This window comes from Schistocerca nitens, chromosome 2 (assembly GCF_023898315.1).
Source record: "Schistocerca nitens isolate TAMUIC-IGC-003100 chromosome 2, iqSchNite1.1, whole genome shotgun sequence".
NCBI lineage: Eukaryota > Metazoa > Arthropoda > Insecta > Orthoptera > Acrididae > Schistocerca > Schistocerca nitens.
In genome coordinates this window covers 553,797,543-554,950,975 of record NC_064615.1, presented here as the reverse complement: position 1 = coordinate 554,950,975, position 1,153,433 = coordinate 553,797,543, and the positions used below count along the sequence as shown (strand labels likewise).

Below are 1,153,433 nucleotides of genomic sequence, written 5' to 3'. Positions count from 1 at the left end.
CAGGATACGAACCTGCGACCGTAGCCGTCACGCGGTTCCAGACTGAAGCGCCTAGAACCGCTCGGCCACTCCGGCCGGCTGAGAGTCAGAATTCGGTGACAATACGAGGTGTGGCTAGAAAAAAACCGGACTAGTACTGGTGAAACAATAAAACGAATGCAATAAGGCTGAAAGTCGCGTGGCCTGTCAAGTGACTCTCGCTCCGCCTACTGCTCGAGTTTCATCTGCCTCCTGCACTCAGTCTGCCCGTGGCGTCCGTTTTAAGTAGTTGACGTTTTGTCTGTGCGTCGGAAAATGTTGAGTGTACAGAAAGAACAGCGTGTTAACATCAAATTTTGTTTCAAACTAGGAAAATCTGCAAGTGAAACGTTTGTAATGTTACAACAAGTGTACGGCGATGATTGTTTATCGCGAACACAAGTGTTTGAGTGGTTTAAACGATTTAAAGATGGCCGCGAAGACACCAGTGATGACACTCGCACTGGCAGACCATTGTCAGCAAAAACTGATGCAAACATTGAAAAAATCGGTAAACTTGTTCGACACTTTCCTTGTCAACTCCTGTTAACTCAGACACTGCTCTGATTGTGAAACGGCGATCTTGTCTAACAAGTTTACCGATTTTTTCAATGTTTGCATCAGTTTTTGCTGACAATGGTCTGCCAGTGCGAGTGTCATCACTGGTGTCTTCGCGGCCATCTTTAAATCGTTTAAACCACTCAAACACTTGTGTTCGCGATAAACAATCATCGCCGTACACTTGTTGTAACATTACAAACGTTTCACTTGCAGATTTTCATAGTTTGAAACAAAATTTGATGTTAACACGCTGTTCTTTCTGTACACTCAACATTTTCCGACGCACAGACAAAACGTCAACTACTTAAAACAGACGCCACGGGCAGACTGAGTGCAGGAGGCAGATGAAACTCGAGCAGTAGGCGGAGCGAGAGTCACGTGACAGGCCACGCGACTTTCAGCCTTATTGCATTCGTTTTATTGTTTCACCAGTACTAGTCCGGTTTTTTTCTAGCCACACCTCGTATACATGAACATGTCCATGTCATATTTTTCTACATAGTCTCCGTCCCTTTCTACGGCCTTACACCAACGATGTGGAAGAGCATGTATTCCTTGCTGGTAAAGCTCTTGTCCTGTGCACCTCTTTGAATATCCGACAGTCTCGATCATTGCAAACGCACTTCCAATGCTGAGCCAATTGTCGAGCTATGATGCGCCGGTCGGCACGAGTAATGGCATGCGCACGATTCAGCATGCCTGGAGCAGTGGCCGTGGCAGGACGTCCCGAGCGTGGCTGACCATGGAGCTCTGTTTCTGCATTTCCTGAGGCTGTAACTTCCTTTATCCATCGCCCAACTGTACTCCTATCAATTGCAGCATCGCCATACACTGCACACAAACGTTTATGGATGTTCACCACGGTTTCTTTTTCTGCACACAAGAATTCAATAACAGCAAGCTGCTTGTGATGTGAGTCGTATGCAGAAGCCATTTTAACGCTGTGCTACGGCTCTGCCGTCTGCCAGAACGGTTCCAAACTTCACCGGCGCACGGAACAAATATCAAATGTGAAGCAACAACAAGGACTTTTGTCTATGTGTATTAATGGCTTTTTGAAAAATGTGGAGCATTACTTATTGAACGACCCTCATACATACACTACTGGCGTTTAAAATTGCTACACCACGAAGATAACGTGCTACAGACGCGAAATTTAACCGAAAGGAAGAAGATGCTGTGATATGAAAATGATTAGCTTTTCAGAGCATTTATACAAGATTGGCGCCGGTGGCGACACCTACAACGTTCTGACATGAGGAAGGTTTCTAATTCTAACCGATTTCTCATACACAAACAGCAGTTGACCGGCGTTGCCTGGTGAAACGTTGTGATGCGTCGTGTAAGGAGGAGAAATGCGTACCATCACGTTTCCGACTTTGATAAAGGTCGGGTTGTAGCCTATCGCGACTGCGGTTTGTCGTATCGCGACATGCTGCTCGCGTTGATCGAGATCCAACTGTTAGCAGAATATTGAATCGGTGGGTTCAGGAGGGTAATACGGAACGCCGTGCTGGATCCCAACACCCTCGTATCACTAGCAGTCGACATGACAGGCATCTTATCCGCATGGCTGTAACGGATCGTGCAGCCACGTCTCGATCCCCGAGTCAACAGATGGGAACGTTTGCAAGACAACAACCATCTACACGAACAGTTCGACGACGTTTGCAGCAGCAGCATGGACTATCAGCGCGGAGACCATGGCTGCGGTTACCCTTGACGCTGCATCACAGACAGGAGCGCCTGCGATAGTGTACTCAACGACGAACCTGGGTGCACGAATGGCAAAACGTCTTTTTTTCGGATGAATCCAGGTTCTGTTTACAGCATCATGATGGTTGCATCCGTGTTTGGCGACATCGCGGCGAACGCACATCGGAATCGTGTATTCGTCATCGCCATACTGGCGTATCACCTGGCGTGTTGGTATGGGGTGCCATTGGTTACACGTGTCGGTCACCTCTCGTTTGCAATTACGGCACTTTGAACAGTGGACGTTACATCTCAGATGTGTAACGTCACGTGGCTCTACCCTTCATTCAATCCCTGCGAAACCCTACATTTCAGCAGGATAATGCACGACCTCGTGTCGTCAATGGTGGCCGAGCAACTGGCTCGTCACAATATGCCAGTCACTACTTTTGATGAACTGTGGTATCGTGTTGAAGATGCATTGGCAGCTGTACCTGTACACGCCATCCAAGCTCTGTTTGACTCTATGCCCAGGCGCATCAAGGCCGTTATTACGGCCAGAGGTGGTTGTTCTGGGTACTGATTTATCAGGATCTATGCACCCAAATTACGTGAAAATGTAATCACAAGTCAGTTCTAGCATAATATCTTTGTCCAATGAATACCCGTTTATCATCTGCATTTCTTCTTGGTGTAGCAATTTTAATGGCCAGTAGTGTATTAGAAAAATGGTTTAAATGGCTCTGAGCACTATGGGACTCAACATCTATGGTCATAAGTCCCCTAGAACTTAGAACTACTTAAACCTAACTAACCTAAGAACATCACACAACACCCAGTCATCACGAGGCAGAGAAAATCCCTGACCCCGCCGGGAATCGAACCCGGGAACCCGGGCGTGAAAAGCGAGAACGCTACCGCACGACCACGAGCTGCGGACAGTGTATTAGAAATCGTTGTTGTGATGGAAGGTAGTACTGCGTAGGAAAAAATTAAGAATTAATGTATACTGCATAATTTGTGTAAGAATCAGTACATCCTGTGTTTAAATTATAGCTAACAGTCTACAATGGAATGGAATAAATACTGACATGAACGAAACGCGCGCACATCCTAGAAGGAAGTCGGTCCTGCTCAGTGTGTAAAACAACGAAGCAAGACGGCGTGCCGAGCGGGTTTGCGAGCGCTGACCCGTGTGCCTGTGAGCTGCCCGCGGGCCATTAGGCCAGCGTCCGCCGTCAGGCCATATATCCTGGGCGGTGCGCGTTTTACGGACACGAGACGCATCACCGACGGCAGCAGGCGAAAAACTGCGGTGGCAGCGGCCACGCTGCGGACACAGCGGCGCTATCCGGCTAAAGTGCGTGTCGTGCGTGTCGTCCTGTCCGGCCCTGACAGCCGACGCACACTGACCAACTCCACGTGTGACAGCAAGGTGTGGCGCAATATCTAAACCATAATGTACCGTTAAAAAAAGGACTGTGCATCTAAAAGACTGGTAGCAGGCGTAACCTGACCCCTACTAATCGATTATGTGATAATGTGACCGCGGACACGTATGCCTAATGAACTTGACTTTAGACGAGGCAATGACGAAAAGGGGTACCAATGACTCAAAGAAACCACAACAAAACTAACTGAAGGAATGGGAAATTAACTGATCGGCCGCCACCCAAATTGGGCACTGTCTGTCCGATATCTGACCAATATCGCAGCAATGAACAGCAATGAATACGCAACCGTTTGGAGGTACGTTTGCCGACAGATGGTTAACAAAAGTTTCTGACAACATATCACGTTACGGAATAAGTCTAAAGAAAAGAGTTATCTCATAGTCTTAAAACTCACATATGTTAATCTGGAACACTCATTAAACCCGTTATTAAAAAGCAAAAGATGGTAGCTCTTTTGTTAAGACAGTAATTTACGTAACCTCAGATTATCGTTTAGTTACGTGCACTAAATTTCTGAACGTGGCAGGCTATGTAGTTTCGATAGATTGTAATTACTATGAAAATTTACTACATCAAATAAGCAGCTATTGGCTGTGAACAGATTGACAACGCCAAACACGAACTGTGTCAGTACACAACGGCATTATTACAATACATACAATATGAAATATGTGAACTTCATTTATTTTGATTTGCGGTTCCCAGAATTACTTTTTTTTTTAGTTTAGTTTATTTTGTCTTCACTTAATTAATAAGAACGATTTTGCCCCTAAATATTATTGAACAACACACTGATAACTTATTGTGGCTTCATTATTAATTACTTTCAATTAACATTTTAGCAAACAAACAAAACTGGAAATAATTTTTTATAATTTTCTTTAAGCTGTCTAAACAACGACACTGGAGAATTCAATAACTGGGAAGGAATGGGACCCCAAGTAGATCACAATGACAGAGGATAATGACTAGCCAGGTACCTACGGATTTTACATACAACACTTATTATAGTAATAACTTTCACTGGGAATGTCACTGGGTAGCGCCGCACAAAAATTCTACTGCAAACGAGAATAATATAACCTTACAGTTAGTTGCAGATGTTAAGCCGTCGTCTCCATAGTCGCCTCCAATACCCCCTTTGCTCCATATAATATTGCGGGCAAACCTTGATTTGCCATGACCAATTATGGGGCGGGATGTTGTTGTTATTGGAGCCTCTTACATCTCGCCACACTCGTCATGCTCTTGGTGCCTCGATAGCAACATCTGCGCCTCGCATAGGCCCGACAGTGCACGCCACTTCCGTGTGTTCACTCTCTGGTGTCACAAGCAAGTAAGTCACCTTGCACGCTCTGCTCACTAATTCCGAATGTGAATTAATCTGGGTGAAATTGAGTATCAAAGAACGGTCAAAAATGGTGATCGGATGCTTTTATAGATCACCTGGGTCAGGATCTGTAGTTGTAGAGCGCTTTAGACAGAACTTGCAGAATATCATTAGTGATTTTCCCGATCATGCCGTTGTAATAGGACGTGAATCCAACTTGCCAGGTATAGATTGGGAGTGTTATGCCATCTAAACTGGTGCTAGAGGCAAGGATTCCGGGAATTGTTCTGGATGTCTTGTCCGAAAATTACCTTGAGCAGATAGTTACAGAACCAACTCGTGAGGGTAACGTCTTAGACCTTTTGGTAACAAACGGACCTGCACTTATAGAAAAAGTTAATGTAGAGGAAGGTATCAGTGATCATAAGGCTGTGACAGCATCTATGATGACGGGTCCTACATGGAAGGTTAAGAAAGGTAGGAAGATATATTTGCTCAGCAAGGGTGACAGGATACAAATTTCAGAATATCTCAGCAGTCAGCATCAAATACTCTGTTATGACGACGAAGATGTGGAGAACAAATGGAAAAACTTCTAAGGCATCGTTACATATGCCCTAGACAAGTATGTTCCGAGTAAGGTTTTAAGAGATGGGAAAGATCCACCATGGTTTGATAGCCGTGTTAGAAAAGCGCTACGTAAACAAAGAGCATTTCATCTCAGATTCAAGAGAAGTAAAGACCTCGCTGACAAACAAAAGCCGAACGAAGCGAAAATGAGAGTAAGGAGAGCAATGAGAGAAGCGTTCAATAATTTTGAAAGTAAGACGTTGTCAACCGACCTGAGTAAAAACTCTAAGAGATTTTGGTCGAATGTAAAATTATAAGTGGATCAAAATCATCTATTCATTCTCTCAGCGACCACACCGGCACCTAAACGGAAGATAACAGATAGAAGGCCGAAATATTGATTTCGGTCTTCCGGAGTTGTTTCACAGTCGAAGATCGTAACACTGTACCTCTTTTCAATCGTCGTACGAACGTCGAAATGGCAGATATTGATATAATCGATAGCAAAGCAACTACAATCGCTTAGTTGTTGAAAGGGGTCAGGATCAGATGAGACACCTATAAGATGCTATAAAGATTATGCGAAAGAACTTTCTCCCCTTCTAGCAGTAATTTATAGTAGATCGGAACGAAAGGTACCTAACGACTGAAAAAAGTGCAGGTCATTCCCGTTTTTAAGAAAGGCCATAAGACACATCCACACAATTAGAGACCTATATCGTTGGCGTCAATCTGTTATAGAATTATGGAACATGTTTTATGCTGAAGAAGTATGGCGTTTTCGGAAAATGAACATCTCCTCTATAAAAATCAACATGGATTTCGGAGGGATCCTGCGAAACTCGGCTCACTCTGCTCTTCCATGAGATCCACAGCGCAGTGGAGTACGGCGCTCAGGTTGATGCCGTGTTCCTTGATTACAGTAAGGCATCTGACACCGTCCCGCACTGCCGTTTAATGAAAAAAATACGAGCTTACGGAGTATCGCAGCAGACTTGCGATTGGATTCAAGACTTTCTTCCAGACAGAACTCAACAAGTCGCTCTTAACGGAACAAAATCGACAGATGTAAAGGTTGTATCCGGGGTAACGCAGGGAAGCGTGATGGGACCGTTACTGTTTACAATATATATATATATATATATATATATATATATATATATATATATATATATATATATATATATATATATATGATCTAGTAGAAAGCGTCGGATGCTGTCTAAGGCTATTCCCAGACAAAGTAACAACGCCAGAAGATAGTAAGAATCTGCATAACGACCTGCAGAGAATTGATGAATGGTGCAGACTCTGGCAGTTGCCCTGAACGTAAATGAATGTAACATCCTGTGGATACATAGGAAAAGAAATCCACTACTTTACAGCTACACTATTGATGACAAACAGCTGGAGACAGCGTCTACCGTGAAATATCTAGGCGTAACTTCCCAGAGCGACCTTAAGTGGAGTGGCCACATAAAACAGATAGTGGGAAAAGGAGATACCAGATTCAGATTCATCGGAAGAATCTTAAGGAAATGTAACTCATCCACGAGAGAAGCGGATTATAAGGCGCTTGTTCACCCGATTCTTGAGTATTGTTCATCTATCTGGGATCCCTATCAGATAGGACTGATGGAGGAGATGCAGAAGATCCAACGAAGAGCGGCGCGTTTCGTCAAGGGACCGTTTAGCTGGAAAGAGAGCAATACGGAGATGCTAAACAAACTCTACTGGCAGACGTTACAAGAGAGGCATTGTGCATCACGGAGAGATTTACTATTGAAATTTCGGGACAGCACTTTTCAGGAGGAGTTGGACAACATATTACTTCCCCCCGCATACATCTAGCGTTTCATCATGAGGAGAAAATTCGAGAAATTAGAGTCAATACAGAAGCTTGCAGACAATCATTCTTTCCAAGCATTATTTTCGAGTCAAACAGGGTTGGAGGGATCAGATAGTGGTACCGAAAGTAGCCTCCGCCGCACACCATTAGATGGTTTGTGGAGTATGATGTAGATGTAAATGCCAATGAATTCCTTTTCCTAACTTTCCCTAACGACACTAACCCAGAATAAATGTATTATAATACAAAATATTTTATACAGGTTACATTCAGCACATAGCACAGTTATAATGAACCATAGTGTCTGCAGATTTTCAGAATAAAATAAGTACATCATATTGACAATAAACATAATGGGCAATAATTTTAGGTAGCATACCTGTATTACGGTTTTACAAAATGACTACCAAAACTACCGCACAATATCATTCATCCATAGCTTGACAATCCTACAACGTGTTCTGAGCTCCGTTGTAATTCTCAACGGAACAGTCTCCCTCATAACAACCATCAGTTATTTCGAAAATGCCAGACATGCGAAATCGAATTCGCACTCTTCTCAGATGATGTACTGACAGCCATGGATCAAGGCAAAGACAGGTGGATACGATATTTATGGACATTTGAAAACCATCTGCACCGGTTATAAAGGAATGTAAGATCAAATTGGGTGCCAAATAAAATTTGTGACTGCAGTGAGGGATCTCGGGATGGAGGATGCAGAGATTTATCTTGGAGAGTAAACGACGAGATGTAAAAGTGCCACAGGGAAGTTTTGCAGAACCTTAACTGTGCACATTGTCTGTTAATGACCAGGCTCACCATATGTATGGTAACATAATACTTTTAGTGGGTGATGCTAACGAGTTATAGTGGAATACGCTCCGGAAAAAAACTGCACAGATATATTGTCAGATCTTGATTAGAACTAAAAATGGTGCAAAGATTGACAACTTCCTGTACATGTTGAGGCTCATGAAACAGTGCACTTCACAGAACACAAACTGTGAATTGCTTTTCAATAAGTAATGCAACATATTTTTCTCTGAAAGCAGTTTGGTTTTATTCAGAATTCTAATACACCATATTATTCACCGCTCTTTTGCTTACAATTTTTTTTTCAACATAATCTCAGTTCGTTGCAATGGATTTACGCCACCTTACATGGTCGCAGGGGACCATTCGACTGGCCGACTTCGGATTCAACATCTCGCTGCATCAATAACCTCCACATCATGAACGTACTGCTTCCCGCGGAGTGCATCCTCCATTGGGACAAGCAGATGAAAGCCGGAAGGTGCGAGATCCGGGCTGTAGGGTGGATGGGAATAACAGTCCATGAAGTTTTGTGAGCTCCTCTCAGGTGCGTAGACTTGTGTGAAGCCTTGCGTTGTCATGGAGAAGGAGCAATGCGTTTGCATCTTTGTGGCGGTGAAAACGCTGAAGTCGTTTCTTCAATTTCCTAAGGGTAAAACAATACATTTCCGAGTTGATCGTTGCACGCTGAAGGAGGACATCAAGCAGAATAGCCCTTCAGAGTCCCAGAAGACCGTTGCCATGACTTTACCGGCTTAGGGTGTGACTTTGAACTTCCTCTTCGGAGGAGAAACGGTGTGGCGCGACGCCGTAGATTGCCGTGGTGTTTCCGATTCGAACTGACGAGCCTATGTTTATCTGCTGTGGCGATGCTAGATAAAAATTGTCGCGATCAGCCTTGTAACGCGCAAGCAGTTCCGCACAGATGGTCCTTTTTTGTTCTTCATGTTAGGTGGCAAGGAACTTAGCGGGCACACGTCTTTGAGCACCACAACTGGTGGGCAAGTATGTCAGTACCACCAACAGATATGCCCAGTTGAGCAGCGAGGTGTTCGATTGCGATCCGCCGATCACCTCGAATGAGAGTGTCCAATACTGCAGGAGGCACAGCTGTGTGTGGGCGGCCGGCATGCGTGAGGCGGATAGTTTGCACTACCTTGTTTTAATGATGACAGATGCTTCGCCCAGTGACTCACCGTGCTTTTGTTCATTGCCAGGTCTCTGTAGACATCTGCAAGCGACTATGAATATTTACTACGCTCTAGTTGTCCTCCAAAAGAAGCTCAATGACAGCTCTCTGCTTGGTTACTGACGCCATTTTGAAGACTACGTATAGCGCCGCCACCTATCAGGACCTGATGAAACTATAGGAGCTGAAGTGGGAGTATTCCACGATGTCCCACAACAAATTCCATCTCTTTTTCAATCGAAACTGTCAGAGAAAAAAATATGTGGCTTTACTTACTGAGCGAATCTTGTATCTAAGACTACAATGTCACTTGTTGTCAGTCAACGCTCCCATAAATATCTGAGAGTGATACTTTGTGGGGACATAAAACCAAATGATCACGTAGGCTCAAATGTAAACGAAGCTGGTGGACGACCGGTTCACTGTCAGGATGCTGGGAAAATGCGGTCGGTGCTCCAAGGGATTATTTACAAAACACTTGTGCGACCAGTCCTAGTGTATTGCTGCTCAACTATGTGGGACCCATACCAGATACAACTAAACGGAGATATTGAATATATACTAAGAAAGGTAGCACGAATGGTCACAGGTTTGTCTGACTAACTGAAGAACGTTACGGAGATGGTGGAAAAACTAATTGGCACACACCTGAACAAATAAAATGACTTGCATTTGTTGCTGACTGCAGAATGATTCTACTACCGCCAACGTAGATTTCGCGTAAATATCAAGAGGACGAGAGAAATTAAGTTTCGTACGAAGACATATAGGCAGCCGTTTCTCTCTTGCTCCATTTGTGAGTGGAACGGAAAAGGAAATGTCTAGTAGTGGTGCAAGGTGCCTTCCGTCATGCACCTTATTCTGGCTTGCGGAGTCTGTATGTACATGTAAATGTATATATAGCTACAGAAGCACATATCTAATGAAGACTGTTTTACGCATCACTCCCGTAGAAGCCGTGTAGACTAATTATAGCGTGCACAAGGCCACTGAAGCATTCTTCTCGTCCTCCATGCAAAAATTGAAAGGGAGTAAGCCATAATATATTATACAATAGGAATCACTTCACAATGGCTTGCAGAATATGGGTGAAGATGTAGATGCAAACTGATTCTGAAGTTTCTCGTGGAAGTTTCCCAAGACCCTTCGACATTTATTAAACTCAATACTTCTGGTCTATTGACAGACTTTTTCTTTATTTTTTTACTGTTTCAAAATGAATTTGTGTCCAATATTGCACGTGCTTGTCCACAGCACCGTTTCAGCTAACCATTCCACTCGACGAAATATTTTCTTCCCTCCATACTATTTTTTTGATGGTCGAAACAGAGAAAAGGATAATGGGTTAAAGGTAAGGATTTGACTGGGGTGCTGAAAGCGAACTTCTGCTGCAGCTTCGGATGCGATGCGTAAACTCTGTGTGTATTGCGTAAGAAAAGTTGGTTATTGTTTCATTCTCTTAGAAAGCATCAGTCACAGTAATATCCTATGTGTTGCTATCACTTTTGTCCCCGAGCGAACTGTTTCAGTGCACTGTGGCTGTCGACTACCCAATTTTCCGTTTGCAGTTTTGTCTCCAGTGTGTAACATTGTACTCAAGGTTCATCTACACAGTGATGAAAGAAGTGTTCCGTATTATGTTTAAGCTTTCCCAAAACACGATTTAATAACTTCTCTTTCTCAAGAATGTTTCGCGTAGACTCATTATATGCTCAGTTCCAATTGCATCATATGGTAAGCCACCCAGCTCAACAATTTAACCAACCTTCTACCAATACTGTGGATTTTATCAATAGTTTCTTCAGAAGGAATCATGATCGCTCGTTTAGAGCGTAACGAATCTATAAAATTCGTACAACCGCATTTAAAGTATTTAATCCAACAACATACGATGTTGAGTGCCGATGCAGCCTGCTCATGAACTGTCTTCAATTCAAATTTTATTTTACTTTGTTTTTAATAATGCTTCTCGTAGTTCGTTAAATGTCCTTATCCATTCCTAAGAAGTGTGTCACACTTTACGTAGATTTTCTGCCAATAGACAATGTTTTGTTTCAATTTATGAACAAACATTAGCAATAATAGGGCCATTTAACGTTTTCCATCATTTCAAAGGAACGTAACAGACTGACCAGTCCACTCACATAGCCCCGACTCATCTTCAACAGTAATGCGTCTTACAGAATAGTGTCCTCACGGAAATGTCATACAGTTTCCAGTCCGTGCAGTTTTCCCTAATGGAATTGACCGAACACAAGCAACACACAAAGCTACGCAACTGAATATCACCATCTAGAAAGTCTTTTTCCGGTCCGTTACTTTAGAAAGAGGAAATTCCACCCAAGAGCATATGTTTCTCAGAGATCCTCGAAGCAGTAGGAAACACATGTCGTTCGGCGACGTAGAGTTTGTTACACAGCGCTCCGCATAAATTAACATCCCTCGTGGAACCGCAAGAGCAATTACTCTGAGAGCTTCGCAACACGTGGAACATTTCAACAGCCGCACCCTTTAGCAAAAGGCAGGCAGGTGGAAATTGTCACCCTGACCGCCATACGGACGGAAAGAGAGTAATCAGTTTTCCGTCAGTTTCACGTTAATTAGAAACGATATAACAAATTTCCTGTTCTGGCAAACACTCAGATGTCCGATCGAGCTTCTTTTAACATACTCGCGAAATGGACCAATGTAGAAACCGTTTCTCCATCATAATCTTCGTTTCAACGAATTGCTCTTTACCAGTCATGTCTTTCAGTTATACATTTTAACACAGCGCATCTGAACTCCAGGAAACGTCGTTATCGAACACTCTTCTATATATTCTATATACACTGGACGGTCAGAAAGAGTCTGAAAAGCTTGTAAGGTTGTTGCGGGGTAGGTTGTGCTGAGAAGTAATTGTTAAGACAAAAATGCGATACTTTCCGCCCTTTTCGAGTTAATTAGCACTGAAGTTCGCCGTTGGACGCTCTGATTCAAGCGCCCCACCAGAATCGATGTCGCCAAACGCTTTCTTCTTTTGGTTTCCTAAAACCGAACAAGAGAGCAATGAAAAAATTGGATGTCGACTTTAGTAAGGATCGAACCCGAGCCAAAGGCTGAGCAGTCTCTTTGGTTATCATCTACGCTATGAGACTAACTGACACTAATTGCATCCTCCGGGCAGCTCGATTTTGCGCGTGTAACGACCTGACCCACTAACTGCGATACTAATTAACTTGGAAAGGGCACAACGTATCGCTCTTTTTCTTAACAATTATTTCTCAGCACAGCATACCGTGCAACACCCTTATAATCTTCCCAGACTGCTTCTAACGACCTTGTATGTTATTCTTCAGTACTGAACACATGTCTCTCCAACCACAGTTGCAGATTCTTCGAATGATTTATTTGCTGTAGTATTCAGAGTTTCATTTTTTTAGCTAAATTTCCTTCAGTGCATTATGCAACACATTCATCTGCATGTCGAGGGTTGTGTCACGATTCGTACTGTTTTAAAATCTCAAGGTGGTTGAGTACTGTATAAAGACCACTTGTAGTAATTGCGCAGCGATTATTCCAACTGTCTTGCTCATGAGAATCCGGTTAAGTTGTAATTTTATTCACATAATATTCAGTCATGAATCGCTCAATTGTGTTAAGTGTTCTTGCCATGGACAACATGATCGCATAAAATGTATAAAATCGGAGGTCGTTCGCATTTATAAAAATTGTGTAAAGGATACCTCCAAGCTCGACGTCATCGTGGGCTAACACGAAGTATTTTTCCGCGTACCATTGCGTAACGAATCAGTAGATATATATATGACAATTTAACACAGCGGATGAAGTACAACCAGTTCACTGAATCACTATGAGGTTTCATAAATCATTCATGAGATGGAGTAATTGCATTACTGCATTGGACCATAGAGTGAAAGAAACACGTATTGGTGTTATGCATTAAATACAGTCTAATCTTCATCATTATTTTATTCTTCAGTTTCTCCTGATGTATTTCCTACTCGAAGAGTCCACGGGTGTACTGCCGGCCCATAGTGTCCAGCGGGCACAATATTTCGGCGATGAGACCTGACGATGGCGACATGTCTGATCGCCGAAATATTGTGCCCGTTGGACACTATGGATCGGCAGTACACTGTGGACTGTTCTTCATTATTATTTTATCACATACATGTTAAGGTGCTGTTTTTGATTCCAGTAGAGGATGGAAAAATTCTACATACAGCCACAGTACATTTTTAATCATGTGTCAGTAGAAATGTGCACTCGGTTACAGTGCTTATCTCATAGAGATGCAAAATTAATGTATAGCTGCAACTCACGAATTCCTTGTGTTATCGTTTAGCCTATAAAAAATTCTATCAAGTACTCCCTTCATGGGTCAGTGATATACAAATAATCTACTATTGCTACTTCTACGATTAAGCAGGAACATAGACAACGCTATATCACAGATTAGCTAGCCCGAGTCTATGGTCCACTTGTACCAATTGCTGGAGAACAGTGGGTAAGTCAGTTGGAGAAAAAAAAAACGCTTATCTCAGTATACAATGAAAGCTGTTCGCACGACATTTCGGCGGCTCGCGTGTTGATATCGCAGCATATTAATTCAAACGGCTACACATCTCAATCCTAGAGGCTGAGTGGATCTAATTCCAGGCCTCCCAATACCAGAAAATTCTTAATTGGTCACAAGGAATCGAACGAGAAAAATTATTCGTCATCACTAACGATGATAACCGCGAGACGGTGATGGACTATACCAACGAAATTGAGTGGGCAGTAGATCGGCCCATGGGCACAATTGGGTTTGCGAGCGCTGACCCGTGTGCCTGTGAGCTGCCCGCGGGCCATTAGGCCAGCGTCCGCCGTCAGGCCGTATATCCTGGGCGGTGCGCGTTTTACGGACATGGGGCGCATCACCGCCGGCAGCCGGCGAAAAACTGCGGTGACAGCGGCCATGCTGCGGACACAGCGGCACTAGCTGCTTCCCTCAGATAGCCTTTGCACGTGTAACATCTTGCGTCCAGTGATGACTCTAATGTCAGCTTACACATATCTACATCTACATACATACTCCACAAGCCACTGTTAAGCGCATGGTGGAGCATACTTCACATCCATAATAGCGATTTTCTATTCCATTCCATTCGTGCATTGAGCGATGGGAAAATGACTGTCTGTGTCCCACCGCACTTACGCTAATCACACTTGTCTTATTCTGATGATCCGTACGCCAAATATACGATGATAACAGCAGTATTTTTGCACAGGGTTCCTCGAGTACAGCTTCTCTAAATTTACTCAACAGGTTTTCTCAATATCTACGCCGTGTTTTCCAGTTAAGTTCCAAGAGCGTTTTTATTACACCTCCATCTGGACTATACCATCCTGTTAAGATCATACCAAAGAGTTCTCTGTTTTGTTCGATGTCTGTTTTTGTTTTTGATAAGGATCCCAAACTCTGTAACAATATTCTAAAATTGGTCAAATTGTTTTGTATCCAGTTTCCTTTAGAGACGGACTGACATTTCTTAGAACCCTTTGTACAAATCTATCTTCCATTCGCCTTCCCTGATTCTGATTTTATGAGTTCTTCCCTTTTATATCATTTCTTAATGTTAGTATCAAATCTTTAAAGGTGTGGTGTATTCAAGATGTTCATAATACACACATCAAAGAACGTTTTGCATCACCTTGGTTGCGAGAGTTCCGGAGCTTGTACAGAAAATTGGAATAGAAATCAACATAAACATCATTCCACCCTTTTTATTGCTCATGAAAACCACACATTTCATGTTGTACTACCATATAGCGAGACCTTCAGAGGTTGTGGTCCAGAAAGCTGTACACACCGGTCCTCTAATACCCAGTAGCACGTCCTCTTGGATTGATTCGTCGTGGCATACTATCCATAAGTTCATTAAGGCACTGTTCGTTCAGATTGTCCCACTTCTCAACACAGATTCGGCGTAGATCCCTTACAGTGATTGGTGGGTCACGTCGTCCATAAACAGCCCTTTTCAATCTATCCCAGGCATGTTCGGTACGGTTCATGTATGGAGAACATGCTGACTACTCTAGTCGAGCGATGTCATTATCCTGAAAGAAGTCATTCACAAGATGTGGACGAATGCCTCGCCAATATGATGCCGATATGGTTGTATTATCGGTCGGAGGATGGCATTCCAGTATCGGACAGCCGTTATGGCGCCTTCCATGACCACCAGCTGCGTACGTCGGCCCCACATAATGCCACCCCAAAACAGCAGGGGACGTCCACCTTGCTGCATTCGCTGGAAAGTGTTTCTAAGGCGTTCAGCCTGACCGGGTTGCCTCCTGACACGTCTCCGACGATTGTCTGGTTGAAGGCATATGCGACCCTCATCGCTGAAGAGAACGTGATGTCAATCCTGAGAGGTCCATTCGGCATGTTGTTGAGCCCATCTGTACCGCGCTTCAGGGTGTCGTGGTTGCAAAGATGGACCTCGCCGTGGAAGTCGGGAGTAAAGTGGCGCATCATGCAGCCTATTGCGCGCAGTCTGAGTCGTAAAACGACGTCCTGTGGCTTCACGAAAAGCATTATTCAACATGGCGGCGTTGTTGTCAGGGCTCTTCCGAGCCATAATCCGTAGGTAGTGGTCATCCACTGCAGTAGTAGCCTTTGGGCGGCCTGAGCGAAGCATGTCATTGACAGTTCCTGTCTCTCTGTATCTCCTCCATGTGCGAACAACATCGCTTTAGTTAACTCTGAGACGCCTGGACACTTCCCTTGTTGGGAGCCTTTCCTGGCACAAAGTAACAATGAGGACGCAACCTAATTGCGGTATTGACCGTCTAGGCATGGTTAACTACAGACAACGCGAGCCTGATCGGGTGTCGGACCCCCTCCGTCTAATAGGTACTGCTCATGCACGATTGTTTACATCTTTGGGAGGGTTTAGTGACATCTCTGAACAGTCGAAGGGACTGTGTTTGTGATACAATACCCACAGTCAACGTCTGTCTTCAGGAGCTCTGGGAACCGGGGTGATGCAAAACTTTTTTTTTAGTGCCTACCGCATTTCGGCACCCAATGCTATCAAGGGTTTCTGGTTGTTGGGCGGAAAAACTGTACGCAACCGGGCTCGTGAAGGTAAGAGAGGTAATGTTTAAAGGAACGGCCGGCAACGTGGCTAGGAAGCTCATATTAACGTCGGTCGACTACCCACACAGACCCATAAACTCGCGTGTAATGATGCCGTTATTACTATTGTTACCATTATCATCACTATTATTATTATTATTATCGTTATTGTTACTACTGCTTTAAATCTGATGCGAATTATTCTTTACAGCGTTTTCATTAGACTGATTTGTATACAATATTAGATTCACTGTCAACAATCATGAAAATTCATGCTCCTTTACCCACTCGCTCGTGACTGGTAGCAGTAAGGAAATATGACCCGCACCATCAGCTGCAATATTCATGTAAATGTAACTTTGAAATCAAATTCTGCTATATGGTGCCAACCGTGAAACTTTTTACAGGTAGTATATATCGTGGATTCCATCCAGAGGCGTTGTGTTCAAATATTTATTCTAGATGTGGCAGATATAACTGAGCTGAGGAAACAATAAATTATGGTTTGTACAGGTGATTTTAAGGCTTGACGAACATGAGCATGATTGGATGCCAGTTCAGCTCTACATCCTTCCAAATTTATGTAATGATATCTTGTTCAATCGTAGAGTGTGCTTTCTTCCTGCAGCACAATTTATCCAAAAGAAGTTGACAATAAAGTTGGGTAGTACGGATTTCTTACCATCGCTTACTTCCAGTTCTCGGTTCTCGGCCGTGCCATGGTTTTCAAGGAAGCTCCATAAGAACACAAAAGAGAAAACCTTTATGCACCAGCGTTATTCGGTGGTGCTGTTTCATTAATTGGGTACTAAAGACTTACGTAATTTGTAAATCATACTTTTCCTTGAGCTGTTCTGTTTGTTAGTATACGTCGCAGGAGTGGGGCATTGCTTCCCATATAACTGAGGTGTAAATGGCAGGCCTAGAAGGTAATTACAGGATGTCTAAGATCAAATCTGCCGAAGAAACTCCATACATTAGCTAGTAAAGTTTCATGTTGTGACAAGACTCCTTCAGAATTTATGTAATACGGATGGAAATACTTCTAACCAAAAGTTTCGAGACGCTGCTTGCGGTGACATGAAGAAGCAGGGTGGCTCAGAAAAATTTTCTTTCTCCAACAGAATAAACTGGTCGTCTGCAAGATAAACTGCCGAATCTGGAATACTCCCACCAGGTAATGATGTTCGATATTGATGTGGTGTTCAAAAAACACTTTCCACTTCTGACTGTTCTTCCTCGCTTACACGTATCAATTATTGTCACGTCATCTAAATGTAAGACAGCTGGACACGTGCCTCAAGCACATAGACTGTGAACCGTTCTTTGTTGACTCGACATAGGAAGAGGATAGCTCAACCTGTAAAGATATTTGAATAAATTAATTAAATTTTACAAAAATAACCGTCCGAATAACTCATCAGGCTAAACATGACCAACCGCAAGCCATAGACTCTGTAGTGGTACCAAAAGTGTCAAATCAGGAAAGACAAATTTGCAGAGTCAACTACACATTACGATGGTTCTCCGCTCCTTATAAAGGACCATAAGAATAAACAAAGGAAGTTGGGCGTCAGCCTGCCTCTGCAGCCACATTACCATTACTTATCATGGCGAGTGACCACGCTGCAGAAGGGAATGCAGACCGCATGGCGCCTCTCTACGTCCGTCGGTGACTGACAATTCCCCATTAGAGACGGTGACATAACCGTACATCAGGCTGTCGGACAACCAGGCAGAGCATTCGTCTCAGTGGCGTCCACTGTTCACTGTGGCTGCGGTACACAGTCACTGCACGGTAGAGATGGTAGTGTTACCAATGACAATGGCAATAAAGCGGAGTTCCTAAATACTGTTTCCCGAAATTGCCTCAGCAAACGATACGAAGAAAATAATTCAGAATTCTAATCCAGTTACGGCTTCCAAAATGAGTATCTTAGAAACAGATATATTCAGTATAGCGAAGCAGCTTAAATAACTTAATAACGGGAGGACCACAGGTCCAGACCGTACGCCACTTATGTTCCTTTCAGCGTATGCTGATACAATCCGTCCACATTTAACAGTTAAACACAACCGCTCGCTAGTCGAAAGATCCGTACTTAAAGACTGGAAAGTTGCACAGGTCACACTAATACCCAACGAAGGAAGTAGGACTAATCCGCTGAATTGCAAACCCATATCACTGACGCCGATTTGCAGTGTGTTCGAACACTATGAATCACCCAAAAGAAAACGATCTATTCACACGTAGTCGGTACGGCTTCAGAAAACACCGCTCATGTGAAACACAACTAGTTCTTTATTCACACGAAGAAATCAGTGCTTTCGACTGGTATCTCAAATTCATTCCATAGTTTTAGTTTTCCAGAAGGCTTTTGACACCGTTCCTCACATGTGTCTTCTAACCAAATTGCGTAACCAAGGTGTGTCGACTCAATTGTTTAATTGGATTTGTGATTTCGTATCAGAATGGTCATAACTCGTTGTAAATGACGGACAGTTATCGAATAAAACATAGAAGATGCCACAGGTCTGTTAAAGATATTGTCTACACTACTGGAGTATTTCTGCGCAGTACGGGATCCCTGTCAGATAGAACTGGCGGTGGACATAGAAAAAATTCAAAGAAGGGAACTCATTTTGTACTATCTCGAAATAGGGGAAAGAGTGCCACGGATACGGTACACGAGTTAGTGTGGCAATCATAAAACAAAGGCGTTTTTCCGTTGCGGCTTGATCCATTCACGAAATTTCGATCACCAGCTTTCTTCTCCAAATGCGATGGTTTTTGTTGACGCCCTCGTACTCAGAGAGAAATTATCATCGTAATAAAATAAGCAAAATCAGAGCTCGCAAGGAAATATTTAGGTGTTCGTTTTTCCCTGCTCTGTTCGAGAACGGGACGGTAGAGAACTAGTCTGCAGGAGGTTCGATGAACCCTCTGGCAAGCCCTTTAGTCATGTATTTGTAGAGATGACGTACGGTCAAAGCAAAGAAAGACTTCTCACACTCTCAGATCAACAGCAGAATTGAAAGTATGCTCTCGACGCTAGGCGCCTCGTCACGGTCCGTGCTGCTCCCCCGTCGGAGGTTCGAGTCCTCCCTCGGGCATGGGTGTGTGTGTTGTCCATAGCGTAAGTTAGTTTACGTTAGATTAAGTAGTGTGTAGGCTCAGGGACCGATGACCTCACCAGTTTGGTCCCATAAGACCTTACCACAAATTTCTAATTTTTTTCGAAACTAGTATGGCGTTAACACAAAGCACGCACGAGCGCAGTTGTTTACAGCGTAGGTTGAAAAACGCAGTCAGAGAAGTGGAGATTGCATTATATCATCATTGTGACAGGGTCTTCACTCTGACGTTTGTAGTGCAGATACTGCCATATAATACTTTGCGAGATAACTGTCGATTTGGTTTGATTTTACCATTGACAACCATCTATATTGCTTGTAAACGTCGTATAGTGCGTTAGTCATCTCATCTAAATCCTTTGGTTTTTTCTGTCTCCTGTCACCTTAAAAATACACCTTTTAAACCGGATTAAAAACTAGAGTAACGAACTGTACAGGTTTTTCAACATTTTAGAAACGATCTGGAGCAGCCCGAAAGAATTTGAAACTAAATACGTAATCTAGCACAGTACTGTCTCCAGCAGAAATTTCGATACTTGAAACATCTTCTTTAAGAGGTATGAGCGAACTGTAATTAAGTATGTACGTATGTACTCCGCTTTACCGATGGATTTCACCACTTAATTTTCACACCTCTAGAGGCGTGCTACGGTACTGTGGGACCGGGAGTTCTTTTCGTACCAGGAATGCAGACCTGTATTTGCAAACAAAGGAAAAAATTACTTTTCCGAGGTGAAAATTCAAATTTTACCGCTACTCGCCATAACTGTAGCCACATTTCAATTGTATTGACACAGCAGGGCGGAATTACTTACTCTTCAAAATGAACTGTACTACTGTCAAAGTAACTAATAATTTTAATGAAAAATTGTCGTAATCCAGGCTAGGAGGTTAAAACAGTGAAGTAAGCGGCAAGTGGTAGCAAATTCACAATTATCCCAAGCTGGCCGGGTGGCGTTACAGTCTGGAACCGTTCGACCGCGACGGTGTTGCAGGTTAGAATCCTGCCTCGGGCATGGATGTGTGTGATGTCCTTAGGTTCGTTAGGTTTAAGTAGTTCTAAGTTCTAGGGGATTGATGACCTCAGAAGTTAAGTCCCATAGGGCTCAGTGCCATTTGAACCAATTATCCCAGAAACGGTTCGTTCTCGACCCGTGGTTCGTGAGAAGCTTTTTCTTTCTGGCATCATGTGTTGTATCGTATTGTATTGTGTGGAACTGGGAACCTAGAAACGATGGAGAGACTTCGTCCCCGCCGTAGCCCTCAGTGGTTCACAACCCCACAGCAGGCCACAGCGGTCCACCCACCCCATCGCCGCCCCACACCGAACCCAGGGTTATTGTGCGGTTCTGCCCCCAGTGGACCCCCCCTCCCCCGGAGGAAACGTCTCACACCACACGAGTGTAGCCCCAATGTTTGGGTGGTAAAGTAATTATAGTGTACGCGTATGTGGAGAAAGTGTTTGCGCAGCAACCACCGACATAATGTAACTGATGTGCGGAATAAGGGGAACCAGCCAGTATTCGCCGAGGCAGATGGGAAACAGCCTTGAAAACCAACCACAGACTGGCCGGCACACCGGACCTCGACACTAATCCGCCGGGCGGATTCGTACCGGGGACCGGCACGCTTTCCCGCCCGGAAAGCAGTGCGTTAGAGCGAACGGCTAACCGGGCGGACTCTGTCATCATGTACCTTCATCTGTCATTTTGTGTTACTAATTGTGATTCCACACTCTGTATATTTTGTAACATCAAGTGCGCACAGCCGCCTAGAGCAGACAATTTCTCATCATTATGTGTCCAAATCCTGGTACGCGATAAATGGGTAGTTTGTCAATCCACACACGAATCTTATTACAAAACCTCTGCAGGTCTACACTGAGCTAACAAAAGTCATGGGATAGCGATATGCGCATTTTCAGACGGCGGTAGTATCGCATACGCTAGGTATAAATTGGCAGTGCGTCGGCAGAGCTGTCATTTGTACTCAGGTGGTTCATGTGAAAAGGTTTCCGACGTGATTATGGCTGCACGACGGGAATTAACAGACTTTGAACGCAGAATGGTTGTTGCAGCTAGATGCATGGGACATTCAGTTTCGGAAATCGTTAGGGAACTCAGTATTCCGACATTCACAGTGTCGAGTGTGTGCCGAGAATACTAAACTTCACGCGTTACCTCTCACTGCTGACAACGCAGTGGGTGACGACCTGCACTTAGCGACCGAGAGCAGCGGCGTTTGCGTAGAGTGGTCAGTGATAACACACAAGTAACACTGCGTGAAATAACCGTAGAAATCAATGTTGGACGTACGATGAACGTTTCCGTTAGGACAGATTGGTGAAATTTGGCGTTGGTGGGCTATGGCAGCAGACGACCGACGCGAATGCCTCCACTAACAACCCAACATCGCATGCAGCGCCTCCTCCCCTGGGTTCGTGAGCATATCGTTAGGAACCCAGACGACTGGTAAACGGTGCGGTGGTCAGATGAGTCGCGATTCCAGTTGATAAGAGCCGGTGGTAGGCTTCGAGTATGCAGCAGGCCGCACGAAGCCACAGACCCAATTTGCCAACAAGGCACTTGCAGGCTGGTGGTGGGTCCATAATGGTGTGGGCTGTGTTTACGTGGAACGGGCTGAGTCCTCTGGTCCAGCTGAACCGATCTTTGACTAAAAATGGTTATTTTCGGCTACTTGGAGAGAATATATTTCATGTTCCCAAAGAACGCTAGAGTTTTTATGGATGATAATCCGCCATGTCACCGGGCCACAATTGTTCGCGATTGGTTTTGTAAAACAATCTAGACATTTCGAGCGAATGAACTGGCCACCCAGATCGTCCGGCACGAATACCGTCGAACTCTTCTGGGACATAATCGAGAGCTCACTTCGGGCACAATATTCTGCAATGGCAACGCTTTCGCAATTATGAACGGCTATAGAGGCAGAGCGGCTCAGTATTTCTGCAGGGGACTTCCAACGACTTTTTGCGTCCATGTTGCCTCGAGCTGCAGGTAAAAGGAGGTCCGACACGATATTAGAAGGCATCCCATGACTTTTGCCACCTCAGTGTATATCGCATCACAATATTCTAAGAGATAGTCGCAAATTCCTCTCCTCCTTACCCCTTTCACATCTGAATTTCTTCTGGAGAAAGGAAAAATTTTATTTGGTAACGGTCTTAGGTGATTTCCTAATGTTTTTAGGTGCAAGATTTATACAAAAATATGTAGTCATTTTAAAAACATACTTTGTACACTTGGCTTCATTTTATGGACTAAAATAGCTAATTACGAAATATTTTCTATTATAAACAGTTAAATGATCATTCAATAATTTCCATGCAAAATAACAATAGCAATATTCAATTATATAGTGGAATATAGCGAACCAACCACATCCGTATATTCAGGTGCTCACGAGCTGCTCCGTGCTGCCACGAGCTGCTTGTCAGTATTACATTGACATGCTGACATTTTCATAGTCAGTTGGCAGCACCTTCGCATGATGAAATTTCTTGAACATTCACAAACGTGTACCTCAGTTTTCCATTGAGGGGAAATCTGTTAGCAACAGAACTTTTGTAGTTGAATCTCTGTTGATCCATTATGGATCTTTTGTAGTTGATGTCAGATAAGGACAAAGCTTATAATTAAAATCGAGGTGCGCAGTTGTTCCTCAGCACAGGCGTGTTAACGTAAGAGTACTACATGCGAGAAAATAATCTATTTCAATCTGTCACTGCATTTCAATTGTGCTGACAAATATAAAGGACCCTGTAAATGATCAGATTTGTTTGTCAAATTCGCTCGTTACTAACCATAGGTTTGTCAAATTGCCTGCACATGTACCAACAAAGTTTGGCAATATAAGCTCAGTTTTGAAGAAGATGCTGTTCGCGTAGTTAAATATTTCGGCAGCAGTGGTACTGACTTCCGATGCAGACAAAGAATGTTTTGCACTGATTTTAGTACGGTGTGCACAGAAGAGCGGGAAAACAGGAGCTGGTGCGGGGAATGGCTGAAATTGAATTAACAAATATACCCATCAAAATCTGGTAAGGAAATATTACACTCAGAACTTGATGATTACATCAGCTTTCTCCGAATGAACAGTCAACTTTCTAATAACTTAAAGAGTACAAGAAAATTTATTTTCTTCCAGTTGATCTTCTAATGACAAACATTGTTCGTGGAAGAAGCGCTGAGCTTCGATTTTGTTTTAATTTTCAATCCCGCTTGTACGTTCAGGATAAAATATTGATTTTGTTCTTAACCTCTTCCTGCGTAATATACTGCTGCGAAAGACAACACCTCTACCATTTTGGTCACTGACAGTGCTCTTTTGTTTTTATCCTTGATCGTATTTTTCACAATAGTGGAAGCTCACGATACAGTAACATAAACCGTAATAAAACTCATTTTTGCTAACCATGTGCGGCGAAACATCAATACATACAACATGTGCTACCTTTCAAATCTGCTGTCAGTTGAAATTTTTCGCGGACGCTTCAAACATGAACTAAGATTGACAAACAAGTCAAACAGAGCTGCAAACGGCCAAATATTCTACAAGTTTAATAAAGTTGACAAACTGTTTGATTTTGTACAGGGGCCTTCACACCAGAAAATAAAGTGTTCGCATGTAAATCCGTTGAAATGAATCGATACTTGTTTAGCGAAACCAAACGATTTTCAGCTAACGTGTTTTGTGCGATTTTACAGATTCTACATCGCTCCGTCGAGTGAGCTACTTTTCTCGGGCAAAATTCCCATCTCAGCTAACTAAATTAACTGCGTCGTTGTGTACGTATCTCCCAGAGGAAGTCTGCTCTGGTGATCACTTCAGTATCGGATGTAATGAACTCTGTTCACCCCTAATCTCACACGGTAACTCGCAGATTTTTTTCAAATAACTTGCCTCCGTTACGTGTAGTAAATAAGGCGGAGATTACCCATAAATCCATTTACATTGTAATAGAACTGTTAATAGTGGAGTTTCTTTGCCAGAGAGTGGTTAGCAGCCGAATATTTACTAATGATCTGATTTCTAGAGTAAAGATCGTTAACATATTTGATGTCCGTTTGTGCCTTAAAGGAAATTGTCGTAATAAATTTCAGTTGTACTAATACTAATCTAACAAGGAAATTATTTTGTAATCGCATTTGATGTGAAAATGTCAGTAAATTGCACACTGGGATTGCAAATGTTTTCATCAATGTCCCCAACAACCACATAAAATGCAAATCACACTTTTTAGATGATACCTGAAAATTATGTTGCTATGAGATCAGCATCACGAACGGCTTTGAAAAGATTATGTCAATAGTTTACATAGGGATATGGCCTGTTATCGATGAGGGAAAACAATGGAAAGAGGCTGTGCAACCATACAACGTTAAATGGTATCATGTGTCATTGGAAAACATCTGAAGATGCAAGCAAGAAGAAAATATCGCCAATGAGCGTTCTTTAACATCTGTGAACTGAAAATACTCTAAATTGTCAAATTTATAATATTAACATGATTTTAAAAGTAGATGAAGTTGCTAACGAGTACAGCAGATAAACCTCTGAAATAGATTTGTAAAATAAAAAATACATAGTAGAAGATAAATAAATTCACTGGCAGCACCAAAATGAATTCTTAAACTGATGCCGGAAGAAATAATTCAATGAAGAGAAAAGGTTACATATCGTGAATACAAAAGAACGATGGAAGTAGCTTTGAAGAGAAAGAACAACACATGAAGAACACTAGAACTCGAAACAAATACAAGCTTCGTTTTCGTAATGTAGATATTTCGGTTTCACTAATTGGAAAAACGCCGGACATATATACTCCAAGAACAGCAGTTTTTCTTGTATTCTTGCGATTCAAGCAAGAACAGCTGTTGTGACACTTTGGTGCACTTTACTAACTTCTGGATATATTTCGATGCAGCGTTTGTTCTCACAGATGCATATCAAAGTAGTGATAACTGGCTCTCTGTGATATGTCTATTATTTCGGAGTATTCCCTTTTATACAGAGTGTTTCATGTGCGTAATATGAAATGTCAGCTGCATTATATGTTGCGAGCGCGTCAGCCACCAGCTGTGACGTGTTGTTTTTGTTCTATTACCCCGCACGTGTTACGGCTGCTGGGTAAGACCGTGTAATTCTGTGCACGCTTCCTTTGATACGGGCACACATGTGCAGATTAAAACATTGTACTTACGATTAATTAAAGCAAACAGCGAGATATTTCTGTGGCTACATGCCGCTCATATTTTATTCTTCGTTTTGTAACTAAGTTCTTCCGATTTAACTTTTCTGTGCAGTATTTTTCGACTCATTCAGTGACGTTAGCTTGAAAGAATCTATGAATCCATTATTTTCGTTAGTATCGTGTAATAGAAGTATCTCCTTCAATGTCATTAACTCGCCGTCGATTAAACGTTTAATCTGTGTAACACTGTGCAAAATTTAAGATCTTCCTAGATTACTATATTTAACTATTTATTTTACAGCACTCCGTTAGATAGTGATACAATAAAATGTAGACTGTTTGTTGTATCTGAGATAGCCAACTTTACAAAACAGGGTCAACACATACTTGTATCCTAATTATATGTTTTTTGTACAGGAAACAAGATTCCCATTACGGATAACACTAATATCTGTCATGTCCCTGTTTAAATATTAAAGACTGGATAGAAAACGTACATGTACAGAACAGAAAATTGTCAGCGAAGTTAGCCATCTTCAGATTTCAGTTCCAATACACACTAACAACGATGCAGAACGGCGGCGAGCTTAACTATATATTGCAGTGACATCATGCGTCACACAAAAGGTGAACCACTCAAGGAAACTAAACTTCGAAAAAAAAAAAAAAAACGAAATGCTCAAATTAAAAACACATTGGCAGTTCTGTCATGGACACTGAAGGGTAACATCGGGGAAAATACGATACAAAGAACAAAACAAAGAATACATGGCACTGATAATTGAAGTAACAGCGTCACCTGAAAAATCGAATCGTAAGGAACGCCAGTAACTTGTAAGTTTGGAACGGTCTGACATATCACATACGTATAACAGGAATTTTAGAGAAAAATGTTCTGAAGACTTTCTCCCTGCATCTGTTGTTGCAATTTCTGGCGTAGACTGGCTGAAGACGAACTGAAAACCGTAATATCCACAAAATGTAACACCTTGCGATAAAAAATAGATAAAAAAGAGAGGACATTTAATAGAGAAAAAAGAGGACATTTACTGGTGAGCCAGCTGTCTACTTACATATCATTCAGTTTGTTTATGGACACAGAGCTCGCGCCCCAGATATATCCCATTGGGCTCAGATCAGGCGAATTTGGTAGTGTCTGCTGCTAAAAGCACGGTAGTACGATTCTGATCTTGTGACAAAGACAGTTATCCTGCTGGAAGAGACCATCACCGTCGGGAAAGACATCAAGCATGAAGAGGTGTAGGTAGTCCGCAATAAAGTCCACCGAGCCCGCAGCCGTCATAATGCCCTCTGTTACTACCACAGGTCCCATGCAAGTCCAGGTGAATGTCCCCATAGCACAAAACAGCCCCCACCGGCCTGTGTCCGTGGAGCGGCGCATGTTTCAGACAACTTTTCGACTGGATGACGGCGTATCCGGACACGACCGTCGACCTAGTGTACCAAGAAACGTGATTCACCCTGCCAAACGAATCGTTTCTATTCATACAGCCTCCAGTCTCGATAATCCCGAGACTCCTGCAATCGTAATTGACGAGTGTCGTTGTGTCGACATGAGGACACATACGGGTCGTTTGCCGCGGATTCCCACACTCGTCAACAGTGTACGCTGAACGGTGTGCTCCGAAACATTTCTGTCTCAAGACGAATTTATTTATGCAGTCCTCACAAGGAAGAGAACCCAACTGTCGTCGTGCACATTTTGAATCTATTTTGTTTGTTCCGCGGCCGTTAGCCACTAGTCACTTGAATCAGCAGTTGTCTTGTGACAGCCAGAGCGAGAGGACCAGCAGCAGCGAGTACTGTTTGTATAAAGCGTTTATTTTGCATTTTGTATACGACCTTCCACTAAGGAAGGGATTCTATTAGTGTTTATCTGCTCTGCATAGAAACTAACAGTTCTTGATCGTTAGGAGAGAAATTTATTTTGTACTTATTTGCTGCGCTTAGCTTTTAAATAGTTTTTCTGGGAAAACCTAGTGTAGTTTTCGCGTCTCGTATTTCAGTGAGTGTTTCTTGATTATCAGAGTAGCTCATCAGAAGATTATCTTGGGAATTTGTCACCGTATAGAGTAGGGTAGACATAGTCATGTGTAGGGACTGTGGTTGTTGTGAGCGGACGCAAGGAGAATTGGCCACTCTTCGGGGGCAGGTGGAGGCTTTGTCTGTTAGGCTCATCGAGCTCGAGGCGCAGGCGTCGGCTCGTAGTGGCGTTGGGGCAACTGTGGTGAGACCTATGCCTACTTCGGTGGCCTTGGAATCACATGGAACCCCTGATGTCGCTGCGTCTTCCGGCAGTGAGCATCTTACCGGTCAGCCATCACTCCAGGGTGAATGGCGGACAGTGGTGGGCTCGCGCGTGCCTGGTCGAAAGGCGAAGGTGGGATCTGGCCGCGTGGCAGCTGCCTTACCCCTTTCCAACAGGTACGGGGTGCTTCCTAGTGGTGATGACATCGTTTCCGAGCCACCACAGGATGCCTCGCCTGTTGGGCCAGTGGCCGATTCTCCGGCAAGGTCCCGACAGTCACAGAGGGCGGGCCTATTAGTTATAGGGAGCTCCAACGTTAGGCGGGTTATGGAGCCCCTCAGGAAAATAGCGGGTAGGTCGGGGAAGAATGCCAGTGTGCACTCGGTGTGCTTGCCGGGGGGTCTCGTCCGTAATGTGGAGGAGGCCCTTCCGGCAGCTATTGAACGCACTGGGTGTGACCGGCTGCAGATAGTAGCACATGTCGGAACGAATGACGCCTGCCGCTTGGGTTCTGAGGCCATCCTTGGTTCCTTCCGGCGGCTGGCTGATTTGGTGAAGACAACCAGCATCGCACGCGGAGTGCAAGCTGAGCTTAATATCTGCAGCATAGTGCCCAGAGTCGATCGCGGTCCTCTGGTTTGGAGCCGTGTGGAGGGTCTAAACCAGAGGCTCAGACGACTCTGCGACTATAATGGTTGCAAATTCATCGACCTCCGTTATTGGGTGGAGAACTGTAGGGCCCCCCTAGACAGGTCAGGCGTGCACTACACACCGGAAGCAGCTACTAGGGTAGCAGAGTACGTGTGGCGTGCACACGGGGGTTTTTTAGGTTAGAGGGACCCCCCCTTGGGCGAAACGATAAAATACCTGACGGCTTACCAGAGAGAACATCAGCATCGTTGATAAAGAACGTCCGTCCTCAGAGACCAAAAACAGGAAAAGTTAACGTAATATTGGTAAACTGCAGGAGTATCCAGGGCAAGGTTCCTGAATTAGTATCGCTTATTGAAGGAAATAGTGCGCATATAGTATTAGGAACGGAAAGTTGGTTAAAACCGGAAGTGAACAGTAACGAAATCCTAGACACAGAATGGAATATATACCGCAAGGATAGGATAAACGCCAATGGTGGAGGAGTATTTATAGCAGTAAAGAATTCAATAATATCCAGTGAAGTTATTAGCGAATGCGAATGTGAAATAATCTGGGTTAAGTTAAGTATCAAAGGTGGGTCAGATATGATAGTCGGATGCTTCTATAGACCACCTGCATCAGCAACCGTAGTAGTTGAGCGCCTCAGAGAGAACCTGCAGAACGTCGTGAAGAAGTTTCGTGATCATACTATTGTAATAGGGGGAGACTTCAATCTACCAGGTATAGAATGGGATAGTCACACAATCAGAACTGGAGCCAGGGACAGAGACTCTTGTGACATTATCCTGACTGCCTTGTCCGAGAATTACTTCGAGCAGATAGTTAGAGAACCAACTCGTGAAGCTAACGTTTTAGACCTCATAGCAACAAATAGACCGGAACTTTTCGACTCCGTGAATGTAGAAGAGGGTATCAGTGATCATAAGTCAGTGGTTGCATCAATGACTACAAGTGTAATAAGAAATGCCAAGAAAGGAAGGAAAATATATTTGCTTAACAAGAGTGATAGGGCACAAATCGCAGAATATCTGAGTGACCACCATCAAACGTTCATTTCTGAGGAAGAGGATGTGGAACAAAAATGGAAAAAATTCAGAAACATCGTCCAGTACGCCTTAGATAAGTTCGTACCGACTAAGGTCCAAAGCGAGGGGAAAGATCCACCGTGGTATAACAATCATGTACGAAAGGTACTACGGAAACAAAGAAAGCTTCATCATAGGTTTAAGAGTAGTCGAATCATAGCTGATAAGGAAAAGCTGAACGAAGCGAAAAAGAGCGTAAAGAGAGCAATGAGAGAAGCATTCAACGAATTCGAACATAAAACATTGGCAAACAATCTAAACAAGAACCCTAAAAAGTTTTGGTCATATGTAAAATCGGTAAGCGGATCTAAATCCCCTATTCAGTCACTCGTTGACCACGATGGCACCGAAACAGAGGACGACCGAAGAAAGGCAGAAATACTGAATTCAGTGTTCCGAAACTGTTTCACTGCGGAAAATCGTAACACGGTCCCTGACTTCAGCCGTCGCACGGACGCCAAAATGGAAAATATTGAAATAAACGATATCGGAATTGAAAAACAACTGCTATCACTTAGTAGCGGAAAAGCATCCGGACCAGACGAGATACCCGTAAGATTCTACAGTGATTATGCTAAAGAACTTGCCCCCTTTCTATCAGCAATTTATCGTAGATCTCTGGAAGAACGTAAAGTACCTAGCGACTGGAAGAAAGCGCAGGTCGTTCCCATTTTCAAGAAGGGTCATAAATCAGATGCGAATAATTATAGGCCTATTTCGCTTACGTCAATCTGTTGTAGAATAATGGAACATGTTTTATGTTCTCGTATTATGACGTTCTTAGATAATACAAATCTCCTTCATCATAACCAACATGGATTCCGCAAACAGAGATCATGTGAAACTCAGCTCGCCCTATTTGTCCAAGAAATTCACAGTGCCGTAGACACTGGCGAGCAGATTGATGCCGTATTCCTGGACTTCAGGAAGGCATTTGATACGGTTCCGCACTTACGTTTAGTGAAAAAAATACGAGCTTACGGAATATCGGACCAGGTTTGTGATTGGATTCAGGATTTCCTAGAAGAAAGAACACAACATGTCATTCTTAACGGTTCAAAATCTGCAGATGTAGAGGTAATTTCGGGAGTACCGCAAGGAAGCGTGATAGGACCTTTATTGTTTACAATATACATAAATGACTTAGTTGACAACATCGGTAGCTCCGTGAGGCTATTTGCAGATGACACGGTTGTCTACAAGAAAGTAGCAACATCAGAAGACTCGTACGTACTCCAGGAAGACCTGCAGAGGATTAATGAATGGTGCGACAGCTGGCAGCTTTCCCTAAACGTAGATAAATGTAATATAATGCGCATACATAGGGGCAGAAATCCATTCCAGTACGATTATGCCATAGGTGGTAAATCATTGGAAGCGGTAACGACCGTAAAATACTTAGGAGTTACTATCCGGAGCGATCTGAAGTGGAATGATCACATAAAACAAATAGTGGGAAAAGCAGGCGCCAGGTTGAGATTCATAGGAAGAATTCTAAGAAAATGTGACTCATCGACGAAAGAAGTAGCTTACAAAACGCTTGTTCGTCCGATTCTTGAGTATTGCTCATCAGTATGGGACCCTTACCAGGTTGGATTAATAGAAGAGATAGACATGATCCAGCGAAAAGCAGCGCGATTCGTCATGGGGACATTTAGTCAGCGCGAGAGCGTTACGGAGATGCTGAACAAGCTCCAGTGGCGGACACTTCAAGAAAGGCGTTACGCAATACGGAGAGGTTTATTATCGAAATTACGAGAGAGCACATTCCGGGAAGAGATGGGCAACATATTACTACCGCCCACATATATCTCGCGTAATGATCACAACGAAAAGATCCGAGAAATTAGAGCAAATACGGAGACTTACAAGCAGTCGTTCTTCCCACGCACAATTCGTGAATGGAACAGGGAAGGGGGGATCAGATAGTGGTACAATAAGTACCCTCCGCCACACACCGTAAGGTGGCTCGCGGAGTATAGATGTAGATGTAGATGTAGATATAGCTTGTTGAACAGCCAATATCGAAATCTGCATACCACATAAATTATAGCAGGTACTGGCAAGAAACCTGGGGCTACAAGATGCCAAATATAGACTGTATGAGTACAAATAAAGACAGGAATCCTCGTGCAGATTCGTCCAAACGTGACTGAATGCTGCATCCAGAAACGTTTAAATAATGAAGATAAACTACATTACACACCCACGGCAGTTCAAGTGCGGTAGACATGAAGGTCGACAAGTAATCCGTTCAAAAATGGCTCTGAGCACTATGGGACTTAACTTCTGAGGTCATCAGTCCCCTAGAATTTAGAACTACTTAAACCTAACTAACCTAAGGACATCACACACATCCATGCCTGAGGCAGGATTCGAACCTGCGCGGTTCCACACTGTAGCGCCTAGAACCACTCTATCACTCTGGCTGGCAAACTAATCCGTGGTCTAGACATAAACATCTTTGACAGTGAGTACATCGAATGAAAGTAAGCAGAACAGTGTCATCTTTGAAACATTTTTTTTAAAAACCTCTGATCCCGGCGGAGGTTCGAGTCCTCCCTCGGGCATGGGTGTGTGTGTTTGTCCTTAGGATAGTTTAGGTTAAGTAGTGTGTAAGCTGAGGGACTGATAACCGTAACAGTTAAGTCCCATAAGATTTCACACACATTTGAACATTTTTAAAAACCTCTCTCGTAACAGTTTTCGGAAGATGTTTGAAATTATGCTGATTGAACATCGGTGTAGCCACATCCGACGAAAGCAAATTCGGATTAATTGTTTGAATTTATTTGCTCGAAATTCGAAGGCTCAGACGTGTGGCTGCGAAGACATTGTTCTCTTTGCCACACATTAGCTGCGGACGATAACACTATCGTATCTGTGATGAGCTGTATCGTACTTTCGAATGGAACGGAAAAAGAAAACGTCCGTTGATTGCACTAATTCAGTAAATTTTTCAGGGATCGGCTTCTTCTTAAAATCACTATCTGCTGAAACTCTCTATCCAAGAATCAACCAAAATAAGAGTTCCTCTATAGTGCAAATTTAGCCATAACACATGTTCCGGGTACGCTTTCAGATCCCTTTTTGCCATGTTTGGTGATCTGCTAGCAAATGCTTTCACACTGGATAATTCAGCAAAACTGACAGGTCCCAAGTATTTCTTGTTTGAAAATACATCGTATTACTGGCTTTGCTACCCTTTGACGCATATTTTCATAGAGGTCACTCGTGGCAGTTGTAACCGAAAACTTTTTGACTCCAACGAAGAGATTATAGCCAGCCGAGAATTGCATTGGAAAAATTGTGAACACGGTATGATGATATGGGAGATACACTCGCAGAAATAAGAATTTGAATGGACAAGGGCGATGTTTCACTGACAGGCCGAGAAATTGTCGCATTAGCTACGTGAACTTATACGTCCAACCTAACGAGATGAAGGGTGGCGCTTCCACGAAGGGACAGTAAAAGGAAAACTTGGGTTTCATCACCGTATTGATTGTGACGTAATCTGTAGTGGTGCGGAGGGTGAGCTGAAACTAAATTGCTTCTTTGAGTCACTACTGTAAGTGGCTGACATTTCAGTAATTGTGGTTACAATCGTCACAGAAAAGAAACTTACGAATGGCTATCGCTTTATGGCCCCTCCGAATAGAACGAAGGCCACCGCGTCAACTGCGAAAACGTTATCTGCTACAGTGATGAACCAGAACACGAGAACTGCGCACGGCTAGGATAAATGTCTTCAGGAGACGATGTGGTCACGTAACGTGTTTCTATGAAAAGGGAATGAGAGCAACTGAGGTTCCGGTAATTAGCTTAGTCTCTCGAAGGGTATACAGGAGACGACCCGGCCTACTCTTTTGATGTAACAAACGGATCACACTCAGCCCTGTCGCCGGCCGGTGTGGCCGTGCGGTTCTAGGCGCTTCAGTCTGGAACCGCGTGACCACTACGGTCGCAGGTTCGAATCCTGCCTCGGGCATGGATGTGTGTGATGTCCTTAGGTTAGTTAGGTTCAAGTAGTTCTAAGTTCTAGGGGACTGATGACCTCTGATGTTAAGTCCCATAGTACTCAGAGCCATTTGAACCATCAGCCGTGTCTATCGTGCTCCCTCCATAGTCTACAGCAGAGACGAATCGGATTTGAGCGAGTCACTGACGTGAAATTCGGTGTCATAAACCTGAAACAATAAATAATCTCCTTCTGGTACTGTTCTGCCTGAGGATTAAAAGCCTTTCTTTCACCAGGCTTGGCAGTGGCTACTAAAGCGAGTTGAAACATTACACTTTTTCATAGAGAAAGTGGAAAATTGAGAACACCAAATTTCTGTTGCGAAGGATGCAACGCAGAATTGTCGGTGTTCTTTAAATTGCAAGTCGAAAAAGCATTTACATAAGTAAACTAGACTATCGGGATACGAACAAAAATGTATCAAGAATAGACGTCAAAACAGATTCTACAACGTGCAGATTGCAACAAAGAAGACGGAAGCAGATTGGCGAACACATCTCTGTTGTTGTTGTCTTCAGTCCTAAGAACTGTCGATGGCAATCTATCCTGTGCAAGTCTCTTCATAATTGAATGACTGTCGCAATCTTCATCAATTTGAACATGCATGCTGAATTCATGCGTGTGTCTTCCTCTACAATTCTTATCGTTCCGTTACCAAATCGTGTATTTTTTGATCTCTCAGGATATGTATTGTCAACCGATCCCTTATTTTAGTGAAGCTGTGCCACAAATTTCTTTTTCTTCCAACTCAGTTCAGGAGCCCCTTATTATTTATTCAGTCCACCCATTTAATCTTCAGCATTTTTCTGTAGCATATTTCAAAAGCTTCTGTTTATATCTTAACTGCTTATCGTCCACGTTTCACCTGCATGTGAGGCTGCTCTCCACACAAATATCTTCAGAAAAGACTTCATAATATTTAAATTTGTAATCAATGTTAACATATTTCTCTTTCTTAGGAATGATTTCCTTACTACTGGCAATCCGCATTTCTATCCCCTCTACTTTGGCCATCAACAGCCATTTTGCTGCTCAAACAGCAAACCTTGTGTATTACTTTTAGTGTCTCATTTCGTAATCTAAATCCCCCCAGCTTCGCCTGACTTAATTCGACTAAACTCCAGTACCAGTGCTTTGCTTATTTTAATATTCATTTCATGACTTTTCAGTGCACTATCAATTCCATAACATTGCTCTGTTAAGTCCTTTGCTGTCTGATAAAATTACAATGTCATCGAAAAACTCCAAGTTTTTATTTCTTTTCCCTGAACTTTAATTATCTTTCCAGAATCTCCTTGGTTTCCGTTACTTCTTGCTTAATGTACGGATTGAATAACATCGGGGATAAGCTACACCTCTGTCTTACTCCATTCTCAATAACTGCGCCCTATACACATCCTTCGATTCTTATAACTGCAGTCTGTCACTGAACAAACTGTAAAAACATTCCGCTCGCTTTATTTTATCCCCATTACCTTCAAAATTTCTGAAAGTATTGTCCAGCCAACATTGTGAAAAGCTTTCTCTAATCTATAAATGCTATAAATATAGGTTTGGCTTTGTTCATCCTATCCTCTATGCTCACACGTAGGGTCGACAATGCATCGCGTGTTGCTACAATTCTCTGGAACCCAAAATGACAACTCTACTGCTATCAAACCCGGAATGTAGGAAGATGTACCACGAACTGAACGTCTGGAGCAAAATAATGAATAGAAGAGAAAAATGAATCATCCACAAATCAGAGTGGAAGATATTTGGTACTTCAAATATGTGGCGTAACCGAAGTACGTTAAAAAATCAGGTCATCAGATAAGCAGCTAGAAGGAATAGGCGAAGTTATGTCAAATCCTTACCAGAAGAACTGATGTATTAGTTCGTTATTACTAAGGTATTCGCGAATCAATATTTCGTTTCTGGAAGAAAAGTATGTAGATGAAAAAAATTGTGCGGTAAGGAGAGTATGTAGATGAAAAAGACTATGCGGTCAAACAAAGATTAGAACATTTAACATTTATCGACGGCTTTCGGTGTAGTAGATACACTACACAGAGTTAGGAAAATCAAAACATACGTCGACGATCTCCTAACCCTTGTAATTGGCCTGTGATTGGTTAGAGCTCTGAGTTCATAAAGAATAATTACAGAAAACTGCCCAGATTAAAATGCTCCTTTTCAAGAACAAGTTAACACATATACTACTTACTGTTGTGAATGTGTGAAATCTTATGGGACTTAACTGCTAAGGTCGTCAGTCCCTAACCTTACACACTACTTGACCTAAATTCTCCTAAGGACAAACACACACACCAATGCCCGAGGGCGGACTCGAACCTCCGCCGGGACCAGCCGCACAGTGCATGACTGCTGCGCCCTAGACCGCTCGGCTAACCCCTCTCGGCACGCAATAGTTAATTTGGGTTTAAATCATTTTAAATTCGTTTCAATGATCGATTTTCCTACTAATAGAACTGTTCTTTGACTTATGGAATGCTTTAGATGCAACAACCTAAAGCCAAATATGTTCGGTGAGCATGCTTGGCTCGTAACTGTAATTTAAACATTTTTCTAGAAAACAGCTGAAAATACTGAAGTACAGATATTTCCTGTAAGGAACTTTATATGTCGTTTACCGCTCCAAAGATATCGACGTAAACTTACCTCTGGAAGCTACAAGAATCGTACGATAAATACTGATAGCTAATTGAATGCACGCAGCGCATGGAAAAAATTGTCACTGAGTATATGTTCTTGCTAAAGGCAACTGATGACAGTTAGATCCCGATTACTGAAAAATTCATATGTCCATGCTCACATGGTTTTTTTAATTAATCGTTATATAAATGCTATCAATGTAATTATGGTAAACTACATGAATAAATATAGATAGGTTTGGTATCAAATGTTACTTGTTGGAATCCAGGGATACACTCATTTTACACAAAGAACGTATTTAAGGTTACGTTAACTATGTGGCATGTGTACCACTGCAAGACGAAGACTTCGCTCAAAAAACATTCATAAAATTGGCAAAACTACAAATAAACATTAGTTGAACGAAGAGAGGATTTATATAGCTCGCCTACAAATACAATGCGGACTATAAAGAAAACCGGTTCCGACCGACATTAATCTAAATTGGATCTCTAACAGTAAAACTCATAATGGCTGAGTACAAAAGTGAGCACCCTGCATCATCAGAGCACACCAAGCAGGCCATTGCAGGATATACATTTGTGTGCAAAACTTAAGGATAAAAATAACTTTCGCATGATGTATCACTGCCAAATAACATAGCTCGAGGAAACGTAGATCACACGTAGAAAGAACTGCTGCACTACAGTACAGAAGTGGTTTGGTTTGTCTGGTGTACAAAGGGACCAAACTGCAGGGTCATCAGTCTCAGTACAGAAGTGAAAGAAATACCCAGTGAGACTAAAAGAAATGACACTTTTATTAAGACACAATAATTACACTGATGTCACTGCGATTCAAGACGATCTCCTTGAAATTACAAAAGCCAGGCAATGGGTCTTAATAGGGTGTGAACTCGCAACGGACGGCAGCGCATGCTCTGCAATGCGTTCCCACAAGATTCGTAAGGAGTTCCTGCGGTAGGCCAGCCAATGTGGCCGAGCAGTTCTAGGCGCTTCAGTCCGGAAACGCGTTGCTGCTACTGTCGCAGGTTCGATTCCTGCATCGGCCATGGATACGTGTGATGTCCTTAGTTAGGTTTATGTAGTTATAAGGTCTAGGGGACGGATGGCCTCAAATGTTAAGTCCCATAGTGCTCAGAGCCATTTGAACCATTTTTTCTTCTGGCAGGGCGTTCCATTCGTTCACCAGCGCGGTTGACAGCCGCTGGATGGTAGAAAGCGCATGTGAACGTGCCGTTGTACGTCTCCCGAACGCATACGTGCTCGACGGGCTCTAAGTCGAGGGAAAGGACAGGCCTGTCCATTCGCTGAATATCCTCTCGATCCAAGAGCTAATCCACCTACGCATTTCGATGCAGTCGAACATTGTCATCCATAAAAATGATGTCAGGACCGAGTACACACCTGAAAAGTCGCACATGGGGGAAGGAATACAGTGTCACAATAACGTTGACGGAGGAGTGTTTCGTGTTCAGAAATTTAGGGCTCCGTATATCCATGAAACCTTACGCCTCCCCACACCACAACGTGTGGGCCACCAAAATGATCATGTTCGACATTGTACCTGGGTACATTACGTGCTCCCACCTCTCGCTATATGAGGGTACGAAAACTATTGTGTTCGACTGTTTTCCCGGGTGCATTATGTACACTCTTACCCCTTCCACATATTCGTCTCTTAGGGGGTGCATTCAATGCTCACATCATTTTTAAGGATGACAATACTCGATCACATCGAACCGCGGAGATGGACGAGTTCTTGGAATGAGAGGATTTTCGGCGAATGGGCTGGGCTACCCGTTCCCTCGACTTAAATCCCATCGAGCACGTGTGGGAGTGCTTTGGGGAGACGTATTGCAGAACGTCCATGTGCACAAATGACCATCCAGCACGTGTCAACTACGCTAGTGGAGAAATGGAACGCACTGCTACAAGAAGCCCTTACCAACCTTGTCGCCAATACGGCAGCACCTTGCAGAGCACGCGCTGCCGCCCGCCGTGATGACACACGCTGCTAAGAGCCACGTCCCGTGAAATGCCTGGGCTAGCAATACAGAGCGGATTAGGTTGTGGAAAGGGGCCAAAATAACTTCCTGTCAGTTGCACTCAACATACAATCTTTATTTGTCAACACGCAATATTACAATAAGGATGAAAAACACTCAAAACTTTAATTGACCTCCTTTGATTAACTTTACATCGGCTGAAGGCCACATTCAAAATCCAAGACACAAGGCTTAAGCAAAACTGAAATACAACGTTCTTCTGTAGGTTTCACCCAAGAATATTTTCTACATCTTTAATCTAATCGGCTGAAGGCCTTAGCAATTTAATTTTAATGGAACTATCCTGGAGGTCGATAATTAAGCAACAAGAGGAGTTTCAATCAAAACGCAGAAGGCCGTATCTTAAAACATTTCATATAAAATAAAGAATAACAATCTCATTCCTTAAGGGCAAGACAAGCACATTCATTTAAGAGGTATTAATACTCTGCTAAAGGCCACATATCAAGATAATTTGTTTAACGGCTTAAGGCCTAGAAAGAGTTTCAATCTAAAAGGCACAAGGCCTTATCTTAAAACCTCTCCAGCAAAATTCTGCTGAAGGCATATAACAATCTCATGCCTTAACGGCAAGACAAAAAAATTAATTTAAGAGATACTGATACTCGGCTGAAAGCCACACATCAACCAAATAACTAAAATCCACACAGGGAAATTACTACGTAACACACAAGGAACAGCGCTCAGAAGTTTCCTAGGGTCGGCCTGGGATTGTAACACTAACGCCCATTTGGGTGAGGCAGGTAGCCTGTCGAACGACTTCTTAATCTGGAAGCAACCCAACCGACACACAGCCGACCGACTAATCAACCAAATTAGTTCTGCTCCACGCAACCACCAAAACGACCACAAGATTTGAATACACGGCACACAGAATATTGGCGCCTACAACGACCAACAACACCCTAGCTGTAGAACTACATGCAAGGCTGGACACCAACAACACGATGAGGAAAATCTGGACACCAACAACACGATGAGGAAAATACACTGCCTAAAATTAAGTCAACGACCAGAGCAGGTAAGCAGAACGTCAACGGCCACAATGCAGAAGATACCGCTGGTGAACTTCCATAACAGGGAATAAATTAAGTTAAATTTCACTGGAAGACGACTGGAACCTTAGCCGACTTAAATACACACACGCTGTTGCTCGCAGGAATGTCCCAAAAGCGACAACCAGGATCAAACGAAGAAATGTAAACAGCTGAGGCTCGATAGTAAGTTAAGTGAGGACTCAACTTTCATGTCCAAGATCGGTGGGCGACGAACTTCATAGCACTCACAAGCAGCACCTCACACTCTAGCCAGCGTGCACGCCACCAGTGGCTCCAGCCCGACTCTGCGCGACGGGGTCTTGCCTGCTGCTCCACGCCACCGACCGACAGGACTGCTGGTCCGTCCGCGACTGTTGCTCCGTCGCGACTGCACAGCTGATGCGTCTCCCACTCACTGACCGCCCGACACACGATGACCCGGAAATCGGTCGCTCCACAGATGGTACGACTGTGCACTTATCGATACACACGGGCAAGTAAGGCAGGAAGTTAGTGACGCCAGTAAATGGAACGAGGCAGCACTACCGTAATAGAAGATGACAAACAATTAGTGGGTAGAACACGGGCCATGTATGCTGGCTCATCCCCCTTTTTGTAATGTCGAGGAGATCATCATGAATCTAAATGAGTTTACTGTAACTATTCTCTTTGAATGAATGTGTCATTTCTCTTCCTCTCATTGCGAATTCCTTTCAGTGACCTTCTGTACTATAGTGCAGCAGTTGATTCTATGTATGGTCCAAGTTTCATCAAGCTATTTTACATTGCAGTGACTCCTCACTTTCACTTTCGTCGGGTAAGTTTTGTACACCACAGTATTACGTAATTACTCGTCGCTCCCGTCCAGACAATGCAGATCGCAATTCGCATTATAATCATTCACAAACAAACCCAAGTTTTAACTACCAACCATGTTCTTTGTTATCGACATTAGACGTAAATCCACCTTATGATGGAAATTTAAACGTTTGAAACGCGTCGTGGAGATAAATAAATAGTGACTGGCAACAGTAAACTTGTTGTAACTCTTCAGGCTTTCCCGGCGATCTAATGACATCTTGGGTTGTCGGGTGTTCTGCCGGATATCAGCGTCGTACTTGCACGATATTTCGGTCACGTAGCTCGTAACCTTCATCAGGTGCGACCTGAGACTGCTCCTCGAGTGGACCTGGTCCAGTATTTATGCCTATGGCCTTTCCCCTCCACCAACGCCTGCAGCCTGTTGGAGGGCGTTCCCCAAGGTAGTGTTATAGGCCCTTTGCTGTTCCTTATCTATATAAACGATTTTGGGGACAATCTGAGCAGCCGTCTTCAGTTGTTTGCAGATGACGCTGTCGTTTATCGATTAATAAAGTCATCAGAAGACCAAAGCAAACTGCAAAACGATTTGGAAAAGATATCTGAATGGTGCAAAAAGTGGCAGTTGGTCCGAAATTACGAAAAGTGTGAGATCATCCACATGAGTGCTAAAAGGAATCAATTAAACTTCGGTTACACGATAAATCAGTCTAATCTAAAAGCCGTAAATTCAACTAAATACCTAGGTATTACAATTACGAACAACTTAAATTGGAAGGAACACACAGAAAATGTTGTGGGGAAGGCTAACCAAAGACTAAGTTTCATTGGCAGGACACTTAAAAAATGTAACAGACCTACTGAAGAGACTGCCTACACTACGCTTGTCCGTCCTCTTTTAGAATACTGCTGCGCGGTGTGGGATCCTTACCAGATAGGACTGACGGAGTACATCGAAAAAGTTCAAAGAAAGGCAGCACGTTTGTATTATCGCGAAATATGGGAGACAGTGTCACAGAAATGATACAGGATTTGGGCTGGAAATCATTAAAAGAAAAACGTTTTTCGTTGCGACGGAATCTTCGCAAGAAATTCCAATCACCAACTTCCTCCTCCGAATGCGAAAATATTTTGTTTACACCGACCTACATAGGGAGGAACGATCACCACGATAAAACAAGGGTAATCAGAGCTCGCACGGAAAGATATAGGTGTTCATTCTCATACTACATTGGAATAATGGAGAATTGTAAAGGTGGTTCGATGAACCCTCTGCCTTGAACGTGATTTGCAGAGTATCCCTGTAGATGTAGATGTAGATTACTAATGCAACAGTTACAACGTCTCTTAACGGAACAAAATTTATAGATGTAAAGGTATTTTATTGAGTAACCCAAGGAAGTGTGATAGGACCGATAATGTTTACAATATGTATAAAAATAAATGATCTAGTTACGTCGTAAGCTCTTTAAGACTGTTCGCAGAATGCAGTAGTAGTAATGCCAGAAGGCAGTATTGATTTGAAAAATGACTTGCAGAAGATTTATGAGTGGTACAGACTGTGGCACATGACCATGAACGTAAATAAATGTAACATTGTGCATATTTAGGAAAAGAAATCCACTACTGTATGACTACACTGCTGATGGCAAATTGTTGGAAACAGTATCTGCCGTAAAATATCTAGGAATAAGTAACCTGAGCCATCTTAAGTGGAATGACCACATAAAACAAACAGTAGGAAAAGCAGATGAGAGACTGAGTTTCATAGGAAGAATCTTAAGGAAATATAACTCATCCAAGAAGGAAGAGGCTTACGAGCTGTTTGTTCGACTGACCGATTCTTGAGTATTGTTCATCAGTCTGCGATTCTTACCTGGTAGGACTGAAGGAAGAGGTAGAGAAGATCCGACAAAGAGCGGAGCGTTTCGTCCACAAGGAGACAATTCGAGAAATTAGAGCTAATGCAGAGGCTCAACGACATTCATTCTTCCCAGACCATTCACGAGTGGTACAAGGCGGGGAGTCATTTAGTTGTACCAGATGTACGATCCGTCACACACCGTTACGTGGCTTGTGGAGTGTGATATAGGATAGATCGAATAAAAACAACTGCTATGGGGGGTGGGGGGGGGGGGGCGCAGTGAAGCTGTAGGCTACATTCCTTTCCCCAGCAGCAGAAAATTGTGTGTTACGAGCATTATTGATGAGCGCGGGGCGTCGTAACGTAACCGGCTGCAGCAGTTGTAACCCCGTACGGTATACCCGCTGCCGGCGGGGATAAACACGGCTCGCGGCTTGCGCTACGCCGTAAAGTTTTAGCGGCCGCTGTCTGCTTCCCTCGCAGAGGGCGGCTTCCGTGCCAAGCGAAGTACACCGTCCATAACCTCCCAAACGGCTGCTGTTTAAGGCTGTTAAGCTGCTTCACAGCTAATAGCGAACTTAGCATTTCCTTCACACGTTAATAATGGAGGAATGCACAAGCAGAGTAATGGAAAGTTTTTACGATAGCACTTGCTTTTAAACAAAGCAAACGACGTATTTAGTAAGTTATACTACACGACTTCAAGGTACGATATTCTACAATAGGTCCTAGGCCATTCCATCAAATAGGGGTCTCGGGTTTAATAAGAAACGAAATGTTAGATCGACTGTACTCCTTCAAGGGCCTATCGTGTCTGAAATGATTCCCACCTGCGGAAAAGGTTCTTAATGTACTTCACACACACTAATACTCGGCACGCAGCTATTGATATCAGATAACTAATGAGAAGGTACTGAACCGAATTGGGAAGGGAACAATTTTTTGGTAAAATTCATTAAAATCAAGAAATCGTCAGTGTGATAATTGAGGGAAGTCTGTGTGTGTGTATGGGGGACGGACAGGAGGATAAACGTTTTAGACGGAGCCCAGACCAAAGCTCGACTACAGTAAGCAGATTCAAATGGACGTAGGCTGCAGTGATTATGAACAGATGAAGAGACTTGAATGGAATAGACAAGCTCAAAAAGCTGCATCATACCAGTCTTCGAACTGAAGGCCAGAACAATAACTTAACAACGTTACTGCAACCCGCAAAAGGACATCCACCAAGTATATTCCGAATTAAAAGATTTCCTGTAAAAGAAGTTGCCTTCAGTAAAACTTATACTCGTATTTTGCTTTCATCGTCAGAAAGAGGTTGGTGTAACTGCTTGATCGTTTTGCAAAAGAAATAGTTCGCTTATGATACAGTCATAATTTGATTGAGTTACTTGTGCTTACTATTCTCCGTCGAGTTAAAATAAATTTTGAATAAAATGTTGTGTTTAGCAGCACCTATTTTATATGACCTAACCTTTACTTTGTCAGTCGCAAGCACGGTTCATATATGCTACATGCTGGATACAAGTGAAAGAACTTCCTGCGTACAAACTGAAAGTATTAAACATCAAAAATATACTATAATTATGATATGCACGGTGTTTTCCCTGAAGCCGCGTAGAATATGACTGTCGGAAATAATCGTTTCAGGACCTAAGATGCACTGTTTGTGTTTATTTTTGTACAAGGAAAAATGATACTTTAAGACGAGATTCTGTGAAAGAGCGAATGCTTTTATACTTAAGTAATATCTTAAATACACTACGGACATCCAGGTGCACAGCAACAAGCATACCGTGTGAGATATTTCAGACACTCATTTTCCGTTCTGCACCTGAAAACAGAAAAACTTGCACCTATTTGAGTAATTGAAGAGTTACCTACAAATAATAAAGTTTTATGCTCAAAAAGCAAACTAGCTTCCAAACCCGAAATGACTTTAGTGATTTTAGTCAAATATTTCTGACAGCCCCGTCACAGTTAGTTCCAATATCTTTATGTACAGTAAATTATTTGATTTGTTTCCAAATGTTTACAGGCAGCATATTTGCACTGCGTTTTCAGGTGATACCATATATATTATGTCGTTTTCAGCAAGTAATATTTGATGATAACTCAGGCGAAATTTACTACAGATCCTGGGAGAACTATGAAAACTCTAATCACAATTTGCGTTGACGACCTTTAGCTCTGTATTCTATTAACCTGCAACAGTGAAGCCACAAGTTTCGAGATGTATTTTGTATATTAAATAAAACCTAATTGTGACTCAAAGACGATTTCTTACTTCATAACTTATTTTAATGAAAATCCATTACACAAGTCCAGAATAAACCTTATTTATAATTAGTTAAAGCACTGTGGAAGTTTTTTTTTTTTTTGTGGTTTTAGGGCGCACAACTTCAATGGTCATTAGCGCCCTGACTACGTTAAGAATGCACCGCGAGGCACAAGTTTAAAACAACTAAAAGGGAAAACACGATAAAAGACAGACTGACAGGCAAAGGATTAAAAAACAGCATCATCAAATGTCCTTAGAGAGGTTCGTCAAATTGATAAAACGAAGAACGCGAGCAGCTGCTCGTGGGTCATCCGCTAAAATGGCTTCTACAGTACATGGCAGGCCAAGATCGAGACGCAGGGTGTTAAAATCCGGACACGACGTTAAAATGTGGCGGACCGTCAGCAATTGCCCTCATGGGCAGAACGGCGCCGGCGCAGCCGTCAGCAGATGGCGATGGCTGAACCGGCAGTGGCCAATTCGCAACCGCGCCAAAACTACCTCCTCCCGCCGAGAAGGGCGTGAGGAGGACGTCCAAGCCACGGGAAGAGCTTTCAAGGCCCGAAGCTTGTTGTCTGGAAGTGCAGCCCAATCGGCATGCCACAGCGATACAATGCGCCGACAAATTACCCTGCTACAATCTGACGAAGGGACACCACAAGAAGCTGTCCGAGGCTGGAGGACCGCAGCCTTGGCCGCGGCATCTGCAGCTTCGTTCCCAGGGATACCGACATGGCCAGGAACCCACATAAAGCTAACCGGAGAACCGACGTCCACCAGCTGCTGAAGAGAGCGTTGGATCCGGTGCACGAAAGGGTGAACCGGGTACGGATCACCGAGGCTCTGGATAGCGCTCAGGGAATCGGAGCAGATGACATATGCAGAATGTCGGTGGCGGCAGATGTAAAGGACAGCCTGGTAGAGGGCAAAGAGCTCAGCTGTGAAGATCGAACAATGGCCATGGAGCCGATATTGGAAACTTTGTGCCCCGACAATAAAAGAACACCCGACCCCGTCATTGGTCTTAGAGCCATCTGTATAAATGAAGGTCATATGAATGAACTTCGAACGAAGTTCGACAAAACGGGAGTGGTAGACTGAACCGGGGGTAACCTCCTTCGGGAGCGAGCAGAGGTCAAGGTGGACGCGAACCTGAGCCTGGAGCCAAGGTGGCGTGTGGCTCTCGCCCACTCGAAAGGTGGCAGGGAGTGAAAAATTAAGGTGTTGAAGGAGACGACGAAAGCGAACTCCAGGGGGTAGCAGGGCGGAGACATACAACCCGTATTGACTGTCGAGAGAGTCATCAAAAAAAGAACGATAAGACGGGTGGTCGGGCATTGCCAGTAGCCGACAGGCATACCGACAAAGCAGTATATCGCGCCGGTAGGTGAGTGGCAACTCACCAGCGTCAGCATGAAGACTCTCGACGGGACTAGTATAAAACGCTCCGATCGCAAGTCGTAAACCCCGATGTTGTATGGAGTTGAGGCGGCGTAAGATGGATGGCCGTGCAGAGGAGTATACGAAGCTCCCATAATCCAGCTTGGAGCCTGATACATCAGCTGGGAGGCAATCCATTATTGGATTGATCGCTATGGCGAAGAGAGCGACGCTCAAAACTGAGCCCTGTGGCACCCCATTCTCTTGGCGAAAGGTGTCTGACAGGACAGAACCCACACGTACCCTGAACTGTCGATCCATTAAAAAGGAACGAATAAAAAGAGGGAGGCGACCGCGAAGGCCCCATGTATGCATGGTGCGGAGAATGCCCGCCCTCCAACAGGTGTCGTAAGCCTTCTCCAAATCAAAGAACACAGCCGCGGTCGGGCGCTTCCGCAAGAAGCTATTCATAATGAAGGTCGACAAGGTAACCAGATGGTCAACAGCAGACCGGCGCCTACGAAATCCACATTGTACATTGGTAAGGAGGCGTCGAGACTCGAGCAGCCAAACCAATCGAGAGTTAACCATTCGCTCCATCACTTTACAGACACAGCTGGTAAGCGAGATGGGTCGATAACTTCCCCGGCTTAGGAATCGGGACAACAATAGACTCACGCCAGCATGCGGGAACATGTCCCTCAATCCAGATGCGATTGTAAGTACGAAGAAGAAAACCTTTACCCGCAGGAGAAAGGTTCTTCAGCATCTGAATATGAATAGAATCAGGCCCTGGAGCGGAGGACCGTGATCGGCCAAGTGCGTTTTCGAGTTCCCGCATGGTGAATGGGGCATTATAACTTTCACGATTCGAGGAGCGGAAGTTAGGTGGCCTAGCCTCCTCTGCCTGTTTGCGGGGGAGGAAGGCAGGGTGGTAATGAGCGAAGCTCGAAACCTCTGCGAAAAAGCGGCCGAAGGCATTGGAGACAGCCTCAGGGGCCACAAGGACGTCATTCGCGACCGTCAAGCCAGAAACTGGTGAGTGGACCTTAGTGCCAGATAGCCGGCGCAGGCTACCCCAGACAACAGAAGAAGGAGTAAAACTGTTGAAGGTGCTTGTGAAAGCAGCCCAGCTGGCTTTCTTGCTTTCTTTAATAATACGACGACACTGTGCACGTAATCGTTTATAATTGATACAATTCGCCACTGTAGGGTGGCGTTTAAAGGTGCGTAAAGCACGTCGACGAGCACGTAAAGCGTCTCTACATGCTGCGGTCCACCAGGGGACCGGTACGCGACGTGGAGAAGAAGTAGGGTGAGGGATGGAATATTCAGCAGCAGTGAGAATGACTTCCGTGAGGTGTGCGACCTGACTATCGCAGCTTGGGAATGTTTGATCCTGAAAGGTCGCCCTGGAAGAGAAGAGCCCCCAGTCTGCTTTGGAGATGTTCCAACTAGATGAGCACGGAGAGGGGGTATGCTGCAGGAGATGGATAACACACGGGAAGTGGTCGCTCGAATATGTATCAGAAAGTGCATACCACTCGAACTGGCGTGCAAGTTGGGGAGTACATATAGAGAGATCTAAATGGGAATAGGTGTGAGATGTGTCCGAAAGAAAAGTAGGGGCGCCAGTATTGAGGCAGACAAGATTGAGCTGGTTGAAAAGGTCTGCTAACAGGGAGCCCCTCGGGCAGGATGCTGGAGAGCCCCAAAGGGGATGGTGGGCATTGAAGTCTCCAGTTAACAAAAATGGTGCAGGTAGCTGAGCAATAAGTGGCATCATGTCCGCCCTGGTAACGGCAGACGACGATGGAGTGTAAATGGTACAAATGGAAAATGTAAAAGTGGGGAGAGTAATGCGGATGGCAACTGCCTGCAGGCCGGTGTGCAACGTGATGGGATTGTAGTAAATATCATCCCGGACCAGCAACATAACCCCTCCATGAGCTGGGATACCTACCACAGGGGGTAGGTCAAAACGCACAGAGGTGTAGTGTGCCAAGGCAATTTGATCGCATGGGCGTAGCTTCGTTTCCTGGAGGGCTACGACGAGCGGACGGTGCAAGCGGAGCAGCAACTTCAAGTCCTCTCGGTTGGAGCGAATGCTGCGAATATTCCAGTGAATAAGTGCCATCGTAAGAAAAAAAGGAAAAGGGATGATGAAAGAAGGGGTCACCTCGAAGGCCGCTGAGGGCCTGGCTTCGAGCGAGCACTGCCGCCGCTATCAGTAGGCGGACAGTCAGCGTCCAATGGGTCTATAGGTTCATCGGCCATCTTGGGAAGATGGCCGGGAGGGGGAGCTTCCTCCGCCGGTGAACGGCCAGATGTTCGGCTACCAGCGGTGCGGCCAGGCGAAACGGATGACGGCCTGGGGCGGCAACCGCTGGGTGGCGCAGGAGAAGAAATGCGCCGTGGCGGAGAAGGAGAACTGTGCTTGCTATTAGCCTTCTTGGAAGGTCGTTTGGTGGAAGTACCGGTCGAAGGCTGGGAGGTCGAGGTACGTAGGAAGTCTGCACGGGACGGTTCCTTCTTGAAGGCCCGTGCATCTGACTTCTGGGTCTTCGTCTTAGCAGAAGCTGATGAAGGGGCTGGTGTCTGTGAGGTGATGGGAGGAAGAGGAGACGTCGACCGCGCAATCTTAGCACTGGCCGAACGGACGACCGTGGTGCTGAAGGTCAGATCGCATGTCTGGGTTGCCACCTCCCTGGTAGTCCGAGGAGAGGCGAGGACAGTACTGTATTTCCCCGCTGGGAGCAGCGTGGGCTTCCTACTAGCCAATAGCTTGCGAGCAGCCGAGGTGGACACTTTCTCTTTGACCCGAATTTCTTGGATACAGCGTTCTTCCTTATAGACAGGACAGTCGCGGGAGGATGCGGCATGGTCACCCTGACAGTTCACACAACGAGGAGACGGGGGTGGACAGTCACCCTCATGGGCATCCCTGCCACAAGTGACACATTTAGCCGCATTGGAACAAGACTGGCGAGTGTGATTGAAACGCTGACACTGGTAGCAGCGCGTAGGTGTCGGGACATAGGGGCGAACAGAAATAACCTCGTAGCCCGCTTTGATGCGCGATGGCAGCTGAACACTATCGAAGGTCAAGAAAAGTGTCCGGGTCGGTACAAGGTCATTGTTGACCTTTTTCATGACCATATGGACAGCCGTCACGCCCTGCTCAGCGAGGAAAGATTGAATCTCCTCGTCAGTCAAGCCGTCGAGGGATCTAGTATAGACCACACCACGAGACGAATTCAAAGTTCGGTGAGCCTCCACCCGGACAGGGAATGTGTACAGGAGTGTGGCCCGAAGCAGTTTTTGTGCCTGAAAGGCGCTCTCAGTTTCGAGTAATAAGGTACCGTTACGCAACCTGGTACAAGATTTGACAGATCCGGCTATGGCATCGACGCCCTTCTGGATAACAAAAGGGTTGACAGAGGAAAAATCCTTTCCGTCCTCAGATCGAGAAACGACGAGGAACTGTGGGGCAGGCGGTAGTACTTTTGTCACTGGTAGCTGGTCACGTTTCCGTTTTTGGACAGAAGTCGAGAGAGATGGAGTGAAATCCATTGCGGAGGAATCCCCCATGATTGCCAGCGTCTCCGATGGCGCGCTCCTTCCTTGTGGGGACCCTCTCAGAGGGCACTCCCGCCTTAGGTGAATGTTTACACCACAGGTCACACCTCCCGAGAAACAGATGGAGGGACCAATCGGCATGGTCAGAAGGTATCAGCTCAGGCAATCACCCCTCCCCGGGCCTGGCCTTTACCAGGGGGTACGCGCGTGCCTTACATGTCTACCCAGGGCGGGGAATTACGCGTTACCCCGTCACCGGCTACGCGTGCGAACGCGTGGGTCGGCCTTCAGGCGCGCACAGGGAGGAAGGAAGAAGAGGAAAAAGGAGACAGAGAGGGAGAGAGAAAGAGAGAGAGAGAGAGAGAGAGAGAGAGGACAGACTGTCTCAAACGCCGAGGCGGAGACCAGAGAAGGCAAGGAGAAGAAGGCAATGAGAAGGCAAGGAGAAGGAGGCAATGAGAAGGCAAGGAGAAGAAGGCAATGAGAAGGCAAGGAGAAGAAGGCAAGGAGAAGAAGGCAATGAGAAGGCAAGGAGATTATGCAGGGGAAAGAGTAAGGAAGACAGTGAGGTGGAGAAGAGCAAAGAAAGGAACCAACCAAAGGAAGGAAGAAACGAGAAGTGAAAAAGCAAAATGACCGCAAATAGAGGTCGTGGAACCGTCCGTCTCCGGACGCAGGCGCTAACTACCCCCTTGAGGGGGAGGGACTCCTTTTAGTCGCCTCTTACGACAGGCAGGAATACCTCGGGCCTATTCTTACCCCGGACCCGCAGGGGGGTCTGTGGAAGTTGAGAACTGATAGCGTAAACTTCTTTTCCTTTTTAAGTATGCGGTAGAACATTTACTTCCAGACTCTGGAGTCTAGCCTAACGTTCTATGACAACCTCCACTTTGAGTGACAGATTGTGAAGCACAAATGGATCAATCAAAGGCCAGTTCAGAGCTTAGGCCACCCTCACTTCTGCAGCCAGATGTTGTGATGTATATAGTAATAGAATGTCTCAATATGTGAGTACTTCTGTTTCTATTTCTAGTGATCCACCCACCATGTGGTGACGACACCATTGGTACTGATTAGAAAGGAACAGGCTGCGTTCCCGCACTAGGGTCCCATTCTCACTTCTCGTACTTCACAGCGCAAAACAACGCTATACATTGACACGTCACTGTCACTCATAAGATAGGTAAACGCAAAATCCACGATACTTACATTTTTTGGAGGAATGTTACCGATTAGTAGAAGAAATAAAACCTTCCATTTAGGCTGTCAAACCACCTTGTGTCTTTCAGTCAACAATTGCAACATTAATCTCCTTTAGTTGTTCACGCGTTTTTTGTGTGTGACTATTCATCTTGAATTACGAATATCACATGGCATTCACTACTTTAGACACAGTATCAGCCGCAACAATGAGAATCCCTTCGCATAACGCACTGACATCAAATCTTTTTCATATGTTATTTCCTGGTAGCTGTATGCCAAGATCAGGCTTTTCGTAGATTATTATGGCGGTAAATTAATTTTCGAGTTCAGAGTTTCTCACTACTGTGCAAGATTCTACAAAATGTATGAACAAGTTATCAGTTTTATTTAGAGAACGAAAATAAGTTTTGACTACTGCGATCGCCGAGCAGTATTACTGAATAGCGAACGAGATAATAATTACATCTGTTTAGTCACTTAGTGCAACAATTCATTATTATATAGTTATGATAGAATCATCGAGATGACGTCATATTGACAGATATCACTTTGTCTTTTGGATTCCTATATCCGTTAACTTAACCGCAAAGTTAAACTGTACTTCCGTCAAGCAACATGATCCAGTACATCACATTGTACTAGAATGCTGGTCGCTGGTGCAGTGCTCCGCAAAAGAGGCATGACAAACGTAAGGGAATTTAGGTCATAGATTTGTTGTTCGTTAAGCCCGGAGTTCTGTACAAAACCCCTGGCCAGCTGCCAATGGCTCCAGCCGGTATGTCTCTTATGAGTCGCCTCACCGATTCAAAATGCCCGTTAAGTTCAAAGGTCACATACGCTGTAAACTGGACGCGTGTGGAACTTTTGGTGTCCACTGGAGCCTGGACACAATGCTTGGTATATAGCGTTAGAGTTTCATATGTCATTCAGCTGATTCTGTGTCATCCTCCGTCTTACATAAATCGCCTAATTTTTTCATCGGAGCATATATACTGCACCTAGCATTGTGCACAATCTATTTTGCGTATTTTAATCTTTGTCTGCCTCTTCAACCCTCCCAAAGTATCACTTCTTCTGGTGATGAGTTAACCATATCTTGGAGTCTTAGTTACATTGAGAACTGTCCCTTCTATAGTTGTGGATATTCCACGGGTGTTCTTTCTGCTCGGTTCTGAATAGAACTTCTTCACTTTTTTCGTCTCTTATAAATTTGTATCATCTTTCTGCAACTTTTTAAACGCTTCAAGTTTCCTCTTCTGTGGTTTTCCCGTAGTCCACGTTTCAATTTTCCACAACGCCGTGCTCTAAACCAACTCACTCAGAAAGCACTTCCTCAGTTACATGTTAACATGTTATATTAATAAAGCTTTCTTCGCAAGCACCAATGTCCTTCTCTATTCTCTCTCGTTTTGACTACAATGCGACATCGTACGTAGAAATCTCTCACTTTACTACAGTGTTTTCACAAATTTTAACGTTAAGGATGTCGATATTTTCTTTCGTCACATTTGCCTTTTGCTTCTTTCGTCTCAGCACACACGAAAAATTGCTAAGTTTGGGTGTCAATTTCATTCAGTGGCTCTCTTAAGTCGGCCTTTCTTTTTACCGGAAGGTCTGTATCGTTTGCTACCTTAACTTTTATACCGGTTCCCTTTTAACGTTCATACCGCTTCATATTTCCTTTCACTTGTAAGACTTTAAATGGTCCCTTGACTACTCTTTCTACGGACAGCGTTCTGTTCCTCTGGCTCCACAACACCACGCGCCAGTTTGAGTTGACCATCAGGAACTTGGTGGAGAATTCGTTCAATCGTTCAATACCTCGGTAGATTTGAAACATTGGATCAAAGATTTTAAGTTTCGTCAACTGAGTGTAAGAGGTGTCGTCCTCTAACTTAAAAATACTGCGAGTTTTATGGGCACACAATAGTCGATGACCTGAATGGCACACGTATGTGACTTGAAATCTCATCCTCTCAGAACAATGCAAGCTTCAAAGAGTTAGTTACAACTCTTCGGATCAGACAGAAGCTTAAAAGAGACGCCATACTACCACGGCTTAAGTGCGCTTGCAGTGTGCGTGGGTCTGCTATACCGCTACACGCTGAAAATTCTCCGTCAGAAGGAGGCACGTTGTTCACCCTTATTTCCATTTCGTGCATTCCATCACCACAAAGCTTTTCCGAAAGATATGTGAAATACACTTCCCCATTATCGGCTGCCATAATCCCTTAATTGCACTCAAAAAAAATTCCAGGCACTGACTCGTGTAACTTCACCTTTTTTGCGCAAGGTTACCAGCTTCCGCCCGCAACCTTCATTACTACTTCGCTCCTGGTTTGAAGTTGTGAAGTCAGTTTCATGCGCAACGGAATCTCAGTTCAATAACTCAGTTCAGTTCTTTACAAAAAGTCAAAACATTTTCAAAAAAATTGTAATTGATCAGAATTCATCAAATGCAAAACCGATCTGCCATAAAGCTGTCCATGCATCAGCACGGCTTTAGAAAGCATCGCTCCTGCGAAATGCAACTCGCCCTTTTTTCACATGATATCTTGCGAACCATGGATGAAGCGTATCAGACGGATGCCGTATTCCTTGACTTCCGGAAAGCGTTTGACTCGGTGCCCCACTGCAGACTCCTAACTAAGGTACGAGCATATGGGATTGGTTCCCACGTATGTGAGTGGCTCGAAGACTACTTATGTAATAGAACCCAGTAGGTTGTCCTCGATGGTGAGTGTTCATCGGAGGTGAGGCTATCATCTGGAGTGCCCCAGGGAAGTGTGCTAGGTCCGCTGTTGTTTTCTATCTACATAAATGATCTTTTGCATAGGGTGGATGGCAATGTGCGGCTGTTTGCTGATGATGCTGTGGTGTACGGGAAGGTGTCGTCGTTGAGTGACTGTAGGAGGATACAAGATGACTTGGACAGGATTTGTGATTTGTGGCCGCCCGGAGTGGCCGAGCGGTTCTAGGCGCTACAGTCTGGAACCGCGCGACCGCTACGGTCGCAGGTTCGAATCCTGCCTCGGGCATGGATGTGTGTGATGTCCTTAGGTGAGTTAGGTTTAAGTAGTTCTAAGTTCTAGGGGACTGATGACCTCAGAAGTTAAGTCCCATAGTGCTCAGAGCCATTTGAACCATTTTTTGTGATTGGTGCAAAGAATGGCAGCTAACTCTAAATATAGATAAATGTAAATTAATGCAGATGAATAGGAAAAAGAATCCTGTAATGTCTGAATACTCCATTAGTAGTGTAGCGCTTGACACAGTCACGTCGATTAAATATTTGGGCGTAACATTGCAGAGCGATATGAAGTGGGACAAGCATGTAGTGGCAGTTGTGGGGAAGGCGGGTAGTCGTCTTCGGTTCGTTGGTAGAATTTTGGGAAGATGTGGTTCATCTGTAAAGGAGATCGCTTATAAAACACTAATACGACCTATTCTTGAGTACTGCTTGAGCATTTGGGATCACTATCAGGTCGGATTGAGGGAGGACATAGAAGCAATTTAGAGGCGGGCTGCTAGATTTGTTACTGGTAGGTTTGATCATCACGCGAGTGTTACGGAAATGCTTCAGGAACTCGGATGGGAGTCTCTAGAGGAAAGGAGGCGTTCTTTTCGTCAGTCGCTACTGAGGAAATTTAGAGAACCAGCATTTGAGGCTGACTGCAGACAATTTTACTGCCGCCAACTTACATTTCGCAGAAAGATCACAAAGACAAGATAAGAGAGATTAGGGCTCGTACAGAGGCATATAGGCAGTCATTTTTCCATCGTTCTGTTTGGGAGTGGAACGGAGAGAGAAGATGCTAGTTGTGGTACGAGGTACCCTCCGCCACGCACAGAATGGTGGATTGCGGAGTATAGATGTAGATGTAGAAAGCTTTATCATAGTTAATTATTCATCTTAAATTCATTGTACTGATTCTTCTGGCATGTCGATGGTGTCAGCTACATCACACGTCTTTTGTCTTCGATCGTCCAGTACTATACTGCCCACTATCACTAGAGTTTCATACCTGATTGCAGTTCTGGGACGTCTTACGCGTGAAGGAGTAGCGGGCCGACCAGTTTTACCACACATTTCTCAAAAGTTACGAAGAATAAAAATGAAAGACTCACAGAGAAGTGGTCGAACTACAAAGAATGAAAGATAGGGATGTCTCATTCCCCTATATCGATGGAGCAATGACCGAAATGAAAGATAACTTCAAGAGTGGGGTTAAAATTCAGTTGAAAGGATATCAATAAAAAGATTCGCTGGTGATATGGTTATCCTGAAGTGAAAATGAGGAAATTTATAGGGCCTGTGAACTGAAATGTTTTATGAGTACGCAGCATACATTGAGAGTAAAGGCAAAAGTAATGAGGATTAGGAGAAATGAGATTAGCGATAAACTTAACCTGAGGACCATGTAGTAATCGAAGTGAAGGGATTCTGCTGCCTCGGAAGCGAAATAACGCACGGCGAAAGAATCAAGATGGATATAACATACAGAGTGGCGAAGGCAAAGAGGAAGGTTCTCACTAAAAAGAAGTCTATTAGTATCGAACATAAGCCTCAATTTGCCGAATAAATTTCTGATAATACACTATGGAGCACGCAATGTATGGAAGTGAATCATGGACCGTGGGAAAACAGGAACAGAAGAGAACTGAAGCGTCTGATATGAAGTATTACAAAACGGTGCCGAAGATTAAGCGGACTGGTAAGACAGGAAATGAAGAGGTTCTCCACAGAAAGGATGAGGAAAGTAAAACACAAGTACATTCTCTCTCCAGCTGGGGTAGGTTGACAGGGCATAACTTCTATGGCACTAGAAGCAGCCTTTGAGATCAAAACTCCAGAGGAAGACAAAGACGGAAATACATCCCATACATCCCACAAGTAATTGAGGAGATTGGATGCAAGCGCTATGATGGGATACACTATGTGATCAAAAGTATCCGGATATCTGGTTGAAAATGACTTGCAATTTCGTGGCGCCATCCATCGGTTATGCTGGAGTTCAACATGGTGTTGGCCCACCCTTAGCCTTGATGACAGCTTCCACTCTCGCAGGCATACGTTCAATCAGGTGCTCGAAGGTTTCTTTGGGAATGGTAGCCCATTCTTCACGGAGTGCTACACTGAGGAGAGGTATCGACGTCGGTCGGTGAGGCTTGGCACGAATTCGGCGTTCCAAAACATCCCAAAGGTGTTCTATAGGATTCAGATCAGGACTTTGTGCAGGCCAGTCCATTACAGCAATGTTATTGTAGTGTAGTCACTCCACCACAGGTGCTCGATCGTGTTGAAAGATGCAATCGCCATCCCCGAATTGCTCTTCAACATTAGGGAGCAAGAAGGTGCTTAAAACATCAATGCAGGCCTGTGCTGTGACAGTGCCACGCAAGACAAGAACGGGTGCAAGCCCCCCTCCATGAAAAACACGACCACACCATAACACCACCGCCTCCGAATTTTACTGTTGGCACTACACACGATGGCAGATGACGCTCACTGGGCATTCGCCATATCCACACCCTTCCATCGGATCGCCACATTGAGTACCGTGATTCGTCACTCCACACAACATTTTTCCACTGTTCTATCGTCCAATATTTACGCTCCTTACACCAACCGAGGCCTCGTTTGGCATTTACCGGCGTGTTGTGTGGCTTATGAGCAGCCGCTCGACCATGAAATCCAAGTTTTCTCACCTCCCGCCTAACTGTCATAGTAGTTGCAGTGGATCCTGATGCAACTTGGAATTCCTGATTGATGGTCTGGATAGATGTCTTCCTATTACACATTACGACCCTCTTCAACTGTCGGCGGTCTCAGTCAACAGACGAGATCGGCCTGTATGCTTTTTTGCTGTGCGTGTCCCTGCACGTTTCCACTTCACTATCACATTGGAAACAGTGGACCAAGGGACGTTTAGGAGTGTGGAAATCTCGCGTACAGACGTATGACCCAAGTGACACCCAATCACCTGGCCACGTTTGAAGTCCTCGAGTTCCGCGGAGCGCTCCATTCTGCTCTCTCACGATGTCTAATGACTATTGAGGTCGCTGATATAGATTACCTGGCAGTAGGTGGCAGTACAACGTATGTTTTGGGGAGTGTCCGGATACTTTTGATCACATAGTGTAAAGAGGCTTTCACAGAAGAGTCGTTACGAGCTAACTCACACTACCCAGAGGACATAACCAAAACACAAGACAAAAAAGGAATCTTGGGCCGGCCGGCCGAAGTGGCCGTGCGGTTAAAGGCGCTGCAGTCTGGAACCGCGAGACCGCTACGGTCGCAGGTTCGAATCCTGCCTCTGGCATGGATGTTTGTGATGTCCTTAGGTTAGTTAGGTTTAACTAGTTCTAAGTTCTAGGGGACTAATGACCTCAGCAGTTGAGTCCCATAGTGCTCAGAGCCATTTGAACCATTTTGAACTTTGAATCTTGGGCCGACCCATTAAATATCTTCAACATCTTCGGCTAAAACTGATTTGGCCATACACTACTCAAAAGAAAGAATTTTGAGGATAGTGTAACATATCCCTTTTTGTACTGAATCTTCTAAGTCAGCTATTGTATAGTAAATATGATAAAAATTATCATATTTCGTATACTCGGCTTATTTCGGCGGTAGTTACGTACACTTGTGAATATTACAGCCGGTAAAGTTCATTTACTTCTGGATATTTCTATATGGAGTCAACTGTACATGTATATCTACGTCTAGCTGTGGGAGACATCCATATTGCATGACTGATGAAATCTTTTGTCAACCGTCCCTGTTTTTATGGTGGTAAAATGAAGTCACTCAGTAATATGACACCTAGTTGACAGTTCTCAACGATGCTCTATATTTGCAGAGTAATAATAGCTAGTCAGCGGTATTTTCTGAGTTACAAGTAATTTAGTTGTTCGTGTAACCTTTGGTTGTTTATTTTTTATACGTTGTCATGTTCCAGAATGTCAATAAAATTTTAAGCCAATATTTTTGTTTGAAGTTGGTTTAACCGTTTAATATATCGTGCGGATAACTTTCCATGTTCATACAAATTTCCAATTCTTCCGATGTGTTCATGGCGAGTCCTTCTGGTACTATGTATAAGATTTCAAGTGCAGTTACGATTTTGTCGACTTTATAGTTATGCTTTTTAAAGTGCATGAACACACTCGATTGATTGCTAGCATATCTCCACACGATTTAATAACCTTTTCAAGTCGCACACTCGCGAATTCATACCTAAACATTCTATGAGGCATTTTTAACTCAAATAATAACTTTTAAGCGAAACAATATTCAGTGAACTGTACACTTTTGGTGCCTCTCCGCAAACCAGACCTCGACAGTGCAATTCAAAGTCGCACGCTCTCTAATTCGTACATAAATATTTCCCGAGGCTAATAGATATTTTAACTTCATTTGAACAATGCAGAATAGTCACTCGCAATGAGCACGTGTTGTCAACCTGAATGCTATAGCGGTCGTCACGAAACTAGGCACCTCAGGGTCATCCCACCATCTTACAGCATTGCCGCTTAGTGAAAATTATAGAGGTCAGTGAAAATTCCGAAAAAGATATTAGACATATCTATTTTATTCCAAAATATGATGGAGTACTTTCCAAAAGAAAACTCTTTCCAGCTGCTGCAAAAAAGATAAAAATTGAGGTTACGAGAAATTTTGAAATGAAATAATATTTTACTGCAATCTGTGGAGAGAACAGAACTACTGACATATTTGAACTGAAAAATATGAACATTCTCAAAGTTTATAGAACTTGTGATACGTATTTTATTGTGAAAACATAAAAGTATTCCGAGATAAAAAATAAAATACCGCTAGAGGTTTTATTGTGTTTCGCCCGTGTAACGAAAAATGTCGTCACTGATGAATTTGTGTTCTGTTGAACATTGTAGAAACTTCCAGTGATAAAGTTGTTAAGAAACCTATAAAATTAATTTTGGTAACATATGAGACATCGTTATTGTATCGTGTCAGTATGAACACATATTGTTCACGAGATACCCCGTGCGTGGTAGCGCGTGGGTACTTGCATGCCGCGGCAGCATTTTAGTCCCGACTGCTCTCCTTAATATGAAGGAGAATATACCCTGCCTTCCGAAAATTTTTTATTTGCAGCTCTTACTGACCCTTCGTCAATGCACTCAACACCCAAATCGCCGATATACACTACACAAAAGTGCCTGTGGGTACTTTCAAGTTAACATTTCCGTTGAAGTCGAACAATAGGTATTTGTGCGAATTGTTTTGTGCAGCCCAAGTTTTAGGGAAGTATACTACAAGAGTACTGGCCTCAGAACACACAACTTCAATCTTGTTGCTGCAATGTCTCTGCATTCCACTAAAAATTTTCGTCACTTTCTGAACCAAAAACCAAGCGAACGCAGAATACGAAGAACGGAGGTCTCTGAGCCACAATAATTAATTTTTTCACGGAGATCATCGTATTTTTCTAGACGTCGGATACTCTCCTATATTGTAGTATTGAAGCACAGTTCTAAGCAGTAAATTTTTGTTAAAAATCAAATTCCGTCGATTTCCGTTTTCATTTATGTACCTTCTTTGGAGAATCAAAATATATGCTCACATCTAGACATTCTGCGATATTACTGTGATATTAATACAGAATACAGTACCTTCGGGAGTGCCACAAGGCTTTCTTGTCATGTTATGAACTTGTGCAAACTTCATATTACTCGTGCTTTCTTCAATGTTGGCCATATCGGTAAAAAACTTTAGTACATTCGATACGACAATTTTAGATTGTTTTCGAATGTCTTTTCGCCCTTCACGCACACTGATCAGAGTAGCACTACACTCACTACCAAACGCAAGCCAGTGCACAGTTCCACGGAAGTGTGAACCACACTGTGAACACATGATATCACGCGGAAACACTGAACATTCAGCTGGCGCTTTCACACCGACCTCCACAATATGACTTTCTGATTGGTCGGTTTAATCGGCTAATGACGGGTGACATTAAATAAAATTCTAACTTAAATACAGTAACAGAAAAAAATAGTTGCATCAAAAAATAATTAAAATTTTGGGAACACCTTTTTCTAGGCAACATATTTAAATGATCAACACGGCAGGATCACAGGTTAATGTAAGCGCGAGATAAGCCACTGCAAATTTGAAATGCTGGTACATTAATAACCGATGTAACAGCCAGAATGTTGACGGTAAGAATGCAAACGGGGATGTACTGTGTTGTGCAAGTGCCGGATGTCAGTTTGTGGGATGCAGTTCCGTGCCTGTTGCACTTGGACGGTCAATGCAGGGACAGTTAATGCTGTTTTTCTATGACACTGAAGTTGTCATACAATGATGTAACATATGACCTCAATTAGGGACAGACCTAGTGATCGAGTAGGCCAAGGTAAGACGTCGACACTCCGTAGAGCATGTTGGGTTACAACAGCAGTGTGTGGGCGAGCGTTATCCTGTTCATGAACGGCGGCTCAGCAAGTCGGGCCCCAGACTGACGTACAGTTTTACAGTCAGTGTGCGTGGGATAAACACGCGAGTGCTCCTGCTGTCATACGAAATGGCACCCCAGACCATAGCTCCAGGTGTAAGTCCAGTGTGTCCAGCATGCACTCAAATTCATTGCAAGCCCTCTACTGGCCTTCTTCTAACCAACACACAGCCATCACTGGCACTGAGGTAGAACTAGCTTTCATCAGAAAACACAAGAGACCTCCACTCCGCTCTCCAAAGAGCTCTCGCGTGACACCCCTGAAGCAGCAAACTGCAGTGGTTTGGGGTCAGTGGGATGCACGCTACAGGACTTCTCGCTGGGAGCTGTCCAACCGTTTCATAACAGTTCGTTGTGTCACTGCGGTTTGCTGTTGCAGATGCAGTACGAAACGACAGAGCCATGTACCAAACACGATGGTATTCCCTTTCGGTAGTGTGACTTGACTGGCTGGAGCCTGGTCTTCTTGCAACTGTACATTCTCGTGACCGTCACTGACAGAAATTATGCAAAGTGGCTACATTTCTGCCAAGTCTTCCTGCGGTATCGGTGGAGAAACATCTAGTTTCTCGTAGCCCTATTACATGCCTTCGTTCAAACGCAGTGGAGTGTTGATAATGGCTACTTCGTCGCCTTAAAGGCATTCTTGACAAACGTCAACTCACCACGTCCAATCTCAAAGGTAACTAGCTCTTACGACCGTTACAGCGTGTATTTAAGGCAAACTTCATTTTCATCCTCATAGTGGCGCTATTAGCTCCAGTCTTATGTGACTGGTATGAACTTTGAGTATACGCCATCTTTCTGATGTAGAAACACGCCTACCAACTTTTATTTGTGTTTCACATTTCCTTCTTTGTGTTGCGATTTTTTTTCTGTCAGTTTACGAGCTTGAATTTGGAGTTCCTGCAATCAGATTTAAGAAGCTGTCAGCCTGGATAATGTTGACAGTCATGCTGTGCTTATACATATAAAGATTTAAACAATTCATATTAATAAACGAACTTACAGCCTATGTTTGCTGCCAAGACTCACAGTGTGATCCTCTATGCTCACTGTATGTTCCACGATGACACAGCTTCCGCTTCCATCTCCTTTCTCATTATCCATGGACATCTGTAGCGTTATGGGACTGCGGCTGCTAGCGATCCTAAGTGTTTGCTGGCGCATAGCAGCGTAAGCCTTTCTACAACATATAACAAAATCTAATAAAATGTGGGTCGACATGGGGCATGAATGCAACTCTGGTAATAGTTATTTCCTTTATTTTTGACTAGCCTTTTGCCCATGGCTTCACCCATGCATGCACTCAACACCTATACTGAATACACTTCCTCTTTCCCCTCTTCGTGTCCACCTCTTCCGCCCTCTGTCTGCACACCTCGTCCTCTCACCTCCATTTGTCTATCTTCCCGTTCCGACTCTCTCTGTCTCTTCATCTCATCCTCCCCCTCTATCTGCCCATTTCTTCCATCCCCTCTCTCTGACCATACCTTCCCTCCACCTCTCTCTGACCATATCCTTCTCTCTCTTTCCATCGCCGCCTCCTTCTTTTCCACCTGCTTACCACACCTCTACACCTACCTGCCACATGCATCTCCCCTGGCCACATCACTCTGTCCATTTTCTCCTCCCTGTTCATCCCACTCTCTGTCCTTAGCCACGCACATCAGCGCATGTAGCCCCTGCAATACAGTTCAATAAAGTAGGTTGATGCTTCTCCCACAACACACCTGTCATACAGAGCAGGCTGCACATCAGGGGCCTGAAAATCATTTATTTGCCCATGACGTACAGGCTATCAAGCAGATAAACAAGGCCAATACTACTCCAATACAACATGCATGTCGCATAAGGCAGCCTCCATGTTGGGGCCTGGAAAACCATTTCTTACCTCTAATATGTACGCTGCCTGCAAAGCAGGTTGATTTGGCAGGTACATACTGCTTCCATACAACATATCTGTCATGCAAAGCAGTCTGTACACCAGGGGCTGGGAAAACACATTTGCCCTTATCTCCGCTCCTGTTGGAGTTAGGAGATCATAAACACCACAGTGCTAAAACACAAGAGGTCTGCTTTTTCTGTGCTAGATTTTGTTGAATTCGATCCAGAGGTTTAGGAGGAGATCCCAGATACACATACACATACACTCTGCTTTATATATATCCTATAATAAATTGAAACTGAGCCTCTGATTAATGTTCTGACTATAAGAGAATTTTGGAGAAAGCCTTTTACGCTAAGGTGCAGTTCAATGTATCAACATATTCGTCGTTTCCTAGAATAATGTCGTCCTGAGAGAACAGGGCGGTCGATAAAGGAACATTCCGGTCCGCGGGCCCCGCAGCAGCCGACTTGGCGCGCGCCCTCCACATTTTGGCAGGCCCAGCACTTGCCGGAGGCTCACACCGCAGACAATGGCTGCGCCTTCACAAGCCGTGCCGGCGCATTCACTGCTGCCTCGCTCCCGACACCGTGCAAACGGTGGATTTCTCTCCTTGCGAACAAGCGAGTGTTTCATCGCCAAATTCACGTTCATCCATACTTACAAATAATAGTGATAAAGTTCTTGTGATCACCTCGAAAAGAAGAAGCTGCACCCATGAAACCTGGTGGCTTTGTTAGCCCTACTCTACGTATTCACCCTTTAAAACATAATATATTTCCTAACAATAGATGATTTGGTAAAGACCTTTGTTGTAGATGTCTGCACTTTTGCCGTTCAGGAAACGTTTCGTCTCGAAAATCATATCGTCGTCATTCTGAAAACGCCAGCTATGCAATGGCTTCTTCGCGTGAAACAGGAGGAAGACGTCACTGGGTGCCATCTCAGGAGAATATGGAAGACGGGGAAAATTTGGGGAGGGAGGAGGGGTTTGAGGCAAAATATTATAACCCAAAGAAGCAGTATGTGTAATGGTCTCCTGTGAAGAATGAACCGTGGCGTTGTCGCGGAGCGCAACCCAGCCGTCCGTGACTTTTATCGTGTTCAAAATATTGTGCAACATTTTCAGAACATGTCTTTGGATGTTTTTCACTTTTTGCACTGTCATCTCAAGGAGCTGCGACAATTGACAAACGCGAAGGACTCCACTCGCCTGTCGATTTCCGGTTTCTTACAGAGAGATGGTTTTCCATTTAGTTACTATTACTTTAGACTTGTTTAACTGCACGGGAAGCATCTATGCCATCCAACTATTGTGTCATGTGCCGGTGCATTGCAACCGTGCACTACCACTAACTCAGCATCGACTCTTACAGCATTTCTCTGCCCGCATCTCGTGGTCGTGCGGTAGCGTTCTCGCTTCCCACGCCAGGGTTCCCGGGTTCGATTCCCGGCGGGGTCAGGGACTTTCTCTGCCTCGTGATGGCTGGGTGTTGTGTGCTGTCCTTAGGTTAGTTAGGTTTAAGTAGTTCTAAGTTCTAGGGGACTTATGACCACAGCAGTTGAGTCCCATAGTGCTCAGAGCCATTTGAACCAGCATTTCTCTACTTGTATATCTACACTCCTGGAAATTGAAATAAGAACACCGTGAATTCATTGTCCCAGGAAGGGGAAACTTTATTGACACATTCCTGGGGTCAGATACATCACATGATCACACTGACAGAACCACAGGCACATAGACACAGGCAACAGAGCATGCACAATGTCGGCACTAGTACAGTGTATATCCACCTTTCGCAGCAATGCAGGCTGCTATTCTCCCATGGAGACGATCGTAGAGATGCTGGATGTAGTCCTGTGGAACGGCTTGCCATGCCATTTCCACCTGGCGCCTCAGTTGGACCAGCGTTCGTGCCGGACGTGCAGACCGCGTGAGACGACGCTTCATCCAGTCCCAAACATGCTCAATGGGGGACAGATCCGGAGATCTTGCTGGCCAGGGTAGTTGACTTACACCTTCTAGAGCACGTTGGGTGGCACGGGATACATGCGGACGTGCATTGTCCTGTTGGAACAGCAAGTTCCCTTGCCGGTCTAGGAATGGTAGAACGATGGGTTCGATGACGGTTTGGATGTACCGTGCACTATTCAGTGTCCCCTCGACGATCACCAGTGGTGTACGGCCAGTGTAGGAGATCGCTCCCCACACCATGATGCCGGGTGTTGGCCCTGTGTGCCTCGGTCGTATGCAGTCCTGATTGTGGCGCTCACCTGCACGGCGCCAAACACGCATACGACCATCATTGGCACCAAGGCAGAAGCGACTCTCATCGCTGAAGACGACACGTCTCCATTCGTCCCTCCATTCACGCCTGTCGCGACACCACTGGAGGCGGGCTGCACGATGTTGGGGCGTGAGCGGAAGACGGCCTAACGGTGTGCGGGACCGTAGCCCAGCTTCATGGAGACGGTTGCGAATGGTCCTCGCCGATACCCCAGGAGCAACAGTGTCCCTAATTTGCTGGGAAGTGGCGGTGCGGTCCCCTACGGCACTGCGTAGGATCCTACGGTCTTGGAGTGCATCCGTGCGTCGCTGCGGTCCGGTCCCAGGTCGACGGGCACGTGCACCTTCCGCCGACCACTGGCGACAACATCGATGTACTGTGGAGACCTCACGCCCCACGTGTTGAGCAATTCGGCGGTACGTCCACCCGGCCTCCCGCATGCCCACTATACGCCCTCGCTCAAAGTCCGTCAACTGCACATACGGTTCACGTCCACGCTGTCGCGGCATGCTACCAGTGTTAAAGACTGCGATGGAGCTCCGTATGCCACGGCAAACTGGCTGACACTGACGGCGGCGGTGCACAAATGCTGCGCAGCTAGCGCCATTCGACGGCCAACACCGCAGTTCCTGGTGTGTCCGCTGTGCCGTGCGTGTGATCATTGCTTGTACAGCCCTCTCGCAGTGTCCGGAGCAAGTATGGTGGGTCTGACACACCGGTGTCAATGTGTTCTTTTTTCCATTTCCAGGAGTGTACATACATAATCCACGAGATACCGTACGGTGTTTTCCGGAGTGCATGTTGTAAAACTACCAGCCATTTCCTTCCTGTTTCACTCACAAATAGAGCGAGGAAAAAATTACTCTCTACAGGCCTCAGTACGAGCCCTAATATCTCTTATCTTGTATTCGTGGTCCTTCCGCGAAACGCATGTCGGCATCAGTAGATTTGTTCTGCAGTCAGGTTCAAATGTCGTTTCTCTAAATTTCGTCTATACGTTTCTCGAAAAGAAAATCGCTTTCCCTGCACGGATTCTCATCTGAGTTCCCGAAGCAGCACTAGGGTGCTAATCGAATCTACCGATAACGAATCTAACAACACAGCTCTGAATTGCTTCAATGTCATCCTTTAATCCGAACTGACGGGGATCCAATGCACTCGACCAGTACTCAAGTATGGATCACATTAGTGTTCTACTTCAGGATTCCTTTACAGATGAATCAGAGTTTCCAAAAAGCCTCCCACTGAAACGAAGTCGTCCCTTCACCTGCCTCACCACCATCTTTATGAGCTCGTTCCATTTCGTATTGCTTTGCAACGTTACGCCTAAATATTTAATCGACCCGACCATGTCAAGCAGCACGTAACTAATACTGTTTCCGAATATTAGGGTATTGTTTTTCCTCTTCATCTGCATTAATTTACATTTTTCTACATTGAAAGCTAGCTGCCATTCATCACACCAGTTAAAAATTATTTCTATCATCTTGTATTTTCCTACAGTCACTCAACGACGACATCTTCTCGTAAACAAAAGCATCGTCAGCAAAAGGTCACATATTGTTGCTCGACCTATCAATCAGATTTCTAATGTATATAGATAATAGCAGCTGTCTTATCACACTTCCATGAGGTACTCCTGACTATACCTTTGTCTCTGATGAACATTCGCCTTCGAGGATAACATAATGGGTTCTACTACTTAAGAAGTCACGCATCTGGGAACCTATTCCGTATGCTTGTACCTTCGTTAGCAGTCTGCAGTGGGGCACCGTGTCAAATGCTTCTCGAATTTCAGTAATATGAGATCTGCCTGTTGCCTTTCATCCATAATTGGCAAGATACCTTGTCAGAAAAGGGCATGCTGAATTTCGCATAAGCTACCTTTTTTAAAACAGAGCTGATCTGTGGACTGGAGCTCTCCGTCTCAAGGAACTCCATTACATTCGAATTGAAAATATGTTCAAGAATTCTTCAGCAGACCAATGTTAAGGACACTGGTCTGTAATTTTGTGGGTCAGTTCTTTTGTCTTTCTTGTATACGGTAGTATATAGTTGAGGTATACATTCCAACGTCGCAAGTAGAGGATTAAGAGACAGAGAAATTGTATCAGGGTACTGAAAGGGTAAGTCAGTATGTAAAGAGAGATGAAAATGAAATAATCTCGGGGGATTGGAACCCAGTTATCGGAGAAGGAATAGAAGAAAGGAATACGGGAGAATATGGCCTTGGCAGTAGGAATGAGAGAGGAGGAAGACGATTTGAGTTCCGCAATAAATTTCAGTTGGCGAATACTCTATTCAAGAATCGCAAGAAGAAGAGGTGTACTTAGAAAAGATACGGAGACACGGGAAGATTCCAGCTGGATTACGTAAGGGTCAGACACAGATTTCGAATTTAGATATCAGACTGTAAGACGTGCCCAGGAGCAGTTATACACTCAGATCTCAATTTACTAATAATGAAGAGTAGACTAAAGTTTAAGAGAATCATCCGTAAGAATCAGTGTAGAAGGAAGCGCGATACTGCAATGCTGAGGAATGAATTTCGCTAAGGATGTGGGTATTGCGATAAGGAATACCAGATTAGGTAGAGCAGTTGAAGAGAAGTGGACATCTCTAAAAGACAAATATAGATGTTGGAGAGACAAGCATAGATACAAGCAAAGTAGCTGCGAACGAGCTTTGGACAACAGAATAAACAATTCAATATATTGACGAAAAAAGGAAGTAAAAAAATGTTCAGGTAAAGACAGTAATGCATAAATATAAATTCCTCAGCAATGAAATAAATAGGCAGTGCAGAGGAGCTAAATTTCTGCAGCAAAATTGGGAAAACCTCGAAAAATAAATGGTTGAGGGAAGGAGTGAGTCCGCATATAGAAAAGTCAAAACGAACTTCAGAGCAATTAAAAGCAAGGGTGACAACAATAAGAATGCAATGGGAAAACCACTGTTAAATGCAGAGGATGGCTCAAATGGTTCAAATGGCACTGAGCACTATGGGACTCAACTTGTAAGGTCATCAGTCCTCTAGAACTTAGAACTACTTAAACCTAACTAACCTAGGGACATCAAACACATCCATGCCCGAGACAGGATTCGAACCTGCGACCGTAGCGGTGCGCGGTTCCAGACTGTATCGCCTAGAACCGCTCGGCTACGTCGGCCGGCAAATGCAGAGGAGAGAGCTGATAGATGGTAAGAGTACATTGAAGACCTCTGCGAGGAGGATGATATCTTTGACGACCTGACAGAAGAAGAAGTTCGAGTCGACATGGGAAACAGAATGGTTCTTCCAGTATTAGGATCAGAATTTAACTGAGGTCTGGGAGACCTGAGATCAAATAAAGCAGAAGGGATAGATAACATTCCATCGGAATTTCTAAAATCATTCGGGAAAGTGGCAAGAAAATTACTATACACGTTGGTATGTAAAATTTATGAGCCTGGCTATATACCATCAGACTTTCGGAAAAACATTGTCCACACAATTCCGAAGATAGCAAGAGTAGACTGGTGCGAGAATTATCGCACAATCATCTTAACAGCTCCTTCATCCAAGTTGCTGACAACAATAACGTGAAGAACGGAAAATTAACCTGAGGATCTGTTAGATGAAGATTAGTTTGACTTTAGGCAAGTTGAATTCACCAAAGAGGCAGTTATGACAATGTGGTTGACAATGGTAGGCAGACTGTAGAAAGATCAAGACATTCTCAAAGGATTCGTCGACCTAGAAAAAGAGTCCGTCAATGTAAAATGGGACAATATATTCGAAATTCAGAGACAAATCGGAGTGAGCTATAGGGAAAGACGGGTAATATACAATATGTGCAAGAACCAAGAAGGAACTATAAGATTAGATGATCAAGAACGAAGAGCTTGGATTAATAAGGATATAAGACATGGACGCAACATTTTACCGCCCCTGTTCAAGCTATACTTCGAAGAAGCAATGAAGTAAATAAAAGGAAGATTCCAAGGAAGCAGTAAAATTCAGGGTGGAAGGATATAAATGATAAGAGCTGTTGATTAAATTGCTGTCCTCAATGAAATTAGTGGTGAATTACAAGATCTGTTAAACTGAATGAAAAGTCTAATGAACACAGAAAATGGATTGAGACTAAATCTGAAGACGAGCAAAGTAATGAGAGAAATCTGTGTAGCGAGAAACATAACATCAGAATTAGTGAACACGAAATAGACGAAGTTAAGGAATTCTGCTATATGTGAAGCACAATAAACCATGATGGACAAAGCTAGGAAGACATAAGAAGCAGAATAGCACGGACAGAGAGGGCATTCCTGGCCAAATGAAGTCACCGATATCAAACATAGGCCTTAATTTGAGGGATAAATTCTGAGAATGAACATTCGAAGCACAGCGTTGTACGTGAACTGTGGGCAAACCGGAACAGACGAGAATCGAAGCATTTGACGTTTGCTGTTACAGAAGAATGTTGAAAATCAGGTGAACTGATAAGGTATGCAACGAGGAGGTTTTCCGCAGAATCGGAGGGGAAAGGAATACATGGAAAACACTGACAAGAAGAAGGGGCAGGATGGTAGGACATCTGTTAAGACAACACGGAATATCTTCAGTGGTACTAGAGGAAGTTGCAGGGGGTAAAAATTGTAGGGAAAGACAGAAATTCGAAAACATCCAACTATTAATTGAGGATGTAGGTTGCAAGTGCTGCTTTGAAATGAAGGGGCTGGCGCAGGAGAGGACTTCGTGGTGGGCCGCATCAAACCAGTCACAAGAATATATATATATACACTCCTGGAAATGGAAAAAAGAACACATTGACACCGGTGTGTCAGACCCACCATACTTGCTCCGGACACTGCGAGAGGGCTGTACAAGCAATGATCACACGCACGGCACAGCGGACACACCAGGAACCGCGGTGTTGGCCGTCGAATGACGCTAGCTGCGCAGCATTTGTGCACCGCCGCCGTCAGTGTCAGCCAGTTTGCCGTGGCATACGGAGCTCCATCGCAGTCTTTAACACTGGTAGCATGCCGCGACAGCGTGGACGTGAACCGTATGTGCAGTTGACGGACTTTGAGCGAGGGCGTATAGTGGGCATGCGGGAGGCCGGGTGGACGTACCACCGAATTGCTCAACACGTGGGGCGTGAGGTCTCCACAGTACATCGATGTTGTCGCCAGTGGTCGGCGGAAGGTGCACGTACCCGTCGACCTGGGACCGGACCGCAGCGACGCACGGATGCACGCCAAGACCGTAGGATCCTACGCAGTGCCGTAGGGGACCGCACCGCCACTTCCCAGCAAATTAGGGACACTGTTGCTCCTGGGGTATCGGCGAGGACCATTCGCAACCGTCTCCATGAAGCTGGGCTACGGTCCCGCACACCGTTAGGCCGTCTTCCGCTCACGCCCCAACATCGTGCAGCCCGCCTCCAGTGGTGTCGCGACAGGCGTGAATGGAGGGACGAATGGAGACGTGTCGTCTTCAGCGATGAGAGTCGCTTCTGCCTTGGTGCCAATGATGGTCGTATGCGTGTTTGGCGCCGTGCAGGTGAGCGCCACAATCAGGACTGCATACGACCGAGGCACACAGGGCCAACACCCGGCATCATGGTGTGGGGAGCGATCTCCTACACTGGCCGTACACCACTGGTGATCGTCGAGGGGACACTGAATAGTGCACGGTACATCCAAACCGTCATCGAACCCATCGTTCTACCATTCCTAGACCGGCAAGGGAACCTGCTGTTCCAACAGGACAATGCACGTCCGCATGTATCCCGTGCCACCCAACGTGCTCTAGAAGGTGTAAGTCAACTACCCTGGCCAGCAAGATCTCCGGATCTGTCCCCCATTGAGCATGTTTGGGACTGGATGAAGCGTCGTCTCACGCGGTCTGCACGTCCGGCACGAACGCTGGTCCAACTGAGGCGCCAGGTGGAAATGGCATGGCAAGCCGTTCCACAGGACTACATCCAGCATCTCTACGATCGTCTCCATGGGAGAATAGCAGCCTGCATTGCTGCGAAAGGTGGATATACACTGTACTAGTGCCGACATTGTGCATGCTCTGTTGCCTGTGTCTATGTGCCTGTGGTTCTGTCAGTGTGATCATGTGATGTATCTGACCCCAGGAATGTGTCAATAAAGTTTCCCCTTCCTGGGACAATGAATTCACGGTGTTCTTATTTCAATTTCCAGGAGTATATATATATATATATATATATATATATATATATATATATATATATATATATATATATATATATATACTCTTTCAGTCCCTTCTGTTCACCGGGTTGCCTATCACTATGTCCTCCATGCGGGAGTATGGGAGTCTGTACGACGGTCAAACGACGGCATGCCTCTACTGTTGTCCTGCGTGAACGATTTCTTAAACGCGAAATTTAAAACTTTATATTTCCTTTTTCTATCTCCTATTGCCACACCACATTGGTCTACGAGTAACCGGATAGAAGCGTTCGACCCACTTAGCGATTATACGTAGGACCATAATTCTCTCCAGTTCTCGGCTAGATCGTTTCCTAAGGTATGACGACAGTAGTTGTCTGTTTCGCGCATCGATCGCTTTTATAGATGCAAGAATCTCTTGTAACTTTTGACTGTTGTCGTCTGCGTGTTGTATTTTGAACGTGGAGAGCAACCGTCTTTGCTTCCTAAACATTTCCGAATTTTGATATTAAACCTCGATGGATCTTTTCGTACTTAATCCACATGCTCGGCACATACTTGTCCGGAATTGAATTTACAGTCTATTTAAATTTTTCTCATAATTCCTGTACTTCCATTCTACTGGAACTAAATGATGTCAATTCATTGTTTAAGCGGAATGCTCGCAACTGCTTATCTGCTATTTCTAGCAAAAATACTCTCCTAGCCTTCTTGATGAACTTATGACCTTTAGTAACCACGGTCGCTATGACAACGTCTTGATCGCTAATTCATGTCTCTGTACTGACTCCGCCATTAAGGTGAGGTCCCTGTAATACAGGAGAGAGTTTCTGCATGATACTCCACTCTATCTCTGGGCTGTGCCCTGTTGTCTTGGCTCCCCTAGCAGCGTGCTACGGTACGCTCACGCGGATTTCAATGTGTACCACACAAACAAAAAATTAATTACATAACTTTATTTTTTCGAGGCAATAATAAAAGATTTATGGCTACCCGTAATCTGTCCCATAGTAAATTAGTATTTCTTAATACTTTGGAGTATCATCATCTTCACTGGTCATCTGGGCCTGGAATCTGATTGAATGGAGTAGAGTTGTCTTTGGTGGTGAGCGCCACTTGGAACTGAACCCTGATGACCAGCGAGGATTTGTCTGCAGGACGTTCCGGACAGCGGCGGGATACCAAGCTGACTACCAGCCACATACGGCCCGACAGCAAGGATTGATGGTCTGAGGTGACATTTCATTTCATAGGAAGACCCCTTTGATTTTGATCCGCAGCACCCTTACACCACAGCGGTATGTCGACGATATTCTACGCTCCTCTTTTTAGCCCTTCAGGGTAAGCCATCCTGGGCTAACATTTCAGCTAGAAAAATCTTCGACGCACACGATGAGCGTTTCTACTGCTTGTCTTCGTGCTTGTCAAACCCTGCCTTGGCCCGCAAGGCCGGCGATCTCTCCCCAATTGAGGACTTTTGTAGCATTATGGGCAGAGCCCTCCAACCAGCCCGTTATTTTGACAATATAACGCGCGAATTGGACCGAATTCGCCACGATATCCCTCAGAAAGATAGCTAATAATTCCATGAATCAATTCCAAGCCGAATAGCTGGTTGCATAAGTGCCATAGGTGGACCAACGCAATATTGACTTGTTGCCCTTCATGGCAAGCCATCCTGGGCTTACATTTCAGCTAGACAATGCCCCCAATTTTTGAAGCTTTTTCTCTTGAATCAGTCATTCAAGTTTTCTAGAATTGTTATTATTTGCTTTTCTGTACGTGTACGTCACATCAACCGATTTCTGTCCCATTTGGATAATACCTTGGTCGTGCCTCATTTTTTGTCTTTATGCACAGGGTTTGTCGCCCAGAAATCACGTTTGTATGTTGGTTGTTAGTGGTAAGATAGCGTTATGCTCGTGTGGTAGGGAGAAACATCTACTAGCACATGTCGGAATTCGACAGCGCCAGCATCGTGACCTTTCCAGACTGCAGTTAATTGCTCCGAGATGTTGCTGCTCGCGTTGGTCAAGATCTTATGACTGCCACTCAGGTATCGAATCGACAGGTTCAGGAGGACCATACATATCGTCGTGAAGGGTCTCAATGACCCCCGCGTGGCTAGCACCAGAGAGGACAGATATACTGTCCGCCCAGCTGTGCCGGATCGTGCAGCCATATCACATCCGTTGATTCCAGAGACGTGCTTGCTTGCAGCAAGACAGTTATACACATTTATTTATTTATATATTTATTTATTCTTCATAGTTACCATCTGTTATCTGAGAAGCTAAAATAGACCATACAGTTCACATTTTAATGGGTAATAATAGATTCTATATTAATTATTTATTTTTGATACTTATCTGAAAAAAATGATAATACAACGCTCTTATAGATGATTGAAGCAATTCCATAAATTCACTGTAGCTATGTTAGTTGACGTACTGTTACAAAATTCAACACTCGTATCGAAAAACTCAAAAAGTTTTGTATTGTTGCAGCCGCACTTCAGACTTCTACCACGTTAGCGCAGCAGTTAACAGTTAGGCAAGATGGCGACAGGCGCGGAAAAAGCATATGCTCTGCTTGAAATGCATTCATATCAGTTTGCCGCAACAGTGCAACTACACTTCCAGAACGAAGTTCGACAAAGATCCACAAGCTGCCAACTCCATTCGGCTGTGGTATGCGCAGTTTAAGGCCTCTGGATGCAACTGGAAATCGGCAGTTCGGCCAGCAGTTACGTAGCCCACAGAAGCGGACGAACAGAGCAAGTAGAGAGCTGGATATACCACATCCGTCCTCTTTGAAGATCTTAAGGAAACGTCTAAAACTGAAACCTTACTGCTTGTAATTGCTGCAAGCCCTGATACCCAATGACAAAGTCAGACGCTTTGATTTTCAACACAGTTGCAACACAATATGAAAGAGGATGGGTTTCCTGAAAAACTCATCTTCAGTGAGGAAGCTACTTTTTTTGTAAATGGCTTAGTAAATAGGCACGATGGGCGAATCTGGGGGACAGAGAATCCCCACCCAATAGCGCAGTACATTCGACATTTACAGTAAGTTAATATGTTCTTTACAGTCTCACGGTTTAAAATTAATGATCCCTCTTTCTTCTGAGAAAAGTCTGTTGCAAGACACGTTTATTTGACCATGCTGGAAAATTGGTTCATGCTACAACTGGAGACCAACAGTGTGGACTTCATCTACCAACTGAATAGTGTTTCACCCGGCTTCCATCGTGATGTTCGTGAATTCTTAAACAGGAATCTGAGAAACCAATGGATCAGTCAATGGTAAGGTTGATGATCAGCATTTCATGTCATAGCCTCCATATTCTTCCTACACGATTTTTTGTGTAGTGTTATTTGAAAGCCTCCGTGTTTACGACTCCCCTACCAACCTACCAGAACTGCAAGCTCGCATCATCAGTACTTTTAAACAGATCGATAGGGACATGCTGCGCCGAATGTGAGAAATATTTGATCATCGACTTGATATCTGAAGAATCAGTAGAGGGGCACACATGGAGTACTTGTAATATGTCAAAAAAAACATTTCTGAATTTTCTGTGTGTATGTGCCTGTGTGTGTGTGTGTGTGTGTGTATGTGTGTGTGTGTGTGTGTGTAAAGCCCTGTGACAATATGTAAAATAATATAGCTACAGCAATCTGTGAAATCGCTAAAGTCATTTATTCATTTATGATTATTAATGATCTTATACCAGGAAAATGCTAATATTACATCTACTTTCTACCACTACAAAATTACTATACAACCCCTTAACCAATTAGCCAACTTCTAATATTACCGTTATTACTACAGATTTCGTTCTGGTTTCGTTCAGTTATTTGGGTGCGTCTAAATTTTAGACGTTTATATCCGCTCCTGTATTCGCCCTCATACTACCTCGGTCGACAGCCATTGTCTGCTGGATTCCTTGGGCGCCGGGCAGCACCTTAGCAGCGTTTCCGCTATAACAAGCGATTTCACGATTCACTGTAATGTCTTAGAATCCCCATTTCCTTGACCATTTGCACCAACACTATGTAAATTCTTGAAAAGTTGTTTCACTCAGTGATCGCCGACTTCATATCTCTTCTCTCCAACTGTTGCGTATGTTGTCTAGTCGAGACAGCAGCATGCTGACGTATGGTTGAACGCCTCGTGAAGTCTTCCTTGGCCTTCCTGGATACTGCAACTGCAGTATCGTTCAAGAGGTGCCAGGTAAACTCTTTCCTCAGTGCTGCTGTGGGATTAAACGGCCTTAGTGCCTGACGACCGTTGTCCACTGCGTCTTTGTAGAGCACACAGTTCCACGATGTGTGTTCTGGAATGCCAGACTGCAATAGGCACAAGTACTGTTCATCTGTCTTTTGATGTTCTACAGATATGTAGTGTAAGGATCATGACTGATCAGATAATGTATCAGTCCACTCTACATGTTAAGAAATGTGACTTTTAGTCTCTTCCTGAATCCTGCTGTTAGCGAGAACATAATATGTTCTCCTGTCTGTGTCTAAAGTGTCCCACCCATTTTCCGACAATTGTAATATGAGACCTTGTACTAGTTTTCCTTATTGGCCTCAAGTCGAATATCCTTCGTACTTCCATTTAATTGTTTCCATTAACCAATAAAGGTCTCCAGTTTTCTTGATTTCCAAGCCCAATTGTCAAATTCCAATTATTACTAACAATGCATCGTTCGGAGTAGTGCAGTAAACGCCCTTTAATCTTAGTATCGCTCGTCCCTGAACTCTTCTGTATAATGAAGCCGTCTTCACAAACTGCAATCTATGAGCCCACTTGCACCACATCCTATAACTGACGCTAATAAGGACGGTGGTGAGCTGTTATTGTTTTTAATTGAAGTCTAAATCGTTCATTTGCGATGGGTACAATTTTGTTAATCATGTCTTCATCTTTTCTGCCTTCCTCCTCTATATCATATTCAAAGTTACGACGTTCGTTTGGGTATAGCCCCAGATATCTCGTTACTATGCCTCTTCTAATCATTACATAGAGCTCCTCGCGAGGTCTGTCTGCCGGCTGCTGTGTCGCCCTCTGCCTTGTGGTGTCATACAGATCCTGCATGGAGGGGCACGTGGTCAGCATACCGCTCCACCTGCCGTTTTGCACACTTTCCAGACCGTGAAGCCTCTACTACTCGCCAGGTAGCTCCTGAATTGACATCACGAGATTGCATGCACCTTTTACCAGTCCTCCCACCAAGGAAAAATTCTTGGCGGCCACCTTCACTGACCACTAAGCTGAGGAGGCAATCACCTCTGGTTCGCACAGACGCATTGCAGGAGTTCCATTTCTGACGTATTAAGACAAGTGTCTGTGTCCTGTCATCGAGGAATACGTCACGTTCTCTTCCGACAGTATAACACAAGACAGTAAATTGCCTCTGCTGTCCTGACCTATCTCGGTACAGTGTGTGTTGGGCTGTTGCCCTGGCCAGCACTTTTTACAGACGTCGCACCCACTGACAGCATCTGGCGACGTGTTGCCGAGAGACTGTCGTGCAACCACTCGCCAGCTACTACGATGGACTCTGCCAGGCAGCTGAAGCAGCGTGGAATAATGCACGCTTACCTATCACAGAAGCTCTGTTTGACTCTATGACCAGGCGGATTAGAGCCATTCTCGCTGCCAGAGGTGACAAATATAATACAATGGGCGATCAAAACGTTTTGAGTTTGAGGACGTTGCTACAACGTATATGCAACCCACCCAACGCGGCTCCTATGCGGGTACATAAGCGAGCAACTAAGGCGAAGCGTCGGGGAAAGCTGCGACAATGGGTGTTTCTTCTTCATGATAACCCACCTCCCCATATGGCAAATGTCGTGACGCAGAAGTTACGCCAATTCAAGTGGGAGGGACTCGAACACACGCCCTAAAGTCCTTACCTCTCCCCTCGCGATTATTACACTTTTAATCCCATAAAAAGGTCTTGAAGGGTCGACAATTCCTGTCGGACGAGGATGTACAGCGGGCAGTTATGGACGTCTTCGTGGAGCAGGACACGGTGCTTTACCAAACGGGTATCTTCAGCCTGGTGCTACGTTGGGATATTGCGCCCACAGCAATTTCGCCCGGTTGTCATACGGATGCTGGACTGTACTCTCTTCGAACGGAAATTTCTTGATAGCCCCTTATAAGTATCGCTCCTTATATAACCACACACCTCAGTTTTAACGACCAGCAGTGTATATAATTACATCGAATACAAACATGTTACGACCTCTTTTCTGAAATTATTCGTCTGGAGCGTAGCCTTGTATGGAAGTGAAAGACATTAAAAAATAAAAGCCTTTTATGGAAGTGGTAGGCAATAAAATCAGTTGAAATATAATGTTACAGTAGAACGTTATCAATTACGTGGTTAGATCTTGCAACTAACGAAGACGTATTAAATAAGGGAGAGACGAGCTTTATAGCACAACGTAACTACATTTAGTTGAAAGGGAACATCGGTAGGCATCAAAAATTGTTAATTTGGTAATGCAGGGAAGTGTTCAGTGTAAAAATTGTAAAGGCCCACCAAGAACTGAACAGAGTTAGCAAGGAATATACTGGCTTGTAGATCTGTCTGAAGCCAGTCTTGGATGGAAGACAATAACAAAAATTGAAATTCTCAAGTTGTTTCTTTTCGTACAAAACACTGCAGGGCTTTATTACCATTTCTATGATTTGCGGCATCAGTCTCTCTACGAAAATATTTCATTGTGCTTCATCCACTGTATTTTAGAAAATTTGTCGTTAATATTTGCTCGGTTTTGTAAATTGTTTCCCGAACAGGTTCTGACACACCAACAATATAACATTTACAAATTACATTTTGATCATGTGACTAACAGTACAAATACCTTCCAACCATTACCAATATTATAGCCAAAATGTTAATGACAGTGATGAGCTAATTACTGAACTGAATATCTGTTCGTAATGACGTTGTTGCTTACCGTCACTATCGATTTGCGGTGTAGCGCACAGCTGCAGGAAAATGCGGCACAATTAGTGCGACGGAACTCAGTCGTAATGAGGCAACCTGCCCCCTGTTAAAATCTGCGGTTTGGCGGCAATTACACCGTTTCCAGAAACTCTTTTAAAGGTGCTACGTTCTGCCAGGTATTAATTTACAAACGTAAGGCTGTTGGTATACACAGGAGAGGTCATCGTGGATTAAGCGCTGCGTATTTTGCTCAGGTGTGACTACCGTGACAGCTGAGTGCACTGCAGGTTCACAAGCATCTTCACATATAAGGAAAATGGGAATTCCTTGGTACTAATCTGCAATTAAAAATAATGAAAACATAATAGTATTGCAGAAAATTTGCCTCCAAAAATATAGAGGAAATTACTTGCGCTATTGTTACCATAAAAATATTGGTATTTGTATAAAAACAACGGATCGGGATAAAAATTCGATGTGAAGTTCAGATTAATTTCATCTGTTTTAATTTAATTTATGGCTTTGATAAAGCTAGGAGCTCCTCAAGAATAAATAAGATTACCCGCGGTTCCTGAAACAACTGGAAAGAGAGAGAGTGACTGAAAACTAGTTTTAATCTAAAGGATCGGGCGGGATGGTGCAGTGGTTAGCACACTGGACTCGCATTCGGGAGGACGACGGTTCAAACCCGAGTCCGGCCATCCTGATTTAGGTTTTTCGTGATTTCCCTAAATAACTTCAGGCAAACGCCGGGATGGTTCCTTTGAAAGGGGACGGCCGACTTTTTTCCCCATCCTTCTCTCGTCCGATGGGACGGATGACCTCGCTGTTTGGTCCCCTCCCCCCAAACCCAACCAACCTAATCTAAAGACAGCATATGTCAGATACGTCCAAGTATCAGCAAATTAGGACATGTATGGCTTTATATCATGCGCAATTTGCTAAATTACTACAGGCCAAAATTATTCTTCTAAAATGGCCATAAATACCTTCCCGTGCGTTCGCCACAGACACGCTGTCCTTGAGTCGTAGAGTGGAAAGTTGACCTTAACTAGGAGCAAACTTACTTTTCCGTATCAGCTTAGCATAACGATCATCGTTAAAAATGCGATATTTAAACTTGTGGCATAGTTGGACGACCTCGTTAAATTCCTTACCCAAGAACCTGCACTTAGTTGCAAATCGTTTACTTAAAATCAGAAATTAATTAATCATATGTATATCATTTAGTTTCAATACCTAGGTTAATGAAATTAGCGTGAAGTATCACAGAAATTTATCCATTTAATTCCGAGGACAAGCAGCTTGAATCTCAAACTACTAAACGCAGTCTACCTTCATAGGATCTGTAGTTGTTCAGAAGTACAATGCACTGTTCCTTCGGACATGCATGCATTCCCTTAGGAATAGCCACTGCGTCGACTGCAACCGCAATGGAGTTACATGATCTGTATTCGCAGTTGCGAACGTGAACAACCACCAGTTGTATAATGCGTTGACGGCAATAGAAATTTGTGCCGGACCGGGACTCTAAGCCACATTTCCCGCTCGTCGCGAACGGTCGCTTCATCATTCTTTTTTCTTTACTTTCTGCACATAACAGTGTTACTGAACGCAGTCTTCCGAAATGCCTTCACAAAAGGAGACGAAGTAAATATTCCAGAATTCGAATCGAGAACAGCTGCCAACATGAGTAATGTAGAAGTAAATATCCTCAGAATAGTGAAGCAACTTAAATCACTTAATAAAAGCAAGTCTTCTGGTCCAGACTGTATACCAGTTAGGTTCCTTTCGGAGAATGTTGATACATTAGGCCCATACTTAATAATCATGTACAACCGTTCGCTCGACGAAAGATCCGTACCCAAAGACTGGAAAGTTGCACAGGTCACACCAATATTCAAGGAAGGTAGCAGGAGTAATCCACTAAATTACAGGCACATATCGTTAACGTCGATATGCAGCAGGATTTTAGAACAAATATTGTGTTCGAACATAACGAATTACCTCAAAGAAAACGGTCTATTGACACATAGTCAACATGGGTTTAGAAAACATCGTTCTTGTGAAACACAGCTAGCTCTTTATTCACATGAAGTGCTGAGTGCTATTGACAAGGGATTTCAGATCGATTCCGTATTTCTGGATTTTCGGAAGGCTTTTGACACTGTACCACACAAGCGGCTCGTAGTGAAATTGCGTGCATATGGAATATCGTCTCAGTTATGTGACTGGCTCTGTGATTTCCTGTCAGAGAGATCACAGTTCGTAGTAATTGAAAAGTCATCGAGTTAAACAGAAGCGATTTCTGGCGTTCCCCAAGGTAGTGTTATAGGCCCTTTGCTGTTCCTCATCTATATAAACGATTTGGGAGACAATTTGAGCAGCCGTCTTCGGTTGTTTGCAGATGACGCTGTCATTTATCGACTAATAAAGTCATCAGAAGATCAAAACAAACTGCATATCGATTTAGAAGAAATATCTGAATGGTGCGAAAAGTAGCAGTTGACCTTAAATAACGAAAAGTGTGAGGTCATCTACATGAGTGCTAAAAGGAACTCGTTAAACTTTTGTTACACGATAAATCAGTCTAATCTAAAAGCCGTAAATTCAACTATATACCCAGGTATTACAATTACGAACAACTTAAACTGGAAGCAACACATAGAAAATGTTGTGGGGTAGGCTAACCAAAGACTGCGTTTTACTGGCAGGACACTTAGAAAGTGTAACAGACCTACTAAGAAGACTGCCTACACTACGCTTGTCCGTCCTCTTTTAGAATACTGCTGCGCGGTGTGGAATCCTTACCAGATAGGACTGACGGAGTACATCGAAAAAGTTCAAAGAAAGGCAGCACGTTTGTATTATCGCGAAATATGGGAGAGAGTGTCACAGAAATGATACAGGATTTGCGCTGGACATCATTTAGAAGAAAGGCGTTTTTCATTGCGACGGAATCTTCTCACGAAATTCCAATCACCAACTTTCTCCTCCGAATGCGAAAATATTTTGTTGACACCGACTTACTTAGGGAGGAACGATCACCAAGGTAAAATAAGGGAAATCAGAGCTCGTACGTAAAGATATAGGTGTTCATTCTTTCCGTGCGCTATACGATATTGAAATAATAGAGAATTGTGAAGGTGATTCGATGAACCCTCTGCCATGCACTTAAATGTGATTTGCTGAGTAGATGTAGATGTAGATAAAGCCCCTGACCCAACTAGTTTTTGTCATTTTTACTAAAAGCAAGGTAATAGAAAAGAAACATTCAACAGAAAAGGGACTCTAAACATCATCCAACTCGCTGACGATTAAGTCCTAGATACAGCATATTCGCGAAAAGCGAACGATAGCGTGGCATGCTCTGTCATGTCCAAAGGGCCGTAATCATATACTGGTTAAAAACACAACGATCCGCATCATACCCGCTCCCCGCCACGTAACAAATATAATGTCCGACAATCCACATTATTGTACTGTTCCACGTTCTGAGAACCGTTAGGCTATCGGAACACTAGTCGCGGCCACACCCAAACTTCCAGGCCCTGCGGCGATTACAGCCGTTATTAAACACATTAAATGCATTTTCATTTGCGAAAATAGACAACTATCATCTGCAGAATGGAACGAGGACAATGAAAACTTGTGCCAGACCGGGATTCGAACCCGGATTTCCCCTTATCGCGAGCGGTCGCCTTAGTGTTAGGGTATGCTAGAGCGACCTACGTCCAGACCCAGACTTCCATATGTCGTTAATCACGTGTCTACAACATGCACTCGAAGGCGACCGCTCGCAGCAAGCGGGAAATCGGGATTCCACTCCCGGTCCGGCACAAGTATTCATTTTCGATCATTCCATTATACAGATGACGGTTATCCATATTCACAAATGCGATTACATTTCGTGTATATCCAGTAACCGGTTCCATATGTTTCATTGAAAGAGATCAGCAGTGCTGTGTTACAAAATAATGCGATTGCCAGTAGCAGTAGGGTACAGCACGACGCACGAAATGACAGTTCTTTTAGCAATTAGACTGTAGTTGCCATAGGATCAGTATTTTCGTGGCAAGTTGGTGCATCCCATCCTAGCTAAAGTCCTAATCATTGAATAACTGAATGATGTTTTCACGTCAAGGTTCATTTTCCACTGATGTTCTAGACTCAGTACCGCTATTTTTGCCATGACCTCATACACTCGTTGACGTTATTATATCGCAACCAGCTTCATCTCATCAAAAGCTATATGCTCACAGAAAACTCCTAATGCGCTGATGTAATAGGTAATCCATTAGGAAAGTATGTCGTCGATAGTAGTCGGTACTAGTCAGGAGCGCTATAAAGCTGATTAATCTTCCTTTAAGTCTTTGTGGCATGCACAAAGAGGGTCTCACGTTGCAAAAAGCTCTGATGCAGTTCCGCATGCATTATTTCAGCAAGGACGCAAAATTGCTGAAGCTTGTGAAACTTCACGTTCCGTAGTGAGCGATTGTCACTGAAGAAAAGCCACAAGTAGGACACGAAGATACTCTTAAAATTGAAAACGATTAATTTAACATCGTACTAAAAGTGAAGACGCTGAAATATCAGAAATGACTTGTCTTCTAAGATAACACGAAATATGTCATGAATGTTTCCTTCATCTCCAGAAACACCAGCTTAAAGCACCCTACACGTTACGCACCAAAACAAGATTGTACAATTTATCTCGATAGAGGCAAGGCTTTTGCCTTTTTTTAAAAAAAGATCACACACAAATAGTCCGTCTCATTCAGATAAAACGATGCCGATGGAGCTATACAAGACTGCATTGCAAGGATGCTCATGACCGGTGGCAAGGCGGGGGGAGGGGGGGGGGGCAGGGAATGTAGCGTAGTCGGGTATTTTTCATTCAAGAAAATCATTTAAAAGTCTGTACTACGTAGGTTTTTAACAGCGTCGGAAATGGTATTTTTTGTGGCTATTTTCAAATAGCAATTCGTCTTCCAAAATATTAAAAATACTCCATACCCCCAGGTCTAGCTTCCTTTCCCCCTCCTACATACCACCGTATGGGCACCCTTAGTGTAATGACAAACGGAGATAACAACCGCCAGCAACACCACTGTCGTCGATGAAAGAAACAGTGCTGACAACATACGTTAGTGACTAGGAGTTTCCTGTATCTGTTCTTCTTTCTTTACAGTGTTGGCTCACCGTCATGAATCAATCTGAAATGTTTCGTTGCATTCTAGCCGATAAACTAGTAACAACATTTTCCGTGATAGAAAATAGACAAAGATATGGGAGAAGGTGCGTATCATAGCTGCTGAAAAATACGGCTTGGAAATTAGAATGACTCTTGAAGTCTACAGATATTTCTATGTCTTTTAATACTGCACGAAACGTCGCCCCAAAATCTGGATAACAACCCGAAACCCTAGTGTCTTGGCTTCCCTGCGTGGGATATAGGGTGAAATGGTACTACCTTATTGTACTGATAGATACTGAATATGCTAGTGATTTATTCTTTTTTTTGGGCTTATGACGAAATGAAGAACTTATGTCAAGGGTTGGTACTTAGGTCAACTTGTATTCGAAGTGATAGTATCATTTATATTAAATAAAGCTAACATCTACTGGGTGAACGTCCACAGAGGTCCTCGCGCACCACATTCGTGTAGGGGAAGTCAAGACGAACAATTTGATACGGAACACTAGCGGTCTATCAAATCGGGAAGCAGCCTCTAATTGGTCCACAAAAGCCTCCTAAGCTACAGCGTTTTCTCGGTTTCAGTATCCTCTCAGTCTATTACGCCACCAGCGTAATCTAAGTACGTTTACAATTCGGTCTAAACTTAACCTGTACAACCACAGTAATTTCGTAGTAAAAAAGCCAAACAAACTGAACGATTTAATTGTTAATTTTACACTGTTAAAATTCACAATATTGTGAGGTAAAATTTACTAAAACGACCATTTTACGTTTTATATGTGCAAGACAAACGCGTTTTTTATATCCAAGGACTATTTTAGCTAAAATCTCGTACGACGCAGATGTACTGTATCTTAGGTGGCTTTTGTAGGTCAATTTGAGGATGTTTCCTGACTTGATCGACCATAAGTGTTCTGCATCAGTTTGTCCTTCTCGACTTAAATTACGCTACTGTGGCACGCTTTAAACAATTATCCTTTACAGTCTGTTTAAATCTGCACTGACGTTAGCTGCTAGATGGGAAGGCACTCTAGAATAGTATGCTAATGCCAAAGCGATAATTATCTACGGATGTCTCGACACTGCGGTGACTAGGAGTGCAAAGCATAAAAATATACCACAAACTGTATCAGTAATAAAGGCTACGTCATCCAAGGGAATGCAGTCATTAGAACGCTTCGCGCTGCACATTAGTTAATAGTTAACCCATAATTATACCCAAAGTTCCACAAGATCACTTCAGGTGGACCTTTAACTGGGCCACGTCGGACTCGTTTCCCTACACATATTATGCACAGCTAATGATTATGTAACCGTAGATTAAGCTAGAAACAGCAAAAAAAAAAAAATAAGTGTCAAGGCAGCTACAGCGTATAACGACAGTGGCCGTGATCGTTAATGAGAAACTTGTTTACTGCTGGGATATGCTGTGAAAATACTCGTTAAGGTCTTGCTGCCGCCCCTCCCCTCCTCTCACCACACACCCACTCCCCCTACAACTTGTTTCCGACATGAGAGCGTAGTGACAAGCATAATAACATTGTAATGAACTTTCATCGTGCCTGTGCCACCATTCTGAGTAAACTGATATACTGGCGCACTAACATGAAGCGGATAGCACGTTAAAATGATGCGACAACATGTTTACTCATCCACACGCTACACTTATTTTTTCGTACAATATTTTGCTGTATTGTTAATTTGTAAGCAACGGTCGATTGTGTACGTAATTAGCTACTAGCAGGTGTTGAACCGTTTGTCGTCGAACCCTTCGTTAATCTTAGGTGCTTCATAGACTATTAAGGATGTAGATTTAATATGTATGTAAAGATGAAAAATTTTGCACTAGACTGCAGATGGAGAATGGTATCAAATCAGTGGAAATACTTCGACTTAAACAAAAACACTGCAGATGTCATGTACGGAATCAATAGACTTGACCTCAATGAAATGTAGTTCTGTGAAATGATATCCGTGAAATATGTCAGGAAATGATTAAACTGCAAATAGTAAAAATGTTGTGCCAGACCGCTGCCGCTACTTATGGGTTTTATGCAACCCACAATGCCTTCGAATACCACGTGCACTATTTTCATATTTTTCTCGCTTGCCATACGCAAACTGCTAGTCCTACAGAAAAAAATGAAGAGGGTTTATTTGTAGGAAATGTATAGTCGTTAAGTTTTATTATAGCAGGATTCGTTTTCGCTAGAGACCGTAGTTCTCTTGTTATTCAAAAAAATGCAAAAGTAACGTTCAAATGAGTTTTTCTTCAATAACTGGAAAACCGTGGCCTCTAGCGAAAACGTATCCCAGTGCAAGATATAACTACGTTACTTTTGTTTCAAAAAGATCCTGTTCATTTTTTCTGTAGGACTAATAGTTTGCACGTAGCAAGCGAGAGAATACGAAAATTTCGTGCGTTCTTTTTGAAGGTTATGCAGGTTACTGAAAACCCACAGGTAGGAACAGCTGACTCATCCTGTTTAACACTCACAGACAGCCAATTTCGTATAAAATACTGTGGGATATTGCCAAGAAAGACAAAGCCAATCCCAAATTTCTTTCTTAGGCTTGAAATACCAGTTACGCGCAGGTATGCCGATTGGTACATCCCACTTAAACCACTCTTACTGGATTTGAATTTCTGAAACGAACATAACCTTGAGACGTTATTAGGTTATTACAGAAAACTCAATGTCTTTATCTCTGATACTTCCTGTAAGTCCTGCAGTGCATGTAATTTGAGACAAATGGCAATTCTTATGCTCCTTGCGATTGCTTGAACGCGGGAGCAGATAGTTTCACATTTCTCTCTAGTATCACCTCCTAAAGTCTTGGAAAGACGTAACATTTAACCCTAGAACACTAAAGGTGGAAAAATATTAGATTGTTACCAAACCACCACAAATTTTACTACTTCACATTTTATTCTAACGACGACATAATTTATAATTTATGCACTGATTAATTATAATTATAATGTCCCCAATATTATTTTACATACAAATAGTATAAAATATTCTGTTTTACACCTTATACTGATGATATCAGATTGGCTGGAACCATGAATTGGTACCAACCGCAGTCGTAAATTTTACGATGGTTTAGTGATGTAGGGGTAAATAGGAATTTTCAACAAACATGATATTAGCCGCTTCGGTGCCAGTGACTGTACAAATTTTCCGTAACTGTTGACCACTATAATGGAAAGTAAATGTTTTTGTGAATCTTTGAGATGAACTGTAGTATGGTTCTCGCTCTCAATATTGATTATGCATTTATTTATTTTCTTTTAAATTATCTGTCCGCTTCCATTAATCTTAATGGTTTCATGTTTTTGCAGAACGAATATCGATTTTATTACTAGTGTACACTGAATATCTTAAGCATCTCTGAACGCAATGTTGACTCACGAATCTTTCGAACATTCATTTCAACTTGGTACCTTTGTAGTTCGTTCCATCATACCTGTGTTTTCGCTTGGTTCAAAGACTGACGACTTTTTTTTTCACGAGAAACACAGGCTAATAGCTGTAGTAAACAGACTGACGAAATGACCAATTAACTGTCAGAGTGTCTGTCCCTCATCACTGTTTGACAAGGAATTAGTTGTTTTCCTTTGACACAGTGAACTTTTCAGTGCGAGTCGTCAGCTGCCTGGCACAGCAGTAGCTACGCGGCCATGGCTCCACTAAAGGGCGTTCCACTGACAGCTGCGGCCTGTGCGCCTGACAGATTAACCGATAGTCTCTGTTCGACGAGGCATCACGCGACCTGCGCTAGCCGTTGTTCTCATTCCGTCTGCTGTCTGAAGTCTTCCCTATGACGGTTCTTTCTGATTGTGAAACGCCTTACGGAACACCCGGATTCCTTGAGCAGCCTGTGCTGACTTCACTGATGATGCATTTAGTGAGATCTGACAAAGTACGATTTCATCAAGACCTCTGTTTATAAAATTAGTCGTGTTGCCGTGCGGAGTGACCGCTCGGTTAGAGGCTCCATAAAACGGATTGCACGGCCTCTCCCACCGGAGGTCGACAGGAGGTTCGAGTCCTCCCTCGGGCATGGGTGTGGGTGTTGTTCTTAGCACAGGTTAGTTTAAGTTAGTTTAAGTAGTGTGTAAGTCTACGGACCGATAACGTCAGCAATTTGGTCCCTTAGGAATTCACACACATTTGAAAATTTTGAGTCATGTTCATCCAGTAGCGTGCTGATCGCTATTTCCATGTACACAGCTTGACAAAAAACGTGAATTACCCAAAAGACATCATCAGATGTCAATGTAACTTTGTACAAAAACACATCATCGGCGGGTGGGTAAATGATTAGTGTGGCAATTCTCTGTGATAGGTAGAAGACCCAGCAGAGTGCGTTAGTGTTGTTCATGTTCAGTACTGTTACCCAGCCTTGTGGGGTACATAGGGGGCGTTAACAGGGTCACATGCTGGCTGATCGCTGTGAAGTACACAGAGATAATGCGTACTCGTGTAAGGCGGCATTATTAGCACCTGAGAGTGTTTGAAACAGCCCTCATTGTTGGTCTCCAATTTGGCTGGCTAGTCGAATTGTGTACTGTCCAGATTAGTGGGGCTTTCTGATATGACAGGGGCTCAGTGTCGAATTTCATGGAAACACGAGAGCAGGCGTACTCGTCGTGAAGGTTCTAGTCGACCAAGTCTGACCCCCACAAGGGAAGACCGCCCGCCGAATTCTACACCAAGCATCTCCTCCTGCCGTCCAACAACAAGTAACAGGCTGCTGCAACATTCTGTATCGACCCGTATCATTGGGTCCAAGATGAGCGGCAGCCGGACTAGGAAATTATACCGTCTCATACATAGGCTGCCATTAACATCACAATAGAAAAGGTGCATTTGGGAAGTGTGGCCTACTTATGAATGGCGTCGCACAGTGTTCAGCGACAATTTTTGATTGTGCACTACCCTAGATGACCGTTGTCGACGAGTAAGGCGATGACCTAGCGAGAGATCCCATTCTTCCAATTTAATATTTAAATAATGAAAAACTGCACCATTTACTAATTTTTCTTGTTTAGCACAACGCGTTTCTAGAACTTTTTCTCATTTTTCTAGTGCATTTCTTTACATGAATATTTTTGTGATGTTTGCATGTGTGATTTTCTGTATCTCTTGCGTTGTAGATTTCTTTTTGAGATTATACCGCAATCTGAAAATAGGACAAAATCACACCCGGAGTGTTTTATATTTTTATATTTTTGTTTTGTATTTACAAGTACAGTGCTTCTTCCATCAAATAGAATGCAGCAAACATACAAATCATCTCTTATACCGTTTGTTTTAGCAATAAAAACATGCCACAAAGACATAATTATGATACTATGCTTTCACTAAACCTTGCGAACTGTGGTAATATATGTGGAGCATTTTTTTGCGTACGACCAAAACTAACAGTGTGAGTGGCGATTTGCGTGTGTGTGACATTCTGTGTAGTGGAGGAGCACAGTACATATAAGTAGAAGACAGAAATACCGCTTCTAACACTATCATATACACTGAAGCGCCTGAGTCCGTCAACACCGACATTGGGCTGTTGATGACTGGAAACATGTTGCCTGGTCGAAACAGTCTCGTTTCAAATTGTATCGAGCGGATGGACGTGTACGGGTATGGAGACTACCTCATGAATACGGCGCTGCGTTCGGCAACGCCTTTATAAGACAAGTGTCTGGCGCAGTTGTTAGATTGGTTACTGTTGCCACAATGGCAGCTTATCAAGATTTAAGTGAGTTTGAACGTGGTGTTATAGTCGGCGCACGAGCGATGGGACACAGCATCTCCGAGGCAGCGATGAAGTTTGCATTTTCCCGTACGAGCATTTAACGAGCGTACCGTGAATATCAGGAATTCGGTAAAACATCAAATGTCCGACATCGCTGCGGTCGGAAAAAGATCCTGCCAGAACGGGACCAGCGACGACTGAAGAGAATCGTTCATCGTGACAAGAGTGCAACCCTTCCGCAAACTGCTGCAGATTTCAATGCTGGGCCATCAAAGAGTGTCATCGTGCGAAGCATTCAACGAAACATCATCGATATGGTCATTCGGAGCCAAAGGCCCAGTCGTGTACCCTTGAAGACTGCACACCACAAAACTTTACGCGTCGCCTGAGTCCGTCAACACCGACATTGGGCTGTTGATGACTGGAAACATGTTGCCTGGTCGAAACAGTCTCGTTTCAAATTGTATCGAGCGGATGGACGTGTACGGGTATGGAGACTACCTCATGAATCCATGGTCTCTGCATGTTGGCAGGGGACTGTTGAAGCTGGTGGATGCTCTGTAAGATTTTCTCTGCCTCGTGATGACTGGGTGTTGTGTGATGTCCTTAGGTTAGTTAGGTTTAAGTAGTTCTAAGTTCTAGGCGACTGATGACCTTAGATGTTAAGTCCCATAGTGTTCAGAGCCATTTGATGCTCTGTAATGGTGTGGGGCGTGTGCAGTTGGAGTGATATGGGACCACTGACATGTCTACATACGACTTTGACAGGTGTCACGTACGTAAGCATTGCGTCTGATCACCTGCATCCATTTACGTCTACTGTGCATTCCGACGGACTTGGGCAATTCCAACAGGACAATGCGACACCCCTCACGAACAGAATTGCAACCAAGCGGTTCCAGGAACACTCTTCTGAGTTTCAACACTTTCGCTGGCCGCCATACTCCCCTGACCCGAACATCACTGAGCATATCTGGGATGTCTTGAAAGTTGCGGTTCAGGAGATATCTCCACCCCCTCGTACTCTTACGGATTTATGGACAGCCCTGCAGGGTTCATGGCGTCAATTCCCTCAAGCACTACTTCAGACATTAGTTGAGTCCATGGGTCGTCTGCGTTCTCGGTGCCCTACACAATATTGGGCAGGTGTACCAGTGTCTTTGGCTCTTCAGTGTAAAAACACTCCAGGACGTATTTTGTCCGATTTTTCGATTACAGTATTACCTCAAAAGGACGTCTACACTGCAAGAGAGGCAGAAAATCGCACACGCAAACTCCACTAAAAATATTCATTTAAACAAATGCACATGAAAATGAGAATAAATTCTGGAAAGGCGTTGCGCTAAGTATGAAAAAATAAGTAACTGATGCTGTTTTCCATTATTTAAATCATGAATGAAACAGTTCCAGGCTTTCCCAAAACACCAAGTACGATGAAGGAAATTAAGCCATTCTTCTGATGTTTTGGAGAAGCACAATGGTGTTACTGCTGGCGTCATGATGCCGTGAGCAATCGGGTATGGCTTCAGGTCAGAGCTGGTAGTGAGTGAGTGAACTCTGGTGACAAAACGTTACCTCACGCATATCCTGCATGCTCATGTCTTACCACTCTCTCAAGCTATAGCACCGTGGAGTCACTTTTCAACAGAACAATATTCATCCGAGCATGGAACGTGTCTCTGTAAAAAAGTGCGCGTTATGTTCAGGTATTCCCGTGGCGAGTAAGATCCCCAGATCCGTCCCCAATAGAACACGTGCGTGACCAGCTCGGACGCATCGACTCCCTGCCCGTGCCAGTATCCAGGACATCAAAGACCAGTTAGAACAGTTGTGGCGCAGCTTACCTCAGAAGAGGGCACAACGCTGGATGACGCCCTTCCCAATCGAATCATTTCATGCATCCAGAGCAGAGGATGTGCAACGTCATGGTGATAAGTGGCCACATACTACCAAGTTCGTTGTAAATACAACTCGGTTTCGTAATCATTGCAATACCCTCTCAACCCGCTAACTTTCATTTCATTTCTTACTTCCCTTTTGGGTGCTACACTTTTTTTTTTCAGGCAGTATATGAATCTTCAAGCAATAAATATCTTACACCTGCTTCCTCGTGGCTCTTTGGAAGAATACTTTGTACCCGTGAAGCGTTTATTACTCAATTACGCCAATTGTGATCCAGACCAGACGGGTGTCACCGTTTTGGTTTGCTAACGAGTGAGAGAGCGGAGGAAATACGAACAAGGCATTGTATTATATTTTGTTTTATTTATTTATCGAGTTCCGTGGGACCATGCGAGCGAAAGCTACGTGACCATAGAAAGATCGGGCACAGAGTTTGGAGAATGCTTGTTAGAAAATGTACTGGGTGACCAAAAAGTCAGTATTAATTTGAAAACTTAATAAACCACGGAATAATGTAGATAGAGAGGTAAAAATTGACAGACACATTTGGAAGGACATGGGGTTTTATTAGAACCAAAAAAAGAACAAATTTCACACAATGTCCGACAGATGGCGCTGGACAGCAAAACGTCAGTAACTGCTACCGTGACGGGTGAGAGATACGCCGATATGTTACAGAATCGAATCATCCCCAGCCTGGCTGATAAACACCTGATGGAACGTACGATTTTTATGCAGGATGGCGCTCCACCCCATATTGCTAGACGCGTGAAAGATCTCTTGCGCTCGTCGTTTGGTGATGATCGTGTGCTCAGCCGCCACTTTCGTCATGGCCTCCCAGGTCCCCAAACCTCAGTCCGTGCGATTATTGGCTTTGGGGTTACCTGAAGTCACAAGTGTATCGTGATCGACCGACATCTCTAGGGATGCTGAAAGACAACATCAGACGCCAGTGCCTCACCATAACTCCGGACATGCTTTACAGTGCTGTTCACAACATTATTCCTCGACTACAGCTATTGTTGAGGAATGATGGTGGACATATTGAGCATTTCCTGTAAAGAACATCATCTTTGCTTTGTCTTATTTTGTTATGCTAATTATTGCTATTCTGATCAGATGAAGCGCCATCTGTCGGACATTTTTGAACTTTTGTATTGTTTTGGTTCTAATAAAACCCCATGTCATTCCAAGCATGTGTGTCAATTTGTACCTCTCTATCTACATTATTCCGTGAGTTATTCAGTTTTCAAATTTGTACTGACTTTTTGATCACCCAGTATATACAACAGAAACTAAATAATTAATAACGCAAGAAAAAATTATGAGAGGAAACATGAAGAAATAACACAATATAGACAAATATTCTCAACTGCTGCAGTAATTCCTGTAAAAAAAGTTGAAGGAATGTGCCCCAAGGAAACCATTCAACTTATATTTCCAGCCTTCAGATTTATCGCTCAATTTCTTTCAGTTCTGCCGGAAGGCTATTGAAAGTTTAACTTGCTAAAGAACACACCTTTCTGCACAAAGCTTAAGAAGGTGTTATCCATGTACAAATCGATTTTCCGTCTACTATTCACTGAATGATGTTGCAGTTTCTCTGAGTGAGTCAGTATTGTCAATAACAAATCTCATGATGGAAGTGTATGTGCACAGGGATGGCAGAATCAGAACTCCGAGAAACCTGAACATTGGCCTGTACGAAGCTGGCAAACTGACACCGCAGATCTGCATGATCGCAGTTCTCCGGGCTACAAATATTCTTGAGGAACGATCAAAGTTAACTGAAAAAATGATGTTATAGGAAATACACGAGTGAAAGTATGTAAGTAAATAAGTCTTCTTATTTCAGTATCAGAGACTGTGGAGATTATTCATATAGTGCAGGTAGCAGCATTCAGGTTCTACCAAAATATCTTGAATGTAAGGCTTCCAAGAAAGCTTTTGGTCTACCCTCCGTCTCAATAATTTTGAATGTCTCTCTTCACTGACTGTTTTACTACATTGGAACAGTAACATTTCACATTACGCATATAAATTACTAAACAAGTTTGATGTCGAACTCTTTTTCCGCAGTGTTATTCAAATAATGATGCCACTTTTAATGTCGACTAATTACATATGGTGGACTTTGACAGAGAGAGAGACGGAGCACAGCAAACCTGCTTCGCGAGAGAGCGGTGAGCGCACGTCTGCATATAGGCAGCACTGTACCCCCTCCATTGTCAACAGGGAACAGGATGGAGACTTGTCTAAACAAGGAACTCGATCCTGAGGTAAATGCCTGAAAAAATCTAGAATGACTTTATGTTGTCTGTCCCATTTCAAAAACTGCAAGCGGCATATCAGTGGGTACTGGTTACTCGAAGATTTTTTTTTCCCTTTCAGTTGCGCTGCGAACACGGATTTGTTTTCCAACATAACTGCGCTACGTCTGTAGACCAATAAGCTCCTTGGCAAAACTTCCTTCTTTACACTTTCTTTAAGATGGTAAGAATGTGCTTGTGATAACTACACGTTCATAGAGCGCTAATGAATATGCGACAAAGTCTTCACAAGGATGCTCGAAGGTCGCCTGTCATAAACTATATGGGACACATGACTATTTTCTTTGATAACGGTACCACATGGAACTCTACCTGTAGTGGACATAAATGCTCAGCTGCACTTACCAAGCATTATTTTATTAAATCATCATATGTGAAAGGGTGCAAAGACTGTACTGATAGTGCAATTTTGGAGCTCACTTGGATTTTCTCCCAATTCTCCCTCTGCTCCAGTGAGCTTCCGTCTAAGTTTTAAAAGCTCTGGTAAACTTTCAGATCCTTCACATTTTCAGTTTCCATATACTCTAATGTGGTAAGACACGTAGTGCCTTTGAAAATCCAACTTCCTGAAAGTATTCAGTGTCTTACGAGACACTAAAGATTTTGCGAGCCCGTCATTTTGTGTAAAACGATGAGATTTCTCGCCCTGCTGATTGAAAAGCGAAGACATCGTCGCTGTTAGACAGTCCTGACTAACTATTGCTGCTATTAGATGGCGCCGCTGTCAAAACTGAAGCTGTCCGATTTCACAGTTGGCAATTCTCATGTGTCGTCGCGAATACATGATGCGCGCGCATTTCCCTCACTCCTCATCACGCCGCAACTGCTGCGTTCGCGAGCAACAGCCTGAGGAGGCGCGAGTGGTCACGCTCAAAATGAGCCTTAAACTAACCATGCCAAATTTGTTAATAACCATGCAGGCCTGGGCCGACCTGGGACAAAGGCACAAGAAAAAGAAAGGGGTACCAACAATAAGCTATTCAAAGCACCTTTGGATTAATTGTTCTTTGAATGAGGCTCGCGCGACATGGGCGAGTATGCGATGTGTAAAACTTTCCATTTCTTTACATATTCCTTAGCTTTACGGCTATTAGAGTCGACCTTTAAATAGGTTATTACAATTACGTCTTCCATTCATTTAAGTCTGCTTTCGCAGGTCTTCCGTGTCGGCTAAAGCGAAGCACTATCACACGCGCTTGTTCAGAGAAGCTGTAGAAATACAAAAACACGCGAACAGTTTCAACAAGAAAGAGGAAAGCCTTAAGGTAAGCGGATCCTGGCTTCCCGTACTGCAGCAAACGATCGTCACAGGTAGCAAGAGGAGAACCGCACCGGAAATGACCGAGAAACCCTCGGACGTTGGCGCGCCAGGTACATATACTATGCGGCCGAGAGCTCGGCTCCAGTTCACCACCGGCAATGGAGGGTGAAGCTTTGACAATGCCAGCCACTCGTGCTGGCGAAACGTCAGTAAAATCATTAGATGAACGTCGGCCGAAGAACCCGAGGTAGAAGCCAATAGGCAGATTTCAACAAGTGGTGACGAAAACCTTAACAACTTTGTACAACTCTAGAATTTTATGGAAGCAGGGCAGCAGGACAGGAGTGAGTTGCGCAGTGAACCGAAGACTGATGCCGCATATCGTATAGGCCGGCTGTGTTTGCGCGGGCTACCTGTGCGTGTTTGCTGCCAGATAGGGTGGCGAGTGTCGCGTTATCAGGGCTGGGGCTGCCGCCAATGATCCGCGCCGCCTCCCGCCGGCGCCACGCCACACCACGCGTACCGGCACGCTTCGCCACCCTGCTTTTTCCCTCACTTATACACTGACGTAACAAAACTCATGTGATACCTCCTACTATAGTGTCGGACCTCCTTATCCCCGGCGCAGTGCAGCAATCGACGTGACGTGGACCCAAGAAGTCGTCGGATGTCCCCTAATTGGGAAATTGTTGCCGGTGAAAGATTTTGTGCACAAACTAACCTCTCGTTTGTTTCAAATAAATGCTCTATGGAATTCAAGTCGGGCGATCTGGGTGGATATACCATTCGTTCGAACTGTCCAGAATGTTCTTCAAATCAATCGTGAACAATTGTGGCCCAGTGACAAGACATCCCTGTATGGCTGCAAATGGCCTCCAGGTAGACGAAAATAAACATTTCCAGTTAATGATCGGTTCAGTTTGACCAAAGGACTCAGTCCATTCTACGTAAACACAGCCCACACTATTATGCAGCCACAACCAGCTTTAGAAATGCCTTATTGACAACCTTTGTCCATGGCTTCGTGGGGTCTGCGCCACACTCCAAGCCCACCATGAGATCAGGACTCATCTGATCGTGCCGCGGCTTTCCAGTCGTCTTGCGTCCAACCGACATGGTCTGGTCACGAGCCCAGAGGAGGCGTTACAGGCGATGTCGTTCTGTTACCGAAGGCACTCACGTCGCTCGTCTGCTGCCATAGTTCATTAAAGCCACATTTTGCCGCACTGTACTAACACATACGTTCGTCGTGCGTCTCATATTGATTTACGCGGTTATTTCACGCACTATTGCTTGTCTGTTAGTACTGACTATGTACACGTCGCTGCTCTCAATCGTTAAACGAAGGCTGTCGCTCACTATGTTGTCAGTTGTGAGAGATAATGGCTGAAATTACGTATTCTCGGCACGCTCTTGCCCTGTGTATCTCGAAATATTGAATTGCCTACCGATTTCCGAATTGTAATATCCCATCCGTCTAACTCTATCTACTATTCCGCGTTCAGAGTCTATTAATTCCCGTCGTGCGGCCACAATTACATTGGAAACCCTTTCACGTGATTCACCTGAGCACAAAAGGCAGCTCCGTCAATTCACTGCCCTTTTATATCTTTGTACGCAACATTACCGCCATCTGTATATCTGCACATCGCTGTTCAAATGGGCTCTGAGCACTATGGGACTTAACATCTATGGTCATCAGTCGCCTAGAACTTAGAACTACTTAAACCTAGCTAACCTACTGACATCACACAACACCAAGTCATCACGAGGCAGAGAAAGCACATCGCTGTTCCATGACTTTTGTCACCTCAGCGTAAATAACAGCCGCGCCGCCGCGCCGTCGGGTAGCGCAATGACAGCCGTTGCCTGCTATAGGCTCGCCATACGTTCCGTCATTAGTTTCGGTCGTTGCCATCACGATCGCGAGAAATAACCGCCAAAAGCCCTGCTCGTTTGCGTTATCTGAATCTGTATCGATTTCTCCGGGCGGGAAAGGGAAGCAGTCTACATGTACTTGCTGTGCAATTGCACCATCATCAGCGAGGGCAAATTTCAAATGGCTCTGAGCACTATGGGACTTAACATCTGATGTCATCAGTCGCCTAGACTTAGAACTACTTAAACCTAATCAACTTAAGGACATCACACACATTAATGCCCGAGGCTGAATTCGAATCTGCGACCGTAGCAGCAGCGCGGATGAGGACTGAAGCGCCTAGAACCGCTCGACCACAGCGGCCGGGGGGGGGGGGGGGGAGCAAATTTCAACTCACTGAAGATCACTTCGTAGGGTGCATTGAATGGAGGAACGTTCAGATGTTATAGTTCGACGTCTCGCTGATAACTTGAACTGGTCGATAAGCTGACTAGATAAGGAGAGGCTAAGAAATCGAAGACATTACCGATGGAATCACCACGACCTTTGCCGCAAATGTCTCAGCGAAAGCACATAAATCAGAAATCAGGATGATTGCATCGACATTTGAGCCCACGTGAATTAGGCCCTATCACCCTTTTATTTAGTCATCTAAATAAAGACATTCACATTCAGCTGCCTCAAACCTACCTCTCTACCAGTATCGCTAAACGAAAGTTATTTGACCGCCAGCCTCGCTATCAAAGGTTCACTCCTTGAGACGAGAGTAATTTCCCAAACAGAAATCGATACGACGCTCTGGTTGCCTCCAGGACACGACATCCAGTCGTAAGATCGGCGAACCGCAGAGATATCAACGCCGAAAGATTGACAACAATTACTAAAATTAAACACCTCTTCCTTTCACTTACATTAGGGGCCTAGTGAGCAAATTTAAGGATGAAAGCAACTTTCGCAGGATGTGTCATTGCCGAGTAGCATAGCTCGACCGAACTTGGACCACACTTAGAAAGAACTACTACAGTATAGTACAGAAGATAACATAAAGAAATACTCTGTGAGACAAACAGAAATGACACTTTTATTTAAAGACAATATTTACACTGAAGCCATTGCACTTTATCTACATCTGCATGGTTACTCTGCAATTCACACTTAAGTGCCTAGCAGTGGGTTCATCGAACCTTTTTCATACTACTTATCATTCCACTCTCGAATAGCGTATGGGAAAAAGGAACATCTAAATCTTTCCGTTCGAGCTCTGATTTCTCTTATTTTATTATGATGATCATTTCTCCCTACGTAGGTGGGTGTCAACAGAGTGCGACCCCAACTCGCGTATCATATCAGTGAAACTCTCGCCCCTATTGCGCGATAACACGAAACGAGCTGCCCTTCTTTGCACTTTTTCGATGTCCTCCGTCAATCCTACCAGGTCAGGATCCCATACCGCGCAGCAATATTCCAGCAGAGGACGGACAAGTGTGGGTTTGTCGCGTCTTCTAACAAGGGAACCTCCCCATCGCACCCCCCTCAGATTTAGTTGTAAGTTGCCGCAGTGGATAGGCCTTGAAAAACTGAACACATATCAATCGAGAAAACAGGAAGAAGTTGTGTGGAACTATGAAAAAATAAGCAAAATTTACAGACTAAGTAGTCCATTTGTAAGATAGGCCACATCAAGGACAGGGTGAGCTCAGGAGCGCCGTGGTCTCGTGGTTAGCGTGAGCAGCTCCGGAACGAGAAGTCCTTGGTTCAAGTCTTACCTCGAGTGAAAAGTTTACTTTCTTTATTTTCGCAAAGTTATGATCTGTCCGTTCGTTCATTGGCGTCTCTGTTCACTGTAATAAGTTTAGTGTGTGTGTTTTGCGACCGCACAGCAAAACCGTGCGATTAGTAGACGAAAGGACGTGCCTCTCCAATGGGAACATTCTAACGCAAGGTCATATGTCAACCGATTCCTCCACAGGAAAATAGTCTGATATATTCTATACGACACTGGTGACGGCATGTGCGTCACATGACAGGAATATGTTGTGGACCCACCTAACTTGTACACTTGGCGAATGAGTAAAAAGATTCTTCTACCTTGCCCGATTTAGGTTTTCTTGTGGATGTGATAATCACTCCCAAAAAAGTAATGAAAACATAAGAGTTTGTCACATATACTGCAACAAATGAATGCAACAGTTTCACAGTCGCACAGTTTTTCCTGTGCTCTGACAAAACATATGTTTTTAACGTTTTCAAATTTTTCCGTTTAGGTGTAGTGTCCCCATAATACGGCGCAGTTACCTCGCATCGGACGGACGGACGGACAGATAATAATTGTATGAAAATAAAAAATTAAAGTTTTCACTCGAGGGAAGATTTGAACCAAGGACTTCTCGCTCCGCGGCTGCTTACGCTAACCACAGGACCACGGCGCTTCTGCGCTCACATGACCCTTGATGTTGCCTATCTTGTGCATGGACTACTCAGTGTGTATATTTTGCTTATTTTTTTCATAGTTCCACACAACTTGTTCTTGTTTTCTCGATTGACCTGTGTTCAGTTTTTCAAGGCCTATCCACTGTGCCAACTTATAACTAAATCTGAGGGGGTTGCGATAGGGAGGTTCCCTTGTAAGTGTTCTGCCAACAAAGAGCAGTCTTTGTTTCGCCTACCCCACAGTATTTTCTATGTGGTCTTTCCAATTTAAGTTGCTCGTAATTGTAATTCCTAGGTATTTAGTCAAATTGACAGCCCTTAGATTTGTGCGATTTATCGTATACCCAAAATTTATCGGATTTCTTTTAATACCCATGTGGATGACCTCGCTCTTTTCTTTGTTTAGTGCTAATTCCCACTTTTCGCACTATACAGAAATTCTCTCTAGATCATTTTGTAATTAGAACTGATCGTCTTATGATGTTACTAGACGGTAAATTACAGCGTCATCTGCAAACAATCTAAGGGGGCTGCTCGGATTATCACCTAGATCATTTAGATAAATCAGTAACAGCTGAGGGCCTATGACACTACCTTGAGGAACGCCAGATATCGCTTCTGTTCTACTCTATGATTTACCGTATATCACTACGAACTGTGACCTCTCTGAGAGGAAATCACGAATCCAGTCACACAACTGAAACGATACTCCTCATGCATGTAATTTGATTAATAGTCGCTTGTGAGGAACGGTATCAAAAGCCTTCTGGAAATCTAGGAATATGGAATCTATCTGAGATCCCTTGTCGACAACACTCATTACTTCATGGGAAAGGCGGGACATGGTTCTCAGTAGGATGTGTGATAATCACGGACGCTAATGGAAGCTCTACAACGCGCTCCCACAAGGTTGGTAGGGAATTATCGTGGTGGGGCGTTCCATTCCACCACCAACGCGGATGACAACTGTTGGATAGTCGTTGGCGCATTTTAATATGCTCCAATAGTCTTCCAAATGTATAACACACGCGGTCGGTGGAATTTAAGACGTGGGACCCAGCAGGCCAGTCCATTCGCCAAAACTTTTCGTTCCAAGAGCTCAACCACCCGCGCTGCTCGATGCGATCGTGTATTTTCATGCATCAAGATGAAGTGAAGGCCGAACGCATCCCGGAAAAGACGCACATGGCGAAGGAGTACATGTCACAGTAACGTTTACCGGTGAGTGTACCGTATTCTCAGATTTTGAGGTCACTAGGCCCCTGCAACACTATTCCTCCCCTCGCCGCAGACCTTTACCACCAAAATGATCGTATTCGACAATGAATTATCTGTGCTCACATCTCCCCAAGTGAGGGTACGTCCACAACCGTGTGGAGCATGATCGTTTTGCCGGCCCAGGTGTTATACACTTCTGGAAATTGAAATAAGAACACCGTGAATTCATTGTCCCAGGAAGGGGAAACTTTATTGACACATTCCTGGGGTCAGATACATCACATGATCACACTGACAGAACCACAGGCACATAGACACAGGCAACAGAGCATGCACAATGTCGGCACTAGTACAGTGTATATCCAACTTTCGCAGCAATGCAGGCTGCTATTCTCCCATGGAGACGATCGTAGAGATGCTGGATGTAGTCCTGTGGAACGGCTTGCCATGCCATTTCCACCTGGCGCCTCAGTTGGACCAGCGTTCGTGCTGGACGTGCAGACCGCGTGAGACGACGCTTCATCCAGTCCCAAACATGCTCAATGGGGGACAGATCCGGAGATCTTGCTGGCCAGGGTAGTTGACTTACACCTTCTAGAGCACGTTGGGTGGCACGGGATACATGCAGACGTGCATTGTCCTGTTGGAACAGCAAGTACCCTTGCCGGTCTAGGAATGGTAGAACGATGGGTTCGATGACGGTTTGGATGTACCGTGCACTATTCAGTGTCCCCTCGACGATCACACTCGACGATCACCAGTGGTGTACGGCCAGTGTAGGAGATCGCTCCCCACACCACGATGCCGGGTGTTGGCCCTGTGTGCCTCGGTCGTATGCAGTCCTGATTGTGGCGCTCACCTGCACGGCGCCAAACACGCATACGACCATCATTGGCACCAAGGCAGAAGCGACTCTCATCGCTGAAGACGACACGTCTCCATACGTCCCTCCATTCACGCCTGTCGCGACACCACTGGAGGCGGGCTGCACGATGTTGGGGCGTGAGCGGAAGACGGCCTAACGGTGTGCGGGACCGTAGCCCAGCTTCATGGAGACGGTTGCGAATGGTCCTCGCCGATACTCCAGGAGCAACAGTGTCCCTAATTTGCTGGGAAGTGGCGGTGCGGTCCCCTACGGCACTGCGTAGGATCCTACGGTCTTGGCGTGCATCCGTGCGTCGCTGCGGTCCGGTCCCAGGTCGACGGGCACGTGCACCTTCCGCCGACCACTGGCGACAACATCGATGTACTGTGGAGACCTCACGCCCCACGTGTTGAGCAATTCGGCGGTACGTCCACCCGGCCTCCCGCATGCCCACTATACGCCCTCGCTCAAAGTCCGTCAACTGCACATACGGTTCACGTCCACGCTGTCGCGGCATGCTACCAGTGTTAAAGACTGCGATGGAGCTCCGTATGCCACGGCAAACTGGCTGACACTGACGGCGGCGGTGCACAAATGCTGCGCAGCTAGCGCCATTCGACGGCCAACACCGCGGTTCCTGGTGTGTCCGCTGTGCCGTGCGTGTGATCATTGCTTGTACAGCCCTCTCGCAGTGTCAGGAGCAAGTATGGTGGGTCTGACACACCGGTGTCAATGTGTTCTTTTTTCCATTTCCAGGAGTGTAGTATGTGAGGTATAACGTTGCTTGAGTGTGCTAACCTCCAAATATTTGAGAGGGGTACAGGATCTTTTCACGGATGCATTCGGTCCTGACTTCATTTTTATGGATGACAATGCGGGACTGCATTGAACAGCGCAGGTAGAGAACCTCTTGGAAAGAAGCGATATTCGGCGAATGAACTGGCCTATCCGAACCCTCGACTTAAATTCCTTCGAGCACGTATAGGATGCGTTAGGGAGACATATTCTAGCAGTTTTCAGCCGCGCTGGTTGATGAATGGAACGCTCTACCACAAGAATGGACCAATCTTGTAGTTAGCGTTGGAGCAAGTAGCAGAGCATACAGTCTTGTCCTTGATGGTCACATGCCCTATTGGGAAACACGTCTCGCCTTTTGCAACATCCAGGGGGCATCATAAATTGCAGTGACTTCAGCGTGATTATTGCCTTTGCCTAAAAGTGTCATTCCTGTTCGTCTCATTGCGTACTTCTCTTGCTTACTTTTTTTTCTATACTGTAGCAGTTTTCTCTATGTCCACTGATCAACCAGAACATTATGACCACCTGTCTACTAGCCGGTATATCCAACTTTGGTGAGGGTAACAGCGGTGACGCCTCGTGGCATGGAAGCAATGATGTTTTCGTAGGTCGCTTGAGGGAGCTGACACCACATCTTGCGAGCTAACATCCAAAAGATGTTCGGTCTCACATGCGGTTCCCCTTCATCGAAATGTCTTGGCTCAAACTCATCTAGTGGTGAATCTGCCTTCGTTCAATTACACGCCCTAAACTAGACACCTTTGGTTAAATTGTCTGGCTGAGGGCAAGTTTGCGAAATACAAAGTTAATATAACATATAATAACAGTAAAATAATATCGGGAACTAAATTAACGACCCATAAATGATGTAGGCCACACAGCTGCCACACAGCTGCGATTTTGTTAGAATAATGTTTATTCAGAAAGCAAACTAATAGCGAAAGTGGCCGTATTTAGAGTTACTGCAACACTCGAGCTCATATCCGTTTGACACACTACGATCATTCACAATCTCATCGCGAATTAAAAGTCCAATGCTCCACACGAAAAGTTAGCGTTCACACGATGCGAGCGGCTGCTCACCGCTCAGAGACCAAGTCCCGCGTTACCACTCAACGCGAAATTTTTGAAGTCATTTTACTTCCTAATTACCTGAAGACCGACCGCCCGCTTCCGTGTCTCCACCAGCATTGTCCTCTGTCCGTCACCGGCCGCGTTTCCCGCGAGCCGAATATCCTCGCTCAACTGACTAGGGCAGTGCCCTTTCCCGGATCCGTCCATCTGACTGGCTACAGCTTACTCTACATTATTTTACATTTTAACATATTTAAATAATCAAAGCTTGACCACTTTCAAGTTCTAAATAAAGTAACAATAATATCCATTACATAATAAACGTTAAATTCTTTTACATAAAACCAATACAATTTCCTTCTTAACTTTGAATGTCACGGCCAGTAGCCTTGCACCAGTGTACTTTCTGATAAATAAATAAAGAGCAAAAGTAACTAGCACTAAACTTAACAACAAATATTCTATTACCTAATGATTCAATAAGGTGTCATACTAGCTCTGCAGATGATGAAGAAATTGATGAAATGTATGATGAGATAAAAGAAATTATTCAGGTAGTGATGGGAGATGAAAATTTAATAGTCATGGGTGACTGGAATTCGACAGTAGGAAAAGGAAGAGAAGGAAACGTAGTAGTTGAAAATGGATTCGGGCTAAGAAATGAAAAAGGAAGCCGCCTGGTAGAATTTTGCACAGAGCATAACTTAATCATAGCTAACACATGGTTCAAGTATCATGAAAGAAGGCTGTATACATGGAAGAACCCTGGAGATACTAAAAGGTTTCAGATAGATTATATAATGGTAAGACAGAGATTTAGGAACCAGTTTTTAAATTGTAAGACATTTCTAGGGGCAAATGTGGACTCTGACCACAATCTATTGGTTATGAACTGTAGGTTAAAACTGAAGAAACTGTAAAAAGGTGGGATTTTAAGGAGCTGGGACCTGGATAAACTGAAAGAACCAGAGGTTGTAGAGAGTTTCAGGAAGAGCATAAGGGAACAATCGACAGGAATGGGGGAAAGAAATACAGTAAAAGAAGAATGGGTAACTTTGAGGAATGAAATAGTGAAGGCAGCAGAGGGTCAAGTAGGATGGAAAAACTGGTAGAAGCCGACCTCGGGGAAGATCAGTTTGGATTCCGTGGAAATGTTGGAACACGTGAGGCAATACTGACCATACGACTTATCTTAGAAAAAAGATTAAGGAAAGGCAAACATAGGTTTCTAGCATTTGTAGACTTAGAGAAAGCTTTTGACAATGTTGACTGGAATACTCTCTTTCAAATTCTGAATATGGCAGAGGTAAAATACAGGGAGCGAAAGGCTATTTACAATTTGTACAGAAACCAGATGGCAGTTATAAGAGTCGAGGGGCATGAACGGGAAGCAGTGGTTGGGAAGGGAATGATACGGGGTTGTAGCCTATCCCCGATGTTATTCAATCTGTATATTGAGCAAGCAGTAAAGGAAACGAAAGAAAAGTTCGGAGTAGGTATTAAAATCCATGGAGAAGAAATAAAAACTTTGTGGTTCGCCGATGACATTGAATTCTGTCAGAGACAGCAAAGGACTTGGAAGAGCAGTTGAACGGAATGGACAGTGTCACGAAAGGAGGATATAAGATGAACATAAACAAAAGCAAAACGAGGATAATGGAATGTAGTCAAATTAAGTCGGGTGACGCTGCGGGAATTAGATTAGGAAATGAGACACTTAAAGTAGTAAAGGAGTTTTGCTATTTTGGGAGCAAAATAACTGATGATGGTTGAAGTAGAGAGGATATAAAATGTAGACTGGAAATGGCAAGGAAAGCGTTTCTGAAGAAGAGAAATTTGTTAACATCGAGTATTGATTTAAGTGTCAGGAAGTCGTTTCTGAAAATATTTGTATGAAGTGTAGCCATGTATGGAAGTGAAACATGGATGATAAATAGTTTAGACAAGAAGAGAATAGAAGCTTTCGAAATGTGGTGCTACAGAAGAATGCTGAAAATCAAATAGGTAGATCGCATAACTAATGAAGAGGTATTGAATAGAACTGGAGAGAAGAGGAGTTTGTGGCACAACTTGACTAGAAGAAGGGTTCGGTTGGTAGGACATGTTCTGAGGCATCAAGGGATCACCAATTTAGTACTGGAGGGCAACGTGGAGGGTAAAAATCGTAGAGGGAGACCAAGAGATGAATACACTAAGCAGATTCAGAATGATGTAGGCTGCAGTAGGTACTTGGAGATGAAGAGGCTTGCACAGGATAGAGTAGCATAGAGAGCTGCATCAAACCAGTCTCAGGACTGAAGACCACAGCAACAACAATAACCGTCCTCGTACAAAGTATCGAAGAAATGATTATATGATGCTTAACTGAAAATACTGATAATTTAAATTTACTGTATCTTTGAAACAAATGAAGTTACAGAGTTGATATCCGCAGCCACGAAGTCTGATCCATCAGCGGCGTCTTGGCGACCTGTGGGATTCTTCGTAGCGTCGGCGTAGACGGTGGCGTTGACGTGGGATGGATGTCCGAACTGGAGTCGTGGCTCGGAGTCAGCTACCGCCCAAAGTGTCGTCCGGCGGCAGGATATCTTGGGACTTATTCCTGGTCACATGTATTCCGGAAGCAAGTAGGTTCCCTCGACACACGACCTCTGGTGGCTCTCTTAGTGCCACCTAGTGGAACACCAGGAAATATCCTTTTCGGTTAAAAGTTTTTGCCTGGCAAGCGAGCAACCCCCGGCACTCCAAAGTTTCGTGTATTGTCGACATTGCAGGCGTAACCTCGCGACATATTCATTTTACTTCGCTGTGTCCCGTGCTGCTCTTGTATCTGAGTGCCTAATTAAGTCTGTCTTCCGGTTTCCCCATGTCACTCCACGTTACCCAACCCTTTCGCCGTGGAACGTTACTCAGGGATATGCTGAGGCTGGGGAATCAGAGAAGGATAGGCACTTATTTGAAAAATTCCGATTGAGATTCCCCTAGCCGGCCGTTGTGGCCGAGCGGTTCTAGGCTCTACAGTCTGGAACCGCGCGACCGCTACGGTCGCAGGTTCGAATCCTGCCTCGGCCGTGGATGTGTGTGATGTCCTTAGGTTAGTTAGGTTTAAGTAGTTCTAAGTTCTAGGGGACTGATGACCTCAGATGTTAAGTCCCATAGTGCTCAGAGCCATTTGAACTATTTTGAGATTCTCCTAAAACAACCATCACACTCCGCTTCCCCAGTTTCACGTTGTAGCCATTGTGTCCAATGATTCGGCAAACGTTCGTTTGGAGAGGATCAGTACCTCAGTTCTATCGTACTAAGGATGGAATAGGCTATGACATCGAATGAAGCACCCCAGCTTTCACCTAAAATTATAAAATTTCTATCCAAGGGTAGCCGGAGTATGATCTAAACCAACTTACTTATCAGTGGATGTGTAGTGTTTCAAATCGCATCAAGGCACTAAATATATACCATTAAAATTTCGTCTAGTGTTTACGAGTTTAGCATCCTTATCTCTGTTAGAAACGAGAAGCTCTTTCCATAGTTCTCTTCAAAAAAAAAGGTACGTTAAACTTGGTAAGTTCCGTCATCCTGAAGGCAAGTTCAGAGTCTTAAAATCGCTCCCTCTCGCTAAGGGTCTTCCTCCCTTTGAGGGCGATATCATTTTCTCCTCGAAGACTGTAAACGGCTACCCTGAGTAGAAATTTAATTGTGATGCAATAAAGCCAGAAATTGATGGCCATCTACCCATGTCGAAACCGTGAATCTTCTGACGACCAGTGGTGACCATTTTAAACTACAACGTCCTTAAATAATCAGCATGGACTCAGAAAACACAGCTTGCTTATTCACAAATGAAATCTTGCAAACAGTAATTTCGTGTGAAAAGATATATTCCGTCTCCCAGTCTTTCATCGATGACTAAGAAACGATCACACGTTGTATCTTCTTAGATATGCGATTGCGTCGATGAATATTTGATTAACAAGACCCAATACCTTCTACTGGAAGGCTGATATTCAACAGATACAAAATTGACATTGAATTTGCCCCAAGGAAACGTAATAAGTAGAGCTTCTTATATTCTCAATAAACAAAATTATTTATGAGTTTCCAGGGTGGACAAAAATAAAGAAATATCAAAAACACAACACATTACCATGCCTAATGCTGTGTAGGAAACCCGTTGGCATTCATAACAGCTTACTGCCGTCTCATAGTGGATTAGAAACAGGTCCTGTATGGTTTTAGAGGACTCTTATACCATACTTCCTGCAAAATTGTGGCACGTTCAGATAACGATGATGAAAGTGGATGGCGATCACGAACACTTTTTTCCAAAGTAGATCACAAGGTTCAATAATATTGAGATCTGGTGACTTTGGTGACCAGGAAAAATGTGATAATACATTATCGTGCTCGCAAAACCAGTGCTGGACGAAGCGATCTATGTGAACAGGGGCTATGTCATCTTGGAACACAGCTTCACCATTGGGGAACAAATATTGTACCATGGAATGAACAAGACCAGCCAAAATGGTTACATAATCCTTGGCAGCAGTGCGATCTTCCAGAGTGAGCATGGACCCTTGTAATACCACGATAAGGCTATAAAAAAATGGCTCTGAGCACTATGGGACTCAACTGCTGTGGTCATCAGTCCCCTAGAACTTAGAACTACTTAAACCTAACTAACCTAAGGACATCACACACATCCATGCCCGAGGCAGAATTCGAACCTGCGACCGTAGCAGTCGCACGGTTCCGGACTGCGCGCCTAGAACCGCGAGACCACCGCGGCCGGCGGGATAAGGCTATCCAAATCATCACCGAACCACTGCTGTGTATCACTGTTGGGACGAAAATTCAGCTAGGAGCTGAAAACAGTGTGAAACAAGGCTCATCCGACGAAAATACATTCTTCCATTGCTCCACATTCGAGGTTTTATGGCTTCGGTATCACGTTTTCCCGTCCCGTTACGTTCATTAGCAATACTAATGAGTGCTTTTCGAATTCTTGCTCGCCCTGGAACTCCCTGCTCATGGAGCTCGCTCCGTGTTGTTTTAGTGATGACAGGGTTAGCGAGTGAGACACTCATTTCTGCAGTGACTTTTGTAGCTATCGTCTTCTTATTTTTCGTCACAATCCTCTACAATGATTTTGATATCATGAACCGCTGACCGAATGACAGCGGTCTTAAGGCTTACTCGACTCACATTGTACAGTGTCGTGTCCGCAGTAAGTGCTTTAGGCCAGAAATATTAGTTTAGACCTGACAAGAATTAAAACTGGGCTCGCCTGCGTGTTGTCAACAGTCACCAGTGGTTGTGACGGACAGACTGCTGCTCGAACGCAGCGCCGCCAGTGCCAGTGAGCCAGCACTAGAGGGAGGGCGTGGCGGAGCTGCGAGGCTCCCCTGCCCCTTCCCCTGCCCCATGCAGCCAGCGCCCCTGCCTTCCCCCTACCCCACTGCCCCAGGCCCGCTCCATAATGAAAGCTGCCGGGCAGCTCAGCCCGCAATTCCGCGTCGCTGGGGGCGTAGCTGTCTGTCTGCAAGCTGCGCACTGGACCAACGGGCCGGAGGATGCAACAGCGATCTCAGACCTCCACCAACCTCGTCTCACAGCGACTATAGTGTGTACGAACGTTCAAACGCTGAACCCCAGCTACTTGTAGCTTACTGTGAGTGCCGGTAGAATTGATTTAATTATGTTCTCAGTGACTATAAAATTGTTTTCCTCTAGTCAGATTTTACAAAGGCTAAGAATGAGTTTTGATTTTCATTATAACTGGAGGCGAGTTCGCGTTTCTTACATAATAGTACAATTTGAAACGCTAGCTACAACACTCATAAGAGGCCGTGCTGAAAAGTATACCTCCGAATTTTTTACATGAGAATTCTTAAAGCTTTTTTAAAAAACGAGTGTCGTTAACGTTTTACATCTTTATCTTCATGTCTACAAAGCTTTTTTAAAAAACTAGCGTCGTTAACGTTTTACATCTTTATCTTCATGTCTGCATATTTGCAGCCCTCTGAAGCTAGAAGGTTTCAAATTGTAGTGTGTAAAATGGCTGTATGTAACGTAACTAGCTCCTTGCGTTAGAAACAGCGTGCTGTAATCGAATTTCGAATTCGAGGCGTTCGTCCACACATGGAGCACCCTCTCCTTCAAGATGACAATGGTAGACCATACTCGAGCGCTGCTACATCTTCAACAATTCGACGCCTTGCGTTCACTGTCATCGATCTTCCTCGATACAGCCGCTAGTTGGTCCCATCCAATTTTCATCTGGTTCCAAAACTTACAGAACAGTTTCTACAACTTCATTTTGTTAATGATGAAACGATGCAAGTAGAGATGAGGTTGTGGTTCCGTTAACAAAGTCTGACACTCTACACTGACGGTATCAACAAACTGGTCTGTCGTTGGGAGAAACGTGTTCGTCGTCGGGGTGATTGTTGAGAGAGAAATATATAGACATGAAGAATAAGAATGTAGAATGTCAAAAACGTTTGTTTTATTTAAAAAACTTTTAGAGTTTTCATATGAAAATCCAGAGGCACCACTTTTCACCACGCCTTCGTAATTAGTGACAAATCACTTCTCAAACGACAAGTTTTGACACGAAAGTTCTCTTATGCGGGTGAAGAATACAATAACCTTTATAGCTCAGATGGAATTTAATAGTATCACACCACGAACTCTTTGAATGAACTCTGCCAAACTGATACACCAACGTTTACATGCCGGTAGGATGTTGTTGTTGTGGTCTTCAGTCCTGAGACTGGTTTGATGCAGCTCTCCATACTACTCTATCCTGTGCAAGCTGCTTCATCTCCCAGTAATTACTGCAACCTATATCCTTCTGAATCTGCTTAGTGTATTCATCTCTTGGTCTCCCTCTACGATTGTTACCCTCCACGCTGCCCTCCAATGCTAAATTTGTGATCCCTTGATGCCTCAGAACTTGTCCTACCAACCGGTCCCTTCTTCTTGTCAAGTTGTGCCACAAACTCCTCTTGTCCCCAATTCTATTCAATACCTCCTCATTCGTTATGTGATCTACCCATCTAATCTTCAGCATTCTTCTGTAGCACCACATTTCGAAAGCTTCTATTCTCTTCTTGTCTAAACTATTTATCGTCCATGTTTCACTTCCATACATGGCTACACCCATACAAATACTTTCAGAAACGACTTCCTGACACTTAAATCTATACTCGATGTTAACAAACTTCTCTTCTTCAGAAACGCTTTCCTTGCCATTGCCAGTCTCCATTTTATATCCTCTCTACTTCGACCATCATCAGTTATTTTGCTCCCCAAATAGCAAAACTCCTTTACTACTTTAAGTGTGTCATTTCCTAATCTAATTCCCGCAGCATCACCATTCCATTATCTTCGTTTTGCTTTTGTTGATGTTCATCTTATATCCTCCTTTCAAGACACTGTCCATTCCGTTCAACTGCTCTTCCAAGTCCTTTGCTGTCTCTGACAGAATTACAATGTCATCGGCGAACCTCAACGTTTTTATTTCTTCTCCATGGACTTTAATACCTACTCCGAATTTTTCTTTAGTTTCCTTTATTGCTTGCTCAATATACAGATTGAATAACAACGAGGATAGGCTACAACCCTGTCTCACTCCTTTCCCAACCACTGCTTCCCTTTCATGCCCCACGACTCTTATAACTACCATCTGATTTCTGTAGGATATGTTGATTACAACTTTATCTTTTTGCGAACTTATGTTCAGCACAGAAAAAAGCCTTTTTTACATACGCCATCTTTCAATAGTTTCAAAATGGTCAAATCATTCCAATGAGGGTCATGGGAACATCATAATGACAGATGGCACAGTCATTTGGTTGTATTTTGATGACCACAGATAGAATCAAGACAACAGCGTGGCAAGAAGAGTTGGCGGGCATCCTTCCAGTCGGACTATGCCACGATAAGATCGCAGGCTTTTCCCGGCTGCCTCTAACGAAGTGACGGATGACAAGAACTGGACTGCGCAGACGTGAAAGCTGCAGTGTTACCATAAACCGTCGGGAACGATTACTGGAAGCTGTACTGAGATCTCGAGTTGGCATGCGTCGTTAACCACTGAGACCATACCACAGACAACAAAGACTTGGATGGTGTGGAACCAGCCCCAACTGGGACATTGAGATCCATACTGTGGTCTAGAGCGACGAATCTCGCTTCTGCTTGTGGTGGTCAGATCGGCGGAAACGTATCTCTAGACGACCTACCGAAAAATCACAGCAAACGGCGATTCTCGACAAACACACCTTTCCAGTTCCTGGTGTCGTGGTCTGAAGAGCTGTTGGGTAGGGGAACAGATGCTGTGGCGCCCTAGACATCCGGCGCCAACGTCGCCGTGCACAACTTATTCGTCATGCGGGTTGCAGCGAGCTCAGCCCCTGTAGTGCAGACGACATGGAACTTCGCAATCGCGGAACTCCGCTGCCGGACCAGCACAGGGCGTCAACAGCCTTCTGGCCAGGTCAACAGGCGGCGTACATGGCGACGGTAGAGGTCGACGGCAAACCTCTTCGTGCATCCGCCAAGACGCGCTAGATATATGGCCACATGTATCCGACAGCAAGGCGATTTAGGCCGACATACGAGCTCAGAAGAGCAGTTCAGTACCAGGCAGCAGTCTGAAGATCTCTACTACGCCGCGCCGAGGACAGCACGCCACCCTCCGCTGCTGGGAATCAAAATGATCAGTGACGTGCTTGTCGGGACTTAGTATAATTACACTACTGTTCTTTTATACGAAAAGATAGTGTCAGACTGGAATTTTCGATCCTTATCGGACTTAAATATTTCATTACTGTTGGCTCTTAATACTCCTTCAGCGAAGTATACCGTAACAGTTGTTAAGTGTTTATTCTTCTTGATTGAAACATGGATTTGGACTTTTGTTTTAAACCTGAAGTGAGAAAGCTATTTTTACGTTTTAATCTGAAGTTATTAAGAGTTCAAGACTCTGCTCAGCAAAGAGGTGTGACTGCAAATACTTAATCCATTGTTTTTAACATTGAGCTGTCAAGACTTTAAGATTGTGTTCACTGAAGCGTGTGTAACAGTTTCAAATATCAAATATCTTATTTATGTACTTTCTGATTATGGAATTATAAATGGCTCACAACGTTATTTAAGAACCTTCATTTATTTTCTTTCAGTTACTGAAGGTCGAGCATCCATTTTTGTTTTTAAACCTGGTACCCACGGAAACATAGCTGACAAGACGCTAATTGAAACGTGTACACTTCTTACATTTTGTTTGAAGATTACACCTTTTGTAAAACTTTACCAGCTCGCAGACATAGCGCCACCAGATATTCGTCGTAGATTATCTGCCAAAGCGGAGAGAACATCCTTTTATTTTATTGTGGAAAATATTTTTGTGGAAATTGTTTCCAATAAACTTTTGTTTGTTCCGTACAACTGGACTATTTAGTTGTGCCCGCCAGCGCCGAACACGTCAATAGGACTCATTTGGTGGCTGCTGAATGGAGCCATCAGTGTGTTTTGAGAATGGTAAACCCTGCTGACGTACCCTTCATTCTCCGTCGAATCCATCTAGCTGTTTCTTCCCGGACAGCGTACTCTTGAGTCTCCCATCACAGCACTCCGATGTCAGGAGCCGCATGAGTCGTTTACTGGGGGTCTATGGTCCCGCCTTATGACCTACAGCTTGTGCGACTAGTCACTGCATAGCCGCTACTATTTACTATTGCACCAGCAATACAAAACACGTCGCATACATCGTTCTCGGAGAGTTAGTTTATACATGATTGACCCTTACAAGTTGTGTTGTAAGTTACTTTAGCATTTTGATAACCCTTGCGATAACTTTGGTTGCTGTGCGGTGAATTTACTCAACGCGCAACGGCAATAAATATCATTTGACGCATGCCCAAACAGTTCAGACTTCTTTACCTAGTTTCAGGAGGACTTCATGTCCTGCACTTTGGATGATATTGGATTTACTATTTTCCATGACAAGGGGCGGGTTATTCTCCTCCTTCCGAAATTATTCAACACAAAAAGACCTATTCATAAAAGAATAAACAAAAAAGACTGCGGCCAAAGGATGCCATAAAACTAAATGGAAAAATAGTCGTTCAGTGGTGCGCGCAAGAGCGCACACACACCCACACACACACACACTAACTACAGAAAAAACACATTACTCTTTACTCAGACGTCACTGAATTGCTTTTGAAGTTCTGATTTTCAGTTCAGTACCTGGATTTCTAATCCGGGTATCCATGGAAACATAGGTGACAAGACACTAATCGAAATGTGTAGGCATATTACATTTTATTTTAAACGTACACATTTCGTAAAATTTCACCAGCTCGCAGGCATACTGCCACCATACGCTCGTAGTGAATTATCTGCCAAAGCGGAGAGAACAAATCAGGCTCGACAGGAAACCCATCCAGTACCTGAGCACGTTCCGGCAGCCCCAGGATAGAGGACTAGAAGTTTCGTCGAGACCACTTCAGTCGTGCTCGCAACAGCAGCTACAGCAAGGAAACAGTAGTGCTTTTCTCAACTTGAGAATAACTCTACCCTTCTGAGAACCTCCCACCTGAGCATGAACAAAATTGGATCGTGGTGAGTTCACTCATCCGTCCTCGATCTGGAGTTGGAAGATCCAGCAGTAATTTGCAGAAACAGCATTTCCTTGTGAATACCATCAACTGTGATTGCAGAGAGGCACATGCCATCGAGCCTCTACTGGATTTTCAAGTACGTCCTACATCGTGCACAGAAGATCTTCAATTTTCTACTCCGAGCGCAATTAAAGTTCCAATGTTTTGGTCAAGTAATGTAGCTTGATAATTCTTTCTTTGATTTGCTTTTGATTACCATGCATCCTGTTTACAACTCGAATAAGTAATATATAAACACGAGTAATTTATCAGTAGCCTAACCAAAGTAGACAGGTAGGAGTATTTAGCAAGGGAAGGTAGTTGAGAACGGTCTCACCTCATTTTGGACAGCTGCTCACATGCGGGCGCGGCTCCTCACAAACATCCATTGGTTGTGTCGATTGAGGAGCGCTGACAGCGACTGAGTAACTGATCTTTCAACAACGACACGCTGCCGGTTGTATAGCTCCGCCGTTCAGTTTTTTCTATTCAGCAGGTGTCCCAGCTGACCTGAGGGAACCACCTCTGATTGTTGTCTTCGACAAGCCAAAAGGCAGTACCTTCCACACTTGGCAAGACGTGATCACATAGTGCCGAAAGCAATGGGCGCACATTGAGTGCACTGTCGCTACCACCGGGTGGTCAGGAAATCTGATATCCCAACGCCTAACGGCCACAAACGGTGCACTTTTCATCACACTCAGATTATCGCGGCATCTTTCATGCATATTTTTGCATATAACTGTTGACTTAGATAAATATGCCATCGATATCCTACACAATGAGATGGAATTAAAGGCGTGGGGACTGTTAGGTGAGATGACTAACTGTTCTGCCCATTTACAATTATTACATTTAATTGGCTGATTAAAGTTCGGTAAGTCTAGGATAAGTCGTGTTTTTTCGGTTACTAGCTGACAAACGCGGCATTGCCCATGGATTCATTTTGCTAGTTTTCTATTAGAAAAGAAAACAAAAAATGAACTCACTAAGTAGTATAACATTGAAAACATTTCATTTCGATGTATTCGTGAAAACACACGTGAAATTATCAAACAGTATTACAAAGGCACCAAAAAACGTTGAGATAAATAACAATTCATTATTTTATTTGCATCAGCCACAGACATCAAGAATTAGAGATACCAAACCGTACAGGCTCACCATACGTGGTAATTACGGCACCAAATGCTTCAATGCGTCTCCAAAGTCTTGTATTCGACATTCGACTTTGCACAAAAATTAAAGCTTCAGTGTGACAATGAATGAAAACTGTTACGTATCGATATTGACATCACTCGCCATTCAAATTTCAACAACGTGAAGGTGGCATGTAACAAACTTCAAAATGGCATGCGGTGTACTACATGCTTGGACACGCAATTGATTAGTATTCAGGTGAAAACGCATAAATTAGATAACAATGACGCTACTACATTCTGTATACAAGGAAAGAATACGTAGTGGGTTTCTCATTCAAAAATCTAATTTGAGTTGTGGTTATTTTGTGGTAGTATCGTGTTACACCTCGTCTAAGGAGGAAAGACGTCTACTGGCAGGGTGCGTGATTTGACAGCGATAGTATCACGGCATGTCGACGCTAATACTTATCGTTCCGCAATATTGTTGTTCGCCTGCCATGTCAACATACATGTCAACATTAATGTAACCATCTGTCAAAAGCGGGAATAATCATCTTTTTGGAGCGCAAGGCGTACAGGAAGAGAGTCAGTGAGGGTCTGGAAGGTACGGACAGGGGTGTGGAGCAGTTACGTCTCCAGTCCCTTGGCCAGCAGCGCTAGGTTTCTCGGTTGAGGATCCACGTTGCTAACAGTCCGATTGAAGTAATCCCACATATTCTCCATTGGACTTAAATCTGGGGTGTTTGGTGGCCAGGTGAGTACAGTAGACTCAACCTGGTGACCTTCGAACCACACCGCGAGCTGTGTGACACGTTGCACTGTCCTGCTGCCAACGTGCAGAGGAAAAACAAACTGCATGTAGTGGTGGACATTGTCCCCCCAAGGATATATGCGTACTTGTGTTGATCCATTGCGGCTTCCAAAATGACGATATCACCCAGAGAATGTCACGAAAACATTCCCCAGATCATAAAGCTTCCTCCTCCAGCCTTTCTCCTCCCAGCAATTTTTGAATAGTCATTGCTTTCAGACGTTTCACATCGTGCACGCCAACAGGCATCTGTCCAACGGAGCATGCAAGTTATTATTCTGGAGAGGATACCTGTCCCACTCAGTGGACTTCCAGTTGCGTTATTATCATGCAAATTCCAGCCTTCGTCACCGATGAAAAGCAGTCAGCATGGACGTGTCAACCGGGCGCCTGCAGCGTAGGTCCATATGCAGAAACACTCGCTTAAGAAATTCTGCTGGTAGCCCTTGGTTCAGTTACATGGTCAGTTGCTCAACAATTGCCCGTCTCTTTGCCCGTAGAGGTCTCCGCAGCCGTACTTCACCCCGTGTCATCTATAACCCCTGGTACACCTCGGTTACGTCCGCGCCGGTTTCGGATAGCGCCATTTTGCCATGCACAGTATACTTTAACCACGGCGGCACCGAAGGCCCACTCGTGTACTCTTAGTGATTGCACGACACAAAGCTTTATGCCTCGCCTGGGTCCGTCAACACCGATATTGGACTGTTGATGACGGGAAACATGTTGCCTTGTCGGACGACTCTCGTTTCAAATTGTACTGAGCGTATGGACGTCTACAGCTATGGATACAACCTCATGAACCCAAGGACTCTGCATGTCAGCAGGGGACTGTTCAAGGTGGTGCAAGCTCTGTAATAGTATGGAGCGTGTGCAGTTGGAGTGATATCAGATCACTGATACGTCTAGATACGACTCTGACAGGTGACACATACATGGGCATCCTGTCTCATCACCTGCATCCATTCATGTCTATTGCGCATTCCGAGGACTTGGTCAATTCCAGCAGCACAATGCGACACTCCACACATCCAGAATTGCTGCAGAGTGTCTCCATAAACACTCTTATGAGTTTAAACACTTCCGACCGCCACCAAACTCCCTAGACATGAACATTATTGAGCATACCGGGATGCCTTGCAACGTGCTGTCCAGAAGAGATCTCCACCCCCTCGTGCTCTTACGAATTTATGAACAGCCCTGCAGGATTCATCGCATCCGTTCCCTCCATCACTACTTCAGACATTAGTCGAGTCTACGCCACGTCGTGTTGCGGCACTTCTGCTTGCTCACTGGGGCACTAGAGGTATTAGGTGTCACCAACTGCGACATGGTCGCATATAGAAACAGTGATCCAATACTGTCAAATGTTTTTTATTCCAGTCTTTGATCACAATATGAATTCTTTAGACGATGACCGGTTTCAGTCCGTAATCACCATCCTCAAATCTATCATATACAAATATATACACCTAGTGAGCAGTTTGTCTTTCAACATAATACAGCAATACGTATCACAATATACTATCATATAACCAGGGAGATGTACAGAAAATGCGGTAAAACGTACCTTTTTTACACCATGTCTTAAAGTAATAAGGCCATAATGGCATCGTCGAAACATATAAATATAATCAGCATAGCATCGTCATATAGATCTAAAATAAGGTGTAGAATAGGCCGCATCGTCCACACAGTCATTATTGCAACTGGCTACTGAAGTACAGTAGCTACCGGAAATCATCTAGGGATGATGTAGGCAACAGATTTCCGGTAGCTACTGTACTTCAGTAGCCAGTTGCAATAATGACTGTGTGGACGATGCGGCCTATTCTACACCTTATTTTAGATCTATATGACGATGCTATGCTGATTATATTTATATGTTTCGACGATGCCATTATGGCCTTATTACTTTAAGACATGGTGTAAAAAAGGTACGTTTTACCGTATTTTCTGTACATCTCCCTGGTTATATGATAGTATATTGTGATACGTATTGCTGTATTATGTTGAAAGACAAACTGCTCGCTAGGTGTATATATTTGTATATTATAGATTTGAGGATGGTGATTACGGACTGAAACCGGTCATCGTCTATAGAATTCATATTGTGATCAAAGACTGAAATAAAAAACATTAGACAGGTGTACCAGTTTCTTTGGCTCTTCAGTCTACATGCGTCGGCCTCTCGCTGTGTTGGAAATGCTGTAGTGATGTCCTCAAATGAAAACTTTTTAATCCCCTGATATATTACTTATTTTGATCGTATTTCGTTTTATTTGTAAAACCTTCTTTCGTTCAAATGTTGATCCGTGTTGATTTGTGCATGGTGCTAGATGATTTTATGCTTAATACGTTTGTATGACGATTACAATCCATAAAATGTAACAAAAAATAAATTTTTGACACATTTGCACATTGGGTGTAAATAGATTATTTCGTCAAATATTACGATTGATAAGGAAAAATTAAAACCACATGGACAAAGATTCCACAGGAAAAAACAATAATACGAAGCAAAAAATGAGGGTAAAAGATTGAGTTAACACGATTTTAAAATGATTTGGCAAAGAATTATAAATGTAGGAAATTATGTTGAAACAAATAAACTGAAATAATATAATGATCGTTGTGTTTTTGATGGGTATAAGAAAAAAGGTAGCACCCTACAGGGATCGTACCGACAAACTTCAACGCACCGGCCAAGTAACTTACACGCTGTACTGCGGCGTCGTTTTTTTTTTTTTAATTTACACTATTTACAATGCTCTAGTCGATCAGAAGAAATCCTTTTTTTCTTTGTCGTTTACTCGCAAACGATGCCACGGTGAATGGTTTGAGGATGTGATACCTTGGATGTTGAACTACAACACCGTATCAGTAGTTTTAAAAAGTCAGTTCCATCCATGGTGATCTGGGACTGAATTTCTAATAAAGCTCAAGCTGTAGAATCAACAACCAACGATATGCAACGTACGGGGCAGCATTGCCTCGCGAAGAAGCATTCTATCGCATTTCCTGACGTCTGGGCTGCTAGATCTCACAGCGCACGTCGTACTCGTCCACTATCCGAGCTAAAATTGTGTTCCGATTACACAAGCTTAAAAGGTCGGCTAGCGCAATATCGGCGCGGTTCGGAAACGACGCGCCCTGGAGCACGCGAGCGTCGAGCACGGCTGGGCGGCCGCGTCTGACCGCTGTGCGTGTCCGGTGCGGCCAGGCGGCGCGATGCATGCGATGGGGCTGCACTCGGCGCTGGCCATCAAGCGGCAGCGCAAGCGGCGCGAGGAGCAGCGGCGGGCGCGCGAGCGCCGCTTCAGCACGCAGAGCACCGAGTCGGGCCTCACGTCGCCGCACAACAGCATCGCCAGCCTGGACCGGCAGCGTGGCGCGCGCCACACCGCCGCCCACTCCAAGGCCACCGGCGACGCTGTCGGCTCCAAGGTCAGTGCCGCAAGCAAAGGCCCCTCCTATTCCTCGATAGAGACCGTAGTAAGGTATTGTTGCTGTGGCTATGGTCATCAATCCGAACACCTGTTCGACGTAACTCTGCACGCCAGTCCATCCTGAGAGACCCATCCAATTCCCCGAAAGATGCCTTAGTACAGTGTTTTTGTTGCTGTTATGATCTTCAGTCCGAAGGACTGTCGATGTATCTCTCCACCTTACTCTCTCCTGTGCAAATCTAATCATTTCAGGATAGCATCTGCCACTTACACCCATTCGAAACTGCTTACGCCAGTAACCTCACTTCCCTTGCGTTTCCCCCATTAACAAATTAACGATTTCCTGATGCTTCAGGACGTCCATCAAAAATTTGTTTTCTCTCCAGTTCAGTACCTTTACTTACCCGAGTTACCTATCTAATAATAATCATACAACCTTTTAAAAGCTTCTATTCTCTTTTTGTCTGACTGTTTGTCGTCCTCGTTTCCCTTCTGAACATCATTACATTCCAGACAATACCTTCAGATAAAGACTTCCTAACAAACTAATACACGATGTATCAAATTTAACGGCGTAAAGGTATACAGTTGAAATGTCCATTAAATGTGGGCTCTAAAATGCATACCTTAAGAGATATTAGCATTTCTTTCAGTAAAGAGACGGGTTGCATAGTAACAAAGATGAGCAAGTGCATTTTAGAACCGATCTTATTAGACATTTTTGGTTCTAGTATGTGTTTACACAATTACGATACACCCTCTATATTTCAACTGAGGTGACAAAAGTCATGGGATACGTCCTAGTATCGTGTCGGACCTCCTTTTTCGGGAATGCTGAGCCATGCCGCCTTTATAGCCGTCCATCATTGCGGAAGTGTTGCCAGTGCAGGATTTTGTACACGTGCCGATCTCTCGATTAAGTGCCACGAACGCTCGATGAGATTCATGTTGGGCGATCTGAATGGCCAAATCATTCGCTGGAACTCTCCAGAATGTTCTTCAAAGCAGTCGCGAACAGTTGTGGCCCGGTTACAAGGCGTACTGTCACCCATAAAAATTCCATCGCTGTTTGGGAACAAGTAACCGAGCACAACCACTTCCAGTCAGTGAGCGGTTCACTTGGACCAGAGAACCTAATCCAGTCCAAGTAAACATAGCCCACACAATTATGGAGTCACCACCAGCTTGCACAGTGTCTTCTTGACAACTTGGTTGCTTGGTTGCACGGCTTCGTGGAGTCTTCGCCTCACTCGAACCCTGCCATCACCCCATACCAATCATCTGACCAGGCCACGGTTTTCTAGTCGTCTAGAGTCCATCCGATGTGGTCATGATCCCAGGAGAGGCGCCGCAGCTGATGTCGTGACGGTAGCAAAGGCACTCGCGTCAGTCGTCTGTTGCCACAGCCCATTAACGCCAGATTTCGCAGCACTGTCCTAACGAATACGTTCGTCGTACGTCCCACATTGATTTCTGAGATTATTTCACGCAGTGTTGCTTGTCTGTTACAACTGACAATTCTACCTAAACGCTGCTACTCTCGGTCGTTAAGTAAAGGATGTTGGCCAGTGCTTTGTCCGTGGTGAGAGATAATTCCTGATTTTGGTACTCTTCGCACAATCTTGCCACTGTGCGTCCTGGAATACTGAATTCCCTAACGGTTTACGAAACTGAATGTTCCTCACGTCTGGCGCCAACTATCTTTCCGCGTACAAAGTCTATTAATTGCTGTCGTGCCACCATAACCACGTCGGACACCTTTCCACTTGAATCACCGGAGTACAAATGACAGCTCCGCCAATGCACTGCCCTTTTATACCTTGAGCACCTGACATTACCGCCATCTGTATATGTACATATCACTGTCCCATGACTTTTATCACCACAGTGTATATTCAATGTTAATACCGTTCTCTTTATCGGGAAACGCTATTTTGGCTTAAATGATGTCATTTTGGCTTTTAGGTGTAGCCTAAGTGTTTCTGTTGCAGTGTTGTGAAGCATCAGATTTGATGTCAATATACAGTGCAGAAATAAATTAAAAGTAACAACGTTCTTGCTGGGTCGCTCTTCGTAGTGACAGAGTCAGTGACTGTTATTAATGACATGGCTAACATGATAAATAGAGTTGTGTTATTTACCTATGCAGTTTTGTGCTCTGTTGTAGGGTGCATTTTTGTAACGATGTGTATTTGGCTTCAGAGTGGCTAAAACAACACGCGTAAAAGTGATTCTTTCAATTCTTTTAAGGTGGCTGCGACTATTGAGTGACTGTTCACAGTCAACGTTCACAAACTCTCGTTTGGAAGACATTCGACATTGTACAATTTTTGGCAAGTATTGGTTTGATTCAAAGTCCTAAGGCGGTGGGTAGACACTTGCAAGAAATTTTTCGAAGTCCAATCACGAAGCGATAAACTGGTGTGATGAATGGCAGCTAGCACTAAATGTGGAAATATGTAAGTTCATGCGGATGAGAAGGAAAAACAAACCTTAATGTTGAAATACAGTATTATTGGTGCGCTGTTTGACACAGTCAGGCTGATTAAATTTCTAGGCGTAACGTTGCAAAGCAATATCAAATGGAATGCGCGTGTGGAGCTATAGTAGGGAAGGTGAATGATCGACTTTGGTGTATTGGGATAATTTTAGGAAAGTGTGGTTCATCTGTAAATGAGACCGCATACAGAACACTAGTGCGACTTATTGTTAAGTACTGTTCGAGTGTTTGAGATCCGCACCAGGTCCGATTAAAGGAAAACACCGAAGCAATTCAGAGATGAGCTGCTAGATTTGTTACTGGTAGGTTCGAACAACATGCAAGTATTACGGAGATGCTCAAACTGAAATCACTAGAGGGGAGGCGACTTCGAGCAGCACTATTGAGAAAATTTAGATGACTGGCATTTGAGACTAACTGCAAAACTATTCCTCTTCCGCCAACGTACATTTCGCGTAAGTACCATGAAGATTATGTTAGAGAGAGTTCGTATGGAGGCATAAAGACAGCCGTTTCTTCCTCGCTCTATTTGCGAATGGAACAGGAAAGGAAATGAATAGTAGTGGTACAGGGTACTCTCCCCAACGCACCATACCGTGTCTTGGCGAGTACCTATGTAGATGTAGATGTAGAGCGGTGGGCACTGAAAGTTGCCTGCAGGGAGTTGTCCGCTGGCGCTCGTCGTGACTAGAACGCTGGGCATCAGCTCTATAAGTAGACCCGTAGATTGAGTCTACAGTCGACTCTTCTTCTCGGATCGTGCAGACCACATAAATACCCGGCTGGTGAAATGATACCGAGCAACCCTCTATTTTCGCCCACGTCACAAGCGATGGGAAGTGGGGCGGAAAAAATGTCGCCCTCAGCAAGCCACATCGGAAAACGACAGCTGCAGCCGTACGTCTTCTCGCACTTAACGCCTACTGAGCAGGCAACCCAAGGTGCACCACTGTACCTCGTCGAGTATCTTGGTTCCGTAGGCTACAGCAAGCTGCACGTGAGTAACACAAATCCATATATCATATTACGCATGTCATTAATAACAGGCATTCACTCTATTGCCATGGTGAGTGACACAGCCCTAAAGAGACACTGTTATTTTTAACTCATTTTTGTAGCATGACATCAAGTGTTATAGTTGGCAATGGCACAAAGCCGAGATTGCAGTAGCGCAATAAAAACAGTTTCATCTAAAAGCGAAAATGACATCATTCCGAAACCTTATACAGGCTGTGGACCCATAATGCACAAAGATTTTCTCGTTATTGGCAGTCTGCATTTTATACGCTCTTTACTTCGGCCATTGTCAGTTAATTTCCTCCCTACTAGTGGAAATCGTCTATCGCTGATGGTGTCTCGTTTTCTAATTCCTTCAGCATCGCCAGATTTAATTATGTTGCATTACACTACCCTCGTTTTAACTTTGTTGCTAATCATCTTATAACATATTTTCAAGACACTGTTCATTCCGATAAACATATATACCAAGTTCTTTGCTTCCCCTGAACAACTACTATATTGCCAGCGAACCATAATGTTTTTACAATTTGCAAATGAGCCCACGCTTACATTCGAGGGGAACAGGGAATGAAATAATAAGTCTTATTAAACTGAAAAATTACTGTTAAATAAATAGACACATCCAAAATAACAGCAATCTATTGGAAATTACTCGTCTTCGGACATCTTTTAAAACAAAGTCATTTGATGAGCAACGTCACAATATCCACCATGGACACTGTAAAATTCTCGGATTCTCCTTGGCTCTGTTTTCTCAAGATACTCACACTTTTATAGGGTAGTCATATTGAGGTTATCGACTGAGTGATTAGAGTTCCTGTTGCTCGTGCCAAGCTCGCTCAGTGAGCTTGATGTCAGCAGATATCGTAGGCCGTTCCATTCCGTTGATTCCTTCGCCCTGGAGAAAGTGTTCACCAGATGTGCAGCGATACACTCGATCATTATCGTATTAAAATACGTACCATCTCCGAAATGTTGATTGTAGGGCCGGACAATAGGTTTAAGGACCAAGTCCCGATACTGTACGGCCCTTAAATTACCCTCGATAACACTGACACGTGTCTTACATCTGAATATGGTATCTGTCCGAAATGTTACGGTCCCACATGCACGCTGAACCTCTGAAACTGTGTGTCTGGGACGCGCGTTATTGCATGGCCGCCTTGACGGTCTCCTACGATCACCCGCCCGTGAAGTAGACCCGACACCATTGATCTAGAACCCATTCCAGATGTTCCATCGCCCAATTTCTTTTCACACCACGGTCCTGACTGGTTTGTTATCCCTGATGAAAGCATAGATCCTAAAAGAGACTATTACGTACTGCATAAGTAGACGCAGTCTCTCACTTATCTAAAAAAAAAGCATAGTTCAGTTATGCTGCGTTTTTGTATTCCAAAAATGAACAGCTTGCGCAGTACGTGCTTGAGCATTGTCCCCCAAAATGATGGTCAGGTCCTGCAGAAAGTGTCATCACTTCTGTATCTATGCTGTTCATTTTTGCAATACAACCTACGACCAGCGTAGAGACAGAAGTGATGACACTTTCTGCAGGATCTGACCATCATTTTGCAGGACAATGCTTAAGCACCTACAGCGCAAGCTGTTACTGAATTGTTTGACTGGTGGGGCTGCTAAATGCTATACCACCTACTGCACTCCCCTGACTTAAGCCCTCGTAAGCCCAACTCGATTTCTAAACTGAAGGAAACACTTCACGCCATTCGCTTCAGAACTGCTACAAATTCGTCGGGCAATAGACCGCGCCGCTCGAACTATCAACGCAACTGGCACTGCTAAGAGTATCCTACGACTTCCACATCGTTGGCAACGGGTTATACACAATGCTTGTGACTACTTTGAAGGTCGGTAAAACTTTGAAACACATATCTATTTTGTATGAGCTGTAAATAAATAGTTGCCACTATTAAAGTTCCAACCCTCGTATTTCGCATTCAATTATTTTCCCTACATTTTCATGTCCTCAGCATAAAGTTGTAGAAGAAATATCAATGTTTGATCACCTAAAATGTTCATATAAAAGCCCTGGAAATTATTCATAGTAACCTGGAGTGAGTGGACCCATATGACTATGAAAAACATCCCCAAAGCATCACAGAACCACCTCTGCTCCTCCACGAACTGCGGGCTAAACGACTCTCCGAGCTGTCGGTGCACACGACGTTTTGTGTCATTTGAAAAGAGGCAAAAGTAAAACTCGTCGGACTGACTACACGTCTCCAGTCAATCACTGTCCAGTTTCTGTGATGTCTGCCACATGGAAGGCGTGCTGCAGCTTTATATACCAATGTGTTCAATGGTAGTTTGCTAGGTAAGTGACTCCAAGTGTCTATTTCATGCGTTTCTCTTCCCAAAGCTCACTCAGGAAGTGGTTGAGATCTGTGTTTACTGACAGCAGAAAATCCTGTTGAACTTGAAACCGATTGTCGTTGGCAAGGCGTGACGTTCGTCACTGGGCCCTGGTGGCTAGGATCTTTTTACGACCACTGTTCTTCCGTTATGTTACACCACTGCGAGTGGTACACCATTCCTTGAAGACAAGTAGGACAGTCGTTGTTGATACACCAAGAAATTTGGCAAATCAATTCAGAGTGTAGTTGGCCACGGACACGTCTAAACAAGGTAACTCTTTCTTTTCTGACTGGTTTCAAGCGGCACGCCCTAATTCCTCTCCTGTGCCATCCGTTTCATCTCACAGAACAGTTATCTAAGTCCTCAATTATTTGCTAGATTTGCTGGAAGTATTCGAGTCTCTGTCTTGCTCTTCAGTTTTTACCCTCTACAGCTCCCCCTAGAGCCAAGAAAGTTATTCCCTGATGTATTAACAGATGTCCTATCATCCTGTCCCTTCTTTTTGTCAGTGTTTTCCTTACATTCATTTCCTCGCCGATTCTACGGAGAATCTCTCATTCCTTACCTAACCAGTCCACCTAATTTTCAACATTCTTCTCTAGAACTATATTTCAAAAGCTTCGTTTCTCTTCTCTTCCGGTTTTCTCATTGCCATAAAATGCTGTGCTCCAAACGTATATTCTCAGAAATTTCTTCCTAAAATTAAGGCCTGTGTTTGATACCAGTAGGTGTCCCATGAACAGAAATGCATTCTTTGCCTGTGCTCTTCTGCTTTTCGCGTTCTCCCTGCTTCGTTCGCTACGGGTTATTTTGCTTCCAAGGTAGCAGAATTCGTTAACTTCGTCTACTTCGTTATCAGCACTTTTGATGTTACTCGTTACTATCATTACCGCTGCATATCATTACTTTTTCATTGTTCCCATTTTATCTCAATTCATATTCTATATTCATGAGGCTGTTAATTCCATTCAGCACATGCTGTAAATTCTCCCACGCCTTCAATGAATATAGCAATCTCATCTGCAAATCTTACGATTGATATCCTTTCACCCTGAATTTTAATCCCCCCATGAAAGCTTTCTTTCATTTGTTTCATTGCTTCTTCGATGTATTGATTGAACAGTAAGGCCAAAAAGTTGCGTCCCTGTCTTACACCCTTATTAATCCATGAACTTCGTCCTTGGTCAGTCAGTTTTACTGTTCCCCATTGGTTCATGTACATACTGTATATTACCCGTCTTTCACTGTACGTTACCCTTATCTTTCTCAAAATTTAGAACATCTTACCCACTTCACATTGTGGAACACTTTCTCCAGGTCGACAAATCCTCGGAGCGAGTCCTTACTTTCTGCAGTCTTCAAAATAATGGTTCAAATTGCTCTGAGCACTATGGGGCTTAACATCTGAGGTCATGAGTCCCCTAGAACTTAGAACTACTTAAACCTAAGTAACCTAAGGACATCACACACATCCATGCCCGAGGCAGGATTCGAACCTGCGACCGTGGAGGCCGCGCGGGTCCAGACTGAAGCGCCTAGAACCGCTCGGCCACACTGGCCGGCTGCAGTCTTCCTTCCAGTATCAACCGCAATGTCCGATATGCCTCTCTGGTGCTTTTAACTTTCCTAAAGTGAAACTGATCGTCATCTAACAGATCTTCAGTTTTCTTTTCCATTCTTCTGTATTTTATCATTTTCAGCAAGTTGGGCGTATGAGCTGTTAATGTGATTGTACCATAATTCTCGCACTTGTCGACTCTTGGAATCTTCAGACTTGTGTGGATGACGTTTCCGAAAGTCTGATGGTATATGGTCAGTCTCTTACATTCTACACACCAGCATGAACAATCGTTTTGTTGCCATTCCCCCATTGATTTTAGAAATGCCGATGGAATGTTATATGTCGCTTCTGACTTATTTGATCTCAAGTCTTCCAGAGCTCTTTTAAATCATAATTCTAACACTTCCCTATGCACCCCTGTTTCTTCTTCTATCACGTCATCAGGCAACTATTCCCTCTAATATTTTTTTTTTCAGTGATCTAACTTCCGAAATATCATATTTACGAAATCAACACCATCCCTGCGTTATATCGAATTGTTTTTGGAACGTCCGTCGTAGTGCTCCACATAGTAAATCTCGTTCTAACTTTGCTTCCAGTTTAAGTGACTTCACCAGACGATTAGTATGGATATTGCAACCATTTGCATGTGCATCTAAGTGTCGTGTCTTTTGCGCTTGAGTACAATGCATGTAAGTTTCTGGATTACGTGCATTCGCCACAAACTCAGTTAATAGTCCAGATTGGTGCAAAATATAAAGTGGATGCATTTGAGCCACGACTGGCTCCAAAGCCGTCCAATGGACAATTTTTTTTTTTAAGCGTTCTACTTTCACACTCCGCAAATCAGGCTGCGGTGTGTGGCAGAGGGCATCCCTGGTACGTCTATTTTCCTCGCTTCTCTGTTCCATTCGCGAATTATGTGTTGGAAGAACGACTGTCTATAAACTTCGTATGAGCTGTAATTTATCTCATTTTCTAATCGATGTAATTTCGCGAGATATGTGGGAGGAAGAAGTATGTTGCGCGACTCTTCTTCGAACGTGCACTCATGGCATTTCAACAGTAACCCTCCATGTTATATACAACTCTTCCCTTGGAACGATTGCTACTGAACCACATTGAGTAATTCTGTACCAGTCTTCGTTGGATCTTCTAATCTTCTCTATCTCTCCTGTTACTCCTACGTGGTAAGAGTCCCATATTAATGAACAATACTAAAGAGTCGGTCGAGCAAATGTTTCGTATGCCACTTATTTAGTGGGTAAATTACATGTCCTTAAGATTCTTCCAACGAATCTCAGCCTGGCATCGACATTTTCTACGATTAACACTATGTGCTCATTCCTCTTTTGTCGCGCCAGACAGTTACTCCCAAGTATTTTGAGGTAATTACTCTTTCTAGTGTAATCATATGGTAATACGAACTTTTTTTTCTTCATGTGTGGGTCCACAGCCTCGACTTATTTTCTGAATGATGAAATTGTTTTTAAAAAAACACCGTAGGCTGTCAAATTTTGTTATGCTAGATGACTTTCATTGTACCACACATATACATTACTGCCCAGCTAAGGCCTGCAGGTAGGAAGCCCTTACACGTCTTCCACACAATGCCCATCTGTCGCAGTGCGATTTCCATATTTTTGGATGCCTGTAGAAAAACATTCGGCAGCGTAGATTTGCTTCGGACGAAAAGCTGGACGCATGGGTACAATTATGGTTCCTTAGGCAACCGTAAACATTTTTCCATGGGGAGAATGACCACATTGTCTCACAGTGAGACAAAAAGATTTAGAGATATGGCGATTATTTTTTAACTAATAAATAGTCTACCTCATTTTTTAGGGTTGCGTGCCTCAATGTGTAAAAACGAAATCTTTATAGAGTCGCTTTGCTGTCCGTTTGTCTGTGTGCCTATCTGTCCGAGTGTTAAGAATGACTTTTTCTCAGGAGCAGATGGACGTATCAGATTCAAATTTATGTCACATATTATGGTCTATGGTCCCCTGGGGATATAAAAGTTTAAAGCTTGTAAGACAACTTGCTCATCAAAACCTCTAGTGCACTTACTGTTGACCTAGAATCAGAAAATTTGACAATATGCAGGATTTCACAGTGCAAGTAAAGAGAAAAAAATCTGAAGATTTGTAATTTGAAATTATATAACATGAAAAAATATTTTTTTTTGTAATTTTCTTATCCGTCTGTCTGCTTGTCTGTCTGCCTGTTAAGACTCTTTTTCTATGGAACCATTTTGCGCATCAAGTTCAAATTAATGTCAGAAGCTAAGGTTTTTGACCCTTTGGCAGTATAAAAAACGTAAGCTTCTAAGTCAATGCAGTCAAAACGTATTGACACATTTTCGTACTTCCAAACTCACTAATGGAAATTACAGTGTAGTATTGTTGACCTAGAATCATGGAGTTCGACAAGAAGCAAGGTATAACAGTACAAGTAACGGAAAAAATTCGAAAAATGTTAATTTGTAATTGTGTAACACCATATATATACAGGGTGTATCATAATTAATGGCGTAAACGCATACAGCTGAAAGTACACGATACTAGAAGTAAACATAGGGACGAAAATGCATACCTTAAGAGCTACGAGCAAGTTTTCATCTTCGATACTGTGAAGCAAATCTCTTCTACTGCAAGTTCATTGCTTTCCACATTTTGGTAGGTAGTAGTATAGACCAAAACAAGAAAAAAATGTCCAGTAAACATGTGCTCTAAAATGCATACCTTAAGAGCTATGAGCACGTGCTCGTCTTCGCTACTTGGCAACACAACTCTTCTAGTGCGACTGCAGACCTAAAATTAAAACACTCTCGAAAGTCTTGGAATTCCCAGGACCGATATCTTGGCAGTATCACTGTCGGTGATCCTCGATTCCTGGGCTGCATGAACTGTCTATATACATAATTAAGTCTGTATGGAATACTCAGTGCGCGAGTGCTATTCGCACCTGGGCAGCTTTTTATTTTTATTTTTTTTATTTTTCATCTGTCTCGTTTTCATTTGACTGCTCCTAATAGTCTGCTTCCCTATTGCACTTTCGTTGGCTGCGCATTCGATGCTTCAGACGGAAGCGGACACTGTGGTGACGTGTGTGTGTGTGTGGCTGCAGGTGGTGACCAGCGTGGGCATGATGCACATCGGCGTCGTGTTCCTGGTGCTGGGCGCCTTCCTGCTGGTGTCGGGGCTGCTGCCCACCGACCTCACCTCCTGGAGCACGCTGCCCGGCGGCGCCTGGTTCAACGAGCTGTCCATCACGGGCGCGTTCGCCCTCTTCATCGGCGTCTTCCTCGTGGTGCTGAACCGCATCATCTCGAAGCGCGAGGAGGACGTGCTGAACGAGTACGTGCAGCGCCAGCTGACGCGCTCGCGCTCGGGCCACCGGCTGGTGCGCGACGTGGAGACGGGCTGCCTGACGACGCGCGCGCAGCAGCGGCCGCGCGTCACCGAAGAGTCGGCCGCGTCGACGCCGGACCCCGAGGCGGCGGAGCCCGGGCCGCTGCACCTGCCGGCGGGCGGCGCGCTCGCCGGGGGCGGGCCGGCCTCGCCGCGCTCGCCGCCGCTCGCCGACGGCCTGCTGTCGCCGCACCACCAGCTGGAGCAGATCGCCGAGGAGGAGCCGCTGCCCGCGCTCGCGCCCTACTGCGAGAAGGGCGAGGACGAGGCGCGCGGCCGCCACGGCAAGGACGTCTGCTCCAACGGCTCCACCACCGGCGGCAGCCTCAGCCCCGGGTCGCCGTCCGAGACGCAGGAGCTGCTGTCGGCGCGCGCGCGCTTCCTCAACATGTGAGAGCTGGCTGCGTGTGACTCCCCCCCGCCCCTGTACAAGGCCTCGCCCGCGGCGACCCACCACTTCTACGTCCCGCTGCCGCTGGCGCCGCACCAGGTGGTCAAGACCTCGCGCCTCTGAGGGCCGCGCGGGGTCGCACGCGCCGCTTCCTTCCTTCTCAGCCGAGCCGCCGGCTCCTCTTATCCCTGGGCTGTAGCCGTAACTCTGACACCTGCGTCTTACAGTCCGTCTACACTGTCGGTCACCCGAGAAAGCTAGGAGGGCCAGTTCCGGAGTTTGAGAGAAGACTAAATATAAATAAATCATTTTTCTGCGTCAGCTGCTTCTTAATTATACCGCTGTCCGTTTCGATAGTCGTCACCGTCATCCCTAGTTGGAGAGTTGCACGGTTTCATTCTCGGCGTCAGTGCAGAGTACAGATGCCTTTTCACAGCAGCAGGTCAGGTGTAAGACAGGGTATGTTTAATTAATACTCTGTTACTGGATAATCTTTTCAGCTGACTCACTGATGATACTGTCAGCAGCTCGTGGTCTTGTGGTTAACGTTGCCGACTCTCGATCGTGGAGTCTCCCAGTTCGATCCGCAGCCGGATCGGGACGGGTGTGTGCGTATTTTCCTCTTCATCATTTCATCACCATCGACGCACAAATAAAAGCACCAGTACCAGGTGGACGAATTCCCCAGGAGCGGACTCCTTGCCAAAAATGTCATACGCACATTTCATTTGTAGTATTTTCTTCAGTGACGATTTTCATACCTCACTTACTTTCGTTGGGAAGGCAACCTACTTCGTATACTGCGCGTTTCCCTTCGTACTGTGTGGGAACAAGACTGACATATTTTATTTTTCGATGTGATTACGTTTTAGATCACTTCAAGTACTTCAGTTTTTCAACGGAGTTAGACTGCCACAAACGTGTCTGAAGACGAACTTGTCTAATTTCGAAACTGACTAAGTGAATCAAATCCAGTAAATAAAACAGTTGCGTGAGTTACCCAGTAACATTATACAGGGCTTAACGGGTATAAGTGTACATATTTCTATTGGTGACTGAGAACAGTGTACATGAACGGCAGTTAATCTGTATTTACGTCATTTGCAGACTAATAATTATAGCTATTACAAGTCGTATGTTTGTGGGTTGGTTAGCACCTCCAGATACATGTGGCAAGAGCAACCCATTAATGCTTATTTTCTCCTGAGCAGCAGGTCTCGTGTTGCAGTGTGGACACGTAAACGCAAAACAGTTAATTTATACTGACAGCTATAGAGCACTTGCAGCTACGGCCGTGCGGGAAACATCAGGTCGTATAGTTTCTGAAATGTTTGTGCGAAGACCGTTTCATGCAGAGGCAACACAACCAACACACTGCTCTGTGTTGATATTAACGTACCGTATATAAAAATCTCAGCACTTCTACCCATTACACCCTATATTAATAAAGTACAACAGAACGCCACCAACGTTCCATTCGCGAGACTGAATCACACAAAAATAAGAGTAATTTCGTCTTCTGAGGTAGAGGAGGATCAAAGCGATGTTGTATACTTTTATCTGTTGTTTCTGCTCTTCACTGCACTTGAGGTGTTATGTACAAAGAAACAGTGCTAGATTGATGTCCAAATAAGAAGGCGGGAGTATAACTTGCTCTGCACACAGAAGGCTTGACCACACCGCCAGCGTGCTCTTCTCCCACGCCACACATTCCAGCCGTTGCCTTATTCAAGCAACTCGCAACGCCGAGCCCAACGCCACGTCGAACTACATTTTCTGCTTCTGACTCTCCCTAGATAAATTTGTATGCTCGGAAGATCAACGTCCCTTCTTAACAAAATACTCGTTATTTTTGCTTCATACCTCCCTCTACGAACACTACAGTGGCTAAGTACCTTGACCATACCTAAACTAACATGGAGATTAACGCTAGATGTTCTACGGGAACCCCGAAAGACATCCTATACTCAGGCGCAGTCTAGAGCGTCACTTGGTACACTGTTCCCTAACACTGCGCTTCGCTCCATGACTCGCCTTCCTATATGCAACACCACTACAACACCTCACGAACAGCGAAGAGCAAATACAACACACAGCGGTAGGCAGAAGCTTCTTGACTTTTCTTTACTTAGAAGACGAAACATAACCGGTTTTTAAATTGACCTGCTGCTGCGTAAAGTCTTCTTGAGCTACGGACGAATACCAAGAATTTAACGATTCAAATTTTCAGCTGGAAATGACAGTGGAATCATCGAAACGCGAAGTGCTTCAACAAAAAAGCGACCGGCGTGAATAACGGTTTTGTTTATATTTAATCATCGGTCGCAGTTCTCAAGATGCCGTCCTTTATGGATGAAATAACTATCCGGAGGTGATTGCTGCCTCGTTAAACATACTGGTTCTATACTTGACAGCGTGGAAGCAGTAGGCAAATATGGGAAAAGCATCAATCCCTCAGAACAGTAGTTCAGTCTTGATGTACAAACACGCAACTCTTAAGGGAATGGGACGACATTGTATCCATGTGTTTAGTGCCAGAGCTTTTTAAAGTACATTAATGGTGGTCATCTTACAACATTCCAATATGTCAAAATTCGCGAGTCTTTAATGCTCATTAGAAGCACTGTTCATCGGATTTTACATGTATTTCGGGGGAAATTTTCAGCGACTCAAGTCACGCTTTGTAGTCACTTAAGGGTTCTGATCTCATACAGTATTTAGCTCCTCAGGTCTCGCCGAGAATATCTTGTTCATATAACTCGTCGCAACTGCATGTGCAAGCTGCTTACATCTTTCATTCTTCATAATTTAACATACAGCTTGCTCTGAGTCATACAAACACTAAATGACTGACAAGAGGCATTAGCATATATGATTTTGGCGAGTTACGTGTACGACGTTACCAACTACGAGATCTTATGATGGCCATAAAACAAATTAGAATTAGAGCTGAATATTCTATGTAATCAGACCTGATAAACGATTAAAAACAGAATTCATGCTTGAGAGCGGTGTTCTAAGCCACCAGTACAAAGTGATTTGAAGACACCACACGGCTGTACCGTGTGCTTCCTGTATTTATCACTACAGACCATCTCTAATACTTATTCTGCGCACAGTATTCCTTAGATTTTGAACATCTGTAGAGCCTGACTGTCTTGTTGCAAGACCAGTAAAACCATTAGTTCCATCACGCTAAATAACACAGACTTCAAAAGTCTTTTGCAGCAACATTTTGAAATACACCAGAGATAATAAAAGAAAGTTCACTGCATAACACTCACGTAAGCTATTTTCATGCTGGCTTGAATAATCGTTATGAGATTATCGCCACTCAAATTTGCCTGCTTCCACTCTTGATTCAATTCCAGAATTACTGTATTCTAATGCCTGAGTGGAGCAGAAGTTCTTTCTTTTGCAAAAGTTTCTGATTTATCCCTGCTCTGACGTCTCATCATAAATCAATGCAATTGTCCAAGCATTTTCAAATATAAACTGCCCCTTTCCATCCCACAAACCCTCAAAATGAAGAAATACACGGGAAACATATATTAAACGAAAATCTCCTCAAATTCCAGCAGCACCAACAGACAGACAACAAAATATGAGAATAGCTCATATTGTATCGCTATTCCTCGAAAAAATAATGGTAAATAAAATAAAAACATATTTGTTAAGTTACTGGTTACTAAAAAAATCTTTTGGTTGGCATTACTGTCTAGGTAAACAGCTAGAGCAGTGGTTTCCACTGGTATAAGATAGTAACATCTTTGAAAAATCATTTATGTTTGTCACCGATTCCTCGAATCTAAATTTTACCATCATAGGTCGATTTCAATATTTCTTTATGAAAGTCCACACCTTAATAGATGACGAAAGTTATTAGGTTTGTACACAACATGCATTTCTCGTTGACACTAAACATAATACGAAATTTCTGCAACTATAAGTCATATTCTGTGCAGTTAAGTCGAAATTCAGAGTTAAGTTATTTCTTTGCCAGATGCTGAATTAATCAGCATCACATTCGGCACACTATGTAATATATTCATGCTAGTTCATAATATTTGATAACCATAGGCCACTTCCATCATGAACAATTCGCTATGTGAAAAGTTTCACTCTATATTTACTGAGAAGGGAGATGGCCTGATGTGCAGTTTTAGCAGTAATAAGAACACGACACACTCAAAAAAGGGATATCCATTGCAACTTCACTTCCTGTAGAAGAAAGTGTCTCTGATGATTCAAAAAAACGCCACATACTTTATAAAAATCATTCCATTCTCAAAGGTTTAATGAGCTACAGCGATGCTAATTTAGGCTGAACTATTATAAAAACAATTGCATCATATGAAAATGGAACATCTCTGGTGTCAATAAACATTCACTTCCTTAGTCTAAAGAAACTCATTTTATAAAAGCTTGGTATCATCTACACCATTTAGATCTCATGAAAGATTTACATAGCCAGATTGTTACACATCTGATTACAATTGGCAGAAATTCAATAGAGAAATGAATGTGATGTAGAAAAATAGATATTGTTTAGAGTGAGCAGTGAAGATCACCACCACTAACATCTGAAATATAATTTTTAACGGTCATTATAATTTTTTGTATTTCTACTACCATATTATTTGTTAAAATAATGTCCTTGTGGCAAAAATACTACATGTATGGTGGATAATTTTCGAGATATCTTCTTTAATTATAAGGAACACAAATATAGTACTTTAGAAAATTAAATCTCAGTCTTTTAGGCCTCATACAGTTATGTTCTGCAAAATGTGGTAGTAATAAAGCTGTAAAAACCAACCAGCAACATTTTAAATTATCAAACAAAATTAAAAATGGAATTTTTAAAGAAAATTGCCCTTCCTTCAGTCTTTATCTGTACAAAACAGAATGATAACTACAGAATGACTTCCTCTTCATATAACTTATCATGGTAATGGAGGCCAACAGAGTTATGTAATTTAAACATGAAATACAATTAACATTTTATAATTATTAGATGCTTGTTATCAACTTAATAAGTTTTATTTCTCTATCTATCTATATATATACATTATAGTGTTATTACATGTACATATAGCTATTGGACCATAATTCCATTTTAAGTGAATGTAAAAATTCTAATTATTGAATGTAGCCAATATTTCATTGATATATATGTATATGGATGCATTGAATGAATCCATTGAAATGAAAAACGATGTTCAGACCTGTATACCGCTTTAAAAAGTGGCATTCATTGGCAGCTGCAAAAGACTGTCAGTGCCACAATAACAAGAAAATAATGACTGTTACTGGTTGCTGATGGTGCTGCTGTAAATGTGAAATGGAGAAATTTATTTTGCATTATATAGTGTTGTATTTTATCAGCAGCTTAGTATTAGGACAAATTTTAATGAGATCAAACATGAGTAGTACAATGTATGAAAAAGGTCATTGCTTGTATATGACCCTTAAAATGGGTATTCAAATGAAACAATTTCTTATATGGAAAGTTGTGAAGATTACATATTAAAAAGGCTTAGATACATGTATTGATAATTGAAATGCTGTATGTAAGCAAATTACATGACTTGTATAAGCTGCCTTTGCTGTAATCATAAGTGAGTCATAAGTGACCCAACTGCCTATCCCGCTTGGGTGCCAACTACAAAGAAACTACCTACATTTTCATATTAAATATTTTTGTCTTTCAGTGAATATTCAGATTCTCTTATTTTCATATTTATTACAAAATTGTAGATTCTTTCCTCCCATATCAATGTCTTTCAGAACAAATTACAATATTGTCTCCAGATCGATTTGTTTAGTGTAACAATGGTGAAATAGAAAATAAACCACAGATATTGTTGAATATTATTTGCTGGGTCCAAATATTAAGAAGAAATAAACAGAATGAGTCAATTTCCCACCAAAAAAGTTTTTGAACGTTCTTGACTAATATACATTCTCTGGAAAACTTATTCAGGTTGAGGAACATCATGACATTATGGCATTGATTAGCAGTTAGTAGTTTTATCTGTATCACATTCACACATATCCCAGCCACAAAAGTATACAATGTTTTGCAAGAGATAATTACTGTACTACTTGTTTGTACTTACTTAAATATCTACTTCCCTCTTTTCATTTGTACCTGGAAGTTTTGTTTCATTCCAATGAAAGAAATGTATTCAGATTGAACAAGACATCGCCATTTTCTCATTTATTAATACCATAGTGCAGAACTGACACTTATCGTTTTTATACAAGCTGTCTTCTTTTCTAAGAATCATAAGGACTCTTCATAGTCTCTAAATATTAAATATATCTAACAACATCTTCAGAAATAATCAGTATATCACATTAAAAGTGTGTATAATTGATCAATTATTGATGGTAAATAGTTATTACTAGATTATAGAATATGGCACAAAATATGAAAAATTAAAAAAAGGAGAAGTGACTGATTTGTCATTAAAAATATTTTTCACTGCTTACATCAGATGAGGTATACCAAATGATGGATCATAGACCTTTTGAACTTTAAATAGTAAAGTAAACTTTTGTAGATCATTTTCAACTATTTTCAAACCTGCACAAAATATTAAATTATCCTAATATGTATAACATAATACATGACACAACGCTTTTCTGCTGATATTGAGACATGTTTTATAAATCGTGTGTAATGCAGATTAATGTAATCTTATCTTTATACATCAATGTACAGAACTAAAAAACAATATTGCTACAAGTAGTACTCCCAACTACTGTTTCCAGCCTATCAATTTATATCATTATAACTGATATCTCTGTCTTTCAGAGTGCTGTAAGATATATTTCTATTTTGCTAAGTATTTTTACATTCTACTTTATAAAAGACGAAAAAAGATTCATTATTGCTTCCTGTATTATACTATGCACCCATCAAAATTACACTAACATATGTTTCAATAATGTCTTCTGATCAATAATAAGAAATTATCTGCTTTTACATCTATTCATAAATTTACAAACATTTCTTGACTGAGTTTCTGTATTATGCATACATTATATAAAAATGTTTATAATAAACATTATATGAGACAATGAAATTATTCTTTACAGAAACCGTAAAACTAAGAGAGTTATGTATATTGTTTTTTAACTTTAAACATAATTTTTATAGCTGTTTGTTCATTTCCACACAACAAAACTTCATTTGCAGTTCCCTAAGCTCACAGAAGTTGCTGAAAATTATTGAAGTTTCCATAACTTTACACTGTATCTTGGCTTACTATTTACATCTTGCTTCAATAGTGCAATCTATAGACATCTGAGAGTAGACTGACAAACTAGAAGCTTCAGCTATCACACAGAAAGAAAATAATTACTGACAATTAAATATGTTTTTGGTGAACCGAATTTAGAATGATCTGTAACTAACAATAACATACATTATTCATTGTATATAACACAGATACAAATAGTGTAAATAGCGTATAGAGTGCAGCACTCCTCCACCAACACTTTTAATTTATTGGTAAACAGTAAACAACTCTAAGCAACAATAATTTTTTTAGGAAAAAACTATGTCACTCAGTCCAATATATTTCCTACTACAAGATTCTAAGTCAAGCTATGTATTGAATAACAGTTAAGTAACAAAACAAGTTAAAAATATGATTACTGAATACATTTACACACCTATGCAAACATTTTATCTGATTATTTTTACAGTACAAACTCAGGATACTTCACAGAATACTGATGAGATTTACTGATAATTATTGCAAGTGTTTGTTGAATAGAATTACTGATCATGGTATAACAAGCTCAGACTCATGTATTTTTGAAGCTATATTGCAATAACAGAAAATGCACAGGCAGTTCATTCATGAGGACGATTTGTTTATACAGAGCAAAGTAAAAAATGTCCTTTATGAATTTACAGTACCTTGACCTTATGTTTTTGGAACTACAGATAATCTTCAAATAGTACAAATAATACTACTGCAGAGAAGTATGTGATACCGTTGTTCATCCGTGTGTGTGTGACTGTTATTATTATATCTGTCCCAGTTTATGGCCAATGACCAACAGTAGCTTCTCATTATATCACATAACTCATGCATATAACCATATTTTCTTGCATCATGTTAAGAAATTACAACAGGTCAGTTATTTACTTTAAAATATTAATCTCAATTACAGAACAAGTGCTGCAATAAATCATTTTAGTAATATCAAATACAAAAAAAACAGGGTATAAGTAGATCAGAAACATCAGTAACTCGAAATAAGTCACAATTCATTTGATTAAATTTGTAATTCCATGATTGCAGTATCAATAATCAAATACTTTTTTGACATTAAAATGTTCTTGGAACTTTAGATACACATTTAAGTAGAAAGACAGTAAAGCTAAATATAAACATCTGTTTTCAACATATGAGACCTTAGTGACATAAATGGAAATGTTTACTAATGTCTTTCTTGCACCTACCTCTATCCTCTTTATAGTAAGCTCTTGTAATTAAAACAAAACATAATTTTAGGCAATTGTGTGCAAAGACCTTTAATCTATTTCTTGAGTCTTTCACAAAATTTCCATTCCTGAATCATATCTTTACTCACAAAGAACTGCAGTCAAAATGTAAATCATATTCATATGTTGCAAAACTGAAACTGTAGTCCAACAACATTATAACAAATTGACAGATCACACAAAACTCTGAAGTAGCTAAAGTTATATGTATAAAGTACCATATAATGGAAGCCAACTTTGGGGCTACAGTAGAAAAACATCTTTCTTTTCTACACAGTTTTCGAATGCCATCATTGCATTTTATATCTACTTTAAGTAAATGTTTATTAAATGCCCTACTCTAGTAGTCGTAATTTTCCTCCATTCCTCTGCCACTCATTTCAGTTAGGTTGAGTTTGTAGATTCTCTGACTCATTGTAGTCTCCTATCTGCATCCTAGCGCTTAATCCACTATAACCATCTTGTAGGCTCTGTTGTTTTTATAAGTATAACAGTCAATAGTCTAAATTCAGTTTCAAAATTTCTTATTATTCATTTTCATCTCAATATGTTACTACGTATCACTAATACTCAGTGCCAGATACACTGTGCACATAGCTGTGCTACATCATTCTCTGTAAGTTTATAATTTGTTCTGTCACACACCTGTACAGTGAACAGCTTACAGAAAATGAGTAAGATAATGATCCAGTTATTTTCGCTCATTAACATATCCCTATAAACTACTTGGAGACTCTCACTATTAAGACCTCATGCTTGTTCTGTCTCTCCTACCCTCTCTGTCCCTGCCTCCCTCCCTCCCTCCCTCCCTCCCTCTCTCTCTCTCTCTCTCTCTCTCTCTCTCTCTCTCACTCTCTCTCTATCTATCTATCTGTCTATATCTTTTTATCCCCTCCTTCCCACCCCTTGTGTGTGTGTGAGAGAGAGAGAGAAAGAGAGAGAGAGATATATATATATATCTTTTTATCCCCTCCTTCCCACCCCTTGTGTGTGTGTGTGTGAGAGAGAGAGAGAGAGAGAGAGAGAACAGTTTTCTAAGTTATACTCATACTTCATTTTTTTAAAAATGGAACCACCAGGGGTGTACTCAAATAAAAAGGATGTTAAATGTAAAAAATCAAACTGGAGGTTATTGAAAGACAAGCGAAATCCACCTTAGATTCACCTCATTTTGCAGTGGTTCACTATCATTATAAGTTCAGTGACAATTACAGTAATATCACAATGACTGAAATTCAGACTTCAGACACATACTACTTGTTATCTGTTCTGTAAAAAGTTTGTCCAGTCAGTTCATAGATGTTCAGTATAAATGTCTGTAGATAAAAAGGTGGGTACAGGATGTGAATAAGAGATATACTAAAATGAAACAACGTTTAATACCCAGAAATACCACGTAACATAAAATGACATATTGAGCAGTATTGAACATATTAACTGCAAGTTGGATCCAAATAAGAGAAACAATAAAAGTTGCAACTTTTGTCTGAAGTATGAATAAATTCGTCTACTTTTCATTTTTACAATAATAAGCAACAGCTTTTAGCACTCAAAATGTAAGAATTTAATTAGCTCTCATAGGTAGCAACTAATTCAATACCATAAATACATGCAATTGGTTGTTTTAGGCAGAGAGAGAAGTGGTTCTAGTAGGCAATACTCACAGAAAAGAAAAGTTAAAAAATTCTGAGTAAAAGTTTCAATTGTCTCAGATGCACATATAGCTCTAGCCTTAATTAAAAACTATGAAACCGTTATGTTCACATCTCCATATACTGAGTATTAACATCGTGTTCCAGAATGTTAGGTTGTGTGCTTTTGCCAAATCCAGAAATAACAGAATTTATAAAGTAAGACATCCTTTAGGAAACTAATAGAAATTATTTTTGTAAGTTCGTCCAACACCTGACATTAAAATTGAATTATCTTTTCCATAATGTTCCTTTGAATAAGAAATGGCCAAATGAAGTGCAACAATGTGTTGATTTTCTTTCATCCTCTCTAAATCGTTCTTAAATTTATTTTATCCATCTATGAATACTATCAAAAAGTTACAAATAGTCAAATATATAAATCTCCATTTACATCTACATCCATATTCTGCTAACTACTGTGAAGTCCATATCAGATATACTTCCCATTGTATCAGTTATCACAGATTCCTTCCATGCCTATCACTTATGGAGTATGGAAAGAATGACTGTTTAAACATCTCTATGCACACATAAGTCTAATCTTGTTCTCACAGCATCTGCAGGTGGTTTACTTATGAGACTGTAGTATAGTCATCATTTGAAAACTAGTTCTTGAAACCTTATAATTAAGGTTTCTTCGAATAATTGGTGTCTATTTTCAAGCACCTTCCAGTTCAATTTCTTCAGCATCTCCATTATGCTCTCCCATAGGTCTGAAAAGCTTGTGACCATTTGCATCTGTGTTCTCAGCTATCGTATCTTCTATATATCTAAAGAAATTGTTTTAAAAAACTGCACATCTCACTGAAGCAGATTTCACATTGTTCAGCATCTCCTAGTCATTTTCATGTGAAAATTTTGTTTCGTCTATTCATAAATGAATTTTAAACCATTTTACTTTTAGTTGCAAATTCCAATTCTGTAATTTCTTAACGTCCATTAAATGTGCAGAAAATATGAGTAGTACAACAAATTCCACATTTTCTATTACTGTAGCTTTTTTTAAATGGTGTAGTGCACATGTGCAAAATGGGTAACTCTTTGAGCACATCATTTCACTGTTTCTATAATGGATTAGAAATATTACATCTTCTAAAAGACCACATTTGTTATATAGAAATGTGGTAAAAGAAACTCTTAAAGAAAAAATTAGAATAAGCTATCGATCTTGTTGAGCCACTTGTTTATTCTTCACCCATATCATGTCAGCTGCTAAAATTACTACTCTTGGTGTGATGGCTTGTGTCATTTTTACAACAATTTTGATGGAATAAATTTGTATGACATATTATAAATACAATTAAAAACCAAATAGGGCAACATCAAAAGCAGTAGTTGAATACAAAGAACCACTTAATTTTTCAGTTACTGTTGATTGAACTTACTCACACATGTTCTCATCTTATCACTTTGAACTCAAACAGCCAAAGGTACAATTACTTGAAACAATTTTTAACATTTCTTCTCTATTCTACCAGGGGAATCCCAAAGGGTGTCGTAGACTGACATTCACAAAATTCTAACAATATGTGGCATCAGTACACTGCAATATGACTTTTGCATTTTGTTGAGATTTTGTGTACTTTTGTTTGGTGACCACAAAATATATTGTAAACTAAAAGTTAAATTTATTTCTCTTTACAGTAGTTGAAACTATGCAACTGTGAAGAATGTAATGTTACTGTTTTAGCAGATATTCGAAAAAGCTAACTCTTGTGATGATGAACTTTTTCACATATATACTCCTACACAGTAGGACATCAATGACTTGTCACTGACATTTGAATGCAGTATCGTTAATATCCTCTTTTTCTCCATCTTCACAATGTGCTGAGTCCCAATTTAATGCAGGTGCTATTTAAAGTGTCTGTGACTGAACTGTAGGTGTGTCACTGTTTTTAAAACTGTTCGTGATATGGTTCATTTAGTATATCAGTGGAATACAAATGTATATGAATGTACTAAAGTATATTGGTGTTCTCAAGTAACACTAAATCTTTTCCATTCACATTGTTATTTGTTCCTTAACACTGTCTAGAATATAATTATGCGATCAGAGAATTGGATATTTTGTGGTCCTGATTACTGATGATAATCACTCCTTCAATATCTTTTCAACCATTTCACATCCCTGAAGGCTGTAACGGCCTTTTTTCCATACAAAAATAGTTTTGTTGCTCCTCTCCTGCAACTACTACACTTTCACTGCTTTTCTTAAACCAGAGCTGTTATGGATTCTTGCAGCAGTTATACTGTATTTGCTGATTGAGAGACAAGTAGTCTAATAGTTTTTACATCAGTATTCATCACCATAACAACTGTGTTGCAGAGTTGCTAATAAGTCTTACTAATTGCTGTAATCTTAAATTAATCAAATGTTGTATTCATAAAGCGTAGTGCTACACATCAGATCAACTTATACCCTGTTACAATATTTAAATATTCCTTATTGATCTCAACATAAAAACACTGTAAGACGTGCAATTCACAAACATAAATTTACAAAATACAAATTTTTATTAATGCACATTGTCTTTTAGTAGTAGAATGTGAAAGTATGTTTGCTACTGAAGTTTATTCTGATCTTATAATATTTGTAATTATAATGGATATTATCACAAATAATTTACAGAAATAAAGTTTTCTCTCTAAATTAAAAAATTATAAATCAATTAGATAATTCTTGTGTACTCAGTGACTTGTTTATTAAAATTATAATACTTCACAATTAACATATTCATAGAAAACATAGTGCTATATATATATATATATATATATATATATATATATATATATATATATATATATATATATATATATATATCATAAGGTTCCACAAATAGTCATCACAGGTAATGATTTCCTCTTGTGTTTTAATTTTAGCTGCTCCCAACTTTCAGTGCAAAGAAAGATATATTGTATGCTTTTGAATTAAATTTGTTAACCATTTCCTTTGAATTCCTGGAAATGCTTTTCTGTCCTATCCCTTACTTTTTTATTATTTATTTTAAATTAATACACCTATGTTGAGAATCATGCATAATGTTTCTCCCTGCCCATAAATAATTTATCTTACTTTTGATAAGTAATAAACAACAAATGATTTTTTGAAATATAGAATATAAAGTCTCATAATGTCTAGAGTGTTTGATGTACAATGGTTGAACAATACTTATCTTTCGTTTCTACATTATGCAAAGCAGTGTAACTGATTCAGCAAAGTGCAATTGCAGTGGCAATGAAAACTGTATACATAAATATTCTCATGGACTTTTCAAATATCTCTAACTATTTGAAATTTTTGACTGTTAATCTAGATACATTACAAAGCCTTGTTAGCCTGTTTCATGGAATTTTTAATTGCTCGTAACAGATTATTCACAGATGATTCAGCTGTTTCATTGGAAGATTACAATGTATCCTGCTGTGAAGCTGTACTTACATTATATTTCTCCTGCACCTTTTACTCGATTAACAAATTTTGTATTGCAGTATTTCAACAAACTCTTGCAAATGCTGATGAACATTTATATTTATTCCTTACACAAAACTAAAAAGTCTTATAACAAAGGTTATGGAATAACAATAGTATTTTGCATCAAACAAAATAAAAAACTTTATAAACCAAGTGAAATATGTTGATTCTTATGCAGTGTTTTCAGTAGCTGGCAAATATTACATGAAGGTTTGCTGGTGATAGTGCCATAAAATCTTGTAAATGTATGTCAAGCACATTCTATTCCTAACTTATATTTTAAAATATATATATATATATATTCTAGTATTTTTGTAAAGTATAATGTATTCTATTTATCATTAAAAACTTTATTGAATCATAGAATGTATCTGGTCAAGAATATGGCCTGTTTTGACTCCACATATTCATCAACTTTGAACATCTAAGAGACTCAACTGATCTATCAGTGATTGTTTCAATGGATATGGAAATTTGTTGATTGTGCAAGACTTTCTTACTGCATTACTAAAGTAATGTATTAATATTCTTTATTGAATTGATTTTTCTATAAATTTTGTATATATAATTCTTTTTACTAATAAAACATATAAACATTAAAATTATATTATCTTGTTTTTGAGAATAATGAAATGAAGAAATGTGTATAGTATTGAAGAAATCTGTTGAGTATGTAACAGATATTTTTCGGTATTTAGAGAATTCTCGTTATGTTTGAAAACCTTCAGAAGTGGCTATTTTTCGATAAAGGTTTTGTTGTAACAATTCACCATTTTAAATTCCACAAAAACTTGTCTACTAATATAGCTACTGAGAACACACTTCACTATTTGTATTTAAAAAGTAACAACAATAGAATTTAACATTTCCTGAAGTATGATCAGTGATCACCAGGTAAGATCCCAGTACCTGTTATTTCATAACAACTCATTGACCTAGAAAGAAAAGAAGACAAATGTGGTTATTTGCTACTGTAGGTAGTAATATTTCGCAAATAAGTGATATCCCCTGTCTGTAGCTCCCTTTTTACTTAAACAGCACTTTCTCATGCTTGTGCAAAATAAACTTTAATTTGTTTTTAATTTGCTGATGAGAGTTTTATTTGTGTTGCCTCTTTCATTTTATTATTTGTGGTGCAAACATCACAGCTGCTGATACTTTCTAGTCACTCTGCTCACTGCTGTAGTTTGTACCACGAAGCTTCTAATTGTCTTACAGTAACGTCTATGACTTGTTCCATTTACAGATTTGAGCTATAATAATCTTTGAGTTTTCTCCTGTGGAGATCTGTTACATTTTACATTCCAACAGAAATAACGAGATACATTTTACGTGTTGAGCATTAAAGAAATTTTTGTGCTACTTAAATATAGCTGTAATTATTTTTGTCAGTTGGACATTAAAGAGAAATCAATTCTTTTAATAGTGACACACCGTTAACACCATATGCTCGCTGCTATGTAAGTTCTTTTTACTTTCATACTTAACTAGACGTCTAATGCTCTCAGCTAACATTCTAATACTGCTCTTTATGATTTCATGATAGTTCTTCGCTAAGTAATTAGATATACATCGCCTGACATAAAAAGTGAAACACCCAGAAGACAAGACCAGATGTCAGTGTAGCTTCGTACACGTCCATGACATCGGCAGGTCTGTAAATGATTAGAGATGCAATTGTCTGTGACAGGCAGTATAGTCACCAGAGTGCGTTAGCATTGTTCATGTTCGAGTTCACAGTGAAAGACACAGAGATGCTGCGTAGTCGTCCGAGACAGTGTTATCAGCATCTGAGATAATTTGAAATGGGCTTCATTACAGATCCCCGTTTTGCTAGCTCTTCTGATGGTGTAATTCCAGATATATGGGGAGTCCAGGTGTCATAACGGCCTAGTGTTGGATTGCATAGGAACGTGAGGTAAGGCACAGTCGACGTCAAGGTTCCAGTCCCCAACGTAAAACAGTTGTAAGGGAGGATCCCTGTTCTGTCCATCAGGAACATCGTGAGCACATCGCATCTGTGCCTGTGTTCCTCTGGCGTTTATTCTGTATATTTTTTTTTCTTCCTTCTCAGAATATCTACATCCAAACTCCGAAAACTACTGAGAAGTGCGTGGTAGGGAGTACTTAGTATATTACAGCCTGTTATGGTTTCTTATCATTTCAGTCGTGTATGGACTGTAGGAAGACTGGCCACTAAAAGTCCTCTGTATGGGTTGTAATTAGTATAATTTTGTCTTCGTGATCCCTACAGTAGAATTAATAATCGTTTAACTGTAGCATTATGCGAATGTTAAAAATTTAGATTTGTGGTGACAAAAGTAAGACACTCAGCGTCTTTTTTTTTTTTTTTTTTAATGAAGTCATTCCGCTTTAGGCTATTAAAATATTATTTACTGCGATTGTAATCTCGACACATGGTCATTTTTAAGCATTGTGGGATATTGTGACCCATTCAGTCATATAAAGCTGTGATCTACTAGAACACAATTCCCAGCAGTGTAAACACAAATACATGTGGTGCTGTAAATTTACTCGCTGTTCAAATGGTTCAAATGGCTCTGAGCACTATGGGACATAACTTCTGAGGTCATCAGTCCCCTAGAACTTAGAACTACTTAACCCTAACTAACCTAAGGACATCACACACATCCATGCCCGAGGCAGGATTCGAACATGCGACCGCAGCGGTCGCGCGGTTCTAGACTGTAGCGCCTAGAACCGCTCGGCCACTCCGGCCGGCATTCGCTGTTCCATACACACTATGAGTACACTTTCTAAAGCTGCCGAAATGAAAGCAGATACGATAAAGACTTGGCTCAAAATTTTCGTGTTACGTGCATCGTAGATGCATCGAGTTCTCATCCAAATTTTACATCGAGTGTCCACTAAACCCATAGACTTGATCAGGAGTAGTTTTGATCAATGTCATATGCACGTGTTATACAGGGTGTGTCACTAACTATTGCCACCAAGAATGACTTCGAAAGTATGATAGGAGCTGAGAAGTTTGTGGGACAAAAGTTGCATGGGACAACGAGGGCCTTAATATGACGTTGGTTTTTTTATTGCTAAGTGGAGTCGCTCCAGAATTATGAAAGTCAACTTTGTTTTTCTAAATGGGAAGCTATACGTTGGTACTTATTTTGTGATAGCGGCTATCGAGACGAATCCAATGATGAGTAACAGTAAGGTCTTTGAAGTTCATCGAAGTTCAGAAAGGTGGGATAAACGTCCATTTACAGAAGGTGTCCGAAGTGATGACGGTTGGTATCAATGCAGTGCTGCAATATTTCTTATCATGTATTGAGTGGTATTCCTTATGCTATGCTCGTGCCAGATTCCCTCGCGATTTGACGCGAACCACTACAGGGATCTCGAACTACAGTGGCAATAGTACCAATATCCGTTTCCTCGTTAGTAACTTTCCTTTGCCGGATATGTTCCCGATGTGCTAAAGATCCAGTTGTTCTCAATTTATGACATACATATTTAAATGTACGACGTTTAGCGTGAGTACGTTGATGAAAGCTTTCAGCGTATAAGTCTCTAGCTCTCACTGAATTTCGTTGGCATACTCCATAAATGAGAAGCATATCATCTAGTTCTTTGAAGGAATACATCATTCACATTCGCTTGATTCGACGATATTAGTCTTACCATTCCTATTAGTTTTGTATTGCGAAACCGTCGAATGGTGTTTTACAAGTCAATGGCACTTTAGATGGATATGCTGTATTCGCGAATATTTACTATTTGCACGATATACAAGAGAGAATTGTGAGAGCATGTTCTTCTATACGTGCCGATGTGATAAGGAATACCACTCAATCCAGGATAAGAAGATTGCAGCCCTGCATTGATACCAATGGTCATCACTTCGAACTCCTTCTGTAAATGGACGTTCATGCGAACTTTTTGACCTTCGTCGGCCTTCAAAGACCTTACTGTTATACATCATTGGATTCGTCTCGATAGTCGCTATCAGAAAATAAGTACCAAACTGGAGCATCCCATTAAAAAGAAAGCAAAGTTGACCTTCATATCTCTGAAGCGAGCCCACCTAGCAACAAAAAACCAACGTCATATTAAGGCCCCCGTTGTCTCATGCAACATTTGTCCCACAACTTTTCAGCTGTTGCCATACTTCCGGAGTCTAGGTGGCAATAGTTAGTAACTCACCCTGTATAGCGTTTGCAAAGACCTGTTCAATTACAGAGCGGACTTACATAGAATCATTACTTTGCGACACAACACATAAATTTCGTTATGTAAGATTAAAATTTTTGGGATTATGTGCTAAATTCAGAACCTAATGTATAGCCATGAACGCATTCAAATCATATAGTTACAATCTCATCGTTGATTTATTATGATTATGCAGTTGCATGTGGATGCATATACAAATGCAAAGCTGTGGTCAGTCAGAAAGTTCGTTGGACACCACAGTGGTTTACTAAGCATTGTGCTGTTGGAGATGGTAGGTCTTCATTTCCTCCAAGATTTTAACTGACGTCCCAAGTCAGTTATAGAGACACTACAGCTTAACGCGGATATTGGTTTCTAAATCACAATATTTTTGGCATTTTGACATATATAAAAATCATTGCCAGAGATAAGAGAATTTATAAAGGGCTGAGAAAAGTCCTAGCATCGATTGAGTACCGAATTGTGAACATTTTTAGTCTGACACTTACCCACATACCTCGCAATATTTGCATTTTGTCACTTTTTATAGCTGAGTCATCATCGTAAGCTTACTATAGAAAAATAAAAGAATAAAACATACAACAATACATAGTGAATATGATGTCTGGGGCGTCTCTAGGGAATTTAATTGCCGAATATTTCACACAAGTAGGCCAATACTGTGCAAACGAGTAATGAAAAGAGAGTCCGTCAATTGTTGTTCTAGCCGTGGCTCTTTACAGCATTCACATACTTTGTGCTGATTTCTGTGTATTGCCTTTATATACGTTAGTGCCCACAAACACTGAACGTTACTTATAGCAATAAAGGATGAGATGACACCATGTTCCACAGCAGCCACATCATAATACGCTACGTGCTATGCTTAACTATAGCCACGGATCTGAGAGATTTAGCTAGCATTTTGTTTTTCAGTTTCGTGTATGATAGACCTAAGCATATTATTTGTCTATGATAAATAACTTCACTCTGTTGTAGTCGTTTATTTGAGCTAAGAAGGTTTAAATTCGATAGTATGATGCAGATGGAAAACAGTCATACATTTGCTAGCAGCAGGAAATGTATAGTTTGAACTCTGTGGGATGTCAGAGATTGAGAATGGCATCTTCAAGCTAAGCCGTTAGCCATGTGTAAGATGGGTACCCGATCTATGCCTGGCAGCCTGTGTTAAAGTGTGAGAGATGAGGTGGAGGGAGTAGATGAAAAAGAAACAGGTGATCCAGGAATGGACTCAGAGCTGAAACAAGTCAGCGGGAGTCAGTGACGTCCCGTCAGAGCCAAAGGAAATCTGTGTTTGAAATCATCATCATCATTTAAGACTGATTATGCCATTCAGCGTTTAGTCTGGAGTATAGTCCCCCATATAAAATTCCTCCATGATCCCCTAATCAGTGCTAACTTTGGTTCCTCTTATGATGTTAAGCCTATTACTTCAAAATCATTCTTAACCGAATCCAGGTACCTTCTCCTTGGTCTACCCCGACTCCTCCTACCCTCTACTGCTGAACCCATGAGTCTCTTGGATAACCCTGCTTCTCCCATGCGTGTAACATGACCCCACCATCTAAGCCTGTTCGCCCTGACTGCTACATCTATAGAGTTTATTCCCAGTTTTTCTTTGATTTCCTCATTGTGGACACCCTCCTGCCATTGTTCCCATCTACTAGTACCTGCAATCATCCTATCTACTTCCATATTCGTAACCTCAACCTTATTGATAAGGTAACCTGAAACCACCCAGCTTTCGCTCCCATACAACAAAGTTGGTCGAAAGATTGAACGGTGCACAGATAACTTAGTCTTGGTACTGACTTCCTTCTTGCAGAAGAGAGTAGATAGTAGCTGAGCGCTCACCTCATTAGCCTTGCTACACCTCGCTTCCAGTTCTTTCACTATGTAGCCATCCTGTGATAATATGCATCCTAAGTACTTGAAACCGTCCACCTGTTCTAACTTTGTTCCTACTATTTGGCACTCAATCCGTTTATATCTCTTTCCCACTGGCATTACTTTCGTTTTGGAGGTGCTAATCTTCATACCATAGTCCTTACATTTCTGATCTAGCTCTGAAATATTACTTTGCAAATTTTCAATTGAATCTGCCATCACAACTAAGTCATCCGCATATGCGAGACTGCTTATTTTGTGTTCACATATCTTAATCTCACCCAGCCAGTCTATTGTTTTCAACATATGATCCATAAATAATATGAACAATAGTGGAGACAGGTTGCAGCCTTGTCTTACCCCAGAAACTACTCTGAACCATGAACTCAATTTACCGTCAACTCTAACTGCTGTCTGACTATCTATGTAAAGACCTTTAATTGCTTGCAAAAGTTTGCCTCCTATTCCATAATCTCGTAGAACAGACAATAACTTCCTCCTAGGAACCCGGTCATATGCCTTTTCTAGATCTATAAAGCATAGATACAATTCCCTGTTCCACTTGTAACACTTCTCCATTATTTGCCGTAACCTAAATATCTGGTCCTGATAACCTCTAAGAGGCCTAAACCCACACTGATTTTCATCCAGTTTGTCCTCAACTAATACTCGCACTTTCCTTTCAACAATACCTGAGAAGATTTTACCCACAACGCTGATTAAAGAGATACCTCTGTAGTTGTTACAATCTTTTCTGTTTCCATGTTTAAAGATTGGGGTGATTACTACTTTTGTCCAGTCTGATGGAACCTGTCCCGACTACCATGCCATTTATTTGAAATGGTATCAGAAATTTATGAAACGATTAATTAAAATCAGATATCCAGAAAATCTTTATCATCACATTAATAAAGAAGGTACAAGCAGATAAATGTGAAAACTATAGGAAAATTGGTCTGATCAGTCACACTTGTTAAATAATGACAAGAACAGTCCAAAGAAGGATAGACCTACTGGGCAAAAATGAGTTTTGCTTCGTGAAGGAAAAGGTACCAGAGAAGCACTTCTCACACTTTACTTAGTAATGGGAAACAGACTGCAGAGAAATCAAGATTCCTTTCTAACATTTGCGGACCCACAGAAAGTCTTCGATCATCTAAGTTGGTGTAAGATGCTCATAATCCTTAGAAGATTGAGGCTAAAATACTGTATATAGAAAAGCGAATAATTTTTAGCATCCAATAAAGCCAAAAGACTGGGACAAACGTGGAAGGTTACGAAATTCAAGTTCATCTTAAGAAGGATTTGAGGCACGGTTGTAGCTTACAATACCTGTTGAACTGAATGGACAGTACAGTATATTTAGCACAGAATACGGCTTAAGGATAAATAAAGCAAAAACGAATGTGATGAAGGTCAAGTGACAAGAGAGTAACGACCTGACAAGTGAAAGAATTCTCCTAAGAGTAACAGTTTTGTTCAGAAAGTCTAAAATATGACGTATTTAAACATCGATTGGTATTCTACAGGATTAGTCTAAATGATTCATCGGTTTCAAAGCTATATTTATTGGCAAGTATAGGACGTACAAAGACGGGTGATACATGAAGAGATAGATACACTCTGCAAGAACAAAAAGCCAGCCTCGTGGCTCGTATGCACGTTAGATGGCAGGCACTCTACAAGAAGAAGGCATTTCAGGAGAGGAGTTTTTGTGTGTTACAATATGCGAAGTGCTCATCTGTTACGAGTGTTCCACGCAAAAGTTTACGCATGTACAGAAAAACTGCTCCTGCTCACCAGAGAATTTTGCATTGCCTTCACCAGTTTCGTGCTACTGGTTGCCCATTTAAAAGGGGAATTTCAGGGTGACAGGCTGTTTCAGAGGAAATTGCGGAGCGCAAGAGACAGTCCACAAAAAATCAACCGTTCTGAATTGGGCATCCGACAGAAGACAGTGTGGATTTTTTTGCGTTTCATACCATACCGTTTGCGTCTGTTTCAACATCTTACTGCAGAAGATTATGTTCGATTATTGGAATTTTGTGACCGAATACTACAAGCTATGGAAGATAATGGTGACTTTGTAGGGACATTGACATTCAGCGATGGGAAACGTGAATCGTCACAATATGAGTCTGTGGGGTAATGAATTTCCGCATGTCCGTGTAGACTTGGAAAGAAATTTGTCAGAAATCAATGTACTCTGTGCCACATCCAAGACAAAGGAGTATGGTCCCTTTTTCGTCTAAGAGCAGACGTTGATAGTTTCCGTATACCTAGATATGTTACAGCTGTGGTTGTTGCTACAACTGACCGCAAACTCCTTGACTTTTGTCTTTCAACTGGACAGTGCTCCACCTCACTGGAGCACAGCTGCCCGCTCCTTTCTCAACAGGGAACTGCCACATCGCTGGATACGGCAAACTGGTCTTTGTGGTGTTCCACTGTTGCCATAGTCCCCTGGGGTTGTGTTAAGGAAGAAATGTATGTACCCCGAGTGCCAGCAACGCTGCAAGAACTGCAGGAACTCATCACTGCTGCTGTGATGTACTCTGACGGAAACATGATAGTGAATGTGTGGGAGGAACTGGATTACTGTTTGGATTCGTGCTGGGTGCCTAATGGTGCACATACTAAACATTTGTTGTGTATACCAAAAACTTGGCGAGTACGCGAATATCTATCTTTTCATGTATCACCTGTCTTCGTACGTCGTATACTTTTAAACATAGCTTTGAAACGAGATGAATCATTTAGGCAAAACGTGTATTATTCTTAAAAGTATATAGATCAAAAGCATGCAGAGAATTTCTCTTTCGACGGTCAAATATCACATCAATGTAACTTTTTATCCCAATAACGTTGCCGCTGTGGTAACACTGATTCCCGTCAGATCACCAAGGTTAAGCGCTATCGGGCTGGGCTAGCATTTGAATGGGTGGCCGTCCGAGTCTGCTAAGCGCTATTGGCAAACAATGTACACTCAGCCCTAGTGAGGTCAACCGAGGAGCTACCTGAGTCAAAAGCGGTGGCTCTGGCCATGAAAACGGACATCGGCAGGGAGAATGGTGTGCTGAACGCATCCAGTGCCGCCTATTGGCTGAAGATGACACTGCGGTCGGTCGGTACCCTTGGGTCTTGTGAGGCCTGTTCGAATGGAGTGTGGTCTGGTTTGTAACTTTTTACACCCAAAATAGCTACGTCTTGAAGAGATGTTTTCACGATTCATTTACATAACTAGCAAAAGCTGTTCGTGAAATATTTCAGTTTTCCTTCAAATTACTAATTAAGGTTTTCTTAATTATTCAAGCAATTAAATATATTTTTGTAAAAGTAGACTACACGCTGGTCAAATTGATATCCCGTTTGTCCATTTCCCACTCTTCATCTGGTTGTGATAATTCAGAAATAATTTTCCGTCGAATCACTGATCATGTTTTCCGTATTACTTTCAAGCAGTTGAAGACGTTTTGAGTGGCCTCTAATAGTAAATCAAAATCAGCGCCGGCGCTGGGCATATCTACATTATCACCAAATGGCTAATCCGGGACACAATCCAAGTTGCAGATGTCCTATCTAAAGGCTTCCAGGGACAACGAACATTTCATTTTCAGTATTTCATTTAATTATTGACTGAATTTAAAAATTCAAAATGCCATCATAATCTACTCCCTAAGAGGTATAACCTTATGTTAAAGGTTTCACGAAGTAAGAGAAGTATTACAGTTAGAAACTGTTTATATGCCTTGAGGCGCGCAAATTACCAGTCTATATTCGCTCAATATTTCAGAATGAAAGCACTTAGCAACTTCCAACAAATGTTACATACAATTTCTAATCCTTACGAAACTTTAACTCGCTGTCGCCCCCCACCGTCCCCCCCCCCCATCCCCCCACCCCCACTCACACACGTACAGATAAAATAATGAAAGGAAAAACGTTTATCGGTTACTACATTTTCACTGTTCACGCAGTAAAACTTCAGGAACAGACATGACGTTTTAATTTATTATTTCTTCACGACTAAATCTGTTCACTCAACATACCACTTAATTAATTAACATACCATTTAATATATTAGGTATACAATTTTGCTTCCGTGTTTTGCAATACATGCCAGTAGCGCAAGTGGTGGCGCAGATAGTAGACCATAAGTGCCATACAATAAGCTTATGCATTTGTAAACATGTCGTCATCAAAATATTACTTGATTTGTGATTGCAACGTAAAGTTATTCTCGATTAAATATGTCAATTTACTATCCCAGGTCTCGCCATTTGCGGGAATTTTTAATTTTCAACTTTAACTGAAGAAATACGCTGCTGAAGCTCGTAAGATTCTGGATGGTGAGGCAACTATAATGAAAGAACGTACAGGGAATGGTTTCAACGCATCAAGAACGGTGAATCTGACGTCGGAGACCGGCTTGGCGGCGGAAGAGAGAAGGTTTTCGAAGCTACTGAAACCGAGGACAGCCACAATATAGCGACAGACATTAGAAGGTATTTTTTCAGCATGACAGCGCTCGATCCCATGTCACAAAACCCGTCAAAACATCGTTGGAAACGTTTAAATGAGAAGTATTACCCACCCGCCTTATTCTCTAGACGTTTTTCCCTTTGACTGTCACCTTTTTCCAACAATGGCACACAGCCTGGCTGACCAGCACTTCCGGTCCTATGAACAAGCGCAAAACTGGATCGATTCATGGATCTCCTGAAAAGACGCCCAGTTCTTTCGCCGCAGGATTCGTATGCTGCCCAAAAGTAGTGGCCAGCGATGGCCACTATTTTGTATCGTCACGTTTTTGTAAGTTTCTCACAATAAAGCGTCGAACTTCGAAAGAAAAAACGGCGGAAGCAAAGATGTAAACCTATTATCTACAAAATAATATCCTTGTACGACGCACAGTTCAGGAGATGTGGTGTCGCAAATGCTGAGAAGCGAGAAAAACTAGGTTTTACTTAAAACGAAGCATCACGAACACTATACTCATCCAGTGTTTGATAATGAAAGCACTTTTTAGCTTTCAACAAATTTCAAACATAAATTCTAATTTTTTCTATTTTTTTCCTCGCTTAGTTGCTTAATGTCATATATTTAACACATTAATTGATTTACACAGTAATCTGACGTTTGAAGCTGTCTTATAGTGGGAGCTCAACTCTTTGAAGACATGAAGGTGGAGGGGTTTACTGGTGTCATGCTAATGTATGCAAGGTTCTCCGCGAACAAAAACCTTAGCCATGTCATCCGCAGGGAAAAGTGGCGGAAGATTACCTGCGACGATTTCAGTTTTTGCCGACGTGTGTACAGCGCTGCATATCCAAGCCACAGTTCCCGAGTTTTGTGCTGTTCACCAAGGACTGCGCACCCACTTCAAATTATATTGTGGTTCAAATGGTTCAAATGGCTCTGAGCACTATGGGACTCAACTGCCGTGGTCATCAGTCCCCTAGAACTTAGAACTACTTAAACCTAACTAACCTAAGGACATCACACACATCCATGCCCGAGGCAGGATTCGAACCTGCGACCGCAGCAGTCAATTATATTGTGAATTCGCACAAAACTCATACATTTGAGCAGATGAAGATCCCTGCGCGCAACTGGTTATTTATCAGCACAGTTACAGTGGAAACACAAATACTGGTATAATTTGTGATCAAACCATTTGGAAGTTTCTACTGGCAGCCATACTAACAGAACTTACATATTCATTTCTTTTTCAGAAATGTACTTCCAGACCTACGGGATGAAGTGCCACCTTGGGTTCATCAGATAATGTGGCAGCAAAACAGTGGAGCTCCAGTTGATTTTGAAGCAAATGTGAAACATTATCTGTACCAAATCACCATCACCAGGTCTTACATCTCATGTCTATTTCCTGTGGCGTGCCGGGCTGCTCATTTAACATCACACTAAAGCGCTCACGCACGCATCCATATTGTGACTCAAATATTGGATGCACTGTCGCTCTTATTTCACTATTTGTGTTTGTCTGTACACCACCCATATACACTCCTTAATCAAACTGAAGGGCCAAAGTTTGAACCTATTTTTTTAATTTACAGTGAAAAACACACCTGCACTATATTCGAACCCATCTCCGTTTTTGACGTCCCGCAGCGCCCAGACAGTGAATTTACAGACATTGGCTTCTTCTTGACAAATGAGCCATTTGGCGTACTGCGCAATACACTAAGCGTTCTTGTTGTGTTTTCTGCGCATTGTGCAATTGTTGTATAGTCTGCGGGTTTCAGCTGAGCTATACACAAATGAAAAATTTCCTGAATTGTGTAAGATATTGTAATTCTGTTTGCACCCAGATTAATTGTAAGAACGTCTTCTCAGAACGAACTAGTGTCTTTTGTTATAGCTATATTAATGTGAGAGATGTCAGTATCAACTTTTGAATTTTACAACTGAACGGCAGTCCTGCTAGGACGCTACATCTCAAAAGCACAATTTCAATCTCGTTTCGCTCTCCGAAATCCGATATTTCGGAGAAATTAGAGTAATTAGAACTTACGATTTTTTTTTCATTTTAACATAAAATAAATTAGTCTCTAATGCGGAAGTTCGTGTTTACATACAGATCTGTCGCAACCAAAATACGTTGTGCTCCAATTTGCTGCATTTGAGAGAGTCTAGTTACAAATACGAAATAGTTGAGAAAAGATTAATAAAACGCTGGTACCATTCACAATTTGTTACATGTAGCTGGGCCGACACACCAACAGGAAAGTAAGATTCGTGACATCTAAGGATGATTCATCAGTTAACAAATCTAACAGTTTTGGTACTGTTCCTGCCACAGGCTTGAACGGAAAGTGAGTATCACAAATTGGATTGATTTGTAAAACAGGAAATTAACGTATTGATGTTGCAGTCTTCAGTCCGAAGACTGGTTTGATACAACTCTTCAGGCTACTCTGTACTATGGAAACCTTTTAATTGCTGTAACGCCCCCCCCCCCCCCCACACACACACACACGCACCCTTCCCTCCACTGCCATGCTAAAAAGTCTTTGGTGCCTCAGGATATGTCCTATCGTCCGATCCCTTTTTTTAATCTACTTGTGTCATAATCCACCCTCCTCCCCCCCCCCCCCAAGTTCAGTTCAATACCTGTTCGTTAGTTATCCAATCTACCCATCTCTGTAACATCTAATTTCCAGAGCTTCTGTTCTATTCCTGCCTGAACTGTGTATCGTCATATTTCACTTTCTACGGGGCCATACTCCAGACGTATATGTCCAACATTTAATTTTTTTTCAGTAGTAACACGTGGTGTCTGTGATACATATCATGTAAATTGACGGTTGAGGGGGCAGAAAGGAATGGAAAGGGAAGAATTAAGGATCGCGACTGCATGCGGAGTCGGCGGCGACGAGTGAAAATGAGTGCGAGGCGGGGACTCGACCAATGGTTAACGCAACTGCCTAGTAAGCAGGAGATCCCGGGTTCGAGTCCCCGTCTGGCGCATATTTTCACTCGTCGCCGCCGATTCCACATGAAGTCCCGATACAGCTGATATAAATTCCTTCCAATCCTTTCCCCTCCCTCCACTTACAATTTACATAAAATTTCTGTTTTTCCAGAAATACTTTTCCTGGTTGTTGCCAGTCTGCATTTTATATATTCTCTGCTTGAGTCATCGTCACTTATTTTACTGCTCAAACAACAAAACCCATCTGTTACGTTTAGCGTCTCATTTCCTAATCCAATTCCCTCAAGGTGGACTGATTTAATTACAATACCTTCTATTACCTTGTTTCAGTTTTTTTGACCTTTGTCTTACAATCTCTTTTCAAATCAGCAAATCTCAAAGCTTTACTTTGTTATGTCTGTACTTTAAACCCCTTTCCAAATTTATCCTTGGTTTCCTTCAGAGCTTCCTCCATCTACAGACTGAATTGCATCAAGGATAGACTAGCCCCCCTTCACATCCTTCCCAACTTCTGCTTTCCTTTCGTGTCCTTCGAAATCTTACAATTGCAGTGTGGTTTCAGTAGAACTAGTACATAAAAGCTCAGTGCATGTATTTTATCCCAGTTACCTTCATAATTTCAAAGACAATAAACGTATACGGATTGTTAAATAATAACTTCGCATGAATAGAAAATTCAGTATGAATTTAAGACCCAGGTTGTAAAAAGTAGTAAGGGACAGTCGATGAGAAATAGTTATTGCGTGTAAAACATGGTAAGTGACTTGCTTTATTCATATTAGTTGAAAGTTCCACGATTAACCAAGAAATAGCAACTCTATCTCAAATTTCAGATTCCGACTATTGGCAGCTTTGTCAGGATGTATGTATGCAAACGGTGGTAAGTGCCAGAAACATAGCTGCCAGTAATAGTAATGCGTGCGGTGTTCGTACCAGAAAAATTTTCTTTCATGCGTGATTTTTACGAATCTGAGGATGATATTGATGACTGGGACTCGGATAAATATCATGAATGTGCCCAGAGGTAAATACGCTTCATAAATTGTTGCTAATCAGGTAATTTTGAATATACATTTAAACAAGTAAACAATATTAACTTGTGTCCCTTATCATAGTTTACGTGAGTTTACATGACAGAATTTTGGCAATTACGTTAAGGACCAACCTTAACGTTGTTTACGTGCTGTAGTACATGCTACAGTAATTTTTTTACTGTGCTGAATTATAGCTTAATTTTTGAGTTTGCTATACTTTATTACTGTGAAAATTGTTAATACAAAAAAAATTAAGCAATTCGGAATTTTTCATTTTATATTTTCGAGAGATTTCGTATTAATGTTTCTTTAACTCACCCAGCAATTAAACATTGGTAAGCCAATGCTAATCCAAGTTAAGTGCAGTCAGTTTACAAGTAAACAATGCTAAGCATCCAATGACGAATTTTTAAGAACAAAATTTTGGGTGGAATTTACCATTTTTAAAATATGTCGTTGATGAAAATTTATTTGAAAACAATGACTTATCCGAATAAAACAAACCACACTACATATACTTGAAATACCCTTTTTGTAAACGTTATTGAAACTTTACTGAGCAGCTTCTCAAACCAACCAGCTTATTCCTTTCCATTGTTTACAGCAGAGGTCTTCAATTTAATTTCGCCGTGCGTACTTATATACTAAAATTATTATGTTAGAAACATAAATAAAAAGGAAATCACAAAAAAGTGGTTATACATTCTTTCACAAAATTCCATTTACGTTATTGAAACTTTACTGAGCAGCTTCTCAAACCAACCAGCTTATTCCTTTCCATTGTTTACAGCAGAGGTCTTCAATTTAATTTCGCCGTGCGTACTTATATACTAAAATTATTATGTTAGAAACATAAATAAAAAGGAAATCACAAAAAAGTGGTTATACATTCTTTCACAAAATTCCATTTACGTCATTGAGTGTCCGATTGTCTACCGCAACGCTTGTCTGCAGTCGCTGACGCACAGGCTTCTGGACAGACTGAAGAGTTTCCTTCGATTTCGTTGCACACAACGCAACAACACGATACTTTAAATCGTTTCGAGTCGTTGCAGCTTTTATATAGCCCTCAGGCAGTTACGTCAAATGAATGCAGCAGCGTGTAGGTCAGCTGATAATGCCCTCACAACCTGTCCAGCAACCAGGGAATAAATCTACGTATTTCAACGGTTACTTTGTCTAGAAAGCTCTGCGGTAAGAAATAGTGCTTATCTTTCTCCCTGAAGGTTCTTCAGTGAAGTAAAGACTCGTTACATAGTCTCCAACAATCGTACACTAAACGTTCGCAGTCCACTGCCTCTGACGTTCAACCTGCCTCGGCCAATGCCAATTCTCAATGGCTCATTAATGTGCATTTTTACGCTCAGCTTTCATTAATCTGTAAATGTTGCTTCATCGGTAAAGACAATCCCTTGAAGAAAGAATCTATTGCCGTGAGATTAAGTTAGAATGGAACAGTAGAATTCATGTATCTTCGGCAATCCTGCCCCCCCCCCCCCCCCCCTCCCCGCCACTACTGGTGAAGTAACATGGATGAAAGTTGTTTCACGCGCAAAACACAGACAACGCTAAACTGGCTTATTCCACTGGAACTCGAAAATTCTCTGGACACATCATGCAAATTATGAGTAACAACTGCCAAAATGTATATTTCTTTCGCTCCGATTATTGCAGGTTTGCCCCATATCCTCTGCATACCATAACTACCCGGTGTTTCGAAATGAATATTGGGGTTTTAAGGTTTTATGGCATTTATAACATTCAATTTACAAATTATAAATAAAAGCAACTCAAACAGTTTTGTTTGGATACCTGTGCACAAGGTCTAGAGCTGAAAGACTACGGTTTACGTCCCAACTTTGCAAACCAAGAGTTTCAGCCTGACGATGGAGATTTCCTTGACTTTGTTTTGTGAATCGTGCTGTCTTCAGAGATGAATCGACATTTGACCTAATTAGAAATGTGAACGCACATATCGTGCGCATCTGGGGGCCATCAGATCGCCACGAGATGGTATAGTTGCAACGAGACTCGCCAAAATTCGACGTTTCTTGTGCTACATTCCAGCGTCAACTTTATGAGCCTTTTCTTCTGTGAAGCAACAGTAACTGGTATTTCTTACCCCTATGCGCTGGAACTATGACTCTTTCCTCGACTGGAAGAAGATGAATCACGGAACTTTATTTGGCAGCAAGACAGCGAGCCGCCTCACTGGCATAACTCAGCACTCGACCGCCGGATTGGCGGCAACGTGCCGAACTTGTTTAACTTTGCCTCCTCGTTCACCCGATCTGACGACATTCGATTCTTACCTTTGTGGGGTCATAAAGGATCGCGTGTATGTGCCTCCGCTACCGGCTGATATACCCGACTTAAGAAATAGGACTGAAGCAGTCATTGCAACAGTTACTCCAGACACATTGATCAAGGTTTGGGAAGAATTCGCATATCGACTCGATGTGTGCCGTGTGACGATTGATGGTGATATTGAACACATGTAAGAAAACGGTTTGAGTTGCTCTTTCATTTGATGTATTATTTATAACTGTGAGTTGAATGTAATAAATGCTACAAAGCCTTAAAATCCCGTCATTCATTTTGAAACACCCGATATTTTTTTGCGCAAACGCTAAATTGTCATTCTCCTTGGTGGATACCTATGTGCGTACAGCTCAGAAGTTGTTTTCGCGTTTCTTCTGCATTCTTTTTAAAGAAATGGAATATTTAGTTTCCCATTTTGTCCCAAAGAAATCAGATTTCCATACATGTAAACTACAGAGCATAGAACATTCCTCCTGTGACCTTTACACCGGCAGTGCAACACTCTTGTTTCCTATTCATCCGAACTGGTGTATTTCCTTACTTCGGTATGAAATCACGAGTTTCTGCATAAGACAACAATCATTCCGATGTTCAAAGTAGTTAAATCCTAGTTTCTAAATATTGTAATCCCTCTGTAACTATTGATTTCAAATAATTACATGTGGTTGAAATCGTGTAATCGAGGTCTACGATACTAACAGTATAAATTATTAGACACTGGCGTGCAAAACTTAAGGACGAAACTAACTTTCCTGTTATTGTGTCACTGCCAAGTACTCGTAACACAGCTCGGTAAAACTTGGGCCGCACATAGAAAGAATTGCTACAGTATAATACAGAAGGGAACTGAAGAAAATACGCAACGAGATGAACACGAATGACACTTTCATTCAAAGACAATAACTACGCTGAAGTTATGACGCTTTATGATCGTCGCCTGGACATTACAAAAGGCGGAACATGGTTCTTGATAGGACGTTTGATCACCACGCACAGTTTGCTCCGTTGCTGACCACAAGGTTGGTAAGGAGTTGTTACGCTGGGCCCTTCCATTCCTCCAACAGCATGGTTGACAATCGCTGGGTGCTCGTTGGTGCGGGTGCACGTACTGCAAAACGTCTCCACAACGCATCCTGTATGTGCTCGATGGTATTTAATTGCTCCTCCACCTGTCGTGTTCGATGTGGTCGCGCATTGTCATCCACAAAAACGAAGTCGGCGCCGAGTGTACTCCTGAAAAGCCTCACCTGTGGAAGGAGCACAGTCTCGCAATAGGGCTGACTGTTGCAGATTCAAAGACTTGGACGTCAGTACGTCCGTAGATTATGTCTCCCCACACAGTAACAGCTTAACTTTTAAAACGATCATATTCGACAATGTTCCTGGGCGCATTACGTGTGCCCAGCTGTCACTTTTGCCCAGAATCACTAATCAGACTGAATCCCCTCTCATATGAGAAGAGCACAAGACCCCAGTTCTTGTTAGTCAGTGCCTATGCTCTTGGCACCATCACAAACGGTACCGCCGATATGCGGGTGTCAACGAAACACAACGCACTTGTCGTCGGGCAAAAGGACCACCCCCACACAGTCGCCGTGTGATTGTGGGGCGTGAGACTGCGTGTGTTGCAGTCCTGTTAAATGTGATTGCAATTACACCCGCTGTTTAGAATGTCTCCGTTCTTGTCTGTTGCGCAATATAGTGGTCATCTGCTACTGCAGCTGACCGTGGTCCACAAACTCCTCAGTGACTGTGGTTCGGAACACTCCCCTTCCGAGTAAAAGAATAGTGTGAGGAATACCAAACTCCTGGGCTATACTTGTTACACTTCCTCGTGCCCAGATGTTGTCTCCGGGCCATTTTGTAATGACGAGCGTCACCACAGTGCACGGTGAATTTCACACATTGCCTTCTTTCATCCCTTCAGCTGCTTCGTGCTGCAGGGCCAGCCCATTTGGAGCTATAGTCCCGCTGCCATCACGTCATGTGATGTGCAACTTTATGTGTACGCTTGGAAGACCTCTGGCAACATGCTCCCGCACTTTCACTCACTTCATCGAGAAGTTAGCATATTTTGTTACTATATCCTGCTCGTCCTTAAGTTTTGCGGAGCAGTGTAGTTTGTTACCCACAGTATTTTAAACGTGCTTCCTAGGTTCTCGACCGTTTCGTCGTCTACTATTGTGTAAATTGCACAATATTTCAACGAAGTCATTGCTCGTTATCTTCGTGTACGACTGTGCGGAAATGTAGTGGTTCCCCAATTTGTACTCTTTTTTTCGGTAAAAAAGCGCAGACACTTAAGCGAGAGAGGGCTTTAGCGTCAACTCACGGGACCCTGACTTCTAGAGGTCCCTGCCCGAAAGGCGAGTCGCGGACTCAGCACGCTACAAGCAGCAAAAGGAGCGGATAGGTTGTTAGTACCCGGGCCAGCTATCCCGGCTTCGACCTTTCACGACAGCATCCAACGTTACGCCAGATTACCCCTCAGACAGTTATTGTCTCTCGAAAACTTCAAACAGCTCATTTTAAATACGCCTACGCTACTATTAGAAGTAATACACCATGTTTTTAACACATGCATTTCGTTCCATTGCTTTAGAACATCATTACTGCGTTCATATCTGTTTTCTGTTTACATCTGTAAATGTGTAGTGCTGCTAGTGGAAGCAGGCCTAAATGAGCAGTGTTGAAGGTAGGAATCCATCACAAACCACTAAATATTTTGCGAGTAGCATAAATTAAATGAACTTCCTCTGCACCTTGAAGTACTTGCCTCGGAGCTACAATGTGACTAGGAGGGGACAACTAGCCCTACTTCACTGACCAGAGAAACGTATTAACGACTGAAAGCAGACCACTAGAAGGTGGTACAAACGTGCCGAAACCTATCTTGTCGTGTGCATTTCAGAAAATGTATCACATGGTTAATACTTTCTAAAGTCAAGATCACATAAATATTTCTTTATTTGCAACAACCGGTTTCGATAGGTCTTCAAGATTTTTTGTTATGGAACGTGTTCATTTTGAGTTGGAACCTCGCGTCAACATGTCATATTAGTGCCTAAAACTCAGAAACTTTTGTCATGATACGTGTTCATTTCGAGTTGAAACCTCACTTCAAGTTGTCATATTAGTAGCTAAAATGTAGTCATTAACATGAAAACTCGGCGTGAGATACCAATTCAAAATGAACGAGTTCTATAACAAATATTTTTGAAGACCTGAAGATGACAGCAAAGTCTGTCGAAACCGGGGTTGTTGTAAATAAAGAAACATTTATGAGTTCTTGCATTTAGGCAGTTTTTCCATCTAAAACAGGCCACTCCTTCCGATTTCGAAACATAAGAAAATTCAATCTAATATATTGCGATTTAGACTGTGTCACGATAAAATTGTTTAGTCGTTATGGTTATTCCAAATAACTTAATGTACGATTTTCGAAACGTTGAAATGGTAATTAGAAAACAGATAATACGGGATTAGACTTGATTACAGTGAACGAAATATAATCGCTACTCTCTATTGTGATAATGTTGTGGTTTCTAAGTCCGCGAGTCCGTGATAACCATTTCAACAGAGCGCCTTTGATGGGTCTCCAATGACGCATGGGAACACTTAAGATGCAGTAGAAAAGTGAATAACTCAGCCACCTGGCGCGGTAGACTGAAGCGCCGTTATCATTTCTGGTAGCATCTGTTCTGTCCTGCGAGCACTCAGAACGCAAATGTTTTCTTAGGAAATTACTAACAGAAGTAGTAATAGCAGTAATAGTGTTAGTAGACCACTTTAACGGGGACTTTAGACGTGTGGTGCTACAGTTTAAGAACAAGAAACGTAAATCTCACACACTGGCATTTAGATACTGACAGATCTAGGTGGCGAGATGGCCTTACGGTATAAACTATCTCGGCTCTTTCCTGAACGAGTTTAGGGAAACCACGGAAAAACTCAGTCAGGATGGCTAGATAGGGATTGGAGTCTCTATTATTTCCAAGTACACGACCAGTCTGTTGGAAAGAGAACAACCTCGTCAGATTTCTCCCTAAGATGCAATACTTTTTTTTTTTTTTAATGCGGAGTAACCCATGAGAAATTGTACATTTTCAACTGGACGTCCTGGTAAGGTATAGATGTGTTCTTGCTATCTACCGCACCTAGTAGGATCCACATAGTATACCATTCAATTCAGTATGGAACGTCGGCCGATGCAGTTGCTTATTGAGGCAATGGCTGAGTTCTGTCGTGTGCAGAGCTTTGCGGCTGTCCGGTTCGCAGTGCGCCGTGCAGGAGGCCGCCATTCACTTGTTCCAGACGGAAGGACAACACCCAGGTCGATAAAACAATGGCTGCGAGACGAATTCTGTAACTAGTGTGAGGCAGAAGGGACCCGAAATGATCGAACACTGGAAAACATCCGACGAATACGTGCAGCTCTGCAACGAAGAGCAAAGCGGTCTGTCCTTCACCATTTCAGAATATTGCAAATCTCTGGCACATCTTTGCACAGGTTTGCCAAACAGGACTTAAAAGTTTCATCCTTATAAGCTACAAGCGGCTCAACACTTACGCCCGGGAGATAAAGTGAGTACGCGCAATTCCAGCGCAAAATGACGGAACGCAATTGACCAGGATTTCTGACGAATCTTGAGTTGTATGATGAGGTAAACTATCGCCGGAATGGGTTTATCAATAAAGCAATGTTCTAATTTTCTTGGACTCAAACTCGCATAGTCTGGTGTAATATTGGACTGCCCGTTTGAACCGTTGTGCCCATAATAATAAGAGGGACAACAGCGGCCGGCCAGTGAGTATCAAGTCCGAGCGGTATTAACCATTTCATCATTCCACAGCTGCAAGGGTATTGCCAACTAAGTACAATATGGTTTCATCAATATGGGGCTAATCCCATACAGCCCATGATTCAATGAGTACAATAAGGTTCCACTTTCCGCATCGATTACACTCACGATTCAAAGATTTCCCATAGTAGACGAGATCACCTGATCTTTCAGCCCGTCATTTCTTTATGGGACGTCGTCTCAGAATAAAATTTTACGGCGACTTCACAGTACTGACGAGTCTGGAAGTCGCAATCCGGCAAGTGATAGAGGTCATTCCACAAGAAATGATACAGAACGTAGTGAGAATCTTCCGCGAACGTCTTCAGCAATGAGTTTATAGGTTAGTAACGGGTATAAGCGCAGATATTTTTGTGTTTGGTACCTTAACATATTATCATATCAGTACGTTGGTTGCTTTTTCACGGCAATAACAATCTTCCTACAAATATGTCACAGATTTACGACCAGATGTTTTCTGCATGGTAGTAACTGCACCACTAAGTGGACTACGTCTGTCAGTATAGGCTAACCGTTTTGTGTTCACGCATCCATACTTCAACACGCGATCTGCTGCCCAGGGGAAAATAAGCATTAGTGAGTTGCTCTTGCCGTACATACCTGAAGGTACTAAACAGCCTAAAATATACGACTCGTAATAGTTATAATTATTAATCTGCAAATGATGTAAATACTGATGTAAAGTTGTTCAGCATACCATCCTCAGTTATCAACACAAATTTCTAAACTTGTACCCGTTACACATCGTATTTGTCTAAATATACACTAAACCTCACAATTACCGAATGAAAATGTACTGCTTCCCGCGGGGCAATCTGCAAATTCTTCCAAATCTGTTATTTCAAAACGTGCTACACTGTTCACTAATCACTGCAGACATTATACCCACACTAGTTTACAGTGTACTTGTAAAAAGCTCATGCGACACTGTTGATTCATTTCTCAACAGCAATCAATGCATACACAACATGCACTACAAACATGCTGTCAGTTGACACCAGGACCATGACGGCGGTTTTCAGTTCCCATTTTTTGAACCGCAACTTACCATTTACTTGCCTGCAAAACTGAGTCAGCATCCCTTCATAATTAGTGAGATGTTGAGCTCAGAAATGTATCAACTGCAGAGCTTTAGTGTATAATTTTTTGGAAAAGAAGGTTATAGTGCGCAAGTACGTTGTGAAGCAAGAGAGCTGTATCATTACTATTATTTATTTGTGTAACATTTTCCATCAAATGCATGCTCTGAGTCATCTAAACAACCCTTCACTGTATTGAACATGTTGCTTAACAGGTACTTTTTAACTGCTTTTTTTTAAAAAAAAATCATGTTTTAGTAATCTGTCTAATCTCTTTAACAGATAAACAATGGATTCGGATGGAATAATATGGAATGCCATTGCTCAGAGGCCATTTTCGATTCGATATCTCCACGAAGTATTGCTTTTGGACTTGTGATATTGTTTTATTGTCCTGGCGGTGTGATCGATTGCTTGCATCAATACGACAGCAAGCCGAAAAGTTCTTCGTCTGGCAAAAATGTGTCATAGATACCGACGAAATTTGGTTTTGGTATGTTGATACACGTTCTGTATTCAAGTAAGTCAAGTGTCAACTTGATCTGCGTAATAGTTTTGTTTGCATAGATTTTTAAAATATTTACCTATGTGTGTTTTGTTTAAATTGGAATATTGAGTTGTCACAAAAGGCAATGTTGTGGATGGTTCATCGATAAAAGAAAATCATTCAAAAGTGGTTTATTTTCAACAGCTTCTAAATGGGTGGATGAATTCAAACATGGCCATGCTTTTTGTTGAAGACGACCCACCTGAAGGACGTCCCTAGCTGCAACCAGTGAAATCAGTACGCATTACATTGTAGGAGTTCTGTGCGATAAGTGATTAAGTGTGTATGAAATAGCTGACACTGTAGAAGAAATGTTCTGTTCAGTTTTGATATCGTTAGTATATAACTTCGAAATGTATTTACCAGTATGGCTTCAGAGCCTAATGGCCTTAACTGCCATGCACAACACGCCACGTTCCTTCTGTAGCGAGCCGTTGACACTGACACCTCTAGTCTTCCTAAAAAGTAAATTCTAGCAGACAAGACGACGCTCTGAATTTCATCTCACCGCTAAGCAGGCCTATAATGCAATTTTAAGTTCTGTTGTATATTACGGCACATGTTATTTAATTGTTAGGTGGGACATTATATAAATGCAACAAAGTTAAAGTGAAAGAATTGGCCTCCAAAACAGATACAAGGGTATTCATAAGTACCTCGAGAATTTCAGAAGACGACTATGCTAAAACGACAAGATAATCAGAAAACAGACAGAAATCAGTGGGTATAGCATCTCTCCAAGTTAGTAACTCACATTACAGATCCTCAATAGGGCATCGTTTGTGACGCAACGTCAATACATGTGTGCAGTTTAGTGAAGTCTCTGCTGCTGCTGCTGCCTGTGTTTTTTGAGTAACTACCTTTTGGAAAAAAAAACAAGTAGACTGTTCTTAGTAATTTTAGTTTTACGCGAAATTCTGTACTTTAATCTACATTTCTACAGAATTCACAGCGATATTAAGGCACTTATCATATTATGGGCGCTCGATAAGTAATGAAACACATTTTGTTCTGAAAGTAGGTTGGTTTATTCAGGATTTCAACTGCATATTATTCTGCACTCTTTTTGCTACGAAACCTTATGTTTCAACATATTCTCTGTACAATGCGACAGCCTTATGTCACCTTAATGGGATGATCTGTATGCCCAAATGGTACCACTCTACTGCTCTACGTTGGAGCCAACGTCTTGCTGCATCAATAAACTCCCCACGATCTGCATACTGATTTTTGCAGAGTGCATCATCCTTCATTGTGCCAAAGAGGTGGAATTTGGAAGATGTGAGATCGAGGCTGTGGTGTGGATGAGGAAGAAGACTCTAGTGAAGTTTTGTGACCACTATCAACAGAGTCGTCATCCGGTTGTACAGCGAGGTGTTTTATTGTGATCCTCCGATCCCTTGAATGAGAGTGTCCACACGCTCCAACATTTGCAGGAGCCACAGCTGTGTGAGGCCAGCCAGCATGTGAGAGACTGGACAGGTTTGCACGGCCTCGTTGTGATGATGGTAGGTGCCTCACCCAACGACACACTGAGCTTTTGTTCACTGCCAGGTCTCTGTAGACTTCTGAAAGCCCCTATGAATCAAAAGAAACTCAATGGCAGCTCTCCACTTGAAAGTCACCTCCATTATCGATGTCACTTTGAAGGCTATGTATAGCGTCACCACCAATTGGAACTTCATGAACCTATAAGAACTGAAGCAGTAATATTCCAGGGTGTTCCGCAACAAATTCCTCATTTTTCAACCTAAACTGGCTGAGGAAAAACGTGTTGCATTACTTACTGAATGCGTCTCATACAACCCGCTTTTGAATACCATCCTCATAGAAATCCGCCATCAGATTAGTCAACCATTGCAACATGGCCATTTTTGCAAGTTCATCGTCGTCATAATGCTGACCAACCCAGATGATTCTTCAAATTCAGGAACATGTGGTAGTCACTGGACGCTAGATCGGCACTGTACGGAGGGTGATCAAATCGTCAGTAATGACTGAAGGTCGCCCATTTCCCTCCTCATCACGCGAATTCTTACGGCCATCTTTAAAGCTCTCACACCATTCTGCTCATAATGTTGTCTCCATATACTTCACTGATCTGACAACGAATTTCAGCCGCTTTCACGATTTTAGCACTAAGAAAATGAACCACAGCACGCATTTCACAGTCGGCGGGATGACTCTGTAATGGCGTCTCTGGCTTGCTAAAAGGGCGCGGTACACAGCATGCATGCGCCGCTGCAGAGGCGGAATTTCAAAACGGTACTTACGTTAAAACCACTCCTCGTACTTGTGAGGGTGGTTTCGTAAGTCTGGTAAATTTCCATGCACCTTCATGTTGGTGAGCTTGATTATTCCAAGGCTCGTACAAAGAATTTCGACAGTGTACAGCATACAGTTCATTGTTGACAGCCATCTGAATTGGTGTGTCGACTGCAATTGAAAATGGAGAAAACCGAGTTTCGTGCTGTTATTAAACATTCTCATTTGAAGAGTTGGACTGACGCACAAATCAAAACAAAATTAGATTAAGTTCACACAGACTCTGCACCATGGTTGTATACAATTTACTTTTGGGTTAATTAATTTAAAAGTTGTCGGACTAGCACCAAAGATGAGGTAAGGTGATGTCCACTGGTTTTTGGGTTTCCGAAGGAATAATCCTCATAGATTACCTGGAAAAAGATAGAACCATAACTGGAACCTATTACCCTTCAGTGTTGGGTCGTTTGAAACTTGTGTTGGCTGAAGAAGGACCAAGGTTTACACGCACAGAGGTGCTCTTCCACCAACATAGTGCACCATCCCACACATTAGCGATAACAATGGCGAAAGTGCTTGGACTGGGCTTTGAATAGGTTCCTCATCAACCCTATTCACCAGACATAGTTCCATGTGACTTCTTCTTGATCAAATTGGTTCAAATGGCTCTGAGCACTATGGAACTTAACATCTGAGGTCATCAGTTCCCTAGAACTTAGAACTACTTAAACCTAACTAACCTAACGACGTAACACACATCCATGCCCGAGGCAGGATTCGAACCTGCGACCGTAGCGGTCGCGCGGTTCCAGACTGTAGAGCCTAGAACCGCTCGGCCACCCCGGCTGGCACTTCTTCTTGTCCCCTAACTTGAAACTTTGGCTTGCTGGCCATCAAATAAGGAAGTGATAGTAGCAGTCAACAAGTGTTTTGCTCAGCTTGACAGAATTTCTTTTTCTGAAGGGATGAAAAAGCTGGAGGATCGCTGGACCAAGCGTATATCCTTCGGAAGAGATTATGTCGAGAAGTGAGGTGAGTTGTTTACGAAAAAAATTTTTTCTTGCATTTTTACCAGAGGTATCAAACCCTCCGTCGTATGAATAAACATGTTTCAGTGATATTACGGTATATTGATAATTTTTACTTATGGACCGTCTGACAGCAACTGAATAAAACACAATTTTAGTGCCATACGCGTTTCGCCTTTATTTTCTGCAAGGCATCATCAGTGGCCTGAAATATGTACGTATGTTAGCTATTTAATTTACATTTTTGTCACTGTACCTGTAGGTTATAAACAGTTCTGGTGGTTGGTATTTCCTATTAAGTAGTAATGTTTTGAACTGTACTTACAGGTTGCGTGGACAATTTCTTACATATTACGCTCCTGTTGCATTTTTGGTGGTGTTCTTATGAATGCAAATTTGCGGTTTTTCCCACATTCCACAGCACTATGAACTGAACGCTTGTTTCAATGCAAATGGTTCAAATGGCTCTGAGCACTATGGGACTCAACATCTTAGGTCATAAGTCCCCTAGAACTTAGAACTACTTAAACCTAACTAACCTAAGGACATCACACACACCCATGCTCGAGGCAGGATTCGAACCTGCGACCGTAGCAGTCCTGCGGTTCCGGACTGCAGCGCCAGAACCGCACGGCCACCACGGCCGGCTTCAATGCAATGTTTTGGTTTCTGTTGCCGACTGTCAAATGCATTGCATTGAAACAAGCGTTCAGTTCATAGTGCTGTAGAATGGGGGAAAAAACCAGGGACATTCAGCTGAGTTGTAGATTCCAGGACTTGGTTCGTTGTTGCTGAGGCCTTCAAACTGTTGCAGTTTTCGCAAGTCGTGGACCAGCCCTAAGGGAAACCCGGGCGGCAGCCGCTGAGTGACCTGTGGCACGGTGTGTGTGTTGCAGGAGTGACGATGATCGGCGCGATGCCCGCGGTGGCGGTGCGCCACGAACGGCGCAAGCAGGAGAAGCGCGCCGGCGGGGGCGGCGGGGGCGGGCGCCGGCCGAGCCAGCTGCAGCTGCAGCTCGCCGCCCTCAAGGGCCGCGGCTCGCCGCCGTCGCGCGCCACCTCGCCCTCGCCCTCGCCGCAGAGTCCGCCCAGCGTACGGCAGCTCGACGACCCCTTCTCCAGGGAGATCTACGTCTGCGGCAAGGTCTCCTGACATCCACTTTCCTAACAACATTTTATTTGCACCCTAAGACCAAAAACAAAAGACACGACGCACTACGAAGGAATTATTTGAATGGGACCAAAATCAGTAGATGTGATGTACACGTACAAACTAAAAAATGATTACAAAATGTTCAAATATGTGTGAAATCTTATGGGACTTAACTGCTAAGGTCATCAGTCCCTAAGCGTACACACTACTTAACCTAAATTATCCTAAGGACAAACACACACACCCATGCCCGCGGGAGGACTCGAACCTCCGCCGGGACCAGCTGCACAGTCCATGACTGCAGCGCCTTAGACCGCTCGGCTAATCCCGTGCGGCAAATGATTACAATTTCAGAAAAATTGGATGATTTATTGAAGGGAAAGGGCTTTACAAATTGAGCATGTCAGTAACACATTGTTTCACCTGTTGTCCTCATGTAAGCATTTATTTGGCTTCGCATTGATTAGTAGAGTTGTTGGATGTCCTCCTGAGGAATGTCGTACTAAATTCTATCCAAATTGCGCGTAAGATCGTCAAAATGCCGTCTTCGGCCTGGAATATCAGTGACTAGAGTAGAATTGTCTTCAGTGGTGAGTCCCCCTTCGACATCAACTCCGATGACCAGCTAAGGCATATCTAGAGTAGGGCTTCCCAACGTGTGGTCCGCGGATCCCTTAGGGGTCCGCCGGCTCTTTCTAGGGGGTCCGTGGCCACCCTTCACCAAATCGTGTAAAATAATGAGTAAAATTATTGAATAAAAATGTGAAACTAAAATTCATCACTAATTCTCTTCTTTTTTTTTCTTTTTTTTTTTTTCGTGTGAAGAACATGTGTACTTTTACTTCAGGTCGTATTCCCAAGCAACCTTTCCAGTTCCTAAGTGGGAACGCATACACAGTTTAGTGCCGGAGAATGCGACTTCTCTGATCGACTGTTTCGCAACAATACGGGGGTCGTTTGTGCGCCGGCTCACGGCGGTAGATGCGCTGAAACCTTTTACACAAGCGCGGAGCGACCTATGTCGATCCTTCACACCGCTCGCTGGTACGTATGCTGCCCCAGGCATCATTAAATTTAACTTGCTTTGTCAGTGCATTACCTATTTCATAAGTCGATTTTTGACCTTCAAGTTGTTTTCATTCATCTCTAAACCAAAGACTATTGATACTTTGGGGGGGGGGGGGGGGGAGGGGGGTTTCATTGGGAACATGGAACTTGCATTAAGAAGCTTTCAGTTCCCATGGGTTTCGCTTTCAAATTTAAAGTTGCTGTGCTCTTGACTGACTAGGGGTCCGCCATGGATTTTCGACTGAAGAAGGGGTCCAACCAGCTGAAAAGGTTGGGAAGCCCTGATCTAGAGGTTCCCCAGACAGCGTGGGATACGAGCCCGACTGTCGCCTGGGATATGGCTCGACAACCAGGACTGATGATCGGGGGGTGCCATTCTTTTCATAGCAGGGCACATTTGGTTGTCATCTGCGGCACCCTTTCAGCAAAGTGGTACGTCGACGTTATTCTACGCCTCATTGGCAAACCGCCTGGGTTTTCATTTCAGCAAGACAATGCCCACTTGCAAATGGCGAGTGCTTCTACAGCTGCTCTTCATGCTTGCCAAACCCTACCTTACCCAACAAGGTCGCCAGATCTCCACAGTTGAGAACGTTTGGAGCATTATGGGCAGGGCCCTTCAACTGGCTCCGGGTTTTGACGATCTGACACCTCAGTTGGACAGAATTTGGTTCGATATCCCTCAGGAGGACATCCAACAACTTTACCAATCAATACCAAAACGAAGAACTGCCCACATAAGGGCCAGAGGTGTATGAACTCGTTATTGAACTGCTCAACTTGTGAAGCTCTCTCTCTTAAATAGTTCATCCAATGTTTTTTGTAATTTTAATCGTTTTCTGTCTGTACATCCACATCATATCTACTAATTTCCGTCCTATTCACTTATTTTTTGCTTAGAGTGCATTTATTTGTAAGGTTATATGAGCAGACTAAATTAGTGCATCAAGCCCTTAGTGTCTGTACCCTTATTTATTTATTTATTTCAAAACCTGTGTATCCCATAGAGAGTGGTTCACTTGGAGGTGCGACAAGTCCAAAATACAGTTTACAAATACTATTTCAAATATTACTACAATATACATGGAATATAAGAAACACAAAGTAAGTAAATGTTCAGTCAGCAAACTACTGTACAGAAGATAATGAACAAAACACAATGACAACTAGGAGTACAACATGAACAAATAAGAGAGGTAAACAAAGGTTTCAAAGAAATAGAGACTTCGTACAAATATAGAAACACCGGTAATAATAATAATAATGATAATAATAACAATAGCAACAATAGTAATAATAATAATAATAAATAAATTCTACTGAAAAACGTTAGAGTATACTGCACTAAATAACTGTATGGACTATAGTCAAATGTGTGCTGGCTTAGATTTGATCCCACTGAACCCTCTCAAATTTCATCAACATTATATTACTGCGAATCGTCCAGAACTGGTGATTTACGAACAATTGAGGCAGATTATTCCTGTCGATTTACATATCCATTACATTACAATGTCTGATCAAAAATAGCAGCAAACATGCATTGTCAGACATAAAACTATAATGGTGACGTGTTATGGCCCAACTCCCAAAGCACTGTTGGAGACTAAAGGTAGCCGCTTTCACCCACCATAGGTGGAACTTTCCTGTAAAGCATATCTACGTCACAGTCCTCCACGGTGCTACTGTCTACCATAAAATCAATGAGCATTATGACAAGCCCCAGTAAATTCTAAAAACCTATACTAAACTTGTGTTGCATCGTGTGCGTCCAAATAGAACGGCCAACAGGAAATGTAAAACGTAACGCCGCTGGTTCGAATATGCTGGTGGCTGCTTTCAAATGGTTCAAACGGTTCTGAGCACTATGGAACTTAACATCTGAGGCCATCAGTCCCCTAGAACTTAGAACTACTTAAACCTAACTAACCTAAGGCCATCACATACATCCATGCCCGAGGCAGGATTCCAATCTGCGACCGTAGCGGTCGCGCTCTTCCAGACTGAATTGTCTAGAGCCTCTCGGTCACAACGGCCGCCCGTTGTTTCCACTCAATAAACTTTAAAGTAATGCTAAAGAGCATATGAATAAAGAGAATGGCTCATTGGCGTTGGCGAAGCACTTCAGGAGCGAGTAGCATTCGTAGTGTAACATCACAGATAGCATGTGGCTATTGCACTTTGTAGACAAAGGGTGGTTGTTGTCAAATTTAGAGAAAGTGGAGAGTTTTTGCTCTTTAAGAAAGGACAGAAGTGTTCAAAAGGTTTTTCTGGCCCCAATTTAGCGATGTCCTCCTTGCGAGGCTCCTGTGTCGCTTTAATAGAGTGAAAACACAGTGCAAAGCTAGATAATGCTACTCTAACACTCACAAGATACGCAAACAGATTAGAAAATTGGAAATTTATGCCCTGATATTCAATACAGACAATAATTAAACTGCTGCCGCTAGCTTCCAATTAGTAGCAAGAAATAAAACGATTAAACAACATGATCTAAACAAAATTGTTAAGGCTTTCGTGGCCACTTGTTGATAAACTGCCTATTGGCTTCTGTCTCGGGTTCTTCGGCCGACGTTCTACACCTGGAAAGTGTTCTGAGGAGCAATGGGTACTCCACAAGCTATATTAGAAGTGTAAAAGAGCCAAACACTCGGCGACGTAAGGAATCAGAAAAAGAAATGTCGGGTACGGCCTTTCTGCCATACATTCCCAGAGTGACGGACAGAATCGGCCGTATATTTCGCAAACACGGCGTAAAGACGATTTTCAAACCGACAAGCAAGATCAAAGAGTGTCTTAGATCGGCAAAGGAGAAAAGGGACCCACTTGCAATGTCGGGAATATACGGTATACCATGCACATGAGGAAAAGCTTATGTCGGAATGACTGGACGATCAATCAACACCAGGATCAAAGAACATAAGCAACACTGCAGGTTGGGGCAGGTGGAGAAATCGGCTGTGGCAGAGCACGCACTGAGTGAGACCGACCACGCAATAAAATTCGCCGACACGGAAGTTCTGGCTGTACACGCGCTTGTTCAGAGAAGCTGTGGAAATACAAAAACACGCGAACAGTTTCAACAAGAAAGAGGAAAGACTCAAGGTAAACGGATCCTGGCTTCATGTACTGCAGCGAACGACCGTCGCAGGTAGCAAGAGGATAACCGCACCGGAAATGACCGCGGAGAAGCCCTCGGACGCTGGCGCGCCAGGTACAGGATTATTACAAATGATTGAAGCGATTTCACAGCTCTACAATAACTTTATTATTTGAGATATTTTCACAATGCTTTGCATACACATACAAAAACTCAAAAAGTTTTTTTAGGTATTCACAAATGTTCGATATGTGCCCCTTTAGTGATTCGGCAGACATCAAGCCGATAATCAAGTTCCTCCCACACTCGGCGCAGCATGTCCCCATCAATTAGTTCGAAAGCATCGTTGATGCGAGCTCGCAGTTCTGGCACGTTTCTTGGTAGAGGAGGTTTAAACACTGAATCTTTCACATAACCCCACAGAAAGAAATCGCATGGGGTTAAGTCGGGAGAGTGTGGAGGCCATGACATGAATTGCTGATCATGATCTCCACCACGACCGATCCATCGGTTTTCCAATCTCCTGTTTAAGAAATGCCGAATATCATGATGGAAGTGCGGTGGAGCACCATCCTGTTGAAAGATGAAGTCAGCGCTGTCGGTCTCCAGTTGTGGCATGAGCCAACTTTCCAGCATGTCCAGATACACGGGTCCTGTAACGTTTTTTTTGCAGAAGAAAAAGGGGCCGTAAACTTTAAACCGTGAGATTGCACAAAACACGTTAACTTTTGGTGAATTGCGAATTTGCTGCACGAATGCGTGAGGTTTCTCTACCGCCCAGATTCGCAAATTGTGTCTGTTCACTTCACCATTAAGAAAAAATGTTGCTTCATCACTGAAAACAAGTTTCGCACTGAACGCATCCTCTTCCATGAGCTGTTGCAACCGCGCCGAAAATTCAAAGCGTTTGACTTTGTCATCGGGTGTCAAGGATTGTAGCAATTGTAAATGGTAAGGCTTCTGCTTTAGCCTTTTCCGTATGATCTTCCAGACCGTCGGCTGTGGTACGTTTAGCTCCCTGCTTGCTTTATTCGCCGACTTCCGCGGGCTACGCGTGAAACTTGCCCGCACGCGTTCAACCGTTTCTTCGCTCACTGCAGGCCGACCCGTTGATTTCCCCTTACAGAGGCATCCAGAAGCTTTAAACGGCGGATACCATCGCCGAATGGAGTTAGCAGTTGGTGGATCTTTGTTGAACTTTGTCCTGAAGTGTCGTTGCACTGTTATGACTGACTGATGTGAGTGCATTTCAAGCACGACATACGCTTTCTCCGCTCCTGTCGCCATTTTGTCTCACTGCGCTCTCGAGCGCTCTGGCGGCAGAAACCTGAAGTGCGGCTTCAGCCGAACAAAACTTTATGAGTTTTTCTACGTATCTGTAGTGTGTCGTGACCATATGTCAATGAATGGAGCTACAGTGAATTTATGAAATCGCTTAAATCATTTGTAATAGCCCTGTACATATAGTCTGTGGCCGCGAGCTCGACTCCAGCTCACCGGCAGTGGAGGGTGAAGCTTTGACAAAGCCAGCCACTCGTGCTGGCGAAACGTCAGTAAAATCATTAGACGAACTTCGGCCGAAGAACCCGAGACAGAAGCCAATAGGCAGTTTGTCATGATCTAATCAAACTATTTAGGCGACGTCTGCTGACTACTGCTTAGGCCAAAGACGAGTACTATATTACAAAGTCGGACTTCGTGACCCTAAAAATATTACTAAACACTATGCAACACAGATAGTTGGTAAGAAAACACGTAAATTAAGTTATGTGTACAAACAAGGTATAGCTGCTACTGACAGTGTTCGCTGTCTTGTACAGGATTGCTAACAACTCCAAACAGCATACAACAAGCTCCATTCTTCATAAATGTTGTGTAAATGTTATCTTTATAAAGCATAATTTTTTAAAATCGTTTAGCTGCAGTAATATGAGCTTGGAGATGCTGAATTCTAGAAACAATAGTATTAGGTGGATTTTGGAAACTTCACTTGACCGTTTGGAGTTTTTTTTTACGAAACATACTCTACCACACTGCCTATAAGTTAAGAACTCAAGTTTCATATTGTTTGTTTGAGAAATTTTTGAACTCTGCATTTATGTTATACTACTACAAACTTTGGGGTTATTACCAGCCTATCATTAATTCTTCTTCTTCTTGTACAGGATATCTCCTGACCACGCTATTTCAACTGTAAAGTATGTTTCACTTTCGTTGCGCCTGGGCTTTAACTTAGCCCAGTATTCCCACATTCACTTCTTGTGCTGTTCCATTCTCACTTCAGCCAAGCTTTTTGTTTTGTGGGGGAAAAGGGGGGGGGGGGGCAAGGTGCTGTCTCCGTTTGAGCGGAATGTGTTTATGGCTATCCTCCCATGTTATTACCACTTCTTGCAGGTCTTTTTCTATCTCTGTGAGTCACATTTCTCTGGTTTTCTTGTTGAGAAAGTAATGGAAGATACGATTGCTAAACCATGCAGGACTCATATAAGCAACTGATCCATAGAAAATAATTCTCTTCCTGCAAATGGTGTCTGCGATCTTTTCTAGATGTATATAGAATTCATGGTTGTCCCGTCTCCTGAATTCACCATTTTCTTTGATTGGACATAGGATTTTCCTCAAGATTTGTCATTCTCATAGTCACAATTTCTCAGTGAGACCTTTTCTATCCATAGCAAGGCATTCTGAACTGTTGAGAGTACAGTTTGAATTATTATATCTGTGATTTACGTAAAATAACTACAAAGATAAAAAGCTTTTCTGCCTTCGTTATTCTGTGCTTAGTTGTCTTCAGTTATTTTTCCAATTTAATAAAACCAACTAACATTTTATGAGTGTTATTTAAGGGTGAGAAACTGAAAATTCGTCATGAAGCGTATAGGACCTCAGGTAGTATTACTGTGTAGTATCATTGTACCTTGGCGTTAACTGATACTGATTTGTTCTTGTAGACGCTTTTGGTTATCAGTAGTTGATGTGATGTTTCCATTTTCCTGATCCATCAAGCAAAGGTTTCTTTCTCAAACGTGTTTGACTCCGTCCTCCCTCCTTGATATTAAACTTCTCTGTCCATCTGATTTCCCCTTCTTGTAGTGCTGGTACTCTGGGAACTGACTTCAGTTTTTTTGAAGGGTATGTTGAGCTCCCAACCTCGGCTGCTTGTGTCTTCAGTTCATTGATTTGTTCTGCAGCTGTGTCTAGTGACTCAGAAGACATTTTGAGGTCATCTGCAGAGGTCAGGCAGCCAACTGTTAAATTCATGTTTCTACAGCCAACTCCAAATCCATTTTCAACACCTTTGTCACTCATATCTTTACGCAGCTCGCGAATCACTTTCTCGTGTACAAAATTAAAAAGTAGAGGTGGGTAGTGTCCATATTCTTGGCTGACTGCCGACTTGATTTCAAAAGCATCTAAAATCTCTCCTTGTAAACTTAACTTTGGTGGTAATGTCACTAAGATCCTTTCCTTTGGTCTGTTATCTAAGCCAGTTTCTTTCATGCATTTCATGCATAAGATCCACGATCTGTTTGGCACATGAACATCCTTTCCTGAATCCTCCTTGGTATTCTTCCAGCTGTAAGTCCAGCTGTTTTTTTGTATCTGAAGTTCATACATATATACCCAGCGGTCATAAGCCTTGCCGACCACGTGCTGCTTCAAAAAACTGCCTCCATTCCTCTCTGTTTCATACTGGGTTCCTTCAGGGCTACCAGGTCCCTCACCAGATTGTCCATCCAATGCTGCCTCGGTAGTCCTATGGGGCACCTGGTGTTTGCCCCAAGTGCTTTCTTCACCCGTCTTTCTGCTGGCATATGGAATAAATGGTCTGCACACTGGACACTTTTGCTCTTCTGCTTCTGTAGTATTGTTGGCTGTTGCATCAAGAGGTAGAGTTCCTCATTCTCCTCTTTCGCCATTCTTCCATATCTAAGATCAGTCCCCCATATCTTCCTAATTACTCTTCTTTCTAATATAAATAGTTCTTCCTTTTCTCGCTTAGTCTTGTTCCAGCTTTCTGAACTGTACATGACTGCTGGGCATGACAGTGTGTTATATATTTTCATCTTAGTAGTCGCTGATATTGATTCTGACCTGAGCATCTCCCTGAGAAAATACATGCATCTCATTCCCACAACTTTGCTTTCCTTGATGTCCATTTCTATATTGTTGCTGCTGGTAAACCAAGACCTCAAGTATTTAATGTGGTGAGCTATCTTGAACTTCACGCCATTTATCTCAAGAAATTCTTACTATTCTGGTCTTCTTCCTAACTGCACGACCTCCATTTTGTCTTGTCTCACCTTTAGCCCAACCTTTTGCTCTAAAGGTCCCTTTTCTGGTATATTTCTTTCAATTCATGGTTATACTGGCTTAGCAGGACTATATCAACACCATATGCCAAACAACTGAAATTACCATCCATCTGTAAACCAGCCCATTCCTGTTGCCTACATTCTCATATTACTTTCTCTAAGGCGAATTGAACAGCATCCCTTTGTCTGATACCTGCCTCACTGACGTGACGCCGGCCTGTGTGGCTGTGCGGTTCTAGGCTTTTCAGTCTGGAACCTCGTGACCGCTACGGTCGCAGGTTCGAATCCTGCATGGATTTGTGTGATGTCCTTAGGTTAGTTAGGTTTAAGTAGTTCTAGGTTCTAGGGGACTGATGACCACAGATGTTAAGTCCCATAGTGCTCAGAGCCATTTGAACCATTTTTGAACTGACGTGACTCATCAGAAATGCGCTAGTACCCTTAAGCCATCATTACGAATTTTCACCATTCTCACTCACTTCTCAAGGATTCTGAAGTCAAGAAGTGCATTGTATAGGATATTCCTGTGGATGCTGTCACATGCCATGTGCATGTTGAAAATCGACGAAGAGACTGAAGTTCTTTCAAAAGAAGTCAGTAGGTTATTAACAGAAGAGAACAGCCACAATGATTGTTTATATCCAGACCTTTCTTATGAAGTGGATGAATCAATGCGGAAGGCTGTCCACATGATCATGGAAGTTTCTGTGTCGCAGATGTTGCAGATTATCACCGTTAATCATTAACCTTGGTTCCTGCATCCTTACACATTCTGGCAATTATTGAATGTTCCTTTTGTATCTCGTTATTATCTAGTGAATGTTTAATTTGTTCTCTTGTTAGAGATGATGAATCATGCTGGGCAAGTGTGCTGTTTTCGAACGTGAAGTCGAAAAAAAATTGCCTGGATACGAAAGTTATAAAATGATATTATAGACTCGTCTTCAGAAACTAGCACATGTACATGAGTATGTTCTGCATGATTAGGATATGAACCATGTTAGCCAGCAGCTTCAAGGTCAACATCAATAGCACAGCACAGCACCACCTACTGGTAAAATGTGCCTGTGGCTCTCATTATCACTATAAACCAAAGGTAATGGAACAGTGTGACTTGAGCACTCATTCTGCATGCCTTGCACATATATGTGTAACTGTACTGTCAAGTCAGTGATTTTGAAAGAGGGCGCATGATTGGTATGAGTGAATGTGATGCATCCATCCAGGAAATTGCTGCTTATGTGGGATCAAGTGTTTTGGTAGTACAATGGATGTGTGCATAATGGTTCAAGGAAGGTCACTGAACATGATGAGATGGATCACGTTGTACCACCCAGGCCTCCCCACAAGGAGATTGATACCTCATCCAAATGGCATTGCAGAACACATCTGCATCCTCCTTGGCTCTGGTGCAATGATGGAACAGTGTAACACATCGTAGATGCCTTTTGCCCTGGTCTGCCAGATCACCAGCCTTGTTGCCAATTGAAAATGTCTGGGATATGCTGACATAATGGGTGCAGTGCTGTGACCCTGTGCCTACTAGGCAACAGGAGACATACTGGGCAGAGGTGACTGAAATGCTAATCATTTCCGCAGAACATAGTAATTTACATGTCCTGTGAATATGAATGTCCTAACACTAGTCATTCAAGGTGTTCTGTTTTTTCTGAACATGAATGTATTAAGAAGTACTAGCTTGAAACTCTATGGAATGACATGTCCACAGTTAGAGTTACCACTTAACACATCATGGGTCATGCAAGATGTAAGCTAATTTACAACTTACTCTGAAGTGATATAATTGCCAAGAGAAAATGGTTATTATACACAAATCATATTCAATTTTATTGGAAATAAAACATTAATCCCATATCAAATCTTTTATTCATTAAAGATATGGTTTGCGGGATGGCTTGCTTTCTTGTTCTTTGTGGGGGGAGGGAGGTGCAGATGGGTGAGGAGACCCATCATTTTTGGGCAGCAGGTGCCCCAACTGATCTAAATGCACCACTGAGTTTGAAAGTTATTGTACAAATCCTTTGCATGGTATGTCTTAAGATGTGAAATGAGTCACTTAATGAGCTATTATGTGTCCACTGCATTTGATTGTAAACCCATTGTCACATATCATGTTTGTCTGTATATGATGCTTGAGTGGAAAACCACAGTCAAAACTTAACATATATGGAACCGCCTCAGTCATTGTGCTTGACATGTAAACTGCTGACTATTCACCTTTCAACGGCTGTGGGAAGCATTGCAGACAGGTGGCTTTCAGACAGCCCTGGCGAGCATTAGCACCAGACTCATTTCCACCCCATATAGCTACTGTCTACAATTCATGTGGCTACTACTCTGAATTTTGTCAGGAGATCACAGTAATGTGTGTAACAAAAGATGGAATTAACAAAATGCATTTTTCTGCAGAAATCAGCACAGAGAGATAAATAAAAGTTTTGTTAGCAGCCAGCCGGAGTGGCCGTGAGGTTCTAGGCACTTCAGTTTGGAACCGCGTGACCGCTACGGTCGCAGGTTCAAATCCTGCCTCGAGCATGGATGTGTGTGATGTCCTTAGGTTAGTTAGGTTTAAGTAGTTCTAAGTTCTAGGGGACTGATGACCTCAGATGTGAAGTGCCTTAGTGCTCAGAGCCATTTGAACCATGTTTTTTTGTTAGCAGTATCTAAAATGCCATAGTTTCCCTGGGAAGGATGCAGTGGATCTTGAACAAACTGTAGCTGCTATTTAAGTACTGCAGTCTCAAGATATCATAAATGGGGAGGTATTTTAGGGGAGTTTAATGGCGTTTAGTGAGCAAATTAATCATTATGATTGATGAACTGACATTTGATTTATTTGAAAAGCCTATAAGCACATCTTAACGCATATATGGTTGAGCTGACCAATATTTATCTTCAGACCAGTTCTTACCCTTTTCAGGCACGTAGAATACACCAAAAGAAGTGCATTGCAAAAATTTCAGCTGCTAAGGCACACAGAAAATATTTATTTAAAAATGTTAATGTTACTCATGTTTGCCCTATGAAGATCTGAGTATAACAGTAGTTTGTACAGCCTCTTGTTTGTCTACAGTTTCCTTTCTATCTCAGAATATTTTGTTTTCAGTTGCTCCCATTTGTCACACAGCCATCAGTTGCCATCCTTTACTTTTCATATTTCTTCATCATATTTAAGTTGATTTTCAAATTATCTTGTTCACCTTAGAGTTATGATACTTCTTCTGAATTACTGTAGACACAAGGCTCTGTTTCTTCTTTTGGCACTTTTACTGCTTCACTATCATCCCAAATAGTTTCCTTATTTTCCACTTATTAACTCTCAACTTTGTTCAAGCTTCTTCATGTTTTTAGCTCTGTCTGCTTCCAAATCCTCCCAGTTACTTCCCAGATCTTCCCAATCACTTTCCATATATGCCAAACTTTCTTCGATCTTCTCCATGGTTTCCAAGCTGGCTTATTGTCCTCACAAAGCTACTTCATCATTAAGTGATGCATTGCCCATATCTTCCTGTGAATCTTCCAGACCTATTTCAATTATTCTTGGACATGCCAATTCCGTACTCTTCTTCTGCTTTTTTCCCCAACTCTTAACACTTTCTTTAGATCTCCAGTCTCTAACTCAACATTTTCATTACTTAGCTCCAGTCTTCCTTTATTTCTCTTCAAAAAATCGATTCCCACTACGACATCTGCATTCAAATCTTCTACTACCAATAAACATAATTCCATTTCTCTCACTTGACATTCCCCTACCTCAGCTCCCTTACTTACCAATATTTCAACACATGTTGCCAGAAATGCAAAAAATTGATAGCTACTATGACATCTGCATTCAAATCTCTTACTGCCAATAAACATAATTTCAATACTCTCCCTTGATATTCCACTACAATGGCCTCACTTATCAGTGCTTGAACACTTGTTGCCAAAAATGCAACTTTCCAATTCAGTTTTGTTATGACTAGTATCTTACATGAATTAACAACTTCACAGTTCTTAAAAGTTTCCCTTGACATCACTGTAGCCTCAATTTCTAATGCCATCCTGTCCTGCACATAATTGAAATATTGTTAAATAATTTATGTAATAAAAGCACAGTTACAATTCTGTTGGTGGACACCTACATAAAATTGATAAAAATAAATTGCAGAGCATGGGTGCAAGAACTATTTTGTTAACACCACTCATTATGAAAGTTGGTACTTATAAATAATTCTCATCTTTCTGTTCTTTGTAGTAGTAGTAGTTGTTGTTGTTGTCATTATTGTTTGTTGTCTTGAAAATAAATGGTCCTGAAAATAAATGTTAATAATGCAAATCAGTTGTGTTCTCAGAATAATGTATTCAAGTATAAATACAATTTCTTTAAATGGAACACAGTTCAAGTCTTTTTACTAAGGAGTCTTCACTTTTAAATATCCAAAAAACAATTTTTCTTTATACTGTAAGAATGTAACCCAAAAAGGTACAGTACATCAGAGAAGAGTTACTTGTACATTTTGACATCTCTCCAACATAGCTCACAATCAACTCTTTTCTAATACTATCAGCCAGAGAAAATTTAAACTGAAGATTCAAAAGCTTTACATCAATAACTCATAGAGTGCAATACATATCAATATTTGTTCACAGATGATATTTAACTAGAATATTTTGCATCATATATCAATTGCATTTTCTTACGTTTTGAATAATCGATTAGTTTTGGATAGTCTTTCATAATAAAAGAAGATAAATAAACATGACATAAAAATATTCATCGCCAAACATCACAATAAAAAAATAAATTCACATTGAGGAAATATGGATAACCAATGTTACAAAATATTATAAGAACAAAAGATGTGTTGTTTTGAACAATTGGTTAGACATATCACCATCTACTATACTTCAGAACGGCACAGGTGCAGTCTTGTTATAACTTGCAGTGTCTACTGTCATTACCATTTTGACTTTGCAAAATTTTACTCAAATCTGAACCATTTGATTCTCCTCCAACAATTTTTACTGAATATCTTCTCAATCTATGATATTTATGACAAAATTGTTCTTTCTTTTCTTTTCCATTATTTGAATCTCTGTGCATACAACATAAACTCTTATCCTTGAATGTATCTCTTGCCTTCTTTCATCTCTATAATTTCCTTTCCCAGTACATAATCTCTCATGTTTCACATCTCTAAGTCTACTGGAACACATTTCTGCCCTCTCTTATAACTGACATTCTATTCTCATCTTTCCCAGTGCACCTTAAGTGTTTCCATATTTCCATTACCATTCCACTGTAAATTAATTTTATTAATCCATTTCCTATTCATATTCCTGGGCTGCTTTCCTAAACTGCTATTTTTCTGTATGTGGAGCAGGAAGCTGCTCGCTCTTCTGCAGTACTCCCTCGTGAATCTTTTCTGGCCCATTGTTGAGGTTGATTTTTAGGATATCTATTGCCTCCTTGAAATTGATGTTCATTTCTATTCCAGTCATTCCCAAATGTATTCCATGGACTTCTTGATCCCATATTTTCTTGATTCAGTGGTTGAAAATTCCTTTGCTGCTGCTAAAACCATTTTTCTGGTGGAAAGTGGTCCCTATTATGGTTTTGATTCATTCCACTTTGACAAAAATTATTCAAATCTTTGAGAGTCAGTACGAATTGTTACGTGGTTTGTCTTCTGCTCATAACAGCAATCAGCTGCACATGTTGTGCTAACTTTGGATCCATATGCAAACTAAGCCTGCTATTTGTTGGGGCTGTGACAAAAGTAAGTTCTTCTGGCAGTATTATTTGCACCTGCAACGTGTTCTGTATCTATCAAATACAACTGAAATTATCACTATTTCTCCATTATTATTTTGTTGTGTGTCCCAATTAATTTCTACAAGTTTTCCTTCACATCCATAAACTTCTTCTGCACAATGCTTTCCTGTTTAATGTTACTTATTTCTATGCACTTAACTTTTTTGTCAATTCACATGAAATCCTTACTCTGATGAAACAACTTAATAATGTAGTTTTCCACTGTGCCTTGTAACTCAGTAATCTGTTCATCACACATTTCAAGTCTCTTATCTTGATTCTGCAGAGTGCCTGTTATGTCCTCAATTGATGTTTCAGTATCATTCGTCAATTTATTTTTCTCTTGAGCAACCTTGGTGTGTTTGTTACCCTGTTTTTGAATTCTTCTTATTGCTTTGCCCTGTTTTGTGCAGATTCTTCCTGTTTTCACATATATTCCTTTAGTTTTCATACAGTTTCTACCTATTCCTCTCCCAGTTTCATAACTAATTGGAATAGTAAGTGGAATTGGTCATTACCAATCATGTCCATTCCAAAACTCTGATATCTGTCTGGCCAGTGGCTGGCATTACTTTCTGTGTCACTGCATCATTGCCATCATCCATTTCTTGTGGAAGCATAGGCTACTCTCCTGCTGTATCAAGTCATAAATTTACACTCTGGGATGTTTCTTGTGCAGTTGATAGGCTGAGGACCTGCAGCTTTCAGCTGCCTCTATCCAGTCACTTGCTGTGTGCCCCAGTCTTAACTTCTTGTCCTGGAGTTGCCTCCAAGGTCACTAGATTTCATTGTAGTCTGCCTTTCTACCCACACTGCTCCCAAGATCACATTCTCACTTTCTGGTGTTGTAGCTATGAAGAAAGGAACAGGCGACTGCCTGCCTGCTGGCTGCCATTGAGCTTGCATCATACTTGGCATTAATTTTGCACCATCAGGCTCCTCCATCATCCTGTCCAATTCTTGTGGAATCATTCACAAATGTGATCATAGCATGTAATATTTCACTCTCAATACACATTTCATCATTTGCATTTACTTTTCTGTTGCATGATCTTCTGTGTCTGGTTTCTGTAACTTTTAATTTGAATGTCATGATAATGAACCAAAAGTTTTCCTTTTTCATAATGCCTACTCTCCTCCAATAAAAGTTTCAAATACAGTTCTTTTATAGATGATATAATATATTTTCACTACTTCAGTTGCCATTTACCAATTCAATGCTGTTCAAATACAACACTCTATACATGACCAGAACAAGTATCTTGTTTATGAATTCATCACACTTCACAAATTCTAAGTTTGTTAGTGATTACCACTGTGTTACTGTTCTAAATGTTTGCATGTGCAATTTTCTCAGAATATTCCACTGTTCTGAACCATGGCATGGGGAGCCAAGTATAACATGACTGTAATTAGATAATTGTTTGTTCTTGCAAGGGTACGCTAGTATAATGTACTTGCTGTTGCTTAATCTGTCTTCTGTGACAAGCAAAACAAGTATATGAATATGACATATCTGTTCTTTTAGACATCTCCAAAAGGACAGACACCACACATTCACATAATTCATTCACCTCGATGGGCTGTGAATCCACCTTCTTCATTGTAGATGCAAAATTATGTCTGACCTGCTGCAGGAACCTCCAAATACGAGCATGAAGCACATGGACAGGGACGAGGGGGGAGTGCAGGTTGGCCAAGAAGCAAGCTGAGACAGTATGCACAATTTTGGTACACAATGTGTCCAGGTGGCACAGTGGTTAATGTAACTGTCTAGTAAGCAGGAGATCCTGGGTTTGAATTCCAGTCCTGCACACATTTTGAATTGTCACCACTCGTTCAGTGAAAAGTCCCAATGCAGCTGACATCAATAGTCCCTTTTGTTTCCTTTCTCTTCCCGCCACCTTCAGTTTACATATAAAGTAAAACCAACACTGTCATTATCTCACTGAATAATGGAAAACATAGCACTAAGTATAAATCATTTATACAGTGGACCATAATAATGTTGGCACTTTAAACCTAGTCTCATCTGAAAATTGTCAATGTCTGTACACAATGCTAATTTTATACCTGTTTATATTATTTAATCTGGCTGCTTGTTATATTAAATCTGACCACATTTCAGAACTGAGTTGAACTCCAAATGAAAATTATTTATTGTACCTACACCATAAAAACAAATGGATTTAATCAAATTAACATGAAGAGCTTTCTGACAGAAGTCTGTGGTAACTCCAGTGGAGGAATTAGTCTGTTCTTCAGTTACTTTGTGATTTCTTGGCATTGTGGTGGGTTATATCATTCTATATGTACTGAAATTAGTTGTCCAAGATCTCTGTTTAAAAATATATGAAATACCTACAACAATTTCCTTTTATTATTCTCATTCAAATTTCACAGTAGTTGTGACACCAACTATAACCTGAAGCCTTTTACCTGATTGTGCCATGTTTGTTCACTCAGTCAAAACAAACTGGTTCACATAATTACATGTTGGTTCTTTCTTGTAATTTCCACATACATGGTCTGGCAATTGTCTCTTGCCACACTCTGCAGCTCTCTGCCATCTTATGCGCATATTTGCCACCTTCAGGGTGCATATTGTACATCTTCAAAGTGACACTCCTGATATCATCCTGACGTTATCCATAGTGCTTGCCACATCTTGCTCAGTATGTGTCTTTCTGATCCAGTACTTACATTGTCTTTTTGGGTTCATTTTAGATCAATTACTACTTTATGTGGGACTTGAGTTCAGGTTTGTTTTGTATCATTCTTTACATTTGCAAATTTCTATTGCTTTTCAATAAATGAAGCATAATGTAATGAGACATTAGAGTTTGTCATAAATATCAGCTCATTACTGTTGTAAAGAGGAAAAATTGAATTCAAAGCATTGTAAGAATGATTTTTGGAAACAATTATCTCTACTGTGTGTACTTGGTAAACTTTTTCTCATTTTTCATAGTTTTTTGAATAGTTAACTGGGTCAAGATTTATGGCTTTGTATAAGAGTACTTCTACCTTCCAACTTAGACCGGATGATGGATATGCTTTATTGCTGCCATTTGATCATTATGACCAGAGAAACAATTTATTAAGTTCTCACGTGTATTTTATGAAAGACAGTTACCATATTGGGATCTTCATATATGAGGGGTATTCAATAGTTAATGCAACACATTTTTTCTCAGTGTATCTTGGTTGAAAAAATGTGGAATCTGTTATGTAACATTGTAGAGTATTCCTGCTTCAACCCCTACAGTTTCACGAAGTTACAATAGGTGATAGCACTATACGTAGCTTTCAAAATGGCATCTGTAACAGAGGGGGATTCCAAGCGGATATCAATCATTATGTTTCTTTTAGCAGAAAACCAGGGCATCACAGATACTCATAGGAGCTTGCAGAATGTCTACAGAGACCTGGAAGTGAACAAATGTATGATGAGTCATTGGGCAAGGCATCTGTCATCACCACAACAAGGCTGCACAAACCATGTACCAGCCAGCCAATACGACTGTGGCTCCTGCAATGCTGGAACATGCAGACACTCTCATTCAAGGTGACTGATGGATCACAATCAAACACCTTGCTGCCCAAGTGGACATTTCTGTTTTTAATGTTGACACACTTTTCCACCAGTTAGGGTTCTCCAGGACGTTTGCCCACTAGGTTCCTCACCACATAATAGAAAACCATGGAGAGCAACAAAGGACCATCTGTGCAAAATTGCTTGCACATTACAGGACTGATCATGACAAATTTTTGTTGAACATTATCATAGGCAATGAAACATGGATTCATCACTTCTAACTGGAAACAAAACAGCAATCCATGGTATGGTGGCACACCAGCTATCCTCCAAAGAAAATGTTCAAAGCCACACCCTCAGCCAGTAAAGTCATGATGACATTCTCCTGGGACTCTGAAAGCGTTATTCTGTTCGATGTCCTCCCTCATACACAACAATCAACTCTGAAGTGTATTGTGCTACCCTCATGAAATTGAAGAAATGACTTCACTGTGTTCATTACCACCTAAAATCAGATGAATTACTCCTGATGCATGACAACACATGGCCTCACATGAGTCTGTGCACCCAAGAGGAGCTCACAAAACCTCACTGGACTGTTCTTCATTATACACTCCACAGCCCACATCTCACACCTTCCGACTTCCATCTTTTCAGCTCAAGGAATGATGCACTCCACGGGAAGCAGAACATGGATGATTGGGAGGTTATTGATGCTGCAAGATGGCTCCAGTGTCAACAAGTAGAGTGCCATCATGAGGGCATACAGCCCCCCCCCCCCTGCCCAATAAGGCGCATAAGGCAGTTACACTGAACTGAGATTATGTTGAACAATAGGGTTTTGTAGGCAAGAGAGTGGGGAATAAGATTGTATATTGGAATCCCGAATAAAACCAACCTGCTTTCACAAAATGTGTTGCATTACTAATTGAATTCCCCTCATACAATAACTTCACAATTATTTCTACTAAGTCTTATTTTTACTCTCTATAATGACCTGATGAAATTTAAAACATCATCTCCTATAGGGGGCCTGTACAGTGTCACAACAACTAATTTGTGCACTTCCAAACACATTAAGGAAGCACAGCACTTGTTCACTGTTACGGAAAAAGGAGGTAAATTAAAGTTTTTCATGTTAGTGACAAGGTCATGAAGTATTGAGCATGAACTCTGGTTAGAGGAGAAAACTGACAGTGTCCTTTTCATGAAGTATTGAGCATGAACTCTGGTTAGAGGAGAAAACTGACAGTGTCCTTTTCACATGAACAAAGGAACTCCATCACAGTATTTGTCTTAAGCAACTTAGGGAAAGTGGAAAACTTTTATCTGATGGCTAGATGGAATTTGAAATATTGTCTCTCCAAACATGAGTCTAATGTCTCACCAATGCACCAGCTTGAAAATAGTCATTCAGTGCAGTACTCTGTTAGGTCTAAGGCCTACAACTTTAATCCATGTTTCATAAATATAGCCATTTCTCCTTTCTTTTCATTTCTGCAATGATGTAGTACTGCAGTTCAGTGTCCACATTAAACTTCTGGTTCCCTCTACATCTAGCTGGGTAAGTCAATTCAGAGATCAGAGGAAGACAAGCAAATATCACTTCCAATTGGAGCATGCCAAATAAAGATTTTTCATGTTCAAATCAACTTTCTTTCAGTGTGATTTTAGACTTTCCCAGCATACAATTATCTTAAAATGTATGCAGGTTTTCAGTCAGGTGGTGTCACCCAAATGGCATGATATTTTGACAAACTTAGAAGTGCCTCCACTGCAGCAGTAACATGAGCTTGGTGGAAGCAATGCATAAACTGCAGACTGTGATTCAGAACATTCCATAACACTTCTTCCCCCGATACCTCAGCAGTTGAGCCATGCCTGAGCAGCTTGGCTCATGATCTACAGCATGGGGAGGGGGGGGGGGAGTAAATAAGGAGTGGAAGAAAAGCAGACATCAGGATCACGTGAAGATGGCAACTACCAGAATATCACACCACTTGGATGACATCACTTTACTGAATACCTGTGATCATTTCAACAACTTTTATGTTGAAGGCAACTTTACTTTTAAACTGACCCTAATATACATCAAGGCATTTTTTAAAATTAGCTTTCTGTTTATTAGGTCCCATTTAAAATATATGAAGTTTTCTAATTCAGTTCTAACATATAAAAAAGAATATGTTATATAAAATATATGTTTCTTTTGCAGATCATTTGGTGTGTTTGATTTATAGCTGTTTCAGCTTTAGCAATCTCTTTAAGCAATAGAATGCATATATTGATTATCTTAAACAATTTTTTCGTCATCAGATATGAAGCTTTGTCATAAATTAAAGCTGAAGCAAAGCATTTCATTTATTGATTATTAAAATACTTAGAGCAGTGCCTAAACCTATATTTATTGATGTGTTGACAGGTATCTATTCTCCACTTGTTGGTGGTGTCCCTGCTGCTGGGTACAGTTTTGCTGATAGTTGGGCTAGTCCAGCTGAAACCAGGAGCAGATGCCTCCGACCATCGATATGTTCTGCTTGGTGCAGGAGGAGCTCTAGTGGTGATTGGGGCCATACTAACATCAGTGCGCTGTCGACTGTTACCATGCTATGAAGCCACTTCTGCTTCACATGAGTGTATACAGAGACAACATTCACAGCTAGAGACACAGCAACAAGAACAAGAATCTCAGCTTCCAGAACAGAATGAAAATAATGAGACACCAGCTGTGGAAGACAATTCAGTTGTCGTGGAGCAACACCTCAGTATGAGTGGAGGTTCTCATGGCGCCTTCCTCTCATCTCCCTCTGAGCATGATGCACTGCTTATTCCCACTTCATCTTCTCAAAACACCGTTCATGCCGTATCTCACACTCCTTCTAACTGCAACTGTGATCCTGAAAAAGCTTGCACTACAGTTAGTAACTCTTAAGGGGTGTCATTGTTCCGTAATACTCAGAGCCTGGTCTTTACAGCTGGCATATGTGATTCTGAGATTTGGAAATGAAAGATACAGTATGGGAAGAAAATTAAATGCTTCTCTGTGTAGCATAACCTACAGTGTTCCACTGAATCCTGACCATCATTAAGCTAACTTCTACTTTTTCTGAGTAGAATTTAGCTCAGATACAGCAGCACTTTACAAACAAACTTTAAAAATATTTTTAGGGATTGAAATTGTAAAAGGCTGTCCACAATCATTGCAGATTGTCTCAATGTCCATATTTCATGTGAATACCAGTACTGATTATTTATCAGTATTAGCATTTGCAGTAACTTTCATTAATGGATAATTTCATATTATAATGCTACACCAGAGTTTGACAAGAAGTATCTACATTACTTAACCAAACTGGGAGTTATGAATCCCATAACTCTGCAAAAGAACAATGGCATATCTTAGTTTTCATATATGCCAGTTGCAAAGAACCATCATGACAGTGCCTTCTAGCACATCTTCTTCACAGCAGGCACCATGACACATCCTTGAAAATGCATACAGAGAGATAAAAGTATGCTCTAAGAAGTATCCCACTGTATCAAAAATTGTGGTTATGTCCACTGCTATGCATTTTCATTTCTTTTCATCTTTCTCTGTCTTTTACTGTCTCTCTGTATCTCTAACTCTCACATCATAAATTTATTTGACTCTCTCCCATTTCCTTCCATTTTCACCCACTGACTCAGCATAAGAAATGCATTCTTCTATATGTCACTCATCATTTACAGATTCGTTATGCTATCATAGATTTCAATATATTTCATGTACTGTAACATCACACTGTAATGCTTCAAAACCACTGTTACAGAAACATTCCCATCATACAAAAGATATACTTTTGGATGCCTTGAAGCTTGTAAACTCCATAAAAGGAGGTACTTAAATACTCTGTATAGTACATTTTATAATTATAAATTTTAAGATTAAGATTGATCACAATTAAAACAACTTTATAAAATATTATTTACACAAAAACTGTTTACAAAGATCAGCAGTGGAATATATCTTTACATAAAAAAGTTGTATAAATTACTGAACTGCCTACTGCAGTCAAATATATTGTAAACCAGGTGTAAAAAGCAACACATTGCAAAAAAACAATTGTGCTGTTTTCATGCTGATTTATTTAGTCTATAAAGTCAATTTCATTATATAAATAAATATGCAACAATGCTCAGTTGTGTTTTCCACTGACTAAAATCATGCGCAGTATATGGCAAACATACTAATAGGTTAAGGGTGTAGAAACAGGCACACACACAAATACAAGAAACAAGTTTTCCACAAATTTGATATCACTTTATAAAGAAGTTCAAGGAACTTTGCCAATATGCTTGATCTGGATCTTTCCCATTTCATCAGTCTCTTTAAATACCATTAACTGTACCGCCATTTACCAGTTTACAATTTAAAAAATGGTTTCTGTTGTATTCAGTGTGTCATTGTAAACTGACTGACCGTTCAAATAACATTCTTTACCTCTGACAAAGTATAGGTAAGCTGTAAGTATCTCAGACCAAAACATTATTACATGCGAAAGTATAACTTACGTTATTAATTTGCAGTGTGAACTTGTTTGGTAGACTGCAGAGCTGCATATATGGGATTATGGAAAAATATGAATGACAAAAATTTGTCTTTATAATGAGCACAAAGAAAAACTCAAGCCAGCGAGATTAGAAGTTTTTATCAGGTAATGAAGATGCTTAAATGCTAACTGAAATCTGTTACAGCATTAAAAATCCCAGAAATAGAGCTGAGCTTTGTATATAGAATAGAACTAACATTGTTCTTGGCATATCCCCTCTCATCATTTGCTCTATGTTTGTACCTTTATTTTACAAAATTTTCCTTTGTCACTTCTTGTGTATAACATGATAGCACTTGCCGTAAGAAGGATAACAAATTTTATTAAATTCGATATACTCCTATTCATATGTGACCTTTACAGCAGCCTACCAGCACTGCTATTCTACATCAATGTCATTTGTCCACTAAACCAAGGTGTGAAAAATATCATACGAGTGCAGATGCATATGTTGAAAAACTGCCTGACATTTCTAAAGGACTCTAGGTGACCAACATTCTACTTCATTAAACCACTTGTTTGTTCCATTTGTAATTTTTATTCTGTCACCATGCTGTATCACAAACAAGAACCACAAAGAGCTATATATTAGCTTTTTTTTCAGACATCAAATATGCTCATGATCCTGTCAATTTTAATGCATAATCTGTTACTAACACTATTAATGACAATAGTCAATTTTATTGGGTCTGTGGCAGTCTAGCCATGCACTTGGGGAATGGTTCAAAATTTTGCCATGTTATCTTCACAAGAGAAGCAATGATGGAAACATTACATAACCACAGGTGATTTATGTAATTGTTATAATACTGGAGATTCAGCCTGCAGATATTTGGCATGCAATGTTAATCGAAAACTACCCCTGATTTTATGGATAAAATTTATATTGAATAGATTCTTTTGGAACTGAAATTAGTTTTATTTCAGTATAATGATTCTACCATGAAGGACCATTGTTGGATTTCCCACTATACTTTAGGACATGTACATATTAATGATTTAGCATTTATATGAATACATAGCAGCATGCAAACTATTTTGAGAAACTATTTGATGATCACTTCAATGTATCAGTTACAGATACACATTATAATCCTACATTTATACCAGTAACACTCCTCTGTTAGACAAGCTGAAACAGTTTATTTTTTGATAATTTAGAGAGACATGCTCTGTCGTTATAGCCAGTTCCTCTCACAGGAACTCTCTGTTAGCATTGAGAACAAAAGATAAATGTAGTGGTAAAAGGAGATAATGAGGAGAAGAGAGCTCAAGTCAAGACAAAAATATTTCCCTCACAGTTAATAACCAGTAAGATTTTATTTTTGCATTTTGTCTAGCATATGTGTGTTATTGCAAATAGTGATTTTATGTGGAAGCACATGGGAGCTGATTCACTGATGATCTAAATGGAGATGCTAATTGAAACAAGTTTTGACAAAGATGCAAATAATCATGATCTTGTATCAGTGGTACATGATGAAGATTTAATGTGCCACAGAAAACAAAATTTAAAAATCAATAAAATAACTATAAGCATAACATTACTCACTGAAATGCATTGGTATCAGTCAATAAAATTTTGTCAAGCTCTAATCTTGTCAGGTTTGGTTAAAGTCACTACATTACTTATCATAGGAGCAGAAAGTAATTCTAAAACAACCATTTATTGCCAGAGTATTGCAAGTATGTTTACTGAGACTTTCCAAAAGTGTGTCACATTGGAATTTTATCAAACTAAATCTGTTAAAACTGTGACAAGAAAACTTATAGATATGTCTTATTTACCCTTCAGTGCACCTGTCATGCAGCAGATGAACAATCTATGCTTGTTTTTATACCCAAAATTTGCCTCCTGAATTTGTATTACCCCCATATGATTTGTAAAACACTCATTATGTCTCTCTTTCCTATCTAGTTCTGAAATTTCATCACCATTTTTATGTCAGTAAAAGCTGCATGATTTTCTTTCTACTACTATGGGTTTGGCTTAGGAAAAGATAGGGGGCATCCCTAGTATCTATTATACGCTTCTGTTGTGAAATGTCCTTGCCTCTTATGTCTCACCTTAAACATGTCTTTCTATCTTCATTTTCGCACAAGGAACTGATGCAATAATAATCCACATCTGTTTATTTGTATAACCTTCATTCCTAGCAGATTTGGCAGTATCAATTAGTTTACATGTATATGGGTGTATTTACTGGTTACCTATGGGTCTCTCTTTTCACAGAAATGCAAATGACAATTTCTTAGCTAACAACAAGGACTACTTTTTAGAAAAAAAAAAAAAAATCAGGTGAATAAGTAAGTACCACTGCTCTTTTTCCTTCAAAATACAATTTTTGTTGATAACATTTTCATCTTCTTCCTCTTCCTCATCATCATCATCATCATTGCCATCATCATTGTCTTCAAGTTTTAAGCCTTTAAGTGTTCTTTCTCAGAATTGTTCATGTCATCTCCTTAAGGGACATCCAACATTCCTCTTGTTGGTTAAGTTATATTATATTGCAGCATTAGTTAGCCTAGCATATGACATGTTGGACATGGTCTTTCCAGTGCAGTCAGTGTTTTCAGTCATATTTTTAATGGGTTCAACATCTATTTCATGGCCAATGTTAGAGTTATTTTTATGATCCAATAATGAATTGTCCAATAAAAAGTATAGGAATTTCATCTCTTATGATTTGATTAATCATAATTGATGAGATGTTAGGATCCAACATTCACTACCATACAGTACCAAAGGCAATGTTACTACTTTGCAGAGTTCGTGTGGACAAGAAGTAAACTGAGGTATACAGATTGTTAATATCCTTACAAATGCAGATGATGTTACCATTTTGGAAAAAAGTGAAGATGAGCTACAAAAAGCAGTCTATAAATTACATCAGTTGGGGAAAAGAGAATATAACTTTCAATTGTCAACCAATAAAACTAAAATCATCGCTCATCATGGTAAATACTCCACAGACTCAAAAATTATTAATAGATAATACATCACTTGAGCAGGTCTCCAACTTAAATTTCTTAGGATGTGATATAAGCTATGACATGGATAATGATGAAGAATATAAGATTAACAAATATCAATTGGTATGTCAAATGATACACAAAACATTCTAGAACAAAATATGGAAGGAAACAAAATTAAAAATTTTACAGACCAATGATTACACTTGTATTGCTATATGGAAGTGACTCATGGATGCCTAAAAAATGCAAACTGTAAGTAGCATGAATAAATTTCTTAGGTAAAGCGGGAGGTGTTATCAGGGAAGACCAAATAAGAAATGAAAATATTAGGAATGGACTAGATGCTTGTAACATTTATGAAAAGACTGAACAAAACAAAACCTTATGGAAACATCATCTACAAAGAATGAATGCAGAGAGAATCCCACATCTGGGCATGCTGCACCAGCCAAGAGGAAGAATGGATGTAGGAAGACCCAGAATGAGGTTGCACTAAAAAGTGAAGATGGAACAGGCACAATTGTCTAAGCCTGGAAGCACTGGAGAAGAAGAAGAAATTAATTAATATGTCTTTCTGCATATTATGTTTAAATGTACATTGCATACTGAATCTTGTTAGTTTTAACTCTACATAGTCTGACTTGGCAAATTTAAAATTGCATCCTGAACATTTAAATTCTCTTATTTGTTCAGCTACTTGTACATCTATAACAATTTTGACTCTTATGGGTTCCAATCCTTGAAATTCCATCACTTTTGTTTTATCTGTCAATATTCTCATTCCATTCTTAGTGGCAACTGGACTCACTTCACTTGCATTTTCTTCGACAATAATTATACCAGAGTAACACTAATTATTTTACCTCATAACTGTTCAAAGTTGTCCAGTATACATTTGTAAGAAAATGATATGACTTCACTTGTTTTTTTATTACTTTGTTATTGGTACTTATACTTTTGTATTACATAAATTTTTTGAAAAATTAATTAATCATCTCATTGGAACCTATTTGTTGCCACTTAATTACAGTACTGTCTCTAATTTAATTACACTATCTCAGAAACAGATAAACTGTAGGCTATTTTCTGTGGCAGACATTTCTCATTACATTCTTCTTTTTCTTGCCCATAAATGAAACAATACATCCCTTGTTGTGCCAGTAGCATGAGTAGAACAGAATGTGAAAAAGAAAATTTATTGAGATGTCACTTAATCTACAACAGGACACATCTAGTTCAAAGTAAAGAGAGTGACATCATATCATGCAAGAAACCCAAAACAAATTCTTGAGTACATAACACATAGCAGCAATTTGATTATAAATACAGAAATTGCAAAATTAAAAAAACAGAGTTTTCAAAAATGTTACAAGTTATTAACCATAGAGCATAGATATAGGTTCACAGAGAGAGACACAATAAAAAGACTACTATACACATAAGCATTCAGCCAGAAGACCTTTTTCTATAATAGACAGCACAAAAACACACACACACACACACATACACACATTCACACAAACATTAACATGTGTGTGTGTGAGCTGCATTTGTGTGGATGTGTGTGTATGTGGTCTGTTTCAGAAGAAGGCATTGTGACAGAAAGCTCATGTGTTTAGCAATATTTCTGTTGTACCTGTCTGTGACTTAACAACTCCGCCATGTGGTGAGTAGCAATCTTATCTTTTTCTTAATATAATCACTATTCCATCCTGGATTTTCCATTGTTTGATTTTTTAAAAAGGTGATTAAATAAGTTAACAAAGAAGAGAGGGACAAACATAATACTGTAGACACATAAAGTAAATACCTGGAAGACAGAGCTAAACAGGTAAAGCACATCCAAGGAAAAAAATTAATGTAGTGAGGAGTGACAGGGGAGGGCAGCAGTGTGGAGGTGCAGTGGAATACATTAGAGAAAGTGTTATAGTTCATTCAGTTACATAAAAGAAAATTTGAAAAGGTGATAACACAATAAGGAAACTTAGACAAATCGAGATAGGCAACGAAACACGCAAATAAGAAAAAGAAACTGCAGAAAAAAACAGTGAAATAACAAAACTATGATAAAAATAGAAATGTGTCAAGGATTACAGAGAGAAATATGACACAATGACTGTAATTAATATGAAAAAACAATTACAAGGAAGCAGAGATCATATATAAATGTCAAGAGATAGAAAAATTGTACAGAAGGAGAAAAAATAGCAAGCTTCATGGAAGCAAATAAAGCTACAAACCTAAAGAAATAATAGCAGGACATAATCAAAAAATACAATCTAAAATGTCATAAGATGGACTGCACAGAGACAGACTACACAATAGTCGAAATGTATAACAAAGTAATAATACGAAGAGTAAATTACAGAGGTAAAACTCACCAAACAAACTCATGGATCTGTTTACCATAGGCAAATTTCAACTAAGCACTAGTTTCCTTTCTTTTTTTCCCAGAATGAAATATTATTAGAAAGTAAATTCAAGTAAAATGGAATAAATACTAGTTAACGATGGAGAAGAAAACTACAATCACAGTATCCATTATCAGGAGAAACAATGTCTTTAGCAAGAAAAGAAAGTAAGAACAGGAAGTGTACAGAGTAGACAGGATCTTAGTTTGTAAAGTCCATGGTATTTATCTTCAGTGAAATCTATTGACATCATTACAGCCTCATCTTTATTGGACTGGCAGTAGATTTCTCCTCACAATTATTTACATTCTTCACAATTGAAATTATAAATATTTTATTGTATTTTTCACTTTTCTTGCATTTAACTGATTAATAACCTGAAATTAAGGTTATTTGCCATAGTTAGTTTCAGTGGACATTTTTGATAACTGGTGAGTAAGCAAATAAGTTTTCCCTTTTTTTTAGTCTGTCATTATTACATTGCACTTACATGGGAGATTTATGAACTTGAGGTACCATAGTTGGGAAGTCATATCATCATTACACACTGTCATGTTTCTGGTTCCTTATATTTTTATGTGCACATCTGTAAAATACCGTAATACAAGCACTGTTCCGGTCTACATGAATTTTTTGAAACATTGTATCCAGGTTCTTTTTAATTCAGTCAGGGGAGTTAATTACTGACAGTCCACACATTATCATGAGTCTCTGATTTCTTCCAGCCCAAAAGCTTCCCCTAGTTACTACTGATGATCAAAGTCTATGCTTCATCTTCTCACAGTTTTATACATCTTTCTCCTATTTCTTAAAGACTGCAACAACTAAAATGTGAAAGAAATATGCACTGCAAATTGTGGACTCTAGTATTGTTGATTGACAAATCCATCTGGTGATACTTCCCTGATTATTATACTCTTATATTTATTTACAAGCGACAAACAGGAAACATGTTGTGATAGTTATATCTCAACTGTTCATTGGACTGTTTTTCCTGAGACCCTTGTCCATTGATTTCACTTGTTTCTCACAATGTTTGTAACAAACTGATCATCTATTAATCATACACTTATATGTTTTTTCAGTGTCTCCATTCTTCTCAACATTGAATGGATTCTCCCTATCCTTCTTCACTCAGAGATGCTAACTTCTTTAGTTACTATTACCTTTAATATCTGCTTTCTCTCGTCCACTCTTCATTTATTTAAGTAAAGGATACATTAATCTTCAATAGAACCTTTATCAAGCTTTTGTAATTTTTATTTCCTGTACTGCATATTATACACATTTCGCTACTCTTTGCTACTGTGTAGAAAAATAAGTGTTTCTTTACTCTCTGCATCTTCTCTGTTCTCCATAAATCTCTAAGTACTCTGAGCATTATTCACACAAAGAAAACTTTCCTGCACCTGGTCTCTCCTCAGTCAAGGTTTGGACCCGTTATTCTTCAGTTACCATATTGAATATACACATATTACCGTTTCTTTAGGACCCACTCCATATAATCTATTCATTTTCCCTAGAGAACAAAAATATAAACAATCTTAACGATTTAAATTTAATTATGTTTATTGACTTTATATTTTGTGTAGGTGTCCTATCATTTGCTAGAGGGAGAATATGAGGCTAGCAATAGTTTAACATAGTTGACTATCAGAACAGTAATATATTGAAGCTAATAACTGTCTCCAAATTACTTTTGAGTTTTTGTGAAACTAAAGTTACTCAACAAAATTACTGTTCAGTTCCAGCTTTTTCCTCATTATCTAACAACCTTTCTTCCCGTTTTCTCACCTACATTGCCTACTTGATCATTTTATATAGTTCATCTTTGCAGTTCTGGCATTTTTATCATCACATGTACCTACAACATTTTTGAATTCAGCTCCATTCCTTTGTGACAGTTCAGTACGCAGATCTTTTCCTGACTTTCAGCCCTTCATTCTAGATCATCACTTTTGATTACAATCATTTAACTGCCACAAAAAACTGTTAATGTGCATTCATATGGTACTCTTCCATGTTGAGGGAACAATTAGCCAATTCAAAAATTAAAGAAAACTTCATTTCTGTTGTTTACATTCTTCTACCCGTTTTTACACCATTGTGAAATGAAATTTGATTTATATCTCCTGGGTCATTTTATCTTATCCTGTTTTTCCTCTCTATGTCATAAATTTAAATGAAGTGAGATGAAATTCAGGGTATCATCAACATAAAAAAGTGCACCATTTCTCATCAGGAAAAAAGATGTTCATTGTGAAATGTCAACCACTAATAATTTGGAAAAACGAAATTTGTTCCAAGTTCTTCCCCTTCATTGCTTCTCTGTACAACAATTAAATACTCATTCTGAGCTAATATTAAGCAATCAGTATCATATTTAAATAATTGTAGACATTACCTACTTCTTATATTGCAGTGGCTCCTTTACTGATTGACGGCTTTCTTTGTTGGACTCTCATTGATTTTCAGTTCTTGATTTGCAGCAGCCTTCCTTTGCATTTCACTTTATACTGTGCATCCAAATGACACATACTGAAGAAGTGATTATCTTTATTCTTTCCACTTTTGAGAACTGCTTAACATAAAAGCTTTTAGTAGAATGTTATAGCATAATAAGAGGATTGTGCTGTAATATAGAAATTCTCATAGTTTCTTTATTAACTGATATGGATTGTTCATTTTGCACATGTACTTGGAGTGGTGTTTACTATACATAAAACTGTTCCTCAGTATAATGTAAATTAAAAATACACAAAAGTGCTATTGTGAAACCTTACTTTCAAATTCTTTTTGGACTGTTGTATCTGATTCTTCGTATTCTATTTTACCTCATCTACGTGGTCAAAACTTTCTTCCCAAAGCCTGTTCTTTATTGGACTAAACGGGCAGAAGTCACATGGTGCCAGATCTATGCTGCATGGTGCATCACAAACCAACCCAATTATTTTGTCATTTGATTGTTGCCAAAAAGGTTTGTGGTAACACATTGTGATGGTGAATTTGGTTCACTTTCAAAGTCTTGTTTGGTCTCTCTCTAATAACTTCTTCACTAAACTGCTGGTGAGGCTCAGTGTAAAGCCGTAGATGATGCATCAATATTTCAGCAAATCAAGTAGAATCACCCCCTCGTCAACCAAAAGAAAAAAATACATGAACTGATTCATTAATTCTGTAGAGTAGAGATAGCATTCTACACACATTTGGGGAGTTACATCCTGGATTGGCTTTAGATGGTTCAGACAGATTAGAACAAACTTTCATATTTCTTTTTCTCAAATTGGACTGCATCTGCCAGGACACATATTTTGCACACACTTCCTGATACCCCAAAAAATTTCCACCACATTCTTTGTGGGTTTGTCACAATTCAGTAGTGCAATAAACCAATAAATTGTAACACATATGCTGCACATATCAGTTAGTCCAATCTCTAAAAATGCAAGTAGCAATCATAGTTGGTAGTACCTATAATGCTCTTTGTATGCAATGCTAGGTTTTGCTTCTGTAAACTTTTTCTTCCATCTATGTATATCTCTCCTGTCAACTATGTCATATGCATACACAATCTGTAGCCTTTTGTAGATGACAGATAGCTTGTGCAACTTCTTCTTCAAGAACCCAATAGCACTACATTGCTCCACTGCACACATGCAAAGCAAAATAATATGCTAGAACATGAAAACAGAGAAAGAGTCAGTCAAACTATCTGTGCAAGGTGAACTATTATGTTAATTAAGACTTAAATTATTGATTTAGTGGCAGTGCAACTGTCATGGGTACTATCCATTAATAATATTATTCTTCTCCCTCACAGTTAACTGTTCCATTCATTAGTCCAGTCACTTACGCACAAATTTTTATTCTTGAGTTGCTTCACTGTCTGGAATTTTAGGCCTTTGCTTTTTACTCATTCCTGTTCATCTATACCACATGCTTTTGTTAACATTCCACTCAAATACTATTATTATTCTCTATCTGGCATTAGGCGTGTTCTAACATGTGAATAGCCTATCTTTCTATTTGAATTAAAAAATTTTGTTTCACTAACACAATTATTTTCTTTCAGTTTGCAGTGACAGTGGTGATCGTAAGGTAAAGTAAGTGGTTTTTGTGTGTGTGTGTGTGTGTGTGTGTGTGTGTGTGTGTGTGTGTGTGTGTGTGTGTGTGTGTGTGCATGAGAGAGAGAGAGAGAGTAACAAGGGGTAACTGGAGTCAGGAAATAATCTTGCCTCTTTCCATCTGTGAATCTTTTACTCCTTTCTGAAAACCAAACTACACCAATGGAGTGTAGTTGCTAAGTTACTTTTGAGTTCAGGCATGTATCTTATTTTAGTGGATTAGAGTGCACAATTTTTTATGGCTTTCTGTATAAGAATGATAATATTCTTTTTGAAGCATACTGAGATATCTTCCAAATCAAATACTAATATGACCAATGAGCAACCAAAGAAATACATTCCTTGTCTTGCCACGAGCAGTTACCAATGTGTACCTGTACTTTTTGTCTTCTTTAAGTATAGTATCGCAGTCATATTACAAAAGAGTTCCATGACAGATACATATTTATTTTTAACTCAGAAAGACATTATAAACATCTTTTACAGTAAATATTAATTTCTTTAAGTTCTTCCCCAGCACAAAACAATCATAAAGAAAAGTAGAGGAGAACATTTTTCTAGTAATAGACTTTCACAAACAAAGATAAGTTCAGCCCAGACTAATATCATAAGTATCTTAGTTTTCAATACAGTTACATGATAATTTATTGATATTCTGGTAGACACATAATGGCAGAAAAAGAGTCTCATGGATCCCACATTGCATGGAAAATATTTGTCAACTCTATCTTCATACACTCAAAATTATCATCTGGGATCTGTAATCCAATTGTCAGACTAGTTTATACTTACAACAGATATTATTTAAAACTCTATAATTTGATACATCCATGCAGCCACTCATATTTGTAAATAATTCACACTGAAATGTAGGAGAAATGATAGCTCTCAGGAAAAGAAATAAATAATTATAGTTTGCCATCAGAACATTACTTAGAAATTTTTATGCAATGATTGTAATAACTGAAACATCGTGGAAAAACATGGTGAAATGATGAGAGAAAATTAAAACAGCCTGGGACAACGAAGTCCAGTTGCTTTTGATAAGTTTATGTTTATGATAACACATCTGTCAAACTAGAGTTCTCTTCTTCTCTAGAAAATGCTATGACTACGAAGTAATGTGTGACTGTAAATCTTGCAATTCTACATAATGACTTTCTGTACCTTACATTACAAACGCACAAATCTAGTGTGGTTTTACAGCTAGTGTTTAAATTACACCACACAGATTTCAGCTAAGGAGCTGAAAAGTTCATTATAACCATTTCAAATTATATAATCTATGAAAACAGTTCATAAAAGAACAGTCTTCAACATATTTTTCATGCTAATAATGTGCATGCACTATATTTTGTATGTAGAGATAAAAATATGAATCTTTATTCTCTGATACATTTAGTGAAACATTTCCGGCGAGCACTTGTAGCTAAAAAAATTATAACTATACAATGTTATCCTTAAGCAGTAGATATTTTGTTCTTGGTCATAATTAATAATTACTTATAGCTTACAACATTTCATTGAAAAACCGCTGTAAAATATTATTGTATGTGAGGAGACACAACTATGTAACTAACTGCTTGAAACGCTTCGATGTAAAATGAATTTTCTATGGTAAGCTGAGCAAACAATTGAAGATTTTGGTGAATACTCTGGTGTTTTCATTACATTGTTGAAATGTCATATCAAACTCAACTGTCAGTTTTAAATGAGACAAATAATATTTAAATGCATTCTGTCTTATGCAGATACATGCACAGCTAAGAAATATGTAAACTGCTGTTCTTGCTATAGACCTGAGTGCTGCAGTTTACTGTGGCATGGATTACTGACAGTTACACACAACTACCCTCTCACACATTCCAGTTTTTACTGTCCTATGTTGGTTTCTTATTTGAAGTCTCTGGAAGAACAGAAGCAAGAAAACAAAATATGAAATTCTACTAATGCATTCTAGTCATTTCCTGCAAGTTTATTCATACTACAGTTATGTCTCACCTGAAATAAACACACCAGCTTTGTATTTTTTTTAATCTAAAATCTTTGCTTCTTCTTTTCAGTTAGTTCACAATTATAATTAAATATATACTAGAGAACAGAATAAACATAAAACAACACTAACATATTGACAATATTATGAAAAGGATAGTTGCTACTAACATATAGCAGAGATGCTGAGTCACAGATAGGTACAACAAAAAAAAAGAGTCAAACAAAGTTTTCAAACAAACAGGCCTTCATCAGAATTAGACAAAAAAAAAAACACACACACACACACACGCACGCACACACACACACACAAGTGTGGACACACACAAACACAACTCACAAACATATGACCACAGTCTCTTTCTGCCGATCCACCCTGGATTTTCCATTGTTTACTACTTACATTATAGATAGAAAATCTTACTTTAAGAAACAGCCTTTTTTTCTACATATGCAAATACATGCTGTAAATCACAGTGAAGTACATGACAGCAGATATTTCTCACTGTCCCACATATTAGGGTTTCTTCCCTTTCCACTCACATATGGAGTGCAGAAAGAATGACTACTTAAATGCCTCCGTGCACTCTGTAATCAATCTACTCTTGTCTTCATGGTCCCAAACAGTAACTGTTGTAGTATATTTCTAGATTTCTAACTTAATACTGCTTCTTGAAACTTTGTAAATATGTGCTTGTAGCATAGTTGGTGTATATCAACAAGTGTCAGCCAGGTCCTTTGTATGCATTCAATATCCTTCATTGGTCCTGGTTGGTAAGGTCCCCACAAATGTAAGCAATATTTTGCACTACTCACATTTTCCAAGTTTTCTATCAATAAACAATTGTTTACCTCCTGCTTAAAAAAAACCGAACCTCTGCAGCTATTCCATTTCATATCTCTATAAATTGGTATGATCACATATTTGCAAGAGTTGATTGAGCTTAATATCAACTCACTGATATTGTGGCTGGAGTCAGTGACATTTTTGTCTTTGCAAAGAGCACAGTTTTAAATTCTGAACATTTCGAGCAAGATGACAACCTTTGCACCACTTGAAAACTCATTAGGACCTGATGAATTTTGATGCAATATTTTTCATACAGTATTTTGTTATACATAGCTGCATTGTCTGCAAAAAGTCTAAGACTAATATTAATGTCATTTACTGAGTCATAAATTTATGAATGGCAAGGGATCCAGCATATTCCTCAGGCCACACCTAAAGTTGCTTCTATGCCAGTTAGTTAATCTCCATCCAAGATGAAATGCAGCACCCTCCCTACCATGAACTGCTTAAACCAGTACAAATCTGGTTCACCTGTATGTCAGTACTTTTCTTAATAAGCATGGGTGAGGTACTAAGTCAAATGCTTTTCAAACGTCATGAAGTACTGCATCTACCTGATTACTATGGTCTAGGCTTTTAGCGTTTCACATAAGTAAAGGATAAGATGGGTTTCACATGTCCAATGTTTTCAGAATACATGTTGACTGACATGGAGGACATCACTCTGTTTGAGATAATCTATTATATTCATACCAAATAGGACCAACAGTGGAACTAGAATGTACAGAAAGAAGGGTTGCAGAATGATGACAGGTTTTTTTGACTCACAGGAGAGTATCACAGAAATTCTGGAGACTCTGAACTGGTACATGCACAAGGATAGACACAAATAATCCTCCACAAGCCTACGTACAAAGTTTCAAGTACCAGAATTAAGAGAAGAAATTAAAGATATTCTTCAGTCCACTAGGTATCACTCCCAATGGACCCTTGAAGAAAACATAAGACTAATTACAGCACACATTAAGGCATTTAAGCAGTCATTCTTTCCTCAGTCCATCCATCATTTGAATAGGAAGAAATCCAAACATTTAATACGTCTCTATGATCCTCTATCTGCATTTCACCATGGTTTGCAAAGCTTGTATGTGGGAGAACATTATGCCTCAGTGCAGGCTGTGATCTAAGATTCTGCAACAGATGGTTTTCAGTGATACTGGACAGTAATTTTGCAGATCACTTCTGCTAACATTCTTTAAGATTGGTGTGATCAACGTTTCCAACTAATGAGCACAGTTTTTTATTGGATGTGTCTGTGGTATACTACAATTTAGAACAAGGCTAACTCAGTCACATATTTTGTATATAATCTGATAGAGATTTCATCAGGTTCTAGAGCTTTGTTCAACATTAGTGATTACAGCAGTTTCTCAAGGCCTTTGACTCTAATATCTGCACCACTCATCTTTTCAGCGATGTGAGAATTACACTGAGACAGTACTCCTGAATTCTCATTTGTAAAGAAACATTTGAAAAGAGGTTTCTATATTTTTGTTTTCCTACATCTACATCAGTACTCCACAAGCCACTTGATGGTGTGTGGTGGAGTGTACTTCTTGTACTACTAACAGACAGCCCCCCACCCTTCCTTGTTCCACATGCAAATGGTGCATGGGAGACTGATTGTCAGTAAGTCTCTGTATACAGTCTAATTTCTCAATTTTTTTGTGGTGACCATTTTGCAAGATGTACGAGCACATATGTGGGAAGAAGTAATATGTTTTCTGACTCTTTCCAGGAAGAGCTCTATTGACATTTAAGTAATAAACCTCTCGGCAATGCACAATACCTCACTTGTAGCATCTGCCACTAGAGTTCGTTGGTCATTTGTGTAATGGCCTCACTCAAAGTAAACAATCGTGTGATGGTATGTGCCATTCTTTGTTGGATATTTTCTATATCTCCTATCAGTCCTATCTGGTAAGGGTCCCGGGCTGATGAACAGTACTGAAGAATCAGTCAAACAAGTGCTTTGTAAGCTGCTTCAGGATGCTTCCTACAAATCTCAGGCTGGCATCTGCCCTTCCTGTTATTTATTTTATGTGGTCATTTCACTTAAGGTCCTGGACTCCTAGATATTTTACATTATGTACTATTTCCAGCAATTTTTTATCAATAGTGTAGTTGTACAGCAGCAGATATCTTTTCCTATGTGAGCACAATATGTTACATTTATTTATATTCAGGGACAACCACCAGAGATTGCACCATTCATCAATCTTCTATGAGTAATTTTGCAAATCAATACTGTCTCCTGGACTTGCTACTTTCTTATAGACAATCACATCATCTACAAACAGTGTTAAAGAGCTTCCAATGCCCTCTAACAGATCATGTATATACATTATAAACAGTTGCTTTGCCACCCTCAGTTTGAGTGCTTGTGCCATTCAGGAATTTTTAACTTTGGTGGCACTGACAGCCTTTACATACAATCAGACTGTTTTCGAGTTTTGTGAGTGATCTTTCGATAAGAATCTGTTACAGTAGTTGTCGGAGGCTTCATGCATTGTCCTTTTGTCAACCTAATGTTTTTCATTTAGCATCTCTCTATTTATAGTCTTACACTTTGTCCTACGTTATTGTCCCACAGTCTCTGTCTACTTAGAAGTTTCTTCACAGAGACCATATACCACAGAGAGCCATTAGCATCACAAATTATCCTAATAGATACTCATTTATCCAATGCTTGGCCAACTAGTCTTCTAATTTTGAACCACAGTTCATCTACATCAGGGCCAGCCACAGTCTGCCAAACTTCATGCATGCAGCATGAGTGGACCATGTGTGGGGCAAAGGTCTGGCCTGTCACATGGCTTTGCATGGTCCTTCTTGGAGGTACCCGGTGCAGTGCAACATTTCACTTAGCATTGTGATGTGGTATTTTTTCGTTGGCATAACTCTCTCAGTTCGACAGAATCCTGATGTTAGCACTGTTTACATGTCACTATTTGTTTGTGGTACGAAGGACATTCACAGGTCCAGTGGGTGTTTGCATAAAAAGAGACAGCCTGACATTCTAACATCACATTCCTTTAAAATAAATGGGAATGACAGAAGAAAGGGATGAGAATTCTCAATTTGTGTAAGCAAATGGGTACTGCATATTTGCTATGAAATGACATTACAATACCATGCAGAAAGGTTTTAGTTGACAATGAAAGAGCAAAAAATTACAACAATCAACAGGTGGGATACATTGTTCTGTACACCAAGAAGCATTTTGTGTTAAATTTGTAGACATTAAGCACATGAAGAAATTAGTGGTACAAATAGTAAAATTTCTGGAGTCACACACATTATTCCATTGACAGTTGCAACAGTTTTCAGTGGAACTGAATGAACTATATGGAGCCTTCATACATAAAAACAAAGCACGTTGGTCAATTCACAGTGCATACCTGAAAATGGTTTTTTGATTTCAAACTCACAATTGTTGAGATTATGAAGGAAAACGGATTGCAGGAAAAAAAATTGGAACATCTTGGACAGAATGCAGACTTTGCATTTTAAATGGACTTGACTGCATACTGTCCACAGTAAGACTTCTTTCTGATTTGATGGGGTACAACACTACTATCCCTTTATCTGGTTTACTGAACATGTAAATCTTTCTGCTTGTTATAGTTGCTCATTGTACTCGAGTATTCATTGTTGATGCAACAGTGCCATGATCACTAATACAGTGGACATCCACAAAGTGATAAAGCCCTTAGGCCTAATATATATCCATCATGAGTGAACTTCCAGATTGTCTGATCTAGTCATTTTCCTGTCAAATCATTCAGCTGCTGCCCATGTACAACTGCGCAGTATTTTTTTCTTCTTTTTACCATCATCAACCCTTTGATTAACTTAAAGCTGTCCTCCATCTTTTATTATCTCATGATATTCGTCCTCGATTTTCCATACCTACTATGTCCAACATCCTTAATAAAATTACAACACAATGAAGACAGCATTCAATGACAGTCAGAATTGGCATGAAGTGCACTTTGTCCTTGAATATGTAAAATAGTCAAAATTGAATGGAAGCAGAATCGTGGCCTATCAGTGGTCCAGTTTATTGTTCTGTGATTTTGCTGTTCACATAGGCTGGGATTCCATGACTTTCATGGAATATGGACTCAATGTGCTCAGATGGGCTATGTTCATCAACAAGTGACTTTACACGGCTAGTGCCCAGGAGGACAGAGTGCTGTTACTCAGAACATGCAGCCATGTCACATAGCTTGAAGATGAAATGGTTTTGTTTGCAACTAGACAAGTATCCACACAGACTGTCAGCATTAATACCATTGTTGCAGAGAGTGGTGCACAAACAGTGGTGCATCATATGATAACACTGGATGCATGAGTGGCACCACATCACCTATCTCGATAAGTCCCAGTTCTGTGCACAATGTTATGATGAAGGTCTATGTGCAGAGACTCTGAGGAGAATGAACATGACCAGACTGCAGTCATCATTGTCACAGTGCCCATCACCTAGCCGAATGGGTACACAGCATGATCATCTCTGGTTCATGTAGCCAGTAATTTGGAGTGTAGTCATTAGATTATGATATGGTAAGATCAGTGGCTGTCTCCTGTTTTTAAAGTCGTTGTGCAGTTGTCAGTCATAGTGTGAAACTACACCTTGCCTGCGCTGTTCTGACATACCCTGATACAGAGTGTGTTTGTCCAGTATATTTTCCAAGTCTCACACACTGAAAACATCAGGTCAGAGGTTCCTGAGAGACTGAGAAGCTCCATTCACCAGCTTTTATGATTGATGCACTCAGGCACATAGTCAAAGTAGCATGGAATAGCATATCGATATGTGTCATCCAAGCTCAGTTCAACTTGATGCACAACTGGGTTGGAGCCTTAGTTTCTGTCAGAAATGACAGCTCTGGGTATTAAGATTCACATCATATATAAGGTGTACCATGACAGGTACAGGGATTAGTGACCACAATGTCATTGTACTGAGATTGAATAACATAATATCCAAGTCCACCAAAAATAAACGCAAAATACATCTATTTAAAAAAGCTGATAAAAATTCACTTGATGCCTTTCTAAGAGACAGTCTCCACTCCTTCCAAACTAACTATGCACATGTGGACCAGATGTGGCTTAAAATGAAATACATAGCACTGGCAGCAATTGAGAGATTATACTAAATAAATTAATAAAAGATAGAAATGATCTCCATGATACACAAACAGGTCAGAACACTGTTGCAGAAGCTATGAAAAAATCATACCAAATTTAAAAGAAGACAAAATCCCCAAGACTGACTATATTTTGCAATAGCTTGAAATGCAGTATCAGCTTCAATGCAAGAAGCTTTTAATAGTTGCCATAATGAAATTCTGGTTCAAAATCCAGCAGAAAATCCAAAGAGATTCTGGTTGTATGTTATTACCTTTATTACATTTATTACCAATTCCATGTCATTCACCAGCCACAACTGGACAGACAGTGTCAAGATAAAAAATCATCAAAATACATGAATACAACTCTACTATGATAGTAATTTAATATCGTAAGACATATTTAAGTTATAAATTAGATTACAATAATGTCACAGCTATAAAATAGATACAAGTATATAATGAAATTAAATATAACAATTGCTGTTGGAGCCATGGAACTGAGATCCAGCTCAAGTAAACACTATGCTATTACTAGAGAAGAATTCTTCAATATTGTAGAAGGGTTGCTCTTTTAGCTTACACAAAATGGTAGGTTTAAACTGTTCCCATTGTAAAGATTGAATGTGATCAGGTAGAACATTAAACAATTTTAGGGCCATCATTGGGAAGCTGTTTTGTGTCTTTGCTAATCGCCACCTTGGCATGTTGATACTGTCTTTGTTGCGAGTGCTGTATTTGTAAACTTCATTTCTCTTCCTGTAAATATCATGGTTTCTGTTTATGTGGAAGAGGCAGTTCAATATATACTGGCTGTAAAAAGTCAGAACACGTAACGTGGTGAAAATTGGTTTACAGTGGTCTGTTTTTTTGCTTGAAGTAATGATCCTCATTGCTTTCTTTTGTAGTAAAAGCACATTCTTGCAGCCTGCAGAATGGTACCAAAACAACAGCTCATAACTGATGTTGCTGTGGAACATTGCATAGTACACAGTTAGAAGGTACTGTTCTGGTACTATACTTGTCAGTTTCCTCAAGAGGTACAGGACTCATGAAAGTTTGGAACATACATGTTTGGTGTGCTGTTGCCATGTTAATTTAGTATCAATGAGAAAGCCCAGAAGTTTAACATCTGCTGTGTTACCCAGTGCTCCAGTATTGCTGAAGCTGCATATCATCCTCTGAGTTTTTTCTTCATTAATTTTCATTTTGTTTATGATAAACCAGGCCTTAGCTTCATTGAAGAAGACTTCTGCTCATTGGACTGCCTGTTCAACATTCTCTCCTTTTGAGAACAAGGTTGTCTCCTTGCACATAGACAATCTGTCATCTGTTTCTCAGGTAGGATTCAAGAGATTGCAGGACAGATTCCCCTGTACCATATGTTTTTAGGTTTCTGAGCAGGGCCTTATGTGGAATGCAGTCAAATGCCTTACTAAGGTCACAAAGTACTAGTGCTATAGACTCTTTGTCATCAAAACCCTGACTTATGTTTGCAACTAAGTTAAGTACAGCTGTTGTTGTTAACCTGCCCTTCCGAAAGCCATGTTGCGCATCATAAAAGAGACTATTTGCTTCAAAGTAACTTAATAGTTGTTCTTTCATTATTGATTCCATCACCTTCACTAGTAGTGGTGTTATAGATATGGGCCTGCAGCTTGACACTTCATGTGGACCGCCTTTTCTGTAAACAGGCACTGTGCGTGCTACTTTCAGGAAGTCTGGTAATTCTCCTGCACAGAGGCTGTTATTTACTACTACTGCTAATGGCTGTGCAATTTCATTGATTATGGTTTTTAAGATAGTACAGGACATGCCATAAATATCAGGGCTTCCTGAAGATTTGTAGCTTTTTACAATTTTTATTATTTCTTTTGGATACACTCTCTTGCACATTATCATGCTGCATTTAATCTCAAATTTCACAGCAGCTGCAGGATCCACTCCAAAGTCAGGAATTTCATCTACTGTGTTTTCCAATATTTTTATAAAATAGTGATTAAACTCATCTGGACTGCAAGAATTAGAGCAAGAGGTGGGCTTTTTCCTGTTCTCATTAACCAGGTCCCATGCTGCTTTACAAGTATTGTGAGCTTCTTCAATAAATCTGGCATTGCTTTCCTTCTTTGCTTTTTCTACTTCCTTTCTGTAGATCTTTTGGTCTCTAAATAACTAGAGTACAGTCTATCCTTAATATCTATATCTTTATCAGCTTTGACCTTGTCACTTAGTATTTGGACAATACATTTTATTTTGACTAGTCTTGGAGTATACAGCTCTTTACTTTGTTAGTTTTTCTCTACATTTTGATTTAGCATTTGAATATCTCTTGGGTTTTAATGGGAAATGTTCATCAAATTTCACTTTAAGGGTCTGGAACATGTGATTGACTGCAGAATTTGGTGGCAATTCATCAATTATTTGGTGCCAATCTATGGAAGACACAGTAGTTTTGAAATCATCTAAGCTTTTCTTTGTAATAACTCGCATTCTGAATACATAATTTGAATGCCAGCTGGGAATTCGTTGTGTACTTACTGAGTTTGTCCATAACTTCATGATTACTGCATGGTGATCTGCTAGTATAGGGTCCACCACACTTACTTTGTAGTCCCAACTATTTAGGTTTGTCACAATTGTGTCAAGACAAATAGCTCCTCTTGTTGGTAGAGAGTTCACTACAAATAGCCCATAGCTGCTTACTAAGTTCATGAAAGCTCTTTCTTTATCATTACCTTCCCCAGTATGAATGTTGAAAAGTCTCCACAAAAAGCAATTTTTGTCCATAAATGCACTAGGTGACACAGACAGCTTTCCAACTAGTTGAGGAAATTTTCAAAAATTCCATCTGGGGAATGGTAGACAGTCCCAAAGCAGCTAATTCTAGGTCTAGATCTACACAAAATTTACTTAAATCAATTTTATTGGCACTGAATTTACTATTTACATACACAGCCTCACCACCATGGATAGTAGTTTCTCTACACCATGCATTCACAATTTCTAAACATTCAATATTTCTGTAGTATTCTGTCTGTGGTTGGGCTAGCCAGTGTTCACATATACATAATACATCAGCTCTCACTTCATCAACAAACAGTGACAATGTATCAAGTTTTGTTCTGAGGCACTGCACATTTACACTTGCTATGACAGCATTTCCTTCAATGACATCATTTCCTTTTTCATTGGAATGTTCTTGGTCTTGGGAGTTTATCACGCTGGTGCACAGGGCATTGTCCAGAATAAAAAATGTCTTATCACAATGTTCTTCAGCCATATACTGTTGTACATTATTTTATCTTTTAGGCCAAAATCAACATCAATTTTGAAGCTATTATTTATTCCATTTGTTTCCAGTTTTTCAAGTGTAACATTGTTGTGATTTGGGAAAGTGTTCTGTAAGAAGTTAGTTACAGTTTCAGCTGTGGTCCCATCTCTTAGCTTGCTTAGGTGGAACCAGACTTTTTTGTCACCATGCAGCATTCCTTTTTCATTCCCAATACCTATTATGGCTTTATTTCTGTTTTTAGTACTGGCATTCACAAACGTTTGTATAGTGGGTCTCAAACACTGTTCACCAGATTTTCCATTTTGTAGCACAGTCTTGTAAGACGTTTTGTTTTCTTTTTCTGTGTCTTCAGTGGTTTTGGCCAGTGCATTTTCTTGTTTTGCTACAGTCGAATTTCTTCTGCCTCCTCGCTTGTTTTTCACTTATTGCCAGTCTGTATTGATACCTTATGAAGAGTTTACATTCATCAGATTGTTTACGTTTGTATTTGGTTTGTTTTTAATTGGGGGGTTGAGTTTCACTGACACACTCATTGTTTACATTGGTACTAGATGCCACTCTAGCAATGTTTGGGTCTTCAAAGTTATTTCTCATTGGAAAATTACCACGTGATGAATTTGCAGACTTTTTGCTGCTGTTGTGATTGGTGATGGTGGTAGGTGCTGCTCCTCTGACAGACTCCAGACCAGTATTTGAACTTTGCCTCAGATTAGCAATGTTTACTTCTTTATTTCTGGCTATAATACAAGGCATGTTGTTTTCTGCACACTGTCTTGCTGTGTTTCTCAATGATTGAGATGCTTCTTCACTTTGTGGTACCAATATTTCTAACTTAGAGTTTGTGGCAATCACAGTGTCTAGTTTTTCCTTTATTTGTTTGTTATCACTGGTACGTTTTTTCACAATTTGCGTAAGATTATTCACTGTTTCAACTAGATCAACACTCCATTGCTGCTTAGAGTACAAGATTTGTTCATGTTTCACTGTATTATTGTCTTCTGAGATTTTGTCAGCTAACCTCACCTCACAGTTGTCACAAACGTATTTTAAGCAACCTTTGAGAACTTTAAAATGTGATCTTCCTCGCCAGTGACAAAACACAATTAATATCTTCACAATATGACAACAATGGTAATGTTAATGATTAGAGTGTTGCTATAACTGAGTTGCTAAACACAAATTTACAAAATTCCTTCATCAAAGAAGACAAAGTAAAAATTTCTGAATTTGACTCAAGTAAAGCTGCCAACATGAGGAACTTAGAGTTAGATAGTCTCAGCGTGGCAAAACAACTTAAATCTCTTAATAAAGGCAAGTCTTCCAGTCCTTAGTGTTTTCTAGTTAGGTTCCTTTTAGAGTATGCTGATATAATAGCTCCAGATTTAACAATCATATATATCTGTTCACTCACTGAAAGATCAGTACATAAAGACTGGAAAGCTGCACAGGTCACACAAATGCTCAACAAACAAAATGGGAGTAATATGCTGAATTACAGACCTATTTATTGACATCAATTTGCGGTAGGATTTTGGAACATATGCTGTGTTTAAACGTCATGAATCATCTTCAAGAAAATAGTCTATTGACACGTAGTCAGCTCATATTCAGAAAATGTCATTCTTGTAAAATGCAACCAGTTCTGCATTCATATGAGTATGAGTACTATCAACAGTGGATCTCAAATTGATCACATATTTTTATATTTCCAGAAGACTTTTGACACTGTTCTCACAAGTGGCTTCTAATCAGACTGTATGCCTATGGAGTATCATCTTAGAAGTGCAACTGGATTCATGATTTCCGGTTATAAAGGCCACAAATCCGAAGAAATTGATGGGAAGTCATAGGGTAAAACAGAAATGATATCTCACATTCCCCCACAAACTGTTACAGGCCCCTCCACTGTTCCTAATCTAAATAAACCATTTAGGAGACAATCTAAGCAGCCCTCTTAGATTGTTCACAGATGATATTCTTGTTCACCATCTAGTAAAGTCTTCAGAAAATCAAACCAATTGCAAAAGATTTCAAGACTAGAACTGCAGAAGGTGCTTTGTGCCAAAGTTGATAGTTTTCTGTAAGGAAAAAAATGGACATCTTTGTGAGAAATGCATATTTATTTGTAACGAATAAAAATTAACTCTTTACATGATTTTAAAAATGTTGACAAAGATACAAGAGTTATATGGCTGTTTCAAAATAGCTAATAGATTGAACTGCTATGAGACAGCATGGACTTTTTGAGTTAACAGTTGTTGGAAAGAGTCCTTGTTGTTTTCATTCATATAGTCAATCATGGAGGAAAGATCTCTTTGTTTGTTGATGCCAATGGAACTACAGCTTGAAGTTTTTTTTCCAATTTCACAGCTGCAATGTCTTTCATTGTCTTGCCTTTCTTCAATACATAAAAATTCTCCCAATCACAGATATAAGAAAAGCAATTTTTTGGGGGACACAGTGCCAGGCCATTGTTTTGTTATTCTGATCAAAGAAACCTGAGTGATATCAGTTTCTTCATACCAATCCAATCAGAAGCTTTTTTCTCAGTCATAAAAATGATCATACATATTCAAGACTCAGAAAGTTTCTGAAGGTCTAGCTTGCTTGATCATGTTGTCAAGATCTTCCATTACCTGTTTTTTGACTGTCTTGCTACATTTCTCTATAAGAGTGAAATTGTGATCATCAACTGAAAAACAGTGCCCAGACAATAGGAAGTTCTGCCCTACTGACTTCTAAAAACCCCTTTCTACTATGTACATATACAAAAATATTAACATGTGATTTATTATTTGACTGATCAATTGTCACTCCACACAACTAGATACATGTTTCTATTTGGAAGTTAGCCAGAGTTTAGAGCCTGCAGAATACAAGAGGCTATCTCATTTCCTCCACTATCTCCACAGGATACAGAGGAATGTTCAATATGAGTCATCGGCTTTGACATGTGACATAGGAAAATGTGACAAATGTGGCAAACAATATTGTGACTACAACATGATGTTATTGGAGATTTTTTCAATTGGGCTAAGGCAGAGATCAGTCTGTCACCACAACCAGTTTTATTTATTTTGTTTTCAAATTTGTTGACTTCATCAACTTACAACAAAACTGTGAATATATGTACCAAAAGAAGACATGACAGCACCCACTTACATTACGTTAACTTGCCAAAGCTGACAATTTATACTGAACATTCTTCTTTATATTTCCATGCTCCTCATGCCACATGCACATTATGCCATCATTCGTATTGGTAATGGAATGTTGCAGTTATAGCAAGAGAGTTTATGCAAATAATATATTTTACCATGCCTCAATTTAAGCAAAGGAAAAGCTTTTGCAAAATACATACCAATGGTGCAATGTTGGCTGTGGGGTTATGTGCTGGATACTGTGTCACTTTTCAATGCAGAAGAGCCACTCTTAGCTTTTCTATGGTGTAACTTGAGCATCTCTTTAGCTGTGGTGATTGTATGGGGTCACTAGCTTTTGACTGTATGTTTAAATAATCACACATTTTGCAAGTATCACTCTTTGGTCATCTTAACAATAGCTTAGGAAAGCTGTTCTAGAATATTTTTTGATAGAACTTATGTGATACACAACTGTCAGGATACTTTTCCTTGAAGGCAGTACACATGGAGTATAAGTCACCACTAAGGTATTTCCTTTCAGATTCAAAATGATCATAATGAACAACATTTCTGGGTAATAAGTTAATGTGATTTTTTAATTGAATTCTGTTCCATTCAGTAAATCTGAATTTTTAGGACCTTCAGAGCTATCTTTGAAAACTACAGAAACTGATTTTCTTCATAACAGTTATTTGAGTTTATTAGCAGAAATTCCAGTGGTATTTGATGTAGCTTTGCATACTCTTTTGAGGTCTCCTGTCCCATCTGTAAGTGTGTAGCTGAGGGATAACTGTCTTATATTCTCTGTGTCTTCAGTATAGGTCCAAAGGCATCATCTTTGAATAGCAAGGACAACTATAAGTGCCATCAGATAATTGCCTTTTTAATTCAAGATAAGTTGGTGGTATTCTTCAAAGAGCTGCATTTTCATATCAATGATCTCTCTGCAACTCTGCTTACACTTGCAAAATACCTAAACACAAAACCAAAATCAAAAATATACATAAACTGCTAAATTAATATGTGAGTATGGTAAGCAAGAAATATAAGTTTATTTCTGCTGCAAAAAACAACAGAACTAACCTGTAAAGGTGGCGGTTGTTTGGCAGCAATTTCCCTCCTGACCTGTTTCTTCTGTGTGTGTTATGACTTCCCACTAGCTGGTAGTCTTGCCTTTTGCTATTTTGTTCTAAAAGTAATTTTCTTAACACTTTTTTCACTACCAAAAGCAGTGGTGATCATACTAATATTATCATTATCCTCATCCATCATTTTAAATAACAAGTAGTAACTCTGGTAAGAAAACAATAGGACAAGTTGAAGATTATGGGATAACTTTGACTACTGACTACTGCTCGGCTAGTGGCAAACAGCTGTAGCATGTAGATCCAGTAGCAGACTAGGTCTATTTAAACATTGCTAACATTCTGTTAAGAACTGTAAGAACTACAAGGAACAATGGTGGTGCAACAGTTCCTTAGCAGATCTTTGGTACGAAGACAGAGATTGGTTAGCAATGACCAAACCCAGAAGTTAAAAGAATGGCACATAGCTACTTTAGCATTTCCAATCTTCTTTTACACAAGAGATCTGTATGGTCTGAAAAGTGGCAATTAACTCCAAATAACAAAAAGTTTGAGACAATCTACCTGAGTACAAAAAGGAATCCATTAAATTTCAATTACACAATGCATCACGCAAATATAAGGCTGTTAATTCAATTAAATACATAAGGACTACCACTATGAGTAACTTAAATTGAAATGAACACGTAGGAAATATTGTGAGGAAGGTGGGAACCAAGTATCATTTAACTGGCATAAAGCTTAACAAATGCAACATATCTATTAGACTAACTACACAACACCTGTCCATCCTCTTATGGAATATTGCTTTACTAGATAAGATTGATGAAGGCCACCAAAAAGTTCAAAGAATGGCAGTTCACTTTGTATTATCACAAAATATGGGAGACAGTGTCACAAATAGGATGTGTGAGTTGGGGTGACAGTCATTAAACCAAAGTCATTTTTTCACAAAATTTGAATCACCAACATTCTCCTCTGAGTGTGACAATAATTTGCTGAATACATCTACACATGGAAAAGTAATCATTGTGATAAAATGAGAGAAATCATAGCTCACACTGAAAGACATAAACATCTGTTTTCCTTGAACACTTTTCGAGAGTGGAACAGCAGAGAAAAAATCTGAAGGTAGCTCAGTGACCCCTCTACCAGTAACTTCAGCATGAACTGCAGAGCAGCCATATAGATGTAGATGTAGATATAGCCCCAAAACACTTATGTATTCCATCATGTTTCTACCTATTATACTGTAAATACCCAATAAGTTGCTATTTTCTACTCTTCCTGGTAATTTAATCATACTGAATAGGAGTGTATTTCTATATTTTGTACTCATGGTGTCCTGCAGCTTGCATGAAGTCAGTAAGTGACCTTGTATATACATTTGTGCTGTACCAAGAAGAGGAGCAAGGTGTAAGCTACTCAGTGTTGCACTGAAAAGCACAGGCAGATTGAAGCTGCATTGCAGGCCAGGCCATAAGATAAATTCAGACAGCTCACTTGGCAGGGTATTGCCCATACCTGGATCTGAATCCTGCTACAGCATGCAGCTTTAATCTGTGAGATGAGCCAACTTCAATGGAAAACCCTGCACACAGATCTGAGGTTTCAACATTGATTAAAATTCTTTCTCACCAACAACTGCAAGAAGACAACAGATTAATTCCTTAGCAGAGGAGTTGGATACAAACATACACAGAGAGCTTGATTTGGAGGGGGGGGGGGGGAATTGTAATGGTAAAAAATAAAGTTCTGATTATAAATTTTTTTCATTAGCATATGGGTGTGGGGTATTGATGCCTGCTGTTACAAATCAGTCATTGTGTGTATCTGTCTATACATAAAATGGATAATGTGTAACTACAGACAGGTAAAATCTGTAATTAATGGACATATGATAATTCACACGTCATAATGTCTGCTGTGAAGATGATCATAGAGTGTGTAATCACACAACAACATACATTTTCTCATCTACAACATCTGCTTTAACAGATACTCTGATTGTGTTGTATTTTTATTGTTTTCAGAACTGTTACTATGTACTGTCACGTATAAGTATGGAACACGTCACGGAAGAGTTGCAAACTGTATACCTATAAGTTAGATAGATTGATACATACATACATACATTCAGGTTGAAATATTCAGTAAAATAAGAAATTTTATAAATATTAAATCACTATTCTAGTACTATGTTTTTACATGAATCCATAGGCATTAGGGGTAATAGTTTACAACTTGTTTCACTATATATCTGCCAATCAGTCATTTTACAATATGAATAACTTAATAATAAGATTCTAACAATTACAGTAACCAAATGAACTAAAAAAAATCAGTTATATATAAAAAAACTAAACTCTGGCCAAAGAGGCCTTGGAAGGCCCAACGTTACTGACCGGTCGCTGTGTCATCCTCAACCCACAGGCGTCACTGGATGCGGATATGGAGGGGCATGTGGTCAACATACCATTCTCCCGGCCATTCTGTCAGTTTACAAGAGCATAGCCACAACTTCTCAATCAAGTAACTCCTAAGTTTGCCTCACAAGGACTTGCCGACAGCACTCGGCAGACCGGATGGTCAACCATCTAAGTGCTTAACTTTGGTGATTTGGTGGGAAACAGTGTTACCACTGCAGTGAGGCCATTGGCAATCAGTTTCATATACTTTTGGGTAAATTATTCCACAGAAGTACACCCTCATACCTTACATTTCTGTGCACTCTGCATAGCTTTTGATCAACTATAATACATAATTAAAGTATTAGATTTGATGACGGTGATTGTCTTCAATTTTTGTAAGGAAACACAAGTTTTCAGTAGAAAATACACTGTTACATGAACAGAGACACATGGTACTGGCAACTTATTGAGCTACGGAAAAAATGTCTGATTAACAATTGGAGATGCCATTGTTTCATTGGTCTAACCTTTCATTACTGCAGAATATGTATTTTCCAGTAAGATTAGCCTCAGGAAGGAATGCAGGGTGGGATTACTGAGTGCATAAGTGCGAAGTATGCACATTTTAATACTTGTGTCTCACAGATTACTAACAATGTTAAAAGTATAGCACAAACTGCTCAGTTCACTTAATAACATATCATTAAACACATCACACTGTAGAGAGTTGTTGTTGTTACCTCTTGGTTCATGGGTATAATGTCAGTCCTGATGTCATCTATCACTGAGCAAAAATATATATACATATTTTATTCAGAACTGTTTAGTTTGTGTTACGTCAACTTATCAGCTTGCAGTTAGTAGTAACAACCACGTTGAGTTCTGCTTCTACCTGTTATTATTTAACTTGACTCATTCTATATCCCTTGAGGCTTTCCTCCATGATGGCATTTATGGAATACGGTGTTCAAAACAGTGAATGAAGAGAAAATTTAGCATTGGTTTTATCAGGAAACATTACTCTCATAAAACTTTCTGATTAGTTTGAGATAAATTATGGATAAAGATCATGAAAAGAAACAGACCAAGAGTAGAACACTGGGGTACACTTATTGCTTGCCCAGTAGACACTTTCACCTACTTTTGAAGTGGTTACAACTCTTTGTACCCATTGATATTTTTCATGAATTTATGCTACAGTAGTTTTCCTAAAGATAATGCATGGTCAACAAGGCTGAAGGCCTTTCTAATATCAAGGAATATATCTGTTGTGTGTTTTCCTGCACTCAGTAGGCTATAGATTTAATATCAAAATCAGTGTAATATCTTTTCATTAATCTCCCTTTAAAAATATCAAAATGATGATGATTCAATGAGCAGTTATTTTCTAGGAACTTAATAATGTGTTCCAAGAGTACTTTCACAAGCACATTTTAGAAGTTGGAAGGATGGTGATGGACCTGTTGAGATTAGATTAGATTAGTTTATTATTCATTCCATAGACCCATAAAAGAGGGAATCCTCCTGGGTGTGGAACATGTCAGATAAACACATTACAAAAATGTAATTAGAAAACTTGAGTTTCATTAATTTTAATGATCCTCAGTCAATAACCAGTAAAATTATGTACATGAATTAAATTTAAACTTCTAATATTTACAGGTTTAGTACTTACATCTGCTAGTTTCTTGGCTATTACAACCAAGTATTGTCAAAAATTAAAGTAAATTATTCATTTCAGTGATCCTCAGTTAAGAACAGTGACATTATGTACAAGATTTAAAATTAAACTTCCACTATTTACAGACTTAAGACTTACATCTGCTTTTCATACATCCATCATTCACACAGTAGGTAGTACAACCAAGTATTGTCAAAAATTAAAGTATAATACATTTTCATTAAAATGGTCTACTGCACTTATTGAGAAACTCATGGATGGAATAGAAGTAGTTGGCCACAAAAAATTCTTTTAAATTATGTTTAAATTGTGCCTTGTCTGAAACTAAACTCTTAATGGTTGCTGGTAACTTATTGAAAATATGCGTTGCTGAATACTGGACTCCTTTCTGGGCAAGAGTAAGTGATTTTAAATGTTTATGTATATCGTTCTTATTCCTAGTATTGATACTGTGTACTAAGCAGTTAGTTGGAAAAAAGAGATGTATTATTTACAACAAACTTCATTAAGGAATAAATATATTGAGAAGCTGTGGTTAATTTTATTACTACTACTCTTATCACATTTATCAAAGAGAAAAAAAAGCTTTTGCAACCTTGAAAACTTTTGGAAGATGATTTGACACTGAAAACCAGTTAACTGTATCTGAAAATGAATTATAATTATGATGGCATATTCCTTTTAGAAGGTAAGTAGACATGCCATCAAAGCCGCTGCAGTCTATGTTTGGTTTCTAATCTTACTGGACCTAGAAAATGATCAGGGGAACATTGCTAGTTCTGACATAAGAAAGGATGCATGAGTGCTGATTAAAGAACAAAGTCTGTCACAAATGTTTCGGAAATTGTAATTGAAAATTTCATATAATTGTTCAGAATATAAGATAACACCATCTTCATCCTTAACACATATTATCAAGATACCCTAATGCCAAACAGAAAATAATAATAATAATAAATAAATGTTAGACATGGCAACTAATTTTAAATAAAACCTTTCTATCATGTTTCATGTCTTAAACTTTTTAAGTATCTATAAATATTAAATATGCACTTTGTTGCAAATTATTGTGGATGTTCTGTTCTCTTGAAGGAGATGGTATTGATCTGCTGTTACACTGATACAACTCCCAGGAAGATGTACATATTGCCCATGCTTTCACTAGTATACTACCCATTCGATTCTGTCATAGAACACAATATTCATTTTCTCTTTGTATGTAATGTTTTTGTCTTTGGATAGCTGTCTTGTCATTTAATACATTGTTCTACATGGTGTCAAAGTACAATTCATTAATAATGCAGTAATCTGACAAAGCATAACATTAAACATGACTCATTTTTAAAAAGTTTCCGCTGTTATGTAAACAAGTGGCCAAATGTAGACTGCAATATCTCCAGTTTAAATAGCGTAACCTATAGTTTTTGAGAATTTTTAGTTGATTTTTATTGTCTACATTAAGCATAAATGTCATTTCGCGGCTGTCTCTCTATTACACAGCACACTAACTCTGCCCAAATTAGTTTCTCTTATTGATTATGTGGAAGGCCATGTTGCTGTATGTCCTGACAAAAATTTGTTAAGGATACTCAGTTGCAATAAAAGGCCATCGTATGAAGTAATAATCTAGTTGGTTATACTGTGAGTCATTCCATTCCTCTGGCATGGAACATTTAATGTAAACACACGAAAAAAAAAAAATGAAAATGATAATATCACAAACCAGTAAAACTTCAAAGCCTAAATCAATCATGGCTCAAAATAGTCTGAATGTGTGGATTTGAGATAGTTTTGTAGTGAAATAACATCGCAAACACCACTTCAAATGAATAATGCTTTATTGTAAGTAACACATTTACAAAAGTCAGCTGCAAAGGCCAACAGTAAACAAGAGACTGCCCAACTTCTCAGTACACGTGAAATATCATAGTACAGATATTTCACATTACTTGATGCATGAATCTACTACAGAAACTCCCCCCCCCCCCCCCCCCCCTACCCAGAGAGCAGAGAGGAGAGCACAGGGCAGGAGCTGGAGCAATTAGAGAAGTGGAGATGGATTATGTTGCAGGAAAGTGAAGATATGACATAATCTTCTAACCAGCCGATGGTGCAGAGGTCAACCTGTGTAGGAAAGTGGGACATGGATAGGCATAGGTTGCGAGGGCTGTGGGTGATTGCATTCGACATGTACTGTAAGCAGATTGTATTCACCAATGGAAGCTTGAAGAGAGCCATCTACACATCAGTAGGTAATTGAAAAGCTTGGATGAATGTTAGGTTACAATCAGAGTCTCCGAGGTATGGAGGTGTTGCATGAATAACAAACAAATAGTCTTTATGATGTTGCATGGAAATGGGGTATGCAGAGATATTGACAGTGAACATAGCCATGGTGGCAGAAGGGATGGGCGGTGAGAAGAAAGGTACAATCAATTCGTCACATGCAGGACTTTCACTGCTAGGAATGCTATCACCAACACTGCCCTGACAAGGATGGAGGGAATGTTAGGTGGGAGTGCCTACTGAACACTCACCAGGAATAAAGTCACTCATCACGACTACACTTGGGGTGAGCTCTGAGTCTTTGTCGTCTGAGGTATGGCTGACAAGAACCCATGCCACTTTAACCTGTTGTAGGGAGACTGTTTGTGGTTTACCATTTAGCATGATCGTCATTGTATTTTTCAGTTGACTAAGAACCCGATGAGGCACTGAATATGGTGGAGTTAGGGCCAAGCAAATGGTGTCATGTTTTAACGTAATAAAGTGACAGATTGCAAGGTCTTTGTGGAGAAAAACTGGTGACTGTGTGTGTGCCCACAGTTGCAGTATGTGAGTGTGCATGACATGAGACTGAACTTGCTTGACTAGAGAGGGCAGTATCTTGTTATCAGTAGCATTAGAGTCCTCGACAGATTCAGCGGGTAGTACGGAGGCTCAATATAAAGGATTTCAAATAATCTTTATAGGTTGCGCATATGCCCAATAGAACCCACAGTAGTGCGTCAGATCAAGAGATTGGGAGACATATTAAAGCTGCTTTCAGCATTCAGTACCAGTGTTCAGCTATTCCACTACTTTTTGGGTGATAAGTTGTCATGTGAAATCACTTGGCAATCCATAGAATGCACCTAACAGATGAAAACGAAAATTTCTGTTCCGACACTGGCAATGTTGAGTGTTTATGGAAAAAGTTCAAGGCAATCGTAAAATGCATTTTAGACAGGTACGTGCCGAGTAAAACTGTGAGGGACGGGAAAAACCCACCGTGGTTCAACAACAAAGTTAGGAAACTACTGCGAAAGCAAAGAGACCTTCACTGCAAGTTTAAACACAGCCAAAACCTCTCAGACAGACAGAAGCTAAACGATGTCAAAGTTAGCGAAAGGAGGGCTATGCGTGAAGCGTTCAGTGAATTCGAAAGTAAAATTCTATGTACCGACTTGACAGAAAATCCTAGGAAGTTCTGGTCTTACGTTAAATCAGTAAGTGGATCGAAACAGCATATCCAGACACTCTGGGATGATAATGGCATTGAAACAGAGGATGATATGCGTAAAGCTGAAATACTAAACACCTTTTTCCAAAGCTGTTTCACAGAGGAAGTTCGCACTACAGTTCCTTCTCTAAATCCTCGCACGAACGAAAAAATGGCTGACATCGAAATAAGTGTCCAAGGAATAGAAAAGCAACTGGAATCACTCAACAGAGGAAAGTCCACTGGACCTGACGGGATACCAATTCGATTCTACACAGAGTGCGCGAAAGAACTTGCCCCCTTCCAACTGTTGTGTACCGCAAGTCTCTAGAGGAACGGAAAGTTCCAAATGATTGGAAAAGAGTTCCAGTTTTCAAGAAGGGTCGTCGAGCAGATGCGCAAAACTATAGGCCTATATCTCAGACATCGAATTTTAGAACATGTTTTTTGCTCACGTATCATGTCATTTCTGGAAACCCAGAATCTCCTCTGTAGGAATCAACACGGATTCTGGAAACAGCGATCGTGTGAGACTCAATTCGCTTTATTTGTTCATGACACCCAGAAACTATTAGATACAGGCTCCCAGGTAGATGCCATTTTCCGTCACCTCCTGGAAGGCGTTTGATACAGTTCCGCCCTGTCGCCTGATAAACAAAGTAAGAGCCTACAGAATATCAGACCAGCTGTGTGGCTGGATTGAAGAGTTTTTAGCAAACAGAACACAGCATGTTGTTCTCAATGGAGAGACGTCTACAGACGTTAAAGTAACCTCTGGCGTGCCACAGGTGAGTGTTATGGGACCATTGCTTTTCACAATATACACTACTGGCCATTAAAATTGCTACACCACGAAGATGACGTGCTACAGACGCGAAATTTAACCGACAGGAATAAGATGCTGTGATATGCAAATGATGATGATGATGATGATGATGTTTGGTTTGTGGGGCGCTCAACTGCGTGGTTATCAGCGCCCGTACAATTTCCCAACCTTTGCTCAGTCCAACTTCGCCACTTTCTTGGATGATGATGAAATGATGAGGACAACACAAACACCCAGTCATCTCGAGGCAGGTGAAAATCCCTGACCCCGCCGGGAATCGAACCCGGGACCCCGTGCTCGGGAAGCGAGAACGCTACCGCGAGACCACAAGCGGCGGACATATGCAAATGATTAGCTTTTCAGAGCATTCACACAAGGTTGGCGCCGGTGGCGACACCTACAACGTGCTGACACGAGGAACGTTTCCAACCGATTTCTCATACACAAACAGCAGTTGACCGGCGTTGCCTGGTGAAACGTTGTTGTGATGCCTCGTGTAAGGAGGAGAAACGCGTACCATAACGTTTCCTATTTTGATAAAGGTCGAATTGAGCCTATCGCGATTGCGGTTTATCGTATCGCGACATTGCTACACGCGTTGGTCGAGATCCAATGACTGTTAGCAGAATATGGAATCAGGGGGTTCAGGAGGGTAATACGGAACGCCGTGCTGGATCCCAACGGCCTCGTATCACTGGCAGTCGAGATGACAGGCATCTTATCCGCATGGCTGTAACGGATCGTGCAGCCACGTCTCGATCCCTGAGTCATCAGATGGGGACGTTTGCAAGACAGCATGGACTATCACCTCGGAGACAATGGCTGCGGTTACCTTTGACGCTGCATCACAGACAGGAGCGCCTGCAATGGTGTACTCAACGACGACCCTGGGTGCACGAATGGCAAAACGTCGGTTTTTCAGACGAACCCAGGTTTACAGCATCATGATGGTCACATCCGTGTTTGACGACATCGCGGTGAACGCACATTGGAAGCGTGTATTCGTCATCGCCATTCTGGCGTATCACCCGGCGTGATGCCGGCCGCGGTGGTCTAGCGGTTCTAGGCGCGCAGTCCGGAACCGCGCGACTGCTACGGTCGCAGGTTCGAATCCTGCCTCGGGCATGGATGTGTGTGATGTCCTTAGGTTAGTTAGGTTTAAGTAGTTCTAAGTTCTAGGGGACTGATGACCACAGATGTTAAGTCTCATAGTGCTCAGAACCATTTTTGAACCCACAGTGATGGTATGGGGTGCCATTGGTTACACGTCTCGGTTCCTCTTGTTCGCATTGACGGCACTGTGAACAATGGACGTTACATTTCAGATGTGTTACGACCTGTGGCACTACCCTTCATTCGATCCCTGCGAAACCCTACATTTCAGCAGGAAATGCACGACCGCATGTTGCATGTCCTGTACGGGCCTTTCTGGATACAGAAAATGTTCGACTTCTGCCCTGGCCAGCACATTCTCCACATCTCTCACCAATTGAAAACGTCTGGTCAATGGTGGCCGAGCAACTGGCTCGTCACAATACGCCAGTCACTACTCTCAATGAACTGTGGTATTGCGTTGAAGCTGCATGGGCAGCTGTACGTGTACACGCCATCCAAGCTCTGACTCAATGCCAAGGCGTATCAAGGCCGTTATTACGGCCAGAGGTGGTTGTTCAGGATACTGATTTCTCAGGATCTATGCACTCAAATTGCTTGAAAATGTAATCACATGTCAGTTCTAGTATAATATATTTGTCCAGTGAATATCCGTTTATCATCTGCATTTCTTCTTGGTGTAGCAATTTTAATGGCCAGTAGTGTATATAAATGACCTAGTAGATTGTGTCGGAAGTTCCATGCGGCTTTTCACGGATGGTGCTGCAGTATACAGAGAAGTTGCAGCATTAGAAAATTGCAGCGAAATGCAGGAAGATTTGCAGCGGATAGGCACTTGGTGCAGGGAGTGGCAATGGACCCTTAACATAGACAAATGTAATGTACTGCGAATACATAGAAAGAAGGATCCTTTATTGTATGATTATATGATAGCGGGACAAACACTGGTAGCAGTTACTTCTGTAAAATATCTGGGAGTATGCGTACAGAACGATTTGAAGTGGAATGATCATATAAAATTAATTGTTGGTAAGGCGGGTGCCAGGTTGAGATTCATTGGGAGAGTCCTTAGAAAATTTAGTCCATCAACAAAGGAGGTGGCTTACAAAACACTCGTTCGACCTATATTTGAGTATTGCTCATCAGTGTGGGATCCGTACCAGGTCGGGTTGACACAGGAGATAGAGAAGACCCAAAGAAGAGCGGCGCGTTTGATCACAGGGTTATTTGGTAAGCGTGATAGCGTTACGGAGATGTTTAGCAAACTCAAGTGGCAGTCTCTGCAAGAGAGGTGCTCTGCATCGCAGTGTAGCTTGCTGTCCAGGTTTCGAGTGGGTGCGTTTCTGGATGAGGTATCGAATATATTGCTTCCCCCTACTTATACCTCCCGAGGAGATCACGAATGTAAAATTAGAGATTCGAGCGCGCGCGGAGGCTTTCCGGCAGTCGTTCTTCCCGCGAATCATACGCGTCTGGAACAGGAAAGGGAGGTAATTACAGTAGCACTTAAAGTGCCCTCCACAACACACTGTTGGATGGCTTGCGGAGTATGAATGTAGATTTAGATGTAGTTGTAGATGTAGACAACTTCACACGCAGCGTTATTAAACGGAGAAGTGTAGGCAGCGAAGGTTTGAAGACTTCCTGTTGAGTGCGGCATGGGCATGGTCGGCGGGTATTGCCTGCCTCAGCGGCGAACGTGTTGTTGAAGTTCTCTGTTGTGAAGAAGAAGTTTGCTCATCATGCGAGCAAGAGTCAGTTCGATATGAACCTTCTCGGCGACAGCCGTGACTGTAGTTGTGGGATTTGGCTGCACGACATGTGCGGTAGAGACAGGTGTCGTTGATGCGAATGCAGTGATTTTTGTCCGTGCATGTAACAGATCTGCAGATGTGTTGTTGAAGAGGGCTTGCAGCGACGCATTTGCTGCACATAGAGCTGCGATGTTCAGAAGTGAGACACTTGAGTTCAGCTAACTGTGCGGGAGAGGCAGCTGTGGTCTCCCTTGAATGCGTAGACCTTGCTAGAAAGGAACCCTCAGTGCATCGGTCAGAGGAATGTTGTAACAGCGTGGTTATCAAAGGGTCTATGCATAAAACAGGCTTATCGATGTCAGCCACGTTAAATGTCCAATCAAAACAAAATGTTGGTTTAACTTTAAGGCGAGTAGAGCCATAGATCGTGACTGACAAGTTATTAGCCGCTCGCAGAGTCATGACAGAAGCGTCAGAGGTATAGTGGACAACACTAGTATCTACACCAGTGTCGACCAGGAAAAGCATGTCGCTGATGAGGTCATGAACGTACAGTCTGTCTGGTGGTAGTCGTTTATTATGTAATGACTGGTGCTGATGCAGGTGCCCTGTAGAATGCCCGCGAGACGATGCACATAATTCATCCCATAGCGCAAGTTTGGGTCCTACGAGCAAGAGGGGCAGCACTTCTGAGCCATGTCCCCGTGGTTGACGTCATACCGACACAGAGGATACACGGAGTGAGACTGCTAACAGGCGGCGACATCTGTCGGTGCTGTAGTGGACCTGATTGAGGCCGTGTTGGCGGCTGGATGAGCAGGAGTGGTGGGGACACCGGGCTTGCTTCTACGAGGGCAGTTCAATAAGTAATGCAACACATTTTTTTTTTCTGAAACAGGGGTTGTTTTATTCATCATTGAAATACACCAGGTTATTCCCCAATCTTTTAGCTACACAACACTATTTTTCAACGTAATCTCCATTCAATGCTACGGCCTTACGCCACCTTGAAATGAGGGCCTGTATGCCTGCACGGTACCATTCCACTGGTCGATGTCGGAGCCAACGTCGTACTGCATCAATAACTTCTTCATCATCCGCGTAGTGCGTTCCACGGATTGCGTCCTTCATTGGGCCAAACATATGGAAATCCGACGGTGCGAGATCGGGGCTGTAGGGTGCATGAGGAAGAACAGTCCACTGAAGTTTTGTGAGCTCCTCTCGGGTGCGAAGACTTGTGTGAGGTCTTGCGTTGTCATGAAGAAGGAGAAGTTCGTTCTGATTTTTGTGCCTACGAACACGCTGAAGTCGTTTCTTCAATTTCTGAAGAGTAGCACAATACACTTCAGAGTTGATCGTTTGACCATGGGGAAGGACATCGAACAGAATAACCCCTTCAGCGTCCCAGAAGACTGTAACCATGACTTTACCGGCTGAGGGTATGGCTTTAAACTTTTTCTTGGTAGGGGAGTGGGTGTGGCGCCACCCCATTGATTGCCGTTTTGTTTCAGGTTCGAAGTGATGAACCCACGTTTCATCGCCTGTAACAATCTTTGACAAGAAATTGTCACCCTCAGCCACATGACGAGCAAGCAATTCCGCACAGATGGTTCTCCTTTGCTCTTTATGGTGTTCGGTTAGACAACGAGGGACCCAGCGGGAACAAACCTTTGAATATCCCAACTGGTGAACAATTGTGACAGCACTACCAACAGAGATGTCAAGTTGAGCACTGAGTTGTTTGATGGTGATCCGTCGATCATCTTGAACGAGTGTGTTCGCACGCTCCGCCATTGCAGGAGTCACAGCTGTGCACGGCTGGCCCACACGCGGGAGATCAGACAGTCTTGCTTGACCTTGCAGCGATGATGACACACGCTTTGCCCAACGACTCACCGTGCTTTTGTCCACTGCCAGATCACCGTAGACATTCTGCAAGCGCCTATGAATATCTGAGATGCCCTGGTTTTCCGCCAAAAGAAACTCGATCACTGCCCGTTGTTTGCAACGCACATCCGTTACAGACGCCATTTTAACAGCTCTGTACAGCGCTGCCACCTGTCGGAAGTCAATGAAACTATACGAGACGAAGCGGGAATGTTTGAAAATATTCCACAAGAAATTTCCGGTTTTTTCAACCAAAATTGGCCGAGAAAAAAAATGTGTTGCATTACTTATTGAACTGCCCTCGTACCTCCACCAGGTAGCACCTCCACCGATGTTGTCAGCTGATGCAACTTTCCGTGGCCGCGCGCGAAACTGCGTTCTGAAGTGTTCACAGGATTGCCAACCGTTGGCGGCACAGAGACGATCTGATCATGTCTTATGATTTTGTAGGCGGCATCTGTGAGCCATAAATGCGATTCTAGTGGGTCGGCAGCATGGGATAAGAGTTGCACTCGGACGGCTTATGATGTTTTAACTATCCAGAGCGACCACAGTGCTTCGCCTGATAGGAATAAAGTGTCTACGAATGCTCTAATTTTTCGCCAAAATTGAGATTGTGTGAGCTCGCTGAGCGATACTTCATCCACTATGTGATAAATTGCCTCTTGCAGGGTTCTGGACAATCGTTCGAAAACTGTGGATTTTGCGTGCTCATAGTGGTCTCTCGTCAGCGCCGTGAGGATGAGATCAGACGTCAAATCCGTATGCTTGCGTAGAGCTGTAAGCACTGGGATGAACAGTGCTTTATCAGATAGAACGCCGCGAATGTTCAGAATGCTGTCCACTAGAAAAAAAAACCTGTGTTTGGACTGTCCTTAGAAACTAGTGGCAGTTGTATTACATGCTCCGAGAAAGACGAAAGAACAGATGAGCAAACACTGATGAAGAAGTTAAGACTGTAGAGACTGGCACCGTATCCAGGCACTCTACTTTATACTGTCCTTGAAGACATACGTATAAATCGACACGGCAGGCGCCGTAGCAGACACTACCAGTACTGCAGAAATGGCCATGTCCAACGAAAAATTAGGAATCATGACTTACTGCACCATGGTTCAGGTTCAGGTGTACTAAAAGTGCTCATTGTAGGAGCACCAGACGAGGCGGAAACGGCGGAAGTCACATTGTTCGTTGGTAGAAGTTCATTGTTCATGCACTGCTGCGGTTTCACTGCGTTGAACACATGTGGATTGTCCTCTAATCGGACGAGGTTATGTGTATATGTCAACAATTTGGCACTGTGGTGGAAAGCCACAGGCCAGGGTTGTAGGTTAGGCTCAGCAAGCATAACAAATGGGTCACGCTACATTATAGACCGTTCATACGCAGCAAAGTCACTCAACGGAGCGACGTGATATGTGAAATGCCCTGTAAAATATCCGTGGGGTGTAGAAATTAGAGCAGCAGAGTTTATTGTCAGCACTGTTTGCTGAGTGAGTTGTGTCAGCGACGATGCAAACTATTCACAGTTTTCCAATTTCATACGATCTGAAGCACCATGGTGGCAAACTGGAGAGGGAGAAATGTGGTGGATGAAGTCAGTTGCTGTGTCTAGCAGTCACTGATGTCGGCCACATTGTTCTGTGTTATTCATATGCAGAAATTGCTTGAATCGTGGAAGTTTACCGAAAATGTCTAACACGGGGTCACCAGTGTGGCTGTGAGAGAGTTTTGTAGTGAAATAACATTCAGAAAACCTCTTTAAATGAATAATGCTTTATTATAAGTAACACATTTACACAAGTCAGCCTTACAGTTCAACAGCAAAGAGACTGCTCAAATATCTTAGTATAGATATTTCCATTACTTGATACATCAACCCGCCACTAGTGTAAGGTTTGTAAAGCAGATGAAGGGTACAAGGTGAATCAATATATATTGCCACTGAAAAACAGGAGCACAATATATTGATATTTCTTCAGACTCAACATCGAAACTGAATACCTAATACAGTGCCAGAAAAATGTTGCCATTCAAAACAGCTTCCAGTCATCATGCAGTAGATAAATACTGGTCCTGTGTGTTCAGATAATGGATAATTATGATGGAGGTGTGTATAGTGATCACAGACCCTTCTCTCCAATAATATTGAGGTCTTGTGGCTGTAGTGGCCAGGAAAGAATGGCGGCGTGTGTGTGTGTGGCGGACCAGTCCTGGACAATGCGAGTCAACAGGGGCCTTTTGTCTTGGAACATGGCATAACTAACCAGCCAAAATGGCCACATAATCCTTGGCAGCAAATCAATATTGGAGAATAGCCATGAGGTCTATGGAATACCATGATATAACTGTCCAAAATATCACTAACCCCACACCATGTTTCACGATGGCAGAAACTCAGCTTTAAATTTGGAAATGTGTGAAATAAGACTCATCCAACCAAATGACTGTCTTTCATTACTCCACAGTCCAAGTCTTACGGGTTCATTTCCACGTTTTCCTGTTAAGGGAAATTGCTTCACTCATTATTGTAGTTTTGCAACTCCAGCATCCCCTGCAATTCGCAGCATATGGAGTTCCCTTCATGTTGGTTTGGTGCTAATAGGGTTTGAGAGCGCAATGTTCAGTTCTGCAGTGACTTTTGTAACTGTCATCCTTTTATTTTTCATCACAATAAAACTTTTCAATGATCATCTGTCATGATCATTCAAAACACCCTTTCATCTGCATTGTGAGTTAGTGGATGATGGTTCTCCACTTTCCCTTTATGTGGTATAAATCTTCCATGTGATGCCTCTTGAAATACCAATCACTTCAGCAACATTAGTTATGGAAGTATCCAACACACAAACACAAATAATTTAGCCATGTTCGAATTCAGTTAGCACCGTCATAATGCATTAACAACTACACATAACACTGTTCTGATGACGACTGGCAGTTGTAATGTATTTAGGGAGTTGAACAAGTGTTGTTTATGGTCAAATACAACAGTGCAGCCTTGGGCACGATCCACATTTATGTTCCAGCATGGTTCACATGGTGATTCCATAATTTTGTTCAACTCATATATGTCCAATTTCAAATAATTTCTCCAGCTTTCAGGTTGCCACTTAGCAGGTGTGCCTAATTGACAGTTCAATTAAAGAAAAAGGGACAGTGGGAAAGCTACCGATCAATGATAGCCAGTAAATGTGATCAAATCTGAACATACATTGCACAAAGATACTGTATGCATATATAAGGTAGCCTGTCATGTGTTTTGTAGCATGAACCCATAATTCTGGGTGACGTGGCGAGATGCTGCATTGCCGTAAGACAAGGTAAGAAACTGAAACAAGCCAAAACATAATAAGAAATTTAGATAAGAATACACCCAGTCACTAGAGAGAACAAAGAATGTTTTATTCAAAGGAAACAAAATATTAAGCGTTGCTGGATATGAGTTCCATATTATGAGCACAAAGGCAGTGTCCAAACAACAAAGCTTACTGCACTGCAATCACTGGAGTCATGATCCCAGATTCTCACGGAGAAAAAAAGCATGGTCACATCAAAGCATCCACCTTAGTTGGTGTGCACTTCCTATCGCAAAAAATACTGACCAGACCAGAAGGTCTTAGCACAATGCTACTCCAAAGGTAATGGAAGACAACTCTTACCTATCAGATTCACAGTACATTTCCCCCTCCTGCTATGTATGATGTGTAGAAGTACATGGTCAGAAACTGGATGGGGCTAGAGAGTGGATCTCCATGCTATTTGTAAACTCAGACATTGCACCATAGTGTGCCTGCACAATTAATAAAAGGTTCCCCCATCCTACATGCAAGGGTGGAAATGAACTGTTGGTGCAAATTCATTGAATGAGAAAGGAACTGGTATGCCTTCGTCATTGGATGGCTTCAACGTAGAATCAAGTTTAACAGCTAAAACGTTTTACAGAATTCCGCCATCTTGAGCACTTTCTACATTAATTAAATGGTGAATGCAGAAATTACCGCGCTCCCTCCAGTCGACGGTCTTCCATGTAGATAATTCATTGATGGTCTCTACTGTGTAACAGAACAACTGTATTTGACAACAAAAAGTAACAATATTAAAATGTTTTTTATAAATGTTTTAGACATGTCGTGAACGATCGAAGAAATTTCAGTACCTACCTACACATAATGGAAAGCAGATACTTTGTAGCTTCAGAAAGTATCGAGTTTCTGAATATGTATTAGTTAATTGGAAAAGAGTTGTTGCAATTATTTTTGTAAATGTATTTTCTGACGCAACTTCTGGGGTTTATAAAATAATTACTTGAATTTAAATCACAATAACAAGGGTCGTGAGCTGGCCTTGGCTGCGCAGCTGGGACACGCGTGGTGTCATGTGCAGTAGCAAGGAGCACAGGGGAGACAGCAAGGCTTTTAACTGATCAGCCATTTTTTCTATGGCTGGTAATGTAAAAATTTATTTTTGGTAAAAAGCGCGTGTGGTGTGGTGTTAATGTGCAACCAACTAAGTCGTCTTTGAAATTTGTAGAGTGTGGATGCAAGAATCTCCACACTAGTGACGTTGTAAATTTTGTAGTTATGGCTGCTGAAGTAACAATGGCCCTAAATGGTGTCATAATGATCAACTATTAATTAATGTATCAGAGATGTGAAGAAGCAGTGCAGTCTTGTTTTGTCCATCACTCATCTAAATGACGCACGCAACAATGAACATCACATGACAAGACAAGGCTCTCCAACTAATTTTCTTAAAGACTGCAACTGTATGGAAGCTTAGTGCAATTTTCAATTACATGAAATCTGGTGAATAATATATAAATAATTCTTAAAAACAGTGATAATTTCAATCTAAACCATTTCACACTCCCAGTTCGAAGACAATTTCAGAACTACTGTATTTTTTTTTAAGTCATAGTGTTCCATAATCTAATCTTCACCAACTCATGACCTTTGACAGCGTTTTATTTCCTCAAAGTCACTGCCCTCACCAAGGTTCTTTCATCTTCTAGCTTCAGTATCTCTGCCCTCATAATCTACAACATAACATTTCACAACTATAATGCCCACAATCATCTAGTCACATCTGTACTCCCACCTCCTCTTGCACCTTCCATGTCCACTTTTCCCGCCTTCCTCACTGCACAAGTATCTACATTATTCTTCCCAACAACATGCACTGAATCCCTAAATTTACCAGACTTATCCTTTGCAGAAAACATTACACTAGTGTGCACACATTGTTCCTTTGCCTTCATTACTGCCATGTCAGTCACCACCACCATCATCATTGCAACTGCACCAGTGAGCAGCATCACCAGACTAATGTTGCTCCATTGCCACCACTATCATCATTACAATGGAGTCTGAAGCAGAACAACAAGCAAAAACTACTTCAGCCACAAGAAAATTTAGCTTCATATGCAAAATCTGTGGCCATCAGCTGCAAATACAGCATCTCCAGGTAAGAAATCCAGCTGTGTGAAAACCCCAAAATATATCACAGACGTCCTAACACCAACACCTACCCATTTCTGAAGCCCAAAAACCAAACATCACCCCTACACAAAAAAACCTATGGACACCATTTCCATCATGTCCGAAACATCTTCTTACCCACATTACTTCATCTTGTTACACAAGGTTATTATATTTCTTTATCCTATATTTTATCCCCCAAAATAAAGAAATAAGTGCCAAACCTCAAGATTTCACAACTCATACCTTGGAGAGATTACATAATCATCAAATCCTCTGATCCTGATATCCAATCTCGCTTACCACACAGACTTTCTATCAGGACTTTGGTCCTTAAACCTCCTACCACCCCATAGACCACCACATCGAGACTATCTCCTCCCCCCTCTCACCACCAACACCTTACATTGAGTCTCACAACTGCAATCAAGGTAAAAAGCGCTTTGGATCTGGAACCACCCTGGTCCCACATTCCTCATCTGTATCTTCTCGAAAGGTTCGTACACCATAGATCATCTAATTCAGAATGGAGCCTACATATGCCACTGAGAATACAAAATAGAATCTTCCTAATCCAAAGCCCAGTCCTGTCATTGCCAAGAATGCTTCATTTACGATGACCATTTACCTCTTGAGGGCAAAAGCTCACTCATACATCCCCATGCAAAAACGACAACCTTCAGTCCTCATGCCTTTCTAACACCTGCAGCCACTCCCATCTCACCTATTTCTACAAATTAAAAGCTAAACTCTCTCCAAGCAAACCTGTACTGACCATTCCAATCTGCCTCATTGAAATTTTATGAGAACTTCCTATATCCTGCTTGCACTGGTAAAGATGTGATCAGCTTCATTATCACTGTACTTCAAAATATCTACCCATTTGAGCATTCCAGTGTCATCCATAAAGAAATGCTGGATAGTGATTCCATGTTCCTCTTAAGTGTCACTGCCACATATTCCAAAACTACTCCCACATGCTTTCTTCCCGACTATGTATTCCTGTGTTGTACTTTCCTACTCACTCTCATCCTCCGTACCCACTCCCACTAGTCTCCCTCCCCCCTTAGCATTTCTAGATATCTCCCATCATTACCCACAACTACTTCCCCACATATATAATTCTAATGTCAGTTCCCTACTCTCATCCTTTGTCCGCTATCCATCATGATCTCTTCCCATTTACTCATTATCTTGAGCTGACCATCAAGCGGAATTAACATCAGCATCATCTTCAGCAACTCATCACCTTCACACAGCTCATCAAACAAAGTAAGCTTCACCGAATCGGAATCACCTTTTTTTTTATAATATCATTATTGATCATCTTTTAATATCACTTTTACACCCCATGTTAGAAACTTATAGGTATATAACTTATTCACTTATCTCCTAATTTGGTAATGACTTCTACTTGTTAGGTATAAAGTGGAAAATAGAATGCTAGCCAAGCATCAGGCACTCACACTCGTGGTTTGATATGTACCGACGTGTTTGGTCTGGCAAATCGACGCATTCAGCGACACTGCAATCTGTAAAACTCAACTGCCCTGCTTTCATTGGACAAGGTTAGACGTCCTGCTCCTGCTGGTGGCACATTCATACACTTCAGATGAAATGATAGATCAGGGGCCAGATCGATCTGGCAGCAAGTGAATCCTAAACTCGTCTGGTAAAAACGGATTATTATGTTGAGACTCTGTGTCCTCCAATTAAGTTACGAGACATAAGTCTCATATTCTTAATCAAAGCGATATGCACGCCAGATCAGAATTCAAGGAGACTTTACGAGAGACATTACTCTCTATGAACTCGCGACACCAGTGTGAAATAGCGGCAGGTTTGCATGTGATATTTTCTGTAGCTTAACTGGGTACGTGGTGAGCCAGGGTAGGTAAAGAGATCTAGGGCAGTGACTCAGTGCCCAGTAGGGTCTGCTTGTCTTTCAGAGGAGAAAGTGATGGGAACGAGTTGAAGCGTTTGCTCACGGTAATACAGTTCTCCATCCCAAACATTGGTTAGCCCAGGCATTCCAGCAGTTTTTTGCATAATGCGCCCTGCACTGTATGGGGCCCAGGTCTAATTTCGAAGAAGTCGTGTAACATCCTCTGTCAGCAACTGTATTCGTGCAGAAACTTTGTTTTTACAAGCTGTGTCATCTGGTCAAAACAGATTTCAAAAGGGCTTTATTTTTCATTGACGTGTCACCTTCCTAGAACTTTACGTAAAAGATGTCAGCCACAGATACATATCTCTATATTCCGTGAGAAGCAATGCAGCTACACTGTGTTCGGGAAATCTCTTCTGTCTTCGTAAAGCAATTTACTGACTTTCTGGTTGTGCTTTGTGTCGGCTAATCACGCTTTTGTTTAAAAAGTTGTAAGAGGACTCCTCATTGGTTGATCTTAGAAAGTAGTGGAAGAGGGTAAGTCAGGATGCCATTTTCCAAGACTTTCAGACATGGAAGCTGCTATTTGGCCGAAGTGAAGATTAGGAGTGTAGCGAAGAATTGTTTAAGAACTGTCTATGTGGGAGTTCGATGATTGATTTTGCAAGGTGTAGAGCTAGTTTTTTTGTTAATAACAATATCACTGGCCAATATTTTGCAGAGCCTATTTTCATTGGTGCATGGGAATTGCGTGAACTTATAAAGAGCAGAGAGAAGTCTGTCTTGGTAGAGGACACTACGTCAGGTGATTCTGAAAACAGGACCTTACCTGAGGATTGTGAAAAGAAAATATTATCTGAAGATCGAGGTATCCGACGGCCGTAGATGCAGAGAAGTGATATTTCCACAATCAGCAGCTGATGTGCTGCAAACTGCAGCAGATCAATTGCTCTCAGCTTTCCACTCTACTGAATGCAGAATATGGTGAGAAATTGCAGGGTACGTGAGCAGGGTATGAGACTTACCAAGAATTTGTAGGCATGGTGTTAGGGTCGTGTAGGATCTGAGGATCTCATGCTTTACTCGACTGACTGAAGGCTCATTCATGACTCTATCACTGATATTATTTCCATGTTTCTGGCGCAATCAGGCAGTCACTGTTTGTCCACCGCGGATTTGTTTTCCCATATCTCGTTTGTAAGACCCCACTTTCATCCCATGGACCTAAAGTAGGATATCAGGTGTATGCGAGGACACTTAAGTGTTAGATTAGAGCTATCCCATGTTAATAATGTCAATTTTTATGTCCTCTGCATTTTTTTTAGATCGAAAAAACAGCCCCTGTGATTATATGTCTTGTTCATATCTGCTAGGACCATCCTTGTCATATTAGTTCTCCATTGCGCTACAGTTTTGTTAAAGCATGTAAGTCCGTGGGGAGCGATCTGACTTTCGGCTAGCCCATCCGATGCGGATCGTTCTGACATCCACAAGGGGATGTCAAAAGCTCAGCGATCCGCTCACATAAAGCATAGGCGACGCCTCTGTACGATTTCGGTTACTTTGGACATTTTGAACTGGACTTGGAACTCACAGTACAAAACTCCGAATCCAGTGCATGTTCTCTGGCTGATTTTTTTCAGATCTGATTGAGTTTTTAGCGTCAGTAATCTCGATTCGTTGAGATGAAATTTTAATGAATTTTAATTATAATTATGTTAAACAGCAGAAATACGGGAAATATTAAGTTAAACCGTTTGTGCAAGTAATTACTTGATGTACTTCTCTTGCAACATTCTTTTGGTTCTGTGTTTGTTTGTATTTGATGTTGATGGGTGGCATTGTTATCTGTGTCACAATGTTTTAGAGTGGTAACTGCGTCAGTTGTTGTAGATACTACAGAAATATGTGCGACGTAACGGACTTAATGATATCTTTTATCTTTCTGTTCAAGTTTTAGGTGCGTTTCACATTAAGATTTGTAGACTTACGAGGGAATGACTGGGGTGATTTAGGTAAGAACAAAGAGTTTAGCTAGAATGAGTACAGTGCAACAGGATGCTTGTAATTTGGAAAGCGTAGATAGAGAGGTAACACGGAGAGCCAACAGGAAATTGACCACTAGGCTAGTGTTGGCGAATTGCAGGAAGATAGTTTGTGGAACTCAGTGGAGAGGCCAGTATGTCAGGAAAGCAAAGCATTGGGGACAGCTTTGGCCCTGTTTGGCAGTTAATGAGAACCAAGAGGGGACCGTCCTGTAAATGTCAGAACCCACCACTATTATGCACGAGAAAACGGTGCACGGCCTTGTGGGTCGTGAGTCGACTTCCCCTGCACCTGTTGCATTTGATTTTTCTCCTTTTCAAGCATGTGGGTAAACGAAGTACAGAGACAGGACAATTTAACAAAGAAAATTGAGGAGCAGGAACAAGAATTCAGTAACAAGTTAAAAAAGTTTGTGCAAGTGAGCAGAGGAACCACAGAAGAAATAAGAATAGAGGTCGAAAATTTAAGAAGAAATTTTGAATCAGTCAGTACGTAGGGGGATGAAGTTGCAAATCAAACCGAAATGATTAACAATGGAATATTCAGTTTAAGTGAGCAGTTTCGGTTTTGAGTGTCAGTAGTAGAAGAATGGGCAACAGTATGTCTTGACGAGATTAAGAACAGACCAGGCTAGTGTTGACGACGCCCATGGACAACTCTCGTTGTGATGTGGTACATAGTCTAGCTAAAGTGTTCCAATAAAAATAACAGAACACTAAGAAATAAAATAATTACTCCAGTTCAAAGAAACTCAGGCAAACACTGATCAAAGAAGTCTGGAGGTGCTGCTCTAGCTGCAAAGAGATAATGAGTGTAGTAATATTTCTAAATCGCCGCCAGCTCCCCCGCCCCCCTTCAGGATGGGGTGACAATGAGCCAGGACGATGCAAGCAGGTGACGGTGGTGAGGTGGGAGCCCAGGAGGCTCCAGAGAAAAGCAGCTGAAAATGTAACAAGTTCTTTATTGACACATCTTCGCTGCTTGATACACTGGGTCAGTGGCTAGCTGGCCACTGAATTCTGCTGGGCTGGTTGCCTGCATGCCTCGTGATGCTGACACAGATAACCCACTGGGCCCCAGCAGCCTCGTTACGTAAGCCAGTTCTGTGGTCCCCACTCCATCTGCATATACTTGACAACGGCGTATGACCCCAGACGACCCCAGACGACGCCTGGTTGCGTCACAGACGTAGATGCCACCACACTGAGATGCCCGTTCAGAGACGGCGGACGATGGCTTGTGTGCATGGTGTGCAACCAGCTGCCTGCAGGGATGATCTGGCATGGAAGCTGCACTGTGAAACCAAGTCCAGGGAGGGACGTAGTGCATAGAGCTGTTCCTCTATTGTGGCCTCAAACCAGTGACTTTTACTGCCAGGTCCGTGTGGTGTCCTTATCTGGCGCAATCCCATCATCGTGGTAGGGCTATGAGACTAAGGTTCATTCCATTACACTAGGCAGCAGTGTACTTGTTCATTTGTGACACTACTAGCCACGTGTCCTAAAGTACCACTGCTAACGCCCGTGTAGAAATCTGCCTAGCCTCTTGCTGCATTGGTCTGGATAGTACAGCTGAGTTCACTATTTCAGTAAGTTAACCTGCATCGCAACATTCTGTTAGACTTGTTGAATTCTGCGCTCGCCTGCTGTTAGTGCTGCTTCAGTACACCACTCAGTCTCACATTAATGTGCCCATATATGGTCGGTATGCTACAGTAAGGATGACAATACGAAGGACGTAGTATCGAGCACAAGTGGGGCAAGCAAGAGACGAAGAGAAGACGAAAAATTACGCGACCTGACACATAGAGCACGACACATTAATGATTCACTGTTGCAATGTCTTTTAAATCAGGAGAAAATTACAGTGATTACGATGAAGATGAAGTCACTGACATTTTGTGTCTTTCCAAAAGTACTTACTCTTTCCTGAACCATCAAACGAGCTCCATCAAAAGATCTGGATCCATCAGTTCCAAGATGCATTGCTGAGGCCTTGGTCGCATGCTTTAAAGATTTATTTAGTTTGCAGACACCCATACAAAGAAGCCACAGTGCATACGCATTTGATTGTGAGAGAACATAAGACCTACAACAGACTCAGGCGTGTGTCTCTGGATGAGTATTGATCCAAAACGAAACAAGATTAACTGAAATTAGGGATACCTATGATAGAAACTTATAGTAACTTAACGTATCAGAAACCTATAAAATATTTTAAGGAAACGGTCTGTCACAATTAATTCTTTGACACGCCATATGATCCACCAGGGCTTGTACGAATTTTTCTTACGAAGTTACCGTATCAACTGCAACGTGAAACTACTATAGCAGGAAGGAGCATACATGATGCAAAAGCCTTTCAGAGTTTGTAACTAGAACAGGGTATTTGACTGTATTTTGGAAATCGTCTTAAATGGTTAATTATGTCATCTTATGCTCATACATTCTATTACTTCTCTTGAACTTCAGTACTTTTTAAAACAAGGAAATGAATTTCAAATAATTTGAAAGCCTACTAAAACGTTGAATTTGAGTCATGTGATAGCTGTGACATCACTGGCTAGCTCGTTGCCCCTATTGTCGTGAAGTTTATTCACAGTGTTATATTGTTCCGGAATTTACATTTCAAAAATTGGGTTACAAATGGTGCGTAGTGGTACATTGTACAAATACATCTACAAACGATCAGCGTCGTAATGCACAAGCAGTTACGCACAGACGGTCCTTCGTTGCTCTTTATGATGGCTCCTTAGACAGCGAAAAACCCAATGGGCATGCACTTTTGAGCATCCCAACTAGTGGAAGAGTGTGTCAGCACTATCAATAGAGACCTCCATTTGTGCAGTGATGTGTTTGATTGTGATCCGTTGATAACCTCGAATGAGTCTGAACGTTCCAACAATGCGGGAGTCACAGCTGAGTGCGGTCGGCCAGCGCGCTGGAGACCGGACAGATTTGTGGGACCTTGGTGCAGTGACGACATACGCCTCCCCCAACAACTCACCGTCCCTTTGTTCACTGTCAGGTCTTCGTAGACATTGTACAAGGACCTATGAATATCTGAGATGCTGCAGTTTTCTGCCAAAAGAAACTGAATGACAGCTCTGCTTGGAAAGCACCTCCGGTGCAAACACCATTTTAAAGACTACGTATAGCGCCGCTGTTTATCGGAATTTTATGGAACTGTAGGGCCTGAAACGGAAATATTCCACGATGTCCCACAACAAATTCCGCACTTTTTCAACCAAAATTGGCCGAAAAAATGTGTTCCATTAGTTATTGGTTCAAATGGCTCTGAGTGCTATGGGACTTAACATCTGAGGTCATCAGTCCCATAGACCTAGAATTACTTAAACCTAACTAACCTAAGGATATTACACACATCCACGCTCCACGCCCGAGGCAGGATTCGAACCTGCGACCGCAGCAGTAGCGCGGTTCCGGACTGAAGCGCCTAGAACCGCTCGGCCACAGAGGCTGGCTATTAGTTATTGAATACCATTCGTACTGAGGTCTGTGTTCCCCTACAGGTGTAAAAAACAAAAATAAAAAGAAATGAACGAATTCCCTACCTTGAGACACTTGATTTGGTACTTCAGTTGGTAGAGCTGTGGATTGTAGTGGTTTATAGCCGGCCGAAGTGGCCGTGCAGTTCTAGGCGCTACAGACTGGACCCGAGCGACCGCTACGGTCGCAGGTTCGAATCCTGCCTCGGGCATGGATGTGTGTGATGTCCTTAGGTTAGTTAGGTTTAATTAGTTCTAAGTTCTAGGCGACTGATGACCTCAGAAGTTAAGTAGCATAGTGCTCAGAGCCATTTTGGTAGTGGTTTATAGACACTTACCTCAAGGGTCACTGGTTCAGATCCGGCCCTGGGAAGATTTTAACTTATTTCATATGCATTTTAACTTATTTGACATGTAAACAAAATCTTGTTAACGAAACCTCATAACACCGATCGGAAACATAGTATTGTTGAGTTTCCCCTGTCGCTTACATGCGCTTACACATGCAATCGCTGTTTACACGCGTTACCTTTAAGAAGGTTTCTATTTAATGCGACCACAAACTTTTTACTTTATTGGAAACAATCCTTTTTGGGGTGCCGTGTCTCAGTCTGTAAAAGTGGAACCACTTGTAGAATCGCTTTGTTGTCCCTTTGTCCGACTGTTCGGAACTCTTTTTCTTAGGAACGAGAACACGTGTGAAGCTCAAACTTATGTCACACATTAAAGTCTATTGTCCCTTGGCGGTGTTAAAATTTTTAAGCTTCTATATCAATTTCATCAAAAGCTTCAGCCATTTATGCCACATATTATACACTACTGGACATTAAAATTGCAACACCAAGAAGAAATGCAGATGATAAACGTGTATTCATTGGACAAATATATTATACTAGAACTGGCATGTGATTACATTTTCACGCAATCTGGGTGCATAGATCCTGAGAAATCAGTACCCAGAACAACCACCTCTGGCCGTAATAACGGCCTTGATACGCCTGGGCATTGAGCCAGAGCTTGGATGGCGTGTACAGGTAAAGCTGCCCATGCAGCTTCAACACAATACCACAGTTCATCAAGAGTAGTGACTGGCGTATTGTAACGAGCCAGTTGCTTGGCCACCATTGACCAGACGTTTTCAATTGATGAGAGATGTGGAGAATGTGCTGGCCAGGGCAGCAGTCGAACATTTTCTGTATCCAGAAAGACCCGTACAGTACTTCCAACATGCGGTCGTGCATTATCCTGCTGAAATGTAGGGTTTCGCAGGGATCGAATGAAGGGTAGAGCCACAGGTCGTAACACATCTGAAATGTAACGTCCACTGCTCAAAGTGCCGTCAATGCGAACAAGAGGTGACAGAGACGTGCAACCAATGGCACCCCATACCATCACGCCGGGTGATACGCCAGTATGGCGATGACGAATACACGCTTCCAATGTGCGTTCACCGCGATGTCGCCAAACACGGATGCGACCATCACGATGCTGTAAACAGAACCTGGATTCATCCGAAAAAATGACGTTTTGCCATTTGTGCACCCAGGTTCGTCGTTGAGTACACCATCGCAGACGCTCCTGTCTGTGATGCAGCGTCAAGGGTAACCGCAGTTATGGTCTCCGAGCTGATAGTCCATGCTGCTGCAAACGTCGTCGAACCGTTCGTGCAGATGGTTGATGTCTTGCAAACGTCCCCATCTGATGACTCAGGGATCGAGACGTGGCTTCACGATCCGTTACAGACATGCGAATAAGATACCTGTCATCTTGACTGCTAGTGATACGAGGCCGTTGGAATCCAGCACGGCGTATCGTATTACCCTCCTAAAACCACCGATTCCATATTCTGCAAATAGTCATTGGATCTCGACCAACGCGAGCAGCAATGTCGCGATACGGTAAACCGCAATCGCGATAGGCTATAATCCGACCTTTATCAAAGTCGGAAACGTGATGGTACGCATTTCTCCTCCTTACACGAGGCGTCACAACAACGTTTTACCACGCAACGCCGGTCAACTGCTGTTTGTGTATGAGAAATCGGTTGGAAACTTTCTTCATGTCAGCACGTTGTAGGTGTCGCCACCGGCGCCAACCTTGTGTGAATGCTCTGAAAAGCTAATCACTTGCACATCACAGCATCTTCTTCCTGTTGGTTAAATTTCGCATCTGTAGCACGTTATCTTCCTGGTGACGCAATTTTAATGGCCAGTAGTGTACTTACTTACTCCTTGCCGCTACAGCAAATGTAGGGCCTTGGCCTCTTTGATGATCACAGCCCAATCCTGACGACTTTCTGCTCGTTTCCTCCATCTCCTGGCTCCAATCTTTCTCAAATCTTTTTCCACACCCTCCAGTCATCGTTTCCAGGTCTCCCTTTGCTCCTTTTGCGACCTGGATTTCCTGTGTAATCCTTTCTGACAGCTCTATCCTCCGACATTCGCTCTGCATGGCCCAGCCATCTCAATATGGTACACTTAATTTCGGTCACCAAGTCAGGATTTCTTACAGTTCCTCCAGTCCTTGTTTCTCCTTATTCTCCATTGCCCCGCCTCATACAAGGCTCCAAAAATCTTTCTTAATATTTTCCTCTCTCATCTTCTCAAGTTCTTCTGCTACAGTCATTGTCCATGTTTCTGAGCCATACATTATCACCGGTCTTACGACTGCTCGATTGACGGTCACCTTCGATTTTCTGCTCAGGCTACGTGACTGGAGGATCTTGATCAGGGGCTCAGCTCTATTTCCTGCAGCAATCCTAGAATTTATTTCTTTTCTTATTCTGCTATCCTCCGTAATCAGCACTCCCAGGTATTGGAACTTCTTACATCTCTCATAATTGCTTCTATTCAACTTAATATATTTCTCTTTAAAAACAGCATTTTTCCTGGAAGCAAAGAGATAGTGTTTTCTCGTTGTTTACTCTAAGTCCCAACTGTTCTGCCTCCTTTTCCAGTCTGCCAAATCCTTCTTCCATTTCTTTCAAACTTCTAGACAGCATACACACATCATTGGCATAAGCTAGATTTTTGTGCATACGGTTAAACAGAGTGCCACCTCGGTTATCAATCTCCATCCTTCGCATCATTCTCTTCAACACTATGTTGAACAGTAGCATGGATAATACATCACTCTGTCTTGCCCCTTGATTGACCTCAAATTCTTTAGAAAGTTTTCCTTCTACTTTTATCTGGCATTTTGTGCTGGTGAGGGTCATTTGTACCAGTCTGATAAGTTTACTTGGGAATTTCATCTCCATTAAGGTTTAATATAGCTTTTCCCTTTTAACATTATCATAGGCCTGTTTAAAGCCTACAAAAAGCTGGCGTACATCCAAATTATATCCATAATACTTTTCCATTATTTGCCTTATAATGACGATCTGGTCAGTTGTTGATCTGCCCCGTCGAAAATCGCACTCGTAGTCTCCGAGTATCTCTTCTGTAATTGGCGCAAGTCTTATAGCAATGACTTTGACTAATACTTTGTACACCACGCTGACTAAAGCAATACCGCGATAATCTTCACAGTTTGCTTTGTCCTTCTTCTTATGAATCGGGCATACAATGGCCATGTTCACTGCTCTGGCATCTCTTCCTATTTCCATATTTCCACTATCAGCTGATGTACCAATCTTGTTAGACGTTCACCTCCACCCTTGATCATCTCTGCTGAAATGTTGTCATTACCTAGAGCCTTATTATTCCTTAGGCTTTTAATTGCCTTCCTAACTCCCTCTATTGTTGGTATAGGTACAGGTCTTTCATCCTGACTAACATTCTGCCACGGTTGGTCACCCTCTGTTTCATTTTCTTCCAGAACTTCTCTTTCTGTAGTGACATTCAGCAGCTCACTGAAATATTCAGCCCATCGATCTAGAACCTGTCTTTCTCCTCCTATAAAATTTCCTTCTTTATCTCTGCAGAATACCGTAAGCGGTTGGAAGCCTTTCTTTAGTTCCTTAACTCTCTTGTAGAATTTTCTTACTTATTGATCATTATACTCTTCTTCTAGCTCCGAAATTCGTCTCCTCTCTAATTCACGTTTCTTTCTTCTAAAAATCTTATATGCCTCTTTATTTTTCTTCATGAATTCTTCTGTATTAGATCTTGTTGTCCCGTTTATCATTTTCTTCCTTGCTTCATTTCTCTCTTCCACTGCCTTTTTACAATCTTTATCGTACCATCCTGCCCTTTTCACCCTTACTTCTAACCCAAAACCTCTTCTGCAGTTTCTTGTAGAGCCTCTTTAATCATACTCCATTTCCCTTCGATGCTTCCCAGAGCTTGGCTAAACCACGGAATAATGTAGATACAGAGGTACAAACTGACACACATGCTTGGAATGACATGGTGTTTTATTAGAACCAAAAAAATACAAAAGTTCAAAAAATGTCCGACAGATGGCGCTTCATCTGATCAGAATAGCAATAATTAGCGTAACAAAGTAAGACAAAACAAAGATGATGTTCTTTACAGGAAATGCTCAATACATCCACCATCATTCCTCAACGATAGCTGTAGTCGAGGAATAATGTTGTGAACAGCACTGTAAAGCATGTCCGGAGTTATGGTGAGGCATTGGCGTCGGATGTTGTCTTTCAGCATCCCTAGAGATGTCGGTCGATCACGATACACTTGCGACTTCAGGTAACCCCAAAGCCAATAATCGCACGGACTGAGGTCTGTGGACCTGGGAGGCCAAGCATGACGAAAGTGGCGGCTCAGCACATGATCATCACCAAACAACGCGCGCAAGAGATCTTTCACGCGTCTAGCAATATGGGGTGGAGCGCCATCCTGCATAAACATCGTACGTTCCAGCAGGTGTTTATCAGCCAGGCTGGGGATGATGCGATTCTGAACATATCGGCGTATCTCTCACCCGTCACGGTAGCAGTTACAAAACCAGAATCACGCATTTCCTCGAAGAAAAAAGGCCCGATACGGTAGATGTGGTAAATCCAACCCATACCGTGACTTTCTCGTCGTGCAATGGAGTTTCCACGACAGTTCTAGTATTTTCGGTAGCCCAAATTCTGCAGTTGTGGGCGTTGACAGACCCTCGGAACGTGAAATGAGCTTCGTCGGTCCACAACACGTTACTCAACCAATCGTCATCTTCCGCTATCTTTTGAAACGCCCACACCGCAAATGCCCTCCGCCTCACTAAATCTCCAGGTAACAGTTCATGATGCCGATGGATTTTGTACGGATAGCATCGGAGGGTACGCCACAGTGCCAACCAAACAGTAGTGTATGGAATGCCGGCGTGACGTGCGACTGCACGAGCGCTGACTTCCCCGTTCATAGACGAATCCGTTTCAGTCTCCATTTCTTTCTAAACTGTCTCAGCAGCATTACACCTTGTGCTCGGTCGGCCACTACGGGGTCTATCGTCTAAACAACCCGTGGCTTCGAACTTCGAAATCATTCTCGCCACAGCTGCATTCGTCAACGGACCTTTACCCGTTCGAATCTCCTTCCTATGGCGATAGGATCGTAACGCTGAAGTAGCACATTCCCCATTCTGATAATACAGCTTCACTAAAAGCGCCTTTTCAGGTAACGTCAACATGTTGCGACTGCTGGCGCACCTGATTCTCTCTCTCATTACAGCTCCATTTATACACGATTGTCATGGGCAGTCACTGACGTTTTGCTGTCCAGTGCCATCTGTCGGACATTTTGTGAACTTTGTTTTTTTGTTGGTTCTAATAAAACCCCATGTCATTCCAAGCATGTGTGTCAATTTTTACCTCTCTATCTACATTATTCCGTGGTTTATTAAGTTTTCAAATTTATACTCACTTTGTGATCACTCCTTCTGTTAAGACCCTTTTTCTCTAGATCGGGTTGGTGTATCAAGTTCAAATGTGTGTCACGTACGAGGGCCGTTCAATAAGTAATGCAACACACTTTTTCTGAAACCAGATCGGTTTTATTCAGGATTCCAGTACACTATACTATTCCGCACTCTTCTGCCTACAAAACACTATTTCCCAACATAATCTCCGTTTAATGTGACGGCCTTACGCCACCTTACTGTGAGGGCCTATATGTTGACGTGGTACCACTCTACTGGTCGAAGTCGAAGCCAACGTCTTGCTGCATCAATAACCTCCTTATCATACACACACTACTGCCTGCGGAGTGCAGTCTTCACCAGACCAAACGGATGGAAGTCGGAAGGTGCGAGATTCAGGTTTTAGGGTGGATGAGGAACAATAGTCCAATGAACTTTAGTGAGATCCTCTCGAGTGTGCAGACTTGGGTGAGGCCTTGCATTGTCATGGAGAAGGAGAAGTTCGTTTGCAATTTTGTGGAGAAAAACATGCTGTGGTCCTTTGAAGGTGTAAAAATTTTTAAGCTTCTAAGTCAATTCAGTCAGAATATATGATCATTTGTGTAACTTATTTTGATACTCTAAACCTCACTCACCAAAACCTATAGTGTGTTTCTCGTTGACTTAGAATCATGAAATTGGCAAGAAGCAATTTTTGGTATCACAAGTAGAGAGAAAAATCCGAAGAAAATATATTTTTGGCATCTTTTAACCGACTTCAAACTTGAAATTGAAACATTCTTGAAAGTCTTGGAATCCTTAGGACCGAACTCTTGCCAGATTTAGTGTCGATAAGAGGCAAAAATCGTCAATATCATCGATTCCTGGAATGAATAAACTACCTACACACACAATCAACTTTGTATGGAACCCGACTAGGACCCTTAGCTTACATAAGGATGAAGTAAGTCTGCTTCAGACACTGACGTTAATTTCCACTAACAAATATCCCTTACGCCTATGTTACACGCATGTTGTACATGCTTTATACACTGAAGAGCCAAAGAAACTGGTACACCTGCCCGATATCTTGTAGGGTCCCCGCAAGCACGCAGAAGTGCCGCAATACGACGTGGCATGGACTCGACTAATGTCTGAAGTAGTGCTGGAGGGAACTGGCACCATGAGTCCTGCAGGGCTGTCCATAAATCCGTAAGAGTACGAGGGGATGGAGATCTCTTCTGAACAGCACGTTGCAAGGCATCTCAGTTGTGCTCAATAGTGTTCATGTTGTTGTTGCGGTCTTCAGTCCTGAGACTGGTTTGATGCAGCTCTCCATGCTACTCTATCCTGTGCAAGCTTCTTCATCTCCAAGTACCTTCTGCAGCCTACATCCTTCTGGATCTGCTTGGTGTATTCATCTCTTGGTCTCCCTCTACGATTTTTACCCTCCACGCTGCCCTCCAATACTAAATTGGTGATCCCTCGATGTCTCATAACATGTCCTAGCAACCGATCCCTTCTTATAGTCAAGTTGTGCCACTAGCTCCTCTTCTCCCCAATTCTGTTCAATACCTCCTCATTAGTTATGTGATCTACCCATCTAGTCTTCAACATTCATCTATAGCACCACATTTCGAAAGCTTCTATTCTCTTCTTGTCTAAACTATTTATCGACCACGTTTCACTTCCATACACGGCTACACTCCATACAAATACTTTCAGAAACGACTTCCTGACATTTAAATCTATACTCGATGTTAACAAATTTTTCTTCTTCAGAAACGCTTTCCTTGCCATTGCCATTCTACATTTTGTATCCTCTCTACTTCGACCATCATCAGTTATTTTGCTCCCCAAATAGCAAAACTCCTTTACTTCTTTAAGTGTTTCATTTCCTAATCTAATTCCCTCAGCATCACCCGACAATTTGACTACATTCCATTATACTCGTTTTGCTTTCGTTGATATTCATCTTATACCCTCCTTTCAAGACACTGTCCATTCCGTTCAGCTGCTCTTCCAAGTCCTTTGCTGTCTCTGACAGAATTACAATGTCATCGGAGAACCTCAAAGTTTTTATTTCTTCTCCATGGATTTTAATACCTACTCGGAACTTTTCTTTTGTTTCCTTTATTGCTTGCTCAATATACAGATTGAATAACATCGGGGATAGGCTACAACCCTGTCTCACTCCCTTCCCACCACTGCTTCCCTTTCATACCCCTCGACTCTTATAACTGCCATCTGCTTTCTGTACAAATTGTAAACAGCTTTTCGCTCCCTGTATTTTACCCCTGCCACCTTAAGAAAATGAAAGAGAGTATTCCAATCAACATTGTCAAAAGTTTTCTCTAAGTCTACAAATGCTAGAAACGTAGGTTGGCCTTCCCTTAATCTTTCTTCTAAGATAAGTCGTAGGGTCAGTATTGCCTCACGTGTTCCAGTATTTCTACGGAATCCAAACTGATCTTCCCCGAGGTCGGCTTCTGTCAGTTTTTCCATTCGTCTGTAAAGAATTCGCGTTAGTATTTTGCAGCTATGACTTATTAAACTGATAGTTCGGTAATTTTCACATCTGTCCACACCTGCTTTCTTTGGGATTGGAATTATTATATTCTTCTTGAAGTCTGAGGGTATTTCGCCTGTCTCATACATCCTGCTCACCAGATGGTAGAGTTTTGTCAGGACCGGCTCTCCCAAGGCTGTCAGTAGTTCTAATGGAACTCAGGTCTTTCAGTGCTATGTCAAACTCTTCACGCAGTATCATATCTCCCATTTCATCTTCATCTACATCCTCTTCCATTTCCATAATATTGTCCTCAAATACATCGCCCTTGTATATACCCTCTATATACTCCTTCCACCTTTCTGCTTTCCCTTCTTTGCTTAGAACTGGGTTTCCATCTGAGTTCTTGATATTCATGCAAGTGGTTCTCTTTTCTCCAAAGATCTCTTTAATTTTCCTGTAGGCAGTATCTATCTTACCCCTCGTGAGATAAGCCTCTACATCCTTACATTTGTCGTCTAGCCATCCCTGCTTAGCCATTTTGCACTTCCTGTCGATCTCATTTTTGAGACGTTTGTATTCCTTTTTGCCTGCTTCATTTACTGCATTTTTGTATTTTCTCCTTTCTTCAATTAATTTTAGTATATCTTCTGTTACCCATGGATTTCTACTAGCCCTCGTCCGTTTACCTACTTGATCCTCTGCTGCCTTCACTATTTCGTCCCTCAAAGCTACCCATTCTTCTGCTACTGTATTTCTGTCCCCCATTCCTGTCAATTGTTCCCTTATGCTCTCCCTGAAACTCTGTACAACCTCTGGTTTAGTCAGTTTATCCAGGTCATATGTCCTTAAATTCCCACCTTTTTGCAGTTTATTCAGTTTTAATCTACAGTTCATAACCAATAGATTGTGGTCAGAGTCCGCATCTGCCCCTGGAAATGTCTTACAATTTAAAACCTGGTTCCTAAATCTCTGTCTTACCATTACATCTACATCTACATCTATACTCCGCGAGCCACCTTACGGTGTGTGGCGGAGGGTACTTATTGTACCACTATCTGATCCCCCCTTCCCTGTTCCATTCACGAATTGTGCGTGGGAAGAACGACTGCTTGTAAGTCTCCGTATTTGCTCTAATTTCTCGGATCTTTTCGTTGTGATCATTACGCGAGATATATGTGGGCGGTAGTAATATGTTGCCCATCTCTTCCCGGAATGTGCTCTCTCGTAATTTCGATAATAAACCTCTCCGTATTGCGTAACGCCTTTCTTGAAGTGTCCGCCACTGGAGCTTGTTCAGCATAATCTATCTGAAACCTTCTAGTATCTCCAGGGTTCTTCCATGTATACAACCTTCTTTCATGATTCTTGAACCAAGTGTTAGCTATGATTAAGTTATATTCTGTGCAAAATTCTACCAGGCGGCTTCCTCTTTCATTTCTTAGCCCCAATCCATATTCACCTACTACATTTCCTTCTCTTCCTTTTCCTACTGTCGAATTCCAGTCACCCATGAATATTAAATTTTCGTCTCCCTTCACTACCTGAATAATTTCTTTTATCTCATCATACATTTCATCGGTTTCTTCATCATCTGCAGAGCTAGTTGGCATATAAACTTGTACTACTGTAGTAGACGTGGGCTTCGTGTCTATCTTGGCCACAGTAATGCACTCACTGTGCTGTTTGTAGTAGCTTACCCCCCGCACTCCTATTTTTTTATTCATTATTATACCTACTCCTGCATTACCCCTATTTGATTTTGTATTTTTAACCCTGTATTCACCTGACCAAAAGTCTTGTTCTTCCTGCCACCGAACTTCACTAATTCCCACTCTATCTAACTTTAACCTATCCATTTCCCTTTTTAGAGTTTCTAACCTACCTGCCCGATTAAGGGATCTGACATTCCATGCTCCGATCCGTAGAATGCCAGTATCCTTTCTCCTGATAATGACGTCCTCCTGAGTAGTCCCCGCCCGGAGATCCGAATGGGGGACTATTTTACCTCCGGAATATTTTACCCAAGAGGACGCCATCATCATTTAATCATACAGTAAAGCTGCATGCTCTCGGGAAAAATTACGGCTGTAGTTTCCCCTTGCTTTCAGCCGTTCGCAGTACCAGAACAGCAAGGTATTTTTGGTTAATGTTACAAGGCCAGATCAGTCAATCATCCAGACTGTTGCCCCTGCAACTACTGAAAACGCTGCTGCCCCTCTTCAGGAACCATACGTTTGTCTGGCCTCTCTACAGATACCCCTCCGTTGTGGTTGCACCTACGGTACGGCTATCTCTATCGCTGAGGCACGCAAGCCTCCCCACCAACGGCAAGGTCCATGGTTCATGGGGAGTTTGGTGGCCAGTGGGAGTATTTAAACTCAGAATAGTGTTTCTGAAGCCACTCTGTAGTGATTCTGGACGTGTGGGGTGTCGTATTGTCCTGCTACAATTGCCCAAGTCTGTTGGAATGCACAATGGGCATGAATGGATGCAGGTGATCAAAAAAATGGTTCTAATGGCTCTGAGCACTATGGGACTTAACATCTATGGCCATCAGTCCCCTAGAACTTATAACTACTTGAACCTAACTAACCTAAGGACATCACACACATCCATGCCCGAGGCAGGATTCGAACCTGCGACCGTAGCGGTCACGCGGTTCCAGACTGAAGCGCCTAGAACCGCACGGCCACACCAGCCGGCGCAGGTATGAGACAGGATGCTTACGTACGTGTCACCTGTCAGAGTCTTATCTAGACGTATCAAGGGTCCCATATCATTCCAACTGCACACGCTCCACACCATTACAGAGCCTCCACCAGCTTGAACAATCCCCCGCTGACCTGCAGGGTCCATCGATTCAGGAGGTTGACTCCATACCCACACACGTCCAACCGCTCGATACAATTTGAAACGAGACTAGTCCAACCAGGCAACATGTTTTCAGTTGACAACAGTGCAATGTCGTTGTTGACGGGCCAGACAAGGCGTAAAGCTTTGTGTCGTGCACTCATGAAGCGTACACGAGGGGGGCCTTCGGCTCCGAAAGCCCATGTCCACAATGTTTCGTTGAATGACATTCGTTGATGGCCCAGGATTGAATTCTGTAGCGTTTTGCGGAAGAGTTGCACATCTGTCACGCTGAACGATACTCTACAGTCGTCATTGCATGATCGTTCTTGCATGATCATTTTCCGGACGCAGCGATGTCGGAGATTTGACGTTTTACTGGATTCCTGATATTCACGTACTCTCGAGAAATGGTCGTACGGGAAAATCCTCACTTCTGCCCTACCCTGGAGATGCTGTGTTCCACCGCTCGTGCGCCGACTACGGCGCCACTTTCAAACTCACTTATATCTTAATAACCTGCCATTATAGCAGCAGTAACAAATCTAACAACAGCGCCAGACACTTGTCTTATATCGGAGTTTCCGACCGCAGCGCTGTTTTCTTCCTGTTTACATATCTCTGTACTTGAGTACGCGTGCCTGTCGAACATTAAAGTACCAACAACCTAGTTCCGACTCATACCATTTGATGAGGCCAGCATTCCCCCGTCCCAGCCACTCAAGACCACACAGCACGTGTTCAGTGCTGTGATCCACAGTGCTGCTACCTGTGTCAGTGCTGACAGATTGAAAGTTGGCAACAGAAACTTATCCTGTGATTAGCTGCTTCCTATCTCTCATAATCCCTCTCTTTACTTGTGTGCTGAAATGTAAACATCAACAAACAAATGTGAAATACTTTCACACAAATTTTGTTGCAGTATTTATGAGATCTACATGGGGTCTGCATCAGGACAGTACATGTTTTTCCTGTCCCTGTGATGCAATGAACTGGGACGTTCTTTGGTTCTCTACATTTAGCGATGGACTAATATAGCGTATCCCATGGATTGAGGAAAGGTTGCTCTGAAGATAATTCTTAGACAAGTGAGGAAGCATTTGTTAATGGAGGCAGGCGTCTTTTGAGAACGTAACTATCGAACACAATCACGTGAGGGGACAGTTCCTACGAACTGTTTAGGCAGCTCACAAAGGCTTATGTGACTGAAGGTATACTGCTCAGGCATGTGAAAGGACACTGTGCACAGCTTGAGTCATTCGTAACCACTGAGATGTTGTTGGCAAGTATACATATTTGGTAGATTCGTTGATAACGACTGAAGATTGTGGACACGTAACTTCAAACTTGAGTTTCATAATTATTTCCTGGTATTGAGATGACTACTAGAATGAAGACGATGTATTGAAAGGCTAGATGGGGTCTCCAACGGAATTTTGAACTGGATTAAATCTCGTCAATATCATTTCGACCCCATGACATCCTTTATGTACTGTAGGTGAAATCCACTCTGCCTCCAGTAAACCCTAATTGCGTCCCACTTTCTCATTCAAAGAAACTGAAGTGTGATAAATAAGGCTCGTGTGACAAACTAAAAACTTCGAATAGGTTATTGATAGTGGTTGATGTTATGTTTCTTTTCAGGGATATACTTTTAACTCATGATAGTTGACATTGATGCTTGTAAATATAGAATACTCATATTATCAGTGGAAATTAATGTAAAAACTACCATCCAAATGCCACATTATTGCCAACAACATCAATGGCGTAATTTTAGGGTCATTTTTTTTCATTTTTTGGAATCTGTGGAATAGATGTAAATTTTTGTACCTTTATTGTGTTTTATGAAATTTTTGGTCTCCCTGTGGAGAAGACAAAGTTGATTTCTCATCAGTTAAGATGTCTTAAATTAGTTCTTTCTTGTCATTGTTTACTATTCTGATTTAATTTACACTTTTGTAAGACTATTTTTTTGTGTGCGCATGAGACATGTTAATGATTCATGTAAATGATTCATGTTTCTTAATTGAAAGTTTAGAGTTCCTTCTTGAACAGATGTCTATTTTTTTCGTTGGCATGTACAGTATCGACGTATGTGAATGTTGATAAAGATAGTAAACTGTTCAAGTAATAAGTAAGTCATACCTGCTAATAGTTGTAGGAGTAAAAAAGTGTGAATGTGATTATACGATTGAGCCGTCATTACAATGAGAGTGAGAGTAATTGAGAGTCAAAAAGAAAAGCAAGTTTTGCCAAAAAAATCTGGTTATGAATGAGGAATATGCTCAAAGAGTAATTATTGTAAAGTTGTATAAAGAGAATGAATGGATATGTAAGCTGGTTTCCCCTTATTATATTATGTACCCTGAATCCAAATTCATGATATGTACTTCAGCTCTTGGAATGAATGGATGTGATGGGTTTAGAAATCAGTTAAAGGTGCATTACTAAAAATGAGAATGTTTCCTTGGCGAAGAACCTGTTTCTTGTCATCCGAGCCAACCCTTTCCATCTAGATTAGAAGATCCTAATAACAATTTGCTTGATGCTGTCACACTATGACCACAACATCGGATCAGATCTCCATTCAAAGAAGTCTATTACGTGCTGTGATTAGCACGTGTGGTTATGCTAAATCTTTTTTTTTTTTCAGGCTGTGACGTCTTGTCAAAACACATTTCAAATGAAGTTTGTTTTTCGCCTTCCTAGAACGCTGTGGAGGAGGAAGTGAGTCACAGATACAGAACCCTGCATCCCGTGAGAAGTGAAGTAGCTGCATTGTGTCCAAGAATTATGTTTAGTTTTTAATCTTAAGAGTTAGAGGAGGGAATTTAAGAAGCCAGTGTCTGAGAAATCAAGACCTGAAGACTAGCGTATTAGCTGAAGTGAAAAACTTAACTGAAGAGTGGAAGAGTAAAACAAAATTGTTTAAGAACTGTGTATTTGGTGTTAGACGATTGGTTAACAATGTAAAACTTTTGCTAGGGCGGTGTTAGTTATTTTTTTAATAACAATATCACTGGCCAGCAATTTGCGGAATCTATTTTCATTCCCGCACGGAAATTGCGTGTGCTTGTAAAGAGGAGAGAGAAGTCTGTTTTGGTAGAGAATATTTGGATTAGATTAGAGATTAGATTAGATTAATACATGTTCCATAGATCATGAATACTACACTTCGTAATGATGTGGAACGTGTCAGGTTAATAAAAGATGTCTGTACAAGATATTACATTACACAAAATATTGCAAGACACTAATGTTTAAGTTGTTGTTGTTTTTTTCTTAATTTATATCTGCTCTGGAGATTCTAAAAACAAGACTTTGTCTGGGGGTACTAAAGAGAAAATACTGTCTGGAGATCTTGAGGGAGACACTGGTGATATACTTCGACTGTAGATGAAGACAAAAGATGTTCCTGCAATCGACAGCTCATGTGCTGCAGACTGCAGCAGATCACAGTACTCGTAACTTTCCACACTACAGAACGCAGAGTAGGGTGAGAGATGGCTGCTTAGATGAACAGGGCATGAGACTTATCAAGCACCTGTAGACACATTGTGAGTCATGTAGTATCTGAGAGTCTTACGCTTTTTTTCGACTAATTGAAGGCTCATTCATGACTCGATCAGTGATATTATTTGCATGTTTCTGGGCAATTAGAGAGTCTCTGTGTATCCACAATGGATTTGTGTTTCTATATCTCATTTATAACATGTCGGTTTTGCCCCATTGACCTAAATTATCTGATCTTTGCCAGGTCATTTAAGCGTTACATTATAACTATTCCATGTTAATAACTGCCAATTTTCGTGTTCTCTGTATTTTTCAAGATCGAATAGATCCTGTGATTATGTCTCGTTCCTGTATGTTTTAGTAAGGAAGTTTAATATAAATAGTTTCATTTCATAGTTAGATGATCCTCCTGTTTATCTTGTGAGTTGCAACACGCATATCTCACGTTTGATAGAGCCACCCTGCCTCATAGTAGTTATACACTGCACTACAGCATATGAGCTCATTGAGTACGATGTATCGGCCAGTACAATCAATGTCGATCGTTCTCACATCTCCAGGGGTATGTCTGAAGCTCCGCTGAGCCGTTACAGCATGGGTGGCCAAGGGTTCAGCTCGCGGGCGGCGCCCTGGCAATGCAGTCACATTTTGTATGACTTTGATTTGTATATCACATCTCTCAGCAACATAGATTTTAAAAGAAGACAAATTTTCAGTATTATTTATTTTTGGCGTGCTGAAGACGTAATTCTTATCTGGTACAGACGCGGACAATTTCACAGTTTTTCGCACTCATGTTGCCACGTAATCGCCTCTTATTGGACAGTTTCACAGTTTTTCGCACTCAGGTTGCCAGGTAATCGCCTCTTATTAAGTTTCATAACAGAAAAACCGTCTTTCAGACGCATATGTTGGTCGAAATATACAATAGCAGCACTTTTGCAATCTCATTATGAGGAAGTGCAAACTCTACCTGAGGAATGCAGTATAGACGTTTGTCTTTAAAAAGGGACTTGCCTTGCAGATCAATCAGTTACATTTGCATATGGACAGAGGCGCTCTCAACTGAAGCGCTGTATGGTCTCGCAAACAGCTCAAAGACAAATGTTAGATTAGCAATGTTCTCAAAAAAGTTACGAAACTATCTTTGTAATATTTTCAAGGCCGCAATGAATTGTCGAAACCTCGCGTTCTCTTTAACTCCAGTGAGCTTAAGGAACTGCACGGTGTCTTCAGAATGTGTCCCTTCTACAACGCGGTTTTCCCTTTAAGTGCTTCCCAATCAAATCAGAAAAAAACGTTGTTTCTTATCCTACAGCTTCTTACTGTGCGCAGTGTGCAGTCGTGTCTACTTAAAAGTAGTTCATTCCGACTGTTCAAATTTTCGTTCATGCACTCCTTTTTCCTTCATAAATTCTAGAATAGTTGGTATTATATCGAAAAAACAGTTCCACGCGTGCCCCTTGATTTAACCAACGTAATCTGCAGTAATATATAAAGTTTCCATACTCTTCTTTCAGTTATATCGAAAACTGTTGCAACTGACAACGGAATGATGTGTGCGACGTTAGAAATTTTACTCTTCGTACCACCAATTTCTGCACGTGCTCCATGTCTACAAATTTAGCACAAAGTGCTTCTTAATGTACAGAACGACGAGACCCGTCTGTCGATCGTTGTAATTTTTTGCTCTTTCATTGCCATATAGATCTTTAAATTTTTTCTGCATGATAGCAGAGTGTCGTTTCATAGCAAATTTCCGATTTCTGCCGCTTATGCGACTGCGTAATATATACTGAGTATCCTCATCCCTCTCTTCTGTCAATCCCATTCATTTTTAAAGGCTCGTGGCTATCGCTAGCTATCTCTTTTTGTGTGTGGCCCTGTGAACATCCTCCGTACCACAAACAAATAGCAGAGAGTAAATAGCACTGGAACTACGATTCTGCAGAACTGAAAAGAACTGTGCCGACAGAAAAGTGCCACACCGCAGTACCGGGTACTTCTGAGGAGGACCGAGCAGAGCCGCGCTTTGACCTGCCCGCGGTCCGTACACCGTGCACGTGTCACATTTGTCACGCCCTGCCCGGCCCTACCTTACAGTAATGCAGTGTATTGGCCATAAGCCTTTTTCACCCGTCGGTAATTATTGTCACAATTCAAAACAAAACTTTGTTCACTAATCAAGGTCGCATCCTAAGAGATTGTACATGTTTCAATTTTCGAGCATCAACAAGGTACTGGTGATCGCAAATAATATGCGCTAGTGTTCAGCAATTTAGACGAGCAGGCGACAGCGTTGGTCTCGGATATTGTCATGCAGCCAGCACATTATCAAGCTCTCTATACTTTAAAAACTGAGTTAGTTGCTCTCTGCACCAAATTGTCAGACCAAAGGCTCATACAAGTGCTTTATCAAGAAAAACGAGACGAGAAAACTGCCTCAGAATTTTGGCAGCACCTACGAGATATGATAGATACAATTACGTTTTGGATTGTTTGTTGTTCGATATTCAAAAAATGGTTCAAATGGCTCTGAGCACTATGGGACTTAACATCTGAGGTCATCAGTCCCCTAGAACTTAGAACTACTTAAACCTAAATAACCTAAGGACATCACACACATCCATGCCCGAGGCAGGATTCGAACCTGCGACTGTAGAGGTCGCGCGGTTCCAGACTGAAGCGCCTAGAACCTCTCGGCCACAACGGCCGGCTGTTCGATACTGATTTTGGCGACTGCAGCTCCCATCTCAAGTGCACGTAGCGTTATTAGTACACGAAGGTCAAGAAAGTTGCTAGAAGTAGCTGATAGAGTCTACGAGAAATGGAGTTGCAAGCAACAGTCATCATGACGTCATAGGCAGACGACGCGCCACCTGACGGAAGCCGAACTCGCGTGAAGGGACGACAGCGCCCTCAACCCCTGCCACCTGCTGAGCATTATCGAAGATCTCCGGAGACCGGAATTACACACCAGATCTGAGCCGCTGGCCAGACTGGTTCCCGCAGCAGCAGTACAGAGGACCTAGTAAATACACTGTGGAAAAAAAAATCGCAACACCAAGAAGGAGTTGTCCGACATGAATGAAAATTGGTAAACATGTTTCTATATCGGAAAGATGATGTCTGTTCAGATTTCGCTCCAGTTGCATAAGAGTGGCGCTAGTATCGCCACTTTGAGGATACATATCAAGTTCGCTTTAAATACACATTGCAATGGTTATGAGCGTCACTTACCATTGATCTTGGACGTAGTGAGTTGATGTTAGTCAACAATCTGTTTAAGGCGACAAAGACACCATTACCAACACCTCATTGAGTTTGAATGATGTCGTGTAACAGGGCTACAAGAAGCTGGATGTTACTTCTGCGATACTGCAGAAAGACTTGGCAGAATTGTAGCTACCGTACATAATTGTTGGCAGCAGTGGTCACAAGAATGCATGGTCGCAAGAAGATCGGGTTGCGGACGGTCACGTTGCACTAATGAGAAGGAATATCATCGTGTTCGGCATATGGGGAGTCACACTGCGTCTGCTGCAGCAATCTGAGCAGCAGTTGGCATCACAGCGACACAATGAACTGTTACAAATCGGTTAATTCAAGGACAGCTCCGAGCCAGACGCCTTGTAGCGCCCACTGACCCCCAATCACCGCCACTTGCGACTTCAGCGGTGTCAACGAGAGCTCATTGGAGGACAGAGTGAAAATGTGTTGTGTTTTCTGATGAAAGCTGGTTCTGCTTCAGTGCCAGTGATGGCCGTATGTTGGTTAGAAGGAGGCCAGTTGAAGGCCTGCAATCAATCTGTCTGCGTGCTAGACACACTGGACCTACACCTGGAGTTATGGTCTGGGGTGCGATTTCCTATGACAGCAGGAGCACTGCTGTGGTCATCCCATGCATCCTGACTCCAAATTTGTATGTCAGTATGGTGATTCGACCTGTTGTGCTGCCATTCATAAGCAGCATTCTAGGGGAAGCTTTCCAACGGCTACAGTCACTGTCGTAAACCAACAGAATATCTAAATGTTGCCTTGGAGTGCTCGATCACCAGATCTGTCTAACTGTTCCTGTACTGACTGACCAAGTGGTACAGACATGGAACTCCATCCCACAAACTGATATCCGGCACGTGTACAACACAGTGCCGCATATTTGCACGCTTGCATTCAACATTCTGGCAGTTACACCGCTTAATAATGTAGCAGAATTTCACATTTTCGGTGGCTTATCTCGCACTTAAATTAACCTGTGATTTTGTAATGTTAATCACTTAAATATGTTACCTAGACAAATATATTTCGGAAATTTCATTACTCTACATTAACTACACTCCTGGAAATGGAAAAAAGAACACATTGACACCGGTGTGTCAGACCCACCATACTTGCTCCGGACACTGCGAGAGGGCTGTACAAGCAATGATCACACGCACGGCACAGCGGACACACCAGGAACCGCGGTGTTGGCCGTCGAATGGCGCTAGCTGCGCAGCATTTGTGCACCGCCGCCGTCAGTGTCAGCCAGTTTGCCGTGGCATACGGAGCTCCATCGCAGTCTTTAACACTGGTAGCATGCCGCGACAGCGTGGACGTGAACCGTATGTGCAGTTGACGGACTTTGAGCGAGGGCGTATAGTGGGCATGCGGGAGGCCGGGTGGACGTACCGCCGAATTGCTCAACACGTGGGGCGTGAGGTCTCCACAGTACATCGATGTTGTCGCCAGTGGTCGGCGGAAGGTGCACGTGCCCGTCGACCTGGGACCGGACCGCAGCGACGCACGGATGCACGCCAAGACCGTAGGATCCTACGCAGTGCCGTAGGGGACCGCACCACCACTTCCCAGCAAATTAGGGACACTGTTGCTCCTGGGGTATCGGCGAGGACCATTCGCAACCGTCTCCATGAAGCTGGGCTACGGTCCCGCACACCGTTAGGCCGTCTTCCGCTCACGCCCCAACATCGTGCAGCCCGCCTCCAGTGGTGTCGCGACAGGCGTGAATGGAGGGACGAATGGAGACGTGTCGTCTTCAGCGATGAGAGTCGCTTCTGCCTTGGTGCCAATGATGGTCGTATGCGTGTTTGGCGCCGTGCAGGTGAGCGCCACAATCAGGACTGCATACGACCGAGGCACACAGGGCCAACACCCGGCATCATGGTGTGGGGAGCGATCTCCTACACTGGCTGTACACCACTGGTGATCGTCGAGGGGACACTGAATAGTGCACGGTACATCCAAACCGTTATCGAACCCATCGTTCTACCATTCCTAGACCGGCAAGGGAACTTGCTGTTCCAACAGGACAATGCACGTCCGCATGTATCCCGTGCCACCCAACATGCTCTAGAAGGTGTAAGTCAACTACCCTGGCCAGCAAGATCTCCGGATCTGTCCCCCATTGAGCATGTTTGGGACTGGATGAAGCGTCGTCTCACGCGGTCTGCACGTCCAGCACGAACGCTGGTTCAACTGGGGCGCCAGGTGGAAATGGCATGGCAAGCCGTTCCACAGGACTACATCCAGCATCTCTACGATCGTCTCCATGGGAGAATAGCAGCCTGCATTGCTGCGAAAGGTGGATATACAGTGTACTAGTGCCGACATTGTGCATGCTCTGTTGCCTGTGTCTATGTGCCTGTGGTTCTGTCAGTGTGATCATGTGATGTATCTGACCCCAGGAATGTGTTAATAAAGTTTCCCCTTCCTGGGACAATGAATTCACGGTGTTCTTATTTCAATTTCCAGGAGTGTATTTTTTGGTGCTGCGATTTTTTTTGTCAATGTAGTTACGGTTCTAATTCACAACAGTGGTACAACGACAAGATTATAAAACACCATCTGCAGCACCACAGTAATTGACACTTGGGACACATTTCTTATAGTGTGGTATAAAGAGTAGACAATATCACCGCCTACGACAACAGCGGTAGACGTCTTGTATGAGCTAAAACATAAATAACATTGTCACCTCATCTGAAATGTTACATATATATACAGAGAATCTAAACACTCTCAAGATGAAACCTGAAGCTTCAGAATGTAATCTCGAAGATCTTTCTCAGTTACATATCAATTACCGTGATTTCTAATTCAGTCTAAATGCCATGAAATACAAGTATGAAGAAAAACTATATGATAAAACGATCGTATGCCATTGACGGTCGGGAGTCCCCACCTGGGGAAGTTGGGTTGCTGATTACAAGTCTTTTCAGTTGACGCCACATTGGGCGACTTGCGTCTCGGTGACGAAATGATGACGAGTACAACAAAACATCCAGTCCCCCGAGCAGAGAAAATCTCCGACCTGGCCGAGAATCTAACCCGGGCCTGCTGCGTGGTAGTCAGACATGCAGACTGCTCAGCTAAGAAGGCGGACTTTATATGATGAAAAGCACGATTTACAATGCAAATTGTCTTACATAGAAGGGGAACTGGAAGCTGCTAAAACGTAAATTAAAAAATTCAGAGCTAGGTTAGTTAGTTCGAGTCATGTTCCATGGATCATTTTACACAACAAATTTTAACGTTGTGGAATGAGTCTTTTACATTCAAATTGCAAATTAATTTGTAAATATGGCTACAAGATGAAAATTTATAAGTGCTTACATAAAAATTACGCATGTAAGTAAGTTAGTAACTCGTACCCACCACTTTTTACACATTACAATAATAGAAATTCTTCTACGGAATAGAAAGAGTTGCCAAGAAGGAACTTTTTCAGTTTGTTTTCAAATTTTACTTTGCTGTCTGTAAAACATTTTGTATTCCTGTGTAAATGATCATAAATTTTAGTTGCTACATTGTACTCCCATTTATGGGCTAAAACAATAATAATATGGAGTAACGAATGTCATTTTTCCGTCTGGTACTGTAATTATGTAGAATTTCAGTGGGCTATTTAGAATAAACTTCATGATGGAATAAATGCACTGTGAAGCAGTAGTCAGAATGCCCAACTCCTTAAACAGATGTGTACAAGATGGTCATGGTTGAGCACCACATATTATTCTCACAGCACGCTCTTGAACAATAAAAACTTTCTTTCTTAAATCTCAGTTACACCAGAACATTATTACATATGACATTACGGAAATAACATATGTAAAATATGTCAACTTACTGATTTGTCTCTACTCAAATTTGCAGTGATTCTAAATGCAAATGTGGCTGAACTAAGTCAATTTAGGAGTCCCAAAACGTGACTTTCCAGTTTAAATTCTCATCAATATGGATACCTAAAAATTCTGAAGTTTCCAACCTATTTATTATTTCCTCACTATGTGTTTCACTTATCACTAGTGTAGTACCCCTAGGTGTGCAGAACTGAATATGTTGCTTTTTAAGACTGAGAGTGAGCCCATTTGCAGAAAACCAATCAATTATACTTTCAAGAACATTGTTTACCTTTTCTCCTTTTTCTGTATGTATGCTTGGATTGAATAAAATACTGGTGTCAACTGCAAAAAGAACTAATTCTGCTTGTTGTAAATTAGATGGAAGATCATTTACCGTGTATGAGGAACAACAGTGGACCTTAGAGTGAACCTTTGGGAATCCCATACACGATTTTTATCTAGTCAGAATAATGTCCCCAGATTATACTGATTGAATTACTAAGTACAACTTCGTACATTCTTTTGGTTAGATATAACAGTATCGGCCACACAATCAATCCCATAAAACATCAATTTATCCAGGAGACACGCAGTCAAACTCCTTAGATGGATAGCAGAAAGTAGCAACTGGGCTATTTTATTATTTAATGCTTGTAAAATTTTGTGAGTGAACATGTAAATAGCATTCCCAGAAGAGCAATTCTTCTGAAATCCAAACTCTAGTTTGCTGAGGATATTATTATTGCTCAGATGAGGGGCTGTTCTAGAACACATCACCTTCTCAAATATTTTGGAAAAAGATGTCAACAGTGAAACAGGTCGGTAGTTATTGATATCTCTTCTACACCTTTCTTAAATAGGGGTTTGATAACATCATATATCAGTCTCTCTGAAAAAAGGCCTTGAGGTAGTGATGCCTTACGTATTTCATATGAGACTGGCCTTATTCTAGTAAAAGGAATAATTCTTTAGTACTTTACAAAATGGTTCAAATGGCTCTGAGCACTATGGGACTTAACATCTATGGTCATCAGTCCCCTAGAACTTAGAACTACTTGAACCTAACTAACCTAAGGACAGCACACAACACCCAGTCATCACGAGGCAGAGAGCAGCTATACAAACACCGCTCACAGACACGGACGAAGGACGTGACACAGAGTGCTGGCGATCAGTCGAGTGAACTGCAGACATGGTTAAAGCTTTCTGCTAACTTCAAGTGAGCCAAACCAGTGCAGTGCATCTGCTTGCCATCTGTGCCTCCGGCAGTAGTTGCAGACGGTAACCAAAAACACTGAGCATATCCTTACACCAACAGATCGACCAACGTTGGCAACATCTTTTTTCTCAAAAAGTTGCAACCAGCGCAGCAACGATGGAGCGCATATGACAGACAAGTGCTTTATATTTATGAAACTGTTAAAAAGTTGTATTTCTGCCCACAAACCGAGGCTCGCTCTGTGACAATTTACGTTGAGCACCAATCGATAGTATCTGCCTTCCAGTGGCGGATACAGAAAAACATCAAGGAGGGGGCGCTGAAGATATCTTGAGTTACCTTTACTTTTACCCTAATAAAAAATAATCAAATCACATGCAAAGTTTAAGAAAGTTTTAATTAAACTGATTATACACATATACAAGACAATGCCATCTTATGATATAAAAAGGTTGCAACTGTGATCTCTTCCTTAAATTATGAGTTCTATGCGCCTATTCTTCCTGTCAAATTGGTTAATTACATCGTCAATAGAACAATCAATGTCAGGGTGAGTGTTCAATAGAGCTAAGCCATTAAGTCGCCCTCCATCATTGTCGACCTCAGCTATGTCTTTGTACGCCGCAATGTTGAAAAACTTATTTCTATTGTAGCAATAGATGCAGTAGCCAAGCAAATATTTTGTACAGAGTGTGCAAAGTAGGATAGTCAGATCTAGGACAAATAGACAACGCTTGCATAACAGAATCACGATCATTAAGGGCGTTTATGTTCGTTTACTTGTATTGAAGTATCTGTCTCATTAGTCTCTTTTTAATCACAAAGAGTGATTCTTCTTCAAAAAACGGTAGTTCGGTTAAGAGCTGATTCAATTTATGTGCCAGATCATACGCATCAATAGTTTCCCATACTTAACTCGTATTACGATAGCTATTGTTACGTTATTACTAAAAATATTGTTAGGAGTTCTAACGGTTCTCTTTTAATATTCTATATTGGTTTTGTGCTTTTGATACTACATAAGATAAGAGGTTAGCATTAATTATTTTCTTTACGTAGGTGAGAGCGTTAGAAGCAGAGCATCTTGTACGAGGTCAAAATAAATGTTTGTCTTCAATTTAAATGAGCGCAAGGCTCCCTACAAGATTATAATAACTGGTTTTCATCTAAATACAGTCAAGGCCTAAGTTCACAGATCTACTACAAATTTTATCTCTGAAAGTATTTGAACTCTCGCAAAATTAGCTCATGGAACTATTCAGATTTAAATTAACTAGTGTTATAAGACTTCTGCTCTTGTGGAAAGCTGTAAGAAAAGTTAATATTAAGTCCGCTGCGTAATGGCGGCCAATTGTTGCCAGTCAGCGATCACACTGCTTTCGTCTTCTTGATAGCTGAAAAATACGAATTATTCTCTCTTTTCAATTAAAATATTGCGATCAGTGGCTGGCATGTTCTTGAAATAATACAATGAACTCACTTTTACTCATATATTTCCAGCAATAATCTGATACACACCGTTTTTATCGTCTAGTCGAAAGAACAAAAGGAACATCTGCTAGCGTTCAACGCTACAAACAATCTCTATCTCCTTGTTATCACAGTTACGCGGTTCTGTTAATAAATCCTGTTGCATGGTATTGCCTTCTTGATATCTCAGCAGACTGATACTGTTTTGTAAATGTTTCTGAGATGTGCCTCCGCTCCGTCCGTCGACCGACAATTGGGACCCTATTGAGGCCGATTCTCGTTTGACGGTCGCGAAATGCTATTGCTTCCTTCACCTGTCATTTCAGCGATCCTCGCCCCACTATTACTCTCCACCCACGGCTGTGGTATAACATTTGCATTTGGCATCGGATTCCGATTGTCACCGTGATAATTGTTATGGTTTACTGTCGGTGTTGCGCCCACTGTACCGGATAGTTGTGATTAATCGGACTATTATTTTGATTAGGCCATTGCCCTTCATTCGTCCTACGCTTGTTATTCTGATTACCGTTATTGTTGTTACATCCTGGATGGTATCGATCTTCACATGGACGTTTTTTGTTATACTGCATCTGCCCATTTCCATTTTTCCTATTCTAACGTCTTATGATTCTCCTTTACTATTGTTGTTATTCTCGAAGTTGGGATTATTATTCCGGTTCTCATATTTTCTCGGCGAAAAGTTCCCGTTTTCCCGGTCACGATTCGTCCTCCATTCCTCTTGTGATAAGTCTATCTCATCTTAACACCGATAAATATCTTTCCAGATCGTCTTCTGCAACATTAATTAATTTATCACGAATGTGACCTGGTAAGCGCAGTTTTAGAATACGTATCACATCCCGTGCCAATTTGGGTTCATCCCAATATATTGTTTTATTAATATATTTTTCAAAATATTTCCGCAGGGTACATACACCCGTGGACTATATACTTCCATCCTAAGATGTTCTTGTATTGCCTTTGACCAATATCGGTCTAAGAATGTCTTTTCAAATTGTGCAATGCTCTGACAGTTATCTATAATTTCATTCACCCACAGGTCAGCGTCACCCTGGATATGCGCTATTATAACATGAATCTTTTGTCGTTCGTTCAGCGCACTTGGTAAAACATTTCTAAATCCCTTTATAAATATCATAGGCTGCACCGATTTCTTTTCTGCGTTGTAAGTTTGAAACGGACGGTGTTTGATTAGACTTTCGTCAATAGTGTTACTTAATGTAGAAGAAGTTGCCCCCATCTGATTATGTACTGGCATACTCCTCTGTACATTTATGGCTAGTCTATCGGAGTTCACCACGAGCTGATATGACCCAGATGCACCGTTTGCGTTAACGTATTTCAGCTTATTTTATCTCCGTTATCAAATTTATGCGTCTGCGAACATGCACGCTCTACTTCGGAAATACGTTGTGTGATCCCTTATCGCCACACTGGCATTGGAAATTTGTAGCTCGCTTCTGTTTTTTCACCTGTGAGTTGATCTAAATGGTTCAAATGGCTCTAAGCACTATGGGACTCAACTGCTGAGGTCATTAGTCTCCTAGAACTAGTTAAACCTAACTAACCTAAGGACATCACATGATGTGTCGGCAGAAGTGCCAACACCGTGTTGTTTGAGGAAGCCGAAATGCACGCTATAAGCTCACGCAGGATGGCGTGAGGTCTGAAACAGGATACTTAATGAATGCTATAAAGAAAAGTACGTAGCTGCTGGAATACTTAACTTTAATCAACAATTGGTGAACACTGGTCTTGTTACTGTACATGCTTCATTAGATACATAGCAAAGGATAAATGGCGCCTTGCTAGGTCGTAGCAATTGACTAAGCTGAAGGCTATGCTAACTATCGTCTCGGCTAATGAGAGCGTAATTCTCAGTGAACCTTTCCTAGCAACGTCGGCTGTACAACTGGGGCGAGTGCTAGTAAGTCTCTCTAGACCTCCCGTGTGGCGGCGCTCGGTCTGCAATTACTGACAGTGGCGACACGCGGGTCCGACGTATACTAATGGACCGCGGCCGATTTAAAAGCTACCACCTAGCAAGTGTGGTGTTTGGCGGTGACACCACATCACATACATCCATGCCCGAGGCAGGATTCGAACCTACGACCGTAGCGGTCTTGCGGTTCCAGACTGCAGCGCCTTTAACCGCACGACCACTTTGGCCTGCTGAGTTGATCTCTTATCGCCACACTGGCATTGGAAATTTGTAGCTCGCTTCTGTTTTTTCACCTGTGAGTTGACACGCTTCGACTATGCTCTGTTTACAAACAGCTGCGCCGTTAGTTACTTGCTGCAAAGCAGTCTTTACTTTACTCTATTTGTTCCGAGATCTGACTTTCCTTCTCCGTTAGCCAATCTTGGAATTCCCGTTCTACTTTCTTAGTTTGTTCGGATAAATGTTGGTCTATAGTTTCCTTTTGCACTACTTCAAGGTTTTCCATACCGTTTGTAAGTTGTTCGACCTCGTCTTTTATAACGGTATGAGCTGTTTGTACATCTTGTGCTATGTTGCTGACTATGTTCGGCAATTCAGTGTATGCTCGTTTTATTTCATTTATCTTCGACTGTACTTTTTCAAACTGTTCATTTATTCGTTCTATTAAGGCTTTATCACTTTCTTTCGTTTCTTCTTCCGTAACCTGTCCCTTTCTTTCATTTCTTCTTCCCGGTACCTATCCCTTTCTTTCATTTCTTCTTCCCTTAACCTGTCCCTTTCTTCCAACTTCCTAAGAAATTCCGCAAACGGGTCGAGTATCGGCGAACATTCAGGCATCGTCGTCAATCTATTCATTGTGATACTGCTGCTTGCTCTAGTAGCAGCTACCTGTTCTGTTACTTCCGTGTGCTGACTAGATCTTGGTGATTCACTTGAAAATAGTTTATCTACGTTATCACTCCTAGGATTACTAGTAACGTCTACCATCTCCGTATCCAGATCCATATCGCTTAACAACTGAACATTGTCCTGCATATCTATATCCTGATTCTGTTGTGACTCCTTAACTCGTCCAACTTGACCCATTCTAACAAGCAATTCACTTTCAATGGATAATGCTTCACAATATAGCTACTTACTATCAACATTAGTTCGAATCTACAGTAGCAGACTATGCTCTCAACAAAATTATTAATACCTGTCAACTCACAGTACTATCACTTGCTTACGATTACTTTCACACATACAAACTATGTCCTTTTCCACTACGCACCATGTACCATCTACTCTCCTGTACCTTGATGATACCAAGCCTATGCTGCAAGAATTGATGCTTACTGGTCCTTACCTTGTCACTTTTCCTTTTGTACGTATTTTTACGTGCTCTCAGGATCTATTTAAGTTCTTCTCTGGTAGACATGTTCGTAACGAATATATATACAATAAAATTTGTCTTGTATTAATATACATTTACACTTAAGTCATATAATAGGTATACATAATTACTATTATCTTATCGAGCCCCAACGTTACTGGGCGGAATTTCTAACGGTTCTCTTTTAATATTCTATATTCGTTTTATGCTTTTTGATACTACGTAAGAAAGAGGTTAGCATTAATTATTTTCTTTACGTGGGTGAGACCGTTAGAAGCAGAGTATCTTATAGGAGGCCAAAATAAATGTTTGTTTTCAATTTAAATGAGCGGCTGGCTCCCTACAAGATTATCACAACTGGTTTTCATCTAAATCATCATTTTCATCAAGGCCAAAATTCATAGATCTACGACAAATGGTATCTCTGAGAGTATTTGAACTCTCGCAAAATTAACTCATGGAACTATTCAGGATTAAATTAAATAATGTTTTAGAATGATTTTTTCACTTCTACTCTTATGGGAAGCTCTAAGAAAAGTTAATATCAAGTACGCCGCATAATGGCGGCCAATTATAGCCAGTCAGCGACCACTCTCTTCGTCTTCTTGATAGCTGATAAATACTGATTATTCTCTCTTTTCAATTAAAACATTGCGATTAGTGGCTGGCATGTTCTTGAAATAATACAATGAACTCACTTTTACACATATATTTCCATCAATAACCTGATACTCACCTTTTTTATCGTCTAGTCGAAAGAACAAAAAGAGCTTCTACGAGCGTTCAACGCTACACACACTATCTATCTAACAATAGTAACATGAGAATTAGAAACAGCTGAAGAGCGAGTAATAACTTATCTTTCCCATCTTCTATAGTTATACAAAGATATAAATGTTTTATGTCACCCTATTCTTTACTGCGATATTGTTTATCATCGTTATTGTCTTTCCCTACCGTAGTATCGACGTTATATTTTTTGTAAATAATTTTATATTTTTTTCACAATTGACTTTCAGTCTGGTCTGTTTGGTCTTATTCATTATTTTCAGACACACTTCACACGCATTGTTCTTAAACATCGCAAAATGGACACTACAGAGTCTCAAAACAATATTTTTACTGAGAAATTACTATGAAGTACTATTATTAATACTTCGAGAGCTTTCTCCTTTACGTAAATAACTTAGAATATAGCTATACATTTTTGCGTTACAAGAATAAGAAAGCCCCAGAATGTATTACAAATGCAAAGATGATAAAAATATTAATGTGTACCAGGACATGAACCCACTAACTTCAGTTCTGTAACTGCACGTCCCTAACCACAAGCCACAGCAGTCACATACAGTTCTCGGCATTATTATTGTTCGTCTTACAATTCTGTAAAGGCTTCTACTGCTGATTTATCATTAACTGACAGTTAATTGACACAAAATGTACCTAGAGTGATGTGTTTGTGATAACTCTTCGATATGCCATTGTCTTGAAACAGCATGCTGTCATAACAGGCAAATTATAATGTGGAAACAACGAAATACGATGAATCCAATATGACGTCTCAAAAGCAATGAACCAGAGGTATCACGTGTCCCCTTTCCGATTTCAGCCAAACACCAGCCACACGCCATTGTACGTCCTCAGCTAAGTCTTTCGTGGAAAAGGTATGTGCAGCCATTCGAAAGTGGAAGGAGGCTGTATGAGATCGGTGTGGGCGTTGGTGAATCTTGTTGGAGATCATTGAAACGTGACGTCCCACTTTGAGTTGCTAGCACTGAATACACGATCATGCCCATGCACGAGTATCTTTTTTAATCGACAGCCACACAAAATGGTCGGTCTGTAACTTGATTATCGTGTTTGCTCGTGGTTGCGACAGATTGCGAACGCTGTCGAAATCAGTTTCATGGTGTTTTGGCGAGATGCGGGGCGCCCCCCCCCCCTCTCCCCCTTGCGAAGCCGAACGCATTGTCACCCGCGTCACCCCGCCAGTCAGCCCACACGCTATTCGTTCGTTTCTTTCGTCAGTTGACTCGACTGAATCGAGTAGTTGTACTTCCCTATGTAGCACGTGCATCCGCGTCATCGTATTTTATACGTTTCCCCCCTGGCACATAGATAGCTAACACATACGTACGAGAAAAGTCGCTGCCATTCTAGTGATCTTGATACGTTACTCAGTCTGGCATTTGTTCGAGAAAAGTTGCGAATATTCTACTGTTTTCTTGTACAGAGAACCCTGCAAGAAATGGACGGAGACCATTCCCTTGGCCCTTTTAGGCCTACATACAGTGCGCAAGCTGGAGGACATCGAAGCATTGTTATCAGAAATGGTGTGTGGAGAGCTGTTATGCATTCCTGCAGACCATCTCACATCTGCACCGCAGCTATGCCTAACAGAACTGCCACAGTTGGTTTAACAGCTTCGATACCATGCAGCAAACATCTGATGCTCGTCTGCTTCATGCCAAGGCGAACACACTGGCTTCTTTCTGGCTGTGTGACGAGCTGATCACATCATGGAGCTCTTGCAAAATGGCAAAATAACAAAGGTCTCCAATGAGTTAGTCAACCTAGCGTGGGTCCTAACTTACCATGCACCATGTTGACGCTGCAAGTCTCAGCACGTCTGCAGACGCTCAGTAGACTACAACTGTGGTTGTTGCCCTCTTCCATCGGTCAGCTGTCCTCCCAAGAGCTGACTGGCAAATAAAGTTTAAATTTCCTTACATTACATGTGCTTCGCACTGTAGGGGGATGGGAGAAGGAGGCTGGTACGTGAAAATATTCGACGAAGCAATAAGCTGTTCTGCGTTTTACTGTTGCTACAAAGTTTATCTCTGAAGTTGTTCTTAGTGTTGAGCGATCGTCGTTGTTAGAAATAAAAAGTAATTCTGTACATACCAATGCTTTGCACGTTATTTTACGTGATGTATAAACAAGTCTTACCCATAAAGGTTTATGCATTGCTTACCTACTTCGTAATAGTATCAAAACTTCCAATCTGGAAGCTGAGCATGATGAAACTCTCCTATATCAATGATTTAACTGAAATTTTACTTCAACAGGGGACTTGGATACTTAAAGCAATTTAAGCACCTATCAGTTCCTTCACATTACCAGAAAATAAAACATTTATCGAAGTAATCAAGGCCATTAATGTTTTAATGCCCACTTATAAATTCTGTTGGATTAAGAGTCTCAAACTTTTACCTCAATCAACAATTTTTTGTTAGTTCAATCGTTAATAATTAACATTTGCCACTGTAAGGACTAGCGCCATCATCTAGCTCTACCTGCAAAGTAATTCATCTATTCAGCACAACATAAATGATATGAACAACATTACAGTCTCAACAGGGGCACTGGGAAACCCACAAAAGTGGTCAACCAGATTTCAAAAAACAGGATTATGCTGCTACTAGAAAAACTGTAGCTCCTTCCAGGCACAAGTAGAATACCTGAGCCACATACCATGCACGTCAGGCACAGCACCTTCAACTAGAAATGTAGAAGCTACTGCAAAATTAAAGAAACCGAATCATCTAGCGGCATTACACATTTTGTTAGAAATGGTTAACTTTTGAACAAAGCTTATCCTACCAGGGTAATCGCAAAGGTAAGGTCTCCTATTTTTTGTAAGTACATAGACCTGTTTATGTCTACAATGGTTTACATCAATTTACAGCTTGAACATTAGCTATTTTTCGACATAATCACCGTTTCTGTCGATGCATTTCTGTAGACGCTGTAGCAGTTTTTGAATGCCCATGTCTGTTCAGAAAGTTATGAACCTCTTCTTTCACCTCGTCGTCGGAGCTGAATCGCTGGGACCACAATTAAAGCTGACAGGTACTGTGAGACTCCGGGAAAACGCAAACGAGCAATCCAGAACCGGAGAAGAGGAATGTTGAGCAATGGCGTACACATTCTCCATGACAACGTTCGCCCACACATCACTCGGCAAACCGTTGCTCTCCTGCAACATTTTCAGTGGAACATAATCACCCACCCACCCTATAGTCCTGACTTGGCGCCCAGTGACCTAGGTTAAAAGAACATTTGGCCGGAAAGCGATTCAGCTCCGAAGACGAGGTGAAAGAAGAGGTTCATAACTTGCTGAACAGCATGGCGGCGAGCTGGTGTGACATGGGCATACAAAAACTGCCACAGCGTCTATAAAAATCCATCGACAGAAATGGTGATTATGTCAAAAAATAGCTAAATTTTCAAGCTGTAAACTGATGTAAACCATTGTAGAAATAAACAGGTCTATGTACAGTCATGCTCAAAAGTATCCGAACGACGTGAATTGAATTTCGCCTTATTCTCATGCAACCCGCAAACGCAGCTGTCTAGCAGGTCCTCTACTCGCTCCTCGGTACAGTCGTTTGACTATTGAAAATGGTTCCAACAAGTCACCACTAGAGAACACTGTTCAAAAATGGCTCTGAGCACTATGGGACTCAACTTCTGAGGTCATCAGTCCCCTAGAACTTAGAACTACTTAAACCTAACTAACCTAAGGACACCACACACATCCACGCCCGAGGCAGGATTCGAACCTGCGACCTTAGCTGTCACATGGTTCCAGACTGTAGCGCCTGGAACCGCTCGGCCACTCCGGCAGGCTGAACACTGCTCTGTATCGCAATAACTCAAGATGTAAAGTAATACCACGATACTACAAATATCAGGGAACACATTATCACAGATAAGACTGTCCTTAAGGCTTGTAAGCTCACATTTATTACAATAAATGACATACCTGAAATGTTACCGCTGTCATTATTATGTGAGATAGGTAATGCACGAAGTAAGTTCGTCGTATTCATGATTTCCTCTTCAAAGTAACATACCGTACTTATTATTTAACACAAAATGACATTAAAAGTTTAAGTTATTCACGAGCAGCTAGTTCAGATTATGTAAGAACTTCAAATGACACGACGAACCGTCTCTTTCTGCATATCGATTCAAACCCAGGTCATGCAGACTAAGCAAAGATTTCGTGTCTGTCGGAAACTAACAGTCATTCCTGACTGGGCATACGGAGAGTGATATTTTAGACAGTATCAGTTAGCAAATATAAACTTTAAATTACATAACGTAAACATTTTTAACGGACGCGAATTCGTATCCAGCATCTATTGTCCCTGTTAACGAACTACAAGAGATGTTAAATATTGCTTCTTCACAAGTAACTTACTTGAAATTCCGTGAGGTAAAGCTTTGTGTTGGATAAGGAATCGAACCCAGAACCTAATTGGATTGATATTGAAGCACAATCAACTGTGACATATCGGATTTTCTTGGCAGTAGCCATATGTTTTAACCGAAATGACGAGACGAAAGATTAATTTTTTCCTTCCCAGGACTCCAACCCGGCACCTATCGCTGTTATATTCTAGAGAAAACGAACGTTAAATATGGGTTCGTTACACCAGCAGCGACATGTGAGCATGTTTGAAATAGAAATAATATGACGAAGAGTTCAGAGCTGACTGGGAATCGAACTCCACATATATCGTTGTTGACTACACACAAAGAGACGTCAGCTACCGAATTTTTCTCCACCAGCAGCTCGGAAGAACATTCTTGACCCAGTGTCAGATATAGTTAGTGTTGACAACGAAAGAAAACACATTTAAAATCAAAATTATTATCCACCAGCAGATAGGTGTTCTCTTGCTCAGCTTGATAATACAGAATGAAAACTTTAGTGCCGGGCCAGGATTCGAACCCATTCACGCGCAATATGTGGAAATGTTGAGAAATCTGCAGTTTTGAACAAACAACAAATTGTAGTCGAGCTGTATTGTCACGAAGGGATCACATTCCGCTTTATGGGCTGTGTGAGTTGCTTTCCCAGTTCAGAACCAATTTTATCGACATACAGAAGCTCAAATAAAGGATGGACCCTACATAGTGTTTGTTCCATCACTAGAAATAAATAACTAGTATAAGAAAGGTTTACTAGTGATAGAGTTTCTACATATCGCCACTCCTAACTTCATAGTGGTTCAACATAACATCTACTTGGTAGAGAAGGCATATCATGTTTAACGTGAATTTCAGACCACAATGCCATTGTATCTTCTTCACTTGGCGTAGCCAGTGGAGAATAGAATCCGTCTCTCCCTATCAAAAACCATTGGCAGAAGTAGGAATAAAACCCAGACCATAAGTATATGAACCTATCATAAATCCAACAGACCACCAAATCCTCTTCTCTGCAACTTATTTTTCTATCATAACGCCGTTGTGCCACACTGGATGAGAATTCTGACCCACAGGCTCCCTATAGTGATTTGCAGCATGTTCAGTAAATGCATTTACTTGGTTGACCAAATCGCCACGAACTAGCTGCCTCGGCTACCCAGTTCATACATTCGATTCTATTTTGTAATCACCAAAATAAAATCACGTAACTGCCACCTACACAGAACTGCCAACAGTGTAGAATGCTGAAATTTAAATAGGAAGTGTTCCTTTCCACTTGAGCTACTCTATTGCGCTTTCTGTTTGTTGAAAACGTCGTGCAGTGCAAAAGAAAAGCTGTAACTGTCCGTCTCTCAGAAGTCTAGATACGGCCATAGGCATTATCTCACAGCACTGTGGAATGCGGAAGTTCTGGAGGAATTGTTGTTGACTTCTGGAGCTACTGTAGCTACATGTCAGCTAGTAGCATAATGGTAAATGTCGTGCACTGTAGATAAGACATTGCGAGTTCGAGAACATTCACTGCCAGATTTTTTTAAACGCAATTCTGCTGTCTGCTGAAGTTATCAATCTAATGGAACTTTGAACATAATTCCCTTCACTTCTCAACCCAAAGTAGTTGCATGTGGAAAAAGGGCTAACTTCTGCGTCATTTTGTTCTTTTCAGGTTTAATAGACAGCCATGCAGCAGATGCATCTCGAAACTTTTGTATTATGTATGGGGAGAGCGCATCATGCCAAAATACGTCAGAGAAGTATTTTCTACATTAGCTGTCATGTGGTAGTGGCATTTTATTCTTCTTCAAACCTTGTTTAACAGCTTTAACTCAGAATAGGTTTTCTACATGCATGTAATCAATAAACTGCATGTGCATTGTCAGACTGTTATAGATAACATCATAGAATCCGCATTTATCGTTGATGATCAATTTCTTTCTCATGTTTACTATTGTTTTAACAACACTAAAAGAAACCTTACGAAGACTGTGCACTGTATTATAAGAAGTGAAATTAAACTACTCACAACAACCTTACGACGAAAGTCTGTTTTAATAAAACTGAGTATCTGTACGCAAGCGTGCCTCTATCGGCACGAATTAGTAAAATATTACTCACTTAGATTTCGATTGGGTCTGTGTTATTTGGTATGCTGTATCATACGCAACAGGTATGCAAATGTGTCATTTCATAAATAAAATTATGTATTCCTAGAAACCCTAAATTTGCTTATCAGCAGCAGAAAGAGGCGTTACCTGTTCTGCAGCATTGTAAGTTTTTCATCATTGCACTATGAGACGAAAGTATATTACTGCGATTCCCTTATCGATGTTTGATCTGGTTGTAGCTCTTTCACAGAAGAGATAAAAACTGCATAGTCAGCAAGACTGGAACCGCGAACCATAACAGACGCTTTTTCACCAGTAAGCACGTTACCACAGAGCTACCGAAGAGATGCGTGTCTTGACTTCCTCTTATGAGGTCAATAGGGGCTAGAACTCGTAAACCGCTACTTAAAGGACAAGATTAGTTGCGATTTCCACGTGCAACGACTTTCCTGGGCTGAAAACCGTAAATTTACAAGCTTTTGTTACACCTCAAGCGATAATAACTCAGATTATTCAATGGAAATTACAGGAAAAATCAAGTGAACCTTGAGGCTCAGTTCCGTGCACACCAGGAAGTAACTCGTTGATTACAGAGTTGCAAAACATACCTGGCTTTGTTGCCAAATCTCAGTTAACAGTACCAGCAGGAAGAAGACAAACTGATGTGATCCTACAGCGGGCTGGGAAGTGACCATAGCTGGCGTCTCAAACACGCAGCTGCTACGGCCTGGAATACGTAATGCGTCTAATTCGCATTTATGTAACTAGGTTTAGGGAATGGAGCGTAGTTACTAATAATATTCTGAGCTGACTGAAAACTAAGCATCAAAAATCAGTAACTCTCATAGTTGTTTTTATATTTCTTTCGTAAGTGTACTCAAAACTAAGAAACTCATTCACGGACGTTTTCGTGCCTCGCCGATAGTCGAGCACAACAAACAAATAAAAATAAAAAAGAATGTGTGTGTGTGTGAGAGAGAGAGAGAGAGAGAGAGAGAGGGAGAGAGAGAGAGAGCGAGAGAGAGACAGAGAGAGAGAGAGACATAAAAATAAAAAAGAATGAGAGAGAGAGAGTAAAAAATTGTTGTAAAGAAATTGAATCATGGAATGTAAAGAAATCTTTCATTAAAATGACACGTTCCACATCATTACGAAATGTCATATTCATGACCTATGGAACAAGTATTAATCTAATCTAATCTAATCTAATCATATCATATTGCTGACTAGCCATGAAGAGTCACGAATTATCGAAATTTTCGCCAATATCAGTAACCAAATCTAGACTTGAAAATAAAAGACGACAGTTGTAATAAACTGGGACTCCTATCGAGACCATTTTGTCCCTGTTAACTAACCACGAAAGATGTCTGACATACTTCCATTCAGAAGTAACAAAGTGTGCATGCATTTAAAGATGAAGCGCACGATGTGAAGTTCTGTGACGGAGATACGAACCCAACATGTAATCGGATTGTTAACTAAGTAAAATCAAATGTTACGTATCGGTTTTTCTTACCAGCTGCTAGGTGTTTGAGTCTAAAATACGGATACAAAAAATATAAAATTCTTTTGTTGTTATGACACCTGATTCTGTCGTTCCGTGCAAACTGCAGTACTGCTAAGATAACATATTACTCACGCGAAATAGGACACAAATAAACAACGAAGTTTCCATCATGAAATCGGCACACCTCTACTCTCAACAACTATAATTGATTCAGCTCTGGGATGACCAACTGTACATCTATAAACTTGATACATGTTAGGAAGAAATACTTGCACAGTGAAATTTTAACAATGCCAACTCTTACACCTAGCAGTAATGGGAGAAGTTCCTATGCTAATTACCATGGTGAATCACAAAAAGATCCAAGGAAACGATTGTTATCTTTAAAATTATCGTAACTAAACAAACTTATGCAACTACGCTTATGTTTGGCTTGTTCTGAAGTCCAGTTGCGCTGCTTAGCATTTCCTCGCGCCCCTCCACCTGGGTTTGGTCCCCGAATCCCAGTTTCCTCGATCGGAGCTCTGTTTCCGTTTCCTCCGTTGTTCAGTTGCGTCCATCTTCTGTTGGCACTGAAACTGGAGCCATGGCTTCACCATCCATTGCTTTGTGGTCCGTAGCCATCATTCCTCTTTTCATTCCAGCCACTGTTGCGTAGTACATAATTATTGCGGTTCCCATTCCAGTCACGTCGATGTTCAACTTCATTACTCCCGAAATTTCCCGACCGTGAATGGTTCCCATAAGGCGCTCCATTCCGCGCATTTCCGTTCCTATTATCGTAATGGTTATATTGCGGAAGCGACATAGGGCCTGGGACGTATCTGTTAGATTTTCCTCTGTGTTCTCTGATATTCTCTGCTCGGAATGCGTACTCTCTAAAGTGTGTTGTGGAAAGTACTGAACTCCACATTACACCTGCCAGCTAGTACTTGTTGATATGCTGGCGGAAGTTTGGTGTAACAATGACGAATGATTTCACCGGTAGAGCATGGTACGTCAAGATATTGGTTCTTGTCAATCATTGCATCAAAGAACTTGACAGGGTTTGTAGCCTGAACTCTCGAAATCTTTCCCAACAATCATCTCGTATTTTATGTGCTCTTACGTCTCCTTGGACCAGTAGATATATAAAAAGCTGTCCTTGAACTCCTGGTAACTTCTACACATTGCTGATATTCCGCGCAACTGACCCTTGCAAGTGTCCGCAAATAAACTCCATATTGTATTTTAATGGCCAATTTGGAGGTAAAGAAAGGTCAGATTGTGATATCCAAGTCCGTGGGTGAGTAAAATTAAACTCATCTCGGAAAATTTCGAATTTTTGACTTGTAGGAAGTGTTGAAAATCAAATGACGTTTCATCGACAACTTCCGTCCTTCGGAAAATATCTGACCTTTGGAGGTCCTCGTTCGACAGCCCCTCATTTGTGCTCCCTCCTCGGCTTCGAGAAAATGCGACGTTCATGTCTCCATATCCTCTGCTTGCCGCTAATGGTATACAGTTACCCGTCCCGACTGAATTTGTTTCAGATGCTGTTGCAGTCGCGCTTGGCCACATTTGAATTTGTTTCCTTAGCGCCTCCTCTAATTTCTTCTCGTTGATCGCTTCCTGTTGCGCGTTGAACGAAAGGAGAGTACGGAACTCTTCAGTCTCGCTCACTGAAGTTGCAGTAGTTACCTCCGAACCTGTCCCTAATTTGCGCAGCTCAGATTCTAATTTGTCTATGGCTGCTGTCGCGTGGAAATCCGTGGCTTCACGCATTTTTGTGTCGATACGCTGTTCCGCATCATTTTGTCGCTTTTCTACGCTTTCGACCTTCTTGTTCAAATTGACCACCGCCCCTTGTCCTTGCAATCTTATGCGTTTACTCGCTTTCGATGCTTCAGCTGCTACTCGTCTTGCGAAACTTGCAACTGTCTTGGCACTCTCTGCCGTCTTCTTAGCATCATGTGCAATCTTTAAGCCTTTCATTTCCTTGGTGTTTACTTTCCGTAGGTCTTCCAGGAGTTTATTTGCCCTTGACTTGAGTTCATCTCACATCTGATTTACCTGAGCACCGATATTTTTTATGTCCGTCCTCATCTCGTTAAATTTTTCCTCCATTCCTTTCAGTCCAGCCTCCATTCCCTTTAGTCTTCCAAGTTTCTTCACCATTCCCATTAAAAACGCCACTAGATTGAAGTCCTCTTCATTTTCTCCCATATCGTGATCATTCGATCTCATACATGAGATCTGCGGTGTTGTATCCACATCATTGCGTTCTGATACCACCCTGTCTTCCCTGTCCACATTTCTAACAAGCACATCTGCCTCGATATGTTGTGGTACGCTCACACCTTATACCATACGCTGTGGTGTCACTGCCAGACACCACACTTGCTAGGTGGTAGCTTAAATCGGCCGCGGTCCATTAGTACATGTCGGACCCGCGTGTCGCCACTGTGTGATCGCAGACCGAGCGCCACCACACGGCAGGTCTCGAGAGACGTACGAGAACTCGCCCCAGTTGTACGACGACGTTGCTAGCGACTATACTGACGAAGCCTTTGCTCTCATTTGCCGAGACACAGTTAGAATAGCCTTCAGCTAAGTTAATGGCTACGACTTAGCAAGGCGCCAATTGTCACAGTGCATGTATCTTACGAGTCTCATTTGTATAGTCAAGAGAGATGTATCACAAGGATTGATTAAAAGTTAAGTATATTCCAAAGATACGTATTTTCTTTATAGTATTCAATACGTATCCTGTTCCAGACTTGACGCCAGTCGGCGTGTGTGTACGCGTGCCTTTCGGCTTCCTCCTCAGTGTGGCGTGACTAGCTTGTTACGCCACAACAGATTGGCGACGAGCGTAAAAACGGTCTTCGTTCTTCTTGCTTTGCTTACATTACTTGTGTCATGGCTTCGCCAGAAGTACTGTCCGAATTTTATCGTTGCAGAATCAGCAGACGCAGGCGTTATTGGATGCCCTGGGACAGCTCGTCCAGGGTCAACGTGCGCTGCAAAACGATGCGGTCGCCGCCGTTTCATCGCTACCGCAGCCACAACACGCCGTTGCACCATCCTTCCGTAATTTTGATTCAACGCAAGAAACGTGGCCAGAATGGTCACGCCAGTTTGGCTTCCATCTAGTCGCCTACAGAATTCAAGGTAATGAGCGGCAGCCGTTTTTGCTTTCTTGTGTCGGTGTGTCCACCTACCGTGTGATAGTGAAATTGTTTCCCCGACGCGACATAGCAACTCTGTCCTACGACGAAATTTTGTCTGCTTTAGATGCCTATTTCAAAGAAACAGTTAATGTAGTTGCCAAAAGGTATACGTTCTTTCGTACCAAACGTACGGCCGGTCAGACTAATAGGGAGTGGGTTGCAACATTGCAAGGACTTACTAGGGATTGTGATTTTGCATGTGAATGTGGACTTCCGTATTCCGATACTATGGTGCGTGATGCAATAGCACAGAACGTTTCTGATGTTCGCATACGGGAACAGATTTTGAAACTAGTTAATCCCTCCCTTCAACAAGTGATAGACATATTGGATAGGCAAGACACACTTGACTTTGCTCAGGAATCATTTGAAACTTCGCCAGCAGTGTGTCGCATTGACCGGCCCGCCGGGCGCGCAGCACGGGACGCTAAACGGCCCTCGCGCACGTTCGCGCCGCTGCAGCCTAGCTCGCAAACACGTGTGCCGCGTAAGCATGCCAATGCCGTGCTAAAATCTTGCCCGCGGTGTGCAACTAGACATTCGCGTGACAATTGCCCGTCACGCCAAGCTATTTGCTTTTACTGTCATAAGAAAGGACATGTTCAAAGTGTTTGCCAGAACAAGCTACGATCAGACAATCAAAACCATTCCAGGCCCTTTGCTTCGCGCCGGAATCGAACCAGGGACGATCAGGCTCGTGGACCTTCGCCCATGGACATTCATGTCGTTAATTCCACCCCGTCCAGTGCCACTTTATCTCACAGTGACTGTGTTCGTCCCGCACAAAGTGTGCGTCGACGTCGCTGGAACTCCCGTAAAGTCGCAAGTGCTTCTGTACCTGTATCAGTTCAAATTGCACGTGAAAGTCACTCTTGTCGTCAGCAGGACAATAAACTTTTTGTAGACTTAGACTTTGGAGGCAAAGTGATACCATTCCAGCTCGATACCGGAGCTGCAGTTTCATTGCTCAATCAAGACACGTACAAACAACTGGGCAAACCTCCGTTGCGTGCCGCAAATGTTCAGCTCAATAGTTATTTAGGACAGCAGATACCTGTGTTAGGACAGTGCAGCCTTCTTGCCACATACAAGGGACAAACAAAACTTGTGTCATTTTACGTTCTTCGTTCTTCTACGGCAGTGAACTTGTTTGGTTTGGATTTATTTCAGTTGTTTAACATGTCTACACTAAATCAGGTCCTATCAGTGAATCAGACTATGCCTTCCGCCAGTGTTTCTAATCTTTGTGAAGAATTTGCAGACATTTTTGCACCGGGCCTTGGTTGCGCTAAGAACTATGAAGCACATTTGGAACTCAAAGTGGACGCGCAACCGAAATTTTTCAGAGCGCGCAATGTTCCCCACGCATTGCATGATGAGGTCGCAAGAACATTAAACGATTTAGAATCTCAAGGTGTAATTGAACGTGTGCAGGCTTCTCTCTGGGCCTCACCCTTAGTAATTTTGCCAAAACCTTCCGGAAAATTGAGACTTTGCGTGGACTTCAAGGCAACTGTGAATCCACAACTTGTGACTGCTACTTTTCCTTTGCCCCGCCCGGAAGATCTTTTTGACAAACTGTGCCCAGGAAAGTATTTTTCAAAGTTGGACCTAGCAGATGCGTACTTGCAAATACCGGTGGACGAGGAATCCCAGCGCGTATTGGTGGTTAACACGCATCTTGGATTGTACCGATTCAAAAGACTGCCATTCGGGTGTGCATCCGCCCCTGCATTGTTTCAGCAATATTTACAAACTGTTTGTGCGTCGGTCCCTACTGCTGCGAACTATCTGGACGATATTGTGATCTCCGGAAAGACAGAAGCCAAACATTTAGCCAACCTACGAACGTTATTTCAGGTCTTGCGACAAAATGGTCTTCGCTTGAGGAAGGACAAATGTATGTTTTTTGCTCGTGACTTACCATATCTGGGCCATGTCATAAATGCCCAAGGCATACATCCGAGTCCAGAGCACCTCCGTGCCATACAGGAGTTACCTTCGCCACAGAACTTGAAACAGCTCCAGAGTGTGTTGGGAAAAATTAACTACTATGCCAGGTTTGTGCCGCGCGCTTCTTCCATTTCAGCTCCGCTTCATCGCTTACGCCGTAAAGGTGTTCCGTTCGTCTGGACGACGGAATGCGAACGCGCTTTTCGCCGGTTGAAATCGGCGTTGCTTTCAAATACTTGCCTTACGCCATTCGATCCCCAGAAACCACTTTTGTTGATGGTAGATGCATCGGAATTCGGGATCGGTGCTGTGCTTGCACACAAAGATGGATCGCATGATCGTCCTATTGCCTTTGCTTCAAAATTGCTCTCGTCTGCGCAACGCAATTATTCCCAGATAGAGAAAGAAGCTTTAGCTCTCGTGTTTGGTGTTACTAAGTTCCATGATTTCTTGTATGGTCGTCACGTTACCATCATCACAGACCACAAACCTTTGACATCGCTTTTTCATCCGAACAAGCCTGTACCTCCACGTACAGCGCAGAAATTCATTCGCTGGTCTATTTTCCTCTCGCAGTACCGCTACGATATCTTGTATCGGTCCACTGCTAAGCACGGAAACCCTGATGCGTTGTCCCGTTTGCCTGTTGCTGAGGATAAAGCATTCGATTCTTCCGAACTTGCTTGCATGTTCATTGATTCGGAAACTGATGACGTGGTCGAATCGTTTCCGATTGATTTTCGTCGTGTCGCTACAGTCACAGCTGCTGACCCTGTCCTTGCTACTGTTTTGCGTTTTGTTGCTACGCAATGGCCCTTGTCAAAGTCACGGATCGAGGATCCGCTGGTTCGCCGATTTTTTGCTCACAAGGAGCGACTTTTTGTACGACGTGGTGTTTTGTTGTTGCGTTCGGATAATGATCAATCCAGAGTCGTGGTCCCACGTTCGTTACAGTCCTCTGTCTTACGGCTTCTTCACCAAGGCCATTGGGGTATCGTGCGCACGAAACAACTTGCTCGTCAGCACTGTACTTGGTTCGGAATCGATGCTGCGATTACGAATATGTGCTCTTCTTGCGTGGCGTGTGCCGAACGACAATCCGCCCCGCCGCGGAAATTCTTTGCATGGCCGACAGCCACTTCCCCTTGGCAATGCTTGCACATCGATTTTGCTGGTCCATTCTGGAATGCTCGATGGTTGGTTGTGGTGGATTCCTTCAGTAATTTTCCTTTTGTTGTCCGGATGTCTTCCACGAAGTCATCTGCCACCATCCACGCGTTGTCCGCTATTTTTTGCATTGAAGGTCTTCCCCAGACTATTGTTTCCAACAATGGCCCACAATTCATGTCCGCAGAATTTCAGTCATTCTGCAAGGCCAATGGTATTCAACATCTGACATCCGCGCCGTTTTCGCCTCAGTCAAACGGTGCCGCTGAACGGTTGGTCCGGACTTTCAAGTCACAGATGTTGAAGTTGAAAGGGTCGCATTCTAGGGAGGACGCATTGTTGCTCTTTTTGTCTTCGTATCGCTCTCAGCCCCGCGATGATCGCTCGCCGGCTGGGTTGCTCCATGGTCGTCCTCATCGAACCTTGATGTCTTTGCTGCATCCGCCGCATCAGGTTCCAGTGCAGCGGCAGACTACTGCTTTTGCTCCTGGCGACGTTGTTTTCTATCGCAACTATCGCGGTTCACGGCGTTGGCTCGCAGGGCGCATTCTTCGCTGCCTCGGCCGCGCGATGTATTTGGTTTTGGGGGCCTCTGGTGAGGTGCGTCGGCATCTCAATCAGCTACGCCTCTGTCGTCGCCTGGGTTCTGCCGCTCCCCGTCTGCTTTCAGCGACGGTGCCGTCCGGTCAGCGCCCTGGGGACCCATCTACTGGAACGCCTCCTCCCCAGGTGTTACCGACGCTGCCTTCCATTTTGCCTCATGGCGACGCGCCGCCGCCGCCGCCGCCGCCGCCTGTTCTCCCGCCGGCGCCGCCTGCAGTGGAAGCGTCGCTGCAGCCGCCAGGCGCCTCCCTGGGTCACGCGCCGCCGCTCGCTTCCCGTGACCCGCTGTCCTCCGCCATGGAACTCTTGCCCGCTCCGGACCAGATGTCGTCGTGCGTCGGATCCCCCGACGCAATGGAGGTCGACCCTTCGGCCCCTCCTGTCTCTCTACGGGCGCATACACCGCATGTTGACGTGCACCTGGACTAGGTTTTCAGGCGTTTCCTAGCTCCCCTCGGACCGAATGGCCGGGTGCGCGTGGCACAGCCTCGCCTGTTGTTAGGCTCCCCACCTCTTCGCATACGTCAACATGGGGTCCTCCCCACGGCGGGCGGAAGCCTTATAACACGACCGTTCGCCGATTTGCGGGGGAGGAATGTGGTGTCACTGCCAGACACCACACTTGCTAGGTGGTAGCTTAAATCGGCCGCGGTCCATTAGTACATGTCGGACCCGCGTGTCGCCACTGTGTGATCGCAGACCGAGCGCCACCACACGGCAGGTCTCGAGAGACGTACGAGAACTCGCCCCAGTTGTACGACGACGTTGCTAGCGACTATACTGACGAAGCCTTTGCTCTCATTTGCCGAGAGACAGTTAGAATAGCCTTCAGCTAAGTTAATGGCTACGACTTAGCAAGGCGCCAATTGTCACAGTGCATGTATCTTACGAGTCTCATTTGTATAGTCAAGAGAGATGTATCACAAGGATTGATTAAAAGTTAAGTATATTCCAAAGATACGTATTTTCTTTATAGTATTCAATACGTATCCTGTTCCAGACTTGACGCCAGTCGGCGTGTGTGTACGCGTGCCTTTCGGCTTCCTCCTCAGTGTGGCGTGACTAGCTTGTTACGCCACAACATACGCGATCTGACATTGTCTGTCAACTCAAGAAGACATATCGCTTTCGTCTCCCTGATTTCCTTGTTGTGCAACCTCATTGTTGCTAATTCCTTTCAACAGCAATGCCTCCCTACGTTCAAACAGTGCCTCAACCGTTTCATTGCGCTCTTCCCCCATGATGTATGCTTTATTTTCCTGCTCTCAGTCTACTTGTCTAGCCCTGTGTCTCATTATCAATCAAATTCTCTATCGACAACAACTTTACTTATCCTTGCAACACGTGGACAACCTATTATCTAACTCACAAGGTATAAGCAGTGTAATACAATGACAGTGGTACATGAGATTCAGAATCAAAAACAACCAAATACAAAGCAAATACAATAGTAAACACCACAAAAATAATACGACAACGCCATTAGCAACGACGGGAAATCGGTCGACAAATGACACAGAAGTCGCTGAAACAAATGCACTATAAATAAAACAAGTAAACACATAAACAACACAATCAGAGCATGAAATATCTACAGCATACTAATGAACCATATTTTTCTTAATAATGTGCACCTGATCGGCAAGTATGCAAACTGACAGCATCACAGAAGTGTCAAGGACAGAGATCCTGGCAGCGGTTCGCCAAATGAAAGAAGATTAACGTAAATGAAGTAAAAGATCCACACAGTGGACACCAAGTGAAAAGCTATTCCTTATGTATCAGATCTAGGCTACAATAATAAAATGGGAAGGAACTGTTAATTAGAACTCAGGGAGAAGTTGTAGTCTAATTACACTCGATTTATTCATCTTAAACATTACAAGACAGCAAAATTATTAAAGAAACATCACACAAACATTTTTATTTAACAAACGCCATATTAAAATGGGATCTATGGTGGACAAGTGATCTGCTGAGGATCGACACACAACACTAACCAGAACACTAATCACTCTATCTGACTTAGGCACGTGAATCCAGGTTATGGCACCAAACTACGCCACCACCAAGCATCTATATTCTACCATACAGAAAAAAGATAAACATGGTTTGAAAGCACAGGGTTCTGAGAAATATATACACTCGTGGAAATTGAAATAAGAACACCGTGAATTCATTGTCCCAGGAAGGGGAAACTTTATTGACACATTCCTGGGGTCAGATACATCACATGATCACACTGACAGAACCACAGCCGGCCGCGGTGGTCTAGCGGTTCTGGCGCTGCAGTCCGGAACCGCGGGATTGCTACGGTCGCAGGTTCGAATCCTGCCTCGGGCATGGGTGTGTGTGATGTCCTTAGGTTAGTTAGGTTTAAGTAGTTCTAAGTTCTAGGGGACTTATGACCTAAGATGTTGAGTCCCATAGTGCTCAGAGCCATTTGAACCATTTGAACAGAACCACAGGCACATAGACACTGGCAACAGAGCATGCACAATGTCGGCACTAGTACAGTGTATATCCACCTTTCGCAGCAATGCAGGCTGCTATTCTCCCATGGAGACGATCGTAGAGATGCTGGATGTAGTCCTGTGGAACGGCTTGCCATGCCATTTCCACCTGGCGCCTCAGTTGGACCAGCGTTCGTGCTGGACGTGCAGACTGCGTGAGACGACGCTTCATCCAGTCCCAAACATGCTCAATGGGGGACAGATCCGGAGATCTTGCTGGCCAGGGTAGTTGACTTACACCTTCTAGAGCACGTTGGGTGGCACGGGATACATGCGGACGTGCATTGTCCTGTTGGAACAGCAAGTTCCCTTGCCGGTCTAGGAATGGTAGAACGATGGGTTCGATGACGGTTTGGATGTACCGTGCACTATTCAGTGTCCCCTCGACGATCACCAGTGGTGTACGGCCAGTGTAGGAGATCGCTCCCCACACCATGATGCCGGGTGTTGGCCCTGTGTGCCTCGGTCGTATGCAGTCCTGATTGTGGCGCTCACCTGCACGGCGCCAAACACGCATACGACCATCATTGGCACCAAGGCAGAAGCGACTCTCATCGCTGAAGACGACACGTCTCCATTCGTCCCTCCATTCACGCCTGTCGCGACACCACTGGAGGCGGGCTGCACGATGTTGGGGCGTGAGCGGAAGACGGCCTAACGGTGTGCGGGACCGTAGCCCAGCTTCATGGAGACGGTTGCGAATGGTCCTCGCCGATACCCCAGGAGCAACAGTGTCCCTAATTTGCTGGGAAGTGGCGGTGCGGTCCCCTACAGCACTGCGTAGGATCCTACGGTCTTGGCGTGCATCCGTGCGTCGCTGCGGTCCGGTCCCAGGTCGACGGGCACGTGCACCTTCCGCCGACCACTGGCGACAACATCGATGTACTGTGGAGACCTCACGCCCCACGTGTTGAGCAATTCGGCGGTACGTCCACCCGGCCTCCCGCATGCCCACTATACGCCCTCGCTCAAAGTCCGTCAACTGCACATACGGTTCACGTCCACGCTGTCGCGGCATGCTACCAGTGTTAAAGACTGCGATGGAGCTCCGTATGCCACGGCAAACTGGCTGACACTGACGGCGGCGGTGCACAAATGCTGCGCAGCTAGTGCCATTCGACGGCCAACACCGCGGTTCCTGGTGTGTCCGCTGTGCCGTGCGTGTGATCATTGCTTGTACAGCCCTCTCGCAGTGTCCGGAGCAAGTATGGTGGGTCTGACACACCGGTGTCAATGTGTTCTATTTTCCATTTCCAGGAGTGTATTATAACCCTATGTTGCAACAGCGAATACTTTACCCTCCTGCTGGTCAAGGCAGCACACCACGATGCATGGATGGCTGCAATCTATTATTAAATGCACGTTTAATGTAAGTATGCGGTCTCGAGTTCAGTTAATTCAGAACCCAGGTACTTCCTTATGAGCCTCTGAAACCCCAATGGATTTCAGTGTGCAGGTAGAACCGATTGTTGGTCTGCTGCCAAACGAATTTGACTCCGTGCCACAACTGTGTGTGTTGGAATACATCAAATGTTTAGATGACCGACTCAAGACAAATAAGTACACACGTGCATCACTCGTTGTGACCGTGATGATATAAGCAGTACCTCTGATGGTTCAGAAGGTGACTGGCATAGGCTGTAAGTCACACTCCAGCAAAGGTCACAAGTCTCACCGTTTACGTAGAGACCTGCAGTTCTTCACTAGCAAAGCGCCAGTACAAGAGACTTGTACAAGAGTGATCCTTCTTCGCCGGCCGAAGTGGCCGTGCGGTTAAAGGCGCTGCAGTCTGGAACCACGAGACCGCTACGGTCGCAGGTTCGAATCCTGCCTCGGGCATGGATGTTTGTGATGTCCTTAGGTTAGTTAGGTTTAACTAGTTCTAAGTTCTAGGGGACTAATGACCTTAGCAGTTGAGTCCCATAGTGCTCAGAGCCATTTGAACCATTTGATCCTTCTTCCTTTCTCTGCACTTCCTCCTCAGCTCGGTTCCAAAAGCACATTTCTCTTTTTTGACTCCCCCCACTTTCGCTCAAGCCAATCATGAGCTGGAGCCCGGCATTCTAAACTCAGAGAATGGTCTTTGCACTGCAAACCGATTTGACCAATCAGAGGCTTTGAAGTTAATTGGCAGAAAACGGAAAAAAACATTCAGCTTCATAGCCTCTTTCCCACACATTTGCCATGTCTTTTGTTAACAATATACAGGGTGAAAGCACAGCCCTTCATATAACAGCTCGTTATCTCCCCTGCTGCATCCATTTCAAAGTTTCCAAAGAACGGCCATAAACTCGTTAAAAGCCTAGTGCTTTCACAAACATTAACATGTTTTGAAACTGAGTCTGGACGTCTGGACGCCAGTTTCCCTGTCCAACAGAAATTCGACGAACGTTTACATTTCTTTTGGCGGCTTGCTCCCTAACAAGGGCCCATCCTCTGCTTTATTCCCAGCCTACAATGCGCTGTCGGCGACTTCTCGGCGCTAGGCCATATACCTGGACGTCTGCCTCCAGTCCTGCGCCAACTTAATGTGTTTTGCACAATGCGACCATGGCACGCAGCCGTCTGGAAATGTCTCTTCATCGTTCCCCTGAGAAACGCCCTTTGTCGGCCCACCAACGCCGTGCTTTTGCTGCAGTCGTTTAAGTCGGCACCTTGCTCCTTTGAACACAGGTAAAGCTTACCATATTTCCTTCCTAAAGCATGCAAACAAGACCATTAACTACTGCCCACTATTTAATCATAATGTATGAAGTAAAGTCATAGTAAAGATCGTATTCCCTATGAACACGAAGTGGCATAACACCAAATCAGAAGTGAGAGTGCCCTGCAATCTCTCATCCTGTTTCAAGTTGTGTATGATAGAGAATGTTTTAGAAAATCAATTGTTTTCCTTTACAATAAACAGAAAGATTTTCATTCTAAGCTATCCAAGTTCAAAATTTTCGCAATACTAGTTCAAATTTAATATTCACTGCTATAACGTAGAAAAGTATTTCACAGTTGCAAAACCTGCATCGAAATCATTGACCTTATACTTAGTCGCTGACCATAAATTCTAGCTCAGAGTGACACCACTTTAAGTAACCTAATGTCGCGAAGACTGTTTGCCAGTGCACTTTCTCACCAGAAAATACGCAATTCACTCATTGGGCTCCATAAGTACGCTGTAACAGTAATTTCTGTATGTATGTAATGCATACGGATCATAGAATTTAGTGGTGCTCTCACTTCTACTTCTGTATACAATATGCCTGACCTAAACGGGCCCTTTATCATTACAGGCCCTGGGCAGTGCAACATCATACTAACAACAGTAATGTGCTTATACTGATAACCTCACTGTTCGTTTTACCTGATTTTTTTAATAAACAACTTGACCTTCCAGTGCGAGACATTTCGTCCCCCTTTCCCTTCTGTGAAATTTGTCAGCACGTTTTTCGCCTTCCAACCAGCGAAATACAACAGAGTACAGCCAGCAAACGATTTGCAAACCACGATTTAGTGCCGTTAAGACGATTTCTTTAAACATTGTCGTAGCTGAAGGAATTTAGTTTCTTCTTAAATCGTCTTATGCAGCAACGTCCACAGATATCTCAAATAGGAAAAGCTCTTTATCCAGGTACAAAGTTGTAAAACAAACTTCTCACAGTTTATGTCAGGTTGATCTTTTCGTCTGATAGCACTATGTAAGTATTTTGTCTAAGAGGTATCACAAGTAGTGTTCCTGTAGCTGTGGGAATAATTGGTTGAAAACGAGTTTAACACCAATGGGTACAGTACTGCTAAATATTCAGAATAATTATCAACCTAAGTCTGAATTGATCCACAAACTGAGGCATATTTATAATATTGAAGCTAGACTGTGTATACCTGTCTTCCTTGAGTGGGCATTGGAAGGCATTTACACACACTTACACAATAGTATGAATACTTCGAACGCTACAGTTAACGTTGCTCTCATTAACTAATTTTTGTTTTTTGTTTTTTTTAAATTCTTCAGGGTATTCAGTGTGCAATATGTGTTGTAGATACAGTCTTAGACAAAAAAATTGACCGCCGAGTCGTTCACGTAAGGTGGACAATACAGTCATGCTCCCCTCAGAATTTAATGTCCGGCAATATGCTCGATCTGGCAACATTGTAGACTGCGGCACTTCCCGGAGGAAGTCTTGACTGCAGTCTGAGTACATCACTCTTGATTACGATTGTAGTCTTGAGGTAAAACACGAGACTAGCTAATACGACGTCTGGCAACCGAAAGCACATGTTGACAAAATTTTTATCACCCCTTTCCTCTCGGTGCTGAAGCTATAAGTGTAATTCAAGCGAATCTACAATATATTTCGCTTTCTGTCACATTGGTAATAACAGTTTGGTTCAACAATATTTTAGCGAGAGATTTCTCTGACGACCATATGCCTTTGAACACTGCATGAATCAGAGTTCTGTAGGACACGTTTGCTGCCTACCGGCGGGGACTGAGACACTGCGCTGCCTCGCTGTCTGCTGACAGTGTCTGCCCCACTCCTCACTCTCGACGGTGTAAAATGCTTTAATGTTGTTGAGTGGTGAGCCGTAAAATCTGTCTACGATTTGTGTTTCACACTCGATAGCAATGGAGGCAAAACCGTTTCTATTTTATGAGTATTTTATTACACTAGTATGCAATACATCAATGTGGCACAGAATTAATTTCATTGTTTCTGACCCAGTGCGCTATAATTAAAGAGTCGCGTCCTGTTCTTTTCCCTTTCACAGGAGATTCTTCAAATAATTTATTTTTGTCATGGATTGATATGTGTTAGTCAAGCACAGAGAGTAAATGCAATGTAATGTGTTTGGTTTCTTTCTTTGATTGCCTATGGTAAATGGATGCGAAACATTGTGTCAATACGTTTCAGAACTGCTCTATAGCTACTCAGGCAAACTGCTTGTTTTGAGGTCCATACATTAATTAATGGAGAAGTGAATGCTGTTGAAAAGTGATATTTAAAGTATTCAATTGGATTCAAACGACAAATTTGCCCATATTTGAAGCTACCCAGAGAAAAATTAATTTGCTAGAGCCGCTGTTAGCAAATGTCTGCAGAGTGTTCCTAATTACTACTGTGGTTGGTTGGTTGGTTTTGGGGAAGGAGACCAGACAGCGTGGTCATCGGTCTCATCGGATTAGGGAAGGATGGGGAAGGAAGTCGGCCGTGCCCTTTCAGAGGAACCATCCCGGCATTTGCCTGAAGTGATTTAGGGAAATCACGGAAAACCTAAATCAGGATGGCCGGACGCGGGATTGAACCGTCGTCCTCCCGAATGCGAGTCCAGTGTCTTACCACTGCGCCACCTCGCTCGGTAATTACTACTGTGCAAATTTAGCATACAGGCACTATAGAAATCAAGAGGTTCATTTTCTTCATACTTATCACCCTGGCATGTGAGTCTTAAGTGAAGAACAATATTGAATTTCGTATCGTAGATGGTCGATTCGAATTTCTTCATAGACACTTGTATTGTGAAGCAGCTTGGCAGTCAGAAAGCGGAGATCTATCACCATTAACACAACTTATTGAGTCGAGCTACCAAAAGGACTTGATGTGTAAAGGTTTTCTTCCGATTTCGTTACAGAATTTTTTCTGGAAATTCGCAGTTCCATAAAATAAACCAGAAAAAAAAGCTCGCACATGCTGGCCCCCACCACGGTTAGAAATGACAACTCATAGAGCCGTTGCAACGTAAGACACGGGCGGTACCACGGGGCTACGTACACGCTGCTGCCAGCAAGCCACTCCCATCATGATATTGGTGGCCCAGCTTCATAACGCATTGTGAAAGATAATAAAAGTTGTCACTTATGTGAAGAATAGCATTTTGGCCAAAAAATTGAATTTTCTCTCTCAGTGTCTTAGTTTACATGAGGATCATATAGCACAAGTCATTCAAATGTAAAGGGAATATCAATTGAATTTAGTGAGTCAATTCATTTCCATACGCAGAAGTCTCAGTGTTGTCAGTGTTGTTACAGTGTTGCTAAATGTTTGTGATGATGCTGAAAATTCTCAGCTGTGCTAGGAACAGCTCTGTAGCGGTATGTGAGGAGAATCCCTTGCTCTTGTCGTGGGAGGATACGGAGAAGAGGTGCGGGGTTTGGTTAATATGCAGCGTTTTCTCCTACCAGTTGTGTCAAACGTTAAGGTGTATTAGCAGAAAACCAGTTGAGGGCCTGCAGCGAACCCGTCTGTGTGCTAGACACTCTGAACGTTATGGTCTTGAGTGCGTTTTCGTATGACAGCAAGAGTACTCACGTGGTTATTACCACGCACCATGACTGCAAATCTGTATGTCAATCTGCTGATTCGACCTGATGTACTGCCTATTATTTTCAGAATTTTTGGATGGTGTTCTCTAATACGATAACGCTATCCCACATACCCCTGTTTTATCCAACATGCCCCACAGAGTGTCGACTTGTTGTTGTCTTGTCCTGCTCAATCACCAGATCTGTCTCCAATCGAGCACACATGGGATATTATCGAACAACTACTCCAGTGTCATCCATAAACAGCATTATCCGTTCCTGTATTGATTGACCAAGTGAAACAGGAGTGGACCTCCATCCCACAAACTGACATCTTTTACCTGTGCAACAGAGTGCACGCACCTTTGCATGCTTGCATTCAATATTCTGGCGGTTACACCAGTTACCAATGTACCAGCATTTCATTTTTTGGTATAGCTTATCTCATGCTTACATTGACCTAGGTTCTTGCAGTGTTAATCACTTAAACATGTTACCTAGGCAAATGTTTCCCCAAAATTTCTTTACTCTACAGTCATATCTTTTGGTGTAGCGATATATTTTCCTTCACTATATGTATGCCTGAAATAAATTTTATGTTTACTGTGAAAAATTGCATTTGCTGACATGTTCGTCTTTTGCATGTCACCGCTGCAGTTCTTGCTAAGCAAGCAACCAGTCCACATGCTAAGGGATTTACCCATTTGCTGCTACGCTGACAGCCTTTGTAACTGGAATGACCAGCAACGTTTGGTTTGGCTGATCAGCCATGCCACTTAGCCTTCGTCTCACTGGCTAGTATTCAGTCTCACAATTGTACACTCCTGGAAATGGAAAAAAGAACACATTGACACCGGTGTGTCAGACCCACCATACTTGCTCCGGACACTGCGAGAGGGCTGTACAAGCAATGATCACACGCACGGCACAGCGGACACACCAGGAACCGCGGTGTTGGCCGTCGAATGGCGCTAGCTGCGCAGCATTTGTGCACCGCCGCCGTCAGTGTCAGCCAGTTTGCCGTGGCATACGGAGCTCCATCGCAGTCTTTTAACACTGGTAGCATGCCGCGACAGCGTGGACGTGAACCGTATGTGCAGTTGACGGACTTTGAGCGAGGGCGTATAGTGGGCATGCGGGAGGCCGGGTGGACGTACCGCCGAATTGCTCAACACGTGGGGCGTGAGGTCTCCACAGTACATCGATGTTGTCGCCAGTGGTCGGCGGAAGGTGCACGTGCCCGTCGACCTGGGACCGGACCGCAGCGACGCACGGATGCACGCCAACACCGTAGGATCCTACGCAGTGCCGTAGGGGACCGCACCGCCACTTCCCAGCAAATTAGGGACACTGTTGCTCCTGGGGTATCGGCGAGGACCATTCGCAACCGTCTCCATGAAGCTGGGCTACGGTCCCGCACACCGTTAGGCCGTCTTCCGCTCACGCCCCAACATCGTGCAGCCCGCCTCCAGTGGTGTCGCGACAGGCGTGAATGGAGGGACGAATGGAGACGTGTCGTCTTCAGCGATGAGAGTCGCTTCTGCCTTGGTGCCAATGATGGTCGTATGCGTGTTTGGCGCCGTGCAGGTGAGCGCCACAATCAGGACTGCATACGACCGAGGCACACAGGGCCAACACCCGGCATCATGGTGTGGGGAGCGATCTCCTACACTGGCCGTACACCACTGGTGATCGTCGAGGGGACACTGAATAGTGCACGGTACATCCAAACCGTCATCGAACCCATCGTTCTACCATTCCTAGACCGGCAAGGGAATTTGCTGTTCCAACAGGACAATGCACGTCCGCATGTATCCCGTGCCACCCAACGTGCTCTAGAAGGTGTAAGTCAACTACGCTGGCCAGCAAGATCTCCGGATCTGTCCCCCATTGAGCATGTTTGGGACTGGATGAAGCGTCGTCTCACGCGGTCTGCACGTCCAGCACGAACGCTGGTCCAACTGAGGCGCCAGGTGGAAATGGCATGGCAAGCCGTTCCACAGGACTACATCCAGCATCTCTACGATCGTCTCCATGGGAGAATAGCAGCCTGCATTGCTGCGAAAGGTGGATATACACTGTACTAGTGCCGACATTGTGCATGCTCTGTTGCCTGTGTCTATGTGCCTGTGGTTCTGTCAGTGTGATCATGTGATGTATCTGACCCCAGGAATGTGTCAATAAAGTTTCCCCTTCCTGGGACAATGAATTCACGGTGTTCTTATTTCAATTTCCAGGAGTGTAATTTGAGTTAGATTTAAACTCGGTTTACACGGATATGACATGGTATGACATATCCCAGGAGGTAAATGCTGTTCCACTCACCACCACTGATGTACTTACACTATTGTTCTCACTTGCAAATATTGTATTCAATTTATAACGTTATGTATTATTTGGTGTGAGTTAATATGCATAATTAGCAAGCCAATGTACCACATTAAGTGGAGGTGTGTAATGTTATGCATATGTAGGTGAGCTATTCGGTCACCTAGGACTAGTAGGAGATGACTTTGCTTGTGTGGAAGAATATTAGCCACTATGCCCAGGCCCAAGGGGAGCCAAAGCAGCTGTTGCCAGTTAGTCCATGTTCAAAGGCTGATGGTGTAGCAGGAAATAGGAAAAGCTCAGAGCATGTGGACAGCAGTTGCTCACTAGGCTGGAGGACAGATGGCATTCAGAAATGGCAGAGTAAACAGTCTGAAATATGGCCTTTTACACATCTCAGAAATTCTATCACAGTTCAATAGTAGAGCAAATACGAATACAACTGCAATCTCAGAAAAATAAGGTGCAACCAATGAAACAACAATATTTTCAGTAACTTAAAAACTACGTAAGTTAATATTTTACAGTGAGTATATTTTCACAAAAACAAACCTGAGAATTAATATAAGAACAATAAGATACTTACCAACGCAGCAGAAGTCACTCGCTAAGCTAAATATAGGAATAATGAATTTGTGCACCCATAATTAGTTATTAATTGTGCCAATGAAATTTTATATTACTTTCAAACAAAACTGGCAGTTAACTAATTTTCACATTTTTACGACACTCGGTGAAAGCATGGAAAGGAAACGGACCCTGCTTGCTGATAATGTCTGAGGACAATGGCAACAAAGGTGCCTTAGAAGTTTTAACTATTGCACGTAATTATTCAAGAAAGTTAGTCATTAAGTTTTTTAAAGAAATTCCACTGGGTAATGCTTGTACAATGTTATACTCTTTCATTTAACAGTCTGACTATGTTGTAGCCATGCGGATATCGATTAATGTAGCCAAGTACAATGCTGAGTTGCTGCTCGTTGAGACTATGAATCATCTCCAGATCCACAGATAATTATGGGACAGGCAATAGTTAGAACTGCCGCGTCCTCCACCTGTCCACTCCAACCATGCTCTCAATACTGGCTGGTTAATAAAGTAGTGGCGCCTACATTGGCGCGATCACAGCTGCACACCACATCTGCAGGAGCGCCCAACAAACACTTCCAAACTCTTTCAAGACTCAAGGTGCTGTGTCTCTTCTCTGCTCGCAGCGTGACAAAGACTTTCCATGTGAAAAAATAAACAATGGCACGGTTACTTTGAAAATATTGCTGACCAGAAAGGGATCGGAAATGACATATTGTTCGCGGTTAATCCTACATTATTAATTTTGGTGTCTGTTTCCTTATTTCTTATTTTATTTACAAGTGACCAGCAAGACTTTGAGACATTATCTGAGTTTCGTATGTCTTGGCTCATTCTTTCTGCTTTTAATTTTCTGACTTCTTTGCGGTACTTGTATTTGTACTGTCTGTAGGTTTCTTTATGTACCTCTGAGTTAGTTAGTCTATGTTAGCGATACATGTTTTCCATTTTTTCCTTTTGGATCTTTTGTTTTACAGTCTAATGGCAAAGGTTTTGACGCTAAAGGTTAGTTTATGTGAATATTTGCTTTTGTTATTGGCATGGTCCTGTTTAGGTGCCCAGTCAGGGTTTCTACAAATCCAAAAAAAAAAAAAAAGGTTCAAATGGCTCTGAGGACTATGGGACTTAACTTCTGAGGTCATCAGCCCCTAGAACTTAGAACTACTTAAACCTAACTAACCTAAGGACATCATACAAATCAATGCCCGAGGCAGGATTCGAACCTGAGACCGTAGCGGTCGCGTGGTTCCAGGCTGTAGCGCCTAGAACCGCTCGGCCACTGCGGCCTGCTCTACAAATTTGTTCCATTTATTGTTTACACTATTGGTAGTAATAACTGATTCCCATGATTCCTGACTTAAACTAAGTCTTAGCTTGGCAATGTTGTTTGCAGAGAATATTCGCTTGTGTTCATACATTTTTTTTTTGTTTGAATTTGGTATTACATTTTAGTACTAGTGTTTGGCCTAAATGATCTGAAAGGTGACCATTTATGATGTCTGCTGAGATGATATTGACATAATTTGTAATGATATGATCAATTGATGAGTGTGTGTTAGACATTCTAGTGGGTACTAGTCCAAGAATGTCTTTAGCCCCATAGGAGAGGATACACTCTGCAAAACGCTTGCTTTCCTGGTTGTCGAGTAAGGTGTTTATGTTCAGATCTCCAAGTATGATAACATTTACTTTTCTGCAACCTGACATTGATTTACTTAGAACTCCATCAAGTGATTCCAGGAAAGCGTCAAAGTTTCCACTCGGGGATCTATATATACCTATAACAATGAACGAAACAGTACAAAATGTGAGTTTAAGAGCTGTAATTTCGAAATCTTTGTCAGAATTTAATTTTTTTGTCCATAACACTTTTTCTGTGGCTGTTATTAAGTTACGTTTTCTCACGTAAATGCCGACACCACCACCTTTATTTTGTGTTCTACAGTAGAATGTTGCTAGGTTATAGTCTTCTAATTTGAATTGATGAATGTTCTCTACTGGTTTTTGCTGTTCTGTGACTATTACTACATGTGGAGCTAGCTCTGTGATGAATGATTCAAATGCATCTATTTTGTTTCCTAATCCCTGTACATTATAATGCAGAAACGATAAGTTGCACTCGTTTGGACTGAGGTCTGCTTGAGGCATATGTGGATCACATACAGTTCCATCTGTGTTGCACTGGTGGAAAGTTTTATTGTCCTAAAAAAACGTCACTATTGACCTGCTGATGTATTGTATCACTGACCTGGTATTTCGTGGTTGATTCTTTTTTGAATTCGTGATTTTTATCCTTGAGACAGACGACCACTGTAGCATAACACTCCGCATTCAGTTTGTTGTTTACTATTTCTTCGATCCGTGCTATAACCAAGTCTTTTCCTAGTTTGTTAAGGTGTAGACCATGGGTTGCGTGGAATCTTCTTCCTATGCTGTTTATGTCCACAAATGTTACATTTTCGAATCTCGAGCATATATTTTGTATTTCCTTATTTGCTCGCCGCACTTCTTCATTTACACATGACCAATTTGGTAAGTCGAGTCTATGTGGAACCGAGAAGATGATAACATTTGAGTTTCTAAGTTCATGTAGCTTCCTTTTGAGTGAGATCATTAGGCTTTTCGTTTCATTTCTTGCTACATCGTTCGTTCCCGCTAAGAACACGAATAAGTCTTTGTTTGTTGATACTGTTTTCTCAACATGAATTGTAGAAATCACTGCTTGAAATGTTGCGCCAGGTTCCACTGTACTAGTAATGCTGTGAATGCTTCTACACTGAAATTCAGCTGCCATGTTCCTCCCCTGACTGCCCGCAAACAGGTTTATTTTCCTAGAATTTGTTGGATGGTGATTTGGCCTACCTGAACTTTTGTGTTGCGTGTTGACGCAGTTTGTTTCTTGTCTTTTGTCCACAGTAGTTGATAATCCATTTTGAGAAGTTCTTAATTTTGAAACACTGTCGGTGACCGCACTCACGGGCTCTGAGCACTATGGGACTCAACTGCTGAGGTCATTAGTCCCCTAGAACTTAGAACTAGTTAAACCTAACTAACCTAAGGACATCACAAACATCCATGCCCGAGGCAGGATTCGAACCTGCGACCGTAGCGGTCTTGCGGTTCCAGACTGCAGCGCCTTTAACCGCACGGCCACTTCGGCCGGCTCCGCACTCACGGTAGAATTGTATTTCCCCTGAGGTTTAAAGCTTTTTTGTTGTGCTTTGTTTCCGTCGTCTTTTTCCCATGCGGCTCGACACATTTCGTTCTATTATCACTAGAGCCCGGATTTTAATGACAAGTCATATTTTTTTCTGAACTATAGGGTGAATTTTAGAACAATTTATACACAAATCTAGGCATTTTAGTATCGAAAAATGTATTTTGATTGTGTGTATAAAGTGATATTTCAACAAATTTTAGTAATAGGTCATATTTCGGCTAACTTTTAATATAATAGGTCATATTTCGGTCAACTTTTGCCAAAAATGCATATATCGTTTTTCTCGTATCTTACGGGACACACGAATAAGAAAATGAATATGTTGTTCACGAGACAATATTCGACGTGCTATTATGAAAGATAAACAGATAAATTAGTACACAGCTCTATTTCTCAGGACTGTAGCAGAAAATCGGTGTACCACCAACAGTCGTATCGCGAACATAAAACATTGTTGCGCAGAGTCGACAATACGCTCTCGAGAATTTGGAGAGAAGTTCTTTAGTACTGATGGGAAAATATTATTTTGTAAACTGTGCGAAGTTAAAGGTAGTGCAGAAAAGCGCTTTAATGTGCAACATCACTGTAATACCGCTAAACACAGCAGCTGTGTGTGAAAATAACAGCAGCCAAATGCTGTTATTTGAACAGACAGGTCAATCGTCAACTGTGCAATCATTCTGCAAAGATTTGTATGAGATGATGGTGTCCTGCAACATCCCATTGGAAAAGCTGAAGTATCCACGCTTCAGACGGCTCTTGGAGAAGTACACAACACATCCAGTTCCAGATGAATCTACACTGAGAAAGAACTATTTATGCGTATGCTACAATGATGTGCTCAACAAAATACGAATTACTATTGCTGAGCAAAAGATCTGGTTGTCGATAGATGAAACTATGGATATTAGTGGGCGATATATTGCAAATGTTGTTGTTGGTGTTCTAAAAGTTGATGGCCCTGGAGATATGTTCCTACTAACGTGTGAAGCTCTCGATAGAGTAAACAATTGCTGTTTTGTTTGACAATTCTCTGAAGCTGCTGTGGCCAGATGGTATGAAAAGAGACAACGGTTTGCTGCTTGTAACAGATGGTGCTTCATATATGGCTAAAGTAGCCAAAGGGCTTCAGATTCTCTACCCCAGTATGGTGTACGCCACTTGCCTTGCACATGCATTGCACAGAGTTGCCGAAGAGGTGAGATCATACACTCCTGGAAATTGAAATAAGAACACCGTGAATTCATTGTCCCAGGAAGGGGAAACTTTATTGACACATTCCTGGGGTCAGATACATCACATGATCACACTGACAGGACCACAGGCACATAGACACAGGCAACAGAGCATGCACAATGTCGGCACTAGTACAGTGTATATCCACCTTTCGCAGCAATGCAGGCTGCTATTCTCCCATGGAGACGATCGTAGAGATGCTGGATGTAGTCCTGTGGAACGGCTTGCCATGCCATTTCCACCTGGCGCCTCAGTTGGACCAGCGTTCGTGCTGGACGTGCAGACCGCGTGAGACGACGCTTCATCCAGTCCCAAACATGCTCAATGGGGGACAGATCCGGAGATCTTGCTGGCCAGGGTAGTTGACTTACACCTTCTAGAGCACGTTGGGTGGCACGGGATACATGCGGACGTGCATTGTCCTGTTGGAACAGCAAGTTCCCTTGCCGGTCTAGGAATGGTAGAACGATGGGTTCGATGACGGTTTGGATGTACCGTGCACTATTCAGTGTCCTCTCGACGATCACCAGTGGTGTACGGCCAGTGTAGGAGATCGCTCCCCACACCATGATGCCGGGTGTTGGCCCTGTGTGCCTCGGCCGTATGCAGTCCTGATTGTGGCGCTCACCTGCACGGCGCCAAACACGCATACGACCATCATTGGCACCAAGGCAGAAGCGACTCTCATCGCTGAAGACGACACGTCTCCATTCGTCCCTCCATTCACGCCTGTTGCGACACCACTGGAGGCGGGCTGCACGATGTTGGGGCGTGAGCGGAAGACGGCCTAACGGTGTGCGGGACCGTAGCCCAGCTTCATGGAGACGGTTGCGAATGGTCCTCGCCGATACCCCAGGAGCAACAGTGTCCCTAATTTGCTGGGAAGTGGCGGTGCGGTCCCCTACGGCACTGCGTAGGATCCTACGGTCTTGGCGTGCATCCGTGCGTCGCTGCGGTCCGGTCCCAGGTCGACGGGCACGTGCACCTTCCGCCGACCACTGGCGACAACATCGATGTACTGTGGAGACCTCACGCCCCACGTGTTGAGCAATTCGGCGGTACGTCCACCCGGCCTCCCGCATGCCCACTATACGCCCTCGCTCAAAGTCCGTCAACTGCACATACGGTTCACGTCCACGCTGTCGCGGCATGCTACCAGTGTTAAAGACTGCGATGGAGCTCCGTATGCCACGGCAAACTGGCTGACACTGACGGCGGCGGTGCACAAATGCTGCGCAGCTAGCGCTATTCGACGGCCAACACCGCGGTTCCTGGTGTGTCCGCTGTGCCGTGTGTGTGATCATTGCTTGTACAGCCCTCTCGCAGTGTCCGGAGCAAGTATGGTGGGTCTGACACACCGGTGTCAATGTGTTCTTATTTCCATTTCCAGGAGTGTATTACTCTGACGTGGACAAATTAATTTCCTGTGGCAAGAAAATCTATTTGAAAGCTCCGCTACAGGTGCAGAAATTCAAGGAACAAGCACCCTCAACACCCCTCCCACCTAAACCTGTTCTTACACGATGAGGTTCTTGGTTTAACCCCAGATCACGTAAGAAACAGATTGCCCGATCGCATGGTCTAGCAGGAAACCCTTTTCAGGGAACGGCCACCAGGCGGCAACAGCGTCACACCCTTACTTGTGGAATCAACCACTAGATGGCACTCCGTTCTGTGAAATATGTGGCAACATCGGCCGAACGCGTGCAGCTTTCCACCATTTGGCGTCTGTGAAGTACAGCTGTTTCTGACATACCGGTGGTAGTGGATCGAGTCGTCATGCCGAGGGCCTGCGAGTAATCAACTGTGGAAGGAGTAGACGAACAAATCCTGAACTAAAAATATTCAGATTTCCCGTCAAAGATAAAGAAAGGTTACGCGGGTGGATTTTAAATTCAGGTAAATCAATAAATTAGTTACGAGTAATAATTGATAAAGAACCCTAAGCGTTCGATCCTATCTAAATTTTGTCGATCTTATATTCTGATATAACGCGGCAGCCCTTCCTGTACAATAATCACATCATAATTTTTAAATGAAATCTTTGCTGCGATTTGGACTTTTTTAAACTGTTTATTCACTTCATTATCGTAATTTTGGCTGTAGAGGCATTTTTGTGTGCAATGTGAAAACTGAAACCAATATAAGATATGGATAACAAAATGCAAAGCATAGTGTGGTAACATTTGGTAAACAATTTAAGAAGCATTACCTTACAAGACCTTTCCCTTGGTACTTTAAAATGGCTCTAGAGCTGGAATCGCAACAGTGGAATAAATGAATAATATCCATCATCTAACTGCTAGGTCATCGGTCCCTCTAAATCCTGGTATATACTAGAGCGAATGAAGTGAACGAGTGTAAAACCTCGTTTACACTGCTGCAAATAAGTATTCATAGATAATTCACCAATGTTCACTGCCATTCGTTTACACGTGTGAACAAGCGTTTATACTGGAATGTAGGGAAGAGAATAGAAGAGAACGAGCATAGCATGCAAACTATAGACGCTGCCTATTTTAATTTTTTTTGTCTGTGCGCTAATAATCCTCACACAGCTTTCACTCGAAAACAACACTACTTATAGTAACAGGTCTGCTCGAGTGCGGATATCCCTAATAGTAACTGCGTTGCAAATAAAAGCGTACGTCTGTTCCGAATATCTTTAAACTGTACAAAGTACATTTTAAACATAATTATGGTTTCACGTCTGTGGATCTTCAAAGTTGACACCGAAAAAATATGCTCGAAAAACACACTCTCATTTGTATATTACCGCGTTTGCAGCCCCCTTTCAACAACAATCCAAAATTCATCGTTTTGTGCCACTCTTATATCATTTACGATAAGTTACATGCAAAGTAAAAGAATTTAAATTTGAAATGACTGTCACTGAAATATGTCAAGCCTTAATTCGCATCACAACCGAGTGCGGACATCAGCAGACAAAAATTCAGGCCAGGCACAAGTCTCTTTTCAGAGCAGTGGTGGGTTAAACTGCTTTACAAAACGTTAATATCTCAGAATGCGGATAAGCAACTTGGGAGATGTGGATAATGATCTTGTGGATGCGGTGCACATGCGGACGGCGGCATTTTTCCTGTCCGCGCAGACTTCTAGTTACAGCTACGATGTAAATCTTTGATATTGAGATAAGATTATTTTGTCCGCTGGTTTTGACAAAGCAAACAAATGGCGTAGGAAAATAATTATATCGGTAATGTCAGGACGCGAAACTCACTGCTCAGTGCAATATTTGTCAGCAAATTAACGGATTATATTTCAAAGACGTTGAGAAGATTTTGAAAATTTTCTAATGTTAACCTGCACGTGGAGATCTTTTTTACCACCATAATCCGTATCGGAAGAGCTGTATAACAAAGAGGAAATAGACGGCATGGAAGGCGAGAGTAAAACCTATGCGACTGCAATACAGTCTGCATTTAAACAGAGAAATATTTGTGTGTTACTTTCCATTTATTTCATTTCGCATATGATTGTGAGAAGTATCCCTACAGTAGAAATAAACTTGGTTTGTAGAATTACAGGAGCTAATCTACATTCTTCGATTGAAAACTCGGGAAAAACCATAGCCGATCGTGGTCTACAGTAACCGAGCGACGTGGCGCAGTGGTTAGCACACTGGACTTGCATTCGGGAGGACGACGGTTCAATCCCGTCTCCGGCCATCCTGATTTAGGTTTTCCGTGATTTCCCTAAATCGTTTCAGGCAAATGCCGGGATGGTTCCTTTGAAAGGGCACGGCCGATTTCCTTCCCAATCCTTCCCTAACCCGAGCTTGCGCTCCGTCTCTAATGACCTCGTTGTCGACGGGACGTTAAACACTAACCACCACCACCACCACCACCGTAGTCTACAGTCAGCTGTGTGACGAATGCAATTCGCGCGCAGCGCTCTAGCCGAACACAAATCAGCATCATTCACGTCACAGAAGATACAGCGTTGCCAATTCCGCAAGATGGACAGGTCAGTTAGCATCGTAGCGTCGCCTGCGACATCTGTTGATCGACGGGAAAACTATTTTTACGGTTGACTGTTCCGCCGTAAGGACGGTCAATCTGTTTCTTACGTGATCTGGGGTTTAACGCTGCTGAGTGCTACTGCACCAACTACACCCAAATAAAGACAATCTTCTGTGAGCTAGATGGCGATGAATCAAGTGCTATCAAAATTGTGAAAGAAGTTTTTACACATACATTGTCTCGAAACTTGGCATACATCAACGCCAATTTTTCAGTGATATCAAAAGCCATCAAACGGCTGGAAGCTGTTGGCACTCAGCTATGTGAGGCCCTGAGTATTTTGCAACATGTGTAGAGTGAGTTGGGTCGAGCTCGTGGTCATGTGGCTGACAAAGTGAAAACCAAATTGCAAAGTGTTCTCCAACGGAATCGTGGATATTCTACACTGTGCAAAATTATTGACAGTCTTTCAGGGAATGCCGCAAGATTTGAAGATACTGAAACAACGCTGAACTCCAGTGACCTGGCTGCCTTCAAATACGCTCCAGTGACGTCTTGTGAAGTGGAGAGGAGCTTTTCCAGGTACAAAACTATCCTCAGCGACAGCCATAGATCTTTGACAATGGAAAACCTGAAAACGCACGTTGTGATCCAGTGCAACTTTGCAGACACTGAAGATTGACATATTAAACTTTCGAGTTGGCGGCCATCTTAACCATTTTGTCATTGCTATTGATATATTTAAACACAGTTTCCTTGGCGATTACGCAGCAGTTTACAATATTTACATTATCGTTATAATCAATTATGTATATTCACAAATAAATACACTGTTACATCCATTATACAGGGTGTCCCAGCTATTTTGTCCACCCAAAATATATCTGGAACAATAACAGCTATTGGAAAACGACTTTCACCGGTATCAATGTAGGGCTGGGGCCCATGAATGTACATATTTGGAAACATTCTAAAACGAAAGCATGTGTGTTTTTTTAACACAAACTTATGTTTTTTTAAATGGACCTCCTACATTTTTTCTTCAGCAATCCATAGCATGACAAAGCACATACACAATGGCGTTGATTGCATCGCCATATTCCCATTACATTCCAAGATATTGAGACGCGAAGTTTACGCTTGAAACACCCGAAATGCGCTGCTAGCGCACGTCTTGAGGCTCAGGCGTGAACCCCATGCTGCCCGTAATCGCGATGTGACTGACATGTGTAATCACACCTCCATACTTATCAAGAGGTCCGAAACGAATAATACGGTCTGCTGCCATCAACTCTCATAAGCACATAATGGTTTCCCTCTTGCACGTTTTATGTATCTACGTACACAATATGAACCAGTACCGATCGGTGTACACCCGTCAGGTTGTCTTATTTATCCTGCACACCCAAAATAAGTTTTATCTAATGCGTTATATGACCCATTGTGCCTGTCGCGCAGGGCTTGGCTCTACCTACTCAAGTGTCCAACGTAGTTCCCACTACTGCCACAGTTACCACTTCGCCTTGTTTATGATTTGTGACCCATGCAAACTCCTGTACTCCACCACCCTCCAAGCATCCCATTTGTTGTTGCTTTGGCGTGCAGTACACCGCTTGCCAGTGTAGTCGTGCATCAGAGTAATCTAGTGACGGCACGGAGGTAGTACACATTGTGAATAAACGTTGTGTTGTGGAACTTATACTGTACAGTATAATGTACACACATGAAGATATGGTAGAAATGCTGCTGATCTATGGAGAATGTACGTTGACGGGAAATACGTTATGAGATTGCTTGTTTGTTGATAGTACTGTTAGCGAACATCATGATTATTAAGTTAATATGTCTGTTTTCTACCCTACTCTATATACCTGTACTGTACCCTGTTGTAGGTGGACGAAATGCTGTTCAGGCAGAACGACTGTACAGAAGACGATTCCCTGACAAGCCAGGTGTTTGGTCGTCTCACATCTCGTCTACGTGAAATGGGAAGCTTAAATCCAAGACCTCGACATCGTCCTAGAACACACACAGATGAACGTGCTGTAGTTGCTGTGCTCGCTACCATAGCTGTGAATCCTCAAATCAGCACACGTCAAATTGAACGTGAAGTTGGTGTGTCGAAATCAAGTGCACAGCATATTCTTAAACGTCATAAATTTCATCCTTACTATGTTCATTTACACCAGGATCTTCATGGAAATGACTTCCGCAATAGGGTAACATTTTGTCGGTGGGCTCAGCAAAACCTTCTAACTAATCCAAATTTTTTTGCAGATGTTCTCTTTATCGACGAGGCATCATTCTCCAACAAAGGAATTGTCAATATGAGGAATATGCATTATTGGTCCGCAGACAATCCAAAATGGGTCCGTCAGGTAGAGCATCAACGTCCATGGAAAGTTAATGTTTGGTGTGGGATTATTGGAGATACCATTATCGGACCTTTCTTTATAAATGGCATCCAAAATGGCAGACAATACTCCAGATTTATACGACACAATCTTCCTGTTCTCTTGGACACCGTACCTCTGAACCTGAGAATTGACATGTGGTATCAGTATGACGGATGCCCTGCACATAACGCCTTACGAGCACGACGACTTCTGAACCGTAAGTTCCCTGGTAGGTGGATTGGACGAGGTGGCCCAGTTAGTTGGCCTGCCCGATCTCCGGACCTTACACCGCTGGATTATTTTCTTTGGGGAGCAGTGAAGGATGCTGTTTACCAACATCAACCAACAACACCAGAGGACATGAAGCAACGCATTATTGATGCTTGTACAGCCATCAAAGAGGAAACAGTAGCACGAAGTAGGGCATCCTTCATCCGCAGAGTGACCCTATGTATGCAAGCCAATGGGCATCACTTTGAGCATGAGATGTGAACGCTATGTTTAGTATGTAGTGCTGGTATCACAGTGGAAGTTTCTACAAAGGGCCATTTTACCCAGTGATGTTAAGAAACATTTGTTTGCAACAATTTGTCATTTAACGCATTAGATAAACATAACATTGATAATTATATGATAATAAAACTAATTGGTTAAGGGGCTCCGGAAAGGCTCAAAATCATGAAAAGTTCAATTTTTACTTTTTTGCGTTTTCTGAATCTGCAGACTATTACCTTTTAATAGATATATAATTTATTCAATTCCGAAGACTACAACTATTTTTAAATTTTTTTGAAATGTGTTCTACATGGGCGTGACCCACTGTGGCGCTGTTAAACTGCTGTCAAATTGTGTTATTATTAACGTCCGTGTTCATCAGGTACATTTTAGTGATGTGAGATAAAGTATGTGTTGTGGCTAACCTGTGATGGTTCAATATATATCGCTGGTGTGATTGTCGATTTTTTCATGTTTATTTACTCTGTCGTTATATCGAAAATATTCGTAATTAATTCTGTTTCTTGAGTCTCTGTTTTGTTGAAGTATAATAATGAGTAAAAGTAAAGTTATTAGAAATCCTCTGAAGGCTTTTAAGAAAAGGATAAATGTTGGAAAGCCAAAGGTATGTGTTATTACTGTTAACAATAAAGACGATAACCAAGTGAGTGAACCTAACTTCTCAAGTACACCTGCCCATAGCAGTCAAAGTGGGAAAGAAAATACTTGATAACTGGTGAAGTGTACACTCATAAGCATAGTCTGCCTCATGCAATAATGGAGGTGATAAAACCTATTTTCAGAGACTTAGCAGCACCTGAACTGTTGAAAAAGTGTATTCATGGAAAAACTCAAAACCCCAATGAAAGTGTAAATAGTGTTATATGGTCGAGAATCCCCAAGACTGTATTTGTTGGAATAGAAACACTTCACTTTGGTGTGTATGATGCTGTTGCGACTTTCAATGATGGCAACATTGTAAGGTGCAAGGTATTTAGAAATATGGGAATGAAGATAGGTTCTAACATGGTACGAGCGATGCTTGCTTTAGACAAGGAACGCCTTCGGGCTGCAGACAGGGCTGTAAAGAGTCTAGAAATACAAGCAAGAGTAAACAGGAGGAGAAAAAGAGGAAGCTGGAGGAGGAGTTTGCAGAGGATGAAGATAATCCATCCTATGGACCTGGAATGCACTAAAAAGTTAATCCAATCTTTGTCGCTCGATTCCCAAAACTTTTATTTTCTCATACTAATTACATGTTTTCTAAGGATCTTCCAAACATATTTGTTTCAAACTTTCAGTAAATGTTACACAGTACCTTCTGCATAATTTAACACAGCCTTTTTCCAAAAAACCGTATATTTTTGAATATATAAATAAAAAATTGCAAAAAAATGTTGTGAATTTTCATTACAATTGAAAAAAAATCATCTTTAATAACTGAACTAAAATTTTGTAAAATCCCTGTGTTAAGTTGTAGCCCATATTCCAATAAATAATCTGTAAAAAGTTCAACTTCCTACCTCAAATACTTTGTGAGGAAAGATGTAATTTATAAGCGTTATTTTAACATTGCAAGTATAGGGCGTTCCGGAGCCCCTTAAACATGTTTACATTCATCTTCTATGTCCTACCCGAACTTCCCAAATCAAAACATTTTTACCTAAACAACGGTTAAACTTTTAATCCACTTGCTCGTTTCACTAAAACCCTCAACATGAATTTTACTATTACGAGTGAATGATTTGCGCTAGATCTACAGTAAAGTTTTAACGTTGAACGGCATTACCTTTTTAGTAACGGATTAACGATAAGCGAAGTTAACTTTGTGACTAACGTTGCGGTACACAGATATGTTACAGAACCGCATCACCCCTAGCCTATGGGATAAATACCTGCTGGAATGTACGACATTAATGCAGGATGGCAGCAGACCGTATTATTCGTTTCGGACCTCTTGATAAGTATAGAAGTGTGGTTACGCATGTCAATCACATCGCGCTTACAGGCAGCATGGGGTTCACGCCTGAACCTCAGGACGTGCGCTAGCAGCGCATGTCGGGTGTTTTCAAGCGTCAACTTCTCGTCTTAATATCTTGGGATGTAATGGGAATATTGCGATGCAATCAACGCCATTGTGTATGTGCTTTGTCATGCTATGGATTGCTGAAGAAAAAATATAGGAGGTCTATTTAAAAAAACATAAGTTTGTGTTAAAAAACACATATGCTTCTGTTTTAGAATGTTTCCAAATATGTACATTCATGGGCCCCAGCCCTACATTGATACCGGTGAAAGTCGTTTTCCAATAGCTGTTATTGTTCCAGAGACATTTTGGGTGGACAAGATAGCTGGGACACCCTGTATATTAAATGGAGTTTTTGTAATACAGATTCAGAATTAGCAGTATATTACAGGTGATCAACGCATATTAACGGTGAAACATTTTGAAGGGTGCAGAGTTTTACCTGCATTTTTGGTGTTACGTGTGCCCCACATTCCGTGAGTTTTTTCCTTTAAGGGAAACATAATCAAGCAATGTCCGAAGAAATACAAACAGAAGGGCATGTGTAAGAGCATTCAGTTTTGCCTACATAAATTTTGTTGATCTCCCATTAAGGTTCTCATTAATTATCATGATTAGCGTGACAACTGTGCCTCATTGTAACTCAAAATATCGTACTGTCCTGTAACATATTTTAAACAACAAAATTACATCTTTCAAAAAATCGTTTCGTTTGAAATGGCTTATGTGTTACGGTAAGCATCGAGATAAAACTTAAATGTTTATATCTAAGCTTAACATGGATCGTGCTGAAAACAAAATCATCACGTCCCACACGAGTATTGACAGAGGACGCCACAGCATTCTAAGAGCCAGTAGCAGCTCGGTCCAGACATGACATTGTTGCATACGCCACAACGGCATGCTTGATCCCTCTATTTGTTTGTGCAGTGGCCTTCCAGGACTCCACCTGCGTCACATTCTTTGAAAACCCACTCCCGAGTAACCTCGAGTAAGCGCGCCGACTACGTAGGTGCTGCGTGGGGCACACCCAGAAAAATTTTAGGTTGTTAAAAACAAAATGAAATAAATATTTCTCGTTTGCTTTTATCAAAAAGTAAGGAACTATTAACAATCTGAGATGGAAGTTAAAATATCTGATCTCTAAGATATATGTGTCTGTTTCAGATGTCTTTGTGGAAAGGCAACCAAGCAACACACTCCCCCGTTCATTGTCTTTCTGTGGCCAAGTCAAAGGCACTCTCCAGAATAACAGTCGCACTGTACTGTGAATAGAAAACCGTCTTTTCGGCACGCTTTCATGTTCCCTTACAAGTGACACGCTGATATACACCCATTTCGTTCCTCAATAATTGTTTTAAAATATCTGCTTCCCAATGTTGAGCAATAAAGAATAATCCGAGATTAAAGGAAGCCGATTGTAACAGACTACCTCAGCAGTTATATATTTTTTAAGCGTAACAGCAGTGTGGTTTAAGGTTTCAGTGAAATTTTTTTCACATAATCTGGATATTTATCGTTTTGTTTGTTGAGACAATGGCTTTGAAGGGCGCAGGAGTTTATATTGTAGATTGAAGGAGTTAAAATAGCTAGTACAAAGGACAGGGTCTACTGACGGGATGCGTAGAGGAATAGCTCTCCGCCGGGCAAAAATTTTCGCAGTTTTCAAACGTGGCGCGATTACTGGACGCGCGTGGAAAGCTGAAACACAATCATGAGTATAGCTTCTATACATTCTTCCGGATTTGAACAGTTCTCTAGTCGCTATAGACAATTCGTCATACGTTTGTCGTCATCATCACAGGCGGATGTTATTAACACTGACAATAGCGAGAAGCATGTTCAGCCAAAAATTAAGGAACCCGAGAATGTGTTTTCTGCCAGTTCCTGTAGTGCATCAGCAAGAAGTGTGAAGGAAACCCTCGGACAGCTCATACCATGACGTATGGAAAAACACATTTCTTTGGAATTTAAAGTTTAAAAACAGTATCGAGCGTATCTTTTTATTTTTATTGGAGTGCGATGAAGACTGTTTAAAAAAATCTTTAAATTTTAATTTTAAAAGATCACTGATAATGGTTTCAAAAATTTTACATTTCTTTGGATTTATTTCGACAAAGAATTGTACAAAGTGCTCTGTTGTGTGTGTAAAAACGCTTTTGATTCCAGTATAGTGCTTCCATTGGCAGTTGCTACTTCTGCAGACAGGAATTCGTATAATGCATTCATTCGACATGGATTTTTCTAATGGCAAGGGGCACCTCAACGTTTCAGAGGTCACGAAAAATGTACGCTTCACCGTTCGTCCGTGATTGCTGTAGCAACTACGAAACGAGGTAAAAATGTGTCATCACTTATGTCAACAAATAAATTAGAACAAATGAAAAATGTACGCAGGCGATTTTAAACATAATAACATCCCTCCAGTTCTTAAGTAATCAAAGAAAACCAAATCGTGGTCACACCGATGAACCATCAAATAATCATCAGTTGCTGCTGCTTAGAGCAGAAGATGCACCCAACTTCAAATCTTGCCTGCAGCATCATTCGTGTAAGTGGGTTTCTCATGATATATTGAATGAAATTGTCACTATCCAGCGCTGTACAGCAAACCATTATAAAAATATACTAAATTATTAAAGCTTTCGTGGCCACTTGTTGACAAACTGCCTATTGGTTTCTGTCTGGGGTTCTTCTGCCGACGTTAGTTTCACAATTTTTCTGACGTTTCGCCAGCGCGAGTGGTTGGCGTTGTCAAAGCTTATTTGTCGCAGTTCGACTTTTAATTTATCAACAAAATGCCAGATAGATTTGTACCAGTTATTTACAGTGATTGCAAGAGTTAATAATGTTATCAACAAGTTACTAAAAGAAAATAACGGGTTCATACCAGTTACAATGAAAAAATCTTCATAAATAGATTGTTTTAATTTATTGGAGAAAGAACTAAGCAAAGATTTATTTGTGAACAGAACTACAGAATAACTCCTTTATGTACCAAATAATAATCATGATGTATTAACTTTCAGTATCACAGGCTTCCCTTCTTAGATCATTGGCACATTGCATTTCTTTGCAATTTTGGCAATACAAATAATTTTAGTCATTTCTTTATGAAGATGCAAAATTTTTAAATCGTTCAATCTTTTTCATTTCGTTGATGACTGCAAAAACGTTTTCAATCGTCTAAGTGCGGAAAACGACCGCTCAGAGGTACAAGAAGTAGTAGGCATAGTTGAGATCATAGCGTTTTTGTCGTAGTACTTTGGCATCTTCCTCTTTCTATGCAAAACTAGTTCATCAATGTTCCTCCGCTTTCGAGATTGGAGGCTGCTATCCAAAAGTATAGTGTGACACGAAACTGTATGCATATCTTAAGGCATGTGTTGTATTCAGTTCGCGATGTAAGAAAAACATAGTTGACGTCAGTATGTATTCATAACCAAGGAAAAGTCAGATCATGTGAAAATAGATGCTTGAGATTATTGTGGATATGACGATAGCACTGGAATTCAATAACATAGCTTTTTTGGGACGTAGGGAGAAAATAGGGAAATCAAACAGTGGAAACTTTTGAGCAACCATCAAATTTCTCTCAAAGTACAATCTGGTATTACGCGATCTAATAAATAAACCAAAATAGGCCTATATGCAAAAATACCTTAGCCCTTCAATTCAAAATGTTCTGTCCTGTTAAGCTGAAAATGAAATTATTAATGACATTAACACTGTCTCCTTATTTTCTGTCATTACACATGCAACATAGGATACTACAAAAAGATATCAGTTAACTCAGACATTTAGATATGTTACACCGGAAAGCCTTAAGGCATGAATATAAATGAAAGTTTTTTAAGTTTAGTTAAATAAAAAATCAAAGTGCTTTAGCAACAGAAAATGAAATACTCAATGCTATAGATGAAGAGGGACTTTTTATCTAAATGCTGTTGTCAGGGTTATGACGGTTGTGCCAATATGTCAGGCATATGCAAAGCTATGAGATCATTATGACACAAGCAGTGCTCACAAAAGATTATAAACGAAAGATAATCATTTACAAAAATATCAAGACTCCCCACAAAAATATGCTACACTTCGCAGTTGATAAGCACCCACAGAGACTTTGGAAAATCGGCCCCCTTGATCTTAAGGAGTCCTATCACAATGGATAACTCAACACTGCCCATATTCTCATGCATACACAGATTTGAGTGCATCTGTATTCACTTATGTAATACATGATACAAAAGAATTTTTTGCGACATATTATTTATAAAATTACAAATGATACATATGCCAGAGTACACATTGGTCACGGCTTGGGTTTTCCTTTGATTTCAGTTGCTTTCAGAAAATTTACTCTGCACTCGAATTTTTTGCAAATTCGTTTGGAAATTTGGAATAAATTTTGAAAATTACAATAATAATTTTTTTACTGGAAATTCTTACTCAGATCAATTGGTTCTAAAATGATACAGTTTCAAGTCAACAATGTTAGAAAAACCAAACAGATTGCCTGAATTAGGAAAAGCTAAATAGTGTTAGTGTGAGGTATACCTACAGTCTTAAATGATCCATTATAAATGAATTTAAATTTTGAAATCTCATTATAATCTCACTCGATCTCTCATTCACTTTAACGAGAACGAGGTCAGCAAATGTAAATCTAGCAAACCGCGCTTTTGCGCCATGACGCCGTATTCGCGCCTCGGCTTTCTTTTCCATTATCTCTCGTAAACGTTCTTTCCTCACCTCAATGTCAACTCGCGTATGGAAAGCAATTATTTCTTCCTACTATAATCAAAGAAAGGTAATAGAGACTGATACTCCTCTCTATAACATTTTATTCCAGCATTCGATCTACATCTAGTTTTATGGCTTCCTTTTTGGACAATGGTACCGCGTACAGTCGTACAAAGAACGGTTCATGGGCACTTACATTTAATTTGCGTTGGTATTCAATAACAAGCCCCAGGTTACTTTTTAAACAAGTTTTTATTTCTCATAATTACGTTATACAAATCTCGTTTCTGTTCAGGTGTAGCATTTGGTACACCGTCCACATCTTCTAAACTATTGTCAACATTTAGAATCCACATACTATAGTTTTCCATATTTCTGCCTAAACCAATCTTATCACGTCAAGTAACAATGTGAATAGGTTGGAACTGACTACTCTCTCTAATTTCGATCTTATCTTTTGAAATACACATCATTGTTTTATTGTTGTAGTAAATTACTGTGTGGTATTTCAACAACCAGGCTAAGCCAATTATTATCTCGATGCTCAAAATTGGCATGACAATAAATTCATGTTCAAATTGTTCCCCTTGAATTTTGAAACAGACATATATTTGATGGGTTATAGGTTCGCTATTGTTTCCGATAGCAACGATCATTTTAACTTCCATTACGGGCATTGCTACTACTCCTGGTCTTTGTTTTAAACAAATCGAAAATTTTTCCGGGCATGCCCCGGTATCAACTAAAATGTGTATTAGCTGTCCGTGCATGTCAACGAGCACTATTATTTGTCTACACTAATCTGTGTCTAGTTCTTGGTTTTCTCATAACGAGTCCTATGCATATCAAGATCATTCCAGAAAAATCTGCCCGGCTCTGATACTGACGGCAGTTTATTTGATGTTGTTTTTTTTTTAATTTTCTACTCTTGGACATTTTTAGGTTCTATGTGCATGTCCTGTGGTTGTTGAAGCCATTTTGACCCCCACATTGTCATCGTTTTATCAATTTCTTAGGTTAACGAACTTTGTATTACCAACAGTTCGCTAACTATCAAGTCACTTAAGTTTTCTTCGGAAAGACAGCTGTCATCTTCCCAATTGCTTGGAGAAATGTGCTCCGTTTCTGCTTCTAATTCTTCTCCCGAGCTCACGCAACACATACCACTATCATCTGACTTAATGAAGTTAGCCTTAACTTCTCAGATGTTGTAATCTACATGACTTTCAATTAGTCGTACCTGGTCATCATCAGCAAACTCGTGTTGTCCTTTTCTAGAAATTTCGTATTGGTTTTCTTTAGGACCAATCTCGTTGGGGTTGGCTACTTAAACTACTACATTTGGACAAGACTGCCTCTTCGGTACAGTTTTCCGTTTCTTCATAGACGCTAATTTCATGCGGGCTGAGACGCGTCAAATATTATCCACTCTTCCCATTAGCACACCTCCCATATAATCCTCTGTAATTTTTCAGTTCGTCGTATATCCAACCGATCTGACCTAGGCACAACTCCTCGCGTTCCGCATTGCCATGCGCAATAACGGGAGATTTTTCCAAATCGGCTACTTTAATTCCGCTGGCGAATCTCAATCTCACTGTATTGGAGCCTGCTGGTATCGTTGTTGCTTTAACAGCGTCAGCCTCTTCCTTTATGACCGGTACTCTATCTTCATTGCTATCACGGGCAGTGATCGGCGTGTCGACTGCCGTTTCAGCTTCTATTATTGCTACCACGGGTACGTTACTCGCTCTGTCTTCTTGCGCATTTTCCCATCGCCGATTTATCCATTCTAATCTGCCGTACACCCCATTTACATGGGACTCCCAAAACCGGATTTCATAAACCGATTTCCCACTACCGCTTCTGGGAGGCGATGTAAACTCGTCAAAATCGATCGTGGAAATCCGCTTCTGGCTGCCGGTTTTCCAGTTACGCAGTCGATTTTCGCTCCCATGTAAATACAACCGAGTCTGAAACGTGCTTGAGCTTCAGGTTTCGTCTTTTTTCTACAAATTTTTGGCTAATATGGACGGAGTGGCTTTTTGTATAGTGAAGGATAAGTAGAAGTACAAGACCGAAGCTGTTTACACCTCACCTAACTGAAGATAAATAGCGACTGTGCTGACTGAATCAGAAACTGTAACAGCTGTTTTCCAGGCGCCATATTTAAGTGGGCTGGCAGATCCGCTTCAGCCTCCACATGTAAACGTGACAGGGTAAAACGGTTTCCGAAATTCTGATTTCGTCTTCAAGAAGAAATGTAAACGTAGCGATAGCGACTTTGCCTATGCTTTGCCAAGATCTTCCCACACCTGGTGGGCGCCAAACCGGCGCGGCTAGTGGTTTCCCTGATTACATACGACAGGCCCGTTTCTACCCCTCTGACGCAGTTGCTCATGTTGCTCCTGTCTACAGTCATTATGCTGAGAACCACGTACCGTATTCACTTGATACTGGCCTCTGTCATTTCTACTATTATTGTTCCCATTATAACTGTTATTGTTAAGTGGTGTGAGTTATTATTGCCATGGTGGTACTTTCCATTATTCCAAGGTTATTGTTATTGTTTGTTGCTGTTGTTATAATTGTTGCTATTACTACAGCTTTTAAAATTTTCGTGGCTATTCTGCCAATTATCTTCATCTTCAATCTTTCTAAGAATGCAGTAATTGTTCTGTAACTACTGCCTATGCACCTCTTGGAATCATCTCGAAGCTTCTACTACAATTCCCAGACAATCTCCGATTCAGTCCGTCGATCACACAAATATTCTAATTTGCGGATCCAATTTTCGCAGAATTCTTTCATTGAGCTGAGCTAGTTTGCGTCATAGTATTTTGACACTAGGAAATCGCTCTCCTGTTTCTGCTCTCACCAATATTCTTTCAAGAACGCATTCTTAAATTATTGAAAGGTCATGTTCACAACGTGGCTTAGCCTCGACCGCTAGCACGTCGATTACAGAGTTAATTTTTTCTATTATCCGTCCACGATTGAGGCAATACTCTTTCGCAATTTTTAATCAAGTCGGTAGTGTGCAATCCACCCTGATTTTGAGGGGATTGAAACGCTCCCCTTTCGCTAAGATTTCAGTATTACGAGCGAGTCATGACAAATAGTGCGGCTTTTCCTCTAATCTCTTTTCCAGTACAGTTACTTTTGTAACTACTTGGCAAGTGTTCGTCGCTAACGTTCCCACTTTCCTCTTTTTCTCGTCACGTGTGGTCAACTGTTTCTTCACTCTAGTATCTATGTCTGATACTAAAGTCTGAAAATTCTTAATCTTTTTCCTATCGTCTTTTCGCGCTAATACCACCTTTTCAGTTACTTTCTTTTCAATAATGGGATCAACAGGCTGTTCTAGTTTCTGTTCAAAGCTCTCTACTTCCGTCGCTAAACGACTATTTTTACTTCCTATTTGTGACTGTAACTCTGTCATGTCTTGCTTAAAATTACCGGTTTCGGTATTCAATACAATTATTTCTTTCTTTATTTCATCTACTTTCATGTTAAAAACTCCAATATTGTTGTTAACAATCTTGATTGCTTTGTTCTGATCATCCATTTTACTTAATTATGCATCAATTTTACTGTTAATTGATTCGTACTGAGCATTAATTTCAGCATTAATTGATTCAGACTGAGCTTTTATAGATTCAGACTGAGCATTAATTTTAGCATTAATTCATTTGGGTTGAGTTTTTATTGATTTGGATTGAGCATTAATTTTTCTGGTCAACATCCTCAAAAAATCGTTTATATTTCCAGATATTACTAGTTTTGATTCTAGCTCTGGTTCTTTCATAAGGGTTTCCTTGTATCCACCATCAATGGATTCGGTTTTGATTTTTATTCCGAATTCTGTAACATCTACAAATGCCAAGAATTCCATTTTCGTCAGTACCTGTGTTTCAGCGGTACCGTCAGTGATGTTAGCCGCCGGTTACTCAGTAATAGGTTCCGTTGACAGCGTTCCCCTTTGTTTTATCGATTGTTCCCTGATAAATACAATCAAATTATTGGTTTCATTTATGTTCACCATGTTGACTCTTTTACTGATTACTGCAAATTTAGAAATTTTTTTGGTTATTTCCACCACTTGCTGTTGATGTATGTGTGTGGCTTTATTCGTAGGGAAAGGATTTAATTCGCTACAAATCTGCTCATTGCAAAATTCGTACCAAGAACAATACTAAATTCATACTATCCTGCCATTAGCGTCGCTCCATGTAATCTCCCCCATCCTAATTGGCCTATTGGACTGTGATTTAAATGATTGTGATCGCATACGCCTAATGAAATGTTACAATGACTTAGGCTACCGTTACTGAAGGAAAATAATATCGGCTAGTAGGAGGAAAGTGTACAATAGACACTTCTGAAGGAAGAATCTGTTCTAGACTTAATCTAAATACTGATAATTTTGAACAGGGAGGAATGTAGCGCATTCGTTCAGGAACTACACAGCAGGAAAAAGAGTAACATGTAACATTTTATACAAAAAATATTGAATAGCAACAAAGGGATAATTACACGGTCGACAGCCCACTAGGGCAACAAACATCCAGATTCCTAAGACCGTAATGGCAAAGAAAATTTAGCAAATAGTGATTGGTATGGCAACATAAGGTAGTCGCGCTTTTCCACAACACAATGGTTCACAAGAAAATAAATGAATCAGCAAGCACTGAGTTCACAGTTATTTATTCTGAAATACTAAATTTTGAAAGCAAAGTTAAATGAAACTGATGATTAAGTAAATGACTAATTGTAACCAAACCTTTGTTATGTAAAAAATAACTGTCACTAACTTCAGCGTAATATAATGCAAAATTTGGAAAAAGGCAAACACTTTACTTTTAATTACTGAAAGATTAAGTTGAATCCCTTTACGTAAATAAGCAACTGATTTACTTTTAACATAAGAACAATAAAAAACGTACCGAGCCAGCGGAAGTCACTCACTAAGATTCATAGAGAATAAATGGAACTGCACACTCTTAATTCATGTTGTATCTTTAGTTGTTACTTTTGCAAGTGAAATTTTACGTTACTTTAAGTGAGTAAGTTAGTAACAAAAACTGCAAATTAATTAACACTTTTTATGCAGTACAAGAATGAACCGTTAGTGAGGCAGCAAGATTTACACTAAAACTGGTCATTAGCAAATAAACAAAACTGGTAGTAAATTGTTAACGAATTTTCACATTTTTACGACACTCAGTGAATGCATGGAAAGGAAACAGACCCTGCTTGGTAATAATGTCGGAGGACAAAGACAACGCAGGTGCTTTACAAGTTTTTAACTGATGCAGGTTATTATTCAAGAAAGTTAATCATTAAACTTTGTTAAAGAAACGCCACTAGACAATGCCTATACAAAATTATACTTTGTCAGTTAACAGTCTTACTGTGTTGTAGCTGTGTGGACAACAAAGAATGTAGCTGATGACAACAAAGGTGTCTTACATGTTTTAGCTATTGCAGGTTAATATTCAAGAAAGTTAGTCATTAAAGTTTGTTAAAGAACTGCTACTATGCAATGCCTGTACAATATTATACCCTGTCAGTTAAGCGTCTTACAGTGTTGTAGCTGAGTGGGCAATGAAGAATAAAGTCAACGATAACACCGAGTTGCTGCTGCTGCAGCTGCCATCGTTTGTTGAGAACCGTTAGTCACCTCCAGACCACAGATAATTATGGGAGAGGCAATAGTTATAAATATAGCATCCTCGATCTGTCCACTCCGACCATACTCTCAATACTATCTGGTTAACAAAGTAGTTGTGCCTACATCGGCGCGATCATAACTGCATACTGCGTCTGCAAAAAACACATCCACGTTCTTTCAAGACTGCGCACCTGTAATTCATGCTGTATCTTTAGTTCTTATTTTTGCAGTGAAATTTTACATTATTTCAAGTGATTGAAGTTAAAAATCAAAATTGCGAATTAGATAGGGCTTTGTTATGCAGTACAAGAATGAACTGCCAGTGAGGCAGCAAAATTTAGACTGAAACTGGTCATTAGCAAACAAACAAAACTGGGAGTAAATAGATAACTGATTTTCACCATATTGTGACACTCAATGAGTGCATGGAAAGGAAATGGACCCTGCTTGGTAATAACGTCTGAGCACAATGGCAACAAAGGTGCCTTACAAGTTTTAACTATTCAAGAAAGTTAATTCATTAAAATTTGTTAAAGAAATGCCACTAGAGGCTGCCAGTACAATATTATACTCGTCATTTAATAGCAATCTTACAATGTTGTAGCTGTGTGGATGGTGAACAATGTAGCCAGTAGGGGAGCAAGGCGGTTTGTGAGACACTTTGTCTACATAAGGGGTAGGTAGGCACTCAGAGGCAAACCTATTGTTCTCCTTTGATTGACCTATTGATCTGTTAAGTGGTTTTCCATGTCACCCCCATTTCCTTTTGACTGCCAAGCATTTATCCTATCGTCCCCCCGCCCCCGCCCCCTCCCCCAGCCCCCCTCATCGCTTGTTGCTACAGGTATACTATCAGGTCTGAGTTATTGTAATAGCTCCTCTCACTCTTATCAGTTTGATTCAGTACTTAATTAAAGTGATCAATTAGTTAACCTCTCACCTACTGGTAAACCCACTCCCCTCTCCCCCGCCAGAGAAAATGGTGGTAAGTTCAAATTCCATCAGGACAATGCAACACACCACAGCTACCTCTACTAACCTAAGAAAATAGAGGGAAAGAAAGGGCAATCGAGCTACCCCCACTAACCTAAGTGATCCGACCACCACCTCATCCTAGGAAATGGCAGGAAGAGGACTCGATCTGTGCTGGAATAACTCTTTATTTTCATTCTTTATTTAAACAATTAGAGGCAGTACCCCCATAAAGTGTGTTCATCCCAAGCTCCTGAGTTATCTGACCTAGTACACAATACTGCCACCAGAGGGCACTGTTGTCTCTTCCGTGGCATAATCCTAGATGGCGGACGGGTGGTGCTGGAGAGGAAGGATCTCATAACAGGAAATTCAAGGTTATATTGTTTATTTATAAAAAATTCATTTTTTGGATTTGGAATTCTCTTGCTCGTCATTCTCTGCTGTTGGAAACATGTAGGTCTTGTAAGAAGCAATTACATGGGGCAAACATGTTGCATAACCTAATGCTTCGCACCGTACTCTGGGTGTCTTAACCTAACGTTTGGGCCTTTGTCGGCAATTAACTTTTTGTTCTATTAAGTGGTTTTCCATGTGACCCCTATTTCCTTAAACTATTGCACAGCCTTTGATACCAAATTAAGTAATTAGTTATGTCCTCCCACCATTTTCTGGTACACTTTTCGAATTTTACATGCTTTTGGAAGTCGTTTCTGGCGCATTCTTCTTTCTCACCTGCCCCCTTAAACTATTGTACTGCATTTCACATAAAAATTATGCAAATTAACCTATTGTTCTGCACTTAACATGCTGTTCTGCTCCATGTCACCCACTCACACACATTCTCCCCTTAACTATTGTACTGCTAACACCACATTGATATAAAAAATTTATCAAATTAAATAATTCGGTATCTTCCCATATATATGGGGTAGTTTTTCTTAATTTGCAGCATCCAATTGGTTGGTGAAATCGATGTAATGTAGTTTAAACAAAAAATTTCTAGTAAAAAACACATCCAGCCACCCGACACCAGACGCCGGCGCCTGAGTCCGGGTGCACCAGCAGACCCCGCTAAGTGGCGACACGCTTATCAGCTGCCCAGCGATGCACAGCGTGACCCACACACATAGGAAGGTGGCATCCCTTTCATACTTGACACCTGAGAAATTCCTGTTGAAATAGTGTTCACCTAGGCAGCTTTGCTGGCGCGATGACTCATAGCTGAGGTGTGAGTCCATGGCCGAGAGAAGTTGCAGTTCTTCCCAGAATAGTATAGGGTGCATTGTTACTATCGATTCTAATGGGACAGCCCGTTCATCACTGAATTTACCTGTGAAACTGCTGCTGCCGGTTTAGGGACACCGTTTTCTGCAGACGAGACTTTCAGCAGTAAAATTATTTTGCACACATCGCTAAATAGCACTGACAGTTAAACCCTGCAAAAGTTGTCTACCGATCATCAAATACATACAAGGCTCACAAGAATATTGGAAGCCAGGAACATATTTACCAGTGTAACTACAATTAAATATTATGATTGCTGCTACAGTCTGACACTGATCAATGTACAGATAATGTCTCCTCTTGCTGGCGAATCTCAGTATCTAAAGTGCACATAACTTTCTGCGTAAAATATCTCTCTCATACGCTCGCAGTTATCTATGTGCTGAATCTATACGTCCCTCACGATAGGACACACACTCATCTTCTCTGGCCATGCCACAACATAAGCCACGGTAACTTTACACTTTCTTGCGTGTCATTGCATAAATGACTATGTCCAGTTGTAAGGAAGGTATGGATTTGACTTGGAGTACCGTGATAGCAAATGGAAAAGTGTGTCAAGTCATAAGAATGGTACCGATATTTCTATTTCCAGAGCCACATCCGTCAGCACAGTGTATCGGCTCACTGTCCAATGTCGTTTAAGTGAGACTGCAATTGTACCATTTAGTTGTAAGTAAGGGGATAAAATATATATGAGGCCAGTTCTTTTCCTAGGGCGATTCCGTTTATGTGTACTTGGCATGCAGCGCCACTGACCGATGTGGCAATGATTCACGTTTCCCATTAGTGGTAGCAGCCATCTGAATGGAGAGACCTATTTGAATGTAGGAATGTAGCTAACTTAACCGTTTTGTCCTCTAGACGGCCGAATAGTGAACTAATACTTCGTTTGTGTTGGATAGCTTTCGTGATCTCGTGGAAATTTGATAATATTCAATATGGATGTGTGTTTGCGCTGGACCATTATTCCATCCCATGTAAATTGTTTGGTTGACTGCTACTGCACATTTCGCGCCTTTATTTACTTGAGGGAACATCGCTTGTGGTGTGTGTTTCTACCAGGTGAAAGACACATTTGCTGGTACTCTATACAAGGGAAACACCTTAGTTGACTTTGTAAATTATAGGGATGATTTGGAATCTGTTATAGCACTGACATCAGTATTCGTGAGTAGAAATATCAATTTCCTCTATTTGTTTCGAGTTCTCACATAAAGGTCTTCACAGACCGGATAAGTTTCTAGTTACTCAGTGGTCTAGAGCACGCACCACTTCTCTAAAGTTTGGGGTTTGTAGAGAAATAATTTCCAGTCTATATCTTTAGAATTGTGCAGCACAAGCGATCGGTAGGATACTGCTGTGTGCTTGATATGAAGAAGTACCGCGAAAATGGTATAATATTATGACGAACCATGCGAAAATTCACGTGTTCTTCTAATCCCAGAGTCTGGAGATGGGTGTAGAAAAGCAAGCAAGCAGGTCTGGACCAGAAACAGTAATGCATTTGTGCCAATGTGGAAAGATGCCGAATTTGTAGAACAGTTCTGAGAGTGATTTCGTTCTTTAGAGGGCGCTCTGGTCACCAGTCGGCAGTGGATGACCGCTGACCTCACAGGGAAATATCTAGTGCTGCGAAAGGTATATATGGTGCTGTCTGTCTTCCTGGTATATGTATGAATGATGTAAGAGGGCAGATTTTGTATGACACAGGATATGAATTGTATGCTTACTACATCGACACGGTACGTGGTGATATATTGCTGGGTTGGAGGTCTGTTTCACGCTCTAATATTCAAGCTCCTGTCCTCAGTGGGAGAACAGTGTAACTGAGTAAGAGTCTTTCCATATTTGACGATATGTGGGGCAATTTGCAGGGTTTAGCTGTCGGTGCAATACGGCGATCAGTGAAAAATAGTTTTAGCCGCTGAAAGTCTCGTCTGCAGAAAGAAAACAAAAAAGGTGGACGGTGCTTCCACACCGGCAGCATCAGTAATTCGGTGGGTAAATTCAATAAGAGCCAATCATAATCCCCAATTCATTCACAAGACACCCATTGTACTTGGATACAGGAGTCTCTACATAGTAGTGAGAATGTTTGTGTATGTTGAAAGCAGGAAGGGTAACACATGATGGATGGGGTGCCACGTGAGGACCATGAGGAAGAATGAAATCGCATTATCCTTGCTGTTCTATTGATAGTGATGTTGATTACACTACACCGACCCACATCAGTCATGTCTGCCTAAGCATTACATCCACGGGTGCAGTATTTATTATCACACATAATGCCGGACCCCTGTCCTTCATAATACTTGTTTGAGAGAATCTTGGCATGATACAGCACCTTCCAGAAGCGCTGATTGTAAGGCTTTGTCAGATAATTTTCTAGGATTGAGGAGAATCGAGACATATAGCCAGTGTGAGTGTAGGCATACCATAATTTTTTTGGGCGCTGTACAGATATAAAAGATAACTGCACAGTTTGTGTAAAATGTGTATATATTGCAGTGTAAAGTTATTGCGGCTTATGTTATGGCATGACCAGAGGAGATGAGTGTCTATCCTACTGTGAGGGACGTATAGATTCAGCACATCAATAACCATGAGGGAATGAGAGAGATTTATTACGTGGAAAAATATGTGCACTATAGATACTGAGATTCGTTCCAGAACCACAGCCGTCAAGAGGAGACATTGCCTGTACATCGATCGGTGTCAGAATGTAGCAGCAATCGTAAAATTTAATTGTAGTTACACTGGTAAATATGTTCCTGGCTTCCAATATTCTTGTGAGCCTTGTATGTATTTGATGATCTGTAGACAACTTTTGCAGGGTTTAACTGTCAGTGCAATTTAGCAATGTGTGCAAAATGATTTTACTGCTGAAAGTCTCCTCTGCAGAAAACAATGGCGAACGGTGCTCCTACACCGGCAGCAGCAGTTTGATGAGTAAATTCAGTAATGAACGGGGTGTTCCGTTAGAATCGCTAGGAACAATGCACCCTGTGCTATTCTGGGAAGCATTGCAACATCTGTCGGCATTGGACCCACACCTCAGCTATGTGTCATCACACCAGCGACGCTGCCTAGGTTAACACATATTTCGACAGGAATTTCTTGGGTTTCGAGTATGAAAGGGATGCCGCCGACTCATGCTTGCAGGTCACAAATGGAATCCAGTGCGTCGCTTGGCAGCTGACAACCACATCGCCACTTCATGGGGCCTGCTGGTACACCCAGACTCTGGCATCTGCATCTGGCACCAGATGGTCAGATGTGTTTTTATGAGCAATCTTTTGTTTAAACTATATTTCGCCGATTTCACCGACCAATAGGTTCTGCAAATTGAGAAAAACTACCCCATATATGGGAAGACACCGATTTAATTAATTTGATAAATTTTTTATATCAGTGTGGTGTTAGCGGTACAATAGTTAAGGGGAGAGTGTGTGTGAGTGGGTGACATGGAGCAGAACAGCAGGTTAAGTGCAGAACAATAGGTTAATTTGCATAATTTTTATGTAAAACGCAGTACAATAGTTTAAGGAGGCGGGTGTCAAAGAAGAATGCGCCAGAAATGACTTCCAAAAGCATGTAAAATTCGAATAGTGTACCAGAAAATGGTGGGAGGACATAACTAATTACTTAATTGGGTATAAAAGGCGGTATTATAGTTTAAGGAAACAGGGGTGACGTGGAAAAGCACTTAACAGAACAATAGGTTAAGTGCTGACAAAGACCCAAACATTAGGTTAAGACACCCAGAGTACAGTGCTGAACATTAGGTTATGCAACATGTTTACCCCATATAATAGCTTCTTACAAGACCTACATGTTTCCAACAGCAGAGAATGATGAGCAAGAGAAATCCAAACCCAAAAACTGAATTTTTTATAAATAAACAATATACCCTTGGACTTCCTGTTATGAGATCCTTCCTCTCCAGCACCACCCGACCGCCATTTAGGATTACGCCATGGAAGAGATGACAGTGCACTCTGGTGGCAGTATTGTGTACTAGGTCAGATGGACTCTGGACCTTGGGGTGAACACAATTGATGGGGGTACTGCCTCTAATTGTTTAAATGAAGACTGAAAATAAAGAGTTATTCCAGCACAGACTGAGTCCTCTTCCTGCCATTTCCTAGGATGAGGTGGTGGTCAGATCACTTAGGTTAGTGGAGGTAGCTCGAGTGTCCTTTCTTTCCCTCTATTTTCTTAGGTTAGTAGAGGCAGCTGTGGTGTGTTGCATTGTCCTGATGGAATTTGAACTTACCACCATTTTCTGGGGTTGGGGAGAGGGGAGTGGGTTTACCAGTAGGTGAGAGGTTAATTAATTGATCAATTTAATTAAGTAGTGAATCAAATTGATAAGAGTGAGAGGAGATATTCCAATAACTCAGACATGAATGTGTAGCTGTGGTGGTGAGGGGGAGAGGGGGTTAGGGGAGGGGGACAGGGTGGGGGGACAATAGGATAAGAGCCTGTCAATCAAAAGGAAATGGGGTGACATGAAAAACCACTTAACAGAACAATAGGTGAAGCGCCTGTCAATCGAAGGAGAACAATAGGTTTGCCCCTGAGTGCATACCTACCTCTGATGTAGGCAATCCACACTAACAAGATGTCCCACAAACAGCCTTGCTCCCCTACTGTAGCCAAGTACAATGCTGAGTTGCTGCTGCTGGTTGAGAACTATGAATCACCTCCAGAGCCACAAATAATTATAGGACAGACAATAGTTAGAACTGCAGCTTCCTCCACCTGTCCACTCCAACTGTGCTCTCAATAATGGGTGGTTAATAATGTAGTGGCACCTACATTTGCACGATTGCATTTGCACACCGAGTCTGCAGGAGCACCCAACAAACACTTCTGCACTCTTTGGAGACTCAAGGTGCTGTGTCTCTTCTCTGCTCACAGCATGACGGAGACTCTCCATATGCAAAGATTAAAAACGGCATGGTTACTTTCGTTTTGTCATTGCTGTTGATATGCTTAAACACAGTTTCCTTGGTGATTAACCAGCAATTTACTTTACAGTTACAATTAATTATATACATCACAAACAAATACACTATTGGATCTATTTTGTATTAAATATAGTTTCTGTAATACAGATTCAGAGTTAGCTGTATATTACAAGTTATCAACAGATGTTAGCCGGAACAAAATTTGGATGGTGCAAAATGTATTTTATCTGCGTTTTTGGTATTACAAAGTGAACCAATAGCTCTTGATGAAAATATGAAAAAATGTTAGTAGATACTGAAGGTTGAGTGTGAAAAAATGTTTTAAATGTTGGGTTAGACTATAAAGGGGAGGAGGCATCTGAGAGGAGAAAAAAATGTAACAGAGACAGAGGTAGATCCAAATTTGGCGAATTCGAGTGTACTGTGAATTCTGATACTGTGCAATGCATTAATGGCAATTTGTGTGATTTACAGGAGAATGTTGATGGACTTATTGGGGGTGATTTTTATAATTTGTGGATTGATGTAAAGGTAGTCTTAAGTAACAAAGGTTATGGGATATCGGTTGTTGTTATTGGAAATAAGTATGATAAAGTTTGCAGTGATTTGGCAGAAATAAGTGAGATTTTGTTCAATGGGGATTGTTGTAAGTTGTGAGATTAATTGTGAGTAGGTTGCGGCTACTGATATCATAACTTCACAGGAAGGGAGCAGTATATTTGATACTAAAGAGGATGATGAAATGACGGGTTTTGAGGGTGATTTAAATCCTACAGATGATTTATAGGTGGGTCGAGATAATGCAGAAATGTTCAATGTGGAAAGTTTTGGTTTAGAAGATGATGTTCATACTGAATGGTATATCAAGGAAGAAAGTAACTACTCTACTAATAGCTGAAGATGATGTGGAAGATTGTTGATGTCACTACTACCTCTCTGGTGGGCACAGGAGGAATTCAAAGTAGCAAGAGGTCTTGAAGGGAGGAAAGGTGAAATTGTTGTGAAGAATGCATTTAATGGATGTTTGAAGATGATAATGAGATTGAGGGTTGGTCTACTATTGTAATACGTATCACAAATATGGAGAGAAAAGGAAGAAATAATTTTTTGAGAGAGCAGTTTTAGAGAGGGGTTAAATTAAATATGTGCAGACAACGGGAACATGGCGGCGAGTGAGTGACATGCGTTAGCTTGGCTCGCAAGTTTACATGAAATCTGGGGGTGTTTGAAGCAGTTAGGCTAGTCTACATATACTAAAGCCGTATATCTATTGCCAAGTGTCGTATTGTACATCACATACTGAACACCAAGTACACGGAATCCCACTTAAAATGGAAAATCGCCGAACAACGCGCAGTGCAGGCAACGGCCAGGCCGGCGACAGCGCAGGCGTGGAGTCGACACCGGGAGCTGCGGCCGCTCCACGCGGCATCGCTGACATCGCCGCACTCGAGAAGGCTGAGGTGAGGTGAGTGCCGCGCTGCAGGCTAAGGAGACGCTCGGGCTCGTTGTTCAAACCATCACTGATGCTGTCACTGCAGCAGTGACGGACAAAATACAGAAAACTCTGGAGGCAAATGCGAGCGAGACCTGTGCACTGGACACATTGTTAAAAGCAAGTGAGGAGAAATCACAACTGCTCGAACAGAAATAGATCGAGAAGTCGGACCAGCTCGAACAATATCGGAGACACAATAATCTCAGACTGCTGGGCTTTCCAGAGAGCAGCAGAGAGAACACAGATGAACTAGTGATAAACCTTGTCCAAGAAAAGCTAAGCATGCAGGTGACTCTGAGCGACATTGACAGAAGTCATAGAGTGGGTCGTAGGTCGCCAGGTTCTACAAAACCAAGACCTATAATAGTGAAATTTGTGCCCTATAGGAAAAGATCTGAAATCTTCAGAGCAAAGAAGAATCTTGCGAAGTCGGGTCTGACAGTATGCGAGGATCTGACCTTTGAAAGACAAAACATTTTGAAGAGCGCGATTTCGAAATTTGGGCTACAGAATGTATGGACAAATGACGGCAGGATAATGGTTAAGACCAAAACGGAAAGAGAACAATTTGCAGTGTTAATGAACTCGAAAGCCTGTGCTATAGAAGCTAAATCATGTCTAATCTAGCTGCCACTAACCTGTATGTTTATATTGTTTACACTGTCAACTGTAACTTAACTAATGTATTATCAAATTTTTCGTTTCTCCACATAACTATTTTTTATCTCTAATTGTTTTCTCACGTAATTTTGTTATTATTTATATTATCAACTTTTCGTTTCTCCACATACTATTTTCATCTCTAATTGTTTTTCTCATGTAATTTTGTTAATTATTACATAAGGTAGTCTCACTTCCACCTTTAATTAGCAACCCACCATCATACTTTAGTTGTTATCCTAATAAGTGCAATTAATATCACACTCTACCATTACGTGCAGAATACTCCTGTTGTGTTTAGCGAAATTTCTTCCCCTGCCAACCCACGGCTACTTCCAGAACCGTTGCAGACCTCGCTGATGTTGGCCACAGATCCTGTTGCCTCCCCGGGGACCCACCCCCTCCGCCTTCCGGCCGCTTTCACTGCACAGAACTGAGAGGACACTCCCTCACCCCCCCCCCCCTCCTTCACACACCTTCCGCATTCCTCATGCCAGACTCCCTTGTCACCTTGAACCACGACCCACAAACATCTGTCGGCAGCCTCCTCGGGCAATCAACACCCAAACGCACCAAGCTGCATATTACAAATGCAAATGTCCAATCTCTGCCAGCTCACTTCGACGAGTTCCAACTACTGATATACACGTAATTCTTTTGTTAGAGACTTGGCTCAAACCAAGTATTCCTACAACTTCCATAAACCTAGATGGCTATAGCTTTCTCAGGCACGACAGATGCAACAGACGAGGGGGTGGAGTAGGAGCGCACATACGCTCTGATTTGTCACCTACTGTACTATATACATCCGACAACAATGTAGATAAACAAGAGGAATATATGTTCATAGAGATCAAATACCTCAACAGAAAGTACTTAATATGTGGACTTTACAAACCTCCTAAAGAAGGAGGGTCGCCTGCTTCGAAACTGCCCTCTCTAGTCTCGAATCGTCATATGAATATGTAATTATAGCAGGTGACACTAACATTAATTTTCTGCGCAGTAGTCCTCCCACTGGGAAATTTAAGAGGATGCTTTCTTCCTCAAATATGACGCTACTTTAGCTGACACCTACTCATCACACGACTACCAGTCACACTTTCATAGATACATTCACAATGAAATCTCCAAACAAAATAAGCCACACCTCTCAAATATGTGTGCCTGGCATGTGCGCCTGGCATGTCTGCCCATGACATCATTTTCATTACGTATTCACTAGACTGTCCTAGAAAGAAACAAAAACTGTCTACATACCGAGACTTCAAACACATAAATTTGCCTGAACTCGAAACTGAGGCACAAGAAATAGTTTGGGGGATGACCTCTACTCCCCTCATGGACATAAACGACAAACTCCAGGATTTCACTAACAAAATTACTCAACCATATGACAAATATGCTCCAATACAGACCAGAAAAGTAAAAAGGGAACCTGCACCTTGGCTGACTGATGAACTAAAACAGCTCATGAGTCTCAGAGACGCTGCACATCGAGCATACAAGATACATCCTACACCTGAAAATCATACTATATACAAGCAGAAACGAAACATAGTCAGTCAAGCAGTGAGAAACGCTAAGCTCAGGCATTCCCATATATTAGCTGACAATAGATGTAGGCCACCAATCCAGTGGAAAAATCTCCGTAGTCTCGGTTTAGGCAAAATAAAAGTTGCAGAAAATCCCACGGTCCCAGCTGAAAAACTTAACCGATTCTTCACATTACCTACAACCACAATTGAACCGAAAAAAAAAAAGGAGAGAGAGAGAGAGAATCATTGATTACTTCATGGGGATGAAAGACTGTAGAAAAGAAAAATTCTATCTACAGCATGTCACTTTGTCACTTGCAATACTGTCAAGAAAGCCATAATGTACAGTAGATTAGATCAGTATCTACTGGACATGACAGCATTACTATCCAGATGGTAAAACTTATTATTGATCGACTACTGCCCTCAACAACAGACATTTTCAACGATTCATTAATCACAAGTGTTTTCCCAGAGGCCTGGAAACTGGGAAAAATTAAGCCACTGCCTAAAAAGGACATCACCACAGCACCCTCTGACTACCGCCCCATCTGCCTTCTTCCTGCACTATCAAAGGCCTTAGAATATATAGTCCATGACCAGCTCACCACTACCTAACTACTAACAACCCACTAGACGAATACCAATCAGGTTTCCATAAATATCGAAGCACAACATCCGCACTGATAAAGGTGACAGATGACCTGAAACTTGCCATGGACAGACAAGAAGCGGCTGTCATTTTCTTTTAGATTTCAGCAAAGCATTTGATATTGTCGACTTCGAGATCTTACTATGCAAACTTAGCGGTCTAAATTTCTTACCAAGTGTATTGCAATCATTTCGCTCATACATGACGTCTCGTCAGCAAAGCGTCCTGTCCAGGAATGTAAAATCACAATGGCGGCAGGTAGTGTCAGGCGTTCCCCAAGGCTCACTGTTAGGTCCTATACTCTTCTCTCTGTATGTCAATTATGTGTCATCGGTTCTGACCTACTGCAAATATCATATGTATGCTGATGACCTTCAGTCATATCTAAGTGCGAAACCAAGCAATCTTAAGAAAGCTATTGAAAATTTCAATACTGACCTCGATGCACTATCAAAATGGGCACAGGGCATAGGACTAAAACTCAACCCATCTAAAACTCAAGCAATACTTGTTGGTCACTCTAAGCTCATTAGCCTAAAACATTGGGAATCCGCACCATCTCTTATCCTAAATGGAACAGATATTAACTTCTCTCCCTCAGCAAAGAGTTTGGGAGAAATAATAGATGAAAATCTAAATTGGACACAGCACGTAACTGCAGTGCCCAAAAAAGCATCAGCATCCCTTCATGTCTTACAAAAAAAAAAAAAAAAAAAACTCTTCCCTTTCGATCTGAAAAATAAATTAGTACAAACGCTTACACTCCCAATCATTGACTACAGCGATATTATCCTACAAGGCCACTCTCTGGAAAATTCGCGAAGTCTGGAACTGGTCATGAATGCCTGCGTCTGATACAACTGTGACGTTCGACTTTTTGATCACATTTCACCAACATATGCAAAATTGTCCTGGCTGCGTGCAGACAAACGCAGAGATTTCCATACACTCTGTCTCATCTACTGCCTTATAAATGTACACTGTCCCTCATATCTCTCCTCGTCCTTAACGCTTATGTCGGAACAACATGAAAGAAAGACACGTACCCATTATAATAAAATCCTCTCTGTTCCACTGCATCACTCAGTCACCTTCTCCAAGTCCTTTACAGTAGCGGGAACCCGACTCTGAAATAACCTCCCTCGTTATGTTAGAGAACTTAAAAACATATCCAGCTTCAAGAAACAGTTAATAACGTATCTACTTAAGCAACAGTAATGCCTTCCTCTGTACATGAATGCACTTCACCTCATTACTTCCCTCTTTCCCCCTCCTTAAATCTCCCTTCCCCAAAACCCGCTATACTAGTAAACATGTACTTTACACACCAAGATATTAGTGTACATCTGCACAAATCTTCATTACTATTGCCAATTTTTCTCATGTTTATCATTATTATTTGATTTTTTTTATTGTTATTACTATTGCCTTTATCGTAATTTGTATGTATAGCACCTGTTGTAAAAATACTGCCAGCATTTACTTTATTAGGTCTTAGTCATTACTCTTTATTCATATTGTCACTATAGTAATCTAATTTTCTTATTTAAACAATTGTCATGATGTAACTCTGATGTGTGAAATGCTGCATGTGTGGAACACTGGTCCAATGTAAGAGAGGGCCTGATGGCCCTAATCTGATCAGGTTAAATAAATAAATAAATATAAGTGAAATAATAAAACCACAAGCAGATCTGCAAATTGGGGAATACCAGGCGGGCTTCAGAAAAGGGAGATCATGCATCGAACAGATCTGGAACTTGAGAACACTTTTGAAAGTCAGACAGGCAAGAAACACTGTAGTTACCTTTGTGGACTTTAAAAAAGCATATGATTCCATAGACAGACACACTCTTTGACGTACTGGAAGAATATGGTATCGACAGAAAAACCAGGACACTTATACAACAGACGCTTACAGACACTACCTCCAAGATTAAGTTCATGGGAGAAATTTCGGAACCCTTCCACATACACACAGGTGTCCGACAAGGAGACGGGCTCTCACCAATCCTGTTCAACATGGTGTTAGACAAAATTATCAAGCAGTGGGAGGAACAAGTTAAAGGAATACAGCTGGGAAGAACACGTGAAACCAAAACAATCATAAAATGTCTGGCATTTGCAGATGATATAGCCATACTCAGCAATAATACACAGGAGGCAAAGGAAGCACTGGAATGCTTGCATGAAATAGCTGCCAAAACAGATCTGCAGGTATCTTACGAGAAGACACAATATATGGAACGACAGACCAACAACGTACACACCATGCATACTGTATATGGATCCGTAGAAAGAGTCGAAAAATTTAAGTATTTAGGGGAGTACATACAAATGGGAGGATCAAACAAGGCGGCTAACATGGAACGAACGAAGAAACTCCAGAAGGCATACAAACTCACATGGTCACATTATAATAAGAAAAGCATATCGAGGCAGGCCAAACTTAGGCACTACAAAACAGTTGTATTACCAGAAGCATTGTACGCATCAGAAACAACCACAATTGGAGCATCAGGCATCATAGACACAGAAAAAATAGAACGCAAAATTCTCAGAAAAATATTTGGACCAATTCACAGAGATGGCATATGGATGAAGCGACCTACCAAAGAGCTGTACCAGCACACTGACAGACTAACAGACGCGATCAGAAAACGCAGATTAACTTTCTATGGGCACATACAGAGAATGGACAACAACCGACTTACAAAGAAAATTTTTGATGTAGTAAACAGCTCAAGCAAGAAAACAAATTGGTATCATGAAATAGACGAAGACTTAAGGCAGATAGGGATCAACAGGCAAATGATAGGAGACAGGAAATACTTCAGAAACAAAGTTAGGAGTGCAAAATTTATTGTAAAGGAGAGAAAGAAGACAGGAACATTATGGACAGAGCAAAGGAAACAGGAGCACAGCCAAAGGATGAAGAGATTTTGGGAAGAGAGGAAAGAAGTGAAAATTGTGTCATCATGTGATTTTCGAGTTCAAACACTGTCCATAAGGGCAACAATGAAATGAATGAATGAATGAATAAGTGAAATAATCAATGTTGATGAAAAATTAAGTGTGAATCTCTTGGATTTAGAAGTGTTGTTCCAGGGGTAGTCAAAAATTTTGTATGTAAATGCAAGTCTGTTCGTGAACAAGGAACCAGGCCTTGAATTTGAATAGATCAAAAAACGAAACAAAAGTGAGATTCAAAATGTAATCACACTGTCGAGATAAAATTTATAAGAGGAATGTGGCAGAGTTGCACCTAGTAAAAAAAGAAACAGGTTGAGTGTAATTATAAGTATGTATGTAAGTGTATTATCTTGCGTAGTTTTTAATGAATTTGGAGGTTATTTTTGTTTTGTGTAGGAGGTAGTTTGATGAATTTAGATGCATGTAGTAAAGCAAAGCGCTACAACTTCGTGCAAGGACTGAGCTAACACTGATCACACGAATCTTGGTGCACAGAGGTCGGTAATGCGTAAGTAATTTCAGAATTTACGAAAATTAGGAATTTAATTGTACTACACATAAGATTTGGGGGGATTTAAATGTATAGTTTTTAGTGTTTTCGATGAGTATCTCATGTGATGTATATAATTTAATTGTATTATTGTTCACATAAAATTTGGCGAAAGGAAGTCATCGGACCTTATAAAAATGTTAATTGTTTTTGGTGGTAGAAAAGACAGTTTTGTGCGAAGTATTAGGAAAGTTTTTGTGGGTATATTTTGTCAGGTTATTTCTATATTAAACTTAAAGGGTCTTGAACATGAATATGAAAAAAAATTATGGGGTTAATATTATTGTAGTGTTAGTATGAATGAACATGTATTGAATTCATAGTGCAATTTTCAGCTGAGTTGAAAAGAAAGTTAAGTGGGAGGATTTTGCCCATAACGGTTTCAGTTTTAAAGTTTCTGATTAGATGTGATAAAGATTCTGAGAAATGATACAATGTTAGCTGACTTACATTGTCGAACAAATTTCACAGCACAAAAGACCTGTTTTCTAGTGGAAGCATGGACAGAGTGTTTGAAATTTCGAGCTGAATCAAATGTATTTTGCCAAAGCTATCAAACAGTTTTTCCTTTGATGCCCTTTTTTTGAATGTATGATTCCACTGGGGAGGGCATTCAGTGTCAGATCCATTACGATTCAGCATGTTATTTGATCACTGGTAGCTACACCACAGTCGTATTTCGATATCTATCTCCCTCAGCACTGACAGTGGCTGTGGAATAACGTATATTGAGGTCCAGTATGTGGCCGATGGAATCATGAGCTTCTACAGAGGTGACTGGACTGCAGACGGTCTGAAGTTTGCAGCCAGGACACCGATTGGGTCCTGTGTCAAAAATAGTAATAGTAAAGAGCTAAAATGAAATGGTCAAGACATAAAAGTGCTATGAATCAGCGCAAAGGTGAAAAACACTTTTGTTAAAAGTAGAGCTAACTTGAAATTTCCTTTAAATTTAAGTTTTCTATCATTATTTGGACATATATTTTATATGCCATAATTACATAATTTGAGTTAGATTTAAACTCAGTTTACACTGATATGATATATGTTATGTCATATCCTACGAGGTGAATGCTGTTTTACCCACCACCACAGATGCACTTAAACTATTGTTCTCACTTGCAAATGTTGTATTCAATTTATAATGTTATGTCTCATTTGGTGTGAGTTAATATGCTTAATTAGCAAGCCAATGTGCCACATTAAGTGTAGGTGTGTAATGTTTTGCATATATAGGTCAGCTATTCAGTCACCTACAATTAGTAGGAGATGACTTTGCTTTTGTGGAAGGATACTAGCCACTAGACCTAGGGCCAAGAGGGAGCCAAAGCAGCTGTTGCCAGTTAGCTCATGTTCAAAGGCTATTGGCATAGCAGGAAATGGGTAAATCTCAGAGCATGTGGGCAGCAGTCACTCACTAAGCTGGAGGGCAGATGATGCTCAGAAATGGCAGAGTGTAAACAGTCCAAAATATGGCTTTTCACACATCTCAGAAATTCTGTAATAAAACACAGTTCAATAATAGAGCAAATCTGAATACATATCAGTCTCAGAAAAATGAGATGTATCCAATGAAACAATAATAGTTTCAATAACTTAGAAACCACAGAATGTAATATCCTATAGTGAGCATATTTTCACAATGAACTTTGAAATTAACAACTTTTAAACACTTCATGCAATTTCAAAAACAATATCTCAAATGATAGCATTGCCCTATACCTATCATTGCTGAAAGCCACGTATCTGGGCTGTTTTATTTATTGATTTATTACATTTATATATCTTTATGAATATATGAGTATTTGTCATAACATTGTATGATTTTAACATTTAGCCAGTAACTTTATTTATATAAGATTAAAATTGATGCAAAATCCCATGGTTATTAAATAACTGGTCAGTCCCATGTGTTAACTGACTCCACTATTGAAAACATTGCCGAATGACACTTCTACCATCAGATAAAAAGAATAGTTTAAAAATGTTTAACAACATCTCATTGTCTTATAATGTTAGCAAACTTATTCAAGTATGCTACTTAATGTATTTATCAATAAACCTTTATTATATATGCACGGTCCTAAAGTTAAATGAAAACTGAAAAATCTGCAGTTGAGATACCAGAAATATTCAAGTATATATACCTGAATATTTCACATATCTAAACCGTAGATTTTTCAGTGCTCATTTAACTTTAGGACTCTGTAACCCAGAATGAACAAAAATGGACTTGTACCGCTATTGAAATAAACCCTTCATATATATTGTGGATGACCTTAGTGTGACTGAATGTTTATAAAATTTCGTTACTTAAATATTGTTATAATATATCAGTTTACTGTAAAAAATGGTCAAGTTGAATCAAAATCATGTCTGTAGAACGATGTATTTTTGGTGAAGATGGCCTTCACCTACTGGAGAAACAGGCAGCGGCAGAATGTTATTGGTGTCAACTGGAGACACACACGTTTCGAGTGATGCACTCAAGGAAACTGTTCAGGACATTTTTATCTTTGAGCTGGAAGAAGATGGACCTGCCTGTGGTCACCTGGGTTATTCATGTTACTCAGTTGTGTCAGTGATAGATTGTGGATGGTGTATGGCTGCTATGAAACTTAATCGTTTAATGGGCCTCTAACATTCGCAGGGTCTGCATGTGCTCAAGTGCAGATTTTTAACTTCATGCTTGCATTTCGGAACTGAGAGTAGACAGAGTATAAGTTCTTCCTAGTTATCTCTCATGTGTTATTGTGTAGACTGTCTTACTGAACTCTGAATTATTTGAGCTGGTAAATATTTCGTGTATTGTGGCCACAAAATTGACTCAGTTATTCATGGGTCTTGGATGACTATTTACTTAGGGGGTTCTGCTATTATTCTCGTAACACTCTCAGCGCAACATCATTGCGTTTTGTAATGTTATTTTTCTATCTGTATTATAACTGGTTATCGTACGACCATTTTCTGTCTGTTTGAGATTTATTTTCTTGAATAAACTTTATTTAGTATGATTCTCAGGTGTTGACTACATCAATTTCAGACGTTAGAATAGAACACTTTTACTTATTATTCATTTATCTTTTGTTAACATATATGTTTATTTTGTTAATTTTCAATTCTAGCAAATGCATAGACTATTTGATTGCGGGATCAGACCTACAGGTTATTACTGCAGTGAATTAGCTGGTGAGCATGGAAATAGACATGTGTGCCTCGACCCTACGACAATATTGAGCTATTTCTGTTGAACAGAGCCATGTGCAGCCCAATTACCTAAGATGCGACTAACATCAGGTATAATCACAATGGGTTTGCCTGTATGGAATGTTGTACAGAGAAGCTGCTGAGTAGAACATATTAGGTAATGTCATAAATTGGTCTCAGATGACAAAATAATAGAAGGAGAGGTTAACAAAGATATGGCAGAATTTGGTGATTTCTCTGATAACTAAACTGAATTTAATGATTCTGGAATACGTATGTGCCAAACAATGCAGGAAACTCTGTTCAGAACGCTTGAAATGCAAAGTAGGATTGTTGGGATGCCAGATTGGATACAATCAGGCCTCCTGTTTTCCAAAATTGGTTCCATTGATAAATAATTCATGGATGAATTGAATTCATGCATAGGCCCTAAAATTGAGTCCAATAGTAAGGAACAAAAGTAGGAAATGGAATGTTCGAATATAAAGTTGATTCCAATCATAATGATTTGAAAAGAAAAGTATGGGAACAGTTAACGAAAACAGTGTAAAAGCCGAAATTGCCAGTATCCATAAAGAGTAAAGAAAGAGAATAAATAGTTAGAAAGAAAGTTAAGAGAAAGAATGAAAAATAAGTCCAAACATTGCTCTGTAAGACAGGCAGAAGTAGCAAATAGAGTAGACATTCATCAAAGGAAACTGAAAAGCTGCAAACCAATTGTATTCAATTACATATGAAGAGTCTGGATAGGTTGTAAACAGAGAAAAGCTGGCGGAAAATGCAGTATCTATAGAACCCTAAGCAATAAATTTGAACATTTGTATTATAGGGACGTGACTGGAGGAGGAGGTAATCCAGTGAAGAACGCCAGTTACACACTTTAACACCTTTAATTTCACCACTCAATATCAGAACAAAATACAAGAAACTAACACAGAGAATTGCACCAACAGAACCTCCAATGTACTCCTGTTAAGACTATTTGACACTGTCTTTATTCCGTCTATTGTTTGTCGATCTGTGTCGCTACCTGTTCCAGCAGGGGGGAGGGTCCTGTTGGTGACACTTAGCCATAGTGATATCCTCCATGTGCCACTGACCAGGAGTGGCTGTCAATCTGGTGGGTACTTCTGGAGCAGTGTACTCTGTCGCCTCCATGTCTAAGTGTGCAGGCTTCAACCACTTGATGGAAATCATTTTGTCATGTCCATTGCATCGAATTTTGTTTTAAAAGTGTGTGGTCTACACTCTATGTGCCACTGTATGGATGACATGAGAGATAGGCAGAACGAACTGCCCTGCAGCTAGACATAAGGTACATTATGTAGGTACTTGTTTATGAAGGTGTTCCCATGTTCATGTAGCTGCGGCACAGAGGGGCGCATTTGGCCACCGTTTCTCGAAGGTGTCAGCCAAACTTGGTGATGAAGACTAGCAGAGGGAGTGCAGAAAGCTTGGCACTAATTAGTTCCACTGATGGACGCAGCTCTCCAGTTGTACTGGTGAATGTTACACAACCTCCTTAAATGCTGATCGCAGGCCCAACCGGACGAGCGTTAGTGCATTCAAACATGTGGTGTTGGCACTATCTAAGCTGCCTTCAAGGTATAATGGAACCTCTCCAACATACCATTGCTGGCTGAATGGTAGTTGATGGTACACATGTGGGAGCGGCCACATAGCCATAGGGTTTCCTGAAGTAAGGACACAATGAACTACCAGCCCTTCTCAGTCATGATGGTATGTAGTGTGCTGAACCTCACGGTCCAAACACCAAAGACAGCCTTCGCCACTGTAGCTACCATGATGTTAGTCACAATGATGGCCTCTGTCCACTGTCTAAAAGTTGCCATGTAATAGAAGTCATTTCGCTATGGAAGGGACCCACAAGATCCATATGTATGTGCCTGAATCTAGCTGAAGGTGTGACGAATGATCTTTGTGGGCCAAGGGCATGGCAACCGATTTGGCTCTGCTGACGCCTGCCACACTGTTTTGCCCACAGACGGCATTCTCTGTCGATTCTCGGCCAAACACCTTAATTTTCAGCATTTTCGCAGTAGCTCACGTTCCATTGTGTGTAAGGCCATCATATTCCGAAAAACCGACTCTCCGGAAGTCATGCAGAATGTAGACAGTCGTCCTACCATGTGCCATGTCGCACCACAGATTTGCATTTGTCTGTGCTGAATTGACTCTCCGTAATTGTAGACTTGAACTCTGTTGCTCTCTTACAGTACCTAACGACTTGTCCAGCACCTGTGCATGTGCAATATGATCCCATCGTACTGCCCTAATAGTGGTGCAACTGCTGGATAAATAGTCAGTGACAATGTTCTTCCAGTCACTCATACGGCAGACGTCGGTTTTGAAGTAGGAAATGAACTATGTCTGTCTGATTAGTCAATGCGAACCATTAGGCGACCCTTTTCTTAACAGTAAAGTGATGGAGGCTTGATCCAAGTAAATCATGAACTCTATGCCATCTACACACTCGCAGAAATGCTTTATTGTGGCATAGACAGTGTGTAGCTTGCGGTCTATGGCGCTCCAGTTTCTTTGATTCTCTGTTAGCAGCAAGGGAAAGAATGCCAGAGGCTGCCATGCACAGTGTACTGTGGCACCCACTACCACCTGGCTGCATCCACAGTAATAGCTGTTCATGCAGATAATTCAGCAATATAGCTCGTGCAGCATAGTCTTTACCTGACTCAGTTGTGAACATTGCTTCCTCACTCCAAGGCACCTTCATAGTTCCTGTCGTGAATTCGTTTCTAAGCAGTCCCATCAGCAGTGCGAGCAATGTCACCATGTGTAGTAGGTGGTGGCGCTAATAGTTAAGGATGCCCAAGAACTGTGTGAGGCCCTTGACTGTCTTGGCTGTGTCAGTTCCTGAATCTCTCTCACTCGAACCCTAGGGGCAAGATTCCAGCTGTCAACATATCAAATCAAAGGAACTTGACACTTTCTTGAACAAAAATACATTTAGCTGTGTTCACCACCTCCCCTGCCTCTTGAAGTCCCTCAAAGAGTAACTGTAGGTGCTTAGTGCTAAGCATGTTATGCCGGTGAAAACATGGGGATATCGTCCATATAACAATAAACACCCTCCAGAGCATGGAGGACCTGCCAGATGGGACATTTCCACTTCTGGGCAGCATTTTTAGTCCATGTAGCATAAACACGTACTCGTATAACCCAAAAGGGGTCATTATTGCTGTTTTTGTAACGTCCCCTGGAACCATGGGATTCTGTGAGTATGCTCATGTGCAGTCTATTGCACTAAACACTGTCGTTTCAGCCAATTAATTATTCATGTCCATTATACAGCTAGTGGGGTACCCGTTGACGATGGTTCTATCGTTTAGTATGCAGTAATCCTCACACAGTCTCCATTGAACCGTCCCATTTGGGCTCTATATGGAGAGGCAAGGCCCAATGTCTACACAGGGTACATGATTCCGTCCATGATTTGTCTGTCCATCTCCGCTATGACTGTGGTCAGCTTCTCTTATGAGAGGCAACAGGGTTTCTCTGGCTTCTCTACCACAGGTTTCTCTTGGGTTTGCGAATAAAGTGCTGAGCCTTTGGTCTTCAATTATGTCTGTCACCTAACAGTGAAGTGAGGCTAAGGAACTCATCCAGGAACCATCGAAAATTATTCTCCTGTGAGGTGCTTTCGACGACATCCTGGGATGTCAAGTCTTTTAACATCTTCACAGAACTGGAAATGGTGTAGGCTGTCTGCCAAAATTACAGGTACCCAGCAGTCTGCCGTTAGGAAATTCCATGTGATTGGCTCCTGTAGGTCTATGTTAATCCACAGTTCGCTGTCATATGCTGAGATGGGTGTGTTGGTAGCCACCATGATGTGGAAGGTACTGCTGATGAGGTTTGGTTAAAACAATGTCCTTCGTAAAACGATGATATCGTAACCACTGTTCTCTAAAAAACTTCACATGTGACATTTTGTCCATCAAAACGAGACTTTTTCATAATTTCTACGAGAGGGTGAAACCAACAAGAAAATTTTTAATGGGTGTGGCTCCACTTTCTGAGTGGGAATTTCCATAAAGCCTCAGTGCTTCAGAGCTGATGTTTTCACAGTTGGGCGAGGTGGTGACTTAAATACAGCATGTGTGTGTAATATCTGTGCCTGGGTCATTTGAAAAATGTTGTTCTTTTTGTATGTGTGGGCACCACCGTGCTACTGCTCTCTGTTATGAGCCAGAAATCCTGTTGCAAAAAATGTGGGAAAAAAATCTACCACGCTTGTGAATTACGATGACGATGCAGAGGTCAACGTGGACATGTTTCCTAAGCCGTCATCCGCTATTAATCTGTGGACCCTGTATTCTGGCCACTGTGTGAAGTGCTTCATTAGGCAGGCTGTAAGCAAGGCACAGCTGTGCAGGCATAAAGTATCCTCTGTATTGATTGTTTGAGCTGCCCTTAAATGGGCAGCGACACAATGGGATTATAAGGTGTTATCTTAAACGGTTTGTTGGCAGAAAATGCTTTCCACATGCTGGAATCTGAGTTCTGAACTTCAGATCCAGAATGCTTGCAGTTTAATGTTTTGTGTGCTCCTACGATGAGGAGCCGTTTGCTGAGGAGTACCTGTTTCATTACTGATGGTAGATTGCAAAGCGTTGTCGCTGTCCTCCACTTTTAGGCGTACTCCATTCCCTGAAATCACAGTGATACTTTCTGTGCCGAGTCAGAACTACAGGCCATTTATCAGATGTGTTGAGGTACTCAGCGGATGTAATGTTACGTTTTAAAACGCTCTCGGAATTAAAATCAGTATTTTTAAATGATTATTGGTCACACACTAAGGAAAATGGCGTGCACAGAGATTTCTGGAGTGGGAAAAAGCTAATTCTAAGTCCCAGAGTCAGTTAAAGCATTCGCAAGAATGTGGGTGTCATGTTTGTTGCATTTGACAGGAAACATGAAACTGGAAATGATTATAATGGAATTGGAATGTTAATTGCCTTGCTATTGGCAGAAAAGAATCTTTCCTGTGCTTAGAGACAATCTAGATAAATTTACTGAATATTTGGGACACGTAGAAAAAGTGGCCACTAGTGAAGAACAAATTCTAATAACTGTCCCTCTGATCGGTTTGTCAACAACAGGGCAGATCAGGATGAAATCATAAATGTTCAGAGACCAGAAGTTTGTAACACAAATGGTAATTATTGTGGTAGAGGTAGGAGATGATGTGGCTGGAAACTAATTCCAGTCTATGAGGAAATAGCCACACAACACCCAGAAAGAGGAGTACAGTCAGTGATTAATCACCTAATAGACCTAGCTGACCAAAACTGTCAAACAGAAAAAAATTTGATTATAAGTCATTAATGCCGACTTTATCGGAAATTTACTTCACCACACTCACTACTTAGCTGACTATATACTGAATGCTGTGGAAAAATGGGATAAGCTCAAGAATGAAAATATTATTAATAATAGGGAAGAAGTTCCAGAAAGTTTATTTGGAGTTGGTCATGATGATGAGAACTAAGTAGATGCCTTTGTATTCAACAACGATGATGAACTGCAAGTTCAAGTACCTCTCAAAGAAGCAGATTGAGAATTAAAAGATTGTCATGAACAAAAGCCAGTAGATAATAAGGGTATTGAGTTTAATGAGGTTAAGGAACCAGAAAGCTGTAAGATCCTGTTGGGAGAAGAAGAGGCACATGATGATTTTGACAGCAATATGGTGAAGGAAAGCTATTGCTCTAAGGTAAGTGCAAGTGGTGAAAAAGCTTTAGCTGATAAAAAGCAAACAAATGGAGAAGAAATTCTGAAATGTCTTGTATTGAAGCTGGTAGACAGTTTAGGAAAGGCAGCTGAAGGAATGACTATTGACAAACCTGTTACTATACATGTAACTTCTACAGAGAGAGATCATTTTAGATGGGAACAGGTCAAGGAGGACTTTCTTGATAAATATGATGAGGTAACTGTGCAGGAAAAGATAAGCCATTCTGTTATAGAGTTACATATGATAGGAGTTATTGTTTAGTTTCTTCTGGACAGCTGTGAGAAAACGAGTGATTTATCCCAGACATTTTTTGATTCTATACCAAATAAAGAAGAATTAGCAGCAATCCCAGCGATTGAATTATGAATAGTTAGTGCTACAGGAAAATAGTCAAAACCTGTAAAGGATAAGGCCTTAACACCTATGGCAATAGGAAAAATAATCATTGATTTTTCATATTTATTATACCTCAACTGCAGATGTGTATGCTATTTGGAATAGATCTCTTATCAAAATATCAAGGCACAAATGACTTTGACCAGACTCACATAACATTTATGATGAAAAATCATAATGTAACCATAGTGTGATCTATAGGTGAACAAGCGATTAATGCCAAAAAAGCATGAGAACTCGCAGTCAGATGAATATGCAGTAGGGAATATTTGGAGGAAGGAACCGAATTTGATGAGAATGAGCAGAATGCTGACAATGAAGAAAACAGAATGCTAGGGCTGAAGGAATATGTTGATAATTATGACTAAAAGTTTGTAGAGAGTCTATCACTCTATGGCAGGTACACAGTTTGATGAACTGTGTGGTCCAAGATGACTTCAACTTTATACTCCATCCGACAGATAACTGTTACCGTTTACAGTATGACACATCTCAAAGCAAACATTCTGCAACCATCACCAGAAGGGTCCAGGCCAGAGGAGTGATCATTGTAGTCTTGGTAATGACTTCATAGCATTCCCAGGGTGATCTCGTCACTCTAGAAGGCACAATGGATCAACACAAAAATGCATCTCTCCTTGTGGACCATGTTTACCCACACATATAGTTTGTTTTTCCGTTGACATGATGGTATCTACCAGCAGGACAAGGCAATATGTTACACAGCTTACAGTGTATGTGCGAGGTTTGAAAAGCACCAGGATGAGTTTATCATACCCCTACGTCCATCAAACTCCCTGAATTTAAACCTAATGGAGAATATGTGGGACCACCTTGATTAGGCTGTTTGTGCCAAAGATCCTCAGCCAAGAAACCTAGCGCAGCTGGCCACAGCACTGCAGTTGACATGGCTCCACATCCCTGGTGGTACCTTCCAGGACCTCACTGACTCTCTTTCTACATGTCTTAAAGCAGTCCAAGCTGTAAAAGATGGTTATTCAGGCTTTTGACAGGTGGACACATTAATGTGATGGGACAGTGTGTGTGTTTATGTATAAAGGAATAAGCACATTCTGTGAGTGACAACTTATTATTGTGAGATTATTGTTAGAACAGAATGAATCTGCAGTATGATCAAGCAAATAATTTTTGGAAATTTGTGGTAAGTCCTATGAGACCAAACTACTGAGGTCATTGGTCCCTAAGCTTACACACTACTTTATCTAACTTAAACTAAGGACAACACACACACCCATCCTGGATGGAGGACTCGAACCTCCGAGGGGGGAGCCGTGCGGACTGTGACAAGGCACCTAGACCACACAGCTACCCCATGCAGTAAGCAAACAAGAAAAGGAGTTTGTTACCATAAGAGTTTTTGAAAAAGCGCCTGCCCCACCCGACAAATGCCAATTTCCCCACGTATAAAATGGCACAAAATCCAAAAATTGGCAGCATATTAAAAAATAGCAGTGTTTTCTGTCTCTCCTATGACATAGGACTGTTCTCCTAAGTATAAATTGGTGGCCAAATTAGAAAATCGAAGTTGGCGCATTGCCATGCTGGCTAACCTGGAGCTCTGGAACACGCTCTATGAGTTCAAAATCCTAGACCTGGAACTCTATGCTGTCACATTTCCTAGGTTTTCGCACAAGGTCACCAGTGTCCCCCTGCTCCAGTTCTTGGACAAAGGGTGATTGTTTGCTCCCCCTGCAGAAAGTGGACAGTCCTATAAGGTGGTTGTCTGTATTGTTGTCTCGCATGATAGTTACACGAAATATTTGTCAGGATTTGTAAGTGGTGGGTCCTTGAGGTACGGCAATACGCGAACACCGATAAGTATGTTTAAACAGTTTTATTAACAAAGGCTGATTATAAAACACGCACACTACACGCACTCATCACCACTGTGTCTGACATCCTAATTACAGTCGTATGGAAAGGCTCTATGGTGAGCTAAGAAAAGAGACATATTCGCGCCCAAGGCCACCCTAGTTAATAAGGCGCACTGAGGACGCCGCCAGTCGCTTACTCCCTGCGTCGCACTGTGGCCAGACGAATGTGTACTGACCAAGCAAATTGTCACCATTCCAAATAGGTCAGCTGGCGAGCGCACGTACCGTATGGCTGTGTACAACCCGTAGACCCTTACGTCACTCTCACCAGAGAAAAAGAGCAACCATAGGTGGCTCAAAACGACCTTCTGGGCGTTATGAATCTACTTCGCCATTTGTGGCATCAGAAGGCATTGCAACATGTATTTCATTTGCAGACACAGTAACGTTCGGTACAGAGAAGTGTGCCTTCAGGATGACAATTTCATACATGACAAATACTGTTGACTAAAGACAAATTAATAAAAGCAATAAAAACACAATACTGACAATCAAGTAAGCATTAATATTACTGGGTGATTCGAAGGACTTGACTAGAAGGAAGGATCGGTTGGTGGGACATGTTCTGTGGCATCAAGGGATCACCAATTTAGTACTGGAGGGCAGGGTGGAGGGTAAAAATCAAAGAGGGAGACCAAGAGATGAATACACTAAGCAGATTCAGAAGGATGTAGGCTGCAGCAGGTACTGGGAGATGAAGCTTGCACAGGGTAGAGCAGCATGGAGAGCTGCATCAAACCAATCTCAGGACTGAAGACCACAACAACAACAACATCCTGAACTAAATTATTGTCTTCAGAGAAAATTGATAAGGAATGCTTTTCATATGGTAATATGTATGAGTCATTGTAATAAACAGATAACATTCTCATTAATGGCAAATGTCCAGCTGCATGAAATGTAGTTGGCATTACAGTAGGCATATCAAATAGTTCACATTATAAATCACAATATGTGGCATTCAAGATTAATCCACTATTATTCAATTATAGTGTAAAGGGTAGCTCAGGTGTATTATAATTTTTACGTGTAAATGTGACATCAAGGATGTAGCTAAATGAGAAAATTATACCTTCAGAACACTGTTTAAGAAATGGATGGTAAAGATGCATTAAAATTCTAGGGCAATCATCTCTTGGGGGATGATTCATAAGTAATTCTTTCTCACAGCTGTACACTCTACTATCTAAGAACACTGCCGATTCAGGGCAAATTAACTTATGACTACGTTTACACATATGCAAATCATTTTCATTTAGGGACACAAAATATCTTCAATCCTTTCTCATCACCAGATAATCATTCAGCACGTACTTTACATGAATACCTGCCTGTGTCCATTTCATGGGGTAAGTATAAACCTTATACATTTCAAAATTATGCTTTGATCTAGCAATGGGTACAGAGATAATAACAGTTAATTCATCTTCAATCATTAAAGAGTGTTTCATGGTTAACTTACAGTAATCGTATAAATTGTAAGACTTAACAGGGTAAATCATAGTATAGGTTGCATCTAGCTTTCGCTCAATTGATAGTAGGATCTGTAAAAATTGTTCTGGACATAGTAGTACACTGCTCAAACAATCCCTGCTCAAACAATCCCTGCTCAAACAATCATTTGAACTACTTTTTAAGGATGTTCTTAAGTTAAGGGCATCAATTCTAGCATTTGATAAACTATCAGTAATCCTTAACAAAAGAGTGCTTAAATCTAAGTGTGCACTCACAGCAGTTAATCCTTAGTTCTTGGATATTTGCGTTCGTTTCTTTACAAATTACGTGGAAATGTGAGGTAAATTGCTTTACAATCTGGTCAATGAAAACTGTGTGGTTAGTAATGGTTCTTTGCATATTCTATAATACGATAATTTCATTAGAGAGGTTAGTTGAATCTGTACTGGACTGTTGTTCAAGAACTAATATTTTGCCTTTAACTTCCAGTAGATCTCGACTAGTTTAAGTACAAAACACTGTATGAAGGATAATCCCTCTAAAATCAAACCCGGCATGTTTATGTCTAATTAAAGTTTTGTGTGGCAAAAGCTTTAAGAAACAGAAAATCTCATGTTCATAATTAGCAAATGTAGAATCTACCTGCATTTTGGCTGTGATCCAGTCATTATACCAAGATGTACCCATTTCCAGAATTGTATCATTACTCTTAACAGAACGAATTACATCAATTTCCTTCTTTACAGAACTGAACTGTTGCTGGATTTCACTCAGATTGTACTTGAGTACAAGTTTTGCATTACTTGTTGAAATTACCATGTCTGATTGTGGTTCAAACAAAACACCTGTACTCTGTGGTACTATTACCACAGCATTAGTAGAATACGCTATCATAGCAAATATTAGAATAAATAAGAATAGATATGAACAAGGTTAATTAGATCTACATACTAGAGTTAACAATGACCATAAAATCAATGAGTTTCTTGTGGTAACCTGTGGAATAAAAGGTTTAGTTTCACTTGTACACTCGGGCAATAGCTTCAGTTCTAAATTTTCACAACACATTCACATGAGCATGGGCAACAAACTGACTGGTCTATATTTTATCGACGGCAAGCTGAGTGGACGCAAATGTCGAACGTTTTTGGAGCAGGAACTACCGGTACTACTGCAGGGTTTTGCCCTTGACATTCGACATCATATGTGGTTGCAGGATAATGGTTGCCCAGTGCATTACGCAGTTGAAGCACTGGACATATTAGATCATGTTTACACTGCTCAGTGGATCGGCAAAGTAGGACCTTCTAATTGGCCTCCTGTGATTCCGAATACGACGTCGCCAGACTTCTCTCTGTGAGGCTATTTAAAAGATAAGGTGTACCAGCAAGTGCCAACAGGGACGTGGACGCATGGTCACCTACATCAGAAACTTCTGTGATGACGTTCCCACAGACATGCTTCTGTCCTGTGCACGATTAATTGAAAAGTGGTTTACTAAGTGTACTGCAGTTGGAATTACCATGTTTGAACACTTAACTCTAATTGAAAAAGCAGAGTAGCGTATGCCTCGAGCCATGGCCACAGTGGTGCGTCGAGTGGTCCCCTGTTCGATATGTTAGAGGAATACAACGTTGGGAATGGGGATTTCCTATTAAAAATTATGAAATACTGACCTGTCCTACCCTCGCAGTATGGAGATGGGGGTCTACATGCCATTGGATATTCAAGGGCCACTGAGTAGTATGTCGTAAAATACGATCGAGTACTCATTTCTATTTTTCTGATTGCAGCACCATCTGTGGCGAAACGAAGAAAATTCTTCACACAAAATGTATATAGATTGCTAAAGAATCACAATAGAAAAGGGGGTTCCCACTGATGCACGTTGTGTCATTTATTGGATATCACCCTCTGAGACAAACAACCTGGAATTATAACTTTTTTGATCTAATGTGTAGTTTTCGATATATTCCAATGTCTTCAGTTAAAACGAACAGAAGAAGCTGTGTAGCACAGTCACTGTGGTGTAGTGTTTATCATACTGAACTGTTGCATGGAGGGTCATGAGTTCAAAGCTCACCTGAACTGTAAAGTTTTAGTTTCTATATGCGTTTCGAGTACATTCCAGAAGTATCCACAAATGTCAAGAATCATTGTACTGGAATGTTCTGTAACTGTATATATACCATATGTGTTCTGGCCGGAGGTAGTTCGCTCCACGCTCTTGTATGCGCAAGTGTTGAATAAAACTTCGTTAAGTGAAGTTAGTGATCGTCGTTCATCTGATTACACTTTCTTCTACGTGGCATTATTCTGGTGGAAGCGCTGGGTATTGGGACTTGTCGACGACACAGTGGCTCCCATCAGGCCACGACAGAGCCGCCGTTTACGTGGCGAGAAAGCCGAGTTCGAACCATATTCAACAGATCGCAATCTGTCGGAGACAGAAGAAGAAGAAGACATTACGATGACAGCAACTGTGTGGAACCACATGAGGCATCCTTCCGGGTTCTCTGGTGACGATGGCCAAGATCCACACTAGTGGCTGAAGGTATATGAGCGTATAGCCAAATTTAACAAATGGATGACACCATGTGTTTGGCTAACGTATTTTTCTACTTGAAGGGCACTGCCAAGCAATGGTATAAGAACAACGAGGAGAAATTCACAAGCTGGGAAGTATTACAGGAGGAACTGCGCAAGTATTTCGGCGACACACAACGACAGAAGTGCAAGGCTGAAGATAAATTGAAGTGCAGGGCACAACGTCCAGGAGAAACTACGGCACCCTACATTCAAGACGTCTTGGAGCTGTGTAAAATAGTGGATCCTAGAATGAAGAAGATAAGGTTGTGCATCTCATGAAGGGTGTTGCTGAGGACATGTATCAAGCCCTACTCCTGAAGGACGTATCGACAGCAGACGATTCATAAAATAGTGCCAGTATATCGAGACAATGCATCAAAAGAATTACATGCAAGAAGTTTGAACGGCTTCCAAACGTCGTATCGATGTCTGCGGTGGAGGAAGAAACTGTTTACAAGTGCTCTACGTCAGATAATGAGAGAAGAAGTTCAGAAGGCACTTGCATTGCACGGCGAGCAAAAAACCGAGACGCTTTAAGAGGTCATAAGGGAGGAAGTTGAACAGACGTTGAACCCAATCTCTCGTCCTTCATTTCCCTTTAAAACGGTGAAAAGGTCGAGACCCAGGCGAAGTTGCGTCCCTACAATGCCGCATGAGGAACCTGTTTGGGCACCAAGGAAGACTGACGTCTGGATGACCCAGGATAACCAACCAGTATTTTTCCACTGCGGACGACTGGGACATATGGTGCGCTATTGTCGAGAAAGGCGGCGGATATTTGATGAGGCCCGCGCCAGAATACAGCAGTTCAATCTTAGCCGACGCCAACTCCGGGACGACGAAGATGAACAAGAAGATGTCGTTCGAAGATTATGCTAAATGAGATGAGACACTGTGGACAGGAAGACGCACATCCGAGTGTGTGGAGACTATGTGTGCTGGATCAAGTGATCATTCCTGTAGTCAGCGCTAGAAAGGTAAGTGTCATGTGTCATGCCATGCATCAACCTATGGATCTTGTAGTGTAATGTAAGAGAAGCATATCACTGAAGAATAACTTGGTCATTCCAGCCTTCGTCGTCTCGTTTAAGGACGGATTCGGCGAACTGTAGATTGTTAACTGTTGCCGAGAACCGCAGATCCTTCCAAGACGCTATACGTAGCAAACGCTGAGCCGTTAATTGCAGAACAGCTGAGCACATAGAAACCTCCCATGCCGAGTCTGTGGGCGAAATTAGCGCTACCACTACGAGACAAGGTCTTCTAGCTCGACTATCACCAGATCGCACTAAGGAACAACAGAAGAAGCTACTTGCCATTATTCAAGAGTTCTCTGAATGCTTCAATCCACAGGTGAGGAGTAAATTAGACAAATGGACGATGAAGCACCGGATTAGCACTGGAGACCATCAACCAATAAGCCAGAGAGCATACTGTGTGTCAGCAACGGAACGTCGAATAATTCTCGACGAGATGGAGAATATGATGAAGAATAACAACATTCAGCCTTCGCAGAGCCCATGGTCGTCACCGGTGGTTCTCGTCAGGAGATGGATGGCAGTTGGCGCTTATGTCTTGATTATAGGAAGCTTAATAAGATAACTAAAACGGATGTTTACTCTCTTCCACGACTTGACGATACACCAGATTGAAGGGGACTAAGTTTTTCTCAACCATGGACATGTACTTGGGAGACTGACACATCGAAGTAGATGAGGCTGATCGTGAGAAAAGTGCATTCATCACCCTTGAGGGCCTGTATGAGTTTAAGGTAATGCCGTTTGGTTTGTATAATGCGCCAGCAACTTTTGAACGAATGATGGATAATCTTCTAAGTCACCTGAAGTGGACGATGTGTCTTTGTTATTTAGATGACATTATAGTGTTCCCAGAGACATTTGATGAACACATAAAAAGACTGAGGGCCGCTCTTAAGTGTCTCCAACAAGGCGTACTGAAACTTAATCCAAGAAAGTGTCTCTTTGAAGCAAAAGAAATCAAAATACTTGGACACCTTGTGTCGAACGAAGGTGCGCGGCCAGACCCAGAAAAGGTAAGATCTATAACTGAATTTCATATTCCTAAAAGTATTATAGATGTGAGAAGCTTCCTCGGATTATGTTCTTATTACCGTCGTTTTATCAAAGACTTTTGTATCAAAGCCAGGCCACTCCAAGACTTGTTAAAAGCCGATGCTAAATTTATCCCGAGTGGTGCTCAACAAGATTCTTTCGATGTGCTGCGAAAAGCTCTGACGACTGACCCTGTAATTGGGACTGTATGATGAGAGGGCATCTACAGAACTACACACAGATGCCAGTGGGTGTGGGATCGGTGCTGTTCTGGTGAAAATTTCGGATGGAAAAGAGAAGGTTATAGCCTATGCTTCTTGGACACTTACAAAATCCGAGAGAAACTACTCAGCTACAGAAAGAGAATGCCTTGCTGTGATCTGGGCCATTTACAGATTTTGACAGGATCTCTGTGAATGTCAATTCACAGTTGTTACAGACCATCATTCATTTTGTTGGTTGACAGGTCTTAAGGATCCAACAGGACGACTCGCCAGGTGGGCACTACATCTCCAAGAGTACGACATTACCATAGTGTACAAAAGTGGAAGAAAACACAAAGATGCCGACTGTCTCTCAAGAAACCCAGTGCAAGACCATCAAGACTTTGATGAAGATAGTGACTGTCTCGCTGCACTCCAGTATCTGTCTGCTTAGCAGGAGAAGGATGCCAAGAGATCTCAAATTATGGTTGCCTTAAATCGGTGAGAGGATGTGAAAAGACAATTTAAGATAGTTAATGGATTACTTTGCAAGAAAACCTTTGATCCGTTTCGAAAGAGGTGGCTACCAGTGATTCCTAAACACATGCGCTTAGATGTTCTACAGAAATTCCTTGTCACACCTGAGGCCAGACATTTAGGATTTATTAAGACATACGATAGGATCTGCCAAAGATTTTTCTGGCCAGGTTTATTTATGAGTGTCCATCACTATGTGTCGCACTGTCGAGAGTGCCAGAGGAGAAAGACATTCCCCCAGAAACCATCCGGCCGATTCATACCAACTCCACCAGCCGAAAAGCCTTTCCACCGTGTTGTGATTGACATCCTAGGACGATTTCTAACGTCTGCTAGTGGCAATAGATGGATTATTGTTTGCACTGATTATCTGACACGCTATGCCATTACAAAAGTAGCCTAAGCATTCGAGGTAGCCAAATTCATTGTAGAAGACATTGTATTAAAACACGGTGCCCCAAGGTCGTTAATTGCGGATCGAGGGAAAGTTTTTCAATCGAATCTTGTGACAGGGATGAACCGTCGATGCAACATTACTCATCACATAACAACTGCCTACCATCTGCAAACTAATGGGCTCACTGAACACCTTAGTAAAACGATGGCCGACATGCTATCAATGTGCATCAATGTTGAGCAGAGCAGCTGTGATGAGGTGCTACCTTTCGTGACGTTTTCCTACAACACCGCCAAACAAGACACCACTGGACACCGTGCTTCCGTTACATCCTGATGATGTGGACGACATCTACATCGACCAGGTGTTAAACAGAGCTGGTGACCTCGTCAGGATCTTCACTCCTGCTCGGAAGGTTGGTCTCTCTGAGAAGCTCCTCAGGCGCTACTTTGGACCTTATAAGGTTGTAAAACAGTTGTCTGGTGTTACTTACGAAGTTGAAGATTTCGACCCCGACACAAGGCGATGAAAGATCAGAGATATGGTCCATGTCCTTCGAATGAAGCCCTATAAGGATCCTGCAAGCCAGGGTAAATTCGAAGCTCCAGTGACAGGCAACAAGTGGAAAGGTGACGAAGAACGTAGCGGCAAAGGAAGTTCTAAGAAGATCACTTCCAAGGCGAACATCAGTCATCAGGAGTCGGAGTATGCAGGACCAATGACTCGTTCCTGGACTATGAGGACATAACACGGAGATGCTGTTCTCCTAAGGAGGGAGCAATGGCGCAGAAAAAGCGGAGTAGCACCGTCACTGTGGGGTGGTACTGCACTGTTGCATTGAGGGTCGTGAGTTCAAAACTCACCTGAACTGCAGAATTTTAATTTCTATATGCGGTTCGAGTAAATTCTAGAAATATCCACAAATGTCAAGAATCATTGTACTGGAATGTTCTGTAACTGTATATATACCATATGTGTTCTGGCAGTTCGCTCTGTGCTCTTGTATGTGCACGTGCTGAATAAACCTTCATTAAGTGAAGTTAGTGTCATCTGAATTGAATACACCTTATTATATATATATATATATATATATATATATATATATATATATATATATATATATATATATATAGGATGTAAACGGTATAAGGCGCCAAAATTATACTGATGGTACATCTGGGTGAGCTTGACAAAAAAGTCTAATGACATTTTCTTGTATCATGTACTTTATTTTTGTATTATTAAAACCTAAAGTTCGTAGGATAGATAGTATACGCATTTCTGTTTACGTAGTCAACCGACAGTACACGGCGTACCGAGCTTATTGCCTACATTGACGGGGCGGCCAGAGAAAGGCAACGAGCCGACCAGGGGATTGAAATCATTAGACGTGTACAACGACGTGGTGTGATAATCAGGTGGTACCGAAAAAAGGAATGTTAACGGTTTTTGGGTTGCCAAGAATGTGTAATTCGCTTTACTTGAATTGAATACAACCACTCCGTTTCTCAACTAGTCGATAATGAAGGTCGTAGTAGTAATGACAAGCTAATATCAAACGCAGTGTATTTCCATTAGTACAAATTCAATCAATCACCAAGTAGATAGTTGTGCATTAATTACGATCAACTGTTTCACCTTTTTACGGCAATGCCATAACGAATACTAAATTCACATTATTTTCCATCTGTACAACAACATCGTAACGAAAAGAAAACCCATTACTTCGTTTCCTCTTACACCAATATTACAATAAATGTTCGAAATGACCACCATTCGCTTCTACACGTGCTTCATTACGGCGAACCCAGTTCCGTCGCGCTCGTTCACACACATGCACATTGGCCTTTATGGTATTGGCAGCATCTAAAATCTTCTGCGTCAATTCGTCCACATTATTTACTAACTCAGCATAAACAAGTTCCTTCATATGGCCCCAAAAGTAAAAATCTCGTGGATTTAAATCAGGGCTGCGTGCTGGCCATCGACGTGGACCCGAACGCCCGATCCATTGTCCTGGAAATCGACTATCCAAAAATCTGCGTACTCTGTGACCAATGTGGGGTGGAGCACCGTCGTGGAGGAACTACATGTTATGACGTATGCCTAACGGAATGTCCTCTAACAACGTTGGTAACAATGTTTCCTATATGCCGGCCGCTGGTGGCCGAGCGGTTCTGGCGCTACAGTCTGGAACCGCGCGACCGCTACGGTCGCAGGTTCGAATCCTGCCTCGGGCATGGATGTTTGTGTTGTCCTTAGGTTAGTTAGGTTTAAGTAGTTCTAAGTTCTAGGGGACTTATGACCTCAGCAGTTGAGTCCCGTATTGCTCAGAACCATATGAACCATATGAATGTTTCCTATAGAAACGTTCGGTAATAGTTACCAGTCAAAGTGCAGGTAAAACATAGGGCCCAATAATGTAATTATCGAGCATACCCGCCCACACATTTACAGAAAATCGTCGCTGAAAATGTGTTGCAACTACGTGGCGACGATTGTGTACACTCAACGTGTGCATGTTATGGAAATTAGTTATTCCGTCGCGAGTGAAAGACGCTTCATCTGTGACGAGTATTTTGTTGACAAAATCATGCTGCGCACTGTGTGACAAAAACCACTCTGAGAATTCTCGTCGTAGAGGGAAATCTTGTTCTTCCAATGCTTGTACGCGTTGAATGTGGTAAGGCAGCAGACGCTCCTCTTGCAAAGTGCGATGAACGACAGTGTGTGATGTACCCACGTGGCGGGCGATGCTTCTAGTACTCTGAGAAGGATCCTCCTGGATGCGGTCCAGAATTCTTTCCTCAGCTTCCAATGTACGATCGGCGCGTTGTGGGTCTCTGCCTTCTGCGCGGGGCAGTAAAGAGTCAGTATCTCTCAATCTAAGGAAATTAAATACGTACTCGTCAGTTGTATTCTGTCATGATGTAACAAAAACGGAAAGCATATCAGAACAGAAGATACGTTTCGCATACGGACGAAAATTTACAAAGGTGCAGATAACTACTGTAATTTATTAAGATGTAAAGGCATAATAATCACATACAAGTAGAGAATTACAATGACACAAACTTTTGGTGCACAGCAGCAAATGTCTTTCGTGCAGGAGGACGTCATTGTGGGAAGCGTTCTCGATAAATTCGTACAGCTGCCCTCGCAACACCTTTTGCCTCGCCATAAATTAAATGCATATCGCATAGTTCAGCTATAGTAAATCTCCTTTCCATCCTAACAGTTAACAGAGTTGCAATAACATCTGCACAGGTTACTCACCTACTGTCGTCGCTCAGTGTATTACAATGACGCAGCCACTCAGGCCGCAGTTGCCTATGTGTTTACGATTTACGCTCGCGACATCAATACGCGCAGCGGGCAATAATAGGAACTGATTGCTTACGTACGTGCACGGCCAAGTATCTACTTTTCCAAAACAATTATCCTGAGACGAACTGGTTTTTTTTTCTGGGACAACTGTGGGAAATACACAAACACGTTACTAGACTTTTTTGCCAAGCTTTGCGAGATGTGCCATCTGTATAATTTTGGCGCCTTATACCGTTTACAATATATATAGTGCTTGATATGTGGTGGTACACTTTAGAACGACGAAAAAAATCACAACTCCAGATTTTGAGGTGTGTTATAATAGAATTTTTGCTGTGGTTGAGGAGATGTAAAATAAATGGTGTATTCACACTTTTAAAGTTTTCCGAAAAGCGTTAAAATAACGTTTTAAGAAGTCTATATTTCAAAAACAATCCCTCGAAGGTCACAGTACCAAAACTTCTTTTTTACAAGTCAGGCACTATATATACTTCTATTCATAATTTACCATTAATTACTTTTTTAAAAAACCATCTTCTTCATGGTTGTTCCCTATATTTTGTGAGCAACGAACCATACAATTCTTCATTCTTAACACTTTTTTTGTACTCATCTGCCCTACAATGAAGTCCAATACTGATGCTCCTCTGTCGTGTCTTACACTCATTTTCAACACAATAACAAACCTAATCTCTTTGGTTTGCATACGTTATAGCACATGGGAAACTGTCAAGAATATTACCAATACTGCCCACAGATTGCACAATATTTCAAGGCAGTGAAGTATATTTCCAAAATTTGATGGTCTACATCTATATTTACACTCTTATTTATACTCTGCAAATCACTGTAAGGTACATGCCAGAGAGTACATCACACAGTACCAGTAATTAGGCTTTCTTCCTATTCCATTCATTTATTGAGCACAGGAAGAATGACTTCTGTGTGTGCTGTAATTAATCTAATCTTGTCCTCATGATCCCTATGTCAGGGCTAAGTAGGGGGTTGTGTTATATTCTGAGAATCATTATTTAAGGCAGGTTATTGCAATTTTGTAAGTAGTATGTCGTAGTGTAGATTTTGTTTATCTTCAAGAGTCTGCCAGTTCAGTTCCTTCAGCATCTCCGTGCCACTCTCCCATGGGTCAAACAAACTTGTGGCCATTCATACTACCCTTCTCTGTCTATCCCTCTGTGTATGCTGTCAGTCCTATTTGGTACAGGTCTCACACACTTGAGCAGTAGTCCAGAATGGGTTGCATGAGTGATTTGTGAGAAATCTCCTTTGTACACTGATTGAATTTCACCAGTATTTTACCAATGAAGTGAAGTCTACCACCTGCTTCACCCACAACTGAAACTATGTGAGCATTCTATTTCATATTCCTACGAAGTGTTACACCCAAGTATTTGTTGGAATGGTGGATTTGAACTGTGACACATTGATATTACAGTCATAGGATACTAACTTTTTCGTTTTGTGGAGGCCACAGTTTTACATTTCTGAACATTTAAAGCAAGTTTCTTTGCGCCACTTTCAAATTTTATCAAGATCTGACTGCATATTTGTGCAGTTTCTTTCAGACAGTGCTTCATTATAGTAACTGCATCATCTGCAAAAAGTCTGAGGTTACTGCTAACATTGTCTACAAGGTCATTAATATACAACATGAACAGCAAGGCCCCCAACACGCTTCCCTGGGACACAACCAAAGTTACTACTACATCTGATGATGATTCTCCATACAAGATAACATCCTGTGTTCTCCATAGCAAAAATCTTCAATCCAGTCACAAATTTCACTTCAAATATCGTATGATCGTACTTTTGACAGTGAGTGTAGATGTCGTACTGAGTCAAATGCTTTCCAGAAATCAAGAAGTACTGCATCTACCTGACTGCCTTGATTCAAAGCTTTCATTTGTCATGTGAGAAAAGTGCGAGTTGGGTTTCACAAGATCCATGTTTTCGCAATCCATACTGGTTGGCATGGCGGAGGTCATTCCGTTCGAGATACCTCATTATGTTTGAGCCCAGAATATGTTCTAAGATTCTACAAGAAATGGATGTCAAGATTATTAGATGGCAGTTTTGGAGACCATTTCGTTATCCCATTTCTTCTACCTTTCTATGAACGAGTGCGACCTGTGCTTTTTTCTAAGAACTTGACACTGTTTTTTATTCGAGATATCTATGATAGATTATAGTTAGAAGATGGGCTAACTGAAAATTCACAACCGTATGGAATCTTACAATGATTCCATCGAGCCATGGAGCTTTGTTAAGTTTTAACGATCTCAGCTGTTTCTCAACAACAGTGACACTTTCAATTGTGTGAGGATTAAATTGGGGCACTTCTCCTCAGTTTTTCATTGTAAAGGAATATCATTTGAAAATGGAATTAAGCATTTCAGCTTTTCCTGTCCTACCCTCGATTTCAGTTCCTGTACCAATCGTGAGTGACAGGGCACTAGCTTTGGTGCTATCAATATCGCCCCTAGACGGTCAATGTTATTGACTAAGTTTATATCTCCCGAAAGAAGAAAAGCGAATATCTAAAATCGTCTGTTGTGTTTACATTTTACGGTCTGAAGTGGATTTGATAGCCCACTTAAACATGGCGCTGGGAAACAGCTGTTACCATTTCTGATTTAGTCAGCACAATCGCCATTTGCCTTCAGGTAGATGAGATGTAAACAGCTTTAGTCTACTATTTCTACTTCAGTGTACAAAAAGTCACTCCATCCATATTAGCCGAAAATTTTTGAAAACAAGATTAAACCTGACAGCCGAAGCACGTTTCAAAATCGGTTGCGTTTACATAGGAGCGAAAATCGATTGCGGAATTGGAAAACCGGCAACTAGAAGAGTGTTTCCAGGACTTATTATGAAATGTTTGCATAGCCTATAGAGTATAAATATCTACAGAGTGAGCATAGCCTACTGAGCATGTTCTCAACATCAAACGGGGCTAGTCACGTGGTACTGGGACATCACTGCTTGTCTGCAATTTGTGGTAACAGCGAAACTTTAATATTACACATATTCACCTGTTTTGACATACGTTTCTACACGTTTTAGTAGTAACAATAGCCATGGTGCTGTATTGTTGTTGCTACAGATGTAAAGAGAAGTACACGAAAGGAGGACCAGCTACTTTTCATAGCTACGCACAACAAATCTCTAATAGTGAATATCATATTGATGTGAGGCGCTTTATATGTTTCAAAAGATCGAGACGTGTTATTATAATGTCTCGTATTGTAGAGCTAATTTCTGCGTTTTCTTTTTTTTTTTTTTTTTTTTTTTTGCCCATGTGTTTACGAGAGAAATGCTAGATAAATTTGCAACTGCGTTTAATCTGCCAGATGGTGTAAATTGCTTATTTACTGTAGCAATTTCTTTGCTACAAATGCGCCCCCCCCCCCCCTTTCTGTGATGCATCGGCGCCCAATACTGTGTCATTGTGATGTAATTAATTAGAACGCAGATTCGACAACATGAGTAAGCGCAATAGAAAACCTAAAAAGGTATTGTTGGCTGTCACTTCTTTTTCCGCGCCCAAAGAAACTTAAGTAAAGTGGAACTGAGCTATGATACTGTGGCGAAAAAGCACAATACCTTTGCTCTTCACAGCTTTAAATCTATTTCAGTTCCAGGTAAAAAATTGTTATGATGTCTATAAAACGCATATACAAAGTTTCAGGATAGTTCTGAAGATGATCTATCTATTCTAGAGAAGTAATAACACTCAAAATACGCTAAGCGTTATACGGACTAACATGCATCGTCCTAATACCAATTGACTTGAACAGCAGGAGATGTTGCGGAAAGATTTCTCGTTCTACGCATCCAAATGCTCACTTCATAGATATTTATACTCTATGGCATAGCCATCCAGAAGCGGTATTGGGAAGTCGGTTTATGAAATCCGGTTTTGGGAGCCCCATGTAAACGTTGTGATTACGTGTGTTTCACAATATTACCGACCGTTTGGGGGGCGCTTATACCGTGTTATGAGATACGAGAAGTTTAAATAAATAGAATTAATCTGAACTGTTTGGCGCCATTGCTTGCTGCATGACAGACCACTGGAAGTGTAATACTTCTTCTTATGTATTTTGATTTGACCGAGGACGGAATTGCAGTTTGTCTTTGTTGTTTTGATTTCTTTGTATACAATGAAGATCTTTGTACACAGTTTACATATAATACCGCGGTTTGTGATAGTTGTCGAACCAACAGTGACAATGTAGCTTGTGTGTGTGTGTGTTATCCTGCAGTTTTTGTAACTTGTACATATTATCGGAAAACATTTGTAATAATGAAAATGAGTTCTAAAGGGACAACAAAAAGACCAAACAACATGACTCTTCATATGGAGTGTTATTCGGAAGATCTGTCACCAATTCAAATCGATAGACGTAATAAAGCAAAGCAAAAGAAGACGGAACTGAAAGAAGTAGTAGAAAACTGGAGGAGAAGTGAAGGGGATTTAGTAACCCGGATTAGCGACGACTGCTTCGTTTTGGAACGGCTATGTACACCATTACAACCCAAGCCACACGTGTCGAAACCTGTCGCGTCTGTGGATGTAGCACCATCCATTATAACAGATCAACCGATCATGCTGCAGCCACGGAATGTATCGTCGCTTGTGTCGCACCAGCCGGTTATGTTACCTAATCCAATAAACAAACACCAAACAAGTGTTCGGGGCCAGACAACTAATAGTGTCATCACCCAACCTTGCGGTTTGCTAGTGAGAGACACAAGATGTACACGAGTTATGGGTGTGGTTAGTGGTTCTCAACCTACATCATTAGCTCCTCACATGGTAACAACAGCACCAAGTATGCCAAAGGCAGTGCCACTCACCTCTGTTGCAGTACCAAGCTTACAAGTTTCATCTCCAATGCAAGCTCCAGGAGTCATAATGAACAGAAACATTTCACTACAGAGTAACAATATTTTACAATCTCCAACAATTCGTCCGGTGAATACTGTTGGTATTGTTCTACAAAGCACGAATTCAGCACCATCAAGATACCCAACACCTGTGCGTGTACCATTAAGTGAAAATGCTTCAGCATCCCGGCCAGTCAACACGACTTCAGGAGGTATAGTTACACAACATACACCATCCATCCGTGTTGCACACTATGGACCACGTCAAAGTCCTGTTAGGGCTCCACGTATTCCACAAAAATCGCCTACACTCAGGAGCCGCAGTCATGTTGCGTTAGTAAGAAATGTTCGGCCGATGATGCCTGCACCTCGTGTTACAGTTCCTGCACGTTCGTTAATGGTACAACCAGTAACTGTAGGAAGACCACCTGGTGTACCCGCTAATAAAAATCCCAGCAGACTTCCAAATAACCCACAAGTCCCCCCACCTAATAGTGCAAGCAGCGCTCCAGTGGTTGACCTTACATGTGATGACAGCCCAAGTGAGATTCCTGCTGACACTCGTGAAATTACTTTCAATAAGTTAATAGGGAAGACATTCCCATCACTTGTTGTGACAGCTCGTCCCAGCATACGGGTAAAAGAAGTTACTGCAGTGCAGCTGTCTGAAGACCGTACTGAATTAGACAAAAAAGTGAAGAAAGTGTTGATGTTCACACCAACAAAGTTTTCTGAATGGATGATTCAGGAAGGGTTAGTTCGTAGTGATCAATACTGTCAAACACATGTAACTCCATATGGTGAGAAAATATCTTTAAAATTGGGTATATACTCTGATGTCAGTAAGTTTCCATTCAGTGGTGGATATGTTTGGATTAGTGACTGTTGCCCACAAAGATTTGTTTCTGTTTTCAGTGGTTCAATATTTGAAGGATCACCTCATCCTCCCACTGTACTTGTTAAACTCATATATCACTGGGTTGTACAGACAAGTATTCAAAATGTTATTCAATGGGTTAAAGTAGACAATCTCTTTGTGAAGGGATTTTACACACATCTGAGAAGCATTTGCACAGCTGCAGTGGCTGAGAAGTTTAGCAGAATGGGTGGTCCAAACAAAAAGATTGAAATAGGAGTGGTAAGCCTGGGAATAACAGCACATGGTGGGAAGTCACGGAATGTGAAAGTAGAAGTTCTGGGAATTATGGATCCAGTTAATAAAATAGTGAGGTTACAAGCAGTAGAGCCCATTAAAATGGGTGATCCTGATTATCAATCTCGTTTTATAAAACTTCTAAATCCTGTTAAGGAATGGGTTGATAAAGACTCTATAATCTTAACAGATTATACTGTGGACAAACCCACTCTCCAAGCTATAGGATTCAAAACTATTTACCAGGTACCTGCAGGCGAAGAACAAACAGCCCAGAATAAATACAGCAATCATAATGTTATGAATTACTTGCGGAACAATGTTCCAAAAATGTTTCAAAATACTCTCTCTCTCCTAAGCAGGCAGATAATCCAGCAGTTTTTGGATGAGCTTGTTTGGCGTGAGCAGTGGGGATATACACCTTATAAAGGTTTCCATAATATGTTAACTCATATGGCGGAACAAGTGAAATTGGATTCCAATGAAAGTTTGCTTACTCGTTTATCAAAAATTGCTTCAGATCCATTTAAATGCTGGACATACAGTGTCTTAAAAACCCCGCCCTTTACTCCAGCGGGAGTTCAGTTTCCAGCAAAATTAAAAGACTCAGAAATACAGCAGTCAGCTAGCCAGATACCAGGTGATGCCAGTACAAAACCTGCTGTTAGTGGCATTGATCTGCTTCCTCAGAGCATACGCGAGACCGGACCCACAGATCCTGCAAAACCTCTGAAAAGTGTAAAGAAACGGTCAAGTGCATCGGTTGAATCTTCAGATACAAAACGAATAGCTATCGACAGTGCTAGTCAGCCAGCCACACCCACTCTAAGTGCAAAGAAACGGCCAAATACATCAGTTGAATCTTCAGATTCAAAACGAATAGCTGTTGACAGTGCAAGTCAGCCAGTTACACTCCCTCTGCCAGAAGAAATGGTACAACTGGAAACATTTTACTATGGACAACTGCCAGGGGAAAAGCACATACTTGAAATGGAACATAAAGATACAGATGGCATTGTTTGTCAGTCATGTTATCAAACTTTTCCAAATAATACTGAATTGTTGCAGCATTTGATTTGTCATGCACAGCCAAATGGCAAAGACCTGCCAGAAATTAACATTAATTTACAATGCAGGTACTGTTTGAAATTCTTTGCAAGTCAGTATGCTTTGCAAGTGCATCTTGAAGAAATTCATTTTAATAATTCCACAAGTCTTGTCTGCCGTATTTGTGAGAGAAAGTTTCGAACACGGGTTACATTAATATCTCACATGCACACAACACATTTCCAATTAGAAATGCCATATGAATGTGGTATTTGCAAATTTAGGTCATCCTTACACAAAGATGTTGTAAACCATTTCCATGAAACACACATTAACACTATGAAGCTGCAGTGTCCATTCTGTCTAAAGGTGGTTGCACTTTCCAAGAGAAAACAGATACTTGCACAGAATATTTTCTTCTTCATTAATCATCTGCAAAAGCACCAAAGAAAATCTCTTTGTATGAAATGTAGTACATGTGTATTATGGTTTGCACATAAAGATATTCTTAAAGAGCATCAAACAAGAGATCACAGAAGTTTTTGTGGTAGACAGGATGAAGTTATTCCTTTTATGAATATTGCTGGTTTTGATATAATGATGCCAAAGCCGCCACCTGCTGTGAGAAACCCTTGTCAAATGATTATTCCCAAAAATGTTTTTACTAGCTCTCCTAATTCAAAAAGTTTGTATACTTCTAAATCTTTCACAGACCTGAAAATTGTGTGTGTTGATGAGGATGCTTTGTGTAATGAATGTGAGGGGAGAGTAATAAAGGACAACCATTTTGCAACTGAAATATCTTGTGCATGTTGTTCGTATGCGACTTGTTGTACAAAGGCAATGATGGACCATGTGTTGATATTTCACCAAGACTCAATAAAGAACAGGTCACAGTTCAACATGGGCCGAGTAAGTAGATTAGAAAAACCCATGTACTGTGTGTGTGGGTTCACATCCTCCAGTGGAAATTGTGTAGCACGGCACTTAGCACTGTGTGATGAGAAGACAGCGTACCCAGTGCCATACTGCCCAAAAATTGTTGAATTGTCTTCTGCTTCTTTCCCTCCTCTTGTCACCCTTGATGATACGGATAATGTAAGTGAAGACCCAAGTGACCGTTGGCTTAAAGCATTTGTGCCCCCAAGGAAAGATGACAGTGACAATTCAAGAAGTGCACCAGATAAAAAATTACTAGAACCACAAGAAAAGTTTACAGAACATAGTGAGCCACCAAGTGTCCTCAACATTTTAGGGCTGATGCAGAAACCATCCTCTGATGTAACTGTTGTAAACAGCAGTGCACCGAATTCCCCAAAGGTGGATGACAAACAGTTTGCTGACCAAGAAGAGAGAGAAACAGATCCTTCTTAAGACAGATGGGAGTATCTCATAAAGAAGTTGCATGAAGAAGGTAAATTTCCTTAGAAAGTGAAGTATGATTCCATAATAATATATGGACACACAAAATTACTTACAACCTCAGCTAGATATAGTGTCAGGTATCATGTGTGGTGTAATTTCATTTGTATTGTAATGATGTGGTGTCACTGAATTCAGCACAACATATGTTATGTGAGTTCTGTGTTGGTGTTAATTTTCATTGTGAATAGTTTTTGTATGACTACATACATGTTCTACAGGACTTGAACCCTTTAAAAGGACCTCACATGACGGCAGTGGTGTTACGTTGATTGTCTTTGTAGCGACAGAGAGGTTTATCACATTAGTGGATTAAATTCATTGCAGATTGATGTTGCTCTGTGCATAGTGTTAGTAGTGCTTATATACATATGTTGGATGAGTGTATTAGACTAAATGAGGTATCTTTTGTAAGTTTTTGTATGGTGTCATTCATTTGCAATTATTTAATATGAAGAGATATTTGAATCAGGCACATTTCTAATACAAATGTTTATTTTAGTTACAGTGCAGCTTTCTGCCAGATATTTGTCACTTTCATGTTTGAGGGGCAGTATTTATATATGTCAGTATTAATGTACAGATATTTTGTATGATATGTCCCTTTTTACAATAAGATATTGGTAAATATTCTTATACAGTGTTTACATTCATTCATGTTGTCACACATCATGTTCTGTTAAATTAATCATGTGGGAGATGCAACAAATTTAAGCAGCTTCTTTAGAATATTTTCTGGTAACAGCTAACTATTATTAACGTTAGGTGACTTTTATATCAGTGTGTATGAAGGACATATATTTGCCCGTATTTACTTTATATGTGATGCCATAGACTGAAAATGGAGAAGCTACAGCATTTTGAAAGGAAGGTATGGACTCAATTTGCCGTTGATGCCAGAGACAGAACACTGCTCCCTTGTAGCAAGGATGATGAAATAATTGCCTATAACATTTGTGGATGAACCAACCCAACATTCATCCCAGTGATTTAGTGAAACCAGTGTAATGCTATCATCATCATCAGTTATTTTACATCCATTGTTATATAAAGGCATTTGGACATTTCCATCCTTTACAGTCTTCAGCTGTGTGCATCAATGTTGTTCCTACATGTTTTTTAATGTACCGTACCCAAAGTTTGTTCCAGTGTGTTCTCGTCCTTTTCTTATTTCACAGAATGCAGCAAAGAATATCCATGGTCTATCTGTGATGCATTTTCCTGGCTACACATCTCATCCATCTCCATTTCGTTTCAGTCACAATAACATCTTTTATCCCAGTCTGTTCCCTGGTTGTTTTGCTGCTTTTCTTGTGTTTTGTATTAACTGTCAGTGTATATTTTTCTTGTATGTGAAAACCTAAGTTTTATCACTAGACACCTGTGTCTCCCTGCCATGATCCAAAACTGATAATACATGAAATATGCTTCCTATTCAGAAACTCTGCTTGATTAAAATCTATTTTTATTTATTTTTTGTGAAAAGTTTTGGTCCATATCTTGTACTTCATAGAGAGAAAGTGGAGTGTCTAAAGTTTCTTAATGCATGACAGGTTTATTCCCTATGAAATATAACAGTTACTTCCTCTGAAGAAATTTTTAAATAATTTTGATAGTGCCTTTTGGACTACTTTGCCTCTAATTTTAACCATTGCAATTTAAACATGCTTATCTTCTGTGCCATAGTTTGTTTAATTTGGCGCAGTGTATCATTTCCCTATACCTCTTCAATATTTGGACTGTTCTGTTAGTTTTCTTTTGTTTTGATTTCTTTATACCTGCATCATCTTTTTTTGTTTTCATAAATATTTTTGTTAAATAATTGATCTCTTTTGTCTATATGTATAAGCTTAATATTTTATTCATAAATTATAGAGGGCAACAATCAGTTGTCCTTTTTTTGCAGGTTTTATTTGGCAAATCCACATTTCTGCTAGTGCCTAGCCATTATCAATGCACTATTTTCTGGTCTAGATGCATGTCAGTTCCCCCGTTGTTTGGGAATCAGTCACAGTTCTTTGAGTACTACTATATAAAAGCTTTTATACAGTAGTATTCAAATAATTGTTACTTTTATATAGTAGTATTCAAAGAACTGTGACTGACGCCTGAGCAACAGGGAACTGACATGCATCGAGACTAGAAAATAGGGCATTGATAATGGCTAGGCAAATAAAACCTACAAGAAAAGGATGACTGATTGCTGCCCTCTATAATTTATAAATGACATCACAGTCACTGACTGCACCCATTTTCCTAATGGAAGGTAACCTGGTAATATTTTATGTAGCTGAACGTTTTACTTAATGTGATCCAATATACTTCCCTATTTTTGAACAAATTCTTTTTAACTATGTATATTTTTTCACATCTTACAAGTGACTTATCATTTGCGGTTTGAATGTGGTTTAGAATTGTTATATCCGAATAATCTCTTTATTGTTTGACAAAATGTAGTCAGTTTCACATTCGGTCCTTGGCAACACTTTCCTAGAAGAATGCACCAGAGGCAAATGTGTTGTGTTGCTATTAGCAATTATTACTATTTTGTTATCTCATCAATGTTATATCAGGATGGGAATTAAAATTCTATTCCTACCTGTTACATCTCTAGAGACATAATAATTTTTTTGTGAAGTTTACTATTCAGTTACAAAGAAAGTTGTCATAAACCTGAAGGTTAAGGGGGACCACCTATGGTTTAGTGTGGACTCCAATTCATGGTGAAAAAAAGCCCCATTCACAGTAAGAAACATTGCCAAAGGCAAAGACATGATAAGTGACACTTAAAATGTGTAGGGTGACAGGGGAGGAGGGGTTCTTTTTCCAGGCCTTTAGCTCGGAGGTGTAGCAACCAATAAGCTGCCAAACCATACCTTTACTATTAATTACGTACTTGACATTTCATTGAATATGATAAATACTGCTTGTTAAAAGTTACAGCCAGTATGAACTACATAAATGGAGTTTTATTTATAACTGACATGATTTCTTACAGTGCTTATTGGATTATACAAAACAAGATTCCAAATATTCAGGGATAATGCAGGAATATCTATATACTTACTTTATTTTTCTGGAGGTTCCCAATTTCTTGTGTATATCTATGAAGAACTTGAAAAAAGACATTTTAATAGACTAAAGAAGTCCACTTTGTACCCAACATACTTATGCAGAGTAGAATCTTATTTATGTACGTTGTAGTGTAGTCATAGCACAGTGAAGACAAAAAAAGTGTGTGAGAGGGGGCAGATAAAGATGGTAAAAAATACAAGCTGAACACGACTTTGGAACAGCTCATCATAGTGATAATTTGGTTTTAATTTTTTTCTATTTGGTATTTCCAGGACTATGGCAGTTGTTATTACTCTGCAAAATCCTTAGCTGAATAGTATGAGAAGAGTTGCAGCTTTCTTCTTCCAGCATACATATATAACATAGTAAATCCCATAATAAGTGTCTGTGGAAGTAGCTTAGCACTAGTCATAAATTATTGTTACTGAAGTAGCCCGGAGTATTAGCTTCTGTCTTCTAATGTGTAGCTTGACTTGTTCCACATTCTTGAAGGCTCTCCATCATTATGGATTGACAGAACATGATGTGTGATTGAATTCTAAATGGCCACTTTGTTAAAGAAAATTAAATCTGGTAGATAGTTGAATTAAATATCCCTTTATTGGTAAAATACTGAAAAATAATCCATATTTGAACACCAGTAACATTAGGTTCACAGGAACTGCCAAAGAGTCGACAGTGTAGCAGGGACTACTATATCTACAAAAATTATTAACATATTATCCAACTGTGTGGCAAATCTGTACATGGCATTAAGAGCAGATTTTTTTTGAGACCCTGAGTTTCCAAGGAGCTGTATGGCAAACGGCTCATTGAGATATAGAAACAGCAATTTGATTATTTCCTTTTATGTATAGCAATTACCCATTCCCTTTGCAAAATCTGCTGAGTTTTACGATGTTCTGACACACTATAGAAGTATCATATGAACCCCTTTTTTTTATTTCTGATTGTAATAATATAGTATCACACAGTAGCTCAGAAAAGGGCATTTTTGGAAAAAAAGCGAGTTTGTAATATTTGTGTAGATATGAAATAAAAAGAAGATAATATTGTAAAACTTAATACCTGCATATAGCATACTCTGCTCGTAAAGTAAAGAAAGAGAGCTGTCTAAAAGACTTCTTATATGCTCACTGCATAAGACCCTGTGGAAGAGTACCATTTTCACTCAGAATATCAGCATGCAGTCTGATGATCAGCAATTTGTCTCCTTACCCCACAGGTTTGATGGTGAAAACTATTTCCACCACCAGTCTTTAAACATGATGCCTTCACTAGAGTCCCACCTCCCTTAGGCATAACAATGCAAAGCATAGTTTTGGTCCTCACTTGATGAGTTACTGTACTTCACTACACTCATTAATGTGTTTAAAAATGCACCATTTAAATATAATTGAGAGAGTGTACTCCCATGAACCTTCTTGTTGTTGCGGTCTCTAGTACAAAGACTGGTTCTGACTCAGCTCTCCACATTAGTCAAGTTGTGCCATAAATTTCTTTTCTTCATAGTTTGATACAGTACTTTCTCATTAGTTGTACGATCCACCTGTTTAATCTTGAGCATTCCTCTACACCACCACATCTTAAAAGCCTCTATTTTTTTCTGAACTGCTAATCATCCATGTTTCACTTTTGTACAACACTACACCCCAGGCAGTGTACTTTCAGAAACAATAACTCTTAAATTTATATTTGATGTTACCAAATCCCTCTTCTTCATAAATTCTTTCCTAGCTATAGGCAGTCAGCATTTTATTTGGTCTCCACAACAGCTGTCAATAATTACTTTGCTGATCGAATAAGGAAAGTCACCTACTACTTCTAGTGTCTCATTTCCTAAACTAATTACCACAGCATCACGTGATTTAATACATCTACACTCCATTACCCTTGTTTTACTTATGTTGATGCTCATCATATAATCTCAAGACACTATTCATTCCATTCAACTGCTCATGTAAGTCGTTTGCAGTCTCTGACAGAATTACAGTATCGTGGGCAGACCTCAGAGTCTTTATTTTTTCTGTCTGATCTTTAATTTCTGTAAGACTGCTTTCATTCAGTTTAGTGCATATGCTAGGATAAACACACAATGAAACTCATATACACTCAGACAAAAAATTGGATGCACCACAAAAGGAATTATCCGAATGGACCGGAAATCAGTAGATGAGATTCGACACGCAAGTCGCCAAAGTGGCATCAACCTGAAAGACTTGACCCAGGCGAACGGTATACCCAACAGGAGGCCTAGCCACACGGCATTTCCATTTTTTAGTAGATGTACATGTACAAACAAACAAATGAATGATTACAATTTCAGAAAAACTGGATGATTCATTCAAGAGAAAGTGCTTCACAAGTTGATAAAGTCAATAACACAGTGTTCCACCTCTTGCCCTTATGCATGCTCCATTGGTCATTGGAGCTCAATTCGAAGACCTGTATGGAGATGCCCCAGACAACGGTGAGATACCACCCTGACTGTCATCCACCAGGTGGCCTGACAACAACTTTTCATAGCACGACCCCTTTGGTTGTCATCCACAGCACCCTTACACTACAGCATATGTTGACAATATTCCATACCCTATTTTGTTACCCTTCATGGCAAGCCATCCTGGGCTCACATTTTAGAAAGATGATGCCCTCCCACACACATCGAGAGTGTTTACTGCTTGTCATTGTGCTCGTCAAACCCTGCCTTGGCCAGTGAGGCTACCAGATCACTACCCAATTGAGAATACTGGAGCATTGTGGTAAGGGTGTCAACCATCTTGGGATTTTGACAATCTAACATGCCAGTTGGACAGAATTTGGCATGGTATCCCTCAGGAGGACATCCAACAGCTCATATCAATCAATGTCGAACTGAAAGACTGCTTGCATAAGGGCTGGAAGAGGACCAACATGTTATTGACTTGTTCGGTTTGTGAAACTCTTTCTCTCGATAAACCATCCAATTTTTCTGAAATTGTAATAATTTGCTTGTCTGTACATGTAAATCACATCTACTGATTTTCGGTCTATTAAGATAATACCTTCATGATACATCACCCACACCCTCACCTTTTTGAGTGGTGTTACGTCCTCTAGAAAATTTTAGAAAAAAAATATTACACTTGCAGCAAAATGTCACTGCTTCATGGATTCCTCTACCATACTGTTTCTCCTTGTATATATCCAGATGAAAACTAAATGTTCTTTTTCAGAAATGACACTGTTACTTGACTTGGAAGTACCCAGTTCTAATCCTGGTGGTGGAAGAAATAGTTCATTACTGGTATATAGCCAGCAGGTGTAGAAAAATGGTGGCATAAAATTCCGGATCACCACACTGTGTTCCAGTATCCTGTGTTAAATTCCAAGCTAATGCAGTGTGTAATGCAGGAATGCATGTGACACTGATATTTCGGTGATTTACTTGTTGCTGTTCTAGAGGAGTAGCATATATTCTGACAATGAGTTCTCCCCAATCCCTTCTCTCATTTTCATGTACTGCAAACATGACATTACACTGTACATGCACAATTCACAGTCAGCTTAAACACTTATGATACAACTCACATTTTACAAAGGATAGATGCTCACATTTGCAAAGAAAGAAAACCTACCCTAGAAGAGGCTGAACCTATCCCTCATGGTCTACCAGTCAACTATCCCATATGACTTTACTAATGAAGTCATTTTTCTTTTTCCATTTAAGCATGCAGCTTTACTGTATGATTAAATGATGATGGCATCCTCTTGGGTAAAATATTCCGGAGGTAAAATAGTCCCCCATTCGGATCTCCGGGCGGGGACTACTCAGGAGGACGTCGTTATCAGGAGAAAGAAAACTGGCGTTCTACGGATCGGAGCATGGGATGTCAGATCCCTTAATCTGGCAGGTAGGTTAGAAAATTTAAAAAGGGAAATGGATAGGTTAAAGTTAGATATAGTGGGAATTAGTGAAGTTCAGTGGCAGGAGGAACAAGACTTTTGGTCAGGTGAATACAGGCTTATAAATACAAAATCAAATAGGGGTAATGCAGGAGTAGGTTTAAGAATGAATAAAAAAAATAGGAGTGCGGGTAAGCTACTACAAACAGCATAGTGAACGGATTATTGTGGGCAAGATAGACACGAAGCCCACACCTACTACAGTAGTGCAAGTTTATATACCAACTAGCTCTGCAGATGATGAAGAAATTGATGAAATATATGATGAGATAAAAGAAATTATTCACGTAGTGAAGGGAGACGAAAATTTAATAGTCATGGGTGACTGGAATTCAACAGTAGGAAAAGGAAGAGAAGGAAATGTAGTAGGTGAATATGGATTAGGCCTAAGAAATGAAAGAGGAAGCTGCCTGGTAGAATTTTGCACAGAGCATAACTTAATCATAGCTAACACTTGGTTCAAGAATCATGAAAGAAGGTTATATACATGGAAGAACCCTGGAGATACTAAAAGGTTTCAGATAGATTATATAATAGTAAGACAGAGATTTAGGAACCAGGTTTTAAATTGTAAGACATTTCCAGGGGCAGATGTGGACTCTGACCACAATCTATTGGTTATGAACTGTAGATTAAAACTGAAGAAACTGCAAAAAGGTAGGAATTTAAGGAGATGGGACATGGATAAACTGAAAGAACCAGAGGTTGTACAGAGTTTCAGGGAGAGCATAAGGGAACAATTGACAGGAATGGGGGAAAGAAATACAGTAGAAGAAGAATGGGTAACTGAGGGATGAAATAGTGAAGGCAGCAGAGAATCAAGTAAGTAAAAAGACAAGGGATAGTAGAAATCGTTGGATAACAGAAGAGATACTGAATTTAATTGATGAAAGGAGTATATATAAAAATGAAGTAGGCAAAAAGGAATACAAACGTCTGAAATGTAAGGATGTAGAGGCTTATCTCACTAGGGGTAAGATAGATACTGCCTACAGGAAAATTAAAGTGACCTTTGGAGAAAAGAGAACCACTTGCATGAATATCAAGAGTTCAGATGGAAACCCAGTTCTAAGCAAAGAAGGGAAAGCAGAAAGGTGGAAGGAGTATATAGAGGGTCTATACACGGGCAATGTTCTTGAGGACAATATTATGGAAATGGAAGAGGATGTAGATGAAGATGAAATGGGAGATATGATACTGCGTGAGGAGTTTGACAGAGCACTGAAAGACCTAAGTCGAAACAAGGCCCTGGGAGTAGACAACATTCCATTAGAACTACTGACAGCCTTGGGAGAGCCAGTCCTGACAAAACTCTACCATCTGGTGAGCAAGATGTATGAGACAGGTGAAATACCCTCAGACTTCAAGAAGAATATAATTCCAATCCCAAAGAAAGCAGGTTTTAACAGATGTGAAAATTACCGAACTATCAGTTTAATAAGTCACAGCTGCAGAATACCGTGAATTCTTTACAGACAAATGGAAAAACTGGTAGACGCCGACCTCGGGGAAGATCAGTTTGGATTCTGTAGAAATGTTGGAACACGTGAGGCAATACTAACCCTACAACTTATCTTAGAAGAAAGATTAAGGAAAGGCAAACCTACGTTTCTAGCATTTGTAGACTTAGAGAAAGCTTTTGACAGTGTTGATTAGCAGTTATAAGAGTCGAGGGACATGAAAGGGAAGCAGTGGTTGGGAAGGGAGTGAGACAGGGTTGTAGCCTCTCCCCGATGTTATTCAATCTGTATATTGAGCAAGCAGTAAAGAAAACAAAAGAAAAGTTCGGAGTAGGCATTAAAATCCATGGAGAAGAAATAAAAACTTTGAGGTTTGCTGTTGACATTGTAATTCTGTCAAAGGACTTGGAAGAGCAGTTGAACGGAATGGACAGTGTCTTGAAAGGAGTGTATAAAATGAACATCAACAAAAGCAAAACGAGGATAATGGAATGTAGTCGAATTAAGTCGGGTGATGCTGACGGAATTAGATTAGGAAATGAGACACTTAAAGTAGTAAAGGAGTTTTGCTATTCGGGGAGCAAAATAACTGATGATGGTCGAAGTAGAGAGGATATCAAATGTAGACTGGCAATGGAAAGGAAAGCGTTTCTGAAGAAGAGAAATTTGTTAACATCGAGTATTGATTTAAGTGTCAGGAAGTCGTTGCTGAAAGTATTTGTATGGAGTGTCGCCATGTATGGAAGTGAAACATGGACGATAAATAGTTTAGACAAGAAGAGAATAGAAGCTTTTGAAATGTGGTGCTACAGAAGAATGCTGAAGATTAGATGGGTAGATCACATAACTAATGAGGAGCTATTGAATAGAATTGGGGAGAAGAAGAGTTTGTGGCACAACTTGACTAGAAGAAGGGATCAGTTGGTAGGGCATATTCTGAGGCATCAAGGGATCACCAATTTAGTATTGGAGGACAGCGTGGAGGGTAAAAATCGTAGAGGGAGACCAAGAGATGAATACACTAAGCAGATTCAGAAGGATGTAGGCTGCAGTAGGTACTGGGAGATGAAGAAGCTTGCACAGGATAGAGTAGCATGGAGAGTTGCATCAAACCAGTCTCAGGACTAAAGACCACAACAACAACAATTTAATTTTTTACAGGTTGGTTGTGAATATTTGTGATGAATATAGTGAGCAATTCCTAGGATATAAATAAGAAAATATTCCTCAGAATATATGTCCTACAGTGTGTCAAAAGTGAAACGGAGGCATTTGCACAAAATGTGCTACAATATATCCAAACGGAAGCAAAGGAACACAGCAGTTAGTCATAATCCCACTGGTTCATTATTGTTCTTGCATATCCATATTTCAGCTATAAATAGCCACCTCCAATGCTAAAATACAAGTAAATTACAGATTCAGAACTGATTTACATAAAACAAAAAGTAAACCACCACATCAACCAATGTAAATGATCCATTTTCCACCAGTCCGCCCCCCAGTAGCTGAGTGGTCAGTGTGACAGAATGTCAGTCCTAAGGGTACGGGTTCGATTCCCAGCTGGGTCAGAGATTTTCTCCGCTCAGGGACTGGGTGTTGTGTTGACCTAATCATCATCATTTTGTCGCCATTGACGCACAAGTCACCAAAGTGGTGTCAAATAGAAAGACTTGCACCCGGCAAACAGTCTACCCTATGGGACGCCCTAGTCACACGACATTTACTTTTACATTTTTCATCAAACAAGTAAAACTTCCAGAATGAGATTTTCATTCTGCAGTGGAGTGTGCGCTGATATGAAACTTCCTGGCAGATTAAAACTGCGTGCCCGACCGAGACTCGAACTCGGGACCTTTTGCCTTTCGCGTGCAAGTGCTCTACCATCTGAGCTACCGAAGCACGACTCACGCCCGGTACTCACAGCTTTACTTCTGCCAGTATCTCGTCTCCTACCTTCCAAACTTTACAGAAGTTCTCCTGCGAACCTTGCAGAACTAGCACTCCTGCAAGGTTCGCAGGAGAGCTTCTGTAAAGTTTGGAAGGTAGGAGACGAGATACTGGCAGAAGTAAAGCTGTGAGTACCGGGCGTGAGTCGTGCTTCGGTAGCTCAGATGGTAGAGCACGTGCCCGCGAAAGGCAAAAGGTCCCGAGTTCGAGTCTCGGTCGGGCACGCAGTTTTAATCTGCCAGGAAGTTTCAAGTAAAACGTCATTCATCTGTTAGTCTCAGGGGCTAAGTATAAAGCAATGTGTTATATCGTTCTTTGTAAGCAGCGCACCACAGTTGGAGCTACACCATACATCACATAAGAAATTTACATGAGTAAGGGCATTAGTATATTTTCATTAATTGCACCTGATTAAAGTAGCCTTGTCATGGTGATCCACAGTATTTTGCTATGATGTTAACGGATCTGCAAAAAATGATTTTATGAACTTTTATTTTTTTAATTAATTGTTTAGTGCATTGCTTAATCCACTAAGGTAGTTTTTGTGAATTTCAATTGGTATGAACTATATTTTATCAAGATGATTTTCAAAGATATTTTTATTTCGAATATGATGTAGGTAACAATTCTGTAGGGGACTGTTGTATGAACCATACACCAGCAGTTATTTGGTGACATGTACTGCTGGGAGTTTGTTGGATTATAACTCACTCACATGGTATATTGACTAAAATGAATCATTTCTGTTGGATGACATGGTGTTTTACTTTTTGTTTTATGTAAATCAGTTCTGGTTCTGTAATTTCCTTGTATTTTAGCACTGAAGATGGCTACTTATTGCTGAAATCTGGATATGCAGGAATTTTCCTTGTAATAATGTACAGTCACTATGCACTACAGTTCCATATGGAATCAAAGTTGGCATACTGCCATCTATGTCGCATACTACTCTAGTGATGAGTTTGTTGCATCTAATATCCTATACATAGTACAATATCATATACATTGACCCTGTTGTTACAAAAATTAAATACAGACGAACTACTGAAAATTACTTCTCTGGTCATACAGCTTCTAGTGAGTAAAAACATAAAATAAAGTTAAAATAAATAAAAACAATTGTGCTAGGCAGTAAGGAAAGAGGCAAGCATCCTCAAGCACCACTGTAGTTTTGGCAGATGGCCTCTTATTTGGTATGGAGAATCAGCAATAATACACAATGGTTGATGTTGAGTGCTGTCCAACTATCAGAATATTTTTGAATGAACAAGAGTCTACAGATGCAGTAGCAAATTAAGCTTTACTTTGGAATGCTTTTAGAAGAAACATTTTTGGTGAGTATTTTTTAGCATGAAAAAGAGCAATGAATGTTACTAGCAAATAATTTGATTGGTAACACAAAGAATTTGAGCTTATCAGTCAAATGCAAGGATAAACCCAGGAGAAAGATCTGTGTTCTTACTCTCTGGTGCTTAGTCACTACACTTGATTTGGGAGACTTCTACCTCGGCTAGATCACTCAGGACTAAGGTTGTAAGTACAATTGATGAAATCAGAGTCTTTGCTGTTAAAACACTTGTTTCAAGGGAACCCAGCTGTAACTAAATGCAAGCAACACCTGGAAATGATGTTGTCTTACATGATGTTTGTGAAAGCCATTAGTTACTCAATGCCAACACGTCAGCTGGTAATTGTGTGCCCTAAAGAGCTCATGTGAAAGTACAAGCCGTTGTGCCATTTGTCTCAAAGTATGAGGGTTATTTGGGTAGTAATATAAGATTTCTTAAGAAATAAACCGTCAGATTTTTTCAAAACTCTTTTTATTTCAGTTTTTTAAAAGATTTACAATTTTATTTGAACATTTGTCACAACATTCTACAAGCTTTTGTATCCCTAAGTCAGACAACTGCTATCTGTGAGCATATCCAGTCTTCAACTGCTTCTTTCACCTTGTCATTTGTTCCAGAGTACTTGCTGCCAAGAAACTTCATTAGGTAGTGGAACAAGTAAAATTCACTCGGCACCAAGTATGGACTGCATGGTGGGTGGACAGTCTGTTATATCTGATTAGATTTTGGGTGTGACTGGAGTCTGGCATTGTCATGCAGCAACAAAATTCCAGATGTCAAAAAGCCACATCACTTTAGTTAGTCAGGGTAGCAAAGTAAGTGGCTGTGTTTGTTGTCACTTGCTGCATGAACTCAACTAAAATGACTCTGTGTCTATCCCAAAACATGGGTGCCATACTCTTCAATGTTGATATTGTCTGCTTGGTCTTGATTTTTGACTGATGATGATGTGATGCCATTCCACAACTGACATTTAGACTATGGATCATGTGAGAAACCTGCAGCTTGTCCCCAGTGACAATGTTCTGTAAAAATTGATCACCTTCCTAATGAAATTTCTCCAAAAAATCAAGAGCACAAGCAGTTCTTTCAATTTCATGTTTCTCAGTAAGGAGCCTGGAAACACAATGTATGTACAATTTGCAAAATTGTAAATTTTCAGAGACAATTTTGTGCAAACAAAATTCCAACGTTAAAGTTGAAATTGTGGATCCCCAGTCTTCACAGATCTTTTCGTTTATGGCTTTGACCAAATCTGAGTTGAGAGACAGTCAGCCTGTTCGCAGTTCATCATGGATATTTTCCCATCCATCTTAAAAAGCTCTCACCCACTTGCATTGGGACCATACACTTGACGAATTTCCACTGCTGCAATGTTCCTTGCTGTCAAAAACTAAATCACTGACCGTATTTCACATTTGGCAAGCTGATTAATTGTTTTAAGCATTGTGAACTGACACTGTAAACAGCACATTGTGACAATACCAATTCAAATGGCAATGTTTAAGGAGCAAGGCATGCCAGGAGTAGGTGTGCATGCATGTTTCAGCGCTCACATGACGGTCGATTATCTACAGTGATTCGGACTTTACTTTCTGAATAACCCTCATAATAACAGTCACAGAAACAACTGTAAGGATGTCAATAAAATGGATGTACTGTAAATCATGGTGTGTAATGGGAATATACAGGGTGTTTCAAAATGAATATATGGGTTTTAAGGCTTTGTAACATTTATTATATTTAACTTACAATTATGAATAATACATCATGTGAAAGAGCAACTACAACAGTTTTTCTTAAAAGTGTTCAATGTTAGCACCATTGTCACATTGAGTTGATAGGTGAGTTCTTCCAAAACCTTGATCTCTATGTCTGTAGCAACAATTGCAACACTGCTGTTTCTGAAGTCGGATAGCTCAGCTGGTAGCAGAGACAAATACACATCATCCTTTATGAACCACCAAAGGCATGGGGTCAGAACATGTGTGAACATGAAGGTCATATAAAACGAGCTCTGTCATCCAGTGCCTTGTGGCCAGTCCAACGATCGGGTACAACGTCGTTTAACCAGTCACGTGCTGAGTTATGCCAGTGAGATGACGCACCATTTTGCTGCCAAATAAAATTCTGCAGTTCAGCTTCTTCCAGTTGAGGAAAGAGTCATAGTTCTAGAGCATGAAGATGAGTAACACCAGTTACAGTTGCTTCGCTGAAAAAGTTGAGAGGAGTCTTGTTGCAACTGTACCATCTCATGAGGATTTGCTGAGTCCCAGATACACACATTACGTGTTTTCACATTTCCATTTAGGTGAAATGTCGATTCACCAATGAAGACGACACGATCCAGAAAATTTTCATCTCATGCAGAAAAATTTCGTTTGCGAAGTTGTCACATAAACCGTAGTCTGTAGGCTTTAAAGCTCGTGACAACTGCGAACGACAAGGACAATTTCTTGGGACTGTGCGTGATAGACTCTCACTTGTTCATGATGTTTTTTATTCATTCTTGGTCATTCCATAATCTTCCCTTTGTGCACAGGTATACAAACAAATCTGTTTGAGTTGCTTTTTCATTTGATGTATTATTTATAATTGTAAGTTGGATGTAATAAGTGCTACCGAGCCTTAAAACCCGTATATTCATTTTGAAACACCCCGTATTACTTATTTTGCTTTACTCAAACTGTGGAAAATCCAGGATGGAATGTAACAATATTATGAAAAGGAAAGTTGCTACTCATCACATAGCGGAGATGCTGAGTCGCAGATAGGCACAGTATTGCGCCTATCTGCAACTCATCATCTCCGCTATGTGGTGAGTAGCAACTTTCCTTTTCATAATATTGTTTTGCTTTAAATACTTCAGAGTGAGTTACTAATTAATATTCTAAAGGGTGACTTTCACCATTTTTGCTGTGGTCCAAAATAGATGAATTTTGTGGAAATAAAAGCAATTATGTTGTACTTTAATTCTATTCTTGCAGTCAGCACACCTAATCCTTCTATTTTATTGATTGCAGTTTGCCACACTTGGGTGCAGTTTTGATAATTAATAAATTTAAATAAGCTGAAAACTATATTCAGTGTCTAATGCTTCCCAATGTGGTGCTAACAGTTTGTTCACCACACACGTTGCCTCGAGTAATTAATAAGGGAACTGGACAAAATAGTATGTCATTCACTTAAAAGATCACTCTGGTTACTTTGGAGTGTGGTAGGTTATGTAGAACTGGTACCAGTTGGTTATATGACCCACTACTGAGGTAAGTCATGGCAGTTAAGCGCACATCTGTTAATTGTATGGAGTCAGCACAGTAATATGGATTGGTACGAAGACACGACGGAATAGCCGAAAGGAGCTATTGTGTTGGGACCTGCAAGTCCACCAACTCGGTGAATTATTTAGCCAGCAGTGTTTGGAAGCTGTTGGTCAGGCTGGAAGTGGCTGTGTTATTTTGGAGTGTGTTTTCTGTACCATGATAAGGCCTACTCATTCAGGTCACCAGAATTCAGTATTCTCGGTGACCAAGTGTTTTGCTTTCTCTTATATATTCATATGAATAAAATGTGGACACTCCTGTCTTCTGATGACAACGGCATGCTCACAGCGCTGCAGCCATATGTTCTTGGTTTGACAAATCCTTTGAGACTCCCAATCACAACTTGACTGGCTGTCTCAATGACCCGATCTTAATGCCACAGAAAATTCTTAGGACTATTTTGAACAACAGTTGAAACAACACTCAACATCCTCGTAGTGTGGTAACTCTACATGATCCAGTCATCAATGAGTGGCCTCAGCTGAGTGTAGCATGCTCAAAGAAATATATGAACACCTTTTCTCAGTAAACTGAAGTCATAGGGACTATAGGCGGTGTTAGGATGATGTCTCCTGGAGGTGACAATTTTTTTTGCCTGGTGTTCTTGCTCACATATAAAAGAGAAACTGATCATAATAAATTTAAGGAGGTTTTTGCACACGAGAATCATGGATCCCCATAGTAACAAAACTAAGAAAATCAGCCAATTTGAAAAATCATACATTTTGTTCAAAAATCGTGAAAGATAGGGAGATATGAAGGATCTACAAGTTCAAGATATGAAGGATCTATAAGCTCTATTTGGGGACACCAAGTTGCAGCATTTCCAAACAAAATTTGCAAAAAAGTACAAGAATATTATTATTATTATTATTAAAAAAAGAAAGCAAGGTTTATGGTGACCATAGAAGTGAGTCCAGCAAAGTGTAGTAAGACAAGTGGGGCAAAAGAGAATATCTAGGCTAGTGTAATACACTAATAGGAGGAAATGGAATTTTGGTAAGTGGGTAAAGACTGTATGTGAGATGGCAACTCATCCAGTGACTAATTCATTTTCCCTTAAGAGAACACAGAAGTCAATTAATATAACTATTAAGGCATTTAATAAACTGTTCATTTGGTCAAGGGAATGTTAAATATCATTCAAATGTGACCATTGTATAAGAATCAAGCAGCAACTGACATGAAGCATTACAGACAAATATTATTGGCCTCAATGATTGCCAGAGTGCTCAAGAAAATTGTCATCAAGTTTAATCGTTATTATATAAATATAACGTGCTAAACAATTTTTGGACCCTTTTCTTTCTTGTATATATTAATGATATAACACAGCCACAAAATGTGAAGTTAATACTGAGTAGTTAGTAACGCAAATCATTGCTGTGGCCACGCAATACACACACAATGAATCACAGTATTGCATATGTGTGAGACGTGGCTCAGTGGTCAAGTGCTATGTTATGGAGTGAAAGTTGTTAGTAGAATGTATCCAGTCTGTAGGAAAGGGAAAATTTTTAACTCACGAAACAGCCCACAGTAAGGTTAGTGTGTCAGCACAGACATAAATAGTAAATACCAATACCAACACCTGTTCATGTGCCTGCACAGGCCAAATTACAGTCTCCGGTAAGCCTATGCCTTTCAGAGAAGGAGCTCCAAAGGCTTCAAATACTGCCACTATGCCGCCAGTAACCCCAAAAGAAAAGTTCTCACCTGCAGTGGTCCACTGAGTCACAAGCCATCCTTTCCCTTTTTTTAAAAAAAAGAAAAAGAAAGAAAGTTACCACAACACGCAAGTCAAAGTCCAGGAGAGCAGAGGCTAAAGCAATATACATGAAATCAGCACTTGTGGGCACTCCAGCTTTCACAGTGAGCTGCAGACAGTAGAAGTTTTAAAAAGATTTTCATTGAGTTTACATAAAACTTGATCATAAAGTATTTTACAAATAATAATTATTATATGCTTTAACTTGGTGTAAATCTGCTTTAAAAAGTAAGTTCCTTTCCTTCTTTATAGATTACCATTACTTTTGAACCAGTGGACAGTTATAAAATTTCACTGCTAAGAGAGATACAAAAGTGTACAGTAGGTAAAAAAGGTTGATTACCCCTGCTTTCAAGGATGTTTCAAGTCCCTCTAGCTCACCTCCGGTTGCAGTGGGCTCCCCACCAAGTTACAAGGGTAAAAAAAAGGAAGATTATACCAACAAACAATGGGCAGACCACAGTGGGATTTAATGGCTCTAGAAATCAGGGGGAAGAACTGAAGTTCTTAGCAAAGGCTGCACTTGCTTGTATATCCCTTCAGGAAATACATTTCAAGGCTACTGACACCCCTGTGCTACAAGCTATCAGCTACATAGAAAATACGATCTAAGTGGCAAAAGGGCTTAGGAAGCCGTGGCAGTACTCATCATTGAAACACTTTACTTCTCACCTGTCACCCTACCACATTACAAGCAGTAGCTCTCACAGTACATGCAGTGTCATTCCAGGTCACAATGTGTTCCGTTTATCTCCAACCACAGGAACCCCTAGATAGGAAGACACTTTCCAAGCTGATAACCCATCTTTCCCTACTGTTCCTCCTTTTCAGACATTTCAATGCACAGAGTACTATATGGGACTGTAACTTGACCTGTTTCAGAATTCAAATGATTGAAAGTATATTAAGATCACAGAACTCATGCCTCCCAAAACAGGGAAAATGACACATTTTTGTCAGGAACAGGGTCATTTTATGCCATTGATCTCACTGTTTGCTCTCACAGATTATGCTCAGTGGGAAATTATAGGCAACCAGTGACCACTTCCCACTTACTGTCTGCCTTATACAAAGAACAGAGCCAGAAATGAAAACATCCAAGTGGATGTTCAGCAAGGTAAACTGGACACTAAAGACAGTTAGCTGTAGTTGAGCAGTGAGGCAGCATCCAGGATTGGGTAGACTGAATTACAAATAAGATCAACTGATTTATCCACACCAAAATCCTCAGGCTATCAAAGGAAAAAAACCTGTTCCTGATGTAATGATCAGTGTCATTATGCAATAAAGAACAGGTGCAAAATGCTTGAAGATTCAGCCATATTCTATCTGAAGAGAATCATGTAAATTTTCAGCTAGCAATAGCCCAACAGACAGTTAGTGAGAGCAGGAAGCAACCATGTTGTGAAATTATTAAGTCTATTAACTGGTCAACATCCACCTTCATAGTGCAGAAATCATTAAGGAAGATCTCTGGGAAAAGGATGCCATGTCCATTAGCTGCCACATGAAGCAATGGAGCCCTGAAAGTCACACTAGCGGAGATAGCCCAGACTGTGGCGCAGCTCTTTTATGGCAAAACATTGTCCATGAATCAAGTTCCAGGTTTCCAGACCTACAGAGAGCAAGGGAGAGTCTACAAACCAATTTTAACGCCAACAATGAAGAGACCTATTACTCCTCTCAGTGTGAGAAATGAACACAGTACTATCTGCAGCTTGTGTTGCCATCTATTGGTCAGACTTAACACATATGACATGCTGTAACATCTTATCCTTGGATCTAAGAAAATATTTCTTAACTTTTGAAGTCAAATGTGGAATGATAGTCAATATCCTAAACCTTGGAGGGAATCAATAATGATTCAGTTCCTTATGGGAGAGAAGGACTGAACTACTATTGTGTTGCTCTTACCAGCTGCATAGGAAAGACACTAGACTGGATGGTCAACTCCTGCATGTATGGACTCTAGAAAACTATTAAGCTGCTACCAATGTGGGCTCAGACAATATAATTCCACTCTTTAACAACCAAATCCTAATGGAGGCAACTGTGTGCGTCACTATGTAAGCAGCATTTAATAGCAATCTTTTTCAATATTGAAAAGGCGTATGACACTATTATCGTCTGTCAGTTGCATGAATAGGGATTTCATGTTCAACTCCCCATTTTTCTGCAGTCCTTCCTTGTTTAAATTTGGGTTTATAAATCTCAGTCCTACCATTATTAAATCTACCTGAAACCTTCCTTTGTCTCTATGTATACTCTGTGTATACAACAGTCTTTCACAATTTTTAAAGGACATGCTACAATGATTACATTGTAATCTGTGTAATATTCTACCAGACAGTTTCCGTTTTTCATTCCTTTGCCACAGTTAATTTTCTCCAACTATTTTTTTCCTATTATTGAATTCCAGTCCCCCAAAGAATTTAAAAAGAGTTTTTAAAATTGCTTTCTGCAAAAACATTGTTTTTCCTCAAACATGTTTCAGCTTCTTTCTGACACCTTCAGTGGATCTCATGTTATTTCTGAAAATGCATTAATTTTAAAAATGGAATTGTACAGGTTGATTTGCATTTAATCATTTTATGGATTGACAACATTACACATTTTCCATCATATTGTACATCTGTAGTGTGTTCTTTGTGGACCATAATTATACACACTGTTTTTTTCCTCTTTTATTTCACTTTCACATAGAATGGTAAACTTCCTTAAAGGAAAAAATTACAAAATACATTATGTCAAGCCATAAAATGATTAAAAATGGTTCAATCCTATCTTTAAAAGAAGCTACCAACCCCAGTCAGATGCTATCAAATTACATTGTTGTCTCCCTTAATCCTCGGAGTAATTTCTTTAACTATTTATATATTCTTTCAATATCTTCAGCAACTGTGGAGATAAAAGGGATATATAGTTTCTGGTAGTTATGAAATATAGTGGAGGAGTATGCTTACCACCAAAGTAGTTTCTCCAAAAAGCATCGGAAACATATGTGTCACAAAATTAATTCTTCTTTTGTGGGCCTTTGGAAGTATACTTACCATCAACTAAGTGGTTTTACAAAAGTTTCAGGAATACATCTTACCACCTCTGGATGTGCCTGACACTGTACTAGGTGTATCAAACTTCTAAAACAACCACATTCTGTTTATTGTGAGACCACTGCTGTTGTCACTTGTGAATTTGGAATACACTCCTTCATTTCTTCAGAGTGAAGCTAGGAAATCCACTTACCATCATACTTCTAACAGCTCACAGATGTTCCGTGAGAGATATACAAGGTCTGTTCAAAAAATTCCAGAACTTTGTCCACAAATTTTTTCTGCACTTACCGTTTACTTATTGTACATGGTCTTCTTTGAAGTACTCCCCTATACAATTCATACACCACTTGCTAGATCACATAAAGTGCCATCTGCAAATTTTCTTTTACTTCTGCAAATTTTTGTTCTTTCAACTGGGTTTTCAACTTTGGAAATAAAAAATGTCCCAGGGGCCGGGTCTAGAGAGTATGGAGGATGAGGCAGCACAGTGATTTCGTTTTGTGAGCAATAGTCACGCACCAACAGGGATGAATGTGCAGATGCATTATCGTGTTGCAAGAGCCATGAATTGCCTTACCTCCTATCAGGCCCTTTCCTTCTCACATTTTCTCACAGGCATTGCAACACATCCACATAATACCATCAATTAACAGTTTATCTCTGTGGCACAAATTCATGATGAACGAATCCTTCAGATTCAAAGGAAACTATCAGCATGGCTTTGACACTTGACCTGACGTGACGAGCTTTTTTGGTCTCTTTCCGGTCTTCACTCATGAGCTGTGGGACGAATTTGGTAGCAACATGATGCTTTCCAAGACGCTGTGTCAGGACTTCATAACATGATATCCAAGTGAAATGTTACATTATTCCAATGCAATCTCTCTAACAGTCAGTCTTTGATTGGCATGCATAATTTTGTTGATGTTCCTGACAACGGTAGATGTTGAAGGGTGTCCTGAATGATGATAATCTTTAATTTCCATCTAGCCATTTTTAACCCTAGGACTCACTCTGGGGTCATAGGTGACCCCAATCATCTTTACTATGGATAAAATAATATTTCTATTTCTTGTAAAAATCCAGAATTTTATGACTTTTACCACACAGTATTGTAGTTCTCTCACAAACATTTTTAGAGCGCTTGACGCAACATTTAAATCAATAATTAACAAAAACTACTGTTGGGGTCAATTATGACCCCAGATAGATTATATGTAACATTCATAGAATGTATAGATTATCAACTATCAATCTCTTTCTTAGGTATTTTGAGTTGGTAACACTGAATTCAGGTGTTACTCAGAACTAATCTCAAACTGGAAGTTCGTTTGTACGTTTGTTGTACGTTTGTTGTTGCAGTGTAATTTCAGCATGGATGGAATATGTTTTGCTCCTGGCTGTAGTGTAGAATGAGCTATGGAAGACTTACTTCGTAGCAGTAGTGAGCGAGACAGATGCTCCATTTGCCCCCGATCAAAGGACACAAAATACAGATAAACATGCAAAAAGTTTAACAAATTTGTTTGCAAGGAACATTCTGAAATAGTTACTACTTGCAAAATATGTGCAGATGACTATGGTATGGATTCCGGTTAGAATTATGTTTCCAGTTGAGTTGTTCATCACATTTTCTGTAAATTTGAAGCCATTGTGAAACATTTATGAGTGAAACAAATTATGACTTAGAGTAATAATGTAACTTCTGATATGTAATTACTCTGCCATATGTAATTTAATTCTACTATCTACATACCTGTTAAAAAAGCTGTGAAATGTGTCTAAATAATAAATAAAATGTAAACAAACAGTATTAAACGACAGTACGTTGTTCTCTGAATGATTAGTACACACAGTCAATTATATATTGATTGGGGTCATGTATGACCCCAGATGGAGTACTAGGGAAATTTAAGCAGAGTGAGTCCTAGGGTTAAACCATGTGAACCATTCGTAACACTGAGTTTAGCCCCTGAAGCACTCATCACCATAGGCTTCTTGCCTCATTTGGTGTTTCTCCGTAAATGTTTTCTTGAGTTTCGCACAAAATTTAATGCAGACGTGTTGCTCCTCTAACTCTGCCAATTCAAAATTTGCAAACTGGTTGATACAACGCACTACTCAGCACAGCACTGAACAACTGACAGACATAAAACAATGAAACTTCTGGGAGTTACACATTAAATACAGGAGTGTGCAGGGACACCAACCACATTTCATTCCAACCCACCATTGGCATGAAATTATGAATGTTCTGGAATTTTTTGAACAGACGTTGTACATACCGCCATAGCACTTGGTTCTAAATCACAAAAATAGAATTATCAAAAAATATAGTCAATGGGTCACAGTTCCAAGATGAAGAAAAAAAAATTAATTTCAATGATTAGCTACAAAAACTGCACCAGCAAAAGGGTTAAATTTCGGTTATTATGTATGGCAGTAATTTCCTTTCAAAAAAATCGGTTACACATACCATACATAACAGATCGTGCTACACACACTAAATACTCAAGACCATTTACTCACAAAACTATAATCAATAACCAGTATCCAAATCTTAAAACATGTCACTTAGTAGATTATCATTAAATATATCACTCAGTTTGAAGCTAAACTAGCAGCTTTTTATGCAGGTTGCATCTTCATTCATCGCACACTACTAAATATACTGTAGTAGGCTTCTGCATCTATACACTTACTTTGCAAGACACTGTGGAGTACATAATAGAATGTACTTCCCGTTCTATGTCATCAGCGCCCTTTCTCCAGATTGTGCTACCGAAGTGTGAGCAATTATTCTTGTTAACACAAAAAGTAAACACCATATAACTGCAGCCACAGTAATAAAAAATTTCATATAATATCTCCACTATGTAAATAGTACTAATAAAATAGTGGATGCCATTAAAATGGCTGGTTGAATGAAGAAATAGTAAGATGAGCCAGTCACTCAAAAAGACATTAAAACCATTGTCCAACTAAATTGGGGCAGAGTCCTGATGCCACACAAAATATCAATAATTTCCGTAACATTGTTTTGTCATTTCCTAAAATTGAGGGCAGGCCTCTCAGTAGGTCAAAGTCTTCCCTGTACAAAACACATGATGTGAAGACATGGTGCACCATGAGTCTGATGCTGCGAACACTGCATTCTGGTGGATCTTTCTATCATTGGGCAGCATCTGATATGAAAGCCCATGAGGACCACTTCATCCCTTCTTGGACGAAAGGAGGTGTGCCACGTTCAAATAGTTTGACCTACCGCAGCTTTTTGTTGGCCATTCCAGCCACTGTCTTTCCCACTCAGCCAACACTCTTTGTTACTCAAGACATGATAGAATGTAGGTGGACATTAAGGTGAACAGTGGTATTTTCTTGGCAGACTGCTTTTGCTACTCTGTCAGCTTTCTCATTCTCCTTGATTCTCATGTGTCCAGGGGACCCACCAGAAGGCCAACAATAAGGGGCAGTCAGATGGAAATGAGACAGATGGGAAAAAGTAATCACCATAACTGTTAATAGGTTTATTCCACTGTCTGACAATCATTGCTTTCATGGAAAAATGTTTGCAGTTGGCTACAGAACCATGGTTGCACCACAGTGTGCACCTCTTTGTCCAAAGCAAACTGATAGCCACAAATGCCTTTCTTCAGGGCTCCAAAAATATGGAAATCATTTGGGGAGAGATCATCACTTTATGGAGGATGTGTAATAGCTTCCCAGCAAAACTTCTAAAACATACTGAAAACAACCTTGGCAACATGTGAGCAGGCATTTTGTTGGCATGTTGTTTCAATTATGCTGATTAAGTTTCGTTTGGAATCTCTTACACATCCTCTATACAGTCCTGATCTCTCCCCATGTGATTTCCATATTTTTGATTCCCTGAAGAAAGACATTTGTGGTGTCAATTTGCTTTGGATGAAGAGGTGGACAATTGTGTACAGGCATGCTTCTGTAGGCAACTGAAAACATTATTCCATGAAGGCACTTACCATATTGTCTCACTGTGGGATAAATGTGTTAATAGTTATGGTGATTACTTTTGAAATAATAAACAGTTTACTTACTTTTTAGGATTCCATACCTTAGGTGGTAAAAAGAGAACCCTTATAGGATCACTTTGTTGTCCATATATCTGACTGTCTGTCTATCTAACCTTTTTCTTGTGAATGGGTGTAGGTATCAAGTTGAAATTTATGTCACATGCTAAGGCCCACAGTCTCTTGGTAGTGTGAAAAATTTAAGCTTCTAAGTCAATCAAAAAAATACAGGCATTTATGTCATATATTTCAAGACTCACAAACTCAATTTTAAAAGCATATAGTGTGTTCCCCATTGACCTAGAATCATGAAATTATGCAAGAAGCACGATTTCACAGTACAAGTAAATGAAAAAGCCAGAAAACGGTTAATTTGTAATTATATCACATAAAAATGAATTTTTGTGATTTGTTGGACATCTGTCTGGGAGTGTAAATAATTTAAGCTTCAAAGTCAATGAGATAAAAAATGTGGCCATACACACAGTATAACATATTTTGATGCCCACAAACCCACTCATCAAAACTTACAGATGGACTTTCTATAGACATGTCAGCCTGGGTGGTTGAGCGATAAAGCACATGCCTGGAAATTGATAGGTCTTGGGATTGAATCTCACTCATACCACAGCTTTTTCAGTTTTTCTTTTAACCTAGACTTCATCTCTCAACAATGCGAGGAGTTACCAGAAACAACACATGGTTCAAATTCCACTTTCACAGTATGTCCCCCTCTCCCAGTTGGATAACTGGGGTACATTGGGGACATACAAGCCACCACAGTGTCATCCAATAGAAAGCTCGTACCAGGCCATTGAGCCACACAAAATCATTATTATTATCTATATACATAATTAAGTTTGTCTTAAACCCTCAAAGCATGAGTCCTGCTTGTGCTTGTCAGTTACATTTCCAACTATCTTGTTTTCATTTGACTGCCCATTATATTTGATGTGCATATGCAAAAGGTGAATAGTGTCCTGGAACATCTGACTATCCTATCTGCTGGGAACATATGCTGAATAGCCTATAAAGCACTAAGAGATACTGTGCAGACAAGGAATATCCTCCTCCAAGAAGTCTTGTGCACCAGTGTGTTCTTGACTGACCACAGCTCTGCATAGTACATAGAGAAGTGGCTTGGTATACATATTTTAATGATACAATGAGGGAAGATAATGGAACACCCAACATTATCCCCTTGCTTTCATCCACCAGTAAAAACCCAATGTGCTCACTACACTCTGATAAAATGCTGTTAAAAACACTTTTTAAAGCTATAGGCAGAGTGCTGATCTCGTTGTGCTCTGCTATGTCCAAGTTAAGAGTATGCCTGCCAACCATCCATGGAGGGTATTTGCTCAATCCCTGTTTAAGAACTGATATGTCTGCTACATCAAGTTGCTCAAGATAGTCCTTCGCACAAACAGAAAAAGGCTTAGTTGCCTGGAAATGGGTAAACCTTGACCAGATGGATTGTTCAGCCCAGATACCAGCAACAGCATGTTTGGAGATGGACCTCACTTTGTATACTAGTCATACCATGAGGAGAAGCAAGCTCACCACACACAGCTAGAAATGGGACTGGTGTGGTAGGCTCTTGTGACCATTCTAATGCTTGCATGATAGACTACATCCAATATCTTTAAATGGGAAGGTCTGTCTGAGCCATACATTGTGCTGCCTTAGTCAAATCCAGTGCACACATAGGTTCTATAGAAAGTGAGCAGCCAGGTCTCATGGGCTCCCCAAATCTTATCGCTGACATTGTTTAGTGCCATCAGACATACACATTTTAGATCACTGAGATGTAGCAATCATGTTAACCTCTGCTTAAAGATGAAGTATGTGACACAGAAAGTGGATTCTTCCCATTTGTTACATTTTTTTCTACTCCTATAAATAACCATTTTTTCCCACTACATTCATCTGTTGGTATGTAACACTCACATAAATATCTCAAGTTCTTATTTAGACATGATTTCACTGGAATTTTACACTGATGTAATCAGTTTTCATTAGGGCACTCATAATTAAAAAACACTATTAACTGGTATTAGTACTGGCAGTCCTACTTCCCTGTTAAGAATATTGAATTATAAGAAACTAATTAACTGAGGAGGTAATTAGCATTCAGGTTCTTAAGAAGTCCCTTTTTCCATCACAAATGTTGTCATAATCATGGTTAGATGTTGAACTTTGACTACATATTTTTGTCGCTTCAGTCTTTCTGTACAAAATTACATACAGCATTGATTAGTTAACTCACCAATTAATAATTTCACAGTTTACTTTAATTTGCAATATGACATTCATACATGTAAATATGGGGATCCACATGGTGTAAGAACAATTGTGTCCATGTATTTTCCTAAATTTAAGACCAGCAATATTTTCTATATGCAAAAATCACATTAGTTTTTGTAGTTCATACGAAACAGTAAAATACAGTCTAGCCAATTTTCAAAGCATAATGTAGTTCACAAAATAACAGTTTATTCTTACAATCATCTGCAAGTAGTCAAATGTCACACAAAATTGACAGTTTCCAGTTTGAAGGTTTACGAGTAAGACCTGTGTTGGGTATGTTCTCAGTGTTTACTCACACCACAACTACGCAGATCATGTAAGCAAAAATGTGTGCACCAACATTTTCAAAACTCAAGACCTTTTATGTTTCAAGACTTTTGAGTGATTTCAGTAATCTAATTTTAACTGAACTGTGTTATGATTGTTAAGAAGTGTGGAATGTCACTGTCACTGAAACAAGTGATCGTTGGACACCGCATTGTTTATTATGGACTGAATTAAATGGCCTACCAAAGTTTAATCCACTGTAATAAATTACTATAGAATTGTTCTAAGAGTGAACTGTAACTTTTTCATGTAACTTACTTTGTCGCTGTAATTGTAGGTGCTGATCCAGTTCAGTGCACTAATAAATTTTTGGTCACCATTATTAATAATCAAGCTTTGTAAGGAATAGAAGTGTGTTATGCAGTCTAAGTGGTTATGTCATATATATTTTTGATCAAACACAATCCCGTACTCATTTAGACTTTCAGCAGTGTGGCGATCAAGAGTGGTGTTACCAAAGAGATACAGTGTGGTGATCGCCAAAGAGATACTACAAAAACTAGGCCAGTATCACTACAGGCTCAAGAACAGCACTTAGGTCTTAAAACCCAAGATGTTGCCCCTCAGTCAGCGTTCTGAGAAGGTAAAGGACTGCTGTGGATGATTAAAATACACGAAAACAGTTTTTTGCACAGAGAACTTAAAACAAACTTTATCAGCCCAATCCTGCAGCCTCTTAAAGGTCAACTGTAGTCTAATCTTGTCTTTGTGGTCACTACAAGATGATTGATTATTAACACTTTACTTAAACAGAACATGAAAAGTAAGGAAAATGTAACTGTAGATCAGAGGGCAAGTAACAAGTACTTAGTAATACTGTTTGTAATGATGCTAGAGTTATTAAATTAAAGAAATGACTTTAGGCTGATATAGCACCCCTGAATATGGCTATTAAATAAGAATGTAAAGAAAGATAGGATGTTACTCCTCATTAGTAAGTACAACATGATTTCAGATTACCTGAGAGGTCAGTATGAAACTTTCATTTCTGAGACTGTTATCACTATCCATAAGTGGGCAAAGTTCAGGAGTACTGAACAAAACACCACATACAGGTGCTGATCAATGTTCTGTGGAATAAGAAAGAACTGCTGTGGTTCAACAGCTTTGTTAGGAAGCTGCTCCACAACCAAGCAGAAGTTAACTGCAAATTTTAAAAAAACCTCATAGAAACTGGATGGAGGGATGGACTTGTTGGGTGCTAAATGACTTGTTGATCAGCATTCTTTCACAAGATTGTAATACTGGAAACTGAGGAACACCGTTATGAAAATTAAAAGCAAAGGTCATAAAACAATAGCCATAGCAATAGTAAATGTCACATACAAGTTGAAGTAAATCTAGTCATATTTTTATCACATGTAAAAATAATTAACAAAACAGTGGAGGTTAGTGAGAAGGGTGGCTGATCATGCAACTAAATGAATGAGCCAGCCTCTATAAAACACATTAAAACCTCTGTCCAATTAAACTGGGCGGGAGTTCTGATGCCTCACGAAATGTCAACATTTGTTGTGCCATCGCCTAAAATGGAGGGTCTAATGGCTTTTGATGACAATTTAAGTGTGAAGTAGATACTCAGACTTCCACTTCTTTTATGAGATGACTTACCTGAGATGCTCGGCCGACCTTCTTTGCTGGCTAGCCTGCTGCTGCAAACTCTCTTTCTCTTTTTCTCCAAACCATGCTGATAGGTACAGGAATTTCTTAAGACTCTTTCTACTTATAAAAATAAGTAGACATACTAATTTTCATTTGTTTCAATTATCGACGTGTATTTAAACTTCAGACATGTTACAAATCTCACTCTTCACATAAATACATACTCCGTAGTAAGTCTCTTGTGTCTCCAAACATCAGAAACAAAATAATTTACATGCAAGAGAAAGGTGGCTTATACACCCTGTCCATTCTCAACATAAATCAGAAACACGTCTTCCCTTCAACAAGGCTAAGACAAGAGTTTTTCTCAATAGTACCTTCTCAACTGTTCTCATTATTATAACAATTGTCACTGACACAATTAGCATAGAACAACATAGAAGCTCCATGATCCTTCCGTACACTTTCACTAAGACTTCCATGGATTGCCCGACAAGTACTTTTCGTTGTTGTTTGACCACCATGTCTACATTTTTCTCGCGACTGAATTTCAAACCTGCACACAAAAATGTCATGCGCAGTAGGTAGGATTCTATCATCCTGCACACTTCCAAAATATCATGTGTTCGAGATGGTAGAAGGCTGAGTGGTTCTACAATTTACACTGAAATTCTCGAATCACTACAAGGGTAAGTAAGTGCCTTACCAAAGGCTTCCCTCCTATCAGCATACAATACACGTGGCATTAAAACATTGTGCACCAGACGTTTGATGCTGCACACACTGCATGAACAGGGAGAGCCACATGTGAAGCGTTCAGTGAATTTGAAAATAAACTTCTTCATGTTGATCCGACAAAATCATAAGAACTTTTGATCTTATGTTAAATCAGTAAACAGATCAAAGCCTTCTATCCAGGCATTCTGTGACCATAGTAACATAAAAATGGAGGACGACACAGAGAAAGCCAAAATATTAAATTCCTTTCTCCAAAATACTTTCACTGAGATTTTCCCTTTATACTGTCACATGAAAGTCAAAATGGCACATACCAAAATAAGTGACTACAGGATAGGACATCAACATCATTCAACAGAGGAAAGGTAACTGGGCCTGATGGGATAACTACAGGATACTGCATAGAATGTGCAAGAGCACTTATTCCTCTTCTAGCACCAGTGCACTGTAGGAGCAAAGCATTTCCCGCTATTCTAGAACACTTCTATTTTCAAGAATGTTCTCCAAACAAATGCACTAAACTATTAGTCTACATTACTGACATAAGTCAGTTCTGGAATTTTGTAATACATTTTATGCCCACATATTATGGCATTCTGGGAGATATCTCCTCTGTAGAAATCAACATAGATTCAGCTAACAATTGTGTGAAACCCAGCTCATTCTTCTCATCCATGAGACCCATAAGACAGCAGATACTGGGGCCCAGGTTGATGCTGTGTTCCTTGGCTTCCAGGAGGCTTTCAGTACAGTTACACAGTCACCTAATGAAAAAATGCAAGCATACAGAATATCAGAACAGCTTTGTGACTGGGTGAACAGTAACTAGCAAACTCAGCACAGCTTGTCATCCATAACAGGGGGTAATCTTAAGACGCAAAAGTTCACTATGTGATCAAAAGTATTCGGACACCTGGCTGAAAATGACTTACAAGACAAGTTCATGCCACCCTCCATTGGTAATACTGGAATTCAGTATGGTGTTCGCCCACCCTTAGCCTTGATGACAGCTTCCACTCTCACAGGCATAAGTTCAAACAGGTGCTGCAGGGTTCCTTGGGGAATGACAGCCCATTCTCCATGGAGTGTTGCACTGAGGAGAGGTATCGTTGTCTGTTGGTGAGGCCTGGCATGAAGTCAGCATTACAAAACATTCCAAAGGTGTTCAATAGGATTCAGATCAGGACTCTGTGCAGGCCAGTCCATTACATGGATGTTATTGTCATGTAACCACTCTGCCACAGGCCGTGCATTATGAACAGGTGCTCAATCGTGTTGAAAGATGCAATTGCCATCCCCGAATTGCTCTTCAACAGTGGGAAGCAAGAAGGTGTTTAAAACTTCAATGCAGGTCTGTGCTCTGATAGTGCCAAAACAAGGGGTGCAAGCCCCCTCCACGAAAAACATGACCACACCATAACACCACCGCCTCAGAATTTTACTGTTGGCACTACACACGCCGGCAGATGACTTTCACCAGGCATTTGCCATACCCACACCCTGCCATCGGATTGCCACATTGTGTACCGTGATTCGTCACTCCACATAATGTTATTCCACTGTTCAATCGTCCAATGTTTATGCTCCTTACACTAAGCAAGGCATTGTATGGCATTTACCGGTGTGATGTGTGAAATCCAAGTTTTCTCACCTCCTGCCGAACTGTTATAGTCCTTGCAGTGGATCCTGATGCAGTTTGGAATTCCCGTTACACATTACGACCCTCTTCAGCTGTCAGCGGTGTCCGTCAGTCAACAGACGAAGTCGGCCTGTATGCTTTTGTGCTGTACATTATAACAATGCAGCCTCCCCTAAGATTATTATGAAGTGTCTGATACCACCTTTTTTATATGCATCCAGGTTGTTATCAGACAATTAACTGCTTCCTAAGGCCTTGTATGTGCACCTATATAGGTATGAATTAATCCAATTTGCTAAAACACCAAATAGTCTTTGTAAAAACATACAGAATATTCTGGAAGGACATACATTATCAACATTGTCAATAGATTGTTGTTGTTAACAAAATTATGTACAAACGCTAAATTAAATATCTAATTGAGAAATTGTAGCAATAAGTGTTTAACAATAAACAACTAGAGACTGCAGAGATGTTAGCATGAAACATCAATGCTTCTAATTAAGAAAATGGTAATCTAAAACCCCAGTAACAGAAAACCTCACTATCTTGAGAAACAGCTTAAAAGTTATTACCAAGCGATGTATTTTCATTTGTTATCTATTTTATGTCCTCCTATGTCATAAATATTCTTTGTAATTACATTTCTAATTAACTCTGCAGTTGTTTACATCACACAACTTCTCGAATTCCAGAATTTGAGGCCTTATTTGTGAATTTTAAATATGTAATTGGATAAAGCATGAGTTCTGTACTGTCATTGAATGTTAGTAACCAAATCCAAACTGTAATTAATTATGTAACTAAAATAATACAAGAGACATTATTGTAATTAAAGTTCAGATTGATTTTCTTATGGAACACTACAGATAATACTACAAAAATTATGTCATTCGATATTGTATTTTATACCTTATTCGGCTGTAACATCAGTTTTCTTAAGCTTTGTAAATTTTAATTGTAACATCAAAATTGAACAAAATTAATAATGTGTTATTTTGAAATGTATAGTTAAAATTCTATATAAAGTGATGCAGCAATGCTGCGAGAGGTCGGTCAGTCAGTGTTTTGTTTATGTGTGGTGTGTGCAGTTTGGTTGTTAACTAATGTAAATAAATTTTGTGAAGCTTGAAACTGTAGTGTTCAATCATCAATTAACCTCAGACAAACGAAATTGAAGTTAAGTGTTAATGATCCGAGGAGAAAGTTACAATGTGACCCTTCACTTTTTCACTTCACTATCACATTGGAAACAGTGGACCTAGGGCTGTTTAGGAGTGTGGAAATCTTGCATACAGATGTATGACACAAGTGACACCCAGTCACCTGGCTACATTCAAAGCCCGTGATTTGCACGGAGCACCCCATTCTGCTCTCTCACGTTGTCAAATGACTGCTGAGGTCGCTGATATGGAATACCTGGCCGTAGGTGTCAGCACAATGCACCTAATATGAAAAACGTATGTTTTGGGGTATGTCCAGATACTTTTGATCACATAGAGTAACTTCAGGGGTACGGTACTCCAAGGAAGTGTTATAGCACCATTAGTTTTCACAGTATATACGAATGACCTAGTGGATGATGTCAGAAGTTTCATGACGCTTTTTGCGGATGATGGTGTTATATGTAGAGATGTTGCAACACTAAAATACTATACTGAAATGCAAGAAGATCTGCAGAGAATTGACACTTGGTGCATGGGTTGTCATTGACACTCAAAATAAACAAATGAAACATACTACAGATAAACAGTAACAAAGAGGTATTTCAGTGTGATTACATAATTGCAGAACAGTCACTGGAAAGAGTCACATCCATTAAATGCCTTGTAGTTTCCGTATGGAGTGATCTGAAGTGGAACAACCACGTAAAACTAATCACAGATAAGGCAGATGCCAGACTGAGATTCATTGAAATAATTCTCAGGAAGTGTAGTCCATCCACAAGGAAAGCACCTTACAAAACTCAAGTTTAACCAATACTTGAATATTCCTGGTCAGTCTGGGATCAGTATCAGGCAGGATTGATAAATAAAATAGAGAAGATCCAAGCAAGAGTAATTTCTGTCATCACAAGTTCATTTAGTAAGCACGGAACCATTAGAGGTATGCTCATCAATCTCCGGTGGCAGATACTAAAGGGAGCAGCTGTGTATCAGGTGTGGTTTACTGTTAAAATTTTGAGAGTACACACTCTTGGAAGAGCCAGTCGATATATCGTTCCTTCTTACTCATATCCCACAGAAAGGGCATGAAGGTAAGATTTGAGCTCACACATGTGGTTATCGACAATTGTTCTTCCCGTAGACCATTTGTGACTGGAACAAGGATTGTAGTACATAAAGGATCCTCTGTCAGATCCAGAAGACAACTACAAGAATATGGATCTATCAACACTCGTGTATTTAATAACTTACAAATTTGAATACTGTTTAGTAACAGCTGAAACCTGACTGCCAACAATAGTTTAGTCAAAATACACACATCGAAAAAGTTTTGCATCAACCTGTTCCCAGAACTCCTGAAGATAGACGTTGACAGTGGATGCTGTATCACAGACACAGTCCCTTTGACTGTTCAGAGATGTCACTAAATTTGCCCAAAGATCTAAACAAACATGCATGAGCAGTGCCTATTAGACGGAGGGGATCTGACAGCCAATCAGTTCCAGTCATTCCACCAGGAAGGAGGTACACGACTCGTGTTGCCTGTAGTTCAACCATGCCTAGACGGTCAATACCATGCTTCGATAATGTCCTCATTGTTACTTTGTGCCAGGAAGAGCTCTCAACAAGGGAAATGTCCAGGCACCTTGGAGTGAACCAAAGCGATGTTGTTCAGACATGGAGGAGATACAGAAACTTTCAATGACATGCCTCGCTCAGGCTGCCCAAGGGCTACTACTGCAGTAGATGACCGCTACCTACAGATTATGGCTCGGAGGAACCCTGACAGCAACGCCATTATGTTGAATAACACATTTCATGCAGCCACAGGAGACATGTTATGACTCAAACTGTGCGCAATAGGCTGCTTGATGCGCAACTTCACTCCCGACGTCCATCTTTGCAACCACGACATCATGCATTGCGGTACAGATGGGCCCAACAACATGCCGAATGGACTGCTCAGGGTTGGCATCACTTTCTCTTCACTGATGAGTGTCACATATTCCTTCAACCAGACAGTTGTCGGACCACGTATTTGGAGGCAACCTGGTCAGGCCGAACACTTTAGACACACTGTCCAGTGAGTGCAGCAAGGTGGAGGTTCCCTGATGTTTTGGGGAAGCATTATGTGAGGCCGATATAAGCCGCTGGTAGTAATGGAAGGCACCGTTAACAGCTGTACGATACATGAATGCCATCCTCTGACCAATAGTGCAACCATATCGGCAGCATACTGGCAAGACATTCGTCTTCAAGATGACAATTCATGCACCCACTGTGCACATCTTGTGAATGACTTCCTTCTGGATGACATCGCTCAACTAGAGTGGCCAGCATGTTCTCCAGACATGAACCCTATCGGACATGCCTGGGATAGATTGAAAAGAACTGCTTATGGACAACGTGATCCACCAACCTCTCTGAGGGATCTAAGCCGAATCGCCATTGAGGACTGGGAACGAGGTGATGCAAAATTTTTTTTATGTGTGTATGTTTCTCCGTATCCACCCTTGATACACTTATTTTACCAGCAGTGACTACTTACAGTAAGGAAATGCCTTATTTGAATGAAATGAACTGGCAGACTGCTGAATATATACGAAAGCTATCCTGAGAAAGTCAACTAACAAAGCTTCAATAACCAGCTTTAAATGACAACTCTAGGAATGTGTTACGAACCCCTATGTATTGCTCACCTGGGGGTTGTGAAGATAAGATTAGAATAATCACCGCACACACAGAGGCATTTTAAAGTTATTCTTCCTGTGCTCCATAAGAGAATGGACTGGGAAGAAATCCTAATAATTGATACACTGAGATGTACCCTCTGCCATGCACTTCATGGTGGTTTGCAGAATATAGATGTAGAAATAGGAGCACCAGGATAAGGTAAGACACCTGACATTGATCTGCTCATACCAAGATCATAACCCTGTTTCATAATACTTTTGCACAGAATGTCATAATCAGAAGTGCCCTTATGATAACAAAGGATTCCTTTCATGCAGATTAAATCATGATCTGTTGATTTTTCAGCTACCCGGATACTCCTACTACTACAACTGCATACGCTATATCAGGTATAGTTCCACACATCAGAACTCCCATTACTTGCCTGTAAGGGAATACAATGTTAGGTGATCCTCCTCCTGTATCTCTGTCCTTAATGAATGGAGTTGCTACAGGGTCATAAAACTTTTTTACACAACTGACTGATTTGCATACCACATTCCTTATGGTGGGTTTCCAGTCCCAAGTAAAATGACACTGGCTTTGAAGTAATCTGTAATCTTTCTTCAGATCACTTATGAAATTCATACTCACAGTAAAGAATGGCTCACCTTCATTTCTTGGAAATACCAATTCAATTATGTTGTTGCTGAATTTTTTTATTCAGACATTGAGAAGCTTATTTTAGTTCTTAAATAACATACATGTATCTTATTAGTGCCATGATTAAATTTCTCAGGTTGTTTCAGCTAAACTGTTTCTTCCAAGTCACCAAAAAAAAAAAAAAAAAAAAAAAAAAAAAAAAAAAAAAAAAAAAAAAAAGGCAATACACATGTCTATGTGGGCAAGTTTCATTTGTAGCAACATTTAATAGTGTTTGTATGTGCAAGGAGCAGTTCGAAACCTTTTTCCACACAAGCGACTCATTCACCCTTTTCCCCCACCCCTCCCTCTTTTTCCTTATAAATTTTCACGATGACAATTTTTGCAACTAATTATGGTACATCGGTATACTGAGAACCTCAAATGGCCTTTACTAATTGTGACAGTTCCTGTACAGATACCTTATAGTTGTGGTGCCTCTGGTTCCCAAAGTGATGGATTGTGACATATGTTTAACGCCCATGTGTCACAGGACTAAAATTCTTTTCATAATTAACACATTTCTGGTGTGAAAAAGACTTTTAGATACCAGTCTAGCCTTAAATTGTCAGATGACCATCAGCATTACTTTTTATTTTGCAAGCTCATTTACACAAATGACACTTTCTCCTGGAAGATCTAAAATTCAAGTCTCATTTTCTTTTAGTGCTTTTATTTCTTAATCTATTGCTGTCTTTCCACTTACCTTCTTGATCTTTGAAAGCACAAGCTACATAATCTTCAGGTCTTATTGGACGATAGAATGTTTCTCAGTCACATATGTATATTTTACTAAATTCTTTTCTCATAGAATCTTCATCAGTAATTTTGCAGTTCAGTATTAGCTCAGTCTTATCTTCAGTTTGAGTTGCCGAGTCTTTAAATGCTTGTTAGTGGAAGAGCTTCATCTTTCTTCTAGAGTAATTTTTTTAAAGTGACAACTTTTGGCCAAACATCATAGCCTTCCCTGACATAGCCAATCACAATTCTTTCATAGCTGTCTCATCTGTCTTCTTTCCCCTTTGCAAACAGATACTTTGTCTTATATTTCTTGCCATATCACAATTCATATGGATGTCTTGTACAATTTAAAACATGTGGCTGAATTTCAGCCAAAAGATACTGTGGAATATTGCTGTAGAATCCATCATGACTGTTTCCACAATGGTATGATTCTTCCACTGTTGCCATTTTTCTGTTGTGTGTAGGGCATAGATGAACTATGCCCTCCTTATGAAGAATTTCTCTACACTTTTTCTTGTCAAACTCTCTTCTGTTATTGCTCAGAGGAATGTTAAACACAATGTTGACCAGCCAAACCTATATTCCCCTCTGATGGAATGAATATATCAAAATTTTGTATAATCTTTAAAAAGAATGATTAGTACACAGATAAACAACTGTGTAAAGTAAAACAAACATCTGCAAAAATCAACTCTATTGGCTTGGTAGCCACATTTCTTCAGGTGAAAGGAGTCTGATTCACTTTGCTGTTCAGCTCCACATGACAATTATTTTGATGTCCAAATCTTTTATGATGCAACTTATGTCTTGATTGATTGCATTTACTACAAGATGAAATTGAGGTTTAACACTTATTACAGGTAATTTGATAAGCTTCCAAAACTATATTACACCTTTACCGGTACAATATTTGAATGAATTTTAAGCCTACATTTTTCATCTCACTATAAAAATTCAATATCTGAATTTTAATAGAGAGCAGCAAGAAGAGAAAATAAAATCCTTTAAGATTTTGGTACACACCATATATTCCACATACCAGTATATGCCAATTTACGTATACCGTTGTTTCAGTATCTGTAGCTCCTTTATCCCTTGCTTCAATAGTAGTTCCATCCATAGTTGTCCCAGTATGTGGAGGCAAAAATGGCCCAAATGCATTAAAATTTCTTTTGACACTGGTAATGTGACTTGTTGCTCCATTATGCACATACTGGCCTTCTTTATTGAAGTCAAATACAACCCAATTAATATTACAGCAAGCAGCCCCCTATACTATTTTTAACTTAAGAATTAGTTTTTGGTGGCCTTTCAATTCCTACCCACTTTCAACATATTTTTATTGCAAGAGTTGTTTTTTTAACAGTAACTGCTGATTATTTTATTCTTCAGCTTGAATTCTGTAGAACAATATATCTGTTCTTTGAAACAAAATGTGCTTGAAAATACGCTTATTTTTTTATATTTGATAAAGCCCTTTCATAAGCTCACAATTGAATCACTTTTAGACATAAGCAGCCAAATGGATCTACACATAAAATATTCTTCCAGTAAAATATCCACAGTCCTTAATTCTCAATTATTCGTAACATCCTTGCTCATTTCTTACTTAAAACCATTATCCAAAGTTTTCAGTTTAAATACGTAAGTAACAATATGATCACAGGATTCTTCCCTTAAAATGAAAAAATTCACTGTATCTTCAGAAATACCATCATATTATTCATGCAATTTCATTGAAACTTCTCAAGCAGAAGCAAACCACACTATCTGTTTCAAAGTTTTTCAGCCATTTTTGTCATGAAAACATGTAATGTACTGTTAGCAGCATCAGACACACTTCCAGAGTAATTTTATGTGGCATTTTTTCAGCTAAACTTGCATCTTATGCAATCAACTCTATTGGCTTGGTAGCCACATTTTTTGACAGCATTCATATCTTCACTAACCTACATGCAATGTCAAATCCTCTTGCAATATCTCTGAAGCACACATTTACCTTGTAATTTCGAGATGACACAGAAATGGATGTAACAAGGCTATCACCAAAAATGCAGCTTTATCACAAATTATGAAAAGGGAACTTTCTTTTGACTTCGTAAATCGCAGACACTTACATTTTAAATCAGTATGTGACAGGGTCTATAATCTGTTATAACATTTGCACAGGGACCAAGAGGTTTCTTGTGAATAATGTCTTAAACACTTACCTGGCAAGGCACAGAAAAAAATAAAATAAAAAAGAAGAAAAAGTAGTAGCTGCAGAATACAAAGTAGACCAGATGGACAGAATTCGCAATCTCACAAATAGAGTTTTAAATTTAATCCTAAGTATGGTCCCAACATCTGTTGATCTTATGGTGAACCTGATAATCTATCTCTGTAGCCCCACACCCTATACATAAATATTCACATTATTATGTTTGCTCTGCTCTCCAATTCTCATTTGTTATTTAGGATTGACAACATAATTTGGTGCGTACATCAGGAACAAAGTAATAATACTTCATAATCAGAGGTGTATCAGCAGTTCTGTGTGTGTGTTGCACTTAGTATCCGTTCTTTATGTTCCGATTCCAGTTCCATACTAATTACAAGCTTTACAGCTGTCAAATGACGCTATTGTCACTAACCCATGTGCAGAAATTTTGTGAATTAACATTAATAAATATGATTTTAAATATTAATTAACATTTAATACAAAAAGGGGGTTTATTATTTTTCATAGGAAGTATAGGATGCTGAGACTTGGTTAAAAACAATTCATATCTATGAGACTATTGTTTAAAGCAGAGTGTATGTCTGATCTACTTCCAAACCTCTGGATTTACTTCAGCCAAATTGGCACAGAAACAGCAGGCTTCCCAAGTATCAACACTGTGCTACTCATCACAAAGATTTTAAACAAATTAAGTATTAGTTCAATTTCAAAAAAAGGTTGGAAAAGTTAATGACTATGTTTGTGCTGGAAGAGTATTCCTGTAATTAGCCAAACGAAATAGGTAAACTAGGTTCTAGACGGGACTTCGACATACTATTCATTTTTCATATCGTATCAAGAACATATTACTATCAAATTCCAGCACAGAGTCTAAAAATCTGCACCTCCTGATTTTCTGAATTATCATCCACCTTGCACTGACTGAGAAATACTAAGTATACTGGCAGTTATCCATTACAGTACCACAATTCCCATGTGCAATAACCACACTTTATGATTATATTGACAGTATTTTCCTGATGCCTTATGATGGTCTAAAAGATAACTACAAATACTAATTTGAGAAATACTAAGTATACTGGCAGTTATTCATTACAGTACCACAATTCCCATGTGCAATAACCACACTTTATGATTATATTGACAGTATTTTCCTGATGCCTTATGATGGTCTAAAAGATAACTACAAATACTAATTGGCAAGTCCAGCTTTATAACAACAGCACATGTATGTAAAACCAGAATCATATTATTTTTACATAAAACATATTATGTATGTCAAGTGTGACAATCACTGATATTTGGGAAACATGTTATTTCATTAAAAATGGCAGGTTTTCAAATGTAATACAGTCAGCTCGCACCAAATTGAAAAGTTTAACTGAATTCAATTTGTCTGGCTTCTCAGTCAAAACCCACACCTACTTCAGGAATGCCATATTATTAAAAAACAATCCTGTGCCCTATTAAGTAATTCCCTCTACAAGTTTACTTTTGTCTGCAAATAAATTCGTATGGAGCTTCAATTTATCTCTTGATGATGGAGACTTTCCTGATAGTTCTTCAAGTGGTTTCAGGTACACAAACCATGGTTCCAGTTGTCAGGATCACATCATCTGAAGTTGTGTTTGAGTGCCTGCCACCTATAGGTTATTGAAACAGCATCAAGTTTCAGTCTTGCTTTGCTGTAGCTGGAGTTGAGAAGAAAGGTTGATGATTTTAGCATTGTTAAACACTCCATGACACACGTTCTGACAATTAATAATTGCTTAGTTGCTTGCTAAGTTCTTTGCTTTAGAGATTGTCATTGGAGACTTCAACATTATTATATTATCAGAAAGTTATTCTGGATGAAACTGTTGTCCATAGTCATGCATTCTGATGGTAACAATGATACTACATAAACAATGACAGAAATCAGTTACGGAACACACACTTTCTTCAGGCAAAATGCAGAAAACTGCAGTCGGATTATTAGTTTTGCCACATCTCACAAACAAACAGAGCAGCTTTTATTAGAAACTGGCAACACTAAGATCACTGTCTGTGTACAAAACACATTATGTCTTCAATGCCAGTTCTGAAAATATTTTACCACAGTGCCTGAAATGCTTTTGTGTGTGTGTGTGATATTGGTTTCATTTGAATTCTTGGGTGTGATGCAGGAATTTTAAATAAAATATGTTTTAACTCAAATGCATTGGGCTTTCATGTGAAACAGAAAATCTTTTGCTACCACTGAAGTATATTCTGGCAAAAATGTGAGCAGAAATTCAACCCATTAAAAATGGGAGATACTTTAAAATTTTCGGTCATGAAATGTGGCGATGTAACAATTGGCATAACGTGGGGTATTTCAGTCACACAATTTAAATGACTGGTTGCTTGTAAAAGTGCAGCACACCTCAGTAGGCTTGGCGGAATAAACATTACAGCAAAATTCTGTAGCTGGTACTTCAGTACAATGTGAGTAAATTACTGACAGTTATTGATCTGGTTTTAAAAATTTAATCCCACAATTTTGATTTACTGATCAATGATATCCTAACTTTGTCTAGGCACATATTCCAGTCCCCCCCCCCCCCCCCCCCAAAAAAAAAAAATCCCTCTGAATGTACACATTATAAAAGCTGCAGCACAAGGAATCAAGTGCTACTGACATATAAACACACTTGCAACAGTGATAAAGTAAAATCAAATGACGGATGCACCAGTAAGATTAATGAAAATGACACTCTAAAAATGTTGCACAGAGGCAGATGAGGAAAAAGTGTGTTATGTGTGGAAGAAACATTCTCCCATTACTACTTTATTTGGGTTTTTCTCCATGCCTCAAGTGCAACTAGATACCTTACACACATTCCATAAGAAAAGAACTATTGACATGCTGAGTTCACCTAAAATTAATATGCGCTGGAAGTGTGAGAAACTGCCACTGTGTGGACATTATGTTTTATCATAAGACATTATAAAGTGATTCATCAATAGTTTTGATTACTCCTCGTTTCTTCTCTCTTTTTTCTATTAATTTACATTCCTGTATGACAAATGTGTTGGAATGCTAACAGAATATAAAAAAAATTTAAGTAATTTTCTAAAACACATACAGGTAGGAAAAACAAGGTTGTTAGGAAAACTCATCCACATAAATTCATTTCATCACACAATTCTGGCTTCATAATTTTACTCTCTGCTTTCAGCAAAAAATTATAAGCTAATTTTGGTATTTTTATAATTCTTAAGTACAATATCATAAATAAAAAACAAAACTCTGTGTACTGACATATATACAATGATTCAACACCAAAACCATGTATCTTCCAAGTGGGTACATTTGTATTTCAACCGAGTTGCACGTGATGGAGTGATCTTGAACCAACCTTGCTTACTTGCTGATGAAAATATTTCATGTGTTATTACCAATCAGGCTGGTGTTTAATAATTAAAACACACATGAAAATTAATCTTAATTGAAAAATTGCTGTTTCAGAGGAAAAATAAAATAAAATAATTGCAAAGTATTGCTGATATTTGAAGATTAATGTTTACAAGAAAATTTTCAGAACTCGCCATAAAATTACAATCAACATGAAAGATAAAGTTTACAAGTGTAGCTGTAAATGCTGATTTCAACAGAACAGAGAAAAGAATGCAGGAATTGTGACAAACACTGGCAACCTATAATTACCATAACATTACTATTCTTATTAATATCATTATTCAGCTAGTCAATTCTAATTCTTTTTTTGTGTAATGCACAAGCTGTAGTGAAAGGCTTCTCAAATGTTTGACTGGAAATGTGAAAACAGCAATGGTGTGTGTGTGTGTGTGTGTGTGTGTGTGTGTGTGTGTGTGTGTCACACACATGAGCATGTAAGCATATGGGCATCCGGACCACCACTCTTTTTTTACATTAAAAATGAGAAACTACACAGAAACATCCCTGATTTGCGAGAATTTTTTGCAATGGAAGAGTGGAAGAGAGAGGGGGAAAGGACAGGGGGGGGGGGGGGGTAGGGAGAGAGAGAGAGAGAGAGAGAGAGAGAGAGAGAGAGAGAGAGAGAGAGAGAGAGAGAGAGAGGGGGGGGGGGGGTGGGGTGGGGTGGGGGGGATACTTTGCAGTTTTTTAGATATTAGATACAAAAAGATGTATCAGAACACAGGCAACATGTGATATTTTACTTATCTCACTTAACTTCCAATATTTTTACAATACACAAAGTGAACTGTATAAACTGCAATGGTTTGCTGTAAAATTACCAATGAAAATAATTTATTTACAACCTTTTTATCAAATATTATAATACGTAATGCAGGTCTATTAAGTGTAATGTTGCAGGTGGTTCTCAATATCTGATCTCTTAACAAATTCATATTCACTTGAACAACCAAAGAAATTTTAGGAAAGGACACACAGCTCCACAATGTAATGTAATTGTTGAACATCACGACAACATGGTTGTAGCTGGTGCATCAGAAAATGAATTTTGTTTTTGCAATTGTTCATTTACATCAACTAGGATTTCGACTAGACCATTATGAAACATTTAATGTAACAACGGAATTGAAAAGCAATGTGTGATTTCATCCTGGCTGCAGGAACCGTTTTAATAATAATAATAATTATTAACTATTTAAACACACAAAACATGAAAAGTGGCTTTTTTTCAGACATTCACCTGAAAAGGAAATGGTAGAGTGAAAAATAATAATAATAATGGACATGCAGATAAAATACTAAGAATGCTGGAATGTATAGTACACACACAAAAATAATTACTACTCTTCATGCATCATAGTTTTCTTTCCGACTCCTTGCAATGCGTTAACAACTGCATAAGATGGGTTTCCAACAGTGAACATAAAACACATCCATTTTAATAATACAGTAGCGCGCAGCTCTGCACATGGCGCACAGTAGGGAGAAAATCCTCTGCTCCTTTACACCTCATTCACAACGTCCACCATATTCAAAATGTTAAAAAACTATCTGAGGAGTTTCATCATGCACTTTTCTGCACCATATTTTACACATTACATAAACCTATCGATCTGATGCCTGATGAAAGAGAAAATGACACTAACATTATGTACGGTGTATGTGACTGTTCCTTTTTACACCAATACGAGAAAGAAACTCAGGTAGAGATGTTTTGTTTTTGTGTGCTTTTTCTTTTACTTCAGTCTCTAATTTGATTTTATTTAGTAAGATACTAAAAAAATCACTTTACTGTATACTGAGATAATGAAACCACAATGGTACATTTTCCCTTGATACTGTGATACAATTAGAAAAGTTTACTTATGATTTGTGACTGGAACACTGTCTTACTATGAGTTTCAATAAAATTATTAGAAAATATTATACTTGTGTCACTTTTCTTCTCCAATTTTCGTTTTTTTTGCAGGAGGTTCTTCAAGACTGCTAGTCGTCTCATCTCCTTCCTCTGTATCTGCTTTAGAAATGCTTCCTCTCTTGTTGTTACAAGCTACAATTGCTGTTGCAATTGCAGCAGAATCGTTCGTGCCTGAATCTGTGGTAGCAACCGAGTCATTGGTTGTTTCATCACAAAGAGGTCCTACAGTTGGTGTTGAGGGTTTGTCTAGTGAGTCTTCTGTGAACGATGTAGTAGTATCATCCAGTGCATCAGCAGGCCCAGTTAAGTTTTTTCCGTTAGTCGAGTCTTGCGTGCTTTCATCAGAACTATTTTCCGGGTCCTGAAACGTATACATCACATTAGATTTCTTTACCTTGGCAATTTTTCCACCTCAAAACATATATGACACACACACACACACACACACACACACACACACAAAAACTGTGTGTACTGAATGTTCTCACACGTCCAGTAAAAAGCGTTTTTTTTTCTTTTTTTTTTTGGCAATGCTCCTTTGTACAACACAACACAAAATAATTAATTATCTGCAAGTCTGTGCAACAGAGATGACTGAATCCGTAAAACAACTATGTAAATAGGTCAGCAATTTTACAGTTAAATCTATACATTCAATGCATATTTCTTTCCCCTATTGGCATTTCAAGCAAACACTGCACATCTCCCAAGTCAGAGGTCAGCATGAGGAAAATAATATCACAAAAAAGTCACACATTTTATGTGAAATAACAGTATCCAACTAGGAACTAATTTTGTATTATCCTAAGCAATCAATAAACTGTGGTGAAACTGAATTATTATGCAACTAAAGTAAAGGTGTCAAGGTTGTTAAACATTTTTATGTGTGATTTTAAACCATTATCTCTCCTATGAGAAAGGCTGTATTTTCTGATTTCTGCCAACACAGTTCTCTACGATGAAGATGCTAATAATGTGGCATCAAAAATATACATACATTTGGGTGATAGAGTAATGTCGCCAGTAGTCAATGGATGGCAGGGCAATGCTCTTTTACCTGTGAAACTGCAGCTCTTAAGCACATGGCCGAGTTACCGCCAGTGCGGACACTCGTGGTCTGTTGGTGTGTACTCGAGTTCCTGGTTTGAAAGGTTAACACAATCTCTCCAAGGAAAATTTCAACTTGTCAGCACAAATAATCTGCATAAGATGAAACTGAATTATCAGTGGGGGTGTTGTAATATTACATAATGAAACGTTTACAATGCTTTACAGTTGTTCACTCTTACCCTGCCCACAGGAGGGGGAAAATCCATGCACCCTCCTAACACAGCCAACTGTAACTGTAACAACAAAGGGAGAGATGAATTATGTAGCTCATATCAGTACCAAGCTGCCAATACAATACACTGGTACTTTCAATACCAGAGTGGTGGGAAGCAAGATTTTATTGTGACAAAAAAAAAAAAAAAAAAAAAAAAAAAAAAAAAAAAAAAAGACTATGTGACTTACCAAACGAAAGCGCTGGCACATCGATAGACACACAAACAAACAAACACAAACATACACACAAAATTCAAGCTTTTGCAACAAACTGGTGCCTCATCAGGAAAGAGGGAAGGAGGGGGAAAGACTAAAGGATGTGGGTTTTAAGGGAGAGGGTAAGGAGTCATTCCAATCCCGGGAGCGGAAAGACTTACCTTAGGGGGAAAAAAGGACGGGTATACACTCGCGCACACACACACATATCCATCCACACAAGCTTGTGTCTGTATATGTGTGGATGGATATGTGTGTGTGTGTGCGCGAGTGTATACCCGTCCTTTTTTCCCCCTAAGGTAAGTCTTTCCGCTCCCGGGATTGGAATGACTCCTTACCCTCTCCCTTAAAACCCACATCCTTTCGTCTTTCCCTCTCCTTCCCTCTTTCCTGATGAGGCAACAGTTTGTTGCGAAAGCTTGAATTTTATGTGTATGTTTGTGTTTGTTTGTGTGTCTGTCGACCTGCCAGCACTTTCATTTGGTAAGTCACATCATCTTTGTTTTTAGATATATATACACACACACACACACACACACTGCTCATAGATCTGGCAGCAGCCCTTAGAATCTCATTACTTCCTGATCTTGGTGTCATTTCTTACAAGGGAATAGTATTCAAGAATCAACCACACAATAGTCTTATAAACAATATCTTTCGCAAGTATCCTGCGCTTACCCAGAGTTATTCTCTGAAACCTGGATGCCCCATCAGTTTACTTACTAATAATTCTACGTACTGCTACCATCGCAGGGTACATACTTATCCTGGTATTGCTGTACTAACTTTTTCAACTACTGAAAAACATGGGCAACGAGCTGTTTGAGAATAGTATGCCTTTGCTATGTAAATGAAATAGCCACAAATACAAGCTACATATTACACTAAGTTTTTCCAATTTCTTTCTCATGGGATAATGGAACTGAAAAACTTATATCAAATGAATGCTGTTGGAGACCCATTCTTTCATCGCTGCACACTTTCACATATCACAAATAAATGTTTCTTACACTTACAATTAAAACAGCTCCCACCACAGTATGCACTAAGCAATAGCCTAATGCAGTTTCGGCATATAATTAACTACTGAATATTAAGTATTTAAAGGCTTTTCAGTCTGAAGTGTTTTATAACTTAATAATCTTCTGTGATTGTAAATGCATAAAGGCTTGAATACGTCTGCTAATGTGTACCACCCTCAGTCATCTCAACGCTTGTTTGCATATACCTCTGGGTTTGAAAAATTACCCAATATTTAAAACGAAATTGTTCACTTGTATTGCTTTCCGTAATTACACCAAATTTCAGATGTATAACAATCAACGAAATTTTGAAGAAATTTGGAGGAGAGCCTGAAAATAAAATTGTGACTGAAAAAGAAAATTAATTTTTCAATTTTGAATCAGTTTCAGGAGTTGAAACTGACACAGAACCAAAATGGAGTTATTCACCAAAAACTAGAGTAGACTTCTCAATTTTTGCTGAAGGAGGTCATGATCTGAAGGTCTCAGATCTTTGGTTGGTTGATTGGTTGAGGGAGAGATGGACTGAACCACAGGGTCATCAGTCGCTTTTTCCAAATTCAAACAGGTTGTGGAGTAAAACCATTCCACAAAGGAGTCTGGGAAGTAAAAAAGGCAGAAAACTAACTGGGAAACACAATGAAAAAGAAAACAAAAGAGGCAAGACAAAAGGGGAGAATGTGCAAAAATAAGAAAAAAGCAGTAGGAGGTATTAAAAGATTGTGGCAGTTGGCCAAGGCTGCCTGATCGCAAAAAGAAAAAAAGGATGAGCCAGCCACTCTGCAACACACTAAAATCTCCACCCTAAAAGACAAGGTTAGAGGAACACAGGTTGGGAAAAGACGAACATTAAGGCAAACAAAAAAAAAGTGACTTTCAGAATATATAACAACTCTACCTTATTTGCAACATGAGGAATTTTTTGTAATATGCAACAGTAGCACTTCTTCACAAATAAAAAAAACCTTTCTGAAGACACATTTGAAAAAACAATTGTTCTGAAAATTAATGTATAAGCAATTCATCCCACATATGTTTTACAAAGACTTTGAGCAACAAAGGTTTTTGGATTTATGCAGTGCTTATTTATGTAGTAACAGACCAGCAAAATGATAGTACTTTTATATGCAATCATTTATTTGCAGGAAATATTTCTCACTAGCACCTCACATAGAAGACTTCAAGGGTAGTCACTATGAAAACTGTGCTCTAGTCTGAGGGGTAGTTAAACAGTTTGTAATATGAAACCAGCAAACTTTCTGGCATGGAAGTCCAGAACTTTCAAAGATAGTTACATCCTTCGTGAGTTAATGTTGAGTAACTTAATACAGCAGGAAAGTGGAGACTGGGGTTCCAATTGCGTATTTGTTTATAGTTTGCCCACATTCACGCAGGATAGACAAATGACAGGAAGAGACAATACCATTATCCGTATCAAACAAGAAAACTGTGCAAGAGAGAAATTTAGACAGTATCATACAAAAAAAACTCAACCCAACACAACTAGTACATTTAAACTTCTCGAAAAAAGTTTTACACTACCCTAATGATTTTAGTTGTTCACTGTTCCCAACTGGGCATGCTTGGGACCAGTTGTTGTTGCAGGAACACTCCTCCCCCTGCTCCAAAAACCTTGCTTGGAATCTTACCCCAACATATTCTGCTGAGCCCTTACTGGAGAGTGGGAAGGCTTGAGAAGCAAAATCGGAAAGATCTCACAGGTGGATGTTACAATTTTGCAATGCACGGGGTAGACCTACACAGTATGTTATCTGGTGCTAGATTTTAATTTCGCACATGAGCAGCTGCTAGATTTTTGCCCCCTTTTCAGTTTTGATTTCATGCCCCCCCAAATCCAAGACCACAAACGTTTAAAGATATGCGGGCGAATATTTACTGTCCTGCCTTTCCATATACCACGGATACTTAAAACCATAAATAGACTGAACAGTTTATTTTCACCACACCTTTTACTGGTTGTTTTCATGGGTGATTCTGTTACTTATTGTTGTTACTGGTAAGCAAAAGCTTTGTCCCAGTCTTCATTTGACTGTAGTTACATATAAAACTTTCAAGATAGTCCAGATATAATGGCTGACTAAGTAGTGAATGAAATTCAAACTAAAGTTTGTCTCACTAACATGTATACTAATGTACATTGGTATGAAAACTGATGTTACTGGTAAAGGAGAATCAATTTTAATGCAGTCTGTGCAATGTAGCCTATCACAAAGAGAAAAATGAGAGGGTAAATTGACATAAGTTTGATAATGTATAAAATGCATGTTTGACCATAAAATGCATGTTTGACCATCAGCTGACAGTCAAGCATGCATTTTATACATTAGTTGACAACTGATCATAGTCACCTTCCAAAAAATGTTCAGGATGGGATAAGACTGTAAGGAAGATTTTTGGAGCAGCAGGAGGAATATAATGTTGTTGATGTGAATCCATTGGTATGTTTTAACGCACTCAATCAGTAATCTGTAAACAAACTGAAATGAATTTGGAGAATACATTTCAAAACAAATATTAATGATTGTACAAGACATGACTGAAAATGATATTTATTGTGGAACTTTAGCATTGCAAGTATTTGTCCACTTGATGGTAATAATTAAATCAATGTCATATGTTTAACTTCACAGTCAACACCCACCACAGTTGTAGAACTTTACACGCTAACAAGCTCTGCATATGGGTAGAGAGTGAAAGAATGGATGACAAGATAAAACGAACTAGTCAGGTTGTTTATGGCAACAAAAATTTAACTGTGATGATATTCTCGGAATAAATAGCATGAAAAGGAAAAGAAAGAAATATAGTAGGAGAACATGGACTGGAAGAAAGGAATTAAATGGGCAGCCATCTGGAAGAATTTTGAACGGAGCACCATTTCATCATTGTTTAATTTAAACTTTGTTTAAAAAATCATGAAACTAAGTTGTATATTTGGAATACTCCTACAGACAGTGCACAGCTTCATGTAGATTATACAAAGCTAGAATCAAACAATGGAAAATCCAGGATGGAATAACAAAAATATTACGAAAACAATACATTGCTACTCACCATATAGAGATGTTGAGTTGTGCAGACAGGCACAATAAAAACACTGTTATACAGGTACATTTGAGCTTTTGCTTAAGTGTCTTCTTCTGAAGTAGAAACACACACACGCACACACAAAAGTACACATCTCACACACACATGAGCACTGTCTCTGGCTGTTGTGCCAGATGGAAACAGCAATCTATGGATGGTGGGTGTAAGAAAGAGGCTGGGGCGGGGACGAGGAGTGTACCAGGATTGGGAGGGGAAAGGTACAGTGCTACTTGTGGGAGTATGCAGGAACATAGCGGGCACAGGTTAGGCCTGCTAGGTGCAGTAGGGAGGTGTGACGGGGGGTCAAAGGGAGCGGAAAAGTAGAGGACAGTAAAAAGACTAGTGGATACGTTGGTGGAATACAAGGCTTTGTAGTGCTGGAGTGGGAGCAGTGTTGGTGATAGGAGGATAAGGACAGGAACTAAAAAATGTTGAGGTCAGGAGGATTACAGGAACATTGGATATATTATGTTTCCATAATTCCCCTGTCCTTCACCTGCCCATATCACTTTACCTACTCCAACTCCATCACTACACAGACTTCTTTTACTCCACCAACACACCCACCAGTCTTTTACCCCCTCTGCTTGTCCCCTTTTTCACTCACCCCCACCTCCATACCTATGACCTGCACCTAGCAGCTTTACCCTGTCCTACCAAGTCCCTACATGTTCCCACAAGCAGCTCTGTACTTTCCTACTCTCCTCTACCCCTGACTGGCCACCCTCCCCTCTTCTGCCCCTCTTACCCCCACAGCAAACAGATTGCAAATCAGGTGCAGTTGCTGTATGCAGTCCAGCCTCAGTGGCTGGAAATTGCTCATGTGCAAGAGTTACATTTCTATGAATTTGTGTTTTCTGCTTTAGAAGAAGGCCTTTTGGCTGAAGGCTCCAATATTTAACAGTCTTCCTGCTGTGCCTGCCTGCAACTCAGCAACTCCAATATATGGTGAATAAGCAATCTATACTTTTCACAATATTGTCATTATGCAAGGGTAGGATAGACATTTAAAAACCACAAATAAAACTGCAAACCATTTCCAGGGGATTTAATTTTACTGATCATGAACTGCAGTTTAAAACCGGAGAAATTGCAGAAAGGCAGGAAATTAAGCTGACGGGACTTATATAAATTGAAAGAACTAGTGGTAGCTGTGAGTCTTTAAGGCAGTATTAGCAAAGACTGACTGAAGCATAGGGGAAAGGAATACAATGGAAGATGGATGGGTATCTTTGAGACATGGAACAGTATAGGCACCAGATGATTAAATAAACAAAACAATTAGGCCCAACAGAATTCGATAATACACAATGTACTGAATTGTATTGACACGAAGAGAAAATATAAGAGAGCATCAAATGAAGCATACGAATATAAAATACTGAAAAAATTACAGCGGAGTGGATAGAGGAAGAAATGCAATGTTTTACAAGCAAGTATGACTATGGGATGCTGTCTGCAGCACAATTAGAAAGACCTTTGAAGGAAGAGAAGTATCTGTATGAATATCAGGAGCTCAGTTGGCAAGCCAGCACTATGCAAAGAAAGTGAAGCTGAAAGGTGGAAAGAATGTATAAAACAGTTACACAATGGAAACAAATCTAAAGACAATATTATAGAAAGGGAAGAGTAAGTACAAGATGATAAGGTAGGAGATACGAACACGTAAGAAGAAACTGACAGAGCTCTGAAAGACCTAAGTTAAAACAAAGCATCTGGAATACATAAAATTTCCTTTGGTATTACTGAGATCCTTGGAAGAATATACCATAGCAAAATTACACCACCTAGTATGCAAGTTAATGAGTCAGGTGAAATATCCACAGACTTCAGGAAGAATGCTGTAACTCCAACTCAAAAGAGAGCAAGTGCTGACAGCAGGGCTGTAGCCAATCCCCATGTTGTTTTATCTGAACACTGAGTATGCAGTAAATAAGACCAAAGAAGAAATGAGGAGTTACAGTTCGAGAATAAAAAATAAAAACTTTAGGATTTATTGACGACATTGAGAATGTCAGAAACGGCAAATAATCTACAGGCAACTGGAATGAACAGTATCTTGAAAAAAGTTTGAAGATGAAAATAAAGAAAAATAAAACAATGGAATATAGGCTAACAAGGAGAGACCTGCTGTGGTGTGATTGAGTTTTTGAAACTATCTATATGGTGATGTATCACACTGCAGCCATTGACCCTGTTGGGCCCTTGTTTGTGAGTAATTGAAAAAAAATTAATAACAACAATAATAAAATAAATAATAATCAGAAGTTTGTGTGACATTCAGCAGCGTTGAAAAAGTTGCATTATAGAGTCTGGTTGCATGGTATACTGGATAGGATAACAGCTATGCATAAAGGAGGTTATGGGTTCAAATCTCTTTCATCTGCGTTATTTTGTCCATAGTGCAATTAAGTATTTAGGTTATGTTTTAAATTCTCGTATGACTATTACTGTGCAAAAAATAGCACATCTGGTAACAAAAATACATTTTTTTAGATCATTTCACAAACATAGATAAGTTATTAAGTGTTTTGTTTTTTAACTTATTTGAATTTTCAAATAATTGGATATTGTAATAGATAAATATTATTCAATTCATATTCACAAAAATTCCAATTGGAAAAAGAATGATATAAAGAAAAAATGGAACACATGAATATGTTCATTCGGTGATTAAAATGACGTGACAAAGGAATAGAAATAAAAAATTACTTTTAAACCAGTAACTGAATAAAAATAATAATTAAAGTAATTTCGATAAAGATTTAAACAAAATTGTGCATCTGACGACATTAGAACCTGCAACCTCCAGCATGTGAAGATGTTATCCTATCCATTATACCACACAACCAGACTTTGTATTGCAACTTTTTTAACCCTACTGAGCGTGACATACAATTCCGATTTTTTTTCCCATCAATTACTTGCAAATCAGGCTGAATGGCTACCGTGTGGTACCCGGGATCTCAACCCACATCACCATAGTTTAAAAAAGTCGATTGCACCACAGGGGACTTCTTTTTGTAAGTAAATCTGGTGATGCTGCAAGAATTAGATTAAGAAATGAGACACTAAAAGTACAGATAAGTTTCTTATTTGGGCAATAAAATGACTGGTTATGGCCAAAATACAGAAGATATAAAATGTAGACCTGCAGTAGCAACACAAGCATTTCTGTAAATGCTGAATTTTTGTATGAATGTTAGAAAGAAAATGCTATGGGTTGCACTGCAAAAATGTGTAGTTTTGTTTTCTTTCTTGCAGTTAGATTTAACTATGATAGCAGACATTTAAACCAGTAGACAAATTTTTTCTTCCTTATATATTATTTCTCCTTATATACAATTTAAAACAAAAATTCTATCCACAACTATATGCTGTTCCGTCTTTTTTCTCACAGTTGGTTTTAGCAGAAAACAGAATTGTATTTATGGCTTATCAGCTTATAATTAGAATACTACTACAAAATCTGAATTGTTCACTAATTATTAACCGTATCCACTTGCAGATTAAAACTATGCAAAATACTGTCTATGAAGTTACTATCCCCACAGACCCAGCACCAGGAGAGGTCTCTCATATCCTGTATACCAACAAACCCAACCAATTTACCTATTTATTTTAAGCAGCTTCAATTCCCAATCTAGGTTTTGTTGGAAGTAATGATAAACAAGTCATGATTAGGGAGAGGGTGAAGGAGATGGACAAAGAGATGGGACAAAGGAGACTAGGACATATATCCACTTAACATACATATCTAGTCATTGCAAAGGATTACCAAGTTCAGTAGTTTAATAAAAACTGCAAGTGTTAGGAAGTCTTTTCTGGAGGTATTTATCTTGTCATTGCACGGAAGTGAAACATGGACAACAGACAATTCAGACAAGAAGATACAAGCTATTGAAATGTGGTTATACTGAAGAATTAGAAAGACTGGATGTGTAGATTGAATAAAAAATAAGGAGGCACTGAAATGAAATTGTGACACAACTTGACTACAAGAAGGAGTCGCTTGATAGGACACATCTGAGGCAGTAAGGATTTGTCAATTTGGTAATGGAAGAAAGTGCTGGATGTAAAAATTGTGGAGGGAGACCAAGGCAGACTGAATACTGTAAGCAGGTTAAAATGGAAGTAGGCTGCAGTAGTCAGAGAAAGTGCAAAAGGCCTGCACAGGGTAGATTAGCATGAAGAGCTGCATCAAACCAGTCTCTGGACTTACGACCAGAACTACATCACCATCATTCATTAGACAAAGCAGTCCACCAAATATAGACTTCGTTGAATTTTAAATTTGATGATGGAAGTTAATTTGAAGTAGAATAATTAAAGTAGCAACACAGTTTGTTTCAACAGGTAACAAGCATACTGAAACACAAGAGTAGAATACAATGTTAAGCATGTAACATTTCAAATTAGCTACTGGCATGATAATCTACTATACAGGGTGTATATGCCGATAAAGGGGGGGGGGGGAAGATTTTTCCTGGATTTCCCAGTTAAAAATATACTTTTCCCTGGGTGAAAATGCACATTTTTCAGGGTGAAAATACATTTCTCCAGTTAGGTGACAATATACTTACTTTCCCTTGGAACTGTAAAACTTACCATCCTTTGAACGGTAAAGGCTTTATACACCGGCAAAGAACTTCCCCGTGCTTCAGGAACCAAAACCCAGCAGACAGACAAACATTTCTTGTAAAGATATGATGTGTAACAACATATACGCTGCATGGAAGTATAAATATGAATTCCCCCAAATCCAGCACATTAGTTTCTGAAGCACTGAAATCGAGACTGCGATGCATTTTTATCAGCCAATCATAGCTCATGCCATCTATCTCGCCAGCAAATGACAGCAGATATTCAGAGCATATGACACTTGATGATGTCAACCAATAGCAACATCACTATTAAATAGCTTGAACACTCAAATATGAAAGGTTCATGGTTTAAATTAATATACATACAGTATAGCTACAAGAAAAGCTAAGCTTTCACATATAACATCGGGCTTTTTTGTGTATGTAACACTTTAGATGCGTCAAACACGAATGTGCCCATAAAATTTTAGATGATGACATAATTGTCTGGTCTTCTAAGCCTTTATTATTATTATTATTATTATTATTATTATTATTATTATTATTTTGAAGTGGCTCGTCCTCAAAGTGTTAAGTTTTGAATGAGAGTAGTACTTGTGTGACTAAGGAAATTCATTGCATGTTCTCACACACCTAACATAATTCATCTTGCATAAAAGAAAATTTACTTTGAAAGTAACGCTTCTCAAATCACCATTCGCAATATTTCCCCGCAACCTGTTAGAAATAGGTTTGTTTGAGCAATTTCCAGAGTTCACCAAAAGACAGGCATTACTGCGTATGCGCAGCTACGATGACATAGTAAGCCAGTGTTTGCTGTTTGTTCTGCTCATTCATCCTTCGCTGCATTTCTAATTTGGAATTTTGTATGTAGTGGGACAACTACATCACATGACCCTATGCAACAGTACGCTGGGTTGTTTGGAGGAGTACTTAGGATAATTGTTTTAACATATCCTATCCAAATAAGGAATGCAAAGCTAGAAAGCAGTCCTTGGACTAGTCTCCCCCCCCCCCCCCCCAAACTCTGCTATATTGTTATGTAGCATTTCATGTCAAATTTACATCCACACAGTACTGCAAAAAGCTAGTAAGAAGGAGTACAAATTTCTTGCAAAAATAAAAAAAGACAAGTTAGTTATATACACCAGAACGAAGAACAGTAAGCTTTTCGTGACTTTGTCAAAGTGTGCAAAAAATAACAATGATGGTACTTGAGAAGTCAAGAAACTGTATAACTGGCAGTTTATATTCTACTCCAGAAGTGAATATAAAGCCTTGTGGGAAGTTACAATGATAAGACAGTGTGTACTCTCAATTTATAATTTGCGGAAGAATGTCAAAGGTCGCAAACCAACAAAAGTAACTTCATTGTTCCACAAAGCAGTTAATGTTTGACTACCAACAACATGAAAATAAAATAAAATTGGAAAACTGAAACTGGTAACATGTTTTAGTCTTCTGTAATTATATGAATGTATTTTAATTCATTTGGTAGCTCCCAGCCACTGAAATCTCTCGTTTTCATTTAATGTGAGAGCTGTAAACTAAGAGAGAACAGCAAAATCGTGACATGTACATGCAGGTCACATGGAGAATATGCCCTACCACCACTGACTGCTCCGTGCATGTGCGAAACTGACACTTTGGATACGCCAGAAAAAATTTTTCCAAATGACACCTGGCTGCTCATTGCTACTGCTCAAATGGCCAACAGCCAAACTTCCAGTAGCAAGAAGTGGGAGAAGGCCCTGCTCATATGCAACTTCAGTTCTGCGCATGCACGTAAGCCCACTGGCAACTGCTCCAATCAATCTACTTTAAACAGTTGTGACACCACACTCTTCAAAATCAGTTTGTTATTACTAAGTATTGTATAGTCTTCATCCCAAAGTTCTTGACACATTTTGCCGTGTGCTTGTACATGAACTGTGTTTTATAGTTGTAAATGGCGCATTTTCTCCATAACTTATGTTTTACATTGGTGATTTCCTCTTGTTTATGTTTTGCTGCTGCAGTATTATTCTGCAGAAGCAGGTTAAACTAACATTCTTTGTTAGAGTATCAGTTCTTACCACTCAAAATTATAAAAATTTAACTCAATACTAAAACAATGAAAAAATTCCCTGATTTTTCCCTCTTTTCTCCTAGATCAAAAAATTCCCAGGTTTATCCCAAATTTCCCAGTTATCTAGGGGCAAATACACCCTGACTATAGGAATCTACTGTTCTATCATGTGCATCTGTTAGTTTACCTATAGCAACCAGCAATTGACCTGTATCTTCAGTAAAGCAATGCACCTTTTCATCACTCCTAAACTGTATCAGATTGGTTTGAGAGAAACATTAAATATGTAAGTGTGGTTGTCTGGCACCTCAGTTCACCTGACCTAAATCATACTGAGAACACCTGGAAGGTCTTCAGCAAGATCAAACTTCACACATTATGGGCAATTTTTGTTTTCGTGTGCTGCCTTGATAAGAAACAGACATGCCATCTGTAGTTGCAATACATATTCTTGCTGTACAATCAATCCTACATCAAGGGTAATGTGAAGAGCATCAATGAGGAATTATACAGGAGAATAAAATTATCACTGCACATAAATGATGATCTGAAATATGACAAACATGTACCTGTGTTTTAAGAGTATCCCCATTTTTTTCTTCATGATTCGTAGTTCCATTTTCGTGTGGACCTGGCATCCCATCTAGAAGCTCTGGTTTCATTTCCGAAACAACATAGTGTGTCCATAGGGCCAGTTCTACTTGATGTGGATTCCAGGTACCGTTATTACCTGCAACAAAGATGTAATAGAAAGGTAACATTGAGTCACAAATATGGTATTTGACTGTTTTCTGGAAATTATCTTACATGGTTAATTATGACGACATTTTTGCTCCTAAAATTCTTTTTTCCTTCGTGAATTTCAATTTTTTAAAAATATTTTTAAGATATTCAAATATTTTGAAGGGCCACAAACACACTCCCTTTGAGTTATGTGACTGACTTTACTGGCTAGCACGGTGCTCCTATTGTCAAAAAAGCTCATTCACAACAATAACTTGTTTTGGAATTTACATTTCTGGGTTACAAATGGTTCATAGTACCATACAGTACATCTATAAAAATTCTGAAAAATTGTTTTTGAGTATTCCAAAGAATGAGAAGATGCATTAAATCTGGCTGCAACTCACTTGCAGAGATCCAACTGAGATAGTGGTCACTATGTTTCTGTGAAGATAACATTGATATAAGTAAACACTCCATATGAAAACATCACTTTTAACATAATAGATAGCATGCTGGACAGCTACTGTGACATTCACAAGATCATTCGTTATTATTATTGTTATTATTATTATTCATGTTCATTTTGCTTTTTGTACTACTGTCTCCTTACTTTATTCACAATACGGTTAGGTAAGAACTTCAAATTATATACATCAAATACATTTTAATTTCTATTTTCATGTATTAACTTCAATTTAAACCTGATCAATTTGAGATGAATCACAAGGATGGTGTTGTGAAACTGTAGTTCATACATGATATAACTCTTATTCTGCAGAATCTGGCAAATCATTTAACAACTACCGACTACATTATTCTTTCCAAACAAATTGTTGTAAACAATTTGCCACTTCCAACCGTCTCCACTGAGACTGTTGTAAAGCTGTACGATTTTTACGAAAGAAAACCTGAACACTGCTTGGGATCTATGAGCAAATGTTAGAAGACCAGGGAATTATAATACAGTGAAAGTTGGTCCCATTTAAGCACTTTTAAATCATAGAATTTTAGTAGCAGTTACGTATGCAGCAGAACAACAAACACTTTAAGGTTCTGTTGCATCAACTGCATATTTTACTGACAATTTCCTGGTGATATAATTAATGACCTGAAGGAACTGAAGAATTGTAATGTACAAAGCTGCTGAAGGCCAACTCAATGATGCTCTGCAGTTCCACAAGTGTTATTACGCTATCTGAAAATTTTAAAACAGAGGAAAGTAGTACCTCAAAAACAGTAGTAGCACTGGTAACAACCACAGTAGTTAACAATCAGAATGATCTGAATTTTTTTTGTTTTATTGAGCAGGCTCTCATAAGTTGCATGGTTGTTCAAGCAAATAATCCAGTTCCAGATTTCCCCAATCTTAAGACAATTCTGTGGGTTATTGATGTGTCACAGTACTTTTGTGCAGTTTTCACATGTCTTACTTCTGGCATACAAAAATTCCAGGTAGTTTTCGAAGAACGAAGAGACCATAAACACATCTACTTCTGGAAGGTAGTCACTATCAGCCTTCACAAAACTCTTTTCCACTGTTACAAGTTGTACATGTGTTTTCCATTACTAAATAACTAAACTGTGTCCAGAAAAAAATATGGAAAAATCACTAGAACTTCAGCTAACACTCCAACACACATATAGCTTTGTCTTAATCCTAGCCTATGACATCACTATAGCTTCAGCCAATAAAGGAGTGCTTGCAATCAATCATGTTGTCAAATCTTTAATTACACAAAAATAACATTTTGTGTGAATATTGACCACAAATGCTATTGGAATATTATAATAATTCAGAATAATAAGAATCCAAAACATATTTTTAAGAGAGGAAAATATCATACAGACAACAGTCACAAAATTGCTATTAGGATATGTTTCTCCAATTAACACATACTTTCTTTATTCAGCCTTTCAACTGCATTCTGTATGTGTTGGACAAAGTTGAGGTACTCCTTCGTTGTGTAATCAATTCCTTCAATTTCAGGAATTGCCATTAGACATTCATCTGCCATAAAGGGAGCCTGGTCTGGAGCTACAGCTGCTAACAGAGCTACAACAAAAGCAAAATGGAAAACAGATTAGGGACAATTTGAAACATTAAATTAATGGAATGAAATTGCAGCAGAGTGTTCGAACTGTGACTTAGCTCAACACATTCTTTTTTAATAATTCCAAAGTGAAATAATCCATAATACAGGAAAAAAAGAAAACAAAATAACTATTCACTATGTATTTTGCACTAGGACAATCCTACAGGAACAACTCACCTCCCTGTATACATGCAAATGAGTCTATCAGTCATTACTCACAACTAAACAGAATGTTAAAGCGTGAGTTGGGCTGGTTTAGTACGGATTAAAACCAGATTCAAGTGCAAGAAATATTTGACATGTTTCAACCCACTACTGATTCTGCTGTTTTGCACACAGTTTGGTGTCCATTGTCCAACAAACAGAAACCAATACCATCACAGTTTTTCTTTCTCCAGTAAAAAAAAAAAGAGTAACAAGTTCTTACATAAGATGCCTCTTTTTTAAATCCTTTCTATACTGCTTAAGGAAATATTTCTTGTGCAGCAATAAGTCACCATCTTCTCACACGACTTTGGTGAGAACTAAAAACAAAAACTTAAACTGACTAATTTGTGGAACAACTTCTATGACTGAGGGAGGTACATATTTTGACATTTTTGTTCGACAATTCTCATGCACAAGACACAAGGAGATAAAGAATGACATCTCACTAATCTAAAGATTGACTAAAAAAATTACACATACCTGAGGCCATTGTTGTCCCTACCCCCTTCAAGTTACTCAATGTTGTAATTGCAGACTCGAGATTAGGCAATTTCCGAAATGCCTTTCTGGTTTCCAGCATGACAGCACGTGGAGTGTTAACTTTCACCAGATATGACAGTTGCGGGTAGAATTTTCCCCGCTAAAAGAAAAAAGTGACATATAAAAGTATGCATATTACATGGCATGCAAAAGTCTTATAGTTTCATGTAATACATTACAAAATAAGGGGACACAGTGCATCTTTGCCACAAACACAAGTGCATTTTCACTTTAAAACACTGCAAATGCTTGTGGTATTTCTAAATACATTATTTCAATGTCCCTCCATTCATAATGCATGGAGGAGGGAGGGGGAGGGACAGGGAGAGGGATGGAGGGGAAGGGAGAAAAAATTAAAATTTAATTACCTATGAACCAAAACAACACTATTTCTCAACAAAATTTCCAAAAATTATATGTTGTTAATCACAATTTCTTGAGAACTAGAAATTTTTTATATTCAAACCTATTTTTTGGTATCTTGTATTTAAAAAAAAACCCAACACTTCAGTGTTCAACTTCTTTAACACTACAGCAACACCCAAGTAAATGAATAGGTGCTCAGGCAATTCAACTTCCTCTTGGGAATGAATCAATAGCAGCCTCAAATGTCGTAGGATAGGTACTGGTAGAATGAAATACTTTTGGATTGAAGGAGACCCCTCACCAAAAAACATTACTCACAGAGCCATTGATAGCTACACACACACACACACACACACAAAAAAAAAAGAAAACCGGCTAGATTTTGGAGTAATCTCTCTCTCTCTCTCTCTCTCTCTCTCTCTCTCTCTCTCTCTCTCTCTCTCTCATGCCCTACATAGATGGTGCCAGATAGACACACCGGCTAGCCGGCTAGAGCTGCAATTCAGCAAGTGGACTAGGTTGTGTTCAGTGGGTGGGGTTGGTAGTGGGAGAGAGAGGCAAGAAGTAGGGAGAGGGTTGGAGTGGGTAGCTAGCAGATCGAGGGGGGAGGGAGAGCGCGCAGCTGGTTTGCCAGCTAGTAATGTGAGAGGAAGGGGTGAGAGGTGCACAGGCTAGACATGTGATGCACGGTTGTCAGAGCTGGTATGGAGCAGCGCACACTGAAATGAGCTGGGGACATGAAATGGGAGGAGCTGAGAGGATGGAGGAAGGGGATACTGTTAGCAGGAGGGTGCAGGGACTACAGGTTTCTGGAGATTGAGGCTAAGACGATTATGGGAGCAAAGGATGTGTGGCAAGGATAATTGCCATCCATGTAGTTCAGAGAAACTGGTGGTGAGAAAAAGGATCCTGGTGGCTGGAATGTGAAGCAGCCATTGAAACTGAATCTATTATGCTCAGCCACATTTAGTGTCACTGCTTGATCAACTTTGCTTTTGGCAACAGTTCGGTTGTGGCCATTCATCCAGGTGGACAGCTGGTTGGTACTCGTGACATAAATGCTGTGCAGTGTTTGCAGCAGAGTTAGTGTATGACATCGCTGCTTTCACAGGTGACCCGGCCGTGATGGGGGTAAGATAAACCTATGACGGGGTCGGAGTATGAAGTGCTGGGATATGATTCTTGTGGCAAGGGGTTGGCATAGGGATGGACTAGGATGCTGGGTGTAGTTGAATTGGCGTAAGTTAATCCCTGACAGGGGCTGAGTGTGGCAGCTTCACGGATCTAGCTCAACCAATAACATGACACTATTTTGTAAACATCTCTATGGCAAAGCCTCCTATTGTCATAGATCCATACATGGCTGCTGTTTCAACCTGCAGCTGTTAGCACTTCGCAGCTGAAAGCTGACAAAATCAGTACGAGCCGTCGGGATCTTCTTATGCCATCTCAACTACAGGCTGAGTTGGTGACGGAACACAAATTTTAGTAGGGGTGAGAAGGATGTTGGGTAGGATGTCCTTCATTTCAGGGCATGTGAAATATAACAGCCTGATGAAGGATGTGGTTCAGCTGTTCCAGCCCAATGTGTGATATTATTGGGTGATGAGAGGGGCACTAGGTCAAAGCTGATTCTTGAGGACAGTAACAGGATTCGTGGCGTTTGTGGATACCCACCTGTGAAGGCCTTTGGAAGACCTTCAGCCTACTGGGCAAGAGAGTTATCGTCACTGCAGATATGTCGTCCATGGGTGGCTACTCTGTGTGGGAGGGATTTTTTTCGCGTGGATGGGATGGAAGCCATTGAAATTCAGGTACTGTTGATGGTTAGTTGCTCTAATGTGGACAGAGATGTGAATCAAGCCATCAGAGAGGTGGAAGTCAATGTCCAGGAAGATCGCAAGTTGGGTTGAGGAGGACTAGATGAAGTGGGTGGGAAAGGTGTGCCTTAGCCATGCAACCACAACATGAAGCTATTGTCAATGAACCAGAACCAGACTAGGGGCTGGTAATTTAGGGAGACTAGGAAGGGTCCCTCGAGATGGCTCAAACAGATTAGCATATGAGGGTGCCCTGCAGTTGCCCTTGACTTATAACTTCCCTTCAGACAGAAAAGTAGTTGTGAGCCTGGACAAAGTTGGTAAGGTGTATAAGGAATGAGGAAGTGGGTTTGGAGTCCAAACACTGTTCGGACGGGTAGTGTTCAATAGTGTCAAAGCAAGGGGTATGAGGGATGATTAGTATCTTTGAAGTGCAACGATAGGTTCTGGGCAATTGGTTGGAAGTGTTGGTCAATGAGAATGGAAATTCTTTCAGTGGACAGCTATAATGGTGCATCCAAGATTATTGGGTGGGAAGTTTGGTGAGCATGTTGACAGTGGGTGTGCAGGATGTTGTTGGGGTGAGGAGGGAGACGGACTCAGGGGAGAGGTTCTGGGAAGGGCCCATGGATTACAATAAGGACTGGAGGTTATATTGGGGTTCTGGGATGGGATGACTATGGAAGAGCTGGTAGGTGGCGAAATACAATGTTCCATTAAAAACATACTATAGGAAATCATAGGGGTCCCTTCATCATAAATGTTGACATTAAAAAGCGTTCTGCTTCTGAAAAAGATTGAGACACACTGTCGTACTTATATTAATAGATGGCACTAATTGTATATCAATAGATGGTACTAATTGTAAGTATGTGAAATGGGGCCTATAATGCAAACATGACCTCTTTGCATCTGTGATTCGTATGTTTCAGAGAACCTATATAAAGTAAGAAGCTGATAAAATTACCCATAGTTTGAAAGCATGTGACTGGTGATGGAAGTGTTGATAAAAACAGTGAAAACTATTTATTTAAATGAAGATCCAGAAAGAAGCAATCACAGAATTTTTCACAACAAAGAAGCAGATTGTGGTACACTATCAAAAAAATTGTTACACTAAAATGACAAAATGAGCTCAATTTAGGAAAGATGAGTGAAAAACTGTGGCCATGTAGCTAATAAATCCTAATACTCAAATTTACAACATTAACCCTACTGTTCTGTTTGGGTCTTCAAAATCCAAAATTGTTATAACTTTTGTTAATCATCATTTAAATACCAAGGTAAGTTTATGAAATTCTGTGACTTTGGGCAAAAATGTAAAAGCAACACACACATGAAAATACTATAAAATGTTTTACGTAGTTTGGACATAAACCACAGTGAAATGTGTGAAGTTCAAGTCATAATGACCCAACATAAATATGCTGAATTATTTGAATCTTTACTGTTTCTGCTCAATTTGAATTGTGACAACAACACAATCGGATCAGTGACTCACATCAGTAATGCATCTGAAAGCACATATTCTGAAGACAGTGACAACACTAAAAACTGTATAAAATCGTGTACAGTCTTTTCTTTCTACTAATGGGAATATGGAATGGCAGTTACACCTACCAGCATAACATGACCGCCTATCAGCTTAAAATGTCATCAAGAGTACCCCAAGAGTTACCAGGTATCGAACCGGCTGAATAAGTGATGTAAGAAGTTCATTTGAAGTAGCATTTTGTACGGTGCTTCAAAATGAAACTACAGATATATTGAGCACTGAGGGGCAGCGAGTATATGGTCGACAACTGACTAATATTGATGATTCTGTTTTTTTCATGAGTACTTATGACTGCTATTCCTTGTGGGCTATTTCAACCACATGGGGACTCTACAAAATATTTGGTGATAAGGATAAGGGGCGGAACATATTTCGAGCAACCATATTCAATAAAACATTCTGTAAGGCATTTTGTGTCCAGTGCTTTGATAAGAAATCCATTAGAGAGAAAATACGAGATATTTATAGAATTGTTGCAATTTGTAGTATTTTAGAGACATGGGTAGAAGTCCTTTCCAAACTCTGTACTGTATTTACCCAATTGTAAGATGAGGTTCTCTCCTAAATTCATATTTAAAAAAACAGGGTCATCTTATATTTGCAGTTTAAAATATTGCTGCTGAGGTCAACAATTTACATTGTTCAATGGAGTAATTTTTATTTACAGATGAGGCTTTGAATTTTGAGGTCACATGCAGATTTATTTTGAAGCATTTGGAAGGCAGGTCTAAACAAATGATATTCATAATACAGGTTCAAGATTTCTTGATACAACAATGTGCTTGATACAGTATTGACGTTGCTCGAACAATCATGTGACATTTGACTCGCATGGTGCTAGTGCTAGGGATACGTGAGAAACTATGAAATAGCCCAACGAAAGCGCTGGCAGGTCGATAGACACACAAACATACACACAAAATTCAAGCTTTCGCAACCAACGGTTGCTTCATCAGGAAAGAGGGAAGGATGTGGGTTTTAAGGGAGAGGGTAAGGAGTCATTCCAATCCCGGGAGCGGAAAGACTTACCTTAGGGGGAAAAAAGGACACGTATACACTCGGGCGCGCGCGCGAGTGTATACGTGTCCTTTTTTCCCCCTAAGGTAAGTCTTTCCGCTCCCGGGATTGGAATGACTCCTTACCCTCTCCCTTAAAACCCACATCCTTCCCTCTTTCCTGATGAAGCAACTGTTGGTTGCACATACACAAACACAAGCAGACATTTGGGGGCAGTAGAACGTGGTTGTGACTGATGCGCAGTGAAATATAAACACTGTTGAAATTATATTGGAGTAACTAGTCTTTTGTTTCTGTTTACCACTTCCATTTCAATGTGACTAAAAATATTTGTGAACTTCTTATAGTTTGTGTTTGTGGTGCTAAATAAATAGTTATTTTAACAAGATCATAACACAGATATTCAGAAACCAACTGGAATTTACTTTAACTATCAATTATCTAGCAAAATACTTCCTAAGTTTCAAGAATCACCATCAGGTGAGGAATCTAGCAATATACTACAATGCCCAAACATTGCCCACACAGGGAAAACTGTAATTGACAGATCCTAGACATGATTTTATGCAAATAATGTATTTGTCAATTACAACTGAGCACATTTGCTCATCATGAAAGATTTTAGCAACAGCTGTGGATGTCCCACAAAGAGTATGTTAATTACAGAATGTACAGAAGCATTTAAACAATCATTATTTCAATGCTCCATATAGAAATAAAATGGAAAGTAGCCCTAATAAGTTTGACATTGGGAAGCATCCTCTGCCATGCAGTTCACTATTGTTTGCAAAGCATAGATGTAGACATTCACATATAGAGAAATACGTTGAAATGTATCAAGATTTATTTCTACTTGGCACACACAGCAATGAGGATGCAAGAGCATACAGTGAACCCATGATAGAGAGAGAAAGAGAGAGAGAGAGAGAGAGAGAGAGAGAGAGAGATATGAGAAGAAGAAGAATTTAGCAGAGCCGCTACTGACTATATTTGTCCTTTCTCATTGAAAACATGCAAAGCACACCATGTTCCTTTACCTTCTCTGTTCACCAAATTGATAGAAATTACGTGTGTTCATAGTTAAAACACCTGAAAGTATTGAGAATATACGACGGAGATGTTTTTGAAAATGCAGTAACTCTAATTTTCTTATAACTCTGAGTGTCCCTCATATTTGAGTAAGTGTCGACAGTACATCTTTACCACGAAGAAACTGTTCAAAAGCATGAATAAATTTCATTTGCAACTTACAGTTTGCTTCCATTTCATTGTCTGCACCAATTCTTCATGGATAAGGTAAGTGTCCTTTCCTCTTGCCTTCAGCTTCTTTGGGAGTTCATTCTGATACCTTGAAAATAAGACTGGAGTTGAATTGACAATTTCTTTCACATAAAGCAATATGAGGCCTATTGTAAATGTTTTAACATAATGTTTCTGTAACATTTAGTATTTGTCAATAAGTAATAATACTTTTATAGGTTTGTTTGAACATGAAAGTTTCTTTTCAAGTGTATCCCTACTAATTAGTGATGTCTGTAAATTAGTCCTCTTCATGGTTAGCACTCAGCATAAAAATGGGAACTACATATAAAATGGAATGCTTGCAGTTCAAAATGCATATCCCGAAGACTAGATTGTGGAACAGTATTCAGGAATCACCAATATCTAATCCCCCATAATGAAACTCTTGTCTTTTAAAGATGTAGATAGGAAAAAAGGCGATGCAATGCTTGAAATGCAAACAGTCTAAGAGGAGATTTTTCACAACAAATTTGTGCGAGCCATCTTGGAATACAGTTCAATTGTGTGGGACCAGCACCAAGTAAGACTAACAAGGGATATTGAACATCTACCATCTTCCCACTACATCTAACTTCAATCCATCCATTTCCCTTTTTAAATTTTCTAACCTACCTGCCTGATTAACACTTCAATCAGTAGAGCACCAGTTTTGTTTCTCCTTATGACAACATCCTCTTGCACGCATTATTGCAGCCAACATAGACAAGAAGCCCATACTTACCATAATAACACGAGTTTATATATGCCAACTAGCTATGCAAATGATTAGGAGATTGAAGAAATGCATGACAGGATAAAAGAAATTATTCAGATAGCTAAAAGAGATGAAAATTTAATTGTGATGGGGGACTGGAATTCGATAATAGAAAAAGGAAGATAAGGAAAGTAGTACGTGAATATGGACTGGGGGAACAAAATGGAAGAGGATGCCACCTGGCAGAATTTTGCACAGAGCACAATTTAATCATCACTAAAACTTGGTTTAAGAATCATGAAGAATGTGGTATATATGGAAGACTTCTGGAGACACAAGAAGACTTCAGATAGATTATATAATGGTAAGCCAGAGATTTCAGGAGCAGATTTCAAATTTTAAGACATTTCCAGGGGCAAATGCAGGCTCTGACCACAACTTGCTGGTTATGAACTGTAGATTGAAGCTGAGGAAACTGAAAAATGGTAGGAAATCAAGGACGTGAGACTTGGATAAGTTGAAGGAACCTGAGAGTTACAGAACAAGCATTGGGCCTCAGATGACTAGAACAGTGGAAAGGAATACAGTAGAAGATGAATGGGTAGTTTTGAGAGGTGAAATACTGAAGGCAGCAGAGAATCAAATAGGAAAAAGACAAGGCCTAGTAGAAATCCTTGGATAATTGATGAGAGGAACAAATATAAAAAGGCAGGACATGAAGCAGGTGGAAGGGAATATAAAGGTCTAAAAATGAGATTGGCAGAAAGTGCAAAATGGCTAGGCACTAACAGCTAGAGGACAAATGAAAGGAGTTAGAAGATAAGTATCACCAACAGTAAAATTAAAGAGGCCTTTGGAGAAAAGAGAAGCAGCTATAAGAACATCAAGGGCTCAGATGGGCAACCAGTCTTAAACAAAGAGGGGAAAATTGAAAGGTGGAATGAGTATATAGAGGGTCCATACACCCGAGGGATAAACTTAAGGAAAATATTATAGAAATGGAACAGGACATAGGCGAAGACAGTTATTTAGTTAGTTACACTTTCCATAGATCACTTGAACAATACTCTTATTGAAATGATGTGGAACAGACCAGTTTATAGGATACATATACACAATTAGTATTAACATTAATGAAAAAATGATCATTCCTAGTCCTACTAATGCGACTACACTTAATCTCTCACTGGTTACCAGTTTTTAAGAAGAAATTCATCAATGCAATACGAGTTGTCCAAGAAAACTGATTTTACATTAGATTTAAAACTTGCTTAGCTACCTTTCAGACATTTTATATTACTGGGCAAATCAAAAATTTTTGTTTCTGTACACACTTTTCTGAGCCACAGACAGTTTATCAAAGGGTAATAAATGTGTTGCAGGTAAGCACATTACTGTTCTTCTCAAATTGTGAGGGATTATTTATGATGAACTTCATTAGCGAATATGTATATTCTGATGGTGCAGTTAAAATGCTTCGCTTCTTGAAGAGATACATACATTATGTCCATGAGTGAATACTATGTATTATTCCGCTGCTCACTTTTGTGCAATCGGTACTTTCTTTCCAAGTGATTAGTTACCCCAAAAATTCTTCCGTACAATGCCACTGTGTGGAAATATGCAAAATATGTCAAGATGCTGTTGTTTCCAAGATAAGTAACTGTATGAAACACAAGAGTAGCTGAACTTCATTTTTTTCAAAAGCTCAGTAATATGCTTCTTCCAGTTCAAGTTGTCCTCAGTACAACCCAAAAATTTATAGCATTCTACCCTGCTTACTGACTCGTACTCGTGTGCAAGATTGTTTGTACAACTATTTTTTTTTTTTTTTTTTTGTACAGAACTGAGTGAAGTGTTTCTTTTCTTTCTTTTTTCCCTCCAAAATCTAGGGATAGTCTGTTATTAGAGAACAACTTAAAAATGCTTTTGAAAATATTGTTTACAACTCTTCTGCTGCTTTCTCTCTAGTGGTATTCACTATAACACTAGTACCATCTGCACCAATTTTCTTGTTGAATATTAAGTGGAAGGTCACTCACATGTATAAGGAATAGGTGTGACCCAAAACTGAATGCTTGGATTTTTTCCCCAGTCACTAAAATTTTCTACCTTTCTGACATTGTCTGAATTATTCAGCATAACTTTTTGGATTCCGTTTGTTAAGTACGATTCAAATAACGTGTGTGTAAAGCCATCAATTCCGTAAAACATGAACTTTTGTAGGAGAGTATCATGATCTACACAACCAAACACCTCAGAAAGAGCAGAATAAATACCAATTGGAAATATACTATTACTTAAGGCTTGTACCATTTGATGAGTGAATGCATAAATAGCATCCTCACTTGAGCAAGGTGAGGGGAGAAGAATCTGACAGAGCACTGAAAGACCTGAGTTGAAACAAGTCAATGGGAACAGATGACATTCCACCAGAACTAACCACAGCTTTGGGAGAGCCAGCCAGGACAACTATTTTATATGGTTATATTAAAGCATGGTGTTAGTCCAAAAGAGTAGACAACACACAGAATCTATAGCCATGAAACATTATATGTAAATTAAAGGGGGATCACTGCATTCAGCTGCAATGAGATATTAAGAGGAATCGGCGGCGATGAGCAAAAATGTGTATCAGACCAGGATTCAAACCCCAGATCTCTCACTTACTAGGCAGGTGCGGAAACCACTGTGCCATCCAGGACACGGCATTATCACAACTACACGGAATATATGGTGTGCAAGATTCATGAGAAAATCTGAATACTAACATTTCAAGAAGAATGTAATAGTTCCAGTTTCAAAGAAATCAATTACCGACCGGTGTAAAAATTATCAAACTATCAGTTGCAAATACTAACATGAATTCTTTATAGAAGAATGGAAAAATTGGTAGAAACCAACCCTGCGAAAGATCACTTTGGTTTCCACAGAATTGCATGAAAATGTGAGGAAAGACTGACGCCACGACTTATCTTATAAGACAGGGTAAGGAAAGGCATACCTATGTTTATAGCCTTGTAGAATTAGAGAAAGCTTTTGTCAACGTTGACTGAGATACTCTTTTGCAAATTCTGTAGGTAGCAGGAAGAAAATACAGGGAGCAAAAGACTCTTCACAACTTCTACAGGAAACAGATGGGAGTTATAAAGAGTCAAGGGGCATGAAAGGGAAGCAGTGGTTGACAAGGCAGTAGATATGGTTGTAGCCTACACCCAATATTATTCAATCTGTACACTGAGCAAAGATGCAATAACTTGCATGTGCTGATGACACTAAATCTGTCTGAGATGCAAAAGGATTTGGAAGAGCAATTGAATGGAACGGGCAGTGTCTTGAAAGGAGGATATAAGATAAACATCAACAGAAGCAAAACAAGGATAATGGAATGTAGTCAAACTAAATTTGGTGGTGCTTGCTATTTGGGCAACAAAATAACTGATGATTGCCAAAGCAGAAAGGATACAAAATGTACATTTCATTAATGCTGTAGGAAAGTTCTTTTAGTATGTTCATACTTCAGGATTAAAGGAGATCACTCATAGAAAAGTAGAAGCATTGAATTGTCCATAGGCATTCACCAAAGAAGGAAAACTTGCCAGCTTTTGGAGATATCCTTTGAACACACGCGCACACACACACAAAATGAGTGGCACAAGGTGTTTGTCTGGAGTGTAGGAAGTGAGACATGGGATGATAAATAGTTTAGAAAAAGAGGAGAAAATAAGCTTTTGAATTGTGGTGCTACAGAAGAATGCTGAAAATTAAATGAAAAGACCTTGTAACTAATGAGGCGGTACTTAACAGAATTGGGGAAACAAGAAATTTGTGGCGCAACTTGACTGATGACTGAAAGAAGGAAGGTTGATAGGACACATTCTGTGGCACGAGTGAGTTAATATTCAGTGTGTTTATTAGTCAACCACGATATTACTGCACCTGAAAGTGAGCGTTATGTAGTTAGATTATCATGAGTCAACACGTAATTGAGGTTGACAGTATTTGCACAACTGACCTGAAAGCATTGACAGTGTGATGTGTTTTCCTTAAACATTGCTGTACTTTATTACTGTAATGCCACTACGCGTTTCCGGAAGTGACCAATTGCAAAGTGAGTTATAAGAATTATATGATGACTTGGAAAGAAGCTCAAACGGTTACACCACTATTTGTGTGACTCGGGGTGAAAAATAAAATTATCTTGTTTCTAAGAATGCGAGCAGTTTATTCACTCCTGTTTAACTGATAGTGCGGGCTTCTGTAACTCTCAACGGACAAAGCTAGTAACAGATGCCACTTGAATGCTTGCTATGCTTCACGCCAGATTAGTTTACTTTTGAGATGGCCATTTAAAACTCATTTACAAACACACTGAATTTTACGAAGTTAAGCTCCAAGCGAACTCAAAATGCTGTTAAACTTTTCACACATTTCATCATATCAAGCTGAATCTGTGATAGAAATCAATCTGTACAGAGTTCCACATAACATACTATGTGCAACTGAACCCACTTTAGTGAATTTTTGTAGCTGTTCACCAGGATTTAATTAATCATTCCGATGCTTTCCCCCCCTTGAATGTGATATTTCTTATTTGCAAATAGATTACAGCATTATCTTTGCTGATACTCAAATGGCTTCATGATGATGACAAATTCTCGATTTATGTCATAATTGCACACCAGAACAACTCAACAGCAGTTCTCTTTTCCCACCAGAAAAGGATCTAACAAACTATATATATAGCCTTCACTTGTAATTATAGGTAAGCAAATGACAACTTGCAGCAACCAAGTTATCGAAACTATACTTTAAAATGTCATCTTCACTTTCTAAAACAATAGATTTTTACAGCAACAATACAAAACAACATCTGTAAAACTAAAATTTGACTAAATTTTGTAACAGTTAATTACTTTTTTCTTCTGCAAGACAATAAAAAAATGAAAAATTACACACTAAGCCAAATGTTATCCATACTCTACAGACCAATGTGAAGTGTACTGCACTGCAGAGGGTGCCAAGTATTAGTATTTTGTCCCACTCAATTAGTGTCTGGGGTGTAGAAAGAATGAATGTTTAAATCTCTCGGTGTGGTAATTAATCTAATCTTGTCTTGTCTTTGAGGCTCTCTGGAAGAACAGCATAGGAGTTAGTAGTATATTACTAGAATCGTCACTTAATTTTTATTTTTGAAATTTTGTAGCTAGACTTTGCAGGGCAATTGGTAACATCTTCAAACCATAATGAAGTATGTTAAATAAACTTACCAAACCTATCTTGAAAATCAACACTAAATATTCTATGGCTATTCTCACACTAAAGTGCAAGCCACAGACTTGGGAGAATGGTGTGTCACATGGTACAATGTCCCTTGCTACTGTGCATCATCCCATAATTTACCTCCTCCCATATACACGACGACTATACTGTCCAAGATTCTTATGTCCCCCCCCCCCCTTAAACCAATCAATCTTGTGGATGACAAACTGAAATTGAGAATAGCAAGGCAAATGTGGGAGATGCTAAATTCATTTTCGAATGTTCTGTTACAAAGGAAAATAGAGTATAATTCTTGCACCATTGCAAATATGAGTGATAACTGATATTAACCTCAATGGTGTTGAGAAATAGCTGCAATCACTAAAACAGAACACGATGCCAGGGCAAAATGGAGTCCCTATCAGGTTCAATACAGAATTTGCAACTGAGTTAGCACCCCTTGATTCATAATACACCACAAACCTATCAAGCAAATAAGGTAGCATAAATAATCCATCAAACTACTGCCCCTTGCTACTGTGCATCATCCCATCATCTACCTCCTCCAATCTGCCTTAGAATTTCAGAACATATTCTTTGCTCAAATATAATGACGTATCTCAAACAGAATGACCTCCTCCATGCCATCCCATGTGGATTCTGTAAACATTGGTCACACAAAACCCAACTTGCCCTTTTCTCACACGATGTGCTCAAAGATTTGAACCACGGCAATATGTCTTTACTTCTGTAAAGCATTTGACACTCTACCAGTCAACGTTTATTAATGAAAGTATGATCAGAAGAGGCATCTTCAAATCTTTGACTGTTGAGGATTTCTTGGTAGAGAGGACACGACATGTTCCTTTGATGGAGAATCACTGATAGATTCAGACCTGCCCAGAGAAGTGTACTGAGGCCCTAGCCATTCTTGTTGTGTGTTAATGACCTGGCAACAATATTAACAGCAACCTCATGCTTTTGGCAGATGAGTTACATGAAAAAAGCTGCATAAATATTCAGGCAGCTCATGATACGATTACAAAGTTGTGCAAATATTGTCACATGCTTTAAGTGTTCAGAAATGTAAAATTGTGCACTTCACAAAATACAAAAACACAACATCCTACAATTACAATATCAATGATCCACTACTGGAAATATTCAACCCATACAAATACCTGTCTGGGACACATCAAATAGATCTCACAGGAGTAACTCCATGTGAAATGACCTTCGTGTCCAATTTTTACCACGCTTGCACTGGAAAAAATTTGTGCAGAAGGGACCTGCATGATTGTCTGCCAAATTTCAACCTTATCTGTAATTTGGTCTAGGTATTAGAGCTGTTTTCACAGGGCCACTTTCTCCACAACTAGATGCATTCGAAACAAATTCTTAAGCTTGGTAAACCTTTGTCCTGAGCTGATAGAGCTAGGATCCCACAAAATGGTATCCTGATACAACTTTTTGTTCAGAACATGGAAACAACAGAATGCACTGCTCATAGCACAATCTCTCTCTAAACTAGCTGAAAAATTTTCCCATGACAAATCTTCCCTAAATTTTAACAAGGAATAAACAGCAAGTATAAGGCTCCAGTTGTCAGTGCTCTGTCTGTCTGCCTGTCAGAAAACTGGCAAATCAAACTTTTCTGAAAATGTGTTCACTAGGTTAGTCATCTGTAAAGCATCAAAAATAGCAAATGTACCAAATTTGCCTATATTTGACTACATGTATCTTAAAACTGACACCTCTGAAAAAGAGATAACTTGAGACTTTTCTTATTTTGGTGCCATTTCAGTTAAACACAAAAATGTGGCCAATAAACTAGTTGAAGCTGATGAAACCAATATTTCTCAAGCTCTGATTAAAAGCTAATCAGCTGTTGGAATATCACTACTGAAATTTCAACCAATTGGTCATAATAACAAAGAAAGACCATGGAAAGCAACAGATTAATTATTAAGAAAAATGCATCAGTTTGTGGATGCACAAGTGAGTAATGCAGTGGAAACAATGTCTCGATCACTTAGAACAGCCGATCAAAGAAATTAAGAAAATTGAATGTAACCAACCATTAAGGGGGGGAAAAAAAACACATTTTGATCTTACTTCTACACCTATATCCACACACTGCAAGCCACTGTATGGTGCATGGTTGAGGATACTTTGTCCCAATGTTAGCAATTTCATTTCCTGTTCCATTTGCAAATGGAGTGGGGAGGAAAAACCATCCAAACGCTTTCACATAAGCACAGATTTCTGTTCTCGTCTTTGTGGTCCTTACTGTCCTGCCGCTTGTCACAAATGCCAGTTCTCTAGACCTTTTCACTTAACTTTTGCGAAAAGGATGTCTTCTTCCCTTCAGGGACTCCCATTTGAGTTCATGGAGCATTTCCTTAACACCAGATGTTGACTGAACCTACTGGTAACAAAGCCAACAGCACACCTCTGAACTGCTGCTATGTCCTCCTCTAATCTGGATCTGGTGGGGCTCACAAACTCTCTAGCACTACTCAAGAATGGGTCACACAAATGGTCCATATGCAGTATCTTTTATAGATGAATTACAGTTTCCAAGAACTCTGTCCCTACAATTGACCTTCTGTGCTCACTCCACTTCAGTCCCACCACCTCGACGACAATGACCACCACCACCACCACAACCACAGACCTCATGTAGCATATATGCTACACCCAACTCTCTTTTCTTTGTATCTCAGGCAATTAACTAAACTTGCTGTGCCTGATTGTAGTGGGTGTACTTTTTTTTGGATCACTTGTTTTTGTTTCTGCAAGCTCCTATTAGATTTCAACATCTCACTGAAGAAAGCTAGATATTTTAGTGTAAGCAAAGCTTCAAGAAATACAGGTTATTTCTCCTTGGTTTATGCGATTTTAAAATAGATTGTGTTTAGAATATTCTGTGACACGCTGATATTCCACACTGGGTCTACATTCAACAATTAACCATACTTTCACATTCACAAAAGCGAGTATCTGAGGAAGAAGAGGAGGAATGTGATAAAGAGGATGCATTTTCAATGAGGTGACACCTCAAAAAACCTAAGCCTCTTCCATCACTAACATCAAAGATGTTCCACACCATGCCTCTACCTGATATGATAAACAGATCCCATAAAACTTCATTTCAAATGTGGATTGCCCGGATATAAAGGTTCACATTTGTGCAGTGTACTAAACGCAAAATAAATCTTTGTTTCAAAGATAAAAGGAACTGATTTTTGCAATTCATAAAAAATAGCAGAATGGCCATATTCAAAGTGATTTCACAAGTAAATCATTCATGTTGTCCCACATTAAGACATTTTTGCAACAAGAGTGGCTGATTTTCACAGATAGAAGATGCACAACTGTGCAAGAGTGAAACAGTGCAGCAGCTGGAAATATACTCCAAAGATGAAGTACATGCGACACTATGATTCTTGTGGGCAAACTGTCTAAATTGCACACAGTGAAATTCTAGCGGTACATGGACTGAATGCAATGTTGCATCCAACTGTAGTGAAATGGGGTCAACTATATAACAAATCCTGCACAGGTGTGGCAAGACATCACGAGTACAGACTACATGTCCACGCAATCGAGGCACTGATTAGCAGCAATCTCAAATTTTCAGACGATTAACAAGTTCACACAGCAGTTATCGAATGGCTCCACGGTCAAAGAGCAGGTTTCCATTGTTGAGGAAATGAATGACTGCTAGGATTCCAGAATGAGACTTTCACTCTGCAGCGGAGTGTGCGCTGATATGAAACTTCCTGGCAGATTAAAACTGTGTGCCCGACCGAGACTCGAACTCAGGACCTTTGCCTTTTGCGGGCAAGTGCTCTACCATCTGAGATACCGAAGCACGACTCACGCCCGGTACCCACAGCTTTACTTCTGCCAGTATCTCGTCTGACGAGACTGAGGAGACGAGATACTGGCAGAAGTAAAGCTGTGGGTACTGGGCGTGAGTCGTGCTTCGGTATCTCAGATGGTAGAGCACTTGCCTGCGAAAGGCAAAGGTCCTGAGTTCGAGTCTCGGTCGGGCACACAGTTTTAATCTACCAGGAAGTTTCACTGCTAGGATTGTTTAGAGAGATTTGGTGACCATGTTGAAAAATAGTATAATGAGCCTGTGGTATTTTGAAGTGTAGTGCAGCATTCAATAAAAGTTACTTGGCCTGCCACAACACTGCATAATTTAACTTTTGAAGTCTCCCTGCATGAAAAGTGTTTTGCCTATTTTCTGATATAGCACAATACTGTGGTAAATACATAAGGATATTTATGTGCTTTAATTGTCAGCTTGTAACTAAATTCCATCAAAGGAATTCCTGAAAACAAAAAGAATCTGAGAGACCTGATGTAGCATACATGTGAAAAGCCCTAACATCTTGGTGCATCACAATGGTTTTTAAAAAAAATATTTCTCTCTAGAACAGTGCACTGACAACCAATATAAACTTTTGAGTCACATAATCTAAGCTCAGGAATGAGGAAGATACTTGTTTGAAGATACTGTATTCGAACTTTATCAGAGCTTATCCAATAAAAAAGACAATACGTAACAATTTTGTGTTTATGAAAAAATGGCCTCTACCAGGCACTTGTGTGATTTGCAGAGTATCCATGTAGATAAATGGATAAAGTGGCATGGATGTTGCAGTTGAAAAATATATTTTAACAGGATGGGAAAAAAATATTCATAAAAAGACGCTTGCTGGGAATATAATGCAAGATGACACAGAATTTCTTGAAAATGAAGAATTAGTTTAGAATGTAAGGGCAATAATGAATGTTTTCCCACTTGAATACATGGAGAAAAAGTTCAGAAGTACTTGTCACTGTGCAATTTGAAAGAAATGTATTGGTATGGCCACCATGGACCAATGCAAGGATTAATAGCGGTTTCTTTAAATATAAGCAGTATTTTTGCATTAAGTGAAATGAAACCAAAATGAAAATAGATGTATCTAACAGACGTAATTCTAGGCCTATTTTTTTCAGTGGGGTCAACGATTAAATCATCAGGTGCCAATTTTACGATACATGGTTTCAAATCTACGAACAATTAGTTGCATTTGGAATTTTTAGTAACTTCAAAAGCTGATAATGTAGCGAATAAGTTGTATGGAAGCTCATAATTTACTAATTGTCTGTGCAGCGGAGCATGTGCAACAGTTAAAAGTAGAGGAAAAGCAATGGCTTGAAAGATGGTACAGGACATGTTTACTCAGTTTTGAATTCATAATTTAGATTCAGAAATTTTTTTATCAATCTACTAATACAAATCATTTGGTTGCACAAATTTTCACCATGAAATTGATTTGAATCTGCGGAATACTTTATATTAATGTGAATTACAATAAAATGGTGCGTTTTAGTAACTATCAAAGTTCAGCTGCCTCAAGAGCCAATGAACAAGAGACTAAAACATTATAACTAATGATGCACTAGTACATAGCAATTTATTTTAGCACCACCTAAGACAGTCATCCATCTATGATTTTCCAATTACTACTACCATTGACTTCCTCAGTCATAAATGATTAAAGGACTTAAATAAAGGTCTGAATTTAATGTCAATCAATATATCTACTTAGCTGAACTCCGAGTCAGAGGGTCCCATCATCAGATAATGTGTGCCATATAGAACTTTGTAAGGCTACCATTTGGTCTGAATAATTCCAAGCTTTATATTCTAGCAACCATTATTTTTATAGCTTTTTTTTTAGGCTACTAGTTTCACCACCTCAACAATCATTTTCTGGTCCAGTAGCTTGAACAACAAAAAGAATCCAGTCACACACAAACATAACAAGGGAGCAACACACACGTACATAACAAGGAGGCAACACACACGCACATAACTAGGAGGCAACACACATGCACACACACCAAACTTTCGAACGAGCTGTACAAGAAAGCAGGCCCTCTGCTCCAACAATTTGATGTGCAGCTTATGAATACAATGATATATTCAACAATACCTTAAAAGGTATGTTATGTATGGAGCAGAGGACACAACCTATGTCTCACAACAATAAAAACAGAGGACTCTTATGTCACTGCTTAGCATTGAAAATCCAAGTTGGGACCCACATCAAGTGGACTGCCTTAGTAACATTAAAATTTCATGGAAGATTTGGAAAATTTTCACTTGGCTACAAGAAAGAGTAGTGCTGGTGAATACTAAAATAAAATTGAGCCCAAAGAGTGGGGATGACATGCTTTGCAATTGCGATAAGTCTAATCTACACAGAATTTTCGAGTGTCCTACACGGAATCAGGAAGTGCTACATTTGAAGGACTAGGAGATTAAAATAACTGTGCTGCTGATGTAGTTCAATACTGAAAGAAAATTGTAAAAAGTTGACGACTGTCAAACACAAAAAAGTTAAGAAAGAATGCATAGTATTTCAGTTAAACTGCACATACAACAAGGGTTCAACTTCCTTACAAAATCTTCGCCCAAGTAGGCCTATCTTCAAAATAGAGCATGGATTGTGGCCAAAGTAAGATACACCACTAGTCAAATTTCTGAAGCAATAACAGTCTAAATATTTTACGCTGTCTTCATGCATGCGTCACATTTAATGTCAAACAAAGGGTGTCATACACAGTTGATTGAAATCCATGTGTTTAGTGTTATATGAGATGTTTGCATTGCAAAAGGTGTACAATTGAAGGCATAATATCAAGCTGCCATACTCCACTTGCCAACACTGTACCGAAATTGAATAAAGAACTCTGATTCAACTGAATGCACTGATCACTTACATAACACATGGCCTGAAGAGGACACTTCATTTCCTAATGCACAACATAGTTTATCATTTATAATTATGAGAAGTAAGATTAGGAACAGTATATCCTGTGAGCAACATGGACCACAAGCTTAGCTTGGGGAAGGGTGGGGGGAGGGATAATTTCGTGCTTTAAAAACAACACAAAAATCTTTTGCTGTCAAGGCAGCTACACATGTACCTGCTAAGATAACAGACATGTATGATCAAGCATCATTTGAACAAAACAAATTGCTTAATGTTTGACTAAATTTCAATTAAGCAAGCTTGTAACAGCGTAGCAACGACATGTGTACCACTTCTGTGCAGGACTTTACAAGTCAATGCAAGTTGTGAGGCAGTCTTTGCAGCAACATCATGTTCACAGATACAAAGAAAATCAATTGTGAATTGTCAGTAGAGTTTAAGTGTTTGAAAATCAGAGATTCTATAGAGCATTAAATCCAAGGCCAACCATGACAAAATAAAACAATGGAAATACGGAAGCGTCCGATCCCGCCCGTCTGCTTTGACCCATGACGTCACAAATATGGCGGAAACAAAAACAAACACACACACTTTCCACAAGAAGCCTAATGACACTAACGGGACAAGCGCGGGAGATGGGGTGTTTTGCGTGGGGGGCAAACTAAATATAAACAAATTTAGACGCCTTGCGTAGCTACAACGTGTAAGTGAAGACAGCCATGCATGAATAGCCACCCACCTCCCCAGGGGTCGTAACCCCTGCAACCCATAGAAGATAAAGATGCTTCAGTAGCTGATTAGTGCTTTTTGTCTTAAAAAAAAAAAAAAATCTCACGGGATAGAACGAACAGATCAGAAAAGTAAATAAAATAAGATAAAACAGAACTGGAGACAGCCACACTCAAACCAAACTCCGCGCCGTCATGACAACACCCTTACGTCATGGGTCAAAGCCGACGCGTGGGATCGGACGCTTCTGTCGACCCTAAAACAATACTGCATAAAATATGTTTATACTAAAACATACAGCAAGTGACCCAGATGTAGATGTATGTTATTCAATATGTACAGTACTCTATTACCAACAACAGCAAGTGGGTGGGGGGGGGGTGGGAGTGGAGGGTCGCAATAAATGTACAGCTAAGACCTTTGAAGTAAGCTAACACTAGTACTACAGATGTGTAAAAATATGTAGCCTATCTATTGTCTTCACATATCCTTCCCCTCACAAGAATTTGCTGTCAGTTCACCTACAAGCACAATGTTAAAAGGGCTTAATGAGTGATACGACGTTAAAATTCACTTATTTGTTCAACCTGAAATGCATTAATGATGTTGATATATTCCCAACTCCTAGGTTACAATGGTAGTAAGCTTTTTGTTACAGTAACTGGTCTTAACCCCACAAACCAAAGTTTCTTTCCCTCTTTTCTTTGAGGCACAATCAGCACATTGTAGTCATCCAGGCAAGGCATACTTGAAACATACACCAACACACTGACATCATGGAGGGAAGAGGGAGTGTTGCACATGTATGAAGCCTGCAGTTAGTTACTTGGACTGAAGGAGAATGTCCTTAGATAACTCTGTAAGTATTGTAAACTTTTTTTATTTGCTTTTGCAAATGTTGTTCAGGTATTTTCTTAAAATAGATCATTACTCTATTGAATGCTTTAGTTGCATTTCCCTGTAATGGACCATAATTGTTGAACAGCAGACAAAAATTGTGTTGATATGTTGAGCTGAAGTGTTCGTGTGATACAATGGAAATTTAAGTCCGATTTGGACGCTCTGGGGACAATGCATAACATAAATATGCACATTTAGCAAACAATTACAGTAAATCAGAAAACTGATCAGCAGCAATGCACTCCTTTCCGAACACTACACCATTGCACAGTCATTCAGAGAGAATGTGTGAAGCCTACATGATAGATTTTAATGGGAATACATTTCTTGACAGTGCTTAGGATCTCTGGGGCTTAAAGTTGTTCCAACAATTTATTTTTATTGTAAAAGCTGAAACACTGTGAAAAAGAAAGGCGATTACGGTATATTGTTTAACTGGGATGTGAGGACGAAATCACTGCACATGTTTATACCAAAGTTGAGTTTCTGTGGCACGTAAATGTTCTGACACGACCATGAAGTAAACACTTTATTTGGTGGAAAAAGCCTACCGTAAATTTCAACGTAAAGGGCACAAATCTGAACTCTTCGACAAAAAAAAACACACACATTTTGGCTTAAAATTATTCCCTAATTTCCACTGACTAATGTCCCAAGCATCCGATAGCAAAATTTGATTAATTACAGGGGAAAAAGGCCGGAAATCTGTACAGATGAATGAATTGTCTAATAGAAGTTGTAACGTACATAACCGTTACGATGCAGAATACAAAACAGAAACAAAAAAATAAATATTGTTCCGCAACTCTCTGAAACCACATTCTAAAGAACGTCACATGGCCGTAATCGGTCAATCTCTAACAATGACTCCGAAAATGCTAAACATATCGCAACTTCAAGGCGAGAATGTTTGATTACTGTTTTCACTGACAAGAAACTAAAGCCTGTGTTAGAAATTAACCATTGACACTAATTTTCACTTAATACTCTTTAAACCCTATATAATGTTAGGAACGAAGAATGGCTCTTACCAAACGACAAATTTAGTATTAATTTTGACGATGTTAACTTGCTTTTATTTCAGGATTAGCTGACACGCAGTAACTAAAGGTAAATGGCACGAATAAAATTATAATTTCGTTGTGGCTATTTAAAAGCCATCAGCTCTTTCTCTTTCAAGCTCGAAATGTTGCTTGTAAATATAGGTAATTTAAATTCTCTCTCGAAGCAAACATATTTAATCACGAACACGTTTACAGATGTCCAAAATAGATATATTTCTAATAGCAATTTCATTTTTACAAATTCTTTGTTCAGTCTCCATTTTGGTTTGATGCATAAACTGTTATCAGGAGGTCAATGTTTAAGACCTTTTTACAAGTTGAACGACAAACTACTTTCGGTCTTACAATTTACGATCAAGTACATAATAAATATAAGAGGTTGATACATGTTAATCCACGAGCATTCTAGAAAATTCAGCAGAAAAAGTGATTGTAACTTCAAGGCAAACGTCAGCTCCGCAGTCGACATGACGCTACCAACACCCGACCGCATAACGTAACTAACACACTGCGTCCCAACAACCCTTTAAGCGAAAATTGGTGATGCACGCCAGTTGACACTGATTCCCACGTGACACGGTTGGCATTTAATGACCGCGCTGAAGATCGAGACGTCCGGAGAGCATTCCTTGATCGAGAGTAGTCTGCTACGTGCAGCGTAATACAAAGCAAGGTTCAATGACATTGTTTCCTAAATATCAGCCAATATTTCTGTAAAATCGTACTCACCAGTTATCCAATTTTATCATCTCTTCAGGTTTTTTGTTTTTACTATCCGCCTTTGCCTTCAAAGCTTCCGGGTAGAGCTTCAAAACATGTGCAAACTGATTTGAAGTTCCCTTAGCGAAGAAAGTTGCTGTGTCTTTTACGGAAGCCATTGTGATAACTATAGTACACCAAACGCACGCAAGAGCGCACTACATTTACTATGGCAGCTGCCTTTTACAAAATTGTTTTAAAATTCGAAACCATGCATCAAGTTGTGTACTCTGAATTAACACGGTCCCCAACAACGGCAGACATGAGGCGCTTCGAACACTTAACTAGCACAGGTTCTAGCCACGCGGCCGATGTCCGCAGCACTGCTTGAACTGCGCGTGCAGTAGAACTGACGCATCCTCAAAGAATTCTGTGATGATTTCGGCTGAAACTTGTAAAATAACCTAAACAATTGTAATAATATACTACTGTTCTATAGTTCATCCGCAAATTATTATATTAAAGGTATGCAAGGTCGGAAACGTAAAAATTAAGTTTTTTAAAAATTTGTGTAAAACGCAGCCTTCGTCATAAAAGCTCAGGAGGTTACGACAGAGAGAGAGCCCCGGCCACTCATATTTCTGATGCATCGAATGTGGAATATGAACGCTAAAGGAGGAAAATTACACGAATCGCCTCATTTATCTATATCCTGACACTTAAGTAGAATAAATAATGAAGAGACTAAAATTACAAGACAAGTTATTCGCTGTCCAAATCGTTTCTGTTCAGTGAATTATATAAATAATGAGAAAATTAGCGCACAGAGATCTCAATTAAAGGTTGAATTCGTGTACAGGACTAATTTAAATTGTACGTTTATGAGTTACGTATGCATATTAACAAATTTGTTACTACAACTTGAGTAGTTTTCGCATAATTCATAAATGGAAATAAACTTAATTGTTTTAAAAGAGCTGTTGCCATGAGTATGTTGATAAACCAGTTTGACCCTATGACGAGATTCGTTTGATAATCAAATTCAAGAAAATGATAAATGAACAATCGTAAATACAGACGCTGTTATGTGGAATCCGAAACTTCCCATTAAACATCACAGATTAATAAATGACAAACTAAAGAAATACAGCATGGTATTTCGACCAACGACAAAACAGTTGTGGGGGAATCATTAAGAAGCGAAGCGAAAAAGCACCTCCAGTTTGAAGATATCAGTTTAGCATTGAAGCAGATTCCTTAGTTTACACAATTAGTAAGAACTTTATTCTCTTGTTGCCATTTGTAACGCTGGCTACGGTACTTTCATTCTAAACACTGTAAACGTACCGGTACCGTTTTTGGAGAGAGAATCTTGAAATAAAAAAAAAAAAAAATGAAAAAACCCTCAGTGTCTCAATTCGTGCTCCCATACCCTACATTTTCAAATAAATATAAATCTAAAACCAGGAGCGTTTTTTAAAAATGAATACCGTTAAGAACTAATATAAAATCCGAGTGAATAAACGTTTTGTGTTTATAAAATTTATAACTATGCCAATCATCGATCATGTACTTAAAACGATCTCTCTCTTTCTCTCTCTCTGGTTCAGAGGACCAGTAAATAAATGTTCATTATAAATAAGCCTTAGTGTGTGTGGTACCGTAGTATGGGAAGTAGCCTACCCTCAGCTATGCAGATCACAGTGATCTGTACGTGCTCATTTTTTCCCCATTCTATTCCCCTATGGAGTATGGGAAGAACAACTTGTTAAATTCCTCTGATCACTCTGTAATTAGTGCAGTTTTGTCATTATGGCCCCTTTGGGAGCAATTCATATGGGAATGTAGTGTCTCCTAGATTACTCACTTAATACTACTTCTTGAAGTTTGGTAAGTAGGTTTTCACAGAATATTTGGTCTGTATCTTCAAAGTATCCCCCAGTTCAGGTAGGCCCACTTCAACATTTGTCACACAGCCTGTCGCTATCCATACTCCCCTTCTATGTATACATTCAACACTGTCAACTGGGGTTACTTTGGGCCAGTTTTTCATGTTTTCACTTACATATTAATTAATAAAAACATATAATAAATGGATTTTCAACATCAAAATTGAATTTAACCAATTAACAAAGTATAAAGCAGTAGCCTGTACCAACATTTTTAAAGAAATTCTCTTTTTTTATTTTATTCAATGTTTTTTAATGTTGGAACAAAGTAACCCCTGCTCAGGAGGACCTCTCAAATATTTTAATACACATTGAATACAGCTCACTTGTTAGACTACTGTAACCCGTTACACAACAATCAGATAATGAAATGACAATACAAAGCAGCAAAAAAAATTATTATTAAGAAAACAAAATTTTAGGCTAAATTTTATTTGAAAAACATGAAAAACCTTTATTTTTGTTCTACAAACTTTTTTTTTATGCTAATTTCTTATACCAACTCAAAATCGGCCATCTCAGGAACATTAAAGTGTCCTTGTTTTATGAGCTTAGGAGGGTTGATTTTTTTTTTTTCTTCATGTTAGTCCACTCATAAACAAGAATATACTTTTTGTCAGGCCACTTCCAGAACATTTTGGTTTTGCTCATATAGTCTACTGTAGAGCCTAACTCTCCCCCATTACGTAGTTTTGTTATCAAACTCAGATAGTGCTTTCCTTCATACAGGACAATAACAAAGTCACCTTCTTTCAAGTTATGTTTTAATTATTCTAGGTCAGGTGCCAGTGGTTGATTGGTTGATAGGCTCGATGGTACCAACTTCTTCATCGAATTCTTCGGATTCACTTTCAGTTAACGAAGGTGTGAGCCATCATCAGAAGCACTGTCATCATGAAGACTGTAAGAACTAGTTATCTGGTTCTTGCTTTCTTTGACAGGCCCTTTTTTTCAGCTTGGATGTAGAAGCTGATGCACCTTCAAAGTCCATTTCATTTTCGCTTGACTCGTCAACCAACTTTGAACAAAAACTTTCCCCAGCTGGAACATCCAACTTCTTACGTTTCTGAGTTGGCCTAGCACTTTTTGTCACATTCTTCCTTTTTTCTGCAGGGTGTTGCATGAAACTTTCTCCAATTCGACTTTTCATAGGGTTGTTGAAGTTACCATGTTTAAGCAAGCACTCCAGTACTTTGGTTCATCAAAAGGTATGATATCTGTTTTTTTTTTTTTTTTTAAATCCAGATATCATATTTTCCTTCTTCTCTGCATACAAACAATCAACCAGCTGGTTTAGCAGTTTAGGAAATTGATCTTCAGGCAAGCCTGTCATTGACTTGGTTTTTTCCTTCCGCGAAGTCAATATCTTACACCACTCCCTTTTCATAGGGCCGTAGTAGGTGACGTCCAATGGTTGAATGATATGTGTCGAGTTTGGTGGCAGACACACAAACTTTACTTCATTATCCTCACAAGCTTTTACAATTTCCGAGTTGATATGGGAACTTAAGTTGTCCCCAATCACAACCTTGACACCAGGCAGCTTTTTCAACTGAGGAAGTAAGGTGGTCATAAACCAGTCTTCGAATGTCCTGAATCAAACCACCCACTTTTTGTTCTGTTGTACTTGCGTCCTGCGGACCACCTTTGGTCCATGTAGACCATAAATGCTCAGACTTGTACACCACATAGCGTGGTAAGATCTCCCCACAACCACTTCCACAAAACATTGAAGAAATACAAGACTTTGTTGACTCCATTATGTGTTCAACATGCCCTTTTACAAATGATATTGCTTTCTCCAGGATCATCTTGCAGGTTTGTTTCTTCATAATTCCACATGTTCTCATCTGGAACATTACTGAGAACAGTTTGTTTGTTGTCAAAATAATCATTGACTACCAACTCATCAGTAGCAGCCCTTACTCATTTAATGTTGCTTGCTGTATGTGCTGTTAACTTTAGGATGACGTTTTCTAAATGATGCCGCCCTATTGGGACATGGAAAGTTGTTTTTAAAACTCTTTACTGTATGCCCTTGTTTGTCAAGATAGTATTTTGTGGATTATCTTAAATCAAGATGAGTGATAGGAAATCCATATATATAGTTAACTTGTCAATATGTGCTTCAAAGGCTTGTCCTTCTTCTTGATTGAAGACTGTAGGATGGTCATGTTTTTTTGCAGGTAGGCCTACTGCTACCGGTAACCCATAGGTTTTAAGCTTATTTATTATTGTGCTTCTAGGTACATTGTAATACTGACTTGCACTTCATTGTGTTCTTACTCCACTTCATATGTCCTTCTAAGGTCTCAGCATTATAATCAGCGTACTTTCTTGAACCTGGCTTTCTCGTGTAGGTTCTCATCATTCTGGATCAGCAATTGGAACAAAAACAACCAAAATAATATTGCACAACAGTAATGTATACAACAACGTTACTAAAAATATTTTTGTTTTAATTTGGAAGTAAAAAACATGTAACGCAAATCGATGGGGCTACTTTAGTCCAAATTAGGCCTGGTAAAAAGTAGCCGTGAAAAACTAGTTTTTAGGTGAAGTTTACAAAAAGTTAAACATGTAATATTAAAAAAATAAGGAAAAACAATTATCACACATTGGTAACAGATTACGAAAGATGATATTTTGACACATACCTTGTTTTTATCTTGTTACTGAATTCATCCACGATGAAAATTTTGGAGGTACACAAATCACGCATCAAAACAAAGGTTTACAAAAATTCCAGTGTTGCCAATGGTAAAAATTTTAAATTACCCTGAACTATTTAAATACCCTCAAGTAGGGTATAAAATATATTTTAAACCCAAAAATACCAATGTACCTTGTTTTTTTTTTTTGTTCAGCACAAAAATTTAAAACTTTTTTTTTGTGTTGGACTAAAGTAACCCTACAAGGACCAAAGAAACCACAGTTGATGGTACACCTAGTTATTCCTATTTGATTTGGACCCAACACACTTGAGCAAAATTCTAGGATGGGAGTGTTTCGTAAGCAATCTTTTTTGCGAGCTGATTGCATTTTGCCATGATACTACTAATGCATCAAAATCTGTTATCTGCTTCACCTATGAGAATGCCTATGTGGTCATTCAATTTCATATCGCTATAAATTCTTGCACCCAAGTGTTTGTATAAGTTAACTGATTCCATTTGTTACTCATTGATGTTGTAATCACAGGAAACAACTTTGTTTTCTTTTTGTGAAATTTACAGTTTTATATTTTTGAACTTTGAAATCTTATTAAGATCAGACTGAATACTGTGCAGCTTTTTTTTTCAAACATTGCTCCATTGCAAATAACTGCATTATCTACAGAAAGCCTGAGACTGTCTGTCAGGTCATTAACATACATCATGAACAGCAAAGGACACAACACATTTCCCTGATGCATATCTGAATACTTGCACATCTGATGATGATTCTACATCCAAGGTAACATGCTGTGTCATCCCTACCAAGAGATCGTTCATTTAAACATAGATTTTGTTTGATACCACACATGATTATACTTTCATTAGTAAGCATTAGTGTGGTATGAGACTAATGCTTTTCAGAGGTAAAAAAATTCTTCATGAACTTGATGGTTTTGATCACAGGTTTGTTCAAACCATGGGTAAGTGTCACAGAAATGCTGAGAGAAATGAACTGGCAGACACTTGAAGATACATGCAAACTACTTGCTATGTCTGTAGAACCAACTTCAAGTGATGAATATAGGAACATATTTCAGCCACTTATATAACACTCACATAGGTGTTGCAAAGACAAAATTAGAGTAATTACAGCGCACAAAGATGCATGTAAGCAATCATTCTTCTCACAATCCATTTTTTATTTATTTATTTATTTATTGTTCCGTGGGACCAAATTAAGGAGAAATCTCCATGGTCATGGAACGAGTCAATACATGAAATTATAACACGATATTAGAAACAGATAAAATGAAATATAGAAAAAAAAAACATATTCAGGTGACAAGTCATAAGTTTAAATGAAGACAATCAACAATGTAACACTGGAATTTGCTTAATTTTTTAGCTCTTCCAGGAGCTCCTCGACAGAATAGAAGGAGTGAGCCATGAGGAAACTCTTCAGTTTAGACTTAAAAGAGTTTGGGCTACTGCTAAGATTTTTGAGTTCTTGTGGTAGCTTATTGAAAATGGATGCAGCAGAATACCTCACTCCTTTCTGCACAAGAGTCAAGGAACTGCATTCTACATGCAGATTTGATTTCTGCCTAGTATTAACTGAGTGAAAGCTGCTAACTCTTGCGAATAGGCTAATATTGCTAACAACAAACGACATTAAAGAAAATATATACTGTGAGGGCAATGTCAGAATTCCCAGATTTTTGAATAGGGGTCGACAAGAGGTTCTCGAACTTACACCACATATAGCTCGAACAGCCCGTTTTTGAGCCAAAAATACCCTTTTTGAATCAGAAGAATTACCCCAAAAAATAATACCATACGACATAAGCGTATGAAAATATGCGAAGTAGACTACTTTTCGTGTTGAAGTGTCACTTATTTCAGATACTGTTCTAATGGTAAATAAAGCAGCATTTAGTTTCTGAACAAGATCCTGAACATGGGCTTTCCACAACAGCTTACTATCTATCCGTACGCCTAGGAACTTGAACTGTTCCGTCTCGCTTATAACATGCCCATTCTGTCTGATTAAAATGTCAGTTCTTGTTGAATTGTGAGTTAGAAACTGTAAAAACTGAGTCTTACTGTGATTTAGCATCAAATTATTTTCTACAAGCCACGAACTTATTTCATGAACTAAATTATTTGTTACTGTTTCAATATTACACACAAGATCCTTCACTATCAAGCTGGTGTCATCAGCAAACAGAAATATTTTTGAATCACCTGTAATACTAGAAGGCATATCATTTATATAAATAAGAAACAGCAGTGGCCCCAGCACCGACCCTTGGGGAACGCCCCACTTAACAGTGCCCCATTGGGACTAAACATCACTACCACTCTCAATATTGCGGAGAATTACCCTCTGCTTTCTGTTCTTAAAGTAAGAGGCGAACCAATTGTAAGCTACTCCCCTTACTCCATAATGGTCCAACTTCTGCAGTAATATTTTGTGGTCAACACAGTCAAAAGCCTTCGTTAAATCAAAGAAAACACCTAGCGTTCGCAACCTTTTATTTAATCCGTCGAAAACCTCACAGAGAAAAGAGAATATAGCATTTTCAGTTGTTAAACCATTTCTAAAACCAAACTGAACATTTGACAGCAAATTATGTGAATTTAAATGCTCCAGTAACCTTGTATATACAACCTTCTCGATAACTTTAGCAAACACCGATGGCATAGAAATAGGTCTAAAATTGTCAACATTATCAATGTCTCCCTTTTTATAAAGTGGCTTCACTACCGAGTATTTTAATCGATCAGGAAACCGACCACTCCTAAAGGAAAAGTTACAGATATGGCTAAGTACTGGGCTAACATACATAGAACAATACTTCAGTATTCTGCTAGATACCCCGTCATATCCATGAGAGTTCTTGGTCTTTAGTGATTTAATTATTAACTCAATCTCCCTCTTGTCAGTATCATGGAGGAGCATTTCAGGTAACAGTCTCGGAACACTTTTTTCTAAGAGCGCTATATGATTCCCTGTTGGAATTAGGTTTCTATTTAGTTCACCTGCTATATTCAGAAAGTGATTATTAAATACTGTACATATATGCGACTTATCAGTAACACGGACATTCCCACTACGCACTGATTCTATATCCTCGACCTGTCTCTGCAGACCAGCAACTTCCTTTACGACTGACCATATGGTTTTAATTTTATCCTGAGACTTAGCTATTCTATCTGCATACCACATACTTTTTGCCTTCCTAATAACATTTTTAAGCACCTTACAATACTGTTTGTAATGGGCTGCTGCATTTAGATTTTGACTGTTTCTAACGTTTTGATATAATTGCCACTTTGTTCTACAAGATATTCTTATCCCTCTAGTCAGCCACCCAGGCTGCCTGTTTGTGCTAGTACCCTGTTTTAAACGTTGTAACGGAAAGCAACTTTCAAAGAGCATGAGAAAGGTCTTTAGAAAAGCATTATATTTATCGTTTACTGTCTCAGCGCTATAAACATCTTGCCACTCTTGTTCCTTTATAAGGTTTACAAAGGTCTCTACAGCAACCGGATCAGCTTTCCTGAACAGCTGATGACTATATTTAACACGAGTTGCAGCATAAAAATCTTTTAAAGTTAAAATTTGCGCATCATGATCTGAAAGGCCATTCACCTTTTTTCTAACAGAATGCCCTTCTAGTAATGAGGAATGAACAAAAATGTTGTCTATGGTTGTTCTACTGTTCCCTTGCACTCTCGTTGGAAAGAATACGGTTTGCATAAGATTATATGAATTAAAGAGGTCTACCAGCATCCTCTTCCTTGCACAATCACTTATACAATTAATATTGAAGTCACCACATATAACTAACTTTTTGTATTTCCTATAAAGTGAACCAAGAACCTCCTCTAGCTTTAGCAAAAATGCTGTGAAATCGGAGTCTGGGGATCTATAAATAACAACAGTTACAAGTTTAACTCCGTTAAATTTAACCACACCTGCACAACATTCAAACACCTTTTCAGTGCAGTACTTTGAAACATCAATTGACTCAAATGCGATGCCGTTTTTCACATACATGGCTACTCCCCCACACCGCAAAGAGCTCCTCGAAAAGCAGCCAGCCAACCTGTATCCTGGTAAAGGAAGCCTCTGAATTATCTCCTTATTTAAGAAGTGTTCAGATATACCAATAATTTCAGAGTCAACATCTATAAGCAGTTCACTAACTTTATCCCTAATACCTTGTATATTTTGATGAAATATACTAATTCCCTCATTACTCGGATACCTAAGCTTTGTCAAAAGTGATTCCCTTGTTAGAGAGACTTCCCTTAAGCAGGAATACCTATCAGCTGACTTCAATCTAAAAAAGGTGCAGCTCTAACACACACTACTGCAGGAATTTTCCCATGAGTGATCCCACCAACCCCACCTATGCTGTCACCTATAAGCTTTGCCAACCTCCCCTTCCCATACCTGTTGAGGTGCAGGCCGTGTCTAGTGAAACCCGTCCTGCTGATAGACTCCACCGACACCACTGAAATGTGACCCATGCTTTCTGTCATCAGCGCACCCCCAAGTCTCATGTTATTACGCCTGACGGCTGTATTAAGATGAGGCCGATCGTGATGCTGAAACAGTTCCACGAAATGCACATTCGTGTTGCCAGTCTGAGTGGCTATCTTTTCCAGGTCACCATCTATGTTATACTCACCATCCCTACCAATACTATTACCAGCCCCACCCACAATCACTACCTGATCCTCTTTAGTAAAATCCCTACATAACCCCCCTATGTTAACAGTCACCTGAGCCAACCCTGCATTAGGCTTCACAATGCTGGTGACCTGGTACTCACTTCCCAGCACTTCCTGCAACTGCTGGCCTACACCTCTGCCATGTGAACTACCTAACAGCAGAACCTTCTTCTTCCTCTTTGACTTTGCAACTGTTCTAGGCACAGTAACTACTGAGGTCTGCTGCATACTTCCTACATCTACAGCTACTAGAGATTCCTCTCCACTAGACTCTGACAGTTGGTCATATCTATTGTAAACACCAATAGTAAAACTATCTGAAAATCTTCTTCTCCTAGCAGATCTCTTGCCAACAGCCAGCTCCCATTCCCCAACCCCCTTCTCCCTCCTCATCCTATCTAGCTCCTCCTGTGTGTTTTTCAGCTGCACCTGAAGGGCACAGATCTTACGCTCCTGCTCCTCTATCAGTTTACTCTTGCTACATAACCTGCAGTTCCAGGAGAGGATCTCACCAGAATGCCCACTGGCTTCCCCACTGCATTCCCCCCAGTGAAAATACTTCGAACAAGTGTCACACCGCAATCCACTACTCACGAACCTACGGCAAAGCCCACACTTCTCACTCATGGTAAAATTTTACTTTTTCTAAGTTCCGCTACTACAATAAGAAGATGCTAAAAACCTGACTACAATAATCACAAACTTACTCTACAAGGGAAGTAACTACTATTATTAACAGTATTAATAAACAACAAATGTGAATATAACAAAAGACTAATACAGAAAGAGAATCAAACGTCTAATCACACAGTAACGAGCTGTAAACAGTTCCCAAAAGGTTCTTCTGAAATTATTTCACCAGAAAACACCACGAACACCGGTTGAAGACTACTAAAGTTCCTAAATAAATCACTATGCACAAACAATTAATTAGTACTTAGCTTTCGATGCGCCGCTACAGCTGCAACTGGTCAGCGCGGAATGTAAACTCCATATGTGAGTGAAACAGAAGAAAACCCAAATAATTGGTACAATGGAATGTACCCTCTGCCATGCACTTCACAGTTGTTTGTAGAGTGTAGATGTAGATCCATGACTTTCACAATGTCTTGTGATAAAACCTCAAATTGATTTTCATATGACTGATGTTTTCAAAATCCATGCAAATTGGCATGGAGAAGGTCACTCTGTTTGAGGCACCAATTACGTTGTAATATTCTTCATCAAGTTGATGTCAATGATATTTAACAGCATTTTTGTGGATCACTTGTGCTTCATTTGTTGTATACAGTTTTGAATTGTGCTTTCTTTCAACCACTGAGCACCATTTTATAAATGGGTAAAGTGTTGTAAACAACTTTGTACACAATGGTAAGGAGAGGTGGGCTACAGAGTGATGCAGCAACTGTCATTGTAGGGATGCTGGACAGGAGCAGAAATGATTAGTGAATACATAAATACAGTAAGAATAAATTTTGTTTAACTTGTAGCTCTCTCCAAGAATTTTGAAGAAACTTTACAAAAGAACAAACAGCAATAAATCCCAACTATTACAAGAAGCAAACTGAAGCATATTCTGCAGTGTGAGGCTCCCCCTACTGATGTACAAGCAAATCCTTGAAGGATAACTAAGACTCAAGACTGTGACTGAGACTTGTAGCTGCCGCAGCAACAGAGTCACCGCCAATGAAGGCCTAGCTCAGTGGGCATGTCTCATTGGATCCACCAGGTCCCAGCACGACCATTATCGTTGTCTGTCAGAAATATGTTTCTGTTGCCAACTGTGAGATGCTGTCAATGGTGGTATTGATCTATGATACCACATAAAATTATGAACAAGATTTAGAATCAACAGGGCAGAGACCAATCACACCAGGGTCATGTGGTAGTTAGTGGACTGCATCATCAGTGGCTTCGCAGCCACCTCTCTGCTGACAGACTACATGCACCAATGCTGAGCAAGCCTTCAGGGACATATTGCAGCCAAATTACAAGAACTAGATCATTGGCCCCAGCCCAGAATTTTCTGCGTGACCCATTAATGCAGTTATTACCCTGTCATTAGCACAGGGAAGCAGTATTTAAGGATGTGCAATCAGCTTGTCATTGTCAAACAGGTAGGTAATAATGTAACATCAAGCCTTCGCTATTCCGCATTGCCTCAGCTGGGACACAAACTGCTACCTGCTGCCCAATGTCAAGGGAAACCCCACACTTGGCCACCATATCCAGAGCATGATGAGAGGATCCAGCCATCTCTACTCTCACTGATATACCAACAAAAGACCACCACACTCTGAGCCTGATGTACTTGCAGCGCCAGCCAATGACCACAATGCCACCATGAGCACACTGATATAAGAGCACAGCAGCGGAGGTGTGCAGTCAACAGCCAACGACCACCACACCAGGGAAATACTGTCATAATCACTGCACCAACCACAATGATTGTAAACAAGTTTCCACTGAGAAACCATTGTAACCATCATCAGTCCTTCTTCAGCTACACAACATTCTTCCTCAGCAAAGAATCATAGCCTGCTCTAAGCCATCAGAGCCATCCTGCTAGTGTTGTTGACTTCTGGACCTTCTCCAACTACACCAATGTTATAATTCGTGTCAGAGCAACTGCTGAGGATAAAGATAAAGATTTAGATGGGCAACCATCTGACAGCAGTCAGAATAATGGATCTTCTACAGCAAGGGCTTCCTATGTAACAATATGGGTAAGTGCCAAATTCAAAGTTTTGTTTGAGCCTGTGTGGTTGTTTTTCCATCCTTTCTTCTTCACTTCTTTTTTTGGCTGTGCTGATATTTGGTTTGGTGTAAGTAGGCGATATTAAGAAGTTTTGATTCAGGACACTGTTCAGCAGTTAATAAATCAAGTAGCTCACTTACAGGCAGAATTAGAGCAGTTGAGGGAGGAAAGGAGGGATCAGTCATATCCTACACTCCAATTAAAGTAATTTTGTGATTGACAGATTGCAGTTGTGGGGATCAGTGTTGCCTTCGTGCAGCCAACTACACTTCACAATGTTCTGCATCTAACCTAGAAAATAGGGATCGCAGTAAGCAAATGGTGCTCGAGAAAGAACTATGATCGGATGGTGGCTGGACCCCTACACTCGCCCGCTAAAACATCAATCACAAAGTAATTTTAATTGGAATATAGTACACCAATCCTGGATAACAAAGTTGTGCATTAGCCACACTGATTTCAGGAAAATGGGGGGAATCTCTTTTGGTAATGTGGACACAGCTGCTAGGTTGGGAAATGGGAGCAATGAGCAGTTGTTGAATGTAGCCAAGTCCAAACTAGCAGGAGTTGCTAGGATGTATGTAATATGCCATGAAAAGTTAAGGTAAGCACAGTTGTTCAATATCTTCAGGGAAGGTCTGGTAGACAGATACGGGAGGAAGAATACACTGAGGTACTGACAGAATGTTTTAAAAGCATGGGGAATCATAGAGAATGTTGTAGACTGTATTCAAGAAATTAATGTAAGTTCATATGATCTCTCAGAAGATGATAATGCTAACTAGGCCATCTTGTAGGAAACTGAGCAGAGAGCTCTTGACACACTTTTACTGGGTTTGTAGCCAAAGAGGTTACAAAGAGTTCATGTGGAATTACTAAAAACTCTGAATGAAGCAGTAGAAACTAAGTTAGTGCTCACTGAAACTGATGTGCTTACCAAGCCACAGGAGAAAGTGGTCACATTTAGTGCAGATGTTAAAGTTTTTAGATGTGGATGTATAGGGCATATGACATGTAATTGCAGAGAATAGCAGTGTCTGATTTGCAGACATGTTGGACATTCTGAGTGGGATCGTAATAACAGAAACTTGCAGAGCAAGAAAGACAGTCACAAGATGGCTCATGCAATTTGCAGTTAAATTGGACAGGGAGTGGTGTGGTGACTGTGTAACACTCCCACTAAGAGTCAGCATAAGTTAGAAATCGGCGGAGGACTTTTTTCTGACCAGTTACATAAAAGGAAAATTGTATAAATTTGTATAAGATACTAGATCTTGGGTATCTGTGGCAAGTAAGTAAAATTAAATCATTAATTTAATTAAGTGATGTAGATGGGGAGTTGTGTAGATTCACTCTGTTCACCAGTAGTAGGTTTCACGTAGGAGAAGGTAACTTCCACATTGAGGTAGAAGCTATTCTTGTGCTCGGCAATAGCTATAAAGCCTTTCTCAGTTTAGATTTCCTGGTTGCACATCAAAGTTGACTTGGTATGGCGTATAGTAGAACTGGATGGAGCACTGTTTCACCTATGACTGGAATACTATTACTGCTGCAAGGAATGCCCAAGACAATGGTTGGGCCATCTAAACTGCGTACAAGGACCCTTAGAGTCAACTTGTTGGATATCATACCAGACAATACTGGAAACATAATCTGGATTGATGTATGAGCTTATCTGCTAGTGAATTATCTGTATATTGTTGAACTTTTTCTTGAAAATGAATAACTAGACAAGGAGAAATGTTTTGCATGGCTCAGTTTATTCTATGTAAGGACAATTGCAGGAAGCAAAGCAGTACCAGTCAGTACTGATAACTTTAGTCCTGAGGAGCTACAGTTGTCACATGGCACCCTGATAGCTAATTTACAACACATAGGGCTTTTTGAGTCTCCTGGTCCATTATCTACCACTCCACTAGCTCAACATTATATCCCCACTGGAAACAAAGTGGCTGTGTTCCTCAAACTCTACAGCCTGTCACTGAAGACCTTAACTCAACAGCTTCAAACCTGGACTATAGAAACAAGAAGCACCTGTTGTTATTGTACTGAAAGAGATCATGTGCTGGCAGCAAAGCATTCTGGTTCTCTTGCGACTATTGCTACTTAAATCAGAAAACAGTGTTAGATGCCTACCCGAAGCCAAATGTAATAAAAATATTAGATAATCTGGACCAGTGGCAATATTTTACAACTATGGAGCTACAGAATTGATACTGTCAATTAGAGAAAGTCACTAAGATCATCCAGAGAGGATACTCAACACCTTCTGATCGTTAGCAATATTGTCATATGCTGTTTTGGCTGAAAAATGCACCAGCTGCTCTGATTGTTAGATGGTGTACTGTGAAGATGAAAACCAAAGCTATGCATAGGCTACTTGATGATATAATGATATTTTCTGAAGATGTCTAGGAGCATATAGTGTGTTTATGTACCAAAAATGGGATTTACGCTTATCCTTGACTTGTTGGTGCCATAAAAAAAATTGCAGTGTCCACAACAGTAAAGAAATTGCAGTCGTTTCTAGGCCTTGCAGCCTTTTTTGAAAATGTTTTCCAAAATTTGCTGAAACTGTGAGACTCCTCATGCAGCTGTTAAGGAAAGGGTTAAAGTTCCATTGGTTACCAGACTGTGAAGCAGCATTTCTAAAACTAAAAGATTTGTTAATATCTAGCTCAGTTCTTGTGTTTCCAGATTTCCAGGAACAGTTCATGCTGTTCTATGACTCCAGCAGTTTCACCTTATGTCACGGGAGCATACAATTCAAAAATCCCTGAGTGCTCAGGATTGTCCCTGCATGAATTTTTTGGTCAGAAGATGCTGTCTTCCTTTGAGTTTCATAAATCTCTCCCCTGGAAGTGATTTTTCAGCAGTCAAAAATTTCTCTAAAAGTTTGAAAAGTACATGGTGACAGGTGAAAAAAAACTGAAAGCCGAAGTTTTGGAATGACAAGACAGGATACATGCTCAGAAAGTAGTATCATGTAGGTCAATGGGCTATGATGACCAAATCATATGTACCAAAAGGAAAAACTAAGAAAATTGTGACACATTATCAGTCCCCTTCCATGTGATAGAAATAGCTTTGCTACAGCACCTAACTTGCCTCACAATAGTCTACATCAGTCAAATTTGTCCTTTTAAGGTGACCACTCTTGACAATATCTTTCAAAGAGGGGAGGAGAGAATCTTGGAAAAAGGGAGAAAGAGGAAGGTTGAAACTTCCTGGCAGATTAAAACTGTGTGCCCGACCGAGACTCGAACTCGGGACCTTTGCCTTTCGCGGGCAAGTGCTCTACCAACTGAGCTACCGAAGCACGACTCATGCCCGGTACTCACAGCTTTACTTCTGCCAGTATCTCGTCTCCTACCTTCCAAACTTTACAGAAGTTCTCCTGCGAACCTTGCAGAACTAGCACTCCTGAAAGAAAGGATATAGCGGAGACATGGCTTAGCCACAGCCTGGGGGATGTTTCCAGAATGAGAAAGGTTCTGCAAGGTTCGCAGGAGAACTTCTGTAAAGTTTGGAAGGTAGGAGATGAGATACTGGTAGAAGTAAAGCTGTGAGTACCGGGCGTGAGTCGTGCTTCGGTAGCTCAGTTGGTAGAGCACTTGCCCGCGAAAGGCAAAGGTCCCGAGTTCGAGTCTCGGTCGGGCACACAGTTTTAATCTGCCAGGAAGTTTCATATCAGCGCACACTCCACTGCAGAGTGAAAATCTCATTCTAGAGGAAGGTTAGTCAAGAAAAGCGAGACAGTTCTGTAGTTGCCCTGACACATCTCTACACACTTAGGCCACAAAAAAGAATAATGAACTAACAACAGGATTCCCTCTTCCTTTAGAGCACATGGTTGCACCCCGGATGAAGAGAAGTAGATTTTCAAAGAGTGGGTCTGCACTGGTTATACTCCATTACTCCATAACAAACAAAGCAGTCATTATTTGTGCTTGTTATGGGCAAGGCTTCCAAAAATCAAAGTATGGGAACACCAGAAAACAGAGAAGAGAGCTGAATTTCAGAACTGGATAAAATCCCTGTTACTAAGAGATGAAAGGAAACACACTGGTAAAAGAAGCCAGCAAAGTTTGTGGAAAGACAAGTATGATGACAATAGAGCAGGAAACATCTTGGTGGAATGAAAGCGTGAGAGCAGTAATCTGGGAAAGAAATCTCTCCAGGAAACAGAGGGATCAGGAGAAAAATAAACCAGAACTTATTAGAGATGAGGCAAAGATCAGAAACCTCGAACAAATGTACTGAATCAAGAAACTGGAAGTTAAAAGAACAGTTGCAGAAGAAAAGACCAAGGCTTGGAAGATCTTCACACAGAAATTGGAAGAGGACACTAGAAAAAAATAAGAAGCTGTTGTATAAGGTTATCAGAGGTCAAAGGAAACCAATGAATACCATGAAAGCACTTGAAGATGAAAATGGAAACCTGGTTAGGACAGAAAATGATGTGAGAGAAGTCATGAAAAACCATTTTGACCACCTGTTAAATAGATCAGTTGAAGAACCAAATACAGAACTGGAAATCCACACTTACAATGAGGTACTTCACGTCACCTGGACAGAAACAGAGGCAGCCTTAAAATCTATGCCTAAAGGAAAATCTTCAGGTGTAGATGAACATAATACCTGCAGATTGGAGCATGGGTGTAATAATTCCCCTGTTTAAGAAAGGCAGCAGGCTGAAACCCACCAATTATAGAGGAATAACCCTATTGTCTCATGGGCTAAAAATACTTGAGAAGATCATAGAAAAGAGACTGAGAACTATCATAAAACCACAGCTGGAGGTGGAACAATATGGCTTCAGAAGTAACAGATCAACAATAGATCTAATTTTTAGCACCAGAATGTTGATGGAAAAGTATTGGGAGAAAGGCAAGAACCTGGTCATTGTATTTCTGGATTTAGAAAAAGCGTATGAAAGTGTTATAAGAGATAGGATCTGGGAATGCCTGAGGAAAACGAATCTGCCTGAAGGACTAATAAAAATATTCAGATGTTGTACAAAGACTGCACTAGCTGGGTACAAATTGGGGAAGCATGATCATCATGGTCTGAGACCAAGAGTGGAGTTCAGCAAGGAAATGCACTGTCTCCACTACTATTCATCAGTGTTACAGATACCATAATGAAGAACGACAAGGAGAAGTCAGGTGAACTGAAGTCATTTGCCTTTGCTGATGACATCATGATTTGGGATGAAATTGAAGAGGAAGTACAGATCAGACTTGATGAATGGAAATCTCAGTTCCAGAAATATAATCGCAACATCAGCAAGACCAAGACAGTGGTGATGGCAGTCAACAGAGATGGGTAACCAGCAAGTGTAAAACTAGGAGAGTACCAACTTGAGTATGTGGACATTTTTCCTTACCTTGGATATGTAATTTCCGGTGATGACTTGGTCAGAAATGAAATCACCAACAGCGTGAAAAAAGGATCTGAATTCTACCAACAAGTAAGATCCCTTTTATAGGAAGACCTGATCCCAAAAGTGGCCAAACTGATGGTGTTTAATAGCTATTTCATATCAATACTGACCTATGGTATTGAAACATGCACCCTCACAAAAAGAGAATCATAAAGGCTGCAAGGAGCAGAGATGTCCATTCTGGTCTTCTGGGTGGTGGATCTAAGAAAGTTCAGGTTAAGGAATGAGGAGGTGAGGAAAGAAGCTGGAGTAAAAACATCCCTATTAGATCAAATTGGTGCATCTAGACTTCGATAGTACAGGCATGTGATGAGAATGGAGTCAACTAGAACAGCCAAAATAAATTTGGAAACACAGGTGGATGGGAAAAGACCTCAAGGAAGACCTCAAACCTGATGGATGGACTTGATCAAGGATGATCTAGTGACCAGAGGATGTACAGTGGATGATGTTCTCCATAAACAGGTGTATCTGGACAGCACGAAGTGGAAGAGGCTCATAGCAAGGCTGACAAAGTGGCACACAGTGAACAGAACTACATGGTCAGGGTTGTTAATAAGTGACAAACCAGACCATCCTTCCAATTACCCACCACCATAACAGTAAACATCACCCTCAATATATCCCACACATTGGTTTATGTACCTGATCTACCCATTTAAATTTTACCCACCGAAAACCTAACCTTCTGAAATAACATGTTAGATACAACCATGCTCACCTCCGTACATCAGATGTTGACTCCTCAGCATGGTTTCATGTCACAACAGCACCAGCCAGAAGCAATTTGACAAAGGACAATGTGCACCATGAACAAAAACTTTTGTGTAGAGTTAAAAGCTAGTGAAGTTGGACAGATAATGTAAATAGTGCAAAGGACAAAGTGATGCATGAAAGGAAGTGGAAAGGAGGAGCATAAACAAAGTAGTGTCTGTAATGGACAAAATGATGCATGAAAAGAAGTGGAAAGAAGAAGTGTAAACAGACTATGGTCTGTATTTAATTAAAATGATGCATGAAAAGAAGTGGAAAGGAGAAGTGTAAACAAACTTTCTTCTTCTTCTTCTTCTTCTTCTGGTTCCTATCCATTCCAGATGTTGGCAACCATCTTGGCAGTGCTTTTCCTGTCACTTGCAGCTATAAATAGCTCTGTAGATGTTTTAGAGGTCCATGTTCCGATGTTCTTAAGCCAGGATATTCTTCTCCAGCCAACACTTCTCTTCCCTGGTAGTTTTCCTTGCAGGATGGTCTGGAGGAGATGGTATCTGTTGTTGCTCCTCATAATGTGTCCCAGGTGCTGGATCTTTCTTGCTTTCACAGTGGACAGTACTTCTTTCTCTTTTTTCATTCTTCATAGAACCTCAATATTTGTGACATGTGCTGTTCATGGTATTCTTAACATTCTCCTGTACAGCCACATCTCAAAAGCCTCCAGCCACTTACCCAACGATTCTGTCAGATTCCATGTTTCAACACCATAGAAGAGGGTGGAAAATACGTAGCAGCATAGAAGTCTGATCTCTATCATCATTGCTAAGCCATGATTCTTGAAAAGGTTACTCATCTTATTGAAGACAGCCCTGGCTTTTCCAATTCGAGTTCTCACCTCATCAGAAAGATTCCACTGGTCATTTATTGTAGAGCCAAGGTATGTGTATTTATGTACTCGCTCTATGTGAATTTGGCCTATCTTAATGTGACATGCAGGGACTCTGTTTTTACTGATTATCATTGTTTTCATTTTTAGAGGGTTGACATCTAGACCATATTCAGAAATTTTTTGTGCAAGTCTATCGACAAGGTACTGCAAACTATTCTCATTATCAGAAAATATTACTGTGTTGTCAGCTTATTGGATGTTGTTGATATATTTTCTGTTTAAGAGCACTCCCATCTCTACTTCATCAAGAGCTTCCTTAAAGATGTGTTCTGAATAGATGTTGAAAATCAGTGGAGATAATATACAACCCTGCCTTACACCATGTAGAATGTCTATGTCTTCTGCATTTACTCTGTTCAGCCTCACAGAAACCAACTGGTTCCAATATAGGTTCACAATCAATGCTTCTTAAAATGTCAACAATCTTCTGGTGTTTTACTCTGTCAAAAGCCTTCTGATAATCAATAAGGCAGGCATAAATGTCACAATTCACATCTCTACACCTTTGAAATACACTCCTGGAAATGGAAAAAAGAACACATTGCCACCGGTGTGTCAGACCCACCATACTTGCTCCGGACACTGCGAGAGGGCTGTACAAGCAATGATCACACGCACGGCACAGCGGACACACCAGGAACTGCGGTGTTGGCCGTCGAATGGCGCTAGCTGCGCAGCATTTGTGCACCGCCGCCGTCAGTGTCAGCCAGTTTGCCATGGCATACGGAGCTCCATCGCAGTCTTTAACACTGGTAGCATGCCGCGACAGCGTGGACGTGAACCGTATGTGCAGTTGACGGACTTTGAGCGAGGGCATGCGGGAGGCCGGGTGGACGTACCGCCGAATTGCTCAACACGTGGGGCGTGAGGTCTCCACAGTACATCGATGTTGTCGCCAGTGGTCGGTGGAAGGTGCACGTGCCTGTCGACCTGGGACCAGACCGCAGCGACGCACGGATGCACGCCAAGACTGTAGGATCCTACGCAGTGCCGTAGGGGACCGCACCGCCACTTCCCAGCAAATTAGGGACACTGTTGCTCCTGGGGTATCGGCGAGGACCATTCGCAACCGTCTCCATGAAGCTGGGCTACAGTCCCGCACACCGTTAGGCCGTCTTCCGCTCACGCCCCAACATCGTGCAGCCCGCCTCCAGTGGTGTCGCGACAGGCGTGAATGGAGGGACGAATGGAGACGTGTCATCTTCAGCGATGAGAGTCGCTTCTGCCTTGGTGCCAATGATGGTCGTATGCGTGTTTGGCACCGTGCAGGTGAGCGCCACAATCAGGACTGCATACGACCGAGGCACACAGGGCCAACACCCGGCATCATGGTGTGGGGAGCGATCTCCTACACTGGCCGTACACCACTGGTGATCGTCGAGGGGACACTGAATACTGCACGGTACATCCAAACCGTCATCGAACCCATCGTTCTACCATTCCTAGACCGGCAAGGGAACTTGCTGTTCCAACAGGACAATGCACGTCCGCATGTATCCCGTGCCACCCAACGTGCTCTAGAAGGTGTAAGTCAACTACCCTGGCCAGCAAGATCTCCGGATCTGTCCCCCATTGAGCATGTTTGGGACTGGATGAAGCGTCGTCTCATGCGGTCTGCACGTCCAGCACGAACGCTGGTCCAACTGAGGCGCCAGGTGGAAATGGCATGGCAAGCCGTTCCACAGGACTACATCCAGCATCTCTACGAACGTCTCCATGGGAGAATAGCAGCCTGCATTGCTGCGAAAGGTGGATATACACTGTACTAGTGCCGACATTGTGCATGCTCTGTTGCCTGTGTCTATGTGCCTGTGGTTCTGTCAGTGTGATCATGTGATGTATCTGACCCCAGGAATGTGTCAATAAAGTTTCCCCTTCCTGGGACAATGAATTCACGGTGTTCTTATTTCAATTTCCATGAGTGTAGTACCTGGATACTAAATAATGCTTGCATATGCCAAATGCATTTATGAATACCAAACTGTGTAGAAGAAATTTGTTCTTCATAGATCTTGTAAATTCTATGGTGAATGACCCTCAGAAAGATCTTTAGCAGGTGACTCATGAGGCTGATGGTCCTGTATTCACCACAAGTTTTAGCTCTAGGTTTTTTGGGCTATGTAATAAATTTGGATTTAAGCCATTCCCATGTTACCAGAGTCATAGATGTCATTGAATATTGCAGTCAATCATTTTAAATTATCCTCACAGAGCAGCTTGAGAATTTCGGCATTCACATTGTCGGGACCAGGTGATTTACCATCTTTCATTCCATTTATCACAGCTTGCACTTCTTCCAGCAGAGTTCTATGTCCTGTTTTGCAATATATTTGAGGAAGTTCTGGCCGGCTGTCATAAAATAGTTGTTCTATGTATGTTTTCCATGTTTTTTTTTTTTAAGCTCATCATGTCCAACTATTATTTTTCCTTCATTATTCACCAATCTGTTTCCTGTCCTTTTCCTGTAATTTCCTGTCACTTCCCTGACTTTTTTTATGAATATTGAAACTATCATGCTTCAATTGTAATTTCTCTATTTCATTGCACTGTTCATGTATTTCTCTTCCCTTAGCTTCTCATATCCATTTCCTGATCTCCTTGTTGATATTCTTGTATTCATAAGGTTACTTTTCACTTTCCTCCTTCTGTTCACCATTTTAAGCATCTCTTCAGTCATCCATGACTTCTTTTTGGTGACATTGGATTTCAGATGTTCTTCTTTAACTGATTCCACTATAGAGTTTATCTTTTTAATTTTCTCTTCAGTGCACAAGTTACCTGACAGACTCCTGCATTTTCTCTTATGGGAGATTCTTTCGGTTTGTGGATACATTTTGACTTTTTTTCTTTTGAACACTCTTCATTCTGATTTTAAAGACACCAACTAGGGGAACGTGGCCTGAGTTAATGTCAGCACCTGGATAGGTTTTCATTGAGAGACAGCTTTTTCTATATCTTTGATTTATCAAGACATAATTGATCTGATTCTGGGTAATATTTTCATCTGAAGCTCTTGGGGGCTTCCAGGTGTTGAGATGTCTGGGTGGTAGTGTGAAGAATGTGTTAGTTATTACGAATCTCTACTCTCCTGCAAAAGCACTGAGTAGTTCACCTCTCTCATTCCTTACACCAAATCCATAATGAACTATAATGTCGCCTTTGGATCCCTTTGGCATTAAAACTTCCCATAACTATTGTAAGACCTTTCTTCGGTAGTTGCTGCAAAACAACTGAGATTTGGGAATAAAATTCTGCAACTTCTTCATCATTATGGTCTGTTGTTGGAGCATAGACCTGAATAATGTTCAGTTGTATGGGAAGAGCACTTATTTGGAGTAACATCACTCTCTCTGAAACAGGTACACAATTAGTGACACATTCTGTGATTGCTTTCAATGCTATAAATCCTACTCCAGACTTAAACTGTCCATCAATAAACTTCCAGCATCTGCTCGGTCACTGACCAGTAATATTTTCAAACGTAAGATTTATGACTGGTTACTCAAACACCCATTGTATAAGATAACAGAATATTTTGAAATAATCATCGACATTAGTATATAAGAATATTCCTAAAACAAAAGGAATTAAATTGTAAAAACTTTACTGTAAAGTTATTGTTAATTGTGTGTTTAATGTTCAGACCTATTCCGCTGTAAGTGGTCAATGGTGAATAAACTGAATACTGAATTACTAATTCCCATGATCTTAATGCTCATCCTTTCCATTTCTCAGAATGCATTGTCGGTTTTTCCAGCCTGAGCCATTGACTTCAGATTCCATGTGCTTATCTTTATACTGTCTTTCAGTGATAATCTCTTCTTTGTGACAGCATTGCTCAAAGCTGTTCCCCTCCCCCTGAGATCTGATTGGGGGCTTGAAACTCTGGAAAATTTGGTTTTGAACACAGCCAAAATGTGTAACTAGAGAAATCCATTCTTTAATGTGGTGGTTTCTTGTTGCCTCCCACATTCTGATGCCATTGACCAATCTGGTTCTTCTGCCTTCAGAGATGATTTCTCATCCTAAGGACAACAGAGTGCCCTATCCTTTACCTGCTCATCCGCCCTCCAAGGAGGCTATTGGCATTTGGTAGAAGGGGACCACTTATACTGGTGGTCACTTGATTTTGGACACAGTTTAACGTCTTGCCCAGGACAGACAAACTATGGTCTGTATTTAATTAAAATTGAGTGTGAACTTTCTTTGTGGAAGGGACGAATGTAAAGTGGTAAAGTTATAAATGAGATTTAGTTAGGTACCAGGGGACAATCAGCTACACCAGAGTTGGACACTGGTCAGTGGACTGTGTCATACATGGCTTAGCAACTGCATGAGGTTTAACAGACTACACATGCTGACACTGAGTGAGCCATCAGAGAAGCATTTCAGTCTGCAACAACTGGGTCATTGGCCCCAGCCCAGATCTTTCTGAATGACCCCCTAACATGGACCTTACCATGATATCAGCATGGAGAAGCAGTATTTAAGGATGCTTGAAATAGCTGATCATCATCAAACAGTTGGCAGTAGTGTGACTTTGAGCCTGTGCTACTCTGAGTTGCCCCTATGATGCAGACACTTCTGCCTCATCTGACTGCCTACCACCTAAGCATCAAGGCACCAGGGGCAGCCCCACACTTGTCTACTGTCCTGAAAGTATGACAAGAGGACCCAGTCATCTCTGCCCTCTCCAGGGTACCAACAGAAGACAATTATGCTCTGAGCCCTGGAGCAGGATGCAGCCTGACATCCTTGTAGTGACAGCCAATGGCCACACCATCACTGTAAATACAGTGATGCAACAGTGACCATATAAATGGAGGCATACAGTGAGCAGCCAGAGGTCACCACATCAGCGAAACACTGTCATAATCACTGTGACACCCACTAGTGATTGTAGACATGCCTTAGTAGGGAAGTAATTGTAACCATAAGCAGTCCTTCAGCTACAAAACATCCTTTCTCAGCAGAAAATCCTAGCATTCACTAAGCCATCAGTGCCATCCAGCATTGGTGTCCTATGGATCCTCTCCAACTGCACCAGTGTTATAGTTTTTGGTAGAGTGTTCTGGGATATAAAAAGGTTGAAATTGTGACAAACTCAGCCAAAAATTCTATTCAGAATCTTATATGGATTCCACCAGGTCAAGGGTTTTGTTCAGTTTTAATGTTTTAGCTGCTTCTTAATGCTTCTGTTACTAATATCAATATCATTCATTACAGTGAGAAACTGGGGTAGTACCCCCATATTTTAAACTGTAAAGGGCACCATCTCTCTCAGACCTACCACTCCCTGCTCTCCCACATGCTTCTACAAGCTTCCTAAAATCCATAAACCCAACCATCTAGGACACCCTATTGTGTCCGGCACCATCCTATTCATGGACCATCTAGAGGAATCCTTCCTAAACACCCAGAATCCTAAACTCCACACTTAGTTCAGATTCATTGATGACATCTTTGCGATCTGGATCAAGGATGAGGACGCCCTATCCACATTCCTCCAGAATGTCAACAGCTTCTCCCCCATTCACTTCACCTGGTCCTATTCAACTCAACAAGCACCTTCCTAGATGTTGACCTCCACCTCAAAGATAGCTACATCAGTACCTCTGTCCATATTGAACCTACTAACCACTGGCAAAACCTCCACTTCAACAGCTGCCACGTGTTCCATACCAAGAAATTCCTTCCATACAGCCTAGCCACCCATGCTCATCACATCTGCAGTGACAAACAATTCCTTTCGAAATACATCAAGAGTCTCACTGAGCCCTTTACAGACCATAATTATCCTCCAAACCTTGTACCAAAACAGATCGCACATGCCTTATCTTTCCAGTCACCCACCATCTCCTAAAGTCTCACCGTCCGGCCACCGAGGAGCATTCCCCTCATAACCACCCTGGACTGGAGCAACTAAATTACATTCTATGCCAGGGTTTCGTCTACCTCTCGTGGTGGCCTGAAATGAGAAATGTCTGGCTCACTGTCCTTGGCACCCCTCCCACAGTGGTAGTCTGCTGTCCACTGAATCCACACAATATACTCATCCATTCCTACACAACCCCTGCTCCCAACCCCTTACCTCATGGCTCATATCCTTGTAACACACCTAGATGTAAGACCTGTCCCAAACATCCTCCCACCACCACCTACTCCAATCCGGTCACAAACATACCTATCCCAAAAAGGCCTGTGAAACCGGTTATGTGATCTACAAGCTAAGCTGCAACCACTATACTGCATTCTACGTGGGCGTGATAACCAAAAAGCTGTCTATCTGCGTGAATGGCCAAGAAACAATTGGACCACCCTGTTGCTGACTAAGCTGCCCATGACATCCCTAAATTTCAATGACTGCTTCACAGCCTGTGCCTTATGTATCCTTCCCACCAAAACCAGCCTTTCTGAATTGTGCAGGTGGGAACTCTCCCTGCAATATACCATAGGTTCCCATAACTCTCCTGGCCTCAACCTTCATTAGTCATTGTCCTCACCCATCTAGCCCTTCCCTGTTCCCATTCCAGCACAAACAGCTCTCTACTCCGCTATCACATCCAGTCTTTTTATTTCTCTCCTTTTCTGTTTTGTGAAACCAAGTGCTAGCCTTAGCCAGGTGATAGAAAACTTAGATCAGCTATGCAGGGACTTTTAGAAGGAAGTTCAGTAATTATAGTTGGGGGAGGAGGATCAGCTTGCCTATGAATCCAAGATAAAGTTCTAAAAGAGACTTCGATAAAATAGGAGCACAAACTGGGCACACAAATGTGGGGTTTGTGGAGGTCTTTCAGCACCTAGATCGGCCCTGGGTAAACATTGCTGTAAGGCATGTTAACGCTGAGCTGAACAGGATGCTCCAGACACTGGCAAAATCTCACATAAGTGTTGTTCCAGTTGTTGGTATTGGTAGGTGGGGATACACTACACATGGCCTGCACCTAAATAGGAAGGGGAAAGATAAGTTAGCTTCCCTGTTAGCAGATACTATAAGGGGGGCCACAGTTACACAAGGGGTGATCCCTGTGGCTAATGGGACCATGGAGACAGGTTTTTTAGGTTAAAGCCTAAGTCCAGACAGACAACAATAAAGAAAATAGAATAAAAGAAACTTCATGTACAGTAAATAGGGATAAAACTAAGGGTAGTATCAATTTACTTCACCAAAATATCAGGGGAATAAAAATAAAGTAGATGAGCTGTTGGTATGTTTAGATGATCTCAGAGATAAGAATGAGATTGATATACTTTGTCTATCCGAACACCATGTAACTGTGGGGATGGAAAGTGTCAGTGTAAATAGGTATAATTTAGCACCTTACACTTGCAGATCTAGCACAGATAAAGGAGGAGTTGCCATTTACACAAAACAAGGGTATAAATACAAAACTGTAGAAGTACGCAAATTTTGTGTCAATGAGAACTTTGAAGTTTGTGCGTGTGAATTATAGCTAGATAATGTAGTGTTGATACTAGGAACAGTGTACAGGTCCCCATTTGGAGATTCTGAGCTATTCATAAAAAAGTTTGGCTTCCTATTATGCTGTCTGTCAGACAAAAAGAAGAAGTTATTAATCTGTGGTGTAAACTTTCTAAGCATTCTGATACGAAAAGTGAGCTAGAAGTGTTATTAATGACATATAACAGAATCAGTGATCAATTTCCATACATGTATAGCTCAAGACAGTAGCACTCTAATAGATACTTGTACAGTAAGAGGATGTAAACCTAACACATGCTTTTCCTGTGATAAATGGATTATCAGATCATGGTTAACTTACAAAACCTAGCAGGATGTACAGTTCGGAAACCATTAAGCAGAAGTGTAAGACTGGTCAGCCCGGTATCTATAGAGCACTTCAGAAACATTTTAAGAAATGTTAATTGGGGAGATGTATACAATGAGCCAAATGCTAATGATAAATGCAACATATTCCTTGATACAATATTATGAATATTGATACAATATTACATTATATCCTGGATTTTCCATTGTCTGATATTTCTTGATAAATTTATATCCCTTTCTGATCATTGTTGCCCAAAAAAATTTTGAAATCTAACACCAAACAGTTTTCAAAGAAACCTCAGATTACTACAGCTATTAAAGTTGTTGTGACTCGCCGATTATTCAAAGCGCCGCCGCGCAATTATGCGCGTCCTCTACGTGCGGCGCTGTCTGCCAGCCATGCAGCAGCTGCGCCACCTAAGCGGCCAGCCGAGCAGCGACCGCTAGACTGGGACTCAGTGCTCATTCGAATGTTAACGCGTGCATATGTCTTGTTTGTCAGCTTACTCTGTGACTCATGTGTGTTGTGTCGTTCTGAAATATATGTGTTCAACTTGACGTTATAACAATTGGCGACGAGGATGGGATTTTTCCTTTTCACCGTTGACCCACAGTTTTCCATGGCTACTGTCGAGCAACTATTGCAAAGTCTCCTCGAACAGCAAACGCTTCTAACAGCAGCGATTCGCGATTTCGTCGCGGCGTCAAATGCGGGACACTTCTCATCGTTGGCTATACCTCCTTCTCCTCCTTACGACGAGACGGCGGAAGACTGGTCTGATTATGAAAAACGTCTTCGACAGCACTTCTTGGTATTTCATGTCACGGACAAACAACCATGTAAGTCTCTGTTCCTTTCCTGGATTTCACCTCAAATGTATCAGTTGTTGTCGCAATTGGCTCCTTTGAAGGATCCTGTGTCTTTGTCCTTTGCTGAAATGTGCTCACTTCTGTCTGTCTATTTTCAAAAGCAAACGCATGTGGTAGCCTCTTGTGTTGCCTTTTATCATTGTCAAAAACAGCCGCATCAATCCTATCATGCTTGGGCTGCTGAACTTCACGGCCTCAGTCGAAAGTGTCAATTCTTACTGACGTTCACAAAGAATCCTATGCCAATTCCATGGTACGGGATGCTATTATCCGGTCGGCGCCGGACAAAGAAGTTCGGCAACGTGCCCTTCAGTTGGCAAATCCGACTCTAGATGAAGTTCGCTCCATTGCGCAGTCTTTTGAAATTTCTCACGCCGCTGGGGCGCAAATAGAGGCATGGGGTAACGTCGGGGAAATACAACCTCTGTGCGCTGTTGACGATGCGTGCTGGCCAACATGGCTGCAGTGCGCTCCCACGCACAGCCTCGGCCTAACCGTAAACAACCCGCTAAGAAACTGCAGCAAAACCCCCGGCAACTTCCTTCATGTCTGCGGTGTTTTACGAAACATTAAAGCGAGGATTGTCCCCAACGTTGGGCTGTGTGTACCAATTGCAAAAAGAAAGGTCATGTGTCTTCTGTTTGCAAATCCGACCGCATACATGATGTTCATGAACATGACACTGATTCTGATTCTGTGTTGTCTGTCAATTGCACTTCTCCCCTTTCAGGGAAGTTATTCCTCAATGTCCAAATCCTTGTTCGAGATGTTTGCATGCAGGTGGATACCGGTTCTGCTGCCACTATAATTAATTCTCAGATGTATCTTCAATTGGGCTCTCCGTTCCTGTCACCTGTCACTTGGCAATTACAGACGTACAATAAGCAGAAGATTTCTATCTTGGGACAATTTAATGCTGAGGTATCTTACAAATCCATCATTCGCACTGTTCGCATATTTGTGGTCGACCAGAGTAACGCAGAGAATCTTTTTGGTATCGATGCCTTTCGTGTTTTTGGGTTATCCATAGATGACTCTGTCAATATCGTCTCTGATGCTATTCCTTATGCTCAACTGGATTCCTTGTCAACGACATTTTCGTCCCTTTTTTCTCCTGGGTTAGACCGTGCAAACGACTTTGAAGCTCATATCACGCTCAAACCCACTCCTCAGCCTAAGTTTTTTCGGGCTCGGTCCATTCCTGTGGCCCTTCGTGATCGGGTAAAACGGAAGCTGGATCGTCTCACTACTTCAGGGGTCTTGCTTCCTGTCACTTCCAGTGAGTGGTCCTCTCCTGTCGTTGTCGTTGCTAAGCCAAATGGTGATATTCGTCTCTGTGGCGATTTCAAAGCCACTGTAAATGCTCAATGCCTCATCAACACTTACCCTATGCCCCGACCTGAAGAACTGTTCTCTAAACTTGCTGGAGGCCAGTATTTTTCTAAAATTGACCTGTCGGAAGCTTATCATCAACTTCCTCTCGACGCTGCTTCCTGGCAGTTTCTGGTCCTTAACACGCCTTTTGGCCTCTATCAATACCAATGCTTGCCTTTCGGGGTTGCTAGCGCCCCTGCTCTCTTTCAGCGATTCTTGGAACAATTATTGCTCCCTGTCCCTGGGTGTATCAATTACATGGACAACATTGTTGTCACTGGCTCCACCACTGAAGAACATCTTCAAAATCTCCACACACTTTTTCATGTCTTACAGACTGCCGGTCTTAAGTGTAATCTTCAGAAATCACAATTTTTTCAGGCATCTATCACGTACTTGGGGTTTCAACTCTCTCGGGATGGTATTTGTCCGCTTCAGCAAACTGTCGCTGCGATCGATGCCCTTCCTCACCCTACATCTGTTAAGGAACTGCAGGCCTTCTTGGGGAAAATAGCATACTATCACAAGTTTTTACCATCTGCGGCTTCGGTGGCTCAGCCGTTGCATCGCCTGTTGCATAAAAACGTGTCTTTTCACTGGTCCGCGTCATGCGATGTGGCTTTCCAGAAATTGAAGACTATGCTGAAACAGGCCCCATGCCTGGCTACTTATCGACCTGGCCAACATCTTGTTCTTGCCACAGACGCCTCTCAATACGGGGTTGGTGCAGTCCTTGCGCACCGTTTTTCTGACGGTTCGGAACAACCCATTGCTTATGCCTCCAAAACGCTCATGGATGCCCAACAAAAGTATTCTCAAATTGAAAAAGAAGCTTTGGCCATTATTTATGCTCTTCATAAGTTCAGTGTTTTTCTCTATGGCTCAAAATTTCATCTTGTTATGGATCACAAACCACTTGTTTCCTTGTTTCATCCATCAACGTCACTTCCCGACAAGACTGCTCACCGCCTCCAGCGTTGGGCTCTTTACTTGTCTCGTTTCAATTATGAGATTCATTTCCGGCCAACGGCTCAACATGCAAATGCTGATGCTCTGTCTCGCCTTCCCATGGGTCCTGATCTGGCATTCGATAGGGACGAACTTTTGTGTTTCCACCTGGATGTTGCCGAGCAGCGGGTTGTGGACGGGTTCCCCATCACAGGGGACAGGCTGGCGGCTGCTACGGTTTCTGACCCTACCCTCTCCCGGGTTTTACGCTGGATTCAGAAGGGTTGGCCAGATCGCCCGTACGCTAAGACTTCTGATCTGTTGTGGAACTACTACGCTTTGCGCTACCACCTCATGGCTAGGGATGGTGTTACCCTCCTTTCCACTGACAATGCTTCGCCGCGTGTTGTGGTACCTGCGTCTTTGCGTGCTTCGGTCTTGCGCCTCCTTCACCAAGGGCACTGGGGTGTGTCTCGCACAAAATCTCTGGCGCGCCGTCATGTGTACTGGCCTGGCATCGACTCTGAAATAGCACACATGGTTGCCCTGCAGCCCTTGTGCGCCACTGGCCGCTGCCCCAAAGTCATCTATGTCACCGTGGCCTTCGCCTGAGAAGCCCTGGGAGCGCATTCATTTTGACTTTGCGGGACCCTTTTTAGGTACTTATTGGCTCCTCGTAATTGACGCCTACTCTAACTTTCCTTTCATTGTCTGTTGCATGTCGCCTACCACCGCGGCAACCACAAGTGCTCTCGCCCGCATTTTTTCTTTGGAAGGCCTCCCCTCTACTCTTGTTACTGATAATGGTCCGCAATTTGCCTCTTCCGAATTTGCGGATTTTTGTGCTCGTCACAGCGTTATGCATGTCACGGCCCCGCTGTTCCATCCACAATCCAACGGTGAGGCTGAATGACTGGTCCGCACATTTAAGGCTCAGATGCGGAAACTTCTGACTTCTTCTGTTGCTGATGAGGCGCTTCTCCAGTTACTGGTGTCTTACCGTTTTACCCCCATAGGCGACCACAGCCAGGCTAAGCTCTTACATGGCCGACAGCCCCGCACGCTACTTCATCTTCTGTGGCCTTCCACCTCACGGCCACGGGTGCCTTCACTTGGCCGGTTCACTGTCGACCACCTCGTCTGGGTACGGGGATATGGCAGGCAGCCAAAATGGAGCCCGGGCCGCATCTTACGACACCGTGGCCGACGCCTGTATGAAATCCAGACGGACACGGGTGTTGCAGTGCGTGATTCGGACCAGCTTCGGCCTCGTGTGCCGGCAACGCCTGTTCCGAATGCCGCTACACCACCTTCGGCTCTACCTGACGCTCGGGATCTTGGCATCTCTCAATACTCACAACGCAGCCCTCTCACCGTCATCGCGATGCCAGCACAAGAACAGACGCCACCAGGAGACGTGCCCATGCAGGAACCGGATGACCATCCCCTGTCAGAGCAAATCTACTCCTCCTCCAATGGACGCTGACACATTGCCCATGTCTCCTGTCATATCAAGTGGACTTGCCGCAATGGGCAGATTGGTGCATGGGGCCCCAGCAGATACGACCCCTACGTCTCCTGTCATCTCGACCCGTTATCATCGGGGACACTTCTGTCTGTACGGTAAGCCTCCTCCTCGAGACTTTACGGCGAGTTAAACAATGCCTATGGACATTAGCCATCTCCAGGACACCTCCATCAGGACCAGTGCAACAATTTCAAAGGGGGGAAAAGTGTTGTGACTCGCCGATCATTCAAAGCGCCGCTGCGCAATTACGGGCGTCCTCTACGTGCGGCACTGTCTGCCAGCCATGCAGCAGCTGCGCCACCTAAGCGGCCAGCCGAGCAGTGGCCGCTGGACTGGGACTCAGTGCTCATTCGAATGTTAACGTGTGCACATGTCTTGCTTGTCAACTTACTCTGTGACTTACGTGTGTTGTGTCGTTCTGAAATATGTGTTCAACTTGACGTTATAACAAAAGTGTCTTCAGAAAGAAAAAGAAAACTGTGTGAGACAGCAAGAGTTAGTAAAGTCCGTGAAGTAATTTTACACCATAAAAATTATTGTAACGTACTGAGAAAAGTTGTCAGAGTGGAATGTTGTTAGAAGGGAGACAGGAAAAGTACCACTTGGGCTGGTAGTGTTACTATTAAAGAGAATGAGACCACCTTGACCAACAGTACACAAATAGCTAATGTATTTCACAACCATTTCTTAAGTATAGGTGAAAAAGTTGGTGAGAATAGTTCAAAAGAAAAAGCCAAGCAGTACATAGAAGAGTCAGTTTTGAGAAATCCTAGTCAGATTAATTTTCATCTAACAATCTCTTCTGAAACAAGGAAAGCCATTAACTCTTTGAAAAATAACTGTTCTGTTGGAGTAGATGACATCTCTAATAAAATATTAAAACAACGTGGAGCAGTTACAGCTGATGTTCTGAGTCACATATGTTATGCATCACTAACTTAAGGTATTTTCCCAGACAGATTAAAGTATGCCATAGTCAATACTCTCTACAAGAAATGGACACCACAGATGTCAATAATTACTGGCCAGTGTTCTTGTTTACAGCATTTTCAAAAATTGTTGAGAAAGTAATGTAATCAAGAGTGGTTAGCCATTTCAACAGTAATCAGTAGTAAATCACAGTTTGGATTTCAAAAATGCTGTTCCACTGAGACAGAAATATACAATTTCACTGCCCACATAGTCTTTAAAAAGTAAAATGTCACCAATAGGAATTTTCTGTGAGCTATCCAAAGCATTTTATTGTGTGAACCATGACGTTGTGTTACAAAAATTATAGTTATATGGTATAAGTAGAACAACATATTAGTGGTTTAAGTCATATCTACATAACAAGATGCAAAAAGTTTCCTTGTGTGGTTTAAGTGATTTAAGGAAGTTTGCCACATCATCTAACTGGGGTGAAATTACATTAGGTGTTCCACAGGGATTGATAATGGGTCCCCTTCTGTTCTTGATACATGTGAATGACCTCCCTTCTTATCTGAAATAACAACTAAACTGACACTGTTTTGCTAATGATACAAGCATCATTATTAATCCAGTAAAAGAAACTCCCAATAGAAATCATACAAACAATGACTTTAAAAAAGTTATTGATTGGTTTTCTACGAATGGGCTTGCTCTGAACTTTGAAAAAACACAGTACCTCCTATTTTCTACTGCAAGGAGTACAGTTCCTTCAATAAATATAACACATGAACAAAAGTTGATATCCAGGGTAGAGCATACTAAGTTTTTGGGTGTTCATAGAGATCAGAATCTTAACTGGAAAATTCATATTTTGGATCTCCTAAAATGACTAGGTTCAGCAGCTTTTGCAATCAGAATAACTGCCAATGTTGAGGATACAGAAATTAGTAAGCTAACATACTTTTCATACTTTCACTCTCTGATGTCGTACAGAATAATATTTTGGGGTAACTCAACACTTAGCCAAATTTTATTCACTGCTCAAAAGAAAGTGGTTAGAATAATGTGTGAGGCTCATAGTCGCACATCTTGTAGGAAAGGGAAAGTAGCACTGTGCGATGCAATCATGGAACAATTAAACCGAAACTAGCCAGGCTTAGTGCAGCCTCCAATTGTAGCAGCAGCAGCAGCAGCAATGGCATCACCAATTTCAAATGAAGAGCATATTACTCCAATGACTTCAGGAAGTGTTGAAGAGGCAAGAAGAGGATCCCTATCTAGCCTAGTTGCAGTTCCTAAAATTACAACTCCAAAAATTACAGCAGAAACGCCATCACACTACAAGTCAACTCGCCCAACACGAAACAGGAAAGAACCACAACATTTTTTATAGCAAGTGATTCCAGAGAAATGTTGATTTCATCTTCTAAAACATCGCCCTGGAAAGAAAACTTCAATTGTAAAAGTGTTAAAAATGATATGTCATGTGCAGCTGTTGAACATAAGGTAGGCCAAAACAACCTAGCAAATAAGTCATCGTCGAAATTTATGCTCCTGCACCAAAATGTACAATCCTTATCAAATAAAGTTAGTGAGATAGAAATATTGTTATCAGATGAACTAAAAGAAGTGTCAGTTATATGTGTTAGTGAGCACTGGTTATCAGAAAATATGTTACATCACACAAGGATAGAGGGCTTTACCATTTCATCCTTTTTTTGTAGGAAAACCTCCATGCATGGAGGAACATGCATATATGTTAGAGAGGACGTCAAACATGATAATTTAAAGTTCACTAACCAGCTAGGGGAAGAGAAAAACTTCGCAATTTCTGCTACACAACTGACAAATTTAAATATAATTGTTATTTGCATATATAGAAGCCCACATGGAAATGTTACTACTTTCATTGAAAATCTTGAGAAGACACTTAACAGTATAAAAATAATTAGTAAAACAACCATCATATGTGGTGACTTTAATATAGATTTCAATAAGAACTCAAAAGACAGATTAATCCTTGAGGCCTTATTAAAAACCTACAATATACATAAAACTATCAAATCCCCCACCAGAGTCACCAAACTGTCAAGCAGTGCTATAGATCAGATACTAATAAATACAGATAAATATTTATACAAATATGGAAATATGAATACAGGTTTCAGTGATCATTATGCACAGTTTATTGAATTCCCAGTAGAGACTGCAGGAAATACTGAACAACAAATGACAAGAAAAGGTAGAAATTTTAGCAAGCACAACCTAGAACACTTCAGGCACTTACTAAAAAAAGAAACATGGAATGATATAGACAACTATGAGGGCACATGTAAAAAGTTTGACATGTTCATGGAAATATTCTCCCATTATTTCAATATTTCTTTTCCAGTTAAAAACCAAACATTAAAAACTAGAAAAAGAAATGTTACATGGCTGACAAAAGGCATTAAAATATCATGTGCTGAAAAGAGGAGACTTTACGAAATCTCAAAAACACAAAATGTTACAGAAGAATTTCTGGTGTATTTCAAGAATTATAAGAGAGTGCTTCACAAAGTCATAAAAGAAGCTAAAAAAACAACAAATGATCACCATATAAAAATGGCCAGGAACAAAATGAAAGCCATGTGGAAGATAGTCAGGGAACAAGTAGGAAATGAGACCTCCCAAAATGTAAATCTCCAGGTAATCCAAGATGGCAAAAAATTACAAATCCAGAAGAAGTAGCCAATGCTTTTAATACATACTTTGCAAATATTAGTGAAAAATTACTCTCTGACATAAAATCTTCAAATAAAAATCCTGCTACAACACCATCAAATCAAAATAGAAACTGCAACTCCCTATTTCTTACTCCAACCAACCCTAAGGAAATTCTACTATCAATTAGAGAGTTAAAAACAAAATTTTCAACAGGTGTGGATGAGATTTCAGATTATGTCATTAAAAATGTGGATGACCTCATTGCAATACCATTAGCCCACATTTTCAACAGTAACTTAACAAATGGAGTCTTTCCTTCCTGCTTAAAGACAGTGAAACTGAAACCACTGTTCAAAAAGGGTAAGAAAGAAGACACAGCCAATTATAGACCTATTGCCTTGCTATCTACATTTTCGAAAATACTAGAAAAAATTTTTCATAAGAGGTTGCTAGATTTTCTAGAAAAGAGCAAAATATTATCCACAACCCAACATGGCTTCCGGAAAGGCCGATCAACGGAAACAGCAATATATGAATTTCTGGGTGAAGTACTCGAAAACATTGTTAGTGGACAAAAAGTAACTGGCATATGCCTTTATCTGTCTAAGGCTTTCGACCACACGCTATTGCTGCAGAAGCTTGAAAGAATTGGTATCAGAGGTATGCCTAACAACTGGCTTAGATTATATCTTACTGACTGCAAGCAAGTAGTAGAAATACATTTTCACAAAGAAAATAAATCAACAAGACACTATTCTGATTATAAAGCATTAAAATATGGAGTACCGCAGGGCTCGGTACTGGGCCCCATCCTATTTTTGATATATATAAATGACCTAACATCAACCAACCAGTACCATAGCACTATCCAGTTTGCAGATGACACAAGCATATTAGTCAGTGGGAAGACTGCAGAGATACTACAGACAAGACTGTCTGAGGCATGAACAAATGTTGTAAACTGGTTCAACCAAAACAAACTAATAATAAATAAAAGTAAAACAGTAGCATTAAATTTTCATAATGTCAAGAGAAACACTGAAGAGGGTATAAGAATTCAGATGTCAGACACAGATATTGCAAGTGTGCCTAATACAAAATTTCTGGGGGTCTGGCTACAGGATAATCTTAGATGGGAAACTCACATTGACAACATATTAAAGAAGCTAAGTACCATGTGTTATTTAATGAGAGTGCTAGAAAACTGCTATCATAAGGACTGTCTAATGACAGTTTACTATTCTAATATACATTCTATCCTAAAATATGGGATCACTTTCTGGGGTAACTCGCCATCCTGCCTAAAACTCTTCAGGATGCAAAAAAGAATTGTGAGAATCATGGCTGGAATAAAAAGGAACAAACCATGTAGACCATTATTTAAAAGGATGGGGATTCTTCCCCTTCCATGTATTTTCCTATTTGAAAGTGCAATGTTTATAAAGAAATATACAATAACAAATCCTAGTATCCTCTCCAAAAATGAAAATGTTCATCATCATAATACAAGACAGAAAACTGACTTTCATGTACTCCATACAAAAACCAGTTTGTGCCAAAAAGGAACATTACACCATGGAAAAATTATCTACAATACATCTATAGGTATAAATAGTTGCATTTTGTGCCATTTAAGGGATTTCTTACACATGTGGCATGTTTCACATTATAATGATCACTGTGAGATTGATCAATGGAACACATAACTAACTGACTACACTACTGGGCATTAAAATTGCTACACCACGAAGATGACATGCTACAGATGCAAAATTTAACCAACAGGAAGAAGATGCTGTGATATGCAAATGATTAGCTTTTCAGAGCATTCACACAAGGTTGGCACCAGTGGCGACACCTACAACGTGCTGACATGAGGAAAGTTTCCAACCGATTTCTCATACACAAACAGCAGTTGACTGGCATTGCCTGGTGAAACGTTATTCTGATGCCACGTGTAAGGAGGAGAAATGTGTACCATCACGTTTCCGACTTTGATAAAGGTCGGATTGTAGCCTATCACGATTGTGGTTTATTGTGTTGCAACATTGCTGCTCACGTTGGTTGAGATCCAATGACTGTTAAGAGATTATGGAATCAGTGGATTCAGGAAGGTAATACGGAATGCTGTGCTGGATCCCAATGGCCTCGTATCACTAGCAGTCAAGATGACAGGCATCTTATCCACATGGCTGTAACGGATCGTGTAGTCACGTCTCGATCCCTGAGTCAACAGATGGGGATGTTTGCAAGACAAAAACCATCTGCACAAACAGTTCGATGACGTTTGCAGCAGCATGGACTATCAGCTCGGAGACGATGGCTGCAGTTACCCTTGACGCTGCATCACAGACAGGAGCGCCTGTGATGGTGTACTCAATGACGAACCTGGGTGCACGAATGGCAAAACGTCATTTTTTTGGATGAATCCAGGTTCTATTTACAGCATCATGATGGTCACATCCGTGTTTGGCAACATCGTGGTGAACGCACATTGGAAGCGTGTATTCGTCATTGCCATACTGGTGTATCACCCAGCGTGATGGTATGGGGTGCCATTGGTTACACGTCTTGGTCACCTCTTGTCCGCATTGACGGCACTTTGAACAATGGACGTTACATTTCAGATGTGTTATGACCCGTGGCTCTACCCTTCATTCGATCCCTGCAAAATCCTACATTTCAGCAGGATAATGCATGACCGCATGTTTCTGGATACTGAAAATGTTTGACTGCTGCCCTGGCCAGCACATTCTCCAGATCTCTCACCAACTGAAAACGTCTGGTCAATGGTGGCCGACCAACTGGCTCATCACAATACGCCAATCACTACTCTTTATGAACTGTGGTATCGTGTTGAAGCTGCGTGGGCAGCTGTACCTGTACACTCCATCCAAGCTCTGTTTGACTCAATGCCCAGACGTATCAAGGCCGTTATTATGGCCAGAGGTGGTTGTTCTGGGTACTGATTTCTCAGGATCTATGCACCCAAATTGCGTGAAAATGTAATCACATGTCAATTCTAGTATAATATATTTGTCCAATGAATACCCGTTTATCATCTGCATTTCTTCTTGGTGTAGCAATTTTAATGCCCAGTAGTGTAACTAACTAAATTATTGGAAGATCATTTATGTGAGTTAAATTCAAGAGCAGACCCAGGACCCAGTGCTAACACATATTGAAACTGCCCATTATGTCCCCCCCCCCCCCCTCCCCACCCCCAACCACACCCTTCACTCCCCATTCTGAAGTTAACTTAGTGTGTGTGACACAGTCTGTCTATGATGCACTCATTTATCTCTTATGAAGGTAAGACTCCATCCATGCAAGAGGAATGGCACTAATACCAGAACAGTTTGATCTGCCAGGCAGAAATTTGTGATCTGTGCACTCAAAGGTTTCATCAACAACACAAAACATACCAACAGGATGATTTTCCTTGTTTATTTCTGCTACCACTTTATTTGTGAGGTACTGGATTTGCTCTCTCTGTGGATAATCTTTAATGAAATATTTACTGAGAGGCAGTTAACAAGTTGTGCTCAGTTAAATGAGTCAGCAGTCTATCATAAGCTACTTTTTCAAATATTTTTGAAAAGACTGGAAGGAGGGATATAGGTCTGTGATTACCGTTGGTTTTCTCATCTCCCATTTTGTATGTGTGTGTTATTGCAGCATCACATTAAGTCTGATGGAAAATATGCTGTGAGTGACTAAGGTGAATCTTATCAATGCAGTACAAGATTTTACTGTTATGCTAAAGAGACTACCATAGCCAGCAGAATTACAATTTCTTTTAATAATCTGATGAATCTGAATTTAGTAATCTTCTTACAGGATCACATTTTTGAAACAGATGTCATCATATCTGACACCTGTTTTCTAGTGGCCCTGCTAGCTGCATGGTCTAACATGCTGCTTTTCGAGCAGAAAGGCATGCCTATCCCTGGCACGAATCTGCCCGGCAGATTAGTGGCATGGTTCAGTGTGCTGGCCAGCCTGTGGATGGTTTTTAAGGCAGTTTTCCATCTGCCTCAGCAAATGAGGGCTGGTTCCCCTTATTCTGCCTCAGTTACGCTATGTTGGCAATTGCTGTGCAAACAGTCTCGACGTATGCGTACACCATAATTATCCTACCACACAAACATTTGGGGTTACACTCATCTGGTATGAGCCTCTTGTGGGATTGTGAACCACTGAGGGCTACGGCAGGGATGAAGCCTCTCCGTCATTCCTAGGTTCCCAGTTCCGTACACAATACACAAATGTAGTGCCACGCCTTGAATTACAGTACAGCTTGTCTACCTTCCCTGCAAGAAAGGTCACAGACTGAGCACAGTTTCAGATGGAAAAGAATGGGTTGCATTTCAACTATTTGCATACAGCACATGTTTCAGGCAGTTGGAACAACAGAAACAACAGCAATTAGTACAACAAGCATCTTTGGACCAGGTCTAGGATCATCAAAGGCTCAAAGCAAAGAGTAAACAGGAAGAATGGGAGTGCTGGGAAAGTGAGGCTAAGCTTGTGGAAGAACTGCAGAAATAGGAAAATCTGAAAGAGTTGAAGATAAAGCTCAGCAGCAGTATATGGATCACATTGGTATAATAAAGGAGGAGAAAGAATCACAAATATTAAAAAGGCAAGAAGCAAAATCAATAGAAATCAAGCTAAACTGGAAGAACTTTGGTTGCAGAGACAGTGAACTGAGAGAAAATTCAAAATCAGGGAGTATGTACACTCCTGGAAATTGAAATAAGAACACCGTGAATTCATTGTCCCAGGAAGGGGAAACTTTATTGACACATTCCTGGGGTCAGATACATCACATGATCACACTGACAGAACCACAGGCACATAGACACAGGCAACAGAGCATGCACAATGTCGGCACTAGTACAGTGTATATCCACCTTTCGCAGCAATGCAGGCTGCTATTCTCCCATGGAGACGATCGTAGAGATGCTGGATGTAGTCCTGTGGAATGGCTTGCCATGCCATTTCCACCTGGCGCCTCAGTTGGACCAGCGTTCGTGCTGGACGTGCAGACCGCGTGAGACGACGCTTCATCCAGTCCCAAACATGCAGATCCGGAGATCTTGCTGGCCAGGGTAGTTGACTTACACCTTCTAGAGCACGTTGGGTGGCACGGGATACATGTGGACGTGCATTGTCCTGTTGGAACAGCAAGTTCCCTTGCCGGTCTAGGAATGGTAGAACGATGGGTTCGATGACGGTTTGGATGTACCGTGCACTATTCAGTGTCCCCTCGACGATCACCAGTGGTGTACCGCCAGTGTAGGAGATCGCTCCCCACACCATGATGCCGGGTGTTGGACCTGTGTGCCTTGGTCGTATGCAGTCCTGATTGTGGCGCTCACCTGCACGGTGCCAAACACGCATACGACCATCATTGGCACCAAGGCAGAAGCGACTCTCATCGCTGAAGACGACACGTCTCCATTCGTCCCTCCATTCACGCCTGTCGCGACACCACTGGAGGCGGGCTGCACGATGTTGGGGCGTGAGCGGAAGACGGCCTAACGGTGTGCAGGACCGTAGCCCAGCTTCATGGAGACGGTTGCAAATGGTCCTCGCCGATACCCCAGGAGCAACAGTGTCCCTAATTTGCTGGGAAGTGGCGGTGCGGTCCCCTACGGCACTGCGTAGGATCCTACGGTCTTGGCGTGCATCCGTGCGTCGCTGCGGTCCAGTCCCAGGTCAACGGGCACGTGCACCTTCCGCCGACCACTGGCGACAACATCGATGTACTGTGGAGACCTGACGCCCCACGTGTTGAGCAATTCGGCGGTACGTCCACCCGGCCTCCCGCATGCCCACTATACGCCCTCGCTCAAAGTCCGTCAACTGCACATACGGTTCACGTCCACGCTGTCGCGGCATGCTACCAGTGTTAAAGACTGCGATGGAGCTCCGTATGCCACGGCAAACTGGCTGACACTGACGGCGGCGGTGCACAAATACTGCGCAGCTAGCGCCATTCGATGACTAACACCGCGGTTCCTGGTGTGTCCGCTGTGCCGTGCGTGTGATCATTGCTTGTACAGCCCTCTCGCAGTGTCCGGAGCAAGTATGGTGGGTCTGACACACCGGTGTCAATGTGTTCTTTTTTCCATTTCCAGGAGTGTATGTTTCACAGACAATAGTATCAGCTTAAGCTGAAAAAGAGGTTCATACATTATTAAAATGAGTGTAGGAATGTGTTAAATCATGGAAAGGATTATTGTAATGGAGCAAAAAAACAAAAGAGCAGAGGAAGAAGAGAGTCAAAGAACAGCATTAAAATTATAGATGTTTTGAACCTGGCACCATTCAAATGTGCATCTGGTAGAAGAGGAGAAGAGAGCTGCAGAAATGGGGTTAATTTTGATCAGGATGCACAGTTTATGTGGCGGAAAACGGAATTTTCACTGGAAAGGAGAGGAGAAGGCCAGAGAAGTGCTCCTATTACAGGATGGCCAGGCTGTACGTGATGACTCCAAAAAGTAAGTTGCACGTTATTATAGTACACCAAGTAACTCTTATTTAATGCTGCACTACGCACCAAAATGACGCAGATACATGACACTATTTTTAAACACAGTCACCAAGTCTCTGCAAACAACATTTGAAATGTTTAGACATGTTTCCCACAAGAATCATATGTTCGTGTGTACTTCAACTTGGAGTATGTTTACAGTTGCCATGCCATTTCACTCTCTGAGGCATCTGTTATCTGCCCCACAGCACAATTGTGTCTGCTGGAAACCAGGAACATGTGCTCTCTTGTGACAATCCATCACTCTTGTCTTGTGATGGTCTTAGTATGAGACAATGCTTGTTGCTTATCTTCTGAAGTCTGTACATATGTCAGCAGTTAGAAGAAAAAATATTTCTTATTTAAAATATTATGCTTCAGCCAGAAATCAAGACTTTTCATTTATTTTTATATTTATTTCATTTTGTTTCCTTAGAGAAAAGCCACACTTATAATAATTTCAAACACTCATTTAATTTGATTAATGTAGGGAGACAAAATTAGCAGTGATGTGAGTCAATTGTTGTCCATAACAATACTGAGTTAACTGTGTGGTTTTGCTCCCTGTGACTCTAGCAAACCCAACAGGTACTCTAAAAAAGTAGTAGGAGATCCTTTATTAGTTCCTTACTAGATGTGAGTTCTTCAGGACTTAATGAACTTAATATTCTGTGTCATTTGCTCTCCAATGTTTTGCACTGGAAAATTAGGGGTGGTGTGGTTTCATACTTCCCATCACAAAGTCTAAACTTACAGGCTTCTTCCTGTATACTCATCATGTTTAGATGTTTCTTAAAGTTCCCATGGCCAGTTGTAAATCCTGCCATTAGTTTAATCTGTCTCCTGTCCATATCTAGGATAACAGAATTTCTCTTAGAACATTAGCTTGCCGTGTTTTTGTTTTTGGATCATATGTCAATATTCTACATACTGCCTAGCAAGATGGTAACATAGTTTTGATTTTATCATTGTGTTAGTGATAATTAGTACATGTTCCAGACCAATAAATAAAGTTGTCGGGCTTTTCTACCCAGTCTGTCATCTTGTTAATTGTCACTAATTCCTGAGTGACCAAGGTCCATCACAGTGGCTTCATGACATTCTGCAATAATCTTTGATCTCATTGCAGGGGCTGATAGAGATTTCAGAGATGCTTGGCTGTCTGAATAAATGTAGATGCTACATTGCTTGTCTGAATAAATGTAGATGCTACATTGTTTGTAGCATCTATGCAAATTCTCCTCCATGCATATTCTGATAGTGAATATTTCCACCTGGAATACCATGGTCAGCATCCCTAGAGAGATTGCTCTCTCTAGTCTATACTGTACACCGTACACTGCAGGCCTGGTGTCTCCATCTGTTTTCGAATTATCTATAAACCACACTGTGTTTCCTGAACAGTATCATTGTTGATTCTTCCACTGCTAACTTCTTCTAATTGTTACGCTGAAAAGTATTTTGAAGCACCTGGAGGTTATTGCATGGTTGGCTGGCCTTTTCCTGACCATTTCTGTATATACCACACTCCCTATATTGGTGTGAGATTATTTCCAGTTTTTATCCTGTATGCCACTGCCACTGCCCCATTGTAACCCAAAGGTGTAATGGGGTCATGTCCAGCATGGTCTCCATCTCAGCAGTGGTGTGGAACAGTGAAATATATCCAGTGCCCCAATTTTTACCACAGGCACTTCTAGTGCTCGTAAGAGTACTTTTTGTTTTGTTTCAATCTTGGTTTGATCACTGGACTTGTTATTCTGTTGTGCCATCTCTTCTTTCTCTTGTATTCTCCACCTGTTACTCTCTGGTGGCCAGTCAGCTAATCTTCGCTGGTTCTCAGGTCATTCCTAGTTTTTTTCTGATTCCAGTCACTATAATTGGTGAAGAAATAAAAAGGTTAGCACCATTCCATGGCATTCCAAAACCAGTTTCAGCAACAGCAACAGCAGTTCCAACAACAATTTCAACTTTTTTGGGGTTGCCAAAAGGTGCGGGGTTCCCATCCTATCCAGCCTCTAGTCACTTCCCAGGCAGAGTGCTCCTCACCCACATTTCCATCATTTATCAACACAAAGAAAGACTGGTACATGTATTTGCAATGGCTGAAACAGCACTTTGTCACTTTTCAGGTTTTGGATGACATTCTCCAATGGTCACTCTTCCTTTATTGGGCTCCCACAAAGATGTTTTTCTTGTTAATTTGGCTCCACTCTCAAATTCGGTTGTTCATTGCTGTCCAATTATTATTTCATTATTATTATTATTATTATTTTTTTACTTTCTCAGACGTTAAGTCTGGTTAAGAATAGAAAGTGACGCGGACCTTGATCAAGCGTCACTTCCTATTAACTGTACGGTATGTGTTATATTGCATTTAGGAACTTTCGGGTAATTGAACATGTATCAATAATTACGGATTTCTGTAGTTGTATATATATGTTTGGATGTAGCTGTATTGCATTGATGTACTGGTGGATATTGTGTGGTATGACTCCTGTAGTTGATAGTATAATTGGTATGATGTCAACTTTATCCTGATGCCACATGTCTTTGACTTGCTCAGCCAGTTGGATGTATTTTTCAATTTTTTCTCCTGTTTTCTTTTGTATAGTTGTTGTATTGGGTATGGATATTTCGATTAGTTGTGTTAATTTCTTCTTTTTATTGGCGAGTATGATGTCAGGTTTGTTATGTGGCGTTGTTTTATCTGTTATAATGGTTCTGTTCCAGTATAATTTGTATTCATCATTCTCCAGTACATTTTGTGGTGCATACTTGTATGTAGGAACTTGTTGTTTTAAAAGTTTATGTTGTAAGGCAAGCTGTTGATGTATTATTTTTGCGACATTGTCATGTCTTCTGGGGTATTCTGTATTTGCTAGTATTGTACATCCGCTTGTGATATGATCTACTGTTTCTATTTGTTGTTTACGAAGTCTGCATTTATCTGTTGTGGTATTGGGATCTTTAATAATATGCTTGCTGTAATACCTGGTGTTTATTGTTTGATCCTGTATTGCAATCATGAATCCTTCCATCTCACTGTATATATTGCCTTTTCTTAGCCATGTGTTGGATGCGTCTTGATCGATGTGTGGCTGTGTTAGATGATACGGGTGCTTGCCATGAAGTGTTTTCTTTTTCCAATTTACTTTCTTTGTATCTGTTGATGTTATGTGATCTAAAGGGTTGTAGAAGTGGTTATGAAATTGCAGTGGTGTAGCTGATGTATTTATATGAGTGATTGCCTTGTGTATTTTGCTAGTTTCTGCTCGTTCTAGAAAGAATTTTCTTAAATTGTCTACCTGTCCATAATTTGGTTTTTTATATCGATAAATCCCCTTCCTCCTTCCTTTCTGCTTAATGTGAATCTTTCTGTTGCTGAATGTATGTGATGTATTCTATATTTGTGGCATTGTGATCGTGTAAGTGTATTGAGTGCTTCTAGGTCTGTGTTAACCGTGTTTCAATAAAAGAAGAATGGGTCGTAAACAAATGAGTGGGGTATCATACAAAACACATGGACTTCGGGTGAATCTCGTACATGTTCAGTGAGTGCATGTAGGTTCTGTAGGGCCTGAATTCGAAAATTGTGTTTGTTTACATTCCATCTTGGTTGAATGTCGTTTTATTATTAAACACAATGCGTTGTGTAGAAGTGTTATATTGTCAATAGTTTTCTTAAGCTCGTCAGAAAATGCAACACGTTTGCGTTTGTTGTCATCAAGTAGAGCATATAACGGCTGTAACTTTCAGGTCTTCATAACCAGCCAACGTCTCATAACACGCCAAATTATTGTTATAGGTAGGTGTAGCTCCCGACTGGCACGACGAGTTTATTTTGTTGAACAATGGACCTTGCTGTTGGTGGGGAGGCTTGCGTGCCTCAGTGATACAGATAGCCGTACCGTAGGTGCAACCACAACGGAGGGGTATCTGTTGAGAGGCCAGACAAACGTGTGGTTCCTGAAGAGGGGCAGCAGCCTTTTCAGTAGTTGCAAGGGCAACAGTCTGGATGATTGACTGATCTGGCCTTGTAACAATAACCAAAACGGCCTTGCTGTGCTGGTACTGCGAACGGCTGAAAGCAAGGGGAAACTACAGCCGTAATTTTTCCCGAGGACATGCAGCTTTACTGCATGATTAAATGATGATGGCGTCCTCTTGGGTAAAATATTCTGGAGGTAAAATAGTCCCCCATTCGGATCTCCGGGCGGGGACTACTCAAGAGGATGTCGTTATCAGGAGAATGAAAACTGGCGTTCTACGGGTGGAGCGTGGAATGTCAGATCCATTAATCGGGCAGGTAGGTTAGAAAATTTAAAAAGGGAAATGGATAGGTTAAAGTTAGATATAGTGGGAATTAGTGAAGTTCGGTGGCAGGAGGAACAAGACTTCTGGTCAGGTGACTACAGGGTTATAAACACAAAATCAAATAGGGGTAATGTAGGAGTAGGTTTAATAATGAATAGGAAAATAGGAATGCGGGTAAGCTACTACAAACAGCATAGAGAACGCATTATTGTGGCCAAGATAGATACGAAGCCCACACCTACTACAGTAGTACAAGTATATATGCCAACTAGCTCTGCAGATGACGAAGAAATTGAAGAAATGTATGATGAAATAAAAGAAATTATTCAGATAGTGAAGGGAGACGAAAATTTAATAGTCATGGGTGACTGGAATTCGAGTGTACGAAAAGGAAGAGAAGGAAACATAGTAGGTGAATATGGATTGGGACTAAGAAATGAAAGAGGAAGCCGCCTGGTAGAATTTTGCACAGAGCATAACTTAATCATAGCTAACACTTGGTTTAAGAATCATGAAAGAAGGTTGTATACATGGAAGAACCCTGGAGATACTAAAGGTATCAGATAGATTATATAATGGTAAGACAGAGATTTAGGAACCAGGTTTTAAATTGTAAGACATTTCCAGGGGCAGATGTGGACTCTGACCACAATCTATTGGTTATGACCTGTAGATTAAAACTGAAGAAACTGCAAAAAGGTGGGAATTTAAGGAGATGGGACCTGGATAAACTGTCTAAACCAGAGGTTGTACAGAGTTTCAGGGAGAGCATAAGGGAACAATTGACAAGAATGGGGGAAAGAAATACAGTAGAAGAAGAATGGGTAGCTTTGAGGGATGAAGTAGTGAAGGCAGCAGAGGATCAAGTAGGTAAAAAGATGAGGTCTAGTAGAAATCCTTGGGTAACAGAAGAAATATTGAATTCAAAAAGGAATACAAACGTCTCAAAAATGAGATCGACAGGAAGTGCAAAATGGCTAAGCAGGGATGGCTAGAGGACAAATGTAAGGATGTAGAGGCTTATCTCACTAGTGGTAAGATAGATACTGCCTACAGGAAAATTAAAGAGGCCTTTGGAGAGAAGAGAACCACTTGTATGAATATCAAGAGCTCAGATGGAAACCCAGTTCTAAGCAAGGAAGGGAAAGCAGAAAGGTGGAAGGAGTATATAGAGGGTCTATACAAGGGCGATGTTCTTGAGGACAATATTATGGAAATGGAAGAGGATGTAGATGAAGATGAAATGGGAGATATGATACTGCGTGAAGAGTTTGACAGAGCACTGAAAGACCTGAGTCGAAACAAGGCCCCCGGAGTAGACAACATTCCATTGGAACTACTGACGGCCTTGGGAGAGCCAGTCCTGACAAAACTCTACCATCTGGTGAGCAAGATGTATGAAACAGGCGAAATACCCTCAGACTTCAAGAAGAATATAATAATTCCAATCCCAAAGAAAGCAGGTGTTGACAGATGTGAAAATTACCGAACATCAGTTTAATAAGTCACAGCTGCAAAATACTAACAGGAATTCTTTACAGACGAAAGGAAAAACTAATAGAAGCCAACCTCGGGGAAGATCAGTTTGGATTCCGTAGAAACACTGGAACACGTGAGGCAATACTGACCTTACGACTTATCTTAGAAGAAAGATTAAGGAAAGGCAAACCTACGTTTCTAGCATTTGTAGACTTAGAGAAAGCTTTTGACAATGTTGACTGGAATACTCTCTTTCAAATTCGAAAGGTGGCAGGGGTAAATTACAGGGAGCAAAAGGCTATTTACAATTTGTACAGAAACCAGATGGCAGTTATAAGAGTCGAGGGACATCAAAGGGAAGCAGTGGTTGGGAAGGGAGTAAGACAGGGTTGTAGCCTCTCCCCGATGTTATTCAATCTGTATATTGAGCAAGCAGTAAAGGGAACAAAAGAAAAATTCGGAGTAGGTATTAAAATCCATGGAGAAGAAATAAATAGTTTGAGGTACGCCGATGACATTGTAATTCTGTCAGAGACAGCAAAGGACTTGGAAGAGCAGTTGAATGGAATGGACAGTGTCTTGAAAGGATGATATATGATGAACATCAACAAAAGAAAACGAGGATAATGGAATGTAGTTGAATTAAGTCGGGTGATGCTGAGGGAATTACATTAGGAAATGAGACACTTAAAGTAGTAAAGGAGTTTTGCTATTTGGGGAGCAAAATAACTGATGATGGTCGAAGTAGAGAGGATATAAAATGTAGACTGGCAATGGCAAGGAAAGCGTTTCTGAAGAAGAGAAATTTGTTAACATCGAGTATAGATTTAAGTGTCAGGAAGTCATTTCTGAAAGTATTTGTATGGAGTGTAGCCATGTATGGAAGTGAAACATGGACGATAAATAGTTTGGACAAGAAGAGAATAGAAGCTTTCGAAATGTGGTGCTACAGAAGAATGCTGAAGATTAGATGGGTAGATCACATAACTAATGAGGAAGTACTGAATAGGATTGGGGAGAAGAGAAGTTTGTGGCACAACTTGAACAGAAGACAGGATCGGTTGGTAGGACATGTTCTGAGGCATCAAGGGATCACCAATTTAGTATTGGAGGGCAGCGTGGACGGTAAAAATCGTAGAGGGAGACCAAGAGATGAATACTCTAAGCAGATTCAGAAGGATGTAGGTTGCAGTAGGTACTGGGAGATGAAGAAGCTTGCACAGTATAGAGTAGCATGGAGAGCTGCATCAAACCAGTCTCAGGACTGAAGACCACAACAACAACAACAAGGTCTGTGTTACTCCATTTCACTACTCCAAATGAGTAGGTCAATATTGGTATGGCATAAGTATTTATAGCTTTTGTCTTGTTTCTTGCTGTCAATTCTGTTTTCAGTATTTTTGTTAGTCTTTGTCTATATTTTTCTTTTAGTTCTTCTTTAATATTTGTATTATCTATTCCTATTTTTTGTCTGTATCCTAGATATTTATAGGCTTCCGTTTTTTCCATCGCGTCTATGCAGTCGCTGTGGTTATCCAATATGTAATCTTCTTGTTTAGTGTGTTTTCCCTTGACTATGCTATTTTTCTTACATTTGTCTGTTCCAAAAGCTATACTTATATCATTGCTGAATACTTCTGTTATCTTTAGTAATTGGTTGAGTTGTTGATTTGTTGCTGGCAGTAGTTTTATATCATCCATGTATAGCAAATGTGTGATTTTTTGTGGGTATGTTCCAGTAATATTGTATCCATAATTTGTATTATTTAGCATGTTGGATAGTGGGTTCAGAGCAAGGCAGAACCAGAAAGGATTTAATGAGTCTCCTTGGTATATTCCACACTTAATCTGTATTGGCTGTGATATGATATTATTTGAACTTGTTTGGATATTTAGTGTGGTTTTCCAATTTTTCATTACTATGTTTAGGAACTGTATCAATTTAGGATCTACTTTGTATATTTCCAATATTTGTAGTAACCATGAGTGGGGTACACTATCAAAAGCTTTTTGGTAATCAATGTATGCGTAGTGTAGCGACCTTTGTTTAGTTTTAGCTTGATATGTCACCTCTGCATCTATTATCAGTTGCTCTTTACATCCTCGTGCTCCTTTGCAACAGCCTTTTTGTTCTTCATTTATAATTTTGTTCTGTGTTGTATGTCATTAATTTCTGTTTAATAACTGAAGTTAATATTTTGTATATTGTTGGTAGGCATGTTATGGGGCGATATTTAGCTGGGTTCGCTGTGTCTGCTTGATCTTTAGGTTTCAGATAAGTTATTCCATGTGTAAGTGTATCAGGGAATGTGTATGGGTCTGCAATGTAACTGTTAAATAATTTAGTTAGATGTGAATGTGTTGAGGTGAACTTCTTTAACCAGAAATTTGCTACTTTATCATTTCCAGGGGCTTTCCAATTGTGAGTAGAATTAATTGCTTGGGTGACTTCATGTTGCAAAATGATCACTTCAGGCATTTGTGGTATGATCTTGTATGTGTCTGTTTCTGCTTGTATCCACCGTGCATGCCTGTTATGTTGTACCGGGTTTGACCATATGTTGCTCCAGAAGTGTTCCATGTCTGTTGTGTTTGGTGGATTGTTTATTTTAATGTGTGTGTTATCTATTGTCTGGTAAAATTTCTTTTGGTTTGTGTTGAATGTTTGGTTTTGTTTCCTTCTATTTTCACTTTTATTATTATTATTATTATTATTATTATTATTATTATTATTCCATCTGTTCACATCACACCTCGAGTTCAAGCAAACTGGTTAGTCATACCACTTGCGGGTGACGTATTTGTAAAACTTCAGTTGATGTTGTAATTTCACTTGTACAAACCCATCTTTCAATAATTAATACACAGTCTCTGATCCAAGATGTCGTGGTCTAATTGGCTCCTGATCCAGAAGTTTTCACTGCAGTCCTCAAAATGGACAATCCTTCCTTAAGCAATATTTTGAAAATCATGCACTCTATTGAGATTTCACAGGCAGCAAACGAATGCCTCATGGCTCAACGACATGTAGCAGCAGTCCACCCACCACCTATGGAAGGCTGGAGTGGGTGGGGGGAGAATGGGGAGCAGGGTGCCAGAGCAGAGGACGGAGTGATGGAATTCTCATAAGTCTTTTTCCCACCAGCGGTGTCGTAATTAACCAATTTTGGATGAATCCATGGCCTCTGGACAGCCTTTCACACCCTTTCAACATAATGAGTAGTCTCCCATCATGTCATGACTGCTTCACAGCACACTCACATGTAGACTGCTCAGACTACTGGGTGCACTTCATCCATGTAAGAAAGATGGGCATCTCCATGCTGTCTGTCATCAACTTTCAGTACAGTTGGATGCCACCTGCGCACATGCATCACGGGGTGGTGTATGAACTTCAGGCAGTTGTTTTGCAGGGCGATCCTTCCACCACTAAGTTGTTTATTGACTGCTTGATTGCAAACCAGGATGTCCACTTCCAGGGTGGACATAAGAGATACCGTTTCTTTGATTAACTCCAAATGTATGCTTGTCTTGGCTCCCCTAACTTGGCCCCACCCTCCCATATGTTGGTCCCTATGGTGACAGTTCAATTGTTCTCTGGTGTCAACTCACAGTCAGTGTTGCATACAAACAGGTCACCCAGCTGGTAACTCTGTTTATTGTTAATAGTCACTCTGCAATCAACATCTTTAGCTCTCAGTACCTTCTTGCTTGCTGTTCGGATTCCCCAAAACTAACGAGGTTCAGGTCGTCTCAGACAGGGTTCCTTTCCAGGAGCTCAAAGACCTCTGTGCTACTTCTGCACCTCTATTTGAACCTGACCTGGGATGTGCCATGGATTTCCAGATCCATATACCCATACATCCAAATTCTGTCCCCTGTTTCTGCAGATGTGGCCTCTACCTGTCTTTTTATCGGTAACTATTAAGCAAGAATTTGATTGCCTCCATGAATCTGTGGTAATTGAATCTGCCAAAACTACTGCTTCGGCCACACACATGGTAGTGGTCAAGAAACCCAGTGGCTCTCTCTGGCTATATGACAATTTTAATTTGACAATCAATACTGAGACACAAGAGGAATTCTACCCCAATGTGTTACCAGAGGACCTCCTCACAAAGTTCATTGGAGATGAATATTTTTCTAGAATAGACCTTGCCGACACATATTTGGAGAACCCTGGATGAGGAATAACAATGCATTATGGTCATCGATACCCCCTTTGTCTTACGTAAAAACCGTTGCTTACTCTTTGGGATCTCTTCCACTTCAGGGATTTTCCAGAGGTATCTAGAATAGTTAACCATGTTCATTCCTGCTTGTACTAAGCACCTCAGTGACTTAATTGCCACAGGCACTATGAGTCAGGACCACTTGCAAATTCTTCATACTCTCTTTACTACATTGTGTGATGTGGAGCTTAAATGCTGCTAACACAAGCGTCTGCTTTTTCAAGAGCAAGTGGAATATCTTGGCCACTTGCTCAACAAAGGCGGGATCCAGCTCACTTACCACAATATTTCTGTCATTGTCTCTCTACCCTACCCTCAAAACTTAATGGAGCTACAGGCTTTTTTTAGCAAAGGTCAATTATTATTCTAAGTTTCTTCCACAAGAAGCCCACATTATGCATCAGCTCTGTCAACTGCAAAAGATGGGCATTCAGTACAGGTGGACTGCTGCCTGTGAACATGCTTTCATACAGCTGAAGTGTCTGTTGCACTCTCCTCCCTGCCTTTCACCATTTACTTCATCCTGTCCACTGATTTTGGCATCGGATACTTCTCCCTCTGGCATTGGTGCGGTACTGGCACATAGAAATGATGATAATACTGAAAAACCAATTGCCTGTGCATCAAAGATGCTGACACCTGCTCAAAATAATTATTCGCAGGTCGAAAAAGAGGCTTTGGTGATCATCTTTGCCTTTAGGGAATCTGACATTTACCTATTTGGGACCAAGTTCACCTTCATTATGGATCACAAGCCACTAGTAGCTCTCTTTGGGCCCCACTCTCGGCTTCCACAGTGGACTGCATAATGACTCTTCCTCATCTCTAACATTTATGATGTTATATAAAAGCCCACAGCACAACACATAAATGCAGATACTCTTTCTTTGTGCCCTCAAGGTACAACCCAGAATTTGGCAGACAGATATCTGTTGTTTCCAATTCATTGAGCAATGACAGCATGCCTTGAATGGGTTTGCCATTACAGCTACTCATATAGCTGCAGAGATGTGCTGCAACTGAAATGAAACTTATTAAACATGTAAATTTAAATCATAAACAGTAATTTTGACATAGAGGTGTATCGAAATATGTACTTGTGAAAAAGCTGCAAAGAAAACAATTACGGAATTTTAATTACACTAATGTGTAGAAGTCCTTTAATTGGTAGGAATATTTTATATGATATGAATCTTCTGTAATTAGTAAATATAACAAGGGTATTGTTAACATTTGATACCTAGGTGTTTATACACGATACAAGTTATATAAAGATTAGAATTCACTTGTGTTTAATATATAAGAGTCAAGGTAATCATTGAAACATATCATTTGTTTTAGGATGAGAGTTCTAATTGTTAATTAATCAAAAATGTTTCTAAACAATGTCGAGGATTGTTCGGGATTGTTAAGAAAGTATAAATAGTTACAGCCATGTTGGCAAAGGGAGTCAGTCTGGTTTTGGTTTTTGAACAGTGAGCATGTAGCTGCTCCTTTTGTATTGTAAGTATTGTTTGCCTTTGTAATAATACTTTTATTTTGTTTTGAAAGTATAATAAAAACGAATAAACTTAAGACAAGATTAAACTAAATCAACTCTCCAGTAGTTGTGTTATAGTGACTGTCAATGTACTCAGGACGATGGCTACGGCAAATTATGAGTAACTATGAACAACTCCATTATTATGAGTAGTTAAGACAAGTTATAATTGGCGGAGGAGCTGGGATGCAGTGTAATTCTGTAAACTAATTTTGTATTTTGCTTGAGAGTTAACTCGCTTGTTGAAATAATATTCCACTTTTTTGAGAACAGGACAAACAAGAAAGTGAGTAACACTACAAAGGACATAATGATACTTATGTGAAAATGCAATTTTGGCAACCAACTGTAAGTACAAAATTTACTGAATTTTTACATTCCGAAATTGTTTTTCATCTGAATTGTCATTATGGGGGGCAATAGGGAGGTTAATAACAATAGGGAAGTTGATGATAACAGGGGGATTAATGGAAATTTGCAAAACAGCGTAGATATTACTGATAATAATGTAGTTAATCGAGACAATGAAATTGGAGAGGATAGTGATCCCAGTAGTGTATGTTCACCCTTTCGTGGTTTTGAACCTAATGTATTAGCCTTGGATAGGTTAGTTCAATTTATGCAAGAACAAAAACGATTGTTGGAAGAACAAAAACGGTCAATTGACGGACATAGAATCACTCTTGATCAAAAGCTTGATCGATCAATAAAAAATTAGATAATCAAGGAACTCAAATTCGTGAGACAAAAGAGAGTTTAGAAAAATGCTGGGAAAAAGTAGATGAAAATACCAGAAATGTGTCAACTATAGAAGGGGAAATTGTCACCTTGAAACAGGAATACAAAAAATTCGAAGAGAGACTAGATTACATATGAAATTTCGAAAAAGTTGCTACTGTTGAAGTGTTACAATTAAAAAGGCTCAACAAAGATTTTGTAAAGAAATTCACAGAAACAGACCACAATATACAAAATTTCACTAAAATTGCAAATGATAATTTCACAGAGTTAAAAGAAGATGTAGGCACTTGTTTAGGTGAAATTTTGAATTTCAAATCTAAATTTCAAGAAATCGATGACTCCGCTGCTGTGAAATCTTTAGTTGCTGTACATTGTAAAAAAATATAAACATAAAAACATTTTCTTTGGGTGGGCAATACACATTCAGTTGATTTCATGTACATCTACATCTACATCTACATCTACATCTACATGATTAGTCTGCAATTCACATTTAAGTGCTTGAAATTTCGAAAAAGTTGCTACTGTTGAAGTGTTACAATTAAAAAAGCTCAACAAAGATTTTGTAAAGAAATTCACAGAAACAGACCACAATATACAAAATTTCACTAAAATTGCAAATGATAATTTCACAGAGTCAAAAGAAGATGTAGGCACTTGTTTAGGTGAAATTTTGAATTTCAAATCTAAATTTCAAGAAATCGATGACTCCGCTGCTGTGAAATCGTTCTGTAGTTGCAGTACATTGTGGAACAATATAAACATAAAAACATTTTCCTGGGGAGGGCAATACACATTCAGTTGATTTCATGTACATCTACATCTACATTTACATCTACATCTACATCTACATGATTACTCTGCAATTCACATTTAAGTGCTTGGCAGAGGGTTCATCGAACCACAATCATACGACCTCTCTACCATTCAACTCTCGAACAGCGCGCGGGAAAAACGAACACCTAAACCTTTCTGTTGGAGATCTGATTTCTCTTATTTCATTTTGATGATCATTCCTACCTATCAGATTACGCTGATACAATAGCTCTCTACTTAGCAATCATATACAACCGCTTGCTCACCGATAGATCTGTACCTACAGATTGGAAGATTGCGCAGGTCGCACCAGTGTTTAAGAAGGGTAGGAGTAATCCATAGAACTACAGACCTATATCATTGACGTCGGTTTGCAGTAGGGTTTTGGAGCATATACTGTATTTAAACATTATGAATCACCTTGAAGGGAACGGTCTATTGATACGTAATCAGCATGGTTTCAGAAAACATCGTTTTTGTGCAACGCAGCTAGCTCTTTATTCACACGAAGTAATGGCCGCTATCGATAGGGGATCTCAAGTTGATTCCATATTTCTAGATTTATGGAAAGCTTTTGACACCGTTCCTCTCAAGCGACTTCTAATCAAGCTGTGGGCCTATGGGTTATCGTTTCAGTTGTGCGACTGGATTCGTGATTTCCTGTCAGGAAGGTTGCAGTTCGTAGTAATAGACGGCAAATCATTGAATAAAACTGAAGTGATATCAAGTGTTCCTCAGGGAAACGTCCTGGGACCTCTGCTGTTCCTGATCTATATAAATGACCTGGGTGACAATCTGAGCAGTTCTCTTAGGTTGTTCGCAGATGATGCTGCAATTTACCGTCTAGTAATGTCATCCGAAGACCAGTATCAGTTGCAAAGCGATTTAGAAAAGATTGCTGTATGGTGTGGCAGGTGGCAGTTGACACTAAATAACGAAAAGTGTGAGGTGATCCACATGAGTTCGAAAAAGAAATCCGTTGGAATTCGATTACTCGATAAATACTACAATTCTCAAGGCTGTCAATTCAACTAACTACCTGGGTGTTAAAATTACGAACAACTTCAGTTAGAAAGACCACATAGATAATATTGTGGGGAAGGTGAGCCAAAGGTTGCGTTTCATTGGCAGGACACTTAGAAGATGCAACAAGTCTGCTAAAGAGACAGCTTACACTACACTCGTTTGTCCTCTGTTAGAATATTGCTGCGCGGTGTGGGATCCTTACCGGGTGGTTTGATGGAGGACATTGAAAGGGTGCAAAAAAAGGGCAGCTCATTTTGTATTATCACGTAATAGGGGAGAGAGTGTGGCAGATATGATACGCGAGTTGGGATGGAAGTCATTAGAGCAAAGACGTTTTTCGTCACGGCGAGATCTATTTGCGAAATTTCAGTCACCAACTTTCTCTTCTGAATGTGAAAATATTTTGTTGAGCCCAACCTACATAGGTAGGAATGATCATCAAAATACCTGATAAAAGATAATTTCACTGATAAAATGAGCGATAGTTTGAAAATTAAATTTTTTAAAAAGTTTTTAGATGGGGAGGCTTTGTCATGGGCGAACCAGTCAATCAAACCTGAAATGTCATTTAATGAAGTAGAACGAGCTTTCATGAATAAATTCTGGTCAGAAACTAAACATGCCAGGGAATTAAGTCAGAATTTTTGAATAGGCCAAATTTCAAACCGGGTAGTGGATGTATGAAAACCTTTTGTGAACAACAGTTAAGAACTTTAGTGCATCTTGATAAACCACTCAATGAAATGATCCAAATAGATGCTTTAAAACGTAGATTGCCGAACAGGGAAGTGTGGAGTCTTGTCTACGGACCTGATGATGCAATTGAACAATTTCTTAGATATATAGATTAATTGGACTTAGCATGGGAGAGGAATGATAGATGTAATGACAAACCTGATGATTGCAGGAATAACAATAACAGAGCTGGCAATGATCATTTTAATAGCAGGTTTAGAAACGATGACAGAAGAAATGGGGAGAGGAATGATAGGCAGAGATCTGAGAACAGGAATTTCGAACCAAGAAATAGGCAGTGGGGGCAAAGTAACAAAGTAAGGGAAACAATAGTAACAATTTTGAAAACAGAAGAAATGGTCCAGTAAACTAAGACCTGCCTCTTTCAGAGCCTGGTGAAATGGGGCAAATAGACATGGAAATTACAATCAGGCACATCGTAGTAATTTCAGAAGGGGAAGGGGCAGAACAAATAGAATGTACCAAAATTTTGTACCCAGAATACAACCTGAAGTGTATAGATTGAAGTTTGATAGGGAATTTTGGGAATTTTTTTTTATCTGAAAACAAAGGTGAACAGAAAAGTAAAAAATCTGAATTTGAATTAGAAGAAAACATTTTGACAAATTTCTTTAACAGTAGTAATGCAGTAGTGGCTGTTGATAGTGATGAGAACAGATCTGATGAGTATGGTTTAGTGAGAATGTTGAGTGACTGTGAAATGAGTGAAAATGCTGATACTGGTGCTGTATGTGTGGAAGATGATGTTCATGTGCTTGGCAATGGAAGTGAGAATCACAGAGTAATTCCAGATGAAATTGCAGTAGATAATAAACAGGAAAATGTGGATGTGGTAGAACAGAGTAGTAACAGTAGTAAGGTTGTTGAAGAAGTGTGTGAAGAGAAAAATGAGTTTGGTATTGAAAATAATATTAACCTTTACCTGACAACGTGCCGATCTTGTCACACTACCGTTGATGTGCGGTCTCTCAGACCGCTGTATTGTTGGTGTTGTGCTGGCATACACACAAGTGTATACCTGTCCTTTTTTCCCCCTAAGGTAAGTCTTTCCGCTCCCGGGATTGGAATGACTCCTTACCCTCTCCCTTAAAACCCACATCCTTACACATCATCTTTGTTTTTATATATATATATATATATATATATATATATATATATATATATATATATATATATATATATATATATATATATATATATATATATATATATATATATATATACTTCAAATACATGTATAACAATTGAAAGGCATGTAAATTTACTTATGAAACCTACTGTTTATAAAGTTTTTTTGACATATTCCATCATTGTGTGTTACAAACATGAGCGGAGGAGGAACAACGAAATAAGAATTAAAAAAACTACAAATTTTTTTATTTTACCAAACACTGTTTAAAACAATAAATTATAAGGCAGTCTGAGTAACATAACATGCTAATGACGTATTTCAGTCTTATAATTAAAAAAATTGCAATAGCACAACATTAGCTGCAATTTTTACATGCAAATGTTGCACATTGTACACAAATAGCCTTTTTGCATTTGTTACATGAATAACCCATTTTTCTCTTTAGTTTTGAAGGGCAGGTGTAGCAGATTCACCTATTTTTACCTCCTTCTTCAGGGTCTGGTGCTTGTTCTTCCGGTGCATCGGGTCCAAGAACTCTGATGATGGTTGCTCTTAATTCCCGTGGCAACTTGTTGTTCACAGCACGTCGTTTCATTTGAGGCAACGCTGAAGCTCATGCTAACATTTTCAGAAAAACTCCTCTTTCTATTGGCTTGGTAAATTGTGTGTTGTAGATCACATACGCATTTACCCCACTCAGATCGAAAATTCTGTAAAAAATTGCCATCAGCCATCGTCTTGTCCTTCTGCTCGTCGAGTAAATTGCGCAATCCTTGTCGAGCTCATCCACACCTCCCTTCGTGGAATTGTAATAGGCAATAATTTCAGGTTTGTTTGTATGCCTATCTATTTCATTTGAATGGTGCATTGATGAAACTAATGTTTTTGTACATGTGAAACCAAATAACGCAGACCCTTCTTCACGGTTTCTGTTTGGAAGAAATTAATTAGGTAATTCTTTTTTGTTTTTTTTTCATGGTTCTGCCAACTCAATAGATGAAAACCAATTGTCAGCAGTAACATTGCGATGTGAGCCATAAATTGGTTTACATAAGTGGATAACAGATTGAGATGGTACCAAAAATTTTTCTTCTTCAGAAGATAAATTTTGACCATCGGAACCTTTTCCACAATAGACATATCCATTGTAGAATAGCTGGTTTTGCTGTCTCACATACTCCGTGACACCGTATTTGGCAGGTTTTTGTGGCATGTACCGAAAAAAATAAGAAAGGCCTCAGAGAGGCACCAACACATCATCCACAGTGACAATTTCTCCTAAATTGTACAAGCTTTGGGAATTGGAAACAAATTTTTCAAATATGAATGATACAACTGCAAGCTTATCACTCAACAATCTTTCACTCCTGTCTGTTGCATCGTCAAATCGTAAACAGTGCAGTAATACAAGAAATCTATTTTTGCTCATAATACACCTGAAAATTTGACGGCCAGAACCATGAGATGCGAAAATGTAGTCAGCATTTTCATGATTTGATTTGAAAACTGCTGAATAGAATAATATACCAAAAAACGCTCTCAGGTCTATAGAGTCTATTTCAGCGAGTTCAGGCCGATTTTCGCGTAAGAATTTCTTTTTATAAGCAGCTAGTTTTTCATTTGTCCATTTCAAAATTTCATTCATCATTTCAGTATCTATCAACTTGCACCAAATGGAAAGAGGATCATGCTTTTCATTTTTAGGCAACTTGGATGAGGGTAATTTCACAATAATATTATGCGCAGGAGCTCTAACTGCTCTGTTCGGTGGATTTTTCGACCACTTGTACCGCTAATAATAACAATAATAATAATAATAATAATAGAAGGAAACAAAACCAAATATTCAACACAAACCAAAAGCAATTTTACCAGACAATAGATAACACACACATTAAAATAGACAATCCACCAAACATAACAGACATGGAACACTTCTGGAGCAACATATGGTCAAACCCAGTACAACATAACAGGCATGCACAGTGGATACTAGCAGAAACAGACACATACAAGATGATACCACAAGTGCCTGAAGTGATAATTTTGCAACATGAAGTCACCCAAGCAATTAATTCTACTCACAATTGGAAAGCCCCTGGAAAAGATAAAACAGCAAATTTCTGGCTAAAGAAGTTCACCTCAACACATTCACATCTAACTAAATTATTTAACAGTTACATTGCAGACCCATACACATTCCCTGATACACTTACACATGGAATAACTTATCTGAAACCTAAAGATCAAGCAGACACATCAAACCCAGCTAAATATCGCCCCATAACATGCCTACCAACAATATACAAAATATTAACTTCAGTCATTACACAGAAATTAATGACACATACAACACAGAACAAAATTATAAATGAGGAACAAAAAGGCTGTTGCAAAGGAGCACGAGGATATAAAGAGCAACTGATAATAGATGCAGAGGTGACATACCAAGCTAAAACTAAACAAAGGTCGCTACACTATGCATACATTGATTACTAAAAAGCTTTTGATAGTGTACCCCACTCATGGTTACTACAAATATTGGAAATATACAAAGTAGATTCTAAATTGATACAGTTCCTAAACATAGTAATGAAAAATTGGAAAACCACACTTAATATCCAAACAAATTCAAATAATATCACATCACAGCCAATACAGATTAAGCGTGGAATGTACCAAGGAGACTCGTTAAGTCCTTTCTGGTGCTGCCTTGCTCTGAACCCACTATCCAACATGCTAAATAATGCAAATTATGGATACAATATTACTGGAACACACTCACACAAAATCACACATTTGCTATACATGGGTAATCTAAAACTACTGGCAGCAACAAATCAACAATTCAACCAATTACTAAAGATAACAGAAGTATTCAGCAATGATATAAGTATGGCTTTTGGAACAGACAAATGTAAGAAAAATAGCATAGTCAAGGGAAAACACACTAAACAAGAAGATTACATATTGGATAACCACAGCGACTGCATAGAAGCGATGGAAAAAACGGAAGCCTATAAATATTTAGGATACAGACAAAAAATAGGAATAGATAATACAAATATTAAAGAAGAACTAAAAGAAAAATATAGACAAAGACTAACAAAAATACTGAAAACAGAATTGACAGCAAGAAACAAGACAAAAGCAATAAATACTTATGCTATACCAATATTGACCTACTCATTTGGAGTAGTGAAATGGAGAAACACAGACCTAGAAGCACTCAATACACTTACACAATCACAATGCCACAAATATAGAATACATCACATACATTCAGCAACAGAAAGATTCACATTAAGCAGAAAGGAAGGAGGAAGGGGATTTATCGACATAAAAAACCTACATTATGGACGGGTAGACAGTTTAAGAAAATTCTTTCTAGAACGACCAGAAACTAGCAAAATACACAAAGCAATCACTCATATAAATACATCGGCTACACCACTGCAATTTCATAACCACTTCTACAACCCTTTAGATCACATAACATCAACAGATATGAAGAAAGCAAATTGGAAAAAGAAAACACTACATGGCAAGCACCCGTATCATCTAACACAGCCACACATCGATCAAGACGCATCCAACACATGGCTAAGAAAAGGCAATATATACAGTGAGATGGATTCATGATTGCAATACAGGATCCATCAATAAACACCAGATATTACAGCAAGCATATTATTAAATATCCCAATACCACATCAGATAAATGCAGACTTTGTAAACAACAAATAGAAACAGTAGATCACATCACAAGTGGATGTACAATGCTAGCAAATACGGATATCCCAGAAGACATGACCATGTAGCAAAAATAATACATCAACAGCTTGCCTTGCAACATAAACTTATAAAACAACACGTTCCCACATGCAAGTATGCACCACAAAATGTACTGGAGAATGATGAATACAAATTATACTGGAACAGAACCATTATAATAGATAAAACAACACCACAGACAAACATGACATCTTACTCACCAATAAAAAGAAGAAATTAACACAACTAATCGAAATATACATACACAATACAACAAATATACAAAAGAAAACAGGAGAAAAAATTGAAAAATACATCCAACTGGCTGAGGAAGTCAAGGACATGTGGCATCAGGATAAAGTTGACATTATACCAATTATACTATCAACTAAGGAGTCATACCATACAATATCCACCAGTACATCAATGCAATACAGCTACATCCAAACTTATATATTGTTGTTGTGGTCTTCAGTCCTGAGACTGGTTTGATGCAGCTCTCCATGCTACTCTATCCTGTGCAAGCTTCTTCATCTCCCAGTACCTACTGCAACCTACATCCTTCTGAATCTGCTTAGTGTATTCATCTCTTGGTCTCCCTCTACGATTTTTACCCTCCACGCTGCCCTCCAATGCTAAATTTGTGATCCCTTGATGCCTCAAAACATCTCCTACCAATCGATCCCTTCTTCTAGTCAAGTTGTGCCACAAACTTCTCTTCTCCCCAATCCTATTCAACACCTCCTCATTAGTTATGTGATCTACCCATCTAATCTTCAGCATTCTTCTGTAGCACCACATTTCGAAAGCTTCTATTCTCTTCTTGTCCAAACTAGTTATCGTCCATGTTTCACTTCCATACATGGCTACACTCCATACAAATACTTTCAGAAACGACTTCCTGACACTTAAGTCTATACTCGATGTTAACAAATTTCTCTTCTTCAGAGACGATTTCCTTGCCATTGCCAGTCTACATTTTATATCCTCTCTACTTCGACCATCATCAGTTATTTTACTCCCTAAATAGCAAAACTCCTTTACTACTTTAAGTGTCTCATTTCCTAATCTAATCCCCTCAGCATCACCCGATTTAATTTGACTACATTCCATTATCCTCGTTTTGCTTTTGTTGATGTTCATCTTATATCCTCCTTTCAAGACGCTGTCCATTCCGTTCAACTGCACTTCCAAGTCCTTTGCTGTCTCTGACAGAATTACAATGTCATCGGCGAACCTCAAAGTTTTTACTTCTTCTCCATGAATTTTAATACCTTCTCCGAATTTTTCTTTTGTTTCCTTTACTGCTTGCTCAATATACAGATTGAATAACATCGGGGATAGGCTACAACCCTGTCTCACTCCTTTCCCAACCATTGCTTCCCTTTCATGCCCCTCGACTCTTATAACTGCCATCTGGTTTCTGTACAAATTGTAAATAGCCTTTCGCTCCCTGTATTTTACCCCTGCCACCTTCAGAATTTGAAAGAGAGTATTCCAGTTAACATTGTCAAAAGCTTTCTCTAAGTCTACAAATGCTAGAAACGTAGGTTTGCCTTTCCTTAATCTTTCTTCTAAGATAAGTCGTAAGGTTAGTATTGCCTCACGTGTTCCAACATTTCTACGGAATCCAAACTGATCTTCCCCGAGGTCTGCTTCTACCAGTTTTTCCATTCGTCTGTAAAGAATTTGCGTTAGTGTTTTGCAGCCGTGACTTATTAAAGTGATAGTTCGGTAATTTTCACATCTGTCAACACCTGCTTTCTATGGGATTGGAATTATTATATTCTTCTTGAAGTCTGTGGGTACTTCGCCTGTCTCATACATCTTGCTCACCAGATGGTAGAGTTTTGTCAGGACTGGTTCTCCCAAGGCTGTCAGTAGTTCTAATGGAATGTTGTCTACTCCCGGGGCCTTGTTTCGACTCAGGTCTTTCAGTGCTCTGTCAAACTCTTCACGCAGTATCTTATCTCCCATTTCATCTTCATCTACATCCTCTTCCATTTCCATAATATTGTCTTCAAGTACATCGCCCTTGTATAAACCCTCTATATACTCCTTCCACCTTTCTGCTTTCCCTTCTTTGCTTAGAACTGGGATGCCATCTGAGCTCTTGATATTCATACAAGTCGTTCTCTTCTCTCCAAAGGCCTCTTTAATTTTCCTTTAGGCAGTATCTATCTTACCCCTAGTGAGATAAGCCTCTACATCCTTACATTTGTCCTCTAGCCATCCCTGCTTAGCCATTTTGCACTTCCTGTCAATCTCATTTTTGAGACGTTTGTATTCCTTTTTGCCTGCTTCATTTACTGCATTTTTATATTTTCTCCTGTCATCAATTAAATTTAATATTTCTTCTGTTACCCAAGGATTTCTATTAGCCCTCGTCTTTTTACCTACTTGATCCTCTGCTGCCTTCACTACTTCATCCCTCAGAGCTACCCATTCTTCTTCTACTGTAATTCGTTCCCCCATTCCTGTCAATTGTTCCCTTATGCTCTTCCTGAAACTCTCTACAACCTCTGGTTTTTTCAGTTTGTCCAGGTCCCATCTCCTTAAATTCCCACCTTTTTGCAGTTTTTCAGTTTCAATCTGCAGTTCATAACCAATAGATTGTGGTCAGAATCCACATCTGCCCCTGGAAATGTCTTACAATTTAAAACCTGGTTCCTAAATCTCTGTCTTACCATTATATAATCTATCTGATACGTTTTAGTATCTCCAGGATTCTTCCAGGTATACAACCTTCTTTTATGATTCTTGAACCAAGTGTTAGCTATGATTAAGTTATGCTCTGTGCAAAATTTTACAAGGCTGCTTCCTCTTTCATCTCTTACCCCCAATCCATATTCACCTACTATGTTTCGTTCTCTCCCTTTTCCTACTGACGAATTCCAGTCACCCATGACTATTAAATTTTCGTCTCCCTGCACTACCTGAATAATTTCTTTTATCTCATCATACATTTCATCAATTTCTTCATCATCTGCAGAGCTAGTTGGCATATATACTTGTACTACTGTAGTAGGTGTGGGCTTCGTGTTTATCTTGGCCACAATAATGCATTCACTATGCTGTTTGTAGTAGCTAACCCGCACTCCTATTTTTTTATTCATTATTAAACCTACTCCTGCATTACCCCTATTTGATTTTGTATTTATAACCCTGTAATCACCTGACCAAAAGTCTTGTTCCTCCTGCCACCGAACTTCACTAATTCCCACTATATCTACTATATCTAACTTTAACCTATCCATTTCCCTTTTTAATTTTTCTAACCTACCTTCCCGATTAAGGGATCTGACATTCCACGCTCCGATCCGTAGAACGCCAGTTTTCTTTCTCCTGATAACGACGTCCTCTTGAGTAGTCCCCGCCCGGAGATCCGAATGGGGGACTATTTTACCTCCGGAATATTTTACCCAAGAGGACGCCATCATCATTTAATCGTATACTAAAGCTGCAAATCTGTAGTTATTGATACATGTTCAATTACCCGAAAGTCCCTAAATGCAATGTAACATATACCGTACAGTTAAAAGGAAGTCACGCTTGATCAAGGTCTGCGTCACTTTCCATTTTTGACCAGACATAATGTCTGAGAAAAGAAAGAATAATAATAGTAACGTTTATTTGTCCATGTTAACTTTACAGTCTTGGACGTTGTCATTTTTTGTACAATTATGTCAATATTATGTCATTCCAAGAATGAATATATGCATCAAGTAGCAGATTGTATATCATTCCATGCAATAATGTTATAAACACATTAGCACATTATATATCACTCCATACAAATAATGATTATGTACATCAATTAGCCAGTTATAACAAACCACCACTAATATACTGCAGTATGTAAAAGAATAAACTAACAGTACTGCAGCTCAGAATTCTTTTAATGAGTATAAACATCTTTCTATTAAAAAATTTTTCAACTTGCTCTTGAAAAGATTGCCTTGGAGTTGGTTTATATTTTTTGGCAACTTATTATAGAATTGTCTCCCAGTTACATATGGAATGTGGTCTGTAGCTTTCTTGTTAGTCCATATCCTATGATAGTCACTTTTGGCTTTAGTGTTGTAATTATGGGTGTCACTGTTCTTTACACTATTTTCCTCATTCTCTTTTACAAACATTATGGTCTTAAATACGTACAATGAGTACACAGTCAGTAATTTATAATTTTTTAAATAGTCCCTACAGGACTGGCGTTTGCTTTTATTAGCAATTATCCTAACTGCTCTCTTTTGAAGACTGAAAATGCGATCCATATAGACAGTGGGTGCCATAAAAACTATTAGAAATTCTTTGTATGGGATCTAGGTCTTTCTCTTCCTTTTCTGAAACAACCATTTCTGTTTCATCGTCAGAGACTATTTCTTTGTTCTCAGAGTTGTCTGGGGTCTATCCCACAACACTGAAGTCCGAATCTTCGGTTTCCTGTAACCAACGTTGCACAGTTGTTTCAAAATGGTCATTAGTAACACATATGTTTTGCTATTGGTCTTTTTTCGACCTTTTACTGCCAGACGGACTGGCTATTTCCATTTATTTATGTGTACAGTAACTATAAAGAAGAATGACAAAGTAACCCCTTCGTTGTAAATAATTACACTAACACTGATGTGCGGTCTGACAGACCGCCGTGAGCATTTAATTAGTTCTAACTGAGCTGTCTAGTGGAAAAGCTATTTCACTCACAGTTACATGAGTTGTCTTGCACTTCTCAGAAGCTACTGAAATGGTGGTGCGATGGTGAGCGCGGGAAGTATTTAAATCACGTGATGGAAAACGCGCGCGGTCTCACAGACCGCACGTCAGCAGTTCGAGGTTAAGTGTGATGGTGATGTTTCTAATGAGAGTGATTCAGATGATGATGATAATGATGTTGATGATGATATGTTACTTACAGAATTAGATGGGATGATATATGTAGAAGTTAAAGTTGATGATTTGATGCTGAATGATTCTGGAATTTCTGGTGTGTGTTTGAGTAACGAGTTAGAAACCAGTAGAGCAGTGCCTGATAGATTAAAGTTATCAGTTGATGTTAGTGGTGATGTGTCTGAATGTGTTTGTGAAAATGGAAAAGAAGATCTAATTAGTGATAGAGTACTAAGTGTAGTCAATGACTATAGTAACAAATGTCAGTATGGTGATCAAAAGTGTAAGGTCTTAAGTGAAATTTTTCAAAGTGTGTACTCAGATGATAAAATTGCCATGAAAAATATGGAACAGTCTCCTGGTGGTAATGAGATTAGTAAATGTGTAGAATCTGTAGTAAAAGATAGGGAGTGTGATAAAGGGGCAAATTTTCGGGGACATAGAAGAGGATTTGTTATTTGAAAATGAGGTCAATGAAATGGGTAAAGAATTTGGAAGTCCATATAATGTAGTACAGATTAATGATTGGATAGGAAACTGTCTTCTGGATACAGGCAGCCGAATTACAGGAAATTCAAGGAAGCTAAGAAGCAGGATCAAAAATAATAAAAAAAAAATCACAGAACTTCCAGTAACAGAGGTAAGGATAAAAGGGGCAACAGGAAAAAGCAGTAAGTTGATTACCAGACAAGTCTTACTTGAATTTAAGATTAATGATGTACAATTTATACAAGGATTCTTAGTAATTGATGATTTGAATGAAAATTTGATACTAGGTATGAACTGGATTGTTAAGGCTAATGTAAATTTTATCTGGGGTGATATGAAAATAACATTTGTTGAACCAAAAAGTGGAATTCATGAGGAAACGAGTATTGTAATGGAAGATCATGGTCTAAATAGTTCGATTAGAGAGATGCAAGAGACTAAGGGTGACGGTTATTGTGAGGAAAGGGAAGAATTTGGTATTGATGATGGTAGTGTTAATTATTACAGTAAACTAGTAGTTAAAAAGGTATCTGAAACTGAAAGCCTTAATGCAGATAACAGGAGAGAGCTTGAAAATTTTTTGTGGGATTACAATGACATATTTGATATCAAACCAGGTTGAGTAAAAGGGTAGCAATATAGACTAAAATTGAAAGCTCATGACCATTTTTTCATAAAACCGTATGCTATCCCTATCTGTAAGAGAAAGGAGGTAGAAAGAGAACTTCAGAAAATCGAAAGGTGGAAAATAATAGAAAGAAGCTGTAGTTCTTACAATAACCCATTAGTGGTAGTTTCCAAACAAGATGGAGGTATTCATTTAGTGCCCGACTCTTGACACCTGAATAAATATTTGGAGAGAGAAACTGACCACCCTGAAAGTATAGATGAACTACTAAATAAGTTTGAAAATGTAAAGTACATGACTAGCCTTGACTTGACTCCTGGATTTCATCAGATTGAATTAGAAAGAGATTCTAGAAAACACACTGCATTTTTGTTTAATGGGAAATGTTTTCAATATTGTGTTGTTGTACCATTCGTTTTAAATGTATCTGTGGCGGAATTTATTAGGGGATTGGACTTTGTTTTTGGTAAAGAACTCTTAGAAAAGTTAATTATTTATGTGGATGATGTTTTGGTATCAATTAAGACCTGGGAGGAACACATTCAAGTTTTAAAGGAAATTGGAGAGAAAATGAGACAGGGGGGTATGACTTTGAAATTAGAAAAATTTAAGTTTGCAATGAAGGAATTAAAATTTCTTGGTCACTGTATAAATGAAAAAGGGATTTTGCTTGATGGAGAAAATTCCCATAACTAGAAATAAAAAAGATTTAAAATCTTATTTTGGATTAGTAAGCGTCTACCGAAATTATGTGAAAAAACAAGCACTTAATGCACCATGCTTGAACAACCTGTTAAGAAAAAATGCAGTGTGGGATTGGTCTGATGAATGCCAGATAGCTTTTGACAGAATTAAGAAATAATTGGCAGAAAGTGAAATCCTCCATAGACCTGATTTATCTTTACCATTTTGTTTGATGACAGACAGCTGTGATTATGGACTGGGGGCACATTTATGCCAAGAGAAAGAAATTAATGGGAAAATTGAACATCATTCTATAGCATTTGCAAGCAGAACCTAACAAAAACATGAGAGACATTACATGATTACTGAAAAGGAACTTTTGGCAATTCTATGGGGATTTAAAAAACTGAAAACTTATTTGTTTGGGAATGAAGTCAAAGTTTATACAGATCATAAAGCATTAACTTACTTACAAGAGTGTAAATTGTATCATGGGAGAATTATGAGGCAGTCAATATTCTTACTGCAGTTTAAATACACAGTTCATTTTATAAAGGGTAAGGAAAATGTCATTGCTGATGCCCTGTCAATAATGTCAGTGGGGAATGGAAATGATAATGGAAACAATAGTCAGGAGGGAAAGTTTAAAATAAGGTATTTTAAAAATGTCAAAGAGGAAAGTGAAATTAGAAAAGTCTGTAATCCATTGAGAAATATCAAAATGGCGATGATCATTAGAAGCTTGTTAAAAGTTATTTGGGGAAGAAAGGTCATGAGAAAGTACAAATGTATTACCAGGTCTTCAAAGATATTCTGTTTTATAGACATAGCACAGATAGTGATGCTTGGAAAGTTTGCTGGCCAGATTCTCACATAAATACTTTGATAAAGTACACACATGAAAGCTTCAGACACTGTGGCACATTGAAATGTATTCAAAAAAATACAAGAGTGTATATATTTTCATAATAAGTCCAGGAGGGTTAGGACCTTCCTCATGTGCTGTGATAGATGTCAAAGAACAAAAGTTAGTAACAAAACCAACAAGGGATTTTTACAAAATGTGGTACCACATAAACAGTTGGATTTGGTAGGGATAGATTTGTATGGTCAACTTCCAAAAGCTAAAGGGGGATTTCAGTATATTTTCATCATTGTAGATTTGTTTTCTAAATATGTGAAATTTTATCCTTTAAAGAAAGCAACTAGTAAGAAAATAGCTTCTATATTTGTAATGGACTACTTCATTAAAGTAGGTACACCTAAGGCCATTTTATCTGACAATGGGAGCCAATTTACTTCTAAATTTTGGAAGGAATTTGTAGAAGATCATAACATCAGACGTATCTTAATATCATCCTATTCACTTAAATGCAACCCAAATGAGATGATAATTACAATTATTGGGTTCAGCTCTATTTTTGGCTGACTGACTTTTGCTTGACATGTCTGTAGTGACTAAGTAAATGACGCTTATACCGACTCTCCCCCCATGTACCATGGACCTTGCCGTTGGTGGGGAGGCTTGCGTGCCTCAGTGATACAGATAGCCGTACCGTAAGTCCAACCACAACGGAGGGGTATCTGTTGAGAGGCCAGACAAACGTGTGGTTCCTGAAGAGGGGCAGCGCCTTTTCAGTAGTTGCAGGGGCAACAATCTGGATGATTGACTGATCTGGCCTTGTAACACTAACCAAAACAGCCTTGCTGTGCTGGTACTGCGAACGGCTGAAAGCAAGGGGAAACTACAGCCGTAATTTTTCCCGAGGGCATGCAGCTTTACTGTATGATTAAATGATGATGGCGTCCTCTTGGGTAAAATATTCCAGAGGTAAAATAGTCCCCCATTCGGATCTCCGGGTGGGGACTACTAGAGAGGATGTCATTATCAGGAGAAAGAAAACTGGCATTCTACGGATCGGAGTGTGGAATGTCAGATCTCTTAATCGGGCAGGTAGGTTAGAAAATTTAAAAAGGGAAATGGATAGGTTAAATTTAGATATAGTGGGAATTAGTGAAGTTCGGTGGCAGGAGGAACAAGACTTCTGGTCACGTGACTACAGGGTTATAAACACAAAATCAAATAGGGGTAATGCAGGAGTAGGTTTAATAATGAATAGGAAAATAGGAATGCGGGTAAGCTATTACAAACAGCTTAGTGAACGCATTATTGTGGCCAAGATAGATACGAAGCCCATGCCTACCACAGTAGTACAAGTTTATATGCCAAGTAGCTCTGCAGATGACGAAGAAATTGAAGAAATAAATGAAATTATTCAGATAGTGAAGGGAGATGAAAATTTTATAGTCATGGGTGACTGGAATTCGTCAGTAGGAAAAGGGAGAGAAGGAAACGTAGTAGGTGAATATAGATTGGGGGTAATAAACGAAGGAGGAAGCCGCCTGGTAGAATTTTGCACAGAGCACAACCTAATCAAAGCTAACACTTGGTTCAAGAATCATAAAAGAAGATTGTATACATGGAAGAAGCCTGGAGATACTGACAGGTTTCAGATAGATTATATAATGGTAAGACAGAGATTTAGGAACCAGGTTTTAAATTGTAAGACATTTCCAGGGGCAGATGTGGACTCTGACCACAATCTATTGGTTATGAACTGCAGATTGAAACTGAAGAAACTGCAAAAAGGTGGGAATTTAAGGAGATGGGACCTGGACAAACTGAAAAAACCAGAGGTTGTAGAGAGTTTCAGGAAGAGCATAAGGGAACAATTGACAGGAATGGGGGAACGAATTACAGTAGAAGAAGAATGGGTAGCTCTGAGGGATGAAGTAGTGAAGGCAGCAGAGGATCAAGTAGGTAAAAAGATGAGGGCTAATAGAAATCCTTGGGTAACAGAAGAAATATTAAATTTAATTGATGAAAGGAGAAAATATAAAAATGCAGTAAATGAAGCAGGCAAAAAGGAATACAAACGTCTCAAAAATGAGATTGACAGGAAGTGCAAAATGGCTAAGCAGGGATGGCTAGAGGACAAATGTAAGGATGTAGAGGCTTATCTCACTAGGGGTAATATAGAAACTGCCTACAGGAAAATTAAAGAGACCTTTGGAGAAAAGAGAACCACTTGTATGAATATCAAGAGCTCAGATGGAAACCCAGTTCTAAGCAAAGAAGGGAAAGCAGAAAGGCGGAAGGAGTATATAGAGGGTCTATACAAGGGCGATGTTCTTGAGGACAATATTATGGAACTTGAAGAGGATGTAGATGAAGATGAAATGGGAGATATGATATTGCATGAAGAGTTTGACAGAGCACTGGAAGACCTGATTCGCAACAAGGCTCCGGGAGTAGACAACATTCCATTAGAACTACTGACAGCCTTGGGAGAACCAGTCCTGACAAAACTCTACCATCTGGTGAGCAAGATGTATGAGACAGGCGAAATACCCACAGACTTCAAGAAGAATATAATAATTCCAATCCCAAAGAAAGCAGGTGTTGACAGATTTGAAAATTACCGAACTATCACTTTAATAAGTCACAGCTGCAAAATACTAACATGAATTCTTTACAGACGAATGGAAAAACTAGTAGAAGCTGACCTCGGTGAAGATCAGTTTGGATTCCGTAGAAATATTGGAACACGTGAGGCAATACTGACTCTACGACTTATCTTAGAAGCTAGATTAAGGAAAGGCAAACCTACGTTCCTAGCATTTGTAGACTTAGAGAAAGCTTTTGACAATGTTGACTGGGATACTCTCTTTCAAATTCTGAAGGTGGCCGGGGTAAAATACAGGGAGCGAAAATCTATTTACAATTTATACAGAAAGTAGATGGCAGTTATAAGAGTCGAGGGACATCAAAGGGAAGCAGTGGTTGGGAAGGGAGTGAGACAGGGTTGTAGCCTATCCCCGATGTTATTCAATCTGTATGTTGAGTAAGCAGTAAAGGGAACAAAAGAAAAGTTCAGAGTAGGTATTAAAATCCATGGAGAAGAAATAAAAAGTTTGAGGTTCGCCGATGACATTGTAATTCTGTCAGAGACAGCAAAGGACTTGGAAGAGCAGTTGAAAAGAATGGATGTTGTCTTGAAAGGAGGATATAAGATGAACATTAACAAAAGCAAAACGAGGATAATGGAATGTAGTCGAATTAAGTCGGGTGATGCTGAGGGAATTAGATTAGGAAATGAGACACTTAAAGTAGTAAAGGAGTTCTGTTATTTGGTCGAAGTAGAGAGGATATAAAATGTAGACTGGCAATGGCAAGGAAAGAATTTCTGAAGAAGAGAAATTTGTTAACATCGAGTATAGATTTAAGTGTCAGGAAGTCGTTTCTGAAAGTATTTATATGGAGTTTAGCCATGTATGGAAGTGAAACATGGACGATGAATAGTTTGGACAAGAAGAGAATAGAAGCTTTTGAAATGTGGTGCTACAGAAGAATGCTGAAGATTAGATGAGTAGATCACATAACTAATGAGGAAGTATTGAATAGGATTCGGGAAAAGAGAGGTTTGTGGCACAACTTGACTAGAAGAAGGGATTGGTTGGTAGGACATGTTCTGAGGTATCAAGGGATCACCAGTTTAGTATTGGAGGGCAGCGTGGAGGGTAAAAATCGTAGAGGGAGACCAAGAGATGAATACACTAAGCAGATTCAGACGGATGTTGGTTGCAGTAGGTACTGGGAGATGAAGAAGCTTGCACAGGATAGAGTAGCATGGAGAGCTGCATCAAACCAGTCTCAGGACTGAAGACCACAACAAACAACAACTATGAATAGCCTACAACATACTACCCCAGGATACTCTCCTTATGAGATCACGTTTGACCAAAAGCCACCTTACTTAATCAAAGAACTTATAGAGTTTCCGGCTTGTAAAAGTATAACAGCAGCTGAAAGAGAGGAGATAGAAGAACTATGAAAGATTATTATAAAAAAAAGAAATGGCATGACAAACAGATAAAAAACACAGAATTCAAAGTTGGGGATCTAGTTTTGACAAAAAGTTACACCAAATCTAAAGCACTAAATAGAGAAATAAAGAAATTTTTTGATATTTATATAGTACCATTTGAAATTGTTGGAAACCCATACCCAAATGCTTATCGACTTGTATATCCTAAGTCTAAAAGATTATTTGGACTCAGGAATGTTAAGCAGCTGAAATTATACAAACAGCCTTCGTCAGTCATTTACCATCACAAGAATAGTCTTTCCTCAGGAGGTTGCCAGCTCTTTTTACAATTTGGGGTTGGTGAACCCAAGGCTCCGAGCTGGTGTGGCTCTTTCCTTTTCAAGTCACATTCTCTCTTACTTATCTGTACGAACTCACCCTTTTCCATTATCTGATTTGGGCAAATAGTTAGAGACTGTATGCTAAAAGGAACTGGTGCACATATTTTATACTAAGCAAGCTGCCTTTTTCTGGTTATCTGGATACAAGTACAAACTTTGGGCAGGTTTACAATGTGTGGTTTAGTAATGCAACATATGTATGAATTTTGAGGAGAGTTGGTGTAATATTCACTTATCATGTCTGTACAGTTACTCTCACTATGCTGATAAAGTTTTAATCTTATTGTGCTGATGATTTTGTGAAAAGTTGAGAAAATGTTTACAATGAGGGTGAAGTTTACTTAAGATATCTGAGATATATAGAGGCAATTTATTACTTTACAAGTGAGATGTGATTACAATTAGGTTAGACTGTTTGTAGCCCTATATTTGTGTTCTCATTTGGTTGGTCCTGTTACTATACCTATTATGTGAAAGTCACTGGATAGCCCTTGATTTACTATCAAGTATGAAAATACTTTGTCCTGATCTTGTCCTTAACATGTATTACATCTAATATGTAATTGGAAAAGGAACCTTTATCAGAAAGAAATTTATTACTTCTGTAATTCATCTGTGGAGCATGAAGAAAATGGAATTTATGTTGGAGACAGTTATTGGGACAGAAGTGTGCTGATTCCCAGGATTTAAGACTCACACAGTTTTATTTTCATGTAATTTTCTAACACTTCAATGACCAAACCACTGGTAATTTTATTTAATTATTCTTTTGTCATCTTAGTACAATAAAACAGGGATAATGTTTGCTAAGTACAATAAGATAGGGATGATGTTTGCTACAAGTCTGGTATCTGTATAAGTCATAATTTCTCCTTAGTATAGATATGAGATGTTCTTTATCGCAATGTCTACACAAATCTGAACTGTTCAATACTGCTGTATGTTACAGCAGGTCAATGCTTTTCAATATATCCAAATGTTAGCTTACAATCTGATTCTTAATGAAAACTGATTAAATTTCTCCAATATCTCATTGAAAATATTCTGTTGACCTCTAATGATTCATGTGTAATGAGTAGCAAAGGAAAAACTAAAGATTGAGGATTTGTATTCATGGTATAGTTGTGGTTCTTGCAGACATCTACTTTCAATTGAAGTCTAGTTGATTCATTAATATGTAACTGATGAGGAAATATATATTTATCATACCTATAGAGTAGCTGAACTAACCATTTTACTCCTAATATTAACTCGTTCATATTTAACCACTAGTACTTCACCCTATGCCTTAAGCTATGTTGGAATTTACCTTATCAGTGCCCAATTTTATTTACTGTCTGATCAGATGTTGCTACAAGTCTAATGTGGTGATGACCAACGAGAAATCTGTCAACTAGTTGTTGAGCAGTATGTATTCTGGAAGTAACCTGCTGGTACTTAATTGCCAATATAAATCTGATTCTACAGTGGCATGTGGCCATGGTGGTTCTCAGTCTCTACAAGAAGATGCTGAAAAATTTGAGATGATGACTTTCAAGCTACAAGAACAAGGTGCCTTTGACAGTTATTGTGGGCAAATCCCTTTATCTGTCCTTGTGGTTTCCTGACCTGAAATTTTCATGTCGGTTCAGTTGTTCTAAAGTCTGAGTTTGACTTGTAAAGAAATGAGGACGTTTGGTCCTACTAGTGGTACAGTCATTATGTCTATGTGCATTTCAACAGTTGAAAACTGACATAATTTTTCCATGAAAATAGAAGTCTGAAAGGCTAACAATTACTATTTCTTGTAAATTGCTTGGCAACTACCTTTACACGGTACAATGCATACTATAATAATCTGTTTAATCTGGTCTGTCTAGACTTAATACAATGATATATTGTTAAATGCAATATATTCCTTTTTAATCACCTATTGTCAATGTGATTTCAAACTTATGAGTGTTTTTTCATACGCACTGCTGCTAGTAATATTTTCTGCCTATACTTAATACATTGATATACTGTTACATGCAACATGGTTCTCAGTAATCACTCATTATCAATTCTCTATTCCTTTCAAAAGAGACGCACTTACTGTAATTAATCTACAACTTACAGGCACAAAATTAGAACTACTGATGTATTGACATATACTATGATGTGCTGTCACAAGCAACCTAATTCTCTGTAATTATTCATTGTATTTGTGGTAAACTGCTCTCTTGTGGCATACAGCCTACCCGAGGTATCATTAACAGCAATATCATAACTATAATTGATTCTATCACTCTACTAACAACTGTTTATTTATAAGTACTGCCACTTGAAACTTGCTTAATTTTGAAAATGTAACAAAAATGTCTTTTGTCATTATCACAGTTGACTCTGTGGTGTTTCATTAATATATTGATGCATATGAAAGTGTTTCACATAATGTGAACATTGTGACACTTGGATGATCTGCCCTTGACTTTGTTTATTTTTTTGATACAAGATATTCTGTAATTCGATGCATTTGGCTACCTTATTTCCATATTTTCATGTTTATGTAATAATTTATGTTTGAGTGGCAACAGATATCAGAGGAACATAGTAATTCTGTACCTCGTTTAGTAATTTACGTGTATATGTCTCAGACATGTCAGAGGTTTCAATGTTATATCTTTATGTAATTGATTATGTTTGATTAAACACAGATACTAGAGGGACTGCTTGTAAGTCAGCTGATAGGATCTAGCATTTGTTACTTGGTCAGCCAATACAGCTTTATAGTTGTCATTTGCTCTGTCCAGCAGAGTGCTATTTGTTCACCCTTCATTGATCAATCAATAGGGAGTGTTGGGATTACGCCGGCCGAAGTGGCCGTGCGGTTAAAGGCGCTGCAGTCTGGAACCGCAAGACCGCTACGGTCGCAGGTTCGAATCCTGCCTCGGGCATGGATGTTTGTGATGTCCTTAGGTTAGTTAGGTTTAACTAGTTCTAAGTTCTAGGGGACTAATGACCTCAGCAGTTGAGTCCCATAGTGCTCAGAGCCATTTTTTTTGTTGGGATTAATGTTCAGGGACTGGGAGGGTGAAGCTGTGGCAAGTCCATTCTGCAGGGAATACTGAACACTCTTCTTGCTCTGGCACCACAGTGAAGTACTGGAACAGTGGAGGTTCTGGGTAGGGGATTTCCTGTCTTTGGGGTCAGTCATCTTTTCTTCTTCAACTCCAACACCCCAAACCTTCTATTTCATTTCTTACTTCTCATTAGAGTACCAAGCTATCCTTCCCTCTGTCCACATGCATACGTCTCTATTGCTGAGACCCTTCCAATTTACCGTGTGAGCTTTATTAAGCGACTAAAGCCTATTTTATAGGAGGATTCGGGGAACAAGCTTGCATTTCTGCGTTATTAGATGTAGCCATACTCTGTCATACTGCATTATTTATTTATGTCTGATTTTGTTGTATGATGTCACCCAAACGGTAAATATTTACTTATGTATTTACTTTGCTGTATACTAGCATCTGAATCTTCTATTTCATTATTATTTCTCATTTGAGTACCAAGTTATCCTTGTCTCTGTTCACATGCATATGCCCTTATGGCTGAGACTCGTCTCATTTACCTTGTCAGCCTATTAAATGACTAAATCCTGTTTTATAGGAGGGACCAGGAAACAAGATAGCATTTCTGTGTTATTAGATGTAACTATTCTCAGTCATACTATATTATTTATTTATGTCTGATTTTGTTGTATGTTGTCACTGAATTGATAAACATTTTACTTGTGTATTTATTTTGCTACATACCAGCACTCAAAGTTGTGAACACTTATTAATATTTGTAATTATCGTAAGGAATGGCTCACTTATTAATATTTGTAATTATCACGAGGAATGGTTCACTTATTAATATTTGTAATTATCGAGAGGTATGGCTCACTTACCCTACTCTCTATATTTATCAATGTCTAAGGCTGTTGTACATAATTTTTTTTCTCTTGCTATGTACCAGCACTCGAAATTGTGAACACTCACGTATGTGCAAGTATGCTTTGTCACTATATTGTCATGAGGAATGACTTGCTTAAACTATTCTCTGTCACATAATTAATCTGTGGGGTGTATAATTTTTTCTTCTTCAACTGCAACACTCCGAATTTTCTATTTCATTTCTTACTTATCATCAGAGTACAAAGCTATTCTTCCCCCTGTCCACATGCATATACCTCTATTGATGAGATCATTCTAATTTACTGTGTCCAACACTTGTCATTGTTGATTAAAGCCTATTTTATAGGAGAATCTGAGAAACAAGCTAGTATTATTTCTGCACTATTGAAGATACTGAATTTACTTAACTATCTTTTATATATATAATAGAGGGAAACATTCCACGTGGGAAAAACATATATAAAAAACAAAGATGCTGTGACTTACCAAACGAGAAAGCGCTGGTAGATAGACACAATAAAAAACACACAAACACACACACAAATTTCAAGCTTTCGCAACCCAAGGTTGTTTCATCAGGAAAGAGGGAAGGAGAGGGAAAGATGAAAGGATGTGGGTTTTAAGGGAGAAGGTAAGGAGTCATTCCAATCCCGGACATATGTCTGCCTGTGTCTGTATATGTGCGGATGGATATGTGTGTGTGTGTGCGCGAATGTATACCTGTCCTTTTTTCCCCCTAAGGTACGTCTTTCTGCTCCCAGGATTGGAATGACTCCTTACCCTCTCCCTTAAAACCCCCATCCTTTCATCTTCCCTCTCCTTCCCTCTTCCCTGATGAAACAACCTTGGGTTGCGAAATGCTCAAACCAACTTACCAATGTATAAAACCTATTCATATTTTGTCATGATGTACCAGTCATTTAGGATTCATTTATTGTGTATCCACACCTAAGTGGTGAACACTTATCAATGTATAATACCTAACCATGTTTTTTCATGATGTACCAATCATTTATAATTCATTTATTGTGTATTTTCACCCAAGTGCTGAACACTTACCTGTATATAAGGCCCACCCACATAGTTGTTGGTGCTGTTTCAATTACTTATAAAACACAACTAATATGATGTATTAGTCACTTATTCAAGTTATTGTATATTGTCACTCAAAGTAATATGTAACCGCACTCTTATGTCTCATTCTGTTATTGTCAGCACTTAATGTAAAGGGAAAAGCAATAACTGTGTTGTGCAAATATTCCTGAAAAATACATTAATTAATGTTTGGATGATTGGAAAGGATGGGGGTGAAGTATCAGAAGTGTCTTGACAAATGAAAAATGGAAAGATTGGACATTGGTCAGACATTTCATTCTGTATATGTAGGGTGAATTATGTTAACTTCTGAGGAACTATACTCTAAGAATTTATCTGTACTATATTATAATATATTTGTTATTCAATACTATACGTAAATGTCAATATAAATTGCAGAGAACAGTGCTGTAGCACTTTAAAAAAAATTTGTACTAGTATGATTTTAGTGATATGTTATGAAAGAGCAAGTTAAAATTACAATATGAGATTTAAGACAGGAAATCTTTTATGAACAGTTGGAATTTTGCTGAATTGAACTATTCTATTCAAAACAATCAATTACACAATATATATGATAGTCATAAGGAGTGGAGTATGAGTCACATTTCAGGTTTTGCAATGAAGAACTTCCAACGAGCAGAGATCTAGAGTGTACTTCAGTTCAGTGCTCTTCATTGCACATAGAGGAGACTGAACACTTTGTTATATTATGATCTAATACTTGGTGTACTTTCCAAAGATAGGAGGTGGCTAAATACAAACCAATATGGATTTTGAGTATTGTAGTATCTGGTACTAACATTCGTTCCACAATGCATCGCCAATATTGAAAAATTGTTATTCACACCAGTGTCTCCATTGCACTCAGGAGAACCTGGAGGATCTAATGACAGACATAAATATACAGAAACGAGACCAATCCAGATAACTTCCAATAGATAATTTTCTGACTGAAATAGATCCTCATATTCATGTTGTAATACAAGCTGCAGACAAATTCTGCGAATTAACTTGTTCTTTCTTTGTGCTATTAATTAATATTTTGTTTAATCTAGTTGAATCTTATACAAAATAATTTATGATAATTTTACATATTTGGTTGCACATATCTTTCACGAATTGTTTTTTAATCCAGCTGATTGTAAAATGAGGACTGTTACCTAGATCTGTCAACTTTCAGTTGGACAAATCCTTTCGGGGGTTGTTGAAACGTAACCATCTAATAGAAACTTATTAAACACGTAAATTTAAATCATGATCAGTAATTTCTGACATAGAGGTCTATGGAAATATGTACTTGTGAAAAAGCTACGAAGAAAACAATTATGTAATCTTAATTACACTAATGTGTAGAAGTCCATTAATTGGTAGGAACATTTTATATGATATGAATCTTCTGTAATTAGTAAATATAACAAGGTATTGTTAACATTTGATACCTAGGCATTTATACATGATACAAGTTATATAGAGATTAGAATTCACTCGTGTTTAATATATAATAGTCAAGGTAATCATTGAAACATTTCATTTGTTTTAGGATGAGAGTTTTAATTGTTAATCAAAAATGTTTCTAAACAATGCCAAGGATTGTTCGAGATTGTTAAGAAAGTATAAATAGTTACAGCCATGTTGACAAAGGGAGTCAGTCTGGTTTTGGTTTTTGAGCAGTGAGCATGTAGCTGCTCCTTTTGTACTGTAAGTATTGTTTGCTTTTGCAATAATACTTTTGTTTTGAAAGTATAATAAAAATGAATAAACTTTAAACAAGATTAAACTTAATCAACTCTCCAGTAGTTGTATTACAGTGACTGTCAATGTGCTCAGGACGACGGCTGCGGAAAATTATGAGTAACTATGAACAACCCCATTATTATGAGTAGTAAAGACAAGTTATAGACCCTATCTAGTAGTGTATCATGCATTATGTGCTCTGTGGGTGGCCCACCTCTTTTTCCCAGTCCACTGAGCTCCAGGCCTTGGCTCACCTCTCCCATTATTTTTCAGTTGTCTCTAATGTTCTCCTGCTTGACACGGAGCTGGATTCTTACCACATCATCAACCCGTCTACTCTGCATCAAAGGTTCTACAACTACTCCATCATGGCCATTGGGATATGTCACAGATGAAGCCCTTGCAAGGTGACATGCCTACTGGCTGAAACTGAACAAAACTGTGGAGGCCATGGTGTACAACTGTTTTGCTTGTGCCTTGCACCAGGCTGTTCCACCCCAGTCTTTCACTCCTCTATCCCACTCCCTGTTACTTCTGGGACCACATTCATCTGGTCTTTGTTGACCTCTGTTGGGGATCTATGTGGCTCATTGTTGAGCATGCTTTCTTTAACTACCCATGTGTGGTGAGCTTGGCATCCACCACTACTGACGCAACTCTCATGCTCTCTTCCAGATTCTGGCCATCAAAGATCTCCCCATCACCATTGTGTCAGACATTGGCCCCAATTCACAGTGGTGGCTTTCAAATATTTCTGCTCTTCCAATGGCATTGAACACCTGTTTAGTATGCCATTTCACCACTCCTCCAATGGCAAAGTGTAGTGTACAGTGCATACATTTAAGCAACAAATGTTGAAAACACTGGATACATCCACCACCACCACAGCTGTGCTCAGACAGTTTCTGAGCACCTACAGGACCACCCCTGGCCATGACTGTTGCCCAGCAGAGGTCCTCAATGGGTGGCAGCCACATACTCTCTTACATCTCCTGGCCCAATAGCCCATGGAACCCAGGACTTGGCATGTCATGTGCTTTTTGCCGGTCTTACTTGTGAGGGCAAACACTTATGGGTTACAACCCTGTGGATGCCAGCCATGGTGGTTGCTGCCCACAGGCAGTGCCTTATGGTAGTGGACACTCTGAGAGGTTAGGAATGTTGGAATACCAACCAGCTCCATCCACACCTACCAATTGTACCAGCACTGCTGATTCAGTCTGTCCTGGAACACATACCTTTGCTGCTCCAACGCCCGCACAGGTACAGCTCGCACTCTTGGAGCCCAACAGCAGTTCCTGAGGACACAAGAATGGATGTGGAGGTCTTATTATGACCTCTGTCCACTCAGCCATCATCACCCAGGCCATCGCTGCACCCCAGTGCAATGCCAGGCAGCCCAGTTTTTCTTCCCAGCTGATGGGATTCTGTGCCAGCCCTCAACCTGTGCAACCTGTTCACCTTTTCCGGCATTGTCCAGGGCAGATCCAGCCCTACATGCCCATTTCAGGCAGAGGGATCTGGTACCTAGCCAGGCAAGTTTGAAGGCCCATTGGACAGAATGGAAGTTGATGACAGCTGCTAGGTGGTGTGGCTGCATCTCCAGGCACTGTTGTCACCCCTCTGAGTGCTGGCCTATCAGCAACCTCTACTTCCCTTTAAATCTGGCAGTGTAGTGACTCTGCAGGCAGTTGTGATTTCTGTGTGCTACAGTATTGATCTTGCCACACATCATTGTCTTAGTTCTGAATTTATTAGATCTTTTGCCATCTCCATTGTTTGTCATTCTCCTGTGTTGTCCACCTGTTAATCTCTGGTGGCTCACAGTTGAAGCTCTTGGCCAGTCAGCCAGTCTCCACTGGTTCTTGATTGTTCCCAGTTTTATGTGATTCTGATCACCATAGTGTCGCATCCAGGGCTACTCCTAGATATGTCAGTGTTCCCTGTACTGGTAGAGTTTCATCAAGGATCTTGATATTCCAGCATGTATGCTGAAGTTTTACTTGGCCTCTAGTGTGTAACTCTTCAATGACTTTGTTCACCACTAGATTCCAAAGTAGTGAGGGCAAAACTCCTCCTTACAGAGACCACCTTATGATGATGGTCCCCATTTTCTCATTCAGCATCGGGCTTCTACCTTTCCGCTACTTAGCATGATCTTAATCCACTCTGAATGTGGTGATCTCAATGCCATGCTCTTCTGCAACTCTAACCATGGATTTGAAGGCTCTATTGCTGAAACTCTCCTCAACCTTGAGAAAGATGCAGACAGCAATTTTCTGAAAGTGCAGAGATTTCCCACCTTCCAAACAAGCTGGTAAAGTGCTGTTTCACATGATTTGCCTGGTTGATATGCATTTGTTTTGAATTTAAAGGAACCTTAGTTAACCCCTGTCCCTAAAATGCACATTAACCAATTTTTCTAATGTATTTAGAAGAAAGGAGGACAGATGAACAATCTTATATCCTTAGCCTTGGTACCATCAGTTCTCCCTGGCTTCAGAATGGAAACAGCCATCACTATCCTCCAAGCATTAGGAATATTTCATCTGGGCCTCATCACTTGAATGGTTGTAACATTCTCACCATCAGCTGAATCCTTCCTTGTATATATATATTCATTCATTCATTCATTTCATTGTTGCCCTTATGGACAGTGTTTGAACTCGAAAATCACATGATGACACAATTTTCACTTCTTTCCTCTCTTCCTCTTCTCTTCCCAAAATCTCTTCATCCTTTGGCTGTGCTCCTGTTTCCTTTGCTCTGTCCATAATGTTCCTGTCTTCTTTCTCTCCTTTACAATAAATTTTGCACTCCTAACTTTGTTTCTGAAGTATTTCCTGTCTCCTATCATTTGCCTGTTGATCCCTATCTGCCTTAAGTCTACGTCTATTTCATGATACCAATTTGTTTTCTTGCTTGAGCTGTTTACTACATCAAAAATTTTCTTTGTAAGTCGGTTGTTGTCCATTCTCTGTATGTGCCCATAGAAAGTTAATCTGCGTTTTCTGATCGCGTCTGTTAGTCTGTCAGTGTGCTGGTACAGCTCTTTGGTAGGTCGCTTCATCCATATGCCATCTCTGTGAATTGGTCCAAATATTTTTCTGAAAATTTTGCGTTCTATTTTTTCTGTGTCTATGATGCCTGATGCTCCAATTGTGGTTGTTTCTGACGCGTACAATGCTTCTGGTAATACAACTGTTTTGTAGTGCCTAAGTTTGGCCTGCCTCGATATGCTTTTCTTATTATAATGTGACCATGTGAGTTTGTATGCCTTCTGGAGTTTCTTCGTTCGTTCCATGTTAGCCGCCTTGTTTGATCCTCCCATTTGTATGTACTCCCCTAAATACTTAAATTTTTCGACTCTTTCTACGGATCCATATACAGTATGCATGGTGTGTACATTGTTGGTCTGTCGTTCCATATATTGTGTCTTCTCATAAGATACCTGCAGACCTGTTTTGGCAGCTATTTCATGCAAGCATTCCAGTGCTTCCTTTGCCTCCTGTGTATTATTGCTGAGTATGGCTATATCATCTGCAAATGCCAGACATTTTATGATTGTTTTGGTTTCACGTGTTCTTCCCAGCTGTATTCCTTTAACTTGTTCCTCCCACTGCTTGATAATTTTGTCTAACACCATGTTGAACAGGATTGGTGAGAGCCCGTCTCCTTGTCGGACACCTGTGTGTATGTGGAAGGGTTCCGAAATTTCTCCCATGAACTTAATCTTGGAGGTAGTGTCTGTAAGCGTCTGTTGTATAAGTGTCCTGGTTTTTCTGTCGATACCATATTCTTCCAGTACGTCAAAGAGTGTCTGTCTGTCTATGGAATCATATGCTTTTTTAAAGTCCACAAAGGTAACTACAGTGTTTCTTGCCTGTCTGACTTTCAAAAGTGTTCTCAAGTTCCAGATCTGTTCGATGCATGATCTCCCTTTTCTGAAGCCCGCCTGGTATTCCCCAATTTGCAGATCTGCTTGTGGTTCTAGTCTGTTTAATAGCACCTTAGAGAAAATTTTGTATGTAACTGGTACTAGCGAAATGCCTCTGTAATTGTTTGGATCTGACTTATCACCCTTTTTATGTAACGGATGGATCAATGCACATTTCCATTCCTCTGGCACTTTCTCTGTGATCCAAATTTCGGAGATAATCTTATGGATTTTTTTGGTGATGTTTTCATCTTGGAGTTTCCAGATCTCGGCGATAATACCATCTTCTCCGGCAGCTCTGTTATTTTTCATTTGTTTTATGATTTCCTCTATCTCTTCTATTGTGGGTGGATCAGAATCGGCATTAGATGTGGTCTTTTGGAATGTTAATTTTCCTGTAGGTTTTTTGCAATTAAGAAGTTTATCAAAGTAATGTTTGAGAATTTTACAGTTTTCTTTTGTGTTTGTTTCCAGGGATCCATCTGTTCTTCGGAAGCAGAGGCTAGGGGGTTGATAGCCCTTAATATTTTCTTTGAAAGTTCTGTAAAAATTTCTTGTGTTATTTCTTTTGAAATCTTCCTCAATTTCTTTTAGTCTGTTATTGTCATATGCTCGTTTTTCCCTTCTGATTTCCTTCGATGCTAGTTTCTGAACTTCGTGAAATTCTTTCCATGTTTCTGAATTTCTGTAGCTACTGAACTTGTCCCATGCTTGCTTTCTTCTCTCAATGGCTTCATCACAATTTGCGTTCCACCACCTATGTTTGCGTTTTCTAGGTGGTTGTCCCCAGCACATAGTCTTCTGAACTGCCTTCGCCAGATCTGTCCATGTGTCTATTGAATGCCTATTAATTTCTTCAACGATTTTATCCCTGTTTATCTTCAAGTATTCCGGATCAGGTTTGACTATTTTGTTTTGCGCTGTCTGTTTCAGTCTTGGGATTAGCCTAATCTTAACTTGTAGCAAATAATGATCAGACTCGAAGACTCCTTTACGTGTTCTGACATTTAGAATTTCCCGCGAATTTTTCTTGGATATGGCCACATGATCAATCTGAAATTCTCCCCACACTGTGTTGGGTGCTTTCCATGTTGTAAGTTTTCGTCTTGGTTTTTGAAATTGTGTTGACATGATTTTGAGGTTAAAGTTTTGACAATATTTTATGAGGTGTTCCCCATTTCTGTTCGTGCGAATATGTGCTGAGTATGGGCCTGTTATTTCTCTGAATTTTCTCTCCTTACCAAGCTGCGCATTGAAGTCACCCATTAAAATTTTCACATGTCTGTCTGGTACGTTGTTAGTTACTTCCTCCATGTCTTCCCAGAAGTCTTCAATTTCTTGTGGCTTCTTTCTGTTATGGTCATTTGTAGGTGCATGTGCGTTGATAATTGTGTATGCTTTATTACCTGATTTGAAGGACAGTGTCGAGATATGTTCTGATATTGAATTGAAGTCTATGATGTTATCCATGACTGATTTGTGTACTGCAAACCCTGTACCAAACAATAATGGTGTTCCTCTTCTGACCGCAGGTTTACCTTTGTAAATCCTGTAATGTTCTGTGTCAAAATGGTTTTCATCTACGAAGCGCATCTCTTGAATGGCAAGAATTTTGATGTGAAATTTATCTAGCATGTCTGTCAGTTGTTTTAGTTTTCCAAGTTTGAACAGAGTGTTTGCATATATATATATATATATATATATATATATATATATATATATATATTCTCTGGAAGAAACAAAAATACATGTTCTCTGGCATATTCCCAGTTTCCCTTTGATTACCTGTAAACCAGTATCTCTTCTGGTCTGTATTACCTCCCAGGGTGCATTGAGCGAAGTGAGTCTTGAGAAGCACAACCAGTCTCTCACTTGCTGTCCTTGTATACCCACCATCGTCCTTCCTCAGAGTGCCTGCTGGATTACATGGCATTCTAGTAAGGATTTTATGAAGTCTAATGTAAGTGGCTGTACCTTACACTTCTGCACAGAATACCTTGGTTGCTTGATTGCAAGGTTGTATTTGACAAGGGCGTCCCAATATTTTACTCATTGGCCTTCCTTTCTTGCAAGATTGAACAGTCTTCTTACCTGCTTTCTTTGCAGTTCCACCAAGATACCTATTTTCTGTTTGTGCACTTGGAACTTGGTGATTTCCTCATTATCTGTTGGAATCTTTACTGAAGTTCTGACTTCAGATACACATGAGTTTAGGTCTTTCCTACATGAGTCCCAGTCTGTTTTCCTTGGACTTGTATAGCTAATGGTGTGTTTAAGACCCTTTTCAACCTCAAACATAATATACATATGATCAGATAAGGATGGCTCCATTGCCACATGCCATTGTTTGATGTAACTAGCCCAGAAATCACACCAATTATGTCTTCCTTTCCACAATATTAAGAAAAGGATAGATTGCTATTCACCATAAAGATGGAACATTAAGTTGCAGACAGGCACAACGAAAACACTGTTACACATTAAACTTTTAGCCAAAGCCTTCTTCAGAAAAGAAAACACACACACGTGCACGTGCGTGCGCGTGCACACACACACACACACACACACACACACACACACACACACACACAAGCAAGCATGTCTTATGACCACAATCTCCAGCTGCTCCAGTCAGAATGCAACTGTTACGTTGAAAGAAAGCAGAAATCCGGAGTGGGGCAGGGAAGGTGATGAATCGCAGAGTATGGGTGAGGGGAGAGAAGAGTGCTGTCTGGTGGAGCACACAGGAATTAGATGGTGGCAAGACAAGGCTGCTAGGCACAGCATCAGTTAGCTGGGGGGAAGGGAGGGGAGAGGGGGGATGAGGAGTGGAGAAAGGGGAAAGACTGGTGGGTGTGTTGGCAGAGACAACACGCAATGAGGGTGAATGAATGTGAATTGGGAGGAGTGGAAACCATTGGGTGCAGATTGTAGGGATAGTAGGTTACTATAGGTTGAGGCCGGAATAATATTGATGGCAGAGGAAGTGTTGTAAGGATATCTCCCCTCTGTGCAGTTCTGAACAGCTGGTGGTGGAAGGGAGGATCCATATGGACCAGGTTGTGAAGCAGCCAGTGAAATCAAACATGTTATGTTCAGCTGCATGTTCTGCCACAGGGTAGTCCACTTTGCTCTGGATCAGAGTTTGGCAGTGGCATTTATCCTGGCGGACAGTTGATTGGTAGTCATATCAATATAAAAAGCTGTGCAATGATTGAAGCAGAACTAGTATGTAACAAGGCTGCTTTCACAGGTGGCCTGGCCTCTGATGGGGTAGAATAAGTCTGAGACAGGACTGGAAGTGCTGACTGAGTGGACAGTGCAGGTCTTGCACCTGGGTTTTCCGCAGGGATATGATCACTGCAGTTGGGATTGGGAGTGTCATAGGAATGGACTAGGATGTTGTGGAAGTTGGGTGGGCAATGGTACACCACTTTAGGAGGGATGGGAAGAATCTTGGGTAGGACATCCCACATTTCAGAGCATAATATATAATCAAAGCCTTGATGAAGGATTTGGTTAAATTGTTCCAGTCCATGGTGGTGTTGGGGAATGAAGTGGTTGCTACTTTGCAACTGGATCTTTGAGGTGGTGGGAGGATTGGGGATATGTGGGAGTATGGTATGGGAAACCTGTTTGTGGACTAGATCTGTGGGCTAGTGCTTGTCTGTGAAGGTATTTGTGAGAACTTCAGCATATTGGCAAGAGTTTTCTTGTTACTGCAGGTACACTATCCCTGGGTGGCCAAGCTGTATTGGAGGGAGTTTTTAGCATGGAAGGGATAGCAGCTGTTGACATGCAGGTACTGTTGGTGGTTGGGAGGGCTTAATGTGGACAGAGGTGTGGATGGAGCCTTGAGAAAGGTCAACATCCAGTGCCATGCTGGGCTGAAGAGTACCATGTGAAGCAGATGGGAGAGAAGGTGCTGATGTTGTGAAGGAATAAGGATAAGGTGTTTTGGCCCTGAGTTCAAATCATGAATATATAATCAATGAACCTGAACAATGCCTGGAGTTTGGGGTTTTTGGAGACTAGGAAACTTTCCTCTAGATGGCCTATAAACAGGTTGGCATAGGAGGTTGCCATGCCACACCCCTGTCCACATTAAACCCCCCAACCACCAACAGTTCCCGCATTTTGACAGCTGCCATCCCTTCCACACCAAAAAATCCCTCCCATACAACCTGGCTTTAAGGAGGTGGCATACCTGCAGTGACAAGAACTCCTTTGCTCAGTATGATCAAGGTCTCATACAAGGCCTTCACAGACAGTCACTATCCCCCAGACCTAGCCCACAATCAGATTCCCCATGCCATATCCCCTTACATCCCCAATCCTCCCACCACCACCAAGAATCAGCTACAAAGGAGCACCCCCTGCATCACCCGATACCATCATAGATTGGAACAACTGAACCACATCCTTTATTAGGGCTTTGATTATCATGCCCTGATGTGAGAGACTCCCTATCAAAGATCCTTCCCACTTCTTCTAAAATGTTGTTCTGTCACCACCTAACCTCCACAACATCCTAATCCATACCTGTGTCTTTTCAAATCTCAATGCCTTGCTATAGAGATCATATCCCTGTGGAAGCCTCATATGCATGACCTGCCCAAACTACCCATCCTGCACTTTGTATTTCAGTCCTGAACAGGCTTATCCTACCCCATCAGAGGCTGTGTTACCTATAAAAGCATCTGCATCATATACCGGCTCTGCTGCAATCATTGCACAGCTTTTTGTACTGATATGACTACTGCCAGCTCTCCACCAGGATGAATGGCCACTGCTGAACTGTGGCTGAGAGCATAGTGGACCACCCTTTGCAGCTGAATATAATATGTTTAATTTCAATGACTGCTTCACAGTTTGGGCCATCTGGGTCCTCCCCCACACAACAACTTTTCTTGACTGCACAGGTGGGAGTTACCTTTACAACACATCCTCCAGTCCCAAAATTATCCCAGCCTCAACCTACAGTAACCTACTGCCCCCCACCCCCACCCATTAGTTTCTGTTCCCTACGTCGTATCACTTCCTCCTAATTCACATTCCCTCACCCTCTTTGTGTGCCACTCTCTGCCAACACACCCACCAGTCTTTTACCTCTCTCTGATCCTCTCCTTTTCAGCTGTCTGTTGCCCCCCCCCCCCTCTCCCTCCCGTACAGCCTCCTGATAATGCACCTGGCAGCCCCGTCAGGCCATCATCTAGTTCCTATGTGCTCCACCAGATAGTGCTCTTCTTGCCCCCACCCTCTTTCCCTCCCACCTGTACCCTGCTTTCCATCCCCCTTTCCCATTGCTCCCTTGATTGTTGCTTTCACTCAACACAACAGTTGCATTCAAGAGATGTGTGCATGAGGTTTACTTGTTTGTTGAATGGGTGTGTGTGTATTTTCTTTTCTGAAGAAGGCTTTGGCTGAAAGCTCATGGTGTAACAGTCTTTTCCATTGTGCCTATCTGCAGCTCAACATGTCGTTTTTATGGTGAGTAGCAATCTTTTGTTTCCATGATTTGTTGATATTCTGACCTGGACTTTTCACTGTTTGACTTCCTCCCTTTGTCTATTCCCCAAGGAAGGTTCCCCCATTCAAGATTTCCAGATTAATTTCTAGATGATATTCGAGTTCAAGTAGGTGCTCACCTCTGCTGTTCGTATCACTGCTTGACCACTCCAGATTGTGGGCATTGGCATCATAACCAACTAACTGTAGTTCATTCTGCTGTGAAATGCTGTCTACTCATGTCGGCAGTTCCTGGAAGGAAGGAGTACTGCCCTTGTAAGGAAGGTAAGTTGAGGCTAATAAAATTTCCCTCATGCTTTCTTTCTGATGTTGTTTCATTCTGATTGTCACTAAACCCTGGAATAGTAGTCTGCCACCTACATATACATCTACATACATACTCCGCAATCCACCATACGGTGCGTGGCGGAGGGTACCTCATACCACAACTAGCATCTTCTCTCCCTATTCCACTCCAAAAGAGAACGAGGGAAAAATGACTGCCTATATGCCTCTGTACGAGCCCTAATCTCTCTTATCTTATCTTTGTGGTCTTTCCGCGAAATGTAAGTTGGCGGCAGTAAAATTGTACTGCAGTCGGCCTCAAATGCTGATTCTCTAAATTTCCTCAGCAGCAATTCACGAAAAGAATACCTCCTTTCCTCTAGAGACTCCCACCCGAGTTCCTGAAGCATTTCCGTAACACTCACGTGATGATCAAACCTACCAGTAACAAATCTAGCAGCCCACCTCTGAATTGCTTCTATGTCCTCCCTCAATCTGACCTGATAGGGATCCCAAATGCTCGAGCAGTACTCAAGAATAGATTGTATTAGTGTTTTATAAGTGGTCTCCTTTACAGATGAACCACATCTTCCCAAAATTCTACCAATGAACTGAAGACGACTATCTGCCTTCCCGACAACTGCCATTACATGCTTGTACCACTTTATATCACTCTGCAATGTTACGCCCAAATATTTAATCGACGTGACTGTGTCAAGCGCTACACTACTAATGGAGTATTCAAACATTACAGGATTCTTTTTCCTATTCATCTGCATTAATTTATATTTATCTATATTTAGAGTTAGCTGCCATTCTTTACACCAATCACAAATCCTGTCCAAGTCATCTTGTATCCTCCTACAGCATGAATGAAACTCTGTTATTGAAACAAATGGATGTTCTTGAGTTCTTTACATTTCTACCATAAATAAACTTACATCCAGTTACTCTGAGGCCTTGGAAAGCCTCTTTTGTGTAGATAGAGTTCCTGGTTAAGGGCCACATATTCCTCCTGTCTTCTAAGAAGGTGACTCAGTGTGGCAGTTGCTCCTTTACTGTATTGCAGGTTTATGTGCAACAGTTGTACCCTCCAACTTGCCACCATGGTTGATTCCGATGTGTCTGATTATCTTGATGGCAACCTGCAAGACTCCCAAGCAGTGGTGGCTCATAGATGTACATTCTGGATGTTCACAAATTTTTAAATTCGGATAAATATGAGAGTGTGAAATTAATAGCATCTGCTGTATAACAGTTAGGCTTATCAACATATTTATACAACTTCAGCCACTGTCAATAATAATAATAAAAGTAATAATAATAAATAATAATAATAACAGTAACAATAATAACAATATGCATCACTTGTCTGAAAAAAGGAAGAATTGTTTATGTGGAATTTTGCTTTTTGTACTTAATTAAGTACAGTTTATGGCGAGAATGAAATAATGTTTAAGCTTTTGCTTCTCTCCATTTTATGTTTTTATGTAACTAGGAGTTTTGTGCTTTTTTATTTTTTGGAGGAATGTACAAGATCCCTATTTCACATATTAGCTAACGAATAAACTTATGGGCTGAAAATGAGGCATTCTTATGTTGCACCAACACAACAACTTGAGCTTATTATTCAATTCTTTGTTAAATGTTTGTCTGTACTCATGCTTATTTGATTTTGTCACTTGATCAGACAATGGATCTGGTCTCGAATGCCCTAGTTTCTTTGTGACTGTCTTTCCCTAGTAATTTTATTTTCTGTTAGCATTGAATACAATTTCAACAAAAGTTTATGTTGACAGTCCACAGGAAAGCTGATTGCTGCACAGTATGCAACCAACTCCAAACACAAATTGCCGTTTGCAGAAATGGTGAAATTCCAGTAGTACTATTTACCAGCAAGGTCACTTTACTAGAATAAAAATGAGGCACTGAGAGTGGTAAGGGCCAAAAGCACACTGTGTTTGATACCCAATTTTTAACTGTATATCAGAGAAACCAGTGAGACAGCTTTATGTGAACATACAGATATACATGCAATGTGGGCCTACAGTGCTGATAAACCTGGCTCACTATAAGATCAACAGACATCATAAGCATAAATAAATGCTAAAGTCTCACAATTGACAATGACATGCTTTATGGTTCTCAGCACCTCAAATGGGTTACTCTATGATAAAATCAAAAACTTAATATACTATAGCTCATTCAGAAACGCACAAAATATTTCTATTGGTATAACTATAACATATAGTAATGTCCAACCTAATTTTACTATATAGTGAGTGAATTTGCATATATGTAGAGTGTACTACTACCTAGAAAGATTAATGCCAACTGAACATGGATAAAAGTCTGCTGTAGTGTGCTACCACTTGGTGGCATTGACATGAAGTTGTAGTCGAGTGGTAACGGCTAGCAGTGCATGCCGTGAACCATGCACATTGTTTATCAAATCCATGCTTATTTGTCCTGTAAGTCAATTATGTCATTCGAGTTGCGCATGCACAATAGCTCCTTAAAACATGCACAAATGAAGGTGTGCTTGCAACCCTGATGTCAAGTTTCACAGAGTCTAAAGGAGCAACATGTAGCACAGCATGGTAGATTTAGTGCCATGTATTTCAGATTACCACATTTACATTACGTTTAATAACATTCAAAGAAAAATAGCCAATAAATCTGTAATGTGTCAAAAGTCAGGCTCTTGTGGCCTTACACAGCAGCCACCACTGCTCCCAAGTACAATTTCTGGTTGTAATGGAACTTCTCAACACACCTTCTTTTTCAAGAAGTATGGAAGTACGTGGTATAACACAAATTAAAGTAATGACTATTATGAAACATTGTTGATAAAATACTTTGTGTTTTGTATAACAATTCACAAAGATAAAACTGATGCCTATGTTAATGAAATAACTGTTTGTATGTCTTTGGTCAAGAAACATCTATTGTACATGTACATCTTTGTAAATGTATTTATGTATATTACTGGATCTGTAAACAAGTAGTTGGACTGGCAGTGGAGGAAGTTGTGTAGTTATGAAGTAACATGTAATACATATTTTGGAATCTGTCTGTAACTGGCATGAGCTGTTAAACAGCAGACTGAGTTGGTTTTGTCTGGAACAAGTATGATTAATGTTTATTTTGCAATGGAAGTTTACTTTGTGATTTGGGGAAAAAAAACAATGAAACAATTGACGAAGAAGTAGATGTCCAAATCATTTTGCCAATCCTAATCATACTCACTAGAAATGAGCAATTTTATTTACCTTGAGCCACAGTATTATATGAGCAAGAAATTCATCAGTGAGCAGTGTGAGGCATTGAGCACTTATCATTCTTCCACAAAAATTAACTGCATACTTAGCGATAAAAGCTAAATAAATGCAATAGTTTGGAACTTTATTTCTGTCTATTGTTCACTCGAGTAGAGAGAGGAAGTTGTTCAAGCTCTTGTTCTTGCAGTGCCATCAAGGATTTTTCTCCACCTTCCACTGCAAGAGTTTGGCCGTTCAATTCAATCTTTCAGCTAATAACCCTCCCATCCTCTGTAGAGTCCTTCCGGTTCTACATCCATACTTTCTTAAACAGAATCTTTGGAGAAGCACCCATAAGAAGTTTCAGTACCCAAATTAATATCTTTGAGGTCTTGAAGAGCTCAGCTGCTGTCTTGATCTCCTTAAGCCAATCCACTGTTCTCATTCCCTTCAAAGAAAAAGAGACAGCCGTATCTGGATAGACCCTCCTGAAGTTGAGGCCTTGGCTTGCATCATCCCCAATCCTCATGAGAGAGCTGTCTGAGCAAGCTCTACCTACCACGAGGCGATGTTGACCAGTAGATATCCCCGTCGAACAACTGTCAGTGACGGTTTCCACTTCTTAGCCTCATCTACCAGTAGATCCAATTGCAGAAACAGCTTCCATTGGTTTCATTCCCAATGCTTGGGTGTTTGAGGTCTCATAAAGTATCTCTGTTTATGTTTTATTTTTCTCCATGTTCTCCATTTTGGTTCCATGAGAAAGGGCATTTATTTGGGCAAAATTGCAGAACCCCACATGGTGCAAGGCTAAATACACTGGGATGTCACATGGTATCCCTGAGGCTCTGTTAATGATGCATCTTCCCATGTGCCGTGCAGCCATCAACACAGGCTGCATCACACTTGGGTTGGGTATCTGGAAAATTGGGGAAGAATTATAGGAAAGCATATAAGAGAGATGGGATTTTGTAGGACACTTTTCATCTGGTTCACCTGCTGAAGCCTGTCTGGCATAGGAGAATCTTCCAGCAATTGTGCTGCAGCTGGCATAGCTTTCAGCTTCATGTGAACATGTAAGCCTCTCCATTTGCATGGTCAGTACTTTGACAAGATGGTGTCAGTCAGGGATGATTTGTAACATTAAATATATCTGTGTTGTTCTATGTCTCAAAACTCTCACAGTGGCTTCATGAGTATGAAATTACACTATTATATTATTATTTAGCTTCATTGTTGACTTGTAACAGACAAAGGAAGATTTTAATGGCTTTCTCCAGAGATTCTTCATCATTATAGGTGTTACAGGACATACTGTCTTTCTTATACACACCTATCATTTCCCTATTCTCTTGCCCACAGAAAATGAATTACACATACATCTTCTTCACAAGTGGATGAAAATAACGGTTGCACAATCTGTGATGATGCCTACCTCTGTTGTCCATTAAGCCCTAAGACTTACTGATCAAAGTCTTGTGGAACAACTGTAAATTGATTCCTAGGAAGTGTGCTAATGATGTATGCTACACAAATTTTCAAGTTAAGTGACTTTTTTCCACATTTGTTGTCACCACAAACATTACGAAGACCAGATCCAGTTACACATCAAATGTTATATGCAAATAGATACTATCAATTTACTATAGAAAAAATAATATTAATGACATAATCATTCTATCAAATCACAGCTACTCCTAAGCACAGTGTTAACAGAACACAGAGCCTGTGCAGTACTGAAACAATACGCTCATTCAAAAGAAGTTTGTATAAAACCGTATGCTTTATTGAAGCTGACATGTTGAGTCACGTGTATATCTTGAGTGGTGGCCGATTTTTGTGCAACATTATGAGTTGGGACTTGCAGATATGTTACAGAGGTGTTACTTGATTGCTTGCTGGTCATGGACTGACTATTTTAGGGTGGTATGAGTGATATAAAGATAGGCATATGAACATATTGTGATTTCTTAAACTATATTTTATTTGATAAGTGACTAAGTTGTATTTTGCTAATTCAGATGGACTATATGTATAACAGCAATCTTCAAATAACTTACGGGATTGCTGCCAGGTGACATCGTCGACCACCACCGATATTTTGACAGGAGCACACCCTGCCATTATCAAGGCACAAATGCCTTTGTGCCTTGAGAATGGCAGGGTGTGCTCCTGTCGAAATATCGGTGGTGTTCGACAACATCACCTGGCAGCAAACCCATAAGTTATTTGAAAATTCAATTCACCGGAAAAAGTTAAGGTCTCAAACAGCAATTTGTTTACAAAATATGTTGTAGTTTAGAAAAATACAAAAGATCATAGAACCATGTTAAGCATCCATACTGGGAGTAGCCCATTTACAAATACAGGTACCTTTTTTGATTTATGCCAATTTAAGCTAATTCTTAGTTAATGGCTCAATTACTTATTGAATGGTGTCATTCATTCCTGGAAATTTAGAGCGACCAAAGCATGGTGGTAACAGTTGGAATTTAATCATCACAGTGGCTAAATTTGCAATGAAAAACCTAGGTATGTTTGAACTTTAACATTAATTATCTGTTAAGTTATTTAGTTTCAGTAGACTCAAAATGTGTTTCTATGAAATCTGAATGTCAATCTTTCTAGTGAGTGGTGTCATCATTATCAAATCTATCCATCAGCTCAAATGTTTTTCCCATTACATACTGACATAGACTTATCAATTAGGCATCACTTTTGATAAGCATGGCTTTAAACAAAACTAAATACATCTTTGTAATTAGCTGCTCTGAGACTTTAACTGGAACAATGAAATTGAATGAAGTCTGGTCTAGGTAATAATGGGATGGATTCATCTCTACACTACATAGAGGGCTACAAACATGGAATATAAAATTAGAATCAAACAGCAATTTAAAAAATGATTATTAATAGGGGTGTACTAGGAGCAGATGAGAGTTTCCAGCTTGCTTTGTTTCATCACCACCACATTGGTCTATACGGACAGATATTGAGATATAGTTGACTTGTTAACTCATTGTCACAGAACTGGTTTTTAAACTCTTGATCATAATAAATAAGGGCAATTCTATTAATCTGACAGTTATTAGACTGTATGCTATCAGAACTGTCACTGGTTGAGCTATGGATCCATTTTCCAGCCACTTTTCTCAGTATCTGTGGGTTTACTTGTCCTCAGCACTCAGATACATGGAAAAAGATACAAAACATCTGAATTACCACAGCAATACAACTTATTTCTAAACCTGAAACAAAATGAGTCAGCTCCTCTTCTGAATGAAGTAAAGATTACTATTACACACAACAACTATATTTACGGTGATGAAAACTATTTTCTGGCTTATAATTTTTTTAAACAAAGATCAAAATGATCAGAGTTACCAGACTGTACCAAAAGTCTCTGAAATTATGAATGATTGTTGCTCATTCCTGTCAGAATACCACAAATTCAGTTCATTCATTGTCACTGGTTCATTATCTGTATATTTTTCTTTAGTGTTTTATTACTAAAAACTATTAGTACCAAAGACATAAACAGTAAGTTTTAATAATATAGAAAGTAAAATATGCAGAACCATATAGTTAACAGCCTGCCAAAGTATTAATATTTTATTTAATGCCATGAATTGCAGGTATAACTCCAATGCTGCATTAGCTCACTCAGACATTTTATCACAAAAAAACCATGTTTGTTTACACACAGTTACACTTCATTATCTACTGTGATGTTTCTATGTCATAAAAAAATTGTAAATAAAATGGAGATCATTGTAAAAATTTGTTAAAGGAAATCCATATTTATTGGAGGAACATACCTGTGACTTATATAACAGAGTAGAATATTTGAAGTTGCCAGAGAATCATTGCTGTGATATTTAATGATTCTGTTTGTTTGAGTGAGCAAAACTCTTGATCTGTGTGTGAAGTGGAGCTCAATGTTACACAAACTACAAATGAAAAATATGTAGTGTGAAGTAAAAAAATGTTCGTGTGTTAATGAATTACTGCAAATAATAATCCATGACAGTTTTCAAGTCAAGAAGATTTAGCAACGAAAATGTCCAATTTGCCTCCATTATGGCTGTACAAGAGTAACTGCTGGAAATTGTGTGATGCCATAGACTGCATAGGGAAATCACAAGAAGATACAAAGTAAAAGGTCAAACTTTACAGTATTTATAAGCACTGCATCATGTGAATGCATTAAGAACTGATACACAGAGCTTCTCAACATAGACAACTTACCAACCCATCTTCGTAATATTACATAAAATGTGAACATTCTATCATTAGTAATTAATGTTTTTCCCTGTTGCAATTGACACACAAATTATTAATATAATACACTAATCACATCTGATTTCTTATTAAATTCTTTCCTTACAAACCTATTGACTGTACATTTGAAAGCTTAAATTACTACAAAGACAGGGTCCCTAACAACTTCTTCAATTGATGCTGCTTCACATAATACTACTTCATAACCTCATTACTACTTGATTAACTAATTATTTTCTTATTTACTCATATTTTGTCATTCCCTTTGACACCATTACCTTCTAACTATTTATTACTCCATTATTTCATTTGGCTACTTCTTTACTACACAACTCAGTTCATTACCTCACACTTCTTTATTACATTATTACACTTTGCACCCGTGCTTTGTTTCTTACACCAGAAAAAAAAATCTACAAAAATTACATTTTACAGCAACAGACTAACATTATTTAAGAAAACTTTACTGTTTATTACCTTTTTACTACACTTCAGTGCACTATGTGAGGTTATCAATTCCTTTTGTAATACTTATTTTACTCTCATCATGACTAAAGGCTCTCTCATCACAAACATTTCTTTTCCATAACCCTTATTTCCTCCCCCCATGAACCATGGACCTTGCTGTTGGTGGGGAGGCTTGCGTACCTCAACGATACAGATAGCCGTACCGTAGGTGCAACCACAAAGGAGGGCTATCTGTTGAGAGGACAGACAAACGTGTGGTTCCTGAAGAGGGGTAGCAACCTTTTCAGTAGTTTCAGGGGCAACAGTCTGGATGATTGACTGATCGGGCCTTGGAACACTAACCAAAACGGCCTTGCTGTTGTGGTACTGCGAACGGCTGAAAGCACGGGGAAACTACAGACGTAATTTTTCCCGAGGGCATGCAGCTTTACTGTATGGTTAAATGATGATGGCGTCCTCTTGGGTAAAATATTCTGGAGGTAAAATAGTCCCCCATTCGGATCTCCGGGCGGGAACTACTCAGGAGGACGTCGTTATCAGGAGAAAGAAAACTGGCATTCTACAGATCGGAGCATGGAATGTCAGATCCCTTAATCGGGCAGGAAAGTTAAAAAATTTAAAAAGGGAAATGAATAGGTTAAAGTTAGATATAGTGGGAATTAGTGAAGTTCGGTGGCAGGAGGAACAAGACTTTTGGTCAGGTGATTACAGGGTTATAAATACAAAATCAAATAGGGGTAATGCAGGAGTAGGTTTAATAATGAATAAAAAAATAGAAGAACGAGTAAGCTACTACAAACAGCACAGTGACCATATTATAGTGGCAAGATAGACACGAAGCCCATGCCTGCTAGAGTAGTACAAGTTTATATGCCAACTAGCTCTGCAGATGACGAAGAAATTGAAAAAATGTATGATGAGATAAAAGAAATTATTCAGGTAGTGAAGGGAGATGAAAATTTAATAGTCATGGGTGACTGGAATTCGACAGTAGGAAAAGGGAGAGAAGGAAACATAGTAGGTGAATATGGATTGGGGCTAAGAAATGAAAGAGGAAGCCATCTGGTAGAATTTTGCACAGAGCATAACTTAATCATAGCTAACATTTGGTTCAAGAATCATAGGTTAGGTTAGTGGTGTTTAACGTCCCGTCGACAACGAGGTCATTAGAGACGGAGCGCAAGCTCGGGTTAGGGAAGGAAGGGGAAGGAAATCGGCCGTGCCCTTTCAAAGGAACCATCCCGGCATTTGCCTGAAACAATTTAGGGAAATCACGGAAAACCTAGATCAGGATGGCCGGAGATGGGATTGAACCGTCGTCCTCCCGAATGCGAGTCCAGTGTGCTACAAGAATCATAAAAGAAGGTTGTAGACATGGAAGAATCCTGGAGATACTAAAAGGTATCAGATAGATTATATAATGGTAAGACAGAGATTTAGGAACCAGGTTTTAAATTGTAAGACATTTCCAGGGGCAGATGTGGACTCTGACCACAATCTATTGTTTATGAACTGTAGATTAAAACTGAAGAAACTGCAAAAAGGTGGGAATTTAAGGAGATGGGACCTGCATAAACTGACTAAACCAGAGGTTGTACAGAGTTTCAGGGACAGCGTAAGAGAACAATTGACAGGAATGGGGGAAAGAAATACAGTAGAAGATGAATGGGTAGCTCTGAGGGATGAAGTGGTGAAGGCAGCAGAGGATCAAGTAGGTAAAAAGACGAGGGCTAGTAGAAATCCTTGGGTAACAGAAGAAATATTAAATTTAATTGATGAAAGGAGAAAATATAAAAATGCAGTAAATGACACAGGCAAAAAGGAATACAAACGTCTCAAAAATGAGATTGACAGGAAGTGCAAAATTGCTAAGCAGGCATGGCTAGAGGACAAATGTAAGGATGTAGAGGCTTAGCTCACTAGGGGTAAGATAGATATAGCCTACAGGAAAATTAAAGAGACCTTTGGAGAAAAGAGAGCCACTTGTATGAATATCAACAGCTCAGATGGAAACCCAGTTCTAAGCAAAGAGGGGAAAGCAGAAAGGTGGAAGGAGTATATAGAGGGTCTATACAAGGGTGATGTCCTTGAGGACAATATTATGGAAATGGAAGAGGATGTAGATGAAGATGAAATGGGAGATACGATACTGCATGAAGAGTTTGACAGAGCACTGAAAGACCTGAGTCGAAACAAGGCCCCGGGAGTAGACAACATTCCATTAGAACTACTGACGGCCTTGGGAGAGCCAATCCTGACAAAACTCTACCATCTGGTGAGCAAGATGTACAAGACAGGTGAAATACCCTCGGACTTCAAGAAGAATATAATAATTCCAATACCAAAGAAAGCAGGTGTTGACAGATGTGAAAATTACAGAACTATCAGTTTAATAAGTCACAGCTGCAAAATACTAACGCAAATTATTTACAGACGAATGGAAAAACTGGTAGAAGCCAACCTCGGGGAAGATCAGTTTGGATTCCGTAGAAATGTTGGAACACGTGAGGCAATACTGACCTTAGGACTTATCTTAGAAGTAAGATTAAGGAAAGGCAAACCTACGTTTCTAGCATTCATAGACTTAGAGAAAGCTTTTGACAATGTTGACTGGAATACTCTCTTTCAAATTCTAAACGTGGCAGGGGTAATATACAGAGAGCGAAAGGCTATTTACAATTTGTACAGAAAGCAGATGGCAGTTATAAGAGTCGAGGGGCATGAAAGGAAAGCAGTGGTTGGGAAGGGAGTGAGACAGGGTTGTAGCCTATCCCCGATGTTATTCAATCTGTATATTGAGTAAGCAGTAAAGGAAACAAGAAAAATTAGGAGTAGGTAATAAAATCCAGGGAGAAGAAATAAAAACTTTGAGGTTCGCCGATGGCATTGTAATTCTGTCAGAGACAGCAAAGGACTTGGAAGAGCAGTTGAACGGAATGGACAGTGTCTTGAAAGGAGGATATAAGATGAACATCAACAAAAGCAAAACGAGGATAATGGAACGTAGTCGAATTAAGTCGGGTGATGCTGAGGGAATTAGATTAGCAAATGAGACACTTAAAGTAGTAAAGGAGTTTTGCTATTTGGGGAGCAAAATAACTGATGATGGTCGAAGTAGAGAGGATATAAAATGTAGACTGGCAATGGCAAGAAAAGCGTTTCTAAAGAAGAGGAACTTGTTAACATCGAGTATAGATTTAAGTGTCAGGAAGTCGTTTCTGAAAGTATTTGTATGGAGTGTAGCCATGTATGGAAGTGAATAGTTTGGACAAGAAGAGAATAGAAGCTTTCAAATGTGGTGCTACAGAAGAATGTTGAAGATTAGGTGGGTAGATCACGTAACTAATGAGGAGGTATTGAATAGGATTGGGGAGAAGAGAATTTTGTGGCACAACTTGACTAGAAGAATGGATCGGTTGGTAGGACATGTCCTGAGACATCAAGGGATCACATGTTTAGCATTGGAGGGCAGCATGGAGGGTAAAAATCATAGAGGGAGACCAAGAGATGAATACACTAAGCAGATTCAGAAGGATGTAGGGTGCAGCAGGTACTGGGAGATGAAGGAGCTTGCACAGGATAGATTAACATGGAGAGCTGCATCAAACCAGTCTCAGGACTGAAGACCACAACAACAACAACAACAACAACAACCCTTATTTGTATGCAACAGAACTTATTTCATTTCAAAATTATTTAGCTTAGGCTGAAGAACCATATGGTGATATCCAGAATGAGATTTTCACTCTGCAGCGGAGTGTGCGCTGATATGAAACTTCCTGGCAGATTAAAACTGTGTGCCCGACCGAGACTTGAACTCGGGACCTTTGCCTTTCGCGGGCAAGTTCTCTACCATCTGAGCTACCGAAGCACGACTCACGTCCGGTCCTCACAGCTTTACTTCTGCCAGTATCTCGTCTCCTACCTTCCAAACTTTACAGTTCTCCTGCGAACCTTGCAGAACTAGCACTCCTGAAAGAAAGGATATTGCGGAGACATGGCTTAGCCACAGCCTGGGGGATGTTTCCAGAACGAGATTTTCACTCTGCAGTGGAGTGTGCGCTGATATGAAACTTCCTGGCAGATTAAAACTGTGTGCCCGACCGAGACTCGAACTCGGGACCTTTGCCTTTCGCGGGCAAGTGCTCTACCATCTGAGCTACCGAAGCACGACTCACGCCCGGTCCTCACAGCTTTACTTCTGCCAGTATGTCATCTCCTACCTATGAGGACCAGGCGTGAGTCGTGCTTCGGTAGCTCAGATGGTAGAGCACTTGCCCGCGAAAGGCAAAGGTCCCGAGTTCGAGTCTCGGTCGGGCACACAGTTTTAATCTGCCAGGAAGTTTCATATCAGCGCACACTCCACTGCAGAGTGAAAATTCTCATTCTGGAAACATCCCCCAGGCTGTGGCTAAGCCATGTCTCCGCAATATCCTTTCTTTCAGGAGTGCTAGTTCTGCAAGGTTCGCTGGAGAACTTCTGTCAAGTTTGGAAGGTAGGAGACAATATACTGGCAGAAGTAAAGCTGTGAGGACCGGGTGTGAGTCGTGCTTCGGTAGCTCTGATGGTAGAGCACTTGCCCGCGAAAGGCAAACGTCCCGAGTTCGAGTCTCGGTCGGGCACACAGTTTTAATCTACCAGGAAGTTTCATATGGTGATATATTTTAGAAGCAGTGGCACATTACTACAACAATCTGATTTTATTTTTTACTTTGAACTAAACAAAATGACTGTAAATTTTGTTTTCACTGCTGCTGTGTTATTGGCCTAACTTCATATATCATTAAGCTGGAATTTTTTACCATTATTCATGCAAATTTTTTAACATCATTAAATCAAAACATAGATAACACCTTTCTCCACAACGTTTAATTGACATAATTTTTAAACAACATATGCTTCCATCCTATGACATATTATTGGCCTACATTAACACAGAAATGCAATAATATATGTAAGAAATAAACATATTATAAAATTATGATATTTTCATATATTTTAATCTTAATACGCATGAAAAGATACACAAATGAATTCCTCTTTCCACCTTGTGTAATTTATCATACAGACATGTATTTTCCTGGACATAAAAATATGCTATAAGAAATTAATTTCTCCCATAAGCTTACCTAGACCTCAATTTCTGCACTTACTGAAGGCTCCCTCAGCACTAGATAGTTACTCGGTGATGTAATTACACTAAACCCCGGAGTTAATTCTTTCTTCACCAGGTGTACTAACAATTATTAACTTGTGAAAAACACAAAAAGTGAAAGGAATAATATCCCTGAGTTTTGAAAAATAACAGGAACAATAAAAAAAATCAGTGTAGAGATTATCACCTCAGGCATATTATCAGTCAAGAGGGAGTGAGAACAGATCCTCATCTATATCTAATTCTACATGTACATGTACATCTGCATCTACATTCTGTAAACCAACGTGAAGTGCAAGCCAGAGGGTACGTCCCATAGCACCAGTTATTAGGGTTTCTTCCCATTCCCTTCACATATGGAGTGTGGGAAGAGTGATCGTTTGAATAGCTCTGTGCATGCAGTACTTAGTCTAATATTATCCTCACGATACCCGTGTGAGTGATTTGTAGAGGGTGCTAATATATTCATAGAGTCATAACTTAAAACCAGTTCTTGAAACTTCCTTGAATAGATTTTGTCAGGATTGTTCACATCTATCTTCAAGAGCCTTCCAGTTCATTTCCTTCACTATTTCTGTGACTCACTCCCATGGATAAAAAAAAACCCTGTAACTATTCATGCTGCCCTTCTCTGTATGCATTCAATATCTGCTGTTAGTCCTATTGGTATGAGTCCCACACTCTTAAGAAATGTACTAGAACTGGTCGCATGAGTGGTTTGTAAGCAATCTCCTTTGTAGACTTATTGCACCTCCCCAGTATTCTACCAATAAACCTGCTTTACCCAGAACTGAGTCTATGTGATCATTCCATTTCATATCTCTACAAAATGTTATGCCCAGATATTTGAATGAGTTGGCCGATTCCAGCATTGACTCATTGATATTATATTCATAGGATATTACATTTTTTCATTTGGCAAAATGTGCAATTTTACATTTCTGAACATTTAAAGGAAGTTGCCAATCTTTGCACCACTTTGAAATCTTATTAAGATCTGACTCAATATTTATGCAGCTTCTTTCAGACAATACGAGGTGCATTCAAGTTCTAAGGCCTCCAATTTTTTTTCTCCAGACTGGAAAGAGATAGAAACATGCGCATTGTTTTAAAATGAGGCCACGTTCATTGTCAATACGTCCCAGAGATGGCAGCACCGTACGGCAGATGGAATTTTACCGCCAGCGGCGAGAATGAGAACTGTTTTAAATACTTAAAATGGCGACGTTTTCCTTACTTGAACAGCGTGCAATCATTCGTTTTCTGAATTTGCGTGGTGTGTAACCAACTGAAATTCATCGACAGTTGAAGGAGACATGTGGTGATGGAGTTATGGATGTGTCAAAAGTGTGTTCATGGGTGCGACAGTTCAATGAAGGCAGAACATCGTGTGAAAGCAAACTGAAACAACCTCGGGCTCGCACAAGCCGGTCTGACGACATGATCGAGAAAGTGGAGAGAATTGTTTTGGGGGATCGCCGAATGACTGTTGAACAGATCGCCTCCAGATTTGGCATTTCTGTGGGTTCTGTGCACACAATCCTGCATGACGACCTGAAAATGCGGAAAGTGTCATCCAGGTGGGTGCCACGAATGCTGACGGATGACCACATGGCCGCCTGTGTGGCATGTTGCCAAGAAATGTTGACGCGCAACGACAGCATGAATGGGACTTTCTTTTCATCGGTTGTGACAATGGATGAGACGTGGATGCCATTTTTCAATCCAGAAACAAAGCGCCAGTCAGCTCAATGGAAGCACACAGATTCACTGCTACCAAAAAAATTTTGGGTAACCGCCAGTGCTGAAAAAATGATGGTGTCCACGTTCTGGGACAGCGAGGGCGTAATCCTTACCCATTGCGTTCCAAAGGGCACTACGGTAACAGGTGCATCCTACAAAAATGTTTTGAAGAACAAATTCCTTCCTGCACTGCAACAAAAATGTCCGGGAAGGGCTGCGCGTGTGCTGTTTCACCAAGACAATGCACCCGCACATCGAGCTAACGTTACGCAACAGTTTCTTCATGATAACAACTTTGAAGTGATTCCTCATGCTCCCTACTCACCTGACCTGGCTCCTAGTGACTTTTGGCTTTTTCCAACAATGAAGGACACTCTCTGTGGCCGCACATTCACCAGCCATGCTGCTATTGCCTCAGCGATTTTCCAGTGGTCAAAACGACTCCTAAAGAAGCCTTAGCCACTGCCATGGAATCATGGCGTCAGCATTGTGAAAAATGTGTATGTCTGCAGGGTGAATACATCGAGAAGTAACGCCAGTTTCATTGATTTCGGGTGAGTAGTTAATTAGAAAAAAAATCGGAGGCCTTAGAACTTGAATGCACCTCGTACTTCATGCTGTGTCTTCCCTACCAAAAAGTTCTCAGTCCAGTTACAAATTTCAAGATACCTTGTTACATTTGAGCACAGAATAGTTTCTTAGATTCTGCATCAAGTTGTTGTCAAGGATACTGAACCGTAGTTTTGTGGATCACATTACTACCCTTCTTGTAGATGGGTGTGACCTGTGGTTATTTCTAAGAACTGGGCATGTTTTTTTGTTCAAAGGATCTATGATAGAGATTAAAGTTAGAAGAGGGGCTAAGTCAACCTCAAATTCAGTATAGAATCTGACAGGGATTCCATCGAGCCCTGGAGCTTCGTTCAATTTTAATGGCTTCAGCTGTTTCTCAACACCACTAACACTAGTACTTATTTCATTCACCTTTTCAGTGGCTTGAGGATTAAATTGGGGCAGTTCTCCTGGGTTTTCATTTGTAAAGAAACATTTGAAAACAAAGTTAAGCATTTCTGCTTTTGCTTTGTTACCCTCAATTTCAGTTCCTGTCTCATTCACTAGGACTGGACAATGACTTTGATACCATTAAAAGCCTTTATACACAACCATAATTTCTTTTGGTTTTGTGAAGTACTATTTGACAATATTCTACCACGTTAGTCACTGAGGTCATCATAAATTGCCCTCTTGACAGCCAAACACATTTTCTTCAGCATATCTTATATCTGCAGCCCTATACTTTGTTTTGCAGCTATTATGCTGTAATCTCTGCTCCTTCTGTAGCTTCTTTTCAGTGACAGTATACCCTAAAGGTTCACTCCCATATTCTGAACTGTTCTACTGAGCACATATCTATCCATATGTGGTCTATTATTCTTTTAAACTTGAGCCATAGTTCCTCTACATGCTCCTTCCCTGCTGTAAGTTTCAAGTTCCTTATTGAGATATGACATTACTATTTTTTATCTAGTTTATGGAACTTATATATCTTTCTGCTCAGTTTAGTTGTCTATCATAATTTGGTAATTGTTGTTACCCCAACCACATCATGGTCACTGATACCAGTTTTAATGTGGACACCCTCAAAGAGCTCAGGTCTTTTTGTTGCTATTAGATCCAAATATTTCCAACAGGAGCAAGGTTCCAAACTATCTGTTCTAGGTAGTCTTCAGAGGAGGCATTTAGTAATGTTTCTCAGGATATCTTATCATGCCCACCACTAACAAAACTATAATTTTCCCAATTAATTGTTGGCTGATTGAAGTCTCCAATGGAGCTTACAGTATTATTAAGGAACTTATGAATAAGTGAAATGAGATTTCCTCTCAGGTTTTGGTCACATCTGGAGATAAGTCTGGTGGGCAATAGATGTATCCAGTTACCAATTTATGCCCACCTCTGATACTGAGTCTTGCCCAAACAATTTCACATGCAACTTCAGTTTCTATCCCAGTGGATTTGAGTTTCTTATCTCCAGCAACAAATACTCCATCTCTACTTCCCATTCACCTATCCTTTTGATATTCACCTAAATTTCCCCCCAAAATCTTCCTGTTATCAATTTCAGGTTTCAACCAGCTTTCTGTACCTGGTATTATCTGAGCTTCACTTCTACTCAGGAACACTTCAAACTCAGGCACTTTGTTGTGAATGCTTCGGCCATTAACCATTAGGATTTTAATACTCTCACCTGTGGGAGGCATATCTTTTGATCTTACACTGATACTTCTGTTTTTCCTAGAGCTGTCATTATCTGGATTGAATGGTGAGTCACCTAATCTAAAAAACACTCGTGTGCACTCCACACAGTGTCAACTGCCTGAGTAGCAGCGTCTGCTGTGTAATGCACACCTGACCTATTTGTGGGACACTACAGTTCCCAAACTTATGGCGCAAGTCCAGGAAGTTGCTGCCTAGCTTGCCACAGAACCTTTGAAGCTTCTAGTTCAGTCCTTCCATTTGACTTGGAACCAAAGGGCCACGATCAGTTCTGGGAAAAGACAATGCTGCAAATTGTGAGCTTTGTTGAAATTCCATGGACAAGGCTGGACTTCTCAACCTTCTCTGCCAGTCACTGAAATGGCCAAAGTATGACCTCAGAGCCCAGATGACAGGCATCATTTGTTCCAATATGTGTCACAATCTGCAGTTGGTTGCACCCTGTGAGTGCACCTGGTGTCTATTCCTGTCCCTTGCTGCCATATTCCTAAGGAGTACCATCATCCACTGTATGTTTGAACTGCTGTCAATTAATAGGCCCCTATCCTTTTGTGTTTTCCTCCTCTTGACACCAGACAAAACAGGTTTCCTCAAAACAGGGGAAGTGAGTTTCATTGGCTCAGTTCTGGTTTCAGTGAAAGACAGGATATCAAACTTGTTGGTTAGGCAGATCTTTACAACATGCTGAGTCCTCCCTGGTCTCTGTCCACCCAGTACAGGACACCTAAATCTATCACTGACACACAACTCACAGTCAAGTGGATGAGTAATGACAGATCCTGCACTTTCCACAGAGGAGACGGGATACTCCGGAGAGGATAATATTTTAGGTACCTCTGGTACCGCTGTCACAGGTACACAACTCTCAAAAGCTCCTCCAGTATCAGACTTGCAGCAACTGCCAATTCTTTGACAGTTGTCAGGGTGTTTTCATGCTACTTATGCATGTCAACCAACTCATCCCATGTTTGAGGACAACATGCACAGTGGAGCTGCATTTTGGGTGGCACAATGAATTACAGGAAAATGAACAAATAACTTTAAATTAAGCCTGCTGATTATCTTTTAATCTGTTGAGCTAAAAATTTGCTAATTTCCTATAAGACTTGGTGCAAATACACAAAACAAGATTCCTGTTAAGGCAACACAAAAACCTGTGGAAAAAAATGACTAGTTTCCTCAAATGTTTTGAGTTTAAATATAGTTGTTAGCAAATTTGAAGACCAAGTCATTTTATGATAAATCTAGGTAATATACGGGACTACTCCTCTTTAAGGGAAAACTAGATATAACACAGTATGTTAGTTAGAAATTTACTACAGTAACTCAATCACATATGCTGATTTACTACAAATTTCTCTTAGATTATTCAAAGGGCAATGGTAGCTTCTAAAAATCCTAAAAAATGCATGTTTATTTGCACTGATGTACAATGAAATTCAGGGATGATGTATTCTTTGGTACTAAATGTGAACCACAAATGCTGATTTGCTATGAAATAAGTTACATATTTAAAACATCCATACCATTGACTTAAGAAAATATAGTTTCACGTCAGCTGTGCATGATTTTGCAACACCGTGAACAACAAAACAGTTGCAATCATTTATTGGCTTGTGTAACTATTATTATAAATTTGTAAAGTGATTTGCTGAAGTTGCACAACCATTAACTCAGTTACTTTGGAAGGGAGTTAAGTTTCAGTGGACAGCAGAATATCAAGAAGAATGTTAGAAATTGAAGGAAAAACTTATGTCAGATCCTATGTTAGTGTTCACTGAGTTGAAGAAGGAATTCATATTGTCCTGCGATGCAAGTGACAGCACATTAGGCTGTATTCTGAGGTGGAATTACAACAGTAAGGAACATCCAGTGGCATACACATCTAAACAGTTGAACAAGGCTGAATTAAATTATTCAGTATCCAAAAAAGAGATACTGGCAGTAATATGTGAAAGTTCTAATTTTTGTTGTTATTTGTATGGTTGGAAATTAAAAGTCATAACAGATCATGCATCTGGGAAGTAATTTGTTATCCCTAAAACACATAAGTTGGTTAACAAGATGAGCACCCAAGTTGAGCAAGTCTGATTAGAAGTGGTTCACATGCCAGGAGTAAAGCATTCAAATGCAGATACTCTAGGTGGAAAAGTAGCCATATTACAGGAATAAGGTAGGAGTCAGAAGATTGGGAAAAGACACAGACAGTGGTTAGTGAATGCTAAATGTTTAACTCTTGAATGGGTGCACCATTTTTCATAACATGAGCAGGCACGCAGCGCACTTTGTGCACATGTGAAGAATAGCTGTCTTTATATTACCAACATAAACATGAATGAGCAAAATCACAGTTTAATCTTAGTTTAATAAACAATGGCAAAATAAACTTACATAATATAAGCAAAAGCACTGTTTTATTAAACAATAATGAACTAAACTTTAATTATATAACTCTGTTGCCACGGGCAGGTGATACCGAGACAATAATGACCCACTTGAAGCAGTAAACAGTGCAGTTGCATCAGATCTGAGCCAACTATCTATTTGATTACTAATTATCTCATAGACAACAGCCTCATTGTTGGATTTTGCTGCTAGCTCATAATCTGGGTCATTTTCTTGCATGGGTCATAAATTTGTTCCTGGTCTAGCTTGCTTTTTAGTTTATATTACTGCTGCTTACTTGGATGTATGGGGACACAATTTATTACTGGGTTAGTCAAAGCAATAATGAAGGAATAAATGTGGGTTTTCAATTGTGAAATAACAATGAAACCACACAAAATTGTTTTATTTGTGGTTGGCGCTCTTTATACACAGGAGCACCTGCTCACAGGATAAGGTGCCTCCACACTTAGTAAACCACAGGGGATTACATTGCAGGTTCATGAAGTGTGGTCTGCACATTGCCATTCCTGTAACACTCAGAACTGAAGTCATGGGGAAGAAGCACAACTGATAAACGAGGTGCAGAAAGGGTTTGGTGGAAAACATGGTGTAGTGATGTAGAGCAATACATAAAAAATGGCATCCCATGTACACAAAGAGAAGATTTAAGTTATCAGAAAATACAATTACAGAGGTTACCAGAAGCTGAAAAACCATTTCAAATAATACAGCTTGATGTATTAGAACCTTTCAACAGACCTCCAGCTGGTAATAAATCATGGTCACAATTCCAGATCAGAAAGCTAGTACTATGTCATTGGCAACAGTAAACAACTGAGTACTAAAGTTTGGTGTACCAGAGAGCATAATCACAGATCAAGGGACTAACTTTATGTCCATTATGGTAAAAAAGTTATGTCATTTACTGTGAATCGATAAGCTACATTCCAGGCTGTTCCATTTACAAGAGTATGGATGAACAAAAAGTGATCACCACACAATATCAAAAACAATAAGCTATTACACGAGTAGCAGACATATAGACTGGGACACCTACTTAAATTTTGTAGTCACCACATATAAATAGAAAGTCTACACAGGAACAAGTCTTTCATCATACATAGTAGTGTAATGCCAGAAAATACAATAACCTTTTGATGTGATTCAACAAAAATTGTGGACACATAGGGAACTGGTAAAACAATGTGCAAAATGGTTAAGACAAGTTTGACAAAGGATAAAATGAGACAACACCAAAGCTTTGGAAAACTAGAAACATGTTTGACATCACGCGAGTAAACTACTGCAATAACGGACAGGATAGGGCTGTTGAAATTACTAGCAAATCCTTACATCCTAAAGTGCAAAACAAAAAAGTTTTTAATAAAGTATCAGGAACCATACCAGGTCATCAAAGTGACTTCACCAGTAAATGTAAAACTACGTCTACTGACTAAGACATCTGTAGTCCATGTCGATAGAGTAGAGCCATTTAAAGGAGTGATAAGACAATTACTGCAGGTGCCCTCACCATTACCAGAAAAGGAGAAACTGCCTAAGAAAGGAAAAGGTACACATAAAGTGCCATATAAACTTAGATTTAAGGGAAAAATAGGGTGAATCTACAAGTTTTGGTTAGTGTTGAAACTGTTTTCTGCTTGTAAGCTCGAGCAATTGGAAACTGGGACTATGAATGATTTATGGCCATAAATTTTTGGAAGATTTCACTTTGTTTCAAAACCTATCAAATCTGTCAACATTTTCCTACAGGCTGACAGAAGCTTAGTGCTCAGTTGTATGTTACTTGGATTGTATGTGAAAGAGGTATATTTATATCCATTGTTATCTCAAAAAGTAAACTTACGTAATTAATTTTTTGTTTATTTGCAGGTACATTTGTGCAGCCAGAAATGAAGTCTGTTGTTATAACCTTTAATCACTACGAATTTGCGCGGATATGCAAAAGTAGAAACACTAGCGGGTTACATACTACTAACTCCGTATCCGTCATTCGACTGCCGTGTCGTGACATGCGGCCGGCGCCGTTCATAGCCAGGTGGTGCTCCCGCGCTCAGCCGAGCTGCGGAGTGCCTCTATCGCCGTGTTTGCGTACTGATGTAGCGGCACTTTTAAATGTCGTGGCACTGTCACAACACTTTTCCCCTCTTGAAAAAAAAAACACTCACTTCCTTGGAGACATGGACAGTGCGGAGACATCCATGGCCTCTTGGGAGGCCCCGAGAAGATCCCGCGGAGAAACACGAGAGTATGGTCGAAAATGTCCAGGATGGAAACTTGCGCGTGGAACGTGCCTCCTGGACGAGATGATGGGTGAAAACTCCGGAGCAGCATCCATAGGTGTCGTGGACCTGGGGGTGTGCTCCAGCGAGATGGATCCCGGAGAAGGCGGCGTCGCGACTGGGGCCGGTTCCGGCGTACTCGGAAGCAGTAGCGACGGCGGCTGCAGCAACACGCCCGGAAGATCGGCAGCAGCGACAGGACTGGCTTCTCGGGCTGGTGGAGATGAAAGAAGGGGCGGTGGCACCGGCGTGGCCACCACACGTGGGCGCATCTGGTCGTAATGGCGAACAACCATGCCGTCGTCCATATGTATTTCACAAAGCCGGTGGCCGCGAAGAGCCTGGACCACCCCTGGAATCCATTTAGGGTGAGATCCATACCCCCGTGCCCACACGTCGGCGAACACCGGGTATTTTCCCGCACTAGGGGACACAGTACAAGGACTGACAAGGTGAAGCGGGTGCAGTAGAGTGCGCGGTTGGCGGCCATGCAAGAGTTCAGCAGGGCTGCGATCACCCAGAGGCGTGAAACGATAAGAACTCAGAAATTGCAACAGAGCGTCATCTGTGGAAAAATCACTAAGGAATTTTTTCATTTGGCTTTTGAAAGTGCGGACAAGGCGCTCGACCTCCCCATTCGATTGCGGATGGAAGGGCGGTGCTGTAACATGATGAATCCCTTGTCCAGTACAAAAATCACAGAAGGCCTGCGAAGAGAACTGAGGGCCATTGTCCGTGACAATCGTGGATGGAAGACCTTCGAGCGCAAAGATTTTGGACAAAGCCAGTGTCGTCGCCGCAGTGGTGGGCAACGGACATCGAACAACAAACGGAAACTTCGAGAAGGCATCAATCAACAGTAGCCAATAAGTGCCGAGGAAGGGGCCGGCAAAGTCAGCGTGCACCCGTTCCCACGGCTGCGCCGGATCAGGCCACGGAGAGGGCGTAGCACGAGGCGCAGCCAGTTGTTGAACACACTGATCACACGCAGCGACCATGTGGGCGATGTCCGAATCAATACCGGGCCAATAAACGTGCCTGCGGGCCAGGGACTTAGTCCAATAAATCCCCCAATGGCCTTCATGCAATAGTTTGAGAACAGCTTTGCGAAGAGAGGCTGGCACCACGACCCGTGGAGATGCGCCACCCGTGGCCAGAAGAACAACACCCTCACGAACAGACAGACGAAGGCGCAAGGCATGGTAGTTGCGAAGGGGATCCGATGCCCGGCCCTTGGTCCTGTCCGGCCAACCCTGTTGAACAAAACCGATCACCTGACGCAGGACCGGGTCCCGCGCAGTAGCCGACGCGACCTGCAAATCTGTAAGTGGAAAACCCTCGACCGCACGACGTTCTTCCTCATCAATGTGGAAACAGAGTAGTTCATCGCGATCGAAAACCGGGTTGGGACCCATCAGCAAACGTGACAACGAGTCAGCGTTGGCGTGCTGGGCCGTGGGGCGATAGTGAATCTCATAGTGAAAACGAGACAAGTATAAGGCCCAACGTTGCAGGCGGTGAGCTGCCTTATCCAGAAGCGACGCCGAGGGGCTGAACAGAGAGACCAGCGGCTTGTGGTCGGTGATGAGGTGAAACTTAGAACCATACAAAAAAATGCTGAACTTTTTTAGAGCATAAACGATAGCGAGCGCCTCCTTTTCGATTTGAGAGTAATGCCGTTGGGCATCGTTGAGGGTCTTGGAAGCGTAGGCGATGGGTCGTTCCGACCCATCCTCATACCGATGAGCGAGAATAGCCCCCAGGCCATACTGTGATGCGTCAGTCGCCAGAACCAAGTGCTGACCCGGACGGAATGTGGCAAGACAAGGTGCCGACTGCAAATGAGCCTTCAGGCGGACAAAAGCCTGCTCACACTCATCAGACCAACAGAAAGGAACATTTTTGCGTAACAGCTGATGCAGAGGATGAACCACTGCCGCTGCGGATGGAATGAATTTGTGATAATAAGCAACCTTGCCGAGAAACACCTGAAGTTCTTTGACCGTAGACGGCCGGGGTAGAGCGGTAATGGCAGCAACGTGCTGTCATAGAGGACGTATACCCTCACAGGACAAATGGAAACCAAGATACACAATGGAGGGTTGGAAAAACTGTGACTTGTCCAGATTGCACTTCAACCCAGCTGAATGCAGGACCCGAAACAGTGAACGCAAATTGTGAAGGTGCTCCTCAGTGGAGGCCCCCGTGACAACAATGTCATCCAGGTAGTTGATGCAGCCAGGAACGGAAGCCGTGAGCTGTTCCAAAAACCGCTGAAAAATGGCTGGCGTGCTAGCGACGCCAAATGGTAACCGCTGGTACTGATACAACCCACAAGGAGTGTTGATGATGAGAAATTCCTTGGAAGACGTATCCAATGGTAACTGATGGTACACCTCCGATAAGTCAAGTCTGGAAAAGAACTGGCCCCCAGCGAGCTTGGTAAATAACTCCTCAGGACGGGGAAGAGGATAAGTGTCAATGAGGCTCTGAGCGTTGACAGTGGCTTTAAAATCACCGCACAATCACAGACTCCCATTTGGTTTAGAAACCACCACGATTGGCGATGCCCATTCGCTGGAGGTAACAGGAAGGAGAATCCCTGAAGCTGTTAACCTGTTAATCTCAGCCTTGACAGGCGCACACAACGCCATCGGAATAGGGCGTGCCCGGAAAAACTTAGGGCGAGCTGTAGGTTTAAGAGTAATGTGGGCTTCAAAATCCTTGGCCCGACCCAGACCAGCAGAGAACACAGACGAGAATTCAGAACACAATCCATCCAGTTGTTGATACGGAATATCCTCAGATATGAGGTGCACATCATCATCAATGGAGAACCCGAACAACTGGAAAGCATCATAACCGAACAGGTTTTCCGTGCCCGCATGATCCACCACATAAAACGTGAGGGGCCTAACAACAGACTTGTAGGCAGTGGAAGCATCAAACTGGCCAACGATAGGAACTGTCTGCTTATTATAAGTTCGCAGATGTCACGTAACGGGAGACAAGGGAGGGGAGCCCAACTCCAAATATGTGCGAGAATTAATGAGAGTTACTGCAGAGCCCATGTCCACTTGCATGCGAATGCCTTTATCCAGAACACGAACAGTAACAAACAACTTATTTGTTTGAGAAAGCACACAGTTAACATCCATGTCCGATGACTCGTCCTCGTCGACAGGAACTTTAGGGGACTGACACACAGAAGCAATGTGGCCTTTTTTCCTACATGAATTACACGTGGCCCAACGTTTTGGACACGCGGCCCTGTCATGCTGTACGAAACAACGTGGACAAGAAGGAAGTGCGGAACGAACCTGCTTCTGTGGTTGCTGTTTTCGCTGCGAGCGTGGTGGCCCAACGCGACGTTGTCAACGCGAGTGAACCGCCGCCACATTGTCGTTCCCCTGTGAAACAGGCAAAATGTCTGCGTCGAAAGTGGTCTGTACAGCGCCCACATCACACCACGCGTCTATTTGCACACCAGCAGCGTGAGACACTTCAAAAGATTGAGCGATGCTGAGAACTTCCGACAACGACGGGTTTGGCAGTTGTAAGGCACGTTGCCGAACTTCTTTATCAGGAGCAAGCCGTAGAATGGCGTCCCAAACCATTGAATCAGCATAAGACTCATGATGAGTGTCCGTGACAAACTGACATTTCCTACTCAGACCGTGTAGTCCCGCCGCCCAAGCCCGGTAAGATTGATGGGGCTGTTTAAGACACCAGTAGAACGCCACACAGGCGGCAACGACGTGGGTGTTTTTTCGGTAATAGTTAGACAATAATTCACACATTTCTTGGAAGGACAGAGAGGCAGGTTCCCACAGAGGGGCTAACTGAGATAGCAGCTGATAGATCCGTGGGGAAATCCAAGATAGAAATAATGACTTACACATAGGAGCATCGACAACGCCGAAAGCCAAGAAGTGTTGCCGCAAACGCTTCTCATAATCCTCCCAGTCTTCAGCGGCCTCGTCGTAAGGAGGGAATGGAGGCGGAGAAGAGGAAGACAGATGATGAGTAAGCGACATCGACAACACCTGAATAGCAGCCGTCAGCTGTGTGTTGTTCAATGAGCGCTTGCATAAGCTGTTCCATGTCTGCCCCGACACGAACACCCAAGTCCACAACGCAGGAAAAAAAATATCTGACCTAGTCGCCAAAATGTTATAACCTTTAATCACTATGAATTTGCACGGATATGCAAAAGTAGAAACACTAGCGGGTTACATACTACTAACTCTGTATCCGTCATTCGACTGCCGTGCCATGACATGCGGCCGGCGCCGTTCATAGCCAGGTGGCGCTCCCGCGCTCGGCCGAGCTGCGGAGCGCCTCTATCGCCGTGTTTGCGTACTGACGTAGCGGCACTTTTAAATGTCGTGGCACTGTCACAACATCTGTTTAATACAACCATTTAACATGCTACAGCCAACCCTCACTATCTTGTTATTTCAAATGTACAATCATGATTACACAATAAGTGTATACAAATTTATCAACTTTTTACATTTGGTAAAGGATTTCACATTTTTTTATTAGAGATATACTTTTTCCAATCATTAACATTGTGGTGTGGTTGTTTCCACTCAAGTAGCTTATGAGATATTAGAATCTTAAGCTATTATCATTTAATTACCATGCAAAAATACTGAAGGGAAGCATGAAAACAGAAGTGATGAATTCAGATACCTTGAAAGGACCAAACTGCCAACTGTACCATCTGTACACAACTTTTGTTGCCCATCGTTTCCGTGGGAAGATACGCAAGAAGGGAACACATCACAACCACAAGGAGGGCTGCATTTGTGACCTATGCCACAAGACATATCCCTAATACAGGGTGTAAATAAAGCCTGGGAACACTTTCAATTATTTATTGTGCAAGAACCAAACATTGGTCCGATATCATACATATGTCATTTTAAAGAGAAACCCTGAAAGTTTTTTTTCATGTATACCACCACACCATAGTTTAGTAATTTGTTGGTAGTCAGCGCTAGATGTAAACATGGTGATTTCAGTTGTGAAGCAAACTTTCTGTGTGTTGTAGTTTGACAAAAACAAGCTACAGCTGTTCAACAGATTTTTAGAACCAAGAACAGTAAGAAGCCACCAACAAGGAAGACCATTTAAAACTGGCACAAAAAATATATTATGATAGGTTGCTTGTGCCCGGGAAAGAGAAGTAGACGTCCCAGTGTGAGTGAAGTGAATGTGGAGCACATATGAGAGACATTCATAAGGAGTCCAAAGAAATCGGTGTGTCATGTACCCATTAACTCAAAATGGCTCCAATGACAGTGTGGAAAGCCCTGCGACAGAAGCTGTCTATGAAACCATTCAAATTGGAGCTAGTGCAGAAGCTCAATTATGACCTGAACACAGAGCTGCTGCATCAATGGATCGCTGGTGCTACAGAAATGGACAACTGTTTCATGAAATGGCCCTCCCGATCACCAGATCTCACTTTTTTCTGGGGGGACACATTAAAGATCTGGTGTATGTACCACCTCTACCATGTGGTGTAGCAGAGCTCCGGGAGAGAATATGGGAAGTGACTGCCACAGTCGACGATGCCATGCTGGGACAGGTATGGCAAGAATTCAATTACTGTATTGACGTCTGCCAGGTCACTCGTGGTTCGCATATTGAATGTTTGGGGGGGAACAACTCTTGGAGTTCCTCTTCAAAATGCAATATGTATGACATCTGTACAATGTTTAGTTCTTGTGCAATAAATAATTGAAAGTGTTGTGTTCCCGGTCTTTAGGTGTGAAAACAGTACTCAGCCACTAAGCACGTTAACAAAATACTGGTGGAAGCATATGTAACCATTGTACACACAGTGTTTTGTGAAGTTATTACTATCAAAAACACATGTGTTAAAATCGTACTCTAAGAACCAACAACACACTCAGCTTTGTACACGGCCTGTTCCTGATTCCGAGAATGCGATTTGTTTAGGTTAATTTCTGTTATTCAAAAGTTATTAATCAAATAACATACAATTTCAAGACACCATCCATTTTTATACCATCTAATATTTCAATATTATGTTCTAATAATATTCTAGACAAAAATTTTCTGAACATGGTGATGTCCTCAGATATCCCATGTACTGATTTTTAAAGGAAATATTCAAAGTTCAAACTTTGGTTAACTAAATTATGAATGGTGACTCTCTTAGAAGCCAGGGAAGTTTTTTTTAAATTTAAAGGTATAGTATCATTATGATATCAAAAAGTAGTGCCTTGTGTTTCTGTAAAATGCAAGGATACAAAACATTTGGTACATGAAGTAATTGGTTCTAAAAATCCGACCTGGTGGTCTTTATATATTCTCTCATTTATATTATTAATTAATGTATCATTTTCTTATAATTGACTAAAAACTGTCAAGTGACACATTGCTGCCAGAGGGTAAGACTATAAATAGCTGGACATGAGTGATGAGTTTGTGAACTCATGAGAGCAAAACCTACTGGAACATTGCAAAGTTTGCTGTGCAGAATTGTTGAGAACTATGTAATGACAATGTTGGGGAAGAAAATTAACTGCTGAACCACTAACTGTGCACATCTACTCCTGTGAATGAGTATCGAACAGTAAACTGTTGTGGTGTATGTATTTTGAGAACATTTTAGGGCATTGTCAGGGGTACATACAGGGTGTTTCAAAAATGACCGGTATATTTGAAACGGCAATAAAAACTAAATGAGCAGCGATAGAAATACACCGTTTGTTGCAATATGCTTGGGACAACAGTACATTTTCAGGCGGACAAACTTTCGAAATTACAGTAGTTACAATTTTCAACAACAGATGGCGCTGCAAGTGATGTGAAAGATATAAAGGACAACGCAGTCTGTGGGTGCGCCATTCTGTACGTCGTCTTTCTGCTGTAAGCGTGTGCTGTTCACAACGTGCAAGTGTGCTGTAGACAACATGGTTTATTCCTTAGAACAGAGGATTTTTCTGGTGTTGGAATTCCACCGCCTAGAACACAGTGTTGTTGCAACAAGACGAAGTTTTCAACGGAGGTTTAATGTAACCAAAGGACCGAAAAGCGATACAGTAAAGGATCTGTTTGAAAAATTTCAACGGACTGGGAACATGACGGATGAACGTGCTGGAAAGGTAGGGCGAGAGGGCAACGCGCAGCTAGTGCAGCAGGTGATCCAACAGCGGCCTCGGGTTTCCGTTCGCCGTGTTGCAGCTGCGGTCCAAATGACGCCAACGTCCACGTATCGTCTCATGCGCCAGAGTTTACACCTCTATCCATACAAAATTCAAATGCGGCAACCCCTCAGCGCCGCTACCATTGCTGCATGAGAGACATTCGCTAACGATATAGTGCACAGGATTGATGACGGCGATATGCATGTGGGCAGCATTTGGTTTACTGATGAAGCTTATTTTTACCTGGACGGCTTCGTCAATAAACAGAACTGGCGCATATGGGGAACCAAAAAGCCCCATGTTGCAGTCTCATCGTCCCTGCATCCTCAAAAAGTACTGGTCTGGGCCGCCATTTCTTCCAAAGGAATCATTGGCCCATTTTTCAGATCCGAAACGATTACTGCATCACGCTATCTGGACATTCTTCGTGAATTTGTGGCGGTACAAACTGCCTTAGACGACACTGCGAACACCTCGTGGTTTATGCAAGATGGTGCCCGGCCACATCGCATGGCCGACGTCTTTAATTTCCTGAATGAATATTTCGATGATCGTGTGATTGCTTTGGGCTATCCGAAACATACAGGAGGCGGCGTGGATTGGCCTCCCTATTCGCCAGACATGAACCCCTGTGACTTCTTTCTGTGGGGACACTTGAAATACCAGGTGTACCGCCAGAATCCAGAAACAATTGAACAGCTGAAGCAGTACATCTCATCTGCATGTGAAGCCATTCCGCCAGACACGTTGTCAAAGGTTTCGGGTAATTTCATTCAGAGACTACGCCATATTATTGCTTCGCATGGTGGATATGTGGAAAATATCGTACTATAGAGTTTCCCAGACTGCAGCGCCATCTGTTGTTGAAAATTGTAACTACTGTAATTTCGAAAGTTTGTCTGCCTGAAAATGTACTGTTGTCCCAAGCATATTGCAACAAACGGTGTATTTCTATCGCTGCTCGTTTAGTTTTTATTGCCGTTTCAAATATACCGGTCATTTTTGAAACACCCTGTATGTTGTAGGAATAAATTGCCCATAAAATTGCAATGCCATGTGTCTGTGTTTTTAATTGACATACCTACAACTTTACAATTCAATGCAGTTCTACTAATGAGATTTTGCATTTGGAGTTCACAGCAACAACTGGAAGACAAAGAAGCTTGAGATGATAACAAATGCCCAACAAAAACTTTCCAAGTACACACTGAAATCGCCACTTCACAGTACTGTAGTACACCACTACAGGAGCCATAACAAAATGGCACAGTCCATTGAAAAAGTGAAGAAAGTGCTGTAATTTGTTTTCTGCATTTGAAGGGGAATAATGCTGCAATAACTCATGCCAAGTTGGTGGAAGTGTACTGAAATAAGCACCATCATATGACAATGGTTACATGGAACATAAACTTCCAGTGTAGTCAAACATCTGTATAATGAAGAACGAAGCAGCAGAACATTTCTCTTTGCTGTGAAGAACTGGGATTTACAGGAGGAGTGGAGGCCCTGGGGCTCCAGAATGTTTTATCATGATCAGGTGGTAGTGGAAAAAATTAAAATCAGTCATGGATCAGTTCTGGACATCTTGCACAACATTTTGAACATGAACTGTCAAACTGAGGCAGAAGTGGAAATCTTGCAGCTGTGTCAGTCCAGTCCAAGTGATTTCTTTAGCTGCCTAATCACTACAGATGAGTGCTGGGTGTACCACTAAGAACCCAAGACAAAGGAGCGAAGCAAGCAATGAAAATGTGGTTTCATCACCAATGAAAAAGATGAATGAACCATCATGAGGCAAAGGCATGCCGAGAGTTTTTTACAACTACCGTAGTATGGTTGTAAGGGGCTAACCATCGCAGGAGTATAATACCAAAATCTTCTGATGAGGTTATGGGAGACTATCAAGACAAAAGCTGCAGGAACGCATTAAAGGGGATGTATTTGCTTGCCAAACGTGCCCCCAGGTGAATCTGCACAGGGCAGATTCACACATGTTGCTTCCTTTGGATATAAAATTTTACATCATCTCCTCACATTCTCCTACATTGACACCTACTAACTACTTTTTCCTTCCTCCAATGATGAAACCACTGTGTGGAAGGCGTTTCCAGATTAACAAGTTGATTTTCAAGGTTAAACATTTCCTCAACAGCAAAATGCACATCACGTCATCCAGTGTTGGGAAAAATGTGTCACACGTAAGAGTGAATTTATAGAACAGGATTAACACCAACACCAAGCTTCATAGCCATAGCTTGATTTCTCTGAGATGATAATTACAATTATTGGGTTCAGCTCTATTTTTGGCTGACTGACTTTTGCTTGACATGTCTGTAGTGACTAAGTAAATGACGCTTATACTGACTCTCCCCCCATGAACCATGGACCTTGCCATTGGTGGGGATGCTTGCGTGCCTCAACGATACAGATAGCCGTACCGTAGGTGCAACCACAATGGAGGGGTATCTGTTGAGAGGCCAGAAAAATGTGTGGTTCCTGAAGAGGGGCAGCAGCCTTTTCAGTAGTTGCAGGAGCAACAGTCTAGATGATTGACTGATCTGGCCTTGTAACACTAACCAAAATGGCCTTGCTGTTCTGGTACTGTGAACGGCTGAAAGCAAGGGGAAACTACAGCCGTAATTTTTCCTGAGGGCATGTAGCTTTACTGTATGATTAAATGATGATTGCGTCCTCTTGGGTAAAATATTCCGGAGGTAAAATAGTCCCCCATTCGGATTTCTGGGCAGGGCTACTCAAGAGGACGTCGTTATCAGGAGAAAGAATACTGGCGTTCTACAGATCGGAGCGTGGAATGTCAGATCCCTTAATCGGGCAGGTAGGTTAGAAAATATAAAAAGGGAAATGAATAGGTTAAAGTTAGATATAGTGGGAATTAGTGAAGTTTGATGGCAGGACAAACAAGACTTTTGGTCAGGTGAATACACAGTTATAAATACAAAATCAAATATGGTTAATGCAGGAGTAGGTTTAATAATGAACTAAAAAAATAGGAGTACAGGTAAGCTAATACAAACAGCACAGTGAATGCATTATTGTGGCCAAGATAGACACAAAGCCCCCACCTACTACAGTAGTACAAGTTAATATGCCAACCAGCTCTGCAGATGACGAAGAAATTGATGAAATGTATGATGAGATAAAAGAAATTATTCAGGTAGTGAAGGGAGACAAAAATTTAATAGTCATGGGTGACTGGAATTTGAGAGTAGGAAAAGGGAGAAAAGGAAACATAGTAGGTGAATATGGATTGAGGCTAAGAAATAAAAGAGGAAGCTGCCTGTTAGAATTTTGTGCAGAGCATAACTTAATCATAGCTAACACTTGGTTCAAGAATCATGAAAGAAGGTTGTATACATGGAAGAACCCTGGAGATACTAAAAGGTATCAGATAGATTACACGGTAAGACAGAGATTTAGGAACCAGGTTTTAAATTGTAAGACATTTCCAGGGGCAGATGTTGACTCTGACTACAATCTATTGGTTATGAACTGTAGATTAAAACTGAAGAGACTGCAAAAAGGTGGGAATTTAACGAGATGGGACCTGGATAAACTGACTAAACCAGAGGTTGTACAGAGTTTCAGGGACAGCATGAGGGAACAATTGACAAGAAAGGGGGAAAGAAATACACTAGAAGAAGAATGGGTAGCTTTAAGGGATGAAATAGTGAAGGCAGCAGAGGATCAAATAGGTACAAAGACGATGGCTAGTAGAAACCCTTGGGTAACAGAAGAAATATTGAATTTAATTGATGAAAGGAGAAAATATAAAAATGCAGTAAATGAAGCAGGCAAAAAGGAATACAAACGTCTCAAAAATGAAATCGACAGGAAGTGCAAAATGGCTAAGCAGGGATGGCTAGAGGACAAATGTAAGGATGTAGAGGCTTCTCTCACTAGGGGTAAGATAGATACTGCCTAAAGGAAAATTAAAGAGACCTTTGGAGAAAAGAGAACCACTTGCATGAATATCAAGAGCTTTGATGGAAACCCAGTTCTAAGCAAAGAAGGGAAAGCAGAAAGGTGGAAGGAGTATATAGAGGGTCTATACAAGGGCGATGTTCTTGAGGACAATATTATGGAAATGGAAGAGGATGTAGATGAAGATGAAATGGGAGATACATCTACATGTACATTTATACTCCGCAAGCCACCCAACGGTGTGTGGCGGAGGGCACTTTACGTGCCACTGTCATTACCTCCCTTTCCTGTTCCAGTCGCGTATGGTTCGCGGGAAGAACGACTGTCTGAAAGCCTCCGTGCGCGCTCTAAACTCTCTAATTTTACATTCGTGATCTCCACGGGATGTATAAGTAGGGGGAAGCAAAATATTCGATACCTCATCCAGAAACGCACCCTCTCGAAACCAGGCAAGCAAGATACACCGCGATGCAGAGCGCCTCTCTTGCAGAATCTGCCACTTGAGTTTATTAAACATCTCCGTTATGCTATCACGGTTACCAAATAACCCTGTGACGAAACGCGCCGCTCTTCTTTGGATCTTCTCTACCTCCTCCGTCAACCCGGTCTGGTACAGATCCCACACTGATGAGCAATACTCAAGTATAGGTCGAACGAGTGTTTTGTAAGCCACCTCCTTTGTTGATGGACTACATTTTCTAAGCACTCTCCCAATGAATCTCAACCTGGTACCTGCCTTACCAACAATTAATTTTATATGATCATTCCACTTCAAATCGTTCCGCACGCATACTCCCAGATATTTTACAGAAGTAACTGCTACCAGTGTTTGTTCTGCTATCATATAATCATACAATAAAGGATCCTTCTTTCTATGTATTCGCAATACATTACATTTGTCTATGTTAAGGGACAGTTGCCACTCCCTGCACCAAGTGGCTATCCGCTGCAGATCTTCCTGCATTTTGCTACAATTTTCTAGGCTGCAACTTCTCTGTATACTACAGCATCATCCGCGAAAAGCCGCATGGAACTTCCGACACTATCTACTAGGTCATTTATATATATTGTGAAAAGCAATGGTCCCATAACACTCCCCTGTGGCACGCCAGAGGTTACTTTAACGTCTGTAGACGTCTCTTCATTGGTAACAATATGCTGTGTTCTGTTTGCTAAAAACTCTTCAATCCAGCCACACAGCTGGTCTGATATTCCGTAGGCTCTTACTTTGTTTATCAGGCGACAGTGCGGAACTGTATCGAACGCCTTCCGGAAGTCAAGGAAAATAGCATCTACCTGGGAGCCTGTATCTAATATTTTCTGGGTCTCATGAACAAATAAAGCGAGTTGGGTCTCACACGATCACTGTTTCCGGAATCCATGTTGATTCGTACATAGTAGATTCTGGGTTTCCAAAAACGACATGATACTCGAGCAAAAAACATGTTCTAAAATACGATTCTGCGTGAAGAGTTTGACAGAGCACTGAAAGACCTGAGTCGAAACAAGGCCCCCGTAGTAGACAACATTCCATTAGAACTACTGACAGCCTGAGGAGATCCAGTCCTGACAAAACTCTACCATCTGGTGAGCAAGATGTATGAGACAGGCGATGTACCCTCAAACTTCAAGAAGAATATAATAATTCCAATCCCAAAGAAAGCAGGTGTTGACAGATGTGAAAATTACTGAACTATCAGTTTAATAAGTCACAGCTGCAAAATACTAAAGTGAATTATTTACAGATGAATGGAAAAACTGATAGAAGCTGACCTCCGGGAAGATCAGTTTGGATTCCGTGGAAATGTTGGAACACGTGAGACAATACTGACCCTACAACTTATCATAGAGGAAAGATTAAGGAAAGGCAAACCTACATTTCTAGCATTTGTAGACTTAGAGAAAGCTTTTGACAATGTTGACTGGAATACTCTCTTTCAAATTCTAAAGGTGGCAGGGGTAATATAAAGAGAGCGAAAGGCTATTTACAATTTGTACAGAAAGCAGATGGCAGTTATAAGAGTCGAGGGACATGAAAGGGAAGTAGTGGTTGGGAAGGGAGTGAGACAGGGTTGTAGCCTCTCCCCGATGTTATTCAATCTGTATATTGAGCAAGCAATAAAGGAAACAAAAGAAAAGTTCAGAGTAGGTATTAAAATCCATGGAGAAGAAATAAAAACTTTGAGGTTCGTCGATGACATTGTAATTCTGTCAGAGACATCAAAGGACTTGGGAGAGCAGTTGAACGGAATGGACAGTGTCTTGAAAGGAGGGTATAAGATGAACATCAACAAAAGCAAAACGAGGATACTGGAATGTAGTCGAATTAAGTCAGGTGATGTTGAGGGAATTAGATTAGGAAATGAGACACTTAAAGTAGTAAAGGAGTTTTGCTATTTGGGGAGCAAAGTAACTGATGATGGTCGAAGTAGAGAGGATACAAAATGTAGACTGGCAATGGCAAGGAAAGCGTTTCTGAAGAAGAAAAATTTGTTAACATTGAGTATAGATTTAAATGTCAGGAAGTTGTTTCTGAAAGTATTTATATAGAGTGTAGCCATGTATGGAAGTGAAACATGGACGATAAATAGTTTAGACAAGAAGAGAATAGAGGCTTTCGAAATGTGGTACTCAGAAGAATGCTGAAGATTAGATGGGTAGATCACATAACTAATGAGGAGGTATTGAATAGAATAGGGGAGAAGAGGAGCTTGGGGCACAACTTGACTAGAAGAAGGGATCAGTTGGTAGGACATGTTCTGAGACATCGAGGGATCACCAATTTATTGTTGGAGGGCAGCGTGGAGGGTAAAAATCGTAGAGGGAGACCAAGAGATGAATACACTAAGCAGATTCAGAAGGATGTAGGCTGCAGTAGGTACTGGGAGATGAAGAGGCTTGCACAGGATAGAGTGGCATGGAGAGCTGCATCAAACCAGTCTCAGGACTGAAGACCACAACAATAACAACATACTGACTCACTGAAACTTTAGTAGGAATGCATGCCTTATGTCTCTCTTATAAATGGATAGGACAGAAATGCCAGAGTTTGGGACTCTAATCCTTGACATAAAAAGGAGTTTATTACAGGCTACATCTCAGTAACACCAGATAATAGCATGCTGGTGAGGAGTGTATGTTACCAACAAATTCACAGGAAACAAAGAATACGCATAACACATTGGAAAACATATAAAAGCATAAAAACACAGGCTGCAATACACTTGCTAAGAACACTGCATTGCACCATGTACTACGCAACTGATTTTCACTTTAGCATGTGGTGGCTGACATGTTGGCTGCTACACCACTGCTGGGTGGAAGCAGAGCTTCAGCATCAAGGGATCAGACTGGGCTATGTGCTCGGTGGCCAGAGCAATTCGCCCATTTTGGAGGAAGAACTGTGTGGGGAAGTGGGTGCTATAGTGCCACCAGTGCTATAGTGGTTGGGCATCTTCGTTTAGGTGCTGTCAGTGATGTGTAATGGAAGATATACACTGATTTAATGTGGATCAATGAGACAGTTGTAGCCTTACTGTTCATTAGAATGCCCATTGTTCATGCATATCATTGGAGAACTTTATATGGGGCAGAATATGGGACTTGCAGTGATAGTTAAGTGCCTTCCATACAGAGCATAACATGTGAACAATTGCTTGAGATATTAGTGCATGAAGAAGGGCAATGTGCCACTCCACGAAGCTTTTGGAGGGCAGATCTCTCAAATGACACAAAAACTCTGACTGATCTTGAGCAGCTGTCTCTGTTGTGTGTGTGTGTGTGTGTGTGTGTGTGTGTGTGTGTGTGTGTGTGTGTGTGTGTTTGTTTTGACAAAATCACCAGGCTAGCACAGTGTCTCACCATAAAGCAATTCTGCCACTGACAAACCAAGGTCAGCCTTGAATGTTCTTCACAAGCTGAGTAGTAACATTGGTAGTGTCGAAAATCATGTCTCTTCATGGCATATTAGCACTGCCTTCAAACAATGGTGTCAGCATTTGATCATCTTGTTGCTTGCCGGTTGGTAGTTAGTGGTCTTATGGTGGGTATAACACCAAACCTCAGCCAGCTGAGTAAATAGATCAAACTGAAACTGAGATGCAGCAGATATCAGAATCTCTCCAACCATGTTGAGGCAAAGGCAGAAGATACTGTCCCACCTGTGATATTATCAATCAATAATGCTTCAGGTCAATGGTAATAATGGTCAATCATTGTTAATAATTACCTCTTCTTGTTAAATGAGGGAAGCGGTCCAACAAAGTCCAAATGTACAGGGTGTCCCAGCTTTCTTGTCCACCCAAAATATCTCTGGAACAATAACAGCTATTGGAAAATGACTTTCACCGGTATCGATGTAGGGCTGGGGCCCATGAATGTACATATTTGGAAACATTCTAAAACGAAAGCATATGTGTTTTTTAACACAAACTTATGTTTTTTTAAATGGACCTCCTATATTTTTTCTTCAGCAATCCGTAGCATGACAAAGCACATACACAATGTACAGTCGTTCTGCCTGAACAGCATTTCGTCCACCTACAACAGGGTACAGTACAGGTATGTAGAGTAGGGTAGAAAACAGACATATTAACTTAATAATCATAATGTTCGCTAACAGTACTATCAACAAACAAGCTATCTCATAACGTATTTCCCGTCAACGTACATTCTCCATAGATCAGCAGCATTTCTACCATATCTTCATGTGTGTACATTATACTGTACAGTATAAGTTCCACAACACAATGTTTATTCACAATGTGTACTACCTCCATGCCGTCACTAGATTACTCTGATGCATGACTACACTGGCAAGTGCTGTACTGCATGCCAAACAACAACAAATGGGATGCTTGAAGGGTGGTGGAGTACAGGAGTTTGCATGGGTCGCAAATCATAAACAAGGCGAAGTGGTAACTGTGGCAGTAGTGGGAACTACGTTGGACACTTGACTAGGTAGAGCCAGGCGCTGCGCGACAGGCACAATGGATCATATAACGCATTAGATAAACCTTATTTTGGGTGTGCAGGATAAATAAGACAATCTGACAGGTGTACCCCGATCGGTACTGGTTCATATTGTGTACGTAGATACGTAAACCGTGCAAGAGGGAAACCATTATGTGCTTATGAGAGTTGATGGCAGCAGACCGTATTATTCGTTTTGGACCTCTTGATAAGTATGGAGGTGTGATTACACATGTCAATCACATCGCGATTATGGGCAGCATGGGGTTCACGCATGAGCCTCAGGACATACGCTGGCAGTGCATGTCGGGTGTTTCAAGCGTCAACTTCGCGTCTTAATATCTCGGGATGTAATGGGTATATTGTGATGCAATCAACACCATTGTGTATGTGCTTTGTCATGCTATGGATTGCTGCAGAAAAAATATAAAAGGTCCATTTAAAAAAACATAAGTTTGTGTTAAAAAACACATATGCTTTCGTTTTAGAATGTTTCCAAATATGTACATTCATGGGCCCCAGCCCTACATTGATGCCGGTGAAAGTCGCTTTCCAATAGCTGTTATTGTTCCAGAGATATTTTGGGTGGACAAGATAGCTGGGACACCCTGTATATTGGCAAAGTGAGTGTTGGTATCTGAGAAGTTGCCATTTGGGGCTTGGACACAGCAGGCAATCATGCAGCGTTGACACAGGAGACAAGATCTGATCCATTCCCAACAGTCTTTCTGCATGTCCAGCCACATGAAATGCTGAGACACTGGATGAAAGGTTGGATGCACCCCTGGATGGCACAACTCGTGGACACTGTTAAAAGCTTGTCTTCTGAATGCTGTTGGCAGAAAGGGGTGAAGTCAGTTGGGAGAGACATACCAGTACAGTCATGTCCCTCACCTGGAATATCAATGAAGTGTAGCTTCAATGCTGATGTGGCATGATTGACATACATATGGAGTTCATTGTCTTTCCACTACACTTGAGCAAATACGGAAAAATATCTCAAACTGGAGACACTGTTGACCCAAGATAAACAATCTGCAATGATGATGTTGATCCCAGATATGTGCTTAATGTCCTTTGTGAATTGGGTCACGAATTCCAAATTGTTAAACTGTCTGCCTGGGTGTTTGGTGCTGTTCTCCCTGAATGTAAATGTCAATGGCTTGTGGTCTGTATAAATTGTGAACACTCTTGCTTCAACTTGAGGACAAAAATATGTTATCACTTGGTACACAGCTAGGAACTCACAATTATGTGTGCCCTGTGGTGTCACCGCCAGACACCACACTTGCTAGGTGGTAGCCTTTAAATCGGCCGTGGTCCGTTAGTAAACGTCGGACCCGCGTGTCACCACTATCAGTGATTGCAGACTGAGCGCCGCCACACGGCAAGTCTAGAGAGACTTCCTAGCACTCGCCCCAGTTGTACAACCGACTTTGCTAGGGATGGTTCACCGACAAAATACGCTCTCATTTGCCAAGACGATAGTTAGCATAGCCTTCAGCTACGTCATTTGCTACGACCTAGCAAGGCGCCATTACCAGTTACTATTGATACTGTAATAATGTACCGTCAAGAGTGACGTTCACCATTTATGGATTAAAGTTAAGTATTCTACCAGCTACGTCTGTTTTTTCTAAATTCTAATTTCCTTGTCCTGTTCCAGACCTCACGCCAGCCTGCGTGAGCTAAAATGTGTACCTTTCGGCTTCCTCTAGTAAAACGGGGTTGGCTCTCCTGCCAACCCACAACATGCCCCATTTCCTCTGTGAAGGCAATGATTTGTGTGAGTACAGCACTAGTGGTTTTGCAGAATTGTCCAACCACTGCTGTAGTGCAGTGCCGATGGCAGTCTGGCTTACATCCATGACTATACCTAGTGGCATGGTGAGCCGTGAGTGTGCCAAAAGTGCCGCATCGGCCAAGCTTTTCTTTGTCACCTCACATACTGAGCACATATCATTTGTTCACTTCACCAGAGACTTGCTGATAATGTCACCATCAAAAGTTCCTGTAACTCTGCCCCATGGGGAAAGTGTTGTCTATAGAAATTCATTACAACCAAGAAGCATTGTTAATGCTTTGACTGTAGATGGCTGGGGTAGTTGTAGAACAATGTGCACCTTCTCAGACAGAGGAAGGAAGCCTGAAACAGAGATATTATGATCGAGGAACATCACCTGCCCAAAGAGACGCTTGGCCATGATTCAGGATGAGTCTGTATCATTCCAATCATTTTAATACCTTCTACAGATTCTGTCAATGTCACTCCACCTTGGTGGAGAACACTATAATATCATTGAGGTACACAAAACAGTATGGTATCCCTTGTAGAATGGAGTCTATAAATCTTTGCTAAATTTCAATGGCATTATGTGACCCAAAAGTCAGGGACACATTTTAAAATAAACCAACAGGCATTATTATGGTAGTATTGCTATGTCTTGGCTGGCTACCGGTATCTGAGTATATGCCTTTGCACAGTCCCGAATTCTGAATACAGCAGCACCATGTAGTGCATAATTATAATCCCTCAAAAGCAGTATAGAGTATTCATCAAGGCTCTTAATGAATTAAGCATGCGATAATCATTCCACAGGGCCCAGGCTCCACCTTTCTTTGACACCAAGTACAATGCTGAGGACCATGAACTTTTAGATGGCCACATTATGCTTTCATGTATCATAGAATCAAATTCAGCTTTCACCATTGCTAAGCAGTTCAGAGTAAAACATCCTTGCTGACACTCTACAGGGGGTCCATCTGTCATCTTTATGTGGTGCACTGTGACATGCAGTATGTGCTTAGGAGCACCAGGCAGCCTGGTCAAGTTTGTGTAGTTACTCAAGAACTCTGTGCACTCACCCCCAGAAGACTGCATCAACTTGGCACTGTGAATTGCTGCACTGCAGTGGAAACTGTTGACTGCTAAGCAAGTGACAACCTCCACCATGTGAGTGTTCACATCTGAAAGTAGTTGGTCTTGCTACAAGAATTGTCTTAGTGATGTCCATGATGGTGAAGTGCCACATGTGCAGGCAGCACAGTCTAAGGTTGATCTCCATCCACTGAGAACCGTACGTTGTGACTGAGGAGTTGTTAGCGGCCATCAGAAGGAAGGCAGTTGATGGCTGGCAATGAAGCATGAACGTTTGAGGTAGGATGCTCAGATCTGATCCAGTATCTACTAAGAATTTCATGCTGGAACCTCTGTTAGTGACAAGCAGGCAATAGGAGGACATTTGGCAATTGGTTGCACCTGCTACTGACCACCAGTTGCATTTGGGTGAGAGCACGGTGATGAACACTTCTGAACAACTGGCAATTGGTTGCACCTACTACTGACCACTGGTTGCACTTAGGTGAGAGCATGGTGATGAACACTTCTTCGCCTGACAGCGGTGGTACCAGCACATCTACATATCACCTTATTGAGTGGTGACACCACCCGTTTGACCTTTGCTGCGAGTGAGTCATGGTTAGCCCATGCTACTGTTGTTGCAGCGGCTGCACTGTTGTCCTGCACTGACTACAATGACCTGTAAAGTTGCAATTGGGTCTTGTATTCGATTAGCCTGCTGCACCATGGAATCCAACAGCACATCAATCTGCAAGGGAAGTATGTATTTTATATGCAGTGGCAAATGACTGTTCCATAGCGTGTGCAACATGTTATCCAATACAGTGATTGTGTCAAACTTACTGCATGGGTGTTGCAGGTACTGGGATGGTTTTCTGTTGTCAATCTCCTCCTGAGTAAAACCTTACTGTATGTGATCCTCTTAGAATGCAGCCACTTGTTGTATCAATTCTTACTCGAGCTTAGGGTACGAGTCTATTTCCGGTGGCACCGTAATTATGTCTTGCACGCCAGTAGCAAATCAATGGGCGAGCTGGCTTACTATGGGTGTGAAATTAATCATGTTGGCTGTTATCTCTGTGCAACAAAAACTCATTGATGCTTGCATGGACCAAAGAACAGGGTTATCTGACCAGAATGTTGGAAGGCAGACTGCTGTTCTCAATGCTTTTGGTTCTTTGACCACTGTGCGATTCTTCTGAAATTCTGCTGATCACATTGGGGCCACCAATTATTGGGTTCAACTCTGCTTTTGACTAACCAATTATCACTTGATGCTTTAATAGTGACTAAGTGCATGACACATGCACTGATTCTTTGAAAATTTATTATGAATGCAAGCCTGACGTCTCTCTTCTAAATGGGCACGACAGAAATGCTGTACTTCAGAACTCTAATTCTTCACATAAAAAGGAGTTGATTACAGGCTACAACTCAGTAATACCAGGTAACAGAAAGTGGGTGAGAAGCATTCATTAGCAACAAATTCACACACACAAAAAAAAGAAACAAAGCATAAAAACATAGTACCCTTGGAAACTGGGCATGAAACTGCTTAGACAGCTACAATTCACTTGCTAAGAACACTATGTTGCACTGTACACTACACAACATTGAACTTCGTATCAGCACATGGTGGCTGATATGTACTCATCACATGTCTGAACTTGTGGTTGTGCTCAGAATGCACCTGTCAGTGGCAGTACAGCTGTTCAGTGGAAATATTGCTTCTGTTTTAAAAAGAATTAAAAATTATTTCCAGGTTACTACTCTGCAAGGAAGACTTAATACATTACCTGAATTGCAAGCATGAGTAATTTATTGAGATGACATAACTGATGACTTGTGCCAGTTGATGATCTCAATATTTTATCTGATACTGCCTTATTCTCAATAGGAAGAGTAGTTGTAGTGAAGACAGAGACACACAGGATGTATAATGATGTTTAAATCTGATACACAAATGTCAGAAAACAACAAAGAGATGAAGTTACAGGAATAATCTCCTAGCACTTGCTGTAAGAATCAAAATTAACTCCAAAGCAGCCAAAGTGGCCAAAAGGTAATCAAGATGTGCGCCAGCTTAATAAGCAGATTTGTCTTCTGGATTGCATTAAAACTGTACTGCTGGAAAAACTGAAATGTCTGTGCACCTATAATATCACCATCTAATTCTGTACAACTTCATTTATTACATCTTATCTTGAAGTTCTTTGTAGATTATTTTGCATCATGCACTGGCTTCAAATGCCAGAGACTGTGATCATGTGTGTGTGAGTTGCATTTGCATGTGTGTGTGTCTGTTATTTTTTTTTCAATAAAGGCCTTGTTGGACAAAAGCTCATTTTGTGGCAGTCTTTTTGTCTCCGCCATATGGTGAGTAGCAACTATCCATTTGAAAATATTGTTAAATTCCATCCTGGATTTTCCAATGTTTGATAAACATACTTTTTATTTATTTCTAATTTTTGTATATATTTGCATTTATAAATATTTGAAATGAATAAAGAAATATGAGCTAAATTCCTCACCTGTCTACAGTACATCATGGGATGAGTGTATGAGAGATCATTGATTGTGATCCACTAGTTGGATGGGTATGTTAAGCTCTATGACCACCTCGCTGCTTCTTAACAGGAGCGAGCTACACTCCTGGAAATGGAAAAAAGAACACATTGACACCGGTGTGTCAGACCCACCATACTTGCTCCGGACACTGCGAGAGGGCTGTACAAGCAATGATCACACGCACGGCACAGCGGACACACCAGGAACCGTGGTGTTGGCCGTCGAATGGCGCTAGCTGCGCAGCATTTGTGCACCGCCGCCGTCAGTGTCAGCCAGTTTGCCGTGGCATACGGAGCTCCATCACAGTCTTTAACACTGATAGCATGCCGCGACAGCGTGGACGTGAACCGTATGTGCAGTTGACGGACTTTGAGTGAGGGCGTATAGTGGGCATGCGGGAGGCCGGGTGGACGTACCGCTGAATTGCTCAACACGTGGGGCGTGAGGTCTCCACAGTACATCGATGTTGTCGCCAGTGGTCGGCGGAAGGTGCACGTGCCCGTCGACCTGGGACCGGACCGCAGCGATGCACGGATGCACGCCAAGACCGTAGGATCCTACACAGTGCCATAGGGGACCGCACCGCCACTTCCCACCAAATTAGGGACACTGTTGCTCCTGGGGTATCGGCGAGGACCATTCGCAACCGTCTCCATGAAGCTGGGCTACGGTCCCGCACACCGTTAGGCCGTCTTCCGCTCACGCCCCAACATCGTGCAGCCCGCCTCCAGTGGTCTCACGACAGGCGTGAATGGAGGGACGAATGGAGACGTGTCGTCTTCAGCAATGAGAGTCGCTTCTGCCTTGGTGCCAATGATAGTCGTATGCGTGTTTGGCACCGTGCAGGTGAGCGCCACAATCAGGACTGCATACGACCGAGGCACACAGGGCCAACACCCGGCATCATGGTGTGGGGAGCGATCTCCTACACTGGCCGTACACCATTGGTGATCGTCGAGGGGACACTGAATAGTGCACGGTACATCCAAACCGTCATCGAACCCATCGTTCTACCATTCCTAGACCGGCAAGGGAACTTGCTGTTCCAACAGGACAATGCACGTCCGCATGTGTCCCGTGCCACCCAACGTGCTCTAGAAGGTGTAAGTCAACTACCCTGGCCAGCAAGATCTCCGGATCTGTCCCCCATTGAGCATGTTTGGGACTGGATGAAGCGTCGTCTCACGCGGTCTGCACGTCCAGCACGAACGCTGGTCCAACTGAGGCGCCAGGTGGAAATGGCATGGCAAGCCGTTCCACAGGACTACATCCAGCATCTCTACGATCGTCTCCATGGGAGAATAGCAGCCTGCATTGCTGCGAAAGGTGGATATACACTGTACTAGTGCCGACATTGTGCATGCTCTGTTGCCTGTGTCTATGTGCCTGTGGTTCTGTCAGTGTGATCATGTGATGTATCTGACCCCAGGAATGTGTCAATAAAGTTTCCCCTTCCTGGGACAATGAATTCACGGTGTTCTTATTTCAATTTCCAGGAGTGTATATAGAAGCTTTAGCTATCACTCTCCTTGTTTTCATTCCCCATCTACCCATAACAAATTACACTAAGGAAGCACTCATTATAGTAATCCACAGGGTCATTATACATCTGGTACATCATTAACATGATGGAAGAGAACAAATGCCAACTAATGTAGTCTGTGACAATGACCAGTACAGCAATGCATGGTTACTACATTCTCTTCAATGCTCATTCATCTTGATACTCTTACTGTTATGTCTGATCAAATATATTTGGAGTGTATCAGTTTTTAAGAATGTTTTTAAATTCTTGTAGAGAGCACAAAGTACAGTGTCATAATGTTTCTACTTCAGTGATTCAAATAACTTCTAGAAATTTTATTGCTAACTGCATTTTCACATTTATTTTCATTAATGTATCTGAAACCATGTAGCTTTGTTGAAAAGCCTGCACAGAGCACTGAAAGTTTCTATTTTTTCTTTCTAACAAGATATTGTTCACATTCAGCATCCTTCTCACTTTCAGTTTTAGTGTCATCATATTCCCCCCCTCCCCCCCCCCCCCCCCCTCCCAGCATGACTGTATTTTTAAATATATGCTCACATCCATAAGGAAAAGATTTTTCAGTTCACCAAAAACATTGTATTATGATAAATTCATTGGAGCTAAACCATTCAAAATGTTTGGAGTGTATCCTGATAAAAAATTTTAATGAGAAGAAAAATTTATTGAATTTCTCAATTTTTTTCACATAATTGCAATTTTGATGAAAAAAAAAAAACACTTCAACTGGAGCAAGGGGAGAAACTGTTGGCTGTACATTTTTGAAGGAACAGATTAAATATATTTGGGTGACCAGAAAGGTGTTTGAACCTTGTTCTTCCTTAATGAAAGTCTATTGTATTGATTACCCTGCCACCAAATTTGGTCATTTTGCATAAATAGAAACTTCTGAGTTAATACAAAGGATATCAAGATGACAAACTGAAAACAATCAAAATGCTTATACTGTATTAAAAACAGAGCAATACTGACATTTTAAATTGACTTCTAGGAAATGAATAGGATACTGAAACAGTACATGATTTCAAACAAATAATTACTCTCACAAAACTCAAAATACTAACATGCCAAAATTGTATTCTTTTTTAAAGCCCAGTAAAAACTTTCATTATATGAACTGAGAAGAGGAAAGTTGATAAATTTGAATTTTTTTATTCATCTATCAACTACAAAACAAATATATATATATATACATATATATTCATATTAAAAATACAACAGAAGCAACAATGATATAAAAACAGTTCTCAACAACACACAGGCTGAGTCAGGTATAATGTTGCTTACAATTTTCTTACAAATAGCAAGCAGTCCAATAAACATTCACATTCAAATAAACTGCAAGAATATCTTGCCAGGTCACAACAAGTACTTAATAAAAGACATATTAAAATAGCTATCTGTGAAGTTACTTTATGATGTACAAATTTCCTTTTTGACAGGTGAGCTTAACCACACACTAAAATTATAATGCTGTTGCATTTCAATCTCCCTTTTATTTCTTTTCTTCATTTTGTAGCGATTAATGAATTTTAAAGGATTTTTTATCCTGCCTGAGATTACACAATGACGTGAAACATGCAGACACAACACCCAGTGATGAGAAAAAAAACATGGAAGTATGTTACCCTCTGGGAACAGAAATCCCTATACACTGTCTATGGCTGTACCATAGTTCTCATTATATGATGACCACGTGTTTTTCTAATACTTTTGAGGAAACCAACACTTGTATTTATACTTGCAATAAAAAGTTAAAAATAACAACTGTAACAGAATGTTGGCACTAACATGTGATTTGATACAAATCGGATCATATCTAATAGTACACACCAGGAATGTCCAGAAAAGTCTCTGTTCATTTATTTATATTCCTGGAGAAAATAATACTACAGATTATTTGATCACTCAATATTCTCAGACATTGGACCCTGATAACAATAATTTTGCTTGGAGTTCTACACCAGATTTATCTTTGTAGTAGTATTTTCTACACAGTAGAGCATAAATCAGGTGCAACAGGTGAAGTGTGGTTGTAACATCCAATTCAGTTTATCTTAAGAGGTTAACTTACAGGAGTCTTGTGTATTAAACAGGCAAACTGTTTACTGTGCTCTTATTTACATTTTTTCAAATAATAAATACCTCATTGCATTATTTTGCTGCTAATGAATAATTATGAAAATTTGTATTTGATAAATGATACCTATAACTTCTGTAATTTTCTGATACGACTGATGAAACTCTATGAAGAGTAGTGTCTGCAGCTGGAGTAGCTGATACTACTTTACATAAATATTTTGTGATCTTCACAGCCTGTATGAACTTTTGTGCAGAACATACTAAAACATAATGTAACTATGAACAAAGTTATGAACAAAATTACAATTGTACAGTACACACAAAATAATGAAAGTTGTAGAGAGTGGCAATAATACACTGCTTTCTTATTCAGAAAGCTGAACCACCTATGGTATGTCGTATTTGCTCAAAAGACAACCAGAAAGTTAAGGACCACGGAGCCATGCGAATCCACACTGGAAGAAAACCTTTGTAGAGTGCCAAAAATCCTTCATTTTGAACTGTTTTCACCAAGCAGTCAAGTGAAGACTTGTAGACTATCCCTCTGAAACAAAAGAAAGTGAAACATTTAATTTTAGGTGCTGAAATATGTTATAAAGCCAGGAGTTTTTTTCGAGACACAAACATGGCCTCCAAAAAAATTCCTGTACATTACAATCAAAATGTATTTTTTAAATTTCTGTTCCAATGAGTGGTTACGGTGTAGGAAGAGTGGGTGAAAGTAATATAGGCATGTGGATGTGTATGTTACTCACACCAAAATGTGACTAGTAAGTTCAATTGATCCCACCTCAAGGAAAACCAGTACCTCACAGAACTGCAGAATAACTGCTGGATAAAGTCAGATGTTGGTATGCACTGCTGAAAAAGTCTACGTATGCTGATGAATACATTTAAGAAAAAGTGATTGTCAAACTATAAATAAATCCACAGTATTCTGTCCAGAGACCCAAGAGTAAGTTAAAAGTTCTTCAATAAAGCATTCAAGACATTCTGAGGAAGGATAAATTTCATTAATTCATACTATAACTTACATGTCCCTATCAAAAAATGCTCCTGGCAGCAGACTGTTAATGTGTGCTTTGTTTTCAAAGTAGATAAATGATTACTTTTCTCTGTTGGCACTAATTTTCATATCACTGGAGAGGTCAACAGACAGCAGCCTTCTTGATACAAACATCACAAACAGTAGAGGTCAAACTGAGTTACCGACTGTTGTAGTATAGGGGATAATCATATCACTGGCTCACAATTTTCAAAGACACTATGGATGGTAAAACTATCTGATAATGTTGAGGGAAAAATTGATAGCTGAAGTTAGACAAGACTGGAACATATACAGTAAGATATATGCCCATACAGTATGATACTTTCTAGACAACACATCAGAATAAGTGTTAGTCAAAGATGAGCTTTTAAATGGACCCTATCCTCATCAGATTTGAATCTGATAGATTACACTTTCTGATATTGTCAGATTCTCTCGCTTACAGCATAAAGATTTAAATGTAGATCATCGTGGTAAAAGCACCGAAGATTTATGCATATCTCTTGATCTACTCATTTGTGGAACTATACAGACAGGACATTGAACACAAATTGCACTTTAATATATGGTGGAGGACACAGGCATCTGTGGAGTGGGGGTGGAAGTGGTAGGAGGGGCGGGGGGGGGGGGGGGGGGTGGCAGGCGAGCAAAACTAAAATTGCCATTTTGAATTTAATTGGTTGGTCAGTTTTGAGACTAAGATAACATAATGCTACAATTGGCTAGACAAGAGATTTAGCAGAAAAACTGTTACACATGTATAAGGACTCTGAAATGAATAAATTAGACTTCACAGCATATGTGCAGGGGAATCAGCTCACTCCAAAAACCACCTGTTCTGTGAAATAAAAATGTGGATAAGCGTCATATACTCTGGAATGGTTTATGATTCTTGAGGGACATTCTACACCAACACACTAGGGTTTTGCTCTTTGCAGGCTTCTTCCTTCCTAAACACTTACAGTATACAACTGCAAAACTACAGACAGCAAACTAAACTGTAGAGAGACTACATTGCAAGACAGACCAAGTGCAAATCTTGTCTACAGGACAACATTATCAAATAAACACATCTATTCTCAGCTAGTCTTAGGATCTTCCTTCTCTCATTCATCACTGCTTTCACCTATGGCAGTGATTTCTGTATATGAAAAATGACAAGTTGGCTTGTGTTTTAGAGTCACATCAAACTGCAGCTCACCTATAATTGGCTGTAAGTCATTTGAAAGGTCAGAGGAAGACAAGAACATATAATCTGCAATAGGACTGTAAGTAGTAAAGCACCATGGTGTTCAAACCATCCATAGAAACAAGCACAGCTTTACTTTCTTACATTAATTAGAGAAGCCATTCTGCAAGAATACAACATATTAAAATAAAAAAACTAAATAAACATGATAAAACAAGAAGTGCCGGAGTTCAGCAGTGCTGCAGTGCCAGATTGAAATATATGGAACAAAAACATGTCGTTATAGCAATGTGTGTGTTTTGTTAGTACTATAGCGCCCTGGAGCATGGGAGACAATGTTAGGTGATGACAGTAGGTCTGCATGGTCAGATATAGCTGATTCACAATGCATGTATGGTTGAGCAGTGGCTGGGAATGACGGCCTGTGGGATGCCCGGAGGTGCCAGTGAAACATTATTAACAAAATACATCTTTATTACTGAAAAATACACAGCTGTCTGGAGTCTCATGCTGCTCCCTGCAGTGAAACAGAACTACACCCTGCCAGGAATGTGCCAATACCAACTCATGGCATGCAGTCTCGTCCTGCAGGGGAACAGTGGCATCAGCACCCAGTGACATGAAGGGGCCACTGGCGACGCCGGTGGTGTGGCATCACGTGTTCTGGCCATGGCTTTTAGCAGTTACAAAAAAAGAGTACTGGGGATTGCCTGACCACACCATAGACTGTGTGCAAACTCAAGGCAGGACAACAACAGTCAGCATTGAAGTCTGCTCATAGGAATAGAGGATGGGCGGTAGCAGTTCCAAGTCCCCACGATGATGAATGATAAACTGCTCCCTGGATCCAGTGGTTAGGCCCCAGGAGGCACATTGGATGATGGTGCCCACAGCTTCCCATCAGTCTTGAATTGGATGGTAGTGCTGCAGCTCACAGTGGCTATGTTCCCTTGAGCTCACTGTTCCATCAAAGACTGTAGATGTAATGTAAATGGATAGATTAAAAAAAATTCTCACCAAGGAGTGGCAGGGGAAAACATGAAAACACGAACACACACACACACACACACACACACACACACACACACACACACACACACACACACACACACACACGCGTTTTCAGAGCCAGTGGCTCCTTCTTCTGGCAGAGGAGTTGGCGGGGAAGGAAGAGTGGTGAAGAAAAAGGACTGGAGAGGTTTAGGGAAAGGACTACAGTTTAGAAATGTCACCCAGAACCTGGGTCAGGGAAGACTTACAAGATGGGGTGAGAAGGTAAGTCTTCCCTGACCTGGCACTAATGTTGTACTGGAATGCTTCCCAGGCCAGGGTTAAAGGTTTACCTGGCCTAAAAGAAGCCAGATGGGGAGCATAGCACAAACACTGCTTGAGAGGCTGAAAATCTCATTGCCAATCTGTGGACCTGACAAAGTTAATGTGAAATCTTACCAAAAAAGATTGGAGTTCTTTCAGGTTCTTGGGTGCTGGCAGTCTGACAATGGCTTCGATGTGGTCATCCATTCATCTCTACATGATCCAAAAATGCACCTTTAAGGATTTTTCTCCTCTTCCAGCTTGCAACAAAGGCAAAATACCAGGAGGCATTGGAAAATGATGGAATATCATCAAGGTAATTGATGCAATAGGGAATGCCCTGAATCAACTGCCTGAAATACCATTGATAAATTCGAGTTGCAGATGATTTTCCAGAAGGCAAGCAATTAAACTAGTAAAGCCCAAATGGGTTGTTGAGGACCAAGAATGTCTGAGAAACTTCATCCAATGGCAACTGCAGGTATGCATCACGCAAGTCAGTGTAGGAAAAATACTGCCGCCTGACAACTTTGCCAACAATTCCAACTGCTGCAGAAATGGATATGAATCCATGATACATTGCGCATTGACTGTCACTTTAAAATTGCTGCAAAGGTGCAAGGTGCCATCAGGCTACTGAATCACGGTGAAGGGAAGAGGGTGGGGGCAAAAAAATTAGGTACTGCTTACAGCATAAGAGAAACATATGCCTTGAAAGTTTCTATCTGGCCCAAGGTGTTCTCAAACTGTGAGCCATATAACTGCAGTAGGGAGAGGCTGACCATCACTTCCATGTCAACTTGAAGTTGGGATAGTCACCCATCCACTACCAACATCAGTAAAATACTCCAGGATGATACATGCAAGACATCAGAGACAGCCACAGGGTACACTGAAATCACAGGGGTGTCCAATGACTGACTAGCAGTCTTCCAACTGTCACAAACAGCTGCCAAATGGTCTACCCAACGGCATACCCCACACATGGCCTCCCTGTGCAGGTAAATCTTGTTAAATTTGCAACAAATGACAGGCAGGTCTGCTGGCTCACCCAATGAGAGGAAGGAGAATGATACCAAGGACCAGAAAACCACTGCAGGTGGGAATTATGATGCTGCAACCTATGCAGACCCACCATGCTCAGTGCAGGTGAAGACGGGCATCATCATGACGCCACTGGGCTGGTATTGTTAATGGCTTCAACACACAGTGGGAGGCGAGGCAGCCAAGGGTATCCCACAGGGCATCAGGGGTTATTTTATACACACACCTAATTCAGCCACCTGTCTATTATTCTTCACCACCGCCGACAGCTCATGCAGTTCTGCAATCTGGGCAATATAAGTCTAAACCTGGGGATCAGGCACTAACCAGACAATCACATTCTGAATTAGTGAGGCTGTGTAAGTGATAGCATAATTGGGACACTCAAAACAACACTCGTGCTAGAGGCCCTGCAAATCAGTGAGCCAAGCTGCATACGATTTCCCAGAACACTTGTTGTGCTGCTTAGTCTGCAACCATGCCACCTCCACATAAGTTTGGTTTCTGAATTACTGCATCAGCGACCAGCAAAGCTTATCAAAGAGTAGTTTCTTGGGCTCAGCAGAGGGCTTCAAATTTTGGACAACTTCATATAAACCTGCACTGCTGGACTACAGCAAGATGGCCTGATCAACAGGATTGATAGTAAGCCTTACCTGGCAGTGCAGGAAGAAACAGTGCAGGTAATTCTCACATCTTTCTGTAGACTCAATGAAGCCAGCAAATGGCATCAAGGCAGCAGGGGCAAGGAATAAAATTGCATAACAGGCACCTGGCTTGCCATTGGCAGGGCAAGGGTACAAAGGAAATCTCACTCTGGCTCAACAGTGCCTCCATATCTGCTGCAACCTTTCCTTCTGTAGGTGCAATTCTTCCTGCCAGCATTGCAGAAATTCCAGGTATATGGTGGCCCAAAATAGGAGCAAAATCCGAATTCTGATATGAACTGCTGGTGGTAGAGTCATGTGAGTACGAGGTGTGATTGCTTGTGTGAATGTGTGTGTTTTCTTTGCTGAAGAAGGCTTTGCCTGAAAGCTATAATGTGTAACAATCTTTTCATTTTACCTTTCTGCAACTCAACAGGTCATCTTTACAATGAGTAGCAATCTATCCTTTTCCTAACAGTGTTGATGTTCCAACATGGAGTTTCCATTGTTTGAGAAGAAAAAATGACATTAATTATGCCACATTAAGATTGTCTTGATCAGTTACCTAGTGATGTAAAATGTCTGTCAGTTAAACTTGAAAACAAACTTAAACAGTTTCTCCTTGACAACACTTTCTACTTTATAGAGGAATTTCTATTTTGTGATCTGTAAAAAGGTTATGGGTAGGTATTGCTAACTATATATAAAATCTTGTAAATGATTGGCCATATTTACAAATTAAAGTCTTATATGAATGTAAAATAATTATTTCCACATCACTATGATTAATCACACAAACAATCTAATGGATATGCTCCCCCCCTCCCCACCTCACCCGAAAGAAATGTTTGCCCAGAATAAACCATACCAAGCACCTGTTGTTTGGCTACCAGAGGTACATTAAAGAGCATGACTGCCACTCTTGCATCTTAATTTTTTTTATGAAGACATGAGGAGCAGTACTTTTTTAAAATAATAATTGTTGTTTAATATAACTGACTAGACAAAGAAATCTACTCACCAAGCGGTGGCAGGAGAAGACACAAAGGAAATGTGCAAGCTTTCAGAGCAGGTGGCTCTTTCTTCTGGTAGTAGGGCTGAAGGGAACAGAAAATGTATGAAAAAAAAGGACTGGTGAGGTTTAGGAAATGAGGAGGGTTATGGAAAAGGCACCCAGAACCCCAGGTCTGGGGGGACTTACGGGCCCGAATGAGAAGGAAACACTGGTTGCTGGGGGACTGCACTAGAGGAGATCTGAAAACCTGAGAGCTATACATATAAAACCATCCAGGCAGTAGCAACATCACCTGGTGAGGAATGACTACTAGTATGATACACACACAATGTGTGTAATATCAATGAGCATGGTGTCCATGTGTAGAAAGGGGAAGGCACGTGATCCATCTAAGTTTGACTGAGGGCAGATTTTGATGGCCTGGAGGCTCCCCACAAGCATTTCCGAAACTGCATGGCTTTTTGGGTGTTCAAGGATTGCTGTGGTGAGTGTCTTCAACACATGAGGAAACCAAAGTGAAACCACATCCAGACATCATGGGGTTGGGCAGTCACCACTCATGACAGATGTTGGATGTCTTAGGCTGGGTGGACTGGTAAAACAGGACAGGTGGTGAACTATGGCAGAACTAACATCAGACTTTAATGCTGGGCAGAATACAAGTGTGTCTAAATACACAGTGCCCCAAACACTACTAATGATGGGTGTCCACAGGTGATGACCCATGCATGTGCAAATGTTAACGCTACAACATTGGCAACTCAACTGAAATGGGCATGTGACCATTGGCACCAGACATTGACACTGTGGCAGAGCATTGCATGGTCTGATGAATCCCGATGCCTTCTTCATCATGCCAATGGGATGACACAAATCTATCATCTTCCAGGGGAACAGCACCTTGAGCCTTGCACTGCAGAACAGAGACAAGCTGATGACGGCTCCATTATGCTCTGGGGAACATTCACATTGGTATCCACAGATCCAGTGGAGTTTGTGCAAGGCACCATGATGGCCAAAGAGAATTGCACACTGGGTTGCATACCACGTACACCCCTTCATGTTGACCATGTTTCCCAACTGCAACAGCATTTTTCAACAAGGTAATGCGTCATGTCACAAGGCCAGGAGTGTGATGGAGTGGTTCAAGGAAAACAATGGTGAGTTTGAATTGATGTGCTGGCCCCACAACTCACGAGATGTGAACCCAGTCAAACACTTTTTGAATGTGATTGAAAGTGGCATCACACCTCATCAGTCCTTCCATGGAATTTATGGAAATTAGGTGACTTGTGTGCACAGATGTGGCGGCAACTCTCTCCAGCAGCCTACCAAGGCCTCATTGCTTCCATGCCAGAACACATCACTGCTATTATCTGTACAAAAGCTGGACATACTGGCTATTAGTTCTGGCTGATCAGTGTATGTGGTAGACAAGTGAGGCATGGCTGTTATGTTCTAGAGCATGCTGTGCAACAGGATATTGTATACTGCCTGTGTACACCCTCTATCTATGCCCATTCATCCTAACCAGTAACTTGGTGGTAATCATAGCAATGTAGAAGGCTCAACAGTGTTTACAAAACAGCTGGTACATGATGTGTGAGATTTCACAGGTGGCTCTCCATTTGATAGTATGTTTTGCTAGTTACAGGGCTGCTGTAGGTGGAGGTAGAATGGTGCACAGGGCAAGAATTACATAGGGGATGGTTACAAGAGTAGAAGCCACAGGGTAGGGAACTGGGTGCAGAAGGAGCATAGGGTCTGACCAGGATATTGTGGAGATTGGGGGACAACAGAAAGCTACTCTAGGTTTGGTGGACCTGATTTCAGGGCATGATTTTAGTAATTCATAGCCTTGTTGAAGTAGCTGGTTAATATATTCAATAGAAGGATGGCACCAACTGACAAGAAGTGTGCTCCTAAGGTTCTTTTTTTTCCAAGGGATGAGTTGTACCAGGATTGGATGTGATGGCCTGGGAAATTTGCTTCTGAGCTAGGCTGGTGGGGTAATTGCATCCAGTGAAGGCTGGCGTGAGAATGGTGGTGTTTTGCAGTAAAGAGTTTTCATCTTAACAAGTATGTTTGCCTCAAATGCCAAGGCTGTACAGGAGGAAACATTTGATGTTACAAGAATGGCAACTGTTGCTTGCTAGTAAGTCAATTAGTAAGTGAATTGTGTGTCTGGCCCTCTGCAGGGATGAGGTCAATTTCATGGAAAGTGAAATGAGACTTGGAATACAACCATGTGAAATTTAATTGGGAGAATGTATTTACATATTTCAAAAATTTTAACAACTCAGCATCCTCATGCGTCCACATCGCGAAGATGTCATCAATGTATCTAAAACAGAACAGTGGTAGAAGGCTAATGGAACCCAGAAAACTCCCTTCCAAGTGACCCATGAAAAGGTTGGCACAGAAAGCAGCTGTCCAGGTTCCCATGGCTGTCCCCCTGATCTGTTTGTGTGTCTGTCTCTCAAAGGTAAAGTAGTTTCTTTGTAAATATAAAATTGATTAACAGAAAGGGAATAATAGGTTTGGAATCACGTAACTGCTGGTTGAGGTAATGTTCAGCAGCAGACAGGCCATGTACATGGGGAAGATTGGTATTAGGGAGATAGCATCAGTGGTGATAGGTGTGGTTTTGGATAACTTGTAACTGTATGGCTGAAATGGTAAAAGAGATGCAGGAGATTTAATGTTGTATGGGGTGCAGATGAAATGTTGGATGTATCCAGTTTGGTATTGCAGCTGTGGGATGATGGTAGGTATTTGATAGGCAAGGAGAGGTACTGAGGACACCAGTGACTAAGAAACTGATGAAGTAAAGTAGAGCATATCATGTTTCTGGTTGAATCCAACTTAACTAATTACGGACAGGATTGATATTGTCGCAGAAGAAGCTGAGTAGCACAGTCACCGTGGTGTAGTGGTTATGATACTAGACTGTTGCATGGAGGGTCGTGAGTTCAAAACTCACCTGAACTGTTAAAATTTTAATCTCTATATTTAGTTCGAGTACATTCTAGAAGTATCCACAAATGTAAAGAATTAGTGGACAGGAATGTTGTGTAACTGTATATATACTGTATGTGTTCTGGCTGGAGGCAGTTCGCTCTCCGTTCTTGTATGTGCAAGTGATGGATAAACCTTTGTTAAGTGAAGTTAATGTTTGTCATTCACCTAATTACACCTTCTTCTACGTGACATTATTCTGAAGGAGACTCTGGGTATTGGAACTTGTGATAGCACACATTATTGACAACACAGTGGCTCCCATCAGGCCAAGACAGAGCCACCGTATACGTGGTGAGAAACCCGAGTTTAGCCTCATTCAACAGACTGCAATCTATCGGAGACAGAAGAAGAAGAGGATGTCACAATGATAGCAACTGTGTGCCACCACATGAGACATCCTTCCAGGTTCTCTGGTGAGGATGGCCAAGATCCAAACAAGTGGCTGAAGGTATATGAGCGTATAGCCAAATTTAACAAATGGGATGACACCGTGTGTTTGGTTAACATATTCTTCTACTTGGAGGGCACTGTCAACAATGGTATGAGAACAATGGGAAGAAGTTCACAAGCTGGGAAGTATTCCAGGCAGAACTGTGCAAGTATTTCGGTGACACACGACGACAGAATTGCAAGGCTGAAGATAAATTAATGTGCAGGGCACAGCGTCCAGGAGAAACAACAGCATCCTACATTCAAGAGGTCTTGGAGCTGTGTAAAATAGTGGATCTTTGAATGAAGGAGGAAGATAAGGTTGCACATCTCATGAAGGGTGTTGCTGAGGACATGTATCAAGCCCTACTCCTGAAGGAAGTTTCGACAGCAGCTGACTTCATAAAATGATGTCAGTATATTGAGACAATGCACAAAAATGAATTACACACAAGAAGTCTGAACAGTTTCCAAATGTCGTATCGATGTCTGTGATGGAGGAAGCAACTGGTTCCACTAGTGTTCTTCATCAGATAGAGAGAGAGGAGGTTCAGAAGGTACTTGGATTGCACGGCGAGCAAACAGACCGAGATGCTTCAAGAGGTCATAAGGGAGGAAGTGGAACAGTCATTGAACCTAATCTCTCGTCCTTCATTTCTCTTTAAAACAGTAAAAAAAGTCAAGACCCAGGCAAAGTTACGTTCCTACAATGCCGCATGAGGAACCTGTTTGGCAACCAAGGAAGACTGATGTCAGGAGGACCCAGGATAATCAACCAGTATGTTTCCACTGCGGATGACTGGAACATCTGGTGTGGTATTGTCGAGAAAGGCAGTGGATATTTGATGATGCCTGCGCCAGAAGACAGCAGACCGATTGTAGCCGAAGCCAATTCTGAGATGATGAAGATAAACTGGGAGATGTAGGTGCAGGACGACGTAGGTCACCATTGCCGCAAGATAGCCACTGGAGAGGATGCTCCCCAAACACACCAATCAAGGTCCCCATTGCTGTTTAGAAGCTCCAGCCGATCACCGAGCCACCGCAACCTGGAAAACTAAAGGGTGTGACCTTCCTTGGATGTAAGGCTGCTGAAGAGAAAAATCCTCTGCCACCGATCACTAGAAAAACAATAGGAAACTATGTTGAAATCCTCATGGATAGCTGACCACCCCAAGCTCTTGTGGACTCTGGAGGATCATATTCAGTCATTTCGGGGAAGTACCATTGCCAGTTGCAGAAAACCATATTCATCGACAACAAAACATCTCTGCTGAAGTTGGCTAATGGGAAATATGTAAAACCTACAGCAAGATGCGTCATTCATGTGGGTATAAGTGGCCATACACAGCCTTTAGAATTCATCATCTTACAAGAGTGTAGTCATGACATCATTCTTGGATGGGACTTTTTGAAAGCTTCTCAGGCAGTTATAGATTTTGGTCGCTTGAAGATTATGCTGTGGACAGGAAGATGTGCATCCGAGTGTATGGAAACTGTGTGCTGGATGAAGTGATCATTCCTGCAGTCAGTGCTAGAAAGGTAACAGTCATGTGTCATGCCATGCATCAACCCATGGATCTTATAGTGGAATGTAAGAGAAGAATACCACTGAAGAACAGCTCGGTCATCCCAGCCTCTGTCGTCTCATTTAAGAATGGATTCGGTGAATTGTGGATAGTTAACTGTCGATGAGAACCGCAGAGCCTTCCAAGATGCATGTGCCTAGCAAAAACTAAGCCATTAATTACAGAACAGCTGAGCATCATAGAAACCTCCCATGCCTAGTCTGTGGGTGAAATTAATGCTACCACTAGGAGACAAGATCTTCAAGCTTGACTATCACCAAAGCTCATTACGGAACAACAGAAGAAGCTACTTGCCATTCTTCAAGAGTTCTCTGAATGCTTAAATCCACAGGTGAAGAGCAAATTAGACAACTCGATGGTGAAACACTGGATTACTACTGGAGACCATCGACCAATAAGCCAGAGAGCATACCATGTGTCAGCAACAGAACGTCGAATAATTCGCAATGTGGTAGAGAAAATGATAAAGAATGAAATCATTCAGCCTTTGCAGAGCCCACGGTCATCACCAGTGGTTCTCATCAGGAAGAAGGATGGCAGTTGGCACTTTTGTGTTGATTACAGGAAGTTTAATAAGATAACTAAAACGGATGTTTACCCCCTTCCACAAATTGACAATACACTAGATTGTCTGAAGGGGGCTAAGTTTTTCTCAACCATGGACATGTACTCAGGATACTAGCAAATCGAAGTAGACGAGGCCGATTGTGAGAAAACTGCTTTCATCACACCTGAGGGCCTGTGTGAGATTAAGGTAATACTGTTTGGTTTATGTACTGCACCGGCAACTTTTGAATGGACGATGGATAATCTTCTAAGTCACCTGAAGTGGACGATGTGTCTTTGTTACTTAGATGACAGTGTTCTCAGAGACATTTGATGAACATATAAGAAGACTGAGAGCCATTCTTAAGTGTCTCCAACAAGGCAGACTGAAACTTAATCCAAGAAAGTGTCTCTTTGGAGAAAAAGAAATCAAAATACTTGGACACCTTGTGTCAAATGAAGGTGTGCGGCCAGAGCCAGAAAAGGTGAGATCTATAACAGAATTTCCTATTCCTAAAAGTATTACAGATGTGAGAAGCTTCCTTGGATTATGTTCTTATTACCGTTGTTTTATCAAAGACTTTTGTATCAAAGCCAGGCCACTCCAAGAGTTGTTAAAAGTCGATGCTAAATTTATCCCAGGTGGTGCTCAACAAGATTCTTTCAATATGCTGCAAAAGCTCTGATGATTGATCCTGTACTTGGTCTGTGTGATGAGAGAGCACCTACAGAACTACACACACATGCCAGTGGGTATGGGATCAGTGCTGTTCTGGCACACATTTCCAATGGAAAAGAGAAGGTTATAGCCTATGCTTCTAGAACACTTACAAAAGCCAAGATAAACTACTCAACTACAGAAAGAGAATGCCTTGCTGTGATCTGGGCCTTGTGCAGATTTCGACAGTATCTCTATGGAAGGCCATTCACAGTTGTTACAGACCATCATTCACTTTGTTGGTTGACAGGTCTTAAGGATCCAACAGGACAACTTGCCAGGTGGGCACTACATCTTCAAGAGTATGACTTTACCACAGTGTACAAAAGTGGAAGAAAACACCAAGATGCCAACTGCCTCTCAAGAAACCCAGTGCAAGACCAAAAAGACTGTCTCACTGCACTCTAGGATCTCTCTGCTGAGCAGAAGGATGCCAAGATTTCTCAAATTATGCTTGCCATTTATCAGTCAGAGGATGCAAAAGTACAATTTAAGGTAGTTTATGTATTACTTTGCAATAAAAACTGATCTGTTTGGAAAGAGATGGCTACCAGTGATTCCTAAACACATGCGCTTATATGTTCTACAGAAATTCCATGATACACCTGAGGGCAGACATTTTGGATTAATTAAGACATACAACAGGATCCGCAAGAGATTTTTCTGGCCAGGTTTATTTAGGAGTGTCCATCACTATATGTCGCACTGTCGAGAGTGCCAGAGGGACAACATGTGCTAGTGGCAATAGATGGATTATTCTTTGCACTGATTATCTGCCATGCTATGCCATTACAAAAGCCGTGAAAACAGCAGAAGCATTCAAGGTAGCCAAATTCATCATGGAAGACATTGTATTAAAACACAGTGCCCCAAGGTCATTAATTATGGATTGAGGGAAAGTTTTCCAATCAAATCTTGTGACAGAGATAAACTGTTGGTGCAACATTACTCATCACATGACGACTGCCTACCATCCGCAAACTAACGGGCTTACTGAAGCCTTAATAAGACCTTGGCTGACATGCTATCAATGTTTGTCAATGTTGAGCAGAGCAACTGGGATGAGGTGCTACCTTTTGTGATGTTTGCCTACAACACCACCAAACATGACACCACAGGATTTATGCCATTTTTCCTGGAGAATGTGAGGCGACTACAACATGGATACTGTGTTTCCGTCACATCCTGATGATGTGGACAACAACTACATCAGCCAGGTGTTAACCATAGCTGAGGAAGCTTGGCAGTTAGCTCGGCACAGCATGCTGCAGGCTCAAGAAAAAGATCGCTGAAGTATGACGCGAGCCACCACCCTGTTGTCTACCAGCCTGGTGACCTCATCAGGATCTTCACTCCTGTTCAGAAGGTTGGTCTCTCTGAGAAGCTCCTCAGGCGCTACTTTGGACCTTATAAGGTTGTAAAACAGTTTTCTGATGTTACTTATGAAGTTGAAGATTTCAACCTCGACGCAAGACGATGAAAGATCGGAGATACGGTCCGCATCCTTCGAATGAAGCCCTATAAGGATCCTGCAACCCAGTGTAAATTCAAAGTTCCAGTAACAGGCAATAAGCAGACAGATGATGAAGAACATAGCGGCTAAGGAAGTTCTACGAAGATCACCGCCAGGGTGAACATCAGTCATCAGGAGTCGGAGTATGAAGGACTGATGACTCATTTCTGGACTAGAAGGATGTAGCACTGAGATGCTGTTCTCTTAAGGAGGGAGCAATTTCATAGAAGAAGCTGAGTATCACAGTCACTGTGGTGTAGTGGTTATGCTACTAGACTGTTGCACGGAGGGTCATGAGTTCAAAACTCATCTGAACTGTAAAATTTTAATTTCCATACTTGGTTAGAGTACATCATTTATCTAATTACACCTTCTTCTACATGACAATATGATCAAACAACTGAATGTTGCACACATATCTTACAAGATTCATCGCTAGTTTGAGTCATCTGGCGTTTTCACTATTTGTATCACACTGAACTACACCACAGAAGTAAAGATTTGACAGGCCAAAAGACTGGACTATTTTTTGTTTGATTTAAGATGTAAATATTTCTCTAAATTTTTGGATTGTACATAAGCAGGACAGAGATTTCTTGCAAGCTGCAGCAGTTTGTTCTGCCTAATTTAGATGCTCATACAAGATTATGCCAAGGCCTTTTATTATTTTTAGAAATGAGAAACACTGGAGAAACTGTTTCATGAAAATATCTGCTGATCAACTTCTGGTGAGGCATTAGGATGACATAGTTTAAATGTCAGTTTTTAGCCCATCAGTTTACAGAACAAAGACTTTCCTTTATATCTGATAAGCGGAAGCAATGACCTTAAGATTGGCACTTATGTGCAACTGGATGTCATCAGCTTATAAGTGGTAGTTACAAGAGTAAAGTACAGATGAAAGATCATTCATGCACAGTGAGAAAGGCAATGGAACAAGGATAAAACACTGGAACTCCAGAGAGCACATTTTTCCATGATGACTTCTCCAATCCAAAGTGACCTATTGACATGTGATTTTTAGGTAACTGTCAAACTGCAGTATTATACTGTTTGAGAAATTTAGTTTTTTCATTTTAATAATTAATATATTATTAACCACATCAAAAACCTTGTTGAAATCAAGCACACTGGTCACTTCTTGTCTGTCCATGGTGTGGTTGATGTTGCCAGTCACTTTGATTTATGTAGTAGTTGTACTATGGAGTTTTTAGAAGCCTGACTGGTATCTATCATGGAAGTTATAAGTTTTCAGGTAATCGTCAGCTGTTCATGAACAATGTAATCCAGTGCTGCAGTTAATATGCTAATCAGCCTATAGTCATCTTGTGATTTAGGATTATTGTTCTTGAATACTTGTTTCAGGAATACCAGTTATCATTCTTGAGTATTGGTTTCAGGAATACCAATCTCTTGTTGAAGCTATCATGTGCTCATATGTGAGTCAGTGTAACATAGGTGGGAACAGTAACTTTGGTAGCTTTATCTGTGCAAGTTCTACAATGAATGTGTTGCATTGGTTGAAATTTTCTGTTTCCTGAAGTACAACAACAAGAAGAGAAAACATTCATCAGGAAGGTGAGTTCTTGACAGGATATTGCTCTTTGCAGTGTACTTCTGCCTGAGCAGCATTACACCTGCCAGCAACCCCAATAAAAGATAATGATGCAGTTTTTAATCAACAATTGTACTGTGGTGTAATGACCATATATGAGCATATTAGTGTGAGTCTGAGAAATGTATTGCAGTAGTGCTTACAGGAGGCAAGCATAGGATGACGTTCAATAAGGTTGTTGCAATGTTATGAGCCAAGTAAGCTTGTTGAATCAGTGAACTCAACTGTACTGCACAGACTAGCACAGCAAGGGGCAAGGGCTATTCCCACACTAACACTGGCAGTAGTGTTTTAGGATACATGACTGGTAGTGGTGCATATGCACAAGTGTGTCATTCATTTTTAATAGAATTATTCTGAGTCTTGCAGTACAATAAGGACAGTAGGGCTGTGTCAGATGAGGATGCGACATGTACATGCCAGTGGGACTCACCAGTTTGAGGCCACAGCAGGGTAACAACTCTATGCTCTAAATCCCTCCCCGGACATAGTATTACAGTGCAGCTGGTCATCCTGAGTCATCTCCAGCAGCATGGCCAATTCCTGCCCAGGGGGCTGCAGGTCACAACCCATACACACGAGCTGGCATCTACTATTACCTGACACACATCTAAGTGTGCTGGGAACCCGCTGCTGTGACACAGCTAGGCAGCACTCGGGGCCATGGGAGGTACAGGATCCTCAAAAACATGCCCTTGGTATGGACACGGCATGCCTGCTTATGTAATGAGTTTGCCAGAGATCAGTGGAATAACTGGGTCAGCCAGCCCAACAGAATTCAGTGGCCAGTCGGCCACTGTCCCGGTATATCAAGCAGTACAGATAGGTCAATAAAATAACTTGTTACATTTGCAGTTGCTTTTCTCTGGAGCCTGGGCTCCTACCTAGCTTCAATTACCTGCTCACACAATCCTGGCTCATAGCCAACCCACCCTGCATCAGGGGACACTATAGTTTGGAGGAGTCGGATCTTTGAGCTTATCTCAGTAATGTAGGGATGCAGTTTCATCAACACATGGTGCAGTGAGTGCCGTCTTCCTAGCCCCCTCCCCCCCCACCACCAACTATGACATGGAAAGTCAGTGGATATTGTAGTTGTACTTGTAAGTTCAGTGTGTGACAGGTAAATGTAGATGGTATTTTGAGGAGGTGTAAATGTAATGTTAGTTTTCACATGGTTGATGTGGGAAATGTGAGTCTCACGGGTAAGAAGTATGGCTCATTATCTAGTAGTATATAACATGTTAGCCATGAGTAATGTTTGTGGAGGTGAAACTAGGTTTAGTTATTGTTTCAGTGCATAGTAGTCATTATGATCAACCACTCAGGTGTGAGAAGTTATGGTAAGAAGTAATATGTTAGTGTTACAGGTAACTGTTCTCATAATTTGTTCTGCACAGAGCAAGGAATATGGTTTAGATTTAAGCATGCAATGTAGTGAGAAGTGTTGAGACAGTGGTGTGTCTAAATGTTTTTTTATTTATGTTTGCGTGTCAAGAATGGTGGGGTCAGGCCAACACCAGAAGTTGTGGCTACTCTACAAGCACAGGGCATGCTGGGGCTTGTTGTCCACTCGATCACTGGTGCTGTTACTGCTGCTGTGACTGAAAAAATACTGCAAACTCTGGAGGTGAATGTGAGCAAGGTCTGTGCTCTGAACAAATCATTAAAAGAAACTGAGGATAGGGTATGAAACTGGTCAAGAAGGCTGCTCATTAATAGTACACTCTGTTTTTATTCTGTTGATCTTGCTTTTGGTACTGTTGTGCATGTACTAGCACCTCCCAGAAAAAACCACTGCTCAGTACATATTGAGACTTCATATTGAGACTTCAGTCACATTAATTAATCTGAACTTGCAACTGAGATGCAAGAACTAGTCTGGGGGACATCTTCTATTCCTGCTCAGACATGAGCAAAAACTTCATGGATTTACTAACAAAGTTAAACAACTATATGACAAATATCCTTACTCAAAGACTAGCAAAGTAAGACAGAAACCTGCACCTTGGCTAACTGAACAACTAAAATAGCTCATGAATCTCAGAGCTGCATATTGGGCATAAAAACAGTGCCCCACACCTGAAAACCATACAGTTTACAAGCAGAACAGGAAAAGAGCTGTTCTTTGGAAAAACCTATGTGATCTGGTGTAGGCAAAGTAAAAGCTGCAGCTGATCCAACTGTCCCAGCTGAAGAAGTGCACCAGTACTTTACATTACCTACAACCACAACTGAGCCACAAATGAATCAGCAACTCATGGGGCTTAATAGTTGTAGCCACAGTACTTGCAATACGATGAAAAAAGCCATCATGCATATCAGATCAGCATCTACTGGACATGATGGCACCACAGTCCAAATGATAATTATTACTGTCTCACTACTGCCATCCACTACAACACATAACTTCAGCCACTCCTCAACCAGAAGTGTTTTCCCAGAGACAGAGAACAGGAATTAGTGAAGCCACTATCTGAAAAGGATATTGTCATTGCACCCTCTGATTGGCAAAATATTTGCATTCTTCCTGCACTGTCCAAGCCCTTAAAATACACTCCTGGAAATTGAAATAAGAACACCGTGAATTCATTGTCCCAGGAAGGGGAAACTTTATTGACACATTCCTGGGGTCAGATACATCACATGATCACACTGACAGAACCACAGGCACATAGACACAGGCAACAGAGCATGCACAATGTCGGCACTAGTACAGTGTATATCCACCTTTCGCAGCAATGCAGGCTGCTATTCTCCCATGGAGACGATCGTAGAGATGCTGGATGTAGTCCTGTGGAATGGCTTGCCATGCCATTTCCACCTGGCGCCTCAGTTGGACCAGCGTTCGTGCTGGACGTGCAGACCGCGTGAGACGACGCTTCATCCAGTCCCAAACATGCTCAATGGGGGACAGATCCGGAGATCTTGCTGGCCAGGGTAGTTGACTTACACCTTCTAGAGCACGTTGGGTGGCACGGGACACATGCGGACGTGCATTGTCCTGTTGGAACAGCAAGTCCCTTGCCGGTCTAGGAATGGTAGAACGATGGGTTCGATGACGGTTTGGATGTACTGTGCACAATTCAGTGTCCCCTCGACGATCACCAGTGGTGTACGGCCAGTGTAGGAGATCGCTCCGCACACCATGATGCCGGGTGTTGGCCCTGTGTGCCTCGGTCGTATGCAGTCCTGATTGTGGTGCTTACCTGCACGACGCCAAACATGCATACGACCATCATTGGCACCAAGGCAGAAGCGACTCTCATTGCTGAAGACGACACGTCTCCATTCGTCCCTTCATTCACGCCTGTCGCGACACCACTGGAGGCGGGCTGCACGATGTTGGGGCGTGAGCGGAAGATGGCCTAACGGTGTGCGGGACCGTAGCCCAGCTTCATGGAGACGGTTGCGAATGGTCCTCGCCGATACCCCAGGAGCAACAGTGTCCCTAATTTGCTGGGAAGTGGCGGTGCGGTCCCCTACGGCACTGCGTAGGATCCTACAGTCTTGGCGTGCATCCGTGCGTCGCTGCGGTCCGGTCCCAGGTCGACGGGCACGTGCACCTTCCGCCGACCACTGGCGACAACATCGATGTACTGTGGAGACCTCACGCCCCACGTGTTGAGCAATTCGGCGGTACGTCCACCCGGCCTCCCGCATACCCACTATACGCCCTCGCTCAAAGTCCGTCAACTGCACATACGGTTCACGTCCACACTGTCACGGCATGCTACCAGTGTTAAAGACTGCGATGGAGCTCCGTATGCCACGGCAAACTGGCTGACACTGACGGCGGCGGTGCACAAATGCTGCGCAGCTAGCGCCATTCGACGGCCAACACCGCGGTTCCTGGTGTGTCCGCTGTGCCGTGTGTGTGATCATTGCTTGTACAGCCCTCTCGCAGTGTCCGGAGCAAGTATGGTGGGTCTGACACACCGGTGTCAATGTGTTCTTTTTTCCATTTCCAGGAGTGTATATATTCCATGAGAAACTAACAATTTATCTAGCCACAAACAACCTACTGGACAGATACCAACAGGTTTCTGTAAACATCGCAGCACCACTTTTGCCTCATTAAAGATAACAGATGACCTGAAGCTTGGCATGCATTCATAAAATGACTATCATGTGCTTCTTAGACTACAGGACTGTCGATTTCAACATTTTACTTGTCAAACTTAGCAGCCTAAATTTCTCACCAAGTGCAGTGCAGTGGTTTTGCACATAACTGGCATCTCATCTGCAATGCATCATGTCTGACACCATGAAGTCACAATGGAGGCAGGTAGTATAACACATCCATCAAGGTTTTGTATTACATCCTACACCCTTTTTCACTGTATGTCAATGATGTGTCATAAGCTTTTTCCTACTGTAAATACCACATGTACGCTGATGACCTCCAGTTGTATCTAGCAGAAAGTGCAAAACCAATAAATATGAAAACAGTTATTGAGAATCTCAGTACCAACCTACGTACACTATCAAAATGGTTGCAAGATACAGGGTTAAAGATCAACACATCCAAAATGCAAGCTGTATTGGTTGGTCATCTTAGGCTCATTAGCCCAAATTATCAGGAACCCCTGCCATCTTTAACCCTAAATGGGACAAATATCAATGCTCTCCTTCACCAAAGAATCTAGGAGAAATAATAGATTAAAATCTAAATTGGACTGAGCATGTAACTGTACTGTGCAAGAAGGCATCAGCAACTCTCCGTGTCCTACAAAAACATAAAATGCTCTTCCTTCTTGACCTGAAAAAGAAACTTGTACAAATACTTACACTTTCCATTACTGATTACAGCAATTTTATCCTGCAAGGCTTTTCACAGAAAAGCTCAAGGTGCCTGGAACTGTTTATGAATGGCTATGTCATTATATCTGTGACATTCGACTCTCTGATTGTATTTCACCATCATATGCACAGTTACACTGGCTGCATGCAGACAAGCACAGATTTCCACACCCTCTGTCTTCTGTCTTATCAACATACACTGCCCCCTATCTCTCTCCTTGACCTCACTGCTCTTGTCTGAACAACATGACAGAAACCCCTATTTTCATCAGATCAAAAGTCTCTCTTTCCCACTCCATTGTTCAGTCACTTTCTCTAAGTCACTCTCTGCAGGAGGAACCTGACTCTGGAATACTCTTTCACATTATATTAGATAACTGAATAACATCTCCAGATTCAAAAGAAAGTTAATAAAATATCTACTAAAGCAACAATAAATATTACCATCTCCAGTAAACGCTTGTTATCCTTGTACATCAGGAATGGCCATGACATGCCGAACTACACATATGCAGTGGGTGGACCACGGACAAGCCAAGGCCCAGTCTTTCACTTGGCTTTGCTTGGTTTTCACAAAGAGAGGCAGTCTGGTGATCTAGAACAGCAATCTTTTAAAATGAATGGGAATGACAAAAGAGAGGGATGAGAATTCTCAGTTCACACAAGCAAGAGGTATTGCCTATTTGCTACAAAATGACATTACAATACCATGCAGAAAAAAATTTAAAGGTTTAGTTGACAATGAAAGAGCAGAAATTTACAACAATCAACAGATGGGATTCAGTGTTTCACACATAAAAAAAGCAATTTGCACTAAATTTGTAGGTGTGGAGCACATGAAGAAATTGGTGGTATGAACAGTAAAATTTCTGAAGTCCCATGTCAGCTGCAACAGTTTTCAATGGAACTGAATGAAGAGTATGGAGACTTTATGCACGGTGTCTCACCCTAACTCTGCCACCTCAAATATCTCTGGAACAATAATTGATATTCAAAAACAGTTTTCACCAGCATGAATGTATGGCAGGGGCTTAGGAAACCAAATACTACATCTACATCTATGCACAATTTTAAAATATAAACAAATGCTATTTTCAACACAAACTTGTGTATTTTTAAATGAACAACCCCTATTATTTAGTATGCAATCAATAGCATGAAAAATCACAAAAATAATGGTGTTGGTTGCATCGAAATATGTCAATTACATCCTGGGAATAGAAGCTTTTGAAATGTGGGGCTACAGAAGAATGCTGAAGATTAGATGGGTAGATCACATAACTACTGAGGAGGTATTGAATAGAATTGGGGAGAAGAGGAGTTTGTGGCACAACTTGACTAGAAAAAGGGATCGGTTGGTAGGACATGTTCTGAGGCATCAAGGGATCACCAATTTAGTACTGGAGGGCAGCGTGGAGGGTAAAAATCGTAGAGGGAGACCAAGAGATGAATACACTAAGCAGATTCAGAAGGATGTAGGCTGCAGTAGGTACTGGAAGATGAAGAAGCTTGCACAGGATACAGCAGCATGGAGAGCTGCATCAAACCAGTCTCAGGACTGAAGACCACAACAACAACAACATCCTGAGAAATTGCAAAGTAAAGTTGATGCTTGAAATAAATGAAGTGCACACTAGCGCACGTCCTGAGATTCAAGCGTGCACCTCACGTTGCCGGCATGGGCGTACTCAGTGAGGGGCAGGGGGGAGGGGGGAGGGGGCAGCTGCCCCCGCCCCCCTAGAAGATATTCGCAGTTTTTTACTAGTTTACTGTTTTATTTAATAAGAAATGCTGCATGTTTTCTCAGATTGTACAAGTGCATTCTTGTATTTAAAATGTTTATTAAAAGCAGTTTTTCACTGGTTTACTGTTTTATTTAATAAGAAGTACTGTATGTTGTCTCGAGTCCTTGTTTCTTGAGACTAGTATGACCTGCCCCCCCCAGTTCAGATCCTGGGTACGCCCTTCGTTGCCGGTAATCATGATGTGATTGATGTGCTACATCAGTGGAATGTTAATGAATGGTGTGGTATTGTATGACAACATTTCATTGATGGTACTCGACCTGGTCCACCTCTTATAATGTGTCAAATAATGCAGTATCAGAATGATGACTGTCCTGCGCATATTGTTTATTGTTGCAAAATGACAACTAGAGGTACAATTAGTGGTAACACACTTGGTTTCACGTGTCTAAACCTCACAAGTTCTGAAATATGTGGTTTGTAAAGGATAGCAACAGTGTCACAGTTTCTGACGTAATGTATCACATGTAGCACTGTGCTCAGAGCACGGGTTGCCTGCACTGGTGCCTGTATCCTGCTGTAAACATACCAGTATCACCATGGCACGCTCTACCTTCAGTGTACAAGTGTCTCCTAATCTGGTCTGCTGAACTGCTCTCATACTATAACATAATTCACATATGTTGCTACATTAAAACCTGTTTTCTTGTGGCTCATTACATTTGCCATCATCCAGTCAATACACCAGCTTTCAGTAATGAAGAAAAACTAGATATTATTTTAATTTATGGCGAATGTCACAGAAATGCAACCACAGCTGTGACACTGTATGCTGAAAGCTACCCAAATCAGCTGTGTCCGTCACATCGAACCATTGGCAACATCTGCAAGACACTCAGGGAAACAGGAAGCTGGGCTCCCACAAAATGTCGACGTACAATGCCAACGACTGGCAATGGAAACGAAATTGCATGAGGTGTAGGAATAAGCCACAGTAGTGTGTGCAGAATCTTGTATCGGCATTGGTTTCACCCATTCCATATCTCACTGTACCAAGAACTGTATGGGAATGACTTTGAATCCTGCATTGCATTCCGTCATTTTCCCTTTGAACAGTTGCAAGGTAATCCAGTATTCCTAAGCAATACGTTGTTTATGGATGAGGCTTCATTTACAAATGTAATGTGAATCTGCAGAACATGCACTACTGGTGCATGCAAAATACCCACTGGATTTGCCAAGTTGCTCATCAATGACAGTGGAGTGTCAATGTTTGGTGCGGTATCATTGCTAACTGTAATGTAGGTCCCTATTTTTACTGTGGAACATTGAATGGACAGCAATATGCATCATATCTTCAACACACACTAGTGCTCCTCATGGAGGATCTGGGATTGGAAACTTGTCTATCAATGTGGTTCCAGCATGATGGATGTCCTGCACATGATGCAAAAGTTGTCAGAGACATTCTAGATGTGACATTTCCAAATACGTGGGTGGGGCGGGGAGGTACTGTGCGATGCTCAGCACGGTCCCCCGACTTGACGCCATTAGACTTCTGTCTCTGGAGTACAGTGAAAGACAGTGTATCAAGACCCCCAGTGACAGTAGAGCATATGCAACATCATATTACTGTGGCATGTGCAGCAATATCTGTAGAAACCCTGCAATCTGAGCAACACTCTCTTGTTACCCATCTGCAAATATGTATTGATGCAAACGAAGGGCACTTTGAACATATGTTGACGTGACACAGTTTCATTGGTCAAGATGTGAGTGTGTTTTCTATGCTGGATGTAATGCACAACAATACAGTTTCTGTGGGTGACAGGGCACTAGTAAATGTGTTTAGCAAAGTGATTTCAAATGTGTTATCTCTAATCATAGCTCTAGTTGTCATTTCACTAGAATAAACATATACTTACAATTTGAAAAACGTAACTTTGCATTGGATGTGTTACTTGTTTATTTTTGTGGACTGTGTGTACCTTCCCATTGTGTAAGCCCCTGACACAGGCAGTGTGAGGTGCACACTTGAGTCTCAGGATTTGCGCTAGCTCTTTGATTCATTTATTTCAAATGTCAACTTCACTTCACAATTTATCTGGATGTAATTGACGTATTGTGATGCTACCAACACCATTATTTTTGGGATTTTTCATGCTATTGATTGCATATAAAATAATAGGGGGTGTCCATTTAAAAATACACAAGTTTGTGTTGAAAATGGTATTTGTTTACATTTTAAAATTTCACATAGTATTTGGTTTCCTAAGCCCCTGCCATACGTTCATGCTGGTGAAAACTGTTTTTGAATATATTGTTGTTCCAGGGATATTTGAGGTGGCAGAGTTAGGTGAGACACCCTGTATATTACTGCAATGTACATTGGTTAAGTCAGGGGCATGCCTGGAATGATTTTTCAATTTAAAGCTCACTATTGTTGAATTTATGAAGGAAAAAGGAGTTCAGGAACGAAATGTAGAGCATCTGGAACGGAGTGCAGACTTCACATTTTAAGTGGACTTGACTGCATACTGCCCACAGTAAGAGACTGCATGGTGACTTCTTTAGAGATTGCATGGTGTGCTGTTACAAGGCTTACGCCTGTCCCACCCCTCATTAAATCGACCAAGACTTATTCGAATAATTGTAAGAACAGTTATTATTATTATTATTATTATGTTCTTTAAGTTTGTTTTTGGGTTTTCAGAAATACTGTGGGAAGAAAGTTTATTTATGTTGCAGATAACGTGGAAGATGTTGCCCAATGATCACCACGAAAGTTCGACGTAGCGGCAAGTGGGCAAGGAATAAAATGAAGAATGAGATTTTCACTCTGCAGCGGAGTGTGCACTGATATGAAACTTCCTGGCAGATTAAAACTGTGTGCCTGACCGGGACTTGAACTCAGGACCTTTGCCTTTCACGGGCAAGTGCTCTACCATCTGAGCTACCGAAGCACGACTCATGCCCGGTACTCACAGCTTTACTTCTGCCAGTATCCGTCTCCTACCTTCCAAACTTTACAGAAGCTCTCCTGCGTACCTTGCAGAACTAGCACTCCTGAAAGAAAGGATACTGCGGAGACATGGCTTAGCCACAGCCTGGGGGATGTTTCCAGAATGAGATGTTCACTTTGCAGCGGAATAAAATGAATGTTGCAAACTACCGCGAGCCATGGAAGAGCCTGGGCTGTGAGGGCGTCGAGCCTCCTAGGTCATTGTTGGACAACGTCAAATGAAGAGATATTGTGCTTTCTCTTTGTAAACAGATCGATCGAGTCTTGATAGGTTCATGTAAAACGTATAGGCGGGTGACAGTTTACATGGGACCCAATGCCTGTAATACTTCCAAAGTTATTAAAAAGTTGTTAAACGGCAAAACCAATAGTTCATCATTTATATAGATATAAAGTAGTAAAGATATAGGAAAGGAAGAGTTTTGGCGTCAGAACGAAAAGTGATACATCGCTCAGCAATGAAGAAGGACATAAACAGCGGGCGTTACGTGGTGAAAACAAATCAGTTGATAAAATAGTAAGTCTGTAATTAAGCATAAAGCCACGTAACACTGCAATGGTAACTTCTTTCTGATTTGATTGGGATGCATTTAAAAAGAAAACTGTATTGTAGAAGGGACACATTCTGCGAAAGACAGCCCAGTTCTCTATGCTCATTGGCATTAAAGAAAACACAAGGTTTGAATAATTCATTGTTTCCTTGAAGGAATTACAATGACAGTTTTATAAAGATTTTGAGGGCATTGTCAATCTTACATCTGTCCCAAGCCGTTTTCAAGACCATTTGAGTCCCCATGCATGTGCAGATCTAACTGGCTGGCCTTCAAGATAATTTCAGTTTCCATGACAAATCTTTTTTCATTAAAACTGTTCAGGACATCTACATTGCTTTCCTTAGGAAGACTTTCCAGGTTTCCATATTGAGGCTGCAGAAGTACTATAACATTTCAATCAATATTTTTGTGTGCAAGACCTTTGTTAGATTATGACAGTAAATGTCACAATCATGTGGCAAATTGAGTCCAAAATTCTGTGAAATTGTCTGTGTATGTCTGTATATCAACAATTTGTAACAGATAAAAATTATATTATGTCTTCAGCACACCAAAGATAATTAAATAATACTGAAAATTTGTTTTGTTTGTTACCTATATTGTTGAGAAATGTGAAACATAAAATCAAATAGTACACTGTGTGACTGCACTGTCATTTAAATGCAGTGCATTCACAGTCTTCCCTTGTTCTCCCTCCTTACACTCAGACAGCATGTCTTGGCAGAGGGGGAAATGGGAAGCAAGGCTGAGTGCTTTGGCACTAGTTCTAGGGCATGGCCTATGAGCTGAAATCTTGGCCTCCCTTGTTGTACAACCTTGTTTCTGACCAGATCTTCCTCATTTCCCAGTATTCATAGCTGGTGCAGTCTGTATTCATAGCTGGTGCAGTCTCCTTAAATTTTCTTTTCCCATAACTCACTTTATCAGAAAACATCTATTTTGTATACATGTAAATTCTTTTTATACCTGCCCTTTTGTTATCTCTATTATTGCCATTATTATTATTATTGTTATTATTATTACTACTATTATCACTACTATATTGCCAGTGCACACTACCATGCACATCAGCCATCATTTGACATTGCTGGACAGGCAGGTGTCTCAGCATGTTGGGCATCCGCCACTATGATGCACCCAGGAAGTGCCTGGGACAGTAGCAGATACAAGACACTGCTGGTGCAGACAATGAAAGGTCAGCATATGTAATGAGTCCACCAGTTCTCAGTGAAATGACTGCATCAGCATTGTGGTGTGTGCAGGCAGTCAGCCCATCAGAGTTCGGAGGCCAGCTGCCACTGACTCGGTCAATCAACCAGTACATATGTGACAATAAAAGAACTTGTTGCAATTGCAACTGCCTTTCTCTGGCGCCTCCCGGGTGCCCTCCCCATCTTCTTCACTCGCTCGTGCCATCTTGGTTTGTGGTTGCCCACTCTGCATCAAGGTACGCTATAGCACAAAACATATTGTTTGAAAGTACTACAGTGCTGTACCATGATGTAAGTAAGAAAATATTATAGCAATTACTATTTTGCTAACTTACATTCTTCACAGGTGAATAGATTTTGTACTTTCTTTTTGATGGTATACATTGTGCTCATATGTGCCTTCCACTTCAGACTGTTGACTATGTGACTGATGAGCCTTTTCCTTATGTTTCCATTTGTTTACTGTCAACTTTAGCCAGTGGATAAGTTATATTACTCTGTGTACTTCCACTGTGTGCTAGTAAGGAGGGGAAATAGATTACTGAATAAATAGTGCAAAGTGTTGTTTAAAATGATAATATTACTCCAGACAAAGTTACAAGTGAGGTAATTGTGCTGGTCAACATCCCCCTGGTAACTAAAGAGCATCCGTTTAATAGATTTTTTATTTTGCCTCTGTACAAAAGTTATTTTGAGCAGATAGAATAAATTTATATAAAGTAAATATATCTAAAAACAAAGATGATGTGACTTACCAAATGAAAGTGCTGGCAGGTCGACAGACACACAAACGAACACAAACATACACACAAAATTCAAGCTTTCGCAACAAACTGTTGCCTCATCAGGAAAGAGGGAAGGAGAGGGAAAGACGAAAGGATGTGGGTTTTAAGGGAGAGGGTAAGGAGTCATTCCAATCCTGGGAGCGGAAAGACTTACCTTAGGGCGAAAAAAGGACAGGTATACACTCGCACACACACACATATCCATCCACACATATACAGACACAAGCAGACATATTTAAAGTTTGAAAAACTTTAAATATATCTGCTTGTGTCTGTATATGTGTGGATGGATATGTGTGTGTGTGCGAGTGTATACCTGTCCTTTTTTCGCCCTAAGGTAAGTCTTTCCGCTCCCGGGATTGGAATGACTCCTTACCCTCTCCCTTAAAACCCACATCCTTTCGTCTTTCCCTCTCCTTCCCTCTTTCCTGATGAGGCAACAGTTTGTTGCGAAAGCTTGAATTTTGTGTGTATGTTTGTGTTCGTTTGTGTGTCTGTCGACCTGCCAGCACTTTCATTTGGTAAGTCACATCATCTTTGTTTTTAGATATATTTTTCCTACGTGGAATGTTTCCCTCTATTATAACCATATCATTTATATAAAGTAATTTAGAAGCAACACCCACAACTATCAGTATGTGTAGATTAATACCAGTCATAATTTGTCATTAATGTACTTTACAGAAGTAGTCTGCAAAGGGTGCTTCTGTCTGTTATGCATAACCTGAATCATTCCACATTCTTAAAGCCTCTCCTTCATGATGGGTTTTACAGAATACAATATGAGAATGAATGAATGAATTTACGAATGAAAGCAAAAGAAGACCACTGTATGGAGCCAAGTTTTACAGGAGATAGCTTGGAACAGTACTTACTCCAAGATCTCTAATACGTGAGAAATACAGCACCATTTCAGAAATTTTTAATGTTCCTACAAACCTTTCGTAAAAGTTTTCTTTGTTTGATACTCAGGCACAAAAGTAAATCCCAAAAACAGAATTGCATTCTGGAAAATCAGCTTTCAGAGTGAAATGTAAAAACGATAAGTTCTCTTACCACGAACAGACAGCAGCAAAATGGGCCACAAAAAGTTTTAAAACAATTAGGGTAATTTATGTGTATTCCTGGACACTGAACAGTCCAGCTGACTCTGCAACATTGATGTAGAATCACTTAACAGTTACAGTGGCAACCCCATGTTGTATTTCTAACAGCTCTTCCTTTATAGTTGGCATAAAGTATTATCTCCTTTACTTGAGGGGCCCATCTTTTAGACCACCACAAAGGCAGATGTTACAGATAAAGTACATCACAAAAGTTAGGAGATATTATGATTATAACATTGTGCAGGGAAAACAATATTATGATGATTATATATAATAATAAATGAAATATAATCATATACTTACTTTCCACTTGCATCTGTAGGTTGATTCATGATACGTGTCTTTACAACATCGGCTGGTGTGCCCATAGTAGCAGCCACAAGTCCAGCACATCCACTAAAAGTAAATAAAGATGTTGTCTGTTTGACACTAAGTGACAATAAAAATGCCCTTGAAAATAAATTCTGAACATGAAAGCATCCAACAATTAATAAAGACTTCAGTCATATACAGGTTGGATTCTTTATTGATCCACACTTGGTGAAAACAACAGAATCAGCTCATATCTACAGTCACTACAAGCTGTGGGAGTATGCATAAGAAAGATACGCATTAAGCAGTACTTAAAATTTCTACACTGTTTCTTCCATTATTGGTCAGCATTAAACTGCATTAACGGATCTTACAGGCAATATAATCTTAACATATAAAATAATAGATGAACTGCATAGTATAGTACTTATGAAAGAAAAAGTTTTTGTGTTCTGAAATAGTACCTTTGTAAAAGTTATTCACCATTTGATTGACCAACCACTTTTTACAAATAAATACTATCTTCCAAAATGAGATTTTCACTCTGCAGCGGAGCATGTGCCAATATGAAACTTCCTGTGTGCCGGACCGAGACTCGAACTCGGGGCCTATGCCTTTAGCGAGCAAGTGCTCTACCATTTGAGCTACCCAAGGATGACTCATGCCCCTTCCTCACAGCTTTACTTCTGCCAGTACCTCAGCTCCTACCTTCCAAACTTCACAGAAGATCTGTGAAACTTGCAGAACTAGCACTCCTGGAAGAAAGGATATTCTGGAGACATGGCTTTGCCACAGCCTGGGGGATATTTCCAGAATGAGATTTTCACTCTGCAGCAGAGTGTGCACTGATATGAAACTTCCTGGCAGATTAAAACTGTGTGCTGGACCAAGACTCGAACTCGGGACCTATGCCTTTCACGGGGCAAGTGCTCTACCATCTGAGCTAGCCAAGCATGACTCACATCCCATCCTCACAGCTTTACTTCTGCCAGTACATCTCCTACCTTCCAAACTTCACATAAGCTCTCCTGGTCCTGAGTTCAAGTCTTGGTCTGGCACACAGTTTTAATCTGCCATGAAGTTTCAAATACTATCTTATAAATTCATATGAAAGAAAGTGGCTACTCACCTGCATTTATTAACACAAACAAAATCAAAGGCTTAGAACATTAGGAAAAGGATAAGATTTCAATCACTGGGAGAAACAGTTAAATAGTATACTTTGGCTCAAGCAGATTCATATTCACAAAAACTGAAAAAAAGGAAGGAATAACTTTGTGCTTAAAACTGAGGTGAAGGCAATAATAAATTGTGCCATTATGATAGAAGTACAGACAATGAACCTTCAGACAAAACCATCTCCATATTATCAGCACTGAAATTCTTTATTTAAAATTACTATCAACAGTCAACATGGCTACCAAACAGTGCATCCAAATGCTGCTGTGACCAGGTTAATCAATCAAAAGCCAAATTCAGGAAACATGCCAAAGTGCAGGAAAAAATAGACAGAATGCAACAATGGCAAAGATGGTCACAATATGTAAGACTCGAATCATAAAGAAACAAAAAATAATACAACATAAGGGAAACATATACTTGCTAACATAAAACTGAGATTGGGCACTGAAAGAAAGTAATAATAATAATAATTATAATAATAATAATAATATCAAATCTGAATTCTACTGACTGCCACTTGCATTTTCATCTTACTGCAAGCACAACACAAAATAGGGAAAATTTTATTAATGAGCAACAAACACTAGGAAAGACAAGGAAATAAAACAATGTATGCAATTGTTATTTGTCTCCTAATGTTTACCTTTAATCTCTTTCCATCTCAAAACTGAACAATGTGTTTCTTTATTCATAAAATGTCTGTCCAATTCCCTTCCTTCTCCCATCCTACCTTTATGAAGAAGCTATTAGCTAAACATGCTAGATTTTCTTGTCTTCAGTAGTTTCACATTTCCTTCAGAGCTAATCATGAATCTGGGTTTACCACTTGGTAAATTGGCAGTTTTTCACATTATCATAATCACTAATCTTCTTTCTCGAGTTCCTCATTTTACAATAAAAAGCACAAGATGACATTGAAAAAAGACAGGACTTCATAATCTGATAAGAATACCAAAACCATGCAAAAAATATAAAAAGAAGCAACTGCTTACACAAAGCAAACGTTTGAAGAGAGGAAGAGTAAGCAATAACAAGGAAACAGAAAGGGACAAACAAGAGCAAAGAAAAGAAAGAATAAAATCTGTAAATGATAGAAGCGGATGGGAGAGAACATCAACTAAACTAGCTATTGAGAATAAACAACAAACAAAAAGGAGATGGGTAGAAGGGTGATAGCCAGAGACAACAACTCAAGACAAAGGCAAAAGACAACTTCCATTTTTGTGTCCCTCTTTAGAGGCTCTGATATATCATTTCTAAGTCAGACTATTTGGTATGGTAATAAAAGGTCATTTCAGACTTTTTAGCAACTAGAGCAAAATATTCTGTTACTGTCTGTTTTCACATGGATCAGGCATACTGACTGTGGGGAACAAAGTGAGCACCTTATTAATGAAAATTCTTTTACTACATTTTTCAGTCTTGGGTCACAGAAATGGTATCACAATCAGTTTCAACTCCTTAGACAAGTCATCATCGGATGGCAATGAGACTCAGATCTGCAGCTGCTTCTACTACCACCTGATGATGATTTCATATGAAGCTGGAACAAGTTACAATACCGTTTGCATGCACCAAACCTGTCAAACTGTAATGTAATCATTTTGGTTAACTTTTTATTTATTTGTGTGGCTCATGGACTGGTGAAAGACTTTTTAGTTGGTGCAACTTTGCAAGCTTGTATGTTAAGTGCCTTAGGTGTAATTCTTTTTGGGTACCCAAGTGCGATATACATGTGCAGATTGTAATGTCACAATTTTTGGTGATTGGCTGGAAATACCTAGTGCCACTTGGGTTCTGAACACATTTCTGTCATGAAGAGAACTGGGCTTGATTGTGGGTAGTACATAGTGGCGCACATAAAACCGGCCCCTGCGCTGAATGGAATATGAATGAAGAAAATCAACGTCCATCATCACTTTCTTACATTTTTATTGTACTGTTTTGTTATTAACTATGTAATTAACAGTTTAAGTAACGGATTTACTTTTATTAGTTTACTAAGCATATTTTAGACAACATCCAAGCAAAGTTGTGCATGTCGAAGCATGTTAAGGAAAACTCTTTTCAGTACTTTTTGAGGAATGTTAAAAAATTTTAATGTGTCAAGTGTTCTGGGATTGTTGCGGTAGACTCTAGCCTTTAGAAATCCCCAGAAGTAAAAGTCAGTTACATGTTGACAAGTCGGGAGAGCGGGGTGGCCACAAGCCCTTACTAATGGTCCTCTCTTCTGTAAAATCTGTACATATATGAACTAAGGACAAATCCGACGTATGAGAAGTTGCCCCCATCTTGCTGTAAATGTGCACAACATTTTTCGTTTGGAGTTAATAGAGCCGAAAATTCATTGTAGAGTTGCAAGTAAACATGTATGTTGACAGTTTCGTTGAACAATGGCCCAATAATTCTTTTACCAGATACAGCACACCATACACCAATTTTTAAATCATGTAACAGCTTTTGAAGTATGCCATGGGGATTCTCTGTGGCCCAGTGTCTTGTGTTTTGTGAATTAACATAACCCGAAAAATGAAACCAGGCTTCATCCGTCAAAAAAAGGAAGAACGAATCAAGCTGTCCCCCAGCGATGTTTTCCAACAATCAATTACAGTAATGTGTACGCTTACCCTTGTCCACTTCTTTTATTTGCTGAACAACACTCACACGGTAAGGTTTCATTTTGAAGCCATGAAGGATGCGTTGACATGATCAGCGAGATATTCGATATTGCTGTGATAATCGTCGTGTTGATTTGTAGGGGCTTCTTTCAATGTGTGCCATCACGTTTGCCACAACTTCAGGTGTACGTACAGTCGGTGCCTTATTTCTCTTTGAATTAACAACACTGCCAGTCGAACGCCACTTTCTCACTAGATTCTGAATCATTGATTTTGCAGGAATGTTACTTTCTGGAAACTTTTCATGAAAAGTGTCATGAACTACTTTAATGAATTCAGACCACACATATTCTTCAACAATGAACACATGTTCTTCAATGGTATAAGGCATGACAATGAAGTACATGGTTTATAATGACTACTTTCCATATGAACTACTCACACGCTACTGCTGTTGGAAGGTGGCAAAGGAACTGACAAGTTAGTAATGCTACTCACACGCATTCGCATTCCAGTTCAGGCCAGTTTTATTTGTGCCACTCTGTACAATCTATTGGGATCAGCAGCCTCTGACTGCAGATTGTGTTATGTGCTATATGATGAACTCACTCTTATGTGTTCTGTGGTGTCTCCCTTTACATTAGGGAAGTGCTGTGGTTACCTGCTTATGTCTGGATACAGGGAGTAACCTGAAACAGCCAGTTATTAAATCAATGTTGACAATGATCAGACGGAAGAGAGAGGATGGCACCCAGCACTGGTAAAATAGCCTATTCCACCACAATAATGGGGCCCAATAGATTTAATATCCCCAACCATTAGTGGTATCACCATCAATATTGTCACAGTCCCTCATGCCCTGACACATTAGAGGGAGGTCTGGAAACCAATCCCAAATGTTGGGTGCAGCACCGTTATTAGGACCTTCATGTCAACTCCTCTTTTCCTTTTGCAAACCAAAACAGTTTTTAATCATATCAAAAGTATTGTACATTAAAATTGTTCCAAATGTGCAAATCCATAACCACAATTTTGTGCAAAATTAATCTTGTAAGTATTTCAAGGTAGACACTATCTTCAGTATATGTACCTTACATAAGTACACATCATTGTCAAAAGAAAACTGTTAAAAAAAAAAAAAAAAAAAAAAACCATAATTAGAGTATGTGTAAGTGCTGACTTGTCATTTGCATAGGTTTGCAACTTTATTCAGTTTAGCACATTCACATTCAAACAGAAAAGTCTAATTTAAAAAACAAAAGAATACGTACTGCACAAGTGGCTCTATACAGTGCAACAACTGTTGAAGCATTGTCATACATTTAGTCTTTGCATCTCATAAGCACTGTCTGTAACTGTTTCAGTTCAGAATATTTTAGTTATTTATATGTTCTACCTGTCATATTTCTGACAGCTCACTAACGCGCAGAGGTAACCTATTTTCTAAGAAAAAAAAATGGCTACATACTAACAATTTATGTGACTGGCATTTACATTACTTGTAATCCAGATTTAAATTTAGTACCCAAGTCTCTTCAAAAGTCCCTCAAGGGAATAGGCTGCTTTTTCTACCTGCGCTGTTAACTCACAAGAATGAAGATAAAAACAGTTTCTTTTTGCAAGCATGCTTCACTCCATTCTGTGCAGAAATAATTTTAAGTAGTGAATAGAGGTCACCATTTTAATTCAGATATTGTCGACAGCATGCTACCAATTACACTGTCCAACCACATCTTGCTGACAGACACAAAGTGTCAACTTGTCACAGGGTCCCTTCATCACAGGGTGTTTCTCACTCACCCCCCCCCCCCCCCCCCCAACACTTTCCATTCCAAATTCTGCAAAGATCTCAACAGTTCTGTGATATTAGCAGCTCCGACAAAGTCAATATAGAGAGGAGCTTGACTTATCCACAGCTTTGTAGTTGTTGCTGTGAATGAAGTCTCTTACTCTATGCAAAGTACATGCGATGGGTTGATTGTATGTGACAGGTTAAACATTTCAGCGTACTGGGATTTGAACCTGGACCCTTGTCTTAGCCAAGCAGCATGCTACCAATTATGCCCTAACCTACATAATTTCTCCTGCAGGTCCTAGTCTTGCAACAGTATGGGAGTGTTGAAATGCACTTGACAAGCTGAAACTTTGAGTCAGTTGTGGAAGTTCAGTGTTATGGTCTCTGTGCTCAACTGAACTACAACCCCCACATTTCTTCCTATGGAAGTAGTATAATTATTCTTCTCAGCCTATGAATGTGGAAAAACTGATAGCTGCTCTTGCAGCTATGGGCACAGCCGTATTGCAAAGAATTCAGTGATGCTGGGTCATGAAAGTCTTACTTAGCGCACCTTCTCAAAAGGTAAGATATGTTTTGTGAAAGACATGCTCTGACTGTATGTGTATTTATGATATTGTAGCACATTGCTGACATATTATATGTAGCCACTAACAATGAATGTAGTGTGAATGAATGGTAGGCTTTGAATGAAATCATGGTAAACATCACCATTTTGATATGTTTTGATGTTATTTATGGTCAAAGAATTGAAATTTTAGTTAGCATTCTTCATGAATGTTTCTGACTTAACTCAACAGTCATTGTTATGACCACTACTAAAAATACGAGGCATGTTTTTTAAATAAGTACCGTTTTGCCACACTGCGGCCGCAGCGCTGCGGTCGGCATTCTGCGCATGCGCACTGGGTACCTACATCTGTTGTCTATGCACTGATGCCATTACAGTCTGATTCTTCCTTTTTTCTGTTGTGTACTGAGTGTTTAAGATGCCTCCCATAATCGTGAGTCCCACCGACTGTGAAGTACGAGCTGTTATAAGATTTCTTAGTGCTAATGGCCTAAAAGCGATCAATATTCATCATGAGATCTGTGCTGTTTACGTAGAAAACTTTATGAGTAATGGAATGGTAAGAAAGTGGGTGAGAGCATTTAAAGATGACCTCACAAATGTGCATGATGAACAACGGAGTGGGCATCCTTCGGTCGTTAATGAAAGTTTGGTGCAGGACGTGGACAATAAGGTGAGAAAAAACAGACGCTTTACGATTTCCTCCTTGTGGGATGACTTTTCTAATGTTTCTTGTACTGTTTTGTATGGCATTGTGACCGAGCGCTTGAATTACCGAAAATTGTGTGCACATTGGGTACTGAAAATGTTGATGGATGTGCACAAAACCAAACCTTTAGACAGTGCATTGACTTTCCTTGAGCGGTACCACACAATGATGATGATTTCTTAAGCCAAATTGTTACAGGCAATGAAACATGGGTGGCATACGTCACACCATAATCAAAGCGACAGTCCATAGAATGGCGGCATGCAGATTCACCCAGAAAAGTGAAGTTTAAGCAAACAATTTCTACCCGGAAAATCATGTGCACAGTTTTTTTGGGACAGAAAAGGAGTATTGCTTGTGGAATTTCTGCCTCGTAATGAGACAATCAATGCAGCAGCTTAATGTAAGACATTGCACAATCTGCAGCATTCAATTCAGAACAAAAGACGTGGCAAGTTGAGCAAGGGCATAGTTTTGCTGCAAGACAATGCCCGTCCGCATGTGGAGAATCAGACCAAAAATCTCACCAATTACATCTTTTTGATGGGAAACTCTAGATCAGGGCTGGCCAAACGCTGCACAGTGTGCAGACGTGCGGAAGTGCTGCACATGTGTGCATGCATGATACAGCGAGCGACAGCGACATCTGTTATTAGACATGTGTCCTAAATGAACGGCCGTGGCTCCATTTCCCTGTTTATGTGGTACAAGCAAGAGCACAACATACTCAGTCTCGTTTACCCCTGGTGACCGTAACCTTAACAGAGAAGTACTGAGAAATGGCAGGTACAGTGAAAGAGAAAAGGACAGGAGATCTATGTTCTCAGTCGTTTAAAAATGACTGGGAACTGCAATTCTTTTTTGTAGCCATTGGCGATGTCCTTAAGAAAATGGATGAGACACATCTACTCGATTTTACCGTACGTCAAAGTAACTGATACTTCTTGAACTCTTAGTTTCATGTGTTACATTTATGTGTGTTTTACTGTATGCTATACAATGTACCGTTTTCAATTTTCCAGAATGACAACTACACTAAATCTTCACTGCGAGCAAGTTTTAAAATCGCATTAAGAATTGCACAATCTGGGAAACCCTTTTCTGCAGGGGAGTTTGTGAAAGGGTGTCTGATTGATGCTGCAGAACTTGTGTGCCCCACGAATGTTAGCAGGTTTCAAGAAATCAGTCTTATCCAAACAAACAGTGACAAGACGTATCAGTGCTATGGCCGGCAGCTAATAAATAAGGCTAAAGACTTAGTTGCTTTCTCTGTTGCGTTCGATGAAGTAACAGATCTTACAGATACAGCCCAGGTTGTGATATATATACGTGGTGACGATAAAGCACTTTGTGTAACAGAGGACGTTCTGCACTTAGTACCTTTGAAAGGGACTACTATAGGTGCGGACTTACTCCAAGCTGTCGAGCAAGTGATTGATGGTGTCGGTATGGACTGGAATCGGTTAGTCTCAGTGACCACAGATGGAGCGCCATCAATGCAAGGCCACCAGAGACAACTCATAGCACGCATGTGCAAAACCTAGGGCGCACAGACGAGACACTGTATGGAATTCACTGCTTTCTGCATCGAGAGGCGCTTTGTGCAAAATCAGTAACGTTAGGAAACGTCATGCAAATTGTTGTGTGTACTATAAACTATCCGAAGACACATGGGCTTACGCATCGCCAGTTTCGGCGGTTCCCGGAGGAATTAGGAGCGGCGTACAGCGACATACCTTACTATACCGAAGTACGCTGGCTCAGTCGAGATAAAATGCTGAAAATATTTTTTGATTTACGTTTGGTCATAGTAACATTCTTACATGAGAAGGGAAAAAGTGACCCTATGTTGGAACACCCTTGTTGGATATCAGACCTTGCATTTCTCGTGGACATTATGCCTCACATGAACAGCCTGTATGTCAGTTTGCAAGGTGAAAATAATTTAATTTCTGACATGTTGGAAAAAGTAAATGCCTTTGAAAGGAAGCTTGCGCTTTGGGAGAGCCAGCTATTGACAGAAAACACTGCACATTTCCTGACTCTTGGACTGGTCCATGAAAGTGCTAGATTTCAAGAATACGTGTCAATAATTGTAAAAATTAAAGAACAATTTCGAGCACGATTTGCAGATGTTACGAGTTTGTCTCCTGTCATTCGCCTCTTTGCTCGACCATTCTCGTCGTCAGTTGAAGAGGCTCCGAATGATCTACAGATGGAACTGATCGACCTACATTACAATACAAGACTGAAGGACAAGTTCCTTGCAGTGCGAAGTACAAAAGAATTCTACGAAAATTTTTCACAACAAGAATTTCCACACCTGCACCGAGAAGCTGCGAGAGTTATGTCCGTGTTCGGGTCGACATCTACATCTACACCTACATCTACATCTACATCTACATGACTACTCTGCAATTCACATTTAAGTGCTTGGCAGAAGGTTCATCGAACCACAATCATACTATCTCTCTACCATTCCACTCCCGAACAGCGCACGGGAAAAACGAACACCTAAACCTTTCTGTTCGACCTCTAATTTCTCTTATTTTATTTTTATGATCATTCCTACCTATGTAGGTTGGGCTCAACAAAATATTTTCGCATTCGGAAGAGAAAGTTGGTGACTGAAATTTCGTAAATAGATCTCGCCGCGACGAAAAACGTCTTTGCTGTAATGACTTCCATCCCAATTCGCGTATCATATCTGCCACACTCTCTCCCCTATTACGTGATAATACAAAATGAGCTGTCCTTTTTTGCACCCTTTCGATGTCCTCCGTCAATCCCACCTGGTAAGGATCCCACACCGCGCAGCAATATTCTAACAGAGGACGAACGAGTGTAGTGTAAGCTGCCTCTTTAGTGGACTTGTTGCATCTTCTAAGTGTCCTGCCAATGAAATGCAACCTTTGGCTCGCCTTCCCCACAATATTATCTATGTGGTCTTTCCAACTGAAGTTGTTCGTAATTTTAACACCCAGGTACTTAGTTGAATTGACAGCCTTGAGAATTGTACTATTTATCGAGTAATCGAATTCCAACGGATTTCTTTTGGAACCCATGTGAATCACCTCACACTTTTCGTTATTTAGTGTCAACTGCCACCTGCCACACCATACAGCAATCTTTTCTAAATTGCTTTGCAACTGATACTGGTCTTCAGATGACCTTACTAGACGGTAAATTACAGCATCATCTACGAACAACCTAAGAGAACTGCTCAGATTGTCACCCAGGTCATTTATATAGATCAGGAACAGCAGAGGTCCCAGGACGCTTTCCTGGGGAACACCTGATATCACTTCAGTTTTACTCGATGATTTTCCGTCTATTACTACGAACTGTGACCTTTCTGACAGGAAATCACGAATCCAGTCGCACAACTGAGACAACACCCCATAGGCCCGCAGCTTGATTAGAAGTCGCTTGTGAGGAATGGTGTTAAAAGCTTTCCAGAAATCTAGAAATATGGAATCAACTTGAGATCACCTGTCGATAGTGGCCATTGCTTCGTGCGAATAAAGAGCTAGCTGCATTGCACAAGAACGATGTTTTCTGAAACCATGCTGATTACGTATCAATAGATCATTCCCTTCGAGGTGATTCATAATGTTTGAATACAGTATATGCTCCAAAACCCTACTGCAAACCGACGTCAATGATATAGGTCTGTAGTTAGATGGATTACTCCTACTACCCATCTTAAACACTGGTGCGACCTGCGCAATTTTCCAATCTGTAGGTACAGATCTATCGGTGAGCAAGTGGTTGTATATGATTCCTAAGTAGGGAGCTATTGTATCAGCTTAATCTGAAAGGAACCTAATCGGTATACAATCTGGACCTGAAGACTTGTCCGTATCAAGCGAGTTGAGATGCTTCGCAACCCCAAATGTATCTACATCTAAGAAACTCACGCTAGCAGCTGTTCATGTTTCAAATTCTGGAATATTCCATTCGTCTTCCCTGGTGAAGGAATTTCGGAAAACTGCGTTCAATAACTCCACTTTAGCGGCACAGTCGTCGGTAACAGTACCATCGGCACTGTAACTGAGGGTACCGAGAATTAGTTATAGGAAACCTTGCATTAGTTTAATGTTATTCGAAATCATGAATAAGGTTCGTTGGAAGTCGCTAAGTGCTCTCTTTCTTAAATAGTAGATCAAAAACATTTTTCGTATTTACGTGCAGTCAGTCAAGCTGCCTTAATAAAAACCTATGGTTGTTAACTGTATTACTTGTTTTACTGGGTTAAACTGTTAAAACTAGACGTCTCAATGAGTAGACTGTGACAGTATTTTAAATGTTTAATAAGCGAAATACCTTCCCATGGTTGACTTGCAAGCTGTGGAAAGAACCCTAGAATGCGCCGGTACAGAGTATCCCAGCAAGTGGATAAAGCGACATCTGTGCGTAGAAACATGCACTACATGGACGCTGACTGCTGCGGCGTGCACACTGTGACCCAGAAGTTGCACACGTGCAGGAGCACCGCACGCGTGCAGAATTTCTGGCCGGTCCTGCTCTAGATCATCCTCCGTACAGCCCCGATCCTGCACCAAGTGACTACCATCTGTTCCTGCACTTGCAGAAACACCTGGGCAGTCAGCGTCTTCAAGATGATGAAGTCAAAACAGTGGTGATGCAGTGGTTAACAAGTCAGGTGGCAGACTTCTATGAGGAGGGTATTAAAAAACTGGTACAACGTTATGACAGGTGCCTCAATATTGACGGAAATTATGTAGAAAAGTAGATTAAGGTACAGACTTTCATGTAAAAATAAAAGTATTGAGATATCGTAGCATGTCTTTCTTAATTTCAAAACGGTACTTACTTAAAAAACACACCTCGTATGTAGCTGTAGGATATCCATGGTTTAAGGAACATTGTAGACTACAGTATTATTGGGCATAAATAAATTAGCAAATAAAAACAGATATCGCATCACACAGAAGCAAACCCCAAACATCAAGAATTCCAACCAAAAATTCTACTCACTACACTAACTGGCCAGTGCTATGACAGTGAATGTAGATACTACTCATACAGCCATGTAATTACAGAACTGACACTGAGCACATCTTACATAATTGCTTTATTAGGTCACTAAAATCAACAGGTCACTTGTTAAACATTACATTTGACAACATGTTTTGTGCATAGTCCATCATCAAAACACCTGGCAAATGAAACACAATTGTATACATGAAATTAAGAGTAAAATATTTAAAAACATTCACAACTAAGTTTACATACCACATAAAATGTCTTAATACATAGTATTGTACTAGAAAATTACGTTCTCGACTCCAGTGCTCAACTGATGGGATATTGCCATTTCCAAAGGTGACCACCAATGCCTGCCACAAGGTGGCATAGTTGTACAGGTACAATGACATTGAAAGTATTCATTAAAAATAGAGAAACAAATTAATATTAAAAATAGTATCAGAAAAAATGTAAAGATAATATAGGAAAATGCCTATAAAAATTAAAAACAATAGTAAATAAACAAAAGGACATCAAAGAATCATTTAAAGTCATCAGGGCTATGGGGAAAAATCAGTGTGAGTTTTTTGTGGATGCAAAAACCTACTCATCCCTACTCTTTTCAAATGTTTATGCAGTTTTGTCACAACATGGGCCATAGCACAACATGGCTACGTGTTTAAACTTGTCACTGGCTATTGAGGCTTGACACTACTTCTATTAAGTATGTTCACTCCCATCTTCTGGATATGTTTTTCTTCAATCCATTGGCTATCCTCACTTGAACAATTATATCAATTTCTTTATTAGTAGCTTCCATAGTAAGTCACAATTTAGATAAACCTTAACATGAAATAAAAATATGTGCTCTTACGAATGGTATGCTGGTATGAATCTTCACCAATAATTACGTTATTGGCTGCAAATTTATGGAAAAGTCAACACCAGTTTAGATTGTTCCCTTATAATCCACAGACTGAGATAATTCAAGCATCCTTCCTCCTCAATTACTCATACATTTGATTAAGGATATATGCAAGTCCTTCAATCTCTTCCTTATTGCCACAGTAAAGGATGAAAATTTGATCAACATATCCACAATTCATAGTAAGGTTTTTCTAACTTTTTTGTGGCACTCATAAAACTTATTCTCAGGGCCATTTACAAATTGATAAAGATACCTATCAGAATGTCTGAGAGGCTACAGCCCATAGTTAAACCACCATTCTGGTGATAAATCTTGCCATTTAACTGTGCAGGAGACCAGGAGCAGAATGAGCGTGTTGGAAGGGAGGCCAGCTTGAAATGAAAGAGAGAATCAAAACAAACTTTTGATTGTATTCTGACAGTGTAGTGCACATGGGGTCTCACTGTGGGGGCAGAGGTGAAGGATAGCTGTTTTTCTAGGAGTTGGGCCATAATAAAGGAACAGGGAGCTGGCAGTTCATATGTTGGTATCTGGTGCTGATGAGCAGAGAGACAGAGCTAGACAGAACCAGCTGTCTGCTCCCTGTGGCAGCTAGATCACAATGGAGAGTCTCCTCTGAATGACATATGGATTACAGATAGCGAATCAACTACTGTGCCCCAGGACCCTCCAATGACTGAACACGTGACCCACCTCTACACTACCTTTTGACTGAAGAGTGACATGGAACCACCAGTTTATTCAGAAGAGACAACAAAAAAGTGACATGATGTTGGATTCAGCAACTTAAAATCAGCTCTCTCCTGAAAGGCAGGTAGGCTTGAATGCAGGCACAGACTGAAAGCTACTCAGAGAGTGAAGTCTTAGCTAAGATTGTTTAAACAAGTTTTTTCTTAAACTAAATCCTAACTATTCCTGGGCTGGCAAGGTCATCTTGCACAGAACTTAAGACAGGGTCAGCTGCATAAGCTCAATAAATTCCGAAGTCTCAACCAAGATCGATTGTGTTTCTTCAGTAGGAATATTGGTACACAGGTTGGTTGTGTCAAATGATGTGAGAAAGCTCCCTCTGGTAGAACAACACTCCTTAGAAGGGCTGAAATTTCATAACTGTTTTGAACACTTTAAGACTGAAAGAATATAAGTCGACTTTAAATAATTTAATTTGGCATTGAAGCTTAGACTACTTTGGACTCACTGTACTAAGCCTTGTCTTACTTAACTCTGAATCAAACCAGAAATTAGAATCACTTATACATTTCATAAAGTCATTATTAAATTCATGCCTATTCCAGTTTTTTGGTGCATTTTAGTCTACAACACCTCCTATCCTGACACTGAAATATTTTAACTTTTAACCTACATACATGTGATTCATTACCTAACAAAACCACAGTGCGTGGCCCCTTCTATATTTTCATTATAGGCTTAATAATGTCAGCCTCTTTTAATGACATTTGTCAATGCATGAACTACTTAACAATTTTAGATGTTTCATTATTTTGTAGTTTTTGTTATCACAGTGGCACCATAAGTCAATAAATATATTCCTCGCCATACCTGATGTATCCTCTCTTCCCTCTTCCTATTTTGGTTTACCTGCATTGTTAAAGAACCTCAGGTGATTGCTTCTTTATCATGTTAGAATCAACAATTTTGCATGTTATTGGCTCTCATCTGTACTGGTCTGTGAGTGTCCCAATATGCTTCACCCTGTCACCCTTTCGCTATCAGCCCTCAAATCAAACATGTGAATTACTAATGTACTTTTGTTCATACATGTCTGACTATTGTTTTTAATTTTTCTTACAGAATTTGCACCTACTGTCTATCCACCTGGTGGCAGACATTGATAGTTTTTGAAATGGTTGCCAGACGTCATTTGAACATTGATGTTGAGAATGCAATTACATGACACAGCAGAGCAAACTTAACAGAGAGTGTTTTTAAATATTTTTACTCTTATTGGCATGCATATGTTGTGCTTGCACTTACATGGCAATTATGTTACATTTGGTAGATATGCTGTTGATTGGCTACTCCTGAAATACTGAGAGTTTGCATTATGGGTAACAGACATACTGTGTTACTTTATGTGTAAATTTAAGATTAGAGTGTAGGCAAATTTCTATTCTTTGATGTCAGTTTTCTATACAGACAAGCAAAAGTAAAATGCATTCCTGTCCACATGTAGCAGCAATATATTGTAACATAAAATGAGGCTGGCAGCTTAAGATATGTGCTTCAAAATGACTTAAGGTTTATATTGGCCAGTCACATAGATAATAAACAGAATATAGCTTGACTGCACCATGTTTTCATTCTCAAAATTTTCTATAAAACAATAGGCATGAAACAAAATTTTCTTAGACATTTTTGTACAGCTAGAATGCATTTTAAGGGCAATTCATATCCACGTAATTTAAATAAGCTGGAATTGAAAAAAGGCAGGGTATGTAGGGGGATTTGGGGGCAGGGGAGGGGGGGGGGGGGGGGAGGGAAGATCCAGAGAGAACAGGATATAAAGCAGCCAGTGAAATGTTGGGTATTTTCCTTACATATATAGTAGTTACACAATGACTGAGAATTATACATAGGTGAGGTAGTAAACAAGGCATGTACCTGTCGCGCACTTTATCCTGGCCCTTCTGTGGTCGGTGGAAGTTGACCCACTTTTTACCCATCCATAATGTTTATAGTTCCTGCCAACATTAGCTTCATGCAGCATTATTGTACACCATAAAAATAAGTAGCTATTGTGAATATAATGTTGATCCGTGAGCCGTGTTGCGCATAGTGATTGTTAATATTATTTACAAAAATGGGTGAAAACGCTGTAATTGATCATTTTAGTGACTCACCGTAAACAGTTATGTCACTTCTAACCTGCATTAACCTGTTACATATTCATTCCTTTTATAAGCTGTAAGCTGGCTGCTCTGGGACAAAGAGTCAAGACTTGCCTCAGCGGCGAATGTGCTACGAGCTGGTCAAAAGTATATGCTTCCAGTGTCCTCTGCTCAGGGGTGAGGTAAAAGTGTGCAGTCAGTAAGTATCTGCACATTTTAATGATGACACCTTACAATGCAAAAAAAGGGTACACAGGAGATATCCTGCAAACCCCAATTGGAGTATGTAGAAATGATATGGCACCCCCAGTGACAATATCTGTTGGAGCAGACAGTAGGCCAACAGAGAGTAGTTATGTATGTAAAGGAAGACTACAGAAGGACATTACAGAAATGGTTAGAAAAATCACACACAAAGATGAGTAAGAGCCAAACATGGGGGAATTTACCAAGTATATGTGGGTGAGGATGAATGGGAAGACATAGGACACAGGGTGTTCATTGATAAAGTTTTATGGGTAGTGAAGACCAGGAGTACAAAATAAAAGTGAAATCATGGAACAATAATGGAGGGAAATACTCTTATGTTGGGAAAGGTATAAAGGAATGGAACAACTTTAATGGTATATCCTTAGTCCATCCCAGAAAGCATTACAAAATTTAAACACTTCCTCCGACAGTGGCACAACAACCAAGAATATGAGCAACAGGAAAAGTATAAATTTCATTTCTCCTATTACTGTATAACGAAATAGAGATGTAAAGTAATTATGACACGACAAATTTTGTGTTACCATCTTGGCAACAGCCACATTTGTAAGCAAATAAAAATATCTACCTATCTAACAAGGGAACCTTCCCATCGCACTCCCCTCAGATTTACTTATAAGTTGGCACAGTGAATAGCCTTGGAAAACTGAACACAGATCAATCGAGAAAACAGGAAGAAGTTGTGTGGAACTATGAAAAAAATTAGTAAAATATACAAACTGAGTAGTCCATGTGCAAGATAGACAACATCAAGTAGAATATGAGCTCACGAGCACCGTGGTCCCATGGTTAGCGTGAGTAGCTGCGGAACGAGAGGGCGTTGGTTCAAGTCTTCCCTCGACTAAAAATTTTACTTTCTTTATTTTCGCAAAGTTATGATCTGTCCGTTCGTTCATTGACATCTCTGTTCACTGTAATAAGTTTAGTGTCTGTGTTTTGCGACCGCACCGCAAAACCGTGTGATTAGTAGACAAAAGGACGTGCCTCTCCAATGGGAACCGAAAACATTTGATCGCAAGGTCATAGGTCAACCGATTCCTCCACAGGAAAACACATCTGATATATTCTATACGACAGTGGTGACGGCATGTGCGTCACATGACAGGAATATGTTGACCCACCTAACTTGTAAACTTAGCGAATGGGTAAAAAGATTCTTCTACCTCGCCCGATTTAGGTTTTCTTGTGGATGTGATAATCACTCCCAAAAAAGTGATGAAAACATAAGAGTTTGTCACATAAACTGAAAATAAAAAATTAAACTTTTCACTCGAGGGAAGACTTGAACCTAGGACCTCTCGTTCCGTGGCTGCTCTCGCTAACCACGGGACCACGGCGCTACTTGACTGCTATTGTCCTTGATGTTGCCTATCTTCACATGGACTACTCAGTTTGTATATTTTACTAATTTTTTTCATAGTTCCACACAACTTCTTCCGGTTTTCTCGATTGATCTGTGTTTTGGTTTTCAAGGCCTATCCACTGTGCCAACTTATAACTAAATCTGAGAGGGGTGCGATGGGGAGGTTCCCTTGTAAGTAAATGAAATGACTGGTTCTGGTGCTGCAGTCCAGAACCGCGGGACCGCTACGGTCGCAGGTTCGAATCCTGCCTCGGGCATGGGTGTGTGTGATGTCCTTAGGTTAGTTAGGTTTAAGTAGTTCTAAGTTCTAAGGGACTTATGACCTAAGATGTTGAGTCCCATAGTGCTCAGAGCCATTTGAAATGAAATGACTGTTCCTACGATCTCTCCAAGTAATTCAGTGCTGATTATCTTCTCTGCAGGTTAGTATGATGGAGGACAGAAAAGTGGTAGTCAAGACCAGACACTTGATTGAAGAGGAAAAAAAGTAAAAATGCTTGATCCTATTCTGGGTTAGTAAATTACCTCCTGTTTCAGCTGGTGGAATTGGTATGAGTCGGCCAGGTGGTTTCTGACGAACTGCCTTTCTCGTCTGGGAGTCTTGACAGTGTGACACATAGTGACGGACACTACTAAATAACCTGGCCAGAAAAATCTCTTGTGGATCCTATTGTATGTCTTAATACACTACTGGCCATTAAAATTGCTACACCACGAAGAAATGCAGGTGATAAACGGGTATTCACTGGACAAATATATTATACTAGAACTGACATGTGATTACATTTTCATGCAATTTGGGTGCATAGATCCTGAGAAATCAGTACCCAGAACAACCACCTCTGGCCATAATAACGGCCTTGATACGCCTGGGCATTGAGTCAAACAGAGCTAGGATGGCATCTACAGGTACAGCTGCCCAAGCAGCTTCAACACGATACCACAGTTCATAAAGAGTAGTGACTGGCGTATTGTGATGAACCAGTTGCTCGGCCACCATTGAAGAGATGTTTTCAATTGGTGAGAGATCTGGAGAATGTGCTGGCCAGAGCAGCAGTCGAACATTTTCTGTATCCAGAAACGGCTGTTCAGGACCTGCAACATGCGGTCATCGATTATCCAGCTGAAATGTAGGGTTTCTCAGGGATTGAATAAAGGGTAGAGCCACGAGTCGTAACACATCTGAAATGTAACGTCCACTGTTCAAAGTGCCGTCAATGCGAACAAGAGGTGACCAAGATGTGTAACCAATGGTAACCCATACAATCACGCCGGGTGATACGCCAGTATGGCAATGACAAATACACGCTTCCAATGTGCGTTCACCGTGATGTCGCCAAAACACAGATGTGACTATCATGATGCTGTAAACAGAAGATGGATTCATCCGAAAAAATGACATTTTGCCATTCGTGCACCCAGGTTCGTCGTTGAGTACACCATCGTAGGCGCTCCTGCCTTTGATGCAGTGTCAAGGCTAACCACAGCCATGGTCTCCGAGCTGATAGAACTAGATTCTAACATTTTACATAAAAACCTTAACATGTCGTTAGTGGTATTTCCTTATTATCTTCCACTCATTGTAATGAAAATTGTGAGTGTGTCTTTTTGAATATCGAGTGCTGTGATAAACATAATTTGTATATCATCACCAGTTTAACACTGCAGTTACATTAGTGCATTCTATAAATTTTGGCAGTAGTATCCTCACTCAGAAAATGGTTCTCACTAATTTCAGTTTACACCTACATGCATAAAGGTGTACATTTGTGAAATTTCTGAGGTGTGTAAGTCTCATGCCAAATGTATCTTATACAAAATCAATGGTTCTAAGCTGCAGTTGTGCATACTACAAATTTTGGCACAAATATACAGGGCTTTTACAAATGATTGAAGCGATTTCATAAATTCACTGTAGCTCCATTCATTGACATATGGTCACGACACACTACAGATACATAGAAAAACTCAAAGTTTTTGTTCGGCTGAGGCCGCACTTCAGGTTTCTGCCGCCAGAGCGCTCAAGAGCGCAGTGAGACAAAATGGCGACAGGAGCCGAGAAAGCGTATGTCGTGCTTGAAATGCACTCACATCAGTCAGTCATAACAGTGCAACAACACTTCAGGGCGAAGTTCAACAAAGATCCACCAACTGCTAACTCCATTCGGCGGTGGTATGCACAGTTTAAAGCTTCTGGATGCCTCTGTAAGGGGAAATCAACGGGTCAGCCTGCAGTGAGCGAAGAAACGATTGAACGCATGCGGGCAAGTTTCACGCATAGCCCGCGGAAGTCGACAAATAAAGCAAGCAGGCAGCTAAACGTACCACAGCCGATGGTTTGGAAAATCTTACGGAAAAGGCTAAAGCAGAAGCCTTACTGTTTACAATTGCTACAAGCCATGACACCCGATGACAAAGTCAAACGCTTTGAATTTTCGGCGCGGTTGCAACAGCTCATGCAAGAGGATGCGTTCAGTGCGAAACTTGTTTTCAGTGATGAAGCAACATTTTTTCTTAATGTTGAAGTGAACAGACACAATGTGCGAATCTGGGCGGTAGAGAATCCTCACACATTCGTGCAGCAAATTCGAAATTCAGCAAAAGTTAACGTGTTTTGTGCAATCTCATGGTTTAAAGTTTACGGCCACTTTTTCTTCTGCAAAAAAAATGTTACAGGACACGTGTATCTGGACATGCTGGAAAATTGGCTCATGCCACAACTGGAGACTGACAGCGCCGACTTCATCTTTCAACAGGATGGTGCTCCACCGCACTTCCATTGTGATGTTCGGCATTTCTTAAACAGGAGATTGGAAAACCGATGGATCGGTCGTGGTGGAGATCATGATCAGCAATTCATGTCATGGCCTCCATGCTCTCCCGACTTAACCCCATGCGATTTCTTTCTGTGGGGTTATGTGAAAGATTCAGTGTTTAAACCTCCTCTACCAAGAAACATGCCAGAACTGCGAGCTCGCATCAACGATGCTTTCGAACTCATTGATGGGGACATGCTGCGTCGAGTGTGAGAGGAACTTGATTATCGGCTTGATGTCTGCCGAATCACTAAAGGGGCACATATTGAACATTTGTGAATACCTAAAAAAACTTTTTGAGTTTTTGTATGTGTGTGCAAAGCATTGTGAAAATATCAAATAATAAAGTTATTGTAGAGCTGTGAAATCGCTTCAATCATTTGTAATAACCCTGTGTGGTTTGGAAAACTTTTCCCCTTACATGCAGTGCAGGCAAATACTTATTGTAATACTTCCACCTTTTTCTGTTTGTTGACATGTGTATTCTGTGGAAGTGGTTGAAAGTTTATCATCACAATGTGAACAGTTTACAAGGTCTTCTGCTGTGGCATAATAGTGTGTTCTGCACAGTTGTAACAATCACATACTGTTCACTTACCTTCCCCCTTCAAAAGCATTTTATGTTACTTGAATTTGTCAAAAATTTCCAGTTTTTTTCATGTTTGATAGTCATCACAATCTCAGGCAAGGGAAAGGGTGGAGTACTTTGAGACTCAAAGTCTCAAGTAGTTTCATGGAATCAGTAAATTTTATTCCATAGTTTGCTCTTGACATAACAGGAATTGCTTCATTGGTGTTGTTAAAGGGAACTGGTAATCTTTGTAGCATGATATATCCAGAAATTACAAGGGAATCAGTAAGTTTTGTTCAATGTTATTTGTTTCCTGTTTAGAGAAAACTTGTCCAAGGCACAATGCAGCACCACTGTGAATACTGTTCTCAGGCACAGTATTAGTTAGTTGCACTTCATAATCAGCTGAAATCTCCTAGTTGGTTGGAAGCTGCTGTGAGTGAGTGAGTGTGATTGAGTACATTACTGAAAGATTTGTACCAAAGCTACTGCAAGGCACTTCAAGTACTATCCTCCTTTGGATACCATCTATTCTCCAGGAAATGCAGGACCTACACAAACATGTCCACTTGATTGTGAGTGGCAAGTCTAGTGGTCCAGTATAAGGGAGCGAGGGACTACAGAGAGCTCACAAACTACAATCATCCCTCTAACTGGTAAGTATGAGATGTTGTTTTCCAAAGAAACAGAAACTCAGTTAGTGTGACATACAACAAGATGACATAAGCTTTGGGATAGCAATATGCACATATGCAGGTGGTGGTAATATCATGTACACAAGGTATATTAGGGCAGTGCAATGGTAGAGCTGGCATTTGTACTCAGGTGATTCATGTGAAGAGGTTTCTGACATGTTTATGGATACATGATGGGAATTAACAGACTGAATGTGGAATGGCAGTTGGAGGTAGATGCACGAGACATTCCAGTTTTGAAACTGTTCGGGAATTCAGTATTCCTAAATCCATAGTGTGCCGAGAATAGCAAATTTCACGCATTGCTTCTCAACATGAAAAGTGCAGTGGCCAACAGATGTGTTTACTTGGAATGGACTGGGTCCTCTGGTCCATCTGAACCAATCATTGACTGGGAATGGTTATTTTTGGCTACTTGGAGACCATTTGTAACCATTCTTGGACTTCATAGTACCAAACAACAATGGAATTTTTACGGATGACAATGCGCCTTGTCACCAGGCCACAACTGTTTGCAATTGGTTTGAAGAACATTCTGCAAAATTAAAGTGAATTATTTGTCCACCCAGATCACCTAACATGAATCCCATAGAACATCTGTGAGACATAATCAAGAGGTCAATTTGTGCGCTTTTGCAAATGCAGACAGCTACAGCAGCAGCATGGCTCAATATTCACGGCTTCCCACGACTTGTTGAGTCCACGTCACACAATGTTGCTGCACTACCTGGGCAAAATGAGGTCTGACTCAGTATTGGGACGTATCACACAGCTTTTGTCACATCTGTGTTTGCCTCCTGTTGAAAAGCCTGCTGTGTACCTTGTCAGAAGGAACCAAGCAAAAGCACTGTTAATCACCAGTCATAGGAGAATCACATTTATGGTGAAGAGTGGTATATTAAAAGAAATGACAGTAGAGGATGAGAAGAATTACTTTTTGCACCCAGTGAGTATGCCTGGGAGGGGCCTCACTCAAGAACTGAAGAATCTGCTCATGCAGCTACTGAGGGGAGAGTGGGCATACACTTATGACTGGTTCCTTCTGCTGACAACCAGATTCACTTCCAGGTCTAACTGAAAACTTTAAAGAAAACGCTAGCTTGCTAATATGCCTGTTCCCTAGCAATACGTTCATCATTGTAGGAGGCTTTAATTATCTATCATTCAAATGACATAATTACTGTTTTGTTGTGGTGAGTGTCAAGAGACTTCTAAGTGCATCATCTGAAAACTATCAAGAACAGATAGCTGGGAAGCAGCATACCCAATCTTTTTGAGGAAGTTCACACAGAAACTGGTATCAGTGACCATGAGGCATTTGTAGGGACACCGATTACCAAAGTACAATGGGTGGAGGTTACACTCAACAACCGAGCTAGGTTAACAGTTGGCTCCTTTTACCGAAGTCCCGACTCAGCAGCATTAGTGGCAGAACAACTGAGAGAAAATTTGGAATACATTTCACATAAATTTTCTCAGCATGTTATAGTCTTAGGTGGAGATTTCAATTTACCCGATATAGACTGGGACACTCAAATGTTCAGGACGGGTGGTAGGGACAGAGCATCGAGTGACATTATACTGAGTGCACTATCCGAAAATTACCTTGAGCAATTAAACAGAGAACCACCTCGTGGAGATAACATCTTGGACCTACTGATAACAAACAGACCCAAACTTTTCGACTCTGTAAGTGCAGAACAGGGAATCAGTGATCACAAGGCCATTGCAGCATCCCTGAATATGGAAATTAATAGGAATATAAAAAAAGGGAGGAAGGTTTATCTGTTTAGCAAGAGTAATAGAAGGCAGATTTCAGACTACCTAACAGATCAAAATGAAAATTTCTGTTCCGACACTGACAATGTTGAGTGTTTATGGAAAAAGTTCAAGGCAATCATAAAATGCGTTTTAGACAGGTACGTGCCGAGTAAAACTGTGAGGGATGGGAAAAACCCAACGTGGTTCAACAACAAAGTTAGGAAACTACTGCGAAAGCAAAGAGAGCTTCACTCCAAGTGTAAACACAGCCAAAACCTCTCAGACAAACAGAAGCTAAACAATGTCAAAGTTAGCGTAAGGAGGGCTATGCGTGAAGCGTTCAGTGAATTCGAAAGTAAAATTCTATGTACCGACTTGACAGAAAATCCTAGAAAGTTCTGGTCTTATGTTAAATCAGTAAGTGGCTCGAAACAGCATATCCAGACACTCCAGGATGATGATGGCATTGAAACAGAGGATGACACGCGTAAAGCTGAAATACTAAACACCTTTTTCCAAAGCTGTTTCACAGAGGAAGACCGCACTGCAGTTCCTTCTCTAAATCCTTGCACAAACGAAAAAATGGCTGACATCGAAATAAGTGTCCAAGGAATAGAAAAGCAACTGGAATCACTCAACAGAGGAAAGTCCACTCGACCTGACGGGATACCAATTCGATTCTACACAGATTACGCGAAAGAACTTGCCCCCCTTCTAACAGCCGTGTACCGCAAGTCTCTAGAGGAATGGAATGTTCCAAATGATTGGAAAAGAGCACAGGTGGTCCCAGTCTTCAAGAAGGGTTGACGAGCAGATGCGCAAAACTATAGACCTATATCTCTGACGTCGATCTGTTGTAGAATTTTAGAACATGTTTTTTGCTCGCGTATCATGTCGTTTTTGGAAACCCAGAATCTACTCTGTAGGAATCAACATGGATTCCACAAACAGCGATCGTGTGAGACCCAACTCGCTTTATTTGTTCATGAGACCCAGAAAATATTAGATACAGGCTTCCAGGTAGATGCTATTTTCCTTGACTTCCGGAAGGCGTTCGATACAGTTCCGCACTGTCGCCTGATAAACAAAGTAAGAGCCTACGGAATATCAGACCAGCTGTGTGGCTGGATTGAAGAGTTTTTAGCAAACAGAACACAGCATGTTGTTATCAATGGAGAGACGTCTACAGACGTTAAGGTAACCTCTGGCGTGCCACAGGGGAGTGTTATGGGACCATTGCTTTTCACAATATATATAAATGACCTAGTAGATAGTGTCGGAAGTTGCATGTAGCTTTTTGCGGATGATACTGTAGTATACAGAGAAGTTGCAGCATTAGAAAACTGTAGCAAAATGCAGGAAGATCTTCAGCGGACAGGCACTTGGTGCAGGGAGTGGCAACTGACCCTTAAAATAGACAAATGTAATGTATTACGAATGCATAGAAAGAAGGATCCTTTATTGTATGATTATATGATAGCAGAACAAACACTGGTAGCAGTTACTTCTGTAAAATATCTGGGAGTATGCATGCGGAACGATTTGAAGTGGAATGATCATATAAAATTAATTGTTGGTAAGGCGGGTGCCAGGTTGAGATTCATTGGGAGAGTCCTTAGAAAATGTAGTCCATCAACAAAGGAGGTGGCTTACAAAACACTCCTTTGACCTATACTTGAGTATTGCTCATCAGTGTGGGATCTGTACCAGATCGGGTTGACGGAGGAGATAGAGAAAATCCAAAGAAGAGCGGCGCGTTTCGTCACAGGGTTATTTGGTAACCGTGATAGCGTTACGGAGATGTTCAGCAAACTCAAGTGGCAGACTCTGCAAGAGAGGCGCTCTGCATCGCGGTGTAGCTTGCTTGCCAGATTTCGAGAGGGTGTGTTTCTGGATGAGGTATCGAATATATTGCTTCCCCCTACTTATACCTCCCGAGGAGATCACGAATGTAAAATTAGAGAGATTAGAGCGCGCACGGAGGCTTTCAGACAGTCATTCTTCCCGCGAACCATACGCGACTGGAACAGAAAAGGGAGATAATGACAGTGGCACGTAAAGTGCCCTCCGCCACACACCGTTGGGTGGCTTGCGGAGTATAAATGTAGATGTAGATGTATGTAGGAAGATTTATATGCTCATTAAACTAGATAAAAAGGCAGCAGTGTAATATCTCAAGCAGGAGATAGCTCTGGGCAGCAGCATTTATGGGACCTGTGGCTTAAACAGTTACACCACAGCATCATCAGCAAACTGCTGCAGATTGCTCTTACACAGTCTGTCAGATCATTTATGAACATAGAGAATAATAGCAGTCCTATCACACTTCCATGGGACAAGCCTGATGATACGCTTGTCTCTGATGAACACCCACAATCAAGGACAACATACTGGGCTCTGTTACTTAAGAAGTCTTCGAGCCTCTCACGTATCTGAGAACCTACTCCAGATGCTAGTATCTTCACTAACAATCCGCAATGGGGCACCATGTCGAATGCTTTTGAGAAATCTAGGAATAAGGAATTGGCCTGTTATCCATCATCCATAGTTCATAGGATATCATGCAAGAAAGGGCAAACCTAGTTTCACTTGAGTGATGCTTTCTAAACCCATGCTGATTTGTTGGCAAAAGTAAATCACAAGGCTGTGGAGGGGCTATAGGTAGAGATATGCCAAAGGAAATGCATTTGGTTGTCAAACATCAATGACTACCACAACAGGATCTTATCTAAGGAACTCTCACAAAATCCAAAGAAATTCTGGTCACATCTAAAGCCATTCAGTGGCACCAAAACTAGTGACCACACACTCATGTATGTCACAGAAACTGTAATTCAGTAGAGCAAAATCATAAATACTGAACTCCATTTTGAAATGTTCCTTTATAAAGGGGGATCAAGGAGTACTGCTGTACTTTAATTCTTATAGTAGTGAATAAGATATTGCTGTCAATGGCATTGACACAAAGCTTAAAATGTTAAAATTGAGCAACATCCCAAGGTACAATGGAATCACACTGTAAGATTTTGTGGCTGACTTAGTGTCTTTCTTGACCACAATATAGCACAGACTTTTCCACAAAAAATTGTATTCGAGAGCTGTAAAAAAAGCAAAGGTCACACAGACACACCTGACATAGAATCTTAGAACATATCATACGCTCAAATGTAATGAGGTATCCCAAACACAGTTTTCTCCTCCATGGTAGCAGCATGGATTCCAAAAACATTAGTCAGATGAAACCCAACTTCTGCCTTCCTCACATGAGACTCTGAAAGCCATGGACCAATAAAATCAGGCATATGCAGTATTTCTTGACATCTGAAATGTATTTGGCTCAGAATCACACCATAACAATGTATCTACAAAATTCGTCATTCAGAGATACCTGCTTCACCACTGTCTTAATGTTACATCTGGGAAACTTGAAACAATGTAAACACAATAAGTATCATGACGTATCACAATTATCTGCAACATGAACTTTGGTGGTAACAATGAGAGCATGTATTATTATTATTATTATTAACAAAAAATTATTGTGTGTGGCATCAAATGAAGCTTGCAACTGAACTGAGGCTTTCTTGGTAGGGAGGATACAGAATGTTGTCTTGGGTAGGCAGTTATACACAGATGAAGAAGTAACTTCATGCATACCACAGGGAAGTGTGTTAAAACACTTGCTTTTCATGTTGCATATTATTAGCTGGCAGACAATATTAATACTTGTTGTTGTTGTTGTTGTTGTTGTTGTTATCATCATATATAGTCCAAAATTGGTTTGATGTAGCTCTCCATTCTAATCTGTCCTGTCCAGTCCTCCCCCTCTCTACATAACAGCTACAAACAATAGAATTCTCTGCAGCTCCTAGTTCTCTCCATTACCAGGATGTGTCTATCAACTGATCCCTACTTTTAGTACAGTTTTTCCATAAATTCTTTCCTCCCCAATTTAATTCAGTATTTCTGCATTAGTTATCTGACCTAAACATCCAATCCATAGCATTCTTCTTGACGTGGGAGACTATGTTTTGCATTTTATGAAGTATACATCTTTAAATTTTTCAACATTTAAAGGAAGTTGAAAATCTTTCACCACTTTGAAATTTTGTCAAGATCTAACTGAATATTTATGAAGTGGTAATTTCAGCTTGGAATATCAACATTATTAGGAAAAGAATAGATTGCTGCTTACAGTAAAGATGACCCACTGAGTTACAGACAGTCAGAATAAAAATACTATTACACATTAATAGCTTTCAGCCAAGCATTCTTCAGCAAGGAAAACACACGTACATTCACCCAAGCAAGCACACCTCATGCACACATTACTGCCACCACTGGCAGCTCCAGCCGGAATCTGACTGTCATTTGAATAGATGTCTGAAGAGGGTTAGGGAAGGGGGGGGGGGGGGGGGGGGTGGCAGGGTATGTGTGGGCAGGGGAAAGAGTGCTGCCTGGGGGTGTGTGTGTGCAGGGACTAGAGAGTGCCAGGTGCAGCATCAAGTGATGGGGTGCCAGCTACAAGAAGAGTGCCCTTTTCATCATCCAGTACCACCCCAGACTGGACCAACTGAACCACATCCTTCATCAGGGCTTTGGCTGTGTATCATCATGGCCTGAATGAGGGACATTGTATCCAAAATCCTTCCCAACCCTCCTAAAGTAGTGTTCCATTGGCCACCCAACTTCCACAATTTCCTAGTCCATCCTATGACACTCCCAACACTAACCCCTTGCAATAAGGATTATATCACTTAGAAAGAACCAGGTGCAAGACCTGTCCAATACCACCCCCCCCCCCCCCCCCCACACACACACAGTTCCTATTCCAGTCATGTCACTTATCTTACCCCATCAAAAGCTAGGCCGCCTGTAAAGCAGCCATGTTTTATACCAGCTCCACTGAAATCATTGCACAGCTTTCTATATCAGTATAACTACAAATCACCTGTCCATCAGGATGAACAGCCACCACCAAACTGTGGCCAAGAGCAAAGTAGACCATCCTGTGGAACAACATGCAGCTGAACATAATGTGCTTCAGTTCAACTGCTGCTTCACACAACTGTACCCTCTGGATTCTGTCCTCTAACACAAGCTTTTCTGAACTGTACAGATCAGAGTTATCTTTGCAACACATTCTCCACTCCTGAAATTACCCTGACCTCAACCTACGATAACCCAATGTCCCCACATTCTCCACCCAACACAGTTTCCACCCCCTCATCCTATCACCTCCTCCTCTTTCACATTTTCTCACTCTCTTTGTGTGCCACTCCCTGTCAGTGCACCCATCCATCCTTTCCCCTTCCCTGCTTCTCTCCTTTTCCACCCCACCAATGTCCTGCTATCCCACCACCTTCCCCACTCCACACCAGAATGCTATTCACGTGACAGTTGCATTCCGGTCCAAGCTGCCGTTAGTAATGGTCATGCGTGCATGAGGTCTGTTTGCTTGTGTGACTGTATGTCTTTTTTTTGCTGAAAAAGGCTATCAATGTGTAACAGTCTTTTCATTGTGTCCATCTGCTACTCAACATGTCATCTTTACAGTGAGTAGCAATCTATCCTTTTCCTAACACTGTTGAATGTTTATACAGCATTTATCCAAAAGTACTTCATTATGGATAACAACATCATCTGCATAAAGTCTGAGTCTCTGATATTAATAGTAAGCTCACACTTATTTCAGATGATGCCACGCATGTAGCTTAACTAAGAGAACACACACACACACACACACACACACACACACACACACACAACATACGATCTGGAATGAAGTACTATCTGAAAGTAGCAGCTCAAATATTCCATCAGATTTTGACAAACTTCCAAAGTGACACAAAGACTGGCAACTTACCTTAAATGTTGAGGAGTATAAAACTGTGCCCTTCTCAAAATACAAAAATGTAGTATCCTATAACTACAGTATCAGTTACTCATAACTCGAATCAGTAAACTCATTCAAATACATGAATGTAGCAATTTGTGGGGATATAAAATGAAGTGATCACATAGACTCACTTGTAGGTAAAGCAGGTTGTAGACTTTGCTTCATTTGTAGGATAATGGGAAAATGAAATTAATCTACAAAGAGGATTGCATACAATACAGTTGCACAATCCATCATAAAATACTGCTCAAGTACGTGGGACCCCTGCCTAATAGGATTAACAGATGACTCTGAACATACATGAAGACAGTACACTTGAATGGACACAGGTTTGTTTGACCCATGGGAGAGTGTCACAGAAATTCTGGATATCTGATTTGTCAAATGCTTGGAGATAGAAATCGACCATCCTACAAAAGCCTACTTACAAATCTAGGAATATTACAGCTGCTTATGTATTACTCCCATAGGACCTGCAAAGTCAAGATTAGACTAATCACAGTCAGCACAGACACATTTAAGCAGTCACTCTTCAGTGGACATAAAAAACACACGCAACCCAACAGCAGTGTTTCCTATGTGAGAAAAAATGCACTGACAAATTACAGTTAGAACATTTCTCCCATCAGTGAATTATATTAAATGTGTGTTATTCAAGTCTGGTCATAACATGTAATTCTGGCAAGCATGCTTGTAAATTTACAAAACTTTTCTAAAGTTAATTTCAGTCATTTCAGTACTATACTCTATAAATATTTGGCTGTCCTTTATGGAGATTTGTTGACAGTACTCCATAATATTAAAGAAGTTGCTAAATCAGATTGATAATCAGCACTGACCAGCGTGAGTTATACCTTACAACTTTGGTTAAGTGACTTGTAAAAATTAAATTTTAAGAAAAATGCTTGCCACAAACCTAAACGTAGTGGTAACTGTAGTAAACATCTGTTTGTACATCTGCCATGTGAACTTTCTTCGAAATGTTAGAGACATGCAGTGTCTTGTGATCAACTGTGATGATGACTTTTTCCTGTAATATGTGATACAGCAAGATAGGCAGGTATCATAATGGTAAAACATTGGATTTGCATCCAAGAGGCATCATGTTCAAATTCACTGAAGAGCCACAGAAATTGGTACACCTGCCTAATATAGTGTAGGGCCCACACGAGCACAAAGAAGCACTGCAGCACAATGTAGCATTGCCTCAACTAATATGGGAAGTAGTGCTGGAGGGAATTGACACCACAAATCCTGCAGGACTGTCCACAAATGCATAAGGGTATGAGGGGGTGGAGATCTCTTCTGAACAGCACGTTGCCAGGCATCCCAGATATGCTTTATAATGTTCACGTCTGGGGAGTTTCATGGCCAGTGGAAGTGTTTAAACTAAGAAGAGTGTTCCTGGAGCCACTCTGTAGCAATCCAGGACCTGTGGGGTGAGCACTGTCCTGCTGGAATAGCCCAAGTCTGTCAGAATGCACAATGGACATCAATGGTCAGGTGATCAGACAGGATGCTTACATACATGTCACCTGTCAGATTCTTATCTAGACGTATTAGGGGTCCCAAATCACTCAAACTGCACATGCTCCAAACCATTACAGAGCCTCCACCACATTGAACAGTTTGCTGCTGACATGCAGAGTTCATGGATTCACGAGGTTGTCTCCATACCCATTCACGTCCATCTGCTTGAAATAACTTGAAACGAGGCTCGTCCAACCAGGCAACATGTTTCGAGTCATCAACAGTTCAATGTTAGAGTTGACGTGCCCAGGTGAGACATAAAGCTTTGTGCCATTAAGTCATCAAAGGTACATGAGTGGTCTCCGGCTCCGAAAGTCCAGTGAGAGGTCCCTGCTTGGACCCTCTCATAGAAATAAACTCAGTTTGAAAAGAAAATGTAATGACAATCATAAAAGTAAACTCAGTTAGAACAGAAAATGTAATAGCAACCTCAAGGAAGGAAAAACAACGGTCACTTATTAATGTTACACCTTGTAAAGCCAGCATTTCCTGTGTAGTTCCCTAAATCAGTATCCTATGGTGTGTGTGTGTGTGTGTGTGTGTGTGTGTGTGTGTGTGTGTGTGTGTTTGTTTGTTTGTGTGTGTGTTTTTTTTTTCTCGTAGTTAAGCTACATGTGTGGCTTCATCACTAAAACAGACCCTAGTCAGCAGTTTGCTTAAGGAACCCTCTTAGTGTTCGAGTCTGAGAGGAGTTGGGCTGTGAGGTAAAATACAGCATTGTGCAGAAGAGACAAAGGCTGTGCTGGGCTGAATCCTGGTCACTCTGGGGAAATCAGCTATCTTGGAAGCGAGCAAAAGGGGGCTCACTAAGTGACGTGTAGCGGCTCATTAGAGATGCGGAGCTTTTGGCTAGACCTCTGCTAATTTAGAATTGTGGAATGCACCTTGGCTTGGAACTACATAACCAAGTGCAGATAGCATTTGACTGTGCTACATTACTTGTAACTTGTTGCACCATACTAGTCTTGATGCATGAAATAAAATCTGGTGTGCAGTAAATGTATGACTCTAGCACACAAGTACTAGCATGAATGTGAATACATCCCATACTCAACCATTACGTGAGTAAATTATTGATTGGCTTATAATTGTAAAGGCACCCAGGAGATTGCAACATTTAACATCTCGATAATAATGTCAATCAGTAGAATAAATTAATGTTTAATTCATTGGTTTGCTATTATTCCAAACAATTAAAACAGAATCCCATATTTATAATGAGAATGAAAATCAGAGAAGTAATTATCAGAGAAAGAGAGAATGATAAATAAGCTAGAAGCATTAGAAGGAGAAACTTTTTATTAACCCTCAACATGACTAGGAATCTTTCTACTTGTTCCACTAGCAAATATATTTTCATGAAATGAACCTTCCCCTTAACAGGAGCCTTTCAAGTATGTGCAGGAATCATTCACCATATCGATGATGTTTCATTGAATGGTTCACACAGTGACACTTGTTCATGGCACAGCATCGAAATCTCTAGCAAGCAGCAGAAGGATTACACTTCTGTCACACTAATGATTCTCTTCATTCATCATTGGTCCCATTCTTACAGGATCTTTTTCTGGCTGCAGTGATGTGAGAGATTTGGCGTTTTACCGGATTTCTAGAATTCACAGTACACTCGTGAAATGATGGGATAATACCAACTTCATTGCAATCTCAGAGATGCTGTGTCCCGTCACTCATGCACCAACTATAACACCACGTTCAAACTCACTTAAATCTTGATAACCTGCCTTTATAGCAGCAGCAGTAACCAATCTAACAACTGCACCAGACACTTGTCATCTTATATTAGTGTTGCCAACCGCAACACCATATTCTGCCTGTTTACTGTAACGGAACATATTAAAGGCTTTACTTTAATGAAGTATGCGATCCCTTCCAAATTCAACCAGTTTAACGAGTATTTATGATTATAGAAAAGTTATTGTGTATGTTAACAATGATTGCACAACATGTCTCCATAAACAGTCAACCCATTAAATTATACTGAATAACTGACCCACACAAAAGTTTATATCACTTGATCACTGATACAGCAAATGTCATCATGAAAAACACTAAGTTTATCTTAAATAATTAATATGAAGTACGAAAAATAGTGGCCAACTTAGGTATTTTGGATCTCCTTAAATAAAAATCACCCAGTGAAACCTATTTGTTCACTAGGAGCGTTTTCACTCAGTATTCACGTAATCAATCCTATTTTAGACGAAAACCAATGTAATTCTTCATAATTCACGTTACTTACTTATTTATGCAAATTAGAGAAGTCAATTGACAAACTTCTAAAAAACGACCTTTTTGTAACAAAGAATTATTCTGTCAAGTCAACAAATCTGTCTGTCATTTTAATAACATGTTAAATTATGTCACTCGATGCAAATTAACAACTTTTCTGCACAAATTATGATAACAGATGTACATGTGACTTATAAACTATATCTCTTTTTAGTAGTTCTTTGACAATGTTATAAATACAAGCAGCGAGGAGGGTCGAGGAGGCAGTCGGAGGCAGTCAGGGCAGTCGGAATGTCACTTTGGTGAAGTGTGTTTATGTGTTATTGTTTGGCAAAACAAGGCAAAGAACATGTAAAGGAAGTACTACTTTGTGTTGTGTTATGGTCTTTGGTGGACAGTGGAATTAATATGGCCACTAAAGTAATAAATATTTGATATTTACATATGTGTTTGTTTCGCTCGTTCTTTATCATCAAAAGCACATGAAAAACACGGGACCTCATGTGTTTACCCTAGACAACCAGATTTAGAGCCAGCATCAGCAACGAGACACAGCAGCGATCCAGCAAGCAGCAGCGATTACTACAATACAATACATTGTAATGGCGCCAACCTAACATCAAGTGCTAACAAGCTCCGTAAATGGGAGTGAAATAGTGCGTTTATCAGCAATTAGCAAAAGATATCTACGACGACTTGTGGCGGTCCATTTACAAAAGTGGGGGCTCGTCCGGGATCTTTAAGTGCATCGATGATAATAGTGCAGCGATAAATTTCGTAAGTGCTTGGCACTCCAAAAAAAATTTTATTTGTGCATTGTGGCAACAGTGAAAATATGTCAAAAATAAATAAATAAAGTGTGTTTGTGCGACTACGAAAAACTATCATCACACTGCTCGGAAGATTAACGTCTGGATTATGTCAATGGAATTCATCAATCAAGACTTCAGCTTCAATAAAACCGAATATAAGTGAAGAAAGCCAACAAGAACACCGACCACGACATCATAGCATAGCCATAAAGCAAGGTATTTTGTTGTTGTTGTCATTTACAAAATTATTAGTGAACATGTCTCTACCTGAGAGTGATGAGATCGTAGGAAATGTAAAAATTGAACCAGGGGATGGCGAACAATTAAACTTAACAGAGTGGCTAGCAGGGTTTGCAACTCAAATAAGCTCGCAACTTAAACAATCGAGTGAACAAGTAAGTTTGAAACTTGAAGAAAACACAGATAGACTGAATAAGTTAAGTTTGGATTTTAAACAATCAAGTGAAGAAAACACAGATAGACTGGATAAGTTAAGTTTGGATTTTGATCTATTAAGTACTCATCTCAATGAGAAGTGTGAGGAAATTAAAACTACCCTCAGTAAGAACACTAGCGAACAGTTGATACACTTCAGAAAAGAATTTCAAGTTAAAGTTGAAAGTTTAAATGAAAACATACAAGCGAACACAGACAGCATTGCTGTCATCTACAACAGAGTAGATACTGAAGCTAAAAGATTAGATCAGAGAATAGACAAAACATCAGAAAACCTTAAACAGGAATACAACCTGTACACCACTAATGTAGATACAAAAGTAGAAAATATACACACTAAATATACACAATTGGAGGACGCATTGATGTCCAAACAAACGATTTACAATCAAAATACAATGTATGGGCACATCCAAGTGAAATGCTTTCCTGGTGAAAATCTGCACCCTATTGACTTTATTCACCAATGTAAGGATATGTTTGTTGTAGGAATGTCAGATAACATAAAAATTAAGTTAGTAAAACGGTTTCTAGAAGGGGAGGCCCTATCCTGGGCAAATGAGAATAATGATTCTTGGAATACGTTTGAAGAGTTTGAAGCTAAATTTATTTGTAAATTTTGGTCACAGTCCATACAAGCCAGATTAAAGTCAGAATTTCTAAATGGACCAGTGTATAGAGGGAAAGTAGGGGGAATGCAAAAATTTTGCAGAGATCAATTGAAAAAACTTGCTCACTTGAATAACTCTTTTGATATTATGACACAAATTGATGTTTTAAAAAGAAGATTACCAGAGAGACTGCAGTGGGAATTGGTCCATGGACCAGATGATTCAATGGAAGAGTTCCTGAAATTTGTAGATAGATTAGATAGGGCCTTGGAAAGAGAAAGTAACCAAAGTTTTGGCTCTGGCAACAACCAGTATGGGGGGTGGAACAGGAATGTAAATAGAGATTATTATGGGAGGAGAGACTTTGAAAATTCTGGAAATAATGCTCCAAATAGGAGAGATAGGAGATATGAAAATGATTTCAGAAACAATACACAGGAGGGAGGATGGAGGAGAGATAACAGGAATGATAGAAATAGGTATTGGGGAAGAGAACAAGAGAGAAGGGGGTTTCTTGAAACTAGTGAACAAAATGGTAACTACAAGCAGACAGACCGAGGGAACCAGCCGGGAAACGGTGGACAGTCCCACTAGATGTCCGTAGTTTTGGGGCTAGACAATATTATGACAGGACAACACATAACCGAACCTGGAAAAGGAGAGGATACAATATAAAGAGTAAATACCATGAAAATACTGATGTTGTTAGAATGAATAAATTAGAATTTAATAAAAGGTTTTGGGATACTATGAGTAAAAGTGATACAGTTAATAAAAACTGTGTTCAAGCACAGGTAGTTAGTGAAAGCGCAGAAGTTGAAGGTATTGCAGAGTTCCATAGTTGGGCTGAAAAGGATATTGGTGTGAATAACAAGTCAGACACACCACAAGTAGAATCTATCTTGGGGGGTTTATTTGATAAGAAGGGGGATGACGAAGTGTTTAATGGAGCCAAAGACTCAATTGCTGAGATTCAGATACATAGGGGGGAAACTGCAGATGGGGTTGTTGTTGAGGAGGAGGAAGAAGTAATAGAGGGACATTTAAATAATGATCCTAAATCAAGTGATGTTATTGATGAGAGTGTGGAGGAAGAAATAAAAGTATTTGTAGAATTGAAAAGTGATGTGGTAAAGGTAAGTGATGTGACAAACATGGGTAATAATGAGGTTAATTTAAGTGAAATGCAGACTAGGGAATGTGTATCTGAGGACAAGCTATTGCCTATTGGGAACTATGAAATGCTAATCTATGAGAATGGTAATACTAATAATATTAAAGAAAATATAAACGGATGGAATGTAAATGTGTGTTTTCAAGAAAAAGGGGAAAAGTTTTTAGAAGTTTTGTGGAACAACTATGGAAACTGTATAAACAAAGATGTCTTTTGGAAAGAATTAGCAAAGGTAAGTGCAACCTTGTATCCTACATGGTGGACAAGAATCCGTAGTGGACTTTATAAAAAAGGGGGTGAAAACAGTAGGTTGTTAAGTGACAACACAGTGTTAAAAGGAACCGATGAAAACAAAGGTTTATGTTTAAATGTCAATGCTTTGCAAACAGAGAGGGATGTGTCTAAGCGTAGGAAAAAGACATTAGACTTAGGAACTAAAGGAATTGAAAATGATCTATTGTTTGAAAATACTGAAATAGACAAAGATGTTGAGATAGGTTGTCCATATGTTAAAGTAAACATTGACATTTGTCCATTTGAAATAAAAGAAAGCCCACATCCTAATGCGTATAGACTTATCTTCCCCAGATCAAGAAGGTTATTTGGATTAAGAAACATCACTGAATTGAAATCATATAAACATGATTAAGCACATTTCCCTGTTTGAATACAGTTACTTACCCATTTTCCATAAAACATGTGATCAGCAAAGATTTTTACTGGATGTGTCAAGTAGCAACTACCACTCATACTACAGACCCTGGAAAAGTTCCAGATTTCTGAGAGAATGTTTTTATATTTTTATTGTCACCATTGAATATTAAATTTGGAGACATCTTCTTTACTTGCAAGGGGCAAGTTTAACCATGCACCCAAAGAGGTGACAAACATTTATTACTTTCTTTTTGTATTGTTGAATATGGGACATGATTGCACCAAATAAAAGACAATGTAAAAATTTTGGTGCAAGACCCATCATTGTGTTACTATTGTTTTCTTAGACATAAGATTTGTGGACAATTTTCTACAGCTAATCAGATGTTCACCAAGTTTGATGTTTGTGTTATGTTGTGACCAATTTAAGTGTCCAATTTTAGTATTCATATGTTCTTGTACTGTCTTGATTATGTGTCTCAATGGGAGACAAGTTTTTCAAATATTTCATTTCTTTTATAAATGCATATTATATCCATACATGTGACTTCACTAGTGTGTGTATTTATATATCATGTCCATACTTATAATTATGTTCTTGGTTTTCATTTCTTTTATGTGGCTCAAAAGGAACAGACAGTGGCAATATTTTCTTATGGACATATGACCTGTCCATCTATGTAATATATTTATGTTCCTTCTATTATCTTGACTAATCTGTGACTCAATGAGAGCTGACTTTGAAATAATTTACATATATATTTTTTATATATCTTAAAATCGCATGTGATATATTTGTGTCTGTTTTTTGATCATTTTCCATGTGGCTCACTGGGAGCAAAGATTAACATTTTTTTTTACTTTCATGTATTACTAAATATTTTTATTATGCTGTCATACTGATTGACATAACACAAAGTGCAGTTGAAACAACACAACTAAAATATTTTCAGGAAAAAGTCATTTTGAAACGGTGTAACGGTTGTTGTATACATACACATTATGCATAGTAATTGACACATTTGTCCTAGTCGGCTAATATCATTAACATTCTGTAAATGATATTACCCGAGGGGGGTATTGTAACGGAACATATTAAAGGCTTTACTTTAATGAAGTATGCGATCCCTTCCAAATTCAACCAGTTTAACGAGTATTTATGATTATAGAAAAGTTATTGTGTATGTTAACAATGATTGCACAACATGTCTCCATAAACAGTCAACCCATTAAATTATACTGAATAACTGACCCACACAAAAGTTTATATCACTTGATCACTGATACAGCAAATGTCATCATGAAAAACACTAAGTTTATCTTAAATAATTAATATGAAGTACGAAAAATAGTGGCCAACTTAGGTATTTTGGATCTCCTTAAATAAAAATCACCCAGTGAAACCTATTTGTTCACTAGGAGCGTTTTCACTCAGTATTCACGTAATCAATCCTATTTTAGACGAAAACCAATGTAATTCTTCATAATTCACGTTACTTACTTATTTATGCAAATTAGAGAAGTCAATTGACAAACTTCTAAAAAACGACCTTTTTGTAACAAAGAATTATTCTGTCAAGTCAACAAATCTGTCTGTCATTTTAATAACATGTTAAATTATGTCACTCGATGCAAATTAACAACTTTTCTGCACAAATTATGATAACAGATGTACATGTGACTTATAAACTATATCTCTTTTTAGTAGTTCTTTGACAATGTTATAAATACAAGCAGCGAGGAGGGTCGAGGAGGCAGTCGGAGGCAGTCAGGGCAGTCGGAATGTCACTTTGGTGAAGTGTGTTTATGTGTTATTGTTTGGCAAAACAAGGCAAAGAACATGTAAAGGAAGTACTACTTTGTGTTGTGTTATGGTCTTTGGTGGACAGTGGAATTAATATGGCCACTAAAGTAATAAATATTTGATATTTACATACGTGTTGGTTTCGCTCGTTCTTTATCATCAAAAGCACATGAAAAAACACGGAACCTCATGTGTTTACCCTAGACAACACAAATTTAGAGCCAGCATCAGCAACGAGACACCGCAGCGATCCAGCAAGCAGCAGCGATTACTACAATACAATACTTTGTAATGGCGCCAACCTAACATCAAGTGCTAACAAGCTCCGTAAATGGGAGTGAAATAGTGCGATTACAGCAATTAGCAAAAGATATCTACGACGACTTTTGGCGGTCCATTTACATTACGTATCTCTGCATTTGAATATGCATGCCTACACCAGTTTCTTTTGCGCCTCAGTGTAGTTGCATATTCATCCTAACATGAATTCTCAGTTATCCCAAAGTTACCCCAAAAATGTACAAGGGACAGTCATAAAGTTTTAATAATTATCTTGGGAAAAAAACAAGCTGTGACTGTGAAACTTAGTGAAGATGTCAGTCCTCAGCTACATATTCAACCTTTAAATTGGCATTTTTCTCAACAATCAATGACTTGGCAAAAAGCTCATGTCCAGGATGAGCTGGGTCACTGTCATGGAAGTAAACCAACTCCTTGGACAGATTCCCACAATGATTCTTCTTGACAGTATGTGTCATCAGGAGACACCATCAGGAGATTTCAGCAACTTGCTTCTGTGACAGTTCATCCCATACCAACACAATCTGCTAATACCACACTATGGTAGTCCTAAAAGACATTTGGTATCACTGTGCATGATGATGGTTGGCTCTTTGTCTTTTTTGGAAGTAGTGATTTCACATGTTTATCCTACTTACTTTGTTCCTTTGTCTTGGGATCACAGTGATAAACCCAGCACATACTCATGGTGATTAGGTGGCTAATGAAGCCATCTGGCCTGGACTCATGCAGCTGTAACATATCCACTGTTGTTCAGTTTGGAGGGCTTCTTGAATGGGTTTGACCAGTCATGGAACCCAGAATCCAGTGGGAAACATCTTTATCACGTTCAAAATGTAATGCAAGATGATGAAAATACATTCATGATTGGTTTTCACATTTTCTACTATTATCTCAATTAATATACATTGATTTTCAAGAAACAGGGCATCTACTTCTCTTACAATTTCTAGTTTCACCACAGAGAGATGGTCTGCAATTTTGTTATTCACCATTTGAGCTTATTTGACTGCACAGGAAACATCTGTGCCATGTAATCACTGAGTCACTGATGATGCATTATTGCCATATACTCTCACCAACTCAGTGTGGATTGTTGCAGCATTGCCTCCCACCCTTTCTTCTTCTTCTTCTTCTTCGGCATTTTCCTCTAGGACTTAGCCATTTTCGTTCTTTCATTCCAATCATCTGGTCTTAGATTTCTGTATTCTGTTGCTTTCTGTGCATATTTTTTTCCATCTTAGCAATGGCCTTCTTCTTCTTCTTCTTCTTCTTCCGTGCAGCACCCAGTATAAAATCTTCCTTGGCCACCTATAGATAAGTAGTCTCTGTCCGTGGCCATATCACTGAAGTGCTCTAGTCTCCTCATTCCACATACTATCTGGACAAATTAACTGTAGTCATCTTCTCACACAGTCCATTTCCACTGTTCTAATTTTCTTCCTAACTTTCCTTCTTTGATGCCTCATATGTAGATAATGAATTACCACTTAATACACCACTTTATGATTGTGCTATGTCATTTTGTTTTGGTTCCACTAGCAGCATGGGGATTTACTATGACATGAGAATTTAATTTTTTACTAAGACTGCAGAAATGTACCTACAAATAAACAAAAATTTATTTACATTACTTTGTCTTTTCAAGGTGATGAAAAAAATTTTTATTATCCTTGTAAGATTCTCTATCTCATCAAGATAACAGTCAGATTTTTCTAACCACTTGTCTTTTTCAACTTAAGCTATTGCTCTGCTAATAATGGTTTCACTGTTAACACCATAATGAACTTGTGTTGTTTGCCTGCTTTACTTCTTTGTTGATTGTCCTCGGTGTCAACATACTGCGTAGCTATACTCACTCAAAAATAGGAGGATGGAAGTTTAACACTGACTACTTTAAATGATGTATCCGACAGTTGCACAGTTGTGTTTCACTTCATTCTTTACTTTCAGTGTTCACAACCCCACAATATTACATGGTTAATATGGCCAGTTAACTATTGGCAAATTTTGATAAGCCTCATTAATAGGTTGCAGGCAAACATCAGCCTAATGCTACAATAGTTTACTGTTGAATATCTATGAGCCATAAAAAACAAACTACACAGTTCACAGTTCTTGCAGAATAATATGGTACTTATTGAACAGACACTGTCATTGTTTTAACACACGGCCAATTTGTTTTACACTTATTTCACAGTTAAGTTGATGCAGTGTTGTTGATCTAACCAATATGGGTTCCTCGCCTGAAACTTGGCTGTGAACTGACTGCCTCAGAACCAAAAATCGGGCCTTTATATATCATCACAATAGGTACTGAAACTATACCTTGTTTGATGTTTAATTTACAGAAATTACAATTAAAATATAACTCATTAAATTAACTGAATACATCGAAAAATTGGTTCTTTTTAACAGTTTCTTCTACCACAAGGATTAAGCAGAATTATTTGTTTGAATGATGAAATTATTGACAAAACTGGTAATTACTTTGGAATTAATCAAGGGCTGGCTTAACTAACATGTTTTCAAATAGAGCCAAATAAATACTTAACGAATGCCAGTGCTCCAAATGTTTACATTTAGTAGAGAATTTACATTTGTTTATAAGTCAACAACAGAATTTGAGTTACAAAACAATTACTGATTTTGCCCTATTACAAAAGACATTAACTAGGAACAGTCAAAATAAATTAGGAAATTGATGAAATACACAAAGCTAGATCCGGTGTTATATTGTTTAAAACTGAGGACCAACCTTTCTCTTTCATGAAAACGCAGATTATACTTACGTATGTTAATGGTAATCAGTTAAAATGAAAAAAATGAATTTAAGAAGGCAGATGGCAAAACGAGAGGAAATAAAAATATCCCAACTTGCTTCATCACAAACTGTACACATGAAATTAAGCATTCTGCTCAGTATTTTGCGTGAAATCTGAAACAAAATTCCATCATATCTTATTACATTGTTGTTATTTACTAATCTATCATCTTTACATAGTTGAATAGGTTATTTTTTGGCCTTTTCATTCTGTGAAATAATTTAACAGAAGGATTAATAAACAGTTGACACTTATGAATGAGTTTTGGGAACCAGAATTCATGACAGCATTTAATTTTACATTACCATTTATTTACCACAATTACCAACAGGGAATTAACATTACTTTGACTCATTAATCAATTTTACAAGAGCCATGAGCTTTCTGATGTGTGTGTGTGAGTGTGTGTGTGTGTGTGTGTGTGTGTGTGTGTGTGTGTGTGTGGGAGGGGGGGGGGAGAAGTAACATTATTCAAATAATTCTGACAATTCATTAGCAGTAAGGTCATGCATTGTTTTGGTGAAAGCAGAGACCATCTCTATAGTGTTCATGATGTAAGTTCATATATCATTCACCAGTCACACATGCTGGTCGAACTCCAAGGAGTTAATTCCATCTTGTGTAAATATTCACCACATTAGAATACTTTCATTACTTGCTTAAGTGGTAAATTATTGAGAGAGGGAAGAATTGTCTAATTTTTTATATATTCTGTAACCAATTCATGGGGGTATGTGTACAGAGACTTGTCAGACTGTTCATCTTTCATCCATGGATTAATCCCCCACAATGGCTAGTTGATACTTGTGTCCTGTGTCATGTAGTGAGCAAAGGTACATCAGTGTCTGGTTTCAGTATCCTGGAGTGAGATGGTGCTTCTGAATGATATAGCTGCTTATTAGTTGCAGTTGTCCAGCATTGCATCAGACAGTGATTTAACTGCACTGTGGCTCATGTAACCACCTACAATGTGCTACAGCCAACACATTGCTACTAATGCACTTAACACTGGTGGTGTTTGCCCTAAACCGGCACACTGACATCTATATTTCTGGTTCAGTATAAGAGAAATCCCCAACTCTATTAGTGAGTTTCCTGAAAAAAATGGAGGAAATGCCACAAGATATCTGTTTCTGGCTCATTTCTGTTGCAACCTGTTCAGCAATGGAGAGAGCAATTGCAGCTTACTTGGTAACTCATTATCAGTCTCATTTTACCTTAGCATGAATGTTTCACCTAAATTTACATCAAATAAATGTGTCACTTGCAACTCAGAATACAGCTACTAACAATGTCCACTTTCAGTGAGCTACTAGTGCCTTAAATGTGTGCCTGCAGCTGTTGTCGGGGAATAAAAGTAATTCATATACATTATCACGAAATCTCAAGTATCCAAATTAAGTCTACTACTCAAATAACTGCAACTCATGTGAAATTTCCCTCTCATTTTAGTGTTCAACAGTGTGAGGTAGCACAGTGGTTAAGACCCTTAACTTTGTTAAGGTACACTACTGACAAGTTAGTTTTTATAAAATTTCCTTTAAATTTAAATAGTTTACAGAAATATGACATCAGAATTCGAAGAATAGTACTCAAAAACTCTTAATTTTAACACAGTTAACCTGTAGGGTAAAGCCATAGCATCATATATTACGATTTGGTATGTTCATTCCTTGTTTGGAAGTTCAGTGTTAGCTGTGAGGAACAAAGCCAATAGTAGCACTATTCGTTGTGGTATAGGGTGAACCTCTCGAATCTTGTGATGCCAAACACAGAACTAAATTTATTTCACCTGCCTGAATTAGATGGTACTACAACTCTCCCTGAATATGTTGCTGAAAGTGCAGCAAATAGAATCAGCATTCAAAAATTACCAAAAACTTTTTAACCAGTAATGGAAGTCTGTACCATCTTTGATATCTGAAGGCATTTATGTGAGTGATTGGGGAAGAAAACCATAGCTGCACCGATTACATTAATGAGAATGTAATGTTTTAAATCAAGTGTTTCTTTTCTGTAAGGCCAATTGATGTGGTGGAATCAGTATTGTACTGGGCAGAGAACTGTGGCTACATGTAAATGGAGAGTTTTAAGATAGACTTGTAAATTGTTGGCAAACAAATAAAAAGTTATACACAGGTAGAACTATCCAATTTTGAAAAATGTATGACACAAAGCTGTACTATATTCGTTTGTTATTACTACTGCTTTCAATCAAACTGACACATCGGTATGAATGCAAAACAATAGCTTGTTTTTGAATGGGCCTCACCTTCATATTAATGAATTTTTATTTTGCTGGATGTGTGCAATTCTAATGAATAAATTGGTAAATGTGTTCCCATTTATCAATTACTATGACATGTGAGTAATACTGTTCATTCTTTCATCCCAAGATGCAGTTTTATGACCAAAACCAGTAGTAGTAATAGATGAATACAATACAGCTTTGTGTCACGCATTTTTCAAATCACATTACTACTGTCAATAACTGCATGAAGAAAATGTTTGACAATAATTCAAGTCTGTAAAGTCTGAGACAATGACTTTTTACGTGGAAATTTTTAACTAAAATGTTGTTGTTGTTCTAGTCTTCAGTCCAGAGACTGGTTTGATGCAGCTCTCCATGCTACTCTATCCTGTGCAAGCTTCTTCATCTCCCAGTACCTACTGCAACCTACCTCCTCCTGAATCTGCTTAGTGTATTCATCTATTGGTCTCACTCTATGATTTTTACCCTCCACACTGTCCTCCTACACTAAATTGGTGCTCTCTTGATGTCTCAGAACAAGTCCTACCAACAGACAGATCCCATCTTCTAGTCAAGTTGTGCCACAAATTTCTCTTCTCCCTAATTCTATTCAATACCTCCTCATTAGTTATGTGATCTATTCATCTGATCTTCAGCATTCTACTGTAGCACCACATTTTGAAAACTTCTATTCTCTTCTTGTCCAAACTGGTGATCGTCCATGTTTCACTGCTACACTCCATACAAATAATTTCAGAAACGACTTCCTGACACTTAAGTCTATACTCGATGTTAACGAATTTCTCTTCTTCAGAAACGCTTTCCTTGCCATTGCCATTCCATTCAATTGCTCTTCCAGGTCCTTTGCTGTCTTTGACAGAATTACAATGTCATCGGCGAACCTCAAAGTTTTTATTTCTTCTCCATGGATTTTAATTCCTACTCCAAATTTTTCTTTTGTTTCCTTTACTGCTTGCTCAATGTACAGATTGAATAACATTGGGGAGAGGCTACAACCCTGTCTTTCTCTTTTCCCAACCACTGCTTCCCTTTCACGCCCCTTGACTCTTATAACTGCCATCTGGTTTCTGTACAAATTGTAAATAGCCTTTCACTCCCTCTATTTCAGAATTTGAAAGAGAGAATTCCAGTCAACATTGTCAAAAGCTTTTTCTAAGTCTACAAATGCTAGAAACGTAGGTTTGCCTTTCCTTAATCTATCTTCTAAGCTAAGTCTTAGGGTCAGTATTGCCTCACATGTTCCAACATTTCTACAGAATCCAAACTGATCTTCCCTAACGTCAGCTTCTACCAGCTTTTCCATTCATCTGTAAAGAATTCGCGTTAGTATTTTGCAACCATGACTTGTTAAACTGATGGTTCGGTAATTTTCACATCTGTCAACACCTACTTTCTTTGGGATTGGAATTATTATATTCTTCTTGAAGTCTGAAGGAATTTTGCCTGTCTCATACATCTTGCTCACCAGATGGTAGAGTTTTGTCAGGGCTGTCTCTCCCAAGGCTGTCCGTAATTCTAATGGAATGTTGTCTACTCCCGGGACCTTGTTTCAACTTAGGTCTTTCAGTGCTCTGTCAAACTCTTCACACAGTATCATATCTCCCATTTCATCTTCCTCTACATCCTCTTCTATTTCTGTGATATTGTCCTCAAGTACACCGCCCTTGTATAGACTCTCCATATACTCCTTCCACCTTTCTGCTTTCCCTTCTTTGCTTAGAACTGGGTTTTCATCTGAGCTCTTGATATTCATACAAGTGGTTCTCTTTTCCCCAAAGGTCTCTTTAATTTTCCTGTAGGCAGTATCTATATAACCCCTAGTGAGATATGCCTCTACATCCTTACATTTGTCCTCTAGCCACCCCTGCTTAGCCATTTTGCACTTCCTGTCGATCTCATTTTTGAGACGTTTATATTCCTTTTTGCCTGCTTCATTTACTGCATTTTTATATTTTTTCCTTTCATCAATTAAATTCAATATATCTTCAGTTACCAAGAATTTCTACTAGCCCGCATCTTTTTACCTACTTGATCCTCTGCTCCCTTCACTATTTCATCCCTCAAAGCTACCCATTCTTCTTGCACCATATTTCTTTCCCCCATTCCTGTCAATCGTTCCCTAATGCTTTCCCTGAAACTATCTACAACCTCTGGTTCTTCAAGTTTATCCAGGTTCCATCTCCTTAAATTCCCACCTTTTTGCAGTTTCTTCAGTTTTAATCTACAGTTCATAACCAATAGATTGTGGTCAGAGTCCACATCTGCCCCTGGAAATCTCTTACAAATTAAAACCTGTTTTCTAAATCTCTGTCTTACCATTATATAATCTATCTGAAATTTTCCAGTATTTCCAGGCCTCTTCCAAGTATACAGCCTTCTCTCATTATTCTTGAACCAAGTGTTAGCTATGATTAAGTTATGCACTGTGCAAAATTCTACCAGGTGGCTACCTCTTCATTTCTTACCCCCATTCCATATTCATCTACCATGTTTCCTTCCTTTTCCTACTATCGAATTGCAGTCACCCACTACTATTAAATTTTTGTCTCCCTTCACTATCTGAATAATTTCTTTTATCTCACCATACATTTCATCAATCTCTTCGTCATCTGCAAAGCTACTTGGCATATAAACTTGTACCGCTGTGGTAGGAATGGGCTTCATGTCTATCTTGGCCACAATAATGCATTCACTATGCTGTTTGTAGTAGCTTACCCGCACTCCTATTTTTTTATTCATTATTAAACCTACTCCTGCATTACCCCTATTTGATTTTGTATTTATAACTCGTATTCACCTGACCAGAAGTCTTGTTCCTCCTGCCACCGGACTTCACTACTTCCACCTATATCTAACTTTAACCTATCAATTTCCCTTTTTAAATTTTCTAACCTACCTGCCTGATTAAGTGATCTGACATTCCATGCTCTGATCTGTAGAATGCCAGTTTTCTTTCTCCTGATAATGATGTCCTCCTGAGTTGTTCCTGCCCGGAGATCCAAATAGAGCACATTTTACCAAGTGGATGCCATCATCATTTAACTATATAGTAAAGCTGCATGCCATCAGGAAAAATTACAGCTGTAATTTCCCCTTGCTTTCAGCTGTTCACAGTAACAGCACTGCAAGGCCATTTTGGTTAGTGTTACAAGGCCAGATCAGTCAATCATCCAGACTGTTGCCCCTACAACTACTGAAAAGGCTGCTGCCACTCTTCAGGAACCACACATTTGTCTGGCCTCTCAACAGATTCCCCTCTGTTGTGGTTGCACCTACTGTTTGGCTATCTGTGTCACTGAGGCATGCAAACCTCCCCATCAACACCCACCAGGGTAGCTGAGAGCGCTAATGCGCTGCTTCCTGGACTCAGGTAGGCGCGCCGGCCCTGGATCGAATCTGCCCTGTGGATTAACAATGGGGTTTTTAGGCAGTTTTCCACATCCCGCTGGGTGAATACCAGGCTGGTCCCCACATTCCATCTCAGCTTCCTGGACTCAGGTAGGCGCGCTGGCCCTGGATCGAATCTGCCCTGTGGATTTACAATGAGGGCTGGCACGCCGGCCAACCTGGATGGGGTTTTTAGGCGGTTTTCCACATCCTGCTGGGTGAATACCAGGCTGGTCCCCACATTCCATCTCAGTTACATGTCTCGCAGATATTTGAAACACGTTCGCACTATTCCATGGCTTACATTAGACACAGACAGCTGGGGTACACTCATTCCATTGTGGAGGGGGCGGGGGAGTGGGGGGGGGGGGGTTCAGCATGGTGGCGGGAAGGGCATCTGGCTACCCTTTGCAACTAACACTGCCAAATCAATAGTAACACGGCCGACCCCGCATTGCCTTGGGAATCACGCCTCAAGCAAAAGAAGAAGAAGATACTGTGATAATGCATTTTGCTTAAGTAGGTACATAGTACTTCTCTCTTTTTTGAGTATTGGTTACAAATATTTTTACTGATGGAGTCAAATTTACACAATGTATGAGGAACAGGCTGCATATAAACTGCAGTCCTGAAAACAACTAAAGTTTCAGTAGTAAGAATATTGCAGTGAGGACCAAAGGAAAAGAGGCAAATAAGGAGCATATCTGGATGAACTATTACACATGGTTTTAGAATTTGCAAACTGCTGAACTATAATAACTTATTTCATCTTGAGTAAATCCTTTCTTTACTGTCATATTTTACATCAATCCTTGGGATAAGTTACAAAGATGTATACTGCAAGTATTGCAGTGTCTTTATGGTTTCAACTGTAATAGTTTAAGATAATTATTAGTGGGCAAATTTTACTATCAACATAAATTAAAAAATGATATGAAGTACTTATGTACATTGCTGAGTTCTTAAGATCCATAATATTGGAATAGAAAATTATTCAAAATGAACTGGTAAGAATATTTAAACAAAGGAATATTTGGAATGTAAAACCATTACAAATTAGAATTGACTGGTATTCATTACATAGAGGAGGTGTTGATATGCAGAAGGCACAGTTAAAGGTAAACTGTTGGAAAATATCAGCTTTTAAACAAAGCCCCTCATCAGATGAGAGAAACATACACATACTTTCATACATGCACAGCTCGCATAGATATGGTCAATGTCACCTCCAAGCCCTGTGGTGTCACTGCAGCAAGTAGTATTCCATCTGGGATGTACAGAAGAGGCAGGAGTGAGGGATAGCTGGGTAGATGCTGAAGAAGATGCTGTAGTGTGGCCTGAGAGAGTGTGCAGAGATGTAATGGGGACAGGATGGTGGGCTGCAAGATACAGCATCCAAAGAGTTGTGAAGGAGGGGTTGGGGGGAGGGCAGGAGATAAAGAGAGAGAGAGAGAGAGAGAGAGAGAGAGAATAATTATACAGGTGAGCTGAGTGGGCAGAAGGCATGTGTGAAAATGGAGTAGAAGCAGGAAAGGCGATAGAAGCAGGAAAGGGAGAGAGACTAGCAAAGGTTGAGATCAATGTGGGTTGTTACGTTTCAGAGAGAGTTCCCACTTGTGCAATCCAGGAAAGCTGGTATTTGTGGGAAGAATTCCAATGGTACAGGCTGTAAAGCACCAGCTGAAGTCAAGCACATTGTGCTGGGTGGCAAGTTCTGCAGTTGGGTGGTCCAGTTGTATCTTGGCCACAACTTGGCAGTGACCATTTATGTGAACAAAACAGTTTGCTAGTGGTCAAGCCCACATATGATGCTGCACAATGGTTGTATTTTAGTTGGTAGACTATGTGGCTTTCAGAGATGGCCCTGCCATTGATGGGGTTGGAAATGTCTGCAACAGGAGTGTAGTGGACGGTAGTGGGAATATGTATGGGCCAGGTCTTACATCTTTGTATTTTACAAGGATATGAGCCATGGGGCAATGAGTTGGGAGCAGGGTAGAATAAAGATGGACAACGATACTGCATAGGTTGAGTGAGTGGTGGAATAGCACTGTGGGATGAGTAGGGAGGATATTGGGCATGTTATTTCTCATTGCAGGGTATGACAAGTGATAGTCAAAACCTTGCTGAGAATGTGAATCAGTTGCTCCATTCCTGGTACTGAGACCCAGGGGGAGTGCTCCTTTATAGCTAATCAGTGGGTGTTTAAGGGAGAGGACTGTGACTGAGGAACTGAGGAAACAAGACATAGGAGGTCTGTTACTGAACAAGGAGGAGAGGTTAATTTCGGTCTGCAAAGGCCTCAGTGAAACCCTCAGCATATATGGGGAGGAACTGCTAATCAATGCAGGTATGATGAGCATGGGTGGCTAGTGTTTATGGAAGAGGCTTCTTGGCTTTTAATGGATGGCATCTATCAAAAAGGAGGTATGTTGATGGTTAGTATGTTTCATATTGACTCCAGCCTCACATACATCTTCTGCACCACAGCTCACCTGTATAATTTTCCCCCCTGTCTGCTTCCTTCCTTGCTCATAATTTTCCCCCCTGTCTGCTTCCTTCCTTGCTCCCCCCCCCCCCCCCCTCCTCTCAGCACAATTCTCCTGATGTTGCATCTAGCATCGTCCCACCATCCTGCCCCAACTATGTCTCTGCACACTCCCATAGGTGGCACTAGGGCATTTTCCCCCACCCCAATCATGCTCTCCTTCCCTTTTACCATACCAAAAATCTTCTGTACCCTGTTACCCACCCCCCAGCCAAAACTGCTACTCACCACAGTGGCACCAGAGCACCCAGAGATGGAAATGGCTGTGTGGCTGTGTGTGTGTGTGTGTGTGTGTGTGTGTGTTTGATATGATGAAGTACTCTGAAAACCAAGCTGGTTCTGGAAGGTGGCACAAGAGATATGCTGAAGAATTGTTTTAAGCACTGTCTTTTATTCTTAAGATTAACTGTTGGATCTGGTGCACAAGAGATTCAATGAAGTATTGAATTTACACTAAATTACAGCAACTGGCAGTTGCTGCTTTCACTTTATTATACCTGCCTCAAATGCTAAAAAAAGTAAATACTGAATTCACCAGGAAACTACTCACTGGCCCAGAAATATAGCAGAAACTTGATATGATGGCAACCAGTTTATAAATTTTGTACACCTGTCTTGTAAATTCAACAATGTTTGTACTTCTTGATCATCATTGTGGAATAGTTTACTTAAGTTTTCTCACTGTTAAGTAGTAACAAGAAAGATCCAATTTTTTTTTAATTTCAGGTTATTAAATAATTAAGACAGTGCCCCAGTGTTGTGATTTTCAATATACCAAGCTGATAAAGACTATGAAACACTCATTGTTATTAATGAACCAAGTTAACTGTACAGTACTATGCACTGCAACTCAAGCAAAGGACTAAGGTAAATGGAAAGCACAGCCTACCAGTAGCGCATGTGCATAAAACATGTAAAACACAGTAATTTCAAGTGTGGCACTAACTAATTTATGTTTCAAGACTTTGGCTGAAGCAACCTTCTTTTTAGCCTAAGTAGATATTTGAGTATGGACAGTGACTGAGGAGACTAGTACAATGATGAATGTCATTATAAAGTTAATGTATGAATGTATATTTACATTTGCAGTAAACTTGTGTAAATGTTCTTTAAATAATGTGGTTTGCAAATTTTATGGTAAGGATTCCATATTTAAAAATGGTTGGTACTTTGTTTATTCAGTCATGTAAATAGTATATTAATTGCTGATTATGAAAAATTTACTTCTCCTGTAATAATTTCTTTATTTACTTTATTCACAGCAGAACTGGTTTTGAAATATCAAACTTAATTATCAAATGATATGGGTGACCTATAAGATAAAAAGTTCCTTTTGACTGATTTAATGGAAAAGAGAGAAAAGAAAATGAGAGAGAAACAAAGATGTTGGGAAATGAAAGGCGAGAGGATAAGCAAGATTCATCAGTATGACTTAATAAGTTAACAGAGAATGACAATAGTCAAACTGCTCAGATGTTGACATTTACCAAAAGAAAATTAATGAAAAAGTTAGGTACCCAGTTCTAAAGATAAATTTATCATAAAATATTAACCACAAATGCTTTGGTATCAGAACTGATTGTAGAGCACCAAAACAGAGATAAAATAGATTACAAAATATTGCTGAAGCATTTACTCAAGAGGTCAAAAAAAGTAAAGTCAGTGCATTCAACAGGGACTTCATTTTTTACATTGAAGAGTAGATAGTGTTATAACAGAAGGGCAAGAGTGGATGATCAGATTAATGAAAGAATGTTACCTATCTGTTGATAATTTAATGTCATGAGTGTCATATGTAGAAAAGTAGAAAATGGATTTCTGCACAGTGTAGATCGGCATCTCCACATAGTGTTTGTGAAGATGGAAACAAATTATAACCCACAAATTTGTGCGAAAGGATCAACAGGTAGCCAAAAGCACATAAATCAAAATGGAAATTATCATTGATGGGAAGAATTTTGTTTTCATATGGGAAAATTATTTACTCAATAATTTCCAAAACTTCAAGAACAAAGGAAGAATTATTTCATATTATTGTTGTGAGCTTTTCAATGTAATATACTACATCACAAGTTTTAGCTTGCACAAACCATTCACAAAGGTTTTGGCTGCAAGGTGCTCAAAAATATTTAAATATTGGGACCAGATATTTCTTCAGTCATAGTATGTATGTAGGAATTTAGCTGCGAGGCGTCTTAACAAAGCTCATTCTCTTGATGGAATAAATGAGGCTCCCCTTATTATTTTAATTCAGTGATGATCATGAGAGGCCAGAGAATAACTTGAGAAAATGTTAAAACTGCACGAATTTTTAGATCAGCTTCACTAGATGGATCTGTTTAATGGTTGTGTAAATAGATGGGATTAGATTAATAGTATTCTGGTGCCACAAGTGGCAAACAGTGAGGCATGTCCAGGAAATTAGTTGTGGAGAAAAAAAGTAACAGAAGGAGTAGTCAGATTCACCCTATATGGCCTGAAAGACATGAGACAGAAAGCAATTACTGTCAGAAATGTTAGAGAATATCATACCTCCAGAGAGAAGAGACAGTTGGGAAAGTGAAGGAGTCACAGGTTGAGACTGTATGTGATTCAACTCTTAAACATAGTTCAGAAATATGATTTAAACAATGACCAATTGCAATTCACTGAGTTGTCTCAGCAAAAAAAACTCCGTCTGCAATTTGACCTTTATATGCTGCCAAGGAGGAAACAAATGCTTACAGAATGGAAATAGATAAGAAGGCTCCGTCTAAACATACCATAATGAGTTAAGTTCACAAGGGTGAACTTACTTGTAGATATTAGTTGTATTAATAGCTCAATATATGCAATCTTTTTAACCAGATAAATGGCACTAATTTTATATACACAGACAAGGCTGCTTTCTTTATTGTTTATTTTTATTTTGGCCATACTGGTACTAGCTACAGACCTGTCAAGAGCAGACAAATAATTTATTATTGTGCCCTCATAGAATTTATGTTCTTTTTCTTCGAATTTTGTCATTGTGTTACAGATAAGCCAGCTGCTTCAACTGTAACACAAAATATAGCTCTGCAGAAATTCTACAAAGGCACAATAATAAATTTTTCAACCAATGAAGACAGGATGTAGCCCAACATTTATCCATCAAAATAAAAAATAAACAATAACAGAAGCAGCTTTCTCCATGTGTATATAAATAGTGTCATCCATTAATTTCATACTGGCTGTAGAACATTACAAACACAAAATGTCTTGGATCAAAGTTAAAAACCAGAGGATGTAAATAGGTTTCAACTTTGAGTAACTAGGCTAAAAGACATTTTAAAAATATGAGATGTGTTCAAAAAGTAGGTGACTTCATATTTTTATGAAAAAATATTTATTTATTCATCAATATTCATGTTGTCCTCTTCAAAGTAATCCCCCTTAGATACAATACACTTGTGCCAAGGCTTCTTCCAACCCTCAAAGCACTTCTCATAAGCACTTTTTGGTACAGCATTAAGTATTTCCAGTGATGCAGTTTTTATTCCCTCAGTCATTGAAAATTTTCATCCTTTCATAGGTCTCTTCAGTTTTGGGAACAGGAAAAAGTTGCAGGGGGCCAAATCCGTTGAATATGGTGGCTGAAGCGTGATTGTCATGTTGTTTTTCGCAAAAAAATGTCTCACAAGCAACAATGAATGAACATGTGCATTGTCATGATGCAAAAGCCATGAACTGTGTTTCCACAATTCTGGACGTTTTTGCATATTGCTTCTCACACACAGTGAATAACATCAATGTAATACTTCTTATTGACCGAACAACCTTGAGGCAAAAATTCCTGGTGCACTATGCCACAGTAATTGAAAAAAACAGTGAGCAAACGTTGATATTTGATCAAATTCGGCTTGCTTTTTATGGTCTTGTCTCTCCGGGATGCTCCCACTGGGCGATTGGGCTGAACAGAACTGCAACACCACAAGATGATTGGGCTTTGGTTTCAACATCACAACCCTAAACCCAAGTTTTGTCACCAGTTATGACACTTTCCAGCAAATCAGGATCATAATTGATATCATTAAAGAGCTCCTGAGCGATGCTCATGCGATGGTTCTTCTGAACAAAATTGAGAAGTTTTGGAACAAACTTCACCAACACATGTCTCGTTTCCATAATATCCATAAAAATTGCATGACACAAGCCAACTAATAAGCCATCATCCTCAGCAACTTCTCTTATGGTAATCTGACAATTTTCCAAAACAATTTTCTTCACAGTTTCAACATTATTATCTGTTGTTGATGTGCCGGGGTGTCCAGAGTGAGATTCGTCCTCAGCATCTTCTTGGCCACCTTGAAAGAGCTTGTACGGCTAATAATTTTTTTTTTTTTTAAAGCAGTCACCATATGCCACTGTCAATATTTCAAATGTTTTAGAGCACATGGTTCCATTTTTCACACAAAATTTGATGCAAATTGTTTGCTCCTTTTTTTTATAATAATCAAAAATCACCAAGTACACTAAAACATGCCCAACCTTTCAATCTGTCAAAAACAAACAAAGTATCTTCTGGTAAACCTTCCAGGATGTAAGGTCATCCGGTCGTGAAAGCCTTCATACTACAAACAAAGTATGCTGTACACTTGAAATTGCGAACATATGTTTGGGACATGTGTACCAACATAAAAAAAAAGGAAGACTGATAATCAAATGTACGTCGCCCAGGCAATTTTAAAATTCACCTTACTTTTTGAACAGCCTTTGTATATCTGAAGCAGCCTGTATAATATTCTAATTAGGGAATATGTCTAAAAATATACAGGAGGTGGACAAAAACATGGAAACACCAAAAACATATTACCAGGCTTAATATGGTATACCATTCTTCCTAGAAAACAGTGGCAAATTCAGCTAATGATGATGAAAGTGCACAGCAATCATTCACCCTTCTCTCCTAAATAAACCACACATGCTCAAATAATATTGAGATCTTGCGACTGTGATGCCCAGAGAGATGTGAAAATTTATCCACATTCTCACACAATCAGTCCCAGAAGATGTCAGCTGTGTGGACAGGGTGCCCTTCATCTTGGTACAAAGCACCACCACTAGCCAACAAATATTGCGCTGTGGGATGGACCTCATCAGCCAAAACAATCCATCACAATAATGTGACCTCATAGAGTACCCATGGGACCCATGGAATACTGTGATATGACTGCCAAAATCATGACCAAAAACCCCCTGTGTTTCACTCTTAGGGCATATTCACTCTTAGGACATATACTCAGCCTGAGGTTGAAAATGATATGCAATAAGACTTAAACATCCAAATGATTTTTTCCATTGCTCCACAGTCCAGATTTTATGACTTTAGCACCATGTTTTCCTGTTATGGGAGGCATTTTAATCACAGATGGCTGGTTTTGAAATTCAAGCTCACCCCACAATTCTTTGCTTTTGGAGCTTCCTTCATGTTGTTTTGGCACTGAAGTGTTTGTGAGTGTGACATTCAGTTGTTGCAGCTGTTGTCCTCTTATTTTTCTTCACAATCATCTTCAATGACCATCTGTTATGGCCATTCAGCATGCACCTTTCTCTGGATTATGACTTAGTAGATGATGTTTTTCTGCTTTCCCAGTACGTAGTATAGATTTTGGTATGGTTCCTCTTGAAATATCAAACATTTCAGTTACCCACTGAAGCACCCATTATATGAACACCAACAATTTTCTCAAGTTCAGATTCATTTGGCTCCAATACAATGCACTCACAACCATACAGAGCACTGTTCTGACCATGACTGATACAACATATTGAGGACATTGCACAGATGTTGCTCATGATCAAATACAATAGTGCAACTTACAGGCTTCGCTAGCATCTGCATTTATGTTCAAGCATGGATTTATCATGCTGTTTCCATATATTTGTCCAACCCCTGTATACATTTTACCTTAATTAGTGGTACAGGTCCAACTTGAACTAATTTGGATGGTGAGGAATGAAGTAAACATATTATTTGGGAATGAGAAAAATAGAAAAACATGTTAAGGGCAAAACGGAGAAGTAGGATTCAATTACAAGTGTAATGAGATTCTACAAGGGGCTGCAGAAAATTTTGAAGACCACAAAGTGGTATGCACAGAAAAATCAGGAACAAAATTAATCCAAAAAAGAATGTATCACCGAGGATCTAATGGAGAGTGCAAAAGCCAACCAACTAGAGTGACTTATGAAGGCATTCCATCAATATGAACTAGTATTTACTGATAAACCAAGAAGAACAGCTACTATGAACATAAATTAAAAAATTGAAGGAGAATACAAAATTTTTCATATCATCCTATCCAAAACAACTGAGCATTGAAGAGAAAGTATGGACCAAATGAACAAACTCATGGCCTGGAACACACTGGAAAGATCCAAAAGGCCTTCTTGCAATTCTGTAGTTCTGGTGAAAGAATATGAATGAGAGTTTTATTTAGTGTTAGAAGCACAAATCTTAAATCAATTTGTTGAAATGGAAAGAGATCAGCCAAAAGTTAAAAGAACTGTTACCAAAGTTTTCAGAGGTTAAGTGGTCAATGGACCCTCCTGCTGGCGATTGGCAGGTGCTAGATGTATTTAAGTTTGTAGAATTCTACATAATTCTTTTTCAAGGAAAAATGTTATAAGTTTAAAGTTTTGCCTTTTGGGCTCAATATCGTCATCACAAAACTCATATGAGCACTACATGGGTCTTTGGCAGAGTATATATTATCAAGAGCCATCTTGCGCATATATAATGTCCTTATCACAAAAAGGAAAAACAAGAAATAAATAAAACTTACAAAGAACATATCAATACACTACAGGTGACATTACGTAGGTAGGAAGAAGATGATAAATATTACAGTTACAGCAGAAAAAGTGAACTTAAGTTTTTGGTTCATGTAATCAGTATGGGAAGAGTAAAGCTGAAACCAAAGAAAATGTAATCAGTTGCTGATTATCCTTCATCATAATCAAACAGACTTTCTAGGTTTAGTTTGTTTCTGTTGTATGCACACAATAAGAAGACTCTCAACAAAATGGCTGATGGGAGTACCTGAACCAATGGAGATCCAATGTTGGCAGCTATAGAATCCTTTCCAGTTGCTACTTACTTAGATGGTTGGTGACACTGTTCAGTGCATCTAACAAGACAAAAAATAAGATTATTTCAAAATCAATTACACATAATATCCCAAAAATCATTAATTCTGTGAGTCACTTCTGGTTCTGTAAACACAGCACGCTAAACTTAGTGCTGTCTGCTAGTTACTGTTGGGAGCAACCACAGAGCAATCAATAGCATTCAGTGTCATCTGATGGTAATCAGTTCAGATACTCTCATCATCAACCCCACAGAATGTCTTCAGAGAGAGTACATACAGTATCATCTATTTATACCAATCATATATTAAATTTGACACATATGACTCAACTTGTAAAGAAAGGATAACGCTGGAAATAACTTGAACAATATTAGGAAAGTATGAATCATTGGTCTTGCAGCAAAAGAAATTAAAAAAATCTTCTTGGGCTTCCAGCTGTGTCTGGTAGCTGACATCCCATGAGCTTTCGACTGAGCTCTACTTGGTCATTGTCAAGTGGTAAATGTTATTTACCATTAGGTGATGGCTGAGAAGAGCTCAGTTGAAAGCTTGAGGAATTTTGACCACCTGATGCAGCTTGATGCCCAATAAGATTTAATTAATATCAGAAAAATTGTAAAAGGACTGATGGAATATTACAGGACAACCAAATTTTACACTGATCTAAATGAATAAATCTGGCTACATGATGAACTGATGTACAGCAGCTTCCTACTAAATAAAGCTTGCATTTCAACCTTGAGTATGGTCAAAGCACTACAACAGACATACCACAGAAAAAACAAGTGAGGACTCTTGAATTAGAGAAATATTAGAGAAGGTAGAAACATAAAATAATCTTAGGATGAAAGAAATATTTAAAGTGAAGTAGTTACTGTTCATTAAGTGAAAAATCTCTTGGATGTTCTGTACCCCTAGTAAAATGTGGAGCTCTTGATTAAATATGTACTGAGGGTGAGTAATTTGGTGCAAATAATTGCTAAAAAGAGTTTAGCATGCAAGTTAATAAAAGAGTGTGAGTTATGTCAAGAAGGGGAGTGCACATTAAAAATAATATTACAGATGTTCCATTGTGTCAGAACATCTTTGAGGCCTTGAGACAGTAGTTTTGTATTGATCATTACCAAACAATAAGGGATAAGTATTGTATATTCTTCTAATGCTGCAAATAATTTTGAAATTAGAGAAATTCTATAATGAAGTTAAAGCAAGTAGTAAAATCATAGTAGGAGTCCATATGGATAAGTACTTTAAGACAACATATTATTGTCATGTAATAAGTCACATTTTTAAATGGAGAATTCTCAGAAGCATGAATGCCATTCCATTGATTTGGTAATTGTAAATTGTGAATGTTTACATTTGTAAATGCCATTCCACTGAAAACAGTCTTATATTTCATGAATGCCATCCCACTGATTTAGTAGCAGTGAATTGGAAGTGTTTATATTTTTAAATACCAATCCATTGAAAACAGCGTACACTAGACAGTTGCTCCAGCCAGTCTAGCCAATAGCCCTACATGGGAGGGATGGGCAGAGATAACAGGGCAGCAAGCTATGACTAAAGTACAGTAGCCTCCTGCCAATCTACAAGTGAACAGCTCCTAGGAGGAACATAAGGCTTAATCTCTTATGTGATCCTGTTTGACTAGGTTAATCATTATGGGACCAGAGTTTGATAGACAGTTCTTTAGAATTAATTTGTAAACAACACTAAAGATTATATTAATTTACTGGAACTTATGAGTTTAAAACAGTGTCTGTTGTGAAACATTACAGTACACTGTGAGCAACTTCTTATTCGATTCTATTCTATTTGACTAGGTTAATCATTACAGGACTAGAGTTTGTTAGGTGGTGCTTTTTTGTGTGTGTTCTCCTGCTGCCGCTTGGTGAGTAGATATTTTTATCTATCCAATTACATTATATAGTCAAAAATTCATTATTTTCATTGTTATATCTACAGGGGAAAAGGTTAGGAATACTAATTTTTAAATTTAACACTCAGAGTGTTTCATTCAAGAAGTGTTGTGTGTGAACATTCAATGCTGTTTCATATGTATTGTAAGAGCAGACATACACAATGATCACAACAAGTAAGAAGCTTCGAAATTCTACTGGATGACCTACAGCAATCGAGTACCAAAGTCTCACCATTTGAGGCCATTGGAAGGAGTATAGGAGAGCCAGAATTGAAACTTATTAAATTGGCAGGAAGTGATAAATGAGAAATAATCAGGTAACAGATGCAGGGTTAATCAAAAAGGACTTGACAACTTTGGAATGATATAGAAATTTATTAAGATAACTTTCAGAATAAGTAGATGTGTCATTTTGGGGCAAACAACCTCAAGTTTGATTCAAATGTTGCATCAGTACCCCATTCTGTCACCAGGAGTGCCAGTGTACTACACAGTTAAAATGACTACTTTCACTGGTGTGGTGCATGCTCACGAAGTGTTTTGGTTTCATGAAACAAGCTCTGCAACAGCTGTTCAGAGAAATTTCATATGAAATATGCTAAAGAACTTCCAAGCTGGCGTACAGTTTACCCTTGGCACAAAGATTTTGTTGAGACAGGCCGTTCACTGCAACATGATAAATCACTAGTCGCCCATATGTCACTGGTACTGTGTATCTGGATACGGTTGAAAACTTTTTAATTCCACAGATCAATGAAGATGACCGAGATGGGATTCTTTACTACCAGCAACGTAGTGCACTATCTCATTTCCTCATGGAAGTTTCCTCGATAATCGCTTTCCATGTCAGTGTATTGGTCATGAAAGGCCAATTGCATGGCCACCTTGCTTTCCAGATTTGACACTATTGGATTTCTTTCTATGGGGCTTCAATAAAGACCGTGTGTATGTTCGTTCCCAACCAAACAATTTAGCTGACTTGAAAATTCGAATCTACACTGCCATTGCACAGGTTGTGCCCAATTTGCTGCAATGAGTGTGGGAAGAAACTGATTACCATTGGGATGTTTGCTATACCACAGATGGTAATCACAACATAACACAATGCAACAATTCAAAGAACCAAAATGACACTTGACACTCTTATGTGAAACTTGAGGTTGTTTGCAACAAAATGACACATCTACCCATTCTATAACTTATCTCAATAAATTTCTATATTGTTCCAAAGCTGTTAAGTCCTGTTTCATTCTCCTTGTATAATAAAGACAAATCTAAAATGGAGAGCTAATGAGCACTAGTAAAAGTGTAACCATAAAGGAAGAAGCACCAGCTTGCCAAATAGATGACAAAGTACTATAAAAATTACACAAGCAAGATGATTAAATGTGTAAATGTTTTTAAACATTCTCCCTCTTGTACCATTTGCAGTTGCTGAAATCTGACTCCCAAATCCATTTATTCTATAAGAGCCAGTGGCAAGACAGGCCTTGGTTTATAAAGTACACATGATATATGAAAATATTTGAGGGTAATGCAACTGAAACTTTAACAGAAATGGAACAGGCAGAACTGATATTATGCGAGAAGACCAACTCATGTTGCAGCATTGTGAGCATTAGAATGAGAAGGCAGTGGAGATAACTGGTGAATCTAGGCCAAGAATGGAAGCTGCCTGACAAGGATCTTGCAAGAAGAAAATATATTTTTATTTCTGCATTCCTACAGCACGCAGCAATGGAAATGCATATAGATATGCACATGGGACAGTAAGAGGAACACTGACCTATGCTTGAAGGGAAGGTTGCATATGACAAATGCAGTTTAATTCTCGATTCCAAGAGCACGTTTGGCCTGACTTGGGACACAATTTGGGTACCAAATGGATTAACATACATTATTAGGTGGGTGTACAATGGTGAAGAATGTGGAAAAAAATAGGTGAAAGAAAAGTACTTTGGCACATTAAGGAATCCCACACCTTGGTGCAGGAAAATCAATCAAGTTCGATATGAATGGTGTCCAAATTTACAATGAGTAATAATAGTTTTAGCTCATTTCTGAAATGAGTGCTTGCAACATCATACATTATCCTCCTCCTCCATGACTGATATGTATGAAATATTTCATGAAGACAACAGATAATGCTGTCTGTGTTCCTGATTATTAATGTGGAAGATGAGGTCTGAATATCAATGGATGACATAATCAATAAGTCTAGCTGCTATTTTGACTGAAGAATGCGCCATGTGCAAATCTTCAATAGGTTCAATAGTATTAGTAGTTGGTTAATTGGTTAAGTGTTTTATTATATTCTGTAGTGGTAGAAAGTAGTGTAGTGAAGAAAAAGTGAATGTTCTGTAACAAGTGGTTGAGAACACAGGAGAAACATGATAGAACCTTGTACTTTAGGATGAATAGAGAAATAAGAAAAGACATCAGCAAAAGGAAAAGTGAAACACTGGAGGATAAATGTGGAGAAGTTGATCAGGAAAAAACCAATACAAACGTCTCAAAAATGAGATCGACAGGAAGTGCAAAATGGCTAAGCAGGGATGGATAGAGGAAAAATGTAAGGATGTAGAGGTGCGTATCACTAGGAGTAAGACAGATACTGCCTACAGGAAAATTAAAGAGACCTTTGGAGAAAAGAGAACCACTTATATGAGTATCAAGAGCTCAGATGGAAACCCAGTTCTAAGCAAAGAAGGGAAAGCAGAAAGTTGGAAGGAGTATATAGAGGGTCTATACAAGGGCGATGTTCTTGAGGACAATATTATAGAAATGGAAGAGAATGTAGATGAAGATGAAACAGGAGATATGATACTGCGTGAAGATTTTGACAGAGCACTGAAAGATCTGAGTCGAAACAAGGCACTGGGAGTAGACAACATTCCATTAGAATTACTGACAGCCTTGGGAGAGCCAGGCCCAACAAAACTCTACCATCTGGTGAGCAAGATGTATCAGACAGGCAAAATACCTTAAGACTTCAAGAAGAATATAATAATTCCAATCCCAAAGAAAGCAGGTGTTGGCAGATATGAAAATTACTGAACTATCAGTTTAATAAGCCATGGCTGCAAAATACTAACACAAATTCTTTACAGATGAATGGAAAAACTGGTAGAAGCCGACCTCGGGGAAGATCAGTTTGGATTCCGAAGAAATGTTGGAACACGTGAGGCAATACTGACCCTACAACTTATGTTGGAAAATAGATTAAGGAAAGGCAAACCTAAGTTTCTAGCATTTGTAGACTTGGAGAAAGCTTTTAACAATGTTGACTGGAACACTCTCTTTCGAATTCTGAAGGTGGCAGTGGTAAAATACAGGGAGCGAAAGGCTATTTACAATTTGTACAGAAACCAGATGGCAGGTATAAGAGGCGAAGGGCATGAAAGAGAAGCAGTGGTTGGGAAAAGAGTGAGACAGTGTTGTAGCCTATCCCCGATGTTATTCAATCTGTATATTGAGCAAGCAGTAAAAGAAACAAAAGAAAAATTTGGAGTAGGAATTAAAATCCATGGAGAAGAAATAAAAACTTTGAGGTCCGCCAATGACATTGCAATTCTGTCAGAGACAGCAAAGGACCTGGAAGAGCAGCTGAACGGAATGGTCAGTATCTTGAAAGGAGGATATAAGATGAATATCAACAAAAGCAAAACGAGGAAAATGGAATGTAGTCAAATTAAATCGGGCGATGCTGCGGGAATTAGATTAGGAGATGAAATGTTTAAAGTAGTAAATGAATTTTGGTATTTGGGGAGCAAAATAACTGATGATGGTCGAAGTAGAGAGGATATAAAATGTAGACTGGCAATGGAAAGGAAAGCATTTCTGAAGAAGAGATATTTGTTAACATCGAGTATACACTTAAGTGTAAGGGAGTCGTTTCTGAAAGTGTTTGTATGGAGTGTAGCCATGTATGGAAGTGAAATGAGGATGATAAATAGTTTAGACATGAAGAGAATAGAAGCTTCCAAAATGTGGTGCTACAGAAGAATACTGAAGATTAGATAGGTAGATCACATAACTAATGAGGAGGTATTGAATAGAATTGGGGAGAAGAGGAGCTTGTGGCACAACTTGACTAGAAGAAGGGATCGGTTGGTAGGACATATTCTGAGGCATCAAAGGATCACAAATTTAGTATTGGAGGGCAGCATGGAGGGTAAAAATCATAGAGGGAGACCAAGAGATGAATACACTAAGCAGATTCATAAGGATGCAGGTTGCAGTAGGTACTGGGAAATGAAGAAGCTTGCACAGGATAGAGTAGCATGGAGAGCTGCATCAAACCAGTTTCAGGACTGAAGACCACAACAACAACAAGTTGGTCAGTGCACTACGGGGGTGGGGGCACAAAAGTGACAGCAGCATGGATAACGATTGAAGGACTGAGGAAAGAAGTAAAAGAATGAGCAAATATGCTGATTATCAGTCTGGTAGAGTGGGAGATCCAGTCAGAGGCCTGTTAACAGGAGACAAGACAGAGAACAAGGAAATGAAGTAGGAGATACAGGAGAAACAGGAGGGTCAATAAGTAGAGAAAATAACTAAAAAAGAATTACAGAAGGCAGCTACACAAATGGAAATTAGAAAATCACTAGGGTCTGGAAACATACCTGTGGCAGTAAAGAGATATGAACGAAGCATTCTGTATGAATATCTAAGCAAGTTATTTAATAAATGTTTGTAGGATGGGGAGGAAATTCCAGCAGAGTGAAACTTAGTGTATCTAAGCCCCACACATAAAAAAGAAAGCAAGAAAGTATGTAGCAATTATTGTGGCATAAGTGTTACAAGTAAAATTAGCAGGATGTATGGGAGGGCTTTAAAATCAAGAATGGAGAAGTTTGTAAATGAAGTTGAAGAAGAAAGTGGCTTTAGAAGAGGCAGGTCATCTGTAGATAACATCTTTACCCTGAGACAGACCATGGAGAAGAGATTAGAAAGGAATGCATGAAGTTATTTGATTTTCATAGATATCAAGTAAACATAAGACACAGTGCAACTAAAACTATTGCTCAAGGTGCTGTGGCCAGGGGAACTGCCAAAACTTTCTTTAAGAGACATCATAAACCTCTACAAGTCAGCAGAATGTCTCATTAAAGTAGGGAAAAAATTCCTAGAGAGGCCTTCAGAATAATTAAAGAACTGAAGTAATGATGCTGTCTGTCTCCCACACTCTTTAAGATGTATGTACAGATGGCACTGGATCTGTACTGTAGAACGTGCATGGGCATAGTGATTGAAGTAGGGAAGCAGTGTATGGACACACTTTCTACGCTGATAATCAGATCACTGCAGCAAATAATGAACAGGATATATCTTACACACTTAGGAAGTTGTTGGAGGGGTATAAAAAGTGGGGTTTGAAAATTAATTTTGTCAAGACAGAATATATAAGTTGCAGAGAAGAGGGCAGTAACCTGCATCGCGGTGTAATTTGCTGTCCAGGTTTCGAGAAGGTGCGTTTCTGGATGAGGTACCGAATATGTTGCTTCCCCCTACTTTTACCTCCCGAGGAGATCACGAATGTAAAATTAGAGAGATTCGAGCGTGCACGGAGGCTTCCCGGCAGTTGTTCTTCCCGCGAACCATATGCAACTGGAACAGGAAAGGGAGGTAATGACAGTGGCACGTAAAGTACCCTCCGCCACACACCGTTGGGTGGCTTGCGGAGTATAAATGTAGATGTAGATGTAGATGGATGCCTTATTAAAGTGTGTAAAGAGTTTGAGTGCCTGGGTAATATCCTATCAGATGATGGAAGATGTGGCAGAGATATTAAATAATGGACCAGACAGGGAATGGTGACTATTCAAAAATTAAACCCTATACATTGGTCCTCAAAATGAGTTTACAGGTTAAAATTCATTTACATATACCCATCACTGAACCAACAAAAAGCTATGGGAATGAGTGCTGGGAACTCAAACAAGGAAATATAAAGGGACTTAGCATTAGACATGTACCACCTGAGGAGAGCCCATAGAATTTCCTGACTTGACCATTTAAGAAATGAGGAAGTAAGAGAAGGTACACATTATACACCCTTTGTCAGAAGAGCTCCAGGACAGGTTTTTTTGAAAAAATAGAAAATTGCACCTGCCAAGTAATGATACTAGCTCCTACTGAAGTAGTCCTTCTGGCTATCTATACACAGTTGCCAACGTTTCTGGAGGTCTTGAAAGCAAGCAAGGAAGTTTTCAACTGTGATGCCTGTAAGCTCGTTTCGCACAGTCCATTGGAGGTCTGCAGTCTCTTGATGAAGCTTTCCTTTCAGTTGTCTTTTCACTCAGAGAAACAAGAGAAAATTGGAATCACACTTATTAAAGTGTGTAAAGAGTTTGAGTGCCTGGGTAATATCCTATCACATGTTGGAAAATGTGGCAGAGATATTAAATAATGGACCAGACAGGGAATGGTGACTATTCAAAAATTAAACCCTATACATTGGTCCTCAAAATGAGTTTACAGGTTAAAATTCATTTACAAATACCCATCACTGAACCAATAACAAGCTATGGGAATGAGTGCTGGGAACTCAAAGAAGGAAATAAAAAGGGACTTAGCATTAGACATGTACCACCTGAGGAGAGCCCATAGAATTTCCTGACTTGACCATTTAAGAAATGAGGAAGTAAGAGAAGGGACATAGATTCATTATATACCCTTTGTCAGAAGAGCTCCAGTACAGGTTTTTTTTGAAAAAATAGAAAATTGCACCTGCCAAGTAATGATACTAGCTCCTACTGAAGTAGTCCTTCTGGCTATCTATACACAGTTGCCAACGTTTCTGGAGGTCTTGAAAGCAAGCAAGGAAATTTTCAACTGTGATGCTTGTAAGCTCATTTGTCACAGTCCATTGAAGGTCTGCAATCTCTTCAGTCCATTGGAGGTCTGCAATCTCTTGAGGAAGCTTCCCTTTCAGTTGTCTTTTCACTCAGAGAAACAAGACAAAATTGTAAGCTGAAAGGGCAGATGAACATGGCAGATGTGGAATATCAGTAGCGGAATATCTGGTCAGATACTCATTAGCAGATAAAGTAGTATGGGGTCTTGCATTTTTATGCAGTAAGAACCAGTCCTGAGAATGCCATAAATCAGGGTGGTGACATCAAACTGCTTGTCGCAAATATTTCAAAACTTTGATGTAAAGAGTTTGGTTCACTGTTTGACCTGGAGGAACATACTCATGGTGAACTATCAAAGAATATAAATCAACACTGTCTTTGTTTTTGAAGGCTGTCGTTTGGCTTTTTTCAAGACTGGTGTTCCAGGACTCCGGCAATCGGCACTTTGACGCTTCATGTGAGGGTCACACTGGTATCACCATCTTTCACCCCCAGCAATAATCTTTGTCAGAAATGTGGGATGACATCTAGCTCTTTCCAGTAGTTAAAAAAAATCTTCATTTTTTCCTCTTTCTGTTCAATCTGTTAGCGTGAGTGAGGACTAGTTTTGCATTAAGTTTCCCTATCCCTAAATCTTCATGTAGAGTCTTATGACAGGCATCATGATTCAAATTAAGCTTCCTGATATTGTATGCACAGTTATGTGATGGTCTTCTAGCAATACCTGCCTTACACATTTCATATTTGCGTTGGTATGTACTGCAGATGAGCAACCAGCTCTGGGATCGTCTTGCACTGAATCTTTGCCTTCACAAAACACATTGTGCCACTCAAAAACACAATTTCTTGAAAGTGTCTTGCCTGCATATGCTTGCATAATCATATCCACATTTCACTAAGAACTTTCCTGAGCTTAATGCAGAAGTCAATTTTCACCCTTTGCTCACAATCAGCATCCATTGTGTCACCATAACTAATGTGCCAAGAACCCAAAAAGTTTATTGCTAAGCACAGTCCTGTAACCTAGTGACTTTGTACAGAAACATGGCCAAGGTCATTTCAAGGATGCACACATACCAGGTAACATAGAATCAACAATTGTTCCTTTTTAGTATTGCAAATGTGGAAATAAAAAAAACCTGTCCTGGAACTTTTCTGACAAAGGGAGTAGTATTGTGGATAAATAAGAAGAATGACTGCTAGGATGGTTTTGACAAGTCACAAGAATGGATGAAGACAGACGGCTCATGAGAGTACTTTCATGGCAACCTTCTGTAAGAACAACAAGAAGAAGAGGAAGACCAGGGAAAGCATGGCTGAGTGGTTTCCTAGAACTGATGGAGAGAAGAGGAATGGAAGGGGATGAGGAAGAATGGTGAGGTTGAGGCATTTGGTGATAGGGGTGTGGGATGCAGTGACAGCTTTAGGACTCCCACAACAAGGAAGAAGTGGTAGAGGTAGTAGCTGCATTAGCAGTTTTGTGTCCACTGATTATGAATACAAAAGTAATTAATTGGTACAATATTTATTTTTATAAGTCTTCTATTACAGTCATTTGTTCGTTCTACGGTGCATTTATTTTTCTTACAGCACTTTTGATATGAAATATTGAGAGTGAAGGCTGCTTTCTTGTTGGTGAGTTATTGGGATTCACATCAAAAACATGTTGTTGTTCAATGGTTCCTGTGTTTCTTTTTTATCATAATTTCTTTCCCAGTCATTGTGGACTAATAGGATACAATACTACTTTTAAACCACAGTAGAAGAGAGTAAAATATAAGTTTATCTAGTGATAGTTAAATTTGCTGATGGGTAAATGAAAAGCACATAAGCTGATTTGTTTCATTTATATACAATACCAAGTTAAAAAAAGTAGGTTCTATGCGCAACATATATAGCAAGTTGGGTATCGATTATCAGCGGTTGATCTGACAGTAAAATGTTATTGTTATAATTCATTTACTTCTGAATACAGTCACTGAGACTTCAGGTTTGGGAATCACTTTTTGAAAACACCACACACTGGTGTAGGATTGGATACCAGGTTTCACACCACGCAGCCATGCACCCTGATGGATCTTCATTCATGAATATGTTCTCAAAATAATTTCTCATGAAACTCTAAACCATTAAAAATAATATGAGCTTACCTAGTAGCTCTGCAGCCTAATGACTAAACTCTAGACTTGTAAGCTAAAGTTGCATGTTCAATACTTACAGTACTGCTGTAATTCTTTTAAATCCTTAGCAAAATAATTAGGGACTTAGTTTTTATTCATTTAATTTGTCTTTATATATAAATATTTTCTTAAATTTAATTCCTCGTCCTTGGATGTCTCTTTCTGGTCAGTGTATTAACTCCATTTTTTGCACAAATATAATTAAGTGAAATTGTATAAAAAATGTGAATGCAGTAAGGCAGCATGTATATTGTCTCATGGAGCAAAATGGATTAATGTTTTAAATGTTTGTATGATAACAACCCATGAAACTGTGCACATTATTTTGAAAAAACACATGGCAGATATACAGTCTGTAAAACTTTTAGTAAGCCAAGATGCCCTTGTTTCATTTACTAGGTGTTGGACGAATTCTACAGATATCATGTTACTTCTTGTGGCTGCCCATCTTTGCATAAATGAAGTGCAGATATATTCAGTTTAGTTCCCTATTCATTACTATAAATAAGTACCACATATGAACATGAGCATCTTTGTAATGTGCTTTCATGAAACTTTGTAAATTTCACATGACATTTCTACCATAGCTGTGATCACCAAAAAACCCCAAGTTATCAGTCCTGATGCAACTGCTTTCCGTTGCCCCCCCCCCCCTTTTTTTTTTTTGGAGAAAATGTCAATTTGTTATTTCCCTAATCATACCATGATCATTGGACAATACTTCAATCATCCAATAGTCGACCAGAATAATCGTAGTTTTGATAGTGGTGAGCATGACAAGACAACCTGTGACACATTACTAAATGCCTTCTCTGAAAACTACCTAGCACAGATAATTAAGAACCCCAATCAATGGTGGAAATATATCACATCTGATGCAACAAACAGAGCTTTCCTCTTTCAGTACGTCCACATCGAAACTGGTAACAGCAACTATGAGACAGTTGTAGCAACATGAATACCAAAGTAAAAGGGCAACAAAAACAAGTAGAAAAATTTATGTTTTCTGAAAACTAGACAAAGAAGCAGTAGTGTCCTTTCTCAGTGAGGAACTTGAAACTTTTAGCTCAGGACAGGAGCATTTGGAGGAACTATGGCTCACATTTAAAAGAATGGTTGACCATGCACTGGATAGATATATATGCAGTAGAACACTACATATTGAGAAGATCCTCTGTGGTACACAGTCACCATAAAGAACCTTCTGAAGAAACAGATACTACTGCATAACCGGTATAAAACAAAGCATAGATCTACAGATAGATAGATGCTGAACGAAAAACATTTGGCAGTCAGGAAAGTAATGTTTAAAGCCTTTAATAACTGCCATAGCAGAATATTGTCAAAAGATGTTTCACAAATCCCAAAGAAATTGTGGTTTTCTGTGAAGGCCATTAATGGCACCAAAGTTAGTGTCCAGACACTCATGGATGAGCAAGAACTAAAACTGAGATTAGCATCACTCAAGCAGAAATGCTTAAGTATGCTCTCAAATGTTCTTTTACAATGAAAATTCTGGAGTGTTGCCCCTATTCAACCTTCATACTACCAAAAAGATGAGTGAAATAGATATTAGTGCTAGGGGCAATGAGAAACAACTGAAATTGTTAAAACTGAACAAAGCCCAGGGCCCACTGGAATCCTTATCTCTTTCTATACCCAATTTGCAGCTGAGTTAGCCACCCTGTTAACTATAATCTATTGTAGATCCCTTGAGCAAAAAATAGTGTCCAGTAGTTGGAAGAAAGCACATGTCACACTTGTTTACAAGAAGAGTAGCAGAAATGATCTGTGAAACTACTGTCCAACAGCACTGACATCCATTTATTGAAGAATCCTAGAACATATTCCGAGCTCGAACATAATGATGTATCTAGAAAAGAATGACGTCCTCCAGGCCAACCAACATGGATTTCAAAAACATAGATAATGTGAAACCCAATTTGCACTTTTATTACAAAACATCCTGAAAGTAATGGATCAAGACAGTTAGATAGTTGCAGTATTTTTTTATTTCTGAAAAGCATTTGACTCTGTACCATACTTATGCTTATCACCAAAAGTATGACTATGAGGTATTAGGTGATATTTGTGGCTGGGATGAGGATTTCTTAGCAGGGAGAACATGGCATGTTATCTTGGGTGGAGAGTTATTGACAGATGTAGAAGTAACTTTGAGTGTACCTTTGGGAGGTGTGTTTGCTCTTTTGCTGTTCATGTTGTATATTAATGATGTTGCAGACAATATTAATACTAATCTCAGACTTTTTGTAGATGCAGTTATCTGCAGTGAGCTACAGTCTGAATGTAGCTGTACAAATATTCTGTCAGACTTTGATAAAATTTCAAAGTGGTACAAAGATTGGCATTTTCCTTTAAACATTCAGAACTGTAAAATTGTGCACTTCACAAAATGAAAAAAAAGGTATCCTCTGAATATAATATCACCAAGTCACAGCTGGAATTGGTATATGCATACAAATCCATGGGTGTAACACTTAGAAGGGACATGAAATAAAACAATAATATAGGCTCAGTCATGAGTAAAGCAGGTAGCTGACTTCAGTCTATTGGTAGAATAACAGGGAAATGCATCAGTCGACAGAGGAGATTGCTTGCAAATCACTTCTGTGGACCATCCTAGAATATTGCTCAAGAGTGTGGGATCTGTACAAGATAGGACTTACAGGGGATATTGAATGTACACAGAGAAGAGCAGCACAAATGGTCACAGGTATGTTTGACCCACACGAGTGTGTCACAGAGATGTTGAAAGAACTGAATTGGAAAACTTGAAGACGGATGCAAGCTATCCTGATAAAGTCTACTAACAAAGTTTCAAGAACCAGTTTTAAATGATGACTCTAGGAATATACTACAGCTCAATACACATTGTTCCTATAGGGATCATGAGGACAAGATCAAATTAACTACAACATAAACAGAGACATTTAAGCAATCATTCTTCCTGGCCTCCATACGTGAATGCAATGGGGAAAAGTCCTAATAACTGGTACAGTTGGATGTACCCTCTGCCATGCACTTCAGAGTGGTTTGCAGAGTACAGATGTAGATGAAAATGTCATCATGGGGTTTTACATATGGTGCTTGTTTTTGGAGACATTCAACAATGACATCACTCTACTAGAGCATTGAAAAGAGCAAGTTACTCCTATTTTCACAGTAAAAGCAAATAAAGAAACAAATTAATTTCTGATAGGTTTTATTTTTGTATTTTAAACAGTTACTGACACTTGCTCTCATAAATTCATCTGCTTTGTTCTCATAACTTCAAGTGCTTTTTCTCCTGCCGAGAACTTTGTTTTTATTTGTACATGTTAGTGACTGGGTATATCTCCTTTCTTTGCAAGGACAATGTTCAATAAATATAATTTTCACATAGTTTCACTGCAGTACACTGTTTGTTCAGAATGCATGAACACAGTGTCCATGCTTGTGTCACTGCATCCATGTTAGACTGGTTCTGCCCTTTGTTCTCTCCTGCTGACTGTTCATTTAAACAAATTTTTCTATAACATTACTGCCTGTGTACAGTGAGAGTATGGCAATACTCAAGGGTCTACTGTATCACAAAAAATTATTTGTCATAAATTTTTCACAAACATGGGCCCACCAGGATGAACAGTTGAAGACTGTCAAACCGGGGAACCAAACTTACACCACTGTATTGGTCCAGTATCACCGCTTTCTAAGTTGTACAAGCCAAATAGCCGGGAACATGGAAACTGACATCCATGATCAGAGCAAACTAATAAACTACTAAATGGCTGTATGTCAATGGATCAGAATCAGGTGGACATAGGGATCCAAGTCCTGAATGGTCAGTGAAGCCTCAGCTCCAGTTTCTGCAAATTCCTGGAACATGGAACATGACCATGTACTGTGAAATACTGGTCTGACTTAGTTACAAATTCAGTCAAGGGTGTGGTTTTCATCACCATAAAATTATTTGTGTTCTGATGACAAGAACATTAAAAGAGAGAGGAAGCGGCTTGTTAATCCCCAGGAAATTAGTCACTGTTTTGATTGCCCTGTCTACAAGGTTTTCTGCTGTGAAATTATTTAGATTTATTAGCTTTAATACGCAAATTTGACAGTTTTCTTGCCCAACATATACACTTTGACAAAAATAAAGGAAATGGACATATGTCATTTTTGCCAAAAGCAACATGCAAGGAAGTTATTCATCCTACTGTATCAAGTACAAGGGGCTACATTATTTGTGAAAGTAAGAGATGCAAGTGCTATTTGGTTTCATTGGATTCCACTTCTGACAGATCACACGTATACTGACTCTGATAGCGTGCTTAGCCCTGCCATCTGGGCCAGTGGAAATATTTGTAAGTTTCTTGGAAATGAAAGGCCATAATGCTGAGCAACTCGCACAAATCTTACTAGATTTTTTAAATGAGAATGGTACTAATATTAAATATTGTCATAGATAAAGCTGTGACAGTGCCAGCAACATGAATGGGAAACACAGTGCCTTAGAAACACAAATTAAGAAGATAAATAAAAACACAGAATACAGTCCCTGATTTGCACATTCATTGAATTTGGCTGCCAAGTGCACTGCAGAATGCTGTACAGAAACATCCACTTTCTTCGATTTTGTTGAAAGCCTGCACACATTTTTTTCTGCTTCTACCTATGGGTGGGGCATTCTTTTGAAAGCATTGAAAGAAGCTAGTTCAAAAATTCTAATTTTGGAAAGGTTGTTTGGCACTAGTTGGTAATTAGGCTTATGGACTAGTTTTGAAGAGGGTTAGTTGGAAACAGTAATAATACCTATTGCTTGGAATGAAATCCTAAAATGCTTGCAAGCAATTAGTGCTTCACTGCAGTTGCTGGATCAAGACCTTGACCTTTATAAATCATTACATGGGTATGTCCAAGCAATGCAGTCCACATTTTCAGATGTGGAAGCAAAAGCCAAAGTGCTGACCAGCTGTGAAGAATGTAAGCAACAGACATCAAGGTGGCACAAGCAAAATACAAAGTATGACCATTTCAGCAGCTTTACTATACTCAATGAAGTTGAACAAAATCAAAAATCTGGAGAACATTTTGAAATTCAGGTTTTTATTATCATACCTAATATTGGGTATTAGCTAAATGCATGGAAGCATACCATCAAATGACTAGTGTATTTGGAATTCTCTGGCAATTTAAGTCTTTAACAACAGAAGATAACTTGAAAAGAACTCCAATTATAGTCAGTGCTTACCCAGACAATTTGAAAGAAAGTCTAGGGGATGAATGGTGCAGTTTGCCGAGCTGCTAAAAACAGATCTGACTGCTGCTATTGACAGCATAAATCACGAGCACCTGAAACTGCAGTTTTATATACTTTTAATAGAATATTCATTAGAATTGTGTTTTCCATATGTAAACATTTACTTGTCTTTGATGATCGCCAGTTGCCGTGAAGAATAGTTGTCCCTCCCTCCTTAGAGAAAATTATTCAGTAGGTGTTAGCTCTAAATTTTCCCAAATTAAATTGAGAAAAGATTTTTTGTAAAGTGCTGTTTTATTTTATATTCTAAACTTTGAGGCCTAAAGCAATCCAAGGGCCTCTTCTTAGCATTTGCTGTGGACTCCACACTGGCTTGATTCTGTGCTGAGCATGAGGTGGAATTTTTATTCCGTTCACCAAAAGATACTGCTCGAATACTATGTAATTGAGTGACAGTTAGATCTAGATACAATAATTGATGATGGAGGAGGTCAGCTGGTCAAAGGAGCAATGAGTGTGAGAGTTTAGGTTTTCTAAGCATATCATGATTTTGAAATGTTCTCTGCTAGTCAGTGGGGTGGCATTGTCCATATGGAGTGATTTACTGATTTTTTGCCATCTTCAGGTGGTCCTGATGACTGACTGTCTTCTGTTGGGTGCCATCTTATATACATCCTCCATCTACTGTCTAATTTGGGCTGCCATATCTGGGTGCAACTTTACTGGGGATGGAATAAAAGAAGGGGGAAGTGTTTGACTGGATAAATCCATAGATCCAGATACATGAGAAGCTGATGTACAGTGGATTCCTACTAAATAAAGCTTGGGTCTCAACCTTGAGCATTCTCAGTGCACAACAACTGTCTGTGGGAAGATCCACTCACACCATTCCAATTGAGGAGCTGAGATCACACCATGTAGATGCACCTCCTCCACATAACTTCATCCCAATCCATGCAGTGGCGGTGTAAAGATTTAAGCGATCCTCGTACTGGATGTTAAAGCAATCATGGACTCTGAGCTATTCAACTTTTACAAGGTCACAGTGTGGGATTTCATGTTCCACAGCTTTACGATGTGTAAAATACTGTGTAAGCAAAGTCAGATTTTTTGCTTTGTGGAGAAGAATGTGGCTAATGAGGTGTAAGATGGCATTCTATGTCATAAGTGGAACTTTGGAGGCACCATTGTGGATTATACTGTTTACAGATGAAGCCAATATTTGGAGGGTTTTATATTATAACTCATATCCTATGAATATATGCTGTTTCAAAGCACCAGCACATTGAGAATGTCACAAAAACGTTTTGTTTTGGGTATGACTTACAAAATGTCAGGAAATGTTATATTGGTTGTTAAAGTATTTTCATATTTGGTTGGTTGTGTGTTATGGAACTACGCTGTTTCAAGAAAACAATGCCTTGCAGATTTATCAAAAACATGTTTATCTTAGTTCAGTTTGTTATAATTAAATGGCATACTGGCAGTTAAGGTCTTCAGGATATTGTAATATCAAAGACATAGTCATAATGATTATAATGATTATGCAATGTTAAAAGTTCTCAACATAGTCATACATGACACCAGTTCTCCATCTTACAATGAATGAAGTCATGTGGTTCTGAAGTCACACATAACTGGTTCCCAACCTGCTATCTACAAATATTTGTTTTGCTCCTTTTCCTGTTTTCTAAAAGATTATGGGACTACTGTATTAATCTGATAGAAGTATGTTCTGTAATATTCAATGTTACGTACATACAAGAGCACTATCTCTCAGAAGTGAGGTGGTTTCATTTTGTGAACATGCCTAGGACCAATTGCAAGCTTGCTTCCTATGTCACTGCCTTATCTGATCACAATTCAGTGTGTATGTATTTATTTATTCATTCAAAAACTTTACAGATTGTGGTATTCACATTTCTTTTATAAGCAAAGTATCTACAAGAGAGCTTTCACAACATGCAGTACATTTCATATTACATACATTTGTGAATGTTGCACCCCATTACTCACGATATGTCACACAAAAAATATCCATGCAGACATAAAGTCAATGAAGCCTTCTATAAAAATGGAAATACACTGCCTCACAAAAAAAGTGAAGTGCCTAGAACACATGGTTGGATGTCAGTATAACTTTGTAGACATACACACCGTCAATGGGTATGTAAATGATTAACAGTTGCAATTCTCTCTAACAGATTAGAACAGTCATCAGACTGCATTAGTGTTGTTTGTGTTTAGTGTTGTTATCTGGCATGGTAGAGTATACGGTATGGTCAGAAACAGTCTGAGAAGCTTGGAAGGGTGTTCCAGGGCAGGTTGTGCTGAGAAATAATTGTTAAGAAGAAAATTCAATATGTTGCAAGTTAGCCAATCAGACCATTGTGCATGCAAATTCAAGCAGCCCACGAGAGACAGTTAGTTTCAGTTGTTTTCATAGAGTAGACAATAGTGCACGAGACTACTCAGCTTTTGGCTCAAGTCCAGTCTTTACTGCCATCCCATGTCCTGCTACTGTATCACTCTCTTGTTCAGTTTTAGAAAAAGAAGAATACATTTGGCAACACTGTCTCTGGCAGGCTGCTTGAATTTTTGTGTGCATGGCTGGCTCACTTCAATGTTAATTAACTCAGAAATGGTGCAAGATATCAAATTTTTTTCGTAACAATTATTTTTCAGCACAGCTTGCCCTGCAACACCCTTCCAAGCTTTTCAGACTGTTTCTGACTACCCAGTGTAAGGGATGTGAACAGCGCCAGATGTCGAGTGATCAGCGCAACAAACACGAGATGCTGTGTACTCACATGAGACAGAGTAACCAAAGTTTGAAAGGGGTCTTATTTTGGATCTCCATTTGGCCAGCTGGTTGAAGTGTGCAGTATCCAAATTTTTGGGGAATTCTGATGTGACAGTGGCCTGATGTTGGACTGCATGGCAATGTAAGGGCAGTCATACTTGTAAAAAACTGAGCACTATGGGACTTAACTGCTGAGGTCACCAGTCCCATAGAACATAGAACTACTTAAACCTAACTAACCTAAGGACATCACACACATCCATGCCCGACGCAGGATTCGAACCTGCGACCGTAGCGGTCTCGCGGTTCCAGACTGTAGTGCCTAGAACTGCTCGGCCCCTCCGGCTGGCTACAAGGGATGATTTCTGTATTGTTCACCAAGCATGTTATAAGCCCTTCACATCTGTGCCTGCCATCAGAGAATAAATAAAGGACTTCCTGCAACATTCTGTGTCATTCCATACCATTGGCCAGAGACTATCATCAGCCCGACTGGGAAATTACTGTCCCATGTGTAGGTTGTTGTTAATATCACAACACATACAGCTTGATTTGGAGTGGTGCCATGATGGGCGGTGTTGCCATTATGCAGAAGTATGGACTGCTGATGAATAGTATCACATTGTGTCATCGATGAATCACAGTTCTGCTCTACCCCAGATGACCATGGTTGGTGCATATAGCAGTGACCTGGTGAGAGATCTCATTCTTCAGTGTTTTGGAAAGGCACAGTGGTGTTTCTCCTGGCATTATGGTGTGGTGAGCCATCAGGCATATCAGGTCACAGCTGGCAGTGACTGACAGAACTCTGGCAGCACAACACTATGTTATGAGCATCCTGCATCCTCACGTTACCTCTCATGCAACAGTATCATGGCGCCATTTTTAACAGAACACGGAACAACACTTGTCCACACATGGCACAGGTCTCTTTGGACTGTTTGTGTGATGTTGAGGTACTCCCATGACCAGCAAAAGACACAGATTTGTCCACAATAGTTCATGCGTGGGAGCAGCCCGGACGTCAACTCTGTCTCAGTGTCATTAACTATGCCATACAGTGCCATTTACAACAAGTCATCTTGCTTCAGGAGAGGATGCAACAGTTTTATGACCCCTTTCCCAATCAGGTCAGTACATACATCCATGCCAGAGAGGATACATTGTTATAGTGATACCTAGGTTCACACTACAAAGTTCCTTGTTAATATGGCTCAATTTTATAGCCACTGAAATAGTATTACCTACCCTCTTAAACTGTGAAGTTTCATTTTGTTTCTGTCTCCTCTTCTGGGTGCTTTTTTGTTTTTATCAGGTAGTGCATATTGTCTGACCATTAAAGTTTAGGTTAATGTAGGAACGAAATCTGGACCCCACATGCAATTTCTAATCTCATTTTCACTTAACACATTCATCACATCAAAAGTTGTGTATTGGCCATCAGTCTGGTCGTGTCTACTTATTTTATGTGTCACCTTGGTCAACAGATTAAGAAATATTCTCTATTCCATTGTTTTTCTTACTGTTGTTTTAATGTTCACCATGGGTACTATGTGAAGTTCATAACTGAAGTGGGATCAAATTTTAGATCAAATATGGGCTCTTGGAATAGCTTTCAGAAACAAACCTAAATGCAAACAAAATGGAGCGCTGTGAGACAAGTCAGACTATTTCACAACCTCCTTCCCAAAAAGTGACGTAACCTGCAGCTATGAGGACACATGTGCATAATAGAATATCATCACAACTACATGTAATGTATCCACATTGATACAAGAAGAAATTTACCAAATTTAGAGATTTGTAAGGAATCTGAGACTCTTCAAGGGATATAAATCTATCAAAATTATTCTGAATTATATTGTGCTAAAAAGTAAGCAGTATTTCATTGCAGTGTGTAAAATGTAGCAAACAGCACATAAGTGTTTGCTGAAAAATGAAATTTGTCAATTCCATGCAAAAGATCTTGAACTGCACAAAAATCTATATAACTTACATTACCAAGTTGCTACAGACCTCAATAATCCAACAGTTCTCAGTCACCTAACAGGAAAAATAGAACAAACAACAAAGGAAATGTCAAATGAAGAACATAAATGGACATAAAGAAAATAGCTGCTCTGACAACTCTATACACATAGCTTGCAAATTAAAAAAAAGGAGAGAGAGAGAGAGAGAGAGAGAGAGAGAGAGAGAGAGAGAGAGAGAGAGAGAGACGTAAATTTTACTTCATGACAATAAATCTAACATATACGGTACTGGAGAAAGCAGAGCACAAACTGTTAGAAGACTAGATTTGAATATTATTTTACCACACACAGAATATCAGGTAAATGAAAACGGAAGAGGAAAAGTCTTGTTACAAACCAAAAAATAAAAGCAATATGTTGAATTCAAGGGTGCTTTGACAAGAACTGCAAAACAAATCCTGTAACTAGAGGGCTTATTACTAGAAGTGTCAAAAAAAAAACACACAATATAATAAGATTAAATAAGACAAATATGCCATAAGAATAATACCACATGTATCTGACAGAGAAGAGAAATTTAAGAATTATGAGGATGCACTTATTTTACTCTAAAATGACCTGTTTGTAGAAATGAAACAGGACTAAAATATTCATTTGTGGATCAGTCATGTGTACACAATTTGAGTTCCATTCCTGAAACTATTTGGACACCACACATTTCATGCACTGAACAAGAATACTCCTGTGCTCTCTTCACATGTCTGTCCAGATGTGTTATATGCTGGCACATCTTGATTTAAGTAGTAAGAAATGGTGGAGAACACAAAATTAACAATTAATAATGATTTTTCTGTTCCATAAAGGCAATAAAAGGAAGGAAAATAGAGTACAATGTCTGAGAAAGTGAAAAAAATTCAAAAGTCAGGCTGTAGTGCTGGGACAAAGTAGCTGTGTGTGTGTCTTTGTGTTCTGAAAAAGACATGTTTGTAAGTAGAGTTGCTGTGTTTCAGATCTTGTTTATGTATGTATCTACTAATCTGTAGAACTACTGCATGATAAGTGGTAATCTTTCTTCATTTCTATCTTCATTTTGGTACTTAGATGGAATCAAATACATAGTAAGCGAATTCCAATAAAAATAATCCCCAAATTTCATAATTACATTGTTTCATAGCATGCAAATAAGACGATAAAAAACAAAGAAAAGTGTCACCACACAGCCTACTTGATAGAGCTGCTCCATAAATGTACGAGTGTAGGATACAAATACAAGAAAATTAGTTGTACTATACAGCAAGACTTGCCTAGATATCTGTTATCACTTACAGTAGAGTGTATGCTGTTTTGAAATTTCCTTGCAGATTAAACTATATGCCAGATTGGAAATAAAACCCAGAATATTGTCTTTTGCAGGACTTGCTCTTTCCGACTGAGCTACCCAGCTCTCCATCATATCTTGCTGGACTGGTGTTCCTGGAAGTAAGGACATTGTGGAAAAATGGCTTAAGACACAGACTTGGATAGCAGGAGGAGGATTCTGGGAGAATTAAGCTGTGAGAGCAGGTCTTAAAATCATACCTGCGTAGTTTAGTCAGTAAGAGAATTGCCTGCAAAAGGTGAGGTCTTGGATTTGAGCCTTGCTTGAGCATACAGTTCTAATCTGCCAGAAAGCTTGAACTGTAGACTTTAAAGGATCTGTAATCAGATAGGTTATGATTTTCTAGTGTAAGGGTGTTTTTGAATAGGTGCTCTCCTTCAGTTCAGATAAAGATATCTGGAGGGGACACCACAGCATTAATGTGAAACCCAAAGAAAGGCTCCCACAGTTGAGACAACTGCCAAAGCAGTGGAGTTCACAAAATAGTAAGTACAGAAACTGGCTAAACTGACCTGCCCAGATACCCATGTATGTTAAAGCACCCTTCCAGGATGGGTAGGTGCATCAGTTCCACATCAAATCCACCCAGAGGATCATGGGCGAGGGTCATTGTGGCGGCTAGTCTGAACTTGGTTTTTAGACATTTTCTCACAATCCATTAGGTGAAGACTTGGTTGGTGCACAGTCTCACCTCAGTTACACAATTCACAAACATCTCAAAAACCTTTGCTCACTTGGACATGAATAACACTACATGCCGACAGTTGAGGGTACTCATATTCTGTCCCAGGGGGTAAGTGGTGAAAGGAAGGGCATCTGACCACCCTTACACCAACCTTGCAAAATCTGTACATAACAATGCTGAACCTGTGCCAGTGCAGGACAAATGCACATGCAGAAAAAGAAGACAGAAGGATGGCTAAAACTCAAATTTTACAGTAATGAGATATTCGTGGTAAATCTAAATGTATATCAAAAAGATAGATTGAAATCAAGCAATGGAAAATCCAGGACAGAATGTAACAATATTAGAGAAGGAAAGTTGCTACTCACCATATAGCGGAAATGCTGAGTCGCGATAGGCACAACAAAAAGATTCACACAATTATAGCTTTTAGCCATAAAGGGCTTTGTCAGCAATAGACACACACACACACACACACACACACAAGAACGAAACTTGCACACATGTCTGCAGTCTCAGACAACTGAAACCACTGGTAGGCTGTGCAAGTTTCCTGTGTGTGTGTTTGTGTGTGTGTGTGGGGGGGGGGGGGGGGTGTCTGTCTATTGCTGACAAAGGCCTTAATGGCCGAAATCTATAATTGTGTGAATCTTTTTGTTGTGCCTATCACAACTCAGCATCTCTGCTACATGGTGAGTCGCAACTTTCCTTCTCTAAAAAGATAGGTTGATGGCACATGAAAGTGGTGTTTTCTTCACAGGAAACAGCAAATTCAAATCTACTGAGAAAATAACAGAAGCTACATATGAGATCATTTGGGCCAAACTCAGTATCAACAGTGGGCATAAACTTATGATGAGTTCTCCAATTGCCAATTAAATTCACCTCCAGATGTAAGATAAAAACCTTAAGGAAGACCTTGGCTTGCTAATACATATGTTCCCCAAACATATTGCCATCACTGAAGGAGACTTCAACCTACTAATAATCAAATGGTATAATTACAGTGGGGCATGACAAAACATTGAAAAAATGGCACTTATCTAAAGACATCTCACAAAACTCAGAGAAATTCAGGTCATATGCAAAGTCACTCAGTGGTATGAAAGTTAGTATCCAGACACTCATGGAAAACAAAAGGAATGAAAATGAAGGGTGTCACAGCAAATGCTGAAATTCTGAGCTGTTCTTTTACAAAGATGGATCAAGGAGCAATGCCTCACTTCAGTTTTTGCAGCACTGCAAAGATGAGTAACATAGATAATGGTACCAATAGCAATGAAAAACAGCTCAGGTCACTAAAATTGAGAAGAGTCCAAGGAGCAGTGGAGTCCCTGTCAGATTCAAATCTGTGTCTGAATTGAGGATTTCTTGGTAGGAAAGAGGCAGAATATTATCTTGGATGGAAGTCATCAACAGATGAAGAACTTGTCTTGTTGTATATTAATGACTTGATTGACAATATTAACAATAAATTCACATCATACAATGTAGGCTTTCATGGCCGGTGTTGTCTTCAGTTAAAACTTCTGGGCTGAGAGGCCGTGGTCGATGTATAAAATTTCCACCTGACGTTTCGTCTCCATCTGCGGGAGACATCTTCTGAGGTCGTCTGGCTACTGCCACTGAGGCTCCAGGTACTCTTGTATTTGTAGAGTGTATAGAGGACACCACCATTTGTCACATGATGCCGACGGTATGCCTATCTTTGGAAGGCATCATCATTCTCGATTAAGAGTAATCGATTGTCATTCTGCTGGTGCAACGTCGACATCCATATTTTGTCTAAATTTAAAACTTCCTCTTTCCTATTAAAAGGATAAGATACAGTAAAATGGACAGAGAGGCATTTGAGTAGACATTCTTCCCACACTCCACACACGAGTGGAACAGGATGAAACCTCAATATACGGCAAAATTGGAAGTGCTGTCTTTCCTGTCATGTACTTCTTAGTGTTTTTCAGAATATGATTGCATATGTAGAATCCAGATACACATTCCTATTCCTAGCTAAAATACAACCCAACATCCTGTTCCTTAACTGCTGCCTAATACATGGAATTTCCCTTCCTCAAATTGCCTAACCATAGAAATTCCCTTCTTGGCAGGCAACCATCCTTTCTCATTGATCTCCTGATTCTGCCAAGCTCTATCCCTCATAAATCTAATACCAGAGAAACAAATTTCCAAGAATCGTGCACCTATGAAACATTCTTTATCCCTCTATAAGATACCACTATTGTTCTATCTCAATTACCTACACCCCATCTCTCAAACTGAAATCCTTGCTAGCAACTGAAAGTGTATTCTAAAGACCAGTTCTCAGTTTTCTCGAATTAACTATCAACCTACTTCAACAGCAAAATACTAATGTCCAACATTTCTTGTCCTACTCATAATAAACTGGAGACAGGGTTGTAGCAGCATAATGTGATAGAAAAGCAGCAATGGTTTATGAGGCTTGCAGGGAAAGTACATTGTGTATGTGATGAAATAAGAGGTTGGAATTAAGAGGAAGGGGATAGTGGGTGGGGGGGACAGAACAGGGGAAGAAGGAAACAGAAGAGGAGACTATGTGGGGGTGGATCAATGGATACATGAATCAAACTAGGCTGATGAGAAGGGATCTGTTGAGAAGGGTTGGATAGGAGGAAAGGCATGGGACAGAGTTGGAGATGGATGTGGGTGTAAGTGTAAGGGAGGGAGTAGTAGATGCCAAGTTGACTGTGTAATCAAAGGAAGTGTTCTAATGTAAGTTCAAATCTACACAATTTAAAGAAGCTGGTACTTGAGGGGGAAATTCAGATTGTATTTAATGAAGTAGCCATTGAAATCAAGCCTGCTGTGCTCATCAACTTGATCTGCCACTTGGTGATCAGCTGTGCTCTGTTTGTCTGTGGACATTCATGTGGGTGGATAGCTGGTTGAAGTACATGTACACATAAACACCTGTGCAAAGTTTCATACATAACATGACTGGTTTCGCAGCTGGGGCTGTCTCTGAATCAAGTCGTTTTATAGACTGAATGGTCATCTGTAAACTACTTTGGAGATACTTGAAAGATTTTGAAATAAATATTCAATCACTTTTATGTAGGCAATTTCACTTTGCAGGTGACTATTAATATCTACTTCTGGTACATGTATGGCATGTCATTTGTCTCAGATAGCATAATATGAGCTTTTGTATGATTATTAATAAGATGACCATATACTAAACTTTCCAGCTATTATCTTCATTATGATTGGTATGGTTGTGTCTGCACCCTGGATTTCAATGCTCTGCAGACATTTCAGTCTTCAACAGCCCTTTAAGTCCTCAGTATACCATTCGTGCAAGTCAAAAGAGTAGGAGCAGGTCAAGCCATGGTTTGTGGGATTCCATACAAATGAAGTTACTCATTTTGAGTTTAATATTACTCCTGCAGGTTGTAAGGTGTTATATTGGTGGTATCTTCATGAAAAAGTGTGATGTTTTATGTATTCCTCTACTGGAATACTCGATAACAATGTGTATTTCCACACAAAAGGAGAAAACGCACACAAAAGGAAGGGACAGTTAAATTCTCATAGCGCTGCAGCACAAGGTGATGAGCTGTTGCCTTGGCTGGTTTAGACAGGGTGAATGTGAATAGGCAAGTAGTAGGGACAAATGAGGGCTAGGGAAAATGTGTAACAACAGGTGAAGACTAGGGATTAGAGACAATTTGTGAGGATTTTGGTCTAGGGTACGGGATACAGGGGTAGGGGGAGAGCAGAATAAAAGGAGACTGCTGATAAAAGACCGTGCAGTGTGCTGTATTGACTTATAAATTTAGCGAGATTAATGCACAGAAATTATCAAAAATAATCTATCCAGACCATTAAAAAATGTTAGACTAAATAATCATTTCATATAAAAGTGCAGGACACAAGAATATTAAAACAATAAAAATAACCTACTGTAGCAGAATATAATAACTTAACACAACCAGACACATAAATTCTTTCATTTATCCTGACTCTCTCAATAAGTATTATAAACAAGCTATGCAAAACCAATAAGCAAAAAGATTCATAGAAAATGTAGTTTAATGAACTTAAACAAACAGGCCAGTAGTTGCAATCCTTGATGTGAATGATGATGAAAAACTGGATAATTGTTCTCAGAGCAGGACCGTACCCCTCTGCACTGGAATTTTAAAACAACGTACAGTAGAGCGTCGATTATCTGAAGTAATTGGGGGACATGGGTGTTCGGAAAACTGGTTTGTTCGGATAATCAAACTGTACATGTTTATTTGCCAAAAAGAAGTACTGTACAGTAAATTTATTCATAAAAACAGGCATCTCGTACTTGTGCCTCATAGAAAGGACAACACGTTTACGTTTAAGCATTTTGTATCGTCAAGTTAACTTCTTCACGCAGCAGCACACAAGTGGTCATAACAGAGAACAGAAGGTGACTGTTTGCACCGTGAGAAGCTCTTCTTGGGGGCGCGCAATCCTTCAAACTGCACGGAGCGGCACGCCTCAACTCTAAGCTGGCGTAGCTGTTGCTGTGAACAGCTTTGATACTGCCGCTACTTCTACTGCCAGTGCCAAGCTGACAGAAGTGTGCTGATTGTTGAAACACAGCAACTGGCGGCTTGGCCGGTCAGCAGCGCCTTGTGAAAGCCCCATTAGAAGCAATGTTCCGCCAACGGTGGCCCAATGGGGTGACTACTGTGGGGGACTTGGTTTGGGGGTCAGGGGGATGATGGACGGTAGGGTGGGAAAGTAGCAGGTGCAAGCAAGTACACAGTTCGGTTAAGCGGTCGTTCGGTTGCCCGACATTCGGATAATCGATGCTCTACTGTTGTTGGTGCCTCCAACTTTTTTGTCTTGCATCTTTATGCCAAATGGTATGAGGGAGACATCTTAGATAGATTTAATACATATTAAAAGTCCTCCCTACCTTAATCAATATAAGTGCAGCTATTAGACAGGTAAAGTGGGGGAGGGGGTTAAAACAATGATCACTGGTGGGAAACAATTCTTATCATATGCCTATCATCCAGCCTGTACTCTGCTTCCTGTAATAGAGTATAACAGCTGATAACTGTTCATAAATAAATTGAGAGAAATTGTACTGTTTTACTTTTGTTTATTGTAATTCATGAAATGAATGAAAGTTACTAATATTCCCTCAAATTACTACAAATCATTTCACAGCCCTAGGCACTTAAAATATTCCACCAAAAACATTTACGACCTCTAATTATCATCACAGCAGGTGCGAATGAGCCATGTCCGCCTTTTTCAAGATCCCATCACTTCATGTTGACTGAAAACCATGCACAGTCCCAACTACACTAATTATGGCACCTGACAACAGTTGCAGTTGGCATAAAGTGCAAGCATCCAAAATGATCTAGGAACTCAGCAATATTTGCAGCTCTAGATGTGAGATCCTGAGTTGGTCGCTGGTAAGGACATTCATACTGCTATCCTTACAATATGGCAATTTATCACATTACAAAATATACCCATTTTACTTTTTTATGTAATTCTTGTTCTGTCCTGGTCAGATAAATTTTAACAGTGTTTGAATAGTTTTTGGATAGTTATTCAATGTCTTCAGTCTGACAGATCCTTTAACTGACAGTAGAGATGACTAGTGACATGAATATCAAACCCCAAACAAAACCCGTGGTTGTAAATAAGCCAATGTCTGTCAGTGCACAGTGCACAACTCTACACAAACGTTTTGTGGGGGATATGTAACTGAGAATTAAACTATGTGACAGTACAAAAATGGATAATCAATGTATGGTCATCAAATCACTCTAAGTGAAAGACATTACCATTCTAATTTTGATTTCCAGTTAATTGTAAGTCCTCAATGTCACATGGCTAGTTTGTCTCCAATGGAATTTTTTGGATTTGCTGTTTCATACAATGTGCCACAAGAAACAGTAGTTAACTAGAAGATCCCTCAAAGCAACACACTCAGTCCATAACAGCACAACTCCTGTTTTTGCATAAAAAATTTTTTCTTTGCTTAACCTTTCTCCAGCTCTGGATACAAGTAACTGGTCTTTACCTTCTGTTGAGTGCTCAGAAAATGTTTTGTTTCTGAGAACATCTGTGACATTGTTTTTAATAGCTAGTGTATGTTTTCTTTCCTCAACAATACTCAGTTTCAACTCTTCTGGATGTAATATGAAATCTTTTAACTACTCTACAAAAAATTCTTACCTAGTCTAACAACCAAACACATTCACAAAAACATCTTGCAGTCAAACACTGAATAATAATGCAGGAATAACAAAACGAGCATAATGAAAAATCAAAGACTGCTGATAAGCTGGTTGGTTGGTTTGTAGATTGAAGGGACTAAACTGTGGGTTATCAATCCCTGTTGCTAAGTGTTTGAGTCACAGTCATTGTGACATGAGGGAATTTATAAACAATCCGGTCCATGAGAAGAAGAGAAACTTGTTTCTAACATAAATGCAAAACACTCTTGTGCCTACTTAACTTTAGTTATTTTCACAGTTTTTGTTGTAATCCAGTACAAGAATCCAGCCTCACAAAAAGTTCTGTTGTAGGTCCCTCAACTGATAGTACTAAAAATGAATAAATCCATGGATGGTAAAGAGCACATACAAAATTAGTATCTATAGTGAGGTAAGTCCCTGCAGAATGTAAATACTTTAGGAGCAAAGGAGACCTTTCACCAAATAGCAGAAGTGTTGAGTCATCAATGACTCAAGACTCCAGCTATTCAGTCAGTGGTCTTCTTTACTCTTAAAGTATTTACATACAGACTCTATATTCCCACTTAAAGATTGTGCCATAAAAAAGAAAAGACATTAAACCTGTATTGTATTTTAAACAATATGATTCTCATAATTCATTACGTTTTTTATTAAGTTACTAATTAACAAATACCTGGAAAGCATGTGAGTTAGATGGCTATCTGGTAATGATGTGTGAGTAAGTATAAACTGCTTTGCAGAATCATATGTTGTGAGATCACCAAGATTTACAAGAGCTGCTCTCTGAACATTTGGTATTGAGCCTTTCCATAGACCTCTGATGCCACCTTTTGCCAGTATCTTCTGAAATGCGTGCAGTGTGCCATGAACTCTGAAAATAAATGTGAAGCATCTTGCTTTGTACAATGATTATACTTAAAAATAATAAATGCCATACTAATCACACACTTCTACTTGGCCCCTGAGAGGAGGATGCTGGGAGTGGAAGCTTGCAATCAGCTAGTAGCACATTGGCTACTGAGACAAGCCTCGCATTCTCCTCCCAGAGCAGCCATTTTACAGTTTATATAAGAAATAAATTTTTAATAAGTTAATGCATCGTAGAAGGGACACAAAAGTTGCTGGTGAGTTGCCACAAGAATCAGGCACCAGGTACAGCCTCTTTACTCATTTTGGTAAATAATATTAACAACCATTAAGCACACTACCACACATGGATCAACACTATATTCATAATGGCTACTTATTGTTATGTTGCACAATACTGTTACCCGTATGTAGCTAATGTTGGCAGTGACTGTAAATATTCTGGAGCAGCTCGAAGTCAGCTGACTTGCACTAATCACTTAGGGGTCAAGTAAAAATATGCAATCAGTACAAAACATGCACCCATCTTATCTACAACACACTTCAGTTTAATCTTCTCCTAAACAATGTTACACAACAGTGACTGAATTTTTCATTAAGTTACAAACCTTCAACATGTCCATCACACCACAGAAGAATGTAATGGTATTACAAGCAAAAAATCTATCGGTCATGCATTGGCAGCAGTAAAGCATGTTCGAGTGAAGAGAAAACTGTTTTCCATATTCTGAATCCAGATTTCCAAATCACTGATATCTAAATGTGAGAAACATTTTGAATATAGTTGTGGCAACACTGACGTGCCATAACATCTCTGGCGTGCAAAAAATCTTTGGGCCAAGGCGGCCATTATGTTCTGTCTATGTGATACTTTCGACGTGTAATGACGTACATCTGAAGTGTGACAATAAATGTGCTCATTGTTTTAACAAGTGGATTAACGGGTTGTTATTTATAATGATAAGGACCCAAATCCCTACAATGGTGACCCTGCTGACAGTTTGTGACACTCTTCCTGTGTTCTACCTGAGTTCAATAACAATAACAATCATGTGTGTACGAGTGAACCGCCTGTATCGTCATGTGGCATACGCAACGAGGTGTACCGCCATACAATTTCTACGGTCAGAGTCCGACCATGCCACCCACCTGCACTACGCATGGACTCTATACATCAAACATTTCGAGGCCATCTGACCTGCGAGTGGATTGCAGTACCACAACACTCAAAAGACAATGCGTACGTACCACCCGCCATCTTGCCTCAAGATCGTTCTTTCGAAGATACAGGACAAAGTGTGAAAAGAGATCCACACATTCCACCGCTAATGTCGCACGCTCAGGAGTGCGCAACCCCCCTCAGAACTTTGCACCAACTTTTGGAGCAGTGCCACTACATGGCTGCTACATCATCCGCACTGCGAATCGGTTCCGCGCCTGGCTACACACAGCCTCAATTTTCTGATCGAACTGAACAGTGTATAGTCAATATGACCTCTCCTAGTACCTCGACCGATCCGAGGGGTGTAACAGATTACGGGACCCGGGGCCTACAACCCCCCCCCCCCCCCTCCTCAGCAGACGCCATATTGACTGCTCCCACACCTGTGGCTCTTACACACCCAGTGGTCATGGATTCCAAACCAACTAAGTTACCTAAACTGCCAACTTTTGCAAAAACGTAGCCCAACACATGGTTCGCATTAGTCGACTCTATATTCACCACCACAGGCATTGACTCAGAAGAATCACGCTTCGTGTGTTTGGTGGGACATTTGCATGACCATTTGGATTTGATTAGCGACATTGTGATCAGCCCCCCCCCCCCCTTCTTCACCGAAATACACCAAGGCGAAAAGACTCATTTGTGAAAGACTTTCTTGAGCTCTGGACAACATTATTCATCATATCATTCACGAGGAACACCTGCATGACCTCACCCAATCAGGACTATGGCGACGAATCCACGTCCTCGCACCTGTGGATTTGCTACCCGATACAGCGTTATGGTCGATGTGGCTCATCAAAATGCCAGAAGCATTACAACTACAGCTCTTGGCACTCACCAACAGCATCTTGGATGAGAAGCTTTCAGTTGTGGATCAAGCTTTCAGGATTATTAACAGGCGAGCACACAGCATGAAGAATGGAGGTAGCAATCTCAACAGCACGCCACCCCCCCCCCCTTCCCCCTCCAGGATTCGGGCGAGCTCAATTCCTCAACGATCACGCTATGACAGTGGTGACATCTGCCTGCCATCACGGGGAACCAGATACAGCCTCCATGGCATCTGTCATGACAACCGACATCACACTACAGCACTCCACAACAGACACAGCCGACACCAGGAGCTCTACATCACCCCTGCCTAACGCAGCCTGGCCGCTGTGTTGGTTCCACGCCAACTTCGGTGACGCGGCCAGGAAATGTCACAGCCATTGCACAGCAGGAAATGCAGCTCATGAGGTGCCATAGGTGCAGCGTCTCGCACACAGGAAAAAAGATGCCTTACAGCAGCAACAGCATCTAACACGGTAAGCGCTGATGGTTGTCTATTCGCTCTTGACCTCATCTCAGGAACTAAATTCCTCATTGACAGTGGTGCTGATATGAGTGTAATACCCCCAGCTCTCGCACCTACCATGTTAACTTCCTCACCCAGACTGTTCTGCGCGGCTAATGACTCTCATATCAAAGTGTTAGGTACAGCATCTTTAACGCTCAAACTGTCAAAAGACTTGAAGCTTTCATGGACTTTTCACGTGGCACAGATGACTTCTTCGGCCTTGGGCATTGACTTTCTGCGACACCATAAATTTTCGCTAGACATTCTACGAAGTACATTAGTCCACCAACCTTCACAAAAGACTATCGCCCTCATGGCCAATGCGTCTGTATCACCCATTCGGTCAAAAAACATTGACATTTCCCTATTGCAGACCGAATGTGCTCTTTTTGCTGCCAAGTTAACTAGTAAAAGTTGCAACGTGCTACTACAATGACAAGAAATCAGTGAACTCAAGCAAACGCAGGCCAAGCTCACCTCCCTTATCAAGCGTACCAAACAGACATTACAGAGCACGAAATCTGAACTCGCCTCACTTCGAGGTATTCGCTCTTCGCACAAACTGGCATGCGCTCAAATCATTGACTCATTGCACGAGTGTTTGAATACTAATGACGCACCCCGCGCGCGTAGCATGTTATCAATCACGAGCGGTGCATGCCACAAACTCAATACGACTGAGGGCCCTCTGGTCAGACACTGACCATGACGCCTGAATCCACACAAATTCAAAGCGGCGAAAGCAATCATCTCGGACCTATTAAAAGCAGGCATTGTACGCCCATCCTCCAGTGACTGGTCGTCACCAATTCATCTCGCACCAAAGAAGGATGGTTCCTACAGACACTGTGGTGACTACAGACGTCTCAATGACCACACAATCATGGACAATTATCCAGCATCGAACATTCAGGACTTTGCTTCTCAGTTGGCAGGTGCTAAAATTTTCAGTGTGGTATACTGTGAGAAAACGTATCACCAAATACCAATGTACGAACAAGATATCCCTAAAATGGCCATCACCACACCCTTCGGCCTCTTCGAATATGTTTATATGCCTTACTGATTGACAAACGCTGCCCAAACCTGGCAGACGTTCTTAGATACAGTGTTACGACCCCTACCTTACTGCTACATGTACCTGGCCGACATTTTGATCTTTTCTTCCTCTCCGGGTGCTGTTTGACACATTACAATCCCATGGTGTGATTGTCAACAAATACAAACTGAGACAGGATTCTGTTGTTTTTCTGGGACACATAGTTTCAGCCGATGGTATCCGGCCCACAAAAGAGAAAATAGACATTATTAAACGGCTGCCGATACCAGAAACATACCATGAACTCCGCCGGTTCTTAAGAATGATCAATTTTTTCCGCCACCACATTCCAAGAGCCACCGAACTATAGGTCCCCCTCTCAGATGCACTGCGTGGGCCACAAACGTCAGGTGACAGGCGCATGCCGTAGACAGAGATCGTGTGTGCGTCTTTCAAAAAACTCAAAACCACACTCGCGGAAGCCATCACGCTTGCCCATCCACACCGGGATGCAACACTTTTGCTCACCACGGACGCTAGCGAAATATCTATCGGCGCAGTACTTCAACAACACAGAGGAGAGATGGTGCAACCTCTTAAGTTCTTTTCAAAAAAACTATCTCTCTCTCAGTGCAAATGGTCCGCTTTCGACAGAGAGCTCTTAGCTGTCTACGAAGCCATTAGATATTTCCGCGAAGACGTTGAGGGACACCCCGTCACGAACTTTACAGACCACAAACCTCTCGCCCAAGCACTCACAAACCCTCCAGCCGATCCACCTCCTAGGAGGTTCCGTTATTTCAACCTCATTTCACAATACACAACTAATGTACAATGCGTTCGGGGATCCAACAACATAGCCGCTGATTATTTCTCCCACATCTAGGACATATCTTCCTCAATTAACTTCAATGCTCTTGCTCAAGCACAAACAAATGATGACTCCTTGGCGAGCCTTTTATCTGACAATAATCACTCTCTGTGCCTGGCGCACAAGACGATCCCCAGCACATGCTCGGAGCTATGGTGTGACACTTCCACTCGCGTGCCACGCCCCCTCGTCCCCTCCTCTTTGCATCGATCAGTGTTTGATGCACTGCACAGTCTCGCCCACCCGAGCATTCGCTCAACTACATGCATCATCATCGCCGAGCGTTTCATATGGCCTTCGCTTCGCAAAGACTGTCGCGACTGGTGTCACACTTGTATTTCGTGCCAGCGGTCCAAAGTCGGACGCCACTGCACGCCCCCCTCAGGCGTCTTCCACTCTCCTTCTGGCAGACATCCACATCGACATTGTCAGCCCCCTTCCCCAGGTGGATGGTTAATGATTCTTGCTTACTTTTATTGACAGAACAACTAGATGGGTCGAGGCAACCCCTCTAGCCAATATTTCGGACGAAACAGTTGCCAACGCTGTCCTCTCCACATGGGTGGCATGTTTTGGCTGCCCCGAAATCATTACTACAGACCAAGGCCATCAATTCAAGGCTGTCCTCTTCACAAAAATGTGCGAGCTCTTCAGTGTAGGCCGCATTCGCACGACAGCCTACTACCCCCAATCAAACGGCTTAGTGGAACGATGGCACAGCATGTTAAAGACATTGCTAATGTGCCACAATGAACGGTGGTTACACGCCCTCCTGTGGGTACTGCTAGGCCTCCGTTCTGTATATAAAGATGACCTGCAGTGCTCGGTGGATGAACTGCTCTATGGCGAGCCGTTGACTCTACCAGCCAAGTTTGTTGAGCCTTCACCGCTCCAAGATACCATCGAATACCCCGTGCTAATCGAGAACAAACTACAGATGATATGAGTGCAGAGAGCACCTGCTCCAAAAGCACACACCCTGCCTAAAACATTCGTGCAGCAGCAGTTAGCCACATGTGAAGCTGTGATGCTTAGGGACAATACAGTGCGTGCCACCCTGCCCCCATACACAGGCCCTTACAGGGTACTTAGGCGCTCATTGAATACATTCAACATCTGTATCAAAGGCAAACCCTCGACAGTGTCAGTGTCTCGACTCAACGACTCAAGCTGGCTTGGGTCACTGCAGACGACACCTCCAGCGACCCGATGCCACCGACCACGACGGACAATAACCTCCACACCACTACTTCCTCAAGGGACGACACGGCGGCCACGCCCCCTTCCCCAATGCTGGGAACCCTCACTGGGCAGAGTCCAGGGTCCACACCCTTCACCCCGCCCTCTCCTGCTATGCCCGTCACACACTTCTCACCCGACATTCAACAACCCACCACCGTCTCCATCGACGTCTCACACTTTTCACCGTCTGACATCTGTATAACTACCACAAATGATTCTCTCTTAGTCATCCACGCTCCCCCCCACTCCGCCGACAATGACACCTTCCAACTTTCCGTTCTCCATTCCTCACCAATCCCCGATTCCTTAGATCCTTCCCTCATTGAATCTTTCATTGACGCCACGGGGACACTGTACGTGTTGTACCCCGTGTCTCCATCTATTCCCCCCACCCCTGTCACCTCACAAACCGGTCGCCGCATACTCCCACCGATGTGGCACTGTGATTACATTTTCCCATCCAAAAGGGCTCGAACCCCGGCCCCGCCCTGGCCAGTTCCCCCTCTGGACGAAGATGGCGTGACACCTGCACACTCCCCCCACAACAGCCAGAGCCTCGTACTCCGCACAGCATGGGGGTGGCAACACTGACGTGCCATAACATCTCTGATGCGCAAAAACTCTTTGGGCCAAGGTGGCCATTATGTTCTGTCTATGTGATACTTTCGATATATAATGACATATATCTGAAGTATGACAATAAATGTGCTCATTGTTTTAACAAGTGGATCAATGGGTTGTTATTTATAATGATAAGGACCCAAACTCCCACATAGTTATAATTACTAAAGATGATTATACCATGCAGGATAACTAAACCCTATAGTCTCTGAATTTAAAACAGTCATTTAGCAAATAAGTATATCACATGATATACCTCCATTATTATTCCTTTCATTATTATTCCATTATTTATGTTGGTATGAGTTAGAAAGTGCTAAGAGAAAAGATAGCATTCTGATTTACTGCCTGCTATCTTACTGCAAATCATTTGCAGCTCTACATTCAATGAGTGGCACACACAATTATCATACATGTAAATTTTAAAAAATCTTCACTTGCAGCTGCAGGAGATAAGGAGATGAGACCAAAAAGAAATTTTTTAGTGAACACAAAGATGAATAGATACAAAAAATAATTGTTAATAATAGAAAAAAAAGCAATAAAAGATTCAGGAAAGAAAAGATAAAAATAAACAATAAAGAAAACAGACCAAGGAGAACTGTGAGAAAAGTGATACAAACAGTGCTATCAACCCATTTCAGTCATCCCAAGTTTCATAAAAATATGTTAATATCTGATGTACGGGCAACTATACAACTATTTTGAAAATTGTGACCTGGTCTTTGATAGTCAACTTAGATTCTGGCAAGGAAAAAAAAATGAGCCCATTGCCCTCAAATTTGTTAACAAAGGACTAGCTGCTTTTTGAAAATAAGAAACAATGTCAGTGGTGTAATACAGTTAGAGTAAAGACTTGATTGTATTTCCACGACATATTGTTCATTAAATCTAACAATGGAATATCCAGGATGGAATGTAACAATACTAGAGAAGGAAAGCTGCTACTCATCATATAGCAGAGACACAGAGTCACAACAGGCACAACAAAAAGATTCACACAATTATAGCTTTCAGCCATTAAGGCCTTTGTCAGCAGTAGACACACACACACACACACACACACACACACACACACACACACACACACACACACACACACACGTACGTCTGAGACTTCAGACGTGTGTGCAAGTTGCGTTTGCATGAGTGTGTGTGCATGTGTGTATGGGTGTCTACTGCTGACAGGCCTTAATGGCCGAAAGCTATAATTGTGTGAATCTTTTTGTTGTGCCTATCGTGACTCAGCGTCTCCGCTATATGGTGAGTAGCAACTTTCCTTCTCTGTTATTGTTCATTTAATCTGAATTTTATGGTCTAGATGACTTACTGTTGGTTGTAATTGATTCTTATTACATAACAGGAGCAGTTAGTCTTGGTTAAAAGCAGACAACATGCTGTGGCAGAAAAGGTGTGGCACAAAGTTCAGTCCTTGGATCAAACTTCTTCTTAGTTGCAATAAATGATTTGACTAGCTGCATAAAGCTTCAGTCAATTATCTGCTAGGTGAATGATATTATACTAATTAACATACACCATAACACTACAGAGCTGCATCTCACAATGCTAAAAACAATGGACTGAGTAATGAACTGGTAGGTATCAAATAAACACCTGCTCAATCTTGGAAAAACTCAAGAACTCCTGCTATGATTGATAGAAATAGACAGGAAACTGGTAAAACACTTAGCAATTTGTGTCGATTTTAAACTAAATTTACATTAAAGTTACAATAATTGTCAATGATATAAACCATAGGAAAATGCATCTACAATAACGTGTAAAGTTGGACCAAAGGAACACTATTACCCTCTCTTTAATACTCACTGTCATAAACTTCTCTCTTTAATTATTTTAAAATTTTGTACATGGCTGGAGCAGCACTGTAGGATGAAATCTTCTTGTAGAAATAATAAAACAGCCAGTCAGCTGCAAACAGAGTGGCTGTTTATTATTTCTGCAAGAAGATGTTTAATTATTGTAGTCATAAATCTCTACATACATCTCAAAATGTTTAATGGAAAGAGCAACTTAAAATGGTATGACACCAGATATGACAGCCACCAACACAAGGAACAAAGTAGAGTCACACATACCAAGATACAGACTGTTGGTGATAGGAAAAGGTAGGGGTTCATGTGTTACCTATATATGTTGTGAATTGTGGCTGAAGAATCTTGAATTCTGTGATTTTTAAAAGTACATATTTAAGTAAATTTACACAAACAATCAGACACAACAGGACACGAACAGTGATAAAATAAGAGAAAAGGTGTTCAAAAATGGAAAAAAGACTAATAATCCAGTCATTGACAATAGATTACAAGCTGTTGGAGCCAGTGGCTCCTTTCTGGCAGAAGAGTTGAAGGGGAAGGAAGAAGGTTGAAGGAAAAGGACCGGAGAGGTTTAGGAGAAGGGGTACAGTTCAGAAAAGTCACCCAAGAACCCTGAGTCAGGGGAGATTTACCGGATGGGATGAGAAGGAAAGACTCATTGTTGGGGACAGAACTGGACCCTTCAACTCTTCTACCAAAAGAAGGAGCCACTGGCTCCAACAGCTTGTAAAAGTTAAACCCTTTTCAGTGTGTTCCCCTGCTGCTGCTTGGTGAACAGATTTTTTTATCTATCCATTAACATTGTGTTGTTAATAGTTCAGTCAGCAAGTTCTCGAAAAGGGGAGAACTTTACAAAAGGTTTGAATTTTATGAACTTTTCATTACACTGTATGGAGGTGATCTGTAGTTTAAAATCCAAGTTTGTGACAAGAACCCTGTGCTTACTTTGAGGAAGTGAAAAAGCACAAGTTTTGGCACTTTTCACTTTTTTCTCTATATTTTTCCTCCCTTCATTCCACAAGGAATCTTTCTTGAAGTGTGCTACATTTCTTATAATTTTCAGTGGTTAAACTTACCAAGTTACAGAGCTTCACAGGAACAACAAATCTCTCATATTATAAAAAAGTTACAAAAGTGCGAGTTTTACCATAATAACTTTAATTTTCCAATTGTTTTAACGTTGGTACAGAGAGTTGGGTAGCCAAGTGGACCTGGGAGACACAAGACACAAGATACCAGTACCCTTCACCCTTCCTCCAACATCTTCCAAAATCTTCTGGGCTGTTTGTTGAAAACAGGACTTCTTTTTGTTATTCTAGATCAAGAGAGGAAAGGAGGACCATAGGAGAAGATAAATACCTTCTGTAGCCACATAGTATTTCTTAGTAGTGTTGTAGCCCTTGAAGGCATCCTATAATTTTCCATTCCTTCATGAAATAACAGTGATATTATCTTACAGCAGCAGCAAACACTGCACCCAGTAATAAAAATAAAAATGCGTTAGATTTATTAGTGCAAAGACTACAGGCACCACCACCAACAGCTATTAGTTTCAAATATACAACCAGAGATTACTAAATTCATCATGTCACTAAAAAGTGTTAATTCTACTGGTTGTGACGATGTTTCTAGGAGAATATTAATATCATTTGCTGACGTTATGGGACTACCCTTAAGCTAGCTTTGTAATCATCAATGATTCGGGGCACACTTTCTGGCAAACTTAAGAATTTTGTGGTAATACTCATTTACAAAACTGAAAATCAGCTAATTAGTCTACATTTAACTGAAGGTTACCCACAGAAAAAGCAATACATTACCTCACAACTGAAGTGCTAGGTGACCTAAACGAGAAAAATTACCCTGTTGGTACATTTTATGACCTTGTCAAAGTCTTGGACCACAAAATTCTACTTGTCAACTTAGGTGCTATGGCATTAATAGCACCCTTCTTGCATGTATGGAGTATTGCTTCATAACAGAAAGCAGAGGGTATCAAAATAGACAGTATCTCATGTCAGGCACAAATATAACTTCAGAAAGAGGGACCATAACATGAAGAGTGCTACAAGGACCGATATTAGGCCCACTCTTGTTTCTAACCTACATCAATAATCTTCCAGTGACTTTAAAGGTTGGTTCAAAAACTATAATGTTTACTGATGACAAGCATACTACTCAAGGGTCCAAACTCAAACCTAAATGGCACAGCCAAAATGATGGCTGAACTGGCCTATAAGTGGTTCACAGCTAAAGTCTGTCTTAATCTCATAAGGACTGACATTACACAACTTAAAAATAGCAGACTATTAGTACCAAAAATTGACATTAGTACTTATCTACTAAATGAAAGGCACTATGAAAAATTCTTTGGGATAGAATTGGAAAACGAGTTAAAATGGAGTCAACATACAGATAAATTAATCAAGAAACTCAGTTTGCCACACTATGCCTTAGAGGCATCTCTCATTCTGTTGGCCTAAAGACAAGAGAGTTAGTTTATTTTGTATATTTTCTTATTGTCTTATGGAATTATCTTCTGGAGCAGTGCACCTAAAGTAAATAAAGCATTTATTCAGCAAAAGCAAGCAGTAAGAACATTCTGAAAAGTAGAATGTCTTTTTAAGGATCATAGAATTCTTATATTCACTTTCCAATACAATGGCTCCTTAGGTGTTTTTGTTACTTACTTATTTACTTACTTTTACTCCTCAGCTCTACAGCCCTTGAAAGGCCTTGGCCTGCATCACAATATCCTGCCATTCTATCCAGTCCATGGTTTTCAGTCTCCATCCTCTGACACCCATTTTTTTTTTATGTCTTCTTCAATTCTGTCCACTCATCTCTTTCTGGGATGTATCTTCCATCATCTGTCTCCAGCCTTGTCACAAAAAATCTTCTTAAATGTTCTGTCTTCCTCCATTCTGACCAATTGTCCTGCCCACCACAGTCTTCTTACTTTAATAATAGTGACAAGTCAGGTTCTTCAAAAAGTTGTTCTAGTTCTGCATTCGTATGGACGTGCCAACCTTCTTGATTATATATTGGGTCAAATGTTTTATGAAGAACCTTTCCCTCCACAGATGCTAAGGATCCTTTCCTCACCTGCAGTCACGGTCCATGTCTCGGCACCATACATAACAACTGGCTTTATAATTGTTTTGTAAATGATGATTTAAGATTTTCATGATATAAGTGAGCTCTAAGCATGGGTAGTGTGGCAAAGTAGCATCTGTTGCATGCTGCTATTCTAGCTTTCTCCTCACTGCTGATGTCATTTGTCTCTGTGATAGTCAATCCGAGGTACTTGAAATCTCTCACCCTTTCAAACTCCTTGTTGGCTATACTGAGATTTGGTAGGTGTCACTGGTTGGCATTGCCACATATTTAGTCTTTTCAACATTGACTACCAGGCCAAGTTCCTTTGTACCTCTCTTCAGCTGTTGATAGGCATCAGCAAGCACAGCAGTGTTTCATATGAGTAATGCCACATTGGCTGCATAGGCTAGGTACTGCAGTGAACAATTAAAAATGGTTCCTCCTCTGCTTAACTCTATCTGACTTATGACATTTTCTTCTCTGGAGGTTTTGCCCTGTATTTTTACTTTACAGTTGGTTTCAGTGAGCATCATCATAGTAAGTTTAATGAGCTTCTAAGGTATTCCAGCCTTTTGCATCACATTTTGCAATGCCACTCTTGAGATGCTATATAGGCTAGTTTAAAATCAATACAAAGCTGGTGTATGTTTATTTGGTGTTCACAATATTTTTCAAGTAGTATGTATAACATGAATATTTGGGCAGTTGTTGACCTATTTCTTCTAAAGCTACTCTGATAGTCTCCAATTCTCTTTTCCATATAGGGAGCAAGCCTTCTAGTTGGGATCTTGGTGAACACTTTATATGTAGTATATAGCATGGAGATTCCTCGATAGTTCTGGCAGTTTAATTTCTCTCCTTTTTTATGTATGGGGCACATAATAGCAGTTTTCCACTCCATCAACATGCCCTCCTCCTGCCAGATGCTCAGTATTACTGTATGCATTGGTTTCCACAGTGTTTCCCCACCATATTTGAGAAGTTCTGCCTGGATCTGATTTTCTCCAGACGCCTTATTGTTTTTTAAGGTCTTAATGGCTTGTATCACTTCCTCCAATTTGTGTTCTGGTGTTAAGATCTCTGGTCCATAATAAGTTATTTCCACCAGCTCTTCTTGTTCTAATCCTTCTACTTCTGGGTTCAGTAACTCTTGGGAGAACTCTGCCCATTTTTCAAGTATTTTATTACTCTCCCCTATCGAATCCCCTTCCTTACTCCTACATATATTTGTCCTGGCTTGAAAGCCGGCCTTTCCTTCTCTAATCCTCTGTTAGTTTCACATACTTACTTCTGTTCTCATATCTGTTCAATTTCTTCCAATTTTTTTCTTTTCTGGTGCTCTTTTCTTCTGTCTGCAAACCCTCTTAGCTGCACGGTGCCCCTCATTATATTCATTCAGAATTGCTCTAGTTCTTCTCTGAAATAATTTCATTCATGCTCTGTTACACTCCACAATTCTTCTCATACATTCTTCATCAAATCAATCTGCCTTCCTTTGAACCCGTGTGTGTCCCAAAACCTCTCCAGCTGCCTCAACAATAGCAGTCTGACTGTAGTGTCACCGCCAGACACCACACTTGCTAGGTGGTAGCCTTTAAATCGGCCGCGGTCCGTTAGTATACGTCGGACCCGCGTGTCACCACTATCAGTGATTGCAGACCGAGCGCCGCCACACGGCAGGTCTAGAGAGACTTCCTAGCACTCGCCCCAGTTGTACAGCCGACTTTGCTAGCGATGGTTCACTGACAAATTACACTCTCATTTGCCGAGACGATAGTTAGCTTAGCCTTCAGCTACGTCATTTGCTACGACCTAGCAAGGCGCCATTATCATTTGCTATTTATCTTGTGATGCATGTACCGTCAGACCGATGTTTACCAATTATGGATTAAAGTTAAGTATTCCAGAAGCTACGTACTTTTTTTACTAGACTCAACTCCTTTAACTGTTCCAGACCTCACGCCAGCCTGCGTGAGCTTAAACGCATGACTTTCGGCTACCTCATAGTGGCTTGGCTGTCTTGCCAAGTCACAACACTTACATCGTTTCCACATTATTTCTATATGTTCATTTGATGTGTTGGTATTGTTCTTAATCTATTCTTCAATCATCTGATATGCTCTCCAAATTTCTTGTAACTTCAGTTTCTTAATGTCAAAACTCTTTTGTTTGTGGCCTTTCTGTTTACCCAATAGTGAGGTCCTTTGCCTGTACTTAATTCTCAATATATGGTCAGCTCCACGTTGGCTCCTAACATTCATTATGTCTGATCCGTCCCTCCGATCAATCAATATATGGTCTATCTGCTTTCTAGTTTGTCCGTCTGGTGACATTCATGATTCTGTATGTATCTTTTTATGTAGAAAGCATGTACAGCTGACAGTCATGTTTTAACTTGTAGCAAAATCTACAACCCTAATTCCATTATCATTTGATATTTCAGGGAGGCTATGTCTTCCTATAGTTGGCTGATAGGCCTCTTCTTTTCCTATTTTTGCACTCCAATTAAGATCTTAATATCATGTGCAGAAGCCTGATCATATAACATCTCTACCTTGCTAAAAAAGCTCATCCTCCTGTTGTTCAACTGCCTCCTCTGTGGCTGCATGTGCATTTCTAATTGTTATGTTAAAATACTGTCCCTTTAATCTTAATATGGGCATCCATTCACTGAATGGTTTGAAGCATATCACAACATGTTTCAGTTCATTAGCAACCACGAAACCTGTTCTAAAGGTATTCGTCCTCCTGCCACTATAGAATATAGTGAAATTTCCCCAGTCCATTAAGTCACTTCCAGTCCACCTAATTTCCTGTAGAGCAAATAGTTTTATATCATTGTTGTTTACTTGCATTATCAGCTGATGTAATGTAGAGCTCCAGCTTGGTATAGGCTCCACACATTCCATGTTAGTAGATACAAATCTCTTTTCCTTTATTGTTTGCTGGGGTCATCAAAATATCTGTCTGGTTTATTCCTTTGTTAGCATCCACAACAACTGATTTTTACAGGGAAAGACTGTTAATCTTCTGCCCAAGCATTTGAGGGGTTGTCCCTTACAGCTCATTGGGTAGCTGGTTCCATTCTCAGGTGAGCATCCTTACCCTTTGTAGATCCTTCTACTGACTGCAAGGTAGCAGTTGATGGTTGGGGGCTCCTCTGCCTTTCTTCCAAGCCATTGGCCCTCATACCTGCTGGTTTTGGTCTGCCCCAGGTATTTTATTTATTTCACTGGTCCCTTCCATATCTGAAGAGCATTCCATGATCTGCCACTTTGAGAGGTGGCTGATGGGGGGACCAGCAAACCCACATGGGAGGGTTTTTTGTTGCTGATAATAAAAATCAGTTTCAGCTGAACTGCATTTTAACAGTCACAATACCAGGCAAAAAAATAATTTCCTTGTATACTTGTCCTCCCTGTCTGGGGTTATATACTTCAGTGTGGAGATTTTCAACAAGCCCTAGTCTAACAAAGCAAGAAACTGGGAATCCCTAACAATTTAAATAAAATTAAAAAAAAAAAAACATATCTCACCAAATACTCTTTCAACAAATTATCTGAATGTTTAGATTCAAGGACTGAAAAGTTCTGTTGACTACATGTCAATTAGTTATGAAGCTACATGTCAAGTAGTAATGTAGTGTACAGAGCACTAAGTACTTGTAGACACAGGAATTTTTTTAAAGTACCATTTTAATCAAGTAAATATTACAGTACGTAATGATAGACTGCTACTCACTGTAAAGATTACATGTTGAGTTGCAGACAGGCACACTGAAAATATTGTTACGCACTGAGCTTTCAACCAGAACCTTTTTCAGAAAGGAAACACATGCACATTCACACAAGCAAGCACACCTCACACACACATGATCACAACATCCAGCCACTATCGCCACAGTGCAGCTATGTCATGTCAAAAGGAAGCAGCAGTCCAGAGTGGGGCAGTGTAGGGGGAGATATATCAGGGTACAGGTGGGGGGGAGTGTAGTCAGTGACACAAATTGAGGGGAGAGGGTGCCAATATAAAAAGCTGTCCAATTTATGTAGCAGAGGTGGTGTATGACATGGCTGCTTTCTTTCACATGTGGCCTGATCTCCGATGGAGTAGGATAAGCCTCCAGAAGTGTGTATAAAAAGGGATCTCAGTAAAAGTAAAACAGATTTATTCCACAGTAAATTAAGTACACTCCTGGAAATGGAAAAAAGAACACATTGACACCGGTGTGTCAGACCCACCATACTTGCTCCGGACACTGCAAGAGGGCTGTACAAGCAATGATCACACGCACGGCACAGCAGACACACCAGGAACCGCGGTGTTGGCCGTCGAATGGCGCTAGCTGCGCAGCATTTGTGCACCGCCGCTGTCAGTGTCAGCCAGTTTGCCGTGGCATACGGAGCTCCATCGCAGTCTTTAACACTGGTAGCATGCCGCGACAGCGTGGACGTGAACCATATGTGCAGTTGACGGACTTTGAGCGAGGGCGTATAGTGGGCATGCGGGAGCCCGGGTGGACATACCGCCGAATTGCTCAACACGTGAGGCGTGAGGTCTCCACAGTACATCGATGTTGTCGCCAGTGGTCGGCGGAAGGTGCACGTGCCCGTCGACCTGGGACCGGACCGCAGCGATGCACGGATGCATGCCAAGACCGTAGGATCCTACGCAGTGCCGTAGGGGACCGCACCGCCATTTCCCAGCAAATTAGGGACACTGTTGCTCCTGGGGTATCGGCGAGGACCATTCGCAACCGTCTCCATGAAGCTGGGCTACGGTCCCGCACACCGTTAGGCCGTCTTCCGCTCACGCCCCAACATCGTGCAGCCCGCCTCCAGTGGTGTCGCGACAGGCGTGAATGGAGGGACGAATGGAGACGTGTCGTCTTCAGCGATGAGAGTCGCTTCTGCCTTGGTGCCAATGATGGTCGTATGCGTGTTTGGCGCCGTGCAGGTGAGTGCCACAATCAGGACTGCATACGACCGAGGCACACAGGGCCAACACCCGGCATCATGGTGTGGGGAGCGATCTCCTACACTGGCCGTACACCACTGGTGATCGTCGAGGAGACACTGAATAGTGCACGGTACATCCAAACCATCATCGAACCCATTGTTCTACTATTCCTAGACCGGCAAGGGAACTTGCTGTTCCATCAGGACAATGCACGTCCGCATGGATCCCGTGCCACCCAACGTGCTCTAGAAGGTGTAAGTCAACTACCCTGGCCAGCAAGATCTCCGGATCTGTCCCCCATTGAGCATGTTTGGGACTGGATGAAGCGTCGTCTCACGCGGTCTGCACGTCCAGCACGAACGCTGGTCCAACTGAGGCGCCAGGTGGAAATGGCATGGCAAGCCGTTCCACAGGACTACATCCAGCATCTCTACGATCGTCTCCATGGGAGAATAGCAGCCTGCATTGCTGCGAAAGGTGGATATATACTGTACTAGTGCCGACATTGTGCAATTCACGGTGTTCTTATTTCAATTTCCAGGAGTGTATAATAAGCTGGCCTGTAGACCACAATAGTTCAAACTCAATAAACTATGACAAATTCTTAAATTGTTTCTTAGAGGTATTTAATTAATCATTTCCTCATAGATATAAGCAAAAGAAAGTAAGTGGTAAACTCAAATGGATTACAACAGGAATAAAAATTTCTAGTGCCAGAAAGAGAGAGCTCCACAATAACTTAAAATCAAATGGAAATCCGGATTTTGTTATTTATGTCAAACAGTATAAAGCTGTATTTAGGAAAGTTGTAATGACAGCTAAAAAAATTGCAAATAATAAATTCATACAAGGACATAGAAATAAATCAAAAGCAGTGAGGTCAGTTGGTCAGTCTGAATTAGGAGCCAAAGTAAAAATTCACGAGATTTTGAAAATTAGACATGAAAATGAAATTATAGTAAACCCTGTTCAGATGTCAAGTTGTTTCAATGAATTCTTCCTAAATGTAGTAAGATCGGATGTGGATATGACATTCTATCACAGCATCACAAACTTGGAAACAGCCAGAACACATATTGTAAACAATTTGAAAAAATCACCCAAAGAGATGTGGAAAAGGAAATATTGTCTCTAAAAAACAAAACCTCACTTGGGTGGGATGAAATAACATCATCTGTAATCAAGTATGTGTACGATATTATTTCTCAACCACTGTCAATTATTATAAATCAATCTTTTGAACAGGGATGCTTTCCAGATGTATTGAAATATGCTGAGATCAAACCTCTATTCAAGAAAGGATTGACAGAAGATATGGGGAATTACCGCCCTATCTCTCTCTTGCTGGTCTTGTCTAAAGTGTTTGAAAAGTTTGCAGCAAAACAAATTAATAACTTTCTTACCGTAAATGATATAATTTTTAAAAACCAATTCAGATTCCAACAGGGTAAAAGCACTGTGAATGCTATAAATGAGTTTATTCAAAAAATATGCTCCACGTTAGATAAAGGTAGAAAGGTCACAGGAATATTCTGTGATCTAACTAAAGCTTTTGATTCAGTGAACCATGCATTACTCCTCCACAAATTACAGATGTATGGAATCAGGAACACTGCTTTAAAATGGCTTAGCTCTCACCTGTCAGGTAGAAAACAAAAAGAAATTTTAACTTCAAATGGAACCAATTATTCATCAGACTGGAAAACAGTTCCCCAAGGAGTCCCACAAGGTTCGATATGGGGTCCCTACCTGTTTCTTTTTTACGTAAATGACCTACCACTTGCTATTGATGTTCATTCAGTCTTATTTGCTGATGATACATCAGTTCTAATTGAAAATGAAGTATCTGAAAATATTCCAGAAAAAGCCAAAAATACTTTAGAAAAACTTGAATCTTGGTTCTATCAAAATGGACTAAAACTAAATGTAGCTAAAACCAAGATGATGCAATTTGGAGCTAAATCAGTAGAAAGGAGTGAAATAAAGATAACTTTCAATGATCAAGATATCACAGAAGCAAACCAAGTGAAGTTCTTAGGCCTAAATCTTGACAAAAATTTAAATTGGAAGGTACACATAGATTACTTAGCAAATAAACTGAACAACATAGCATTTGCAATGTGTATTTTGTCAGGTGCCACAAACATGGATACCAGAACGATAGTTTATCACTGCTACTTTGAGTCAGTTATTCATTATGGCATAATCTTCTGGGAAAATTCAGCAAATGTCACTAGGCTCTTAGTATTACAAAAGAAAGTAATTAGAAACATGTGTGTTGCAAAAAAACGGGAATCCTGTTGACCACTGTTAAAAAATTTAAAAATACTATCTATCCCCTCATTTTACATATATGAGATGGTGGTGTTCCTATACAAAAATCAACATACACTAGACCCTTTCCATTTTGACCACAACTACAGCATTTGCCACAGAGATAACTTCAAACTTCCAGCACACTGTTTAAAACTTTATGCCCAAACGCCAGAGTATAAGGGGTTAAAAATTTTCAATAAAATAAAAGGCAGTAATATAGTTAAAATGGAGATTGGTTCACTGAAAAGATTGCTCTTTACTCTTCTGGTGGAAAAATGTTGTTATTCTGTTGATGAATTCATTGAGGGCAGCTTCACAGTCTGAACACAGGGATTGCATTACATGTATTATTTTATGTACATGTGTAGCTGTAACTTAGAAATGTAAAATATAAAGTAAACTTTTGTATTTCTCTTAAAAAAGTGAAAAAAGTTTCTTTTGTAAACCTTGAGGTGTCTCCTGTACATCAAATCAAATGATTTGAAAATTGTACATAATGAGATGAATAAATCACATATCATATATCACAGGACTGGAACAGGATGTGCTGGATGGGTGAATTGGACAGGTCATGCATCTGGGTCTTCCACAGAGATATGATCTCTGGGGCAAGGGATTAGGATTGGGAGTGGCACTGGGATGGATTCCAAAGTGCGCGTCATTTATGACGGCGGCCGAGTTTAGGTTCGTTCTGTGCATCTGACGTCACAAAACACAGTCAGCCAATGAACAGAGAATGACATTGCCAGAGCTCGACTGCAGTACAGAGCACGGACAAGTGTCTTCAGTTTTAGAAACGTTCAGTTATAAATAAAGTAACTGAACGAAAGCAATGTCTTGATAGCAGTATTTATTTATAGAAAGTTTGGAAAAAGCATTATTTATACCAAATGCTAAGCAATGTCTTGATAGCAGTACTTATTTTATAGAAAGTTTGGAAAAAGCATTCTTTATACCAAATGCTTCATATTCTATTAATTAATTAAACCAAACAAGCAATAAGCCTCCTAATACAGGCGATAGCAAGGAAAGGTGTTTGTATCATTCTCACTAACCGTTTTTTCGCAATAAAGAACAGTGGTAATTGTTTATTTCCTATTGTACTTTGACGAAATGTGAGTAATTCATAGTCATACCAACAGTGTTTGTCAGTATTTTGCATCCTAGTTTAAAGTCCTCCAGGAACTATGTTGAATGGTGAACTGCGTTAGCATAATGGTTAAAGTGTTTGGCCGCTAAGCGAAAGGTTCCGAGTTCAAACCTTGTTCTGTGCTTAATATTTTCTTTATTTAAAAACAATATCGAAGTGTCTTACCTCATGAATTTTATTCGTTTGAATGTAATTTTTTGAAATTTCTAGTGGCAACTGAAATCAACCATACGGAAAGTATACGCTATGGACTTTTACCTCTGTAAACTCTTCAAAATTTTGTGCAGTGGTTTACTACATTTAATGCAGCACATCTCGTGATCGTACGGTAGCATTCTCGCTTCCCGCGACCGGGTCCGATTCCCGGCAGGGTCAGCGATTTTCTCTGCCTCGTGATGACTGGGTGTTGTGTGATGTCCTTAGCTTAGTTAGGTTTAAGTAGTTCTAAGTTTTAGGGCAATGATGACCATAGATGTTAAGTCCCATAGTGCTCAGAGCCATTTGAACCATTTAATGCTGCACAATAACTGCGTTGAACATCGAAACAAAATTAAGTCATTTATGGGGGGAAGGTATTGGTCAAGAAAATGTGTAAAAATCAAATTTTTGGGCCAAATGGTTTTTGTGAAATCGAATGATGATTGTGTCAAAGCAGTCTGAACACCATGTGTCTGCACAGGCGAGCAGTGCAGTGGTGACAAAATCGCGCACAGTGCGGAATGCGGGGAGCACGTCTCTGTAGCAGCGAAAGGGTTAATGTGGCTGTGGTGGCTTTACTTCATAAACTGCGCGCTCCCCCCTAGACGTAAGTTTGCTTGGTGTGTCCAACTGGCAATGCAGCTATCTCCCACATCTGGGCAGGCATGCGCGAACCGCCAAGATAAAAGAATTGAACTATAGGATGTCATTGAGGTTGAGTGACTGATGGAACACCACCTTAGGAGGAGTGAGAAGGATCTTGGGTAGGATGTCCCTCATTTCAGGGCAAAGTCCATGCAAAAGATGGGGCTCAACTGTTCCAGTCTGGGGTGGTTTCAGATGATAAACGGGACACTCCTTTGTGGCCAGTTCTTGGATGTGGTGGGAGGATTGGGGATGTGAGAAGAAATGAGACATGAGATCTGTCTGCAGACTGGGTCCTGGGGATAGCGGCTGTCTGAGAAGGACTTGCTGAGACTCTCAGCATATGGGGCAAGGAAGTTTTTGTCACTACAGATATGCCATCCTCAGGAGGCCAGGCAGTATGTGAGGAATTTTTTGATGTGGAAGTGATGACAGCTGTCAAAATGTAGATACTATTTGTGGTTGATGGGTTTAATGTAGACAGAGATGTGGATGGAGTATCAGAGAGGTGGAAGTCAATGGCCTGGAAGGTGGCATGCTTGGTTGAGGAGGACCAGGTGACGTGGGTTGTGAATTGGAAAGAGGGTGCTGAGGCTGTGAAGGAATGAGGATACGATGCCTTGTTCATGAGTACAGATGGAAGGTGGCATGCTTGGTTGAGGAGGACCAGGTGACGTGGGTTGTGGATTGGAAAGAGGGTGCTGAGGCTGTGAAGGAATGAGGATATGATGCCTTGTTCATGAGTACAGATCATGATGATATTGTCAATGAACCTGAACTAGACCAGGGGTTTGCAGTTTTGCGAGGCTAGGAAGATTTCCTCAAAATGGCACGTAATCAGTTTGGCATAGGAGGGTGCATGTGGGTGTCCATGGCTGTGCCATGGATCTGTTTGTTGCATTCTGGCTGGAGAAGCCAGAGATAGCAGTTGTGTGTGTATGTGTGTGTGTGTTTCCTTTCTAAAGAAAACTTTGGCTGAAAGCTCAATGTGTAACAATACTTTTGTTGAGACTGTCTGCAACTCAAAGTGTCATCTTTACTGTGAGTAGCAATCTATCCTTTTCATAATACTGTTGATATTCCAACTTGGACTTTTCTTTCTTTGAAATATTAAGCTACTAACAGTAGACAAACAGTAGCTACATAGCAAAATTGAGGACACAGCAGCTTTTTTCAGTGTAGCAGCTTCATTACTAATTGACTCAATAAAATCTAAATGGCATAGTATAATTAGCATTAAGCAGTAATACTGACAGTTTACTGTTAATGCAGCGCAAAGAATAAGTTCTACAATTTTCTTGTCTTTTGTTAATGTATACCATGACCTGTTCCACATCTCTGAATATCCTTTCTGTAGTAAGGATCTATGGAACACTAAGAGTGAATGAATATCAACAGTACAATTTATTCATATGCAACAATGTATTACACAGGGCAGTATTTCCTCTGGCAAGAAAGTTTGGCAGGTGGTGAAGTAAATCTCGTTAAGACAGGAGAAAATGCCATGGTCCTTGAAGCCTGTATAAAGCAGTCTTAGTATGTAAATGAACAGTTACTGAGAGAAACGGAGCAAGTAATAGTTCACAGTGCTTGTCAGGAAAGGTACAATAACCAAGTGAGATGGTGTGGTGGTTAGTACACTGGAGTTGCATTTGGAAGGACAATGTCAAACCCATGTCCTGCCATCCTGATTTAGGATTTCCATGATTTCCCTACATTGCTTCAGGCAAGTGCCAGGATGGTTCCTTTGAAAGGGCACATCTGACTTCCTTCCCCATCCTTCCATAATCCAATGGGACCAATGACCTCACTGTTTGGTCCCCTCCCCCAAATCAACAAACCAATCAAAGGTACAATAACGAGAAACTGATTCTGACTTACATGCAGTGTGGGTATGATGTTCTCAGGCTAACATATAAACTAAAGCAATTGCTTATGCCACAATTTGATTTTATGTGATGGAGTGACTTCTCATGCATCCAAAAAATCTATGAAAGCTGCTAATCACAAGGCGCTATTACGTTATCAAATTGATACTTCACAGCATGGCAGTAGCCAGTTGGATAATCTGGGTACAGATTTAGATGCACTTAACACTGATTACCACCTAGCATGTCTTCAAACATTTCACCAATCCCCCGTAACTGGTTAAAAAGGAAAGTCACACCATGTATATGTTGACAAAGCAATGTAAATTATTTCTTGCAGAAAATAGCAAGGAATGCCATTTTTGAGTATGGAATTTACTCAATCTGGTACATGAAGACAATCATACAGATATGAGATCTGCAAAAAGGCATCTGAAGGAGAAAATGAGAAAATAAGAAAAGGTTATAAGTTCTCCAGTTCACCAAAAGAGTGAACCATCGCTTTCGGGAACACTGACCACAAAATGCTATAAGACATCTAATACCTAAACGGAAAGATGAGAGGCCTTCATTAATAAAGGCTTAGACCTGTGAAAATTGCTGGAAAGATCATTTTAGAGGATATTGTCTCACAAATTTTCAGTGGTTACATTTACCCCCCATTCAATAATTTCTTTTTTTTGGGGGGGGGGGGGATGGGAAAGGGGGGGGGGGGAGTGTCCAGGGTCCATGATCTGTTGTCCTACAAACACTGCTTCCCTTACTTTGCACTATTATTTTGACAAACTGGATCCACTAGGTTCATCTTTGCTCAGGTGCACACCATTATGATAGCAGTGTGGTCAAAATCTTTCATCTTCCATTGTGATTGCAGTAGCCATATATATCTACAAACGTTTGTATCCAAACTTTTTCTGAATATTTTAGCAACTTTACAATTTGCAGGTACTTATGATGAAGCTGCTAGACTCAAAATATACTACATTCTGTGAGTTAAGAAGGCTACAATCAGTCAGCCAGTCCATTCAGCCAGTATATCTTTGACAATGCTGACTTTAATGTTAACTTGCTGGATGGGTATTAAATTTTCCACACCATGGGTGTAACAATGGGCATGACCCCCTTGGAGTTGCAGTAATCAGTGAACCAGAAGTATGTTGTTTGAAAGTGAACTCAGTATCCAGTTTAACATTTTTATGATGGAGTGAGTGTCGTAGCGGTCCCTTATCAGTTAGAGGGCCCACATAACAAACAAGCAAGGTGGGCTGCCGACCTCCCTTCAAGAGCTCGTATCAAAACATCACCAGTGAATGTAAACATCAACAGACTTTCCGCATAAACATGGCACTACTTTGTGAAAAGCCATGTGACAGAGATCCACCAATTGGAACTAATGTGACTAAGTGTAGCACTCCGGAGAATTGGTGTTATAAGTATGCCAGCAGAGTCACACCAGCAGTGTGTACTTACAGCTAGGACAGCTCCGGCCAATACCTAAAAGGACTCTATCCCAGTAAGCACTCGCCATAGTCTTCCATAGAAATTTGTATCTTGTTGGGCATAACACAATTTGGGAATTGTGTAGCATAGTACACTCCTGGAAACTGAAATAAGAACACCGTGAATTCATTGTCCCAGGAAGGGGAAACTTTATTGACACATTCCTGGGGAAAGATACAACACATGATCACACTGACAGAACCACAGGCACATAGACACAGACAACAGAGCATGCACAATGTCGGCACTAGTACAGTGTATATCCACCTTTCGCAGCAATGCAGGCTGCTATTCTCCCATGGAGACGATCGTAGAGATGCTGGATGTAGTCCTGTGGAACGGCTTGCCATGCCATTTCCACCTGGCGCCTCAGTTGGACCAGCGTTCGTGCTGGACGTGCAGACCGCGTGAGACAACGCTTCATCCAGTCCCAAACATGCTCAATGGGGGACAGATCCGGAGATCTTGCTGGCCAGGGTAGTTGACTTACACCTTCTAGAGCACGTTGGGTGGCACGGGATACATGCGGACGTGCATTGTCCTGTTGGAACAGCAAGTTCCCTTGCCGGTCTAGGAATGGTAGAACGATGGGTTCGATGATGGTTTGGATGTACCGTGCACTATTCAGTGTCCCCTCGACAATCACCAGTGGTGTACGGCCAGTGTAGGAGATCGCTCCCCACACCATGATGCCGGGTGTTGGCCCTGTGTGCCTCGGTCGTATGCAGTCCTGATTGTGGCGCTCACCTGCACGGCGCCAAACACGCATACGACCATCATTGGCACCAAGGCAGAAGCGACTCTCATCGCTGAAGACGACACGTCTCCATTCGTCCCTCCATTCACGCCTGTCGCGACACCACTGGAGGCGGGCTGCACGATGTTGGGGCGTGAGCGGAAGACGGCCTAACGGTGTGCGGGACCGTAGCCCAGCTTCATGGAGACGGTTGCGAATGGTCCTCGCCGATACCCCAGGAGCAACAGTGTCCCTAATTTGCTGGGAAGTGGCGGTGCGGTCCTCTACAGCACTGCGTAGGATCCTACGGTCTTGGCGTGCATCTGTGCGTCGCTGCGGTCCAGTCCCAGGTCGACGGGCACGTGCACCTTCCGCCGACCACTGGCGACAACATCGATGTACTGTGGAGACCTCACGCCCCACGTGTTGAGCAATTCGGCGGTACGTTCACCCGGCCTCCCGCATGCCCACTATACGCCCTCGCTCAAAGTCCGTCAACTGCACATACGGTTCACGTCCACACTGTCGCGGCATGCTACCAGTGTTAAAGACTGCGATGGAGCTCCATATGCCACGGCAAACTGGCTGACACTGACAGCGGCGGTGCACAAATGCTGCGCAGCTAGCGCCATTCGACGGCCAACACCGCGGTTCCTGGTGTGTCCGCTGTGCCGTGCGTGTGATCATTGCTTGTACAGCCCTCTCGCAGTGTCCGGAGCAAGTATGGTGGGTCTGACACACCGGTGTCAATGTGTTCTTTTTTCCATTTCCAGGAGTGTATTTTGGTTGTTGTTATTCCTTTTCATTGTCTTGTAACTTTCATCTGGCTTTTGCCACCACAAGAATTATTGTGTTTCTTGTTCTTCTTGAGTTTGGAAATTAGTGCACATCAAGAAGGTATCTTAGTTAAATAAGGTGTGTTCAAACTTGATCATTAGTCCTTTCCTGCCAACTGCAGGACACTACAGTGAGACTTGTGCTCTACTATGAAATGGATAATTGGTATGGCTTGCAGTTTACAAGTAAAGCCATATCACATACTGACCGATAGAGGATTAAAAACAATCAAATGTATGATGGTTTAGGTTTAGGTTTGAAACCAGTACATATCTGCTCAGCTGCTGACTTGCTAGGCCTAACGCAGGTGAGGTTCTTCTTTCACTGTTTATTCCCTTAGCCTTTGAAGATCCCTTTTTCTCCACAAGGCACTGGAGTCCTCTTCTAATTATCCCCAGGAAGGATGGGTTGCCTCATCCATCATTCTGAAGGCCTTCTCCTCTGCCCAAGGTGCCGTTTAGATCGTCATCTGTAACCCTGGTCATGGGTTCCATGTTATACCCCGGGAAGCTGGGTCCCTGCCTGAACTTAGCCATCCTTTCACACCAACCTACTGATGTGGAGGATGTCCACCCTTGCAGCATGGATGTGCCAGGCAAGAATTATTCAAGTGGTTGACAGGGAAGGTGTCCTATCTCCCTTGAGCTGGGTTAATGGTTGTGGGAAAGTTTGGAAGACCTAAAGGGGCCAAAGTACCAAACTGATAAAGTCAAGATGCTATACCAAAAGTGTTACAGCTGCGTCCAAGTAGGCAACAGATGATCAGAATGGTTTAAAATAAAAATAGGTGTGCAACAAGGAAGTGCCCTATCACCACTCCTGTTTGTAATAGTAATGGGCAAGATCATAAAACCTATAAAGAAAATAAGACAGTGAACCAAATGCCCTGGTTTTTGCTGATGATTTGATAGTACGGGGAGAGAGAGAAGCTGAAGCAGAGAAGAAACTTAATGACTGGAACAAAACATTCAAAAATTTCACACAAAAAAATAAATAAAACACAGACAGTAGAAGTTACCACAACATGCAAATAACAACTTCAAATATATTCCTAGAAGCAGTCAAAAGAGAATCTGTTACACATTTCACATTCCTAGGAAGCATGATCTCAAAAGACAACACCATTAAGCAGGAAATACTCAGCAGGACACAGAAAGCATCTAATTTTTAGAGTCAAATCAGAAATATTCTCTGGGATGGTAAAATGCCATGAAAAGCAAAAGCAACCATGTATCACACCTATTTCATACCAATCCTAATATATGGTTTAGAAACATGTACCCTAATAAACAAAGACCTCAGCAGAATTCAGGCTACAGAAATGAGATTCATTATAACTGTGACCCAGACAACTAGAAAGGACAAAATCGGGAAAGAGGTGAATAGAAAAGTAGCTGGTATTGAGGTTCCTGTTACCAGTGTCATAAAGAAATGCAGGCTTCATTGGTATGGGCAAATAATGAGGATGAACAGCCAAAGACCTGCCAGAAGGTATTTCAATCTGAACCTTGTAGGAAGCAGACCACAGGGAAGACAAAGAAAATGCTGGATAGAGACTGTAAGATCAGACATGGAGGAGAAAGGTCACAAATGGGAAGGTGTCTTGGAACAGGAGTGTATGAACACAGAAGGAGATGGCAAGCACTTGTACACCACCCCCAGGAAACTGGAATTGGAAAACTATGATGATGATGATGATGATGATGATGATGGGGGGATGATGATGATGATGATGATGATGATGATGATGATGCATACAATATCAACATCATATCTTCACAGAATATTGTGCCAGCTGCCTCTGATTTGTCTAGTAAATTAGATAAAAAATCAGTAGTGACATATCTCAATGAGGAGCTTGAAACTTTCAGCGCAGGTCAGGAGCATGTAGAGGAACTCTTGCTCAAGTTTAAAAGAATAGTTGACCATGCACTGGATAGATATGTACCCAGTAGAACAGTTCATAGTGGGAGGGAACCTCCATGATATACAGTCACTATAAAGAAACATTTAAAGAAGTAGAGATAACTGCGTAATAGGTGCAAAGCAAAACATAGGGCTATAGATAGAGAGATGCTGAATGAAACATGTTTGGTTGTCAAGAGCATAATGCATGATGCCTTCAATAACTACAGTGGCAGAATATAGTCAAATTACACTTTGCAAAACCCAAAGAAATTCTGGTTGAATGTAAAGGCCATTAGTGGCACCAAAGTTAGCATCCAGTCCCTAGCAAATGAGACAAGAATTGAAACTGTGGGCGGCAAAGTAAAAGCTGAAATGCTTAACTTCATTTTCAAATGTTCCTTAATGGAGGAAATCTCAGGAGATTGCCCCAATTTAATCCTCACACCACTGAAAAGATGAATGAAATAAGTATTAATATCGATGGTGTTAACAAACAACTGAAATTATTAAAACTGAACAAATCTCCAGGCCCCAACTGACTCCCTATCAGGTTCTATACTGAATTTGTGGCTGAGTTAACCCCCCTTCTATCTATTATCTACTTTAGATCCCTTGAACAAAAAACCATGCTCAGTTCTTGGAAAAAGGTACAGGTCACATCCGTCTACAAGAAGGGTGGTAGAAGTGATCCACAAAATGGTAGAAGTGATCCACAAAACTACTGTGCAATATCCTTGACATAAATTTGTTGTTTGTTAGAACACATTATGAGCTCAAACATTATGAGGTATCTTGAGCAAAATAACCTCCTCAATGCCAACCAGCATGGATTTCGAAAATATCGATCATGTGAAACCCAACTTGCACTTTTCTCACATGACATACTTGAGCTTTGGTCAAGGAAACCAGATAGATTCATTGTTCTTGATTTCCAAAAAGCATTTGACTTACTACCATCTATGCTTATTGTCAAAAGTATGATAATATGGGGTATCAAGTGAAATTTATGACTGGATTGAGGACACAGCATGTTATTTTGGATGGAGAGTCATCGTCAGATGCAGAAGTAACTTCGGGCATGCCCCAGGGAAGTGTGCTGGGACCATTTCTATTCATGTTCTATATTCATGTCCTTGCAGGCAATATAATAAAAAAATCAGGCTTTTTGCAGATGATGCAGTTATTTATAATGAAGTAATATCTGAAAGAAGCTGCATAATTATTCAATCAGATCTTGATAAGATTTCAAAGTGGTGCATAGATAAGCAACTTCTAAATGTTCAGAAATATAAAAATTTGCAGTTCACAAAACTAAAAAATGTAGTATCCTACAATTATAACATCACAGGGTCACTGTTGGAATCTGCCAACTCATACAAATACCTGGGTGTAATACTTTTTAGGGATATGAAATGAAATTATCACATAAGTTCAGTCTTGCATAAAGCAGGTGATAGACTTCGGTTTGTTGGTAGATTACTGGGGAAGGGCCATCAGTCTACAAAAGAGATTGCTTACAAATCACTCATGTGACCTGTTCTAGAATATTGCTCAAGTGCGTGGGACCCATACCAGATAGGACTAACAGGTAATGTTGAACGTATACAGACAAGGGGAGCACGAATGGCCACAGGTTGTTTAATCCATGGGAGAGTGTGACTGACATACTGAAAGAACTGAACTGTCAAACTCTTGAAGACAGACGTAAACAATCCTGAGAAAGTCTATTAATAAAGTTTCAAGAACTAGGTTTAAATGATTACACCAGGAATATCCTACAGCCAACACAAACTGCTCACACAGGGATCATGAGAATAAGATCAGAATAGTTACTGCATGCACAGAGGCATTGAAACAATAATTCTTCCTGCTCTCCTTATGTGAATGGAACAGGAAGAAACCTTAATAACTGGTACAATGGGATGTACCCTCTGCCATACACCTCATGGTGGTTTGCAGAGTATAGACGTACGTGTAGATGAAATGACCTGGATTTATGGGAATATCTGTATTCTAATCATCAGTACTAAGATGGAATAGTTTTATCGAGGAGGAACATCTGATAAGAATTATGAACGTTTCAAAATAGTATGTTCCCTTTCTTTCATCAGCACACCTCCAAGCAAAAGCAAAATGAAACTTCCTGGCAGATTAAAACTTTGTGCTGGATGTTTGCCGGACTGAGACTTGAACTTTGGACCTTTGTCTTTCGCAGGCAAGTGTCTACCAACTGAGCTATCCAAGCACAACTCATGACCTGTCCTCACAGCTTTATTTCTGCCAGTATCTCATCTCCTACCTTCCAAACTTCACAGAAGCTCTCCTGCGAACCTTGTAGAACTAATACTCCTGGAAGAAAGGATATTGCAGAGACATGCCTTAGCCAAGGTAGGAGATGAGGTACTGGTGAAGATAAAGCTGTGAGGACAGGTTGTGAGTCGTGCTTGGGTAGCTCAGTTGGTAGAGCACTATCCTGTGAAAGGCAAAGGTCCTAAGTTTGAGTCTCAGTCCAGCACACAGTTTTAATATGCCAGGAAGTTTTATACCGGTGCACACTCCATTGCAGAGCAAAAATTTCATTCTGGAAGTGCAATATGGTATTTACATCCATCCTTGCTACAAATAACAAATGCAAGTAAATAAATCAGAAAACTCGCACATTAATTTTGCTCAACCAGTCTACTGGAAGGATTCAGATGTGGTAGCAGATGTTTTACTTCCAAACTAAGCAATGACATTATGAGATTAGAAGGTTTCCATCTGTCGATGTCTTTTATGGGTGCAATTGTGACAATTATCACTGTGAGTGAATTGAGAGAACTTTTCTGCACAATTTACACTGGAAACAGTATCGATAAGATACTAGGACTGTTTGGGCACACATCCTCACACAGGCTGTTTGGCTGGTTTAAGCACTGAATGCCTAGATTCGACTGAAGGAGAGTTTCCTGCACTGGACAGAGTTATCACTTGTCCATATAAATCATTATTCAAAGAGTTTCATGTTGTGACTGTCAAATTGTCAGAAACATTGTTGAAAACTGAAGATGGTGGTGCTTCAGCTATGGCATAGCATGTAACCCTGTGAAATAACTTCATTAAAACTGACCAAAACTGAATGTATGGGAGAATGGAACCTGCACATCAAATTTATCAAAGTAATGATTCCTTACTTTCATGAAGGAGGCCATTTTAAGTACCCTAAGAGTGTGAATGTGTAGTACCAGGACATGATCAGTGTGAAAGACAAAATGGATATTGAGGAATTGTTATAAGCTCACAGATGAAGGCTACTTCAACAATATGTATTCAAAAACACTTAGGGTGTAGTCCCTTAGCATTTTTTGATGGGCATCCCAGTGATGTCTGCTACCAAAGCACCAGAACAACCTCATCAGGCTTTACTGCACCCATCCACAATATTCGTCTTCTTAAAAACAATAGCCATTACAGTGTCAGAATAAAAAGTATTATCCAACAAAAGGAACTTCATTTCAATGCTGATGATTGAAATGGTAGTAAAGGGAATTTTGGTTAAGCAGGCAATAGACTATTCTGATGTAATGACAGTAAACACCAGTAAAGACTGCTGACTTTGATAGTGTCACCATCACTGGTGAATATGTGGGTACCCTGGTACTGAGGACAGCATTACCCTCTTCTCAAAACAACGTTTTCCAGAAGAATGGGAGTGATAATGTCCTCTATATATTTTACTTGTCAACATCATGCAAATACACAGGATAGTCTTCTCCTTCATGCAGCAAATGAGTGTGACACTACTTCGAACCCTTTTTGGACAAGGGAAGAAGAAAGTCAGCACCATTTATAAGGAAAACCCTTTTCTATCTGACTTAGTTTTCAAAACACCAGATGTAAAAGCACACAATATTTAAGCACGTAAAAGGATTCTTGTGACACTGTACAGTGAAAACATGAACAAAAATACACTGGACTATGCTCATGGCCAAATAGTTCTCTAAATATACAGTAAAACCCAAAATTTACTTTTCAAGGCTATCATCTTCATGAGATGCCTTCTTCTACCATTCTTTTATGTCTGTCTACAAGTGCAGACTTGGGTGGATAATAAAAAGATTCTGACAGTTTGGGTGTGGATGCTACCAAGAAAACAGATGATTCCCATAACAATGAAAAATGAAGATTCAGACTCTTTACTGAGAGCCAGTTGTTGAAAAAAAAAAAAAGTAGGATTCCAATGCTCTGTCACTTGCAAATGTTGTGCCCATGCAAGTGAGTGTCTGCCTGAACCAGACCCAAATGAGAAGGTTGATGAGGGTATTAAGATGAAGGGAGAACTCTAATCGATAAGATCATTGCTGACGAGGAAGAAACTGAGCCCAGCTTGACTTGCCACCTGGACCAAAGAGACCAGGCCATAAACTTTTTTGTATAATTCTGTATTCTGCTACATGTTTTTCACTCATAGAAACTCCTGTTTCGTATGCAAACACATGCTTGGTATGAAATGTCATTGTACATAACAAAAAAATTTTGTCCTCCACCTACTTATACACCTGTATTGAATGAATATCCCACTGAAGACTGGAAGAGAGGAGTGGGAAGGGGAGTGATGTTCAGTCATTCAGTGTTGACAGTTAGAATGTTAAGACCTGTACTCTTTTAGAGGTATTCAGTGATCTGATAGTTCTGCAGTTCCTTTGAAGCTCTGAACAGGGGGGGGGGAATATTTTTACTCAGTATTTAAATAGGAAATTTAACATTCTTAAGAAAGATCCAAGGGCTTTCTGTTATAGGATGCAAGGGAAAAGTATATAGACATAACCTGGAAAAATGCTAAAATTTCATTGTTTTGTGTCTCCCTCAGAGTTAGCACAGAGTTTGCAAGGACAACAACTTTTATTCAAGACTTCAGATCATTATATACAGCATACTAAAAAATTCTGAAAATGCAATTTTTGAAAGGTTCATTGTACCTGTCAACTTGACTACACGGGATAACAGTTATCAATACAAACTAAAGCACAGTGTCTGACATAGACAACAACACATATCACATCATGTCAATTCTGTAAGATGATTTTACATGTCATTCAAATACACCTTTTTTTTTTTTTTTACTTTCAGTTAAATATACAACTGACATCAAGACATATATGTTGGGGCACTACTACTTTTTCCCTGTCTTGTTGTTGTAGAAAACTTGCCCATCCTTTGTTATGTCTTAATATGGCTGTATTATGAGGGCATCCTGAACAATGCTTAGACATGATCTCACAGACATATATCTAAGCATTGGGAGACCCCCAATGTGAAATAGCTATAAGACTTAAACAGGTAACACTTGATGGATGCATTTGATACTTTTTTCCAGGTGTGTTTACCTCAGTATCATGAGGGTATAGGAATCATGTAGCACAAAATAGAGTATTGATCTGTTTCTCTGTCTATCTAGAATCCTAAATTTTGTATACAGTAACTTTCCATTGTGTATTTAAACTCTCCATATTATCTGTTATTATTCACAGTGTTGTATAAAACACCTCAAACAAATGTTCCAAAAACACAAAGCAATTATACAGAACAATAGACAGAACTATTCAAAGGGAATTTTTCGCAAGTTCCTCCCGTCTAGCAGAGAAACTACTTAATTGAAAATAAAAACAAGTCAAAATAACCATGCTTGGTATCAGCTGGAGTGATCTATGAAAAGCTGAAACCCATATTAAATAAAAACAGAAAAGGTGTCAAACTGCAAAAAACGACATGGGAAGTCAAAATGAATTTAAAAGGAACCAACTGTCACTAACTGAGGAAGACTTTCAAAATGACGCTATCAGGAACTTCCATTAAAACTTCTGAAAAAAACCTCCAGACTTACCAACCGTCCAACTGTGCTTAAGAAATGAAAATCGAAAAATTACATGTACATGCATGCTCCGCAAGCCACCTTATGGTGTATGGTGGAGGGCACATTGCACCACTACTAGTCAATTCCCTTCTTGTTCCTCTCAAACAGAGCAAGGAAAAAATGACTTTCAATACATCATAATATGAGCTATAATTTATCTTATCTTTTTGGTCCTTATGTGAAATGTACATTGACAGCAGCAGCAAAATTCTGCAGTCAGCTTCAACTACTAGTTCTCTAAATTTTCTCAACAGTGTTCCTCAAAAAGAACATTGTCTTCCCTCCATGGTTCCTATTTTAGTTACCATGGCATCTCCATAACACTTGCATGTTGATCGAACCAACCAGTAAAACATCTAGCAATCTGCCTTCGAATTGCTTCATGGGGATCACAAACACTTAAGCAGTATTTAAGAATGGGCCATGCTAGTGTTCTATATGTGATCTCCTTTACAGATAATCCACACTTTGCTAAAATTCCCCCAATAAACTGAAGTCCATTAATTGACTTTCCTACTATTATCTTTACATGCTTGTATCATTTCACATCACTCTGCAATGTTACACCTAGATATTTAACTGACATGACTGTGTCAAGCAGTGCATTACTAATGCTGTATTGGGATGTTTCAGTAGTATTTTTCTTACTCATCTGCATTAACTTACATGTTTTTACATTTAGAGCTAGCTGCTTTTCATCACACCAACTAGAAATTTTGTCTAAGTCATCTTGCATCCTCCTACAGTCAGTCAATGATGACACCTTCCTGTACACCACAGCATCATCAGCAAACAACTGCAGACTGCTTTCCTGTACACCACAGCATCATCAGCAAACAGCCACAGATTGCTCTTACCCCATCTGTCAGATCATTTATGAACATAGAGAATAATAGCAGTCCTATCACACTTCCAATGGGCAATCCTGATGATACGCTTGTCTCTGATGAAAACTCACTATCAAGGACAACATATTGGGCTCTATTACTTAAGAAGTCTTTGAGCCTCTCATATTTCTGAGAACCTACTCCAGATGCTAGTATCTTCGCTAACAAACCTCAATGGGTCACCATGTCAAATGCTTTTCAGAAATCTAGGAATATGGAATCTGCCTGTTGTCCTTCATCCATAGTTTGTAGGATATCATGTGAGAAAGGGCAAACCAAGTTTCACACGAGTGGTGCTTTCTAAATCCATGCTGATTTGTGGACAAAAGATTTTGTATCTCTACAACATTTATTAATTCAGACTGAGAATGTGTTTCAGAATTCTGCAGCAACTGATGGTAAGGATATTGTTTTGTAATTTGCAGATCTGTTCTTTTACCATTTGTATATAAAGGAGTCACCTGCACTGCTTTCCAAGGTGCTTGGGACTTTACATTGGATAAGAAATTCACAATAAATGCAAGCTACATAATGGGCCAATGCAATAGAGTACTTTTTGTAAAGCCGAATTGCAGTTCCATTCAGACCTGGCAATTTATTTATTTTCAACTCTTTCAGTTGTTTCTCTATACCAGGAACGTGTATTACTACGTCCTCCATATGGATGTCTATGCAATGGTCCAACAACGGTATGTTTGTACAATCCTTCTGTGTGAATGATTCCTTAAATGCAAAATTTAAAACTTGAGCTTTCCTTTTGCTATCCTCTACTGTCATCCCAAACTAGTCGATGAGTAACTAGATAGAAGCCTTCACCCTGCTTAGTGATTCTACATAGGTCCAGAATTTTTTCACATTCTCCATCAGATCTTTTGCTAAGACATGATGGTGGTAGTTTATGCTTTGCGTATCGGTCTTTTTACAGACACACAAATCTTTACCAACATTTGGCTGTCATCATTTGCACACCCTCTTTTTAACCAAGAGGAATTTCTAATTTTCATTATAAAACCATGATGGATCTGTTCCATACTTAATGCACTTATTCAGCACATACTTCTCCAGGGCACAATTTCCAATCTCTTTACATTTTGCCCATAACTCCTATACATCCATCATACTGGAACTAAATGATGTCCATTCTCAGTCTAAGTTGTATGCTGACAACTGCTTATCTACTCGTTCTAGCAAAAATACTCTCCAAGCCTTGTTGAGTGATTTATTAACTTTAGTGACCATTGATGCTATGGTGACATCATGATCACTAATCCCTGTCTCCATATTGACACCATCAATAAGGTCATGCCTATTTGTAGCTACAAGGTTTAAAATATTTCCATTGTGTGTGTGTAGTCTAACTATCTTTTCAAGACAGGTTTGGAAAATGTATTCAAAACTACCTCACAAAACTGCCTGTCCGTACTCCCTACACTGAATCCATAGACTCCACATCTATACCCAATAAATCAATATCGTCTCCAACTGACATATGGGTATTTCCGCACTTCTGAGCATGGACATTCTTTCAATGACTGTAAAATTGTCATGGCCAAATTGGGTGGTCAATTAAGACACTAGACAGTTAGTCTGATTTCACCTAGACCTGACAGTCACACTCAAATTCAAACTCAACAGAGAAAATATTTTTATCGACTGCAATGAACATTCTCCCTCCTATGGCATCTCATCTGTCTTTCCAATATACATTCCATGACTCACTAAACATTTCATAGATTTTTACGCTGGTTTTCAATCAGCCCTCAGTTCCGAGAATAATCTGACTGCAACCAGTTTTGTGGAGGGCAGTAAATTTGGGACTTTGTTATGAATACTTTGACAATCTACTGATATAAAATTCTGGCAGGTGATGTGTCTTTACTTTGCATGTTATCTAATTTCACTATCCATGAAATTAACCCTGAACAATATAGCATTGCTTCTTGAAAAAAGTAATGTAATTCAACTTATCAATATGTAACTACAATGGAACCGCTATACGTGCTCATAGAATTGTATAAGAAAAAGATTTCTTTGTTTCACATTCTTGTCTCCTTCTTTATGTTCCTGGTCTTGTTGATTCTGATGTCCTATCTGATGATCACATAGAGATCACAGTCGATAAATAATTACTATAATTATCTGTAGTACTATTATCAATTTTGTCAAATATATATGCAATTATGTATGGTAGAATGTGTTTTTTGTTGGTAGCAAAACGTACCTTCTTTGACCCATAATCATCATTTACGTAATAATTAAATGTTGCCCTGGCCATTTTATCTAAGTTAATTGTTGTAGCGATGCCATTAATGATAAAATGATAAAAATGCTTTTAATAGTCATTCCTTGCAAGGAGTATTAAAGATAATTATCTTAATAATTACAGAATGGCATCTTGTAATATTTTCCATTTCATTTTTTAGGCCAGAGTTACAGTTTTATGAATAATAATTTTTGTTAATGTATAAGCTGCCATTGCACATAGGCAGCTATACTGGAGCATCAAGCCTCACAGAAAAAGAAATAATTAAGCAGTTTATTTAACTGGTTTATCACGGAACATAAAAGAAAGATTTTTTTTTAATCCATTGTGAGTAAGATGCATGTCTTCACATTGGAATACGTATGATATTTCTGGTGATAGCGCCCTGAGAAAAAATTAGCCATGTCCTTTAACCAATAAAAGAGAATTTTTAACAAAACATTTTCATTTCCAATTATCAGAATAATTTATTTCATTCTCTTTTGAAAAAAGCTTACGCAATAGCAACCGTGAAAACTGTGGAATATTAGCAAGCTATTTTAAGATGATGTAAAATTGTGACAAACCAAGAGCAAAATTTCTAGAAAGAAATACAGGATGCACTTACACAAACTGAGACCACCTGCCAGAATGGATGAAATCTAGAATATCATTAAAGATTTGAAGAATGATAAGGCCCCATAGGGAAGATTCAGTAACAGCTGAAAGATAGAAAATTGCATGTGCTGGAACAGCCAAGAAGATACACAGAGTCTTTCAAAAAGTCTGGGAAATAGAAGCTGCACTGAAAGATTGGAAAACAGCATTAATTCATTCAATCCACACAAAAAAAGAGATAAAATGGACCCCAAAAGCTGTAGAGGAATTTGCCTCATTCCAGTGACTTACAAAGTTCTTTCGAAATCGGTCTGGAAAGCCAACTGGATCAGCAATTATGAGAGTACAAAGGAGGGTTTAGAATAGGATGATTATGCAGAACAAATTTTAAACCTTCCATTTATAATCAGGTAAAAAAGAATGAGAACCAAAAGCATTTTAATATAACATTTGTAGACTTCAAAAAAAAAAAACATGTGATTTGACTGACAAGGAAACATTAATCAACACCTTAAAAGAGTTTGGAAACTTCTGAGGCTTTTGAGATCCAAATTGATGTAAGACAAGGAGATGAGTTGTCCCCAGTGCTGTTCAACTGTGTACTAGAAAATGTTATCAGGGAATAGAGGAAAAGAACAGAAAAAGAAGATGGAATTTTAACAAGCATAACCAGGAGAAAAGGGGTACTCTGAGTATTGATTTTTTGGCTTTTTCAGACAATCCTGCCATCTTAGCTGAATCTATAGAAAATGGAACAAAGCAGATAAATCTCCAATAAGACACAGTTTCAAAAGCTGCATATTTTTTGAAAAAGTGAAGTATACGGCAGATGCAAAGGAGGCACCAAAATACAGGATAACTGATTGTGGAAGATTAAAAAAGGCTACAAAATTTTAACATCTAGGTGAAATAATACAACCAAATGTGCTTGACAACAAAGAAGCTAATTGAGAAAGGGCAAGGAATATGGAGGTGGCCTTTCAGTTAACAGAAAGCCAGTATAACAAGAAATTTATTTCCATAAATGAAAACTACAGCACTACAACAATGTCATTAGATCAAAATGGCTTTATACTTCACAAATACTTCCGTTAAATAAAGCCACACAATTAGGTGAGATAGAAAAGGAACGAAAAATAATCAGGAAAATTTTGGGACCAAAATGTGACAATGGGAAATTAAGAAGTACTAATGAAGTTCATGAGAAAATATAATGTAGATTAGACACAATGAGGGAGAGAAGAGTTGTATTCCATGGACATTTACAAAGGCTAGAAAAAAAGAATAACAAAAAGAATTTTTAATTTTTTTGACAGAAACCTGACAACATTGACAGTCAAAGATGATTACGCAGAGCTGAGGGATGTGGAAATAATGGAGGAAGAAATAGGACAGAGAGAAAAGTTCATAACAAAAGTAAAAGGTATCAAGGGCTCCCAGGAGAAAACAAAGAAAAAGACAGGTGCAATGCGGACAGAAGAAGAAGGAGAAAAATAGGGAAAGAATGAAACACTGCAGGAAAGAATTAAACATTACTGGAAAGAAACAAAGGAGAAAATAAAGAAGACTTAAGTTACTTCATGTGCTCCTTAGGCAGCCAAACCAATAAAAAAAGTTAATAATAAGACCATCATATAATTGTTATCAGAACTGCTGCAGTTCACAGATGTCTCTCTAGTTTGGTAGCTAAAAAAGTAATGAGCTTAGAAATTGCTTTAAGAAATAAAGTAACAGACTACTGTTGTGAAACTATAAAAAAAGAGTAAGATGACAAAACAAGACCAATATGAGCAGCATAGCAAAGCAAATAAGACCATTTACTTCTATAAGAAAGGAACATTTACAAGCAATACTATGCTTGGTATTAAGTAAAAGAAGAACTTCATCTGTTCATCACTATTGCCCATTCTAGTAGTGGTTTGAATATGTAACAAAAACTGGTGCTATCACATGCAATTACTATATCAGACAGGTGTTCCACTGAGTATTACAGTTACTTTTGGTTATGCCAAGTCAAGTTCTATGGCTTGTGACACAAGAGTAACACTAAGCTTGTCTACCAACTTTGCTTGTATGTGCTTATAAAGCACATGAACTATCAGTTAATGCAGAACATGGTAACTCACCTTGGTGGTTTACCGAGTAGTCTTCTCTTCCCTTCCATTTGGATCTGTACCTTTACAAGGTCTGTAGGGCTAGCGACAAATTGTGCCAATGCTCCAGATGTAACACCACTAATGGCTGATTTCCTTTAAACAAATCATACAAATAATGGAAGAAAAATAAAAAAGCATATTAAGTAGGATATAACTCTTGGGGGAAAACACAGTAACAGATGAAAGTAAATACTGAACATATTACTTCAGAATTTGATATTTTTCTTGGGGTCACTATACTATAAATTAAAGAAGGAAAAATTTTGGGAAATTAAAAACATCATTCTTCCTGGTTTATACATATATGAATCTCTAATCTTCCCTAAGTCATATCAAGACTTCTGTACACTAAATACTGAAGTTTACAACTATGAAACAACAAATACATATTATTTTCATATAATGGAAAGTCCAGGTTGGAATCTATCCTTTCCATAATTGTTGACTTTTTTAATGCCATTCACACAAAAGCCTTGTACCAGAAAAGTTTACTGCACCTTCGAAAACCTCTGTTCAGTGCCATGCTTACCTGACATCATTATTTATTTCAAAATGGACATCCGTTTTAACAACATTAACATATAAAATGTTTTCTGCCAACCATTTGTAGACTTACTCGGTTATCCTCTTGACTCTGTCTGATATCCTTTAGTTTAGCCTTTAATCTTAGGTTAACTTGGTTGCGTCCAAGAACCAGTTAATGTGATATACAAAATTTGATGTTTCCATAATTTTGAATATGATTTTGTTCCTGTGATATAGTCTGTAATTATGACCTTGAATTTCTGTCATGAAAATAAATGTCCATTCGTTTATAGGGGATGATAATTAATGAAAAAAAAACTGCTTTAGTGTCCCTTGTATAATTTTACAGCCTACACAATCATAGGCCTTGGTCAAGTTACAACACTCCTTATACAGCTCTGACTCTTCATTTCTGAGGTCATATTACACTTTCCTTACAAAGAATCCTTCACTGAAGCCAAACAGAGAGAAAACAGACAAATTATTCTTAATAAAGACCATCAGTTTTCTGTTGACAGCTAGTTCTCTATTTAAGGAAATAAACACTGAAAGAAATAACATATATTTGCAATTACTGATTATTTGCTTAACCCCATTTCTATTGAGAACTGCTGCTTCTGCATATTTTGATCTGTCCAGAAATATGCCTTGAGCCACTTGTGGATTACAAAGACAGCAAAAGTGGGAGACAGTGTCCTGTCAAATCAGCATAAGATTCCCTGCTAAAATCATGTTGAAGCTGGAAGGATTATTTTTTTCCCACAACATCATGAATTTTTGCTTGGTGTGAGACTCTAATGTATCCATGTTTGGCAGTTTGAAATTAGTTCCTATCACTGTTCCCATGTTGCTGTTATAAGTAATCACCGAGGTTAGTGAACAGTGACTTTAATATGTTTTCATTTCTGCACTACTATTGTCTTGGTACTGAAACTTATTAATGTCACTTTATTATTTATTTCTTGTTTAATAATGCTCCAGGCTATTGATACTTTAGGATTAGTTATTTCATTTCTTGTTTTTACAAGAAGAAAATCGAGAAATTTGTGGTAATGTTTCAATTCTTGATTAGGACATATTCTCTGAACAAAAATGAACTCTCTCCACCTATTACAAGACACTTTAATTCCACATGTTTATTTATGCCTTCATCTACTTCTGTCCAGTCTTACCATTAACTGTTTCCGGGATGCACAGGATTCAGAGTGCTGTAGAAATATGTATAAGAGGGAAATAAATTTCTATTCTTCACAAATCTCTTTCTGTTCATCTTTCTATAAATTATTTATGTAAAGTATTTTCTTTCTGTTATCTAAAACTAGTTGGGCAACACATTTACTGGTCAATAAAATTCTTCTGGGTATGTGACTGCATTGTCACTGTATAAAGTTTTCCAACATTTTGGCCGCTGCCACAAATGGCCTTTCAGAGTATTTTTGCAAATTTATTGTTGATAACAAGTTCATTATGATAAGGCAATTCACTGTGTATTGTTTTAAATGCAAAATCTGAAAGTAATTAAATCTAAAATTATGCTCTAGGACCTCCTAAAATCAGCTGGAACTTTAATATAAAATTATTGCCAAGTATCATGAAGAAAAACACCAGCTGTCCAACTGCTTCAAGAAACTAAAATAATTGCCATTAGTAGTATATATGCAATCAATATCCCTAGTTTGCAGGTTTCTGCCATTTAAAGAGCTACAGAACGCAGTATCAACTAAACTCTACAGTCAAAGATTTAAACTACTTTTTTCTGTATATAGCCACAGTCCATTTCTTTCCACTAGTTTTCATCCATTTTAGTGTATCAGGCAAGTTTCATATGAGAATAACATCTCTTATTTTGTCTTATTGGTACGAGACCGACCCCCAGACTCCGATGATATAGTTGCTGAACAGTTCAGAGAAAATTTGAGTCTCGTAACAAATAAATACCCCACTTATATGGTTATAGTTGGTGGGGACTTCAACCTTCCCTTGATATGTTGGCAAAAACACTTGTTCAAAACCGGTGGTATGCAGAAAACATCTTCCGAGATTGTCCCAAATGCTTTCTCCGAAAATTATTTCGAGCAGTTACTCCACGAACCCGCGCGAATTGTAAATGGTTGCGAAAACACACTTGACCTCTTAGCCACAAACAATCCAGAGCTGATAGAGAGCATCATGACTGATACAGGGATTAGTGATCACAAGGTCATTGTAGCTAGGCTCAATACCGTTTCTTCCAAATCCACCAGAAACAAACGCAAAATAATTTTATTTAAAAAAGTGGATAAAGTGTCACTAGAAGCCTTCCTAAGAGACTATCTCCATTCCTTCCAAACTGACTATGCAAATGTAGACGAGATGTGGCTCAAATTCATAGATATAGTAGCAACAGCAATTGAGAGATTCATACCTCATAAACTGGTAAGAGATGGAACTGATCCCCCGTGGTACACAAAACAGGTCCGAACGCTGTTGCAGAGGCAACAGAAAAAGCATGCGAAGTTCAGAAGAAAGTGAAATCCCGAAGATTGGCTAAAATTTACAGACGCACGAAATTTGGCACGGACTTCAATGCGAGATGCCTTTAATAGGTTCCACAACGAAACACTGTCTCGAAATTTGGTAGAAAATCCGAAGAAATTCTGGTCTTATGTAAAGTACACAAGCGGCAAGACACAGTCAATACCTTCGCTGCGCAGTTATGATGGTACTGTTACCGATGACTGTGCCGCTAAAGCGGAGTTATGGAACGCAGTTTTCCGAAATTCTTCCACCGGGGAAGACGAATCGAATATTCCAGAATTTGAAACACGAACAGCTGCTAGCATGAGTTTCTTAGAAGCAGATACCTTAGGGGTTGCAAAGCAACTCAAATTGCTTGATACGGGCAAGTCTTCAGGTCCAGATTGTATACCGATTAGGTTCCTTTCAGATTACACTGATACAATAGCTCCCTACTTAGCAATCTTATACAACCGCTCGCTCACCGATAGATCTGTACCTACAGATTGGAAAATTGTGCAGGTTGCACCAGTGTTTAAGAAGGGTATTAGGAGTAATCCATCGAACTACAGACCTATACCATTGACGTTGGTTTGCAGTAGGGTTTTGGAGCATAGACTGTATTCAAACATTATGAATCACCTCGAAGGGAACGATCTATTGATACGTAATCAGCATGGTTTCAGAAAACATCGTTCTTGTGCACACACAGCTAGCTCTTTATTCGCACGAAGTAATGGCCGCTATCGACAGGGGATCTCAAGTTGATTCCGTATTTCTAGATTTCCGGAAAGCTTTTGACACCGTTCCTCACAAGCGACTTCTAATCAAGCTGCGGGCTTATGGGGTATCGTCTCAGTTGTGCGACTGGATTCGTGATTTCCTGTCAGGAAGGTCGCAGTTCATAGTAATAGATGGCAAATCATCGAGTAAAACTGAAGTGATATCAGGTGTTCCCCAGGGAAGCATCCTGGGACCTCTGCTGTTCCTGATCTATATAAATGACCTGGGTGACAATCTGAGCAGTTCTCTTAGGTTGTTCGCAGATGATGCTGTAATTTACCATCTAGTAAGGTCATCCGAAGACCAGTATCAGTTGCAAAGTGATTTAGAAAAGATTGCTGTATGGTGTGGCAGGTGGCAGTTGACGCTAAATAATGAAAAGTGTGAGGTGATCCAAATGAGTTCCAAAAGAAATCCGTTGGAATTTGATTACTTGATAAATAGTACAGTTCTCAAGGCTGTCAATTCAACTAAGTACCTGGGTTTTAAAATTACGAACAACTTCAGTTGGAAAGACCACATAGATAATATTGTGGGGAAGGTGAGCCAAAGGTTGCGTTTCATTGGCAGGACACTTAGAAGATGCAACAAGTCCACTAAAGAGACAGCTTACACTACACTCATTTGTCCTCTGTTAGAATATTGCTGCGCGGTGTGGGATCCTTACCAGGTGGGATTGACGGAGGACATCGAAAGGGTGCAAAAAAGGGCAGCTCGTTTTGTATTATCACGTAATAGGGGAGAGAGTGTGGCAGATATGATACGCGAGTTGGGATGGAAGTCATTAAAGCGAAGATGTTTTTCGTCGCAGCGAGATCTATTTACGAAATTTCAGTCACCAACTTTCTCTTCCGAATGCGAAAATATTTTGTTGAGCCCAACCTACACAGGTAGGAATGATCATCAAAATAAAATAAGAGAAATCAGAGGTCGAACAGAAAGGTTTAGGTGTTCGTTTTTCCCGTGCGCTGTTCGGGATTGGAATGGTAGAGAGATAGTATGATTGTGGTTCGATGAACCCTCTGCCAAGCACTTAAATGTGAATTGCAGAGTAGTCATGTAGATGTAGAAGAGAGAATTTCGCCAAAATGAGAATTCACTGAAGACAACTATAAAATTATGAAGCAGAAGTTCTGGCCATTTCCTACCTTCAGGAGGCAAAACAGCAGTACAGCTGACAGGCATATATAAAAATACATGAAACAACCCTAGCTTTTGGAGAGGCAGTTTCTTCCTCAGTGGGGAGAGAGAAATAGGTTGGAAAAGTTTAAAAAGTAAGAGCAGATCATTCAGACCACAGGATGAGAGGAATTCACGCGTTGGGGGGATGGTTGAAGACAGACGAAAGTGGGGGGAGGGGGGGGGGCAGTCAGAAAGAATAGGAAGCCAAACGCAGCCCTAGCTGTCCAATACCACTATATGAAGTCTCCCATAAAAGACGCCAACCATTTCCTGCAAACAAATCAGCCAGACTGTTATTGGAATCACAATGGCCCATCCCATGTCAATCTTTTCATGGGCACATACAAGAGGCATCTGTCAAGACCCAGAAGCTGGGTATTGTTACATTCCATCCTGGATTTTACACGTTTTCAAAATATTTTCGAATCATGGCACTGAAGTGGGACATGGGCACCAGTCCAGTATTCACCCAGTTGGATGTGGGGAAACCATCTACAAACAACATCCACGTTGGCCGGTACTGTGGCTCTCATCATGAGTCCATCAGACAAATTTGATCTGGAGATGGCACACCTCCATGAATCTCAGAAGCAGTATGCTAATAAATCCTACAATATTGGAGGCAGGGCAACTTCTGAAACCATGCATGTTGCTTATCAATTGCCTTGTGTCCACTGTACATCATTTTACACAGGAATGACTATCACTAAAATGGTTGAGTGCACAGTGACATCAGAACCACCTGCCTAGGGGACACCCAGTACGCATTTGCTGAACATGTTCTATAGCATGACAGGTGAAATGAGTGTCTGCTACACTGCATGTGCTATTTGGATCCTCCCATGCTCACTAGTTTCTATGAGCTCTGGAAATGGGAACATGCCCTGCAATACATCCTTGATCCCAACACCCTTATGGACTTAACCTCTGTTAACACATTTTCCCTTTCTTCATTATCATCATGTTTGAATCATATTTCCACATGCTTTTGCCTGCATGCACATATTTTTAGAGGTCTTTTCTGTTATCCAACACTCCTCACAACCACTAAATGTCTTCATCTGCACATTTCTCATGTCATTTCCCCTTTCCCCAATGCCATCACTGTCACGATGGTCCCCAGCTCCATCTTTCTGCACCAGTCCCAAAAAGCATCCCTTTCCTTGCCTAAAACCCAGTACCACATCCTGTTCCTTAAATGCTGCCTAAATCAAGGAACCTCCCCCCCCCCCCCCCCACAACTGCAAAACCATGCAAGTCCCTGGCTCTCACAAACTCGGTACGGCAAAAACATGTCTCCATTCACAGGCAACTCAGAAACACCTATGCTCCTTCTGCAAGAAACTGCTGCTGTGCAATCCCCACTACATATATCACATCTCTGAAATTTAATCACTTGCTTTCCATTACCTGGAAGAGCATTCCAGACACCACCTCCATATATTATCCAACCTGCTGACCCAACTGCCACCTTGGAGTGCCACTATCCATGCCCCTATCCTACCCACTGTGTTTCTCCTCATCAACCTCTCATAACACCAAGAGCCTGCCTAGCAGACCTTTTCAATTTGCCACATCCCTCCAAACTCCCTACTGACACTCCACATGCAGAGCCCAAGCAATTCCAGAACACTGTTGTTAACTTTTCCACCAAAATCATCAGCCCCACAGAAGTTTCAGTTCCATCCAAAGACCTCAGATTTAGCCTTGCACTCAAATTTAACTTTGCTGGGCTTATCCAAGACCTATTCTTCTTCTCTCAATCCCTGCAATGGAAACACATCTTTCCCACCAAAACCTTCAACCAAAGGCAAACTAATTCCAACAATAAATCCTGCCTCTCCCAATTCATACCACCATCTAACTGTGATCCTCTCCCACCCCCATCTGATCACACCATGATCACCTTCCATGAATTCCTTACCTCCAACTTGGCCTCGCTACCATTCCTCTGATCCCTTCCTAAGAACACCAACTTTTCAGCAGAGGAAAGGAGAGCTATAGACAGTCTCAAAAGAGATCCTGAGCTAATCAGCCTCCATGCAAACAAAGATTCCACCACTGTCATGATGAATCACAGTGACTAAATGGCAGAAGGCCACTGCCAATTGTGTGAGTTGTTACCTGTCAGAGTGATCCTGTCCCAGAAGTCAAACATAGCCTCCAATCCCTCCTTCAAGCTTAGGGCCTTCCCAAAACCTCTCCTCAAATCTACTTCCCTACTCAACCCTGCAACACCCTGCATACCCACTTTCGATATGCTCCACTAAATTTACAATCCAACAATCCTGGACACCCCATTGTAGCTTGTTACTGTGCCCCCCTGAAAAGACTTTAGTCCTCATAGATCAGCACCTTCAACAAATTGTCTGTAATCTAGCCTCCCATGTGAAAGATACCATCCATTTCCTTCACCGACTCTCCATCATCCACACCCCTTTACCTTCGAATTCACTACTGGTCACTGTTGATGCCTCTTCCCTATACACCAACATCCCTCATGTCCATGGTCTTTTTGCAATTGAACAATATCTTTCTTAAGATCCTTTTGACTTGAAATCTACTACCTCATTTCTCCTACACTTTACTAAATTATCCTATCTCACAACTACTTCTCGTTAGAAGGTAAGGTACACCAACAAATCCATGGCACAGCTGTGGGCACCCGCATGGCATTGCCCTATGCCAACCTGTTTATGGGACATCTAGATGGAGATTTCCCTAAATCGCTTTACACAAATCCCTTTGAAAGGGCATGGCCAATTTCCTTCCCCAGTCTTCCCTAATCTGAGCTTGTGCTGTCTCTAATGACCTTGTTGTTGATGGGGTGTTAATAACTAATCTCTTATCCATTTATAGGACATTTTCCTTGCCTCCCAAAACCCCAAACCCTTGATCTGGTTCAAGTTCATTGATATTCTCATTTCTTCACAAACTCAAAACTTTCTCTCCCATCTGCTTCTCCAAGTCCTCCTCAGTCAAATATACCACATTTCCAGGTGTTGAACACCTCCTCTCTGATGGCTCCATCCACATCTCTGTCCACGTCAACCCCCCCCCCCCCCCAATAATACCTACATTTTGACAGCTTCCATTGCTTCCACAACAAAAAATCCCACCCATATATTCTTGCCATGCAGCGATGGCATAACTGCAGTGATAAGAACTCCCTTTCCCAGTATGCTGAAGGTCTCATCAAGGCCTTCACAGACAGGTACTATCCCCAGGACCAAGTCCACAAACAGATTTCTCATACCATTTCCCCCACATTCCCAATCCTCCCATCACCCTCCAAGAGCCAGCTAAAAAAGAGTGCTCTCTTCATCACTCAATACCACCCCAGACTAAAACATCTGAATTGCATCCTTCATCAGAGTTTTGATTATCTATGATCATGCCCTGAAATGAGGGACATCATACCCAAGAGCCTTCGCACCCCTTCTGAAGTGGTGTTCCGTCAACCACCCGACCTCCACAACATCCTTGTCCCTCCCTATGCCACTCACAATCCCAATCCCAATCCCTTGCCACAGGGATCAAATCTCTGTCTAAGACCCAGGTGCAAAACCTGTCCAATCCACCCACCCAGCACTTCCTATTCCTGTCCTGTCACAGGATTATCTTAACCCATCAAAGGCCAGGCCGCCTGTAACAGCATCCATGTTTGTACTAGCTCTGCTAACAAGCACTGCACAGCTTTTTTATATTTGTATGACTGCCAACCAGATGTCCACTAGGATGAGCGGCCACTGCCAAACTGTGGCCAAGAACAAACTAGACCACCATGCGTCACAATGGCACACCATGCAGTTGAACAAAACATGCTTGATTCCAATGGTTGCTTTACAACTCAGGCCATCTGGATCTTCCCCTCTATCACCAGTCTTTCTGAACTATGCAGATGGAAGTTATTCTTACAACACATTCTCCACTCCCGAAATTATTCCTGCCTCAACCTACAGTAACCTACTGTCCCACACTCTCCATCCAACAGCTTCTGCCCCCTCATGTTATCACCGCCTCCTTTTTCACATTCCCTCATCCTGTTTGTATGCTGCTGTTTGTGAATATTGCCACCTGTTCTTTCCCCCTTCCCTTCTCTTCTCCTATTCCATTCCCCATTTTGTCCCCTCCCCCCTCCTTTCCCCTCATCCCATCTTGCAACACTGAGCCTGGCAGTCTCTAGTCCCTGCACACCCTGTCAGACAGCAATCTTCTCTCTCCCCCCACCCATACCCTACTTTCCCTCCCCCTTCCACATCCTACTCCAGATTGCTATTCACATGACAGTCGCATTCCGGTTGATGCTGCCGGTGGAAGCAGTCATTTTGCATAACATATGCTTGCTTGTGTGAATATGTATATGTTTTCTTTGCTGAAGAAGGCTTTGGCTGAAAGCTATAGTGTATAACAGTCTTTTTGTTGGGCCTGTCTGGAACTCAGCAGGTCATCTTTATGGCTAATAGCAAACTATCCTCTTCCTAATAATAAATGTCTTAAATGTCTAAAAGACAAAGATGTTATCACATAAAAGTCACAGGAAAGTTTAATATTTCTAAGTACCCATTATATAATGTAACTGAATAGATTAAAAATCTACACACCAAGCCGCAGCAGAACACACACATAAAAGAAGGTTATAAGACAGTGGCTCCTCCTTCAGGCACAAGGGTTGAAGGGCAAGGAAGAGGGTCAAAGGAAAAGGACTGGAGAGATCTAAAAACAAGGGGTAGATTTTGGGAAAGTCACCCAGAACTGCAGGTCTGTGGTGACTTACCAGACTGGGTGAGAAGGAAAGACTGATTGTAGGCACTGCATCAGATGACATTTGGAAACCTGAGAGCTTAAAGGTGGAAGACAGGGTAATATGCAAGAGTTAATAAGAGTGAAACACTAAGTTCACTGTGTGAAACAAGTGGAAGGGGAATGGCGAAAAATAGACAAGTCAGTAAATGAAAGATGTACATAACTAAAACAGAATGAAGAAAGGTGTAGTTACTGTGCAGAAAGGCTGAGACTGAACGAATTAACGTAAATTAAGGCCAGGTGGGTGGCGAGAACCAAGGATGTGTTGTTGTGCTAGTTCCCACCTATGGAGTTCTGAGAAACTGGTGTTGCGGGAAGAAACTAGATCGCGCATGTGGTGAAATGGGCACCAAGGTCACAATTCTCATGTTGTAGAGCATGTTCTGCAATAGGATATTGTATGTTGCCAGTATACACCCTCTGCCTATGCCTATTCATCCTAACTGATAATTTGGTGGTAATCATGTCGATATTTGGCCTTTTATATTGGCATGACTACCACCAAATTATCAGTTAGCATGAATGGGCATAGGCAGAGGGTATATTCTGGCAAAACACAATACCCTGTTGCAAATCATCCTCTACAACATGTCAATATTTGGCCTTTTATATTGGCATGACTACCACCAAATTATCAGTTAGCATGAATGGGCATAGGCAGAGGGTATATTCTGGCAAAACACAATACCCTGTTGCAAATCATCCTCTACAACATGATAATTGTGACATCAGTGCCTATTTCACCACACGTGCCATCTGGATTCTTTCCCCAGACACCAGTTTCTCAGAACTCTGCTAGTGGTAACTAGTGCTCCAACACATCCTTGGTTCTTGCCACCCACCTGGCCTTAATTTACATTAATTTGTTTGGTCTCAGCCTTTCTTCACAGTAGCCATACCTTTCTTCACTTTGTTTTAGTTTTGTACATCTTTCATTTTCTGACCTGTCTATTTTTTGCCATCCCCCTCCCACCTCTATCACATACAACACACTTAGTTTTCTTTGCTTTTGTTAACTCATGTATGATGTTTTAGCAGTAACGTCTGTCTTGCATATTACCCTACCTTCCACTATTAAGCTCTCAGATTTTCAAATCTCATCCAGTGGTCTTTCCTTATCATCTCATCTGGTAAGTCTCCCCTAACCTGGGGCTCCGGGTGACTTTTCTGAATGCTACCCCTTTTCCTAAACCTCATCAGTCCTTTCCCTTTGGCCCTCTTCCTTCCCCTTCAACCCCTCTGCCTGAAGAAGGAACAGCGCCTCCAAAACTTGCCTAATTATAACCCTTTTTATGTATGTGTTCCACCATTGCACGGTGTGTAGATTTTTTAATGATCCAATTATCTTCTTCTTCTCCTTGCATTACGGCTTCTGTAGGACCATGGGTAGGCCCTTCGGGGACTGCATTTTCCTCTTCTTCTCCCACAACCTCTTCATTCTTTCTCTTCTTCTCTCCCACTCTTCTTCCGAGATCTTCGGTTTCCGTTTCTCCTGGCGGCTCCACTGGTGACATTCTAATCTTTTCCTGTATTCTTCTCTGTCATTGATCTCCGGCATATTTGTTCCTTCAATTTTCCTTACCTTCGACCTTGATCCCCAATCTATCCAATTATATTATATTATATTTCATTGTTACAAGTACTCGTAATGTAATTCCATCTACATTGTTATGAAGAGAAAACTGTAAAACCGTTGTTGGAGGTCAAAGCTGCAAGAATCTATTGTTTTCTCATGAAAACTACATATTTTTAAAAAATATATCTTGCAATTATGCCTTGAAAGGTTTGCACCCATGGTCTAGGGGTAGTGTCCTTGATTAATAACCAAAATGTTCACAGTTCCAGGTTGAAACCCATCGCCACTTACATTTTGATTAATAATCAGCACTGGTGGCCGAAGACTTCTGACATAAGAAGTTACCCCCATTCTGCCAATAGCCTTGTCAAAGAGGGTGGAGGAGTGGACAGAGACTCAGAGCACTCTCTTGCTCTTGGGGTGGGAAACGGCCCCGAAAGGAGGAAGAATGAGCAATGATCAATGACATGAGGATGGAGAAGGCAACGGAAACAACCACATTAAGACACATTACTATCCACAGGACGTGTGGCCTGTAATTGAAAATGTGTGATGATGATCTCTCCATTCGCAAAAGATTCTGGAACAGCCCCCATTTGGATCTCCAGGAGGGGACTGCCAAGGGGGAAGTGATCATGAGAAAAAGATTGAATAACCAACAAAAGGATAATGTTCTACAAGTTGGGGCATGGAATGTCAGGAGCTTGAACGTGGTAGGGAAGTTAGAAAATCTGAAAAGGGAAATGCAAAGGCTCAATCTAGATATAGTAGGAATCAGTGAAGTGAAATGGAAAGAATACAAGGATTTCTGGTCAGATGAGTATAGGTTAATATCAACAGCAGCAGAAAATGGCATTATGGGAGTAGAATTCATTATGAATAGGAAGGTAGGGCAGAAAATGTGTTACTGTGAACAGTTCAATGATAGGGTTGTTCTTATCAGAATTGACAGCAAACCAGCACTGACAATGACAGTTCAGGTATACATGCCAATGTCGCAAGCTGAAGATGAAGAGAAAGAGAAAGAATATGAGGATATTAAAAGGATAATACAGTATGTAAAGGGAGATGAAAATCTAATATTCATGGGAGATTGGAATGCGGTTGTAGCGCAAGGAGTAGAAGAAAGGGTTACAGGAGAATATGGGCTTCAGACAAGGAATGAGAGAGGAGACAGACTAATTGAGTTCTGTAATAAATTTCAGCTAGTAATAGCGAATACTCTGTTCAAGAATCACAAGAGGAGGAGGTATACTTGGAAAAGGCTGGGTGGTATGGAAAGATTTCATTTAGATTATATCATGGTCAGACAGAGATTCCAAAATCAGATACTGGATTGTAAGGCATACCAAGGAGTGTATCAAAATTTAGTAATGGTGAAGAGTAGGTTGAAGTTTAAGAGATTAGTAATGAAGAAGCATTATGCAAAGAAGTAGCATACAGAAGTAGCAATGAATGACAAGATATACTTGAAGTTCTCTAAGGATATAGATACAGCAATACGGAATAGCTCAGTAGGCAGTACAGTTCAAGAGGAATGGACATCTCTCAAAAGGGGAATCACAGAAGTTGGAAAGAAAAACATAGGCACAAAGAAGGTAACTGCAAAGAAACCTTGGGTAACTGAAGAAATACTTCAGATGATCGATGAAAGAAGAAAGTACAAAACTGTTCAGAGTCATTCAGGAACCCAGAAAAATAAGTTGCTGAGGAATGAAATAAACAGAAAGTGTGGGCCAAATGGGTGCATGAAAAATGTGAAGAAATCGAAAAAGAAATGATTGTCAGAAGGACTGACTCAGCATATAGGAAAGTCAAAACAATGTTTGTTGAAATTAAAAGCTAGGATGGTAACATTAAGAGTGCAACAGGAATTCCATTGTTAAATGCAAAAGACAGAATGGATAGGTGGAAAAAACACATTGGAGGTTTCTATGAGGGGGAAGATTTGTCTGATGTGATAGAAGAAGAAATGGGAGCTGATTTAGAAGAGATGGGGGACCCAGTCTTAGGGTTTAAAAGAGCTTTGGAGGACTTAAGATCAAATAAGGCAGAAGGGATGGATAACATCTATCAGAATTTCTAAAATCATTGGGGGAAGTGGCAACAAAACGACTGTTCACATTGGTGTGTAGAATGTATGAGCCTGTGACAAACCATTTGACTTTCAGAAAAATATCATCCACACAATTCAGAAGACTGTAAGAGCTGACAAGTGCAAGAATTATCACAGAATCAGCTTAACAGCTCACACATCCAAGTTACTTACAAGAATAATTTCAGAAGAATGGAAAAGAAAATTGAGAGTGTGTTAGATGATGACCAGTTTGGCTTTAGGAAACGTAAAGGCACCAATTCTGAGAAAAATAGGGGTAAGCTTTAGGGAGAGACGAGTAATATACAATATGTACAAGAGCCAAGAAGGAATAATTAGAGTGGATAACCAAGAACGAAGCGCTCAGATTAAGAACAGTGTAAGACAGGGATGTAGTCTTTCTCCCCTACTGTTCAATCCATACATCGAAGAAGCAATTATGGAAATAAAAGGAAGATTCAGGATTGGAATTAAAATTCAAGATGTCAGGATATCAATGGTATGATTCGCTGATGACATTGCTATCTTTAGTTAAAGTGAAGAAGAATTACATGATCTGCTGAATGGAATGAACAGTCTAATGAGTACAGAATACTGACAGATTAAATCGAAGAAAGATGAAAGTAATGAGAAGTAGCAGAAATGAGAACAGCAAGAAACTTAACATCTGGATTGATGGTCACAAAGTAGATGAAGTTAAAGAATTCTGCAACCTAGGCAGCAAAATAACCTATGGCGGACATAGCAAGGAGGACATCAAAAGCAGACTAGCACTGGTGAAAAGGGCATTCCTGGCCAAGAGAAGTCTACTAGTATCAAACATAGGCCTTAATTTGAGGAAGAAATTTCTGAGAATGTATGTTTGTAGCACAGCACTGTATGGTAGTGAAACATGGACTGCAGGAAAACTGGAACAGAAGAGAATCGAAGCATTTGAGATGTGGTGCTACAGACAAATGTAGAAAATTAGATGGAGTAATAAGGTAAGAAATGAGGAGGTTCTGTGCAGAATGAGAGAGGAAAGGAATATGTGAAAAACACTGACAAGGAGATGGGATAGGATGATAGGACATCTGTTAAGACATTAGCAAATAACTTCCATGGCACTAGACTGAGCTGCAGAGGGTTAAAAACTGTACAGGAAGACAGAGCCTGGAACACATCCAGCAAATAATTGATGACATAGGCTGTAAGTGCTACTCTGAGCTGAAAAGGTTGGCAGAGGAGAGATTTATGAAATTAAGAAAATATCATGAGCATCTGTAGAGGCACATTCTTGTTATATTGTTAATTACGATGAAACAAACAGAAGTGCAAAATGAGAAGCACATTACTCTGTTTACAAGGTAATGGCTATTGAGTTTATAATATATTAGTAATTATATATATATATATATATATATATATATATATATATATATATATATATATATATATATATATATAGACAATTTTAGTGACTATATAAAAGGTATGTAAAACACTAGAAAAATGCCACAAAAATTAAGAAAAATGGTTATACTTACCATGATATCATTCATCTAAGTGGGGGTTTATGTGGTGTTCAGAGGAGTGATGAGTATCCCAATATATTCACACCAAGGAAAAAGTGTCACTAACTTAAATCACAAAATAAGTTTTAATAGAGAAGAGCACAAATATTGTGCAGCTCTGTTATTTTATTTGCATGCAGTGAGTCATGCCGAGGGATGATGCCTGCATTCAGGATGGGATGGTGATTGCAGTAACTTTTTGAGGGGAAGTAGCTACACAGAGTGAACATATAAGTTCCTGTCATCACCAGACTACTTTGGAGAAGTGTCTAGTTATGAGAGAATATATATTTTTGACAAAAATTATGGTTTTGATCAGAGAAACGGAATGTGCTTGAGATTATTCATGTTCATTCTTTGGATTGACTTCTATGTAAAGGCTTGGTGTTGACATTATGAGTTAGTTAGATACACACATGTTCCATAGATCATTTCAACAATATATTTTATTGAAATAACATGGAATGAGTCAGTTTACAGGAGATATATACGTGATTAGTATTAACATTACTGAACACATTATTTTAGTCCTACTCATGCAACTACACTTAAAACTTTTCTTTTTTTCCACTTCTTAAATAAAAATTCATCCAGAGAACTTTAAGAGTTGTCCAGGTGAAATAATTTTAGGTTACATTTTGAACTTTCTTTTCTATCTGTCAGTAATTTTATGTTATTGGGCAAACAATCAAAAATTTTTGTTCTGCTTATTGAACTCCTTTCTGAACCACAGACATCATTAATAATGGGTAATAAAATCTATCTTTTCATCTACTGTTGTAGGAATGGGCATCATTATTCTTATCATATTGTGATGGATTATTTATGATGAATTTCATTAGTGAGCATATATACTGTGATGTTGTATCAAAATGCTTAATACCTTGCAGAGATACCTACATGATGACCATGGATAAACACCACATATTATTCTTACCACTCATATTTGTGCAATCGACACTTTCTTTCTAAGTGATGAGTATCCCAGAAAATTATTCCATGGCATTACTGAGAGGAAATATTCATTTGATTCCAAGACTAGCAATCATATGAAGAGCAAAAGTAGCTGAACTCAATTGTTTGAGCAGCTTGATAATATGTTTCTTCAAGTTCAAATTTTCGTCAGTATTTGCACATGAAAATTTCAAACATTCTACCCTATTTACTGACTCCTGCTGGCAAGCTACATTGATTGCTGGTGTGACTCTGTTTGTTGTACAGAACTGAATACAGTGTTTTGTAGTTACTCCTGTCGATGCCTTTCAATCCAGCCAGCAACTCCACAGCAGAGTGCTGCAGGCTGCCATCCTGCCAGGGCATATGCAACTCAACTGCACAGCACAATCATGCCTGTAGCAGCTGTTGTGTTATCTTGTGGCATCACATCCTATGGATGCAATAGCTTGCCTCCATGAGCCATGTGACATTATTGTAATTTCCTGGTATTCTTCCACTCGGCAGCTTTATTGAATGCTGCCCAGCCAGTTCCCATTCAGTCAGCATTGGAGGGCTCTTAGCTGAAGTGCTCTGGGGTAGGATCTAACTGCATAAGTGGACCCTCAAGCAGAGTTCCATTTGTTGGAGCACATCACACACCAGTTTGAGCCTACAGCCTCACATTCTGCATTCAAACTGTCAAACTGCCAAGTCCTCGCAAGTGCTTCGGCCACAGACTATGTCCATGTATGGATGTTTCCCGGCTGTGTCACTGCTATCTGATTTAGGACAGACAGTGTACTTAACTCAGTGGCCATGTTAGCATAGTGGAGCGGCTCACTCATTCCAGAAACTGTCACTGTGTTCGGTACCAACCCCTATCAGACCAGGACTGTGTAATAAAGTTCAATTGTTCTTTTGGTTACCTGGGCACATCTGTTCATTGTACGATGCACCTCCCACAACAGGATTTGCTAATGGCAGTGAAATAAAAACTTATTTCCGGTAAGGCTCTCGTCTCAGCAGTGGCATCTAGGGTACACTTTTCAGCAATAACTGTTTTGGTTCTGGGACTTCATACCCTATGTCTTTCTGTTCAAGTGGGTAGCCTTCCTCTGTGTGTTTGTGTGCCCCTGCATGGTAGTTTTCATGCTTTTGTTCCACATTCAGACATAGACCACTTGTTGTTGGCCATTTACTTTGACTTATTTGCATTTGTACATCCCTTGCCACATGGAGTGGCCGTGCGTTTTGAAGCGCCACGTCACGGATCGCGCAGCCCCTCCCGCCAGAGGTTCATGTCCTCCCTCAGACATGGGTGTATGCGTTGTTCCTGGCATAAGTTAGTTTAAGTCAGTTTAAGTAGACATTTGAACATTTTTTGTACATCCTTTCCTTATGTTCTGTGGCACTTCAGCTAGTTGGTTTTACTATCTGTTGCTTTTGGGCCACAAACAGTCACTGCATCTGCCATGTTTTCAAATTCTTTGTTAACGCAATTTTTTTTTGGAAACACTGCTTTGTGTGCATTACTATTTGGTCTTAGGTTAGAGTGCTCAGCTCTTCAATTATGAGTTCACAATTTTCATTCTGTCAGGTTCCATGATTATATGCCTTTTATTACTTATTTTTCCTTGTTTCTGTGTAGTGGACATGCACATTTTTTCATTTGTAACAGTGTTTCTCTCACTTAGACGCCTGTGCTGTTAAAGTCTCCATTCTGCTTCTATTGCCTTCCTGTAAATACTGGGGACTCTTTCACATGACTGATTACTTGACTCAGTCAGTACATTTTTGGATTTGAGTGGTCTGCATGGACATGGATTACCTAGTGTTCTAGTTGCTATTCCTTTGTGTTTTGGAGGTAACTGTCTGTGGTGAAATGTCAGACGGATAGTTCATCTGTAAAGGATGGCATTATGAGGCTGTGACTGTAACATGTAAAGCATCTTCAAAGCGACAATGTAAACATAATGTACAGTGGAGAGAACATACAACAGACAGCAGTATGCAGAGTTTTTACGACTCTACCAACCCTCTAAAGACAAACACAACCTACACTGCCTGTGGTCTCCTACTGTGAAAAGATTCTACACTCTTCACTAAAACTAACTATCTAAATTAACAATTCTCAACCTGAAGATGATGGTGTGAAACATCAAAACATGTAGTGACAAAATAAACAATTGACTGACAGAAAACAGTTGTATTTGTAATTTTAATGATCACAGAACACAAGCTTTCACAACCAGTATTTGCATAGTTGTTGATATTTGTTTCAGAGGCATAAGACCATCATCCAAGGTGTAATTCTCTGCCTAGCATTTTGTCTTCCAATGCTGGAGACATCATCCAATGCTTTAATGATACAGAAATCAGTTAAAGACCTGAACAAGCTCAGCAAGCCAAACTCTTTGTATGTATTGTCTTGGTAAGACAGATAAATCAGCAGTAACAAATCAAGTGCCAGAAGCGAGAAACCCCAAATTTGTTTCTCTGATGCTGTGGTTTTAGCAAGAGCTATTAATTATTATGCTGGGGTGTACAAAGAGGCCATAGAAATTGGTAATGTCTCCAGAACTGGATGATGAAATGTTATGCAGAGAATTACGTCTGTGTGTGTACTCAGTAATCATGCAGGAAAATCCCTGTGGTGAAGCTGGCTGACATAATTTGCCCATTTGTCATGACTGATCCAGCAGCAGAACTCTCATTGATTCAATTTGTGCTATCATGGGGTTATCTATACAGCAGTTGCTCCACGCCTTTACTCATTTGGTTTATTGTGTGATGGCAGCACCTCTTCAAGTGCAGGACATGTAATCAGAGCATCTGCTCCCATTACAGCTCTAAGGTGTGCCTCTGAGCTTCTCTTCCAGCAGCTTGACTGTCCCAACAGCACCTCATCCCCAGTGTGCATGACACAGACTTCGTCTCCTCTGGAGTGCAATGGTGCCCTGGATTCATGGCCCACCTCCTTCACATAGTTGAGACATTTCCTCCAGGCCTCTGCATTCCCTGTTGATTGTCTTCTGCCCTTCTCCAGCAGTTCAGCCCCCCGCACTAAACCTGCAGGCTCTGGTACCAACATCTCTCCTGCCCCAATGCCTCCCTGGCCCCACCACCTCTTCCGGTTTCAGCACCATCAGTGTCTTCATTGCTGATGCCAGCACCCTTCAGGTTCCAACACCACCAGCACCATCACTGCAGGCCCTGGCACCCCTTCACGTTCCAGCACCATAGGACCCATTGCCTCTTCAGGGTCCAACACCACAAGTGCCCTCATTTCCTAGCCCTCAAGTTGCTAGCCTTCTGTCAGTGCTCCCTCCATCAGACCTCTTGTGCTTCTTGTGCCCTCGGCTCCTGCCCCCTTTGTGACCTCCCCTTCTCATCCAAAGGGGACATCGCTCTGTCCTCTATTGACTCCTCTGTTCACCCCTTGTCCCCATCAAAGATGTTGGTTCAGCCACCCTTTCTGCCTATTGCCAACGTTCAGCCTGCATCTTCAGAGCCTTGCTTCCTCTCCCGAGCTTTTCCGTTCACAGTGTGGGTCACACTCATCTCATGCACTTGGCTTCTCTTCCAATAGGCAACTCTGTGCCACTCAACATGCCTTCCCCTGCACCCTGCTCTGCACTACTCCTTCCTGGTCTTTGGCCCCAGACGTCTCCAGTCATGGTTATCTCTACTGACCTCCAGAGGCTTCTACTCTCTCCATAATGTCCACCTCTTTGGGATTTCAATTTGACTGTCCCAGCACTCCTGTTCTCTGGTCGTAGAAGTGTTGTTGCAATCCTGGTGGCATGTTCGGCCTTTTTCCAACAATGATCTTGCGTGATTCCTGTTTCCCAGGTTCATTTCCACCATATCCTCCTCAGGAAAGAGGGAATGTTGTATCCTTGACAGGTATCTCTGTCACCACCATAGACTACACAGCAAGATGGCTACACCCCCTCCTCCATAGGGAAGAGGGATGTAACAACTCTGGCCAATGCCTTTCAATCCACCAACTACACAGCAAAGCCTGCAGCAACTGTTGTGGTATCTGATGGTGCCACATCTGCTGGAAACAGCACTAATTCACATCTGTGAGCCACAAGACATTATCACGATTTCCTGGTACTTTTCCACTGGACAGTTCTAAAGGACACCACTCAGCAGCTTGACAGTCACCAGTCAGTCAACATCGCTAGTTCACAACTATGCTGCCTTGAGCCAGGAGCCAACTGCACTAACAGTTCCACAGTCAGAGTTCCATTTGTTGGAGCACAGTGCACACCAGTTGTAGCCTACAGCCTCATATAATGTATCCAAAACATTGAGTCTTCAAGAGTGCTTCAACCATGGACTACACTCATGTACAGATATTTCTGGGCTACATCAGTGCTACCAAATTTAGCACAGCCAGTATGCTCAACTTAGTGGCTACATTAGCATAATGCTGCAGTTCGTACATTCAAAAAACTGTCATTGTGTTTGGTCAAACCTCATCACTCCAGGACAATCTTTACTACTTCAGAAACAGTTCCATGTAATAATTGATTGAGGTACAGTGTAATGAAGTCCTATTGTTCTTTTGGCTACCTGGGTACATCTAGTCATTGTAGCATGCACCTCCCACTATGGGATTCAACAGTTTTTCCAAAATTTATGGAGAGTCCATTTACAGAGAACCATTTAATAATTCTTTGAAAAACAGCATTAACATATCTTTGGTTGCTGTATTTCTTATGTGATTTATTATAACACTATTATCATCTGGAAAGAGTATCATTTTTGCTTGATAAATATTAAGTGGAAGGTCATTCACAAATGTAACGAAAAGAAGTTTTAATTATTTAGCACAATGTTTTGCCATCTGTTTGTTAAGTATGATTCAAACCCATCCCATGAAACCTCAGTTTTTCTAAGAGATAACTTAATCCATACAATTAAACATCTTTGAAAGATCACATAAACCACCAACAGGTGATATTTTATTATTCACGGCTTGTAATATTTGATGAGTGAATGATATGTAAAAAGATGTTATGCAGTTGATGATGTATATGTGTATGTACAATGTACAGAATATAATTATAAAAGGTCTTTGTACACTATTCAAGAGTAATGGAATATATCAAGAGTGAAGTCACTTGTATAATTTAAAGATACAGAATTATGATCAGAAAATGGAAAAATTGTCACATCGTGATTCTTCTGTAGTCTAAAAATTGATACAAGTATTTTCTAGACACTCTTGTTCTCATGTGGGCCTAATTTTCACTTATTGCAATATCATAATGTACCCATCTATTGTCTCAATACACTTCACAGTTTGTTCAGTTTTTCTAAAACTACACAGAGTATTATAGAAAAATAGCTTTATGCCCTGTTGGAACTACACCATAAATTTTCAATCTATTCTAGAGTTGAGTTTTAATTTTTAAACACGTGATGCATGCTTAAGGAAAACTTAATGCAGACATTCAACTTTGAATCTGAAGTAAGGTACTTGTAGGTTAGAGTTTACTGTCTTGTGGATGTCAGGGTCATTACCCTTGAGGCTCTTGAATAACTCTTGCTTGGTCAGGCAAGGATGGGGTGAAAATTAGCTGTAGCATTTTTCAGGGAACCAGCATTGTTGTCATCTTGAATGAGTTAAGAAAACTAAGCTAATAGAAAATCTGCACTCATCCAGAATGTTCTTCTGAATACTAAAATGAGTTTCTAAATATTCTCCTATTTGCCATGGTATGGCCATGTCTTCCCTAAGCTTGTGAACTCATTTACCCTGACAGCTGAAAGAAAACTCTTATTCGTGGTGTAGCTTTCCATTTCTCATAAACCCAAATCATTGCTAAAGTTTAAAGAATACCACCTACAATCGACTGGAGATTTAACCCCAAACATTTCAGTTGATAGTCTTATACTTACCCATCTATATTGTTGGACATGTGAATATGCAGTGAAAGTGACTACAGCTATTAGAATTATTAAAGTAATCACAACTGTGTCAAAATTAGTGTCAACAAAGCTTTTCATGGTATCACATTAAATATAAATAAGTATGGTCCCTGAAGCGTATTAAAACAATTCATGGTTGCTATGCAACTAACTGCATGTGGAATTTCCTCTGAGCTTCAGTAGTCATGTTAAATTTTAAGTTTAGTAAAAATAAAATAAAAAGTAATGCAAAACGTACACATACTTTATGAACAAATGCAACAGTTCAGTTTAAACTACAGCTTTTTTGGCCACATCACAGAACTGTCAGTTTACTGTAATGACTTTTATATCATTGTAATTAACATACCATACAGGAAAAGATCCGTCCAGATCTTTGTGAAAAAGTTGATCACGCATTTTCTCATATGTGACAATACGGATGCCAGAGTACACTACATGTCTGTAGATAGCTGGTGTTACTCCTTGCCACAGTTTCAAAAAGCCCTCTTCTCGAACAATTCCAACACCAGTTTGCAGCATTCCCCTGTAAGGGCCCTTAAAATTACAAGAAAGGGTAATAGTTATCTTCTGATTGTAACATGAAGTGATATGGAGACATGAAAACATCATGACACAGAACATACTGCACTGACAGGGGGAAACTAACAAGGGAAAAAAAGACATATTAATCATCACGAATGTTTTGACATAAAGGCTTCCTTTGTTAAAAGAGATTTTGTTAAAAGAGGGCAACTTTTATAAAAAATACTAAGCCTTTGGTGACAGTAGACTATCTTGTACTCTTAAATGTACAAGTGACCACTGGTATAGAACTTTTAAGTGTTACAGGGTTTAGGTTAGCATCTCACTTTTGTAGATCAGAAATGGAGAAAGGAGGAGTTGCCACATTCATCAGGAACTGTCATAAATTTAAGAACATAGACATTCATAAATTTTGCCTAGAACAGCATATGGAAGCATGTGCAACAGAATTAGAATTTCACAAAAAATCCTTCATAATATTAAGTGTATATCGAGCACCTGCAGGTAACTTTAATCTGTTTGTCAACCACCTTGAAGCTGTACTGGCCCATTTAACAACCAAAAACAAAGAAATAGTGGTTGCTGGTGATTTCAATGTAGATTTCCTTAAAGACTCTCCCAATAAGAACTTGTTTGAGTTAGTAACACTATCATTCAACTTAATTCCCACAGTAAAGTTCCCCACTAGGATAGCCACTTGCTCACAAACAGCCATTGATAATATCTTTATAGAAAAGTCCAATGAACAAAATTATATTACAAAACCAATAGTCAATGGCCTCTCAGACCATGACATGCAGTTCCTTCTGTTAAATGTTAATACTGAACAGGATATAAAATCTGTTAAATCTGAGCTCAAAAGGGTAATCAGTAAGCCAAAAATTGATTATTTTAGGACACTCCTCAGAGACATTCACTGGACTGATGTTTACAGCGTTCATGGCATGAATGAAAAATATAACATTTTTGCTAATAAAGTGCTTACCTTATTCGAACACTGCTTTCCCCCAAAACTTACCAAGGTTAGAGCAAAGTCTACAAAGAAGCCATGGATTACTCGAGGAATAGGGGTATCTTGTAAAACAAAAAGAAAACTGTATCTGTCACTCCGAAACATTTCCAATGTTGATGCTATAGCACATTATAAGAAATACTGCAAAATATTAAAGACTGTAATACGGATGTCAAAGCAAATATATTACAAGGAAAAGATAGTCATATCAGATAACAAAATAAAGACAATATGGGATATAGTGAAGGAGGAGACCTGTAGAACCAGGCATGAAGAGGAACAAATAGCATTAAGAGTAAATGATACATTGGTGACAGATGTGTATAGTGTTGCAGAACTTTTTAACAAACATTTTATAACTGTTACTGACAAGATGGGGTTGTCAGGTTCGGTAGATGCTGCTATGGGTTACCTTAGACCAGACATTTCAAGTAACTTCCTTAATATGAATTTGACCCTCACTACCCCAACAGAAATAATGTCCATCATAAAATCTTTAAAATCAAAAACATCTAGTGGGTATGATGAAATATCAACAAAGTTAATTAAAGAATGTGATTCTGAGCTAAGTAACATATTAAGCTATCTGTGTAACCAGTCGTTTATTAGTGGAATATTTCCTGAATGGCTGAAATATGCTGAAGTTAAGCCACTGTTTAAGAAGGGAGATAAAGAAATAGCATCAAATTTCCGTCCAATTTCACTGTTGCCAGCATTCTCAAAAATTTTCGAAAAAGTAATGTACAGTCGTCTTTATAACCATCTTATCTCAAATAACATACTGTCAAAGTCACAGTTTGGATTTCTAAAAGGTTCTGATATTGAGAAGGCTATCTACACTTACAGTGAAAATGTGCTTAATTCATTAGACAAAAAATTGCAGGCAACTGGTATATTTTGTGATCTGTCAAAGGCATTTGACTGTGTAAATCACAATATCCTTTTAAGTAAACTAGAATATTATAGTATAACAGGAAATGCTGCAAAATGGTTCAAATCTTATATCTCTGGCAGGAAACAAAGGGTGTTATTAGGAAAGAGGCATGTATCAAGCTATCAGGCATCATCCAACTGGGAACTAATTACATGTGGGGTCCCACAAGGTTCCATTTTGGGGCCCTTACTTTTTCTTGTGTATATCAATGACCTTTCATCAGTAACATTACCAGATGCCAAGTTTGTTTTGTTTGCCGATGATACAAACATTGCAATAAATAGCAAGTCAAATGTAGTCTTAGAAAGATCAGCCAATAAAATATTTGTGGACATTAATCACTGGTTCCTAGCCAATTCTTTGTCACTAAACTTTGAAAAAACACACTACATGCAGTTCAGAACTTGTAAGGGGTGTCCCAAGAGTATATGTCTAACATACGATGACAAGAAGATAGAAGAAGTGGACAGTGTTAAATTCTTGGGATTACAGCTTGATAATAAATTCAACTGGGAGGAGCACACCACAGAACTGCTGAAGCGTCTTAACAAATCTCTGTTTGCAATGCGAATTTTGTCAGACATAGGGGATATAAAAATGAAAAAGCTGGCATACTATGCTTACTTTCATTCCATAATGTCATATGGGATTATTTTTTGGGGTAATTCATCAAGCCAAGCTAAAGTTTTCTGGGCACAAAAACGTGCAGTGAGAGTTATATGTGGTGTGAACTCAAGAACATCCTGCAGAAGCCTGTTTAGGGAACTAGGGATACTAACTACTGCTTCCCAATATATTTATTCCTTAATGAAATTTGTCATTAAAAATATATCACTTTTTCGAACCAACAGCTCAATTCATGGAATCAATACTAGAAATAAGAATAATCTTCACAAGGATTTAAAGTCACTTAGTCTTGTACAAAAAGGTGTGCATTATTCAGGAACACACATTTTCAATAACTTGCCAGCAGCCATAAAAAGCTTAACAACCAATGAAATTCAGTTTAAGAGAAGCCTAAAGGATTTATTGGTGGCCAACTCCTTCTACTCCATTGATGAATTTCTTAGTAAAACCAACTGATTTGTATATAAGTACAACATAACTTCTGCACAATTTCAGTGCAGTAATGTGTTCATTGAAAATTTGTGTGTGTGTGTGTGTGTGTGTGTGTGTGTGTGTGTGTGTGTGTGTGTGTGTGTGTGCGTTAGTATAATCTAACTTCTGCACCATTTCAGTGCAGTAATGTGTTCATTGTAAATAAGTATTACAGTAGTTGTATTACCTTATAAATAAATAAAAAACTTTTTTATTTTAAATTCAGTGCATTAGTATTTGTAAAATTACTCTTAGTGTTCATTAAAAAATGACGATCATTCCACTTGGGACCTGTGGAATGGTACATTAGCTTATTTGTTTTAATTGTAAATATTTGTCATGTATTGTTGTTTTTCTGACATGTTCCACATCCTGGAGGACCTCCTCACTACGGATCAATTGGAATGAAAGTAAATCTAATCTAATCTAAAAAAACAACATCATTTCTCTTCATTCACAATCAAACAGCATTCATTTACTTCACTACTCGGGTATTCCTTCCTATTTGTATGACATATGATTAATATGTCAGCTGATTAAAGCTTTAGTATTAGACTGATGATGACAACAATGATTAAAATCATAAGCGTTATGACAGTAGTAGTTGTTTGCTAGGCATATGGTCCCTAGTTTCTACACTTAAATATTTACACTGAATGGTGTAAAAACACATATACATACATTAATATACACTTCAAAAGTATCACAATAATAATTTTCTAAAAATATTATAAAACAGAACTAATAGAAAAAGAAAAGACATTAAAATACTGTAACTAGCAAAAAATACAGAAAGACAAGTTATCTATGACAATTATAGCTATAATAATCAACTATAGTTGATGCAGAGACAGAACTAACATCTCACACATCAGAGGGAGGGGGATAGAGGGATAGAGGGATAGGGGGATAGAGAGGGGGAGAGGGTGGAAGGGGGAGAGGGGGAGAGGGGGAGAGGAGGGGGGAGTGTGGGAGGGGGGAGTGTGGGAGGGGGGAGTGTGGGAGGGGGAGTGTGGGAGGGGGAGCAGGGGAGGGGGAGGGGGGAGGGGGGAGGCGAGGAGGGGGAGGGGAGAGGGGGAGGGGGAGGGAGAGGGAGAGGGAGAGGGAGAGGGAGAGGGAGAGGGAGAGGGAGAGGGAGAGGGAGAGGGAGAGGGAGAGGGAGAGGGAGAGGGAGAGGGAGAGGGAGAGGGAGAGGGAGAGGGAGAGGGAGAGGGAGAGGGAGAGGGAGAGGGAGAGGGAGAGGGAGAGGGAGAGGGAGAGGGAGAGGGAGAGGGAGAGGGAGAGGGAGAGGGAGAGGGAGAGGGAGAGGGAGAGGGAGAGGGAGAGGGAGAGGGAGAGGGAGGAGAGGGAGAGGGAGAGGGAGAGGGAGGAGAGGGAGAGGGAGAGGGAGAGGGAGGAGAGGGAGAGGGAGGAGAGGGAGAGGGAGAGGGAGAGGGAGAGGGAGAGGGAGAGGGAGAGGGAGAGGGAGAGGGAGAGGGAGAGGGAGAGGGATGGTTGAATACAGTATAGGACTGTTGATATTTTTGAATATAGATATTTAAAAATATATCATTATCGAGAGAAAAAGCATCAACATATTGATGGAAAAAAATATCAACATATCAGCCCATAACAGTATTGGCTTCACATTGTAAATATACTGAAAGTTTTAGAGCTGTTTGTTTAAGTATTGATTTATTATTAGATATTCTATACATCAACATACTAGCAGCCTGCTTATCCCCCTTAGAGCAAGAACTGAAAAAAAACAATGCATGTGCATGTTTCAAAAAGAACAACTTCAAATAAGCACAAAAAACTGTGAAAGAAATGGCACTCGATATTGCCATTTTGATACTGATATATTGAGGGGAAAATTATCACTGATATATATCGACATTTTTTGGAAAAAATATCAATATATTGATATTTTATCAACAGCCCTAATACAGTATCAGAATAGGATAGGAAGGAGGAGGACAATGACAGGAGAAGCAATTGTGAGGGCAGAAGGGTGCAGGGGAGAGGCTCCTGAGAAACGGGTCCAGCAGAGGTTCTGGTGGTCCAGGCAAGTGGAATTGCATTAACAGAAGATGTGGTGGAATGAAAGTTAAAACCTACATAGTTCAGAGGAGTTGGTACTGGAGGGATGATCCAGCTAGTACATGTATTAAATTGCCTCTTGCTGTAAATGGTATTTTGGTTTGCAGCAAGTTCAGTAAATGGGTGACCGAGTTAGCAGTTAGTCACAGCACAGTTTGGTGGTAGCCATTCATGCATGTAGATAGTGGCTTGGCTGTCATGGCCAATGCTTCATGCCAATTGCGGCACAGCTTGTATACGGCAGGGCAGCTTTCACACATGATCCAATTGTTGTTCAAGTAATAAAGGCCTGTGACTTATCAGCTGCAGGGACTGGTGGGCTGAGGCACATTATTCACCTGAGTTACTCACATGACAATAACCTTTTGGATACAGGACTGGACAGGCTCGGGTAATGTATAGGTAGTGTGCTGTAAGAAAGTATTTCATACTATAGCCTCATGTAATAAGATAGATAAAAAAATTTACTCACAAAGTGCCAGCAGGAGAACACGCATATAAAGATATTGAAATCTGCAAGCTTTCAGAGCCAGTGTCTCCTTCTTCTGGCATACGTTCAGAAGAGTCACTCAGAACTCTGAATCAGGGGAGACTTACCCATCTGATAAGTCTCCCCTGACCTGGGGTCCTGGATGAATTTTTTTCAACTCTCCCCATTCCTTAAACCCCACCAGTCCTGTTCCTTCACACCTCTTCCTTCCCCTTCAACACTTCTGTCAGAAGAGGGAGTCACTAGCTTCAAAAGCTTAAAAATTTCAATATCTTTGTATGTGTGTTCCCCTGCCATAGCTTGGTGAATACATTTTTTACTCAACACAATTACATTATATTTTCAGAAATTAATTATTTTCATTAATATATGATAGCATCAGTCATCATCTACATTTTTGCTTCATACTATTCTGGCAGTAGTATCCTCATTCAGACAATAATTCCCCTAATTTCAGTGTATGTCTATGTGAATAAAGTTATATTTTTGTAAGCTTATGAGTGTTGCCCACAACATATTTTGTTGTAAATATACATTTGATAGTTACAGTTGTACCTTCTACAAATTTCAGCAGCAATAGGTTGTTTGGGGAAGCACTTTTTCCCTTAATCGCAGAGCAGCTGTTACATAATTAGTGCAATAATTCCACCTTTTTTCCACTCACTGACGATTGTGTTCCAAGGAAGTGACTGACATAAATCACTGTAAAATAAACATATCTCTTAGACAGCCAAAATTTATGGTGTAACACTGTGTTGTGTGCCTGCTGTAACTGGCTGCTGCTCAAACCTCCAACTCCAACTTCCAGGTTTGCACACACCTCAGGTTGGTGCAAATCTTCTGTCCACACGCAACGATCTGTCTGCGCAGATGTGATGTGCGCAGACATCTGTGCAGACAGATCGTTGCGTGTGGATGGGCCTTAATGTAAACAGTTGTGACTTCACGCTCATCGGAGGTAATTTGTTGTTATGAAGCATTGCACAGTCTTCCTAAAGCCTTTGACACATTTTGCTGTTCGCACACGCTTGCATGAGCACTGTGTGGCGTCCTCGTATATGGCGCATTTCCTTTGCAATTTAAGTTATTTTCGTTTTTTTCTCTCATTTATGTTTTATTGATGAAGTATTATTCTGCAGTAGCAGGATACAGTAACATCCTTCGTTAGAGTATCGGTTCTTACCAGTCAAAATTACAAAAATTTAACAGAAAACTAAAACAATGAAAATATCCCGGAATTCTAAAAAATTCCCAGGTTTTTCCCGGTTTTCTCCCGGATGAAAAAATTCCCGGGTTTTTCCCGGTTGTCCCGGGTCGTATACACCCTGTTTATGTATGTATCAGCCTTTCCTACATGCAGTTGGAGCAGAGGGGGCAAGTTTATATGTTGGTGAGCCAGGCAGGCTGACAATCAATCTTAATGGAACATTATTCTTATGGATCTTTGGTAATCCGTACAGCCAAGGTGGCAGGGCTTTCGTGTTGCGTAGATTCCTCTGTATGTCTGCTGAGAAAGAAGACAACTCGATTAACTGATTCATATTCCATGTGAGCTGCTGCTTTGTATCTGAGCTTAGTTTTCAGTATGTCGTTGGATCTAATAGGTCCCAGATCTTTGGCTCATAATCTTCTGTTTTCATTACAGCAATTGCATTTACCAATATAGTCTTGTTAGCATTAAGACTCTTGATAGTTTGTAACTCTTCTTTTTTCAGATTGCATGCTGTTGGTTTCACTTAGTGCAGCATCCCGGGGGTTCAGTGCGTATTTCCTCAGTTTCCACACAAGAAAGGGGGCAAATGGCCACTTTCATATTATCAATGATATCCTCCATATGCATTGTTATCAGAATGATAGATAAATTCCCTCCTTTTTGAAGGACAGACTGTTCCTCTTTAGTCAACTATCTGTCATTGAGACTGACCACCATGCATCACATGTCAGAAATCACCTTGTCAATCTGCTTCCCGCACCTTGCAACATTTTCTTCTGTCACTCGGTGCAGCAGTCAAGTTTGTTCTGCATGCTCCTGTGAGTGATGCTGTCAGTCCCATCTCAGATGTCTCCATGCATGCTGCTACTTAGTCAGTAGAAGATATCCAAACGTCCCCACCTGCTTTTGCCAAGTATCTCCATGTTTCATGAATTCACTCATGAAGAAAAGCTCGTTCCATTCTTTCATAGATGTGATGTGCTTGGATGGTAGTGATTAGGCACTTATATTTCCTGACAAGGTAACAAAGGCGAGAGAGGACATCACATGTGCTTTCTTCTCCCATCAACAATCAAGGAGTTGGTACAATCTGCAAATCCCCTCCCTGAAGAGGCACAGTAAAAAATTTGTTGACAAGTTGCCCATTGGCTTCTGTCTTGGGTTGTTCAGCCAACGTTTGTTTGATCTGACATTTTGCCTGCAGAAGTGGCTGGTATTGTCGGAGCTTCACCATCCATTGCCGGTGAAGGAGTGAACTTGTGCTCACAGCTGAAGATTTATGTACCTGGCACACAATGTCCAAAGGCTTTCCTGTGGTCATTTCTACTGTGGATCTCATCTTGCTACCTGCAACATTCGTTCTCTGCAGCACAGGAATCCAGGATCCATTCAACTTGAGGCTTTCTTCTTTCTTGCTGAAGCTATCATCATGTTTGTGTATTTCTACAGCTTCCCTGAACAAGCCAGTGGAATGACTCTTCTCTACAGCACAGACTTCCATATCAGCGAGTTTCGCTGTGAGCTTGGTCTCTCACAGTGCATCATCTGCCTGGCCAATTTCTCTACCTGCCTAAACCTGCAATTCAGCTTTTGTTCAGGATCCTGTTGTTAACTGATCATCCTGTCATTCCAACTTATGTTTTTCCACATGTACATGGTATTCAGCATATTCCTGACATTGCAAGTGGGTCCCTTTTCTCCTTCACTGATCTGAGACACTCTTTGATCTTCTTCGTCAGTTTATATAAATAGTCTTTATGCTGTGTTTGCAGAATATACAGCTGATTGTGTCCATCACTCTGGGAATGTACGGTAGAAAGGCCATACCCATCATTTGTTTTTCTGATGTGTGTAATTACATGACACTTCTTATGTAATTGATAGAGCACCCAATGCTCCTCAGCACACTTTGTAGGTGGTGCATCTAGCAGCTGAGATGCTGTGGCTCACATATTCATCTTGCTCATATTATGAGTGTGTTAATCATGCCTCTTTTCTAGCTCGGGTGGTGATTTGATAGTCTGTGCAGATATCAGTGCATGTGTGGTGGTTTTTGATTCATGCTATGTCCCAGGTTTCCACAATCCCTCATGACCAGCACATCTATAAGGGGTAGCTGTTGACCCCTTTCTACCTCCATGGCAAATTTTATGTTGGCATGGAAACTGTTTGAGTGTCTTAGGAAGTCACTAAGCTGTTCCTCACCATGGTTCCATACAATAAAGGTATTGTCGAAGTATCTGTACCACACTTTAGGTCACAAGGTGTTAAGTCCAGTGCCTGTGCTTTGAAATGTTCCATGAAGAAGTTAGCCACCACTGGGCTAAGTGAGCGACCAATGCTCATGCCTTCCAGCTGTTTGTAGAAGTTGCCATTCCACGTGAAATGGCTCATAATAAGATGTCTTGCCAGAATATGGAGCCAATGTGTGCCAGAAAATCATTGATCACCCTTTAGTAAACAAAGAAACAACATCAAAGCTGACCAGGATGTGCTGATCACAAGGGACAATGAAAACTTGGGACACAGCATGTATCAAAAACTGACACACATAGACCAATATCTGCACAAGCTATCAAACCATCACCTGAGCCAAAAAAGAGACATGATTAACACACTCTTAACACAAGCAAGATGAATATGTGAGCTGCAATATCTCAGAAGCAAGATGCAACACATGGAAAGCATTCTGAGGAGCAATGAGTACTCCACCAGTTACATAAGAAGTGTCACAGAATTGAACTCTTGGTGACGTGACACATCAGAAAAAGAAAAGTTGTTCATGGCCTTTCTGCCATATATTTCCAGAGTGATGGACAGAATTGGCTGTATATTGTGTGAAGATGGCATAAAGATTATTTAAAAATTGACAAAGAAGAACAAAAAGTATATCAGATCTGCAAAGGAGAAAAAGGACCCACTTTCAACGTCGGGAATACACCGAATATCACGTAAATGTGGAAAAGTCTATGTTTGAGTGACTGGATGATGGATTAAAGCTAGGATCACTGAACATAAGTGGTATTGCAAGTTGGGGCAGGTAGAGAGGAGGTGGAGGATGCTCTATGTGAGACTTATCACATAGTGAAATTCACCAACAAGGAAGTTATGGCTGTAGAAAGCAACCTTTAACACCTCTAAGGAATTTCATTTCTTGTGCCTGAATCCGGCTGTCTTACTTCTTGGTAATCACCCATGTCTCACTTCCATAGAGCAGTGTGGGAACTGCAACAGTTCTGTGAAATTTAATTTGAGTGTCTTTCCTGGTTTTGTTTTTTAGGTTCCTGTTGATTGTTCCACATACCCAACTGAATTTACTAAGCTTAATTTCAATATCTCTGCTGTAGCCATATGTCATTTCACATCCAAGGTAACTGAAATGGTTTACTTGCTCTAAACTCTTCTAATCTATTTTGGTTCTGATTGGTTCTTTCCCCCTGAAGGCCATTGTCTCAGTTTTTTCTTTTGAAATTTCCATGTTAAATTTTGCACTTATTTGTTTTAGCAAGTAGATTCCTTTCTGAAGGTCATCTTCCTTATCTGCTAGGATCACTGCATCATCAGCATATAGTAAATTATTTAAAAGAATGTTCCTGTCTAAGTAGATGCCTTTCTGAAATTCTGATTTCCTTGTATGTATTATTTCATTAATGTAGATATTGAACGAAGTTGGAGAGATGCAGCAGCCTTGTCATACCCCTTTGTTAGTTGGTACCTCATTAGTTGTTTTCCATTGAGAGCTAGAGTGATATTTGTGTCTTGATATAAACTTTTTATCGTATTTATTAGATGCTTTGGATATCCGCGATTCGTCATTATTTCCAAAAGTTTCTGTCTATTGACATTGTCAAAAGCTTTTTTAAAGTCAATAAAATGTGCGTTTCTTCATTATACTCTCTCCATTTTTCTATTATTTGCTGTAGAATAAAAACTGTACCTATTGTGGAGCATCGTTTCCTAAAACACATTTGTTCCTCATGCAGTACTGCTTCTGCTATGTTTTTAAGTCTTGTATTTAAAATCTTAGCATACACTTTCCATGACAAGTTCAGTCAACCTATTCCTTTGTAATTACTGCACAGGCTTTTATTTCCTTTTTAAAAAATTGATATCACACTAGCTGTTTTCCAGTCTTTGGGAATACTCTTCTTCTTCCAACATTTTTTGAAGAGATGTATCAGTCATTGGTGTAGCATCATTGCTCCCTATTTTAATAATTCAGCATTAATGCTGTCTTTTCCTGTTGCTTTTTTGTTCTTAAGTGATGTTAGTACAGATGTTAATCCATCAGACTGCATTTCACCTAATCCTTTCTTGTCTAGTTGTTCAATTTCAGTTTCTTGTGCTGTATGATCATACCACAATTCATTGTAATGATTTGTCCACTGTTCTTCTTCAATACTATTTATTTGTATCTTCTCTCTTTCTGATGTGTTTAAGGTTTTTAAAACCTTATATGCCATTTGTTGTCTTCCGTGGATATCATGTTCAATATTAGAAATAAACCTATCCCAGTGTTGACGATGTGCTTTCCTTACTACGCATTTAGCGTTATTTCTTTTCTCCTTATAGTATTGTTTGTTCTCAAGAGTGGGGTTGCTTAAGTGTTTTATATATGCATCCTGTTTTTCTTTGACAGCTTTAATTATATCCTCATTCCAAATTTTTAGGCCTCTTCTTTTCTGCATTCTTTTCTTTTTACCAAGAGCTTCTCCTGCTGTTCTGCATACAATATTCTTTAGAGTATGCCATTCTTCTTCTATATTGTCTTTAGTTCGTAAGTTTGCTAGTTCTTCATTTAATCTCCTTTGGTACAGGTGTCTGATACTGTCCTCTTCAAGAAAGTATACCTTATAACCACTTTGATCTTGTTGGTTTGTTACCTGTTTAGTTATTTTCTTCCATTTTGTAAAAAGATCTATTCTGGAGATAAGTAAGAAATGATCTGATCCTATATCTTGTCCACTATACACTCTTGTATCCCTTACTTGGCCCACTAGATTCTCATTTACTAAGATTTAGTCAATTATTGATCTAAGACCTCTGCTGGCCCAAGTATACTTGTGTATAATCTTTTTCTTAAAAAGTGAATATGTGATATTTAAATTGTTGTAAGTGGCAAAATCTCTTAGTAATTTTCCATTTTCATTACATATTGGTTCTCCAAACGGACCTATAATGTTTGTTACTGGTATATTTCCTATTCTGGCATTGAAATCACCCATCATAATAATCTGATCAGTAGCACTGTATTTACTCAGAGTCTTCTGTGGTTCTTCACAGAAGCATTCAGACTCATCTTTTTTCCCTTTTCATGTGCATAGCTTAATATGTTACTGAACTCAGAATCACATTCTTTAATTAACTTTGTTAATATTTCCATCATACCCACTAGATGTTTTCAATTTTCAAGATTTTATGATGGACATTACTTCTGCTGGGGTGGTGACAGTGAAATTCATATTATGGAAGTTACTTGAAATGTCTAGTCTGAGGTATCCCATGGCAGCATCTACAGAACCTGACAACCCCAACTTTTAAGTAACAGTTATAAAATGCTTGTTAAAAAGTTCTGGAACACTATACACATCTGTCACCAATATATCATTTACTCTTAATGCTATTTGCCCCTCTTCATATCTGGTTCTACCGGTGTCCTCCTTCACTATATCCCATATTGCCTTTATTTTGTTATCTGATATGACTATCTTTTCCTTGTAATATATTTACTTTGATGTCCGTATTACCGTCTTTAATAGAAGTTATGTTAATGTGTGTCAGGCAATGGGAACTTTAATTCTTCTAGCATAACAGACCAAGAAATCAAAAGAGAATCAGAAATCTTATTTCAAGTTGTTTGTTTACTGTTCCGAAAAATCAATGCACCAACAACGATGTATCTCCACTGTGAATGGTGTTCGTGGGCTAGCTGTAGCTCTGCATACCATTATGAAGTGCATGGCAGATGTTACTTCCTGTACCATATACTACGGCTTCTTCTCATTCCATTTGTGTATGAAGCATGGGAAGAATCAAAGCTTAAATGCCTTTGTGTTTACTTATTTAGTTCAAGCTTGTCTTTGCAGGCTCTATACAGGCAATATGTAGGGGTTATAGTATATTCCTACATTCCTTAGTAAATTCTGGTTATCAAAACTTTGTAACTAGGCTTTTGTGGGATGGTTGATATCAATCTTCATGGACGTGTAAAAGTAAAAACAGATCATCTTTCAGCTGGTTAGACAGTGTTGATTAGTGGGTCTTTTCTTACATGACTGAAAATGCTGGTGGTGTCTTTTCCATTATTTGTTTTTGGACACTCAGTATATCTTGCAGACTTCGCAACACAGATGCCCACAGTGTAACACAGCTGACCAGGTACCAGTATTTGTATCCTAACAACTCTGTCTGTTGGTTTCTCTGCTTATCCTCTAATTTATTTCCTGGTTCAACAACATATGAAGAATGAAAATTGAAAGGTTCTGAGTGCCAAATCTCACATAATACATACAACGGACAACACAGTATAAAACATAATCCAGCAGGATTCGCAAATTGTGGTGGATGATTCTCTAAATATCAGGCATATTTCAGTACAGCAGAAAAGCTTGGCAAAGAGAACTGGTTATATACTAGTGACTGCAGCTTGATTATATTGTTTCTCAAGTGGAGATTGACATCATAAACATTCAACAGAACTAGATCTGAAAGCCTTCTTACAAAGTTCTTCCAAGTTCAAAAGCTATATATGTGCAGGAGAATAAAAAAAATAATTGTACATAACTTATTTGTATCCAATAAACTGAGAAGGTATCCTGAGACCATCATGGAAAAAATAATACGACAAATTAGAAAATACTTTATTAAGAATGTTCTAACAGCCATACCAAGAGACCGAGTGTTTCTGTGTAATAAGGAAGTTTTTACAAGATAATTCTTCTAAAGAAGGAAACAACACCCAGCTACTCTTAATAATACAAATAGCATTTTTACCAGTAGTTGTTGGCTTTTTTTTCAGTGACTAATGTAAACAACAATGACAGCAATATTCACATGAACAGTTGTCTGAAGATGAACCTGTCAGCTCGAAACCAATAGAGGCATTACTTGTGCAAGTAAACAGCATTATTAACAGTGGCTGGTTGCTGTTTCTGTGCCTGCAGGAATCAACTTTTATTTTTTACACAGTCACAGTCTCAAAACTGTCTTATTTTGATAAAATAGTAGTTACAAATTTTTTGTTACAAGTGCCATTAACACCGAGGCAACACATTTTATTTGTGACAACACAAGTACAGAAATACAGCATTAAGTTTTTAATTGGTACAGCTGTGGTCAGGAAAAATTAGTTGTCACATCTTTCAGATTTTGGCACTTCAGAGAGAAGCACAGCTTGGCAAAAAGATTATGCACCATCTACTAACACATGTTTTAAAGACTTCCTCCATGGTTTGGCACCTGAATCAAATCTAGGGACATGCAACATAGTACTGAGACCAAAATAGCACTGAAAGTACCTTATGTGAGGGGGGGGGGGGGGGGGGGGACGACAGAACCTTTTCAATTTCCACTCTCCACATATCGATTTTCTTTCTTAATAGATCTTTTTCAAATCTTTGAAGTACCACTAACAGGCATTCAGTACAAACTGAGGATGACCAGTCTTTCAAGTATTCAGACCATTTTGTATCACAAATGTCCATGCATAATGCAAATTTCCTAATTGTTAATGTGATACAAATTTTACTATTCTGCTGTCAGAGAGATAAACAATTTATCAATGCGATATACATCAGATGTTCTTGACAATAAGGTCAATACTGCTTTCTCTAGTAGTACAACTTGTAATCCGATGAGGCCAACTTAACACAGAGGGATGCGTGCTGTTATATCATTCTCAACATGCCTTGACTTGCAAAAATCGACAGCATTTAAAAATTACAATGACTCAGATATATCTAATGGTAATCTGTGATTGCTATCTTATTACAGTTGTGGCAACACATATCTGTTACTATTACTTGCACTGCCACTGCTATTTAGTCTCAAGGAAGGAAAAAAAGATTCAGATTTACCATCTGACATGCAGTGAGATAATTTCTCCTTTGTGCTTAGTATTCCCAAGAATAACTGTAAGTCAAAAATTTTCTAAGACTATAGTCATTTTGATGTACAATGAGATAGGAATGATGGTGGAAATAGGATCACATTTGAGGAAGTGGAGAAAATGGTCAATAGACTGCAGTGCAATAAAGCGGCTGGGGTGGATGAAATTAAGTCGGAATGTCAGGTCTTAAATGGCTACACAGGATAATTGAAATGGTGTGGGAGTCAGGACAGGTTCCATCAGACTGGACGAAAGCAGTAATCACACCAATCTTTGAACATGAAAACAGAAAAGATTGTAACAACTACAGAGGTATCTCTTTAATCAGCATTTTGGGTAAAATCTTCTCAGATATTAATGAAAGGAAAGTGCGAGTATAAGTTGAGGACAAATTGGATGAAAATCAGTGTGGGTTTAGGCCTCTTAGAGGTTGTCAGGACCAGATCTTTAGCTTATGGCAAATAATGGAGAAATGTTATGAGTGGAACAGGGAATTGTATCTATGCTTTATAGATCTAGAAAAGGCGTATGACCAGGTTCCTAGGAGGAAGTTATTGTCTGTTCTACGAGATTATGGAATAGGAGGCAAACTTTTGCAAGCAATTAAAGGTCTTTACAAAGATAGTCAGGCAGCAGTTAGAGTTGACGGTAAATTGAGTTCATGGTTCAGAGTAGTTTCAGGGGTAAGACAAGGCTGCAACCTGTCTCCACTGTTGTTCATATTATTTATGGACCATATGTTGAAAACAATAGACTGGCTGGGTGAGATTAAGATATGTGAACACAAAATAAGCAGTCTCGCATATGCGGATGACTTAGTTGTGATGGCAGATTTGATTGAAAGTTTGCAAAGTAATATTTTAGAGCTAGATCAGAAACGTAAGGATTATGGTATGAAGATTAGCATCTCCAAAATGAAAGTAATAACAGTGGGAAAGAGATATAAATAGATTGTGTGCCATATAGGAGGAACAAAGTTAGAACAGGTTAGAACAAGTACTTAGGATGCATATTCTCACAGGATGGCAACATAGTGAAAGAACAGGAAGCGAGGTGTAGCAAAGCTAATGCAGTGAGCGCTCAGCTATGATCTACTCTCTTCTGCAAGAAGGAAGTCAGTACCAAGACTAAGTTATCTGTGCACCGTTCAATCTTTCGTCCAACTTTGTGGTATGGGAGCAAAAGCCAGGTGGGCTCAGGTTACTTTATCAATAAGGTTGAGGTTACGGATATGAAAGTAGCTAGGGTGATTGCAGGTACTAGTAAATGGGAACAATGGCAGGAGGGTGTCCACAATGAGGAAATCAAAGAAAAACTGGGAATGAACTCTATAGATGTAGCAGTCAGGGTGAACAGGCTTAGATGGTGGGGTCATGTTACATGCATGGGAGAAGCAAGGTTACCCAAGAGACTCATGGGTTCAGCAGTAGAGGGTAGGAGGAGTCAGGGTAGACCAAGGAGAAGGTACCCGGCATCAGTTAAGAATGATTTTGAAGTAACAGGCTTAACATCAGAAGAGGCACCAATGTTAGCACTGAATAAGGGATCATGGAGGAATTTTATAAGGGGGACTATGCTCCAGACTGGACGCTGAAAGGCATAATCAGTCTTAAATGATGATGATGATTGTAGTCATGATTGTTTGTGAAATGTACTATAACTAATCTTGGAATTTTAATCATTGCAATTGCCAAGACACATAACACTCACAAAAAACACACATTAAACAGCCAAAGGATCAAATGCTGTTTCCTTTGTGGGCGAATTTTAATTCTTAATTATGTTTGCATTGAATGTATCACCAGAAATTTGAGTTTCAAGCAGCAAGATTTATGTAATATTCCATTTCTGGATGTACATCCTGTTATATTTGGTGGATGTGACTGGTAAATCTGAAAAAATCCTTCTGAAGCTAGGGTCATATTATTCTGACATAATTGTTTATGAGGGGCATTTATAAAGCTTGCCCATTTGCTACAAGTAGTGTAAATACCAGAATATGTCTTGCATGATGCAAGCACAGTGTCAGTCCCCATATTCAAGCACATAGGTATCAAATATTATTTTTTTTTAAAGAAAACAATTGAGACATCTTTAATCAAAGTGCTATATTTTCTAAATTTGTTTATCTAGCTATCTAGCTTCCTTCCATCCATCCGTCCATTCATCATGTTCCACAGATCCTGCTGAGAAAGAGAACCTTCAAGGATATGGAATGAATCAAGGTATATAATAATGAAAGACAAAGACCATGGGCACTTTAAGGGCCAAGTAACACAAGCAGCTGCTTAGGGAGCCAAGCTGAAAGGAGCACCACAGATGCATAAGTGCAAGATTTACAGTGTGTATCATAATTAGCAGCAAAAACTGACATGATTGGAGGTATACAATGACAGAAGCAAATACAATACCCTCTAGTAAAAATGACCCTGCAAACAAGTCATTTGTGAGATAATTCTGAATATATGCTTACAAGCTTCAATTGAGTTCAGCATCAAATATAGTCCTAGTTAGTATAAATGTATTTGAAATGTAAACATTTTGATTAAGTTTCCATCTAATTGGGCTTGAATTTTTTTTTCAAGACATGTCATAGCATAGCCATATCTAGAAGGATCAAAAAGTACAGACTTCCTGATTTTCTTGCTCCCACACTTTCCAGTTGTGCATGATTATCAACTTTTCACCTGTACAGTAGGGATAAGAACACCTTATCAGTTTATTTAATACTTTTAAAACTGAATTTTGATTGCAGGAATGGCCATTTTCCTCAAACGTTTTTAACTGATTTGCTGACTGTGGGTAATGATAAGATAAAACAACTAATAACACGCATCATGCTCTTGTACAAAGAGCCATAGCCAAATAACTGATGTTACTTCCCTGTTAATAAAAGAAGGAGAAGATTTACTCTTGCAAACTACAAATGAAAATTGTCTAACAAAAGAGAGATCCACAAAGAATGGCTCATTTATTCTGTTTAAAAAAATTTGATTCCTTTTATTAGAAACTTTTTAATGCCGATACTATCTCACCTGCAGATATGTTAGGGCTTACAGACTTGAAAAACATATCTGGAATTCTAGTCCAACACAAAAAATTCAAACCATATTAATGCATACTAACATGTTGAGAGTTATGCTTGCATTTATGTCCTGACAAATGCTTGGTGACGCAAATCAGAGACTCATTCAGCCTGAGACTCAACACCAATATGAAGTATGAGTGTCATTCAATAATTCACAAAACCCCTTTTTTGTCAAAGCAGGGTGGTTTTATTTATGATTTAAACACACTAAATTGTTCCCCAGTTCTTCGGTTATTTATCAGTGTAGTTTCTGTTCAGTTCTGTAGCCTTCATCCACCGTAATGTAAGAGCCCATGTGCCTTTATGCACCATTCTACAAGCAACCATCTCAACCAAGCTCATGTGCAGCAACAATTTTCTCATCATTGTGACAGTGCTCCCCATGGAATCCATTCTTCAGTGGGTCAAAGAGATGGAAGTTTGATGTTGCGAGATCTGCGCTGTAGGACCGATGTGGAAGAACAGCCCACCGAAGTTTTGTGCTCTTTTGATCTCCTTTTGTGCTGGCTTGGTGTGTGGCCTTGGGTTATCATGGAGAAGTGGAAATTGTTTGCATTTTTGTGACCATGAACACATTGTAATTGTTTTTCCAATTTCCTATGAGTCTCACAATAGAATTCATAGTTGGTCATTTGACCATGACGGACGACATCGAACAGAATGATCCCTTTTGAGTCCCAGGAGATTGTAGCCATAACTTTACACCTGAGTGTGCTGTTTTGAACTGCTTCTCAAAGGACATGTGTGTTGACATTCCATGGTCTGCCAGTTTGTTTCAGTCTCAAAGTAGTGAATCCATATTTCATTGCCAGTGACACTGTTTGGCAAGAAATGATCAGCATCGGCTTCATAATGAGCAAGCAAATTGGTGTACATTTTCCTTCTTTCATCTTATTCCATATCTGCTTTTTGCTTGGAATGCACTGTAGTTGCAGATTCCATTATGAAGACTGCTTATAACAATGCCATCTACTTGGAGTCACTGGGAATATATGAGATGACACAGGAATGTTCAAGGATGTCGCAAACAAAATCACAATTTTTTTAAATCCAAATGGCCAAGAAAAAATGTATGTTACATTACTTATTGAATGTCCTTCATATTAAAAGGCTGATGTGCCAAAAACAGTTCCTGTGGGCACAGGAGTCTGCATTGCTAGGAAGAACAGATATTCTCTGTAAAGAAAATAGATGAGTACTGTCTCATGAAACAAATGTTCAGTATCTCAGTAAAGTCATGCGAAATGAATTCATCATTCTGTTATCAACACTTATTAAGGATTACCATTTAGATTAGATTGTACTCCTGATGTGAATCTCACAGAACAAATGTCAATGGCCATTTGTTTTGTCCGGGTAGAGCCTTATGAAAAATTAATTATCCAAGAACATTTAATCTAATTACAGAAACTAGTGGTGAATGTTTAATCACAATTCTCTTAAATGAGTTGATAAGATAGCAGATTCGTTTGAAAAATATGTGAGACCAAGAATATAACAGTTCAGATATGAATGGGAAAATATGTCAGTTCAAAAAATAATTAAAGACACTAATCCTCCAGCATTTTGTTTGCGTGTGAGTCTCATTTGTTAAACCTTGTGGTGAATGATTCAGCACTGTCATGTCATGTTTCTGACCTCCTTTTTTCAGTCAATAGTGAATCAATGAATAAACTATAGAATTAAAATTTTCTATTGGTAAACTAAAAAAGTATCAGAAATTTCATGTACTCATTCTTTCCATTCCATTTAATAGGTGCCCAGTTTCAAGGTATAATAATACAAAGCTTTTATGGCGCTAAGGAATTTCTTTAAAAGAAAATGATTTTTTATAATTTTAATATTTATCATTGGAATAAGGTTCAGAAATCTATTTGTTGCAGAGGAATATCTATATAGTACGCAGCTTCTCTTTAGATCCTGGAGAAGCTGCCCAGAACAGATAATCACCCTGAAGTTAGTTATGGATGTCTACAAAAGAAGGCAAAAACAACTAGTCATAACCTTTGTAGATTTCAAAAAGGCGTATGATTGCATCCATAGTTCAATGATGAAAATATTAAGGAATTTTGGACTTCATCCTAAATTAATAAAAATGATACAGTTAACCTTAACAAACACCAAATCCAAAGTAAAATTTAGAGGAGAAATATCTGAACCATTTACGATTAAAACAGGGTTGAGACAGGGAGATTGTTTATCACCATTGCTATTCAATTGTGCTCTTGAATATGTAATGAGAGAATGGTACAAGGAAAATCCTATGAATATTAAAATTGGGACTAAGAAAGATAAAATAAACCTAAATTGCTTGGGATTTGCTGATGACCTAGCATTACTAGCTAATAATATTCAGGAAGCCACGAAACAAATAACAAGCTTACAAAATATAGCACAAAAATTAGGACTCCAAATATCATTTGAAAAGACTGAAATAATGGTAACGGATCCACTTGTAATAGATCACATCACAGTGAATAATAGGGAAATTAAAATAGTGAAACAATTTAAATACCTGGGTGAAATTATAACACATAAATTGGACGAGAAACCTGCATGGCGAGCAAGAACTAATAAAATGATAAAAGCTCAAAAACTAACGTGGTCTACGTACAATAAAAAATGTCTATCAATTAAAACAAAATTAAAACATTACAAGACGGTGGTTCAACCAGAGGTTACATACGGAAGTGAAACTCTTTTTAAAGTCACCCAGAAAAACAGAATTGACAAAATTTTAAAAGTAGAGAGAAGAATTGCTAGAACATGCATAAATAAGAAATATCAAAAAGCTGGGCAATGGCGGATAGTTCCAAATGAAGTGGTATACAGAGAACTGGAGCCCATCACTGATACTATACGAAAGAAAAGGATCTCTTTTTGTGGTCACATTCTGAGGACACCAGAAACCAGATTATCAAGGAAAATTATTGAGAAACTCTGGAAGTTGAAACAACAAGGAGGATGGCTTAAGGAAATAAGAGGGGATATGGAAGAACTGGAAATAACCCTGGATGATTTGCAGAACAAAACGCCAAATTTAAAGAAGTTGAGGGACACAGAAATAAGATTTAAACCAAAAATTGACAAACGACATACAATGAAAAGGGTATTTACAGATGAGGAACGACGAAAAGCATCGGAACGAATGAAGAGATACTGGGCCACTCGGAAGGGGAAAATACCAAAGAAGAGGACCAGAAATGATTGACTGAAGTGGTCCAATGAGGCCGTAAAAGCAGAAGAAGAAGAAGAAGAAGTACGCATTTTAAAAGAAAAATCTGTTTCCACAGTCACTCGATTTAGACTTATTTTTAAAGGTTTTATCAAGAGAATAAGGAAAGAGAAATAATGTCTGAATGAGTGAGTAAGGTATCAGAGAGACAAATGATATGTAGCTTGTCTGGGAGAATGTTCTTCAACCAGCCCTGACAGTGACATAAAAGAAACTTCACCTGTATTGGTCTGTTAACAATAATCTATCACTATACTACTTAATGCTATTTGCACTTTTGCCATCTAGATTTAGTTGAGTAAATTAGTAAGGAAGCTGTTGCACTGAAAAAGCTACTTCATCCTCAGAAACACTACAGAGCCCCTGTTTAACCTATTATTAATATGTATTAATATGTATTCAATTTCATTTGTATTTTTCACGGAAAATATTTTTACATTAAATACTGAAACCTATCAACAGTTCATTATTACTTCTCATGCAGCTTCATAACAAATATTGCTACTTGCCACACAACTAACAGAGCTAAACCTGAATCTTGATATTCAGATATTTTTTTTGGAAAATTTCAAGAAATTGTAAAAATCTAAAAACTTGTATTAATTTATCTTCATTAATAATCTATGGGAAGAAATGGATAGCTGTGTGACATACAGGAGTTTGGCTCAGTCCATGGAGAATGTTTGGATAGCCTAAGTGGTAAGGCGACCACTTGCAACAAGCAGGAAATTCGGGTTCGAGTCCTCGCCTGGTACAAATTTTCACTTGTCACTTTCGGTAGTACATCTATACATATTACAGTCATGTTGAATTCCATGAATTAATTTCAAGCATAAAAGTATTGGTCTGAAATGGTCCTTAAGGAGTCTCTTGCTCAGAAAGAGAAATAAAACAAATGTGTGAAGCCAATTATGGGAATGGTAAAATAGCAAAATGGAGTTTTTCAGCATCTTGCAATCAATAAATGCTTGTTTTAACATTAAAACTTGGCAATGAAAGAGAGAAGTTAGTAATGGAAATGGATTGGCTCACCTTTAATAATGAAGGAAAGTATGTTACTCTGAAACTGGAAAAATTATGCTGACATGGGTGATGTAAATTTTCCTCTTAGTATTGACAAAATCTAGTGGCAAGCATGCCACTAGGCAAGCTCACGTAATATGGCATAATCTCAAGAAATAGCACATGCTGACTATTCAGGCTTTTGTGCAATGAAAGAACTGCTGCAGCGGAAATGTTTTCACAATCATGGCAAGAAGATTGCTGAACTCTATTAATTTTTTTTAAAAATCTGAACGCCAGAATTTCTACAAATAGTTTAACAATTTCATACATCAAACATATCTTATGAGAGGATTGGACATAAATATGCAGATCTCAAGTCTCCTATATTTTCTTTCTGTTAAAATATACATATTTTATGGACTTGCATACTATTCTAGGTGATTTCTCTTTAGTGAACATTCCAAGCATATGCAACATAATCTACATTTTTAAACCTCAAAGGAAACCTATAAATAAATGTAGCAGTATACTGTACATTCTAAAATATTGCATATAGTCACTTACATTTAAGTTTCCGTTTCCTGCTGCTGCTGCCGCTGCCGCCTTTTCCCCTTGTATTTGCAGCCTGGTTTTAGTTAAGTCCAAGGGGTATGTAACTGATGAAGAGAGAAATGATAAACTGTTTTAAATACACTGAATAACACCATGTTGATATCAATGACATAAAGCATTTTAAAAATCTCTCTCTCTCTCTCTCTCTCTCTCTCTCTCTCTCTCTCTGTGTGTGTGTGTGTGTGTGTGTGTGTGTGTGTGTGTGTGTGTGTGTGTGTGTGTGTGTGTGTGTGTGTGTGTGTGTTTTTCAGAAAGTAATAACTTGCACTGAGGTGACAAACATCATGGGATGGCGATCTGTACATACACATATGGTGGTAGTTTGCACACACAAGGTATAAAAGGGCAATGCATTAGCAGAGCTGTCATACGTGCTCAGGTGATTCATGTGAAAAGGTTTACAATGTGATTATAGTCATGTGACGTAAATCAACAGACTTTGAACACAGAATGGCAGTTGGTGTTAGACACATGGGACATTCCGTTTCGGAGATCGTTAGGGAATTCAATATTCTGAGGACCACAGTGTCAAGAGTGTTGTGAGAAAAACAAATTTCAGGCATTACCTCTCATCATGGATAACACAGTACCCGACAGTCTTCACTTAACAACTGGGACAGTGGTGTTAGCGTAGAGTTTTCAGTGCTAACAGAAGGGCAACACTGTGTGAAATAACAGCAGAAATCAATGTGGGACATACGATAAACACATCCATTAGGACAGTGTGGTGAAATTTGGCATTAATGGGCTATGGCTGCAGATGACCGATGTGAGTGCCTTTGCTAACAGCATAACATCACCCGCAGCGCCTCTCCTGGGCTTGTGACCATATTGTATGGACCCTACATCCGGAAAACCATGGCCTGATCAGATGATTCCCAATTTCAGTTGGTAAGAGCTGATAAAAGTGTGATGCAGACCACACAAAGCCATGGACCCAAGCTGTCAGCAAGGCACTGTGCACGCTGGTGGTGGCTCCATAATGGTGTGGGCTTCATTTACATGGAATGGACTGGGTCCTCTGATCACTGACTGGAAATGGTTATGTTCAGCTACTTGGAGACCATTTGCAGACATTCATGGACTTCATGTTCCCAAAGAATGAAGGAATTGTTATGCATGACTATGCACAATGTCACTGGGCCACAACTGTTCACAATTGGTTTGAAAAATATTCTGGACAATTCAGGCAAATGATTTGGCCACCCAGATCACCCAACATTAATTCCATTGGACATTTATGGGAGATAGTTGAGAGGTGACTTTGTATGCAAAATACTGCACCGGCAACACTTCTGCAATTATGGACAGCTAGAAAGGCAGTATGGCTCAATATTTCTGCAGGGGACTTCCAAAAAATTGTTCAAGTCCATGTCATGTCAAGCTGCTGCACTATGCCAGGCAAAAGGATGTCCAACACAGTATTAGGAAGTATTTCATGATTTAATTGTCGCCTCTGTGTAGATTGAAGCAGACTGCTATGTTCTCTAAAGAAGGCAATAAATGGAAAGAAAGGCCAAATGGCATCTGCTTACAAATGCAGAGACAGTAAAATAATCGATTTTGTTTCATGAGAAAATGAAAGAAAGTCTGTAGTAATCTTACACTAAAAAGAACAAATGTATCAAAACTGGCAAATTCAGAGTATAGCAGTGACCTTCCATGTAATGATTTAGACATGTAGTGAAAATTCCCTTGATGATAGCAACACTATAATCACACATAAAACTTCTAAAGTCCTAGCAGAGAAGGCAAATAGAACCCTTAAGGATGTTTACAATTGGTCAACATGCAATAATCCAGTAATGAACTAACAGATAACTAAACGCATAAACTTCAAAATAGGGAAAAATACACTGACAAACTTTTTGGGGATGAATACTAAGTGACAGTTGAAATGGAATAAGCACACAATAACTCCAGTAAAAGAGAATGTCATCAGTATATTATGCCCTTACATTCCTGTATTCAGAGTATAACAGCAAGTAGTCTGTAGATACATACGATCCATTTACAGGGTGTTTCTGTAAGAGTATGCAAAAATTTAACGGGGAATAGAGGATGCTCCACCGAACAATCTGAGGTAGGGAACCTGGGCTCAAAGAAGCCAACTTAAGGAGATAATATGAATAAATTCAAATTCTTGTGTACTTTTTTATTTATGTTAGTTACAGTTAACTGCAAATACCATCACTGATACAATGAATGTACCATTTGTACTGTATCTTACAAAATGTGCTGAAACCCTTGGCTATCAACCTCAATGCAAGTGTGACATTGGCAAACAAGATTCTGATGCACCCTGTCAAATATCCCTGGTCTGTTTCAAATTACATCAAAGGCAGCTACTATTCTGGCAACTAATTCTATCTCCATACCCATTGGGATCTCAATCACAAGTGATTTTAAATATACCCATTATTTTCTATGAAAAATAATCAAGGGGATTCAGGTCAGGTGACCTCACAGGCCATGGAATAAGTCCTCCCCTTCCGATCCAGTGACCAGGAAATACAGTGTTGAGATGGTTGCGGACATCCACAGTGAAGTGAGACAATGCACCATAATGTTGTATCCATGTCCTCTCACAAACAGCGAAGAGTACCTTCTCCAACAACTCAGGTAGAACCTCAAGTACAGGTGGCCATTCAGATGGCCGGGTACAGAATATGGCCCAATGAAATTGTAACCTACAATACCAGTCCTGATATTCACAGCGAAACATACTTGATGGTGTGACTCTACTACAGTGTTACAGTTTTCCTCATTCAACACATCGCTATCCTGCTGTTTGAAATACCATCGGATCAAATAAGGCCTCATCAGTGAACAGCATGATTTGGAGGAAATCTTGTCAATCAATACACAGTTGGAGCAACCACTGACACAATGTGACTCTTTGTGCAAAGTCATCACAAGCATTGCATGGACTTGTTGTAGGTGATATAGATGCAGTTGTTCATGGAGTACTCACCACATGCTAGTATGCGCAGTGCCCATTTAATGTGCGGTATGATGAGTACTTCTAGTGGGGTCTACTGCAATACATTCCATCATCTCCTCAGAATAAGGTGTGCAACAGGTCCTTATGTTGCCAGGTCTCTCTTTTCTTCTTTCCAATAAACTAGTCTCCTGCACTTGTCAATCAAGAGACATAAATACTTGTCTTGACGGATAATGAATGTTAAGAAATTGTTCCATGTATAGCCTTTCAGCAGAGAGTACTTCCCCACACACAAGATGCATGTCAGCGAGTTCTGCAAAAATGTACTGATTCTGCTCCATCAATTTGTACTTTACATCTCTGATAGCAGTGGGTAATGAATGGATCTGTCATTGATTCATAGTACGTTATGTCATGGGACAATGTAAATACGATACAACAGAACCACCTTACGGAAAAGTACAGTAAACGAAACCTGTATCATGATGTCCTAGTGATCAGGCACATCCTCCTTATAGGAAAAAAAGAATGTATATGTAAATAAACAGCACAGTAAATGTAAAATTGTATGCATGTTAGTTGTAAATAAGCTGGAAAACAGTAATGCTAGACAAAGCATTAGACAAGTTTATTTCCATATCTCCTTAAGCTGGCTTCACTGACCCCATGTTCCCTACCTCAAATTGTTCAGTGGAGCATTCTTTAGGACCTGTTACATTTTTGCACACTCTTACAGAAATACCCTGCATACACTCAGCCCTCATCTTTATATGTCAAATTCAGATGAACGCAAAATCCCCAAGACTGGCTAAGTTTCACGGAAGCTCCAAATTTAGCGTAGACATCAATGTGAGATGCTTTTAATAATTTCCACACTGAAGTATTGTCTCAAAATATGGTAGAAAACAGAAAGAGATTCTGGTCTTATGTAAAGTACACCAGTGGCAAAAAACAGTCAATACTGTCACTGCACAGTAGCAATGGAAATGTTACCGATGATGGTGCCACTAAAGCGGAGTTACTAAATACAGTTTTCTGTAATTTCTTCAGGAAAGAAGATGAAGTAAATATTCCAGAATTCGAAACCAGAACAGCTGTTAGCATGAGTGACATAAAAGTAGTTATCTTAAGTGTTGCGAAACAACTCAAACAACTTAAGAAAGGCAAGTCTTCCGGTCCAGATGGTATATCAATCAGGTTCCTCTCAAAGTATGCAGACATAATAGTGCATTTCTTAGCAATCATAAACAAATGCTCACTTGACAAAAGGTATGTTCCTAAAGACTGGAAAGTAGCACAGGTCACACCAATATTCAAGAAGGGAAATAGGAGTAACCCACAGAATTACAGAACCATATCAATGACCTCAATTTGCAGTAGGATTTTGGAGCATATACTGTACTCTAACATTATGAATCACCTTGAAGAAAATGACTTATTGATACATAGCCAACACGGATTCAGAAAATATCGTTCTTGTGCAACACAGCTAGCTTTTTATTCCCATGAAGTAATGAGTGCTGTCGACAGGGGATCTCAGATCAAGTCCATATTCCTAGATTTCCAGAAGGCTTTTGATACCGTTCCTCACAAGCAACTATTAATCAAAGTGTGTGCATATGGAGTATTGTGTCAGTTGTGTGACTGGATTCGTGATTTCCTCTCAGAGAGGTCACAGTTCGTAGTGATAAATCACACAAATCTAAGGGCTGTCAATTTGACTAAATACCTAGGAATTACAGTTATGAGCAACTTAAATTGGAAAGACCACATACATAATATTGTGGGGAAGGTGAAACAAAGACTGCGATTTGTTGGCAGAACACTTAGAAGATGCGACAAACCTACTAAAGAGACAGCCTACATTACACTTGTCCATCCTCTGCTGGAATATTGCTGTGCGGTATGGGATCCTTACCAGGTAGGATTGATGGAGGACATTGAAAAAGTGCAAAGAAGGGCAACTTGTTTCATGTTATCGCACAATAGGGATGAGAGTGTCACTGATATGATACGCGAGTTGGGGTGGCAGTCACTGAAACAAAGGTGGTTTTCTTTGCAGCGACATCTATTTACAAAATTTCAATCACCAACTTTCTCTTCTGAACGAGTAAATATTTTGTTGACACCCACCTATGTAGGGAGAAATGATCATCATAGAAATCAGAGCTCGAACGGAAAGATTTAGGTGTTCCTTTTCCCCATGCGCCATTCAAGAGTGGAATGGTAGAGCAGTAGTATGAAATTGGTTCGATGAACTCTCTGCCAGGCCCTTAAGTGTGAATTGCAGAGTAACCATGTAGATGTAGATGTAAACAGTGTCTGGGACGAATGTACAAAATATGGATACAACTTTTTATTCAGAGAATTTGGCAATATAAGAACTAAAACCAATCATTACACATATGAAAAAAACTGTTTAAAGAGTTGTTTGTCCTAACCACAAGTACTATATTGGAGATCTATGCAAAATGGAACAGCAACACCTCAAGCACCTTGGGCATGCTTACTATCTACATGGCCCCTGCATGCCTCAGTATCACAAGTTTTCCATGTTTAGTCAGGAATGGACACTAGGCAGCAGTACGATGCTGGTAGAAGCCACCACTTCTGAGGGACCTATTCACATCTGCACAACATGTGATGAGAAAATAGTATCATGAATATTCTGCCATTGATAGCTATAAAGGCCAGTGCATGGACTGCATGATCCAGTTCTTTCGGCTTCAAGAGCCTCTCCTGGCCTCCAGGCCGGTGCTGGTCACCTCATCGTCTCAGTATGCTCTCAAAGTCCATCCTAGGACAAACTCTGCTGTTCTTACTTTCATCATTATTTCCTCTGTGGATTTAGACTGCATTAAGGACAGAGTTTTTGCGTCAGTGTTGGACCTAATAGGAAATATACTAGAAAAAGTCATGCAACTTTTAGATAGCAACTTTGTCAAGCCACTGTAACAATACCTAGTGAGATGTGTTTCATGTGCCTTTTGTTCTTACCATCAAAGCAGGCATATTTTGTTGTCAATAAACTTGTTAAAACTTGATCACTGTTTTCCCTGTGTCCCCATGATGGATACTTCAATAAGTATATCTAAGAAGCCATTATACACATTAAGAAAAATATTAGTAATTATTGTGCTAACAGCTTGATCCATAATCATGAACTAATAGCCAAAGCTAATTTATTCATATAGCACATGCTACAGGTCCTGTGCTGTCAGATGCCCCACACCACAACACTTATTTTGATGGAGGAAAATTAACCACTGGCAGTTTTGAATAAAAAATTAAACTTTTAAGGATTGTGTGAACATGACTGTGCTGCATTTTCAAAGCACTAGAAACATAAATTTGATGCAATTTTTAACATTTGAACAACACATGCGACATTAGTGTTCCGGAACAATAACAGAAGAAAATTAGAGGAATCATCACAGTTACAAACACTGGAGAGAAATGTGGAAACAGTTCGGTAATTGTTGTAATGCAGAAACAGAGCTATTTATCTGATGTGCAAAAGAGCATGATCATTGACTTTCAGGCCAATGGAGGAAACATTTCCAAAACCACCAAGTTTGTAAACAGTTTGTGCCACTGTGGTTAAGGTATAACATAATGGTGAAATGGTGCTATCCAAACCCGGCACTGAGGCAACTGTGGCCCCTAAATGATAACGGTGAATGAATGCTGTGGAGATGTGTACAGGCGAATACACATGCAACTGTTGAGCAACTGACCACCCAGATGAACCGAGGGCTACAAAAATTGTCTCCTCAATGACAGTTCACTGAACATTGCTGCCAATGGGCTTCAGAAGCAGATGCCTAGTTCATGCACCCATGCTGACTGGTGTTCATCAGTGACGAAGGCTGGAATTTGCATGCTAATACAGTAACTGGGCATCCACTGAGTGGTGACTGGTGGCCCTCTCAGATGAAACACATTTTATGCTCTATCAGACAGATGTCCATTGGCGTGTAATGGTGGAACACATCTGAAGCAAACACCCCAAAACCAGGAGAGACTGCTACGGTTTGAGGAATGTTTTCATGGAATTACCTGGGTGACTTCATCTTTATGGAAGGCACAATGGCTCAACACAAGTATGAATCTATATTAGGGGATGATGTCCACCCATGCATTTTGTTATTGTTTGTTCTGAGCACAATGGCACCTACAAGCAGCACAATGCAATGTGTCACACAGCTTACAGAATATGCATGTGGCTCAAAGAGGACCATGATGAATTTTCCATATTCCCCTGTCTACAAAACCCAATTGAGAATCTGTTAGCCCACTTCAACTGGACTGTTTATGCCACGGATCCTCAAGCGAAAAACCTAGTACAGCTGGCCACAGCACTGTAGTTAATATGGCTCCACATCACTGTCAGTGAATTCCAGACCCTCACTGACACTGTTCCTGCGTGTCCAAACTGCAAAAGACTACTATTAAGGCTTCTGACAGGTGGTAACATTACTGTGATGGGCAGTGTATGAAGTGTGTGGTAAAAGTTTGATGTATCCAGAATTATAAACTTTCTAAGTTCCATTTCGCTTTTTGATAAAGATCTGGATGAAAAAAATCTATTTTGAAACAGTCTGCTTTAATCAGCACACAAAATGTTGGCCAAATGTCAGTAAAGTTTGCCAGTAATTACACCAGCAATAAAAATCTGCAACACAAGCTACCCTATTCTTCTCACATATTGAAGACAAGGAACACATTGCTCAGATGGCCAGTATCTGTTATACACAGCCTAAATAGGTGCTGGTCCAAACATTTTACTTCTGTAAAATCAAGTTAGAAACAGAAAGGAAACTGATGCTGCTGTCCTGTATAAGAAGAAGCAGCAGCAGCAGCAGTAGTAGTAGTAGTGTACAATCTTGCCGCAACAATGATCTGCTGTTGCAGCACCCACTAGAAGAAATAGTGATTCCATTGAGTACCACATGCAGAAGGCTCCATACACTTATTGGTGTTCTTTTTAGTGTTCAGCCAAGTCACTGACTCCATTTTATGTACAATACAGGATTAATAACTTGGTTGAACAAAAAAAGAATCCTAGAGTTTTTTTTTTTTTTTTTTTTTTTTTTTTTTTTTTTTTTTGGGCGCACAACGTCAACGGTCATTAGCGCCCAGACTAGGAATGCACCGCGAGTCACAAGTTTAAAACAGCAACGAAACGGAAAACACGATGAAAGACATACTGACAGGCATAGGATTAAAAAAGAAAACAGCATAATCAAATGTCCTTTGAGAGGGTTGTCAAATTGATAAAATGAAGAACGCGAGCAGCTGCTCGTGGGTCATCCGCTAAAATGGCTTCTACAGTACATGGCAGGCCAAGATCGAGACGCAGGGTGTTGAAATCCGGACACGACGTTAAAATGTGGCGGACCGTCAGCAATTGCCCACATGGGCAGAACGGCGCCGGCGCAGCCGTCAGCAGGTGGCGATGGCTGAACCGGCAGTGGCCAATTCGCAACCGGGCCAAAACTACCTCCTCCCGCCGAGAAGGGCGTGAGGAGGACGTCCAAGCCACGGGAATAGCTTTCAAGGCCCGAAGCTTGTTGTCTGGAAGTGCAGCCCAATCGGCATGCCACAGCGATAAAATGCGCCGACAAATTACCCTGCTACAATCTGACGAAGGGACACAACAAGAAGCTGTCCGAGGCTGGAGGACCGCAGCCTTGGCCGCGGCATCTGCAGCTTCGTTCCCAGGGATTCCGACATGGCCAGGAACCCACATAAAGCTAACCGGAGAACTGACGTCCACCAGCTGCTGAAGAGAGCGTTGGATCCAGTGCACGAAAGGGTGAACCGGGTACGGATCACCGAGGCTCTGGATAGCGCTCAGGGAATCGGAGCAGATGACATATGCAGAATGTCGGTGGCGGCAGATGTAAAGGACAGCCTGGTAGAGGGCAAAGAGCTCAGCTGTGAAGACCGAACAATGGCCATGGAGCCGATATTGGAAACTTTGTGCCCCGACAATAAAAGAACACCCGACACTGTCATTGGTCTTAGAGCCATCTGTATAAATGAAGGTCATATTAATGAACTTCGAACGAAGTTCGACAAAACGTGAGTGGTAGACTGAACCGGGGGTAACCTCCTTCGGGAGCGAGCAGAGGTCAAGGTGGACGCGAACCTGAGCCTGCAGCCAAGGTGGCGTGTGGCTCTCGCCCACTCGAAAGGTGGCAGGGAGTGAAAAATTAAGGTGTTGAAGGAGGCGACGAAAGCGAACTCCAGGGGGTAGCAGGGCGGAGACATACAACCCGTATTGACTGTCGAGAGAGTCATCAAAAAAGGAACGATAAGACGGGTGGTCGGGCATTGCCAGTAGCCGACAGGCATACCGACAAAGCAGTATATCGCGCCGGTAGGTGAGTGGCAACTCACCACCGTCAGCATGAAGACTCTCGACGGGACTAGTATAAAACGCTCCGATCGCAAGTCGTAAACCCCGATGTTGTATGGAGTTGAGGCGGCGTAAGATGGACGGCCGTGCAGAGGAGTATACGAAGCTCCCATAATCCAGCTTGGAGCGGACGATCGACCGATATAGGCGAAGTAGGACGGTTCGATCCGCTCCCCACGACATACCACTGAGAACACAGAGGACATTGAGAGAACGGGTACAACGGGCAGCCAAATAAGACACATGTGGAGACCAACTAAGTTTCCTGTCAAATGTAAGACCTAAAAATTTTGTTGTCTCCACGAATGGAAGAGCAACGGGACCGAGTCGTAAAGACGGTGGGAGAAACTCTTTATAGCGCCAGAAGTTAATACAGACCGTCTTCTCGGCAGAAAAACGGAAGCCATTGGCGACACTCCAGGAGTAAAGACAGTCAAGAGAACGCTGAAGACAGCGCTCCAGGAAACACGTACGCTGCGCGCTGCAATGGATGGTAAAATCGTCCACGAAAAGGGAGCCTGATACATCAGCTGGGAGGCAATCCATTATTGGATTGATCGCTATGGCGAAGAGAGCGACGCTCAAAACTGAGCCCTGTGGCACCCCATTCTCCTGGCGAAAGGTGTCTGATAGGACAGAACCCACACGTACCCTGAACTGTCGATCCATTAAAAAGGAACGAATAAAAAGAGGGAGGCGACCGCGAAGGCCCCATGTATGCATGGTGCGGAGAATGCCCGCCCTCCAACAGGTGTCGTAAGCCTTCTCCAAATCAAAGAACACAGCCGCGGTCGGGCGCTTCCGCAAGAAGTTATTCATAATGAAGGTCGACAAGGTAACCAGATGGTCAACAGCAGACCGGCGCCTACGAAATCCACATTGTACATTGGTAAGGAGGCGTCGAGACTCGAGCAGCCAAACCAATCGAGAGTTAACCATTCGCTCCATCACTTTACAGACACAGCTGGTAAGCGAGATGGGTCGATAACTGGAAGGCAAGTGCTTGTCCTTCCCCGGCTTAGGAATCGGGACAACAATAGACTCGCGCCAGCATGCGGGAACATGTCCCTCAATCCAGATGCGATTATAAGTACGAAGAAGGAAACCTTTACCCGCAGGAGAAAGGTTCTTCAGCATCTGAATATGAATAGAATCAGGCCCTGGAGCGGAGGACCGTGATCGGCCAAGTGCGTTTTCGAGTTCCCGCATGGTGAATGGGGCATTATAACTTTCACGATTCGAGGAGCGGAAGTTAGGTGGCCTAGCCTCCTCTGCCTGTTTGCGGGGGAGGAAGGCAGGGTGGTAATGAGCGGAGCTCGAAACCTCTGCGAAAAAGCGGCCGAAGGCATTGGAGACATCCTCAGGGGCCACAAGGACGTCATTCGCGACAGTCAAGCCAGAAACTGGTGAGTGGACCTTAGTGCCAGATAGCCGGCGCAGGCTACCCCAGACAACAGAAGAAGGAGTAAAACTGTTGAAGGTGCTTGTGAAAGCAGCCCAGCTGGCTTTCTTGCTTTCTTTAATAATACGACGACACTGTGCACGTAATCGTTTATAATTGATACAATTCGCCACTGTAGGGTGGCGTTTAAAGGTGCGTAAAGCACGTCGACGAGCACGTAAAGCGTCTCTACATGCTGCGGTCCACCAGGGGACCGGTACGCGACGTGGAGAAGAAGTAGGGTGAGGGATGGAATATTCAGCAGCAGTGAGAATGACTTCCGTGAGGTGTGCGACCTGACTATCGCAGCTTGGGAATGTTTGATCCTGAAAGGTCGCCCTGGAAGAGAAGAGCCCCCAGTCTGCTTTGGAGATGTTCCAACTAGATGAGCACGGAGAGGGGGTATGCTGCAGGAGATGGATAACACACGGGAAGTGGTCACTCGAATATGTATCAGAAAGTGCATACCACTCGAACCGGCGTGCAAGTTGGGGAGTACATATAGAGAGATCTAAATGGGAATAGGTGTGAGATGTGTCCGAAAGAAAAGTAGGGGCGCCAGTATTGAGGCAGACAAGATTGAGCTGGTTGAAAAGGTCTGCTAACAGGGAGCCCCTCGGGCAGGATGCTGGAGAGCCCCAAAGGGGATGGTGGGCATTGAAGTCTCCAGTTAACAAAAATGGTGCAGGTAGCTGAGCAATAAGTTGCATCATGTCTGCCCTGGTAACGGCAGACGACGATGGAGTGTAAACGGTACAAATGGAAAATGTAAAAGTGGGGAGAGTAATGCGGATGGCAACTGCCTGCAGGCCGGTGTGCAACGTGATGGGATCGTAGTAAATATCATCCCGGACCAGCAACATAACCCCTCCATGAGCTGGGATACCTACCACAGGGGGTAGGTCAAAACGCACAGAGGTGTAGTGTGCCAAGGCAATTTGATCGCATGGGCGTAGCTTTGTTTCCTGGAGGGCTACGACGAGCAGACGGTGCAAGCGGAGCAGCAACTTCAAGTCCTCTCGGTTGGAGCGAATGCTGCGAATATTCCAGTGAATAAGTGCCATCGTAAGGAAAAAAAAAAAGGGAAGATGAAAGAAGGGGTCACCTCGAAGGCCGCTGAGGGCCTGGCTTCGAGCGAGCACTGCCGCCACTATCAGTAGGCGGACAGTCATCGTCCATTGGGTCTATAGGTTCGTCGGCCATCTTGGGAAGATGGCCGGGAGGGGGAGCTTCCTCCGCCGGTGAACGGCCAGATGTTCGGCTACCAGCGGTGCGGCCAGGCGAAACGGATGACGGCCTGGGGCGGCAACCGCTGGGTGGCGCAGGAGAAGAAATGCGCCGTGGCGGAGAAGGAGAACTGTGCTTCCTATTAGCCTTCTTGGAAGGTCGATTGGTGGAAGTACCGGTCGAAGGCTGGGAGGTCGAGGTACGTAGGAAGTCTGCACGGGACGGTTCCTTCTTGAAGGCCCGTGCATCTGACTTCTGGGTCTTCGTCTTAGCAGAAGCTGATGAAGGGGCTGGTGTCTGTGGGGTGATTGGAGGAAGAGGAGACGTCGACCGCGCGATCTTAGCACTGGCCGAACGGACGACCGTGGTGCTGAAGGTCAGGTCGCATGTCTGGGTTGCCACCTCCCTGGTAGTCTGAGGAGAGGCGAGGACAGTACTGTATTTCCCCGCTGGGAGCAGCGTGGGCTTCCTACTAGCCAATAGCTTGCGAGCAGCCGAGGTGGACACTTTCTCTTTGACCCGAATTTCTTGGATACAGCGTTCTTCCTTACAGACAGGACAGTCGCGGGAGGATGCGGCAAGGTCACCCTGACAGTTCACACAACGAGGAGACGGAGGTGGACAGTCACCCTCATGGGCATCCCTGCCACAAGTGACACATTTAGCCGCATTGGAACAAGACTGGCGAGTGTGATTAAAACGCTGACACTGGTAGCAGCGCGTAGGTGTCGGGACATAGGGGCGAACAGAAATAACCTCGTAGCCCGCTTTGATGCGCGATGGCAGCTGAACACTATCGAAGGTCAAGAAAAGTGTCCGGGTCGGTACAAGGTCATTGTTGACCTTTTTCATGACCCTATGGACAGCCGTCACGCCCTGCTCAGCGAGGAAAGATTGAATCTCCTCGTCAGTCAAGCCGTCGAGGGATCTAGTATAGACCACACCACGAGACGAATTCAAAGTTCGGTGAGCCTCCACCCGGACAGGGAATGTGTACAGGAGTGTGGCCCGAAGCAGTTTTTGTGCCTGAAAGGCGCTCTCAGTTTCGAGTAATAAGGTACCGTTACGCAACCTGGTACAAGATTTGACAGATCCGGCTATGGCATCGACGCCCTTCTGGATAACGAAAGGGTTGACAGAGGAAAAATCCTTTCCGTCCTCAGATCGAGAAACGACGAGGAACTGTGGGGCAGGCGGTAGTACTTTTGTCACTGGTAGCTGGTCACGTTTCCGTTTTTGGGCAGAAGTCGAGAGAGATGGAGTGAAATCCATTGCGGAGGAATCCCCCATGATTGCCAGCATCTCCGATGGCGCGCTCCTTCCTTGTGGGGACCCTCTCAGAGGGCACTCCCGCCTTAGGTGAATGTTTACACCTCAGGTCACACCTCCCGAGAAACAGACGGAGGGACCAATCGGCATGGTCAGAAGGTATCAGCTCAGGCAACCACCCCTCCCCGGGCCTGGCCTTTACCAGGGGGTACGCGCGTGCCTTACATGTCTACCCAGGGCGGGGAATTACGCGTTACCCCGTCACCGGCTACGCGTGCGAACGCGTGGGTCGGCCTTCAGGCGCGCACAGGGAGGAAGGAAGAAGAGGAAAAAGGAGAGAGAGGGGAGAGAGAGAGAGAGAGAGAGAGAGAGAGAGAGAGAGAGAGAGAGGACAGTGTCTCAAACGCCGAGGCGGAGACCAGAGAAGGCAAGGAGAAGAAGGCAATGAGAAGGCAAGGAGAAGGCAATGAGAAGGCAAGGAGAAGAAGGCAATGAGAAGGCAAGGAGAAGAAGGCAATGAGAAGGCAAGGAGAAGAAGGCAATGAGAAGGCAAGGAGATTATGCAGGGGAAAGAGTAAGGAAGACAGTGAGGTGGAGAAGAGCAAAGAAAGGAACCAACCAAAGGAAGGAAGAAACGAGAAGTGAAAAAGCAAAATGACCGCAAATAGAGGTCGTGGAACCGTCCGTCTCCGGACGCAGGCGCTAACTACCCCCTTGAGGGGGAGGGACTCCTTTTAGTCGCCTCTTACGACAGGCAGGAATACCTCGGGCCTATTCTTACCCCGGACCCGCAGGGGGGAATCCTAGAGATGACATCACTCCAAGAAATTTTTATGCATATGAGGTGATGAGGCAGGTTTGTACTGCTTAATGCTTGTCATGGGAGGAAGTGTCTGCAGTGTGTTTGCCAATATGAACATAGCACCACAGATCAATGGAGATCTGATTTCTGTAGAGAGGTGATGTTACTGGCTTACTTATCAATTTCAATGCTTATTTACGGCACAGTTTCTCATTTGGCTGTATAAGGCTGAGTGAACCCTGTTCCGGATCTTTCCTTCCCAAAAAAAAAAAATCCAAGGTGAGCATCGAACCCAAGATGTTCATCTTTGAAGCAAACAAAGCTGACCTCTAGACCATTGATATGGTTTTCACATAAATAACGACATGTGGTAAGAAAATTCCACTAATGTTTATGGAATTAAAATAATAATAATAATAATAATAATATAAGAGAACAGGGTTGTGCTTTGCAATTTGTAAAATGTGAATCAGTTGTTAAGTTACAATGTCCATACCGTGGCTCATTAAACACACAGCTGGCTCACCAAATAAATTTACGAGTGGCTTTGAAAACTGATGGAAGATACTGCATGCAAATTTAATTTTCAGAATAATGAAAGGAACTAAAAAAAAGGGAGAACCTCCCCATTCAGTCCATGTTTCACTACCATACAATGCTGTGTTCCAAACATACGTTCACAGAAAGTTCTTCCTAAAATTGAGACCAACGTTTCATACCAGTAGATTTCTATTGGCCAGGAATGCCCTTTTTGTCAGTGATAGCCTACTTTTTATGTCCTCTTTGGTCCTTTTGCTACCGAGGTAGTAGAATTCCTTAATTTTGTCCTGTTTTGCGATCCCCAAGTCTGATGTTAAGTTTCTTGTTGTTCTCATTTATGCTACTTCTCATTGCTTTCGTCTTTCTTTGATTTACTCTCAATCTATCTTCTGTACTCATTCTACCATTCATCCTATTCACTATGTTCTGTAATACTTCTTCAATTTCACACAGGATAGCAATGTCATCAGCGAATCTTATCACTGATATCCTTTCACCCTGATTTTTAATCCTTCCCTTATGACATTTTCTTATATTTCAATATGTCTGTGCTTGCGGAAATAAAACAAGAAGTTAATTTCATCCATTCTAGCTAGGTATTGTTGGAGCCGAGACTGACTTGCATCCATAAAATATGAATGGAATGTCACAAATCATTGTTTGTATTAGAAGGCACAGTGTATTCCTGATCCTGAAGATCCCCCTTCAGATTTTTAATTTCATCATCTTCAGGTGCTCAAATTCATTATCTTGTTATTACTCGTATTTGTACAGAGCAGCTCCCCCCCCCCCCCCTTCTGCTCATGTTATCAGATGTACAGAATGAAGCACCATACGCATAATTTATGTTGTAAAACAGAGTTTCCACATTAGAATTCTTTGTGTTACACTTTTTAATAGTCTGAATATCTATGTAATAAATAAACACAAATACCGTAACAGAAACAAAATTGCAACACCAAAAAATACTTAACATAGAGCAGTGGTTCCTAACCTGGGGGTAATTACCTTCTGAGGAGTAAAATGAAATTTTCTGAGGAGTAAAAACTAAATGATTCGATTCTGTTTCACTCATGGAACTAAATTATTTTCAAAAGATCATTTCTACTATCACAGTTTTGTATGACTAATATTAATTATGTAGTGGCGTAGCAAGACAGCCACGCCACTCGGAAGTGGCCGAAAGGCACGCGTTCAGCTCACGCAGATTGGCGTGAGGTCTGGAACAGGACAATGTCTTGAGAATTGCAATAAAGTACGAAAATCTTGTAATACTAAACTATAATCCACATTTGTAGAACATCTCTCGTTACGGTACATGCTTCATAATATTAATTATCAATTGAATACGGCGCCTTGCTAGGTCGTAGCAAATGTAGCTGAAGGCTATGCTAACTATCATCTCGGCAAATGAGAGCGTATTTGTCAGTGAACCTTTCCTTGCAAAGTCGGCTGTACAACTGGGGCGAGTGCCAGGACGTCTCTCTAGACCTGCCGTGTGGTGGCGCTCGGTCTGCTATCACTGACAGTGGCGACACGCGGGTCCGACGTATACTAACGGACCGCGGCCGATTTAAAGGCTACCACCTAGCAAGTGTGGTGTCTGGCGGTGACACCACAAATTACATAAGTTATCAACAATTACTTTTTCTCAATTAGTAGCATTAATCTGGTGCAGATTACAGGTTCCTCACATAGTCACCCCCCCCCCACCCCCTCCCCCGCTACAGATGTATGTTGTGCTTTGTCCTGTGCATTTCTGATGATAAAATTGAGACATATATGTAACAAATGCTAAATATGTCAAGAAAATGTCTTCTCCAAGTTGTAGACAGTACCTGCAGTCATCCAGGAATTTGTTCATTACTCACTTCAAAACAAAACAAATGGATTAATAGACAGCACAACACAACAGTAACTATATAAGGCCGTGGACGGTATTATTATTAGATTGGTTAGACATAAAGCATTAACAATCTGAAGTTGTCCATTTGTGCCAGTTCAGAAGTAAGGAGTCCAGCAGTCAAGTGATTCACAAACAGTAAGTATAAAGCACACATCTGAACTTGTCTGATTTTAAATGGGATTGCTGTGTGCAGGTAAAGCAAGTGCCACAATGGAGAGGAGTATGTTTTGTTGCAAGTGTCTACCCTCCTGTGGATAGTTAGCTTTCGTATCCAAGAAGGAGTTGTGGGTAGCACTTGTGATGCATCACAAATTGCTTCATCATTCATTCATTCATTCACACACACACACACACACACACACATACACACACACACACACCATATTCTAAAGCTAGCTAGCGCTCTCTCATATATATATATATATATATATATATATATATATATATATAACACACATTCCGTGTGTGTGTGTGTGTGTGTGTGTGTGTGTGTTATATATATATGAGAGAGAGAGAGAGAGAGAGAGCGCTAGCTAGCTTTACAATATGCTAAATGAAACGGCACGTGGGAGTGTCTGTCGACACAACCATGGAATTGATAATGACCTACTGTGGTGTATTTTAAAAAGGAATGTCGTGCGGCTCTGTAGATAACATGTGCGCGGAAAAGCTACTCCTGAGGAGATCCGCTTGCGAGAAAAGGCGAGCCGTAAAAATAACGCGCCCCGTTTACTCACTACTCAAAATAGCCGGTGTCCATTGATCGCGTCCTCATCCCGTAAGTTGTACCCTCAGTTACGGATCATTTACTCCAACATCCATCACGGTGCACATCGGCAGGTTCCATCGCAAGGAGCACTCTCCCAGTAAAACATGTCTTCTGAAAGTCTGATGAACTACGTTTCGATCACAAAGACCGCTCTGCGAATAAAATATGTTCTCTGAAGCTCCGATGAACTACGTACAATGGTCCCCTTGTTGTGCCCAGAGTGGTCTAGGGTGAATCAAGAATATAAGCAAAAGCTAATTTTTCAGGCGCTTCATTATGCATGAAGTCATATCTCCTGAACTAACAGTCGTACAATGATATACTTTTTGCAAGTACATTCAGTGTTGCGTTGCGGCAATTTGTTTATACCGTCTGCAAAACGTGTCGCGGACAGAATTAGTAGTAAAGGAGTAATAAATTAAAACGTCACATCGAGTGCTAAGTGCTCTCTCTCTCTCTCTCTCTCTCTCTCAAATACTGGGGGAATACAGTCTAAGAGGTACATGAAACGTATTCACAGCTGCAAATATGGACAACCATCAGCTATATAATGGAATGACGGCAATAAAAAATTGTGCTGTACGAGGACTCGAACCCGGAATTCCATTTATCACGAGCAGTCGCCTTACCACTACGCTCCCCGAACATGTTTCACAGTCATCCCAAAACTTCCTTATGTCGTCAACCATGTGTCTACAACCTGCATGCGTACATCCATTATGTATGCATGCATGTCCGAAGGTACAGACACTGGAGCGACAGCAGCCGTTATGAAATACTGGGAACCATCAGCTGTAGAATGGTATGAAGACAATGAAAATTTGTGCCGGACCGGGACTCGAACCCGGATTTCCTGCTTATTGCGAACAGTCGCCTTACCATTAGGCTATCCAAGTGCGACACACAGCCAGATGCAAACCTCCATACGTCGTCAACCATGCGTCCACACCGAGCGAGGTGGCCCAATGGTTAGCACACTGGACTTGCATTGCGGGAGGTCAACGGTTCAAACCCGCGTCCGGCCATCCTGATTTAAATTTTCCGTGATTTCCCTAAATCACTCCAGGCAAATGTCGAAATGGTTCCTTTGAAAGGGCACGGCCAATCTCCTTCCCCTTCCTTCCCTAATCTGATGGTCTCCTCCCCCAAACCAACCAATCAACCATGCGTCCATAACCTGTACTCTTACATCCATTATATAGATCTCTGTACAGCGGAGGCATTTTATTTGTATGTCGCAGACCTGGTATGGACCGATAAATATTGTGTGTTTGAGCCCTTCTTTAAATATTATGATGTGAATGCACGATGCGAGACTGGCGGGCCTCCTTCCATTAAACTGTACTGTGTTCGTTGTAAAATGGAAAATAATAATAATAAATGATTTTTTTCTACTCAAAGTATATTTTTAAAACAATAATAATATAGTTTGTAAACACAGTAGTTTAGGAAGTACGTGAGACGCTACCAACTAAGCCACAACAATTATTAAAATGAGATACACTTGAGCCTCGCTGCACCATTACCGAAGAGCCAAAGAAACTGGTACATCTGCCTGATATCGTGTAGGGCCCCCGCGAACACGCAGAAGAGCCGCAGCACAACGTGGCATGGACTCGACAATGTCTGAAGTAGTGCTGGAGGGATTTGACTCCATGAATCCTGCAGGGCTGTTCATAAATCCGTAAGAGTACGAGGGGATGGAGATCGCTTCTGAGCAGCACGTTGCAAGGCATCTCAGATATGCTCAATAATGTTCATGTCTGGGGAGTTTGGTGGCCAGCGGAAGTGTTTAAACTCAGAAGAGCGTTCCTGGAGACACTCTGTAGCAATTCTGGACTTGTGGGGTGTCGCATTGTCCTGCTGGAATTGCCCAAGTCCGTCGGAATGCACAATGGACATGAATGGATGCAGGTGATTAGACAGGATGCTTACGTATGTGACACGCAGGCCTATCAGGGGTCCCATACCACTCCAACTACACACGACCCACACCATTACAGAGCATCCACCAGTTTGAACAGTCCTCCGCTGACATGCTGGGTCCATGGATTCATGAGGTTTTCTTCGTATTCGTACACGTCCATCCGCTCGATACAATTTGTGACGAGACTTGTTCGACCAGGCAACATGTTTCCAGTCATCAACAGTCCAATGTCGATCTTGACTGTCCCATGCGAGACGTAAAGCTTTGTGTCGTGCAGTCATCAAGGGTATACGAGCGGACCTTCGGCTCCGAAGCTCATATCGATGATGTTTCGTTCAATGGTTCGCATGCTGACGCTTGATGGCCCAGCTTTGAAATCTGCAGCAATTTGCGGAAAGGTTGCACTTCTGTCCCGTTGAACAATTCTCTTCATTCGTCGTTGGTCCCGTTTTTGCAGGACCTTTTTCCAGCCGCAGCGATGTCGGAGATTTGATGTTTTGCCGGATTCCTGATATTCACGGTATATTCGCAAATTGGTCGTACGGGAAAATCCCCACTTCTCCACTGCCTCGGAGATGCTGTGTTCCATCGCTCGTGCGCTGACTACAACACCATGTTCAAACTCACTTAAATCTTGATAACCTGCTATTGTAGCAGCAGTAACCGATCTAACAACTGCGCCAGATACTTGTCGTCTTATATAGGCGTTGCCGACCGCTGTGCCGTATTCTGCCTGTTTACGTATCTGTATTTGAATACGCATGCCTATACCAGTTTCCCTGGCGCTTCAGTGTATATGAACCGCCGTATACAGGCTCCAGTGGTCAATTATAGGCCCCAATAAGCTGCTAGTCTACAACTGTCAACCATGGCTCCATACCAAGACAGTCGTTTGGACACGTCGGAGGCAGCGGTGGTGGCGGTGACGTTGGGGGCAGCACCAGGGACGGTGGCGGTGGCACAGCAGGCGGTGCATGAGCGCTCTGACTCCCGTTAAGAAGCTATATATTCTTTTAATTGATGGTTGGTAGTGCATGGGTGGGAGCCTGACAAACAGTTCTGTAGAAAACACACCATGTTTTACAGAGTTTTCACATAAAAAATTCGGAGGCATTGGTTTTCGGCACTCCCTCATACAACCGCTCGACGAAAGATCAGTACTTAAAGATTGGAAAGTTGCTGAGGCCACACCAATACTCAGGAAATTGGAGTAATTCGCTGCATTACAGACCCATATTTCTAACGTCGACATGCAGTAGGATTTTGGAACACAAGAAAAATTTCTGGGTTCGAACGTTAGGAATCACCTCGAAGATAACGATTTACTGACAAACACGCTACTATGATTCAGAAAACATCGCTTTTGTCAAACACAACTAGCTGTTTATTTGCACGAAATAACGAGTGCTGTCGACAGGGAGTCTCAGACTGATTCCATATTTGTAGGTTTCCAGAAGGCTTTTGACACCGTTCCTCACAAGCGACTTCTAATCAAATTGCGTTCCTACGGGGTATCGTCTCAGTTGTGCGACTGGATTTGTGATTTCCTGTCAGAAAGATCACGGTTCGTAGTAACCGACGGAAAGTTACTGAGCAAAACGGAAGTGATATCTGGCGTTCTCGAGGGAAGTATTATAGGCCCCCTGATTTTACCAATACATTTAAAAGATTTAGGAGACAATGAGATCAGCCCTCATATATTGTTTGCAGATGATGCTCTCATTTATCGTCTTGTTAAGTCATCAGAAGATAAAAAACCAACTACAAAATGTTTTGACAAGATATGTGCGTGATGCGAAAATTTGACTCTAAATAATGAGAAGAATGACGTCATCCACATGACTACTAAAAGGAAACCGCCAAATTTCTATTACACGATAAATCACACCAATCCAAAGAATGTGAATTCCACTAAATACCTTGGGATTGCAAACACGAATAACTTAAATTGAAACTATCACATAGATAATGTCGAAGGGAAAGCGAACCAAATACTACGATTTATCGGCAGAACACTTAGAAGATGCAGCACGTCTACTAAAGAAACTGTCTACTGTACGCTTGTCCGTCGTATTCTGGAGTGTTGCTGCGTGATGACGGATATGAATCAGATAGGACTGACGGAGGATATCGAAAAACTTCGAAGAAGGGCAACTCGTTTTGTACTATAGCGAAACACGGGTGAGAGTGTCACGGATACGATATACGAATTGGGGTGGCAATAATTTAAAAATGCGTTTTTCGTTACTGCAGGGTTTTCTCGTGACATTTTAATCACCAACTTTCTCCTCCGAATGCGAAAATATTTTGTTGGTGGCCATCTACATAGGGAAAAATGATTGTGATAAAAAAGAGAAATCAGAGCCCTCACGGTAAGATTTAAGTTCTGTTTTTCCGTCGCGCTATTCGAGACTGGAATGGTGAGGAAGTAGCTTGAATGTAGTTTGATGAACTCTCTGCCAGGTACATAATTGTGAATTGCAGAGTAGTCATGTAGATATAGATTTTATTTTGAATCTTAGTCTCTAATTTATACAGTTACGGCTTATGAAGTTTGCAATTATGTGTCTTCCCACCGTTATACATAACACTGCCTCAAAATTTGCAAGAAGTCAACATTACTTTCTTTCAGTTACTATAAAAATGGGAAATATTCATACAATTGTTCCAAACATAAAACTCTTGTACAGCACGGACGTAAAATTAAGCAAGATATTTGAGAGCCCTAGCAGTCGCGGACTACCTTCGAAGTTTTCTACACATGGCTGGACGGATTTATCACTGACGTCCACCTAGTATCCACACACATCAAAAAAATGTTTTGCATCACCCAGTTCACAGAACTTCTGAAGATTGACATTGACTGTGGATATTGTATCACAGACACAGTCCCTCTGACTGTTCAGAGATGTCACTAAACCCGCCAAATATGTAAACAACCATGCATGAGCAGCGCCTGTTAGACGAAGGGGGTACGACAGCCGATCAGTTCCAGTCATTCGACCAGGAAGGAGGTACATGGGTACACGACTCGTGTTGTCTGTAGTTCAACCATGCCTAGACGGTCAAGTACCGCGGTTCGATTGTGTCCGCATTGTTACTTTGGGCCAGGAAGGGCTCTCAACAACGGAAATGTCCACCGCAACTTCACTCCCGACGCCCATGGCGAGGTGCATCTTTGCAACCACGACACCCTGCAGCGCAGTACAGATGGTCCCAACAACATGCCGAATGGATCGCTCAGGATTGGCATCGCTTTCTCTTCACCGATGAGTGTCGCATACGCCTTCAACCAGACAATCGTCGGAGACGTGTTTTGAGGCAACGACCCGGTCAGGCTGAACGCCTTACACACACTTTCCAGGGAGTGTAGAAAGGTAGGGGGGAGGGGGGTGGCATTTTGTGGGGCCGACGTACGCCGCTGGTGGTCGCGGAATGCGCCGTAACGGCTGTACGATACGTGAATTCCATCCTCCGACCGATAGTGCAACCATATTGGCAGCATATTGGCGAGGAATTCATCTTCATGGACGACAATTCGATGCCCCACCGTGCACATCTTGTGAATGACTTCCTTCGGGATAACGACATCGCTCGACTGGAGTGGCGAGCATGTTCTCCAGACATGAACCCTATCGAACATGCCTGGGATAGATTGAGAAGGGCTGTCTCTGGTTGACGTGACCCACCAACCACTCTGAGGGATCTACGCCGAATCGCCGTTGAGGAGTGGGACAGTCTGGACCAACGGTGCCTTGATAAACTTGTGGATAGTATGCCACGGCGAATACAGGCATGCATCAATGCAAGCGGACGTGCTACTGTGTATCAGAGGTACCGGTGTGTACAGCAATCTGGACCACCACGTCTGAAGGTCACGCTGTATAGTGGTACAACATGCAATGCGTCGTTTTCATAAGCAATAAAAAAGGTGGGTTTATGTTGATCTCTATTCCAATTTTCTGTGGAGGTTCCGGAACTCTCGCAACGGAGGTGATGTAAAACTTTCTTTGATGTGTGTATATGAGGAATGTCACGCACATTTCATCATGTTATTAAATTGCAGACAGGAGAACTGCTAGCGTACTACTGACTGCAACTTCAAAATAATTTCACGATGGTAGCCATGAATCTGTTATGTTCTGCCCGCTATAATTTCCCGGCAAATACCATGTTAAACGCCTTGAAATGACGGAAACATCTTCTGTCTTAACATATGAAGTACAAACGCCGTAGTAGTTGGACTCTGAAATGTCTGTAATTATTTGTGAGGGTGACATTGAAATGTTGGCAACAATGATCCAAAATTTTTAAGCCCTGACCAAGAAGGTTCTTAGAGTAGGGGGTTTGAACTCCGCTCCTCTTGAATGCGTACCAAGTTGCTTGACCACTGCGCCCAGCGCGAGTTGTAATGTGTGACGATTTATAAGAACATATTTCGCTCCTCCTTTTCTACATTAACACGACTGTTCCACTCAGCTACGAGTCAGCAGAACCTGGGAAGCGATTCTACGAGTGCTCTGTGGTTTCTGGCAGCAGCAGCAGCAGCTTCCAGAAAAAAACTGCGAAGTATTTAGCACAGAACATCCTAAGACATTCCACTAGACCGAAAAATTTCCTTAAATCAACATGTTTTCCGTGGAGATCGGGTCACATCGGAATTCGGGGCAAAGAATACGTTGACTGGCTTGCCAAAAACGTGTAATGACGTACTATCAGCTGCTAGCATTTAAGGCAAATGCCAGCGCTATTTTTCTGATCTCAAGTGAGAGAACAACAAATTAATAGCAGACCAAATGGTTACAAAACAAAACGAGACGAGACACCTGTCGAAGTTACCACCATCGTCGAATTTTGTTAGGAAATTTGTGGTAAGATCTTATGGGACCAAACTGCAGAGGTCATCGGTCCCTAACCTTACACACTACCAAATCTAACTAACTTACGCTAAGGACAACACACACACACACACACACACACACACACACACACACACACAAACACAGACGCGCGCGCCACAGAGACTCGAGCCTCCGACGGGGTGGAGCCGCGCGAACCGTGGCAAAGGGCCTTAACCCGCTCGGCTATCCCGCGCGACGAATTTTGTTTAAAATGTAACAAACAAATGAAAAATATGACATTAAAACCTCAAAATTGTTGATCACTTGTAAGTTCTTTGAACAATCAAGCTTGTATAAGTATTAGTAACGTCATTAGAATTAGAAAAATTGATCTTTAATTGTGATTTAGCGTTTATTAGTAAAACATAAAGTAGATTCAATTTAACTTTGTCTCGTGCTTTCTGACTTTTCTAACTGGCGGACTAGACACTGCCTGGATTTATTTTAAATAAATAAATAAAGTATTAAACAGGTAACAACCACCCAGATTGCTCACGAGAATTATTGGGATTGAACTACAAATGGCACGAAGTAACTGGAGTAAATAGTTCATTAATGAGTATTTGCAGTTTTGTATTAGGTGGTTATTTACATTAACCCTCAGTTGTTAGACATACAATGCAGATTAAATGTTTGCTCTAGGCTTTTCCATTCATTAGGTCTTGTGCTAAACGGATCCACGTTTTACCTGGATGTTTTCTAATGTATAGGTTTATTATAATTAAACTTTCGCTACTTGAAATTGCCCCCATGAAAAATGTGTGATCGTAGGACAATGAAACTTTGTGAAAAAATTTGCAAGGGCATGCGGAAGAGAAGTAACGAATAAACCTCTGAAAGAAATACATTTTCATTTCCACATCAGAGAGCAACGCTTGTTAATTGCGTATTACGTTTACGTTCCAGGTTACAAACGTTGCTTAATGTGACGACCGTCGGCATAAACGGCAGCCTGGAACTGCATTAGATATATCATTTCTCAACTGTTCGCACCACTTTCCGATCGGTGGGCATGGAATGTTCAACTGTTGTGACACAGATCGTGCGCTCCTTAAAGATCGCACATTGTGTCCGGCACGCTCAGCCATGGCAACAGTAAATTTTTAAACAATTTGTGGCGCAAACAGCCGTCAGCATCTCCCAAGAGCAATTCCCAAATCGTCAGTTAATTCGATCTTCCGAATCATGTTCTTCAACCCCGGTGGGGAAAGAGAACCTCTCCGTATTCCTCTAACGAGTGGAGCAGTAGCATTATTGCTGTTGTTTTAATGAAACAGCTTTACGAGTAAAACCTCGCTTACCTCGTCCAGACCCTTGTTGACTATCTGCAACTGTAACGCACCAGTGTGCGTGTGTTTCAATCGTACATGAGTTACGTCGCCATACCAGTACCGGCGTCTAACGCCAAGTCGTGACGCTGACACAATTAGCAACGCAAATCCTGCAGCACACAGTCTGAACAGCATTCTTGTCAAGTTGGATCCCATACGATAAGTAGTTTTCCGTCCACACTGGCTCAAGCAGCGAAAGTTTAACTACTATCACCATGTAAATCATTCACATTCTATTAAGTCCTCGTCTCTCTGTTGTCGTAACTCATGGAATCCACAAAGGACTTCCATAACCAATCTACGATCCATTCGCGTGGCTACATGTTTTGCCCAGACTCATTTCATATTCATAACGATCAAGATTCCGTCTTCAGTTCCAGTCTATTCCCTAACCCTTTGTCAGTTCTTCTCCTATCTATCATAGTAATTATCACCATGCATCTTTCCATTACTAATTGAGCAGTCGACAACTTTAGAATAGGTCAAAAAGATTTCGGGTTTGCAGCCGGTCGTCGTAAACGTCATTGCACGATATTTGGGCTGGACAACTGCCAGCCATCTTCAGGTGAGCCCATCAGTCCTTGCCACGGCTTGGATTAGACTTCGTCAAGTCTAATCCAAGCCGTGGCACTCGATCTGTCTCTCTGTTTTCTTTTCGAGTGACAAGTTCTGCAGAAATAGCTGAAGTCCGAAGATTTGACAATTTGCATCTCGATTGCCCAAGGGGGTTCGCAGACATGAAGAAATCTAGAGTTAGCCATCAGATGACTTATTTCAAAGTCTTAGGTAAGGGTGTGTCAAATTTATTTTTTAGGAAAACCTCCCCATTTAATTTTTAAATTGATATGGTTTCTCAGCTTCGAGTCTTATGTCAACTGATAACTGAGTATAATACAGACCCCATTGTGGGTTCCATAATTAATAAAATTATTATTTTGTGTTGGAGATGGATTTTTATGATTTTTTTTTTCCACACTGTCACTAAGGAGTCGTACATGTACTGGACTGCAACATGCAAAAGGCTTTTCCAAATTTTATGAACGATGCTCGGATCATAAATTCTGTGAATTAATTTTTTAAGTTTTATGATGTATGTACAAGAGGTTTGCCGAAATAAGATGAGAGAAGCTGGATGTTTACACTGAAGGTACACATGTACTACCATTATTAATAACAGTCAAAAATAATTGACATCGAATAGCTGTTTAATCCAGCTACGTTATAATCACGTAAATGCAGAAATTGACTCCGAGTGAGCAATCGGCTACGTATTTTTTCTTTTTTTCGTTTGAACGACAGCACTCCTTATATATCTTTTCAGTTCAAAACTAGGTTGATGTGTAGTGTGTACGTGAGACTGACTAAAACCAGAGATTTAATTTCTTACATTTGTAGCAAAATCGTCAATATCACTTCTCTTTTCAGTTTTTTTCTGAGTACAAATTTTCTTTTCTTGCTAAATATAATTTTATGAGATTCCTTGAAGCAACTAATCCCACGGAAGAATGCAGGAAGTTCTTTTCGTCGTGTATCGTTAATAAGCCATAGTCACTCAGGGTAATACAATCGACCCAGGTGAAAAGAAGTTCCAGATTGCTTACTACAAGTTGTGCATAAAAATTACAACAAATATGAATACATAAAGATCTATATCAGACAGTACACAACTGCCGCAAGCACGCTCAATAGCGCCAAGAGGCGAACTGCCAGCCAAGCACTGCAACATAGTAATGCATCACGCCCTGAAATGCAGCCAAACTTCCCAACGAACCATATATTCACCTAAGCTGGCAGCAATGATTGCTAGCAGCAATTATAAATTGCATCATTTGTACAGAACAGCACTGGAGGATATTATAATGAAATGAGAGCAAGGACACACAGTTTGTGAAAATAAACAAACACGTTACTGGTTATTTGTAAAGGACGAAAAAGATACGAACTCAAAACAAAAGCGTGATATTAGCATCATACGCATAAATGGGCGTCTATAGTCCCAGGGTAATGGGGAATGCTGTGAATTGAATTTCTGCAAGATAGTCTGTTCGTTCCCATCACGTTTATCAAAGGTCGGTTATCGCTATGTTTACCTTTCTCATTCTGGTCACGCTATTCCTGCCATCGATCCGTTAATGATGTATTGGTCGATATCTCTGTTGACACAGTGACTTCTTCACTATTTGTAAAACGTCAGAGAGGGCACTGGGTACGCATGGCAGGAGCTGCATTCGGCCTCCGTCCAGCCATCCAACTTTTCATGGGTTCTGTAAGTCTATGAAGAGGAGTAGCGGGGTGGTTGCTTTGACAAGGATATACCTGATTTTCTTCCCCATCATTATCTTAACCGACTTTGTGCGCAGTCTCTAACGACCTCGTCGTTTACAATACGTTCACCCTAATCAATTTTCTTCAATCACTTACCAGTTTTTTCTCATACTTTATTTCTAATTACTACCCCTTTTCTACAATACGTACAAAATTTTTCACTGTCTGTCAACAAATATACCGTGGTTGCAGTTCATTAGACATTTAATACGCCTAGAATGAAAAGTTCGTTCATGTGTCACGAGGCTACAACTCAAGATGACGCCACTTTTTACTGCGAATGTGTCCGTTCTTCGGCGACGGATGACATTAACAGTCTACGCCGAGCGATATATTGGCAAAATCAAAGCCACGGTTTGCACTAGTCTCATCATTTCTCATACACGGCTTTATCTTCGCAAACGCATATCACTTGGTCTTTAACCGTTCCTATGCGGCGTTTCAGAGCAACTCGTGATTTTCTGTTATTTTTGTCTCGCACATCGCAGTAAATAAAATAGCTTTTTCTTTCGATGTTACATATTTGTTGATTTATTTGGAATATGTCGTATTCGAATAGTAGCAAACTAAAATCGTGAAACAGTGTCTGTCTCGTCATTGGCTAATGAAAAGGGGAAACTATAAAGTCACTCACGTTATTCAATAATTTGGAGTCTGTTCCCTAGCAAAGAATCACCAAGATCAATTAAAATTACAGGCCCTGAAAGAATGTGAAATAATTTTAAAAAATCGGGTATTTAGCGATTTACAGATTTCACTTCGAGCATGGTACTTTCACATTCTGTACAACTGCCTTCTTTATATCGTCAACACTGACGAGATCAGCTCATCACTTGACGAAGTTGACAACTTACTGTTATTGGCCTACTCAGCCAAGAACAAAAGAGATCGCACAGGGGAAAAATCATGCAGTCGCAAATTTCTGTACAGTGGTAGTGGAAGGAGGGAAGGTTTAAAGACCACTATTTTAGGTTTCTCTTGAATGAGCCGAAAACCGCGGCTTCTAGAGAAAATATTCCCCAATACAAGATTAAACTACACTAAATTTCCTACAGAAAAGAACCTACAGGGCTATTACAAATGATTGAAGCGATTTCATAAATTCACGTAGAAAAACTCATAAAGTTTTGTTCGGCTGAAGCCGCACATCAGGTTTCTGCCGCCAGAGTGCTCGACAGCGCAGTGAGACAAAATGGCGACAGGAGCCGAGAAAGCGTATGTCGTGCTAGAAATGCACTCACATCAGTCAGTCATAACAGTGCAACGACACTTCAGGACGAAGTTCAACAAAGATCCACCAACTACTAACTCCATTCGGCGATGGTATGCGCAGTTTAAAGCTTCTGGATGCCTCTGTAAGGGGAAATCAACGGGTCGGTCTGCAGTGAGCGAAGAAACGGTTGAACGCGTGCGGGCAAGTTTCACGCGTAGCCCGCGGAAGTTGACGAATAAAGCAAGCAGGGAGCTAAACGTACCACAGGCGACTGTTTGGAAAATCTTACGGAAAAGGCTAAAGCAGAAGCCTTACCGTTTACAATTGCTACAAGCCCTGACACCCGATGACAAAGTCAAACGCTTTGAATTTTCGGCGCGGTTGCAACAGCTCATGGAAGAGGATGCGTTCAGTGCGAAACTTGTTTTCAGTGATGAAAGCAACATTTTTTCTTAATGGTGAAGTGAACAGACACAATGTGCGAATCTGGGCGGTAGAGAATCCTCACGCATTCGCGCAGCAAATTCGCAATTCACCAAAAGTTAACGTGTTTTGTGCAATCTCACGGTTTAAAGTTTACGGCCCCGTTTTCTTCTGCGAAAAAAACGTTTCAGGACACGTGTATCTGGATATGCTGGAAAATTGGCTCATTCCACAACTGGAGACCGACAGCGCCGACTTCATCTTTCAACAGGATGGTGCTCCACCGCACTTCCATCATGATGTTCGGCATTTCTTAAACAGGAGATTGGAAAACCGATGGATCGGTCGTGGTGGAGATCATGATCAGCAATTCATGTCATGGCCTCCACACTCTCCCAACTTAACCCCATGTGATTTCTTTCTGTGGGGTTATGTGAAAGATTCAGTGTTTAAACCTCCTCTACCAAGAAACGTGCCAGAACTGCGAGCTCGCATCAACGATGCTTTCGAACTCATTGATGGGGACATGCTGCGCCGAGTGTGGGAGGAACTTTATTATCGGCTTGATGTCTGCCGAATCACTAAAGGAGCACATATCGAACATTTGTGACTGCTTAAAAAAACTTTTTGAGTTTTTGTATGTGTGTGCAAAGCATTGTGAAAATATCTCAAATAATAAAGTTATTGTAGAGCTGTGAAATCGCTTCAATCATTTGTAATAACCCTGTACTCATTTTTCTCTAGGACTAATAGTTCTCGCGTTGAAGGGAAGGAAAAATAGCCGATTATTAAAAACGCTGTTTGCTGCTAAATGACGTGGGTTAAGAACAAGTATTAAATGTGCATACCACGTATAACCTCCCCCCAAGAACAATGGACCTTGCCGTTGGTGGGGAGGCTTGCGTGCCTCAGCGATACAGATAGCCGTACCGTAGGTGCAACCACAACGGAGGGTATCTGTTGAGAGGCCAGACACACGTGTGGTTCCTGAAGAGGGGCAGCAGCCTTTTCAGTAGTTGCAGGGGCAACCGTCTGGATGATTTACTGATCTGGCCTTGTAACACTAACCAAAACGGCCTTGCTGTGCTGGTACTGCGAACGTCTGAAAGCAAGGGGAAACTACGGCCGTAATTTTTCCCGAGGGCATGCAGCTTTACTGTATGATTAAATGATGATGGCGTCCTCTTGGGTAAAATAGTCCCCCATTCGGATCTCCGGGCGGGGACTACTCAAGAGGACGTCGTTATCGGGAGAAAGAAAACTGGCGTTCTACGGATTGGAGCGTGGAATGTCAGATCCCTTAATCGGGCAGGTAGGTTAGAAAATTTAAAAAGGGAAATGGATAGGTTAAAGTTAGATATAGTGGGAATTAGTGAAGTTTGGTGGCAGGAGGAACAAGATTTCTGGTCAGGTGAATACAGGGTTATAAATACAAAATCAAATAGGGGTAATGCAGGAGTCGGTTTAATAATGAATAAAAAAAAATAGGAGTGCGGGTAAGCTACTACCAACAGCATAGTGAACGCATTATTGTGGCCAAGATAGACATGAAGCCCACGCCTACTGCAGTAGTACAAGTTTATATGCCAGATGACGAAGAAATTGAAGAAATGTATGATGAAATAAAAGAAATTATTCAGATAGTGAAGGGAGACGAAAATTTAATAGTCATGGGTGACTGGAATTCGGTGGTTGGAAAAGGGAGAGAAGGAAACATAGTAGGTGAATATCGACTGGGGCTAAGAAATGAAAGAGGAAGCCGCCTGATAGAATTTTGCACATAGCACAACTTAATCATAGCTATAAGATTCGAGGGGCATGAAAGGAAAGCAGCGGTTGGGAAGGGAGTGAGACAGGGTTGTAGCCTATCCCCGATGTTATTCAATCTGTATATTGAGCAAGCAGTAAAGGAAAGAAAGAACATCGAGTATAGATTTAAGTGTAAGGAAGTCGTTTCTGATAGTATTTGTATGGAGTGTAGCCATGCATGGAAGTGAAACATGGACGATAAATAGTTTGGACAAGAAGAGAATAGAAGCTTTCGAAATGTGGTGCTACAGAAGAATGCTGAAGATTAGGTGGGTAGATCATATAACTAATGAGGAGGTATTGAATAGGATTGGGGAGAAGAGAAGTTTGTGGCACAACTTAACTAGACGAAGGGATCGGTTGGTAGGACATGTTCTGAGACATCGAGGGATCACCAATTTAGTATTGGAGGGCAGCGTGGAGCGTAAAAATCGTAGAGGGAGACCAAGAGGTGAATACACTAAGCAGATTCAGAAGGATGTAGGCTGCAGTAGGTACTGTTAGATGAAGAAGCTTGCACAGGATAGAGTAGCATGGAGAGCTGCATCAAACCAGTCTCAGGACTGAAGACCACAACAACAACAACAACAACAACAACAACAACACGTATAAGTGCAGTAGTGCCGAATTAAGGAATAAATTGTGTTCTGAGGGTGTAAAAGGGCGGAGGGAGCGGGGACAGAGGGTAAAAGTGTGAGGGAAGGTAGGTCGCCCGATTGTGCTCAAATACTCGTACTTTTCTCCTCCGTAGGTCTGTAGACTGAAGAGGGAGAAAGTGATTCCCCACTCTACCTATCTCAATACGTCACAAGACGTAATTACAGGGTGTTTCACAAAGTTAAATCGGCCCTCTGCGGCGTGTCTTACGACGTGGTGTACGGTGGTCATGCAAGTCGAATTGTCGCTCTCGGCGTTCCAGAGACTTGCCGGTACAAACATGGTTACAGACTCTTTACATTTTACAATGTTGGCCATAGACAGGCTTAACTGTGAAATATGTAAATGTCAATAGTATTTCTTCATACCTGTGGTATAATATGTCTGCTACTTTTCACAGGCTGTGCAGTGTACAAGGTTTTTTATGGATGGTTGCGACTGTGTACGTACGTAGTCGGTGATGTAGCTTTCTGTGCAAAATATTTAACTTCCACAAAAATAAGGCACTGAGTTAGATTAATGTAATTTTTAATTTATGGAGACAGTTTCAGCTTTTCAGTGAAATGTACCCCTAAAGAACTTTCACGCTCGAGTTTGTAACCCAAACGATATGTCACCTTAACTGATTACGCCTCAGTTACATCGCGAACAACTTAATCCACAGCAATATATTAATCAGTTTTAAATGATGAAAAGAAGGTAAGTCTATTCAGTAAACAATTAAAGGAATAATGCTATTTTAATTTTGGCGTACTCCCTGAGATATCTTACGTACCTTCAGAGGTTGGGGAGTACTCACATGGAGTATGCGTGCGGCGGTTGTATACGACGACTTTAGTTTTAAATTGGAAGTACAACAGACTGGCTTCACTTACAAGACCGAAAGATCCACTCAGTCAACTAAAACACTAAAGAGTGGTTTCAGCTGAAAGAACGAATACATGCTTCAACCAACAGAAAAACTGCAGACTGATTTCACTTGAAGAGAAAGAATGAAGAATTCATTCAATGTTTTATACTAGATCCACTACTGTTTCTTGTGTATATTAATGACCTGTCATCTGTTACATTACCAGATGCCAAGTTTGTCTTATTTGCAGATGATACAAACATTGCAATAAATAGTAAATCAAATATAAATTTAGAAAGGGCAGCTAATCAAATTTTTACTGACATTAATAAGTGGTTCATAGCCAATTCACTGTCATTAAACTTTGAAAAGACCCACTATATGCAGTTCAGAACTTACAAGAGATTTCCTTCTGGTGTGTGTATAAAATATGATGACATGGAAATAGGAGAAGTTGAGAGTGTAAAATTCTTGGGATTACAACTTGATAATAAGTTAATAAATTCAGTTGGGAGCAACATACTAACGAACTGCTAAAGCGCCTAAACAAGTCTGTGTTTGCAATGCGAATGATGTCAGACATAGGAGATATAAATATAAAAAAATGGCATACTTTGCTTATTTTCTCTCTATTACGTCATATGGTATCATATTTTGGGGTAACTCCACAGACAGAGAAAAAAGTTTTAGAGTAGAGAAGCGTATAATAAGAGTAATGAGTAGTGTAAATCCAAGAACATCATGTCGAAACCTATTCAAATAATTGGGCATATTAACCACGGCTTCTCAGTATATTTATTCCTTAATGAAGTTTGTTGTAAATAATACATCTCTTTTCCAACTAACTGCTTAGTACACAGTATCAATACTAGGAATAAGAACAATATACATAAAGATTTAAAATCACGTACTCTTGCCCAGAAAGGAGTCCAGTATTCAGCAATGCATATTTTCAATAAGTTACCAGCAACCATTAAGAGTTTAGTTTCAGACAAGGCACAATTTAAACATAATTTAAAAGAATTTTTGGTGGCCAACTCCTTCTATTCCATCCATGAGTTTCTCAACAAGTGCAGTAGACTATTTTAATGAAAATTTATTATACTTTAATTTTTGACAATACTTGGTTGTAACACCTACTGTGTGATTGATGGATGTATGGAAAGCAGATGTAAGTCTTAAGTCTGTAAATAGTGGAAGTTTAATTTTAAATTTTGTACATAATCTGACAGTTCTTAAATGAGGATCACTGAAATGAATAATTTACTTTAATTTTTGACAATACTTGGTTGTAATAGACAAGAAACTAGCAAATGTCTGAATGATGGATTTAATGAAAGCAGATGTAAGTATTAAACCTGTAAATATTAGAAGTTTAAATTTAATTCATGTACATAATTTTACTGTTTATTGACTGAGGATCATTAAAATAAATGAAACTCAAGTTTTTCTAATTACATTTTTGTAATGTGTTTATCTGACATGTTCCACACCCATGATGATTCCCTCTTTTATGGGTCTATGGAATGAATAATTAATCTAATCTAATCTAATCTAATCTGTAAAACTACAGCTGACCGTGTCGATTATTTTCGTTCGGTTTTTCCCGTAGACTGGTCTAACTCAAAAGAATGAATAAATAATTCTCTCGTTCCGCAAAACTGCATCCGTATGAGTCGATTGTTTTGCAGCAACCGACTAAGTCAACTGTGAGGTTGTTCCCGTCACTATCTGTAACCAGTTGTGTGGACTACAGCGCTGTTCGTTCTCCAGTCACAGCCGCCCAGGCATACCGGCAAACGCGCACAGGACGTTACACAATATCTGTGTAGATCTCCCAAAGGTCGACCAGCTAGTTAGCCGGAAATAAGTGGCAGCACGCGAAGTGTGTGCTGCGCCAAGTTCCAAATAGAAGGGCTCGCACTCTGTTGCGCCAGGCGTCACTACGGAGGAACACGCAGTCAGCACCGACGCACGAACCACAAACCGAAATTCCATCAGGTCTGGGAGCGCGTGATGACTCCGGCACCGCCAACGTGCATCCACAGGCTTGCGCATACTGATGGGCGTACTCTGTCACTAACACAATACATTGTGTCTACATACAAAACCTACAAATACATGACGAGCATGATCTTGTTAGGGAGGATGCAGCATGATATCTTAGAGAGTCGTCAACTCATGTAGAAGGAACATCACTTGTGGTCCCAGGGTAGTGTGTTGGGACCCTTGCCATTCATGTTGTACATTAAGGACCTGGCAGACAATATTAACGGCAACATCAGACGTTTCACAGTTGAAACAGTTATTTATAGTGAACTCTAACTGCTGACCGAGTTACATCCAAGAATAAAACAAGACTGGGGCCTGTTCATGGTTTGGTCAGTCATATCATGGTATTCCAGGAGGCCCATGGGTGCTCTGCAAGGTCGCATTACTGCCAAAGATTGTTTTACCATGTGCGCTGATCAGGTCCATCCTATGGGACAATGATTGTTCCCCAACGGTGATGCTGTGTTTCAAGCCGAGAGGGCCCCTGTTCACACAGCTCGCATCGTGCAGAACTAGTTTTGTGAGCACAAGAACGAATTGTCGCATCTTCCTTCCCCTGGCTCAATATTATTGAGTCTCTGTGGTCTACTTTAGAGATAAGAGTGTGTGACTGCTATCCACCTCCATCATCCTTACCTGATCTTACTACTAATTTGCAGGAAGAATTATGTAAGATTTCTTTGAAGGTCATGCAGGACCTGTACTTTTCCAGTCCAAGAGAGGACTGGAAGCTGTTTTGAATGCCAACGGTCTTCGTACACAATATTAGATACGGTAATGTGTTCTGTCTGTGGCATTTCCTTATTTTTTTGTCCACCCCTGCATATGAAATGCAATGATCACATAGGCTCACTTGCAAATAAACCAGGTGGTCGATTTCGGTTCACTGATAGCATGTTTGGAAAATGCTGTCAGTCTAAAAAGAAAAAAAGAAAAAAACTCTTGCGATACATGGTAAATTGGGTTAGATGTACTTTTTGTTCCAATAGACCCATAGTTTGAAGAGCTTGTGGGACGCAGAACACGTCAGAAAAACAAGAATACACAATAAATATGAGGGTTGGATCTTTAATAGTGGCAACTATTTATTTACAGCTCGTACAAAATAGATACGTGTTTCAAATTTTTACTGACTTTCAAAGTAGTCACCAGCATTGTGTATAACCCGCAGCCAGCGATGTGGACGTCGTAAGATACTCTTAGCAGTGCCAGTTGTGTTGACAGTTCGAGTTGCGCGGTCTATTGGCCGACGAATTTGTAGCAGTTGCGAAGCGAATGCCGTGAAGTGTTTTCTTCAGTTTAGAAATCGAGTTGAACTTACGAGGGCTCAAGTCAGGGGAGTGCAGTAGATGGTATAGCACTTAGCAGCACCATCAGTCAAACAAATCAGTAACAGCTTGCGCTGTACGTGCTTGAGCATTGTCCTGTAAAATGATGGTCATGTCCTGCAGAAAGTGTCATCACTTCTGTCTCTAAGCTGGTCGTAGGTTGTGTTCCAAAAATGAACAGCATAAAGACAGAAGTGATGACACATTCTGCAGGGCCTGACTATCATTTTGCAGGACAATGCTCAAGCACGTACAGTGCAAGCTGTTACTGGTTTGTTTGACTGATGGGGCTGCTAAGTGCTATACCATCTACTGCACTCCCCTGACTTGAGCCCTCGTAAGTTCAACTCGATTTCTAAACTGAAGGAAACACTTCACGGCATTCGCTTCAGAACTGCTACAAATTCGTCGGCCAATAGACGGCGCCGCTCGAACTGTCAACACAGCTGGCACTGCTAAAAATATCCTACGACTTCCACATCGCTGGCAACGGATTATACACAATGCTGGTGACTACTCTGAAGGCCATTAAAACTATGAAACACGTATCTATTTTGTACGAGCTGTAAATAAACATGAAGTTGCCACGATTAAAGTTCCAACCCTCGTATTTACAAAGAAAAAAAGATATTTTATTCTATCTTCCACTGAACCCAAGTGAAATGGTCCTCAAGGATGTAAAATAAGCCAAAAAATCTTCAATTTATTTTCACGTGAAAGGTGATAAATAAATTATCACAAAGAATGTAAATATCCAATACATTGTGGCATGTATGACAGTTATTAGGCTATTGTAACGATGCATCATCAGATAGAAAAATCATTATATACTACTTATTTTGCGATTTCATTACTGCACTGAATTTGTATAAATGAAATTGTACTAACGTACACTACTGGCCATTAAAATTGCTACACCAAGAAGAAATGCAGATGATAAACGGGTATTCATTGGACAGACATATTATACTAGAACTGTGATTACATTTTCACGCAATTTGGGTACATAGATCCTGAGAAATCAGTACCCAGAACAACCACCTCTGGCCGTAATAACTCCCTTGATACGCCTGGGCATTGAGTCAAACAGAGCTTGGATGGCGTGCACAGGTACAGCTGTCCATGCAGCTTCAACACGATACCACAGTCAACAAGAGTAGTGACTGGTGTATTGTGACGAGCCACTTGCTCGGCCACCATTGACCAGACGTTTTCAATTGGTGAGAGATCTAGAGAATGTGCTGGTCAGGGCAGCAGTCGAACATTTTCTGTATCCAGAAAGGTCCGTACAGGACCTGCAACATGCGGTCGTGCATTATCCTGCTGAAATGTAGGGTTTCGCAGGGATCGTATGAAGGGTAGAGCCACGGGTCGTAACACATCTGAAATGTAATGTCCACTGTTCAAAGTGCCGTCAGTGCGAACAAGAGGTGACCGAGACGTGTAACCAATGGCACCCCATACCATCACACCGGGTGATACGCCAGTATGGCGATGACAAATACACGCTTGTAATATGTGTTCACCGCGATGTCGCCAAACACGGATGCGACCATCATGATGCTGTAAACACAAACTGGATTCATCCGAAAAAATGACGTTTTTGCCACTCGTGCACCCAGGTTCGCCGTTGAGTACACCATCGCAGGCGCTCCTGTCTGTGATGCAGCGTCAAGGGTAACCGCAGCCATGGTCTCCGAGCTGATAGTCCATGCTGCTGCAAACGTCGTCGAATTGTTCGTGCCGGTCGGGGTGGCCGAGCGGTTCTAGGCACTACAGTCTGGAACCGCGCGACCACTACGGTCGCAGGTTCGAATCCTGCCTCGGGCATGGATGTGTGTGATGTCCTTAGGTTAGTTAGGTTTAAGTAATTCTAAGTTCTAGGGGACTGATGACCTCAGAAGTTAAGTCCCATAGTGCTCAGAGCCATTTTTTTTAATTGTTCGTGCAGATGGTTGTTGTCTTGCAAATGTCCCCATCGACTGCTAATGATACGGGGCCGTTGGGATCCAGCACGGCGTTCCGTATTACCCTCCTGAAACCACCGATTCCACATTCTGCTATCAGTCATTGGATCTCGACCAACGCGAGCAACAATGTCGCGATACGATAAACCGCAATCGCGATAGGCTACAATCCGACCTTTATCAAAGTCGGAAACGTGATGGCACGCATTTCTCCTCCTTACACGAGGCATCATAACAACGTTTCACCAGGCAACGCCGGTCAACTGCTGTTAGTGTATGAGAAATCGCTTGGAAACTTTTCTCATGTCAGCACGTTGTAGGTGTCGCCACCGACGCCAACCTTCTTTGAATGCTCTGAAAAGCTAATCATTTGCATATCACAGCATCTTCTACGTGTCGGTTAAATTTCGCGTCTGTAGCACGTCATCTTCGAGGTGTAGCAATTTTAATGGCCAGTAGTGTAGCATTACTTGATATTATTAGTAAAAGACACACACCATATATATAAAATCAGCTGGTTCTACGAAGACGTTAATAAATGGAGTAAGAGGAGTTAGCCACGAATAAATCCTTTAAGCTCCTCTTAAGCTGACATTTATCAGTTGTTAATTTTTTTATGGGTGCTGACAAGTTATTGAAAATGTGTTTTACTGCATAACAGACCCCTTTCTGGACCAAAGTATGTGACTTTAAATCTTTGTGAATATTATTCTTATTTGTAGGAGTCTCTTAATTCCATCAATTGTGCTGCTGGTTTGAAAAGAGATATACACTGACGGGAAAACAATCCTAACACCAAGGAAGAGTCGTACGAGATGGATGAAAGTTGGTAGGTGTGTTTCTGCACCTGAAAAATGGCATATTCAAATTTCGCGCAAGACGCATAAGAGTGGCGCTATTAGCGCCACTATAACGATGCAAATCAGGTTTGCTTTAAATATGCGCTGTAATGAGCGTGAGGGTTGTGATGAGTTGTTGATAGTCAAAAATGTCTTTAAGACAGCACAGACTTCATTATCAACAGCTCACCGTGTTTCCACAAGGTCGTGTAAAAGGGCAACGAGAAGCTGGATGTTGCTCCCGCGATATTGAAAAGAGACTTGGCAGGAATGTAGTCACTGTATATGATTGCTGACAGCAGCGGCCACGGGAGTGTACGGTGGCAAGAAGAATGGGCTCTGAATGGCCACGTGACACTATCGAGAGAGAAGACCGTCGTGTTCGACACATTGTTGTGGTGCATCAGACTGTGTCTGCAGCAGTAATTTGAGCAGCTCTTGGCACCGCAGTGACACAACGCGCTGTTACAAATCGGTTACCTCAAGGACAGCTCCGAACCAGATACAGAGTAGCGTGCATTCTGCTGACCCCAAACCACATCCGTTTGCCACTTCAATGGTGTAAAGTGAGAGCTTGTTGGAGAGCAGAGTGTGTTGTGTTTTTTGATGAGGCAGAAGCCTCCGTGCCACGATGGCTGTGTATTGGTTACAAGGAGGTGTGCGCCTGCAACCAACCTATCTGCGTGCTAGACACACTGGGCCTACACCTGGAGTTCTGGCCTGGGGTGCCATTTTGTATGACAGCAATGATTATCCGACGCAACCCGACTGCAAATCTCTACGTCAATCTGATGATTCGACCTGTTGTGCTGCCATTTCAGGAGGTGTTTTCCAACAACGCTCGCCCGTATACCGCTATTGTAGCCCAACAGACTCTACAGTGTGTCGACATGTTGCCTTGGCCCGCTCGATCACCAGATCTGTCTCAAATCGAGGCCGTATGGGACATCATCAGACAACTCTAGCGTCATCCACAACCAGCACTATCGGTCCCATTATTGACCGACCAAGTACAACTGGCATGGAACTGCATCCCACAAAGTGACATCCGGCACCTGTACAACACAATGCATGCACATTTGCACGCTTGCATTTAACATTGTGGCGGTTACAATCACGTACAACTGCTCACTCGACGAAAAATCCGTGCCCAAAGACCGGAAAGTTGTACAGGTCACACCAATATTCAAGAAAGGTATCAGGAGTAAAATCCACTGAATTAATGGCCCATGTCATTAACTTCGATGTGCAGCAGGATTTTGGAACATACATATATTGTGTTCGAGCATTATGGCTTATCACGAAGAGAACCGTCTACTGACACACAGTCAACATGGATTTAGAAAACATCGTTCTTGTGAAACATTAGCTCTTTACACACACGAAGTGCTGAGTGCTATTGACAAGGTTTAGATTTCCAAAAGGCTTTCGATACTGTACTACACAAGCGGCTTGTATTGAATTTACGTGCATATGGAATATCGTCTCAGTTATGTGACTAGATCCGTGATTTCATGTCAGAGGTCGCAGTTCGTAGTAACCGACGGAAAGTCATCGAGTTAAACAGAAGTGATCTCTGCGTTCCCCAAGATAGCGTTATTGGCTCTTTGCTGTTCCTTATTGAATCGCTTCATGCAGAAAGGGCTTCAGTCACAAAATTGTTAAAATGAGATTATGATAGAAATCGTATCTTTGTGGCTGTTCCCACCATTCTGAGCAAAAATATATTCTGTCCAGTGCTTGGAAATACACAAACTGAAGCTTCTTGTTTTGAGTTATACGAGGTGTGGCTAGAAAAAAACCGGACTAGTACTGGTGAAACAATAAAACGAATGCAATAAGGCTGAAAGTCGCGTGGCCTGTCACGTGACTCTCGCTCCGCCTACTGCTCGAGTTTCATCTGCCTCCTGCACTCAGTCTGCCCGTGGCGTCTGTTTTAAGTAGTTGACGTTTTGTCTGTGCGTCGGAAAATGTTGAGTGTACAGAAAGAACAGCGTGTTAACATCAAATTTTGTTTCAAACTAGGAAAATCTGTAAGTGAAACGTTTGTAATGTTACAACAAGTGTACGGCGATGATTGTTTATCGCGAACACAAGTGTTTGAGTGGTTTAAACGATTTAAAGATGGCCGCGAAGACACCAGTGATGACACTCGCACTGGCAGACCATTGTCACCAAAAACTGATGCAAACATTGAAAAAATCGGTAAACTTGTTCGACAAGATCGCCGTTTAACAATCAGAGCTGTGTCTGAGTTAACAGGAGTTGACAAGGAAAGTGTTAGGCAGATTGGCTCAAATGGCTCCGAGCACTATGGGACTCAACTGCTGAGGTCATTAGTCCCCTAGAACTTAGAACTAGTTAAACCTAACTAACCTAAGGACATCACAAACATCCATGCCCGAGGCAGGATTCGAACCTGCGACCGTAGCGGGCTTGCGGTTCCAGACTGCAGCGCCTTTAACCGCACGGCCACTTCGGCCGGCATTAGGCAGATTCTTCATGAAAGTTTCAACATGAACAAAGTGTGTTCAAAAATGGTTCGAAAGTGTCTCACAATTGAACAGAAGGAACGCCGAAGAATGATTTGTTCTAACATCCTGGAAAACATTGAAAGTGATCCCACCTTCTTACAAAATGTTATTACTTGCGATGAATCGTGGTTTTTTACTTACGATCCCGAAACTAAACGCCAATCGATGCATTGGAAAACTCCTGGTTCTCCACGACAAAAAAAGCACGAATGTCAAAATCGAAATTCAAGGCAATGATGATTGTTTTTTTTGACATCAAAGGGATTGTGCACATTGATTGGGTACCAGAGGGACAAACAGTGAATCAGCATTACTACATTAGCGTCCTGGCTACCCTACGTGAGCGAGTACGGAGAAAAGGGAACGATTTGTGGAGAAAAAGTCATGGATCCTTCACCAAGACAATGCCCCAGCTCACAGTGCGTTGTCAGTGAAGACGTTTTTGGCAAAACACAACATTCCCATCTTAGATCATCCACCCTACTCACCTGATTTGGCCCCCTGTGACTTTTTTCTTTTCCCTAAAGTCAAGTCAGCTTTGAAAGGAACTAGATTTGAGACTGTTGAAGCAGTAAAAGAAAAAGCGACGGAAGTAATGTATGGACTTACCGAAAATGATCAGCAGCATTGCTATGAACAGTGGAAAATTCGTATGGAGCGGTGTAGAGACCGAGGAGGAGAGTACATTGAAGGAGATAACATGAAATTGTAAATAATTGTAAGTAAATGTTTTTTCCAGCATCAGTCCGGTTTTTTTTCTAGCCGCACCTCGTATGCAGAAAGGGATTCAGTTCAGGACTGAAGCCCTTCTTGGTAAGCAACTGCATTTCAGCCACGAAGTTGGACACTTCACATGGAAATATTAAATTCAATGTGAAGGGCATGTTGGCTAACCTGCACAACTTATTCAGTGGAGGGAAACAGCTGAAACTGTCCGTTGTTAACCTACACATTCGTTTATCGACAATATTTCTAGTTCTATTTCCTAAAGCGATGGAAGGCGCCACTGTATCGCGATAAGAAGAAAGTAGACAAGGGAAGAAAAGGAATCATTCAACGTGGAAGAGGAATATTTCAAAAACAGCAAAGCTAAAAGGCAAAGAATATATTAACTATAACGGACGACGCATACCAGCTAAACTTAGAAGATGTGACTGCAGGTAATTTTTAATTATATTAGATGTTACTGACAGTTTTTTGAACACTGCAACTAGTGTTTGGGCTAAACTTTATTATGGATCGTCCATGACGCTGCTCTTGTTCACCGTGCACATTTTGGCATCGCCTCTGCTAGTATGGCAGTCAATTGAGACTATGTTTCTATTTAGGATTCCTTTATGTTTTCACGTGCAAGAGGTTCAAGTGCGCTTTCAAGACATCAGAGCAGATGAAAAGGAATCTATTTTAGTACGGCTTCATAACTTGCCTTCTAAGGCATATGTTTCTATTGTTTATATTCAGTCACTTATGGACATACATAACGTCCAGCGACGGCGACCTAGAAAAGACGATTCAATTCGACAAGTCGACAAAGTATTTACCTACCATGTAATTGTGGGTAACACTAAAAGGAGGTATGTTACGAAGCATTTCTGGCTCTTCTAGCCGTGATGACTGGGTGTTGTGTCGTGTCCTTAGGTTAGTTAGGTTTAAGTAGTTCTAAGTTCTAGGGGATTGATGACCATAGATGTTAAGTCCCATACTCAGAGCGATTTGAACCATTTATGGCTCTTCTAGCTCTAAGTGACAAGAGAGCGAAACGACTGAGAAAGCTGTCTATATCAGATCAGAGTCCACATGATAAAAGAGGGAAAACTCCCAGTGTAAACGCTTTGTCAGCCGAAGTCAGACAACTCATGAGAGAACACATTAATAGCTACCCAGTAAGAGAAAGCCACTACAGTGGGACAACAACTAAGTATTTAGACGCAAGACTCAATATTAAGTTGATATATAAAATGTTCAAGCAGAAACATACTGACGTTAAATATAGTTACCAGACTTGTGCTTTGTTTTTCAATGAAAACTACTCCCTGTCATTTGGGCGACCTCAGGTAGATGCATGATGCTTGCGTGAAGAATTAAGATTCTTAATCCCCATATTAATGATGCGGCAAAACGGTGTACAATGGCTGAGTTGATGGTGCACAAGAGATGGGCTACAAAATTCTATAATAAACTTGAAGCGGAAACTAAATGAAAGATAAACATCATGTATTATCTCCTTCAATAGATTTTATGCAGAACATTCAGTTACCAGCGATCCCTGTCCAGGAAACTTTTTACATGCGCCAACTGACTACTACTGTGTTTTGCATTCATGATATCGAGTAAAATAAAGCTAAAATATACATTTATCACGAGGAAATTGACAGGAAAGGATGTAATGAGATATGTTCTTTCTTGTATAATTACCTGCAGGACATTCCTGCTGAAACTACAGAGCTACATTTGTATACCGATAACTGTGCAGGGCAGAACAAGAACCATACTTTAGTCAGGCTGCTTCTATTTTTAACAGACACTGGCCGATTTAAACAAATCGAGCAATTCTTTCCAGTCAGAGGTCATTCTTTTCTGCCCTGTGACAGGGATTTTGCTATAATCAAACGCACCCTTCGAAGGCATGATCGACTATACTGTGTGCATAAAATAACCAAACTGATCATAGAAAGTAGAACATCTGTGAAATCTGAAGTATGTGAAGTGAAAACAGAGGATATCAAGGACTGGTGGCCAATTCTTTATAAAAGAAACTACATATCAGAAGAAACTATACCGAAGTCAGTGCCACGAGACCAGAAAGTATATTTCGGAATCAGTACAATGATGCACTTTTCATAAAGTAGCCAACTCTGTGGATGTATAATAACACCCCAGTGTATTGATAGTTTTGTGAAACACGCATTCCATCTGTCTCAACTTGGCCATATGTCACATTCTACTTTTCCACCCAACTGTGCATATCCCATGGGGAAAGTTCCAATAAAAGCAGCAAAAATAAAGGACAATACTAGATTACTACCTTATATATCGAATGAGCATGAAGAATTCTACCACGAACTGACACATTGGCCCACAAGTGACGTTGTAAACAGTGAAGATCAAGATGACTAAAGAAACTCAAAATGATGTATTGAATTGTTTTTCTTCTCAGTTATTTTCTCAATAAATATTGATTGAAAACCAGTTGTTTTGCTTTATCTAATGCTCATGATCCTTTCACATTCCTAAACTATAAGCATATCCTCAAAGTCACAAAGGAATCATTATATTTTCCTCAAGAAACTACAAAAAGCGTGAAAATCTATTTTGGTCCATGCAAAAAGGACCTCGGTCCATCACCAAAAAACATTTTTTTCCTAAATTGAAACACTTTAAATGCCTGTAAACTCTGTAAGAACCTTGATACTCGGTCGATAAACAACATATATTTTTTCTCGTAGCTTTGATCTTATACTGTAGTGTCTAGATTGTTTTTTATTTAGTTTTCTCAAAACTAGGTATAATGGACTGAGGCCCCTTCTGCATGGAGCGATTCATATATATAAACGATTTAGGAAACAATCTGAGCAGCCCTCTTAGGTTGTTTGCAGAAGATGCTGTCGTTTATCGTCTAGTAAACTCATCAAGAGATCAAAACGAATTAGAAAAGATATTTGTATGGTGCAAAAATTGAAAATTGTCCCAAAATAATGAAAAGTGCGAGGTCATCCAGATGAGTGCTAAAAGGAATCCGTTAAACTTCAGTTGCACGATAAATCAGTCTAATCTAAAGGCCGTAAATTCAACTAAATACCTAGGAATTACTGTTATGAAAAATTTAAATTGGAAAGGACACACAGAAAATGTTGTGGGGAAGGCAATCCGAAGACTGCGTTTTATTGGCAGAACACTTACAAAATGTAACAGGCCTATTAAAGAGACTGCCTACACTACGCTTGTCCGTCCTCTATTGGAGTACTGCTGCGCGGTCTGGGATCCTTACCAGGTAGGATTAACGGAGTACATCGAGAAAGTTCAACGAAAAGCAGCACGTTTTGTATTATCGCGAAATAAGGGAGAGACTGTCAGGGGCATGATACAACAGTTGGGATGGAAACCATGAAAACAAAGGCGTTTTTTGTTGCGGTGGAATCTTCTCACGAAATTTCTATCACCAACTTTGTCATCTGAATGCGAAAATATTTTGCTGACGTCGACCTACGTAGGGAGAAACGATCATCACAATAAAATATGGGAAATTAGAGCTCGCACAGAAAGATATAGGTGTTCGTTTTTTCCGTGCGCTGTTCGGGAGTGGAATAATAGAGAACTATTGTGGAGGTGGTTCGATGAACCCTCTACCAGGCACTTAAGTGAGATTTGCCGAGTATCCATGAGGATGTAGATGTAGACACCGGTTATTAATGTACCAGCAGTTCACATTTACAATGGCTTATCTCGCGCTTACATTAACCTGTAATCTTGCAATTTTAATCACTTACATATGTTACCTAGGCAAATGTAATCCAGAAATTTCATTACTCTACATTAATTATTTCTTGGTGATGGGAATTTTTTTTACATCAGTGTACTTTTAATGACAAAATTCATTGCGGAATAAATATACTGGGAGTATTATCAAATTTTGTCACACGTAAGACTGACAGAGGATACTGAACGTATACAAAGAAGAGCTGCACGAATGGCCACAGGTTTATTTGACCCAGGCGCGAGCGTCACGGTGATCCTGAAATAAGTGGCAGACGCTTGAAAAGAGGCGCAGATTATTTCGTGGAAGACTGCTTACAAAGTTTCAACAGTCAGCTTCAAGTGTGGAATATAGGGATATTCTACATACTGCAACCTCCTGCGTGTCGCTGTTGTAGGAATCGCGAAAACAAGATTAGATTGGCTACTTCTTCCCACGCAGCAGACGTGAATGGAACGGTAAGAAGCTGTAATAACTGGTGCAATGGAGTGTACGTTCTGCTATGCACTTCACAGTGGTTTACAGTCAAGCCATTATACATACTAGGTACTGTAAACGACAATTGTTTGTTACTTAGACAGCCATGTCCAAGATTAGTGCTCCTGCACTTCAGATACGACGTTTTAAAGTAGGAGTTTCGATAAGATAGTGTTGTTGCCAAGTACGGACAAACCAGTCAACAAACAATAGTTTTTGTATTCTAGCAATGCCTGTTCTACATCGACAATTTTCTTCTGGTATACTTTAGATCTGACCAAAATGACATAAAATGCCTGTTATAATGGGCTCGCTTTCGGTGGGAGGTTAAACCACAAGGACTCGTTAAACGTACCGAGAGTGGCGGCACGAAGTTACGGTAGTGTGAAAAACACCGAGAACATAGTACATATACTCTACATTCAAAAATTGTTACTGGCGTAGCTCTTAGTTTGTTTATTTATCCACAGAAAATTTTACAATGATGTCTCACAATCTTATCAGGTTAATACGACAATGAAACATAATTAAAAATTAACAAACATGCAGGCATATAATTATTTACAGATGTTGTTGATACTAAAACTAATGTTATACTATTTATGCACATATCACACACATGCCTTATGCTAACATCAGGATCATGATGACTTTCCCACTTATCCATTGTACAAGCATACTTTGTGCTTCCCACTTGTCTGTCAAATACTGAAGCACGATCCCTCTATAATAAAATTATGGATTCAAGAATGCGATAGGAGGTTAGCATTTTGCATCATAGATTTTGGCTATACAATTTTCCAACGACATGCGTCATACTCTTACAGTATATTGTGGAAAGACGTGTGTGGCATATTTTGACCGGGAGTCTGTTTGTGGGAGTTCGGCCGCATGGTGCAAATCTTTTTATTTGACGCCACTTCGGCGATTTGAGTGTCGATTATGATGAAATGAGGAGGATTACACAACATCCAGTCCCCGAGCGGAGAAAATCTACCCAGCCGAAAATCGAACCCGGGCGTCTCTCATTGCATTCGGCGACGCTGACCATGCACATAAGGAGGCGGATTGTGGAAACGTATGGTTTATTTTTAATTTTTCCTAACATTGTCATCGAAGCCTGCATTGTAGTATTAAAATAATGTTTTACTGCAGTGTATGTGTTACTGTAAAAGTAAGATGAGTGGTAAATCCTAGAATTAACTGGTGAAACCTAAGACGGCGTTGTAAAAGTCAGGAATTTCTTATTATATGCATCGATTTCGAACTTTTACCAAGAGACGTTGGTAAATCTTAGGATGTAGCCAAACCAACAGGTATTCATTTTAAAAAATCAGCTTAGCAGTTTATTGAAGTAGTTCGTATTTATTGTAAATTTGTGTATTTTAAAATTCTTGCAACCCAATGCGATTACAATGAGCAATATTCCATATTAATGAAAAGTGTTGTAAGAAATGTTACCTTGTGAACCTTAATTCTTGTTGCAACCAGGCTGTCTATTGTGACATTGCTAATTACATAATATGGAAGACGACTTACACAAGCACTTTTTAGCTGAACACTTTTTTTAAGAAATTGTATTTTTTGAACTATTATCCTCCAACAATTGGCAACCATTTCTCGTAGACTAATTTCTTCTCTTGCTACTTCTTCAACGTTGATAAAATTTTCATTGCACAATGCAAATTGGTTCCTAGTGAACAATGACTTCAGTTTACCAGCTTTGGTACCAAGGTCATAAAATTCGTCATCCTGAATATTTATCACTACTGCTATTATAGATTTTGCATCAATTTTTTTCCCCTGTGTACATCCGGTGCTTTAATTCTCCGGTTCTGTCCAACTGAAGGTTTTGGAATTTTGTTACATGAGGCTGCTTTCATTTTCTTTGCCAGCAATTGAAGCCCTTCTTTGGCAGCTTCTCGGGTCCGTTTCACTTTATTAATACTGCTGGAAGCTGTCAGCGTCTCCTCACAACCATCAGCTGGTGCCGGTGTCTCGTTGTTAACTGTCGTCAAATGCTGTCTCTCTGGTGCTTCCTCACATGCTGCAGCCGCACTTTCTACCTCCGTTCCTTCTGTTCCAGTACTTGAATCACTGGCATCAATTCCTCGGCCGTCATTTTCTGTTTCTTGTGAGTCAGTGGAAGCGGTATTTAACATTGTTTCCAAGTCTTCTTGGTATACAAGTATGAACTTCGACTTATTGTCTGGGTTTGCCTGCATGTCGATTAAGTCAACTTGGCATCGTGAATTCATTTCACTGAGTATGAGAGGTTTCACTACAGCACCCCTTTTCAGTATATTTTTGCTTTTTCTGACATGGTTCACGTAATCTCAAACAGGTATATATATATATATATATATATATATATATATATATATATATATATATATAAAATTCCCGGCAATCAGTTGCAACAATTATGCATATAATACGTTGTTGAAAGTCGTTTGTCGTGGAAAAACTGGCGACTTCGAACATGATTATGTTTTCTGCAAACAAAGTTGTATTTCACAAATTAATTGTCTTCATAATGTTTACACGTGTAGTTAACGGAAGACGTAGAAACGATATTCCGAAACGAATACGTATAGTGTTAAGTCAAACGTTCGAATTAGAGACCCCATGATATATATATATATATATATATATATATATATATATATATATATATATATGAATTACAAAAAACAAATACTAAAAAAAAATTGCATGGCGCGAGATTCGATCCGGCGACCTTCGACTTACGAACCCAAGCACTTACCGCTGCGCCACGACGCTATAGGAAGATGTACATCGTAGAGAGTATTTCACCGCAACGGTTTCTATTAACTGTCGATTTTCTCGACAACGGCTGAGAAGTGCATCTTGGTGCTTTGCCACGTTAAACCTCTGGCCATGAGCTTTTATTATGCGCAGTATGAATCGAATCTGAATTTCACAATTGGCGGCCTCCCCTTGTTAGATCCAGTTCCACAATCATCCGTGTTCGGCCCCCTTGGCCTATAGCAATGTGGATCTCATGCAGTACGTTAAACAGTTCATCAAAACGAACGTAATAGCGAATTTCTTCTTTTCCGGCACACACTGGTGCTATGAGTTTCTCTTCACCTCCCATGTTGAAAGCATCATATCGCTTCAAACGTCTGTAGTGAACAGATTTTTTTATTGGAAATGATTTTTGCATTTTTCACTTCACTTAACAGAATATTATATTGTTGTCCTTCTTATTCACTGATTCACTTAAAAATTCGTAAAATCTGTTACGCATACTCATTCTGATGCAAAACTGCAGAAGAAACACCACTAAAACGAATCACAGAGATGACCATACTCACGAAGCACGACACTGACTAAAACTACGCTAAGGTGAGAAGACTGAGAACTGGATCTTCGATCCACTATTTACCAGTTTGCATTGGCAAATCCTAAGATTTACCAATGTCTCTTCGTAAAAGTTCGAAATCTATGCACATAATAAGAAATTTCGGATTCTTACCACACCGCGATGGCGAATATTAGGTTTCACCGACTAATTCTAGGATTTACCAATTACCTTAGTTTTACAGTAACATACGCATTATTTTAACACTTATGCTTCAACGTCCTTTTCAAACTTCATTTTTAATCCTGTTAGTTTTACTTACTACTTTCATCTCCTAGTGTAATCTAGTACACAATTTCATTCCTTGGTACAAAAGACTGTTTTGAATCCGTTGTTTAATTTTTCACGTTATGAGTAAGTTCAGATCAGCTCTTTTTTGACGGTTATGAATAGACCTGTTAATCTAATAATTACCAATATCTTCCTTAACTTTCTGACAGGCGCGCGTAATGTCACTTGAGCAGGCACGCGTTGTTAAATTTACAACACGGATATTTTAAGTAAAAGTAAGCCCGTACTGGACAAACTATTAAGTGCGGACGCACAGGAAAACGACCAAAATTGTGAAAAAAAAATTATTGGTCCTTCATTTGCCACATTGTAGTGAAATTTCAATTCCTGAATATTACGTTCCAATTCTGTTCCTAAGTGTGATAAAAATAATAATTGGCAAAAGCTTGCATGGTGCCACGCCCCTTTCTTGCTCGGTATTTCCTCGTATTATTTATTACTGCGGCCTTTTCTTCTCTTTTTGTGCAATTGCTTTGCATGAAATGTTCGAGCAGTACATGAATAAGACTGTGGAAATCGTCACTGTAACTAACTGATTTTGTATTCTTTGGTTTACGGTGTTTGTTTACAAGAGGCTGCAAATGAGTCAAGTTTACGAAAGTTGTGTGTGCATCTGTTATTACAATCTCCAGCATTCCTCGTTCGAGAAAAGTGTAATTACTACACTTTTTATAATCTTGGCAGACTACGGCCTCCACAGGGGCTACGATTTGATCCAGGAGCATTCACACTATTAATATTGAACGAAATCGATAACAGGAGAATTGCTGCAGCTGGCATTGTTGCTACTCAGTTTGAAAATCAAATTACCCAAAAGAGACAAGCAAAGAAAATACCGCTTCAGAATGAAAAGAAGCATGCCTATGGTTTGCACTTGTTTCTCCACAAAAGATAAGGCCTTATACAAACACTGTCAAGTCTTTGATTCGGGTTTCCCGTAGCTTACATTTTGGATAGTTTATGTACCTTTTTCCTTACGAACCGCTGACATTAGAATACTTAAATTTTCTATGCAACTAGTCAATACTATAGTGAAATATTCTATGGGAGGAATTTTCATTTAATACAATAGTAAGGCATTTATGTAAGAGATAAGCCCTACGGTTGGGTAAGTTTTTCTCGCCGATATATTTGGAGAGCTGTAAAAATCCAAAAAAGGCATCAAAATCCTGTTCAACCAGTATTTGTAATAATAGTATATCAAATTTTGTACAAAAATGCATTAATTTGCTTCTAATAGATTTGTCGGGAAAGAAACATTTGCACGCACCTTGTTAAAAAAAAATTCAGTTGTTTATCATTAAAAAATGTATAACGCCAATGAGCATGAAAGCTTATGTATATATGTATATAACATTTCTTAACAACTCTGCCAAATATAATAACTTCATCTTGAGAACTTTGGCCTTTATAACGTTTTTTTTTTTTTTTTTTTTTTTCGCTCTTCGAAGTACTGCAATTTCGCATACGTCCCCATTAAACGCTAGCTGTTACCCGCGACTGTGTTCGCATACACACGCACGCACAAACACACACACACATATATATATATATATATATATATATATATATATATATATATATATATATACACAGGGCTATTACAAATGATTGAAGCGATTTCATAAATTCACTGTAGCTCCATTCATTGACATATGGTCACGACACACTACAGATACGTAAAAAAACTCATAAAGTTTTGTTCGGTTGAAGCCGCACTTCAGGTTTCTGCCGCCAGAGCGCTCGACAGCGCAGTGAGACAAAATGGCGACAGGAGCCGAGAAAGCGTATGTCGTGCTTGAAATGCACTCACATCAGTCAGTCATAACAGTGCAACGACACTTCAGGACGAAGTTCAACAAAGATCCACCAACTGCTAACTCCATTCGGCGATGGTATGCACAGTTTAAAGCTTCTGGATGCCTCTGTAAGGGGAAATCAACGGGTCGGCCTGCAGTGAGCGAAGAAACGGTTGAACGCGTGCGGGCAAGTTTCACGCGTAGCCCGCGGAAGTCGACGAATAAAGCAAGCAGGGAGCTAAATGTACCACAGCCGACGTTTTGGAAAATCTTACGGAAAAGGCTAAAGCAGAAGCCTTACCGTTTACAATTGCTACAAGCCCTGACACCCGATGACAAAGTCAAACGCTTTGAATTTTCGGCGCGGTTGCAACAGCTCATGGAAGAGGATGCGTTTAGTGCGAAACTTGTTTTCAGTGATGAAGCAACATTTTTTCTTAATGGTGAAGTGAACAGACACAATGTGCGAATCTGGGCGGTAGAGACTCCTCACGCATTCGTGCAGCAAATTCGCAATTCACTAAAAGTTAACGTGTTTTGTGCAATCTCACGGTTTAAAGTTTACGGCCCCGTTTTCTTCTGTGAAAAAAACGTTACAGGACACGTGTATCTGGACATGCTGGAAAATTGGCTCACGCCACAACTGGAGACCGACAGCGCCGACTTCATCTTTCAACAGGATGGTGCTCCACCGCACTTCCATCATGATGTTCGGCATTTCTTAAACAGGAGATTGGAAAACCGATGGATCGGTCGTGGTGGAGATCATGATCAGCAATTCATGTCATGGCCTCCACGCTCTCCCAACGTAACCCCATGCGATTTCTTTCTGTGGGGTTATGTGAAAGATTCAGTGTTTAAACCTCCTCTACCAAGAAACGTGCCAGAACTGCGAGCTCGCATCAACGATGCTTTCGAACTCATTGATGGGGACATGCTGCGCCAAGTGTGGGAGGAACTTGATTATCGGCTTGATGTCTGCCGAATCACTGAAGGGGCACATATTGAACATTTGTGAATGCCTAAAAAAACTTTTTGAGTTTTTGTATGTGTGTGCAAAGCATTGTGAAAATATCTCAAATAATAAGAAATCGCTTCAATCATTTGCAATAACCCTATATATATATATATATATATATATATATATATATATATGTGTGTTTATATATATATATATATATATATATATATAAACACACACACAGTGCTTAGCAGAGAAAATACGACGCGACTGGGAATCGAACTCGCGGCTCCGTTAGCAAGGGTCATCACCGCTTCCTAAAATTATTTAATAGCATTAAACTGACGAAGAAAAAGTAAATAATTTGTAATTCGATGCAGCGTAACTTTTATAACATTTGTACGCGCATCAGTGTGAGTTGCCTCAGTTTTCTGCTTGTTACTCGCGGTTGTGCTCGCATATCATAACCAAAAACAGCCTCACTAAAAGCCTCCCACGTTCTACATGTAATGGCACGTCTTTCTCCGTTTGTCATATAGCTTTTAAAGTTCGTTGCTATTGTTCTGAGTCTTCTGTGTCTCAAGAAGTTATAAGAGACGCGCGACGCTCAGCGGCTGAAATGGGACAGGATTGTGACCGATATTTGTATACGCCTACGCATTAAACATTTGTAGGACTGTAAAAGTTTTGTAATCATTACGTTGAATCGTACTATATAGAACATGTCAAACAATAAGATCATGTTCACAAACATTGTGAAGTTCAACAGTTAAAGAGTAAATAGCTTTTTCTCAGTGTAATTATTGTTCTACGTTTCCCATCAGAGTTTCGAACCACTAAATATCTACATACTTTCTAAACTAGCCTATGTTCTTTCTCAGTGTTCAAGCTATTTCCACCCCAAATTTCAACATGGCTTCGTCGTAATAGCTTAACAGACAGTTACTTTCGCATTTATAATATCAATATGCATATTGAAGAAAACATTTAACACATACTATCAACACCTATTATAATAAAAACTTTAGCCCTTCAGTTTCTTTTGATAACATTGTAGTAAATTTTGCAATTGTTACAACAACAGGCGCGCGTTGTTCCTTTTATAACACTGAACTCTTCGTTGCGTACAATTCAGAAAACTAACCGAGAAGGCTAAACAAAGAAACTTGAGCCGTTTTAGTACAGTCCAGTAAGCATCAACTATGGAATACATTACAGCGGTTGCGTAATAGCTCAAGTTTAATCACCGATAAGGCATAAAAACCGCATCTGCTGTACTTTTTACAAAACCGCCCCCGCCAGAGGGTTGTGCTTAATTTCTTGGCATATGTACTCAGATTGTCTCGAGAGTCCCCGTCAGTATAAAGCGATTTTTCCAATGAGCTCGATTATTGTTTAAAGTTATTAATTCTTACAGCCCTTTTCCTAGTTTAAACATTACAGCCATATGTTGTCTGACTGATCCCAAAAAAATGATATGGAAGCTAAGGAGAGGGTGCAAACAGAAGTACTGGGTGTACATAAAGTCCGGGAAGTTTCAATTACTTATTGAACGAGAACATTGCACAGATATCATACACATGTCATTTTGAAGGGAAAGCCTGAAAGTTTTTTTCATGTATACCGCCACAGCGTAGTTTGGTAATTTGCCGATAGTCAGCGCTAGTTGCAAACATGGCGAGTTCAGGTGCGGAGCGAGCTTTCTGTGTGTTGGAGTTCGACAAAAACAAGGGTGCTACAGCTATTCAACGGATGTTTAGAACCAAGTACGGTAAGAAGCCACCAACAAGGAAGGCAATTTACCACTGGCACAACAAATTCGTTACGACGGGTTGCTTGTGGCCGGCAAAGAGAAGCGGAGTCCCAGTGTGAGTAAAGTGAATGTGGAGCGCGAACGAGACACATTCATAAGGAGTCCAAAGAAATCGGTGCGTTGTGCTTACTGTGAACTCGAAATGGCTCCAATGAAAGTGTGGATAGTCCTGCGATAGAAGCTGCCTATGAAGTCATTCAAACTGGAGCTAGTGCAGAAGCTCAATGACGACGACAAAGACAAGCGTTTTGAGTTTTGTTCGTAGTTGCAACAACTGAATGAGGAGGGGGATGGTATTGTTGATCACTCAATTTTTAGCAACGAAGCCACTTTGTGAAAGTGAACAGATATAACTGTCGAATCTGGGGTACAAAGCATCCACACGAATGCACAGAATTTGAGAGTGATTCCCCAAAGGTAAATGTTTTTTGGGTCTTGTCACGTCGAAAACTGTCAGGGCCATTCTTCTTCGCCGAAAGCACTGTCACTGGATATTCCTCCTTGGACATGTTGCAGCAATGGCTGATGCCTCAAAAGTAATTGGACTCTCCGTTCATCTTTCAGCAGGATGGGGCTCCACCCCATTTTCATCGTGAGTTCGTGGGTACCTAAACACGGAGATGCCGCATCGATGAATCGGCCGTGCTACAGAAGGGGACAGCTGTTTCATGAAATGGCCTCACCGACCACCAGATCTCACTCCGTGTGACTTTTTTTTTGTGGGGACATATTAAAGATCTGGTGTATGTACCGCCTCTACCACGTGATGTAGCAGAGCACCGAGAAAGAATACGGGAAGTGACTGCCACAGTCGACGATGCCATGCTGGGACGGGTATGGCAAGAATTCGATTACCGAGTTGACGTCTGACGGATCACCCATGAGTTTCTCTTCAAAATGCAATATGTATGACATCTGTACAATGTTTAGTTCTTGTGCAATAAATAATTGAAAGTGTTCCGAGACCCTGTATTATAGGACTACAATACATTTGTTATTTGAAACTGATGACGGAACTGTAGGGGCATACCATGCTGACGATATTCTCTTTGCTCTTCGCTAGTATCTTCGTGTACTCATTTTATTTCAATAGACAATGAATATCCACTCCTAAAAATATTATTTTTGTCACACAGTTCATGGAATTAAAGCGATAGTATTATTTTCACGCTTTCAAACTAAAATTTTGCCGTTTCTTTAGTTAACGCACAGCATTCGTTTATTTGTTAGTGATCGTGATTGGAAAAGAGAGCAGATTACTACTGTTTACAGACAAGAGAAAAAGATCGTGTGTGAAAAGTTAATGGCCATTACCGATGACGTCCATTTGTTGCAGGATCATAGAGCATGCACTATATTCAGCTCAAAAGTTATGACATTCCTGGACGAAAACAAGTTTCTCTTGATGATTCTAAACCTCTTGTATGGAACACTAGTTATTTATTCATTCACGACTTAACGCAAGCAGCACATGCAGATGATCGTGTAGGGTTTATCTTCCTAGATTTTCCGACTACTAACCAGGATATGATCATAAGGAGTATCTTCGAAAGTATGTGACTAACAGCCCAGTACGTTACACTGGACAGCGAATGCTCCATCTAAAAAACATGAAGCACCCAGATGGGGCGCGGAAACGAAATGAATCTGATGTTATTGGGTGATTACAAAATCGAGTCAAATTGACGAAGAACGTGGCAGTACGAACCGACTTATCAATATGACGTTGCATCATTTCTGGCCTGGATGCAAAAGCTGTTGTATCCTCTCCTGAGGCAAGGCAGCCCACAACTGTTGTAACTGGACCTTGATACACTGGAGACTGGCGCAGGGACAGTTTTGATCGAGTTGGCCCCACAAATGCTGTATCGGGGATAGATTTGACCGAGTTGGCCCCACAAATGCTGTATCGGGGACAGATATGGTGATCTTACTAGCCGTGGAAGTCCTTGAGTATCACGTAGACAGTTCATAGTGCCACATGTGGACGAGTACTGTCCTGTTCAAAAATAGTATGAGAGGTTACACATGACGACGCTGAATGTCTGTCGCGTACCGTTGCCTCATCAGAGTTCCCTCAGCACCATTACCTGTGATCTGAAATCATACCACAACGCTAGAAGTAACCCGGCTGTGCCTCTCCGGAACATTGGAAGAAGGGACCTCTTCCCATGTCGCCGCATAACTCTCCGACGATGTTCAACTGAGGTAAGCAAAACAAACGCCAAACGCATCCGTTAGCGTTGTAGTGCTAATACACTACTGGCCATTAAAATTGCTACACCACGAAGATGACGTGCTACAGACGCGAAATTTAACCGACAGGTAGAAGATGCTGTGATATGCAAATTATTACCTTTTAAGAGCATTCACACAAGGTTGGCGCCGGTGGCAACATCTACAACGTGTTGACATGAGGATAGTTTCCAACCAATTTCTCATACACTAACAGCAGTTGACCGGCGTTGCCTGGTGAAACGTTGTTGTGATGCCTCGTGTAAGGAGGAGAAATGCGTACCATCACGTTTCCGACTTTGATAAAGGTCGGATTGTAGCCTGTCGCGAAATGCGGTTTATCGTATCGCGACATAGCTGCTCGCGTTGGTCGAGATCCAATGACAGCTAGCAGAATATGGAATCGGTGGGTTCAGGAGGGTAATACGGAACGCCGTGCTGGATCCCAACGGCCTTGTATCACTAGCAGTCGAGATGACAGGCATCTTATCCGCATGGCTGTAAGGGATCGTGCAGCCACGTTTCGATCCCCGATTCGACAGATGGGGACATTTGCAAGACAACAACCATCTGCACGAACAGTTCGACGACGTTTGCAGCAGCATGGACTATCAGCTCGGAGACCATGGCTGCGGTTACCCTTGACGCTGCATCACAGACAGGAGCGCCTGCGATTGATGTACTCAACGACGAACCTGGCACGAATGGCAAAACGTCATTTTTTCGGATGAATCCAGGTTATGTTTACAGCATCATGATGGTCGCATCCGTGTTTGGCGACATCGCGGTGAACACATATTACAAGCGTGTATTCGTCATCGCCATACTGGCGTATCACGCGGTGTGATGGTATGGGGTGCCATTGGTTAGACGTCTCGGTCACCTCTTGTTCGCACTGACGGCACTTTGAACAGTGGACATTACATTTCAGATGTGTTACGACCCGTGGCTCTACCCTTCATACGATCCCTGCGAAACCCTACATTTCAGCAGGATAATGCACGACCGCATGTTGCAGGTCCTGTACGGACCTTTCTGGATACAGAAAATGTTCGACTGCTGCCCTGACCAGCACATTCTCTAGATCTCTCACCAATTGAAAACGTCTGGTCAATGGTGGCCGAGCAAGTGGCTCGTCACAATACACCAGTCACTACTCTTGTTGACTGTGGTATCGTGTTGAAGCTGCATGGACAGCTGTACCTGTGCACGCCATCCAAGCTCTGTTTGACTCAATGCCCAGGCGTATCAAGGGAGTTATTACGGCCAGAGGTGGTTGTTCTGGGTACTGATTTCTCAAAATGTAATCACATGTCAGTTCTAGTATAATATATTTGTCCAATGAATACCCGTTTATCATCTGCATTTCTTCTTGGTGTAGCAATTTTAATGGCCAGTAGTGTAGTAGCCTACGCAAGTGACGGTAATTTCCTAACCCGGCTATTACTAGTCTCCGACCAATGGTGCGGGATGACACTGAATGTTATGGGGAGTCCATTACCTGTCCTAGGGCGGCCGATGCAGATGCGAAAGGGTTACATACAATGTGCTTGATGCACAATACGCCGATCCTCCCTTGTGATCAGACGTGGTCAACGCGTGTGCCTGCCATCACTTTTCCATACATTCCAGCATCGGGCCACGGTACATTCGAATGCTCGCTACTATGACGACTGCACGATTCGGCCAATGGACACTGGCAATGAGCTCCCTCTGAAACTCTGCAAGGAGCTGACAGCGCTCCCACATACGGGTACGTGGCACCTTTGTGTCATTGACAGTGATCACTCGATATGCAACGCTGTTCACGCCCTTTATATAACCTACCAGGCTCGCTTACAACGCTAAAGCACTCTGGTGGCGGTTCTGTCACAGAGAACTGTAACTCTACAATATTTTATGTACCCGTCGAGGGACTGCACCTGTACGAAGTTACATGATGTCCGACCGTGTCTTCTGTCTCTTTTACTCATTTTTTTTCTTTTTTTGCAAGGCAACATATACAACCGATTTATGAGATACGATTAGTTGCGGTATAATGTCGTTCACTCACGATGCTTTTGTCGACAGAAGTATCGTCGTTGGACGATCGTAAGGAAACGCTTAATGAATGGCTCTGACTTTAAAAGTGGACAGATGTAAAATAATCCCTATAACAAAGATACCCTATTAGAAGATCAATGTGAACTTCTGGGCGAGTCACGTCGTCTAAGTATTTAGGGATAATACTATGAAGCGATATTAAATAGGCCGATCATGTAGAAACAGTATTAACGAAGGCGAATAAAATACTTGATTTGTTGAAAGGATTCTCGAAAAGGGCAGTGCAGCTGTAAAGGAAACAATACGGAAGACGCTAGTACGACCAATCCTGGAGTACTGTTGCAGCATTAGGATTCCCAAGTAGGCATGCCAATAGATAGCGAAAGTACTAGCGTCCTAACAGAACAGTGTAGCCCTTATAATGTTTAACAGCAATGCTCAGGGAATTTAAATGTGAAGAAAGTCGACGAAATTCTCGTGAACTCCTGTATTAAGGACCCCGTATTCGAGGTAGACCGTGCGAACATTCTGCTATCATCACAGTATATTTAGAACAGGGATCAACCACAAGAGTAAGATAAGAGAGATTAGAGGACTTACAGACGCATAGGTTTCCCTCGCTCAATACGCGAATGGCACAGGGAATCGCTAGTATTGGTACGAGATACCGTGCGCTGTGTTCTTTAGTGTGCGCATTGTAGATACACCAACTGTTAACATCTTTCAGGATTTCATTTGCTTTCTCTACTAGAACTACAGGTCTTTTCATTTATAATTACAACGTTTGATGTCTTCCGCCAAGAGAATGACGACGAATGTCTGATTCTGAAGTTCTCTTGAGCAGTCATTTGGAAAAAAAAAATGATTCCGCGTCTTCTGTCAGATCGAATATTACGCTCTTGGATCTTGGCTGCACAGTGAACTTTCTCTCAACCTGCAGTCACACACAGCGAAAGGCTTTACGTCGCGTGGAGATACAAATCAATTCACGTAAGCAACTGTTACGTACGTACGAGCAAAAAATCGTGTGGCCAACACCAAGACATCGTAAGATTCACTCTGTGAATTGGTTACTAAAAAGGGACAGTATCTCTCCACCATCGACTTATGGTAGAAACAATAAAAGAACTTATAAGGCGAAAGAGCGTTGTAAAGTTGCCTCTGAGAAAAAGGTTGGTTGGTTGATCTGGGAGAGAGGACCAAACATCAAACTCATCGGTCCCATCGGATTAGGGAAGAATGGGGAAGGCAGTCGGCCGTGCCTAATTAAAGGAACCATCTCGGAATTTGCCTGAAGCGATTTAGGAAAATCACGGAAAACCTAAATCACAATGGCCGAACGCGAGTTTGAACCGTCGCCCTCCTGAATGCGAGTCCAGTGTGCTAACCACTGCGCTCTCTCGCTCGGTGAGAGAAAGGAAAAGAAACCACTCCTGTTGCGCGGAAAACCTGTTCTTTCCAGACGTCAAGACGTATATAATACCATTAAGCTCATAACAGTATCGAGGCTAATGAACGTTACCGCGAAGGCGCATGGGCCATTAAAACTCCGACAAGAGCAAACTGAGGCTTCGATACGTTAAACTACGACACAACACGTGTGATGGAGTTTTTTCGGTCTCGTTGTTGGTATGAATGCGCTGCAGGATTTGCGTTGTTAGTAGTGTTAGTGTCATGACTTGCCGTTCGGCGCCGGTAATGGTATGGCGACCTAACGGCTGAAACAATTATCAGTACGCATTACATATGCAGACAGTCAAAATGGGTCTGGAGAAGGTGGACCTGTTACATCAAAACAACAGCAATAGTGCTGCTGCTCTCCGCAAAGTATCGACGCTGTAAAGGAATACGGAGAGGTTCTCTTCCCGCAGTGAGGTTTAAGAACACGATTCGGAGGTTCGAATTTACTGGCGATTTGGAAACTGCTCCCAAGAAAGGCCGACGGTCAATTAAAAACTGAAGTAATTACTGTTGCCATGGTTGAGTATTTTCCTTGAAATGCACGATCTTCAAGCAGTGCACGAGCTGTGTCACTATCGTGCGAAAAGTACTGCAAACAATTTGTGAAATGGTATCTCTAGAGTGGTTCCTGGCTGCCGTGGACACAGAAAGTAGTCACATGGAGTAACGTTTGTAACCTGGAACGTAAATATGGTACGCAATTAAAAAATATTACCTCTCATGTGTAAATTAAAACGTGTTTCTTTCAGGGGTTTATTCGATATTTCACTTCCGCGTGTTCTTACAAAAGTTTCCACAAAAAAGCGAAAATTTAATTCTAATTACCCCGTAAACAAAATGAGCTAGGAATGTCCAAGTGAGCTCTCTGACAGTGACAAGTCTAATGTAAGTACTGCCCTAAGTCAACGACTCCGACACAAACTTCCATATAAGAGACTCGTATTCGTGAGGATCGCGGTTCAAATACCCCTCCGACCATTAAGATTCAGGTGATCCATGGTTTCCTTAAATCGCTTAAGGCAAATACTGGGAGTCCCGACCAATTTCCACCCACTTCTGTTCAGTATGCTGTACCTTCCTTCCTCATAGAAAAAAGAAGGAAGCAGCTGTATAGTAACTCTTTATTTAATTTTTCAGAGATGTCCTTTAACAAACCACCTAGTATAAATTATCTGTTACTGAGCTGTCTAAGAAGGAAATGCTGTATGAGAAAAGCGAATAGACGATGAGAGTTTGCAGTTTTCGTTAGAGACATTACCATTTTTCTACGAAGAAGATCGCTACTATTTCCTATATGGCGAGTAAAGAAACAGGATGGCTGAGAACAACAGAAACTACATAGAAGTGAAAGGAAGGGACGTTAAATGCGACTGTACTGTTGAAGTTCTATTCTCGTGATATATGGGAATAGCAGAAGTCAATGCTTCGGGCACGAACGCTTATTGACCGTCTGGGCTGGTGACGTCAGCAGCTGGTAGCCGGACTGAATTACCTTCGGATCGAAGGTAGTTGGGAAGTCGGGTCGGGGTTTTATCTGAGCGTTATCAGTCATGCTTCAGATGTAGATGTAAATGAAATGTGCCATCTTTCGGAAATTAACCGTACCTCTGTTTTTAGAAGAGCTGATTACACTTATTCAAAATGATTCATCCAGCAAAAAAAGTTGGATCGCGTTGTCAGCTTGATAAACTCCAGAAAACAATTTGCTACTTGTGCCATAATGGTTACGAGCTTGTAAGTCATAGTTAGCGAACCATTTCAGTAACGACTTAGCTTACTATTAAAAAACTGAAAGACACAGAACGCTTCCGATATAGAATTTCGTAGTTTGAGTAACAAATCTGGAATTCCGCGTCGTATAACGCACGTGTGAGGAAAGATGATTTTGTGTTGTGTTCGTAATTACGAAGACTGATTTGATGCAGTCTCCACGCTAGTCTGCCATATACAAGGCCTGCGTCAATTTCAATCTTTTATTGTAGCGTAGCTTTTGTCTTCGACTACAGCTTTTATATTCATTTTTCACATGGATAATTCCTTGATGTCTCAGACTGTGACGTATTTCTTCTTTTAGTCAAGTTGTGCCATAACTTTCTTTTTTCTCCAAATTCGATCCAGTACCTCAACATTAGTTATACGACGTACCCAGTAACCTGTAGTCTCTCATTTAAAAAAAAAAAAAAAAAAAAAAAAACAAGCTTTTTTTTATCTGAACTGTTTATCTCCACATTACACTCTCGTACAAAACTACACCCCAGATACACACCTTCAAAAAATACTTCTTAACATTTACATTTATACTCTGTCTTAAAAATTTCTTTTTTTCATAAAATCACTTTTTCTGCTATTAGCAATTTGCATTTTATTTCCTTTCTATTTCGGCCATTGTCACTTATTTTGTTGCCCAAATACCATAAGTCAGTTACTGAATTTGGTGTTTTCTAATCAAATTCCTTCAGCGTTGATTAACTTCAGATGACTGCATTTTATTACCGTTGTTCCATATTTGTTATGTTCATCCATTCCGTTCAAAAGTTCTTTCACATTTCTGACAGAATTACAATGTCATCTAAAACTTCCCTGAGCTTCGGAGTGTGTGTGTGTGTGTGTGTGTGTGTGTGTGTGTGTGTGTGTGTGTGTGTGTGTGTGTTTGATAAGAGCGCTCAGCGGCATCAGCGCCCGTCCCTGAACTTCAATTACCTTTCCAAATTTCTCCTTAGTTTGCTTAGGGATCACTTTGCGAAGAGGAAGTTTTGAGAACGCTGCAACGTACACATTTCGGGTTACAGCCTCCAAGTTATTTTCTGTAGCCGTTCCAAGTAAATGATCGACGATGACTACGTCTTGCGACCCGTGTAACGATCATGATAGTGCCATGTTCACTGTGCTTTTTGTTATTTTGTCGTCCTTGGAAGACTTTCGCCTTTAGATTTCCTCTCCTTCAGCAGCTTGTGTGCTTATTAACTAGTGCGCTGCTGTTTAAAGAACAGGTCGGCTGGTGATGGGAACAGCCGTATGAAAACAATAGATTTAGTCGGTTCTAGATTTACGTACCGTTTGGGTTACTGATTCATTCTTTTGAGTGGAAACAATCTGCGGAAGCAACCGAATGGAAACAGTCGTCGTAGTCCGGCGCATTCAGTTTTGCTATCCTTAAGCCAGTATTTTTTAGAAACATAATTTTGATTCGTCTCTGCCTGAAATAAGATTCGTGTATAACTGAAAAAATCTGTGTAAATGAAATCACTCAAACTCGGAGATTGACTTGAGTGAAAACATTCTTATAGCTACTTAACTCTCAGAGATCTGTCGGTCGGTTGTCTCACATTAAGCGAAATCACTCAGTCCCGGAGAGTGAATGAAAAACATTCATACAGCTGACGTAGCAGCAGAGACAAGTTTCATTCGGCTAAAGAAAACTAATGTAAGAAAAAACGATAGACAGGCCATTCCGTAATTAAAACCAGTCAGTTTTTTCGTCAGGCTTTTCCATCGAAAAATATGGACTAACTTACAATGGATCCTTGAATAGTGGGTAGCGTGTTATCAGATACTCACTGTGCGAGAGCACTGTTGTGTGGCCACTACTGACTACGCTACCATAGTTTGCCTCTTCTATTTAATTTGATACAGAAACGCCATCAGCCGATTTTAAACAATTGCAAAAGTTGTCAATTTTGATGACGCGCAAATACACCGTTTGTAACGCGACAACATCAATGCGATAGTCGAACTCTTGCCATACAACTCATCGTCGACATTAGCGACTGTTTCACTTACCCTTCCTGGCAGTTCTTCTAAGTTAAGAGACAGTGGAAGCTGCAACACACAGTCTTTCAGATAATCCATATCAAGACAGTCATGTAAATGCAGTATTTCTCGGTTTCCGAAATGCGTTTCACTCAGTACCACATCTACGCTCATTATCAAACGCACGATCGTGTGGGGTATCAAGCGATGATGAATTTTTTGGTAGGAAGAACGCAGTAAGTTATCTTGAACAGTCATCGACAGATGTAGAACTTCGGGTGTGCCTCAGTGAGGAGTGTTGGGACCCTTGCTTTTCATGTTCTAAATTAATGACCTCGCGGACAATACTAGTATCACCCTCAGACTTTTCGTTAATGATGCAGTAATCTATAATGAAGTACTATCTCAAAGAAGCTGCATAAATATTCAGTCAGATCGTGATAAGGTTTTAAGTGGTACAAAGATTGACAACTTGCTTTAATGTTCAGAAATGTAAAACTGTGCACTTCACAAAACGAAAAAACGAAGTATCCAATGATTATCATATCAATGAGTCACATTTGGAATCGGCCAACTCATAGAAAAACGAAAGTTTAACACTTCGTAGGGATATGAAGTGGATTGATCACATAAGCTCAGCCGCGAGTAAAGTAGATGGTAGACTTCGGTTTATTGACAGAATACTGGGGAAATGCAATCAGCGTGCAAACGAATTTGCTTATAAATCACTCGTATGACCCATCTTAGAATATTGTTCAAGTTTATGGGACTCCTGTATTAACAGGAGATACTGAACGTGTACAGAGATGGGCACGAATGGTTGTAAGTTTGTTGACCTGCGGGAGAGTCACATAGACGTTGAAAGAACTGAACTGTCCGACTCTTGAAGGTACCAGAAAAGCAGCCTGAGCAAGATAACTTGCAAAGTTTCAAGAATCGGCTTTAAATTATGACTCTAGGAATATACACAGCCCCCTACATATCGTTACTGCAGGGATCGTCTGGTCAAGATTAGATTAACTACAGCGCGCACAGAAGCACTTATTCACGAACTCCAGTCGTGAATGGAATGGGAAACAGCCCTAATAACTGGTATAGTGGGACGTACCCTCTGCCACGTATTTGGCAGTGGTTTACAGAGTATAGATGTAGATGTAGAAGAAGAAATTATATGGAGTTATGTCAAGTGACATGAGGGGTCCTGAAAGAAGAGGAGAGTCATTGTACCAATAATGGTTTATTTTGTCTGTTGAAACTTTTACCTGATATTTGGTGAGAAATCGCCACCGAATCGTCACAATTGACTCACATTTAGTGAATTTAACGACACAAAGCGCACACGTGTCCCCTCTATACGCCATGTACTGACACGTCTGCCCCCTCCTCGTGCGCTCTGCTACTACGCCAAGACAAGTATTACTAATCGAAACTTTGGAGAGATGTTTTATCCACTAATACGTTTTATACTTTTCACGCAGTCGTCTTCTGAAATCCCGGAGCAATTTATGTTGGCTCCACACACTGCAAAGAAAACAGTAAAGTTAACAATGACGTTACATTAGCAGTTTATAAGTTTGTGTATTGTGGGAACTAAAGACGACTGGGGCCGGCCGAAGTGGCCGAGCGGTTCTAGGCGCTACAGTCTGGAACCGCGCGACCGGTACGGTCGCAGATTCGAATCCTGCCTCGGGCACGGATGTGTGTGATGTCCTTGGGTTAGTTAGGTTTAAGTAGTTCTAAGTTCTAGGGGACTGATGACCTCAGAAGTTAAGTCCCATAGTGCTCAGATCCATTTGAACCATTTTTGAAGACGACTGGACGGACTGGAAAATAAACGAATAGTACAGCAAAAATTCCTCTAGTGCTTGCGGTAAGCTAACTAGGGTATTCAAAAGAAAGAATTCCAATGTACCTGATACGGAAAATTCACCATCGTTGCGTATCACCATTTCGGATCTTTGGCAGTGATTCAAGACATTTTAATGGGAAAATCCTTTCAAAAGCTGAGGATTGTTCACTTACGAACGGAATGACACATGTTGCGAATTACTGATAAATATAGGAAAGGAACAAGTGGATTAGGGAACGGAATACAGAGGAAAATGAAATGAAGGTACGTGGGAGATGTGTCCAGACTAATGGATGGTAGATGTACCACAGAAGTACGTTCTTGGGTTCCAAGAAATAAAAAAATACGGGGATGATGAACTAACTTCAGGTGGCAAAAAGATATTAAAAACCATATAGTAGCAGGAGGGACGTGTGCCGCTGAGGTCAACGGGAATCGCTTACCCAGCAGTGGACGTCAAATTATGAAAGTAACTGAATGGTACTGATGTTTCACTTTAAGTCATGCGCTGCACTTGCGAAACGGCTGAAAAAGAAATTTGTAATACAAAACTTGAGTTGGTCGAAGGAAACATGCTTTGAACTTAAAATATCTCCCATTTGAAACGTTGCGTTGAAGAATAACTGGCACGGGAAGCCGAAGCCATAATTTATTACCAAGAGAGGCATATAAAACGGGAGGAGCAGTCGTACTGAAGAACGAAAGTCGAGTTTGTTTCAACTGGTCTCTACACAAAAAGTGGACTTAATACAAATAACACTCCTTTTGGAACACTAACTTATCAATACCAGGGACGATCCAGAACCTTTCACAAAGGCAATTGCTCACGAACTTACAGAAACATACTATCCTCTTTTATATGATCTTTAATTGTTCACTTTTTTTGCGGCTCTAAATTCAGGCCAAGCATGACAAATGTTGCCTGCTGTGGCACGTGACGGTAAATGTGTCTGCAGGAAGAGACGGCCTAGATTTCGTAAGGTGATTATGACAAAGATAAGGCGGCTACCAAGCAGTTAACCGTCTTCTGTCCTCGTGCATTAAACAGCAGCTGACAGTGTATACCATCCAAGTGCATTGGTCTTGTCGGTAGTCGATACCTAATTTTGCTCTCTTGATGTCCTCTTCATTCAAATGTAAGGTTTTTGAGGAGAAAACAGAAAGAAACAGACATGCACAGTGTCGTGTGCAGAAAGATATACAGTATACGGCTGCAACCATTTTCAGTAAGCTACCACAAGAATTCAAAAATCTTATCAGAGATCCACGCGTTTTCAAATCGAAACTGAGGAGTTTCTTCATGGGTCACTCCTATTCTGTGGAGGAGTTCCTTGAAAAATTAAGCTGGTTCTTGTTGTATTGTTGATTGCCTTTACTTAAACTTATGGCTTGACTTTTTTCGGGTTCATAAATATTTTATTTTTATCTGTTATTACTTTTATGTTGTAATTTCGTGTACGGACGCGTTCCATGACCTTGGAGATTTGCTCCTCAATTTGGTCCTACGGAACTTGACGTGTAAATAAATCAATCTTGAAACACACGAAACTTACATAGGATCTTCAAACTAATATCGTGTCGTTTTCTTTCAACCTGAAAAATAATTTCCGATCAGCCACAGCTTATTGGGTTTAATTATTACTTAGCTGACATCGTAACGCTCTGTTCCTCATCACACCACTGTAAGATTTTCTGCTATCCTCATCTGGAACATTGGCAACAAGCGAGATTAACGGTTACACAGGAGCAGTCAGTTGTGATAATACAGCTTCGGTTGTGATTAGTCTTTCAAAATATAAAAAATGTTACTGGTACTACAGCGATTATCCCGAAATCACTGACCGCCCAGAGTGGTATCATGTTGTCGAAGGAACGAGGGGCACGTGACTCTCAAACGTCACGTCGATGTTATCAGAAACGGCATGTCATTAGGGACCACCCTAAATTTCATCTGAAGAGATTTTAGAAATCAATGAAAATTTAAAACGGCATGAGCAAATGAAGATTTGAAGTTCGGTCTTGCAGAATGTTAGTCCGGCGCCTCACTGCCAGCTTATGCGGCTCAGTTATCGTCACATTCTTCATATAAAATTGCAGTGTATTTTTTCTTACATTATACCTATGGCTGCGCTATTTCACATACCTTTAAACACTCATCTTTGTAATGACACAGTTAAGCCAAGACATCAAAATATTTCTAACACACACACTTTCAAAACATAGAGCCAAACCATAATTTTTATTCGTTTATTTGTTAATTTCATTTGATAATTCAGTTTGAGATATTTTGATGTTTGCGCCAATGTTCTTTAAATTTAACAAGTAACATCATCTGTTAGTGGCGTAGGAAACTGTTCATATATACGTTTTTATTTTCACTCAAAGCGAAGTTGTAAATGTTATTATTTTTGCGATACATTCTCTCAAAGTTTAAGCAAAACAGCAACAGAAAACTGTGTAGTGAGTAAATTAAAGCGTGTAAACATTTTTCATCGCGTTTGTAAGAGAGCTGCAATGGCTAGGCAAAGACTTCATTTACATTTTTTGTAACCACGGAGTTATACCTCCACGATTGTAACAGCCTCGGGCAGCCTATGTATGGCTCTTAATGTTGCTTAAAATGCAGTAGTATGAAGACGTAATATCTGGAAGAAGAGCGCGGCTTATAATTGCTGAGGCGATGTATTAATGAGAGAAGTAGTAGTTTGTTGTCCTGGATGACGAGATGTGCGAGTGCGTGCTGAAAATTAATGCCTCCGAATTTTGTGTGTGAAATGTCTAAAAGCTTTTTAAGTAAACAAACGTTATTAACATTCTACATATCAATCTGTCTCTGGAGGGCTCCGAATTGTAGCGTGCAACAAGGCAGTACACATATAACTATGTCGGTTCGTGAGAAACAGCATGCTGTAACCGAGTTTCGGATTCGAAGTGTTCGTCCACACATGTAGCACCCTCTCCTTCAGCATGACAATGTGGTCTGGCATATATTCGATGTTTGCAACAGGTTAGAATATAAATTTCTCGGCCGGGCACAGAGACGGCGTATACAGGGAAAATTTATTTTTTACTATCTTAGTACGTGTTTTGCAATGACGCACGTCAAGTGCCAGTTGTGTCTGAGGAGCTGTACCGTTTAGACGGTTTTAGATGTAGTCGCTCGAATCGACTAACTGAATCTTTGAAATTAATCGTTTCGAAAGGTCTATAGATAGTGTACATTCACAAAAAGTAAGTGTTGGTTCATGTGGAGTCTACTCATTATGCGGATTCAGGTCCGCCTGTTACAGCTAACCTCTCTATGTCCAAACACGTATCAGCGCAACTGTGAGATTAATTAGCGAGTTAACAAGTCATTTTATAGACGAAAGTCTTTTTGCTGCGTGAAAATGCTGATCTGTTGCAGAGATATAGACAGAAATAGGGTACTGACTACCCGTTCATTTTCAACAGTTGAGTAACGGGAGGCTGGATTTAACATGCCATCTTTCTGAGATGTGATGAACGTCCGAAAGTTCCCACCCCACATCCAAACTTTGAGAAAGATTAAAATATGATAGAGAGCGATTAAAATTCTGACAGAAGGTACTAGGTAGCCTCCCACTGTTGAACGCTGGAAACGGCACCCAGCCATCTATCCAGCATCTCACAAGACTCAGGCCGAACGCTGCCCCGTCGCTCTGCCGCCTCCAGGCCGTCGCCCCTCCCTGCAGTCCGCTCGCTATATTTGAAATCGCCCGTCTGCTGATCCTGGCCGTGCTTCGGGATTTCCGGGCTAAATTGTGAAGCAGCCTTAGGCCTGTCCCACATAGCCGGTTTCCGCTGTATGGTGAACTGCACCGATGCCAAGGCTGCTGTTGACCACGTTCCAGCTGTGTAGCGGATAGCCCAGCTAGATACTGACTTGCATGCTGTCATTAGCGACTTGCACGCCGTCACTGGCGTAAGAACATTTTTATAAATGACAGTATTTCGAAGATGCTATTGGAGTGTTTTAATAAATACCTTATTTCTCGTATGAAAACTTCAAATTTTCAATTCGCGCGGTTTTTACCATCGTAATGTATCTCAGTCGATTTTGAAAGAAATATTCTGAACAGAAAAAACCTGATTACATTTTTACACATGACAGGTTAACACCTAATAAACATCTTTTCGTATTTCATCATTGGCAATGTGAAAACTCACCTTCAGTCGAACTTACGCACTTGATTCACAAAAGATGGTGTATTCAAAATGTGTGATTGCGTTTAACATATTGGTCGCTGCGTTTTAGACCATGCATTGTAAATGTAGCTCAAGGTTCGAAAAGGATTATAAACTTGGAAATATATAAATATCTGCCTCCGTTTATGAGTAAGGCGAGGCATCGAGGGTCGGCGGTGGGCTTCCTCCGCTGCAGAGCAACTGTTGGCTTCAGCTCTCCACTGTCATTTGTTCGTTGCGACATTCGTAGCTGAGCGTTCAACGAAGGTGAAATTATAAGTGTTCAACTGCTTTATGTGTTCTTTATCGACGAAACAACATGAGAGAATACATTCGATTTATTCCACTGATCAAAAGGGAGAATTGTTCGACTTTCATACATTCTCTGTGACAAAGTGTGAAACCAAGTGCAGATAAATACTGTGTATGTGTGTGTATAATTTCAAAATGTACATTATGGGAACCGATTTGCCATGGACATCATGGTGCAGTGCACCACCACCACCACCATCACCACCACCACCTTTACTCAAAATATTACCTTTAAGATGCAACGACTGATCTTTTCTACATGCAGTGGACATGTTGCAGCTCAAACGACATAAATATTTCGGTTTTTTATTTTATTTATTTTTTTAATCTAGTTAGCATAAGGCTTGGAGTCGACTTAAATGAAGTTGTAGATATTACTACACGTTGGTACTAGTCCACATAAAAATCAGTCAATAAATTCAGTTAGCTAGAAGTAACGATTTCTACATCTTATACAGAGTGAATATTGCTGTTGCTGTTGTTGTTTTTGTGGTCTTCAGTCCTGAGACTGGTTTGATGCAGCTCTCCATGATACTCTATCTTGTGCAAGCTTCATCATCTCCCAGTACTTACTGCAACCTACATCCTTCTCAATCTGCTTAGCGTATTGATATCTTGGTCTCCCGCTACGATTTTTACCCTCCACACTGCCCTCCAGTGCTAAATTTGTGATCTCTTGCTGCCTCAGAACATGTCCTACCAACCGGTCCCTTCTTCTTGTCAAGTTGTGCCACAAACTCCTCTTCTCCCCAATTCTATTCAATACCTCCTCATTAGTTATGTGATCTACCCATCTAATCTTCAGCATTCTTCTGTAGCACCACATTTCGAAAGCTTCTACTCTCTTCTTGTCCAAACTATTTATCGTCCATGTTTCACTTCCATACGTGGCTACACTCCATACAAACACTTTCAGAAACGACTTCCTGACACTTAAATCTATACTCGATGTTAACAAATTTCTCTTCTTCAGAAACGCTTTCCTTGCCATTGCCAGTCTACATTTTACATCCTCTCTAATTCGAGCATCATCAGTTATTTTGCTCCTCAAATAGCAAAAAATGGTTCAAATGGCTCTGAGCACTATGCGACTTAACTTCTGAGGTCATCAGTCGCCTAGAACTTAGAACTACTTAAACCTAACTAGTCTAAGGACATCACACACATCCATGCCCGAGGCAGGATTCGAACCTGCGACCGTAGGGGTCGCTCGGTTCTAGAGGTAGCGCCTAGAACCGCACGGCCACTCCGGCCGGCCCCAAATAGCAAAACTCCTTTACTACTTCAAGTGTGTCATTTCCTAATCTAATTCCCTCAGCATCACCCGACTTAATTCGATTACATACCATTATCCTCGTTTTGCTTTTGTTGATGTTCTTCTTATATCCTCCTTTCAAGACACTGTCCATTCCGTTCAACTGCCCTTCCAAGCCTGTCTCTGACAGAATTGCAATGTCATCAGCTCCAGGTATAGATCCAGTGTGTCTAGCACACAGACAGGTCGCCTGCAGGCTCTCAAGTGGCCTCCTCCTAACCAACAAAAGGCCAACGCTGTTACCAAAGCTGAACCAGCTTTGTCACAAAACACAACAGACCTGCCTGCACCCTGCCCTCCAATCAAATCTGTAACCTGCCCTCCAATGAGCTCTCGCTTGACACCACTGGAGTCGCAAATGACGGTGGTTAGGGGTCAGTTGTATGCCCGCTACAGGGCGTCTGGCTCAGAGTTGTCCAAGACGCAACCGATCTGTAACAGTTCACTGTGATGGTAACTGCTGCCCAAATTCCTGCTGCAGATACAGTGCGATGCGACAGTGCACACTCCGAACCGATGGTCTTCCCTCTCGGCAGTGCTACGCGGCAGTTCAAATGGCTCTAAGCACTATGAGACTTAACATCTGCCGTCATCAGTCCCCTAGACCTAGAATTACTTAAACCTAAATAACCTAAGGACATCACACACACCCATGCCCGAGGCAGGATTCGAATCTGCGACCGTAGCAGCCGCGTGCTTCCGGACTGAAGCGCCTAGAACCGCTCGACCACAATGACCGGTTCTGCGTGGTAGTCCGGAGCCCGGTTTGTTGCGAACGTACTTTCTCGCGACCACCGCTGCCGACGATCAGTACATCCCTGCCGAGTCTTTCTGCAATATCGCAGCGAAGTGCTGATGATGCCGTCGTTGTCGCCTTACAGGCATTCCTGACGGACGTCAACTCTTCACGTCCAGTCTCAAAGGCAACTAACGCTCACGACCGTTACAGCGTGTATTTAAAGCAGACCTGATTTTCACCCTCATAATAGCGATCCCAGCGCCACAATTATGCGACTGGCGCGAAATTTGCGAAATCTGATTAGACATTGTCTTTCTGATGTCGAAACACGACTACTAACTTTCACTTATGTCGCACAACTCCTTGCTGGTGTTGCGAATTTTTTCCGTCAGTGTATTTACTGTTCTTTCTGGAGTCGCACTGTGTAAAACAGCGGCGAATCAGACATTTGCCGATCTGAAATACATGCGACATACGGACCGCGGGCGCAGCCGCCGACAAGAAGCTCTTGTACGACACATTTTTGATGCGATCTAAGTGTTCAGGTTATATAATATGCTGACTTGAAAAGGGGATATCGACTACACAAAGAAAGGCAGCACGTATTGTCTCAGGCTTTTTGTGCTCAAGAAAAGGTGTCAGAGAATGCTAAACAGAAGTATTCGATCGAAGACAGGCGCAAAATATATTGTTAAACTTTCCTGCATAATTTTATCAAATAGTTGATCGTGAAATAATTCGGAAAAATTTCTCACCGTTTTACAGCCATTGCAAATCGCATAAGAAACTCGTGTATTATCGGAACAAGAAGTACCATTAACTTAGTCTTATGACACGTTTCCTTTTACACTTGTTACGCCATATTCACAGAGTTCTCACGAGAAAATAAAATCCAAATATTTTAGTCGTATTTGTTTGTACCTCTAATGTAGTTTTGTATATCTGTTTCATTCTCAATAAATAAGACTGTCGTCTTTAATGGTCGCCATCCCGTAGTTAGTGAGGCACAGCGAAGAAATCTGCAGTCGCTGTAGTAAAATTTAACTGTCGCTATAAGAGAAAAGCAGAATCACAATTGAAACAAATGGCCTTCCGATTACGAAGACGTCTTAATGTTGTCTCCCACAGTTAATCAATCCTCTAACTGAATACCTTGTCAGAAAGGCTGTCACCAGTACAGGATTACTTAAGCTCCCTAGTAGTGATAAGTTGCCTATGGAAGTAGCTCATAGATAAATAAACAACAGCAATGAGATTGCGTGGCATTCACGTGTTGTGGTGCACAATCAGTTTAAGCAAGGTCGAGATAAATTACTGTAAATTAAAAGCGAAAACGGAAAAGCCGATTTTCAAAGACTTCGCTTGGTTTTTACCTCCATTCAGTTTGAGATTAACGTCAAATGTTGCCTCATAAAAAGATATCAGCATGAACACTTGTTTTTCAGAAGATTGTCAACGATTTTTCACACTTCTGGTGGCAACGTGGATAAAGATAGTACACTGCTGGCCACCGTAAATGCAACACCCTGAAGGAAGCATCCGAATCAAGTGAAATTTACACCATGGGTTTGCAGCGATGAGATATGCAACTGATTAGAATTTCAGCGCAGAAGCACATCACGCGCGCCTGTGGCGCCACCTCATAGCGCCATTTAAGGCTTGGCGATTTCGACGAGTGTACGTTCGGCACGTGTGCTTACCTTGTGGTTGTTTCACAAGACGATCAGTTATGCCTCGTAGACAACAGCGAACATCGTTTGATCAAGTATCCGAGTTCGACAGAGGAAGGATAGTGACTTACCGAGATTGTGGATTATCATACAGAGAAATCGCTAGTCGTGTTGGACGAAACCAAACAACTGTAATGCGGATACGTGACCGTTGGATGCGGGAGGGTACGACGGACCGACGTGGTCGATCGCATTCACCTCGGCGCACCACTGCACGTGCTGATAGGCAAATTGTGCGCATGGCAGTGACGGATCGCTCAGTGACATCCCGAACCACAGCACAGCACATTGCGTCTGTAACGCATCATCCAGTGTCTGCGCGTACCATTCGACGCCGTTTACAGCAGAGTGGTCTGTCCGCAAGACATCCATTGCTTCGTCTACCATTGACGCAGAACCACAGACGTCTCCGTCGCCAATGGTGTGATGACAGACGGATGTGGACGGCAGAATGGAATGACGTTGTCTTTACTGACGAGGCACGCTTCTGTCTGCAGCACCACGATGGTCGGATTCGAGTGTGGAGACACCGTGGAGAGAGGATGCTGGACAGCTGCATTATGCACCGCCACACTAGTCTTGCACCGGGTATTATGGCATGGGGCGGTATTGGATATTACTCTCGCAGGCCTCTAGTACGCATTGCCGGTACTTTAAATAGCCGGCGCTACATATCCGAGGTGCTGGAGCCAGTTGTTCTTCCTTACCTTCAGGGCTCGGCCACAGCCATATTTCAACAGGATAATGCGCGACCACACGTGGCACGCATTTTCCAAAGGTTCTTCGTCAATAACCAGATTGAAGTGCTTCCCTGGCCGGCTCGCTCTCCGGATCTTTCGCCGATAGAAAACATGTGGTCCATGGTTGCTCAACGAGTGACCCAGATTACATCCCCAGCTGCCACACCAGATGATCTTTGGCAACGTGTGGAAGCTGCTTGGGCTGCTGTACCCCAGGAACACATCCAACGTCTCTTTGACTCAATGCCGAGACGTGTGGCAGCGGTGATCTCCAACAATGGCGGCTACTCTGGCTACTGATTCTGGCAGGAACCACATGTCACAGACGTCTGTAAACGTAATCATTTGATACTTGGTCAACATGTTATCTACAAAATAAATTTTGTTGTGCTACCTCTTGTCTTTCTTGGTGTTGCGTTTACGGTGGCCAGCAGTGTATTAACATCTTTCTCTCAAGTATCGCACTGACAGAACACAACATACGTCTAGAACGGACCCATTCGTCCAGAGATCACTCTTGTGTTCTGACGTCACTGAATCACTCTGTGTGGAAATTATGTCGCAAACACGGCTCGTCAGACGCTTTTACAGTTTGCCTGTTCCTCTTATGAAGTAAAATGTGCTACAAATTCACTAAGACAAACTGCACTTGACATGTCCCAGATAGTCGAATAATACACAAAGCATTGCATGTAATTTTATAAAACAAGTACACCAAAACGTTAAGTAAGTCTCGTGTCGAGGAAGAAATGGTTTGAGCGGGAAGCCCTCCGTATTCACGTTCGCAAACTAAAACCCAGGCGACGGATAGAAAAAAAAGAAACATATTTCCCCATAATGCGTAAAGATGTTCATGTCAATCACCCTTGAAATAACTGTTGCATATGTGGAATGTACTCCCATTATAAATTTAACCATTCACATTTCTTTCTGGTTCTGTATAATGAAATACCAGTCTGTAAATAAGTGCACACAGGAAACTCGGAAATCCAAGACTTCGAAAATAAATTTAAAACTACCTCGTTTGACTACATAAATCGCAATATCCTTTCAAGTAAACTACTTTGTAATATTACTTCGTACCACAAGACGCTGCCAAATTTTTCAAATCACATCTCTCTATGGTAGGAAACAAAGAGGGTAAAGAGTCCTGTACTAGGCTATCAAGCATCATCCACTTGGGAACTAATTACATATGGTGTCCCTCAAGGCTCTGTCTCAGGGCCCTCACTTTTTCTCGTGTAAATCAGTTACATTTGATCACTAACTTTACCAGATGCCAAATTTGTTTTGGTTGCAGATAATACATACCTTGCAATACATAGATAACGAAGTATAGTTACAGGAAGGTCAGTTAATCAAATTTGCATGTATATTAATAAACTGTTCCTAGACAGTTTTTGTCGCTAAACTTGGATAAAACAAATTTATGCAGTTCCGAACTTGCAAGAAGCCTCCCCCCCCCACCCCAGTATATGCCCAAAATAAAAAGGCACGCTGATAGAATAGAGTAACTTGTTAAATTCTTGAGATTTCAACTTGAGAAAATTCAACTACGAGGTACGTTCACAGCCCTACTGAAGCGACTACAGAAATATTTATTTGCAGTGCGGATGCAACGCGGAATTTGTCAGAAATATGTGATGTAAAAATAGAATAAAAGTTAACATACTTCGCTTACTTTTATTCCATAAAGTCACATGGGGTCATTTTTTGCTATGGCTTATCAAGCCAAGCTAAAGCTACCCAAGTCCAAAAACGTCTGGTGTCAAAAGCGTACAGCAGAGATCTGTTCAAGGAACTGGGGATCCTAACTCTGTGTATTTCTTAATGAAATTTGTCATAAATAATGTGTTTCTTTTTTCAGACCAACAGTTCAGGTCATGGAATCAGTACTACAAACACGACTAATTTTCACAAAGATTTAAAGTTACTTACAGTGTTCCAGAAATGTTTCCATTAAAGAAGATGAAACACTGTCAGCAACTTCCAAAAGCCATAAAAAGTTTAACTACCGTAAAAATTTAGTGCAAGAGGAGACTAAAGGGTTTATTGATAGTCAACTCTCACTCCACTGACGAATTTCTTAGTACAACCGAATGGTTCAAAATGGCTCTGAGCACTATGGGACTCAACTTCTGAGGTCATTAGTCCCCTAGAACTTAGAACTACTTAAACCTAACTAACCTAAGGACATCACAAACATCCATGCCCGAGGCAGGATTCGAACCTGCGACCGTAGCGGTCTTGCGGTTCCAGACTGCAGCGCCTTTAACCGCACGGCCACTTCGGCCGGCTTTAGTACAATCGACTGCTATGCCTACACTATTAATAACAGTGCTACCGAGCTGTACTGCAAGCAGTGTGATGTAGCAGCGTCACTGGCTGACATGCTGCGGGTCGCCAGTTCAAACTCGCCCACTCGCACTTATGTGTTATTTAGTATTTATAAGTTCTGGAAGAGTCTCGAAATTTGTAATGGTTATATATTCTGGATTATTCTAATGTTGTATACATAGCGACACTCTCAGTCCAGCAGTTCAGTTCTGCTTTGGCTGTATGTTGATCATTGCAATACAAGTGTGTTTAGTGCTAGGTGTTATACTTCACGGATGATTCTGCTTTTCAATTGGGATTTGATTCTGGTTACGACGTGGCATTGTATCATGGTGACACCTAGTACTTCATAACATCTACATCACCGTGGTTCCAATTAGTCAACGTAAAAGCCATTGCCTCTACAGATGGGAACAGTAATACAAGCAATACATCTTTCCCATGATTCATATATTCAGGAGACCGATGGATTCCAAAACATCAGTAACTCAGTTGCAGATCAGTCATCGATCACTGTTTTCTGAAGACGCTGGTCCGGACCTGACGATATGGTCGAGAGGATTCGATCTATTCGCCAAATAAAACATGTGGGATGACTTGATGTACTTGACGAAAGTGTACTTTTACTTGGACAGACAAACCAACAGTGGTGCAAGAACGACGAAGATAAAGCTCAACAGCTAGAATAAATTTCAGGTCGAACTGAAGAAACCGTTTAGTAACACTCAGCAGTAAGTCCACTTAGTGAAAGAACAACTGAAGAACATGGCCCAACGTCATGGGGAAACGACTCAGTCCTACATATGGAATGTTTTAGCCGTTGCCACATTGTGAAGACAAAAATGATAAAAGCTGACAAAACATCACACCTGCTAAAAGGGGTCACTGAAGACATGTACCATGCTCTCTTGATAAAGGATGTCATATGACAGAGGAATTCGTAAAGTGCCGTCACTGTATCAGGGAAATGCAACAGAAAGGAGTCAGACGAAACATATATGGCCAACAGCTAAATGTGGTCCCCATGGTAGTCGTGGAAGACAATTATGATCTATCCTCTCTCAACGCCAGATTGTAAGAGAAGAGATTTTGTACCAGGCAGAACTGTTGGATCAAGTAAGCAAGAGTTAGAACCCATGAACGTCGACACTACACGGCTTGAGGTGATAGAGAATTTTGAAGAAGACCAGTAGAAATCTAAGCATCAATCCGCACCACCAGTCGACAGCGTCATGAAAAATGGACTTGGCCCACTCATACTTAACTTCATGCTTCTATCCTTCCCTTTACCGCTGCTGGAATCTGAACAAGAAATAAAAATATTGGGGCACCTAGTGAATGGCGATGGAATCTATCCTGATCTATGGAAATGGTTGCTCATCATCCCAGCTCATCTATAGCCAGTTATCCTGAAGTTTCTCCGCGGCACTTGGGATCAGTGAAGACTCTATACAGATTCCGACACAGGTATGACTGGCCAGGATTTTACCGATCCATTAGAAACTATGTGAATCCTAGCCAGGGATGGAAGCAGGTGCCGCGTTTACTTACAGGGAATATGATAACAATTCTGTCTGCACCAGCACCACTCCACCAAATTGGAATCAACCTCTTGGTTAGGTTCCCGCAGTTGACAAATGGGAAGCGACTAGTAATAGTCTGCGTTGACTAATTTATCCACTACATTGTCACCAAAGCTGTGCCGACTGGAAAAGCTCCAGAAATTACAAGGATCCTCGTAGAAGACACTAATTAGATGTACAGAGCGCACTGTGTGATAATTTTTCATTGTGGGAAAGATTTGCAGTCAAGATTAGTACCAGATCTAATTTCATGTTGTGAGATCACTCACAGCTGACTACTGTCTGCTACGTACATATGAGTAACCTCACAAAATATTTTAAAAACACGTTGGAAGATATTTTATCAATGTACACTGATGTCGAATAAAGAGACTGGGTAGAACACCGTCCATCATAATGACATTCACATACAACACAGCCAAGGAAGACACTGCAGGCTTCACATCATTCATTCTGCTCTACGATTCCTAGTCCGAAGCAACAATGTATACACTGTTCCCATTTCAACCACACGAACTCATGACTATGTGAAATACCTTATCACAAGGACAGCAGAATAAAGACAGTTGGCGCACGTACAGATCATGGACGCCTAACAGAATGACCAAGAGCACTATAACACTAACACCTGCCAGTAAGACACGGCCCGAGAGACTTGGTACGGATTTTTACACCTGTGCAGAAAGTGAGACTACTGGAAAAGTTACTAATCTGCTGCTATGAGCCGTACCGGGTCCTTCATCGCTTGTTTGACATCGCATATGGTGTCAAGGATTAAGACACTTCACCAAGACGACAAAAACGCAGAGATGTTGTCCTTGTTCAAATGGCTCTGAGCACCATGGGACTTAACTTCTGAGGTCATCAGTCCCCTAGAACTTAGAACTACTTAAACCTAACTAACCTAAGGACATCACACATCCATGTCCGAGGCAGGATTCGAACCTGCGACCGTAGTGGTCGCGCGGTTCCAATTTGAAGCGCCTAGTACCGCTCGGCCACTCCGGCCGGCTGTTGTCCTCGTCCTCAACATGAAGCCCTACTACCGTCCTGAAGCGCACACCGACGATGAGGGCTTCTCGCTCAAGCAAACTGAAGACCCACTCGATGATCGTGATGCTTCAACAAGAGGGACTACCATAATGCTCGTTATAGTGAAGAAGATGCGACAACACGACCAGAACACGGGGATCTGACACGCACAGCCATACAGAAGAGCACTGAATAGATCTAAAACTGGAGTACTGTAGTTGCCTCCAACGAGAAACTTCAGAAACAAGAGGGTCGCTGTTTCTCCAGGAGAGGGAAAAATGCCACGAGCTGTGCTACATCCATTGTGGCATAGCAGGTAGCGTCGCTGGCTGGTGTGCCGGGGGCCACCAGCTCAAACCCGACCATCTGCAGTTACACTAGCTGACAAAAAAGTGAAGCATCCAGAAGGGTAGGAGGAAACGAAATGAAACTTCGTGGTTGAAAGGTTATGTGATGTTAGTTTGGTGATCACACGATGGAGTCAAATTTATGAAGAACTTGGCAGTATGAGTCCATTTATCAATATGACATTACACACCCACTGGGCATGAGGAATGGACTGATTCAGTTAGGAAGATGTCATAAAGCCATTGTATCCTCTCCTGAAGCAAGCTGGTCCACAACTGTTGTAAATGGTCCTCGACATTCTGGATACAGACATGGGACAGAATTGATGTCTGAGCTCGTTCCAAGGGAAGTGCTGCTGAGGACACACCAAGGAATCTTGCTGGCCACAGGAGTACTTTAACATCACGAGTGAAGTTCATAGAGACACATGCTATGTACAAACGAGTATTGTTCTGTTGAAAAAGGGCATCACAATATTGTCGGATGAAAGGTAAGACGTGAGGATGCAGAAACGCCGGTGATGTATCTTTGTGTTGTCAGAGTTTCCTTAGTCATTGCCAGTCGTGACATGAAATCATTGAAGGCTTCTTATATAGTGATTCCAGGAATAACACTGTTGTGCCTCTTCAAAACGTTGTAAGAATGGGACGTCTCCCCTGGTTGTCACTGTACTCGCCGACAATGGTCATCTAGGGTAGCGTATAATCTCTGAACACACGCCATTCTTCAGCAGTCCTTGCTACACCGTATAACAGCACCACTATAAACACCGCCTTTTGTGTTGTGGTGTTAATGGTAGCCTACGTGTCGGATGGTAATTCCCTAGCTGCTGTTAGTCTCCGTCCAATGGTGGAAGATCACATAGAATGTCACAGACAGTCTGTTACTTATTCTCGAAGGACAGGAGCAGATGTGGTTACGATGTGCTTGATGTACAACACAGTGATCCATCCTTGTGGTGGATATACGAAGTCGACCAGAACTTTGACGACGAGTATGCCTGTCCTTATGTTCCCATAAAGTACAAAATCAGGCCACTGACAACATCCGAATGCCCCACAAATCTGGATATTGCACAATTCGACCAGCGGCCAAATTCACAATTAGGCCACTTTCAAAATTTGTGAGGAGCTGATAGCACTGTCTCTTACGAGTTCACGGCATATCGGTGCTCAACGGCCCTCACAGTGATCACTCAACATCTGGCGCCCTACCAGGTCTGGTAACAACGATAATATACTCTGGTGGCGGTTCGGTCGCAGAGAACTGTTACTCTATAACCATTCCCGAAATTTGTAATGTTTGTATATTCGGGAATATTCCTTGTTTGTATAAAAGGTTCAAATGGCTCTGAGCACTATGGGACTGAACATCTGAGGTCATCAGTCCCCTAGAACTTAGAACTACTTAAACCTAACTAACCTAAGGACATCACACACATCCATGCCAGAGGCAGGATTCGAACCTGCGACCGTAGCATGTTTGTATAAAGAGCTGCAGTCTCCACCCAAGAATTCAGTCCTGTTCTGGATGTATGTTGTTGTTTGTAATAAATGTTCTTTCATTATTACGTGTTTTACTGCACTGATAACATTGTTTTCGGATTTGGACATGATTTTGATTACGACGTGGCAATATCAAAAACTATATTACTTGAAATCTGTTTTCCTTACATTTGTACCATTACTGCTCTGAGGATAAATAGAGGTGATGCAATACTATTTTATTTTTGATGTTGTGTGGCTACAGCTCGAACTGCTTGCTGAAGACAAATAAAAATTATTTTGAGGTACAGAGATGGGTTTGTTGAACTACCCTTCTGTAAAACTCTGCAATGTTAATCACTGTAAATATTTCAGAAGAAATGGTACAATGTAAAAGCGAATTATGATCAACAGATCCGCAAGAGTCATAAATGAGCTATTATTTAACAAAAAAGCAAAATCTGCTCGAACAATGTATGTTCAGGCATGCAGTACGCATGTGGTTGTATTTCCAAAAACTGAAGTAGTTTTGTTGTTCTCCTATTCGCCATGGTAGTAAATATGTGAAGCTTCAATGACGTGATTAAAACAGAGCAGACTGCAACAACATGCACAGGTTATAACGGCAACATGTGAACATTCATTTCCAGTGTTTCTGCATTACAGTAGCCAAATATCAAAAGCCAAAGTGACCACATAATGAATATGTTTGCCATGAGTTGTTCTCTTCAGCTGTATTTTAATGCTTTCATTGAAACTCTATATGTCAACTTCCATTACGAATAATGGAAGAACGTCGACAACTCACAGGGGAATGGCCTATCCGATAAGTCGAACCCGCTCGTGAAATTTTTTTGTACGGGAAGATCATACTGAAAGAAACACAATATCAAAATTTTAGCTGCTAACACACACTGCAAGTATTTTTTTAAAATGTTGAAAATTGCCAATTTGCAGCTCGCCAGGCGGCTGGAGAAGTGTGCACCCCTGCCGTAGCTGCAACAGACAGCGTATGCGCAACACTGCGGGCACATATCCTTGGTTGATGGCACGTCGGTGAACAGATAACCTGGCACAAAGGGATCGAAATTTGTAAGGCGAATTTCAGTTTCCGTTGATAGTTTCACTGACAATAAATTGCTGACCGTTACCATTCGCTCGAATTTGCAACTCTTTAATATTAATAACAATTAGCCGTTACCTTTGTGACATCGGTAAAGTGTTAACAACTTAGACAAAACTGAATTAATTTTCTTTGTGATTTCTTCGTTTATGCTTCCTAATAACACCTGTCTTTGTGCAGGTTCCAGAGCTTCACAGTAATGTGTATGTTTCAACCTTACGAAGATGAAATACGCAGAACGTGGTATGCAAACGAAATCACTTGCTTCTGCTGAAGACCTACATGTCTGTTATTTATTGGTTAATTTCTTGCACATTAATACGAATGATGTCAACATTTCCTTAGAAATTGCGGAAATATTAGAAGTCCGTGATTTGTGGTTTGAACGATGATGCGCTAATTAAAGTCAAGAACAAACCTAAAGTACCTTCCAAGCCTAAGGAAACCGTGTACAGTAACGTTTTCAGCGAAAAAGAAAAGATGGTAACTTTTTTGGTTGAACGAATGAGATAGAAACCGGTTATAAGCAGTGCGAAAAGCCGGTTTCATTTCGTAAAATCTGAACATGAACTGTATGAATGGAAGAATGATTTACATGAAGTACGAAATACGCACCAAACTGAAAATCGCAAAAGTGTAAAAGAAGAACTATTAGAAAGCTTTAAAACTGCTCTTGAGAGTCGGTGCACAATCACCTCGGGAGATCTATGAGATTGGTCGGTCTGATTTCCAAGTGATTCGAACATGATTTATTTCCAGGCTTCTTTGAGCAGGTTAAATAGACTCAGGAAATTATACGAAAAGAAAATCGCTGAATTACGAAGTTCACCTCTACATCTACTACATCTACATACATACTCCGCAATCCACCATACGGTGCGTGGCGGAGGGTACCTCATACCACAACTAGCATCTTCTCTCCCTGTTCCACTCCCAAACAGAACGAGTGAAAAATGACTGCCTCTGTACGAGCCCTAATCTCTCTTATCTTATCTTTGTGGTCTTTCCGCGAAATATAAGTTGGCGGCAGTAAAATTGTACTGCAGTCAGCCTCAAATGCTGGTTCTCTAAATTTCCTCAGTAGCGATTCAGGAAAAGAACGCCTCCTTTCCTCTAGAGACTCCCACCCGAGTTCCTGAAGCATTTCCGTAACACTAGCGTGATGATCAAACCTACCAGTAACAAATCTAGCAGCCCGCCTCTGAATTGGTTCTGTGTCCTCCCTCAATCCGACCTGATAGGGATCCCAAACGCTCGAGCAATACTCAAGAATAGGTCGTATTAGTGTTTTATAAGCGGTCTCCTTTACAGATGAATCAAATCTTCCCAAAATTCTACCAATGAACCGAAGACGACTATTCGCCTTCCCCACAACTGCCATTACATGCTCGTCCCACTTCATATCGTTCTGCAATGTTACGCCCAAATATTTAATCGACGTGACTGTGTCAAGCGCTGCACTACTAATGGAGTACTCAAACATTACAGGATTCGTTTTCCTATTAATCTGCATTAATTTACATTTATCTATATTTAGAGTTAGCTGCTATTCTTTACACCTATCACAAATCCTGTCCAAGTCATCTTGTATCCTCCTACAGTCACTCAACGACGACACCTTCCCGTACACCACAGCATCATCAGTAAACAGCCGCACATTGCTATCCAACCTATCCATAAGATCATTTATGTAGATAGAAAACAACAGCGGACCTACCACACTTCCCTGGGGCACTCCAGATGATACCCTCACCTCCGATGAACACTCACCAACGATGACAACGTACTGGATTCTATTACTTACCTCAAGTAAATGTGTAGTGGAAATGCCATTAATAGCTGATACTACAGAAAAAAATCGTAGCTAACGTGAAGACGAAGCTGCGTCTTATCCACTAAAATGTGTATAAAGCCAGTCAGTCAGGTTGTGCGCAAGAAATGCGAGCAGACCGCACTTCATAATTTTGAGCGATTTTTTTTAAGCCAGAGTCGCTTGTACAGTCGATGAACGCTATGACAGATTCTTATACAACAATGTCAGTGATGAATATCATTCGATTACTGTTTCCACATCTTTTTGTCTGTCTTCGGTAATATCAGACCAAATTAGGGCAAAAAATTAAAAAACAAGGACGGTTTCTATGCAAAAATCTTGCAATCGACGTAGCAAAATCTGGCAGAATTGGACAGAATAATTTTCAATGTCACATCCCAAAGTCGTGTTACCAGTCGCAGAAAATAATTCACTACTTTTGTTAGACTCTTGGCCTGGACATAATGACACCTATGTCTTTAGGACGACGACGAAAAAATTGTTAATATAATTCGGATCCACCGGAACTAAGTGTTCTCACGATAAAAAATTTTCAACATTTTTATGAAGACTACAGAGGATAAACAAGGAAATGTTTCATTGTTAATAAAATTTACATTATTCAAAAATTACCACGAAAACTACGCTACAGGAATTGCTATAATATATTTGACATCAACAAACTAAAGTACTGATTGATGGAAGTCGTCTGTAATGAAACATCATACACTGCCTTGATTTTTTTTGCTTTGTATGTCACTTGTGTAACATCTACATCTGCAGCAGTTCAGCTGCCGATATGGACTGCAAGCTATTCAAGAAATTAATGATTAAGGGTTTTTGGTATGGTTTAATTGCTTAAAATTCTCGTGCGTGCACTTTGGACTTCACGCTACATGACACAACGTTCGCTTGTCACAGCTACGCCAGCTTATTCACCGATTCACGCGCTAGACAGGAAGGGCTGCACAAATTATTGTTACAAGCGGTTCTTCGGGCAGCGAAAATGAGTAACTTCAACATTTCATACAAAATACGGCAGTAGTAGTTGTACCCCAACTGTTAACAGCCCCCCTACTCTCTGCTAAATTGGCGTTGGCGTCGGCATATGGCTACGGCCACTCTTAACGTTTATCTCTGTCGTACACACACACACACACACACACACACACACACACACACACACACGGAATGGGATAGAGAACCTGTCGTTAATCTCAGTCACTCAGTAACGACACATTTAACACTTGCAGACTTTCCCAAAGAGGGGCTAAATCCACGATGCCACGATGCAGCGACGCAGTTTTGAGATCATATAGCAAAGTGAGGGTTCGAAGGGGAAAGGGGGGACTGTGATGAGGGTCATGAAACACATCCCTGCCCCCGGGAGAAAAAAATTATTGAAAGGTCATATTTTTACACAGCTCAACGTCCAGATTTAACAGTTAGCCATCGGGAATAAAATGGTATGAAAGACACGAATCTCGAAAATCTCAAGGAATTATAAAAACTACAAACTATGTTTAACACAGGATGATTTTCAGTTGTTTAAGAGAGGGTCTGCCCTGCCGCCCACGTAGATGGTTTAACTACCTGACTGAGAATATTAGGGCCAGCGAAAGGCTTGACTGAGATGCTGACTATACCTCTTGTCAGAGGCCGGATGTAGTAGGTTCTCCGGTGCCCGGGGCAACATTTTAATCCCCCACCCCCGCCTTATTGCCGCAATGACAGAGTATGAGACCTAATATGCTCAAAAAAAATTGTGATTATATTAAGTTCTTTTATTAACGAACAGGAGAGGAGATTGATACGAATTAAATCATACATTAATTCAGATACAGATGTAAATTTAAAAAAGCCGTGAAAGCCAAGCCATAACTTAAAAATCAACTTGACCAATCAATATTTTTAAACAATTCAATATATTAAATGTTGAATACAGAAAATAAACGTAGATTAACAAAGTTAGATATAATTTTAAAATACCCCGGTTTTCTCAACATTCACGAATGAGCCAAAACATTATGACCTCTGCCCATAGCGAGGTTGTACGCCGCCCGGTGGCGCTGCGGGCGCGTGAGAAGTATATTACCGGAGCAGAGACGAATGGGAAATCATTCTAGCAACGATAACTCGCGCAAATGCTGAAATCCGCCAACTTGAGCGAGTTTGACAAAGGCCAGATTGTTGTGGCCCAGTGCTGGGATCGAGCATCTGGGAAACGGCGAAGCTGGTCTGCTGTTCGCGTTCTACTGTAGTGACGATCTATGGAAAGTGGTTGAAGAGTACTGAAACCACGAGTAGGTGACAAGAAGTTGAACGTTCATACCTCAACACATAACATAGGGATCGGAGGCTTGCACGCTCTCTAAAATAGGATAGGCGGCTATCTGTGGCAGATCTGACGACAGAGCAGGGTTGGCGCAGGCACAAATGTTTTGGAGTACATAGTTCAGCGCACAGTACTGAACACGGTTTTCTGCAGGAGAGGACGCCTACGTGTTCCCATGTTGACTCATTAACATCGTCAGCTATGATTAAGGCGGGCACGGGATTATCGAGATTGGACTGCGGATCAATGGTATCGTGTCGCCTGGTCGGATGAATCCCTTTATTGTTAAACAAGATTGATAGTCGTGTCCACATACGCCGTCATCCAGGCGAACGGCTGTTCGAAACATCCAGCACGCCACGGGCGCAGGCCTGTAGGAGCAGTATTATGTTGTGGGGGACGTTCACCTGGGCTTCCACGGGACCTGCCGTAGTAATCGAAGGCACCATGACAGATGTGGACTACGTGACCCTTATGAGGGATCACCTGTAACCCCTTATGCTTGATGTATTCCCCAGTGGCAATGGCACCATGCAGCAGGATGACTGCTCGCGTGACAAGGCCAGAATCGTGCTGCAATGGTTTGAGACGCATGATAGTGAACTAATGTTGATGTCTTGGCTATCAAATCCCCGTTATCGGAATCCGATGAAACCCAACTGGGACGCTCGGCTCCGAGCCCGCAAACCAACTCCCGTAAATTAAGGGAAGTGTATGACTTGTGCGTAGGCGTCTGGTGCTATAAACTTCTGGAGACCTATCAAGTATTTGTCTAATCCATAGCACGCACACCCACTGCTGAATTGCGTTCCAGAGGTGGACTAACAAACTTTTAAGTAGGTCGTCATAATGTTTTCGCTAATCAGTGTAAGCACTTCATTATTGGCAAAATAAATAACGCCCAGAGTTAGACTTAAGGCCTTAGATAAATATAATTCCTACAAATAATTAGTATGAACTCTCCTTTAGGTAGACGATTCAACCATTAATAAACAAATAAAATTATACCTCCACAATAAAAAGAAATAATTAAAAAGATTATTTTGTAATATGTAATTTTAGTAACAATCTTCTAAGTAAAATACTTGAAAAATGACATCTCGATATATTTACTGAAACAAAGAAGCAATATGAATCAAGACTGTAACCCAAAACTTAATTTTACGAGCATTTCTTTCTGCAAAAATATTAATAATAGCTTCGTATGAGATCTTTAACTGATCTTCACCACTGATAATAAAATTGTGAGTTGTTGTGTCATCCCGTTTCAGGTTCCAAAACTTCTTTCATTTGATGAATCTGAAACAGGCATTGTTAAAAAAATCCAAAGTGCTTTTGTCGCATTTGGATATGTATCCTGCAGTCCATTTTGACAAATTAAGGTCAAAATTTTTGCAGGAGTTGCTGTTTCCATGGATGGTATTAAATTAAGAGCATGGTATTTGAAATTGTGTAGTTTTATTATTAAGTCCCTAAGGCCAGGCGTTGTTCAAGCACATGGAATATCAACACGAGTCAGACGCCATCAAAACGGTTAGTTGCTCACCAAGAGTGTGACATTAACACTTCTGTGTCTGAGTGCGAGCGAGCTCAGCAAAAAAGTGTAAGACAAGAGCAGACCAATCTACCTACTTTACTCTCATAACATTATGTAATAGGCACTATGTAGAATGCAACAATGTATATCAGGGATCTGATGAAACAGTTATGATACTGAAAAAAACTGAAACAGCAAAACTGAAGACTGTTGACAAGTCATGATGTAGGACAACAATTCCGTCATTACAAATGACATTATACAGCAAAGCTGCTCACCCCACTAGCCTAATGCCTGTTGATAAGTAGAATCAATGCTGTTCATGTCGCTTGCACTCGATTCCCTGATTATTATACTGTAACATCTTGTGTGAGGCTGTTCCAGTATTTGTCACACTCTTGCTGCCTGATGTGATGACCACTGATCTGTAGCCACAGATGACTACATACCAACATCCAATACTGAAGACGCCAGTGATTAGTAGTCCACGGGTCTACCAACACTGTTCCAGTTCAGGGCATGAATTGCTCCGAAACTTCAGCATGGTTTGGGTCAGGCGGCCTAATGAACTGGCGAGCCATGGTCAGCATTCAACATGACATCAAGGCATCCGAAATCGTGGCCAGTCTGATGGGACAACACAGGCAGTGTCCTGAGAGGGACAAACTACTCTCAGGACAGCATGTGAGCCAAACGCAGGCGATACACGTTCGCGTCCACATCCATACAGTCCATTTGATGGGAAGTGCTTTCCGAACCAACGAGCGGGCAACCCGGCACATCCAAGTCACCAGCTTGGTGTCTTGGCTGCTGCGGCAACTTTGGCAACCCTCAGTCTGCCTCTGGATTCAGCAGATTCCATTTTGGCTTACGAAGCCACCAGCCACCGCGGAAGACGCGGTAACAATATGCATTCTGAGGAATAAAAGTAGTAATATTTAATCTTGTTTTATTGCGTCTGACGACGCCACACAGGTTCCTCGGCCTTCTTCTTAAGAAGCAGTAGAGGTCTGCAGCCAGCAAGTGGGTGACCTCTACAGTCTGTTATTCCGACGTTCTTGCTGTGGAACTCTTTTTTCAGCTACCCTATCCCAGCTATCATCTCCACAATTTTCGTTGACTATCCTCCTCCTTTTTGTTTTCACATGTCTCTGAAATGAGGATCCACATTGAGTTTTTCAGCTCTAGTCTTAGCTTCCAAGATATCTGTTACAGTTGTAGCGTTTGTTAGAGTTTCCCGAAACCCCTCAATAAGCCGGGTGATTTGGTTAACAGATTGGTCAATGGTGATATCTTCTTTTGTAAAATTTTGTTTGCAATATCAAACCGTGTTAGCTGCTTGAACTAAAAACAAGAAGCTGTAATAAACAAAAGTACTGACTTTTTCAAAAGTTTTGCAGCTTCTGTTTTGGTCTCATGAGTGGATGTTGTACTAGGTAGTTCGATTAAATCGTAGATTATCTCTTTGAGATGTTTGTACACAACTGTTACAGCTTTCCCCTTTGTTGACCATCTAGTAGAACTTCGTAGTTCCGAGATAAGAGGCACATACGAGGTGTGGCTCTAAAATAACGGGGCTGTTACTATAAAAGAAATTATTTGAAAACCATATATATTTAGCTATTGTCACACTCAATATACTCCACTCCTCTATGCCTACAACGCTCCATGCGAATCTTCCATTGGTGGAAACAGTGCTTGAAGTCTTCCTCCGTGAGCTCCTTGATGATGCGTGTCGGTATTTCTTTCAGTTTCAACGGACTGAAATCTTGTTCCTTTTAATGCACAGTTCACCTTGAGGAAGAGATAAAAGTCACACAGTGCTACATCAGGCGAATAAAGTGGGTGGTCTAACAGTGGAATGCTGTACTTCGCTAAAATACTACTAACAGGCAACGCGGAATGAGCCGGTGTATTGTCGTGATGCAAAACCCGTCGCCTGTTCTTCCATAGTTCGGATCACTTTTTTCTTATTTTCTCCTGAGTTGAGAAGAACTTCAAGATAGTAAACTTAATTAATAGTTTGATCTTCAGGAATCAAGGGAAGGTATACAATTCCATTAATGCCGAAAGAAAAACAAATCACCTTCACTTTGAATCTTTATTTGTTCATTCGAGCCTTTTTTGTTCCAGTTGAAGTTGGGCCCCTCCAGTGTATGGACTGGCGCTCAGTTTCTGGATCATAAGTTAACCCCCTCCCCGCATGGACCTTGCCGTTGGTGGGGAGGCTTGCGTGCCTCAGCGATGCAGATAGCCGTACCGTAGGTGCAACCACAATGGAGGGGTATCTGTTGAGAGGCCAGACAAATGTGTGGTTCCCGAAGAGGGGCAGCAGACTTTTCAGCAGTTGCAGGGACAACAGTCTGGATCATTGACTAATGTGGCCTTGTAACATTGCTAAGCTGGTACTGCGAACGGCCGAAAGCAAGGGGGAAACTACAGCCATAATTTTTCCTGAGGGCATGCCGCTTTACTGTACAGTTAAATGATGATGGCATCCTCTTGGGTACAATATTCCGGAGGCAAAATAGACCCCCATTCGGATCTCTGGGCGGGGACTACTCAGGAGGGCGTCGTTAACAGGAGAAAGAGAACTGGCGTTCTACGGATCGGAGCGTGGAATGTCAGATCCCTTAATCGAGCCGGTAGGAAAGAAAATTTAAAAAGTGAAATGGATAGGTTAAAGTTAGATATAGTGGGAATTAGTGAAGTTTGCTGGCAGGAGGAACAAGACTTCTGGTCAGGTAAATACAGAGTTATAAATACAAAATCAAATAGGGGTAATGCAGGAGTAGGTTTAAAATGAATAAAAAAATACGAGTGCGGGTAAGCTACCACTAAAAGCATAGCGAACGCATTATTGTGGCAAACATAGACACGAAGTCCACGCCTACCACCGCAGTACAAGTTTACATTCCAACTAGCTACGCAGATGACGAAGAGATCGATTAGATAAAAAAAATTATTCAGATAGTGAAGGGAGACGAAAATTCAATAGTCATGGGCGACTGGAATTCGATAATAGGAAAAGGAAAAGAAGGAAACGTAGTAGGTGAATATGGAATGGGGGTAAGAAATGAAAGAGGAAGCCGCCTGGTAGAATTTTACACAGAGCATAACTTAATCATACCTAACACTTGGTTCAAAAATCATGAAAGAAGGTTGTAAACATCGAAGAGACCTGGAGATACTGGAAGGTTTCAGATATTTAATGGTAAGACAGAGATTTAGGAACTAGGTTTTAAATTGTAAGACATTTCCAGTGGACTCTGACCCAATCTATTGGTCATGAACTGTTAAAACTGAAGAAACTGCAAAAAGGTGGTAATTTAAAGAGATGGAACCTGGATAAAATGACAGAACCAGAGGCTGTAGAGATTTTCAGGGAGAGCATTAGGGAACGATTGAGAGGTATGGGGGAAAGAAATACAGTAGAAGAAGAATGGGTAGCTTTGATGGATGAAATAGTGAAGACAGGAGAGGATCAAGTAGGTAAAAAGACGAGGGCTAGTAGAAATCCTTGGGTAACAAAAGATACATTGAATTTAATTGATGAATGGAGAAAATATAAAACTACAGTAAATGAAGCAGGGAAAAAGGAATACAAACGTCTCAAAAATGAGATTGACAGGAAGTGCAAAATGGCTAAGCAGGGATGGCTAGAGGACATGTAAGGATGTAGAGGCATATCTCACTAGGGGTAAGATAGATACTGCCTAGAGGAAAATTAAAGAGACCTTTGGAGAAAAGAGAACCAGTTGTATGAATATCGAGAGCTCAGATGGAAGCACAGTTCTAAGCAAAAAAGGGAAAGCAGAGAGGTGGAAGGAGTATATAGAGGGCCTATACAAGGGCGATGTACTTGAGGACAATATTACGGAAATGGAAGAAGATGTAGATGAAGATGAAATAGGAGACATGATACTGCGTGAAGAGTTTGACCGAGCACTGAAAGACCTAAGTCGAAACAAGGCTCCTCGAGCAGACATCGTTCCATTAGAATTACTGACAGCCTTGGGAGAGCCAGCCCAGAGAAAACTCTACCATCTGGTGAGCAGGATATATGAGACAGGCGAAATACCCACAGACTTCAAGAAGAATATAATAATTCCAATCCCAAAGAAAGCAGGTGTTGACAGATGTGAAAATTACTATCAGTTTAATAAGTCACGGCTGCAAATACTAACGCGAATTCTTTACAGACGAACGGAAAAACTGGTAGAAGCTGACCTCGGGGAAGATCAGTTTGGATTCCGTAGAACTACTGGAACACGTGAGGCATTATGACCCTGCGGCTTATCTTAGAAGCTAGATTAAGAAAAGGCAAACCTACGTTTCTAGCATTTGTAGACTTAGAGAAACCTTTTGACAATGTTGACTGGAATACTCTCTTTCAAATTCTGAAGGTGGCAGGGGTAAAATACAGGATGCGAAAGGCTATTTACAATTCATACAGAAACCACGTGGCAGTTATAAGAGTCGAGGGTTGTAGCCTATCCCCGATATTATTCAATCTACATGCTCAATATATGAGCAAGCAGTAAAAGAAACAAAAGAAAAATTCGGAATAGGTATTAAAATCCATGAAGAAGAAATAAAAAATTTGAGGTTCGCCAATGACATTGTAATTCTGTCAGAGACAGCAAAGGATCTGGAAGAGCAGTTGGACGGAATGGACAGTGTCTTGAAAGGAGGATATAGGATGAACATCAACAAAAGCAAAACAAGGATAATGGAATGTAGTCGAATTAAGTCGGGTGATGCTGAGGGTATTAGATAGGAAATTAGATCAGGAATTGAGTAGCAGATGAGTTTTGTTATTTGGGCAGCAAAATAACTGATGATGGTCGAAGCAGAGAGGATAAAAATGTCGACTGGAACTTGCAAGGAAAGCGTTTCTGAAAAAGAGAAATTTGTTAACATCGAGTATAGATTTAAGTGTCAGGAAGTCGTTTCTGAAAGTATTTGTATGGAGTGTAGCCATGAAATAGTTTGGACAAGAAGAGAATAGAAGCTTTAGAAATGTGATGCTACAGAAGAATGCTGAAGATTAGATGGGTAGATCACATAACTAATGAGGAGGTATTGAATAGAATTGGAGAGAAGTGAAGTTTGTGGCACAACTTGACTAGAAGAAGGGATCAGTTGGTAGGACATATTCTGAGGCATCAAGGGATCACCAATTTAGTATTGGAGGGCAGCGTGGAGTGTAAAAATCGTAGAGGGAGACCAAGAGATGAATACACTAAGCAGATTCAGATGGATGTAGGTTGCAGTAGGTACTGGGAGATGAAGAAGCTTACACGGGATAGAGTGGCATGGAGAGCTGCATCAAACCAGTCTCTGGACTGAAGACCATAACAACAACAAGTTAAAAACCAAGAGTCGTCAAATGTTGTTTTTCTTTCCAAGATATTAGGATAATGTTCAGTGGTACTCAAAGAGTCAGTACAAACATCTTCACGAGCTTCTTTTTGTTCGATCTTGAGAATTCGCGGCACTGATTTCATGAACACATTTCTCATGTTTGACTGGTTACGTAAAATTTGCATTACACATTCTTTGTCAGTTCCTACAGTTACAGCAATCGATCGAATACTCAACCGACAGTCAGACAATCAGGTTACCTACTTTTTCGATATTTTCGCTCTTTTTTGATGTTGAAGGGCGTCCCAGGACGTGATTCATCTTCAACGCCTTCTCGGCCTTCTTGGTAACGCTTGAAACACTCAGGAACTTTTAGTACTAGATCGGTTTCAGTAGCAGTTTTTCCAAGTGTCATGTGAAACTGCACGACAATTCGTTGCTCTATTATTACACTTATCACTTTTCTGGCAAAAAAAAAAAAAAAATACAGCTCTTACACAAACGAAGGCCACGGCCAAACCGATTTGTCTACAGACACCAGATATGCCGCATTCGACTAAGTAGGCTTCACGGTTCACAGCTATTTGGTCGTTCATCTTTGTCATTCTTTCTATGTGACATCATCAATCCCGTTATTTTATTGCCACACCTCGTACTTCAGCATAATCTCCCATCTGTTAGTAGGCGACACAAAGAATAAATGGAGGCTGCTCGGTATTACAAAATAAGTTTCTGCCTCGTGCGATCCACTTGCAGCATTCACTCCCAAACAAGTTAAATGAATCCCCAGCGCACTCCACAGAGTATGCTAACTTATTGTCTTCTTGTAAACTAGACTGAACATCTTTGCACTTTTTGTGAGCACCATTATCTAAAGACTGGCCTTTTAGCCTGGATAATCTTCAAACTCGAACCTATCACTTTCGATTTCCTGCAATATTACCTCAGAAAATGCCTATCCTGTCGTTTCACTAATCGTTAGAAGGTTTATGAGACTTTCAAAAATCTCTCTACCACTTTCATTAAATTTTACATATCTGATTAATCTTCGACATCAGCTCAAAATGACTTACATCAGAAGTGCAGTCAAATATGATACAAAAATATTTTGCTTCTTTAATATCACTCACTGTTTGTTCCATTATTTTGGACCAATTATATCCAACAACTAATCTTTGATGACTGATGATAAATAGAGGACTTGACCTTTTTCGTGACGACTTACGTGCTCTCTCCGTGCAGGATGACAGTGAGAACTTCCCACATATTGGATCAGCAAAGTCAAGGCTTTCATCTGAACCTGTAAAAGAACTGCCCTGTTTTGCCAAAGCAGAATCACATTAGCAATGACAACCAAAATCGATTTCCAATGCTTCTTCTCCTCAGATATTTGTTGTTGCAACTCTTTATCAATACCACTTTTATTTAGAAAAGCCTCTAATTTCTTCCAAGAACAAAATCGTATTTGGGGCTCAATGAGTTTTCCTGTAACGGAATCCTTTCATTTTACTTTTTCCACAGAGTGAGACCACGCTTAGCCTATGAGAAAGGTTCTTCTGAAATAATTTATCATGAAACAGTTTGCATGGTATGAAAAACGAAGCGTCTCTCGATTTACTATAGGCTTACCAAGATCCGTACACCGTTTGTCCATTAGTAAGCTGTTTATAAAATCACAGATTTCTTTCCTCTTTAAGAGAGCTTACGACTAGTTCAGTTTGCCTTCGCTTAGTAATTTTTCGACAATCCGGCATCTCTCTCTGAAACCCTTACTGACCAGGTCCTTGGATCCTCATACTTGATACTCCTCTGTTGATACGTATTCGAACATAGTTTCACTAACTTCCTGTGTAGCTCCGCAGACATCTGAAATAAAAATATAACCGAAGCTCAACTTCCATTCGACAAGCTAAAAGCCCTGCGACAAGGTATTTATATTTAAGAATTACGGGAAGCAGAGTAACGAAAGACGGAGCGATTAGTGCTTCTCTTAGCTGCGAGTGATAACCAGCTACCGAAAGTAGCCGAAAGCAGCCGAGCTCTTACGTCCGAAGCCGAATTTGAGCACATTTCTCACAAAGCTAGACGCAAGCATTTCTTTCAGCTTCCACTATTGAAAGGTTGCCAGATTGACAAAGCATACTAAATTGAGTAAAAAAAGAAAAAAACATTAATAGAGTGGATGGAGAAGAAAGAAATACTGTTTTATGATACATAAGTAATTGTGAGGCTTAAAATGCTGATAAGGACTATATTTATAAGTAGGTACTTTACGCATGAGTATGACTGTAACATCTTCATTGACACTTGATGGCTGATGTAACTACGTCGTGAACTAATGTTGCCTTTAAGTTAAATTTACAACAGTCAACGAAATGGCGAGGTATTTTACCTGTAGATTCATGTTAAATGGATTTTTGCAAAGCTATTTCAACCGTATCTCGATTAGTATTTCCATAACATAATGCAACTGCAGCATTTCATATATATTTGCGAAAAGTGTGACCACTTCACGAATATATCAAACCCTTGTAATATGAGTATAAATAAACTGAAACAAACGACGAGTCAAAATCATGATGATTTCGACTTACCTTGACTGACATCAAATATCTGACTAACAATTCACTCACGTTCTATATTTCGTATCAACCTAGTTGATTTTAATGACGAAGATTTTTGTGCCTCCTCTTCCCTTTCGTTGGCTTTCCTGCTGAAAGCTGCTCCCGATAGCTTTTTTTAATTCTTTCCACATACCACAACAAATAATATTCTAATATTTGCTACTGATTTATTGCTGTAATTGAAATAAATAATCAGCATTAAAACTGTTGGGGCTACTTTAACAAAAAAAAAAAAAAAAAAAACGAAACATAGAACAAAGAACGAAACACTGCCAGACTGATTACGATTGCAAGAATCAATAATATACGCAAAATAAATTTTGTTTGTGTTCCTGCCACTGTAGCGTGCATGCCGCAACAGTGTTGCATAGACAAATTTAATGTCAGTGGTCGGTAGATGATAGGAAACTCCGTCAGTAATTGTAACCTAAACAGTGAATACGCAACCGAGGCGATATGTCTCTATTTAAAAGTTGTAAAATGGTCAGGAATACTAATAACAGTACTTGCAATTATTACTAATATAACGTTTTTTATGCTGTAACTTACACTAAGGTTAGTACTGTTCGTTTGTGTATCTCTTTAAAAACCATAATAATTATTCTCACTTCTGCCCTTACTGCCCCCCCCCCCCCCTTAACTTTGAGCTCGGGCAACAAGCCCGCCTCCCTCCCCACTAGATCCCCCACTGCCTGCTGTTAATAACAAATTCCACATGGATCGTGAGTTGACAGGTGAAACCAGCAAACCACGGGAAGCGGAGTATGGGACGACAGGAAGGGGAAGCGCTCGGTTAACTTCCGAACGTATGAGGAAAGGAGTAAAAGAAACGCCATTAATATCAATTAACAAGCAAGCATAGTCACAGTCGGCAGGTCTGTGCTCATAATGTTTGTGCTTGGCGACATATCGATAATGATGAGCATACAATTGGATTTTACACTGTGTAAAGTATGAAGTTCCGAAAGTTGACAAAATTTGTGGTTATCATAGTTCTTAAATTAATTGCACAGAACATGGACATCATAAAATTTCGGGCGTACTCTTTTTAAATGCAATATTTCTCTGAACTGCAGTTTTTATACAGCTATGTATAGAGCGCTAACGTAAACAGTTTATTATAATAATAGAACGTTTCACATATTTTATTGTAATCAAACCATTTATCACTGCTATATTAAAAAATTTAATATATTTTATTTTTATTATGTTATTGCTAGAGTCGTAGACATTAGTGGCAAATCAGAAGTGTGGGTCACGGGAAGTTATTAAGAGTTGAGGGGGAGGGAGGCGGGGGGGGGGGGGGTAGGAGCAGAATCACAAACTGACACCCCCCTCCAGCAACCGTGTCATTAGCGCCTGCCATGAAATCTACTGAGAGCGCTGTGTTTGAACACACATGACACGACAGAGGACGAAGGTGTAGGGCGATGCAGAGCGGAAGGTGTCGATTAGTCAGCTGCCGGTCTGTGTCAGAGGGGTCCGATGCGTGGCTGCGGTCGTTGTCGCCTTCCGGGAAGTGCAAGCAGCTGAATGTCAAATTCGTGGTGGTTCTGCTCACGCTCTCTCCAAGTCTTCCTTGTAATTAGAAAAATAATAGGTTCACTTTCTTCCTCTCACTAGAAAGCTTTATTCCGTATACGTGAAGTTCACAGAATACAGGCTACCTTATGCGAACTGTACTTTATAATTACTCATTCATGTACAGGAGCGCATACGAACTGTGAATGAGAGAGTTACACACTGTCTGAGGTAATACTCTTCAAAAGCTACGGCGTCAAGAACTATACTTTTCATCCATCTGGCCATCGTTTTTCTTCAATGCGTTGCTGTGATGATCAGAAAAAGAACTGTTGAAAATAATACCAATTTCGTAGCTAGATTGAGTGTTGTTGTTGCTGCTGTTGTTGTGTTTATTACCCATTCCCTCCATAGGCTGCCATCTGTTATGAAAATGGCGATTTCTTAATGATTCAGGTTGTGTCCTATCAACATGTCCCTTCCATTAGTCAGATTACATCATAAACTACTTCTTTCCCCAATTCGATTCATCAGCACATTTTCATTACTTATTGCACCCACACACCAACTTCAACCTTCTACTGCAGCGTCACTTTTCAAAAGCTTATATTTTCTTCTTTTCTGAGCTACTTAAAATCCACGTTTCACTTCCGTTCAATCCAGACACACATGTTCAGAAAGCACCTGCTAACATTAAAATTATATTAGAAGCTAACAAATTTCTGTTTTTAGTAATGTTTTTGTCGCTATTGCCAGTATGCATATCATTGCTTCTCCACTTTGGCTATGGTCAGTTACTTTGCTGCCCAAACACCAAAACACATCTGCGGCTTTTAATGTTTCATTTCTTAATTTAATTCCCTCTCCAAAGCTTGATTTAATTAGATTACCGTTGTCTTGATTTTGTTCATTTGTATTGCCGCTTTTCAAACCGCTATCGATTCCCTTCAACTGCGCTTCCAAGAATTCAACGATAGATGGTGTATGTCGAGTTGTGCTGTCTTAACAGAAACAACAATTTATGATACATCGTTTCATCCCAAAACAGTAACAGAACTATTTTCAATTAATAATGCATTCTGCAGTTAAAATTTATGTGTTGTATTGTATGTTAACCGGGGACCTAGAAACGACGGAGAGGCTCCGTCCCCGCCGCAGCCGCAGTGGTTCACAACCCCAAGGCGACTACCGCAGTCCACTTCATCCCTCCGCCGCCCCACACCGAACCCAGGGTTATTGTGCGGTTCGGCTCTCGGTGGACCCCCCAGGAAACGTCGGTGGTGTACGCGTACGTGGAGAACTTGTTTGCGTAGCAATCGCCGAGATAGTATAACTGAGGCGGAATAAGGGGAACCAGCCCACATTCGCCGAGGCAGATGGAAAACCACCTAAAAACCATCCACAGACTGGTCGGTTCACCGGACCTCGACACAAATCCGCCGGGCGGATTCGTGCCGGGGACCAGGCGCTCCTCCCCGCCCGGAAAGCCGTGCGTTAGACCGCACGGCCAGCGGGCGGGCAAATTAATGTGTTAGTTACTTATACATAAGGACCTCCAAAAGTAGAGGCGAAGGGAGCGGGAATTACACTGAAGGCCCAAGGAAACTGGTACCCCTGCATACAAGGAAACTGGTACCCCTGCATAATATCGTGTAGGGTCCACGCGAGCACGCAGAAGTGCCGCAACACGACGTGGCATGGACTTCACTAATGTCTAAACTAGTGCTGGAGGGAACTGACACCATGAGGATTGCGAGGCTGTCCATAAATTCGTAGGAGTACGAGAGGGTGGAGATCTCCTCTGAACAACACGTTGCAAGGCATCTCAGATATGCTCAATAATGTTCATGTCTGGGGTTTTTGGTGGGCAGCGGAAGTGTTTAAACTCAGAAGAGTATTCCTGGAGCCACTCAGTAGCAATTCTGGACGTGCGGATTGTCGCATTGTCCTGCTGGAATGCACAATGGACATCAATGGATGCAGGTGATCACACAAGATGCTTTTACGTGTCACCTGTCGGAGTCATATCTAGACGTATCAGGGATCCCATATCACTTCAACTACACACGCCCCACACCACTACAGAGCCTCCACCAGCTTGAACAGTCCCCTGCTGACATGCAGAGTCCATAGATTCATAGGTTGTCTCCATACCAGTACACGTCCATCCGTTCGATACAATGTGAAACGAGACTCATCCGATCAGGCGACATGTTTCTAGTTATTAACAGTCCAATGGTGTTGACGGGCCCAGGGGAGGCGTAAAGCTTTGTGTTGTGCAGCCATCAAGGGTACACGAGCGGACCTTCGGCTCCGAAAGCTCATATCGATAATGTTTCGTTGAATGGTTCGCACGCTGTTACTTGTTGATGGTCCAGCTTTGAAATCTGCAGCAATTTGCGGAAGGGTTGCACTTCTGTCCCGTTGAACGATTATCTTCAGTCGTGGTTGGTCCCGTTCTTGCGGGATATTTTTCCGGCCGCAGCAATGTCGGAGATTTGATGTTTTACCAGATTCGTGATATTCACGGTACACTCGTGAAATCGTCGTACTGGAAAATCCGCACTTCATCGCTACCTGGGAGATGCTGTGTCCCATCGCACGTGTGCCGACTATAACACCACGATCAAACGCACTTAAATCTTGATAACCTGCCACTGTAGCTGCAGTAACCGATCTAACAACTGCGCCACACGCTTGTTGTCATATACAGGCGTTGCCGAACGCAGCGCCGTATTCCGCCCGTTTACGTATCACTGTTTCTGAATACGCATGCCTATACCAGTTTCTTTGGCGCTTCAGTGTGTATTATAATAGGTTGCTACGATGGAGGGACAAAGTGAATTGAAGCGAGGTTATGTAGAAAAATAATGTATCTTTCTGTTTTATGTCATTAGAATAAATATTCTTTTTCTCCAAAGTTCCTTTACTCTCTGACTTCCCCTCGTACATTTCACTGTCCCTGAGATTACAAGCTAGCTAATTTCTCTTCGGAGATTCCAGGAATATAAAATTTTAGCCTTCGAGTATTTATATTTTCAATTACGTACTACCAAAATAAACATCCTCGAAAATTTCAACTTCAAATACGTACATCTGTGCATTCTCGTAGTTCGGGATCTAATGGAAGATAACATTTCTTCTCCCTCCGATCGACGCTATAAGCTGGGTTTCAAACGTAATTACACAAAAAGTTTATGTAACGCAATATTTACAACTCTGTGACATTAACATTATATTTCGTCTGGTAGCTGTAGTGGACCCTGCGTGTCTATAAATTCCGGTATGAATTGTGGTTTCGATCCTTCGTTAATGAACCAATATGGCGCACATAAATTGCTCCAAAACTGCTTTCCACCACCCTGATGACTTGCATGATATATATTTTTTGATTGGAAATCTCCTTCCTCAATAATATTTTACCCTGCGCTGCGTACCTGTGTTACGAAATAAAAATAAACCGAAGCCAGTGTCGTTCAGTATAGGACCCAGTGTCACCAATCGTGAACGGAACAATGTGTTTACATATGCTGTTCAATGTGCTGGAAGGGTATTTTCAAGCTTACTTATCAGACCGTATCCAGATTGTAATTTAAAAACAAGAAATGTTGTCACTTCCGAATATTCAGTCGCTATAGTGACATACATATGCCGATATGCAGGTGATCCAAAACTTTATTTTAGTATGATGCAAAACGACAGCTAGAGTTGCGAATAAAGTACATATTTATTCAGTGGGTGACAGGTTTCAGGTTAATACCTTTTTTGAAGTAACCAAGTCCTAGAAAGGTAAATTTACATTAAACAATGCCAACACATTGATGCCCGGTCCCAAGTGAACATTCAGGTTCATTAACATGAATTTAGCAGTTACCCATGAGACACAAAGCACTGAAGATCTGCCTTTTAGTGGTCATTCGTGGTCTACAACGCTAGCTAATGGCTGCTACTCGCAAATTATGACTCCCAGGGTCCGCAGCTCGTGGTCTTGCAGTAGCGTTCTCGCTTCCCGCGCACGGGGTCCCGGGTTCGATTCCCGGGATTTTCTCTGCCTCGTGATTACTGGGTGTTGTGTGTCTTTCATCATCATTTCATCCCCATCGACACGCAAGTCGCCGAAGTGGCGTCAATCCGAAAGACTTGCACCAGGCGAACGGTCTACCCGACGGAAGGCATTTCCATTTATGACTCCCAGGAACCGGTAACAGATTTAAATAGAACTGCGCGCTATTTTTTGGAGGCCACCGGGAGGACTGTATAGACGCAGATTGTATGCAAACGTCTCCGCACGATCAATTTGGCCTGTAAGAGTTCGTTACGAACAACAGTGTAAAACCACGAGCACTCTTGAGGACAGAAGTGGGTGAGTGAGTACCTGAAATTGAACCGGTCCACTAGCATCGGGATCACTTCAACAAGTATACGTATACGATTTGTTTCAAACCTAATGAGCAACATAGAAGACTGTAGATACGGCCACGTAACAATGCACTTCTCCGATGTGCAACCCATGGGCTCAACACGGAGGCGCTGAGTCTTGTTTTGGGAGGACATGTAAGGCCGTCGGACGCCTCTATGCGGAGGGTGATTTAAGGCTGTGCAGGGCACAGACAGGATCCGCCAATTTATCTTCAAAGCCTATAGGCAGCATTTCGGCTACGGGTTCGTCCTTCAAGACAATAATGTGAGACACCCTGCTCGCCTCTCGAACGCCTCGCTCCAGGAGGCAGAAATAATACGAATGGAATGAATGGCCCTCGGTATATGCTGATGTGTACCCGATTCAGCTTTCTTGGGACCGGCAGAATCTTGTAGTGCGTCATCGCAGGAACTCGCCTCACACAATGGATTATTTCAGTACTGCCACCGTTGAAGGCCTTGTGGACAGCTTGCGAGGGAGATGTCAAGCAATTTCCAACACACAGGGATGGGCAACACTGAATCCAAAGCTACTTGGCAACAAGTTTTGATTTCACGGATGTACAGATATATGCAGCTTCGAACAGACTGTCTTCGTTTAGGTTACTGTTCTTTTCTTTAAAAGTACAGTTATTTTTTACCATCTCAAAGGGTTTGTTTCTCAGTCCCTGCGCACTTTCAAACTATCCCACCCCCTCTTACCTCCCTCGTTCACAGTACATAGGTGGTGCAAAATGTTTTCTGAGCAGTTTACCTTTCGTTTCTGGTTATACACAGGGCACCTCACGTAATATGAACGTCTCAACAGCTCAAGATATCTTGTAATACTGACGAGTATTTCTTTGTACGTTAATACATGTTTACATCCACAGAGATGATAAAGCAATTACAATTATTGAAATGTAACTATACATGAAGTGTCTAATATCGAAATCGGCCAAGCTGCAAAATTTACAAAAATGAGTTAAACTTATCAATTTAAAGTGCAAGTATATCACTGTCCGGTGCAACAAGGATATGTTTCAAAATCGTCCATGCCTTCATGTTACAGAACACTGAATTATTGGTCGTGCAACAGAGTGAGCTAAGTTTTGCAAGCACTGAATTTATAACTGGCCATTTCAAGAAACAAGCATCAGACTTCATGTCGCAGCATTTATATCTGGAATCTTGTGTTGTTAGATTACGCAGCAATGAGACCATATCAGCAAACAAAATAATTCCTTATATTGGACATCTTTTGAAGTCATAATATTTCATTTGTAAACTGGTAAAAATAAAAATAAGAACAGAACGGTTTACGGTCGCAGGTTCGAATCCTGCCTCGGGCATGGATGTTTGTGATGTCCTTAGGTTAGTTAGGTTTAACTAGTTCTAAGTTCTAGGGGACTAATGACCTCAGAAGTTGAGTCCCATAGTGCTCAGAGCCATTTGAACCATTTGAAGAGAACGGTTGTAGAAATGTTCTCAAATTGGTTCCTGACTAACGCTACCGACTCGGTCCAATATACAAATGCACGTAATTTTCCAACTTACGGGTCATTAATTTCTACCTCCAGTCAGTGGTTTTGGATGTACTGAAAGAGAAGTTAGGAGGCATGACATTAGCACAGATCCAGATTAATATGAGCAGATATTATCTAATCATGGAACTATTTTCGACTGGGTGTGAATTGTGAGTTGAATGACTGGAAATCTCCTTCTTAATTTCATTTTCCATTTATTACTAACAAAAGAATTATTATGAAAAATAAGAGAGAAGGCACACAAATTCTGTCCGTGTAAGAGGCGAGGTATTTTACTATGATGATATCGGGAAGTATCAAAATTTGTGTAAAAGATTGGCTGGTTCAAAAGACATCCCAGACAGTGACAAAGGCACTGTATTGTACTGTATTGAACTGGGGACCTAGAAACGACGGAGAGGCTTCGTCCCCGCCGTAGCCCTCAGTGGTCCACAACCACACAACAGGCTACAGCAGTCCACTCACCCCACCGCCACCCCACACCGAACCCAGGATTATTGTGCGGTTCGGCCCCCAGTGGACCCACCCGGGAATGTCTCACACCAGACGAATGTAACCCCAAATGTTTGCGTCGTAAAGTAATTGTGTACGCGTACGCGGAGACTGTTTGCGCAGCAATCCCGACATAGTGTAACTGAGGCGGAATAAGGGGAAACAGCCTGCATTCGCCGAGGCAGATGGAAAACCGCTTTAAAAACCATCCACAGACTGGCCGGCACTTGGACCTCGGCACTAATGCGCCGGGCGGATACGTGCCGGGGACAGGCACGCCTTCTCGCTCGGAACGCAGTGCGTTAGACTGCACGGCTAACCGGCGGGCGACAAAGGCATTACTCTTCAAAAGAAAAACAAAAATGGCTTCTTCAGAAACATTTTGGCCCCACATGGTAAGGTTTTCAGTCAGTGCAGTTTTATAAAACAATATTAGATAGTGAAACAGTTTGTACTAGTAATGAGAGTTGCGAAGTCTGCGTCAATGCTCCACGTAGCCTCAGGATCAATGTCTGATATTGTAATCTAAAAGGAGAGCAAATTGAGGACCCAAAACAACAGCATCACTCAGTGTGACCAGTGTCTATCTTAATAATGATTCTATTAACATACTCGATTATTTGCAGATCATTTTCTTTATATTGCGTTCAAAATCTAAGCGAACTACAAACTTTTAGTAAGAGGAATCCTATTTTGTATTCTTCTCAGTTTTCTGGTCTTCTTCTCGGTATGTTATTATCCAGTTTACATCGAAATGCTAAATGTAGAAGCAAAAATTGGACTCAGTGGTTCAGCTGAAGCAAGAGAATATATGAAAATATCATTCCACAAAACTTTAAGCAACTACATGGTTGTAGCACTAATATACTTCAATGAAATTAGCAGAATTATAAAATTTCTAAGACACATAAGCTCATGTGACGTTGATGGAATTTCAAACAGAATTTATAAACTTGTTCCAGCTTAATAAGAAAAGTCCTTAGTGATATATTCAACGTTACATTGGCAAAGGGAAATTTTCCGGATAGGTTAAAATACGAAGTTGTTAAACCTCTTCATAAGAAATGTGACATGACAGGCTTAAACAGTTATCATCTAATATCCTTACTGACATATTTTTCCAAAATACTCGAAGAAGTTATCTAGTCCAGAGTTGGCCCACACTTAAGTGGAAACAATTTACTTAGTGTATGCAGTTTGGATTCCCGAATGGTTGCTCGACTAGGAATGTTATTTATACATCCACTCATCAGGCAGTCTAAGCCATAAATAATAATATATCGACAGACGGTATTTTTTGTGACTTTTACAAGGCATTTGGTTGTGTAGATCATTTACTCTCTTACAAAAACTAAAGCTTTATGTAATTGATGGCTTTAAGCACAGCTGGCTTGAATCATACTTAACAAACAGAATGCAAAAGGTTGCGCTGAATAATTCAATTAGAGAAAGGGTAGGAACTTTCAAATACTGGGGAGAAATCTTAAAGAGATCCCCAGGGGGTTTAATTTTGGGTCCACTCGTATTCCTTGTACAAGTCGTTCATTTTAACTGAAAACCTTGAAATTTCTCGAAAACTACACATCGAATCAAAAAAGTCCTAATTCCAATTTGTTTGTCTCTGAGGGGGACATCCAACGACACCACACTCGACGCCACCACACACCGTGCGTGGGTGGCGGGAGGCAACTTTGAAATATTCAGCGGGAAGCCCCGGTGTTTTCTTGCAGATTAAGATTCTACAGCAAAATCTACGTACGTTTTGTATGGATCAAATCCTTCGTTTCCTCACAGAAGGCGCCCCAATCGAAGAAATAGAAATGGGAACCCAATCGTAATTTACGACATGCTACTCAATGGGCCTTGAATATCCAAAGGCATGTGGACCCCACCTCCATGCCGCGATGGTAGGACAGGCCAGTTTCATGACTTGTGATTCGAAACTCCATTCGCAACGTTGTATTCCCCCAACATATCGAACAGGGGACTGCTTGACCCGCCGCCGTAGCCGTGTAGCAAACTTCGACGTATCATAACAGAAGTACACTGCAATCGGAGCTCACATATCGTGCAGACGTAGAATGGAAAGAGGCTCCAAACATTACAGTACTTGCGCAGTGTTTATTGCCAGCACACCTACCTATAATTTGGAGAACAGACGTGCAAGTGGACGATGAATGTTGGAACCACAGAAAAAATGTAGGAGAAATGTTGAGGCTGCTGTTGCCTCATATGCCGAGTGTCGTTCGTTCTTTTACAAGGTTGTCAACGCCTTTATGTTTGACGGCAGCGCACAGACCCCGCAAAAGGGAAAAAAGCAAACGTGTTCAGGAAAACCTAATAAAAGAGCTGTGCTAGCGGCAGTGCACCACAACCCACGGATACGCGTCCGGCAATTACACCGCGATTTCGGTATGTCCGTAGGTAGTAGCGTCACAATACTGCATCGTCATAGGTATCATCCACATCACATGTCACTGCATTAAGAACTTCATGGCGCCGAATTCCATAACCGGGTAGTGTTTTGTGAATGGGAACGTCAACAAATGCAAAAAACCCCCACGCTCTTTCCCGAGGTACTGTTTTCTGATGAGTATACATTCACAGATCACGGTGGCGTTAACAGGCGTAATACGAGCTACTGGAGTGCAGACAAGCCCCACTGGTAAGACCAAGTTGACGATCGACGTCCTTGGTCGGATAACGTATGGTGCTGCATCAAGGGGAACAAACTCATTGGTCGGTATTTTATCGACGACATGTTAAATAGACTTGAAATAGCGAACGTTTTTGGAATAAGAACTACCGGTACTGTTGCAGGATGTTGCCCTGAACGTTCGACGACGTGTGTCTTTTTAGCATGACGGTTGACCAGCGCAATTGAAGCACGGCGGTATTACACCGTGTTTACACTGGTCGGCAGACCGGCAGAAATGGCCCTGTCAATTGGCCCGCTAGCTCGCAGGATTTGACGCCGCCAGATTTCTTTCTGTGGAATTGTGGACCAGCAAGTGCCAAAAGGCCCTGAAGACTTGGTCGGCCGCATCAGAAATGCCTGTGTTGACGTCCCCGTAGATATGTTTCTGTCCTGTGTACGGTCATTTGAAAAGCGGACCACTAAGTGTATTGAAGTTGGCGGAGCTACATTCGAACACTAACTCCAATTGGAAAAGGAGGGTAGCGTTCGCCTCGAGCCACGGCCACAGTGGCGCGTCGAGTAGTCCTCCTTCGATATGTCGGAGGAATACAACGATGCGAATGGGGTTTCAAATTAGAAGTTATGAAATACTGGCACGTCCTACCCTCGCACTATGGAGGTAGAGTCCACATGCCATTGGATGTTCAAGGGCCATTGAGTAACAAGTCGTAAATTACGATTGGGTTCCCATTTCTATTTCTTCGATTGGGGCGCCTTCTGTGGGGAAACGAAGAATATGCTCCAGGCAAAACGTACATAGATTATGCTGTAGAATCGTAATCTGCAAGAAAAAACGGGGCTTCCCGTTGAAGATTTCAAAGTTGCCACCCGCCACCCACGCACAGTGTGGGGTAGGGTGGGGTTCGAGTGTGGGATCACTTGATGTCACCCTCACAGACAAACAAATTGGAATTATAACTTTTTTTTGATCCGATGTGTAGTTTTCGAGGTATTTCAATGTTTTCAGTTAAAATGAACACCCTATATATGTAAGTTGCCTTCCAAATAAGCACAGCTGGTACATTTTACACATGACGCTAGTGTTATACTAAATCCCATTAGAGAGAAAGCAACGGTAAAGTAAATGATGTTTTCCGAAGAAGTATAAGTGTTTCTTAGAAAATGGACCCTCCCTAAATTAAAAAAAAAAACACTATATTCTGTTCTGTACACAAATGGTCATACCAACAATTGATGTAGCACATGAGCAGGTGTCATTATATAGGACAGAATGCTCCAAATGTCTGGGTGTACATATTGATGAAAACTTGAATTGGGAGAAGTATATTACTGAGCTTCGCAAACAACTGCTACTTTTGCCCTTCGTATAATTGCTGATCTAAGAAACAAACAGATCAACCGCCTAAAATATTTTACAAACTTGCTCTCAATAATGTCTTATGAAATAATCCTCTGGGGTAGCTCATCACTTAGAAAGGAAGTAATGATTACACAAAAGCAAGCCGTAAGAATAACATGTGATCATCCACGGACTTCACGCAGGTACTCTTCAAGGATCTGAGCATTTCAATGCGCTGCCACAGTACACATATTCGCTAATGAAATTCATGCTGAATAAACCATCACAATTTAAGAAGAATAGTGAGTTCATACCAACAACACCTAAGTAAAAAAAAAAAAAATCTTTATTACCGATTATTAAAGTTGTCAGTGGCTCAAAAAGGAGTTGAATATACAGCAACAAAAACTTCTGGTCATTTGCCCAATAAGAAAGTGTCTAAGACGTAGTAAAGCATGTTTTAAAACTAACTTAAATTCATTCCCCCTGAACAATTCTTTCAATTCCATTGACGAATTTATACTCAAGAGCGGTAGCAGTTTCTAAAAAAAGTTTTGTAATTGCATGCGTAGGACCAAAACAATAGTGTGTTCATTAATGTTAACTCTCATCGCGTATGCATAGCCTGTAAACTGTTCCATATCATTTCAATGAAACAATCGTTCACATGAAGTATGTAAGTTACTAACAAACTAACTAATTTATTAACTGAGTTTGATTTTTGCTGTTTTGAATTACAGCATGTAGTGCTGCTACACTCAAACACTGTATCTTGGCTTTCTAATGTGGATGTTGAACAAGGTTCAATTGTCGCAGTTCATTACATACACTCCAATGGGAAAAAAAGGCTACGCACTACGAAGGGATGGAAGTTGGTAGGTGTGATGTACACGCACAGACAAATAAATGATTACAATTTCAGAAAAAAAGGACGGTTTATTCAAGAGAAAGAGCTTCATAAATTGAGCAAGTGAATAACGCGTTGGTCCTACTCTGGCTCTTCAGTAAGCAGTTATTCGGTTTGACACTGATTGATAAAGTTGTTGGATGTCTTCCAGAGGGATACTGTTCCAAATTCTGTTCAGCTGGTGTGTTAGATCGTCGAACTCCCGGGCTGGTTAAACGGCCCTGCTCATAATGCTGCAATCATTCTCAATTGGGGAGACATCCAGCGAACTTGCTGGCCAAGGTAGGGTTCGGCAAGCATGAAGGCACGCAGTAGAAACTCTTGCCGTGTTCGGGCGAGCGTTATCTAACTGAAATGTAAGCCCAGAATGGCTTTCCATGAAGGGCAACCCACGGGGGCATAGAAATCGTCGACGTATCGGTGTGCTGTAACGAAGGGGGGCCTGTTATGAAATGAAATAGCACCGCAGACCAACACTCCTGGTTGTCGGGCCATATTTCGCCGTTGTCTGGGCCGTCTCTAGGCACGTCTACGCTGGTCATCGGGGCTCATTAGAAGTGGGACTCATCACTGGAGACAATTCTATTCCAGTCAATGAGATTCCAGGTCGAAGACAGGTCTGGAGACGCCCCAGACAGCAGTTGAATACCAACCTGGCAATTACAGCATAGCGGCACATTGACGATATTCTACGCCCCGTTTTGTTACCCTTCATGGCAATCCACCCTGAGTTTACACATGAGCAAGATAACGCCCGCCCGCTTACATCGAGAGTTTCTACTGCTTGTCTTCGTGCTTGCCAAACCCTACCTTGGCCAGCAAAGTCGCCGGATTTCTTTGGAGCAATGTGGTCAGGGCCCTCTAACCAGCTAGGGATTTTGACAATCTAACGCGTCAATTGGACAGAATCCCTCAGAAGGATATCCAACAACACTGTCAATCAATGCTAAGCCCAGTAACTGTTTACATAAGGGCGCAGAGGTGGACCAACGCGTTATTGAGTTGCTCGCTTAGTGAAGCCCTTTCTCTCGAATAAATCATCTAATTCTTCTGAAATTGTTATCATTTGTTTTTCTGTACGTGTACATCACATCTAAAGATTTCCGTCCCATTCTGACAGTTCCTTTGTGGTGATTTTTTTTGTCTTAGACTCTATGTCAATTATCAAGACTTCCTGAATGTCGAAGTCAGTCATCCTAAAACGATCTTTCTGGAGGGAAGGAAATCTTTCTCTAACGCAGCTTGTCCGATAGCACTCGCCTCACATACGATACAAATGTTTGTAGCTGCTTTTGCTGTTGTCACCCTTCTATAAAACCAAGAGTGGACAGTATATCGCAAATGCTAGACCTTTTACGACTTGTGCCTCTGTTTTGCAACGCTTTGCCAGCATTCATAGGATTCAAGTATGCAAAATCCAGCACGTAACTACAAGAGAAATGCTAGAACTTCAAATAACAAAAGGCACTTGGTAAATATACTCATAGCATGATATGCGTGTTGTGCTACTGCATAGTGCTTACTCGCCTTAACAAAGTTATTTCCTGTGGAAAATAAAAAGACAACGATTAAAAATTTTATGCTTGCCATTGCGAGAGAAGAATCGCGCCCTGCGTGGGCCACGTCGCGATCACATAGACCCAGACGGACAATGGCTGGCGTCAAGCAGTCACCGGCAGTTTGTCACGGTAAAGTACGGAAGCGCTGGAGAATAAAATGTTCTGTCGTGTCGCAGATAAGATCTTTTGGGGAAATGATGCTGGAAAGTCTTGCTATTACTGGTGAGTTAAAATGTTAAACTGTCTTTGAGGTTGCATCAGACTGATACTTTTAGCAGACAGACGAGTTGCGGATGAAGATTAAAGGAAGCAGCTAGCTGAAACTCTGCACTTTGCGTCTACACTGCCCGACCTTTACCACTGCACCAGGAGCAGACACAGCACTAAAACATCCCGAGCGGAATTCAACACTTCCTCCAGAAATTTCCACATCTTGAAGTGCTGCCATATTGTACCGATGTTTCGGCTTGGAATTCTGAGGGGAAGGCAGTTTTACTGGCATCTTAAGTGAACGACTCGACATAGTCTCTGCGATAGCTGGCTGGCGACCAGGTTTTATTTCAGAGACTGTACTTCACACAGAAAGGAATAATTTACCACTTTTCATAAACTACCTTTACCATTCATGTCTTCTGTGTTAACTGTAACTGCCCACTGTTTGCGTCTTTCTTCAGTTATAGGAAATCCTAGCGCTGTGATACCACCTCCACTACAGTTTTTATAGTCAATAGTAAAACAGTGTTGAATTGCTGTTTACAGTTCTTAGAAATTATATATAATGTATTAGTTACTTTCATTAAATCCCTAAAACGTAATTCTTTTATCTGTGTTACATTACATAAAGTGAACCGACAAAGAACATGTAAAGTGGAACAACACATTTCCCTTCTTATAAGTGGCATAACACTATATTCTGACAAACAAACAACCTTCAAATGCGATTAATGAATGAGAAACGTGCTGCCCGATCTTTCCTTATATGTTGTTGTTGTTGTTGGTGGTGGTGGTGTTGTGGTCTTCAGTCCTGAGACTGGTTTGATGCAGCTCTCCATTCTGCTCTATCCTGTGCAAGCTTCTTAATCTCCCAGTACCTACTGCAACCTACATCCTTCTGAATCTGCTTAGTGTATTCATCTCTTGGTCTCCCTCTACGATTTTCACCCTCTACGCTTCCCTCTAATGCTAAATTGGTGATCCCTCGATGCCTCAGAACATGTCCTACCAACCGATCCCTTCTTCTAGTCAAGTTGTGCCACAAACTCCTCTTCTCCCCAATCCTATTCAATATCTCCTCATTAGTTATGTGATCTACCCATCTAATATTCAGCATTCTTCTGTAGCACCACATTTCGAAAGCTTATATTCTCTTCTTTTCCAAACTATTTATCGTCCATGTTTCACTTCCATACATGGCTACACTCCATACAAATACTTTCAGAAACGACTTCCTGACACTTAAATCAATACTCGATGTTAACAAATTTCTCTTCTTCAGAAACGCTTTCCTTGCCATTGCCAGTCTACATTTTATATCCTCTCTACTTCGACCATCATCAGTTATTTTGCTCCCCAAATAGCAAAACTCCTTTACTACTTTAAGTGTCTCATTTCCTGATCTAATTCCCTTAGTATCACCCAACTTAATTCGACTACATTCCATTATCCTCGTTTTGCTTTTGTTGATGTTCATCTTATATCCTCCTTTCAAGATGTTATAGATTCCGATCAACTGCTCTTCCAAGTCCTTTGCTGTCTCTGACAGAATTACAATGTCATCGGCGAACCTCAATGTTTTTATTTCTTCTCCGTGGATTTTAATACCTACTCCGAATTTTTCTTTTGTTTCCTTCACTGCTTGCTCAATATACAGATTGAATAGCATCGGGGAGAGGCTACAACCCTGTCTCACTCCCTTCCTAACCACTGCTTCCCTTTAATGTCCCTCGACTCTTATAACTGCCATCTGTTTTCTGGACAAATTGTAAATAGCCTTTCGCTCTCTGCATTTTACCCCCACCACCTTCAGAATTTGAAAGAGAGTATTCCAGTCAACGTTGTCAAAAGCTTTCTCTAAGTCTACAAATTCTAGAAACGTAGGTTTGCCTTTCCTTAATCTTTCTTCTATGATAAGTCGTAGAGTCAGTATTGCCTCACGTGTTCCAATATTTCTACGGAATCCAAACTGATCTTCCCCGAGGTCGGCTTCTACTAGTTTTTCCATACGTTTGTAAAGAGTCCGCGTTAGTATTTTGCAGCCGTGGCTTATTAAACTGACAGTTCGGTAATTTTCACATCTGTCAACACCTGCTTTCTTTGGGATTGGAATTATTATATTCTTCTTGAAGTCTGAGGGTATTTCGCCTGTCTCATACATCTTGCTCACCAGATGGTAGAGTTTTGTCAGGACTGGCTCTCCCAAGGCTGTCAGTAGTTCTAATGGAATGTTGTCTACTCCCGGAGCCTTGTTTCGACTTTCCTTATATAAAGAATGTAAATGACGTTACTCCTAGCTCCTTTGTGCAGTTGCACACAAATGCCAATCTTTTGCCTAGGGAAACACGGCAATTTGACATCTGTTACATGAGGTCTTCTTGGTGTGTCACTTTCAACGGACAGCAGTGAAGGCCTGTGAAACGGCAGCTCAGGTGACGGGCTTCTGTGGGGGAGGCGCGCTGAGCCGTTCCGCGCTGGATAGCAGGAGGACGCCTTCCTGTGGTGCGGCGCTCGATAAAACGGCGTGGCGTGGCGTGGTGTGGCGGGCGACGTCCCCAAAGCTTCGGGCCGCTCCCCTGCCGTTAGGACGCCAGTCTGCCCCCTCCTTTCCAGTACGGCTAAGCTGCCTCGTAAACACCACCGACTGGGAGAAATCACGCTTGTGTGGTCGCGGGTCTGGAAGAATCCGGCGCTACTTTTGCGCTTATACACTCAGGTTGCAAGCAAGCTTCAGTTCCTCCAGCGCACAGACAAAGGCGCCCGAGCGAAAACATGTGCTTCTACATCGCTTCAAATATGTGCATACTTTGGCTGGTAATGAATTATTAATAATTATTAGCTTTTGTGTGCGCCGAGGCATTGATAGCAGGAATAATTTTAAAAGAATTTATATTTCTGTCAGAAAGTACGGGTCAGTTAATTGAACACAGTGACACATACGGCTATTTTAATGCATAGAGATGTCATTGATAAGAACTTATAACAAAGATCGAAAAAGTTTTTAACTTGCTTTACAGGCTTACTATATGAATCCCCTAGGCCACACAAACATCATTTACGTGATCATCCGGTTCACGCCATACATCTTGAAGCTCATGAGCGGTTAGTTACCGACGCGAGGGCATTGCAGATGTCTATTTTAGAGTTCTGGAATTATTATGGGAAAAGGAGGCACACGCACAAAGTGTTTCGCATAACTCCATAAAAAGAAAAAGCTATGGGTGTCCAGATGGCTAGGTGGTCGTCATGTCCAGCACGATCGAGCCAACTGTTTGGAAGATGTTGAATTACAAATGTGCGAAACTCCCCTCCCCCCTCCCGGTGTGTGTAGGTGGGTGTTCAATCTTAATGAAAGATGTAGTCTGTGAAATGAGTCTGAAGTTACGGCATCAGAATCGAATCGGTGAGGAAAAACCTTCATCGTACAATTTCACTAGGAAAAGGGATAGGTTGATCGAACACGTCCTGTGGCATCTACCTTTGGTCATGGTTGGAAATGTGGCGGCTAAACTTTGTAGAGTTACACCACGCCTTGACTACAGCAAGAAGGTTCAAGTGAATGCAGGTCGCAGTAGTTATACGGAAGTGAGATTTCAATGGTACGGAGTTACGCCAAACCATTGTTCGATGTGATGACCCTTTGAATCCAAATTTCTACGCATCTCTTTGATAGTTAGTCTGGTCACCTTTCTTTTACATTTATTTTTCATCTTTTATTCATTAACAACGTTATTAATTAACATATTAAGAGTGTTTACTTTAATACGTGTCTCACAGTCAAAATACATGGTGTGCAGAATATCTTCGATGGTCTTAGATCGGACGCGATTTTTCCTCGGAACAGACTTTCTTGGTCTCTGTTGTTTCCTTTTCTTCCCATTGCCTGCCTTCAACGGAGTTGTTCTCAGACTGTATGCAGATTGCGTTGTAATTGTGGAAGTCTTTCTGATCAGAGAGGAGGGCATAAAGCTGTTGCTGCTCTCGCCCTATATGTAGCTGATGCAGTTTCAGGTTTCGGAGCAGATTAAGGAATGGAGTACATTATATGCCGCTTTTATTCGTGAACAAAAGGTCTGATTTTCTTGAAGAGGTATATTTATAGGACTAAGCATGGTCCTGCAGACTTAACAGTTGCACGAAATTCTTTGAAGTAAGCCTGCAAGTCACAATGAGTAATGTTGTGTGGTTTTTCTTCCGAATATCGAATTTCTTCCTTCTGTAGGGAGGCGGTCATTCTAATTGTTTGATCTGCACATTCCATCTGGCTTCTGTACTGGGACTACACTCATCAAAACAGTAAAACTCCTTGTTCTAGCTGAACAGGTCCTTCTGCAAACCAGTACCAATGTCACCTTTTATTCGTAAATATATATTTTTCGTAACGTAACTTACATACTGTATTTTAAAAATTCGAAAGCCACAAAAAGTGAAAAAGCATCAATTTATACTCGTATCTGGATTTTTAAGGATTTTTCGGAAAGTAACCGTCGACAAATGACACCTTTTCACATGAAAACAAGAAATATTTCTTTAGGAGTTATGTACTTGCAAATAAATGCCTTAAATATCGTGCCAACAGGAAAGCAGGTCACAAATAGTAAAAAATCCTAGATACACCCCCCCCCCCCATGAACCATGGACCTTGCCGTTGGTGGGGAGGCTTGCGTGCCTCAGCGATACAGATAGCCGTACCGTAGGTACAACCACAACGGAGGGGTATCTGTTGAGAGGCCAGACAAACGTGTGGTTCCTGAAGAGGGGCAGCAGCCTTTTCAGTAGTTGCAAGGGCAACAGTCTGGATGATTGACTGATCTGGCCTTGTAACAATAACCAAAACGGCCTTGCTGTGCTGGTACTGCGAACGGCTGAAAGCAAGGGGAAACTACGGCCGTAATTTTTCCCGAGGGCATGCAGCTTTACTGTATGATTAAATGATGATGGCGTCCTCTTGGGTAAAATATTCCGGAGGTAAAATAGTCCCCCATTCGGATCTCCGGGCGGGGACTACTCAAGAGGATGTCGTTATCAGGAGAAAGAAAACTGGCGTTCTACGGATCGGAGCGTGGAATGTCAGGTCCCTTAATCGGGCAGGTAGGTTAGAAAATTTGAAAAGGGAAATGGATAGGTTAAAGTTAGATATAGTGGGAATTAGTGAAGTTCGGTGGAAGGAGGAACAAGACTTCTGGTCAGGTGACTACAGGGTTATAAACACAAAGTCAAATAGGGGTAATGCAGGAGTAGGTTTAATAATGAATAGGAAAATAGGAACGCGGGTAAGCTACTACAAACAGCTTAGTGAACGCATTATTGTGGCCAAGATAGATACGAAGCCCACACCTACTACAGTAGTACAAGTTTATATGCCAACTAGCTCTGCAGATGACGAAGAAATTGAAGAAATGTATGATGAAATAAAAGAAATTATTCAGATAGTGAAGGGAGACGAAAATTTAATAGTGATGGGTGACTGGAATTCGAGTGTAGGGAAAGGGAGAGAAGGAAACGTAGTAGGTGAATATGGATTGGGGCTAAGAAATGAAAGAGGAAGCCGCCTGGTAGAATTTTGCACAGAGCACAACTTAATCATAGCTAATACTTGGTTTAAGAATCATGATAGAAGGTTGTATACATGGAAGAACCCTGGAGATACTAAAAGGTATCAGATAGATTATATAATGGTAAGACAGAGATTTAGGAACCAGGTTTTAAATTGTAAGACATTCCCAGGGGCAGATGTGGACTCTGACCACAATCTATTGGTTATGACCTGTAGATTAAAACTGAAGAAACTGCAAAAAGGTGGGAATTTAAGGAGATGGGACCTGGATAAACTGAAAGAACCAGAGGTTGTACAGAGTTTCAGGGAGAGCATAAGGGAACAATTGACGGGAATGGGGGAAAGAAATACAGTAGAAGAAGAATGGGTAGCTTTGAGGGATGAAGTAGTGAAGGCAGCAGAGGATCAAGTAGGTAAAAAGACGAGGGCTAGTAGAAATCCTTGGGTAACAGAAGAAATATTGAATTTAATTGATGAAAGGAGAAACTATAAAAATGCAGTAAATGAAGCAGGCAAAAAGGAATACAAACGTCTCAAAAATGAGATCGGCAGGAAGTGCAAAATGGCTAAGCAGGGATGGCTAGAGGACAAATGTAAGGATGTAGAGGCTTATCTCACTAGGGGTAAGATAGATACTGCCTACAGGAAAATTAAAGAGACCTTTGGAGATAAGAGAACCACTTGTATGAACATCAAGAGCTCAGATGGAAACCCAGTTCTAAGCAAAGAAGGGAAAGCAGAAAGGTGGAAGGAGTATATAGAGGGTCTATACAAGGGCGATGTACTTGAGGACAATATTATGGAAATGGAAGAGGATGTAGATGAAGATGAAATGGGAGATACGATACTGCGTGAAGAATTTGACAGAGCACTGAAAGACCTGAGTCGAAACAAGGCCCCCGGAGTAGACAACATTCCATTGGAACTACTGACGGCTTTGGGAGAGCCAGCCCTGACGAAACTCTACCATCTGGTAAGCAAGATGTATGAAACAGGCGAAATACCCTCAGACTTCAAGAAGAATATAATATTTCCAATTCCAAAGAAAGCAGGTGTTGACAGATGTGAGAATTACCGGACAATCAGTTTAATAAGCCACAGCTGCAAAATACTAACACGAATTCTTTACAGACGAATGGAAAAACTAGTAGAAGCCGACCTCGGGGAAGATCAGTTTGGATTCCGTAGAAATACTGGAACACGTGAGGCAATACTGACCTTACGACTTATCTTAGAAGAAAGATTAAGGAAAGGCAAACCTACGTTTCTAGCATTTGTAGACTTAGAGAAAGCTTTTGACAATGTTGACTGGAATACTCTCTTTCAAATTCTAAAGGTGGCAGGGGTAAAATACAGGGAGCGAAAGGCTATTTACAATTTGTACAGAAACCAGATGGCAGTTATAAGAGTCGAGGGGCATGAAAGGGAAGCAGTGGTTGGGAAGGGAGTAAGACAGGGTTGTAGCCTCTCCCCGATGTTATTCAATCTGTATATTGAGCAAGCAGTAAAGGAAACAAAAGAAAAATTCGGAGTAGGTATTAAAATCCATGGAGAAGAAATAAAAACTTTGAGGTTCGCCGATGACATTGTCATTCTGTCAGAGACAGCAAAGGACTTGGAAGAGCAGTTGAACGGAATGGACAGTGTCTTGAAAGGAGGGTATAAGATGAACATCAACAAAAGCAAAACGAGGATAATGGAATGTAGTCGAATTAAGTCGGGTGATGTTGAAGGTATTAGATTAGGAAATGAGACACTTAAAGTAGTAAAGGAGTTTTGCTATTTGGGGAGCAAAATAACTGATGATGGTCGAAGTAGAGAGGATATAAAATGTAGACTGGCAATGGCAAGGAAAGCGTTTCTGAAGAAGAGAAATTTGTTAACATCGAGTATAGATTTAAGTGTCAGGAAGTCTTTTCTGAAAGTATTTGTATGGAGTGTAGCCATGTATGGAAGTGAAACATGGACGATAAATAGTTTGGACAAGAAGAGAATAGAAGCTTTCGAAATGTGGTGCTACAGAAGAATGCTGAAGATTAGATGGGTAGATCACATAACTAATGAGGAGGTACTGAATAGGATTGGGGAGAAGAGGAGTTTGTGGCACAACTTGACCAGAAGAAGGGATCGGTTGGTAGGACATGTTCTGAGGCATCAAGGGATCACCAATTTAGTATTGGAGGGCAGCGTGGAGGGTAAAAATCGTAGGGGGAGACCAAGAGATGCATACACTAAGCAGATTCAGAAGGATGTAGGTTGCAGTAGGTACTGGGAGATGAAGAAGTTTGCACAGGATAGAGTAGCATGGAGAGCTGCATCAAACCAGTCTCAGGACTGAAGACCACAACAACAACAACAACAACAACCTAGTTACAAAGATGGTGAGTGAAAATTCAAACACACCTTCACTGTTCATAAGGAAAACCATATACCTCAAAAGACAAAGTGTATAAAATTATCTTCATGCGCTGGGAACGAAGCTGACACAGTGATGAAAGTAGATCCTAAACTGCGAGCACGTTCAACAGTAAACGTATAGAAAAAGAGGGAATTACTACTAGTTACCAGTGTCTTACACCAGGACTCGCTAACATAAGCGTTGGCAACAAACTAGGACGGGCTGCAAAAACATAAAACAAGGTTGACTTGGGCCAGACAATACTTCGGCAGTAAAAACATAACTGGTCGCACATGGCACTCTGCATTACGACAGCGGTGTGATCAGCTGACATCGACTTGCTCCTAGTATAAAGAATGTAAACAGGCATTTCATTCCCGTAGCAGGGGGTGTACACACAGCAAGACAAGATTTGCGTCACCTCGGTTCCAAGAGTTCCGGAACCTGTACAGAAAAGTGGAATAGAGATCACATAAACATCATTTCCGCCGTTTTTATTGCTCATGAAAACCACACATGGCATGTTGTACCTTCCTGTACACACCGATACCTCTAATACCCAGTTGCATTGATGCATGCCTGTATTCGTCGTGCCATACTATCCAGAAGTTCATCAAGGCACTGTTGGTCCAGATTGTCCCACTCCTCAACGACGATTCGGCGTAGATCCCTCACAGTGGTTGCGTAACGTCGTCGATAAACAGCAATTTTCAATCTATCCCAGACATGTTCGATAGGGTTCATGTTTGGAGAACATGCTGGCCACCCCAGTAGAGCGATGTCGCTATCCTGAAGGAAGTCATTCACAAGATGTGCACGATGGGGGGCGCGAATTGTCGTCCATGAAGACGAATGCCTCGCCAATATGCTACCGATATGGTTGCACTATCGGTCGGAGGATGGCATTCACGTACCGTACAGCCGTTACGGAACCTTCCATGACCATCAGCGGCGTACGTCGGCCCCACGTAACGCCATCCAAAATCAGGAGATAGAGAAGATCGAAAGAAAAGCGGCGCGTTTCGTCACAGGGTTATTTGGTAACCGTGATAGCGTTACGGAGATGTTTAATAAACTCAAGTGGCAGACTCTGCAAGAGAGGCGCTCTGCGTCGCGGTGTAGCTTGCTCGCCAGGTTCCGAGAGGGTGCGTTTCTGGATGAGGAATTGAATATATTGCTTCCCCCTACTTATACCTCCCGAGGAGATCACGAATGTAAAATTAGAGAGATTGGGGCGCGCACGGAGGCTTTCAGACAGTTGTTCTTCCCGCGACCCATACGCGACTGGAACAGGAAAGGGAGGTAATGACTGTGGCACGTAAAGTGCCCTCCGCCACACACCGTTGGGTGTCTTGCGGAGTATAAATGTAGATGTAGATGCTGCACTCGCTGGACAGTGTGTCTAAGGCTTTCTGCCTGAGAGTGTTATTGCCTCCAAACACGTCTCCGACGATTGTCTGGTTGAAGGCATATACCATCGGTGAAGAGAACGTGATGCCAATCCTGAGCGGTCCTTTCGGCATGTTGTTGGGGCCATCTGTACCGCACTGCACTGTGTCGTGGTTGCAACGATGGACCTCGCCATGGACGTTGGGTGTGAAGTTGCGCATCATGCAGCCTATTGCGCACAGTTTTGAGTCGTAACACGACGTCCTGTGGCTGCAAGAAATGCATTATTCAATATGGTAGCGGTCACCTTTGTTGAGACCTCTTCCCAGCACAAAGTAACAATGCGGACGCGATCGACCCGCGGTATTCACCGTCTAAGGCATGTTTGAACTGCAGACAACACGAGCCGTGAACCCCCTTCCTGGTGGACTGACTGGAACTGATCGGCTGTCGGTCCCCCTCCGTCTAATAGGCGCTGCTCCTGCATGGTTGTTAACATCTTTGGGCGGGTTTAGTGACATCTCTGAACAGTAAGAGGGACTGTGTCTGTGATACAATATCCAAAGTTAACGTCTACCTTCAGGAGTTCTGGGAACCGGGGTGACGCAAAACTTTTTTTGATGTGTGTACATATTAAATTAGCGATTACGGAGTGAGGGAAAATTAGAAGGATAACATCCATCATGAGTGCTCTTTTTATGCACCTGAGCAATTTACGGGGATAGTGGCTTCATACGTTCAACATGCTTCTGAAAATGGATCGGACTAAGTAGAAAAAAAAATAGATAATCGGAAAGTATTGTGAAGCGTTCACGGAGAGAAACCATAAGAAATACGTCTGCTAGCTGTTTATTCTTAAACTATAGTTAGATCGTTGTTGCTGTAATGAATAATTTGATAACATCGCACACTCTACTCTATAGATATTGGTTCGGTGAATCTCACCTTTCCACACGAACATTCATGGGTGGGATGGATGCGAATGAACTGTTGTAAAGTTACAGGTATTGGCTAGTATTACTTTATTGATACGTAAAGCAAATAAATTCAAAAGAATTATTGCTTTTTTTTAGTTGATGTTGTGCCTACATTGTTTCTGTAACGCCATATCGGAGACTCATATTGTTAACAGGATTCAAGGACGACATGTCATCATTTTAGCTGAGATTTAAATGTTAGAAATGGTTTTAAGAACAGGAGCTATTTTGTCAAGTGCGAAAAATGTTCAAAGTTGTTACATCCCCCCACTGAAAGGTAATTTCTTAGTACAACACTTCTGCTACGCCATGAAAACAGGTAGACGACCAATGTTAGCCACAATCAGATTGAAGGGTGTGAAACGTATGCCATGAAGTGAAAAATCAGTTCTTCCAAAACTCAGATTTTTTTTCAGTGAAATCTATTTTGTCGCTCCACATCAGAATTTTGTTTTCAGTATTCTCTGCGGTGACTAGGTGGGATTGCGGGTTGGAGGAAGAGACTACGCACCACTGAATAACGAGCTTGGCTATTGAGCCTATTGTATCGATAAAAGAAATTCATCTGATAGAAAGGCTGCAAGGCCGCAATTCAATTTGTGTAACCTTCCACGCTACGCCAGTAAGCTGTGGGATTTATTTCGCTTCGAGGCCCCTGCGTCTGCAAATACAGCATGTCTACTTCTCTTCATATAACACCCAAGGTAATCCTTTACAGATGGAACCAGCTTATAATTGGTCCTAGAATAACAGGCAATAAGTTATCTTATCCGACAGTCACCATACTTGTGTCTCACTACTGTCATTTTCTTGTTTACATCCAAACCACACAAACCATCACAATTTAGTAAAAAAAAAAAAAAAAAAAATCGTTACCTGCTTCTAAACTAAGTTCCTGCTCATATGAAATCTAACGCGATTTAAAATTATTAACGTTTGATGTTGTGTATAATACCACGTACAGAAATTGTAGATCCCCACGAGTAAAATAAAGTGATACAATTTAACAATTATATTATGGGCTTCTAGCGAAGTTTTAAAATGATAACTGTTAAATACTTGAACATATATTGTGATAGACTGAAAAAAGTTCCGCTTGCACCGAACACGTTAAATGAAACATGGTAGTTACTATCCTATACAATAGCTGTTGGTCTCATAAAAAAAAATTAAAAAAAACTGATCGCAGACCGTTCGTGACGCGCTCGGCTTACTGAGAAATGACTTCAAAATGACGAGTCACTCGATGCGACCACGACAGCCGACAAATTTGAAAGCGCCATACTGATTCTGTTGTATTTGTAATATAACTTGCTTGTTATGACAGAATACCATTCCAAAGCAACGGTGCATTAAAAATTTTTCACAAATATGTCACCTTTGGCATGTTTTCTTACAATTAAATGTCAATTAATAAGAGGGTAAAAGCCTTCAGGAGACCCCATGATTAACGATAATATTGTTGGGAGTTGCGAGTATTCACTGTGGTAATGTGGTTACAGACGAGTTACTGTATCAAAGGGAATAGGTTTGCACCCTGCTGTATGCTTTTTCTTTTCTTTTTTTCACTTTCGCATTTGTAACTGATTCTGGGACTTTCTTTTTAACGTAATACTAGTACGTTCTGCAATATTCGATGTTGTTTACAGACCAGAGCGTGCTCGATCAGGAGTAAGCTTCTTCGATTTCGTGACTTCAGTCAAATTAAAAAACGAAGGATTAAATGTTGCGAGTGAAACGACCAGAAATGATATATGTATTCTTTCTTGTTGCATATATTTACATTTTTACTGCAGATATGTTGCTATTTCCAAGGGTCCACTCATCATGGGAGAATCTTGTGTCAATGTCACACTCGGTTTACTGGAAGTGTGCTGGCCGAGCTCTTCATGAACGCGACCCTATTTGCTCCGCACAGCACTTCACGTACCCACTGCGTGACGTCACATCCATCTGCTACAGAGGGTGCGTTCACCAAACATCATAGATAACGTAGACCGAGTTTTTTTTCATTTATAGCTGAAACGAAACACTACTTTAACAATTGAACGAATTGTAGATTACTATTACACATACATTAACACAATAAACCTAATTTCTCCCAAAATCCTGTGGTATCGTTTTTACATGTGGCCCGGTATAACGTATTAACAATTTACCAGCAACAGAATTACATTTCTTTAGTGAGTACCTGATTTTGTTGTGTTATGAGTCTTCTAGTTGACCTCTTCCACAGCAGTAGAAGACAAAATACCAATCTGGTAGGCAGCATTACTTTTCTGACGTTCCCTCAACGTTACATGTGAAATGTAATCCGTATCTATCCACAATATCCGGTTTTTACCCAAACGAATCGTTTATATTTTATGCATTTTGCTTAATGTAGTATAAATGGAATGAAATTATAACTAAAAGTGATTGAAACTTGTGCATAATAATTTTTTTACAGTCATATCGCTAACACTGCAAACAAAATGAATCTTACAGGTAATATACAGAAGTAGATGATGTTTCCTGGGCATTTCTCTGAGTTGACAGGAAAATCAAAAAGAGATGGTACAGCGTCTGACTTCAATTTCCTTCAGATACCAAAGACCTCAGTATCAAAACATTCCGGCTGAAGTGTTTGCTGCATAATATTGCGTGTGGTCGTTCGGTTTAAAATTCTCACTTTTGAAAACAAAAATTCGAACATTCCTTCATAATTCATCTTCGGGAAAACTGTAACCAGTTCTGAGACTACTTAACAATGAGCTATGAAAATGAAGAGAAAAAGAAAGGCCTTGCAATTAATATTTTATAAATTTCCGCACGTATTTTTACAAGACAGGTATACGGTATAGTGACCTTTATCATTCACTTCGTGATATTTAGGCACAAATAAATCCTGCCCAATAGAAACCGATTCGCAAATGTATTATAAATCTTTTTGCTTTACTAAAAGAATTTTAGCTGTGAAACACAATATTGCTTCCTTTTACGTATCTTTCGGTACAATCAAACATTGTACAAGCTCTCACCATTGTAATAAGGAAACCGCAACTAAGAATTCTACAGTTAAGATAAATTAAACTGTATTCCAGAAGTCGCCTCCAAATACATATAGAGAGCGCATGCAATCGCAGAAACTCGGCATCCTGATTGGAGCTTTCTGCCTCAGTCATGTAACGTAGACATTGGTTTCAGTATAATGACGTCAGTACATGTTATATATGGTTTACAGAGTGCACTACTGTACTTCAACTTAAAAATATATCTCTGACCACATATTTAACTATGCATGGGGGCTTAATTAAAAATATAAAATGCAAATAATTTTTAATTTTTTGTTTTAGTAGCTGTCTGTTCGATTACGAAGTCTCGTAAACGGTTGGCCCTGACTAGTATTATTACGCAATCTGACTGCATAGAACAACAACAAAGAATGAAATGGAAATTTTCATTAACACAATTAATTAATTAAGTCCCCAGCAACTATAAAACCTACGAAACCAAAGCACAAGTGTAACTGTTCTGTTTGTGGAAGTATGACTCAACGTACGCATCTGGCACGGTTCTTCTTCAACAACACAAGAAATTTTAAATATCATTTATACTGAATTAATTAAAGAAAATAGAAATACCATAATTACTCAAGAAAACCAGAATTACACTCTAATACAAGAACACAAGCCAGATGCTTTGTTGATTGAACCTGTAATGACGCATTATTCAGGACATTGAAATAATGAGAAAGAAAGGAAAAGTAGTTTGTTACCTTAATTTATATTGATGAAAAGCACTCTAGACATTACAATCTCTCCACACCGACTCGCTACTATCACATCTCAACAAGAACTTTTCAGTATCACATCTCAGCAAGCACTGCCTACTAGCTCATCTCAACAAACACTCCTCACTACGACATCTCAGCACTGACTACCACGAGCTCTCCCCAAGCACTGCCCACTACGAGTTCTCAATAATCACTGCCAGTGGAGGCGGCGGAACAATGCTCTCTAGCGCGATCTCTGGCGCTGTGGCTCAGTGTAGCCACCTTTCAACTACTTGTTACATTTCAGTGGAGGTTGTGACTCTTATTGCCACAAAGTGAAAGCTATTTGTTGGGTTTTTGTGTTTATAGCAGAAGCAGACACTTGGAGGACAGAAAAACGACCACAGTGCTTTTGGTAACCTAAACAGGATAGTCAGAATTGAGTTTCCACTGCGTCTAAAGTGGAAGTTTATACCCATTGTGTATTGTCAGTCTACAATTGAGCATGAACTTTCAATGTGAAAACCATGCAAGAACTGAGGGCTTTAGAGCGAGAACAGATGCATATTGGGAATTACTAGGAGACACAGGGAAACAAACAAATGGATCATCGAACAGCCCGCAGTGGAAGTTATTGTGACTGGAATGGAAAATGATATGGAGGCCGGCAAGACACGTAGCGAGGCAAATCACGGCCCTTTGGACATTCTTTGTTGGATTCCAAGAAATAAGGAAAGATGGAAGATGGGTAGATGGCATTAGAAAGAATGCGGGAGCAATATGCTGGCAACTGTAATGCTTAGACAAGTGTGGAAGAGGCCTCTATGCAGCAGTGGATGTTAAATGGGTAATGATACAAGACCTAAATTATGTTTCATGTCTCGTTACATACGTTCATATTTCCATACTGTTGTTTGGCAATTCAAACTGTAAAAATATCACGCGAGAATTGATAATTGTCAGCTTGAGGAAATTTGGATGGGCCAATAGGACTGTTGCTAGATCAGTCCTATCGCCAGAGTTAACGTCCCTCTACTTTTCCCCTTTCTTTGGCGGCAAAAGCATATATCACTCCAATTGCCACCTTACCTGAGCTGAAAAAACGAACAAGTGATGCGTTTGACGACGTGAAACAGATTCCTGCAATGCTACACAGATGTGGATGGTTATTACTGCTAAGGCATCAAGCATTTAATGAAGCCGGGGATAGAATGTTTGAACATCTGTTGTAACCACCTTGAAAACTGCTATCATTCAGCATGATATTTCATAGCATCCCACTTAGTAAAGAATCGACTTCATTTACTTCCGGTATGATGGACGTGGAAGAATTATGGGCAAATTTTAAACACATTGTAAATCACGCATTGTACAAGTATGTGTCTAAAAAGTGGGTTGCGGACGGAAAAGACCCACCGTGGTTTAACAACGAAATTCGGAGAATTCTCAGGAAGTAAAGACAGTTGCACTCGCGGTACAAGAAAGATCGGGAGAATGAGGACAGGCAGAAGTTAGTAGAGATTCGTGCTGCTGTAAAAAGAGCGATGCGCGAAGCATGCAACCACTACCACCGTCATACCTTAGCAAAAGATCTTGCTGAAAACCCAAGGAAATTCTGGTCTTACGTAAAATCGGTAAGCGGGTCGAAGGCTTCCATCCAGTCACTCACTGATCAGTCTGGCATGGCAACGGAAGACAGCAAAACGAAAGCTGAAATTTTAAATTTAGCATTTGAGAAATCTTTCACGCACGAGGATCGTACAAACATACCGCCGTTTGAGTCTCGTACAGATTCCCGTATGGAGGACATAGTGATAGATATCCCTGGGGTTGTGAAGCAGCAGAATGGGTTGAAAATAAATAAATCACCAGGTCCTGATGGGATTCTCTTGCCCAACGTCAAGTCCCGAGCGAGTGGAAAAAAGAGCAGGTGACACCTGTGTAAAAGAAGGGTAGAAGGACTGATCCTCAAAATTACAGACCAATATCCTTAACATAGGTTTGTTGCAGGATTCTCGAACATATTCTCAGTTCGAATATAATGAATTTCCTTGAGACAGAGAAGTTGCTGTCCATGCATCAGCACGGCTTTAGAAAGCATCGCTTCTGCGAAACGCAACTCGCCCTTTTTTCACATGTCGTCTTGCGAACCATGGATGAAGGGTATCAGACGGATGCCATATTCCTTGACTTCCGGAAAGCGTTTGACTCGGTGCCCCACTGCAGACTCCTAGTTGAGGTACAAGCATATGGGATTGGTTCCCAATTATGTGAGTGGCTCGAAGACTTCTTAAGTAATAGAACCCAGTACATTGTCCTCGATGTTGAGTGTTCATCGGAGGTGAGGGTATCATCTGGAGTGCTCAGGTCCGCTGTTGTTTACTATCTACATAAATGATCTTTTGGACAGGGTGGATAGCAATGTGCTGTTTGCTGATGATGCTGTGGTGTACGGGAAAGTGTCGTCGTTGAGTGGCTGTGGGAGGATACAAGACGACTTGGACAGGATTTGTGATTGGTGTAAAGAATGGCAGCTAACTCTAAATATAGATAAATGTAAATTAATGCAGATGAATAGGAAAAAGAATCCCGTAATGTTTGAATACTCCATTAGTAGTGTAGCGCTTGACACACTCACGTCGATTAAATATTTGGGCGAAACATTGCAGCACGATATGAAGTGGGACGAGCATGTAATGGCAGTTGTGGGGAAGGCGGATGGTCGTCTTCGGTTCATTGGTAGAATTTTGGGAAGATGTGGTTCATCTGCAAAGGAGACCGCTTATAAAACACTAATACGACCTATTCTTGATTACTGCTCGACCGTGTGGGATCCCTATCAGGTCGGATTGAGGGAGGACATAGAAGCAATTCAGAGGCGGACTGCTAGATTTGTTACTGGTAGGATTGATCATCACGCGAGTGTTACAGAAATGCTTCAGGAACTCGGGGGGAGTCTCTGGAGGAAAGGAGGCGTTCTTTTCGTGAATCGATACTGTAGAAATTTAGAGAACCAGCATTTGAGGCTGACTGCAGTACAATTTTACTGCCGACAACTTATATTTCGCGGAAAGACCACAAAGATAAGATAAGAGAGATTAGGGCTCGTACAGAGGCATATAGGTAGTCATCTTTCCCTCGTTCTGTTTGGGAGTGGAACAGGGAGAGAAGATGCTAGTTCTGGTACGAGGTACCCTCCGGCTCGCACCGTATGGTGGATTGCGGAGTAGACATCAGAACATTATGCCACTCACAAGGAAAATGGATATCTTCCTCAATAGAAAATTATCCCTCTGTGTATGTGACCAGTCGTTCCTCTAAGTTCGTCATTACTGTTCTCAAAACCACGTGGTTTTTTTTTTTCGTTCATCACTCTTCTGACTGTATGGGGCCGGCATGAATTCCTTTCCTGTGCTAACATCTTCATCTCAGAGCAGCACTTCCAGCCTACCTCCTCAATTATTTGCTGGATGTAGTCCAGTCGCTCTCTTCCCCTACAGTTTTATCCTCTACAGCTGCCTCTAGTACCATGGAAGTTATTCCCTATCATCCTGCTCCTTTTTATTGTCATTGTTTTCCACATATCCCTTTCTTATTCTCTTCTGCAGGGAACCATCTTATTTCTTATCTTGACAGTCCACCCAATTCTGTAACAGCACATTTCAGCGCTTTTTATTCTCTTCTTGTCTGGCTTCCTCACAGTCCACAACTCATTAACATAAAATGTTATGCTCCAAACGTACATTCTCATAAATTTCTTTAGCAAACTGAGGCCTATGTTTCTTCTTCTTTTGGCCAGGAATGTCATCTTTTCCTGTGCTGTTCTGCTTTCCATGTCGTTCTTGCTTCGTACGCCATTTGTTATTCTGCTTCCAATGTAGAAAAGATCTTGCGTTCGTCTACTTCGTGGTCACGAATTCTGCTACTCATTACTTTCGTCTTTTTCGGTTTACTCTCAATCCATGTTCTATACTCATCAGATTGTCCATTCAATTCAGTGGGTCCTGAAGTTCTTCTCTTTCACTGATGATAACAATGTCGTCAGTGAACGTTATAATTCATATCCTTTCATTCGGTATTATAATTGCACTTTTTCTGAACCACCTATTTTCTCCATTGCTTCTTCGATACCCCAATACAGAAGGTAATTTATAGTTGGCAAGAGCTTACTTCAGGTTGAAGAGCAAGAACATCAAAACAGATGCTTTTCCTCTCATCCAGGAGCACGGCGCCACAGCGTTATTCCACTTCACTTATTGTTGCTAAACAGAAATGGCCTTCTGTGAGAGTTTCAATACCGTTCTCGTCACTTTCTTCAGGCCTTCGCACCCCCTCATACATCTTCGAGTACCCACGCATTTGTCTTTCAAATAGCCGCGCGGGATTAGCCGAGCAGTCTAAGACGCTGCAGTCATGGACTGTGCGGGTGGTCCCGGCGGAGGTTCGAGTCCCTCCTCGGGCATGGATGTGTGTGTTTGGACTTAGGATAATTTAGTCCCATAATATTTTACACACATTTGAACATTTCTTTCAAATATTTAGATCACTATCTCTGACCGACACCATCAGTTTCGCTGTCGTGCAGTGCAGCAAGAAAAAAAGAAATAGGGATTTTACGTCTCGTCGACGACCACTAAAAGATATCAAACAGGTGCCTTCCTTTTAAGATACAATTTCCACTCTTCTCTATCTTTACAATTTCAATTTCGACACTGAAAGAAGACACGGTCTTGTTTGTGTGTCTTTTTTATGGCTTATACTCCAACACTAAGGTACAGCCTAATTTATGAGCAGGTGTACGCAATATAAGCAGAAGTGTACGTAACGCTTTGTTTCTCAGGCGCCGGCCAAGTAACTGTAGACGTATAGTACGTACTTTTGCTTATGTGTGCTTTCCACATCTCCTCCTAAACCACTGGACCTGTTTCAACCAAACTTGGCAGACATAACTCGTACTAATCAGGCAGTAGTAGCCGTAGGAGTAAGAACCATGTGCCTGTCTTAATTCAGGAGATATGACGTCATAAACAATTAGATTTGTCAAAAACTGCTGCGCCATGCATGACGTTTAAATTTATTACTTCTGTGCCACTAATCCTATTTGCAACACATTTAGCAGACAGTATCAACATATGAAGCATAATTCACCTAAAAACTTATATCATGGTCAAACACATACTTCAGGAGATATGACGTCATAAACACTGAGATGCGTGAAAAAATTTCGTACCATGAATGAAGTTTTCATACATTTATTCTTTACTACTAAAACACTCCTACAGCTGAGCCAGCTTACGGAAATACCTAACACCCGACAGTGCTTTTGAATGCTTTTGGACTGTAAAGCGCAAACGGCTTTAGGCAAAAACAACAGCCGTCTATAGAGCTATGAAGAGGCGTAGGCACAGAGACGTTTACAAATCGCATTGTAGATACGCGAAGCAGCTGCCCCCAGCGTATAGAAACTGCACATTTCTAACAGAAAATTGATAAAATGAATACACGGGCAATGCCGGGTTTGTCATTTGAAACTCTTTGAATGCAGTGTGTCGCCAAATTGTATTTTGCTTTCTGCTCCGTTAGATGGGCTATTACAACGTCCTAGGTGGGCTGCCTCATACACACTAGGTCCTACTACTTAATGGAAATTGCTTTCCGTAAAGCACGCCAATCTTGATCCTAAAGTTCTTTCCAGTTCTGCTCTTCGGCAAGTACTGGAACTTTTTTTTCTCCTGTTCTGGTCACTGCCCGCTAACAGGCCTCATGATTAGCATGGGGACGCTGAGAGGTATCTTGTTGAGAGATTCCTTGGTAGCATCCTTGAAACGAGATCGCTGCTCCAAGGTGTTGTCTAAGCGTCTTCTAGAAACGCATCACGTGGTATAGTTTTGCTGCAGCCAATGAGAAAAATAAAGTCTAAATTACAATATACACTTCATACGAATTTTTGCCTTCGTTTCACAGTGCTGTTTATATCTTATAATACTACGGGCTTCCGATTACAAGCGCAATATGTGAGGTACGACGCAGCGAAAGATGTAATATCCCACGTTCTTTTGTACGATATCGTAACGAAAACAAAGCCAGTAAGATTTTTACCATCATCATGACCATTAGTTCGCCGTAGCCACTATAGCTCTGCGGTCAGCAAATTTTACCATGACCTACGATTGCAGGCGACGTAAATGCATTAGTTGAAGACTGACTTTTCGCTCAGTTGGCGCGTTGGAGGGAGGGAGTGAGGGAGAGAGGGGGAGAGAGAGAGAGAGAGAGAGAGAGAGAGCTCCGTCATTACATGCTGGCACAGCTAAGGTACAAGGCTTTTGTTATAGCTAACAAAAGACGCACGCATTTAGAGCTTTACAAGAGCTCAATAAGGCTGTAGACGCTTCTGCGTACCACAGAGCGCGCCACTGACGCATGCTAGCAACCTTGCGGAAGCTCCTTTTCTGCATTTTATTCATTTTCCTTGCGGTTCTCTTCAGTGTTCCGCGTTCATCCTCAACTATATTAATTCATATAGCCAGTAACAAGGGATTACTTACATTATTGGCGTTAATCCTTACACACATCGAAAATTTAAAGGCACCCACTCTTCTATAAGTAGGAGATGTGGGAGCCAGTCCTTAAGATATGATGTAATCGAAAGCTATGATTGCATTTTGATTTCACTTAAAACATAAATTAATTCAAAATCAACTTCATTTTGGGATATACGAGGAAGGTTGACAGAACCCTGGGCGACCACTGCATTCTTTTATGGCTAATATTGTGTCACGCTTGAAGAAAAAAAAAGTAAGTAAGTAAGTGTGTTACGTTCTCGCTACAATTTCACTTTATCGGTCCTCAAATTTTAAGGGTGAAAAGCCTGGTAATCGAAATGTCATGGATCTGTCACTACAGGAAGTTTTTGATGAGGTATTACTAGCATATTCTTTACTGCAGACCAGTCCCAAAAAAGTCTTCTCTGCGTTATTTTGTCCATGCTGGTTTTTTTTGTCATTTTTCTGCTAGATCTTTACCACTCATCTAATTATCGTAACCCATGTCTGTCATAGGATCTGATTGTTGGTATCCGTCATTGGAAAACCTGGGAACATAGGAACGAGTACTTTTTCAGTCAAAAGAAAACAATAAGATCACTAGCGCAGTCAAGACACATCAGGAAAAGTACGTATAAAAATGCAGGCTCGAGAAAGAAGGTTATAATTTATTTCCCGTCGATATCGAACTCATTACAGAAGGGGAACTGGCAAAGCTGCACAACGATGACCAGTCATGTAGGTATTTCAGTGCAGTTATTAAGAGAAACTATGCAAACCTTAAATCAGGCTGTATTAACAGCAGCACCCCTTCGCTTGATATGCATGCTCGAGTCAACAAGATCCTCTTGACGAACTTTATAATTAGTTCCATGGAGATGAGAGAATTTATTAATTAATCGGCGTTTGTCTCCAAGGGTGACACGAAACTAGTTCAGAAAGACGCAATCACACCGTTTGTTAGCTGGTCCCTTTAGAGGCGAAGATACAGCTCCGTCGATACAGTAAGTCTCACTACCACGACGTAATGATTGGAACATAATGGTCTATATGAATCCTATTTTTTATTCTTTAAGGAAGTATTTTCCCATAAATCGCACTCAAATTTCTTCCTACTTTAATTACTCACCAACATATGAAATTTTATGCGGAAACCATTCAATAAACTCATAGTTTCGGCTACAGAACAAAAGATTGACTTCAGGAATTATTGGGAGGGACGAAAAAAATGGGTTCAGGAACATAATGGAAAGGAAAAGATTAGTACGACAGTAACGAACACGAAATGGGGTTGCACAGGACATGTTGCCATACGAATGGATGGCAGATGAACCAATGAAGTTCTTTGCTGGATTCACACACATAACGAACGACCGAAACGAAGACCTAATGAAAGGCGGATATATATTAGGAAACCAATCAGGAGCGATGTTGATGCATGGCGGCCATTATCCAATACTGAACGTCTAATGGCAGTTGCATTGCGTAGTTCGAATGTTTTCAATAAACAGTAATTGTACTGAGGTATTCCTCATCATAAAATGCTTATGTTCACTCTCTTGCAACTAATCGTTACGTCGAGAATTAGTGTTTTTGACTGGTTACGATAAACTTGCACAACGACTTGTCAAATGACGTACAATGCACCCTGGCTTTAACTACCTTCGTGGAACGTTCTTCTGAGCTCCACGTACAGCAGTATACTTGCGTTCTCCGTCACTGGCCAGAGCGAGAATCTGACATCAATATTCGGTGGCTAAGAGCCTACAATTTGTACTGCTATTGGGGCGACTGGACGGCAGTTAGCAAATGATTCATCAGCCTTTCAATAAGTACCACAGTTTCTGAACAGTTGATTTCTCACCTGGGAATAGTCAGTTGAGAGAATGCCATCCGATGAAGAACTTTTCTCCTTGCAATCGAAGGGTTCGGAACACGAAAACCATGCTACGTATACTACTCGACTGATTAGAGGTCAATATTACACACTGACGATCTGAATGCATACCCCAGTAATTTTTCCAGTTATCTTCGCATGGCAAAATTGTCCGCAGCTCGTGGTCGTGCGGTAGCGTTCTCGCTTCCCACGCCCGGGTTCCCGGGTTCGATTGCCGGCGGGGTCAGGATTTTCTCTGCCTCGTGATGACTGGGTGTTGTGTGATGTCCTTAAGTTAGTTAGGTTTAAGTAGTTCTAAGTTCTAGGGGACTGATGACCATAGATGTTAAGTCCCATAGTGCTCAGAGCCATTTGAACCATGTCAAAATTGCCATTTTCTGACTACCTAAAGCAAGATGTAACTGGAGTCAACGAGAAAAGAAGCAAGTGTTTTGAAGCAGAAGAAAAGTTTATGCTCATACAAGTAATTCATGCCATAGTCGTTACTTTTTTCTCCTAATACATCTTCTGCAGTTATCTATGATTATGAGAAATATTCGTTAACGACTGATAGCAGCACCATAAGCTCGAATTGAGAAAGTATGGCAAAGGAAAGTGATTAATACCATCCAAAGGAAGCATTTGCCTTAAGCGATCACGAAAATCTAGATGGCTGGATAAGGATCTGAACGGCCGTCGTCCGAATTAGGAGCCCAGCATGTTACAACCTAAGCGATAGAATACTATAGAGAGGCAACACCGCGACCAGAGCGAAGCAAAATGAACAACCCTCCGCCATGTTTTCAGAAGTGAAAACAAAGGGCATGGTACATGATAGTGCGTAAAGAGATTACGAAACCTAGGGTAAAACAGTAAATTCACATAGTCATGTAAAGTTAAACATGTGGTAGTTCTTTCTGTGCTGGTGCATGATACAAATGTACAAAGCCACAACAAGTAATATTTTTAAGCAGTTCTCACTTGAAATAAAAAAAAAAAAAAACATTCATAGTTCTATCACTTCTGTGCGTGCAGTTATGTGCTGCGTAAGCGTTAGGCATTTTTTCAAAAAGGAATTTAGCAACTACTTATCTTACAAGTTGGCACACGTACTACTCGATTTCAAAACAACCACAGAATGTCTTCCGAAAACATGGTTGCTGGTGGCACACCGAAGTACTGCGGGGAGCGCTAAATACCGTGCAACAGCCTCTCTATGTATTCTTTACCTCTTTGGTTACCACTCTACCATCTCTCTCGGTTATGACAAGAAGAGATTCTTGGAAATGGGATACCTGGTTATTTGTCGGCAGATTGTGGAAATACCCCTGTAAGCAACTCGCCGTCCACTTGGACACAGGAAATGTCGGTCTCTAGAGAATGACTGCGATAGGGCTGCATAAATGCACCAAGGACGAAGCTAGGAAATGGGGAGACTAAACGAATCTGACATCCTTGAAGGAATTTTCCCGCTGCCAGAAACGTGTGACAACGAAGCATGGAAGTTCTGATCGGAACATGTTTATGGATAAATAGTTTGGCAGACGAATGATGTGACACCAAGACGACTTAGCAGAAGTCACGAATTATAACCCAAATCCCAATTGGCTGGAGAATGTATGACGTGATATCCAAAAGTTTCCGAAATGTAATAATTAAAATTATTACGTCTTATCTAGCTCTGATTCCACATTATCACCTTCGAAGTAGTTTTCTTGAGAGCGACTATACCAGTCCCAAGGCCACAAACATTTTCAAATTGCATCCTAGAAGACTTTCTTTGTTAGGGTATGTGAGTACCCTCTGCAAATCTCGGCCCCTTCAACGTGTTTTTCATCTTGGGGAACAGCAATAAATCACACGGAGCTAAGTCTGATAAGTACAGCTGATGGGGAACACGTGTTTTTGGTAAAAAAAATTCCTGAATAGCATAGTACGTATGCGGTCGTAGTCATCCACACGCCACTCCTCTTGAGGTGCTCTGTTAATGTCCTCCCTCAAACGTCTTGGAACATGTCGGGAGAACTCATTATTGACCGCCTGACCAGGTGGGACCAACACTTTATGAACAATCCCGTCAATATTTAAAAAAGAACAGATCAACCAGGATCTAACGTTACTTTTGAAATATCGAGCTGGATTGGGCCCAGGTGAAGGCCTCCATCACGACGATTGCTGCTTACTTTCAAGGTCTTATTTCAGGAAACCAAACCAAAGAAGTGAAACTCGCGGTTTGCCGCCGCTCATGAGTCGACGGCTACATGCAGAGCCCACGGGCTAGAGTCCTTACAGAATATGGTGGTGGATGTGCAGTGAAGGAGGAAAAAAAAATGGGAGCATAGGTTTCAGTTTGGAACGGCACTTTCTTTCCAGTGCTCGGCTTTTCCCCAATAGCGTCTGCCTGTGCGCGACTCCCACCACTATTGCACTCCCCACACTTGCCCTACACCAACCGCTCCTCTACCAGCCACGATATTCTGCGCGCACTATATCGGGTTTCCATAGCACGTCATCAGACGAGTGGAAATGGTTGTAATCGTCTACCCTCTGTAACTCTCGTCCCACTACGGACCAGAACTTTTAATTCTGTATAACATTTATGTCTAGTGTATTATTATTATTATTATTATTAGTCGTAAAGCTCCCAACATGGAAGACGCTAAGTAAAGATGGTTCACTTCTGGGGCTTCTTATTCTTCTTGTTTGCCCACCAGGTCTTCATTCTTTGCGAGAATTCAGCTTTTCTTTCTTCACTCCATTTTGTTCCAGTTCTCGGCGCTTTTGTCTCTGGTTTGACCTCCCATTTGTCAACTTTAAGTTTGAAATTGTTTCTTTTGTTCATGTCTTCAGTAGTAATGTTGGCTAATTCCAGATCTTTCTTTACATTTTTGATCCATTCTCCTCCATTAACAAGGGATGCTACGTATCTTACTATTTTTTTTGTAAGTCTGTGATCGGGAAGTCTCATTATGTGGCCATAGAATTTTAGACGCCTCTTCCTCATGTCTATCTCTATGTTAGAATATTCTTCAATTTTAGAATTTTTCTGTAATCTATACCCCTCTTTGGTCCATCTTGGTCCCAGAATTTTCCTAATGATTTTCCTTTCCTCTTTCTTCAGGTTTTCCATATCTGTTTTCCTTTTAAGTGTCAAGGTTTCGCTGGCATATAGCATTATTGGTTTAATTACCGACTTATAATGTTTAATTTTTGTATTTATAGATAGACATTTTTTATTGTAAATGTTTTGGACCAGCCCTAGACCCCTACGAGCTTTTAATATTCTTTCTTGTTGTGAGTATTTTTCAGAAATTATCTCTCCTAAATATTTAAAGTATGGTACCCTCTTAATTTCTCCATATTTGGTTTGTAACTTAGAAATTTCTAGATTTGTTGTTGTAAACACCGTTTTCTCAAAAAATATTTGTAGGCCAACTTTTCCTGCACACTCTTTTAAGGTTTCTATCTGTTTGACTGCCATTTCACTAGAATCTGCCATTATTGCAAGATCGTCTGCGTAGGCTAAGTAGGGGATTTGTAGGTCATCTTTTTTGGTTCCCAGTGATATTGGTTTCCAGTACTTTTCTTTTTTGAGTTCTTTTTCCCATTCTGCCATGACTCTATCCAGAACTAAGTTAAATAACAGAGGTGATAATCCATCACCTTGTCTAACCCCAGTTTTTATCTCAAATGATTTTGAAAGTTTTCCCATGAATTTCACTTTGCATTTTGTATTTGTTAATGTCTGCTTTATGATGTTCCGTGTCTTCTTATCCAGTCCTTGTTCTTCAAGAATTTTAAATAGTGTGGGTCTGTGAATTGAATCATATGCCTTTTTAAAGTCGACAAAGACATATACTGTAGGCTTCCTTCGCATTTGTCTCATCCTTGTAATCAATTTCAAGTTTAAAATTTGTTCTGGACATGATCTGTTTGGTCTGAAACCAGCTTGGAAATCTGAGATTTTGGGTTCTAGCAGTTTTTGTGTTCTTTCAAGAAGACAAGCTGATAATATCTTGTATGTGACGGCAAGTAAGGAGATTCCTCTATAGTTGTCCACATCCGATTTATCCCCTTTTTTATGTAACGGATGTATTAGGGCACATTTCCAATCTTCTGGTATTTCTTCAGTAACCCATATGTTTTGAATAATTTTAACTAGCTCATTTCTTGAGTTAGACCCTAGACTTTTGAGAAATTCGGCTACAATTCCATCTTCTCCTGATGCTTTGTTATTTTTGAGTTTGTTTATGTGTTTGATAATTTCTTCTTCAGTTGGCGGTACAGAGTCTTGCTGTTGCGGGGCTTTAGTGCTGGATATTGAAAGAGCTTCTGTTGGTTCTGGACAGTTTAGTAGCGTTTCAAAATATTTGGCTAATTCTTCACAGTTTTCTTCGTCGCTTAGTGCTAGATTCCCATCTGATTTCCGAAAACAGACATTTTGAGGGATATACCCTTTAATTTGGTTTGCAAAAGTTTTGTAGAATCCATGCGTATTATAATTTTTAAAATCTGCTTCTATTGATTCCAGTTGCTGAGTTACATACTTTCTCTTCTCTTGTCTAATAAGTTTATTTGAAAGTTTCCGTGTTTCCAAAAAGTTTTGAAGAGTTTTCTCATTCTTATTTGAACTGTACTTCGCAAAGGCTTCTGTACGACTTGAATTGCCTTTTCGCATTCCATATTCCACCATGGATGTTTGTGCTTCTTCTTCAGTGGTATTTGCTCCTTCGCTATTTTTGTGATTTTTTCCTTGAATGTTTCCCAGTTGTTTGCGGGACAATTTTCCCATTTTTTAATTGTTTCTGATTCTGTTAGTTTTTGTAGGTCAAATTTTGGGATTGCTGGTGGAATTCTTGGTGTTTTCCTTCTTGGAGTGAATTGGGCCCGAACTCTTGTGAGATAATGATCTGAGTCAATATTTGCACCTCTCCTAACCTGGATATCTCTGATCTCTTTTTGGAAGTTATATGAGATGGCCACATGGTCAATTTGAAATTCTCCCAATTGGCTTATAGGGGATCTCCAGGTCTTCTGTTTTCTTGGTTTCTTATTGAACGACGTTGAGCTGATTTTCATGTTGAATTGTTGACAAAGTTGGATTAGTCGCATGCCATTTTTGTTGGTCAATTTGTGTGCTGGGTATAGCCCAACCGTCTTCCTGTATTTCTTTTCTCTGCCAATCTGTGCATTGAAATCTCCAAGAAGTATTTTGACATCATTCCTCGGTATCTTTGACATTTCAAGTTCTAATCGTTCCCAAAATTTATCCACATTGTCTAGGTCCTTTCTATTGTCAACGTTGCAGGGTGCGTGAACATTAATTAGTAGTAGTAGTAGTAGCAGCAGCAGCAGCAGTTGTCGTCGTCGTAGTCTTTAATCCGAAAACTAGTCTGATGTAGCTCTCCACGCTATTTCTTCTGTGCAAACCTCTTCATGTCAGTGTAACGACTTTAACATACACCCATTTGAACCTGATACACTCCATACAAATATTTCTCTTTGTCAGAAATGCTTTTCTTGATATTGCCAATAAGCATTTTATATCCCCTCTACTTCGATCATCGTTAGTTATTTTGCTGTTCCAATAGCAAAACTAATTGACTACTGTTAGTGGTTTATTTCCTAACCTAATCCTGTCAGCATCACCTGGTTCAATTCGACTGCATACCATTACTCCTGTTTCAGATTTGTTTATTTTCATCTTATAACATCTTATCAAGACACTATCTACTCATTGTAAGAATTTTGTCATGCTATTTTATGATCATTTTCAATGGTTCAACACATGTACTTGCAAACATGACATTTTCATTGCTTGATCTTCCAGGCTTCCTATCATGTTCTTATAGTCTTTCTCTCTCAATTTTATCCACACCATCACATTTTTTAACAAGCTTCTAGTAACCAGTCTGGCTTCCATATCAAAGAATTAAATGAACCTTTTATCACAGGCAAGTAACAAACAAATGTAGGGACTCAATATCCGTGTTAGTAAACAGGAATAAAGACACTTGAGTTTTCATTGAAATTTTGTAGTTTACGTATATTTATCTTTTCTGCATTTATTGGGACATAGTATAATGAAATGTGTGTCCCATTTTATATCATCACCTTACATATTTAAGAAGCAATATAAACTAGGAATATTTACTGTAAAAATTTTTATTAATAATTATGAATCCCTGAGATGAAAAATGACAATAATAATATATAACTTGCGCTGATAAAATTGTATAAACGTCAACTCTCTAAATTACTAAATTAAACCAGAAGAGAGTGAAGAATTTTCCATATTTATTTACATTTTCTTATAGAAACAATGGCACATGTAAACACAATCAATCAATTATTACGAATAAAAAAAACAGCTGGTACAAAAGCAAAGGAATGTGGCTTTTGGCCATAAATATGAGTCGTTTCACTGTGAGAAGTCATTACAGTCTGTAACTTGCTAACAACAACATCAAAAGTGCCAACTGAAACACCACAGACGAAACTTCATAATAGAAATGATGGTTCATCATGGCCTTATATGCGATCCTGGTTTGACTCCAGTGATCCTAGAGATATGGATTTAAGACGCTTGTTTTCCTTTTTTTTTCGTCATGTTGTTGTGTGTTCATTATAGCTGCATTCTGATGAATAGTTTTTTCTTCCTTCTCCTCTTGCTCTTTTTCGGCTGTTGCAGATGTGATGGGTGTATGTGGACTTGAGGTAGCACAGATGATCCAAGACATGCCTGCAACTGGGGTGTGGAATGTTCCTCAGAGGTTACCCACTAGCGACTAGTTTGTGTCAACAACCACCAATCCACTAGCGTATTGTACATCTTGAAGATAATGAGGTTTTTTTTTACATATGGTTATACGAGAATGAATCAGAAAGTCTTTGCCACTACCTTTTGGCCAAATTATGGCTGTAAATGCGAAGTCAACAATCCATTCCCAGTGATGACCTTCCTTGGATCACCCTAGTCTTATCTGCGAGTAGTTCTACAGTACAGCGCTGCTGGCAATTGTTGAGGATAGCGGTTGCGCTTCCCAAGTCCATGGCATACGAACAATGAAGTGTGATTCGTTTTCCGTGGAGCATGGATCAAGGGACAAATGCCCATCGAAATGCACAGAGCAATGCAGCCCACCTATCGGGAAAAGTGTCTTCTTTCAAGGAGTTGAGGTGGTGGTGGTGGTGGTGGTGGTGGTGGTGGTGGTGGTATGAGTTCACAAAAGGCCATGAACACATACTTGTGAATGAGCATTTAGGGAGGCCATGATCGGTTCCCACTGCTGACATGTCCAATGTGGATGCAATGAAGAAAGTGGACTCGCTTGTGCACCCCAAAGAAATTTTCTGGAAGCTCGGTCTCTTGTAAGATGTGATTACGAAACTGTTCATGGGTTCTTAGACTATAAGAAAGTTTCATGTTGGTTACTGGCAATGGAACGTGGATACTGTATTTCATACTGGAATCGAAGCAGAAGAGCACTGTGTGGAAACATACAGGTTCGCCTATGACAAAAAAATTTCATTCAGTGCCATCTGTCGGGTAAGTGGCATTAACTGTGTTCTCGGATCACCATGGACTGCTCCTGCTGGATTTCATAGCACTATACGCAACAATCAATGCTAAGAATTATTGGCCGGCCGGAGTGGCCGAGCGGTTCTAGGTGCTACAGTCTGGGACCTGGGACCGCGCGACCGCTACGGTCGCAGGTTCGAATCCTGCCTCGGGCATGGATGTCCTTAGGTTGGTTAGGTTTAAGTAGTTCTAAGTTCCAGGTGACTGATGACCTCAGAAGTTAAGTCCCATAGTGTTCAGAGCCATTTGAACAGCTATTGTTCCACACTGTCATGCCTGCGGGCTGTAATCAGATGTGGAGAATGTGATTGTCCTCCCCGACGAAGCGAGGCCACATGTGGCAATCAGAACTACCAACAAGGTCTAGTACTTTCACTCGGGAATCGGGACCACCTGCCGTACATTCCATACCTCGCCCCCTAGTGATTTCCACGTTTTGGTCTGCTGAAGAAGTTCTTGACAGAACAGCGATTTGCATGCGATGATAAGCCAAGACAGCACTACAATGGTGATTCCACAGTCAGCTGGACGAATTCTACCACATGGTCATCTCAAATTCAGTTATGTGATCGGGCATTTTCTGAACCTGTGTGGGGACCAAGTCGAAAAATAGTGTGAAGTACATATAATAGTACACATATTTGTAATTACCTGTATATACCTTATTTCAGAAAATAGAAAAATAGGAGCAAAGACTTCCTGATTCTCCCTTGTACGATCGACGTGAAATGCACAGTTAAACCAAGATTCATACTCCATGTGACACACAACTATCCACCACCATAGAGCACAATGATCACTTACACATGCACAGAGTTTACTGTTACAGAGGACTGGCAGCACTCTAGCCCCAGATCAGGGACCCTGATTTTGTCAAACCATTACTCAAGCAAAGGCTGACCGCCCTATGGTGCTGGCTATTTGACGCCATATGACGCTGGTTATTTGACATAATTAGAGTACACATGAGGCTCACTGAAAACCGTAAGTGCTCAGAAAGCATCCCTTCCTGTTCCCATTCCGTTCTCAGGGCATGCCGCTGCTAAAGCAGTGCATAATGTGAGTGTAGAACTGTAAAACGAGAGGTAGGAGCGGGTCATTTGTAGTGATGAATGGGTTCTGGACCATAAAATTTTTCCATAGTACTTAATTATAGCTATGTTTGTATGTGGACAGAGTGGACTATACTGATTCGTCTTCAGTACTGACAGTGCTGGATGACTACAATTTCGGTTGGTTTGCGGTTAAGAGACTATTTTGGTTTGTTGGGGGTTAAGAGGCTAAACAGTAATGTCATATGTACTTCGGTCAAGAGAGAGATGATCCATAGTTAGTGACATCAGCCAAATATTTGATCGACTTTTGAAAGTATGTAGAAATGGTAAAATTGACGTGTTAAAAGTAATATTGAAGCCACAACTGAGAAATAATTTAAAGAGAGGTAATGGGTAGGGTCGATGTGTAGTTCAGAGCAGACGATGGGTCCCTCAGTGTCCATCTCTGTTTTCTCTGTGAAAGCGGTTTTTATTCTGAAATATAACATTTTAAGCTATTTTCGGAGTGGGGGCAAAGTGGTTGGGGTTGGGTCATCTCTCACTGCATGCTGCCATCGCAGTTAAGCACATAGGTCGTTAAGAGTAAAGAATGTCTTCTACCTTGCAGATTCGTAATAGTAAAACAGGGAAATCTAAAAACTTAATGGATATCATTTGGACTGACAGTAATACAATAAGGCGAGAGAAATAATTATGTCAGTAGGTGGGTGGAGCAACGCAAATGTCCCCTGTCCCTCCCACAGCCATCCCATTCTCAATACATTATACTCAAAGTATTTAAGAGAAGAACAGAATACACTATTCATCACAGTGCTATCGCTATAATGCAAAACAGGATGTTACAGAAAAAAGGAACACGAAGTACCACAGACACAGCATGCAGTGAGAGACGACCCAACCCCAACCACTTTGCCCCCACTCCGAAAATAGCTTAAAATGTTATATTTCAGAATAAAAACCGATTTCACAGAGAAAACAGAGAACCAGTTCAACTGCCCTTGAGTTGAGAAATCCGCCAATATTAGAGGCAAAGAATCTGAAAGCCCATTCCTGGCATGGAGACCAAGGGGGAGGGGACATTCCAGCAGGATTGAGCTACCGTCTGTAGGATGGCTCGTTAGATAAAAAACTGTGAGATTATCTGATACGACAGATCCAGAACGAAGATAGGGTGATTGATTCCTCCCAGTAAGAGAGGATGGAAGAGTGCTACGGAGCTTTAGTCTCTTTCATAGTACAGAGTTTATTAGAGGGAGCAGTAGCTCACCAGATGTTGTTGTTCTCTGAACGAGGACATGTCTTACTTGCGCCAACAACTCTGTACCTAGGATCATCAAAGCTAATGTTGGGCAAGTAATTGCTTCTCTAATCAAACGGTCTGCCACCTCATTCCTTGATGTGCCTATATGCCCTGGCATGCAAAGAAAGACAACTGACAGGCAGTACAACAGAGTTCAGAGAAAAAGTCATGAATAGCAGATAGCACAGAGTCACAAGAGTAACAGTGAGCAATATCCTGAGACTGCTCACTGAATCACTGCAATTTTAAATACATTCAAGAGAGGCCTGTTTAATCAAATGAAGGGTTCTCTTAATGACCATCAGACCCACCATAAAAATACTCCACATTCCCGGCAACAAATTTTGTTTCCGACTGGCAGGAGATGCAAGAGTGTGTCCTGCCCATAGATGGTTTTAGGGCTGTCAATGTAAATGTTGGTAGCATCCTGATGCTCCTGAAGAACTGAAAAGGTACCCCTTGAGTGCGAGGTCACAAAAGGCCAATGATGGTGACAGCATTGAATGCCCCAAATATTGTCTACCATGCAGCCACAATATTGGCTGTTCATGACAACATGGAGCAGGGACTGGAGATATCCAATGGTAAGCACAGCATGAGGCTATGGAGCGTAGTCAAACTGCTTAGTTAATAAGTAACTCAGGACAGTGCTACAGTGCTCGTCGTGTTGATACAAAGCAGAGTGATGGCAACGATAAACAAAGCAAATATTGCGTTATATCTGCAACAACAGTTATGGAAGTAGTTATTTCGTCAAAAAGGAACACAAGGAATTTCACAGAGTGAGAAAGAAGTGGCACATGAAATATTAGCCTTTCTGCAAGATGAGCCAGTGGAACGTGTGGTGTTGTACACACTCAACTGTGTGGGCAACGTACATGAGGAGTATAACGATGGTGATATGTGCTTAACAAGTGAAAGTGATACTGAAACAGGTCTTGCACCGTGTAGTTCATCATGCTTATCAGATAGCGAGCCACAAATCCCGTCTCCAGTGAAATGTAGTAAAGGACAATTACTGTCGAATGTCGAAGGAGCTGGTACTAAACGTATTTATGTACATGGAAGATCACCGCAGCATAGTAAAAAACCAGTTACAAACACTTTTTGTAGCAATATGAGTGCTTAATGCATAAGAAGAACTATGGGTATTTAGGGGAGGAATAGGCACAATTGTTACAAAAACTGGTGTTTGCTCGTTTCAGGGATGCTTGATACAATTAACACGATATGCATGATAGTGACCTACTACGTTATGCACATCAAATTGTGTGCGACATCTGTTGCAGTGATTTCAAGGGTAGCAGTGGCTTGTTGCATAACTTCAAACAGTGCTACAGAATTGGAAGAATTAAGATAACGAAATTTCATAGAAAGCATCAAATTGACGATGCACTGGGAAGTGCGGAATCGGCCCGAAAATTTGTAGATGAGATAAACAAACTTATCCCAGCATTCAGTAAGAAATTTGTTGTCACTCTGACCAAACGGGAATTAGAGATTAGATTAGATTTCGTTCCATAGATCCGTGCTGAGGAGATCCTCTTGGATGTGGAACATGTCAATTTTTTTTTTTTTAAGCTGAAATAACAATACTAATAGTATGAATATATACATCATTTGTTTCTATTAAAAAATTCGTCAATGGAGTAGAAGGAGTTGGCCACTAGTAAGTCTTTCAGGCTCCTTTTAAACTGATCTTTATTTGTAACTAAATTTTTTATGTTTACTGGCAAATTATTGAAGATGAGTGTTCCTGAGTAGTGGACCCCTTTTTGAACTAAAGTAAGTGCTTTTAAGTCCTTGTGCAGATCATTTTTGTTCCTGGTATTGTATGTATGAACTGAGCTGTTTGTTGGAAAAAGAGATATATTATTTAGGACAAATTTCATTAATGAGTAAATATACTGAGAAGCAGTAGTTAGTATACCCAGTTCTTTGAAGAGGTTTCTACAGGACGTCCGTGAATTTACTCCACAAATAATACGTATTACACGCTTTTGGACTCTGAAAACTTTTGTTTGACTTGAAGAGTTACCCCAAAATATTATACCATATGACATTATGGAATGAAAGTAGGCAAAGTATGCAAGCTTTTTCATTTTTATGTCGCCTATGTCTGCTAACACTTGAATTGCAAATACAGATTTGTTAAGGCGTTTCTGCAGTTCTGTGGTGTGCTCTTCCCAACTGAATTTATTATCAAGTTGTAAGCCCAGGAATTTAAGACCGTCAACCTCTTCTATCTGCTCTTCTTCGTATTTTATGTATATGCTGGGTGGAAACCTCTTACAGGTTCTGAATTGCATATAGTGAGTCTTTTCGAAGTTTAATGTCAGTGAGTTGGCTTTAAACCATTTATTAATATCCATGAAAATATCATTAGCAGATCTTTCTAGAACTACACTTGACGTACTATTTATTGCAATACTTGTGTCATCTGCAAACAAAACGAACTCTGCTTCTGGCAGTGTAACTGATGAGAGAGTGCCTAGAGTGTTTAATGAACATCAACTAACATCAATACCTTAATGCACTTGTATACAATTATGTCAACTGTTAATCTGGATGGTAAATTGGCTGGAAAGGTATTTACCATACTCCAAGAAGTTGGAGATGCTTTGCCCCCAACGATTCATTCTCATGAGTGGGATCTTGCAAGGGCAGTGGGGAATATTTACGTCACAGAAAACCAACAGCGGGGAAATGGGCATAGATAACTACAATTATGGTATGAGCACTGCCTTTGGCCAATAGCAGGTCAAAATAACTTATTTTTCCTTGATTCTTGGTCTGCATATAAAAATCATGCTCCTTTAGAGCAAACTACCCCTCCTGATAAGCATTTGTTTCTGCAATTCATACCACCTGGAACCACTGGACAAATTCAGGGTCTGGATGTTTGTTTTCTCCATGCCTATAAAACATTATTGCGCTATCTACAGCTATGCCTTAAAGGATAGCGAGTTTCATGATAAGCTCCACGACAGACTGTTTCACATTCAGATGTGTGCCATCACAAACCATCAGTCCTCATCACCCTGTTGCTCCAATATGATTCTATATGCATTCTTTAAGAGTGGTTACCTAGCTGAACGTACTGCATGGTTTTTAACTCTGAAAGAGTTTGCCTTTGATCTTGACGGTGTAAACCTTTGGAGTCACTGTGCCACGACATTTTTTTTTTTTTTTTTTTTTTTTTTTTGGTGTTCATCGTGCTAGTTAATCGCTTGCTTTGAATATTTCTTGAATGTGGAATGCATACATCCCGTAGACGGTTGATCTCTGTACTTCCCGGACACTCATTTTCTGTCGTCGTCCTGATGCACATGGTGAGTCATTAGCTGCTAATATTTTTCCTGTCATAACTGTTAACACGACACTTTCAAAGGAGCCTTACTAGAGACTGAACTTGAGACCTCACGCTCAGGGTCTCCTTGTGGATGTTGAGAAAATTGTTAGCTGGCGATTCTACAAGTGAGAGAGAAATGGTACCATCATGACTGTCTAAGTGTGGGAGAGAGAGAGTGCCATCAGAATGGAAAACGAAAGATCCACCCTTCTACATGGAGACTGTCTACAGGACTAGTTCTGAAGATGTCAATGGATTTTATTACTCAATGATGAAGGTCTGGGCTCAACAATTTCAAAATTGAGGGTGTCGTTGAGTTATAAACCCGCCAAGTCGGGACGGAACCAGTGCCCAATAAATACAAAGGAGAGTTGAGCAATAGACACCCACAGAGGTGTGGGCAAAGAATCAGGGTGTGCTAAGTTTTCACACACATTTAATGTTTAAATGACGAATACGAAACATCCATTTCAGTTGTTTACCAAAGATGAATCCCAATAATCGGATATACACAATAATGTCCATGAGCTGTAAACCAAGTAGAGTAGATGGACTATGGTACAACGACAGAAAAGCATGAATCATACTTTCAGCTTTCAAGCTATGGGAAAGGGTCCGAGAAGAGCCCCTTTGGATGACATCTTGGGGCTGATGCTGAGCCAAAGCTCTTGACTGGGAGCTATACCGCATCCAAAATTCATCGACAAACAGCAACAGAAGTCACTAGCCCACTGAAGGTGACAAGGAAAAGTGTAACGCTCATCACAGTGCCCTGGGGGCTGCTGTTCACATGGACACCATCAGGAGGCAACTGACATATTGACTCTAATCATATACAACTACTTACTTACTCCTTGGCGTTACGGCCCTTGTAGGGCCTTGGCCTCCCGGACAGTCTCACCCCACTCTTCTCTGCTAGCTGCCTTGGCTCTCCATCTTGTAACTCCCATACTTCTCAAGTCCTCCTCCACGTTGTCTAGCCATCTGGCCATTGGTCTGCCCCTTATAGTACGTCCAACGGGCTTTCCTAAAAAACTTTCTTGAATGTGCTGTTCTCTACCCTTCTTTCTACATGTCCCAACCAATGTAGTCTATTACTCTTTATTTTTGTCACAATATCAGGTTTATTGTACAACTCTCTGATGTCATTATTTCTGATTCTCCAAAAACTTCTATCATTCAATGCCCTGTAGATTTTCCTAAGTATCTTCCTTTCCCATCTCAGCAACAACTCCGCATCATTTTGTGTCATAGTCCAGGTCTCCGAACCACACATCACCACAGGTCTAACTACTGTACGATACACAGTCAGCTTCAGATTCCTTCTAAGGCTCCTTGCGTTAAACACTTTAACCAGTGCAAAGAAGCTCCTGTTACCAACTGTGATCCTTGCATGTATTTCCTCCCTCAGATCATTATTCTCAGTTAGCAGTGACCCAGGATATTTTATAGTTCTCGCAGCATTCATAATCTTTTCCATTCAAAGTCATGCTTCTTTCTCCTTCACTATATCTTTTCCTAGATACTACCATATATTTCGTCTTTGACTGATTAATAGTCAGCCCCATCTCTGCACCATATCTTTCTACTTTTTCAAGCTTTTCTTCCAGGTCCTGTTTCCTACTGGATAACAAATCAATATCATCTGCATAAGCTGAAACTGTACTGGGCAGAAAGAAGCAGTCGAGAACCCAGAGCTGGTTTGATGCAGACTGCAGGAGGAAGACAGAAGACAGAAATGAGACAAGAAAAAGAATGCTGCAGAGGAGAACTATAGGTACTGCGAAGAATACCAGGAGAAGAGAAGGGAAGCAGATAAGCAATGTATGAGGAAAAAGGGAGAATATGAAAAATGGTGGATTGATGAGTTAGAAGAAATAAATACTGCTTAAGAAAAAAGGAAATTCTATATGACGGTTAAAGATGTAAGGAAAGGATTCCAAATCAGAGCAGTTTTCTGTAAATATAAGGAGGCAAATCTGATTGGAGGAAAAGATCAGATTTTAGACAGATGGGTGGAGTATTTTAGTGAACTACTGAGTGCAGAATTGGAAAACGAAGGTGGGGTTGATGCCGATATGGACAAGAGGTGGAGGAAGACGTAAACAGAGATGAAGAACATCAGGGATCAGTAGCAGAACCCACACTGGAAGAACTTAAAGTTAGTATCAAGACTCTTAAAAACAATAAAGCTCCAGAAGAAGACAATATTACATCAGAATGATAAAATATGGAGGAGAAAAACTAGTACGGGTTTCACGTGAGATTATAGTGGAAATATGGCGGAAAGAAAATATGCCGAAACAGTGGAGTACAGCAATACTCTGCCCTATACACAAGAAACATGACAAAGCTGACTGCAGGAACTGTAGAGGGATTACACTGCTCTGCATAGTAATCAAATATTAGGAAAGCTCATGGCTGGGCGGTTAAGAACATATGCAGAAGACTATATAGGAGACCACCAGTGTGGTTTCAGAACTAATAGATCGACTACACATCAGATTTTCACTATCAGACAGATCATTAAAAATGTTGTGAGTATAACATCGATGTCCACCAGCTGTTCATTGATTTCAAACAAGCTTATGATAGTATCAAAAGAGATCAACTTTGGAAGGCAATGAAAGAGGCAGGAGTCCCTAACAAACTGATACGATTGGTTCAAATGACTTTGAGAAGAACAATGTGCAAAGTACAGATCGAGGGCACTTTATCAAAGGCATTTGAAGTTAATCAAGGACTGCGGCAGGGTGATGTGCTCTCCACTATTCTGTTTAATATCACCTTAGAGAGTGTAATGCGAAAGACACAAAGCAACAAACCTGAGGGAACACTGTTTAATAGAGTGCATATGTGGAAACATATTCAACCAGGGGAATGAAAACTGACAAAAATTGGCAGAGTGCCTCGAAAACACCACTCATGGAGTGTAAGTAAAATGTGAGGCTACCAAATGTTGTTGTATGCCTTACATAGGTCAGAAAAGACTGGAAAGATATGTTTGTATTTAGGAAAAGCCTGTCGGAGTGCTGTTTGCAACCTAACCAGATGGTTGGTTGTGTATCGTTCCTTCCATACAACACACTGATAGGGGAACAAAAGGCTCTTTGATTTAAGAACCCAGCGTAATATTTAGGCTTCCGTCTTTTCATGTAGTTTGCAGAGATATTGGCGAGGCTAATCGATTGGTAGCTGGTGACGCATGTTAGGTTTTTGCCTAGTTTAAGGATTGGGATGATGATACTATTATGTCATTGTGAAAGGAAAATACATATTAGCCAAATACACTTGCAGATCCTGAGTAGTCTTCCAGTAACATTCAAAGGTTGAATCTTCTTGTTTTTTTACAAATATAATCATGGTTTGGTGCTACATTGTGTGATGAGTCAAGAGCCTGAAGCAATACCCAATATCTGAAAGGTTCATTATATAATTAGGCATAGTAGGGGTACAGGTACGGGGATATCTTCAACCTGTCTTACATGCATTAAAAATGGCGCCGATGCCCTTACAAAATGGGTTGCAAATTGTTTGGCCAGAACTGACGCCTCAGTAGATGCTTGAAGGAGGTGGTCCAGAGCAGTTGTTGAACTTTCGCAGCCCAGTGGACTATGGAACTTGGGCCATGCTTGGGACCAAAAGGCACACAATTCCATGAAGGAGATGTGGTGCTCTCAGCATTCCTTCTTACTATGTTCAATTAAATAGCGAGTCTTAGAACAGAGCCACATGAAAGTGATGAGGATATTCTGAAGGGTGTCACTTCAGATGTTACAGGTCCCAGTGACATCCTGAATAGCTGTTGCAAAGTCTTTGGCCCACCATGACACTGGCCAGCTGTGGAGTGTTCCTGTAGAAAGAGGGATAACAGTTCCAGCAGCATGGGTGATAGCATCGGAGGCATCTCTCATAACCTCGCTAATGCAATCTGACAGATGTGGGGCAAAGGTGATAGCAGAGATATACAACTGCCAGTTGGCTCGTCTAAGAGCCCAGTGACATGACTGGTCCATGGGGAGGTGACAAGGCACTGAGAGGATCACCATAAAGGGGACACTGTCACAGAGATCGTTGCACATTGATCTTTGCACTGAAGTCATGGGCTTGGGAAAGAGACTGTAAATCTCATAGCCAAAAAGGTGCTGTGGATGGCACTAATGTGGGTAGGAGTACTGTCACTGAGGACACACATACCTAGACAGGAAACTAGCTGGTCAATTAGAAGGCCCCTGCTAGGCAACGTGGTACTTCCCTACACGAATTGGCGCACATTCAGATCTCCAAGTAGGAGAAAATGTGGGAGATAGTTGCTTAAATAAGGTGGTTATCTCAAAACAATTGCCCTGCCTGGGAGTAAATAAAAATTACAAATGAAGATCACCTGGGTTATTTGCACTCTAACTGCTGTTGCTTCTAACATGGTACAGAAGGGAATACACTCACTGACAACATATTTCCAAAGCACTGTACAGACCCCTCGTGATGGTCTTTCAAAGACAGTACGGTTCTGACTATGCATGGTAACTTCAGTTGTTACAGAATGATCATCAGTGAAGCACATCTCTTGGAGAGCAACACATATCACAGAACAAGAAGAAATTAGTTATATCTCTGGCAGGCGACAGTATAGTCCATTGTAGTTCCATTGGATCGTCACATTGAGGGTGTCCTGGTTAGGTGTGAAGCGGTCAGGAGGGCATGTCAGACCCCATATTTCATCACTATGTCACTGATATGATTGCAACAAACCAATGAATACTGGTTTGGAGTCTGAAGAAGTGGGGGAACCTGGCGCTTCTAATGTAATTACAGATGCCAGCTCCTGACATTTTTTCCTCTTTCTCTTTCACAACTTTTAGTGGTCGACTGTCTTGTTATGACTTATCCGTTGTGGGTATAAAAACGGAAAAAGAGCAGGCAGTACTGGAACCCATAGTCTGTGGCTCCTTTGTCTACTGGTTGGTGTCAGGTTGCTGATCTGTAGATCACTGTATTGAGGAGTCCCAAAAGGGAGCATTGTCACATTTACGTGAAGTGGCCAGCGACAGTCTCCACAAAGTGCTCGTACACTATGTGATCAAAAGTATCCGGGCACCCCAGAAACATACGTTTTTCATATTAGGTACATTGTGCTGCCACCTACTACCAGCTACTCCATATCAGCGACCTCAGTAGTCACTAGACATCGTGAAAGAGCAGACTGGGGCGCTCTGCAGAATTCACAAACTTCGAACGTGGTCAGGTGATTTGGTGTCACTTGTGTCATACGTTTGTACGCGAGGTCTCCACACTCCTAAATATCCCTAGATCCACTGTTTCCAACGTTATAGTGAAGTGGAAACGTGAAGGGTCACATACAGCATGAAAGCGTACAGTCCGACCTGGTCTGTTGACTGACAGAGACCGCTAACAGACGAAGAGCATCGTAATGTGTAATAGGCAGACATTTATCCAAATCATCACACAGGAATTCCAAATTGCACAAGAATCCACTGAAAGTACTATGACAGGCAGGAGGTGAGAAGACTTTGATTTCATGGTCGAGCAGCTGCTCATAAGCCACACATCACGCCAGCAAATGCCAAAGGACACCTCGCTTGGTTTAAGGAGCGCAAACATTGGAAGATTGATTGGATGATTGGAAAAACGTTGTGTGGAGTTACGAATCACGGTACACAGTGTGGCGATCCGAAGGCAGGGTGTGGGTACGGCGGTGTATGTCATCTGCCAGCGTGTGTAGTGCCAACAGTAAAATTCAGAGGCGGTGGTGTTATAGTGTGGTTGTGTTTTTCAGGGAGGGGGCTTCCACCCCTTGTTGTTTTGCGTGGCACTATCACACCACAGGCCTACATTGATGTATTAAGCACCTTCTTGCTTCCCACTGTTGAAGAGCAATTCGGGGATGGCGATTGCATCTTTCATCATAATGCACGGCCTGTGGCGGAGTGGTTACACGACAATAACATCCCTGTAATGGACTGTCCTGCACAGAGTCCTGACCTGAATACTAGAGAACACCTTTGGGATATTTTGGAACGCCGACTTCGTGTTAGGCCTCACAGACCGACATCGATACCTCACCTCAGTACAACACTCCGTGAAGACTGGGCTACCATTCCTCAAGAAACCTTCCAGCACCTGATTGAACGTATGCCTGCGAGAGTGGAAGCTATCATCGAGGCTAAGGGTGGGCCAACACCATACTGATTTCCAGCATTACCAATGGAGGGCGCCACGAACTTCTAAATCATTTTCAGCCAGGTGTCCGGATACTTTTGATCACATAGTGTATATATACAAGGAAGACATATGAACAAAGCACTGGTATTTAAAGCACTGAATTAGGGGTTGGAAATACAGTGTTGTATCACAGTGGTAACATGATTTTCACATTTTCTGGAAGCGAATCCCCATAAAAAGTGACTATGAATGCGCCAGTGTCCAATTTGTTTTTGTCTGGCGGGCCTCGATGTACATGACATATGAAGTAGACCACTCACCTCAACAAAAGTTCGCGTAGTTCTTTGTATATCTGCAGTATTAGATCCCAGTGATACATTAATCCCCATACCATGTTTAGGTTCTTATGGGTGTATGGTAGCATGTATCACCAAATTGTTCACATGAGAGTAATGCTCAGAACTGGGTAGGATTTTCCATTTTAATTAAGGCAGATCCACTTACAAATTTGCTAAGGGAAGAGAGTAAGCCAAATGCAATTTCAATTTTTTTTAATCCGCACCTATTTGGGTGTGAACCAGGAACTGAGGGGAGCAACTGCTTGCAAGTTGCTTGGTTTTGTTTTACGTCCATAGCACTGCCAGGGAGGCAAAGTTCTAGGATCGTAACGATCTGCACTGAACTGCAGTCAGTCTGAACAGACTGCTGGAGCCTCACGGCCACTGGTTGATAACTTCAGTCGTTTCAAAAAGCCAAATATTCGCCACGATATCGCTTAATCCGAACAAGGGATCCCCCATGAACATCACACAGTCAGAGCAAATGCCACCTGGTGTGATGGCCAGTGCCCGAAGTCCCAGAGTCCCAAAATGGACAGGCATCTAGTCCTTGGCAGGTGCATCGAGCGACAACTCATTCGTCAATAGCAGGATCACAATGTGGTCAGCAAACTACCAACGTCAGGTACAGGATGACCCTCTACTCTGACTGGCTACCATGCTGGGTACTGGAAGACCTTCCCCATACTACCTTTACACACTGTAAGAGAATATGGAGAAGGTTGGGATCAAACTCAGATTTGGCAACTGGACATGAATTAACCGAAATATGACATGTAAAATAAAGGGAAGAAAGTCAGTAAAGCTACATTCAAACTTCTACACGCAAGATAGCTTGTAAGCAGCGAATCTGTCGTACAGAATGAGTCTGAGAAAATATATAGTCGAAAGGTAAAATTTTAGTACAGAAAAGGAGAAAGTATTGCAATGGGTTGGGGCCAATTTCTCACCATACCTGTATTCACAAAAGAGTAACGAGTCCATTCAGTGGGAGGATTACAGTTTCTGTGGATGGTTGGACATCATATCCTGCAGGCTGGACTGGTGGCATATATGCCTTGGCATTTGCTTCCACTACCCACAAGCCACAGACTTCTCGAACTGCAGTGGACACATGAACCGAACCTAGTGACTCATGTTGTTGTTGTTGTGGTCTTCAGTCCTTAGACTGGTTTGATGCAGCTCTCCATGCTACCCTACCCTGTGCAAGCTTCTTCATCTCCCAGTACTTACTGCAACCCACATCGTTCTGAATCTGCTTAGTGTATTCATCTCTTGGTCCCCCTCTACGATTTTTACCCTCCACGCTGCCCTCCAATACTAAATTGGTGATCCCTCGATGTCTCAGAACATGTCCTACCAACTGATCCCTTCTTCTAATCAAGTTGTGCCACAAGCTCCTCTTCTCCCCTATTCTATTCAATACCTCCTCATTAGTTATGTGATCTACCATCTAATCTTCAGCATTCTTCTGTAGCACCACATTTCGAAAGCTTCTATTCTCTTCTTGTCTAAACTATTTATCGTCCATGTTTCACTTCCATACATGGCTACACTCCATACAAATACTTTCAGAAACGACTTCCTGACACTTAAATCTATACTCGATGTTAACAAATTTCTCCTCTTCAGAAACGCTTTCCTTGCCATTGTCAGTCTACATTTTATATCTTCTCTACTTCAACCATCATCAGTTATTTTGCTCCCCAAATAGAAAAACTCCTTTACTACATTAAGTGCATCATTTCCTAATCTAATTCCCTCAGCATCACCTGACTTAATTCGACTACATTCCATTATCCTCGTTTTGCTTTTGTTGATGTTCATCTTATATCCTCCTTTCAAGACACTGTCCATTCCGTTCAACTGCTCTTCCAAGTCCTATGCTGTCTCTGACAGAATTACAATGTCATCTACTCCGAATTTTTCTTTGGTTTCCTTTACTGCTTGCTCAATACACAGATTGAATAACATCAGGGAGAGGCTACAACCCTGTCTCACTCCCTTCCTAACCACTGCTTCCCTTTCATGTCCCTCGACTCTTATAACTGCCATCTGGTTTCTGTAGAAATTGTAAATAGCCTTTCGCTCCCTGTATTTTACCCCTGCCACCTTTAGGATTTGAAAGAAAGTATTCCAGTCAACATTGTCAAAAGCTTTCTCTGACTGATGTACTGACGGGCAAAAATAGTGCTCTTGGGCAAGTCCTGCTTCAGTTTGTCCATGATAATTTAACGCCACCCAATATTCATTAGATCCATATGTTAAATTAAAATCAATAGAGCAGTACGAGACTTGTCTGTACAGCACACGAAACTTCAGTCATCTCTCCTATAAACAGAAAGCAATCTAGCACTGAGGCACTTTAAGCTATTCCACTCATAAATTATAAGTGCTTTATAGTGTACATAGAGCGTCCAACATCTCCAGCGGATTTCCTCTGGTACTGTCTTCTGTAATTTAACGTCATGTAGACCTGTGACCCATTGAGCTCAGTGTCATTGTAAAGAAGATCAATATAGGTGCTCTGGCTGCGTGGCGCCCGTGGAGAAGCCCTTGTTCGGATTAGGCTATATCAAGGCGAATATTTGGCGTCATAAAACGACCAAAGGTATCAGCCATTGACCATGAGGCTCCAGCAGTCTCTTCAGACAGATCTGTCGTATTGTCTCCTGCCTAATTTCACTGAGAGATAAATTTCGTTTTCGAAGAGAATCACCCACAAAGTTACACTGCAAGTAGCATTAGGTTCGTTGATGATGTAACTTTCAAATCTCTGTGAGTCCCGATGGTGGAAATACATCTCAACTGCATAGGTTTTTCAAACATGCTTTGTTTTGGCCATTTTGTACGGTAAACTACCAACATTTCACAACTTATAGCCAGTTATACCTACAAAAAACCGACTGTTATGAATACATATCTCAGCAGCCAAGGCAGTAGCCAAGATGTGACAGGAAAATGGTGTACTTCACGTTATCACAAATGCATCTTCGTTTTATGGGGTCTAAAGTCTAGAGGGGATGCAAATTCATTTTTCAGTTGTTTGTATCCAACTCAAAGCAATCGACGCCCATGTAGTGGCTTTTCTCAGGTTTTACTTTGTAGGTTAGGAGAAGTAGCGTGAAAGTCTTGCACTTACGAGTGTCGAGTGTTGCAAACAGTTGTAGACATGGCAGAGTAGAACTTTTGATTTGGGCTGCGAAGGTCCTACAGCTGAATATACATGAACGACCGACATATACAGCAAACATTTACAAGAGATTTTAGATCGTTTCTGATGAACTGTAAGGGTGCATGCACAGGAAAATTTGCTATAACAATTCATAAAGACGCGTGAGTCGATGTGGCTCAGCTGGCAGAGTACTTGCAGTATTAGTAGTAGTAGCAGTAGTAGAAGAAGAATGAAACGGTATGTGCCATGGCGAATTCAGTAAGGTGGTGGAAATAGATCCATACTATAGATTTCAATCGGTTCCCAACCAACTGCAGTAGTAGATTCATAACCATGGATTCTTTTGATGGATGACAACAGTGGTGGCTCGTGTAAAATTATACCAACAAGATGCAGTGTGGTGGCCTGTAGCCTTTCAACTTACAATGGTAGCAATAGTAACTAAATTGAATATATTAATTTCAAATGTATAAATTTAAATTGTTTAAATATATTTAAATTTTATAATTAATAGTTCAGCACTGTGAAGAATAAAATAAGATGAAAAAATTGGTATCTGCAGGAATCAAACCTTGGTCCACGAATTACTAGTCTATGCTTCAGACCACTTGCCCATGGTGGAGTCATGACAACAATGGTTTAAAAATCTGTCATACTCTACACTTGCACAATGCACTCCACGCAATTTCAAAGAAAATTACTGATCTTTTGAATTCAGTAATGTGTGACAAATGACTGACTTCAGGTTAAATATTTTGTCAGATCATGTTCTGCCCTACCTAAAATCACCTTGATATTCAGCTCAATTACACTCCAGTTTTGTTTCTACCATGTTTAGTGTAATCTTGGCAAATACATTACATGCTACTGCTTGCAAAGAAATTCCTCTGTCGTTGTTAACATCTTGTTTATTACTTCCATGGTTCTCAGGTGTACTGTTGGATCCAATTGTCGAAGGTCTACAGAATTTTGGCAAATAATTGTTCCACCATCTGCACAACCTGATGATGGTGGAATGGTTATTCGCCCGAATATCATGGACCTTCGACAATTGGATCCAGCAGTACACCCAAGAACATTAGAAGCAGCACACACGCAGTGGAAACCCCAGATCACATATTTTGCTTATTGCTTTTCTTATGTACTGGATGTATCAAGGCCATCTTCCACTCTACTGGGAGTTTTCCTGTTTCCCAAATTTTCTCAGAGTTTAATTTTAGCTTATTTTTCTTTTATTTTTAGCAGAGACGCCTCAAACGTTCTGCTGTAGTAGAGTCTTCTGCATTGGCTTAATAAGGTTTCAACGATTTATTCGATTTCTTTGATAGTTGGAGGTAAATCTAGGTACTCATAAATGTTTGAGTATTCGAGCTTATCTATTGGTTCTGAACAGTTCAGAAGCTGATGAAAATATTTCACAAGTATTTCGAAATTTTCAGTGTTGAGTAAGTCAAATCAGTGAGCTTCATCCCATACCCCTCTGTTGTTACATTTACTTTTGAAATACATCTACCTAACTCTTTAAATCTCACTTTCTCCCCCAAAAATCTACTGGAAAAGGGCCTCTTTAGCAGGTCGTCTACAGAAAACACTTTCATACTAAATTTCTTCGTATACTCGCTTGTTTTACCACCATCTAGCCTATAGCCTTTTCACTTACAAGGGTAGTAATCTTCATTAAATCGAATATAATAATGTTATGCATGTAAACTAAACTGTTATTTTTAATTTTTATAATAATCAGTTTAACATTGCGAGGAATAAAATAAAATGAAAAAAAATGTTGGAATCAATGGAAATTAAACACAAGTCCACAGTTCACCAGTCTGGGCTTTACACCACTCGACCATGGTGCCAGCACAACAGCAGATATATAAAAAGTCCTCATACTCTACACATGCATAATGTGCTACACGCAATTTAAGAGAAAAACACTGATTTGGTGCTGTGAGCAATATAGCACTTCTAGCGCCAGAAGGGATGACATGACATCAGAACATGTGCAGTAGGAATACGGACAGCTGTATCGCTTCTCTGAGTTGATCGTACCATGGCTGACTATAATTTCAGAGTTCGACACTGGTTTCTAGTTATTGTAGAGACAGTGCTACAAAAAAATGTTTTCGTACATTTTATTTGGGTAGCAGCATGGATTCGAAGACGAATGGTGTAATATTTGTGTGATTTCCGGCTCGCATTCGAAAAGAAATGACATAATTTTAGTGTGATTTCTGGCTCGCATTTGAAGCGAAATGGCATAATTTTAGTGTGATATTTACAGTGTGCTGTAGCACATAAACGCCGGCGCCACGGGGCACTATATTATTTTTTAATCAACTGATTTTCACTGTAGGTACAGCTTGGTGTGATGGAAATTTGATACCAATGTAGACAAAACATTAAACTCCAATCATCCTTCTTATCAACAGAATGTGCTCAAATGTCCAGGCTAGCACTGCTGGCCGGGGTGGCGGAGCGGTTCTAGACGCTACAGTCTGGAACCGCGCGACCGCTACGGTCGCAGGTTCGAATCCTGCCTTGGGCATGGATGTGTGTGATGTCCTTGGCTTAGTTAAGTTTAAGTAGTTCTAAGTTGTAGGGGACTGATGACCTCAGAAGTTAAGTGCCATAGTCCTCAGAGCCATTTGAACCAGGCTAGCTCTGCATTTTTAAGTGACTACTCCCCCTAGAGTCCAGTCTTACTAACCATCAAGAATATATTGGAGCAGTGCGCAGAACTGCCTCCAGATAAGCTCAATCATACACACATTTTTTTCCAGACTGACTTTCCATTACCTCCAATATCTACGCCATTAGCATCACATAGTGCACCAATGAATATCTTGTTATAAGACTGTCATGAAACACAGAGTTCAATTTAGTATTAGTTTATGAAAATCCATGATTTGCTGACATGAGAGTAGTGATGTCAGATTATGATTGATATTAATTACATCCGAATATAGCACGAACTGCAATGTTCAACTCTTAAGCACTGATAGTGTTACTGGATTACACTTCGTAAGAATTAAGTAAGATTAGTGTAAACATACATCAACAACGAGTATACTACGCAGTACATTCGCTTTCAGAAACCTAATGCATGTCAGCAAAACCACCCAGCATGTGATATCCTTACATGTACAGATTTTATGGAATCGTCTGGTAAAATCCTATACAGCTCACTCATCAAAACACTTCAGAAAACATCTCTGCTATGAATTTCTAGTGTGTTATTCACATGTGAAATTCCAACACAGTAACCCTCCTTAGTAGCATAATGGTATTTTTATGACACTGTCCGCCCTACAGGTACTAACCTGGATGGTTCTAAGTTTAGAATCCAGGATGGCGATTTATGACATCAGAATCCAATATGACCATCAAAGATGGTGGACTAGGGGATAAGGGTGCACCATGCAACGTTACCAGTCCAAAATAGTTCTTCCATTCTTCTGTGCCACTGCAGTCATCTACCCCCACCACTCATCTTCCATGTCTAGGATTACTAGCTCTCAAGCAGACCCACCACTCGTGCTATCTAATTCATAGTGAAAGGCTGATCATCAGATATGGACTATCTCCATACTGAAAAAAAAAATACTTGTACAGTCGATTATAAGTACTAAATCTTTCCTCTCCCTCAATGTTTATTATTCGTTTGTGTGTGTGTGTGTGTGTGTGTGTGTGTGTGTGTGTGTGTGTGTGTGTGTGCAGGTGCATGTTTTTCATGGTTTTCTTTTAGTCCTCCCTTATTTCAGCAGCCCCCTCACATATTCGATGCAGTGCCTGGTACGTTTGAATGACAGCAGCAGCAGCAGCAGCAGCAGCAGCAGCATCAGAAATCAAATCAGCATGCAGACAAGTTCTTTGAAGAAACACACAATATATTGCAGAACACAGAACTATTTCCAGACTTTGAGGTCCCGCTATATCCAACACCTGCACCACTCATTGAGCCTCGCCTAATTCATTACACAGTGCTGTCGCTCAACATTGCTTACCAACTGACCACCAATAGATTAAAGCTAGTTTACGTTGATTTATGACGCGGCACAGACTTCAAAGTTATAGTACAAAGAGAGAATGCCTGACAAGGACCAAAGTTGAAGTTCAGTGATATGGAGTGGGAACAACTGAGCATTAAGCTGAAATATATCAAGCATTGCATGACAGCCAAGTACAATCTAGTCCCTCTAGGCATCAAACTTCACCAGCAACAATGCAGCCATCGTCATCATGGTTGGGGGTGAGACAATGAAGTTAACATCTCAAGAACAAACACGATGTGTATAGTTAAAACGGCCAATTATCATGAACCTGTGTGGCCTGTACAATGCAATATGAAGTGCCACGGAGAAACTTAGCCTGTGGTAAAGGTATGTTAAACCATTCTTTGATGATAGTGTCTAGTATCTATTGGAACATGAAGTTCATGATGGTTATGAGGAGAAGGGGGACTAGTAGTTAAATGCATGTATAAGTGTATGTACACTCCTGGAAATGGAAAAAAGAACACATTGACACCAGTGTGTCAGACCCACCATACTTGCTCCGGACACTGCGAGAGGGCTGTACAAGCAATGATCACACGCACGGCACAGCGGACACACCAGGAACCGCGGTGTTGGCCGTCGAATGGCGCTAGCTGCGCAGCATTTGTGCACCGCCGCCGTCAGTGTCAGCCAGTTTGCCGTGGCATACGGAGCTCCATCGCAGTCTTTAACACTGGTAGCATGCCGCGACAGCGTGGACGTGAACCGTATGTGCAGTTGACGGACTTTGAGCGAGGGCGTATAGTGGGCATGCGGGAGGCCGGGTGGACGTACCGCCGAACTGCTGAACACGTGGGGCGTGAGGTCTCCACAGTACATCGATGTTGTCGCCAGTGGTCGGCGGAAGGTGCACGTGCCCGTCGACCTGGGACCGGACCGCAGCGACGCACGGATGCACGCCAAGACCGTAGGATCCTACGCAGTGCCGTAGGGGACCGCACCGCCACTTCCCAGCAAATTAGGGACACTGTTTCTCCTGGGGTATCGGCGAGGACCATTCGCAACCGTCTCCATGAAGCTGGGCTACGGTCCCGCACACCGTTAGGCCGTCTTCCGCTCACGCCCCAACATCGTGCAGCCCGCCTCCAGTGGTGTCGCGACAGGCGTGACTGGAGGGACGAATGGAGACGTGTCGTCTTCAGCGATGAGAGTCGCTTCTGCCTTGGTGCCAATGATGGTCGTATGCGTGTTTGGCGCCATGCAGGTGAGCGCCACAATCAGGACTGCATACGACCGAGGCACGCAGGGCCAACACCCGGCATCATGGTGTGGGGAGCGATCTCCTACACTGGCCGTACACCACTGGTGATCGTCGAGGGGACACTGAATAGTGCACGGTACATCCAAACCGTCATCGAACTCATCGTTCTACCATTCCTAGACCGGCAAGGGAACTTGCTGTTCCAACAGGACAATGCACGTCCGCATGTATCCCGTGCCACCCAACGTGCTCTAGAAGGTGTAAGTCAACTACCCTGGCCACCAAGATCTCCGGATCTGTCCCCCATTGAGCATGTTTGGGACTGGATGAAGCGTCGTCTCACGCGGTCTGCACGTCCAGCACGAACGCTGGTCCAACTGAGGCGCCAGGTGGAAATGGCATGGCAAGCCGTTCCACAGGACTACATCCAGCATCTCTACGATCGTCTCCATGGGAGAACAGCAGCCTGCATTGCTGCGAAAGGTGGATATACACTGTACTAGTGCCGACATTGTGCATGCTCTGTTGCCTGTGTCTATGTGCCTGTGGTTCTGTCAGTGTGATCATGTGATGTATCTGACCCCAGGAATTTGTCAATAAAGTTTCCCCTTCCTGGGACAATGAATTCACGGTGTTCTTATTTCAATTTCCAGGAGTGTATATGTGCTATACCTACGTTTTCTAGCGTTACACCTACAGGCAAAAATTCCATAGAAGCGGAGTTTACAGATGGAATTCCTAACAAGCAACCCCTAGAATGTCAGCTTGCGAAAGGCCAGCGATGTTTACAGCATTCAACGCCCCACATATTGTCTACCACGCAACCACAATATTGGCTACTCATGGCAGTAGGAAGTGGGACTGGAGGTATCCAATGGTGAGTAAAGCATGAGGCTACAAAAAAAAAAGGCTCTGAGCACTATGAGACTTAACATCTGAGGTCATCAGTCCCCTAGAACTTAGAACTACGGAAACCTAACTAACCTAAGGACATCACACACATCTAACCCGAGGCAGGATTCGAACCTGCGACCGTAGCAGTCGTGCGGTTCCAGACTGAAGCGCCTAGAACGCCTCGGCCACCGCGGCCGGCCATGAGGCTACAGTTGAACTTAGTTGACAAGTATCTCGTAACAATGCTGCAGTGCTCATGGTGTTGATACAAATCAGAGCGATGGCAACGATAAACAAAGCAAACATTGCATTACATCTGGCAAAAGTTTCTGCAGAGTTGATATTTCGTCTGGAAGGAACTCAAGGAATTTCACGGAGTGAGAAAGAAGTGGTAGATGAAATATTAGCGTCTCTGCAAGATGAGTCAGTGCATCGTGTGGTGTCCTATACTTTCGACTGTGACGAAAATGTACCTGAGGAGTATAAGTATGACAATATTTACTTAACAAGTACGAGTGATACTTAAATAAGTGTCGAGCCATGTAGCTTAACATCATTGTCAGACAGGGAGCCACAAATCGCGTTCCCAGTGAAACACAGTAAAAGGCAATCATTGTCCAAGGAGCAGATAGTAAATATAATTACATACATGGAAGATCGTCTGCAGCATAGCGAAAAACAATTCTGAATTTTTTAACAAGTCCGCAGCAATATGAACGAGTAGTGCATAACAAAAATACAGGTATTCGATGGAGGAAAAGCGCAGTAGTTAGAAAAACTGGTGCTTCCGCGTTTCAAGAATGCTTGATACAATTTACAGGATGTTCATCATACTGAGCTACTGCTTTATGCACATCAAATTATGTGTGACACAGATTACAGTGATTTCAAGGGAAGCAGCGGATGGTTGCGCAGCTTCAAACAGTACTATCTGTAGCACTGTTGGAAGACGTCAGATAATGAAATATATATGTTGTTGTTGTTGTCTTCAGTCCTGAGACTGGTTTGATGCAGCTCTCCATTCTGCTCTATCCTGTGCAAGCTTCATCTCCCAGTACTTACTGCAGCCTACATACTTCTAAATCTGCTTAGTGTATTCATCTCTTGGTCTCCCCCTGCGATTTTTACCCTCCACGCTGCCCTCCAATACTAAATTGGTGATCCCTTGATGCCTCAGAACATGTCCTACCAACCGATCACTTCTTCTGGTCAAGTTGTGCCACAAACTCCTCTTCTCCCCAATTCTATTCAATACCTCCTCATTAGTTATGTGATCTAACCATCTAATCTTCAGCATTCTTCTGTAGCACCACATTTCGAAAGCTTCTATTCTCTTCTTGTCTAAACTATTTATCGTCCACGTTTCACTTCCATACATGGCTACACTCCATACAAACACTTTCAAAAACGACTTCCTGACACTTAAATCTGTACTCGTCGTTAACAAATTTCTCTTCTTCAGAAACGTTTTCCTTGCCATTGCCAGTCTACATTTTATATCCTCTCTACTTCGACCATCATCAGTTATTTTTCTCCCCAAATAGCAAAACTCCTTTACTACTTTAAGTGTCTTATTTCCTAATACAATTCCCTTAACATCACCCGACTTAATCCGACTACATTCCAATATCCTTGTTTGCTTTTGTTGATGTTCATCTTATACCCTCCTTTCAAGACACTGTCCATTCCGTTCAACTGCTCTTCCAAGTCCTATGCTGTCTCTGACAGTATTACAATGTCATCGGCGAACCTCAACGTTTTTATTTCTTCTCCATGGATTTTAATACCTACTCAGAACTTTTCTTTTTTTTCCTTTACTGCTTGCTCAATATACAGATTGAATAGCATCTGGAGGAGGCTACAACCCTGTCTCACTCCCTTCCTAACCACTGCTTCCCTTTCATGTCCCTTGACTCTTATAACTGCCATCTGGTTTCAGTACAAATTGTAAATAGCCTTTCGCTCCCTGTATTTACCCCTGCCACCTTTAGAATTTGAGAGTATTCCAGTCAACGTTGTCAAAAGCTTTCTCTAAGTCTACAAATGCTAGAAACGTAGGTTTGCCTTTCCTTAATCTTTCTTCTAAGATAAGTCGTAGGGTCAGTATTGCCTCACGTTTCCAATATTTCTACGGAATCCAAACTGATCTTCCCCGAGATCGGCTTCTGCCAGTTTTTCCATTCGTCTGTACAGAATTCGCGTTAGTATTTCCAGCCGTGACTTATTAAACTGATAGTTCGGTAATTTTCACATCTGTCAACACCTGCTTTCTTTGGGATTCGAATTATTATATTCTTCTTGAAGTCTGATGGTATTTCGCCTGTCTCGTACATCGTGCTCACCAGATGGTAGAGTTTTGTCATGACTGGCTCTCCCAAGGCCATCAGTAGTTCTAATGGAATGTTGTCTACTCCCGGGGCCTTGTTTCGACTTAGGTCTTTCAGTGCTCTGTCAAACTCTTCACGCAGTATCATATCTCCCATTTCATCTTCATCTACCTCCTCTTCCATTTCCATAATATTGTCCTCAAGAACATCACTCCTGTATAGACCCTCTATATACTCTTTCCACCTCTCTGCTTTCCATTCTTTGCTTAGAACTGGGTTTCCATATGAGCTCTTGATATTCATACAAGTGGTTATTTATTCTCCAAAGGGCCCTTTAATTTTCCTGTAGGCAGTATCTATCTTACTCCTCGTGAGATAAGCATCTACACTCCTGGAAATTGAAATAAGAACACCGTGAATTCATTGTCCCAGGAAGGGGAAACTTTATTGACACATTCCTGGGGTCAGATACATCACATGATCACACTGACAGAACCACAGGCACATAGACACAGGCAACAGAGCATGCACAATGTCGGCACTAGTACAGTGTATATCCACCTTTCGCAGCAATGCAGGCTGCTATTCTCCCATGGAGACGATCGTAGAGATGCTGGATGTAGTCCTGTGGAACGGCTTGCCATGCCATTTCCACCTGGCGCCTCAGTTGGACCAGCGTTCGTGCTGGACGTGCAGACCGCGTGAGACGACGCTTCATCCAGTCCCAAACATGCTCAATGGGGGACAGATCCGGAGATCTTGGTGGCCAGGGTAGTTGACTTACACCTTCTAGAGCACGTTGGGTGGCACGGGATACATGCGGACGTGCATTGTCCTGTTGGAACAGCAAGTTCCCTTGCCGGTCTAGGAATGGTAGAACTATGGGTTCGATGACGGTTTGGATGTACCGTGCACTATTCAGTGTCCCCTCGACGATCACCAGTGGTGTACGGCCAGTGTAGGAGATCGCTCCCCACACCATGATGCCGGGTGTTGGCCCTGTGTGCCTCGGTCGTATGCAGTCCTGATTGTGGCGCTCACCTGCATGGCGCCAAACACGCATACGACCATCTTTGGCACCAAGGCAGAAGCGACTCTCATCGCTGAAGATGACACGTCTCCATTCGTCCCTCCATTCACGCCTGTCGCGACACCACTGGAGGCGGGCTGCACGATGTTGGGGCGTGAGCGGAAGACGGCCTAACGGTGTGCGGGACCGTAGCCCAGCTTCATGGAGACGGTTGCGAATGGTCCTCGCCGATACCCCAGGAGAAACAGTGTCCCTAATTTGCTGGGAAGTGGCAGTGCGGTCCCCTACGGCACTGCGTAGGATCCTACGGTCTTGGCGTGCATCCGTGCGTCGCTGCGGTCCGGTCCCAGGTCGACGGGCACGTGCACCTTCCGCCGACCACTGGCGACAACATCGATGTACTGTGGAGACCTCACGCCCCACGTGTTGAGCAATTCGGCGGTACGTCCACCCGGCCTCCCGCATGCCCACTATACGCCCTCGCTCAAAGTCCGTCAACTGCACATACGGTTCACGTCCACGCTGTCGCGGCATGCTACCAGTGTTAAAGACTGCGATGGAGCTCCGTATGCCACGGCAAACTGGCTGACACTGACGGCGGCGGTGCACAAATGCTGCGCAGCTAGCGCCATTCGACGGCCAACACCGCGGTTCCTGGTGTGTCCGCTGTGCCGTGCGTGTAATCATTGCTTGTACAGCCCTCTCGCAGTGTCCGGAGCAAGTATGGTGGGTCTGACACACTGGTGTCAATGTGTTCTTTTTTTCCATTTCCAGGAGTGTACATCCTTACATTTGTCCTCTAGCCATCCCTGCTTAGCCATTTTGCACTTCCTGTCGATCTTATTTTTGAGACGTTTGTATTCCTTTTTGCCTGCTTCACTCACTGCATTTTTATATTTTCTCCTTTCATCAATTAAATTCAGTATCTCTTCTGTTACCCAAGGATTTCTACTAGCCCTCGTCTTTTTACCTAGTTGATCGTCTGCTGCCTTCACTATTTCATCAATCAAAGTTACCCATTCTTCTTCTACTGTATTTCTTTCCCCCATTCATGTCAATCGTTCCCTAATGCTCTCACTGAAAATCTCTACAACCTCTGGTTCTGTCAGTTTATCCAGATCCCATCCCTTTAAATTCCAACCTTTTCGCAGTTTCTTCAGTTTTAACAGTTCATAACCAATAGTGTGTGGTCAGAGTCCACATCTGCCCCCTGGAAATGTTTTACAATTTAAAACCTGGTTCCTAAATCTGTCTTACCATTATATAATCTACCTGAAACCTTCCAGTATATCCAGACCTCTTCGATGTATACAACCCTCTTTCATGCTTTTTGAACCAAGTGTTAGCTTCCTCTTTCATTTCTTAGCCCCAATCCACATTCACCTACTACGTTTCCTTCTCTTCCTTTTCCTAATGTCGAATTCCAGTCACCCATGACTATTAAATTTTCGTCTCCCTTCACTACCTGAATAATTTCTTTTATCTCATCATCATACATTTCATCAATTGTTCAAATAACTTACGGGTTTGCTGCCGGCTGACGTCGTCGAACACCGCCGATATTTCGACAGGAGCACACCCTGCCATTCTCAAGCCACAAATGCAAGGAAGAAAACATGTGCAAGCAAATTTAAAACCTCGGTTCATAGAGGAGAAACAAGGAAGATACCACACACAGAACAAGTGTCAACACAACCAAAGATAACCAACATCAGAAATATCGATGGTTACTATTAATCAACAGGTGAGGTAGCACTAATTTTGTCCCTCTGTTTTTTTTATGAGAGACAGAGCCGGATTCCAAGCAGCATTTGAACAAAATCCACCATCTCTGTTAATAAGGTTGCTTGAAAGTTTGATTTCAACAGCTTCCTTAATAACACTATCCCAATAGCTTGACGTGCAAGCCAGAATCTCCGTGTTGTTGTATTCCATAGGATGACCGGTGTCAAGGCAATGTTCTGCAATAGCGGATTTGCTCGGCTGTTGTAAGCGTGTGTGACGCTTATGTTCAATACACCGGTCTTCCACAGCCCTAATTGTCTGACCAATATATGACATGTCACAACTGCAAGGAATACGATAGACCCCAGCCTTACGCAAACGAAGATCATCTTTTACGGACGCCAACAGGGCCTTAATCTTGGAAGGTGGTCGAAAAACACATTTCACATCATATTTCCGTAAAATACGGCCAATCCTGTTGGAAATGCTTCCTGCGTAAGGCAAAAAGGCCGTAGACTTAGGTGCCACTTCGTTGCCATCGTCACTCACCCGTTACACAGAAGACTGATGGCGCAACGCACGTTTGATCTGCCTCTCACTATAACCATTCTGACGAAAGGTGACTGACGAAAGGTGACTTCGAGATGTGCTAGCTCAGCTGCCAAACTTTCAGGGTCTGAGATAACGTGGGCCCTGTGAACCAAGGTGCGAAGTACTCCTTCACTCTGAGCTGGATGGTGACAACTATCAGCTCGCAGATACAAGTCAGTGTAGGTGGGCTTCCTATAAACAGAATGTCCCAACGTACCATCAGTCTTCCTTTTGACCAACACATCAAGGAAGGGAAGGCATCCATTCTTTTCCACCTCCATAGTGAACTGAATATTCGGGTGGATTGAATTCAGATGTTCCAAAAACCGGTTTAAATTCTCACTACCATGAGGCCACACAACAAAAGTATCATCTACATATCTGAAAAAACACGCAGGTTTCAAGGTCGCTGACTCCAATGCACGTTCCTCAAAGTCCTCCATAAACAAATTGGCCACAATAGGTGACAACGGGATCCCCATTGCAACTCCATCAGTCTGTTCGTAGTACTGACCATTGAATAAAAAGTAAGTGGAAGTCAGCACATGTCGAAACAAATTTGTTAACTCGACACCAAAGTTAACCTCAATTAGCTGCAACGAATCAGAGAGAGGAACGCGAGTGAAAAGAGAAACCACATCAAAACTGACTAAAATATCAGAGTCATTCAAACGCAATCCCTGCAATCGACGTAAGAAATCTAGAGAGTTCTTAATGTGGTGTTCACACCTACCTACTAGTGGGCTCAACAAACTAGCAAGATGTTTAGCTACACGATATGTCGGAGCACCAATATTAGAAACAATAGGCCTCAACGGGACAGCCTCTTTGTGGACCTTAGGGAGGTCATATAATCTAGGTGGTACAGCACAGTAAGAATTAAGACTCTTGATAGTCTCCTGTGACAAAGAACTTTTCTTCAGGAGGCTATTTGTCTTTCTCTCAACACTCTTAGTAGAGTCAGCACTGATTTTGCGATACGCCGAATCAGAAAGTAGACACTGCATCTTTTGAATGTAATCGTGCTTGTTCAACAAAACGGTGGCGTTACCCTTGTCCGCAAGGTAAAATAACAATATCAGGATCCATTCTAAGTGAACGTAAAGCAGCCGCCTCAGCTGCTGTAATGTTACACTTGGGTGGACGGGCTCCAGTCAGCACACGACAAGCTTCCCTCCTAACCTCTTCCGCAGCCTCGGAAGGTAGTTTATAAACAGCCTGTTCGATACAACTAATAAAATCAACGACTGGTAAACTCTTAGGCGTCGGTGCGAAGTTCAAAGATTTGTGTCACCTCTATGAACAGAGGTATTAAATTTGCTTGCACATTTTTTCTTCCTTGCATTTGTGCCTTGAGAATGGCAGGGTGTGCTCCTGTCGAAATATCGGCGGTGTTCGACGACGTCACCCGGCAGCAAACCCGTAAGTTATTTGAACATTCGATTGGCCGGGAAAAGTTAAGGTCTCACATTTCATCAATTTCTTCGTCATCTGCAGAGCTAGTTGGCATATAAACTTGTACTACTGTAGTAGGCGTGGGCTTCGAGTCTATCTTGGCCACAATAATGCGCTCACTATGCTGTTTGCAGTAGCTTACCCGCACTCCTATTTTTTTAATTCATTATTAAACCTGCTCCTGCATTACCCCTAATTGATTCTGTATTTATAACCCTGTATTCACCTGACCAAAAGTCTTGTTCCTCCTGCCACCAAACTTCACTAATTCCTACTATATCTAACTTTAACCTATCCATTACCCTTTTTAAATTTTCTAACCTACCTGCCCGATTAAGGGATCTGACATTCCACGCTACAATCCATAGAACGCCAGTTTTCTTTCTCCTGATAACGACGTCCTCCTGAGTAGTCCCCGCCCGGAGATCGAATGGGGGACTATTTTATCTCCGGAATATTTTACCCAAGAGGACGCCATCATAATTTAATCATACAGTAAAGCTGCATGCCCTTGGGAACAATTTATATACACCGGGTGAGTCACCTAACATTACCGCTGGATATATTTCGTAAACCACATCAAATACTGACGAATCGATTCCACAGACCGAACGTGAGGAGAGGGGCTAGTGTAATTGGTTAGTACAAAACATAAAAAAATGCACGGAAGTATGTTTTTTAACACACACCTACGTTTTTTTTAAATGGAACCCCATTAGTTTTGTTAGCACATGTGAACATATAAACAAATACGTAATCAGTGCCGTTTGTTGCATTGTAAAATGTTAAGTACATCCGGAGATATTGTACCTAAAGTTGACGCTTGAGTACCACTCCTCCGCTGTTCGATCGTGTGTATCGGAGAGCACCGAATTACGTAGGGATCCAAAGGGAACGGTGATGGATCTTAGGTACAGAAGAGACTGGAACAGCACACTACGTCCACATGCTAACACCTTTTTATTGGTCTTTTTCACTGACGCACATGTACATAACCATGAGGGGTGAGGTACACGTACACACGTGGTTTCCGTTTTCAATTACGGAGTGGAATAGAGTGTGTCCCGACATGTCAGGCCAATAGATGTTCAATTGGGTGGCCATCATTTGCTGCACACAATTGCAATCTCTGGCGTAATGAATGTCGTACACGCCGCAGTACATCTGGTGTAATGTCGCCGCAGGCTGCCACAATACGTTGTTTCATATCCTCTAGGGTTGTAGGCACATCACTGTACACATTCTCCTTTAACGTACCCCACAGAAAGAAGTCCAGAGGTGTAAGATCAGGAGAACGGGCTGGCCAATTTATGCGTCCTCCACGTCCTATGAAACGCCCGTCAAACATCCTGTCAAGGGTCAGCCTAGTGTTAATTGCGGAATGTGCACGTGCACCATCATGCTGATACCACATACGTCGACGCGTTTCCAGTGGGACATTTTCGAGCAACGTTGGCAGATCATTCTGTAGAAACGCGATGTATGTTGCAGCTGTTTGGGCCCCTGCAATGAAGTGAGGACCAATGAGGTGGTCGCCAATGATTCCGCACCATACATTTACAGTCCACGGTCGCTGTCGCTCTACCTGTCTGAGCCAGCGAGGATTGTCCACGGACCAGTAATGCATGTTCCGTAGATTCACTGCCCCGTGGTTTGTGAAATCCGCTTCATCGGTAAACAGGTAGAACTGCAACGCATTCTCTGTTAATGCCCATTGACAGAGTTGCACTCTATGATTAAAGTCATCACCATGTAATTGCTGATGTGGCGACACGTGAAACGGGTGAAAGCGGTGACGATGCAGTATGCGCATGACACTACTTTGACTCAGTCCACCGGCTCTCGCAATGTCCCGTGTACTCATGTGTGGGTTCATGGCAACAGCAGCTAACACACCAACTGCACCCGCTTCTCCTGTGACGGGCCTGTTACTGACCCGTTTGCGTGCTACAACCACACCTGTTGCATACAGTTGGCGGTAGATGTTTTGCAATGTGCGGCACGTTGGATGCTCTCTGTCCGGGTACCGTTCTGCATACACCCTGCAGGCTTCAGCTGCATTTCGTCGCCACTCGCCATAGATGAGTATCATCTCCGCCTTTTCAGAGTTCGAATACACCATGGTCACAGTTCCTACAACACTACACTATCACAGACGTCTGGTAACACGGTGTACTACAGTTGGTCTGCGTGCGGAGACGAATGCAGAATAACAATAGCAGCAAGCGCTACATGCTGACACTGCGACAGCTAGGCCAAACCACAACAGTGCACTACAGCCACACTCGTAAACACGGTCGTCATCGTAAACATGTCCCTGCAGATGCTGCTCGCCGACCGTGGCCCGTGTTTGTTACAACACGCAACTGAACGTCGGAGGTTTCAAGCGTCAAGTTTAGGTTACAATATCTCCGGATCTAATTAACATTTTACAATGCAACAAACGGCACTGATTACTTATTTGTTTATATGTTCAGATGTGCTAACAAAACTAAAGTGGTTCCCTTTAAAAAATGTAGGTTTGTGTTAAAAAACATACTTCCGTACATTTTTGTATGTTTTGTATTAAACAATTACACTAGCCCCTCACCTCACGTTCGGTCTGTGGAATCGGTTCGTCAGTATTTGATGGGGTTACGAAATATATCCAGCGGTAACGTTAGGTGACGCACGCTGTATATATAATGTGTGTGTGTGTGTGTGTGTGTGTGTGTGTGTGTGTGTGTGTGTGTGTGTGTGTGGAGCTTACGGGCGGCATTGTTTTCAGCGCCCTTACACTCACTATAACAAACAAATATGGCTAAAACCTCGAAAACTGTTCCACACTCGTGCACTCGAATCGACCACAATACGACTCAATCTCACATGTGCTAAAACAATGGAAAAAGAGTAAAAAATTGCTGTACATGACGTTACAAACAAGTAAACGACAAAGGAGCTAAATAAATGCGCAGGGATATAACAGTGGCTGACCACTTACAAAAAATATGGGTGAGACAGTCACTCTGTTAACACATTAAAACTATCTTCCTAAAATCATGGGAAAAATGTAGGACAACTCACAAATCTTTAAAACTAGAACATTCATTAGAACGTGACTTAAAATAGAGGGCAGATTCGTTGGCAAATTGGCCATGGCTCCCTGGTTGGAAATTAAAACACAGTCCAAAAAAAGTGGCGCAAGATGACTTGCACGCCACAAGCACCTTAAACTGGAGGGTCCTCTTGCCAGAGGAAGAAGCCGTGCACCATACTGCTGTGCCTTACGCAAAGTCGAACTAAGAAGGATCTGGTTCCATTGATATGACTGGAACGAGATATGCCATGGCTGCATTGTGGGCCTAATTAGATGGAGCTTATTATCTGTCATTTCCAGCCACTCATCCTCCCACCAATGCAAGACTTTGGAGCTCAGCAGTGTGGTTACAGCATGCAGAGAGATGGCACACTGAAATAGCTGAGGACAATGACAAACCTCACTGGCTGCTAGATCTGCCCTTTCATCCCCACGAAACTAACATGCCCTGGTACCCAGCAGAAGGACACGTCTTTTCCCAGTCGTTGCAGCTGGAAGAGACCGTCCTGGATATGCTGGACTACTTTATCTGTTGGGTGAAAACGTTGAAGAGAGTGAAGGGCACTCAGAGAATCGGAACAGAGAAGAAATTTAGCACTGTAAGAACGTCTCATCTGCTTCAATGCCCACAAGATCATATATAATTCTGCATCAAAGACAGTAGAGCCTTGAGACAGTTGGACCTTGAGGACACGATATGGGAAAACAACAGAGCAACCAACTGATTCCCCCTGTTTAGACCCATCTGTAAAGACAGCTACATAGTTGTGGTGCTCACATAAAATGACAGAAAATATCGCATTAAAAACAGAAACAGGAGTGCAATCTCTCTTGCCCTGCACTACACCTAAATTACTCTGGGCCTTTGCAGTAACCAGGGCGGAAGATGGTTAAAACCCCGGATTTGGGATTGTACCTGCTCCACAACAAGTGACTCCAGCACACACTGCACATGGATTCCAAACTGCAGTTTTGCTTGTGGATGGTTGGAGAAAAGGTGTTCCACAGGTAGACACGCCTGGTATACAACTGAAGACGGACCTGTGAGGAACTTACAAGCCTAATCCACCATCAGGCGCTGCTACCAGATGGCGAGTGTTGCTTGCCTGGCCTCAGTACAGAAACTGAGTTTGAGACTGGTCCTATAAGCACCGGCAGCCAGCCGGATCTCCTCACTGTGGACAGCGTCAGTAATCTTCAAGTAAGAAGGCTTCACCAATCCACACAAAATGCACTCATAGTCCAAGTGTGAAAGCAAAAAAGCCCTTTAAAACTGGAGCAGACGCGCCTTATCTGCTCCCCAAGACAGGAGGTTAAAGCACTTTATGATGTTCAGTGCCTTGAGGATTCTCGCTTTCAGGTCTCTCAAAAGATGGCTCTGAGTACTATGGGACTTAACTTCTGAGGTCATCAGTCTCCTAAAACTTAGAACTACTTAAATCTAACTAACCTAAGGACATCACACACACCCGTGCCCGAGCCAGGATTCGAACCTGCGACCGTAGTGGTCGCGCGGTTCCAGACTGTAGCGCCTAGAACCGCTCGGCCTCAGGTCTCTCAGGTATGGCAATCACGACAATTTGGAGTAAAAAATCAGTCACAGTAAACTCACCGAGTCTCTAAAGTGAATGTTGAAGAATATGCCGATACAGTGATGTTTATGCAAGAAAGCCTGCTCAATAGTCGCCTCTAGCAGGGTCAGGTTGTCGACATTGGACCGAAATCTCCGGAATTCACACTGAGAATGTCTAAGGAGTTGCCTGATCTCTAACAACCAGATCAGACGACCATTAACCATTCGCTCAGGGCCTTTCCTACACAGCTCATTAACCCTCCGTTAGAAACATGAATCCTCAACCACCAACACAAATGCGGGGTGCAGTACACCCCAATGCCTACAACTATCCTGCCTTATAGATTTTCCGTGTAAGATCTCTACTACATTATTGTTTTACGTTTCGTTTCTTTTTCGCACTTTATTATAGCTTCAGAACATTTTACAATGAAAAAATTGCGTGTCTTGATAATATTCTACAATGAACAACTTATTTATCTTTATAACATTTGACAATGAACACATTAGTGCTTACATGATAAACCCAACATATAATAAACAACAAATTAGTGCTTACATAATAAACCCAACATATAAAAACGTCCAGATTCTATAACTGTGCCTGTGATCGTTCTTCACAAATGCCTTCGGGTCGATGGCAGGTGTTTCAGCTTGAGAGATGCAGATAGGACAAAGGAAGCTCGCATTTTTGGCGAAACAAATGTACTGACTGCATGCTTTCATATGTGGTTCGTCTTTCTGTCCCTCTTGCGGCCGCACGGTCCACATCTTGAATTCTTCTTCACCTTTTTTTGGCGGAGGGGGCGTCACGGCTTGGGTGCTGGAACCAGGAAAGAAGCCATTGAGGCGCTGCTGCAATGGTTTAGGAAGCTGCCTGGATACCTTCTGGAACTTGTAAAGGTGACCTCAAAGAACGGCGAGGACGAGGGTTTTGAGGACTTGTAGACATGTAAGGGTTGCCCAAGGTAAATTGCAGAAGTAGATCCCTTGCACATTGATTCCAGCAACGTCGAGTAGCGAGCAGAAGATTCTGATTGGCCATCTTCTTCACGTTGGCTCACATCGAAAGTTGCGCACAACTGATTGACGTGTCGATACTGCATTTGGTGTTATTGTAGTAGGCGGTCACCTCAGGCTGCTTCTTGTTCCCAGTCGATTCGCCTATATGATCGTCATGGTGAAAGATGGAGAGAAAAATCACAACCTCCTCCTTTTTTGGAACGTAGAACACCAGTGTGATCTGGTTACTAAATCCGAACATGATGCTGCATACTGGGTGACCAATGGTCTGAGCGAATGCCCTAGGGATTTCTTTTTTGTTTTCCTAACCATTTCACTGAAGAATATTTTGTGCTTGTGTAGCAATGTAGTGGGCATTGGAACACTGGTGTACCAGTTGTCCACCATTAGGTTTCTTCCTGATCCAGATATCTGGCTATGAAGCGTTCAATCACAACAGATAGGGAGTTGCTCTTGGGGAAACCTCCGTCAGGTAGCATTCCAACGTACAGCTCCATGCAGGAAGTGTAGACAACCTTGGAGTCACACATGGCGACGATCTTGATGCCTTACTTGACTGGCTTTGTTGGGATGTGTTGAATGAAAGAGCACTGGCCAGTTTCTCATCGATTGTAACATTGCTACTGAGATGTAGCTGTCCTGGCAGTTCTTACTGAACTGGTCGAAGACTTCATGGGGTGGACAGAGTTTATCCTGTGCACACCAAGACTGTCGAGTACAGAGAGAATCAAACCTGAGACAGCACAGGAGGAATCTGATTCGAGTCATGGTCATTGTCAGGGGGAAGGTCTCAACACCAGTCCCATCGGTGGCCCAGAAGTTTGCCTGGTTCGTTCACCCAGCTTTGAATCCCATCATTAGATAGAGACGCCCAAGGAGAGCCATGACCTCAGGTATGTCCGTTTTCCGATACAGGCTATATGTCTTGGTCTTGTATTTTTCGGTACATGTCTCTATCTTATTGTTAGTGCAGGTGACAATGATCATGGCAATCTTTGGTGTAATGAAAAGACGAAGGGCTTCATCGGGAGTCTTTGCATTCCTTGCATTTCTCGCCAATCCAAGAGCTTCTTTGATGATGTTCCAAGACCTGGTCCTAACCTCCATTCAGCCTAGTGGATTCTTCATCCACTTGGTGATGCCATCCTTGCCAAAGCAGAAGTCGTCACACCTGATATGGTCGTCAGTTCCATCGTCGCTGGCATCCTCATTTGAGTCAGTGTCGTGTTCACTCTCTGCAATTTGACCATCAGACTCCTCACTCCCATCACGATGTTGGTGATCCTAGACATTCTCAACATCGTCCTCCTTTTCTTCCACGTTCTGCAGTAGCTTCTTCAGCCCACCACTTTCTCATCCATATGACGACATCTAAAATATAATATAATATGCATAATTGTAATATATTATAGTTAGATAATTATAATGCAGTATAATGTAAGACAATAGACGAATACCAGTGGCCCTCTTATAAAACAACAATTGTTATTTACATCAGAAATTATAAGAAAGCTGTAATAATGTTTTATGATATAGTATTAAGGGACTACAAAGTGTATGTCACTTAAATCTGGTGCAGCAGTGATGAAAATCCAGGCAACAAGCTTGGAAAGGTGGGCTACAGTAAACCCCAACAGAGTTAACAAGGATGTTTACCTATCAAGTTCTAGTGCATGAATGAGGAAAACGTATGGAGCACACTTTGGTAAATGCCACTGACAGCTATCTGGAATCGCAGCAGTGCCCATGACCCATCTTTGTTTTATACATGAAAGTTGGTGGGCTCTGCTGCACCCGGCTTTCTACTGCAGGTTTAATGCAATATTCCAATAACCACTGGGGCATGTGCGGTTCTTTCCTGGTTTGAGGAAAGGTATCAAAATTGCCTCTCTCCATGGGTCTGGGAACTGACCTGACTGTCATATCACATTAAAACATCCGAGGAGGATTTTTTTAACACTGCTGGAAAATGTCAAAGCATGCCGTATCAGATCCAATCGTGACCAGGTGCAGTATCACAAGTTTCAGACAGTGCTGATTCTAGCTCCGACATAAAGGACAGTTATAAGACTCCGAACCATGGGACCTGAAATCCAATTTGCCCCACTCTACAGTCGCATGGTAGCAATGAAACAGGGATCTAGGCGGGCATTGGCAGTAGATTTCGCAAAATGCCCTGCCAGCATCTGAGCAATGTCTCTGGGCATTGCTTGAAGACACCCCTGTTTCAGCACTGCTGCTATCGGTAAACGCTTGTGTTTACAGGAAATTCCCCATACAGCTTCCCATACTTGTGTAGAACAAGTGGAATGGTTGATACAGTCCATGACCTTTTCTTCCTCTCCTTAATTACACATTGAGCCTTGGTTCTTGCGACTCAAGAGACTATGAAGCTGTCTGCTGTTGGTCGGGATTTAAACTGTCTACGAGCTGCACACCTGTCCCAGATTGCTGAACAGCACTCATCTGTGCACCAAGATACAGGTTGCCTCCTACGATGACCTGAGGACTTTGCGATGGATAAGCCAGTGACATGATGGATCACTCGTGTAATGTGGTCCATCCATTACTGGGCACTGTCACAATGTTCAAACAAAACTAGCTGGGTGAACAGTGTCTGTTTCGCCCTGCTGACCATACCTTTTGGTGGCTTCTCTTCATGTAATGCTCCATTCAGAAGGTGAATGCGGACTGGACAGTGGTCACTGGAATGAAGGTCGTCAATGACTTGCCCCTGAACAGAGTCCACGAGAGTTGGAGAGCAGAAGGAGATGTTGATGGCTGAGAATGTCCCAATAGCAGCACAAAAAAGGGGAGGAGCTACCTGTATTGAGGATACACAGCTCATGAGACATCTTGAGGCTCTCCAAAACCCAACCCTGAGGGTAAGTACGGGTCGAGCCCCACGAAATATGATGGGAATCGAAGTCTCACAGTACGAGAAATGGTCATGGGAGTTGTTTTACATGATCTGTGGCAGCCTCTGAGTGTGTAGCATCTTGTGGAGGAGACATGGGGAGCAAACAGTGATCCTCTAGCATAAATGAATTTCAGCAGAAATGGATTGCAGGTCAGTAGCCAGGGGGAGAGTAGAGGAGTGGTATGTATTATGGACAAACACAGCAATTTCTCCCTTGACTCTGTCCCCAATAAGGCCATTTTTTCGGTGAAGGGTATAGCCCCATAGCACAGGGGTCATTGGCTTTAAAATGTGTTTCTTGCAAACACAGGAACAGGGGGCATTCGTGTGCTAGCAGTTTCAGTTTCTCCACATCACGAATCCAATAAAGTTCCACTGTAATAAGGGAGTCATCTATCCTGGAGATTGTACTTTCATACTGTCTTTCTACTGGGGAGGGGAGTACATAACGGATGGATTCTCGGTCTTGGGGTCAGACAGTTTCCCCAGCCTGACATCAAGGTCCAATAGCTCTACCAAAGAAACAAGAGAGACGTCAGGAAGATGACATTGACATCACCTGACTGTTAATTCCTCATTCTGCCGGTAGTGGACGCTTGGGTTTTGATTTTTTGTCCTGGTTTGGCTTTGGAGCCACAACCACAGGAGCGATAGTGGCATCACTGCACGGTGAACCCCATACTTGTTTGAAGTTTTGGGAGGAAGTATAGGCTATGAAGCTGCAGTGCGGTAAGGCAGATCCTATGGCATTTTTTTACTGCAGGTTGCATATGTTCAGCAGCTAACTTGATTGGTTTATGACCCCTCTCCATCCTCTTAACCTAATGTTATTTGACTTATCTCCATGGAATGATTTATGACCCTCTGGAGACAATCTGTCCTCCAGAGAATACCCCACCCCTCCCCCTCCACCACCCTTACCTATCTGGGTAATCCCCAACAATCCTCCTCCCTCATCGCCGATACAAGCACACTTCTGATAGAAAATTAATTGACTAATTAATAACTAATAATTGACTAATTACTTATTCTGTCCTCTCCTGGGAAATCTCCAAGTCCTCCTCCCCCCAACCCCACCAAGGAAAGAACCTGGCAAGAAAATCTCTCAGTCTGTGTTGGTGTGGAAGGTGCAACTACTACTAAACAGTCAAGAAACTACATGTCCTAATTATGTAATTACAAAATGGCTCTGAGCACTATGGGACTTAACATCTATGGTCATCAGTCTATGTAATTACACTACTGCAGATTGGAGGTGTTGTCTTGTTGGAAAATTTTTGTGTGTGTGCTTACCTTGATGTGCAGGGATTGACTGAGCTATTGCACAATGCCATCACCAGAGGACACCCCACCCATTGCCTCTTCCCTCCTCATCCCTCCCAGAAAAAGTTGGAGGTAAAAATTGCTGGCCTGTCAGTGAGGGAGGACATGGGACCCCTCCCATCACCCTCCCATCTAATAAACACTGTACCACTTATGATTTCAAATTTATTGACTAAATAATTAAACTAATATAAATATAGTGGTAGATATATTGTCCATTCTTATGATGTCATGGGTTTTTCCTTGCACAGTTAGGACAAAATCCTTCATGTTAGAATACTGCCTCTTTTGGTATTTGATCCTTTGGTCCCCTGATTACACTCACCTCCCCTTCTGTAAATACTGTCAGCTTCTCTTGAAATTTTATACCAGACTTCAGGCAAACATTCCACACCAGATAAGTGAAAACGGCAGCTTTGTGTGCTCACCCTGCAGTGCGGACATCAATTGAGCTAATTCACAATGCCACCACCAGATGATGTCCCATCGCCTCCCATTGCCACGTCCCTCCCCACCTCGCAGAGAACAAAGTTGGTGTGAACAAGACTCACTCTATGCTGGAGAGGAAGGATGCCGTGACACGAAATTCAAAACATTGTCAATAATATACTGATGCATTTTCTTTATTTAATCAGTTTGTGGGCGGCAGGACTCTGTCACTTGGGTAGAGCTCATGTCTGCAAGCCCCCACCCCACTTCCCATGACATAATAACTGTCAGCACTGAGGAATGGAATGAAGTGCGGTATAGTAGCCAGCATTTGGAGTCTCCCACTCATGTGTCTGTCGTCTGGGTACTGCCACAGAGGTCTTGTACAACCCAGTGTCGTAACTGCAGATCACGATACCAAATACTTCCAGCCACAGTCAAGATGTCATGCTCCTTTGATCTTGCAACCCCGAATAAAGCATCAGGTGGTAGTAACTCTTTGATACTGACACCTAGGAATTCCTGTCGAAACACATTCTCTCTCTCTCTCTCTCTCTCTCTCTCTCTCTCTCTCTCTCTCTCTAATTCTTGCCCAGAGAGCGTTTGTTATGTGCCACACTAACCACTATTTTGTCCTGCACAAAGTAATGGATCCGTGGTAAATCACAATCTGTGGATGTCTTGGAATGATTCCCTCTCTCTATCAGACTAATTAATTAATTAAATCGATACCTTCCGTGTGGGAGTTTTCCTTGCATCCTATTGGTAGAGACTAGGACATGTATATTTGGCAGGATTCGATCCCGCAACTGCCTGGTTTCCAAACCCTTTTGGATTTCCTTTTTCCCTTGCCTCCTATTGGTGGATACTGACACTGTTACATCGTTTGGTAGGAAGTCCATTACACTGGAAGTAGCTGCGAATTTAAAATTGCAACTCAGTTGCATGCTATGTCCTTAAACAATCTGTGGATGGGTTGGATTGATGTTTGTGCTCGCAGTAACACTACTGGAAACAATAAACTGGCTAATCGGGAATTTGACATCTTGATTGGAAGCGGTGCTGTATAAAATGATATTTGGAATTTCAAATGATGGCGAGAATTTATACTGTCATGGTAATGGAATTCCCGACCGCTACAGGTATGTTGAGTGTATTTTATAAAACAATATAGAATTCCTAAGTTTGTTCTCTCAGCTACACCAGGACCAGTGAGGAGCAGGAAAGTGTGTATCGTTTGATAGGATAGTAACAACAAAAAATACCACTGCAAGACATAGCGCACTGCAATCTATTGAGAAGCTCTAAGCTACAGTCCTAGTAGTTGTCACGGCTATATGCACAAGGTACTGAAAACACTCATCCGTATGACCTACTCACCTACCAGATGTCCACATGCAGTGCACCAATCCCCTCTTACACTGCCAGCGCCAACACTCAGGGCTCGGAGAAAACTGCCGCTGTGATTGCAGATGCTTTGTTGATGTGTATGTCTTGTCAGAGTTCACCACCTTGACCATAGATGACATCCAGGGATGGTTCGAGCGTTAGGAATTTGGATCTTATCAATACGTCCAGCACCAATGCCTGGCGATGATCGACTCTGAGTGGCTCAATTTTCCATCGAGAACACTGCAACACATGCGATAGCAGAGAACACCCAGTGCATACTGAGTATTAGTTCACTATTCAGCTATCCGCAGGGCGGCGCCTCCGGCAGCAGAGTCGTCCCTGGAAACCAGTCACATATTTATCACTGTAATTACAATTAAATATTACGAATGCAGCCCCAATCTGGCGACATTCGACAATGGAGCGAAGTATTGGAAATATTTCCTCCTGATGGCTGTGGTTCTGGGATGAATCTCACATTGCAGCTTCAGTATCTATATCCTCCTTATGACTGGGCATAATTTTCAACATAAAATCGTTTATGCCTCTTACAGCAATCAACATGCTGAAATGGCAATTTTCCAAATCCATACCTGATTTATAACTAGACATAGACGTTTTCTTTGCACATGTCATAACACTAACCACATTAACTTTACACCCGAACACACATTTTAAAAGCCACCATTCACAGTGAATATCACACAACGCCTGCTAAGTGTAATACTTCACCAATAACTGAATCCTGGTTTCAACAAACAATATTGAACAAAACTCCGCAATGGGTGGACATGCTTCATTTGTTTCTCTTGCGAGTGGTACCAGTGTGTCTTAGGAAGAGAGATGTAATCCTCTTTTATGTGACTAGCTATTAAAAACACGACTGCAATGACTATATTACTTTCATTCTGCAGAAAGAGCGGTCTTGGTTCTACAGGTGCAAACAAGTATCGCTGATGATATCCATGTTAAAAACTATATATGCTTTATAAATGGAGGTATGGTGTTTCTTCTGAACGAAGTTGTCTTCCACACAAATACCGTGACACTGAATACAGACGGTGATCACAGGGTTGTGTATCAGGGTTGTGAATTAACGAACGAAGTTCGGGTGCATAACGCCAGCAACGTGTGCTCATAATACTGCAGTCTGAAAGAGGTTTGCTTCTCTCAGGGTGCATTCACGACTGCCTCCCAAACATTCCCTCCCTCCTCGTTATTTCATACAATCCAATAGAGAAATACTGCAAGCTGTAAAAACTTCGCTAATGTTAGCCGGTATACAGCTCGATATTACTGCAGCCCTCTTCTTCTATATGTCAAAAACAAGTACCATCTGCATGCTAATATCGAGCAATGTGGTGATCCTATTAAATATACAGGTATTGGTCCATTCGAGCAGATGACCAGTGATCGAAGTCGCTTGCACAGACCAGTGTAAAGTTTTGTTATCCCTGCTGTAGGAGGACCACATTCCACAGACTATCAGTCACGAGAGAGGGTTCCTGAATTGTTTCTTCATAAGCACTTTGATACATTGTTTTTCTGCTATAACACACCCAAGCAGTGTATGACTACAAATTTATACACCACCAAACGTTTCGTTTTTCCACTATGACTTCAAGGTTTGTGTCAGCTGCTAAACCGACATTAAAATGCTTCCGTCCATTGGCTCTCAGAGAAAGCCCAACATCACATGACATAAACAGTGCTGTTCCCACAACACACAGGATATTTAAAATAAAAGACTAGAGGCAGTTTTTCTTGTTGACAAAAATATGGAGGGTATCACAACATATGAAAACTGGAAGAGTCTGTGGCACTGTCGACCATTTCCAAATAGATGTTTAACGGTGATGATCTCTACATATCATCTCATCTTCCACAGTGATGGGGTAGCAGATGTCTCAGCGTTCCATTTTTCAATGAGACCCTGAGCATTGATTCTTCATACTGGTGGTACATATTGCACCCAGTTCTACCATCGCTTTCTCGTAGTTTTAGATGATTTGTCATCCTGAGCAAATCTTTGGACACTGCATCTTTCATTTTGATCACTTACAGTGCATAACTACATGTGGAACAAGGGGATATTCTGCAGGACTTAAATCCACAGAGCACAGATAGTATGCACTATCAGTTGTCAATGCCACCAATGGAATGATTTTCATATACCCAGGTGAGCATGTAACTAACCTTATCCCCCCACATTTTTTATCATATTTTAGCGTATTTTACGTATTTTCCAGCAATTTTCTTATTTTTACCAGGTTTTCTGTAATTTCAAGACATCATACTAATTGCTCGATGTCCAGACCACCAATCTCGACGAGTTGTCACGTCAACAAAAGGTTTCATTCAATCGATCTTGTGATGCTATCAGCCAATGACATTGCAGTATGGTTCTCAGTTGCTGTATAATTGCTAAACTATGTCCTCCATTACTCTGAGTGCCATATACAAGTGGACATATTTCGAACCCTGTTACATAACCTACATCACATGAGACAAATACTGTTTCTTAGTGTAGGAAATAGCCATCAACAGAGAGGAGGTGCAGAGACCACATTCCTTAGCTGAAACACTTCATAAATTCGGTGATTGGCCATCTCTCCCTATGTTCAGGGGAGTCACTAAGTATTCTAGTATTCATGGATCCTGAGTAAAACTCTACATGGTGTCTCTCTATGTATCTCGTAGCTCTTCCTGTGTCTTTAACCAACACTTCTTGCAACACTGTCTCCGATTTAATTTGAAACCGACCACTACATTCATAGTCTTGTGAAGGAACAGAACGAGCAGAGTTTCCTGTAATAAATACACTTTGATATTATGACTTCATATTGAGTATAATACCTATTCCAAACTTTTACTGACTGGAACTAGTGATATAAACCGCTTTTCCCATTCCAGCACCGTAACTGCCGTTCTGCAAAGACTGTTCTGTACCAATCTTACTCAAGTCACCTGTCCAATGACACAGTCTCTCTCTAGATGATTTCATGTGAGGAGTGTAGCACTCGTTATTGATGCATAGTAAATAGTAGCTTGATACATTTTTTAGTGTTATGGTGATGCAACAGACGATTAAGAAGGTTTGCTAGCATGGGAAATATCTAGCAGTGGCATGATGGTGTTGCAAATGTTGTCTTAGTATCATGTTTCTTAGCCAAATCACTTTCTAAATTCGGTCAGATGGGCGATTTTTATATCGAGCTTACAATACTGGCGATGTGCACCTGTACTTCCGGTCTGTTAATACTCACCACCATGATTACCGTCTGCATTGAATGTCACAGTATTTGTGTGGAATCGTGATACAACAGACCTCTGCTTTCACTCCCTCAGCTGTGGAAGTTCTGCAGATTTTTTTCAGATCCGCTTCCGCATCTGATTCCCCGTTTTTATATCGGAAGTTTACCCAAACTTTCAGCAATGGTGAGATTGTTGATCCACGCACTTATTGGCCCAATGTGCCGCCTGCTGTGCAGACGGGAGTTCGTTGGGTGGGACGTGTAGCAAGCCAACATGTGCCCATAGTGGTAGTTGCGTTTACAGGATTTTTGCACAGTAATCTCTGCCGATCGCCATTGAAGTAGTGTTTTCTCGCTCGTCAGTCAATTTTGTATTGCTGTATAATACAGTATTACAATGGTGTACAGTGTTTTTTAGTCAACAGTTCTGTGCTCTAACATTAGTTAATTTTAATTATTATAGGGTGAGTTCTGTCCACTGCTAGTGCAAAGCTGTTTTATCCAAATGATTCACAATACGATAACATTTTAAAGAGCTCACCCCACCCTTAGTTTTCGTTTGGTCATGTTGGTACAAGTCAATATATAACGTGCCTTTTCTCGTTTCTGCCAGAATTTAACAATATAAGCATGAAAAAGTATGTATCATGTAATAAATACACCACTGCAGTACATGAGCTGCACACGAGTGTATGTTGACAGCACTCCACAAAATTTAAACTGGTTTTACATCCCTACCACTCATCCCATCTGAGGTGAGTCCTTAAAAAAGTTATCGCACTCTAACGTTTCTAAGTATATTATCTTCCATTTATTTATGGAAGAGTGGTGGTACTCGCGTAACTGTTTACAATTTGAAGCAATATCAGTCACATTACAATTACTTAGTAAAATGTTAATTTGTTTATTGCATTTTATTCTCCGTACTGAATACCAGTTGTCAGTAACTTCTTTACCATCATCAGTTCTAAAATAAACACTAATGATGGTACATAAATTACTCAAACCTAGTAAGCAATAGGAAGAATAAAATCCAATATTTATGAATTAACACCATACTGAGAAACTGGGGCATTATACATTATTTATACATTGATTCAGAAACGTTTCTTTTACAATTGTCTATTTAGCTGGGTGCACTACGAATTACTGATGAGTTCTACTTAACAACTTGGAATTTTATTTTTGTATTATTTTTATTATTTAGTTTCTTGGGGTATTTTACTATTTTTATTGTGTCGTTGTTATAGGTTTTTTTATTCCAACCAAAAGATGCTAAAGAACAATTTACATTGCTACAAAGTCTGCAAGTAAATGATTATTGGGATTCCTCACACCTGAAGTCTCTCCAAATGGATCATGTTATTGCTAAAATGATTGCCCTCAAGAACTTATCGTTTAACTTTGTCAAGGGTATCCGCTTTTGCAGAATAGTGAATGCTGCACTTCCAATGTATCATTTAAAAGGTCGTGCTTTTTCTTTTTACTTCGTATTTGTGCAATAACTTGTACAATAAGCTGGCAAGAAGAATCATAAATTTACTTGAAGAATGTGAAAAAATATTTTTCACAACTGACATATGGTCTGATTACATTCTGGAACTTCATTACTTAGCTTGATTTCTCGTGTTATTTCTAAGGATTTTCACAAGATGTCTATAATTCTGAAATGTGAAGTCATGACTGGGCGCCATACCGGCGACGTAATATCGGCAGAATTTGAAGAGATACTTCAAGAATGGGTATAAATCACCAAGTAGTGCACTATCTTGTTCGTGATCGTGTCTCTAACATGATTAAAGCATTACAGTTGTCTGCCTTTGATGATGTGAATTGTGTAATATGTCAAACACAATTTTGCATACGAGCTGCTGTGGAATCACAGGAGTGGCTCCTACAGGTCACTCCTAAACACAAAAAAATTGCCACCCATCCCTTGGTCGTACAAACCAAGCTGGAAAAATTCAAAGGGAACACCTTAATCAGCCTACCTTATCTGTCATTCAGGGTTGCCCAACTAGGTAAATATTATTAAATATATAAAAATGAATTATAATTTTATGGTATACCTTTGGTGTAAGCATAATGCGTTTTCTTTTTATGAAAAATCCTGTCAATTTAATTTCTTCTATTTCCAGCTGCACACCTCGTTCTATATGACAGAACGATTTTCAAAGATCAAGGATTCGCCAATTTTGTACTTATCTTCAAATCCGGTCATGAGGACCTCCACTAGGGTTTGGATAAATGTTCAAAAACTTGTAGAAGTAATGAAACCATTCGAAGAAATTACTAGAATCTTAAGCAGTTCTCAAGTGAAAATTGCATAAGTTATACCGCAAAATCAAGTTCTGGAGACTTCTTTACACCCAGAAGAAACAAAAACTAATACTTCAGAACAATTGCAAAATTTTACAAGAAAATTAAGTGATGAAGTGAATTCAAGCATAATATTTGGAAAACTGTCCCAAAACGATAAGTACACAATTGCAATGTACTTAAACCTGTGATACAAGACAAAATTTTCCAATGGCACCATCACAGAGCAAGTTGAGTTCCAAATACTTAATTTGATGAGACGAAGCCAGAGATCCAAACTCATCTCAAGGCGACTGCAGCTCTAAGTGATGTAGATTTGAAATTGACAATCATCCTTCAACAAGTTGTGGCTTACTAATAGAATTTCAATTACAAACATCGTTACAAACGTTAGAATTCATGTCAAATGTGAACAAAGATCAGCAAGACCTGACGATGACTAATGATAACAGCAATCTGCTTTTGATGCACAATCAAACCTACTGGAGTACAAAAAGGAAAAGCGAGTGAAAGTAATGTAGTCCTTGCAATCGTGTTTTTAATAGCTAGTCACAAAAAAGACGATTACTTCTCTCTTCCTAAGACACACTGGTACCCCTCGCAAGAGAAACAAATGAAGCATGTCCATCCATTGCGGAGTTTTGCTAAATATTGCTTGTTGCAATCAGGATTCAATTATTGGTGAAGTATTACACTTAGTAGGCATTGTGATAGATTCACTGTGATCTATGGCTTTTAAAATGTGTGTTCAGGTGTAAAGTTAATGTGGTTAGTGTTCTGATATGTGCAAAGAAAACGTCTATGTCTAGTCATAAAACAGGTACGGATCTGGAAAATTGCCATTTCAGCGCGTTTGATTGCCGTAAGAGGCATAAACGATTTTATGTGGAAAATTATGCCCAGTCATAAGGAGGATATAGATACTGAAACTGCAATGTGAGATTCATCCCAGAACCACAGCCATCAGGAGGAAATATTTCCAATACTTCGCTCCATTGTCGAATGTCGCCAGTTTGGGGCTGCAATCTTTATATTTAATTGTAATTACAGTGATAAATGTGTTACTGGTTTCCTAGGACGACTCTGCTACTGGTGACACCGCCCTCTGGACAGCTTTATAGTGAACTAATACTCCATATGCGTTGGGCGTTCTTTGCGAGCACATGTGTTGCAGTATTCTCGATGGAAAATTGAGCAATTCAGTGTGAGTCACTGCCAAGTGTTGCCCCAGGACGTATTGATAAGAGCCAAATTCCTAACACTCGAATCATTCTTGGGTGCCATCTATGGGCGAGCTGGTGCATTCTGGCAGACATACACATCCACGAAAGCAGCTGCAATCACAGCGGCAGTTTTCTCCGGCCCCTGAGCGTTGGCACTGACAGTGTAAGAGGGTATGGGTGCACTGCATGTGGAGATCTGGGATTTGAGTAGGTCATATGGATGAGTGTTTTCAGTTATCTTGTGCATCTAGCCGTGACAACTACTAGGACTGTGGTTTAGTGCATCTCAATAGATTGCAATGTGCTCTGTCTTGCAGTGGTATTTTTTGTTGTTACTATCCTATCACATGGTACACACTTTACTCCTCCGTATTTGTTCTGGTATAGCTGAGAGAATAAACTTAGGAATTCTATATTGCTTTATAAAATACATTTAGCAGATCTTTAATGGTCGGGAATTCAACTACTGTGACAGTACAAATTCACACCATCATTTGAAATTCCAAATATCATTTTATACAGCACCGATTCCAATCAAGATGTCAAATTCCCGATTGGTCAATTTATTGTTTCCAGTAGTGTTACTGTGAGCACAGACATCAATTCAACCCATCCACAGATTGTTTAAGGACATAGCATGCAACTGAGCTGAAATTTGAAATTCTCAGCTACCTCCAACATAATGGACTTCCTACCAAACGGTGTAATTGTGTCAGTATCCACCAACAAAGGGCAGGGGAAAAAGGCAAATTCAAAAGGGTTTGGAAACCAGGCACTTGCAGGATCGAATTCTCCCAAAAATACCAGTCCTAGTATCCATGAACAAGATTCAAGGAAAAACTGTCCCACACAGACGGCATCGATTTAATTACTTAGTCAATCAATCTGATACAGATTACTTTTTTCAGGACAAAATAGGAATAGTGTGGCACACAACAGTCACTGTCTGGACAAGAAGTTGGGGTATGGAGGGGGAGGGGGAGGGAGGGAGAGAGAGAGAGAGACAGAGAGAGTGGGGGTGGGGAAGGGGCATATGCTTCGACGGAATTTCTCAGGTGTCAATATCAAAAGAGTTGCCACCACCTAATGCTTAGTTCAGAATCGTGAGATCAAAGGTGGCCAACATCCAGTCCGTGGTTGGTAGTATTTAGTATCGTGATCTGTAATTAGGACATTGTGTGGTTTTTAACCTCCATGGCGGCATCTGCCGACAGACTTGTGGGAGGTCTAATACAGTGGCTACTACACCACTCTTCTTTCCATTCCTTGGTGCTTACAGTTATCATGTGATGGGAAGCTAGGGTAGGAGCGTGCAGACATGATTTTTACACAAGTAGGAGAGCCCTGTCTTCCACAAACTGATTACATAAAGAATATGTATCAATATAAGTACAGGGGCCCTCTGGGTATTGGTACCTACCAGCAGCCCATCCATTCCACTGGGAAGTGGAAGAGAAAACTTGAATTTCGTGTTGTGAGGTCCTTCCTCTCCAGTGCAGAGTGAATCTTGTTCCCAATTGTTTCTGGAAAGGGTGGGATGGGGCTAGGGGTGGGGCGATGTGGGATATCATCTGGTGGTGGCACTGTGAACTAGCTTAGCCAGTAACTGCACTGATGGTGAGCATGTAGAGCAACTGGTGTGGAAGGTGTGGGTCTGGGAACAAAACAGGAAGTGATCTGGTATCAAATTTCAAAGGAAGCCGATATCCAGTATCATGCATTCCTCTGTGGGCGACTGGCACGTCCTAGTCACGTAAGCGAGGCTCAAAGGGTTGCCAGCAGTTGGGTGCATGCGGTGTAGTGTGGTGTGCATGCAAAAACGCGATCAGCACCACTTCGAGTTGAGCCAGCAGACCAACCCAACTCAGTGCATGATCTCACATGCGATGTGCGCTTTCTTGTGTGATCAGAAAAAGCGCCATCATAAGCTATATGTGAGATGTGTGAATATCAAAATTGTTGTAAGACCTCTGTTTTGCCAGATATGATTATTGTGATTTGTACGGGTTAGGATCAAGACAATCTAAGGTGTCAATATTTCCATAAGGGGTGGAGTGGGTAACTCGGGGACTGAGGGGTCAAATCACAAAAGAGGCATTATTCTAACAAAGGATTTTAACTTAACTGTGTGAGGAAAAACCCATGACATCATAAGAGTGGATCATCTGTTTCCCAACAAATTTTTGATTAGTTTCATTAAATTGATATTAGGAGTGGTGCAGAGTTACCCAGAGAGGAGGGAGATGGGTGGGGTCCTATGTTCTTCCACACCAACAGCTCAGTGACTCTTCCATCAAATTTTTTTTGTGGAAGGGGTGGGGAGGGAGGGGCTGATGGGTGGGATGTCCTCTGGTGGTGGCACTGTGCACTATCTCAGTGGATCTCTGCACACCAATATGAGCACACACAAACGGAAATTTTCCAACATGACAACATGTCCAATCTGCAGCAGTTTAATTACATAACCAGGATATGTAGTTGCTGAACATGGTAATACTTACACCTTCAAAACCAACAGCTCTGCACAGACTGAGCTATTTCTCTGCCAGTTTTTTTTTCTGGGAGATTCGCCAAGAGAGGAGGCGGTAATTAATTGATCAGTTTATTTAAGTAGTCAATTAATTTGATATCAAAATTATGCTTTTATCAGTGAAGGTGTGAGGGATGGTTGGCGATTACCCAGAGAGGTGTGGGAGGGGGAGGGGAACTCTCAGATGGACAAATATCCACAGTGGGCCATAAATCAACCCTCAGGCTGGTCACAAAACAATCAAGCAGACGCCTGAATGTATGCAATCCACACTAACAACATGCCTCAGATCCTACTTTGCCCTACTACTTGAAGTAACTGCAACAGCACAAGTACACTGACAAATGCAGGTACTTGTGCTAACCGTAGCTACCTCAGTTCGTGTAGCAGCATATGTCTTCTGTAGTGGCTGTTTAACAACTGACACAAAGGAGTAGGAAAAGTCAAGTGCTGCATGGGATCTTATGAATCTTTTCTTCACCATAGGTGATCTGCTTGTGGTTTTAATCTCCTGTATCTTCTGTTCTTCAAGTAAGACACAGTGTTCCTTACTCTAGGCAAGGCATGTCCCAGAGCAATTCACACACTTTGGAGGAGATGCACATTAGACTCCTTCATGGAGGGGCAGCCTTACCACAGTTGTCAAAAGTGGCTTCTCTGTTATGCCCAAGAGTGGACTGCCCAAAGTCACATTGTGTTGGGGACATAGGGTCACACAGTCAAGCGAAGAAAACCTGCATTAATATGTTCTCAGAATTTTGTGCTATTAAAGGTGATGATGAATGAGTCAGATTTAACCAGATGCTTCCACCCTTTTCATAATATTCTGCACATCTACAATGCCTTCTTGGGCCCATTCGACTTTCAGGTCTTCTTTGGGTATGTCCTCCATGTCTTGCATGTCACAACACCTTTATTGAAGTTTAATGTGGTGTCAAGCTCAGTCTGAGTGGCACACTCTGTGAGGGTTTTGGCCTTCTGCAGGTTCGCCACTTGTTGGTAACTTTACATTTCCACCCAATGAGTCAGATTTCGTAACTGCTTAACCAATTTTAAAGCACCTGCAATCCCTCTAAACCATTTTGTATGTAAAATGGTGACACTTTGTCGAAACTTCCCTGCTTACTTTTAACCAATAAAAACACATTCTGGCACCGTCGCAATCCGGGCAGTCAAGCAAAGATCCCCATTCCCTGTGACACACAATGTTCCACCGTTGGACCGTATGATGGTCGAGCATGGCCAGAGATTATAGTGACAAAGGAGTGGCAGTGCTTACCAGTTCACAGCCCAGAAACCCCGACGTCGCCAAGCCCTTAGTCAGCAAATGAATGCTGAGCACCTGGGGGTTCAAATAAGCATCAACTTGATGATGCACAAGAAACTGCAGAATCGGCCCAAAAATTTGTAGATGAGATAAACAAACTCATGTCATCGTTCAGTAATGAATTTGTTTTCAACTTCGACCAACTGGGACTTGAAGAGGAAGTGTGTGTGGAAGGAGACTGGAAATTAGAGGTACCAAGTGAGTTTTATGAACATCGGCTAACATCAATGCCTTAACGCGTTTGTATAGAATTATGCTGACTGTTAATATGGATGGTAAATTGGCTGCAAAGTTATTTATTGTGATGCAAGAAGTTTGAAGTGTGCTGCCCCTTATGATTCTTTCTTGTGTGTGTGATCTTGCTAGGGCAGTAAGAAATATTTACATCACAGCAACCAAGAGTGGGAATATGGGCGCAAGGGAACTACACCTATGGTATGAGCATGTTTTTGGCCAATAGCTCGTCAAAATAACTTGTATCTTCTTCATTCCTGGTCTGTGTATGAAAATCATACTCCTTTAGACCAAACTATCCATCCAGAAAAAGAGTGTGAAATTGCAATTCATACCACTTGCAACCACCGGACAATTTCAGCATCTGGATTTTTTTTTCTGTGCCTATAAAACATATCACACTGAAACTTCCTGGCAGATCAAAACTCTGTGCTGAGCCAAGACTCAAACTCGGGACATTTGCCTTTTGTGGGCAAGTACTCTACCAACTGAGCTACCTGAGCACGACTCGGGCCCGCCTTCACAGCTTCAATACCGCCAGTACCTCGACTCCTACCTTCCAAACTTCAAAGTAGCTCTTCTGTGAACCTTGCAGAACTAGCACTCCTGGAAGAAAGGATACTGCAGAGACATGGCTTAGCCACAGCCTGGGGGATGTTTCCAGAATGAGATTTTCACTCTGCAGGGTAGTGTGCACTGATATGAGACTTCCTGGCAGATTAAAACTGTGTCCCAGACCGAGACTCGACCTCGGGTCCTTTTCATAGCTAAGTTGGTAGAGCACATGCCCGTGAAAGGCAAAGGTCCCGAGTTCAAGTCACGATCCGGCACACAGTTTTAATCTGCCAGGAAGTTTCATATCGTCATACATTCCGCTGCAGAGCGAAAATCTTGTTCTGGAAACATCCTCCAGGCTGTGGCTAAGCCATGTCTCTGCTATATCGTTGCTTCCAGAAGTGCTAGTTCTGCAAGGTTCGTACAAGAGCTTCTCTGAAGTTTGGAAGGTAGGAGATGAGGTACTGGTGGAACTGAAGCTTTGAGGACACGTTGTGAGTCATGCTTGGATAGCTCAGTTGGTAGAGCACTTGCCTGTGAAAGGCAAAGGCCGTGAGTTCGAGTCTTGGTCCAGCACACAGTTTTAATCTAGGAAGTTTCATATCAGTGCACAATCTGCTGCAGAGTGAAAATCTCATTCTGCATATAATCACACTACCTCCAGCCATGACTTAAAGGATAACCAGTTCCATTATCAGCACCACGACAGACTGTTTCGCATTCGGATGCATGCTATCACATTCCATCAGTTCTCGTCACTCCGTTACACAAATACAATTCTATATGCATTCCTTAAGAGAGGATACCAAGCTGAATGTGCTGCATGGTTTGTATCTCTCAAGGCATTTACATTTTTCATTCAGTGATTGTGTTACAAGATAATGGTGTTTTTTCAACATTTATTGAATGTCAACAATGTCCACTTTGTGTAGTACATACATCCCATAGAGGGTTGATCTCTGCACCCTCCCAGACACTCATTTTCTGTTGTCGTCCTGGTGCACATGGTGTGACATTAGCAGTGAATATTATTTTCTATCATAACTGTTAATAACACTTTCAAATGAGCCTTAGTAATGACTGAACTTGAGATCTCACCCTCAAGGAGTTCCTTGTAAGTCTATTACTGCTCCAACTGGTTTGTATGAAATACATGCTGGAATCAAAGCATATAAAAGCAATTATTTGGACTTGATTGCAGAATGATGAATAGGATTGACGGAGAAAAAAATAGAATTTTTTTAACAATGTAGATTTATTTTTCACAGTTCATAAAGTACTACATGTATATTAATAATGTACAAAAGTTGTATCAAAATACATAATAATAAATATTTTTTATGAGTTGTAATATGTTTTATACCACCATACACATATGCTAAGAGACTTAACAATTACGATATTAGAGAGAGAGCGTTAGTAGATCAAACATATGCAATATCAGAGATATCTTACAGGTCAGTTGTTGCTATATCAAAGATACTTTGAACATCTACGGCCTTCACAGTCACATACTATTCAGACGATAATACACTTGATGCATCAACACTAAGAACCATTACAGATTCCTGAAGTTTAATATTAGCTGTGTCCCCTTACTGTAATTAATATGTCTTTGTTCCAACATATAATATCTATAAAGAGTCCTTTTCACGAAATTTACTGTATATATGACTTCTATGGCATTCATTCAGTGAAAAAATTTTTCACAGGTTTTCAGTATGTCTGTGGAAGTGACTAAGATCACCGGTTTCAATGGACCAAAACATGCAGCATGAATTATTATTATTATTTCTTTTCTTTCTCAGACGTTATGTCTGGTTAAAAATGGAAAGTGACGTGGACCTTGATCAAGCGTGACTTCCTTTTAACTGTACGGTATATGTTACATTGCATTTAGGAACTTTCGGGTAATTGAACAAGTATCAATAATTACAGATTTCTGTAGTTGTATATATAAGTTTGGATGTAGCTGTATTGCGTTGATGTACTGGTGGATATTGTGTGGTATGACTCCTGTAGTTGATAACAATCGGTATAATGTCAACTTTATCCTGATGCCACACGTCCTTGACTTCCTCAGCCAGTTGGATGTATTTTTCAATTTTTTCTCCTGTTTTCTTCTGTATATTTGTATTGGGTATGGATATTTCGATTAGTTGTGTTAATTTCTTCTTTTTATTGGTGAGTATGATGTCAGGTTTGTTATGTGGTGTTGTTTTATCTGTTATAATGGTTCTGTTCCTGTATAATTTGTATTCATCATTCTCCAGTACATTTTGTGGTGCATACTTGTATGTGGGAACGTGTTGTTTTACTAGTTTATGTTGTATGGCAAGTCGTTGATGTATTACTTTTGCTACATTGTCATGTCTTCTGGGGTATTCTGTATTTGCTAGTATTATACATCCGCTTGAGATGTGATCTACTGTTTCTATTTGTTGTCTGCATTTATCTGTTGCGGTATTGGGATCTTTAATAATATGCTTGCTGTAATATCTGGTGTTTATTGTTTGATCCTGTATTGCAATCATGAATCCTTCTGTCTCACTGTATATATTGCCTTTTCTTAGCCATGTGTTGGATGCGTCTTGATCGATGTGTGGCTGTGTTAGATGATACGGGTGCTTGCCATGAAGTGTTTTCTTTTTCCAATTTACTTTCTTCATATCTGTTGATGTTATGTGGTCTAAAGGGTTGTAGAGGTGGTTATGAAATTGTAGTGGTGTAGCCGATGTATTTATATGAGTGATTGCTTTGTGTATTTTGCTAGTTTCTGCTCGTTCTATAAAGAATTTTCTTAAATTGTCTACCTGTCCATAATGTAGGTTTTTTATATCGATAAATCCCCTTCCTCCTTCCTTTCTGCTTAATGTGAATCTTTCTGTTGCTGAATGTATGTGATGTATTCTATATTTGTGGCATTGTGATCGTGTAAGTGTATTGAGTGCTTCTAGGTCTGTGTTACTCCATTTCACTACTCCAAATGAGTAGGTCAATATTGGTATAGCATAAGTATTTATAGCTTTGGTCTTGTTTCTTGCTGTCAATTCTGTTTTCTGTATTTTTGTTAGTCTTTGCCTATATTTTTCTTTTAGTTCTTCTTTAATATTTGTATTATCTATTCCTATTTTTTGTCTGTATCCTAGATATTTAGAGGCATCTGTTTTTTCCATCGCTTCTATGCAGTCGCTGTGGTTATCCAATATGTAATCTTCTTGTTTAGTGTGTTTTCTCTTGACTATGCTATTTTTCTTACATTTGTCTGTTCCAAAAGTCATATTTATATCATTGCTGAATACTTCTGTTATCTTTAGTAATTGGTTGAGTTGTTGCTGCCAGTCGTGTTAGATCATCCATGTATAGCAAATGTGTGATTTTGTGTTGGTATGTTCCTGTAATATTGTATCCATAATTTGTATTATTTAGCATGTTGGATAGTGGGTTCAGAGCAAGGCAGAACCAGAAAGGGCTTAATGAGTCTCCTTGGTATATTCCACACTTAATCAGTATTGGCTGTGATGTGATTGTATTTGACTATGTTTGGATATTAAGTGTGGTTTTCCAATTTTTCATTACTATGTTTAGGAACTGTATCAATTTAGGATCTACTTTGTACATTTCCAATATTTGTAGTAACCATGAGTGGGGTACACTATCAAAAACTTTTTGGTAATCAATGTATGCGTAGTGTAGCGACCTTTGTTTAGTATTAACTTGGTATGTCACCTCTGCATCTATTATCAGTTGCTCTTTACATCCTCGTGCTCCTTTGCAACAGCCTTTTTGTTCTTCGTTTATAATTTTGTCTGTGTTGTATGTGTCATTAATTTCTGTGTAATGACTGAAGTTAATATTTTGTATATTGTTGGTAGGCATGTTATGGGGCGATATTTTGCTGGGTTTGCTATGTCTGCTTGATCTTTAGGTTTCAGATAAGTTATTCCATGTGTAAGCTTATCAGGGAATGTGTATGGCTCTGCAATGTAACTGTTAAATAATTTAGTTAGATGTGAATGTGCTGAGGTGAACTTCTTTAGCCAGAAATTTGCTATTTTATCTTTTCCAGGGGCTTTCCAATTGTGAGTAGAATTAACTGCTCAGGTGACTTCATGTTGCAAAATTATCACTTCAGGCATTTGTGGTATCATCTTGTATTTGTCTGTTTCTGCTTGTATCCACCATGCATACCTGTTATGTTGTACCGGGTTTGGCCATATGTTGCTCCAGAAGTGTTCCATGTCTGTTATGTTTGGTGGGTTCTCTATTTCAATGTGTGTGTTATCTATTGTCTGGTAAAATTTCTTTTGGTTTGTGTTGAATGTTTGGTTTCCTTCTATTTTCACTTTTTATGTATCTTCCAAGTCGTTTGGCCAATGCTTGTAATTTCTGCTTCTTTTCATCTAACTGCTCTATCGCTTCTTGTTGTGAGATTTTACCTAACCTTTTTCGTTTTTTGTCTGATATTTCATTTCTTATAAATAGTGTTAGCTGTCCGATGTCTTTTCTCTGTTTTTATATTTTGATCTGTAGTCTGTGTTGCCATGCTGGTTTTGTGGGTTTCTTCTGTGTGTTGGTTTGTTCTGATCTCTGCCTAGTGTGTATATTTAGTGTAGTGAGTGCTCCTATATAAACCAGTAGTTGTAACTCTTCCATAGTTGTATTTTCATTTATTTTATTGTGTATGATTGTGTCGATAGTAGTAGTTGTTGTTTCGACTTGTGGGTTATTTGGTGGTCTATGCAAGTATGGTCTAATGTCTGTATTTGTGTCTTTGTATTCTATATATGTCAGCTGAAATTTTTCTTCTATATCTAACATGTGTGTCACTGTGTTCTATTTGTGCTTGTTCTAGTGGCTGTCTTAAGATTTCGTTTTCCTCTGATTGTTTAATTGATGCGTGTTGTTCTTTGTTTGTTTGCTCTGGGATGTTCGAGTCCATTACTGTATTTTCTTCTTCTTCTGACTGCACATTATTTTGTTCTAGTATTTGTTGTACTTTTTGTTTGAGGTTTTCTAATTCTGACTGGGGTATCCTGTTATTTTTTATTATTACACGGATCTGATCAGCTAGTCGTTGTTCTGTTAAAAATTTTAATTCTGGGTATCTGGTAATAAATGTTGTGTATACTTGTGATCTGTATCCAGTTATGTTTGTTCCTAAGTTTGTTGCTTGGTAATAACAGAACAAGAGGTGTCAGTTAACTTCATCTGACCATCTCATCCTCTGTCTGTTTTCCTTCTAGAGTGGTTGCAGGAAGCATATCCTGCAAAACACCTCTATTTGGATTTAAATCATTTTCCATGTGGCTAGCAGTGTCGTTACCATTGTGGACAGGCATAGGGTTCAAGCGTCGTCCCCGACCAGGACAGCGCTTGTCCGAGGCTTCATTAGTTCTGTCCTGAACCAACTAATCACACTAAAAGGGGGGTTAGCCCTATTAGTGGTTTGTTCTTTTCGTCGCCTTTTACGACTGGCAGAACATACTGAAGGCCTATTCTTTTATTATTATTATTGTTGTTGTTGTTGTTGTTGTTGTTAGACAAAGCAAAATGTGAAAACTTGGTTTAAGCCTTCATTCACATCCTTCAAAACCCAAGATGATGACACCACCTGTGCCATGTGCTTTATGTCGTGTACTGTAGTATGATGAATCACAATCATAATTCCAGTTATACATATGCGTTGAACAAATTATGAAAAGTGAACCACATAAGGCGTTTGTGGGAGGAAGGGAGACTGCCCCTCACAATTATCACCTATGCCAGCTGTGTAATTCCAGAATCACATTTGTGTACAGCTCTGCATTATACCATGCAGCTAATGTGCTGTACTACCCCTTCCAGAACTATGATTTGGTACAGCACTATGAAGTCTGGATAATGGGCTGTACTGCCCCATCCGAAATCGCATTCAGGAAGACTTACTATACTACATATTATACCATGTGGCTATTGCTCAGTAGTATCCTGTTCGGAATCATGTTCAAGTACACAGCCCAGCCACTGTGCTGTAATACCTGTACATAAGGCAGGTAGGATAAGGGCTCCCATGGGAAGGTGACAAACGCAATAATGTAACTGAGCTATGATGTGTTTACAACAGAACAGCATAAACACTCAACCTCCACAGCAGTCCATGTACATGTGTGCCTTTTTTAGAATTCGTTTTGTCAGTATTATGTGGTGCTGACATTTGGAAGAAGTACAGCTTTTAGGTGTTCTGGCTGGTTTGAAGCTCTGTATCACTGTTGGATTATAAGAAAATAACAACCCATATCTGGTAATGTAGCAATAACAGCATACATACACTTTTAAATTTCCTTGTGATACATGGAAAAATACGAAAAATACGGAAAAAATGGAAGAAACGATAAATTGTCAAAAAAGTTGTAAAAATGTCAAAAAATGTAGTAAAATCCCGATATGGCATTGTCATACATGACGGATTAGCACTAAATACTACTGCTCAGTGTTTGTCTAATTTTTAAAACCATATAATCTACATTTAACCATTTTTTCAATTGTTCTCACTAGCAGTGATCAGTTGTGGGAAATTTACTGCTTTCGACACATACACAATTGAGTGCTTGGGAGAGTGAATGTATGTTGTAGAGGCACAATCAAAGATACAATCAGTGCAGATATTGCCAATATCTTGTAATCAGTGGGACCCTGTGACCTTCTGTTGCCATTTGGTGGTTTAATGTTTAACATTTTATCACCATACTTTTTTTAAAACAATCAATTACACTCTTACTATAAGTGGACTTGGGTGACTTTAAAGTGAGTTTCCTCCATTATTGCGTGTTTCAGGCAGCACCATGCACACAGAAAAAAGTCACATCCACACAACCCTTGGAGCTGGAGTATCCACACATCACATACATGAAATAGTGTGTAATTACATCCACACTCAGTGGGTACGATCGAAAGTGCTGCCATCTTGGATCTTTACTGTTAGGGTTTTTTTTTTTTTTTGCTTCCAATGCAGATAATCGATTAAACTATGTTTGACATGTGGGGTCTAATGCAAATTTTATCTATTTGTCTACAATTTTCATTATTTAATGTGGGTATTGGTTATACAAACTCATGCTGTTGTTGTGCTTGTATAAAATAATGTATTCTGAGATGTTTATTACTACAGATGATGCACAAGTGCTGAATTGGGGACCGAAGTCTAGATTGTGCATATTATTTTATCAAAATACATGTCTTAATTCTATTTAAAATGATATTAAAGTCCCTCCATGCTAGGAATACATATGGTTGTCATATTTGAGAGTGGCATCTCACATTATTTATAGACATCAGGCTGATAGTTAAATAATAAATAAATGTTACTAAGTATGCATCTTTGGTGCATATACAAAACACCTGTGTGTTTAATCTATGCTTCCACAATATTTGTCGCATAATGTGCTCATTGTATATGTGTAACTACTTCAGTAGCATGAGGCATAGATGCATGCTCCTCACCATGCCCCTGTGTATGCACTGCTCGGCAGCAGTGCTGTGCAAACTGATGAATCATGCATTGGAACAGCTGGGGAGTGGGGAGAGCAAGACACACACTGAAAGCTATACGTACCCAAACAGGCAAACACATGAGGGCAGATGATGTTCTTGTACATATTATAGCTTACTTACTCCCCATCAGTCATCATAATAAAACTACTGGTGTGTGTGTGTGTGTGTGTGTGTGTGTGTGTGTGTGTGTGTGTGTGTTTGGGGGGGTTGATGGAAACTCAATGGCGACGTTATCAGCATCCTTACAAATATTAAAAGGAAGTGCAATTTTGTCATATGATGACATGTTGGAGACCATGGCTGTTGTTTGAAGACAAATGTTGATGGTGTTAGGACAGCAACCAGACACAAATTTACTTAGAGTTACTTTATTCAAAGGAAACCGTTACCAGTGTCGAATCGTTGTGATTCATCATCAGACGGTTTACACGCTTTCTTTCTGACATTTGGTGTGTTTTTATAGATTAATTGTTCTAAAATATAAATAAAGCATAATTATAAACACACCATACACAGATGGTTGGTTGCGTTACAGATTTTCGTTGCATGTGACTTACGTGAAACGTCGGTTTCGAGTGTTTGTTTTCATAACGTTCGTCCAATCGATCTAAATGCATTCCCACTGCATCCTCGTTGTTGCACACGTAATAGTTCTCACTGTACACTTTAGATTTGTCGCTGAGATCATTTCAACCACGCACCACATGTTTTGATACATACAAAGAGCTTACAAACATATGAGTATCACAGATGCTATGATATATCGTAACATTTGACGATGATGTCCTATGTTTGGAAACGATCATATATTCATTTACAAAACTGTAATGCCTTTTACATTAGTACAGAGACATTGAATTTTTTTTTACAGCTGATATTGCTAAATTAATTATAAAGATTTTTATATATATATTTAGAACTGTATAGGTAAAATAGTATATTATTTTATTACAGCCCATATTGCTGAAGAAAACCATTCAGTGGGAAACATTGAGGACAACTTAAAAATTTTGCATCTAACAGAAAAAGGAGCCACTATGAATATATTAGAAGAATTAGAAATACACACACACACACACACACACACACACACACACTAAAACAGCACCCCAGACTATATCCTTAACGAACAAACAGAGTTAGCTAACACCCCTTTCCTGAAAAATTTCCGAAAATTACTTTCCAGCCTCCAAAGCAAATAATATTAATACACCTATCTGCAGATCAAGTAGCAAATTTATATGTTACTATAATTCTCATGATGCCAAATGTAATAAAATGATATACTATTTTACCTATACAGTTCTAAATATATATATAAAAATCTTTATAATTAATTTAGCAATATCAGCTGTAAAAAAAAATTCAATGTCTCTGTACTAATGTAAAAGGCATTACAGTTTTGTAAATGAATATATGATCGTTTCCAAACATAGGACATCATCGTCAAATGTTACGATATATCATAGCATCTGTGATACTCATATGTTTGTAAGCTCTTTGTATGTATCAAAACATGTGGTGTGTGGTTGAAATGATCTCAGCGACAAATCTAAAGTGTACAGTGAGAACTATTACGTGTGCAACAACGAGGATGCAGTGGGAATGCATTTAGATCGATTGGACGAACGTTATGAAAACAAACACTCGAAACCGACGTTTCACGTAAGTCACATGCAACGAAAATCTGTAACGCAACCATCTGTGTATGGTGTGTTTATAATTATGCTTTATTTATATTTTAGAACAATTAATCTATAAAAACACACCAAATGTCAGAAAGAAAGCGTGTAAACCGTCTGATGATGAATCACAACGATTCGAAACCGGTAACGGTTTCCTTTGAATAAAGTAACTCTAAGTAAATTTGTGGCTGGTTGCTGTCCTAACACCATCAACATTTGTATTAAAAGAAAGAACTGTGGATAAAAGGGCTAAAAGCGTTCTCTCACTCACTCACTCCTACCTGACACACACAATAACTCCATCTCACATGTCGTAAAACAAAGGTGCTACACCTGGGATGAAAACGTAATTAAAATGACAGGGGAGCTAAAATAATGGCACATGGAAATGTGATTGGCTGGCCACTTACAAAAAACCTGAATGAGCCAGTCACCCTCTTAATACATTAAGAACATCTCCCTCTAATTTTGCAAACAAGTAGGATAGCTCACAAAATCTTGAAACTCTAATCATATTCATTTCAATGTCACTTAAAATTGGGGACAGATCTGTTGGCAAATCTGCCGTTGCCCTCTGGTCTGACAATAAAACACAGTCTAGTAAAATGTGGTGAACAGTGATCTGTAAGCAACGAGCACCACATTGGAGGGCCCTGTCGCTGGAGCAAGATGCCATGTATCAGAGGGCTATGGCCTATGTGAAGACGAGTAAGGATGACCTCATCTCGTCCTTGTGGCTGGAAGGAAGTATACCATGGCTGTGTTGAAGGCTTTACGAAACACAGTTCATTACCTGTCACTTCCAGTCAGTCATCCTCCTACCAATGCAGGCCTCTGGAGCTCAAGAGTGAGGTTACAGCATGCAGAGTGCTGGTACACTGAACTGAAGATCACAACATGCCTCCTTGCATGCTACATCCACCACCCTTCCATTCCCGCAATATCCATGCACCCTGGTACCCTGCAGAAAGACACCTCCTTCCCCAGTCGTTGCAGTTGGAAGAAGGAATCCTGAATATTCTGAACTGCTTTATCTGCTGGGTACAAACGTTGTAGGGAGTGAATGGCACACAAAAGAATCAGGATAGACAAGGAATTTAGCACTCGAAGCATGACTCATCTGCTCCAATGTCCGCAAAATCACATATAATTCTGTGTCATGAGGCAGTTGGACCTTGACAACATGATAAAGGAAACAACAGAGCAACCAACAAAGTCCTCCTCTTTAGGCCAATCCATAAATACAGGTACAGAGCTGTGGTGCGCAGTAATAATGTCACAAAAATGTAAACACACAAGCAGGAGTGCAATCTCTCCTATACTGCACTACATTTAAATTACACTAGGGCTCTGCAGTAACCAGGGTGGCAGGCAGATAAAACTCTGGATTTGGGATTTTACTTGCTCCATACCAAGTGACTCCAACACACACAGCACATCGATCCAAAACAACCTTGTTGCTCATGGATGTTTGGAGAAAAGACATTCCAGAGGCAGATGGGCAACAGTACAGTATGTAGGTGAATTTGGAGCTGTAAGAAATTTACATGGCTTATGCACCATGAAGAGCTACTGCCAGATGGAAAGTGGTGGATCCCCAGCCTCAGCATAGACACTAGGAATGGGGCTGTTCTTATAAGAACCTGTGGCCAGTCTAATCACCTCATAGGGGACAGTGCCAACAATCTTCAAGTAAGAGGGCCTCGTTGATCCATATACTGTGCATGAAATCCCCATAAAACTGTATCAGACATGCCCTGTCTCTTCCCCAAAACCTGTGTTTAAGACAGTTTAAAATATTCAGTGCCATCTGTGTTCTGGCTTTCAGATCTCTCAAGTGCGTTAACTACGAAATTTTGGATTAAAATGTGAGGCTCAGAAACCTCGCTGAGTCTTTAAAATGTAAAACGGTATTTCTCATACGTAAGCCATGCAAATTAAAAATATGACGAGAATGATTAAAATGAAAACACACATATTTATCTGCAGAAAATTGAAAATCCATCTTTGCAGTCCTCTCATCTAACCTCTGCACTGTAAGTTGCAATTGATTAGTAGCTGTTGCAACACTAGAAGAGGAACAGATAACTGCAAAATCGTCCACAAATAAGGAGCATTGCACAGGACTCCTTACCATAGAAGTGATACTGTATACACCTGTGGCAAAAATGGTAACCCTTAACAACACGCCCGGTGGGACACTATACTCCTGTTCAAAATGATCTGACAGTGTGTCACCAACTCAGCATCTACCAAACAGCTTCAACAGTAAAGACTGTATGAAAATAGGGAGGTGGATACGATAGCCCCATTGATGCAGCTGTGCAAGAATAGTGTCTCCAAGCAGTATTCTATGTCTCAATGATGCCAAAGAATACATAGAGACATTGATGTTTACATAATAAAGCCTGCTGAATAGCCGCCTTTAGCAGGAGTTAGGTAGCAAAACTTTGTTTGTTGTGTTGTGGTGGGTTAACTGTAATTATGTGTCTTTCTTATTCTGCCTGGGAGCATTGGATGAGCCCTGCTGTTGCCAGTGTTTCATGGAGGTCCACTCCTGATGGTGGACATAATAAGAAAGATGCTACCCATGCACAGGCTCTAGTATTTGAAAGAGGATGGTTGGGATGAGCGTATTTCTTATTGGTCCAGAAAGAAAAGGGAAGGCGAGGGGGCATGCTTGGCTCTTAAACTGTTAGCAACACTTATCTGCAAAGTCGTCCACATATCACCACTGATGACTAAAGGGCCTGCGACTTATGAGTGGTTTGTTGTGGCGGAATGCCCCCTCTCTGAATGCTTCATTTTGACGTAGTGTCTTTTGTGACACGCAGCAGGTTGGTTGCATCAGAGGCTGTTACACATACATATTGTTAAAATAATGAAGGCGTTTCTACTGTTCCTGGGGAAATGGTTTGGTCGTGCAGACTGCTCTCTCTCATTCATAGTCAGGGATTCAGTGGTAACCACAGCTGCTCAAGGAGTTGCAATCGCTGCAAGCATCCCACTTGGTGCATTCGATCCGCATTATCTGGTGACTACAGGGGCGAGTTCCTCGTAATCTAGATGTACATCTGTAGCAGTGTGCTAACTGTTATATATACAGTATTTACACATGTCTATGGTTGACAGTCTTGGGGACTGATAAACCTCAAAATTTTCATATGACACACGCGCGCGCGTGTATGTACAAATAATGATGTCATGACAAGTTCCAGTAAATGTTAACTGAATGTACGACACTAGTGTGGGAAGTCATATGAAAATTTTGAGGTTTATCAGTCCCCAAGACTGTCAACCAAAGACATGTGTAAGCGCACGCACACACTTGTAATGCAGGGACGACTTAGCATGAGTTTGTATATCAAGTTTTGGTATTTCTAATAATTCACCTCGATGCGTGGAAAGACTAACATTTGTAGAACACCTGATAATTCACAAGATTCACATGTGGAAACGATGTCATGCTCTGCAGATGCGTATTTTTAGCGCTGTGCTAATTCGCAAGTATGTCTTTGGTTGGAAATTAGCAGTCAACACGACATTACAGCGATGTGACATCAATGCAATGTTGTGACGTGACTCGACGCAACATGGCACGATGTTGACACATCACGATTTGGCGTGATGTGATGTGATTTTGAAGTGAAATCGAAAGCAGTGGGGCAGAGCTTGCGTAACTGGATAAAATACGTAAAATTTTCGCAAAATTGTGGAAAATATGTAAAATTGTGGAAAATATGTAAAATTGTGGAAAATATGTAAAATTGTGGAAAATATGTAAAATTGTAAAAAAAAGAGGAAAATGTGGAAAATATGGAAAAATGGAAATACTTACATACCAGTCTGAATGAGGTCTCTGCTGGCGCCTCGAATCACGAAAATCAAATAAATTTAATATTTTATTAACAAATAGACCTTGTGTGACATAACTTAATGTAACTACAATAATTCGTTATTAACGAAGACACACATGCCAATATTCTCCATATGATGCGCAGCTCCATAGTGAAGTCACCCACTAAAGTGCCCTAATTGTGAAAGATATAGATGCGGAGGGGGTGGCGTGCTGTAATCTCACTGACCCAGGGGGAGAAGGGGAGAGGAGATGGAGGGTTTCATTGGATGACCTAGATCAATTGCCAGTTGCTTCCTGGGAGGGACAAATAGGGGGTGACCTTGAATATAAGTCGCCCAAATATGTAAACTGACACCATAAATCCTTATCCGTGACCTTGAGTTAATATTGTTATTGTGGCGAGAAATCACAACTATTACCTATTCCCAATTGGCTGGCACTGTCAAATCTTCACCCTCCACTGTCCTCCTCCAGTGTTGGACAGCTATTCTTTGTAAATGCCAGGAAATTTTATTGGCGAAACATCAGAAAAATCATTAATGAAACGCTGGTCGAAGATCCCGAGATGGTCATCCTTCACTCTCTGAAATGTGATTTTGGTCTGCTACAGTATATCGTCCTCAATTGTGCCGAGCAATCTAAAGCACTGATCAGCCAATAACATCGCCTACCAGAAGGAGCAAATGGTATCTCCAGTAATCAACACATTGCTTCTGGCAATGGAACCTATTTAACGTTTGAGACTAGGAGTACTTATTGTGATTTGATGTGGCGAGAATAGCATGGGTATTTTATTCATGGACGAACAAGTTAGTGACACAATCAATACTGCTGAAGAGACGAAGTCAGAAAAAAGGAAAGCTATCTTTTTCATCCTTCAAGAACTGTGAAGCACCAACATACTGTTTCGAGACAAAAATGACAAGTTTCAAATGACTTTTGACATTGTTTTTTTTCTGATCGCCCAAGCTTCAGGCACCACTAAAATTTGACGCAAAGGCCAGTACAATAGCCATGGTAATTTGACGCAAAGGCCAGTACAATAGCCATGGTAGTCCAGTGAAATTGATCCAAAGGGGGGGCACGATACTAAAATTGCATTTCTGATAACTGATTCCTCAAGTTTGAGACCATACTGTATCCTAATCAATAACCTTGATAGGAATAACACAAAACTTATTGTTTCAACCGAGTGATAGGCATCCACCGAAACTGTAAGCGTTAGTATACGGTAAGTACATATTTTGCACTATTAATATGGGTATATGTATGCCACTATTTTTTATTCAACTATCTGAGATTATGTCCTTATTATGATTCAATTCAACGAGTTATTCACAAGAAATATTTTGATTCATATAACAAAAATTTTATGCTGTAAATAAAAATTTTGGAGAGGAATCAAGAACCCAAATTAACACTCATCAAAGAGAAACACAAACATGAAATATACACATATTTCCATCACGCTCGACAACGCTACTAGAATCGCAGACAACCACGCTAGAAATACACATGAATTTTGTATTACGTACGAAAGTCCATACAACCATATTCCGAGAGGGTACAAGTGCCCCCTCCCCGTTCGAACATGCCTATGAATATAGGTAGCATAACGTATAGGTTTCCCAACATACCACGAGAATTAAGTGCAAAAGTCATATACTCAGGAAAATGAGCGTAGGAGAGTAGATGCAGGAATCTTGTATCGTAAATTTTTCCAGGTCGGAAAAATTGGCGACCTGTTATGCAGTGTTAAGTGCGTATCTGTGTTGTGTGTACGACTGTGATCAGTGCTTGTACAATGTGGTGTCGGATTAGTGTTGTTATGGATGAAAAGAATGGAGAGGGTGAATCTCTGTGCCGGCACGAAGCCTATTATTCTGGAATAACAGCACGGGGGACGTCGAGCTTAACATCCCCATCCGATGGAAGATAACAATCAACATGCCCTCTCTCCACGAGACACCGCGAAGAGGTTTAGAATTTAATCCCAGGATATTAGATGCAAAGCCTGGGAATTTATGGAATCATCTCTGCTTCCCTTGCCATCCAAATACTTGCAGTGGAAATTTTCTGCTATCAGGATTCGAACCGGTGTACCTTCAAGTCGAGCACCACCGTGTACAAGCGTAGGTTAGTGACCTCGTGTAGGGAGAGTGTGCCACGAGAGTATTAATGGCATTTCAAATGTAAGGGGCAGTCGAATGAAAATAAGGCAGACGGAGAAAAGTAACTTCTGTATACTGTTCATTATTTCAAAAGTAATCGCCACTGTGAGGCAATACGGTCAGTGCCTTCATGGAAAAATGTTTGCAGCTGCCTACAGAGCCATGATTATACACAGGCGTGCACCTCTACGTCCTAAGTAAATCGACGGCATTGAACGTCTTTTCTTCAGGGATCCAAACATGTAGAAATCACATGGGGCAAAATCGGGACTGCATGGAGTATATGTAAGAGCTTCCCAACAAACTTCCGCGGAGTAGACGAAGCAACCTTGGCAACAAGTGTGCCCTCCATACAGTCCAGATCTCTCCCCATGCGATTTCCATACTTTTGGAACCCAGGAAAAGAAATTCGAGGCTGTTGATTTGTTTCGTACGAAGAGGTGGTCGCCTGTGTACAATCTTGGTTCCATACGCAACTGCGAACATTTTTCCGTGGAGGCACTGGCTGTCTTGCTTACAATGGGATAAATGTACAAATTATTATGATGAGTACTTTTGGAATAATAAACACTTTAATTTCCAGAAACCGTTTACGCAGGAGAATCGTACAAACATACCGTCGTTTGATCATCGAACAGACTCCGGTATGGACGACATAGTAATCAGCATTCTTGGCGTAGAGAAACAAGTGAAAAAGTTGAAAACAAATAAGTCACCAGATCCGGATGGAATCCCAATCCGGTATTTCAAAGAGTACTGTACAGCATTGGTCCCTTACCTAGTTTGCATATATCGTGAATCTCTCGTCCAGCGCAAAGTCCCAAGTGACTGGAAAAAAAACGCAGGTGACTCATTTATATATGGCTCTGAGCACTATGGGACTTAACATCTGCCGGCCGCGGTGGTCTCGCGGTTCTAGGCGCGCAGTCCGGAGCCGTGCGACTGCTACGTCGCAGGTTCGAATCCTGCCTAGGGCATGGATGTGTGTGATGTCCTTAGGTTAGTTAGGTTTAAGTAGTTCTAAGTTCTAGGGGACTGATAACCACAGCAGTTGAGTCCCATAGTGCTCAGAGCCATTTTTTGGACTTAACATCTATGGTCATCAGTCCCCTAGAACTTAGAACTACTTAAACCTAACTAACCTAAGGACATCACACAACACCCAGTCATCACGAGGCAGAGAAAATCTCTGACCCCGCCGGGAATCGAACCCGGGAACCCGGGCTCATTTATATAAGAAGGTCAAAAGGACAGAACCGCAAAATTACAGACTAATATGCTTAGCATCGGTTTTCTGCAAAATCCTTCTCAGTTCAAATACAATAAATTTTCTTGAGACCGAGAAGCTTATGTCCACGGATCAGTATGGTTTTAGAAAGTATCACTCGTGCAAAACTCAGCTTGCCCTTTTCTCACATAATATACTGCGAACTACGGATGAAGGCCAACAGGCAGATTCCATTTCTGGATTTCCGGAAAGTGTTTGACATGGTGCCTCACTGCAAGGTGGTAAAGAAGGTACGAGCATATGGAATAGGCTCACAGATACGTGAGTGGCTCGAAGACTTATTAAGTAATAGAACCCAGTATGCGGTCCTTAACAGTGAGTGTTCATCAGAGACCACGGTATCGTCAGGAGTGCTCCAGGGTAGTATGATAGGACTGCTGTTGTTCTTTATGTACATAAATGATATGGTGAACGGGTGGGCAGCAATCTACGGTTGTTTGCTAATGATGCTGTGGTGTACGGTAAGGTGATGAAGTTGAGTAGCTGTATGAGGATAGAAGATGACGCAGCCAAAATTTCTAGTTGGTGCAATGAATGACAGCTAGCTCTAAATGTAGAAAATGGTAAGTTAATGCGGATGTGTAGGAAGAACAAACCTGCAATGTTCGGATTCAGCATCATTAGCATCCCGCTTGACACAGTCACGTCGTTTAAATATCTGGGCATAACGCTGCAAAGCTACATGAAACGGAACGAGCATGTGAGGATTGTGGAAGGGAACGTGAATGGCCGACTTCGGTTTATTGTAACGGTTCTACAAAAGTGTGATTCATCTGTAAAGTAGGCCGCATACAGGACGCTATAGTGTGACCTATTCTTGAGTACTGCCCAAATGTTTGGGATCCGTACCACGTCGGATTAAAGGATGGCATCGAAGCAATTCAGAGGCGGCCTGATAGATTTGTTACTGGTAGGTTTCAACAACATGCAAGTGTTAGGTGATGCTTCAGAAACTGAAATGGGAATCTCTGGAGGAAAAGCTACATTCTTTTGGAAGAATACTATTAAGAACATTTAGAGAACCGGCATTTGAGTCTGACTGCAGAACGATGCTAATGCCTCCAACATACATTGCGCCTAACGTCCATGAAGATAAGATGCGAAAAATTGGGGCACATAGGAAGGCATATAGACAGTAGTTTTCCTCTCGCTCTATTTGCGAATGGAACAGGAGAGGAAATGACCAGTAGTGGTACGGGATACCCTTCGGCACGCACCGAGTATCTATGCAAATGTTGACAGACTTTAATTTTTTTCCATCTGTCTTTTTCATTTAACTGTTTCTCATACATCAGTTCTTTTTTTTTTTTTCGTGGAATAAGTACTAACACTCAAAGACATTTTCTCTGTTTTCTCTCATTTTCTTAGCGTATCTCTCAAAGGTTAATAAGCACGTAAAGTTTCTGGGATTGTTAGACGATAAAGTATGATAATATATGTAATAAAAATTAAGCTTAGGTTTCATGTTGTTGCACGAGAACTGAAAATGAAGCTTGAAATCCAAAATCGGATGTTTAATAACTTTTACAGGGCGAAGAGAGACTGTATACCACATACTACAGTATTTTCTATGAAAAGAAGTAATCTATAAAATATATTACAAAATTTGTATGAGAAATAGAGACAGATTTAGAGTATGAGTGATTTTAAGTTTCATTGACATCAATGACGACTTCATGTAAAAAAAGAAATGGTTCCGAGGTGTCAAATGCCTCTCTGGACTTAAGTCTACGATATGACAGCTATACAATAATTATTCCATCACTTCTTTCAGTAAATCTGGTGTAACAGTTTTTTTACAACCACCAGCGCTCATTTTTTCCTCTTGAAATACCGCTGAGTACGGACATTTGATAAATCACTGTACACGGTTCTTGAAAGGTAATAAAGACAATAAACAGTGCAGTACAGGCTGTATTCGGCGGAACTGCATTGTAAAGAATATTACTGCTGCTTCTATATTTTTTTTACAAATATAAAGGACAATCGAAAAGTTTCCTTCATGGGCGTTGCTCCAGCGTATATGTAACACGGCGCGACTCCGATGTGCGTGTATGAGCACGAACATGTAGCCAAGGGCACACACTCCGGTAATCGCGTCTTTTCGACGTGCATGTGGAAACGTGAACTATGGCGACGCTATTACCAAATGCGTCCAAAAAGGACCAACGTGCTGTTAGCATTTTCTTAGTTGCTAAAGGACGAAAGCCGGTAGACATCAACCGGAGAATGAAGAATGTGTATTGGGCAGCACTCTGTCGCAAACCACCGTTATGGAATGCTGCGCCGAGTTTGCTGCAACCCACGTGCGCTTATCACAAATGTTGTAACGCAGAAGTTACGCCAACTCAAGTGGGAGGACACACCTGAGCACCCGCACTAGAGTCCTGACCTCTCCCCACGCGATTATCACGCCTTCGGTCCCTTGAAAAAGGCCTTGAATGGTCGACGATTCCTGTCGGACGAGCATAAGGCAGTTACGGATTCTCCACGCAGCAGGACAGGGTATTTCACCAAAAAGACGTCGTCAACTTGGGAGGATTGTCTCAGTGCTCACGGAAAATTTACCTGATTGGCATACGATTCTGGAGAAACTTTTTGATCGCCACTTGTAAAATTTACGATGTCTACTGCTGAAAACTGCATTCGCGGAAATAAGATTTTCGCGAATAACATATAGTAAAATATTGACTCAGGCAACAGGGAGGCAAATTTCATACAGTTTTCCTTTATGGCTATCTATCGATTAACGACAGAAAAAAAACCCACACCGTCGAGAATATTCCTACAGACTGATTCTATGGGCTCTTGAATCCAGCCTAAAGAGTGATACATTATCCATCGTTTTGCGAACTGTAACGCTGTCCTACCATGTACACACATCAAAAAAAATTTTGCATCACCTCGGTTCCGAGACTTCCGGGACCTGTACAGAAAATTGGAATAGAAGTCGACATCAACATCATCTCCGCCCTTTTTATTGCTCACGAAAACCACACATTGCATATTGTACCACCATATAGGAGAGACCTTCAGAGGTGGTGGCCCAGAATGCTGTACAATACCCAGTAGCACGTCCTCTTGCATTGATGCATGCCTGTATTCGTCGTGCCATACCATCCACAAGTTCATCGGGGCACTGTTGGTCCAGATTGTTCCACTCCTCAACGACGATTGGGCGTAGATCACTCAGAGTGGTTGCGTCACGTCGTCCATAAACAGCAATTTTCAATCTATCCCAGACATGTTCGATAGGGTTCATGTCTGGAGAACATGTTGGCCACTCTAGTCGAGCGATGTCGTTATCCTGAAGAAAGTCATTCACAAGATGTGCACGATGGGGGCGCGAATTGTCGTCCATGAAGACGAATGCCTCGCCAATATGCTGCCGATATGGTTGCACTATCGGTCGGAGGATGGCATTCACGTACCGTACAGCTGTTACGGAACCTTCTATGACCATCAGCGGCGTACGTCGGCCCCACATACTGCCACCCCAAAACAGCAGGGAACCTCCACCTTGCTGCACTCGCGGGACAGTGTGTCTAAGGCGTTCAGCCTGACCGGGTTGTTGCCTCCAAACACGTCTTCGACGATTGGTTGAAGGCATATGCGACACTCATCGGTGAAGAGAATGTGATGCCAATCCCGAGTGGTTCATTCGGCATGTTGTTGGGACCATCTGTACCGCACTGCATGGTGTCGTGGTGGACCTCGTAATGGACGTCGGGAGTCAAGTTGCGCATCATGCAGCCTATTCCGCACAGTTTGAGTCTTAACACGACGTCCTGTGGCTGCACGAAAAGCATTATTCAACATGGTGGCGTTGCTGTCAGGGTTCCTTGGAGGGATAATCCGTAGGTAGCGCTCATCCACTGCAGTAGTAGCCATTGGGCGGCCTGAGCGAGGCATATCATCGAGAGTTCCTGTCTCTCTGTATCTCCTCAATGTCCGAACAACATCACTTTGGTTCACTCCGAGGCGCCTGGTCACTTCCCTTGTTGAGAGACCTTCCTGGTACAAAGTAACAATGCAGACGCAATCGAACTGCGGTATTGACCGTCTAGGCATGGATAACTACAGACAACATGAGCCCTGTACCTCCTTCCTGGTGGAATGACTGGAACTGGTCGGCTGTCTGACCCCCTCTGTCTAATAGGCGCTGCTTATGCCCGGTTGGTTACATCTTTGGGCGAGTTTAGTGAAATCTCTGAACCGTCAGAGGGGCTGTCTGTGTCTTTGATACAATACCCACAGCCAAAGCCTATCTTCCGGAGTTCTGGGCACGGGGGTGAAGCAAAACTCTTTTTGATGAGTGGCGTTGGTCTGTAACGTGAAAAGTGACATGGATAGTTCGGTGCAGACAGTGGCTCAGTACAGAGCAAGGTGGCGCAGAAGTTATGACACCGCACTCGCATTCTAGAGAAATCCAGATTAGGTAGTCCTTTGTTTTTCTAACAGTTTCAAATATTTTTATTTTTTATTTTGATTTATTTATTTACTGGGAAGGAGGCATTATTTCTTTTCCCATCCTTCTCAGTCTGAGATTGTGCTCCATTTCTAATGACGCGTCGTCGACAGGATATTAGATATAATTGGACGGTTACCATTTCTGAAAGAATATTTCACGAATATAGACTTTGCTACTTCAGCTAAATCACTGATGGACTGAATTGGTTCCCTATTCCTCGTAATGGATCAAGGCAGTCAGATGTACTATTTATTGACTTCTGAAAAATAACAACACCTACGCTTACTATCCAAATTACGATTTATGGAATATCAGGTGAAATTTGTGTTGTGACTGGAATGAGGATTTCTTAGTAGAGAGGACGCAGCATATTATCTTGGATGGAAAGACATCGACAGATGAAGTAACATCGTGGGTGCTCAAGGGAAGTGTATGGGGATCCTTACTGTTCATGATGTATATTGATGACCATGCACACAACATTACTAGTAACCTTAGACTTTCCGCGGATGAGATATATATATGACGACTTCATTAAAGTACTACCTGACAAAAGCTAAACAAATATTTAGTCTGGTCTTGAAAAGGTTTCAAAGTGGTGCAGAGATTGGCAACTTTATTTAAACATTCAGAAGTGTGAAATTGTGCACTTCACAAAACGATCCTACCCATATGACATTGATATCAATGCGAGCTGCGTTTACGATTAACCTTTGTCTGCGTAAGGGAATGACGACAGTAAAAATTTGTGCCGGACCGGGACTCGAATCCGGATTTCCCGCTTTACGTGAGAGGTCGCCCTTAAGCGGTTTGGCTATCCGTGCACGACTCACGGCCAGTCACAACCTGTACTCGTACACACATTATCTAATTCCCGTACAGGGGAGGATATTTTAACTGAAAATCGTTGTCTGGTATCGGCGTATGAATACGATATTGCAGTGCCTATGTTGTTAAGAAGAACGATGTTCCTCCTGATATGCATGCACGTCCGACTCTTCTTAACACAGGCACTGCAATATCGCATCGACATAATATCAATGAGTCACAGGTGGAATCGGCCAACTTACAGAAATAGCTGGGTGTTACACTTCGTATGGATATGAAATCGCCGGCCGGGGTGGCCGAGAGGTTCTGGACGCTACAGTCTGGAACCGCGCGACCGCTACGGTCGCAGGTTCGAATCCTGCCTCCGGCATGGATGTGTGTAATGTCCTTAGGTTAGCTAGGTTTAAGTAGTTCTAAGTTCTAGGGGACTGATGACGTCAGAAGTAAAGTCCCATCGTGCTCAGAGCCATTTGAACCATTTTTTTTTTTATATGAAATCGATTGATCACACAGGCAGTTGAAGACTTCGGTTCATTGGTAGAATACTGGGGAAATGCACCCAGTCGGGAAACGAGATTCTTTGAAAATCACTCGAGTGACCCATCCTAGAATATTGCTCAAGTATGTGGGACCCGTACCAAACACGACTAACGCGGGATTTTGAGCGTACGCCAAGGAGGTCGGCACAAATGATCAAATGTCTATTTGACCCATGGGAGTGTGTCACGGAAACTCTGAGGTGAAAAAAAACGGAACAGCCAGACGTTTGAAGATAGACACAAACTATCCCGAGAGAGCCTACTTACAAAATTTCCAGAACCAACTCTAAGTGATTATTCTAAGAAAATGCTACAACCACTTATCTATCGCACAGAGGCGTTCAAGCAATCATTCTTCCCTCGCTCCAGACACGAATGTAATGGGAAGAAGCCTTAATAACTTGTACAATTGGAAGTACCCTCTGCCACGCATTTCACACTTGTTTTCAGAGTATGGATATAGATGTACGTCTATACAAGTAGGATTTTTGATATGGGCTCACGCCAACCAAACATCATAAAACACTGTTATTCTATTAGATAGCTGTCGATGCATGTGTCGTTATTTCAGTTAGTGCATTGGAATACATTTAGGCAATGACAGTTTCGAACTGCAGAAGACTGCTATTGATGATGGCCAATTTAAAAATTTCTTTAACTGTCCATACCAATGATACAGGCGAGTGATGGTCGGCAACAGCATCTGGTGGCATTATTCCTATTAGGCAGATAAACATTTTCAATCTCTACACACCAAAATTGTATAAAATAAACATTACAAGCTGCTTCCAACTTAAGTGCAGTACATTTCATGGTGATTAGCAGATAATAAAAATAAATCTTGCCTTACCTCTCTCGAGAAATGAGAGCATTACATTAGAATATGGAGATTTCCTGTCGAGATGTTGGTTAGATACGTCAAAGTTTCTAGGACTTCCAAAATATTCACTAGATTCGTCTACATCTACATGGATACTCTGCAAATCACATTTAAGTGCCTGACAGTGTGTTCATCGAACCATCTTCACAATTCTCTGTTATTCCAATCTCGTAAAACGCGTGGAAAGAACGAACACCTACATCTTTTCGTGCGAGCTCTGATTTCCCTAATTTTACTATGGAGATCGTTTCTCCTATGTAGGTCGGGGTCAACAAAATATTTTCCCATTCGGAGGAGAAAGTTGCTAATTGAAATTTCATGAGAAGATTCCGCCGCAACGAAAAACGCCTTTGTTTTAATGATGCCCACCTCAAACCCTGTACCATTTCGTGACACACTCTGCCCCATTTGGGGATAATACAAAACGTGCTTCCTTCTCTGAACTTTTTCGATGTACTCCGTCAGTCCTATCTGGTACGGATCCCACACCGCGCAGCAGTATTCTAAAAGAGGACTGACAAGCGTAGTGTAAGCAGTCTCTATAGTAGATCTGTTACATTTTCTGAGTGTCCTGCCAATAAAACGCAGACTTTGATTGGCCTTCCCCACAACATTTTGTACGGGTTCCTTCCAATTTAAGTTGTTCGTAATTGTAATACCTATGTATTTAGTTGAATTTACGACCTTTAGATTTGACTGATTAATCGTGTAACCGAAGTTTAACGGATTCCTTTTAGCACTCATGTGGATGACCTCACACTTTTCGTTACTTAGGGTCAATTGTCAATTTTCGCACCTTACAGACACCTGTATATTTTCAAAATCGTTTTTCAATTTGTTTCCATCTTTTGATGACTTTACTAGTCGATAAACGACAGCGTCATCATCTTCAAATAACCCAAGAAGCCTGCTCAGATTGTCTCCCAAATCGTTTTTATAGGCAAGGAACAGCACAGCTCCTATAACACTACCTTGCGAAACGCCAGAAATCACTTTTGTTTTACTCGATGACCTTCCGTCAATTACTACGAACTTGGCCTCTCTGACATGAAATCATGAATCCTGTCACGTAACTGAGACGATATTCCATAAACATGCAATTTCACTACAAGCCGGTAGTGTGGTACAGTGTCAAAAGCTTTCCGGAAATCCAGAAATACGGAGTCAATCTGAAATCCCTTGTCAATAGCACTGAACACATCATGCAAGTAAAGAGCTAGTTGTGTTTCACAAGAACGATGTTTTCTACGTCCGTGTTGACAGTGTCAATGGACCGTTTTCATCGAGGTAATTCATAATGTTCGAACACAATATATGTTCCAAAATCTTTCTGCATATCGACGTTAATGATATGGGTCTGTAATTTAGTGGATTACTCCTACTACCTTTCCTGAATATTGGTGTGACCTGTGCCATTTTCCAATCTTTGGGTACGGATCTTTCGTCGAACGAACGGTTGTATATGATTGTTAAGTATGGGGCTATTGCATCAGCATACTCTAAAAGGAACCTCATTTATATACAATCTGGACCGGAAGAATTGCTTTATTAAGTGATTTAAGTTGCTTCACCACTCCGAGGATATCGACTTCTAAGTTACTCATATTGGCAGCTTTTCTCGATTCAAATTCTGGAATATTTACTTCGTCTTCTTTGGTGAAGTAATTTCGGAAGGCTGTGTTTAGTATCTCTGCTTTGGCAACACTGTCTTTGGTAGTATATCCATTGCTACCGCGCAGGGGAGGCACTGTTTGTGCCTTGCCGCTAGCATACTTCACATACGACCAGAATCTTTTTGGATTTTCTGTCAGGTTTCTCGACAAAGTTTCGTTGTAGACACTACTATTAAGCATCTCGCATTAAAGTCCGCGCTAAATTCCGAACTTCTGTAAAAGGGCGCAAATCTTGGAGATTGTGCGGCCCTTTAAATTTGGCATGTTTTTTTCGTTGTTTCTGCAACAGTGTGCTGACCCGTCTTCTGTACCAACGAGGATCTCAGCTCCGTTGTTTGTTAATTCGTTTGGTGTAAACCTCTCAATTGCTGTCGTACTATTTCTTTGATTCAAGCCACATCTGGTCTACACTACACTGTTAATTTGGAAGGAGTGGATATTGTCTCTCAGGAAGGCGTCGAGTGAATTTTATCTGCTTTTTTGAATAGATATATTTTTCGTTTATTTTTGGAGAATATGAGGGTTACAATATTCAATCTCGCTACGACAACCCTGTGTTCGCTAATCCCTGTATCTGATGCTCGTTATTAGCTCAGGATTTTGTTGCTAAGAGGTCTAGTGTGTTTTCACAGCCGCTTTATTATTCGCGTGGGCTGATGAACAAGCTGTTCGAAATAATTTTCAGAGAATGCGTTGAGCACAATTTCGGATGATGTTTTATGCGTATCTCCGGAATTCGCCTCTACATTCTTTGTCATTTTAATCCCGTGGTCCCACCAGCAATTTATTGAATTTTTATTTGTCACCCGGCTTTCCAACCATCAAGCACAAGTACGTTAACTCCGGGCGAGTATTACATCTTACATTCATAATTCACTCACACATTATTTTGTAGGTTTCATCGTGACAGAAGAAAAACCTGATGGATGTGAAACTCGTACAAATATACACTGCTACTGAGATGGAGTTTCGATAGACTGATTCTGTGGACGACGATAACTCAAAAGTGAAGTCACATAGCAAGAATGGCTGGGAGATCCCGAAGGGCAGGTTCAGCCTCCTAATTGGAAACGTTTTTCCTATCCATCGTGCCCACAGGCAGCTTTCCGTCGCCAAGTATGAATGCCGTGTGCGTAAGTATATATGTTAAATCTAGGTGACTGTAATGTGCGTGTGTGTATAATCCGTTCATCATAAGAATAAAGCTGATGTAAACAAACACAATCGCGATGACTGGACAGAAGGCGTGGCACACGTACACTCGTGTTGTTACGCTTTTTAAAGTAGGTCCTACTTATGCATCAGGTAAATTATTACTAAATTACGTTAAATGATACTTTAAGATATTCAAAAGTATTAACATCTATCAACGATTTTTTAATCACGCTTTAGCTACGTAGCTTTTATTTCAAAAATCGTGTACAGAGTCTTCGTTCTGTTGTGCTCTGATTGTCGCGCTGTTAATGGGCAGTATGAAAATGGTTGGGCTGCTTTCTGTTCCGCAGTGAACCACGCGTATGGAATGCGGTTAAAAAGTGCTGAGAAATAGGCTGTTTTTAATGTTTTTCATAAATTCACGGAGATAATCGGCTTTAAAGTTTCCCCAGCCACTGTATGTACTACAGTTAATACCTACATCTCGTAATTAGAAAACTCGTCGTCATTTTTTTATGAATAATGCACGTATTTTTGTTTCTAATTATATATTGGACGCGAAATTCCTGTTTTCATTTAAAATTCTTAATTATCGATGTTTTATGAAAGACTATTCATAAAAGTTTCTGAAATTAAGAAAACATAATTTAATTTTTAAGGCAAAAATGATCCTGTTTATTTGGTCTACGTCCATCGTTTTATACCAGAGGTAGATAAGTATCGTAGAAACATGAAAAACAATCATTTTTTACAGCATCTAGAACATGATACAAATGCTGCATATTTACATTTGCTACTGTACCATTACAGTATGAACCCAACAGAACTGATCTGGAGCAAAGTTGCGGGATTTGCCCGAGAAGTAATAAGACTTAAGTTCCCAGACGTACTGGAACTAACGCACGCTGCTTTTTCACGTCACTGCCGTATGCTAGCGGGATATAGAACGGCTCGTCATAAAAGAAGAGAAAATATGGCGCCTGGTTGGCTTCGTTGATTCTGTTGTTGACAGGTTCGTTATCAACGTAGTAGATGACACTTCCAGAACTCAAATGTATTTCTCGGATTCGGATAAGGAAGGAGCTGAGAGATTACCAGACGACTAATTAATACCTTCAAGTATTCACCAGGACGGTGAAATCCCTGAATATGATTTTGCGCTACACACAGTTCGCTGTGAAAAATTACCCTATGTTTAACTTAGAAATTTTCATCAACCTTGTTTGCAATCAGAGTACTATGTCAGGTGAGAACGAGTGAATTCCGTCTGGTCACATAAGCGTGCAGTAGTGTTGGAGTTTCTCCGAATATTATTTCATTCTCTTTAAAAATTAAATAACATTCGAAGCTATATTGCTTCCTTGCTCGTCTTTTTTTACGTATGAACTGCAACTGCTCACATCACTGCAGGTTAGTTGGACCGCTGGATCGTACTTCACTGTACTGGTCACAGCTTGGCTGCCTCTCCACTGAAACGAAATCCAATGAGATTCAAGCAAACGCGGAAGAATACATGGCGTAATGTTTACATCAGTTTTATTCTTATTATGAACGGATTATAGATACATGTCGTGTTGATGTTGGAGATGATGAGAAAAGGAAGAGATTGAAACCCGGTGGCTACTCCTCTTGAAGGGCACCAAGAGGGCCTCGGAGTTTAACGTCCCCTCTTCGACGGACGTATCACCATCAACAGAGGAAAATTGTCCACAGCACGCGGCGTACCTGGACGGTCGCCTACCCAATTACTGGCCACGCTCGACAGTGCTTAACTTCGGTTATTCGACGGGAGCCGGTGTATCAACTCGGCACGGCCGTTGAAATGACAGTGCCATTAAACATAGGTGGCTTATGTTAGTTGCCAAAGACACTTCCTACTTCGAAATAACTGCCGCTATTGTAATTTTGTTATTCTGATATTATAAACAGTGGGCAATTTGATTGCTATTATGTAGTAATTATGTATCATATAATGGTACACTTGTTTGAAATGAACAATGCTTTGTACATTGGGGACCAGAATTTGCAAATCTATAGCTGAAATAACTTATGAAGGGGTGGCTAATGAAACATAACTACCCACTTACTTTTAAATCTACGCCGAAACTCAGTTCTCTGTCTTCTGTTTGTGTACTTAAAAAAAAAAAGTAATAATGAAATCCAGTTTGTTGTCTAGGCAGAATCGCAAAATCCAAATGGAAATTATTTTCAAATCTAGTATTGTTTTCGTATATACAAATACAGTTTATTTGAAAGTGATTTACTTGTCATGTCTAATACAAAAAAATGTATGTACTAATATGTACAACTAACTGCCCAAAAATTGCCATATATCGTGGTTTTAGGAGGGTTGGTCCTTTCCGTGCGTTTACATCTCTGCAACACGGTTGCGATTAACATGATATTTTCGGTATCTCATGATGAAATAAAGCAGTGGGAAGCGTGGGTGAATTAAGGAGAACCGCATACGTCAAATGCGACTCAATTATAAACTAGTTTGCCGCTAAACAGCAAGTTAATCGCAGCTCAGCACCAGTGCGCAGATCTGTCGCCTGCATGTCCGAGTTCACACCAGGTTCAAGAGATTTTTTTTCTTTTTCTCTCGTCGTAAATCAACAAGTGAAAGAAGTGTAGAGAACAGCACAAAACGCACTCTCCAGAGCCAACATTTTTTACGTATCTCGTGTCGATTTATGCAAACATATCGGACAAATATTCTTATTACACTGGTTTCATCTTCAAACACACGTTTTTGGCACGTAAGTTTCGCATACGTGATGCTGGATATTTAGGCATATGACAGTGTACAACTAAATAGTTGTTTGAGAGTCTTCACGTAAGTGACAACTACACACATCAAAATAATTTTTGCATCACCTCGGTTCCGAAACCTATACAGAAAATTAGAATAGAGATCAACACAAACATCATCCCCGCCGTTTTTATTGCTCATGAAAACCACATATTGCATCTTTACCACCATACTGCGAGACCTTCAGAGGTGGTGGTCCAGATTTCTGTACACACCGGTACTTCTAATACCCAGTAGCACGTCTTCTTGCATTGATGCATGCCTGTATTCGTCATGCCACACTATCCACAAGTTCATCAAGGCACTGTCGGTCCAGACTGTCCCACTCCTGAACGGCGATTCGGCGTACATCCCTCAGAGTGGTTGGTGGGTCACGTCGTCCATAAAGAGCCCTTTTCAATCTATCCCAGGCATGTTAGATAGGGTTCATGTCTGGAGAACATGCTGGCCACTCTAGTCGAGCGATGTCGTTATCCTGAAGGAAGTCATTAATAAGATGTGCGCAATGGGGCCGTGAATTGTCATCCATGAAGACGAATGCCTCGCCAATATGCTGCCGATATGGTTGCACTATCGGTCGAAGGATGGCATTCACGTATTGTACGGCCGTTAAGGCGCCTTCTATGACCACCAGCAGCGTATGTCAGCCCCATATAATGCCACTCCAAAACAGCAGGGAACCTCCACCTTGCTGCACTCACTGGACAGTGTGTCTACGGCATTCAGCCTGACCGGGTTGCCTCCAAACACGTCTCCGACAATTGTCTGGTTGAAGACATATGCGACACTCATCGGTGAAGAGAACATAATGCCAATCCTGAGCGGTCCATCAACTTGGACACGGAAAGAACGAAGTGACAGGAAATTCTGGATAAAAATCAGGAGCGGGGCTCCGATACCCCACTCATCTAATCAGTCAAGGACATGATGTCGCCAGGTGGTGTCACATGCTTTTCGTAAATAAAAAAAGACGGCAACAAGATGTCGGCGCCTGGAAAAGGCTGTTCGGTTGGCAGACTCGAGGGACGCAAGATTATCAGTGATAGAGTGACCCAGATGGAACCCGCCCTGGCACGGAGCAAGTATGCCATGTGACTCCAGAACCCAACCCAACTGCCGACACACAATATGTTCCAGCAGCTTACAAAGAACGTAGGTGAGGCTGATGGGCCGATAGCTATCCACATCAAGTGGGTTTCTGCCAGATTTGAGCACTGGTATGATGGTGCTCTCCCGCCATTGCGATGGAAAGACGCCATTGCACCAGATACGGTTGAAGAGGATGAGGAGATATCGCTTGTAGTCAGATGAGAGATGCTTAATCATCTGACTGTGGATCTATTCTGGCCCAGGAGCTGTGTTGGGGCAATGTGCAAGGGCACTGAGGAGCTCCCACTCTGTAAATGGGGCGTTATAGGATTCACTGTGGCGTGTAGTGAATGAGTGCAAAAGGCTGGGGGGGTAATTCTCCGATGCAGAGGCTCAAGCTTAGTGCTCGGCATCGTGTTTGCATTGGTAGATAACATGCCATTTATGTTAACACCGGGAACACCTGTTGGGGCCTGGTACCCGAAAACACGTTTGATCTTTCCCCAGACTTGGGAAGGTGACATATGGCACCCAATGGTCGAGACAAATCTCTCCCACCACTTCTGCTTCCGTCGTTCGATGATACTGTCAGGGTTCCTCCAAGCTGTAATCCGTAGGTAACAATCATCCACTGCAGTAGTAGCCAGAACAACATTGCTTTGGTTCACTCTGAGACACCTGGACACTTCATTTGTTGAGAGCCCTTCTTGGCACAAAGTAACAATGCGGACGCGATTGAACCGTGTTCTTGACCGTCTAGGCATGGTTGAACTACAGACAAAATGCGCCGTGTACCTATCTCCTACCTAGTGGAATGACATGAACTTATTGGCTGTCAGACCCCCTCCATCTAATAGGTGTTGCTCATGCAAGGTTGTTTACATCTTTGGGCAGATTTAGTGACGTCTCTGAACAGTCAAAGGGCCTGTGTCTGTGATACAATATCCACAGTCAACGTCTATCTTCAGGAGTTCTGGGAAACGGGGTTATGCAAAACTTTTTTTGATGTGTGTACTTAGAGAGGTGACAGCCATTCTCGTTATCTGGAGAAGGAAGGACGATTAGGGTTTAAGGTTCTGTCAAAATGAAGGCCACTGGAGACTGATCACACGCCCATATTGGGTAAGGATAATAAGAAACAGTGTGTGTTCTTTCAAAGGAACAATCTCTACACTCGCCATAATCGACTTAGGTAAACCAGGGAAAACCTAAATCTGGACGGTCTGACTGGGAATGCAACAGTAGTATCTTGACCATTGCGCCATTCTAATTTGTATTCGTTTGGAAGAAATTGAAGCACAACAGCGTTCTGACAACAGCATTTGCGAATTAAGTTCGTTATGATAGCCGCAGACCCGTGTGAGATTGTCTGAGGCAGAATTGGTATGCTTCTTTGCAGAGGGCTAACAACCCATTCTAATCAGTACATCACCATGAAATGTTACCCAGTATTTTCGTATGCTACACAACAGGTATGAACCAATTTCAGCAATGTCGCTAGGACAATCTTTGGTTATACTACGATCCTGTGAGTATCTGCAATCGAATTCCCAGACTGGCCCTCAGCAAATGTCTCACTGAAATGAGGCAGATTATGAGACGCGGTTTTCTGAAAGTATATGTATGGAGTGTAGCCATGTATGGAAGTGAAACATGGACGATAAATAGTTTAGACAAGAAGAGAATAGAAGCTTTCGAAATGTGGTGTTGCAGAAGAATGCTGAAGATTAGATGGGTAGATCACATAACTAATGAGGAGGTATTGAACAGAATTGGGGAGAAAAGGAGTTTGTGGCACAACTTGACTAGAGGAAGAGATCGGTTGGCAGGACATGTTCTGAGGCATCAAGGGATCACCAGTTTAGTACTGGAGGGCAGCGTGGAGGGTAAAAATCGTAGATGGAGACCAAGAGATGGATACACTAAGCAGATTCAGAAGGATGTAGGCTGCAGTACGTACTGTGAGATGAAGAAGATTGCACAGGATAGAGTAGCATGGAGAGCTGCATCAAACCAGTCTCAGGACTGAAGACCACAACAACACAATAAGACGCGGTTGACTATGTGATTCTCCATAAACAGTAGATGCCATCTGTGAAGGTGTTTTCACCTTGGGAAATATTAATGTTGGGTATGACCTATTTTGCCACACCTAAGGTGTCAATAGTTCGTCAGTTAAACTACGTAGTTCTCACTGGTAGTGCCTGGACTATTCTGATCTACAGTTCAACCTAGCCCTTTCAGGGGCTAAAAATACTGATAAAAGTAAAAGAAAAAGGAAGGTAAATTGGGGCCTAACATGCTACCACGAAGAAGTCATTAGAGAGAGAGCGCAAGCCCATATTGCAGAAGGAAGTAAGACGTGTCCTTTTCAAGTAACCATGCCGGCGTTTTTCTTAACTGGTTTATAAAAACCACAGAAAACCTAAGCCTGGATTCGGGATTCAAACCACTGAACTCCCAAATGCCAGTCCACTGCGCTGTTTCTTTGGGTACAAGCTGTAAATGCGGTACCAGAGTATTCTGTACTTGCAATATCATGCGATATATAAAGCTCATGAGCACAGAGCAACAGGAACGTATTTTCTTAGTATAGTCATTATCTAAATGTTCTATTTAGAGGACTAAGGGCTTGTTGATAAAATTGTGGAATGCTTTACATTGTAGTGTAAGCAGGGCTGGGCCTCTGCATAGTCGGTCACTCCTGTTTCCATTATAGCATTTGCGCCCTGCTGGCCCTTGGCCACACCATGACTTTACACACCATGTTTGGCTTCAGCGCTGGTTACAAACATTCTGTTTACAGGCTTTATGCCAGCAGGCAATACCAGGAACCATTATCATCATTCACAGGCAGCGCACGCAGCACCTACGGAGGCACTGCTGTCCTGAGGACTACCTCACGTCTGCGGGTCACTTGGTCATAAAAGACCCGAGGATATTCTCTGCCTGCAGTGTACTTAAGCTGTGGTGCAACATCCAGTAGGAAGTTGCAGTCACAACTCAACTCAACTCACGCCAGACACTATGGTTTCCCATCTGTTGGACATTTTACCAAGTCTGTATCACATCGCTTCACTCTACTACACCGCCCAGCAGCTACCAACAATCTTCCTGGGCATTCACTGCTACTGTGTAGTGCTACGGTGATTATTGGCTCAATATGTCTGTGGACTTTAATTTATACTTACCTCTGATCAAGGATCATCATTTCTGTATTACTGCCTTATATGGGACTTAATGTTCCTGTGGTGATGCTGCAATAATGTATATTGTCAGAGTATCTGTGCAATCATCATTCTTCGTCAAATGGCTCAAATGGCTCTGAGCACTATGGGACTCAACTGCTGAGGTCATTAGTCCCCTAGAACTTAGAACTAGTTAAACCTAACTAACCTAAGGACATCACAAACATCAATGCCCGAGGCAGGATTCGAACCTGCGACCGTAGCGGTCTTGCGGTTCCAGACTGCAGCGCCTTTAACCGCACGGCCACTTCGGCCGGCATCATTCTTCGTCGTGCTGTTTACTGTCATCATACTGGGCTGCACCTGAATTTGGATATGCTACGTTATCTCGACTTCAATCTCGGTTATGCTACAGATCTACAGTGCTACACTGGGCCATACAGTGCAGCTGACTTGGTATCGTCTCCGGCTGTGGCTTCCCTGTTATCATATTCTGTGTTGTCTTGTGTTTGGCTCAATAAACAAGGTAACTGTCCAGTAGCCATTTATACTGTGTGTCACAATATACATAATCTATTTACATCTTTCTACTATCAGCACAATTTCTGTACTTCGCCATTGCTGTCAATATGACAGGTTGGAGAGAAACAAAAAACTGTAGTGTGCAGCCTGAAGTGTTCATTGGACGTAAGTTGAAGATTTAAGAAAGGGACTTCTTTGGATTCTAAGCAGTTATTTGTGCATTAAACAGCCAAAATATTGTAACCATCTGCTTAATAGTGTGTTCGTTCATCTTTGTAATGTAATACAGCAGTGATTCTAGTGATATGGATTCAACAAGTCCCCGGTAGGCTTCCAGAGATACGTGGCACCACACGTCTACACCAAAGTCACATAATTCCTGTAAATTACAGACCAGTGGTTTGTAGGCATGAAGCGGCGCCCGATATCATTCACGATGAGTTCCATCGAATTCAGATTATATGACTTTGATGGCCAAGACATTAACCTGAATTCACTTTGATGCTCCTCAAATTTCTGTAGCACGATTCTGACCTTGTGACACAGCCAGTTATCCTGCTATAAGATGTCATTGACATTGGGCAAGACATCTGTGTAGCATGAAGGGCTGCAGGTGGTCCACAATGATGTGTACATGGGCCACAGCTGCCCTGGTGCCTTGGAGTACTACCACAGATCCCATGGCAGCCCAAATGAATATCCCCTAGAGCATAATACTGCCCCGTATCTGCAGCATGGAGCAGGTTTCGAGCAGCCATTCACATGGCTGACAGTGTATCCGGACATGACCATCGACCTGCTGTGACAAGAAACGTGACTGATCGAAAAAGGCGACACGTTTCCACTGATACATGGTAAAATCTCAATGATACGGTGACTCATGTCGATTGAGTGACACGGGAACAACTACAGGTCACCTGCTGTGGAAAATTGTGTTCAACAATGTGAACAGTGTGCTCCAAAACACTTGTGCCTATACCAGCATTGTACTTTATCGTCACATCTGCCACAGATCGCCACCTATTCTGCTTCATAGAGCGGGCAAGCCTCTGGCATCACCTTTCAAGTGTTATGGACCTGCAGAAGATGATGAGGATGAAGTGAAAGATGGATCTTATGGTCGACTAGAACAGAAATTAGAAAGTATACAAAGGCAAAATGTGAAGACAGCTTAGGGGGAAAGTGGGAAAAGAAGATGCCTTTAGACAGACAATACGAAAGGAAAGCCTGCATGGTATGTTGAATAAAAAATGGACAAAGACTTACTGACTCTGCCCAATGCTAATGAAGAGTACATGCCTCCAGAGAAGAAACCTAAGTGACGTGATGTTCAGCAGATGTTACCACCTGCAATAAAATCGACAATGTAGTAATTAACAAGGGATGTGCATCTGACATCTTTAAGGCTGACATTGTTATACGTTAAGAGTAAAATACAGATAATGCATTGCAGTCTTTAGATCTGGATTGATAAGGAAAACGTCATAAGATACAATGTTTCCAAATTAAAAGAGAAGGAGGCATCTGAAACTTGTCAAGCAGAACTGCAAAAGACATTTGAGATAAACAAAACTGAGACTGGAAAGAAATCAAAGGAAACTTGAGTATGATGACAGATGTCCCACAAGAAACTGAAGATGACGTTTTGAACAGAATACATGGTGGAAGGGACAGGATGGTTTGACAAAGATTGTAAAAAGGCAATGACAGAGGGAAATGAGGCAAGAAAGAAAATGAAAACATGGCAACACAATCTAATACAGAAGAATTCACAAATAAAAGGAAAAGGCAGACAGAATCTGTAGAAGAAAGAAATGAAAAGCAGAGAAGAAATGGATTACAGAGCTAGAAGAAAAGTATAATGACCAAGATGTAAGAAGTTCTACAAAATAGTTTACGAAGAAAGACTTTCAACTACATACTGTATTCTGTGCACAAGTAGGAAATTTTGTAGGGGGTGGAGAAAAGATTCTAGACAGATGGGCTGAATATTTCAGTGAACTGCTGATTTTTACTTCAGAGACAGTAATACTGAAAGAAAATTAGAGAGAGTAACCAACCATGAAAAAATATTAGCCATGTTGAAATACCTGTACCCACACTAACAACAGAGGAAGTTAGGTTGGCAATCAAAAGCATCCAGGGAATGATGACATTTCAGCAGAGATGATAAAGGCTATGGAATTTCCACATAAACTAATCAGACTGATACCAGGTGGTTGTATGCAAAAGTGCAAGTACTCACAGAGATTATGTGGGGGTCATAATTAATGTATGACAGCGAAACTTGGTAGACATTCTAATGCTTTAATGCAGAACCGATTTACGCTGGAAAAAATTAGTTCCAATTTTAGTCACCAGGTGCAAATCTGGCACTGTGTATGCAAGAAAGATATAATATAGAAATGTTTCCATATGTAATAGATTAGGGACAGGTGTGGGCAGACAAGGTCAAGCAAGTGAGAAAGGCATAATGTTAACTTCATTATTTACTGCTGCTCATGCAACAAGGTAGGGAGTAAACATTTCCCTGGTAAATGCGCTCTTTTTGATATGCCAAAAGTCACATGGATTCAGATCAGGTGATCTTGCAGGCCACGCATCTGGAAGACCTCTGAAAATAACATGTTAAGACGATCTTTCACTGGGAGAGCGACACGAAAGGTTGCCCCATCTTGCACGAAAACTGTGGCTTCCACACAGTTGGGCTCATTAGAAGCAGAAACTGCATACTGGACTAGGAGGCCTCAATAACATGCAGATGTTACAGTACATCTGACAGGCCCTCTGGTGTATTCTCTTCAGAGAATGGACTGAAAATAAAGGTAACTGTGAATCCATACCACTCAATCACATACAGCAAGTACAATGGTTCTTTGTGTACAACACGTGGTTTAACAATACCCCAAATTCAGCAGTTCTGTGTTTCCAATGCACCCCGTAGTGTAAAATGTGATTTTTCACTCCATCTTGTATGGGTACCAGTGCAAAATAGACTATATAACTCTCTATACTGTTGACCTTGGGATGACAAAAGGCCCTCATCAGCATGAAATGACGAGTGAAAGTAAAAGGACAAACTCACTAAAGAATTTGAAATTAACCAAAGTTTATGGTAGGGGGTGTGGTATCCACACTACTTTTCAACACAGTGTGAGAGGGGTAAGAAGGGTGTCATTCTGTTCAACTTGTGAACCAAAAACTGGCATAAGCCAACAATGCTATATACTGTCTAGATATCTGAAGTACTAGAAGAAGAGTTTGGTGGACTAGAAAAGAGGCAGGAGAATTGGGCTTTTAGGTACATGACACCAAAACACAGTATCTTTCCACTTCCAGAAGAAATGCTGTTGTTAAACAGAAATACATGAAGTTGAATGATGTTAGCAATGACAGATGTGAGAAGTTCCAGTACTTCTGAAATCAAGTGGAGTGGATTAAGATGGTTGAACTATGTAGAGTGAATGTTAGAGGATAGGGCTGTCATGAAGGTCTGCAGATGAAATCCAAATGGCAGAAGGTGCAGACAGACCCAATGGAAATGATGGCTCAAAGACTTGAGAAATATGGGAGTAAGAAGATGGAGGAAATGAGCAGATCATCAAGATTTGGCTTTGATCATCAGAGAGCTCAAGACGCTACATGGGCTGTAGCACCTATGAGCAGTAAGCAAGTAAGCCTCCGATGTCCATGTTCCACAGTGAGACGTGCCTGCCCAATCCATGGTGCCAGGTCCTAACCATCAGCAATTTATTAAAATCGCTTATGTCAGCAGACATCCCAATTTGTTGCCTGTATCGGCAATAGAATGATTTTCCATTCACCTATTGTCACTTCAATACTATCCTTATCGCATCATGTGCTCGCAATACCACCAGGCTGCATTCAATCTCATGGTGCGAAGTAACCATAACATTTTGATTCACCGGAGTAGGTGTAAGAATTCTAAGATCTTTAAAAGGGTAAGTCAAACTGGACTATTAACTCAATACATTATCCTAATAGCTCATTATTGCAGAATAAATATTGTATAAAACCGTAGCTGCATTGTCCCATCAGGTAGTTGCTTCAGTGACTGGCCACATTTGCAGTAAAACGATATATCAGTATCATAGCAGAAATTGCTGGGCCCCTTTTATTTATGATTACTTATACTGTAGCCTCGTATGCAGCTATGTTCATCTTTCAGTAGATGAGACACTATCAACCCTAATTAGTTGAAGTATTTAACTGTTTGTCCACCTGTAACTCATTCATTGGCATTTTTGTGTCCTTTGAACTAAGCACAAAACCCGACACTCATCTCTCTTCTTAGAAAGACAGAGTTTATCCACGTACTCTGCTCTGTGCCATCCTATTGCCACTAATACACTCAATACAGGGTGATTCCTTTTCTCTCAACCCACCTTGTGAAATTAATAAAGAATTTACCTTTCAGCGGCATTTATATCGAAGTTTCATATTTTAATTACATCACTGATCTAATTCTTATACATAATTCACTTGCAATGTAGACCAAGTATTTGTGATTCCCTTTACAATCATGTACCGAGCAGGGTGGCTACACCAGTCTTAATGTACTGCACAGGCATTCAGAAGGAGTAGACTTTATTTCCTATCTAGCAATCCTGACAGGTTTTCCAAAGGTTCCCCAAGTTGCTAATGTGAACACTGGGATGGTTCCTTTGATTAGGCCATTGCCAGCTTCCTGCTGTGTCCTCACCTGATCGTATCCTTCTTTATTAATGTTCTATATTTGTATAAATATATGTGATCCATAATGTGTTGGACATGCTCGGTACTGTTGAAGTGAACAGACTATGGGAGAATAAATAAATAAAACACAGTTAGGTAGCATTGAAAAGTTACTTAATCATTACTTCAAGATGGTTACCAAAGTTCACGAAAAATTCTGCAATACACAAATTCATTCTACTACAGGTTCTGTAAGACACTTGCAAGGTCAACATTCTGAAATGATGACAATGTTATAATCAGTGACGACCTGCTCACTTGTACTAAAATATTGAGGAAATCATTACCATTATGTCTACTTTGTCAATCAAGCAATAGGTACCACACTAGCACTAAGCAGTTTGCAACACTGACGGTTCATAGTGGTTATCACCTAACTTTGAGGTAGGCCTACATTTGAATGACATCATTTCTGCAATGGCTCACGCAAATTGTGTGACAACAGAATCAAAGTCCCACTGTTTTAAAACTGAAAACATTCTTGAAATCATGGTTTGAAAATTGTCACTGCCCAACAATCTGCAACAGTTGTTACCCCTCGTCTGACATTACCATCATGAAACCTATTTATTAATGCAAGAGTAAATTATTGTTTGTGTGAAATTTTAATGTTTAAAAAAATATCTCTCATCAATCCCTCTTGGTGATTTTGATTGTCATTGGATGTAGCTGTTGTGGCTGACTGACTTGGGAGCAATAGATAACAGACATATCACACTTCAGTTGGATTAGTCCAGGTGTGGTCCATCACAATGAAAGAACATGAACAATCTCAGTTTGAAAGAAGCCTTGATACATGAATTCAATACGATCCAATTTGTCCTGATAGCTACCAGTCACACTACAGTGCATAGTGATGATAAAGTATCTTAACAGCAGCATATGATAATAAGAAAACATACTGAGTATTGAAAAATTAGTGGCAAATTTTATGCTCCTTCATTGAGTGGGTTTTCAATCTTCCCAGAAAACACAACACTTGTTTATTACTCGATTACGTGAGCAACATGGGCTGTCTAGATTACTCCTGGAATTTTTCCCCATGAAATAATACACAATTATGTACCCTCGATTCAATTTTGGATGAAACTTTTTACCAAGGACACTGCCTGTAAATGTTTACTCCAAACAACGATCATCTAAAAAAACTAAAAATAAGTAAAATCTATTACCATAGGGGTACAAACACCATAACATATTGCTTATACTTTACAGAAATAATAATATGGTTCCTTCAATAGCAACCCAATTTCCACATTAAAAATACTGTCTCAGTCACTTTTCATTTAACCCATCAGTTGTTGTAACTCACTCATTCTGGAAGACCGTTACCACCAGATTCTCTCTTATAGACAGTAACGATGGATGTCTGCTGACATATGTTATAACAGTTAATGTAGAAAAGTAAAGTGCACTGCAGATAATCTTGAGTGACCAAATTCTGCCAATATATCATTACATTAAATTGTGCCCGAGTGCAGCAATTGCATATTATATAAAAGGGTTACAAACACCACCTGCAAGAATGTAAAGAAATTGGTCATAAATATTTATGTTTAGAACAAAAATGCCACTGGACCATGGTTACTCAAATAAGTTTGCAAATTACATTTATTCATAAGAATAGGCTATAATAATTTGCCTGTTATCAATTGCAAAATTCTCATCCAGTCATTTGCTAGGATGTTTAAATTGTGGTTGCTACGAGACAAATAGAACTGGCAGGCAAATGTATATGAGAGAGACACCTGTAATGCATTTTGTTTGGGCAGTGATTGTTCTGTTGTCGGTGAAGCTGATTGTGCACTGTGGGCTGTTAGTGGAGTCTCGTAGCGGAATGAAGGGAATGGGTGTGCATACTGCAGATGGCTGGCCTTATCTCTGGTGGCGCATATCCGGTCAGCAGTGTGTGTCTTTGGCTGCTATTGGCACTCTATGTCCATCTCAGATGCCCACTAGGAAGTGTTGCTGTTGCCGCCTCGACCACAAATGTCTCCAAGGTGATCTCTCTGAATTCTCCTGAGGTATATCCCTTGGTGTGGCACAAATTGCTGACACTTATTCTTCTTCTGGACAATCATATTATTGGTCACTATCATTGTTAAACATTTTTGTACTCTCCACAATTCCCAGATTCCCCATGATAAGAAGGAAGGACCACATGCAGACCTTACTGTGGGTACAATTTCCTCACTGGGCAAGCTCCATGTTGCCCAGTTACGAATAGATATCCTATGTCCCGTACATTTATCACCATCAACTCCCCCTCCTCCTCTGCTAAAACCACCTTCCGCTTCAGTGTGACCATTCCCATACTTCATCTCAGCAAGAGAGCACATGGAGACAGTAAAAAGGCTTGTTATAGCAAGCATTATTTTCCTTAGCAAACTGGGTACCACACATATCACATAAGCATCTCACATCCTGTAGAGGCATCCAACTGCCCCCTTTGGTCTGATGTCGCGTCCCTTCTGCTCAACAGCACTGAAAAATGTTGTGGCCTACAGTAGGGCATATATCCAGGAGGGATGGGGGTCTCTCTAAGGTCCATCGGCTGCCTGCCACAGAGGATCAGGTGTGTGGGTGGCTAGGTTGCTATAATTAGGTGCAATACAATCATTTTATAAATGCATGATTTCTATCAAAATAATTATGAGTAACCGAATTTATTTTTCAAACATGTCCAAGAAAATGCACGCTCCGTACTTAATAGCATTGATATCAATGATATACTAATGTGTAACCCTCTTTTCACATTGCCAATAAAATCATCCTGTATCCACTGAGTGATGTTGTGCAGTGATTAGCACACTGGACTCGCATTCGGGAGAAAGACGGTTCAAACCTGTGACCAGTCATCTTGATTTAGGTTTTCTGAGATTTCCCTATATCACTTCAGGCAAATGCCAGGATGGTTCCTTCAAAAGGGCACAGCCGACTTCCCTCACTATCCTTCCCTAATCCGATGGGATCGATGGCCTCACTGCTCGGTCCTCTCCCGAGAACCGACCAATCAACGAACCAATTATCCTGTATCCTTTAAGAATATTCTCACATCTAAGCAAAAGGAAGTTAGGGCAAACATGAAAAACAACAGATTATTATTTAATAATCAATCTAATGATAAAGTGGTGGCTATCTTTCTACAGTTTTCAATTAAACAGTGGTAATTATGGAGAATAATAATCATTTATTATAGTCTTGTCACAAAAAAGCATTAGGAGCATTGTACAGTAAAACATTATTTTAGCAATATATTGAGTAAATCAGCTACTGTTAAGACTTTTAACTATGAATATGCCCAGTTTCAAGACATTAAATATCGATATCCTTTGATATGTGCCTCATTACGTCTGATGTCTAAAAATCAGGCAAAATTATACAGTTCAGTGAAGCACTACTTTTTTGTTTTTGTATGTTCCAACCACAGATGATTGTCTCTAAACAGATTGTGTGGGTAAATAAACAAAAAAGTCATAACGGTAAATATAAAACGATTTATTCAATAGCTTTCTGAATTACTGCAACTACCGACCTTCATAGCATCATCAAGCTGAACAAAACCTTGGAAGATTACATTTTATTTATTTTTGTTTATCCAAAGTTCATATCACAATGATATATGAATTTTCATGGCAATAAAATGGAATGCTATAGCTCAAAATATGTACACAGAATACATAAATATCCCCTATGAGGGTAGAACTGGTGGACAGCTGTGAAAGGATCATTTATTTACTGTGTGCCTAGCATATAAGTATGATCTGTGTGTTTATTACCAAAACAGACATGCTTGCTACATATGCCGAATAAAAAGTGGTGAAAAGAGAATACACTTATTGTATAGGTATTGAACCGATGTTAGTGAAAAAATGCTCCTGATGTAAAACTTAAGCACCCCACATAAAATTAATTTGCTTAAAAAACATATATACTGTTTACCTTCCTACTCAATAGCATTTTTTCTTTCCCTCAAGCAGACAAACATTTGCTTTGGATGTCTTCCATTAATTTAACTGCTATTAGCTTCGTGGTGTGTTTACTCTAAAACTTAAGATTAACTGTATTAATTTTTTTCTTGCTTAAATTCCTATTACATATAACGTATTATAATCTTTATCACTGAATGTAGTTTCCATCTTCAAGACCTTCTTACGGAACTGTAGGATAGTCCAGTAGATTCACATCAATTTCTTATTTTAGTATTAAAAACGATAAAATTGTAAGTTACTGAAAGAAAACTTACCAACTTCTGCTATACTGGCAGCAACAACTGACACGATGTACGTGCACCAAAAGGTATCGGCATACGACGTTTTCGGGGGGACGGGGGGAGGCACCATTCTGCGGCGATCATGTATTCAGCTGAGTTATTCAGAAAGCGTCACACCGTTGAACATGCGTGTTTACTACTAGACGCCAAGTTTGTTTTTGTGTTCACGATCAGCTGATCAACGCCCGGTGTAACCCATCACTTGTAATAAAAATTATAAACCACATATTTAGATGTATTTGAGAAAAGTATTTTAAAGGAATAACGACAACGTGTTTGTAACTCTCGCTCACCATTTCCTGTCGAAGACGTACTAATTTGTACCTCACAGCTACGGAGCAGAAGTACAGTACTTGACACTCGTTTGTTCTATTCCAAAGTCCTTACAGCCGTACTACAGAAATGAAAGGCAACACAGCCCCGACCAAAGTATCAGTGTGACAATTGAAACATCTTTGAACTTTATTTCTGACAGTTATCAAAATACATATTAGTTTTAATCGCTAAACAGTTATAATACTGGCCTTATTTACATAACAAACTTTCGATTGCGATTATACCACGTCCATCAACAGAAGTCTGTTGACGGGCGCAAAGTATTCCCTTTCGATAGTTCAGGAATGGTAATGGATGCCAGTGGGGGAATAAGTGATGGCTGAAGTATTGTTTTTCAATTAGCTGTATGAAAATATCTTGGGTACCCAGTGTTATGGGAATTCAGAAACTGTAAATGTCATTACTTTCAGTTTCTGCAGTGTCAAATACTATCATTGTGCCAGGTTTGTAGTTAATGATTAAAGCACGCTTTCAAGCGTTGGAAGGTTTGGTTCCATGAAGTCGTAGGTACAGTTGTACAGTGAACGCACAGGTGGTATTTTAGTATAATTAGGCTGACGTGATTTGAGAATTCTTTTGCAATGGAAGCATTAGCAAAACATGATTTCAATGCCACTGCAGACGACGAACTGAGCTTTCGAAAAGGACAAGTCTTGAAGGTTCGTATATAATTATTTTTTTAAAAGGCTGAATAGTATTTTAGGATGTGTATGTTAGAATTTGTTTTTATTGAAGGTACGTCGACAATTCAAAGGTGTTAGACCGACGCTGCATTGAAAGTTAAGCCAATTCCTTAAAATGAGGAATTTACTGTTTCCTGCAAATACTGTTAGCCCCTTTTATGTAATTCCTACGCTGGCCGCGGTGGTCTCGCGGTTCTAGGCGCTCAGTCCGGAACCGCGCGACTGCTCAGGTTGCAGGTTCGAATCCTGCCTCGGGCATGGATGTGTGTGATGTCCTTAGGTTAGTTAGGTTTAAGTAGTTCTAGGGGACTGATGACCTAAGATGTTAAGTCCCATAGTGCTCAGAGCGATTTGAACCATTTGTAATTTCTACCCCTCTGTCGGGTACTTACTTGACAAGTTATGGACAATGTTATAACAGGTACAGAGAGACTGACCCATCAAGGAGGACGTCAACAAAAACTTGTTTTAACGATTTAAACTAGGTCCTCTGTCACTAGATTTATTACATATTTGATTTCTTTCATTGTCTCTTACATTTACATGTTACGAATGTTATCAGGGACCTGAATGTCAACATGAAAGTTTACACATAGTATCATGCTCTAGGTAGTAGTTTTCTTAAAATGGTTATTAACGATTCTGTCAACACTTTCATTATTTATATCAGGTGACAAGTTACAAACCTCACAGGTTGATTTTCAAGCCTAGCCTACTGAAGCAGCAACGACAGTACCTGATCTTAATAATAAACATCAAAGCGGCAACACATATTTTGTAAATGTTTTCAGAATGAATGCCACAATCCACATGTCTCTCTTACCAACTCAAAATCAGACAAAAATCAGTTTGATTTTGACTCGGCAAGATTCATGTATGGATTGTGGCATTCATTCTGCAAACATTTATAAAGCATGTGTTGCCACTTTGATGTTCATTAGTAAAATCAGGCACTGCCAGTGCAGCCTCAGTAGACCATGCTTGAAAATGAATCTATAAGTTTTTAAACTAGTCACCTAATATAAACCCTGCAAGTTTTCACAGAATTGTTAATAAATGCTTTGAGAAATTTAATAAAGTTACTCATTCCCTGTCAACAAAATGCTGAAAAAAGGTAGCCTAGTAGTTTTATTAGCCTATTTTAGTCATACCATATATTAAGTTGTATTGAAGTTCTCACATGTGTTTATTAAATATTTTGTTTTATTGCTCCATTTTCACAGATCCTAAATATGGAAGATGACATGAACTGGTACCGAGCCGAACTAGATGGCAGGGAAGGATTAATACCAAGTAATTACATAGAAATGAAAACTCATGAGTAAGTCGGATCAGTTAAGATGACATGGCCGCTATTTTGGTTTTACTCTTCATAATACTTACTGAACTGCCTCTTTTTCTCCTTGCTTTTATTGTGGTGCATGCTCATATATATTTGTGCTGTGTTGTGAAGGACTTCATTCTGTACATTTCACTAACTCTTTTCCTTACATATTGTATACAGATTCGGCATGTAGTGAATACTGATGCGATGGTGTGAAGTACACAGTTACTTGGATTTATTAGCACTATTTCATTTAATTGCAGGCTTTCTAAATTGATATTAAGTTTCATGGTGCAGTGTAACTGCAATTTGTCAATCTTGTTTAACTGTATTTCAGTGTCTATCAAATCTGTAAATGTTAAGAGAGCTAGTACTTTTCTTGTCTGCTATGTTATATGCCTACACAGTTGTCTTAAAAATGTCTGGTTGTTTTTTGTTTGTTTGTTTGTTTGTTTTTTCCCTGATTAATCGTTGAGCAGCTACAACATTCATAACTTTACCACATCAAATGAGTTTGCTGTTTGGAGGATGACTTTTTTGTGTGTTTGGAAGTTTAATTGCAGTGCTTGTTGTGAAGTAGGAAATGAACTGTTTCACAGAAAAGTATTTACATGAATTCAGTGGCTTGTGCTATTATGTATCTGATTTCAAAACAAGAGTATGTATGTTGGTGCATCAAGCTGGCACATTGACTCAGTAACAGACTTGGTCTGGAGGACTAAGGCTTAAATGAAGATCTGGCCACCCCCTTCTCAGTTATTCTGAGATTTGGCAAATTGCAGCAAATTACTGTCAGTGTCTGTATTCTTGGGACATAACAGTGTGGTTAGCATGATTGAGTTATCACACCTGGGTTACAAGTAATAGCTATTTGTTTGTTCAGCATATTTTACTGCCACACAATAATAAAGTGTTGTAATGAACTGTGCATTTGTCCTTTCTCCATACTTTTTAAATGAAAGTGACGCTATTTGATATACTCACTATAAATATGATCAGCGAAGCCAGTTCAACAGTGTTGTTTAGAAGTCTCCCATCTTATATTTAGAACCAGAGGAACAGTAACTCTTTACATTGAATGAGAGACATCTGTTCAAAGATAGGGCTGTATTTCGGCAGTGCGTGATGAATGTGTAGACATTTAGTGGATATAGGTTTAGACATCAGTTTGTGAATAAAGTCATTTGGGTATTTGTTGTTTATTTTGTAGTAGACTCTGCGTTCGATAGAAGGATATAAGTCATATTTTCACAGTTCTACAGGAAACAAAAAACAAACTTCAAATGACACCAAACTACATTTTTGTGGCAGGTTTGACATTTTTCCTGTCTATGGTGTAGTTTTATAAATCCGTCTGTTTAGTATGTCTTCAATCTCCTTGAATGTATATTAGTGGAAGTGCTTCACTTGTGACTTAAATCTTTTGGACCAATTGTATTATAACTTATATCCATTTTTAAGAGAACGGGAAGGTGTAATTCTACACTTTGAAGAGTTTCACAGGAAGGGGTAGACAAGGTTTTCACTACTGCTGATCTTTAAAGAAGCGTACATCACTTACACAGATGTTCTGTTGTGTTGTATGGAAGAAAAAAATATCATTTTTATGGTGTATAATACTAAGAGAAGTCTGATAACATTATAAGGAGCAACTAGAGAACCACAAGTTAAATGTGCTTTTAGATCTGCTTTAAGTTTTCATTTAGGGTAAGTTCATAACATTGTTCTCAATAGGTTATTTGAACTTTGATTCTGGTACACTCTCACCCTAACACACTTCTCCAGAATTGTATGATGGGTTGTCTGGGAAAGCATTACTAGTATCATCTGTTGACAACATGTTATGGTAGTATGAATTGAATTCATCAAGCACTAGAAGCAGCAATTCAATAGGATCTTGTTTCTTCTCTCTGGTGATAGAGCCAGGGTTGTGCATAACAACCAAATTCTCTTCACAGAATACCCATCCTCTTAAAGGCCTGTGACACTTTCAGTGTTCCCCATATTTTCTTTTATAACTGTTATACAGTTCACATTCTTCATAATAAAATTTTCCCCATGGTCATCATGTATATACATTTATAATGAGCATTTAAGATATCTTACCTCACTAGTTGCAGGTGGTCCTGAGGTTGGGAAATAGGGAGTTTCAAACTTTCCTTTGAGTTTTCAATTAAAGAATGATCAATGTTGCATTCCATATGCATGTAGCCTTCCACTAAAAATTTGTGGCCAATAACGTCTAATGATGGGTGATGTTTAATATCTGATTATAGTACTGTAGTTGCGTGCCATTTTCATGCTCTCATCACCACATGTCAGATGGCATAGTGCACTGCGTATTGTCTGAAAGTAAACCATGATGTCATCAAGTCAGTTTCTTAGCCAGCCTTATTTTCACTTCACATGGGACATGGTTCTTGTACTTTCTTGACATTGTGCACTGTCAGATTGGAAGTCCTCAGAAGTTGGTTGTAGGACACAACACTTTCAAGCAGAGGGTAGGCAGACACTGCTGCATGTGACAAGTGGCCACTACTGTACTATTAACAGTTAAAATACTTTCTTTTATCTCGTATGCCACATCATATAAATTGCGGTGAACAGTCATTTCATTCTGAAGCTCCAAAATATCTGTTGTATTGAAGAAAGAGAAATCCACATAACGAAGTTTACCACAAGTATGACAAGTATTCTTCATTGGTTTCTTTATACAACTTTTCATCTGCTGAAACAGTAACTTCTGGTACACATTTAAACTTTCAGGCGGTTATTATTAAATACACGTGGAGGTGTAATCTTCATACATTTCTTTGTTAGTGTTTAGTAAGGTGTGGGGTACCTTTCGTTAAAGTTTCTCTTGCATAATGACTTGAATGATGGTAGCGTAAGCTTGCGTTGCCTAACTTGTTTGATTTGCATTTAGTAACAACAGTGGCTATAAACATGTAACTAATATCCAGAGTCCTAACCAAATATACTTTAGAAATGGGAAGCATTTGACCTTTGGCCTGCTGGTGATGCCAGTGGGTTAAGAATCTCCTTCTCTGCTTATTACTATCTTCAATTCTCTTTCTGTCTGCTTTCATAAAGTTTTGATGAGTGAACAACATACAATATATTTGAATAATCAACCATATCCCAAAATTTTGAAAAATTCTGTCCCTTTTATTTTCTGTAAAACATTCTTTACATTTATATCGACATTAGTAATAAAATTATCCTCTGACCACATATTGCATTGTTTCTGTGCTTCTTCGCTTTTGGACCTTCTGTTTCAGTATCACCTTCTTTAGATTTATCAGACGTGCACCCTTGCTCATACAGAAAAAGTCAATTAACTGGACTAATTATTGCCACAAGTCAATCAGATAATTGAAAATCTGGATAACTGAATGTCTGAAGAAAAGTGATTTTTGTATTATTAATTCTAGAAAGTTAATGTATGACACGTGAATAGTTATCTTTTAGCTACATTTTCATATGGTTATCTTTCCAAGGTTAATACATAATGCTAGATGTTTACTCTAAACAATAAAGACTATTTAAACTTATTAAAATCAACAGAAATCAATGTTTATTAAGAGTTAAGAGAGACATTTTTATGTCTATATGTATATGTTCTTAAAATTAACTAACACACTGAAACGTTAATTGTGAAATACCTGACAAAGGTCTCGCAAATAGTCATTTGACATAAACAGTGTTTTATTTTAATTGTAGTAAACTCGGGGTATTACACTTTGTCTGTTTCTTGAACCATTTGAAAGCTTTTTCCAGGGTTTGAAATGCTTCCGCGTGAGATGGTCCTGCTTCATTATCTGCATCTATTTGTATGTATTCTTCTGTTTCATATTCTTGCAAATCCTGCTGTTCATTTGCCTGCATTAGGGCTTCAACAAGTTTGTCATCAGACACGATCCGAAAACCTTGATAATTACTGCCACAAGTGAGACTGTATTTCCTATTAGCAGCATCACATTCCTGGAATATTTGTGTTTGTCATTAGCTCACTTACATTCTCCAAAACAGAGTCATCCATATCGGTTAATGAACTTCATATTCCTGTTTTAGTATTCTATTTATAGTTGTGTTCAGAGTCTTCCTTTCACTCAAATCCTACAAATCTATAAATGTGTAACAAAACTCCTGTAAAAGGATGTCACATTAGGTGCCAAAAGTTTTACTGTAAACATTCCATTCTCTCTCTCTCTCTCTCTCTCTCAAAGCTAAACCAAAGGATGGTTTGGTGAATTATCCAGGAAAAGTAGAGCTTTTCCATGTTTACCAGTTGCATGTTTAAATTTTTTTGACTTCAGGAAAAAATATGTTCTCATGTCAGTCAGTGAATATTCCAGTGTTCATCCATATGCTTTTTTAAAATTATTTTTATAAACTAAAGGAACTCTGATATTTTTTGAAGCATCTGGTAGCATTTGCACAAACTAATATTGTTACTCAGTAATTAAAACTTCCGGGCTAAGAGGCCGTGGTCCAATAGTAGAAATACTTCTCCCTGACGTTTCGTTGCCAGCTGCGGGCAACGAAACGTGAGCGAGAAGTATTTCTACTGTTGGACCACGGCCTCTTAGCCCGGAAGTTTTAATTACTGAAGACGCCGGCCGTGAAAGCCTACACGCTATGATTAATATTGTTACTATATACTGGAGCTGGAAGCTAAAGATTTTGACAGTAATGATTTCCCATTTAATCCAGTTTCATCAGCATTGTAAACAAAGTGCAAGTTATGGTCATTTTCATCCATCTCTGTTTTAAAACCATCTTTAAAAGAATTTTTTGCATCTATTTCAGCTGATTTTTTTCCACCTTATATTTCCAATTCATGAATTCCCTGATGAGATTTAAATCTGTATGACAATCCATTACGTCCCACAAATGATTCGTTGCTACCTGATTTTTCTTAAAAAGAAAAAAAATGTGTATTGCCTTTTCACATAGCAAGGAACCAGATATCAGTTGCCCAGTTGATTGCTTTTGTAAAAATCAACAATACAAAGATTGTTACAAAAGTCCATTTTTTTCCCTCCATCATGTTTACTTCTGTCTTCTTTATCAAGTTTGCAGATGTACTTCAAAATTGAATTGGTTTTCTTCTTAATATTGCTTGTCGTAGAAGAGCCTACAAAATATTTACCAGCTAAATCATGAGCAGTTTATCCTTTTTGTAATGAATCAATGTTTACTTTATCTCTAAGCAATGACACAGCCCTCCCACACTTTGACATTTTCAAGCAAAGTCGCAACACGACACAGCAGCATAATGATTGGCAACCTAACTCAAACAATAATGAAATGTGTTGGGCAGAGACCGAGTGCCAGCGTGACGTGTCCGTGTACACATGGACTAGACTGCAAAGATATTTGCTCACATTTGGCTATCCAAATAATTGAGATCTTGATGATGGCCATATATGCTTTTGCTGACATTAAGTTATCACTATTCCCTGTAAGAGACTGGTGTTACCTCAGTTTTACCTATTTTTGGACTTAGGCCATTTTACCTGAAGAAGAGTTTGTTGAATGTCACTCTTTAACATTATTCCAGTAACAGTGTACTTTTTGCTTACAAAAAATGAGTTAGACGTTTTTTAAATTGTGCTTATAATTTAGAGTATGTTGAACTCAGGTTTTCTCCAAAATCCTTGGGGACAACTTTTTGTGGTAAAAGAAAGAAGTGGTGCTTTCTTAGGTTTTCTACTATTGCTCGAAAATTATGTATCATACTGAAAATTTTATTCTTACCTGAATGAAAGTGCATTAAATATTGTGTCGAATGACCTACTTAAATATCTAAATCAGTGCAGGCAGCTGTTTTGCCATAATCAGTTGTAAGAGTTCATTCGTTTTTACCAACCTGGCTAAAAAGTAGGCTCAAATGCCTGTAACTCAAAAACAGCTACTCCAAATGAAGTATGTCAGGTTATTAAAGTTGTACAGCATGAAATTTCATTTTAGGTACTGTTAAGCATTCGTACACTTGAAGGCCAACATAATTCAATTTTGTTGTTTCTCTTTTAAGTCAAAGTTATTCAATGAAATTAAATTTCCAGTGGGAAGACTGCTCCCTATGAGCGCATGTGTGTTCTCTATGCATATTGTTCTAATTTTCTTTGTTCATGTGTATTTTTGTTCATTTTTATCCAAGTCTTAATTGCTAAGAGTGGGTTGTTAAAATGAAAGCCAAGTAGATAGTAATGGCCAATACATATTGAGGTTTGGGTAGTATAAAAATTGTACAAATGAACAAATAAGAGGGCATGACAACATTAAAAAAAATTTTAATATCAGAGATTAACATTTTATTAAATTTCATTTCCATCAAGGTCATTTGGGAGGCTGCAGCAGGTGTCAATCCAACATCCAATCTTTGGGATCCGTTGCGGCACCTTCACCAACTTCCTTGTCCTGGAACAAATGTTCTCTCCTTTCCTCATCCTTGACAAGCCCAATTTCTGGGGTGTTCCCTCAAGATAAGCCACAACAGTGTTCAAACATCGAGGAGCAGTTCACTCCAGATCTGTGACATCCACGTACTGTTGTGAATCCCGTTTTGCATGTCCAGGAAATGTCTTCAGTAACATGTGTGGGCCACATCTTTCATCATAATCATGTGAAACAAGCCTGATAAGTTCCCCCCCCCCCCCTCCAGCCCCGGTGGCATGGATCTGTTCTCTTCCACAGCCAAGATTGTACCTGATGGTTGGATCACAGTCAGTGCCACCTCGCTGAATCCAATGTTGGCAGTAGCCTTTCATGTCTGAAAGATTTTCTCAGGGCAGACTTTAAAAAAAAATGTTGTACCTGCGTTTGTCCAAAGTCATGCAGCTGGAACTCCCAGACAGTGCTAACATCAGCTGTTCTTCTGCCTGTGCTATTAAGTCTTGACAGATTGGAGGTATAATAAATCCAGCAGCTTGCACTTTGAGGTGTGGCTGTTGCTCCATAAGGTTTACTATTTTCCATTTTCCTTGGCCAGGAAAAGAGGATGGTGTATCACATCCTGGGAAGGCATGGCTGAAAAGTGCAAATGCAGGGTCGAAATTGACAGAATTACAGGAGTATCACACTCCTGCTGATTACCCTCTCCCCGGTTTATGTTAGTACAAGTTGTTGTTGTTTCCTTGACCAATTAGTAGAATAAACACACCAATGTCCTCGCTTAAGATTGCCGCACTGTCAAATTCAGCAGCTTGCTAAATAGCTGTTTCCGCAATTAATGAAACGACATCTTCTTCTGCCTGTAGCACTTGAATACCCCCCCAACCTCCAATTTCCTCATGAGTATAAAAATCAAATGCTTCATGTTGCTCCATTTGTGAGAAACTTTTCATGTGCAGCTGCAGTATTCATATCTTCATTAAAAATTATATCTGTTGAAGAGACTGGTGTTTTAAATCTATGAGATCATTCAGAAGATCTTGTTCCCCTTTGCAAAGATTCACTTGGGTAGACAAAAATTCAGAAGTTGAACATCTTCTGTCTGGATCAGTATTCTTCTCAAACTCCATAGCTGTGAGGGAGGGAGACTGCGCCGCGCGGGATTATCCGAGTGGTCTAAGGCGCTGCAGTCATTTACTGTGCGGCTGATCCCGGCGGAGGTTCGAGTCCTCCCTCGGGCATGGGTGTGTGGGTGTGTGTGTGTGTGTGTGTGTGTGTGTGTGTTCGTACTTAGGATAATTTAGGTTAAGTAGTGTGTAAGCTTAGGGACTGATGACCTTAGCAGTTAAGTCCCATAAGATTTCACACACATTTGAACATTTTTGAGCGAGACTGCATGATTCCGCCCTTGGAATGGGAAGTATTCAACCTTGCAATCATGCAGGAGTTAAATTCATAGATATCAGAGATGAGCTGGATTTATCCTTCACTGGTATGTTAGGTTGCTCAGGTTGTGCAAATGAGGACGACTCTAATAGGGAAGCCTTACCCAATCAACAGTGAATATAGAAATGGCCGTGGCCTTACTGCAGAAATGAATATGACAAAGCAACTCACTTTTTTCCACTTATCTAAGAGTTCATAGTTTGTTTTTCAAAATGAACAAGCCGTAGAAATCGAGCAATGATTCAGGGATCACTGATTGGACACCTGACAAGAAATCATCAGGTGGGGTTTGGGGGGGGGGGGGGATATTGCACTGATAATGTGTCTATGCAGCAGCATGTACAATTCTCAAACACTCTTCATATAGATCTGATAGCATACTGTGATTGAAACTATAGACTGAATCACACTACTGTGCTCCTTTTATCTCTGTCAACAATCATTATTTCTTCACCATAATTCCGGAAGAGTCGAGTTTTTATGGTCCTTACATCTACTTCCCAGCTATTCGTGATATGGTTCTTTAACACCTGCAAAGTAAACTGGCGCCCTTGTGATTGTTCGATGTAGGAAGAAATTATTTCCATTTCTTCATCTATCTGTGTGGGTCCAGGGCTTCCTCATTTTCCTCCATCCATTGTTGGCCAGTAAAAATCCCTCTGACAAAACCTATGATACTGAGCATTTTTAGCACAAAGGTCCTCATCACAGATACATTACACACTTTGTGAGCCCAGTTATCGCATTGTCTTTCAGCAACCTCAATAACAGTATCTGTTAATTCAAGTTTCATCACTTTACAAACAATATTTTGCTTTGCGTAGGGAAGTCTGCTAAGTTTCTCCCAATTAGCACTGGTGTTTGCCACAGTAAAAGCAGTGTTTATTAAAATCAAATACCTTCTTGTATGATTGAAGATTCGATGTTGACGGTGCAGGGCCATACTGTACTTCTTCCAACAAGCAGTGTGCACTTCAGCTTCAGTCAGACCAATTAATAACTTTTGACATGATTCGATTTTTCCTGTCTTACTGGATTGTAGTAGCATTTTCAGTCCTTTCTGTTTCACTTTAACCACATCAATCTGCTAAATGGAATTACTATGACTTTCAACTTCCCCCATGAACCATGGACTTTGCCGTTGGTGGGGAGGCTTGCGTGCCTCAGCGATACAGATGGCCATACCGTAGGTGCAACCACAACGGAGGGGTATCTGTTGAGAGGCCAGACAAACATGTGGTTCCTGAAGAGGGGCAGCAGCCTTTTCAGTAGTTGCAGGGGCAACAGTCTGGATGATTGACTGATCTGGCCTTGTAACATTAACCAAAACGGCCTTGCTGTGCTGGTACTGCGAACGGCTGAAAGCAAGGGGAAACTACAGCCATAATATTTCCCGAGGACATGCAGCTTTACTGTATGATTAAATGATGATGGCGTCCTCTTGGGTAAAATATTCCGGAGGTAAAATAGTCCCCCATTCGGATCTCCGGGCGGGGACTACTCAAGAGGACGTCGTTATCAGGAGAAAGAAAACTGGCATTCTACGGATCGGAGCGTGGAATGTCAGATCCCTTAATCGGGCAGGTAGGTTAGAAAATTTAAAAAGGGAAATGGATAGGTTAAAGTTAGATATAGTGGGAATTAGTGAAGTTCGGTGGCAGGAGGAAAAAGACTTTTGGTCAGGTGATTACAGGGTTATAAATACAAAATCAAATAGGTGTAATGCAGGAGTAGGTTTAATAATGAATAAAAAAATAGGAGTGCGGGTTAGCTACTACAAACAGCATAGTGAACGCATTATTGTGGCCAAGATAGACACAAAGCCCATGCCTACTACAGTAGTACAAGTTTATATGCCAACTAGCTCTGCAGATGATGAAGAAATTGATGAAATGTATGACAAGATAAAAGAAATTATTCAGGTAGTGAAGGGAGACGAAAATTTAATAGTCATGGGTGACTGGAATTCGTCAGTAGGAAAAGGGAGAGAAGGAAACCTAGTAGGTGAATATGGATTGGGGGGAAGAAATGAAAGAGGAAGCCGCCTTGTAGAATTTTGCACAGAGCATAACTTAATCATAGCTAACACTTGGTTCAAGAATCATAAAAGAAGGTTGTATACCTGGAAGAATCCTGGAGATACTAAAAGGTATCAGATAGATTATATAATGGTAAGACAGAGATTTAGGAACCAGGTTTTAAATTGTAAGACATTTCCAGGGGCAGATGCAGACTCTGATCACAATCTATTGGTTATGAACTGCAGATTGAAACTGAAGAAACTGCAAAAAGGTGGGAATTTAAGGAGATGGGACCTGGATAAACTGAAAGAACCAGAGGTTGTAGAGAGTTTCAGGGAGAGCATAAGGGAACAATTGACAGGAATGGGGGAAAGAAATACAGTAGAAGAAGAATGGGTAGCTCTGAGGGATGAAGTAGTGAAGGCAGCAGAGGATCAAGTAGGTAAAAAGACCAGGGCTAATAGAAATCCTTGGGTAACAGAAGAAATATTGAATTTAATTGATGAAAGGAGAAAATATAAAAATGCAGTAAATGAAGCAGGCAAAAGGGAATACAAACGTCTCAAAAATGAGATCGACAGAAAGTGCAAAATGGCTAAGCAGGGATGGCTAGAGGACAAATGTAAGGATGTAGAGGCTTGTCTCACTAGGGGTAAGATAGATACTGCCTACAGGAAAATTAAACAGACCTTTGGAGAGAAGAGAACCACTTGTATGAATATCAAGAGCCCAGATGGCAACCCAGTTCTAAGCAAAGAAGGGAAGGCAGAAAGGTGGAAGGAGTATATAGAGGGTTTATACAAGGGCGATGTACTTGAGGACAGTATTATGGAAATGGAAGAGGATGTAGATGAAGATGAAATGGGAGATAAGATACTGCGTGAAGAGTTTGACAGAGCACTGAAAGACCTGAGTCGAAACAAGGCCCCGGGAGTAGACAACATTCCATTAGAACTACTGATGGCCTTGGGAGAGCCAGTCATGACAAAACTCTACCATCTGGTGAGCAAGATGTCTGAGACAGGCGAAATACCCACAGACTTCAAGAAGAATATAATAATTCCAATACCGAAGAAAGCAGGTGTTGACAGATGTGAAAATTACCGAACTATCCGTTTAATAAGTCACAGCTGCAAAATACTAACGCGAATTCTTTACAGACGAATGGAAAAACTGGTGGAAGCGGACCTCGGGGAAGATCAGTTTGGATTCCGTAGAAATGTTGGAACACGTGAGGCAATACTAACCTTACGACTTATCTTAGAAGAAAGATTAAGAAAAGGCAAACCTACGTTTCAAGCATTTGTAGACTTAGAGAAAGCGTTTGACAACGTTAACTGGAATACTCTCTTTCAAATTCTGAAGGTGGCAGGGGTAAAATACAGGGAGCGAAAGGCTATTTACAATTTGTACAGAAACCAGATGGCAGTTATAAGAGTCGAGGGGCATGAAAGGGAAGCAGTGGTTGGGAAAGGAGTGAGACAGAGTTGTAGCCTCTCCCCGATGTTATTCAATCTGTATATTGAGCAAGCAGTAAAGGAAACAAAAGAAAAATTCGGAGTAGGTATTAAAATTCATGGAGAAGAAGTAAAAACTTTGAGGTTCGCTGATGACATTGTAATTCTGTCAGAGACAGCAAAGGACTTGGAAGAGCAGTTGAACGGAATGGACAGTGTCTTGAAAGGAGGATATAAGATGAACATCAACAAAAGCAAAACGAGGATAATGGAGTGTAGTCAAATTAAATCGGGTGATGCTGAGGGGATTAGATTAGGAAATGAGACACTTAAAGTAGTAAAGGAGTTTTGCTATTTAGGGAGTAAAATAACTGATGATGGTCGAAGTAGAGAGGATATAAAATGTAGACTGGCAATGGCAAGGAAATCGTTTCTGAAGAAGAGAAATTTGTTAATATCGAGTATAGATTTAAGTGTCAGGAAGTCGTTTCTGAAAGTATTTGTATGGAGTGTAGCCATGTATGGAAGTGAAACATGGACGATAACCAGTTTGGACAAGAAGAGAATAGAAGCTTTCGAAATGTGGTGCTACAGAAGAATGCAGAAGATAAGGTGGGTAGATCACGTAACTAATGAGGTGGTATTGAATAGGATTGGGGAGAAGAGAAGTTTGTGGCACAACTTGACTAGAAGAAGGGATCGGTTGGTAGGACATGTTTTGAGGCATCAAGGGATCACAAATTTAGCATTGGAGGGCAGCGTGGAGGGTAAAAATCGTAGAGGGAGACCAAGAGATGAATACACTAAGCAGATTCAGAAGGATGTAAGTTGCAGTAGGTACTGGGAGATGAAGAAGCTTGCACAGGATAGAGTAGCATGGAGAGCTGCATCAAACCAGTCTCAGGACTGAAGACCACAACAACAACAACAACATGACTTTCAAGTGTATGAACACGCTGTAGTGCCAAAAACTGAAAACTAGATGCTTTTGTAACATGAAATTTCATGCTCTGCAGATTTGACAGCTTGACACTTTTCATTTGGAGTAGCCATTTTTGAGTTACAGGAATTGGAGCCGACTTTGTAGCTATGCTGGTAAAAATGAATGAACTTTCACAACTAATTGTGACCAAACAGCTGCACCATTTTTGACATTTAAGTAGGTCATTCAACACAAAATTTAATGCCCTTTCATTTTGATAAGAATAACATTTTCAGTAGGATGCATAGTTTCCAAGCAATAGGCGAAAACCTGAAAAAATCGGCAAAATTTCTTGCCCCCCCCCCCCCTCCCTCCCCAAACAAAAAAAATTGTTCTGAGGGTTTTGGAGATCAAAAAGTTGGATTCGACGACTCTCAGGTATATAAACAAGATAAAAAATCTTCTACCTCATTTTTTACAAGCAAAACGCTTTTTTGCGACATCGTTACTGGACTGCGTGAGTTGGACAGCTTCCACTTTCACTTTCATGTGTAGCTGTCCCAAACTTGAATGTTTATTTATTTGTAAACTTGTGATGTAATTACACCTGGACTGTTCTGTCTTTCAGCTGGTATTATGGAAGAATAACAAGAGCAGATGCTGAGAAGCTTTTACTAAACAAGCATGAAGGAGCATTCCTCATTCGTGTTAGTGAAAGTTCTCCAGGAGATTTCTCTCTTTCAGTGAAGTAAGTTTCTCATTAACCTTTTCATGTTTCTCACAGAATCAGTTCTGTATAACTTTTTATATTCTGGAAAGAATTAGGAATTGAAATGTAAATATTACCCAGGTTGTATGACAAAACTGTTATTGCCCTATAAGTTATATTTATATGCTCTTCACTGCTCACATTACACACCCCATTTCTTTTATTAACTAGTATGTGAGTATAGTCCTGATTATGGTCTTTCCTCACACTGTCACAGTTGTCCTTTTGTACTTTTATTGTATTTTTAAATAATAAATTGATTTATTGGGTGTCTTCTTACAACTGATTATGTCAATCTAAGTTAAGGTATATTTTTAGAGATCCAGGAGCTAGAAGAATGGGACATGGATCACTGTTTCTAGAGATGAATGTTTTTGTATTATAGTTTATGTATGTGCTCACTCTGTTTCAGTGTATTTGTGGCTGATTACCCCATTTCTTGAAAGTTAGATTGGACAGTTACTATTTACTGTATATTTATCAATATATTTGTATTGAAATTTGAAAGATAAAACTATATGTTTAGTTTTCATTTCACCATTTGTAAAAAAGCAACTCCTCCCACAAGCAGCAGAGTTTATTCACAACGAGAGATACATATACAACATGCTACTAGGAACAGTGCAAGCTATTTGTAGTTCGTTTTCCCAAGCAAAGTCCGGTCCAAACCATATCCACATTCCGTATAGGCCTATTGCAACCAGTGGCCATAAGAATAACACCTGATGATACCTGGTGCACACTGCAGTGCTCACATCATCACACACAAAGAAGGTAGTCAGATTGGCCCTTAGCTGGCTTCTGTGCCAGAGTCTGGAGTGACCCTGTTAGAGGGTGCAGCTGAGTATCAGTGCCATCTTGAGTAATGATGCTGTAGTTGTCGTTAGTAATCTTGCGCCAGCTACTTAGTTTCCATGATAATATTGGGTAATGTCACCGCATTGTCATAGTGTCCTTAAGTATACAACAACCATAAATAAACATTGTCAATGTCAATAAAATTCACCAGCAGCCAAGTACTTTTAAGATATTATTATTTTTTATTATGAAGGCTATGTGTTTCAGCATTTCATTATGTCACCTTCAGGCCCCATATGCATCCATCCAAATAAACGAACTTGTTGTATAGCGCCATAAATCACTGGATATTGTGAAGTCAATCGTTACACAATTGCTTCATTCGAAAATGTTATAAAATAAGTTCATTGATTTTGATATACACTTATGGGGCCTGAAAGTGGTAGCCTTCACAATAAAATAAAATAATATCTTAAAGTACATGGCTGTTGGTGAATTTTATTGACATTGACAATTACTTAATCAGTTGATGTCCCCTGGCCATGATGGACCAACAGAGATAAATGACCATGTTATCAGCAATATAAGGAAAAGATAGATTGCTACACATTGTAAAGATGAAATGTTTAGTTACAGACAGGCACACTGAAGAGACACTTACACATTATCTTTTGGCCAAAGTCTTCTGAAGAAAAGCAAACACACATACAGATTCATTGACACAAGTAAGCACACCTCACGCACTCTTGACTGCCATCTCTTTACAGCTTGGACCAGAATGCAACGGTCATGTAGAATGGAAGCAGCAGTTTGGTCTGGAGGGGGCAGAGAAGGGGAAGGGATAGTAGGATTTGAGGAGGGGGGGAGGGGGAGAGAGAGAGAGAAGAGTGCTGTTTGGTGGAGGGTGCAGGGATTAGACTGCCAGCAAGCACATCGTCGGGAGGCTGTGGGACAGGGAAATGGGGAGTGAAAAAGGAAGCAGCGAGGAAGGGGAAAGATGGGCGGGTTCATTAGCCGAAGGCAGCACACAAATGTTGTGAGGGGATTAGAATAGGGAGGTGGCGATTGGACAGACGGGGTGGAAACTGTTGGATGTAGGATGTGGGGACAGTAGGTTATCATAGGTTGAATGCAGGATAATTTTGAAAGTGGAGAAAGTAATTTTAGAATAACCCCGATCTGTGCAGTTCAGAAAATCTGGTGGAGGGAGGGAGGATCCAGATGTCTTGGATAGTGAAGCCATTGAAATCAGGCATTTTATGTTCAGCTGAATGTTGTGCCACAGGGTGGTCAGCTTTGCTCTTGGCCACAGTATGGCAGTGGCCATTCATTTTGGACAGGTGGTTGGTAATCATGCCAATATAAAAAGTTGTGCAGTGGTTGCAGCAGAGCTGGTAAATGATATGGCTGCTTTCACAGGTGGCTCAGCCTCTTTTGGGGTAGGATACACTTGTGACAGGACTAAAATAGTAGTGCAGGGTGGGTAGATTGGACAGTCTCGCACATGGGTCTTCCACAGGGATATGATTCCTGTAGCAAGGGCTTGCAATTGGGAGTGCATAGGGATGGCTATGGTGTTGTGGAGGTTGGATGGGCGATAGAATATCACTGTAGGAGGGGTGGGTAGGACTCCCTCATTTCAGCCCCCCAGGGGGTCCACAACTCTTTTGTGGATACGTGCGTGGCGAGCACGGGGCCCCGAGCCATTGCAGCCTTCTTTCTCTCCAGGGCTGCATTTCCTTTCCCTTCCCCTCCTTTCCCCTCCTTGCTCCTTTCCCCTCGCCCTCTCCTCTCTCTCTCTCTTGGTGTCCTTGCTTATGTTGGCCCCGCTATCCTCCTGGTTCTGTTGGTTTTCCAGTTCGGCTTTGTTGCATAATCATCTCCTCCTTTTGGCATTCCTTGGTCCCACTCTGGGGTTTGACCTCCATTACAAAATTTCTCCTCCGTAGTGTGAGCCATTTGGGGAAGAGCACCTTACCTAGTGTCTCCGACGTGCGCCCTCCTAGTACATTCCACCTTTTCTTTCACATCGTTGTCTGATACTAGGGTGCATAGCCAGCACAGTAGCCAGCCCGTGTGGTGGGGTCGCTATGTACCCTTTTGGTTGAGCCCCTTCAACACACAGGGACCACACTTCTGATACCTGAGCTGTGACCTCCTCATGCAAGCCTTGGAGTGGTTGCTCATCATCCTGGAGCATCGGAACTCCCGGCAATGGCCGCCCTGCCAGACGGCCCTTGCTGTGGCTGGGTGGCGCCCGTGAGGAGAGCCCCTGATCGGAGTGGGTGGTATCAGGGCGGACGCTATGCAAATGAAACGCATACGGGTCCAGAACTCTGGCCGTTCTTCTGCGGCCGTCTCTCTGCGTGGAACTGATTCCTCAAGTGCTGCTTCTCTTGCCCCTTCGGCCTTCCCTTCCATGGCTACCCCCCTGGGAAGAGGGTCAGGCCCGTCGTCTAGGGGCAAAACCTTTCCCCCGTTATCTAGTTTGCACCAGGACTGATGGAGATACTTTCACCAGTGTCAAACCTTTATTCTTTGTGGAACACCTTGAAGACAAGTTTGGCGAAGTGGACTCCCTGAGCAAGATACGGTCGGGTTCGTTGCTGATAAAAACTGCTTCAGCTGCCCAATCTGCGGCCCTTCGTGCCTGTGCCCATCTTGGCACAATTCCTGTGTCCATTACCCCCCACCAGTCTCTAAATATGGTACAAGGTGTGATTTTTCACAGGGACCTCATCCTTCAAACTGATGAGGAACTTCGGGACAATCTTGGACGGCGGGGTGTTCACTTTGTTCGGCGTGTTCAGAAGGGTCCTAAAGACAATCGTATTGATACTGGTGCCTTTATCCTGGCCTTTGAAGGGGATACCCTCCCCGAGAAAGTTAAGATTATGGTCTATCGCTGTGACGTGAAGCCGTACATCCCACCTCCTATGAGGTGTTTTAAGTGCTTGCGTTTTGGCCACATGTCTTCCCGCTGTTCCCAGGCCCCTCTCTGTGGTGACTGTGGACGTCCACTCCATGAGGGGAGTCCCTGTGTTCCCCCTCCTGTATGTGTAAATTGTCATGGTAGTCATTCTCCACGTTCACCAAATTGCCCAGTATATAAGAAAGAAAAAAAGATACAGGAGTATAAGTCCCTCGATCGTTTAACCTACACAGAGGCCCGTAAGAAATATGCACGACTGCACCCTGTGTCCATGACATCTAGTTACGCCTTGGTGACATCTTCACCCCTTCCTCCCCCTTCCTTACCCCCATCCCGGACCCCTCTCCTCCCCCCCTCCCCTGCGGCTCCCACACCTTCTCCTATGGGCGCTGCTCCCCCTCCCCAGCCGGAGAAGTGTCCCACTCCTTCGGCGTCTGCCGGTCAAGGGCGCCTCTCCCGGGATGCCCCTTCCCGGCACCTTCCAGGCCAAAGGTCTGCTGCCGCGCGACGATTGCGGTCTGTCGGCCCTCAGGTCGCCCGGTCTCTTTCTGTTCCTGATCTTGCTGCAGCTGGCTCCTTTATGCCACACAGCCCTCCTCGATCTCAGCCTGAAAAGAAGAAGAAACATAAGTCCCGGGACAAAGAGCCTCTGGTGTCACCGGAGGTCCCTTCCCCGACTTCACAACCGGATTCTGACCTGTCGTTCATGGATGTCGCCCCCCCTTGTCGGTGACGGGTGGGGACCCGGCGGTATGACTGGATTTAGCGTGTTCAGCCCCCATTTAACCCATCGTTCTGTGGTTCTCCAATGGAATTATAATGGATACTATCGTCATCTTCCGGAATTGAAATCCCTTCTTTCGTCCTACTCTGCAGCTTGTGTGGTTCTCCAGGAATCTCATTTTACTGATGCTCACTCACCGACCCTCCGTGGGTTCCGTGTTTTCTGTCGAAATCGGGTCGGACCCTTGCGGGCTTCTGGTGGCGTTTGTACGTTGGTCCGTACAGACATTGCTAGCACGTGGATACCTCTTCAAACTACATTGGAAGCAGTTGCTGTTAGGGTCCACTTAGACTCTGCAGTCACAGTTTGCAATCTTTATCTCCCTCCTGACAGGACTCTTACACCTGCTGCCTTAACCGCCCTTCTTCAGCAACTTCCTCCTCCCTTCCTCCTCCTTGGGGATTTTAATGCTCATCATCCTTTGTGGGGCAGTGCCTTTCCATCTAGACGAGGTCTTCTTATAGACCAATTTATTGCAGACCACGACCTGTGCCTTCTTAATGATGGCTCCCCTACTCATTTCAGTGCCGGTCATGGTACCTTTTCTGCCATTGATCTTTCTCTTTCTTCTCCCTCTCTCCTCCCTTCATTACACTGGTCGCCACACGACGACCTTTGTGATAGTGACCATTTCCCGTTGATTATCACGCTCCCTTCCCGCTCCCCGATGGACAGGTTACCTCGTTGGTCTTTCCAACGCGCCGATTGGCCTCTATACACTGCACAGGTCGAGTTTTCTCCCTCTTTGTCGGGTTGTATTGATGACGTCCTACATGACGTGTCTGACGCGATTGTTCGCGCTGCTAGCCTTGCTGTCCCACGCTCATCTGGACCATTTCGTCGCTGGCAAGTCCCGTGGTGGAGTACGACCATTGCCATTGCCATCCGTGATCACCGTCGAGCTTTGCAACACTTTAAGAGGCACCCATCCGTAGCCAGCCTTACTATCTTTAAACGCCTTCGCGCTAAAGCCCGTTATTTAATCAAACAGAGTAAGCGGATATGTTGGGAACGATTCGTTTCTTCCCTTGGTTCTACTGTCCCTCTGTCACGGGTATGGGCTACACTTCGTTCTCTCCAAGGTTGCCATCGGCAGTCCACCCTCCCAGGCCTTCACCTCCCAGATAGCATTTGTACGGACCCATTAGTTCTTGCAGAACATCTTGCGACCCATTTTGCAGTGGCATCAGCATCAGCCTCCTATCCAGCTGCTTTCCTTCATCAAAAACAGCGGCCTGAAGCTCATGATACGGCCCCTGGCCCAGATTCCATTCATAACCAACTGCTTCAACATCTCCGTGCTCCACAACAGCAACATCTTCTTCGGGTGTTTAACCGTATCTGGCTCCAGGGTGACTTCCCTTCTCAGTGGAGGGATAGCATTGTGGTTCCTGTCCTTAAGCCTGGTAAGAACCCCCTATCTGTTGACAGCTATTGGCCAATTAGTTTGACCAATGTTGTTTGTAAGTTACTTGAACGGATGGTAGCCCGTCGGCTCAATTGGGTCCTCGAATCTCGGGATCTATTGTCGCCTTACCAGTGTGGCTTTCGAGAGGGACGGTTTTCAATCGATCATTTACTTCGCTTGGAATCCGCAGTTCGGCAGGCTTTTTCCCAGCGCCGCCATTTGGTTGCAGTGTTTTTTGACCTTCACAAGGCCTATGACACGGCCTGGCGCCATTACATCTTACTTACCCTTCATCAGTGGGGTCTTCGGGGCCCACTCCCGATTTTTATCTGCCAGTTGTTCCTGATCCATCGGTCATTCAGAGTTCGAATTGGTACTGCTTTTAGTTCTCCACGGACCCAGGAGACGGGCATCCCACAGGGTTCTGTCTTGAGTGTCCTTCTTTTCCTCATTGCTATCGATGGACTTGTGGCCTCTGTCGGTCCCTTGGTCGCCCCTGCCCTGTATGTGGATGATTTCTGCATTTGGGTTATTTCCTCCTCGATGGCATCTGCAGAGCGACAGCTCCAGGTAGCTATACGGCGTGCCTCTGCATGGACCCTCTCACACGGGTTTCAATTCTCTCCTTTAAAATCACGAGTGGTCCACTTCTATCGCCGTACTATGATCCACCCTGATCCAGAGCTCTATCTCGCTGCACAACGATTGCCTGTGGTCCCATAGTTGCGTTTCCTGGGTCTTCTTTTCAACAACAAGCTCACTTGGCTGCCCCATATCAGACTCCTGAAGGTAGGATGTTTCCGTAAACTCAATGTCCTTCGCTTCCTTGCCCACTCCTCTTGGGGTGCGGACCGTTCCCTCCTCCTCCGTCTTTATCGTGCTGTAGTTCTGTCTCGCTTGGACTATGGTTGTCAAGTTTATGGTTCAGCTGCTCCTTCCACACTGCACGTGCTGGATCCAGTCCACCATCGTGGTATCCGTTTGGCCACTGGTGCCTTCCCTACTAGCCCTGTTGATAGTCTCCTGGTTGAAGCTGGGATCCCCCCCCCCCCCTTTTCTGTTCGGCGGTCCCAGCTTCTGGTGTCTTATGCACTCACTATCCGTTCCTCTCCCACTCATCCTTCCTATTCTATCCTGTTCCCAGACCATGGACGTCGCCCACCCGACTCCCGCCCTCTGGCGGGTTTACCGGTTGGGCTGCACCTTGCGTCTCTTTGCCGTGATTTTCAGCTTCCTTCTTTGTCCTGTCTTCCTCGCTCCCTCCCCTCCACCCCTCCTTGGTTAGTTCCTCGGCCTCGAATTCGGATGGATCTCCGTCACGGCCCGAAAGTTTCCCCCCCCCCCCCCCTCCCTCCCCTGGTGGTGTTCTCCGTTCCTTTTTCTGACAAATTTTATGGGAGTTTCGGGATGCTGTTGTTTTTTACACTGATGGCTCTAAATCTGCTGATCGTGTTGGGTATGCCTTCACGTCCTCTGTTGGAACGGAAAGTCATCTGCTGCCACCTACATGTGGGGTGTTTACTGCGGAATTGATGGCAATTTCCCAGGCCCTTACCTTTATTAAACAGTCCCAACACAACCGTGTTTTGTTATGTACGGACTCGATGAGTGGCCTTCTTGCTATTGACCGGTGTTTTTCGCGCCATCCCTTGGTCTCTGCCATGCATGACCATCTCGCTGATATTCACCGTGCTACTTGTTCCATTGACTTCCTTTGGGTCCCTGGCCATGTGGGTATCCCGGGTAAAGAGCTCGCTGATCGTTTGGCTGGGGGAGCAGTTACTCACCCCACGTTTTCTGTAACCCCTCCTGCAGCGGATTTACGGCTTCACATCAAATCCCACTTCGCACTGTCATGGGCCAATTCTTGGGAGGCTACTCCCCTGTCTAATAAACTTCATGCAATTAAGGTGACACCAGGCCCGTGGCTTTCTTCCTTTCGCCTCTCCCGAAAGGACTCGACCACACTGTGTCGTCTCCGCATTGGCCATACCAGGCTGACCCATGCTTTTCTTTTGCGTGATGAGCCACCCCCGCTATGTGGTTGTGGAGCCTTCCAGTCAGTAGCCCACATTTTGGTTGAATGCCCCCTTCTTTTGGCTCTGCGTGCTAAGTACAGACTCCCCCACACTTTACCTTTGATGTTGGCTGACGATTCCCGGATGGTCTCTCTGGTTCTTGGTTTCCTCCGGGAAAGTGGTTTTTATTCTCAGTTTTAAGGTTTTTAATCTCTCTCTGGTGTTGGGGCAGGGCGGTGAGTGTTTGGGTGCCTCCCACTGTAAGCAGTGTTCGGAGATTCCCGATTCACCTCCCTGACCGAAATCCTCTTTTCTTCCCCTTTTACTCTGTTTTTACCCTTTTTTTAAAAGGCTTGGTTAGGCTTTCTATTCCCATATGTACTTTCTACATTATAGCAGTTGTACCTTTTAAGTCACAGGTGGTCTTGCCTATGCTGCTTCAGCATAGTGTCGGGTTCGTTCTCTTGCCGACTTCCCTCATTTTGTTTTTTACCAATGACAACATGACTGCCGTTTTACGTTTTTCCCTTTTCCGTTTTATTGTTCTGACTTTCCTGAGATGTCCCATTAGCGGAATGGAGCATATTTGACACAAAGGACTGATGACCTTGCTGTTTGGTCCCTTAACCCTCAACCAACCAACCAACCTCATTTCAGGGCATGATGATAGGTAATCAAAGCCCTGATGAAGGATGTGGTTCAGTTGTTCCAGTCTGCAGTGGTATTGGTTGACAAAGGGGGCACTACTTTGTAGCGTGTTCTTGGGGGTGGTAGAAGGAGTGGGGGTTGTTTGGGGAAACAGCATGGGAGATCCAATTAGTGCCTGTCCGTGAAGGCATTGGTGAAACCCTCAGCATTCTGGGCAAGGGAGTTCTTGTCATTGTAGATACGCTGTCCCAGGATGACGAGGCTGTATGGGAGCGATCTTTTTGGTGTGGAAGGGGACGACATCAGTCGAAATTCAGGTACTTTTGGTGAGTTTAATGTGGAAAGAGGGGTGCATGGAGCCATCAAAGACGAGGTGGTCAGAGTCCAGGAAGGTGGCAGTCTGAGTTGAGGAAGATCAGATGAAGCAGATGGGAGAGCAAGTGATGTGATTGTGAAGCAGTGAGGATAGGATGTATTGGCCTTGAGTCCAGATCATGGAGACTTGGGAGTTCTCCTCCGGATGGCCCATAAATAGGTTGGCATAGGAGGCTGGCAAGCAGGTGCCCATGGGTGTGCTGCAGGTTTGTTTGTATACCTTCCTTTCAAAGGAGAAATAGTTATGAGTTAGGAGAAAGTTAGTAAGGAGTATGAGGAACAAAGTAGTCGATTTGGAGTCTGAAGAATATTGGGAAAGGTAGTGTTCAGTAGCAGCGAGACCATGGATGTGAGGGATGTCAGTGTATAGGGAAGTGGCATCGACAGTGATGAGTAGGGATCCAGGAGGTAAAGGGATGGGGATGATGAAGAGTCAGTGAAGGAAGTGGTGGTATCTTCGATGTGGGAGGCTTTATTATGGGCAATAGGTCTGAGCTGTTGGTTAGTGAGGGCCAAAATCCTTCCAGTGGGGGCACAATAATCAGCTACAATGGGGTGCCCATGATTGTTGAGTTTGTGCATTTTGAGGAGCATGTAGAAGGTGGGTGTTTGGGGTGTCATAGAGGTGAGCTGGGAAATGGATTCAGGGGAGAGGTACTGGGAAGGGCATAAGGATTTAAGCAGGGACTGGGTCACTGTGACAGAGTTTATAGGTGTTGGAGTCAGATAATTGGCAGGGACCTTGTGCCAGGTAGTCACCGCGTTTAATAACAACAGAGGTGGAATGTTTATCTGCAGTAGGATGATTAAGTCAGGATTTGTTTTGGCTGCCCATTCTTCTGCTGAAAGATTGGTATTCTGAGGAAGGGATTTGGGGAAGGGTGGTGAGGCCAAGTTGGAGGTAAGGAATTCCTAGAAGGTGACCAGGTGGTGGTTAGGTGGGAGGGGGTGAGGATCATGGTTGGATGGTGGTATGAACTGGGGGAGGCAGGGTTCAGTGTTGGGATTAGGTTGGCTCTGGTTGGAGGGATTTATCTCAAAGAAGTGTTTCCTTTGCATAGATTGGGAGAAGGAGAATAGGTCTTTGACAAGTCAAACACAGTGAAATTCGGGTGTAGGAGTAAAGGACTGAAACTTTTGTGGGGCTGAAGGTTTTGGTGGAAAGATTAAAACAGTGTTAGGGGACTGTTTTGGCTCCGGATTTGGTGGAGTGTTGATAGGGTTCTTTTGGGGATATGGGAAGTTCAAAAGATCAGTTAAGTAGGGTCTGAATGCTATGAGGGGTTGATGAGGAGGAACACAGTGGATAGGATAGCAGTTGAAGAGCAAGGGATTCAGTTTCCGAGATGTGATGTATGTAGCAGGGACTGCACAGTAGCAGTATCTTAAGGATGGAACAGCAGTGTTTTTTGGATGCCTGTGCCATGGAGATGTGTTTTTGCTGTATCAGATTTGTGAGGGCCAGGGGCTGGCAGAATCTGAAAAGGTGAAGGTCATAGGGAAAGGAGGGGTAGGATCCAGAGAAAGGAATTTTTGTAGTTAGGCTCTTGGGGTAGGGGGCAGGAGATTCAATGGTTTAGGCAGGGTTTCAGCCAAGAGAAGAGGTACTCTTCTAAACTGGTGCAGAAAGATAGAGCAGGGTCGGTGTGTGGACAGAGGAGTGATGCAGAAATGGGCAAATGAAGGTATTAGATGGTTGTAATGGGAGCTGGATAACAGAAAAAAGCCTAAAAATTATGGAAATACAGTATAACCCCACTTTTACGTTACCGGAATTAACATTTTCACGCCATTTACGACATTTTTTATCGGTTCCATCAAATTTCCTATGCCCACAATGTTAATTTGCACCTGATTTTGCGTCAACATATTAATAATTTTCCCGCAATTTACGCATCACGAAAAAATGTTTGTGGAGAAAATATGATGCTGGCATAATGTTGGCTGTCCAGTAGTGTTTACAAATATTAAGTGGTTAAGTTTCTTGACACCAGGGCACTCTATTCAGTGGATTTGAACGGGTAAATGAGTAAAAGTTGTAACAATTCGTGCTGTATCTCCCGCCGCTGCCAAGCTCTACTTGGCATGGTGGCTGATGGGAGTAACAAGGTTCATTTGAATGACGATATTGGGACCAATCACGACCATTTTCAAACTATCTCTATTGCGGAAATACAGTTTTGTGATTATTGTGATCATCGTGACACCTTTGTCGAACCGTATTTAGCGTGTTTTGGCGTATGGTCACCTGAAGCGCTAGTTGACACCGTCATCCACTTTGTGTTGCTCAAATGTTTTAGTGTAAACCACAGTCTAACATGTTAGACTGTGGTGTAAACACAGCACCGCTTACGTATTGTATTGATGCTGAGCAAAACCTGTTTCAAGACTTTATTATTGTTGTCATGTGCAGTATTTACTTATGTATTTTTTGTAATGTTACACAAGCAAACAATGTGAGTGATAGTTTGCATATGTCTGTGTGGTTTTCTACATAACTGATGAGGCACAGTACTTGATAACCTCAAAAAGGCGAGTACAGTGCAAGAGACACAGAATAACACATATTCAAACATCATACAAAATACTTATTTACATATTTGCACTAGACAACGATAAAAAATTCTCGAAACGCATCGTTAAGCATGAAAAAATACATAACTAGTGCAATATTTCATTATTTAAATAATGAATGACAGCTGCTGGCTTTCCAAAAATGTCGATTATGATGTCTGAAATTCAATCAAATGTTTCCACTTCCCAGACAGTTATCAATTCCAGTTACATCATCGGTTTTTATTAGAAAATAAACCTTTATTAGAATATAAAGTCCCTCAAAACTCTTTCGATGCATGTTATGTACATATATCATACATAAAGTGCAAGGGGGTATCCTGTATGTAACTTTTACAGCTTAAAACATTATTTCTCACATTTTACAGTTTCCACGCTTTTTACACCATTTTTTGAAGTCCCTTAAAAAGTGTAAAAGTGGGTTTTCACTGTACTCACACCAATACATAAAAAATGCACACCAATGCATAAAAATGCACGTAAATACATGAAATTGCACACAAATGTGTATAAATGCTTAAAAATGTGTATAAATGCTTAAAAATGTGTATATATCTAAAAACAAAGATGATGTGACTTACCAAACGAAAGCGCTGGCCGGTCGATAAGACACACAAACATATACACAAAATTCAAGCTTTTGCAACAAACTGTTGCCTCATCAGGAAAGAGGGAAAGACAAAAGGATGTGGGTTTTAAGGGAGAGGGTAAGGAGTCATTCCAATCCCGGGAGCGGAAAGACTTACCTTAGGGGGAAAAAAGGACAGGTATACACTCGCACACACACACATATGTCTGTTTGTGTCTGTATATGTGTGGATGGATATGTGTGTGTGTGCGCGCGAGTGTATACCCGTTCCAATCCCGGGAGCGGAAAGACTTACCTTAGGGGGAAAAAAGGACGGGTATACACTCGCGCACACACACACATATCCATCCACACATATACAGACACAAGCAGACATGTCTGCTTGTGTCTGTATATGTGTGGATGGATATGTGTGTGTGTGCGCGAGTGTATACCCATCCTTTTTTCCCCCTAAGGTAAGTCTTTCCGCTCCCGGGATTGGAATGACTCCTTACCCTCTCCCTTAAAACCCACATCCTTTCGTCTTTCCCTCTCCTTCCCTCTTTCCTGATGAGGCAACAGTTTGTTGCGAAAGCTTGAATTTTGTGTGTATGTTTGTGTTTGTTTGTGTGTCTATCGACCTGCCAGCGCTTTCGTTTGGTAAGTCACATCATCTTTGTTTCGTTTAGGTTGAGGATCACCAGTGCGTTTGGTTTGGGTAGGTGCAGAAAATGAAATGCTAAAATATGGGATGAATGAGGGAGGAAAAGAGCAGTTAGGGGAAAGACGGACAGGTGCATTGGCAGAGGGCGGCACACAAAGAGGGTGAGGGGGTGCAAATAGGGAGAAGGTGATAGGGCAGAAGGGATGGAAACTGTTGGGTGGAGGGTGTGGGGACGGTAGATTACCATAGGTTGAGGCTGGGATAGTTTTGGAAGCAAAGAATATATTTTAAGGATAATTCCCCTCTGCACAGTTCAGAAAAGCTGTTAGTGGAAGGGAGGATCCAAATGGCTCGGGTAGTGAAGCAGCCATTGAAATTGAGCATATAACGTACAACTGCATGTGGTGCCACGTGGTGGTTTACTTTGCTTGTGGCCACAGTTTGGTGGTGGCCTTTCAACCTGAAGGAAAGCTGGTTGGCTCATTGACCGAGATCTCCAGCCAACTTCCCATAAACTAGCCTTCCATGTCCAAGATACCAACTACTTCCTTTGCTGCCTTTCCATCTCCACCCCTTTCTCTCATGGATCCCTACTTGTAACTGTTGACACCAATTCTCTGGCCATGAACATCCATGCCCATGGTCTTACCACTATTGAAGACTATCTCCCTCAGCATCTTTCAGACTCCAAATCACTACCTCATTGCTTATACATCTTACTAACTTTATCCTAAGTCACAACTACTACTACTTTGAAGAGAAGGTATACAAACAAATCTGCAGCACAACCATAGGCACCCAAATGGCACCCTCCTATGCCAACATGTTTATAACCCATCTAGAAGAGACCATCCTAGCCTCCAAAACACTAAAATGCTAGTCTGGTTCAAGTTCATTGATGATATCTTCATGATCTGTACTAAGGGCCAATACATCCTATGTTCACTCCTTCACAACCTCAAGACCTTCTCTCCCATTTGCTTTACCTGGTCCTCCTCACCCCAGCGTGCCACCTTCTGGACATTGAGCAACTCCTCTTTGATGGCTCCATCCACACCTCTGTCCACATTAAACTCAGCAACCAACACTATGTGCATTTCAACGGCTGTCTCCCTTCCACAACAAAAAATACCTCCCAAACAGCCTGTCTACCTGGTGTATGTGCAGTGACAAGAACTTCCTTGCCCAATACACTGATGATCTCACCAAGAGGCCATCCATAAATTACATCACATGAATTTCGTACTTTTTGGAGCCTTCCCCACCCAACAACACCCCCCTCCCGACCATGTCATAGGCGGTCACATTTGTGTGCCCCCCCTCCCTCCCCAAGTGTGATGTAACATATTTTGCAGTTTTAAATTTAGAAATAATTAACTTAAAACAGCATTTCCAAAATTATTTATATATTTCTACATAAAATATTTTTTTATAAAATCAATAATAAATAAAACATTTTAGAAAATTTTAAAAACATACCAAATCAAATGAACGATACCAAAATTTAATCATCTTGCGTCCAAGGACTTTGAACCCATTTGTTTATATTATTTATGATTGGAATTGCAGGCACTTCGTTCTCAGTATGGGTAATGTTAGGAACGTTTTATATGTCCACATCATTTTCACCCAACTATATAGCATTATCATTGTTTATCAAACCAAGAACTTCCGTGATACACGTAGCTACAATTCTTTGAGGATGAATCTTCATGATGAGCAAAGCCTCTAGTTGGCTGTTATATGTTTGCATGTGTTGGTTAATGGCTTTGTATGATGAAAAGTATGTGCTACAGATGTCACAAGATCATTTAAATAAGTATGGAGCGACCTCAAGGCAATAGCCATTATACAGAACTTGCTTCAAATGTGATGTGTGACGCTTGGAGATCTGAAGATAGCTGTAGTAACAGCAGAGTAAATTTACCTTCAGAGTCATCATTTCTTTTGGTTTCATACAGTCTGATGTCTGTTTAATGAAAACAGGTGATGGAGAAAACCCCTCTCATAGTATTCGTCACAGGCTGGACAGTGGCACCCTGCAACATGCGACAAGCTTGCATTTTACAGTTTGTAAAAAAATATTGTGATTCAGATATGTTATTTGTGTGACAAGTAGCATCATTTTACAAGTCCTAACCTGTATGATATCCAGTCTAGTATCTGTTGGCATAATGTACTCAGCAACCACAGGAAAATTATCAGTGGCTCCAAATATTAGCCAGCACAATGCCTGCACTCTCAAAGCTCCATTTTTCTAGCTCCAAGCTAGTAGTTTGATTACTGGAATCAAGATGAGAACTGAAGCTGTCATATTTAAGCACAACACCAGTAATTTTGTGAGTAAAAGGCACCATTCGCCACTCCACTCTGTTAAATGTGCTTCTCCTTGGAGCATTTATGGCAGTGTAAACAGGATCAAGTCAAAATCTTTTAAATGCTCTGATAGACTTTCCTGTTTATTGCACAATGTGCTCACTCTGATTATTTTGTACACTTCTCTCTTTCTGCTACATGATTTTTAATGCTTTGTCTCCAGCTTTCAGTGTAGGGCAGACTGTTAATCAAAATGTTCATTTACAAAAAGTAGTTGTCAACAAAATTGATTCTGTCTGTTCCAAATAGTGATTAATAGGTTGTAGGGAGAACGACATGAATGAAATTGATTAAAGGATTCAAATGAACTTACAATTGTAGAGTGGTGCTATCAGGGGTAATGGAAAACTAAACAGAGGTTAACTTGAAGTGAATCCAGTCAATTAAAGGTAGTTTGCAGTCAGATGTGAATAAATGATTAGACAGTAGCAGTGAGGAAAAGTGAAAAGAACTATTTAAAAAGGGCAAATCAAGGATAGTTAGTTATCTGTTACATTGATCAATAGCACGGAAAAACCGTTATGATGTGGAACGTGTCAGATTTACAAGAAGTACACACAGGAAACAAGTCTTTTTCTCTTTCTTTTTGTTTACATTATAGTGTTATACCTGAATATTTGTGTTATCTATCCCATTCCCTTAAATGGCACAAAATGCATATATTATATCTCCAGATTTATTTACTCATATTCAGGAATTCATCTGTGGTGTAGAATGAGTTGTCAAGGGGAGGTATGATTTCAATTTGTTTTTGAAACTATTACTGCTGTCTGTCAGACATTTTATTTCATCTGGTAATTTATCAAGAAGTTTTCAAGCAGCATATTTTACCCGTTTCTGTGCCAAAGATAGGTTAAATAAAGGATAGTGTAGGTCTTTCTTTTTTCTGGTACTGTAATCATGAATGTCACTGTTGATTTTAAACTGGTCCATGTTGTTGAGAAAAAATTTTCATTACTGAGTAAATGTACTGTGAAGCAGTTGTAAGAATTCCTAACCTTTTAAACAGATGCGTACAAGATGTGCGACTATGAACCCCACACAATATTCTAACTACTTTCTTCTGAGCAGTGAATACCTTTTGCCTAAATGTTGGGTTGCTCCAGAATATTATTCCGTATGACATCAGAGAGTGGAAGTGTGCAAAGTATGTTAGCTTACTAATTTCTACATCCTCAAAATTGGCAATTATTCTGATTGAAAAGTTGCTGAAACTAGTCGCTTTAGGAGATCCAAAATATGAATTTTCCAATTAAGATTCTCATATATATGTACATCCAAAAACTTAGTGTGCTCTACCCTGGCTACTGACTTCTTTTGATGTGATGTGTTATGTTTATTGAAGGAATTATACTTTCTGTTGCAGAAAATTGAATGTACTGTGTTTTTTCAAAGTTCAGAGCAAGCCCATTCGCAGAAAACCAATTAATAACTTTTCCAAATACCTTATTTGTATCATTTTCTATCAGACTTTCTTTTACTGGATTAATAATTATGCTTGTATCATCAGCAAACAGTGTCAGTTCAGCATCTTGTTTCACATAAGAAGGGAGGTCATTCACATATATCAAGAACAGGAGGGGACTCATGATTGAACCTTATGGAACACATAATGTAGTTTCAACCCAGTTAGATGAAGTGGCAAACTCCTTTGAATCACTTGAAGCATATAAAGAGACATTTTGCTTCCTGTTCTGTAGATATGACTTGAACCACTCATATTCTGTTCCATTTATACCATAGAATCGTAATTTCTCTAACAGAATGTCATGGTTCACACAATCTGATGTTTTGGATAAGTCACAGAATATTCCTACTGGTGACATTTTACTATTTAAAGACTCTATTATGTGGACAGTGAAATTGTATATTGCTGTCTCAGTGGAACAGCATTTCTGAAATTCAAACTGTGATTTACTAAGTATCCCATTCCTGTTGAGATGGCTAACTACTCTTGAGTACATTACTTTCTCAAAGATTTTTGAAAATACTGTAAGCAAGAATACTGGCCAGTAATTATTGACATCTGTGGTCCCCCTTTCTGTAGAGAGGCCTGACAATGGCATACTTTAACCTGTCTGGAAAAATACTCTGAGTCATTGATGCATTACATACGTGACTCAAAACATCAGCTGTAATTGCTCCACATTGTTTTAATAACTTGTTAAAGATGTCATCTACTCCAACAGAACATCTATTTTTCAAAGATTTAATAATTTTCCTTATTTCACAAGAGGTTGTTAGATGAAACTTAATCTGACTAAAATTTTTCAAAACTGACTCCTCCATGTACTGGCTGGCTTTTTCTTTTGAACTATTCTTGCCAATTTTTTCTCCTACATTTAAGAAGTGATTGTTAAATACATTGGCTACCTGTGTACTGTTGGTTACGACGGTCTCATTCTCTTTAACAGTAATACTACCTACCCCCAGTGGTTACTTTTCCTGTCTCCCTTCTAACATCATTCCATATTGATTTGATTTTATTGCTGGAGTTGTTAATTTCTTCTCTAACATACATATTTCTTGATTTCCTTACAACTTTTCTCAGTATGTTACAATAATTTATATAGTGTAAAGCTACTACTGGATCTTTACTAGTTCTTGCTGCCTCATACAGTTTTCTTTTTCTTTCTGAAGACACTTTAATACCTGTAGTAATCCAAGGTTTCTTTGAAAAGTTTGTGGTATTACATTTAGTAATTTTCTTTGGAAAACAATGTTCAAAAAGGGATATAAAGTTATCAAGAAATATGCTGCATTTATCATTAGCATTTGGCTCATTACATACGTCTTCCCCGTTTACATTTCCTAAACTTTCTCTGAAGTGATCTATAGATACTGGGCTGAGCTCCCTCACACTCTTACTTAATGATTTCTGAAGTGTACACCCTGTTAGGTTTTGTAAGTTAATCAGTTGTGCATCATGGTCAGTTAATCCATTTACCACAGGGAGAGTATTTGTTTGTTCTACATTCTCTTGCTGTACAAGAGATGTACATTAAAAAATTACAAAAAGAAGTAGTAGAACATTAAAGGTATGGAGAGCAAAAAATATTTTTACTGTTACCAGTATATTAAAAAATTTATGTGCAGGATAGAGTTTTATAGTGCAGAGTTACAGTTGGGAAAATTGCATCATAGACTAGTATATGAATCCATAACTGAAAAAGTTGGAAAGTACACCAGATTCATTGTATGGAAAATGAAAGCCACACAAAAGGAGAATACTAGCTAATATTATGAAACAGTTACCTCCCAAATTGAACCAAAACAACCCAAGGAAACACACATTCTACACATATCCTTTAAAACATCGAAATAATAGTCACTGCAGAAGAAGAGGCAATTCTCAGCAAATGATTGAAACATGATGTTCAAGCTCCACTGGACCAAAAGAACTGAGAGAAGCTCATCACTAATGTATCACAGATGTCAACAGACACGTTTAAGAAAAAAGAAAATACGGAATAGTTGACTAAATAGTGACTAGTAACAGTAAACTTGTTGCTTCATTCAGTATCGATAACAGCCACCGTAAAGTCTAACCTAAAATTTAATATAACTTGTTTGGATCACAGAGCTTCAATTAATGTATTTCAATTAAGTCATGTACTTACCAATTTCTTGATTCTCATTTTCTTCACTGTGGTGGTGCTGTCCTGTGTCAATGCATTGTGCAAGCAAAATTGTGAGATGGTGATGCTTAACATTTTCAGTTTTTCATTTGAGATTGTCGCTAAAAATTGTTCTGGTTTTAGCAGGTTTCATTCTCAGGTTAAAGATTTCGCTCTTCTGACAGAACACAAATTTATTTGTATCCTTAGATTTCACACACCTGTCCTTTCTATTTAATTCATTAGTTTTTCTTTTACTCAATCAGTGACTTCATTATAAATTTTCATACTGTTACACCAAACTATCTATAGAGTTCTGTTTCACTGCTGTCATTTTTAATGATACCAAACCTGTATTGATTTGGCTTGGATGTGTGCCATCATTGCCAACTCAGATAGTTTCTTTATTGTTTTTGAACATGAGGACAGTTGATAACAATTTTTATAGAACAACTTAGAATGTTTTGCATTATTGCTACATAATTTCTCTTTTAAGTTTATATTGATACTGCTCCCTTTCCCCATCCTCCTAAATGTACTTAATCAAGGCATGCTTTTTGCGTTATAGTACCCTAAAATTTTACCACCTCCTCTTGTGATTACTGAAAAGTACATTTGCTATTACTGGTTGAAATTTATTGCAGACCTCAAGGAGAATTTCTCCTCTGTCATTTCTACTACCTGGCTTGTAGAGTGCACACAGAATAAGATGGCTGGTAGGTGGACAGTTGGCAGGGCCTGCGTGACGAGAGCAGTAGTTATGGTGTTGCAGACAGCTGCACGGAAATGGTGACTACTGGAGAGGCAGTACTATTCTAAACTGAACCCTGCATTTACATTTTTTGTAAATATGTAGTGGAGCCCCTACACGACCACAAGTGCATGGTGACCACTCAAAAAGCTCTACTGTCACATCTGCTTTGGTTGGTACCAAAAAACAATTCCACTGAAAATGCAACAAAAGCAGCATTTCATTTTCGCCTGGCTTGTTAACCATTTGTAACTTACAAAGAAGCAAAAAGGAATATTATTATTATTATTATTATTATTATTATTATTATCTTTTTTTTTTTTACTGAATAGTTTCTACATCTACATCTACATTCATACTCCGCAAGCCACCCAACGGTGTGTGGCGGAGGGCACTTTACGTGCCACTGTCATTACCTCCCTTTCCTGTTCCAGTCGCGTATGGTTCGCGGGAAGAACGACTGTCTGAAAGCCTCCGTGCGCGCTCTAATCTCTCTAATTTTACATTCATGATCTCCTCGGGAGGTATAAGTAGGGGAAAGCAATATACTCGATACCTCATCCAGAAACGCACCCTCTCGAAACCTGGCGAGCAAGCTACACCGCGATGCAGAACGCCTCTCTTGCAGAGTCTGCCACTTGAGTTTATTAAACATCTCCATAACGCTATCACGGTTACCAAATAACCCTGTGACGAAACGCGCCGCTCTTCTCTGGATCTTCTCTATCTCCTCCGTCAACCCGATCTGATACGGATCCCACACTGATGAGCAATACTCAAGTATAGGTCGAACGAGTGTTTTGTAAGCCACCTCCTTTGTTGATGGACTACATTTTCCAAGCACTCTCCCAATGAATCTCAACCTGGTACCCGCCTTACCACCAATTAATTTTATATGATCATTCCACTTCAAATCGTTCCGCACGCATACTCCCAGATATTTTACAGAAGTAACTGCTACCAGTGTTTGTTCCGCTATCATATAATCATACAATAAAGGATCCTTCTTTCTATGTATTCGCAATACATTACATTTGTCTATGTTAAGGGACAGTTGCCACTCCCTGCACCAAGTGCCTATCCGCTGCAGATCTTCCTGCATTTCGCTACAGTTTTCTAATGCTGCAACTTCTCTGTATACTACAGCATCATCCGCGAAAAGCCGCATGGAACTTCCGACACTATCTACTAGGTCATTTATATATATTGTGAAAAGCAATGGTCCCATAACACTCCCCTGTGGCACGCCAGAGGTTACCTTAATGTCTGTAGACGTCTCTCCATTGATAACAACATGCTGTGTTCTGTTTGCTAAAAAATCTTCAATCCAGCCACACAGCTGGTCTGATATTCCGTAGGCTCTTACTTTATCAGGCGACATTGCAGAACTGTATCGAACGCCTTCCGGAAGTCAAGAAAAATAGCATCTACCTGGGAGCCTGTATCTAATATTTTCTGGGTCTCATGAACAAATAACGCGAGTTGGGTCTCACACGATCGCTGTTTCCGGAATCCATGTTGATTCGTACATAGTAGATTCTGGGTTTCCAAAAACGACATGATACTCGAGCAAAAATCATGTTCTAAAATTCTACAACAGATCGACGTCAGAGATATAGGTCTATAGTTTTGCGCATCTGCTCGACGACCCTTCTTGAATACTGGGACTACCTGTGCTCTTTTCCAATCATTTGGAACCCTCCGTTCCTCTAGAGACTAGTTTCTGTAAAATCATTTCAGAAAGACTGCAGGGCTTGCACCTCGATTCTGTCTCTGCAATGTGAATGCTACTCTTCTTCAGTCCCTTCCTCTTTTATAGCATTACAAATCTCCATGATTATTAGATGTTAATTTTCTTTTAAATACCCTCTCCCTCCCCTTTCCTCTCTCCCCCTCCCTCCTACTCCTCCCCCTCCACCACCCCCTCCCCCTCCATCATCTGATTGTGACATCAGCATGTATACCCGAACTACAGTTGTTGGCATTAATTTGCTGTCCACTCTGATGAGAATAATGCTGTCACTGAACTTTTAACAGTAACACACTCTTTGGCTTATTTTGTAACAAATCTTCATCTCTTTGTATCATTTTTTTCTGCTATTACTATGACCCTATATATTTGTCTGGCCATAAGTCTTCAGTCTTTTCATTTCATTTCATTTCATTTCATTTCACTGATTCCTACTATATCTAGATTGCATCATTGAATTTCCCTTTTATGATTTTCTAACTTCTCTGCCATATTCATACTTCTGACATTCCATGCTTTGTGTCTCGGAATGTTACTGTCTTATCGATTTTTCAGTATTTGGTTCATTTTCATCCCCCCCCCTCCCCCTCTTGTTGACCCCTCTCTGGGATCTGAATGGGGGGCCTAATCTAAAATAGTTTTTCAGGGAATATATAACCATGACTTTCTTTTCAGGGCACAATTCCTGTGTCTTGCCTGCAGTGATTCCCATAACCTTCTACAGCCACATACTGTTGATAATTGCTGATCGTTACATCTTTAGGGGCTATTTACCATCTGAAGGGCAAGAGAGTGCCCTAAAATTCTGTCAGTCCACTCTCTTTGTGACCATCTGCTTGTATTATAAATGGTTGATGTACTTCAAGTAACATTACTTATTATTGAGATATGCATACCAACTAGCCCTCTCCTCTTCCGTCAGCCCAATCCATGACTGTATCCTCCTTCCCCTCTGCTCTTCTCAGCAACCCATCCTCTTGATTTACAATGTTCCTATAGTTTGTAATAAATATTTTTTTCAGGTGTTCGGATGGAGTTCAGCATTTTAAGGTACTTCGTGATGCTCAGGGGAAATTTTTCCTTTGGGTAGTTAAATTCAACAGTTTGAATGAGCTGGTGGAATACCATAGAACTGCTTCTGTTTCAAGATCGCAAGAGGTGAAGCTCAGAGACATGGTTCCAGAAGAGGTAGGAATCCATATTACCATCAGTTTTCCTCCAATCATTTCTTGAACATGTAGACACAATGTTTTATGTTAGAGTTCTTTCATCAAATGATGAATGAGTTGAAGTGTTTGGGCATTGCAAACAACATTTTGTATTTGTTGTAAAACACTAAGTCTTACTTAAGAAAATTATTTTAGTACATGAATTTCAGAAATGCCTAGCAAATTAGCTGTCAATTCTCAGTTTGTGTAAATGATTATCTTCTGTTTGTGCTTCTGACAAGGATACAAAATAACTCGCTTCGCTTCCACATGATGGTGTACCACACTACTCCATAGTTCGTTTTGGTTGTATGTTACTTACCAGAAGTGATACAAGATCTAGAGAAGATCCAAAGAAGTGCAGAGCATTTTGTCGTAGGTTCATTTAGCAACCACAAAAGTGCCGTGGAGATGCTCAGCCAACTCCTATGGCAGATCCTACAAGAGAGGCATATTCGTGATGATGTGGTTTCTTGTAAAAATTCCAAGTGGGTTCACTCCTAAAAGAATCAACCGACATGTAGCTTCCTTCTACATATCTTACAAAAAGACCTTGAAGGAAAGATTAGAGAAGTTTGGGTTCACACAGAGGCTTGTTCTTCTTGCAGACCATTCATGACTGAAAAAGGAAGAAGGGGGAGGGGAGGGGTGTGACTGGTACACAGAGTACTCTCTGCCACACGTCATAAGGCGTCTTGCAGGGTGTAGATGTAGTAAAGTTTGCACAAATGAAAAAAAGTGTAGCCATTATAGTTGCTGCCCCTTACTATATTATCAGGATAATTTCTGCATTTAGTGATCATTGCCAGTAACATAAAATTGGCGGCAGTTCTGCTGTAACCCAGTGATATCAAAGTTGAACAGAAACTCCATCCTGTCAATTAACTACTGCTTGATCTTCCTACTTTTATGCCTTTTGTCACATTAAGTATCAAGAGAGTTGGACACCCATTTTTCACTTGTTTCCATTTCTTAAAAGGCCTGCATTTAATACAGGGTGTCCTGCATATAACCGGTGTGCCTGAGATTCAAGTAACAATGAACTAACTAAAAAGGAATAGATAAGAGTAATGTAAAAAAATTATGGTTACCTGTTTATAAGAGATACTGGAAGTGATGGATATGGGCATTTAGGCATTGCTGACTTCATATGATGATGTTACCAGCAACACTGTGTAGTTCTGCAGGTGTAATGTAGTTAATTTCTCTAGTAGTGTTCCATTTAAGATTGTCTAGTGTTCAAGGATTATCAGCATGCACTTTGCTTTTTAGTGTGCCCCAGAAATAAAAATCACATGATATGTCTGGGAATCTTGGGGGCCAGAGGGTCTACTGACAAGTCCGTCTTCAGGGAACACGTTGTTGATGTGAGTTATGCTTTGATTGGATATGTGTGCAAAGAAAGAGTCAAAGATCTCTAAATACCTATCACTGTTTAAGGTGTAACTGAAAATTGTGGGACCAATAATGTGTGTGGTGGAAACACAATTATGGGAGTTTACATAACCTGACGAATGAAACCATCTGACATGAAATAAAAAGTGTCCAAGTAACTGTTACAGCAATTTATGTTAACAGCCAATTACAGTAATGAACACTTTTCTCCTAATTATCAAATTTCAACTCTTGCATGTAGTCACGCAATAGGCTTTTAATTTTATATCGTTTAATACACAATGACATGAGGTACACGATACGCAAGCCTGCTTTGATAACCTTCTTACTGATTTGCGGGGACTCCTTGTAATGTCCATGTGAATTCTGTCTGTAGTGTCAGGCGTCCTCACTGTTGGTCACTTATTCCTCTGCACATTCTGAACAAATCGTACAACCCTCCATTACTTGTACAGATCTCGAATAGTGCTGGCCGTAGGATTTTCCTACCTGGATACTTCGCTACGTTCTTGATGGAGCCTCTCTTTATGTAACACTCCACAATATCAATTCCCTGTCCTGATGCAGACTGCCCTACTTACTGGTACGCGAGGTGTACTGATATTTTGTTGGACACCCTATGAAAGAATTTCTTCTCATTTTCCAGTAACAGCTTCCCAGCCTTTTTTCTGCATAGATACGCAGGTACTTTAGTAGATAATCTGATAGAAATCATATTTATCATTTCCCTGTTGGTGATATACTTAAACTGAGACACAATTCTGTAAAAACTATTCAGCTTCCTATAGTGATAGAATTCAGCTCAGTGTGCATGGCTTATGTCAGCAGCCTGTAAGTTTCATGCATTACTCTAATGGCTACAATTTTCGTGACATCCAAAAATTTCTAATTTTGAGTCTATTACATTTCCTTTTACCTCTGACGTGATGTGTTGAACTTTATTAATTTATAGACAATTGCTGTTGTGTAATATTGAGTGATTGCTTGAGTATCTCAAATCTAATGCAAAAGTGTGCAGATTCTGTCACTTATCATAAATTGTGCAGTTGAGTTATATTGCTTATACACAAATGCAGTCTCTGGAAAGCACACTCACTTATTGTGGTTAAAAATTGTATCTGTTTATTATGATGTTTTCACCTTCCTGTGTTTATCTTGTTAATGATTTTTATCATTTAATTGAGAAAATAATGATTGCCGAACTGTAAGTACCACCCACAAAACTGCTTTCCCTGTTGCCTAGTGTCACCTCCCACCCCAACCCCCCAAAAGCAAAGGACTGTTTTCTGGCTAGATTTATTTGGTCCACAACGGTTTCCTCTCCTGTGTCAGTAGCATCTCCAAATATTAGTAAACCCCCCCCCTCCCCTCCCGGGGACTCCCCACTCCCCAATATTTGGCAGGTTCGTGCTTTGCTACCACTGGCCCCTGCCTTTGCAGATTCATTTCCCTCCCATGCTGCATGTCTATCCTCTTGAATATTATTTTTCCCCTCCCTTGGGGAACATGTCTGGGATGTTGTGGAAATGTTTTCTGCATATTCAATAGCCGATATCAGATCTGTCTCTCCACTGGTTTTTCATTCCTTTTTTCTTTCTTCGTTCCCCTTCTCCTATCCTTCCTCAGCTTCGTCATTCGCGGTTCCTCCTTTCCTTCTTCTTCCCTGTGTGTTACAGAAGGGCAGCCCGTGCACCTGACCCTTGCGACTGACAGGTAACAAGTGACTGGGTAACTTATAATTCCCAGCCCTGAGTTGACAGGAAGGGTTCGCACGTACCCCCTAGTACGGGCCAGGCCCAGGGAGGGATGATTGCCTGAGCTGCTACCTTCCCAAATTGCCAATTGGTCCCTCTGTCAGGTGTTCAGGAGGTGTTGTCTGAGGTGTGGACAATCACCTAAAGCTGGTGCTTCCCATTCTGATGGGGATCCCCAGTTGGAAGAAGTGCGCCATCGGAGACGCTGACAGTCATGGGGAATTTTCTCACAATGAGCCTATCATCATCTTCACAGTCAGTGTCTACCAGACGTAAATGGAGTGAGGCTAATGATTCAAAGACCGTCCCAGCTGCACCATGGTTCAGCGCAGTTTCATGTATTGAAGATTGTCTGTCTTTTTCTACAGTAAATCCGTTTATTATTCAGAAAGGTGTTGATGCAATTGCTGGCCCCGTGAAATCCTGCTCTCATTCATGAAATCACACTTTGCTTTTGGAGACTACATCTGATTCTCGAGCACAGCAACTGCTTGCAGCTTTGCTCCTCCGCGGCTGTCCTGTTCATGTTTAGGAAATGTTTTCTGCATATTCAATAGCCGATATCAGATCTGTCTCTCCACTGGTTTTTCATTCCTTTTTTTCTTTCTTCGTTCCCCTTCTCCTATCCTTCCTCAGCTTCGTCATTTGTTGCAGCATTAGAAAATTGTAGCGAAATGCAGGAAAATCTGCAGTGGTTAGGCACTTGGTGCCGATTTGAAGTGGAATGATCATATAAAATTAATTGTTGGTAAGGCGGGTACCAGGTTGAGATTCATTGGGAGAGTCCTTAGAAAATGTAGTCCATCAACAAAGGAGGTGGCTTACAAAACACTCGTTTGACCTATACTTGAGTATTGCTCAACAGTGTGGGATCCGTACCAGATCGGGTTGACGGAGGAGATAGAGAAGATCCAGAGAAGAGCGGCGCGTTTGATCACAGGGTTATTTGGTAACCGTGATAGCGTTACGGAGATGTTTAGCAAACTCAAGTGGCAGACTCTGCAAGAGAGGCGCTCTGCATCGCGGTGTAGCTTGCTGTCCAGGTTTCGAGAGGGTGCGTTTCTGGATGAGGTATCGAATATATTGCTTCCCCCTACTTATACCTCCCGAGGAGATCACGAATGTAAAATTAGAGAGATTAGAGCGCGCACGGAGGCTTTCAGACAGTCGTTCTTCCCGCGAACCATACGTGACTGGAACTGAAAAGGGAGGTAATGACAGTGGCATGTAAAGTGCCCTCCGCCAAACACCGTTGGGTGGCTTGCGGAGTATAAATGTAGATGTAGATGCTGAATTCTTTCCATGGTGTTATTTATACTAGGCTGCTTGATGGTCTTACTGAAGCAGAAATCCAAATGTGTATCTCTGATCAGGTTGTCATTGCAGTCAATCGGGTGATGAAAAAGGCAGATGCATCGTTAGTGCCCACACGCACTCCTTTTCTCACCTTTGATAGAGTGGTGCTTCAGTCAAAGATCAAAGCAAGCTATGAAGTCTGACCGCACATTCTGAACCAGACGCGCTGCTACCAATGTCATCATTAAATCCAAACTCAAATGTACTGTCGACACCCGGCCAAATGCATAACCTGTAGTAGGGATGCTAACAAGCGATTGTCCGCCTCCTCTTCCTCACTGAATCAACTGCAGTGGTGACCATGCTGCCTCCTTCCTAGATTGTCCCATGTATCTCAATGTATGGGCTGTCCGGGAGATCCGGATCAAGGGAAATGTGCCTTATCCGGTCGCTCGCAAGTTGTTGGCTAGTCGGAATCCCTGAATTCTATCAACCGGCACTTACAGTGCTGTTCTTGCTACATCTTACTCCAAGAAGGACATGTGACCTCAAATTCAGCACTGTGGTTGTGAAATCGCCCAGTGTCATGGTAGCATTCCCATAGACTCCTCCAGCTGTACAAGTCACCAAACCTTTGCCTCATGCGGCGAAGTCACCTGCTACACAACCGGCAGACCAGATAGGACAGAAGGAATACTCCCGTGAAGAATTTCCGACATCCCTCCAGCCAACGAACATCTGAGTCTTCGTCTACCAACTGGAAAGCGTCCAAGAAGTCAAATGGTCTTCTCCTTCGCCGACTTGGAGATCCTCTTCGATGGTGTAGGCAGTGTGCACCACCAACAGTTTTTATGTCCTGGACTCTGCAGATCGACAGAGGAAGAATGCCTACGCCTCTGCAGATCTCATGGAGCAGGATCTTCCAGTCTCTGCACTCTGCAGCAGTGAGTCTTAAAAGGCTGGCACTCGGCAGCCGTCGAGGTGATGTCCTTTCATATTTTTCCCTCCGCCCCTTTCCACATTGTGACTCTCCTCCAACGGGATGTTCACGGTCTTCGATCACACAAAATTGGATCCTCACAACTGCTTTGAGCTCTCACTTTTCTTCCCAGTCCGCTTTGACCTTCCCCCGAGAACGTCACCCATCTCATGGGGGAATCATGTTACTCATCAGGGATGATGTTCATAGTCAACCCATCTCCCTGACTACCCGGCTTCAAGCTGTTGCAGTCCACATTTTCCTTCCTCACTTGAGCTTTTCCCTTTGTGCCGTATACATCCCTCCGTCATTCAGTATCACCAGGGCACTTCCTCCAGCTTATTGGGCAACTCCCTCTCCACTCTCTGCTGTTCGGTGGCTTTAATATGCACCATCCCGTTTGGGACTTGCACAGAACCTCTCGGAGAGGTGCCCTGTTGGCTGACCTTCTCAATCACCTCAATGCCATCTGCCTTAACATGGGAGCACCCGTGTTCCTATCAGACTCCACTCACGCCTATTCCCATTTGGACCTCTCCTTCGCACTTTCCAGCTTATCCATCATTTTGAGTGGTCTGTTCTCTCTGACATGAGCTCGAGTGACCATTTCCAGTGTTCTACCTGATTGCTAACTCCTACCCCACCTCTGTGCACAGTCAAATGGCAGCTTTCTAAGGCCAACTGGAGGCTTTACTCCTCCCTGGCGACCTTCGACAAACCACATTTCCCTGGTTGTGGTGAGCGGGTAGAATATCTTACAAACGTTATCCTTACCACCACTGAATATTCCATTCCTCACACTTCCTCTTTGCCACATCATGTCCTGGTTCCTAGGTGGACTTAGGCGTGCCACAGTGCAATTCACGTGTGATGTCGTGCTCTCCATGTTTTTAACTATCGTCTTACGATGGCCAACTGGATTTATTACAAATAGTTGCATGCACAGTGTTGTCACAGTCTTCAGGATAGCAGAAAAGCTAGCTGGGTTTCTTTTACTAGTTCTTTTAACAGTTCCACACTGTCTTCTGTCATGTGGGCCAACCTCCAGTGGCTGGCTAGGACCAAGGTCCATTCCCCAATTTCTGGCCTGGTAGTAGCAGACGATGTCATAGTGGACCCTACTGCTCTCTCCAACACATTGGACCACTATTTTGCGGAGATTTCGAGCTCCACCCACTGTCACCCGGTCTTTCTCCATCAGAAACAAGTGGAGGCGGCTTGGGTGATACCCTTCTCTTCTCAAAAATCATGGGTGCTACAATGCCGCCTTTACTATGAGGGAGCGAGATCATGATCTCACTTCATCCCGATTCTCCACCCCTGGGCCAGATGAGGTTTACATTCAGCCGTTGCATAACCTTTCTTGGGCAAGGTATTTCTCCTACATACGTACAGTCTCATCTGGGTAGAGGGCACGTTTCCCAGATGATGGTGTGAAGCCATTGTTATACCCATTTCTAAGCCTGGCAAGGACAAACACCTTCCTTCTGGTTATCGTCCCATTTCTCTCACCAGCTGATGGAACGTATGATTCATGCCAGGCTGATATGGTGGCTTGAGTCTCACAACTTACTAACCAGTGGACAATGTGGATTTTGAGCACGCCTTTCTGCGGTTGATCATCTCATCACTTTGTCAACCCATCTCATGAATGGTTTTCTGTGGAAATACCAGATTGTGGCCGTATTTTTCGATTTGGAGAAAGCCTACGACACCTGCTCGAGGAATGGTATCCTCTGTACTCTCTACATGCGGGGCTTCCATGGCCACATGCCCCGTTTCCTTCAGGAATTTTTAAAAGACCGAGTTTTCAAGGTATGTGTGAGTTCTGCCTTGTTGGACACCTTTATCCAGGAGAACGGTGTGCCTCAAAGTTCTATCCTGAACGTCATCCCCTTTGCTGTCACCATTAACCTTTTATGGCGTGTCTCCCGCTGGGCATCTCCGGCTCCCTTTTCGTTGGCGGTTTTGCGAATTATAGCAGTTCTCCACAGACTTGTTTCAATGAGTGGCATCTTCAGCGATGTCTCGATCGTTTATACTCATGGAGCATCGACAGTGGCTTTTGATTTTCCACTGACAAAACCATTTGTATGAATTTCTGGTGGAGCATTTGTCAAACAATGGAAGGTCCAGGATGGAATGTAACAATATTATGAAAAGGAATGTTGCTGCTCACCATATAGTGAAGATGCTGAGTTGCAGATAGGCACAACAAAAAGACTGTCTCAAATAAGCTTTTGGCCAACAAGGCCTTTGTCGAAAATAGATGACAGACACACGCGCATATGCAAACGCAGCTCACAGACACGATTGCAGCCTCTGGCAGCTGAAGGGTGGCTTCAGCTGCCAGAGACTGCAGCCATGCGTGTATGAGTTGCATTTGCGCGCGCTCTCGCACTTGTTTTTGTGTGTGTGTGTGTGTGTGTGTGTGTGTGTGTGTGTGTGTGTATGTTTGTGTGTTTGTGTGTTCTATTTTTGACCTTGTTGGCTGAAAAATTATTTGTGGCAGTCTTTTTGTTGTGCCTATCAACTCAGCATCTCCCCCATGTGGCGGTGCAATTGGTTTCTTCCACCATCTTTACATATTGGGCTTGTTGCTCTTCTGTTTGTTGAAACTACAAAATTCCTGGGACTCATGCTCGATAGAAAACTTTCTTGGTCCCATATGTCTTTCTTGGCTGCCCGCTGTACGTGGTCCCTCAATGTCCTATGTGCCCTCAGCGGTACTTCCTGGGGAGTGGATCAGACCACCCTCCTCCATTTGTGTCAGTCCCTTGTCAGTTAGTAACTAGACTATGGGTGTTTCGTTTATGCATCTACACGCCCGTCCCTCTTACGCTGTCTCAATACTATCTACCATCATGGTATCTGTTTAGCTATTGGCACCTTTTACACTAGCCCGGTTGAGAGTCTGTATGCCAAATCAGCCAAACTACCTCTCAGTTCCCTTCAGAGTTTGTGTGCTGTACGCCTTTAGCCCCATAGAGCAACGGGTACAGGAAAGCTGTCACTTGCCCACTCTTGATGGAGCCACTGTGATATTTATGTGGGTTCCTGGTCACGTCCTTCTGACGGGAAACGAGGCTGCTGATGCTGCTCCCAAGGCTGCAGCCCTCATACCTCAGCCCACTAGTTCTTCCACTCCCCCAATGAGCTCTGTTTTGCCGTCTGTTAGCAGGTGGTGTCACTTTGGCATTACCATTGGTCCTCCCTTGATGGGAACAAGCTCCAGGGAATTAAGCCATCAGCTTGGATGACTTCCTTTTGGCCCTTTTGCTGCAAGGAGATCATTTTTGCTAGGTTGAGTCTTTTTAGCCATCGCCATTTTTTAAGTAGTGCTCCGCCACCACTGTGCTCATTGCTCTCAACTTCTAACAGTTCGCCATTTCCTGATGGAATGACTTTTTTTAACGACTTACGTTCTCATTTATGTTTGCCATCTGAGTTACTAGCCATTTTAGCGAACGATGTGTGGGCTTTCATCCGTGTTTTACTTTTTATCCATCGTAGCAGTATGGTGAAGGACATTTAATCTTCAGTTCAGGACATCCGGTGTGTGTGTGTGTGTGTGTGTCTTTCCTTCTGTCAGTTGGGCTTAATGTGCAGTCATTTTTTAACTCCTTTTTTTCTCTTCATGTTCTATGCTTGTGACATGGGCACATAAGACCTTAATTGTTTTTGTGCACTAAAACCAAACAAACAAGTATTGGTTACATCCTAAATCCTCAGTCATTTGTTGTTTATATTCCAATCTCTGTCTTACCATAAAAATTTTTATTTCTACAGCTCCCTCTTGTACCGTGGAGGTCATTCCCTGATGTCTATCATCCTCCCCTTACCATTTTTCCACGTATTCCTTTGCTCACCAATTCTGCAGTGCTCCACCTATTTCCTTATAGACCAGCCTCTTTAACCCCAGTGCAGTGTCAGGAGCTAGAGTAGACCCATGGCCCTTCCTTGCCTGTTGTAAGGGAGCAATTAACTGGAGTCTTTTTATTTGGTTACTTTTTACCTTGGTATTTTAACTATACTTTGGACTTGCAAAGGTTTTGGCTCTTTTCACTTTTTTATTGCTTTTTCCCCTCACCTTTTTTGGCTTTTTAAATTCTGGTCTCCATGTTAGGTTTGATGTCCACATTCCAAATTTTACAGAAGTGTGGACCGTTTGGGGAAGGACGCCCTACTGTGCGATGTTCTTTTTTGCACCTACCAATTAAGTGGATCTACCTCTGCACCCAAATCCAGTGCAGTAGCTAGTCTGTCATCATGGAGTTGTCATGTACCGTCATGATGGTAGCCCTACAACGTCGAGATTGCACTGAGCTGTAACCTCCCCGTCAACCAAGTAAGGTGCCTATCAAATTTGGGGTACTGGGACTCTGGGCAAGGGCTACTTTGCCGGGTGGTCTTTGACTTGATGGGATGGCGCCTGTGGGGACAGCCTCTGATCGGAGCGAGAGACATCAGGGCGAATGATCCACAATGAAATGGATCAAACTTAATGATGGCCATGCCAACACGGCCGTCTCAGCAGTCAGGAACAGAGACTTTAATGCAGGGATTTACAACCCAGTGGCATTTCTGTCTTTGACCATGCCTCAAGACAAGAGCCACATAGGAGAAATGGAAGTGGACAGTTTGCCAAATTCATGCTTTGTTCCCGGACTGATGGTGGATCTTTCGCTACAACGAAGCCACTGTTTTTTGTTGAAAATATTGAAGGCCAGTTTTGGGAGATAGCAGCTGTAGAAAAGATGAGAAATGGATCTTTGCTGGTAAAAACATCGCATGCCAACCAATCACAGACACTTCAGGCCTGTGTAAAGATAGGAGATATATCAGTCACCATCTCTTCTCATAGCAAGCTCAATAGAATTCAAGGTTTTTATCTTCCATCGGGACCTAATGCCATAATCTGATAAAAAGCTGCATACTAATCTGGTGCGGTATGGAATCCATTTAGTTTGTCACATCCAGAAGAGATCAAATGGTAGTAGGCACTGGATCTTTTATCCTGCCATTCAGCGACAACATCCTACTGCTGCTACAGGGTTAAGGTCATGGTTTATAGGTGTGATGTCGGGCCTTATTTTCCTCCTCCAATGAGATGTTTAAGGTGACAGAGGTTCGGACACATGTCGTGCTGTTCTAAGGAGGCTACCTGTGTGGCATGTGGACAGACATCTCATGAGGGCAGCCCTAGTGACCAACCCCACAATGTGTCAACTGTCTGGAACCACATCCTCCCTGTTCACCTCAATGCTCAGTGTTTGAGAAAGAAGAAAATTTAATGGTATAAAACACTTGACTACCTGTCTTTTCAAGATGCAAAGGAAAAGTTTGAAAGACTTCATCTGACTATATGATCTCAAATTTTGCGATTGTTGTGTCACAGTTCACACCTCACGTGATGACAAGGTCTCGCATGACACGTCCTTACCCTTGTCATATTCCAGGGCCTGCCTCAGAGTTGAGGGAAGGAATGTCAGATCACTGTACCCCTGTAGCAGCAGTGGTTCCCACAGCATCGGTGTACCCAGAGATGCCTAGTCATCCTCTAGGCTCGTCAGGGATGAGGACACCAGTCAAGGTGCCCCCTCTGAAGACAAGGACCAGCAGCTGCAGGCTGTGGGTTGAAGAAAAGTATGTTCCTCTATGCTCCCAGAAGATAAAATGGAGAAATCTTCACAGAAATTGAAGTCTCACAAAGATAAGAAGGATAAGCAGAAAGATAAAACTACTTTCTGAGGCTTCGGATATTCCAGTCCCTACCTCTGCGAAGGTTGAACCTATGCTGTTTGATGATGTAACAAGCAATCGGGTGGACTGCGACCTAGTAATGAAGTAATTAGACCCATTCTTTTCTTTTGCACTTTCTCAGACCTGACTCAATGTTCCTGCAATGGAACTGTAACAGCTACTATTGCCATCTGACCAAACTCCTTCATGTACTGGCTACTTACTCCATATTTGGCATAGCACTTCAGGAAACATGGTTTACGGTAATGCATTTCCCTGCTCTAAACTACAAACCTTTCTGTACCAATCAGATTAATGTCGAGAGAGCTTCTGGTAGGATACGCCTCATACAATCTGATATCTTCAGGGAGTAGGTGCCTCTTACCACTGAACTAGAGGCCTTGGTCGTTAATGTCTATCTGTCAGTTCAGTTAACAATATGTAATGTTTATCTACTCCCAGGTGGACCTTTCCTTTATCATGAGCAGTTACCTTCCCCCTTTGTTTTACTGGGGGGCTTAAATGCCCATAATCCTCTGTGGAGCAGAGACACTAGGTCTTGCAGAGGCTGGGTACCAGAACACCACCTTTCAGAACCGGATGGCTGCCTACTCAACACTGGAGCCGCAACACATTTCAATGCAGCTCACGGAACATACTCGACTGTTGATCTTACAGTTTGCACCCCTGATTCAGTGGTTTGTCCTCGGCGATCTTTGTGACAGCAAGCATCTTCCTATCATTCTCTCCCTCTCCACTCAGACATCTGGAACATGCTCCATGTTGGTTGCTTTGGAAAGCTGACTGGCAGGCTTTCTCCTCTACAGCCACTTTTGCAGCCAGTCATGCAACGGATATTGACAGAGTGCTACAAGTTACTATTGATACTGTTATTCGTGCTGCAGCAGCGATCCCCTACTCCTCTGGCTCATCCCGATGACCGCCGGTGCCATGGTGGTCTGAAGATACAGCCTCAGCTATCAGGGAACACTGCAGAGTGCTTCAACAGAACAAACACCATCCTTACGTGGATTTAATAGCATTAAAGATACTCCAGGCAAAAGCACTGTTTGTAATAATAAAAAAAAAGAAGCAGAGGTGTTGGGAGCAATCAATATGTATCAGCCATGCGATCCCACATCCCATCAACTCTGTCGCCTATGCGGCCATCCACCACACACAGCACTTCCTGGCATGCCTTGACAATGGTAACACCTGCACTGATCCCCTGTTCTTATCAGTTGTTTTGCAGCTCACTTCGAGGAAGTGTCCGTTTGCAGTAATTACCACTCTCATTTCCTGACCTTGAAACATCTTACTGAGTGCCACCCGCTATCCTTCCATGCACATCGCTTTCTATCAAACAACACTCCTTTTAGTGAATGGGAGCTACACAGCACTTTGGCATACTGAGAGCATGAAACATATCCTTGGACTTTTTAATCATATTTGGCGGGAAGAAGAATTTCCCTCTCAATAGTGGGAAGGTATTATTATTCTTGTCCTGCAACTGGGAAAGGACTCACTTATTTTAACTAACTGCTGGCCAGTCTCTCTGTTGAATGGGCTGTGTCAGCTATACGAACGAATGGCCAACCGCCGTCGTCGTTCGTGCCACAATTCCAAAGTGGCTTTCGGACTTTCCGGTCCATCAAAGATCACTTGGTTCATCTGGAATCTGCATTGTATCACCAACATTTGATTGCTTCTTTAGTCTTGTATTCCTAGAGCTCCTCTTCAACACACTCCGTGGTCCATACCCAGTCCTGTGGTACGGATGGACCTCTTTTGTGGCGCCAAGAAGGATGCTGATCTTACACATCTCCGACAACTATTATGTTTGATCCTCTACAATTATTTTAATTCAGTATGCATCTACACAGACAGATTGAAAGTCAGCAACAGGGTTGGTTACACTTTTGCACATGCAAGGGGACACAAGACACACACGTTCCCAAGTGGCTGCAATGTATACACTGTAGAGTTGGTTGCCTCTCTCAGGCTGTGCAGTATATCAAATCCCTTGCCGAAACAAACTTTCTGATCTGTAGTGACTCCATGAGTTGCTTAAAAGGTATATTCCTGTGCTGTCCCAAAAATCTTCTGGTCACTAACATCCAGGACCTACTGGTTAACCTCTGCAGTTCTGGATAGAAGGTGACCTTCATATGGACACCAAGCCACATAGGCATTCCAGGGAATTAACGTGCTGACCGTCTAGCTAAAGGTACCACTACAGGAGATCAACTTGATGTCAGAATACCGGGCCCAGACTTACAGTTACAACTTCAACATAATATTTTGAGGCTCTGGGAATTGGAAAGGCAGGCTCGTATGATCCACAATGAGTTAACAGCAATTAAGGGGCCCACTAAGGTGTGCATACATCTTTCTAGGCATATTGGAAAGATGCCATTGTGTTGTGCTGACTATGCATTGGCTACGTGAGTCACCCATGAGTTGCTTCTGTGTCGGAAGGATCCTCCTTACAGCAGCAGCAGCAGCAGCAGCAGCAGTAGTAGTCTACTGATGATAGTGCATGTTGAGTGTGCCCTGTTGGCTGATATGTGGCACGCTCTGCACTTGCCTACCTAACTCCCTCAGATGCTTGCAGATGATGAGACAGCCACTGTCAAAGTGTCGCATTTCCGGAGGGAAAGCAGATTTTACAGTGAACTATAATAGTCCCCCACTTTCAGTGTTTGGTGTGCGTGCGTGCAGCGGGGGATTGCCGCTGTGGCAGATACCCCCCGTGCGACTGCTGGTTACTTTCTTCCTCCTTCACCTTGTTGTGCCTTTAGACCCTCTTGTGTATGATGCTGCCTGGGTTATCTCAATTTTCTTTTACCTGTCATGTTAAACAACTGTCATGCCCTTTTTTTGATTCTTTGACTGGCTTAGATAGTTGTAGCAACCAAGACTTCACTCTTTTTTTTATTTTTTTTTATTTTTTTATTTACAAAATGGAGGGTCTGATGACCTAATAATTTAGTCCCTTTAAACACACAATCACCACTACCAGCCTCTTTAGTTTTCCTTCGCAACACCATATAGCAAATGCTGTGTTTTCTTTTCCAGTTTTCCCTCGTGTGTTACTTACATACAATGTCATACTCCGGATATGCATTCTTGGAAAATATATGTTAGTTTGTTTATTTTCAAATTAAGGACTATGTTTGAGATTTTTTGTTGTCAAAGAATTATGTGTAACCCTGGGCTAGTCTGTTGCTTCTATAGTTCTTGTTTCATATGGTATGCACTACTTTGCTTCTAAGGTAGCAGAATTCCTTCTCTTTGTCTACTGTGTCCCAGATGATGATAAGTTAGTCATTAATCTCATTTCAACTGCTTCTCATTACCTAATCTTTCTTTGATTTGCTCTCAATCTATATTCTGTGTTCAGAGGAATATTTACTCCACTGAAGTGTGCAAGATCACTATTGCTGCATCTTGATCAATATGAGAACAAGTACGACCTCTGTGATATGCAGCAACAGACAGTTAAGCATCTCGGGGCTCAACAATGAGTTTTATGGTTGCTTGTTTTTGAACATGCACCAGCACAGCAGTCTTTCAAGTGGAGTCTGCAGATGTGGACTGCCACGAACACTCGGTCAGCAGAAATATTCGAAAAAAAGCCAAGTGGTAAACTGAATTTCATTGTCACATGTCACAAGAATATTGAACAGTAATTTGCAATTAAGGATTGTCACCAAAGATGGTAGCATTCATAAGAGTTGAACTTTATGATTTTGTTGACGTAATTCAATAATATGTTTCAATAAGGTGTCTAATGAACTAATAGTCATCTAAATGATGAAAAACTGCACCAGTTACTTTTTTTATGCTTAGCACCAGGTGTTTTGGAAGTTTTGTGATTTTTCAGTTGCATTTGTTTACATACAATGTTTGCATGTGTGATTTTCTGCCTGTCTTCCACTGTAGTTGTCTTTTTGAGGTTAAATAGCAGTCAGAGAATCAGATGAATGAATGATGGAATGTTTTTTATATGCTGATGTTAGAGGTAATGTTTTTGTTTTTCTACTTTGTGTATTGTATCTCTTCCATTACACAAATTATCTCTCTCTCTCTCTCTCTCTCTCTCTCTCTCTCTCACACACACACACACACACACACACACACACACACACACACACACACACCATCACTTACATTGTTTGTTTTTGTAATCATAACTTGCTATAGAGATACTGTGATAGTACTATCCCACCATGATCCTGTTGTACTTGCCCCCCTGTGGCCGTTACCAGAAACACACGGTGACTTTACAGTAAAAAAGTACAGTGGTGGTGCCTAAGGAAGACATACTGTGCTGTGAATGACAGCAAGACAGTTGTGCATGCATTATCAAGTGTTTCAGCGTGTTCTTGTGAAATATCATGATAGAAACTCACATTAGCAAATTGCCCTCACTCCCAGGTGCAACAATATCATGGTCGACTAATGTGATTTCACGAAGAGGTGTTACATTTTCTGTGGATTCATTAGATACATAACGCTGTAGTTATAATTTTTTTTTTTTTACCATTATTGACTGTTTCCATTTTTGTCGTAGATGTTGAGTAGAGTCTTTGGGGTAGTGTATATATTTACATAATTACTACAGTTATCAGATGCGGCAGAAAAATTTGAGGGAAAAAAAATGCTATCTAGTTTGTCACTATGTTTTTCAAATGTTTCTCCCATGTATAACTGTAGTAATTCCTTAAATATGTACATTACTCCATAAACTCTACACAACATCTACAACAAACATAACTGATAATTCCAGTGTCAGTTATGATGAAATCTATTTTATAATTTACAACTACATGTATCTAATGAATCCACAGAAAATGTAACATCTCTATATAAAAACCCTTTGTGAAACCATAAAACCATACTATCATAATATCTGTATAGCATGTTTTAATTATAAAAACGAACAGCGTAAGTGATGATTTGCATGTGTGAGATATTCTGTGTAATGGAGGAGCCACAATACTTGTGAGTACAAAAACAGTGAGACTACATCTAAAAACATCAGTGTATAAAAATCATTCCAGGATTCATTTGTCTGATTTTCCAACTGCAGTATAACCTCATAAAGACAACTACAATGCAAGAGAGGTATAAAATCACACATGCAGACAACACAAGAAATATTTATGTAAAACCACTTGAAAATGAGAATAAATTCTCGAAATGCTTTGTGGTAAGCATGAAAAAATAAGAAAATTGTGATGTTTTACGTTATTTGAATCATGAATGTTGCAGGCTTTCCAGAGAATCGTGTTATTGATATCCTTTCAGCCTGTGTTTTAATCCAGCTCCTGAAACTTAATTTTATTGCCCATTGTGCTTCTCAGCTAAACAGGTGGAACAGTAGAGAAGAAAGACTGCATCCAGTCCAACTTTTGATTTTGAAATCTGTCTCTCATCATTATGTAATCGTACAAGTATATTCCAGTAACTGACATTTTCCAAGTATACGTTCTCTTGTAATTTTTGAACAATTTACATGCTATTACAGGTACTGCCTGAAACTTATTTCAGAACTCAAGGTGCCTTTTGTGGTCTCATTCCTACTGCCAAACCCATATTTTCCAAAATCTAGCTTCTATTCTTCCCCCTACTATAATGATTAGGTTGCCTTCTCTTTACATAAAATAGGTGAATAGAGCTGAAACTGCCTTCTGTTTTTGTCAAAAGTTGCCGTTTCTTTGTATGTATATAAAAATCCTCAAAAATTGTGCACGGCTTCACTCAGAACATCTCTGTCACCTCTAGTATGCCCTTGTTTCCTTTTGACCTTAGAAATGTCTTAACCAGTTTAGTGTGGATTCTGTATTATGTAGCAATGCCGCATTTTTCACTTTAACAGGAGTGAAAGGTGCTCCTGATCCTTTTCAGCTATTGCTCTGCCGCCTCGCTAGGTCATCCTTTGCAACTTATAGGTGGCTTCTAGAGTCAACACAAAGACAACTTGATCCAGGACTTGCTGATAGTACTGTCTTGAAAGAACAATCTGTATAACAGTTCAGTAGTATTGCCTCATCCAATTAAAAATATAGGGCATCGTGTTACGTTATTGACAACAGATTGTCTTAAGTGCATTTTGAGTGATTTTAATAATCTGTATAGCTTGGTGGCTAAGTGAGTGCCAGACTACAAATCCAGATGTTAGCATTTCAAGTCAGTCAGTCCTAAGAATTTTTCCTGCCACTAATTATTTCTTTCCTCTTTGGCAATGATCTTTGTGTGAAACTTGCCAAAATTCACCTTAGTTTTAAGTGCATGTTAAACTGTAGCTCCACCTATAATCCATACTATCTGCAATAGAACTATGTGTAATAAAGCACTGCAGCTTTGAAAACGTTTTAATTCATGAAAGATTTAGTTTTTAGTAGTTACTGAATGTAGATCTGTAGTTTGCCATAACAATTTCTTACCCCCAGCTTTGTCATATGTTTTACGTAAGTTATGTTACATTACAGTGCCTGGTGCAAGCATTGTATGACTTCACCCCACAAGAACCAGGAGAACTGGAATTTCGTAGAGGTGATGTAATAACTGTGACGGACCGTACAGACCAGCATTGGTGGCATGGAGAAATTGGAGCACGTAGAGGCCTATTCCCAGCTACTTACGTTGCTCCGTACCATTCATAGCTGATTTTATACATACGTCTAGCCTACAGGCTATTACTCTCCTTATAGGAAAGTAATATGAACATTGTAAGTTGTGTGGAAGATGTAAACTTGCATTATTATTAATTTTATTTTATTTTCATAAGCTTTATGTTGTCATTCTAATTTCTGTCATAATTTTATATGGATTGTTAAATATTCATAAAAACCATGTGATTCCTAAATATACATTATCTCTGAAGTGGCCTTTGTAGTTGTCTGAAAGTGAGCTTTTTAATCATTGAACTAATAATCAGAAATATTCTTAACTTTCACAATCCAGAAATGTTCCTTGGCTGTTTTACATGATTAGGCACAAGAAACATACATACCGTGCTGCATTCTGCATTCCTTAAATTTTAAAATGCTGCCCTTATATTATGACATTGAAAAACTGTCATGAATCTTGTAAATTTCTGCCAGGTTTATTAAAGTATTTTGTATATTTTTCCCAGACCTATTGTATTTGTACTGGAGTACTCTGTCCAAATATTTAGGACGTTATTAATATAAATTTTAGTCTACGCGTGTATGTGTGTGTGCGTACTTTTGTATATAATTCCCTTCTGGACAGTATACATTGAACGATCATGTAAACTTGTTGATATCAGTGATACTGTAAGTGAACAGACGGCCTTAATTGTAAGTGCTTGTGTGTGTGTGTGTGTGTGTGTGTGTGTGTGTGTGTGTAAGAGAGGCAGAATAAGGTGTTAATTGACATCTACATAACTTCTGTTATAGACTGATAAATGATAAAATTGTGAACGTGCTTGTTGTACACATGTCATCCAATTGAGGCTAAGCCCAGTTCAAGTACTGTATCAGTGAAAGCAGATTGTAATGCTGTATGTTTAAGGCAGTCTCTCGTGTGAATATTTTATTTTTATCTCTTTAATGACATCCTGGTTACTCTAGTGGCAGGTGGTTGTGTTTCAAAGATTGCAGGCTTTGTTGTGTTAGCATGTGCTAGTAACTTGAGAACCTTATGTTGTTTTAATGTTTTAATTACTTTTTCATAGTGTTCCAATTGGTAAAGTGACAATTACTTTTTAAAGGAAAGTTAAATGTGTGTGGAATATTTTATGTTATATAAGTGACTGCAATGCAAAGGACACATCACTATGCAGTATACATACTTCATATTGCCCTATAGATTTTAACATCATACAGTTTTTTTTAGCAACCCAGCCCTAAAGCTCTTTTTTGTTTTCAGGTAACTTGCCTTTATCCCTAATTTGAAGCAGTAGTTTATTGTATCTTTTGTACACAGGATTTAATATGCAGTTCTCCACCAACTTTCCTACACTCATTTAAATTACTGAAGCTCTTGATAATTCTCATTATTTTCATGTGTTGGATTTCACACACTTTTATGTTCTGATTGTTTTTTTATGATTTCCTTCTCCCTCCTTCTGCTGAGACTTAGTATATAAATCTTATATTGTACACTGTGATACTTTTTCTAGCCATTCCACTGCATCATCCTGGCAGCAGTGTAAATGAGTAGCAGTTCTTCTTTTCAGAGAAATTAAAAGTTATTTTATTTTATTTCCTGGGATAAATCAGTGTCTTGTGTTGCCCCATCATTGTAAATTGTGTAGAGAATCTCTTGTATCTCAGTTTCCTCTGCATTGTTACTTACCTTGTGAAGAGACCTTGTTAGGAATATCTTTTGTATACAATTCATCATGCTCATTAGTTTGCACAATTTTCAGTTGTTATTTTAGTTGAACGATACGGGATTTATGTACAATGCCTACACCAGAGTCCTTGTAAGTGCAATATATGTTGTTTCAAAGCAATCTTGTTACAACTGGTGTGGTTTAATATTCAAAAATGTTACATACTACCTGCAAGGTAGAAGATACAATTCACCGTGGTAAAACAACTTATTATGGACACTTTAGTGCAGTTCTCTCATTAGCTGGTTTATTTTAAGTAATCAGTATTATTAGAGTTGATGATACAAAACTGAAATATTGATACATTAGAAGAAGGTCAGGTCTGACAGAATAAGCTTAACTAGCAACTCATTTAAGTAACAAACTTGTGCAACATTTTCCAAATTGGCAGTTAATGAAACTTTATGGCTTCCAAAATTCTCACCAAATGGAAAATTGTAGTAATATTGGTAATTTAAAAGAAAATACATCAATTTCTTCTTTATGACTGATAACAGTTTTTAAATTTATTCTCTAAAATGTTGGATCTGAATACAATCCAATAACATTATGTGCAGTGCTGCAGGTAAAATCACACATTTTGTTTTTTAAGACCTCACTTGTGGTGATTGTCTCTAAACTAGGTTCTGATTTCACACTGAAATATGTTCCACACCCTTCACTGGAGCTATTTCATGAATACTTTCAGTGTATTGCTATGTCAAAGCAAAGTGTTTGAGGGTTCAATATATGAAAGGGGTAAATTGCTACTCACTGTAAAGATACAATGTTAAGTTGCAGACAGGGGCAACGAAAAGACTGTTACACATTTAGCTTTTGGCCAAAGCCTTCTTTAGAATAGACCCTAGACTGCTGTCTGTGGCTGCTGTAGCCAGAATGTGTAGAAGTCTTTTCATTGTGCATGTCTGCAACTCATCAGGTTGTTGTTACAGTGAGCAGCACTGTAACCTTTTCATGATGGTTGATATTCCAACCTTAACTTTCCATTGTTTGAGGAGTCAATATAGTTAATCCCAAGGACAAATACAAGTTACAGACAAAAAGAAATACCACTTCGTGGACTGTGTTTATTTATATTGAGAGTTTCATTTAATTTGATTTAATTTTTTAGTAGTGCTAAGCCACTGAGAAAATGATTTCAGTCTAAACTTAATTTCAATATTTGTATTGTAGGAATGTGTTTGTTTTATGAGAGAATAATACACTGTTTCTTGGTATCCTATTAATTACAGCAAATTTTGTTAGATTAATACCCATTTGAACACCTTTCATATTATTCAGTCTGTAGTTGAATCTGCTTTCAGTCTTCATTTGCCTGTAAATGTATAATTTCTAGTTTTGGCAGTTAAATTTAGTATTTGTTTTAAACTGATTTGTAAAAGTAAATACTTTGGCTACACTTTATATGTACATAATGTATTGTATGATATTCAACAACAAACAAAACTGGTCATACAGTGGATATATTCATAGCCGATATTTTATTCTCTTGGGTGATAGGCTTGGGAGAAAATTATACCTACAATTCTCCCATGAGTCCCAGAAGACCACATGTTGCCAAGAAACAAAGGAAAATGTTTCTGATAATTGTGTGATGTTATTTTATTAATGTAGAATCATGGGCACATTTCTTGCTTTTGCTAACACTGATAACAAAAACCTATGAGTGCCATGTACCAGCAGAAGTCAAACAAGAACGTTAAAAACCAATATTTTTGTACTGATGTACAAGAAATTCATTATTTTTTACTGTTTTCCATTGTATTCGGGATAAGTTCTCCAGTGTATATAAAATGCTTGAATTACTTACAAAATGTGCTTAACAGTAGCTTATGTTTACATTGGCATACTTTGTGATCAGAACTGCTCCTTCCAGTTACTCTTTGAGTAGCCTAAATATGGAATCACTGGTGGTGATGTGTAATGAGTATTGCGGATACAAAAAGACTTGGTGATTGCAATTAATTAATGGGAAATACAAGGCCTTACTTGTTGCAAAACTACTTTTTCAGAAAGTAATTGAAATTTTGTTTGAGGCCAAAGATGGACATTTATGAAATCCGAATAATGGTGTAGGTGTAACCATTCAGCACTAGTACTTGAAGTACGTGCCTTGACCATATTCATAAAATTTCAGCATAATAATCACTGAAGACAATGGTTTTATATTTTGAAAAGGAGTAACACCATATTTCCCTTGGTTGGTGGATGTGAAAAAGGGGGAATCCACTTTTCTCCAGTTTTCACTGAGTTGTATTTTTGAGAATGTGATTGATAGAATGCATATCTGAAATTGATCATGCATCTTTACACTGGTGTAATGAAGACATTTGCATGTCAGTGCTCTATTGACACCTTTGGACAGCGATATAATTAAACACTGTGAACTTAAATAATAATTACATGATATTTTGAATTTTTATTACAAGCTTGAAACTTTTTCTTGTGTGAATAAATCTCAGCAAATTGTATTTTCAGTAAAGTTTTATTCATTGCTGCAAGTGAAATTTATTGGGATCTACTTAGGATATGGAATAATCAAGAGTATAGGTCTAAAATTGTTTTATTTCTGTATTAATGACCAGAATAGCTTTCTTTTATTTGTGCTCATTAATCCTACTGTCACTAGTTACTGTCACTGCCAATATGTGGATGAACAAACACAAAATTCATATATAGTGGCTCAAGTTAATGTATCAGTGATAATTTTTACACATTATTTGAAGGTGGTGGTGACATCAATTGAGAAAAATGGGCATGCACTGTGAACAAGTGTATATCTGTAAGACTATGGTTTCTTTAAGTGAATTTTTTAATAATCACAACAATAATTGTTGTAGTGAATGTAAAACTCAAAAATATTTCAACTGCAACAGTTCTGAAGTACATCCAGACGCTATTCTAGAAAACCCTTACTAAATACTTCTATCTATCTCTTATTCTCTGTAATCTGTTAATTGATTACTAATGTAGCATTGAGACTTTTACACACACTAATGCCCTAAATTTATTAAACAATTTCAACAAAAACTGATCTAATATATAAAAACAGTAAAATAAATTTATTAAAAGCAACAACAACAGCGTGTCAAATTCTTATATTTCATGTTGCAGCTGTAGTTGACAAATTTATGTGACAAGTTCAAACTGTATGCCAGGTCAGGGTATGTATCAAGATCCCTGCCTATTGTCAACACAGTGTTGCCAGTTATTCCACCCACAAACCTCTTGCACACTTACTCAGAGTTCCAACTTGTCACAGTCTCCTCCCCTAAAGTTACCCTATGATCCTGTGTGACTAGAACATTCAAAACAAATGATGTTGCAGTAGTAGTTTAGCTTTCACATAGCACTATGTATTTCATTTCCAAATGCACTGTGGGCTTAGACTTAACGGTATTTATGAACTTGATGTATCAAAAATTTTAACTTCTGTGAAGCTGTGCATATGTGAACAGAAGCTGTATCACAATACCAGTGAGCTTTTTTTGGTACTACAAACTGCCTGTCTTCATTTCAGGAGTCTTGTGACTGAAAATCATAATGTACAACTCTCACCCTGAACACTTAATAATATGATAGTGGTTATTATTCCTGTCTATTTGATATAATAAAAGAAACTGGCCTACAAATGTATCTTCATTTACCACCATAAACTCACAGAAGAGGGCATGCTGTAGGTCTTTGATTCCTCAGAAGTAAATAGAAAGAACTTTTGCAGCATCTACTGAACCAATGTCATTAATGCTTTTAGATAAACCTCAAAATACTTGACCCAGCATTAAGTACATGGCAGTTAATGCTGCTTCTCTATTTTTGTGTATTAAATTCTATACAATTGTTGCAAGTGATCAGATTTACCATTATCATAATTAACAAGCTGTAATGCTTGCAGTGAAATAAAAATTATTGTTTTAACTTAAAGCACAAGTGGAAAACTTAGGAGTTTATTAATCTCATGTGACTGCACCACATAGTGAAGGAACAGGTGTAAAATACATATATGATTCCTAAGACTGAGTGTAGTCCTTGATGGCCTCAGTGGCTTGCTTTCTTATGTGAGAGTTGAACCAGCTGGCATGGAAAGTGCCCATTTCCTCATAAGTATCATAGATTGCAATGTGTTTGTGAGCTTATGAACGACTTGTCTTTTTCTAATAAATGACAGTGGCTTCAAATGTGCATTGCATAACTGAAGAGATTTTTATGTTGTTTGTTTATGCAGTCTTGGGAGAGAGAATGGTGCCATTACTGTTTCCTTTGCTTAAGGCTTTTTTTTTCCAACATTAATGGATGCAAATACTCCAGATGAATATCAATAAGTTAATTTGAAATGAGCAGGTATTTAATTTTCTGCTCTTAGGCAAGGTGTCTTATGTTAATTGTAACAGCAAATAAGAGATTACTTTAGACTTTTAACGGCTTAATACTGGAATAACATGCTTGCTTGTAATTGCTGTGGCCTATGTTACCTAATTCATCTAAGTGTAGTTTATTAAAAATTTGACTGAATGGTTATAACCTTTTTGTGAGTTTATACTGTACAACTTCTTTTTGCTTGGAGTGTATCTCATTATGTTTATTACATAATTGTTATTTCTCATAGTTGTATAAAGTGTTTTAGCTATTTATATATTTTTCATTGTGGCAGTATTGTTGTTTCACTTTTAAAATAATTACAGTGTAACATTTTCTCGCATTAATTCAAACTATTCTTTGTGCTTGTTACACTGAGTTCTTTTTAGCCATGCGAGATCTACATTTAACTGATCACTGCTGAAATGTTATTTTTATGTCATACTTGTACAGAAAGGTATGAAGTGGTGAGTGTTTTATTGTTAAACATGGTTATGTCAGTTGAAAAACATAAAATTTTGGTCACTGCTATATAAAATACTACTTCTAGTTTTGAGCCATATGAGGAATGTACAAGTGGTTTTCTGTGCTGCAGATAAGTATTGCTGATTTGAAGCAGTTTTGGCATGTGAGACATCATTTTTTAACATAAATGTCATCTTGATTAAGTGGTGTGTTGAACCGATTTGTTGACTGAGAGAAAATAAAAAAAAATCAACTGGTGCTTCCTGTTATCAAGAGCTATGTGAACTGATTTTTAATCTGTTGCAGTTGTGTAGGTGACGGGTACATTATAATGCTGCAAAAATTCATTTGCATTTAATAAATTTCTCTTTTGTGTATGTTCTTTACACGCACACACACTGCTACTAATGTCAGACAGTATTGTTTATGATGTTAGTACCACAGTTTACAGTGTTCCTGAACCAGAATACGCATTTCTTTTACTATAGTAATTTCTGTCAAATTTATTGTTTATGTTCACAGCTTTCTCGTAACTGGCGCAAAGTTAATATGGTTGAATGTGTGTACCTCCTAATTTGCAATAAAACTGAATGCATTTATGATTAGTTTAACTATATGTGTACAATTGATCCCTCATTACCATTCATTCTGTCTTGTCTTTTACTTTATCACCGTATCTTCTCCTACTCCAGCCAGTCTCTCAGAGATCATCTTGCCCCCCTCCCCCTTTCTCCCTGTGACAGATTAAAGCTGCATGCTGGATCAGGTCTCTTAACGCAAAACCTTGCTTTCCTTGGACAATTGTCTTATCAACTGAGCTATGTAGGCACAAATCACAACTTGCCTTCACAGCTTCGCTTCTGTCTGTACCTCATCTCCTACTATCCAGACTTTACAGAAGCTCTCCTGCTGGAAGAAAGGTCTGGCAACGCAATTTTAATCTGCTAGGAAGATTCAGAACAGCATACACTCGGCTACAGAAAGCATCCTTTGTTCTTATTTTGCATTACGCAAGTTTCGATGAGTTCATCATATTTATTCAAATATTTATCGTTACTTGCTGGGGGGGGGGGGGGTCACAAGCATAGTACAATAATTATTTCCCACAGTGTTGTTGTTGTTGTTGTTGTTTCTGTAGGGAATTTCAGTTGGCACACAACTAAATATATGACTATATATCTGAAGTAAAGAAAGCTTAATGCATGTGAAAAATTACTATTCTTGGTAAACAAAAAATTCCGAACTAAACAATCCCTGAAAAAAGTTCAATATTCATGAGAGTTACTCAGGAAGTGACAGCAGAGAATTATAAAAGCTACAGGAGGACACTGGGGAAAGGGTATGAAATCTTGATAAGTGCCATAAAATTAATGTCAGATAGCTCACATAATTTGGTGGCTTCTGTCTGTAGAAAAAACTGCTGGTGGGTTATGTTTTAGGATTCACCATCAAGTATGTTGTACTTTTGCTAATTTCACCCAGTGACATTTATGTATGGGAAACACATTAATTCATATGCATAAAAGAAATAGGATTTACATAAACGCTTGGAAGCACAAAAATAGTGTCTTTTGAATGATATACATTGAAATAGGTATCAATGTAGGAGGAAAATGGTGATTGGTTCAATCATATGCTAAAGAAAACCTGGAAGATGAAGAATGACATTGTTGTGTGGATCTGTAGCATTAATATCCTTGAAGAGTGAGGAAAGAATTGTTGGTCTTTGTTTGCAAATGATACATGGATGAACAAATCATTGTGTCATAAAGGTATCAAGTTTGCCTTACTGGATTATCTAACTATAAGTAACTTGTGGGATGATGGGCACTAAAGAAGATATCACATACAGAAGGACAGAGATGGTTTCTTAATAGGGCACAGTCCTAATAAGCACAGTGAAAAAAAAACTGACCTTCAGAAGGCATCATACTAATATGGTGTAACATCACCTCTGGCCTTGGTGATGGCCTCGGTTCAATGGGGAAGACTGATTGAAAGGTTCTTCAGGTATGTTATATCCAGATGAAGCACTGACTGATGATTAGATTCCATAGAGCTATCACTGAGTTCTGTTAAGTATTATTATTATGTTTCACCCAATATTCCAAATAGACCCTGACACTCTTTGTGTGCTTAAGATTGGGTGATTTAGCAGAACAAATGAGATTTGATGAGGTATATGGAACTAAATTTCAGAGACAGGAATACACTGACAAAACTTTTATTACATCTTATGACATGCAGCAAAATGTAAAGATAAGCAGATACACAAAGAATAAACAAAAGGGGTCACACCCATGGAACATCTGCATAAATGCAACTTCAGTACCATCAGATGTCTTACTTGGGGAGATTTTAAATGCGAAAACAAAATTTCAACATTCCCACTGTGTGAGCATATTAAAATCAATTTTTGGCTACATTCGAACTTGTACGCAACATCACAAACATATCCTTGCTTAGTTAAAATTCCTGCATATTGTTTTTCAATAGGACTGTACTAGATAATGATTAGTTCTTCTTCATAGTTCTCTCGTATGAAATGATATCTGATATCAATGTGTTTCGATCTTTCACATAGATTTTTATTGCTCCATCACATTGATTTCTAAAATGTCTCTGAAACTTTTGCAACCACGCCATATCTTTTACAGTCATGCTGGCTGCCACATATTCCACTTCTGTGCTACTTAGTCACAATTCCCTGAGGCTGAGAGCACACCACGGTATCGGTCCATGTCATACTAGAGAAAAACAAAGCCGAAAGTAGATTGCCTTGTTTCAATATCTCAGGCATAATCCGCGTCGCTATACCTGAACAGAATCATGTTGTCTCCACTCTTTTTGTACAGGATACCAAAGTCTTTCGTGACCTTTAAGTACATGAGAATGCATGTGATGGCATGACAATGACTCTCATCATAATTGTTCAAGTATTTGCTGTTAAAGCCAGAACTGGTTGACTAACTGTCGCAAGAAATAAAAATGAACCAACTTCTTCTCCGAATGGAAATTTCGCGATAATTGGCGCTTCACATTTGGCTCTGCCGGAACAGATACAGGATTCGAATTTTCCATTTTAAAATGTTTCTAGATTCGCGTTGCATATGCTGTTTAGTGCACAAACAATGTTTTTTCTTTCCTTTCTCGCTCAATGTCCATTCCACAAAAGACTCTACGTCGCTCTCTTTGAAATCAACCTCCTTCAGGAATTGATGAAAGATTGATTCCAACAACGTGAGGCCTGCTTTAAACCGTACATTGACTTTTTAAGCTTTCATACGTATTTGTTGTCGTCCAACATTATACCTAGTGGTACCATCTTAACAATTTCCTCTTTCAACTTTCTGTATGAAAAGCGGTTTTTGCATCAAACTGCAACTTTTCAAAATCTTTGGCCAGAATTGCGAGCAAAGTGCATAGTGTGTCATATCTCACTACTGGCAAGAAAGTTTTGTTTTAGTGCAGTCCAGGACGTTGACTAAATCCTTGAGTGACTAGTTGAGCTTTGTATCAGGGACAATTTTTATTTTTCACTGCTTGAATTGTGAAAACAGCAAGTGAGCTGCCAAGCTTAATGCCCCCACCCAACGGACGGATCACCATCAACAGTGACATGTCCTCACTTCAAGAGAGAGTACGGAGAGGTTTGGCGTTTAAACCAGAACATTAACGCAAAGTCTGGTGATCGGGAACTTTACACCACCACCTCTCTTCCTCTTGCCAACCAAATACTGGCAGTGAAAATTTTTCCCACCACAAGATTTTTTTACGATTTTCGGTAATTTTATTTTAATTTTTTTCATTTTTATATTTACTTTTTTTGAAGTTCCATGTACTTGAATCAAACCAAGAAGTTAAAGTGGAATGCTTCAGTAGTGAAGGGAAAAAGAAATGAAGTTTTTAAGACAATGTCTCCCATTTTATTCAAGTAGATAACAAGAATTATAACAGAACTAAAGACACTATTATAAAAAGAATACATTTTTAAAGATACCACTGTCCAGATGAAACTATGTTTGAAAGTGTAACTGAGAGAGTGGATACACTGTACACGATTTTCGTTTGGCGTCTGATGTCTTCATATCATTATTCTTTCTTATCTTTTCATATTTCCGTTTATTGTAACAAATCTGACCATGAAGTTTAGTCATGTGGAAAAAATTATGTACATACTACAAACAAGCAACAATTTGGTAATAAATCATCTAGTCTCAGTAAAGGTAGACATAAGAGTCGAAAACTTAGAGGGAAATTTCTGACTGATACTTTCTCGATTTAGAAAAACCCTTACATAATAGGAGGAGTTTGAGTGTCAATTTCAAAGTGTCTTTCTGTATCCGTAGTCTAAAGCAGCCAACAGAAAATTTTGAAATGAATATAGGTAGCTGTTTACTGATTGTATGTTATTGTGTTGTATTCATAAATAGAAAGGTATGAAACAGCATCACTATGTTGTTGATCTATTATGGCGAAGACCACGTGGCCTAACAGTCGCACCATCCTGTTGTGTTTCAGGCTCGGGAGAGGTTTAAAGTCAGGCCCAAGGATACAACTGACTGTCACGAATGCAGGTGTGGTTCGATTAATGATGCCACCATTACCTAGCATATTTCCCAGACTGTTGACACATCAGGGCATTGGAAGCAGTGCTCTCATGTGTCAGGCCTGTTACATTTACCACAGTTTGCTGAGATCAGTAGTTTAATGTCTGCGAGACGCTCGTTCGTTGGTATCATATTATTTACTAGTTAACACCAAAGTGCATTCACATCTGATAACAATATTGGATTGTTGATGCTGGGCCACTCTTGTCGCCAGTTCACAGTGGGTAGTCGGGATTTGAAGCAGCTTGCCCACAGGACGAGCGCCGAGGCACAAGCTTGCGTTGGCGACCTCGGGTACGGAGGTTCCTCAGGGTCTTCATACACAGTCTGTTCGACACAAACTTCTCGAATTCCTTGAACGGTCCAAACGTCGGATTTATTTCTCAAAAAAAAAAAAAAAAAAAAGTGAGTATTTGCTACTCGACTACGATAAGTCACTGGAAGCTTTGACTGTTCACTCGAATTATTTTGTATGTCCAAATTACAAGAATTATTCGAAATACCTGAAATCCTAGTATTGGAAGTATCAGTGGAGCTAAATGAAGCACCTCCTTCGTGAAGCCATCGTCTAATCTTAGAAGGCGATTTATTTACTTCTTCAATTTTATCTTTAACTCTTTATTCTGTTTTGAACCCTCTCCTCCGGAAGCTTTCCTGGTGCACCGATCATTTACTCTTTACTACCTAAAAATATAAGCAAATGTATTTTAACACAGACAAAATGATCTCACATCCAAAATCAAGAGCAGGTGTGTATGTGTGTAGCATATGTCTTTTGTATTAATACAGAACACTCACATTTACTTTATCCTGTGTAGGTAGTACAGCGTTCTGGCAAAAACTACCAAAATTTAATTTTCTTGGATACATTTCACGTCATTCTGGGCCTATTTGAGTGGATTATTACATCGGTAAGATAATACGTAATCTTATCAGTTATTCCTTTTAAATGTTCGCTTCCATTACTGAAGTTTAAATCTACAGATTTCGCTAGTAAGTATAATAATGCTAATTACTCTCAAGCCCAAACAACCACATAAGCAAACAGCAATTGTCGCTCGACGTTGAACCGTTTGGGTTTATTTCACCGCGTCCCATTTTTGTCTGTGGGGAAGCCTTTTTTTCTAGATGCGACGGGGATTCCTCTGGGAGAGACATCACGTACAGTATGCACGCGTTGAAAAATCAACTTAGGAAGTGTTTAAAAACCAACTAGGATACATTTCAAATCAAATGAACAGACGATAGAACAACATTCGATGAAGGGCGTGTTGTGAAACAATGTCTTTCCCCCCCCCCCCCCCCCTTCAGAAATACGAATTTGGTCTTCTTGAAGTTGCCACCCGAGGCACACATCCCGGTTTGGCCCCTATAAATCAAGGGCTGAAGTGTAGCATGGCATAGCGCTGTTACGTTGTTTCAACAGACTAATCGGTACGCATGAGAAAGCATGCGCTATCTAATATGTTCAAAACCGCCGCGCATAAAAACAGGATTCTTGTGGCGCCATGCTTGGGGTTCTATTGGTGATAGAAAGGTAGGGTCTAGTACAGGGCCGGCCAAACGCTGCACAGTATGCAGACGTGCGGAAGTGCTGCACGTGTGCAACAGTGAGCGACAGCGACATCTGTTATTAGACGTGTGTCCTAAACGAACGGCGGCGGCTCCACTTCCCTGTTTATGTGGTACAAGCAATAGCGCAACATACCCAGTCTCGTTTACCCCTGGTGACCGTGACCTTAGCAGAGAAGTACTGCGAAATGGCAGGTACTGTGAAAAAGCAAAGGACGGGAGATCTATGTTCTCAGTCGTTTAAAAATGACTGGGAACTGCAATTCTTTTTTGTAGCCGTTGGTGAAAAGTAAGTTTTCAATTGAAAGACTCTACTATACATATCACAAAGACGAGTTTAGTGTACTCAACAGTGAAGAACGGCAAGCAAAATTAAATGTCCGTAAGAAAATGGATGAGACACATCAACTCGATTTTACTGTACGTCAAAGTAACTGATACTTCTTGAACTCTTAGTTTCTTGTGTTACATTTATGTCTAATTTACTGTACTGTACTGTTTTCAATTTTCCAGAATGACAACCACGCTAAATCTTCACTGCGAGGAAGTTTTAAAATCGCATCAAGAATTGCACTATCTGGTAAACCCTTTTCCGAAGGGGAGTTTGTGAAAGGGTGTCTGATTGATGCTGCAGAACATGTGTGTCACACAAGAACATGTGTGTCACACGAACGTTAGCAGGTTTCAAGAAATCAGTCCATCCAAACAAACAGTGACAAGATGTATCAGTGCTATGGCCGGCGATGTGCACAGGCAGTTAATAAATAAGGCTAAAGACTTTGTTGCGCTCTACGAAGCAACAGATCTTACAGATACAGCCCAGGTTGTGATACACATACGAGGTGTCGATAACGCACTTTGTGTAACAGAGGACTTTTGGACTTAGTACCTTTGAAAGGGACTACTACAGGCGCGGATTTACTCCAAGCTGTCGAGCAAGCGATTGATGGTGTCGGTATGGACTGGAATCAGTTAGTCTCAGTGACCACAGATGGAGCACCATCAATGCAAGGCCAACAGAGAGGACTCATAGCACGGATGCGCAAAAAGCTAGGGCGCACGAGACGTTGTATGGAATTCACTGCATTCTGCATCGAGAGCGCTTTGCGCAAAATCAGTAACGTTAGCAAACGTCATGCAAATTGTTGTGCGTGCTGTAAACTATCTGAAGACACATGGGCTTACGCATCGCCATTTTCGGGGGTTCTTGGAGGAATTAGGAGCGGAGTACGGCGACATACCTTACTATACCGAAGTACGCTAGCTCAGTCGAGGTAAAATGCTGATAATAATTTTTGGTTTACGTTTGGTCATAGTAACATTCTTACATGAGAAGGGAAAAAGTGAACCTATGTTGGAACACCCTTGTTGGATATCAGACCTTGCCTTTTCTCGTGGACATTACGTCTCACATGAACAGCCTGAACGTCAGTTTGCAAGGTAAAAATAATTTAATTTCTGTCATGTTGGAAAAAGTAAATGCCTTTGAAAGGAAGCTTGCGCTTTGGGAGAACCAGCTATTGAACGAAAACACTGCACATTTCCCGACTCTTGGACTGGTCCATGAAAGTGCTAGATTTCAAGAATACGTGTCAATAATTGTAAAAATTAAGGAACAATTTCGAGCACGATTTGCAGATGTTAACGAGTTTCTCTAGTCATTTACCTCTTTGCTCGACCATTTTCACGTCAGTTGAAGATGCTCCGAATGATCTACAGATGGAACTGATCGACCTGCAGTGCAGTACAAGACTAAAGGACAAGTTCTTTGCAGTGCGAAGTACAAAAGAATTATACGAAAATTTTTCACAACAAGAATTTCTACGCCTGCACCGAGAAGCCGAGGGAGTTATGTCTATGTTCGGGTTGACAAATGTTTGTGAAAGATTTTTCTCGGTCATGAAAATGAATAAATCAAGGTTTCGATCAAGCATAAGTGATGAAAATCTTCGCGACTGCTTGCGTTTGTCAATGATCCGTGCTTATGTGCCCGATATTAACTATATCATTTCTCATGACCAGTGATAAACGCGTTTGAATTTATTCCTTTCGTTATTAAAAATTATTGATTACTGACTGTGCATTATTGCCTCATTCTTCACCATGTTACATTACTATCAGGAAAATTGGTCATTAAACCGATTGTTCCAATGTATACTTACATTTAGGTTTTTTTTTATGTGTGAAGGGCTACGCTCAGCTGAAGCCGTTAAAAAATAACATTCATCAAATTGTCGGTTATTATGCAGATTTCGGACGGAACTGATGAAAGATATAGCAATAATGGTATTGAAATAACAGGTGATCATCGAGAGGTCTGCGGTTATCACTCTGTTAAGAGGTCAGTGAGACAAAAATTACGTGGGTGTAACTGAGGGCACCGAGAATTAGTTATAGGAAACCTTGCATTAGTTAAATGTTATTTGAAATCATGAATAAGGTTCGTTGGAAGTCGCTAAGTGCTCTCTTTCTTAAATACTAGATCAAAAACATTACGCATATTTACGTGCAGTCAGTCAAGCTGCCTTAATAAAAACCCACGGTTGTTAACTGTATTACTTGTCTTACTGGGTTAAACTGTTAACATAAAAGTAGACGTCTCAATGAGTAGACTGTGACAGTATTTTAAATGTTTAATACGCGAAATACCTTCCCATGGTTGGCTTGCAAGCTGTGGAAAGAACACTAGAATGCACCGGTACTAAGTATCCCAGCAAGTGGATAAAGCGACATCTGTGCGTAGAAACATGCACTAGATGAACGCTGACGGCTGCGCCGTGCACGCTGTGACCCGGAAGTCGCACATGTGCAGGAGCACCGCACCCGTGCAGAATTTCTGGCCGGCCCTGGTCTAGTGTTTTGGACAGCCCTTGGGCTAGGGACCATCTGTATACCCAGCAGAAGGATCGTCTTATTTAGGGCGACCAGATGCAACTGTTTAAAAAGGAGGACAAAGGAAGAAAAAACGGGTCAACTGCAGATGAGGATACCACCAGTCAACTTTGGACTAGTCACGTGACTGCGGGAATTATCGGTAAAGCTAGTAGTTAATTGTTACTGATGGTCAGGTGGTGGTTAACTGAGCAATATAAAAAAAATTAAAAACATTGATTTTGGTGACAGAGTGGCGTCAATTGTTTTGTTATGTCAACAACACGGAATTGTTTACAAAGCGAAAAACGTATGACCATTCACCTCCCTTCATTCGACGCACCGCTACCAACCTCTACAATTCAAGCAGCAGCTGACGACATGTAAATTGCACTTTAACCTTCCGAATACAAATAAATTGAATGACTATGAAACAATGAAATAAAACCATGACAGTTAATCATTCGAGTTATTTCTTACCTTTATTGGCCACTGACACGAACGTTCCAGATCCACATATCTTACATTCCGCTTCAAATTCATTTCTCACTTTCTTAAAGCCGGGCATTTGCAGGAAAGGACATCAGAAAATGTACAGTCTTAGACATAAAAACTGACCGCCGGCCGGCCGCCACAGAGGTTTAAGTCCTAGCCGTTTACTCAAGGTGGCCAATAAAACTGACCGCCCCTGACAACTCTTAAGTCCGGCCACCTGCACAATCTGGCAACACTGTAAAGTGGGGAAGTGTTATCTACTTCCGAGTTGACAAGGATGGAGTGGGCCCGTGGTCTTGCGGTAATCGTCTTGCATTCTAAACTTAGAGTCGCATGTTTGCGTCCACCTGTTTTTATTTATTTATTTATTTTATTTTATTTTATTTTTTTACCACATTTCGGTCTAAAGTTATGAGTCTGATTGAACATCGAAGACAATTCGCTTAACATTCTACCCACCTGCAATCACAAGTATTCCAGAAACAATTCCGCAGGGCAGCTTGTGGCTGCGTCGCGATCATAACAGCTTGCGCTCGAGCGTTTCCTCGCGCTGCAGCGGCTACCGACCACCGGCCAGACGCCATCCGCCGCCTAAAATCCGGCGCCGCCCATGTGAAGGCGGCGCCACGCTGTCAGTGTATGTATCAATGCCATTTTCGAATTTGAAGTTCTAGTTATCATCTTGCAGTTAAGCATTGGATTTTGCATACTTGAAAATCATGAACTACAGTTAAGCATTATAAAATTGAGTCGCAAGTGGAAAAAGGCGTAACATCTGCAACACAACGTTTACTTTTGGTATAACAGAGGGGTGAATGTAGAGGAGGCTGCTAGAAAGATTTGAACTGTGTGTGGAGCGAGTGCTTTTGGGAAAAACACGCCTGAAAAAGATATTCTTGTTTCAACAAAGATCGTTCTGGCATGAATGATTTTCCACATTAAGGAAGTCTCGACTACTGATATATGTGACAGATTACCATTTTACCATCGTGCGACATTTGCATTCAACAGGCAAAGTTCAGAAGTCTGTTGTAGGAGTACTGCATGCTCTAATTCGAAACAACGGAGTGACTATTATTGAACGTCATCAGGTCGCTCATTGAGCATTCCTATGCAGTACTGTTACTGGTGACGTGTTATGATGCCTGTATCGTTAACTTCCTAAGAAGAAATGAAAGGCTGAGCCCCACCAAAAGACGTAGACTAGAGTAAAGTGTAGTGTGAACATAATATTTTACATCTGATAGCTCCAAAATTGTGTTTTGGGCTACGAATTCTGCCCCAAGTTTTTTTTTTTTTTTTTTTAATACTTGTTCCATAGATCATGAATACGACATTTCGTAATGATGTGGACGTGTCAGGTTAATAAAAGATGTCAGTACAAGATATTACATTATACAAAATATTGCATAACACTAATGTTTAAGTTGGTTGTTTTTTTTTCCACTCCCTTAATTTATATCTAAAAATTCAGCCAATGAGTAGAAGGAGTTGTCATATAGAAATTCTTTTAATTTATTTTTAAATGTTGGTTGGCCATCTGTCAGGCTTTTGATGCTGTTTGGTAGCTGACCAAAGACTTCTGTGGCAGCATAATTTACCCCTTTCTGTACCAAAGTCAGATTTAACCCTGCATAGTGAAGGTCATCCTTTCTCCTGGTGTTATAGCTATGCACACTGCTATTACTTTTGAACTGGTTTGGATTATTAACAACAAATTTCATACGTGTATATATATATATATATATATATATATATATATATACTGTGAGGTTAATGTGAGGATCCCTAGATCCTTAAATAGATGTCTGCAGGATGACCGTGGTTGGGCTCCAGCAATTATTCTGATTACACGCTTTTGAGCAATGAATAATTTTCTACTCAACGATGAATTACCCCAGAATATGATGCCATACGAAAGCAGTGAATGAAAGTAGGCATAGTAAGCTAATTTACTGAGATTCTTATCACCAAAATTTGCAATAACCCTAATAGCATATGTAGCTGAACTCAGACGTTTCAGCAGACCATCAATGTGTTGCTTCCAGTTTAATTTCTCATCAATGTGTGTGCAACACAGCTGGAATTTGTTGTCAAAAACTGAGATACCTTTCGGTCGCAGTGTAAGAAAGTCGAGCAACAAAACTACAGCACCTATGCTACTGCATGATAACTCACTCTGTTGATTTGAGAAACAAAACTATCCAGGAGATTGATAAAGTCGTCTCTCAGGCACTTGTATTGATAGGGAAGTCCTCTCTCAAGCACTTGTCCCTCTCGTCATGTATTCGTAAAATTTTACCATTCCCGCTCTTGATCAATCAACCGTCAAGGCAATTCATTTCTAGACGAAAATACTCTTAAAACTACACTGGCTTAATGACATCGTTAGAACCAGTGGGTTTCTACAGGCGTAGAATTTGCAAACAACTTTAGCATAGTCAGATTGTTGTAGTTATCGTGAAAGAAAATTCAGCTGCTAATTGATTTCTCTTTGATGATTAATGTTGCGATTAGTAAACTAATAAAAAATATTCACAGTACTAATACAAATTAAATTCAGCTTACTACAGAAACATCACGCCGACAATCTATCTTAATAAAGCATTATGTGTCTGTAAGACGATTGATCCTATTATAACACGAATTAGTAGAATATTAGCGACTTTTGACTTCGAAAAGATCTGTATTTACTTCATTTCCTGTATCATTCGCAAGTATTATGAAAATGTGGCATTTCGTAGGTAAAATTATGTATTCATAACAACAAAAAATATGTCGGCAGAAAACAAAAGTGGAATTATGAAATTGGTAGTACCGTAAGGTTTCCTCTCTGACACTAAGGGTTACTGTAAGTAGCAAGCCGAATTTTGCTCGAGTGTTATCTTACGATTTCCTTATTGAGTTTGTATCTGCCTGCTTGTAGCTCAGTTACAAAAGAATAAAAAATCTGGCTTTCAGCGAGTCTAGCAAGGCGAACGAAAGCAGCTTTCACCTGGGAACTGTTTTTTTCTAAAGTGGGAAGACATCCTTTTGTGGTTGAATTGCTGGCAAATGTAGGTCAGACGTGTGCCGTTGGTCTAAGCGTTTCGGTATGTTGAATTTGTACCAATGATTTTTCTACAGGTTTTTTCTGTTCCAAATAGAGAGATGAAGTCTCCCATTAGTATTTTCACGTCATCTTGGTGAATTTTGCTCACAGTATTTTCGAGTGTGTTCCAGAATTTTTCGACATTTTTGGTGTTTTTCTTATTTTCGATGGTGGTGGGGGCATGTGCATTGATAAGTGTATATTTTTTACTGGGGCTCTGAATGAGCATAGTCATAAGTCGATTGTTGATGGGTGTGATTTCTTTGACAGAGCTGCTGATACATCTGTGGTCGAGAAATGCCATGGCCAAGATTGGTACGCCTTTCGCTACCTTTTGTTGTATTTTGCTCTTGAAGATGCAATGGTTTCCGTAATGCAAAGTTTCACTGTCAGTAAGTCGTGGTTCGTGAAGAGCAATGATGAGAATTTTTTGTTGGTCGATTTCTTTTGTGAGATTATTTAGTTTTCGTGCTTGGATCAATGAATCGAAGTTTTGTTATATAAAAAAAAGGCCTTATGTGTGTGAAATCTTATGGGACTTAACTGCTAAGGTCATCAGTCCCTAAGCTTACACACTACTTAACCTAAATTACCCTAAGCACAAACACACACACACCCATGCCCGAGGGAGGACTCGAATCTCCGCCGGGACCAGCCGAACAGTCCATGACTGCTGCGACTCAGACCGCTCGGCTAATCCCGCGCGGCGTGTAGTTTTCAAATGCATGTTTTCTGCTTGTAGGGAAATTTACCGGAGATCTTCGATATTCTCTGCTGTGCTAACCTGGCCTCCCCAGAATCCGAAATTCCTACTGCCGCCTGTCGACAGTTTCCACAGTTCATGTTTGGTTGTGTTTCATTGGTTTGGCCTGGGTGATTCCAGGACCGGACAGGACCAGAGGGTGTCGAAGCCTTTGGAAGCAAATATTTTCAGCCGAGCTCATTGGGCTAACAGACGGTGACCAGGGTAGCGGTGGTTTTCACTCAGACGTGCGTGGATATTGAGTTCAACGGATTGAGTAGTCGTTGAGGATTGTGTTAGTATTTGGTTCACCCCAAGTATTTGATTTCCTCGATACCACCCATATGGGGGAGGGTTTCATTTTCGTCATTGCTGAGTACTACTAGCTGATGGAGTAATTTCTTGAATCTCAGTCTGCGACTCCATTTTGCGTGCTGAAGTGTCAACTTTTCCATAGCCGTATCAGAAATTCACTAGCTTCGGCATATGGTTATACATCATTATGTGCTTCATTTTCCATTTTTACAGATTTTCCTATATTTGCCATAACACAGAGATGGCTGAAATCATTTGACAAAATCATCGTATTTTAGTTTAATAATAGCACACAAATAATGATGTAGAACAGGAACTTTCTAGCAAGAAGATATGAGTGGAAAAATGCATACTCACCTTTTTGTGCTCCGATGGGAACATTTTTCTGCGGGTTCCCTTCTTTTCCCTGCAGCAGCTGGCATGTCACTCATACGAAAAGAACTTTATGGATTAGAAAATTTTTTAAAGTTTTCTTATGTGGAACTGAAATGAAGCAAAACCTAATTTTACACGTCAGACCAGATTTTACAAGCAAAAAATTTTGCAAGATAAAATATCGCCATATTGAGATACTATGTCGTCTAAACTGACAAAATTGTCAACTGATCTATCAAATTTGTCATTGCAACAGGATGCCGTTACAACCGAAATTTCGGAAAGGAAAACCGCATATCAGGACGTTGCTGAGGCCATACAAAAAATAACAGATGGACAAACTAATTTTGAATAAAATGCTTGGAAGCTAAATGCAAAAGTAGGTAATTTTTCTGCTGAACAGGACGTTACGGGCAAAGGAACAGTTTGAAATGTAGAGGGAAGTTTTTCACAGGACTTTTCCAAGTGTATTTCTTATAAGACCACCCAGACTGTTTTAGAGATCTGATCTTTATACCATCCTGGGTCCGATGGCTCCCAAAATATGGGCTTCCTGCAGGATGCAGGGCACTTCAATACTACACTCCCCACAACTGTTAGCTCACAACATGTCTCCTTGGTGCCAGCAGATGCCCTACATAAAAAAACTGTGCAAATAGCTTTCCATCATTTAGGATGCAAAATGGACGTTGCCTCTTCAGTGGAGCTTGGGCTGCACATAGCATACTAGTCGAAACTTCTACCTGGTTTCTCCTCCCCTTTTCTTAGTGGCAGTGCTTGCCCTTTGAAGAGGTCTGCAGTCCCCCTAATGGCCAGACACTAACTCGTTCTCTCCTGTTTAGCTGGCCTCTGTGCTCAACGTGTAGTCAGTAGGATTCTCTACTACATATTTAAACAGTGTTCAGGGTGGCACATAGCAGACAGAAACACGTCAATAAAGAAGAGAATTGCGCGCGGAGTCAGAATAGAATGAGAGTGAGCACCTGGTGGCTTGTGGTGCTGAAGGCATCTGCGCAATTGTCATGCACTGTCACTAGGTCACTGTGTTTCCTTCTACAACTGCTGTCGGAGATCTTGGCTGGCACCCAATACCTAAGTGGTAGTCCAGTAAGTTACCAAGCCCCTTCGTCCATGGGGGAGTGACAAGCTACATCTCAAGATGGCAAACCCCATCTGGCTGGGCATGGTTGTCTGCCAACATCCAATCACTGAAGGCAGCCTACAAGCAGAGTAAGGTGAGTGCAGGGCCATGGGTCTTATACAGAGAGGTAGAAGGCGTGAACAGCTCAGGAGCAGGAGGGGATGGAGCAGAAGGCACAATGGAGGAAAAGTGAAGGTCAGTGTTGACGTTGTGGTTGGTGACTGCTGGATGGCCTGGTCGAGGAGCAGCCTGGTCCCCTGCCGCAGCTACAGCTGATTTTGATTGCGCATCTCTGTCCTTTCCCCTGTGTCTAGAATGAACACATGAAGGCTCTGCTGCCACTGGATGACTGTAAGAATCCACCTGTCCTAGTGTCCAAACCTCCACACTCACACATGGTGTCCAGCTGTAAACAGGGAGACAGCATCACAGACATCCCCAACAGGCAGCATGGGGTGGAGAAATGTGAGAGGCTGAGGGCCATGGAGGAATTCCTCTGAACTCTTCTCCCCTATTGTTGTCGACCTGTATGAACTAAAAAAACGTAAGTGTGTTAACTGGAGAAGCGTTGACCATACATTTCTGCATCTGTGTTGTGAACATGCTCACAAACGTCTTGGCCTCACCATTTCACTAGGGGTAGAAAGGCAGTAACAACACTTGGTGAATGCCTCTGTGGTGGCAGAACTCACTGAAAATCTGGAAATAGTGTTGCTTGTCAGGATTCAACATCAACATTAGAAGAAGACCTTAAATAGCAGATTCTGCTGATTGCAGTGACTGTAGCTTCTGCACTAATGCACAGACAACTGACCATGTATGGTAAATCTAAACATGTATTACTGGCAGTCAGCCAAGTATTACCCAAGAAGGGTCCCACAAAGCTGATAGGAACCTAATCCAGAGAGCAAGAGGGCCTTGGGCAGGATGAGAACATCTACTGGGGCACTGCCTGCTGTTGTTCACACTGAGAACAGCTGTGGACAAGATGCTCGAACTGCCAGTCTATGCCCAGCCAGGACACATGATGCTGGGCAGACAGTTTATTGCACTCCATAGTGACCTTCATGCAGGAGCCATAGTATTATCAGGCACAAAGATTCTGATCAGGACGAACTGGTGGCAAAGGTCAAAATAATGGTGCTATGAATTGGAGTTCCGACTGGGAATGTGTTTGGGCCAGCCGTGTTGGATGTACTGCCACACCTACTGTAAGATGGTGCCTTTCGCCGTTGCTGCCACCATATGTCTTGCTGTGATACAGAAAGCATCTGCAGCCTGTTGAGTTTTGTCCAGATGGAAACACAAGATCTCATCTTGATTGAACTCTAAGTCAGGTCCCACTGGGAGATGTTTGATGCAAAAATGACTGGATGTTCTGAGTCATCTGCATATCTATAAGCCAGGGTGGCTGCTATGCCTCTTTCAGAGGCATCAAATGCCACCATCAAATGTTTACCCAGTTGAAACTTGACAAACGTGGGGCTGATAAAGAGGCCTGCTTCAAAGCCTTGAAGGCCTACTCACATACTTATGATCAGATGATAGGGGCGCCCTTGTTCCACAGTTCATTTAGTGAGTGTGTAACCAACACCACAGCTAGGATGAATTTGCCATAATATGCGATTTTCCTGAAGAAAGACTGGAGCTCCTTGATATTACCAGGTTGAGGAAGAGTGATGTCGGCTACAACCATCTTCTTTCTGGGTTGAATACCATCATGGGCGATAACGTGACCTAGATATGCCGCTAATGGTTGGAGAAAAACTGATTTCTCAAGGTTGCATTTGAGGCCTGTGGATTGGAGGACGTGAAAAAACCTAAGCAATTTTGCTATGTGTTCTGTCTTTGTCGGCCCCATCACCACAATGTCATCAAGGTAATGTATGCATCCTGGGACATTTTACAGCATTTATTCAACGAATCTTTGATAAATGACAGGAGCACTGGCCAACCCTAAAACTAAACATTTGAACCTATACAACCTTACTGCGTGTTTACTATGAAGACATTCTGTTATTCTTCATCTACAGGTACTAAGCAAGCTTCAGAGAGATTGATTTTTGGAACCTGCTGTCCTCCCACGAGTGCAGAGAAAAGTTTGTCTGGTTTTGGAATGGGACACAGGACTATCTGTGACTGGGAATTCACTGTAATCTTAAAATTCCTACACAGGCGCAGTTTTCCCGATGGATTTTTTACGATAACTAACAGTCATTGGGCTGTCTGTGCACTCTACTGGACAGGGTTTGGTGGACTGTGCTTGCGTGTGTTGATCGCATTATTTCGAGAGCAGGTCTGTAGGCTGTGCCATGCGCTATTTGGACAGTTTACGAGTACTGAGCATGTCTACACATAAGTGTGAAGAATTATTTAGGAGCAGTTTGCTATTGGGTACTGAAATTAGGAGTTTGTTGCGTGAGTGTTGGCTGTACAACAAGGCCCCAGGCACATCAGGGTGGATGTTTTATATAAGTGTGATAGATATATTCTATCCCTAAATAAGTTGTTTCAAAATAAATAGAGTGCACTCCATCCTTACTCTCCCCAGCAGCCCAGAGCAAGCTGAGTCGTTTCCCACCATTTTCACTCGCCATCTTGGATTACATCACAGGACACAGGATGGATGACATTGCTGTCTGGTGATGGTGTTGTGTACTAGGCCAGTTGGAGTTTAGATCTCATGGTGGAGAAACTGCCTGCAAAATAAAAACTTGTGTCCAGAGTAGTTTTCCCACCATTTACCCCCACACTCATGGTTTATGTCACGAAACGGATGACAGCGTTCTCTGCTGGTGGTACTGGGTGCTAGACCTTGTGGAAACACGCTGTTTGATGCCATCATGGATAACTGTACTTGCGTCATCACCTGGCATCACAGTAGTGCTCTCTGGTGGCGACGATATGAACTAAGCCAGTTGGGCTCTGGAGCTCATGGTGAACCCACTAGGCGGCGCCATATTAGATTATTGTACTTGTGTCATCGCCTGACGTCACTACAGTGTCCTCTAGTGGCATCGATATGAACTAAGTCAGTTGGGCTCTGGACTCAGTGGCGAATACACTGGGTGGTGGTGCTGCCTCCAATTGTTTAAATAAAGGCTGGTGTATGATTTCGACAGTTGACGATTAGCAAGCAGAGTCTTTTAAATCAATTATTATTTTGACAATTTACGAGTTGTTTGGCTATCTGGACGTAAATGTATTGCATAATTTATGAGTGGTTCGCATGTCTGTAGGTTGTGCAATGCGTTATTTTTGACAGTTTACAATTAGCAAGAGTGTGTGTAGATCCTTATACATGAGTTATGTAGGAGTAGTTTGCAGGTCTGTATGCTGTGGGGCATGTCAAAGCGTGTGTTCTGTGATACATATACTCCATCCCTAAATAAACTCCTCCCAAATTAATAAAGTACACTCGTTCCTCTGACCATCAGCCTAGTGCAGGCTGAGTCCTTTTACCAGCAACCCCTAGGAAGAGGTTGCGCCCTAGAGGCTTAGGTTAGTGGTGGTGACTTCGTTTTCAACAAATTCCTTAGGTTGGTAGTGAAAGCCCAAGTGACCTTTCTTTACTGCCAGAATTCAAACTCAGCGTTGGTTCCTAGGAAGAGGTGGAGGTCTGGACCTTGAAAAGTTGTTGAAACTAGGTAGTTGAAAGTATAGGCAACCCCTTTTCTTTCTTATATAAAATTGGTTAGATAATAAAGAGAAGTCCTTTTTTCCCACCATTTACCATGCTTAGTGGAGATAACAGGAGTGTGATGCATCTTGTCGGAATTTGTACTTTGAGCAATTTTTTTGGGGGGAGGGGGTTAGGTTAGTGGAGGTGGCCCAATTGACATATCTTCCCGCCAAAATCCACCATCTTGATTGACGTCACAGCCACCATCTTGATTGACGTCATGTGCTGTTGCCAAGTCTACACGACGCCATCTTGGATGACGTCATCACCGCCATCTTGGATATATCTGGCAACAATGGAATGTGGGGCAGCGTCCTTGTTGCCCCACTACTAGTGTCGCCCATTAACTCGCAGACGAAGGGTCAATGATGAGGAAGGTTGTCAACTTGCCTACTTCATTTTTGACAGCAGCCCACAATGCGAGGGTCATGCATTGCACATGGAAGAAGTGGGGTGTGCTGACGTCTTTAAGATGATGTACGCTACAAATTTCCTCGCTTTGCCAAGACCCTCAGAGAAGATCTCTGAGCACTCCTTGCTGAAGTCATCCAATTCTGGAAATGGTGTTTGTTCTAAGAACTGGTGGATAGAGACTTTAATGACAAATCCCAAAGCTCTGTAAAGTTATTGAGACCGAAAAGATTCTCTGTATTCGTGCTGTGAACCACAATGTATGTGAGGTGGTGTATGACCTGTTTGTACGACGCTGATATCGTGATCTGCTTATTATATGCCGCCAAGTAGTGAGCTGAACAAATGTTTGGTATTTTAATAAGGATGCAGAGGCGCCTGTATCGACCCGTAGCCGAACTTGTTTGTCACAAAAAGTGAGTGTAATTAACAGTTTCTGAAGAGACACTCTTGGGTTGAGGATTCCGACGAAATCACGTTAATACCCAGACGGTCCTGACATGGTGTATGTCATTTACCTCAAACATGACAGACTGACATGCAAATCTGCATTAACACTATAGAAGCTTATCTTCAAAATTCCAAAGGTTTGCATAACTGTTTTGAGGGCAAAGGGTGGTTACTTTGAAGAGTTGAAAGTCTAGAGCATGATAGAAGGAGAAAATATTTATTTTGTTGATCCATTTAGTTTATATGATGAGTTTGTACACAGAAATAAAATATATACTTTTTATCATGGCTGATCAGAAACTTGTGACCAGTAGTGTATAAGTATGTAAACATAAGTAATCCAAATAGATATGTACACAGGTTATCAAAAATCATCTTTGTTTTATGTGTTCACATGCATAACAAACAACACGTACATTACTGTAAAATGGTGACACATAAGAAGTGTATAACAATTATACTGAAGCATCAAGTAAGGTTTATTTCCTCCACATTGGACTCCAGATTACATAGTGTTACTGATCAGTGTGAGATGTTGCTGCTAATAGTCAATGATTAGTGCATTTACACTTCTGATGGTATTGTTATTAATTCGCCATCAGACAGACAGTTTCTTTGTATTGGGAATGTAATATACTAATTGTTCATTATTAAGTCCAGTTCCTGTGAATATTAATTTACAACACTTTAAAGTTTATGAATCAGTCCTTATAAAGAAATAAAAATTTAAAAAAATGCAGATCTATCAATGGTTCGAAGTCTTTTAGTCTGTTCATCATATGAAATAGTTTCTAGGATAAGCATGTCATGACAAAAAGCAAGTAAGGTTACAACTTAAAGTTCAATGGCATGGTTGTATGTTCATTTGCAATGAAGAATTGGTTTCATATAATTGTTGGTCGAACATGTGAGATTCATGTCAGCTTAAAGTTTCTCCTATCCTCTTCTCTTCATAATCAGTGAACATTCGCTCAGCTAGACATTCATATTGTTTATGCCCACACTCTATCTACAAAGCATGGCTGTAAAATAATGGGACTCATGCTGTTACAGAGTAAGTGCATAAGTGCCAAAGATGAACGAGCTATAAGTGTGAAGTGTCAAGTTCTCAGTCGAATGCAGCATCTCTGGTGTCTGCAGGTAAATGAGTGTGGCCGTGGTCTTCGTTTGTGTAAAACTTGTTATTTTGTTTTGCTAGAAAAATTATACGTGTAATAGTAGAGCAACAAATTGACGTGAAGTTTCACATGAAACTTGGAAAAAACTGATAAAGAAACCTATCTTTTATTAAAAGATGTGTATACCGAAGACTGATCATCACACACGCGAGTTTTACATTGGTTCAAGCGTTTCCTAGAAGGCCTAGAAGACGTTGAAGACGACTCGCACCCGGGACGCCCTCTAACAACAAAAACAGATGGAAATATGAAAAAACAGGTAATCTGATTCGATCTGACCCGTCAGTTGAGTATTCGATCGCCTGCTGAAACTGCAGGAATTGACAAAATTTGTGTACCGTTAAGGAAAATTTTACATAACCAGTTTATCATGCGAAAAGTGTGTGCGAAACTGGTGCCGAAGATTCTCACGATCGAACAAAAAGCAGCTCCTGAAAATGTTTATACTGACACTTGACTACCATTGAAATGTTCTTAATTTCTTGGAAAGAGTGATAACATGTGACGAATGTTAATTTTTCGCTTGTGATCCAGAATCTAACCGCCAATCCATGCTTTGGAAGGACACAACTTCACCGATAGAAACGACCTGAATTGTGGGAGAATAAGTCATGGTTTCTGCATCAAGACAACGCACCGTCTTATACCGCATTGTCAATTAAGAGATTTCTAGCGAAGTACAGCGCCCCAGTGTTAGGCCACCTACTTTATTCGCCTGACCTAGCACCATGCTACTTTTATCTGCTCCCAAGATCAAATCTGCGTTGGAAGGAACAAATTTTCAGTCTGTTGTGGCAGTAAACCAAAATGCTGCACATGTCATCAAAGAGCTCACAGAGGTAGACTTCCAGCACCGTTTCCATCAATGGAAAATTCGCGTGGAGCGTTTTAGGGATAGAGGAGGGGAGTATATTGAGGGTGACAATAACTAAAAATGTATGTTTTTTTAAATAAAATGTTTTACACCAGTGTTCCTATTACTTTACAGCCGCACCTCATATATTCAAATTGTTCAAGTCTATGACTTGGTCAATATTGTTCTTGTCTGTTTTAACTATGTACATGTTTATGTTGTCTGATGAATGTTCAGTCCTTCAATAATGCCGTAAAATTCCTATAACCTTTAGCAGATATAGTGTCCTTCTGCTTGCTCGAGAGTTCGAATATTATTACCTGATGGCGAGATGAGCTACCCTATCCCTTCTCAGTTAGCAAACAACTTTGGCTCAAGATAAAATAGTGGCCATCCATGTGTGCAATTTTCCTGTGCCACACATAAGTACTTTGTATTCATTGATCACAGTCATCATAGTTCAAGGTGAGTTCGTTGTGTTACATGGGCAACATATTAAGAGTATCTATTTAGAGTCCACAAGCAGACCCCATTTAAACATGTTTATCCATCATACCTGCTGAAGCATGTCTGGTTTGTTTGTTGTTGGTGTTTGGCAGGCAGCTGAATGAGTGCTCTTGGCGTAGTGACAGCAGGTCTCCAAGATAACTCCCTGCAGAGACAGCTTATGGTAGCCAGCAAGTAGTCAGTCACCTCATAACCTCAGGTTTGGATGGTTTCTTGGGGTGTTGGATTTGAGTCAGCTGCGTGCGGTGTGGTGTTGTGTGACAAGCAACATTATTATTATGCCAAACTCGTTTCTGGAATCTAGACGTGGCCTAAGTCTTCAGACCTGCTCTGCTGTGGTATGCCAGATGCCTCATGCCCTGTGATGAATATCTCGGCTAGGCTGTCTCCCTCTCTCACACTTCTACTCGATGCATAACTTGTGCAACCTTGGAAAGTGTTATAAAACGCCCTACAAACAGATAATAAAGAACAACATTACATCCTTCCGTCATAGGCTATTCATTTTCCCTACAATTATCTCATGAGAATTACAGCACAATATTTGTTACGAAGTTTAATCTAATCTTCTCCATTTTATAATTATTCTGACTATCCTTAACCCAAATGCATAATTTACTTTGGCTTCGTTTTGAGACAGATTAGTCATGAACAATATGATGCAAGTTTTTGTTTAATATTGAGTAAAATATGTAACAATTTTTACATATTCCTAGGAAGTGCAGGTTGGGTTATCAGGTTGGTTTGTTAGTATTTTAGTTAGCATCGGTTATTCATTCTTTCATGTACTACAGGGTGTCCCAAGTGGATGGTCAATATGCAGGAATAAGATGGGATTGATCACTAGAAGCCAAAAAGTCTAGGAAACAAGGGCTCTAAAATGCATACCTCAAGAGCTGTGAGCACTTCTTCATCTTCGATACTGTGAAACAAATCTCTTCTACTGTGAGCTCGATACCTCTGCCAGGGGCCACTTCCCCACTTTCACCAACTCAGAGCGCCACCGGCCCAGGACGAGGAAGGAGGCAGACCCCATGCAGCGAGCACCTCAGACGTGGACCTGGAGCCATTCTGCAACCACGTAGAGGGTAGGTGGGAGGATCCCTTATAAATCACAAACGCCAGCAGATTATGGGACGAAGAACAAACTACAGACTGCTCAGGCCTCACACAGAGATAGCGTTTACAAAGAAGTGTTGTGTGGCTGCTTTCACAGCAACTTCAGAATGCAGAGAAACATCGGAAGAATGTGTGGCCAACGCTGATGAATTCTCGAGTCACTGACCAGCTCACACTAGATAGGAAATTTCCACCATTGTGCAGCACTGCAAATTGAGTCTACCAATGAGAATGACACTAGAGGTGTAAATTTCGAGAAACCGTCGAGATGAGAAATGGACGAGGAGTTGGCGCATATTTAAAAAAAATTCAACAGGACAGCAGACAGAACGAATAAGTTATCTAGAAAGTATTCTGAGAACAAAGAAGATGCCGCAGGAAGGGCGTTGGTCTGAACGTCGGCCGGAAATGTTACGTAGGACGAGGTGTCACGTGAACTCACGTGTCGAGCCGCGCGGCAGAGCACTGACTATGACAATTTAACGGTCATACACGAGGCCCCACGGGGTGGTGTCCAGAAGCGCCAATCTGAAAGGGGTGGCATGGCATGGACTGCTGCACAGTATAAAGGCGGAGGCGGCGTAGTCTGTGGGAGAGATCAGTACAGACAGCGATCCAGTAGGGACACCTGCGTTGGTCAGGCCCTAGGTTGTATTCGCTCTGGCTCTGCTCACTCTCATACTTAGCCGTGTACCTCCCTCCATGGGAGTTTGCAATCAGTAGCAGTGTACCTTCATTCAAGTCACTATCCAATTCGTGCTCAAACCAACAATTAAAAGTTGTAGTTATTCAAGTCTTGGCTTTGTTCGATTATTTCCTGACCGAGTTCCATAACTCTTTCAAACTTCCAGTAAGCCGTCTCCACGTTAGCTGACTGGACGGACCTCCTCCAGTCTCCATTGTCACTGTGCTTTTAGACCGCTCACTGGACGCCACAGAGTGAAGAAGGCAGTCAGTGAGACATTCGACACCGTAATATCGCAGCTTAGGCCACGCAACTCACAAAGGGCAGACAACACGGAGACGGCACTTGAGCCTCGCAGCAAAGCCGCGGGTGCCGATGAAAGCCGCCGACTCGCGCCGCACAGCTACGAGGCGATCCGCCGTACCGACGAAGTGCCTGCCACCGACAGCACTACACGACGAATGATCGCGATTAATGGTGAGATGATTCGTCCCTCCCTCCTTCCCCTTAATAATTGAGTCGTGTCCACGCCGAGTCAAATCGGAGCAGAGATTTGTAATTTTGCTTTGATTACTGTAAACGGCACTGAAACGAATGCTTCTTTTATACATCAACCTCATAATTACATAACCTTTTGTGTTTGATTTCGTTTAATTAATGATGTCACTTAATTGTTGGCTACCAGTGTGGAGTGATCTGAAGTAATTTTCGTATTATGTGATGTCACAAACATTCTCTCGAGTTCGCCACAATAGATCACGTGAAACCCAACTCTCACTTTTCTCATATGACATCCTGAAAGCCATGGATCAAGGCAATTAGATAGATGCAGCATTTCTCAATTTCCGAAAAGCATTTGTATTATCAAAAGTACTATCATATGGGGTATCAGACGAGATATGTGACTGGATTGAGGATATCTTGGTAGGGAGCATGTAGCATATTATCTTGGATGTAGAGTCATCGACAGATGTAGAACAAACTTTCTAACTTTGAGTATACCACAGGGAAGCGTGTTGGGTCCCTTGTGTTCATATTGTACATTAATGATCTTGTGGACAATATTAATAGTAATCCCAAGCTTTTTGAAGATGATGCAATTATTTACAATGTAGTACAGCCTGATTGAAGCTGTCAGATCTTAATAAGATTTCAAAGTGTTGCAATTATCGGCAACTTGCTTTAAATGTTCCAAAATGTAAAACTGTGCACTTCACAAAACAAGCGGCGTAGTATTCTATGAATATAATATTAGTGAGTCACAGCTGGAATCTGTAAACTCATACAAATACTTGGGTGTAACATTGAGCAGGGACTTGAAATCGAGCGATCACATAGGCTCATTCATGGGTAAAGCAGATGACAGACATCTGTTTGTTAGTAGAGTACTAGGGAAATGCAATCAGTCTACAAAGAAGATTGCTTCCAAATCACTTGTATGACCCACCCTAGAATATTGCTCAAGTGTGTTGGGTCCATACCAAATAGGACTGGCAGGGCATTATGAATGTATACAGATAATGACAGCACCATGGTCACAGATTTGTTTGACTTGTAGGAGAGTGCCACTGAGGTGTTGAAAGAACTGCACTGGCAGACTCTTGAAGATGATGGAAATTATCCTGAGAAAGTATTCAAACTAAGTTTCAAGAACCGACTTTAGATGATGACTCAAGGAATATACCACAACCCCTACATATCGCTCCCGTAGGGATCGTGATGATATGACTGGAGTAATTACAGCATGCACAGAGGCATTTGAACAATCAGTTTCCCGCGCTCCATACGTGAATGGAACAAGAAACACACCTAAAACTGTTACAGTGGAACGTATCCTCTACCATGCACTTCACAGCGGTTCGCAGAGTATAAATGTAGATGTAGATATGTCACGTCTCTGCTTCCAAGGATGGCTACTGCACGGCATGGCAGGTGAAACGCCAGTCATGAAAACCCTGCGCGTGCACACATACACACACATATACTAAGAATTTTTTAATGCAACTTTTCTCTTAGTTCCAGAAATGACACGTTATTAATATCCTATCACCATGGCACATTTTTCACGATAGCAAGACATGTACAGTGAGCTTTATTCGTTTTTTGCACAATATTCTGTAAACGAGTAATGACGTCAATGCAGGAGTGCACAGTGTATGCCTAATACAGTTTAGGATACAACATAATTTCTATGTAATGTAAAGCATTTTTGTGTTTCCATAGCTGTATGACTGCATATGTTTTACGAAATTCGCGTTCAAAAAATGGCTATGAGCACTATGGGACACAACTTCTGAGGTCATTAGTCCCCTAGAACTTAGAACTACTTAAACCTAACTAACCTAAGGACATCACACACATCCATGCCCAAGGCAGGATTCGAACCTGCGACCGCAGCGGTCACGCAGTTCCAGACTGTAGCGCCTAGAACCGCTCGGCCACTCCGGTCGGCCAGTTCACGTTCAATTACGATGTGACAATCCCAGTATTTATTTTCCCTGATTTTGACAGAATGTGTTCCAGTCGTCTTGCAGTTATGGCAGATGGTTCTCCCTTCGTTTCTATTCCACTACTGCATCGATCAGATGTGCACTGTCACTCCTAGGAATCATCAAGCACATTTGTTTTTCGTCTGCAGCTAGAATGGTTCAAATGACTCTGAGCACTATTGGACTTAACTTCTGAGGTCATCAGTCCCCTAGAACTTAGAACTACTTAAATCTAACTAACCTAAGGACATCACACACATCCATGTCCGAGGCAGGATTGGAACCTGCATCTAGAATCATTCCTGAATTGCACGCTGGAGGAAAGTCGGTAAAAACTTTTGAGTTGTAGAGTAATTTCATAGCCTTATTCACTGGACTTTATCTACGGGTAAACCACGTAAATTTAATGTGCCTAATAAGATGTCAGTCCATCCATTTATAAACAAAACTCATGTAAGACTGTTGTCTCCTGCTGCATGATCAGCACCTTCTTCAAAGAACCTATAGGTGTGCAGTTTTTTTGTTGCATTCAGTAAGTTACTTGCAGGTTGTATAGATACGTAAGGAAATGCACCAACAAGTTACGATAAAAATTTAAAACCAATGATAATAATCATTAGCGCCGCCGCTGTAAGCGCCGGAAAAGATGTAATTTGTTACGCCGGAAGGAGAATGACAAATGATAAAAACTCCATTAAATTTTTTGTCAGTTATTACATAGACTCTGTCTTTAGTTCTCGTGGCGAGAAGGTGTATTTCTTGTGATACAATGTGTTGTCTGATTAACAATCCTATGAAAAAATGAAGTCTGAGAGTTCGTTTTTGTGCAAAACCACGAAAGTTTTCTTTTCTTCCGCGCATTATCCCAATGTCATGTCAACATAGCTGCCTGCATCAGAAGAGGAAGTCCGATTAAGAATTAATATTGTACACACGGCCAAGAATGAGAGATACTTATGGCGGAAGAAGACGAATATAACCAAGGATACCAGATTCGACGTAAGTTCACGTCGCCACTGGCTCACAGTTTACGAGATTTGTGAATTAAAATTCAAAGACAATTTATTCGTTGCAAAATTCATAAAAATCAAATACGTCAATAGTATAAATTAATTTGTTTAATTATATATTTTATATACATAAATTTGCACAACTGGCGACCTGGTGACATGGCATTGAGAAAGCCATGAAACCAGTTGTGTAAATTATTCAAAATTATTTATGACATTGTATGAGATTTTTTTGCATGTACTAATTATTTTCAAATTTTCATGTGCAACATCACGACTGGGAGCAAAATAACCAGAACCAAAAATTTTTATGGATAAAGTAACCAATTCAAAAGGGAATCAAAAGTAAAACCGGAATTTACGGAAAATTTTGGAAATACGCTGTTTGTTTCATCGCAGCAAAGGTAGGACCGCTACGCAACCGCTTGCTCTGCTAAATTTCCCTTCCTAAATGTATTGTAATGAATTTTTCAGAAATTTTATGTATTGATTAGCGAGAGAAAAGTTTGAAATTTTTGTGTCATAACATTTCGTGCGTCATAAAAGTAGCTATTTAAGGCTTGACGACACGTAAATCGTATGCTTAAATTTCCAAAAATAATATATTTCAATTTTCTATTTTTTTTAATTTTAATTTTAATATTCAAGAAAAAGGGCACAAAAATCAGTTTCCATTATTGTTGACAATGGCGAAAACGCAGTGAGACAAGATGGCGTAAAATTGCAAGACAGAACATCTGAAATACCAACGCCATGTCTTCCACACATAGACGTTCAGAGATGAACATAACCGAAGTAACAAGTGCTAGTGAGCTTTCACGGAGTTCTAACTTTGATGATACGTTGATGACAATAGATGAAAGTATATCACGTATCCCCGTGAGCAACATTCTGCTTGCACAGGAAAACATAGAAAGCGAAGATAACATGATTTTTGACGACACTTTACCGTCACCTGTCATACGAAATCCAAATGTCAGTTTACAAAGTACAGTTGTTAACGACCAAAGTACATTAGATAGCAACCAAAACAGCGCACTTGCCGCTATATTTCAAACAACTCGATAGCTTGAGCGCAGAAATAAAAAATAAAAAGACTAATAACACCAATTTGCGTGCAGACATAAATACAAAATTTGACAGTTTGTCGCAAAACTTTACCATAGTCACACAAGACATAAACAACATAAAACAAGAGCAAAAACAATTTTCAGGACACAGTCACACAACAGTGATTTGACTAAGAATTTTTAGGAAATGAATGTAAAATATAAAGACATGGAAAAACAGCTAAAGAAAGATGTACTTTCCGAAGTAAACAATGACATTACGGAAATAAAACAGAAATCAGACAGTCTTAACAAGCAGAATGATACAGTAGAGCAACAAATAAAAGCGATTAAACACACACACACACACACAAACTTGGAAGCTACACAAACACGTTTGACTTCCACAGTAAAGAACATCTCTACCGTAGTGAACAAACTGCATAAGGATTACAAAAATATACCAATAGCTATTGATGAACTCAGTTTAAAAGTAGCATCACTTGAAATCCAATCAGTCTGTGACAAACAGGAAAGAGACAAAATTAGTGAAAATTTATCTGATGTAATTTCAAAAGCTGAAGCAGGTACTTTGGACAAAACCAGTACCGCAGCGGAAAAAATAGTGATGGGATATAGAGTAATCAATGATGTAATAGAAAAAGTTATTGCGCAAAAGAAAAAGGGCATTATCGACGAAGTGAACACCAATTTGCAAGCTACAGAGCACAGGATACGCAACTACTTAGGTGAAAATATTACAGAGGCACAAGCTGTACACATAATCAAAGAGCCAGCCACAGCAAACCAAAGTAATTGTATGCACACAGATCATTGCAAACCCTACAAACAATGCCAGTAGTAATGACAGGACGCAGAGTGTAAGTTTACAGGGCATAACACCAGAACCAGTACCTACGAGGAATGTAAATAATTATGACAGCTATGTAAACACAGCACAAAATGCAAACAGCTTGTCCACTATATTTGCTGATGAAGGTCTAATAAGACACCGTCAATCCCCAACATTTTCGAGTGAAGGTAAGAGAATGAACCCTGTTGTATTTATTAGTGCTTTTCGACATGTGTTTCCTAGAAATTGGACGGAAGCACAAAAGATCAGGTTTGTTGTTGGGTACACGCAAGGCGATGTACTTTTGTGGGCGACCGAGGTGGCTGAGCGTTGTGCCATATATTTATCATTTGAACAGGCATTTCTTGACAAATACTGGTCAGAAGCCGTACAGGAGAGACTTAAGCGAGAGGTTTTTAACCCCGCCCCTTTTAATAGCAAATATGGTAGCTTGCGAGGGTATTTTGAGAAGTATTTCAATAAAACACGTTATTGGACGAATCCTGTTTCTCATGTTGATGTTTTAAAAATTATAAAAAGTCGTTTGCCATCACACATACGTGAAAAATTAATTACTACATATGAGCACGACACCGAATATTTTCTATCCATTTTAGATTCAATCGATCTAATATATGAAGAGAAAGTAATAACAAATAGGGCGTCAGACAGCCAAACACCACAACAACATAACTCGAATGGTCAATACAAAAACCAAGACGCGAACATACAGCAAGGCTGGTACGCGCAACAGCAAACCATGGTAATGGATACGGAAATGGAAATTCCAGGAACAAGAGATCTAAACAAAACTTTCCGCACCAAAGAAACGATTACCATCCACAAGCTAATTTCAATCCCTCCTCTCAAAACTATGCACCGCGTGTAAATAAAAAGTCAGCCGTACCAAAGGCCGGCGTGCGGCAACAACATTAATATGCCAAACGCCGTACCGTTCTTCGAAGTCCTCCATGAAGAAATTCGCTATTGCTGGTGACAGTGGCGAACCCATGGCTGTTCCATCCGTCATTTCATAATAATTTCCACTGTATAAAAAAATAAGTGGTCGTCAAGGTATGCCGGAACAACTTCAAAATTTCTGAGGAGAAATGAGCAGCCAACAGTTGTAATGTGTCATCCACAGGTACTTTGGTGAACAGAGAAACCACGTCGAGGCTGACCATGATATCACTTGGGCCTATCTTCATCTGTTTTATGATATCAACAAACATTTTTGAATTTTTAATATGATGTGGGCAGTGACCAACTATAGGTTTTCGCCGATTCTAATTCATGTTGGTAAAGATCGTCTTTTATGTCTCCTTGCTCATCGAATCGTACGAAACATGTTTGCAAATCTGGGGCAAATTCAAAAATGTTTGTTGATATCATAAAACAGATGAAGATAGGCCCAAGTGATATCATGGTCAGCCTCGACGTGGTTTCTCTGTTCACCAAAGTACCTGTGGATGACACATTACAACTGTTGGCTGCTCATTTCTCCTCAGAAATTTTGAAGTTGTTCCGGCATACCTTGACGACCACTTATTTTTTTATACAGTGGAAATTATTACGAAATGACGGATGGAACAGCCATGGGTTCGCTACTGTCACCAGCAATAGCGAATTTCTTCATGGAGGACTTCGAAGAACGAGCCCTGAGCAGTGCTCACCTCCGCCCATCATGCTTCTACAGATATGTCGACGATACTTTTTTAATCTGGCCACACGGCAGCGACACGCTGCAGCAGTTCGTCGAACATCTGAATGGTGTACATCCAAACATAAAATTTACGTTGGAGGTAGAGAAGGAAGGGAAGTTACCTTTTTTAGATGTGTTGGTAGAGCGAAAGCCGGATGGACGACTGGGCCATTCCGTGTACAGGAAGCCAACCCATACAGACTTATATCTGCATAGCCACAGCTTCCATCATCCGTCTCAGAAGAGAGCTATGCTGAATACTTTAGTACACAGAGCCCGAACTATTTCCGACAAGGACCACCTCGGTCCCGAGATGAACCATTTGGCGACTGTTTTCAAGAGGAATGGTTATTCTGCCGGTGAAATTAAATCAGTATTGTCCAAGAAAGTAAGACACGATGCCGGCCACATACAAGAAGAGGACCAACACATAGCGCGGCTTCCTTTTTGCGGTGCTACAACGAGCAAGATAGCCAGAGTCCTGAAGAGGCAAGGAATAAAACCAGTTTTCCGACCACCTAGGAAAATTAAGGAAATGTTGAGACCAGTCAAAGATAGTCTCGGCTTAAGAGTGCCCGGAATTTATACTATTCCTTGCGAATGCGGCAAGAATTACGTGGGCCAGTCTGTAAGAACCGTTGCCGACCGCTGCATCGAGCACCAACGCCACCTGAAATAGAGGTATTTGGAAAAATCAGCGGTGGCTGAACATATCCTGCTTAACAAGCATAAGATTTTATTTGAAGAAACCAGAGTAATAGCCCACACATCGAATTACTGGGACTCTGTGATCCGGGAAGCAGTCGAAATTAGACTTAGCGATAATAACTTTAATAGAGACAACGGCTATGCACTTAGCAACACTTGGAAGACTGCACTGGATAAAGAAAAATCGCAGAGAAAAACTTCTCGCACTTTACCTCCTGATTCAAGGGATGGCGCTGCAAGCAATGCGGGATAGCAACTACATCTATGGAAGTAGAGGGCACCACTTCAATATGCGCCATATCGCTGACGTATTCCAGCCAATCAGAAGCCGTCCTTTGCATATAAAAGTGGGAACCTCGCTAGTTCACGACAGTCAGTTTTAGCCCTGACGACGACCATGGAGGTAATGGTCGAAAGCTTGGAGTTTTATCCTGATTTGACGCGGCATGTACGTTTCTAGCATTTGTAGACTTAGAGAAAGCTTTTGACAATGTTGACTGCATTACTCTCTTTCAAATTGTAAAGGTGGCACTGGTAAAATACAGGGAGCGAAAGGCTATTTACAATTTGTACAGAAACCAGATGGCAGTTATAAGAGTCGAGGGACATGAAAGGGAAGCAGTGGTTAGGAAGAGAGTGAGACAGGGTTGTAGCCTCTCCCCGATGTTATTCAATCTGTATATTGAGCAAGCAGTGAAGGAAACAAAAGAAAAATTCGGAGTAGGTATTAAAATCCATGGAGAAGAAATAAAAACTTTAAGGTTCGCCGATGACATTGTAATTCTGTCAGAGACAGCAAAGGACTTGGAAGAGCAGTTTAATGGAATGGATAGCGTCTTGAAAGGTGGATATAAGATGAACATCAACAAAAGCAAAACGAGGATAATGGAATGTAGTCGAATTAAGTCAGGTGATGCTGAGGGAATTAGATTAGGAAATGAGACACTTAAAGTAGTAAAGGAGTTTTGCTATTTGGGGAGCAAAATAACTGATGATGGTCGAAGTAGAGAGGGTATAAAATGTAGACTGGCAATGGCAAGGAAATCGTTTCTGAAGAAGAGAAATTTGTTAACATCGAGTATAGATTTAAGTGTCAGGAAGTCATTTCTGAAAGTATTTGTATGGAGTGTAGCCATGTATGGAAGTGAAACAGGGACGATAAATAGTTTGGACAAGAAGAGAATAGAAGCTTTCGAAATGTGGTGCTACAGAAGAATGCTGAAGATTAGATGGGTAGATCACATAACTAGTGAGTAAGTATTGAATAGGATTGCGGAGAAGAGAACTTTGTGGCACAGCTTGACCAGAAGAAGGGATCGGTTGGTAGGACATGTTCTGAGGCATCAAGGGATCACCAATTTAGTATTGGAGGGTAAAAATCGTAGAGGGAGACCACGAGATGAATACACTAAGCAGATTCAGAAGGATGTAGGTTGCAGTAGGTACTGGGAGATGAAGAAGCTTGCACAGGATAGAGTAGCATGGAGAGCTGCATCAAACCAGTCTCAGGACTGAAGACCACAACAACAACAACAACTTAGTAGGACCGTACATTCTATCTAGTCGTTTAACTGGCCACACATGCAACATAGTCCTGAACTTGTGGGTGATATTAGTCTATTTGCCTACACATGAATGTGATTCCAGCATGATGGAGCCCCAGCTCACTTCAGTCGAAATGTCAGGAATCACCTGGACACTGTCTACTGCCAGCAGAGGATAGGACAGAATTGTCCAGTTCCCTGGCCACTGCATTCTCCAGATTTAACCTGCGTGGATTTTTTATTGTCGGATTATATAAAAAGCCTGGTATACGAGAGTCCCAGAACATCTGAAGAATATCTGGTAGCCCTCGTGTCTGTTGCTGCTGGACATGTGATCGACATACCTGACGTCTTTTCTAACCTACGCCGATCCGTGAGCCGAGAATCGTGCGTCACTGTTGGCGATAATCCCCTAGGGATAATCCGTCCTTGTGAGGAACTCGCACCCCATCCCTCTCTCCTTCTCCTCCTCCACTAATCTGGGAAATCCCCAACCCATCTCCCCCTCCTCCTCACCGATAAAAGCACATTTCTGATATCAAATTAATTGGCTAATTACTTAAATTGATGTATTAATTAACACCTACCCCTCTGGGAAATCCCCCAGCCCTCCCCTCCCATCTGAAGCAGTGGATAGCACGCTGCACTCTCATTCAGGAAGACAATGGTTCAAACCCACATTCAGCCATCCAGATTTAGGTTTTTCGTGTTTTTCCTAAATTGGTCGAGGCAAATGCTGGGACGGTTCCTTTGAAAGGTCACAGCCGATTTCCTTCCCCATCCTTGACACAATCCGAGCTTGTGCTCCATCTGTAATGACCTCGATGTCGACAGACATTAATCCCAATCTTCCTTCCTTCCAGTCTGGAAATTAGTGCGAAAAAATCTCACGATGTGAAATTGAAGACATTGTCAGTTACATAGCAGAGGATATGCGGTTCATTTATAAAATTCGGTTTTCAGGGGATGGATCTCTTTACCATATCCAGCAATAGCATGTCTTAATTGTGTAATTACACTGCTGCAGATTGGAGGTGTTGTCTTGATGCAAAATTTTCGTGAGTGTGCTCACATTGACGTGGAGACATTGACTGAGCTACTGTACAGTGCTACCACAAGAGGATGACCCACCCCCCTCCCCGCAACCCTTCCAGAAAAAATTGCGTCTATGCTGGTGAGGAAGGATCTCATGAAACGAAATTCAAATTAATGTCAATAATATATTTATGTAGATTCTTTATGTAATCAGTTTGCAAGAGATAGGGCTCCTCCACTTGGGCAGAGCTTATGTCTGCACACCCCACCTCCACTCCCCATGATGTAATAACTGCAAACACCGAGGAAAGGAATGAAGTGCGGTATAGTAGCAGCCATTTGGAGTTGCACTCGAGTTTGTCCGTCGTCTGGGCACCGCAACAGAAGACAAAAACTGCCCAATGTCCTAATTACAGATCACGATACTCAATACCACTGACCATGGGCCGGATGTCAGGCTCCTTTGATCTCACAACCCTGAACAAAGCATCAGATGGCGGCATTCTGTTGATCGGGAAATTCCAGACTCGCTTCCTGTCTCTGTCAAGTGGCTACTTGCTGTTTGTGTGTGTGAACCAACATCTCTAAGCACTCAGACAGAGGTTTTCATCTCTCCTCAGAATACTGTGTTCGTATTGGCTAATGCTGGCGTCAAAGGGAGAGCTGACACAATTTCAGGATCAAAAGTAGAGGGAAATAGTCTTCTAGCACTACCCTATCAAATTAATTGTTGAACATCTTACAGGTGTCAAATAGATCGCCTAAAACAATCCCCAGTATGTTATGATACATGATAATTCATCTTCATAATAAAGCATATTTTCAACGTTTGAGAATTTCGCACGAACATTTTGCAAACCAAATAATTAAATTTCTACCACAAATAGATCGTATCGCTGATTTTATGTCAGATCTTGTATGCACCGACATTTGACAACACAAGCATCCTCTGCACCGCAGCGTTTATCTGGTGAAAACATCCCACAGATCACGCACACTCGCAACCGCGAAAAGCACTCTCTCCACCAACTGCCGGGAGCCGCGAACGCACCGACAGCAGGGCATCGTAAGGGAGCCAGAAGCACAAGCTTCTGCCGTGCTGGCAGCTACACGAATATCACCCAGCATGCACACGCCGGCCCTACCGAACGCTCGGAGGTCGGAGAGACCGTTACCAAGCAGTCAACCGATCAATTTACATGAGGGGAATAATGGTACAGCACTAACACCCGTCACATTGAATTTGCTCACGGAAAACACGTCTGCTCATCCAGCATACGGGTTGCATCGCTAGACAGTCATCTGGAGAGGGTCGTCGCCGGGACTTCTCCCCGTGACCGTGGGCAAAAGCCTAAAGGTCGGAGCATTCTGTGTGACTAACTGCACATCACAGACTAAGCTGCGGCTTCCCGTCGAGCGAAGCCTCGTCTCCACTCATGCCACCGGCCACAGCGCACTGAGAGATGAGCAGGCACGGCCTGGACATATAATTCTAATTGCAATTCCACCCCGTCATAGACTCTCCCCAGTTTAAAAAAATCCACTTCACACAACGCGAGGTAGGGATGTTGTTGACCATACACCTCGAATTTCTCACGCTAGAAGTAGATTTCTCCTTATTGTACGAGTTCATCTACATCTACATTTATACTCCGCAAGCCACCCAACGGTGTGTGGCGGAGGGCACTTTATGTGCCACTGTCATTACCTCCCTTTCCTGTTCCAGTCGCGTATGGTTCGCGGGAAGAACGATTGCCGGAAAGCCTCTCTAATTTTACATTCGTGATCTCCTCGGGAGGTATAAGTAGGGGGAAGCAATATATTCGATACCTCATCCAGAAACGCACCCTCTCGAAATCTGGACAACAAGCTACACCGCGATGCAGAGCACCTCCCTTGCAGAGTCTGCCACTTGAGTTTGCTAAACATCTCCGTAACGCTATCACGCTTACCAAATAACCCTGTGACGAAACGCGCCGCTTTTCTTTGGATCTTCTCTGTCTCCTCCGTCAACCCGATCTGGTACAGAAGAAATCGGGGCATACATGCATTATCACATAGCTAAAGTATCGTTAACTGCTGTGAAAATCTATTAACAGTAGGGCATAGGCTGTATTTTCTCTAAGTATTCTCTAAGTATGTAACAAAATCTGTTCTAATCATCTTAATATCTGTTACATCCTGCATCACAGGAATAGAGTATTAAACTCATTAATGGGTTATGACAGAGTGCCAAGAGCATGCTCTACTTCTGTCACTAGACGCTTCCTCACTCTTAAGGCAACCAAATGCTTCATCACGTATGGAGTCTCTTAAGGAAACAATACAGAGAAGCTTTAAATATGAGGTTTATAGTATGTATCACTTTACAAATTCGGAAATATAGATCATTTTATTACGGTGGTCCTCTCGCCCTGTGTAGGTGGGAGTTTGGTGTTTCGTTAAAAGATCTCGCTGCCACTCTACAACTTCTACAACATATCTGTGCTACTCTAACTCTCGCTTCCATCCATCCAGCGACCCATAACTGATATCAAATTGATAGGCTAATTAAATAAATTGCTCATGTGAGTCACTTTGCACAATGAGTAATTTTTTCCAGCAGTCGCACTACACTCGCCAGGTAGCTCAAATAGGTATCCCTGGAGAAAAGACAATGTTGTTTCCGTAGAACGCTATTGAGAAACAACACTTTAAGCTGACTACAGAAGGATTCTACCGCCGCCAGCGTACATTTCGCATAAGGATCATGAAGATAAGACACGAGCAATCAGTGCTCATAAGGAGAAATACAGGCACTGTTTCTCCCTCGCTGTATTTGTGAGCCAGCCGGAGTGGCCGAGCGGTTCTAGGCGCTTCAGTCTGGAACCGCGCGACCGCTGCGGTCGCAGGTTCGAATCCTGCCTCGGGCTTGGATGTGTGTGATGTCCTTAGGTCAGTTAGGTTTAAGTAGTTCTAAGTTGTAGGGGACTGATGACCTCTGATGTTAAGTCCCATAGTGCTCAGAGTCATTTGAACCATTTTTGTATTTGTGAGTTGAATAGGAAAGGGAATGACTAGTACTGGTACAGGGCACACTTCGCCACACCCCATACGATGGCTTGCGAAGTAGGCATATAGATGTAAATCTAAATTTAGTCTACGTATTAAGATGTCAGTACATCCATTTATAGGTACACAAAACTGATGGTAGGGTGTTGTCTCGTATTTAATGAGAAAACAAAACACGGAACTACTGCTACTGATCCTCTCTCAGTAAAAATCTTCGTATTGGCTCGTAATTTACTCGGTCAGTCACTTTGTGAAATGTGTGTGAGAGGTTGAAATATGTTTGCCTACAACACTTAGAAGAAGCGGTATACAGCTCACTTCTCAAATACCCTTTCGTCAGAGTACCGCTTACCTGCCGTATTCTCATGGATCTTCCACTCTTCGATATTTAGTATCTGAATCCATAAGCTTTCCACGAGTAACAGATGTCCCCTACGAAGTCACACCCCACTGCTACATTTCTGGAAATCGCATCACGTTTCAGCAGCACTGTTCCATTGCTTAGAAGGCTGTCTAGTCCGCCATCCATCACTGACTAGACAGAGAGCTGTCACAACGAGACAATAGTATACCAACCCACAGGAGGAAATTCACAACCATGCACAGTACAGACAGACTGCACAAAGAAATTCAAAAGTATAACACATACAATTCATTGATATAAAAGGACGGTCTATAAATGTTACCCTGACATGTTCTGATCTCCTTCATCGTATTCCAATGGTTACCATGTTAGAAGTACGACAGTGTAATGATGTCAGAGATTTCGTTGGCAGCACAATCACTCTCCCTCTTTCCCCCCTCTCTTTCTTTCCTACTCTCCCTCTCCCCATTATTTTTATAACATCCAACAACGGAGTAAAACCACGAACTACAAATACTTTTCTAACATGGCAGAGAACTCGATATTACTGGGTCCCTCTCTTCTAATGTATCGAAAACAAATGCTGTCTGCGATTTGACATCGACCATATGTGGTGGTCCTATTAAATATACACCTATTTATCCATTGGAGGAGGTGGCCGGTGATCGAAGTCGATTGCACAGACCAGTGTAAAGTTTCCTCGTCCCTACTGTAGGAGTACCGAATACAACAGACTATGAATGACGGGAGAGGGTTCCTATGTTGTTCTTTCATAAGCATCTTGATAAATCGTTTTTCTGCTGTAACGTAACTAAGTAGAGTGTGACTGCAGCTTTGTACACTGCTATACATTTTGTTTTTCCACCATGATTTTGAGGTTTGTGTCAAGTTCTAAACTGGCATTAACACATTTTGATCCATCGACTCTCACAGAAAGCTGGACGTTGCGTGGTGTAAATTAAGCTGCTCCCACAACACACAGGTTGGTTGACATAAAAGACAGAGGCGATGTTTCTTATTGATAAAAATGTAAAGGTCATGGTAATATAGGGGAACTGGAAGAGTTTGCTGCATTGTGGAGCACTTCCAAACAGGCCTGTGAAGGTGATGACATCTACATTCAAATTCATGTTCCAAATGACAGGCTAACAGATCTCTCAGTGTCCCATTTTCGAAAAGACCAAGAGCACAGATTTCTCATATTGGCAGGGCATATAGCATCCAGGTATATGAACACTGTTTCAATTTCCTAGGTGGCGGTCATCACGACTGCCACATCTTTGGATAATGCTATTTCATTATTATGGCTTATAATGTATAACCGCATGTGGAACATGGGGGTATTCTATAGGATTTAACAATCCCAGATCTATGATATTTCCGAAATGGGGCCCCCTCTTCCCCCTCGAGAGTTTGAGATAGGTAGTCAAAAATTTGAAAAAAAATCGATTTTTCAAAAATATGTTCAGTTTGTAGGTCACTTCCTTCTGAAGAGTTTGATTTATAGAATATGTATATGCAAGCAAATGTAAGACATGTTATTTGGTCTTAAGTATGCCAAAGTACGTACAGTGCCACACCTCTTAACACAACCTTTTTCTATGGCACGTCACTGTATTTTGCTTTGTGGAATTCAGTCATGTATATTTTGTAATGGAGGCCATCAAACCTATATTCAGGACAGTGGGAATTAAAATATCCAGTGGCGCCTCTCCTGTTCCCAGCTGGCATTTTTGATGTCCTACCCCCTACCCCTTAAAAAGAACTCACAATTAGTACTGGGTGGGATTATTTGTGACTGGAAGAATAAAAACTCTTCACAAAATTTGCACTCTTTGTTACCTATTAGTTAATAACTTTCTCTTTTGTGTGACAAAAAATTAAATACAGAAAACTTAAAACCACTAAAGACAAGAGATATTCAAGACAGTACTCATTTCTTAAATCCTTAGGTCTCTAATCGTGCTATAGCTTTACACAGCGTGCTTTCCTTTCTGCGAAAGAAACTATTACCTCATCAAAGTTCGTCAAACCTTTTGCTACACGAGAAATCAAAATGTCGTTGTCTACTACTCTATTTTGTCACTGTCTCGTAGATTAAACGAAATAGGCCTTTCTAATATTACAGCGATTGTAACACACGCAAATAAGCGAGACTGTTTTGCCACAAATGGTCATTTTTATCTACCTCATTTACAAAAATAACACGACATAATATAATTCATGAAGTACCAATATCAAATATCTGTTAGCTCTATTACGAGAAAACGTTTTATGTTACGAAACAGTTTCACATTTCATTCATAACCGCCAGTTTCTCAAGCATGAGATCGAAAAGTAGCAGTAGTACGAAATGTTTATATAAACTTGGAATCGTCATATTCTACCGTATAGTTTGTGTGATGTCCCCGTTTCTTCTTCTTCCTCGTTCTAACAGGCAATCTTGTCGTCACTAATTCCGTAACTAACGTTGCTATTGTCAAAACTTATTCTCCGGCTAATTTCACTAACCCTGTCGGAATCGCCGATTTAGTTATGCCTCGTTTATTCTGTGGTTAGGCGTTATTACGTGTTCGTGAAACGTGTTCTTCGCGCTATTCCGAGAATAGAACTTACGTGGATACTAATCAGGGACTGTACAACTAGCCCTTAGTAGTATAGCGATCTGGCAAAAATTTTCTGTCAAAATTTGATTTTCTTGGATTCATCGAGAAGATTATTATGTAATCTATGTTACATGTTATCCCTGTTAGTCGCATGTTTCCACTCCGGTAGCCTGAATCTATGGATTTCGCTAATAACAGCGCTTATCATTTGTACACCCAATCTATCAGATAATCAAACAGCAATTGATATATTCACCCCTTCAGGTTTATTCGGCTCACCTCATATAGCCCAATCCCCTTCTATCTGCAGGGAAGTTTTTTATTTCTTGATGCGATGGAGATTCCCCTGACAGAGATATCTGGTACAATATGCACGAATTCAAAAATCAACTTATGATACGTTCAGAAATCAACTTAGAATCTGTTGATAAATGTTCACATACCAACAGGGATATGTTTCAAAATCATATTGTCGCAGAACAAGCCGAGTAGATGCCGGCACGGTAACTCAGCGTGTTCGGTCAGAGGGTTATCTGCCCTCTGTAATAAAGAAACTGAGTTAATGGATCAACAACGAACTGAAACGGGTGTCATGAGACGTCCGCACCGAACAGATGAAACAAACGAAAACGAACAAAATGAGATTAAAAGTAGCTCCTTGGTGTAGTGGTTGTGATACTAAACATTGGCATGGAGGGCCCTGAGTTCAAAACCCCCTGTACTGTACGATTTTAATTTCTATATTCTGTTCGAGTACATTCTAGAAGTATCCACAAATGTCAAGAATCATTGTACTGGAATGTTCTGTAGCTGTATATACTGTATGTGTTCTGGCCGGAGGCAGGTCGCTCCGCGCTCTTGTATATGCAAGTGCTGAATAAATCTCCATTAAATGAAGTTAGTGTTCGTCATTCATCTAATTACACCTTCTTCTACTTGACAATCAAAAATCCATAGACCAACGTGCGCTGGATGCCGAGCGCCCTATGCAACGAGGTTTTTTCTTCAAGAATGTGAATATGAAGCCCCCGGTAATTGGCGGGCAGCAGACACCCCGGTTCCACCCGCCTCTCCTGTCCCCTTCCTTGAAATGGGCCTGAGTACGGACCATAAGTAGACGATCGCACAGATGCAAGAATGAAATTATTTTCATACACCCAAGTAAGCATGCAAGTACCCTCATTCATCCACATTTTCGTCATACTTACCTCAATTTTACGGATTTTCGACCAATTTTCATAATTTTACTAGGATTCCCATTATTGAAATGCATTTTACCTAATTACTCGAGTTTCCAAATCACCAGTCCCGACGACTTGTCATGGCAACAAAACATCTCGTTGCGTCGGTCTCATGATGCTATCAGTCAATGACATGGGAGTACGATTCTCAATTATCATTGCTAAACCACTGTCCACCACTTTGTGAGGGCGATATATATATATATATATATATATATATATATATATATATATATATATATGTGTGTGTGTGTGTGTGTGTGTGTGTGTGTGTGTGTGTGTGTGTGTGTGTGTGTGTGTGTGTGTGTGTTGTGAGTGTGTGTGTATGTTTAGATTAGATGATTAGATTAATACTTGTTCCATAGAACATGAATACGACACTTCGTAATGATGTGGAACATGTCGGTTAATAAAAGATGTCTGTACAAGATATTACATTACACAAAATATTGCATGACACTAATGTTTAAGTTTTTTTTTTTGCCCCCCTTAATTTATATCTAAAAATTCAGCCAATGAGTAGAAGGAGTTGTCATCTAGAAATTCTTTTAACTTATTTTTAAATGTTAGTTGGCTATCTGTCAGGCTTTTGATGCTGTTTGGTAGGTGACCAAAGACTTTTGTGGCAGCATAATTTACCCCTTTCCGTGCCAAAGTCAGATTTAACCCTGCATAGTGAAGATCATCCTTTCTCCTGGTGTTATCGCTATGCACACTGCTATTACTTTTGAACTGGGCTGGATTATTAACAACAAATTTCATAAGTGAATATATATACTGTGAGGTTACTGTGAGGATCCCTAGATCCTTAAATAGATGTCTGCAGGATGACCGTGGTTGGGCTCCAGCAATTATTCTGATTACACGTTTTTGAGCAATGAATACTTTTCTACTCAACGATGAATTACCCCAGAATATGATGCCATACGAAAGCAGTGAATAAAAGTAGGCATAGTAAGCTAATTTACTGAGATTCTTATCACCAAAATTTGCAATAACCCTAATAGCATACGTAGATGAACTCAGATGTTTTAGCAGACCATCAATGTGTTGCTTCCAGTTTAATCTCTCATCAATGGATACACCTAAAAATTTTGAAAATTCTACCTTAGCTACATACTTCTGTGCAAAGACTCTATTACTGGAGTTGTGCCATTTACTGTATGGAACTGTATATACTGTGTTTTATCAAAATTTAAAGAGAGTCCGTTTGCTGAGAACCACTGGATAATTTTGTGAAAAACATCATTTACAATTACATCACTTAGTTCTTGGTTTTTGGATGTTATTACTATACTTGTATCATCAGCAAAAAGAACTAACTTTGCATCTTCATCAATGTGGAATGGTAAGTCATTAATGTATATCAAGAACAGTAAAGGACCTAATACCGAACCCTGTGGGACCCCGTACTTGATAGCCCCTCAGTTTGAGGAATCAGCTGTTGTTTTAACATTACATGAACCACTTATTTCAACTCTCTGCATTCTTCCAGTTAAGCATGAATTAAACCATTTGTGCACTGCCCCCCTCAAACCATAATGATTTAGCTTATCTAAAAGAATTCCATGATTTACACAATCAAAGGCCTTTGAGAGATCACAAAAAATACCAATGGGTGATGTCCGGTTATTCAGAGCATTTAATATTTGATTAGTGAAAGGGTATATAGCATTTTCTGTTGAAAAGCCTTTCTGAAAACCGAACTGACATTTTGTTAGTACTTTATTTTTACAAATATGGGAGGCTACTCTTGAATACATTACTTTCTCAAAAATTTTTGATAGAGCTGTCAGAAGAGAGATTGGGCGGTAGTTGTTCACATCCAATGTATCCCCCTTTTTATGCCACGGTTTTACAATGGCATATTTCAGTCTATCGGGGAAAACACCCTGCTCCAAAGAGCTATTACATACATGGCTGAGAATCTTACTTATCTGTGGGGAACAAGCTTTAAGTACCTTGCTGGAAATGCCATCAATTCCGTAAGAGCTTTTACTTTTCAGTGAGTTTATTATTTTACTGATTTCAGAGAGAGAGGTTGGTGGAATTACAGTTGTTTCAAACTGCACAGGTATGGCCTCTTCTATTAGTAGTCTTGCCTCTTCTAGTGAAGATCTAGATCCTATTTTCTCCACAACATTTAAAAAATGATTATTGAAAATATTTTCAATTTCTAATTGTTTGTTAGTACACTTGTAATTCAGTTTTATGGCACTAAAGTCTTCCTGTGCTCTTGGTTTCCCTGTTTCCCTTTCAATAATATTCCAAATTGCTTTAATTTTATTATCAGAGTTACCGATCTCAGACATGATACACATGCTTCTGGACTTTTTAATAACTTTTCTTAGTACCGCACAATAGTTTTTATAATATTGAACAATTTCGGGGTCATTACTCCCTCTTGCTGTTAGATACAGTTCTCTTTTACAGTTGCAAGATATTCTTATTCCTTTAGTTAGCCATGGTTTTTTATATGTTTTCTTGGAATTATGTTTAACTATTTTCTTGGGAAAACAATTTTCAAATACCCTTAAAAATGTATCGTGAAATAAGTTATATTTCAAGTTTGCATCAGGTTCCTTATACACTTCATCCCAGTCTAGTTGCTGTAGGCTTTCCCTAAAGTTTGCAATATTTATATTGTTAATTGAATGCACTGCTTTGAAAGTCTGATTTGATATACTGCATGGAGCTATGTCATGTACTGTAACTAGCTGTGTGTGTGTGTGTGGACATACTACATACCCTCTTGCACCACCTACAGCACATGATGCAAATACTGTTTCTCAGTGTAGGAAATAACCATCTGCAGAGAGGAGGTGCAAGAACTACTTTCCTTAGCCTAAACACTTTATAAATTCACTAAGATTTTGTCACGATAGGTCATCTCTCCTTATGTGCAGGGGAGTCACAAAGTATTCTATCATTCATGGATCTGAGTAAAACTCTAGATGGTCTCTCTGTGCATCTTCTGACTGTTCCTCTGTCTTTAATCAACCCTCCCTGCAACACTGACTCCGAATTAATTTGGAACTGACCAGAAGTAGGGGCGCACATACCCCTTACATTCGATGTCGCGTTAAGGAAGAAAATGAGCTGTGTACCACTAAATCAATACACTTCGATATTTTGATTACGGAAAGAGCATAACACGTGTTCCAAACTTGCACAAGTTACCGATGCCTCTGATATAGAGTTCTATTCTAAATTTCAATACCGTAACTACCATATCGCAAAAAATGTTCTGCACCAATCTTACTCATGTCCTTCATCCAATTACAAACAATCCCTCTAGATGCACGCATGCTGAGGAGGTTAGCACCCCTCATTGGTATGAAGTAGATATAAGTCTGATTTGAGAGTGTTGTAGTAATAAAACAGATGAATAATAATAAGAAAAAACATGTGGTTTGTGCATGATGGAGCTCCAGACGGAAGAGTTTGAAACATTTCATGTAAATTACGTTTGCTATCAATTCTGTAGTATTGTTGTGATGTTTGGATTCCATGCCAAGAAGGTATTGTTGTTGTTGTTGTGGTCTTCAGTCCTGAGACTGGTTTGATGCAGCTCTCCATACTACTCTATCCCGTGCAAGCTTCTTCATCTCCCAGTACCTACTGCAACCTACATCCATCTGAATCTGCTTAGTGTATTCATCTCTTGGTCTCCCTCTACGATTTTTACCCTCCACGCTGCCCTCCAATACTAAATTGGTGATCCCTTGATGCCCCAGAATATGCCCTACCAACCGATCCCTTCTTCTTGTCAAGTTGTGCCACAAATTTCTGTTCTCTCCAGTTATATTCAATACCTCCTCATTAGTTATGTGATCTACCCATCTAATCTTCAGCATTCTTCTGTAGCACCACATTTCGAAAACTTCTATTCTCTTCTTGTCTAAACTATTTATTGTCCATGTTTCACTTCCATACATGGCTACACTCCATACAAATACTTTCAGAAACGACTTCCTGACACTTACATCTGTACTTGGTGTTAACAAATTTCTCTTCTTCAGAAAAGCTTTTCTTTCCATTGCCAGTCTACATTTTATATCCTCTCTACTTCGACCATCATCAGATATTTTTCTCCCCAAATAGCAAAACTCCTTTACTACTTTAAGTGTCTCATTTCCTAATCTAAACCGAGCGAGGTGGCGCAGTGGTTAGCACACTGGACTCGCATTCGGGAGGACGACGGTTCAATCCCGTCTCCGGCCATCCTGATTTAGGTTTTCCGTGATTTCCCTAAATCGCTTCAGGCAAATGCCGGGATGGTTCCTTTGAAAGGGCACGGCCGATTTCCTTCCCCATCCTTCCCTCACCCGAGCTTGCGCTCCGTCTCTAATGACCTCGTTGTCGACGGGACGTTAAACACTAATTCCCTCCCCCCCCCCCTCCTAATCTAATTCCCGCAACATCACCCGATTTAATTCGACTACATTCCATTATCCTCGTTTGGCTTTTGTTAATGTTCATCTTATATTCTCCTTTCAAGATACTGTCCATTCCGTTCAACTGCTCTTCCAAGTCCTTTGCTGTCTCTGACAGAATTACAATGTCATCGGCGAACCTCAAAGTTTTTATTTCTTCTCCATGGATTTTAATACCTACTCCGAATTTTTCTTTTGTTTCCTTTACTACTTGCTCAATATACAGATTGAATAACATCAGGAAGAGGCTACAACCCTGTCTCACTCCCTTCCCAACAACTGCTTCCCTTTCATGTCCCTCGACTCTTATAACTGCCATCTGGTTTCTGTACAAATTGTAAATAGCCTTTCGCTCCCTGTATTTTACCCTTGCCACCTTTAGAATTTGAAAGAGAGTATTCCAGTCAACATTGTCAAAAGCTTTCTCAAAGTCTACAAATGTTAGTAACGTAGGTTTGCCTTTCCTTAATCTATTTTCTAAGATAAGTCGTGGGGTCAGTATTGCCTCACGTGTTCCAACAATTCTACAGAATCCAAAATGATCTTCCCCGAGTTCGGCTTCTACCAGTATCTCCATTCATCTGTAAAGAATTCGTGTAAGTATTTTGCAGCCGTGGCTCATTAAACTGATAGTTCGATAATTTTCACATCTGTCAACACCTGCTTTCTTTGGGATTGGAATTACTATATTCTTCTTAAAGTCTGAGGGTATTTCGTCTGTCTCATACATCTGGCTCACCAGATGGTAGAGTTTTGTTAGGCCTGGCTCTCCCAAGGCTGTCAGTAGTTCTAACGGAATATTGTCTACTCCCAGGGCCTTGTTTCGACTTGGGACTTTCAGTGCTCTGTCAAACTTTTCACACAATATCATATCTCCTATTTCATCTTCGTCTACATTCTCTTCCATTTCTATAATATTGTCCTCAAGAACATCGCCCTTGTATAGACTCTCTATATACTCCTTCCACCTTTCTGCTTTCCCTTCTTTGCTTATAACTGGGTTTCCATTTGAGCTCTTGATATTCATGCAAGTGATTCTCTTTTCTCCAAAGGTCTCTTTAATTTTCCTGTAGGCAGTATCTATCTTACCCCTAGTGAGATAAGCCTCTACATCCTTACATTTGTCCTCTAGCCATCCCTGCTTAGCCATTTTGCACTTCCTGTCGGTCTCTTTTTTAGGATGTTTGTATTCCTTTTGCCTGCTTCATTTACTGTATTTTTATATTTTCACCTTTCATCAATTAAATTCAATATTTCTCCTGTTACCCAAGGATTTCTAATAGCCCTCGTCGTTTTACCTACTTGATCCTCTGCTACCTTCACTATTTCGTCTCTCAAAGTTACCCATTCTTCTTCTACTATATTTCTTTCCCCCATTCTTGTCAATTGTTCCCTAATGCTCTCCCTGAAGCTCTCTACAACCTCTGGTTCTTTCAGTTTATCCAGGTCCCATCTCCTTAAATTCGCACCTTTTTGCAGTTTCTTCAGTTTTAATCTACAGTTCGTAACCAATAGATTGTGCTCAGAGTCCACATCTGCCCCTGGAAGTGTCTTACAGTTTAAAACCTGGTTCCTGAATCTCTGTCTTTCCATTATATAATCTACCTGATACCTTCTAGAATCTCCAGGCTTCTTCCATGTATACAACCCTCTTTCATGATTCTTGAACCAAGCACTAGCTATGATTAAATTATGCTCTGTGCAAAATTCTACCAGGCGGCTTCCTCTTTCATTTCTTCCCCCTAATCCATATTCACCTACTACGTTTCCTTCTCTCCCTTTTCCGACTATCGAATTCCAGTCAACCATGACTATTAAATTTTCATCTCCTTTCCTTACCTGAATAATTTCTTTTATCTCATCATACATTTCATCAATTTCTTCATTATCTGCAGAGCTAGTTGGCATATAAACTTGTACTACTGTAGTAGACGTGGGCTTCGTGTCTATCTTGGCCACAATAATTCGTTCACTATGCTGTTTGTGGTAGCTTACTTGCATTCCTATTTTCCTATTCATTTTTAAACCTACTCCTGCATTACTCCTGTTTGATTTTGTATTTATAACTCAGTATTCAGCTGACCAGAAGTCTTGTTCCTCCTGCCACCGAACTTCACAAATTCCCACTATATTTAACTGTAACCTATCCATTTCCCTTTTTAAATTTTCTAACCTACCTGCCCGATTAAGGGATCTGACATTCCACTCTCCGATCCGTAGAACGCTAGTTTTCTTTCTCCTGATAACAACATCCTCATGAGCTGTCTCCGTCCAGAGATCCGAATAGGGGACTATTTTACCTCCGGAATATTTTACCCAAGAGGACGCCATCATCATTTAACCATACAGTAAAGCTGCATGCTCTCGGGAAAAAATACGGCTGTAGTTTCCCCTTGCTTTCAGCCGTTCGCAGTCCACCACAACAAGGCCGTTTTGGTTAGTGTTTCAAGGTCAGATCAGTCAATCATCCATACTGTTGCCCCTGCAATTACTGAGGCACGCAAGCCTCCCCACCAATGGCAAGGTCCACGGTTCATGGGGGGAGAACGTACTGAAAGGTGAGAAATGACTAGAACATAAACACACACTCCTAAGGCTACACGGTTTTGCTCTTAAACATGATATGATGTCAAAGCTGTATGGTTTCTGATACATTTAGCTGCATGCAGTACAATGCTGTTAGTACCCCAATTCAAAACATATGAGGGTTGGAACTTAAATAGTGGCAACTACACTCCTGGAAATGGAAAAAAGAACACATTGACACCGGTGTGTCAGACCCACCATACTTGCTCCGGACACTGCGAGAGGGCTGTACAAGCAATGATCATATGCATGGCACAGCGGACACACCAGGAACCGCGGTGTTGGCCGTCGAATGGCGCTAGCTGCGCAACATTTGTGCACCGCCGCCGTCAGTGTCAGCCAGTTTGCCGTGGCATACGGAGCTCCATCGCAGTCTTTAACACTGGTAGCATGCCGCGGCAGCATGGACGTGAACCGTATGTGCAGTTGACGGACTTTGAGCGAGGGCGTATAGTGGGCATGCGGGAGGCCGGGTGGACGTACCGCCGAATTGCTCAACACGTGGGGCGTGAGGTCTCCACAGTACATCGATGTTGTCGCCAGTGGTCGGCGGAAGGTGCACGTGCCCGTCGTCCTGGGACCGGACCGCAGCGACGCACGGATGCACGCCAAGACCGTAGGATCCTACACAGTGCCGTAGGGGACCGCACTGCCACTTCCCAGCAAATTAGGGACACTGTTGCTCCTGGGGTATCGGCGAGGACCATTCGCAACCGTCTCCATGAAGCTGGGCTATGGTCGCGCACACCGTTAGGCCATCTTCCGCTCAAGCCCCAACATCGTGCAGCCCGCCTCCAGTGGTGTCGCGACAGGCGTGAATGGAGGGACGAATGGAGACGTGTCGTCTTCAGCGATGAGAGTCGCTTCTGCCTTGGTGCCAATGATGGTCGTATGCGTGTTTGGCGCCGTGCAGGTGAGCGCCACAATCAGGACTGCATACGACCGAGGCACACAGGGCCAACACCCGGCATCATGGTGTGGGGAGCGATCTCCTACACTGGCCGTACACCACTGATGATCGTCGAGGGGACACTGAATAGTGCACGGTACATCCAAACCGTCATCGAACCCATCGTTCTACCATTCCTAGACCGGCAAGGGAACTTGCTGTTCCAACAGGACAATGCACGTCCGCATGTATCCCGTGCCACCCAACGTGCTCTAGAAGGTGTAAGTCAACTACCCTGGCCAGCAAGATCTCCGGATCTGTCCCCCATTGAGCATGTTTGGGACTGGATGAAGCGTCGTCTCACGCGGTCTGCACGTCCAGCACGAACGCTGGTCCAACTGAGGCGCCAGGTGGAAATGGCATGGCAAGCCGTTCTACAGGACTACATCCAGCATCTCTACGATCGTCTCCATGGGAGAATAGCAGCCTGCATTGCTGCGAAAGGTGGATATACACTGTACTAGTGCCGACATTGTGCATGCTCTGTTGCCTGTGTCTATGTGCCTGTGGTTCTGTCAGTGTGATCATGTGATGTATCTGACCCCAGGAATGTGTCAATAAAGTTTCCCCTTCCTGGGACAATGAATTCACGGTGTTCTTATTTCAATTTCCAGGAGTGTATTTATTCACAGCCGATACAAAAGAGTTACATGTTTGCATCTGTTACTGTCCTTCAAAGTAGTCACCAGAATTGTGTAGAACCCATTGCCAGCGATGTGGAATGCGTAGTATACCGTTAGCAGAGCTTGTTCTGTTGATGGTGCGAATGGAGCGGTCTAAAGTTATGATGATTCTCGTGTACGACTGTGATGGTGTTATCCTAACTCATTATGTTCCCCCACGGCAGACCGTCAGTGCACAGTATTACTGTTCATTTTTGGAGCACCACCTGCAACCAGGTTTGCGAAAGGAGCGGCGACACTTCCTGCGCAACCCACCCATTATTTTTCACGACAATGCGCTGACGCATACAGCGAAAACTGTGGCTGCTCTCTTCGGTCGACGGGACTTAAGTCCTTGTGACTTTGATTTGATTCCGAAGATGAAGGAACCACTTCGTAGCATTCACTTCAGAACTGTTCCAGAGATTCAACAGGCAGTAGACCGCTTCATTCGCACCATCAACAGAAGAGACTCTGCTAACGGTATACTACGCCTTCCACATCGCTGGCAACGGGTTCTACACAACGCTGGTGTCTACTTTGAAGGACAGTAACAGGTGCAAATATGTAACTCTTTTGTATCGGTTGTGAATAAATAGTTGCCACTATTTAAGTTCCAAACCTCGTGTATTTCCAACGCCTGACGTACTTTAAGCCTCCAAGTTTTCTATCCCACTATGGTAAGGAACTTTAAGATGGTAAAACTATCTTCTATACCGAAGAAACAAGAAACATACACTCTGTGTGATACATGCACTCAATAGCTTTTCAGATGTATGTAGTTCTCACTGTTCACATCCGGTTATGGTTCGGGAATTATGCTTCGCTTGCATCAGTCGTCAGCAACGGAAAATGCATGACTCAACGACATCTTATAAGGAAATAGACGAATGTATAGCAGCGGTGTTTGACATGTGAAGGTACACGCCATGCTGCCCTAACTGCATGAACAGAACAGTCTCTTCCACACAAAATATCTGTCAAGCAAATGTATACACAACGAGTGCAGTACCTCACAAACTTCTGTCACTGATTTCGAATCACTACTGTTATGAAACTGAAGACTGGATTTATGTCCAAGACGTGGCAGAGAAATGGAGTACTTCGCATACCTCTTCATTTGTCTAGAGGAGGGTGCCGAAATATGTTTTTCATTTCCATATGCGCTGGGAGTCCTCTGCTAATTGCGATATGGAAAGGTTTGCTTTTTAACGATTGTAGGTAGATAGCGGCTAAAGTCACACACAAAACATGCAGTTGAATATGAGTGGAATGCAGGTTATACCAGACAACTGATGCATCCCGATTGGAAAACGGAGAAAATGGTTCAATGTGTGGTAAATGACCTGCCTCAATAACTGCCTCTCTTTAGAATGCATCATCAGTCTACCATTAAGTCATACCTCTCAATCGATTACTCCAGCTACTTTCTATCATGCTTTAACGCAGATCCATGTCAATTTAGAGGCATATGGTTCTCTCTTCCAGGAAAGCATCAAATGAAGCAGTCAACTCGTGTATGTCCCTATTACCTCAACAGACAAACAACGGAATATTGTCAGAAACCATGCAGCAACTGTTCTGCAAGGTATTTGTTAGCTGATACAGCATGATTGTAATTGGTAGCAAGCGCAGAGAAGCACATTATAAATACTGCTTGTTAGAGTTCTATATTGCAGTCACTCCAGCTGGTAATAGAACGCTCTTTAGATAAGGACACTTTTTGTAGTCTATAAGGCAGTTGTCAATAGCTTTGGAGTCACACCTGGACTTGTGATCCAACATATATAAATTTATTACTCTACATTTGGTCGTCACCCACGTTAAACATTCTATTCCAGCCGTCTTATCGCTGTCGACGGAAAAAAACGACTGTTTCTCTGGTTCCTGGTGTTTCCATGTCAACTTTTTCTCGTATTCGCCTCGCTGTCACATACTCGTTCCCATGTACAAGAATTTTCCTGCACCAAGCAAACATGTACGATCTCCCTCTGTTTCCCCCACATTCTGGCGTATTTTCCCAGAAATTACATGTATTTTCCGTCAATTTTCGTAATTTTAAGGCTATAAAATCTTGTCGAATTTATAGTAGAAACGTAATGATTTCACCTCCCCTCTGCTGATGGCTATTTCCCACACTAAAAACCGGAATTTATATTATGTGCTGCAGGTGGTGTAACAGGGTATGTAATATGTCCACATGTTCTCTCTTCCAGGTCTCTGAGTGGTGGAGAGTGGTGGTTTAGTGATGATACAGAAATCGAGAATCATGCTGCATTGTCATTGGCTGACATCAGAAGACCGACCCATAAGATGTTTTGTTACTGTGAAGTGTCGTCAAGACTGGTGGTTAGGAAACCCAAGTAACTGAATAAAATGCATTTAAATTACGGGAATCCTAGTAAAAGTACGAAAATTTGTGCGAAATCCGTAAAAATGAGGTAAATATGAATGAGGGTATTTACAACCTGGGCTGGGCATATGAAAATCATTCCAATCTTCCAACAGTGCGACTGGCAACTGATAGTCTGTATTATGCACGCTCTATTGATTTAAATTCTGCAGAATACCCCCTTGTTCCACGTGCGGCTATGCATTGTAAACTATTAAAATGAAAGAGTAGTGTCATGATGACACCTAGGACACCAAAACAGTAATCATATCCCTGTGGGCGATATGCCCTGCCAATATGAGGAATCAGTGCTCTTGTTCTCTTCGAAACCGAAACACTGAGATATTTGTTACCCTGTCATTTGGAACATGAATTTGAAAGTAGATGTCATCACCTTCAAAGACCTGTTTGGAGGTGCTCCACAATGCTGAAAACGCTTCCAGTTCCCCTATATTACAATGACCTTTACATTTTTATCAATAAGAAACATCGCCTCTGTCTTTTATGTCAACCAACCTGTGTGTTGTGGGAGCAGCTTAATTTACACCACGCAACGTCCAGCTTTCTGTGAGAGTCGATGGATCAAAATGTGTTAATGCCAGTTTAGAACTTGACACAAACCTCAAAATCATGGTGGAAAAACAAAATGTATAGCAGTGTACAAAGCTGCAGTCACACTCTACTTGGTTACGTTACAGCAGAAAAACGATTTATCAAGATGCTTATGAAAGAACAACATAGGAACCCTCTCCCGTCATTCATAGTCTGTTGTATTCGGTACTCCTACAGTAGGGACGAGGAAACTTTACACTGGTCTGTGCAATCGACTTCGATCACCGGCCACCTCCTCCAATGGATAAATAGGTGTATATTTAATAGGACCACCACATATGGTCGATGTCAAATCGCAGACAGCATTTGTTTTCGATACATTAGAAGAGAGGGACCCAGTAATATCGAGTTCTCTGCCATGTTAGAAAAGTATTTGTAGTTCGTGGTTTTACTCCGTTGTTGGATGTTATAAAAATAATGGGGAGAGGGAGAGTGGGAAAGAAAGAGAGTGGGGAAAGAGGGAGAGTGATTGTGCTGCCAACGAAATCTCTGACATCATTACACTGTCGTACTTCTAACATGGTAACCATTGGAATACGATGAAGGAGATCAGAACATGTCAGGGTAACATTTATAGACCGTCCTTTTATATCAATGAATTGTATGTGTTATACTTTTGAATTTCTTTGTGCAGTCTGTCTGTACTGTGCATGGTTGTGAATTTCCTCCTGTGGGTTGGTATACTATTGTCTCGTTGTGACAGCTCTCTGTCTAGTCAGTGATGGATGGCGGACTAGACAGCCTTCTAAGCAATGGAACAGTGCTGCTGAAACGTGATGCGATTTCCAGAAATGTAGCAGGGGGGTGTGACTTCGTAGGGGACATCTGTTATTCGTGGAAAGCATATGGATTCAGATACTAAATATCGAAGAGTGGAAGATCCATGAGAATACGGCAGGTAAGCGGTACTCTGACGAAAGGGTATTTGAGAAGTGAGCTGTATACCGCTTCTTCTAAGTGTTGTAGGCAAACATATTTCAACCTCTCACACACATTTCACAAAGTGACTGACCGAGTAAATTACGAGCCAATACGAAGATTTTTACTGAGAGAGGATCAGCTGCAGGAGTTGCGTCTTTTTTTTTCTCAATAAATACGAGACAACATTCTACCATGAGTTTTGTGTACCTATAAATGGATTTACTGACATATTAATACATAGACTAAATTTATATTTACATCTATATGCCTACTTCGCAAGCCATCGTTTGGTGTGTGGCGGAGTGTACCCTGTATCACTACTAGTCATTCCCTTTCCTATTCTACTCAGAAATACAGCGAGGGAGAAAGAGTGCCTATATGCCTTCTTATGAGCACTGATTTCTTGTACTTATTTTCATGATTCTTATGCGAAATGTATGTTGTCGGCGGTAGAATCCTTATGCGGTCAGATTAACAGTTTGTTCTCAATAGTGTTCACCAAAAACAACATTTTCCTCTCTCCTATTTGAGCTACCTGGCGAGTGAAGTCCGATTGCTAGTGACTCATATGAACAATTTAATTAACTAGCCTACCAATTTGATATCAATGATGTGTCGCTGGGTGGATGGAAGTGAAAGCTAGAGTAGCACAGATATGATTTGGGAGTTTGAGACCTATTCAGGCGTTTTATCGTTGCAGCGAGATCTTGTAACGAAATATCAATCTTCCACCTACACACGGAGAGAGGACCATCGTAATAAAATCAGCTATATTTCCGAATTTGTAAAGTGATACGTACTATAAACCTCATATTTACAGCTTCTCTATGCTGTTGCCTTAAGAGACTTCATATGTGATGAAGCATTTGGCCACCTTAAGGAGAGTTTGAAGTGAGGAAGCGCTAGTGACAGAAGTAGAGCATGTTCTTGGCACTCCGTCATAAGCCATTAATGAGTTTAATACTCTATTCCTGTGATGCAGGATGTAACAGATGTTAAGCTGATTAGAACAGATTTTGTTACATGATGAGAGAATACATAGAGAAAATGCAGCCTATGCCCTACTGTTAAATGATTTTCTCAACAGTTAACGATACTTTAGCGATGTGATAATGCATATATGTCCCGATTTCTTCTGTCTTCGACAATAACTTGTGTAATAAGGAGAAATCTTCTTCTCGCGTGAGAAATTCGAGGTGTATGGTCAACAACATCCCTGCCTCGCTTTGTGTGAAGTAGGTTTTTTAAACTGGGGAGAGTCTATGTCAGGTTGGAATTTCATTAGAACTATATGCCTAAGCCATACTCGCTCATCTCAGTGCGGTGTGGCCGGTGGCATGAGTGGAGACGGGGCTTCGGTCGACGGGAAACCGCAGTTTAGTCTGTGACGTGCAGTTAGTCACACGGAATGCTCCGACCTGTAGGCTCTTGCCCACGGTCACAAAGATGACTGACTGACTAGCGAAGTAACCAGTAGGCTGGGTGAGCATCAGCAGAAGCGGACATATGCGTTGCGTGAGAAGAATCAATATGATGGGTGTTTGCACTGGACGATATGCCCTTCATGTGAATTAATCGGTTGAATGATTGGTTACAGCCTCTCGAACTCTGAGCATTCGGTACAGCTGGTGTGTGGATGCTGGGTGATGAGAGTGCAGTTGCCGGCATGGCATATGCGTATGTGGGTCTCCTGTCTGGCACCCATGTGACGATGCGATGTCTTGGCCAACTAAACGGCAGTGGCTTTTAGCAGTTGGTGGATGGTACGCTCTTCATGATCACTACTGTCGGTGATCAGTAGGAGTTTTTCACCAGATATGTTAGTGGAAGCCAAATGACAGTGCATAAAATACGTCGGATGTATTTAGCACTATGATGTATGTGTGAAGTTAATTTAACTACTTGATGTGCAAAATGTTGGTGTGTGGTTCTCAAACATTGATACTATGTTTTATTACAAAGGGGAATAATCATAAGGTGGCATTGAGTTTTTTAAGTGATCTATCTGACTCCTGTACATTTTTATACAGTTAATTTGATAGGGTATGCTAATGGATTATTTCCCTCTATTTATGATACCGAGATTGTGTCAGCTCTCCCTTTTTCCCCAGCATTAGCCAATAGGAACACAGTATTCTGAGGAGAGATGAAAACCTCCGTCTGTATGCTTAGAGACGTTGGTTCACACACAAACAGGAAGTAGCCACTTGGAAGAGACAGAGACAGGAAGCGAGTCTGGAATTTCCCGATCAACAGAACGTCGCTACCTGATGCTTTGTTCAGAGCTGCAAGATTGAAGGAGCCCAACATCTGATCCATGATCAGTGGTATTTAGTATCATGATCTGGAGTTAGGACACTGGGCAGGTTTTGACCTCCCTGGCGGGGCCCAGATGACAGACACATGCAAGGGCAGTCAAAACAGCTGCTACTATACCACACTTCATTCTATTCCTCGGTGCTTAAAGTTATTACATCATGGGAAGTGGAGGTGAGGATGAAGATGAGAGCTCTACCCATGTGGGGGAGCTGTGTCTCTTGCAAACTGATTACATAAAGAATGTGGATCACCATGTTACTGACAATGATTTGAAATTGTGTCATGGTATCCGTCCTCACCAGCACAGACTGAGTCTTTATCCCACCAATTTTTCCAGGGAGGGGTGCAGAGCGTGGGATGGAAAGTCCTCTAGTGGTGGCATTGTGCACTAGCTCAGTGGGTCCCAGCATGTCAAGGTGAGTGCACACACAAAAATTTTCGAACAAGAGAACACCTCAAATCCGCAGCAGTGTAGGAGTGTAATTAGGACATGTGGTTGCTGGATGTGATATTTTCCTGCCAAGAAAATAGATCCAACCCTGAACATTGAACCATATACCCTCTGCTATGTAATTGACACTGACTTTGATTTCGTATTGTGAGACTTTTTCCCAGTAATATCCAGGTGGGAAGGGGAGGGCTGGGGGATTTCACAGAGGATAGCTGTTAATTAATAGTTCTATTTAAGTAATTAGCCTATTAATTTGATATCAAAAGTGTCTGACAACGGCAATTACCCTACTACTTTCGATGCTCTGTAAGTTCACTTTCATAATGTGCAACAGAAAAAGTGTTGTGATCCCTTGGGTTGAGAATTCTTGATTGGTGCTTTTCTGTTTATTTGTTGACTGAATATATTGTTTTATTTAATGACAGAACTGTAGTTTTCGTCTTAGTAGCTGAATGCTTTAATCTTTATCCTTATATTGAATGAAACTTAAGTGATTTAATATATAGTATATTCATGTATTTTATGTAGTGCATTAGTAAAACATAAGGTACAACACAATACAGGCATACATAAGAAACTGTGATTATGTTGAGGGCTGATTGACACTGGACATCAACAGAATGGAAAACAACAGAACCATCAAATAGTGGTGTGTTCATTCTAGACAGAACGTCAACTCAGTGCCACGTCAATTATTCCAGTAGTGAACAGTGGAAGCGATTTAATGAGATACAAAAAGTCAGGATATGGTATCTGAATTAAGGAACTAGCAATGTCAAAATATACAATGGCCAAATCAAGCTTAACAATGGATATTCTTAATAATCTAGTATGTTAAACCGCTAAAAATTGAGGCAATAGGAAAATGCCATCGAGACATTTCAAAATACCACCATTTATTTGCTCAAGAAGACATACAGATACAAATACATTCAATAACATTTAGAACGCAATACATGTGTCATTTTTGCTTTATCTTTTGTTTTTCTTTCCTTATAATAATCAAAGAAGGTCAAAAACCATATGTACTTTGCTGCTTCAAGAACCATTCATGCTGGATGCTACCAGTATGGAATGGAGCAGTAGACAAAGTCATAGCCAACTGGTAGTGAAAGGGATCTGTTTGCTCATTCTTACTACATAAAAGAGACTATAAGGCCAGGACGCATTAGATTGTTTAATTTTTCTGACTAACATAACAAAAGCAGTAAAGATTCTACAACTTATTTACACCTTAAAGGATCATCTGAATATTAGTTAACATCTTCAAAGAATGTAAGATATGGACATGGTACATTACTGATAAGGCCACAAAGAAAACTAGCAAGTCAGAACAAAAGATTTCACTTGGTATGAGTTTGACCAAACCCAACGCAACCTTAAAAGGACAAAAAAATGCTTGCATCATATTGATCAACAGAAATGTATGAGATGAAATTACATCTGCCCAGCAATGAAAAAGTAATCTCGAATCAGTCATCCACTCAGGTGTTAAAGAGAAACAGCTAGTTTTGATTTAACGAATGAAACTTAGTGAACCCTACACTTCTGTAATTTCTGTAATTTCCGGTATGCTTGACAAGCTTGGCTTGGGCATAGTGCCCTAATTTTTTGGAGCCATGCTTACCAAATTTAAAGTATGCCATCGTAGAGGGGAGGCATCTTCAGCAGCTGACAGGCAGAGCTCCCAGATACTCAGTCCGCATCACTCAGGATTGGGTGGCATATCTAAAGTCTCCACACCAACACCCCATCTGCCCCAGTCGGAGTTTCACACCAGAATGCTTTTTGTACCTCCCACCTCAGTTTAACTTAACTCTCATAAGAAAACCTATACTGTGCTTCATTCAATCAAAATCGTACAAACACTGATTGGCCAGACAGGCGAGAGAACTTCTCGTTTCTCTCACCGTCCATGTGAAATTTCGTGTGTTCTTTTTCCAGGCATGAGTATGTAAGTTGGTTGTTTATAGAATTCGATGGTGCCAGTTTGTTGCGACAATAAATATTTTGTGAACAGGGGTATGCATTCACCAGTGATGCCTCACCATACAGCCACTGGGTGTGGAGCATGGTGCGAGGGTGATGTTCTGAGGAGTATCTTGGGAAGAATAGTTTTGGCTAGAGAACAAGGGCCTTGTTTCCCATTAGCATGTGACCAAGTAGGCACATCACGCTGGATGAATTGCGGAAACACCACCTAAATTGGCTGTTCTAATCCTTTCTCTACCAGGATAGCATAAAAACATAATATGAAACCAGTCTCTCCATTAACCGACAGACACTAATTGACTGATTGTTTTCAGTCACCTTGCTTAGTCTGCTACCTAACGGTGGAAGTTAGGTTATGTGAAATCTTCCTTGATTCAAAAAGTTGGAATGTAAATTCTGAATTAAAAAAACAACTACAACAAAATTTAGTAATTGCCAAAACAAACTGCATAAAAAATATTTTTCATGAAATTCGTACTGCAAACTGCTGAGAGCTGGAACAACAGGAAAAAATCATCAAAACATTTCAAAACAACAACATTTACTTGCTAACGAAATTATATGGATACGAACACATCAAGCCACCACCCCCAGCCAACACTAAAATATTCTTCCTAAGAAACCTTACTTTGACAGCAAATTCCTTTCTGCTGATGGACTGTGTGAACAACACCATTTGCAATACGCTGTAGAATGTTTTGGAATTCCATTTCTTTCCATTCTGTTGCATCAAGTGCGAATTGGCATTCAACTGAACTGACTTTTTCACTGTTAAAAAATTTTAGGTCACTTTTCATAAAATGTGCTCAGGTATCATAAATTTTACTCCATTGTTTTACAAATATTTCTATTGTTTTGCAATAATATGATTATGAGAGATGTAACGGAACACATAATGCCCACCTTCAAATTACAGCTATTTCACAATTGCCAATGTTTAATTTGAAAAAAAGTGACACTTTTTCACTTCCATGTGAAGTGATATGGGCTTGAGATAAGAAATATATGAAATAAATGGTTAGAAAGATGGGTGGGTCAATATAATCCATTTATTACTAAACAGTGATGAATACATTTGATGTAAAATAGCTATAAATAGCTCTAGAGCAATTTTTTTGGCTGAAAGTCAAAAAATTACATTTCATTAGAAACATGTTTTTATAATTCTCAAATTTCTTTTTTTATATATTTAAATTACAAAACTTTCGTTCAAAACAAAGTTAATTCAAACAGAAAACACATCTAAAACGCATTAATGAATGTAGCTACTCAGCTCTGGAACCACAAAGTGTTTATCACTTGGTAAAGCCTGCCACAGAGGTTCAGTTTTCTTCACATTTTTTCCATTCATACTGCAAGATGTCATTCTTCTCAGGTCAATGCCAGTAATGCTTCCCTAACTCCAGTCAACTGTTGGACCACATACTGAAATTTTAACAATCTTCCCTGGATATGGTGATTCATTATATTTAATGATGACAAAATGATCAACCATACATAAATCTTTTAAGGATGTAGGGTAATCTGTAGTCTCTGACTGGATATCTGAAACAGAAAATGTTTTTAGATCCATGTCTGAGTAACCAAGAACTGTATTTAAATCACTGCCATCATCTGAAGAGAATTCTTCATGAGTTGTAGAGCACTTCAGTCGCTGATTGGGTTTGTCAGTCTTCTGTTTGAGTTGTTTAGTTTGTGGCACCTGGACAACATCTCTCACGATGGCGCTCTTCCCAGCCAGAACATTGATCTTCTTTCTCTGCGTAGACTGATCACTCCCAGCCATTTCATTTCTACCAGCAATCAATGATTCCATAAAATCTTTCAAAATGACCTCAGAATCTGCATGTTTATTTGCAAGTTGTGCCGATACAGCATCTTTATCAACAGGAAGAATCCTACGCTTCTTAAAACCTGAAACCAAATTTTGTTGTCTGTTAGGATCAATAGCAACTACCAATATTCTTAAAAGACCAGGCATTTGATCCTTTGGAATCAATGGAAATTGTGATACAGCAGCAGAGTTTCTCTAAGTGGATAAAACTTTACGCCAAGCTTGCTTGAGTGGCCCATACAAACTGACATCCATGGGCTGGAGTAGATTGGCTGCATTAGGTGAAGTTCATTCGCTTTTTCTCACACAGTTCTAACACTTTGGTGCTAATGTGTGCGGACAGGTTGTTTCCAATGAGGACAATGTCTCCTTCCAAATTACACACAGCATGTAGAAATAGGCTTATAAACCAGTCTTTAAAACCGACAGCATCGAACACCCTCTTTTGGTGCGATTGTATATAGCTTCAAGTGGATTGTTCTCTATCTAGGATGACCACAGATAGTCAGCATTGAAAACCACATAAGGTAGCAAGAGTTTACTTTCAGCATTGTCGCAAACATTGCGATATTGGGGTCTTGCTGTAGTTACATATATGTCCCAGATATTTAGCTCCCTATTTAAAAACTGTAAACTTATTTCCAGGGTTATCTGCCTCGTCATAGTTCAGCATGTTGCTGGGATGGATCCCCCAAACTCTTTACGCAGATGCTCCATGAATGCTCAAATGGTTTGTTCTGACAGACCAGCCCTCACTCTCTTTATATTTTATTACCTCCCTGACAATTCAATATGATCAAATAGAAACCTTTTAATCCAATCACAGTTTGGTGTACAGCCTTTAATTTTGTTACTGCTATTACTCTATGTTGTAAGTAGCTTCCCACAATTGACCTAAAGTCACTTTCATCTACAGTAAAACCAAACTCTGATAGCTTGATGAGGTGGGCAACTAATGATTGCTCTTCTTTATTATTAAAAATTCGCTGACTTACTGGCTTCTTGTTGTGCTGGTTTTTTAACTTATTTTTCAAAGTAGTGATAGGAATTTTGTACGTGGCTGATGCTTTTCTTTGGCACAATCTTTTGTTGGTAACATCTCCTGAAGCTCTGTTCAACGTTACATTGTCGTAATTTTTGTTGGGCCGACTACCCAGTGATCGAATATCCCTGCAGGGCATCATGAAAGTCACTGAGCGAGAAATGAAAGTATCTTATTAATTTTCCAAATTCTAGGTTAACCTAACATTAACAATGATTAGAAAATATGAGTGAGACAAAATCACTCCAAAGTACTGCAAAGATGCAGCTGTCTACATTTTTCGATTTACGCAATGAAATAAAACACATGCATCAATCGTTTTGCTGTAATTTTAATATATTGCAACCAGTATCGTTGACTCAATACACGATCTTCAGGCCATAGCAGACACTGACAGGGTATGTGTACATGACCTGATCAGTGGCCAACATTTATGAGCTGACTTCCATAGAATACTGTAAGAGAGATGTTGTGTCTACGAACATCACTTTGTGGTAGGCAAAAACCACCACAGTTTACAATATATAGGCCTATTGGAAATGCTTTCAGAAATCTATGTTGTTTGTCAAGCACACTGGGCTCTTTGTTGTAGTGTTGTTAAACATAAATCATTGTTTGCTTGAAGAAACCTGACCTGTTACGTGGATGAACAGTATTGGATAAAATATCCAAATCATTAAGGCCAAGAAGAGCACCACATCAAAACATTCCACAATTCGTTTCAAGTGGAAGTAGATTCAGGCTGTCAACAGCAAGGAATTTGACAGAACAGAATGGAGTGTCATAATCAAGGTTTCGCAAGAATAACATTTTGACATTGGCTTTTGAGGGAGGAATTGTGTAATTGTGTACTGATGTAGGAAGTTAACCTATTTTCAGCGCTCTGACTAATGTTACAGCATTGATTTTGCTCTATTGCACATTTATCATTTCTATTTTATAATTTTGCTTCGTTTTGGTGACGAATTGCAAATATTCCACGATGAATTTGTATTGTGACTGTTGATAAGACCTGCCACAAGTTAGTAATGTTATCCTATGCAACAACATGCAGTTTTATAAATAAGTATAAGCAAACTAAATGTAACAAGTCTGGTCTGTCACACTTGATGAAGGCCTGTTCAAAATGGACGTCACAGCACTGTCACATCATGCCACCATTCTCAATTGTTTTCAGCCTATAGTGAATAACAAAAAACAACCAAAACCAAAGACATAGAAAACAACTGATATCAGCTATTAAAACCATGACTCAATGAAACCACAATGAGATGAAGTATGGAGGATGAGAATATATCTGTGTATCAGGAAAAATGTGCTGGGACAAAGACATAGAAAACAACTGATATCAGCTATTAAAACTGTGACTCAATGAAACCACAATGAAATGAAATATGGAAAATGAGACTATAGCTGTATATCAGGAAGAAATGAGCTGGGACATCACGTAATCAACAATGGATGATGGTGTCAGTCATCAAAACTTTGTTCCTAAGAAACCTTGATAGTGTTGTGACATAACGTGACATAACATGACGTGATGGCCAATGTGAATGCCGCCATTTGAAATCTATTGTGGATGTTTTCATCTGCTGTGATGTGATGTGAAATGACTTGATGGTCAGTGTGAATTAGCCTTGGCAGTATTGTACTGCTATGCTAGAATGTCTATTGAATCTTATACTGAGGTTGACCTTTCTCCAGTAAATTTATTATGCACTTTATAGGCTATGACATAAAGATAAAGAACATTAGTTTCAAATGTGTAAAGATCACCTATTGTATTTCAAATAAAATCAGAACAGCTAGTATCTCTGATTCATTTATTAAATATGTGAATATTTGTTTACATTCTAACCTTACCCATTTATTATCACAGACTATATGTATGGGTACAGAAAGATCACATGAATATTGAAGTGAAAACAAACTATTTGTAAATGAATGGAAAACAATCTGCATGGAAATACTTGCAAACAAATGAAGAGAAACTAAATATAAGACTACGGGACACCCTGCTAGTAGAAGTTGACAGTTGGAAGTTCCTGAGATTGACAATAGACAGACTTATGATGCGGGAAAATCGTATAGAAAAGATCAGCTCAAACACAAGAAGCAATGTATTTTTAATGAAGAAGTTGTCCCAGAAACACTGCTAAATATGTGTTATCGACCAATTCACTCAAATTTATCATACCATATAATAATATTGGGAAAGGCAGCAGATGTGTAGCAGAGAACTGCCAGTTCATCTTCACCAAAGCAGTTATAATCCCATTAGTATGCAGTATCAGTTATCTTTATTACACCAGAACATTCCGAGACTCAGAAATAAAATTGATGAACTACTCATTTGTATCGATGAAATGAATTCATCTAACCAAACTGATATAATCTGCCTCTCTGAACATCAAGTGACCACTGATATAGATATGTTAGACATTTCAGGATTTAAGTTAGCTTCCTACTTCTGCAGAGTAGATATGTATGGAGGAGGGGTTGTCATATTTATTAAAAACTGCCATAAATTCAAGAACATTGACATTAGTAAATTCTGTTTAGAGCAGCATCTAGAAGCATGTGCAACAGAAGTAGAGTTCCATAATAGATCCTATATAATAGTAACTATTTACCGAACACCTGCAGGAAATTATAATCTATTCATAAATCATCTAGAAGCTCTTTTGGGTTATTTAACAGGAAGAAACAAAGAAATTTTGATTGCTGGTGACTTTAATACAGATTTTCTAATGCAATCTTCCAGTAAACATTTACTGCAGTTAGTAATGTTGTCTTTCAAACTAACTCACACTGTAAACTTTCCAATTAGGATCACTAAATCCTCAAGGACAGCCATTGATAACATTTTATAGACAAATCAAAGGAACAAAATCATACCATAAAACCTGCGATAAATGGACTATCAGATCATGACATGCAGCTCCTTGTTTTAGATGTAAGTTCTAAGCAGATTATCAAGACTGCTAAATCTGAGTACAGGAGAGTAGTCAATCAACCAAAAATTGAGAGTTTTAGAAAACTTGTCAAAGATATGAACTGCAAAGATGTTTATAGTGCTCATGACATGAATGAAAAATATAACACATTCATGAACAATGTCAGTACCATGTTTGAAAACTGTTTTCCTCTAAAAGTTACTCAAATTAAACAGAAGTCTATAATAAAACCATGGATTACACAAGGAATAAAGATTTCCTGTAAGACAAAAAGGAAAATGTATCTGTCGGCCAAGAATAGCTCCAATGCTGATGATTTAGCTAAATACAAGGAATACTGTAAAATATTAAAAAAAAGTAATTTAGACATCTAAAGAAATGCACTATGAGAAGAAGATAGCAATGTCAGGGAACAAAATAAAAACAATATGGGATATAGTGAGAGAGGAGACTGGTAGAACCAGAAAGGAACAGGAGAAAATAGCACTAAGGGTAGATTACACATTAGTAACCAATGGGCATAGTGTGGCAAATCTCTTTAACAAGTACTTTATATCCGTTACTGATAGAATGGGACTTTCAGGATCAGTAAATAATGCCCTTGAATATCTGAAACTAGCCTTTACAAATAGCTTCAGGTACATGAATATGTCACTCACTTCACCAAAAGAAATAACTGCCATAATAAAATCTTTAAAAACAAAGAATTCTAGTGGTTATGATGAAATATCAACAAAGTTAATTAAGGCATGTTCTTGTGAGTTTAGTACAATTCTAAAATACTTGTGTAACCAGTCAATTATAACTGGGACATTTCCTGACTGGCTAAAATATGCAGATGTTAAGCCTCTTTTCAAGAAAGGGGATAAAGAGATACCATCAAACTACAGACCGATTTCACTTTTGCCAGTATTCTCAAAAAAATTCGAAAAAGTGATGTACAGGCAGCTTCCCGACCATCTGACCACAAATAACATATTATCAAGAACACAGTTTGGATTTCTGAAGGGTTCTGATATCGAAAAGGCTATTTACACCTACAGTGAAAATGCACTTAATTCATTAAATAACAAGTTACAAGCAGCAGGTATTTTCTGTGATTTGTCAAAGGCATTCAATTGTGTGAACCACAACATCCTTTTAAATGAATTAGAATTCTATGGTTCCACAGGGAGTGCTGCAAAATAGTTCAAGTCATACCTCACTAACAGGAAACAAAGGGTGTCAGTGCAAGGGACTAGTGAATTAAGTCATCAGTCATCATCAGAATGGGAAGAAATTACATGTGGTGTCCCACAAGGATCCATTTTAGGGCCATTGTTTTTTCTTGTGTACATTAATGATCTCTCATCAGTTACTCTGTCAGAAGCAGAGTTCGTTTTGTTTGCAGATGACATAAGTATTGCAATAAATAGTATGTCGAGTGTAATTCTAGAAAGATCAGCTAATGATCTGACAGTAAACTTCGAAAAGACTCACTATATGCAGTTCAGAACCTGTAAGAGGTTTCCACCCAGCATATGCATAAAGTATGAAGAATAGCAGATAGAAGAGGTTGACAGTCTTAAATTCCTGGGCTTACAACTTGATAGTAAATTCAGTTTGGAGGAGCACACCACAGAACTGCAGAAAGGCCTTATCAAATCTGCGTTTGCAATTCGAG

General features: G+C 40.8%; 6 protein-coding genes across 7 annotated transcripts; 4 read left to right on the top strand and 2 right to left on the bottom strand.

Moving 5' to 3' along the window:
• Positions 1-118,296: 118,296 nt before the first annotated feature.
• On the top strand, positions 118,297-129,775 carry LOC126235151 (uncharacterized). Its single transcript, XM_049943884.1, has 2 exons — positions 118,297-118,512; positions 129,098-129,775. Exons 1-2 carry the CDS (start codon positions 118,297-118,299, stop codon positions 129,773-129,775), a joined length of 894 nt encoding a protein of 297 aa, XP_049799841.1.
• A 41,298-nt stretch (positions 129,776-171,073) lies between these two features.
• Positions 171,074-193,229, top strand: LOC126235150 (uncharacterized). The gene is made up of 2 exons (XM_049943883.1): positions 171,074-171,301; positions 191,573-193,229. Exons 1-2 carry the CDS (start codon positions 171,074-171,076, stop codon positions 192,080-192,082), a joined length of 738 nt encoding a protein of 245 aa, XP_049799840.1. The 3' UTR covers positions 192,083-193,229.
• Positions 193,230-365,066: 171,837 nt separating this feature from the next.
• On the top strand, positions 365,067-371,049 carry LOC126236580 (uncharacterized). Its single transcript, XM_049945995.1, has one exon. It carries the CDS (start codon positions 365,196-365,198, stop codon positions 369,351-369,353), a length of 4,158 nt encoding a protein of 1,385 aa, XP_049801952.1. The 5' UTR covers positions 365,067-365,195; the 3' UTR covers positions 369,354-371,049.
• A 40,553-nt stretch (positions 371,050-411,602) lies between these two features.
• On the bottom strand, positions 411,603-451,348 carry LOC126236579 (uncharacterized). 2 transcript variants are annotated; one of them, XM_049945994.1, is made up of 6 exons: positions 450,637-450,846; positions 434,766-434,862; positions 428,697-428,856; positions 427,814-427,969; positions 425,760-425,920; positions 411,603-413,210 (listed from the first exon to the last, which is right to left on the bottom strand). In XM_049945994.1, exons 1-6 carry the CDS (start codon positions 450,741-450,743, stop codon positions 412,866-412,868), a joined length of 1,026 nt encoding a protein of 341 aa, XP_049801951.1. In that variant the 5' UTR covers positions 450,744-450,846; the 3' UTR covers positions 411,603-412,865. The 2 variants fall into 2 exon arrangements, with proteins under 2 accessions (XP_049801951.1, XP_049801950.1); XM_049945993.1 differs by lacking the exon at positions 450,637-450,846 and adding an exon at positions 450,980-451,348 and having other exon boundaries at positions 411,606-413,210.
• A 135,879-nt stretch (positions 451,349-587,227) lies between these two features.
• On the bottom strand, positions 587,228-1,025,114 carry LOC126236577 (mitochondrial uncoupling protein 4). The gene is made up of 8 exons (XM_049945990.1): positions 1,024,976-1,025,114; positions 1,024,656-1,024,883; positions 788,701-788,792; positions 765,697-765,884; positions 743,420-743,542; positions 704,069-704,266; positions 617,331-617,423; positions 587,228-588,657 (listed from the first exon to the last, which is right to left on the bottom strand). The coding sequence occupies exons 2-8, from the start codon at positions 1,024,750-1,024,752 to the stop codon at positions 588,483-588,485; spliced, it is 966 nt and encodes a 321-aa protein (XP_049801947.1). The 5' UTR covers positions 1,024,753-1,024,883; positions 1,024,976-1,025,114; the 3' UTR covers positions 587,228-588,482.
• Positions 1,025,115-1,025,134: 20 nt separating this feature from the next.
• On the top strand, positions 1,025,135-1,087,479 carry LOC126236578 (growth factor receptor-bound protein 2). The gene is made up of 5 exons (XM_049945991.1): positions 1,025,135-1,025,677; positions 1,026,925-1,027,022; positions 1,039,899-1,040,018; positions 1,062,325-1,062,490; positions 1,080,174-1,087,479. The coding sequence occupies exons 1-5, from the start codon at positions 1,025,600-1,025,602 to the stop codon at positions 1,080,345-1,080,347; spliced, it is 636 nt and encodes a 211-aa protein (XP_049801948.1). The 5' UTR covers positions 1,025,135-1,025,599; the 3' UTR covers positions 1,080,348-1,087,479.
• The last annotated feature ends 65,954 nt before the right edge of the window (positions 1,087,480-1,153,433 follow it).

Bases quoted from the DNA above. Each gene is read 5' to 3' on its own strand.
- LOC126236578 (XM_049945991.1), top strand. From the start codon at position 1,025,600: ATGGAAGCATTAGCAAAACATGATTTCAATGCCACTGCAGACGACGAA. The intron at 1,040,019-1,062,324 runs GTAAGTTTCTCA...TATTTTTTTCAG, and splicing joins GATTTCTCTCTTTCAGTGAA to GTGTTCGGATGGAGTTCAGC. The intron at 1,062,491-1,080,173 runs GTAGGAATCCAT...GTTACATTACAG, and splicing joins GAGACATGGTTCCAGAAGAG to TGCCTGGTGCAAGCATTGTA.
- LOC126235150 (XM_049943883.1), top strand. From the start codon at position 171,074: ATGCCCGCGGTGGCGGTGCGCCACGAACGGCGCAAGCAGGAGAAGCGC. The intron at 171,302-191,572 runs GTCTCCTGACAT...ATGTGTTGACAG, and splicing joins AGATCTACGTCTGCGGCAAG to GTATCTATTCTCCACTTGTT.
- LOC126236580 (XM_049945995.1), top strand. From the start codon at position 365,196: ATGAAAATGAGTTCTAAAGGGACAACAAAAAGACCAAACAACATGACT.
- LOC126235151 (XM_049943884.1), top strand. From the start codon at position 118,297: ATGCATGCGATGGGGCTGCACTCGGCGCTGGCCATCAAGCGGCAGCGC. The intron at 118,513-129,097 runs GTCAGTGCCGCA...GTGTGGCTGCAG, and splicing joins GCGACGCTGTCGGCTCCAAG to GTGGTGACCAGCGTGGGCAT.
- LOC126236579 (XM_049945993.1), bottom strand. From the start codon at position 451,128: ATGGCTTCCGTAAAAGACACAGCAACTTTCTTCGCTAAGGGAACTTCA. The intron at 434,863-450,979 runs GTGAGTACGATT...CTTATTTTCAAG, and splicing joins ATGATAAAATTGGATAACTG to GTATCAGAATGAACTCCCAA. The intron at 425,921-427,813 runs GTATGTGTTAAT...TCTTTGTTGCAG, and splicing joins TGAAAGGCTGAATAAAGAAA to GTAATAACGGTACCTGGAAT.
- LOC126236577 (XM_049945990.1), bottom strand. From the start codon at position 1,024,752: ATGGTGCCTCCCCCCGTCCCCCCGAAAACGTCGTATGCCGATACCTTT. The intron at 788,793-1,024,655 runs GTAAGTTTTCTT...TCTCTTCATCAG, and splicing joins TGCCAGTATAGCAGAAGTTG to TTACATACCCCTTGGACTTA. The intron at 617,424-704,068 runs GTATTTGTTAAT...ATTTACTTTTAG, and splicing joins CTAACTCACATGCTTTCCAG to TGGATGTGCTGGACTTGTGG.